Below are 1,153,433 nucleotides of genomic sequence, written 5' to 3'. Positions count from 1 at the left end.
ATTTACATTTCCACCAATAGTGCGTAAGGGTTCCCTGTTCTCCACATCTATGCTAGTAATTGTTTATCTTTTATCTTTTTCATCATAGCCATTCTAACAGGTGTGAGGTGGTATCTCATTGTGGTTTTGATTTGTATTTACCTGATTATCAGTAATACTGAGCATTTTTTTCATCTTCCTGGTGGTCATTTGTATGTTTTCTCTTGAGAAATGTCTATTCAGGCCCCCTGCCCATTTTTAATTTATTTTTCTTCTTATTATTATTATTTTAGACAGAGTCACTCTGTTGACCAGGCTGGGGTGCAGCGGCATGATCTCTGCTCACTACAACATCCTCCTCCCAGGTTCAAGTGATTCTCCTGCCTCAGCCTCCTGAGAAGCTGGGCTACAGGCACACCATCAAATCCAGTTTTTTGTTTGTTTGTTTGTTTTGAGACGGAGTCTCGCTCTGTCACCCAGGCTGGAGTGCAGTGGCGCGATCTCTGCTCACTGTAAGCTCCGCCTCCCGGGTTCACGCCATTCTCTTGCCTCAGCCTCCCGAGTAGCTGGGACTACAGGTGCCTGCCACCATGCCTGGCTAATTTTTTCTATTTTTTTTTAGTAGAGATAGGATTTCACTTTTTTTTTTTTTTTTTTTAAGTAGAGACAAGGTTTCACCATGTTAGACAGGCTGGTCTCAAACTCCTGACCTAAAATGATCCACCTGCCTTGGCCTCCCAAAGTGTTGGAATTACAACCATGAGCCACCACACCTTGCTATGCCCATTTTTCAATGGGGTTGTTTTCTTGCTATTGAATTGTTTGCATTTCTTACATATTTTATGTATTAACCCTTTGTCAGATGTGTCATTTGCAAATATATTCTCCCATTCCATAGGTTATCACTTCATTAGGTTGTTTCCCTTGTGTGTAGAAGTTTTTTAGTTTGATCCAATCTTATTTATTTTTGCATTTGTTGCCTGTGCTTTGGGGAAATATTTAAAAAACCATTGCCCAGAAAAATGTCAAGAAAGGTGTTTATTTTCTGTTTTCTTCTAGCAGTTTTAGAATTTCATGTCTTTCTTTTAAGTTTTTAATCTATTTTGAGTTAATTTTTGTGTATAAGATAGGGGTTCAATTTCATTATTTTGCATGTGGATATCCAGTTTTTCCAACACTATTTATTGAAAAGACTACCCTTTTTCCCTTGTGTGTTCTTTCCCCCTTTGTCAAAGATCAAGTGATTATTGTCTTAGTTCATGTGTGCTACTATAACTAAATATCTGAGACTGAGCAATTTATTTTAAAAATCAGAAATTTATTTATTGTAGTTCTGGAGGCTGGGAAGTCCAAGATCAAGGCACCAGCATTTGGTGTGTGGTGAGGTCCTTCTTGCTGTGTCCTCACATGGCAGAAGGCAGAAGAAGGGCAAAGGGAGGATTGCTGTTTTCTTACGTGGAGGAAGAAAATCAAGGCCTAGTTTCCTCCAGCTCTTTTATAAAGCACTAATCCATTCATGAGGCTGGAGCCCTCATAACTTAATCACTTCTCAAAAGGAAGTAATTATACCACCTCTTAATACCACTACAATAGAAATTAAATTTCAGTGTAAATTGTGGAGGGGACACACTCAAACTGTAGCAACCATAAGGGCATGGATTTATTTCTGGGCTCTCTATTATGTTCAGTTTGTCTGTTTTTAATGCCAGTACCATGCTGCTTTGATTACTATAGTTTTAAAAATATTTTGAAATCAAGTAGTATGATACCTCCGGCTTTGTTCTTCTTGCTCAAGATTAATTTGGCTATTCAGAGCCTTTAGTGATTCAATAAAAACTTTAGGGTTTTTCTATTTCTGTGAAAAATGTCACTTGAATTTTAATAGAGATTGCAACAGAAATCTATAGATTGCTTTGAGTACTTAGTTCATTCATTCTGCTATAACAAAATATTTTAGACTAAGTAATTTATAAGCCACAAAAATTTATTTCTCACGGTTCTAAAGGCTGGCATATCTAAGATCAAGGTACCAGAAGGTTCAGTGTCCAATGAGGGCTTGCTGTCTGCTTCAAAGATGGCATTTTCTCACTGTGTCCTCACATGAGGGAAGGAGAAAAGGGTTACCACAAGCCTCTTTTATAAAGTCATTAATCTCATTCAGAGGGCAGAGCCCTCAGGACTTAATCACCTCCTTCAGTTTTCAATGTACCAGTCTTTCACCTCCTTGGATAAATTTATTCCTAAGAACTTTAGGGTTTTGAGGCTATTGTAAATAGAGTTGTATACTTCATTTATCTTTTAGATACTTCCTTGTTAGTGTACAAGAACATTACTGATTTTTAACGTTGATTTTGTACATTTACTAAATTTATTGGTTCTAACAGTTTTTTGGTGGAGACTTCAGAGTTTTCTATATATAAGATCATATTATCTGCAAATAGAAACAATTTAAATTTTTTTCATTCTATCTTGGATGTCATTTATTTATTTCCCTTGCCTAAGTTATCTGGCTAGGACGTCTGGTACTATATTAAATACAAGTGATTAGAGTGGGCATTCTTGTCTTATTCATCAACTTAGAGATAAGGCCTTCAGCTTTTCACCATTGAGTCTGATGTTAGCTGTGTGTTTGTCATATATAGCTTTTATTATCTTGAGGTACATTTCTCCTGTACATAATTTGTTGAAAGGTTCTATCATGAAAGGATGTTGAAGTTTGCCAAATGCTTTGCTGTATCTATTGAGATGATCATACGATTTTTATCCTTCATTCCGTTAATGTGGTTGATATGGTTTGGATCTGTGTCCTCACCCAAATCTCATGTCAAATTGTAATTCCCAGTGTTGGAGGTGGGGCCTGGTGGCAGGTCACTGGATCATGGGGGTGGATTTCTCATGAATGGTTTAGCACCATCTTTTTTGTGCTGTGCTTGTGATAGTGAGTAAATTCATGTGAAATCTGGTTGTTTAAAAGTGGTAGCACCTCCTCTCTTTCTCTCTCTTTCTTGCTCCTGCTCTGACCATGTAATGTGTCTGCTCTCCCTTCACCTTCCCCCACAATTGAAGCTTCCTGAGGCCTTCCCAGAAGCTGAGTGTATGACACCACCATGCTTCCTGTACAGGCTGCAGAACCATGAACCAACTAAACCTCTTTTCTTTATAAATTATTGTCTCAGGTATTTCTTTATAGCAATGCAAGAACAAGCTAATACAGTGGCTAATCACATTTATAGATTGTGTATGTTGAATCATTCTTGCATCCTAGAAATAAGTCCTGTTTAATCATGTCTATGGTTCTTTCAATGTGTTGTTGAATTTGTTTTGCTAGTGTTTTGTTGATAATTTTTGCATCTCTGTTCATGAAGGATATTGGCCTGTAATTTTCCTTTCTTGTAGTGTCTTTATCTGGCTTTGGGATCAGGATAACACTGATCTCATCAAATCAGTTTGAAAGTGTTTCCTTCTCTTCAATTTTTTGAAAGAGTTTGAGGATAATTCATGTTAATTCTTCCTAAATGTTTGGTAGAACTCACCAGTGAAGCCATCAGGTCCTACACATTTCTTTTCTGGGAGTTTTTTGATTACTGATTCAATCTCCTTACTCATTATTGGTCTATTCAGATTTTCTCTTTATTTATTCATGATTCACTGTTGGTAGGTAGGTTGTGTGCTTTTAGAAATTTGTCAATCACGTCTAGATTATCCACTTTTTGTCATACAATTGTTCATAGTAGTCTCTTATGATCCTTTGTATTTCTGTGATATCAGTTATAATATTTCCTCTTTTATTTATAATTTTATTTGCCTCTTCTCTTTTTTCTTAAGTTGGTCTACGTAAAGGCTTGTCAGTTTTGTTTATCTTTTCAAAAAACCACCTCAGTTTTATTGAACTTTTCTATTATTTTTCTAGTCTCTGTTTCGTTCATTTCTGTTTTAATCTTTATTATTTCCTTCCTTCTGCTGACTTTGGGATTAATTTGTTTTCTTTTTCTAGTTCCTTGAGATATACAGTTAGGTTTTTTATTTGACATCTTTCTTTCTTAATTTAGGCATTTATCATTGTGAATTTCCCTCTTAGAACTAACTTTGCTGCATCCTAGTCTCTTTCCAGGAGTTACTGGCGTAAATGTCCTGAGCTTGATGAAGCAGGAAACGGGGACAGTCTTGGCCCAAGCATAAGGTCTTTGAATGCTGCTCAGTAAGAGGGCCTCCTCACCCCTACTGTGCTGAGAGGGTGAAGGTGGAGAAGGGGTCATGTGAGAAGCTTATGTGGTTTCCAAGAGAGGCTTTACTGACTTTATTCTTTGACTTAAAATACGTCTTGACAACCTGCAAGAGGAGGGAAAAAGTATTTTCTTTTTTGAGACAGGGTCTTGCAATGGCACGCTCGTGGCTCACTGTGGCCTCAACCTCCTAGGCTCAAGTGATCCTCCTGCTTCAGCCTCCTGAGTAGCTAGGACTACAGATGCATGCCACCAGGCCCAACTATTTTTATTTTGATTTTTTGTAGAGAGAGGGTTTCACCATGTTGCCCAGGCTAGTCTCGAACTCCTGAGCTCAAGCAATCTGACTGCCTTGGCCTCCCAAGGGAAAAAAATATTTTTAATTGTGATCAGGTTGTAAGGTCTTAATTGAATCTCGTCAATGCTTAACTCTTCTCCTCTTGTAAATATCCATACTAACACATCTATGGCACTAGATAAAACCTGGAATATAGATGCAACTCAGGTGAAAATGGAGGAGTGAGAGAATCAGAACTAACTGGGATTTGTTTTCACTTCCCAGACGAATTAGGACTCAAATTAGAAACAAAAATTTTTAATGTTGTATTTCATATACAGCTCAATTTTATGTAATGCATTGCTACCCACTATAATAACGGCACTGTCATCTTAATATTTAGTTGTTTAAAAGTCATCCATTTTTCTCCTATAAAGACATATTTTAGTTATATTTTGCAAATATTTCCTAAGACTTATTTAGGCTTGATTATATTTTTAAAATTCTGGCTCTAGCAAGGTAAAATAACTTGATTTATCAACATATGACAATCATACTGAAGTAAACTATCTAGAGCCCTAAAAAAGGTGGGTACCCAGCCGTTTCCTTGGGTTATTTCATAGAGCTCAAAGGATAACAAGCATTTCAACATGAGCAGCAAAATAGGAAAGCTGGGATAAGGGCTCTGAGTAGTCCCAGCTACTCAGGAGGCTGAGCCAGGAGAATTGCTTGAACTCGGGAGGTGGAGGTTGCAGTGAGCTGAGATCACACCACTGCACTCCAGCTAGGGCGACATAGCAAGACTAGGTCTCAAAAAAAAAAAAAAGCAAGAGTCTAAACAAACTCATAACCAACCATAAATATCTCACCCTATTTTGTTAAAAACACACAAAACCCCTGAAAACATAATAATTTCTTTTATTGAAGATAGTGAAGAAAGACCTGTGAGGTGACTCACACCTATAATCCCAGCACTTTGGAAAGCTGAGGCAGGCAGATTGCTTGAACCTAGAAGTTCGAGAACAGCCTGGACAACATGGCAAAACCATGTGAGGACAGAGCAAGAAGGCACCATTGCTGGGCACAGTGGCTCACACCTGTAATCCCAGCATTTTGGGAGGCCAAGGCAGATGTATTGCTTCAGCTCAGAAGTTCAAGACCAGCCCCAGCAACATGGTGAAACCCCATCTCTACTAAAAATACAAAAAACTAGCCAGGCATGGTTGTGTGTGCCTGTGGTTCAGGCATTGCATGATAACACTGCATTGCATAAACTTACTGATAGGATGAGTTTTCAAGAAAATAGTAATAATGGAATGCTAAGCTCCAAGCAAAATAAATAAAATACACAAATTACATGGGGATGCCTAAAGCTAGCAGTGATTATGGCAACATTAAACATGGAAAAATTACTCATGTGTTAAGATTATCAGTCTCTGCTTCCTGAATTCCCTGTCCATTGAAGAACTGGCTTTGTGGTTTCATTAAGTTGTTTCTTACACTCCATTAATCACTCAGAATAATGCTATATTTTAGCTTACCCCATGGTTTGCTACTATAACTTTTTCCCAAATTTTCATTTGTTTTGCTTTTTTTATTCTTATTTATTAGACAGATAAATACATTAATTCAGCACTGAAAACTTCTAGGTTTATAATAATGAAACATGTATGTTAGTATATACTTTCTTATTAAAGATAGTCTCTATTGAGCCATATTCTTTGACCCAATAATTCTATAAATTTAATCCAGAAGAAATGATCAGAGATGCACTAAACATCTATGTACAGTCATTTGTTATTATTTATGAAAATCAAAATTAGAAAGAATCTGAATAATCGATAATAAATGGTTTCTCAAATAAATTATGAAGAAACATAAATGATAAAAAAACTGTATTTCCTGAATGCTCACATATATAAGTGTTAATGCATAAGAAAACTACACAGACACAAAACTGATAAAAACAGTAACTTCTGAGGATGAGAAATACTGGAGGACTTTATTTAATTATTTGAGACTTTTTAAATGAGAATGCAATGGTGTTTTGCTTGATATAATCTTTAAAACACATATAAAACTATTATTAATGTTCTGCAAACCCTACATAAATAAAGAACCAGATCAAAGAAAATAGCAATGAAAAAAGCACATCCACAAGATGAAATATCATATATCTATTAAGATTAATGTTTCTGGATAAATTTTAGTGATATGAGAAATGTTCATTATATATTACTAAGTGGAGTAAAGAGAAGGATAAAATGTTCTCTCTGCTATGAATATCTGTGTGTGTCCATAAATAAGAAAACAGAATAAAGCACATCGAAATATGAATAGTTGTTATATGTAGGCTGTGAAATACCAATGATTTCTGTTTTCCTTCTATATTTATTTACTTTCCAAGTTTTCTATATCTTTCACAATAAAGGTAAAAATATTTTTAAGCCAAATCATAAACTGAGTTCTGACATCTACTACACAGTATGTTACCATCAATTCCCAGGAAAATATCCTTTCTGTTGAGGATATTCATCATAGAGATTGTGTACAGTAGATGATGTACCATGATTCCACTAACTAGAAATTGAAACGGTGGAACACTGGCTGGAACGTTCTGTCAGTTTTACTAAAAGCAAAACAAACAAAAAATGGGAAAGCAGACTAGAGATTCAAAGAAGTGAATTTGCTTAACAATAAAATTAGCAAGCACTTACTAGATGTCTTCCTGACCTTAATATACAGGTGCATTCTGAATGGCAGCTCACATAGCATTGTTACACCCTGGAGATTTTAGGTTCGCCACAGGAGGAAATTCCTAACACGGGTGCTAGTTTTCAAAGCAAGGTAAGGAGAGCTCCTTTCCAAAAATAGGACAGTGTCTTATGTGTCAAGCAAGACATCTATGAGGTTTGCTAAAGGCAGCTGACTGGACTAAGTCACTCAAATTATTTTCTGCTCTATCACTAAAGAGAGGAAAACATAGCCTAATGTTTTGTAACCTAAACAACACATTTGTAGGTTGAATTTTCAGATAGTTTTAAGTAAAAAGTAACCTGGAGCAAAGATTCTCACATTTGATATTCTAGAGATTCAAAAGCTCTTGAATGATTTCAATAGATGTTATAAAACTCTCAAACTAAACATGTTAACTCACTTTAATTTTTTAAATGTTAAATAATATACTTACAATGTAGTTCATTTAGGAGTTTGTGTGTGCATATGCGTATTATGTGAATAGACTGCCAATTCACGTGTGTATGCACAAACACACACATACACACAAACAGAAGTTGCTGAACATTGCAGTAAACAGGATATATACACTGGGCATTTCATCACCATCCAAAGCAGAAGCTTCAAGAATCCTCACTTGTGTAGACCACTTGCAAGGCCTTGGGTGGTTCCTAAGAATGTGCCCACCTGACCAAATGTCTTGATTAAACTTGTAAAAGAAGATATTTTTATATTTTTCTACTTGAAGAGATTCTCCAATATTGTATATGCTTTGGACCCCAGAAGCCTGAACCTATGTGTGAGTAGCATTAAATATATGGCTGGAAAGACAGCAGACAAGAAGAGGTAACAACATAAACATTTACTGAGTGCTAAATATGTGTGAGGCCCAATGAAAGGCATTTCGTACAAACCACACAGAATCCCAGACCTTCCATTTCCAGCTTTGGACCCTGCCCCCTCACTTCCTGACCCAGTGTGAAGTCAGTTCAATTGAATTATGGGGCCCACAACGGAGGCTGGTTCTCAGCTACCCCTATAGGGATGAGGATAATGAGAAAGAGAAGGAATGTTTAGCCCTGCTTCAATTCCTCATTGTCTTCTACTTCCCTTCTTTGGTTGCTTGATAACATTGCATTTTATTTATAATGCATTCTTCTTTGGTTTTAATGTGCTTTTTAACATATTTCATCTGATTCTACCATCACCCTAGAAGATAGGGAGGTATTCTTAAAGCTGTTTTACATACAAAAAAACACTAAGTTTTAGAAATGCCAGGTGGCTGGATAAAACTCATAAGGCAAATAACACAGCATGATCACCAGAACTCAACCTTTATGACCTCTCACTTAGTGACCTTCCCCCTGCTCCATCCCTTGAAGCAGTGTGAGAGACAAAGGGTAAACAGACCTTCCTTCAACAACATAACACTGGGTTGTTACAAAAACTGCCTTGGGGCTTCCCAGGCAAAATCAGTGTGGCACACAGCCACAGAAGATCAAAGAAAACAAAACCACTGACATGGTAATCTTTTCTCTTGACTTTCATTAAGAGAGCATCAACAAGCAAGCCCATGGATCTAACCCAAGGCCAGTGGCAGGCACTGAAACTCTAAATCTCTGCCTTTAAAATAAATGCATGCCCTCTGGCTCCACCATCACATCTTTAAAATCTTAGTCTTTTCAACTGGCTTCCATAAGCTTTCTCCTCTTACCCCCTTCCTATAGTCACTGTGGTCTTTTTTTTTTTTAAGCCCTTTTAGAGGCTCAGGTATAATCTCCTCACATGTGAAAACCATAAAAGTTGTTCTAATGTCAAAACAGAACCACTCATCATTACTCAATTTTCTTAAAATAGAGGAAAAGTTAAAAGTGAAGATGGTCAAAGAGGCCACCTTGCCAACTTGCTCAAATTCCCCAACTACGCAAAGTTATTTCCCCTCCCTGACTCAAAGGAGAAGTTTTTTTTATAACTCAAACTGGGCCAACAGAATGCAAAAGGAAAGGTGAACAGACATAAAAAAATGAGTTCCAGAGAACATGGCCACATTTCTAGAATGAGCAGGATACAATAATTGCTTATGTATCTTCACCACTTGTTTCTTCATTACCTCTTTATAGTCAGCTTCCCTCTCACTGTTCTACTTAAAGGGCACACTTTGGGGTCTCCAATAGTCCTTCTGACAAACCAAGTTGCTTATTTTCTGTCCTTGTTCTCTGCTTTCTCTGCATGACTGCTATGGTCTAAATGTTTCTGTCTCCTCGAAATTCCTATGTTGAAATCCTCACCCCCAGAATGATGGTATCAGAAGGTGAGGTCTTTGGGAGGTGATTCATTTATGGCAGTACAGCCCTCATACATGGAACTAGTGCCCTTATAAAAGAGACCCCAGAGGGCTGCCTTGCTTCTTCTACCACGTGAGGACAGAGCAAGAAGGCACCATGGCTGGGCATGGTGGCTTACACCTGTAATCCCAGCATTTTGGGAGGCGAAGGCAGATGTATTGCTTCAGCTCAGAAGCTCAAGACCAGCCCCAGCAACATGGTGAAACCCCATCTCTACGAAAAATACAAAAAACTAGCCAGGCATGGTTGTGTGTGCCTGTGGTTCAGGCTACTCGGGAGGCTGAGGTGGGAGTATCTATTGAGCCCGGGAGGTCAAGGCTGCAGTGAGCCATGATGGCACCATTACACTCCAGCCTGGGTGACAGACTAAAAAAAAAGAAGGCACCATTTATGAATCAAAATCCTAGCCCTCACCATAAACCAAATCAACCAGGACTTAATCTTGGACTTTGCAGCCTCCAGAACTGTGAGAAATAAACATTTGTTGTTTATAAGCCACTCAATTTATGGTACTTTGCTATAGCAGTTAAAACAGACTAAGACAGTAGCCCTTCACTCCACTGACAGGCTTCAAGAGTTTCCCTTCTTGAACCTCTCCATGCCTTTGGACTTTGGGACATTCCAGGGTTTTGGTTTCTCCTTATTTCTCCACTTGCTACTTTTTTTCCCTTGGTTCTACTTACAGGTCATTCTGCTCATCCCATCCCTCATTCTGTTTTGCTGTTTTTCCCATTCTTGTTACAGCAACAACAAAAAAAGATTTAAAAGCCTATGAGCCACTCCAAATCCCATCTGAGAGAAAACTCATTTGCTCCTATTTGCAAATATAAGATGTTTTAAGGGTTGAGCTCAGAAAAGACTCTGAAGGAAGGCATGCAGATGCATTTCAAAATGCCATGCATTTTCCTTGAGTTGAGGCATGCATAATCTCAGGCTGAATGAGGTTGCCCAAGGACTCAAAAGAATTGACTCACAGAATTCACTGCCAAGATATTCCCCAAAGTGGGAACAAATAGGGAAACTTTCTACCTCTGTCATTACAGGCTACATGATGAGGACTCAAGGTTCAGAGGGCCACATGCTTAATTTTATTATCCAGTAACCAGAACCTTGTTGCTGATCAGTCAAAAGCTAAATTGATATGTAATTAAAAGCATCTTTTGCCTGTCAGCACTCCGTGATAATCAACACATTTGTCTAATTGAAGGGCAATGTAATTAAAGAAGTTTTGAATAATGGAATTAGAAAATCACAGAGGGGTGTGCTTACATATAGTGTGTCCTACTTAAACAAGGCGCCCCCAGAGTCTCTGCATGTCACAAGGCCAGGAGGAAAAGCAGTGGTCATTGACTAGATGCTGGATTGATTTAATACAAATGAAAGTAAGATTCCTTGCTTTCCCAATAAAATATTCATTGAATATTAATAAGTAGAACTCAGTAAATGTCACTTTAACAGGCTCCTTATGATTCATTCATTCAACAAGCTACCTAATTGACTGCTGAAAATGCATAGGCACTATAGGAAATCTAAAAGTAAATTAGAAATATATCCTCTGGACAAGAAACTGACAATCTAGTAGTACGATTAGATATCCTCTTAAATAACCACAATATAAATGGAAAGTAAATTATGTAAGAACCGCCCAGAGAAAATACTACGTGCTAAGATTTTTTTTTAAATATCAGTATACAGAGATTACTTTTAGTGCCAGGAAGTAGAAAGCTATGGAGGAAGAGAGAGACTAAAGAAGGAAATAACATTCGATGTGCATTTCCTATCCCAATTCATTCATTCATTTGAGAATTACTTATTACTTGCTCACAAAGTGTAAGGATGTGGGGAATACAATAGTAATAAAATACACAATGACCTACTTCCTATGTAGCTCTGAGTCTCATCAGGAAAGCACGTATCATATAAGTGATTGCAAGAACATTGAGAATCACCAAAATAACGTGGTGGGTATTGTAACCTGGCAATATTCAAGCAGTCTTGCATTTCCCCAGTGCCCCACAATACATTCTTGTGCTTCCTTTTCCCTAGCTAGGAAGCTATGGAATCTGGTTGCAGGATTGAAAATGTCAACCAACAATACAAAAGACTCTCATTTATAAATCACAGACAATATTGGTGTTTTATCTACCAAGAACCCCAGCTCCACTGAGAAAACAGGGGAGTCAAACAGACATTAGTCACTCAGCTGACCATAAATGTAGCCTAAATAAATAAATAAATACTAGATAATAATTCTCAATTAGACATAATAATACTCTACACAAAAGCCAGAAAAACATATTATGTGTTTTTATTAAACCCCTTAGATTGCTGGTAAAAGTGGCCTTATGTTGGGTAGTTGAGACAACTCATCTAGGACACAGACCCATGATTGCAGGTAATGAGAGAAGGTGGCTCCTTTTATGCCATGTAAGCTAAAGTACTCATATTCATTCATTCTAGATAGAAAAACAAACTTGTCAGCCATGGTGGCTCATGCCTATAATTTCAGCACTTTGGGATGCCAAGGCAAGAGGATCACTTGAGCCCAGGAGTTTGAGACCAGCCAGGGCAACGTAGTGATACCTATCTCTACAAAAAATAAAAACAGCTGGGTGTGGTGGCATGCACCTGTGGTCTCAGCTACTTGGGAGAATGAGGCAGGTGGATCACTTGAGGCCAGAAGGTAGAGGCTGCAGTGAACCACTGTACTCCAGCCTGGGTGACAGAGTAACACCCTGTCTCAGAAAACAAACAAGAAAGCAACAAACATCATTAATACAAACAGTCCTCAACTTACAATTGTTCAACTTAAGATTTTTCAACTTTAAGATGGTATAAAAGCCATATGCCTTCAGTAGAAACCGTACTTTAAGTAACTATACAACCATTCTGTTTTTCACTTTCAGTAAAATACTCAATAAATTACATGAGATATTCAACACTTTATATAAAACAGGCTCTGTGTTAGATGATGGTGCCCAACTGTAAGCTAATGTAGTATTCTGAGCACATTTATACCTTAAGTATCTAGGAGTAGGCTAAGCAAACTATGTGCAGTAGGTTCGGTGCATTAAATGCATTTGACTTATATTTTCAACTTACAATGGGTTTATTCAGATGTAATCCCATCATAAGTCCAAGAATATCTGTAGATCATTTTAAATATATATATTTTTTTTAATGGAGGTTCCTTTATAAAGCGCTTGTGGAATACTTTCTTAAAAAGAAAAACCCCTTTTTTTCCTGAACACTTCAATCTACTTCAAAAACTTCATGTGCTTACTTTATATATTTACTGATTTTTGTTTGTCTATTAATCTAGCAAATATTTAGCATGGTGTGCTAGACACCACCCTTGTAGTTACAAAAATGAATAAAACATAGCTCTTGCCCTCCAGTAGAAGCTATAAAATCCCAGAAGAGAAAGAAATCAACACACAAAGCTTAACCAAGGGACTCCAACAGAGGCAGGTTTTAAAGGGAGACAACGGTCATTACTGGGCCTTAAAGGTGGCCATGAGCATGCCAGGCCAAGCTAAAGGAAGAGAAGCCATAACTTGCTCTATGGGAAGAGCAATTAAGATACTTTCATGTTTAGGGCTTGATTAAATTATATTATTAATTTAATAAGACTTTTTATCCTGAGAGAGTCTTGGTGGTTTTTTATTAGAAAGAGGCTAAAAATAGAAACACATTGACTCTGGGCTTTAAGTGTTCTCTTTAAATAAAACCCTCCTAGAGGTCCCATCTTCATTCTGAGTTTCAAGGCTGATTAAAGCACTGCTTATTAAAAGCAGGTCTTCTCTATAAGGGAGGGCAAACCCTTAATTCTAAAAAAAAAAAAAAAAAAAAAAACGTGGAGAAGAGCCAGGGTATAGTAAGTGTTTTAATAGTTACACAGTTACTTACCAAGCACACCCAGAATTATCAACAAAACAGACAATTTTATGCGAGTAAACAATATGAATCAGTTGCTTTAAGAGCCCAATTTCCATAAGAGAAAGAGAATGTGTGCTTTCACAGTCATAAAATAATGACCAATGGTGTCGTCAACACTTTTCATTCCTACATATCAATATTCTTGACGAGTATCATCTGATGGAATGTATATTATTCTATCTAGAGAGGCGAATGATTTGACACAAATACCTTAACTCAGCATAGCTGAGATGGTGCTGGGTTTAAGACCAATGCTCATCTACCATTTGACTTCCAAATTAGTTCTGGACAACACTTCCACAGTGAGCTATAAATCAGAGAGGAAATGAACTCTGCATTATCTCACAACTCATGCAAAACACCTCAACTCAGTGTCACCATTCCTTCCAACACAGAGTGACCAAAGGACAAGAAATCTCATTAATTTAGTGTATTTCATGTTGAACCACTGACTTTCCGCTTGGAACTGTGGCGAATTCACCTCCCATCTCTTCCCATCCCTTAGGATGTAGGAAGTGCCTTTTTCCTTCCGCTATCCTTGCTGAAAAGACAGAACATTTTTTTGTGATCATTAATTTTTTTCTATTTTTATATATATTTGCATATATATTTCTATTTCTATATGTATATATATCTATTTTTATATATGTGTATATATCTTTTTAAAAAATATTTGAGATGGAGTTTCGCTTGTTGCCCAGGCTGGAATGCAATGGCACGATCTCAGCTCACTGCAACCTCCACCTCCTGGGTTCAAGCAATTCTCCTGCCCCAGCCTCCCAAGTAGCTGGGACTACAGGTGCCCGCCACCATGCCTTGCTAATTTTTGTATTTTTAGTAGAGACAGGGTTTCATCATGTTGGCCAGGCGGGTCTCAAACTCCTGACCTCAGGTGATCCAACCGCCTCGGCCTCCCAAAGTACTGAGATTACAGGCATGAGCCACTGTGCCCGGCCTAATTTATATATGCTTATGTATTTTAGATATGTATATGCATTTTATACACACACACACACACACACACACACACACACACACACAGACATACTGTGATGGTTAAGTTTAGATTGGCTAGATTAAGAGATACTGATAAAGCATTATTTCTGGACATTTCTGTGAGGATGTTTCCAGAAGAAATTGGCATTCAACTCAGAGGACAATGTGGGCAGGCACTATTCCATTGTCTGAGGGCTCAGATAGAGCAAAAAAGGCAGAGAAAAGGTGAACTCACTCTCTCTCTTTCCAGGAGCTGGCACACTTTTCTTCTCCTGCCCTTGAACATCAGAACTTCAGGTTCCCCAGACTTCAGACTCCAGGGCTTGCACTGGCAGCCCTTCAGATTCTCAGGCCTTCAGTCTCAGAATGAGAGGTACAACATCTGTTTTCCTGATTCAAGAGCTTTAGGACTTGGACTGAGCCACACTACTAGCTTCCCTGCTTCCCCAGCTTGTAGATGGTACATCACGGGACTTCTTCACCTCCATAATTCCATGAGCCAATTCTCCTAATAAATCCCCTCTTAGCTAGCTAGCTAGATACATGCATACATACACACATAGATATCCTATTTGTTCTGTCTCTCTGGAGAACCCTGACCAATACACATGCACACACACGTTTTTATATATTTATATACTTATATATTTAGTCTATTTTTTATTTTCTAAAATATGAATTTAAATCAATCAGTTTCACTCTAATTGCTGGTTTACCTGCATCCCACAATTTTTTTAGTTTGGTTTTTATTATTATTTAATTAGAAATATCTTAAAATTTCTCATTTTTTTACCAATATACAAGTATGCTATTTAATTTTCAGATACTTCAAAATTTTCTAAATGTCATGTAGTTATTGATTTCTAAGGTAATTCTGTTGTAGTAAGATTTCAATCTTTTGAATTTAATTATTTTATATCTCAACATATGATCTGATCTGTCTTGGTAAATGTTCTATGTCCTCTTGCAAAGAATTCTTATTGTGAAGTTGTCAGATGAATTGTTCTATAAATGTCAATTTGGTTAAGAGAGTTGGTAGTTTTGTTCCAATTATACAATTTCACATATATGATTTGTGTTGTTTGTGCTATTATTGTCATATATTTTAGAACTACACATTATAAGCCTCAAATTAATTGCTGATATTGTCAGTTATATTTTAAGGAAGTTAAGATATATTTTAATTTGATGTTGTCAGTTATATTTTAAGGAAGTTATATTTTAAGGAAGTTAAGAAATTAGAAAAAAAGGTAGTTTATATTGACTTTCTATGACATGGAACTACAGAAATTTGACCACCTGGCTTGTCAAACTAGTCTAAATGTGTTCCCGTACATGACTATCATTCCACATACGTGCCTCTCTGATAACCTCTACAGTGACATTTAGCTCATTCCTTTAGTCAAAGTGCAACTCCTTTAAAGATCAGAATCTCTTATGGCAAAGGCCATCATATAACTTATTATCTAAACTGGGACACGTTGACAGTTTTAATAATTATGTAAGCACAAGAGTCATGCAATATGACATATGGTCACCCTACTTATATCGTGCTGGTAAGGAAATAGTCATAAGATGGTTCCCTGCTTGGAGCTCTGGAGGAAGGAAAGGAAAGGAAAGCAATTCTAATACTTCTTTAAACTACTTGTACTCAGCATGTTATAGGAAAGTCTGTTACTGTTTTTTCTTTAAAGAAACAGAGGTCTGAGGATGCTTATAGATCTACCAGTTTCAAGTGGCCAGTTGTCACTTCCCTTTGGTATATTCTCTGTCAGGTTATACTTGATAGAGTATTGTGTCATGTTTTGAAAGACCACTTCACACTAAATGCAGGTATTATCATTGTGTATATTCTGCACGTGTGAGTGAGGGGATAAGGAGAGAAACAGGGAAAGAGAAGATAGAGTGAGAAAGAAAAAATACGCTTTGCCATTTTTCTTGATAGGCATATTAAGTTGATTTCATCTTTTCTCTAGAAAGTTGGAGAAATGGTGTTGAGGTCCTATTCAACCAATTACATTATTTGTTATATTGTATTCATTCATTAAGGGCTCTTGTCTGATGCAGCAAAGTAAAATCTTACTTTAAGGTTGTTGACTTCATTGTGATTAGTGTGACTACTAAGCAGCCAAAGAAGAAAAGGAAGGAAAGATCATCTGAGGACTAAAATAGTTTGTTAAAGGGAACATCTTTATACTAGTCCTTGAAAAAGATTTTATCCACATTCTGTTTAAAAGAGGTTTGCAACATAAAGCATCCCCAGCTCTCTTCTATTGGTCCCTGGCTTCTATTTAACAGTTGTCCAGAACATTTTACAGCCATTCAGCTTGGTTGCCATTGATTTCTTTGACTGAACTGAGAAAATATCACAAAATGTTCTCATGCCACTGGGGTACTAAACAGAAAGTACAATAATGTTCTTGAAAATTTTTTTAAAACCTTTATTTGTCTTATAGCCATGGCCAGATAGAAAACATTTTGTAAAGGAGAAATAAACAAATATCTTCTGTAGTCTTTCTTCTTAATTAAATGGATAAGAAACAGATAATGTTCTCCTTATGGGTAATATAAGTAAATAATTATGTATCAGTGGCAGATTTCTCACAGTGGCTTCATTGGTTTGATGTCATTCATACATAAGTAGACAGGAGAAACCTAAATGGAAAAAAAAACCACTGATGCAGTTTGGGCCAGGGAATAACATTTAATAATGCAATACTAATGCACTGCAGTGATAAAAAACAGACATTCTTAAAATTTCCAGAGCTCTGCAGCAGACATTTGTTTGCAGTATAGATATTAGAGAACCACATTTCCTTAAATTCTAGTACCATACGGACCTATAAATACTAAAGAGAACATAAATCGTCATAGCTTTATTAAGATAGTTTATGAAGATTCTATACTTAAAATTTCAATTTTCAGCAATGAAAGAGAGTGATAAACTTTCTTTAGTCTATTAATACTGATAAAAGAATGTTATTCATTTGACCTAAATCAAATACTAATTGGAAGGAACTGGAGGATTTCTCAGAACCAGGAGAAGAAAGAGAAGACAATGTAGACTAGAACCAACACTTCTTTTAGCCCTTTCTAGCGAAACTTTTCACCAGGACTTTGTCAAGAATTGGTGTCAAATACCAGTTGGCTCTACCTTTAAATATATCCAGAATCTGAGCAATCCTTATTACCACCACTGCCTTCACTCAATGCAAGTTCTCAACTACATCACCGCAACAGCCTCTTAGTGATCTATTTCCAATCCTTAGTCTCTGCAGCCTAGTCTCAACCCAACAGAGTAATCATTTTAAAAGTTAAAGCAGTTAGTTTATTTCTCATCTGCTCAAACCCTTGCAATGGCTCCTAGTTTCACTTAAAAAAAAAAAAAAAAGAAGAAGAGAAGAGAAGAGGGGAGGGGAGGGGAGGGGAGGCTACAGGAAGCACAGTGGCTCATGCTGGTAATCCCAGAACTTTGGGAGGCCGAGGCAGGAGGATCACTTGACTCCAGGATTTTGCCTGGGCAATATGGTGAAACCCTGTCTCTACAAAATAAATAAATAAATAAATAAATAAGCCAGGCATGATGGTGCACACCTGTAGTCCCAGCTGCTTGGGAGGCTGAAGTGGGAGGATCACCTGAGCCTAGGAGGTCATGGCTGCAGTGAGCTGAGATCATGCCACTGCACTCCAGCCTAGGTGATAGAGCAAGATTGTCTCCAAAAAAAAAAAAAAGTTTTCATAATGGTGTACATGGTCTACATATACTGGGGCAAAACCACCACCATCAGTCATTCAATAATCCTACCATATGGTCCAGTAACCAGGTCCATATTTATGCATATAGCAAAATAGGACACTTCCAACATCTGGATTATATGACATTAAGGAGCCAGAAAGTCTTCCTCACGTTCAAACACTTGTGCCCCTCTTGCCGATGGATAATAGAAATTCAAGCAAGAGGCTCTTTATGTCTGACCTTATCACTTTAACCTTTGTTGAATAGCAAATATCCTTTAGAGAGGCAGAAAGGTTTATTGTGAGAAATTTTATATATTTAGGGTATATTAATTTCTCATACCCTTTTTGGCAGTAAACTTTGATAGAAAAATAATATACATGCTGCAGTAAGGACAGAGGAAAATGTGATAAAATCTTATTGAACAAAGAGGCAGAACACACACAGTACAAACTTCAGCTGCATCATAATTTTACAAAGGGCCAAAACTAAAAATAATTAAAATTAAAAATTTAATGCTTTTTAAAATATTCACTATTGAAAATATTAGTACATGCTTATTGTAACAATTAAGACAAAAATAAAAAATAATTCTTACTTTCATCTCCAACTATATTTCTGTCACCATCAAGATACATTATTTTAACAGTTTAATGTACATCCTTCCCCTGAGACACATTTAAATTAAAAGTATACTTTTAATTATATATTCATTCAATACTAAATGAATTAAAACTTAACACTGAATTCCTTTTTACCATTTACTCAGGCTAAGGCTGTTTTTTTTTTTTTTTTTTTAAATCCTAGCTTTCTATAAAGTATTTGAAGATGATTATTTTATTAAAAAGAAAGAAAAAAGGGATTCAAATGCAAATGATCTTTCATTACATCTCTCACTAAGTCTGACAAACTCTAGCTTATTAAGCAATTTTTTGCTTAAGTTTGAGATTTTTGTCAAAGGTCATGCATTCTTCCAGAAGAAGGAAATAAAATGCTATTTTCCCAGTGGAAAATTTGCATAAATATTTTCCTTGTTTTTTACATTGAAAATACACTTGGAGAAATTAATGATGATTTCTGTGGTGTTTTGGACATGTCTTGCGCTCAGTAAGAACTCATTACAAATATTTCCTATAAGCCCTCATGACACATTCCTGGTTTTACAGATAAGAAAACAGGATTGGAAAATTCAAACACTTACCTGAGGTACACAGTAAGTGGCAGAACCAGCACGGAGAGACAGTTTAGTCTGGGGAGGCAGTACAGTACTATGCGGTAGTCAATAGGATGGGACTTTGGGTCCAGTCAAAATAGGGTTTGGATCTCAGCACTGCTATTTAATGTTGGATATTAGCCACCTCTGCATCATTTTGAACAATATTAACTAACATGTTTAGAATCACAATTAAGGAGCAGAAATTACCCGCAAGGAATTTCCAAAACTCAAAAAGAGAATATGTTCAGACCAATGTTTTTCCGATATATAAGGAAATGTCCGCAAAATATCACATTCAGCTTTTAATTTTTGTTTTTGTGGTTTTTAGTCAGATCTTTATACTTTCAAAATTGTGTTTTGGATTAAAATATTTTCTTTTTTTTTTCTTTGTTAAAAACAAAAGGGAGGGAAATGCTTATTTTTTTTGAGAAAATGGAAAAATAACAAATTAACAAAGTTGCTACAGTCAACTCAGCAGAGTATAACTTTATATATCTATAGCCTAGTAAATGACAATTTTGGTTTCTTGGAATCACATTAGAATATGGGAAAAGAAATAGAAATCAAGAGCATGGTTAGAGCCAGAATAAAACAAAAGTCAGAAGGCAAAGTGCTAGACTGAGATGGGGTGGAAACTAAGCAGACAGATGTAGCAGAACCATATTTAGAAATGAGAGGAAAATATCATCTCTCACTTATCCCTTCAATGAGTTTATAATCTAGGACGAGATGACAAATACGTTCTCTCATGTGTAAACTCCATCTGATTGATGGTAGCTGTCTAAAGTGTTGTGCTGAAAGGGATGCTAAGGCTCTTTTTAGGCTCTGAAAGTATTACGAAGATTCTTATTGTCTAACCTGGTCTTAAAATAGGGAATAGAACACGTATGTGATGCATTTGCTATCTCTTGGCCAGGCAGACAGAGGAAGTGGGACTAACAATCACCAGCACTTGCTTTGCATCAGGTGCTTCAGACACAATTGCTTAAATCCTCATAAATACAAAGAGGTAAAAATTACCATCTACATTTTACAGATGAGGAAAATCCTTCTCTGAGAAAATAACTGGTTACTATTTGGAGAAAGAGAAAAACAAACAATGACTTTGCAATGGAGGGAAGGGAAGGCAGTGAGTGTGTAGACGACTATTCATACATATGAAAAGTGTGAGTCAGCTATTGCCATTCAGGAAGAGCCAATGTACACAGATGTCTTCCTATCCCAGTTTTCAACATTTCTTATATTTAAGTTTCACAAATATTTTGCAGTCTAAATTGTCTCATTCTTCAAGATTTGCCATTATACTAATTATAACTTCTTTATAAATGATAAATTACGTTTCCCTTTGAAAATTATTTTAGAGTTTGAAAAGGACTTTATTCAAACTCTCTGATTACTACTCTTAGACCACAAAGAGATTTTATGACAATAGAAAAGAAAACATGCTAGCCCGAGAGTACAGACCTCATTAACAGTCTCAGCTTTATCAGTAACTTACCTGTATCTTGGATTAGTCACTCTCCCCGTCTAGGCCTTAGTTTTTCCCATAGGGGATTGGACCATGCCCTCTAAGGTCTATGTGGACTCCCAAAGCCTGTGATTTCTGTTAAGTTCAAAATGCAATTCTTACTAGAAAAAGTCAGAGAGGCTATACTATGAATAATTAATAATGCTGGTTGAAAACGAATAATAATTTTTTGGTTCCTTTTTTCAAATCATGTAAGACATTTTAAGACACAGAACATCTATTAGCTGAAAGCCCCTTGCTGGGCCTGAAGAGCCAAGGAGAGTCATTCATTCACTCAGTGTGTGTGCACTGAGCACTGGTTATGAATAAGGTGCTGTGTAAATGTGAAGGAAATTTAAAGTAAAAATGGGAAGGAAATTTAGAGTAAATTTATGTACTCTAAACTAATGACTCTAAACTAATTTACTCTAAACTAATGACTAATAAATGTATTTAAGTAACTAAAACATAAATAAATAAATAAAAAGAAACATAAGAGTCATACAGATAAATTGGTATGAAAGGTAGGAGAAAGGGTATATTACCTCTTGTGGAACTATGGAAGGGGTCAAGAAGTCTCCATAGCTAGAGCCCTGTGAGGTGGGCTTCAAAAATAAGTAAGTCTTGGCCAAATAGGGAAGAGTGTGAAGAGGAAGGTGATACAGGCAGATGGTTCACCGTAAGCCAAGCAAGGAGGTGGGAGAATGCAGTACATAAATGGAGAAGAGAAAAAAAGTCCATTTTGGCTGGGTTGAGGGCAGCAATGGTAAATGACAGTGGAAACTAGTATAGTCATCAGTGCCAAGCACAGGAATTAAAGACTTTACTTTCTAAGTTCAGTCTTTTTGAGCAGGAGAGTAAAAACCTTAGCCATCTACCAGATTAATCTGGCAGTAGGATGTAAGATGAATGCAGCTGAGAAGATCCCAAGTATGGAGAGGTCAGTGAGGAATGACTTCAAAGTCTAACCAAGAACTAACAAGTAGCTGAAGCATCATTGCAGTGAGAATGGAGAAAAAGGGGCAGATCGAAAAACTAATAATAATCACAATAAGAGCTAACATCTATTGGTGTTTACTATGTACCCTGCACTGTTCTGAGCCTAAGTCATTAGCTTATTTAATCTTCACGACATTCCTATAAAGTAAGTTTTATCATTTCAGTTTTACAGTTGCAAAATCTGAGAAACTGATTAAAAATCACCTGAGGTCACCCATTTAGTGGCTCATCTCTGGGTCTAGAGTCTTATTGCTTAATCATTCTATAATACTGCTCTCCTGCAGAAATAAGATTGACATAACTTGGCCACTGGTTAATAATCCTCTCAGGGAGTCACTGGTTGTATATGTAATAAAAAATAATAAGTTGATAAATAAAATATGTAACAAGTAAAATAAATATGCCCAGCTTACCTACAGCATTTGCTCAACTCTTTAGAAATGCGTTACCAAATGAACAAGTCCACCAATCAAATAGCCATTCCTCTCAGCCCCACCTGCCATTGATTGTGCTGTTGCTCCCCAGGTGAAATATGTGAGAAATTCTTTTTTTAATTTAATAAGGGAAAAGAGTTTCTACCTCATCCCCATCGTGTGATGGCTAATTTTATCCTTTGTGTGGCTTTATGCCAGGTAAGCCGAGGACACGGACTCAGTAGCAAACCCCTCCCACGTTTCTCTCAACCAGTCCCTTGACTATGTCAGCAACAGAGACACAGTCCTCTCCAGTTTTCGACCACAAGACCCAACTTGAGTTGAACCAGTGATTAGGAACAATGTGTCCTCAGTGAAGAACACATTGAAAGTGCCTATTTTGAAGGAATGATGCTCTACATCTACAATTCTAATTTTCCTTAATTCTCAGAGGTAACCATGATAGTTGTGAGAATAGGCAATGCCCACCAAGTGACAACCTATCTGCAGTCCATATTTATGCTGCTACCACATCATTTTCTCTTTCATTTATTTCATTGCTTTTTGTTTACTTGGCTGTCAGTAACGATGCCTAGGAATACAATAACATAAGCAACAGGAAATTCTGGGGAAAGGAAAAATGTCAGTGACTAAAAGTCAAAGATATTAATATCTAGAAACTGAAACAAAATGCCAGTTATTTCTCTATTTTTAAAGAATAGGCCTTTGTTGGGCACCTTAGATTCAATGCTCCTGTTCTGAGTTGCTCTCTTGCATCTGCATTCCAGCTGGTGGAATTCAATGCAGGAAAGGGCACAGTTGCCATTTGATAAAACACATTTAATTCCCAGCAGGAAAAATTAACTGTCTTCACAATACTGCTCTTGATGTAAATATATTGTTTTTTGAATTCCAAACACCTACTAATTTGCTTTAAATTGCCCTAATAATAATCATTGCTTAAAGTTACAGCAGTGAAACAGCTTCTGCTTTTTGCAAACCTAATTTTGACAGCAGGTGCCTTTTATGTCCTTGTAATTTTTCCTATAAAGATCATTATCCCTTAATTGTAAATTGCAGCTGCTTTGAGGGTATTTTGGTTCATGATGATGGTTTGATTGATTATTGAAGTTCCAATCCCACTGTGCTAAAGAGTCTAGTCTGTTGGGATTTCCAAAAAGCAGCATCAAAATCTTCAATGTCAACTCACATTAGTTCACTCTGTCACAAAACTGTCAGCCATGAGGTGACATTGTTTATAAAACACAAAGATGATTATCTTTTCCTTTTTTGTCAAAAAAATTTAAAAAAACAAAACATTTGTATGTGGCTTCAAATGATATGTTTCCTTAGCTTCTTACTCAAAACCAGATATGCTTTTGGAGTAAACTAGTTTAGACAAAGTGTTTTGTTTGAAGGATATTATTATATTTAAAGAGGAACAGGATTTATCTAGATTTTAAGGAAAAAAAATATGAAGATGGTAATATATTCAAGACTTTTCATGTTTTAAAAAGTAATAATACATAACCTCTTAGAAACTCAGTTTTGCTATGTTCTCTAAACTGTGTGATAAACATAAAAGGGAACAGATGTGTTAATTATTCTTGAAGCTCATCCAATTTTTACGTCGAAGACTCTGTAGCTACATGTCTATCTACATTTGTTTTTCATCAGAGACAGGGATGTTGAGTATGTTGATCTCAGAGACATTCTATCCTCTTTGGGAGTCTACCCCAACAGAGGATAAACATATAAAATTGCCTCCTGTCCCAGTCCCATTCCTTTTCCAACTTCTTAAAGAGATTTAGCTGTGTGACCTTTGGCAAATCCCTCAACTTCTCCATGCCTCAACTGCCTCATCTATGAAATTGTGCTAACAGTATAACCTGATTTTGTGCAGACCAAATGATATAACCTACTTTACATTCTTAGAATAGTCACTATCACACTTTAAGCACTCAAATAATACGGATTATTTTATGTTCATTATTAAATAACTGCATATCCTTATTGAGCACACTCTCGGGACAGGCACTCTACGGGGTGGAAGAATGAAATATGATCTCTATCCTCTAAGGGTGAGATCAGAAAGCTGCAGCCAACTGCAGCATGTTTTTGCTTGGTCCCTAAGCTAAGAAGGAATTTTATATTTTAAAAGGTTTTTTTAAATTAAAAAAAAATGAAGAAGAAGAAGAATATGCAACAAATACATGTAGTGGCCCTCAGAATCTAAAATATTTGCTGTCTGGTACTTTACAGAATACATTTTCCAAGTTTTGGCTCTGTAGGGAGCAGAAATGTCCTGGTGAAGTAACTAGGAGAAGGCTACAATCTTTCCAGGGGCAATAGGGGGAAGAGAATAGGAGAGGGGAGGGAAGAAGTCACATAAGGTTTTAAGAAGAGGTTATATTTGAAGTAGGACTTGTGGACTTGTAAAGTAGGTCAGATTTCATCAACATGAGAGGGAAACTAGTATAGATAAAGAAAAAACAAATCATAAAAACAATAGAGTGGTATATTTTAGGAATTCTGGCTAATTGAGTATGACTTGATTATAGGTGCCTATGTGTGTAGGAGGTAGTGTGGGTGGGAAAGGGGAGAATTAATGGTCAAAAATTAGGGTGGAAAGAGCCATAACATAAAGGGCCTTAGATGCTCTACTAAAGATTAGAACTTTGGTTTGAAGGTAAAGAGTTATCACCAAAATTTTTTAAGCAGGACAATGACAAAATCAAAACAGATTCAGAGCAATAATTCAAGCCACAGTACACAAAATAAATTATGAAGAAACTTTGGGTCAAGATTGAATAACAGGAACCAGATTTAACATTCTGCCTGAAACAACAAAAAAAAAACCCTAGATAAAAAATATAAAACAAGTTTTTCAGAAATTGACAATAGGCATTGCCAGACAGTGACTCCTGAGAGAGGAGAACAAAATGAACTGAGCCCTACTGCCCAGATTCCCATATGGAGAGAAGTTCCAGGCTTTAGCATAAGAGAAGGAAGATATAACCCACAATGAAGGGAAAAAATATCAACAGAAACAGACTCAGAGATGATAACTGTAACAGAATTGGTTGACAAGTATATTAAAAGTGGTAGCTATATTCCAAATATCCAAATACTGAAGTAGAAGAATGCTTGAGCATGCTAAATATAGATATAAAAGTTTTTTAAGTACCTAAACTAAACCTCTAGAGCCATGAAAACAAAAAAAAATAATGCTGGAGATGGAGAATAAACTAGATAGGAGTAACAGAAGGTTAGACACTATTGAAAAATTATCAGTGAACCTGAAAACATAGTATAAATATAGTGACCCCCCCCCCTCCACCATTGAAATGACTATAGTGAGCTGTGGGAGAACTTCAGCCTTCCTGATATGCATGCATTGGAGTCACTGAAGAAAAGAAAGGGAGAATGGACAGAAAAAGTATTTGAAAAAATACTGGACAAAATTTTTCAAAGTGGATATAAACTATAAACCCACAGAATCAGAGTTAAATGGACCCAAGCATAAGAAACATGCGTAAAAAAACACTGAAGTTTATGATAATCCTCTTTGTTTTAAAACAGTGATAAATAGAAAAATTTAAAATCAGCCATAGGAGGAAAATTACACATTACATACTGAAGATATAAAAGTTGAAGAACAAAGACCAGAGTAACAGCAGGATTCTCCTTGGAAATAATGTAAGGCAGAAGGCATTGAGAAATATTTTTTAAAAGACTGGAAGAAAAGAAAAAAACTATCACCCTGGAATTTTATACCCAGGAAAAATATTTTTCCAAAACCAAGATAAAATAAAGACTTTTTCGCCAGGCACGGTGGCTCACGCCTGTGATCTCAGCACTTTGGGAGGCTGAGGCGGTCGGATCATGAGGTCAGGAGATCGAGACCATCCTAGCTAACCCGGTGAAACCCCATCTCTATTAAAAATACAAAAAATTGGCCGGGTGTGGTGGCGGGTGCCTGTAGGCCCAGCTACTCAGGAGGCTGAGACAGGAGAATGACCTGAACCCAGGAGGTGGAGGTTGCAGTGAGCCGAGATCGCGTCACTGCACTCCAGCCTTGGCAACAGAGCGAGACTCCATCTCAAAAAATAAATAAATAAATAAATAAATAAATAATAAAATACAGACTTTTTCATAACATAGAAAAGCTGAAAGAATTTATAATCAGCAGCCCCATAGTATAAGAAATGTTAAAAGAAGTCTTTCAGGATGAGGGAAATTAATACCGGATGGAAAGCTGGATATAAAAGTAATGAATAACACTGGAAATAATTTTTTAAAATTCTTTTTAAATGTTTTTTAAAAGATAATTAAGGCCAAAACAATTACAATGTGTTATAGGATTTATGACATAATAGAAGATATATGAAAACAATTCCAAATTAAAAATAGAAAGAATTCTTCAGCCTGATTAAAGACAGCTACAAAAACCAACAGCTACATTATATTTAATGTTGAAAGATTGGCATCAAGAACAAGGGAAAAATGTTCTCTCTCGTCCCTTCTATTTAACATGGTACTAGAGATTCTAGCAAAATTGATAAAGCAAGATGGAGAAACAAAGGAATCCTAATTAGAATGGAAGAAGTAATTACGCTGAGTCAAAGAATTTAGAAAAAAAGAGAACACTCCACTTACATTAAATTCTAAAAAACACAAGCCATCTATTAAAAACCAGATCAATAATTGCCTGGGAATGGAAGTATGTGGAGAGGAGGGGGAGGGAGAGATTACAAAGGGGTACATGGAAACATCTGAGGATGAAGGATATGGTTATTATTTTTATTGTGGTGATGGTTTCAAAACTCCTCAAACTGTACACTCTAAATATCTGTAGTTTATTATATGCCAATTATATTTCAGTAAATCTGAAAAAAATTGCAAAAAGTAATTACAATCAGGGTTGAGATGCTGAGGCAGGAATTCATTCATCTAGGAGATAATGACATAGAGAAGTGAAAAAATGATTAAGAACAGAGCTACAGAGATAACTTTGGGAATGAAGAGAATACACGGATTTAAGATTTCCTTCTGAAGTTGAATGGACAACTGGGCAACTGGGTGTATAGTGTAACTATGAACAGCATTAAGGAACATAGGAGAAGGTTCTGATTAAAGAAGAAAGACAGGCCGGGCGCGGTGGTTCACGCCTGTAATCCCAACACTTTGGGAGGCCGAGCCGGGCAGATTGCAAAGTCAGGAGATCGAGACCATCCTGGCTAACATGGTGAAACCCTGTCTCTACTAAAAATACAAAAAAAAAAAAAAAAAAATCAGCCGGGCGTGGTGGGGGGCGCCTGTAGTCCCAGCTACTCGGGAGGCTGAGGCAGGAGGATGGCGTGAACCTGGGAGGCGGAGCTTACAGTGAGCCGAGATCACACCACTGCACTCCAGCCTCGGTGACAGAGCGAGACTCTGTCTCAAAAAAAAAAAAAAGAAGAAAGAAAATGATTTGAGATCTGAATATGTCTTATGGGGCAGCAAATCGCACATTTCAGAAGTGGATACATCTACAGTGCTTGATTTCAGGAGAGAGATATGGGTTGGAGATAAAGACATTGGAATCATAAGCATATTTAGGAGAGAATTGAGGCTCAGGGAGTGGGCGAGAATGCCCAGGAAGAGATCTTGGATTAAGAAATAAGTGAGAAAGTAGGTCTTTGGGAATACCAGCGTTAAGGGATGAGCAATGGACTTTGTTCTCTAAGGCGGGTCTCAATTCTCTTTTCATCATCTTTGTCCTCTGAGGGTTCCTGTGAGAAACATGTTCACCCATCCAAAACCAAAGGGCGTACTCAGAGGTACGAAGAACAGCGAAAGTGAGACTTTTAACAGTGGTCTTGCAAGATCGGGTGTCTGGTAGGCAGGCACACCCAGGGCAGCTACAGCAGGTAATTTATCTCCTAGCACTCAAGTCCCTCTCCTACTTCCTCATTGGTTGAGTACTATAAGGTTACAATCTTCTCGGATGTCGCCTAAGCTTCATTATCCCCCTTATAAGATTATACCCCGTCCCCTTCTCTGCTGAAGTTTTCATTTCCCAATAATGAAACTTTCTTCTCTTTTATGGGCTGACCCCTCGTCTACATTCTGTTCGCTTATCGTGACTTTCTAGGAGCAGGAGCTGTGTGGCTTGTTGCATCCACAGGCTGGCTGCCAGTGCTTAGATTTATCATGCCTTGAAAATGGACCATTTAAAATGTTTTCTTACAGTTCCCATTCTCTTTTTATCATGTTATACTCTAATCTGAGTGTTCCATTTAGGAACATTAAGAACATCAGAAAATAAAATAGTATCTCCAACGACAGGAGATTCATTTCCCTCCGAGAACTGATAATACGTGTGTTTACAATTTCAACTCAGTCTTGGATTAAAACATAACTGTTTTATCAGATTCTCAAGTGCCATACAAAATACATACTTAAGTCTTTTCAGGATATACACTGTACCTAAATTCTGGCATGTTTAGTGAGAGAGACAGCAGAGAATTGGGATATGCAGGAATGGAAGGAAAACTGGAATAAGTCTTAGAAGACCAGCCTCCTTATGCTGACAAATATTTCTTCAGCTCCCACCACAGTGTGTTGAAATGAGATTTTAATAAACATGAAAAAAGTATTATACTTAATCCTCCCAAAGATAATAGACAAGTAATTTTTAACTCTGAATTTATCTGTGCTTATCAAGAATAAAGTGGGGAGAGTGAATTGAAAGTTGTTTTTTATTGACCAAATAGAGATTATCTCACTTTAGGGAAAAAACACCCCCTAGACTATGATCATTTCCTTCCCCATCTCCCATCCCCACACCCAGTGGCTGGATATGCTTAGGGAAAACAAAACTGTTCACAAAACCACCATTTCCAATGGCAAAATTTATATTTTGATTTCTAACGAAAAATTCCAATGAACTAAAACATTTTCATTCTTTTGTTTAATTCAATTAATTCAAACTTCTTAGCCTTGGAGGCATCAAAAACTAGTAAAATCCAAAATAAAGAACTACAGAAAAAAACAGTGGGGGGTGCTGTTGCCTGGTGTCACTATAAGCTAGGGAGCATCTAGACTTTGGAAGAGAAAAAATGTTGCAGTCAGCCAAGGCTGTTTCTTGCTGTCTGATATTTAACGTTATTCTTTCCTTTTCCACTTTTCATAGCAGACCAAATTCAAATTTACTGAATTCTAATTTATCAAATAAACTCCCCTGAGAATTTAAAGATGAGATCAAGTATTGGATAACACTTAATGTTTGGTTTTTGTTTTTGTATTCTTGTTTTCATACCCTAGACTGCAACTATCCCTTCTACCTAGTCATTTCAGAAATCTAAGTGTTTCCAGGGTGGGTACAAGTAGAGAAGACAAAAACTGAGCTTCAGATCCATGAAAAAGAAAAAACAATTCTAAATTTCGCTACTCAGGTACATGCTAGGACTCCTACAAGGCCATAGGAAGATAAGCTATTGATTCTCAAGGAATTTCTCTTCTGGTTGCCATTCCTGATCTTACAGTAACTGTGATTCTAATTTTGCAAGAAGAGAAGATATGGCATGGTAAAATCTTCATTCTCATAGAAGGATATGTTACTTAGTAGGTATAATACAAGCAGACACTAACATTTTTCACCATTTTTAATCATCTGAGATACACTGTATCTGAGAAAGGCAATTTAACTGAATACCTGGAGGACAAATGGAGCTGATCTGAGGAGTAGAATAAGAGGGAAGGAGTGTGGCTCCCACCCTGAGTGCAGAGGGGTGTGTGTGTTGTAACCTCAAGAAGGAAGATTGAAGATTGGTTGGTCAGGGTCTCACTTTATTAGATTTCTTAGGCATTTTTGAGTTTTGAAAGTTCTAACAGATTTCTTTCATTGTCTTTACCATTAAGTTTTCTTTCTTATATACCTCCTTTCCTTACTTTTGCTTTCCTCTATTTCAAAATAATTAATAGTACTCGGACCTCCTACACAATGGTTCTCAAATAGATTCTACACTCAGTTAAGAATACAATATGAAAAGGGGAGAGAGAGGAAGAGTCAATTAAATAACAATAGCCTAGAATAACTGCTATTTTAAGGATAACAGCATGTAATTCAAAAGCCTGGAATTACTCAAAAGAGGCAGCCCCTGAGGAAATATAGACCATAATCCATAAAAAGTAATTAAAACCTTCCTGGTATACTCCAAAGTGGTCAGAAGAATTCAATTACAAACTTCATAGTTACATTATGAAGATTTACACCAAAGCTAGAAGCAAGAAGTGACCAAGCCAGGAAAGACTTAATCACAGAGGATCTTAATTATGTCTTTCCCAAGGAATCAATACTCTCCTCTTTCACAGAAACATTTTTCACCGTTTCTAAATAGTATTTACATTAACTTTTCAAATGCCCTATCAAGTTCACAAGAGACACACCAATGGGGAGTGGCGAAGCTGTCATGTTCAGATTTTCAATGAGGGAAGATAATGGGAGTATCCATGTCTAGAGTGCTCAGTAGTCATCAAAACACCAATCAGAGTACACAACCAGTAAAACACACTGTGCCTGGCTGTATGAGCAAGGTGAGCAGCTTCTAACACAATGACAGTTTGTATTAACCCATTCTCATGCTGTTATGAAGAAATACCTGAGACTGGGTAACTGATTAAAAGAGAGGTTTAATTGACTTACAGTTCCACATGGCTGGGGAGGCCTGAGGAAACTTACAATTGTGGTAGAAGGCACCTCTTCACAGGGCAGGCGGATAGAGAATGAGCGCCAAGCAAAGAGGGAAACCCCTTATAAAACCATCAGATCTTGTGAGAACTCACTCACTCTCACGAGAACAGCATGGGAGAAACCATCCCCATGATTCAATTATCTCCACCTGGTCCCACCTTTGACACATGGGGATCATGACAATTCAAGGTGAGATTTGTGTGGGGTCACAGAGCCAAGCCATATCACACTTAGGATTCTCCATAAGGGCTAATTCGTCCTAGAATAACTAGTTAGTCTTCTACCAATTTAGGGTTCTGCTCACCTCTGATCAAGCCTTAGATTCCAGGCATCAGAAGCAAAAGTCAGTTAAACAACAAAGACAATGACATTGTTTTCAGAAAGCTTCTTTTGCAATACAGGAATTACTCCACAGCAGAGAAGACAAGTCTTATTCCCTTACCCAAGATAATAATTCTAAGGATGCTTTGGCTTCAAGTAGCAAAAAACACAGATGCAACTGCCTTAATCAGTTAGACAATTTAAATTTTCACATATCAAGAAGTGTACATTCAGAGGAGTTCTAGACACATACCAAACTGGGTTCTGGTTTGCAGCTCTGCAAACTACAACCCGCAGGCCAAATCTGGCCTACTACTTTTCTTTGTAAATAATATTTTATTGGAACACAGCCAAGACCATTCATTAATTTATTGTTTATGTAATACACAGCCAAGGACATTAATTTATGTATTGTTCTGTGCTGCAACAAGAGAGATGAGTAGTTGTGACACAGATCACATAGCCCACAAAGCCCAAAATATTTATTATCTGGACCTTTACAGAAAAATAGTTGCTAACCCCTGCTATACCTCTATCTTCCTGTGACTCTCTAGGCTTTCCTCTCATTCATGTATTGGCTCTGTGCCCAGCCTTTGTACCCACTCCAGGTCATAGGTGTCACATGCAAGCATGACAATATTTCTAGACAGAATATAAGCCATATTTTTCTTGTGTCTTCTTGTAAGAACAAGGAAGCTTTTCCTAAAAGCCCATAGAACACTTTTATTCACATAGCTTTGGCCCAAAACATATCACAAGGCAGTACCTGAACCAGTCATTGGCAAGGCAACTGAAATTGCCATGACTGGTTAGACCAATCAGAATCTACTCTCAGGGACTGAGGGTAGGTCACCCTCTCCTGAACCAAATGGCCAATGTGCCAAGGATAAATGCCTAAACCAAATTAGGACTCTCTTGAAACAGAGGAAAGCAAGGAGAATGAATGTTGATTACTACCAAAGGGTTGAGTTCTAGGAAAGATGGAAGAGCTGAGCTTGCCCTGGATGCCTATGTCTTTCCCCTGTATATTTACAATGGAAAATGCTAACAAGAAAGATACTGAAAGGCATGAAGAGGACTCTAAAAAGAAACTATTGAGGGAATACATGATACCTATTTTGAGGTTTTCTACAATCAGCCCTACCAGTATCCAAAATAACAAATGCCTTATTGTCACATGGACCTACTGTAAAAACATAAGTCATATACTCCCTGGAAGAGCAGAGGAAGAAAAAAGAGAAGAACCAAGGTGTCATTCTCCTGGAGAAAATTTACCAGAGTAATTCTCTGACCTCTTGTACTTCATAACTGTGTGAAACTTATATTGAATACAAGTTATAATGCAGCTCCAAATGACTTCTGCAAACTGTTGTTAGAAAAGGGTTCATAGGTATCCTTTCCACCCACCACAAATCAATAAATACTCATTACATGCAATATGTAAAAATATATAATTATAATAGCATAAGCAAGTGAGATCTATAGTTCATGTTTTTACTCCCATGGGAAGACTCTTCATAATTTCAGTAAGGGAAATAATTTTTAAACATTTTCCATGTACAGTTCCTTCCTGATACAAGAGAGTACACGGCAAGTAATTTAAGAAAGGCAAGTCTGGAGAGACTGCAGTATATTCTCTCAGTTGAATAATTTCATGAGTCTGACCTTTAATAACATGTATATTCGATACAACCCATTTAGCACTCGAAACATTATAAGATAACATTGTTATATCTTATTAATGTTTTCATTAAATTACAAGTTCCTTAACAGGTTGTATTCTCCCCCGGGGTAGATATTTTGTTTCCTCCTGATATACCGTGCCCATAATACCTGTTCAGTATAAACTGAATACAGAGCTCTACCTTTTTTTTTTTTTAAATGATCCACAGTTTTAAAGAGATTTGTGTTCCAAACTGTCATTTGTAAACTTGAACTTGAAATTCAAGCCCATTTTCCTCCTAAGATAATGTTAGAGGTATTAGTTAGGTCTCTAGCATAGCCTGTGAAAGACTTTAACAAATAATGTAGCTAGTATTGTTTACCTTTACAACGCAAAGCAGCAGAAAACCATATTAGTAAAAGGTTGCAATTGCTTATTTATAAGTTCGTGATTTAAAACCATAAAGAGTGCCTTTGAAAAGTAAAAGCATTCAGTGGTCATCCTAACAAGGAGAGCCTCCACAATAAAAAACCACACAACAGGAGGACATAAGTTCTAACCCAAAATGCCACTCTCCTTCACAATCACTAGCATCAAAAATATTACGGTTTTTTGTGTGTATATCAGCATATGCTGGAAAATCACACCAACACACTAGCCGTTTTCATCTTAAGAACAGTGAAATCAGTTCAAATAAATTAGTAATTTTATTGTGACTCATTTGCCAAGAAAAAGTCCACATCAGTTGAATTGGAGAAAGGAAAAGATAGCATCAAGAGAAAAAACAGAGCATGATGAGAAACATTGTACAATTTATCAATTAGTGAGGACAATAGTTTTCAAAGTATTGACACACCCACTGAAAGTATACCAACTACAAATATTTGAGTTTACTCTGGTTTTAAGTGCTGTTTCTACAGTCTTTTGTTGAAAGGCTTCTCACTTAATCTTAGGATCGAGTCTCATGACTACCCAACCAATTTTCTCTCTTCTCTTGGCAATATATCTATTATAGGTAAAGAAATAACTATAATATTTCATTCTTTGCCTCTGATTAGCAACTTAAAACTAGTTCTTAGAGTAAAATTTAAGTCTTCATGCTGAAGGGGAGTTGCTTACTCCCTGCAGCTCTCCTGCAGTCTTACAATTAACATAATTAGTCAACTGTGGCTAAATGGGGAAATCATATCATTTGCTTTCCATGAACATGCCCTGGGCTGCCTCGTCATTCTTCCCACTAATGGAGAGAGCAGAGATTTGGTAAACCTTGCTCTTCAGTTGGATTCAAAGCAGAGAGTTCATTTCCAATATCCAAATTACTTATACTTTAAAAGTAGCTAAGGGTTGATTCCTTATTCACCAATATGTCTGATTAAAACACACAAAACAAAATTACTCTCTAGGTGATATTTTGTCTAAGCACAAATTCTTTGCAATCACCATACTTAAAGCAATAAACAAATTGAAAAATAAAGAATGCATTGTTTTTGTAAAAGTGATGCCTGCTCACGAATAAATCAAGTTATAACAGGGAATTTAGAAAATCACCACAGTTTCTCAAATCAACATTGATGTTCAATAGACAACTTTCTAGGTGTCTCTCTAGGCCTATGGACAAATAAAAGATTGTCAAAGCCGTATACAACAAGCTCATAGTTAACATCATACTTGATAGTGAAGAAGTTAAATTGTCTCTGTTTACAGATGACATTTGTGTGTCTGGCTTTTTGTATGTCAGGATATGCTGAAAAAACCATACCAGTCACTAACAGTTTTTATCTGAAAACAGTGATACAAGTTCAAATAAATTAATATTTTCACTTTGACTCATTTTTTCTTTTATGTATAGAAAACTCTCATTTCTTTTATATATAGAAAACCCTAAAGACTCCCACAAAGAAACTATTAGAACTAATAAATTAAGTCAGTAAAGTTGCAGGACACAAAATCAACATACAAAATCAGTAATGTTTCTATACACTAACAACAAACTATCTGAAAAAGAAATCAAGCAAACAATCCCATTTATAATAGCTACAAAAAATACTTAGGAATACATTTAACCAAAAAGATGAAAGATAAGTACATTGAAAACCATTAAACACTGATGAAAGAAATAAACACAAATAGAAAGAAAGATACCTCAGGTTCATAGATTGCAATAATATTGTTCAAATGTCCATACTACCCAAAGTAATCTGTATATTCAATGCAATCATTATCAAAATTCCAATGGCATTTTTACAGAAATAATAAAAGCTATCCTAAAATTTGTATTGGATAACCACAAATCAACCTAATAGCCAAAGCAATCTGGAGCAAAAAAAGATCAAAACTGGAGGCATCATACTACCTTATTTGAAAATCTACTACAAAGCTATAGTAAGTAAAACAACATGGTTACTAACATAAAAACAGACACATAGACCAATGAAACAGGAGAGAAACGCCCAAAATAAATCAATACATTTGGTCAGTTGATTTTCAACAAAGATGTGAAGAATACAAAATGGGGAAAGGATAGTCTTATCAATAAATGGTGCTGGAAAAACTGAATATCCACATGCAGAAGAAAGAAATGAGACATGCTTATCACACTATACACAAAAATCAACTGCAACCAGATTAAAGACTTAAATGTAAGACCTAAAATTAAAACTATTTCAAGAAAACATAGGAGAAAATCTCCATGACATTTGTCAGGGCAAATTTTTTTTAGTAAGATGCCAAAAGCATAGGCAACAAAAGCAAAATAGTCTAATAAGAGTACGTCAAACTAAAAAGCCTCTGTACAACCAAGGAAGGAATGAGCAGAGTGAAGAGACAACCTATAAAATGAGAGAATATATTTGCAAACCTACAGCTAATAAAGGGTTAATATCCAGAATGCATAAGGAACTCGAACAATTCAATAGCAAGAAAGCAAATAACCCTATAAAGAGACCTGAGCAGACATTTCTCAAAAGAAGACATACAAATGGCCAAATATATGAAAAAATGCTCAACATCACTAATCATTAGAGAAACGCAAATTAAAATCACAATGAGATATCACCTCACACCTATTAGAATGGCTATTACTAAGAAGACAAAAAGTAACAAGCGTTGGCAAGAATGTGAAGAAAAGGGAATCTTTGTCCACCGTTGCTAGGAATGTAAACAAGCATGGCCATAATGGAAGATATTATGGAAGATCCACAACCCAGCAATCCCACTTTAGTATATATCCAAAGGAATTAAAACCAGTTGTCAAAGAGACATCTGCACTACCATGTTCATTGCATTATTCACAACAGCCAAGATATGGAATCAACCTAAGTTTTCACTAGTGGATGAATAAACAAAGAAAATGTGATACACACACACACACACACACACAAACACACACGCTGGAATACTATTCTCCATTACAAAAGAAGAAAATCTTGCCATTTGCAACAACACTGATGAACTTGGAGGACATTATGTTAAGTGAAATAAACCAGGCACAGAAAGACAAGTATCATAGAATCTTATGTGTGGAGTGTTAGAAAAGTCAAACTCATAGAAACAGAGAGTAAAATGGAGATTACTAGAGGCTGAGGGATGGAAGTAAAAGGACACCAAATTTCAGTTAGAAGAAATAAGTTCAAGAGATCTATTGTACATCATGGCTACTAGATTTAATTATAATACATTATATATTTGAAAATTGCCAAAAGAGATTTTTGTGTTCTCACTACAAGGAAATAAGTATGTGAGGTAATGCATATGTTAAATAGCTTAATGTAACTATTCCACAATGTGCCTGTGTGTATATTTGTATATTATATAAACATCATCTCATACACCATATATAAGTATATACATACATACATACATACATACACACACACACACACACACACATACACACACATACTTTTACTTGTCAATTAGCAAAAATAAATAATTTTTAAAAGATGTAGTTTCGGGCTGTGGCCCAAGACAACTTCATCAGTCTCCTTTTAGTAGGAAGGCCCGCCTCACCCTTTAGTCGGGGCTTTTTCACCTTGGTAGGAAGGCTATTTTGACCTGGATAATTCTTTGTTGTGGGGGTTGTCCTGTGCTTTTCAGGATGTTTAGCAGCATACCTAGATTCTGCCCACTAGATGCCAATAGCACCCCCACACCCCTGCCAAGTTATGACAAACAAAAATGTCTCCAGGCATAGTCAAATGTCCCCTGGGGAGTAAAATCATCCCCAGTTGGAAATCAGTTTTCAAGTAATGAGCCTGGTTTTGGTGTTTCCCCTTGGCAGGACAATTTCGGGCCCCAGTATGCCAGAGGAGCTGAACTCCAGGTTGCCGCTGCCTGCTTCCAAAGTAGAATTCAGAAAGATGTGGCTTCAGCCTCATGCACTGATTCTCATTCCTTTCTATACATTTGGGGGCCAAGGAGATATTCCTCTTGCTTTGAATGACAGCTATGTCTGGTTAGTTTTCTTGTTTAAACTTTCTATCTATCATTGCTACATGTTTGAAGCAGAGGGGGGATGTTAAGGTGTAAGCTTAGGAAGCCAAGCAGACTGGAAGTCTGTAGGTCCAAATCTAATCTTTTGTTTTGTTTCAAACTAAGCTTTTCCCTTCATTAGTCATTAGAGTTTTTAACGTCCAGGAAATCAGAATGTGTTTGAATTTCTAGAGCCTTGCTAGCTAGAAGCAAATTACACTTATAAATATCAATTTACTAACAAGAAAAATGTGATTTATTTTAATAGGGAATAAGAGAAGCAGCAGAAATGACAGCTACACCAATCAGCATGCATTGAACACTTCATATTGATGTCAGGGAAACACATTATCTCATTTAATTCTAAGAAGAGTCCCAAGATGTAGATAATATTTTAAAGTTAATGAAGCAGAAGTTTAGAGGTAACCCTAGTTATCAGTCAATTCAGTGAAGAAGCCAGGATTCAAATCTAATTTTAAATCCTGGGCTGTTAACAATTTTCCTCCATAGCCTCCCTACAGTGCTCTACATAGCATAAATAATTAATGATGAGAATGTCGTTGGTTAGTGATCTTTAATGAACATACCTTGATGCAAAACACCGTCACTACCACCACCACTTCCATGTCAACCACCACCTCTACCACCGTTCTAGCTCTACTGCCACCATTGCTATTTACTGAGGACTCATGACCATAAGCCATATTAGGGGCTGGGGATGGAGCTTGCCTCCTCTCTCTCAAAAATCAGCTTCATGAAAGCAGGAAAAAAAAAAAAATGGGCAGATGGGATTTACAGACAGACAAAGATCATTTTATTAAACTAGATCCATATTATATAGTGCACTTTTGAATAAAAAGCTTGGATTTGATTTTACTTGAATGTAACAGAAGAAAACAAAGTAAAACTGAAGAAATAGCTACACTTTAGACAGATTCTTCCAGTTAAAAATATAATATGTAAAACCTTTAAGAATTAGAACAATTTTAACTTTAGTCAATACTCATTGAAACTCTGTGAGATAAAAAGTTTTAATCTTACATTTCTTCCTCCTTACCTTCCTTCACATCTTGTTTTTCATTAGTTACATTATTTTTATATGCTCAATGTTTCTATGACCTTGATTCAGTTCTACAATCAAAATTCTCATAGTTGTTGCCAGTTTTAAAGTGAAAAAGATTTAAAGCATAATGTTAGTTCTATTACAACAACTTTTCCATTTGTTCTTTGTTTGATTCACCTCTTGGTTGGCTGAATTTCATAGGATGGAATATTATTCAAGAAGAGCTCTATTTTCCTGAATTATTTTATTTTCAAGGAGGTCAGTCTGTTGCCTTTAGACCTGAAAGACAATTTGGTCTGATACATGAATTTTACTTCTTATTTATTTCCCTTGAACTTTCTAGAGAATATTAAACTGTCTTATATTACTTATTACTGCTATGGAGAAGGGATTTGGAATTAAGATACTAAAAAAACATAAATATCTTCTACAATTTAAAAATGTTTAAAACAGAAGATTAACATTACTAAAATTTGCAGGTGGGCAGCAGCAGAATCTTATTAAAGAGAATAGAAAAAGGGCACATAATTTTTTGCACCCATATATTCCCCAAGTTATTCATTCAACTGTATAAAAATATTTATTCACTTTGGGAGGCCGAGGCGGGCGAATCACGAGGTCAGGAGATCGAGACCATCCTGGCTAACAGAGTGAAACCCCGTCTCTACTAAAAAATACAAAAAAAAATTAGCCGGGCATGGTGGCAGCTGCCTGTAGTCCCAGTTACTTGGGACGCTGAGGCAGGAGAATGGCGTGAACCCGGGAGGGGAGCTTGCAGTGAGCTGAGATCGCACCACTGCACTCCAGCCTGCGTGACAGAGCGAGACTCCGTCTCAAAAAAAAAAAAAAAAAAATTATTCAATGCCAATTATATGCTGTATGAGGTGATGAACATCTAGCAATTCCAAAGTTATTTCCTTACCTGTAAAATGGAGATATAACAATATCTACTACATGATTACTCTATTAAATGAGAAAATACGCATACCAGTTAGGTGCTTAACACAATTGCTCAGTAAACTGTGTATGCATTTATACGTGTACCGTGCTTTGGTAGCAAATGTTTAATAACTAGCTGGGGAGAGGGGTATCTGATTTATAACATTTGCTAATTTACATGGTTTAAATTCTCCTATTATTCCAAGCTCCCAATATAATTTTGTTAAGCAGGTTGCTAGGAAGACATGGGCATATTCAGAGCACTATTCTATGTATCTAGCATTAGGAAAGGAGAAAACAAAAGCTAGAGTGAGTGAGAGAGAAACTTCAGGGCTTGAGTTTTCTAGGAAATGAGATGTGAGAGATACAATCTCTCAAATACAGGGCAATATAAATTCTAGGAGTGAAAAATAAATAATAAGAGATTCATAAGAATGTACAATAAGGATTATAATAAGAGATTATCGCAGGGAAACCTAGTTAAGGGACATTTTTGAAGAGGTGACTTTGGGCTGATTACTAAAGAATGAGCAGGTATTTTCAGTCAAAGGTGGGGAAAGGTGTCCCAGGAATTGAAATACCAGGCCCATGAGATGGGAAAAATACATGTTTCAAAAATTAAGAACTAAGAACCTATCATGAGCAAAGAAAGAAGCACAACATGAGGCCAGAGAAGCAGGTGAGAGTCAGATCCCACTGAAGATTGTGCGTCAGCCATGTGGACAAGTTTGGGTTTTATTCTAAGTTCAATAAGAAGTTATTGCAAACTTCAAACAGAAGTGAAATTTCCTTCTGTAGTGTGGAGAAAGAATTGAGAACAAAAGTAAGGACGATGAAGAGCTATTAGGAAAATAAGGAACAATTAGGATGCTCAAGGCAGGAAGCTGTGAAAATATTTGCAGGAGAAATGTGACTGTGAGTTGAGCCAGTATAGGGAAGAAAAAGATGGAGAGACACAGAGAGATTCAACATATGCTGGAATAAATCATCAGGATGTGGGGATTGAGGGAGAAAGAGATGTCAAAGAAGACTTCCAACTTCTGGCTTATACAACTGGGTTGATAGAAGTGCCATTTATGGAGAGAAGGAAAGCTAAGGAGCATCTTTGGAGAAAAGATTATCTTTGAGATGCCAATGGTACATTGAAATGAATTTTAGAATAGACTTTTGAATATGTGGTCTGGTCTCCGTGTGAATCTGAAATTGAAATTTGGGATTTATCTATAGAGAGCTAGTATTTAAACCATGATATAGATGAAAATGCCTAGAGGAAGAGTATGAGTTGAACCAGAAAGGGGCCCAGGACGCAGTCTGTAGCTCCAGTTATTGGCTGGTAAGAAAAGGAGACACCATCAAAGGAGACTGGGAAAGAGCAGTCAGAAGACAAGGAAGGATTCAAAAAAGAGTGGTATTATGAAGACAAAGAAAAAATTTTCAAAGAAAGGGAATAGGTAACCATTGAGAGGTCACAGAAAGTGACTAAAATGTCCACTGGATTTAGCAATTTGGGAAGTTATTGATAACTTTAGTGAAAAAATGTTTCTGGGTTGGGACTGAGGTACAGAAAATGATCCTACCACGATTCCTCTGCTTTTGAATGTAAACTCAGGCCACCAAGATGACCTGGATCTCTTAAGGATTTGTTCAGTTAATTGATACAAAGGGCCATCTGCCACAGAGATGTAGGAATTTATGTTCTTGGAATGAGCTGCCTTCTCATGAGATTTATACATCCTTCAGATAAGAAAAAGTTTAAAACTTCCATTGAATATAAAAGTAAATAATGAGTGATCTCTGAAGACATATATCCAGCAACCTTCACAGGGCTCCTTTCATAATGGATATGTGCAATTAGGAGACAGGATGGAGGAGAGAAGTCTGATAAATCATCACATAACATTGATTTTACCAGTCATAGAAGTATGAGAAAACATTGGATTTAAAACAGCGTAAAACAGATACGGAGTTTCTTGTTTGCTGGCTATAGGGCAGTGGTGGTGGGTTTTGTTGTTTTGTTATCATTGTCATTTGTTTTGCTAATGAATAAAATGATCTTTTAAAACTAAGTCCATCTATAACTGGCATATTTTTTCTGTAAAGCATAGGTGTCATGTTTCTAGGAAAACAGTTTCAGATACATGTGCTATGTTCTCAAGTTCTTCTTACTGAAGAAAGATTAAACAAATTATGATTTTTTTTCTCAAAGCAAATATTTTGCATCCTACTATAACTAAGAATCACTATTGGTCAATTTCAGGAATTTCCTCTCTGGTTTTTTTAAAAGACCATTTGGCAGATTGAATTTTTTCTTCTTACATTTAAATAGTTGTTTCAAATCCATATTTTATAAGTATTTTGTCTTTTTACAGTTGAATCTACCATTTTAGTTAAAAATCTTTAAGTAACTGGAAAAAATAAGAGAAAAATATGCTCTTGCTAAATTTATATATTTTATCAAATAAAAATGTATACTAAATTATAAATTTTTCTACACTGTGCTGCTCATGTAGATCCTGCTTATACTACCATTATTATGAAAACTTGGGGTTGAGAAATTTAGAAGTTGAGAAAAAACATAGAGATCTTCCAAGCCAACTGATAATCACAGAAAATTAACTGTTCTGCGTAACATTTTAAAAATGAAGTCTGTACCATATTTAGTTACAAATTTCTAACCAGAGACATATGGTGAATATCAGAAATGACCTCTTGTCCTTTTGAAAAAACAAGATTTGAATACTATATTGTGGGAATTTCTCTTCTGAGGATACAAGAATTCTAAGGGATAGCCCTGTCCTTAATGCACATATTAACCAGATGGGAAATGAGGAAAGAGGGGTGAGTGGGAACAAATGGGGAGATCAGTCAAGCAAGCTTTGCTATAATCCAGGCATGAGAAGGGTAGGGTTGAGGGGGTGGTGGTGGGAAATAACAAATGAGAATGGAGTCAATGGGATAGGGCCTGAATGATAGGGATGTATGTTAAGGATGGGAAGGAAAGGAAGGCATGAAGACTAAAGTTTTGAGTTGCAGTAAGAGTGGGGCCACATTGAAAAGAAATATGGAAACCTAGAGTAGGACATGATTTTAAGAGAAAAGATGAGTTCAATTTTAAGTGGGAAGACTACCAAGTCATCAGCAAGAAAGAGAAGTGAAGTTGAAGCTTAGGAAAGAAACCATGCTCAGAGGATAGATGTGAAAGCTGACCACATAGAGGTGACGGTCACATCAGAAATGGATAGGCAGGGTGAGATCAGAAATGGATAGGCAGTGTGAGGGCAGAAATGAAGAAAGAAAAGAGCAAACAGCTCTGTCAGATGCACTAAGGAAACACATTATTTTAATGGGTAGCAAATGGAAGTTAATTTGACATAAGAGATCACTTGGCAACTAAGTATAGGTTCATTTATTATTTTTTAATACAGATAAAAATGCTTAGAATCTCATGACTCTGTATTAAAAAGCAGCTTTACACAGATTCTACTAGTAGAACTTTCAAAATGAAGGCAACAAAATGAAAATAAATAAGACACAAAAGGCTAAGTCTGAAAACAGAATCAGTAAATACAGTTCATCAAAATTCTTTACTCAAAGCAAATTCAAGTAATCCCAAATTTACTTGATTTTGTAAGGTGAATATTAATTTGCAAATGTTCACCTATTGACATACTCACTATACTCACCGTCACTGGTCACAGACTTGACTGGGTCATTGAATGAAATTGTCACCAATTCACCACAGCTAATTGGAAATGTGAAAAATCCATCCCTTCTTTGCTACAGAACTAGTTTTATTTTAATTGCATGTGGTAATATCAGTAGCCTCAGCTTAATACCATGAACACAATTGTGAAAAATGATTTAAATCCAATTTCTGTGGTAGCGGTTCTTTCTCCTCATTGGATTTCATACAAATTACATTTTATCTTTCATTGTGAAAAAAATTAGGTCCCTAAATGAAATAAAGTCATGTACAAACAAAATATACTTTGAAATATCAAATGAGAATGACATTTTTAAAAAGCTATCCATTTCCATAATGACAATGGACAAAACATTACTAACAAATCCATACTGCAATAAGTCATGAACTATATGCATCATAAGCCATGCTTGCAGTGTGGTTATCAAAAGATACAGGCAGTCTGGCATGCTGTCTCGCCTAATCTGCTTTGGAGGCAGCAGGAATTCAAGCTGAACAGTATTTCTGTTCTTCTCTATTTCCCTTATGGGATCTTCAAATTACAGAACAAAGATATAATAAGTAATTCATTTATTTATACATTTTCTACCAAGTATTTTTCTCCCTAATCCACTTTAATGAACAGCTCTTCTAGGGAAAAGAAAGCTGACCATCTGGCAGACACAACCCAAATACTTATTTTAGTCAGAGTAATTGAATATGAGGATGTGATGGGGAGATGAGATTTTGCTGAACAGAGCTGATCCTAGTCAGCAATTCCTAGCTAATCAGCAGCTAATCCCACTTTGGCTGCGTGAAACCTGAACCTAGGAAAAACTCTAAGCTTCTCTCTCTCAAGCATCCAAGAGTCATCTTCTAGAGACAATGACTTCATCTAAAGAGGCAACCTGGGCTCTTTATACCATCCAGCCCTACTGGACCTGTAAACTTAGTCCAAGTTCAGCTGCTCGTCTGGGTGATCCCAACCTTCTTTGCATGCTCCTTGTACTAACCTTATACTTGACTTTAAACTGTTATGTCTACCATTTTCCTACAAACAATGCTACTCTTCTTCCAGCCAAGAATAAATTTTAAGTCTTATTTTTATGACGAGAACATAAATTCTTGGGGAAAACTGACGGCATTGAATTCTCCTAAAGCAAATGCTTTTCTAGTAAATGTATGCTTGACTGAATTAAATATAATTGCTTATCCAGGATGTTTACTCTGCTAGCACTGTGCTGCAGAAATCAACTGCCTATTAAACCATTTCTCTAGTCTGGTTTGAAGAAGTATTTTAAATTTTATCTAGATTTTAGCAATTACTAGAATATTTTTAAGGAGGAACAGAAATAGAAAAAAGTGACAACACTACTTCCATCTGGTTTTTGCTGATGAGGAACAAGTTCTGTTACCTTCCTCCAGTTTTAATTCCTTGCTATTGAAAGTGTGGTCCCTAGATTGGTCTGTGGAATTGGCATCACCTGGGAGCTTGCTAGAAATACAACAACAGAGGCTCCACTCGACAACACTGACTGAACCAGAATGTGCAGTTTAACAAGATCCACAGGTATGCACATAAAATTTGGAGAATCACTGATTTAGTTTATAACATTTTTCTTTGTAGAAGTGTACTTTGTGTTTTGTTTCACTTCACTGGGTTTTTCTTAAAGTACTATGTGTCTGATGTACTACATCAAACAATATAAAATTATATATGTAAAAAGTTAATAATCACCCCCATCCTAGCCAGCTGTGATAACCCATGTTAAAAGTTAACTGTATTCTACATCTCTGTCTAGGTTCATACGTACTGACACAAAAATACATATGCACATAGCTGATAAGTTCTGAGTTATGGAAAAATCTTATTTTTAATCAGCTCCAGAATGTGGGCATTGACATAAAGGGGCTGTTAACCCAAATCAGCATCAGCTGCCTACATCTGCCCAAGCCATTTCTTATATTCTCTAGGCGTTAGTGGGCATTTTCACAGCAATCTGTGCACAAAAGCCAGCCTCCAAGCAGCAAGACAAAGATGAATAAAGGGGACAGACAGAATAAATCCTCAGGTTATGAGGGCCTAAGCCTTTGTATATAATATATTTCACATGATGATATGCACGTGATGTGAGTAGGACCAAATGTTTATGAAATCAAATCAGCATATTGTAGTAGTCTCTGTCTCCACTTCCAGTTGGGCAGCATTGACAGTGATGGAAATTATATGGCTTGATTCAGAGAACAAAGGACATTGTAAGCATGATTTGCCCCTAAGGTCAAATGGAAATGTTACAAAACCAGAAATATTCATAAGTTTTCTCTAAACAAACAACACACATTGCTTAGGCATCTCTAAAAGGAAGACGATAAAAGTAAGAAGGAATAACTATTTTGTAGGAAATAAAAGTTGTAGCCTCTGAGGACAACAGGTAGCTAGGATCATCCAAATAAATACAGCTTAAGAAAATGCAGAATAATGGTAACAGTGATAAAAGGAAGGGTATTCATTAAATTCTGAACTCACCAACTCTCTGATAGATGGCTTCCTTAGTGTCCAACAAGTCTAACTGTGGAGCCACTAAAACATGTACAACTGTTACATTAGACACCAAACTAGCTCATGTAGTATTTGGAAGCGGCCTGAAAATTGGCTGTAGCTTTTTTCCTACAGATTGGAATTTGGTGGGTCCAAGTAGAGCCTCTCCAAAGGGGTGGCTTCCTTAAGAGCTCAAAGTCCTTCCTGATGAGGTTCTCTCTGATGGCAAGGTCACTGTTGGTCATTGCAAGTGGCGTCAGTCCTTTTAAGTTATCGTTGAGATCTCATCCCTTAGCTTAGCTCTCCAAATATCCGAATCCTAATACTACAGGGTTTCAACTTTGACCTAAGCCTTCTGATCTGGTCTGCAGAGAAATTGGAACAGAAAGAATCCTTCAACCAATGTACAAAGGCCAGGTGAATCCAGTTGGTGCTCTAACATGAGGCCATTAACCAAACCCCAGTGCCCTACAATTAATAATGTTAAGATCTAACCAGCTCAGTATCAACTTTATTTCCCTTTCCCATAACACCTTGTGTGTACAGAACTCCATTACAAGGGGAGATACAGTAAAATGTAAAATCTGAAAGGTTTGAAGATATTTCAAAAAAGGGTGTTATTTTTAAAAATAAGATGAAATATTATTTCCTATGTGTTGTTAAAAGCCAAGAATATCCAGTGGACTGACTTAAAAAAAAACTGGATATCAGTACCATTGAATGATACAGTTAATGATGTACCATACAGCATGCTAAACGTTTTACCTATACTATGTCATGTCATCACTAAAACAACTCACTATGTTAAAAAGTATCTCCATGTTACAGATATGGAAATAGACTCTTAGACTAAATGACTTCCAAAGGTCTCGTAAATATGACAGTAGCAGACATACCTTTTGATCATGAGTTTTTCTGGCTCCAGAGCCCATGGTTTTCTACCCTTTTCTATGGAGTCTGTCCACAGCAAAGTAAGAACACAGTGGGAGAATAAATCACTGGGTCTGGAGTCCCAGTATGTGAGTCTCAACTTGGCTCTGCCACCTACTGCAAGCAAATTACTTAACATCTTTGAATCTCTGAGTCTTCATTTTAACATAGGATGCTTTAAGAATTAAACAGCTTACACAGAAAATGAAGTGTCTGGCATATAGTCAGTTTATGAATATTACTTCCCCTGACATAATTTTCATTCATTTAGATGAAGAAGGAGACTGGTCATGACATGTATTTTTAAGACTTGCTGCATGCTACACGATGCATGAATGAGTGCCATCAAGTACTTAATTATCTGGCTGGAAGAAAGATAACATCATCCATAGACAAACTGAAAAATGAGGTTGGATAAAATGTCTGTGGTTTTTTTAATCCTTCCCAGTAATGCACAGCTTGGAACATACATTGACAAATATTTTTATCTTCATATCAATTCAATTAATTTAAACAGGATATAAAGTTAACGTATAGATTTCAACTCAGGAGCATTATTATTTTTTAACTAGTGGTGTGAATCGAGTTATCTAGTGGCTGATATTTATAAAACAGTACAAATCTTATTTAGTGAAAAATCTGCTTCTAAGCTGGGCGACGTGCAGGGCTCTCTAAATCTCATCAGCACAAAAGCCAAAAAGGTTAATCCTGATTTAGCCGCCTAGACATTTAAAGCTGATCAGCTGTTTCTGTCCTTTTGTTCCACTCCACCTGCACAAATCCTTGAAGCTCCATTTAACCCTGTTCCAATGTGCTGGGTATTGGGAGGGCCCCAGGCTAGTGACATGAGGGACTTTCCTGAGAATGCTCATCACCACCCATTCCCTGCACGCAGGCGGCACTGCCTGCCAGAGGGCTCATGCATGCTGTCCAGAAACTCATGTGAGAAAGACATCCATCTGTCACAGCTTTCTATTGTGTAGGGTCCTATAAGAGTTCTTGTATACTCTTTATTTTTGTTTAAAGACAAACAACAACAAAGAGTAAACAACCAGATTTTTGCAGTATCAAGAGGTTTTTGTTGAAGCTGGTACATCTGCAAATTGAGAATGTCCAGGAACTATGTTCTTTGCAGTATCAATGCAAGAAGAGCCAAGAGTAGACAAGGCAAGAAAGACTAAGAATCACAGAGAATTCTGCAGCTCAGTGGATCTTTTCCTGTCATCAAACAAACAAGCAAGTAAGCAGCAATGAATAAATTGGAAATTGTTGTGCTCAACACATGCATTTTGCTAAGTCAAAATATAAATGAATGAATGATTTAGTGAATTATAATTAATTAATTAAAGTAGGTCCAGAACTGGGAAAAGGAGAGGGGAACTCAAATCTCTGATTTAAAAAAAAAAAGAAAAAAAGAAAAAAAAGGCCTTCCTTGATCCAATCTCCTTCTCTAATTGTCATCTCCTTTCTCTCTTCCTTATAGTGCTTTGGTTCAGATCTGGCATCCATAGAATTTACTAGCTGTAGGTTCATGGCAAGTTACTTAAATACTCTGCCCTTTATTTCACCATCTGTAAAAAGAGAATAATGATAGCACATACCTCACGGAACTTTTGCAAGGATTAACTAAATACCTACAAGGAATGCTGAACTGATGAGCAGCACTAAGAGGCCATGGCAAGTCTGGGTCTGCACATGTCTGCAGGACAGGAATGGCCACCACATTTTGAGAATGTTTCTCATCGATGTGGGACACACTGTGAAGAAGAAGGTCCTACAGTAGGACCTTCAAGGAAAGAGGCTGATGGTAGCATGTAGTTTACTGAAGAAAGACTTTAACTCAAGAATTTGGATATAAAAATCGGAGCTGGTGGTGGTAGGAAATAAGGAGAAATAAAAGAACCTTCAGGAGGTGTCCTCTCCATCAGGAAAAAAACTCTGGGTTGGGAGAATTGAGAAATGTTAGGAGGAGAAGAAGGAAGAAGATGCAGGCTGGAAAATATCTCACACACCAACATCAGTCACAGAAGACTCAGTGAGAAGTGTTAACAGCACCGCTGTGTTAGTTCAAGTCCTCTGAGAAGCAGAAACCAAGATTGGATTTTATATGCAGGAGATTTATGGAGGAAACACTTGTGAAGGAAAAGGGGAAGGGAACCAGATGAGGCAGGGGATTTAAATGAGCTGGGAATGGTTATGTGCAGCAACCATTCAGACTGTGATGTGGGTCTAAGCCCTGTGAAGGAGATGGGGAAGGAAAGAAGGATGGGAAGAAGGGGTCTCAGATTTCAGTGCACCTCCAGGGAAGTCTTGGCCAAGCTAATAGGAAATCCTCAAGCCAAGTCACCCATCAGAGGGGGCTCTCATCCTACAGGGAAGAGCTTGCATTAATCCCTGCAGTGCTCAGTCTTGGGCTGAGAGAAGCCTATGGGAAGTGTGGCCTCAGTGGGAACAGATGACAGATGGGGCCATTAGTCAATAATACACTCACAGCAGGAGATCTGAGAGTTCATTTTTATGGCCACCACATTCCTCTTGTACTGCACAGATCTATTCTGCATACAGCCTTAGGAGTGGCTGCTCCATGGCTCCTTGAAGCCCCTCTTACTTAAGGGTGTTAGTTGGCCTGAGAGTCACTACAGGTTCTCATCCTCTCCCACCTCCACTATCCATTCGAAATTCCACCACCCTCACTATCATCATTCATTTCTGAACGATCGGAACTCTTGACAGGCATACTACCTTTCTGGGCTTGGAGTTGCTGTCATATCCATTCACAGGTCTAATAGTGTAGAGAGTGTCAGCAGATGCCAAAGTGGATCAGAAGGTTCCACACACATTCCTCCCTGCCCCCATAGTGCAAAGGCAGCCCTATGCCCCCTGCTGGTCAGGAGCCATTACCCCTGCCAAGATAGTGCCTTTTCTTCTTGCCTGCTGGTCCCTAACAAAGTTGTCCAGAGTGCTTTGGCAAGAGGGGTACCTTGGACTTCAATAGGACCTGACTATGTCCCCTGGAAGGAGGCTACCCTCTCTGGGGTCCAGGACCTCCAATTCAGAGAGCCCAGAGTTTCAGGAACAGGAAGCACAAATTCTCCAGTGGATCGCTGGGAATGATGCTAAGTTAAGCCATTTCTGCTTTTACCCCTTAGTTCCCAGACCAATACATTCTTTCTGTTGGGGACATGGTGTCATAGAGAGGTCTCTGATTAAATGCACATACTGCATCTTGAAAGATAGCACCCCATCCTTTCAGAGAGTTCCCTCTGAGCTAGTGCTTCAACCAGGACTTCAGATGGCCATTCCACAGCTTTTTGAGGCTAGCTCCTTCTGGATGGTAGGCAGCAAAGTATGTGATAAAATCAGTGGATCCTATGGTGATTCCTCTCTTACTCCTCCTTTGCTGTAAAGTTAGATCCCTGGTTGGATTCACATTTGGTAGGTCAGACTAGATAGCAGTGCTGGCTGAGACTCTATGGATCCCCAGATAGTTGTGCTGGCTGAGATTCTGCAAACAGGAAAGGCATCCACATACCCAGAGTAGATATCCATCCCTGTGAGGATGAACCACTTGCCCTTTCCAGATGGACCCAATGTAGACACCTTGCCACCAACTGGCCAGTTGGACTCCTCAAAGAATATCCTATATTAAGGGCTCAGATTTAGCTCTTTCAGACAGGTAGGCCATTCAGAGACAGCAGAGGCTACATCTAAGTCATGCACAGTTCGTATCTGCCACTCCATCTATACTACCTATAGGCACTACATGACCTTGGGCAAATCATATGACCTCTATGTACCTTAGTTTCCTTTTGTGAATAATCAGGAGGGTTGGACTCAATTCCCCTGAAATTTCTTCTGTGTCCAACACCATGAAATGCTATGATACAAAGATCTGGGATATTAGTGAATAGGGATGTGGTGTTCCTGTAACCTTGAGTCTATGTACTGCAAGCCCTCACTTGAATTGTTTGAATTACCATTCTATGGAGAATTGGCATAAATTCACAACAATCTAAATTGTAAAATACTTGAAAGAAGTTGTGTTACTTTCAAGTATACCACGGTTACTCAAACCAGGCTGACAAATTATTGCCTAGTAAAGAACCTACCTTAGTCAAGAGATAAAACACGGTTTTTCTCACTTTGCTAATTTGCATATGAATGGATTGTTTAAAAATTGAAACAAAACCAAAAACACCCTAAACTGCTTCCTCTTCTCCCTGCCTCAAATTCACTACTTAATCAGGTTTGTTATCACCACCAGCAGGGCCCTTCACTTATACCATTTAGGATAGGGTATCATCAGGATGACAGATGAAAACAACGCAGTAAAATCCAGACATTTCATGATCAAAATTGAGGTTTCAGGGTGTCAGCCAGTTGTCTCTTTTCTCCTACTCTTCCCTTCCTGGGACTTCCTGGGTACTCTTGTCTAGTTTGACCTTAACAAGCTTCTTCAGTTCTCTGTGGCCTTTCTCAGCCTTTTCACCTATAAAAGAATGACAATTTTGCCTACCTACAATGTGGTTATGAAGATTAAATGAGATAATAAAGTGGTTAGCTAGCCCAGTTTCTGGAGTGTGGCATTGAGTATACAATCATTTTCATTATTTCAATTTGTGAATGATTTTATTGCCTCACTCCGCTTCCTCCGTGCCAATAGATATTCTCACCCTATTTGCCAGGGCTTTGAGTCTCCTCTTAACTCTCTCAGTTCTCAGTAGAAAGTTAATGTCCACCTTTTCCCTGTTCCAGACATTATCATTTCACACGTGTCTGGGTCTCAGTAATTCCCCAACATCCAGGACCCTGTATCATCTTCACACCTCCAAAGTGAGGGTGTTCCAAAGGATTTTGTTTTCAAGTATGTTCAATATTCTTCTCCCCTTCCTCCACTCACACAGGCAATTTTCATATGGTGATAATTGGCACAATCTGTGAAGGATGACCTCATTTACCAAACAAAGATAAACCATTGCTTGACTTGGTCCAAAGTATCAGAGTTTGGTTTGGGCTAAATATCCAATGTGTCCTCAAAGCAAATTATTTGATGAAAAGCAATAGCCCTAAAATAAATCTCCTCAAAAATAAAAGTTCATCTTCCCCAATTCCCTCCCCCCAGTTTAAAATCAGTTCTATCAAAACCTTTATTTATTGATGGAAAGAGGCTGCAAGTTTTAGGTGATGTTACTGACCAATGTCTAGTGGCAAGTAATGGTTTTCAAATTCCCTCCATTTTCTTTTTTTTATTATTATTATTTTTAAGTTTTGTCTTCAAGACATAATAGCTGTATATATTTATGCAGACCATGATATTTTGATACATGTATACATTGTGTAATGATCAAGCCAAGATAATTAGCCTATTCATTACCTCAAACACCTGTCATTTCCTTGTGGTGGGAATATTCAAAATCCTCTCTTCTAGCTATTTTAAGATATATAATACATTATTGTCAATGATAGTCACCTTGCTGTACAATAAATCACCAAATCTCACAGAAGCAAAAATAGAATAGTGGTTGCCAGAGGCTGGGGAGGAGGATGGGGGAAGTAGAAGAGGTTGGTAAACAGGTAGTTTTTTTTTTTTATTTGTAAGTTTGATCAGATGTAATCATCCCAAAGTCACAGATAAGGGAGCAGGCTCAGAGGAGACATGCAGATTGTCAGGGATCACAGAGATAACAGAATGGCTCTAAATATTTTCTTATTTAGACTAGATTGGGGTCAGCAAATGTTTTCTGAAAAAGGAAAGATAGTAAATATTTTAGTCTTTGTGGGCCGCATATGGCTTCTGTTGCCTATTCTTCTTTATTATATTTTTCACAATCTCTTAAGAACGTAAAAATAATTCTTGGCTCACATGCCATATTAAAAACAGGCAGTGGGCTGGATTTGCCTGCAGGCCAGAGTTTGTCGACCCCTGAACTAGAACAATTTTGCTGATCCATTATTTGCATTTTATTTTTCACCCTGTTCTATAAACCAAAAAAAATTTAAAATGCCTTCAGGTTTTATAACTAGTTTTTGTTTTTGATTACAGAGACGAGGAGTGGGTAGTGTTTGTTTCTTTGTTCAATAGTGGTAACCATAGGAATTTGGATGCTTTCTTCATAGTCAATTCTCTTCCCAAAGGTTTTTAAAATAAATTTAGAATCTATAGGTCCCAAAACTAACAGGTCTGCCTAAAATAACTAAATAGTTTGACTATATTTCTATGAAGAGAAAACATTCAGTATAATCCCTTTAACTTAAAAATATCTTACGTAGTCTAAATTTCCAAGGATTTTGCATGGTGTCCTTATTTCCAAAAATTTCTGGATATAAAAGGGAGAGAAAATGGGACTTTTGAGCATTTTAAGCTGAACTTTACTACTTGTCATCACTTTGTACTTAAACAGTGAGTCTTTCTCTGAAAAATTAATCAGCTCATATGAATAGCTCACAGAAAAGTCAAAATGAATATAAAGAATTAGGTTCTTTCATCAACATTCACTTGTCTGACTATTTAGTCTTCATGACTTTTTTAGGGGTTAAAGATCATTGTCCATGTCAATTCAGAAAAGGCAAACAGGAAATCAATGCCATGTTAATAACTACAAGGGTCACCCTGGGTGAAAATAAGTCATTCTTCTTATGTTATTGGTCTACATCTGTTATGGGAATTGCTGTTCTTTCGTTCTAGATTTATAGGAAATGTGGAGTATCAGTAAGCCAGATGTTAAGATAACCAGCTTCATAATCTATTCCATATGCTAATTGTTTCACAAACCTACTCATTTCTACGATCAGGTGAGTCAAAATCTTTCTGGCACAGTATTGATGAAAAGCATATCCCATGTGTTGTACATTACACAATTGGCATCGACACCATAGAGATAAGGTCCATCCCTCTTTCCCTTCCCCTACCTTCCTTTACAGAATTAAGAATCGGCCACAGCCAGAAGGTGGATACTCCATGGGCTCCATCAATTCCTGCAGGTGCATTTCTAAACCAGGCCACAGGTGACAGTCAGTCTTTTCCTGCCATTCTACATAACTACCTGTTTCTTCTTCACGGCCCTCAGTGTCACTTTCTTTTGCATCTTTGCACATTCCCTTAGTGTTTTCCCAATTTTCCTTTAAATCAAAGAATTGTGGGCTATTTCTGGGACGTTTTCAATTTGAATCTGTCATATAATCCTATCTAATAACAGCGATTAGATTCCATATTTAAAATAAATGTATAACACAACTATAACCCATATGTAGAAGGAAATGTATATCCATATAGCATTTATTATCTAAATGCTTGTTATTCCCACTGCTGAATCTTTCTTCAGATACTAGTTTTGGTCTTAATTATAATAGTCTCTTTCCCAGTAATTTCACTATCCATACAAAATCAGAAACATAGACCATAGGATCCAGTGGACCAGTAGTTCTCAAATTTTATATGCACAAGAATTAGAAGAAGAATTTGTCAAAAACACAGATTGCCAAGTCCCACCATAGGGATTCTAATTCAACATATCTGAAGTAGAACCTAGAAATATGAATTTTTCCAAGCCCCCAGGTAATCTGATGTAGGCAGTCCACTGGACATGTATAGAATCCAATGAGTTAGGGCCCTGTGGGAAACACTCTGAAAAGCACTGGACAAAAGTTGGGCTGAGTTTTCTTAATGATACAGCCAGAGCAAAGTAACATAATCATCATCAATTAGTAAACTTATAGATCTCATTGGTTAGTGTATTAGGGCTCTCCAGAGAAACAGAACCAATAGGATGTGCAGATATACAGAAAGAGATGCATTTTAAGAAACTGGATGATTCTGGAGGCTTGGGGAGTCCAAAATCTAATGGGGGAGATTGGCAGGCTGGTGGCTCAGAAAACAGTTGTAGTTCAAGTTTAAAGGTAGTCTGCTACCTTTATGGGATCCAGGAAGAGCCCATAAAAGTCCAAAGGCCATTGCTACAGAATTCCCTCTTGCTCATGGAAGATCATCCCTATATTCTATTCAACCTTTCAGCTGACTAGATGAGACCCACCCACATTATGGAGGATTCTCTGCCTTACTCAAAGTCCACTAATTTAAATGTAAATCTTACCCAAAAACGTCCTCACAGAAATATTCATAATAATATTTGACTGAATATCTGGGCACTAAGATCAGCTGAGTTGATATATAAAATTAAACATTGCAGTCAGGGTACCCAGTTAAGATTCAGGCTAAGATTCAAGGGTCATGAGCATAATCCTATAACCCTCTGATTATCCGATTCATCAGTTCTCTAGTTGTAGTGCCACCACCTCTAGGATATAACTTCTAAAGTAAAATTCCTCCCTTTAGTAGGCAAACATACTGATTGACTGTTGACTATTTTTTAAATTTGTAGAGTTGATCATACTCCTCACCCTCTCCCTCTCCCTCTCTTTCTCTTTCTCTGTGTGTGTGTGTGCATGTGTGTGTATGTGTGCATGCGTGTGTTTCTGACCCAAATCATCAGAAGAGTAATGGCAAACATTTTAAAATAGTTATCTGTAGTTAACAATACTTCCAGTGATGTTGGGGATATAGTTAATTTCTTTTTCATTTAGGAATCAAAGGCCCCAAGTTTTTTAGCATTAGGCTCTAATTGAATAACCTGATTTTTTTTTTAAATTAAAACAGGCTTTGAGAATGGGCATGAAGTCTTCTCATTATTTAAAAGTGTAGGCTGTAAGCTGAATACTTAGGAGGCAGTTTTACTTTCTCTCTGATACTTCTCCACTCACCCATTCATTCATTCATTCATTCATTCTTTCAGTTACCTTTGTTAAACCACTACCCTGGTCTGAATTTTGACATGCTGGACATATTAATGTGGGTAAGACTGTCTCTGACCTCAAGTAGGTGAAAGTACAATGAGAAACAAACATATATACAGTAAAAATAATCATAACCACTTTCTAAGTGTTTATTTATAAGAAACATACTGTATTTTTTTCTAGACCTCACAAAATTCCTAAACAGTGGTTAATCCCATTTTACCTTGAGAAAAATGAGACTAGGAGTGGTTAAATAACTTGCCTAAGATCTCACCACTAATTTCTAAGTCAGCAAACTATACATCTACTCCTGCATGTGTCTAACTCCAAAATCCACACTCTTACTCTACTATAGAACTACCAACAATAGTAGCCCAATAATGGACTCTAAATCTCTGAAAGAAGGTTTAAATAACAGTCTACATACAATTCAAAAGCTTATTCACTTCTCTTTAATCTTTACATCTTCAAAGTGAGAAATCATTAGTTCTTTTCCATCATTTACTTAACTGAGATTCAAAATACTCAGACTTCTGGAGAGAGTCTTTTATTTGTAGGTGCATCCTTTGTTCTCAGAATTTTTCATAACTCTGGTTGTAAAAAATCTATCAAATGATTACTATATGTTTCCTTATTTGAATATCAGAGGAATGTTGATCTTTGAGATTCTCTTTGAAAAGATATTTTCATGAGTTGGAACTCTAATTTCTTAAATCAGTGTCAGTCCAACAGGGATCCAACGACCCCCAAGGGAATCTTCAAGAATTTTCTTTTGCTTTTAAAAGAAGTAGGGTGCAGTGGCTCACACCTGTAAGCCCAGCATTTTGGAAGGCCGAGGCAAGAGGATCACTTGAGGCCAGGAGTTTGAGACAAACCTGGGCAACACAGTGAGACCCCATCTCTACAAAAAATTTCAAATATTAGCCAGGCACTGTGGTGTTCACCCGTAGCCCCAGCTGCTCAGGAGACTGAGACAGGAGAATCTCCTGAACAAGTTTACAGTAAACTATGGTTGTACCATGCACTCCAACCTGGGTGACAAAGTGAGATCCCCCCTCTCTAAAAAAAAATGAAACAAGTAGGACCTTATTAAAGAGCTGCTGCACAGCAAAAGGAACTATCGACAGAGTAAACAGACAATGAACTGAATAGGAGAAAATAATTGCAAACTATGCATCTGACAAAGGTCTAATATCCAGGATCTGTAAGGAACTTAAATAATTCAACAAGCAACAAAACAAAACAAAACAAAAACCATTAAAAAGCGGGCAAAAGACATGAACAGACATTTCTGTTATAAAAATAAACTGTTGCACCAAAATGACACACACACTTGTATGTTCATCACAGCACTAGTCACAATAGCAAAGACATAGATTCAACCTAGGTGCCTATCAATAGGCTTACAAAGAAAATGTGGTACATATCTATCATGGAATACTACACAGCCACAAGAAATAACTAAATTATGTCATTTGCAGCAACATGGATGTAGCTGGAGGCCATTATTCTAAGCAAATTACCACAGCAACAGAAAACCAAATACCACGTATTCTCACTTATAAGTGGGAGCTAAACATTGGGTACTCATGGACATAAAGATGGCAACAATAAATACTGGGGACTACTAGAGGCAGGTGGGAGGGAGGGGAACACGTGTTGAAAAACTAGCTATTGGGTGCTATGCTCACTACCCTAATCCTCAGAACCACACACTACACCCAGGTAACAAACCTGCACATGTACTCACTGACTCTATAATAAAAGTTGAAATTATTGTTTTTAAATGTTTTAAAGAAGCCTATTTTGTTTCAGAGCTTGAGAAATATTGCTTTCCACAAGTGATATCTAGCTGGTTTAACAAACCAGTCCCTGTTGTTTGGGAGACAATAAAATGGAAAATGCATGCTCGGTACAGATAGTCCAATTTTTGGGGTATTTACATGTGCATCTCAGTAGTGAAATTTCTTCAAAGTAGAGCCTGGAGGAGACTATACAAATGCCACCACAAACAAATATCATCAGAGCTTAGATAGTTTCAGAAAGTATTGTCAACTAGAGAAGCTACTTCACATCAGAGAATTAATAGTCTGAAGACTCTTATAAGAAAATTTGATTACAAGTCAAAAACCATGGTGATATCTTCAAGATATGCCCCAAGTTCTTCACTTGCTCAGGAATTTTTGCTGTGTCAAATATTGTCACACATAATTTAGCCATCGCCTGAGGTTTACAGACACATCCATTTTTTTCAGCAAGGCATTTGACATCACTGAATATTACTGAGTAGATGGTATGCATGTGCACCCATGGATACAAACGTAAAGCAGCAGGTTTAGAAACCAACTATAACATAAAAGAAGCAGAGTTTCATTTGGACGTACAAATTTAATCAATAAAAGCTATTTGCTCAATCAAAAATTTTTTCATAAAATGTTACAGGGGCTTGCCAATTTATGGGCTCCGTTCTTGAGAGAACTTAGTTCTGTCCAAATCTTGGTTCTGTATGTTTTCTCTTCCCTCTAGCATAAAGTAAACTTCTTATGACACGATTATGGTAAACTTTTATCGGTCTGTCAAATCTTCGTGTGATTTTTTTCGTGTGTATATATTTTTTTCTCTCTTCCAAAATGCTGAGAGATTCAGTTTGGTGACTTGAAAGCCTGAATAAATTCTTGGACCAAGTCAGTCAAATCAATTGCCAAATCCAAATGTTGGCTGGAATACCAGAACACTTTTATGCTTGTAGAAAATGTCCTGGTTTTCTTGGTCAGGGCTGCTTTGAGTGTTGGCTTGGTTCCTCTCATAGCACCTGGAGAAAGGTCCATACTTCTTAGAAAACAAAAGAAAATCTTCTTCAGAATTATCTATTTCTGGAAAAGTTAAGAGTTTCATTTATATTCTGAAAATGGGTGATTGCTTTGCCTGTTGTGAACCAGTTGTACTAAGGGTAGAAAGCATAAAGCTGAAAAATTTGTCCATCCAAGCCTTCCTTGAGCATCTGTGCTCAGTGATGAGGGTGCACAGATGAAATGGATGTATTTTCACTTCTCTAAGTGCTAAAATCTACTGGAAGATACAGACATATAAACAGATAATTATAGTACCATATAATAAGTGCTGTAAAGATATGTGAATACAGTGATATGGAAACCTAAAGGAGGGGAATATTTTTATATGTATCTGTGCATTGCTATTCTTCGCCATTACTGGCACTCTTTCTAGAAGCCTCATGAGAAGGAGACAAAAACAAAGAAGTTCTGAATCTGCATCTGGAAGTATCACACAGAGGGGAGGGCTTCGCTGTATTGGGGTTGAATAAGGTGCTGATAAGCCAAGTATTATTACCTGCGTGTGTAGAGCTTTGACTATTTCCAGCACGTCGCTGAGGACGGAGGCTTCTCAGTGGCGGTGCCAAGGAAACTGTTGGAGGTTGCCAGTCATTTTAGAGAAATGCCATGGAACGCAGCATGCCAGATGGCTACTGATGAAAGTGATGAAGGTTCACGCTTAGAAATGAAGTCCAATTCCATATTTGGTCCTTCTTTCCTTCCTTCTCTTTTGAAGGCATAAGACAGCACAAACTCAGCCTTATTCTACTCTTGCCCTACAAAATTGCCATCATCCTTTTCTCTTTTATAAAGTACTGGAGAGATACAGTCAAGTTACATCTGCTTCATTCCCAAAGGCTCAAAGGCTCCCCCGGCCCATCTCTCGCTGCACCAGGCCCTTTCTCTCTTGACCCTTCTTACTCCTCTTCTCACTCCTCCTTTGCCTGCCAGGAATCACTGTCAACAGAACCCACGGAGGGTCGGCTGCCTGCCGGGGACTAGTTTCTGTAAGGTAAGCTTTTCCCATCTCTACATCTCATGGAAGAAGAAAAAAGAAACGCTCCGCTGGAAATGTTTTATGATGACCCTCATTTGTAGAAGAAGTTCACCTTTCCTCTTTTGAGGATAACCATAACCTCCAGCCACGTTTCCTTTCTCTAACCAGTGCATGATATTAGGGTTAAATGCTTCTTCCTCACTCCCATTGTCCTGGTGGAGGGGACCCCACTGGGGTTACAATGCTGGTCTGGCTCCCCGCCCCCCACCCTGCCTTTTCGCACTCTCCTGGGGGAAGTGGAGTGGTAATGAGGTAATGGGGAGAATAAACACAGCCTGCTTCTCCCAGCACCTTGCTTCTTTCACACCAGGGGCCACGCCTCCACCGCTCCTCCTGTCAGGGCTTGGGTGGGTGAGTGTGCTTAGTCTTGGCTCAGCATCCCTAGGTCATCTAGTCACTAAGGTGACATTTCGATTCTCTGTTATTAGGTCCTCTCAAAGAACCCCCTGCAGGTAAGAAGTAGTCATATGAACTCCAAAAGTTAGCCTTCACTCTCTCTAAGCAGATTCATGTCAGACAAAACCTTATATCCATTTCTGCTTTTTGGCTTTGAGGTACAGGAGGCCTTACGAGGAGAAAAGGAAATGGCAGCACATTTCTCAGTCCGTCCTGAGGACTGTAAGAAGGGCTTAGATGAAACATAACAAGTTAAAAGAATTCCACATTTTGGTGGCTTTGATTCTTGTCCTTCAGAATGGGTTAAACACACACACACACACACACACACACACATTCTGACATTTGGAGGTTCTGAGCCTTGGGTCTCTCCCTTCCTCCCACCTAGCATGTCCTCATAACTATATCTCGAAAAGCTATTCTTAAAGCTTTCCAAGAAGTGTTCTCTCATCTACAGAGTAATGTCTCCTTCCTCTAGTTTTCCACTGTACTTGCTCTAACGGCATTTGAATGAATGAGTGAGTGAATAAATGAATGAATGTGTAATGACGAAAGAAATGGAATATCCTTTGCTTGCCCATCTACAGAAGAGAGATGGAGCCTTCCCTGTTCCTCTTCAGGGTTACTTTTCCTCTGCCACTTTAAGCTCCATCGAAATGCCTCAGGGGCTGCAAGAGTCCAGAGCTCTCCATAAAATAATCTAATAAAAACTGTGAAGAACAAGGCAGCTCAGAAAATGCAACTTCATTTTCATCACCCTGGACTTTGCTTTGCATTGCCTTGGACTCTTGGGTCAGCATAAGGTCTGTAACCTTTAGGGCCTGGAGCCTTTTTGTTTAGGCCAGGTAGCTCAGCTGCCCAGCCTGAGACCAGGTCTCCACTGGCACAGGATGGTGAGGCAGAGGGCAGTGTTCCAGACGATTCAGAAGAGCAGAAACTAAACTTGGCTTTTAAAAAAAGCCCGAGGAAAGCAATTTTGATGCCTGGATAATCACCCCAGTTGCTTAAAAAGCATGCCAGTGGAAACCTGTCCCAGGGGTTCCAAGCTTAGGAAATACAGTGATTGAAGCTCCATCCAGAAGGAGGGTAGCAAGGCAATTAAGCAGAGGAACAAGTGGGACCTTTGCCTGGAGCAACTTCTGTTCCATCAATTGAGGGAATTTACTTGCCCTCAAAGGAAGGTTATTTTAGCACCTGGCATCAGAATTCTCAATATATGAGCTTTGCAGTCTCCTTTGATCTGAAATTACTAGTTCCTGGATTATCAGGCAGTAACCAGGGAAGGGAACATGTTCTCTAGCTGCACTTGGCTCATTGGCTGTGATTAGCTCAGAGAGCTGCAGCCCCCACGTGGTTAACCTACTTCAAGTATAGGTTTACTCATCACAGCTTCCTTCTAAAAACTCAATTGGACAATATTTTGTCACCTTTAAGGTCAGACTATATCTATGCCATAGGTTACCTTCAGCTTCTCCCATCTTTCATCCCCCAGCCCTACAGTGATGTCCTCAGTGATATGGTGCCACCCAAAGAGGCCCAAGGTATTGTTTTGTTGTGTTTTGTTTTAGAAGGAGAAGGACTTTGGGTTTCTAGTTTCAAATCTCAGGGGTGTGACTCAAGTAATTTTACTTCTCAGTTTCCTCCTCTAAAAAACTAAAATTGCAAAACATAATCTCATACATTTGTTGAGGACCAAGTGAAACATTTTATGTCAAGGACCAGAACAGTGACTGGCATATCATAAATGCTCAATAGATAATTGCTCCCTTCCTCACTCTTTCCCCCAAGTAGGCCCTGGAGAGCTCTTCTGGACCAGAGGCTATGGTGGTGCACTCGTGATAGCCGATTGTTAAATCTTCAGGAATTGTGTGATCCAGTTGATCAGTTTGATATTGGCTGTGGTGGAAGCATTCACATCACAGAAATCAGCAAACACAGTAAGTCAGAGCTTCCATCCACTCACCCAGAGATTTGGTTCATCACCATAGCACCACGTAGTTAGATCACCTAGAACCTTTCTAGGTTTGTATTTCTAACAATTTGCATTTCTAAAAATGCAAATTAACCAGTCACACCCCAGACCTTCTGCATGGAAGAAATCTGTGTTTTAACAAAGCTTCTTAGTAAGTGTGCCTGATATGTTCAATGACTAGCAGGGAGATGAGTGTGGGAGGAGTGAAGTGAGCCAGACGAAGAATAGGAAGAGATATGGTCAAAGAAGAGATAGGGTGGTGGTAGGAGCAGGGAGTATCGTTGGCCATTGTAAGAATTTTCACTTATGTTCCAAGTGATAAGGAACCCACTGGAGGGTTTTGAGCAGAACGTAATGTCTTTTAAATCTCATTTAAAGGGATCACTCTGGTTGCTGTGTAAGGGTGATGAGAGACGACAGTGGCTCAGACTCAGATGATACAGAAATACATGGTGAAAAGTGGTTGGATTCCAGATATATTCTAGAGATAGAACTAATATAATGTGTTGATGGTTTAGATGTGGACAGTAATAAAAAGAGAGAAGTAAAGGATAATTCAAAATTTATTTAGTCTGAGAAGCTGGACAGATTTTTACTAAGATACAGAAAAGAAATAGGCTGATGGAAGGTGGAAGGTTGGTGATTAGGAAGTCAGTCCATTTTGAACATATTGGGTTTAGAAAGTCTATTAGAAATCAAGAGGAAATGTCAAGGAGGCCATTAGATATGAGCCTGGAGTTTGGAGGAGAAGTTGGGTTGAAGATTTACCTTTGGAAGTCACCAGCTTCCAGATGGTATTTGGTGACCTGTGATAAGATAGCTCAGTAAAAGAATCAGATAGAGAGAAGTGGATCCTAGCCCTGGAAAGCATGGAGATCTGGAAGATATGGACAAACTAGCAAAGGACACAGAGAAGGAGCAATCAGTGAGTATTAGTTCAATACATATTATGGTAGCAATCAGAGAGATGAAATAATATACTGCAAGTGGCTGTGTTACTTTAGTTGTGTGTCATTTCCTAGGGCCTCCTGTATAACTTAACTATGAGTGTGTAGTGTAGAGTTCACTCACAGCCTTCTGAATGAACGTACTGGATTCCGAAAGCAGTGTGGAGTTACATGTGAAGGCTGGCCCACTGAGCCAGTCTGTTCTCCCTTTACCCACTAAGATCCTGCAGGACTCTCTTCTCCCTAAGTAATAGAAGAGTCATTACCCCAAAGCTAATCGCAGCCATCAGCTGGCTCAGCAGATGAGGCTGACACTGTGCCTGTGTTTGTGAATGTTTTGGTTTATCAAAAAGAGCATGCAATTATCTTTAAAATATAATTCTCTGTCTTTAACATAAGCCAGAACTGTCAAACCTCCTTAGGCCCAGAGTGCTTTTACAAGGACAGTTTATTCAATTACCTTTTTAAGCTTTTAAAAGTCTGTGACTGACTCATTTGAGCAAGTGAGGAAAAAAGACAAAACATCAGTATCTCGCTGGAAAAATACTGTGGTTATTGGCACTGAAACAAAAATAACGCTCTGATCAAGGCATTGTGTTACTCAAATCAAGTGTATGCCTCACCTTTTTCATAAGAAATCTTCCTGCATTGGGAACTTCATGAGTCAGAATATTTGTGACCTACAGTGTGGCCTTGGACAAGTTCATCTCACTGTCATTTTCTTTTCAGGTAAAATGGGAACAATAATACCGACACAATAACACGTGTGTGGGAAGCACCCAACGCAGTGATATTCAATAACTCCTTTTCCATTGCCCTTAAAATATACACGGCCACAAGTGGCTTACATGTCTGTTCCACACTGAAAGAACTGCTGCCACTGCTGTCTGTCCTATCCCATCCCAACCATCCAGTCCCTCTCCAATCTGTAAGGCATGTACTTGGGATCTATTTTACCAAAGCAGGGCGTTCTGACTAAACTGTTTATTTGAAGAGAATATTAGGACATAGTCTCATCAAAACTACTATGAACAAAATGAAAAATGACTTTAAAAAATTGGCTTATGCCTGTAATCCTAGCACTTTGGGAGGCCGAGGTGGGCAGATTGCCTGAGCTCAGGAGTTCAAGACCAGCCCGGGCAACATGGTGAAACCCTGTGTCTACTAAAAACACAAAAAATTAGCAGGGCATGGTAGTACGTGCCTGTAGTCCCAGCTACTCAGGAGGCTGAGGCACATGAATTGCTTGAACCTGGGAGGCAGAGGTTGCAGTGAGTCAAGATTGTGCCACTGCACTCCAGCCTGGGCGACAGAGCGAGACTCTGTCTCAAAAAAAAAAAAAAAAAAAAAAAAAATTACAAAGTGATGTGCAAGGCAGGAAGGCAGACATTGCTGACCTTCTACTTTATCCATGATCCTCACCTCAACCCTAAACCCCTTTCTCAAGAGAAGGAGTGAGGATGGCTATTTCCCACATTCCTTGAGAGTTTTGCTAAACTGAAAATTTAATGCTCACTTTCATAACCTAGTTGAAACATATGGGTAAAGGTTCCTTTCAAAGTAACATGCACCCATCTTTGTGGTTGACAAGGAAGCTGGTGACAACCAAGTAAGGTATTCTCAGATGCCAAGCCATGCCGAGCAAAGCGGCCTTGCTCAAGGTGGAAAGCCAATGAAGCAACTTGCTAGGGGATGCACATCTGAGAAGGAACCAGCCGAGCCTCCCATCCATAGGATAAATTAGTATGAGGATCATTTTAAATGTAATTTCCCAAAGTAGTTCATTCTCTCATGTATCACACTTTTCCAAGGGAGACCTTTCATCTTACTTCACTCTGGCTCCTTCTAGAAATATTCTTAGAGATGAAAAATATCATAGCAAGCAGCAAGCAATAGGGCAATTGTGGTCACTGTCCTCTGGGAGAAGGAAACTCAGATTTTACCAGCTCAGAAGAAAATCCAAAGGAGTTGTTTTCTAACCACTCCTTCCTTCTTGAAGCTCTCCCCTCTCAGCCTCCTGGAGTTGCTCCTGCTTTTATGATTAATTATTTTCTGTTTCCTCAGTGAGTTCCCCTGCCTCTGCCTACCTCTTCTTTCCTCATGCTACACATACTCACTCTCACTTTCTCCACCCCAGGCAGAAAGAAGCACCAGGAGATCCGAAAGTGAATCATAAATGTGCTGGGATTTCAGAAGATGTTACTGGATGCAGGAATGGAGAGGACCTGGCTTGGAAATTTCAAGTAAAGGGGTACCAGAGTTGAATAGGGGATCCATGCCTGAACAATCAGTTAGAGAAAATTAAGAGCCAATTTTTTTCTGTTGCCGTGGTTTCAGCTCCCATTTCTATGCTGAGGAATCCTGAAATCTCTATCTCTAGCACGGTATTTCTCATGAGCTTCTCAACTCTTTATCTTAATGGCCATCTTCCCCTGAACAGTCCACAGAAAAGTGAAACTGAAAATGTCTAAAATCATATGATTCCTTTCCTGCCTTCAAACCTACTTCTCATTCTGTTTCCTACACTTTTGTGGAGCCCCCATCTATCTAGTTATCCACATTAGAAACCTATTCCCAACATACCCCACTCATTTCTCAAATTCAATCGCAATCCTATAAATTTTGCATTCCAGATATTTTATGAATTTATTATACTTCTCCATCTCTAAGTCAAAGCAGCAAAATGTTCAATAAGCAGCTCCAGCATGGCCCCAGGCTAATGGCAGTAATTAAATCCAGAATGCATAGGACTCCATGGTGGCATTCCATAAGGAGAATTCTATAAACATATCACCTTTCCGGCCACACATTTTTTTCTTCCAGAAATTAATGTTTACCTTGTAGGAAAGTGCTGGGCATTTTAATTTTTTCCTGAAACTTTACATTCTTATCACCCTCCTAGCTTTCTTTTAACAGGTAATTAACTCGTAAGAATCTTAAGATTCATATATTGGCCAGACCAATGCCATCACTGTCTATTTGCTATAGAGAAGGGGTCCACTGAGAGTCAGAGTAGTCCTGCAGCCTCATGACTGTGACAAGTGGTACCCACAGAGGTTTCCAATGCCAGTGGCAGGCGTGTGACCTTGGGCCCTCTGTGCCTTGGGAGGACACTATCACAGAAGAGATATGCATATCAATTTGGGAAAAGCTGGAAAAAGTTATCAGTCATTTCCTGATTCTATTAAGAATCTGGGAGTCTAGTTTCTACTTGAGTTCCCTAAAGAAATAAAAATATGCACCATTTGGGGATAAGCAGGGAATGGGAGAAAGGGTACAGCATATTACATCCCCATCCCAATCAACAGAAAGAAAATTAGGAAAGGACTGTCAATTCTCATGAAGTTGACATTATTTCATGAAACTGAATTACTCTATAAATATTTAATAATCTACCCTGCCTAAGCAATGTGGGCACATAGAGCTGCAAATAACATTGCCATGATTGTTGTCTTCAGCAAGCTTACAGTACAGCAAGAGACGAAGTCATGGAAACAAGAACTTACAAAGCAATGTCATTAGAATTGTATGTAATGTGTGTGAAGGGAGGTGCAGACATGTGAAGTGGACAGCCAACTAGATTTAGGGGAGAGTGAAAAAAGATATTGCTGCAGGAAATTATATCCAAGCTGAGACCAGAAGTTGAACAAAAGTTGGTCAAGTTGCAGAAAGAGAGTATGCACAGAGGAGATGGGTTCTGGGAGAAAGCAACAGCATGGGCAAAGGCCCAGGAATGGGAGATGGTCGGGCCCATTTAGGACTACAAAAGAAGTTTATCCTAGCTTGTGTAGAACTGATACACAAAGTGATGAGATATAAGACCAGAAAAACAATGTTTGAACTTTGAAGGCTCTTATTGGCTGCATGGAGAAATTAAGACTTTGTCATGTCTTGTGTCTTAGAAATGTCACTCATAGTGAAAAGAATGGATTAAAAGGGGAGAAGGCTAGAGGAAGGGTTATTGATTAGGAGGCTTATTCCAGTAATTTAGATGAGGAATTATGTTGGCTTTTGTTAAGGAAATAACAATGAGGATGTAAATAAGTGGTTATGTTAAAAAATATTTAGGAATTCGACTCAATAAGAATTGGTGATTACCAATCTACAGTTGCAAAGACATGGAACAAACTTAAGTGCCCACTGACCAATGAGTGGATAAAAGAAAACATGGTATATATATACCATGGAACTACTCAGCCATAAAAAGGAATGAAATGTCCTTTTCAGCAACTTAAATGGAGCTGGAGGCCATTATTCTAAGTGAAGTAACTCAGGAATGGAAAACAGAATACCATATGTTCTTACTTATAAGTGGGAGCTAAACTATGAGTAAGCAAAGGCATACAGAGTGATATAATGAACTTTGGAGACTCAGAAGGGGAAGGATGGGAAGGAGTAAAGGAAAAAACATCTACATGTTGGGTATAATATACACTATTCAGGTGACAGGTGCACTAAAATCTCAGAATTCACCACTATATAATTCATCCACATAACCAAAAACCACCTGTACCCCAAAAGCTATTGAAATCTAAAAATAAATAAATAAAAATTTTAAAAATAGAATGGTGATAACAGGAAGACTGAGGAGACAGCAAAACTAAGAAGGACCCCATGTGTCTGACATTAGCAGTTTGTTGGATGGGAATAGCATTCACTGTGATAGGAAACTAGAGAGAAGAAGCAGGTTTGGGGAACGGGATCAAAGGAGGATAATGAGTTGAGTTCCTGATGTTTTCAGTTCTAGATTTTTGCAGTATATACAAGTGGGAATATGCATAGACAGTTGTGTATGGAGGTTAGAAGAGAGATCTGAACAAAGGATAAACATCAGAGAGTCAACAGCACATAATAGTGACAATGGGAGTAGATGACATCTACCATGGAGAAGATGAGAGTAGGAGTTGAGACTTAGAACAGGAACTGGATTTTTTTTTTTACTTTTTTTTAATTTTTAAGTTTCAGGATACATGTGTAGGATGTACAGGTTTGTTACATAGGTAAATGTGTGTCATGGTGGTTTGCTGCACCTATCAACCCATCACCTAGGTATTAAGCTCCACATGCCTTAGCTATTTATCCTGATGCTCTCCCTCCTACCGCCCCCCAACCCCCGACAGGCCCCAGTTTATGTGGTTCACCGCCGTGTCCATGTGTTCTCATTGTTCAGCTCCCACTTATAAGTGAGCCATTATCCTCAGCAAACTCACACAGGAACAGGAACTGGATCTTGCAGAGGAGACAGAAAATGCTCACAGAGGGAAGGAGGGACACTGCGGTGGTCTGGAGAGCGGAAGCTTTTCAGAAGGAGTAGTTTACAACAATATGATGCAGTTATCAAGAATGGATTCTGTATGTGCAGATAATGTGAAGATGTTCAAAATACATTGCATGAAAAGAGCAGGTTGAAGAACAATATGTGTGGTATGATCTCATTGTATATTTTTAAATACTGAATCTGAATGAATATTTCTGGAGAAATACTGAAGAGATGGCCAAAAATAGGTCTTTAAGAAATAAGACTTAAGAGTCACAGAGAAAAAGGGGCTGCAAATTACCACTTAATATACCTCCAATATTGGTAGAATATTTTACCTTGAGTGTATCTTGCATTTGTATAGTTTTTAAGTTAATTAAAAAGAAAGAGAATTGTTGTCAGTATCAGTACTGCAGATAAAGTAAAATCAAAATGAAAAATATTAATTAGCTTTGCAACAAGGAGGTCATTAGTGAATTAATAGAAATATTTTCAGTGGCCGGACATGGTGGTTCATGCCTGTGATCTCAGCACTTTGGTAAGCAGAGGCAGGTGGATTGCTTGAGCTCAAGAATTCAAGACCAGCCTGGGCAACATGGGGAAACCCAGTCCCTAGAAAAAACTACAAAAATTAGCTGAGTGTGGTGGCATGCGCCTGTAGTCCCAGCTACATGGGGGACTGCGGCAGGAGGATGGCTTGAGCCTGGGAGGCAGAGGTTGCATCTGGTGAACAAAGATTGCACCACTGCACTCCAACCTGAGCAACAGAGCCAGACCTTGTGTCAAAAAAAAAAAAGAAAGAAAGAAAGAAAGAAATCTTCAGCGAAGTGATAAGGCTGGATTTGTGGATGGTAGCAATGACATAGGAAAAAAAAAAAGGGGAAAATCTGTGTAAATAGCTCATTCTAGAAGATTGGATATGAAGAGAAGGCAAGAGATAGGGCAATTACCAGAGGGGGCATGTGGTTGAGAAAGAGAATATTTTATTATGGAGAGTTTCTGGCACATTGACATCTTGGTGGAATTTGCCCTAGTAGGCAGAGAACCTCCTGTAGAAGCAGAAAGGTGGACAAGGACTCAAGATTGACATCTTGGAGCAGTAGGAAAAGATTGGACTAAGAAAAAAGTGGACAAAAATTAACCTTGGATAGGAATAGAGACACCTTTCTCACTGCAAAATAAGGTGAAAAGGGAGGAATAAAGGCAATGCAGGTAAGCCTACAGTGTCAGTAGCCACAGTATCTCAGGCTTTTGAAATGTCCCAGATGCCATGAAAATAAATCAAATTTGGTGTTGCAAGCCTTTAGCAGAATAATTTAGAGTTTGAATATTGATGCCTATAATAAAAGCAGATTTTCTCTTTAACATCTTTATCATGCAAAGCAAGCATGCATGATAGTAAAAGATTATATGTGCAACTAGTGTTTTGAAGGGGTTATCATTTATATCTGGATAATTTATATGAATTACAAATTGCTTTTCCCTTATTTATTACAATCAAGAAACCATGCAATATGGTAACACTAATTTATCTTACTCATAATATGTGAGTTTCTTAAGGGCATGGTTTATGTCCTATTTGTCTTCATTTACTTATACTCAGCACAGGGCTCAGCATGCAGTCACTGTTCAATCAATGTTTAATAAATAAATGAATGTAATCCTGAAAATAAAGTTGGTGCTTTATTCTGATATATATTACCACCCAAAATTTTTTCTTTAAAGCCTAAAAAGAAGTAATTGCAAGGGTGTTTTCAGGAAAAGGGAGAACAGAAGAGGTTACAAAAGCTCATAACAGTGAAGACTCAAGGGTGTATATTTATTCCATATTGCTCACCCCAACAGTAGCCATGACTTCAAAATAATAGCGCAAGTTAATGCATTTTCACACCTCAAAAAAAAAGGTTATGCTCTTCACGTCAGCCTGCTGTGCACAATTATAGGAGAGAAACCACGGGGACTAACCGGTTGCTAAAAAGCGTCCAGAACATCAAAGGATTTTTACCAATGCATTCATTCACCAGAGCTGCCCAGTGCAAATTTAATAAGAACCTTTAGTTTAGAAATTATGCATCCTGAATGGCAGACTCTTCTAAATGACTAGATTGCTCCAAGGGATTGAAGAGATGTAATCTAAATAACTGGCTCCATTATTGTTTTCTCCTTGTCAGCTGCAATTACAAGTCACTACCATCCGAGGGCTATTTACCAGTCTGTATAAAAGGGTTTAAATATTCAGCTAACCAATTGGAAATACATCCATGTACTATGACTTGCTCTCCCCACTGGGACTCATACTGACAGCTTAGCAAAAAGAGCCACGAAATTAAAACACATCGCACCTACTTAGCAACATTCCTAGGTGGACCCAGCTCTGACAAGATTCAGGCAGACTGACCAGAAAGCCGTTATTGATCTGCACTCTGATTTTACTCAATAGGAAGGAGACCTTTCAGATATATTAAATTTATGTTTTTAAAGTAAATTCTGGTCTTCTACACAGAGCACTCAGCATAAATTAAAGATGCAGCCCGACTACATCCACACACTAAGACTGGGGCTGTTTTGCTGAGGCATCCTTCTGAAATACTTTGTATTTCTTTCTCTTCTCCTTCCCACTGCATAAGCTAGTATTTTGACAAGCTAACCTCCTATTTCGTGTCTCCTCACATCATTCTCCACTTCTTCTCTTTAATCATAGAGCCCCATGAGTTTTACCTGAGTGCTTGGCCACCACCACTTCTCCCAAACTCTCTTGTGCCTAAACATAACAAAAAGGATGCCAGTGGAAGTGCTAAATGCAATTTCCGGGACCTACCAGGTTGCCCTTTACCTCTACATCTTCCCTCTTCCTTTCTTCAGAAGAGAATTCAGATGTAGAGGTCATGGAGTGTCAACATTGACCAAGAGCATGAGAGCAACCCCGCTACGGAATGGCAGGACAAGCTACAAGGAGCCTGGGTTCCTAGACCCCCACGCAGAGCCAACTGCACCACTCCTCTGATCACCTACCAGCTCATACTGTTATATGAGAGAGAAATCCACTTTGATCTAGTTTGAGCCACTGTTATTTATTCTACTTTGAAGCAGCCAAACCCAAATCCTAACTAATATGAAGAGAGAGAAGAGAATTGAGGAACTGAGAAACAAGTCAGCAGGAAAATAAGGTAGGGCAATAAAGGGGGAAAGCACCAGGAAGGACAGCAAGGCTTAGGAGGGCATGAGTTATACTTTATTTGTTTGCTTGTTTTAAAGTATTCAGAAACACAAAGGAAGAGGAGGAAATCAAAGCTAGAGAAGAAAGGAAAAGCCACGCCGCACTCTTTTATCCTGCCTCCTGGGAGGTTGTGGGAGGCAGGAAAACAGAAGGGGAAGGAAAGGAATCCCCAGCTGTTGTCAGGGCCCATAGAAAGTTCACACTCAGCCTTCTGCTGGGAACCAAAGATGTTATTGACTCAAACGCAAATGGGGTCCTTGAGATTAACTACGTGTCCAAAGAGGCTCTGCATGTGCAGGAACCTCAGTCACCCTAGAACAGAGCAGCTCTCCTCACCGTAAGGGGAGGGTGCGACGGGTCAGGCACTACAGTTGTCCATGTTCCTGTTTTACTCACAAGTATGATAATCATGCAATGCAAATGTGTGCAAATTTCCAGTTCTTTTCTAAGAGGTCACATGCTTTGAAGCATTCATTTCTGGAGTCCGCTGAACAGGACATTCTCTGTTACTTACATAAAAACAAATACAGCTCCTCTGAATTAAGAAACTCTTTAAAAATCATATGCTAATTATTCTTCCATGCAATACCTTACCACAGCCAGCACGTCTGTGAGTAAACATCATTTACTGCCTTTCAGGACTTGGCAAAGTCCCAGTCCCCAAGGAGTCCCACACACAGCGTTGTTTAAGCTAGCTGTCAGACCTCAACAGCTAAGCCTCACTTTGCTGGTACAATGGTTGTTGATGTGGCAATTTATTGACAACACACAGATCAATTGGAGAAATGAATTAGTTGTGGTCAATGAATAATGGTAGATGAGAAAAAAAATGCCAACAGCAGACAAGTTGAATCAAGATACATGAAAAGCCAGTAACTTTGGAAGAATTTGAATTAGAGTGTGCAATCCAGGTTTCCCAACACTTAAGTTGTCACAAGTCATTTCTGCCTTCAATACCCAGTAGTCTGAGAACCCATTCTGCAGAACTTCAAGAAATCAAGTGCAGTCTTTTGAAAAGTTTATCCCTTCAATCTCTCTGGAGATACTTACACATTACACAAATCAGTCCTGGCTGTCACTTGCCACCTCAATGAGCCATCTTGTTCTCAGTGACTCTTCCCTTCCAGTGGGTCAATTCTTGCCAACCCACAACAGCTGTCCAGACTGTTATCTTTTTCCCTGAATTACTTCTTCCTAAGCATTAGCAATCTCAAAAATGACTGAGCCCAGGATATGATGTCTAACAATAGATAATTCAGGGGATACCATACCCAAGGGAATAACCATGTAGAATAAAAACCTTAAACAGAACATTTCCCACCAAAGGATCCACAAACCAGGCCATTCCATAGAAGGTGTGATCAGCTTATGCCTCAGTCTTCTCAGGCCACCCAACTGTTGTGGGTGATGGAAGGGAGATCTTACTTTACTCTGGTTGAACTTCAGGGAGCCCAGGACCCCTGAGCATCTCCGTTAGAACACAGCTTCCTCTTTGCCCTTGGTCACTGGTTGGCCTTCTGGTCATCGTCTCTCAGAGATGCCATTCTGACTTCAAGAAGGGTGACTTCCATATTATCAAGCACAGCTTCCTGACTTCCCATGGTCCAGAATCTGATTTTGGCTTTTTCTCACATGCACTGATTTACAGACTTGATTAGTCAACTTAAACCTCCAGCTAAACAGAAACTGCCAGCAGCATACAAAGAGCAGCTATCTTCCCTGGCCCCTGCTTTATTCTGATGGAGGTTTCAGAAGTATGGGGGTTCAATAAGGCCTGGATTAAAACCACTGGAGAGCACTGAGAATATTACAGTGTCCCTAGATCATGTGGGATTCAAAATTAAAACAGTTTTAAAGAATAAGTATAAAGTAATCCAACTAAATTATCGTTTTTATCATGATGATGATTTTGGTGTTTTCTCAAACAAATTTTTAATTCAAATACTTTCTCAAAATGCTGTCATTTTTTTTGACATCTTTGTTTGCTGGTGCCCCAAGCTCACACAGCTTGAGGGGAACCCCAGCTCTGGGTCCAGTGTCAGAGCCCCCAGTTATACATGAGTAGATTAGTCCAAGAGCCTTGCTAACATTATAGCTGCTTCTGCTTAGAAATCCACCGACCTTCCCATAGTTAAAGAACAATGTCTGCTCCCCAATGTCTTCCTACTAGAGTATTTCTGAGAACAATGGGATTTTTGCACTCAGCAAACAAGGTTGAGCTGCCCTCTAGATTATTTAGAACCAAAAGTAGCCTCTTCCTTTTTTTGTCCTCCATTTGCCCTTGAGCTTAAACCCCGAAGCTCACAGGAAACTTCATATGGCTCATTTATTCAACAAATGTTTGTTGAGCATCTATAGTGCATTGAATAGTGTTTACCTCAAACCTCAGAATATGACCTGATTGGATAGAGGGTCTTTACAAATGTAATTATTAAGTTAAGATGAAGTCATACTGGAGTAGGGTAGATTCTAAATCCAATGACTGATGTCATTATAAGAAAAGGAGATGACACACAGAGATACATACAGGGAATAAGCCACATGATGGTGGAGGCAGAGATTGGAGTGATACAGCTACAGGCCAAGGATTTAACCCCATGGATTGGCAGCAACCACCAGAGACTAGAAGGGAGGCCTGGAACAGATTGTGCCTCGGAGTCTCCAGAAGGAACCAACCCTGCCAGCACCTTGATTTTGGACTTCTGGCCTCCTGAACTGCAAGAGAGCAAATCTCTGTTGTTTCCGGCCACCTAGTTTTTAGTAATTTGTTATGGCAGCCACAGAAAACTAATACAGCTCCTAGTATTTTCTAGTCACCATACCAAGCATTAAGTATAGCAACAGCACGAAACGTAAGGTCTCTATTCTCATGTAGCTTCAATTTTCTAGAGGAGAAGACAAACAATAAGTAAGTAACCAAATAAATCAATATGATTACTTCAGATTGTGATCAATTCTATGAAAAAGAAAAACAGAGTTATGTGATAAAGAGTGATCAGGGTAGAATCCAGGGCAATATCAACTTTTAGGATGAGATATTTCTGGGACATTCACACGGAAAGTATTAGATAGCTGGCCTTTCCTCCCTTCTCTTCCTGACCTCAATGCCAGGAGCTCCTTGGCAGCTCTGCTTCTAACATAACACATTATTTTGATCCACAAAAGTTTTTCTTCCTTCACATGTCCTCCAGCTTGAACATGTATCAAAACCGACAAGAATTGTGTTTTTCCCCCATCCAGCTTGTACATAATGGATGTCAGTATATTTCCTCACCATACTCAGAGAGCAGACCCAATTTGACTTAATTACAGCCAGGGCTCTGTAAACAGCCGCTCGTTACTGCCGAGCCCTGCGGTTTATGAAGAGAACACCACAAATGACAGGAAGCTGCAGGGGGAAAAATAGTCCGAGCTGCCTTTGGCATGTTCATTTTTGAATACAGATACTTCCATTCATCGATGAGGACATTTATGAAACCTGGGCTGTCAAGAAGATATTCTAGAAAGGAGCAACAGAGGCCCGTCACGGCCGGAGCGCTGTGCTGAAGAGGCCATCTGTGAGCAGAAGGCTGACACCCAGAATGCAAGGTGCTCCATGGGGAACACAAGCCGCGATACCCATCGAGGCAACCTAAATGAGAATTTCAGGACCATGCTGACCCCTGCTACCTATCCTGATGTTCAGAAATCAGTGCAGACCCAAAAGCAAATTAATTTAGTCAGAATTTCACTTCTTCAGGGAAAAATTTCCACCCACCGGTGCACAGTTTCATACGATGAAGGAAGTCATGCCACCATCTGGCAGACTGAAAACCGCAGAATGATTCGGGCAAAGTGTTGGGAAGGAAAGCAGGTCCCTCCCTCCATTGTCCTCAGCAGACACGGGAGCCCTGAGCTGGACTCCAGACACACAAAATAAGGAGCACAACACAGGGGGTACCCAGAGAGTCACTGGAAAGAACTGTGTTTTAAAATATTGCCCCAGAAATGTGAAGGTAGGGCCCTTGTTAAAATGCAGATTTGAGTTCACTAGATCTGGGACAAGGCCTAGAATTCTGCGTCTCAAGCTCCCAGTGATACCAGCGCCACAGGTTCTCCAGAACCTAGAGAACTGGCCATGGTGTGAGGAGGGGCTGTGGGGAAGGAGTCCAGCTGGGAGGCTTTCACCTAGGAGTCCAGGTGACAAGGATGCTACATTCTGCAGCGGTGTGGAATAGGATCAGCTTTGTTACATGTGAGATGTTGGTTATCATCAACAAGAATCAATATTATGAATTTAATTGCATATAGCAAATCTAGGTGTTGAAATAAGCCTGTTTCAAAAATAAAGTATTTTTTTAAGATGATAAATCAGTATATCTCAAATAGACATGCATTTCATAATCATCTAGGGGGGAGTTAGCAATGAGAATGCCTGGGTCCCAGCCCAAAGCAATTAAATCAGTTCTCTTGGTCTAGTGTGTGTAAGGGGCTGGGCAGAAGGAAAGAGAAGGAGCATGCAGCCCTGAAGAAAGGAAAGAGAAAAATAAAAAATAAATAAAAGAAAAAGAGGAACTGGATGGAGAGAAGAATTAAATTCACAACTTCTTTCTTAAGTAAATTTTTTTGAGTATATTTGAGGTTTATAACATGATGTTGTGGGATACATACAGATAATAGTTACTATAGTGACACAAATTAACTTATCTGACATCTCACATTGTTACTTTTTCATGACAAGAGCAGCTAAAATTTACTTAACAAAAATTCCTAATACAGTACAGTTTTAGTAACTATAGTCTTCACCTTGCACGTTAGTGCAATGTGCACATGGATAAAGGACCTATGTGTTGTCAATTAATGATGATAAGCACCTTTTCATATACCTGTTGGCCATTTTTATGTCTTCTTTGGAGAAATGTTTATTCAGATCCTTTGCTCATTTAAAAAAGTTCTGCTATTGAGTTGTAAGGGTTCTTTATACATTTTAGATATTAATCCCTTATCAGATATGTGGCTTGCAAGTATATTATCCTAGTCCATAGGTTGCCTTTTCATTTTGTTGATTGTTTCCTTTGTTGTATAGAAGTTTTTTAGTTTCAGGTAGTTACATCCATTTGTTTTTGCTTTTGTAGCTTGAGAGTTTGGTATAATATCAAAAAAACTCATGGCTAAGGTCAATGTCATAGAGCATTTCCCCTATGTTCTCATCTAGGAGTTTTATAGTTTCAAGTATTACATATAGGTTCTTTACCCATTTTGAGTTGCTTTTTGTGCATGTTGTAAGATAAGGATCCAATTTCATTCTTTTACATGTAGGAAAATCCAGTTTTCCCAGCACCATTTATTGAAAAGAAAATTCTTTCCCCACTGTGTCCTTTTGGTGCCCTTGTCCAAAATGAGTTGACTGTGTATGTTTGGATTTATTTCTGAACTATTATATTCTCTTGATCTATGTTATGTTTATATGCCCATGCCATACTCTTCTGATTACTGTACTTTTATAATATAATTTTAAATCAGGAAGGAAGTGTGATGCCTCCAACTTTTTTATCCGTATTACTTTGGCTACTCAAGGTTTTTTGTGATTGCATGTACATTTTAAGATTTCTTTTCTATTTCTGTGAAGATTGCCATTGGAATTTTGATAAGGGTTGTGGTAAATTTGTATATTACTTTGGATAGTAGGGATATTTTAACAATATTAATTCTTTCAATACATGAACACAGATATCTTTCCATTTATTTGTGACTCTCAATTTTTTCAGCAATGTTTTAGAGTTTTCAGTGCACAAATTATTCACCTATGTGATTAAAATTTTCCTAAGTATTTTTTATGCTATTTTAAATTGGATTATTTTCTTGATTTCTTTTTCAGCTAGGTCACTATTTGTATATAGAAAAGCTACCAATATTTGTATGTTGATTTTGTATCCTGCAAGTTCACTGATTTCACTTATTAGTTTTAATAATTTTTCTGTGTTATCTTCAAGGTTTTCTACATAGAGGATTATGTCATCTGCAAATAATTTCACTTCTTCCTTTCTGATTTGGATACTTTTATTGATTTTTATTGTCTGATTGCTTTTGTACTTCCAGTACCATATTGAATAGAAGTGGCAAGAGTGGGCATTCCTGCTTTGTGCCAGATCTTAGTGGAAAAGCTTTCAGTTGTTCCCTGTTCATTGAAATTTTAACTGTGGGTTTTTTTTAATGGCCTTTATTATGTTGAGGAACTTTCCTTCTATGCCTAAACCATAAAGAAAGGCAAATGCTTTTTTCATGCCAATTGAGATGATCATGTGGTTTTTATCTTTCATTCTGTTAATGTGATGTATCACATTGATTTATTTGCATATGTTAAGCCAGCTTTAATTGCCAGTGATAAATCCCAGTTGGTCATTATGCATAATTGTTTTGATGTGCTATTGAATTCAGTTTGCTAATATTCTACCGAAGATTTCTACATCAATGTTCATCAGAAAAATTCATCTGCAGTTTTATTTTCTCACAGTGTCTTTCTTAGTTTGGCTTAGGTACCAAGGTGATGCTGACTTCATAAAATGTATTTGGAAGTATTCCTTTTAGCTCTATTTTTTCAGAAAAATTTAAGAAGTATTGGTAATTTTTCTCTGAATGTTTGGTAGAATTCAGCCGCAAAGCCATCTGGTCTTATGCTATTCTTTGTTGGAAGGTTTTTAATTACATCTTCAGTATCTTCATTTGCTATTGGTCTGTTTAAGCTTTCTATTTCTTCCTGATTCAATCTTGGTAGGTAATATTTTTCTAGGAATTTATCCATTTCTTCAGGGTTATCCAATTTGTTGGCATGTCATTGTTCAGAATAGTCCCTTAGGATCCTTTTCATTTCTGAGGCATGTGTTGTAATATCTCCACTTTCATTTCTGATTTTATTTGAGACTATTCTCTTTTTTCTTAGTCTATTAGCCTAGCTAGGGGTTTTGTTTTGTTAATTTTGTTTATTTTATCAAGAACCAATTCTTGATTTTATTCATTCTTTCTATGGTATTTCTATCCTCTATTTTATTTATTTCTGTTCTGATCTTTATTATTTCCTTCCTTCTGCTAACTTTGAATTTAGTATGCTATTTTTCTCTTTCCTTGAGGTGTAATCTTAGGCTATTTATTTAGGAATCTTTCTTCTTTTTTAATGTAGGCATTTGTTGCTATAAACTTCCCTCTTCAAACTACTTTTGCTGCATCTCATAGGTTTTGATATGTTCTGTTTTCATTGTCGTTTGTCTCAAGATACTCTTTATTTCCTTTTTGATTTCTTCTTTGACTCATTGGTTGTTCACGAGCATATGGTTTAAGTTCCACTTATTTTTTTAATGTTCCAAGATTCTTCCTGTTATTGATTTCTAGTTTCATATTGTTGTAGTCAGAAGCATTACTAGATATGATTTCAGTCCTCTTGAATTTGCTGAGACTTGTTTTGTGGTCTAATAAATGGTCTATCCTGGAGAGTGTTTCATGTGCACAAGAGAATAATGTATATTCTACTGCTCTTGGATTGAAAGTTTTATATATGTCTGCTAGGTCATTTGGTATAAAGTGCAGTTCAAATCCAATATTTCTTCATTAATTTTCCATCTGGTTGGTCTATCCATTGTTGAAAGTGGGGTTATTGGTGTCCCCTATTATTATTGCATTGCTATCTATTTCTTCCTTCATATTTGGTAATGTTCAATTTATATATTTAGGTGCTCAGATACTGGGTACAAGAAAGTTTACAATTGTTGTTTCTCTTGATCAGTTGACTCATTTATCATTAAATAATGACCTTTTTCTTTTGTAATGATTTTTTGCTTGAATTCTATTTTATCTGATAAAAGTTTAACCACTCCTTCTCTCTTTTGTTTGCCAGTTGCAAAGAATATCTTCTTCCATTTATTCGCTTTCAGCCTATGGGCGTCCTTAAAGCTAAAATGGGTCTCTTATTGGGAACATATAGTTGAATCTTGTTTTTTTATTCATTAAGCCAGTATGTCTTTTGATTAAAAGTTTAATCCATTTACATTCAAGGTTAGTATTGATAGGTAAGAACTTAACTGCTGTCATTTTGTTGTTTTCTGGTTGTTTTGTAGATCCTTTGTTCCCTTCCTTCACGTTTGTCTTCCTTTGTGAATTGGTGATTTTCTATAGTGCTAAGCTTTTATTCCTTCCTCTTTCCCCTTTGTATATCTGCTGTAGTTTTGCTTTTTTTGTTGTTTTTGTTTTTTTTTTTTTGCTTTGTGGTTAACATGGGCCTTATGCAAAACATCTTACAGTTATAATAGACTACTTTTAATGGATAATGACTTAACTTTGGTCACTTACAAATAGTCTAGACTTTTACCCTTCCCTCCATTATTTATAATTTTGTTGTCAGAATTTACAGCTTCTTATATTGTATATTCCTGCACAATTTACTGTAAGTATATTTTTAATTATTCCAACTTTTAACCTTCACATTAGAAGTTTGAAAGGTTTACACACCACCATTACATTAATGGGGTATTCTGAATTTTACTATGTATTTACCTCTACTAGTGAGTTTTACACTTTCATGTTTTCATGATGATATGTTTTCATTGTTTACAGCTGAAGAACTCCCTTAAGCATTTCTCGTAAAGTAGGTCTAGTGGTGATAAATTTCCTCAGCTTTTGCTTTTCTGAAAAACACTTCATTTCACCATCATTTCTGAAGAACAGACTTGCAGTTATACTATTGTTGGCTGCCAGGTTTTTTTTTTTTCTTTGATTACTTTGAATATGTCACGCCATTGTCTCCTGGCCTGCAAGTTTTCTGCTTAGAAATCCACTGATAGTCTTGGGCTGAGCACAGAAGCTCACATCTGTAATCCTAGCACTTTGGGAGGCCAAGGCAGGCAGATCACCTGAGGTTGGGAGTTCAAGACCAGCCCAGCCAACATGGCAAAACCCTGTCTTTACTAAAAATATAAAGATTAGTCAGGTGTGATGGTGCACACCTATAATCCCAGTTACTCTGGAGGCTGAGGCAGGAAAATCGCTTGAACCCGGGAGGCAAAGTTTGCAGTCAACCAAGATAACACCACTGCACTCCAGCCTGGGCAACAGTGAGACTCCATCTCAGAAAACAAAACAAAATAAAACAAACAGAGAGAGAAAGAGAGAGAGAGAGAAAGAGAGAGAGAGAGAGAGAGAAAGAAAGAAAGAAAGATCCACTTATAGTCTAATGAAGATTCCCTTGTATGCCCTTTGACACTTTTCTCTTGATGCTTTTGAAATTCTCTCTGTCTTTGACTTTGACATTTTTATTATGCTGTGCCTTGGTGAGGACTTCTTTGATTGATCCTGTTTTGGAACCTTTGAGTTTCATCAGTCTGGATGTCAGTATCTTTCCTAAGGGTTGGGAAATTCTCAGCATTATTTTATTAATTTTTTGTGTCTTTCTTCATCTCTTCTCCATCTGGAACTCCCTTATGCAAAAATTTGCTCACTTAAGGATGTCCTATAAGTTCTGTAGACTTTCTTCACTTTGTTCCATTATTTTTCTTTTTTCCCCTTCAACTAGGTTATTTCAAAAGACCTATTTTTCAAGCTCAGAGAGTCTTTCTTCTACTTGATCTAGTCTTCTGTTGAAGTTCTTAGTTGTAATTTTTATTTCACTGAGTGCTTCAGCTCCAAGAATGCTATTAATATTTACTTCTTTTTTAAGATATCTATCTCTGTTGAATTTCTCATTCAGATCATGGATTGTTTTCCTAATTTTATTGAATTGTCTATCTGTATTCTTATGTATCTCACCAAGTTTCCTAAAGATTATTTTGAATTCCTTTCCAGGCAACTCTTAATTTTCATTTCTCTGGTGCTAGTTACTGGAGAATTATTGTGTTCCTTTGGTGGCATCATGTTTTCTTGCTTTCTCATGGTTTTTGTGTTCCTGTGCTGATATCTGCACATCTGATGGAACAGTCATCTATTCCAAATTTATAGTGGCTTTCATAGGGAAAGACTCTCTGAATGGGTTTACTCTCTGAAACACAGGTGATGCAGCTCTTCCACCAAGCTAAGGACTGTGACTCTGAGGCACTCCCCAGTAGCTAAGGCACAGGAGGACAAGAATGTAGCTGTAACTCTGATCTTGGGAACAAGGGTGTAGCCCTGGCGTGGCTCCAAGGGAGACGGGGTGTTCAAGATGCTTGGTTTCTGGAGAGTGGCAACTTGGGCACCAGGAGAGGGGGCGCTGTGTAGTGGTGCCTCTGAACCCTGAAGTGATGGGACACAGAAGTAACCCAGGCTCCGCAAGGCCAGGTGCGGTGGCAACAAGGACCCAAGAATGACAGGACACAGCAGTGGCTTGGGCTCCAGGGAAGAGGAAGCAGGGCAACAGTGGCTCCATGCCCCAGAGAGGTATAGCACCTCAGTAATTTGACTCTAGAGGGCTGATCCAGATCCAGCAAGAAGGGGTGCTGTGGCTTTTAGGACCAGAGCATGTGGTGGCACAACTCAAACAAGTTTTTGTCTTCCTAGGAGGCAGGGTGCCACATCAGCTCACGTACCTGGAGGGACAGATACTCTGCTGGGCCAGGGCCCCAGTTCCCCAGTTCCTCAAAGGGTGGGCTTTCACTTTGGCTTAGGCACTGGGGGGTACAGCTGCTCCAATTGAACACATGTTTTTAGAAGAATACTGGGCTGAAGAAAAGTCTATCAAGGAGAGGAAGAAGTGAAATTTGAAATAACGGAATAAAAGTAAGAAGGGTGGGGATTTAGAGTGATGTCAACAAGAAAGCTGACTGAGGTGCATGATGCTTATCCCCAACCCCAACAAAAAAGAACCAAAATAAATACTCAACTATGTCTTGACTAGAGTGCCTAAGAGAGTGCTGGAGTACAGCAAGGGCGTGGTGGCAACCCTGTGAAGCATGGAAACTCAGGGCAGCCACATACAGAAGGGAAGGAAATGCCGTGCCTCTCTGCCACCCTATCCCCCAGTTAGGATCAGCTCAAAACTAGAAGGGGCTTCTCCTTGTGGGAAAAAAATAAGAGACCCCTAGACTCTGGTTCCCAGCAGGTCAGGGTACCAGGTTGGTTCAGGCAGTGAGGGGTATGGCTCTGCCTTTCTGGTGTGGCTTCTCCATTGGACCAGTGCACTTGATTCCCAAAGGGCAAGGCATTGTGTGAGCTTAGGCACCGGGGATGAGGCTGATCCCCTAGGCTGAAGTTCCAATTCCCTCAGTGTGGGGCATCAGGTTGGTTCTGGTGTCCAGGGGATGTGGCTGCTCCACTGGACCCAGGCTCCAAGTAGCCAGGATGTTGCAGCCACTGGGACTGGAGAGATGAATTGCCTCCTAGGCAGCTTGTTCCCAGGCAGTAGGGAGCTACAGCAGCTTGGCTGGGGTACAACATGCTACCGTGTATGCGAGCATGGTGCAATGATGGTAGAGCCTCAGGGATGAAGAGATGTAGTGGCTACGGAGCCCTGGAGCAGGACACATCCTAGCAGTGGCTCTAGTTTCAAGATGGTGCAGCACAGTAACAGCTTGGGCCACGGCGGGCAGGGCAGAAGAGGGAGCCTTCTCTGGAGTAGCACAGCTGTGTGAACTCCAAGCATCTCCCAAAGCTGGGCTCAGGGCCTTTAAGAATTTCAGGATCCTCCAGTATCCAAGACTGCAGGTATACACAGCAGTGACAGAGGCCTCCAGGGGCCTCCTGCTTATCTGCCAGCAGAGAGAAGCCCCTTCTGTTTCTGAGCTGCTCCAGACTGGGGGATAGGGTGCCAGAGGCAAGGCATTTTCTTCCCTTCTCTATGTGGCTACCCTGAGTTTCTATGCTTCCCAGGGTTTCCACCACTCTCTTGCTGTACTCCAGCACTCTCTTTTAGTCACTCCAGTTAAGATGTAGTTGTATGTTTGTTGTTTTGGTTCTTTTTTTGTTAGGGGGCATGAGCATTAGGCACTTCCAGTCAGCTGTCTTGTTGACATCACCCTAAATCCACACTTCTTACTTCTATTGCCACTGCTTTCAAATTCTCTCTCCCTCCCCTTGATGGACTCTTCAGCCCAATATTCTTCTGATCAAATGTGGTGGGGGTGTCACCTGTCAGCTCTTTAAGTTACACAGGCGGTGCACCCCCGTGCACCAACTGCTTGGGGCTCATGCTCAGTGTGGCTGCTTCAAAAAGAAATTGTGTTCCATGAATCAGCAGCATTGGCTTCACCTTGGAGCTTATTAGAGACTCAGAAGCTCAAGCCTCTACCCAGACCTATTGAATTAGAATTTGCATTTTAACCAGATCCCCACATAATTAGCATACATGGTGAAGTCTGAAAGCACTGCTCTGCATGGACTTGAGCCCAAGTTTTCAGGACAAACACACACTAGGCACAAAGGCGATTATCAAGCTACTCAGGTAATGCAAACTGGAATTAGCTGCCACTTATACTTGAGCCAGGTGACTGGAGGAGAGGAAGCCTGAGAACATGTCATCAGTTTAGAACATCATCTGGCAGTAACCCAGTGAATGCCAAATTGTCTCTTTCTCTGTATTGATATAATTACCAACATGAGGAAAAGCAGGTTCTTTCTTCAGATAAAGTAACCTTGTTATGTATCAGCCTGTGCTAGCTCCGCTTCTGATTAGCAATTTATTCTGGGTGTTTATTGACTGACCCCATTTGGCCCCTGTTATTTATTTTATTCCCACCAGCCACAGTTATTTAGCTCCCAGGATGATGGAACATAGATGGCTTTATGTATATTTGCATTTTCTGTACATTTTTCTATTTTTCTTGCCTGCTCTATAGACAGAACATACTTAGGGACCATGGCTGCTTGTTTAACTCTTCACAATACCTAGCAAAGAAGCACTTACTGGAGAAGGTGATGGATGTCACCGAGTGGTGTCAGGAACCATTCTTAGCACTGTTCATGTCAATTCTCTATTTCATAAGCCAGAAACAAAATTGTTTTAAAGCCACACTGGGACACACTCAGTTCCACAGAACCGTGCACTAAGTCTATGCTATAAGTCAATCATAAAAAGCAGATGCTATCATATGCTTATAAATCATTTTTCAAAAGTTCATTTCAAAGCCATTTATTGGAACTTCAAGTGTGTATTTTCCCAATATTATTCCTTCAATGGTAGCTCTGTTCCCAAGGTAGACCCTCGGAGTGGGAAGCCATATTCTTATAATGTTACTAATTAACTATGACCATGAAATATTAAATCCAGATGGGTTTTTATTCAACCTGATGCTTAAGGTTGAATGTTGGTGCCTAAGGGAGAGTTTGAATCAAAAGACTATTTGGTAGGAACAGAAGATATTGCAGATCCTGGCTTTTGTATCTTTGTTAGAGCTTTAAAATGGATAGCATTGATTCTTTATGGTGTTTTTAAATTAAAACTTCTGATTTTTCTTTTTCTCACAAAATGTGTAACTTTGCCTCAATTCTTATACTTATTTCCCACAAGTGTCATCGTTCTATGACTCACAGATAAAAAAGAAGGGGGAGAAAAAAATAGAAGAAAGAAAGAAAAATGCAAGCGATCCTAAGTTTAGTGAGTCTGGTATTAGATGGAATTTAAAAGATTGTGTATATACATGAGTGAAGGATCGCATATAGAGTAGGTTCAAAATAATTGCATTTTAGACCTGGAAGGGACCACAGTCATAGTTGCCACATGTTGTCTTGAGGCAGCATTTTTCTAATGGCAGTGCTTTTGCCCCATAGGGGACAGTTCTGGTTTCTATAGCTGGTGAGGAAGTACTACTGGCCTCTTGTGTGTAGGACCAGGGATGGTGCTATATAGCCTACAAGACCTTACGCAGGTGGTCCCACTTGCTGCCCAGACTGTTCTTCTCTGTCCTTCTTTACTCACCCTGCTCTCCCCTAGCTTCCTCCCTATTCAAACACACCAGGCCTGCTCCCTCAGGGACTTTGCACTTGCTACTTCCAATGCCTTTTCTCCCAGATCCAAATGCCTTGAACCCTTATCTCCATCAACCTTTGCTTAAGTATCCCCTTTCTGTAAGACCTTCCATGATCATCTTGTTTAAACTACAACTTTCCACTATCACTTCAGCACTTCTTATCCTTGTTTCTTATTTTATTTTTCTTCATAACACTGATAATTTTTGTCTGTATGTTCACTGCTATATCCTTAGGACCTAGAATAATAGGTGCTTAATATATATTTGATACAGGAATGAATAAAACAAGTGAAGGACAGTGAAAGATAGAGTATAATTAAATGTTAAACGATGTGAAATTGAAAACATATGTAATGGGAGTTTTACAATGAATACATTTTATATCTCTATTTTAAAACCTTGATACATTTTGCTACCTTTTAGGTATGTACTCCTATAGTCACAGTGACCTTATTTTCAAAAACAAAGATTAGTAAGCACAGAAGAGGAATATATTGAAAAACTCATTGTTCAACGGGTTTAAAGTTTCAGTTGTGCTATATGGGTAAGTTCTAGAAATCTTCTGTAAAATCTACTGCCTATAATTAACCATATAATATTGTGCACTTCAAAACTTGTTAACAGGGTAGGTCTCATATTAAGTCCTTCTACAGAAAGAGAGGAAGGAAGGAAGGAAAAAAGGAAGGAAGGAAGGAAGGAAAGAAGGAAGAAAGGAGAGAAGGAGGGAAGGAGAAAAGGAAAAGCAAAAGGAAAAGGAAAAGGGAAAGGGAAAGGAAGAAAGGAAGGCAGGAAAAAGAAAAAAAGAGAGAGAGAGGGAAGGAGGGAGAAAAAAGGAAAGAAGGAAAAGAGAGTAAAGGGGAGAGAGACAGAAAAGGAAAGAAAGGAGGAAGAAAGAAAAAAGAAGGAAAGAAGGAAGGGAAAGGGAAAGGGAGAAAGGAAGGAAGGAAAAAGAAAAAAGAAAAGAAAGAGAAAGGGAGGGAGGGAGAAAAAAGGAAAGAAGGAAAAGAGAGAGTAAAGGGGAGAAAGAAAGAAAAGGAAAGAACGGAGGAAGAAAGAAAAAAGAAGGAAGGAAAAGAGAAAGAAAGAAAAGAAAGAGAGAAAGGGAAGAAAGAAAAGAAAGGGGAGAAAGAAAGGAGAGAGAGAGGAAGGGAGGAAGACAGAGGGAGGGAGGAAGAGAAAGGGAAGGAGGGAGGGAGGGACCTCTGTTTTTGGTGTCCCAATAGAGGGAGATATTGAATATGTCTTACCTTGATTGTGGTGATAGTATCATGAGCGTTTTTGCATGTTCAGAGTCACTAAATTGTACATATTAAATATCTATAATTATTTCTTTATCAATTATAGCTTAATAAAGCTTTTTAAAAAAGAAAAAAGTGGAACATATTATCTTTAGAGAAACTAAGCTGTGAAAACAAGTAGTAAAAACAACATACCTTTAGTACTTTACTAAAGAAAGTCAGTGTTGGGAGGAACAAGAAAAGGAAGAGTTCCTTCCAACCTGGACATTATTCTCTGTGTATTTTTGTTCAGCCCTAAAAACAAAAAGAGTTCCCATATACTTATAGAAAAAAAGAGAGAGAAAAAAAGATGAAGAGAAAGAGGACAGCTGAAATCCCATGCATGGCTGGAAAAGAAAAATGATCCTCAAGAGCCTATAAGTCATTTTGATTAGGATATGACCACAGGGTTTTGGCACCTCCTAGAGTTACTTGAAATCCTAGAGTTCCACATCTTCCTCCAAAAGAGATTTTTGACTCAAGTAATTAATTGCAGATGACTTACAAAAAACATTTTAATAAATCTAGGAGAAAATCATGATTAGTGTATCAATAGTGACTAGTGAATAATCATCAATTTGTACCTATTCTTAAGCATTTATCTCAGCCTTGCTCTAATATACATCTTATTTAAATAGATTTTAAAATAGCACATTTATATTCATCCCCTTGAGTATACAGCCATGCTGAGTGTGGCTGAGGAGGACGTAGAGGTTGGGGCCACAGAGCCCTCTGATCTTGGAGCCACTATTTCCCTTGTGACCTCCTACCAGCACTGCATTCAAAATGCCTAGAGGAAAGAGGCAGCCATCTGTGGAAACCCACAACTGCAACTAAGTGACTTTATCACATTTCTGCGAAGGGGATTTGTGGAATTAAGGAAAACTTCATGGAAGAAGTAGAATTCCAGATAGTGGAGGGTTGGGTAGGTAGAGAAGAGTGAGCATGGGATTCTAGGTGAATAAAGGAAATTCTCAGTAGACAAATACAAAGGCAAGCCCTCTATTGTGTCAGTGGCAAAGCCCTCCACTCAGTCCTCTCAAGGAATGTGAAGAAAATTGTGTGCCACAAGGGAAGTCCACAGAGGCCCAGTGACAGCTGTTGTCTTGAGGGCATTACATTCCACAGGGCTGGAGTTGGGGGACAGATTATGGTCAACAGCCCTGACATTTTCTTCATTTAACTTTGCTCACAGAAACAGGCCTGCCTCAAATTGTCAGCTCATACACCATATGTCTAAATTATAAATCAAGCAAACAAACTACTAAATACAATGTGCTCTTTTCTCCTACCTTAACAAATATATTCTTTCAAATTACCTGGATGTCCAAATTCCAAATTACTAGAATTTGCACCAGAATGTGGCCTCAGAACATGGCATCTAGAGGAGAGCCAATGCCAGCCTCTGACCCAACCACTGTCCTTTTTTTTCCCCCAAACTCAGCTCTATTCTCACCTCTATCCTATATAAATGTTGTTTCTAAACTGCTTCAGAATTTTGGAAGGCCTAGAGTTTCATGTAATTGATTAATCACTTTCAAAACAACTTCTGAGCAGTAAGAATCCCAGTGAAAAAGCTTTTGAAAGAGGCACTGGTCAATTTTCTGATGTTTGCTTTTCATTTGAAAAACTACCTTGATCAAATGATCAAGGTTAACCTCATCCATGATAAATCATATTGATATCATCTTCCTGAATAATGTGGCATGTTGATGAGGAGAGGACTTTTCCTCCTCCACATATCCCAGACTGCATATCCAGACTCCATCCACAGCAGCCATCTGACTACCCCTCAGGCCAAGGAGTATGTACATCAGTGGCCCAGTCTTCCTTCTGAAGAAAAAGGCCCACAGAAGAAGACCATGGAGATTCTGGAAGTAGGCTCAGAACCATTCGGGCTAAGACAATTCCAAAGTCCTGGGTACCTGGGGCATGGTCTTCAAAGGGGGCTGCAGGCTCCTGGTGAGCACTTAGGGAAAAGCAGGCCCAGATAGAAGCTGAGAGGGGCTGGGCACAGTGGCTCACGCCTGTAATCCCAGCACTTTGGGAGGCTGAGGTGGGTGGATCACGAGATCAAGAGATCGAGACAATCCTGGCCAACATGGTGAAACCCCATCTCTACCAAAAATACAAAAATTAGCCAGGCGTGGTGGCGCACACCTGTAGTCCCAGCTACTCAGAAGGCTGAGGCAGGAGAATCGCTTGAACCCGGGACACGGAGGTTTCAGTGAGCCGATATCGCACCACTGCACTCCAACCTGGCGACAGAGCAAGACTCCATCTCAAAAAAAAAAATGCTGAAGGGTTGCTGAAGCATGGGCCCAGGGCAAGCCTGCTTTTGTCTGCGTGAAGCAGAAATATTTGCCCCAGGAATTTTCTCAAGTCTCCTGATGCTCTCAAAGAAACAGGTGGGAAAATCAATGTTTATACATCTCTTACAAAAATAGCACTAGGCCTCTTAGTGATTTTGAAGACATCCATCCCATCAGTATCTCAAAAAAAAAAAAAAATTGGAAGAGAAGGGACAATTCTTTCTTACAGAAGAATTCCATCTACTACACATAGATAATACTCCATCCAGGAAGTGGAGCTTAAAACCCTTCCCACCTTGAACGTGAGCTGGACTCAGGGATTTGCCTCCAAAGAATAGACTATGAAAGGGAAAAATAATAACTTCACAGTGGAGAAATCTCGAAAACACTACCTTAGCCCAATGATCAAGGTTAACCTATCGGTGATAAATCATGTCAATAACATGTTCCCCGATAACCTTTCACTTGACAGATTATTGGTTAGGAACTTCTCTCACTCGTAACTCCAGTCTAACTATGAGAAAAACATAAAACAAATCCAAAATGCAGAATATCTACAAAATACCTGACCAGCCCTCTTCAAGACTGTCAAGAAACTGTGAGAAACTGTCACACACCAGAGATTATGGAGACATGAAAATGAAATGCAACATGACACCCTGGATTCAATCATGGCACAGAAAAGGGACATTAATGTGGAAATTTGTGAAAAACAAAAAAAATATTGAGTTTAGTTAATAATAGCACTACAACAATATTGGTTTGTTAGATTTGACAAATGTATCATGGTAAGGAAAGATATTAACAATGGGAAAAACTGGGTGAAGAATATTTGGGAACACCCTGTATTTTCTTTGAAACTTTTCTGTGAATCTAGCACTATTCCAAAATAAAAATGTATTAAAAAAAAAAAAAGTTCATCCACAGCCTCAAAGAATTATAGTACGTCTATCATTCTGTCTCGGTCTGGCCCGCATTCATTCGATGGAACAATGGGATGGCATTTCCCAGGTCTGGAGTTCTGATGTGGGGCTCTTTTTAATGAGATCTCAAAGATGCCAATTCTCACAGTCAAAATCAGTCTGATCCCAGAGGGGCACATTAGTAACAGCTCCTCAGAACTTCAAGATGTTTCTGTATGAATTCCAAAGAACATAAATAAGGCTTAGAAGAAGAGAAAGGGAAATTACTTGTGGCATGTTTACAACTTGGAACAGCATAATATACGAAACAAATGACATAAATAAAACTCCTGTAATAAACTTAAGGAGAAATTCCAAAATAGACCACAGAGACTATAGTGCTCTGGGGTAGAGCATTCAGCTGTAAAACCTCCTTCTATCAAGCACACAGTAGGCATTCCACAAAACTGACCAAAAATGAAATTAATTGCAACATGCACGATCACCTGAATCTAATGTTAAAAAGGAAATGTTGGAAATTGTCATTAAACTCAATAGATCAACTATCTTTAGGGAAAGCATTCAGTTTATCATGGGAAAGTAGCACAGCACCTAGATCTTGCCATATACTAAGTTCCATTCACTCAAAGTTCCAGAAAAAAAAAAAAGTTGAGCTCATACACATAAACTTGTTGAACATTATAGTGAATAAAACACATGACTTCAAGTATCCTCTGTAGTTATAAATTTGCTCTAGGCAACAACAGGAGGTCTTTCCTAATTAATTTATGTATCCTTCAATCAGCCCCACTATGTTTTAGGGGAGCAAAGGCATGTAAAAGGAATTGCACCATAGCTGTTCCAAATAAAATGCAGGAAATTTTCCAGTTTCTCCTCCAAAAGAAGTTTTTGCTCCTCTCATTGGGATTATTGCTGTTGACAAGTTATTTTGAAAGTCATTAATTAATTATATGAAACTCTAGTCCTTCAAAAACAGGCAGCAATTTAGAAACACCATTTACGTAGGATTAACTACTTTTGAATAAATTTTTCAGCATCCATCTGGGACATAATTGTTCAACTTTCCTTTGTCAGATCACCAAAGCAAGAGAACATTTACATCACTGAGCACAGTCTAGGTGCTAGAAATGACACGTGCTTATTTTATTAATTTCCCCCAACCCCTGTAATCAGGTATTATCCTCCTTTTACACACAAAGAAGCTTAGGTCTGAGATAAGGTCACACTCCTGACAGTGCTAGATAAGGGATTTGAGCTCAGCATTGTCTCCTATCATAGCTCATATTGCCTTCAAAAAAACATTGGGGAGGAGGAGGCAAGATAGATCCAGCCTACTGTAGACAAAATTTTGAAGTACCTGCAGTTTCTATTTATCTGGCCCTACTCTGAGCTCCTCCTTTGCCCTTCTTCTTTCCTCTCTGAATCCAAACTTTCTTGTCACAGACGTCATCCCTACAGATATATAATAACCTCAGTTGCAATTAACAAAAATTCCAGCTCAAAGCACCTTAGATAATACAGGAGGTTTTTTTTAAGATCAATTACTAGAAAATACAGATGTAGGGCAGGTTTTGAACCAGTCTCTGTCTTGGGCTCAAGCAATAGGACTGAGGCTTGTTTTGTCCCTAAATTTCTTTTTTCTATATTCTCAGTGGTGCCTCCATTCTCAGAGTGGATTTTCCCGATGCAGCTCCCATGGATGAATGCTTCCTAATTGGCATTCAGTGGAACTGAGGTTTTTTTCTTTCTGGATTCATTAAAAATAAATTTAAAAAGTAATGAGTCTCATTTACACTCATTCATATATTTATTCATTTATTCAACAAATATTTAAAGCATATATAATGAGCCAACTGCAGTTCTAAAGGCTAAAGATAGAGTAGTACACAAGCAGACCTCTGCCCAGTAAAGTTTTAATTATTACAAGAAAGACACAATCAAGTGAATAAATATATACTTTAATTTTAGGCACATACTGAGTAAGAATAATAAAGGAGGTAAGAGAGAAAATGAGATATACATACATGTGTTTTTTATATATATGTATGTATATATATTAATCAATTGATGATTGGTAGTACGGATGGAGCACAGATTAGCAAGGTAAAGTACAGGTCTTTGATACTTTCCCCCGACCTTTTACACTCTGGAGCCAGAATTTCTTGAGTATTTCATAAGACAAGAGCCCTGGTTAATTCATCCAAATTGGTGACTATGTTTCTAATGTATGCCATCTCTCATCAATAGGTAATGGCTAACAGAATAAGGATATAGTCTGGGATTGTGAAGCCATGTGAAGCTTAGCAGAAAATAGGGAAATTGTTTTCAGTGTTTGCTATGAAATGCAGAAGGGAGGAGGGTTATCCTCTCTCCAGGCATTTAGCAATTTTATTCTAGACTACACTTTGAGAAAGTGTTGAACTCAGCAAACTTCTCTTATAGCAAGTTATTTCTCTGCCAAAAAAAAAAAGGAAATTGGGATGAGTAACTAAATATATGAAGCAAACATGAAGAGATCTGAAGGGAGACATAGACTGCAGCACAATAATTATAAGGGATTAAATACCTCACTTTCAACAATAGGCGAATCATCTAGGCAAAATTCAATAAGGAGGCTGGGCACGGTAGCTCATGCTTGTAATCCCAGCACTTTGTGGGGCTGAAGTGGGTGGATCACATGAGGTCAGGAGTTTGAGACCAGCCTGGCCAACATGATGAAACCCCATTTCTACTAAAAATACAAAATTAGCCGGACATGGTGGTGCACCTGTAATGCCAGTTACCCAAGAGGCTGAAGCAGGAGAATCGCTTGAACCTGGGAAGCGGAGGTTGCAATGAGCCAAGATCGCACCACCGCACTCCAGCCTAGGTGACAGAGTGAGACTCTGTCTCAAAAAAAAAATAAATTCAGTAAGGAAACATTGGACTTGAACTACACTTTAGACCAAATGGACCTAACAGACATATACAGAACATTCCATTTAACAACAATGGAATGCATATTCTTTTCAAGTGCACTGGGAACATTCTCCATGATAAACAAAATGTTAAGACACAAAACAGGTCTAAACAAATTTAGGAAAATCAAAATGATATCAAACTTTTTTCTGATCACAATGGTATAAAACTAGAAATCAATAACAAGAGGAATTAAGGAAAATTATGAGATGCAGCAAAAGCAGCTTCAAGAGGGAAGTTTATAGTAATAAAGACATATCAAAAAAGAAAAAAATCCCACATAAGCAACCTAACTTTATACCTCAAGGAACCTGGGGGTGGGGAGGACATGCTAAGCCCAATATTAATAGAAAGCCCAATATTAACAGATAAAACAAAGATCAGAGCAGAAATAAATGAAATACAGGATAGAAAAACAACAGAAAAGATCAATGAAACTAAGGGTTGGTTTTTTGAAAAGATGAATAAAATTGACAAATCCTTAGCTGGACTAAGGAAAAATGACAGAAGACTCAAATAAATAAAATCAGAAATGAAAGAGGAAACATTATAACTGATAACACAAACATATAAAGGATCATAAGAGACTACTATGAACAACTACATGCCAACAAATTGGACAACCTGGAAGAAATGGATAAATTCCTAGAATCATAAACCTACCAAGACTGAATTACAAAGAAATAGAAAATCTGAACAAATCAAAGCAAGTAAGGAGATTAAATTAGTAATTAAAATCTCCCATCAAAGAAAATCCCAGGACCAGATGGCTTCATGGATAAATTCTACCAATCATTTAAAGAATGAATATCAATCATTTTCTAAATCTTTCAAAAAAATTGAAGAGGAGAGGATACTTCCAAACTCATTTTATGAGGCCTGTATTACCTTGCTAACAAAGCTGGACAAAGACACTCCAAGAAAACTACAAGCCAATATCCCTGATGAACATAGATGCAAAAATCCTCAACAGAATACTATAAAACTGTATTCCACAATCCTTCAAAATGATTAAAAAAGATTCAAAATAATCCTTCCCATGATCAAGTGGGATTTACCCCTGGGATTCAAGGATGATTCAACATATGCAAATCAATAAATGTGATTCACTATATTAACAGAATGAAGGCCAAAAACTATATGATCATCTCAACAGATGCCAAAAAAAACAGCATTTGACAAAATTCAACATTCTTTCATAATCAAGAACTCTCAAAAATTACGTATAGAAGGAATATTCTTCAACACAATAAAGGTCACATAAGACAAGCCCACGGCTAACATCATACTCAATAGTGAAAAGTTGAAGGCGTTGCCTCTAAGATCAGGGATAAGACAAAGATGCCTATTTTCACCCCTTCTATTCAGCATAGTACTGAAAGTTCTAGCAGCCAGAGCAATTAGGCAAAAGAAAAGAAATGAAAGACATTCAAATAGGAAAGAAAGAAGTGATTGTCTCTGTTGATGGCCTCTTCTTATACTTAGAAAACTCTAAAGACTTCACAAACACACACACACACACACACACACACACACACGCAAAGGTGGAACTACCATAGCTTTGTAATATATTTAGGAATGTATTACAAAGCCAAATTGTATTTTTAGTAATTTATTCCTTTACTGAATAAAGGAATTCAGTAAAGTGTTAAGATAAACAATCAACTTATAAAAATCAGTAGCATTTTTACATAACAACAAACTATCTGAAAAAGAAATTAAGAAAATAATCTCATTTACAATAGCATCAAAAAATTAAATACTTATAAGTAAATTTAACAAAGGAGGCTAAAGATCAGTATACTGAAAAGTATAAAAGAAATTGAAGAAGACACAAATAAATGGAAAGATATCCCAGGTTCATGGATTAGAAGAATTAATATTGCTAAAATGCCCATACTACCCAAGCAAGCTACAAATTCAATGAAATCACTATCAAAATTTCAATAACATTATTCACAAAAATAGATCAAAACATTTATAAAATTTATATGCAACCACAAAAGGCCCCAAATAACCAAAGCCATTTTAAGCAAAAGAACCAAGCTGGAAGCATCACACTACCAGATTTCAAAATATATTACAAAGCTATTGTAGTCAAAACAACATGGCACTGGCATAAAAACAGACACACTAACCAATGGATTAGGATGGAGAGCCCAGAAATAGCCCTGCACATTTATGATCAATTGGTTTTTTACACATGTACCAAGAACACACGGTGGGGAAAGGACAGTCTTTAATTAATAGTATCAAGAAAACTGGATATCCATGGGCAGAAGAGTGAAAATAGGCCTTTATCTTACCTCTTATATAATAATTAAAATGGATTAAAAACTTAAATGTAAGACTTGAAACTGTAGAACTACCAGAAGAAAACATAGATGAAAGCTCCATAACATTGGTCTTGGCAGTGATTTGTTAGGTAAGACCCCAAAACACAGGCAATGAAAGCAAAAATAGACAAACTGGATTTGATCAAACTAAAAATGGAAACAACACAGCACAACAAAAGAAACCATTGACAGAAGGAAGAAACAACTCACAAATGGGGGAAAATATTTGTGAATCATCTATTGAATTAGGGACTAATACCCCAAATAAACAAGGACCTCAAACTACTCAATAAAAGGAAAACAAAAAATCCTATAAAAGATGTGCAAAGGACCAGAATAGGTGTTAATCAAAAGAAGATATACAAATGGCCAACAGATATATAAAGAATGCTCAACATCTTTAATCATCAGAGAAATGCAAATTAAAACAATGAGATAACAACTCAAACCTGTTAGACTATTATCAAAAAAATAAAAGATAAGTGTTGGAGAAGATGAGAAGAAAAAGGAACACTTTCACACTGCTAGTGGTATTATAAATTAATACATCCTCTTTGAAAAACAGTGGGAAAGTTTCTCAAAAAAACTAAAAGTAAAATTACCACACAATACAGCAATCCCACTTCTGGGTATATATCCAAAGGAACTGACATCAGTATGTCAAAGAGATGTCTGCACCCTCATATTCATTGTAGCCTTATTCACAACAGCCAAGACATGTAAACTACGAAAGTGCATATGAACAGATGAATGGAGTTTTTAAATATAGTGTATATACACAGTGAAATACTATTCAGCCTTTAAAGAGAAGGAAATTCTGCCATTTGCAACAACATGGATGAACCTAGAAGACATTATACTAAGTGAAATAAGCCAGGCACAGACAGACAAATACCATATAATCTCATTTATTTGTAGAATCTAGGAAAAGTCAAACTCAGGGAAGTACAGAGAAAAATGGTGGTTCCCAGAAGCTGGGGGATAGGGGATAGAGGGAGAAAGGGGAGACAATGGTCAATGGGTACAAACTTTCAGTAGGCAAAACGAATAAGTTCTGGTGACCTGTTGCACAGAATAATGACTATAGTAAATGGTGATGTAGATTTCAAAGCTGCTAAAAGAGAATTTTATATGTTCTCACCAAAAACAAATGTTAAATATTTGAGGTGATGGATATGTGAATTAGCCTAATTGATCATTCCACTAAGTATACATGTGGAATCACACTGTAATCCGTAAATCTGTAAATCCACCCTATACTCTATAACATCACAGTATACTCCATAAATATACACAATTGTTATTTGTCAATTAAAAAGAAAATAAAACATAAGAAAAAAACACAGAGTCACTGTCATTTATACACCTAAAAAAAAAAAAAAAGGAAGAAATCGGGCTGAGATAGTAAAGTGGCAATACAGCCAGGATGCCAAAAAGTCCAAATTCTGTCTTGGCCCAGTAAGCATTGTCCTATATCCTCACCACCATCTGCACCCCTCCACCTGCCTCCAACTTTGTGGTTTTCTATGGAATAGATATAGATATAGATATATATATGGGATATATCTATGGGATATATATATATCTCTATGGGATATATATATATCTCTCTATGGGATATATATATCTATGGGATATATCTATGGGATATATATATCTATGGGATATATCTATGGGATATATATCTATGGGATATATCTATGGGATATATATATATCTATGGGATATATATATCTATGGGATATATATATATCTATGGGATATATCTATGGGATATATATATCTATGGGATATATCTATGGGATATATATATCTATGGGATATATCTATGGGATATATATATATCTATGGGATATATCTATGGGATATATATATGTCTATGGGATATATCTATGGGATATATATATATCTATGGGATATATCTATGGGATATATATATATATCTATGGGATATATCTATGGATATATATATCTATGGGATATATCTATGGGATATATATGGGATATATATATATCTATGGGATATATATATGGGATATATATATATCTATGGGATATATATATGGGATATATATATATCTATGGGATATATCTATGGGATATATATATATCTATGGGATATATATGGGATATATCTATGGGATATATATATCTATGGGATATATATATATCTATGGGATATATATGTGGGATATATATCTATGGGATATATATATGGGATATAATCTATGGGATATATATATGGGATATAGATATATCTATGGGATATATATATGGGATATATATATGGGATATATATATGGGATATATATATATCTATGGGATATATCTATGGGATATATATATATCTATGGGATATATCTATGGGATATATATATCTATGGGATATATATATATATCTATGGGATATATCTATGGGATATATATATATCTATGGGATATATCTATGGGATATATATATATCTATGGGATATATATATATCTATGGGATATATCTATGGGATATATATATCTATGGGATATATCTATGGGATATATATATATCTATGGGATATACCTATGGGATATATCTATGGGATATATATATCTATGGGATATATCTATGGGATATATATATCTATGGGATATATCTATGGGATATATATATCTATGGGATATATCTATGGGATATATATATCTATGGGATATATATATCTATGGGATATATATATCTATGGGATATATCTATGGGATATATATATCTATGGGATATATCTATGGGATATATATATCTATGGGATATATATATGGGATATATATATCTATGGGATATATATATGGGATATATATATCTATGGGATATATATATGGGATATATATATCTATGGGATATATATATGGGATATATATATATCTATGGGATATATATATGGGATATATATATATCTATGGGATATATATATGGCATATATATATCTATGGGATATATATATGGCATATATATATCTATGGGATATATATATGGCATATATATATATCTATGGGATATATATATGGCATATATATATATCTATGGGATATATATATGCCATATATATATATCTATGGGATATATATATGGCATATATATATCTATGGGATATATATATGGCATATATATATATCTATGGGATATATATATGGCATATATATATCTATGGGATATATATATGGCATATATATATATCTATGGGATATATATGGGATATATATATATCTATGGGATATATATATGGGATATATATATATCTATGGGATATATATGGGATATATATATCTATGGGATATATATGGGATATATATATCTATGGGATATATATGGGATATATATATCTATGGGATATATATATCTATGGGATATATATATCTATGGGATATATATATATATATCTATGGGATATATATATCTATGGGATATATATATCTATGGGATATATATATCTATGGGATATATATATGGGATATATATATATCTATGGGATATATATATGGGATATATATATCTATGGGATATATATATGGGATATATATATCTATGGGATATATATATGGGATATATATATGGGATATATATATATGGGATATATCTATGGGATATATATATCTATGGGATATATATATGGGATATATATATATATGGGATATATATATATCTATGGGATATATATATATATGGGATATATATATATCTATGGGATATATATATGGGATATATATATCTATGGGATATATATATGGGATATATATATGGGATATATATGGGATATATATATATCTATGGGATATATATATATCTCTATGGGATATATATATATCTATGGGATAGATATATATATATCTATGGGATATATATATCTATGGGATATATATGGGATATATATATCTATGGGATATATATGGATATACATATATCTATGGGATATATGTATGGGATATACATATATCTATGGGATATATGTATGGGATATACATATATCTATGGGATATATGTATGGGATATACATATATCTATGGGATATATGTATGGGATATACATATATCTATGGGATATATGTATGGATATACATATATCTATGGGATATATGTATGGGATATACATATATCTATGGGATATATGTATGGGATATACATATATCTATGGGATATATGTATGGGATATACATATATCTATGGGATATATGTATGGGATATACATATATCTATGGGATATATGTATGGGATATATATATCTATGGGATATATCTATGGCATATATATATCTATGGGATATATCTATGGGATATATCTATGGGATATATCTATGGGATATATCTATGGGATATATATATGGGATATATATATGGGATATATATATGAGATATATATATGGGATATATATATGTGGGATATATATGGGATATATATATGTGGGATATATATATACACATATATATCTATGGGATATATATATATCTCTCTCTATGGATCTATGGGATATATATATATATACACACACACACACATAGGACAATGAGAACTGGGAAATAAGACTCCACTTTACCATTTGCCAGAAGCACATCACCTGCAAACCAGAGTTTCCCAGTAAATTGGACAAGAGTCCTTGACATGAGCTTAAGACCTCAGTGTGGTCTTTTCCTTTCAGCCACCAAGTTAAATGTGATGAGAACTCCCAAATACAAAAATGTGTTTTTGAGAAGAGCCTGGCTACCTCGCCATCAAGAAGGGGAAGAAAAAAACAGGTCTCCGCCAAGTTCTTATTCTAGTCATTGTTTAGATGGAGGAAGCAGCAGGGAGAGCCATATTCACAAGTGGGACTTCTCGCAATGGAAAATGTGGCCCCCATGAGTGTCCTGAAATCTGACCAGGCTATTTCAGCATAATTTCCTCTTGGAAAGGGAAATACATTAGTACCAGGCATTTTCTCCAAGGCTGGGAAGTTGTTTCTTCCTAGAAGGAGCTGTCTAACCTCTTCACCCTTTATAAAGTAACAGTAATGGTTACGTTTACCTTACAGGGTCATTGAGAAAATTATTTTTATTTATTTATTACGATTTTTTCAGAAAGGAGTTAAGACAGCTGACATGAATATGTAAGAATATAAGATGATACAAGAAATGGGACTAAGGAAAGACAGAAAAAAAAACAAGACAGGATATAAAATGGAATTCAGAATGAAGCTAACGTCTTTCATCTCGGCTCACTGCAACCTCCGCCTTCCAGCTTCAAGCCATTCTCCTGCCTCAAACTCCCAAGTAGCTGGGACTACAGGTGTGTGCCACCATGCCCAGCTAATTTTTGTATTTTTTTGTAGAGATGGGGTTTCACCATGTTGGCCAGGCTGGTCTTGAACTTCTGACCTCAAGTGATCTGCCCGCCTTGGCCTCCCAAAGTGTTGGGATTACAGGCATGAGCCTCTGTGCCCGGCCTGACAATGTGCTATTTCTTTTTAAAAAAACTCAGAAGCAATTACAGCAAATTATGAAGATTTGATTAAGGTGGGTACATGGGTATTTGTTTTCATAGTCTTTATACACATGTGTATGCTTTAAATATTTATAATTTTAAAAAGTTTAAAAAAGTAAGACATTAATACAGATGCAGAAATCAGTATGATTCTATTTATATTAAGTTCAAAAATAGAAAAAATAAATGATATATTTTTATGGATATATACTAGGTGGTAAAGCTATTGAGAAAATCAAGGGGGCAGTTAACATAAAATTCAGGGTAGTGGTTCCTTCTGGGAGAGACACCCACAGGACGTCTATGATACTGGCACTATTCTATTTCTTAAGTTGAGTAGTGTTTATGAATCTTTAAGGTGTGTGGATATGTTTTACATAATTTGTGTGTGTGTGTGTGCGCGTGTGTATAAACAGATAAAGATATGCTACAGGTAATCCACAAATGCAACAACTGTCAACAGTAAGTGGCTTAACAGGCAAAAGAGTGCCTCATAAGGTATTAAGCACTACTCAATTGTCACTTGTTTTTATGGGAAAGCCCAGCCTTTGAAATCATGCCGATTGTATGTGACCACTGACTCTGTAGTTTACTTTTACGTCCTCTCAGAACTTTGAATTTTCTCATCTATACAAAGAAGAGAATAAATCCTACTTTGCAGGGTTGTGGAGATATGAAGTATCTTGTGTTTGGTTGGCATCTGCAGAATGTCATCTTCCTTCCCCTCTCTTTCCTCACTTCAGTATCTCCTTTCCATTTATTTCAGATGGTAAACACTCCTGTGAGGAACTCTTGCAGTTCACTAAATTGACCTTTATTTTTCATCTTTTTTTACTAAAAATTATCAGCAGCAATATAATACCCATATCAGCTTCAAAAGGTTGCATACAACTGTATTTGCTAAAAAAAAAAAAAAAAAAAAAAAACCACCTTTTTTTTGAAGGTGTCAACAATAACAAAACAGAAAAGTAGCTTTAAAAAGTTGCCCTGAAACACTCTGAGCCATTAATGTCATATGCAATATACCAGAGTTTGTTTCTTGACAAAAGGTTAATTAGTTCTCTCCCATAGGATGGCATTGCCATAATTAAACCTATAACAACAAGGAAAAAACACCCCTGGGCAATTTAAGACATTCTGACAATAATGAGACATGGCAACAGGCACTATGTACCAAGGCTATTTTCTAGTTGCTGTTGTTTAATCACCATTGGCACAAGAAAGCAAGTCCTCCCATGCCAGATAATGTCTGTCCCTGAGAGAGACCTATTTTCAAGAGAAGGTAGGTATTTCTGCCTTATACTAGACCTTCCTTTACAATCGCCTGGCAAATGAAAGCAAGAAGCTCCAAATGTGGATGAAACATTGTTTCTGTCAAAAGCAGTACCATATATCATTTCCCCTGGTAATGATATGATTCACAGCATCATATCACTCTTCTGTGACCTAATTATAGTCAAATTCATGCATATTCATATCTAGCCTTGGACAGGGAGGGGTGGCGAGGAACCTCTATGCATTAGGAGACCACCCGCATGGGCAGATTCCCCTAATGAAAGCACTAAACAAGATTTTTAAATTTTTTATTTTTAATTATTATGGATACATAAAAGCTGTACATATTTATGGGGTACATGTGATATTTTGATGCAAGCATATGATGAGTAATGATTAAATCAAGGCAATAGGGGTATTTATCACCACAAGCATTTGTCATTTATTTGTGTTAGGAAGATTCCAATTTCACTCTTTTAGCACTAAGCAAGATTGATGCAAAGGCATCAATGTTCTGAGCATTCATGACATCCACTGCAATGTCTAGAGGGTACATTTTTCTCTCCTCCATTCAGGCATGATGGGTACACAGTTCCCTTGAGGACACTTGGCTCAAAATCCTGGAGAGGGTCTGGGGAAGAAGTATTAGGCAGCCTGGACTCATTGTGATATCCTTAGAAAGGGTTTGAAAGTTCAGGATTCAAAGGAGAAAAGCAATACGTGTGATCACACATATCTCTATCCCATCACCAAAGAAACATAAAAACAGACACATGCCCTTTGAATCCAATATTTTGAAATGAGGAGGAAGGATGTAACCTCCAAAGGTATAAAAAGAAGCAAATGTTGTGTATGTTAGTGGTAATACAGTCCTCCACCTGGTTTACATTGAAGAGTCCATTGGGCTGAGGGTGACCAATGGAGTCCTTGATTCAAACACCACTGTCTTCAAGGCTCAGCTAAACATCTGGGGGCTCATGGCTCAAAGCAACCATAAAAAACAGAACCAGACAAAGACGGCTCCTCAGAATATGTTCAAGCTTCTCATAGTCTTTAGTCTGAGCTCCAGCACTCTCTCTCTGCTAAGCCTTGGCATGACTTTAGAAGGTCACTGGTACTAACAGCTCCTAGGACTATACTTCAAAAGAAACCTGGGTGCTGACTATGCAGGACCAAATAAAGAGTTGTGATTTAACTAAAACTTCATTCCAAGAGAATTTGAATGCCTTTCTTTCCAGAAGCAATTCTGAATCCTCCCTGTCAATTCCCTAGTCTTAACCCTGTTTTCAGAGTAGCACATGAACCAGTGTTTTCCAAACAAATAAAGGACTCTGCTCAAAGGAAGCAAGTATATAAGTGGTTATACTTTCTTCAAAGATCCAGGACATTTGCAGACATAATCAATGGGCTTTGTAATCAGGCATGCTTGGAACATATCTTTAGTGTCACTGGGGGTGCTAATGTTATTCTCATATGGTTCCTTACATATGACACTCAAAAAAGTTCACCTCCTTGGAAATAGTTTATAAGAATATTTATTGAAATGTGATTCAAGGCAAGGTGTCAGAATGCTTCTACAAAGCTTCAGAGTCCTGAGGAAATTAAAATGCAACCTTAGCTAACCTTGGATAATTTACTAGAAATTTCAGTTATTATGCAATCAAGAGCATGAATTACTAAATTCAAGACTCTGTAAGGGATACTACAAACCATCACTGACCTCAAGCAGATTAAAATCTAGGTGAAAAAGCGAGTGTAGGCTAGGCACAGTGGCTTATTCCTGTAATCCCAGCACTCTGGGAGGCCGAGGTGTGCGGATCACTTCAGGCCAGGAGTTCAAGACTAGCCTGGCTAACATCGTGAATCCCCATCTCTACTAAAAATACAAAAATTAGCCAGATGTGGTGGTGCATGCCTGTAGTCCCAGCTACTCAGAAGGCTAAAGCAGGAGAATTGCTTGAACCTGGGAGGCAGAGGTTGCAGTGAGCTGGGATTCCACCACTGCCCTCTAGCCTGGGCAACAGAGTGAGACTCTACGTCAAAAAAAAAAAAAAAAAGTGAGTGTGTTAGTCCATTTTTACACTGCTCTGAAGATACTACCTGAGACAGGGTAATTTATTTTAAAAGGAGGTTTAATTACTCACAGTTCCACGTGGCTGAGGAGGCCTCAGGAAACTTACAATCATGGCAGAAAACAAAGGGGAAGCATGGCACATCTCACATGGCGGCAGGAGAGACAGAGAGCAAAGGGGGACCCGCCAAACACTTTTAAAACCATCATTTCTCATGAGAACTCACTCATTATCATGAGAACAGCATGGGGGAAACCGTCCCCATGATCCAATCACCTCCCACAAGATCTCTGCCCTGACACATGGGGATTAAAATTCGTGGAGATTACAACTTGAGATGAGATTTAGGTGGGGACACAGAGCCAAACCATCTCAGTGACTGTTGCAAAACAGCCTCAGTACAAAGCAGAATGTGATTGATGCCACAGGATACTGTGAATACAAGTCTCAGTCTTGTCCAGACATAGAAAAACAGAAATCAAACAAAACCCAGAGGCTTATTATTCCATTCCTAAATAACACTAACCTCCTTCTACACAGAAAAAAATATATATTTTTTCTTATTATTCATTGATTGGGTTCTAATCAATACTCATTTTAAATCAACAATTCATTGTGTGGCCTAATGCTATCACTCTCTTAAGTAGCCACAGCTATAAATTCACCAAGATGATGAGGCCAGTAAGAATAGGAGTGAGATATTCCGATGGCATCATACACCCAGAAGACAAACCAAGTCCTCAAGACAGAAATTGTTTGACATTATAGGACTTTTAATCTTAATATCTTTTATTTAACTGACAGGACTCATGGGAGAAATGCCAGACCCTCTAAATGGAAAGTTCATTGATCGACTCTAACCTCAATGTTTGAAAATACATAACATGAAGATAAAAAAAAAACCTATTTTGGGCCTAACCAAAGACCATTTAAAACTCAACTGAGTACTTAATAAGTATTTATTGGTTATTGAAAAAATGAAATTGCTATTCACATAATATATTTTTATCATTCAGGTTTCCCACAGCCAATTATTATTTATTCTCCAAAATAGCATGGCACATATAAACTAACACATTACATATGGGGAAGGGTATGGATTCCATTCTCTTGACTAAGTGACTAAGGTGTATTCCACATGCTGCTAAAAGCTGAATTCTTGGAATGTGTATGTCTCAATCCATGTGCTGAGCCCTACCAAGTTATAATTAGAGTGCCATTGGTGCCACTACATCTGTACTAACTTAAAATCACTACCAAGGAACATTTAAATACTAAGTCCTCTTCTATTCTTCCACCTTCTGCGTTCTCACTTTTTACCCTAACAAAGTAACTCACTCATGCCTCAAAATGTGATCAAGATGCTTGGATGATTATAGACCATGGGTAGGTCCCTTTTTATTAAGTTGAGATATAAAAATTAGGTCATATTTTTTAACTATTCTAATTAAATGATTCCAAGCTTCCTTATCAAGGATGAGTAACTTTCTTTCCCTTCCTCTGATAAGTCCAACACTTCACAGTGGACCCAGCAGTGAATCAGTCCTCATGATGTCTCACAGAGAAAACCACAAAATCAATCTTAGCATCCACCATGTATAGGGCCATAGTTTCTACTGTTGTCATATCCAGAGCCATTACATGGTGTTGTTGAAAATAAGTGATCTAACAGCTCAGCAGAATTGTGTCCAAAATTGGTGGGTTCTTGGTCTCACTGACTTCAACAATGAAGCCGCAGACCCTTACGGTGAGTGTTACAGTTCTTAATTAAAGGCGGCGTGTCTGGAGTTTGTTCCTTCTGATGTTCGGACGTGTTTGGAGTTTCTTCCTTTTGGTGGGTTTGTGGTCTCGCTGGCCCAGGAGTGAAGCTGCAGACGTTTGCTGTGAGTGTTACAGCTCAGAAAGACAGTGCGGACCCAAAGAGTGAGCAGCAGCAAAATTTATTGCAAAGAGCGAAAGAACAAAGCTCCCACGGTGTGCAAGGAGACCCCAGCAGGTTGCCACTACTGGCTGGTGTGGAAGGACACCCCACAAGGCTGCCACTGCTGGCTCAGAAAGTCTGCTTTTATTCCCTTATCTGGCCCCACCCACATCCTGCTGATTGGTCCATTTTACAGAGAGCTGATTGGTCTGTTTTACAGAGAGCTGATTGGTCTGTTTTGACAGGGTGCTGACTGGTGCATTTACAATCCTTGAGCTAGACACAAAAGTTCTCCAAGTCCTCACTACATTAACTAGACACAGAGCACTGATTGGTGCATTTACAAACCTTGAGCTAGACACAGGATGCTGATTGGTGTATTTACAATCCCTTAGCTAGACATAAACGTTCTCCAAGTCCTCAGCAGATTAGCTAGATACAGAGTGCTGATTGGTGCATTTACAAACCTTGAGCTAGACACAGAGTGCTGATTGGTGTATTTACAATCCCTTAGCTAGACATAAAGGTTCTCCAAGTCCCCACTAGATTAGCTAGACACAGAACACTGATTGGTGCATTTACGAACCTTGAGCTAGACACAGGGTGCTGATTGGTGTGTTTACAAACCTTGACATGGAGGGCTGCAGGTCTGGATCCCTGTCCCACAGTGAGGCAGCTGAGGCCCGGCAAGAATTGGAGCGCAGCGCCAGGGGGCTGGCACTGCTGGGGGACCCAGTGCATGCTCCACAGCTGCTGGCCCGGTGCTAAGCCCCTCACTGGCTGGGGCCAGTGGCACCAGCTGGCAGCTCCAAGTGTGGGGGCTGTGGAGCCCATGCCCACCCGGAACTTGCGCTGGCCTGCGAGCACCGTGCACAGCCTGGGTTCCCGCCAGCGCCTCTCACTCCACTCCTTCCTACAAGCAGAGGGAGCAGGCTCCAGCCTCGGCGAGCCCAGAGAGGAGCTCCCATAGTGCAGCAGCGGGCTGAAGGGCTCCTCAAGCGTGGCCAGAGCAGGCGCCGAGGCCGAGGAGGTGGCCAGAGCCAGTGAGGGCTGCCAGCATGCTGTCACCTCTCAGAATCATTGTCCACTGCTGGGAAACATGCAATGAACTAGGCATGTCCCTCCCTCCACTGACACCGGCATTCTAACAGCTTGCTTCAGTTCTGTGTACTGAATAAAGAGCTAGAGGAACTGTGGCCATATCAGCATATGCCCACCTGCACTAGACTCAGTGTGTGCTGCTTGGACCCACCTATTCCCCCTCAGCCTTAGACAGGTCTTTTATACCTAGGCCACAGAAGCCCTAGCAATGGCTCAAGGTGTTCCCATAGAAGAAAGCTGAGACTTCTGCTGCCACTGGTGCTACTGCCACCATTGCCACTATATTGACCAGTGGACGCTCAATCCACAACTGACAAGGAGAAACCGTGCACTGGCTGGCTGGACCCACAGAGGCCTTGGCTTCCCCAGCTGTTTCCCAGAGTGACCAGTTACACAACCCAGAAGTGCAGGGGGTATGGGTGGTTCTGAGCTGCCTCTTCACGTGGCCTCTACAAAGACATCCCAGTGGCTGAGTAGTCAGCTGGGCATGGTATGAAGCTGTAGTCCATGCAGTAACATGAACCCCATTGTATTTTCTCTCCCTCCTTCCCTGTCTCGCATCTTTTTTTCTTCCTCATTCTTGCTTCCCTGGAATGGTACTCCCTCCATAAAGTACAGAAAAGCACATTAGCTTTTGCCTCGGGCTGTTTCCTAGTGAACCTAGGCTAAGACTGCATCTCTGTTATTAAAATGAAGAGCCCCAGATTTCCAGTAAATGGAGAAAATTTCTATTGTAACTCTATTTATTCTGTATCATTGTAGCCTAGACTCCCAATGCTACTGCAGTTAGTTACACCATACTTTCAGTACACAGACATACATACATAGACACACACACACACACCCACACACACACACACACACACACACAGTCACATTATCACCAAGAACATACCACACCCCAACCCCAGGGCCAGAAGAGCTAGGACAGAGGAGCTTCAATCATTAACCATACTGTGTTCATATGTCCCCTCCCCACCAACCCCATGACATTGGTGTCATTTTTGAGAGTAGTGGAGAAAGCATCTCCCTACTCTAATCTCAAGAGCCACCTTATTTCCTGTCTTAAAAAGCAGTGATACTTCTTTCAGGGAAAACCTCAGTATTCTATGAAGATGAGGGAATCATAAGTATTCAGAAGTCTGTTTCAACTGAACAATTAAAACTCCTTACATGGCTCTCCATTTCCTTGTGTGTCACCATAGTGCATCACAACACGGATCATGACAAGGAGATATCATTCTTCCCTCATTACTGTTTTGCCAGGACAAGGCCTACTGAGGACTTCTTAAATTTAGCTATTTGAATGGAAAATTAATTTCTCACCAAAACCATTCAGACCAAAACCATATATATATATAACGGTGGCTCACGCCTATAATCCCAGCACTTTGGGAAGCTGAGGCAGGTGGATCACCTGAGGTCAAGAGTTCAAGACCAGCCTGGCCAACATGGTGAAACCTATCTCTACTAAAAATACAAAAATTAGCTGGGCGTTGTGGTGCATGCCTGTAATCCCAGCTACTTGGGGGGCTGAGACAGGACAATCACTTGAACCTGGGAGGCGGAGGTTGCTGGAGTTGTCCAGCCTGGGCAACAAGAGCAAAACTCTGTCTCAAAAAAAAAAAAAAAAAAAAAGCTCCCTCTGAATACATGTGAATCTAGTCTGAATAAAACCATTAAGTGGGGAAGACAGCAATAGAAATGGTTATATATGAGCTAGTCAACACACTTGCATAGATTCATTGGCAGAAAGCCTGGTCCTAAAGTAATTGGCTGTTATTTGACAACTTTTGGCCAATGTACACTGAGCATTTACTAAGCGCCAGGCACTGTACTATGTGCTGGGGAAAGGAGGAGCAAAAATTCATGCCTCTTTCCAGGAGAGAGACACACTGGAAAATTGGGCTTGTTTTGTCTGTTTGGTTATTATTAATTTTTTTTCTAAAATTCTATATTTTTAATAAGTAAATATTGAAACAAATTTATATCATTGTATATCATTCTGAGTGCATTTTGGATAGTCATAAGAACACATAAATGCCTTTTCACACAGTTATAATTAATGTGCACAAAATATTTTTCAATAAATATTATGTCATATATATCATGTAATTCCCTGAACTTATATGTTAACATTTCAGTAATTGTATGTAACAGTAATTTTATCTGTTTTTCTGTTTCGATATATCTTATGAAGGTGACAACCTCCTACCAGAGACAATGGCTCATTGGGTTATTGTTCCTTTTTTTAAATATATGTTTTTTTTTGTTTTGTGTTTTCAGATAGAATCTCACTCTGTTGCCCAGGCTGGAGTGCAGTGGTATAACCATAGCTCACTGCAGCCTTGACTTTCTGGGCTCAAGCTATCCTCCTGCCTCAGTCTTCCAAGCTAGGATTACAGTTAAGCACCACCACGCCTGGCTAATTTTTTAAATTTTTGTCGAGATGGGATCTCACTCTCTTGCCCAGGCTGGTCTTGAACTCCTGTGTTCAAGCTATCCTCCTTCCTTGGCCCCCCAAAGTGCTAGGATTATAGGCATGAGCCACTAGGCCTGGCCCCTTTTTAATGTATTAATCAGTACACCTCATTGCTATGGGCATTTTTAAATAATCATTCTTTTTCATTTTTGTAATATGTTCCTCAAAGTGTGTGTGTAACTTTTATTACACCATGGCGGATGACTGCTCAGAAGACTAGAACAACAGAGAGCCTCTAACAAAGCAATTAATGGGCATGTGTCCCTTTAGCCTATTGGGTTGGATCAGTTACAATTATTGGTAATTCAAGTTGCTTTCATTTTCATTTCCTCTATTTTCAAGGCTACGTATTTCTTCCATATAATGTTTCATTTACTACATTTCCTCTATGTAAACCATCTGTTCAAATCCTTTGAGAGTTAGAAGTGAGTTTGTATGAGAAACAAGAGGAGACAAGGAGAGGCCTAGGATATGGTTGGGCTTATGGGGTTCTGACAGCCAAGGATAGGGCCGCCTTCCGTGTGACCCATGTCCCAAGAGGAAGTAGAAGAAATCAAAGGAATTCTATGCCAGCCAGCCCCACTTCCGCACAGAAAGCCAAGACCTACACCCAACAAAGGGAAATTCCCCAACCTTTTTGCCAGTTCACAAATCACAGAATAATCTGCAGGAGCTGGCATTTTGAAGGCATTTTTAAGCATGCCTCACGGCTCCTGAATAAATCCGACCATGCCCACTTTGCAAAGGAAGGAGCTGAGTCACAGAGGGTTGGCTGACTGACTCTGCAGGGAGAGCCCCTTAGTGGGAGAGCTGGAGGCAGGAGGCAAAGTGTGTGAATTCTTGTACTGGGCTCAGGGAGATGGAGCTGCTCTGTCCCTTTATTGTGTCCATCAAGAAACAGACAACCAATTGTGACTTCCCCAAGCCCCACAAAAGAGCAATTTGCTGCTTTGCCAACAGTGAGGCCTGAATAACTGGCCCTTGTGCTGAGAGTAGGCTAAACCCAATCCTCTGCACCAAGCTGAGAGCAGCCTCAACAGGCTCCCCAGCCACATCACATGCAAACTGAATTCTCTGGCTGGTGAAAAGTCCTCCAGCATAGCTAGAGATGGCTTGGATATGAAAGGCGGAGTCATTAGGTTGTCCATTCCCTCCATGTTCCAGAAGAAGAAAATGAAAAATCATTATGCATAAAAGCCACATTTTTAAAAAAAATTAATTCTAATTTCTGAATCACATATTGGATTCATTGACTTTTCAGAGGCTTATAGGCAGTATGAACACATCTGTCAATTGAGCTGATTCCCTAGTTGCTTAGCCAGCTTTTTGCCTGACATCCTTGTAAGTTATAGGATTATATTATTAGTACCCAACAGACTGACAGACATTTGACAATGAATAGATGTTTTCTAAAGAAGCTAGACACTCTAAAAATCTGTTTTTTTAATGTTCTTTTTTTCAACTTTTATATTAGTTTTAGGGGTACATAGGCAGGTTTGTTATATAGATAAATTGTGTGCCACAGGGGATTGGTGTACACATTTGTTTCATCACCCAGGTAATAAGCATAGTACCCAATACGTAGTTTTTTGATCCTCACTCTCCTCCCATCCTCTACCTTTAAGTAGGTCCCAATGTCTATTGTTTTCTTCTTTGTGACCGTGTGTATTCAATGTTTATCTCCCACTTATAGGAAAGAACACGTGGTATTTTGTTTCTATTCCTGCATTAGTTTGCTTAGGACACTGGCCTCCAGTTCCATCCGTATTGCTGCAAAGAACAAGATCTTGTTCTTCTTTATGACTGCATAGTATTCCATGGCATATATGTACCACATGTCCTTTATCCAGTCTACCATTGATGGGCATTTAGGTTAATTTCATGTTTTGCTATTGTGAATAGTGCTGCAACAAACTTACACATGCATGTGTCTTTATAGCAGAATGATTTATATTCCTTGGGGTATATACCCAATAATGGGATTGCTGGGTCAAATGGTTGGCCTGCTTCAAGTTCTTTCAGAAATCTCCAAACTGCTTTCCATAGTGGCTGAACTAATTCGTATTCCCACTAGCAGTGTATAAGCATTCCCTTTTCTCCACAGCCTTGCCAGTATCTGTTGCATTTTAATAATAACCAATCTAACTGATGTGAGATGATATCTCATTGTGGTTTTGATTTGCATTTCTCTAATGATTAGTGATATTGAGCATTGGTTCATATGCTTCTTGGCTGCATGAATGTCTTCTTTTGAAAAGTGTTCATGTTCTTTACCCACTGTTTACTGGGGTTGTTTGGTTTTTGCTTGTAAATTTGTTTACATTCCTTATAGATTCTGGATATTAGACCTTTGTCAGATGCACAGTTTGCAAATATTTTCTCCAATTCTGTAGATTGTCTGCTTACTCTGTTGATAGTTTCTTTTGCTGTGGAGAAGTTCTTTAATTAGGTCCCATTTGTCAATTTTCGTTTTGGTTGCAATTGCTTTTGGCATCTTCATTATGAAATCTTTGCCAGGGCCTATGTCCAGAATGGTATTTTCTAGGTTTTCTTCAAGGGTTTTTATAGTTTAAGTTCACATTGAAGTCTTTAATCCATCTTGACTTGACTTTTGTATATGGCACAAGGAAGAGGTCAGGTTTTATTCTTCTGTATATGGCTAGCCAGTTATCCCAGCAACATTTATTGAATAGGGAGTCCTTTCCCCATTGCTTGTTTTTGTTGACTGTATCAAAGATCAGATAGTTGTATAGCATTATTTCTGGGCTCGCTATTCTATTTCATTGGTCTGTGTGTCTGTTTTTGTACCAGTACCATGCTGTTGCAGTTACCATAGCCTTGTAGTATAGTTTGAAGTCAGGTAACATGATGCCTCCAGCTTTAACCTTTTTCCTTAGGATTGCTTTGGCTATTTGGCCTCTTGTTTGATTCCATGTGAATTTTAGAATTTTTTTTCTAATTCTGAGAAGAATACCATTGAGTCTGTAAATTGCTTTGAGCAGTATTGCCATTTTAACAATATCAATTCTTCCTATCCATGAACATGGAATGTTTTTTTCATTTGTGTCATCTCTGATTTCTTTCAGCAGTATTTTGTAATTTTCATTGTTGACATCATTCACCTCCCTGGTTAGCTGAATTCCTCGGTATTTTATTCTTTTTGTGGCAATTGTGAATAGGATTCTATTCCTGATTTGACTCTCAGCTTGGCTGTCATTCATGTATAGGAATCCTAGTGATTTTTTGTATGTAAATTTTGTGTCCTGAAACTTTGCTAAAGTTGTTTATCAGTTGAATGAGCCTTTGGGCCAAGACTATGGGTTTTCTAGATACACAATCATATTGTCTGCAAACAGGGACAGTTTGACTTCCTCTCTTCCTATTTAGATGCCTTTTATTTCTTTCTTTGCCTGATTGCTCTGGCTAGGACTTCCACTACTATGTTGAATAGGAGTGGTGAGAGTGGTCATCTTTCTGTCGTTCTTGTGCTCAGGGTAATGCTTCCAGTGTCTGCCCATTCGGTATGATGTTGGCTGTGGGTTTGTCATAGATGGCTGTTATTATTTTGAGATATGTTCCTTCAATCTCTAGTTTGTTGAGGGTTGTATTTATTTATTCATTCATTCATTCATTTGAGATGAAGTCTCACTCTGTCGCCCAGGCTAGAGTGCAGTGGCACGATCTCGGCTCACCGCAACCTCCACCTCCCGGGTCCAAGCAATTCTCCTGCCTCAGCCTCCCACATAGAGTAGCTGGGACTACAGGTATGCATCACCACACCTGGCTAATTTTTGTATTTTTAGTAGAGATGGGTTTCACATGTTGGCCAGGCTGGTCTTAAACTCCTTACCTCAAAAGATCCACCCACCTGAGCCTCCCAAAGTGCTGGGATTACAGGTGTGAGCCACCTCACCGGTCTTGTTGAGTATTTTTAACATAAAGGAATCCTGAATTTTATTGAAAGTCTTTTCCGCATCCATTGAGATCATCACATGGTTTTTGTTTTAGTTCTGTTTATGTGATAAATCACCGTTATTGTTTTGCATATGTTAAATCAACCTTGCATCCCAGGAATAAAGCCTACTTGATCATTATGAATTAGCTTTTTCATTATGCTGCTGGATTTGGTTTGCTAGTGTTTTGTTGAAGATATTTGCATCTATGTTCAACAAGAATATTGGCCTGAAGTTTTCACAGGCTTTAGTATCAGGATGATGCTGATCCCATAGAATGAGCTGAGAATGAGTCCCTCCTCCTCAATTTTTTGGAATACTTTCAGTAGGAATGGTGCCAGCTTTTCTTTATGCATCTGGCAGAATTAGTCTGTTCAGACTTTCTATTTCTTCCTGGTTCAATCTTGGAAGGTTGTATGTTTTCCGAAATTTATCCATTTCTTGTATGTTTTCTAGTTTGTGCACATAAAGGTGTACGTTATAGTCTCTGAGTGGTGTTTGCATTTCTGTGGGGTGGGTGGTAATGTCCCTTTGGTCATTTCTGATTGTGTTTATTTGGATCTTCTCTCTTTTTTTCTTTAGTAATCTAGAAAACAATCTATCAATCTTATTTAATCTTTCAAAAAGCCAACTTCTGGTTTTGTTGATATTTCCTCTGGTTTTTTTACATCTCAATTTTATTCAGTTCAGCTCTGATTTTTGTTATTTCTTTTCTTCTGCTAGCTTTGGGGTTGGTTTGCACTTCTTCTTCTAGTGTTTCAAAGTGTGATGTTAGTTGTTAGTTAGAGATCTTTCTAGCTTTTTGACGTGGGTGTTTAGCATTACAGGGTTTCCTCTTTACACTGTTTAAGCTGTGTCCCAGAGATTCTGATATGTTGTATCTTTGTCCTTATTCATTTCAAAGAATTTCTCGATTTCTGCCTTAATTTCACTATTTACCCAGAAGTCATTCAAGAACTGGTTGTTTGATTTCCATGGAATTGTAGGGTTTTCTTAGTATTAATTTTTCTTTATTTTTTTAACTTTTATTTTAGGTTTGGGGGTGCATGTGAAAGTGTGTTACATAGGTAAACACATGTCATGGGAGTTTGTTGTGCACATTATTTCATCACTCAGGTATTAAGTCCAGTACCTAATAGTTATCTTTTCTGCCCCTCTCCCCTCTCCTCCCCTCCCCGGTGAAGTACAGCTCAATGTCTGTTGTTTGTTTCTTTGTGTTCGTAAGTTCTATTTTTATTAGGACCACAGGCACTGTAGTCTGAGAATGTGGTTGGTATGATTTCAGTTTTTGTTTTTTTTTTTTTTTTTACTTGCTGAGAATTGTTTTGTGGCCTATTATGTGGTTGATTTTACAGTATGTGCCAAGTGCACATGAGAAGAATGTATATTCTACTGGGTTTGGGTGGAGAGTTCTGTACATGTCTATTAGGTCCATTTAGTCAAGCATTGAGTTTAGGTCCTGAATATCTTTGTTATTTTTCTACCTTGATGATTTGTCTAATACTGTCAATGGGGTATTGAAGTCTCCCACTACTATTGTGTGGTTACCCAAGTCTCTACATAGGTCTCTAAGAATGGTTATATGAATCTTAGTGCTCCTGTGTTGGATGCATATGTATTTAGGATAGTTAAGTCTTCTTGTTGAATTGAACTCTTTAAAATTATGTAATGCCCTTGTCTTTTTTGATCATTTTTTATTTAAAGTCTGTTTTGTCTAAAATTAGAATAGCAACCACTGCTTTTCTTTATTTTTCAGTCTCTTAGAAGGTATTTCCCCATCCCTTTACTTTGAGCCTATGGGTGTTTTTGCACGTGAGATGGATCTCTTGAAGACAGCATACCATTGAGTCTTGCTTCTTTATCCAACCTGCAACTCTGTGCCTTTTAATTTGGGCATTTAGCCCACTTACATTCAAGGTTAATATTGATATGTGTGGATTTGATCCTCTCATCATGTTGTTAGCTGGTTATTATGCAGACTTGATTGTGTAGTTGCTTTATAGTGTCAATGGTCTATGTACTTAAGTGTGTTTTGTGGTGGCTGGTAATGGTCTTCTGTTTACATATTTAACAGTCTCTTAAGGACCTCTTATAACGCATGTCTGGTACTGATGAACTCTCTTAGCATTTGCTTGTCTGAAAGAGGATCTTATTTCTCTTTCACTTATGAAGTTTAGTTTGACTGGATATTAAATTCTTGGTTGGAGTTTCTTTTTCTTTAAGAATGTTGAATATAGGCCAGGCGCGGTGGCTCATGCCTGTAATCCCAGCACTTTAGGAGGCTGAGGTGGGCAGATCATGAGGTCAGGAGATCGAGACCATCCTGGCTAACATGATGTAACCCCATTTCTACTAAAAATACAAAAAATTAGCCGAGCGTGGTGGTGGGCACCTATAATCCCAGCTACTTCGGGAGGCTGAGGCAGGATAATAGCGTGAACCTGGGAGGCAGACTTGCAGTGAGCCGAGATTGTGCCACTCCACTCCAGCCTAGGCAACAGAGCAAGACTCCCTCTCAAAAAAAAAGCAGAATGTTGAATATAGGCCCCCAGTCTCTTCGGGCTTGTAGGACTGTTCCTTTTTTTGCTGTCAAACACCCAAACTATACCTTAACAGGAATACCTTCTATGAATTTGGTTCTCCAGGTGTAGGACTCACCAGAGGAAATGCTTCTATTTGTTTTTATTAGGCTCCCAACAAACCAGTTCTTGTGTACAGACTCTGCCCAGAAGAGCAAGCACATGGATGGCAGCTTGCTTATTGTGACATCTGGGCCTGCTCACACACGGTTCAGGCTGTTGTTCCCTTTACTTTATCCAGCCCCTAGCATGGGATAAACTAGTATGGGAGTCATTAATTCAACCAGTATCAACTGAGGGCCACCATGTGCCAGGCTCAGTTGTAAGTACTGAAAATATAGCCATGAATGAAAAAGACAAGCTCCTTGCTCTAGTGCAGTTTATTTTCTACACGATAAAATAATCTACAGATATGACTATTGCAAGCACTATTAAGGGCCTTGGTGAAAATGAAACTGGGTAATATAAGTGAGTAACTTGTGTCACACTGGGTATCTCTTGGGGAGATGACAATTGAGATCCCTGAGCCTGAGTAATTAAGGCAGAAGAAATAAAACATGCAAAGACCTTGATGTTAGAATGAACAAAGGGCAGAAACATTTGTGTCCTTAAAGAAGGATCCATAAACTCTGCAAAGCCCATCTCAGGCTGTTAGTCTTACCAGAATAGGTGCCTAGGAGAACAATTTGCCTTTGAGAGAAAGCCAGCTGTGTGTGGCCCTGGAGGTCATCTCCTCCAATCTTTCATTCTGGAGTGCAAAGGCTCAGAAAGACAAAGAATGAATTGCCCTAAGTCACATAACTTCAGGTAGGTGTGGGAACCTCAGGGGCTGGTATAGGAGATATGTAGAGGTGGTGATATTCTGAAGTAGAATAGCCTTTCTGAAACCTCTAAAATCACAACAGGCTACTCCCCAACAGGGAAGAAGATCCTGAATCTCATAAAAGGGAACTGTCTAAATTGGTCTAGAAGAGTCAGGTTATGCTGCAATAACAACCCAAAATTTTAGTGACTTTAAGCATTGAAGATATCTTATCATGGGTCAGCAGAAGGGCTGTTTATAATAGTCAGGTCACTATCTTAAGCATTTCCCAGAAGTAAGGGAGAGCTCTGGAGGGTCTCACATTGACAATGACATATTCCAACTCAGAGGTGATATATGTTGCTTTGCTCACAACTCATTGGCCAGACCTATTTAGATGACCCCTCCCAACCACAAGGGGGCTGAGATATGCAGCCCACACAAGTACGCAGGAGGGAGAAGAACTAGAATTATTTGGCAAATAGCACTTATGTTTTTGTGCTACGTTCTATACTCTACAGGCTGCACCAGCAAATAGAAAAACCCTCCATGGGACCAAGGAACAAGCCTTTCACTTTCCATCCTAGAAAAGCTGAGGCACTACCAGGAATAAAGCAACCAGAGAATATGATGAGAAACACCCAATGGGTGATCAATAATTGTTCTGTCAACAGTAGGAGGAAGGTAAGAGGTATGGCTGGCTGAAGAGAAGTAATGCCATGTTCAAAGCTGGAAGTCAGTTCCCAGGGCACTCAGGGCTTTGGACCCTGGTCTCAGAAGTCCAATTATAGTAGTAACAGAAACCCTAGTAGGTGTCAACACAGTAAGTGAGAAGTCTTAATGTTATTTTAGAAAACACCTTCACTGGTGACTGCCTCTAAAAAGGGTCTTTGCTCTGACATAGAATCTGCTCACCTCAAACCTTCTAGAGCTATTGCCCTGCCAGATAAGTCTGTCTATACAGGTAACTTCAGCCCTACATAACCACAGGACAAAATATACTGAAATAAGACTAACCCTCTCACTAACATGCACATACAATTAGACCTTGCCCTAGAGACATGTATAGGTTTTCTGCCTGCCGATACCCCAGATACCCGAAACCCACTGAAGTTATCATCCACTGCCTCTCGTGGCCTTAGTGATCTTGTGCAACCTGGCGATCATCGCATGATTGCTGCATCCTGTATAAGATTCAGAAAAGTGACACAAACATACACCCTCTAAAATGAGTGCTCACCCTCCCTAATCTAAAAATAGTGTGAATATTGAGGAATACAATTATCTTCTGTCCTCTTTTGCCCCAGCATTAACGTGCATGACAGAGGTTTAATGCTGTGTTTCCAAAGGCCACAGTGAGATGAATTTAAATTTCAGTCCAAAGACCCAGCACTTCAAAGAAACCACACAACAGAGTTGTAGAGTCACATGAACCCCAAGAATGTGTTATTTTTAAATCTTCAAAATCCGCCCACTTTTTCCATATACATCACTCCCTTAGAATCTCATTACCAAAGAGCTTCTGCTAGAAGAAGCAGCATTCCAAATTCACATAGACTTCATGGCTATAGAGTTCTTCCCCACTTTTCCATGGAAATTGCACAAAAAACTGGCTTTACAGCAGTATGTCACAATGGCCTCAGGCTGCAAGCCTCTCTGTTGGAAACACTGGAATTCTTCTTAGGAAATTCCGCACAATGACCTTTTTCAGCACATAATTAGTGTGAGGTTTTCTTAAGCCATGTGCTAAGATGTTCCTTGTATAAACCTATTGGTGATCTGAAATCTCCTGTGCTCACTGGAGATTGCTGTACCACTTCTCGGAGTTCAAAAACTAAGCAGTCAAATACCACTGGGCTTTGGGGACACATAGCACTGATGTGTTTGCCAAACTAAAATGCTGTCTCATTAGAACTATACAAAATCTGCAGTTACTGGTCTGCTGAGGCTTTTTAGAGAATTTATATACATTCTCTTCACTTCACAAAAAGCTGGAGTGCACAGGCCATCCCCACTCCCTGACTCCCATCTGACTCAACTTTGTCAAGGCTCATTTTAATCACATTAAAATGTCACATATAGGCAATAAGCTTTTTCATGGGGCCTCACATAGAGGCTCTAAGCAGGACTTTTAATGCCAGTCCATGTGCTATCTCCTGTTTGAGACGAGGTTCCACTGTGCTTCTAGCTGAGAGCATCCATCCCGCCCCTCTTCGTCTTTCTCCCTTCACTTTGCCCCTTAACCACCTTGACTACTGAGGCTTGGTCTACATTTTCACTAGGCCATAGCTGGGGAGGAAATTCCCCCTCATTATCTACTGTGCAACTCACTTCCTGCACTGAGTAATCCAAGAACATTTATTTCACCAGCTAACAAGCAATTTTTCAGGCGTGGTACTCTCTCACTCCTCCAGGGAGCCCCATCAAAATTCTCTCTTTGTAAGCTCTATCCCCACCATCTCTACTCAGTGCCACCTTCCCAGGTTAACATGAGAAACGACTTCTTTGCTAATGTGAAATGGATAGCAGTGAGCTACCAACATTACAAACAAAGTGCTCGCATCTAAACATTTTTGAGGACTTAACTTTATGTCAGGCACTAATCTGTTCCTTTTCCTATCTGATTGCAACTAAAATCAATGGAAGAGAGGCCTACATCCTAGTGCCAACATTTGCAGAGTTAAGATGTGTAATTGAGTGTAAATAACTAAACCTCCCTGAGACTCAGCAGGCAATGAGTCAGTGGGCACAGAACACCATGCCCGTGCCCCAGGCCCAGCACCTTTTCTTTCTCCGGAGACTGGTGGTCTGCCTTTGTGCCCTGACTTTGATGAGCTACACTGTGAGGATCTCCAAATCCCACAAGCTCCTCAGCTCCTGACGGATCATGATTCTAGGAACTTTGGCATCCTCCCTTGTTCCAGTTTTGTTTATTCCCTCACCCCTGGCCTCTACTTTGCTTTTCTTATTCCTGGCACCATGTCCTCCTTCCCTGATCACCCCTGTCCCTGGCTCAGCCTCGCTCTCCCTGGCCAGCCCATCATGTGTGGAGGGGACCCCTCTGGGGTGTGTGGGTGAGGACTGCCCTGAGTTTGAGCACCAAACTCATGGTAGGCTCAAGGCAAAATTACTAACCAGGTGATTTGTTTCCACACATTCACCACATGTGCCCTCTCTGTTCCCCTCTCAACTTATCTCATGGACAAATCCTGGCACTTTTTCCCTCACTCTCAGAGATCTTGAGTAATGTTTTATGGTTCCCAGGATTAAGCACAAATCCATTCCAAACTTACCCACACCCCTTCCTTTGGCCATGCTTCACCTTTTCCCTATTACACCTCTCCACAAAAAACCTGCCCTTGCCAAGCGGCAGTATTGTCATCTCCTGGACAGACACTGGCCTTTAGCAAGTTCTTTCATCTCCCAGGACTTCAAGCTCATCTGCAAATTGCAGAAGGCCTCTAAAGTTCTTTCCCTAAAATACTCAATTCTCAGGCTTGAGAAAATGAGGGCTCCTTTGACAGCAACAGGGCTACGCAGCCAGTACTTTTTTTAACCTCAATGGGAGTTGATTTTTGACTTACATCATCCTAAAAAAAAAAAAAAAAAAAAAAAAAAAAAAAAAAAAAAAAAAAACAAAACTGATGCTTCATTTTGTCAAGCATAACCCTGATCTCTGTTTCAGGATGACTATCTAGCTCTGGTCCCTGGAGTGCCCACTATTCCTTAAATAGGGCATTGTGGAATAGCAAGTGTCCTCACATCCTTCTAGATCATGCCAAAGACTCATCAGGTTCTGGAATGATCCAGTAATAAAAACGTAGTAAAGCTAAAGTTGCTGCAAGTGAGAGAACATTTATGAATGAGATTTGTCTCACTGCACTAACATCAGTAAGTGAATCATTCCACCTCCCACTAGCCAGAAATTCCTCCCGTCAGATCTGCAGGATTCACCATCCAACAGTTTTTATATCCAGTTGGGAAACAGGAAGACGGGTCCCCTATAGTGGATGTTAAAATAAACAAGGTCTGGAAGCATGAGGAACCTCTTGTAGCTCTAAGAAGCTGAGACAGAGAAGGAAGTGCCTGAGCACCCCGTGCAGCATTTTTATACGTTGCCTTGATATATAAGTCAAACTCAATTTACAAATTATGACATGAATGCTAATACCCATTTCTACACAAAGATGCAACACTCTTTTCTGTTTTTTTTTAAGAGTTTATATTGCTATTCACTACAGATGAGAAGACAGGAACCGAGAAAATAAAATGTCATGAAAGTTATAGATGTTGCAGAAACCTTGTTAAGTCCTGGTTTTGCAATTTACACATATTCTATGCTCAAAGGCAACTAGGTCCTGGTTCACACTTAGCCACTTCCAGGAATTTTTTTCCTCCTTGTTTTACTTTTCATTCCTGGAGATGGAGCCCAAAGGACATACGAACCCCCTAAAACAGTATCCACATCCTTATATTTATGGGTATATGTGCATTTGTTTAGGAAAGGAGCTCAAATTAAACACCAAAGGGATTCAAAAACCCAACAAAGCCAAGGACTTCCATTCTAAATGGAGGTCTCCATCCATCTTTTAGAGTAAGGAAGTGGGTAAAATGGAGCCCACATGGATGCCTGTAGATTCCGTAGACAATTTATTCCAGGGGAGACTCCTAACAGATGTCTGCAATTGTTATCTTCAATGCTCAGTAGGACCCCAACTACATTATGTTCAAATTATCTGGTTTTGATTCAAAAAAGTATTTGTTGTCTGCCTACTTGTATCACGACTGTACTGAATATTAGTGATACAATTGGCATGCACCAGTACGGCTGTATGGGTTGTTAAAATACTGAAGTTCTTCTATACTGTCCCAGCCAATGCCCTCTCCCTCTGAACCTCTGGAGCTCCCCCAAATCCCTGATCTAAAGGGTTAACTATGGCAATTCAGAGGTCCTGCAGGACCCTATAAGCCCTGTGGTCAGTGTCTGTGTAGAGTGACTGGTCCCACTGACACAGCATTGGTTAACATTTCAACGATCACCCTGAATATAATCAAAAGCAAAAACGGATCAGACCTTGCCCAATTTTTTGCTCATAACCTGTATTAATCAGGGAAATGAAGCTGCTGTGAAAAACAACCCCCAGATCGCAGTTACCTCATGTAAGTTTATTTCTCAGAGTCCTCATACAGGCTGGCCCTATACCAACCAGGACCCCGGCTTTGACATGGATGACCTCACTTCCATGACATTCCATTGGCCAGAACCCAATCACATGGCTCCAATCTGACTGCAAAGGAAGCTGAGTAATGTATCTTCCTGTGTGCCACACAGTCTGACTTACAGCCTAGAAGGGCACATGGCTATGAATCAAATAATCACATTAATAAATGTAAAGGTGTACCTGGGACAAGCTTCTCTCTCACCGTTTTGCCCAGGGCTCACCTCTGTATGTTCCAGAGTGGTGTTTCTCAAAGATTAGGTGCATCCAAAACCTGCAGGGCTGACTCAAACCTGGACAGCAGGGCCCCACGCAACATTCCTGATTCAGTAGGTCTGGGGTAAGGCCTGAGCATTTGGTTTCTAAGAAGCTCCCAAGTGATGCTGATACCAGGACCATACTTCACCCTACTTTGATTCCCAAGCCAGTTTTCCTAGGTCATCAAAGAGGGCCTGAGTCAGGAAAATCTTTTTTTCTCCTGTTGACATTTCCAAAACCCTTCTCTCCTTGAGTGTCTTGGGTTTTAACTGTTTCCCCTCTGGGATTTTGGCATTTAGGTGGTATTGCTGTCTTTCTGACTGAGGTGAGGAGGGCCCTGAGGCTCGTGAAGTCTAGTTATATCTTGCCAGTGATGCCTTCCCTACCCCTTCTCCCTCTCTGTCCAGTGTCCTTGCCCAAAATCAGATCTCTCCAAAGCCATTCAGGACTGGCCAATACCACACTACATGGAAGTTGTCTTCAAGTACCATCCTTTCTTTTTTGTGCTCTTTTTATTTTCCCTCTTATATAAAAACTCTGTTAGCTGCAACTCTCACTTCCTTTTAGAATATTAACTCTGGCTAAAAGGAAACACAAACTAACAATTTTATTATAACCAGGAGCCAGAAAATAAACATTTATTTAAAATGTTTACTTTTCAGTTTCTCCCAGAACACTGACTCCTGGATGTCATTGAACCACTGCTTGTTGTATGTTTCATGTCCAGATATCTTTTCTTATATATGTTACATAGGCAGTGGATAACGTGGTCAGGTAGATTGGAGTTCAAACCCTATCTCTACTTCTGCCCACTATATAACCCTGAGCCTCAATTTTCTCACCTGTGAAATGGGGATAAAAATGCCAACATCATAAAACTCTTGTGGTGATGAAGTAAGGTATCATTTGGAAGCCCCAGGGATAGAAAGCCTAGGCCATATTCTTCAGGTACTTCATACACAGAGATTATTAGTCATTCAAGATGGGGTATCAGTGCCAAGTGCTGGCAGCATTAAACTGCAAACAGCACCTAGGTTTTTATACCACATCCCAATTCTAGCTGTGTGATCCTAGGCAAATTACTTACCCTCTCTGTAACTATAGGCTTTTTGGCACCTGTAAAAAAGGAAATTTAGTTGCCATCTTGTTTCTCCTGTGGGCATTCTGCAACTAAATAGGAAAGAAGATTAAATTCTTTCAGCTCCTTAAAAAGGAGTGTTCTATCAATTCAAACCTATGATTATATAATCTGGCAATATCAGCAAGTAAGCTAAATAGACTATGTGATGTAAACTTGTTTTTCGAGGGAAAAGATTAGTCCACCAAGAAGGGATTATCTACAAATAATAACCAGCACAATTTTAAATGCGAGGTTGAGTTTTTGGTCTTTCGTTTTTTAGTTTGTTTTGTTTTGTTTTAGCTGATTTTTAACCAGAAGAGCCTGAACATGAAAGTTTTAACTTGCAATCTGGTTGCTAAATATTTAGAAATGTTATATAGCAACTTGAGGATTAAACATCGATACATCATCCAGGGGATAGCCGAGGTCATTATTTTAACCCAGGGTTGAGTTAGCATAATGTCCTTTCTCCCCCAACTAATTGCACATCAGGCACCTGAGCCAGTTAGCATGTGACCCAACAGCCCCCAGAATCTGGAACTGTCCAGAAGCAACGCTGCTGCTGAAAGGCAAGTTAGGAGAGTTGATGCCATCCATCAGGAAATTGAGTATTTCACATAATGTGCTTTTCCAGCTTAAAGAACTTTGTGAACGACATCTTTCTCACTCTGTTAATGACAGGAAATGAATCATTCCTTGCTTCAGTTGGCCAGCGAAGCTACATTTTTCTAATCTTAGGGAGTTACCCTGCAGCAGGATTTCTCTCTCCTGAGGGCGGCCCTGGAAAGGCCTCCAACACTCAGAATTTCTCAACAGACCTCGACCATATAGGGAAGGCCTGTGCAACCCAGCATGTGAGAAACTCATGACCACTGGGCTGGGAATTCTAACACGTGGTGTCTCTTCCCCTTCAAGCTCCACAGAACAGTAAATCATGAGAGGATTATTTTTGTTTTCTATTTTTATTTTTTGGCTTAAACAACAGAAATATATTGTCTCCCTGTTCTAGAGGCTAGGATCCTGAGATCAAGGTGTCAGAAAGTTGGTTCCTTCTGAAGGCTGTGAGGAGAAATCTGTTCCATGCCTCACTCCCAGCTGCCGGTGGTTTGCTCTCAATCTTTGACATTTCTTGGCTTACACAAGCATCACCCATATCCCTGCCTTGGTTTTTACATGGCATTCTACCTGTGTTCATCAGAGGGGTTTTTTTTGTGTGTATGTTTTGTATGTTCTCTGTCCTTCTACCTCCCCAGGTGGAACAATTGAGATTTAAATATTACAGAAAGAATGAGACTTAAATATCCCAAAATCAACCCATGACATGGAGTAAAAATGAAAACTTGTCAGTGTAGAATCTAACAAACAATATCACATCACCAAGTGGGCTTGAATGAGTTTCTATCTATGCATTTTGTAAGCTATCCCATCCTTACACCCCCACCTACCCCCAAAAATGCACTCTTCCCCCTGGAAAGCTTGAGCAGATATTAAGTGTTTATGGAGAAAAATAATTGAGGGAGCAATTAAAAGAAGGGAAGAAAACATTGGTCAGTGCCTGAATATGCTGATCTCTCTTCTAAGTATTCCATGGGGTTTATCTCACTTAATTTGAACAAATCAGACCTTGGGCTGCCCAGCCCTACACATTTACGACTTTTTCCATCCCTGTGCCTTCTAATTCTCAGAATCAGCCCTCATGTAGTCTTACTGATTTTAAACAGAGACACTTGATTAGAGGCAAAAATGCAAACCCACAAAACAAGAAAGTCTGTACACCATGAAAGGAGAATTCTTCAACCACTGGCCCAGGAGTGCAGGGCTTTGGCTATCTGCAGAGGCAATTTGTTCCCAAGCCGCTGCTTAGCACATATTTTCATACCCAAAATTGTATCCTAAGTGGGTAGTGTGGAGAGGAAACAAGTAGATACAAAGGGTGGGCCTTCTAGATAAGGAGAGAGCACACAAACATGCAGAATGATCCCAAAACAAATGCAAAGAAACAGCAAAGTGACTTCAATAGCAGAACAAGGAAAAACTGTGAGCTAATGACATACAAAGAGAGGGAGAGGGAGGCAAAGAGAGGGAGGGATGGTAGGAGGGAAAGGGAAGAAAATATGAAAGAACGAAAAATAAGATCTATATGGCAGTCTATGCTATATTTAAAGTGACAGGATCATTTTTCTTCTCTCCAGAGTGTAAGCAAAATGATGGTGAACTCTGAATTTGAAATGGATTTTATTTTATTCCTTTCCTTCCGCATAATCCAGCCCCACAATACACACACACATAGCAGAAAGTTAAGTGATTTTTCAGCCTGAGGGTTTCAAATGCTCAGAACCCTGTAACCATGGGTTCCAGTTCCAGCAGAATAATTAGAGCCCTTCTCCTCCTTTGCCTTTAATGGTTGTTGGTTGGGAGTGCATTCCCTTTACTTTTCTCCTCAAGGTCCGAGTCAGTGAATTTCTAGTCTGTAGCAAGATTCTCTGTTATTTATTAGGGTACATGGGGTAAAAATATGTGTGTTATTATGAGGATAAAAGAGAAAAGATTTAAAGTTCACAATGGGGAAAACATTTTAGCAAATTAATGACTCAGAACTCTTGTTACCCACATCCGTGAGAAGTGATCATTTGTTAACTTAAGTGAGTGTGAGATGAAATGCCTTGATTCCATGTATCAGTAGAAGAATGTGTTGATTAGAACAGAGTCCCAGCTAGAAGATGCCAAAAGCAAGAAATTCAAACATATTCACATTTGCTCCTGACCACTAATGATTTTAATTGAGGTGTCACATCTTTTGTGAAAACAAATGATTAACTGTGGCTATAAGATAAAAAGAAGGCTGTCATTAGTGGTTCCAGAGGCCATTAGTGGTCAAGATCATTGGTTCTGGCACAAGACAGCCTGGACTCACATCCCTGTTTCATCACTTATTGAGTGTGTGATCTTGGTCAAGTTACTTAATCTCTCTGTGCGTTAATTTCCTCATTTGTAAATTGCAGAAAGAGTAGTACTATGGTCATTGAGTTATAGAAATAATTAAAATAAATGAGGTAATACATGTACAACAATGAGGAACAAAGTCTGGTACATGATATGAACTTAAAACTGATAGCTTTTAAGATTTTAAACCTATCTATAATAGTATAGAGCCATAATGTTCTAGAAACAAGGAGGAAGGAGTGCCTCCATCTACCCTCTTGTCTAAGGGTGAGGATCACTACCAAAAATTAAAGTTGTTACAAAGGTTATGTGTTTCCTACATGAACAATGTGAAGGTTAAAAAATAAGTAAAAGAACAACTGAAATACAGGCATTGATTAGTTTAGTGTTTCGCTATGAACATTCACCGCACATAGCTGAAAGAAGTTATTTCCTTTCCAACAACACTTGTCTTCCAAGTACCACTAGCTAAATGGGAGATGCAAATATAAAGAGAAACATGATCCTCACTGTTTAGAGGGGCACAGCCTAAAAATGAGGCATTACAATATAATGCCCCAAGCACAGTGTCAGAGCACCAGGGTGTGCACAAAGCAATGGAGGACCACAGAAAAGGAATGATTAGTTCTACCTGGGAAATCTGGAGGAATATGTGTGCTGAGTCTTAAAAGATAGGTATGAGTTCTTTAAAGGATAAGAAAATTCTCTAAGGATAAAGTGGGACAATACTGTGAATGGCCCTATATGATATTCTGAAGAGGATTAACTTTACCCTGTAGACACTGGAGAACACTTCCAGAGTTTACTCAGTGAAGTAGTGGGCCCATGTCTATGTTTCAGAAAGATACCCTTAGTGACAGTGTGGAATATGGGTTTGATGGGGCAGAAAGATCAAAGGAGGGATGACAAGGCAAAGACTACTGAAATAGCCTAAGTATGAAAGGATGAAGCCTGAACTAGGATGGAGTCAACAGGTGGAAAGATGGAGACGGCTGAATACGACCAGGAAGTGTCAACTACTGAGATGTCTGTTAGGACTTCAGAGTCAAAATGAGCCCAAGGATTCTATTCTTGGACCAACAGCCAGAAGGAATAGACACAAACATTTCTCTTGTGTTTTGGGTGGGAGTGGTGAAAGATACAGATGTATTTGGACATACTGAGTTTGAAAAGCCTATGAAGTAATCAGATGAAGGCACACAAAGATAGGTGGGACCAAGCCCTAGAGTTTACGCAGAAGACAGGAGTCTGCAACATGTCACTAAATGTCACTGGCATCCAGGTTGTCTTTGAAGATAGTTGGGGAGGGCACATAAAGTCAAGGAAAGGTCAAGGATGGAATCCCAGGGAACACAAAGTGGGGCAGCTGATGGAGCTGTGAGAGGGACAGGAATGTGGTTAGAGCACTCGGCCAGGGGACTCTGGTTCTAATTCGGACCTCATGCTAACATTTGACTCTCCTTTTCACCAAGCATATTGATGAGAAGACTGTTTCTCTCTATTGGCTCTCTTGTTAAACAGCTCAGTAAACATCTGTGAAGAATAGGGAGCCTGGAAGCTGGTACTGGAAACATCACTGATGGGTAATGGGGACACTACTTCCTGTCTCGCTATCCTTGCCACAGCTTGGACTCTGGGACAAGACCACACATGTTCTTTGTATGACCTGTCACTGTAGAAGTATCCACCTTTTCACCCCACGGCTTCTCCAGAGACGCCACTCCATTTCTGGCTCCATGCCAGATCACGCTGGCTGCACATGGCTTCTCAGCATCCTACATTGCAAAGTGTTAGCTTCAGTTGGTCCATAAGCTTTTACAACCTCCTAAAATAATCTTGCTTAATGCAGTCTCAAGGCTTGAATATTTTCAAAAACACAGGACAAGCTATAGGTTTACCTGTTTTAGAGATATATGTAATCATTAGAGTCAGATGAATCATGGATTACAATTTTGTCTCTGTCCCTTGTTGGCCACAGGATTTCAGACACTCTACTTAAGTTTCTTGACTGCCATTTCCTCATTTAAAAAATAGAGCAGATCCTTTAAGTTGGGTGCCAATACTGCTTTCATTCTTCTTTCATAACAAAACTCCAGTTTTGACAGGTATCTGCCCCTTTTCATATAGCCATGAGCCCCACAGGGGCTTATCCCACCCTTAACTCCAGAAGGGAGTAGACCTGATTGATCTAAGAGTAATTCCGTTTGCTTTCCCAATGATTGGTTCATAAATGGGCAAAATTCTAAACAATAAAACAGAGAGAAAAAATCTGCTGCAGACATTTGGAGAAATATTTCTCACTTCTAAGAGAGAGGCACATGAACAGATGGTCTCACTCTGGACTTTGCTATGTTTGGCTGTGATGACTGAAACTGCTGCCGCCATCTTGCTTCTAGCCTTAGAGTGAAGCCAGTGGAGGAGATGGCAGAACAGAGAGAAAGGATGAGGACTTCACTCGACATTTTGGATTACTGAATCAACCAACTCTGCAGACTGATCTAATTCTGGACTTCTTGTCATGGTTTCTCATCATTTAAACCAGCTTCCTAACTGGTTCAAATATCCTAACTGACAAAATGCTGGTAACCTTTTCATAGGATTGCCGTGAAAATTAAATGAAATGCCGTGAAGTGCTGGGGTTATATGAAGTACTCAGGTAGCTATTGCTACTATCATATTGCACCATTACAACTACTTCAGCTCACCTCAATGTCAGTTATTTGCAGGGAAGTTCAATCTCGTCTGGTTCACCTTGGGAAAATATCATACAAACACTGCCCATTACTTTGTTCTACGATCTTACAGCTGAACCATTATATTCACAAATTGAGTACTCTCCACATGTTGTACTGAGCACATGTCCCAGGTTATCTCATTGAATCTTTATAGTAATTCAGAGTAAAGTTCTCACTTTTAATTTACCATTTTGCTGATGATAAAACTGTGGCTAAAAAAAGGAACCCAAACCTACGTCTGCCTGCCTTCAGAGATTGTACCTCCAAACTGGATATTATCCTGCTTTACTTTTGAATGTTGAAATGATACATTTCACAGGCACCTATGAAAAAACAGTAGGTGTCTCTTGCAGATCATCCATGTGTAAAAACTTTTGCAAATAGGCACTTCAATCTGTGAAGCTCCAGATGAGGCCAGATGATGCACAGAAAGTTGAGGATATTTAGAATTAACTAAAGGGTGAAGAGAGTGGATGCAGGAGGATGAGTAGGGAAGCAAACGATGAGATACACATGACTGAGCTGAGTGACTTCTACAAAATGGTGAGCTCACTCGAAAGAAGCAGAGGCTCCCAGAACATCATGATGAGCAGGGAGCAAGCTCCCTTTGTCAGGCAAAAGACATATTTATTCTGCTTTGTCCTAAATAGTGTTACCGATAGTGAGCAGATGTATGTTCATTTCTGATCTAAAATATACGTTATATTTGTGTGTGTATAGTCACCAAAAGACAACTGCAAAAAAATATTGCAACATTTCAGCAGAGATTTTCTCTGGGGGGTGAAATTATGAATATTTTTATTGATCTCTTTTGGGTTTCTTTTCATGTTTTCCTAACCAAATTATTTTACATGTATTAATTATGCAATTAGAAAAATAGTTACATAACTATGTGTGTGTGTGTGTACGCATGCCCGTGCACGCACACACACACACACACACACACACACACACACACTATTAACCACACTTCTGCTAGGTCAGTCCAGCTATAGTCATTTCCTCTCTTCTTTGTCCAGGCTCTTCCCTCCTCTCTTTAAGCCACCGGCATCTATTCATTTTTTTCCTGCTTCTCTTCCCCAAGGCAGTGGGCTCCTATCTTGAGGGGAGGGAGGCCATCTAGAAAGAGCATCCCGCCCCTCGCCAGCCATCCTGCTTTAGCACCACAGAGCCAGTGGGGAGATGAAATCGTGCGTGGGGGGCACACTGAGGATGTCCCGCTGAGGGGAGCAACTTGCTCTCAGATAACAGTTCTGCAGTGGCTCCACCATCAGTCTGTGTTGAGCTAGGTGGTGAGTATGATAAATACACTCTTCCAAGAGGTAATTAGCAGAAGAAGGAAAAACATCTCTGAAAATTCAATAGCACTAGAAAGGGATAAAATCACATTTCAAGACACATATTTTTCTTGATATTAGAAAATACCCAATCAGTTACTTTTGCACTTTCCTTACGTTTTAGAAGATGGAAAGAAAGAAGGAAGGGAGGGAGGGAGAAAAGAAAGGAAGGGAAGAGGAGGGGAAAAGAAAAGAAGGAAAAAACCAGCAACAACAACAAAAAGGCTTCCCTTTCCTGAAGTCAGTGTTAGAGTTTAAAAGAAATTACCTTAACAGATAGCTCCAGAATTATCTTTAGAAAACTGTTTCTTTATGAAAACAACTTAAGAAGGTAGGATAGGAGAATGTGAGGACAAGGGTTAGCAGGAGACAAGGCAATCAAAAATATGACATGAACAATGTGGACTTTTAAGAAAAAGTACATCTAACTCTCAACTGAGGTCATGTGCTTTACTGAGATGTGAAAATGTAACATTCTTCTCTGATTCCCTCACACCCTTGGTAACACCTAAAACACACACACATACACACAGAGGGGGTGGGGCCTGGAGAAATCGGGGTAGTTTTATGAAAATCAAAATGGCTAAGCTCTTTGTCAGGGTTGACACTGGTGAGACCCAGGTACCAAGGATGAGACCATTCATACCCTGAAGCAGAGGCAGGAGAGCCAGTCTAGAAGTGACATCCACAATACTCAACAGGGCTGACTCCCAAGCATGGCCATGGGCTAAGGACTGCCCTGAGGCACAATATCTGTGGCATGAAAGAACCAGTTTCATCCTCATGACAACCATCTGACGTAGAAGCTATTCTGACCTCCATGTTCTAGATGGGGGAGGCGAGGCTTGGGAGATTGAGTAACATGCTCCAGACCCCAGGCTCTTCATCACTCAGCTGAACCACCTCTCCTGAAGATGATACATCCCATGAACACACGCAATGCTATTGAACTTTTCCTCAGATTTTTGGATGGGGGTAGATTTCAAGGCAATCTTATTTTGAAGTGGCAAGAGGGGCTCCATCTGACATTTGAGTAAAAGTGATATAACATAGTAGTGATTTGTACTTAGACACCCCCTTTGCTTCCTAACTTCAAATGTGACCTTGGAAAAGCTATTTCTCTTCTCTGATCCACAGTTTCCTCAACAATAAAGTGGTAGGCTGTTAAGAAGACCTGCCTCATAGGATCTTGTAAGTCCTAAATTCACCAGCGAACCTGAATTGTGCAGCACGGGGCTTAGCACATAAGTGCCCAATCAATAGAGCCTTTTATTTTCTCTCTGCAGTCAAAATATATACCGATGCTGAGGGCACAAGCAAACAGCTGGCCACTAGCAAACCTGCTCAACCTCTGACTGTCAGGTGCACCATCTGTAAATGCAAAACATCTGCTTTACTTCATATAAGGCAGTAGGGTTTCTGTCAAATAAAATAAATATAGGCCTAAAGAAAAGTTAAGGGAAATAAGCATTCAAAAGGCCACTTTAATGCACTATTGTGTGAATGGAGCATAAAAACAAAAAATAAAATGTTCCTGCCACTGTCTGAATATATTGGGACGAGTTACAACTTGGAATTTACACAATACCATTTTTCCAAGGATTAAAATTTCTTATTCCAAGTTCAACACATATGCTGATGCTCTGCTTTCTTTCTCCCACCAGGATTTTTATAGGGGAGCCTGAAATAAGATTAAGCAAACATAACAAACCCATATCACATTTTCAGTTAAAAAAAAAAAAATGAAAGCCTGAATCAGTCAATCCACCTCTCTACTTCCAGCTGAGCCATAAATGTCAGTTGTTCTACTTCAGTAGAAACAGAGGGCCTGTCTCATAACTCTATGGGGAGCCAAGTGAGATGAGAAATGGACCCAGAAAAAAAGAGCCAATTGTTTAAAAAAACTGCAATGCTGGATGTACTTGGAGTTCCCAAAGAGCAGTAATTGCTGAACATCAAATTTTTAGCTATCACAGGGCCACTGTTAAAGAGTTAAACCACATCCCACAAGAGGGCTTTGACAACATGTGATGTGAATAGAAATGTCTCCCACATTTTCTTTTTTAAAATATTCTACAGGAAATAAAGAAAGCTGGTAAAGAGAATCACCAAATGGAAGGGAAAAGGTTAACTGCCCCCTACGTTGAAATGCAGCCTGCATAAATGGTGAATTGTGGGGCCACATGTGTTCCTGTTGATAGGTGTGGAAACATTAAGAATAAGAAGTCTGAAATTGAATCCATGAACTTGTTTTCACAAAGTAATTCCTTTAAAAAAATTATACATTTAATGTATCTTAGATGGAGAAGAACTTTTGTTTTAGAAAGGAGAAGAAAAAAGAAATTCCATGGTTTTCAGAATTTCAAATGGCTTAAAATGAATTTTTATCCTCTGAAAACAAAATCAGGGTGCCTGTGAGAGAACACAGGAAGATCTCACTATTGCACCATCCAGCTCATACTTCAGCAAGTTTTGCAAAGCAGGTACAAGGTAACTTGTAACGGCAGTGCCCTATCAACTTCTCTATCAGTTTACTTCACCCTGTGCCTTAGAATTGGAGTCTCAGGTGTCATTTCACAAAAAGAGTTTTCCCACAAATCAAAGAAAGCGAAGCTGTGAATATTGCTAATGAACAGAGATAGTAGTATCGGTAAAACTCTCTCTCCACCCTCCCCCTACCACTTATACTCTCTCACTTCCATTAGGAAGACCCATGCTCTGTCTGTGACCATCCCTGAGGCATGGCATTACACTGAGAAGGTCACTCTCAGGGCAGAAGACACAGTTCTCAGAATACTCAGTAATTCCCCTGCTGGGTGGGGCAAAATCCTTGGAATGAGAAATCTAAAGGAACAAAAATCATCTTGAAAGTGCTTTTGAAACAGTGAATTTTGTGTATGTCGAACAGAGGACCATTTGATTTCATTTTTATTTTAAAATGCTTGTGGGCAGAATGGTCTGATGTGCCACTTCTGTGGGTGTTTCCAGCAAGTTTAGCCAGTAAGAAATCTGCACCAGGAACTCTCCCCTTCAGAAACAACACATCCCTCCATCTCCACCTCCTTTTGCACGTGCAGAGGTCAATAAGTCAGTAGTAGATGTTCCTTTACCAGACGCAGAGGGGATCCTGGAGGTATTAAAAGATTCGCCTGCTCAAAGATCATTCCCCATGTAGCTTTTCAATTAAAGTCAGTTGTTTAAAGAATAGATGTAGAATGGGCATTAAGATGGCCCCTGATTTACAATGCTTCAACTTAACAATTTTTTGACTTTATGTCAACGCAAAAGAAATACGCGTTCATAGAAATCGTTGAGTGTTGAATTTTCCTCTTTTTTCTGGCTAGCTACATGCAGTACAATGCTCTCTCATGATGCTGGGCAGTGGCAGCGAGCCACAGCTCCCAGTCACAAGAGTAAACACCGATACTCTGCAGTGTACTGGGTTGCTCGATGATTATTGTCCAATCATAAATTTGTGTTCTGAGTGCATTTAAAGTGGACTAGGCTAAGCTTTGATGTTTGATGGGTCAGGTGTATTAAATGCATTTTCAACCTTCAGTGGATCAACCTTTTAATACCTCCGGGATCCCCTCTGTGTCTGGTAAAGGAACATCTACTACTAACTTATCAGGATGCAGTTCCACTGTAAGTCAAGGAGCATCTATCTGGGTGGAAAACTGCAGTGAGGGTGGGGTGAAGGCAGAAAGGGATCAATGAGAAAAGAGCTGAGAGCAGAAATCTGCTTGGGTTTCACAATGGGGCTGTGTGAGACCCTGCGAGGTGGGATGAGCAGACACAACCAGGAGTTGCAGAGATTAAAGGAGCTAAAGATGCCCATTTCCTACTTTTCTATTATTTTTCCCAAGAAAGGTCAGCTGAGTCCAGAAAATGAGAATGAACTAGGAAAGTTCACATTCCTGAAACTTTTCTCACATTACAATGAAACAAAACAGATTTAGGGAAGATACCATCACGGTCACCTCTCATAATAAACCGGATTAACCTTAGAGTCACAGATGTACAAGAGCACATTCAAGGACTGTAAGAGTTAGAGGAGATGTTTAGCGATCTAGTACAAGAGTTCTGAACATTTGGGGAGCCACAGACCACTTTAGAAAATGTGATAAAAGCAATAAGCCTTCTTTTGAGAAAAAATATTTATATCCACAAAGACATAACATATTATAAACTATTCCAGAGGGCTGGCAAGATCTCTGAAGCCCTCCGGGTCATGAATAAAAGACATCTAACCCAGCTACCTTCCATCCACTCCCACCCCATAATGATGTGAGGAAGCAGAGGGCCTGATGGGTAAAATAATACATCATAGTTTCAAACAGAGTTGCAGCAGGGCAGCAGAGTTAGCTCCATTGCCCGATTCTTAAAGCAGAATCCTTTCCACTACTTTGTGAATCATAAAGGAAATATCCACTTTGTTTATATCTCATGCCCAACATGCATAAAAATTAATATCTCCGCTGCCACTCAAGTCTCTAGGAGCCACAAGTCAAAATGTCAGAAACCTAGACAACTAAACAAGAACATCCTTGTTTTTACAAACACAGTGATTTTTTTTTTTATTCTGAATAAAACACATTCTTATGACAGCTACCTAGATACTCTTAAAGTGAGCATCCCACTGATCCCTGTCAGTCTGTTCCCAGACGTGACCATGACCAAGCCTGGTCCCCAACATTTGCCATATGCACAGGTGTACTCGTCTACTGCTGGATGGACATCTTTTTGAAGCAGTTCCATCTTATTCTCATTATTGTTCAGCAGAGAATTCTGTCCCCTTTTCCCTTTCTCTATTCAGAATGTGGGCTGCTGTTCTTTCCAAATCATGGCAAACTTTCCAAGTTGTCATGGGGCCAAACCCTCTCGCTCACCACCTCACATCACTGATTAATGGGTCCTCTTGAAATCTGGGCCTGAAGTGTAAGCTATTGTGTTGCAAAGGGCCCCTTCAGGCAATGAATCAGGGATTTGGGTGGGCTATTGTAGAATTTCGGAGCATGTAATATATCTTTATCACTTGGCTAGGGATGCTAATCAAAAATTACTGCATACCAATATTTTTTGGATCCCTTTCTCCCTTTACAAGAGCAAAGACTTGTCCTTAGAGAGGCAAAGATTCTAGGAAAAAGTAGAACACCAGTTACATAATTTTTTTCAAAAACTAAGTATGTAGAATGCTAATCTTTCCAAGACTGGTCATTATCCAGGGTGCTATGGTCATTGCCTAATGCAAGAGGCTGCATGGAACAAAATGCAAGTCCTTGGGGCACCAGCTGGGCCTGCCCCAGGGAGGACAGGTTCTAGCACCAGGTCAGACTAGTCCAGTCCACCAAGGGTGACCATCCTAAGCTTTTGCTATGACTTCCATGCTTACCCCCATCTCATCCGCCTTCCAACCCACATGCTTTTCACAGTTGGGAATGCTGCACACAGCAGAGTCACCCTTTGGGGACTCCTTAGAAACCATGTGTTAAACTCCAGAGTCTGATTTGACTCCCAGTGGCCAGTTGAATCCAGGAAGCTGCAGGAAATGTGTCCATCCCTTCCACTCCAAGACAGCTTTCAACTCAGAACACTTCGAGGTCACAGCTTTTTCTCGCTTAGGGAAAACCGGCAGACATCCTGCTGCTGGGTAATCACTGGGCTATGGGCAGAGCTGTCCATGACAGGACCTCACTCAGCAGTGAAGGAGAGAGATCTGGTGTCAGTCTTCTGAATGAGCACCTGGTAGTACCCACTCAAATGGCCCCTGGATGTGCTGACCCTGGCTCAGCTTTCAAGAGCTCCTTCTAAGCTGGCTACAGCCTCTCCAAGGAATGTTTTAAGGCCTAAATCTCAACCTGCCAATAGCTTGACCTCCTTTTGGATCAAGCCTGCCCCTCTCTCCTTCCCTACCCTGGCTGTGTGACTGCCTCCATCCATCTCACTAGGTTCAGAGTCCTGGATCATATACTTCTGCCCTTTCTCTAATTTACTGATGGAGTAAAAATTTTATCACCTACTTCCCTCAGGATCTTCCCTTTTCAAGAATCTATTTTTGGCAATTCCACTGGGTATATAACTCCCCAAAGTGAAAGCAGAGTCTCAGATACTTCTATACTCATGTTCATAGCAGCATTCTTCACCATAGTCAAAAAGTGGAAGCAACCTAAGTGTCCTCGGATGGGTGAATGGATAAACAAAATGTGTTATATACATATGAGAGAACATCGTTCAGACTAAAATGAAATGAAAGTCCTACACATGCTACAACGTGGCTAAACCTTGCAGACATTATGATAAGTAAAATAAGCAAATCACAAAAGGACAAATATTGTGTGATTCCCCTCATATAAGGTACCTAAAAATAGTCACATTTACAGAAACAGAAAGCAAAATGGTGATTGCCAGGGACTGAGGGGAGGAAAATGGGAAGTTACTATTTAATGGGTATAGAGTTTCAGTTTCTGAAGATGAAAAAGCTCTGGAGATGGATGTTGGTGATGGTGTCACAAAAATGTGCATGTACTTGGCCAGGCGTGGTGGCTCACACCTGTAATCCCAGCACTTTGGGAGGCCGAGGGGGGTGGATCACAAGGGCAGGAGATCAAGACCATCCTGGCTAACACAGTGAAGCCCCGACTCTACTAAAAATACAAAAAATTAGTTGGGCATGGCAGCACATGCCTGTGATCCCAGCTACTCAGGAGGCTTAGGCAGGAGAATCGCTTGAACCCAGGAGGCAGAGGCTGCAGTGAGCCAAGATCATGCCACTGCACTCCAGCCTGGCTGACAGAGCGAGACTCTGTCTCAAAAAAAAAAAAGTGTATGTACTTAATGTCATTGAAAAGTATACTTAAAAATTACTAAAATGGTAATTTTCGTATCATTCATATTTTAACACAATTTTTTTCTGAAATGTTTAAGTCTACCTCAGGGAGCAAAAACAAGACTAACAAAATATAAACCGAAGGAAACGTGCTGAATGCATTACTATTAAAACTGAAGAGATGAGTTACTGCTTACATATACCCTGCATTTATTCACTCCCCTGTTGTGCTTAAACAGCTTCCTTCAAATTTCTGGTGGCTCCTGGAGGCCTGTGAGGCAGTGACATGATTCTGAGAGACAGAACATCCCTGCAGGCCCAGGAAGATGTGATCTTTCCCACTTGTCTCTGCTGAGATGATAAGTATTCACAGCATGACATTCCGAGAAAAAAATTACATAAAAGCAGTTTTCCTCAGTACTATTTCTGGACCTTGTATGAGTCACTCATTGCCTTCTGAAGTGCTTGCATTGCTAATGAGGGCTTTCCATGCACAATACAGCAAGAATCCTTCAAAATTCTATTGGGATGGAGAATAAAGAAATTGCTGTTTCATTCTTAAGTTCATCCTGAAGGGTTAGAGACAAACTAAATGGAAGAACCAACCACTTATGCTGTGCTAGGTGCTTTATCTACAAAGCCAGCCACCTGGGAAGTACAAGCTCAATGCATCTAGAATGCCCCATGCCTGTCTCAGTAGTGTTTAATTCTTCCAAGAGCTTATTGTACCAGCTGGAAGAAATACAGTGACACACTTCTTAGAGATAAGTCTATCTCTTGTTATGTGCAGAGCTGGAATCTTGTGTTATGTGTGGGTAATTACATTTATGATAACCACTCTTAGAATGGCTATAAGTTCAAAGGGACCTCACGGTTGAAAGGCTCCTAAAAGATCAATTTAAAAGTTGCTCCAAATAGACTAGGACTCTAGTTCAAATGCTTCTTATAGCTAACGGTTCACAGGACAGCCTATTATCAAAGGATTTGAACAAATTAGCATCTGTCTTCCTTTCCACCTACCTCCCATGTGAAGTTAAATGAGCACACATATGAAAACTGTAAATCCTTATCCAAACAGGAAGAATTCCTATTAGCCCCCTTTGTAAAAGGAGGAAACAAAGACAAACAGAGATTTAAAAGTTTGCCTAGGATGGCCCAAGAAGTCATTAAAGAGTGTGACTGAAGGCTGCTTTTAGTGGCTTCAAGACTTGTACTTTTCTTCCTACGCTTCATTTCCATTCCAAGCCCTCCATACTCAAGGAGCATCCACTTGTTGAAAGTTACTTAGATCCCTTGGTCTATTCAAAGAAGGGACAGAGGACCAAGTCAACAACCAACCGAAGAAGAGGAAAACTCCTCTCCTTCCCCTTGTAAGCAACCTGTGCAGGTGGAAGAGCTCCTTATTTTCAAAGAGGCAAATGATCCATTTCTGAAGGGGATCTCCAAATTCTGGTCAATTCCCTTCACAATGGGCTGCTCTCTCCTCGTGTCCAGGTGGCTGTTAACCTCATTTACTGTTTTCTCATTCTTTCCTCTGGATAGTATTGTTACTGAACAAACATTTCTCCAGGAGTCATTTCTGCTTCTGACACCAAAGCTACTTTCCCTCCTGCTTCCCATTTCTGTTGAATTCTTAGACTATCAGAGCAGGTGCCAATCCTAGAGATTCAGCCCAGAGAAGTTCAGATACTTGCCCAAGAAAGTTACACATGTAATCTGTGGCCCAGGGAGTGGCAAATCTTTTTTGTCTCATCACTCAAATCCTTATCTCTAGCTCAGTGCCTGGCATGTAGTAATCACTCAGTCAATATTGGATATAATAGGAATGCTTTTCACATCTTACATGGAACCAATCGTTCTATTTCTTGGTAGGAGGTGGAACAGGGAATAGAAATGCAAACCACCTTTAATAGTATTTGTGTGGCAGCCAATGAGAGGAACAGTACTCAGGGATTAGAGGGTGCAGTTGCTCAGATTAGTATTGAAGGTTGGCCTTCCCACCACCTACATACGGTCAATGTGTTGTATAGTTTATGGATGACCACTATGTCTAGCCACAGGTCAAGTAGGAAATTTGTGTGTGCATGTGTATGTATGTGTGTTCATGCATGTGAGGTAGGGAGAGAGAGATGAGGACACAGAAAAAAAACATAAGGACTAACTCTCAGATAGGGACAATAGGTTGTCAGAACGAACCAGGAAGTGTGTGTCAGTGCCTGAAGTTCCTGTGTTTCCAAGTTCCTCTGTGCCAGTCACTGTCGGCAGAAATCATCATGTACATTTACAGGTAAAATTGAAACTGAGGAAGAGCAAATTCTTAGTCACTGCCTTAAAATGTCCGAGTCCTGTGAATATTCCCTCCCACTAGGCTGGGAACAACTGTCTGCACTCAAGGCTGCCTGCACCCACCTGAGTGTAGGGGGCATAGAAAAGCTGCTTCCCTTTTGCTGAGAATAACCCTGAAACCTGTTAACAATTGTCCAGGGTTGGACTCTGTTTGGGTCCATGGACTGCTCCCTGGCCCAGGGCTACTCATCTCAGCACTGGGCCCTTCAGTGTGTCTGAACCAGGCAGGCTGAGGGAGAAGGCCTTGCTTGCTTGCTGAAGTTTTGAATGTGGCTGATAAAGCTATTGAGCATTTTCAAAGCCATGCAACGTTTTCATGAAGAACGACATTAAGACTTTCAGTCTAATTGTACTAAACTGTGCTTCAAAATCCTTTTCAAACCTATGTGCATTTAAAAGGACTAAACTATTGCCTTCTGTCTTTCTTTGCCAAAAAAATTCAGAGAGAGGGACCTGTGTTGGTACAACCCTAGTCTCTGACAGAAGGATGACAGCATCTTGTAGGCTTATCTCTCTTAGCTCCTTTGTAAGGACAGATTCAGTGCAGGCAAAGGCAAGACAGGCCTTTTGTGATCAATTCACCTTTTCTTATTCCCATATACTGGTCTTTTATCTGAGGTCAGGGAGCCTGAAACCCTCAGAGGTAACAAAATTAAAGGCATATTAAAGGTTGTTCAGCTCCACAAAAGAAAATTATAAGTCGTCGTTAAGTTCTCACAAGGAATCTTATCCAAAGGGTCTGTTGTATTTTCAGGTATAGAACCTGACACATAGATGTTCAAAACTATTTCTTTCATTGAAAGCTTCACAAAAGCAATATATCACTGAAAACCAAAAGATATCTGAAGAAAGGTTTTTTTCTATGCAGACACAAGAACAGAGAAATGGACAAGAGACAAAGCTTTTAAGTGGGCTCCACTGGGCACTCAGCAGAACCTAAAGTGGCCCCATTGGTGTGTTGATATTCAGTGACTTTTCACACCTTTCTTTGCTTCAAAAATCTGACAAGCTTATCTCATTGAAACTGCTACAATTTTCAAAGCCAACAACACTCTCAGAACAGTTGGCTAAAGAGGAATAAAATGTTTCAAAACCACAATGAATTCGAGAAAAAAAGAAGTCACAATGTAAAAATGTTTGAACGTGAATTCATGTTCCTTTGAGGACTTCATTATCATTAGTTTATTCCTAAATCAGACTGCTACAGAAATAAGGGTAGCCCAAGAGAAAAGATGAGAACACTAAGGCCAAGCTCCTTCAGGCCAGGCATAAGGCTTTTCTACCCAAATGTCAGATCCTCATGGCTGGAAGGAGCCCTGCAGGAGGTTTCCTTTCCAAATTCCATGTCGCATCTTGAGATGCTCTAAGACAAGGGTCAGCAAACGACAGCCTGCAGGCCAAACCAGTCTGCTACCTATTTTAGTACGTATTGTAAGCTAAGAATGGTTTTTACGTCTTTAAGTAGCTGAAAAATCAAAAGAAGGACATTTTGTCATGCTGAAAAATTATGTGAAACTCAAAGATTTCAGTGTCTATAAATAAAATGTTATTGGAACACAGCCCCCCTCATTCATGTATTGTGTTTTCTATGGCTACTTGTGTGCTACATTGGAAGAACTGAATATAGAGCTTACAGCTCACAAAGCCCAAGAGCTGGCTCTTTACAAAATGTTGTCCATTTCTCTGCAGCATCACAGAAGGACAGATAAGAAAAGGGAGCCTTCTGGTGCCTTTCCAGGGACCGCAAGGGGAGAGGTTTGTTTTCCCCATTAAAGATTCCTTCACCAAGGCAGAGAACCCAGAGGCCACGTTCCTATTGGACGCTGAGACCTGAGATAAGCTACTCTGTCATGAAATTCTGACCCTCTGACAGTTTCCAAGGTTGTGCAGCCATTAAAGTAAATGATCTGTGCATTTTCAATTCCTGCACTCAAGCTGCTTTGGCCACCCTATTATCTCATGGTAAATAACACACTGTAATCACACAAACGTGTGATTATATCCACTAAACACTGAGGAGGAAGAAAGAGGAAAATGGTCCCCCAGTTTGTGGCATGGAGCTGAGTAATGTGTTAGACATTCCACATGCCTGCCAGGGCAGAGACCTCTGGACTAGGCTTGTTGATAAAAAGACTCTCCGTAGATGAACATTACTTGGATTAAAGGTTGTAATGCTGCTGTTATGGTCATGTTCAGATCAAGTGTCAAGCAAGTCTGGATCTTGGGGTAGTTGGCATGTATCTACTGTCACATGGGGTTTTGTATCCAAGCATTCAGTGCTTCTTAGAGCTCTGAGAATGTAGCGAGAGAGAGGGAAGACAATGTGGGATTGTTAGCCGACAACAAGTTCGATTTATCCCTTTGTTAAAGTGAATCTGAGAAGAGGCTGCAATCTATGGGTGCTGTGAAGTCAGCACAATTGGCTTTGTTTATATCCCCATTTGTTGTGGCGGCTGCATGGGCACAGATTTGCAGAAAAGAGAGGTTTCCATATTAAAGTCATCCTTCTGAGTGTTTGGTGCTTTGTTCTCCTGTTACATAAGTCCTTGCCTATCGTGCTCCTGGACTTAGCAGCTCAGCCTAGAGTGATTTGGGAATGGGCAAAGATCACAAGCCCATGGCATGACAAAGTCCACTAGCAAAGTTGTTCTCAACTTCTTTTCATCCCCAACTCACCTAAGGGATGTGACACCTGTTAGTCAAAAACAGTGCTCACCAGGGCCATGATATTTAACAAAGGAGTTAGTCGGGGCTGGAGCAAAATATATTTTTAACTTTTAATATATAATTTTAATATATTTTTAATTTTTACCAATTAAAAATGTATATAAACTCTGCAGGAATGTATGGTTCACAAAGGTTCTGCTGTCCTCCCACACCACAGCTGACAATTGCTGCAATGAAGGGCCTCTGTGGAGCAGGCTGGGGCACTTGAGTCTCATTTCTTTCCTTGGCCTTGTTCTAGCCCAAAGGTGGATTCAGGTAGGAGAATGCCAGAATCTGGCAATGACTGAGTGGTCCCAGGCCACCAGATCTTGATTCCACACAAGGTTTCCCTGATGTTCCCACTTCCAGGACTTTGGCAGGAATGATAAGGCCTAACCAAGGGATACTCCTTGACTTACCTACTCAGTAAATTATCTATATTGAGATAATCTAGGTCCAACCACTCCCATCTGGGCTTAGAGGAGAGTTGGAGGACGTAGGGTGTGGGGAGTGTCTGGCCTTCAAAGCCAGTTCCTCCCAGGATATCCAGGTTCCCTAGGGAAGGATGCAAGGGGTCCTTGATGGTAGAGGAGGAGTAGGATAAATGAGGGGAGTGGGTGGGCAGGGATGAGAAGAACCCAATTCCTTTCAACGTCTTCATCCAATTTCCAGAATCTCTATCCAAAGAATCCCCAGAATCCAGGTGGAGATCCCTGAGGCTAGGAACTTAGGTGTTTGACTTTGTATACGTTTGTGTCAGGTACAGTAAGAGCAATAAGCCCTCGAAAACACAACTAATTTAGGAGGTTTCTGCTTAGGTTTTACTTCAGAAAAGACCAGGAAGAAGTAGACAGACAAGTAGGATGTTTTTAATGATGCAGTCATTTAAAATGTTTGTGTTTGAGAAGACACAATGCACACATTTCCTATCAAAATCTTGAACCGTGTTGTTGGTTGGCATCAGAGCTCACCATGATCACAGCTGCTGGAGTCATCATGAGAATAACATTTGTTCCTCGGTGTACCTACTTGTGTGGACATCAGTGAGCTAAACTTGCTGTCCAACTCAGCAATGCCACAGAAACAAAGTAAAACAGGACTTACTTTCTTTATGAAAATGCTTTCTTTTATAAAACTTTTACCTTCAGCAAAAACTGTTTCTTTCAGGATGGCACTGTAGGATACTATTAGTTTGCCAACAAACTTTTGGCCGAGATGGATGATTTTCACTTGGCTGGATCAAGTTAGGAAAGGAAAGAAGAAAGGAGAGGAAAAAGGAAAGGAAAGGAAAGGAAAAAGGGAAGGAAAAGGGAAAGGGAAAGGGAAAGGGGGGAACGGAGAAGGGGGAAGGGGGAAGGAGGAAGGGAAGGGCACTTGAGTGAAAACACTCATTTGTGCTTAGTTGATTTGAAATCAACTTTATATTAAAGGAAGGAAAATGAAACTAATCAAGTACTACAAATCTGAAAGGAGAGAATTTTTGCCAATTAAAAAATATGTGTATATCCATATGTACAAAAATATATGTGTATGTACATATTTACATATGCAGACACAGATACACACATACACACAATGTTTCAGACTCACCAAAAGCAAAGGAAGTAATATATTTTTGCAACTATCCTTTTTCATCTTTCAAAACTAAAACAATTTACATTATTACAGAAATCATCCTTAAACCTATTAACTTCAATGAGGTTTATAAACTTTCCCATTATAAAATAGACATTATGTCTGTAATTAATATATTTCAGAACCAAAAATTGAGACACAATGTCTGGCACATGGACTTTCCAGGGAGAGGGAGGACATTTCCAGGAAATCCTGGACACATGGTTGTTGTAATGATGCCACATGTAGAATATTACCAATTGTTAAACCTCTTGAATTATAAGAATGATGCTCCATATATTCCTTGCGTCCCTTCTACCCCAAAGTCAAAAAGATTACTGGCCATGTAGCAGTGCTGACTATGTTTGGATGATGCTTTATGGTTTATAAAAATATTTTTCAGTTTTTATTTTATTTATCAAACCATCTGAAATGAAAGCAAAGAAACTATAAAGACTCTACCCATTTTTAAAATTCTCCATTTTGCTGTTATAGATAGAAAGGCCAGATACCAAAGGTCATCCAAATAGTAATTGGCAGAGCTCAGCCATAAGCACATAGGTTGACTAATGAACTGACTGATTCAAGGGATCGCTGTTAATTATCTATACAATTGGCAAGCATAGAACCAAACCCTTGGCTGTTGTGGCTGGATGTACATCCCATGTACCTCTACTCTGGGTACACACTGGGACAACCTCTCTGTAAAGAAACTTGGCAATACATATCTTTAAAATATTCTATTTTTCCCAATAATCCCAACTCTGGGTATCTATCCTTTAAGCAATACAAATATCCAACAATAGTAGACTAAATTATTTTGCATCTATACAATAGAATACTCTGTAGCCGTTTAAAATTTATCTTCAAGTGATATTTAAAGAAAGAGGAATTTTTTTTTTTTTTTTTTTGACAGAGTCTTGCTCTGTCACCCAGGCTGGAGTGCAACGGCACTCGGCTCACTGCAACCTCTGTCTCCCAGGTTCAAGCGATTCTCCTGACTCAGCCTCTTGAGTAGCTGGCATTACAGGCGTGCACTACCACACCCGGCTAATTTTCGTATTTTTAGTAGAGATGGGGTTTCACCATGTTGGCCAGGATGGTTTCGAACTCCTGACCTCAGGTGATCCGCCCACCTCAGCCTCCCAAAGTGCTGGGATTACAGGCGTGAGCCACCACGCCCGGTGAGGAAATATTCTTGATAAAAAATATTAAGTGACAAAAATAGGATACAAACCTTGGTTGTAAAATACATTTTTAAAAAGAAAAATGAGAAATAAGAAAATTCAACAAAATATTAGTGGTAGTTCTGAGTGTTAAGTTATGGGTGACTTTCATTTCCACTTACACTTTTCTTCATCTTCACATTTTTGCATGATCAGAAAATCATCCTTTTTTCCCACTGAGGAAATAAGAAGGGTGGCTGGGTCTGGCCACTTTAAGATCTTAAGCACAGCCGGGCACGGTGGCTCATGCCTGTAATCCCAGCACTTTGGGAGGCCGAGGTGGGCGGATCACGAGGTCAGGAGATCGAGACCATCCTGGCTAACACGGTGAAACCCCGTCTCTACTAAAAATACAAAAAAATTGGCCGGGCAAGGTGGTGGGCGCCTGTAGTCCCAGTTACGCAGGAGGCTGAGGCAGGAGAAAGGCGTGAACCCAGGAAACGGAGCTGGCAGTGAGCCGAGATCGCACCACTGCACTCCAGCCTGGGCAACAGAGCGAGATTCCATCTCAAAAGAAAAAAAAAAAAAAAAGACCTTAAGCTCCAAACATTTTCAGGAAATCTTGGCAATTAGAATGTATGTACTGGAATGAAAAATGGCAGAGATGAGCTTAGGATGAGAGGAAATGCTGTGAGGTGTCCCCAAGGGCCAGTAATAGGGACTTGGGGCCACAGTGCCACGGGAGCAGTGGGTAACCCAGGAGTGTTCACAGCGTGAGGCGCTGCAGGGTGGAAGAGAGTGGTCTAAGAAAGGAATTGATGCCTGGGTTGGCTCCAGGCTGGTGAAGTAGGAGGTCTATGGAAATGCCACTGAAGGCAGTCAGTGGGAATGGGTCTTAAGAAGAGGAAGCCGTATTAGCTCAGTTTCCCATGTTGAGATGAGCAGCTCCATGAATGTTATCAAGTCAGCTTTTCAGAAAAACATGATGGAACTGTGTACTGGAGAAATGGAGGGAGCCTCCCTGAGCAGTTTCACCTCCCAGCTTTTCGAACCCCAACAAATGCCCTACTCCACAGCCTCTGTATTCTAAATCCTAGCCTTTTCCAAGAGGTGCTGTCGTGTGACAGTTCCCCCACCCAGTTACTAAAGGGTGTATATCTGCTGCCTGAACCCTGAAGGCCAGGCTGTGAGCCAAGACCATGGTGCCCAGCCGAGGAGCAGGTGTTCCTGAGAACCCAAATGTCCTGCATAGTATCTGAGAACCTACCAAGGCAAACAGTCCCATTACGCACACACACAATAGGCAAAGAGTCAGAATATTAGCTTCAAAGCAGCTTAGGAATGGGAGGTGGCATGGATATGTATAGCTGCCCTGCTGCCATCTCGGAGCACCTCATATGTAAGTTCTAATAATCTCACCTACTTGCCAAGCTGGACTTGTCTGAGTCATTCTTTGGTCTCTTGGCACCCCTCATGGTTGGGGAAAAGTTTTCTTAATATAATTCCAAGTTTTTCTCATTACAGATGCTTTCTACCCATTAAGGCTCTGTTAATTTCCTTGTGGAGGGGGAGCATACTGGACACACCCCTGAGTGCCTGGAAAGATGCCCCATGGCTTCTATGTCTCTGGGCCACACATTCTGCATAACGGAGACCCGGGAGAAGGAAATGCACCAAATGCCCTTGTATCTCAGACCTGCCTCTCCCTAGCCCCTTTTCTACCCACTGAGCTGCTGCATACTTTTGGCTCACTTCACCCTTCCCTCTCCCACACTCCTTGCCCCTGGTTCTCTGTCCTTACTGTTGGCCTCAAGTGTGTGTGTTGGGGGAGGTTTCCTCGGCTCTGTGGGTCACAGGTTTCTTATTCATGAGCTCTACCATCCCACAGGGATTTCCCCTCTCCCGGTAGGGAGCTTCACCTGCTGGGTCTAAAAGAGGAGATGGGTAGAAAAAGAGAAATATTATGCCATCTGCTTTACAATTTACTCTTCTTGGAAACTTTTGCATGTCACTGAATGCCAGAAATAAGATGTGGTAGGGAAAGTTGGGCCAGGCCTCCTCAGGCTCACTGCATGGAGGGAAGATTGTCAGTCACAAGTCAGTGGACACCAGTGAGGGCGGCCCCCTCTGTCTTTAAATGCCAAAGCTGGTAGGGATGGAGCAGCCTTGCTTCAAATTCCTACTGAGAGGATTATTTTGGACAAGCTAACGCATCTAGCCCTTGGTTTCCTCACCTGTTAAGTGGAAAAATACAAATTCTTTATATGAATTATGTAAGGAAGAATATGAGGCAAAGTACATAAAGTATTTTTAAACACAGTTTCTAGAACACAGATCTTATACAATCAGTGGAGGCAAATAGAAAGGTAGAAACAAAACCAGGACAGAAGCCCTATGCTCTTACACAAACACTGTTTCTCCCCCTACACTATTCCTCCCTTTGCTACTGATATTTTTAGGGATATTAGAGTTTATAAATAGGAGGGTAAATGATAACATATTTTCAACGTGTTTATGTATGGTATATGTTTAATATTCACATTAGAAAAAAACATATATAGAAAGATCAACTTGGGGAAGGTATCCTGGTGACCTGTTTAAAGATTAAAAGTGATGGAGAACAAAACAGAATACAAAAGCCAGTTTGAGAAACCTCCCAAATGAGTAGAATTAACAATATGCAGAGGAGAAAATAGCAGTATTCTGATACCAAAACTCAACATAGATATTACAAGAAAACTACAGACCAATATCCCTCGGGAATGTAACAAAATATGAATCCTTAACAAAACATGAACAAATTGAACTAGCAATATATGAAGAGAATAATATGTTATCACCATGTGGGATTTATCCCAGAAATGAAAAATTGGCTCAACATTAAAAAATCACCATATCACAGGCTAAAAAAAAACATATCATCATCTCAACAGATGCAGAAATAGAATTGATAAATTTTAGCACCCATTTATGAGACACACTCTCAGAAAACTTAGAAAAGAACTTCTTCACATTGATAAGGGTTATCTATGGAAAGCCTACAGCTAATAGCATACTTCATGTTGTGAGAATGAATACTTCTCCCCTAAAGTTGGGAGCAAGCAAGAATATCCACTCCCACCACTCCTATTTAACATATTGCTAGAGGTCCTGGCCAGTGCTATAAGGCACCAAAAGAAATAAAAGGCATCCAGATTGCAGCACAAGGAATAAAACTGCCTCTATATCCAGAAAAATATGATTCCTACATAGAAAATTCTAAGGAATTCACACAAAAAAGCTGCAAGAATTAATAAGTGACTTTACCAAGGTCTTAGAATACTAGGCCAATATTTTTAATTGTAATTTTTATATACAAAAAATAAACAATTACAAATTGAAATGTTTTTAAGTAGATTTACAAAAAGACCTAAATAAATAGAGAGGAGAGCCTAACATGTTCAGAAATTGGAAGACTCAATATAGTTAAGATGGCCAGGCAAAGTGGCTCACATCTGTAATCCACTCTGGGAGACCGAAGTGGGAGGATTCCTTGAGCCCGGGAGTTCAAGACCAGCCTGACCAATATAGGGAGATCCTGTCACTACATAAAGTTTTAAAATTAGCTGGGTGGGTGGTGCTCACCTGTGGTCCCAGATACTCAGGAGGCTGAGGTGGGAGGATCACTTGAGCCCAGGAGGTCTAGGCTGCAATGAGCCGTGATCTCATCAAGCAGTCTCTCTTGGTGACAGAGTGAGACGCTATCTCATATATATATACCTATCTCAAATTGGTAACTTAACTATATATGCATATGTATGTGTGTATATATGCATATATAGTTAAGATGCCAATTCTCTCTGAATTAATCTATAGTTTCATTGCAAACCCACTGAAAATCCCAGAAGACTTATTTGAAGAAATTGACAAGCTGATTCTAAAAGTTTTATGGAAAAGTAAAAACCTGAAATAGCCAAAATACTTTTGAAAAAGAAAGGTGGAGAACTATCACTACCTAATTTCAAGATTTCTTATCAAGACAATATCAAGACAGTGTGGTACTTGCGAAAGGATAAACACACACAAAGAAACAGAAGACCCACAGATATATGGTCAATTGTTTTTTTGACAAAGGTGTGAAGGTAAGGAGAAAGGATAGTCTTTCCAACAAATGATGCTGGAAAATTTGAACATCCGTATGCAAAAAATAAACCTTAACTCATACCTCATACTACATACAAAAATTAACTCTAAATAGGTCACATACCTCAGAATAAAATCTTAAGTCTACAAAATTTCTAGAAGAAAACATTGGAGAAAATCTTTGCAAAACTGGGTTAGGCAAAGGTTTCTCTGATAGGACAGAAAAGTATGAATCATGAAAGAAAAAACTGATAAACTGAACTTCATCAAAATTAAGTTTCTGCTGTATAAAAGTTGAGAAAATGGAAACAGCAGTGAAGACTGTAAGAGAATACTTACAAAACACATATCTGATAATGGACTGCTATTCAGAATACATCAAGATCTCTCACAACATAATAAAAAGAAAATAAACCATCTTATTGAAAAATGGGAAAAACATTTGAAGAGACACTCATCACAGAGATACAGATGGCAGATAAGCAAATTAAAAGATGCACAAAATTGTTAGTCATTAGGGACATGTACATTAAAATCATAGCAAGATAACACTACACCCTTCTTAGAATGTAAGGAAACAACAAAAAGCTGTCATTACCACAGGCTGGCAGGAATGCAAAGCCCTAGAACTCTCATATTTTACCAGTGACACACAAAAAGGCACAGCCATTTTGGAAAACTCTTAGGCAGTTTCTTAGAAAGTCAAACATACATTTTCCATACAACCTAGCAATATCCCACTCCTAGGCATTTATCACAAAGAAATGAAAATATATATTCATGCAAAAAACTATACAAAAATGTTTATAGCATCTTTATTCATAATTGTCAAAAACTGGAAACAACACATGAATATCAACTAGGAAATAGATAAATTGTGGTACATATATACATCAGAATACTATTCAGCAGTGAAAAAGGGATAAATAAACCACTGATACATGCAACAACCTGGATGAATTTCAAAAGTATCATTTTCAGTGAAAGAAATGAGATACAAAGGCCATGTACTCTATTATTCCATTTTTATGACATTACTGAAAAGGCAAAAGAAGTAGGAAGTAAAATCAGACCAGTGGTTTCCAGGGAGGGTAGGGATTAATTATAAAGGAGCATGGGGAAACTTTTTGGGATGATGGAAATACTCTATATCTTGGTTTTGGTGGGACTATATACCTGTATATATTACTCAAAACTCATAGAACTGTATGCCTAAAATGAGTGACTTCTATTGTGTGTAAACTATACTTTGATAAACCTTACTGTAAAAAAAGAAAAAAAAAAAAACCTAAGAAAAAAATACACAAAACAATAACAAAACAACCAGAACCAAAAATCCAAGGTCATAATAACTGACAAGTCAATTTAACACTACCTGATGTCTGTAACATATACAAGAAGGTAAATATATGGTTCTTAGTATGATTTTGATCATATATGTATAATATATTTTCATATACTTGGAAGAAAACCAACGAGCCTTAGGGTTATCAGTGAGAAAAAATTTCTACATAGATGCCAGACAAGATATTTTAGTGTACAAACTATTCCTCAGATGTAGTGGGCTGAATGGTAGCCCCCAAAGGACATGCTCAAATCCTAATCCTCAGAACCTGTGAATATTACCTTATGGCAAAAGGTGTGATTGAGTTATTAGTCTTGAGAGGCATTCTTCTCCTGAATTATCTGGGTCTGTCCTACACGTAGTCACATGCATCTGTATATGGAAAGGAGTTTTGAGACACAGAGAAGAATGTAAAGACAAAGGAAGAGGTTGGAGTGATGTAGCCACAAGCCCAATACTGCTGGCAGCTGCAAGCAGCTGAAAGAGGCAAGAAATGGTTCTCCTCTATATTATTCCCCAGAGGGAGCACAGCCTTGTACATGCCTTGATTTCAGCTCAGTGAAACTGCCTTTGGACTTCTAGCCTTCAGAATTGTACAAAAAAAAAAAAAAAAAAAAAAAAAAATCTGTGCTTTTAGCCACCAAATTTGTGGTAATTTGTGACAGCAGCCATAAGCCATAGGAAACTAATACACCACATGGTAATGATATGGTAATACAAGGATATGGGTATACATGGCTAATTTGGCCACGGAAGCAGGCCTTGTGTGAGTTCATCTCATACTGTACTCACCATGGTATCCTGTTGCTTGGATTGTCCTCCCTACCGTCACCATCACCCCCAGAGTGCTAGGCCTTCCCGGAATGGGCAGGAGAGCCAGGAGTCAGGCACAGGGATTGCAGCAGAAGCTGCTACTTCCCCACCCACCAAGCTGTTCCACCTTCTTCTTAGTAACCGCCACCTGCATGATTAGGCCTTGCAGTGTGCCCAGCTGAAAACGACATTTCCAAACCCCTCTTATAGATGCATGTTGCTGGCAAATGAAGCAGAAGTTATCAGTGAATGTTTCAGGGAAACGTTTTGAATGTTTCAAAAGAAGTTGATTCATGTGGGTCGCCAGTGCCTATCTCCATCTCCCTTCCTTTGTCCTGAGGCCGGCAAGGCAGAAATGATGGAATGAGCTCCAGCAGCAGCCATCTCTCGGCAGTGAGGTAACCTCAAACATAGCAAGCAAGCACTGAGGACAGAGGAGCAAAACACCCAGAAGGAGCCTGGGCTCCCGATGACTGCAGAGCTGCTGTCACAGTCCTAGACTCCTTGCTTCTGTTTCACATGAGAGGAAACACACAAGGCCTTATTTTGTTAATCTCTCACTTAGTAGCAATCCAAAGCAATTCCTAACTTATTCCAGGGTCTAATTAACTTTACCAAATGATACCGAAAAATAGAGAGAGAACGTTAAAAATGAAAAGTTGTTGATAGCATGATTTTTCGCCTGGTTCAGCTTTCAGAAAACACATTTGCTGATGTCATAGGATATTTCTATTATTTTACTTTGCTGATCTCACTTTTCTTTTTCAGTTAAACAGAAAATGAAGACAATCATGTAAGTTACAAGTCACACTTCTCCGTGTCTCCAGAACTGCATGAAAAGAGTACCCAGCTCTGTTACTTGCTGCAAACCAGGAAAAAGTTACTTTAGCAGCCAAATTACTAACTTCGCCCATCCTCTTATATTAATACTCAATGCACTCAAAGAACATCAGAACACATCCCACTAAACTACATAACTATGCATTTTGTAGAGGCTGACTTATTTGGACTATAAAGAATGCAGACAATTTTCTCCAAATCATTGCAAACATAATTAAATCTACAAAACAGGGATAAAGGTACAAGTTCCAAAACCTTAAAAAAAAAAATGAGGCCCCAGATGAGTGGGAAGAATAGGGAGAATTGCTGATTGAAGAGCTCAAAAGCAGATTTATGAAAGAATAACTGAAAGAAATGATAAAAATAATAAAAGAACCTCATTAGGTTATAAAATGCAAAGAGGACCAGCAGCTAGTATAACTGATTGCCATTGGATCTGAACCTTCTCAGCATCATCATTTCTGTTTACAAGAGCCCCGTTCACACCATTTCACAAATCCTCCACTCATACCACCTCCCAGACTGACGGGGAAGTAATCTGGGGAATGCCGGGACTATAAACAGGAGGCTAATAAACAAAATCGCAAGCCCTGCCAGGCACAGGGCCTAAGGCAGAACCACTCATCTATGCTGGGCTTAGAATCTAATTATACCTGTGTTTGCATTTCCTTCATCCCCATAATGGTTCTTAGAAGGGGGTTCAAACCAGTACAGGGGAAATAAAAACTGAAAGATTTTTGTTCCTTGCCCTTCCAGCTGAAAACAAGCCACTGTACACACACCGAGGATGACACTCCATGGAGTGTTGCCCAGGGAACCACCCAAGAACACTTCCCAAACAATTGCAAACGCAAGTGTATCTGTGTGGTTTATGCCACTGGATAACAAAGTTAAGAGGAACGGGGATATTGCTTTTTTATTTCAGCTCTGGAACATGCTTTCTAAAGAAAACTGAAAGATCACTTACACCAGAGAGGGTGCCAACCATGGCTTGGTAGAGTGAAAAGAATAGAGACTTAGGGATCTAAAGACTTGGCCACGGATCTGCCACTGGTTTGCTAGATTATCTTAGACCAGTTATTTAACTTCTGTGAGCGTCAGTGTCCTGATCAGAAAATTAGGTTAATAATGCATGTATCCCAGCATTAGGTGAGAAACAATGGCCCACAGGTGCTCAGTAAACGCTGATTTATTTTTCTCTTTTCCACATTTCCACATCTCCAGACTGGCAGCCTGCAGATCAGTGCCGGCCTATAGATATGGTTTTTGCTGAATCTTGTGTTCTTCTTTTTCTGCTGTAAGGAGTCACAATTGAAGATTTCCTAAAACTCTAATCCCAGTTTATCTTGAAAAACTGCAATAGCAAACTGGGCTGCATCTCTCCCTGGCCACAGGATGGCTGCAATTGATTGCTTAGACAGGGCATATGCTATACAGATCACTGGCTTCCCAACCTACCCATGCTCGTTTCCTTGAGTTATCTGCCTGACGATATAGACATTTGAACTTGCAACTCTGCTAGCAATCACAAAAGGGTCCACGCAAACCACTACCTTTTCTTCTACCACATCACATGTTCTTTTGGTGTCCTAATCCACTACTGAAGGTAAACATGGCATTTGAGCTAATTATACTCATGATAGAGTAACAGAATGATTATGAAATTGAAAGACCAATCAGTTATATGAGACCAAGTTACGGGGGAAGGAGGTGGAGGAGACACTCACATGCACACACACACAATGACAGTCTGACTACATTCAGTTAAATTTGTTTCTCAGTATATTCAGTGAAATGCGTTCATCGAAATAAAGTATAAATCATGCAGTTCAATTCTACAAGTGTTAATTAATGTTTAAATGTATTTCTTTATTCTAAGAGACTATGAATCAGCTTACACTTAGATAATAAAAGATTAAATTGCTTTAATTATCAAATAAACTGGTAATGAAAACAGCAGACCATGGAGAAACAAGCATTTTCATCTTGCAGATGGGAGTACAAAATGGTACAAACCTTATGAAGGGGAATTTAGAAACATAAAATTCTAGGTGACTTTACTGTTTAGACCCCAAAAACCCACTTCTAGGAGTCTATCTTGAAGATACACTTGCTTAAGTGAGAAATAACATATGCATATATGTACTAATTGTCTATCACAAATAGAGTAACAATTGTTCCAGTTTGTCCAAGGCTGAGGGATTTACTGGAACTCAGGATTATCAGTGCCAGAACTGGGACAGTCTTGAGTTAGTCTTAGGCAAACCAACACTGTTGGTCATCCTAGTAACAAACTACCCTAAAATTTATCACCTTAAAATAATATATATAATATATATATATATTTTATCTCACAGTTCCTGAGAGTCAAGAATGCAGGGAGAGCTTAGCTAGACTTCTACTTTTAGACTCTCACAAGACTGCAACCAAGGTGTCAGATAGGGCTGAGATCTCATCTGAAGGTTTGACTAAAGGAAGATTTGCTTCCAAACTCACTTATGTGGTTTTTGGCAGGATTTTGTTCCTCAAAGGCTCTGGAATGAAGACTCTGGTTGCTTGCTAACTGTGAACGATACGGTGTCCTCAGTTCTTTGCCATGTAGGCCTCTCTAACATATCAACTTACTTCATCAAAGCCAATAAGAGAAAGAATTTGCTAACAAGACAGAAATCACAATTTTTGTAACCTAGTAACAGAAGTAACACCTTCAATATTGCATATTCTATCTGTTAGAAGCAAGTTACTCGAGGGGAAGGATTATACAATACTAGGAGGTAGAGATCATCACCCAGGACTAGCTTAGAATCTGTCTGACCCTGGGCTTAGGAGTATCAAATACACTTTGTGTTCCATTTCAAATCCTCTCAACTCACAGCCATCCAGCATTTTCTTCCACCCAGAGGCAGTTCAGGTATGAGGGATGAGTTCCACATTGGGCAGATGTGAGGGCTAACCTGATTAAAAAGCTCACTCTTCAAAGGAGCCAATATCTCCTGAGACAACTCCCTAGACATTGCTTTTATTGCCCCAAGATGCACCTTAAAAACGTAACCACTTTCAGGGAAGCACAAAGCATCGCGTCCCTGGCAGATATTATGATTTGTTTATGGTTCCTCCCAGTCCAGATGCAATCTACCAATCGGGGTCATTTTTATCATCAGCAATGCTGCCTAGAAATGGAGTTTGCATTCTACCCTTAGGAGGTTGCCAGAGTATCAGAGCTCCACAGTTAACCATAGGTTCACCATAAGCTAAATAATCATGCACAAGGGAATTGTTTGCTTAACTTTTACTCACCCACCCTCATGTGAAAGAATCTACAGATTCCTCTCCTCTTTAAAAAAGAGCTACTATGGCTACAGGGGTGTTCCAATGTCTTTGGAAAACCTGTAAGGAAAGATATGGGTGAAGGAAAGGAATTCCAAAACCTGCTTTATCTCTTCCCCTTGTTTTTCTTATATTTCCTGCTTGAAGTACAAGGCCAATGTGTTTTGGTGGATTTTGTTTTTGTAAATAGGGAGGCTACTGTGGCAGCAAGTCAGCCAAGTCATAGGGCTTCATCTGAGAGCCTCAGTCTGTCTAAAGTGTTTGGGACTATTGAAGCCGAAAATATAAATGTCACCCACTTACTATTATGTCCTGCAGATAAGAGGGTGAGACGGTCTTACCAGGGACCAGAAAATCACCTCTTAAGCCACACTAGACCCACCATGGGTGGCAATAAGGAACAGTTTTCCCTAACCCAGCTAGCTCACTGCCTCCCAGGTAGGCCTGCATGCTTAGGGCATAGGTCCCATGTAGGTGGGGGCCTCTCACCTATAACTGTTCCTCCCCAAGGCTCCTGAGCTCATAGGCCCATTCAATTCTCTGCTCCCTTCTATAGTGCACCCTCTTTTCCTTGCCAAGATTTTGACACTTGCCTCCATTCCATGTCCCCTAGGATAGAGCTGGAGAGCGTTTAGGGTCCATATGGATGAATGGCAGGATGAAGGTCAAGCATCTATTTACACAGCAATCAAGCCATTTCCCTGGTGAGAGTGCACGCCTTAGTAAAAATCATCTGCTCCATTATGCTAAAAGGGTCTCTGGCTCTTTTCTCCCCTCCTTTGAGTTACATTATAAAAAGATCTTCTTCTGGCCTCTTAGCTTGATGGGTAGCATGCCCTAGGGAAGGGGAAGGCAAGGAACTCATTCTGTACATCAATACTTCCCATTTTACAGAAGCCTGCCTTGTTTGTTCCAAGAAACTGAATGTCCATGGAAAAAAGTTCCCCCTATAAGCAGACCTCACCTTCTCTCAGGTATAGCAGGCAAACTCTCCATGCAAACTCGTGTTTCCATCTTTAGGGCTCTGCTCTGACCTCCTTATGGCTAAATCTCCCTTTGCAGCTTGTAGACTGGCACCAATCCAATGGAGAAAACTTGGTCCTTTTTTTCCCCTCCATGAGCCCAATAAGCTTCTTTAATGATTCTAGTGGTGCTTCGGTCAATGATTCTAGTGGTGCTTGAGAGAGCCAAGAACAGGCTCTGGGGTGAAACAGACAGCTGGCATCTGTGAGCCAAGAAGGGCTGTGCAGCAGTTCTCTAATGGATTTGTTGAAGAGAGGATATAAAATACGGGGCAAAGTCCGAGAAGGCAGAGAGGGAGAGCTGGGAAAAGACAGCAGATGTTGTAAAGATACTCTTTCAAGTTTCCTGTGCACTAGGAATCTGCAGATGTACGTTGGCAGGGCTACAGTCAGAGTGCAGCGGGAGGCTGGGGTTTACACATCTGGAAATCATTTGGTAGAGGGCAGAGTTCAAATGCTTTCTGCTTCAGCTGCCTCAGACAAACCTCGCCGTGCAGGCCGGGGCTGCGTGAGGGGCTGGCCGTTCACAAAGAAGTCCCTCTGGCCCCACTCTTGTGGAAGCCCTACCTAAGCTGGTGGGTTTTCCTCTGTGTTGGTTCAGTCACATGGAAAAGTTGAAAGCATTATAAAAAGAGAGAACAGGACTGGGGAAGGAGGGAAGCAAAGAAGAGAATGCATCACAACTGAGAGAAGCCTGGCTGGAAATCAAGAAACAAAATGTACTTGGACCAAATCCAGTGCATGAGTTCACTTGAGAGCAAAGAACACCATTCAGGAGAGGGGAAAAAAAAAAAAAAAAAGCCTTTTCTGTGCATAGTAACACCCAGGGATCATGCTCACACCACATTTACTTTTCTCAGAAATCCCTGTACATTTTGCCTTCATTTATTTCAAGAATGCGGAGGGCTCTCTTGATCCCGAGGGAATTACTTACTTCCTTTTGAAGGATTTATGGGGTTCTGCTGAGAGAAAGAGCAGGTCTCCCAGGGCCAGGTCATCACCCCACTGACCTACAGCCTCCTGCTGTCAAATTGAGACGTGGTCCTCCCTCCCAGAAGGGAGCCAGGTCAAGCCAGGGGCTTTGCTCCCCTCAGAGGAGAAGCACATCCTCAGGGTGAAATTGGGTCCTGGTTCAAAGTTCCTGCCGTGCTCAACTGTGCAGATGATATGGCTTGCAGCTGCTCACAGGCTTAGCGTGGGGGCCATGTACTCATGTTTGGCAAAGTGACCTTTTGAGGGGTGGTAATGAGTGAAAGGTGCGGGGCATACCCACGTTGGTTAATCTGATCCAGGACCTCAGAAGGATCAGAGTCCACCTAAAAGGATGAGTAACAAAATACAACAAAAAATATAGTAAATGCCAAATATGAGATAAAACAAGTTTAGACAGAGCTCCTCATAATCCTCATGCCCATAGCCTGCTTATCTTTCCATATCCTCTAACTTGAGGCATGTGTCTGCTATCCCCACAGTTGCCCAAGCCAGAAAAGACCAGGTCTCCCCCTTTATCACCATGCATATCCAACTTGGCCACTGGGCCCTGTTGATGATACACCCTTAGCATCTCTTGAATGTTTTGCCTCCACCCCAATGCCACCACCCTCAATAGCTCTGGCCTGACCACCGCAGCTGCCTGTCAGTTTGTCTCCCTGATGCCAATCTTGTCCATTCTCTGAGTTATCTTTCTAAACCTAAATCTGAGCGTGCCTCTACCCTAAATGGTCCAATAGCTCTCCATGGCTTTCAGGATAAAACTCAGCCTCCTGAGCATGACATGCAACATCTTCATGATCTGGTTTTTTGTCCACCTTCCAAACCTCATCTTCAGGGATATGCTGGTAAATGTTTAACAAGCATACCTGCAGACATACCACTGCGTTATCTTATACGACTCACACTCCCCCTCAAGTGACAATGAATTTCTTTCAAATTCCTGGTCATTCCATAATTTCTCCCTCATCCGGGCCTTTGCACATATTTCTCTCTCAGCCCAAAATGACCTTCGTCCTGGCTCCCCCACATCTAGTCATCCTTCAAGTTCAAGCTTATGCAAGCATAGTGAACACCAGTGGCTACCAATATGCTACTACATAATTGTGTGCTGGTGGGGCCTGCTGCACTAGGTGATTCTTGAGAACAAAGACCATGCTTTATCCTTGTGTCCATACTGCCTTACACCCTTCCTGGAACATAGTAGATTTTCAGTAACATCTGAATTAAAGAATAAAAACAGTGCTTTATTTATTTATTTATTTATTTATTTATTTATTTATTTTGAGACAGGATCGCACTCTGTCGCCCAGGCTGGAGTGCAGTGGTGTGATCATGTCACACTGCAACCTCAACCTCCTGGGCTCAGGTGATCTTCCCATCTCAACCTCCCAAGTAGTTGAAACCACAGGCATACATACCATGCTTGGCTGAATTTTTATTTTTTGTAGAGACAGGTTCTCCCTATGTTGCCCAAGCTGGTCTCAAACTCCTGGAGTCAAGAGATCCTCCCACCTCAGCCTCCCAAAGTGCTGGGATTATAGACATGAGCCACTGCACCTGGCTCCAGTGCTCATTTTTAATTTTCTAGTTACACTCTACTTTCTTGTAAAAAGATTCAAGGTTGTAAGTGCTGCAGGCCCTGCACTGAGACGAAAACCAAGCTCTGTGAAGGACAGAGTAGTCAAAGAGTACTTCATGGAGAAGAGTTGCCAGATACAGCAAATTACAATATAAGATGCCTAGTTAAATTTCAATTTCAGATAAGCAACAAATGCTTTCTTAGTACATGTCCCATGCAATGTTTAAGAAATACCTATAGTAAAAAAAAAAAAAAGTATTTGTTTATCTGAAATTCACATGTCACTGAGTGTTCTGTACTTTATCTAGCAACCCTATCTTTGAGAAGGCTGTATTTGAGCAAGATCTTGAAAGATGAGTCAAATTTAGAGAGGACAGAGAGAAGGGAAATTTATTCTCCTAACTGGGGACCAGCAGGAGGGGTGATAAGCAAAGCGCACAGAAAATGGAAACCTGCCAGGCATTTTCAGATTGGTCTAATTAGGGCATGAGGTTTATGCCCACAGAGGATGGGAGGCCAAACAGAAGGAACAGAAGATTGAAATTGACATTGAGGTGACCAGAGAGGTGGAGACTATCACCATTCACCACATGTGTGTTCAGAGTTTGTAAGTCCTGAACTGGCCCACAGGCAATTAGAAGAAAGGACAGGAAAATGAGCAGATTTCTAATTAGGTTGGTGGGGAGGTGTGGTAGGGGATGTAAAGAATCCTCCAAGATTTAAGATTCGAAAGGAAAAGCCAGATGGAAAGGGTCCAGCAGAGGAGGATGAGCTTCATTTAGACAAGTTGAATTTGATATGAAAAGTAGGACAACCAAGGAGAAATGCACAGCTGAGCTGGAGTATCAGAGGCTGGGCATGACAATCATTGTGAAATGTCCACACATATGTGACTGTGATGGTCTGCAGGGTCTCTCTGTCACTTACATGATCCAAATCCATGAAGGAGGAAGAAGATTATCCTCAAAAATATCCCAGGCCATGTAATAGAACACTGGCATGCCGATGTGTTCAACAACTCCCTACTCCAGAGCTTCTTAACAATCCACCAGGCCATTGGGGAGATGTCTCATTCTTAGGCTTCCTGAAGGAATGCTTGATGCAGTTCACTATGAGACAGTCATAAGGTGGAACACAGCATTTTTTCAGTAATCACCTAAATACATTGTAAAGACTACCTTTAATATAGTTCAAATCTGAGCCTGAATGGAGCAAGATAGTTATCTACATGAGACTGGTGAAGGCAAAGTTTGTGGAAATAATAAACATGAAAGTGCTTTGAAAATTATGTGTTATGAAAATCTCATATTATTCACCCAAACTGAATATAACTTGAAAATAATCACCAAGACATCAAAAATTGTGTCTGTGTACTGCTAAACACCTGAATATTTTAAGACAATCAAAGTCAACCCTCCCTACACTTTCTAAGCCCTTCTTGCCTTTATTTTTCTTAGTGCTTATCACCATTTATTATACTATCTAGGCAATAACTTATTAATTATGCATTTCCCCTCACCACCTACAAGAATGTCTGAGACTTGAAAGCAAGAATCTATGGGGTTTTTCTTCATGGCTTTATCTCTCAATGCCTTAGATGGTGCTTATTTCCAATTGAATAAATTAACTTTAGTTTTTAAAGAGTTGGCTGAGACTGCATATCTTGGTAACTAGGAAGCACTCTGAAAGACAAACATGTAAGAAATCTCAGAATCACAACATCCATTGTCATATAACCAGGCATCAAACTGTCATGAAGGCTTATCAGGAGACACAGTCCATGTGAGCTATCTGATTGTCCTCACAGTAAGAATTGTCCTCACATTTGGGGGCCAGTGCCTAAGTCATTACTGGTAAAGGAACTATGAGCATTTCAGTTGATCCATGAGAACTCATGCCCCTCCCTTAGGATGGACCTTGCTAAGCTTGGCTGTTTGATATTTCTCTTACACCTTAGGAAGCCTCAGAGCATTAACCCAACCCTGCTGGGGACTGACTTGACAAAAGCACTCTACAGACTGGGTTTTCCTCATCCTTCTGGGACATCGTACTGGTTTCAAATGCCAAAGAGCCACATTTGAATTCATATTCCAGAGCTCAGCATGTCTATATTTGATCCTTCGGTTATTTTTGTACAGTCCATTCCCTTGTTTCTGTAGGAATCCTAACTACCTTAGAGTATTGACTGGATACTCCTTCACATGGCGTTCTGCAGAGCAAGTAGAAAAGAAAGGATTCCTGCTCAGCTTCCCAGCATGAACAGACATCCCTAATGTAGACAAACACACAAAAAATACACTGCAGCTGAAGTTCAGATGAGTCTTGAAAGGCATCCAGCTGCTCTCTTAAACCCAGCTGGTATGTGTCCTGGTTCAATAATGGAAAAGACTGGCAAAGCTTGGAGAATCAGTGCTAAAGTCCTAAAGGCTGTCATGTCTGAGCATGCATGGCCTCCCTGGGAGGCAGGAGGCTGGAGGGAAAAAGACTGAGTAACAGGATATTAGGGAAGATACAGGGGTCCTAGCTAAGAAGGACCCTACTTAGTAGTTGACTTCTTCCTGGCGTCTGGTTTCAAGGAGACTGCTGCAAATTAACAGTGACAGGAAAGCCACAAGGCTTACAGGGGGAAAAACTGGAGTATCTGAAGAAGTCACAGATGGTGACACCTGAACTCCCAGCAGGTCATTGCAACAGGAAATCCCATGCCCATCCTCTCACCATTCCTTCCATCTACCATTCTGCCTCCCTCTCATCTCCTGTGTGTCAATCACCTGGCCACCCATGAAGAGACTGGAAAAGAAGCTCCCCTGCATTCTCCTAACTCAAGCCCTCCTCATCCTCTGTACGTCCATCCAGCTCCGCAGAGCCTAACAACTCTTTCTCATTTCCATTTTTGTCATCTGTCGATTCATCACAGTATTCCTTTGGCCTCCTACTTACCACCAGATGTGAAGCTGGTGGGTATGGGTTTATAGACACTATTACTACCAGACCCTCTTCCCTTCATTGTCTGGAAGCCTGTCTCCATTTAAGCTATAATCCCTTTTGCCATTTTTGACCTAGTTCCCATTATTTTCTATTTTTCCATATTAACTCAAATAAGCCACTTCTCAGCCTGTATATATTTCACTGGCTCCAGTTCTTCTCTTGCAACTAAAATGAATGCCTGTTGGAAAAAAAAAAAAAAATCTACAGGCCATTCCCAGACTCACCCACTTTCTTAGCTTAAAGGACTAGAGGGGAAGCTCCTTTAAAAATTCTGGTGGCATTCCTTGGCTAGACAAAGAGGTTCTATAACTCATGATCACCCTGCTCCCTGCAACCTTCAGATGGGAGAATGCATTTATGCACATGAAAAATATGAAAAAAGTGTGGATAAAGCATTCCTCAATAACAGTCAAGTCTATCTATTACTGCATGAAAAACTGATAATAGGAGATTAATGTGTTTCACAGATAAGGTGAAGAAAGAAGAAATTGAGCAAGAGAAGAAAAGCAGAGTAAGGAGCCAAGAGTTTAATGGCAAAAGGACATTCATCTGAGGCATAATTAATCCTCCCTTCTTACCTTCAGCCCCAGAGAACTAGAAGTATAACTAAACAAAAGCTTAAGAGGCACCACTTTGGAAAATATTATTTCTTGAAACATGAATGGCGTGACCATGGGTCTGAACAAAGACACCTTTGGGGATAAATAACCCACAGACTGGTTCCTGCCCCTTTCAGGGCATATTTCAGAAGGAATCACATGCACTGTGTTTGTATCACAAACCCTTTGAAGCAAATCAAATTTTTAAATTCTCTCGCTGTTGCTTTAATATGCTATATCTTGCTTATCCATCATGTAGGAAAACATTAAAACTACTTAAAAGTGTTTACAGATGCTATTCCTAGCCTATTTTTCTCCAAAATCAACTAGTTTCCCAGCTGATCAACTGAAACTGTAGAGGATGTGGCACTCTCAGGAATTATACCCTGAAACAGTAATTTCAGGGTAGTTTTATCATCCTCCCAAAGTGATCATTGCATTGCCCTGGCTGTTGGCAACCTGCATGGTGACACTCTTTGACACAGGCGAGAAATAAGAAATATAGTCACGAGTCACTTCATGACAGGGATATGTTCTGAGAAATGCATTGTTACGCAATTTTGTTGTTGTGCAAACATCGTGGAGTATACTTATGCAAACCTAGATGGTATATAGCCTACTACACACCTAGGCTATATGGTACAGCCTATTGCTCCTAGACTGAAAACCCGCACAGCATGTTACTGTACTAAATAGTGTAAGGAAATAGTAACACAATGGTAAGTATTTGTGTGATATAAATTTTTCAGCTCCTTTATAATCTTATGTATAAGCATATGATACACCTATGTATAAGCATTTTGTCATTGATCAAAATGTCATTATGTTGTGTACAACTGCATATACGTTTTATAGTTGAAAGCTTCAGGTTATGTTAGTTAACTCTCCTGGTGTCAAGATATACACAGGTCCACCTGAATCCAGAGCCCACACTTTCAAATAGGTTGATAATAGAAATTTTTTTAATTAGCCACATTAAAAAGGAGAACAAAAACAACTATAGCTGACCCTTGAACAACATGGTTTGAACTGCATGGGCCCACTTACAAGTGGATTGTCTTTCCCCTCTGCCACTCCAGAGACAGCACGCCCAAAACCCTTCCCTTCTTCCTCCTCCTGAGCCCACTCAACAAGATGATGATGATTAAGACCTCTATGATGGCCCACTTTCACTCAGTGAATGGTAAATATATTTTCTCTTCCTTATGATTTTCTTAACATTTTCTTTTCCCTAGCTTACTTTAAGAATGTAGTATATAATACATATAGCATACAAAATATGTGTTAATCAGTTCTTTATGCTATCAGTCAGGCTTCTAGTCAACAGTAGACTATTCATAGCTAAATTTGGAGGGAATCAAAAGTTATACTAGGATTTTCAACTGTGGTTGGGGTCAGCTCTCTTACCCTCTGTGTTGTTCAAGGTCAGCTGTATATCCATATTCGCTCAGGGATAACTTTACAAAATCTCTTCTACAAACATACACTCTACATATATTCACAATTTAACAAAAAAGGAGGATGGAGATCATGCTTCATGTACTGTTGTATAAGCTTTGTATTTTCATTTGAAATACCTTGTGGAGGTCTTTCTACATCAATAAATACATTTCTACCACATCATATTTAATACTGGTTTCCATGGTTATCCCTGTACCATAATGTATGTAAGCAATTCTTGGACATCATGGGTCTTATACAGAGTACTGTGATAAATATTCTAACAGGTACATTCTTACACACACTTTTATCTCTTTAGGATAAATTCCTAGAAACGAAATGTACATTTTTCACATATTGCCAAATTCCCTGGCGAAAGTATATGAATGTTCATTCCCACAGCAATGTATTAAACCCCCCTTTTCTGCACACAATTATCAGCATTGGATATAGGCATTTTATCGTCTTTGCCAATTTGAATGGGGAAATAATAAGATCTCACCGACGCTTTATTTGTCTTCCTTAATTATTACTGGGTGAAACATTTTTCCTATGTTCTTTGGGATTAGTATCACGCCTTTTGTGAAATCCCTACTCATGTCAATAGTTTATTTTTCTTTCAGGGCTTGTTGTATAGTAATTGCTTGCCAAAATAATGTGTCCAGTATATTTCCCCAGATTATTTCATTTTCTTTTAATTTTTAATTGTTTTAATTGCAGATAACTTAAATTTTTGTCTTTCTTCTTTGATTTCTATTGTTGATATCTTTAAAAAGAATCTCTACTTCAAAGTTATAAAAATACTCACCTAAATTTTCTTCTTGTACTTCCAAACTATTTTTTAAATTGAAATGTTTAAATTATGCAGCATTTTTTGATGTAAGATGTAATTTATTAAGCCAAATGTCACAACAATATTTACTATACAATCTGTCAATCCATAACTCATTTAAAATTAGATCTGTATTTTATACTAAAACATTATATATAGTTCTGTTTATATCTAGAATTACTGCTCCATTTCATAGACTTTTGTCCTGATTCCTATGCCACTATTATCTATTTTCATTATTATAGCTTTATAAGCCATATTAATGTCTCAGATGGCAGTTTTCTCTTCATTATTACCAACTGTTTATTCATTTAAATGTATTTAAAAATTATTCTGTTTTCAAAAAAAATTTTTTATGGTTAGAATTTTGTTACACTATTGGTATAATTTCGAAAGAACTGATAACCTTATAATTTGAGTAAATTGTTCCTTCCAGGAAAAGCAAAGTGTGTCTACATATTCGGGTTTTCTTTGTCTTCTCTCAATAATGCATTCGCTTTCTTCATGTCTGCTTTTATGTGAATGGAACCTCCTCCCTGTTATATTTTACAACTGCTTATTGTGAAACTTAGACTTAAACAACTGGAATCCAACTAGTCTTCATTTTTACAAGGTTGATGCCCAGCGATACTACTTTGAAAAGTCCCCCATTTCCTGTGCAACAAAACTTAGCATATAGAGGCACCACCTAGTCCTGATGAGTCTGTCTCCAGGATTCCTTTCTAAATAGTCCACTTTTCCCCATCTCCATTGCCACCACCCTGGTGGAGGCACCAGCGACTTTTGTCTGTCTTGTTAGTATTATAACTACCTAACTGGTCCTCTCAATTCCACACTTCCCCCTTTAACCCATTCTTTGGATTTCAGAAATGAACAAGTTATATCAGTCCTCTGTTTAGCACCCTCCAGGTGCTTCCTGTAACACATTAAAAGTCCAAACATGTTCCTCTGGCCAGTGAGGCTATACATGATGTGAGCACCACATACCTCTCCAGCCACATTTCCTGCCTGCTCTCCCCTTGCTCAGCGTGCTTCACCACCCTTTCCTTCTTTCAGTTGCCCATGTACACATTTCCTCCTTAGGGTCTTTTTATACAAGCTGTGCCCTCTACCTGGAAGCTCTTCTCCCTGATAGCTGCTCCTTCTGATCAAATTCGCCATGCCACCTGTTCAACAAGGTGCTCCCTGACCATTCAATCTAGAGGAAATCTCATTGTTTTATTTTCATAAGAACGTATATTATAAATTTTATTTATTTGTGTATTGTGTATCGTCTCCCCTCAACCTGCCCCTCATCACCACCTTGAAGGCAAGGATTTAGAAAAGTCAGAATTTCTATCTTGAATACTGTTGAACTGCTGAGACTAGAAGAGTAACTGGCACATAGTAGGTGCTCAAGAAAAAATCTGTGGAATAAATGGATGAATGAACAAATCCAGATCTTCTGACTCGTGGTGGGCATTGTTTGATGGAAGAAGAACACATGTTACAACAGGCTGACCCATATTTGCATCTCAGCCTCAGTCCTTATTTAACTTGAACCTATGGGGAAAATACTCAAAGTCTTAGAATATTGCTTTCTTTAGTCATAAAATGATGTGATTACTAACCGTCTAATAGGATTGGTTTGAGAATTGGCTTTATACTATAAAGCGCTAGTATCATTCCTAGCACACAGTAGATACTCATGATACATTAGCTTTTTACCCATTTCTGAGCTATTTTCACTCACCAGCTAGCATCTTTACCTATGTTGTCTTTTACAGCGGGGAGCTGTGGAATTTCATGCCCAGAAAGCATTATTATTAGATTAAATGAAACTTCCAAATTAAGTGGAAAACAGGAAGTACACTTAATTTGGGATAGGTCTCTGTTGCAATTTGTTTTCTGAAATTCAGAGAGAATAGACATTTCAGCAATTTATTTCCTACCCTATACTGGAACATAGAGTCCAAGACAAGGACAGTCAAATGAGTCAACAAATAACTGTCATTTTGCTACACATCAACACAATTTGGGTCTGTAATCTTAATACCACATTAGGGGAAAATACTCATTGCTCAGATGTCACATAGAACACTGGAATTGTAAAAGGGGGCATTAAACATAATCCCCAGAGGAGGATCCAAAATTCAATAAATCGATGATTATGGTTTCCTAGAGCAATTTCATTGAATTTCCATGAACCTCCAACATCAGGGGAGTACATAAATTATACAAGACTATAAAGTCTGACACAGTAAAAGTGGTTCATTCTGAAAAAGGAAATGAATTCTTTGACCTTGACTATCAAAACACCGCCATTGCTTATTCTATACTTTCCTTTGGAGTTTACAATTGAGAAGCCTGTTCATTTTGTTTTGATTCATTAATACTTTTGGGGTTTGAGCTTATGGACACAATTTTCCTAAATCTTAGGAAGGGTAGGCTGATCAACAAAACAGCCAACAATATTGTTTGTGGCACCCTCCAAATTGTCAGTGGCCTTAGTTAGGATCAGGGCTCACTGTACTTGGAAAACGGTGGGCACAAAATTACCAGTCACCTCAGATAATAAAGAAGTTGTACGTGCATGTCGGCTTCTTTGCTTTTTAAACAGACGTGTGGCATATATTTATCTAAGAAATACTAGAGAAGAACCAGCCAAGTGTAGAGACTGAGGGTGGGGTATCCATAATAAACTATTTAGTTTGAATCCCTGTTCCACATCTCACTAGCTGTGTGAACTTAAGAAAATTACTTTACCCTTCTGTGCCTCAGTATTCTCGTCTACAAACCGGGAATCATAATCACACCTACATCATAATGTTGCAAAGAGAATCCAATGTGTGAGGATTTGTAAGGAACTCGGGAAAGCTTATTGAAGCTCTTGGGTAACTCAAAGATAACTCATGGGAGATTTTTCATGGTTTTTTTTTTTTTCTGTGAACTTGTGTCCTAAGAAAGAAGGGAAGAGATAGTGATAAATGTCTTTCCCCACCCTTAGTGGGTGTGAGGAACAGGAACTTTCTGTACCTTGTCTCACAAAGTAGAAGAGGTAAACCTGAGTCATCCACTCACTTCTATAAATAAACAAAAAACTGGCATAAGTGTATTAGTAAGGATTTTCTAGAGAAACAGAACCAACAAGAAAAGAGAGGCAGAGAGAGAAAGAAAGAAAAGAAAAGAAAAGAAAAGAAAAGAAAAGAAAAGAAAAGAAAAGAAAGAAAGAGAGAAAGAGAGTGGGAGACACCTCAAAGGAGATTTATCATGGGAATTGGCTCACAAGATTGTGGAGGCCAGAAAATTCTACCACCTGTCATTTGCAAGGTAGAAAACCAAGAAAGCCAGGAGTGTAATTCAGTCTGAGTCCAAAGGCTCAAAAACCAGGCGAGACCATGCTGTAACTCCCAGTCCAAGGCCAAAGGCCTGAGAATTGCTGTTGTTAAGTCCTGCAGTCCAAAAGCCCAAGAATTAGGAACTCTGATGTCAGAGGGCAGGAGAAGATGGATGTTTCTGCTTGAGAAGAGAGAATTCATCCTTCCTCTGCCTTTTTGTTCTATTTGGGCCTCCAATGGATTGGATGATGCCCACCCACATTGGTGAGGACAGATCCTCTTTATTAGAATTCCAACGCTAATATCTTCCAGAAACACCCTCACAGACACACCCAGAAATAATGTTTTACCAGCTCTCTGGGCAGTCAAGTGGACACATAAAATTAATCATCACAATAAGTGAAATGAATTTAAAAAATCCTGTGCCATTTGCCTTTGGAATCAAAGGGAGATGCAGAAATTGAATCGTGGTTTTCTGGTTTCCAGCCCTCCCTATGATTTTCTGCAGGTGTCATTACAAATCATGACCGGTTCTCAGGGCACAGCTCCTGACGGTTAAGTTTTCATTGCTCGGCAAAATGCAGAATATCCAAATCTTCACCTTATAGGGCCCCCACGGAGTCAGAAGAAGGAAAATAAGGTAACACCATTCTAATGCTCTCAAGATTATAAAGCATGGAAAAGAACCCTCCAAGCATCTTCCAAGTATCAAATAGATCATGCCCTGCACCTTACCACTCATTGTCTTGTTATATCTTACCCTTGCCCACGAGTACTGGTTGGTGTTTTTGAAAACTGAAAATAACTTTCGGCACAGTCCACAAAAGTCCATTGTTTCCATCTGCTGAGAGGAAATTTAAATGAATCTTCTGAATGAATTTATTTACCACCAGATGGGGGTGATTTTAAAACTAAGGTTTATGAAGGGGAAGAGAAAATGAACTTTGTGAATCTAACCCATGCCCATTAAAGAAGATTTGGGGTCAGTCTGGATGAACTGTGTGTCTCCCAGCACACAGGGCAGACTCTTCAAACTAGAGGATAATCCCAGAAAGTGAGAACAAGGACACCATCAGCCCATTTATCACAACCATAATAATAATAGCCATAATGACAATGGCAGGAAAGGGAAGATAAACTAAAATGTTACAAGACATAGAGACAGTAGGAAAACTGCATACTGATCATTTTTCTTCAGGACACACCATTGAGAAAAATTAAGTCTTTAACCTCTGATGGTTTCCTGTGGCTAAGCCACAGAAATCTAATTGAGAGAGTAAGGTCCACAGAAATCTGCTGTCTGCTCTGGCTGTAGAATCATATTACTATAAGCCTTTGACTCAATTACTATAAGAAACAAAGAATTGTTGCCACGGCATCATTATAGAGACTCCAAATGTGATTTTCTAATCCTTGGTTACTAGTCTTTCCCCCATTACCTCCAGTAAGCAGATGAGGTAGGAGACTCAGGGGACATGGCTCTGTTTGGTTCTTGGGAGTTTTCCAAATGCATTTTGTACTTCCATTGGAGAAAAGACAAAACTGTGTACCTGCTTAAGAGACAGAAGGGCAGCTACTTCTGGAACGGCACTGTAATATCACTGATAATTATAGGACAGTCTTTTATCCTTGGGGTTAGTAAAGATGTTGGATCCACAGTGGCTTCTCCCAACTATATGCTTGCTGCTCATTATATTTATACATGGCACATTCTGAGACAGTACAAGTATATCTTTCCATTTGTTCAAAAAAACCTGAGCTCCAATAGCATCTGCACAAAAGAAACCCCAACTAAGGGATGGGGTCTCAGAGTATTTTGAAGTTTGAAGTCTTTCCTTCTCTGACTAGTGGCAGGTGAAAACAACTGGACAAAGCTAGCAGGCTTTCAGAGGAGGAAGAAGAGTCATCTCAAATCTCCCTCCCCATTCTCCATTAAAGTAACTTTATTCAGTGTTGTGTTAAACTTCCGCCTCTTCTTCATCAGGAAAATCCTCATGTCAACATCAACTTCTCTGGCTGCCTTCCCTAACATTCCCAGAACAGAAAGAAGTACGTTTCCTTTCTCCTGCTCAAACCACCTCCTTAGCACACAGCTTTTCTCATACTTATTACGTCAAATTACAACAATCTCTCCGCAACTAGGCCTCCCCCATTTTGTGTTTGAAACCCTGGTAAAAAGCCCAGTGTCTGATGCTCAGAAAATTTCCTCTGAATAAATGAATAGGTGGAAGAACCGAGATGGCAACTACACAGTCACACAGGCTCAGGGATGTGGGATATTGATACCTGCTAGGAGCAGAATTCTCTCACAAGGTCTGCAGTTTAGGCTACAGTTGCAAATAGAGAACTCCTAAAGGAGTGTGATATTTTTTGATTGACCACAAATGTGCAGTATTGGTTGTATTAGCTTAATCTTCTGCAGCATGCAGTTTACATAGCTTGTGAGTAAAATTTAATAACTGATATATTTCAAAAATCTATGTGCTGGTGTTGCTCAGCCTCAATAAAATTATGATGATGATGATAATTAAAACAACAAGTAGGGGACAATACAAGTTAATAAAGAGTAATAGTAACAATAGATTTTACTTTTGGCGATGTTCTTGCTCTGGGGTTGGGCAGTGGGTTCCTGGATGTTCATTATATTATTAAAAATATTGAACCATATGTTTCTTGAACCAAAGATTATGATGAATATCAATAAAATTCTGTGCACCTAGGGGTACAAAAATAAAATCTTCCTGCAATGTATAATCCTCGATCTATTACATAATATTTATGTTTATAGCAATTCAACTTAAATAGCACTGTTTTTTATTCCACTTAATGATTTAGATTTTTGTCTAAAACTCAAAATCCTTTGTTAATGTTGAAAGTGGTAGATATATAGAGCTGAATACACCTAAATGGGCTTAATATGCAATATAAGGCTTCGTATAAGCAGATGTTCTATTTTCGGGGACATTATGGACTCAGGAACTATTTGAACCTACATAGTAAACTGTGCTGAAACAACCACAAGAACCACACAATTCTACTATATTCAGACACAACGTTAAAAGAAAGACTTGTGAGAACCATTTCAATCCTCATTTTTCTTCATTTATGAGCAATGCTCTTAGTTGTCATAAAAACAAATCCTAGTTAAAGTTCAATTCAGAGACAGAATTGAATTAACCAATGTTCCAACAACAATAAAAAGAATACTAACCCAGTGATGACTTACACTTGCATAAGACTGCACTGTTTTCATGACATTAGAGCCTGTGTTTGTCACCAATGCAAGAATTCACTCAGCATGCAGCCAGCCCAGCAGAGCACCTCCTTGAGCTGGAGAAATAATCATTAGTGACAGCGATTGCATTGACAAGGCCTTCTACAGTGTGCCACATCATTCACTTCAGAGTCAATATGAAATTTGACCAGAAGCACTTCTTTTTATGGCCTAGTTAGTACTTACCTACAGAGAAAAACACAATTAACAGTAATGAGATGAGAATTTAAGTAGAGGGAGCATTTTACCCTGTGAGGCTAAATCATGGCGCCTAAGAAGAGTCACTTAGCTTCATGATGAGAATTAACCCTGAACACAAGAGAATTTTTAATAATAAAGAAAATGCCATTTTGCTGTTATTCAACAGACCTCTGGGTCACAATGTAAACCTAGGCTCTAAAAGATTCCCATTTCTGTTGGCTTCAGAACAGTTGTTCTAAATTTGAGTCTCTTATGGATTGCAACCTGTCATGCGTGGAGCTTAGAGGGAACGCCATGAAGCCTCAAAGTATGAGTTAAGGAAAGGGCTTTAGTGTAGAAAATGGAGACTTGCACAGCTAGGCTCCACAACAGCAGAGGAGGCTGGGGTCACCCACTGTCCCCATGTGGGCCAAGGCACTCTGCTGGACAAGCAGCATGGCTTGCATTCCATTAAAGGAACCCACGCCCCCATCTCTATACCGTTTTTAAGGGTATACATGAGAAAGTGGCCTTCTTACAGGGAGTATAGAGAGACTTCTGCATGCTAGGTGGTCTGGGTATAGATGCCAGATGAGAGAAGCTGAGCTTGGGCACAGCATCTCCCGCTAGTAGAGGGTAAGCCCTCAGTACCAGTGAATCTTTGTCAAGGCAACACAAAATGGGCACCTGAGGTCATTTGCAGATACCTGTTCCTTGCGTCACAATTTGACACATGAAAGTTTGTGAAGGACTGGGTGTATTAGTCCATTTTCACAGTGGGTAATTTATAAAGAAAAGAGGTTTAATTGACTCACAATTCTGCATGGCTGCAGAGGCCTCAGAAAACTTACAATCATGGCGGAAGGGGAAGCAGGCATGTCTCACATGGTAGCAGGAGGGAAAGGAGAAAGCAAAGGGTGAAGATCCCCTTATAAAACCGTCAGATCTTGTGAGAACTCACTATCATGAGAGCAGCATTGGGGAAACCACCCCCATGATCTAATCACCTCCCTCCCTTGACACCTGGGGATTAAAAGTCCCTCCCTCCCTGCATGGGGATTATAATTGGAGATGAGATTTGGGTGGGGACACAGAGCCAAACTATATCACTGGGAAATAAAATCATGCTCACCTGAATTCTTTGTTTCCCTGGGTCTTAACGTGGACTTATTAGAATGATCCTGTTATACCTAACATCAAAAAGTTTTCTGTATCTTCTTGTGTAGAAAGAGAGCACTCTTAGCTACTTTCTTTCTTTTCTTAGAACTGAGAGTATATATTTCTCTACAAAGCAATTATAAATCCTTTCCTTACTTGTACTTTGCAATCAATGACACTAGGACCAATGCTAGAAAACAAAGACAAAAACTGTGATGTAGATCACATTTGTCATCAGAGCTCCTTGGCTTCATACTTCTGTCTCCCTGCCCAGGTTCCAAGCCTTTCGGGTTGCCTGCCTGGACTCAGCTTCCAGGTGCTAAGCTCCTGACCTGACCTTCTTTGGCCAACAAAACTTACCTGCTTAGGCCCCTTTCTCTAACAATGAGTGGTGATTTGATATAGAGACAAATTAGTAGGATTAAACTATTTTGCTGTCTAGTGTGCAGTGAAATGAGTGATTTAAGGAGCAACGAAAAATTTTTCTCCCATTTTGTAGGTTGCCTGTTCACTCTGATGGTAGTTTCTTTTGCTGTGCAGAAGCTCTTGAGTTTAATTAGATTCCATTTGTCAATTTTGTCTTTTGTTGCCATTGCTTTTGGCGTTTTAGACATGAAGTCCTTGCCCATGCCTATGTCCTGAATGGTAATGCCTAGGTTTTCTTCTAGGGTTTTTATGGTTTTAGGTCTAACGTTTAAGTCTTTAATCCATCTTGAATTGATTTTTGTATAAGGTGTAAGGAAGGGATCCAGTTTCAGCTTTCTACATATGGCTAGCCAGTTTTCCCAGCACCATTTATTAAATAGGGAATCCTTTCCCCATTGCTTGTTTTTCTCAGGTTTGTCGAAGATCAGATAGTTGTAGATATGCGGCATTATTTCTGAGGGCTCTGTTCTGTTCCATTGATCTATATCTCTGTTTTGGTACCAGTACCATGCTGTTTTGGTTACTGTAGCCTTGTAGTATAGTTTGAAGTCAGGTAGTGTCATGCCTCCAGCTTTGTTCTTTTGGCTTAGGATTGACTTGGTGATGCGGGCTCTTTTTTGGTTCCATATGAACTTTAAAGTAGTTATTTCCAATTCTGTGAAGAAAGTCATTGGTAGCTTGATGGGGATGGCATTGAATCTGTAAATTACCTTGGGCAGTATGGCCATTTTCATGATATTGATTCTTCCTACCCATGAGCATGGAATGTTCTTCCATTTGTTTGTATTCTCTTTTATTTCCTTGAGCAGTGGTTTGTAGTTCTCCTTGAAGAGGTCCTTCACATCCCTTGTAAGTTGGATTCCTAGGTATTTTATTCTCTTTGAAGCAATTGTGAATGGGAGTTCACTCATGATTTGGCTCTCTGTTTGTCTGTTGTTGGTGTATAAGAATGCTTGTGATTTTTGCACATTGATTTTGTATCCTGAGACTTTGCTGAAGTTGCCTATCAGCTTAAGGAGATTTTGGGCTGAGACAATGGGGTTTTCTAGATATACAATCATGTCGTCTGCAAACAGGGACAATTTGACTTCCTCTTTTGCTAACTGAATACCCTTTATTTCCTTCTCCTGCCTAATTGCCCTGGCCAGAACTTCCAACCCTATGTTGAATAGGAGTGGTGAGAGAGGGCATCCCTGTCTTGTGCCAGTTTTCAAAGGGAATGCTTCCAGTTTTTGCCCATTCAGTATGATACTGGCTGTGAGTTTGTCATAGATAGCTCTTATTATTTTGAAATACGTCCCATCAATACCTAATTTATTGAGAGTTTTTAGCATGAAGGGTTGTTGAATTTTGTCAAAGGCTTTTTCTGCATCTATTGAGATAATCATGTGGTTTTTGTCTTTGGCTCTGTTTATATGCTGGATTACATTTATTGATTTGCATATATTGAACCAGCCTTGCATCCCAGGGATGAAGCCCACTTGATCATGGTGGATAAGCTTTTTGATGTGCTGCTGGATTCGGTTTGCCAGTATTTTATTTTATTATCTGACAAAGGGCTAATATCCAGAATCTACAATGAACTCAAACAAATTTACAAGAAAAAAACAAACAACCCCATCAGAAAGTGGGCAAAGGACATGAACACACACTTCTCAAAAGAAGACATTTATGCAGCCAAAAAACACATGAAAAAATGCTCACCATCACTGGCCATCAGAGAAATGCAAATCAAAACCACAATGAGATACCATCTCACACCAGTTAGAATGGCAATCATTAAAAAGTCAGGAAACAACAGGTGCTGGAGAGGATGTGGAGAAATAGGAACACTTTTACACTGTTGGTGGGACTGTAAACTAGTTCAACCATTGTGGAAGTCAGTGTGGCGATTCCTCAGGGATCTAGAACTAGAAATACCATTTGACCCAGCCATCCCATTACTGGGTATATACCCAAAGGACTATAAATCATGCTGCTATAAAGACACATGTGCACGTATGTTTATTGCGGCATTATTCACAATAGCAAAGACTTGGAACCAACCCAAATGTCCAACAATGATAGACTGGATTAAGAAAATGTGGCACATATACACCATGGAATACTATGCAGCCATAAAAAAGGATGAGTTCATGTCCTTTGTAGGGACATGGATGAAATTGGAAATTATCATTCTCAGTAAACTATCGCAAGAACAAAAAACCAAACACCGCATATTCTCACTCATAGGTGGGAACTGAACAATGAGATCACATGGACACAGGAAGGGGAATATCACACTCTGGGGACTGTTGTGGGGTGGTGGGAGTGGGGAGGGATAGCATCAGGAGATATACCTAATGCTAGATGACGAGTTAGTGGGTGCAGCGCACCAGCATGGCACATGTATACATATGTAACTAACCTGCACAATGTGCACATGTACCCTAACACTTAAAAGTATAATAAAAATAAATAAGAGAAAAAAGAAAAAAAAAGGAGCAACGAAAATTCTGAGTACTCAGAGATGAAATGTTTTGTCAGAGAAAGCTCTGTGCTTCTTACTGTTTGTCTCATGGCCCCCTTCACACTTGAATTCAGTTTGGCTTGCTTCCAGATATGAGGCTGGATTGTAACAGCTGTCTGAGCCCTCATAACATACTTGAAGTCCTTTGGTTAAGCTCGTATCAGCCTTTTATCCTGATCTTTATCTTTTGGTTCCTCGGTATGACATTCTACCATTATTACACGGTGCATGTTATTGTTGCAGACCACTTTATTTCCTTTATGGAATGAGGTTTTGTGTAAATAAATCAGTAATACATGTGCACCTTAGGGGTCGCTCCCTAACAGTTGGCTTTTGGCGTATGTGAGTCTCAAAACCGGAGCCACAATCTCAAGCTCTTAGTGATAAGCTATTAAATACCTAGTTGGCTATTTATAATGTCAACATGGTATTCTAGACTTGGAGCTGAAAATCTCAATTTGATTCCTGACTCTGCATTTGGTGATTTTCCCTAAATGTTTTTCTTCCCCTGCTCTGTTGTTTCTTGATACTGGCAAGGGTGGAAACTCATAAAAAGAAATGCAAAGGGCATATTTCACAGGAGATTACCAAAGATTGCAATAATCTTGGCATCCTTTGCTATTAGGAAGAAAACTGCTTTAAGAAAAAAAGGATATACCATATTGAAACAATTTATTAACTGATTAAATACCAAGATAATGTATGACTCTTCCATCTCATAACAAATCAACTGCTAGCCAACCTTACAATTCTCTTTTATGAGACCTTTTAATACTTTTTAAACTAAGTCTCCTAAGGTTTCTAAAATAGACTGCTTGACCTCGAGCCCAAATCAACAAACTTCTCCCATGTATCCCCCAAGCCCTCAGGGGTAAGGGCCTGACAGCTGGATGTGGGCATGACACAGGAAGTACAGTGTGTACTGCCCAACACACGCCCAGGAATGTCTGCAGCTTGGGAGGATCAAGCATGTACCTGTCTGTGTTTCCTGTGGTCTCTGGGAGCTGGAAGCTAGACCAAAACACACCATTTGTCAACTGTAGCAAACCATTAGCAAAATAGGCAAGTGGTAACAGGGCAAGTGAAACAACAGGCAGGTGGCACTTCTGTGACACCAATGACTGCAAACACAATTACTAGGCTAGAATATGAACAGCACACCTTTTAAGACTCCCTTAGCCCAGGAGTTCAAGATCAGCCTGGGCAACATAGCAAGACCCGGTCTCTACAAAAAATTTAAAAATTAGCCAGGCATGATGGTGTGTGCCTGTAGTCCCATCTATGTGGGAGGCTGAGGTGGGAGGATCACTTGAGTCCAGGGGGTTGGGCTGCAGTGAGCTGTGATTGCTCCAATACACTCCAGCCTCAGCAACAGGCAAGACCCTGTCTCCAAAGAAAAAAAAAAAAAAAAAAGACTCCCCCTCAGAATACATATGAATGAATAAGTGAACAAAGAAACAAATAAATAAATGGCATTCCTAGCCATGTTTCAGAACCATTAGAGGACATAATCAGAAACTTCAACATAAGCCCCAGGTCTTCTGCTTCTGTCAAAACACTTTTTAGTTGCTCTTACTTCTATATATATTAATCAGCCTCCAGCTGATTCAAGATTTATCATCAAAGAATCAGATTCTTTTCATTTTTATCAAATTAGGAATTAAATTTCCTTTGTGACACTTCTCTCTGAGACGTATAATGATTTCTTTTCTTTTCAGATATTGTATCACCTTCAATTCTGATAACCATAGAACACAGGGGATCTTTTATCATTTTTAAAAAATCATAAAGGATCTGAATCTTTTAAGTATAATCTTTTAAGTGACGAATTGTTTCAAATAAATCACTTAAATCCCTGATGTATTATAGGACTTGACATCAAAATTAAGTACTCAAAATATGCAAGCACAGTATTAGAAATGTCGCATGTATTAGAAATAGCCCACCTGCTCTAACATAAGCTAGGGTGGATGGCGAAGCCCACTCCCCCACCACACACACCACTGCCCCCTATACACAATCTTTCCCCCATATAACTTCCCAGGTGGATACAGAAGCGTCTCTGCAAAATTTGGCTAAAAACCGCTATCTAAATACAATTCAATTAGAAACAAGAAATAAAGAGTTCATCAGATACTTCAAAACAATATAAAGTTGTCGGTTTTATATTGCTGTAGGCTCAGATCCTGCCAACATGTTGAATGTCTAGTATATACCAGGCACTCTCCTTGGAGTCACATATTCCCATTAACATATATTCTTCCAGGCAGGGACCAGCTGATTTCTATATAATGCATTGCATTTCCAGCTGGGTCAATGCCTCTGTAGTGTGAATTATGTGGGAGCTATCACAGCTACAACTTTCATGAGCAACTTGTATTTTCTTCCCCAGGTATAGAAAAACCCAGCAGTCTTCCCAGGCTTCCTGCTTTGTGGATGATGGAATATGTTATAGTATGCTGAGATAGAATTGATAAAAATTACATAAGAAAAGTAGAATGAATATATATATGTATGTCTCTTTCCACTTTCTTTCAAAGCTATCCACAGTATTTTATCTAAATACAAACTGCAAAACAACGTAGGCCTTTTCCCTTTCATTTTATTGCATTTTTTCTCCCTGGAATAATTTCTGAGCTTAACTCCTGATTCTGTCATATAGTGTGGCTTTGTGACAACTGACAACTTATTTAACTTCCTGGAGCCTCGCCTTAAGAATGGAGTTATCAGCATCATCTGATTCAGAGAGTTGCTCTGGGGCTGAAATAAGGGAGAATCAATGTAAAATTCAGGGCGTTAATGCTTTTTTGTGTTAGATCACTTTCTACTCCTGGCCTTTCTTCAAGTGTAAGATTATCTGGACCATTATATCAACACCCTATCTTTGATGTACAAACATGTGAATTATCAGCTTTTCATCTCTCTGTCAGTAAATGGATACCCTATGCACATACAGAATGCACAAACATGAAAATGTCTACTTTAAATAACAATGGTACCAGCAGCACGGAGTCACATAATAGACAACATGTTTTAAAGTAAAGAATCCTCTTCCACGGAGTATTAATTTACCAGCTTTCTACATGCCAAGTTCCCAAAGCAGTCAAGAACATCTCAGACCTGCAGGCTTCATGTTTCCCCTAATGGGGTACTAATTGTTTTCACATAAATGCCCCCACTGTGCAAGCTCTCTATGTAGAATGAAAGTGGGTTGTGGAATGGTAAAAGTAAACCATCTTTCTGATGTCTACAATGTCATGCTTCAGAAGATTCTAGAAAAGGTCTAGCTGGAATTAAATATATTTATATTCAAAAGCTTTAGTATTTAACTTACAAGAATATCAATTGTGAGCCACCTTTCTAAAAAGTATCACCACTTCCCATAATATTTACTTCTTCCTAAAACAATTATGTTCTAAACACACACACACATACACACACACACGCACACTCTGTCTCTCTTTGATAAAAAGTATTTTCTCTGTGAAGGACTCTAATTTTGCATTTTCCTTATTTGCAACCCTGTTTAGGATTTTAAAATGAGGTGTTTTAATAGCGCCACCTGGTGGTAATGATCTACTTCAAGTACCCAACATAACTTCTCTTTCCTCACCTTTTCTCCTGTTTTGTGAGCTGTTTCTTTCATTTGTATTCATGAATCATTCCTTTGCATTAGTGTTGCTGAAGAAAGTAATGATTTTATCAAAACAAAGTAGGCTATTACAAAAAAACTAACAGAAGTGTTAATGTGAGCAGAACAGTAGAACCTGCACACTTAAGGGTATGCCACTCATCAGGGGAAAGAAATGTAACTAAAAATCAACAAAAGGCTGTGAAGAAACAAAAAGGGGAGAGGCAGTAACTCCAAAATGGGCTTTAGACAGAAAACTCACCTGATGTAGGGCATGTTGGCCAACATTTTCCTTTTATATATCTGCCACATTTTCTGCCTTGTGGCCAGTCTGAAAAAACTAAGCAGCCCAGTACAGCAGGCAAATGCTTCTCAGTCACAAACAATGGAATATTGAAGCCATTGATATTCCTCTCACAGCGGCAGGAACCATAGCAGGTGCTAAAGGAATTGGTTGTTTATGAAGAAATAATCAAATATTCCCTCCCTCCTTCCTTCCTTCCTTCCTTCCTTCCTTCCTTCCTTCCTTCCTCATTTCTGCCGCTTCTCACACAGCTACCAGCATCCCTCTCCCCAGGCATCAGAGTGCTACTTGGGGAAAATAATAATAATGTAGGATTTTTTTTCCCTAAATCACTTCAACTCCAAGGACCCATTAGCAACTTATGCCCCTTTACAGATCTCGCCAGTTGATCATCAAGAAAGGCAACTTTAGAGATGATGCAATCAGGGCAAAAAAAAAAAAAAAAGAACAAGTAACTGCAGATATCTTTTTAATTTTTTTTTTTTGTATGTACCTTTTTGAGAATTAGGTCATTAAATTCATTGAAAATTCCATTCTTCATCCAGCCTTTGAAAGTTCTCATCTTGTTCAACTTTGAAACAGATCATAAGGTGGATTCACATGGTGAAAAATGGGAGGGACAGAATGAAGACTTGACAACAATGAAGAGATAATGTCTACCTGGAGGCTAACCAATGGCACCCAGGCTGCTGAAAGAAATTCCTTCAGCAGGGGCCCAGGGAAGAAGCCTAATTTAAAGGTCAGAATCAGACACACAGACACACACGTACACACACACATGTACACACATTAATCTACACAATCACCAGAGCAATCATCTAGCCCATTTGCATCAGCATAAGGTTTCACCTAAACTCTCTGCACTGACCTTTTATGGAAGATGTTTGCTTTCTAGGGCCTGAGACCTGGGACCAGCTCCCAGAGACGAGGGTACAGGGGAAAGGACCTGAAAGTCAAGTTTTATGGAAGATGAAATGGAGAGAAAAAAAATATTTGTTTATTGGTGATTTTAGTTAACGGGAACAATAGCTTTGCATTGACAGACAATAAGTGAGGGGAAAATAGTGGTGGGGTGGCGGTGTGAGGAAGCCGACATGGATAGAGCAGCCAAAGGAAGCTCTGAATAGGCTCTGGAAAAAACTACAACCCAACAAACTATTCCATGACTGTAAGGCGCTGGAAGCCTGCCAAAGTCAGACATACATTCTCACTGACCTTTTTAGACCTGATTGACTCCCAATCAGACTATGAAGACTGTGACCGAGGAGTGAATTCCTGTTCCTTCCTGGTGATCCTGCATTACTTTCCAGTAAGTTCTCTCATGGTCCAATTGTTCTTTTATCTGCACAGGAAGGGAATGTGTGATTCCTTTTGGAAACTGGAGTACTGTGGGAGCCAGGCCCACTCTCCTGGCTGCTGGAGATCTGAGCATACCCAGGTCTGGAAAGAAGCCAAGTCATGGGGACTGTGATGCAACAGCTCACCTTACCACCAGGCTAGATGGTAGCTTTGACTTTCTAAGACCCAATAGCCTGTTAGTGACCATCAAACAGAAATTGTCATAACTTCAATGGTATAAAACTGGGTTCAGGAAACTACAGATTGTGGGCCAAGTCAGACCTATACCTATGTTTGTAAATAAACCTTTATTGGAACACAGCCACACTCGTTTATTTAAGTATCCTCTACCACTGCTTTCGCACAACAAGGGCAGAGTTGAGCAACTGCAACAGAGACCATTGGCCTACAAAGCCAAAATAATTTACTATCTTGCCCTTTACAGAAAAAGGTTGCTGACCTCTGGTTTAAAAGCAGGATCATTAAGAGAAGGCTGTGTGATATGCCAGAAGGACCATGAGAAGGGGCCTCCAAAGGCCTGGTTCTAGTGCCGCTGTCTGTTAGAAACGATCTAGATCTGTAACACTGAGTGAACTTGAATGTCTCTTCTAGCTGCAAAAGATACACAAATTCTGTAGTTTAAGCGATTGGTAATGCACAGGGTTTCAGATATCCATTTCACTGTCCAATACTCTCCATTCCCAAAAGAAATGTCATTTTTCTATTTGTAATCCAAAGATGGTGGTATATAAAATAATTACACTGGAATCCATACTTTGTGCTTACACAGAAAGAAACATACACACATGCAGGCACAGACACATGCACACACACTCACACAAATGCAAACATACACACACACACTGGAGCAAGCCTTCCAGCTCACTGCTCTGAGCGTAGGGTTTCATGCTCAAGATCCTTGCACTGACCTACAGGAAAGACAAGTGTCTTCTAGGGACTCACCACTTGATTGAAGAAAGCTGCTGTGTCTAGGGCCTCAACATCTGCAAAGCTGTAATCAAAACATTACTATTCAGTTACCATCTAAGACACAGCTGTAGAATTATGGAGAAATGTTTTATCAAAACTAAGCAATTGTCTGAGTCTGTCTCCTGACTGAAGAAAGAAGAATGCCTAATTCACAAAACACTTCATACTTTATAGCACATTTACATACAATATAATGGATGCCACCCTATTTACTTGTTTTCTATACCATCTTTATTTAGTGTTTATTTTATGAGCCTTGCAAATAGTTTCCAAACATCTCTAAATCTAAGAAAAAGTTAACTGAGTAAAGCTGATTTTTTTTTTTTTTTTTTTTTGAGACGCAGTCTCACTCTGTCGCCCAGGCTGGAGTGCAGTGGCGCAATCTCGGCTCACTGTAAGCTCCACCTCCCGGGTTCACGCCATTCTCCTGCCTCAGCCTCCCAAGTAGCTGGGACTACAGGCGACTGCCACCACACCTGGCTAATTTTGTGTGTGTGTGTGTATTTTTAGTAGAGACGGGGTTTCACCATGTTAGCCAGGATGGTCTCGATCTCCTGACCTCGTGCTCCGTCCGCCTCGGCCTCCCAAAGTGCTGGGATTACAGGCGTGACCCACCGCGCTGGCCGAGTAAAGCTGATTTTAAATAAGCTGTCTTAGTCTGGGTTCTCTCCAAAAGCTGGGCCTGAGACAAGAGTTTACTTTGGGAAATGATTCCAAAGAACAGGAGGAAAGAACAAGGCAGACTGAAACAGGGGGAGGGAAAGCCAATCCAGAGGTCTTTTACTGAGCTGATCACTGGTATAGGCAAGTGAGGCGCCCCCCTCTTGGGATGCTTTGGGTTGCCTTGCCGAATGAGTCCCTCGTATGTCTTTCTAAGGGATGCCAAGGGAAGTACTATCGTCAGCTCCCATCATTGCCCCCATGGGGTTTTCATTCATTCCCACTTGTGGTGTGTGCATAGGGCAGAATGGCTAACCCGGTTTCTGCAAAGTCAACAACAGCCTCAGAGAAGCCCCAGGTCAGAAAGCGAGAGTTTGGTGGTGCAGCTGAAGGGAGAGGCTGATAGGTTACAATCACACAGTTATCACAGCAATGCCTGGAGTCAAAAGGTAGGCTAAGAGGATGTAAGAAAGGGTACAAGAAGTGATCCATACAGCATGAAATCCTTAAATTGTACTACTCCATCCTCCCAACATGCCATCAGTTAGGTAAGTGTAACTGCAATATTCCCTCAACATCATATATGCCTCTGCCACATCCTGGGCACCTGAAATAGAGATGAAGACACTGTTTTTGTGCTAATGAACCATTTTAATGCATTCAGATCAACACTGTCAGTTAACAGGAGAACACAGACAGATTCTCGTACTTACAATGGATGGGTAGCAGTGAATGGAGGTCAACATAAAGGAAGTCTTCAGAATGAACGTAAAGCCTGAGAGTTGTTTCAAAGGACCAATAGGTGTTGTCTAGGAAGTAAAGCAGGAAGGAAGATTGAATAGCCTGTGCAGAGTCATGCAAGTTGGAGAAGTCAAAATGTGTGCAGGAAAATGCAAAATACCATTAGTAAGGTTAAAATAGAAATACATGTGGGGAAATGGTCAACCATGAAGTGGAAGAGGTAGGCAGATCCCAGACCATGAACACTGGATTCCATCCTAAAAACATTCAACTCCAACCTATCGACAGTAGAGGAACATGGAAGACTGTAAAGGAGGAGAGAGTAATTCAGTTTGCTTTTAAGAAAGATAACTGTGATAATAGCATGTAGTTTATACCATCTCAAAGGAATTTCAGAGGTAAATTAAAGCTAGTGTATTTTTATGATCCCAAGATAAAAATAATTCTGCTCTGTCAAACATTTAAATTCATAGATCATACAATAATCTGTTTTTCTGTAAATGTACAGAACATTATGGCTAAATTTAACACCACAAATGAAAACCATCACAAGGCTTCATCAAAGCAGAGACTTTTGTGAGCATGTAGGTCTGTTATTTATTATTTAGTGTTCACAGCACTTTACAATGCTGGCCTAGAGATAATTTAAACCACTGGTCAATTCCCCAGCCTTTTATTTCTGTGAGGCAATATAATTTAAGAAGACTAATGCCAGGACTCAGTCCAGAAATGTAGGCTTCTGCCACCCTGTTCTGAAAAAAATCAGTCATGTTGGTTTCTTGTTGAGACCAGGAACAATGAGCATCCAATAAGCCATGTTGACGTTTCTTAACTGAAATTCAGCAAAACACAGTGATTAATTCTCAGTTCCTTGCATGAGTTTGTGTGGTAAATACAAGAGGCAGAGGCACATCATGGGGAATAAGACAACACAGACGTGACACTGAAACAGGAGGGGCAGACTAGAGACCAGAGAAAGACTTAAAGGACCAAACAACTCACTGTGCCTCATCAATTTCCATCTCTCCTAGAAATGGCACCCCATTTGCCCCTTTGCCAGATGGTTCACAATAATTGATGTTGCTGTTGGGTAGCCAGGAAGATGACTCAGTTCTAAAGAGGCAATCCACAGACCATCAGCTATGTTGAAGCCCCTCCCCCTGCTCTAGCTAAAGCCTTCATCTATTTTGGAGCCGTGTCCCACTTTGGACATCTGGTGAGGCCAGCGAATCCTTTTTATATTCCTATTTTTCTTTTATAATGTATTTGAATGCATAAAATTATATTGAAATTTAATTATCAATCAAAATATTACAAAACAAATTTTGTGATATACTAATGCAAGCGGTTTTTTATCAATGCACTAAATATTAATATCTAATGTGGATCTGATAACTAGCATAATTTTGATGTGATAATGAGCATGGATGATATTTTTGAATATTAGCAACATTGTGAGATGATATGAAAATATCAGCAATTTCTATTGATGACAAATTCCTATATTCTAATACTGCTGTAGTTGTCTACTAATAATTGATGCACATGCTAAGTTTGGTGAAACTAAAACTGTAACTCATAAATCTCTGGTTAAGCCTACTTCTTCTGAAGTGTGGCCTCTGTCTTTCAATCCATTTCCTGGGGAAAAAAAGAAATTCTAATTTCAAATAATTTCTTAGATTGTTGTGTATTAGAAGCTGTAATTTTTAATCATTTGATTGAAAACATGCATAATAACTAAACCTACAGTAAATTTAAATGTACTTAGGAATATTTTATTTTTATAAATCACAACACCATCTGTATATTTTAGATCCAGAACAGTATCCATACACACATATGTGCAAGATCTTGTATTTATTCAGTCCTCAGGCAATGCACTAAGTACATGAGAATTTGGAAAGCTGTTTCTTTAACATAACTAAATCTGCTTTGAAAAAGGAATACAATGCAAAGTATAAGCTATGGACTTTGGTTTCTCTGCATGACTCTGAGCAAATTAACTCAGTTTTCTCATCTGTAAAATGAGTATTAAAATCATATTGACTTCATAAGATTCTTGTGAAAACCAAAATGAGCTAAAGAAGTGTTTTCTTAAACCATTTAGGAAGACATAAAATCAATTAGCATGTCACAGCCAGCATTTTTTTTTTTTTTTTGAGACAGAGTTTTGCTCTTGGCTCCCAGGCTGGAGTGCAGTGGCACCATCTTGGTTCACTGCAAAGTCTGCCCCCTGGGTTCAAGCGATTCTCCTGCCTCAGCCTCCCAAGTAGCTGGGACTACAGGTGCGTGCCACCACACCCGGCTAATTTTTTATTTTTAGTAGAGACAGGGTTTCACCATGTTGGCCAGGCTGATCTCGAACTTCAGACCTCAGGTGATGCACCCGCCTCAGCCTCCCAAAGTGCTGGGATTACAGGCGTGAGCTACTGCACTCGGCCACAGTCAGCATGTTTAAATAAAATAGATTAAATGAAAAATAGCAAAGTGTGTCACACATAGTAAAGGTAAATGATGTTTTGTGAAACTTTCATTTCAAATATGTACATACAGCCTAGTCCTGCTTTACAACAATCATGAATCATGAAAATCTTTTTAAAAGCTGAAATAAAACATAAAATATGTAGCAGAAGACATGACACATAGCGAGCTATTGTTAGTGATAACAATAAATCATTGATGCCCCAAGGTCCAGAGTCACGAATTGGGAACCCCTCCCCTGACAAGGCTACTTAGTGATCTGACTTGGTAGAATTACGTGGGACCCGCATTTTCAACATATTGTAATCCTACAGAGGGACCAGAACAAACTTTACCATAGTGAAAGGAGAGAATAAAGATATATGGCTCTACAAAAAATAGGATAGAGTTTTATTTAGCTTACCTCAAGAGACAGTTTGAATATTATCTCTGTTAATTACTGGCCATGTGACCTTGCACAAGTTGTTTAATTTCTCTGGGCCTCAGCTCCCTTAAAATGAGGATAATAATAGCAGCTTCCTAATAGGTTTGTCACAGGGATTAAATTAGTTAAGGGTATAAAGTGCTTATTATGCCTGGCACACAGTAGGCACTCAATAAATATTAGTTGTCCTTGGGTTTGTCATTATGATTACCGTCTCCAAAACAGACAAACCTATGAACAAAGACTATCTTTCTGCTTCTCCTCTTACTTTCAAATTATGTTTATATTTTATTTCTATTGCTGCAGCAAAACAAAAGACTTTTTAAAACAAAGGAAAAGGCTGCAAACTGTATCTTCAGGGAATTCTTTATATATTGCCACCTGCATTCTTCTTTTCTCCAAGATCTAAGTTATTCTTCCAGGGTAATTTTTTATTTTTCTGTCTTGTGTAGCAGGCAGAGCAGGGTATGTATATAAATGCTCACATCCTAACAATATGCTGAAATTTTCATCAGGAGATCCAAAGGTGCTAAGCCTAGCTTTCTGGATGTGTTAATTCTTACTTCCGCAAGGAAAATACTGTATGGAATTGATACGACCCACGCAAAAGGCTGTTGTGCTTTTCTGATATTCACAGACACATCAGCTCCTGGATTAAATTTGGGATTTAACATAGCAGAGTCCAATCCCCTGACATTGCCTGGTAACCGCCTGGCTGAAAATAGACTTTCTGGATGACCGCTGAGTTTCTAAATCACATTACCCTTTTGTCAAGTCACGCAGCAGGTAAACAGTGGAATAATTTAGAATCTTGACATCAGGGAAAAGCACGCACTCCAGAGAGGAATTAGGCTCTCCAAGGCTGCATCTCTCCTTTGCCTTCTCCTTGTCCTGGAAGTGTCTCGTAAAATCGTGAGTCATCCGCCATCCTTTCACTCCAAGTCCTGTCCTGTTAGGGGCCCACCAGCCCAATAGGGTTTGGAATGCCACCCACTCTGACACCTCACCCAAATCCTTGCACTCAGTGTCTCCTTTGAGTCTCCCGCAGCAAACGTTTCCCATCTGGAGTAAATAAATGACCTAGGGGGCTGGACAGAAACTCATGAGAATAACAGCAACCAAAAACAGACCCAAAAGAAACAGACCATAGCATAGATGATTTTCCCCCAACTTTTTAATATGAAAATGTTCAAAAATGAAAGGCGATGGACTAGTACAACAAATACATACACACCCATCACCTACGCTCACCAAATGCTCATATTTCAGCATTTTTTGCTTTATCTATCTATGTATCCATTTGATCTTATGTGTGTGTGTGGCCGTGTGTGTGTTGGCCTTACCCTTTAAAAGTAAGTTGCTGATATCATGACACTTCACTCCTATATTTCACAGCATTTGTTTTCTCAAAATAAGGACATTCTCTTACATGACTTTAATACCATTATCACACCTAACAAATTAAGAGTAATTCATAATATCATCTACTGTTAGTCCACATTCCAATAGCTTTCCTTATCCCAAAAACTCAAGCATGGTGTTTGATTACTATAGCTCTTTAGGCCCTTTTAATAAAGACCAGTTCTCTTACCTTTTATTTTAATGATAGTGACTTTTTTACATGTGTCCAGGCCAGTTGTCTTACAAAATGTCCCACATTGAGCATGGGTGAGTTGCAACTGGAAGGGCAGGAGAAAAGAGTTGTGCACAGCAAGGGTCAGCGGAATACATTTGACTTTCCATCTCATGCGGAGTGGAGGGCCAAGTCCACTCGGGCCTATACAACGTGCCAGCACCCCACTTCCCAGCCCCCACAGACTCCCCCTGCAGCCATGCCAGCCTTTTTGCTGTTCCCCAATATGCTAAGTGCATACCCAGCTCGAGATCTTGGCACAAATTCTCCCCTTTTCTTGAAATGCTTTTCTCTCACATCTCAAAACCATGGCCCCTTCCATCCTGAAGGTCTTTGCTCAGAGAAGCCTTCCTCCGCCACCTCATCTAAAATTGCAAACCACCTTCCCAACCTAACTTTTTCTTTATGGCACATTTCACCACCTAACTTTCTATGTGTTTTATTTCTATTGCTGATTTCCTGTCTCATCACCTGCAATATGTGTTCTTCAAGGACAGGGTTTTGCTGTGATTTCTTCATGACTGCACTCCCAGTTCATATACCAGAGTTTGACTCCATTGAATTAGCAAATATTTGTTAAAACCTACCATTGAACTCTAGAAACTGCAGAGAAGCATATGTCAGATGTCCCTCTTAAAGCTGACATGACCTGGTTATCCAGCCCCTGCTGCCCCAGGCCAGTGGTGAAGCCACTGTCCAGCAGGGAGAACAGCTGTCAGAAGCCAGGCAGGGGTAAGGCCCTGGAGCAGCTCAGAGCCAGGGCTGACCACCATCCCACTCCCACTGTCCCACTCTCCTCCTCACAATCCCCATAGCTACCTGTGTCAGTTTCTGATCATTCAACTGGGCCTCAGAGGCTCCCAGCCAGTGTGCGCTGCAAACTTGCCCTCCCTTTCCCTATAGAACCACATCACCTCCTCTAGCCACCCACCCTGCAACCTGTCCTCCTGAGGCCACTGATCTTTCTAAGAAGCAAAGATGGCCAAGTCTTTCCCTCTGCTCAAAATATTTCACTGGCATCCCTCCTTCCACAGGCGGAGAACCCAGGCTGATCTATGCAGAACACCCTTCCTGATCCGGCTACCACCTTCCCAACCTCCATCCCCTGCCATCCCCATCTCCACCTTGACAATACTAAATTATGTGTAGCAGTTTCTGGGATGACTGTTCTCCTCACGCCTCTCACTTACTTCACCTTCTGTCCAGCATGCACCTCCGCTCCTACCCCATCACCTCCAGTGTGCCATCCTGGCAAACTTCTACTCTTCCTTCAAGTTTCAACTCAAATGCTACCTCCCCTTAGAAACTTTTCTGAACTTCCTTCTGCTATAGTCAAACTGGACATTGCGTTTAAAATGAATATCACTTTAACAAAAATCACATCACCACTGTTTGCTTTTCTGTCTTCAGCTGGACCTCAACAGGGTCCTTAAAGGCATGCCCTATGAAAAAGCTTGGGTCTGTCCAGCTTTGCATCCATGGAGTCTGTGGCAAAAGACTAGGAGTTTAATAAACTTGGATGACTTGGTCTAAGTAGCTGGGTAGAGCCGTTTGCTGAGATCCTTAAGGATCAGAGTTAGTGACCCTGATCTACATCCTGACTTTACGGCTAAGGCCTGGAGTTAATGGTAAACGTCCTCATTGTTTCGGTTTGCTGAAATATCATGTAAACTCAACATCAGGCGGCTGTTTGACTGGGGACAAACAATTCTGCATTCCAGAGCACGTTGACCCTGTGTGCAGGTTGCTCTGTTTGCTTTTCACTAACAAAGAAGTTCTCATTTGAGGCTGTGAAATTTAAACCACATTCTCTGTTCCACCTTGCTCTCCCTCATACGTGTGTGTGTGTGTATGTGTGTGAGTGTGTGAGAGACAGAGACAGAAAGAGAAAGAAACAGAGAGAGACAGAGACAGAGAGACATAGAAGCCATAGAATTTGCCTGGTGCTGTGCTTCAAGCCAGCACAAACTAACGCAAGCTAGAAATCTTCTGACACAAATGGAAGACTGTATAATGCACGAGGATTAGGCACCAGGTCCACAGGGCCACAGCAGGCTGCCACTAGCTTGAACAGGCCACCTGCTTCCAAAGCACTGACAAACATAAACAACATTCGTGCCAATTCGCCCCTCCATTTTATTTCCATCTTAAGAGACATTTTATTTGTCACCCACTGGAGTCCAGACAGTTAGATGTGCCTGACATTTCGGTCATGGTCAACACTCAATACATGGCATTCTTAGGATTTCTTGAGGGAGTTTGGTCTGATTGTCTACAGCCTAAGAACCTTCCACATTGTGAATGCGCTGCTGTCATTTTTACCTGTGGCCATGACATGTCCACATAGGTACAATATCACTTAATGTTATTATTATAAATTTTTAGCTATCATTCTTCCCCATAAGGGAACTTGAATTCATAATTCTGCATAGTGACGGTATCCACAGGGGACCCCAGGCTACTCAAATCCTCATGCTAAGAGTTTATAGACTATGGGCTGAAGATGAGTAAGCATTTCCCGCCATTCCTTCCCGGGCTATTAGCATTGTTTCAGTTTTTCTGGTTTGAACCAAAGCCAGTTGAATCTCCTCCAAGTTCCAGTTTTGGTCAGATCTCAGGAGACAGCCTGTCTGGTTGTTCAAAAAACAAATATCTGCCTGAACATCCACCCGACCTGGAGTTATGGCAGATCACAGCTGCCTAATGACCCCACCAAGTGTCCCTTCCACCGGGCAGGGGAGGGGAACAGCATGAAGCGCTGTAATCTCTCCCTCTGAGGTTGCTGAAGCCTAAATAAGAAGTCCTGCAAGCAGACGGCGAGGCTGCCGAGCCTGTTTCCTTCTTGCACGATTTGTCTCTCCCACCAGGTGTCTAAGTCATCTTTTTTCCCCCCTGTTTACTAAATGTCTCCTGTCATGGCCTCAAAGTACTTTAGACTAGCGTCTACCAGTATTTAGTGAGAATTTCCTGGGCCTGCTTCTGATATGTTTCCCAAAAGGATCTGAGAGATCTAGAAAAGGGGTCTCCACCCATGAGGAGTTTATAATCCAGAGGTGAAGACAAAAAATATATATAACAATAGACAAAATGGTGATATACAATTATTATATTACACACACATATTAGGGACCTTGTGATCAATAGGTTTTTCTGCAAATAGGTGACATCATCTACAGATTGGCATCTAGAACTTGTCCATTAAAGGAGCAGGGGTGGCATGGGATTTCATTCAGTGCTTTAAACAATCTATTTTTTATAGGACTTTTTTTGCTTTCTAGTTGCACAGCTCCTTTACGTAATTATTTGAAAGTAGGCTCTGAAAGGTACAGAAGGTGAACTAAGCACACACAGTGTTCTCCTGTTCCAGGTCCTTAGAAATGATAGAAACACACACACACATGTGCATACTTACAAATATATATATATGCACACACATGTACGTGCATACATATACATATATATGTATTCAGAGACAAGAGTAGGAATCTTCCCATGGACCATAAACTGTAAGGAATCCTGGAAAGAGGAAAAACAGAAACTGATGGAAGAAGGAAACTCCAATCTGAGATGCTCAGAGAAGGTACTCTTGCAAGGGGTTGGAGATAGAGGTAGAGGATGCTCGAAGCAAGGGAGATTTGGCAGCAATTAACGTGCCACGTGCCCATCTGGTGGTAGGTGACGGTTCCAGGAGGAAAACCCACGTCTTTTCTTTCTAATGCCTGTATTTCCACCACAGATTCTTGAATAGGCACAGGAGACTAGCAGGGTCTACACAGCACAAAGTGAGTAGAAATTTGGCTGTTTCTTATTAATTTGAGCTCTGTACGTTTAGTAAACTGTGTTATTCAGGATTGATTATGATTTAAACAATCTACTTTTAAAACATTTTGAAACTGAGTAACAGTGACTTCAAATATTTTTCATTGAACTATAGTCTGACTTTTTAATTCAGTGTAAAGTTCCTCATCAAATTTACCACCATAAATTTATGTTTAAATATGTTTAAATGTGTAAGCACATAGGTCTATCTCTCTCTCTTTTTTTTTTTCCTTCCTACTAGGAAGCTCAAAGCAAGTTTTTGTGCTAATCTCCAAACATTAATGTAACAGAGGTAGAATCTGGTCACTAATATTGAAACCGCCCAAGGGGTTCACCTTGCCCCCTGCCTAGACAGAGCCGATTCATCAAGACAGGGGAACTTCAATAGAGAAAGAAAAATTCACCAGAGCAGGCTCTGCGGGAGACTGGAGTTTTATTATTACTCAAATCAGTCTCCCCGAGCGTTCGTTTGGGGAGCAGAGTTTTTAAGGATAACTCGGTGGGTGGAGGGAAGCCAGTGAGCCAGGAGTGCTGATTGGTCAGAGATGAAATCATAGGGAATTGAAGCTGTCCTCTTGCTCTGAGTCAGTTCCTGTGTGGGGGCCAAAAGATCAGTGGGCCAGTTTATTAATCCGGGTGGTGCCAGCTGATCCATCAAGTACAGAGTCTGCGAAATATCTCAAGCACTGATCTTAGGAGCAGTTTAGGGAGGGTCAGAATCTTGAAGCCTCCAGCTGCATGACTCCTAAACCATAACTTCTAATCTTCTAGCTAATGTTAGTCCTACAAAGGCAATCTAGTCCCCAGGCAAGAAGGAGGTCTGCTTTGGGAAAGGGCTGTTACTGTGTTTGTTTAAACCATAAACTAAGTTTCTCCCAAAATTAGTTCGGCCTAAGCCCAGGAATGAACAAAGACAGCTTGGAGGTTAGAAGCAAGATGGAGTTGGTTAAGTTAGATCTCTTTCACTGTCTCCATCATACTTTTGCAAAGACAGTTTCAATATTATAAACAACTTTTGCATGATTTATATTTTTAATTATCTTTCTTGCTCTATGGTATAAATAGTAAATAGGCAGGATGTGATAAAAAGCATAGGCAGTGGAGAAAGGAGGCATGAATTTGAACCTGCTCCTTCCTCATTATATGAACTTGGAAAAGAATAATAATCCCTTCCTCATGGGATTTTTGTGGGGACAAGGACTAATATAAATAAAGTCTAGCACAATGTTATGCATGCTGCTTTAAGCTGTCTGGTATAGTTTTTGGAATTAGACGAGTATAAGTCATTAAAAACCATGATAAATTAACTTGTGTTTAATAAATTTGTATTACTTAACTGAATTATCTTTAAGGATAAAATCATGCTCTCAGGCCTCATCTGCAGACTTGGAACCAGAACACCTGCACTTGGACAGTTTATCACAGTCAGGTGAGGTTGAGTCGGTACTTGCTTTGAAGAGGAGTTGAGTGTTTAACCGGGGCTTAAATTAGTAGGGATATGTTCTGACAGAGGGTAGAGGACATTCTGTCTGAGGAGCACATGAGTGAGAGTGGAAGGCTAGGAAAAAGCTGGAGACAAGAGAAATCAAATCCATGAACTCACCAGAATCCCTTCAAGCCCTGCAGAGAAACAATATGGTAGAGAGGAAATCTCACAGGCTTAGCTGGCAGCAGGTTCCCAACTCCTGGTCAGCTACTGCTAGTTGTATGACCCTAGGCAAGGCATGCAACCTTTTCAAACTTCCATTTCATCCTAGCAAAATTGGTAAAATAATACTGAATTTAGTATGGAAGATTAGAGATGATCTGTGTAAAGGAAGTGACCTGTCCCCTAGGAAGTTTGGTAAGTAGCTTATTATTAGCTGTTAGTTCTCATTCGCTATTATAATCCCCTAACAGCACTGTGAAGCAGATCTCTAACACAAATTAAAACTAGCCAACCATCCAGCCACAGCAAAAGCAGACACTGATGAGCTAACAAACAGCAAACAGAAAACACTGTGTTTTAAAACATTCATTAAATTTAAAAATTCCTAGAAAGGTTGATCAAGGAAAAAAATAGAAAATACAAATTATCAATAACAGACTTAAAGGTGTGTCAGTATAGTTACTACAGCTGTTATTAAAAGATAATAATGGCATATTATTTTAAAAATTACACTAATCAATTTGGCAATTTAAGGGAAATGAACAAATTCCCGGAAAATGTAATTTATGAAAGAACAAGAATAAATACAAAAATCTGAATATATCTATTTATTAAATTTATTTTATTGAGTTTATTAAATTTATTTATTATCTAGTTTACCTATTAAGGAAATTAAATTTGTGATTAAAGACCTTACCACCAAGAAAGCTGATGGCCCAGATAACTTTTACTAATGAGTTCCATCAAACATTTGAGATGAAAATAATATCAATCTTACATGGTCTTTCAGAAAATCTAAAGCCAGACTAACCCTGATATGGAAATCTGACAGACATTACAAAGAGAAATTTGCAGATTGATATCATTTATGAACATAGATTCAAAGGTCTTTAAATATTAGTAAATAGCAATCTGCAACATATAAAAGAGATAATACCTCATGACCAAATGGGTATCATCCTAGGAATGCAAGATTAGTTCGATATTCAAAAATTATCCAATGCAATTTGCCACATTAACAGAACAAAGGAGAAAACCATAGACTCATCACCATAGATGCAGCGAAACTGATGACAAGATTCCATATCCATTCATCACAAAATCTATCAGCAGACCAGGAATAGAAAGGAGCCTCCTCATTAAGACAAAGAGCATCTGTGAAAAACCTCCACCTAACATCATACTTCATGTGAAAATAGTGGATGTGCTCCCCTCCATAATCAGGAACAAGACAGGGATGTTCGTTCACACTACTTCTAGTTTAGAAATCATTGTCCTCAAGAACAATATCATGCCTTGCCTTACTGGTCAGTCCAACATCACGGGCAGTGGCTGAAACATCTGAAGTCAGGTGACAAATCAGGCCTCGGGAGAGAAGGAGGAATAATAGTAATTATATCTACAATTCCACTCATGTAAAAACAACTCCCTGTAGATACCCCTATTTGAAATTATCTTGTTGTGAATTTTTTTAAGGGTAGGCACCATTTTCCCAGGTGTATAGATACCATAGAAGCAAAGTACCTTGCAGAAGGTCATTCAATCAATGACCAGGGGGAGAGAAAGTCAAACCCAGGTCTTCCTGGTGCCAGGTTGATCTTCCACTCTGCCTAGATTCTAAGATGCCATTATATTTAGATTCAGAAGTCAAACCTGAATGGAATGATTAATACCCTCACAATTCTAGCAGAAAGTAAAAAGGATGTACCACTTCAAATGTATTTAAATAAAGTAGTCAAAAATACATGCCATAGAAATTTGCGGGAGGATTTCCACCATTATGCTAGTGTTGGAGACAAGGATAATAATCTTGCTTTGGTGGAGCCAAGATGGCCGAATAGGAACAGCTCCAGTCTACAGCTCCCAGCACGAGTGATGCAGAAGATGAATGATTTTTGCATTTCCAACTGAGGTACCGAGTTCATCTCACTGGGGATTGTAGGACAGTGGGTGCAGGACAGTGGGTGCAGCACACCGAGCATGAGCCAAAGCAGGGCGAGGCATCACCTCACCCAGGAAGCACAAGGAGTCAGGGAATTCCCTTTCCTAGCCAAGGAAAGGTGTGACAGACAGCATCTAGAAAATCAGGTCACTTCCACCCTAATACTGAGCTTTTCTGACAGTCTTAGCAAACAGCACACCAGGAGATTATATCCCACGCATGGCTCGGAGGGTCCTACGCCCATGGAGCCTCGCTCATTGCTAGCACAGCAGTCTGAAATCAAACTGCAAGGTGGCAGCGAGGCTGGGGGAAGGACGCCTGCCATTGCTGAGTCTTGAGTAGGTAAACAAAGCAGCCAAGAAGCTCGAACTGGGTGGAGCCCACCGCAGCTCAAGGAGGCCTGCCTGCCTCTCTAGACTCCACCTCTGGGAGCAGGGCATAGTCAAACAAAAGGCAGCAGAAACCTCTGCAGACTTAAATGCCCCTGTCTGACAGCTTTGAAGAGAGTAGTGGTTCTCCCAGCATGCAGCTTGAGATCTGAGAGCAGACAGACTGCCTCCTCAAGTGGGTCCCTAAATCCCGAGCAGCCTAACTGAGAGGCACCCCCGAGTAGGGGCAGACTGACACCTCACACGGCCAGGTACTCCTCTGAGACAAAACTTCCAGAGGAATGATCAGGCAGCAACATTTGCTGTTCACCAATATCCACTGTTCTGCAGCCTCCACTGCTGATACCCAGGCAAACAGGGTCTGGAGAGGACCTCCAGCAAACTCCAACAGACCTGCAGCTGAGGGTACTGACTGTTAGAAGGAAAACTAACAAACAGAAAGGACATCCACACCAAAACCCCATCTGGATGTCACCATCATCAAAGACCAAAGGTAGATAAAACCACAAAGATGGGGAAAAAACAGAGCAGAAAAACTGAAAATTCTAAAAATCAGAGTGCCTTTCCTCCTCCAAAGGAACGCAGCTCCTCACCAGCAACGGAACAAAGCTGGACGGAGAAGGACTTTGACGAGTCAAGAGAAGAAGGCTTCAGACAATCAAATTACTCCGAGCTAAAGGAGGAAGTTTGAACCCATGGCAAATAAGTTAAAAACCTTGAAAAAAAATTAGACGAATGGCTAACTAGAATAACCAATGCAAAGAAGTCCTTAAATGACCTGATGGAGCTGAAAACCACGGCACGAGAACTACTTGATGAATGCACAAGCTTCAGTAGCCGATTCCATCAACTGGAAGAAAGGGTATCATGATGGAAGATCAAATGAATGAAATGAAGCAAGAAGAAAAGTTTACAGAAAAAAGAATAAAAAGAAATGAACAAAGCCTCCAAGAAATATGGGACTATGTGAAAAGACCAAATCTACGTCTGATTGGTGTACCTGAAAGTGACGGAGAGAATGGAACTAAGTTGGAAAACACTCTGCACGATATTATCCAGGAGAACTTCCACAATCTAGCAAGGCAGGCCAACATTCAAATTCAGGAAATACAGAGAATGCCACAAAGATACTCCTCAAGAAGAGCAACTCCAAGACACATAATTGTCAGATTCACCAAAGTTGAAATGAAGGAAAAAATGTTAAGGGCAGCCAGAGAGAAAGGTCGGGTTACCCACAAAGGGAAGCCCATCAGACTAACAGCTGATCTCCTGGCAGAAACTCTACAAGCCAGAAGAGAGTGGGGGCCAATATTCAACATTCTTAAAGAAAAGAATTTTTGACCCAGAATTTCATATCCAGCCAAACTAAGCTTCATAAGTGAAGGAGAAATAAAATCCTTTACACACAAGCAAATGCTGAGAGATTTTGTCACCACCAGGCCTGCCCTAGAAGAGCTCCTGAAGGAAGCACTAAACATGGAAAGGAACAACCGGTACCAGCCACTGCAAAAACATGCCAAATTGTAAAGACCATCAAGGCTAGGAAGAAACTGCATCAACTAACAAGCAAAATAACCAGCTAACATCATAATGACAGGATCAAATTCACATATAACAATATTAACCTTAAATTGTGAATGGGCTAAATGCTCCAATTAAAAGACACAGACTGGCAAATTGGATAAAGAGTCAAGACCCATCAGTGTGCTGTATTCAGGAAACCCATCTCATATGCAGAGACACACATAGGCTCAAAATAATGGGATGGAGGAAGATCTACCAAGCAAATGGAAAACAAAAAAAGGCAGGGGTTGCAATCCTAGTCTCTGATAAAACAGACTTTAAACCAACAAACATCAAAAGAGACAAAGAAGGCCATTACATAATGGTAAAGGGATCAATTCAACAAGAAGAGCTAACTATCCTAAATATATATGCACCCAATACAGGAGCACCCACATTCATAAAGCAAGTCCTTAGAGACATACAAAGAGACTTAGACTCCCACACAATAATAATGTGAGACTCTAACACCCCACTGTCAACATTAGACAGATCAACGAGACAGAAAGTTAACAAGGATATCCAGGAACTGAACTCAGCTCTGCACCAAGTGGACCTAATAGACATCTACAGAACTCTCCACCCCAAATCAACAGAATATACATTTTTTTCAGCACCACACCACACCTATTCCAAAACTGACCACATAGTTGGAAGTAAAGCTCTCCTCAGCAAATGTAAAAGAACAGAAATTATAACAAACTGTCTCTCAGACCACAGTGCAATCAAACTAGAACTCAGGATGAAGAAACTCACTCAAAACCGCTCAACTACATGGAAACTGAACAACCTACTCCTGAATGACTACTGGGTACATAATGAAATGAAGGCAGAAATATTTCATAACAGGCTATGAAATTGAGGCAATAATTAATAGCTTACCAACCAAAAAAAGTCCAGGACCAGACGGATTCACAGCCAAATTCTACCAGAGGTACAAGGAGGAGCTGGTACTATTCCTTCTGAAACTATTCCAATCAATAGAAAAAGAGGGAATCCTCGCTAACTCATTTTATGAGGCCAGCATCATCCTGATACCAAAGCCGGGCAGAGACACAACAAAAAAAGAGAATTTTAGACCAATATCCCTGATGAACATCGATGCAAAAATCCTCAGTAAAACACTGGCAAACTGAATCCAGCAGCACATCAAAAAGCTTATCCACCATGAACAAGTGGGCTTCATCCCTGGGATGCAAGGCTGGTTCAACTTACGCAAATCAATAAACGTAATCCAGCATATAAACAGAACCAACGACAAAAACCACATGAGTATCTCAATAGATGCAGAAAAGGCTTTGACAAAATTCAACAACCCTTCATGCTAAAAACTCTCAATAAATTAGGTATTGATGGGACATATCTCAAAATAATAAGAGCTATCTATGACAAACCCACAGCCAATGTCATACTGAATGGGCAAAAACTGGAAGCATTCCCTTTGAAAGCTGACACAAGACAGGGATGCCCTCTCTCACCACTCCTATTCAACATAGTGTTGGAAGTTCTGGCCAGGGCAATCAGGCAGGAGGAGGAAATAAAGGGTATTCACCTAGGAAAAGAAGAAGTCAAATTGTCACTGTTTGCAGATGACATGATTGTACATCTAGAAAACTCCATCATCTCAGCCCAAAATCTCCTAAAGCTGATAAGCAACTTCAGCAAAGTCTCAGGATACAAAATCAATGTGCAAAAATCACAAGCATTCTTATACACCAATAACAGACAAACAGAGAGCCAAATCATGAGTGAACTCCCATTCAGAGCTGCTTCAAAGAGAATAAAATACCTAGGAATCCAACTTAGAAGGGATGTGAAGGACCTCTTCAAGGAGAACTACCACTGCTCAATGAAATGAAAGAGGATACAAACAAATGGAAGAACATTCCATGCTTATGGGTAGGAAGAATCAATATTCTGAAAATGGCCATACTGCCCAAGGTAATTTATAGATTCAATGCCATCCCCATCAAGCTACCAATGACTTTCTTCACAGAATTGGAAAAAACTACTTTAAAGTTCATATGGAACCAAAAAAGAGCCCGCATTGCCAAGTCAATCCTAAGCCAAAAGAACAAAGCTGGAGGCATCACGCTACCTGACTTCAAACTATACTACAAGTCTACAGTAACCAAAACAGCATGGTACTGGTACCAAAACAGAGATGTAGACCAACGGAACAGAACAGAGCCCTCAGAAATAATGCCACATATCTACAACTATCTGATCTTTGACAAACCTGACAAAAACAAGCAATGGGGAAAGGATTCCCTATTTAATAAATGGTGCTGGGAAAACTGGCTAGCCATATGTAGAAAGCTGAAACTGGATCCCTTCCTTACACCTTATACAAAAATTAATTCAAGATGGATTAAAGACTTATATGTTAGACCTAAAACCATAAAAACCCTAGAAGAAAACCTAAGCAATACCATTCAGGACACAGGCATGGGCAAGGACTTCATGTCTAAAACACCAAAAGCAATGGCAACAAAAGCCAAAATTGATAAATGGGATCTAATTCAACTAAAGCACTTCTGCGCAGCAAAAGAAACTACCATCAGAGTGAACAGGCAACCTACAGAATGGGAGAAAATTTTTGCAATCTACTCATCTGACAAAGGCCTAATATCCAGAATCTACAATGAACTCAAACAAATTTACAAGAAAAAAACAAACAACCCCATCAACAAGTGGGCGAAGGATATGAACAGACACTTCTCAAAAGAAGACATTTATGCAGCCAAAAGACACATGAAAAAATGCTCATCATCACTGGCCATCAGAGAAATGCAAATCAAAACCACAATGAGATACCATCTCACACCAGTTAGAATGGCAATCATTAAAAAGTCAGGAAACAACAGGTCCTGGAGAGGATGTGGAGAAACAGGAACACTTTTACACTGTTGGTGGGACTGTAAACTAGTTCAACCATTGTGGAAGTCAGTGTGGCAATTCCTCAGGGATCTACAACTAGAAATACCATTTGACCCAGTCATCCCATTACTGGGTATATACCCAAAGGATTATAAATCATGCTGCTATAAAGACACATGCACACGTGTGTTTATTGCGGCACTATTCACAATAGCAAAGACTTGGAACCAACCCAAATGTCCAACAATGATAGACTGGATTAAGAAAATGTGGCACATATACACCATGGAATACTATGCAGCCATAAAAATGATGAGTTCCTGTCTTTTGTAGGGACATGGATGAAGCTGGAAACCATCATCCTCAGCAAACTATTGCAAGAACAAAAAACCAAACACTGCATGTTCTCACTCATAGATGGGAAGTGAACAATGAGAACACATGGACACAGGAAGGGGAATATCACACACCGGGGCCTGTGTGGAGATGGGGGAGGGATAACATTAGGAGATATACCTAATGTTAAATGACGAGTGAATGGGTGCAGCACACCAACATGGTATATGTATACATATGTAACAAACCTGCACGTTGTGCACATGTACCCTAAAACTTAAAGTATAATAATAATAATAATAATAATAATCTTGCTTTCCCAGCTACAGTGAGGCACTTCTATCATGCACCATACACTTGTTAGAGAGACTCTGGGAGGAAAGTGTGTCACTCTCCTCCTGGCTTAGACCCTACCTGGAAGCTGTATAAAAACAATGCAGGGCCATGTACCTCCACAATAGCCACATATATGATTAATAAAGCTATCAATCAGAATATAGTGCAATGATTTCTAAACCATGCCTTCTACAGGGAAACTCAACAAAATGGCTAAAAGAAAATCTTTTCATAGCCCTATCTTTCCAAATCTCTCTCTCTCTCTCTCTCACACACACACACACATATATACACACAACTACACCTATCCTGTTGTTTACTTGCCACTCATAGACCATACCTTCAAAACTTAAACTTTGACATCACTAGGTACCAAAAATTCTCAGGGTATCTAACCTCAGACCCACAGAGTAAAAGAGAACTCTGTTTGATTTCTAGTCCCCATTTTCTTTTTTTTTTCCCTTTTTTTTTTTTTTTTTTTTTTTTTTTTTTTTTTTGATACAGAGTCACTCTGTTGCCCAGGCTGGAGTGCAGTGGCACAATCTTGGCTCACTGCAACCTCTGCCTCCTGGATTCAGGTGATTCTCCTGCCTCAGCCTCCCCAGTAGCTGGGACTACAGGTGCATGCCACCACACCTGGCTAATTTTTTATTTTTAGTAGAGACGCGGCTTCACCATGTTGGCCAGGCTGGTCTTGAACTCCTGACCTCAGGTGATCACCCACCTCAGCCTCCCAAAGTGCTGGGATTACAGGCATGAGCCAATGCTCCTAGCCTTATTTCCCATTTTCAAAGTGGACTGCACTAAGGACTTTCTTAGTGCAGGATGAGAAGCCAGCTATTCACAATATGCGGTAATGAAGTGGTTGATCAAATGACAGCATATTGTGCTATGGGATTCAGATGACTTGCGCACCAGAAATGAGGTTTTAGGGGACCTGGTAAATAAATATCAGGTAACCAGAATTCATCAACTATTTCCTTATGACCTTCAGTAAGTGCAAGCAGCAGGAGACACATTCCAATTCAGTTTCTGAGGTGGAAGTAGACAGAAGAAAAATTGGGCTACCACACCATTTCTGTGGATTAGATCAACATGCTGATTTGGAAAGTGTGGGATTCTGATCATTAAAGGGGGTATCCAGTTGGAGTCGGCAAGGTTTTCTTACTCTCAGGGTTCACCCATGTTGGCTAGCAATATGCCAGTGATCACTAGCAGAAGGGCAATGCTTGAAAGCTGACTGCTTCAAAAAGGGGAAATAAGTAAAACCACAGAAATCGGGGCCTGAAACATTCCTTAAAAAGTTCCCTGGGAAAGTTTCCATTCTTGCGGGGACCATAGAGTGGAATCATTTCAGGGAAGACACATGCCATTCATAGGTTCTTGCACTAGATCTTGGACATCAGTAACATCACACAATCCATAGCAAACAAGGAAGCAAAACCCACAGCCTCCAGAATCACTTAAAGTAGTAATGCCATATCCTAAATCCCACAAAATGAGAGTAAATATATTGTTCACACTGATTATATAAGGCCTCCCAGTGTTCTCTAAAGAGCTCTATTGTATTCAGCCTAGAAATGTACATCCCAGCTACGGGGAGCTTTAAACATGTAATGGACAATAATTGCCTTCTTGCAGTTCACAAGAGTTTTTTGAGGTAATGATACAAATGGCCTATTTTCCTAACAAAAAAAACAAGCAAATACAAATCCCAACCTGAGACATTTGTGCTCCTGCCTGCTTATCAGAAACATTCAAACGCAGTCCTAAACACCATCTTAGCTTTTGTCATGTTTTCAGACATTTAAAAAGGGGAAGGTGCTTTAGAAACTCTCCAGCCCACCCACCATCAGTCTCCGGAGTTTACAATAAGGAAACCAAGACCCAGGGAGCTTAACCCATGGCCATAATCATCATGATGTGTCTCCTCCCTCTTCGAATGCTAATTATATGATTTTAATAAGATGTAAATATATCCAGAAAGACTGCCTCTCTCGTCAATAGGTATAAGTGACCAATGCTACTCAGTTATGATTAATAAAAAAAGTAAAATGAAAGGTAAAGTGATGTGTCATGTTCCATCATGTGAGAAATGCATTATTTTGGAGGTTGCCACAACTGTATTACAATTTGGATGTTCACATCAGACCAAAGGCAATTTGGAAACAGGAAGTGTTTTAGTGACATGAAACTTTTATGGTGATAGTCCTCGGAGCAATTCACATATCATAGACCAAGTGTTTTTGAAATTATCATTTTATAGGACTGTACTTTGCTTTTTTGTTTTTTAGAGACAGAGTCTTCTTTCTTCACCCAGGCTGGAGTGCAGTGGCACAGTCATAGCTCAAACTCCTGGGCTAGAGTGATCCTCCCCTCTCAGCCTCCTGAGTAGTTAGAGCTGCACCACCACAGCCAGCTAATTTTTTATTTTGTTAGAGATGGGGTCTCTGTATGTGGCCCAGGGGTCTCACTATGTTGCCCAGACTAGTCTCAAATTCTTGGCCTCAATAAATCCTCTTGCCTCACCCTCTGAAGGTGCTGAGATTACAAGTTTGAGTCACCCAGCCTCCAAACTGTGCTTTAAAAAAAGAGACTTTGAAAAGATTTCACTACAACAATAATAGAGACTAGAATTCCAAAATCTGATTACAGCTTCCCGTACTTCTATACTTCTAGTTTTCTTTCTTTCCCTTCCCAGCCATCCCCCACCCCCGGCCACCATCAGTCCACACGCAAGTCTGGCCCCACAGGAGCCTGCAAGGCCTGTCATTTCAGTCACGCTCACCCTGCTAGCCTCTTGAGACAATCATTCTGGTCTCTGCCTTTGCCACAGATCTGCAGCTTCCTGTCTGAGGCTTTGTGGTCCTTTCATTTACCTTGAAGAGACCTCCTTTTGCATCCTCAGCAATATTGACAGCAAACCAATTCCATTTTGAGCCCAAACCCCATCCAAATTCAGATGAAGGAGCGGGCCAGCTACTACAGCTGCCAATATATCAGAAAGGGGAACTAAACCAACAGGGAAATAAATCTGCAATATGTTGTCTGTGACTTCAGCTTTCCACATGACACTCTTCACATCGCCAGCCAAATGGCAGCCCACTCCTGGTTCTTACCAATGTGTAAAGTTAAAAGCATTCTGCACGACAAGACCTTTCTCTGTGGCAGACGCCAGCACCTTGGATGGTTCAGCGCAGACAGAATCACAGATCTTGGGAATAGATCTGGTGATCCTGGCACACTTGAGGAGCTAAGGAAATACAGACACTGCACAATGCAAGCTGCAGTCTCATTTACCAGTCACAGTTGCTCACTCTATTATCTCAATGCAATTAACTCTAATAAGTCTCCTAGGAAGTTGTCTGGTTCAGACAAAAAAAAAAAAAATCTCAAAAAAAAAAAAAATGGCCAGGCACAGTGTCTCACACCTGTAATCCCAGCACTTTGGGAAGCCAAGCTCGGTGGATCACGAGGTCCGGAGATCAAGACCATCCTGGTGATCTCCTGGTGGAACATCCTGGTGTTTCACTAAACATGGTGAAACCCCATCTGTACTAAAAATAAAAAAAAAAATAGCTGGGTGTGGTGGCGCCTGACTGTAATCCCAGCTACTTGGGAGGCTGAGGCACAAGAATCACTTGAACCCAGGAGGCAGAGGTTTCAGTAAGCCGAGATCACACCACTGCACTCCAGCCTGGCGACAGAGCGAGACTCGGTCTCAAAAAAAAGAGAGAGAGAGAGAGTGGACCAAAGAACTAAAGAAAATGTTTTGCTCTCATGGATGTGAGATTTTACAAAACAGCCATTAAATACCTTTTGAAAAAAATGTTACTGTCCATGTAACATTCTCCATATGTAGTAAATGGGAGTGCCTAACACTACAGAAAACATGTGAGGTGAAAGACAATTTCACCTAAGTGATATACTATATTCAGTGTATGTAAAACATAGGTATGCAATGTTTTAAAGAGAAAATTGGCATCTCCTTGCCATCACAAAATGGCTGTTGGACAAATAAAGAAGATCCAGTTGAGGACCACCAAATTATTGCTCTGCCCCAGAATCCCCCCGACATGTGCTGAGTCACCTTGACCGAAGCCCCATTTTATTAGCATGCCCAGCAAGGAACATTATCCCAGCTCTTCTCCTGCATCCCCTCCCTCCCTTTTTTTTTTTTTTTTTTTTTTTTTTTGAGACAGAGTTTCGCTCTATCCCCCAGACTGGAGTGCAATGGGACGATCTCAGCCCACTGCAACCTCTGCCTCCCGGGTTCAAGTGATTCTCCTGCCTCAACCTCCCTAGTAGCTGGGATTATATGTGCCCACCACGCCCAACTAATTTTCTATTTTTAGTAGAGAAGGGGTTTCGCCATGTTGGCCAGGCTGGTCTCGAACTCCTGACCTCAAGCGATCCTCCCACTTCAGTCTCCCAAAGTCTTGGGATTACAGGCATGAACCCCCACACCTGACCCTCTCCTCTCCTTCTTAAAGTTGCCCCAACCTGAGCCATTTCTGTGCTTTGCTCTTTCCTACCTCAAAGGCAGAGGTTCCTCCTCCTTTCCAAAGCTGCTTCTTTCTTAGTTCCCACATCGAATTATGAGTTTATCAGTCATTTTCTCTCTCATCTCTTCTGTCCCCTATTCTTTATTTAAGTCCTTCCCCTTGGGAAACACCAGAAAGGGCCTGAGTCGGCCTTATCCAAACACACACACATTTTCTCCTCCCCAGGACCCTGATTTACTATCCTCTTTCTTTTTTACACATCATCTCCAAACATCCAAAGGCATCGTCTGTGTAAATAACCTGTATTCCCTCGCCACCTCCACATGCTTTCACCAGAAGTGCAAACAGACAGGCAGTGGAGTTGAGAGAGCCAGACCAGCTGGGGCTGGGGCACACTGGAGGTGTCATAGAGCAAAGGGGCTCGCCGCCAGATGCGCAAAAAACCAATACTGTGGCATCAGCTTTTGAGAAAAGAAAGGCTTGACTGCAAGACTGGCCAGCAAGGAGACAGGAGATGCTCAAATCTGCCTCCTCAATCTGGGGTCTAGAGCAAGATTTAAGGGGTCATAGGGCAAGGGAGAGGATTTCGGAATGTTGGCTTAGAAGGGCCTGATTGGACGGATTCAAATTTGACCATTTACACGCCTGTAATCCCAGCACTTTGGGAGGCCGAGGCGGGCAGATCACGAGGTCAGGAGATCGAGACCATCCTGGCGAACATGGTGAAACCCCGTCTCTACTAAAAATACAAAAAAAATTAGCCGGGCATGGTAGCGGGCGCCTGTAGTCCTAGCTACTTGGGAGGCTGAGGCAGGAGAATGGCGTGAACCTGGGAGGCGGAGCTTGCAGTGAGCCGAGATCGCACCACTGCACTCCAGCCTGGGCGAGAGCGAGACTCCGCCTCAAAAAAAAAAAAAAATTTTTGACCATTTACAGTAAAGTATTTTGAGGTGGATTTTATACCCAAATCTTCTGAACCAATGTCCCCTTCACTTTTGAAAGGGTTCCAGTATTCAGGTTTGAGTCATGTCACAGTCTTCCTGGTTCCATGGGGAGGAATTGTTGGTTCCAGGTGTTGTTAGGTGTTTTTCTGTTGAGCCAGCCCAGGCTATATGACTTGCAGTTTGGCTCTGTTCTACCTACAAGGTAACTTGACATTCCCTTATCAACAGAGTAGGCCCAGTTTGGGCTGGTCCTGCATTTACAGAGGGGGCAACTCCACTTACCTCCCCAACCCATGCCTCTGCTAGAAGAGCTCCAGCTACAGAGGAATGAGAGCCCATATTCCAAACCCATGCGATCTGAGGGACCAGATCACGCGTGTTTGGAATTATGAATTTTTATGTGAAAGCTACCAATTTTTAAATGTTATAAATTTATTTGATGTTTTAAGTGTTGAGGATCAAATAAAATACTTCTTGTCAAATTCAACCTATGGTGCTGAAATTTGCAAACTATGCTTTAAACCTTTTGTTTCCTTCACCCAATGCTCTCCAAAAACAGTTCTCTTAAAGGTCACCAGTGACCTCTGAGCTGCCTTAAACAGTGGCCTTTCTCATCTCATCCTCCTCAAACTTCTGTGCATGTAGCAAGTGTTATCACAAACTCCTGTGTTGCACTGCCAGAACTATGATGATTCCATGACTCCACCTTCCACTTCTTATTCTGTCTTGTCTCCTCTTTCTTTGGCTTACCTTGCCAGATCATGTTCTTTTTTCCCCTTTCAAAAATCTTTAATTGCAAAGATCATCTATTCTTTGGGCTTGGACTGTTTCAACTACAGAGGTCACTCCCAAAAATATATCTAGCTCCTCTGCTCAGCTCCAGTCTCAGACTTTTCTGTGTTGTGTGCAAGACCCCCAAAATCCCTGTGCTAACTCATCACCTTCCTTGGCACCATTGCCTCCAAACTTGCTTATTCCAGCCCTTTCTTCCTGATAAACCAGGTGCAAAACTTCACCCCTTGCTCCCTCTATTCTGACACCCAATGAATTTTCATTTCTCTTTTCTTCTTTTTGAAAAATCTGTCATTAATGGCTTCTTTTCCTTCCTTCTGCTTCTACTCTCACTAGCTCTCAGCTGGACCGTGAATTCCAAAGCGTCCATATCCATTTCCCAAACCCTCATTCTTACCTCTTCCCCTCTGCTGCACCGCAACTCAAGTCCTGTCACTCCTCTGCTTGGAACAATGAAATGACTTCCCATTGCTTATACAGAATGTATAACCTCAAGACCCCCTGTGAGCTTACCCTTCCCTATCTTTCCAGGCTGCTCTCCCTCCACTCCCTTTCCAATGCATTTCAACCACTTCTCTACCTGTGCCCTAAACACACCTGGCTCTCCCTGCTTAAGCCACTCTCTCTGCATGAAATATCCTTCCTTCCCTCTACCAAAATTCCAATGGCAAGCAAAACCCTTTTTGAATGTCTCAATTGCTTCTTGATTAATGTAATCCTCCTCTTCTCTGAAACCCTATTCCCCTCTACCTATTCCTCTGGTGGTCCTAATCACCGTCAGTTCTCCATTAGAGTTTCTGATGCATGTGTTATCCTTATAGAGAGTGGTTTCCAGGAGTGGCAGGCTTTGAGTCCCATCTGTCTTGGCTTCCACACAACCCTAGCTCAGTAACCTCCATCTATAATACATATACTTGAGGACCAGACGACTGGGCCAGTGTTCTGACTGTATGTGTAACAGGCACATTGTAGGTTTTCATCAGCTGGGTCTGAGTCTGGTAGGATGGGAAAGTGAGGCCTGCCTGACTTGCATAGTGAGGAAATCTTGGAATTAGAACAACACATACATAGCGGGTGAGTTACAGGGGTGGGCTCACATTTCTCGTTTTACCTTGACACTGGTTCATATCAAGTGGACTTTACTACTATTTTGAGTTCTCCTTCCTAAATTTCTAGCTTCCAGTTTGAGATTAGAACTATTTCTTCGTCACCAGGATAGCAAGCTCTTTTGTGTCTTTTTGTCTGAAGAAAAATAGTTCTCAGAGTTCCCCCTCCCATCCCACCATTCTACACACAGTATTGCCTTGGACTTGCCCTACTCCAGGATTCAGCCCCCAGGATCTGACCCACAACATTGCCTTGGCCTATAAAATTTTCATTTTGTTCCCTTTAAAAATAAATGCAGTGTTTTTATACTGAAACAAGGATGCATCCCACATGGTCAAACATAATTCAAACAGAGCAGTGTGTGTATTCAATGAAAAGTCTCCCTCCCCACACCACAGTCCCTGAGTTCATCTCCTCAAAGACAATCACTCTACCATTTTCTTGGGTACCCTTCCACTTTTCCCTCACTTGCAATGGAATGATTGCTGTTTTTATAGGAACAAAAGAACACCGTGCACACTCCTGTGCTCCTTAGGTTTTGTTCTTAACAATATTCAGTAATTTGTAAATCTAAGTGAATACATGCAAAGCCCTTAGAACAGTGCCCAGCCCATAGTTTATGCTAAATAAATGTCCCTTCACATGGGGGTATATCAAAAAACACACTGCAGCCTTCAAGAGTTTAAACCAACTAGACCCCAGGAGCACACAAGAAAATGATCCAGAGCCCAGAGGTGCTTTGTTCCACTCACATTTTCAGAGACAGAGTCCCTGCAGGCTTGGCTGTCACCTCTCCCACTTCATGTGTGGCATTTGAAGAAAATATTGCCATCAGTGCTCACCTTCTCCTAAATGAAGTCACACACCTACCTCCCTCTGATTCTGCCCAGTCTAAACAATACAAGAAATAAATGCTTCATAGTGGGTTTTGCTGCAACCACTTTCAGAAAACAGAGAAAAATCCCTTCTTGCCCTTTAATTTGATTGCATAGTAATGAAAGATAAATTCAATCAGATATAATGAGCTGCGTTGAGTCAGCATCCCAAACAGTGTGGCCAAAGCTGGCTCAGCTCTGCACCAGGTCACGGGTGTTTCTAAAGGGTCATGCAGACAGTCTCTTGCTTTTGGCCACTGTCCGAAACCTCTCCGCCCAAGTCCCTGAATTAGAGCAGAACTCACAGGTGATATAAATTCAGAAGTTAGTTAGGGCAAGGGCAAGGCATGGGGAAGAGACCAGTGAAGTCTCTGTTCCTCGTCAGAAGCAGTTCTCAGTGCAGAGGGCTTTATCTGATAGCCTGAAGAACACATCCTCTGTTGTCACCACTTTCAGTTCCCTAGCGAGGGAAGCCTGCCAGCACTTCCTGTTGTTGAACACCGAGGACCCTTTGAGGTGCCTGGGGCCACACCGGCAGCTCACAGCCACCCTGCCCAGCCGGGTCAGACCAGCAACCCAGGCGGGGCTGTGGGGCTGAAGCAGGGCAAGGGCACGGGCTCTCTGAATATTTGGTTGTTTGGGTGTCTGTGGAGTTTGGGAGAGCTCGTGACTGCATTTAGGAAGGAGGCTGGTGACTTAAGTAAACACGTGCCGCTCCAGAACAAATAGTCAAGAGTCCATTTAAATTCATTCTCCCCAGAGACTTTTGTTGCAAATATGCAAGGGTTGTGGGCTCATGGACATGTGCGCACACACGCAGGGTCTGCCCAGCAACTGAAGATGGGGAGAAATGCCATCACAGTGGCGATCCAATCTCACAGGGGAGGAAACGTGAGAGGCCTGACCCTTCCATGTTCCTCGCTGAGAGGCTTATGTGGGGTGAGGGACTGGGTCAAAACAAGGCCCAGCAATCACAGACAACTGTTCTTGCCACTGAGTCTCCGCCACATTCCTCAAAGCCCTGTGCACCTGATCCACACACCCGCATAGCTGCACATTCACGGGGAAAGGAGCCTAATTTCAGAACAGCTGCGGCTTCTTCACTGAGCCCATCGTATAAACTTTCTCAAAGGCCCTGACAACAAGAATATCAAAACTCCAGGAAGAAGTTGAGTAAACAGGTCACAGTTACCTAAAGTGGCACTCGGCCAAGCCACCTGTGCCAACAGAGATCCAGGGGATGAATGACCTCAACTGCTCCAGACCAGAGCAAGGAGAAACTTTACTGCAACAACATAATTGGGCCACTAGAGCCCTATGCGCAAACGCAAAGGCAAGGGCCAGAAAGACACCCCAAAGCATGTCCTTACCTAGAGCCGTGGTTGTAAATGCCAAGACTCAGACCAAGCTCAAGAGGAAGGTCAAAAGTCCACAGTTACTGTTCATCACGGAGGGAATGAGGGCTGTGGGCTGAGCATTGTTCCGGAGGTAGAATCGGACCAAGTCCTCTGTGCACAGATAGGGGAGAGGAGCAGGGCATAAGTTTAGAGAAGGGATCAGACACTCTCCAGAGAAGGATGGATGACAACTCCATGCAGCTGTCTGGAAAGTTCAGCGCTGTTGAGCCATTCCAGTGACTTTAGGGAATTAAGATGTTTGGGGTAGAATTCCAGATAAAACTCTGAATTTAGGCTAGCTTTCAGTTACATGAGCCAAAAACCTTGGTGATATTCTTGACCTCTCTCTTCTCTCTCTCTCTTCCCCCAAACCCCCACCCCTCCATATCCAATTTGTCAGAAATTCCTATTGGCCCTGTTTTCAAAATGTATCCAAAATCTAATTATTTCTCAGCACCTCCATTGCTGTCACCCTGGTCCGAGCCACCATCATCTCTCACCTCAGTTGCTGGAAGGACTCCTCCTGGGTGCCTGTTTCAACTCTTGGTCCCTTACAGTCCACAAGGGAGCCGGAGAGATACTTTTAAAATATGTCAGATGATGTCCCTTCTCTGCTGTGAGAAACCAACGTCCTCTCACTGCCCGAAAAGATCCTTACACGTTTGGCTCCCGCAGCAGCTCTGCCCTCATCTACGGCCTCTCTCCACCTAGCTCACCTGCTCCAGCCACACGGACCTCCTCATCATCCTGACCAGGACCACCTTTGCCTCCTGGGTTTCCTCAGGTGCAGCTCCCTCAGCCTGGGGAACTCCTTCCCGAGATGCATTCATGACTCACCCACCTCCTCAGCTCCTTCAGGCCTTTTCTCAAATTTCAACTTCTCAAAAAGCTCTGCATCATCTAAAAATTGCAAATGTATACAACTCTTCTCTAAACTGCTCTATTTTTCTCACATCACTTTTCCCTTTCTAAGGTTTTATTTAAGCACATATACATACATAAAATGCATTTATTATGTATTTATTATGCCTTTATCTGTCTTCTCCCAAGCTAAAAGGTAGAGCTCTGTGAAAACAAGGAATTTCATATTATGTGTTAATTAGTGGATCCTGTGAGCTTAATACAATGTCTGGCATATAGATGGTTCTCAATAGGAACAGTTTAAATCAACAAAGTAATTTAGGGTTTAAAAAATATATTTAGGCTGGGTGCGGTGGCTCAAGCCTGTAATCCCAGCACTTTGGGAGGCCGAGGCGGATAGATCACGATGTCAGGAGATCGAGACCATCCTGGCTAACACGGTGAAACCCCGTCTCTGCTAAATATACCACAAAATTAGCCGGGCATGGTGGTGGACGCCTGTAGTCCCAGCTACTCAGGAGGCTGAGGCAGGAGAGTGGCGTGAACCCGGGAGGCAGAGCTTGCAGTGAGCCGAGATAGCGCCTCTGCACTCCAGCCTGGGCAACAGAGCAAGACTACATCTCAAAAAAAAAAAAAATTATATATATTTAATGGTCCCTTTACCAGACTGGAAGCTTCCTCATGGTGGAAAAGGTGCCATCCATCTATTAATATATATAATATATATGTTAAATATTTATTGAGCATCTACTCTGTACTAAGCACTATGCTGAGACCTAAAATATAATGATGAACAAAACATGTATGGTCCTGCCTTCACAATGCCAATAATCTAGTGACTAGAGACAGACACTTAACATCATCACAAATAAAGAGAAAATTACAATGGACATAAATGAACGATTAAAATAAGAATGGGGGCCAGGTGCAGTGGCTCAAGCCTGTAATCCCAGCACTTTGGGAGGCCGAGGCAGGTGGATCACGAGGTCAGGAGTTCAAGACCAGCCTGGCCAAGATGGTGAAACTCTGTCTCTACTAAAAATACAATAATTAGCCGGGTGTGGTGGCGGGCACCTGTAATCCCAGCTACTCGGGAGGGTGAGGCAGAGAATCGCTTGAACCCAGAAGGTGGAGGTTGCAGTGAGCCAAGATCGGGCCACCGCAGTCCAGCCTGGGTGACAGAGCAAGACTCTGTCTCAAAAAAAAAAAAAAAGAAAAGAAAAGAAAAAAAAGAATGGGAAAGATATTATGTTTTGGGTTAGGTTGGTGGCAGAGGAGAGGGAAATTACTGAGGAGAATTAAGATTTATTTATAAGAACCTAGTGATCTTGAAAAAAAAAAGACTTTTTAAAAGAAAATACAGGAGTTATGGCTGGATTAAATGGTGTTGAGGAGAATTTTATGACAAATGTGAGTTCCAAATTTCTGGCTTAAGACATTGGGCGGATAAAATTGCTGTTGTATGAATTGATGTAATAGGCTGAATAATGGTCCTCCGAGGAAATTCATGTCTTAATCCCTGGGACCTGTAAATATTCTCTTATTTGGAAAAAAAAATAGTCTTTGTAGATGTAATTGAGGATCTTGAGATGGGGAGATGATCTTGGATTATCTAGGTGGAACCTAAATGCAGTCGCTTGTATCCTTATAAAAAAGAGGCAGAAGGAGATTAAAACACACACACACACACAGAGGAGAAGGCTATGTAAAGACAGGGCAGAAAGAGAATTGAAGATGCTGGCCTCCAAGATTGGAGTGATGCTACCACAAGCCAAGTGTGACAATTAATTTTATGTGTCAACTTGACTGGGCCATGGAGTGCCCAGACATTTGACCAAACATTATTTTTAATGTGACTGTGAAGGTGTTTCTGGTTGAGATTAACATTTAAATGAACAGACTGAGTAAAGTATATTATCCTCGCCAAAGTGGGCTGGCCTCATTCAATCAATTGAAGATTGGAGTTGAAGAAAAAGGCCAAGTAAGAGGGAATTTCTCTTACGTGACTGCATGAGCTGGAGCATTGGTCTTCTCTAGAGAGACAGTTTGATCCTATTGGTTCTGTTTCTTGGGAGAATCCTGACTAATACAGCAAAGAATGCCAGCAGCTAACAGGAGCAGTAAGAGACAAGGAACACATTCACCCCTAAGGCTCCAGAGGGAGTACAGCCCTGCCAACACCTTGATTTCAACCCAGAGGAATTGATTTTAGATTTCTGGCCTCCAGGACTATGAGAAAATAAATGTGTGCTGGGTTAAGTCAGCTCATTTTTAGTAATTTATTACAGAAGCCATAGGAAATTAATACAATAGGAACTATTATACAAGACGAGTCTAAGTGTGGGGGGGTGGTGTATCAAGATTCCATCTGGGGACAGGCATGGTGGCTCACGCCTGTAATCCCAGCACTTTGGGAGGCCGAGGCAGGTGGATTACCTGAGGTGAGGAGTTCAAGACCTGCCTGGCCAACATGGCAAAACCTCATCTCTACCTAAAAATACAAAAATTAGCTGGGTGTGGTGGTGTGCACCTGTAATCCCTGCTACTCATGAGGCTAAGGCAGGAGAATCGCTTGAACCCAGGAGGTGGAGGTTGCAGTAAGCCAAGATCGTGCCACCACACTCCAGCCTGGGTGACAGAGTGAGACTCTGTCTCAAAAAAATAATAATAAATTAAAATAAATTTTTTAGGCCGGACGTGGTGGCTCACGCCTGTAAACCCAGCACTTTGGGAAGCCAAGGCGGGTGGATCACAAGGTCAGGGATAGAGACCATCCTGGCCAACATGGTGAAACCCCGTCTCTACTAAAAGTACAAAAAAAATTAGCCAGGCGTGGTAGCGGGTGCCTGTAGTCCCAGCTACTCGGGAGGCTGAGGCAGAAGAATGGCGTGAACCCGGGAGGCGGAGCTTGCAGTGAGCCGAGATCGCGCCACTGCACTCCAGCCTGGGCGACAAAGCGAGACTCCGTCTCAAAAAATAAATTAATTAATTAATTAACTTTTTAAAGTTCCATTTGGAACATGAAATCTGAGATGTCTAGCACACGCCTCTGGAAAGGAAGGCCGAATAGGGATTTGGATATGCAGGTATGAGACTGACAGAATGGTCTGAGCACAGGCTTGAAGTTCCAAAGTCCCAGGGACTGAAAAGCTGTGGGAAGTGAAGTAAGAAAGAAAGACAGCCAAGCACGTGTCCTGAGGAACTCTCAACATTGGGAGATCAGGTGGAAAGGTAGCCTGAGAAAGAAACTAGGAGAACATGGGGTCTTGGAGGCCAAGGGAGGTGAGTCGTTTTGAATGACAGGGTGATCATCCCTGGAACAGAATCCAATCTGGAGTACATTTTATGAAAACGATGAGGAGGAAGCAGAAACAGCCTGTGTGGGTGACTTATTCTTGAAGTTTGGCTTGGAAAGTGCATAAAGAAAGCAGATAGTTGCTATGAATATTGGATCCAGGAAAGCTTTTTTTAATTCTTATTTTCATATGGCAGAGTTTAGGGCAATTCCATATGATTTGGAAAATGACCCAAAAACAGAAATGGTTGGAAATGCAGGTGAGAGTGGGGCTACCTGCTGAAGCCTGAGAAGGCAGAAACAGAGGATTCAGAGAGCAGGTCTCAATCCTGGCTGTAGTTTAGGATCCCCTGGGGACATTTTTTAAAAATCCCCACACCCAGCCTAAACCCAAGACAAATAACATCAGACTTTTTTTTTTTTCTTGGAGACAGAGTCTTGCTCTGTCGCCCAGGCTGGAGTTCAGTGGTATGATCTCGGCTCACTGCAAGCTCCGCCTCCCAGGTTCACGCCATTCTCCTGCCTCAGCCTCCCGAGTAGCTGGGACTACAGGTGCCCGCCACCACACCCAGCTAATTCTTTTTTTTGTATTTGTGGTAGAGACGGAGTTTCACCGTGTTAGCCAGGATGGTCTCGATCTCCTGACCTCGTGATCCGCCTGCCTCGGCCTCCCAAAGTGCTGGGATTACAGACGTGAGACATCAGACTTTTTGCTTTGGAACCCAGGCATCAATCATTGTCAAATCTCCCCAGGTGATCCCAATGAGTGGTTCCGGGGATTCAGAGCACACTTGGAAGGTGTGGCAGGGCATCCAGGTGCATGTGCTGGCACATGGAGAGGTAGGTTTGAAGGTTTGGTGGGTGTAAATTAAGGAATTCCTAACTTCAGCTTTCTATTTCCAAAATTCAAGGCAAGGTCATATACTAAGCATGTGCTGAACATGTATGGAAGAAGGGGGAGGCTAAGGGGTGAAGAAACGTAAAGATGACACAGTTCATCCTGAGAGTGGAAAAGGGAAGATGCCCCATCTGGAGAACTATGGCAAGAATGCCGGGCAGACTGGGAGTTTATAGCCATGCCATCCGGCCATTCATTCCCCTGACAGTTGTCAGACAGATACCAAACTAGGGGATGGGGCTCAAACATAAGAAAGACATTGTCCCTGACCTCACAGATTTCGCAGTTCAATGGAGGAGGGACACATATTAACAAACAGAAGATTCAGGTGCTACAATTGAGTCACACAAGAGAAATTGGGAACTCTAACCCTTGGGGAGACAGAAGCCATCTCCTCGGCACATAGGATGCTCCTGAGACGTGCTCCTTAATCTCCAAGCACCTTACTGTTGTGGGAAAACAAAGGGAGATACAGCTCAGTCCATATCCTCCAGGGATCGCTAACGCAGCCCCAAAACAGTTATGACACATCAGCAGCACCGTGCCACATGGGGCCTCCAAGCAGGAGAAAGTCTGGAAGGGCGGCAAGACTGAGGTCAACACGAATTTTCAGGTGGTAATCTTCAAGTGACATTCAGAAAGTGGTCACTAGGTGGCAGGGTTAACATTTGCAAAATAACTCCTGCCACTGCCTACCGTGTAGGAATGAACCTGACAACACTCCATGCCAAAAACCCAAGCTTCCAGGCCTGCCTGCAGTTTGCTGTGCCGAGGTAGCCAGCAAGAAGAGTAATCAGTCAATGATGATTTCAGGTGGCTGTTTAATCTGAACTCACTAGCCCGTGTTTTTTTGGTTTCATTTCTCTCCAGTTCATATGTGCCTCTTGAGCACTTGAAATGTAGACTGAGAAACTGAATATTGAATTTTATTTCATTTTAACTTGTTTAAACATTAAACATTATTACTCGATTCAGTGGTTGAAAAACTCTTAAGTGTGCCTGGAACAACTTGGTTATGTCAATCTAGTTTTTTGGCTATGAATTTTATGAAATCTAAATACGGATCAAATATTTCCAATGAAAATATAGGGCCAAAATTGAGATGTGCTGGAAATGTAAAACAAGCCCTGGATTTTGAAGACATAGTATAAAGTTAGAAGGTGAACATCTCATTAATATTTCACATCAGTTACATTGATTTTATATGATTGCAATAATATTTTGATATATTGAGTTAAATAAAATATATTCCTGAAATTAATTAATTTTTCACTTTGGGGCAGGGAGGACTGCCATGTCATTTATTAAGAGAAAGCAAAATGAAGCAAGGAGCTGCTCTGGGAACACACAGGGTGATGGCACAAGAACACAATAGCTAGTGTGTCCCACAGTCCCGGAGGCCCCTGCCCGCTTCCTCCACCAGGGCCTGCCCAGGGTCTCAGGGTGGCCTCCCTACCCTGCTTCCCTCCAGACCCCTTCCATCCCCTTGGAAGGGCATCCTCCCTCCTTACAGGGCCAGGTATTTTTCTCTGGATTTAACCAGACAACGACATTTTATTTTCTGTTCATCTCCTCCAACCACCCAACTCCCACCTCCTCCCACTTCTCTTCCCTGCCTCCCTTTTGACTGAAGAATCCCTGCTCCCTTGGTCTTCCAGTGAGGCCGCAGTGACTAAAGGGGACCCCTTCCCATCCACTCATCCCCACCCTGGTCCAGTTTCCCAGACCCCGATGCAGTTGGTTGTAAATTCTTCCAGGAGCTGTTTTCTGTCTCCTTTTTGGGAATTTTTTTAAAGTAAAAAACTTAAAACAGAAGTTTAAAAAGCAAAATGTGGAAGAAGAAAGCAATGACAGATTTGTTTCGTGGTTTTTTTTTTCTTTCTAAGGTGGGCTACTAGAAAACTTACAGTTGCATATGTGGCTCCCATTTCTACTGGGCAGTGCTGCTCAGAAGGATGTGCAGGGTTCGCCCAGGCAAGGAGACCCATGTTTAAGGAGATGACAGAGGCTGGGAGAGCACTGCCTAAGAGAAAGCCTAGGGGACGAGGCTGGGATGGGGTCACAGAGCATCGGGCTGGCACTCTCCCACCTCGCTCTGCCCTTGACTCCGACTATGACTAAATGGACATTTTTCATGGGCAAGGAAGGAGACAGGATTAAAAGTTTTCTTCAAAGCATTGGGCAAAACTGGTTGTTTTGGTGGGTTTTTTTTCCCTTCTTCGGGCTTCCCTGATGCCTTCTTTCTCTTGTTTGATCTCTGGGGCCAGACTCCCTAGGTTCAAGCCCCAACCCATCCATACAGTGAATGACCTTGGGCAATTTACTTAGCTTCCTTGTGTTTCTTTGCCTAGAAAAGACTACTCAGAGTCTAGGCATAGGATTACATTAGTTTGCATCTCTAAAATACTTAGAACAGTACCTGGCAATAGTAAGCACTATGTGCTAGATACTCATTTCTCAGACAAGAGGGGGATAAAAGGTAAATTTTAATGAGCTTTCTTATGAAAATGGTAAATGCTTCATATTCTATTAATTTAAAAAACATCAGCAACCTTCCAAATTCAATTCTGCTGATGAAAGTATATGTATTTTTTTTTAAAAGATGACAATCCAAAAAAAAAAAAGGTGCATCTATTTGGGAAGTGTGGGCCATGGCCAGGCTATTTTCTTGTTAGAATTCTGGATTGGGAGCAGGCCATCTCCTGCCCTGGAAAACAACCAGCTCTTCAAGAATCCAGCTCCACTGCACCCACACAGAGCTTGAGGCCTGGGGATAGCAGGTGCCTTAACCGCTTGTCATAGGTCTGAATTGCAATGGAGCTCAGTCATTTCCCGTATCAGCACACCATTTTGACTTCACATTTTGACCTCTCCAGAAACTAGCAAACCGCAGTGCCCCACCCAGCTGTACAGGTTTCTCTGAAAAACCACAGCCTAGGCTATCTCCAAATCAATTCTGAGAGTAGTTTTGTCATGACTGACTCACTTGAAGCAAACATTTTTTGTCATTTGTTCAGTTTCTTTATTGACTCTTGACTATTTAATGTGCATGTTTCAAAGTTACAAGTCAGCCTCGCTTTATACAGCCAAGATATGTGTAGTTAAATTTTTAAAAATCAAGTCATCAAAAAACTTGCACCACGTTTGTTACAGTTGAAAGAAATTCTACAAGGAACTCTAGTCTGTGAGCACAGTCACAAATAATATGAGTCCTTTGATAAATTAATGTTTATCAGTTCTACAAATTAAAAGTGTTATGGTAGATTTGTTTAAAGCAAATTAAACTATATTTAGAAGGTGGGAACAGAAATTTTACAATTTCCTCTTTTTACTTCTTTTTTTGTTTGTTTGTTCATTAATTATAGACTGCAACAGGAACTACAGTAGTTATGTTCCAACGAGAAAAACTATGCTAGAATTTGAAACTAGAATGTTAGAATATCACCATACTTGGCCATTGCTGATGGCATCTCTCTGTAAGGACTTTTTCGCTACCTTGATGTCTGTTTATGGCTGGTCTGATCATGGTATATGCTTATTCTGCCATATAAACTGGATTTTTTCTCTGGTTGAAAACCCAAGACACACCAGTTCTTAGCTTCTTATTTTCTTCTCCATAGGCTCCATATCTTGCATCTCATTTGGGGAAAAAGTCAAAAAGCTAGATTTGCCCTACCTCAGAGGTGAACTGCCTACCACATTGGCCAATGTCAGGGCTGTGGGGCATGTCACATCTCAGGGGGCTGGAGCCCACCACTCCCTGACTTACCTCCTACAAACACATCCCACGGTGCCTCAGCTGGACACTAGGTCCCAGACCCTGAACTGGAAGAAGCTCAGAGCCGGGATCTCAGGCAGGTTTCCTCTTTGATGGTGCTGGCTGCTGAGATGATCAGGCATCTGAGCAACCCCAAGGACTCAGATGAGTGGGCCCCAACGAGACACTGAGGGAAGAAAACAAATGGGTGCTACCTGGGCCTTCCACAGACCAAGAAAGATGATGATCCCACAGAAACAAAGTTCTGGTGAATGAGGAACAAATGGGAAGGTATGACAATGAAAAGCCACAGCTTAAAGTGAGGTTCAACAATAAAAACGAATATAAAAATCTGAGGGGATGAAAGCTTAAAGAGGCCCAATTAAAGCAAGAACTGAATGCTGACCAAACTGGCCTTACAGGAAAAAGACTTTCAGAAAGAAAATGCAATCGAAGTGAAATGAACGACAGGCAAAGAAACAAATGCAACCTATAAAAATCAAAGAAAAATAATGAAGATGTGTTTTCCTGAGCACGGAGGTCACAGGGATTGAGCAAGGTTTTGACCAACTCCCCATCAATCTCCACATAATAAAGTGATAGATTTCTGCGACTGGGGCTGGTTTGGTTTTGTTCTTAAGTCAGAAATTATAGTTGTTTCCAGATCTTAGGCTAGAATCGAAAACTTGGGAAACACTCGGTATTTTTTATTATTTTGAAATTAAAACTCCCAAATGTAAATTGCCCCAAACTAGCAAATCTCAAAAACCTAAAAATCTTACATATGTTCCAGCCATGCAGGAGCTGAAAGAGAACTATTTACAATAGTTTTGATCAGTGTTATTTATAAAATGGAAATCTCACGAGTCTACTTAGAGCAAGTAGCACTTTTCTCTGGGGAAGTTATTGGGGAAAAGCAAAGCATTTTAGTCCCAGCTATACCAAATTTGGTGGCTTTGGGCACTTATTGGAAGGATCCAAACTCTGCTTTAAAATAGAAACACGTATGTGAGACTCAAGTCATCTCTAGAAAGATGTTTAGAAAATATGTGCAAATGTTCAGATATTGCCACAATAAAAACCCTCTGCCGAATCTTAACCATTTACTTCTAGTTCCCAAGCTCGTCCCCGAGCCCCTTCATATTCTACCCAGGGCACTCACATGCAGGATGACTGCTGGAGATCTTATGTGATTGGGGAGAGCCTCCCTCACAGGAGGAAGAAGCCTCAATAAGCAGAGATTGAGTATGCATATCTGGCAAGCCACCTTAATTAGCTTCTTCATATGTACAAACATTTCCTCACAGCCCTACTTAACGATCAGCGGTCATCATGTGCCCTAATTCAGAGACTCTGTATCAGCAATAAATTGGGCCTGGGGCAGCCTCCTCCTGCCCTGTCATTAAAGAGTCCTATTTACTGTGGCCTTTGCAGTCACTCCATCTCCTTAGCACTGGAAAGTCACTACAGCTTGCAGTGTTTACTTTGGTGGTCAACAGCAATAGGCACTCAGTGGTCCCGGCAGTAGCTCAGAGCCCATAGATTCTGTGCAATTAAGAAAATACAGCTGCATGAAGTGAGGAGTGGCCCATGGGCCTGGGGACCAAGTCAGCATGTCCTTGGCATTTACTAAGTCCAGATGTCTTTATCTTCTGGGCAGGAAGTCAGAGCCTGTCCAGATGGCATCTTGATTGCTTTTGGCCCAGCTGATTAAATTTCTAAGGCTGACATCTCTTCCAAATACCCTCTCCATCCTATGAAATGTGGTTGTCAGATAAGTGCCAGAAAGAATCCCCAGAGAGGACTGCAAACTGGGAGGGCCTGAAGGCAAACCTGAGCGCCTGAGAAGTCCGCGCTGAACACATTTCCTGCCATATGGCTGGGGTTCTGGGATTCTTTCCACTACAAGCCAGGGGATTTCTTGAGAAGCAAGAGTGAGTCTGGGATCAGACAGAGAGAGTTAGGAGCCCTGGAACTTCCACTTTCTGACCTGTGAACTTGCATGTATTTCTGAACCACTCTAACCTTTGTGCACTCATCTATAGATTTGGGATAAAAATAGCACCTACCTCATGTGAACCCGGGAGGTGGAGCTAGCAGTGAGCCAAGATCGTGTCACTGCACTCCAGCCTGGGCGACAGAGCAAGACTCCGTCTCAAAAAAAAAAAAAAAAAAAAAAAAAAAAAGGACCTACATCAACAAGTAGTTCTGAAATTATATGTGATAAATAATGCACATCAAGTGTTTACAAGAGTACCTGGCATATAGTCTGTATTACCTACATATATTTTATTTTTGCTCTTCCTTTTACTTTGCCTCCTGAGGAGCTGCTCCTTAAAACCACAAACTGAATATGGACAATAAATCAGCCTGGTCATTCACGCATGCTTTATGCTAGAAATAACACGTAATTCTTGCCAAGCATGGTGGCTTATGCCTGTAATGCCAGCTACTCAAGAGGCTGAGGCAGGAGGATCACTTGAGGCCAGGAGTTCAAGACCAGTCTGGAACACAGTGAGAACTCTGCCTATAAAAATATTTTTTTAATTACTATTTTTGTAATTTATTTTTTTTTAGAGACACGGGCTCACTCTGTCACTCAGGCTGTAGTACCATGGTGCGATCTCAGCTCACTGCAGCCTCGACCTCCTGGGCTCAGGCAATCCTCTTGCTTCAGCCCCTCAACTAGCTGGGACCACAGGCATGTGCCTCCACACCTGGCTGATTTTTGTATTTTTTGTAGAGACAGGGTTTTGCCATGGTGCCCAGGCTGGTCTGGGACTCCTGAACTCAGGCAATCTGCCTGTTTCAGCCTCCCAAAGTGCTGAGATTACAGGCGTGAGCTACTATGCCCAGCCAGAAAAAAAATTTTTTTAATACATAAAATAAAAATAATTCTTTATAGTCCTTTATGGGTTATTCTCTATAGTCCTTTCTTTCACAAGCACCCTTCAGAGGTAAGCAGGGGAGACAGTATTTCTCTTTTGTAGAAGAAGTTGAAACACTTAGAGTCTAATGATATGTCCAAGATCAAATAGGTATCTGTGTCTGAAGATGGAAACCCATGAAGGCTGTTGAACTCTTGTCTGCTGCTAATCCTGCTCACAAGAGGAAGACAGGGCTGCACATCGAGCAGAGGAACAAACAAAAGGTTCCCTTACCCCATCCTGCCTGTAACAAATGCTCCCAGTCATACTGATGGGACATTTCTGAGGTTCACTAGAATGAAGGAAGGATGCCACATTGCCATTTACGGAAGTTGTTGCCTACCTCTTAGCTAGCTTGGGCAATCCTTTCCTCCCACGCTCACTATAAAGGGCTGCGGAAATTTAATCTAATACAATGCTCACAGTAAAAAGCCTGACATAAGACAGGGTGTGCAAAATGTTCCTGAAGGGCTAAAAGTAAATAATAATATAAGTAAATTGAATAATAATATAAGTAATCTCCACTTTTGGGACTGTTAAACTCATAGGTTGTTCACTTACATTCTTAATGAAAAAATGACAGGGCTGGATTAGATTATTTTAAAACTTATTTTTAGCTTAAAATTTCTGATTTCAATGCACCACTATTGAAACTATTTTATTTCAGAGTTGAGAGTTTATCTCAGAATCCCAATTCCCAGCCCTGTACTCATTCTAGTCCCTGTATCTCAGTTCCTGTTAATATTACATTCATTTACAGTTTGAGAGAAAAACCCTAAGGATGCCTTTAACATTTCTGCCTTCAAAAAATGCATCAGATGAAAGAGAAGTTAGTGAACGGCACTGATGTTATGGTTAATTGAAAGTTAAAGCTTGACAAATATTCTAACATGCTACACATATTTTCAGAACTATATATATGTAACTAGATGACCACAAAAAATAGTGAAACCCAGATTTGGGGAAATGTTCCAACACCAGATAGTTTTCAAATTGCTATAATGAAGGCCCAGAGAATGGATATTTCCAAAATCACTCATCTTGGGAAGAGGTAAATCCTGGGACAGGGAGTGCAAACGTCCTTGGATAAGACAGGTAAAGACCTCCCCTTCCCCTGAGTATGGAAACACAGAAGATTTGGGCTCAGAGGCACATGAAAGGACTTAGACAGCTCACCTCTGTCACAAAAAAATTCTCTATGTCATGTGAAGGTACTGTGCTTGCACTGTTGGTGGTGGCATTGGCAGCAGTGCCAATAATAGTGCAGAGAGGGCCAGGCCTGGTGGCTCACGCTTGTAAACCCAGCACTTTGGGAGCGCGAGGCAGGCAGATCACCTGAGGTCAGGAGTTCAAGACCAGCCTGGCCAACATGGTGAAACCCCGTATCTACTAAAAATACAAAAAATTAGTTGGGTATGATGGCAGGCACCTGTAATCCCAGCTACTTGGGAGGCTGAGGCATGAGAATTGCTTGAACCCAGGCGGCAGAGGTTGCAGTGAGCGAAGACTGTGCCATTGTACTCCAGCCTTGGCAACAAAAGCGAAATTCCGTCTCCAAAAAAAAAAAAAAAAACAACAACAACAACAACAAAAAACAGTGCAGAGAAATAGTCAAGTTCTGGATGAGGGTCAGCATCACAAGCCTGTCCAACTTCAAAAGTACACAGCTGAGCTTGAAATTGAAGGGGACCAGAACATAACACCCCAAAATTCACCACTTTGATGTGTTGATTATTCTGACCTGAAAGTAACTGAGAAATTGCAGATGTAGGAGAGGCTTCCTGCCCTCCCCATTTTTACCTAAAAACAGGACATAAATTTCCCATGAGAAAGGTGCCATTCCTGTACCTGGAATAAGAGAATATTCTTATCACTGGAGACAAGGAGTCAAAACAGACCTTACTTAACCTTTACCTTTCATTAATTTTCCCCATATATATCCCAGTCACTTTCCCACAATTTACTGCTCCTAGCTCAAATCCCTTTTTCCTTTGTCTTGTAACATCTCCACAGTTGATTGCTCTTTGTTAAAATGGTATGTAATCCTCTGGGTCTAACCGCCGCTTTGGGATCTTCCTGTCTTTCTAGGAAGCCCTTGTGCCACACAAAAATATTAACATCAAATAAAATTATTGTGCTTTTTCTCCTGTTAATCTGTCTTTTGTCAGTTCAATTCACAGGCTCCAGTCTGAGAACCAAAGAGGGTAGAGGAAAAGTCTTTCTTCCCCTATAAAATCAAGCCAGACATGAGGAAAGCCCTGTCTCCTCTCAAGGTGTGAAAGGAGCATCACCATCACTTGCTCTGTCTAGCCTGGTAGCCTCACAAGCAGCATCAACCACAAAGACAGAAGCAAAAGCAGCATGACAAGAAGGCAGGAGTAGAGGAACAGATAGCTTTGTTCTGGTGCACTCATGAAGCAGCACAACAATAACCCTCAGAGAGAGGTGGGCTTGACTTTGGGCCCTTATTGCTCTGAACCTTGGGTTATAATAATTTGATTTAAAAAATAAACAGGCTGGGCATGGTGGCTCACACCTGTAATCCCATAATTTTGGGAGACTGAGGCAGGCGGATCACCTGAGGTCAGGAGTTCAAGACCAGCCTGGCCAACATAGAGAAACCCCATCTGTACTAAAAATACAAAAATTAGCCGGGCATGGTGGCACACACCTGTAATCCCAGCTATTCAGAAGGCTGAGGAAGTAGAATCTCTTGAACCTGGGAGGCAAGGTTGCAGTGAGCTGAGATCGCACCAATGCACTCCAGCCTGGGTGACAGAGCAAGACTTCGTCTGAAAAAAATAATAATAAAATAAGATAAACAAACATATATTGGGAAATATAATGATAAAGAGTAAAACTGACCATACAATATTTAAAATATTCACGTAAAATTTTAGATGCAAATAAACATAACCATCTGGAGGCAGGAAAGCAGGCTTGAACAAAAAGCAGAACTACAACTAAATGTAGAGAGGGGAAAAATATAGGTCAGTTTAATACCAACTGGTGCCCATAAGATATAATATAAATTATTGTTTTAATCCCCTAATGAAATTATTTTAAAAATATCTAGCTTTTTGCTAAACTTAGATCACAAAAGCATATTTTGGTTTGCACATCCTTGAAAGAAAGTACATTAGCCTTTGAGTTATCACCAGGAAAGAGCCTGAAGAGCCAAATAAAGAGTTATAGGACCCCAAATCACTCCCAGATTATAAATACATGGCAACAAGGAAGTGAATGTATGGGCCTCACCAGACAGGAAATTGGGTAGTTCTGTGGGGTCACCCATGGGGAGATAGCTGACCACAAGGGACAAACTGCATGCAAATGTAGTAGAATAAAAGACAGTACAACAACAAAAACAATGATTTGGGATTTGTATGTAAATATATGTTAATACCTAATATAAGGATGCTTGAACTTTTGAAAACTTCTGGGGCCCACAGTCTGTTGTTTCCTCACTGAAATGGATGCTGATCAGTAGAAATAAATACATTTCTGGTGCCTTTTCTCATGTTCTCTTCTCCCTCTCCATATCTCTGCAAGAACTGTTTCTCAGCATGGGTGCTGGCAGTTTGATCCCTTAATGGCACTATGAGTCAACTGGGAATGCAGAAATCATGGTGCCCATCACTCCGCCAAACTTCTTTCTCTAATTTTTGTTTGCCAAGAAGATGTGAGACTACCTGGAAAAAGAAAGAGCAGATTATTAACAAAAATCAAGTGTAACTCAATATTATTGGCTCAAGCCAAAAACTCTGTTACAAAAGTAAATTGGAAATCATAGTTTTGAAATAGAGTAATGGAGTTTTAAATAAAGAAGTACCTTGTTGATAAGCTAGTTAAACTCCATAATTTCTCAGGTAAGTAAACTGAGACTGAGAGACTGCCCCAGTGACACACAACCAGTGAGTGGCAAAGCTGGGATTAAAATTCAAGTCAGTGCTTTTCTTGGGCAATTGGGAAAACATTTAGATAAACAGCCTGCTAGGGGTTGTAATACATGAATTTATGACATAGTTTGAGGAACTAGAGATTTTTAACCTAGAAAGAGAACGATTCAGGGACATGGTAGCTATTTTCAAATACTTGAAGGTAGAAAAGGCCTTGAACTTACTCTGTTAGCCAAAGGAGACTTTAACAGTTCAATATAAGATAAAACCTTTTAAACAGTCAAACTTGGCCAAAACCATTGGGGGGTGAGGGATGATGAGTTTTCTGTCACCTGAGGCATTTCATAATAGACTGAAAAATAATTCAGAGAGTATGTTTTTGTCTACAGAGAGGGGTGAATTAGGGGTGTGTAGGAGAGAATTCAGGCATGAACATCATTTGGATGAGGTGACCTGTAAGAGGATGTGGTTCTTTATATCCAAATTCTGGGACCAAATAAGGTTTCATTCTTGCCTCTAAACTCTAAAACCTATCTTCTCATCTGTTTGCAATAGTTTACATTTTAATCTATTTCATATTTCAGGGTATTATGCCCTGAATATGTGATTTGAATACCGTGGCAGAAGGTCACTCATATTCATTCATTTTATTTTACTCTTATATACTTGCAGTGAGTCTTTTGAATTCATTATGCAAACACATGTAAATCATATGCAAATGATATAGCTTAAGAAAATGACAAAATCTGATGGCCTTAACTGAGCCATCAGACCTTTCTTTAAGAAGGAAAGTAATATGCCTTTCAACATCTCTGGGGCAGGAGACAATTTCCTGAGAGTGATATTTACACGACATTGGAATTCGTTACTCAGTCTTTGCCTCACATTCTGCATATTTATGTGGGACTTTAAGATAAGAAAAGCATTTTCACATACATGATCCTATTTGATCCTCATAATTACTCTGTGATGTAGGCAGAAGAGGAATTATAATTCTTGTTTTTCAGATGGGAAAACGGACTTAGAGAAGTGAAATGACTTGCCCAAGGTCACTCAGTTGGTAAGCAAGGATCTGCGGTCTACCACTAGACTCTTCCCAGTTCTCAGCTCTTCCTAATATACACTGATGGATGTCTTATTTGAAGCAAGGTGGTCCGTCATTGGTCTGGGTTTGCTTAGACTGTGTCTTGCTGATAGCATCTTCAGAGATGATTTTGTTGATGAAGATGGCATTTTAAGGGTGACCAGGAAAAGCCCAAATATGTGTAGCAGGCCTAGCAGACTGCCAAGTACATATTTCCTCCAATCCCCTCTGCTTTTTAGCATCTTTTCTGAAATCTCCAGATGAACAACATTCTTCGCCCCATCTACTCTTCAGCTCCTTCAGGAGGCAAAGTCCTTTCTTAAACTGTGAAGAGTAGCAGCATAGTCTCTGCAGTGAGATTTTCTGGATCTGAAGCCCTAATCTACCACTCTCTAATTGTGTGGCTTGGAGAGATCATTTAATTTCTCTTAAGCATCAGTTTCTACATCTATAAAATGAGGGAAATAATAATATCTCTCTTATAGAATATATGGAAATATTCGAGGATAGGAAAATGCAGCAAAAAACTGCATTAAACCTGACCCAGTGTCTGACACATAGTAAGGACTCAATAAATGGCAGATACTATAGTCATTTGATTCATCATAGTAATACTGTAGAGGTGGTGGTGGTGGTGGTGGTGGTAGTAGTAGTAGTAGCAGTAGTTAAGTCATTGTGAACTCTGATACTAAGAACTGGGCTCTTGGAAATGGAGTGGGAGAACAGTAACACCAAATATATCCTGTATGCCAGAGGGTTGAAGAACAGACAGAACAGGTAGCTAAATGCAGCCTATTGAGGAATGTTTGAACTTTGGCTTTCTTTAATCATTGCCACATCTTGCTCCATAATAAGGGTAATTGTAATCCTGCTTCAAAGCTATTTCTAAGAAGAAATAGAGCCAAGGCTGGCATCCCTAACTCTACTCTCCTTTAGCCAGGCTGCTCTATCTATGGCAGTGTCCCCTACTTCCCCAGGCCAGGTTAGGAGGGAACAAGAGAGTCCACCCCAACTGCTTTAACAAGCCTGAACCGCCAGGTCAAGAGATGAAGTAATCTTCCCCCTATACGAAGACCAGAGGTGGGGATGGACAAGGTGGCCAAGGCAGCAGCTGAGGCTCAAGGAGCAGATACACTCTCAAGCCTGCTCCCTCCTGCTCCAGTTCCCAGCTCAGCAGGTGCCACTGAAGGGCTCAGTTCTTCAGTCTGCCCCTGCAGAGTGCTCTGCCCTTCCATGTTCTCTGACACCTCTTCTATTCACTCACCTAGGACAACTAAGAAAGTGGCCTCCTTGGTGAGTAGAGCTTCCACAGCCTCTCTCGGGGAAAAGGACCAGAAGCTGTTGGAGTTGGCCAAATGCTTGAAGTTGGCATAAAGTCAATTGGAACCATCACAATGAGAGTCTGTGTGATCAGCCCAAAAGGACTGCACAACTGATTCATGTTCAGTGCCAGGAAATGCAACGGGCCATTCTGGGGTTGGGTCCTCAGTTATTTTTGGCAAAGATGGGTGGTATGCAAAAGGGACTTCCTTTTTTTTTTTTTTTTTTTTTTCCAGCACAGAGCCACAGAATGCTGAGCAGTCAACAGCATTTCTTGTTCCAAGATCACCCTTCTGAGTACCTCTCTGGCTGCCAAATTGCCAGGGCCTTCACAGTTTGATTCCATTTCTCAGCTCCAAGCATTAGGTAAACCCACCAAGCAATCCTAGCCTGTGATGGCGTTTGACGTCAGCTGCTTCTTTTGGGTGGTGCTGTTTTCTGCCGGCTGTAAAGTCATCACCTCCTGGGATCAGATGTGCATTGAGGTGAGTCCAAACTGTTTGTCTTTATGCAGATTAAACTGTCTGAAAATTTTGAGATTTAGCACGCAGTCCAATCTGAGCCTTGGCATCCCAATATCTAGTGTCTTTAAAAAGGAAATAAGGTGTATATATAATTTTTTCATTATTGTGAGAAAGGAGCCAAAGAACTCTGCCAGGGGATCATCTGGTGGCATCTTAATAGGAAGCAAAGAGAATTTTTCTCCTCTTCAAACAATTCCACCCAAATAATCCCAAGTGGGTCATAAGATATTAATAGGGTCTGTGTGCACAAAGCAGACCCCTAAACCTGCCTCAACCTAGGGGAGCTGTTGGTTTAACATCCCCACTCTCACATGGCCTCTATCCCAATGAGTCCTTTGGTCTCCTCTCAGGGTGAGAATTAGTAAAGACAGCGCTGTGCCAGGTTTTCGAGCATTGAAAAGATCACTCTGAATGAGTCTGGCTCTCTCTTGGACTTGGACAGCCTTCCATCTGTTTTACTAACCCATAGGAGGAAAATCTGAGAATAGAGCCAAATTGCACCTTCTGTTTTGGACCATAGCAATATTTATCAACCTGTGGGAAGTTCTTGGAGGGGATAATGAGAGAAAAAGGAGAAGGGCCTCCGTCTCTTGCCATCCTCTAAAATGCTTCAAACTTCCTCCCACTTTCTCTGACCCCACAAGTGATCAATACCACGTGGCCTGTCAGACAAGGGCTGCATACAGGAGGAACCATGAGTCTTGGTGGCTTGGTGAGCTGCTGGTCTGGGTTGAGGTAAAAAGAAGAGTAAGAGCCAGGAATAGCCAGATGTGGAGTTGCCCTGGGGCAGGACTAGAAGGAGATCAGAGGATCAGGAAGAGCAGAGCAAAGCCAGCACTGGGGTAAGGCTCAGAGCTGGGTGAGCAGAGCCTTGTTGGTCTGGCATTAGGATGGAATCAGCAGCAGGCCAAGAGGAGGCATCATGCCAATGAGAAATGAAGGCTGGGAAGGTGTGTGTTGCTTTGCTTGGGCTGTCATAACAAATGCCACAGACTGGGCCAGGCGTGGTGGCTCACGCCTATAATCCCAGCACTTTGGGAGGCCAAGGTGGGTGTATGCCTTGAGACTGGGAGTTCGAGACCAGTCTGGGCAACATGGCAAAACCCCATCTGTACTAAAAATACAAATATTAGCTGGGCATGGTGGCACATGCCTGTAATCCCAACTACTCGGGAGGCTGAGGCAGGAGACTCACTCAAACCCGGGAGGCAGAGGTTGCAGTGAGCCGTGATTGTGCCACCGCACTCCAGCCTTGGCGACAGAGCAAGACTCTGTCTTAAAACAAACAAACCAAAAATACACCAAAAAACAAAAACAAACCAAAAAAACCCTGAATACCATAGACTAGGTGACTTAAACAAGAGAAATTGATTGTCTCACAGTTCTGGAGGCTGGAATTTTAAGATCAAGGTGTTGGCAGAGTTTGCTGCTTCTGCACCCTCGCTCCCTGGCATGCAGATGGCCATCTTCTCTCTGTGTCCTCTCATGGCCTTTCCTGTGTGCATGAGCACTGGTGTCTTCTTGTTTGTCCAAATGTCCTCATCTTTTAAGGACTCCAGTCAGATTGGATTAGGGCCCACCTATATGACCTCAGCTTCCCTTAATGACCTCTTTAAAGGCCCTGTCTCTAAATACAGTCACATTCTGAGGTCCTGTGGGTTAGGACTTCAACATATGAATTTGGTGGTGGGGGAGAGAAAATTCAGCCCATAACAGAAGGAGAAGAGTAAGACATTTCTATCAGCCCCAGAAGGCTGTCCCCTCACCCTTCAGGTTGGAAGGTCTGTAATTGCCTGACAAGTTCTTCCTGCCCACTGCCCAGACAAAATCAATCCACTGAGACTACGGCATTGCAGTAAAGAAAGTTTAATTGATGTGAGACTGGCCACGCCAGGTGGGAGACAGAGTTATTACTCAAATCAATCACTCCAAAGTCTTGGAGATTAGGAGTTTTCAAGGATAGTTTGGTGGGCAGGGTACACGGGAATGGCAAATGTTGACTGGTTGGGGAAGAAGTCATAAGGTTTTGGAAAATGGTCCTTAGTTCTGAGTCCACCTCTGGGTGAGGCCGCAGGATGGGGTGAGTCAGGAGTCTGGGTGGGGTTAGTCTGAAAGATATCTCAAAAAAAAATCTTAGATTCTATAATAGATGTTATCTACAGGAGTAATTGGGGAAGTCACAAATCTTGTGACCTCTGGCCACATGACTCCTGAACAGTAAGGAGTAACTATGCCAACATCTTAGGCAAATTCAAGCCCCTCTCATAATCCTAACGGGTGACCTTTCTTTAGTTTTAAAAAGGTGCTTTTGTTTTAAGAAGGGCTATTACCATCCTTGCTTTAAGGTTAAAGTATAAACTAAATTCATCCCAAATTCAGCTTGGTCTACACCCAGGAATGACCAAGGAGAAACTGGAGGTTAGAAGTAAGATGGAGTCAACTATGTCATATTTCTCTTGCTGTCATAATTTTGCAAAGGTGGTTTCAGGTCAATGTCATACAGACATTTGGGAGGCATGACAAGTGGGTAGGAATAAGGGCACCATCCCCCCAGTGATCAGGAACATAGGTTATCACCTCCAGGAGACAGCCTCCAATAGGATAACATCACCATTTAATTCCACCTCATTGGGAAGCAGGCTGTTTTAAATGCCCCACTCTTATACACCTACAAGTTTAACTTTGAAATCCTTGCATCAGCGGGAGGCCCCCTAGTCCTTTGGCTGCCTGTTCTGGGGCCTTCAGTGCTATTCATGTCTCAGGAGTGGTGCTCAGTGTTCTAGGGCCTGCAAGCCTAGCCCTGTGTGGCAGCAAAGTCTTTCCTTTTTGGATAAGCCAGATGAAACTGAAACCTTCCAATACAACAACATTCCTGCAGCCCTCCCTCTGAAAGAAGTCTGATTTTAAATGACCTTGTCAGCTATTCAGTTAGCATCAGATCTGTATTTTCTTTTGTTTCATCTATCACGTGTGAGTGAGTTCTCAAGAACAAGATTCGAAGGCTGTTTAGGGAGCCCTTGCTACTGTGTGGATACTAGGGAGGGAGCTGGGGGATGCAAAGAAAAATGGAACTTATTCCTGAGATTCTGGAACTTTCCAGGCTGCTGGCAAGGGATAAAAGGAGGGGTGGCTAAAAGAATAAACTCTTGCTTTTGACTTAAGGGTTTGGCCGTTTTTCAAGGGTAAATTACCCCGAACTTTACTCACCCTTCCAAGCTGCTTTCCTTTCCTCTTTTCTTCTTCCCCCTTCAGCTCATGCATAGTTAACCACATAATGTCTGCATGTTCATGTGACTGCCATTACCCTATTAAGCCTGTGAATAAAAGTTCTCTGAGGTGGAATTTGACGAAGGAGACTTTATTCCAATGAACAGTTCGCAAACTGAGGAGACACGGCCTTTGGCACGTAGCCTTTGGAAGGTGCATTCCAGGGAACAAATGAGGAACTTGGCCTCCATAGAGAGAAATTTTCCCACTCAGCTTCCCAATCAAATTCATTTACGCAGCAGAAGGATTCAAACTTGCTTAGTTCTGATCGGTTGGTGCAGCTGGACCCTGACTGGTTGATAAAGCTGAGCCCTGATTGGTTGGTTCAGGTGAGATCAGAAAGTTCCAAAATTAAACAGAGATGGGGGTTTTCAGAAACTCAGAGTACATGTGTGACCTCTAGTCAGCAAGTGGCTGCTCGGCTGTATTTAAAATTTAGGCCCAGTTTGCCACTTGGGATCTGATATAGTTTGGATCTGTGTCCCTGCCCAGATCTCATGTTGTATTTTAATCCCCAGTGGTGGAGGTAGGGCCTGGTGGGAGGCGTGTGGGGGCAGCTCCGTCACAGCTTGGTGCTGTCTTGGTGATAATGAGTTCTCCTGAGCCTGAGATCTGGTCATTGAAAAGAGTGGCACCTCCTCTGTCATTCTCTCTCTCCTGCTTTCACCATGCAGCGTGCCTGCTCCCCGTCTGCCTTCTGCCATGATTGTAAGCGTCTCAAGTCCTCCCCAGAAGCCAAGCAGATGCCAGCACTGTGCTTCCTGTAGAGCCTGCAGAGCAGTGAGCCAATTAGACCTCTTTTCTTTATAAATTACGCAGTACTGTTTCTTTTTTCTTTCTTTCTTTCTTTTTTTCTTTTGAGACGGAGTCTCACTCTGTCGCCCAGGCTCGAGTGCAGTGGCGTGACCTCAGCTCACTGCAAGCTCCACCTCCCAGGTTCACGCCATTCTGCCTCAGCCTCCCGAGTAGCTGGGACTACAGGCGCCCACCACCACACCTGGCAATTTTTTTGTATTTTTAGTAGAGACGGAGTTTCACCTTGTCAGCCAGGATGGTCTCGATCTCCTGACCTCCTGATCCGCCCACCTCGGCCTCCCAAAGTGCTGGGATTACAGGCGTGAGCCACCGTGCCCGGCCCCAAAGTTCTTAATTTTAATATACCTCAACTTATTTTTTTCCTGTATTTTCAGTACAATTCTGTCCTGTTTAAGAAATCTTTGCCTACCTCAAGACCGTGATATTATCCCATGTTTCTTCTAGAAGCTTTATTGTTTTGTATTTATTTGCTATTTCTAGGTTTCACATTTAGATGGATCAAAATTGTTTTTGTTTTTTACATACAAGTAGGAGTCAAGATTAATTTTTAAATAAAACTTTTTGTTTGGAAAAATATCCAAACCTACCTACAAGTTCTGAGACTATTACAGTGAACACCTACAGGCTACATAGATTCTTCCATTGTCAAATGCTACATGTTTTCTCTCTCTGTCTCTCTCTCTCTCTGTGAATGTTTGTGTCCCTATATATGTGTGACTTAAGCAAAAATATTAGGACCCGTATCAAGTCTTTGGAAGCTGATAAATATGCAAAGAACAGCTGGAATTCGTGTTCTGTGATTTGGATTGTGGCATCATTTTAGATGCACTCTTGAAATATTTACTTGGGAATGTGGGCATGCCTCCCCTTTTCAAGTGAGCTCAGCTTGGCCATCCTTTTCCCTCAAAACTGTGATAGAAGTGAGCCCTTCAGTCCCTAGGTGTGGGATGGGGACTGGTTAGCAGAGCTCTTTTTTGAAAGGAACTCCAAGTTCATAGACACAAGGGCTTCCCAATAGCTTTCGATAATGATGTGAGGTTGTGATGATCCAGTTAAACGCTAACTCTTCTTGTTTAGTGCTGACACACATTATCGCATTAATCCTCACAGTAAACTTGCAAGGCGAAGTTCCTAACTTCAATCTACATTTGAGGAAAAGGGAGGCTCAGAGAACACAGCTTGGTGGTTGAGAGCTAGGATTTGAACCCAAGCAGTCTGACTTTACAGACAAACAGAAAATAAAGTGCATGTAACTGGAATGCCCTTTGCCTGGAGGAATCAGATTGACAATGAAGTTACAGGAATGTGCTCTCTAGGGAGTGTTTGTTTTGTTTTCAGAGACTAATTGTTGCTCTGGGATTTGGCTCAGTCGACTTGCTCTATCTTGGATGGAGGCATGCTTAATGAGGAAGCGTTGGAGGTCAGTGTCCCAGACTTCTGATGCATGGGGAGGTGGCTGCTGCGTGTGTCAAGCGCAGATGAGAAATCCGAAAAGGTGAGAATAAGCACTTGAGTGAAATTCAGAGTTCCAAATTAGAAAATGTTTCAACACTTGCAAGGAAAGAAAATACAGTGGGATGAGAGGGAGTTAGATATACAGCAGAAGGGAGGAAAATAAGAGCCTGATTGAGAAAATGCAAATGAATACCTAGAGGGAAAAGGGATTGCAAATACAGATGTAGCTCTGGGAGCACAGGTCTGAGACAGAGCTGGAGACAAAGCAGATGACACAGGTCCCAGTGCACAGTGAGTCCCAAGCGAATGCCCCTTGACTTAGAATAGTGATGGGCATGAGGCAATTGTCATGAATACCACGTGGCCTTGCCACAGCTCTACTCGCTGTGTGAGTTCACATCAAGAAGTCCCATCTGCACTGGAGCCAGCAGAAGCAGAGAGGTGAGAAAGGGACTTTGGAAATTAACCACATTTCTAGACTTCTCTAGGAAGAGAAGGCTGGGTTTATAGGAAATGGTCATGTGGAGATCCGAGAAACTGCAATGGTAGTGGGTGTCTGCCTGGAAAAAGTAACAGAAGCACGTGGTCCTGGCGGTGGCCATGCTGTCTGCTGGGGCCCAGTGTTCCTTCTCTGCATCTTGTCCTTTCACTCTCTGTTGCATTACCGTTGTGCTGTTCTGGAACCCTGGCTATCAGAACTCATGCTCAAAAATGTTTCATTTGAATATTGATAGGGAGAATGACACACCCTTACTAATGCAGTATTTCTACCAAAAATGTGTAACCAGAGTCAAATTATGAGGAACATACAAACCCATAACTGGGACATTCTGCAAAATATAGGCCTGCATTCTTCAAAGGACATTCATGTTGTGAAAGACAAAGGCTGAGGAACTGTCTCAGATTAAAGGAGTCTAAGGAGATATAACAACTAAATGCAATGTGTGATCCTGGATTGGAAAAACAAAAATTACTATAAAGAACAATAATGGGACAATTGGCAAAATTTGGATATAGACAGTATGTTGGATAATTACATTGTATCAATATTAAATATCTTGAATTTCATAATGGCACTATAGTCATATAATATCCTTGTTTTTAGGATATATAAACATTGGTGTATAGGGCTTAAGGGTCATGATGTCAGTAGTGTACTCTCAATCAAACAGAATGTGAAGAATAGTGTGTGTGTGTGCATGTGTGTGTACCTTTTGCCTTAAAAAATTACAATAGTCTGAAAACAATCTAATGCTTCCTAGATAATTCCAGAGCATGTGGTGCTTTGGTGCCTCTATCATCGTGGCCATTTTGATGATACAATTGTGATTATAAAAGCTATAAGGGAAGGGCTACGTGTATGCTGAGCCCTAGACATTCTCTAAAATGTGTTTGGTTTCTAAATTCTCTTATCAGCTGTGTTTCTTGTCACTTGCCTCTTTCTCCTAGAAATCAAAGGCACAGGATCTATTGCCATTTCCACCTAACCAGAGATGATTCAATATTATGGCACAGGCTTATGGTGGCCTCCTTGATCCTCTTGGTAGCGTCATCCACTCGTTATCAGTTTTTCACTGGGTTGAAACCAAGCTACTTCATTTACCTGCTTTCTATTTTCAAGGAGCTCACTCAGGCCACTGGCTTAGCAGAGCTCCTCCTGGATTCTCAATCTTCTGCATCACATTAGGGCAGTAAAGTGCTTAGTAAAGCACACAAAAGGCTGAGGCACAGAATAATTTAGGTGTCATGGGCACTTATATATTCAGGAGAAGGAGGGAAATGACAGCATTGAGCCTTTTGCTGTAGGGCCGGAATAGAGTGAGACAAACTGAGGAAGTCCCTTTTCTCCAACCGTATGTGACATCAGTTATGCCAAAGGAGACGAGAAAAGCAAAATGTCTCCTCTAAGCTAATCAGCACCTTTGCAACTACTGGGGCAGCAGCTGCACATACATATTCTCTCTGGGTCGTCCATATTCATGGGCACTGAGGATAGGTCTGGCAACACGTGGTTTTTTCCCCCACCAGTCAGCTAAATCTAAGTTTTAAATGCGAAGTGTGCATTTCAAGGACATTATGTGGATTTGTGGCAGTGCCTGGAGGACTTTGGGTCTATAAAATGAAGAATAAATTACAAGGACATATAAATAAAGCATTTTCATCAGTGACAGTTATAATGTTGTCACAATATCAAAGAAAACTGGTGACTTTCTGCAGATGAGCATGTCTGTGGCTACAAGAAAGTGCATCGCTAAGCAGAAATTGGAGTGAAAGAAAATGAGGTTACAATGGTGACATCTCAAAAGCCTCCTGCTTCAAAGCAAAGCAAGATGTGTGCAGTTCTGTTTCTCACTAAGCAGATCTGTTTGTAACTCGGCATAAGAAAAGACACTGATCTGGAGTCCGTAACAGAGTAGATCTTTTCCAGCCTAGGGAAGTCTCAGTGGGGCTTCTGGTGAACCCCTATGTGTCAAGGAAAGGCAGGGGCTGGAAGGGTGAATGAACTCACCTGGAGCCTGAGATGATCTGAGAGCTGGCCCAAGGTCCTGGGATGTCCTTGTTCTTGTGCTTCCAAGGTCACTGTCTTAGTCGGTTTCCTGCTGCTTCACAGAATGCCACAGCCTGGGTAATTTGTATAGAAAAGTAATTTATTTCTCATAGTTGGGAGCTAGGAAGTCCAAGAGCCTGGCTCTGGTATCTGGTGAGGGCCTTCTTGCTGTGTGATTCCATGGAGGAAGGTGAAAGCAAGCATGTGGACAGAGCAAATGGAGGCCTAACTTACCCCCAATCTTTTTTTTTTCTTTTTGAGGCAGAGTCTCACTCTGTGGCCAGGCTGGAGTGCAGTGGTGCAATCTTGGCTCACTGCAACCTCTGAGTCCCTGGTTCAAGCGATTCTCCTGCCTCAGCCTCCTGAATAGCTGGGATTACAGGCATGCGCAACCACGCCCAGCTAATTTTTGTATTTTTAGTAGAGACGGGGTTTCGCTATGTTGGCCAGGATGGTCTTGAACTCCTGACCTCGTGATCTGCCTACCTCGGCCACCCAATAACTTACTTGCTTTATCAGGAGTCCAGTCCCGCGATAACTAACCCACCCTGCAATAATAGTATTAATTCATTCATGAGTGTGGAATCTTCATGATCCAATCACCTCCCAAAGGCCTCACCTCTTAGTATTACAATGGCAATTAAGTTCTCAACACATGAACTTTGGAGGACATATTCAAAGCATAGCAGGAACTTTCCTTCATATCTTTCCAAGGAGACTCCACAGGCAAAATATACTCCATCAGACTTTCATACCTGCCCTGTCAGACCTTCCTATTTTCCCCACTACCCTTCATCTTAAAGCATTAGCCAGATAAATAATGACCCCACAGTTCTACAGGCTTCTAAAAAACCACTTCCCATTTTTACCTACTTAGTTCAACACATAACTTGTATTAGGACATGATTGGCAGGCTTCAGAATACATGACTACCCTGGGGCACAGGATGAGGAAGTTATCTGTACTTATGTGTAGGGTTCTGCCCAAAAGCCTACTGTCTGGTATCAGCAGCCTACAAATACAGAGATCTAAAATTAATTCATACTTCAAGATTGCAAGGCCTCAGGTCTATGCCACCCTGCTAGTTTTTTTAAGCACTGTGTTAAGAAAAAAATGTTAAACATATACAGAAATAGTAACAAAGAATCTCAATATTCGACAATCATAAGCATTTTGCCTACTCACTTCATCTCTGCATTCCTCTCCTCCTTTTTTGCCAGATTATTTTAGAGCCAATTCCAGCATCATGCTGTTTTACTCCTAAATATTTAAATATGCTTCTCAAAAGAATAAGAACATTTCTTTTAAATAACCACAAGTCCACTGTCATTTACAAAATCCAGAATTCCTTAATATCATTGAATACTGTCCTCATTCAAAATTACCTGACAGTCTATAAAATGCCTTTTTGAACTGCTTTATTTGGATCAGGATCTAAATGAGGTCTACTGTATTATTTGATGGTTATGTCTCTTAAGTAGATCTTATATCTCTGTATCTTTTAACAAGCACTATCTCCTCTCTCATTCTCTCTCTCTCTCTCTCTCTCTTTCACACACACACACACACACACACACAGATAGAACAAAGTCAGTTGTTCCATAGAATGTCCCACTTAAATCCACCATATCACTTTGAGATGTGAAGTTAAACCTAAAATCTTGATGAGTTTAAAGTTTAATTATTTTTTTGGCAAGAATACTTCATAGACAATGCTGTATACCTCACATTGTCTCACATACGAAAGTATGTAATGTTTGATTGTCTTATTTTGGTGATGCTTATCTAAGGTCGATTTGTTTGTTTCAAACTGAAATTAAACATTTCCATTCAACCAAAATCAAAACTGTAAAACCAAGTGCATTCAGAGAAGTCTCACATTTATCCCTGCTCTTCTATCTGGTCTCTTCCCTCTTCTTAAAGGCAATCAGTTTTTGGGTTTTTGCATGGTTTGTTTTAACAAATATAAGAAAATTCACACACACCTTTCTTACACAAAAGGCATACTCTGTACATTATACTACATACTGTATACTATATACACTACATATATTGTTCTGCATTTTGCTTTTTTCACCTTGAAATATATCCCAGATATCACTCCATATCAATATATGGAGGGTTTTTTTTATTTTTTTCAGTTTTAGAGGATTCCATTTTGTGAATGTACCATGTTTTGTTCAAGTAGTCCTATATTGATGAATAGTCTGGTTATTGTCAATTTTGCTATTACAAAAAAAGTACTACAGTTAACAATGTGCATTCATCATCTTGTTTTTGGCAAGTGTATATTTGGTAAAGATTACTAGAAGTACGATTGCCGCTCGGAAGGTAAAACATATATAATTTTGCTAGATAGTCTATAAAATTATTAAGTCTAATATTAATTTACTTTGTTTCTCCCATCAGAAAGAAGCCAACAAAACATATAACTGTGAAAATTTAGGTCTCAGTGAAATCCCTGACACTCTACCAAACACAACAGAATTTTTGGAATTCAGCTTTAATTTTTTGCCTACAATTCACAATAGAACCTTCAGCAGACTCATGAATCTTACCTTTTTGGATTTAACTAGGTATGTATCTGAGTTATTTGTGTGCTCTTTTATTTTATTTAAGTTAAAATACAGTATGTGCTTAATTTATTTGCAGGACCTTTTTGGGGGGCCCAGGGACAATCTGCTTATACTACATGTTTATGCCTCCCCATGAAATACTCCTATGTGGGTGAAATGTAATTTAAATAAACATCAACCAATGGAGAGGAAAATGGATTGCTCTCAAACCAGTTGCATCAATAGCACTGTTGAAGCAGTTCTAAGGAATACTGATAGCAAAAATGAAAATAATCTTGTACTAAATCAGATGCCAAACTATGCTAAATTTTGGCATAGTTTATTTTTGGGTAATTACATTTAAGAAAAATTTCTAGGAGAAAAGCACACCATCTACTTTTCCCCCCTACAAATTGGAAAATGAGTTCCATTATTTTGTTATAGTGGCATAATTGGGATTCCACATGCTGAGCCAGTGTTTGAGAACCAGTAGGAAGAAGTATTACAAGAAAATAAGGGAAGAAAATGAAAGGGCTATACTGCGTGTGTGTGTGTGTGTGTGTGTGTGTGTGTGTGTGTGTGTAAGAGGGGACAGGCTCTGCGTGTACCTGCAGTCTGCACCCTTTGCGGCAGTTCTACTTCTTCTATTTTGTCCTTCAACTTCAGCTTCTGTGGACAGGATGTCCACATCCATACTACCGCTTCATCTTTAAAAGCACCAGTGTGAGATTCCATGGTGCGTAGTATCATCCAACTTATGGTTAGATGAGGAGGCCATCTGTGTGTGTGTGTGTGTGTGTGTGTGTGTGATCCAGTATTTTTAGGTGCAATACCAGGATGGTTTTCTCAGATGAAAATACAGAGGTTGAGAAAAGTTGTAACTTGCCCGGGATGACACAGATTTTTGTGTGTGTATATATATATGTATTTTATACCATATATTATCTATTATGCATTCTATATGATATATTTTGTATTACTTAAAACAGTAAATAATAATTTGATTTTTGCCACAATCAAATGACCCATGGTTCCTTAGAATACAGGCACAAACCTCTGAGGGTTCAATCTAAGGGGTGAGATACCTGGAAAAAAAATCTAGATTGGCGTGTTCAGAAGTGAGGCTACTCATTAATTCCTTCAATAGGCCATCTGTTGATATTGAAGAAAGTTCTTATATTTGATTTTGAATGATACAAAAGATGACTTTGTTAATGTGTGTCACTGTAAAGTATTTTTTTACTTTTTTCAAATGAATTATTGTTAAATACGATTATCTTTTCAAGGTGCCAGATTAACTGGATACATGAAGACACTTTTCAAAGCCATCATCAATTAAGCACACTTGTGTTAACTGGAAATCCCCTGATATTCATGGCAGAAACATCGCTTAATGGGCCCAAGTCACTGAAGCATCTTTTCTTAATCCAAACGGGAATATCCAATCTCGAGTTTATTCCAGTGCACAATCTGGAAAACTTGGAAAGCTTGTATCTTGGAAGCAACCATATTTCCTCCATTAAGTTCCCCAAAGACTTCCCAGCACGGAATCTGAAAGTACTGGATTTTCAGAATAATGCTATACACTACATCTCTAGAGAAGACATGAGGTCTCTGGAGCAGGCCATCAACCTAAGCCTGAACTTCAATGGCAATAATGTTAAAGGTATTGAGCTTGGGGCTTTTGATTCAACGATCTTCCAAAGTTTGAACTTTGGAGGAACTCCAAATTTGTCTGTTATATTCAATGGTCTGCAGAACTCTACTACTCAGTCTCTCTGGCTGGGAACATTTGAGGACATTGATGACGAAGATATTAGTTCAGCCATGCTCAAGGGACTCTGTGAAATGTCTGTTGAGAGCCTCAACCTGCAGGAACACCGCTTCTCTGACATCTCATCCACCACATTTCAGTGCTTCACCCAACTCCAAGAATTGGATCTGACAGCAACTCACTTGAAAGGGTTACCCTCTGGGATGAAGGGTCTGAACTTGCTCAAGAAATTAGTTCTCAGTGTAAATCATTTCGATCAATTGTGTCAAATCAGTGCTGCCAATTTCCCCTCCCTTACACACCTCTACATCAGAGGCAACGTGAAGAAACTTCACCTTGGTGTTGGCTGCTTGGAGAAACTAGGAAACCTTCAGACACTTGATTTAAGCCATAATGACATAGAGGCTTCTGACTGCTGCAGTCTGCAACTCAAAAACCTGTCCCACTTGCAAACCTTAAACCTGAGCCACAATGAGCCTCTTGGTCTCCAGAGTCAGGCATTCAAAGAATGTCCTCAGCTAGAACTCCTCGATTTGGCATTTACCCGCTTACACATTAATGCTCCACAAAGTCCCTTCCAAAACCTCCATTTCCTTCAGGTTCTGAATCTCACTTACTGCTTCCTTGATACCAGCAATCAGCATCTTCTAGCAGGCCTACCAGTTCTCCGGCATCTCAACTTAAAAGGGAATCACTTTCAAGATGGGACTATCACGAAGACCAACCTACTTCAGACCGTGGGCAGCTTGGAGGTTCTGATTTTGTCCTCTTGTGGTCTCCTCTCTATAGACCAGCAAGCATTCCACAGCTTGGGAAAAATGAGCCATGTAGACTTAAGCCACAACAGCCTGACATGCGACAGCATTGATTCTCTTAGCCATCTTAAGGGAATCTACCTCAATCTGGCTGCCAACAGCATTAACATCATCTCACCCCGTCTCCTCCCTATCTTGTCCCAGCAGAGCACCATTAATTTAAGTCATAACCCCCTGGACTGCACTTGCTCGAATATTCATTTCTTAACATGGTACAAAGAAAACCTGCACAAACTTGAAGGCTCGGAGGAGACCACGTGTGCAAACCCGCCATCTCTAAGGGGAGTTAAGCTATCTGATGTCAAGCTTTCCTGTGGGATTACAGCCATAGGCATTTTCTTTCTCATAGTATTTCTATTATTGTTGGCTATTCTGCTATTTTTTGCAGTTAAATACCTTCTCAGGTGGAAATACCAACACATTTAGTGCTGAAGGTTTCCAGAGAAAGCAAATAAGTGTGCTTAGCAAAATTGCTCTAAGTGAAAGAACTGTCATCTGCTGGTGACCAGACCAGACTTTTCAGATTGCTTCCTGGAACTGGGCAGGGACTCACTGTGCTTTTCTGAGCTTCTTACTCCTGTGAGTCCCAGAGCTAAAGAACCTTCTAGGCAAGTACACCGAATGACTCAGTCCAGAGGGTCAGATGCTGCTGTGAGAGGCACAGAGCCCTTTCCGCATGTGGAAGAGTGGGAGGAAGCAGAGGGAGGGACTGGGCAGGGACTGCCGGCCCCGGAGTCTCCCACAGGGAGGCCATTCCCCTTCTACTCACCGACATCCCTCCCAGCACCACACACCCCGCCCCTGAAAGGAGATCATCAGCCCCCACAATTTGTCAGAGCTGAAGCCAGCCCACTACCCACCCCCACTACAGCATTGTGCTTGGGTCTGGGTTCTCAGTAATGTAGCCATTTGAGAAACTTACTTGGGGACAAAGTCTCAATCCTTATTTTAAATGAAAAAAGAAAAGAAAAGCATAATAAATTTAAAAGAAAAGGCTGAGAAATGAAACTTGGTATCAAATCGACTCCATTAATCTTCTTAATCCTTAGGTCTGTAAGGTCTCTGTAATGCCCCTAGGGTGTGAATGGCTATAAAAAATAGAACCCACCCCCAAGGTTTAGAATTTCTTCCACATTTGCCTCACTCAGTTCAGAAACCAGGCAGGCTCTCTCTGCCTATCTGGTGTTCTGGCTCTTATGTTACAGATCCTAACTTGCAGGTGGGCTGTGACCCAAAATGCTCTTCTCATTTGGGCATCCGGTTCTTAGAAGTCTCTTTTCCAGAAGAACTGTGAAATAAATCGTGGTTTGGTTCTCAGGCTTGCCCTTAAAAGCCTATTTGCTTCGGAGAGCATTTGAATTAGCACATTTACGTGAAAATGAGGAAGAAGGCATCCCTGCATGCTAGCTGTTGGGAACACAGTAAAGCTGGCTTAGTGAGAAGTGGTTTCTGTTGAGGCTGGGGATGTCACCAAAGGTCACACCAGCCATGGACAGGGGCCTGAACCACTGAATGCAGATAGACAAAGAGCAATGTCATGACTTAGGCTTAAAGGGCCATACTCACACAGGCCTGTATCTTCTGAAGTCTTGATTGCCAGACAAGCTTGGCGGGAGCTCCTGGACTCAAGTGGTGCATTGTTCTGTTCAATAACCAATTTTAGGGTAGAGATAGAGATGGTAACTTATAGTTATGAAATTCTGATAAGCTAACAAAATAAAAATGGATCCAACCAATCAGAATATATTAGTCCTTAAGTTGAAGGCATACTAGTGGGACATCATAACAGAGTGAAAACTTGGGGGTCATCCTTTTTGTCTCTTCGCCCCCAGGAAAAGCAGGGCAGGCAGGGAACAGCAGTGGGTGAACCTCTTCTCTGCTCAGGGATTTCAGGCCTTCACACTTGCTCTTTCCTTTGCCTCTAAGATGCTGCCATTGGCCTCCAAATGGCTCCTTCCTTCATCTTGAGATTTCAGTGCTAATATTTTCTCCTTTGAGGGATTTCTTCTCTGACCTAGCTAATCCAAAGCAACCTCTATGCCTCACCTGGTTTTATTATCTTTATAATGCTTATCAGTGTTTGGAATTAACTTCTTCATTTGTTTTAATTAGTTTCTCTTGTCTTGTCTCTCCCAAATACAAGTGCCATGAGAGGGTCTTTGCCTAAAGATACCCTAGAACATGCCTGGGACATAGTAAGGACTCTCTCTCTCTCTCTCCATATGTGTGTGTGTGTGTATGTGTGTGTATGTGTGTGTGTATATATATATATAATTTTTTTTTTGAGACTGATTCTTGCTCTGTCGCCCAGGCTGGAGTGCTATAGTGCAATCTTGGCTCACTGTAACCTCCGCCTCCCAGGTTCCAGCGATTCTCCTGCCTCAGCCTCCTGAGTAGCTGGGATTACAGGCGCCCACCACCACGCCTGGCTAATTTTTGTATTTTTAGTAGAGACAGGGTTTCACCATGTTGGCCAGGCTGGTCTTGAACTCCTGACCTCAAGTGATCTGCCCGCCTCGGCCTCCCAAAGTGCTGGGATTACAGATGAGAGCCATCGTGCCCGGCCAAGATTCAATATATTTTTAATATGTGCTGATCCCTGAGCCTTTATTAGCTCCTAGTTCTGCCACCATGCCTATGCTGCTGACTCTTAGCTCCTGACCTCTCCACGGTTTCCTGGGCCTCCCACATGTTTTTCACTGGCATCTCCTAGGGAAGTTTTTACAAAATGGATTCCCAGGCCTCACCCCCAGATACTGAGATTCTGTTGGACTGAGGTTGGCTCAGGGTTCCCAGCCAAATGATTCCATGTAAAATGTGGAAGGTCCAAACTCTAAGAATCCAGTCTTAGACAGCACCAACCCATTGAGTCCCTGCATATTCTGTCACAGGTAAGCTCTTTCTTGCCTTAGGGATTTAAGCTGCAGATGGAAAATACTAATTGCTGATTTACCAACCCATAGACATACTGCCCTCCATAATATTTAATATGTAACTTGGAAAAACGAAACAATTCTGTAGAAAACCTCTGATGTGAATTACATCACACTAACAATGAAAGGGGCCCAGGCCTTAGCAAAGCATAATTGCCCATCCTGCTTTCACTTCTCAGGCCCGCTCCCTTCCATGCGATGCAGCTTGCTGCTCCGTAACTGATCTAAGGCTTTGTGACAGCTCCTCTGTTTTAAGCAACAGTAAATTCACCCCACAAAGTCAGAAAGGGAGCTTGTTGATGGCTGCTGTCAATTTTATTGCTTTAACCTGTTTACTAGGATAGACTCTGTAACATGGTGTGTTTATTGGTTTTATGTATTGCATGTTGTTGCTGCTCTGACAAGCTACTCCTATAAAAATGTGTTATTATTGCACGATGTAGCTCAGTGAGCTGACCCTGCATTTCAAAGGGTACTGGAGCAAATAGCACTGAAGTCCATAAAAGCTGACTGGCCTCCATCACAGAGGACTCTCTGCATGAGCTGCAACTCCTACAACCCAGGAGAGAATTACACCTTTCCCTGTGCCAGCAGCCACTGCTTAGTACAGCACAGCCCTTGAACACAGGCAATATCTGTAAAATTCCAAGACAGAAAACTGTCGTGCCATTCTTATTTGTCCAACTCTCCAATCAGTGTAGTTTGCAATTTTGATGTTTATAAAAGTATGAAACAAATGGCTCTTGAATGTTTTCCTATATTACTATAGTGTGCAAGAGGGGTAACTGACATTGTTTGGCCCTGAATGCTGAATAGAAACTTGAATTATAGCAAGAGGGGATGTGGTTGTTTCTTAGCAAGTCATGACTGGGGGGTCCCAAGTGTTGGGCTGGAGTTGATTGCCTGACATGTTAAGAGTATGAAGGTGTAACATGGTGGGAGTTAGCCTGAAGGCTGTGGAGGAATGGATAAGCCCAGTGGGCTGTTCTAGTTTAACATCAGAATAATCGGGGGACTTCTTTACAAAACAGATTCCTGTGCTTCACCCCTAGATATTGGGATTCTGTGAGAGTGGGATTGGCCCTGAACTCTCAGCCATGTAAAATACTTCCCTTATCTTAATGTTATCAACCAATAGCAGAAGTATATATTAGGCCCCATGAGTCAAATGAGCTGGAGAATTGCTCCATATCCCATAAGAGGAAATTTCTTAACAAAATGGGGAAAAAGCGCTAAGGAACCCTCAAATCCAGGGGTGAAACGTCCTGGTCAGGCGGCTCGTTAGTCCCTTCTGCCGTCACCGCCATCCTCCAAGACCCTGCTCCTAAAGCCACCCTGCTCTCCCACCCACTCTCACCCACTGCACTTTATCCTAGCTATTGACAATTTGAAATCATTTATTGAATACTGTGGAACTTGATAAAGGCAAGAATTAATCTACATATTCTATTTAAAAGCTGTTATTGCTCATGAATGATTAAGCAGTGAAGTTCGTGAAGTTCATCGAACACCGTCCTCCAATCCTCCCCATCTTTGGTTAATGTTCTCTGAGCACTTGGCTGGATCCTGCAAAGGTAAGCAGAGGACAAGTGGCCACCAGAGCATCCATTCCATCTCCTCCTCCACCCTTTATGGTGATTAATGGGCTTTCTAAATAAATTAGGTCTCCCTTTTTCTCTTTCTCTCTTCCTTGGAGAGAACCTAAATGTGCAACAATAGATAAATGATTAAGGATATTAGATGATCTGAATAAATGAGGAGATACTCCATGCTCTTAGGTGGAACATCTTAACACTAAAAATATGTTGATTCTATTAGCAATCAGAGAAATACAAGTTAAAATGAGATAAATGTTTATATCTATTGGACTGGCAAAAAGAGAAAGCTAGATGATAGTGTAGTTGGGGCTGTGGGGTTTTAGGAACTACATGCCCTGATTATGGGGATGTAGACTGGTACAGCCATTCTAGGACCATCTGGCAACAATTAATCAAATTAAATGTATTATCCACAAACTGCTCTGGGTTTTTTTCCCAAGAAAGCATCATATGTCCACAAAGTGATTCATTGCAGCATTATTTGTGGAGGGGAAAGTTCACAGCAATTTGAGTGTTCTGCACTAGGAAGTAGGTGAGTAAAATGGGGAAGATGCTCAAGACAGGAAGCACTAGACAGTAGTTAGAAGCAGTGTATTAGATGCAGCCATAGCAACGTAGCTGAATCATAAACATATAGAACTTAATGTGAAAAAACAAAATTATATATATATATGTATGTGTGTATTTATATATGTGTATATATGTGTGTGTACATATATGTGTGTGTATATATAAAAAATATATATATATTTTTTTTGAGAGTCTCACTCTGTCGCCCAGCTGTAGTTCAGTGCCACCATCTTGGCTCACTGCAACCTCTGCCTCCCAGGTTCAAGCGATTCTCCTGCCTCAGCCTCCCAAGTAGCTGGGAGTATAGGCATACACCACCATGCCCAGCTAATTTTTGTATTTTTAGTAGAGATGGGGTTTCACCATGTTGGCCAGGATGGTCTTGATCTCTTGACCTCGTAATCTACCCACTTCATCCTCCCAAATTGTTGGGATTACAGGCGTGAGCCACTGTACCCAGCCAATAAAATAATATGTTAACATGGTCATCCATGTAACTTAAACAAGCATGCATGAAAACAATGATACATACATTTTGCAGGAACAAAAGCAAAAAGATAAACCATTAACATAATTGCTTATGGGGTGGTGGTGGAGAATGGAAGGGGCTGTTGGGATAATTAAATGAACCTTAGAATAGGCCAAGGTTGATGTGCCAGGAACAGAAGAGTAAGATGGCCTCCATGGTCTGCACCTGAGGCTCTCTAACAGATTTATTGAAAGAAAGGAAACACATTTATTGAAAGAAAGGCATACCACAGGAAATAAAGTGGTATGGCTCAAAGGTATAATGAGACACCATGCAGCCATTATACATATTGCAGAAGTTTGCTTATAAACATTGAAATATATTTGTTTTAATATTCAAGTGACACTGGCCCAAGAGTTTCATAGACAGTTGCTTTTGGATAAACATAAATATGGACCCTTCTGCTGTAAAAGCTTGAAACATATCTGTTTTATCTGAGTTCCTTTCTCAGGAAATGACCTTCAGGCCTCTCACAAAAAGTATCAAAGAACTGAAACCAGATTGCCACACCAGATGCCCCACCCCTCATTCACTATGATTGCTTCCTTGCCCCTCCCAAGTTCCTGTTTTCTTACACATTGTTACATTTTTTTGTGTGCTATATAAACCCTTGGTTTTAGTTGGTCAGGGAGATGGATTTGAGACTGAGCTTTCTTCTGCTCTGCTGCATCACTCAATTAAAGCCTTCTTCCTTGGTGACACCTGTCATCTCAGTGGTTTGCTTTTTGTGCAGTGAGCAGCAGGACCTAGACCAAACCCCTGGTGTTTTGGTGACACAAGTGGAAGAGCAGAAGAGTGGGCTAAAGAGCATGCCCACTGTTAATTCATTATTCAGCAAAACAAAAAAATACCTATAAGTTAAAGAAACAGAGTGGCTGGTAGGATTTCAGGGATTCAAATACTTTCTTCTCATCTATATTTCCAACATGGCTTCAATGACCAGGTCTGGGCAATAAGGAGAAAAAGGAATTATTTTTTAAGGAAGACTTTTGCTTTTAAAAAGATAAAAAACAGAGATCATCGGTTGTGAGAATGTACAGGTACTGAAAAGGAGGCAGTGTTTTTCTAAGTCTTTGTGTTTTCAAATGCAAATGGTAAAGCCCAAGCTTTGAGGGAACAGAGGGAGCCATAGCTGTTCTAAGGATCCCCATTTGAATGGGGCAGTAGGACATGCATTACATGGGGTGTCCACAGAACTGCCTCCAGCCCCAACAGGAGTAGATATGTCTCCAACTCAGGAAAATTACTTCAGTACAGCACTGTTTAACACAGCATACGTATTCCAAAAGGACAGAACTTTAAGGCAAATGATTTTTATTTAGACAGGTTAAGGCTGGAGGATATGGTGATGCCAGCCTGACATATGCAGACTTTGTAGCTGCAACATGCTTGCTGCAGGCCTTGCAAACATCTTTTCATTCTTCCTTTCCCAGATGTTGACAGCCATCTCCTGGCAGCGCTTAATGAAATGGCAGATGACTATTTGTTAGAGGCTTTCAGCTTTACAAGAGCAATAGACATTTCGTCAAGCTGTGTGGGGTGATAACCTGTAACCATATGCAACAGATCTTTTTCCCATGTCTGGACATACTAAACTGGCATGTCACAGAGTGTACAGAGAACTTCACTCTTGGGACCCATCCCCTTTTTCAAGTGCTTGCCTGCCTACAAGTATTGGAATTGACAGCCCCAACATCAGCCAGTGATGTTGTAAGAGATAGTGATCTTGTCTTTTGAAATGCTGGGTCACAGAAATCAGTGAGATGTTGCTGAGTGTTTTCCTATAAGGAATAGTGCTAATGACTCCAGTGCAGGGTCTGAGGTGTCTCAACTGCCAGAGAACTTCATCATGGGTCAGGCTGATTGGCTTTCAGCATACAAAACGTAATCAAACCAAGGTTTGGCAAAGCCTTGGTCATTTCCAAATTTTCTAGATATATGAGACATGTAGGGGGTAGAGAAAGAGAGGAATAACACAAAATGATTGCTTTGAGGAATAAAAACATCCTGGCAGGAGGGAAATGAAATTTAGAGAACTGCCCTACCATAGATTTTCTTAAAGCCTGGCCTAGAATGAAGGAAGCAAATTTCTGTAGTTACTATAGCTACACGTTTTCATGTTACATTTGTGTTGTGAACCGAAAATGCTAGATGAGAAATTGTCTACTGATTAATTAGAACTGATAAAGAGGCCCTATTACAGAGAACGATTAGCTTCCTTCACTTAACGGTTTCCCACCAATCATCAAATTCATAATTTAGCACCATATGATTTTTCTACATGCAAAGAGGAAATAAGATAGCTTAGATTATTCAGAGAGGGGCCTGAATCTGAATTCAATTACATGACACCTGGTAATACTGAGAAAGGTCAAGCGCTTCAGAACCAGAAAAATTCAGATTCTAATCCAAGCTCTCTTTCCAGGGTGTATGTTAAGCAAACGACATAGCCTGGCTGGGCCTGATTTCTCATCTATAAAATGGGAATGGCACCACCGGGTTTGAGAATTGTGTTGATGTTTAAGTCAGAGGGCAGATGAAAAGCTTCTTGCTCAGTACTAAGCACATACATGTGTGCGTGTATACACACATGCTTAGTACTGAGTAGGTATATATGTATACACACACACATACACACAGTAGGTGGACAATAAGTGTTTAGGTTGCTGTCTTCCTGATGGTTTCAATGGTTTTTGAGTTTTCTATGCCCAAGGGCTTAAAAAACACCAATAATCATCGTAGTAGACTTTAGCTGGAGACAAATTTGAGCACGGATGGTAAATATACTCTTATATTACTATTGCCCATGCCTCCCAGATAAGAATCACCTGCCCCTCATGTCCACTGATTATAAACCCAGTTTCTCAGGCCTTGTCCTAGAGATTTTTGCGTGAGTGGATCAGCGATGAGGTCTAGAAACTTGTATTTTTAACAAATATTCCAAGTAATTCTCATCTTCTAGGAAGCTTGGGGAGTAGTGATAACAATGCTTCTCAAATTTTGAAGGGCAAGCAAATTACTTGGCTATCATGGAAATGCAGAAAATCAGCAGGTCCAGGGATGGGGAAGGCAGGGGGTCAGGGGACTGAGATTCTGCATTCCTAACACACTCCCAGGTGATGCAGATGTTGCTGGTCTGAGGACCACACTTTGAGTGGAAAGGGTCCTTAGGGCTCAACTGGACCAGCAGTTATATGGGAAATGTCTTCAAGTTCTGTTCATGATGATTTCATGTTGAGGTAGAATGAGTCAAGTATCATCCTCTACCTGGGAAATTTGTTTTTGCTTTTCAACCTTGCATGCACATTAGAATCACCTGTGGAAGTTATTTTATTATTTTTTAATTATAGATGCCTAGGCCCAATCTTCAGAGATTCTAACTCCCTGGTGTGGCCAGGCAGGGCATTCATGTGGTCAACAGGCAGGCAGCATCTGAGTCATTTGAGAAGAGCTTGTTAGAATTTTCTGCGCTATCATAGGCCTTCTGAACCAGAATTAGCAAGATCCCACATGAATCATGTGCATGTTAGAGCTGAGATGTGCTGCCTCACCTGAAGTCTTCAAGCCAACCCCTTTTCTTCTTGTAAATGCTTGGCAGTTCAGTGCTCAACAGCCAAGGGAAGCTGCCATTGCCCCCTGTGGGAGGGTTAGTACTATTTTTAGAAGTGATTTCTCCCTACTTTAATTCCTATCTCTAGTTCATGAATTCTCTGGTCCTCTTGATAGTCTTGCCCCATGTCCCCACATCATGCCACCTCCAAAAGGCAGAACTTGTAATTTTTTTTTTATTATTAAAGTTTTAGGGTACATGTGCACAATGTGCAGGTTAGTTACATATGTATACATGTGCCATGCTGGTGCGCTGCACCCACTAACTCGTCATCTAGCATTAGGTATATCTCCCAATGCTATCCCTCCCCCCTCCCCCTACCCCACAACAGGCCCCAGAGTGTGATGTTCCCCTTCCTGTGTCCATGTGTTCTCATTGTTCAATTCCCACCTATCAGTGAGAATATGTGGTGTTTGGTTTTTTGTTCTTGCGATAGTTTACTGAGAATGATGATTTCCAATTTCATCCATGTCCCTACAAAGGACATGAACTCATCCTTTTTTATGGCTGCATAGTATTCCATGGTGTATATATGCCACATTTTCTTAATCCAGTCTATCATTGTTGGGCATTTGGGTTGGTTCCAAGTCTTTGCTATTGTGAATAATGCCACAATAAACATACGTGTGCATGTGTCTTTATAGCAGCATGATTTATAGTCCTTTGGGTATATACCCAGTAATGGGATGGCTGGGTCAAATGGTATTTCTAGTTCTAGATCCCTGAGGAATCGCCACACTGACTTCCACAATGGTTGAACTAGTTTACAGTCCCACCAACAGTGTAAAAGTGTTCCTATTTCTCCACATCCTCTCCAGCACCTGTTGTTTCCTGACTTTTTAATGATTGCCATTCTAACGGGTGTGAGATGGTATCTCATTGTGGTTTTGATTTGCATTTCTCTGATGGCCAGTGATGGTGAGCATTTTTTCATGTGTCTTTTGGCTGCATAAATGTCTTCTTTTGAGATGTGTCTGTTCATGTCCTTCGCCCACTTTTTGATGGGGTTGTTTGTTTTGGCATTACCATTCAGGACACAGGCATGGGCAAGGACTTCATGTCTAAAACACCAAAAGCAATGGCAACAAAAGCCAAAATTGACAAATGGGATCTAATTAAACTAAAGAGTTTCTGCACAGCAAAAGAAACTACCGTCAGTGAACAGGCAACCTACAAAATGGGAGAAAATTTTCGCAACCTACTCATCTGACAAAGGGCTAATATACAGAATCTACAATGAACTGAAACAAATTTACGAGAACTTGTAATTTTTGTAGGCTGCATCACATTGTGCTTACATTGTTATAAAGAAGGAAAAATAATGCCTTGAAGAGCTGGGCACCCTTGTAGTCCCAGGTACTCGAGAGGCTGAGCAGAGAGGATCCCTTGAGCCCAGGGGTTTGAGGCCAGCATGGGCAACCCATGTCTCTTTAAAAAAATGCCTTGGGCTTAAAAGAGGTAGCCCTCAGTTTATTAGGGAAATATTATACACCCAAACACATATTTAGCTACATTTCAATTTTTTAAAATCCCAAATAAGATAACACTACGTGGATGCTGAAAATACAGTACAAGAAATTGTGCCCCAGACTGGACAGACCCACAAGAGCATGTCTAATTGTTTGCCCTTTAATGACCTCATTAGTTTTACCTGGTCGAGCTCAAGGTAAATACCTTTAAAACTTCAATCTCTTGCTTTTCATTTAAAGTTTCTTTTATGTATTCGCTCTAAACTGGTTGTTCACTTAATAGCTCTTGCTATGGCCATTATTGGCTCTGTGATGTGTGTACTTAATATCCTTTGTGGGTTTTTTCTTTTATGGTGAAGACCGACTTTTCTGCATAGCATGATACCAAGTCCCATTAAAATGACCATTTCCATACTTACTTTTAAAAACTGTGAATCTTAGCAGAGTGGGTTCCTCTAAGCAGGGAAAACTACATCACGCAGGCAGTGAAAAACACTGTCATGATTCTGTCCCATTTCATCTTGCAATTTATATTGTAGTAGAATAGTGTGTGGGAGGAAGAAGGTCTCGTCTAATGGTAGAGGTTAAATGTATGGGCTGTCCAGTCAGATCGCTTGAGTTCAAGCCTCAGTCCTGCCAATCACGAGGGTTAGTCACTTAACCTCTTTCCAAGTTTTGGCTTCCTAATTTATAAAATGAAGCAACGTATAGTTCAAATGGCACGGAGATTAAATAAGAAGATGGAAATAAAGTATTTAGTGTGTTACTTGGCTTCTAGTAAATGTGCTACAAACAGTAGCGACTACTAATACTTCCTTTCTTGTTCAATTCGGTCCAGCAAATGTATTAGTCCGTTCTCACACTGCTATAAAGAACTGCTCAAGACTGGGTAATGTATAAAGGAAAGAGGTTTAATTGACTCGTAGTTCAGCATGGCTGGGGAGGCCTCAGGAAATTGACAATCATGGCAGAAGGCAAAGGGGAAGCAAGCCACCTTCTTCACACAGCGGCAGAAAGAAGTGCTGAGCGAAGGGTGGGGAAGAGCCCCTTATAAAACCATCAGTTCTCATGAGAACAGCATGAGGGAAACTGCCCCCATGATTCAGTTACTCCACCTCGTCTCTCCCTTGACACGTGGGAATTATGGGGGTTACAATTTAAGAGGAAATTTGGGTGGAGACACAAAGCCTAACCATATCAGCAAATACTTATTGATGTCTCCGATGTGCTTTGTCCTAGAAGTAAAAAACAAGACAGAGAACCAGGGAGCTTGAAGTCTAGCAAAGAAGATACACATGTAGAAAGGTAACTCCAAAATAACGCAGTGAGTGCCATGAGGCAGATACACAGTGAAGCAAAGACAGTCCACAGGTCGGTCCAGGCCTTTCCAAAAGGCTTCCTCCAGATGTCTGAGTCCAGCACACATGCTGAGCTGGAGTTATCTAGGGTAAGGATACATTTAAGGAACTGGCCTTTACCCGAAGAATATGGGTGCTACTTAAAGGTTTAAAGCAGGGTAGTAACATGGTGTGCTTACACTTGAGCAACATCACTCTAGGGACATTGTGAAGAACAGACTAGAAGGGGTAAGAGCGAAGGCAAGAAAACCAGTTAGGAGGCTGTTGAGGTCATCTGGAGAGAGACTATGATAGAGACCAAACTAAGGCTGCCAGTAGCACAATAGTGACGGGACATGGATTGCACAGAAGAGTATATTGTGAAATCAGTGAAGCTTTTTTTTTTTTTTTTTTTTTTTTAAGATGTAAGGCAAGAAAGAAGAGTTTAGGCAGAAATCTAGGATCTGACTCGGAGAAAAGATGGGGAATACAGTGAGCTTTGAAAGAAGGGGCACCAAAATAAGCATATTTTTGGACATTTTGAGTGTGAGGTGCCTGAGCCAAGTTGAAATGCTCAGGGACCAAGGACGAACCCAGGAAACACCAGTATTTAAAGGGACAAGAGGACAAGGAAGAAATTCTCTAAAGAGAGAAAAAGAACAGGTTGAAGACAACTAGGAGAGAGGGCTGTCAGGGACAGACCGGTTCTCAAGATGGTCTACTGAAGTGATGTCTTGACAAGAGGGCTTTAGAGTCAGCTGTGTCACTGGTGACCTCTACCAGAGCGATGTTGATGGCATGGGTGACAGAGCCAGGTTTCAAAGGGGTGAAGACCCAAAAATACTAAGTGCAGACTCCTCTTGTAGGATGTCACCTGAGAAGGGACAGAGGGAAAAGGCCAGGTAAAGAAAGGGTTTTCTGAAAGGAAAGAGACAGTTGGGGAGGAAAAAGAGAATGCTGAGGCAGACTATGGTAATTGATGGAGCAAGTTCGTGAGAGAATGAGAGGAGGTGGTGGTGGTGTCACAGAGAAAGGAGAATCAAGACCCCCTGAGTGTGGGAAGATGGTGAGTGTGAGTGTAGAAGTTGGTAAGTTCTGCAGGCAAGGAAAAAGGTTGGTAGAAAAAAATAGGAAGAAGTTAAAAGAGGACTTAATCTTTTTTTTTTTTCTTTTTTTTGGAGATAGGGTCTCACTCTGTTGCCCAGGCTGGAATGCAATGGCACAATTATAGCTTGTTCACTGCAGCCTTGAACTTATGGGTTTAAGTAATTCTCCTACCTCAGCCTCCTGAGTAGTTGGGACAATAGGCGTACACCACCACACCCAGCTAACTTTTCAAGTTTTTGTAGAGATAGGGTCTATGTTGCCCAGGTTGGTCTCCAATTCCTAGCTGAAGCCATCTTCCTGCCTTAAGACTCCCAAATAGCTAGGACTACAGGTGAGCACCACTATGCCCAGCTAAAGGACTTAATGTTGAAGAATATTTGTGTACATTTTTAAGAAAAAAAGGCAAACTGTTCCACTCAGCAAAAAGTAATCTGTAAAAACCTATCCTTTCCATAATACCAGAGTAATAATCAGTAATATTTTTTGGAGGTGGAATGCATATGAGTATATTAGAAAAAAACTTACGAGTCATTATCTTTTCATGCTAAATTTTTATTTCAATGTTATGCAACTGCATAAGTATAAATATTTTGTTCAATATACAACAATTATGACGTCCATAAGGAATTTCTTAGAGAAAATAAGACTGCAAACACTTTATTGCACAGATCCTAACAAACTTTTAAGCTGGTAAATCTACAGCTGGGAGTACTACCAAGGAGCACATCCTACAATCACACAGAGACTGACCAAATAGAACACAATGAGGAGAATTTCTACCAGCTGATTGGAGAGGTTTACAACAACAAACATGTAATACATGAATGCAACCTTAAGTACTCTTTACTCATTTATAATGAAAAACATATTTGGCAAAAATGATGATACACTATACAAAATATACATAAAAATATCATTTGTAAACAAATAGCTAGTTGTGCTTTAAAGGAAATTGGACAGTTAAAAAGCAAAGGCTTGTAAACCATGAACTACCTCCCCGACAGACTTGTCCCGATGGCTGAATGTAGGATTGGGTTATGACAACTGCCAAACACAGATATGTATTATAAACGTTGAGACCAGTTTTGAAATCCATTAGTAAACTCTTGTAAAGTATATATATATATTTTTACAGCTTCACAATATAGTGATGGGGAATGGCTAAAACCATATGGGAAAAAAAAATTAGGGGCAAGGAGGAGGCTTTTTTCTTTTTCTTTTTTTGTTTGTTTTTTTCCTTTTTCCCAAAGCCAATTCATTTTACAACGAAGGACAACTGAGCAGTCGGTTAAGTTATGCCTTTGTTTTCAGAGTGGAGTTTATAGCCTCACTAGAAGATTTACAATCCATAAGGCCATAAGATGATGCTGTGCTTAGATGAACAATTTTATAGCGTGAAGATACTAAGACATCCCCCAAGAGAGTTTGGGTGCTAGATCAGTTATTTATTGGTAATTTTTTTTCTCTTACAAAACCAAACAAAAAATTCTGCTATGGTTCCCAAGCAACTTATAAATACTTATCTGTATTTTCTCTTAGTGCCTTAGTATTTATATCAGCAAGTGCCATCTTACAATACAAAACAAGCCACCAAAGAAACTGCAACAACAGAAACAAAAACAAGAAATCAAAAACCTTCAGCACTAAAATGATTTGACAAATTCTACATATTCCACGGTATACAAAATTTAAATAAGGCTTAGCAAAAGTAAAAAGGATGGTCACATTCAAGCACCAAATAGCTCCAGCGAGTCTCTTTGTTACAAAAATGCTGCTCTGTATTAAGACAGTATTTTTTGCATACAAATAAAGAGATCAGGTTATGAAATGTGTGGAGCTACTAGATGCAGCAGAAATGAATGTGAAACCCAGGAACTTGCTAAAAACAGCAAGCTTCATCTACAACATAAGGCCCCAGCTATGTATTAAAATGTATCTGATGTCCTGATTATTCTTTAATCGATATGCTACGATGCCAAAATCCACCCCCAGTTCTTTTCCTCAAAAAAGCAAATTTAAAACCTCTTCCAATGCCTGATGCTTATTACTCAAGTACTAGAAGATTTGGGTGCAGCCAGTAATTTTCCTTTTTATTCAAGAGCAGGGCTGGTGCAGGACTACTACAAAATGTGTGCTTCTTGGACTAGTCACTCACAGCATAAAGGCCTGAGTTTAAGAGTTTGAAAAGAAGGAAAAGAAAGCAAACAGAAAGAAAGTTGATGTGTGTTTATAGTCCCCGCTCTACCTCAGGTGAAGGCCAGACATCCACATCCACAGAAAGGAACAACTGGCCTTTTAGACAGTTGGACCAGGGATCCAGTGTCCATTGGGATGGCCGTGTAATGAAAATGGCTAGCTCCACTTGTCCTGGCCATTCCTAATGGAGGAGGATTCCAAATGCAGTACTTAGAGTAGTTCTTGCTTTAGATCTGGAAATATAGGTAGCCAGATACAGTACTATCAGAAACTCTGGTTAAAATACACATAAAAACTCAGAATCTACTGTGTTTAGGGCTTTCTTCCATCTTAACTTAGAATGTTTTAGCTTATAAAAATGGAACCTTGAAATAGTCTCTTAAACCACAGACCAAAACATGTAGGTGGATGTGTATATACACGAATATGGGTGTATCTCTGTTCACACACACCCAGTTTTGACCATTTTGCTTCATTACTACATTATGATAAATGGTAAAGCAAAAATCTTATTTAAAAAAAGCTGTAGTAAACGACGCAATCAGCAGCCAGGTATAGACTCTACATCCCAAACCAAACACGATGCTATATATTTACAAAGAAAATCATTTTCCTCAACAACCCTCAACTGTAAAGGTAATTTTTTTTTTTTTTTTTTTTTTTTTTTTTGTACAAACACTATCTGGTAACAGTTTTACCGGTTACAACTGGGAAGGCATCTGGAAGAAGGTCCCCTCTTTGTCTTTCTCTCTCCCCTGTCTCAATGAGGCTCCGAGCTCTGCCTGGCGGACATTCCCACACAGTGCTGGTTTTGAAAGGTAGTCAAGACACAGTCGCCCGTTCAGGACGGGTCTCCACAGTCCTGCCCCTGGGCCCTCCCCGTTACAAGGCCTTTTTGTGAGGGCTGCTACGCAAACTCTCTTTCCCCCGCCTCTGCCGTACCACAAAGTCCTTCTCATTAGAAAGAGAGATGGGGCGGTCAGTGTTTGGGGCTGGGGATGGCTTGGTCACGTCTCTGCCCACGTTCTGTTTCCTAGCTGGGGGAGGCTGGGCTGGGGCAGGGTCCTTCCCTTTGGTTTCCCCTACGGTGGCAGTCACCGAGAGAGCCCTGTCCCGGTGGCTGGCCCCGCCCATGGTGTTTGGGTCGGGGTGGTGTGACTCCAGAGGCAGGGTGGAGACCCGGAAGGAGGGCAGGGAGTCACTCTTTGTCATGTGGGTTCGGCCCTCCCCGGCAGGCTGAGCCTTCCTATGGTCCCTGTTGCTGGGGGCTGGAAGCTCCAGCATGCCCCCGGCGGCCTTGGCAGAAGAGGTGTCGCTGCTGGCTGCAGAGGCCTCTCTAACTCCGGCCCTGGTTTCAGGGAAGCTGGAGGAGCAGCTCAGAGACTTTTCCGGGAGGGCCGTGGATCGGAAAGAACTCTGCCCAGTGGCTGAGGGGGACCGTTTCATGCCATTGGGCTTGTCTGCCTCCGTCGGTGGCTTCTGGGGACCGGGCCCTTTCCCTCTGGCCTCAGGGAAGCCCTTCCCCACCCCCGCGGCTGGCCGCTCCGCGCCTTTCAACCGGTTCTCGCTATGCACAAAGGAAAGGCCGGCCTCGAGCTTGTCGCCCTCTGCTGGAGCATAAAGTGCTTCAGTGCATTTCTTCCCTTCCGCCCTTCTGTCGGTGTTGGCGGCCGGCTGACTCGGGCTTTTGTCTGTCTGTCTGTTGTCTGTCTGTTTGCACAGGGTGGGGCAATCTTTCACAGTGGATGGTTTGGGGTGCTTTGGAGACAGGGTTTGCTTTTCACCAACAGCGGACAGTTTCTGGTCCGCTGGCTCACTAGGCCCTGGGTGTCCCGGCCTTGGCAAATGCACAGGCTTCTCCAGCACCTCCAGGGGCCGCCCACCACTGGTGGGTTGTGGCTTGGCGTCTAGAGGAGCCCTGTCAGTGTGCAGTGGGACAGAGGGCCCACCTTCTCCCTGGCCAATCCCATCGCTGGCTTTGTTCTGGGAGCCTGGGGTAGCAGGAAACACATCCGGCCCACTCTTACTGTGGCCCTTCCCCTCTCTGCTAGAGCCACCGAGGGACTGAGTGGCAGGCTCTTTGCCCTTTGTGGCCCCGACACTTGGTTTCTGAGAGGAGAGGGACCGGTCGGGGTGCTTAGTCTTTGGAGGGCCCGGGTCAGGGCCAGGCCGGGGCTTGTGGCTGCTGCTTTCACTGTGCGCAGCAACAGGCTTGGGAGGGTCCTGGGGGCTCGAGCTGGGCTCTGCAGTGCTGGGCTTGGCCCCCGGCTCTCTGCCAGAAGCGTGGCTTGGGGAACTGCAATGCTGCCTGGCAGCCGGGCTGGACAGGTCTTTGGCCGTCAGAGGGGGCGGAGGGATGCTGCTGGGATGCCTTTGTAGAGGCTGCTCCTTCCTTTCAGGTTCCTTGGCACCATCTTTCTGCAAAGATGGGAAACTGGAGAGCTTTTCACTCTTCTCACTCTCAATTCCAGGTGGCTGCAGAGACCGCCTGGCAAGAAGCGCTTCGGGCTTGGGTTCCACGCCACGCCTCACCTTGCCCAGCTCCTTCTCACAGGGAATTCCAGCTGAGTGCAGAGAGGAGTTGTCTCTGGGCGGGGGCCTCGCCTCACCTGGGCCATCTTTGTGGTTCGTTTTCCCACCCGGCGCCCATGCTTTCTCCATGGCCTGGGTCTGTGTATAGAAATCTGGGTGGGTCCTTCCCACAGAGAGGAGATTTTTGGAGTTGTCACTGGTTTTCGCAGTTTCTGGAAAGCACAGTTCCATGGAGGGCTCTCTGCATGTGTCAGCCCTCGCAGCAGAGCGCTCGCTTCTGGCTGTGGGAGGGCCTCTTTCAGACGATTCCCTCAGGCCTGGCTTCTCCCTTGAGGGGGAAGCTTCAGGTGGGAGCGGGCAGCGTGGCCTGGCCAGGTCAGGGCTGTGGAGGTTCTGCCCCAGGCAGGTCAGAAGCTTGGGGTCAGTGGTGTGGTCTTGGTGTTTAGGGGAGCTGCCCTCTCTCTGTTGGGGATTGCTTTCCATGACTGTTCCAGGGCTCCTGGCAGTAGGATGGGGACCTTTCCTGTCCCTCTTGAACTCTGGGTCAGGCAGGGAAACTGCTGGTGAATTCTGGAGACCTCGGCTGGGGGGCAGGAACCAAGGCTCCAGCAGGTAGGATTTATTCATCTTTAAGCTGGAAGGAGAAAGCTCTCTTGCACTGGTGGTATCGTTCTTTTTCCCACTGCTGCTGGGGAGAACTGGTGGCACAGAGGCCCTCACGTCACCACTTGGGCTGGGGCTCTGTGCAGACTCTGGGGAAGGCAGTTCTGTCTTGGAGGCCTGAGGTCCGGACAGGAGAGCAATGTCCAGAGTGCCCTCGATCGGCTTCAGGCATGAGACAGACCTACCTTCCAGCTTATACTCGGAGGGGCTCTTCCTAACAGGGGACTCAGGAGCAACCAAGCCAGGCTTCTCCGTTCCACTGTCCACCCGGCCTGTTAAGGCCTTGAGGGGAACAAAAGAGACGGCACTCATCTGAGCTGCATGGGTGCTGCTGACAAAAGCTCGGCTCTCAGAAGCCGGCGGGGGCTCCTGCTGCCCACCCGTGGGTCGGACTGGGTTCCCTGGCAGGCATTCGTGGGAGCCAGCTGTCATCTTGGGCTTCAGCACAGGGCAGAGGTTGTCCTCTTTGTCCTCAAGTGACATTTTCTTTCGGAGGTAATCGATGTTGGCCAGCTTGCTGTCTAACTTTTCACATCGGAGAAGCTCCTTGGCCTGGGAGGACTTCTCCGTGCCTTCCCCCTTCCCAGAGATGCCCCTGTCGAGGGAGTGGCAGAGACCATCCTGGAGGGTGCCAGGAGCGGGGGCCCGTCTGAAGTCCCCGCCACCCTGGCGGTGCTCCGCAGGCACCCGGCCATCCGACATCGCACCCTCGCTGGCGCGCACGCTGGCCTGCTTGTGAAGAGCATCCTTCAGCAGGCTGCCCAGCGGTGGCGCCTCCTGCATAGACGCTTTGTTTTCAAAAGTACTTGACCTTTCCACAGCCTTCGGATAGACTTTCTTCTCTCTCTCTTCCAGCTTAAACAGAGCAAAGTTTTCCAAATCACTCCCGGGTCCATGGGATTTCTGGTGGGATTCCTGTTTCTCTGGGAAGCCGTCTGCTTTCTTCACCACCACCTTGGCCTTCAGCTTGTCGCGGTCCAGGTCGTCCACAGACTCCTGGCGGCCCACCTTCCGGGAGACTGGGCGTTTCAGGCAGCCTTGCTCCACTGGCCGGGCGCGGCTGAGCGGCGGCACGTCGCACACGTTCTCATCCAGGCTCTGCAGCGGCGCCTCCCGCTGGGACTGCTCCCGCTGCACCTCCTCTTGGGTCACCTCCAGGCTGTGCTTGCGGGAGCACAGGTGCTTCTTGTCACTGCCGTAAGAGGGCGACAGCTTCTCCTCGGACTGCACGCGCTTGAGCAGCGGGGACCTGGGGGGCTCCGCACTCTTGGGCCTCACGATGTGTCTGACGATGGTGGGCGGGGAGTGCATCTTGCTGGGAAAGGCTTGCGCGATCTTGGAATTGCCCAGTGAGTGTCCCAGAAGAGGGGATGGTGACCGCTGCGGGGAGGTGGGTTGCGGGGTTGGAGAGGGCGTCCGGGCCAGCGGGGACAGTGGGATGTTGCCGGCGGACTTTCGCCTTCCGGACCGGTACCGCTGCCCGCCGAGTTTGGGTGCAAGACCGTGGAGAGTGCTGGGCCGGATGTGCCCGGACCCTGCTGGGGAATTGGGGGCACTAGAACTAGGGGAGCTGCTCTGGGAGGAATTAGTACCTGTGGATGGAAAACAGAAGGCTGTGAGCATCCATGGTCATTTTCCCCTTTTTTTCACAGTTGTAGCCCAGACTGTATTAGGTAAGGCCAGGTAAGATCAGCAAATTGTCTCAGCATTTAGCTAGTGGAATAAACACTTTTCAGATAAACCTCTCCAGGCCAAGGTTTAGCCCCATACTTCTTGACTTATTTGTTTGGTCAGAATAGCCACATCTTATGACCTCTCTATAAATCTGTCTTTATAATTTACACCTTCAACCTGCTTTCTTTCAGCTGGAACAAGCTTCATGTTTTTTGGGGACCTCACATGACTTTACCTCCCCTCCCCTCTGCTGTTTAGACCAGGAGACTCACTCACCAGATGGGAAGTCAGGGGTGGAGCGGTAGCTTGGTGTTGGAGACCGGGGAGACAAGCTATGAGTGGGGGAACCTGGGAGGCTCTCACCCGATGACAGGGATCTGTTCAAGCAGGAGAAACTTCGGCTGGTGTGGAGTAAAGGAGAAGGCTGCTTGGCTAGCTTTTTGAAAAGAGATCTCCTCCTACAGAAAAACAGGAAAAAATTGTTCAGTCTTCTTTCAGAACTATTGCTGCCTCCCCAAAATACCATTGTGCTCAGCTCAATAACTCCGTGTGAGGGACAGGGATACAACAGCAGATCCTATTAAAGAGCAGAACACCACTTTCCTATTAGAAACCTTCTTATGACATGTAAAGGAAGAGTATTTAATAGTAGACAATGGAGCCTCTCTCAATTCCAAACACTTAAGAAGAGTTGGAAAAATAGGAAAAATATAAAATGCATTAAAAATACATTCATTTACTTGTTAGGTATATGAGGAGGATGCTCTTTGCTTGAAAGCTTCTGAGTACCTACCCCTAAATATGCAGACACAACTTAACTAAGAGATAATACAAAGTAAACCTCTGGAAGCAAAACCATTGTATTGGAAATCAAATTCTTTAATGGTGATAGGCTGGGCAGAGGCCAATGAAGGGCTATTTGCTGTGCTTATTCCATTGTGGGCTCTTGAATATTCCTAACAACAATGCAGGCTGTACAACGACATAGAAAAAACCGAGAAAGGTGAAGCTGAAGCGTATCGTATCAGCAGGGCAGCAGACACTGTACTGCAGCAGAAGCAAATGTGGATTTGGTACTCAATGAGCACATCTTAAGGCAAAAGCACAGCTTCTGACACCTTAGCAGGGCATCGGGCTGTGCAAAGTTCTTTTACCATATAAGCCTATATATGGTAAGATCTAACCCACTCCACATAAGCTTAAAACAAAGTTTCTGGTTGCTAGCCCTTGAAACAATTTGTTCTAAATGATTTAAAGCACAGCCAAAATATAAAGCATAATAATAAAGAAGATCTTATGTGTGTGTAATTTTAATCAGAGTAATAAATGTACTTGGGTGAAAAAGTCAAATACTTCTATAAACATACAATGAAAAACAGCAACTCCTCTACTCGAATTTTTCTCTACTCCCCAAAGAAGTCGCTTTGTATTCTTTTACCTGTTTCTTCTCCCATTTGTCTACATATTGCTAAATGTTTGTACACTGCTATTTTTTAGTTTTTCAGTTTTAGAAATTACCTGTTGATTTTCTACTATGAAAGATGATAATTAAGCTCTTATACAACCACCTTCTACCTTGCAACCAAATATATTTCCCCTTTTCTATTCTTCCCAATATAGCGAAAGCAAAATTTTTGGTTAGAAAAACGGCCGGTATTTTATCTTATATTATAAATATTGTTCACAGCTGGGCCATATGAAACATAATTCTGTTCCTTTCTTGTATAACTTTTTTTCCCCCCAGAGTTAATACATGGCTTTTCGTTTGCTTGTTTTTCTACATTTCTATCATCAAAAATCCTTTTAATATGATGTGACTCATCAGGCCCAATTGAGTAAAGAAATGCTGTGGCATTGCAAAGGAGGCACACCCAGAGAGCTGCCTGGCAAGAAACAGCCCTGCCAGAAACACATACCTCTTGCTAGTGTCTGCAAGCAGCACAAAAAGATACTGATCAGTGCTTCCCAGGCTACAAAAGTATATAAGCTAGTTCGTTTTTCAGTGAGTAAAACAAAGCCCTTTTATTTCTAGGCTTATTCGGAACCTTTAAAGGTAACAGTAATTTTAGAATATCTGGCATTTTAAAAATAGCAACTGTTTGTTTTTTGATAACGTAAAGGACATTTTAAATGTAGATTTAATGTTAAAAACCACCTGAAGATCCAGTTCCTCAATCCAACTCAACTGAAATCAAGTGAAGAGGCTTAAAAAACAGCAAAGGGCTTTTCCTGACATTCACACATGATAAAAAACAATCTGAATCCTTCCACAATGTAAATATGTAAATCCTTTTACTATGGAAGTTGATGCTATTATGAATATGGATTTTAATGTATACATATATGTGAACCATAACATAAAATTTCTCACAGAAAAATAGATCTTCTTCATATATAAGCATTTAATTAAGGGGTAACTTTTCCCCAACATAGGTATACACCAAACTTAAAAAGAATACTGATTTTACTAACCTTTCGAGACTTTCTTTCTTCTTGGATTTCTTGCTCCGCCTCACCATCCGGCTCTTATAGCTGTTTCTCCTGGCTGGTCCAGTTTTGATTGATGTGTTTTCAAATGGGGTAGTAGTGATTGACACCTTATTCCCACTCTAAAGAAAAGATGAGGTGGCATTAAAGGGAAATGCTGTGATGAAGCAAGATCAGAACAGAGATGAGAGATTCATAGACAAATACAAATAGAAAGGAACATACATATAAAAGGCCTTCTGTTTCTAAATAACCCTTCAATCAAAGAAGTCCTGCCAGAATACAAACTGGGTGGAAGGCAAAATATGAAGTTTCTTTACGAGGGTGAGTTCTGGAGTCCACAGATCTGAGTTCAAATCCAAGCACTGTGCCCTTACCAGGCTGCTACCCTCCCTACCCTCAACTTCCTGTACCAATTAACAATATAATCCTACCTATCTCCTGGGGCTCATTTGAGGATCACATGAGAGCAAGTCTGTAAAGCCTTTTGCACCCAGTGCAACACAAGGAAAGAACACTATAAATAAGATAACTACTTCTTCCACAGGTATTAAGTATTAATGTTCCCAGTGGCTGGCTGCTCTTGGTTGATTTTTCTTTTTTCTCCTTTTTGTGTTTTTCCTTTGGCCTAAAAATTGTAGAGTAACAAAACCGAATGAGACTTTTATTTTTAATTATTTTAAAAGGCTCCTTTTCTATCACCATAAAACCTATCAGTTTGCAGAGCTGGAACATTTATGCCAGCCAGTAGGAAACCTCTTTTTAACCAGGTCATACAGGGTAAGGTAATTTCTGTGAGTTTCGGTGTCCTTTCTCTCAATCCTGGGAAGGGGCTTGCTGGGCAGCCTCTAGGGATGGAACTGAGCGTGGAGTCAGCAGTCAGGCCGAGGGGGGCCCAGGGCAGGTGGGTAGTCCCTGGCATCAATTACCCTTCCTGAATTTCATAATAACCAGGGGAGAAACCTGTCCTTTCAAGGTCACAGATGGCCCCGATTACCATGAAAGTACAAGAGGTACAAGGAAAAGGATCTTTTTAAAGGCCCATGCCTGGAAGATACCTAGAGCTCAGCTCAACATGGTACCAAGTGAAGGGGAGTTGGGGGGAGTTAGGTATGGTGGCAGCAGAGGACTGAAAAGACAGGGAATGACTGTCTTAAAGATAGCATCTACCTTCCCCCTTGATTTGGGAAGTAATCCATGCTACAGTAAGAAGATAATAGGAAAGTATTAAAAAAAAATTAAGAAGCTTACCACCCAACCACTAGTCATATTTCAGTATATTTCCTGCTGGTTTTTTCTCACGCATGTGTAAATAGGCACATATGTACACATGCTTTATAACTAATTTAAATCTCAGTTTATTTACAGCTTTATGTTGCTTTTTCATTGCACATTATATAATTTGGAAAAATTTTCCCTTTATCATTAAATAATCTTTAAAAACATGATTTTTACTGGCTGAGCAATATATCCGATCAGATGGGTGAATCAAAATTATGTAATATTTCCTTACTGCTATTGTTCTCTTTTTTTGTTGTTTTTTGAGACACAGTTTCACTCTTGTTGCCCAGGCTGGAGTGCAATGGCACGATCTCGGCTCACTGCAACCTCTACCTCCCAGGTTCAAGTGATTCTCCTGCCTCAGCCTCCCAGGTAGCTGGGATTACAGGCATGTGCAACCAGGCCTGGCTAATTTTGTATTTTTAGTAAAGATAGGGTTTCTCCATGTTGGTCAGGCTGGTCTTGAACTCCTGACCTCAGGCGATCTGCCTGCGTTGGCCTCCCAAAGTACTGGGATTACAGGCATGAGCTACCGTGCCCAGCTGATTATTTTCTGTGTTTAAATTCTTACACAGTTTGATGTTGTCCCTTATTTAGTTTGGTTATTTGTATTTCTTTAAGAAATGATTTATTCAGTCTTACATCCAGTTTAATATTGGAAGGTCTTAGTATTTTATTATTAGTTTTAGAGTTCTTTAATTTTTTTTAATTAAAAAAAATTTTTTTGAGATGGGGTCTTCCTCTATTGCCCAGGTTGGAGTGCAGTGGTGTGATCACAGCTCACCACAGCCTCGAACTCCTGGGCTCAAGCAATCCTCCTGCCTCACCCTCTGAGTAGCTGGGATTACGGGAGCACACAACCACGGCTGACTTAGAATTCTGTGTGTGTTTAAGACAATATACTTTCATACCTAATGTCATATTTGCAGGAAATATTTTAGGGAAAGGGGGCTTTAACTTCAACAAGAGAAAAAAGTTTATTTTGTTTTCTATCGCAAAATAATAAACATTCTTCATGCAAGCCCCAAAACATTAAAAATAAACCTTTATCTGATAGTAGAGATGGCATTCTAGTTGTTCTTTAATGAGAAAAATCATTTTGTAAGTATGTAAGGTCTACCACTGAAGGTTTTTTGGAGTGGGGTCTTCTCTTCACAAATTGAGGCCATGCTGAAATTTTAGTATTTCCTGTGGTGAAGGAAAGGGGCAACAAGCATGGCGAGTTCCTGTGTCACTGATGTTCCTTCAGTCCTCTTCCATATGCAGAGAGTGGACGTGCAGAACCATAATGACCGCTGGGGCTATACTACCATGTGTGCCACTAGAGCTGGAATCCAGTTCCACTCTTTTCTAATACAATTCAGGATTGACTTTTTAAAAGCATAGATTTATTTTTAAACCATTTTCATATATATTCTCTAAATTTATTTTCACAAACAAGTCGTAAGCGTTGTTTGTTTCACCCTCATGGCCTAGAAGAGTTTGTTATCCTTCCTTTACAGGTAAAGAAAACGGATTCTGAGACAACAGACAACAAGGTTCTTGTTTCCGAGGTCACTGAGAGTCCAGTGGAAAAGCCCATGCTGGCTCTCTTGCTGCTCACCCCCAAAGCTCCTCCTACCAAACCCCGCTCCCTGTGGGCAGGGAATGCCCCCCAGTCCTCTCCATCTCTCCTGAGCCTGGCACAGTGCATAGCTGGTACTTAATGAGTGGCGGTAAGGGAAACAGGCACTTGATTGACACGTGGCATGGTAAAAGTATAAGACTGTCAAGATAAAATGAAGGAGCCATAAACATATAAAATTGTATGAGACACATATAAATCCTCAACATACTTATCATCAGAAAACAGTGAAGACCAGGGCTTAAATGACAGCACATCACTAGACTCAGTACAAATGCTCCTACCCCTATAAAGACCAAGCCCAGTTCTGTTTCTTGTCTCCACAAGTGGCTGTTCCAGAGGAAAATTCATTTAACTTACAGGCATACGCCAAAGACAACTTCTCTAAGGGGAAATACAGACACAAAGGATGCAGAGTACAATAATTAGGTTGGAAGCATTAATGGTTACAAAAATGGTAAATGATTGGAAAAATGATAGGTGAGATTTGTGAAGCCTGCCACCTGGTGGATCCATCCAGCTACAGCGAGTGCTACCTGAACTGCTCAAGGTGGCTTACTAGGTCGATTTACCCACAATTAACTTCTCTTGATTAATGACTGACCTTGTATAGAAGAATTTCTGTAGCACTTGTTTAAAAAAATAACAAAAATGCAGCTGGCAGACTGTTAAATGTTCAATTAATTCACTTTTACTTTAAACTATTTTCATGACTGGTGCACAGTGTGAAGAAAATTATTTCAAGTTGCCGGAATTGAATACAATAGCAGAAGTCAGGCTGTCCAATTTCTTCTCTGGGTCTGGCTCTAAGTTAACTTATCAGTTTGGCCCTGGGTAACTCACCGAACGACTGCTTTTGCATTTCCTTCTCTGGAAAGCACAGATGGGAGATGGGCCCATTGCATCCCTGCGGCCTCAACCCCTTCACTACCCAATCTTGGCCATCTTGCACACTGTATCCTCACATTAACCCAGGCTTCAGCCTGCTGGTTCACTTGTATACCTCATAAACCTTGAGATCTCCTGTCCTCATGTTTACACACCTCATCATTTGGCCTAGACTATCCCGCACCCCTGACTATATACTGAATTGCCACTCATCCATCAAAGCCTTGCACAGATAACCCTCAATTCTTTGACGCCATTCCTGTCCACCCTGGAGAAAAGTCATCCCTCTTTTGGAACTTCTGCCGTGTTTATAGTCTGTTACTTAAGTTGAACACTTTGATTTTAGCCTGGTATGGCCACTGTTTCCCCCTGTGAACAGCAGACTTTAAGTTACTGGCAGCTGGAGAGTATGTACAGCACACATGTAGAGCAGTGTGCTGTGGTAGTGGAAAAAGTGCAGGCTCCGGAGCTACATCGCCTGGGTGCAAATCATCTTATACTCCTTTCCAGCAGATAAGCTTAGATTGCTTTGTTATCTTCTTCTGCTTTTGTTTTTTTCATCTGTGAAATGGGAACATTTATATTTATAGCACCCACCTCAGAAGGTAACTGTTTGGATTACATGCGTTTATTCCCGTAAAACCATTGACAAGAGTGTGGCAGGCATCAAGAGCGCTTGCCCCATTAACTATTATCCTTACGTGTCTTTTTTTTTTTTTTTTTCTTGAGACGGAATCTCACTCTGTCGCCCAGGCTGGAGTGCAGTGGCGCTATCTTGGCCCACTGCAACCTCCGCCTCCCGGGTTCAAGAAATTCTCTGTCTCAGCCTCCTGAGTAGCTGGGATTACAGGCGCCCACCACCACGCCCAGCTAATTTTTGTACTTTTAGTAGAGATGGGGTTTCGCCATCTTGGCCAGGCTGGTCTTGAACTCCTGACCTCGTGATCGCCCCACCTCGGCCTCCCAAAGTGCTGGGATTACGGGTATGAGCCACTGTGCCTGGCCCTTATGTGTCATTTTTGTTTGGCCCTTGCAGTATTTTGCACATCAGCTCTGTGCACATCAGCGGCTTGACAGATATGGGAGGATGGTAATCAAGCTATTTGATGGCCCCCATTTTAGTACACTGAAGCTCCCCAGTGTCCATGGAAAGGAAATTTCTGAAGCAGAGGCTGGTAAAGTTTTACGGCTTCTCCTATGCATTGGGGATTTAAACTAATGCTATACTTAAAAAGCAACTTGGTTGAAAAGAAAGTTTCTTAGATCACAGAAGTTAAGCCTGGCTAATTGGAACAGGTAATGGGACTGGGCCAAGTATCGTCTCCACCTGTAATGCTAGTGGGTGAAGAATGACCTCGGTCTACTTAAAAAGTTGTTTTTAGAAAGACTGATGCTGTCTAAAAGCTTTCCTCATGGCAGGAAAGCTTTGAGGTGAAGCTGAAGGAGGACACTGTCAGGGATTCATATAGCCAGTGGGGAGCTGAACTGGATAACCATCACATTTTATAATTCCATGGATCGAGGATGCTGAGTGACTTTGGACAAGTTTGCCTATGCATGGAAGATAGTGCTCCCATAGCAGGTTCACTTTGAAGTTGTGAAGGTAAACAAGACCAAATATGTGAATCTATGAAACATGGAAAATGCTTACTATATTCATAATCCAAAAGACAAACACTATACAGGTAGTCATGCAGTTCTAAACATACACCTACACCCCTGTCAGGACTTCTCCACCTTTCTCTAAGACTGCCATGACATTCCGTAAAGTCCTTTGCAAGTATAAAACACTGTGTAAACAGCATTCGAGAGTACCATAATACAGCCAACTTCCCTGCTGTTAAACCAATGAAGGCACACAGGAGCCCAGCACTGACACTAGTCACTTAATACTCTGATTTCAAGAGTCACTGGTTAAATTTGGAAGGAAGCTGCATGATTACACAGTTCACTGGGAAGATAATTAAATCCCTTGTATCCTCTTGGTTTCATGACATTGCTTACTCCTCTTGAGTGCTTCCTTTATGAACACAGGCAGGATGTTCTTTGGATTTGTGACAGAGTACACCGTGGCTTCAAAGGGTGCCAATGGCTCTCCACTCCACTGTTTAAGCAGTTTCAGTGACACACATCGACTGCATCCAGAAATGAAGGCTTTGGGTTGTGCAAGGTGCTCCGTAGCCAGATGAGGGCAAGACAATAGAAATGGGATCATCTGAGTCTGCTAAGAGACCTTGCCAGAGTCCTCTAGGGGAAATACACATTCAAATTTCATAGAAGCAGGAAGAGAAGTTTTAAAATACAGAATTCTATTAAAATACTTTACAAAATAAATCACGAAAGTGATCAATTATGTCTCAGCAAAATAAGCAAATGTATACTTCTCAATATATACATTTCAGTGTATTATTTCTTATTCTAATGTTGTGAACAGACATATGATACTATCTAGAGATATGCTGTCGCAGGAGCTGTTCTGCATAAAATACAACGCTGCTATAAAGAATGAAAAAGACAAATCAAATAACTGAACAGAACTATCTGAGAGCTATCTGAGAGGATCAGTGTGTGTCCTTTCTCTCTCTCCATTTACAGTCATGCTTCCTGTGACCTTCTTACTCCATAGGCTATATTCTGCTTACATTTTAAGTAGAAATTGATCCCTGTTTAAGTTAATTTGTATGGTGGGGAGGGAGGCCTAATAATTGCTAGAACTTCTTCTTTCAGTACCACTTATTTTTTATAATTTATAGTACATGTGTATATATTTACAATTTTATCTTTCAAAGGAACTCTAATTCTCAGACTAAACCTTCAGATCAAACCTCACAGTTTAATACAATTTTGTCTTCTAGTATACTAGAATGAAACCTGTTAGAAGTTCCTGAAGGAAGTCACCTTCAGGATAGGTGACTCTCCAAATAGATGTCACTGTGTAAGGTATATAAACAAAGAGAATTCTTACTACTTACAATTTAGAATGAGAAGCAAAATTAAATTAGGGAATGAGTATGCAGATATAAGGACATTATTTCATGACATAAAACCAGAGAATTCATAATATCTTTGTCTTTAAACTTGAGACTAATGAATACTTTCTCAGTAATCAGACATGGGTGTGACACAGGGAAATCAATCTCCTGGTACTAGCCCCTTTGGGCTGCCTGTCTCATCAGCATGGCCCTGACATAAAACATACAATACCTTCAGTAGGAGTTCTATAACTTCTGTGTGGACAAGTCCATGCACTGGTTCTCCATTGATGTGAGTGATAAGATCTCCAGCCTTCAGTCCTGCCTGGCATGCCGGACTTCCTTCTTCTACATTCTAAAGTCCAAGAGGAGAGGATATTTGTAGGCAAACAAATGACTACTCTAACACCTACTGTGTCTTCTGGGAGAATAATGAGTTAATTAGCAAATGTCCTAAGCCTCTAATAGAAAATCTAACAGGTACGTTTACTATTCCTATTCTATCATTATTCTAAAATAGGAAACTTTCTATGGTACTTAGAAATTTTCAGGTGATTCAGACTGAAAGTACCAGAGCCACAAAGAAAAAAAAATGAATGACCAAAACATTTCAGGTGATTTGAGAAGGTCATTTTTAAAAAGAAGGCTAGGAAAAAATGATAAAATAAAAGAAGGATGGAAATAGGATTGCCTTTGACTATGTCTACCAGCTTGGTATGTAAGAAAGAACAATCGAATATGAAAACTGGACAGAATTATGAGATATTCGTTTTTGCTAAATTCAATTCCACCATACACATACAGGGATGGAGCTCTAAAAGGAAAATGAAACAGGTCGCAAATGCAAGCTTAAAAGTAAATATATTTGCTATTTATCAGCCAACCTATCCACTCTCCAGCTTGGCTGGAAATGAAAAATCCCAAGTGCGAGACATGCAGGTCTTACCCAGACGATATGGTGCACTGTATAGATGTCACTGTCTCCCACATACACCCGGATGGCTCGGATGGTAAAGCCGTAGTTCTTCCCCGAACTGTGGATCACAATCGGCTGATGTGGACTGGCAGAAGCTGCTGAGGAATCTCGGCTGGGAGAGGAATCTCGTGAAGAAGAAGGGTCCGAGGACAGGGAATGGGGAGACATTGGACTTCCCAGAGGGGAAACAGCAAACATATCTGTAACAAAGAAGCCAGTCATCAAAGCCCATGTGGCTCACACAAGCATCCATGCAGGCAACCCTCACCCCATGAGCCTTGCCAGGACTGGGGGCATAGTCACAACACAAATCCATTTGTTTCCAATAGCAAAATGAAGATGAAATAATACAAAAATGTTTCTATCAGTAACTAGCATGAATTCCAAAACTGTCAAACTTCAAGAGTGTTGCTATTTTAACTAATTTTTCAGTTAGGAAAGAGAAAGAAATTTCAATACTCTCATGTTATAATTTTTTAGTTTCTATGCTTATTAAAAGACACCACAAGGATTAGCCTCTGGCTGTGACATTTTTACTTAATGTTTTATTTTAAGTAAAGAAATAAATCATAGATGCATATATTTCAAGTATGTCTTCATGTGGAGAAGACTGTATGTATTATATTAACAGATACTGGATTCCAAATTCTTCACTAAACAATTTTAACATGGTCCTTTTCAACACACATGGCCAGGAAAGCAATTTATCAATTTACCAGCTGATTTCTACAATGCTATTAAATGAATACTGATTAAAGAATTTTAACTGGCCGGGTGTAGTGGCTCACACCTGTAATCCCAGCACTTTTGAGAGGCCAAGGTAGGCTGGTCGCTTGAGCCCAGGAGTTCAAGACAAGCCAGGTAATATGGCTAAACCCTGTCTCTACAAATAATACAAAAAATTAGCCAGGAAAGGTGGCATGTGCCTGTAGTCCCAGCTACGTGGGAGACTGAGGTGAGAGGATCACCTAAGCCTGGGAGGTCGAGGCTGCAGTGAGCCGTGACTGTGCCATGGCACTCCAGCCTAGGCGACAGAGCAAGACCCTATCTCAAAAAAAAAAAAAAAAAAGAAAAAAAGAAGAAAAAAAAAAAGGAAAGAATTTTTAATCAGGAAAACAATGAAGTGGTGACTTCTCTATAAATGAATAACATTACTGTGGTGACAACTGATTCTCTACATATATTACTTGCAATTCTAATAAGGTTTCTGAGAGGCTAATGCAGGTGAGATAGAGAAACCTGAAGAGAATCTCATTGCATATTCCAAAACACCAAATCTACTGCTTTCTTTGTTTTAGAAGCAAACTGCTATGCTCTGAATGTCTGTGTCCCCCTAAAATTCCTATGTTGAAAACTAACCCCCAAGGTAATGGTTTTAAGAGGTGGGGCCTCTGGGAGGTGATTAGGTCATGAGGGCTCTGCCCCTCATAAATGAATTAGTGCCCTTATACAAGAGGCTGCAGAGAGCTTGTTCTTCCCTTCTGCCATGTGAGGAAATAGAGAAGGTGCTGTCCATGAGGAACAAGCCCTTGTCAGATGCTGAAACTGTCGCCACCTTGATCTTGGACTTCCCAGGCTCTAGAACTGTGATCAACAAATTCTGTTATTTATACCTTACCCAGTCTAAAGTATTTTGTTATAGCAGCAGAAATGAATGCTTTTTAGTTCATATCCTTGTTTCATCTACGTGAATCTAAACAGATCTTAACTGGTCATGTGAAACTGTCTGTGTGTGTGTGCACTTGAGAAAAGGCAGAATAATCTACAAAACATGCTGCGGTTTAAACATGAGCTCGGTTGGAGCCAGGCTACAAAGTTCCCAGTGCTACTGAAGGCTCACCAGGGTGTGGTGAGTTCCATTGTGGCTACCGTAAGCTGAAAGTATCCATACTACCCACTATTTCAATTCTTATGCTTGTTCAAAGAAGAGCAAAGCCAACTGTATCATGACCCATGCTCCTTCCCTCTCTGACTTCATGTAGCATCTTGGCTGTCTTCTGCTGGCTCTCTTCTGTCTAATCAAAGGACAGGGGAAGAGATGCATGCTGGCAGGCAGGGAACTTCAAGACATGCAGGTGGGAGGAGGTCACTGTGGACACACATAGATCCCAAACTGCTGAAAGGCCAGGCCCCCACTTCTTTACCTTCTGATGGTCTCCCTTATCTCCCCAAATCAAATAATTTCCTTGTTCTACCAAAGTACGGGCTTCCTAACCAGCTTTCAAAACTGCACTGGCCCATATCCAACTTACCTTCCCATCTGTGCAGCTGCACCAGGACCATCATCTTCAGCTTATGAAGAGTCACACAGACTAGGGATACAGGTGTTTGTTTTATGGTGCTAAACAGGACACCTCCCAGAAACTGAATCTGCTAGATTGAGCACTACTCCCAAATGAGCATTTGTTTATGTCAAATTGCTTTCTGCACAAATATGAAGCTTCAAAAACATAAACAATGCCTTTTATACATGATCTGTTTTCTTCCAAAAACAAGCCATCTGCAATATAATTCGAGTCCCATTCTACTCTCTTGCTGTCATTTGAGTGATATCACAACCATCAGGGTGTATATTTCATTTCTGCCAGTGGGATTACTACAGAGTTAGTGATCAGTAGTGGCAAAACCAGTTTGTGGGAAAATACTACAATTCAACAAAACCTTAATTAAGCCCAGTTTTCCAAAACAGGGCAGAAGATGATTTGCTACCAGTAGGAGGAAGCATAGCTCAACTGACAGGGTTGGGAAAACCTAGAATTTCAATGCTGTCTGTGACTCTATCTCCAGAAATGAAAAGCTTAACTATTTTCCTCATTAATTAGATGAGAAAAACTATATACTTAGCTTTCCAACACAAATGTTGTAAACAGCTCTATAAAGTGTATAAATTATACATACTCTAGAGAAAAAAAATTATTCAAGGAAGGAAAATTTATCATTTAACTTGGAGGGAGAAAAGAAAACGAAAGGAAACAAAACAGAAACAAGCTTTCATGGGAAGGAAGCCTCTCTTGTACCCCTGATGCAGAAAGTGAGATGAAATAGGCCAAAATGCTCCTTGGCGGCCCTACAAATCCTGCAGGAAGAATTCAGAGTCTGCAGGCAGAAGCTCTCAAGAGCTGTCCTGGGACATGACCCGTTATTACTTCAAGCAATCTTGCATCTCATTCAGCATTCCAAATTGGGAGAGGAGGGATGGGACCACATGCACAAATCACACAATTTCATGCAAGTAGTATCTCTCTACCTCCTGGGATCATGAGGGAAAGAGCACTGGCAGAGAGGGACTTTGTGACTTTCCCCGAGATTTTCTTTTTTTCTGTGCTTTCTAATCGCTGCCGAGCCATGTGAGAAGCGGGTTCACTGGATGGCTTTGAGGAATTATCTGTACTGTCCACACACTCGCTTCGTCCATTTATCTGATCCAAGTGCTCTGAAAAACTGCCAACTGTACAAAGAAGAAGGGATAAACACATTCAGGAAAATCCAGGATAGGAGAGGTGGGAAGACGGGAAGAGAGAGACAGCAGGAAGAGTAAACGCCAGAGAACATACTCCTATGTGGCCAGTAAGTCCAGACGGTGTCAGGCGAACATTAACAACATGTGATTGCTTTGAGAAAGGTGACGTGGAGGAGGAAGAGATGGAAGAGGCATCTATTCAGGCTTCATTCTACCTGTACACAAGTCTGCTAATTCTCAATCCATGACTCCATGTAACCAGAGGAATTAGTTTCTTTCAACAATCTATATTTTTGAAACCTTGCAGAGATAATTCTGGTGCCCCTACCCCCCCCATACCATGAAAGGCTGTGCCATGAATCAAATATTACCTCCCAAACACCATGGCCGCCCACTTCATACTGTGATTACCTTATGATACTGATGATTATCATTATCAATGCTGTTAATTATAATTTTGACCTGTGGACATTTTTTCATCACTCCCTGTAGACTTACGTCTGTGCTGTTAGAACACACCTCATACTAGGCTGAGGCAAGTAACTGATAGAAAAGTGCCTAAAGTGTCTCTTCTCACTTCTCAGGCCATATGCCTCCTTTCATTCTAAGCTCCCTGTACATTTCAAAGGACAAGCAAGACAAAGGATATTACTCCCTCCATTACTCAAGTTCACTTCATCCTGCTGGCTTTTAATCCAGTGTATCATATGCTGATCCTCCCTCATGCTATTTCCTCTCCCCTCTAAACCACACCTTCTTTACTTTTAATTTTGTTAATCTTTAATATAAACTGGAGTTATTTTTAACTTAAAAAAAATTAGGGCTTCCCTCAACAACGGAGCGTAAGAGAGGATAAATATGGAGGGGGGTGCAGAAATGGAACATCACTGACCCTGGTCTGGTGAATGCAGAGGCCGAGAGTAAAGAAAGCTCTGCAGCAGGGTGACATTTTGAGTCCCCCAGAAGGAAGCTGAACAGCTATTCCTTTTGATTTGTCCTACTTTTTCTTTCCCAGGTTATCGGTTTTCTATCGTGTTTTTCTTTAAAAACATCATTGATAGCACATTTTTGTCCATCCAGGAGAGAAAATGCTCATCTCATTTTACTTCTACATGCTACATTATAAGCCCCATGTGCTTAAAAATCATCAACTGTCTCATCACCTTTAGAGATACAATCCATGCAGAGTATTAACACCACTATAAATGATCCTTTGAAAGAGCGGCCAGCACATTTCGAAGTGCTGACCATATGACACTGTTTGCCTGGGAAAGAGTTAGACTTAGACTCAACTAGCATTTCTCTTACACTGCTGTCTATATACCACTCAGTGGTATGGTTGTAGTTTGGCCCACGCTCATGGACAAAGTTCAGATCTTACAGCTGTGGTCTAGGCTAAGGGTAGCTGGGAACTTGGACAGCAGCTTTAGTCATAGCACACTTTGTGGTCATCTACTGTGCATATGTACAGGAAAAGATTCATGGACTTCCACATAACACCCATCTGACCAACAAAGGGAGATAACCTTAAGGCAAATATCAATGTTTTTACTCCTATATGCTAAACTCATTCTCATTTAACAGAATATTCCATTCTCTTACAGAAATCAGCTACTGAAGGTCTTGATAAAAACTGCTTCACAAGTAATAAATCTCATCTCACAAAACTTAAGCTTCCCATTGAGTAAGGTACACACTTCCTTCTTTGTAATTTGGTTTGGATGGGATCACTGACAAGTATAAAATGAAAAGCTGAATCTCTTTACAATGAGTAATTGTTGGATACGTTTGACCCCTACATCTAAGACTTCAAGACGTTTATTTTTCATGGCTTCAAACACAATGTAGTCATGATAAAAGAGAAACATGTATAAAGTTGTACTTCCCTAAATGCCAGAGTGTGGATATACAACCTTGTGTCACCTCTCCCTCTTGCCTCTGCCATCTTATTTTGCAGCACTGCATATAAGCGTGAGCTTCTTTTCTGCCAATGGTAGATAATGTCACTTTAATGTTCTCTAAATGTCAAGGGTTCCTTCTTTTTGGTGGTGGAGCAATATAAAAATCAACAAATTTAATTTTACTACAGTCACGGTTTTCAGACTTCCTAATTACCCTTGGCTATAAGCAAATCAGCTCATCTCTCTATTCTGCACAGCCCCCAAGGCCTTTGATTATTTTTAGTGTGCGTATGGGGGAGAGAGAGAGAGAGAGAAAGATGGTGTGAATCTATTAATCAAAATGCATGGCAGGACCTAGGTGAATTTTTTTTTTAATTATGAAAGTAATCAATCAAATGCTTAGACACGATTCCCCTCCCTTCCCCTCCTACCTTTCCGGTAGTGAGCAGGCTGAGGAGACTAAGAGATAGTAAACAGTTCACTATATTAAGAAAAAAATTTTAAATGGAGGTGAATATACTCTATTCAGAGTAAGGTAACTAAGAACCAGATAAAGGCCTTTGTAACCAGGAATAGAAAATACCAAGATATCTACATATGATCTGAGCATCAGCATGAACTAGAGATGGTCAGGCATCTTAGTCTAATAGGTTGCCTTTACACTACTTCCTCATTGCTGTTCTCTTGGCTTTATGATTAGGATAAGTGGAATTACGCAACATGAAAACAGAACTGAAGTGAAGACAGAGAAGAAAATCCAACATTATTTTCCCCCACAATAAACTATAAGCACATGTGAAGCTTCACAGATCCAAACTTCTTAGTGAGGTTGAAATAAATCCAGCCCATAAAATTTTTCCTGAAATGATTAAAAAAAAGCTTACACTATGAATATTCAGTTAGTTTAAAAAATGTTGACGAAAAATCTTGGAATCATTCATGGTTATCAATACAGCATATTGAACGTAGCTTAATGAAAACATTCATTACAGCAATTCTAAGCCATATACATCTCTCATTTTTTGAAAAAGCATAAATGCACATACTCTATAGAAGAATATGCTGTGCATAAAATTTTTATAAATCAAATGATATTTTAAATGAACTTAAGAGGCTTGTTTTGGTGCAATTAATTGCAAGTTTGAATATCTAGTGAGGATACCTCCATTACTAATGACCAGCAAGTATCCATGATATATTAAGCTCCTTAAAAATCTGTGAAGACACTGTTCCTCTTGTCAGGAAGGTTACATCACACAAAGGTAACTTTTAAAAAGTGCTTTCAAAGGCCCAAGCCCCCTTGGCTGCCTCCCAAAAATGCAAAGATGTCTCAGGAGTTTCCTACTCCAATTACCCAGAGTTTCTTACTCCAATTACCCAGAGATGGGGAAGGTAACTTTTGTCTTCAGTGGAGTTATTTCATATGCACGTAAACTATCAATTTAAATCATGCTGGTATTTCTGACTCCCCTTTCCCCTCCTTAGTCCCAGATGGACCAGAACAGCATTAAGCGTCTTGTTGCACTCAGTCTGCACTGAGTCTAGTGTGGAGAGAGAAATTACTTGGTACAACATAACCCTTTAACAAAAGCCAACTCCATCAAAGAAACAACCATCCATTTCAATGCTAGAGAGAAACCTGGCTTTATACTGTGCCTTAGGGTGATTCAAGACATCTTCAAGGGTAATTCTGACAAGCTGACTACTTGATACTGGCTCTTACACTGAACTTTTGAGTTAGATGCAACTGTATAAGACATACCTTTGCATCAACAACTGAGAACACGCTCCCTTAGCACGTTCTGACTTCCCTCAAAAGATCCCCTGCAACCTGGCTGAGAAAGTGAAGTTTGGCCCCAAGGTCAAACGGAAGCAATAACAGTTTGCTGCATGGCCGAGCACTGAGGAGGGGTCTGAGACATCTGATCTTAGCTCTCAGAAGATCGTGTCCCAAGCCTAAGGACTGAGGCCATGGAGAAAGTCTAGCAGCATAAAACACCCATCTTTACTGCCTGGCGAGGCCCGCCCTGGGACTGAGCACTAGGAGACACTTAGTGTGGTGAGGAGGACAGCAGGCACTATGGCCCGGGGCTTACCTGACAGGGTGGAGCTGCTGATGGTGCTGGCTGGGGTGGTGACCTCAGGCTCCTCCTGGGCACACTCTTCAGGAGGAAGGGCTGGCTTTCCTGGCTCCTCATGGGGGTCTCCAGGGCAGGAGGCAGCTTCATCTTGCTCTCCCTCTGTTGAAATAGCCAGTTTGGGAAGTAGGCCAGAACTGAGTTTATGTCTGTTGCTTTCAGTATCTGAAGAGTTGGATGTTGATAGCTGTTGCCTTAATTAAAAGCAAAAACAAAGTCATATATACATACTAGAAAACTGTGTTAAAGGTGAATTTTGGAAGAAACCAGGTGAAAATCGGACTTGGATAAGCCTAACCAAGAGATGTCTAGTGCAATGGTTCTTAATGTGTGGTACCCACAGCAGCAACATCTGCATAATCTAGATACTTGTCAGAAATGCACATTTTCAGGCCCTACCCTAGATCTACTGGATGAGAAACTCTGGAAGTGGGAGATCTGTGTTTTAACAAGCCCCCCAGGTATTCTGATGCTCACTAAAGTTTAAGAAACTCTGCTCTAGTAGCTACTGCTTATATTACTTAAGAGGCATTTCACATACATTTCAGAATATTCTGAACTCCAGCTCAGTGTTTCTGTGGATGGCAAGGTGGTGCTTTTGGTTTTGTCCACAGAGTCTTCCTTCTCTTCTGCTGAATTCTGAGTGATTCGATCTATACTGCTGAAAACCTGGAAGGCAAATAATTGGTGCTTATTAATATCTACTAAAAAGAGTTTGTCAGAAAAACACTCCAAGTCTTGGGAGAAAAACCTGAGAGGATAACTAAATTCTGAACTAATATTGTGTATTCAGAAAGTACTTTCCAGTGTTGTTAACCAGAATCCAGAGAGGAAGGGTCAGGGTGAGTGAGTGTGTGTGTGTGTGTGTGTGTGTGTGTGTACATATATACGAATAGGGAGCTATGAATTCATCATCCTCTCATCATATCTTGTTGCGGACTTTGTATCTGCAAACAAAATCCACAGATGCAGTGGAGTTTCTAGGCCTTGGGATCAATGCACATCTTGATTACTTTTTAACCATGAAGTCAACTGGAAAAAGAAAATAACAGAGAAACAGATTTAATGGCCACCAGTCAGGGGTGGGAAGAAGAAAAATGAATTGGAATTGAGTGCAAACAGAAGAATAAATTATCTGTTTCAAGACTGGGTGGTGGTGTGGCAAGGATGCAGTACATATTCCGTTATAAGAGCCAGAGGTATTTGTTTCGCTTACAAATCACATCTATAGACAGGCAGTTTCCTATGTTGGTGCCGGGGTTCCTGAAGGGGATCGGAGCTCAGGTAAGCCCAAGGTCTCAGCTATCTGTGAATCTCTGTTGTCTCATAAGAGAGAAGGTAAAATGGGGGTCTAAGAGCCTAGGGCAGGAAGCGCTCCCTACTGCCCTGCTCAGACACTTGCTGCTCTCATGGGAATGGTCCTCAGGCCTCCTATAATCTACTAGGAATAGCAGGAAAGTGGCTACAGAAAAGGAGATGGTGGGAAAATGAAATACCCACCAAGGCAAAGAAGGAAGCAGTGTTTAGGGGTTGGCATTGTTGTCTTTGATGGCCCAGAGAACAGTCCTGGTCTGAGTCCACACTTAGCAAAGCTTCTGTCCTGGCTCTAGGACAGACTGGCTACCACCTTCTCCAGGGAAATCCTTACCTCGATGCCATTCCCATACACAGGAGGGTAGTGCTGGCCAATTTGCAGGTGCATCTAGGTAATCATTTAGAAAAAGCTACGGAGCACTTTAAAATCACTAAATGTTATAGAAAAGCTAAACAATAATCATGCAAAATGCCATGGCAACAGAAAATATATAGCTACTGAAAATAGCAAAAGGGAGGTAGGGTGCCCTCAGGTTGATTTCCGTTTTTCCTAGGGCCTTGTTCTGTCTCAGTACTATCAGTTTTCTTTGTTTTGATTAATTGTTTTTTTTAACTTTTACTGTACTGGTAAAAAGGCATCTTTCTCAAGCATCAATTATCTAAATGATTCTAGCTTGGCTTCCTACTGCCTTTTCAATATGGCTTATAATTTCTGTTTATTGGTTACAAGACTTTTTTTTTTTTTTGGCTTTTTTTTTCCTTTTTGTGGAGAACGGGGTCTCACTATATTGCCCGGGCTGGTCTTGAACTGCTGGGCTTACGCTATCTTCTTGCCTCTGCCTCTCTAAGTGCTGAGATTAGAGGCGTGAGCCACTATGCCTGGCAGTTATGAGACTTTACAATCCTACAGTCAACTGTCCGCAGGTATCTTTGCTTATGTCAAGGACTGAGCCTTCTCCTTTTGTTGTACTCTGTGTAATCCCTCGGAGATGACTCTGTACACAGTGAAGCTCGCGCTCTTCATCCTGAGTTGAAAGCAATGAGTGATACCTCTGCAGCCTGGCATTGAGCCAGGTGAGAGACGTTCAAGGCAAGGTCATCATATAAGTAGCAGTCACACACTCCAAAAACAAGACTGTGGGTGCAAGGCTATGCCTCTAAGAAAACAATATCTTAATTTGTGGAGAGAGAAATATATTGGTGCCGGGGTTCCTGAAGGGGATCAGAGCTCAGGTAAGCCCAAGGTCTCAGCTATCTGAATCTCTGTTGTCTCACAGGAAAGAGAGAAGGTAAAATGGCAGTCTAAAGGCCTAGGGGATAGGGACAGACTATAAGTTGAGGAGGTCACTTTTCTTCAACAAAAGGAAGTTTAAGCATAGGAGACCTCAAACCCTGGAAAACGGTAAGTGTCCAGCTGTTCGGGGATACTATCTGGCCAGCGGGAGATCCTCCCAGAGAGACTCTGTATGTTTATGCCACATTTCACTTACTTTTGAAAACCTGTGTGAACATGAAGAAAACTGCCTTATTTCCACATTAAAGTCTTCATCATTTGTGTCATCTTCTTCCTCCGTTTCCATATGATGATACTTCTCAGACCGAGCTGCAGTGAAATGTTTGGGAACAGGTCCAATTACTCAGATTTTCAACATTTAGATATTTTAATTATGATTTTCTGGATCAACATTATGTTTAAGAACTCAGAGATATGAAAAGGTTCAAAAGCAAAGATAATTATTTATCGAGTAAAGGCCAAACAATGTTTTATGTCAGATAAAGCACATACTATCAAAATAACTTGTGTCATCCTCAGATTCCAGTTGGGGAATAAATTCTGCCTTCTGTCTCAGCAAACTGTTCCAGTCTAAAGAACGGAAGAATCGATGCTGTTTGACTTCATATGCACCACCTGGAAGGGGGCAGGTAGAGACAGAGAGGAAAGTGTTAAACTATCCCCACTAAGCAAAGGCAAACATCAGTTTTTAACAACAATTTTGAGAACATATCAGCAAAGAAATACAGACATGAAAATCATACTTTTTCATTCTACAACCAAAGCCCCACAAGTTTTTCTGATAATTTATCAGTAGGAGATTTGATGTTGCTAACAGCAGTTGCTATGGCACTGTTTTTCTTTGTTAGTTTTTTTCCATGACTTCCTCCATTTTTCAAAGGTTAATGATGTGGCCACTTAAAATCACAGTATGCTGAACCTGGAGATGTAGATAAATATTGGCCCACAGCAGACTCACTCATTAAAAACCCAGAGAAATTCTAACAAGGTGCAAAATGTGTTCACAGCAACATTTCCTCTGGAGGTAAAGTGAATATTGATAAATTTTTCCTAAATATTATTTATAGGGGTTACCATTCAATTTTAGTGGATTGCTCATTAACATAGATAAGAATTAGATTCTGTGGATTACAGATTTGTAAGTAGGAAACTGACAAATCTGTTTTATAGACTTTTAATGTCTCCAAAATATCCATCACCATTTCCAAGTTTCAGGCTTCTTTTTCCAAGTCAGCATGAAAGCATAATTCAGTGAAATGTTTTCAATTCAGTTTATAATTTTAAAGAGCGATTTTAAAGGACAGGTCATCAAAAATATGAACACCATACCCCATATAAAGAGAAAAAGGTACATGTTATAATATCATAGCGTAAGAATCAGATCCCCGCCCTGCCACCAGCACACATATTGTTGAAGAGAGAGATAACAAAGAATCAATCCTGAAAAAACTCTAAGAAGAGAGATTTCTGAGAAGCTACTACAGGGACTAATCAGCCTCCCTGCCAAAAGATCTCTGCTAGGTGCAAGTAAATGCCTCTTTCTTGTAGTTGTCACCCAGGCCTCTCATCCTGTCCTCTGTGGAGTCCAAAAAGAATAGGATGAGAAATGCCAAGCTGAATGCAAAATGGGCTGTGAATCTTGGTTGGGGGTTGCTGTCTGTGGATCAAAGATTGGACTCTGTCCTCATTGGACCCCTCTAGCACAAGACATAGTGTCAGCCCTAGCTCTAAACCCAGCCAGGGCAAATTGGTGTTCTGAAAATGATGGAATGGAGTGAAAACAGCAAAGTGAGGAAACTACCCAAAAAGGGGGGAAATGGATTCTTCTTTATAAAACACTTAATTAGAATCTTTACCCCATATTCTATCCAAGTGGTTTCCACATTTCTAGCAAAATACTGAAGTCTGACTGTAAGCATGAGCAGCTATGACTGAGGGCCAACTTGTGACAAGTATTGCACTAGATACTACAGGACAGATGTCTTGTTTCCTTTAATTAAATCATCAAATATAACCACATGAAGTGGGCATTACAACACCTTTTGTGGATGTGGAAATGAAGCATAAGCAATAAAGCACCGTGGACCACGATCCCCCAGAGGGTAAAGATTCAAGGCTGAACCTAGGCCTGCCTAAAAACACCCAAGCCCAACCTCAGTGCCACATATAAGGCAGAGGCATGCTTTAATTTGTTCCTACTCCACCACCTCTCTTGCATCGCTTTGCAAACAGATTCAGAACTGCCAATACTGGGGACCTGAGCCTAAGAGCCAACTCACGTGGCTGTTCTATAGCACCTCTGGAGAGCCTCACTCCAGCCCACCATGCATCCTTGCTCTCACCTATCCCTAATCAATGTCCGTATGCACAACTGCCCATCTTATTTTCTTCTAGTGCTCTTTTACTTGGAGAAACAGAATACGAAAGCTAAGAGGGCTTAACTGTTTCCCTATCCAACATGGAGGTCGTCAGCACGGTGCGGGTGTTGGGTAGGGAAAGCCCTAGTTAGTGGCCCACAACACACATCTCTGGACTCCTAGTGCAGTGATGGTTCCACTAGACTACAATGACTATCACTTCAGCTGCTGCTCATGGGGCCACATCAATGGCCCAGCCCTCACATTTTGGGTTGCTCGATTTTATCAGAAAAGCAGTTTCTCTAGGGCCAAGAGCTCAACCAGACTGCAGCCAGTGTCAGGGGTTTTACCCCCTGCCTGCTATCCTCTGGGACCCAAGCTGCTGAGAGCCTTCATTTCATCTCTGCAGACAATGACAAATGGGTCCTCCTCAAGGATTTACAGCCCATAGCTGATTTAGCTCACATTTCTCACCCTTTGGCCTTTGTGCCTCACTTACGAGAAGCTGGTATCAGTGGGTCCAGTTTCTCAGGCACTTATGGAGAGATAAGGAAGAAAAGAAAGGGACAAATTGGGGGAAAATGACCTCTGGACTAAACTTTTGGTAAAATACGGGTGATAGCATCGTGAGCTAAAAATAAATCACTCATGCAAATGATAGTTCTCATTGTAAGAATTCATTATGAAGGTAAAAGAAACATTATACCTTGAGCTCCTGTTAGATACTTAGTAAATGAACTAGATACCTTAATGAACATTTTTGCATTTACTCCTCACAATAATCCTGTGAAGTATATAAAATGCCCATTTCCATAGACTAGGAAACTGAGACTCAGGACAATGAAGAAACTATTCAAGATATGGGTAGCAGTGACATCTGAGCAGCTCTGAAGTCCAGGGAGTCAGGCTGCCACTCAATATTCTACAAGTTCAAAAGTGTAGTTCCAGTAGCACAAGCTCCCAAATTGCAAGTTATGCTTTGACACTAACACTTTCCCTTTTCTCTCCTTTCATGGAAGTTTCTTAAACATCCATTATGTTCTTCACACCCTTTTTCTCAGCCTCTCTAATCTCTTGGGCAAATGTGCATTCGCACATTTTCACGGTGCATTATTTTGCCCACTAAATATGCATTAAATACAAAACGCTGTCATTGGAAGCAGCACGGCAGGCCTGCGGGATTCTCAGCCTCAGTCTCTGGGCCCTACTGGGACCTGTCATGTTGGACTGGCCTGTTTGGCAAGCACTTGACAATTCTAAGAGCTTGGGTAGGGTCTTTTAAATGTCTCTTCTGGATTTCTGTTAGGGGATTTGTTCTTCAAACTGTCAAACCCTAAAAAGACTGAAAGTAGCAATCAACAAGAAAATGTGCAGAGAAGTAACTTGCAGCCTATGATTTATAAACACAGAGATGCTGATCATTATCACATCCTTGTCTAGTTAAATCAAGCCCAACCAAGGATCCAAGTTTTCCTGGAGGAGTAAATACAGGACAGAATACAGGCTGAACATCCTTAGTCTGAACATTTAAAATCCGAAATGCTCCAAAATCTGAAATTTTTTGAGCACTGATATGACACCACAAGTGGAAAATTCCACACCTGACCTCAGGTAACAGGGATTAAAACATATATGATGGGGCCAGGCACAATGGCTCATGTCTGTAATCCCAGCACTTTGGGAGGCCGAGGTGGGTGGATCACTTGAGGCCAGGAGTTCAAGACCAGCCTGGCCAACATGGCAAAATCCCATCTCTACTAAAAATACAAAAAGTAGCCAGGCGTGGTGGCATGCTCTTGTGGCCCCAGCTACTCGGGAGGCTGAGGCATGAGAATCGCTTGAACCTGGGAGGCGGAGGTTGCAATGGACCAAGATCGCACCACTGCACTCCAGCCTGGGTGACAGAGTGAGATGCCATCTCTAAACAAACAAACAAACCACCCCACCCACCCACCAACCAAAAACCAAACAAAAAACACATATTATGGGCTTATTGAAGGACTAGGGCAGTACGCATTCATAACAGAATAAAAAATCATGTCAGTTTATGAACTTAGAAAATAATTCTAAGATAAAACTTGTTAATGAGGCAGATGACTCTGGAGGAAATGTTTTAAAAAGCCATCCAGCAGAATGCCTCCTCTTCCCTAGAATGATTTGTTTTTATCCTTATAATAATCCTATGAGGTAGCACTTCGGAAAGCTCCTTTTCACAAATGAGGAGATGAGCAATGCAAAAAGAAGTAACCTGTCCAGGGTCATACAGCCGAGATTTAAACTCAGCCTAGCTGACTGTGGAGTTTATGCTCTCAACCTCAATTTATATTGGCTTTTCAGGTTAAAAGTCCACTCAACCACTGAAAAAGGTAAAAAAGACACAAGGTGCTCTAGTGAGAGGCTCAACTAAAAGAAGTTGTCTAGTCAAGCCCTAATATTAAGCCTTCTTGGATTCTCTAATGCAGGGTCTGGAAAGCTTTTGTGTAAAGGGCAAAACAGTAAACATTTCAGTCTTTGCAGGGCATGCGGTCTGTCATGACTACCTAACTCTGCCCTTGTAGCATGAAAGCAGCCATACAATACCTAAATGAGTGGACATGGAGGTGTTTCAGTAACGCTTTATTTACCATACCAGGCTGTGGGACAAATCTGGCCATAGCTTGCTGACCCTTGCTGTAATGCATTATCATAAACTCTAGTAGCACAGCATTCGTCTATACTTAGGTAAGAACAGGTCCTCCAACAGGAGAATCGGTGGGTGAATGTGGAGAATACTATACAATAAATATTTGGAACTGTTTCAAATTTTTGTCTTGGAAAAAAATGGGGGAGAAAATGATTTCTTCAGTATTTTCTGTTATTTCTATTAAAATGGGGGTAGAATGAAACAGCCCAGAGTAAACAACCCATCAAGCCAGCACTTTTCACTGATGAAAATTATGGCTGCTGGCTAGACTATATGCATTTATATTTAATATTTAGTCTCATCTACATAAATTCACATACTTGGGCAGACTGGGACTCTATACTGGGATTGCTAAGTCTGTCTATTCAGAATACAGAGAAGAAAAGGGAATAAAATACTGGCAGAACAGTCAGAAAAAATAATCAGCAAGAAACAAATCTACTATCTCGTTAATCCTGAAAGACAGTGGTTTTTAATTCTCTTTCTTGGGTCACGGTGCTGATCACTGTGACAGGACAGCATGGTTCAACCCCAGACACTCATTTCTAGTAATTAGTCCAAGTACTGATAACCCATTTCAAAGCTTGTGTATAGTAACGTGCTGGGTCAAATCCGTATGGGGATGTATATTTAAAGACAAAAACAAAAAGAGTTCCAAATATCGAATCCTCTGTTTCAAGTTATTTAAGATGCATGCTTTTCGGGATAGAAGAGTTACATGTGCCTTTGAGGTTTTCTTCCAGAGAAGCTTTATTTATTGAAACAAATTAAGCATAATTTCTGCTTTGCCAAACACAAAAACAACAAAAAACAAAGACAAACAACCAACCCTCTTAGCGTACACACTGTTTTGAATCAGAAAACAAAATCCAAAATATTATTGCTATAATGTGTTGCAGTCATGTTCTACATCAACTAACAGATGTTGCCTATGCAAAAAGCAAAACAACAACAAAAGCTTCAGAGTGCTCCATGTAGACATTATTTCTTGCATATTAGCAAAATTAAAACACATGGGCTCTAACCTGTTCCCAGCCTCTCCAGGGGATTCTGCCTGAGGAGTAAGGTAATCAGATCCTGGGCATCAGGTGGGGGTGCCTCATCCTTCTCAGGCCAGTTGATCTCATCTAGAAGGAAGAAAAGTTGTTTATAACCATATTGTTCACAAGAGGGTCCAGGTCCCAGCAACATGGACATCACCTGGGAATTTGTCAGAAAGGCAGAATTTCAGGCCCACTCCGGACCTACTAAATCAGAGTCTGCCTTTCAACAAGATCTTCAGTCGATTCCTAAACACAGTCATGTTTGAGAAGCATTATTTTACAAGACATAAGTAGCATAGATTTTTTACAAGGTAGGAAGAGAATATTTCAATAAGCAGATCTTTAATTTGCTTTTTAAATGTATTTTTCTTTCAAAGAATTGGCTTCCAAAAAGTTGCCTCTCTAGTTATTAAAAGACTTAAAATAATAGAAACTCTAAACACTTCCATTTCAGGTGGCTAATATATCCATCCAGGGATTATCTCAGGTTCAGATTTTTCTCTCTTAATTTCCTCAACTGAGAATTTGGCCACAGCCATAGAGTTCTTCAGCTCTAAGAAGCAAGAAGTAATTTTGTAAAAATAACTATTTCCAGAAACAAACAAACAAACAAACAAACAAACAGGTCAAAGTGCTAAGACTGAAGAAGAAAAAAAAACCCAAAGTAATCATAGTAATGGAAGTATTTAAAATCTGTCATAAATATTAAGAATACTTTCTCATTCTGAAGGAGTTTGCCTGAAGATAGGTGTGCGTGCTTGTGTGTACGGAAATGCAATAAAAACATGAGTTATTTCTGTGTGTGCCTGCCTCTAGCTTCCTCTGCTGCAGTTTAAATCTGATTTGGAAAATAAAACATGAATATGCATCTGAGCCGTAAGGCATCAAGAACAAAGCCAGCATTTGCTGCTTGTGTTAATTAAACAGTTGATTCCCTTTGCCATTCAGGCCTTAGTATATCAGAAAACAGCCTAGTTATAAATCCATAAACAGCTCAGATATTGTATAAAGGGGTCATACACTGCAGGCAACTCACAAATCTGCTTTGTTAAAGTTTACAAATATGCAAGGCTTGCAAAATCAAAGATAGAAAAGAATGCCGTGATAAAGGGGCCCCTCATATGCAAAATGAATTTTTCCCCTACTTCCACTGCTGGACCTTGTAAACACAGTCCAAATAGACCGTACGTGGCTGATAAAGATGTCAGTGATGCCTGACAAACTTTCAAGATGAGAGGCCTTTCTGATGTATGTTCCAGGGAAATTTATAAAATCGGCAGGTAGGGTAGTGATACACCCTATTTAATTATCATTTAGTTTTGCCACAGGCCACATACAATAGTTAGGGTCAGCTTGCAGGTTAAGATCTAAAAGTTATTGAATTTTAAATGAAAGATGAACAGCTGTTACAGAAATAACATTACGCCATAACAACTACCAATGAAATCATTAACAATCTGTGGATTCAACTTGCTTCTTTCCCATTCTCATTATTTATTATTTGGTAGACATTTGTTTTAGGGTTTATTACATTTTTGTTAACTTCTTCATTATGCCATTAGCCATTTTCCCTATTTATGTAAATGTTACCCACATTAACCTTTTCTTCCCTGGTGTAACTTTCCTATCATGGAAAGGAAGACTGGACGGCAATTAAATTGCCTGTAAATCCCACACCAATTTCCTTTGCAGAAAAAGCACACTATAAAAAATGGTTTTGTTGCTAGTACATTTCCAAATTCTATGTTAACAACATTTCTTCAGATCAATTTTCAACAAAAATTGCTCTCTTGAGATTAAGAATGTCAGTTATATGCTTTGATGAGTGAGTTCTTTTGTTGGCTCAACTGTTTGATAAAGGTTAACATTTTAGTAGTAAAAACTGTGACACTCAACAGATTTACATTAAATAGCTGCTTCCCAACAGTGACCTAAAGATAACTCCTGATGATATTTACCACTGATGACTTGTCCAAATAGCTCCTCTGGAGTATCCCCAAAGAATGGCACGCATCCAACCAGAAATTCATAGAGGATAATCCCCATGGCCCACCAGTCCACCGGCTTTCCATAACCCTGCCTCAGAATCACTTCTGGTGCAATGTATTCAGGTGTGCCACAGACCTAAAAGATAATTGCAATATTAGAATAATTGGAATATTAGACATGAATTAAAATGAGCAAGATGGCTAGTCACCAATTATTTTGCCCAGAATGCACCTGCTCAACCACATGGAACCACATGGACAAAGAACTTAAGAGCACCAATTATAAAAAGATATTTAAAATACCAACGAAAAGAATTATTACCAAAGACGGGAAGTTTACAGTTCTGCTCTAATGTTAAATTATATGTAATGTTTACTTTCAAATTGAGAATCTGACCCTGTTTGGTAGTTTTACCTATTATACAATATTAAAACCACTTATAATCCTTAAATTTAAAATAATAATGCATTTTTAAGTTTGTCATTGTCAGAGAGAGTTTTAGTATCTATATGACCAAAATATATTCACACACAGGTCATTTCATAAAAGCAATGACAGTTGAGATGTGTTTACCTTAAGTAACTTTACAATGAACAGATTGTGGGGACATGGTAATGAGGCATGCTTAAAGGGAAATGGGCCGTGGCTTGGATTTAGCACCCGTGATGGTACAATGCATCATGAGTTTCACAAGTACTCTACTGAGACTCCTGAATTCCTTACAAAAACAGTATTCCATTTGTCTCTCTCACACTCTCACTTGTGTGCAATTAGATCATTCGTCTTGCTAATAGACCATAATGTTGGGGGAGGAATGTAGAGGGAGCAGACAATTCAAAGAGGCCCAGGGAGAAAAATGGGAGCAATTTGCACTTTATTAAATGTAAGGTTTATACAGACATCTAAACCACCAGCACTAATGTGAAGATGGCCCACACAAGTTGATTCTGAACTTCACTGGCAATACCATACTTTGTATTTCTCAATAAACTAAATGGCACCCAAGCTTACCTGTTTATCCAGGAACTCTCTAGCATCCTTCTCAATATGACCCTCGTAAAGGTTGGTAGTCATGCTCATTAGTCCCACCTTAGATAATCCAAAATCTGTCAGCTTTATGTGCCCCATGGAGGTAACCAACAAGCTATGAGGCAGACGGACATGTAACACAATAATCACTTTATAAGCTGGTTATCTATTTTCATTTCCTCCCTTCCCCCCTCAGTTTCTAAGACTATTTAATATATGGGCATCAAGCTTATTACAAAACCCAGCCTGGAAAGAGATGGAGTCACATAAAGATGTCAAATACTTCCATCTAGCAGCTGAGTGTAATTCACAAGGGAGGGCTAGAGACAAGGTGTAGCTAATCTTTGTTGGAGCAGCCACATACAATATCATTTATAACACTTTGAAACTCTTAGAAAAATTCAAGTATGAAACTCTGATCCCTTTCCATTTTCACAATAAGAAAATAAAAAAAAAAGGGCATACACCAGGAACTAAGCAACCCATTTGTGATTCAAATGAGGCATAAAATAAAGAAAAACAGAAAAATATTGTATTGTTTCAGATTTCAACTCCCATCTCTAATTTAAATTTCTACTCATTAAGCACAAAACCTATATTTCTTACCCATGCAAAGAATCTGCAATTAAATATATTTAAAACTTTTCATTTTAAGTGGGAAAATAAAAAGTTTAAATAGTATATACGGTATTACAGTAATTTAAAAATTAAAAGAATAGAGGTATTTTTTAAAAAGCTACTGGATGGAAATATCCCAAAATTTTAATAGTTGTCTTTGGTAATACTGCAGATGAATTTTTTTCTCTCTTTTTTCCCCTGCATTTTTCAAATTTTGTAGAATGAGCATGAGTCAATTTTATCATAAACTTTTCAGCATACTTAAAGTCTTTATATATTAATATGTAATGCTTTTAGAGGCTTCTCAAATTAGTGGAGAAAGCATGAAATATTTAATAAATGATGTCAAGATGAATAGCTAGTCATCTGGGGAAAAAAGTCTATCTGTATCTCAAATCAGACACCAAAATCAATTCCACATAAATTAAAAATTACTAAAAAATTAAACTGTGAGTAACATAGAATGTAACATCAAGCACTTCATCTTGGAGTAGGAAAAGGTAATCTAAGTATGACACCAAATAAAGAAACTACCCAGAAAACAACTAGCAGCATTCTATGAAGCTATTGTCACATTTGCACCATTTGAAAAAAAAACTTAAAAAAATTAACTCTGGCTTTATCATTATCTTTTTCTCTTGTTGCTGATAAGTTATTAATATAAGCATCATTGGGGGTGGGGAACTAGGGAAGGGATAACATTAGGATAAATACCTAATGTAGATGACGGATTGATGGGTGCAGCATACACCACCATGGCATGTGTATACCTATGTAACAAACCTGCACGTTCTGCACATGTATCCCAGAACTTAAAGTATAATAAAATATATATATACATATGCATTGTATCCTTTTTTCCATGAGTTTCCTGAACTTCCAATAAGCATATCTTTTAAAGTTTTACATACAAATTACCATATATACTGTTAAAACAACTCATTTTGGACATTATGGAATAATTTAAAAATGTACATTGACTAAAAGAAAACATCTTTATAAACATACGAGAACTTTGTATTGGGCAAAAGAAGACATATATTTCATTTGTGTACATACTTGTCTGGTTTCAAATCCCTGTGTACAATTCCATAATTATGTAAATATTCCAAGGCCAAGACCGTCTCAGCAAAGTACATTCTGGCCATATCAACAGGGAGAGGACCCATGTTTTTCATTAAAGTAGCACAGTCTCCCCCTGTAACACAGGAAAAAGAGTTAGTAGCTATAGGATGAAGGCTTAATGTAGAAAATCAGTTTAGACTGCAGAATTTCAAGGTGAAATCATCTCTACCCATAGACACAGCATATCATAGTCACAACTGGAGTCTATGTGTTAACCTATCATGTTTCTAACTAAGAAACAGTATGGAGAAAATACAGATTTTTATTTAAGAAGTAGTATTCATAAGAGAGGAGGTTTGGCTCTGAAGTGAAACTGTACTTTAAAGAACGGCTAGCATAATTTTAGGATCATGGTAACAATTTAAAATACACCAGCATAAAACATGGATTCTAGAATCAGGCTACCTGAGTCCAAATCCTAGCTCTGCCTCTTACCAGCTGAGACATCCTAGGCAAACGACTCTTGGTTCCTTCACCTGTAATACGAGGATGGTAATAATACCATCTTTGTTAGAATTCTTACGAGAATTAAATGAGATAATCTATATAAAGAACTTAGGATACTGCCCAACACATATCACATATTAAATGTGTGATAAATGTTAGTAATTGTTTTTGTTAAGATAACCACAACAAAGGTTAAAAAAGCAAAATATTGGTGTGGTAGAAAGGACACTGGGTGAAAATAAGGCAAGCTACGTTTTTGTCTTTTATCTACCACTCTATCTAGTAAGTCTTCCTTTCTTGGACTTTATTTCGCTCATCTATGAAATGCAAAGGTTAAACTAAAAGGATATCTAATGTTTCTTTGAGTTTTATAGTTTTGGGATTCTGTTCAATGACAACAGCTTAAATTAGATGCTTTGAAATTGTTACTGATCTATTCATCTTATTAACTTTATGTCAACAAGTCATGGTCACTCGAACTCAGAAACTTAATATAAAATTGATGGAAATAAGATTACTTGGAGCATTGAAAAGGTAGTCCATAAACCTCTTAAAGAAAGAAAAAAAAGCTAAAAATCGGGAAGACTGGCTGCATTTTCTTGAATGTATCTCCTTTTCCATTTTATTTCATACTATAGACTGAAAAGAATATATATTTCTTTCTGTAAGAAGACTAATTGTGATGAGTACTTTTATGATATGTAATAAAAATAAGCAGAAAAAAATCCCATCACCTATATTCCAACTTTAATGACCAATTGAGAGGAGGTAGTTAGGATTAAAAACTATTAAAAAAGATAACCTTTTTCCAGATAGCGCTAATTTTCTCTTTGTTATAGTAGAGCAGGCACTTTACAAGCAATTATCAGAAGATAATGACTGGGAATACAGCCATTTCATTGCCTGGCTTCAGTTCCTAGGTGGATACAGCCATTATGTGGCACAAATACAGACAGCTTCAACAACACAAATGAGCAAGGGATTCCTGGGTACAGGTGTCATGTTTTCCGTGTCAGATACCTTCCACATATTCCATGACCATGCACAAGTGGCGCCTTGTTTCAAAGGAGCAATACATGCTGACAACAAAGGGGTTTTCTGCAAAAGTCAGGATATCCCGCTCCACAAAGGCCTGCTGGATCTGGTTTCGAAGGATGAGGTTCTGTTTATTAATCTTCTTCATGGCAAACCTCTGCCGGGATTCTTTATGCCGAACAAAGTAGACTGCCCTGAAAAGGAGCAGAAGTATTGGGGTTGACAGGAGGAGAGAAAGTAAGGATGTTTTGGGGATACAGTAAACCATATAAATCATCAACTTTTTAAAAGTTCTCACAGCAGGTGGAATGTAGCTCACACAAGCTGGCAGCTACAAACATCCCATCCCAGGCTAAACTCCTTTGGCTAGATTGATTTTTTTTCAAATTATTTCAGTTAAAGGTCAAGGGTCATATCCAGGCATCAGATTCATCTTCACTGCTGAAGGAAGGAAATGAGCAGTCCCCAAAGTGACCTATTTCCTAATAGCTAGCTGACATTTTCAGTTTTTCCACAAACACATCAAAATTCGATATATGTCAGAACAGGAAAGAATTAACAAAGTTACACACATATAACAAGCTAGATCCTTTCTAGCGTTAGATAGTAGATATTAGACACTTTTTCTCAACCAACTAAAGCAATAATTTTCTTTTTTTTCCTTTTTCTTTTTTTTTTTTGAGATGGAGTCTTGCTCTGTCGCCCAGGCTAGAGTGCAGTGGCATGATCTCAGCTCACTGCAACCTCTGACTCCTGGTTTCATATGATTCTTGTGCCTCAGCCTCCTGGGTAGATGGGATTACAGGTGCACGCCACCATGCCCAGCTAATTTTTTGCTTGTTTTTTGGTAGAGACAGAGTTTCACCATGTTGGCCAGGCTGGTCTCGAACTCCTGACCTCAAGTGATCTGCCCTCCTTGGCCTCCCAAAGTGCTAGGATTACAGGCGTGAGCCACCATGCCTGGACCCTAAAGCAATAATTTTCTAAATGATACCATTGGGATCCACAAAAAACCCCATAGCTTCTTAGAGTATCTGGCTTCCAATTCAGAGACATTTACTTCCAAAGAAATTTCCAGATAAATGAGAAGTATGTGTTTAACACATTATACGGGGCTGTCCTGCAACAAAGGGTAGCATATTTCCTCACTGCAGTCCTCAGCATGTGCTACCCCATGGCCGTTTCAACAGGAAATGCATGTCCCAGCATAAGAGCGGGCCAACGATGGAGCTGTATTTCTGTTCTCTCAGACCCACGGTCAAGGTGTCAGGGAACTTTACAACCAGACCAGGCTACACTCAATCTCTGCCTAAAGCCTCACCCAAATACTTTATAGAGCCAATTATGTCTAGGTAAAGACAAGGGACCCAATGAGGCTTGGGATAAAGTAAAGAAGAGAATCAGAAGGAGTCTTAACAGCTCATCTGGAAATGATGAGCAACAAGGAACATGTCTTGGATGGGCTCCTTTCTCACAAGTCTTCCTCACCTGTCAATATCATGGGGGAACAGGTTTGAAATCTCCAATGATCAAACAAGAAATCATTTACCTGAACAGCCATCAATCACAGTAAAGTATGTCCAGTGCCCACCTTATAAAACAGGGGGTATGTGATCTGAAATGGATTTTCCACTAGTTACTTAGCCATCCCTGAACAATGACTGCAAGGGGGCCCAGAACACCCTATGCTCCTGCTCAATCAACATATCAGGGTGATTCACTGAAATAAATTTCAACTATATTCAATCCCAGTTTAATCAATGTTAACATTTTTACCTTAAGTGTTCAGCTTGGAATCACTTTTTCTTTCATGAATGTGTGTTTTTATCTCTGTCTTTTCATCATGCCCATCTTTTTCCTTTATTCGGCAAATCACACATCTATATTTTTGTCTCGGTCTAAACATTATTATTATTTTTGCTTTGCTCATATTTTTCTTCTCATTTCTTTGGTTTTCTAGTTCTTCCTTCACTGTACAGTAAAAAACTCTCTTAACCATACCTCCTATAATCAATGCACCGAATGATCTAGTGCTGTTATTCCCACTGTAAGCCAGCCAGCTGGGTGCCCAGCACTTTCCACGCCGACTGGTGGTACTCTTCAGGATGACCAAAGCCTTGGGCTCCCACCATTTTGAGTGATTCCCACACCTGTTTTGCTGGCCAGATTTGATATTAAGATTAACTAATTTAAACAAATATTTAAACAGGAACATGAGTATAAAAAGGGAAAGCATTATTGCTTATCAGAAAACTAAACGAATGTTTTAGAAAGTCTTAATAAATGTCAGTTACTAAATTAAATTCCTGTTGATTTAATGTGGGTGACAAGATTTGCAAAAGTTGAAAAAAATAACAAAAATCTAGATTCCTACATTCATATTGCTTCAAGTTCTTGTTTCACCATTAAAGACGCTAAAATTGGAAAACAGAAACAATATATTGTAAGTCTGGTTTACACTGGCTTTCTTGAAAAGGACTTCCAACAAAAGACTAGGAAATTTATGTATATTTAGGTTAAATTGAAATGTTTAAAATACATATCTTTTTAAATTATTTCCTACTTTGACCAACTTTTAAATTAAACAACCAACTACTAGTTCTTTTTGTATCAGATTAAAGGCTTTTAGTATGTTTTTCTTTTTTTCAGCTACTGATGAGATACTATCAAGAATCCACAGACAACTTGAGTTGCTCCTAATCAGATGATGGTAGCAGGACAGATATATAAAGGAGCACAGAAAATAACTTGGCCATCCCTCAAATAGAAGATAAGCACTGATATACAAATGTTGTCATTTTATCCACCGCGATCAAGTCAGCTTCATCCCCGGGATGCAAGGCTAGTTCAACATATGCAAATCAATAAACGTAATCCATCACCAAAACAGAACCAACCACAAAAACCACATGATTATCTCAATAGATGCAGAAAAGGCCTTCAACAAAATTCAGCAGCCCTTCATGCTAAAAACTCTCAATAAACTAGGTATTGATGGACCGTATCTCAAAATAATAAGAGCTATTTATGACAAACCCACAGCCAATAACATACTGAATGGGCAAAAACTGGCAGCACTCCCTTCGAAAACCAGCACCACACAAGGATGTCCACTCTCACCACTCCTATTCAGCATAGCATTGGAAGTTCTGGCCAGGGCAATCAGGTAAGAGAAAGAAATAAATTGTATTCAATTAGGAAAAGAGGAAGTCAAATTGCCTCTGTTTGCAGATGACATGACTGTATATTTAGAAAATCCCATCGTCTCAGCCCAAAATCTCCTTAAGCTGATAAGCAACTTCAGCAAAGTCTCAGGACATAAAACCAATGTGCAAAAATCCTATACACCAGTAATAGACAAACAGAGAGCCAAATCATGAGTGAACTCCCATTCACAACTGCTACAAAGAGAATAAAATACCTAGGAATACAACTTACAAGGGATGTAAAGGAACTCTTCAAGGAGAACTACAAACCACTGCTCAAGGAAGTAAGAGAGGACACAAACAAATGGAAAAACATTCCATGCTCATGGATAGAAAAATCAATATCGTGAAAATGGCCATACTGCCCAAAGCAATTTATAGATTCAATGTTATCCCCATCAAGCTGCCACTGACTTTTTTCATAGAATTGGAAAAAGCTTCTTTAAATTTCATAGGGAACCAAAAAAGAGCCTGCATAGCCAAGACAATCCTAAGCCAAAAGAACAAAGCTGGAGGCATCACGCTACCTGACTTCAAACTATACTACAAGGCTACCATAAGAAAAACAGCATGGTACTGGTACCAAAACAGATATACAGACCAATAGAACAGAACGGAGGGCTCAGAAATAATGCCATATATCTACAACCATCTGATCTTTGACAAACTTGACAAAAACAAGCAATGGGGGAAAGGATTCCCTATTTAAAATGGTATTGGGAAAACTGGCTAGCCATATGCAGAAAGTTGAAACTGGATCCCTTTCTTAAACCTTATACAAAAATTAACTCAAGATGGATTAAAGACTTAAATGTAAGACCTAAAACCATAAAAACCCTAGAGGAAAACCTAGGTAATACCATTCAGGACATAGGCATGGGCAAAGACTTCATGACTAAAACACCAAAAGCAATGGCAACAAAAGCCAAAATAGACAAATGGGATCTAATTAAACTAAAGAGCTTCTGCACAGCAAAAGAAACTATCATGAGAGTGAACACGCAACCTACAGAATGGGAGAAAATTTTTGCAACCTATCCATCTGATAAAGGGCTAATATCCAGACTCTACAGAGAACTTAAACAAATTTACAAGAAAAAAACAAACAACTCCGTCAAAAAGTGGGAGAAGGATATGAACAGACACTTCTCAAAAGAAGACATTTATGCAGCCAACAAACATATGAAAAAAAGCTCATCATCACTGGACATGCAAATCAAAAGCACAATGAGATACCATCTCTCGCCAGTTAGAATGGTGATCCTTAAAAAGTCAGGAAACAACAGATGCTGGAGAGGATGTGGAAAAACAGGAATGTTTTTACACTGTTGGTGGGAGTGTAAATTAGTTCAACCATTGTGAAAGACAGTGTGGCGATTCCTCAAGGATCTAGAACTAGAAACACCATTTGACCCAGCAATCCCCTTACTGGGTATATACTCAAAGGAATATAAATCATTCTACTATTAAGACACATGCACACGTATATTTATTGTGGCACTGTTCACAATAGCAAAGACTTGGAACCAACCCAAATGCCCATCAATGATAGACTGGATAAGGAAAATGTGGCATGTATACACCATGGAATACTATGTAGCCATATAAAGGAATGAGTTCACGTCCTTTACAGGGACATGGATGAAGCTGGAAACCATCATTCTCAGCAAACTAACACAGGAACAGAAAACCAAATACCACATGTTCTCACTCGTAAGTAGAAGTTGAACAATGAGAACACATGGACACAGGGAGGGGAACATCACACACTGGGGCCTGTCGGGGAGTTGGGGGCTAGGGGAGGGATAGCATTAGGAGAAATACCTAATGTAGATGACAGGTTGATGGGTGCAGCAAACCACCGTGGCATGTGTATACCTATGTAACAAACCTGCATGTTCTGCACATGTACCCCAGAACTTAAAAGTATAATAACAAAAAAAAAAAAGAACCAAAAAAGGGTGTTTTCAAACAGGAAATATATATTTTAAAATGAAAGTTAGAATTTAAAATACTGACAGGGAGAAACCAGTATCTTTCTTTTATAGCTTGCCTATTATAGAGAGTAAATTGGCATACTGCTTACCATCTCTTCCTTCAATAGTTGTTTTTTAGTAAGTTTAGTGCTGAGGAGCCTTGGACGTATATTATGAATTTCACAGATGATCACAAGGTGGCCATTCTGATTTTCAATCAAGAATCACCATTTCTTACATAAATAACTGCTCTGCAATATGTTTGAGAATAGGAAGTGAAGGAAGAAGAATGGACTTACCCATGATTTTATGAAAGAATAAAAGACAAAGATGCCTCCGGCCCAATATGACCAGCATCCTCACTGGGTCTCTCTGTGGCACTATATAAAAAACGGCTTTAGTCTTTATTCTCAGATTTTCAGTTCATAAAACTTTGTTTGACTTTCTGCTTTCCCTTGCTATGATGTACTTACAATAATCAGTTAATCCTTGGGAAAACCGACCTAAACCAATTTAAAAGAATCCTATAAGTAGCTTGAGATATCGCTGCCTCAGGACATGCATATCTTGATCAAGTCACAAAGGTCAAACAGGCTTCCTAATTAGAAGTAGTTGTGGGTGGATTTTTTTTGTTGTTGTTTTCTGTTCTTGGGTTTTTACATTTCTGTATTGCTTTGGGCATATTACTCGTCATGTTGAAATTTGTTTATTTAGTAATAATTGTTGTCTCTCACATACACCTTTTCTCTTTTAAGTTGATGTTCCAAATGTGCTTAAAGTTAGCACAGAGAGAGAGAGAGACAGAGAGAAACAAGAAGAGCTCTGACAGCCACCGACAGCCAGACATGTAACACTGTTAAGTGGACTGTAAACCTCCCAGTGTTAGAAGTTGTACTGAACTGATATGGCTCCACATTTCTTCTCTGCTTTTTGGTCCCAGAGGTTGTGCTTTCTTTGAAGAGGCTGCTTCTGCCTCTCTTCCTACACTGACCTCCCTGTGAAACAGGAAAACCCAAGGGTAGAAGGTGGAGGGGCAGGGAAGACGTAACCAAAGACCCTAATTCTCTCTGAGCCAAGCTTCTCCCCAACCATGCAGAACTGAGGTGTGGGAGGGTGGGGAGAAGTGGAACTAGAAGCTGACAGGATCTAGAGCAGAATGAATCAGCCCTATAGCGAGCATGAATGTCTAGCGTGTATAAAATTATGCAAGATTCTGAGAGCCCAATACGTGACTCCGTGCTAGCAAATCTCCATGTGGGAAGGAGGGTGTGTGTGTGCCAGAGGAAAGTTGAGAGAAAGACTACAGGGATAGCATGTGGGAGACAGGGCGTATGCCACTTGCACACATGCGCCTCTTTGGCACATGTCCTGGGCCCCTTCACAGGTAAAAGAGAATCATGTGCATCAAGATTAGAAGGAAAGGCAAAGTGGGGGAGAAATGGTGCGCCTTTCAAAATTAGTTTTTTACTTTTAAAAATTTTAAGTCAATTTTATTCTTTTACTTTGAAAACATTTGAAGTTATGACTTAAAGATCCTGGTGGAAGTGTTCACTGGAAGAGGTAGGACCTCTACAACTCCAATTAGGATGGCTAAACATTTTAACAAATGGATACCTTATAGAGAGAAGAGAGCTCCACTTAGAATCAGGGTATCCGTGACTCTGTCTCTGGGCCTCTCCTTCCCTACATGTGAGTGGAAATAATATCAACTACCATACAAGGGCTCTTGTGAGAAGAGAATATATATAAAGAAACCAGCACAGTGCCAGGCACATAGCACCAGCTTTCTATAAAGCACTAAGTTGGCAAAAAGACACGTTTAACTTCCAGTCAGGGATCAGAAGTGTGTTAAACAGAGAAGGAATCAGATGTTTACCAAATTGGCTTTATAACATGAATTTTCACCAAGTATGATGCTGAGAAAGCCATGTGTGTTTTAGCACTACAGATAGAAGCCCTTCCTAATGACAGGGTTAGTTCCCAGCTCCACCAGTTTTTGAGGAGTCATGGAATTGGTGTCTCTCTGAGCCACTGATGTGAGTGGTAGACCCTGTACATGGATACCTAAGAAAGCTTCTAGAAGGGCCAGTTCAGCCACCCGTGGCGGGATACATTTGTTCAGCCAGTTCCCATAAGCCGGCAGTCAGCCTCACTGACTGGGTGAACCAATGGGGGTGGTTCTATTCAAATTTCAAATTAAAGATTATTAAAACGTTGAGAAAATCTATCAGAAATATAATGAGAGATTAAATCTGAGAAGAGAAAAAGAAAAAAAGAGTTTTGGCTGATCAGCAGAGACTCCCACAGGCAGCTTGTGAGTCCATTAATGACTTGGCCTGCATCCTGGGTGTTTACTGATTCACAGCTTGTTTAACTTCTTGTATATTCCCAACTATTCCCCAAAGTGTGATATACCTCATCTACTATACAGTGGTTTAATTGCACTACAAATGAGTTTACTCAACCAGTTAGAACTCCAAATACTGCTAAGATATATGCCCAAATTTTTAAAAGTCGTGCTTCACAGATAATCTTATTCCAGAATTCCACTGCTAATAAAAACTAGCAGTGCTCAAACCCATACACCCATTAAATCAAAGTTTAATCTTCTCCCTAATGAAGAAAGAAATCTTCAGGTCATTTCCAAAAGTGTAAAGAACTAAAAAACAAACGATAAGCAAGTAGAAACCACAAACAATTGCATGCTAGAACCATCTTCCTAGGTAGAAAAGTTTCAATGAGGTCCTTGAAAAATAAAATATTGCAAAAATACAACATCAGAAAGCATTTATAAGCCACAATAGGAAATATGGCATTTGACATATCCTGAAAACAAATCAGTGAAGCATAGAAGGGACTCACAAATATTTAAGTTCTTAAGTTAATGGTGTGGAAAATATTCAAGGTGAAAAAATGGTAACAGAAACATCCCTTGTGGCACAACAAAAACTTCTTTTGTTTCATCTGCTCATGTGTGATAAATGGCAATAAATGTGAATGAGATTGTTTATTGCTCTTTATATACAAATAGAATTGGGATTAATATTTAATTAAACTAGAATTCTTGGGCTGTCGAAAATGGATCAGGTCATAGTTTGTGCATTAATTACCCTTCTAAACTATTAGTAACTCAGAAGAATCTTGTCACTGTTTACTGCCACAAGGAGAAAATTATGTGTCTACAAAAAGGGATCAAGGAAGGAACACCATTAATATCATTAGATTATTTAGGATACAGTTCAATTTTGAAAATCCTGGTGTAGGAGTTAAAGGCTGCAGTGAGTGAGCTATGATTGCACCACTGCACTCCAGCCTGAGGGACAGGGCAAGACCTAGTCTCAAAAAAAAAAAATTAAATTTTTAAAAAAACAAAAACAAAATCCTGGTGTAATAAAGACCAAAACACATATATTGCTCTAAATCACACTTATCCAACCCGCAGCCTGTGAGCTGCATGCAACCCAGGATGGCTTTGAATGCAGACCAACACAAATTTGTAAACTTGCTGAAAATATTATGAGTTTTTTGTGATTTTTTTTTTTTTCAGGTCATCAGCTGTTGTTCGTGTTAATGTATTTTATGTGTGGCCCGAGACAGTTCTTCTCCCAGTGTGGCCCAGGGAAGACAAACGACTGGACACTCCTGCTCTAAATCTTCAACCAGACTTATTTAAAGACATTTATCTTAAGGTTGTCTGCTGGTCACACATGAAATACAGGCTAATTTTCATGTAGTAATACTATATAGAAAATTATAAATATATGATTATATATGATAGTATTTAATATATACATATATATTTCAATCAAGAGTCAGGTATTTCTTTTAACCCAAAAGGGCAAAAATGAAGGAGGCAGAAACAAGGGTAAATAAAATTTTTCCTTGAAAATCTTTCTCTCCAACCCTCTAAAGTAACTCCTTGGTCACTTGGCATGTTTTCTGATGAGGTGTCCAGTAAGAAGTGATTTTGGCTGCACAGTACAAGCCTCAGGAAAGGAGCAGTGATCTGAAAAGTCAAGTCCCTATACAGCTTCTATTTGGCCTTAGATAAATGTTAAGAATAAATATATCACTTGAGTGTGTAGAAATACAATAGAGAGCTTTTCTTGAATTACTCACCCATAGGCTCCATTGCTAATCAATTTAATCGTTTCAAAATCACTTTCCCGAGGTTTCCTTCGAAGTTTCAGGGAGGCATTAGAGCTCTTGGAAACAAAATATGGAAGTTAAAAAGTAGTTTAGATTTAAGAAAATTATTTTATCAGCAAAATAGATAATATTTGAAGGACATGCTGTTATGTAATATGTTGAAGTACAGTATTCCAGCCACAGGAACCTGAGGGATAGCTTTACAGAGCCATCATCCACAGCAATGCTGACAAACTCCTTGTGACACTGTCACTTAAGCGAATCCACACTTCCAGGCAATCAAGGACAATTCCTGATATTAATTTCCTTTTGTAAACTACTCAGGTTGGCCTTGTCCTAGTCTTTTAACATTTTGGAATTTAACTCCAAAATGCCAAGCTTTCCTTTTGGTTTCTGTCAGCCAAAAAAGAATGGGCCGGAGTGGCTCTACATGGGGCTCTATCCCTGACAGAGCATGTCTCTTTCATTCCTGTGGCAATCTTCATTGCTCAGAAAAGCAGTAGGCAACACATGCAACACCCAAGTACAGAATGCCTGCCTTTCTTTACTTCCATGCCAGAAATCTAACATGGCTTACAAAACAAGTTTCAAAAAGACAGCTCTTTAAAAAGTTTAGCTCAAAGGATGGGAATAGAAAAAAATGCTTTAAAAAAATTCTCTCATGCCCCATTTATCTTAGCATGGAGAGGGAGTTACCAGCTCTTTGCTCCCCTCTGCAAGAGTCCAGAATTCCCTTCCTATTGTTTTGGAAGAAACCCTGTGTGGGCACCATCATCCTCAACTCAGGGCTGTCATCACTGACCCTGTCATCCCACTCATCTTTGAAAAACTTGGCTACCCACCTTCCTCTTTGCCCAAGAGCTCTCTCATCATCCAGGGTGACTTCAGTGTCTACACAGATAACCCACCCAACACTGGCCTCCAGGCTACTTGACCTCTTCAACTTGAACCATCTGTTTCCTCTGCTCCCCTTTGGCCTCTGGCCCTAAGATCTGGATCTATTTAGTCATCACCTGCCAATGCTCCATCACAGAAAACAGACTTCGAGACTGGGACCACTTACTTGTTTAGTCACTCACTATTACTCTTTTAATTATTTTATTCTTTTTTTATTTTTTGTTTTCTTATCTACTTTGCACTGCCTCAGAAGGTAATTCACTCACTATTACTGCTCTTTCATGGGTTTGGGCTGCAAGGCTCTGTCCAAGGCTCTCTAATCTCATTAACTCTTCCCTACACGAGTGATCTCATTTATGTTCATGGATGACTCCTAAGTCACTTCCACCTCCACCAGAAACTCTCCCTCTGAGTGCCAGAAGATATCAGACCTTATATACAGTTGCCAGTTTGATGGATCTTCTTTAATGTTTCAAAGGAACTTTAGTCTCAATACATTCAAAATTATGAGTCAGATAATAAAAGAAAACAGCTATCATTTATTTAGCACTTACTATGTGATACTGTCCCAACCGTTTTACATAAAAATCTCATTTAATCTTTTACAAACAGGGAAACCGAGGCACAGAGAAATTTCCCCCACCCCCCAGCTGGTAGAAAGCAGAGTGTTTTCAAATCTAGGCAACCTGACTCCAGAGCCTGGGTTCTTATCCCCCAGGCTACACAGACTGCTCCTGCTTTCCTAACCCCTACTCTGATGCATCCTGGTTCCTCTTTTGGTGTTCACAATTGAGGAGAATGGCACCAGCATCCAGGGCCTCTCACCTGTGCCACGGCAGGAGCCTCTGAACTGGCTTCCACATGGTCACCCTTCCCTCCTCCTCCCAGCCCATTGCTTTCTGCACTGCAGTCAGTGTGATTTTTTTTCAAGCCATAACTCTGACTGGGTTATCTCCCTGTCCACTCCTCCCACCCTCATATACCCATACACCTCCTCCAAAGTTCAGTCATTTCCCATTGCTCTTAAAAAACAAAAACAAAAAACCTGATAAACATGAACAACAGGGACCTAAGCATCCAGCTTTTACTCAAGTGCTCTAGTTTCTGCTGTCTCCCTTGCTTAGTCCTCTGATGTAGCCTGTGTCTGGAATGTTCCTTTTGCCCCTTCTTACCCTAGTAATCTGTTACATTTAGCTCAAGTGCCATTTCCTTGGGAAATCTTCTGGGACTGGACAGACTATGGCAAATATCTTTACGTAATGGTAGCACATGGTCTTTTTTCTTCATAGATCTTATCCATATTCTTATTCATATATTCACATAGAAGCACAATAAACATTTGTTGAACAAATAAACTAACATAGCCAAAGTCTCCAGATGCTAAACAGAAAAACCAACATCATATTTCATCAAGAAATATACTTACACTCACTGATTCATCTGTTTCTGGTGTTTCTGCTGTCCCACTATCGTAGTTTCCCAAATGAGCCATTTCTAAGTTGGAAAAAAAAAAAGTTAAGCTTAATAAAAATATTGCAATTGGATAAGAATACTAAGCTGAAACAAAAGAAAAATAGTTTCTCCCATATTAAAAAAATTGCTCTATACTCCAATGTGCCCATGGGAAAATCTTAAATCTAAAAAAAGGCAGCAATTGGTATTTTGAAATTGTTCACTACACACTCCTCCCCAGAACTCCATTTCTTGCAAACACCTAGACATAGGAACTTTAGAGGCTGGGCATAGGAACTCATTGGCTGATGCAATCACCACAGCTTGGAAAGGCTTCGGTGGGTCAACAACTCTGCTTAGAATCAGGTATCTGAGAGAGGCACATCTTTCCAGGCTCTGGCGGGCATCAAAGCAGCACCGACAACAACTAGGGAATGATTCTTAAGTTGTGGTGCATATCTCGTGTTCCATTCCTTCATATCTACTGAGAAATACCCTGCCAGAGACATTAAGAATTTGTAATTTGTCAGAGAGGAAGTAATAATGGTGGTTAAGAGGGATTTGGAGATTAAAAGACTTAGGTTACCACTACTATCTGCACTTACTGACTGACTGACCTTTTAACTTCAAGCTCTTCCCTGTAAAAGGTAAACAACCTTACTTATTTCTTAGAGTTTTTTGTACTGTATGTGATAATGCATGTAAAGCTCTTAGCATACTAACAAAAATTAAGTGCTCATTAAATGTTGATTATTTATTATTAATCATATTGTATAATCAGTCTTGGATTGGATATCACATGCTCACATGCTTGACACCAGCTTTAAGTACTACCCTGACTATTTAGTTAAAAGAGACAAAGGTGTCTAAATTGATCAATTCACATTGGAAGGCATCCTTGAATTTATAGAAGTAGATGAGACAATCAAATTCTTTTATTGTTCATTTTCTTTTTTATACTTTAAAAAAATCATGTTTTATTTAAAAAACATGAAATAATTTTCTCTAAATCTATGATAGGTCTTATCTGAGTGATAGGATCACAGATAATTAATATTTTCTTCTTTTACTTGTACTTTCCAATTTTTCAAAATTGAACATGCATAATAAAAGTCATAGTTTTTAGTTACATATTTTTGTGTGCATCTAAATATATTTAAAATTTTCAATTTTAAAAAACTTAATTTTATTTAAAATTAAATAATTAAAAAATTATTTCTTAGTTTCTTATTTTATGTATTCATGTTCTTATAAATGTGATAATCCCTTCTGGGCAGACATTATGCCTAAGAGATATGAAGCAAAACAACACTGGATTACTACCTTTAGATAAAAATGTATAAATTCTAGATTCTGGAATAACGACATTGCCAATAACTTTCTCAGTTTACCTATAGGGGAAATTCCAGAATAAAAAGGAGCTTAGCACAAACTATGTCCTTTCTTCGTCTCATTCAAATGATGTCAATATCCAATATGACTAGCATCTTAGATTTATGGACTTGGAGGTGAACTAAAATGCATCTAGTTGGAAGGGATCTCAAGGAAAGGGGCAAAAATTAGTAGTATTTAAATAAAACAGCAACAGCAGCTAACATCTGTTAAACACTATGTTAAGCAATTACAAAGATAAACATAGAATCCTCAAAACAATTCTATAAATAGATACTATTATTATCTCATTTTTATGGAAGTAACTGAGGCACAAAGAGGTGCGTCAATTTGGATGGTCAAGGTTCACACAGCATGCAGTGCTGGCTTAGGGTGACAACCTGGCAGCCCAGCTCCAGAACTCCCAATTCCTAACCTTCAAAGGACAAGTCTAAGGTATGTTAGTTTAGACGCTGACAAGAAAGGGAAACAAATGTAGAACAATCAGAGTCTGTAATCATTTATTTTTTATTTCTTGAGATGGAGTCTTGTTCTGTCGCTCAGACTGTAGTGCAATGGCGCCATCTCGGCTCACTGCAACCTCTGCCTCCTGGGTTCGAGCGATTCTCCTGCCTCAGCCTCCCAAGTAGCTGGGACTACAGGTGTGTGCCACCATGCCCAGCTAATTTTTGTATTTTTAGTAGAGATAAGGTTTCACCATGTTGGCCAGGCTGCTCTCGAACTCCTGACCTCAGGTGATCCACTCAGCGCGGTGCAATTTGTTTATTAAATTACCTGGAGAAGTCATATTTCAAATGTTAACAAATAGATTAAAAACTAGCCTCAAGGCCAGGTGCGGTGGCTCACGCCTGTAATCCCAGCACTTTGGGAGGCCGAGGCAGACAGATCACCTGAGGTTAGGAGTTCAAGACCAGCCTGGCCAACATGGTGAAACCTTATCTCTACTAAAAATACAAAAATTAGCTGAGCATGGTGACACACGTCTGTAATCCCAGATACTCGGGAGGCTGAGGCAGGAGAATCACTTGAACTGAGGAGACGGAGGTTGCAGTGAGCCGAGATCATGCCACTACACTCCAGCCTGGGCAACGAAGCAAGTCTTCATCTCCAAAACAAAACAAAACAAACAAACAAACAAACAAACAAACAAAACTAGCCTTAGATCTTAAATTGTCAAGAGTTAAAAACACAACTCCCAGTGATTAAACTCCAAACTTGTCAAAGATCACTGTTCATGTTTTCTTCAGAGCCTCTAGAAAGCTAGTTTATACATGGGCCTCAGATTATTCCCCTACCAAAGTTCAGCCTACAGTGATTGCCAGGTAAGAAAACTAAAGAACTCACTGGGTCCACAATTCAAGAGCTGACGCAATCTTAACTATACCAGCGTGAAGAGTCGCTATAATCTACTTTGACAGCCTCCCCCATTCCAACTATTTTCATAAAAAAAAAAACAAATTAAAAGATGGTTCTGTTTTAAATAGAATTTCTGCTAAACAACTATTATCTGAAAAATACATATTATTTGTAAGCAGTGGGTAGTAATGGAATGGAACCAAGAGTCAGCTTTTGAAGCAGGAAGCTAAGGCATCATTTTGTAATGCCTGAAGTGATTTTTAAAACTCATCTAAATACCATTAAACATCTGCCCTTTTTATTTCACTGATTTAAACCATTTCTGAAGACTCATGATTCAAAAAGGTAAAGATGGTAATTTAAAAGCCATGGGGAAAAATCTCTCCCCAGGGAACTTTTCAGAAAAGCAGCCACCAGTCTCTGATAAGTGATGAATCTGTTGTGGAACTGCTTTCAGTACAGTATAAATTTATCTGGCATTATCTCACAGTAATGCATGCATCATTTCACTGGAAGCAAAGATACGATGGCCATAGGAGCAAACAAAGCCGGGAAACAGGAGAGCAGGGCAGAGAGCAGCAGGTTCCCTGGCTTCAGATGGGAAAATCTCTGTGCCAACATTTACCACCATTACAAACAATTTAACAAGATAAACACTGTTTGCAAATACAATTTAATGAACCGAGAAGACAATTTTGAATGAAGGAGTCAAGGATAGTTTTTGAGTCTTTTTGGGGAGTATATAACCTAAATGTTATAAATAATAATCCTAAACAATCATGAACAGGAACAGGTTGTAGGGGGAGTGGTTTACCAATATCAGATTTTTAAAAGTTCACTGACAAGATGCTTCCTATTCTCTGTATTTAATTTGATAATATTATTTTAAAATGTGAATAAACCATAAATCTTTTTTTTTTTTTTTTTTTTGAGTCGGAGTTTCACTCTGTCGCCCAGGCTGGAGTGCAGTGGTGCGATCTCGGTTCACTGCAACCTCCACCTCCTGGGTTCAAGCGATTCTTCTGCCTCAACCTCCCGAGTAGCTTGGACTACAGGTGCACATCACCATGCCCAGCTAATTTCTGCATTTTTAGTAGAGACAGGGTTTCACCATATTGGCCAGGCTGGTCTGGAACTCCTGACCTCGTGATCCACTCACCTCGGCCTCCCAAAGTGCTGGGATTACAGGCGTGAGCCACTGCGCCCAGCCCATAAATCCTTTTATAAGCTTAAAAAAAATTTCTTTTTTCTCTCCTGTATATTACTATGTTTTATATTTTAAGTAAACAAGAATATACCTATGAATACTGTACTCAATTTAAAGTAATCTACCATCAATTGCATTACTTCCAAATTAAATTTAAATGTCAGTTTAATTAATGATAATTTCTTTAGCAACATTTTAAAAATTAGAAGTACTCTCAAGAGCCCAACTGAGCTCTGCAAGAGAAAAACTACTCAGTGAAGACTGAAATTGCAACCCTTCTGGGACACTCTGGCATTCTCAGGCTGACATGCTTCTAGGATGTCAAGGCCTGACCCACGCTCTAGGTAGACACAAAATGGGTCATGCTCATTCGTGTCTCAGGACCCATTTTATGGCTATTTCCTTCAAATAGCAACCAGTCCCCAAATATGGACTTATCAATAGATAGAGCCAAAACATGAGGAAAAATAAAGACTTGCCACTTAGATTTCTTCTATGAGGCGACAGTGCATAAGCAAAGTCAAAGGTAGGAACAACCCAGGGACTCACCTTCCAAGGGATCCTTATTGAGTCCCAGTTGGCTAATGATGTACCTGGGAATGTCGGTTTTAATACCCTGTCCTTCTTTGGCATGGCCTTCTGCTGCTTCCAATAGGTAGTAAAATTCTTCCGGATCAAATTCCTAGCCGAAGACAATCACAGATGGATACTTCTTTGAGCCAAAATTGTCTGAGGTTTTATTACATAAATCCCATTCACAATATAACTGCTGGGTATACATGGCTGTAAGTTACTTATGCAGAAAGGAGGCAAATGGCTTTAAAAAGTATGTAATTCTCACTTCATATTTGAAGCCTATTCATATTCTAAGCCAACACATTTATGCACATGGTAACCCAAAGATAATGATCATTTCCAATTTGCTTGTAATGTAACTACGAAGGTACTATGCTCCACTTAAGATCTCGCTCGTCGGCAATGAACAGATCTGATTTTTAATTGTGCCTTTCTAGCAAAGTTGTAAAATCTGGGAATTTCCATCCAGAAGATTTGAGATTCAATTTCTCTCTCCACTCAACCAGCAACAAAAGGAATGTTAGAATATATTTACTCAAAAATGTTGCAGGAGACTCTCTTAATATAGACGTATCCAAAAACATTAGAAAGAAAAACTTCAACGTTACCATTTTTTATTAGTTAACTATAATATTAAGTTACTACTATTCACATAAAGTAAAGAACAAGAAAGAAAAATAGGAAATTAAAGCCTCTGTCTCCTATAAAACTTTGGGAATATATTTTTCCTATCTATTTAATTTTTTGTGTGTATGTGGCTGCCTCTTGCGTCTAGTGTGTAATAAAAATCTTCAGGATCACCACACTCTAGATGGATGTTATGATACTGTCAAATGTATTTTTGGTCTTCATCCTTTTTTTTTTTTTTTTTTTTTTTTTGAGACGGAGTCTCGCTCTGTCGCCCAGGCTGGAGTGCAGTGGTGCGATCTCGGCTCACTGCAAGCTCCGCCTCCCAGGTTCACGACATTCTCCTGCCTCAGCCCCCCTAGTAGCTGGGACTACAGGCGCCCACCACCACGCCCGGCTAATTTTTTGTATTTTTTAGTAGAGACAGGGTTTCACCGAGTTAGCCAGGATGGTCTCGATCTCCTGACCTCGTGATCCACCCACCTTGGCCTCCCAAAGTGCTGGGATTACAGGCGTGAGCCACCACACCTGGCCTTCATCCCTGTTTTTTGAAATACCACTCCTGAAACCCTTGGAATCTCCAAAGTAATAAGTGGCTTTTTGTATTCTAGTGAGTTGACTGGTGGCTGGGCACTCCTGGGTAGCCTCTGGAAGAGAGCTTGTTGTCAGGGGAACCTACCATATGATGACAGGGTTGGGAGTTGCAGCCCCATCCTCATCTCCACTTCAGACAGGGGCTGAAGGTTAAGTGGATCACCAATGGCCAATGATGTCATCAAACATGCCTATGTAATGAAGCTTCCATAAAAACCCAAAAAGACTGCACTTGGGGAGCTTCTGGATAGCTGAACGTGTGGAGTTTCCTGGAAGGCAGTGCAGCCAGGGAGCTTTGCACTCCTTTCCTCATGCTTCACCCTATGCATCTCATCATCTGTATAGTTTTTAGTGTATTTCATAATAAACTGGTAAACTTCAGTGTTTCCCTGAGTTCTGTGAACCACTCTAGCAAACTAATCAAACCCAGAGAAGGGGTCATAAGAACCTTGGTTTACAGCCAGACGGTGAGAGGCACAGGTAAAACCATATGGAGCTTGCGACTGGCATTGGAAGTAGGGGCACTCTTGTGGAATTGACCCCTCAACCTGTGGAATCTAATGCTATCTCTGCGTAGACAGTGTTGGAATGGAATTGGAGGACACCCAGCTGGTGTCTGCTGCAGAAAGGCTTGCTTGCTTGTTGTGTGGGGTTCCCACATAACTGGTGTCAGAATCATGTTGTGAGAGCACAGCAGGAGAAACCGAGTTTGGTTTTTCCTCTATGCCCAAAGGGATGCCATGGATTTATGTGTTGTAAACAATTATGCTTATTGACTTAAAGCCCAGTTATTAATTTCAGATATATTTCCTGGATATTTCCCATTTTGGTTAATGCCCAAAATAGGCAACTTTGGAATCTCAGCATTTCACCTGAGAATTACTCAGGAGTTTTTAAAGGCCATATAGAAAGAAAAAAAAAAAAACTTGCTGCAAGTGGAGTAAAGTCAAACCAATGTAAATACTCAGAGCCTTTACAAACATACCTACTACAATGACTGACAGAGCAAGCCTGGGTACTGTAAGGATAAGGTGATAGGTTGGGGGAAGCATCCCCTAATACTATGAAACTCCAGTTTCATCTAAGCTTTAAAGAGTACTTTGAAAGCAGCAATATTTCCAAGCTACTTGTAAGTTCACTTGTTTCTATCTTTGAGAAGCTATACTTTTTCTCCTCCGATTATGAGTGATTACTGTAAAAAGTTAATTTCCTCCTTTAAAGCAAGATCTGCTCTTAGTATATCTGCTGTTGTCCAGAAAAACAGGTTTTAATGCTAAATGACACTTTCCCCTAAATTAAACAATTGTGGGAAGTACAAACATGTGGTCCATAATTCAAAAGCTACAACAGGAGAGGCAGTAAAAAGTTAACTAACCATTCTACCTGGATTTATCAGTCACCCAGTTCTCTCTGAGGCATCCAAGATTTTTTTTTCCTTTTAGCCTTCCAGAGACACTCAATGCCAAATGGTGTGTTTGATTCTATGATTCTAAGGGTCCTCACCATTGATAGAAAGCCCTTCCCTACACCTCCCAACTCCCTACCTTTCTCCTCAAGATTTTCCCTCTATGTCTTACAAGGCACTAGTACGTATTTATGGTGCTGCGAATATTTCACTATTATAAATTATTATGGATGGTAGTTAAAATAAGGGCAAGACCAAAGCACTGCAACCATGTATGTATTATGTATGTATGTATGTGTGTATTTCTGAAAAGCTGTATTGTATGTGATGTTATAATTACTTTAATAACCAGTGGAACTTTAAAGTGAGTTTTGATGCTATATTACTAGATCCTTAAAATAATTATAATGTTCACAGACAAATATTTGTTCACAGTTTTAACTGAAACCTCAAATCAAAATTTCATAAAACAAAAACTTTTAAATAGGAGAATGATCACTGGCCAAAAACATATAATTTTAATTTTAATTTTTTTTATTTTTTGAGACGAAATCTCATTCTGTCACTCAGGCTGGAGTGCAGTGGTGCAATCTCAGCTCATTGCAACCTCCGCCTCCTGGGTTCAAGCACTTCTCCTGCCTCAGCCTCCCAAGTAGCTGGGATTACAGGCGTGCACCACCACACCTGGCTACTTTTTGTATTTTTAGTAGAGACCAAGTGTCACCATGTTGGCCAGGCTGGTCTGGAACTCCTGACCTCAGGTGATCTGCCTGTCTCGGCCTCCCAAAGTGCTGGGGTTACAGGCGTGAGCCACCACATCCAGCCAAAAACAGATAATTGTTAACATGAACTAATCATCTATAAAAGTCTCATTCCTTCAGGTCTGCATGAGGCTCTACTGTATTTTCCCAAATGGGATGGTTAGCATCTTATTTTCTAACTTGCCACATTTTAAAACAAACAATAATTATAAATCACAGGTCACTATTTATCTCTGCATTTATCTCTATTTCTTCTCTGCATCTTGGCAATTCCAAAAAAGTGTGGTACAGCCAGGGTTTTAAACTAGCTGTGACATAAAGTAATTATGCTGAGATAAGGTCAAGTACATTATTTTATGATTATATTTCAAGTTTGACTAGAATATGGTATGACCATCACTTAATAGAGCAAAAGTCCTAGAAGTCTCTTTAAAATCAGAAAGGACAAGTCACATATCGACATCATCATAAACGTTCACAAGTTGTAATTCCCTTTGACTCTTTCCATTTAGCTCTGGTGCTGGAAACCAAATGAAGGAGCTTTCTGATGGTAACTGCTTTCCCAGTTAACAATAAATAATGTAGTCACATCAAGGGGCAACTTACCAGGCACTCTAATAACCGAGCAGGGCGGGCAATAACAATTAGGATCTTTCGAACTAGTTGTTTAATAAATGCCAATTCTCCACTTTCTGAACGATCATGAGCCTATGAAAAAGCAATAAAGAGAGTGATGATGCAGAGTTGTTCCATTAAATGGAAAAGAAAATCAGCAAAGCATGCTAATTAGATCATTGCAAATGTTCAAAAATCGAGTAATTTAGAAAATGCTATTAAAAGATTGATAAACAGACATTATCTGTATATAAATGGACACTATTAAACGCCTATATCTACAAAATCTTTCTATTAGCTAAACCTTAATTGCAAAATTCTGATATATTATCTGTGCTAAAAATCAAAGGGCGCTTGATGTGAACCATGAATGAAGGAGACATTAAAAGTTTATGACACATTAAGCACACGGTACAAGTAGAGTGGGAAGCTGATCAAGAACCTTGATTTTCCAGTTAAGACCATCTTAGACATAAGAAATGGCTAAGAAAGTGAAGGGCTGCTTTTATCCTGGACACTTAACACATTATTGAAGTATATTTCATATATCCAATATGATTCGCCTATAAATTAGTTATATTATCACACGTAAGAAGTGTGCAATGCTTTTTTCAAGTGTTAGCTGGATAAAGTATATACCAGTTGGGTATCCTTTATCCAAAATGCTTGGGACCACAAGTCTTTTGGATTTTTTTTCAAATTTTAGAATATTTGCATATACATAATGAGATATCTTGAGGAGGGGATCGAAGTCTCATCATAAAAATTCATTTATGTTTCATGTACACCTAATACACAGAGCCTGAAGGTAAATTTATAGAATATTTTTGAAGAACTTTGTGCACTCATCACATGAGGTCAGGTATGAGAATTTCCACTTGTGTTATCATGTTGGTGCTTTAAAAGTTTCATATTCTGGAGCATTTTGGAATTTGAATGCTCAACCTATACCTGGGTATATAAATGTGAATCCAGTTTCACACATTGAATAAATAATACCTAGGCACCTAACTTAGTAAAATTTAACTTAAAATCTTTTAAAATTTTATTTTATATATTGCCCAAGCACAACAAATATTCTGAGAGCAAAACTGTTTGTTAATAGTCATTTAAATTTTCAATAATATTTTCTTGAAAAAAATCAGATGAATCTGTATCAAGATAGGCATAAAACAAGTTTTAGAGGTTTTAACATAAACTTCTCTGTATGTTCACTTTTAGGCTCTCTTAATCTTTGTTTTTATGATTTACTTTCCTCTAAGGATTAAAAAATAACATTTCATTGTGATGCTGGTACAATATAATTTCACAAACACAGTAATAAACATTTACAATCGTTCTTGAAGGTGCTTTACCATGACAAGGAACAATCCCGTACCCCATGAAAAGAACTGGCAGAGATCAAATTTATAAAAAATGATTGTACTCAGAAGTAATATGTCTGCTGAATTTAAGCCATCAAATTAAAAGCCATTTTCCAAAACACAGGTACAAAAACCATATACAGGCAAAAGTAAAACAGTTAACTTTTGACATTAAAATAAAAGGAAAAATGACCATTGGTGAATAATCGTAGAACAGAAAGTGTTCAAAGAACACCAACTAGTAACTATAACGACAGGTCCTAGTAACCAGGAAGGATGTTAGGACATATATAACAATGCACATATATATACATCTCAAATATTGAAACTGTCTTTAAATTTTCTTCCCAATTTTTGCTTTGCAACAAAAATAGATTTTTGGAAGATCCAGTGAATGCCAAAAAATACGGTTACATCTTCTTTATGATTTATCCTCAACCAAACTAAACAGAAAACTTTAAAGATGAAGCAAAAAAACACCTAACTTCTTAGTTGACACTTTGGGAAGGATACTGAACTTTCTTCTTACTATAATCATTTTTGGTTTATAAATTCAGGAATATAAAGAAAATCTGAAAAGCCTAAACACATTTTGGATTGTCTCTTCAAAGAGAAATGAGAATTTTGTGTCTTAATAAACTTAAAAAGTCAGTTTAGATTAAATAGATTTCATTTCAAAAATCATAATCAGTTTATTCTACCTTCTTAGTTCTAAGAATAATCAGCCATAATCAAGGATAAAACATATAATTTACATTAACTCAAACAGTATTTTATCTAATAACTTAAGTGGGGAGAAGAAGCCCTGTTAAAACAACACAAAATAAAGACACGATTAGCCCATGAAGAGAAATTTGTTCCTGGCTGTTACCAGCAAGCTCCAAAGGGGAAACACTAACGGATACCCTGTGTCTGTATTTTAAGGGTTGGCCACTACAAAACATAACCATGACCTAGATTTGAGAGTAGGTTAGAGCTTCCTATGTATTTTATTGTCTTTGGCTAAACTTCTCTAAGTGCAAAAAAGAATGGAGACATAAAAGCATTCATCTGGAATTGTCTTAGGCCTCAGGACTTCAAAAAGGCATTAAGCTGCTCAAACCTTAGGGGGATTTTACCTGGGTTATGCAAAAGACAGACAATGGGAAAAATGGTTAGGAGATAGGCCTACAGAGCACAGAATGTCACAGTTGGGAACTGACAACTGCATCCTGGGGAAACCAAGGCAAGTTTCACAATTTGGCTCTATCTAAAAAGGGCAGGCCCCTCTGCAATGGATTAGCTCCAAGTTCTGGAAAAATACTGTAAATGTGATTATGCAAATAGTTTAAATTTTTACAAAAGGGCTGAAGGAAGCTCTTTATCTGCAAAGCTAAACAAGAAACCATTCTTATTTATGCCCAACAAGACCTTTATGCCACAAGTATACATGCTTCTCTGGCCAAAAAAGAAATTTCTTTAAAAATCAATATTTTAAAAATAGTAACAGGACCCATTCACATGATCTGTGAAACCGTAAGATTTTATTTTAATTGTCATGAAAATCTGCAGTGTCTGTCACAGAAACAAAATTAAGTAGGGGATTTCAGTGTAAATAGCTTTGGATAGCAATCCTACCCTTTTCAGGGCATGCCTATAAAGGAATGAAAAACACAGGACTAAGCTGGTAACTATGGTAATATCCTGGGACAGAATTGCAGAATTAGGAGTATCTCACAGAGGCTGACTACAGAATTCCTGTGTCTGCCTCTTCTGTTCAAAAGTGCACCATTTAGCAAACATAACTTTCAAAATATTCTCATAAATAGTAATATGCATAGTGTTTCCAGCATTTTCTGGACTCTGATTTGATTAAAGCAACAGCAGAATTAGATTACTTGATACATCCTAATAGGTTGAATATTTTGGCATGCAGTTGTATCTATTTTCTTCCTTCCTCCCTTCCATGGTTTCTGAGGAACCGATAAACACCAGGCACTGAACTCAGTACCAGGGAGTTAGAGGTGACTCCTGTTGCTCAAAGAGCCCCCTGTCTGCTGGTAAAGTGAGACCACAGAAGTCAGTACAATTCATTATGGCTAAATGCATTGAGAGGAAGGGCACAGCAACAGGCCATGTTATAGTTTTACTTATGGGCAAGATAGAGCCAATAAAGAGTTTTAGATAGATATTCTTGCAGCTGCATAAAAGTATGAATTTGAAGAGTTAAGACTGGAGGGAGGCAGATAGGTGAGGATGAGGGTCTGAGCTGGATGAGGGTCTGAGCCAGGTAGTGATTATAGAACAGGAAAGAAGGGTTGTAGAAATATTTAGGAAGTAAACTATGAAGGTCTAATGGGTTGCTTGATGAAGGGAGAGAGGGAGTCTAGTATTCTCAGAGTTCTAGCAGGTGACTGGATAGATGGCAGTGCCAATGATGGATGAAAAGAATGTGGGAGAAGCATGTGTGGTTGAGGAAATGCTGTCTAGTTTTATATAGGTTGGGACTGCTGCTTCAGTGGGCTGCCCAGGTAGAAAGATATTCAGTAGGCAGGTGGATCCATGATTCTGAAATGTGAGAGATGACTACTGGTCTGAGGTAAGGATTTGAAGCCATTAGAGTCTATAGGTCTCTAATCCAAGACAGCTGACAAGATCCCTAGGAGAGAGGGAGGAGGAGTAGACTAAAGATGAGATCGTGAGAAAACTTGTAGAAAACGGGAGTTGGAAGAGAAATCCCTGGAAGAGGCAGAGAAGAAATGGTCAGAGATGTCCCAAGAACAATAAATTAAAAGGAAGGCAGAGAAAAGGAGGGTTTTAACACTGCTGAATACAGTAATATTCCAGTAAAATGTCCAGTGGATATGACAATAAGGAGGATGTCAGTGAGTTGAGGGGTATCAGAAGCCATTCACTCAAAAAATATTAAAGTCCTTCTATGTGTCACACACCATCCTAGGTGAACAAAGCAGATAATATCCCTGTCCACAGAGACTTTATACTCTAGTGTAGAGAAGTCAAAGGGCAGCCTGTGGACTGGGAACAGTCCACGATGTCATCTGTGCGTGATGAGATAAATACAATTTTAAGCGTAAGCACGTGGCAACTCTTACAGCAATTTTACATTGTAATGTAACTCATTTAGCAATTTTACTTTGCCAGGAAACCCAAGTGCATGATCATTTTCCTGTAAAATTCATTTTCCTTTTAGTTTATGGGAGAGAACAGGTCCATGCCAACTTAGAAATTAACAGAAAAACCCCAAAACAATGTGTTCACCCTAAGGATAGTCTGAAAGGGACTGCATCAGTGGACTGCAGTTGGTTGCAATGTGAGAAATCGGGAAAGAGTATAGAAGGCCTAGAGGGCAAAGGGGAGAAAAGCAGCGGCTGCCAGCCAGAGAAGGATCTTATCTCGCCAGCTAAATTCTGCAGGGGCAAGGATAGATAGAGTTCTCAAAAATTAGGATGCTAATATTTTCCTTCAGTTTTCTGCAATTATTTACATATTCATGTCTAGAGAAAACTATCTATAATTATGTTTGCAAAGGCATAATTTGTGCCCTGTGAGATACAAAAATACAATATATACAAATACATAGACTAAATAGGTTTCATTTTAGGCTGTGGCTGGTCAATTTCAGCCAGAAGAGCAATATTATACATGCATTCCATTCCCCCATACAGACTCTCTTCCTGTCCTGGGTGTTATCAAGTGCTAGGCATGCAAGTGTTAGGCCTAGACAGGTCCTGTGTTTATCTGTCATTTTGGAAATTGGATATTTTGTTAGAAGAAGAACTGACACTAATGAAAATATAGGTTGCCATTCACTACTCAACACCACATGCAGGTTAATTAATAGAACACACAGCCTGGAAGAAGCCAGCAATTTTCCATTTAGCTTTTTCAGATATAGAACTAGATAGCATCATCAAATAACACACATACGCTCAGGCAATTTATAACTTTATGGTTAAAGGGGGAAAAAATCACTGCTTCAAAATCCTTCACAATCCACTTATCCTAGAGTCATAGATTGTTGGGTCCTAAGATTCCTGTAAAGGTTATTACATTAATTTTCTATTACTATAAATAAAGACCAGAATCAATTTATAGCAAGTAGCAATCAGGTGAGTTTTTTTTTTTTTTTCCTTCTTTTTTGCTTCTCTGGAATGTGAACTCCATTTCATGGTTATAACTTGTAAGCAAAAAAAAATTTTTTTCAGGGAAAAGCAAAATAAATCAGAAAACTATATGGTACATGGTTCTTACCTCCTGTAGCAACTTATCTAATTTGTGCTGTAATTCAAGGAAGTATCGTGAGGTGATGAGGCCCTGGTGGGATTTATCCAAGCAATCTCGAGCCAGTTCAATAATCTGGTGGTGAGTGAAACTAAGCACTCCATCTGCTAAGGGTAGAACGTTGTCAGGAGAGTAGCTGGTGATAATTTCCTTTAGACGTTCTTCCATCTGAGCTGTAGCCTATATAGAGAAGACACACATACACAGATGTAATACGAGGAAACACACATGTAAACAATTCAATCATCACATTTTTACAGCATTTTCAGAGACCTCCACAAGTTGTTAAATGGGATTCTAGAAATCAAATTTAAAAGAAGCCTCACTTCTGATAAAATAATGGTACATACATGTCATCAGACATTTGTCTGAACCCATTGATTATACAACACAAAGGCTGAATGAACCCTAATGCATGTTGGGGGCATTCATGCATAGCCTTCCCAGGTACATGGGAAATCTCTGTACCATCTGCTCAATTTTTTTGTGAAGCTAAAACTGTTCTTAAAAAGTTGCTATAAAAAAGCAGCAGCCTCAGCATGTGAAATACAGATCTGAGGGTACATAAGTGAAATCAACATTTCAGAATGATAATCTCCCTTTTCTGTGTTCTATCAAATGTAAAATGGTCTCTGTAAGCTTCTTCAAGTAACTCAGATTGTATCTGTGAATTGTTACGCTTTCATTTAAGATCTTGGGCTCTTTCAGATGGACTGTCCAAAATATCAAACATTTCTTTATGTTTTTGTACTTAAACATCAGGTTGTTGCTAGAGTTCCACAACCTAAGCTAAAAATGTATCTTTCGGGCTAGGTTTTAATGTGCCAGGAGCACACATCTTATATCATCTTCTTTTGCCACAAAGCTACATCCTATGTAAAAGTCCCAGGGGACTCCCTTGGTAAAATAAATCTAAAATTTCCTTTCCAACTTTCATTTCATTCTCTCTGGTCACCCACTGCCTAATCCATATTCCTTGCTTACATTAATTATATATGCAGGGAGACTCCCTCTCCTTCCTCCCTCCTCCTCCCCTCTAATATCCTAACCTGCATTAACTAGGTTAACAGTCAGTATCTGTTTCCCTGGTGAGCAAGTGACATGTGATAAATAGCTAAAACAGCTTTAATCAATGACATCAATGTTGGGTTAGTTGCAAATAATAAGTACTCTACTCTTGATTTATGAAACCAAAGATTTTCATTTGTTCTCCTGTTTAGGGCAACACAGGCTGTGGGGGTGGATCGGAAAAACGTGGAGAGGGGCCTTCTCCCAAATGTGCAGAAATGCTTTGGTGGGAAAGACGTGGAAACAAGGTGAGCTAATGGGACCATCTGAGAGCAGGTCCTTGCAGCCAGGGGCTTGGCAGCAGCCCTTCACAATTGCTCTCTCAATTCATGTTCCTTTACCAGTCTAACTGGAGAACACGACAACTGTGCCTTCTCTTCTAAATTAATAGGTTTAGAAATACAATGTCTAAAGAGATAGGAAATCACAGAAAAGTAATGTGGAAAAACAACAACAACAGCAACTCTCATGACACACCAATCTACAGGCTTCTAACGGAGAAAAACAGTCTCTACTTAACAATGTGGCAGCAGGCCCAGAATATGGGTACAGAGTGCACAGTCTAGAGGCCTTTCAAAGTAGACCCTCCCTACGGCACCTCACCAGGCCCACCCCGTGTGTGGTGCACAAGTGGCAGGTTCACTTTAGAGCCAGCTCAGCACACGTAGAGCACAGCTAGTTCTCAGCAGTTGTTAGCTTAACATTTTTTTTTAGTTATTTTCTCTTTCTAAGAAGACTATGGAGCTGTTTTATGCAAATCATTACTAGATTGGACCCTTACTTCCTATAACAAAACAACCTTACAGACTCTAAACCTATGGTGCCTGTTCGTTTAGATGCTAGGCATCTTCAATTCAATTCATTACCTTTGGGAACCTTTCTTTGTAGACATGGTTCATCATAATTATTTCATGGTCACAGCAGGCGGGAGAACGTCCAGGGCTGCAAGCAAAGCAAATTACCCTTTTAAACTTGCCACAGCATGAAATGAAAATAAGCTTTTTATTTATAAACAGTCAGTTGCATCAAAAGTACTATGCAACCTTTGTAAGAAAAGTATATCAGATAATAAACTACAAAATCAGTCATTAGTACACATGCACACATACATTCCCATAAACACAAAGATACTCTGAATAGGACTGAAAAAGAAAGCTCAAGAAGTGGAATGCCACAAAATCATCATAGTTACAATACAATACTAGTTCAGAAAATGTTTGTAAATTGAAATTATATTCTGCATGTAGTATGAGCTTGCATAAGATCTGGAAAACAATTAACAAACTGCAAAATAAAATAAAATAGGATAGCTACAAAGAGCAACATCTAGGACACATTTAACAGTATAATTTCACACTTTTATCATACACCTGCGGTCTGCCACACATCACTGAAGAAGTCTGAAAGTCTTCCATGGCACAGGTGTCATAATTGAGATCCATTTTCTAGCCTAGCAAATATTTATCTAGGATGCTGAGGTAGGCATTATGTATTATATGAAACAGAGGCATACAACTATTGTGCATTCTTCTTTACTCTTTCAATAGTAGGTTTATCTTCCTTCCTAGTGATATATAGTTGTGCAACTTCGGTGTGTTTATATTCCTAAGTGGATACAGCTTATACTACGCACCTTAGGAATTCCTTTAATAAAACAAAAAATGGCACCAATGTAGTAAAACATGGTGCCTGTAGATGAAATAGTAAAACCAGCTGTTAATTCCATATCTCAGAATAATCTAACATGTCTCACAATTATCCAGTGTGGCTATATTTAGTATTAGTTTATGAGACTAAGTAAAGACAAAAAGTACAAAGGGAAATTGCTTCTCATTAAACTTTGATATTCAACTGACCGCCTAATAAATAAGCTATTTTTTAATATAATAAAACCTTAATATATCAAAGTGCACTAATTCTATAGCATAAAGATCTCATACTGCAGCGGATAAGTGATGCCCTATCCTGATCCCTCCTTCAAAGAAGGACCTGTTGCCCGGCTTCTGGGAGTGCTATCCACAGAAACCTTCAGCTGCCAGTCCCTGCAGGGATGGCATCAGCTGCAAGGAGTCATCTCGCCTGAGGCTGAGTCTTTCCCAGGGTGCCACATCCAGTGAGGGACCCAGTGACTGAGGTAGGGATATAAAAGAAGTCGCATTTGGCCCAGGGGAGCAACTCTGCTGAGTCCTGTCGTTCCCGAGCTCTCCATGGAGTCGGCTAAGGCTGCTGGACTTCTCCCTCTGTCCAATCCTGCCTCTCCCTTCCCTCCCACAGGTGCTAATTTCGAAAGCACTCCCTAAGAAACATGCTGAACAAGAAGCTCTGTTTTAGATTCTGCTTCCTGAGGAAACAAACTCACAGTAAAACTGGCCCTACCCAGTGTTAGGTGGACTACATTTGGCATCCACAAACTTCAGGTGACACAAACTCCTAAAAATGTGTTCACAGTCTTAGAGAAAAGTAAGACTTACGATGGGAAGAAAGAACAAAGATATTTTGTAATATGGAATCTGGAATTTTAAAAAATCCTCCTATTCTTGTTGTCCTTCTATTTCCACGAAGCTGTTGCCTCTTAACATAACAACATTAACTGCTTTTGCACTGCCTTGAAATTTCCAGTGGCTAGATGTTTTCATAGGTAGTCCCAAGACCATCGTGATTACTACTGCTGCAATCAGCAAATTGTGAGAACTGAAAAGGAAACTTATAAGATGCCTTTCAATGGTAATTAACAATATTATGTGTACATGGAAACATCACACTATATTTGTAATAGTTTGCAAGTCAGTTAACACACATATGACCTAAAGGACCGAAGTGTTCACTCAAAATGTTTGAAAATAGAGAATCCAACTAAGTAATGGTTTTCAGCCAGGCCCACACACCTCAGACTTCGGGAACGGGGGCGCATCGGCGTGTTCCTGCATCTGTTCTCAGTGGCGATGCTTTCGGTGGTACAGAAATGTTTTGATAAGAAGTGTAACTCGTCTGGTGTTGGTTGGTATGGTAACTGATGCAACTTCTCCTGGGAGGAACAGGATGACTGAAAAAAACCAAAGTGAGGTCACATAACTACCTCAGAAAGAAACTCTTCAAATGAACAGGAGAGATCGATGAGTTAAACTTGGACAATACCACCATTTTTATTGTTTCTTTTTCATGTTAAAGTTATAAGAACGACTGCCTAAATGTATAACTTGATGTTCTCTCTCAGAGTTCAAAATGCTTTCCATATTTTGCCTCATTTGTTTATAATTTCCCAAAAGATAGTTTTCTCTCTGGAGAAAACCCAGGCTCTGAAAATGGATCGGAACCAGTCAAAGCCAAAGCAAGAAAGCGACCACTGGAGTGACATTAGGGAGCACTGTATCACAGATTAGTTCTCAACTGAACATGGCACCCCCGAGTTTACTGCTGCTCAAAATCAAATGCGGACTTTTAGGTAAATAACATGAAATAAATGGTATGATATGAGATCGTCAATAAGGCAATGAAACCTCTCTTTACAATGCATCAGTGTGTGGCATGAGTAAAACGGGAGGGATTAAAGAAGATCCTTTTCCCAATAAAGCCACTGTCTTAAAATCTGGAATTGAATTTTCTTTCTTCCTTTTCTTTGGAGGGAGTAGGGGGCTGAGATTATAACTTAAAATAAAAAAAAAAAACCTTCAAGTGGTGGTGAATTTTTTGTTCCATGCCTGTAGATTTGCTTTTTGAAAATCGTCATTCAACATTTGGAACAAGGAAAGACAGGAAAGATGAACAGCTAAATAACCCTGCTTTTAATCAATCTGAAACATTTAACTAAAAAGCAAAGAAACTAATTGTTTTCATTTTCAGTCAGAGGTAAACTCCTTAAGTAATTCTAATAAAAGAGACTCAGAAATTTTTTAGTAAATGGAAACATGGTTAGAATAAGCGTATTTTGAAAGATACTACTTATTTTAAAATGTCAGTTCTAGTAAGCATTTTTTTTAAAAATCATTATATTAAGAGTATCCTTCATAAATACTGAAACATTGCAATGCAGCAAAACTAGAAATTAATGCCTAAAGCTTAAAAATTATTCCTATAACTTGAAATTATAAAACATCTTACTAAGTACATATTGAGACAAAGAGGAATTTTTATAATGTAATGAGATTATTTTACAAGCAATAAAAAAATGAGAGCACTACTAGACTTATGAGATAAATCAAAGCTGTATTCAGTAAGTATAGTCATGGCCTTAAACACTTCTCACTAAGAAAAAAGAAATAAAACACATGAACTAAATCAAGTCAAGAAATCAAGAAAAAAATAAAATAAAATCAATGCAAGCAGGAGATAAGCAGTGGTGATAAGAGGAAAGATAAGGAAATTAGCAAATAGACAAACAGAATTAAGAATCTATAGATATGTTTCAAAGGTAAATCAATGTCCACAATCCTGTATCCAAGATTTCAAAACCCACAAACTCAGAAGTTTGTTCCTAAGTTTACAGTAATCTCTTTTGGTGGCAAAGCACCAACTGAACTGATGGGAAGCTGTTTAAAATATTTATTTAATCTACTTAGTATGAATGTTGATTCAAACTGCTGCAGAAATATTAATATATTTGATTATGAGCAGCTGGCCCCACTGTTGCTGGTCTGTTATGTACAGAACAGGGATGTTGCCTTTCTAAAAGTGAAAATTCCAAAACACACCAGGCTCAAGATACCATGCAACTGTACTTGCACAGGAACAGTATCTATTGACTTCAGAGAAGGGTCCAAAGAATGAAGATTTACACAAAAAATTATGCTGCTAGTTCTTCAGGCAATTAGAGTTCCAAAACCATGTTCTGAGTCATGATATCATTCAGTAAGCATTTAGTCTCTCCAGGTAACCATTTTGCAAAGGATAGTATTCATATGCACATACAAGTTTCTACTTTTTATTAAATCATATCATTTGATAGACATACTTCATATTTTTATGAGTATTTATATTCTTATTTCTGTACTTTCAGCAGAAAATAATTTATCTGGTAAGAAACATACGGGAGAATGTCTTCCTACTGATACAATTCTGTAGTACTTATTTCAAAATTAAGAATTATCTGAATATCACATTGGAAAAGGTCCAAAAATTAATTTTAACTGCAAACTGTGATGTTTCAAGAAACCACAATACTGAATATTCTCTGGGATGACTGATTTACTTCATCTGGCTAAATCTTTCAAATTTCCGAATATAGCATTTTTAACATTTAGCAATTTTGCAGTTTCCATAATAGCCAAAGGATACAGATATTATAATGTTTACATTTCAGTCTGGCACTCAGACAACAGCTGAAATTATCTGTAAAGTTTAAACTATATTTTCAAAATGCTTGCAATTTTATTCGTATATATTCTACATTTTGATTTTTTAAACAGTTAAAGTAAATTTCTGATTGGCTAAATGACTAACAGTTAACCCAGGGAAATAAGAATCTAAGAGTGATTCAGCTTAGCTTTAGAAAAGAAAAACCTGCAACTACTAAGAAGTTTTACACAGTTTTTGCCCTAATATTTAAAGAATAGAAACACAAAGAAACTGAGAAAAATAGAGAAGTAGCTTTCCTAGTTTTCGCTCATCACTTTTATCAACAATCAATAAGGAGAAAAAAATAATTGAACTTTCACACTACAGCACCTGCAGTCCGTCATCTAAATAGTTCCTTCTCTCTATTGGCAAAAGGAGTAATTCTGGAAGCTAAAATTTCATTTTGGAGGAAAAAATAGGAATATTGAGCCTAATAATTATATGATACTAACGTCTTCAATAAAATAAACACTTCAGAGAAGAGCTGTTAGAAACACAAAGTATGTGTGTATGACTAAAAATGGTCTTGGGGGTGTCTTCCGTAGGCACATACAGAATTTAGAGACAGCAACGATTTCATTTTGACTGACGACCAGGTCAGCTTTATTAATTACAAGGTTTATCTGAAAAAATGCCATGTAAATTCCTTTAAAAGAGCCAAGATGCTGGGTTCTAAAACTGCTTACCGTATTCTGACTGAGAAAACAAGGGAACAGTAAACAGTCACTCAGTTAAACAGTCTCTCTGTGCCTCAGATTTCTGGCCCATACAATGAAAAAAACAACAGCAATTACATGATAGGGGATGTTGCTAAGATTAAATGAGCCAATGCATTTTAAGAATTTAGACAAGCACCTGGCATATAACAAGTATTTATAAAACAAAATTATTTTAAACATTATTTGTACCAAACAGGGTCTGATTTTATGTAGCTCACCTTTTTTTATGGATTCACTTTTAAAAATGATGAATGACTTACTAAAGATGGAAAGAATACAAATCCTGAACTCACCCCTATTTTTCTTGCAAAAGAGAGACTTCTATGTCCAAGTTATAATAAAACTTGACTGAAGGCAATGCAAGGTGACAGAGTTGAAATAAAAAAAACAATTTGGAGTTAAAAGACACGTCTAAAATATTGGCCAATAACCACTGATAGTGACTGCCATAAGAATCAAGGATGACTTCACTATTATTTACTGACAATTTTATTCATTCATGCTATTCAGGATTTTTAAGCATCTTTTACTGATGCTGATATGCCTCTGAAACTACTTAAGGTTGTTAGGATGTTTCTAAAAATATGATCTAAATGGACAATAGACTCATATATCACAACAAAATGGAATAATGGATAGAAAAATAAATTACCTCTGCTCAATGAAATACCATAAAGAGATGGTAAAAATAACCCAACAGCTTTTAACAATTTGGTTTTAAAGGTACTCCAGAAAATCTACGTTATATTATTATACTTGGAATTCTGGAAATACATCAGTATAAGGCAGAGGTGATACCAGTTAGAATTTATCTATTTAACTGTAGTTTCTTGTCATTCAAGTGTTATTAAGTGGCTAAACCTATGTGCTTAATGGAGTGCTGGGGGCTATCAAAAATACAATAGATGGATATCCCTAAACAATAAACCAGAGATTTTGACAAAATGAGGCTCTAGGTCCACATTCCTTGCTGGTGCAAAGAGAGCCAGATCACTCCATATATTGAACACCTGCAATCTACTAGGCCCTTCTAAATGACCACCTTGTTTCTATAGCCCTGCAGATACAGTTATCCCACATGATCACTAACATAAACTAAAAAAACATACATCTAACCTACTGAGTTGTTTCCAGTAATTGCTAGGTCTCTTGTTGAAATGTTATAGTTTGGGGCAAGAGTATCCATTTTCCTCTATCCTATTTTCATAATTCCACTATGTCTTTATTTATCTTAACCTTCTTCTAAGTTGTTTTAATTCTTTCTTAAAAGAAAGTTCTTACCTAGAAGGCACAGACAAATTAAGACTTGCCTTTTTTTTTTCTTTGAAGGAGAAAGAAAACAAAACAAAACAAACCTCTATCTAAGCCACATAGGAAGAAAGACCCAGTCTATCGAAGTTCAATGGCATTTTTAGCATAATGTCACTGGCATGGAACCAAAGCAATAAAACTAGATTGTGTTTTTCCCCCCGAACTACACCAAATGTTATTAAAATGAAAGCTTCCAGTTTCCTCCAAACTTGTGATCCTGGAACTTACTCAATTTATGCACTACAGTTTAAAAGCTTGCAGCGAAAGTATGTCCTTTTTATTTTTGTCAGGCCATCATTTGATGTGTCACTTATTCAGAGTGGCAGACATGCAGAATTTATCTTCTCCTCCCTACCAGGAAACACCCAGAGAAAACACTGCCTGTGTAATAGCTCTGTTGTTGTGAGGAAGAGAAAAAAAAAAAAAAAGTCAGGCACTTACAGAGACCGTAGAGCTGGGTGTGTTTGTCCCATAGCCAGAGGAAGGGAGAGAAGCCAACGACCAGCGGCGTCCATCAGTCCTATTGAGAAAGTGAGTTTAGCTTAGGCCAACACTGGCGTACTGTCACATGGGAACCCCAGGGAAACTAAGTATTTTTAGTCAAACAAATGACACAAACATAGTCTGTGAGGATGTGGAAATGTTCAGCAAGGGTCAGGGTAAACAAACATTATACAGTAGGTTGACTTTTATTTAAACTGAATCAATACAACCAAACAAGTAGAAAGGGAATGGGTTGATCCATATTATTGATGTCTCACTAATATACTTTGACAAAATGAATACCAGGGATAATTACAATGGTCAGACTCAGCAGATTCAAATGAATAAGAACAGAAAGGCAGGAGGAAAACACTCTCATCTGGAAGCTGATAACCAGAGCAAATGATCTTTGGAAGGGGCTAACTTCCAGCATGGCACAAGGGCCTGTGGGGACTTTCTTTGCATCCGAAACACTTTCTGCTTATTATTTTCAAGGAACAGTTATACTCATCATGCTTAGGGAAGAAGGGATCATTAGGCTCATGGCTGGCTCAGGCCTGAAGTGTCAAATAACTTTAGCATTAAGTAAGTAACTGACCTTATGCTTAGAATCTCTTAAGAGTTACTGCCTTCGGACATGACCTGGCTTGTTACAGCAAAGCCTCCTGCAGAGTCTTTGAGCATGCAGCCCAGCTCTGGCCAGTCAACAGTGGGGGCAGAGTGAAACCTTCTCCACCAGTGATAGAACTTAATGCAAAGAGTAAAGTTGTTTGCCTCAGCCTTAGAGGCAAAGCTGGCAGGAGCCATGAAAAGGGTGGTTTTATCTTCAAGTGATGATAGAATGGGTGGTTTCTCAGTTGGAGTTTGGCTGTGGATAAGGGTCATTACAAGGGTCTCAGATGAGTGAATGCAGCAGTAGAAACAATACTGCTGCAAAGGGAAGGGGACAACAGAAAGCAAATTTTCTGAAATCTCTGGCATTCCAGAGCTATTACTTTAAACGCAAGACTGTGCCTTAAAAGCCACAGAACATTTTGAATGTTCTATGCAAATTTGTCAAGGGGCAAAAAAAAGGAAAAACACACTTTAAAAAAAGCAACATTGCATTTTTAGGTCAATAAGATTGCAGTGTCATATATGGACATTTTGTAATTCGTGTTATTACGTTTGTTATTATGTTAACTTGCCAAGTGACAAGAGTGGACAAAATTTACCAGGGATACATTCACAATAAATTGAAGTTAGGGAATTCAACAACATTAGGCTTGAATTTGAGAAACGTCACAGTTAGATGTTAACGTAAAAAACTGACATTTTAGCCTAAATTTATATTCGTAGGAAAATAAAATTATAGGCTGCCATGGGTGTAACCTCCAATAAATGCAAATGGTCCACAAAGACAAGACGGAAAAATTCAAGTGGACAAATCACAGAACTACTACAATGTTAAGATTTTAGTAAAATTTACCTGTCATTTCTGTACCATGATTGGAGTACAAATGAATCAAGTATGTTAAAAAAAAGAAGCAAAGTAAGATGTATGTAAATATACCAGATAAAAGAAATTGAGATAAATTATATGTTCTTTTGAAATACTTTTAAACAACTGAAAATGTTAATGATTTAAGAAGAAAGTAATTGTAATAACATGCTTACAAAGATACTTGATTATTAAATGGACACTGGTTGATATTATTTTATTTGGCTACTTATTAAACAGTTAAGAATCCATACCTGCACTATATATTTTAAACACCTCCAATTTGATAAAGTAAGAAAAGGATATGATTTTAAAAGAATTATTCAGTCCCTTTAATAGCAATTATCAGAAACTAGTCTCTGGAAAGAGTGAGGGACACAATTTCTCCCCACCATGATTTTGTTTTGTGATGCATTAACTCTCCTTCCCCTCAGTTATCAATGAACATATTTTAGATGAATGAGCAATTCCAAGAGAAGACATGTTCTTATTAGTTCTGAAGCATAAATTACATTTGCTTGCTCCAGAAAACACACAACTAGAAAGATGTTTAAACGAGAATGTGCTCAGTACTCTGTACAGCCAGGGACCAGAAATAATTTACAACTCATAAAGTTCCCTAAGTTGTCTGTGTCTATTTACTCAAATGGAGCACAAAGGACCACTGCATTTTCATCACCATGACAACTGCACATCAGAAGTTACTATACATGCTATCTACAGTACTTAAGAGAGAACATGCCCTTTTTTCAAGAAAGGTATCACACAAGTACAATCCTGCTAACAATGTTGTCTTTTCTTTGCAGTAGTTACCAACAAAATGTTATAGGAAGACAAGACTACATTCTTGCCAATGCAACAAGCCTTTTTTGAAAAGAGTCTTTTTCCTTGTGGGTGGGAATCTTGGTGTTACATTAAATGAAAAAGTAAGAAGGGAAAAACATCTGATGGGAACACGGGACACAAAAAAGATCAGCAAAAAAATAACAACCCTCATTTCAATACCACTCACAAAAATTTAGATTAATATGGTATACAACAAAGAAAGAATGAAAAGTTCCAGTATCAACCTGGCTATTCTAACTGTATGAAGAGGAAGTAGATTTATTGTTATAGTTACCTGGAGTGATACACCAAATATTCTAGTTGATGTTGGAACAAGTTGAACTATGCCAATATAGCTAAAATAACTAAAATCTACTCCAGAATTCTGAAGGTGTAACTGGGAGGTTACAATGATCAGACTCAGCAGATTCAAATGAATAAAAACAGAAAGGGAGCAGGAAAAACAGGATCATCTGGAAATGACAACCAGAGCCAATGATCTTTAGTAGGCCTGACTTCCAGCCCAGTACTCAACAATTGTCTGATGACCTGAACTCAGCAGGCAAGTTTGTTGTAGTAATTTGCTTGTGGAAATACACTTGGAGATTCAACCTAGTGCATAATAACTAGGGAACTAGGAGAGACTCACAGCATTTCTTGGAGGGCTCTATGTTTCCATCAAAAGTGAAAGCAGTCTGCAATACATAAACTTCCACAACTTCTGGGAAAGGCACGAGAGTATTTTTAACCTCCATTTTACCGCCAGGGAAAAAAGGATTAAGTAGGTCCACAATCAGGTGGATTGTAAATTAATACCACAATTAGCAATGTGAAAATGTGGCCTTCCTCCAGACAAAATCTATACTATGGTTCTCACTTTCATCTTTTATTTTACTTAATAGTAAAAAATTAATTCGATAATTTCACTCTCAAATCTGCATTTTAAAATATAGAAAGCAAGTCTGTGTCATTATACTTTCTAGTCTATACTTGGACTATTTTGTTACAAGGGATGGCTACTAGGGAAGTATTATCACATAAGGTAAGAAAGGTCAGAAAAGATTAATAAGCCAGACTTTTATCCCTTTACCCAAGACTACTTTTAAAAACAGAGCAATATTTCCTCAATTGGACTAAATTTTACAAAACAATAAAATGTGGGAGTCTCAAAATGACATTACTTCTTAAAGGCTCAGCAATGTGCACCAAATGGAAGGTAACAGAGGCCTAGGAGTGGAATCTCCATGTTGCCTGAGGAAAAATCAACTCTAAAATGGAGAGACATATCCCAGATGTTACATAAAAATACACCAATTTGAGTTTTCATAACACAGGGTTCTGTTTACTTGAATAACAATTTAAAATGATGATCACTCATGTCCTAAACTAAATTAATACTTTTTGAAGAGTGTGGAGGGAGTTCCATTCGGAAATTCATGCAAAATGAACTAGAGGTCTCCTGTGATAATCTCCTGTCACGGTTTATGGTTTATTTGTCAAAAATTAACATGCCTGGGGGGGTTATGTATTTTTTTAATAGCATGGAAACCAGATTCACGTGTCCTTGAGTCACCTATTTAATTATTAGATTCTCTCCATTTTTATAAATCTGCCAGGATTAAGATACCGTGATTTCTGTCATGTTTAAATGCACTCCATGAGATTTCCATTTTGCTTATTACTTATAATAATTAAATGCATTCTCCCCTTTATAGAGATATGTTTTAAAGACTATAGTAAACACTTGTTTATCAATTTTTATAGGATATTCTTTCCACTTGGAATAGTAGCACTATTATGAATTAATATTCACTGGGTAAACAGGCTTTCTGGGACCAGTACATTTTCTTACAGTACTAAATAAGCTGAAAAAAGAAAAGCTGGAGCTGGGGGTAAAAACAGTGTATGGGTCTCAATAAGTTCCCTGGAGATGATGTTTTTATCACTCTTGTATTGTCCCCATGGTGAGATACATAAAGGCATTTAACACATGATGGGAAACAACTAAACTATGAAAGAACAAACTTTTTTACATCAGATTTATAATGAAATCTTAATTACACAGAACTCTGAAAATGCCGCAACTTTTTTTTCTAGACTTAGTAACGTAAAATGCATGACATGCTGACAAACGGTCGTGAGGGCACTGCAAGTTTTGCTAGTTAGTCACATGTGTAAGAACAAGTATTTTTTTTTAACCTACCTATATGTCTTTATTAAGTCCTACTTTAATCCACTTTAGGATATAGTTAGGTCTCTGAGGAAAACTGAACAAATATCTAGGACATTCAGACCATAAACCGAGTTTATCCTGAATATTCAGAAACTTGGCTGAAGGTGCCATTTTGTTTTCTCGGTGTTTTTCCTGGGCAGAGGAGGACAAGCTATGCATGTGAGAGGGATGAAGGAGCCCAGGAAGGTGAAGGATTGCATCTGACAGGGCGAAGCAGACAAATTTCACATGCAGAACACAGAAGAGATGACTGTGCACACTCCTCTGACTTGGCTACGTCATAGCAGAAAATCCACAATGAACATGGTGTGACATGACATTGTGTGCCTGCTATCCTCTGAACAATGAAAACACTTCCTCTTGACTCAGTGGTCCCGTTATGAGACATCTATCTTTGACGGCTGGTGCCCAATTGCAAACATGATAGGAAGAGAAAGCAGAAAACATCCTATAGCCCATGCATGGCTTTTTCTCAATGGGATCACTAAATTGCTGCCTTGAAACTGTTAAAGCAGGTGTGTTAAAACAAAGCTTTGTGGCAGCCTAAGCTCTTTGGCCAGTGGGGCTTTGGAGAAGGCCTTACAGAATAATGAGCAGGACCTCACAAGGCATGGAGCAGGGGAGGGGGAGAAGCGGGGAGGGGGAGAAGCGGGGAGGGGGAGGGGGGAAGTGAGATGGGGGAAAAGTGGGGAGGGGGAGAAGGGGAAGTGGGGAGGGGCAGAAGGGGAAGTGGGGGGAAGGGGAAGTGGGGAGGGGGAGAAGTGGGGACGGGAAGAAGTGGGGAGGGGGAGAAGTGGGGAGAGGGAGAGGAAAATGGGATTCTCTCTATAAGACCTTATGCCTCCACTCACAAAAAGTCCTTACCTCCGTGCAAATGAAAAATGGGCTGAGGCACTGGGGGAGAAATTTCTTGGACTATCTTGAGGGCTATTTCCTAGAGAAAGAGAAAAGAGAGAAATTTACTACATGATTTTGTGTATCATTTCCACATCAATAATTCTCTCCTTAGAAATAAGTTTATTTACATTTCTGTAGAATGTCCTTTCCTCCAATAATGCTTTAGTTTTACCTGGACCAGGGATGGTGGGGTGGGCGGTGGGGAGGAGATGGGGATGGGGGAGCATGAGTTCCAGCACAGCTTTCTAAGTGTGCAAGACACATGAATAAACACTTTCAGCTATATCACCAACCAGGAGTCCTGCATGGAGATAACAATACAAATATTTCAATCTGATAGAGTAATGAATATATACAAGTCTTGGTTGTGACCCTCCAGATGCGAACATTTCAATGAGCAGGATGCATGGGTAAGCATATGCTTCAGTTGGAGGTGTTTTCCATTTTAGCAGGCAGCCTTAGTACTTTTTGTTTACAGTAGAATGAATAAGAGTCTGAGTTCCTGAAGATAAATCCTCATATTCTGAAGCACATATTTTAAAGGTGGATGTGTCAGAACTAGTTGTAAAACACTGGGAAGACCACAGCAGTTTGGACCTATTTCTCAATGACCCAGATCTATCTCAGCATTGCCAAGTGGCTCAGCAGGATTACCCGTTGTCAATATTTTCCTCAACAATCCCTCTGCTCCTAAGCAGCTGGACTGTGACTGGCCAGGCAGCCTCAAAAAGCCACAGCCACACAAAGGCTGGCAGAGCTCATCTTCCCCAGGCCTTCAGGGGTGGTGTGGGGCAGTGATTGCTCGTTGGAAGGAGGGCAGCTCCTCTGGGGCTTGTTACTTTCTCCATTAGCCCACTCAACCTGCTGCTGATCATTGAGAAAGCTTGGCCAGCAGCTGGCGAGGGCAAGTTCAGGACACTCCAGACCACCCTGCTTCCCTCTGCATGTTTAATTAGATTGGCGGAATTGTCTGAGGACCACATGGAACTGTAGCTGGTTTAAATAAGTGGGCAAGGAAAGGCTGCAAAGCAATCCTGTACCTTCTAGAAAAAGGAAAAAGGAAAAATAAATCAGGAAGCTATGTTTAATCCCTAAGGGCAAGCCAATTGCCACATTACTGGTTTCTTAATGAAAGTGACTATTGTAATTGGGTGTAAGGAAGACAAGATTTTATGTCAAAGTCAGTACATGGCTGTAAAGGTAGAAACAATTTATTACCAGTGTGCAGAAAGAATAGACTAACACATTAAGGAGGATAAGTTTAGTGTTACCTTGAGGACTTTTGGACTGGCTATATCTCTACCGAAATTTCTCAATTAACTGAAGGTTGCAAATTTTATAGTGATGTCTTCAACAAATGACATTAACTTTAAGACAGACAGCACAATCACAGCCATTTAACTGGGAAGCGCTGAGAAGCCCATTTCTTTATGGATAGAGAATCATGAAGCATTTTTCCCCCTGCTGCAATGAAATTTATCATGGCTTTGCATCTGTTATTCCTTGGGCCCCTGGAGAAATGAATTCTGCTTTTGCCATCCAGTAATCCAGGATTCATTTTGTCCATTTATCTACACACAGCTAAATTAAGTTCTTTCAACTTCTCTCAATAGCCTTCATCCCCTCTCCCAACACCCCTAATTTAGCTTGTATACTTCTCCTCATATTCCTTTAAAAATCTCAAATTTCAAGATGGCTAAAAATTTTGTTTCCTAAAGGAAATAATCTAATGCCAGAAATATTCATATAAATTTTGTTTTTCATTTGGGAAAAGTGTTCAATTTGCTCACACACCATAAAGAGCAAACTACCAGTAAATAATTAGGCGTAACACAATAACTGATTATCTGAAGCCAAGACATTCTAAGAACAATCCCTGCTACACTTATTCACTCAAAATGAAATCATAAGGCCAATGAAACCTGGCACCGAATTCTTAGCCCTGTGTTCTTTGTAAAGAAAACACTATACCTGGAGATTACAACGTGATCAACTAGAACAATACAGAGAGCTTATTAATATATATTTTTTAATCTGAAGAAAGAAGAAACAAAGAATTGACTTAAAACCCTTTTCACTTTTAGGGATATTAGTGAATGGTCCCCATGCTGACCCTTCATCTTCAGGATGAATGGGCAGAGATATAGATAAAGAGGTGAATTTAACTCTGCTCTAAAAAATAAAAAAATAATAAAAATAAAACAAGGCTGCCACTAACCATTTCCCATATTCAGATTTTGCCTTCGCATCTTAGGCTGCCTTTCTAGGTCCATTGCTTGAACATTTTCCTCATTTTCTTCTCATCTACTACACTGCTGTAAAACCTAACTTAAATTCCCACATCTTCAACTTCAAGACTATAGAGGTGTTAGTTCTATCTTACTAATCGCAGATGTTTCTGCTTCATGTCAGACCAAAAAGCTAAATTAAAATGCAAATATATATATACGTATACACACATATACATACACATATGAATTATCATTAAGGCTCTTAACTGTCAGAGGATATTAGAGAAAATGAGTGAGAGTGATGTGGGCTAGAGCAACTGATAATTCCTTAAGGACAAGGGACTCTAGCTCAATTTCAGGGCAGTTTAGCAGGTTTTAGGTAAGAGGAGAAACAGAAGGTGACTTCAGGAAGGAGTCAGAAACAACCCAAACACAGTAGGGCAAGGCAATCGAGACAGTTTCTCTGACTGAAGGGAATTCAGACTGGGAAAGCCAATGAGCTGTGTTTATTGGTACTGATTAGTTAGAGGCTTTAAGAAATACTTGGAGGCAAGAGAGAGATGCTGGAGGTTCTAAGCTGGCCTGAGTGTAATTGGTATGGGTGGCCAGGGGAGTAGCAGAGGAGGAGGGACCTAGACCAGGACATGGAAGGTCAAGAGAAAGGATATTCTGGTGGGCAAACCAAGCATAGTCGTTAGCAGATTAGAAACGAGTGAAAAAGGATACAGGCTAAAAAAGTGACTGATGTTTCCAATGTGGGTAGATTGGGAAAATGACTGACCCTCTAATAGGAAATTTTGGGAGAGAAATGGAGTCGTGGTGGTAACAGAAGAAAAGGGTCAATGAGCATTCTATAGACTTCTGTGTTACTTATTACAGAAATTCCTCCATTTTCCTTAGGGAGGAATTATAAGACTAGCAGATTAGGCAGGTAGAAGTCAATCTCTGAAGTCTTTGTTCTTATTTGAAATAAAAATTGACTCCTACTCAGTCTCTGAAGACTTAGCAATACTATTTTGTTATACAGTGATCAAAATACTGCTAATTTAGAACAGGCCAAATTATAAAGCACATGTTATATGTTCTAAACTCAGCGATGAGGACTTGACTGCTGTGCACATGCACAGTGCTTCCCCAGGATGAGAGTAAGAAGGAGTGAAACCCGAGTCTTATACATGACCTTCACTCCTCATAGCACTGCTCTCTGAATTCATCCACCCATCTGCAAAGCAATACCTGAGAGACTCCCAAATGAAAACTGGTGCCAGTTAATTCTCTGCCCATATGTGCAGCACTTGCTTATAACTAAAATCCTGCTGCTCCCAGGGATTTGCTGGCTCTTGGATGTTTGAGTGCTAGGACACTTTATAGACTGCTGGTATCGCTGCTGATGTTTCTGACCTGGTAAAGTAAACCTTAGTAGTGGTCAGGCATTAGGTAGGTAATTAACTCCATGATCCCCCTGGGGAACTAGCATGGCTAATACATAAACAGTGTAGGAAAAACATACTTTACCTAACGGCACTACACAGGGTGCCTCATTTTAGCAGCAGCTATTGTTAAGAAAGTGATTTCCAGATTAATTAAATTGTTTGATTGCTTTGTAATTAGATTGGAGAAGTCCTGTGTCTTTGCCACATAGAAGCAAGCTGCAAATCTTTTTAAAAGGCATATGCTATGCCCTCTATAGATTATTAATGTGCTTTTAATAGCTGTCTGTTTGTGAAATGATAGTTTCTGATAGCTTGAATTTCTATCAGGACTGGAGGAATCCAAGAATTAATGATAATTGCTATTTAAACTCCTGGTGGATCAAAGAGTAAGCCCCCATTTGAATCTTTGTTGTCATTACTTGATGATCCCCTTAAATGAGTTGTGACATTTGCACCATAACAATCAGTGCTGTGTTTCTTACTGCTTTGTTGGAGATTCCTGGCAAATGGACACTGCTTAAAAACCCTGAAACCAAACTTCACAGAATCAAACCTAGGATCTCCTTGTATGATGAATACCAACAGATAAAGTGGGCACTGGAACACGATGCAGGAACCTCAACCTGAGTGAACTCTAAAATAACAGTTCCGTTCCCCCTGAGAACTTTGAGTCTATCTCACCAGACCCAGACAGGTGACTCATGAAGAGAGCTAGGAATCTCCCTTTCATTTAGACACCTGTCTCAAACTGGCTCCTCTCCAGATATAATTGTAGACTATTAATTAAACCTGGGCAGCTGTTTCGACTCTAAGTGGCCAAGAAAAAAACCTTGATTGGCCGTCAGTGGAATTCTCTGGGTAAGTTGTCAAGTGTTCACAGGCAGGCCAATCAATAGAAGTAGACTCATATGCTTAAGTTTCAAGTAAAGACAGAATTATACACAATGAATCAAGGCTTTCTTATAATCTGGGCTCCCTGAATCTTTGGTTTTTCCTGTCCCTGTCTTATTGACCCTTCCATAGCTATAGCACCATTACTCACTGCTTGACTGATTGAGCCAACAAATATTTACTAATCATCTACTCTATAGAGAGGGATAACATGATTTTATTTACGTTTTAGAAAGAGCCTTCTAGCTGTTCTGTGGCCAGTGGGCTTTAAGCAGGCAAGAGTGGAAGCAGGGGGATGAGTTAGGAGGCTACCAGCACAGACAAGGTAAGAGAGATGGTGATTTAGATAGGGTGATTGAAGAGCTGTTATGTTTTGGCAGCGGAGCCAACGGGATTTGCTGAAAAATGGAACTGAGTGGAATAAAGGGGAAAAGAACACAAAGAAGACTTCAAGATTTTAGAAGCAAATGGGTATATGGTGGCATTAATTGAGATGGAGAAGACTGAGGGAGAATATGGTTCATCAGTGTGAGAGAGAATTAAGGGCAAAACTTGAACACCTGGGCAAGCTTTAGTCGTTTTTACTTATGGAAGCTCCACATAAAATAATTTCAAATATATTAAATGTGCTCATAGTCCACGATTATGCAATTATATGTAACGATGTTACATTTAATTGCAGTTCTCATATGTAACATTTAGACTACCTAAACATTTAAGAATCCCGTTACAATTTTCTTATTGTACATTAGAGCAAATAACATTTTTAAATCTCATATTATTTAGTGCATAATGAATTTCATGGCCCTAATCTATTTCAGACATTCAAACCAGTCAACAATGCTAAGTAAAATATTTGTAGAGAAGGAAAATTCTACAGGCTAGATATTAAAGTTTGGATAATGATCATTTTAATCATTCTGTCTCCTGTCCCGATAAGTAAAACTAAATGGAGTATAACAATAGGCAGACAATATTCCATTTCTCTCTTTCTCTAAATAATTTATAACTGTAAGTGATGGTAAGGGATAAACTCCAGTTATATATCTAGATACACAAAAAGTGTACTTTGAGTTCTCAGTGTCTAATCTCATCCCTGTTATACAGCAAACTGAAAATAGTTTTTTTCTACTTTAATAATTATTAAGTTCTTGTTATGCACAGGGCTTTGAGCTATCTGCTAGAACAGATTATAGGTGAACACAATGTAAAGAGCTAAACATCTACTGATAGATACAGATGTGTATATCCAACTCCAAACTCACTTCATGAAATCAATTCTGGATCCTTATCCATGTGACAAAGAAACTTTCTTAAATCAAAGCTCTTAAACATACTTACTTTTTAAGAAAACCCTGCCAGTGACAACAGTATACAGAAAATGTACTGTTTCACAATAGACTGTTGATAAACGGACATGTAATGTTTTCTAAGGAATGACTGATGAGGTTATAGAAAGAAAAACATGTAGGGCGTGGAAGAGAGACCCAATAAGAGGTCAATTTCTTGTCATAAGACTTGCACAGATACCTATTGTCTCCATTTCATGAAGCTGTTTCTCTGGAACTTGTGTACTGTATTTGAAATGCTGTGGCATTGACAGGAATCCCTTGGAGATGTGTTAAAATGGGTTCTTGAGAATGTTTTAGCTTTTCACTGACCCTTCCTTATTACTCTGAATTGATGTCACATCTCAAGGTGATCCCAAGTAAAGACTGGTGAATGTCAAGAGTGATGAAGAAAGTTGATTTTAAGTTGCATGTTTTCCTCCCATCTACAGTAATTCACCTTCCTAGCAACAGAGAAGAGATTACTTTTACCCCTTGTTTAAAGTTACTGAGTAGCATTTGTAAGGTCAAGGAAGGGAGGTAAGAACATAGCCACTGTAACAGATATTCCTAAGCATCATGCAATTTCATGAAACTTGATTCATTCTATTAATCTTACATAATTAATTATAGACTGAATCTGGATAAAACTCTGAGTTAAAGAATGTAACCTAATGCATTCGTATTTTTTTTTCTATCTTACATGAAGGGATTTAATTCCTTAACATAATTAGATACAAAGAATTCCCCCTTTTTCCTAGAAGAAGGGTGGATATTATCAGGAAATGGGTTTTTCTCAGACTGTTTGTTTCAATTGCTGAGTAATTTCTAGTCAAAGAGAAAGTATTTAAATGAAACACATATCCATATAACTTTCTAAATGCCATCTAAAGGTATTCTCTATTATAAATCTCTTTCTTTTGGCTCTTAGTTAAAAAATAAATGCTAAATTTAATGTGGCCCCATTTAACAAATGCTAAACATTTTGTTTGCCTCTGGTAGACATGAATTCCATCTGGAAGAAGCAAAATATGTGCAAAGGTGTTTTCCTTTTCCTTTTAAGTTAATCATTTTTCAATTTCTAGCTTCAGAAGTGTGTTCAGATTTAAAGGATCAAAGGCATTTAACCCTGTTGCTTCATAATAAAATAATACGTGATGTGCCAAGAATCTATCAAATCAGAATTCTGACTTTTCAGTTCCCACAAACCACACAGGAAATCTTGGAAACTCTTGGCCTGTAGATATTTATTCCTCTAATATTTTTCTCACACTCATTTCCTCCATTTCCTTAGATCAATAAACAGGTGTCAATGGGAACTGCATATCAGAATCACCTTTGAAGCTTTAAAAATGCTAACACCCAGGCCCTATCCCAACCTCCCTTTTTGGTGACTTTTTATTTTAATATTTCAAATTTAGAGGAAAGTTGTAAGAATAGTACAGAGAGCTTCTGCTCTCTTTACTCAGATTCACCTGTTTAACATTTACAATTACTTTATTACTATTTCTCTCCATATTTTTAAATTTGGATTTTAATACTATTTAAATAAGTCAGAAACATGGTCTTATAACTCTAAATTTTTGTATATATGCCATATGACCAAGGACATTCTCTTACATGCCCACAGTCTGATTTTCAAAATTAGGAAATACAATATTGATACAATGTTATTATCTAATCTGCACTCCATATTTACATTTAATCTCACCAATTGTCCAAATAATGTCCTTTAGAGCTATTCTCTTCTCTTGATTTAGTATCTGATCCAGCATCTCACATTGCATTTAGTTGCTGTGTCTCTCTGGTTTCATTCAGTCTGAAACAGTTCCTCAGTTGTACCTCTGCCTTAATGCCCTTGACACTTTTAAAGACTGCAGGTAGGCTGGCCACGGTGGCTCACGCCTGCAATCCCAGCACTTTGGGAGGCCAAAGTGGGTGGATCACGAGGTCAAGAGATGGAGACCATCCTGGCCAACATGGTGAAACCCCAACAAAAATTAGCTGGGCGTGGTGGCGTGTGCCTGTAGTCCCAGCTACTCAGGAGGCTGAGGCAGAAGAATCGCTTGCACCCCGGGGGCAGAAGTTGCAGTGAGCTGAGATCGCGCCACTGCACTCCAGCCTGACGACAGAGTGAGACTCCGTCTCAAAAAAAAAAAAAAAAAAAAGATTACAGGTAGTTGTTTTGCAGAATGTCCCTCAATTTGGGTTGCATAGTATTTCCTTATAACTAGATTCAGGTTATGAAATTTGTGGGGGAGCAATATCATGTAAGTGATGAAGTATCTTTCTCAGTGTAACATATCCAGAGGTACATGAGATTGATTTTATCCTGTTATTGATAACTTTGGTCACGTGGCTAAGGTGGTGTCCACCAGTTCCTCACTGTCAAGTTATTATTTTTCCCTTTGTGATTAATCCCAGGCACTTTCTGAAACACATTTAAAATGTCATTACAAGTAATAGAAAAATTGCCATCTTATTTACACAACATTAGCTTTCCATATAATGTCTGGGGCATAGAAATTTTATTTTCACAAAAGTATGCTTTATCACACTAGAATATTTAAAAATAAAATACTATATATGTCAACATTTGAAAAAAATTATTTTTATAGTTTTGGAGGTGCAAGTGCAGTTGTCTTACAGAGATATATTACATAGTGGTGAAGTTGGCCCACCCCATTTAAATGAGATAATTCTAATGTGCAGCCAGGGTTGAGAACCATAGCCTTAGAATTTCTTGTATACTGTAAATCATGTTCTAAGCTTCCACTTGTCCCTGAGAGCTCTGAACCAGGAAGTCTTAATATTTTTTTTTCACTTCCCTATTTTCTCCCATAATTCAGCATCTCTTCTTCCTTGTCTCAATCATACTAGTTCGATGCCTGTTTTACATTCACCTCACTTTGACCTCTAAGTATTCTCAAAACAGCATTAAGACCTGAAATTCCTTCCCTTTCAAACCAAACAAATAGTATATCATACCATGTCAATTATCCAGAAGTCCCAAATGCCCACAGGTATCCTCCTGGGTTAAGCACGTACATAACCTCCCCCACCCCAAATCCTATTGCTACTCTTACCCAATTATATGCACAGTTTTCCCTTCCCTCTAAAATAGGAACCTCTCCCCACATGCTAAGCTTCTATTGCTCCTGTGTTCCTGGGTTAAGATTTAAAACCTCTGTTAAAAAAAAATATATAATATATACAATTATATATTATATAATATATACAATTATATATTATATTATATAATATATACAATTATATATTATATTATATAATATATACAATTATATATTATATTATATAATATATACAATTATATATATTATATAATATATACAATTATATATTATATTATATAATATATATAATTAAAGAAAACATTAATTAACCATAATGTTTACATTTTCACTATCAACTTTACTCATGTTTGTTCAAACCAGTTTTCATTTTAATCATATCTAACAAACATGAATATTTGACTTAAAATCTGTGCATCTCATGCTTGCTTTCATTTTTTTTGAGGCAGAATGCCTATTATACGGTCCATGTAATATTATAATATTTAAAATTATTAGGACAGTTAAAATCAAGGCACGGGATCTAGATTCAACAACTGATTATCAGAAGCAAAACTAAGAGTATTCACTCTAATTCTTATCATTCCTTCTTGCATAAAACATAATTTGCCTTTATACATAATAGGAACATGGCCTTTCCGGTCCTTTCATTTATGTTCTGTACATGCATCCATGATATCTTTAGTAGACAATCTGAAAATAATTGATAAGTGTGATTAGTGGAGCTTGTTTTAAGCCACACACAACTCTTGAGATTCTGTATGCACAAATGTCAACCTTCAGAGAATCACTACCTTACACAGCCACAGTTACTATTGCAAGGTGTTGAATCCTTCAGGTATTCTGGGACGAACTGAGATGGGAGAAAAAAAGTTGTGATTATTCTCTTAAAGAACATGACAGGGTCTTTAAATCCCTCTTTGAATGAAAAAGTAGGTACATAAAAGGCACATATTTAAAATTTTTAAATCATTTGGAAAGCACTTATGCAGAGTTAATATATGCTGGACACTTTGCTAGGGCCAGAAAGTCAAAGACAAATGATACCCGGGGCTTCCTTCAAGTGATCTTGGCAGTGACAATGGATGCAATGGAATGCTAACCTTTCTGAAGGCTGTGTTTAATGAAGCCAAAGCTTCGTATTCTGAGAATACTCAAGGGGTTAGAAATGGTGAATTATTTTGTACGTCAGGTCAGGTGTGACGACTCTAAGGCAGACTAGCGCTAAGAAGCTGGACAGTAAAGTACTGCCACTTTTCCCTCCCCTTTTGCAGACCCCTGGTAGCCTTTGCAGAAAGAAGGCTGAATCAGACCATCCCTGACCACAAGCCTCTAACCCATGAGGCAAGGAAGAGAGACCCAGCATGTGGAACTTTGTGTTCATGGTGGTAAGGATAAATTAAGGAAGATGTGAATTCAGAGAAAATAATGGATAGCTTTGCAGGGGCAACCTTCGATCTGCATCTAGAAGGAAAAGTGAAAGGAAAGGAGGCTTTGAGGCAGAGGAAAATGAAGGGACAGAGTCCCAAAAATGAACTGCACATTTTTACATGTTTTAATTTTTATTACAAGAGCAATGATATATACATGGAAAAAAATTCAAATGATTCAAGTAGACATACGATAAAGCCAAAAAACCTCTCTCAACCTCTGACTGTTATTCACTGGTTCATTCAAACACTTGTGTCAGGCTCTGTACCAGACTTTGCGTCCCCACCTCCACCTCCCCATGCCCAGTCCTACAATTCAGAAGTGACCTCTTTTGATAGGGTATGTACCTATCTAGAAATATGTGTATATTCACAAGCATATGTGTATAAAAAAATTCCTCCCAAAATACTACATCAAATATAATGCTCTATTATTTATATAAAGTTCTATATTTGCTATTTTTTAATTATCTATAACTTTCTGTGTTAGCCCATCTAAATCTCTATTATCACCTTTCAGCACCAAATATCCCAATATTTCAGTTAGCATCATTTACTTAGTATTTTATGAATGAATATTTATACTAATTTTAGTGTTTTGAAGATTCAATGAATATCTTCTAAATATTTACGTACTTCCAAGAGCTAAATTCCTATGAGCAAAACTTTGGGTACAGTTGAGTACAGTGCACTTTTCACTTTGGTCCTTCTCGCTAAATTGCTCTCCAAAGACACTGCACTGATATTTTCACTAGTGACATATAGGATGCTGTCTACCTTCCACCTTGCCAATACTAAATTTTTTCAGATTTTGGTAATTTGACAGATAACATCAGATTGCCATATATATATATATATATATATATATATATATATATATATTTATATAAAAATATATAAATATATAAATATATTTATATAAATATATATTTATATAAATATATAAATATATTTAAATATATAAATATAAATATAAAAATATAAATATAAATAAATATATTTAGATAAATATAAATAAATATATATATTTAGATAAATATAAATAAATATATATTTAGATAAATATAAATATAATATAAATAAATATTATATATAAATATATAAATATAAATAAATATAATATAAATATAAAATAAATATATATAAAGATATAAATATAAATATAAATATATAAATATATATTTCCAGCTTTATTGACTTGACAAAAATTGTACATATTTAAGGTGTACAATATAATGTTTTGCTATACAATTATAAAATGATTACCACAATCAAGCTAATTAACATAGCCATCACCTCATATAACGTTTCATGTTTCTTCAGATGATTATGAGTGAAGCTGAGCATCTTTTAATGTTAACTGACGATTTGTGTTTCTTTTTGTACAAACTACCCAGAGTTTGTACTTCATTCCACTGAGTTCTTCTGTTAGTCTTTTATTGTTACTTTTTTTTTTTTTTCACATCAAGGCAACCCTGTCAATATATTGAAGACTGGTTTTCTCATCTGTGTTTATCTTTTAATGTTACTTATGGTAACTTTTCTGTGGAAAAGTTTTTATCTAATCAAATTTGTCAACCACTTTCCTTTATGGCTTTTAGGTGTTTTATCTGTTTGGAAAGGCCTTCTTCAATCCCAAATTATTTTCCAAATGTATCCACATTTTTTTCTAGTTATTTATTTATTTATTTTTGAGAGAAGAGTTTTGCCCTCGTTGCCCAGGCTGGAGTGCAATGGCGCGATCTTGGCTCACTGTAACCTCTGCCTCCCAGGTTCAAGCGATTCTCCTGCCTCAGCCTCCCTAGTAGCTGGGAATACAGGCGCCTACCTCCACGCCCAGCTATTTTGTTGTATTTAGTAGAGAGGGGGTTTCACCATGTTGGTCAGGCTGGTCTCAAACTCCTGACCTCAGGTGATCCACCCATCTCGGCCTCCCAAAGTGCTGGGATTATAGGCATGAGCCACTGCACCTGTCCTTTTCCTAGTACTTTTATGGTTTAATTCATTTTTTAAAATCTATATGGGGCTTATTTCTTATAAGGAGCAAGATAGCAGTCTGGCTTACCGCTTTTCCAAATGGCTAATCAATTGATTCAGGACAATTTATTGGCTTGAATAACCTACACTTCCTTCCAGTGATTTAAGCAAGACACACTTAAGTAAAGTGAAGTAATCTGATGTTATGGACGGGGAGTTGTAGGAAATTAAGGCAGAGCAGTGAATGGTGAGGAGCAAAGTGGATGGATGAAAGCGTAACTACAACAGTCAGGGGCCAGCTGGCAATACTCTTTAGGGCAGTACTCCAGGTGATTCGTCACCTGAGTGGGGCCCTTACTTTTATCAAGTACTCCAGGCGCTTCTTAGGCACAATAGTGTTTCTGAATCCTAGCTTTAGAACAGTGATCTTAACCTTGGCTTCACATTAAAATAGCCTAGGGAACTTAAAAAACCCCAAAGCCCAAGCCACACTGCAAACCAATTAAATCAGAATGGGGAGGGAGGTGGAGGGCAATCATCAGTCATTTTTAAAGCTTCCCAGGTGACTCCAGTGTGCATTCAAGTTTCAGAAACACTACTTTAGATTCTGCTGGAAAAAAAAAAGTGAATTTTACAGTTTAAGTTGTTCTCTACCATTACTCTGTATCAAAATCTCTGGGGAGCTTTTAAAAAGATATAGGCCAGACCAGGCCAGACACCTTAAGTTTCTGACTTAATTGGCCTTGGGTCTGGGTATGTCTTTAAGTTCCACATGTGACTCAAATGCACAGCCAGGCTTTAGAACCTACAGGGCAGTTAATTCTCCAACTGTAGAGTGTATCAGAATCACCTTGAAAATGTGTTAGACCACAGAGTGCTGGGCACCACCCCTCACAGTTACTTACTTAGTAGATCTGGGTTGGAGCCTCAGAGTTTGTATTGCTAACTAGTCTGTGGCGGTGGCGATGGATGCTGCTGCTCATCTGGGAATCACTTTAATAACCACTATACTCCCGTATGTCATGATGAACCATGAAATGTTTTACATTAGGTAAAAGACATAATTAAGTTCATGTCTTTCAAAAAAATGAGCTTCGATGTCTGAGAGAGATTTGATGGAGGTGGAGCCCAGGAAGTGCCAAAGCAGGCTCCCAGTTCTCTGTCACTGAAACATCCTGGAACCAGTGGCTGTGGCACTGGGGAGGGGGGTCAGGTATAAAACACTTTTCAGAGGGAAAGTGGGAGAGAGGGTGTAACAAAAAATGATACTGAGATTTCTAGTTTGAGTGACAAGGTGGATGATGTTGCTAATAACAGAGAGAATAAACAGAAATTGGAGAAAATAAATTTGTTATTGGGTAACAGCTGGATTTGAGGTGCTGGTAGGACACAATCAGATGGAGAGACTATTAGTAAACAGACACATGCATCTGTGTTCAGGAGAAAGGTTCAGACCCAAGAGAAAGCTGTGGGAAAAACTGGCACACGCATGAAAGAGAGGACCTTGGTAAAAGAGTTTATGCCACAATTAAGTGTGACAGAGAATGTGATCCAAGGGATTCCAATAGTTAAAATGGCACAAGAAGCAAAAGGAGCCAACAAGAACAGAAATACAGAAGCAAGCACCACAGGAAGCAAGAGAAGACAACTACTCAAGAAATTGGAAATGGTTCCTGGTATCAAATCCTGCAGGGTGCTCATGCTCAATTTTTTTTTTCTTTCCCAGAAAGAGGTCATTGGATTAGATTAGGCCACTGGGCAATCAAGGTGCATCTCCCACAGTGGAGCAGTAGAGTGGGATGGTGTCAGGCCTGAGTACATCACCAATTAATCATGGGCAATGTTACACCTGGACTAGTTTCCCAGGACTACTACAATAGGAATTCCTGGCTCTGTTTTACCAAGACATGTAATAAAGATAATAAATAACAAGATCTACATTTGGTTATTAATTAAATTATAATTTCAAAAATAAAAAAACTTCAAATGTTATAATAGCTAATCATTTCATAGTATGATTTTAAAAACTTAAAAATGTGCTAGCAAGTGGAACAATGTGTGAGATAATGCCTAAGGGAGTGCTTAGCTTTTATATTTTATGACATATAGTTACAGCAAAACAAAATTTTGACCTTTCCCCTATAGGCTAGCAGATTTATCATTTTGGAATCCTAATGGAGAACAATGTTTCTTAGGCCATTTTTAATTTACTTTTTTTTTCTAAAAGATAAAGATGACAAACTTCTGCTAAATAGTTTTGTAATATTTTACATTAATTAACTCAACTCCTCACCAATCACATTTTTATTCAGCAATGCATGTCATAAAAAAAACACTCCAAAGCCAGGTGTGGTGGCTCATGCCTGTAATCTCAGCACTTTGGGAGGCTGAGGTCAGTGGATCACTTGAGCCCAGGAGGTTCAAGACCAGCCTGGGTAACATGGAGAAACCCTGTCTCTACAAAAAAATACAAAAAGTTAGCCAGGCATGGTGGTACACGCCTGTAGTTCTCAGTTACTAAGGAGGCTGAGGTGGGAGGATCACCTGAGCCTGAGGAGTTCAAAGCTGCAGGGAGCCACGATCATGCCATTGCACTCCAGCTTAGATGACAGAGCAAAACTCTCTCTAAAAAGGAACGAAAAAAAAAAAAAAAAACTCATTCCAATCTTCATTCAGATCATACACTAACCTCCAGCAGACATATACATTTCTAGGTGGATGTTAGGTAAAAGATAGTAGCATATGCCCAGCACTACCATGGGGCTGACTAAGGACAAATTAGACTGAGGGGATAACTTTAGTACTGCTACTAATGTTGGAAAACGCTACACATAAAACTGTTTAACTGTTTTAGACTGAGGCAGATGGTGAGGGTGAAAGCAATATGCACATGAATTTTTCTGGTGAAACGTTTAAAATCCATAGGAAAAGAACTGCTCACCTTTAAAATAACTTTTTAAAATCTGACTCTAACAGATGATCATGGCAGAGGATCTGCAAAATACATTAAAGTATAAAAATGAAATCGATAATCCTAATGTAATATTGTAGTGTCTTTATTTTTTGACAGTGTATACACGTATATACAAATATACTTTCAAATTAGATCATAAACCATACTGTTTTGTGTCCTGCTCTTTATAATTAGGTTATAATTACAATCTTCCTATGCTATTAGATATTTTTCAAAAATGTGATTTTTAAATGGCTACAAATTATTCCATTATACAGATGGACTACAATTTAACCATCAATCTTCTTAGTATTTAATGTTTAGGGTGTTTCCAATTCTGTACTACTACAAATTAATGCTGCAATTAACATCCTAAAATATACATTTGAGTACTTTTCTGATTATTTCCTTAAATTATATTTCATAAAATGCAAATAATAGTTCAAGTCATGTGAACTATTTTTAGGGCTCTTGACATAAAGTATCAAGCTGCTCGCTAAAACCATTGTAAATTTACATTAATGTAGTGAAAATATCCATTTCAATATACCATCATCAGAAATGAATATTACCATGTTTGCTGTTTAATATTTGCAAATCAAGTGGAAACTGATGTCTCATCATTTTGATGTACATTTATTTGATTAATAAGAGGTTGAACTTTTCATCTGTTTATCTGTCATTTCTATTTCTTTTCTGAGATGTCCGTTCATGTCCTTTGCCTATTTATTTAGGGGGTAGTATTTTCATACGTTCATTAAAAAAAGCTCTTTATGACTTAACAATATTGATCTTCTGCCCATTATACTTCTTGTAGATATGTCCTAAGTTATTTGTTAGTGTATTAGTTTTGTTTACAGTATTTTTTAACTTACAGAATTTTAAATTTCTATTATCAATCTTTTCCTTTTAGTGATTTCTTCTACTTTTTCATACTCAGAAATTATTTCTCCATCCTAAATATATTAAATGTTCAACTATATATTAATTTTACTTTTTAGCATTTAATTTTTACAGGTAATTTAAAAGCCATATGAATCATTTTAGTATATATAGTATGAAAGAAGCTCACCTTAAGTATTTTTCATATACTTTTCCCAGTATCATCTGTTGATTAAACTATTTCCTTTGCAGTGGTTTGTGATGTTTTCTTCAACATATCTTCATCCATTCCTTCCTGTTCTTATTCATATATGAATGCTTGGATTGTCACTTTCTGATATGTGTTAATCTCAGGTAGGTCAGGTCCAACTCACTGATTTATTTGGCTAATTGTATCTACTGAGTTTTCTAGATGTACCTTGGGGTCATTACATCAAGTTACCACTGTAAGCATTTGTCATCTTTATGGCCTCCAGTTATCTTCTAAGCAACCTCCCTACGTAAGAGGAATTTCCCATATCGTGAGCCGAGTCCTGCCTCTGCAGGGCTGATGCCACCACCCACTTTTCCAACTTTCCTTGCAGTTAGAATATAGACTAGGTTTTTTTTGAGTTTTTAAGCTAAACTCAACTTTGGCTTGAAACAATGCAATAATAAGAAGACCTGCCAAAGAAATCAATTTTGATGACAGAAGTGGCAGTAGAGGCATTCCTTTTGGGGAGCATCAGTGTCAAGAGTTTCTGCAACCCAGAGAACAGGAGCAGCAGGAGCTGGACCTGCTCTGGCACAGTGCCATGGTGTGGGCTGGGTGTTCTTCTAGGGTATTTGGCCTCCAATGCTCACTCTCTGGTACTAATACTAATTCTGTGAGCTACCTAATATACTTTAATAATTCCTCCCCTGCTTAAACCAGACAGAGTGCATTCAGTGTTTGCAATAAAGAAAACAGTTAAACACACATATACATACTCATGAAAAGTCTAATTGAAAGTACCATCACAACTATAATTTGGGGAAAATAACAATATTTAGCCTTTTCTCCAATGAACAGGACACATCTTTCCATTATTCATAACAGTTTACTTTTCAAATAAAGTTTTGTTGTGTTTTCATAGCAATCCCTTTCAAGTCTTCTGGTTATTTCAAAGCATGATATTTTCTGCCCTTTTGGAGGGTGGGCAGTGGGGGTGGGGTTATGGGAAAAGGGCATGGAATGCTGTCACAGAATATCACTCCTTTCTCCCACTATCATTTCTTACTTGTCATAGTTGGTAATATACAACAGCATTAACTTCTATATATCCATCTTGTATACAACCTACTTCATTATTAATTTTAGAACTTATTCACTGAATTCTCTTGGATTTTCTAGATTCTTTATGTCATATGAATATAACAAATTTTACCATCTTTGAATTATATATTTTGTTTCCATTTTATGTGTTATCTGACTGCAAAGAATGTGTAGCATAAAGTGTTATATTAATGGGGAAAGATTTTAACAAAATGCTTCTGGTATTTCACTAAAGTAAGACATTGGCCATTAGTCTAAATTAGATGTCTTTCTACATTATGGATTTCTCAATTCATTCTCATTTTCTAAATAATTTTTAGCAGAAATGGATGTTTAATTTTATCAAGGGCTTTTTCAATGTCTATTCAGATGAACATTTGACACGCTGCTATGATGTATTAACAGTGTTTATAATATTAAACTAATCAGCACTCTTAGAATCCCAAAAATTCACAGTAAATAATTCTTACACTGTTCTACCAACTTTTCACATTTATATTTCAAAGTAAAGTTGGTAATTTTTTAATTCCTTGCTGGATGGTTACTTTTCTTTCTTCAGTAACATAAAAGGAAATAATTGCTTTTCATGCTAGTAAGTTTTATTCTAAAATGTTTAAAAAACACACATGCATGCATATTTTAATTAATGAGTTGAGAAGAAATACAGTATTTATTCTTATTTCCTCCCCCATGCCTCAAAGTAAGTTAAGGAACTTTGCACATGTGTGCTTCTGTCACCCTTGTCTCTGATCTTAATGAGTTCTAGATCTATATTGCTATTAGTGAATTATCATTTATACTACATTTTAAAGTATCTTTTTAAACTTTCATTTTCCTATCAATACTATAGTACTTTTATAACTCATCTTTCCAATTTAAGTTCATTTTAATTTTTCAGTCATCTTCTGTAAATCCTTTTTGTTTTTTTGAGATGAAGTCTCGCTCTGTCGCCCAGGCTGGAGCGCAGCAGCACGATCTCGGCTCACTGTAACCTTCGCCTCCCGTGTTCAAGCAATTCTCCTGCCTCAGTCTCCTGGGTAGCTGGGACTACAGGTGTATGCCACTATGCCCGGCTAATTTTTGTATCTTTAGTAGAGACGGGGTTTTGCCATATTGGTCAGTCTGGTCTTGAACTCCTGACCTCAGGTGATACACCCCGCCCCCCCCTTGGCCTTCCAAAGTGCTGGGATTACAGGCGTGAGCCACCACGCCCAGCCATCTTCTGTATATCTTTAAGTGACTTTTCCAGGAAAGATCCATGGACTGTTATTTTGTGTGTTCTTGAATATATGATTTTATCTATCTACCTCCCTCCCTCCCTACCAAATAGAGTTCTCTGGCCATTACATCATTATCTAGCAGTGAAAGGTATGACTGAGGTCAGCATGCGTTTTATTCCTTTGTTAGCAATTATTTTATTTTATTTTATTTCCTGTTCAGATAGTTTCGGTTGTTTGTAGGTCTTTCGCCTTCATTGCTTAAAAATTTAAAAGCCACAAGACTATTTCTAGAGCAGAGTTTTGTTTGTTTCCACTATTTGTACCGATTTTACTGTTAACCAACTTATCAAAGTCTTCAATGATAGTATTTTTGATCATTGACTTTGTTCCATTAATTTGGCTCCCCCACCAAAAAGGCATATTATTACAGATTAATAAATGAATCCCCAACTTATCTGATGTGGGATGTTTAATACTGGAAAGTATAGTTTCTTAAATTTCCTACAGAAAGATAATACTGTTGGGAGGGCAATGGATGGCTCTGATCAGCACAAAATGCGGCTTCTTTGTGGTGCGGGGTTGGGTGGTGACTGCCAGATATTCTGATTGTAGGGACAGGTATAAAGTCTCTGATGTCAGGGTATGCAGTCCAGGAAGGTGAAATCCACCTTCTGTCTCCTGCCTATCTTGCTATCATACTGTTTCTGTGGTCTAGCCATGAGCTGATTACTGACACAAGATTTTCTGTTGACACAGGTAACAGCATTCATTCCTACTCAAGATGTGAATGATCATTGGTATGTTCTTAGTTTCCAGTATTATAGCAGTTTTACAAATAAGGTGTGGTGGCAGATGTTATGGGTATTTTAATAAAAAGCAGAATGCATGATTAGCTATCAAACATAAACTCACAAGTCAACTGCTTATTCTGAAGTAAATAAAGGTCAGCAACTTAAATTTAGATATTGTAACTTCTACCCTGCTAGTAAAGACAACTTCAGGAAATGAATGGTAAGCAGAATTCAGGTTAGATAGGCACACTGCACTCGTGACAGAAATAGTTAAAGCCCACATCACTAGAAGAAATGAACATCCCTCATTTTTGTCAACAATAGGAACAGTAGGATGAAATAAACAGCTTCACAGAACCACTGACAGGGCAGACTGATACTGCTTATGTGAAATGTGTTGTCAGGGGAGGTATGTACATCTCTTGATGTTAAAAGTCCGCCTATGTCTCCAGAGAAGGGAGAAAAATTTGCATTTGGTCCTTCTCTTTTGGAAATCAAAACTGTCAAATGAAATGATAACCCACATTTCCTACTGAAATAATGGCATAAGAGCACCAAATGTGAATCAATTCACCTATTTTTTTTTCTTTCAATTTCAAGGATGCTGGAATGTGTGCATTCCCAAGCCAAATTACTGATCCCACAAGGAAGTGGGCTTTTTACCAATTAAGGAACTTGTTTCATTTCCTGCATTTGGCCTATTTAAGATGATTTGCATCTCTAAACACTGAAGTAGGGCATGTTCTTTTGCTGAGGAACACACACACACACACACACACACACACACACACACACTTTCTCTCAAAGCCTTCGAAACTACGTTCATTCCTTCAGACACTGGCCGGTCACTCTGGTAACTATTGCAGGACTTCCAGTACATTCCCACATGTGCAAAAATAGGCTTTAGGCCTAATTGTTCCAGCGGATAGATATAACTACCACAAACTGGGATGTGTTGCTTCTCCAGATAAACAAGGGGATACCTGGCCTTCAAAGTTCCTGGGAGGCACGGTCCACAGGACAACCTGTTTTCCTCTCAAAATTCCTTCCAAAGGGCACATCCATCCTCAGATGCTGATGAAATGCGGAGTGCATATCCAGAACATGCTGGGGGTCACTCGGGCATGCCCTCACATCTTATGTCTGTTGGGCCCAACCAGCTAACCCATTCTTTTATCTTTAATATTTTAGATGCTGAGAGTGTCATTTGTCATCAGACCTGGAATACTAAAAGCATGCCTCCAATGGAGAACACAAGGCAGGTATATATTAATCCTGAGAACACAGGGTGAAAGAAAATCTTCTTTAAAGCCAAAGAACTAGAAATATGAAGGTACAGCCTTAGAAGGAATATTTTAAAATTTTATATATATATATATATATATATATCCAATCTCCTCCTTTAACAGAAAAGGAAATTAAAGCCAAGTTAAGAGAATTGTTCAAAGTCATATTTGATTGTTAGCAGACCATGATAAAACTTTAAGAAAATTAACCTGAAATATAACTTCTTTATATCTAAGGATAAAAGATGAGCAGAGTCCATGTAATTAAATGCCAGTCTCTCTGTTCATCAACATCTGATACCTTAATACATGGACCACTTTAGAATGCTCATGCTTTGGGGACGTCCTTAGGTATACGTGTATCAGCGACTCTCCACCAACGAGAAGGGTGTCAGCAGGAGGGTCAGCGGAATACTTAGGAAATGCATGGTTTTTATTACAAAGGTTAGGAAGTTTTCCTCTCTCAGCCCACGTGTTTCTCAGGTGGGTGCCGTCTCCTGCTGACTATTCTTGACATGATTTAGTTGCATGAGACCTGTTAGCTTACTATTACCTTGCTTATCTCTTGACTACTATTTTAATGTACCACAGCAATATAGTTCATTCCTAAAATAATACTAGAATTTTTTCTATACTTAAAACATCCCATAAATGATAAATATCACAACAAAATGACTGTAAACAAAAAAAATGCCTGTATTTCTTTTTGGAAAAGTGAGGTTTCTTCCCACCCCACCACCACTATCTATTTAAGTGGGGGACCCAAGTTCTTTGACAGATAATATGGCTTGGCTGTGTCCCCACCCAAAATCTCATTTTGAATTGTACTTCCTATAATCCCCACATGTTGTGGGAGGGACCCAGGGGAAAGTGACTGGATCATGGAGATGGTTTCTCCCATGCTATTCTCGTGATAGGGAGTGAGTCTCACAAGATCTGACGGCCTTATAATCATCTGGCATTTCCCCTGCTTGCTCTCACTCTTTCCTGCCGCCCTGTGAATAAGGTACCTTTCTTCCCCCTTCACCTTCCGCCATGATTGTAAGTTTTCTGAGGCCTTCCCAGCCATGCAGAACTGTGAGTCAATTAAACCTCTCCTTTATAAATTACCCAGTCTCGAGTATTTCTTCATAGCAGCATGAGAACAGACTAATACAACAGAATAGGACAGATGAAACATAAATGAAGAAAATCATTCATCTAAACACTGTGTTCAGGACCCAGAGAGAAGAGTGAATCAAGGCTCACTCTGGAGATGTCCCAGGTCTTTCCTGATTCTTCTAGAAGGCATCTTCAGGGATAGATTCCAGGGCCTCACTGGGAGGGGTGCAAGATGCAGAGATCTGGGGAGCAGAGCTCCAGAGCTGGGTCAGATACCAGCAAGTCACAGGATCCTGGACACTAGGTGCACTGGGTCTCCGTTTCCTAGAATGGTTTCAAGCCTGTGTGTGTGTATGTGTGTGTACACCGATTCTTCAGCTCAAGCAAAAGATTACTCCTTAGTCCAAAATGGGACAGGTTGAGCTTCTCTGGTTGAATGAAGCAAAGGTGGGGTAGGGGCTGTGAATCCCATTACCAGATCACCCTTGCCTCTCCCTATCACTGAGGCAGCCTCTCTGGAACTGCCGTGGTTCTGATCTACTGGAGTTGATTTTTTTTTAAATGCCATTAATTTCCCAAATCAGCTCGAAACCAGAGTAACTGTACCAGCAAAGGGACCTCCAAAGGTTGGTATATCAAAATGAAAATATCACAGACTACTGCAAGTGTGTCCCAGCAGAGACTTGGTTACATGGATGACACATGCCTTGTCAATAATCCCCTTGGAGATGGCAATAAGCCTGTGTCCTAATTTGCTTTGTATTTACACACTATGATGTCGTATCATTTCTAGCTACAAATTTCTAGCTATAAATTCAGATTGGTTGTAATAATCCTCTGGTAGTTTCTTAAAACTTGACACTGTTGTTGTACTTTATAATACTGAAAATACTTTCCCATTTAAACAATCATATGAGGTTCCAAGAGCAAGTTTGACTACTTCCATTTGATAGATGAGGAGGTTGAGACCCAGAGAGTGAACTGCCCAAAGTAGAATTGCTGCTAACTGGGAGGGCTAGGTAAAGACCAGATCTTTTACCCTGCGGTCCAGTGTTTATTATGTACACCATTTAGCATATCATTAATTGTCAGCCATCTCAAAATCAAAAGGGTTTGGGTAGCAGAATTTCTGAGTTACATAGTAGAAGGAGGTTTCTACACTAAAGTATAGTCCTCAATGTCTGGCAGGAACAAAAGTGTGACAGGCTCTGTAGCCTCCTGCAATAGTTCCTTCTTCATTCATCTCACTGACGTCATCAGGTCATCATGATGTCACTGGGTACAAAGTTCCTGGAAGTTTAACACAACTGGCTATTGTTTCAGCTAGGGAGAACATACTGGAGAGGTACTTAGATATGTGTAAAGTTATCTTGGTGCCTATACAACACATTCTTGATGCTTATTAAATGTCATTTGCAGCAAGCATTAAAGAGCATTTCCTGTGGATACAATCTCTGGCTTCTAGGGCCTCAAAAATCTAAGTAAGGAAATAATGGAAAGCCCAACAACACAAATACAAGACAATAAAAGGCCAACACTTGAAAGAACATTTTTCTTGGATTAAGCTGAGAAACTAATCAGAGTTGATCACAAAGATTCATGAATAATGCTATTCACCACAGCATTACTTATAAGAACAAAAATACTGGGAACAGCCAAAATGTCCATTAGGGGGAGGCAGTTATGGCACTTCCATAAAATAGAATATTTTGTATCTTTTGAAACCAACCATTAGGGGAAAAAAGATATTTAAGGACATATAAAAACAGTCAAAACATAATGCTAAAAGAAAATGATATAGACATAAAATTATATTTATGATCATACATTTATATATGTATATACAAATGTATATATATAAATCATATTTATATAAATTTATGTAAGGATGTTATAAATATTATAATAGATATATAAAATGCACAGACATACATTCAAATGTTAAGTAGTTAATTCTGAGTAATGGATAAGAATATAGATGATTTATATTTATTTATTTCTATTTTCTTTTATCTATATGTTTCTTTTAAGGGGGACAATATAGATGATTTTTCAATTCTTCTTTGTTCTTATATTTTCCAAGTTTTCTACACTGAATATATACAGCTTTTGTAAATAGAAGTTTTTAAACATATTTTTAAAAACATCTAAAATAGTTCAGATTTTTTTCAAGCAAAATTCATCTCTCCCCCCTAAAACTATATGACTGTTTTTGTATTTATACACTTCTAAATTTTATCTACCTCTCTCCTCCCTTGACTAGGGAAACCAAAATATGCTACCAACTCCAGTGCAGAGTGTTGATGGGCTCCTCCTCCCCAGGCTTGAACCCTCTAAACTTCTGGGTTGCCACAGTGTGTGCACACCTGAACACTTCATGACAAGCTCTGCAATTACTCACTGTTACTCCAAACATGAAAGCTTAGAACTTCAAAGCCTGCAGTTTACACGGCTTTTGTAGAGAAGTACTCATACATTGCTGTAGTCAGTTTTTAAAATCTGCATTAAAGCATCATAAAGCTGAAACTACAATTATGCCAGAATGAATAAGTTCAAAGATACAGATATCATTCCTGTACATGATATTTAAATGTGCCAAAAAAAGAAAATGCTTTTTAGCATATATACTTGATTTTAAGATACAGACTTTTAAACTTCCCTTACTGGTTGCCTGATGGGTACAGGCCACTGTGGCTGTGTTGAGCATTCAGCCTTCTGTCTATGGCACTGGGCACTTAATGAAGACAGCTGGCTGATCCTCACACTAACGGAGCCCCTGCCTCAAGTCCTTTTGTCTCTGTGGAACAGTTAGTTTGCCTGTGACACAAATCCACACTCTCTCACCAGCTAATGACTGGAGGAAGACAGTCTCTATTTACATACAGCTGAGGATTTCTAACTCAAATTCAGAGATAAACCTGAGAGTAAACTGCTGACGAGTGAGCTAGGAGCAGAAAAGCCAAAGCCACAGAAATCACTGTGACGGTCACCGAAACTGTCCTGTCACAGACTACCATGTTCTCAAAACCACAAGAGTGAGAGGTGACTAGGAAGAATTTTAAATGTACCTTTTACTTTCTAGGTGGTCACTGATCATATCTTAGAACAAAAGCAACCCTAGACACAAGGCAATTTCTCATTTTCAACTAGCAGATGAGAAAATTATTTTTCCCAGTTTGAATACATAAACTTTTAGGGATTTAGCATATATATACTAATACATTGTCATTTATACTATTTATTAATTTAGACATTTTAAGCAATAAATATGTAATTATATGCTGCACCAGATTTAAATCTGAAAATGTCGAATACAAAAATGGACAAAGTAGATAAACCAATTATTTTAATTTCCAATTGTATTTTTTTGACAAAATTTGATACTAAAAAGATTATCCTATCTCAGTAACTTCAAGAAGTTGACTATTTTGAGACTCTAGTTTTTCAAGAGTTCTTCTCCTCTCTAAAATTTATAAGAATCTAACCTCAAGAATTCCCAATGTCGATTTTCTGTCAAAAATAGAAAGTTTTAGATTTCCTTGCTTTAGGTGAAGCACTGCCCTGTTTGGCTGCTTTTTGGACTTGGCAGGTTGTATATCAGTCTCACCTTGGCAACTAAATTATGGAAGAGTTTGAAAGGCAACAGCCTCCATTCAGCTTAGCAATGGTTGAAATGGATTATATTATGGACAAGGCAAATGAAAGATTTGCTAAAACTACTTTCAAAATAAAGTAATTAAGATAATGTATGATGTACAGGGCTTTGTGGTACTTCAGTATTAAGGAAGACTCCCTCTTTTGGGGGAAAGTAATCCTTGACTTGCATTAGGGCACATGCTGCATTTTTGGTCCTAAGAGTCAAATGAGTCTTTGGCCATTTATCTATAAACAATTATTTATTCTTTCAGTGGACATCTGTGACGCACCTGATAGGGCTGGCTGACTTGATGTTAAGATGGACGCCTCCCTCATTGTGGGCACCCGTCTGCTCTTGGATTCTATGGCACTGCATTCTCCACCTTCCCTCCTGCATCTCAGGTTTCTGCTTCTCAGTCTCCTGCTGGCCATGTGTCCTCTCAGGACCTTAAAATGTTAGCATTGTAGAGCCAGGCTTTGGCTTCTTCTCACTCCAACTCTCCTTTCAATGATTTCCTCCCCTCTCACTATTTTAAATACCATCAGTGAATTAATGGCTTCCAACTGACATCGCCAACACAGAGGCAACCTCTGAGTTTCAGACCTATGTAACAACAACTGCCTATTTACATCACTTGAATGACTCATGAGCAAGTTGGCCCAATATGCAGCAAAGTGAACTCTTAAGTATGACCTCTGATTCATTTTTCTCGTTTCTTCCATCTTGAGAAATGTCCCGTCCAGTCTTCCATATTCTCAGCAAGCTGGAAGTCACCTTTGATCAACTCTGTCTCACCCTACATCCAATCTTTCTTTAAGGACTGTCAATTCTAACATGGAAAATATGTAATTAAGATCCAGCTGGGACTTCAGCAACCAACCCTAGCTAAACAAAGTCCCCAGTGGATACACAAACACAACAAAAATGCTGCAAAATTGTGATTGAAAAGCAAAATTAAACAGAATGAAAAACCTGCCCTATGGGTGTCTGCCCAGGATGACCCATGTTCTTACAAAAAAAAAAAAAGTTGCTACCACTTTTGTTAACATGGGTGAGCTTCAAAATTAAAATTAGGCATCAGTTTCCAACAGCTTTAATTTATAATAAAGGAGAGAATAAAAATCTAAATCAAAGGCCATTCAGATTAAATTCTCTTACACCCAGAGATTAGGGAAATATGAACAATGTCATTGAATTATTACTAGGAATAGATTATACATCAACATTACAGACTTCCTAAAGGGCCAAAATGATAAATGAAGGGCACAGGGCAGATGGATCTGCATAAAGGAATTAACAAAGACTAATGATGTTGGTATATACACCCGATTATTGACTTGACACAAAGCAATACCCCAGACTAGGAAAACACATTGACTGACGTCAGTCCATCTGATTTTATCATTCTTTTCCTTAAGCAGGAAGGGCAAGATGTGTCATTACTTAAGTAACAATTGGCAATTACACAAAGGCTAAAGACAAAAAAAAAAAAGTGAGTACAGCATGGAACATAAAGATGGTATTCTCCGTAATGCAGAGAAACTTATTAATGAAATGAAGTCACAGAACAGATGCACTGTGAAATGATATAGCTTGGACATACACACTATAAGAAATCTGATCTTGGGGCTCAGTGAAAAAGGTTTTAATAAAATTAGATGATTCCAAGATGATGCTCTACCCATGGCTGACTAAAGGAATCACCTGGATAAAGTTTAGCCACATGATTTGCCTATTTTACCAACATAAAATGACACTCTACAAGGAGGACAGCAAGGTGCCCTAAACTGAAGATAAGGTTTTACAAGTTGATTTTGTTGAGACTGACATATTTTTTTTTAAAAAGGAAATGTATGATGTCAGAAATCCCTTTGAAAAAACAAAAAAGAAAGTTAATATTATTTTAAAGAAACAGTGGTTATGTGGGGCACCAGGAAACTTAATTCCTATTAAGGCTAACAATTAATTTGTTATGACTCCATGAGCACCTAATTTTCCTTTGTCCTATTCCCTAAATTTAAAGAGGCAAGGGAACTATTTGTCTTGTACTATCATGTCTATGCAGCTAAAGGAGGTCATTGCCTTGCTGAATGAACATTTTTATTAAAGATCTATAAAGCAGGTTCAAACATTTGGGAAATAATATTTCAAGCATGGAAAATCTGCTGAAGGCTTTTGAATGAAAGTCACAAAATAAACACAACAAAGGCAATATTTCACTCAGGGCCATGTCTCCAGCCTCACATTTTTTTTTTTGGGGACCATCTTGCTCTGTCGCCCAGGCTGGAGTGCAGTGGCGTGATCTCGGCTCACTGCAGCCTCCGCCTCCTGGGTTCAAGCGATTCTCCTACCTCAGCTTCCTGAGTAGCTGGGACTACAGGTATGTGCCACCACGCCCGGCTAATTTTTGTATTTTTAGTAAAGATGGTTTCACCATGTTGGCCAGGATGGTCTGGATCTCCCAACCTCGTAATCCGCCCACCTCAGCCTCCCAAAGTGCTTGGATTACAGGCGTGAGCCACCGCGCCCAGCCCAGCCTCATCTTATAAAGAGAATTCTTTCACTGGCACCTAAAGATCATTCATCTCTAATGACTAAATTGTTCTCACCAGCAAACTAAAATTCATAAGTAATAGCCTCTCCTTTGAGCACTGCATGAAAATCTGATGGTACCACAAATACCTGAGCAGAAAGGTGTGTGTATCAGTCAACTCCAGGAGTCTGGGGAGGTGGAAAAAACTGTTGTAATGCCCATTTGGCTTACAGACTTCCTTCCTTTGTAGGCTCACCAATACAGTTTAGAAAGAATTCAGATTTTTTTTTTTTTTTTTTGCCCAAGAACTTCTTCACTGCTTAGGAAAACCATCATCCTATACTGACAGACTAAGAGTATGAAAAGGTAAAGAAATGCGTCACTGGTGCTGAACTTGTTAAGCAGAAAGAGGGAGGGGAAGCAATGAGATCAGAGCAGGAGATGCTGAGAGCAAGACCAGTCTTGTCAAAAAAGCAAAACTCTGTACAACTATACATAACAACAAACTTGGAAGAAATCAGAAGAATAAAAAAAAGACTGACAGTTTGGACCACACATACATGCACAAAATGAAAAATAATAACTTCTATTAGTAAAAAAAAAACCCTCACTGTTATAAAAAGGGAAATGGCAAATTGAAAAAGGATACTGGTGAGATTATAAAAGATTAATATCAGTTCTCACTTCTTATAAGCCAATAAAATAAAAATTAAACAAAAGAGAGGGACCAAGGATAAAAATAAAGGTAAATAACAAAAGGAGATACAAATGGTTAATGAGTATGGAAAATGTCTAAATCCCATAGAAATAAAACATGTACATTACGAATAGTAAGATATTATGTTTGGCTTGTACTGATGGACTCTTCAACACTGTACTATTTGGTGGTGATAAGGGGGGAACAAAAGTTTCAACATAGGCATTTCAGTCACATGTTCAGATGGACACACACACACACACAGAGTACATACAGGAAAAAAGACTGAAGAATACAATAAACTGGTAATAGGGGTTATCTCCAAGTAATGGGTTAATAGAGGATTTATATTTCCCAGGTGATTTCTTGTATATCTTACAAACTATTAGCTTTACTGTTATAATCAGAAACTCACACTTTTAAAGCAAACAAGCCTTGAAGATTAGAGTCATGGCAACATAGCCTATAAACTCTCTTAAAATTTTAAAACGAAACAGTCACACGCCTATTAGTAAACAAGTAAGTGCTTGGTTGGCATTATGTGCCAAAATTTCAGGTTTTACTAAATCCCTTACGGCCCAACTACACATCTTCCAAGGTTAAAGTCCTGGGGCAGTAGAATATTACAAAGTTTCATGCTGATATCAAGGATGGCACTGGGTTATAATAGTGATACTCCCTACTTTGGGAGGCCGAGGCAGGTGGATCACGAGGTCAGGAGATCGAGACCATCCTGGGTAACATGATAAAACCCCGTCTCTACTAAAAATACAAAAAATTAGCCAGGCGTGGTGGCAGGCGCCTGTAGTCCCAGTTACTCAGGAGGCTGAGGCAGGAGAATGGTGTGAACCTGTGAGGCGGAGCTTAGAGTGAGCGGAGATCGCTCCACTGCACTCCAGCCTGGGCGACAGAGCAAGACTGTCTCAAAAAAAAAAAAAAAAAAAAAATTGTGATACTCCCAGGAGTATCTCTGGCACACTGGAATATCTGCTTACCCTGTTCTACCCCAGACTGTCTTCTCTGAATTCATTAGTCTGCCTTGTTTATTTTTCCCTATCTCCACCTTATTGCCAGACTATTAACTTTCAATTATTTGCATTAACATGCCTGTTTATAAAACCATTGCCTTTACCACCGTCCAATTTAGTATCTCATCTAATGAACGAGTTGCAAGATTGAGGGGAGTGGAACTGATATAGCTGAAGCGCAAGGTGAGCAAGTTGCAAACAATTCTCATGTATGGCTCAAAAAGAGACTCTAAAAGAAATCAAAAGGAGAAAGGTCCTTAAGAGTTGTCTGAAATAATGAAGATATTCTGTTTAAAAAATGTACATGATGTCATATAGTTTCTCCTTGGAAACCCTCTAAGTTACAAGCTGAGTTTTATTTGTTAAGTCAAAGCCCCATGGGTGGTTGTGGGGTGGGAGGCAGAGGAGATAATGAAGGGATATGCATGAAAATGTTCACGTGATTCATTTTGAAGAGTGGGATTCGGGATGTTTTGTTTTGTTGCCCAAACCCCATGTGCCTACCCGAAACAAGCAGAACACAGCTGCATAAATACAGTGGTGACTAACCCTTAAGAAATGAAGTCTCTTTGTAACCTAAATCTATATATACACATAGACAGAGATTTAGGGATATTTCCTATCTTTAATAACTCCTAAAATTGCCCAACAGAAAAGTGAAACTCCTTTCCATCCTTCCTTACAGAAACCCTTTTAAAAATACATCAAAGTAGCCACCTGCAAATTCATAGTAAAACAACTTTTGAAGACACAGAAAATAGGTATTTTGGCCAACAGGGCTACATTTGCTACCTAAGCACTTTAAAAGCCTGGAGTCACTGTGTCTCAGTTTTTATCTCCTTTTCCTCTGTGGCTCATCCTCTTAAGTATCACTCTTAGAGCTCCTACTTTTACTCATTTAAATCAAAATACAATATGAAGTGTTACTGTGGTAGGCAGAATTCTAACCATGGTCTCCTCAAAATTCCAGTCCCCTAGTTATTCAATCAAAAATGAATACTACTATGAAGAGATTTTTTTAGCTGTAATTGTCCCAAGTCAGTTGACCTTCAAGTATAGAGATTATCTGAGTGGGGCCTCACTCAACCAAGTGAGCCTTTTAAAAGCAAGAGTTTTCTCTGGTTGATGGAAGGAGCAGCAGTCAGATTTGAAGTGCGAGAATGACCGGATATGCCCCTGCTGGCTACAAGATCGCAGAGGGCAGCCAGCCTCTAGGAGCTGAAAAGCAGCTCCTTGCTGATAGCCAGGGTGAAGCGGGGAACTCAGTCCTACAAAGGCAATGACCTAAATCTGTCCACAACTGCATGGGCTTGGAAGTGAGTTCTTTCCCAGCCTCCAGGTAAGAGCCCAGCTCAACCAACACCTTGATTTTGGCCTCATAATACCCTGAGCAGAGAACCCAGGCGAGCCTGCCCAGACTTCTGCCCTGAAGAACTGTAAGATTAATAAATGCATGTTGTTTAAACCAGTAAATTATGAGTAATTTGTTACTACAGCAATAGAAAACTACTGCAGATATTATGTTGTTTTCTTATGGGTTTTATTTTTACAGCCTTCTTTTTATTAGAAAGGCACTATGTGCTAATTTCCCTACTTTCTTATTCGCTAAACAATTAACAGTTTCTCCTTTCCTTTTCCACAAATTTCTATGACTATGCATGAATATACAAGTGTGCTTTCATCTGTGTATACACACTCTAAAACACAGATGCACATGAAATGACAACATGCAATGTTTTCACCTAACAATGTATCTTGTGTATCCTTCCAATACCAGCACATGAAAGCCCACCTTGTTCTTTGTAACAACTATGTAGTGCTGGGTTACACCCCTGAATCATTATTTACTTAACTAGTCCATTACTGAAGAAAAATTTAAATAAAAAACTGGTACCTTTCCATTTGCTAGGTACAAAAGCCATGCTATACTTATAATTTTCTGTTATTTTATGAGAATATCAGTAAGATAAATTCCTTTAGGTTAATTTGCCGGGCAAAAGGGTAAACACATTTGAAATATTCACCAATACTGAAAACCACTAACCAAAATGGTTACACTAATTCACATCAACCCTTAGATCATGGGAAAGGGACCGCTTTCCCATATCTTTGCTATCACTGAATTTTATCAATTAAAAAAGGTTTTTGACCCCATGCTAGGTGAATGATACTATCTCCTCCACCCATGGTGGAGTTCAGTGGCACCATTATAGCTCACTGCAGACTAGATCTCCCCAGCTCAGGCGATCCTCTCACCTCAGCCTCCTGAGTAGCTGGGACCACAGGCATGTGCCACCATGCCTGGGTAATTTTTAGAAATTTTGTAGAGATGAGGTCTCACTATGTCATCTAGGCTCAAACTCCTGGGCTCAAGCAATCCTCCTGCCTCAGTCTCCCACAGTGCTGCAATCACAAGTGTGACCACTGTGCCTGGCCACTTTTTTTTTTTTTTTATAATTGCAATGACATATCATTTCATGTTTTGTTGGCTATTTTTTCCTTATGTCATGCTATTTGCACCTTTTGCCCATTTTTCTATTGGTGCATTCACCATTTCATATCAATTTACACAATTTCTTCATGTAAACTGGCAATCAGTCATGGGCACAAACATTTTTCATACTTTGATTTCTTTTGAGTTTGTTTTTGATACAGAAATTTTCATTGTAAGAGAGGTACACTAGTCTTTTCCCTTTGAGACTTCTGGATTATTTTTCATGCTTAGAATCTTCCTGGACATAAGAGCCTGTGATTTTCTATGCCTTCTTTTCTTTTCTTTTCTTTCCTTCTTTTTTTTTTTTTTAATGAGACTGTGCTATTCACTGTTCTTTTAGGAATCTCTGGCTCCCCACAAACACTATTTTGTGAAGACATGCTCCAGACCACTGTGTATGCCAATATCTCTTTCTCCCCAGAGCACTGCTGACACCCCTACACAAATTAATGTCCCCATCTCTACTGATACATCTGATAGGTACAAACGATGTGTCCGTGATGACTGGTGGGGCTCATGTAATCCCCACCTAAGAAAAGTAGAAAGTGCAACTTTATCTTTTAGGTTAATAAGTGCTGAGAGATGGAGGTTTTTCCTTCTCATTTTGATGGAGATGCCTAGAAAACCTCGCCTGACACTCTTTGTCCAACGCAGGATAGAGAACATAGCAACAGAAAGGGTGAGGCAAAAGGCATGGCTGGTGAAGAGGCACTGCATGTTATCAGGATGTGGGGCCTGGTCCTGTATCGTATTCACATGTTTTTCTTCTTTTTATACAGAAATAGGAATCTACCAGACAGTAATAAATGCCACTTCTCACAGAAAGTCTGACAGGCTTCCACTGCCTCTGAGAGAACAACAACATGTTGGCTCCATAACATAAAGAAAAACAATGCTGGGTGCGGTGCGGTGGCTCGTGCCTATGATCCCAGCACTTTGGGTGGCTGAGGCAGGAGGACTGCTTGAGCACAGGAGTTTGAGACCAGCCTGGCCAACAGGGCGAAACCTTCTCTCTACTAAAAATACAAAAAAAAAAAATTAGCTGGGCATGGTGGCATGGCCTATAATGCCAGCTACCCAGGAGGCTGAGGCATGAGAATCTCTTGAACCCAGGAGGCAGAAGTTACAGTTAGCTGAGATCGTGCCTCTGCACTCCAGCCTGGGCAACAGAGGTAGGTTTTGTCTCAAAAACAAAAACAAAACACTCTTAGAACCTGAATGACAGGCTTCCCTCTGCCCATTCCTCTGATTAAATTCTATATTAATGTTGAAGGAGAAAGAACTTAAGCTAAGTCTATGAAAGCAAATAAAAATAATTAAAAGGATCATTAAAGTCTTCACCACGTTCTGTCGTCTCAATATTAGAAGTGAAGAAAATCACAGCTATAAAAGATGAATCAACAGGCACATAAATGATGGTGAAATTGCTATAAATACTATAAAGAGGAGCGAGATTAAAATCTTTAAATCGCAGAATTATATACTAAAAAACAGAATCATCATTCACTTAGCATCTAGCATACACTGCTGCGCACTGTGCTGAGTGCTAGAGTAATGTCCCAAGTAAGGTATCTGGCACTGTTTGACCCTCTGTAGGATTTTAATGACAGGGTGTAATATCAATCTCACAAACAGAAATGGTAGTAATAGAAGTAATGTATCCTCATTACGTAGCCTTGGAAATACAATGTTACCACTGCTTACACCCGCTCCCTAATTATATCCCTCTCATGCCCTCTCAGAGGTAACTACTATCATGAAATCAATCTTTAACATTACCATGTTTTGCTTTAGGCTCTTATATTATAAAAATACATAAAATATAATACAGTGAATATATAGAATATAATCATATTATAGGATATATAATATATATCATGTACATATATATATATATATATCCCTAAACAAAATATTGTATGTAGCATGTTAACTTTATATGAAAGGCTTACATAATATTCTTTTGTGACTCGCTTTTGTTGTCCAACAATATATTTGAGTTTCATCCACGCAAATCTGAGTAGTGTTCACTTCTTTTCTATGTGCACAGTGTGTTTTGGATATAACTATGCCACAATTCATTTATCCATTTTCCAAGTGATAGATCGTTAGGTTACTTCAAATGTTTAGCTATTACAGATGCTGCTGCTATGAGTGGTCTAGAACTTGTCTTCATCTGTGTAAGAGCTTCTCCAACTCTAAGGTTTTACCTGGGAAAGGCCTTTCTAGATGTTAGTGGTCATTTTACAGTGTCATAATTTTATCTATCTTTTACCTTTTTACTTTACCACCTTTAATTCCTTTAATTATTTCTACAGAGAAAATAAAATTTCACTCCAAAGGAGCAACTACTTTTCTCTCCCTTCTTCTCCCCAGTAATATAACAGACAACTCCCAATCTCAACTTGAAAGGCTCCCTGAGCTTAAGAACTGCTTTCTGGGTGAGAGTGGTAGCCCTGCATTTAAGGTCAAGATCATCTGAGAACACATGAGTATCAAATTAGAGTTTTCACAAGAGTACAGTGAAGTAGGGCTAAGAGCTCATTCTTCTAACCTTCATCCTTCACAATCCTGAAGATACCTTCCTATAACACAGATCCTCCTCAAAACCCTTGAAAGGGCTTCAAAGTCAAACTTCCTCCCACTTCCTGACCTTCCTCTGCCTTTCCATCCTTATGTTCTCTTAATGAAGTACACACATCCCCACACTCTAGCCATACACTGAGAATTCCCTTTCTCTCACTCCATCTCTACCAGCCAACAAATTCTTGCTCATCTTTCAACATCTTGGGCAAATGGCTCCTTTAAACTCTTCCAGACTTTCTTTATTGGAATTAACCCTTCTCTTCTTTGCATCACCATGGATAGAACTTTGAAGAAAAAAAAAAAAACCAGCATATAAAGCAGTTTTCATTGTCTAGTTTTTACAGTACTGTTCTAACCTTCCTTATAATTCTATAAAGTACTTGAGGCCAAAGGCTCTCTCTTAAATCTTCACTGTCCCTAAAATGACCATCACAATGTATTAGACAAGTTCAATTTTAGGGAGAAATATGCTGAACAGTTCTTAACATTAGTACTTTTCATATGAGTTATCATGTTTACATTTCCCAAGGATATTCCTAACATGGAAACCATGTCTTGTATCATCCAGGCATTTAGAAATGGAGAAAGAAATAATTAAAAAGAGACCCCATATAAAAAGGAATTCTGTATTTTAGAGTCCAAACACTGAAACAGAGAGGATAAGATCTGGGCTAACATATCGCAAAGAACAACTTAGGGATAAAACAGCAGGAAAACAAAGATAACATGTGAAGACATACCAAATATCAAAATGCATTAATTATTTTAAAAAACCAACAAATAAAGAAATAAAACAAAACTCAAGAAATGGTAACCAATTACCTGCATGAGCAGAGAGAGGTGAGTGTGGTCGAGGCAATGCTGGTGACTGCCCATTGCCTATTAAGCTTTTCCGGTTGCTTGTTCGGCAACTATCAAAAAGAAAGAAAAAACAAAGTTTAAAAAGAATATAGCATCAATAATGTTCAACCATGTTCCCGGTAGACATGGACCAGGTTGAGCAACCTATCTGCTCATGTTATTGTTAAAATTATTACAATTATGCATTCACTAATATTTGAGGGGTGGCTACCTCTTGAATATTAGAAAATATAATGTATTCATATAGCACAACACCATCAATATTCCTCACCACCAGTGGAGCAATAATCAAATGCCTTCTTCCAGCGCTTGAGTGCAAATATGTAACATGCCATACACACAAGTGATAAATTAAGGATTCAAATCAGCAAACCACAGGTAGCATCTTTGTTGACACAAAATTTCTAATACAAAATTACATGCAATGAAGTGCAGTGACATTAATCTTATAATGACGCACTAATTAAAAATCTAATTATTTAGACAAATTTCTTATTTGTGCCTTTTGTCAATAGAATAGCTGATGCCTAAGATAAATGTGTCTCACCACTCATTCATTTTTCATCTTGTATATGGCATTCAATTCTTTATTAAGGTAAATGTTCTGGAATCATAAAATCAGATCCCAGTGTATTAAAATAATAGTGATGGTCCTCTTTCACAAGCATGCTAGCTACTGGTTTTATCCTGAGTACCCAGAGCATAGAAATAAATTACTACACATGGGCACAGGGCAACAATTTGTTCCTGTTTCTGCTAGAAGGAAGTTATAAAATGGCTAATTTGATTTCAAAGTAACTTTCAAAAGCCTTAAAGAATAAGACAAATACAAAACTGGCGGATGGGTGAAGTGGATATTATCTTATTTTCATTTGCTTTTCTTCAAAATAGACTGGCACTTCATTCTCTATTAGCAATACAGTAGTCAGAGGAGGGTGGTAAAACCCAGCAAGTTACCTCATTTAATTCACCTATAACAAGGCTCAGGGCTCTGTGCTTCTATCCTCCTACACTGTGCTGCCCTCAACCACCATTAGGAGTTTATTGCAATGCCTTCTTAGTGCAGGACAGAACTCTGTTATACCAGATTCCTGAAACAGGAATTTTCACTGGACTTCTAATTTAGGTACAGTGAGATAACATTTCTAAATATTCAAATAATACATTTCAAAACCAAACCCAATTTCTTTCAGCAATACAGACTTGGGAGTTATCTTCTCTTAGATGTTTGCTGCTTATTATCATTTGTCAACAGTCCCATATTTATAATTTCTTAAGGTCAGGCTGCATCACTTTATTTTCCTTAGTGCAGCAATCAGCATCCCCTAGTATTATCTGTGAGTTTAATTAAGCTCATGTTTACTCAGCCTTAAAGCAGTTGTTAATAAGAATAGACTTTTGATATTTAATTATGAAGGTGGGTTGGATATTATCAACTCATCTATCAAGAAATGTATGTATTCAACCTATTAAATTCACAATCATTAAATCAGACAGTCTGATTGGTTTTAAAAGATACTGTATAATGTATTCAGTGTTAATTCAAATTAATGTCTTCTTTCATTCCAATACAGAAATATTAAATATATTAACTTGCTGATGTTAATAGAAGAAATTATAAATGACAGATTTATGTCCTGGAAATGTCAGCAAACTTCTTTCAGCAAATTAACTGAAGTTCAGGTTATTATAAAAATGGCTACATTTTTTCGTGTTTAGCATTTGATCTACATCATGCATAAAGATCTTTTCAACATATTTATTGTTTATATGCATAAATAAAATTCATAAGAAATGTCTGTCAATGCAAATAATCTAATGAATATCTTAACTAGATATATCAGTGAAATATGCTGATATACTTAAAACTAAATTTAGAAAATGTTATTTAAGAAAAACTTAAAAAATTTCTAAGAAACGTACACTACCATACATACTAAGGTACATACACTACCACAATAGGCAAAACAATGAACAATTTAGATTTTTTAAAAAATGAAAACATGAACAACAAACCCTCACAATTCCATTAGTTATTTAAAATCTATCAAAAAGGGGTAGAAAAGTGATTTCAAAAATGTGATTCAAAAAAAATATCAAAAAGAAATGTCTAAATAAAACCCCCAAATAAAATATACTTGTTTGGTCAATATACAAACAGATTTACATTACAGTCATCCTGGGTGCATCTACTCCTCTATACAGATTTCTAATCTTTATAAATAGATGATTCATTATGAATGCAATGTAGAGTGAAAGAAAACAGGCTATTTCATCTATGAATACATGAGAAAGTTAAAAGAAGAGAAGTTAAAAACAAATTACCTCAGAATTTGAACAGTTTACCATATTTAAGGTATGGGTAGTATGTTACACAAAACAAATTATCGAAGGTATATCTTATTGACAAATGCCATGAATAATCAAAGCATAATTCATCACTGAAAGTGTCTCCTCTAATCTTTTTTCCTTTCAACATGAAGCTAGAGATGATATTAAAATTACAACAGACTTGGAACTTTCTGGGATCTCTCTCAACAATGAAATAGAAAACTTTTAAACATCAAATGATCCCAAAGTAGCAAAGCCAGTGTTTATATAATATAGGCTGATATATTTCCATATGTACATGAAATAAATCTGTATACTTATGAAATGGGGTCTTCGCCTTATGAATGAATTTGTTGCTAAAATTTTCAAGGGTAGAGGGACACTTTACACAGCATTTCATTCCCAAATACCTATATCTTGATATATATATCTAAATACTTTTAAAATCCTAGGACCCTACTGAGATATTCTGTAGAAAACCTTTCCAGGGTACAGGAAGGAAGAGTCATCCAATCTCAGTATTACCTGCTTCTGGGATATCTGACAGTCACCTAATCTTATTACTCTAAGTACCTGATTCCCAATAAATGAATTAAAATCTGCACTTAACTCCAACAGTAAGAAAACTTCAAGTGGGTTAGAACTGCATCTGTCACCCAGGTTGCCACAGCACCTGGCAATGCCCACATTAATAATAACATTGGTGCAAAATGCTGAGCTGACCTCTGTCCTCCAGGTATCACACACTTTCCTGCCCATGAAAGCAGAAGTTTATGGCACCTGCACGTCAGGCAGTCTCTCCAGGTGTTCATGGCCACACCTACTCATTTAACCCATTAAATGATAAAACAGTGGAAACATCTCCACTCAGGCAAATTAAAGGCTCCTTCCTTTTCACCAGCACAACTAAGTCAATTCTGCCTTGTTTTTTTTTTTTCAAGCAAAGTCACCCAAGGGAAAAACAGGTGATGTCCGACCAGATTAAACATGAATACTACTTCTCCTGTAGCAGAAATATCTTTTTTATAACTCACCCTTATCTAAGCATTTGAGCTTGTAAAGAGTTATCTCCAGTTTTCATCCTCAGGGATACAGGGACATGACCGCAAAAATGAAACTAAAGAAAAGTTATGAACTCAAATTGCAGCTATTCCATCCCCAAATACATTCTTTTGACTTCATTCTTCAACAGCTAGAAGCCATTCACCATGCCCATGCTCCGACGTGAAAGCCCAACATGAGACTAACCACTTCCCACAAAGTACCCTCTATCAGTTCTCCAGTTGAAGCAGCACATGGAAAAACTTACTTTCCTGTGGGTGAGTTGCACAGTTTGTTCTCTGAATTTGGAAAGTGACAACTATTGTTCTATTAACACAATGGCACAGAGTCACTACTTGCAAATTCAGAATTTAGGCTGAGAAGACAGTCATATAACAACTTGAGACAATGGCATAAACAATGGATTAGGACAGGAGCTGATGATCACAAGCATTTATTTTTACTTCATTTATCTGGTACCTCCTTGGGAAGCTCCTCCTAGGGGCAACTATGAGACACAGAAAGATAACTTAGACACAGAGCACAAGAAATGCACCTTGCTGACTACAGAATCCGAGAAGAATGGGAAGGGGAAAAGATGTTCTGATGATAGGACCTTGAGGGAGGACTGGCTGCCCCTGAGGGGCAGGAGGTGAGCAGGCATGGACAGAACACTGCGTGTAAGAATGTCACAGCTGAACAGGTGCTTGGGTGGAGATGCTTTGGAGTGACATGAGGTCACCACCAGGAAGTGTTTTGTCTGCATGGTTTTTGCTCAGGCAGGTGAAATGAGGACTGAAAGAGGCACCACACCTGCTCCCTGAGTTCACTATTACCATCGCGAAAACAGTTTCACAAGGAGCTTCTCAATTTCTTAATTACTGCCAACAGCACCTCCCATTTGCTAAGAAGGTGAAGAGACAGGCCATGCATTTCATCATCTAAGTCAGGCCTGGCTCAGTGTGAGGGACAAAGAGGACTATGGGCTACTAAGCTGGAGGCAGGTGGGAAAGGAGGTGTATGTATTTTTGGTTCCAAGTACCCCATTCCATTTCTGCAGAAGTTGTCCTTATGCTCTGTGCTCCATAAGAAAGGCTTGGTGGGACCTGTAAAAGTTTCACACCTGGGTCTGCCACTTGTCTCCTGGCAGAAGAACCTGTTAGCCATCCCCTACCAGGTCTCTGAAAGCTGTGAAGCCCACCAGGCTGTGGCCTTTTCCAATTACTCTGAGTAGCTGAAATCCAACTTAATTTTAAATTACATTCACTTTGAGACATAAATTCTGATCATTTCTGACCATGGCAAGAAAAATGAAGAGAGGAAACCCCGACAGGCAGTGATTTTTACATTGACAGCTGACTTGAAAGGTCAACATTCAGTAAAAAATAAGACTAACCACCATTGAGGGGCAGTAATAATATAGTGAATTGAGTAAGAGGGGCCCCGGTAATTCTGGAAAGCTAGAATTATTACATCGTCCTAATGAAAATTTGATAAATTTGCACAGGAGACCCATCATAGACCAAAGCTTTACTGTCCATGAACATCTGCTAACTATTTCCTCACACCTTTAGAGAAGATGAACATTTGAATATTTCTTAAAGAAGAAGGCTGAAGTGGAAGAAATAGGGCATGACCAGGAGGCAGAAATTGTCTAGCTAATGTGGTAATGCTGCATAAATGTTATGAACTAAGCAGCTTTCTGTCTCCATTTCTTCACAATGAAGGGATTGAAACAGATGAGATAAATATTCATAAACTTACTTTTTTTGGTCTCAAAAATTTTAATAGAAAAATAATCCAACAAATCCTACCACACTGGAACAAGCAACTGTATCATTTGTGCTATTTGTTTCCAATCTTTAAAAAAGATATAGAAACTAGAAAGAGAACAAAATGTACTCTCTGAAGTCCAAGCCAATAACATATTCCAGTCCCCAAAAGGCAACTACTGAAAGAACTGGGGCTTGCAGCTTGCCCATTCATTCTTGGTATGGTAGTGTATATATATATATATATACGTATATATATATATACACGTATATATATATATATATACGTATATATATATATGTGTGTGTATATATATATATACATATATATATATATATGCTATATGTATAACCACACTATATGTGTGTGCTTCCACTTTTCACTAGTAGTATCACATAACAGGAAAAACAGAGACTTGAAATTGTACAAAAGAAATTAACAGTTACCTTTTAGTGGCTTGTTGGGCTTTGTATAGCAGACGATCCCTGGGAATTATTTGATTCTGTAAAGGTATACACATTGTTTTTCTATTGACTAGGTGATTTAAAAACTCTGTAGAAGCTGAAGTTAAGTAGAAAACTGGGAGTAATGCAAATGATTCCCATCCATAATAATGTAAATGAATTTTATCTGGTGAAGATACAATTAATGTCCACCCCAAGGAAAGATGACCTCAAATATTTACTATCACTGTCCTATAAGATACTAATTTTGCATCTATGAGCAAATTTGTTTCATAATTCCTGACTATTTATGTATATCTATTCATATATGTCTGATTTTAAAAAAATCTCTTTGAACCTGTTTTAATATGTTACTGCTGCCCTCACTGATATGTTAAACAAAATATTTGATACATGTTCACTTCATATTTGTATGACAGTCATGTTTTTGACTTTTGGATGAATTATACTTTTGGATGAATGTCTACAGAATTAGATATTCTGTAACTTACTTTTTTTCACTCAACATTATGTTTTTGAGGTTTAACCATGGCAACGTAAATATGGGTCTAATTCATTCCCTTTTTAGATTATTCCTTTGAAGCAAATTTTAGGATTCCTAAATGCACTAAAATTATATATCATGGACATTTCTTTTTCCTCTTTGCAACATTAAAGATCTAGAACTCTGTGCATTTGATTGAAAAAGCTTTGAAAAATGTCTTTGATAAGAGGCTATATTTGAAAGAAAAATTATATCATGCAACATAAAGCAAATATTTCTTAAAATCTTTGGACACCTCTTGCCCAAATCCTGCTTATTGCTGCTTCACCTGGATATCTCTATTTTTGCCTACATTCTGTTGTCTTCTCCCAGAAATAATTGTCTTTCTCATGTAAATCAGTCGACCCTTTCTTTCTAGGCATCTTCAAGTCTACATCTCCACCACTTTTTCTGAATAGCACAAGGTCACACCTAGTAGCTGGCTGGATAAGCACTATTCCTCCTTAGAAGGCAGCAGAGACAAACAACAAAGCTGTTCTCTGCCTTTGTCACACACCCTTTGCTACTAATGTGAAGTTAAGAAACTCGCTGGGATCCTCTTCCCTATGGCCCATGAAATCAGAGCTCCACCCAGGCTTTCATTAATTACTTCAATAAATTACTTTCTGAGTGCCTAAGATATGCTAGGCACTATTCTAAACAAACAAAAATCTCTGCTCTCAAGGGAGCTTACATTTTGGAGGGAAAAGCAGAAAATGAACATAACAAATTTGTAAAATTTGTGGTACATGAGATAGCGATGGAGGAAAAATAATGCACAAAGTAGGACAGAGATTGCAGGGGTGGGAGTTCACAATTTCAAACAGGTGGTCAGGAAAGGCCTCACTGGGGAGGTGAGAGAGGATAAGACCAGAAAGCAAGGAAGTGAGCATTCAGCAAGAGCAGAGGCCCTGAGGCCAGAGTGTTCTAGGAGCAGCAGGCAGGCCAGCATGGCAGGCGTGCAGAGAGCCAGGGAAGAGTGCCAGCAGAGGATGGTAGAGCCATGGCAGGAGGCAGGTCTGCAGCAGCCTGCAGGCCACAGTGCAGAGTCTGGTCCCTGAGTGACAAGGGAAGCTGTTGGAAGGTTCTGAACATAACCTGACTTTTGTTTTTAGAGAATCATTCTGGCTGCTAGATTAAAAGGAGGAAGCAGGATGAATGGACTCTTATAGCCTGTGGTTCTGCTTTCAAATATAGTATTTTACTGTAAAAATTAGTTTATACAAAAACAGCTCCAAAATTCAATGCAAGTGTTACATCAGTCTGTGCTCTTTTGTACAGCCTCAAAAAACTTGGAGAAATAGCAAGTGCTGATACTATCAGCCTGAGTGCCTCAGGCTTTTCCATATTTGTATCAATGTAATGATCCAGGTCATAGTGATCAGGGGGATGTAATTATTGACCTTATTGGCTTGATACTTGACCTTAACTTTTCTATTAGCAGAAAAACTCTTCTAAAGGCATTAATTGTAATGGGAATGAATGGTTGCCTACACTGCTTTCACCTATGAACAAAAAAAAATTTAGGCTAATTTCAATAGCTAGAGAAAGGGATAAGCTTTCAAAAATTATGAAGAAAGTCAATAGGAAAATATATATTACCTTATATAGTACTTCTGGAAATATATCTAATCCATTAAGATAAATCCACAGTGAGATCTGGCCCAATTCTCTGTCTTCATAGAAGAAAAGAAAAACAGCTGAACATGTAGATATTAGAAAAGGCACTATCCAATATAACAAGTATTTCTGGAATGTCTATTCCCATGTACAAAGTACTGTGTGAGATAAGAAAATGAAGTTGTTTCAAAGTGTTTAAAGTATAAAAGGAGAGATAAGACTGATTCACAGATAACTAGACTCTAAGGCAGAATCTGGAAAAGAGATACAACAAAAATTTGCTGCTGAAGTGTGAGATAAATTCCCATTCAGCTTTTAAACACATTTTCATAAACAATAAACAGTAGAATTTTACAGAATACACTATGCATTGCAGATTATCCATCCATTTCATAGGACTTCCCTAAATAATCTCGTAATTTCAGTGATCTGCTTGATGAAAATACAGTCACTTGTTGCTTAGCAGGGATACATTTGGAGAAATGCCTCGTTAGGCTATTTTGTCCTCATGCAAACATCACAGAGCGCGCTTACACAAACCTAGATGGTAGAGCCTACTGCACACTGAGGCTATATGGGATAGTCTATGGACCCCAGGCTACAAACCTGTATAGCATGTTACTGTACTGAACACTGGAGGCAACTGCAACACAATGGTATTTGTGTATTGAGAAAAGAAAAATAGCTCAGAGCAGTCTGAGTTACGTGAAATATGCAAAATGTATCAGGCCCAGAGAGACAGGAGTAGGGACTTCAGTCACATCCCCACCTTGCCTGGGGGACAATCGTTTAAAGGCATTTTGTTTCTGACTAGTTGCTTCACTCATTATCTTCAAGTTCCTGGAATTTATGACAGAAATAACAATGTATACACAATTAATAGCTTGTGTTATTTTAACATAAATTCTTGGTAAACAATTTAGGAACTACCTCTTCTTTTCCTTTAAAAATCTACCTGTAACTGCTGCTAATTGGAGCGTATATACAGAGCAACTTGAATCTATGCTCAGGGTTGCAATCCTCAAACTTAGCCCCAATGAAACTCTCTACTTAATTTTGCCTTGGACTTTTCCTTTCAGGTTGACAGGATCTAAACATAGAGGTACAGTAAAAATATGGCATTACAATCATGTGGGACCACCTGTGTATATGCAGTCCTTCATATATGTGGTCTGTTGTTGACTGAAATGTTACACTGTGTATAAGTGTACATTTTTAACAACTAATTTCTCCTGAGTTATTCTCCATTTCGTGGCTCTATTTCAAAGTTAGACATATCAGCATAGCTATTTCTACATGGCTAACATGGTGGGCTCTGATGTCATAGTATTAGCACGTGTCATTGGTGGCTGACATTCACCTTGTCATATTGCAGTAAACCTGGCAAGCACAGTATCACTTGGTGGTCACAACATAACTTCGAATTGTACACGAAGCTTACAACCTAGGAGTGGGCTATAAATTTTTTGATAACAAGGATTATATTTTATGTAACACTGAATCCCTTTGGATACCCAGAAGAACATAGAAAAAAGATTAGTTGAACAGAAACACATTAAATACTTTTGAATGACTGGCTAAATGTGGTCCCTGCCTTCAAGAAGTTTATAATTTACCTTGGAGGACAAACATATAGTCCAACTTATGAGACTAAACTGATTTAAAATGACATAATATAGTCCAATACTACTGGATTGATCAAGGCAATGTACATAGCTAAGAAAACACAAAGAGCTGACGAAGTCTGTGGTGCTGGATGCATGGTATGAAACATCCTACTGGAACAATCAACATACATATCATTCTGAATAAAACTGCAACGGGATCATCCGTCTAATTAAAAGAGGGAGCAAGACACAATGATCGAAGTCAAGTAGAAGCTGGATATAATGGGATTTGTATGGCTCACACCTGTAATCCCAACACTTTGGGTGGCCAAGGCAGGAAGGCTCGTTAAGGCCAGGAGTCTGAAACCAGCTTGGTTAACATAGGGAAACCCCACTCTATAAAATATTTTTAAAAATAGCTAGGCATGCTGGTGTGTGCCTTAGTCCCAATTACTCAGGCAGCGAGGCTGGAGGATAACTTGATCCTAAGAGTTTGAGATTACAGTGAGCCATGATCACTCCACTGCATTCCAGCCTGGACTATAGAGCAAGACCCTCTCTAATTTAAAAAAAGAAAAAGGTGGGGAGGAAGGAAGGATTTATAGTAGCAGAATAAATCCAAGTTTTTTAAATGTTAGAAGTAAAAAAGTAATTAATGTGAGAAGGGCCTATATCTCATTGCCTATTAATTGTTTAGTGCAATTTATCTGCAACATGAGTCATAGGAGAGACCTAGTCTGCATGCCTACCCCAGGGATTCTAGGTCATTGGCGCAGGTCATGTATTTACAGGAAGGACCTCAAGGGCTGGGAGAGTCAATGACGGAGATGGCTTTTGGATTTCAGATTAGTACAACAGCCCAAAGATCAAAGACACACATTAAAGAGTGTTACCATTTGAGATGAAGATGGGAAGAGAGTACTGGAAAGGCCAGTAATTATCTCTAAGAGATAAAGGGCATGTGCTGTAACTTGGGAAACTTCTCCAAGGGCTGATGCTACCTAAAACATAGTATAAAGTCATTCAAAACTCACATGGCCTAATCTAGCCTGCCAGGATAAACAGCGGCTATGACCTGGCTGGCCCTACCTAGAGCTGGGTTATCAAAGTAGCAAAGTTGGGGGAAAGGTGGAGGTGGTGGAGCCAGTTTTATAACATGGGGAAAGGTCAGATCAAATACCTATGAGACAGACATCCAAGTGGTTGGCTGTCCATAGGTCAGTTATTATTAGGGACCAAAGAGAAGTCAACAGACATACTGGGGAATTAAGAAAAGATACACAAAACACAAATTAATGGTTTTCTAAACCTCTACTTTACAAGTGTGTGCTGGGGGTAGGGAAGATGTGTGTGACATAAACAAGTTGTTTTTTGTTTTTAACTTCCGTTTTTTGTACTCAATGTAAGTATATTAAATTCACAATTTGATATATCTTTTTCCAAGTAGCAGAAAAACCAAGTTCAAAGTCCTACTGTTAAAATTACTTTAATCAATTTAATTTAATGGCATTAGATTATTTTCAAATGGCCAGGGATAAGGAAGTAACTCTTGAAAAGACCTTAGACAGTGGTGGCAGTCCCAAGCCAGAGTTAATGCAATAACTTAAATCTAATGTTCCAATCTTCCTTTTTGGAAATAACACAGTAAAATTTTACTATTAACTTTTTTCTCCTGTACCTCATGTCCCAATTGCATTGCTTTTATGAAATGGTCATTGGCTTTAGAAAGCTTGATTGGGAGATGTCCTTATATCCAAAACTTATTTGAATATACACATAGCAACTAAATTATTATAATATAGTTTTACCCATTTCAGCCTTCTCTATACAGAAATTAAATCTCAGTTTAACTTGCTACCACTAGAACTATTTAATTTGGTGAATATATTTTAGTCTATAATTTAGCTACATAGCTAATCACTAACCAAAAAAATAAAAGGGTCTCTTCCTTCCTTCTGCTTCCGAGGACCCAAGGACCACTTCTTTTTGACCCACAAAAGGGAAGGGGGTTTACTTCCGTGACCACCAAATCTCCTTTTATGACATTCAACAGAAATTTATTTCAAGCCCAGAATGAACAGCATGACTATTTAACACCTCCCAGCTCTACAGCATTTGGCTTTTATATAGCAGTTTGGCATAACGTTCTGCCCACAAGTGAACTGTCCCTGATTTCATGTGCCTCCACAATCGGAACACAAACATACAAATATAAGAAACCGACACCAGAGCTCCACTTTGTTCTTTTTTGTGAGAAGTCATGTGGCAAAAAGCCAGTGTCTTTCTGTTCAGCATGTTTTGTTGCTAGCTGCTCCTAATTCAGTATCTTGCAAAATGACATTCTGTTAATGACATGAATGTCAAAGCTGTGATAATGGGCAGAAGTAGAAGAAAATGTTTCCTGAATGGAGAAGCAACAGGAAAACTGCCAAACGGATATTAAAATTAGTTGCGTGTTTATCCTATACTTTAGTGCTTGGTCCCTACTATTTGTTTCTAACACGAAAAGGGAAGTAGTCTCTAAGGAGCGAAGAATAGCCCACCTTGGTGAAAAGCGCGGAAAAAAAAAAAAAGAGGTCAAAGGAATGTTTTCCCTTAATTAACTTGACAGATGTCTTTTCTTTTCCTCATTTACATCCACTAATGTTTTCTTAGTCATTCTCTCATTTTGCAAAGATGAAATTGGCCACAAGGAACCAATTCTGTTGCTAAAGACAGGAGGACTGGGGAATTACCAGAAGACGCTGGTCTTTAAGATGCTCAGTATTCAGTCTGGGTAATGAGTGTTCCTTGCTGTTGTTATTTGTGGGGTAACAGAATTTTAGGTCTGGAAGACAACGAAGTGACTTGCCAACGTAGCACCACCAATTAGTGGCAAACAGAGCCTAAGAAGGGAGGTTAAGTGGCTCCCACAACCAGGGTACATTAGAAGGTAGAAATCTGCATGAGACATATGGATATACTTGACTACTTCTTATGTGAACATACAGTAACTGTTCTACAAAGGAAGAGACAGTTCTGTTTTAAATTAAATGGACTCAGTTTCTTAAGAGAATGCAGCCATGAAATACAAGGACTTGCCATTAGTAGATCTACTGTTGAATTCCAAACCCACTAAGCCTCAATTTACTGATCTGTAGAGCAGGGATAATAATATCAATAATCATGGCTAGGCACAGTGGCTCATGCCTGTAATCCCAGCACTTTGGGAGCCAAGGCAGGCAGATCACTTGAGGTCAGGAGTTTGAGACCAGCCTGGCCAACATGGCGAAACCTTGTCTATATTAAAAATACAAAAATTAGCTGGGTGTGGTGGCACAGGCCTGTAATTCCAGCTACTCAGGAGGCTGAGGCAGAAGGATCGCTTGAACCTGGGAGGCGGAGGTTGCAGTGAGCTGAGATCGCACCACTGCACTCCAGTTTGGGCAACAGAGCAAGACTTTGTCACAAAAAGCAAAAGAATATCAATGACCACAGAGGGCTATGTGGAGATTAACTGAGATAATTTATGTAAAGAAATTATGATAGTGCTGGCACACAGCAAGTGCTTTATAAATCTTGGCCATCAAAATAATTCTAGAGTACTTGATGTTGTGGAAGAAAAAAGAATAAAATAAAATATTTGGTCTTTATCCCTGGTATACATTCTCTCAGGCATATTCGTTTTCATACAAGAGGTTAGTTCTAGGGCAGCAAGGCTTGATGGTAAATGTAAACATTATCCTAGTTATAGAAAGAAGGTACCAGTAAGAAGTATAATTGGTGGGTTTCAGAAACACAGAAAAACAAAAGCTTCAGAACCACAAGTTCAAAGTATCCACTCAAACACTGGCCAATGGCTTCTAATTGTCAACATCAAGGTGGAGCAACATGCAAGGGACTGCACTCAACAGACTTCAGTGCTTTGGAACAACTGTCAAAACCGTGCACATCAGCCCAATCTTGCTCTGCTACCATGGTCCCCAGACAACCTTCTTATTAGCTTCATGGAGAGGTCTGCCCAAAAGTGATTAAAAATAATAATAATAACTGCTAACACTGACAAAGCGTTTAACACACTCCAAGCAATGGTTTAATTTTCATGACAATCCTATAAGGTAGGACTTATTTTTATCCACATCTTTATAGATGTGAAAATTGAAGAACTGAGAAGTTCAGTAACTTGTCCAAGATCACAGAACTAGTAAGTGGGAGAACCGGGATCTAAACCCAGGCAGTCTGCCTTCAGAACCTGTGTTTTTAACAATCTTGCTAGACTGTCTACAAAGCAGAGAATAAGACCTTTGAAGGGCCTAGGCCCAATAATGATTATATGTACACTTATAAATTAATATCTCACCATTCTGGTCATACATAGAAATCACATGAGCTTGGTAACTAGGAATCCACAGCTAAGAGATGGAGCTGGTACTTAGGATACCAACCAAACCAGACTTTTGAGTCTGTAGCATGAGGGTCAGGTACAAGAGATAGTTCAAGCTATGGAGCTTTACATCAGATTGTGAGGTTTTTCCGGAGGCAGTAAGTCTGACCCTGGTGGACAGACAGTCCAGTATCACCAAGTGGGGCATGAGTTTTATCCCAGGATACACTTGTGTACAGATTTTTCAGGCTCATGGTAGACAGGTGGGATGTGGACACGATATAGACGCTCCTTCCTCCACAGTGTATTCTCAAAGATCCATAGGTAGATGATCCAACATATGAATTACCCAGGTCAACCAGGCACTTCCTTCCTTATGCCTGCCCAAACCAACAGATCTAGCCAGACACAGCTCTCTGGAGAGAACTGTGTTTATGCATGCAGCAGATTTTTTTTTGTTCTATTGTTTTTTAGTGGATTTCAAAATCAAATCCATATTTCTGGATCATGCCTCTTTTTATATGACTTTTCTGGTTTCTTATTTCTAGATAACTCACTCTCAGTGTTCAAGAGAACCCAGAAATCAGATTTGTGATATGAAGCATCCTTGTATAGCACTGGCTTTGGGGAAAAGAAGAATTAATGCCCACATTGTAACATGCGTCAGAAAGCAAATTTGGCCAGCAAATCAGAATAAGATACACTGACTGCATTAGTGAGATAAGTTTATATTATATATATATACACACACATATATATATATATATATAAAATCTCAAAATAAAGCAAACTCAACAGTAAAAAATCTTATATTTACAAATCTTATAGCCTTGTAACCCCAAATTGTAGATTCTTCTGTTGCACTTATTCTTTCAAGATGTTATTCCTTTAGTCTGGTATCTTCCACCATTACTATCCTCCAAGAACTCCCTAGACTCTAAGAAAGCAGACAGGAGAGGGATCTGTGTGTAGAAAGAGGCCTCACTAAATTGTGTGGATTAGATTAAAACTATGGCAGGAGATGGGATGAGACACAGTGCTTCAGTTAATGAGGAAAAGTTTAACTGTGGTTTCAGTCACTTTCAGATCTCCTGCCTGCCTCTTATAGGTACGAACACTTGTTTCTCACAGGTCCAGCCTTCTGTTTAATGAGAGGAACTCATTCGTCCCTAGCCTGAGATTTGGTCCTTATCAGTAAGTACTCCAAGCTCCAGGATAACACATCAATTCCTCCTCACCATATTCACCAGACACCCAACCTAAACTCATTCTGCATTCCCTGCAGTGACTCAGAGAGTTCCTGTTCACTGTGTCCCTGGATTCCTGCTTATGAAAGCTATGGAATCCCTGACCTTCACATGGAAGTACTGCTAAGCAGAAATTCAATGGTATAGACAGATGGCACCCTACTGTGTCAACTTTCCATATTGAAAGGGATTGTGAATAATTCACCCACATGAAATTAAACTGCATATCAAGACCAGAATTAGGATGCCTCAACTTACTGAAAAGAAATCAACGGTACTATGAAAGAAATAAACATGAACTCTTCTATTGCTTACTTCCACTTATTATTTTTCTAAATAGACCCTAAATCCTATTGAAAGGGTAAAATACATCTGAAAACAACAATGCAGTTAAATCCATCTTGAAAATAAAACCTGTCGATAGCTACCAAGTGAGTCATTCCTTTGGCTTTGTGGTCATAACATATTTCCATTCAAGTATAATCATAAAATTGTGGAGCTCGTTTACATAAAAGAAACAGTGTTTTCTATGTCCTTAAATTAAAGATCTCTCTCCAGAGCCCTGGGTCTTAAGATACTAGCTTCAGTGACTATTTATTACAAAAGGCTGCAATGTTTTCTGAACTCACAAAAGTATATGGTAAGGAGCAAAACCACATTGTACTATTAGCTTGCCTCCTGGACAGTACACCAAAAATTTGATGCTATGTATTTCAAATAATAAGAAATCATTTTCATTTTATTTTTTAAAAAAAATCACATGAGCACCTATTTTTGTATCTAAATGTGTCAATATTTTAAAATAATGTATAAGAAGGGAGATGAGTGGTAAGCATGAGGTTATGCTGTCTTTCTACAAATTGAAGACTAGCACTTGGTGATAAACAGTTTCACAGGACAAAGTTAACTTCCACTCCACTCCATCAACACCATCATCAATTTGGTTTTCTTGTTTTAAGGTAACTTGTTTTTCTGATGTGTAAGTAGCCACGTTACTCCACCAAAAATCCCCTAACAGTTTTTAGAGTATCTTGCCCCATGCAGAGGACTGGTACCAGGGCCCAAGACAAGTGCTTACAAGGAGTTTGTAATCAGGAAGTCTAGGGAGGGTGACTTTTCCTTGCATTATTAAATAGATCCATTGTTCAGTTAAGTGACTTTGTATAACTGGGAGGACAAAAATAAATAATAAAAATCAGTCTACCTAAGATTTGACAAAATCTGTGTTAAAAAAAAAAAAAAAGAGAAACTAAAGGCAAAAATAAAGATAAAGCAGCATATAAAATCATCTAAACTAGAATTGCAACTGTTAGAGAAAGATTTCAATAGCCAGGTAGACAAAGTGTTCCCATCATAGGTTAAGGTGTTTTCTGAAATAAATGCTGTGGAAAGAGAAGATATTTAACAAAGAAGCAAATTTCTTTTTATCATTAAGAAATATGAAAAAGGTGGATGCAAGAGGTCTCTAGGAAGATTATTTAATGTGTCCATAATATATTGTTAAACAAAACATAATTCCACTTATGAAATTTTTTTTTGGATTATTGTATCAGGCAAACACCAGAAGAACGAACAATTAATGTTTGTGTTCTAGTTTTAAAAAAGAAAAAAAAATCCCTGGGCAATGAGTCTAGCATCATAGTTAGAAAGAATTAATGATATATTAATTATAAATGATAACTCTATCTCCCAAATTCTCCTGGCTCTTGTTGTCAAAGCCTTGAATCAGAGATGGGTCATTTTTCAACTGTTAAAACTTCCTCTTAGAGAAAGAACATTGATTAGTTTTCTACTCTCTCTTCTAAGAGATGATTTTACCTCAAAAAGATTAATCTCTAGCTCATCCAGGAGAAAGAGTTAATCAATTTGTATAGAAATGAAGAAAACTGCTTCCCTGATATTTTTTAAATGTTTTATTAAAAATTGATAAGATCCAGGAATAGAAATAGGGTTGACAATGTTTCTTAGGATAGCTCATTTTTTGCTTCTTCTGTCCTCCAAATGCTTTTTATGTACTAAATGAGCTATGTATTTTTAATACTCTACTCCATAATACAGATCCAGTTCTGTCTGAGTCACACCAGCCTAAAATCAAATGATGACAAAGTCTAGAGGGAAAAGAGGGCATTTCAAAAGAGAACAAGGACTAAGCCTGACACAGAACAGGCTTGCCCTCCAAGAACTGGGAAGCTGGAACCCTCAACAATCACCTCTCTGCTTAGCCACTAACTTTCTCGTTTCTTCTTTTTATTTTATGGAGATGGGGTCTTGCTATGTTGCCTGGATGGTCTTGAACACCTGGGCTCAAGTGATTCTCCTACCTCAGCCTCCCAAAGTGCTGGGATTACAAGCTTAAGCCACTGCACCCGACCTTTCCTTTTTACTGGAGACCACTCAACAACCACCCTGGAATTAACGACCTCTTTTATGTGGCAGGTTTTTGTTTCTAATCAAGCCAATTAACAACAAATCTCCCCTATACATACATTTCTTTTTGGCCTTTTTCTGGGATGACAATGAACAAAAGACAGTGAGGGACAAATGATTAGTCTCTTTCTCCTAAAAACCCTGAATAAAATGTAGTCAAGCTATACTATCACCACAAGATGGGATTACTCCAAAAATGCTTACAAAGACATAAGAGAAAATATATAGCATCCAAAGACTGATATTAAACATCAGTCTCTGTATCCGTGAGTTATGCATTCATGGATTCAAACAAATTCAGACAGAAAATACTTGGTGAAAAAAATTGCATCTGTACTGAACACATACAATTTTTTTCTTGTCATTATTCCCTATACAATACGGTATAAGATCTATTTACACAGTATTTACATCACATTAGGTGTTATAGGAACCCTACAGATGATTTAAAGTATATAGGAGGATATGGGTAGGTTATATACAAATACTATGTCATCTTATATCAGATTTTGAACATCCTCAGATTTTGGTTTCCAAGGGAGGTCCTGGAACCAACTCCTCGGGACACTGAGGGACTACTGCATAGAGAATGCAAAGAAGATGAATAGGAAGAAAATGTACATAAATCATAATAGTGATTACTTCTCAGTGGCAGGAATATGGGAGTATGAATGTAGGTATGCTTGTACTCTAGCTTTCAAAAATTTTTAATCATGAATATTTTAACCTCTTAACCTGGAAAATGTGAGTTTTACAAAGAAAAGCTGATGTCCTTTTAAATATTGCTAGCCACAATTTCTAAGCAGAAAGGCAGAAGCTAGAGAGGGTGGGCAATGGGTCCTGTAACAGGATACTTTATTGAGATACTAATTTGTGGTATTCTTTCTGCAGGAAGAGAATGAAAAGTATTTTTTCCTTCCTCTATACCAAGTCTTTGTATTCAGAGTCTGGCCTCCTGGGCCTTGAAGGGTATTTAATGCGTTTTGGTCCCAGGAAAGGGAATGGATGTTGGGAAGCATGCTAAAAGCAAGTCCCAACCCAGGCTCTTTCCTGAGACACTCCCACAGGGAGTGCAATGGGTAAGCTTCTCAAGCCTAGAGGGGTCTGCTTTCCTGAGACTGGGGTAGGGAATGAGGGAGGCAGTGGTGTCTGGCCTCCCCATAGCATTTACATTGTATTAGGTGTTATAAGTACCCTAGACACGATTTAAATGCAGTAGTGTCTGATCATGTAGCTAACCATGTGAGTAACAAAAACCTGTTACTCCTTTCCACTGACGGACTCCAAGGGGTGGAAGATGACAGGCTCCATGGTGGGCATTGTGTGGCTTGGGGATAGAGGTGAGCAACACACAGTGAAGAAAGGAAGCCAGGCTTACTGTGTAAGTGCCAGTTACGGATGTTCCTGCCCACCACCGGCATCAAGGAGGACCACATCCCAGTTTAAAACAGGCAACATCACTCCATGTGGGCTTGGACAATAAGTAACTCTGATGAGTAGGAAGTGATTCCTGGTTTCTGTGTCACTTGACCACATCATAAAGGTTACATCAAGCAGCTACAGTAGAAAACTTGACATAGTAGATCCCGCTTGCTTGAGAAGTACCAGCCAGCCCTAACTTACTCAATGACAACCCACAATACCAGCAAACTGTCTTTCTCAGGAAATTATCAATATACTGTATGCCATTTTTTTTTTAGCCAAAGTCTATCCCTCCTCAGAACCTGACTTAAAATGTGAAAACAAAGCACAGAATGCTGACTGTACAGTTTGCTAATGAAAGGAATTGTTTGCACCCCTTAAATTACAATCCAATGGCTGTTCCTTGAGTAGTCACAGCAACGCTAATCAAAGCCAAGCCAGGCCAGGCCCATTCTAATAGTTATTGATGATGTGGGAGAGACACAGCCAGACTTTGGCAGGTTTGGTGAACTTCAGAAATAGCAAAGCCAAAAGAAAAAGGACTCCTTTACTTAAAATGCAAAAAACAGAAACAGAACTTGAGTTGAAGAGGTTTGAAAAAAAACACAACTTGAGTTGCAGAGATTTGAAAGTGAATGCAGGTTATCTCTATGTCTCTATGGTTCACTCTAAACCAGCAGTCCTATAGGGGAACTTTCTTTTTGGTTTATAAATTAACCCTCTGAGTTACAGGGGTGCACTCATCAATGAAGATACTATCATTTTAGAAAATCCACATAGAGCACACAATTTTTATAGTGCTAGACATAACCAGCTACTCTAAAATAATAAAGAATTCCACAGACGTCATCTTTTCCCAGCTTTTATTGTTAAATATATTCACTCCTTTTGGAGCTTTAATTACTGAATTTATATTTGGGCAGTGATTATCATATTGCATTGGAATATAAAGTGTCTCACATCCAATTTGCAGAAAACTTACAAAGTCAAAGCTGCAATGCCAAATCTAACTAGAGTCACACTGTCACTGGTTAAAGCTTAAAGCTCGCAGTCCTGGGGTTAGTGAGATGGACTGAATTATCTGTTACTGCAGTGTCTGACATTTCAGGAAGGCCGCCTGACTCTCGCTATTGAATTTCTGGCTAGAGAACTGATGGAGCAAACACATAAGTTAGGAATCTAGCACCAGAGAGAATGAAGGGATGTTGTGGGTTTGAAATCATTGTTACGTAACCCCTACCCCTATCTCTACCCAGCCTAAAGAGGCCCACAAGTATCACCTGACATGGATCCCGTCCATTTCCTTCTTGAGCCTTTTCCATATAGGTTGCAGAAAAGGCAGGCTTTTGTGGTGACAAAGAGCATTTCAATTATGTCAGGAGTTCAGGGTTCAGGTGGCTTTCAGCACCTTACATAAAGCCAACTTAGCAGAAAACATCTGAAGAAGCTCTAAGGAACAATTACGAACTCTCTAGGTGTGGCTTGTGATGACAACACAACAAAAGATATAGGCCTTTTAGGCAAGTTGTTTAAATGGATAGACTGTACAAAGCTAGATAAGACATTTTGTACTTAAGTCACCGGCCGACTGGTTTATGCTCTAATCTCTTATTTGAAATGTGGTCTGCTGTAAAGAGTAAGCTGCTGTGAAGGGCTTCTTTCATTCAAGACCAAATAGATAAACAGGGTTACAAATCTAAAATGAAATAAGAGTTAAAAAATCTATTCTCATACTTCATTGTTTACATCCATCTGCAGATGGATGGCATACGTAGATGCGGATTCACAATGCCATATTATTTGACAATAAACTGATACTTTTCTTTGAAACCTAAACTTATTTTGCTTATCACTGAATGTGGTTACAAAAGCCAGGGTAAAGGTGGCAATGGTAAAGAGAAACAAACAAACAAACAAACAAAACCCACAGGCAGACTGTCTTCCCACGGGAGAGTCAAAGTTAATCAGCTTATCATATAACGAAATCTAGATCACTGTAATGTAACAAAATTCATAGGGCACCACACATCACTGCTTTAGCATTGTAACTGTTTCACTAATGTAAACTAACACTCAGCTACTTCTGAATCTGCTGCTTCATTTATGACTTTGACCAGGAGTTTCTGTTCCTTGGCCAAAAAACACAGAATATTTTTTAGAATATAAATCCTGCCTATGCCTATGTTGCAATATACTATGCCAAACTAGCTCAGCTTGACTGCTTTTTTTTTTGCCTGTATAGTTTCTTCAAAAAGGAGAAGTATCTGTAACAATCTGAAAAAAAAAAAGCCACACACACACACACACACACACACACACAGAGAAATGAAAACCCAAAAAAGTAATCCTTACAACTCTCAGCTGAGAGAAAAATTTCACTGTTATTTTAATGTTAATAGCTGCCACTTTTTAAAAAGTGTTATCAAGTCAGCAAGAGTGTTTTTCTTTCTTTTTTTTTTTTAAGGGTTAGATGTTCACAGTAAGAACTAATTAACTGCCAAGAATGAGATGGGTTTCCAAAGGAATGCCATTCTCCTCATCAAATACTAGTTTCTATTTATTTTAAGTATGACCATTCATTCTTAATCTGAAAGTCTTCGTAAGCATGGTTAGAACAGGGCAAAAAGTATTTATATATGATTCTACAACATAAAGTAATTATCTTAGTGTTGGATTGAAATTCACCTGTATACATATAAATATGGTACATCACTTTTCATAGTTTGTTGTCTGTACAATATTGAACATGAAATAAATGGCAATAGGTCTGAGCTACTAGATGTTATTTGTAGTTACTATAAGTGTGTTTGTGTATTTCTGCTTAAAATATAGATACACATCATTTTCTTTTTCAAGGGTTTTGAATTCTGTTGTTCTCAATAATCCTCTCATCATTTACCTAAAAGTCTATGGTAAATAATCATTGTACATACTGACACATGTGACCATATGAAATAGGTAAACCACTGATCCAGACAGACCAGACTATGCTGCTGAAAAATCATCAAGTCAGGTAAGAAGTAACCCTTATTTTGTTCTTGATGTAAAATAATTCTGCCCTCCCCCAAAATAAAAATGGCGTTTAAAACCGGTCTTATTTATTCTAACATGATACCTTATAGCTCTCCTACTAGGCACTGCAGACAAGCATGTATCTTGTTCTTTCTGTGACCCTAATGCAATACCTGGCACAGAGGCATGCTTAATTAAACCTTGCTGAATAAATGAATATTTTGAAAGAATAAGCCAATAAAAATGAGAAAAGATAAATTTTGCAAAAAACGTGGGTGGGGAAGTTTAGTCATAATAAAACCCAACCTTTCTTAAATCTCCCCCTTCTCAAATTAGTGGAAGTTTCCATTTTACAGTTTCTCCTAAAGATCCTGGAATCTTCATTAGAAAGCAGAGATTGTGGGTCAGGCTGTGCTGAGAGGTAACAAAGTCAGATTTTTTCATTGGCCTCCAGAGGCTTAATCTAAAATGGATTACAGGTACAGCAGGATAATTCACAGAAAGATTTAGGCAACTGCAAACATTCTGAAAGAATCTATAGATTAAATGAGTTAAAGCAGCCATGGAGCAAGAGTTTTTGGAAGGGGGGCAGATTGCTTTTGACAAATAAGCACCCCTTCAACGCAAGTGACAGAAGTAGGTCACGATGAGTAACTGAATTTTCCACTGATTCATTTCCACATATATCAGAGGCAGTAAAGGACACCAGTGATCTAGTTCTCCACCTGTAAGAGCTGTACAAATTAGTTCTCTCACGAAAGAAGGTGGAATAAAAACTGACCCAGCAGGGAGAACTGCCATCCTGACCTATGAATAGGTCACTAGGCAGTAAGGTCAACAGGCCTGACAGGAATATTCACTTCAGAGAAGTCCCCCATCTTTAGAAACTCTAACAATTTAGATTGTAGGGATATGGGAACAAGATGATTCCTGCTCTTTCTCCAGCTAACAGATCAGCACAATCAGGTTTAATGGTGTTATGCCAATTAACATGTATTTTACAAATCTTCACTAAGTCTGTACGCAGTTTTTCAGTGTTTAACTTTGAATGCAAATAACCTCTACTTTAAGTGTGATAGGGAAAAATTTTGCAAATCATGTCTAAATACAAATTCATTTATTTTAGTGCAAATGGAGCATACCACTGTAAATGTCAAATAGTCACCATCCATTATGATAACAGGGCCCAGCCAATCTTTCCAACTTATTCAAAGTTCACTGCATGAATGATCCAAGCCCTCAGTCCCTAGACAGAACTTAAAATATGTCCTTATTAAAAAATTCAAGGGCAATAAATCAGGCTAAAAAGGCGACAAGAGACGACCCTCCTCTGCCATCAACTCTGGGAAATGCCCAGGGCTTTCTGCTGGACTAGCCAGGGAGCTGACAGATTCTCTGTATCTATGCAGAGGAAAGCAGCAAAGAGTAGCAATTTAAAGACTGATAATCTCCACCCACCAGGAACTGATATTAATCTATTTAATAAACGCATACATTTTAGTCTAGTCAGAGATCATCCACAGATGAAAGTAAATGCTTTTTTCACATAGGAAAAAAATATCCTATGTGGAAGTGTTATCCCCAATAGACATCAATTTTACTTTTTACAGGACAGTTAATGAGTTAGGCAGCATTATCCACACTTTAAACAAAAGTAGTCAAATTCTAGCAACTTCTGAAATACCAGCCAAAGCTACAGGAAAAAAATTTCACCATAACAGTTAATTGGCATAGAATCAACACCCATGACCTTGGCCTCTTTAGCACAATGTTCTATTGCACTAAAATACTAAATAAAAACATAGCGTTTGAGATACCCAAGGCTTTATAAAAGTAGACGTTGTAAGAGAGTGACACAAACACCCAAGATAAAAAAAGTGCTGAGGTACAGAACACTTAGAAGAGGTTAGGTGTTCCAAATATACAATGTTTGTATGGTTTTAATGTTTTAAACTAAACTCCCTTGAAACTACACAACAGAATGGAAGGGCTTAAAACCACAACCTCATTACTAATACAAAACAGATCTTATTTTAAATATCACCCCTTAGGACTCTGACCAATTTGCCCCAGGCCTGCTCTGGAATGGTGATGTACAGAAATGAAAAGGTATTTATTTTCTGAGTTAAAATGTCACTCAGATGATCTATTTTTGCCACCAGTGCTATGGTTACCTCTTCAAAACCAAAATGATGATTATGTCATTTTACCACAGCTATCTAATAAACATCAGATGGTCATCTCAGAGCTCTCATTCAGTGCTAACCTGGTTCAAGCCAAAGTTTAAAAAGAAAACAACCCTAAACCATCAAATATTGCTTGTAACACTATAAAACAAAAGAGATACGGAATACAGGTATCACACCATGCTATTACTAAATTAACTATAGAGCCTTTATGTTGTATTGCCCTGAGAAATGATTTGTTAAATAAAAACCTATAAGGATGTGAATGACCCATATGTATACAAAATATTTAGATAATAAAAATACACATTTAATTTGAAATTTGGTTTTACAATTTCCTAGATGCTCCTAAATATATATAACACTTAACAAGGAATCATGTGAAATACTAGTAAATTTCAACCTTAAACATACATTTTTATTTAATTGAAAAAATTTCATTAAACAAAATTTAAGTATATAATTTAGAGAAATTCAAATGTATAAAAATAATATATAAGTCTTAGTTTCAGAATAATTAGGATTAACTTTGTGCAAACTCGTAAACAGGACAAACTTCAAGTCCACAGCAATTTCAATAATGTTGTTAATATCAAATTATAAAGTCAACAGCAATGAATTTATATTTTCCTTTCTCCTACCTTTTTCACATGAGGAAATGTACTTTCCTTCTAAAACTCCTACTATTCCATCCACCTCACTTTCATTCTTCATGGACACAGAAATCATGCTGCCAATAAAGGTTTTCTAAGTAGCAAACACTTTTTGTTCTTATCAAAAAATAAACAAACAAAACCCAACAATCAAAACACACCATCACCTTGCCATAGAATTTTGCAACCCCAATTTCCTGCTCAATTTCTTTCAAACCTCTCCAGCCTAATTTCCTTTTTCTTAGAGATGAAATACACAGAATGGTAAGGTCCCTCAATATACTTAACTAAAAGAAACATGCTAGCAGTTTGATGACATTTCAGTAGGTATCTGATCCTCCTACAAGCAAAGATGTTTACATCCCGAATATTACTCCAAAGTAAAACAAAACATATATGCCTATGGGAAACATAAGTATAAGGATGGCTCTATGGCTTGTCTTTCCTAGAAAACACTTTTAAAATCATGTACAAATTGTCTCCCCATCCCCACCTCCATTTCTCTTGGGAATGCAGAGGGCCAGAAACCTTAGACTCTGACCTGGGTCTAAGCAGACCATAAATACTTGAAGCTGCTGGAAAATAAATATTCAACACTAATTACCTTTGGCACTCTTCATTAATCTTTATGTATATGACTTTTTTTTTTTTGAGAGAGTGTCTCGTGCTGTCGCCCAGGCTGGGTGTAGTTACGTGATCATGGCTGCCTGTAGTCTCAACCTCCCAGGCTCAAGTGATCTTCTCACTTCAGCATCTCAGGTAGCTGGCACTACAGGCACATGACACCATGCCTAGCGAATTTATTTATCTTTTATTTTTGTAGAGATGGGGTTTTGCCATGTTGCCCAGGCTGGTCTTGAACTCCTTGGCTTAAGCGATTCACCCACTTGGGCCTCCTAATGTGCTGGGATTACAGGCATAAGTCACCATGCCCGGCGGTGGATGACTCTTAATCCCCAATCTGGAACTCTCTTGCCTTCCATCCAGATCCACATATCCAGCATCTCCACTTGGGTGTGTCTATAGAAGCTCCAGTCCAATGAATCCCAAACTGAAGATATCATCTTCATCCAACGTGTCTTGCTTCTGTGTTCCCAATTTCAGTAATTGGTACCATTGTCTAACAGGCTAAAGCAGAACTATGAGCACAACCTCCACTTTAGTTCTTCTTCACTCTAATCACTCAGTTAGTCATCCAGTCTTTCAGAATCCACTTCCTGAGCGTCTCCCTTCATTCTCACGGTCACCAGCCTGCTTGTGGCATCATCACCATCTGCCCCAGAAGCCCGTGATGCTTGCTCTAACTCAGATCCTGGAATCCTTTTTGCACAACTCCAGTTCAATCCCTCATTGCTAGGAATCTTTCCTACAGGCAAATGTGATCTTATTGTCCTGTACAAAACCCTTCAGTGGCACCTCCTACCCTCAGAGTACATTTCCTGTTTGCCACTCTAATGGAATTGCTCCTCAACTCTCACTCGAGTCTCTGTACGATAGCTATTTGTTTTGTATTGTTGTTGTTGTTGTTTTGCCTAGATTACAGTCTTCCACATTTCAATGATCTCTCACCCATCAAGGTTGTTTACTTCTTTCACAGCCCACTTTTTTGTTGTGTGTCTCCTGGATGCCCTCAAAGTTCACTATAATCCCCACCATGCATGGCTAAGAAGGAGTAAGACAGACATATACTCACACATGATACTGTAAATTCTGTTACTTCTTTGTGTTTTCCTGTCTCTACACCCAACTCCACAGCATTTCCCATAAAGCTGCAAGCGTTCAAGAAGGTAGAGACTCATCTGTCTCCTTCACCACTGCCTCTCCAGCACAATCCCTAACACATGGAAGGTGCTCAACTGATATTACTGAATTAATGAACAAATAAATGCAGAGGATGGAGAGTCAACTACACTCAGCTCCAAATTCCAAGCTTCATCTCCAAGTGAAATCTCCTCTGCATATCTTAAACTTAGAGGTGGTTATAACAACAGATCCTATCCTAAAGAGTAGCTTCCAGGAAGTAAGGATATTTCATATCTGAATTGCTTAATACAGACTAGAAGTCAAAAAATTCCTTCTTCATCCAACTCTATTCATTAACAATCCACAAACATGTTTTTAGACTGAAAACCCTTATGGTGAAAAGGCTTATTCTTATAAAATGCACAGCTTCTACTTTTTACTCTGACAGGTAAAGTTTATATTTGGAATTATCAGAAGAAAACTAGAAGGAAGCTCTGCCATCTTTGATGCAGTTCTATGGTTAGAATCAACTGTGCATTCAGGAACCATGTCTAAGACTCCATCACTAAACTATGTTTCTTTTTGCAGTTGTACCAGGAGGTATCATTAGCCCTCCAGATCCTTATGTGCACAACGTGTATTTACGTTCATCTGTGAGTGCATACAGAGATATGGTACTTGGCTAGATTCAACTTTGCTTCCACAGCATAGTTGGGAATCTGATGAGAATAAAAAACATCTGTATGAACTCTTGGTCAAGACAGATACAGTTTATTTTCTTTTTGTAATAATTATATATTTCAGTGAATTCAGTACTGCCAATAAATACAAACAGCACTCAAATCACCTTTCTTAGTACAACATTAAAGTATAAAACTGCTGTCTTCTACACTAATTCTCTGAATTGTATCATTAAAAATGTAGATAAATATCCTTACATATTTTGTAGCAATAACTCTGATATTTTACAATAATTATATAAACATGTGTTCTTGAAGATAATAATCTTATGTAAAATCATTAAAAATAGGATATATTATATCCTACCTTCCATATTTAACATGATATATTTGGATTTTTACAAATAAAGGTAACTGGCTAATTTAAACCTGATTTCTTTTCAAAGAGTTTCTCTTTCATCTGCATTAAGAATTAAAATATTAATATAAGGTGAGGCCCAAAGATAAGGAGGGAGGGAGTCTTTGCCCTCCACATCTGTGTCAGGCTCCATGAGTCATTAAAAAATGAATTGTTTTTTCCATCTTTTTAAAACAGAATTCTGTGGTCTCAAATATTCCAGAAGTGTGCCTAAGGGGCTATGATTTACAATTATTCTGTCTCATGCTGATTAGCATAAATGACCATGATAGAAAACTGTATGAAACCCTAGAAGAGTCAATAAAATGTATTGATCCATAACAACAACTAAAGGAGGAAAAATTACTTACAGTCTATGCTTCAAGCTTCCTATCTAATTTAGTAGAGGATCTTATAACCTGAAAATAATTCCATGTTTACAAAGCATTCTGCTGATGGTTGCATGAATTACATTTCACCAGCAGATAGACAAATCAATCTCTGCACTTTGCTCTACTCCCCAGTCTATCAGGCTGTGAGTCTGTACCCAAATTAACACAGGGGCATTTATGCAGCAGCTGTAAAGCCAAAAAGAATGCTCCTCTCCATTAGAAACTGTTGTGAGATGCTGTTGTGGTAGGCAAGTGGCACGGCATGTAAAAGCATTTGAGGCTTTGCCTCTTAAAATATTTTTTCCCCTCTAAAATGTAGCATCGAAGGTGGTAGGTATATAGGTAATGGGAAGAAATGTCTTCACTCCTCTGAAAAGGTTAGGATAAATTTTGCTCGCCACTTCTCTTATTCATTGTATATTTAGACCTTGATCATTAAAACACTTACAAACTCTAGGAAAGAAAACTGCTTTAAGACTAACAGATGAGAAGTGTTTTATCAATATTATTCTTTAGCTTTTTTGTATTTCAAAGATTTTACTTTCCAGCTGAGCAGCACCAATTCAAGCCTGACAAGTAGGTAGGTGCAGTACACAATCTTTATACATTCATGGCCACATTTAATTAGGGAAAAGCATGCAGTTATGACAAAGGAATGGTGAGATGCTGACAGATACAGACTCCTTTAAAGTACTACACGAAGTACAGGGGACACAGTCACATTTCCACATGTCCGGGCCTTGGGGCCCTCCAGAGGCACATGATGTGGGTGATAATTACTCTACTCCTTTCCTATAGTTCTTCTTTGTTTTAATATACTCCGGGCTTTCCTAGCTACATGCTAGCTAAACATAACTGATGAAAGCCAGCACTTTTCTGACTGGAGTGCTGACCAGGTAAATCAAAGGTTACTTTTTTTGTATAACATCCCCTCAATTATGCCAGGCCCCTGATAATCAAGTTTCATAACAAACTCCAGAGGCCACCTGGGTCAGCCTTTCACTCCACTACTAGTGTTTAACCCACTGGAGACACCAGAGAACTTCTGACCTGGAGTCTGTGGACTTCCAAGATGTCTATGAATAGAACTCACTGGGTCCACTAACTTGGCTTGTTTAAAAAAATTATTATTTTCACTAACCAGAAACTGAAATGTAACATTTCCTTCATTTATACATCTATCATCATAGTATTAGCCATGTATTTTCCATATCACATTAACAGTTGTTGCAGATATATTAAAAACTTATTTGTATTCATTATCACTTCAAAGTTACGGTAGTTACTAGACATGCCTCTAGATCTTGATATCTGATGTGCTAATAAAGAACCACATATATCACAAATATTTTAATGTGTTCATGACTCTTTCATTATAATTGGTTTCCTTTATAATATTACGTATCTTATGTTATGCATTTAAAAATGTTATTCTGAAATTACATCCATAGGCTTTACTATACTGCCAATGGAATCTTTAATTAAAAAATAAAAAAACAAAACAGGTAAGCAAGAGAGAATCCACAATGTCTTGTCAATGTCACACAACTAGTTAGTGGCAGAAACGTGAACAGAAACAAGATCTCTTTTAAAATTCTTATTTTTAATGGACAAATAATAATTGTACATATTCGTGGGGTACACAGTTATATAAAACAAGATCTCTGGTGTCATACTTCAGGGCTCATCTCATTACGCTGTTTCATTCCAGATGACCTTAGCTAAAAATAAAAAAAAAAACATGGGATCCCCAAAAGAAAGAACATAAAATGGAAGCATGTTCTAGGCACTGAATGAGGCACTGGGTTCTCACATGCATCATCCCTTTCCTTCTTACAATCTTTTGTCATCATCGGTATGTGTGGACCTATCAGTTTCTTCATTCAAGGTATTCAAAAGCAAGTTTAGATATTAAGTGTTAAAACTCAAACATCTAAGAAAAAGAAAATCAGTTCACCTATTTACCACCAAAGAGGATTATCCTCAATGACTGCAAATAGTACTTACACATTACTTAGGATGAAGATAACGCAATCCTTTCTAGAAAATAGATTTGAAAGTCTTTTGAATGTGTATATATAGATATGTATATATCTATATATACACACCCCACATTTTGAGCACAACAGTGCACCTTCCATATATATGCTTGCACGATTATGTATGTGTATACATATAGATATATATCGTGTGTGTACATATATAGCTATCTATATGTATGTGTGTGTGTGTGTGTATATATATATAGATATATATATATATCTTCCTTGTTTCAGGCTGAACAGTGTTCCATCGTGTGTGTGGATGGAATACTGTTCAGCCAGAAACAAGGAAGAAAATTCCAAGACATTCTACAACATGGATGAACCTTGAGGACATTGTGCTAAGTGAAATAAGCAAGCCACAAAAAGACAACTACTACATAAGTCCACTTAAATGAGGTACCTAGAGTAGTCAAATTCATAGAGACAGAAAGTTAGAATGGGGGTGGCCAGGGGTTGGGGGAGGGGGAATGGGGAGTTGCTCTTTAATGAGTAGAGTTTGTTTTGCAGGATGAAAGGAGTTCTGTGGCTGCACAGCACTGTAAATGTACTTAACACTACTAAAGTGTACACTTAAAAATGGCCAAGATGGTAAATTGTATGTGTACACAATTAAACATTTTTTTCTATCCTAAAAAATAATAAAAGACATGAACAGAATGAAGAAGAGATGGAGCAGTAATTGGACAAAATTTAAAAAAAAACCTGAGTACTGAATATGAATAAGCTAAGGAGGTATATTTATCCTACATTTGCCAGTCTTTCAAACACTCAAAATATCACATCATAATTACCCCACCATCCTGCCCTCCACCCATAAGTTTGCAAATAACTCAGAATAAAAATACACATCTCAAAAGAGTTACAGCCATTGGGTTAGGAGGATCTGTTCTTAGTCCTCCACCATGTTCACTCCGATCCACATAATGAAGATTCATTTGGCTCTGTCTAAATAATAGGACCCAGGGTCCACAGAAAGACTTTCTCACTTTGATTCTCCATGAGCCACCTAGATGTATCTTTAAGGTCTTGAAGCAATGGGCTCTGGAAACACTGACATCATTGTTCATAGAGCTACGTATGGCTTGGAATGACCAACGTATGATCATGTGCTACCATGTAATTATTGGCTTCTCAAAGATTCTCCTAAAAATGTCCAAGTAGGTCAAGGCCCACAGACTCTAGATTGCTAGAAAAGATGAGGGATATTATCTGAAAGCTAGACCTACAACGTAAGAAGTTTTTTCTCATTCCTTTATCTCACTATCTCTCCAGAAACTGAAGTCATAGCTTAATGTGGGTTGAAGCTAAGCTGGACAATAACATATATACAATGGAATATGTAACTTAGATTAATCATAAATCATAGTTATTTAGAATATCTGCTGAACCTTCCTATTCATATTCTAATGAATTGATGATTCTACATCAGTCTCCACAGGATATTTCTAATAGAACATTGTTCTTGCTCTATTTAGCTTAGACCCCACAAACTTCACATGCCATCTTATAAAGTATCACTTGGGTGATTCTATGTGTTCATCAATTACATGCTTGCACCAAAAGGTAGATATGCCTATTTATCATTGGTAATTTATGGGCCTGCCATATTCTAGGTGTGTGAGAGGGGAAATATGAAACTTAAAAAAAAAAAGCTACTGTTGCTCAAGGTCACAGCATGGAGGCTCAATCTTATTTCACACACACAAATCAGATCAATTGAAGATGGAAATGCATCATACATTACACAAACAGTTTCAGACTTTGTTAAAAGCAGACCTTGGAATGTGCATTAACAGCAATTTGCATTTAGTAATGTTTCGTATTTGAACATTAAATGTGTTAAAGGGGAAAAGTAAACAAAAATATTCAATTGTTTCCTTGAAATACTGATGACAATTCAGTAAAGGTTCATAGTAGTAATGAAACTCCAGAAGTTCTTTGCCCCTATAAAAGTATCTTTTATCCAGTACCTTGCCCCTGCTGCCTGCCTCCTTGTTTCCCAAGTTCCACATGAGGGAATTTTATTCTTTAGAAGCTCTTCGTCCTAAAGTATATGCAATGTTCATTCCAAACATGAATTTGGCAATAACATACCCTACTGTCATTTTTTTTTTTTGGTAGAGAAAATAGGGAACACAAGACTGACATTCTAGCAATAATGTACCATGCAATATGAGAGTCACAAACTTGGAAGGCACCTCAAGTAGACAAAAAGCTACTTGGCATGATGTATTAAGATTCATAAACATGTTCACGTCACTTTGGCATAGAAATCTCTATTCTGGGAAATTATCCTAAGGACATAGTCCAAAAGACAGAAAAAGCTATAAGCACGAATATGCTCACTGTGCGGTGCTTTCATTCAATAAACCTTTATTAAGTGTCTATTATGTGCCAGGCACTATGCTGGCATAAAGTCTATGTCTCAAGACACTCACAGTCAGCTTGGAATTCAGATAAGTATATACAGAATTACAACATGTTGGAATGAATGCTAACTGAGGAATGTGTGAAAGCAAAAGAAACATTAAAATAAGCAGGGAGTAGGGGACAGAGAGAATCAAGGAGAACTTTACAAAATTTTGGGTAATGCTCTTATAATTTCTTCAGTATTTTTTAAGACACAAGGAAATGTTAAAATATTGAACAAAGAAATCCTTTTAGTATCCTGAAAAATGACTCCTCAATACATTTTTTAAAATAAAAAATATCAAGCAAACATAACTGCCTTTAGCAACTCTCAGAAGTCCTCATCTTTCTCTCCACTGTGTGTGGGAGTTAGAGTGTGGTAATCAATCAGTAAGTCCTCACCTGGCACATTCTACCACAGTCTATTCTCAGTCTTAGTCTTCTACCAGACACCAGGGTGTCCCTAATCAAAACTGCTAAGAAACTGTGAATTCACTTTGCTTAAAAAACAAAGCAAAATAAACACACCAAAAAAATCTTATTGCTCCTTTGAGAACTTTTTTGTTCAAATGGCTCAGAGTCATTTCAGAAATTCCTGGTTTAAGATTTCAGAAGGTCCCTTGCTAAATATGGTATTTGCAATTTGTAATGATTTTTTTTTAGCGTATTTTCAAATGTGTTTAGAAGCTTTTGAAGAAGCATAGACTGGACTCACCTTGCAATATATAGTGAGAAATAATCTAAGCTAAATTGGGATACGTTGCAATCTATATAGCATGCCTGTATTTACACTTGGATAAGAGAAAATTCTATTCCTGTAACATGCACAACATTCAATTCAAGTCAGGACATGATACATATCAGGGTGTGGGGGCCATGAAGATACCTCTTTCAACATGTTCTGTCCTGTACCATGGCTCAAGGCCTTGGCTATACTCCAGAAGTGGGGTAGGGCTGTAGAAGGGTTACCAGAGAAGGCCATGCCTAAACTAACTTTCTTGAAAGAGTGCCTAAAGGAAAGACTGAACTTCAACCAACCAATGGAAAAAGGGTAAAATTACAATTTATTGAGTCTCTATATTTGCTAGGGATTGTCCTAGGTAAGAGGTTGGCAAAGTCTTTCTGTCAAGGGCCAGATAATTGCAGTCCAGAGTTTCTGTGGTAACTACTTGACTCTGTCATTGTAGCACAAAGAGCCACAGACCATCCCATGGGAATCAGTGTAGCTGTGTTCTAATAAAGGTCGGTACACAAAACCAGGCAGTGGCCAGATTGGGCCTGCAGGCTGTAGTCTGTCTACACTTGCTCTAAGTGCGTCACAATCCATTTTACTTATGGTACAAAAAAGGCTTGCTGATTATTTTCCATACTGAAAGATGAGGAAACCAAGTATCATAGGTGAGATGGCCTGCCAAGGTCACAAGTCTAACTCAGCATTCCAACCTTCTGTCCAAATCCAAACTCTAAACCCTTTCTACTACATGAGAAGGGCCTCTTAGTGTGAAAACAGAGGAAGAGGCGTCAACTTGAATAGAAGAAAAAATGCCAAGTCTAAATCCTTCCTTCTTGTTTAACAGTAGCTGATGTAAGCCCATCTATCCCAAAATATGGAGGACGTTAAACATGCTGGTAAACAGGCGAAACAATCCTTCCAAGAGAAGCTTCTGGAATAGTCAGTGGTAAATTCCTTCATACCAAAGGGGAAAGAAACCAAATTCTGTATGATAATGTGGCAGATTGTTGGAAGGATATAATGTGGTCATGCTCCCAGAATTCCAACAATCTCTGAGAGAATTTTGTAAAACAACCTCATTGACATTTATATATTCAGTAATTAATTCATTCCATGACCAGCTAGTACACCATCCATAACTACTTTAAAAGAGGATGTGGCAATTGTCCTTCAGGAACTTTCAAGAGAACTGGGAAGCAAGGCATAGTCACTAAATGGTTAATTATCTGCTGATCTGAATTGCCACTTGAGGGCAAAAAGACACTGTAGAGGTAACATGTACAGTTCAGTGCCTGAAACTCAAGGGAGAACAGGCATAAATAAGAGCATACTTCTCCTAGTTGAATCTTAACTAGGTTTTCCCCTCAAGAGATTAAAGATTCTATTTTCACCATGGTTGTCCTACTTTGGAACCTGAAGACAAGGTTCCCAGACCATCTCTGTTGTTTACCAGCTTGAAATTTTGTTACCTAAATATTAATTTCCTCATCTTATAATGAGGGGGTTCAACTAGACGGTTTTGGAAGTCTATTCCAGATTATACCTCCATGAATCAGATTTTCAACATACGACTCTATATACCCAACTTTCAAAAAAAGTAATTCCCCGGATAGAACTTAGATGTCCATATATTTTAGTCCATGACAGGGTTCTTCACATCTTTAGAGTTTAAAAAAAAGTTTCAATTATTAAAGCTACTTCCCTAAAAAAGCAGAAAGTATCACTTACAAAGTTGCACAACTTATGTCTGAAAATTAAATAATGGTTTTCCCCAAAAGACAGAGGGGAAAGGAAGATGTGGAGCAGATGGATTCATTGTTCCCCTATGGAGAAAAAACATTTCTACACCTTGCAAAAATATATTAATTGGCCTGCCATCTGGCAAGCCTGCTCACATACATAAGGGATAAAGTTTAGATCTTGAGGTTTAACATTTAAGCCTGTGGGGAGATGGTAATTGGAGTGTTTCTGAGCTAGCATTAGTATTTTTAAAGGGAGCATTTCAAGAGAGATCCAAATACAGTTGGAGAAAAACAGGACCTGAAATGTGAGCCCATCCAGGGTCCCTTCACTAGTGTCAATGGGCCCATCTCCACTGCATACCAGGAAGCCGGCTGTGGACATGCCCACAATGGGTGCAGCTGCGCATTAATTAGCACAGCGGCCTCTGGACGCCTTTCCAATGTGCCCCAGGATTTACCATCAACCCGCCCCAGTCTTCTTGTATATTATAGGTTTTTTAAAAATTTCTAGAAATCTTACCATTGCAAAGTTGGGCATTTAAAAGAATCTTATTAAGGGAAAAAAGCAGATAATAAACCAGGAGATATAGTAAAACATCTACTTTGTGGTATGCATGCACACATGTGTGCACACATGCAGACAGGAAAAATATTACTCTGCCAAGTTTGTAATAGTGGTTATGTCTGAGTACCAGGATTTGGGGTGATTTTTTAAAAAATATTTTCCCCATTTTTTTGTCTTGAGCCATGTATTTAAAATTTAGTGTAAATGTTATATAAGTTTCATTAAAATTAAAATATAATAAAAATAGTGGAAGAACATGATAAGTTATTTTGCAAAGCAAATAAGGTACTTGTAATTTATCTTTTGTAAAATACATATTTTCTTCCATCTTCACTTGCATAGAAAAACTCTTAAGATTCCTTCTGGATCTCCATGCTTATTTTCCAACAATCATACTCTATATCTTAAATTACATGTCTTCCAAGTCCTCCACTGTCAAGGCCCTGTTTCCTTCCCCAATAAACACCCCCAAATTATTTTTAACAATTTCCTGCTAGTCAAATCTGTTTATCTGGTTTCTTACAAGTTTTTCATCTATGTAGTATCAAAGGGACTTTTTTTTTTGAGACAGGGTCTTGTTCTGTTGCCCAGGCTGAAGTACAGTGGGACGACCATTGCTCACTGCAGCTGCGACCTCTCGGGCTCAAGCAATCCTCCTGCCTCAGTCTCCAGAGTAGCTGGGACCACAGGCACGAATGTTTAAAATTTTTTATGGAGACAATGCTCTCCCTAAATTGCCTAGGCTGGTCTTGAACTCCAGGGCTCAAATGACCCTCCTGCCTCTCAAAAGTGCTGGAATTACAGGCATAAGCAACTGTGTCTGTCCAAACGAGCTATTACATATTAACAGTAGACCACACAATTTAGTTTGCTTATCTTTCAAGTATCCCATTCTGATGCATTTTTCTGGTACTTCACTTGACAATATCACCATGTAATCTAACTATGTGTTAATCATTTCCTCATAAAAATGATTTTTAAAGAGGATGACACAGTGTACCATAGTATCCTAGATGGAATAGAAAAAGGATATTAGGAAAAAATTGTGAAATATTAGTAAAATGTAAAGCTTAGTTGTAAAATAGGAAAGGAGAGCAAAACAAAATGTCTTATTCTAATCATATATTAGCATTATCAAACTGCTCAATCTATGTAAAATTTTTTGAGGTAATAGAAATACTTGGCCGGGTGCGGTGGTTCACGCCTGCAATCCCTGCACTTTGGGAGGCCGAGGTGGCCGGATCACAAGGTTAGGAGTTCCAGATCAGCCTGACCAACATGAAGAAACCCCGTCTCTACTAAAAACACGAAAATTAGCTGGGCATAGTGGCGCACACCTGTAAGCTACTCGGGAGGCCGAGGCAGGCGAATCACTTGAACCTGGGAGGCAGAGGTTGCACTGAGCTGAGATCACACCATTGCACTCCAGCCTGGGTGACAGGGTGAGAGTCTGTCTCAAAAAAAAAAAAAAAAGAAAAGAAAAAAGAAAGAAAGAAATACTCTATATCTTTCCTTGTATGTTAGCTACATAACTTTGTTAAAACTTATTGAACTACATACCTGAAAAAGGATGATTTTACCATGTGTAAATTGTATCTCAATAAACTTGTCTCAACAAAACAAAACTAACACCTAGTTGCCTGATACAAGTGGTAAACCCTGTGTCAGTACACATCTGAGTAACTCTTAGGCCTAGGTTAATAGTAATAAGACACACTTTCTTTAACCCTTAACAAAGTTCCTAAAGGGAAGACTTCTTTCATTCCGTCCTTAGGTAGGGGCAGCTATTCCTCAAAAACAGCTCACATATTGTATCACCAAAAGCTAAGAGATGGCCAGTAAAGTTTTTCTGTGTGTGTGTGGTTTAGAGAATTCTGGACACAATATTTGTGTCCTTTGTGTGTTGTAGATTATTTATAGTCTATTCTTATGCAATTGTTTTATGTATTACAAAGCAGTTACTTTTTCGTTCTCTAAACACAGCAATTTTCTCAAAGGAAAAGGTGTATTTGAGTGCCATCGAGTCATCTCCTCCTTAAAAACAGTTAGCAATAGCACCTTCAAGACGAATTATTACATTTTTTAAAAGGAAAGAAGCCTATAAGTAAATCATCTCTAAAATCTCCCAACAGATATTTTCTGGCATACCCATTGTATTGCCATCCATAATCAGAAAGAATTTTTGTCCTTTCTAAGGGATGAACTATATGCATTATTACAAGATCGGCATGGATTTTGAAATGTGTAGATAACATATACACTTATGTGAATGTGCAGGATTTTATAATACATACAGGGAAAGCTCAGGAAAATAAGCCTGAGTGCATGGGGTGTTAATCATTCAAAGGCCTGGAAGACAGCAGCTGTGCAGAGCGACACCATAAGTAAAGCTTCAATTTAAAAGCACAAACCCATTTAAATACCATCATAAACTGTGATACTTTAAGATGAGGAAATTACAGCAGAATACATTTACAATTTCCATTAATAGGAAAGAGAATCAGCAGGTAGCAATCTTAAAACAAAGTAAAACCTACTTCTATTTTTCACTCTCTTCCCTCAGACAGCAGCAGCATTTTCTGTACCAAAGATCAAAATTATCAGAGCTCTATATTCTACAAATATCTTTTGAATTGCCAAGAGGGTACTGTCCTATAAAATTAAAAAGGTACTAAAATCTTGCTTTACAAATATTATTTTCAGTAATTAGAATGTTGTTGGAGCTGTATTTCTTTTGGCCATAAGATAGTAAAGTTTTTATCCAAATTCACTACTCACTAGTGGTGAGATTTAGGGACAGTTAAGTAATTTCTCTAATCCTCAATTTTTTCATCTGTATAATAAATATAATAACATATTCTTCACAGAATTGTTGTGAGGATTAAATGAGACTATATCAAACTGTCTCCACAGATATCCTCCCCCTCCCTCCTCCTCGGCTGATGTTGGCAGATCTACCAGTTACCGCATGTTACTCTAATTCTTTGTATTACTGTCTAAAGCCCACTAGATTGAGCTACTTGAAGAAAAGGATCATGCTATACATATCTTTGTTTCCCAGGTGATAATCATAGCCCTGGTCACATAAAAGGTACTCAATAAATATTTGGCATACAAATGAAAAAATGACGTGATGTGATAAATCCTCAGACCCTGTTCACAGAAGCCAAACTTAGCCAAACTAGGTTATCAGGTTATCAGGTTTCAGAGAGTGATTCAGCCTCATCCACAAGCTCCCAAAGCAGTAAAAGGGTCACAGAGAGATGCATGACTCATAAATAGCCCCTCCAAGTATTTGTAAATGTAATTAACTTCCCATGTTTCAGAGGTTAATCGTCCAGCTCTTGGTTTCTCTGTCTTTTGGCCGAATTTATAATCACTTGACTCCTCTTTAGTGCTCCTCTTTAGGCAGCCAAAGAAAAGGAACTGAAAGTGGAGATATATAGCCTTCGGGACTCGGAACTACTCCCTCCCAGTCCAATCCCTAAGATAATCTTAAGAAATTCAGTCTAGGACTAGACGGCAAAAACAAAACAGAGCAAAGCACAAACAATTACTTTTGTCTAATAGCCTTAACATATACTTAAGATAAATACACACCTGAGACTTCCCAACAAAATCCATAAATGTTGGGCCATGAATCCCCTCCAAACATGTTAGTTTCTCTATTAAAAAGCTTTGAAATCAAACCTGTTAAGTGGCTGAAGGAACAGCTACAAGCCACTGCCTGCTGGACACACCTATAAGAATGGAAGGTTTGAAAAGCAGGGGTTGTTTCTTCAGCTCCAGGCTGGGCATGCCACTTACATGGGAACTAAAGAACTGGCTTAAAACGAGGACTATAATCTTTCTGGAACAATAGGTCATGACGAGCTTCCTTAATGCCAAAATAAGTGTTTAGAAGTAACTTCTGCTAACTGAAAAAAAGTATAAAGGGCATATATATTTACTCTGGCTGGAATACAACATTTCTGAATATGTTTATCAGTGCCAAGAGTCAGAACCCTTTTCCCTCATGGATTTCCAACCTGGGACCCATTCCATGGAATGTCTCTATATCCGAGAAATGGCATAAAGAAGTTGTATCATATTAATAGCTAACCAGTTCAGTATCTGTTCTCTTTGACCTCTAAATCACCCTAGATCTGATGTGAGAAGGTAGACTAATTGTAAGGTTAAATCTCAAAAGGTAAGAAAAACCACAATTGCTCTTGATTAAAGAGCTTCCTCTACAAGAAGCCATCAAATAATACATAATCACAATGTTATAGAAAAATGAAGTCTACCTGCTAAAATGGCATTTTGGCCATGGCTATGCTGGTAAAATAGCATTAAAAGCAGTAAGATCCAAGAACTGGACTGAAGAGAGCAGGTCTCTGATCTTAAGCCTGGATTCCAATGTTAAGAAAGTCACTATTGATTTTTCACTTTAAAAATCCTTGATTTCAAAGGCTAACCTGCCTGAACTTCACAGGAGAGAAGGCATCTATTGAGAAAGAATGCTACAAATAAGTTTTACAGGCCACACAGTAAAAATACGGCAACTTTTATTCCACGGTTCAAATACGTAACCCCAGACATCAAATCCTAAAACATATAGGAAATTATGATTCATACGCTTAGAGGCTTATTTTGCAGAATCCATAACAAGAACTATTACCTAAAGCACCCAAATTATCCCACATCTGTTTAGCTCCACTGGTCACTAAGGCCATTTGACATCAAAGATGAGAAATCCTTCTGCTTAGGGACCTACTATGGAAATGCGAACTTAAAATCATCCATTCAACTTGCCAAGGCAACTGATGTGCCTATCAATTGTTTTGCCACATGCCTGCCCTTTGCAGTGGTTGAGCAAGCCTAGGTTAATTTTACAATAAACCAGTTTTTGGGTTAGCAAATTACTTGTGTTTATCTGGAAGGGTACTAGGATAGGGAATAGTTAAGTAGATAAAATCAGTCCTTACATGGAAAAAAAAAAAATCTGACATAGCTTCAGTAGCTCCAGTACTTAGTTCCTGATCTAGGTAATCTATTTGGAAAAGTCTTTGATTTTTGTATCAAAAGTCTTGAGATTAGCCAAGTGAAAGTAATATTTTTACAGGAATTATATCTCAAGTTCCAAGATCAACAAGCCACTCAAATCAGACATAAGAAATAACATTACATAATAGCCACTTAATGCCTATTGTTTTACAGTAACAAAGGCTTCATTTACCATATTTCCTCGAGTGCTTTATTCAGCTGGCAGTTTTTCCCATGCCAAACATAATTTTTTCCCTCAACCCCTTCATACATCTATAAAAGTAAAACATTTTATACTTATACTTTTTAAATTATTATAATTCCCAATTTAAATATATCCATCCTATTGCATTTTAGAAAACATTAATGTGAAAGGGGCATAAGTGATTTTTATGTAAGCTATGGATCCAGTGATTTTCTACAGATTTCATAGCTGAGAAATTTGTCAATGACTACATAATATTCCAATAACGACTCTTAAGGAAGAAACCCAGTAAAGCGTGAGACATAAACATACACTGTAACATTTAAAATTAGATAGAATAAAGCATACTTCTTTACAGCTTTTATTTTGTTTGATAGCTTCAACAAATACTCATGTGGCAAAATGGGCCTGGTAAATCCATCAGCTTTCTTCCCCTTCTAATTCTATGACCCTAAGAGACCTCAGCAAATTTCACATTTTCAGTTTCTCATTCCCTCCACCTAGGTTTTTCACTCAGAACCCAATATACTACCTCTAAAAGATACTGCCACTTGAACTTCCATGTCAGGTTAGAAACTTTCCAGGGGCACAAGGTGCTGGTACTTACTTTGAACAGCTAAAAGCTTATTCAAGAACTTCAGAATAAAAATGGTGGTTGGCCTACCAGATGTCAAGATCTGCATTTTGCTTGTACTACTGCCTGCAATTACAGTTTGCTAAGAGCCCCCAAACTCTGACAAAATCAGTCACTGATAAATGTAGGACCACAAAGCAGAATGTAAAAATTCCCAGGATTCTATAATAAAGTAAGCAATGGGGTGCTTCAGATAAGAGATATACAGTAATGACTGCCTATTCTTCTTACCAATCTATTTTACCTTCAAGTACTGATCAAAGCCTAAATTCTCTGCTATGGTCTTTTTTCTTTAAAATAAAACCATGATATGTCAGTTGTGATATTAGTATAATTACCTTCTCAAATAGGCATGTCCAATAGACATTAATGTAGCTAAAATTCCCACAGGTCCTTTTATTGTATTAATAAGGTTTAAGATCAACATTTTCAGAATTTACAACCAAGTTCCTAGTGGAATTTTTTTCTTTTCTTTTTTTCTATCTGCCTGGAAATAAGGACAGTACCAGAACTACAATGTATGAACTTTTGAGATCTATCTAGTTACAAAATGTACCACATTATCACAAAAACCAAGTTCCTACTGATAGAGACTGACTCTACTTTTAGTAGACAATTTTATGCACACTTTGTATCTACTTTCATCTAGGTAGCCCCAGGACCATTTTAATATCTTGGCTCTACTATGTAAGTTTCAAAAGGATTACTCAGTTACCATGATGTCACTCCCAAATGACTAGTTACAGGTAGTGAAGACAGCTCAGATTAACATAACATGCTTACTCACACTAGAGATGGGTGTGTATGGAGGGTGAGGCTGGGGTCCAGGGCCTCCAGTTTCCATCTGTGTGAGACACCAGCTATTTCCATTTCAACCAACGGAAGAAGGACTTTCCCAAATTATTCAGATAGAGTCCTATTCCAAGCTTCCTCTTCTATGGGCCATCTCCACACAGGAATTCAAATGATTCCTTGACCCCAACACCTGTCAATCTTTAACCCAGAAGGCAAATGGTCTCTATCTTGAAGCTTACGATTCCTGTTTAAAGGTATTACTTGAGCTTCTGATAACAGGATAGATGTGTAAAGAGAAGCAAGCAAAACCATTAGAGAATATAATGTTCTACCCATCACTGTGCACTTATCAATATACTACTCCCACCACTGCCTTGAGTGAAGACACACACAGAAACACACTCTCTCTCACACACACACAATAGCAGTGAATAGACCATGCCTCCCCATGCAGCATATGCTCCATAATTCTTATGTTTTATTTTTAATGAATTTCTTTTGAAATCTACTTTTTGCACTCTCACACATTTCTCTCTCCCTTCTCTCTCACTCTTTCCTCGCTTCCTCCCTCCCCCTTGTCTCACAAAAGACCTACATATTCCAGGGGCAAAACAGTCTGTGATCTCCTACTGTAAGTTTCACACTAGAAGCTAAAAGCAACATTTTTGAACTGTGCATATTTCTGCTTCCATCCTTTGTATCTGGTAAGCCTTAGATGCCCAGAATCTGCGAATGCTGCCACAGTTGGGACAGCCAGGCTCTCAACAGGAGCCACTCAGCTGCTGGAAGCTCTGGGCTTGGAGCTCAGTTTTCTCCTCTGCTCTAGGGGTATCCCTGACCAGGCTGGGGGAGAGGCGGTCAGGAGCAAGGGCAGCCCAGGTTACTGGACGGCGTCATGGAATATTAGCAACGTGAGAGCTAACTAGAAATGACAGAAGGACTGAAGGGGCAAGCCCTGCATGATTTGTAAGTCTGTCCTGCCTGCAGAAGACACAGTCAAGAGCATAAAGAAAGTACAAGGATGAAAGGAAGCAACTACGAAACAGGCCTGGGCAAAGCAAGGAGTGGGAGGAAATGGGCTCAGGGACTCAGGGAGGGGCAGAGCCTGCAGGTCAGGCGTGGAGAGGAGGAGAGGAGCAACAAGTGGGGCCAGGCTTCAGTCTCCTGTGGACTAGGCTGCAGGGGAGGGGCTGGGGTACCAGGGCCTCAGGAGGAGAGCAAGAGGTGGTGTGTGGGAGCCAGAGACGCTCGGTCAGGGCTTTACAGTAAGAGAAACTCCAAACCTAAACATGTCACAAAGGAACAGTCATAAGGCTACGGAAGAAATTTGAGCTTCCAGAGGGAGGTGAAAAGGAAACTGTCATTGCCAATTTGGGCAATGAAGCAGACAACAAAGTGAGCAACAGTGAGTAAGGGGATATGATTCAGGGAGGAGGGCTGACGGGCCAGCCACGAATGTGCAGAGGCAAGGCCATCATAGCTGCGCTGCTGCTGTATTTAGCTGCCCACAGAGAGTGGCCACCACCCCTGTTCTCCAAGTCCTTGCTTCACTCTCTCCTGGGTTATGACACCCCCACCCTGGGGCACCTGTTCATGCTCAAGTCATCCATGAGTTTCCAGTTGCCAGATGCAACACACACCTTCACTTCAACTCTCTGTGGAGTGCTGGGGGTGTTGACCATTTTCCTCCTGGGATTTCCAGGACAGCACCCTCCTGGTCCCCTCCCTTTATAGGGGACTTTTTCCGACTAAGTCTCCTTTCCTGTACCTCGCTGCATTTCTGCCCACTCCTTAAGCGGGGTATCTTTAATTCTCCCATGTATTAATCTGATGTATTTCTCAGATGGTCTTAATAGTAAGTCCCGTGTTTATTATTTTGGCACAGCCTGCCTGAGTGCCCTGGATTTATGTACTCAGCTGCCTGCCTAGGGGGCTCTTTCTTTCCAGTCTCAGTGCCTTCGATGTTCCCAGATGCCTGTCCCCAAACTCCTCCCATGATGGCTCTTTCTCATCCTTGAGGGCTCCCTTAAATATTACCTTCTCGAAAGACCTTCCCTGACCACGTTATCTGAAGTAACTCCCATCATCACCCCACAGGGTTATGTTCTCATCTCGGCTCTTGCTTACAGCCATTGGAATACTGACCACATTGGCAATTGACTTAGTTGGATACTTGTTTATTGGTGAGGCCTAAGTACTCATCTATCTCATTTATCACTGTGTCCCTTGACCAGCATGGGATACACGTTTGGGATACTGGCTGAATGAAGGAATAAATATCCCGTGGTATTCAGTGCACAACAGATCTTCAATAAATGTGAATAACTGAGCTTTAGGGGAAAAAAGGGGCAAGTATAATATAGGTTCTTGTGTTTTCCCCGCCTCACTCTCATAAGTACAGGTGGTTCCTCCCTCTTCCTGGTTCCTGGAGTCAAAAACCCCAGGGCCATCATGGAATATTTCTTCTTCTCTCAGAGTCAATGGCTCATCAACTTCTATCAACGTCATATCCTTCATATCTCTCAAAGGCACAATCTCACTTCATTCTTTATCTAGCCCTGCAAAATCTTTTAAACAGACTACCCCAAGAACTTATTAACTGGCTTGCAGGTCTCACCCCCACTCCCAGACCTAAACCCCAGTGTGGCTAGACATGTCTTCCCAGCACAGGATCAAAACCAAACTCCCTCATATGCCAAGCGCCTCAGCTCTCCTCCGCAGCTTCACCACCCACTACTCATCTTCATTTGTAATGACAGCAGTAATATTAACAGCTAAAATTTATTGAGAATTTTTACATGCCAGTCATTTCATTAAGCATTTTACACATATGAATGCATTTTAATCTTTACAACAATCCTATAAGATAAATACTTATCCCTATTTTATAGACGGAGCAAGTGAAGTCCAAAGTTAACATAACCAATCTCATACAGTCAAGATGTTAACCCAGGTAAATGGGCTTCAGAACGACCCTCTTAACCACTGTGCAGTACTGCCCCTTCCAACTCTCTGCTTCAGCAATACTAAGCCATGTCTAGTTCCTGGAACTCTGTGTTGCCAAGGTCACCAGGCCTTTGTACACACCATTTATCCTGCCCCTTGGAAAGGCTCTGTTCTTCACTTTCGTCAACAGCAAATATCTTTCAAAACCTTTTCTATGTGGTGTCTCTTCTGGTTCCCTGAGACCAAATTCTCTCTTACTCACTGAGCTTATATGTGAGCTCCTATGGCTTATATGTACCTTGTAAATACTTCTTGATTGTCCTGGTTTGCAATGATTCATTTACTTGTCTTCATTGAAAGCATGCCTACAGCTTTCAAAATTGGGTCACAGTGCCCAGGTACACAATAGGTGCTTAATAAATGTGGAGTTAATTGGGATTTGGGTAAAAGGGGTGAGTACAGGTTTACTAACACCTGGAATACCAGGGCAAGAGGGAAGAGGATTCTCTATAGTTCTCATAGTCATGACATATATTCATGAGCAAAACAAAGGAAAAACTCATCAAACACTACAGATGTATCTGAAGGGAAGATGCCGAATGCATAAAAAATTCAATACATCCTGACAACTACAGGATTTAGTTTAAGATCCCTGAAGGTACCTGCTGTTCATAGCAATTACTGAGTAATGTGAATTCTGCAAAAAACAACTACCAAAATAAAAACCCCAAAAACTTCTTTTTTGGTTCTCAGAAAAAGACATTTGGAAACTTGCTCAAAGTGATGAACTGAGTCACAAACTACCCATCGGCGTGGAAAATGGTTTTATTGATTTAGGCATCATCAAGGTTGAAAGATTATCATTAAGCAAAATGAAAACATGACAGATTTCTAAACATTAAGGTTAAAACACAAGCATCTTCTGGATTCTCAAGACTGCACTTCAGCAAAACTAAAGGCCCAACTCAAAACTTAGCAGCAACATTTAGAAATCAATTGTAGCCCTTTCCTTAAGGTGTGACAGAGAGCAGATATAATTAAAAGAGAAGCTTGATTCGTTTCCCCCAAAAGTTTTTCATCCAATGGGCAAAGAAAAGATGCTATAAACATAAGCAGTGACATGAATGCAGGCCAACTAATTTCCATTCTGAGTTGTGAGAGGATCCTCAATGAATGGAATAGCCACAGACCTATGAAACTGAAAATCTCTGAAACATGCAATCATTACTTCAGTCTAAAGCAACAAGTTTTCGTATAAAGTCTCTTCATTTATGCCTAGGTTTCTGTCCCTCAAAGCAGCAGGTGAATGGCTGTACTGAGACTACCTTGAGGAAATGAGGGGAAGGGAGAGGAGGACAAAGCCAGTTATATAGAAGGAACTATTTCCAATGGAACATGTAAGCTATACAGCAACAGAGTAGACAAAAGCCAGTGTGCATCCCAACAATCTCATGTCTGCCATGGTCAAGACAAAAGAGAATGAAGGGCATAATATACTGTCCTTGGGACGTAGCACAAGGGACAGAGTCTTTCAGTTCATCAGTACTGTGTCATCTTTGAGAATCTAGGCCTGAGAGTATGTCTGTAGGCTTCTTTCCTCAGGAACCCCAAGAGTTACAGGCACAAGTAGGGCTGTAGGTTTTAAGAAAAACCTTCAATATTTTTCTCTGAGAGTACAAACTAACAAACCAGCATCACATTGAACTATAAGGCAAACGTAATGTAGCAAACCAAAAGTTTCCATGATGACAATTTCTACCATAATAAAGGTTTAAGGTAAGAGTCTGAAACCATTCAAGCTCTCGTTTAAGTGTGACAAACATTCTATCCTTATGAGTTCTAAGATGCTCATTCATAGGCTCAAAGCTGAATTTTACTTTGATAGATGCAAGAAGCTGATATTAAAGAAAAAGCTAAGATAAAGTCCTCCAGATTACAATGTTAATCAGAACAAACAGATGGGATAAAATATTCAAAATGAACAATCTGTCACACAAGTCAGCAAGTGTGCAGGAGAGGAACTAAGTTTGGGAATGAGAGATATCTCAAGGGTTAAGGCATATCTGACTGATGATGACAGCAAGGTGTCCTCACCTGGACACTGGGGACACCCTTATCGAGGATGGCAAAACAGAACAACTTGCGAACAGAAAGGTCCTTTGGAAAGGAGAAAAACTACTCAGCCCGGTAAGGTACAGCATTAGACTTGGAAAAGGAAACAGGATTTAGAACAGTTAAGGGGCATCTCAAAAGTAGAAGTCACAATGTAAGCACATGTTTCATGTCCTTAGGGAAGGACATGGAGCCAGAATTGATCACTGTATAATAACAGGATGCAATAGCCACATACATTGCCCTGGAGATGAGGATACCTAGCCTTCTGAATCTACATAATAAATATAAAGCAATGCTAGCCCTTTGAGACAGACAATGACTCGATGGATGTAGAGATGATCTTTGGGATGTTTATTTCCAAACTGCAAAACCTGAAAATCTCCAGCAACAAACAGGCTGTCATAACCTTTACTCTTAAAAGGGGGAGAAGAAAATCCCCTTCCCTCTCTATTTTGCCAAATTGAAGATACGGTTTCATGACTTGGGGTGGAAACAGCCCACCCAATGCTCTCCCATTTTACTGGGAAGAATTCAGGTTTCCTTAGAATCTAGGCTCTCTGTCAGTGTGAGCTGTCTGAATTGGAGTGTTCAGGCTGGACAGGTACTGCCCTAAAGCCAGGCTCAGAGCAGCCTGAGAATCCTCCTGCATCTGACTCTCTCCAATAATACTATCAACAGGTAGGTAGGAAGAAGAAAGGCTCCAACTGCTCTACGGGTTCAGACACACACATACGATGCCAGAACAGACTTCTCTCCCTAAGAACTGGTTCCAGGTAAGAGTAGAGGCTGTACCGCAGCCAGGACTACACAACTCAGAAATATTTAAGGGATTCTGTCCAGCTGAAATGGTAAGAAATCATACGAATTATCACCATGTTGAGCAGTGGCCTAGTTCATGTGTAGCATGTATCTCTCTTCAACTTTATTAGTTGTCTTGGAGGTTTGGTGCATGGTTGACACAACTTGATGAGCAATACTACAAAATGAGCAATACTACAAGAGAGGGTCTCTGACCATATATGGCAGAACGAGAAAAACATAGTCACATTACTTAAAAGGTACAACTTCAGAATCCAACATAGTTTAGTGGTATCAACACTTCAAACTGCATCAAAAAGCAAATATGACTTTGAAACCTGCCAGATGTCTCTCTCATACACACAGGTGCACATGTGATTTGTGTGTGCACCCATGTATATAAACAGTGTATGTGAGTATTCCAGGATGTTTCTGAAATGTAAGAAACCATGAAAAACTTCAAAAGGAAAAACTAAGTTTTCTAAAGTATCACATATCCACATTTATACTACAAAAAGTTACAGGTATAACCAAAAAGAACGAACCATTTTCTTGGGTTCTTTGAACACTGAAGCATAGAGATTGTGAAGCTCCAAATCTGAGAGCCTGCATCCTGTTTATCTGACTGCAAAGTTGCTCTCATGCATGTTCACATGTACATGCAAGGCAAGTTTTGAAGGAAAACAAAGAATCAGTATTAACACAACTCAAAAGGTGTGCCCCTCTAAAAGTACAACAATCTTACTTTTCTGTGCTGGACACAAATGTGGTGAGAAATGCCTCCTTCAAAGTCATAGTCTCTCAACACAAGTGTCAGCAAACTCTTGGAACTGCCTGTCACTTGTGGCATGAGCTTCATCTTGACATTAAAATTCTTTTTCTTTCCCCATCTTTTCTATCAAATATACGTTACAAAATGAAAAGGACACTCCTGTATTAGTAATAAATGCCAGCAAACCATTGAAAAATCAAAATGACAAAGTTATGTAGATCTGCCTCTCCACAGATAGTATGAAATAGCTAACCTGGGCTATCCTTGCATCGTACATCTGCATCTTATAAAGGTCAAATATTTAATAGAGAGGAACATCTGAAGGGCTCAACGAAAAGTACCAGAAGCCTCAATGACTGGGTGAATGAAATGGATAAACATGATCAGGTCAAAGGGACAGACTTAGACAAAGTATCTCCTCCTCTTTCCCTTTTTCTCCCCCACCTCTCACAAGGAAATGTCTTATTATCCACATTTCAAAAGGAGAAAACCTATGAGAAGCACATTTATCAGGGTTACCCAGGAAACCACAAGGACGAAGAAATACCTGAAACAGTACCCCCTCCCCTAGCGGGGCATAAACTTTTCAAAGTGTCACCCAATACACAAAACCCCAGCTCCTGAGGGGCTCAGGCAGCTCCGCCTGTGGGCCCCTGGGAAGTGAAAGCATTCCCTCTCCAGGCAGAGATCCCCGCGTTTTTACCTTTGTGTTCGCCGAAGCCTGTTCCCACTCCTCAAATGAGGCAAAGTAAAGTTTGAGAGCACAGTCCAAAAATTGGGGTCAGACATATCCATTTCTTTCTCTCTTCAATTCACTGTGGGTTCAAGGCCATATGACTAAAATGGGGAGAGGTAAAAAAAAGGAAGAAAGACAAGGCCAAAAATAAAAAAAAAATCCCAATTATCTACTCACTCCCTCCAGAGAAAATGTGATGGGAACTGTGATCTCAAGAACAACTTGGAGCATGTCTGAGAAGTACCCGTCCCGTCCTAGCCTTTAATTAACACACAGCCTCCTCTCAAAGGTCCGGGAAACTGATTTCCTCTCGGGTCTGCCCTCTCCTAGTCAGGCTCGGCCAGCTATAAACAGTAATTACATGAGTTGAGCCGTGCGTTCTGCTCAAAGCGCTGTCTGTGGGATTCAGTCGGAGGTACTTTGTCATCTGTTTGGCAGATACCACTCGCCGCTTCTGCGAGGGGCGGGGGAGACGACTATTTTGAGGCTTTGGTTCCGGAGGCTGTTGCTTATCAGCAAAACCATTCACATCCGAACATGCCCAGTGCCGAGTTTCCTTTTGGTATCTACATACAAGGAAAAGAATTTGAATAGAAAAAGCTGCTCTTGCCCTCCCCTCCTGAAAAAAGCGGAAACTTAAAAGCACTTTTAAAAAATGGGCCTATTGGAGGACTTGAACCTGACACCTTTGTGGACCCTTCCAGGGTCCGGCTGGGAGGAGGCGGCAGGGCCTTGTCCCTGGACAGCTTGGTGGCCGCGCCCCCAGCTTTCCTGCATCCCCCACCCCCCACCAGCCCCGGCCGCGCCTGAGGAGCGGGGGCTCACGGGAAAGGGAGCAGGCGGCCGCGGCGCGACCCCAGCCGGTGCCGGGACAGCCCCGCAGCCTGGGCCGCCGCTCCCCCTCCCCGGAGCCCGGAATGGATCCGTCCCGGAAATAAATAAATAAACCCGCGGCTGCTCCGGGTGTGTGCTGCGCGCACCTGAGGCCGACCTGTGATTCACCGCGGGAGGGATGGCAGTGACAACGCTCCGGGGAAGTCCACAGTGACTCCTCCGCCAGGACGCCGCTGGTTGTATAGGAAAAGCACGCGGACGGGAAGCCACACTCACCGAAAACCTCAGTAAACTAAATTTATGAGTTTACATCTGTTCCATCAATGACCACGGTGCACACCTGTTTGGCTTCATGGCCGGCAACTACAGATCTAGGTAATGGTGAGCCCCGATGTGGAAAGACACTACCTGGCATTTATGTGGCAAATGCTACAAGTATTGCCCCTTCAAGTACGTTAGACCTTGAAAGGGCAGAATGAAGGGGGCTGAATGTTCTTGTTATTCATTTTGAAGAAAGGCATGGTATTTAAATATCTCCCCCTATCCATGAATGTTTGTATAAAGTACATAAAGAAAAAATATAATTTAAATTAGCTGCCTTAAGTCTGGTGTAATATGGCAAGAAATACTAAATCAAAAAAGTATATATTCAGCAAAAAATACATCTAAAAATGGCTTAGTCCATGCAGTAAATACCAGGAACAAACTCGCTTACAAAAATGGGAGGATAAAGAGAAGGAAGAGGGGGTGTAAGCTGACAAGGTAGGCGGGGTAAACAAAAAGAAGCCTGCTGTGGGATCTTCTTTATCTAATTCTTGTGGCCCACATTAATATTTTCACACCAAGGACTCCAAGAGTTTTGGATGATGTTTCATGTCCAAGGCTTTCGTATGCGTTATCTCCTCACATTCTTACAGAGCCTCCACAGATCCTTGCAACCCACAGAGGTAGACAAAGAAGGCATTATTTTCTCAATTTTACATTTGGGACTTTATCCCAAACATTCAGGGACACTAAATGACAAAACACACTTCAATAGATATTAATGAGCTTGGTCCAGCATTTTTGCCCCATGCTCTTCTTTTAAAAAATGTTTCTAAGTATTGCAAAAGATGTTTTGAAGGCTGACACAAAAGAGTGTCCCTGTGCTCCGGAGCAGTTTCTAGACCTCAGCACTGTTGACATAGGCTGGATAATTCTTTGTCTGAGGAGCTTTCTTGAGCATTGGAGGATGTTTAGCAACATTGCTGACCTCGACCTACTAGATGCCAGTGCTGACAATTAAAAATGTCTGAGGACATTGCCAAATGTCCCTTGGGAGGTAAAATCACCCCTGGTTGGGAACCACTGCTCCAGATAAAGGCTTCTCTGAGAGGGGTGATACAGAGCACTGGTTTAGAGCAAAAATTTTGGGTCTGAATTCTGGATACAACACTTACTATGACCTTAAATCTCTTCTCATTTTCCCCAGCTGCAATATGGGGTCCATAATAGGACCAACCTGTAAGAGGCTGATATACATAAATGAAGAGGAGATGGCATACATAAGCCCTTTCACGCAATGTCTACACACACACTGCGCATAAATGTAGGCAGTATACAGAAGCTAAGAGAATACTATGCTGACAGACATAAGACTGGAGCAGAGGACACCCCACAATGTGCTTCTTTCTACTCTCTAGAGTCTTCAACCAGGCTGCTGATCACACTGTGTATAATTGACTGTTTACTGCTGTCTTTCCAATTAGTCTGAGTTCCTCAAGGCTAAAGTCACATTTTACTGATCTTCATATTTTCAGAACCTGACAGCTCCTCAGTTTATATAGGCATTTAATATTAGTAAATCCTTTTTGAATGGATACTTCAGAAGCCCAAGTATCTCTTATTTCTCTTAAGATGCACTGAAACTATTAGTACTAGTAGATCTGTATTCTCAAAGAATACTGAATTTTTGAGAATCCCATGAAGACGGTAAATTCTGAAGACTTTCTCTTAGTGACTTATTTGTATCTATATCATGTAGCTGGAAAGATATCAGTGCTAACATTCCTCAGGTCTTTACATGGCTCTAAGAAATGTCACAATCAAACTCAAGGGGAATTCCCTTTGAGTCCCATGTCCCCTCCTCAAAGGCAAGCCCAGAGAATAACTTTTTGTGCTCACTTGTAGGTATCCAAGATCAAGAGGGACAATTACATATTATAAGCCGCACAGAGAAGAGTAATCAAGGTGGACATGAACTTGTGCTATATAAGTTATGGGTTGAAGAACTCTGTGGAAAGTAGAGAAGAAAAAATTTAGGGAACAAGCAGTAGTTGAATACAGCTATGTGAAACTATGAGAACTATGTGAAAGAGTGTTTGGATCCAAAGATGAAAGAGCTGACACAAGAGTGGATTTTCTGAGAGCTGTTTGAGCAGAGAAAACTTGAAGGAGATACAGTGAGTAGAACACAACCTGTAGGTGGTTTGAAGACCTGAGGACTCCAATACCTCCCAACTCTCATATTCTCTATAGTTTTTCTAGAAAAGCCCATGTATTGGGGCATAACCTATAAAGATGATAGCAACTAAAATGGATAAATCAATGACATAAAATGTTTATTTCTTCTCTTGATTAAATGACAGATACCCCAATCTGCAGGCATCATATGTTATGACTGCCTCCACTCTCTGCATTTTGAGAAAGCCTCTACAGAAATTCTCAAAGGAATGGGTAAAGACATGAGTATTTTTAACTACATATACTTTAAATTTATTTTTTTTTTTTGCATTTAAAAGGCTTGAGAGGATTTGGGTTGTATCCAAACTGAAAAAATAAAAATAGGTTAAGTACATGAGGAACCAGAATGAATTAATATAGTGAGCGAAAGTGGATTGTACATTCCCACACTCATGAAGATAAGAGTACAGATGACACTGAAGTGTGAGTTGTCTTCTAACCTGTTTGACTTGATTTGGTTACATATGATTCAGAAGGCAGAGCAGTCGGTAAACACAAGAATTAAAATTGTCAAAACTACTGACATTTTCCTACAAAATAATTATATGGGCAGAAACTATAGTTGCGACTGCAGTAAAACTCAACTGCAGAACAAAGAGGGAACTGAGATTACTGGAAATTCTTAAGACTATAGCTGGTCTAGGTCAATATAGAGATATTCAGCAGGATTTTCTATTGTGTAACAACTAAGCCTATACAACAATGGACAAGCTTTGTGGTTCAGAACTTTCATTCATTTAATCAGGATGACATTGTTAGCCATTGGTTTTGTAAGGTAAATGAAACTAAAAAACAAGCTTGTCATCCTACTGAAATGCAAGCTTAGGAAGAAATAAGTATTTAAGAAAGGGTCAAATCCTTCACTATTACCTCCCCTTCTACATACAAAAAATGCCAGGTCCTTTTTACTGACTTGAATTCTGTCTACTGCCCACCTGTTGACACAAGCCACCCCCCCCCTTTTTTTTTAGACAGAGTTTCACTCTTGTCGCCCAGGCTGGAGTGCAGTGGCGCGATCTTGGCTTACTGCAACCTCTGCCTCTCAGGTTCAAGCGATTCTCCTGCCTCAGCCTCCCAAGTAGCTGGGATTACAGGCAGTCGCCACCACACCCAACTAATTTTTTTGTATTTTTAGTAGGGACGGGGTTTCACCATGTTAGGCAGGCTGGTCTCGAACTCCTGACTGCAGGTAATCCACCCGCCTCAGCCTCCCAAAGTGCTTACAGGCGTGAGCCACCACAGCCGGCAACACATGCCCTTTAAGAAGGGGTTTTCTCCAGTCCACGTAGAACAATGTTAAAAGATAATATGCCTGGAGTCTTGTCTTGAACTTAGATTCTATGAAAAGACTTAGTTTTCTAGTGTGGATGTGAAGTCTGCAAAGCTGTCAGCTCCCTGTGCAGGACACTCGGGCCATGAGGCCATGCCCAATAAGACACTAAGTTGAGATTTCCTAAGCACTCTACCTGATCCTGGCCTATTCTAAGGATTTTGCCCTAAACTAACTTTGACATCTTCCCATCCCCATTTTCAGGGCACCTAGAAGTGACTAGTTCCCTAGGGCTGTCCACACCTTCAAGTCCACTTTGGTCACCTTCTAAATGTGGTCTTGAGAGTTTGAGGCTAGAACTGTGAACAGCAAACTGGCTGTCCTGAATGAGCAATCCTTGTAATCATTTTGTACATCCCAAGAAATAAAGTTTAATACTGGGACAGAAATGGGAAGAAAGTTACATCAATGAGGAACAGGTTGAAGAAAGCGTTTCTAATATTATTAAACAAATTTGCACTCACAATGCTAAAATATGGAGAAAGATAAAAAGATAGACAACAATTAACTTGTAGGGATAGGCCTGAATGCTGAAAACTAAGACAGATAATAGGCAAGGTTGTATCATCCTGGAAAATACCAAAAAATATTTTAAAATAATGCCACAAGGTAAGAGAGGTTCAGATTTTTAAAGTGAATGAGTAAAATGAAAGAAACATTATCCTGGAAGCAAAAAAGGAAAAGGAAAAAAAAAACCCAAAACAAAGGAAACAAAATAAGAATTCTATTTCCTGATGGGTTGAGCAAAGAACTACACAATCTCCGAAGGTAGTGTAAAGGATACAGTCTGAAGCAAGTAAAGGACATGCTAAAGACTGGCCAGAATGGGAAGAGAATGCAAGGTCTTTCTCAGGCATTCTCTGGATCCCAGGAGAATCAGAGACACGGAAAAGATTAGCAGATAACCTATAAGCTAACAAAATATAAGAGAAGACAGTGCATAGATATGGGAAATGAAGCACTTATCTCCCAAGGCAGTGAGTGACTCCTTGATATGTATGATTGATAATTAGAGTAGAATACATATATGGCACACAGCCCATAGGACTGGAGAAGGTGCAGAATCATGTCTTGCAAGCACACTCCAGCACTCTACCTTCTGACTTTCAAGCAGGGGAAGTTCCTGGGAGAAGCCCCATAGCTTAGTCCCAACAGAGTTCCACCCCGTGGGAGAACAGCTGGACACACTGCCAGAAAACACATGGCATCCTTACAGGGATGAAGGGGTCATGCAAAAGAAGGAGACTACTGGGCAAGATCCAGAGATGAGTGTATCTCTCCATTCTAAAACAGCTGTCTGGAAGATCCATCAATAAACCACGTGGAGCACTGGCCTCCACCCAAGCCAGTAATCCAATTATGAAGTAGACAGCAACACTTGGAGATCAATGCATCACCCGGCAAACAGAAAACCTAACTCCTATCTTGTTTTAAGACCAACCTTGTTGTCACTTTAGGCAGCCTTCATGGGAGCCCCCCATCCCCAATGAATTAGATATCCCTCTACTGGGCTGTGCTCCTGAGAGCTCCTGCATGAAAGGGTTCTTCCACTGTATCAAAATCCAAATCATTTTGTGCACATTATCAGTCCCTATTAGAGTAAGAGCTCCTTGAGGGCAGGGGCTTTATCCCCTCATCTTTAAACCATCACTACCACCATTGGGATGAATATTAAGCAAAGGGAGAAAGGGAACAATAGAGAAAGGATTGGGGGTGAAGGGGTGGGCAGGGGAAAGAAGAGATTGAGGATGGATTTGCTACAGGTTAGAAAGATGTGTGATAACAAAGTTAGGGCTACCTGCCTAATATTTTAAAGACTGACCCTATATGTGTTTTAAAAACCTTTTCCTGTCTATTTCAATTTCAGTTTCATGGGTCCATGAGTCCATTCCATTATCTATATAAGCTGTACCTATTAGGCAGGTCTACTGTTTCAAATTTCAAAATCTCAACAGAGACCATGATAGGTAACGAATTGCGTTTAAGTATAAATATACAACTAGTTGTGTATGAAGTGCTAAATTCTTTTTGATGGTAACAGTGAACCATGGCTACTAATCATTGCATTAGATGCTCAATCTGGAATTAACTTCAAGGACAAGGTGCTTCTTGATCCAGAAACTTGGGTCTAAGGTGCATCATTTCTTATACAGCTCTTGAGCATGAATTATAGTGCAATTATAAGAAGTGTCAATTTGGTTTAAGTGGGTCAGCATGGTTATATTTAGCCCTTTCGTAGCTGACACTAAGACCTTTCTGTAATTTAAGATTAAGGTTAATTTATCCGTTCTTCTTTTCTTGAATATTTTTTCCAGGTCATACATCTAAAGTTATGGAAAATTATGCCATTAAAATGAGAAGTATGAGTTTTCATCAAAGTACCAAACAGGGAGCATATACAGAGGTAGAAATCACATGCTTCTGTAACAATCGGAATTTCCTTCCATTGCTAAGATCAATTCCAATTATTCCACACATCGGAAGATATGTCAGGGAGGACATGAAGTTATTTAGTCAAGGAGTTCTATTAAGTTATATCACTTCTATACCAACAAAAAGTTTAAAAGAAACGTTAATTCATAGGGGTATAAATATAATGTCAGGCATGACAAGTGTTAACTCTTACTAGTTATCATAAAATGTAATTAAAACATCAATCAGGCTGGGCATGGTGGCTCACACCTATAATCCCAGCACTTTGGGAGGCAGGTGGTGCACCTGAGGTCAGGAGTTCAAAACCAGCCTGGCCAACGTGGCGAAACCCCGTCTCTACTAAAAATACAAAAAATTAGCTGGGCATGGTGGCAGGTGCCTGTAATCCCAGCTAGTTGGGAGGCTGAGACAGGAGAATTGCTTGAACCCCAGAGATGGAGGTTGCAGTGAGCCGAGATCATGCCACTGCACTCCAGCCTGGGCAATAGAGTGAAACTCTATCTCAAAAAAAAAAAAAAAAGAGAAAAGAAAAAAAACACATTAATTAGGTATCAATTTACCTGTTTCACTGGTAAAGATTAAAAAAAGATAATACTCAATGTTGGTAAGGACATGGGGAAGATAAGTACTCTCTACTAACTTTCTGGAAGGCAATTTGGAGAAGGAAAACATATACATACATAGACCCATATATGGTCACATACATATATATACATGTAGTAGGCACATATGTGTACATGTCCAAACACATATATAAATGTATGTGTCCATATATACATGTACATATAATATATACATAGATATATTTGAATTATAATTTAATATGCAATATTTATACAAAAGATACAATCAAGTATGCACACAGATTTGTGGATATGGAAATTAATCTCAGAATTGCTTATAATAGCATAATGTTGGGAAAAAGCCAAAGGTACAAGATGAGGGCAATTGTTAATACATCCTAAAACAGCCACAAAATAGAATTTTAGAAAACCAGTAAAGAATTAGAATTACAGTAGGCTGAATAATAGATTCCAAAGATATCCAGGTTCTAATCTCTGGAACCTGTGAATATGTTACCTTATATAGCAAGAAGAGTTTTGCAGATGTAATTAAGAATCTTGAGATGAGGAGTTGGTCCTAGGTTATCCAGGTGGGCCTTAAATATAATCACAAGTGTCTCTATGAAAGTGAGGCAGAGGGATACTTGAAGAAGGCAGCAATGTGGCACTGAAATGAGATGCTAGGCTGCTGGGCCTGAAGATGGAGGAAGGGGACAAGAGCCAAAAAACTGCAAGGAATGCAGCTCTAGGAGCTGGAGAAGGCAGGGAAACAGATTCCACCTCAGCGCTTCTAGAGGGAGCTCAGCCCAGCCGACACCTTGATTTCAGCGCACAGAAATTGATTTCGGACTTCTGACCTTTAAAATTCTAAGAGAATAAATAAATATAAGCTAGTTTTAAGCTAGTTTGTTATAATTTGTTATAGTAACCAGAAGAAACTAAAACAATGATATTTTTAAAAAATATGTAATAAATGGGAAATGCTCCTGAAGTAATATTTTAAAATCAGAAAAAAATGAAGTTCTATGATCTACATTAAGATATTATATATATGGTTATATACGAATAAAAACGATGGAAATCAACAAAGTATATATATATATATTTTTTTGAGATGGAGTTTCACTCTTGTTGCCCAGGCTGGAGTGCAATGGCACGATCTCGACTCACTGCAACCTCTGCCTCCGGGGTTCAAGCAACTCTCCTGCCTCAGCCTCCCGAGTAGCCGGGATTACACGTGCCTGCCACCATGCGCAGCTAATTTTGTGTATTTTTAGTAGAGACAGGATTTCACTATGTTGGCCAGGCTGGTCTCAAACTCCTGACCTTAGGCAATCCACCCACCGCAGCCTCCCAAAGTGTTGGGATTATAGGCGTGAGCCACCATGCCTGGCCAACAAAGTATTTTTAATGAACATCTGTCAGTACAGAATTATGATTTATCCTCTTTTATACTTCTCATGTTTTTTTACAAGTTTGTGTGTGTGTGTGTGTGTGTGTGTATGTGAGTGTGTTTTGAGAGAGCATCTTGCTGTCTCTCAGGCTGGAGTATAGTGGTGAAATCATGGCTCACTGCAACCTCCAACTCCAGGGCTCATGTGATCCTCCTGTCTCAGCCTCCCAAAGTGTTGGGATTACACATATGAGCCACTGTGCTATGCCTAGGTTGTTTTAAATTTAAAAAATTTTCGTCTGGGCATGGTGGCTCACGCCTGTAATCCCAGCACTTTGGGAGGCCGAGGCAGGTGGATCAAAAGGTCAAGAGATTGAGACCATCCTGGCCAACATGGTGAAACCCCGTCTCTACTAAAAATACAAAAATTAGCTGGGTATGGTGGCGGGTGCCGATAGTCCCAGCTACTTGGAAGGCTGAGGCAGGAGAATCACTTGAAACCGGAGGTGGATTTTGCAGTGAGCAAAGATCACACCACTGCACTCCAACCTGGGAGACAGAGTGAGACTCTGTCTCAAAAACAAACAGACAAAAAAATTTCTGATTTCCAGGAGCCACACATTTGACAGTCCTATTATCATGACCTGAAAGTTCAAGTTCCTGAGAATTTTAGAATACTTTGAAGAGTTTACAAACTTAAGAAAACAATACACACTTTTACTCTGGTATTTTAATAAAATTTGATTGATATTTTTTGACACACGAAATAATGCATATGCATTAATAAAAGCTCTATGAGTCTTGGAAATAAATACTAAAATTGCTTTTAAAAAGAAGTCTTTCCTACTCTCAGGAATTCTATAATATAAAAATGAAAAATATCTCTGATTTCTAGATATAAATCCTTACTACCTTGTCTATGGCAACTGGGCAAACGGGTATTTTCAAAGCCGACTGGGCTTTAAATCCATGCAGTGCTTTGCTTTTGTTTGAATATATGTGTCATTATTTGCAGATTGGTGAGGCTGTGCATTTATGTGAACAGTTTTGAATTCCAGACCTGCTTCCCTCTGTCATGTTGTACAATGAAAAAGCTTTCTTTCACTGCTCAAAAAAAACATGAACTCTTGAGAAGCAAACTTACTTTTAACATTATCTAGACATGAATATAATAAAAATAATGCTCTTCATTTCAAAGAATTAAATAGCTATAATTTGGGATTACTTCCTCCTTTCTCCAAAACACCCTAACTTGTTATTTCCCATGAGACTAGGTAATTCAGTTTAAACTGTCTGTATATAGTTAGACTGAGAGTACTGAAAGGTAAAGACGACGTTTCTGCTGCCAACCATAGAAATATTCTTGTATTCAATGTACTGTCATACATGTTATAGAAGACAACCATATTAAAGTTCCTGGTGATCAAAAAACTTTCAAAGAGAAGTTACTCCAGTTAATAGGAATGAGAACAACAGCCAGTCAAGTTACTCAATATAGTGACAGGTGAGTGACAAATGAATGAATGTGAAACAAGAATTGTCTTTATAAGTAGCTTTTAGGAAATGAAGTACGTACAGAATTATTAAGAATGCTAATATACGAAGGAGAAAGAAAAACAAGGCCAGAGGACATGTAAACAGCAGCAATAGAAAACTGAAAAGAAAAGCAAATCCCATTTAAAAGTGGCTGAAAAATACACCAGATTGGAAAATTGGAAAATAAAAGAAAATTGGGTAAAAGTTTTCACTCTGTATAAAATGATAAAGGAACAATAGATTTTCATGTCTTCTCCTCACTTGCCATGACCCTGGTCATGGCTTCCACGATCTCTTGTGTAGATTAATGCGGTACCGTTCCTTCCTCTTGGTGCTCCTCACTGTCAATGTGAAACCATTCTTCCAAAACTGCTCAGCTCAAACAGGTGCACGCAGTCATATCACTCTCCCATGAAACAAAGTTGAATGGGTCCCCATTGTTCTACAGCAGTATTTCTCCACACATGGTTTCTGTCTTATCATCATTGAATCATCTGGAGTGCTTGTTAGAAATGCAGATTTGGTGGGGTGGGGGGGGGGGTCTTCTGCACACCCATTGATTCTATAATTCTGGAAGTACAGCCCAGAAATCTGCATTCTACTAAAATGTCCAGGTGATTCTTAAAGTTTGAGAGGTACTCCACAAAAATATCAAAACCTCTTTTAATGGAATATTTTATGCTATAATCCCTTGTTATTTCTCCTGCCTCATCCCTTAACAAGTGCCCTCTGTTGTTTATGTGCCTGTCAGAAATACTGGATTACTTTAAGCTCCTCAGACACAGTAAGCTCTGCCACACCTCACTGCCTTTGCACATCCTGTTCCTCTTCCTAGAATTTCCAGCTCCTCTGCTTGGAAACCTGCACATCTTTCAAGCATGAGCTGTAAGGTCACCTCTCCAGCAAAGTGGTCCTGACCTTTTCCTGCAGACATAAATGGTTTTTCTCCTGGCTCCCCAATGAATTTTATTCATATGCATGCCTCTTTTTTACCAGTCATTCCACTGCAGCACAATTATGTGTTTACAGGTCTAATGCCCTACTATGCTTAAAGCTCTCCAAGTACAAGGACCGTTTCTATTCATCTGTGTATGTCTCAAAGTACACACCAGACACTCAGCGGAATGAATGGTTGCACACACATTTTTCTAAGGTTAACTAAAAACAAAAACAGTTATTTTTCTATTTTTCCAACTTCTACAGATAAGCCCTGAGGGATGCTTCCAAAATCAGGTTGCCTTTGTCAATTGGCTGGATGATTTTTCTTTTAAAGCACTGTCATTATTGACAATCTTCGTAATGAGTAATAAAATGATCAATAAAAAGTCCATGATATTCAGGCATATTTAAAAGGTTTATTAATAAATGAACCAAACGCCACTATTGGGTTTTTACTTTCCTTCCCAATAAGTATGGCTGAAGTAAAGTGTAGTTTGTCTTCTCTAAAAAGATGAATAAAAACATGAACTTGAGCAGGGTGACCTTTTTCCAAGGTAGTAACTCAATCCTGCTGGAAACATGATCAACACACACAGCCATAGCAGAGAAAAGATGAGAATCAAGAGTGCTACATCAACAGTGCTCAAGGTTTGCAATCTGCTGGCCACCACCTCACAGTCTGGGGCTCCTGGCTCACAAATGTCAGCTTACCCAGTGAAACCTTCCGTCGCACTTAGGAGGAGTTACAAAGTTGAACAGACTTCAGATCAGCTCATCTGAGTAATGTTTCACAATCAGTTCCCTCTGTTCATCTCCTCTCCTAGCACATTTCTTCCTCTTTCACAACTGCCCGTTCCTACATCTTGTTCTTGCCTGTATTGCACAGACAATCAATCTCACCTAAGGCTTTAGATGAGATTGATAAGTAAGAATTAACGTTTAGTTGATAACTTAGAAGATGTGACCATCTAGCTGGCTTTACAGTTTAAAGGGGACTGAAACTTTAAGATGAAAGTGCAAGGTATAGGTGATGGGGAAAGTCTGCCCATGACTTCGGAAGTCTGAGTTTAGTAGATGATGCTACCCATCAGAATTTAGAGACAGGCTTCCCAAGGAGTGGTAGCTATCACTCCATCTCCCTAATTCTTTTCATTAGAGAAAACCGGAAGTGAAGATGCGAAACACTGAAAAGGACATCAGTTCTTGATATAGACACTATCTCTTTTATTTTCCTCATAGTTATCAAGAGTAGATGACTTATTTACTAATTATGCAGACACCAAAAATGATCATTATGAAGATTATATAGCAGCATGGTAATGCATTACATGAAAAAACAACAGAAAAAAGTGCACCTGTATTACGATTGCAATCATAAAATCACGCATGCATACAGAAAAAGATTTGCAGGCATCATGGAAAACTGAAAACAGTTCATCCTACATGAGTTATTTATTTCTGCTATCATTGTTTTAATATATATTAAATCACATTATATAACTTGAGAGTGATTTACAAGTCTTTAGTAACTTGCTCCATGACTGTATCTGTCTGCCTTGCTGCCAACTCATCTTCCCTGAAGGAACTGCAGCTACCTTCAAATAACACTGCTTGATGCAAAACACACAGAAAAAAGCAGGAAGGCCCAGGCTGTCTCTGGTGAGGGCTCATGGAGGCACATCCTTCAATCGTTCAAAAATCCTAAACCATAAACTGCCTGGGGCTAAAAGATAAACATAACCACATTTAACATCTAGAGTGGCATCAGATACTGCCAGAGTCCTTTCTCTCCCCTTTCAAAATAATCATTTTTCTATTTATCCTTTGTATCTAGTGCTATAGCTTCAGAAACATTACTGCAAAAATCATGGCTCGGAAAGATCCATCCAGTGATTTTGTCCCAGAAACAGGATTGGATATACTTCAGTGAGCTGCCAGGTATCTGTAAAGCACCTAAAACTTGAGGTATTGTCTGTTACTTTCAGCTTTACTGGGGAGTGAAGTTCTTTCAGCTTTATTGTGGAGTGAAGCCTGCTGCACATAATGGAGAACACTGGCCCAGTCACTCAAATCACAAAGGCTATTTCGTATGTGCTTCAAAGATATAAGACAGGTAATATTCTGGGTGAGTCTAACACTCATCTATCAACATGGGACCCAGGGGTTATGCCCATCATATAACATGTAAGTATCCAAACAAGGGCAATTTTCGAGGAGAAAGGAAAAAGAACTCTTGGTTCTTTTTTGGCATTTCGTAAATATGAGCCATACCAAAACTACTGAATTTTTTTCAACTTGCTACTCTCCAAGGGAAGCAAATGAAAGAACAAGTGGGAAACAGTGAACAAATGAATAGACCAGAATATGCAAACCAGCCAGCCAGTTTTTCTAATGGCAAAGTATCAGCAGACTGTTTCATGCCTGTAGTCTCTGTAACATCCCTTCTCTCAAACCACTGATACTTCAGAGCAGTTTAGGACAGAATTTCTTCTTTGAGTGTGGTAGCAATTTAAGGTCCTAAATTTCAGAGTCATTATTTTTGAGAAGCTTTCACTCAAATAATTCTGAACCTATTTTTTTAATCCAAAGAATCAGCCTTTCATAGGGAATAACTAAATTCATAACTATTTCTCTAAGAAATAGTCCAATAAATAAAACTATATCTGTTTCCCCAAAGAAATCACATGTACTCTATCTGTCAGATTCCAGGAAACTCTAGAACATATTTACACCTATAAGCTTACAAGTCAAGTAACTTAAGAAAAAGTCTCATAGAGAAACATGACCAGGTAAGTTTATCAACAACTGAGACAAGTAATACAGAATGCTCATATGACTCTTTAAATTTGAATATAAACTAACTTAATACATAGCTTTTTTGTGATGGGGAGACAAGGCTTCTGTCTCCCAGGCTGGAGTGCAGTGGCATGATCGTAGCTCACTACAGCCTCGATCTCCCTGGATCAAGTGATCTTCCCACCTCACCCTCTTTGGTAGCTGGCACCACAGGCATATGCCACCACATCTGATTAATTTTAAAAAATTCTATGTAGAGACGAGGTCTCCCTATGTTTTCCCAGGGTGGTCTTGACCTCCTGGGCTCAAGTAATCCTTCTGCCTCAGCCTCCCAAAGTGTTAGGATTATGGGTGTGAGCCACCACACCCAACCTAGACTATATTTCTGAGGTTTATTATAGTTTCTAGTTCTGTGATCTTGGATAAGTTACTTAACCTCTAAGTACCTTAGTTTCCTATTCTGTAAAATGGGAATAGTAGTACTTACCTCATAGGACTGTTGCTAGGATAGTTAGTATTTTTTAAGTATTTAAAATTTCCAAACAAAATCAATAGTTTCTAAGGCCATATACATTTTTAAAGAGGTCTTTAAAAGAAAACAAGCATGAATAATAGAAATCCATCGATAATTCATAAATTTTATTTTATAAAATTAACTTCTTACCACACTGACTCTTCCATAGATCTGTCAACAGCTGGCAAATTCTAAGTCTCAATCCTCTGTGTCTCCCTGTGAAACCTGTGAGGGCTTGCCGGAGAGCACAGAAATGCCCTAAGGTGGAGATCAAGAATAAAGCTACAAAAGCACATTTCTCAGCTCATTTATTTATGTGTCTGGTCTCTGAATATTCTGCCATTGATTACAAATTTTAAAATTTAAAGAATGAGATGAAATAAAAATCCTTTAAAACAGAGATTTAAGATAGTTTTAAAGTTCCTTTATATTTTTACTAAATAAAACTACCATATTTTATATATTCTAGAAAAATGTTTTATTCTTCTTGGATTGAAAAAAAATTTTGCTTAGTGTGACTGTGTTGTTTATTGAAAATTCTTGGAAACTCCCTGAAGTTTGTCCAAAACTATATTTCTTTCTGTAAGGGAGCTGGTTTCAAAATGTCAGTGGGGAAAAAATTATGCTTCACCATATTCACAGGGCTCTGCTTGTTTGTGGATAGGGGTTTTGATCAAAGCCACAGACCTGCATTCCTGCTGTGCCTCCATTCCTGAATACCACAGACTCTGCCCAGTTTGCTTGAATGAATTCTGAGCTGCCACATGCCTCAGTGAGACAGTGAAAACTTCAACTCATCAATGACTGGGTCAAACCACTCTGAAGACAAGCAGCTCTCCCACGTGCTCAACACTAGGACTATTTCTGAAGCCTTGATGAGAATAACTGACTTCCTGAAGGGAAAGTAAGGAGCCTAAACCTGATTATGAGCAAGGAGGTATAAGGAGGGGCAGGTGCGGTTTGAAAAATGCTTCTGTGAATCCTAGAGAAGAGGCAGGATCCAAGGCCATTTAACAACGTGAAGGTCCTAGAAACTTACCTTTGGAAGCCCCATCTGACATACTACCAAACAAATTAAAACACACCAACATCCCACATTACCTTTTTTTCCTCTAAAATATAAGTATTTTATATTTTCACTTCAAATCTCAGTAATCCTCACACACACTGGGGAATTCTCATGAAGTACAAAGATCTAAAATAGAAATTATTTTCAAATACGTTTTTGTGAGCATTAAATTTAACAATTAATGAAGTTGGTATATTATGTTTACAAATATGTCTTATTTCCCTGAATAAAGCTGTAAGCCACAATCTGATTCTAGAAACGTTAAAATGTGAACCATGTATGTGTTCCTGGGTAAATTATGGTATAAATTTTGATTCTACAGTTTTCCTGTTGTAGTTTTCAACCAAAATATCTCTCATCTTTGTAGACTCAAACTTGTCAAAATTCTGTGAATGTCTCTTCGTGCTTGAGAAACTGGGCATAAGTGGAAAGGCAGTATTGTACAGTGCTTGAGAACATAAATCCTGGAGCCACTGCCCATGTTTTTAACCACAATATCAGTAGTTTCTAGTTCTGTGATCTTGGATAAGTTACTTAACCTCTAAGTACCTTAGTTTCCTATTCTGTAAAATGGGGATAATAGTACTTACCTCATAGGACTGTTGCTAGGATAGTTAGTATTTTTAAAGTATTTAAAACAGTGTCTAATATTCCAGAAATGTTAGTCATGTTACTGTTATTTTATACTAACAGATAAAATAGTTCTGGAAGAATCACTCACTTCCCCCAACAAAGCTGCTTGCCCATTGGAAGCTGTCTTGAAGGAACTGGTTGAACCCCAAATTTCAGGCAGATACACCCATATATCAAGCCCTGGTCCAATATCCTTAATTCTACCTTTTCCTTCCCAAAGTTTTTTCTCTAAAAGAGGAAGAAGGGTAATCCCAATGCTAAGGATAACCCCCTTCAGATTAAAGGTCAGTGACAGAATCAGAGAGATGAAGCACGTTTTCTTTCCCCAGAATAAATACTAGAGTCTCTTCCCTCTAGTGGCTGAAGTATACAATTACAATGCCCCCAGCCAACTGTCATTCTTAAAATCTGTTGTAATGGAAATAATTCAGAGGATGGTAAACTTAAGTGAAAAGTCAGCTTTAGGCCAGTGGAGAGCTAGGCACAAAACAACAAAACATTGAGTTTTTTTTAAAATAAAGCAGTATTAAACATTTGCACAGCGTCATAATTATTAACCTCAGCATCACAAAAAGAGCAACTTTAATTAAACGCAACCACGTTGTAACTATTTCACACTTCCATGTCCTAACTATAGTCAGTGTAATCCTAACTACAGTCAGTGTAATCCACATAATAAATAGCTTTTTGTTTCCCTAAGTTTTTTAATGGATGGGGCTCATTAGTTTATATAATCATCCCTAAAACTAGGACAGCACTAGCACTGTCACTCTGCAGTAAAATATTAATCCTACCAAACCAAATATTTGACATGATCTGTACGGCTTGAAATATTTTCCTTAAACCATTAACTTCTCAGTGGTATAGGGAGACAAAATAAAGAGAAAGAAAAATACCACATTTTTTCAGTACAGTTTTGTTACATAAGGAACATTTTACAAAGGAAACTGGATTTTCTTTAGGAGTATTGAAATTAAACACCATACTTTAGGGACCATTTCTCAGTCTGTTACTAGAGAAGTTTCTCTGAACCTGCAGAGCACCTAAAAAAAAAAGTAGAAAAAAATTACAAAAAAAAGGGTATTATAATTATTTTTGAGCAGTTTATGTCCTAAGCCATTTCAGGCATCCAGGCCTCCAGCTCATCTGAAAACTTCTGATTTTCAAAACACATTGCACATGACTCATCAGCATACTCTATATGCTAGATACTGATGAAGGAGGGTTACACCAAATCAACTGTAAAAGTGTGACTCCTTTTTCGTCTGTAAAGTCACTTAAGAAAGCAAAAACATGTCACCTTCAAGACACAGAAGAGCTTCTGAAAACAAGGCTCTCGTTTCTTTCACATAAACTTTACACATACTTATATACATATTTGACTTAAAAAAAAACCTCAGCTAAAATATGCCCATTAGAAAAACATTTATTCTTTCAGGCTATTAAATATACAAGCATTGAGGAAGATTTGCTCTAGCACATGCAACACCATGAAGAATCTAGTAAGTTTATATAATCTTACACTTCTTTAAGATTTTGAGAGATAAGAGCATACACATGTACATGCATATTTGTTTGAAACAAAATATAGACACGTTTAGCTGGACGTGGTGGCTTATGCCTATAATCCTGGCTTCTCAGGTGGCTGAGGTGGGAGCATTGCTTGAGGCCAGGAGGTCAAGACCAGTCTGACCAACATAGCGAGACCCTATCTCTAAAAAATAAAAAATTAGCCAGGCATGGTGATGTGCACCTGTAGTCCCAGCTACTCAGGAAGTGGGAGGATCAACTGAACCCAGGAGCTTGAGGCTGCAGTGAGCTATGATCGTGTTACTGCCCTCCAGCCTGAGCAACAGAGTGAGACCCTGTCTCAAAATAAATAAATAAATAAATATATATATATATATATAAATTCATACATATATATTTTTAATATATATATGTCTATATGGAAAGACAGAGAGAAAGTACTGGAAAGGAAACAATATGAGCTTTGGATATGTTTTATTTAATGTGGTGGCAATTCATCCAAGGGGTGATGTTCTCCCAGCATTTGGACACACAGGGCTAAAAATAAACAGAGAAAAAGACAGAGTGATATGATGCACATTTACAGATTTTCTTTCTAAAATAAAGAGCAAGTATTTCTCTGTGTAACAACATATGGATCCATACTTTCTATAAAAGTCAAGTCCCGCTTGGGCTCAGTTTCCCTTTCCAGACTCTGCACTTAACACTTCTTCCTTGCCCTTCCCAGCTCTGTGCTCCCCAGGGACCTGCCCTGCACTCTGCTCCCACTGTGACCCTGCCCTCCCCAGCAAGGGATGCCTCGCTACCTCCTCCTCTCTTCCTCATAGACAACTTTTCAAACTTCTACATCCTGGTGAAATGGAATTAGACAGAATTAATCCTCTTTCCTCTGGTCTGTTATTATATTACAGCTGTTTTTGTCTGTTTTCCTTGAGGGAAGGTCATGGGTCACCCATCTTGGTATCCCAGCCTCTACCGTGGGATCATTATTGGCAATCAATATATGTTTACAGGATGAATGAGTAGTTCTACACACTGTGCTGTCTACATGTAGATGACTTGAGTCTTTTTTAGAAGTAGGTGAGATGCAAGGAGTCAATGAAGCTCAGGTTTCCCTTGTTGCTATACCACCTGCTGGAGTTTTCACTACTATGCTAAATACATTGCCATTTTATTTTTTCTAATTCAACGACATAGGAAGCAGCCCCACATATGAAAGTTATTTTTACCTTCTCTGCCTTTGTTTTGATTCCCTTTCCCACCCCATACACCCTTGTTCCACTTACCCCAAAACCTAATCTTTCCTCTAAGCCCAACCTCGTATCTTACCTACTTCAAAGTCTCTTTCAGCTATACAGACACACACAAGCAGGCTACAGGTTAAAGGAAAATAAATAGGTAGGTTATAAAATCATTCCAGGCCTACTGCTCAGATAAGGCAGGCACTAAAAATAAACCTGATTTGGTAACAAAGAAGGGAAAGGCATCAAAAAGGAAAGTTCTTCCGTACCTTTCAAAGATCCAGAACTCCAATTTGCCCAGCAGGAAAATCTAGGGCCCCTCAAGCTGCTGGCATGTTAAGGGCCTTTGTCTTTGATTGAACATTTCTTCCAGCACCTGCATTCTACCTTCTACTCACCTACCTCTCCTGAACCCTCCCCAAAATGGTCCTTTAATTCCATGGTCTGTGCACAGATGGGCAGAGACCTTTCAGCATCTGACATTTCATATCCTCCTAATGAAGGATCAGCATCACTCCACACAGAAGACCACTCTCCTGTGTGAAACTCCTCCTTCATTCCGCTTCTTTGAAATCACCTGGCTGGTCTTCCTCCTAATCTCTGGTCATGCCTCCTCCAGATCCTCAGCATGATATTTCAATCTGCAGTGTCTCAGGAATCTGTCCTGAAGCTACTTCTCACTAGTTGACTTCATCCAGTCCCCTGGCCCTGTACACCACCTACTTTCCTAAAAGTCCCAAATTTACTTCTCCAGACCTAACTTCTCCTTAGAATTCCAGATTCCACATGAGTATCATATAAAGATCTCAAATTCAACACAAACAAAACAAAACTTTTAATTTTCTTCCACGATCCTGCTCCCCGCCCTCTCAAGTCTTCCCCACCTGTGTAAACAGAACCGTGATCTTCTGTTCATCCAGTGGACAATCTAGGACCCATCCTTGTTTTTGCTGTTTCCCTCAATGCCCCCCGCCCCGCCCCCATCCTCCAACTCATCCCTTGGCAAGCCCTACACATTTCCCCCTCAGAACACAGCCTGAATCCATCTACTTCTCTCCAATTTCACTATTTACCCCTGTAGTCCAAGGCAACATTCTCTCTCATTCTAAGTTACTTTTTGAGCTCTATCCACCCTCTACACAGAAACCAGGGAAACTTTAAAGAGGCAAATCAGATTATGTTATTACCCTACTTTACAATATCAAGTGTTTTCCACGTATACCTATGTAACAAACCTGCACATTCTGCACTTATATCCCGGAACTTAAAACAAAAAAATAAAAATATCAAGTGCTTTCTTTCCATCCTGCTTAAAGGAAAGCCCAATCTCCTTACTCCAACTTATGAAGTCTTGTGGACCTGGCCCTGCCTCTCTGCCCACTCATCCACATGTGTGCCCTGTGCCCACACCACTCTTCTTTAGCTTGCTTCTGCCCTGGGTGGCCTCTTTACTTGGGAGGCTTTTGCTTTGGTTTTCTCATGGCTGTTGCCTTCTGGTCATTTAGTTCCAGCTCGCATGCCACTCCTTCAGGAAGAAAGAAGCCATGGACTCCCCTGTTTTACTTCTCTGCAGCTCACTTGTCACTCCTCCAGTGTTTTTCTGGTTTATGTTACATCCTCTTCTCCAAATCCCTGCACCCCACTGGGATATAAGCTCCATGAGAGCAGAGACTTTCTCTATCCTGTCTGTCACCGTATCCCTAAAGCCTAGAACACAGCCTGGCTGGTGGTAGCTTCTCAAAAACACTTGCTGAAATGAAGATTGTGTGAATGAATACAGTGCCTCCTCTGTGTTACCACTAAGCACTGTCAGCCAAAAGATTTTGAGAGGCATGGTCCAGGACTTCTTTCTCTGTCCTCCTCTGTTTGAATTGAACAATATTTCACTCTGTAAACCCCACTATCTGAAGTCATAGGTTACATCTTTGTATTCCTTCAGGAGCTCCACCTCTACTAAGGCTTTGTGTAAAGTCATAACACTGGCATAAAACCTCTGTTGACAAATCACAACATTACACAATGAAATAACCAAATCACAACATGACAAAAGCAAATACCTCTAATCCCTCCCCATTCCCCTCCCCCTCAGTTTTGTAGAAACTATTTACTAATCATTTCCCCTGTGCCTGGTACTTAATGATCCTCAAACATGGAAAGATTAATGTGAACTTCCCCAATATACAGATGAGGAAACTGGCACTTAGAGATACTACACAAATAGCCCCAAGTCCCTTAAAGCAAGTGTCATGCAAATGGTAGGTTAAAATATCTCAGAGGGAGATCCAGGCATACTAAAATAACCTTCTCTTCACCATTAAAGCAGAATCCCAAATTCTAGCTTCTATCAAAATCATGAAAATGATCAGCTCCAAAGTCACACATACAGATTCTGGAACAAAGCTAAGGGATGGCCGTCTGTCATCATGGAAAAGCAGCTCCTCAGAAATAAGTGACATTAACTATTGTCTCCAAAACTAAATCTATGCATTGGTTTGACCAGGGATCTCACCCACAAATGCTGCCTAGAGCAGAAACTGACTACTTCTGACATTTCATATCCTCCTAATGAAGAAGGTACATATAGGTATGATGAGCACAAGAAAAGCTCAGTGGCAGCAAAGGGTTGGAACTTGAAACCATGTATCTACCTCCACGAAATGAAGTCAGCTACATAGTCAAGGCAATATTCACCACTTAGCTTCCTAAATAAAAATCCTATATAAATGCTATGTGCTCAATAAAAGCTATAACTCTCCTGATGAATGGGGCAGCATTCCTTGATATCTATTTTAGTGTAATTCAGATTGATATGAAAACTAAATCCAGCTAGACAATGAACCCTGTATAGTTGTGTAAATTAATCACCAGTAAAAGGGCACCACGCTCCAACAGTGGTTGCAGGCTGGCAACCTCCTTCGAACAAATTGCAAATAGGCACTTTAATGAGGGAGAAAATATGAGGTAACATAACTGTAGTCAAATCAGTTCCTACAGGAGGGAAAGCACATTAACTGATGTGCTGATATCCGCCGCCAGAATATCAGCTAGGGAGAACAAAAGGCTGTCAAAGCAAGATGCTGTTACTAAGCCAAGGCAGCCCAGGGTATGGGCTTAAGCTGCAATATGACATTCTCAAGGGGAACATGAGTTTTGTTTCTAATGTCAGCTCTTTAAGTGCTTTTTATTGATGTCATTGTTTTAGGATGTGCTAGTTATCCCTGACTACCAACAGGAGATTCTAATAGATTGTCACGGTGGCTTCAGAAATACACACTTTAATAAATAAATATTCTTTTATGACATAATTTTCCTAGTTAGGCAGGTCATGGTGTCCAGACACATTCAGATCACTCGATATTACATCTCTAAGTGACCCTCCATGCCAAGTGAGACACTTTACCAAATTGTTATTAGAATCGACTTTAGTCTCCCTAAGTAAGGAAAAATGGAGAAGTTAAAAGAAAGCACACACTCTCAAACACAGGATGCTCATGTTTCAGAATGGGATAAGGCCGATGATGTAAAAGGAAAAAAGAACATGTCACCTACAGAAAGCTGAGATGTGCAAGGCCATTATACAGGAGCAGACTGGATCCTGGCCTTGCCACTTCCTAGTTTGTAAGACTCCGGACAAGTTAATCTCTCTCTGTAAATCCTGATTTCCTCATCTTTAAAATAAGAATAACATCATCAAACAACTCTACCTATTCTACCTATTCCCACAAAATTGAGGCCTCAAATCACTTTATGGCTGCCTCAAACACAATAAAAAATCATGGGATAAAGTTCAAATAAACAAAGAGTAAGAATGATCTCATTGGGTTTTTATGAGAATCAAGAGTTTGTGTGTGAGAAGTGTCCTCAAATTAGAGAGCACTTAACAATTACTGAGCCAACTGATCTTGGCAGAGACACTGAGTTTTTAATGCTCCTCCAGAAGCAATACTACTTTACAGCCCTCAGAATCAAAGTGGGTCAGAGCCTCTCTTGAAAAATGAAATCTCAAATTTAAATGGGGCAAAAATAAGCTTGGCCCTAGTCTGCATTCTCTGTCAAAAACCCAAATCTGTTTATAGGGCTATGAAATTCATGTTCTCCAAGAACAACAAACTAAGGATGTTTTTAGAAGCATCTGAAGCTTCTGGCCAATTTCTGACAAAATAAATTCAATGCAACTCTGCCAGTTTCTGAACTCAATTTCCATTGGCAAATCCCTGGCGCAGGTGCTGCCATCCCCACCCCCATCCTTCCATCACCGCAGTAAATACTGCTGATTGATTATACAGTTTTCAGCCACTAAGTCCCAGACGGAGCCTCAGAATCTTTCTCAACACAAAGTTCTGAGTGGATGTGGTCAGAAAGTATCTATTATTAGCCATTCCTAAAGTAGAGAAACGAACAATTGACTGCATAGTCCAATGTCTTTCCAAAACAAATTTCTATTTTGAGCGGATAATTTCCAATAAATAAGAACATTATTAAATAGCTGTATTCATCAAATCAATATATTCAGCTATTTCAGATAACATTTTGCAAAAAAAATCCCACTTGGAGGCTTAAAAATAAGTGGTGCCACTCAAAGTCACATGTTTTACCATATTATGAGGTAAATGGAAAAGGCACAGGGTTACAAACTTATGACTTTAAAATTTCTATGCCCAAACGATCTCTCCCATACTCCACTGTGCAGAGCTTTGGAGTCTCAGTCCAGCACTATTTTTTCTTTAGCATAGTCTTTATTCTTTCATGAGAAAAAAAAATGTCCTGATCAGCTAACATCCCTGCAGTTCACTTCCTCGGGTAAGAGGGGGTGACTTGTTACTGCCAGTCCTCAGGCTCTTTGCCAACGTCAGAAGCAGAAGGCTCTCTTCTTGACTGCCCCAGAATACCTACACTTTCTAGGCCCAGCCAGAGCATTTATTCTAAAACTGAAGATTCCTTGGAAATGATCGAAATTAGGTGGAGAAGAGTGATAACTGAAAGGCAAAGAGAGACACGCTACGTAAACATTATCTCTGAGTTCTGGCCCTAGATGAATTAGATCATTGCTGGAAAGCAATATTCTTGCAACAAACACAGAACTTACAACCTTCTTTGTTGAACCATACTAAAAAGGACTCGTTTAAAATATATTTTCACCCTTTCTGATGAATTGAGGTCATCAGCCATTTCACGAAAGATTTCTTGTAAAATTCCACGTGAGGACAAGGCATAGAGCTCCAAAACCACACATGGTTTCTTTAGTCAGTGGGATCAATCCTGTTTCCCTTTTAGCTTTGACTAGCAGAAACTTAGCTAAATTCAGACCTCAATTAGATTAGTTATCTTACTCAAGTGCCACATAAAAGTATCTTAGAGTTTGAGGTCTTGCTTATCCTTTTTAACTAATTTCATATATGTTTCTATTGTAAACTACCTTAAATCCTTTTCAAAGGAGGTGGGTATAAGTGATGAACACACAGCCAAGTGTGAGGCGTTGTCATGCATCTAGCATTGTGGCTGCAGCTGGCTCTACTCACCAGGCCATCCTTGACCCCTGGGGGACTTATCTCTGGCCAGATATGTACATCTCAGCCACCGCAAGAGACAGTAAATTTCATCTACTCCCCCAGCCCAGCTATTCAGAACTGATAAAACATTTCTTTATATCCAAAAAGAATTTTGCATCCAGCAAGTAGCTTGAAGTTAGGAAGGCATATATTCTTCCTCAGATAACTTCTACACACAAAAATCTTGCAATAATAGTGGTGCCTGAGGATTTTCCCTCGACAAATTAAAGATGACATCATTCAGAATTGTTCTGCAAAATTTGGTCAGATCCATAACAACTGTCTGTACTCGTATTAGGCAGACAGTTCTGAGTTAAATGTATTCTATACACATGTGAATTACACACTTAATGACTGTGAGCCACGGGGCTAGAAGAGCTCCAATAACCATTGTTTCTCACAAAGTTCAATGACATTTTCTAAAAATATATGTAGAGCACCTGCAAGGTGGACAAATTATTGCCTGAAATTTCTGGAGTGTGTCTGGAGTGTGAAAAGGACCTCAAAAGCAAGCTCATTTGGTCTCTTGACAGCCAGTTTGATGTATTAACGACATTCAATTCCAGTAGCCCAATCCTAGTAGTAGAAAGAAAAAACAAATGTGTCCCTGCCCCACAACCAAGGATCATTCTCTAGCTTCTGGGGCATCTCTAGCGGATCTAGAGGGTGAACCCAAATTGGACCTTAAGGCCATTCAGGTGTTTCTCCAAAGCAGAACACCAGGCTTACTCCCTAGTTAACTGAACTCAAGAAATCTCAGTTGCAGGTTGCAGCTGAACATGCTTCCCCAAACTAATGACTATTTTTTTTTCTTAGTCCAGACCTAAACCACAGGAACAAGGAGCAAGGTGGATTTTGCCGAGCATCTGCCCCCGCTACTCACAATTTTAAAGAGGACTCAGTGTCTCTGTTGACACCTCCTACACCTTCATCTACATTATATATGAAGTTCCGAACATTCTCCCTAGGGTGCATCTCCAACAGCAGGCTGGACCTTTCTACTTGGCTGCTGTGCCATCATTTTTAGGTTCGATATTACTAACCATAGCTAAAAGTGAAACTGTTATCTTCAAAATGGATTGTTATCCCTGCTTCTATCTGAGATATAGCAATTCTCCCAATCTGCGTAAAAAGCCTCCCATCCTTCAGCAGGTCCTGTCAACTCTTCTTTCACAATGCCTTCCATTCTTCCTTCCCCTTCTCAAGCCTGCCTTTCTTCAGCTCTTCATCATTCCTTTTCTGCACTTTCCTTCTACTCTATTCAGACCAAGTTTCTCCTATGCAGAAATCTTACTAAGCTACCATGTTATTCTATTTTGCTAGTTAAAAAACCTCCAGACATGTCCTACACCGAAAAAAGAAAGCTCAAGACTAGCAAGTGAAACACTATAGTCTATTTCCAATGTTCCTCTTCCACAAAAATCCCTTCTGTCCTCATGCTGACTTTATATTAGCTCTCAGGCAAGCTGGCTTACCTAGCATCCTTGAACATACATGTCTACATCATCCCTTTCACTCCTACCCTTCTGCTCATCCCCAGTGATCTTCTCTCCTCCTTTCCATGTACTTAGCCCCGAATCAAACTTCATAGTCCAGTTTAAATCCTGATCCTAAATTCTCATGGCCTCTGGTTGTACCACTCATGTAGCATTCATAGCTCTGTACATTTTTTCAGGTGTCTAACTTAACTAAATTGTTACTTAAAACTAAAAGAAGAACATCTTCTCTTCTTGGTATCCTTCCCACAGCATTAGTACAGCAACCTAACAAAAGTGGGTTATATTTGCTGATATGCCGTAGCTTACAAAATGTTTTAAGAAGACTTCCTAAAGACTGATTTTAAAACACAGAATAACTAGAATAGGAGCATTTTAGGTCTTTACTTCCTTTAGTAAACCCTACTCTCATTACTACAACTCACCCAACCTTGGATGTACTTAAAAAACTGTAAAATTCAGAAAGTGAAGGGGAGAATAGAGGAGTGCATTTTACTTTACTAGAAAGATTTCTGATTTTAGCTTTTAGTTCTGTGTTAAAGTGACCACAATGATTTCAAAGTATATCTTCTTTCATGTTCATTCACAGTCAAATTCATAAACTTGTGCATATAACAAAACAATGCCTCAAAATAAGCAATCAATATAAAAATTTATGTGTGTGATTTTACAGCAACAGTACCTTAGGCAGCTGATTTTACACTGAAAAAGAAAATCTACTTTGAAGCTTCAAAGAAGCAGAGAATAAAAATAAAAATGCCTTTGGAGACAGGATGATCACTGGGTTCTAGGTTCTGAGTTCGAATCCTGTGTAGTTGCCAGTATTTTCTAAGATGCCACTGGAATGCACAAACCTATACACAGAACTGACAAAACAATAAACTACATTTTATGCCAAAGCCTTTCGATTCTGTTTTCACAAAAAACTAACAGAATCAAATGACATTTCATTGATTTCTCTAACTGTAGTCATATATAATCTTTTTTCCTTTTGGAAAGAAACAACAGCTAATGTAAACCCAAGAGCAGAACTTGATGGGGACCATCAAGGTGAGGAACAGTGACTCATGCCCAAGAAGCTATTATGAGGGATTTATGGGTCTAAACACTGACAATAAACTGAATAAACAAGATCATGCATAGGGGCAGGAGGTTTGTTTTCTTTTCCCCCCAAATGTGTACAACTGCTGTTGTGATCAATAAAAAAATTAAATGCTCTGAGTTTGCAGTCATTTTCTGCTTTTTCTACTTTCTCAATCAAGAGATCATGTGGGGTGTTCTAAAAATGTCTGATAGCCGGGCGTGGTGGCTCACTCCTGTAATCCCAGCACTTTGGGAGACTGAGGCGGGTGGATCACCTGAGGTTGGGAGTTAAGAGACCTGCCTGACAAACATGGAGAAACACCGTCTCTACTAAAAACACAAAATTAGCCAGGCGTGGTGGCGCATGCCTGTAATCCCAGCTACTAGGGAGGCTGGGGCAGAAGAATCGCTTGAACCCAGGAGGCGGAAGTTACGGTGAGCCGAGATCGCACCATTGCACTCCAGTCTGGGCAAAAAGAACAAAACTCTGTCTCAAAAAGAAAGTCTGATAATAGAAAGGATCCCCATATTCATGAAGGTGAGACTTTCTATATCAGCCCTGATGCTGACCCTACACCCCAATGCCACAGAGATCTGTCGCTTGGTTTAAAGCTCTTGGCCTGCCACTCTCTACATGATGTCTATACAATTTAGTTCCTTTTATATTTCCAATCATCATCAATAGAAAACTATAGATGCAAAGAAGTTGAGAATAGGGGTCAGTGGCTACTAGAAGTGTTAAAAAGGGTACTTAGTTATCCATATTCTATTTAATCTCAAACTGAGCTAAATAGGAAGCCCACAGGATCAAGGCTCCCAGGTAGTTTACAAGTCTCATAAAGGTCATGGGTAAAGAATTATAACACATTATAATCATCACACCAAAATCTCCAGATCAACACTGTGGGGATGTTAATTGTCCAGATCTCCCTCCTGAATGCTAGAGCCTACGGAATCCCTTCTATCTCCTGGTTCCCAGATGAGCCTGCAAAGACCTGTGCATTAAACACATTGTTCTTTTCTCCAAAGTTGTGGGCAGAGGGAGAGCATGAGATTACTTTCTCCATACTTCTGCTATCACACTTCAGTCAAGCTAGTTCCCTTTCTATTTCCCATACAAGTCCGAGAGCTCCCTGAGGGGAGGGATGGAATCCTTTTTAATCTTCATCTCCCCAGTATTGTGCTTGGCTCACAGAAGCAAAATGACTGTTTAGTAAACTAGAGAACAGGAAGGCCCAATCATATATGCAGAGGTGGCAGCAGTGCAGATCAAGAGGCCTGGAGCAGTTCACAGCAGGGCCTGCAGCAGAACTCTGATGGCTGCCAGGAAGAAGGAGTGAGCCTATCTGAGTGCGTTCCAGAAAGGGGTAATGCCTCGCAGGGCTGGAACCATCCAGTTCATCCCATGGCTTTTTCTTGGAGTCTCATGTTAGTGTTACCCACATGTACATGGTACATGCACATGGCAACAGCAGACGCAATGATCCCATGAGGTAAAGCTAAAATGTGCTGTCAACTACATGGCAAGGGATTCTCTTCTCCATGCACAGACAGACACATGGATACAATGCTCAGAGGCATCCAACACCTGGAAAGTTAAACAGCATTTTTTTTTAGATGGAGTCTAGCTCTGTCACCCTGGCTGGAGTGCAGTGGTGCAATCTTGGCTCACTGCAACCTCATCTGCCTCCTGGGTTCAAGCAATTTTCATGCCTCAGTCTCCTGAGTAGCTGGAATTACAGGTATGCACCACCAAGCCCAGCTAATTTTTGTATTTTTAGTAGAGAAGGGGGTTTCACCATATTGGCCAGGCTGGTCTTGAACTCCTGACCTCAGGTGATCCACCTGCTTCGGCCTCCCAAAGTGCTGGGATTACAGGCATGAGCCACCGTGCCCGGCCTAAACAGCATTTAAACAGGGAATACATCCCTGGACTGTGGGAAGCAGGACTGGTCATGTTCTGACTCTCTCACTATTTTTCTCCTTTAAGGATGCCCTTGTGTTTCTACCTTACACACACTTGTCCTTAATCTCTCCTGCCACAGTGGTCTGTCTTTTTTAAACTATCATGATGAGCACTCTGTGAGCACTGGTTCTAGTCACTAGGAGGAGGCAGGGGGCCACAGTGAAAGGCGCACTGGGCTCAGAGTTGGAAAAGCTGGTTTAAGTCACTGGGCTCCCTTACTCCTGGGCTCCTTCTTCTGTAACATGAACGTGAAAGTGCTCACCACACTGTCCTCACTTTGTCATTTCAGGGTCCCAGGAAAAACAAGAGAATGCAGTTTACCACTGCATTTGCTTCCTGCAGCAGCTGTAACAAATGACAGCAAACTTGTTGGCTTAAAACAATAGAGATATATTCTCCCAGTCTGGAGGCCAGAAATCTGAAATCAGTGTCAAAGGGCTGAAATCAAGATGTCAATAGGCCAGGCTCCCTGTGAGGCTCTCAGGGAGAATCTGCTCCTTGCATCTTCTGGCTTCTCTGTGGGCCAAATCCCCCTTGGCCTCTCTCACAAGGGCACTTATGATTGAATTTAGGAACTATTGAGATAATCCAGGATAATCCCCCCATCTCAAAATCCTTAAATTAATCACATCTGCAAAGACTCCTTTTTTCCTAAGTAAGGTAATGTTTACAGGTTTCAGAGGTTAGAACCTGATATCTTTGGGGCCACCATTCAGCCCATGACATACATCAGCTATATTAAGTGTTAATGCACAATTCCCAACCCATACTCTTAATTCTTATCATCTCAGCTAGAATAGAAATTCTCTGAAAATAAGAAACAACTCTTATACTTTGCAAATCCCATGAAAGCTTTCAAGGTATTATGTACAGAACAAATAGTTATTTTTTTCCATTTAGAAAATAAAACCCTTACTCTACTCAATTTTTAGTGGCCAGCATTAGATTCCATGGTAAAAAGTTCTAACATAGTCAAGTGTTTCATTTTTTATTTCTAAAATGGCCAAACCTTCTGTTCAGAGAAGCTGGAGACGAAGGAAATGCATCATAAAATGTTTCCACTGTCCGTGACAAGTGCCTTGCAGTGAGTGTCATTTGTAACGCGTTGTTAGTAATACTTCTGAATACTACCAGAACCCAAAGGCAGGAAAACTACTAGAAGCAAAATTGCAACGAACTCCAGACAAACATCTGTAAACCCCTTGCAGTCAGTCTGATTCATCTCAGTGTCATGAAATAGAAAAGCAGTGGCAGCTCATCTGGAAAAGCTTGATGTAGGCTCAAGGTGGGGATGAATTCGTTCATTCATTCATTTCTATAACAAGTAGTTGTTGAGGTCACATTATGTGCCAGATACTAGGGACTCAATGATAACCAAAATAGGCAAATCCCTTGTAATTTGTAGGTTTCATGCTAGTTGGGTAGGATAAATAAACAAATAAATAAATGTTATATATCAGGTGAGATATTCGCTATAAGAAACATCATGAAGCAGTCCAAAAGATGGTGGTGGTGTTCTCATAGAGTGGCCGGGGAAGGCCTTTGATACAGTAACATTTACTATAGATGCTAAGGAAGTGAAGGAGAGCGCCACTCAGGTATCATTTCAGTGTTCCTTTAGCTGCTCTGGACAGCTAGAACATCCTGTGCCAGAAAGTGAGGAGGTGCTCAAAGATTAATTGCATCATGTTAAAAGGACCCAGGAGCCAGCTTAAAGAGCTTCTGCTTCCCACTGATGAATTTTAGGACAACTTGACCAACAAAAAGAGGAATGCTGGTTATAGATTACTACACATCAAATATGTATTTGTCTTCCATTTTATTCTATAGAAAAATGTATGAGTCAATCTTCCTAAAAATGAAGGGAGAGAAAGGAGGGAATATTCTTCAACTGAAGAACACCAATTAATAGAAATAAACAACTGTGACAAACAGCAATGTAATAAATGATTTGAGCAAGGTCATCAATGAAAGCAAAAACCACTGGGTGAAATCTTGTTGTGAAGAGTATATTCATATGGACTAAAAATTTTACCCCAGAGATTACTTAATAAGGTAAAGGCATAGTCACCATAAAGGGAAAATCTGGCAGACACCAGCTTTTGGACTTCCTGGTGTGATGCTATGAGGAGGACATCATCACCTGTTCTTGGCAAATATGTTTAACCTGAATCTAAAGATGACAAAGCCATCAGATAAACTGAAATTGTGGGATGTTCAACAGAAAAGTTGTCTAGTACTGAGGGAAGAAGAAAGACAGTATAACTTTCTCAATTGAAGGAGACTAAAGAAAGAGATACAACAACTCAATGGAACATATGATCTTTAACTGGATTCTGACATAAAAAAAAAAAAACTTTCACAGACACATTTTTTGAAACAGCAGGAGAAAGCTGACATAGCCCATATAATGATGTTCAATTTTAACGCCATAATAATAATATAGTTATATAGGAGAATATACTTATTCTTAGGAGATACATGCTTAAGTATTTAGGGGTGAAGTGCCTGAATGTCTGCAAATTACTCTCAAATGGTCCAGGAGAAAAAAATGTTTAAATACATCTAGGGGCTAAGAGAGAAGGAAGGGGAGAAAGAGCAAATGTGGCAAGTGTTAACTGGTGAATCAAGATGAACATGGTCGTACAATTTTTTCAACTTTTTAAAAACAGGTTTGGGATTTAAAAAAAAGTTGAAGGGGTAGGAAGAGAGTATTTTAGAAACAGGGAATAATCAGCCCTGACACAGGAACATGCTTGAAGTGCTCAAGAAAAGGCAGAGTCCAATGAGGCTAGAGGGAATGAGTGAGACACGGCAGGAAGCCGGATCACGGAAGACAGTGGGCATCCACTGGAAGGTTCTGAGCAGGAGCAGCTCACACCCCACAAAAATCACTCTGAGAGCTGGATGGAGACTGATCATAGGAGGGCAAAGGTTGAACTAAAGCAGGAAGACATGCTAGAAGGCTACTACTACACAAATCTAGGGATAAATGGCAGCGGCTCAGACTAAGGTGGGATAGGAGAGGTGGTCAGCATCGCATATTGAGAAGGCAGAATCAACAGGACTTCCTAGTGGATGATGGCACATGCCCCCAAATCTACACATGTGCACACTGCAAAGATTTTTTAAAGGGAAGAATTACAGGTGGCTTTTGACTCAGAGCTTGATTAAAGTTGAGCCAAACTTGTATTTTATATAAAGAGGAGAGAAAAAAACAATACCACTGTGAGAAAGTAAATGTTCTTCTCAATGTGGGGTATCTCCATAATGTTTTATTAACTGGAGCCAGTAATGATTCAGCTAAGCAAACTGTCAGAGAAATAAGTAGAAAAGCCTAAGAATCCATGAAATTTAGCTCACGTCTTTTTCACCCGAGACTATTAGTACAGCTCTCCCAGTTTCATAATACCTCATCATTCACTATCACTTCAATTAGAATAGGCAACATCCTTGATACAAAGGTCAGGTTTTATAGTTCATTTTGAATGCTGGGTTGCAAGAATGGTATGACACTAATAATAACAAAACAGAACACTCTTCTTGGAACATTTCACATACATTGCCTAGTTAATTCTTACACCACCTCCAAGAGGCATTATTATCTATGTTACTGCTGGAGAAATGACTTTTTTTTTTAAAGTTTTCGCATTTGTATTACTCCTTTTACTGAGGCATCTCTGAGTTTCACATTATCATCACCATCTTATGCTCTCCAAGAAATCACAACTTAATTCTCATATCAACAGGGTGGGTGTTAATGGCTGTATCCATATTTTAAATGTTGGAAATAGGATTTTTAAAATGATGTGAAATGTGTTTTTCTCCTGTCACAAAGAAATGCCTTAACAAAATGGAACATAGGATATAACTTTCCCCAACACACACATACACATGCACCCACACACAGCAAAGTAAATTTTTATTCACCTCAAGAAGATCTACTAAAAAAAGATAACTGTTAAGCCTCCATAGAATAATTTCAATATATTCAAAAACAAAAATTTAATAAGTTACTTAAGTAAAGTAGTCACAATATGTGGCCCAGAAAAGACTACACAGTAATCAATCATCTTGAGCTGTGAGGCCCAAAGAAATGTTTAAGAGTAGATAGTATCAAGAAAGTGTCCGGGCTCCTTGCAAACGGGGTGAGGAATCCTTACTCAGGCCTGAAGAGGCTGGTTTCCTAAAAGGGCTCCCAGAGCCCTCTGAATAACACCGCAATGGTGAGAACACTGTCACCCCCAGGGAAGTAGCAGGCTGGCCCAGGCTGAGGGAACAAGGCACAGGCTGCTCAGACTGGAGTTGCTGGGGCCCACGGCCTGATTTCCAAAGCAAACCCAATTTAACCTTTTTTTGCATCACCTAGGCTCTGTCTAAAACAAAATTTTAAAAAAGTAATATCGGGCTCCACAAGTCAAAACATGCTCCTTATACCCATGAATGCACTCTTAACAGAGGACTAAAACATCTAGGGAACCAAGCAAGAAAGCTCCAGACACAGTAACAAATCCACCTGCCAGTAAATGGAATCTTACACTGTGAATGCAAATGAAAATGACCACAAATTGAAGTCCCGAAGAAATAGAGGCACAGGCTCTCCAACCAGATGCTTGAGCTTGAACCAGACCAGGTCACTTTCTAGACATTGGGAAGAGGGCATAATCTGTTGGTCAAACCTGGAGGTTTTGAAAGTGAAAGGGGAGTGCTTTTGAGCATCACACTGGAAAAAAAGGCATACATCAATCCGCATCTGGGCAAACTGAGATGTGTGGGCTCCATAGATAAATCTGTCTCTGTGCCTTAGTTTTAACATCTGTAAAATGAAGACAGTACCTGCCTCCCAGCCACAGGGTGAAAACTGTGTGAGTTAACATACGTGCAGCACTAAGAACAGTGCCAGGCATGTAGCAAGCTCCCATCAATGCTGGACACTAAGCCGCTGCACATGCAAATATCTAGCTTAGTAATTTCTGCCTTTAACTCAAGTCAGTAGACAAAACAGAAAAGTTAATGTGAAAAGGTGAGTGCATAGATAAAAAACACAAACCATCATGACAAACAACATGGCCCTGGAATGGCTGTCTGGGCCTGGAACATGTAGGTGTCTATACATGGATGAGTCAAGGCGCTGCAGAGACTCAGCTGTGCCAAGACCCCACGGACCTAAAAGCTCTGCTTGCCATCTGACCTCACAAGACTTCATCCCCTAGGTTCTGCAAGTTTATAGAAGATGAGCTTATAATACCCATTTTAAAAATACTATATTTCAGAAAAATCAAAGGAAACAACCTTTCTGCAGTAAGTTTATTATGCTTGCCCTTCCCCATTACTGCTACCCACTTGAAGTCTCCTACCCCACCCTGTCCTCCTCTGGAGCACCGCACACACATCCTCTTTCTTACTAAGCAAGGGAAGCCTCCAGGTGGTGGCACTGGCAGAAACCAGCAAGGGTAGGGTGGAGGGAAGTGCTAAGTGGCCTGTCCACACCACCCCAGTGACAGCTGAGACTGCCAATCTTCCTCATCTCTCCCCAGCCCCACACCCACAGGGCTGGCACCGTGTTCATAATCAGGCTCATCTCTGCTTGGCTGAGCCATTCCTAAGAGTGCCTGCATGACACAGATTTGATCCTATATGACAATTCAGAAATAAAATTCCAGGAATTCATTAAACCATCACATTCACAAAAGCACAGGAACTGGTGTCTGTAGAGTACAAAGAAATTACCATCTGGTACGAGCATCTTCAGATTTTTTCAATGTTCTCCACAAAGTGAAAGGCGGAAAAATAGAATAAAAAAGACAAATGGGACCTCTCATTGTAAAAAGCGAAAGAAACTAAAAGGGTTTAGTGGTTTAGCCGTCAGGTGACTTTCCCAGTCTTACAGGTTCCCTGTGAAAAGGAGACACAAAATCACAACATACTGCCATGTGTTTGGTAAATGCCTATGATGTCTGCCCCTCACCATGGCAACAAGTGAAGTGAGGGGGATTCAGGCAGCCATGGATACCCAGTAACCTTTCCAAGCAGCAACAGGACAAATAGGCCAGCTCTTGGCAAAATGGGACTAGGTGAGAATTACGCTGGATGCCCTCCCTGTTAAGGTGCTGTCTACCTTTCCTGCCCATCACTCTTAGGACCACCATATGCTCCATTCTTGCTCACAAAAAGTTATTGCACTAAAACCCCATAAGCTACTGTTCTTACATTGCCAGCGAGGTAGGGGATTCATAGATAAAGACAATGAGCGTTCAAGAAGTTTAACACTTGCCCAGGGTCACAAAGCTTACATGTGGTGAGGTCTGTGACCAAGACTCAGGCACCATAACTCCTAGTCTGTGAAGTACCAAACTCAAGTATCTCCAGGGCCACTTCAGGTACTGTGAATGAATGAAGCCAGCTAGGTGGGGTCTATGCTGAAATGGAGAATGGCAGCTCTAAAAGGTGCCGCAGGGACCCAGCCACAGACAGAATGTGGCTGCAAAGGAACACAGACTCACTGAAGGGCTTCGGGTTTGTAAAAGCAGCCCCCAATTCACAATTCTCTTATTGCTTCAAAGCACATTTAATGACAACTAAATAATTTATTTAGTACCTAGTTATTTAGTACCACATTATGCTACATGGGCTAGGGAGACAGCAGTATGTAAGATAGACAGGTCTTGCCCTCCAGAACTTACATTCTACTACTCCTCCTTAGAGTGACTTATCCTCTTCCGTGTGTAATCTGCCATGACTTCTGTATCATTTTCTCTGTCCCTCACCATAGCTAGGCATATCTGTTAATATAAGCTGGGGTCTAACTTTAATTAACAATGACTTTCTACTTTGTCCTAGATAATTGATATCTACTCAGTTTTTACATTTTGATGGCTATAACTTACTATTTATAGAAGAATAAAAAATAAGTCCTTTTTCTCAAGGTGCCAGCACTGCTCTCAAAACATACCTTCTATATAACTCGATCTCATGTTTAAGCACAGGTGAAAACATCAGAACAGGCTTGAGTCCCAGGGAATAATACATTCATTCATTAAATCAATATATATTTATGGGGCCTCTTCTACGTATGTCAGGAACTATTTTAGGTTTTGTGGATATATGTGTGAAAAAGTAGACAAAAATGGTTGTCCTTGTGGAGTTGATGGCACAGTGATAATATTCTTCTCTGGAAGTAGTACTATATCCTACCAGCAACATGGCATGTGTGTTTTCAGTCACAGCTGAAACAGGGAGAGAGAGATTTGGGAGATGGAAGGAGAAGAAACAGCATACCTTCTCTACTGCCAACTCTGGCATAGCTGACTGTGTGTTTATGACTCTGAGACTCCAGAAACCAAAGGGAGATGCAAAGAAAAAGATGGAAGAAGTAAAATACAAGGAACACAAGACATGCAGCCAGCAGGCTCTTGAGTGGTTATCATCCAGGAAGATGTTGGGGGATGAAGCAGAAGTACAAAAGAACATCACTACGGCATAATAGAAACTTGGCCACTGAGTAATGGTGTTCCAGCCTACAGCTACTTACTGGGTCCCTATTGATGGCAAGGCGTGCTCGGTGCCAAGAAAGCCACTGAGAATGTGAAATGAGATAGCTTCTTCTGGAATCTTGCTATCTAATCACAGTCCAGATTAGGAGCTGGCACGAGTCACATCTATATTACTCAGGAGGCACTGATGTCACCATTATACAAACAGCTCCTAAGTGGTAGCCAATTTATTAAGTACTGGGGGTCATGAGAAATTCTGAGTGGTTATGGTTGCCTCAGAAGGAGGAAAGCAAAGTTGTACATAAATTCCACTTAAGGTCTTGAAGATGCTCTCTGTCACACTGGTAACTAATAAACTGATATTTAGGGCCATATATATATATATATATTTAGTTTGTAGACAAAGTGTGTATTTTGCCTATTTCTCCAGCCCTGATGGAAGATGTTTTTCTTTTTTTTTTTTTTTTTAAGGAGTGTGAGATTTTCAAGATGGAAGGGCTTTTGAGAATAACGTAGTCTAATCCTCTGCTCAGTACAGGAATACAGTCTGCATCTTTCCAGCTCACTGGGTGCCTGGCCTTCCTGATGGTCTGATGAGGCAGCCCATTAAAAGTTCAGAAATCTTCCTTAGAAAATTCTTTCCTTCATACTGCGCCCAAATTTGTCTTACCACAACCTCCATATGGCAGTGCAAGGTCTTACTACCCAGACATACTAAACAAAACGTAAGTCCTATTTAGCAACTGAGCTGTCCTGGAAGCTGCAGATGTCTTATTTCTGGCCAACCTTCAGGAAGCCTGGCCTGGAGAAGCCCCTGGAGTTCCGCTGGAGATGGAGAGCTGACTCATGTCTCTGTACAGCCTGCCTCCAGGGTTTTACTATGAAAAGAATAGAATCTTCCATTGTCATATTTAGAAACTCTGTGTGTCATCACCTCAAAAGGGCACAGACACTGTGATACTCACCACCACCACTCTGTCCTAGACCTTTAAGCCCCACCATGAAAAAGGAATAAAGAACAAATCTGACCCATCACAATCAATGGTAGGAAAACAAAATCTGTGCAGGGATACAAAACATGCTTTTTCTGTGGTAACAGCATGAACATATTTGGAGTCTTGCAATTTATAATATTAGACCATCATTTTGGGGCACACTATCAGGGATACCCAATTCCAAGCTGCCAACCAGATATCTCTACCTACAACTTTCTCACTGTGTTTATGACCAGACTCATCATTACAACATTTTCCTCCCTCACCAACTCTGTTTTTTGGGGTTCAAGTCACTAATGCTAGAAATTGCAGTGTAAGTAAGTCAACTCATTGAAAATTATCTACTGAACACCTGCTATGGGGCACCTTTATTTCATCAACTTCTACAACAAAGATTGCTAACTATTTAACCAAACTTATTTCCTCCTTTTCCTGGGCACCAGCCAGCCATATTTCCCAGGCTTCCCTATTGTTAGATACAGTCAGAATACCACCTTCTAGGCCATGAAATGTGAATGGAAGTGATGTGTGCCACCTTCAGGTCTGTCAGTGCACCACCCTCCATGCTCTTTCCCTTTCCACCAGCTAAATGTTGATGCCCAAGGCATCCTTGAAGGCCATGGGTTAAAGATCCCCCTGGATCCCTTAATGACTCTATGGAGCAGATCCTCCTGCAAACCCTTCATCTATGAGTGAACAATGCAATTCCATTGTATTTGAGCCATTGTATATTTATTTGGTGGTTGGTATATTAGCAGCACTGTAACTAATACATCTTCTATTTCTTATTCACTCATTTATTCATTCTTTAATAAGCATTTTTTCAAACACTTAGTACATTCCATATACAGAGTGAGGCACTGGGGAAATAAAAATGACTAAAGAAGGTCACAAGGTCTACCTAAACCAGATAATTAAAACTCAATATAAATGATCTCAGAGCAACATGTGTATGTCTTAAGTTAGTCACAGTGGAAAGATTTGAGACTTCATTTTCAGTCCTAGGCTACTATTTAATCTCTGTATGGGTTAGCATTTTCATCTGTAATCAAAGGCAATATTCATTTCTGTCTCACGTAGTGTTGGGTGGATTAAATGGAATGAAACCATGTACATAAAACCAGTTGGCCAACTATAAAGAACTCTGCAAATTTTAATTTAGTTTATTGCAATTGTCCTACTCCCAGACCTGTTACTCATTATAGATTGTACTAGCATCCTCATTGGAGTTTCTGCCTAAAATACAATCTATTCTTAATATTGATAAGGTACGTTTCCTCAGTTTGAACTCAGATTGGTCATTTCCTTATTCAAAACATCTTCTGACTCCTGAACACTTACAAAATGAAAGTCAAACTTTTTAGCTTTAGTATTCAAGGCCTTACATAGCATGCATGCCCCCAAATTAATTTTCAAGTTTATATCAATCTCTATACAGTTCCAAACTTTTCTTCTATTTCACCTATCCTATGTCCTAGTGACACACATTATTTCTACCATATACTATGCTTTCTTACATCCTAGATTTTTTTTTCTCTGTCTGGTTTTATCCTTCACCGCCCCCCCCCCCGCCCCCACCAATCCCTCCCCACTGAACCTCCAATATTTTTCAAGGTCCAGCTCAAACGCAACCAGTTCCCTAAAACTTTTTCCCCAAAACACTCTTCAGAACCTCATCCTCCTCTGCACTACCTTAGCACTGAATCTAATTTTCTTTTCTCTTCTACTAATGATGCCATCTTCATATTGAATAGCCTATTGCCTTTAGGAAGAATAAAGAAAAGGAAATACAAGCATTGTATTTAATGAAAACATATTACACTAAAGAAAAAAAGTTCAGGACACAGTTCAATTTCTTGCAGTTGGATAACCAAAATGGACACATTAGAAGAGCAAAGGAATTCTCCAGATAGGGAAAAAAAAAAAAAAAAAGCAAAAAAAAAAAAAAAACTACTCTTATGTTTTAGGACCTATTAAATTCAGGGGATGCTGTATAAAAGCTATTACACAAAACTCTCATGTTGAAAGTCACTTTTACAATAATAAGTATAATCCCATCAGCAGAAGAGTAGAACTAAAGTTCCAAGTCATTAATTTGTTTCCCTAGTCGATTATTCTTTGCAGATTTCAGTTCGGCCTTACTTTAGAAATATGAAAGAAACAAATTTGTTAAATTGTCCCACTGATATCATCTAAAGCTTGTAAGTTAATATTTTTAAGGAAGTGGCCATAAGTGGCAAATTCGTCATTCATTTGCGTTTATGAAATAAAAAATATTCATAAAAAAATTTAAGTTGCCCTTTGCATCAACGGATAATTTGATTCTACTTTCTTCCACAGGATTTTTTCTTTTTTGAGACGGAGTCTCACTCTTTCGCCCAGGCTGGAGTGCAGTGGCCAGATCTCAGCTCACTGCAAGCTCCGCCTCCCGAGTTCACGCCATTCTCCCGCCTCAGCCTCCCATGGGGTAGCTGGGACTAAGGCGCCCACCACCACGCCCGGCTAATTTTTTGTATGTTTAATAGAGACGGGGTTTCACCGTGTTAGCCAGGATGGTCTCAATCTCCTGACTTCGTGATCTGCCCGCCTCGACCTCCCAAAGTGCTGGGATTACAGGCATGAGCCACCGTGCCCAGCCCCATAGGATTAGGATTTTTAAAAAGGGGAAAGGGACGCTGGGTACACTATGTGTGTCTTCCGATTAGATACAGGAAGATTCACTATATCCATAAATAGTGAATTCATGAAAAGTCTATTAGAATATACATACCATAGATACTATAGTAGCAGTATTTTCTATCGTGTATTCTTATAACAAACTATGCTAAAATGTAAGAGTTCCTTGGGGATATTTCTCTAACAAACAGAGAAGAGTGAATATAATCAGCCTATGAGTGAGGGGGTAGGAGTATATACCTTGGAGTTCTAAAAAATGATTTAAAAAATATTAACACTTTAGACAATTTAAATACATTATCCTGTAAATAATAGTGTATAAAATAGTTTGAGGCAACAGGTATTATAATACTCTCATAGGAATTAGGAAATGTTTTCTAGAAACCAATAAATTATATCTTTATATTGATCAAAACTTACAGAATTCAGTGCAGATCATTCCCTAAGAAAGCAAAATGAAAAACTGTCACATATACACACACATTGAACAATGAGTCAAGAGACACCAAGTGAAATATGAGTAAATATGCTAAATAGAGTAAGTGATCAAGTAAGTCACCAAGTAAACAATTCAACCAGTTTCCTCACCCTGTGGATTGTGGATTGCAGAGTCTGAAGTAATCAAATGCTGGTGGTGGGAAATGGGGCAACAGAAAGACAAAGCAGCCCTGGGCAGGCCCTGGAGCATGCTTACCTCCAAAAGTGAAAGGCCAAGAGAGGACTACAAGGACTGCCTGGGCTGGATGGGGTTGGACTCAGGCTCCTGGGAGTGAGACTGAAAGTTAAAATAACGTCATTCCAAGTGGGAGAATTGATTGCAGTAAAAATAGCATAGCTCAGTTAAGGGACTGTGTTCCCTTTAGGCCAGAATCACTATGGCAAGCTTATCTACACCACTAGGTAATCATCTAATCACTTGCCCTTTTCAGCTCTAAAATACAGAACAAGTAAAATGCTTCCTGCTGAAATTTACATTTTAAAAACTACAGCTGCCATTTTTATTTGAGCCTTTTCTTTGTCACAAAGCAACTTGGCAGATAACTTTGACATGTGATTTTTGCATCAAAGAAAATCCAGTGCCATTTTATATTGAGTATATTTTATTCTAGATTAAGAAGACAATGCAAATAAAAATTTAGGTGAAATATCGTAGTTTTTACAAAGCAAAGCAACTAACATTTCCCCATAGGAAGATGCGTTTTTAAGCACTTTTGCAAGGAAAAACAAGTCTTCCTTATAACAAAGACCCAATATTTTATCTAATCCTCAGGGGCAATGATAAAAAGTGTTCCTATGCATATATTCAAAATAAATAATTTCAAAAATTATTACATGTAGTTATATATTATTTTATCTTCCAGAGAGGTCTTCTCAAATCCAACTGTCAATGAACCATTATAATCCCTGACCCCCCACTCCCCACCCACCCATCCAAACCACCATGATTATTCCAGCCAATTCTCAAATATTCATCACAGTGTGGTTGGAATAGAGTTCATTCATCTTTTTTCTTTCTGGCCTCATGTCTCTTTTTTTAGGGAGATAAAACTTAAATTAGATACAGTACAACAATTTAACCAATAGATCTAATAGATCTATTAAAGCATGGAGTTGATGCTAGTCAGTTACCAACTATTTTTACATGGCAAAATCAAAGTAAAAATTAGCTAAGTATTCTGTAGGTATTCTTGCCCCAACTCTAAGACTGAAGTGAGCAATAGAAACTCCTGCTATAGTGCAATGAGTTTCTTTCCTGTCTTTTGTTGTTGTTGTTGTTCTTTTTGAGACAAGGTTTCACTCTAGTCACCCAGGCTGGAGTGTAGTGGCTTACTGCAGCCTCCACCTCCTGGGCTCAAAGTGATCCTCCCACCTTGGCCTCCCAAGTAGCCAGGACTATAAGCACACACAACCATACCTGGCTAATTTTTGTATTTTTTGTAGAGATGGGGTTTCAAGATGTTGCTCAGCCTGATCTCAAACTCCTGGGCTCAAGTGATTCTCCTGCTTCAGCCTCTCGAAGTGCTGGGATTACAGGCGTAAGCCACCATGGCTGCCTTTTTACTTTTTTACAGATGGTGTCTCCATATGCCTCCCAGGCCGAACTTGAACTGCTGGGCTCAAGAGAGCTTTCCATCTCAGCATCCTGAGTAGCAAGAACTATGGGCATGCACCACCGTGCCTGGCTAGTGCAGAGAGTTTCTTAAAGAATGTTATTTTGCCTCTCCGCTGGACGATGGCTCTACACTGTATCATGTTTTCCTATCTCAGAGAATGAGGTCTTGAAACAGAGCTGCATTTTGGTTGATTCAAGCTGGTTGTGCTCTTCATTGGCACAGAGGGTTGGCAATGATGGCTAAAATCAGATTTGGGCTTACTATGGTTTGCAAATCCTAAATGCCATCCTTGTCTCCCATTATATGGATAATTGAGACTTGGCTGTATTTGTCTTAAACTAAAATATTAAATTATTGCTCAAATGCTCTAATTAAAAAATATAATGTTTCAACAGAGTAAAGTTTTATATCTTCTAAGACCATTCTCTGATTTGGTACCAGCACTTGTAATTAGTAAGGAATTATTTTCCTTATACACTCAGAGCATATTCAAAAGCTGCTGCTCTTAAACATGCTGTACTCTAACTTAGCAGCTCATTGGAAAGCTCTCAGGAATGTCCCCTGATATGTCCATCATTTTGTCTATGTACAGTCTTATCTATTCCTTCCTGTCCTAAAATCGGCATGCATAGGCACTAACACCATTCCCAGTCTCTATGCGGAAACACACATGATGAGTGCTACGAAGTGTCTATGTACCCAATTCTATACTTACAATGAAAAAAGAAAAAACAAAAAAATCTACCTTTCTCAGAAACTGGAAAGCCAGGCATAGGCTATTTAGGCATCATAAATTTCTGTATAAATTAACAACTTATTAATTTCTGAAATATATATTTGATGTCTCACACCTAAGATTTCAATATCTGAAACAGGAATCAGAAACTGCCCTGTGTTTACTGATAAATCCAATGGAAAATTCTAGATTGCATCTACAGAGCATAAAATAGGCTCATATAATACTCCACAGCTGCAGTGCTTATGGAATAAACTCTTCTGAAAGAAAAACAGTAATGTCTGATGAACATTCAAAAGCTGTTCTACACATTTGCTGTGTGAGTTAAGACTGTAAGATTCCCAGATAATTAAATTTATATACATTAAATCTGCTTTTAATAGAATCTGTGATAAGACTTTCCATTATAACATTCCTCTGCAGTGGCTAGAAGTTGAATTTACTCAAAGACTGCAGAATTAGCTTTCTCCATGAGTGAATGTAAAGTTAGCTATGTCCATTTTAGAGTAATTTTGCATTTCAAGGTAAACAAAATGTTCAAAGTAAATCACATACTAATACTACAATGATATTTAAGAGTGATTCTCTATTCCACTCTCACGCTCCCTAGGCAAACAGAATTACCTATTTTAAATGCACAGTAATATTTACCAAGATAAGAGGATAGAAGGAGGGGGCGTGGCCTGATACCAAAACAACATCCAAAGATCCCCTGTGTTTAGCTGACTGTTATGTCCTGTGTCGACGCTGGCAAGGTCATAAAACTCGTGGCATAATTCAGTCCTTCTAATCATAAAATGGAATGTTTGACACAGCTGAGTTCATATTTTTAAAAAGTTACTTTGAAGTGTCTCCTCTTAATGTAGACAAGATTGAGAAAAGAAAGAAAAAAAGTAAAGGAAGAAGAGGAAAGAAAGAAAAAGCCTAATGTGAAATGATATCTACTAAGTCCAAAGAAAACAACCAGGAAACAGCACAACAAAAAACAGAGGCAAAAGCAAAGCGGGAGGTTAATGCCCCTGGGTTTTAAACACAGAGCTATGGCTTAGTTATGCATTTCCAGCTAGAGAGAGGAGGGTTAAGTAGAAGAATGAGTGCATGCCACTAAAATATTCCACACAGATGGTGAGAGTTGAATGTTAGGGTGGGGGTGGAGATGGGAGAAATGTTAGGGCAATGGGTAAATACTATTCGTACCTCTAATATGAAGAATGTCACAGCTAGCAAGAAGGTTGTGAGAGCCCTCTAACTTTTTGTAAGTGAGTCCCTCATTAGTATAAAATCAGGGCACAATTTTAGAGCAAGGACTGATTAGAAAAGTATTCACTTCAGAATGTCATGCTTTTATTAATTAAGGAAATAATTTCTCTTGTATGATGCATCTACAAAATTCAAGAGGAATAATAAATCCTCAGAACCAAGCACAGTTCTCATTCTGCAGTCTCTTTCTGCAGACAGTCCAGTATGAGATTATTGGGACTGTACAGAATTCACTGAAATGTAATTTTATATCTGTGCTGTAAGTTAGAAAGAGGGATATTTATGTTTGTCTACCGGATTTATATTTTACTGTTTATTATTTTAAGTGTGACAGCACAGACTAACTCACAGCTTCTGCATCTTTGACTAACAGATTTAAAATAAAAATTTGCTGACACTTCCTGCATCACAGATGTCTAACTTCTGCGCCACAAATTAGATGTGGACATGTTCATGTAGCTACATCACATCACAAGGCAGTCAGATGAGTTAATGGGTTAAAAAAAAAAACAGCTAAGCAAACACACAGCTCAACTAGGTAAACACATTGCATGCAGTGGCTGGAGATTCTGCAGAGAGGATTCTAAATGTACCACAGTTCATTAATATTCTGTTGCACAGATAAAACATGGATCACATCTAATGAACGTCACAAATAACCCTTCTCTTGCACTCTAATCCATTGTAATGTCTTCTATTATTCAATGCAGACAGAGGCCTTTCTTTAGAAAAAGGCAACATAGGGATAAACAAACAGTAAGAGAGAAGGAGAAAAAGACAGATACACCATGGCCTACTGATACATTCTTTCACAATGAGCTGTTAAGATGTTTCCAGAACTGGGGTTTAGTAACTTTAAATATGCAGCAATGCTTTTCCTCTGACTGCAATGCAAAATGCTGGTCTGGGTGTCCACATTAGCTGAAACCAAATGCCATGCATTTAAGACATGTTCCTCCACCTCACACTGCAGTGCTCTGAGGCTGTCAGTACAAACAAATGCTAAATAGCTATTGGTCGCCAGAAAGCGAGTGCCATGCAGAAAGCATTAAAATATTAAAGACAGACAATACTTACTCCAAGGTCAGCCCCGGAATCTGTAGCCTTTCCCGCTGGGCTTTCATGGTTGTTATATGTTAGCACACTCTATTGTAACCATGACACACACTCCCTGCCAGCGTCCCGGTGATGACAGAGAGCCAAACCGAACCTCTCTAAAGGACTGGACTAACACTCTCTCGAGGGGGAGGGGGAGGCTGCAAGTTTGGGTCCTTCCACCTCTAGCCGTAATCAAGAGATGTCAGCTGCTTTCCTCAGGTTAACGGCAGTGCACACTGCACTGATTTTGTTAAAGGAACGAGGCTTGCAGCTCTGCATATCAAGTAATTGGTTTCTGATTTTTTTTTTTTTTTTTAAAGAAAGTCGCTCTACTCACAGACCCACTTTTCACCTCAGTGAAATGAAAAGTCCTTTTCACCCTGCAGACTGGGGCAAAAAAATAAAGCAACAGTGTCATACTTGTAAAAGAGTTTATCTCAGCACACGTCAACTATTCCCCACCTCCCTGTGATGCTCTCGAATAGAATTCAGCCACCCTGAGGAGGCTCATCTTACACTTCCCTTGGTGGAGTTAACTAAATCACTCATAGTCCCCAAGAAATAAATGAGGAATAGTGCCACATAAAAATAATTAGATCTTTCTCTATATATGGCAATCATCAGAACGAGGAATAAACTAACTGCATTAATTTGGGGGAAGTCAGACTCCGTTGTGCCGCAAAGACTTGTGTGAACAGGCAAACCCGATGATAGGAAACTACCAACTGGAAATGCAAGAGATAGGCACTTGGATTTTTATTTTCGAAAAGCTCATTTTTAAGATCGCAGTGCTGTATACTTTACAAAAGCAATCTAATATGAATAAGGAGGGAAAGAAAGAACATGAATTTTGAAAGCCTGAAAGTTTCATCTTGTATTTATTAAAAGAACCTAATTTTTCACAGCATTCATAACTTGGAACTAAGTGTACTTCCATTGTAGTGTATGAAGAACGTAACTGACTCACTTCCTCTAATGCATTTTAAAATGTTTTAAAACTTGGCAACCCCTGGTTTGTTGAAAAGAAACACTAGAACAAATTAGAGCTTTATTTTATCAAGAATTCTAATTTTCAAGTACTACAAGGCATCTCTTTCTCTTTCTCTCTCTTTCTCTCTCTCTCTTTCTCTTTCACACATACACACACACACAAAGAGAGAGAGAGAGACAGAGCCAAACTGCGGTAAAATAGCAAGTATATTCAAGCAGTTATATTTCAAAGGCTATGAAGTCAAACTCTGTCTTTTTACAGATGAAGAAACTGAGGGCACACAGTTGGCGGCTATAATAGGATTAGATCCTGGTCTGTAAATTTACTCTTATCCCAGAGGTCTGCCTAAGCAGGGATGCCACAGGTAGCTGTTCAGGTTGTGCCCTGGGCAAGGAGGGAAGTAGGAACCAACATCTGGTCTGCTTTCCATGGTTTTATGCCTGCACCTGGCTCTGGGCTGCTTCCACTCCATTTTTCTCATTTTCACGAAGTCTCCCTCAGCTCTGTGCCCTTCTGGAGGGCTACCTGTTTCTAACTCCACAAAGGTGCATATGGGCCAGTGGAGGTTTATAGGATACTCTCAGAACTCTTTTCTACATCCTTAACTATCAACTTGCTCTGGGGCATTTGTTAATGCCCATTGTTAACTAGGTACCAGCTTATCTCTCAGTGTGAGCTCACAGAACCAACCAATCCTCTTATCCTTTGGAGGTAACAAATCCATACTTGAAATATAGTCACTGACTCCACAGAGAGGCAGCTAGAGATGTAAAAAGTAATTGTAATTTAGTAGAAAAAAGCATCACAAAAGGAAATACTAAAAAGATATAATGGATCCCAGCTACTCAGAAGGTTGAGGCGGGAAGACGGTTTGAGTCCAGCAGTTTTGAGACCAGCCTGGGCAACACAGCAAGACTCCATCTCAAACAAACAAACAAGATATAATGGAACACAAAAAAGAGGCCTCAACTTTCCTTAGGAAAGTTGGTCGGGGAAAGTTCGAAAGCATGGGTGTCACAGCCAGATTATGATAAACAAAGAAAAGAAAAAAATCAGTTACCACCCTATAACAAAAAATAAAGCGAAATCCACAAATTCTTTAACTTTTAAAGTAGACCTTCATCTCAGGAAACACATTAGAATATTATTCAATAGCCTTCTACACACAGATCTTCTGAAGTAAACTTCAGTTCCATATAGCCAATGGACTACAATACATTTTCACTTCAGTTTCCTTTTACTACCCCTAATTTAACATACCCAAAAGAAAACTCACCATCCTGCCCTCCAAAACTCCAAAATAAGCCTCCTTTCAATGTAAAATATCCAGAATGCCACCATTCTTTCCACCTAATGTCAAAATACATTGACCCAAAATACATTGTATCTTGGCTAGATTATTCCTAAATGGTCTACTTCCTCCCTGGTACCCTCTACACCTTGGTGACCACATAAACTCCAGAGTGATCTCTTTCAGAATGTGTCACTCTTCTGTTCAAAATCCTCCAACAGCTTCCCTGTGAGTAAAAGCCACAAATTTAGGACATTTGGCCCCATATGGGATAATCAAGCATCAATAGGAACAACAATGGTAATGTATTACAACACATCAAATGTTTAAAGTCACGAGTTCAAGAAGAGAAAATTACGTCACCTTGAGGGGATGCTAGAGAACTGCTGCAGTAATCTTGAAAACTGATACAGGGGAAGAATCAAGCACATCCCCTGCATTCCCTATGAGTTACACCTCACAGATGGGGAAATCATTCACTTTATAGATGCATTCCAATTGGTGAATAAAGGGGGAACTGCGGTCGTAAAATATCAAAATTTTGTAGACTCTAAAGAACCCCAGGGAATCTAAGCCATGATCATCAGTGACTGCTGACATCACAAAGAGAGAAACCCTGGACGTTGTGAACTTCTCAAGACAACACACATGAAGTAGTCTTACCAAAAAGACTCCAGCACCCCTGGATACAACTAAGCCTCTACATCGAAATATCAAGTTACAGGTTAGAGACAAGGGAATGTGTTAAACAATATCACAGAGACGTGATCAGCAAAAGCTAGATACGAAAGTCAGAACAAATGACCTGGTTTCTTAAAATTTTAATGGGGGAGGGGGAAGATGGAAAGGGAACCCAAAGTTTAAAAGAAGGCCAGGCACAGTGGCTCATGCCTGTAATTCCAGCATGTTGGGAGGCTGAGGTGGGAGGATTACTTAAGGCCAGGAGCTCGAGACCAGCATGGACAACATAGCAAGACCCTGTCTTTACCAAAAAACAAACAAACAAACAAAAAAAAAAACCTTAAAAGACATATCAACTAATTGTAATATATGAACTTTTTAATGGGTCCTGATATCAAACTAATAAAACTATAAACAAACACACACATAATCAGGCATTTAGGAAATAATCAGCATGATATTGTGTATGTACACACTTCAGCCTGAAATATATATTGAGTATATGTATATACTTGTGTGCATATATATACACACATGGTTTGGATATCTGATAAAACTAGCCAATCATTTTAAAGTATAATATTGGACCATGATCACCTTTAATTCCCTTTCATAGACACATACAAAAATATTTACATATGAAGTAATACATATAGAGTTTGCTTCCAAATGATCTGGGGAGGGAGAGTAAGAGTATATAAAATTAAAGTGGCTTTGGTTACTATTTATTAAACTTGGGTAATAGGCAAATAAGGGGTTCATTATACTATTCTCTGTACTTCAGTGTATGTTTGAAATTTTGTCTTATAAAAAATTGAAGAAGAGTCTCACCAGGCCTCTAAAGCTCCATATGGTATGTTCATACCACACCTCCACATCCCCTCTTCTACAGCTCCCTCCCTGACACTCCTCACTACCCTTCACATATACCAAGCACACTCCTGCCTCTTGCCCTTTGCACTTACAGTTCCCACTGCCTAGAACTCTTCTCCCCTGACATGTCCAAACATCCTGCTCCTGAACTTCCTTTACATCTTGCTTGACCCTATTTGAAAACACAAGGCTCCCTCATCTAGTGTTTCTTTTTTTTTTTTTTTCTGAGACAAGGTTTCACTCTGTCGCCCAGGCTGGAGTCCAATGGCACTATTACGGCTCACTGCAACCTCTGCCTCCACCTCCTGGATTCAAACAATCCTCTCATCTCAGCCTCCTGAGCAACTGGGACCACAGACACATTCCACCATGCCCAGCTAATTTTTGTGTGTGTATTTTTTGTAGAGATGGGTTTCACTATGTTGCCCAGGCTGGTCTCAAACTCCTGGACTCAAGTGATCCACCCACCTCGGCCTCTCAAAGTGCTAGGATTACAGGCATAAGCCAGTATATCTGGCCTTTCTCCCTTTTTTTTTTGAGACAGAGTCTTGCTCTGTTGCCCAGGCTGGAGTGCAGTAGCGTGATCTCGGCTCACTGCAACCTCCATCTCCAGGGTTCAAGCGATTCTCCTATCTCAGTCTCCTGAGTAGCTGGAACTACAGGCACATGTCATCACACGCAGCTAATTTTTATATTTTCAGTAGAGATGGGGTCTCACCATGTTGGCCAGGGTTGTCTTGAACTCCTGGGCTCATGTGATCCTCCCGCCTCAGCCTCCCAAAGTGCTGGGATCACATGTGTGAGACACCACGCCCAGGCTTTCTTCTCATCTTGATGTATTTTTCACCTAACATATATTTATTTATTGTCTGTCTTCCCCTATCAGAGTGTAGGCTCCAAGAAGGCAAGTGTGTTGTGTGTTGTTTATAGCTGTTTAATCCCAGTGCCAAGAGCAGCCCACATAAATATTCAATAAATATGTGCTGAAAATGAATGAATGACCCTCCCTATATTGCAGAAACCACCAATTCAGGAGATTTTTCATTGTTTAAATAATTGTAGCTCACCACAGTGTTACATAACTAAACAGTGTCAGAGCAATGACCTCAAAGAGTGGTCTTAAGAAAATGGAGAATTGGGACATGTTCAGATACCACATGAAGACCCAGAAAAGACCTTTGCCGGCTGGAAGGCATACATCATGGACTAGCTGTATACATGTGTGTGCAGAAGAGGAACCTAAGGCTACACTAGAGTAGTGTGATATATTTTTATCAGTAGAGGTGGGTGGGTTGTGGGGGGACATTGGTTTAAACCACAGTACTTCGATATGACTGAGAAGACATATATATATGACAAGGTGGAAGTTAAGGAGTCTTCCCTACCACTGCTGCATTAATGGTGGAAATATGGGGTTTAAACAAACCCAGAGGAATGGTTTAAGGCTAGATCTCTTCTATGCATTCTCTAGAGTAGTGGTTCTCAACCAGGTTTTGCAATGTCTGAAGACATTTTTGGTTTTACCCTTTGCAGCAGGGAATAAGGGGGTTGCTGCTATTGGCATATAGTGAGTAGAGGCCAGGGATGCCGCTGAACATCCTATAGCACACAGATATTGCCCCACAACAAAGAATTATCCAGCCCCAAATCAAAAGTGCTATTCTAGAAATCTTGCTCTAGAGACAAGGGTCAATTTCTGCAGGACCCTCGGCATCACTGACTAGTTTTAACATGTCGATTCTGATTTCATTGCACTTAAATGGGGCAAGGGAGGAGCACTCGAACTGTTTTGCTTCTCATGCCACATTTCTTCTCGGGGAATATTACTTTAGTGTATGTATATACTTCTGTCCCGTTTTCAGGAGGAATGGCTTTTTATAGACAGAGCCTCAGACTGTCTCTAAGTTACAGAAACCTAATTATCAGGGTCTCCATGCCATACAGGAACAGCAACCTAGATATGGAATTCTTAAAAGCAATATGATCCAAACTACATACAAAATAAGCTTCACCACTGCTTATTTTGAGGGCACAGTTAAATAGGCTGACATAAGAGTAAAGCCAGTTGTATGTGTCTGAGGCACCTGGGCAGACAGGATTTAAACGTACGAGTTTTGATTTCTCAGATGAAATTCAAGGGACAGATCTCCCCAATGCAATATTTTCTCACCTCTTTCCTTTCTAGATCCAAGGTATCCATAAGGAACACACAAAATCTTAGGGCAATCGTGTTCCCTGAATGTTCAATTATTTATATATTCTTAAAAAGTGTGCATGGTTGAGGAAAACTTTCAAAGAAGGTGAATGTGTATGTGCTCTCTAACCACTCACATAAGCCAGCAAAGGTTAGATGAAGTTATTAACATTGTCATTGTCTCAACAGCTCATATCGTTCATTTAATACACTTTTATTCAGCAGCCCCTGTTCTAGGTGTGGTGATACAGCAGTGGATGAGACAGAAAGGTACATCTATAGAGTCTCCATTTATCAGGGAAAATAAATAAAGACACACATAAGGTCATTTCTGATAATGACAGGTACTCCCATCACAGGATGATGGGCAGTGGGTCAGGGAACAGACAGTATCTTTAGATCGGGCTGGGAAGATGAGATGATGGGCAAGCTTCATCTGCAGGATGAAAATTGCCAGGTCATGAGAGTCGGGGAAAGAGTGCTGCAGGCAAAGGGAGCAGCGATTGTAAAGTCTCTGACGGTGGAACAAGGCAGGCTCATTCAATGCACATCAGAAAGGCCGTGTGTGTGATGAAGTCATTGAACAAATCTTTAGTGAGAATTATACAATGCATGGCATTATCAGGGATGCAAAGATGAACCATATGCAAGTTTGGGTCTCAAGGATTGTATCATTTGGCGAAGCAGGGAGAGTAGAATAAAAGTTAATGGCGGGGGAGGGGATCAGATTTATGTTCTATATGATGAGGAGGTAAGAAACAGATATAATTTTGGTGGCATCTTTTAATAACTGGAGTTCATTTTTTCAAGCAGGTCTTTATAAGAAGCTGGCTAATGGCTTCTAAGGACTCTCTACCACTTCAAAGAGCAGGAAATATGAGGCTATCTGTATGTGTTCATTCACTGAAGAACATATCTTAAGTGTTCACTGTGGGCAAGGCATTAAAGAAGCAAAATTACTAAGACATGACTTTGGCCTACAGAGGCATTATGAGAAAAGATCAGGGTGGAAACATCTTCCTCTCTTCCTCATCTGTCTCTCTCTCATCCTTCTCTCCTGCTTCTCTTCCTTCCCCAGACAACATGGGTCCCTTTCTCCTCAGAGAGGGTTCATCATTGTCATCTAAGGTGTCAAGTTTGCCACCTGTACACCTCTTCTCAAGAAGCTCCTGCAGGATATGCTCCACATGAACAATGAAATAAACCATTTAAGAGAAATGCATGAGATCAAAGAAAGGGCGGAACATGGAGAGAGACGAAGGGAATTACCATGTTAATGAGGGTGAGGAAAATCACCAAAAACTGCCTCCATGCAGGAGACCTAGATAGCACACCGTCCAGCTTGGAACAGAAAAACTGGAGGGTCCAGGAAGAGGCTTTGAGAAAAAAACTTACAGGTTATCTGATATGTTTGATAACATAGAAAGTGCCAACAAGAGTTTTATAGTTCTATTGAAGAGTGTGGAAAGGATTCATGACAGCTACATAAAATCTAAAAAGGAGAAAAACACCCCAATTACTAACTCCAAAGAAAAGCACAAAGTTATAAAGGAGAGGAACATTATCATTGGTTCATCAGTGGGAAAAAATACACACACACACACACACACACACACACACACACACACACACACACACACACACATATCATGGGAGGCAAAATAATGGCCTCTCTAAAGATGTAGCAATCCCCAGAACCTGTGAATGTATTATTTTACATGACAAAAGGGGCTTTGCTGATGTGATTAAGAGTCTTGAAATGAAGAGATTATTCTGTATTGTCTGTGTGGACCCAGTGTAATCATGATTTCCCATAAGATAAAAGAGGGATTCAAGAGATACAGAGAAGAAGATGTGACAAAAGCAGAGGTTGGACTGATGTGGCCAGGAGGCAAGGAATAAGGTCAGTGTTGCTGGAAGCTGGACAACTAAACTTTCCAGTCATGGATAAGCAAGTCCCCTTTTCTTAGGATAACATGGGTTGGGTATTCCATCACTTGTGCTACAAAAATTACCAAGTGATACAACCTGAAAGCTTTATGAGTTGTTGTTCAAATAATGTCTTCGATTTAATGCTTTCCTTTCCATAAGAAAATAACAAAGCTACAGAACCTTAAGGCCTAATTTTTAAATGCCCTCTAATAGTAGCACTGCTTGTAATAACCCAAAACTGAAAATTACCCAAGTGCTTATCAATAGTAAAATGGCTAAGTACATTATGGCACATTCACATGACAAAACACTACACAGCAATGAGACTGAATGACCCACAACTGCATGCAGTAATGTGGATGAACCTTGCAAACATAATGTTAAGCATAATGTTGAGCAAAAGGAAGTATAACTGCGGAAATGTAAAATGGTGCAGCCGATGCAGAAAATGGTATGGCAGCTTCTCAGAAACTTAAACATAGAATTACCATATGATCTGGCAATTCCACTTCTGGGTATATACCCAAAGTAATGGAGGCAGGAACTCAGATATGTATATACCCATTTTCACAGCAGCATGATTCACAATAGCCAAAAGTGGAAGCAAGCCAGGCTTCGATTAACAGATGAATAGGTGAGCAAAATGTGGTATTACCCATACAATAGAATATTATTCAGCCTTAAAAAGAAGAGAAATTCTGACACATATTACAACATGGATGAACTATGAAGACATTACACTAAGTGAAATAAGCCAGACACAAAAGGACAAATATTGTTATGCTAGCTACTCTGGGTAGGTACTACTCTATTTTGGCTTGTCTATAGTAGTCAAATTCATAGAGACAAAGTGGAATGGCTATTGTCAGAGACTAGGGGAAGGGGAAATGGGAAGCTAGTGTTTAATGGAAAAAGTTTCAGTTGGGAAAGATGAAAAAGTTCTCGAGATGCATGGCAGTGATACTTACACAACTCTGTGAATGTACTTAATGGCGCAGAATTGAATGCTTAAAAATGGCTAAAACAAAAATTTTATGTTAGGTATATTCCCCACAACTAAGAAAAAAAAGAAAAAAAAAGAAAAAAAAAGTATACTAGTTTACTTACCCTATGACTCTACTTATATATACGACTTCAAGTTCTAATAGCAACCTATGCTATTAGAGTCAGGACAGTGGTTAAGGTGGTGGAATATGGGGTAGGGTGGGGTGAGGTAGTGGCAGGATTTTCAAAGGGGAGTTCTAAGGCAAGAATCATGTTCTGTTTCCTATGTGCTGGTTGCAGTTTGTGAAAATTCTCCAAGCTTGTGAATTTGGGGATTCCTCAAAGTCTCAAGCTGCAGCTCTCGTAAAGCAAAGAATCTATTTTAGAGGTTTTACAGCTTTCAGACACTTCTCAAATATACTCCCTCTTTTAAAAAGTTATTTATACTCAGCATCATGCCATCTAGGATTTGAGGCAATACATAAGAATACACACATACACAGACTACTCAGTAACTTTTTGTTAAACCAACAAATGAAGCAAAGTAGAAAATTAAAAGTAAATTAAATCAGAACCACGAAAAATAGGATTAAAAGACAAATCCATGGGAAAATATAGAACCCTAAGTATAACAGAAAACACAGAATCTTAAAGGGATAATTTTTACAGACTATCTGTGACCAAAATAATTAAATACTTGCCTGTATTAGTCTGTTCTCACTCTGCTAATAGACATACCTGAGACTGGGTAATTTATAAAGACAAGAGGTTTAAGTGACTCACAGTTCAGCATGGCTTGGGAGGCCTCAGGAAACTCACAATCATGGCGGAAGGGGAAGCAAACACATTCTATTTCACATTGCAGCAGGAAAAAGAAGTGCCGAGTGAAGGCGGAAGCCCCTTATATAATAAAACCATCAGATCTCACGAGAACTCACTCACTACCATGAGAACAGCATGAGGTAAACCACCATGATGCAATTATCTCCACCTGGTCCTGCCCTTGACATGTAGGGATCATTACAATTCAAGGCGAGATCTGGGTGGGGACACAGGACAAAACCATATCATTGCCCAACATCAACAGTTAATAAGTGATTGAGCTGGGACTTGAAATCAGTTCTGACTCCAACTACTGCATTCTTTCTACTGTAGTAAGCTGTGCTTTTCCAGATCATAGTATGGACAAGTTGTTTGACAAAACAATTCCAGTAGTATTTTTCCAGGTAATGTATTCATTAATTTAATATTTTTGTCTATTTGTTATTGTTTGCATTCATAGTTCTTTGACAAGTAACTCCAGCTTACCTTTTGGCATGTATATCTAATATATATATATCTGACTTTATGCAATGTTTTCAAAAGCGCTATTAAAAAATTGTTGGGGGGGTGTGAATTAAATGCCCCATGAAGGCAGGAGTCACACATCTTTATAGTCACTGTTTTATATTAAGTGCTTAACACCATGCTCGCACACAGAGTGGGCACTCAATAAATACTTGACAAAGCAAAGAGCTAATTAGCTAAAAAAGATTACTAAAAGTATAGTCACAAGGGGTGTTAAATTCAACTGGGAGACTATTTCCAGATGGCTTATTTACCCATTCTTGACTAGAGAAATTCAAATTACTCTGGGCCATCTTAAGAAGTCCAGCTTGCCATGTTTTACTCAGCTCCAGCCGCACCAGTGGACACAGATGGCATTTTAAAGCCCAGCGACATGGCTTGTGAGTACCAAGAGTAGTTATGTGGCTTGGAAAGTGCTGTGGAGGAATGGTGCAAGCTGCCCTGAAAAGGACAGGCTGAGGGACTTTGCTGTGCCCTACCTAAGCTTGGCGAGGAGGGGGACAACAAAAGGCTCTGGGTTTCAGGAGGTGGAAAAGAAGTATAAGAGCACATGTTTGGATAATTCGGTAACCAAACAAGCAGAGAGCTACTGAAGAGCAATCTCTGATGATACTACACAGAGACTTTATATATGAACGCTAGTAATGCCTTCCCCCTCTCTAGATAATCTAAAATCTGGAATCAGATTGCACACGTATCTTATCATCCTCACACTCCAACTTTGGTCCTTTGGAACTCGGTCTTTGGCTCCGTAACAGGTAATCCAATTCGGAATGTGGCACGGGTTCTCGTCTTGCCTTTCCTTTTCTAACTGCTCAGCCAACTTGGGAACTTAGTCCCTCAGCCTGTTTAAGTCTTTAAGCTGCCAGCCTCCTTCATCACCCACTCCTTCTTTATATGCAGGGTATGCAGGATGGAATGGAACCTGTGACACTTGGCTTGTGCATAAGAGAGACAGTCCACTTTATATGAGAATACTGTCATCCAGACACTCTATTTTCCTTTGTATTTTGCAGGGGAAAGAGATTAGATTTTTTAAAAAGTCTCCAGGCAATGTGAGATTATTAAATAAGTATTAATGTATCTTCACCAATTTCAGTGTCATGCTGCCTCCTCACATCATCAGCTACTGACTCTAAAGAGGGGAAATTCTTGAGACCCAACATTAAGAATTAAAATATACCCATGATCTCAAATCTAAATAAAAAATCAACTTACTTTTCCTGTGGGGTCCGGGATACACTACCCAACCAGGTTTTGCCAACATGTGCAAGCTTTAGGAAAAATCTGTCTCCTGCCACGGGGAAATGCTTTGCAGGTCGGAGGAGGATTATATAAGGCAAGGAAGAGACTCCTATGGATATTTCACTATAATAACAATTCTAGAAAGAGGCTGCACAGAGAAGCAGTGTTGAGTAGTAAAGTGAGTGGGAGGTTAGCTTCCAATATCTAGATGGCAAAGTAAAAAGCTTAAAATACTCAAAACCTCGAAGAATCAGAGAAGACTGTTAACCCATTACACTGTGATTTCCACAAAAGCTCAGACTTGAAACTTGATGTGCTTTATAAGAAAAAGCAGAAGAGAGAAATGTTCATACATTTTTCTTTGTAGGGAGATGGATAGGGCACAGGAAGAAAAGAAAACAAACCATATTCCTTTATTTCAGTGTTCCTTGACATGTCAGGATCAGGCAGCAACTCAGGTCTGGTCCAAACCCTACAGGGACCATAAAAGTCATGCAGAAAAAATATACTCATTTTCCACGGTCCTACTTCTTCTAGGGCAGAAACAACAATAAAGAATCCAGAGGTGAAAAGAATTAGTACATCATAAAAAATAAGAAAGAAAAATAAAATACTCTCACATTGACTGTCCCTAAGAGAATTTACTCACATACTTAAATTTATGCAGCAAGTTACCAGGAGCCTCATAAATACTGGACCATAATCAAGCTGTAATCATTCATTTTATTTACATCTCATTAGGGGGCACTAAGGTAATGATCTTCCAAAGTTTCACTGCAGCCAATGAAAAAGAAAGTGGACGTCTAAAGTGGGGAGGGCATAAAAAAAAGAATGTCATTTGTCCCAAAGGCACAGAATTATTAAAAACAATCTGTTTTAAAAGTTACTATGTGCTTTTATGCATTCCCGACTCGTAATGCATTCTGAATTATTTTTACTCCACATATTACATGTGAGATAAGACCTGAATCTATCTGACTAAAGAATTTAGACTGAACTTTTAGCATTACGTGAAAAACAAACTTCCATGAAATAGAAGCTGCAATGGTAATTTCCAATACACCTGGAACATTCACCATATATATTACCGCTTGTCATTTACTGTTGGCAAAACCCATGACAACCTTTCAGGCACTTCTATAGCAATTTGAATAGCTGCACAAAAGGGCAGAGCAGCAATATACTGAATAAAACATCCAATGCCTGTATCATTCCTTTGAAGGCTGTCAGCAATACATTTTGAATAACCTGAAATGAAGATCAAAAGGGAATAGAATTCATTTATTTATTTATTTTACCTGAGGCGGTAAATGAAAAGAAACTAAAATTTAGAATTAGGAAAGGTCTAAATTTAGGCAAACATCAATATCTTGTTCGTAAGAGCTATAAAGAAGTTCAATAATTTCATCTAAGTCACAAAGCATGAAACTGAGATATAAAAATAGAGACCAAAGCAACAAAAAGAGTTAAAGAAAAATAAAACCAAATATTCCTTCCTCTGACTTATTTCCTTCTCAGTCACCTTCTGCCTGACCTTCCACACACACAGCTCCTCTGTATTCCAGTCATGAGCAGCATGATGGTTCTCTTCAATAATTTCAGTTTGAGAGTGGTTCCTCCTTCCTGTGGGGATTCCCTGGGAATTGTTCATGTTTCTCCCTCTTTTCTCAAGCACATTTTAAAGACAGGAAGAACGTGAGAGAACTCAAGATGGGAAGAAGAGAAAGAGAGAGGCTGCGTTATTTTGAAACCCTTCTACCTAACACACAAATATCTGTTTGAAATAAACCTTATAAGCCATCTCTTTATACGGATTCAAAGGGACATAGTTGAAGAAACTAGCTGAAGGATAAAAATGCTCGTTAAATAGTTTAGCACATAACCTGCTGTGCAAGTTATGTGCAAGTTTAATGGGCACCATTTAAAAACCTACTATCACTACATAATGATTCTGTATAAAAGATCATTCAGCCAGGAAGATTCTGTATATAGGGTATACCACAATTACCTAATTGACAAATTAAATATGATCCCAATGCTCAGTGTTAGAAGCTTTCCCTACCAAATCAGAGTGGATGCAGCCAGTGCCTTCACCTACCTCCAGCAGACACAGAGACAGCTAAGGGCACGGCATGCGCTTCTCCTTGTCCCTGGATGAGTCATAGTTTACTTTCATCTCTGAGGGGCAGTCCCCACAAAAGGCAGCTGTAAGACCTCAGTTACCTTCATGGGGCACAGGGATTAGGCCCCAAGACGTTCTGGATGAATCTGAAGATAACTTTCCTGATAGTATGTGTAAAGTTGGATTTTGTGGAGCCAACTGAGGACTTATCATTTACAGCATGATTTCCGTGGGGAAATATGTTCATAGGTTTTAAACAACCCCGGAATGTGAACTGTTTAAAAAGAGTTCATTTGAAACTTTAACTGCTTAGGAAAAACCAACTAAAAACCAGACTCTCACTCAACTGGAGCTTTTGCCTCTAAGAATGTCTGTTCAGCCCTTTAAGTCAGTGATATCTTGACCCAATCAGTCTCTGCAAATTTAAGTTTTACTCCTTTATAAAATGGAAGTCATACCATTGTACCTAGCAACCTAGTCAACAGATGTTCATTTACTTTCTTCCTTAAATGACTTTCCCCATATAAAAGTTTTAAAACCCAGGATATGACAGGCAAAATTCTAAGACCTCCCCAATGACTGACACTCTGTATAATCCCCACGGTCCTGTGAACTGTGGGCAGATCCTGTGGAAAGGATGGGATATGACTCCCAAAATGAGGCTATCAGTCAATCATCTTTGACTAAATCAAAAAGGAGATTACACTAGGTGGCTCTAACCTAATCAGGTAAGTCCTTTAAAAGAAGGGGAAGCATCAGAGAACTGCTAACCCCAAAGAACATGGAAGCGCTTCTACTCTCGCAAGGAAATGAATTCTGCCAACAGCCAGGAGAGCTTGGAAGAGGACCCAGCTGAGCCCTGTCTAGGCTTCTGATTGACAGAACTGTGAGATAATACATGGGTGTTTTAAGCCATTAAGTTTATAATAAATTGTTACACAGCAATAAGAAACTAATAACAGAACCTAGGTATAAGTCTATGTGTTTCTATAACTACAGGGAGATGAGACATCAGAAGTAATACAAAGTACATATTAGAAAGCGAAAAAGAAAAATAAGGCAAGAGATTTGAGATTTATTATGCCACTCTGGTAGATGCTTTATAAATGTTGTCTCTTGCAAAGAAAGTCTTATTTAGAAAGAAGTTCTAGAGCCTTCTATTATGCTAATATACTTTCAATTTAAAGCCAAGTTACTACCAATTTAATAACATTTTTAATTTCATTATCATGATTGAAAGCAAGGGTATCATCTAAAGATGGCTTTGAAGATTTTTATTTTAAAAGTACTCAGAACCACCACCAAAGGGTAGAAGATGGTGACCTTTGAAGCAACTTTACAAACCCGTTTGTTTATCATATAAGGCAATTCAGGACCAACTTGCAGTACTGGTGGAAAATTAAACACATTATTTTAGAAACAGATGCAATGCAACTCATGTGGCCATGCAGAAAGCAAATAGCTGCACCAAAGATATTCAGAAGGAAATAGGAATTGTAAACTATTTTTTAAAAATAGCAAAATCAGAAAATACCCTCGAAATGTTTTAAAACTAGGAATTTTACACGTCAACTCTAACAAATCAATAGAGCAAAGAACGGGGAGATGGTTACCTGTACTTTAAGAAGTCTCAACCTCTATGTCAAACCCAAGATTGTTATAAGAATGCTTGAGATTCCTTAAAAATGGAAATTGACTCATCAGAGAAGACCAGTGAATACAAAACACACCTTGCATAATGATTTTGAAATTTCTTTCATTTATCATGCTCTAACTTTGATTCTTTGGGGGAAAAAAGGCATGCTCATCAAGTGTAGCCTCAAAACCTTTCAGAACGCTACCACAGGGAAAAGGCAGCACTTTTTTTCGCTGAACACACATTTCCCAGCACTGTAATTGATATCCTAGTGTTCCTGAAGAGATAATAAAATTATTCAAATAAATACTAAAAAGTTTTAAGTACTATTAGTAATAATTCTTGCTTAAACACAAAAGTTGGAGAAAGGCATTCACCAAGCTGTTCCATTAAACAAATGAGCCTGTTGAAATTTGCTACTATCTTAATTTTATATAAATAGATTTCAACTGTATGCTATAGAGTACATGGGATAACGAAAAGATCTATTTAGGCTCCTGAAACTTCCCTGTACTCAATGCTTGCTTAAAAAAAATTAACTTTATAAAATGGGGAAGCACCTTTAAATATTCCTTTATCTCAGGGCCTTGTTTAATAACCTGTACACTAAACACAATGAGAACATGCATTTTTGCTAGAAATACTAACCATAGCTTCCATTTATAAATGGTTGCTCTGGGCTACCACCCAATGTGCATTATCACATTTAATTCAGTGAGGTAGATACTATTATCAACCTCATTTCACCGGTAATGAAATTAAGACATAGAAGGGATACTTAACTTTTCTAATGTTAAGTGGGTTGATAAGAGGTAGAATGGAGATGGCCAGTGCTATGGTTTGAATGTTTGCATTTCACCAAAATCCTACCCCCCAATATGATGGTATTTGGAAGGGGAAGGTGATTAGGTCATGTGGCAGGACCCTCATAAATGGCATCAGTACCTTATAAAAGAGGCCCCAAAGAGCTGCCACACCCCTTTCTACCTACAGCCATATGAAGAAGACATAGCAAGAAGATGGCCATCTATGAACAGGAAAGAGCCCCTCACCAGAATCTTCCAGCACCTTGATCTTAGACTTCTCAGTCACCAGAAATGTAAGAAATAAGTTTCTGTTTATAAGCCACCCAGCTTATATATTTTGTTATACTTGCCTGAATGGACTAAGAAAGTCAACCTCCAAAGGCAAAAGAACTAATCCTTATGTTATACTATCATTCATGACATAACTACCCTTATTCAAACATTGGAAGCATGACATCGATCATGGCTACTTTATCATGACAGGAAGAGATCAATAAACATTTTTTTGTACACATGTATGCCAATAATCAAACAGCTTTAGATCTGGAAGGGTACAACATGCTCACTCTCTCTTTCACCCACATTCTCATATCAGCATCAACAGTGATATTTCACACTGCATGACAGCCACTAGCTAGTTATACCTAAATAACTTTTAAATTTGCAAGTCAGACAATGGTTATATTAATTTTTAAGCATAAAGTAACCTGACATAATCAATCCAAGACCAAGGAGGTGGTCATGAAGAAACCTAACTGGGATTCCCCAACAGCTTTTGTCATCAAGCTAAATTACCATGGGTACTATCAGAAACATGCACATACAAACATGTATGACAGTCTGGAATATAGAACATAATAACTATATGCTTATCAATGTTGTTTAGAATATGTTGTGAAAGCTAATTTTTTATCATAGTCTTCCAGTATAATTTTTCAGAATAGACATACCTAGTTTTATTGTGCTCTGCAGAAAATTGCATTTTTTAACAAATTGAAGATGTATGGTAACCCTGCATAGAGCAAATCTATCAGCACCATCTTTCCAACAGCATGTACTCACTTCATGCCTCTATGTCACATTTTGGTAATTCTTCCAATATTTCTAATGTTTTCATTATTATTACATCTTTTATGATAATCTATGATCAATGATCTTTGATGTTATTTTTATCACTGTTTTGGGGCACCACAAACAGTGTCATATAAGACAATGAACTTAACTGATAATTGTTCTATGTGTTCTGACTGTTTGATCGACCAGCCGTTCCCCCATCTCTTTCCTTCTCCATGGGCCTTTCTGTTTCCTGAGACACAACAACATTAAATTTGGCCATTTAGTAACCCTACAATGGCTTCTAAGTGTTCAAGTGAAAATGGAAGAGACACACATCTCTCATTTTCAATCAAAAGCTAAAAACGATTATGTTTCATGAGGAATGTCAAAAGCCAAGACGGAAAGCTAGACCTTCTGCACCAAACAGGTAGCGAAGTTGTAAATGCAAAGGAAAAGTTCTTGAAGGAAATTGAAAGTGCTACTCCAGTGAACACACAAATGGTAAGAAAGTGAAACAGCCTTCTTGCTGATATGAAGAAAGTTTTGGTGGTCTGAATAGAGGATTATATCAGCCACAACATTTCCTTAAGCCAAAGCCTAATCTAGAGCAAAGTCTTAATTCTCTTCAATTCTACGAGAGCTAAGAGGGGTGAGGAAGCTGTGTAAGATGGAAGCTAGCAGAAGTTTAAGGAAAGACGCCATCTCCATACCATAAAAGTGCAAGCAGCAAGTTCTGATGTAGAAGCTGCAGCAAGATATCCAGAAGATCTAGCTACACTAAACAACATGTTATCAATGTAGACAATACAGCCTTCTGGGACTTTCATAGCTAGCGAGGAGAAGTCAATGCCTGACTTCAAAACTTCAAAGGACAGCCTGACTCCCTCTTTAGGAACTAATGCAACTGGTGACTTTAAGTTGATGCCAATGCTCATTTACCATTCTGAAAATCCCAAGGCCCTTCAAAATTATGGTAAATCTGCTCTGCCTGTGCTCCATACATAGAGCAACAAAGCCTAGATGACAGCATATCTGTTCACAGCATAATTTATGAAATATTTTAGGTTCACTGTTGAGACCTAGTGCTCAGAAAAAAAGATTCCTCTCGAGATATTACTGCTCTTTGGCAACATACCTTGTCACCCAAGAGCTCTATTGAAGATGTACAAAGAAATTGATATTGTTTTCATGCCTGCTAACAAAACATCCACTCTGCAACCCATGGATTAAGGAGTAATTCTGATTCCCAAGTTGGGTTATTTAAGAAATATTTTTCCTAAGTTTATGGCGGCTATAATGATTCCTCTAATGGATCTGGGCAAAGTACATTGAAAACCTTCTAAAAAGGTCATAAAAAGAGGTCAAAATAGCAACCTAAACAGAAGTGTGGAAGAAATTGATTCCAACTCTCACAGATGACTGGGAGGGTTTCAAGACTTCAATGAAAAAAGGAACTGCAGATATAGTAGAAATAGAACGAAAATTAGAAATGGAGCCTGAAGATGTGACTGAATTGTTAAAATTTGATGTTAAAACTTGAATGGATGAAGAGTTGCTTCTTATGGATGAGAAAGAAAGTTATTTCTTGAGGTAGAATTTACTCCTAATGAAGATGCTATGAACAACGTTGAAATAAAACCAAAGGATTTAGAATATTACACAAACTTAGTTGATAAAGCAATAGCAGGGTTTGAGAAGGCTGACTCCAATTATGGAAGAAGTTATACTGTGGATAAAATGCTACCAAATAGCATTGACTGCTATGGATAATCTTTTGTGAAAGAAAGAGTCCACTGCTGTGGCAACCTCATTGTTGAATTATTTCAAGAAATTGGCACAGTCACCGCAACCTTCAGTAACCACCACCCTGATGAATCAACAGCCATCAACATCAAGGCAAGACCCTCCAGCAGCAAAAAGATTATGACTTGCTGAAGGCTCACAGGATCTTGTTTTTTAGCAATAAAGTATTTTTAAATTAAGATATGTGTGTGTGTATATACATACATATACATATATACATATATATACACATACATATATATTTATGAGACAGGGTCTTGCTCTGTTGCTCAGACTGGAGTGTAGGAGCATGATCATAACTCACTGCAGCCTCGTACTCCTAGGATCAAGGCATCCTCCTGCCCTAGACTACTGTGTAGCTGGGACTGCAGGTATGAGCCACCACAGCCTGGCTAATGTACATTGTTTTTGTAGACAGAATGCTATTGCACACTTAATAGACTACAGTATAGTTTACACATAGCTTTTATATGCACTGGGAAATCAAAAAAGTTGTGTGCTGCTTTATTGTGATATTTGTTTTATTGCAGTCACTTTACGGCAGTGGTCTGGGGAAAAAAAAAAACAAAAACCCAGCAATATCTCTGAGGTATCTTGTATACAAATAAATCCAGATTTGTTGTAAAATAAAACAGTATATTCATCACAAATGTTTTATATATAGATCTAGAAAATTTATCTGTAACAGAAATGACAAAAGATTACCTCAGAAAACAATTACAAATTGATACAAATGACCCCAGATACATAATGGCAAAATATGAATTGGTATTTCTCAGAAAAGAATAACTAACTAGCAAAATACAATGAAAAGGTAAAACGTTGTTAGTGAAATTCAAATTAAATTAACAATGAGATATCACTTTACACAGAAATTGGCAAAATATAAACATTGTTAAAATACATATTTTTGGCAAGGATATGGAAAAAGATGGTACTTTGCAAACAGTTTGCAAGTGGAATACGTGTATATATTATTTCCTCTCTGGTTCAGTTTATTTTCTATTAACCTGTTTTCCAGTTTACTAATCCTGTCTTCCACTGTGTTTAATTAACTTTAAACCCATCCAGAGAGTTCTTAATTTCAGATACTATGCTTTTCAGTTTTCTATTTGTTTCTCTCTTCACAAATTTCAATTCTCTGATGAAATTTTCCAAATTTCCATCTGTTTTTCTTTTACCTATTTTGTTAACTGATTAATATAAGTTAACATTAATTATGTATTTTTAAGTCCATATGTTCTAACTCCAATCTCTGGAGCAAAATTGCAAATGCACATTATATTGTCTGTCTACTGTCTTTTGGTCACATGTTTTTGTCTTTTAGAATATCTATAACTTTTAATTATCAGGTATTATACTAAAAAACTGAAAAGGCTCTAAATCAGTGTTCCCCAACCTTTATTTTTCACTATTATCTCTATAAAGAACTTTAATAGACTTTTTGTTACTAATTTCCCCAACCTGCCAGTTGTATCTGTTTATGTGTTGTGGGTTTTTGAAGGTCCACAAATCACTGTACCATTTAATATTTGTTTCACACTGGAAGAACCAATCTTGTGCCTACTGAGAACACATGCTCTAAAGGATGTTATTTTCTACAAGAGGGTGTTACTCTTCCTCATATAGGCAGATAGAGAATTGATCACCTTAGTGCAGTCATGGCTGAGCTGAGTAAAGGCTGGTTACGGTTCAGGTATAACTTGGTGTATCTCAGATTCGGCCCTGTTCCCAGGTTTTCCCTGGGTTTTCAACAGACAGCCTGGTGGACCTTTGCCCAACTCCTCTTTAAACTCATGAATAGAACACAATCATTACCATTGTAAAGCCAATTAGACAGTGTTCTTCTGATTAAAAGATACAGGTCCATTAAATTCCGGCAATTTTTTCATATCTTGAAGCCATTTTCTCTTTCTGGATAGCAAGAAGCTTTCACTTAAATATGAACAAGGCACTATGTGACAAAATTACCATGTAACTAAAAACCAATTTTCAGTTATATGGCATTTTAAATTTTAATATTTCTTATACTAGGGAGCATATTTTACACTAACAGTCTAGATTTATCTTAATAAGGCAGTAAAAGCATTATAAGAAAAAACATCTACCATAATCATTATGTAATGCTGATTTGGAATAAGATTCTAGGCAATATGACAGTTCTAAAAGAGGTAAAAGTATTGAAAAAGGTGAAAAATTATCATTATTTGTACATAATTTTGTATCTAGAAAACCAAACAGACTCAACTGAAAAACTATTAGAATTAATATAAATATAACAGCTAAGTGCCCTGAATGGATCCCACAGAAAAATATAAAATTCCAGTTTTGCTGCCAATGACAACAAGAAAAGGTGGTATAAAAGAAGAAACTATTAACATAAAAACAAAACTAAAATAAAGGGTATAATCATAAAAAAATATGGGTTAACTACAAGGAAAAGAAAACACTTTAGAAAGAGAAACTAATACCAGAATCATTAGACTGAATATAAAAAATGTTTCTGGAAGAAAAAATTAGATGCCACAGGATGACACTTTCTCCTAAGTAAAATGTATACTTTTAATATGCACCTTAGGGAAATACAGCATGAAGGGAGAACCTCAACCATGATTCTAACTTACCTAGAAAAAAATGAATAGTTGAAAAAAATGAGTAGATGAACGTACTACATAAAAACCTGTAAAAGAAGAGCAAATATAGAAACATATGTCTACCCTTGTTAAAAATAGTGTAGTAATGGCTAAAGAAAATACAGACCACAAAACCTGAAAGAATTTCTGTGAGGAGAGGAGGATTACTAAGTAATTGGAGGAGAAAGTGGTTAGCAAAAGGGGAAGAAAATGTTATCCTACTATGCACCAAAATAAATGCCCGATCCATTACACCATTAACATTTGTTCCATGCCTACTAGGTGCCATATACTTTGAGGTCTTGGAGATTCAGAGATGGGAAGACAGTCTGATAGTGCAATAAATGAAGCAGTACATATGAGCGTGCACTGAGGTACCCTTTAGTCCTTCTGGTGAGAGGGATTTTGTTCTCCTAATTTGAATGAGTACTTATGAAGTTTAGAAGGGGCCATGTGTGTCCTGTTCACTGTACCTCCCCAATATTTTTCACACCTAAATGTGCAGTGCTTGACATACAGTAGGGGCTTAAATATTTATTAAATAGTAAAGTACCGTAAGTGTTTTAAAATAACATGAGTACCTCTCTGTATTTCCCATGGTAAAGCCTGGATTCTTGTCCTTCCACCTCCAATGAGTGAAAGCTTACTGGAATTTGTCCTTTGCAGAGTGATTAAAGAGAAAGAAAGCAGTGGGAGATATAATTAAAGCCGCACTGTAGTGAGGAGGAGAGAGGGCATCCAGGAGAAAGGGCTGAGTAATAAGGAGTTCAGTGCTGAAGGTTATCTAAGAAAAAGATGATGCTGGGAAAAGAAATTTTAAAAAGAGTTTTTCATTGATTTATAATTTGAAGTCATTTGTATTGTTATTTAACATACCCACATAAAGGGTAATATTCGTCAGGTATTGTTTAAGGTGCATTTACAAATATTACTTCATTTAATCTTTGTAACAACCCATGATTGTCAGGCCTCTGAGCCTAAGCTAAGCCATCATATCCCCTGTGACCTGCATGTACACATCCAGATGGACTGTTCCTGCCTTAACTGATGACATTGTCTTGTGAAATTCCTTCTCCTGGCTCATCCTGGCTCAAAAGCTCCCCCACTGAGTACCTTGTGACCCGTACTCCTGCCCGTCAGAGAACAACCCCCTTTGACTGTAATTTTCCTTTACCTACCCAAATCTTATAAAATGGCCCCACCCCTATCTCCCTTCCCTGACTCTCTTTTCGGACTTAGCCCGCCTGCACCCAGGTGATTAAAAGCTTTATTGCTCACACAAAGCCTGTTCAGTAGTCTCTTCACAGGGACGTACATGAAAATGATAAGCATGCCATTATGACCATTTCCATTGTACAGGTGAAGAGAGTAAGGACCAGAGATGTTAAGTAACTTGTCCAAGATCATGCAACTATTACATGGAAAAGCCAGGAATTAAACTCAGACTGTTATAAATATGTTCCCATTGATAGAGTCCATTTGAAACACATGACCCTGCCCAACGCAAATTCACACTTTCTCGTTTTGAAACCAGAATAACACAAAGACAAGAAAATAGGGGAACTGTCAAAGAAGTGATAAAGACTGAGTTTGGATCCTCTGTCAGTTACTAGCTTTGAGACCCTGGACAGGCTAAATAATCATTCTGGGCCTTGGTGTTCACATCAGTTAAATGGAGACACCACAACCTGACCTTAGGATTAAAGACTGGGCGCCGAGTGCGATGGCTCATGCCTGTAATCCCAGCACTTTGGGAGGCAGAGGTAAATGGATTATTTGAGGTCAGGAGTTTGAGACCAGCCTGGCTAACATGATGAAACCCCGTCTCTACTAAAAATACAAAAATTAGCTGGGTGTGGTGGCACACATCTGTAATCCCAGCTACTTGGGAGGCTGAGGCAGGAGAATTGCTTGAACCCGGGAGGCGGAGGTGGCAGTGAACTGAGATTGTGCCACTGCACTCCAGCCTGGGCAACAGAGCGAGACTGTCTCAAAAAAAAAAAAAGAAAGAAAGAAAGAAAGAAAAAAGTCTATGGAGAAGCATCTGACAACTGAGGAGCACAGTTAGAACAATGGTGGCAAATGCAGCTACAAGTGCTTTGGCAATAAGTGGGACACTGAGTACTGAGCTGACAGGCTTCCCTCAGGCTTCTCCGGGACAGAAAGGGAAGAAAGGACACACTAGAACGACAGCTGAGGGAATTTAAAGGAGGGATAACCAGGTTGGAAAAGGGCAAAAGGTCAGATTCAGAGGGTAGTAATGAGGTTGCAAGGTTCCAATATAATTGGCCTCCATAGGTACCCTAGAAGATGGTAATTACTCTCATAAAAAAGCTAATGATAATACACCACCTTCTACGCTAAAAACATCATACCACATAGTATCAAAATCTAACGACTAACCGCAAGTTGAGAAATGGGGATGCCTGTCTCAGACCTTTACTTGTATTCTCTGCATGTTAAATGAATTCAAAGAATCGTTACTGGGAATATTTTTCTTGTAGTACTGGTAGTGGCATTAGGAGTGAGCAAACATCCACTGGTGCCAAGTGTAAGCCAAGAACTGTGAAAAGCATTTTTGATACACTCTCTCACGAAAGCCTCAGATTGGTCCTATTTCCACAATTCCCATTTTAGCAGAGGCAAAGTCATACAGCTACTAAGTGGCAGAACTAGATTGGAAGACATCCTTACCTACTGAAAAAACACTGTGGACGTGATCCTAACTATAGTAATTATCACTTTCAAATGCATATGTCTTTGGGAAACATATTTACAGAAATTATAGAATCACCCAGTAAAGAGTACCATGTTACCACTGACGGCAGAGACCTTTTTACTCATCAGAGCTCATGGTTTGACAACATTCTCTGCCACCCCACCCTTTGAATTCCCCCTTTGCTGCCAGGTTAGTTTACCTGTAGCAGATGACACAGCTAAGAGCAAGGCTGGGTTTAGAAAAAGAGACAGCCAAAGCCAAATACCAAAAAATGCAAAGCTTAGGTTTATGCAGTTAATCCACTAAAAGTAATCTGCACCAATTCTTACTCTTAGTATATGCTATGCCAGTCTTCCTCAAACTGCAATCTGAAAAAAAAAAATTCAGGGATATATGAATACTTAATACATTTTTAAAAATTTTGTTGCCGTGTCGTTAACAGGCTTACAAAACAGGAAATGTATGATTACTATCCTTTAACTTCAGACTGCCCCATGATTTCAGTGCCATGTTTCATATGTGCTAATAATCAAGCTGGCTAAATATTACTACTTCAATTTCCCTGAGCTAATGAGAAAAGATCAGTGGTCTAATACACAAATGAAGTGAGGACCAAATGATATTATGGAATACCATGGAATCATCACTAAAGGCTTTGTATCAGAAAAGTTATAGGAGAATTGAGATTGCCTATGATAACTATACCAACTCAAAAAATAAAATAAAATAAAATAAAATAAAATAAAGGAAGCCTCTGCCAGAGTAGTCAATAGTATATTCACATTGTAAAGGGTGATTTAGTCTCAGCAGAGTATCATCATTAATATGCAATATTAAATTCATATTGTTACTTTACATGCTACTTTTTTTGCAATTATGTTGTATTTATTTTAAATTGTTTTAGCAGAAAAACTGTTAAACACAGAAGTTTATATCTGACTTTTTTCTTTATAAACAAAGTAGCATTAAAGCCAGGTGTGGTGGCTCATGCCTGTAATCTCAGCTACTCAGGAGGCTGAGGTTGGAGGATCACTTGAAGCCAGGAGTTCAACACCACCCAGGGCAACACAGCAAGACCTCATCTCAAAAAAATAGATAAAAGCAAAAAAAGTATCATTAAAATAAAAACTGTATAAGTCAACATTGTGGGTATGGATTTTTTTCTTTTAAAGACATTCATACATTATTTAAATTAGAAGAATGCCTCTAAATATAAAGACAAACTACTACCACTTGGTTTGGGAAGCACTGAACTCAGCAATCTCCACATGTGGCCACTTTGCCATTAGGTACTCCATAATGAACAAGTGTCAGGCAGATCACAGTACCACAAGAAGCCTAAGATTTAGGAAGAGGGAGAAGGTCCATGAGAGAGCAACATGCACACATGTTTATATACAATTTCAGGGAATTCACAGAGTTCAGAAAGCTATCCACTGATTCCAGGATAAGAATACCCAAACAAGAGAGAATAAGAATAGTTTGTAAGAGGTGCATTATTTAATTAATAAGGAGAAGATGATGGCATGCAATCAAGAGAAAAATAAGTTGGGACCAAAAATAATTTTTTTCCTGCAGCAATAAAAGAATGTAGAACAATTATTAATAGGTTTTGCTGATGGAAGTTGAAATGCATGTATCTGCAATTCCAAATCTCATGATCTCACTTCCAGTGAGTCAAATTATGAAAACAGTTCGTCACCACTGAAATATTTACTAGAGATGTTTCCATATAAAAGGGGCATATAAGTGCAATGAAGGCATAGGGAGTTTATCAGAACTGTAAGTACTTAGCTTACTTTAGTTAAAGAGATATGAACAGAATCTATGGAAGACTAAATGTAGTAATAAATAATAAACTTGAGATATGCAAAAGTAAGGTGTTGAAGAGGCAAAAAATCTCTGGTTTCCCAATGTCTATGGGTTTCAAAATATGATTCTTATTTAGGTGAGAATTAAAGGCTATAACTATGAGGAGATTAGAAATAATTATGAAAAGCTATGTTTACTAGATGCCAAAGAACCACTAAATAATATTTTGAAAGCCCCAACACAATGTTTTGTTGAGACTTATTTTCACCAAGTACAGACTTCAGATGAATAAAAAGATTTAATTGCTAAATTTCATGGTTTGTCAAAGAAAATATCAGGTTTCACTCTATCAAAGACTAATAGAAAAATCAGAATAAAAACTGTGTAAATTATTTACATAGCTTAAGTAGATGTCAAAGATTGCAGACATGCTCTGAGGAACAGAACTAATCATCAACCCATGACCCACGCATAGCTAATTACCAACCCCAATATGGAGAAAACTTTCATCATCTCTTCAGTTTATAATGCAGCTTTCAGATCAAGGTTTCATCATTTCTGGCCTTAAATAAGAATCAGCCATGCAAGGAATTTAATTCAAAGCATAAGCACAATTTCAACACGTGTTTATCTCATATCGTTTTTTCTCTACTTTTCCCTTTCAATTTTCATGAGAAAACAAACTGTTATTTCTTGAAATATACAACCTGTGGGGTAGCCTTGAGATCTCAGTCACCTCCACTTCCACAATCACATGTTATCCAGCTAAAATAAACTAATGAAACTGAAGTCTTCTATGGAATAGCCATCTTATGAATTTACTGTTTGAGTAAGTAAACTAGAAGATAAAACAAGCCATTCATTTCTAGGACTGAACCCCTCTCTCCATGCCCAATTGGGAATTCCCAATGAAAAGGCCAACCTCATATAAACTGATAAGGTTTTGGCATGTTTCTGATAACGGTGACAGACCTGATGAAGACTTTTTACCTACTCATCCTCAGAAACCTCTCAAATAATTCAAATTGCAGTTTGACAAACAGATTATCTATAAAAAGCCCTCATTACTTAAGATTTTATTTAGAGCAATTCAGAAGGGATCGTTCACTGAAGGAGGAAGTCAGTGTGATGTTTCTTACCAGCTAAGCTATTGAAGATATACTTCATACCATTCCTCCTCACCCCTGAAAAAACAAAACTGGATACTAACTATAATTCCCTGAAGATAACGTGGTTTCAGGGCTCCTTCCATGTACTTTTAAAGCTTTGGTGAGATCACACTACGGGATCACCAGGTGTCAGTATTATTCTGGTTGTAATTTCAGTAGGAAACTATTATAGTCCTGCGCTGGGGAAACTGGATGCTATTTCCTCTTTTTTTTTAATACAGTGTACTAATATATACATGCCTTTCAGGCAGCAACGCTATCTTCAATATGAGCTAAATATTTTTTGTGATGGAGGCCAGGTATTGCATGAAAAAAGAAAACACCATTTCCAAACTTTCTAGATTGCCATGGAATAACTAGAAATCAATAAATGAAATCCAACATAATGTCTAGCTCAATCTTGTTTCATCAAGTGACAACTATAATAACTTCATTAGAAATATATTAAGAAAACTGTTAGAATCAGAGTTAGCTCGGCTCCTTTCACAAACCTCATTGCAACATCTCTCCCTCCCAGCAAAAGATACAGGAAAGAAGAAATTTCCACAAACCCAGTACAGAAATTCCACCCTCACAACAAAGAATTAGGTTCCTGATAAGCAACAAGAAAAATAAACTCACAATTGGAAAAATTAATAGCTTGAGGGAAAAACAGGGTACTAGGACCTGCGATCAGAAATAAACCTTTAAAAAACCCTTGTAAATGTCTGAAACTCCATAAAAATAAGGATAAACATATTCAGTGAGAAAATATGTCATTTTATATACTTCGGTAAGTATAAATGCATAGCATGAATTGCCTTCTCAGTTCCCCAAGCAGTAGATACTACTTAGGGTCTCATATCATTGTGACTTTAAAATGAGACACTTAGAAACTGACTTGGCCTTGTTACAGATAAAGTAAGTTCTCAGAAGCTATATTTCCCCTAAATTTGGTCCTCCAAGAAAATCTTCATCTCTGAGGGTGGGCTGTAAATCCAAAGATGCAGAGAAACATGAATAATTCAAGACAGATAAAGAAGCTTTACAAAAACCTTTATTTACCCTACGCAGCTGGAAGAAGAGTAGATACCCTCCACAGGACCAAGTATACAAGCTCAGTTCTGCCACAACAATTCTATCCATCTCTGCTTCTCCTTCCTCAAAGGTCCAGCACTGTGTAATCCTAAAGCAGGCACACCCATTCTTATTTCCTCTCAATCCACGATGTTCTGTCAGAGAATCGCTCAGTTGCTGAAAGACAGTGAACCCAGATAGAATGGTATAAAGGCAGCTCTTTACTTTCCTGCTTCACACATTCCTGAAAGCATGTCAAAGGGTCAAATATATATTGTCAGGGAAGTTTTTATTCCTTGAGACATAAAAAATTTTAAACTTCCTAATTCTTCCTCATATACTCCTCATTGATATACTTCCAATCTGTTCAAATCCTTTACCTTTGTTCTTCTCATTCACAATCATATACACACACCACTGGACCAAATACAATGAACGTCTTACTGAAGCTAAAGATCAGACCTTTTGGAAAGCCAGGTAATTTCCCTGTGGTGTCAGCTGCATTTAGTTTGTGGGAACTACACTTCTTACCAGATAATCAGCACATACTTCTGTTTTCTACTCACCTTTCTGAAACAACAGTAAAAAGCAATGAAGTACTCAAAACAGTGTTTTACTGCCAAGATGTTGTTGCTGCTGTAACTCAATGTGAGGTAGCAGAAAATGGTAATGGCCAACACTATCTATGGTATTAGATAAAAGCGAAATTTGATGAAATAAGGAAGTAGCTAAAGGGGGCACAGTTTCAGTCGTCTCTTCCTGCTCTCATTCAAGATGCTTTGGGGAAAAGATACCATGGCACATAGCAGACCCATTGTTCTTTAGGTCTTGGAAAGTAATTCTCTTTTCTTCATTCCACTTGGTTGGCCTTTATTTCTGAACATACTATATCATCTACAGGATAGTGATTGGGGTTCCTATGGAAAGGTCTCTGTATGAGGTAGAATTGGCTGCAGATAACTGGGAAGCCAAATAAGTGATTAAGCAAAATAGTTTATCGCTTCATTAGGTAAAAGAAGTTCAGAAGCAGGGGTGGTTTGGTAGCTACCAAATCATCAGACTCAAGCTACTTCCACCTTGCAGTTCCATCATCCTTAGCATGTAGAGTCTACCTTCATGTTTATTTCATGGACCAATACAGCTGCTGGAGCTCTGGCCAACACAAATTCATTCCAGATAAAGGAGAAAAGGAAAAAGGTGCCCAACCAGCTGTCTATCCCTTGAATTTAATTCCCTCTGCTTACATCTCATCAGCCAGCAGATAGTAACATAACTGTATCTAGCTGTGAGAGAGGGAGGCTGATAAGTATATCCTTTTAGCTGAAAACATTACCATCCTGACAAAAAGCAGAGCTTTATCATTAAAGCAAAGGGGAAGTACAGTGTGATGGTTAATTTTAGGTGTCAATTTGACTGGATTAAGAAACATCTGGAGAACTGGTAAAGCATTATTTCTGAGTGTGTCTTTGAGGGTGTGTCCAGAGGAGACTGATTGACATATGAGTCCATGAACTAAGTGAAGAAGATTTTCTCTCAATGTCGGCAGGCACTACCCAATCAGATGGTGGCCCAGACAGAACAAAAAAGACTGAGGAAAGGTGATTTCCTCCTCTCCATTTCCTAGAGGTGGGACATGTGTCTTCTCCTGCCCTTGAACATCAGAACTCCAGACTCTCCACCCTTTGGAATCCAGGACTTACCCTAATGGCCCCCAAGGTTCTCAGGCCTTCTGCCTCAGACTGATAATTACACCATTAGTTTCCCTGCATCTGAGGCTTTCAGACTTGTATTGTGCTGAACCATGCTACTGTCATTCCAGGGTTTCTAGCTTGTAGACAGCTTGTTGTAGGACTTCTCAAGCTCCATAATCATGTAAACACATTTCCCTAATCAATCCCCTCTTATCCATCCATCCATCCTCTATTGATTCTCTCTGGAGAACACAGCTAATACACACAGACTTTGGGTTAGCTGATGCTTCTCCCAGTCACCCAGCCAGTTTTAATTCTGGGCAAGAGCATGAAGTCCTTCACTTCAGGGGAATCATCATTCACCAAGGAGACACCACTACTGAGCGGGCAATGGCCTTCTAGCACAGAAGAGCACTCTTGCCCAGAGTGTCCCTCTGCATCTTTCCAGAAGCACTCAACATGGAAAAAGAATTAAGGCTGGTATGACCCCTAGTCCTGACCAACCCCTATTTCCCCAGCTAATCTCCACAACATACAAAGCTGTGCTCTGAAGGTGCATCTATAAGTTTGAGAAACCAGACCACATTCTCAGAGAAACAATGTTATAAACAGCTGGGAGGTTTCTAGGTTTACCCACAAAGGCCAATTTAACAGGTAATGTAGTAGAGATGGTATTTATTTGCCATTATTGAAAGTGGAACTGTTTGGATTTTGATAAACTAGATTTTGCCTTAATGAGCTGTGGAGGAAAGCCCGGATTGAGCGTGAAAGAAACAGCAGCAAAGAGCAACTCGTACTTCTTTCTGACTTTGCAAACTGGCAAATGAACCCTTCAATTGTCCTCTCCCCAACAAGTAATTTGTCTTATCCCTGTGTTTTTCCACAGTCCTTTCACTCTCTATCAATGGGACTATGGACCCCATTCTGAAGAACTCAGTAAGAAAAGAGGAGACATTCCACAAACCACAACATGCTCAATTGGGCCATGTCTACTGGCAGATAGAATCTGCCTTCTAGACTTGAGCAGTAGGGATGAGAACAGAAGGGGTATTATGCACTGAATTGTGCCCCTGGAAAGCTGTTGAAGTCCTAACACCTGGTACCTTTGAATTTGACCTTATTTGGAAATAGGGTCTTTGCTGATGATCAAGGTCAGATGGAGTCATTAGGGTGGACACTAAATCAATATAACTGTGTCCTTATAAAAAAGTGGAATTTTGACACAGGGATAGACGTACAGACCAGAGAAATGTCATGTAAAGATAAAAGCAGAGATGGAGATGATGCTTCTGAAAGCCAAGGAAAGCAAAAGATTGCCCACAAACCACCAGAAGCTAGAAGAGGCATGGAACAGGTTCTCCCTCATAGTCCTCAGTAGGAATCGAACCTGCAAACACTATGATCTTGGATTTCTAGCTTCTGGAATGTGAGATAATAAATTTCTGTTGTTCAAGCCACCTGATATGTGATACTTTGTCATGGCAACCCTAGGAAACTGATACATGAGGCAGATGGCGCATCTTCAAGCACCTTCCTGGGTCCAGTACATTGCTTCCTTTCCTCTCAAGTGTCTGTCCACATCACTGTGTGTGACTCTCTGCCTACTCTCTGTCTCCACCAAGTTACTTCTCAAGCCCCTTCAGCCACCATCATTTACACACATGGGGCTCCAGCCGTGCAGACTTCAGGGGTGGTTCCAGGCATATTCCTGGTTGAGAGTAAGGGACAGGCACATGGCCCCTCCATCCTGATAGGGATCATATACTACTATGAGCAAGAAAATGAGAAGTCAGATGCTGCTAAATTGGGTACCTAAATTTCAAAACCTGCACATGTGATGTTAACACCTGGATATGTAGCTGTCAAAGGCTTATATAGAAATAGAAACCAACTGAGTGAAACAAGAGTACAAGTAAATAATTACATATCTGGAGGTATTACAACTGCTCACTTCTGAGGATTCAACAAGGTCAAATATCTCAGTGTATTCTATGGGTCACTGTCTCTTAAATGTAATTCTCTGCTTCCATAACATCTCTCTTTCCTTGGCCATCTTGCCACAGGATCTGTCTGGAAGACATAGGAAATAGAAGAGGCTAAAAAGCTGGAGAAGAAAGCCAAACCCTTTAATGATAAAAGAAAACGAGAGGAAATCTCACTTCCATGCATATCCATTCTCCAGATTTTATTTTTTTAAATTAAAAAACATAGGAAGGGAATCACATAACGAATACCTACCTGTATATTCACTACCCAACTTGATAAATCATACATAAACATAGCTGAAGGCTCTGGCAACTCTCTCTGATCTCAGTTTCCCTCTCTCCCCTCAGACGTAACCACTGATGTAAATTTGGTAATTATTCTCTAGCATGTCTTTATACTTTTAGTACAAAGAAAACCCACCCAAAATGATGGTGCTCCTCGGCCACAGTCCTATCACTTTCATTTGTTTTAACATTTTCTTTCCTTTTTTCCTTCATATAGCAAAAAAACAAAAAGCAACAAAAAACTATCAATGTATTCAAGCCATAGGAACAATAATGGAAATATATATATATACACACACACATATATATACATATACACATATATATACATATATACACACATATATACATATACATACATATATACATATATGTGTGTGTGTGTGTATATATATAGAGAGAGAAAGAGAGAAAGAGATATGGAGTCTTGCTCTGTCACCCAGGCTGGCCTGCAGTGGCACGATCTCAGCTAACTGCAACCTCTGCTTCCCAGGTACAAGCAATTCTCCTGGCTCAGGCTCCTGTGTAGCTGAGACTACAGGTGCACACCACCATGCCGGCTAATTTTTGTATTTTTAGTAGAGATAGGGTTTCACCATATTTGTCAGGCTGGCCTTGAACTCCTGACCTCAGGTGATCCACCCATCTTGGCCTCCCAAAGTGCTGGGATTACAGGCATGAGCCACCGCGCCCAGCCAGAAAATAATTTAATTTTATTCCTATCAGCTGATATCTATTTTTTACTTGTATTATCTCACCATCTCCACCACCAATAAGGCTGTGACATAAGACAGACTAATTGGAAATAATTTGCATAGTCATCTATTTCTGGAACTCCTTAATTCATACCAGTAAATGAGAGCCTACATCACCTATGCCGAAACCTCTCCTTGACAAAAAGCCCAAATGGATGAGAATTAAATTGTATTCCTTTATATAGAAGACTGGTCAAACATTAATCAGTAGTGAATCCATCACTCATCTGTTCTCATAAAAGACTTAAATGCAAAAAAAAAAAATTGTACTAGGCTGAAAGCTCATGAAATGGAGGACTCAACATTCACCATTATATTAGGAACATAGCATGTTCTTATTAAAAGTTGGAGCAATTTAATGTAGGAATTCAATAATTACTTGATCAATTATAGGGTTAGTCAATGAGAGTGCTAGGCAATAAGGGAGACACATGATTTAAAAATCACACAAAACAATATTCTACAAATATTTATGGAACACCTGTTACATGCTAGGCACAGTGCAGGGAACCAAACTTCTTACCCCTAGGGAGCCTCCACTCCAGCAGGACAGCATATACAAAGTTACATTAATGATATATCCTGAGGAACTCTGGGAAATCTTCCATGATCAATAAATCACTCTATAAATCATAACTTGGCTAAGAATGGCTACAGTCCTGGTTTCTGGGGAAATCTTATAAAGCCCCAAGTGTTAAGGCAAAACAAAGAAAATCTGTTATATTCCCTAAATGAATATAGCATCTCTGTTGACTACTGGAACCTATTAAATGTGTTGTTTAGAGTGATTTCCTGCACATAAAATGTAAAAGCTTTCCTGAACCTAAACAAATATCACCAACAGTTGAAGGAAAAATGTTACCTTTTGAAATTTCATAAAATGAATTACTGAAACTGAGGAAATGCCTCAGTACCTTAAACAACTACACATGACCACTAAAAACTGTCTAACACTTAGCTCTCCTGGCTTTTTCTGTTTCAAGATGCAGCAAATTTTGTGGGCAAGCAGAGCACTCAACTAATACATAACTGGTCTGTGCAGAAAGTACTTCCCAGCTGGAAAGAAAACACATGCCAAAAATCAATAATTATCAAATAAGAATTTAGAAAAAAAGTCTAAAAGTATATAGAAAAACATTTGTGCCAACTATCCTACATGGTTAGATTATGGGTAAAAACTATCTTATTCTTCACATTTCTGTATTTTTCTATAATATAAATACTCAGAAAAAACGATCCATGCTTTATGATCTAAGAATTTTCACAGTAAAATAAAATGTTATCCTATTTCTTAAATGCTGAGACTGTAACACTGAAAGTACTTAAAGGAAAAATTATTTAATGCATCAAAAGATAGAAGTAAAAGCTCAGTTTTCTGCTTTGTAAACTATCTTTTCCCTAAGTGATAAAATATGGGGTAATTTTAAATGCATTTTTTCTTATCTGTATTTTCTAGTTTTTCTAAAATGACCACCTACATGATCAATTTAAATATTGTTTAAATTATTTTCTACAGGCCCAGTGCGGTGGCTCACACCTGTAATCCCACCACTTTGGGGGGCAGAGGTAGGCGGATCACGAGGTCAGGAGATCAAAACCATGGTGAAACCCCATCTCTACTAAAAATACAAAAAATTAGCCGGGCGCGGTGGTGGACGCGGTGGCGGACGCCTATAGTCCCAGCTACTCAGGAGGCTGAGGCAGGAGAACGGCGTGAACCTGGGAGGCGGAGCTTGCAGCGAGCCGAGATCGCGCCACTGCACTCCAGCCTGGGTGACAGAGCCAGACTCCATCTCAAAAAAAAAAAAAAATTATTTTCTACAAAGACCAAGTAGTCATATTAAAATATTATAAATTCTATTTTTTTACTCAAAAGATAGACCACAATAATAGGGATACACATATCAGTTTATTCTCCAAAATAATTACTGGGAATGCCTCCAGGTTAGAATTACTTCCCTCTTCAAAAGGATCCAAAGAAGTTCAGAAAGGTCAAAATGTACAAACTCTTCTGAAATTGGCTATTTCAACTGAATACACAGGTGCCAGGCCCTCTGCCTTTCCTACTTTGCAAGCAGATCAGCACCAAATCTGATGAGTCAGGAAGATGAGATGGCAACAAGGAGAAAATGGAACAGCAAGGTGGCTTGGTTTTTAAAACCCTATCATATGTCATTCACTGAAAGATTAAAGGGTTTCCTGATGATGGAAAAGCAACTAAACCAGGGGCCACCTAACTCTTTTATGACAGGTTTTTAAAACACATCTTAAGATGAGCTTTTTGCTCCTTCGGTCCTGAATGCCATTTCCCAATAATTGAATGATAGCTTTTAAAGTCAGAGAACAATTTGCCACATCTCTGAATCCCTTTATGTACAAGGCCAGGTTTCATCAACCCCCTTCTCCCCAAACAACTTGAAATATATGACTGTGTTGTGAGGTTAAGGTCAGCAGGCAGGGTTACAAACACAGGCAGGATGATTTCTAGAGCAGCAACCAAAAAGCAAGATCTTTGCAACCTCAAGAGTCATTTAGACTATACTGAGAAGAAGCATGAGTTTGGTTACCCTTAGGTATAAGACAATGGAACCTGGGGGTTACAGGAGGATGTAGATTTAGGACCACAATAAAAAAACAGGAAAAAGAGAACAACGTGATAGCCACAACCTCAGAAACTTCTACCTACAGAAAGCACTTCCCTCACCAACCAGTTGCATGATTTTGTTTTGTGGCAATTCTCTCAATGGCCAGCTAGACATATTTTTTCAGCCTTCATGTTGAAGGCTCCTGTGACCAACACCTGTCTCGATTATCTTCGGCTGACCCTTGAAGATGGGAGAGTGAGATTCCCCAATATTAACGTATCCCAAGACGACAATGCTTTCTGCCAGACTCACATTGGGTATGGAAGCCTTTAAATACCCAGCGTTTCTTTTAATCAGTTATACTGCTTTTGCACTCATTTTACAAAGCCATCTGGCTTTGCAGACATTAATACAAGGACTATGAAAAACCCCACTTTTTATTGTGGCCCCACAATGGGGAGCAATCCGCTTCAAAGTGTGTTGAGCTCACAGGATTCTGGTGCTGAAATAGATCGCTCAGATTTTATTGTTCAGGCTTCCAAGGAGCCTGGCCATCTAGGAGATAAAAGAATTCTTCTGAAAGCACCATGTAAAAGAAAATATTTGTTCAGTCACAGTGTCCCTAACAAATGTGATCTTATGCTCCACGGTTGGATGCCCGAGAAGATGAAAATGAAGGGGTCTTAACAGATACAGTGGAGACCTGGTCAGATAAATTGGAGGTTGGGGAACATGTGCCGCCCTAAATTGGAGAATGCTGAGGTGCTCTCCTTTCTGTGAATATCCTACTCATTCTTACAAAATGTTCCACACCTCAGGATGGCATTAAGTAGAAATCCTTTGACTTTTTTTTCACTACTGAATTCAACTGCAATTATATTTAAAATATCCTTATTTTCCATTACTTTGACAGCTTCACTTTTGAAGTTTTCTATTCATACATCTCAAGAGTCCTATCCCTTTCTAAGCAATAGTAAGCTGGCCTTTAACAAAGGCAATACTAGAAGAGACAGTATTTTTTTTGCAAGTAGTTATTTCATTCATTACAATTTTTGTCATTTTTAGCAGAAATGACAGCAGAAAACGGAGAAGAGGTTGACATTTAAACATTTAGATGTACACAAGTATTGTGGGGATTCATAACTAGGGACCAAATTCAATGTGTCGCTTTAAAAGATAGTCCTTTGACATGAGTTAACCTGGAAGTTACATGCAGCTGGCAGTACATGTCACCAGCTCACAATAGGTTCCCAAAGGAAAGAGGCTATTTCTCTTTAAGGCACAGAGAATAAGGGTCACTGACTCCTGACCCAATGGCTTCATCCCAATAAATGGAGCAGTCTCAACTCATCTCTTAATAGGAAGAAGACATGATAGCAGGGAAGACGAGCACTCAGGTAACAATTACAGCAGATTTACAATTTCCACAGCGAGCCCAGAAACAGAGTGGATCCATACTCCAAAAGAACTGCATCTTCTCTTAGGATGCTACACTTTCCCACTGATAGAGCCATTTAAAATTTCAGCAATATGGAAGTCCCGCATAGGAACTGAATCTGTTGTGTCAGTAATCTGCTACCTCCTGTGTGTAGGAGGCTTAACATAGTCTAGCAGTGGACTAAGGCAAAATAAAGATGGAAGACTGGTGGCATTTCATTTTGAGACAATCTAAGATGGTACCATCTTACCAAATACATGAAAGTAATATTGAATAAAGGCAGCATTTTCACAAGAAGATAATATTATTTAATTAGAACGTTACATGAAGTTACATTTTATCTTGGCCATTTGTATGCAAACTTTACAAGTCTTACATTGATAATTAATGCATGCAAAACATTGATCTTGATTCATATTTTTCTTTTGAGATGGGTCCCATTCTGTCACTCAGGCTGAAGTGCAGTGGAATGATCTAGGATCACCGCAACCTTCACCTCCCAGGCTCAAGCCATCCTCCCACCTCAGCCTCCTGAGTAGCTGGGATTACAGGCGTGCGCCACCATACCGGCTAATTTTTGTATTTTTTTTAGTAGAGATGAGGTTTCACCATGTTGGCCAGGCTGGTCTCGAATTCCTAAGCTCAAGTGATCTGCCTGACTCGGCCTTCCAAAGTGCTGGGATTTCAGGTGTGAGCCACCATGCCTGGCCGCAGTTTTAATCTTTAGTTGTACTATTTTTTCATCTTTTACAATGTCACATAAGGGTTTTATTTCAGTTTGATATAAATTAAGAATGCCTCTGGACGAAGGTGGGCTGCAGTTTACCTCACCTCATTAGGTCCAGGAGTGATGTCCCCGGCCTTTATGGAGTACCGCTTTGAACATGAGGCCTGAAATATTTTTGGAGGTATATTATTGTTTTCTAGTCAGCACAGAATACTCATTTGCTTAGTACCCTTATGTCAGACTTAGGGGCTCTAACATAACCTTAGTTGATTCATTTAAATCAACACACATGATTTTTTTAACCCAATGTTGCAGTTTTAGGGCAACCCCCCTGCCACCTGACCTTATTCTTTAAGTCATGTGAACATTGCTTTATTATTCTAGTGCATCCCAACTTATCACTTTGTACCCTCTAATCGTAAGTGGCTTTTTGGGCATCTTGGTCCACTGCAGCCGCTGTGATTTTTCTGGCTTTGGGAATAATAAACTCCACAGTCACAGCACTGTCTGGGCACTCCAATCCTCACTCCAACCCCCAGGCTTTCTGGTTGTTTATGTTTATGTGTTTCACAAAAACAGAAAAGTTCTCTATTCTAATGACTCTATCTTCCAGAGTCATTAGAAATTAGGCAGCCCTGGAACAAATTCAAGGGTTAAATATAAGTATTATAAAAGAAACATTTTCACACCTGTAATCCCAGTACTTTGGGAGGCTGAGGTGGGCGGATCTCCTGAGGTAGGGAGTTCGAGGCCAGCCTGACCAACACGGAGAAACCCTGTCTCTAATAAAAACACAAAACTTAGTCAGGCATGGTGGCGCATGCCTGTAATCCCAGCTACTCGGGAGGCTGAGGCAAGGGAATCCCTTGAACCTGGAAGGCGGAGGTTGTGGTGAGCTGAGATCACACATTCAATGTTTCAGTGTAGGTATTATAAGAGAAACATATTAATAACACTTAAATGCAAGTATTATAAAAGAAACAAGTGTTAATCTTATGATACCTGTTATTTATTGATTTTTACGGTTTTTAAATCTGATTCTACTTGTATTTTAAAACAATTTTACCTTAAAATTAACAATGTGGAATTTACACAGATACACATAATTATATTTAAAATATACTCTAATTTTTTATATTTATCTTTATCAACTCTGTCAATTTTGATAATGATTCAAACGAGAGTAGGGAAACACAATTTGAGTTGACCAAAATGCAGCTTATTTGAAAATACTGGAAACACAATATGCCTTTTATTTAGCATAGTTTGTATCATTTGTCACCTCTGAATATATCACGATTGACTCTTGGCTTTTGAGAGGTTCAACTTGTTAAAATGGCTTATAATTACTTTCCTCTTTGCTACTTAAATTTTCACTACTAGCCAGCAGAAGTTACCTCAATTTGGTTCATCTGCTCAACTTCCACACATCATTAAAAGCATCCTTGTTCATTAGAAAGAGAGAGAGAGAGAGAGAGAAAGAAGGAAGGAAGGAAGGAAGGAAGGAAGGAAGGAAGGAAGGAAGGAAGGAAGGAAGGAAGGAAGGAAGGAAGGAAGGAGAGAGAAAAATAGAGAAAGAGAGCGAAAGAGTTCCAAAAAAAGAAAATGTTCCAACAAAATTCTGCCTATTTCAATCATGACATCCAGTTATGTTCCAAAAACAGTCCTGGTGACCTTTAGTGGAGAATAATATTAGAGACCAAAATCAGGGTAAATAAAGTGCCTATTAGTTTTTTATATGAGTACTAGAGAAGGTAACTGTTTATCACCTTTTTCTCTTTTTTTTTTTTTTTTTTTCTGTGACGGAGTCTTGCTCTGTTGCCCAGGCTGGAGTGCAGTGACGATCTCAGCTCACTGCAACCTCTGCCTCGTGGGTTCAAGCGATTCTCCTGCCTCAGCCTCCCAAGTAGCTGAGATTACAGGCGTGTGCCACCATGCCTGGCTAGTTTTTTGTATTTTTAGTAGAGATGGGGTTCAACATGTTGGCCAGGCTGGTCACAAATTCCTGACCTTAAGTGATCTGCCCACCTTGGCCTCCCAAAGTTCTGGGATTACAGGTGTGAGCCACCATGCCCGGCCTGTTTATTACCTTCTTTAGAATGAGATGGCAAATTGTTTTGATTTAGTAAAGATGATAAGTTCATATGGAAGGTTTCAGTTTAACTCTAAGTTGACTATCCTTTTTTGGTCTTAATGCAAGTAACTTAATTTCCCCTTCTTTTCTTAATTATCATCTTTAATATTCATATACATGCAAGAAAGTGCCATATCAATTTATGTGAATTATACGACTATTAAAATTAGAAGGAATCTCAAATTTGTGTGTGTGTGTGTGTGTGTGTGTGTGTGTGTGTGTGTTGAGAGTCTCGCTCTGTCACCCAGGCTGGAGTGCAGTGGTGTGATCTTGGCTCACTGCAACCTCCGCCTCCCAGATTTAAGTAATTCTCCCATCTCAGCCTCCCAAGTAGCTGGGATTACAGGCACGTGCCACCATGCCCAGCTAATTTTTGTATTTTTAATAGAGACAGGGTTTCGCCATGTTGGCCAAGCTGGTCAAGAACAAAATCTCAATTTTTAAAACAATTTTATCTAAGTATATCATTAATATATATACCATTCATTATATATATCATTCAATAATATATACCAATCATTTCACCATTTTATTTTTGGCTACAGAATAAACTAATAATTTTTTCTACTTAATCAAGTAAACATAGGTAGAACCTACATGAGGATGTCCTTCTACTTCCATAAGTAAAATAGAGACCTCACATTTGTTTGTCTTTATTTGTAAGCTAAAATTACCATTATTTTTATCCCAGTTTTAGTATTTAGCTCCACTATTTCAGATGCCTTTAGAAAAACACAACGTATTTATTACTTTAGTATTATACCAGCTAATGAATTCCAAAAAGCAATTAAGAATGTCAGTAAAAACAATTAAGTTAATGTCAATATACAGTATAAATTAAAAGTTAAGAATGGCCAAAAGCATATCAAATACTCGAAAACTTTATCCAGTTTCAAGTGTGACAATTTCTAAAGTCCACGTAATATTCAACATTAAGCTTAAAAAGAATTAAGTCACAAAAGATTCCAAAGTACATGGTGTATTGTGCACTTCAGTTATAGTTCTTTGTTCACATCATATTTACAAATCTCTCAACCAATCCAGATATGGGTATACTTCATAATTTGGTACATAAACAGACATGCAAACTAAAAACTTACATTCATTGAAAACTTTAACCCCTTAAGCTTTAATGCAATAATATAATTATCAGATAATTAAAAAGTCATGGCTATATCCCAATATTTGCATCTTGGCATGATTGTACAATTATCACAGAGATAAAGTAAATCACTTTTAAAGAATTAAAACTGACAGAAGTAGTAACCTTTAGTTTCTCAGTAAATATTTTTCCAATTAGTGGCATCAGGTAAAGAGATCTCCACACTGAGAAATATTAAATTTTTGGTTCTACGTATTAAGTAGTGTTATATTACCTTTCATTTTAAAAGCATTTACGATAAAACGCCTTCAATTTTAAATTTTTAATTTAACCAGAACAATGTGGAAAAATAACTGGCTAAAAAAAGTCATGAAAGTGTAAAAGGAGAGTGAAGGAGGACTTACCAGAAATTATAAGTCACTAGAAAAGCCAGTGTATTCAAAACAGAATGGTGTTGGCACAGAAACAGACAGATAGGAGTAGAATAGAGAGTCCAGAAATAGTTCCAAATATATATGGCATCTTTATATGTGACAAGGACAACATTTCAATCCCATGAAAAATAAATTTTCTTGTATTAACTAGGACTTAAGTAACTGGTCATCCATCTAGGGAAAAAAAAAAAAAGAAAGAGAATCCTACCTCATCTCGTGTACAAAATTTTAAGTTGAAGATTGAATGTTTTTTTAAAAATAGTGAGAAAATTTAAGGGAATATCTGCATGACCTTGGGGTGGACAATACCACTCTGAGCAAAACAAATAATTCAGAAGCAATAAAGAAAAAGACATATTTGATTAAATAATAATTAACAATTTCATTTGGCAAAAGACATCATAAACAGATAAAAACTGCAAAGACATTTGCACACATACCACAACGGATTAATACTTTCACATAATAGTTTGTAGAAACTGAAAAAGAAAAACACTACTAAATGGAAAAATGGGCAGTGAAAATAAGCATGAAGTGAAGAAAAGAGAAATGTAAATGAAGAGTAAACATATGAAAATATACTCAACATCAGTGGTAGTGAAGGAAATGCAATTTAAAGTAATGACCAGGGGTAATAAGATTGGAAAGAATTAAGGGCAGTGACATCCAGTGCTGGTGAGAATGTAGAAAATGGGCATTCTTATGGGTGAAGGTGATTTTCTATTCTTTTGGGTAAAGTGATAGCTATTAAAATTAGAAATACACATACCGTTTGACCAAGCAATTCCACTTCTGGGAATCTATCCTATAGGAGAAAAAAGGACCAGTACGTAAGGATATAGGTAAAAAAATTGTTTATTGCAGCACTGTTTGTTGTGGGGAGGGGAGAAAGGGAGTACTGAAAACAACAAGAATGTCAGTTAATAGGAAAATGGTTAAATAAAATGTGGTATATCTATAATGTAGAACATAATATAATTATTAAAATAAATGGGATAAATTTGTATCCACTGACTTGGGAGACTGATAAGGTGACAAAAGAAAACTAAAGAGTGGGTGCTTAACATCTTGTTTAAGACAGGTAGTAGCAACAACTGCAACAAATCAATGTATGCAAATGTACCTACACCTGTATGCATATGAAGTGAAGAATGGAAGAATACACACCAGTCTAACAATGACTACCTAAGGTTGTGGATAGAGACAGGGATTGGAAGGGATGGAGATCATTTACCTCCTCTTTGTATAACTTTGTGCTGTTTCACTAGTTACTATGAGCACAATAGTAATTTCATAATTTTCAAAACTATGTTATTAACTTTTATAAATGGTAGTACAGTAGTATTTCTATACATTCATCTTCAGTAAAACAGTAGCAAATGAACAAACATTCTTTGCCTATGCCAGTCTCATCATTGTGTTCATTTGGGGCTACTTGCTTAATATCCATTCCATCTCTCTTTCCCCCCTGTGTATCAGCCATGTAGTTTGGGTGGAACTGACTACACTCCATTTCCAAGGACTCCTGAATGTTCTAAGCCATTGGTCTCCACCAGAAATACAATTCAGAGCCACTTATACAATTTAAAATTTTCTAGTAGTCGCATTAAAATTATTTTTAAAGAAACAGGTTAACATAATTTTCATAACATTTAACCCAATATACCCACAAATACTATCATTTCAGCATGCTATTAACATAAGAATTACTAATGAGATATTTCCATTCTTTTTCTGGATCTGTTTGGCCTAGCCGCATTGCAAGAGCTTGAGAGCCACATGTGGCTAGTGGCTGCTGCACTGGACAACGCAGGTCTAAGCTAATGATGGTAATGCTAGAAACACTCCCATGTTCAGGATTAAACACATAATTTAAAATGGTCCAATCGAAGAGAAACCCATAATGGTAGGAGAAGAAAATTTCGTCTTCTTCCATTAACTCTGGAAACCTCAGGCGGACACTAAGGGGTGAGCCAGGAAGGAAGCCTGCAGCCAGTGCAGGAGGACCTGTGTCCCTGAGACAGCAGTGAGCCTCAGGACTAGCCCCCCAGTGCAGGAGGACCTGTGTCCCCAAGACAGCACTGACCCTCGGGACCAGCGCCCGCGTGCAGCCTCAACTGTTTAGTTACACAACTGGCATTTTTTTCCTCCAATCACTTTGAGTTAGGTTTTCTATTACTTGTACTGAAAAGTACATTAATTGACAAACTCATCTATGGACAATGCCATGTCCAAAGAGAATAATTTTCTTAAGTACACTAGTTCAAATGCTAAAATTTTCTTCCAATTACTTTTAGTCAAGCTATTCTTTTTTTAAACTAGCTTTATTTGATAACCTTTTTAGAAATCTTCTGAAAACATCCCCAAAGAGGAGTCCCACAGACTAATTTCTTATCATCCAGGGAAACATCCCACAGTCACTATACAAGAGAACAAATATTTCTCCTCAGAAGAAAACATGAAATCTCACAGCAAACAATCAGCTCTCATTCCACTTGATTTTTTTTTTTTTTTTTTTTTTGAGACAAGAGTCTCACTCTGAAGCCCAGGCTGGAATGCAGTGGCACGATCTCAGCTCACTGCTACCTCCGCCTCCTGGGTTCAAATGATTCTCCCGCATCAGCCTCCTGAATAGCTGGGATTACAAGTGTGTGCCACCCCATGCCCGGCTAATTTTTGTATTTTTAGGTGAGACAGGGTCTCACCATGTTGACCAGGCTGGTCTCCAACTCCTGAACTCAGGGTGATCCACCCACCTCTGCCTCCCAAAGTGCTGGGATTACAGGCATAAGCCACCTCGCCGGGCCTCTACCTTCTTTTCTGATTCTCGATCTCTAGATCAGAGTTTCTCATCCTCAGCACTACTGATATTTTGGGCAGATAATTCTTTGGGGTTGTCTTGTTCACTGTAGGTGTTTAGCAGTATCCCTGACCTCTCTCCACTAGAAGACAGTGAGAGAAACCCTGGTCCCCAAATAGTTGTGACAACCAAAAAGGTCTCTAGATATTGTCAAATGTCATCTTTGGGGGTAAAATCACCCCCAGTTGAGACCCACTGTCCTAGATAAGCAATCAGTTCAAGTGTATAACTGACCTTCATTGTTGTATCAGACTCAGGCAATGTAGCAATCATTAAAGCATGATGTAACCCTCTGAGTCCCCTGCATCACAACATTTTGGACCCGTGGTTCTCTCCCCAGCCACTGAACCTCCTCTGGTCACACTCTTCCTCTTCTACCCCCTCTCTATGCTAAGCGTGAGCTCTCCATTATAGTTCTTTCTAGAAGAAATGTGGCTAGTTCCTTCTGACTTCAGCTTCAAATCATTACTTGAGCTACTCCCTGAACCACCCACCCAACTACGTCCCTTGCACTTCTCTGAGGGGCTTTTTGGACAAAGTATTTGCTCATTTATGATCACTCATTCCTCCACTCAATCTCCCCAGCCTGGTCCTTCTTCTCTATCAGCACACCCTGGGGGCCATTCCATCCCATCTTTCCACACTGTATCAGCTTACACATTGTCCTCTTTAATCCATCTCTTAGACTAGAATTTCAGTATAAGTACTGGTCAACTTTTCATAGCTTCTCAGATTGATCTATGGATTCAATATGATTTCAATAAAAATATCAACAGGCTTTTTTTTTTGTAGAAGCTGACAAACTGATCCTACAATTAAGGCAACTAGAACAGCCAAAACAACTTTGAAAAAAGATGAACAAAGTTGGAATACTAATGCTTCTGAGATCAAGACTTATTATAAAGCTATAATAATCAAGACAGTAGATTGATGTAAAGACAAATCAATGAAATAGAAAGTCTGTAAATGGAAACACAAATACACAGACAACTAATTTTTGACAAAAGTTCAAAGCATTTCAGAGGAGAAAGAAATAGCCTGTTCAACAAATGGTGCGGGAACGATTAGAGACGTGTATGCAGAAATGAACTTCAATCCATATCTCACCCTCCATGTATAAAAATCAACTAACATTAATCATAGACCTAAATGTACAATCTAAAACTACAAAACTTCTGGAAGAAAACATATGAGAAAACCTTTGTGACTTTGGATTAGGGAAAGACGGCTTAGCTCCAATACCAAAAGCATTTAAAGAACGAATTAATAAAGCTTTTGCTCTTCAATAGATGCTATAAAGAGAATAAAAACACAAGCCACAGGCTGGGAGAAAACATTTACAGATCACATATATCAGGTTTATTTATAATGGTCAAAAGCTATAAACAACCCAAATGTCCAGTGGCAAGAGACTAATGAAACTGACACAGTCATTCAATAGGATATTACTTAGCAAAACAACTCTAATAAATGATTGACATATGCTATGACATGGACGAATCTCAAAATAATTATGCTGAGTGAGAAGCCAGGCCTAAAAGAAGGGTGCATATAATATTACTCTAGTTATGTAAAGTTTTTAAAAAATGTAAACTAATTTTTAGGGATGGAAAGCATTGGTAGTTGTCTGGTTGGGGATGTGGGGGTGGGGGAGCAATGACAAAGGGGCAGGAGAAAACTTCTGGGGGAGATGGGTATTTTATTATCTCAACTGTGCTGGTGGTTTCACGAGCGTATACACATATCAACTTATGAAATTGTGCACTTTAAATTATGTACAGTTTATTGTATGCCAATTATGTCTCAATAATACTTTTTTAAGAGAGAAATGCAATGCTAGCTATTGGGGAAACCTCACTACTATACCATGTAGGAACAGCTGAAACTGGTTCATGCTACTTGGGAATCCATGAAAAGAAGCAGTTTTAGAGGTTTTGTTTTGTGGTTTTGAATTCCTCTGTGGGTTAACACAAACAGAATTCACAATTCTTGGTTACATGAACATAATACAGCCTAGATGATATTAAATAGTAGATGTGGTGTGTGTTGGGAGGGAAAGACTTAGACCCTTATGAAAACCAATTTGAAGTCTCTTTGTTTTAATTCTCCTTTTAAGTGCCTCCCAAGACAATCACCACCATCATCTTAAAGGTATGACCAACCAACATCTTTCAGCAAAACAAAAAAAGAGAAAAAAAATAGAATAAACATAAGTGGCCTGAATTCTCAAAGATAATAATTAAGTAATATGCTTTTAACCAGGTGTTTGATGGCATTTCTCCCCATGATTCTATCAAATTCAACTACATCTATATACATATTGGTAGTACCTTAGAAATCCACCTTAAAAAGCCACCACTATTCCTCTAAGACATGAAAACTGTGTACTGATCTATTAATTTCATTCCAGTGTATGATGTCAAGTGCATTTTAAAAATATACTTCATTGCTTCCAAGTGCTTCTTTAATCCACAAGGACTGGTTTTAGCATTTAAGTTAATTTATTCTAGACATAAGAAAAACCTTCTGCTTATTCTTGCAGATAATTGATTCTTGATTTGTTAAGATACTAAACACTATGGTTTATATGCTTAAATACAAACCCCCTGGTAAACCCACTCATGTGCCCCATGCAAAGCAAACTTGAATGTTTATTGCCTAGGGAGAGAGGCCAAAAGGAGCTGAGAAAAGGAGCAAAACTCTCCCTCACTTTGTCCTGCTGCTAGTCCAGTGGGAAGGTCCCACTCTCCCTGCAATTAACATTACCACTTGTTCCACAGCAGCCACATATGGAAGGCACACAGTACCAATTTCTCAAATCAAATGCCCTGCTCAATTTCCTAAAAATAAAATAAATCTAGAAGATACTCTCTGCCTCAAAGCTGACCCCTCTAAGTAAAAGCATATACCACCACCCCCAATAACAATAAAAGACTGCATTGGAAAATCAGGGTTTAGGAAGAGTTAGGCACTCGACGCTAAAGTTACCAAAAGGTTAATCCCACTTATCTCTATGACACACCAAAAGTTAAAAATCATTTTTTCTGCACTATAAAGAGCATAAAGCATAAGCTAAATTAGCATTTTCTGATAAAGGACATCTTCACATAAACATCTATGAAATATGTAAATATTTCTTGAAAGATTATATTTCTATAATACACGTTTAAATTCATTCACTTATTTATTTTTTAGAGACAGGGTACCACTCTGTTGCCCAGGCTAAAGTGCAGTGGTATGATCACAGCTCAGTTACCTCAAACTCCTGGGTTCAAGCAATCCTCCAGCCTCAGCCTCCCTAGTAGCTAGGACTATAGATACATGCCACCATGCCTAGCTAATTTTTTTTTGCGGGGGGGGGGGGGGGGGTTGTTGTTGTTTGTTTGTTTGTAGAGACAGGGTCTCGTTATTTTGCCCAGGCTGGTTTCCAACTCCAGACCTCAAGCAATCCCCCTGTCTTGGCCTCTCCAAGTGCTGGCATTATAGGAGTAAGCAACTGCATCCAGCCTGAACTTATTATTAGAGTTTGCAATCTAAAAAAAGTTTTAAATATGTCTGTCTATGCTAGGTCAGGTTCCTGCCACCATTTGCATGTGATTCCACATGCAAATCAAACATATAGACTGTAGTCAGTAAAACTTTTTCCTCTCATGCAAATGTGTTCACAGAACTATCTGCAGAGAATTTCCTTACGGTGCTGGTCAAAAGTTATGTGAGTGATGCACGGGATGAAGCAGAGCTCACACGGCCACTGGGAGGAAGTATGCAGTTACTGGCATTTCCATGGGTTTGTCTCATGTTCCTGTACTTAAGCATGGGAAAGCCCTCAACATCATCCCAGAAGAGGTGACATCATAAAACAACTTATTAAAAGAAAACATGGGCTGGGTGCAGTGGCTCACGCCTGTAATCCCAACACTTTGGGAGGCCAATGTGGGCGGATCACAAAGTCAAGAGATTGAGACCATCCTGGCCAACATGGTGAAACCCTGTCTCTACTAAAAATACAAACATTAGCTGAGCATGGTGGCATGCGCCTGTAGTCCCAGCTACTTGGGAGGCTGAGGCAGGAGAATCGCCTGAAGGGAGGTGGAGACTGCAGTGAGCCAAGATTGCACCACTGCACTCCAGCCTGGTGACAGAGTGAGATTCCATCTCAAAAAAAAAAAAAAGAAAAAAAAAAAAAGAAAAAAAAAAACCACATGTGTATTCAGATGGAAAAAAAATGGCCCACCAAAATACTCAGAGGGTGAGGTCCCTAACTCAGAAAAGTAGAGAAAGAAACCCTGAAAACCATTTGGTGTGGTATTTTCCTGTAGTTACTTAGGTCTGATAGTCTATGGCCACATGGAGTAAAAGAAGAATTTAAATCTCAAGAGTCAAAATGGCAGAGGAGATGGCACAGATTCCAAGAAACACCAGGACACAAGAGAAGTCCTACCTCTCCACAGTTCCCTGTTAGAGCTACCAGGGCCCAACTTGCTACCACACAACCCGGGTAAAGAGAGAACAATACAGAATTCAGCTGCTCTGCTCACATGGGTAATTGGATAATGAATATATTTGGGGACTGCCAGTTACTGCAGCTGGGACCATTACACCACACCAGTGTGGCTGTCACTATTCTCTTTAGTCTGAGGTAAACTCAGCATCCTGGTAGTGCTGGGTGTGTGGCTGCAGGTTTCCCCTTCAGCTACTGTTAAGGGTATGCTTTTAAGGCAAGTTTGAGGCTTTGCTTTCCAAAATATTCAAAGAAACTATGACATACATGGTGAAGTCAAGCAAACTCTGTGAGGTCTACCCTTTATTGGGTCCATACTGTGGGTGTTGATGCTCACATTTTTTTATAAAACAAAACATACCTGTATTAGTCTGTTCTCATGCTCTAATAAAGACATACCCAAGACTGGGTAATTTATAAAGGAAAGAAGTTCAATAGACTCATAGGTCCACATGGCTCGAGAGTCCCAACAATCACGGCAAAAGGTGAAGGAGGAGCAAGTCATGTCTTACATGGTGGCAGGCAAGAGAGCTTGTGCAGAAGAACTCCCATTTATAAAACCATTAGATCTTGTGAGACTTATTCACCACCATGAGAATGGTGTGGGGGAAGCTATCTTCATCATTCAATTATCTCCACCTGGCCCTACCTTTGACGTGGGGATTTTTACAATTCAAGATGAGATTTGGGTGGAGACACAGCCAAACGCTATCAGTACCCACTCCCTTGTTGATATCTATGTTTCTAACCCAAGCATGTTGACCTCAAAAAGTAAAGGCTGCTTGCCAGTCCCTGGGAGTTAGGAACCCTAAATTTTGGTCATGGTTTGCAATCAACATATATACTCCCTGAGCACAAGCAAGCCTCAAATTCTCTGAGTCATTGGTTCCTTGTTTACGAAATAAAGATATTTTCAGTCAGACTTGTCTTAAGGCTTCTTCCAGCTCTGAAATTCTATGATTAAAATTTTCCATATAGACCACTATAATACACCGCATTATTCTATCAACATCTGTCAGTCCCAAAACACAATTTCAAGGAGTGTCCTGATTACCCTGCTGAGAAGAGATGGCTTAAATCTGATAGAGGGGCCACTGAGGACAGGGAGTGAGTTCCTTCACGGCCTAATAATACTGAGCCAGAACACATGTGTCATCTGTCTCCACAGCAATATAGAGAGCTCGTGTCCTTAGGGTTACCAACGCAGGGTACAAGTGAAAGATCTATCCAAGGACGTGGGGTCAACTGCCCCTTTCACACCTCTTCATGGAAATGGAACAGCCCCTGAGAAAATGCTACTCCAATGATCTGGCTTTAAGGGGACTTCCCCAGCCTACTTTGTGGTCTTTTGTCTAACTCAACAGGACAAAAATAAATGATCTGGGGGGAGAGAAAGAAGGGCATAATTCCCAATATATTTTATTTATTTAAGAAAACATACAGCACTTATTGTATGCCAGGTACTGTCATAAACACTTTACAAATATTAATTTAATCCTCTAAACAATTTGAGGACACAATAATATTCTCATTCTACTTTAGGAAACTAAGGCACATAGAGGTTAAGGTCATGCAGCTGGCTAAATGGCAGAGACAGGATTCAAACCTAGGCAGTGTGACTTCTGAGTCCAAGCTCCAAAATGCTACTCAGTGATTGATTGCCTATTGATTAACAGATGTGAGAAGGTGGCTTTTAGTGAGACAGCACAGACATCTGCCTCTCTCAATGGGTCACTCTAAATAAGCATTGCTGAAAAGGACTGCTCACTAAAAAACTTTCCCCCAATCCTACTTTATTCTGATTTGCTAAAAAGTTATTCCAGTAAATATGAAATAGGGAACTTCTGCCCCTGCTTTTAGCTATCCAAAAGCACACTTCACCACTACACACACCCCCCGAAACTCTAAGAACATTAATTCTCAACTGGGAATGGCATTTTAGATTCACCTTGAAAAGTGGTTAAAAGTACTCAAGCCTCTACCTTACCCTGCCCTCAATACACACTAGATTCTGATTTGCATTCCCAAGGGTGTTTGGCAATGCACATAGATTTTTATAAACCTCCCCACAGGTAACCTAACCCTCTCCCCTGGGACAAAACTAAGGTCTTCATATAATTTTCAAAGGTAAGAAGATCAATCCTACATTGTTTCTATACCCTAAATCTCTTCCCTACCCACTTCACAGAAGACAAATGCATGTGTGATAAGGAAAGCTGCAAATACGTGCCAAATACCAAACTGGCTATTCGATGAATACATAAATGCAATTGACATTCTTCCACAGTCTGAAATCCTCTCTTTACTCTCAGGATAGATTACACTATTCTCTTTTTATGTAAACATGCCACTTTAAATGCTAATTCAGATGCGACACTCGATTTTTTTCTTCGTTTTGTTTTTGGGTTTCTAACATTCAAAATGACACTGGACTTCCATGTGGCTTTGATAATAGATATTTTGAATTTTTGCTTCAATATTTGTGGGGGTGGGAGGACAGAAAATGCTAAGAAGAAAACTAAATTTATTTTAAAATTTATTCAAATATGGTTTACACATCCTTTATTTTGTTTGAATTAAACTCTTTCCCTCTCTTTCAGGAAACATTGCCTTTACTTTGCTGAAAATCTCACAAATGCAATTCAAGTAAGTTGAAAACCAAGGTGATTCCCTTTCCTTGCCTTCTAGAAATAATCTCATTTTACTCAAACTACTTTTCTAGACAGGCAGTCAAGGCAGTATTTTCTGATATATAACAGGCCTGAACCTAAGTCTTCTTTTTAAAAAATACACACACACACACACACACACACACACACACACACACACACACACACACGCATCAACCTATGCCCATTTCATTATATAGAAGCTCACTTCCTATCTTGTGTCAAAATCAGAAATTCCAATTTTAGAAATACCCTAATCCAATACACACAATTCAATATGATTGAGACAGGAGACAGCCAAGGGTCCCTGGCGAAATCCTACTTTCAAGCATAAAACAGCCTGGAGGCTGAAATACCGAACTGCTGATCCTGGATGAAGCCCACCCTTTCCCCACTGATTCTTTCTGAGTAATGCCCACCTGCACCCTGGGAGGATGAGGTAAAGCCTCGGGAAGTTTGCACCCTTTGCAATGGGGAGAAGCCTGGCCTCTTCTGTTCCTGTGTGGTGACCTGGGATTCTATCTGTGAAGTGGGAAACCTCCTAGCAGGACTCTCTCTCTCTCTCTCTCTCTCTCTCTCTCTCTCTCTCTCTCTCTCTCGCTTTGCTGAGAGTTATTTTTCCTTTTCACCAAGTAAATTCCATTTTCCCCACCCTTCTATATGTCCACAAGCTTAATCTTTCCTGGTCGTGTGATAAAAGCCGAGTTTTAGTTGAACTAAGGAAAAAGTTCTCCAACAAATACATCTACTATAAGACAAACTCTACCTCAGAAGTCTAGCAGGCCCAGCTCCTCCCAGAAGCTACCATCAAGTTCCCCTGCTTTGTAGTCCTAACTACTTTTTGACAATATTTTCTCCCTCTGTTGGTCACTCTCATCTTCCATCTCATCTCTGGACACCCTTTACTGTGCCTAACCAAGAAAGGCAAAATTAGAAAGTGGTAAAATAAGTTCATTATTCTTTTCATACATTTATTAATGTAGTCATATGGTAAAATGGTTCTCAATACCTGCTCAACTTTCTGCTAGCCTTGTTTCTTGCCACTTCACCAGAAGCATCCCATTAATGAATTGTCTTCTGCTGTGCTAAATTTAGTTTGGGCGACAACCTGCCCTGACCAAAGGTACATACATTTCAGTGAGGTACCAAAGACATCTCCAAGATCCAGCAGAATGAATTTCTAATACTGGAATGTTTGACATGTGGTAGATGTGTTTAAGATGGAAATCCCCTTTGCGGTCAGAGGGGATTGACCTCCTAGCAGACCTGAAACTATCAAATGCCAGTAGATAACTAGCCCACTTATTCCAAGGCCAGCCCTAATAGACTCCAACCACTCTCAGAGGAATAATGAAAGGGTGAATGGAGAAAAATCATAAAAACATGTCAACCAAATATAAAATTCTAAGTCCCCCATCTGACTGAACGAATCCCCCTTTTTCAGCCAATGGCATTCCAAAGTAAACCTGAAAAACTAGTTCAGGCCATGATAAGAAGAGAGGGTCAGACATGCCTCATGATACCCTCCTTCCCTTTGGAATTCAGCACAACCGACCAGCTGACGTTAAAACAGAGATCTTAAGACTGACAAAACAGGCTCTTTGTAGCATAAGAGACCAAATTCCAATGTGACTCTAGTGTAGCATCACATGACAGATAGCAGGCCCTGAAAGAAATTCAAGTACTTTACCCCAAAATATATTTTTGACACATTTTTAAATGGCTCTGCAAATCTGTCTCTTGTGGAGAAAAATCTACATTCTATAGAGAATCTCTTCCTTTTCCAGGACTTTTCCTGATTCAGGAGAGATTAAGAGTCTGATACCTTTTAAGGCCTGACAAGAGACATTTACCATCTATTCTACATAATAAGAACCCTAGTTTCCATAATCACTTATCTTAACCCAGACACTCCTTTCTACTGATTCCAGGTCTTAGATAATAACTCTTTCAACCAATTGCCAATATCAGAAAATCTTTGAATCCACCTATGATCTGTAAGCACCACCCACCCAGCTATCGCACCTTTCCAGACCAAACCAATGCATAATTTACATGTATCAATTGGTGTCTTATATTTCCTGAAAATGCATGATGCCAAGTGTAACCTGACCACCTTGGGCACATGTTCTGAGGACCTCTCAGGACCTCAGGCCTTGGTCGCTCATATTGAGCTAAGAGTAAATCCCTTCAAATATTTTACAGAGTTTGACTCTTTCATTGACAAACTCTATAATGAGGAATACTGTTACCAGCTGCTAGTATTGTTGCTAGATCAGTTAATTAAAATAAGCAAAACCTTTTAAATTGCCTCTGGGATAATTTGAATGCTCTCAGCAATCCCTCAGCATGCAGAGACATACTTTTCCAGGACTACTATACATACTGGGAGCTGCTTCTGCCTTGGGTTCCTGCTGCTGGATATCCCATTTTTTTTTTTTTTTTTTTTTTTTTTGAGACAGAGTTTCACTCTGTTGCCCAGGCTGGCGTGGGCGCGATCTCGGCTCACTGCAACCTCCACCTTCTGGGTGGAAGTGATTCTCCTGCCTCAGCCTCCAGAGTAGCTGGAATTACAGGCATGCGCCTCCAAGCCTGGTTAATTTTTGTATTTTTCAGTAGACATGGGGTTTTACCATGTTGGCTGGGCTGGTCCTGAACTCCTGACCTCAGATGATCCACCTGCCTTGGCCTCCCAAAGTGCTAGGATTACAGGCGTGAGCCACTGCGCCCGGCCTTGGATATTCCTTTAAAAGCATCCTTAAAGCATGTGTGTGGACATAAAGATGGGAACAATAAGACACCGGGGTCTACTAGGTCTATTAGTGCAGGGAGGCAAGGGGGAAAGGGCTGGAAAACTACTGTTTGGGTACTATATTCACTCACTACCTGGGTGTCAGGATCATTTTTACCCCAAACCTTAGTGTCATGCAATATACTCCTGTAGCAAATCTACACACGTACTTCCTGAACCTAAAAGTTGAAATTATTTTTCAAAAGAGTTGGAAAAATTTTTTAAATAAAAATAAATTTAAAACAGCTGTCACAATCAAATATCATAAACCAATCCATCAATCAAGCAAGCAAGCAATCAAGCAGGTGTGGCCAGAGAACTTAAAGCTAAGAAACTGCCAAGTGTCATTCACTGCTTCTACTAAAATGAAGTGATAATTGCAGATAATTTTATAGATCCCGGACCTACAAGGCCATGAAACAATGCACCACGGCTTATAATTAAACAAGGTGGAGGAAAGGTCATTTTAAGCAGCAGGGAGAATCTATTTGCTAAGAATACATAGTACAGTTTCCTTCTTCTCTATACGGAGACATCTGAAATACCACTTAAAAACAGGAGCTAGCCTGAGCCTATTTCCTGCTCCTCTCTCCAGGGTATAAACACCATCAAGGCACTCTAGGGAATTCCATGAAAAAAGAAGCCTCTCTGTCCTGGAGAGCTGTTTATTTAGGCAATTAACAAAACACAAAGGGGTCCTTTAAAAATAAATAGTGGCTGCCAGGGACACCTTGGTTTTGCTCCTAATCATCTTGGACTCACATCTTGGGCTTTTCCACTTTTTGCACCTTCCTTGCCTGAAAACAAACACTTCCCTGTGAATTTTTCCACTTACAAATGTAATTTCAGGACTTACATTCAAAATATGGGTGAAAAAAAGTACCACAACAATAATGGCACTTTCATAAATACAGACAGTACAAATTCGTTATTAGAAAAATCTAAATCAAACAACATGCAGAAGGTTGATGTGTTCCACACTGAATTGAAACCATGAAGGATCTGGCACCAGCCATCCAGCCATGGCATCACCACTTGTGCTCAGGGAGCAGGCACAGTGACAGAACCTAAGAGAACACGGCAGGTCCACTGCTTGGAGGCTCCCAATCTAGGAGGGGGAGACAGATTTGTACAGACTCCACAAATGTCCGCACTATGTAGTTATTATACTGGGCACCTTGCTGAACACAAAGAACAGGCATTCAGAGTCTCAACTCTTTGAGGGATAAAGTGGGATAAAAATCTAAGGCAACAAATCTAGTTCTGAAGCTAAGTGTAATAATATACCGTCATGAATGCTATTATCTCCTTTGCTTCATCCCCTGGCTTGAGGTAGTATATACTAAAACATTTCAAGATTATCACAATTTATCATCATAATTTTTTCTATGATGTTCTGGGAAGAACCAATTGGTGTCTGCCACTGTAGATATTGCAGTTATTGTCAAATCATATTTATTTGGAGCAATCTTCATTATGAGACAAAATTAACCAAATACACACACACACACACACACACACACACACAAACACAGGTGTGAGAATGTTTACATCATTGTTATTCAAATTACTTAAAAATCTACATAAATACTTGGTTAAAGCAATTTGAATCCTACTTCAAAACAATCACTGAGTATTTTACATAAAATATTTCAAGAATACCAAAAATATAGTGGCTATAATATAAACACCCATATACACACTATCACATTAATGATATACGTGAAACTCCTTGCAGAGGCCTCTCAAATCCAATGTCTTTCATTCTCTCCACTAGTAAGTGGCCTTTATCATAAACTTGCTTTCCATGCATGTTTTACACCTTTACTGTAAATGCCTGTATTCAGAAACAACATATTGTTTTGCATTTTTTAAGTTTTATAATATAAATGCCATCTTGTACCTGGAATTTGCTTTTAGCACTTGCTTATCATTTTATTCTTGGCAATTATACCTGCTGATAAGTATACTCTGGTTTGGTTACTTTACCTGCTGTATAATATTTCATTATCTGACTATATCACGATTTTGACAGGTAGCTGGAAGGAGGGGGATAGGACAATGTGATAACTTTAGTTCCAAGGAGAATGAGGGGGAAAGTACAGGAAGAATCTGGGGTCAGAAGAAGCCTTGGCAAATGGCTATTCGTTGAATGGAAAAAGAAGAGAAATAGCTAAAATCCAGCTGTCTAGGAAGCTGGAATGCCTCTGGAAAAGTGATCTGGAGTTACCTGACAATCTCATAACAGCATCTTGCCTAGAAAGCAGTTTCTCTCACTTCTCTTGTCTATTACCCAGTCACAATCACTGCTTCTGCACCTTTTAAAAATGTATATAAAACAAGAGAGTCTTCAAGTTAGTTCTCATTAAAATGATTGTAAATAATAAATTAGTGGGGATGTGAATTTCTTTTTCTAGACAGAATAGTTTGCTTTTTTATACTTTCAACTAATAACAAAAAAATTTCCTGTGGTCTTTCACTTCTGAAAGCTTTCAATTTAATGTATGTTTTTACCATGATTCTGGATATAAAAGTTACCTTTAAGCTTAGTTAAAGCAATATTCAAATTTTTCAAAAAAATTTGGAAAACCCCGTAAGTTTCAGAATGCTGAAAATGCAATTTTAAAGCTACTATCTTTCAAGACATACAATCTGAAGCAGCAGATATATCAAAATAGAGGGCTTTTCAGCCTTTATCAAGGTACACACTCTCTAACAAGTTGGATCACATTGCTGTATAACCAAAGACAATAAGAAATACATCACGCTATGTGCAGTTGCTTACTGTTAATATGGAACAACAACAAAAAGACTGAAAAGAACAGCAGAAGCAAACCCCAATCTTTCTGAGAGAAGATATAAAAAGATTTCAAAGCATTTATGGAGGAGGCATGTATGCAGTAAATAAACTAAGAGAGTGTTAACAGGTTTAATTCTCAGGTACTATTATGTTGGCTAACTGATACTAATAAAGATATATTTGTGCCTTTCTTCATTAGATTTGTATAAAATCACTCTAGCATTTATTTTAAAAAGTATTTTCCCTTTCTCAAAGTCATAAAAGAACCTTGCATGAGGAGAGTAATTACTGGCATTCTGTACAGTATTCACTAAAAATGCTGAGTGACACTGGGTTCTAGCACAGCTATATGAGGCATCATTAATTCTCTGGGGAATATTTGTGCTTAATAGAAAATACAAAATAGCATGTTTATTTTTGGTTTACCTCACTTGAAAGTATTAATTTTCCCAGAATTCACTAAAAAAGCAGATGTGTGTTCACATATACATATACAGTGTGCTTCATGCTCATCTTCTGAATGCTCAATTGACTTTTAATAGGGAGGGGAGTTTAAATGGCTCTGATGTAATTCAGACTTTCTCTTACTATGTTTCCAAAGGATAGGCTCCAAACAAACTTATGTCATTATTCTTTTTTCACTAAAGATCCCATTTTCTCAAATAAAGAAACTTAAATACTTTCCTTATCACATATTTTCACAACAAATCATGGCTATCAGCTAACATTAACAGAATTGACTTACTCAAGTGCAAAAGAGGAAATTACCCTTAAATAGAAATATGAAATCTAATTCTGTAATTAACATAATCTTTATAATATTGTTGGAAACACTAACATGATAAAACAAGAAACAAAAAACAAAACCCATGTGCAATCTATTAAAAAGGCTAAAAGCAAGATTTGACTGAAGTTCTGAAGTTTTCAAATAAAAAATAAAGGGTGCTTAAGCCTTAAATAAAAGTACAAAAAAATAAGATTTTTTTCTATAAAAGTATTTCATGTAGTTTTCTATTTTTCTTTTGTCTCATCATGATGGGAAATATCAAAAAGTTTGGACTTTTCCAAGTTTCGGCAACAGAGTCCTAATCATGATGCAGAAGAGGAAAGAGTTAATTCTAAGTCCATTTCCTACAGCAAACTATTTTCTGTTAAACTCTAGCACAGGGAGATGGAAGCTGAAAGCTAGTGACAATTTATCTGGGCACATTCTCCGAAAATAATAATCCAGTGTCTGCCTGGCAGCCTAAACTTGTACAAAAGACAGGAAGCAAAATGGACAGTAATGAAATGTTCACAGCTGATGAATTTTTGGTTCTTAGATGCAAAGGCTGAAATTTTCCAAAATTTAGCCTAGAATAAATCCTATATTTCAACAGTTGCCATATATTTTTCTAATCCTCCAAGAGGAGAGTTGCAAAAACTTATCTTAAATACTATTTTTTTTTAAAGGAGGTGCTCCATCTACTAACTTCTTCAACTTAAATCAGACATCAAATGTAAATGTTTCCAGACCAGCCCTTACACAGTACTATTGGATAACAAATTCGACCTTAATTGAGGGTAGTTAATTCTGTCCTCAATTTTATTCTGCAACTTGCTAACGGAAAAAATTATGATTTATGCAAATATATTATTGGCCTTAAAAATAAAAGAATAAAACACACTATAAAGAAATCAAGTCAAAGTTCATAAATCCATTATTTTAATACAAGGTCATTACATGAATCAGTTCAATAAGATCTAGATCTAATAATGGAAAGTTTAACTGATTCAAAGTCTCCAATTCAGATTCAAAAGTACATAATTTACTCCATGTAAAATCCATAGTATAAAGAAAAATTATGGATTTCAGAACATAAAGAACACTAATTCTTGATTCAAATCAATGTACTCTGTCTCCTAACCAAATAATGTTTTTGCTTAATTATATAACAGCATTTTAAAAATTAAGATTCTCCGAGGAATAAATATACATTTAGGTTTGCAATGCCCATATGGAACAAACCCTGGAAATTATGAAATCATTACTACTGTTTGACTTTTATAAATAAATTCAGTTTTTTGTTTTCTTCAGTTGATTATCATTCATTTTATAATTGCCACTAATGAATCAGAGAAGAATCATACTATAAACTATATATTAATAAAAAGAAAACAAGGAAACAAAATACTACTACTTACAAACTTCCTCTTCTGGGGAGACTCAGCTCCTTCTGCAAAAGAAAAAAAAACCATATATAAGCAATGCTGCATTAACCTTAGATTACTAGGATACCAAATGGATAACGTAGAATGTATCATCCTTCATTACGCTTGATTTGGCATTTCTTATACTGAAAACATTTTAATGTCATAATTTTATGCTGGATCCCTTCTTACACGGTTCTCTTTACACACTGTGTTTAAGGTACAAACACAGCTTATCTGAATTCCAGAGCAGAAAAACCATCAATCTTCCCAAAGCAACTACAGTAAAATACTGAGTTGAGTTACACGGCCCTACAACTGAGCATACGGAAAATCTGAAGAAGCAAAGAACTTATCCAAACAGGATTTAACTATAAGAAGTAGGAGACATTTTGCAGGATTATAATTAAATGAAAGGTGCAATGTAAAGGACAATTAAATCAAACTATTTGCCCTCAACAGAAATATATTCATGCAAACATTATGCATACCAAATATTGTACTTCCTATTTTTAAAATAATAATGGAAAAGATTTCCTTTTGGTATTATTTCTCAAAACATCCATTTATTCCTTGGGATATTTAAAAGTAGCTTAATCAACTTCTAAAAGGTAATCAGACAACCACAACAATTATTAGAGTGCTTCATAGTTTTAAAAGGGTGCCTTCACACTTATCTCAATTTTAAGATTCTTACCTACCTAATCATCAAGAGGCTGTGGAAAACTAAAAAACCACCCAAGAAAACAAGCCAACCAAAGAAATAAACAAAAATAGATTCAGAAATACCTCTTATCCACTAATGAAGTTTTCAAAGCTCAAGAATAATTACTTGCTGTCAATTATTAAAGAACAGGAAGCAATGAGTCGTTTGGCTATTTAAACTCAAAATGAAGCGCATTATGACTAAATTTGGTTATTCATGCCCATAATTCTCATTTATTTTTCTGCCTTTCAGGTGCTTGAGCACTATCCTTTGAAAGGTATTTCCCCATCAGCTTCAAACTCACCTTTCCTGTCTCTTATTTTTATTGAATATTTCAATGTTTGTCATGGACAGCAGGCTCAGCTATCACTTTTCCACAGCACAACTTACTCCAGCACAGCTTACAGAAAGTGGCAGTGAGAGCATCAGACCAGAGGGGAGGAGAGCTCTGTGGCTGCTGCTTTAAACACAGCAGGACTTACTTATTAACTGGCAAATATATTTCCATACAGAGTTACAGCAATCATAACTGTTCAAAAGCAAGAAAAACAATCAGCAATTTTAGGAATGAAGTGTCGTCTTCTTTCACCCAATAGCAAAACCTTTTCTTTTCAAGGGCTCTAGGGTTCAGTGGTAAAGTGCTTTTTGTTTTGTTTTGCTTTGCTTTGCTTTTTTCTTTAATCCTTGATTAGCTCCAAGAAATTATAGTGTTTGCTGAACTTGGCTCCCTGATTCTGAAACATAAATATACCTTCATTTACTAAAACCTCTAATGACAAGAGAAAAGTCTCTGACCAAGACAGTTTTCCTTGGGAACCGAAACATAAATAGAAAACCAATGAGTAATTTTCTATACATGGATCTTTGGTTACCATAAGCATTGAGAAATCAGTGTTGTATTCAGGTTAAAGAAAACAAAAAGAGAGAACTTCCTAGAAGTAATAGCTCACCACACTGTATCTTTTATTTTTTAATTTTTATTTATTTTTAGGATGAGGTCTCACTACATTGCCCAAGCTGATCTCAAACTCCTGGGTTCAAGCATCCTCTTGCCTCAGCCTCCTGAGTAGCTGAGATTACAAAATACACCACACTGTACCAGACTCAGGCCATTTCTCCTAGAAAGGCATTGATACTAGTGCAGAGCAAAGGCCTAGAGACCAAATGAATAATACTGCTCTGTCCAATAAGCTGATCTGACAGCCGCATAAAAGGTACCTGAGGTGTTATCATTAATAACAACAAAATAATAAATCAGATGTTATTTCAACTATATATGCAAATAGATCACTCAGAAGATATAAGAGGAAAGGGACCAAACGAATGACCCAAATAGTTCCATCAATCATATTCCACCAAATAACCTGAGCATAAACTGGCTGCTTTGCTCTGAGAAAAAGCTGCTGAAACAGCAAGATAAGGGATAAAAACCAACTCTGTTTTTAATCAGAAATCTTTCCAGTAGGTCTAGAATTATGAGTTCTAAACAAGGAGAAAGGTTACAGTGGGTAACCCAGCACTGCTGCTCCACGGGATGGCAGCCGAGATTCCAAGATGAGGAGCAAAGGACATTTAATAGGCCACTGTCAACTGACCTGAAGCTACCACGCTAACCAAGCTGTAGGAGCTAATCCACCTGATGGCTTGAATGTCAGGCTCAGGACTGGAAACTCAATTTGGTAGCAAATTGGAATCAGATGTGATGGTAATAAAGTGAGAGAAATGAATGTGCTGTGGCCAAGACCTTGTGAACAATAGCTGCAAAAGTCTGCAAATACCAGGAGGGCTAAGCGGTTGCAGCCTGCGCGGGGAGCAGCTCCTGCCCTAATGGATGAGGGCCACATGCTGATAAATCTGCACCTGTCAGACGTCAATGAACGGCATCAAGTCATTTTATCGCCAAAGTCCCTGCAGTACTTCGTGTATGTGTCCTCATTTTATTTTCTTAATGTCAGGATAAGGTCACTAACACATACTTAGATAATTAGATAAGACGTGGTATTGGTCTGGGTCATAAACCCAAGCTTGTGCTTGACATATGTGGAGTGTGTGTTAAAAATTTACTGTCACGTAAGAATTGGAGGAGGAAAGAAAAAGGGAAAAAAGCAAAAAACAGCAAGAAGTATCCATCTGAACTAAACAATATGCTAATTGTTGACACTGGATTAAAGAAATTCTTAAGATTAAAAATTTCTAGATTTTCATTGATATTGATGACTCAATGACATTTAACATTTTTTAGAGTTGCTGTTTATCATTACTTGCTTGATATTGTATCCTCCCCCCAGACTTTTAAGTGTTAACTAGCAAATATTTGCATTAAAGATAAAGATTAAATAAAATTAATCTTGTCTGAGAATCCTGTTGTTTTTGAGATCTCTCAATATACCTGAGGTTACCAAAAGATCCCTCCAATCCAGGAAGAAAACTCATGGAGAGTCTGAGAAGAAAGAAGCGTAAATGATCCTGCTCCTTTCACCCAGCCATCCTTAGCTTCAAAAAGAGAAGGCAACTATCTCATTCATGAAGACAGGGGAGAAAACTGTAATGTTTTACATGTACAAGCAACTGCCACAGTGGTAATTTTAAAACTAATTTTTGGTATTTAACAGCTATTCATAGACAAACAAAACAATATGGCTATACATGCCGCACGTGTTTAGAGAATCTCTGAACGCTTCTTTTCTAACTAAGGGTAAATTTATGATTTAAAAGAGGACATTTACAGAAGCCCAAATAATACATGTAGATACTCCCTTCTTCAAATGGTAGAGCTTAAATCTCCTCTCTTTGAGAGTGGGCTGGGACCTAGTGACTCACTTCCAAATAATAGAATAGAAAAAGGGAACAATAGCAACATTATAGTAGGGAAACCCACAGATACCACTGTAACTGAGTGATCAAGGTTAACATCATCAGTGGTAAGTCACGCTAACGTCATGCTGCTATCCTCTGATATGATGTGATGAGAAGAACACTTCATGCCTGTGGTATTATCTCTAAAATCCAGAACCCCAGTCTAATCGTGAAAAAGCCTCAGGTGAACCCAAATGGAGGGACCTTCTAAAAACATCTGACCCGTGCTCCTTAAAGCTGTCAAGGCTGTGAAAAAAAAGAATAAATTGACTAACTGTCACAGATGGGAGAAGACTAAGGGTGGCTAAAGGCAATAAAGAATCCTGAATAAATGAAAAATCTTGAATTGGATTCTCAATCAGAAAAAGGACATTAGTGGAAAACTTGGTGATATCTAAATAAAGTTTGTACTTTAGATGATAACAATGTACCAATGTTAAAGTCATGATTTTGACAAATGTATTAAGGTTATATATGATGCCAACATTTTGAGGGACTGGAAGAAGGGTATACAGTAATTTTCTGAGCTGTATTGTAAATGTTCTATAAATTTTAAAATTATTCCAAAATGTGAAAGAAAGTGTATCAAAAGGGGGAGACAGGGAGAAGGGAAGACTGATGTGGGGCTGAAGAACAGAAGAAATGAACACATAAATATCTAAATATTCTAAGCTTACTTTAAGGTAATATTTAATATCAATTTTTTAGGAAGCTATAGAAATACTGTAGGTGAGAGAGATTCTAGCTAGGACCAGCAATGAAGATGGTAAGGAGTAGTCAGATTTCAGGTATGTTTTCATAAGATTTACACAGAAACTGGATGTGGAGCGTGAAAGAGAAAGCAAGGAGTCATAAGTTTTTGGCCTGAGCAAATGGAGTTTGATGGAAAAACAGTTCAGCTTTTGACATGCTACATTCAAGATGTCTGTCTGTAAGAATTCCAAGTAGAAGATTCCAAACAGGCAACTAGACAAACGAATCTGGGTGCAAGAAAAAGGTTAAGGCTGGAAGTAGATTTTGGAGTCATTAACACTAAGATGGTATGTAAAGCCATGGGACTTTACAGGAGATAAGTGATAGAAAAAGGAAAACAGATACACCTGGTTACAAAGCCACAGGGACTTCGCCATTTAAAATAAAGAAGAAGGGAGGATTGTGCTATACACTTTTAACTGACCTGTTGCTATACCCAGCAGCTGGGGTTCTTGAAAGCAACAGAAATTGAATGAGACTGACAAGTAAACAATCAATGTATGGATGGCTACTCGCACCCCTGAAGGCAATAGGATGGTTGGGCAGACGACGTCAGAAAGTGGGCAGGAACCAAAAAATCAAACCCAGAAAGTATGACCACACCCAGGGAACAGCCCAGTTAGGACACCTCTGCAGCTGAACACTGAGTGGGAGCTCAGCCTCCAGGAAGAATCTCTAACTGCCCCCACATACCTTCACTTCATCTCTCCTCACAGGTGTCCTGTGAGGGTTACATGATCACACCTGGGTCTCTGCCCCAGCTTCCAAGTGGGCAGGAAAAAGGAATATTGGCTCCCTCACTAGTATAGTGGGAGGTAGGGCCAAGTCTACCAAGATCCACACTTTGGGAGTTCCTCCAAAAAACAAAGGGAATTTGGAAGTTGAGCAACTTGCCTTCTGCACCACCACTCCCAAACCCCACATAGAAACAGAGTGGCAATGTCCAGTACACACCATTCCCTCACCATTTTCCTGACACCAATGAATTTCAAGTTCATGCACTTCCCCATCATCATCTTTCTTTCATTAGTCATTGGTGGCCTCATCCTATGACTGAGTTACTGCAAGTACTCTGCACTAACAATTAATTTAGGAAAAGAGTTCAAAGAAGCCAAGATGTGTAAGGCAGTATATCAGGTGCTTTTAGGGATACATGAGGAAAAACAAAACACATTTAAAAGCTAGCTGGGGCAACATACATACACGCATATAAAACAAAAGAGTTATCACCAGGTGCAAGATTATGCAGTATTACTTGAATGTGTAAATGCTAACAGAGGAGAGAAAATAAAAAGGAATGAGATAATTCAGCTCAAGCAGTGATTCTGAAGCCTGGCAACACATTAATGTCACCCAGGGAGTTTTTAAAAATACTAACGCCTGAGCCCCACCCCTAGAGATCTAGAGAGAAAGTGGTTTGTGTATGTTGTTTATTAGAGGTTGGCACTTTTAAGTCCCCCTAAGGACTATTGGTTTGCATAAACCATTTGCCTTTGGATTGTTTTCCTCTTTAGGGAATATTAATTTTCTAGGCTGTCATTACAGAGGTAAAGTTTCAGGTTTTTAGATATTTCCTTTGCAAGTGGGAAGCAGTGTGAGGCAAGGAAAGGTACTCAAAATGGAGTTCTCACTACTTGACAAAGCTTAAAATTAGCTGGGTGTACAGGCTCATCCAGGGATAGGATCTCCTAAAGAAACGCTTTGGGTGCCATTTTTCTGGTCTGCATTTCTGAGAGTCACTTGTAAAGGCAGAAGCAGAGGACAAAAAAGTTCATACCATAGAACCAGATCTTACACAGGGCTTGGCTGTAAATCATCAGAAGGCAAAAATGGTCTACATTCTAACAACAATTGAAAAATCCAGTAAGTTGCTCATAAATACATGCTTTCCTAAATGAAGACAGTAGTCAAGCTGGAAAACCAGTAGGGAGATCCCTATAGAAATGCCTGAACAGTCAAACCACACAGCCTGTAAAATAACAGTAAAATCCTTGTGGGAAATGTGAGATGGATGGAGAATCCTAAATTATCTTTCTCTTTTTACAGATTTTATTTAATTTTCTTTTTGTATCTATAATCATAATGCACTTTCATATATTTATTTGTGCTAGTCAAGTTAAGCAAAATAAACCAGCCAGGCACAGTGGCTCATGCCTATAATCTCTCAGGATTTTGGGAGGCCGAGACGTGTGGATCACTTGAGGTCAGGAGTTCGAGACCAGCCTGGCCAAAACGGTGAAACCCGTCTCTACCAAAAAAAAGACACACACACACACACAAAAAAAAAAATTAGCTGGGCGTGGTGGCACGTGCCTGTGGTCCCAGCTACTCAGGAGGCTGAGGCAGGAGAATCGCTTGAACCCAGAAGGCGGAGGTTGCAGTGAGCCAAGATGGCACCACAGCACTCCAGCCTGGGCTAAAGAGCAAGACTCTGTCTTAAAAAAACAACATCAAAAACAAAACAAAACAAAACAAAAACAAAATAAACCACAAAAGGCTAAAACAAAATGCTTGCTGGGTTTATATGTAAATTTTATTTGATCAAAACCACAACACTCACTTTCTTTGAAAAATAAAGAAATTAGCTACCTTATTCCTTTCTTTCCAAGTTGGCTTTTTCTGCCATAAAGCTAAATGAACAAGACTGTGGTATCAGTTCTCATAAGCCCTTTATACAGACAAAGTCTCCGAGTCATGATATGACTGTCTAGTGTGGTTTATTAAGATTTTATCATAAACTGCGTCTATAAGCTTCATCACAAAATCAGCTGGCTGCCTGGACAGGACACACAAGTCTTCCCATGGAAAGCCCAGAGGAGATCAGCAATTGACCAGAGTTGCAAAGCCATGAGATAGTGGAATCAAATGAACCTATGTCATCCAGTTCCAATTTTTTCCCCTATACTCCACCACGGCAATGTCAGAGAGTGGGAGACAGTGGTGATGTGAGCAACTGAAAGGAGAGGTTTGAATAAATACACGAGCAGGGAGGGCTGGTACTGATAATAAAGAGGGCACTCTTTCCCCTAACGAGGAAGAAAGGAACAGGTGAAAACAGGCACTTTTCAAAGATAAGCAAAGTAAAACTGAAGCAATTCACTTGAAGTTCTGTAATTTCAGTAATACAGAAGGCAAAAGTCTTCTACCAAGGGCAAAGGCAAGGGCACATGTGGGGATTAAAGCCAACAAAATGGGTTTCCTTTATTCAATCACATACTTTTTAGTAAAGGTGGATATGGCTGGTGCTGTGCCAGACACTGGGGAGAAAGGACTTTACTCACTGTAAAATACAGTGTGAAAAGGCCTGGAATAGAGGTCTTTTCAAAGTATGCAGTAATACAAAAGGGAGGAGGGTGATCAGTTTCTCTGAGGAGGGTCAGGACTGTTTCTTCCCCAATGTTTCTTGTTATTCATGCTAACAAAATACAGTGGAACTGATACTACCTTCAATCTCAAGGATAAGCTCCAATTAAACTAATGACAAAACTCACTGCTTTCATCAAAGTAATTGGTTTAAAGATGACATGTGACTCAACCTGAGCAAATGCAAAATGATGCATAATGATGCATAAGATGCAAAATGATGTTTGCTCAGGGCTTCTGGGAAAGAACTTCCTCCCTTGTCCGAGAGAGCTAACGAGAAAGAAGTAGCATTAAACCTACAAAACTAATGGCAGCCACAAGAATAGGTGTCACAGGTAGCAGACAAGAAAGCCTGGTAGAACCTGGGTCTTGGGTGAAATCTCTGAAACAATACATCTACCCTTGCGTGTATTTGGACTTCTCTGGTACATGAGCCAATCGAGTCTCTTTATTGTTTAAACCAGTTTAACTTGTGTTTTCTAGTCTTTGCAATTCAAAAATTCCTAAGTGACACAATACTTGAGCCTGGTCTTTCTTTTGCAATGTCTGGGAATTAGCCTGGCAGCCTTGGGAGTAGGTGAGAAAGGGGAATTCCAGAAGAGAGAACAGACGTAGTCAGGTAGGGTGGAGTGAAACAGAACACACTCAGGAAACAACATGGCTGGAACAGAGATCAGGAAGGAAAAATCAGCAGGACAGGAGTATGGAGGCAGGGACAGGGCCACATCATAGAAGGGTTTTGGAAGTGGCTGCCTTTATCTTATAGGGAATGGTGAGCTCATGGAACATTTTAAAGAGGGGAATAAGATGGCCTAATCAACATGTTAAAAAAGATTACTCTGGCATTAGGGTGTCACATGGCTCTGGGAGGGCAACATGGGAGAGAAGTTAGGACACTTCTTTAATTATCCAGGAAGCATGGCTGAGGGCCAGGAACAAGGAAGAGGCAGTGAGGAGGAGGAGGAGGGGCAGAGTCAGGAGAGAAATGTGTGTACAGGATCCACAGGAGTTGAGAGGAAATGCTTAACTCCTGGGCTGATTTAGAATAGTTGTGGTGGAGCTCAGGACAGGGTACCATTCAGAGATGAGGAGAAAAGACTGTCTAAAAGCACTGAGGGCCTTTCGGAAGTTAAGCAAAATGCAAATCTGAAAGTGGATGAAAAGATGGCAAACGATTTAAGTTACACCAGCGAGTCCCTGATGAGCAGGAATATGAGACAAACTGTAAAATAAAATCCCAGATTTTGCTTAGATGAAAAGTTAAACATCATTCATGACAACCACCTTTTCCACTTTAAATTTTTTACACAAATAGTGGGAACTGTCTTTCTTTACTAAGCTCATCTACCTTCACTACCTTAATAATGGCATCTCACATTTACTGCACAGTGACATACATTATCTTATTTAAACTTCACTATTATTCTCATTTTAGAGATGAGAGAACTGAGGCACACACAGGCTAAGTAACTCACACAAGGTCATAGAGCTGGTAGAAGGCTTAGCTTGTCTTTGAATCCACATCTGCCCAAGTCCAGAGTATGTTAATTATTTTTCATCACCAAGTAATGACTTGATACTTTTGCACCACAGACCCCTCCTGTAGGCTATCAGGCTGCATTCATAGTTGGTAACACACTGTCAATTACTCTTAGGAGAGACACAACACAGATCTTGGCAACTCTTTCTAAGCAAATTTCACACTTTTTAGAGACTCTGATTTTATGTGAACCAAAGCCCTGTGAATATGTTACTTTTAACACAGACCTTTTAAAGCAGAAGAAGCGTAACAAGTCAAATAATCAGCTAACCTCAAGTAAACGGACAAATGAAACAAGCTTCCTTTCTAGTCAATTATTATGGGTTTTGATGCTTCCTAACACATTATACCCTTGATGTCAAAATCGAGCTTGAGAATCAGACATTTGTACACATATTGTCTTTCAAGTCAGTATGACCTAGGAGGAATATGTCTCCTAAGTCAAAGTTTACATGCTTCTCTGCAGGGTTTTGCTGAGTAGTAGCCAACAGTTACATGAATAACAGCTCTAGTTTATTGTTTATTATATACTAACTGAAGTGCATTTATTATATCAAGGTTAATAGCTTCCAGCCCACAGTCATATTGTACTTTGTGTGCTCACTTTGTTCTCAAAGAACAAAAGAACTCTCTCTTTCAAGCAAAAGTTTCTGCGTCGTTTTTAAAATTAAAGAAACTAGTTTTGATCAAATTAGAGAAGGCACAGTCCTTCATAAAAAAAAGAAGCTAAAATATAAAACTCATATTAGATCAATTGAACTCATAGCTTAAAACAATCCTTATTTAAGTCAATTGTATGTTTCATAGTGATTAAACAAATAGGATCAGGATTCAGACATACCCATATTCTAATCCAAGCCAATGCCAGGAAGCATCCTTCATAAACTTTAACTTCCCTAAGATTCAATTTCCAAAATTACAAAATGAAAATAATACAGCTTATCTTATGGGGTGTTGAGAAGATTAATGCTAACACATGTCCTGCATGTGGCACAGCTCCCAAACCTAAGAGCACCCTTCGTGTTAGCTATGACTATTTAAGTGCACTGCTTGAATTAGAAGAAGGAATCTAGGGCACAACTACAGAGCTACGGTAAAGAGACAGCACCGACTCAATAAAAGAGCAAGGGTATGTGACCCACACATCTTCTCCACCTCTAAATACTGAACCTGGGCAAAGGGCTGTGAATACATTTGAAAATTCGAAGCAAATTAGACTTCAGTGAAATCACACACCCTGCTATTAATCAGTAAGAAAATTACTTTAGCAGAAGGAGATCAAACACCAATGCTAGCTACATATTTAGAATTTTAATTGCCTTTAGGATAGTGCAAATTTAGAGATCCTTCAGGATCTCTATAAAATTAAAGTCATTGTGGACAACTTTTGTGATTTCCTTTTTTTCCTAGAATGATTTATGAAGGCTCTTGATAAATATGCGTATCAGCCCTGCCACTTAACTATGTTTCTTGTTACTTGGGAAAGCCTGTGACCTACAGTGAGCTTAGATAAAAAGGCAACACCGCACAGCTGTGCCCCACAAGGCTCCACAATTTTTTCAGTTCTTCCATCCATTACCAGCAAATTACAGTAAATTCGAAGTATTGATCTGCACAACCCTATATGGGAAGAAAGTTACCATCGACTTTTATTGCTTATTGTTGGGTCCAATTCCCTAGAATCAATAAAAGCTACAATGTTCATAAGCTTCTAAAAAGCTAGTTAATATAGTGGATATAAGACACCTTTTAGAATCACTATAAATCTATAGGATTCTTCAACGGAACAGTGGCAAACATCTTCAATGTTCAAAAGCTTTATTTGATTTTAGAGTCTTCTCATTATCCAGGAAAATGCCCTGGGAAAGAAGTGAATATCAATGATGTGGAATAAAAACTCAGCAACTAGAAAGAACCCTGCTTAACAGATTTCTACTTTCACTTTTCAGTTCACTTGCATTTCCACACCAACCTCACTGTCCAATCCACAGCCAATCATTAAGAATTGTGTCTCTCACATAGATTTAAGATGAGTTTTCTTGACAGGGCTTTCCAGGACCCATCAGGGGACGAGTTTGCTAATAAATGTACATTTCAACTGCCCCTAATTTGAAGAATCAATATTCTTTTATGAACCAATTTTTTAAAATCAGATAATAATTCAAGTGTTCTATTAAAATTACAGACAACCTTAATACCAAAAGAAAAAGGCTTTTTATAGAACCAGGAGACAGAATTGGATGAGACTATTTGAAAAGTGATACTGAATTTACTCTGCTGAGATTAATCATTTTTATTTACTACAGACACCTTGTGGTTTATCTAGCAGTCCCTATTCTGAAAGCCTATTTTAGTGTAGAAATTTACTGGCAAATCAGCTCAAGGGACCTCTTGAACTGCTATATGAAGCTAATACCCACAAGTCTACTTTCTTCTGGCCATTCCTCTCCATCTAAATGCAAAAACAACACTTAAAATATACATATAAAATGTATGAGCACGATGGAAGATTAATGACACACATATTCAAATAATCAATAATGTAAACTTAAGCCTCTAATGGTACCGAAATTTATTGTAAAGAGGTCACAGAATAAACAATTAGCTTATAGAAGATATATATCACTTAATAAGTAAAGATTCTATTTGTTACAGGGTACAGTTTTTTTAAAGTATTTTCTCCAATGTACTATTTTATTTTTATTTTTTTTTTTAGTAGAGACGGGGTTTCACCATGTTAGCCAGGATGGTCTCGATCTCCTGACCTTGTGATCTGCCCGCCTCGGCCTCCCAAAGTGCTGGGATTACAGGCGTGAGCCACCGCGCCCAGCCCAATGTACTATTTTAAATAACATCATCTGGAAGTATGCAGGAATTGAGAACTTCGAGAATGAAGACCATGGGTTAAGGTAAGATTCTCTGCTTCCTATTTCACACCCTCCCCTACCCATCACCACTGTGAAAACTAGTACAGCTGTGGCTGCCATTGCAGTGTTAAAAATCAACTTTATTCTTGAAAGGGACATTTTCTCACACAGGATTTCATGTAAGCCTTACCACTATCCTGCAACTATAGGAAGAATGTTCAGTATTTTTTCAGATGGGGAAATTGAGTATTAGGAAAGTTATGTCACGATTTGCCCAAGGTCAGGGTCCTCATATTAAAAACAGACAAGCAAAGACAAAAGTAGCCAGGGCCCTTGATGATGCTGTTTCCATATGGCGCCAGCCCTGGACATTCTACCAACAAATATTTTTATATGAGAAAGATAAATCTCTATTTATTTAACCTACTATTAGTTGGGTTTTCTGTTACCTGCAGCTAAGTACATTCCTAGCTAATGCTAGTACTAAATAAACTTTGCAAATTAGCTTTGGAACAGTGTATCCAAATACACACCAGACATCAACACAACTCTGGCATCATAAAGGCTGGTGAATGTTATCCAAAGAAAATGAACAAATGTTCTTAAATCAGGTTTAGGTTCTATGAGAAACAAAAGCCTTGAAAACATTGATTACAGATCTGTCAAGTTGTTTCCCTTTTTTAAAATATATTTGGGAGGGCTGCACAGTGTGTGTTAGTGACTTTGAAGTTAACCAAAGAGAGTCCAAGCTTAATGGCATCACATTTGTGACAGTTAATTAGCACAAAATATTTCAGTGCAGTGAGATTTTTGTTTTGTTTCGTTTTTGTTTTTGTTTTTAAAAAAAGCATCAAAAGCAATAAAAGGCTCTGGGGTTTTAATTGCTTCTTCCTAAAGACTAAATTTTGTTCTCACTACAAAGACAGAATCCTTCCCTCAAAGTCAAAATGATCCCCTGTGGTTTTTTGGGATCAGAAAGACTATACAACTGAGTGGACACTTATTTTTAAGTCTTAAGAAAATGTTCATAAGGTGGCCTCTTATTTTTGTTAACCAAAAAAATCAAGTCATTTCCAAGCAAGAAGACCCTACCCTAAATACATGTGAATGCAGCCATCTGCAACGTATGGATGAATTTAGGTGGTTTTCACTTTAGTTTCTATTACACTAACCAAGTTCTTCTTTTGAAAAATAAAAAGCATACTAGATCATATTGGATTGGCATGCTTAACGAATTACACAGGAAGTATGTGTTTTTACACAGAATTACACTGGACTGCCTTGGATACATCAAACTGATAGTTGATTCTGGACTCACTTTCTTCAGAATAAAAGTTTAAACACACACACACAGCAACAACAAAAACTGATGATATAAAATAGTTTTAACAAACGGGGTGGGGAGAATCGACGTTAGAACAAAGGAACTTTGAACAACACAAAGTTTTAGGCAGCCTATCATTTGAAGTTACACTATTTGGACAAGTTGATGAATTTGCACTAATACTTTTAAATGGTTCTGTCACTTTAAATGCTAGTTTGAAAAAGAAAACTGAATTACACTGAGTTGAATTGTGTATCAACCAGAAAAAAATAACAGTAGCTAAAGTAAAACAAACTCTTGAAGAATTGTGCCTCTTTTAAAGAAAGAATCTAAAAACAAAAGTCCTATACGCTAATTGAATTAAGTGGCCTACTCACCCCTACTTAGGACCATCAGGATGAAAATGTTGAGGTGGCAGAGCTTCAGGTACATGGCCTGGCAGAGTGGCTCAGAAGTCTGGTTTGGGAGTCTGCATGCCAAAGTGAGTGCCAGCCTCGACTTTCCATACGGCCTTGGGTAAACTACCTACCCTCTCTGTGGCTTTCTTGCATCGCTGGATATTGTAGATTTGAGAAGTCAGAGTTGTTGTGAGGACTAAATGAAATAATACATGTAAAGCATCTAGAAAAGTAACTGGCACACACTGAGCACTCTAATACTAGATTATTATTCTATCTTAAATATTCATGCACAAATCTGACACTGCAACCCTAAGGTTTTGCAATTTGGAAGTATAAATTACTCATCTACGTAATAGGTAGTTATGCTGATGTATCTTCAGCGCACCAAAGGACAGATGAAAACTAGTAATAAATTTAAATATTATCTAAGCCTACTTCAATGAAAACTTAGAGAATCTATTCTTAAATTTATTATTGATACTCTCAGGTGCTTTTAAATGAACTCTGCTACTTTAAAACTAAGCCAAAATGGATTACCTGGGCAATTGGAATTGCCATTTATCAAGCATGAAGTCCATTTCTTAATGAAAAACAAACTTCTTACAAAGCTGGGTTCCATTTTTATCCACCCACATGCTAAACATATTGGCATATGTTCTTAGCATCCCATAGCTGTATATTTTAAGCAGACCCTTTTTATCTTGCATAGCTTTCATTACATTACAGGAGAAAAAGTATTTCTTGCTATGACCAGGAACAATATGCTAGACTCTGCATTTTGTATTTTTCTCAGTCTACCTTTCATCAATGAATAAGTGTTGCTTTAACTAAAAAGTGTGGAAAATTCTGATTGAATTTTCCACTTCAAAGTACACAAAATCATTTCATCTAACATGCTGTGTGAGAAAATCTATGCCCCATTCTGACCTCCTGTTGCAGTCTATTTCAAGTATTGGTGATGCACCATATCACACTGCATGGCTGGTGAAGTAGAGTAAACATATTGACTGAGAAACGTTTTGAAAACCCCCTATTCCACATAGATCCCAGCTACTGTCAAAAATCACAAAAATGTTTGCATTCTGTCTGTGCAAGAGCATGACAGAGCTCTAGGAGAAATTCCCACAGTAAATAAAACCAGCTACTTGCATAACACTCCGTCGAAGCAGGACTGTGCAGGGCTTACTGCTAGGGGAAGGAGGGGCAAGATTCAGCCCAAATGATATGCCCAGAGGTATATGGGGGAAGACGTTATTAACTGTGCCCTTCCTTTCACCTATTTGCAAGGTTAAAATAAAATTTAGCAGAAGAGATTACCACTAGTGAGAAGGCACAACTCTGCCGGCGGCCAAGGAACACATGGAAAGAAAGGTAATATATTGATTGACCTTTCCTTGCAATTGCAGTCTAGGCGGCTAGCCGTCTTTTTTCATTTGAGGGGATATGATAGCTGACCTAGCTTATTTTCCTGGACTAACAAACTAGGACAGTCCTTGGACAAGTCAGGCAGCTGAGACCAGGATACCCCTACAGTAGCAGAGTATTACAACATTAACACTTACAATGAGGAGATCTAAGCAATAACGCGGTAATCAAACAGGCTTCTGGGTTAGAGCTTTTCCTTCCTCCAAATGCAAGCTTCCCGGGTCCTTCTCAGGAAACAGTGGAGAAGATGTTTTCCAGGTGTACAGAATGACAGTCCAATATGAATTATTCATACTCCCCAAAATATAGAGCTACAGAGTCCATTTAACTCAACATTTCCCCAAAGAGTGTTGTGCACTTTGTGAATGGCTTTATTTGACAAGAAAAACTTAAGGTTCCTTTGCTAAAAGGTTCTGGATCCAATAAGTTTGAGAAACACCTAATTAAAAATAGCTTAAAGGATTTACTTATTTTAAGATTTCCCCAAGACTTTTTACAATCATTAGCATTTTATTTTCTAAGAGCAAGTAACATAATCTCTGGTGCTACCCAAATTTAATATGAAACACTTTTTGGGAAAACATAGGATGTGCTTCTGAAAGAATACACTTTGAGAAATGGAGGTTTAAATAAGCCCTAATTTTAGTGCAATCATAGAATGACCACAAGAAAAATGGAGACTAAGTTATTGCCACACCATATACCAGCTATTGTACTTAGTAACTTAGAATTTCAGTCTTGAATTGTGCTACGATGAAAGAGGCAGGTGGCTTACGATGTAATTCAATAAAGTGTCCCTTTGTACACTTGCAAGATTGCAGCAACGCATCCAAAAAAAAGACTAAAAGCAAGAGCTACAGAAACAAATCCCTTGTGTACTACAGTGATCAAATCGCTAAAGAAATAAACACAAGGAATAAAAATACATGACTACCATACCATAGGTAGGCCTGCAGTTCACATGAAAGATAAACCCAGAAAATAAGGAGTGTTACCATGTCCATGTGTTTATAAAAGCCGGGCGCGGTGGCTCATGCCTGTAATCCCAGCACTTTGGGAGGCCAAGGTGGGTGGATCACGAGGTCAGGAGTTCGAGGCCAGCCTGACCAACATGGTGAAATCCTGTCTCTACTAAAAATACAAAAATTAGCCGGGTCTGGTGGTGCGCACCTGTAGTCCCAGCTACTCGGGAGGCTGAGGCAGGAGAATCACTTGAACCCAGGAGGCGGAGGTTGCAGTGAGCCGAGATCACGCCACTGCACTCCAGCCTGGGCAACAGAGGGAGACTCCATCTAAAAAAAAAAAAAAAAAAAAAAAAACAGTGACAGAACAACACAACTGTGCCCTATTTATCAATGGCCAAGGCTTATCTTTGTTCTCTTTTCCCTATTGGCAAATTTCCTAGTCTCCTTGAACAAATTTCCTATTTCTGAGACTTCCACATAGGACGTAAATAATCACAAGAGACCACTGCTCACAATATGAGTGAAGACAGAAAGAAAAGCTAGAAGTGAAAAGTAGGTTTTCAGTTTGGCTGATTCCTTCTTACCCCATCCATAGCAGATTCCTCCTCCTCCTGCCAATCCACCAGGGGTGAGAGAAACCATGGGCCTCTTCTTTCCTTTGAAGAGTTTGCCCATTTCTGGAATTTACATTTTCAAGGTTTATTTATGTCCTTAGCATATTTTATGATTTTTTAAACTATGATTTTTATTACTTACCCAGGTTATTTTGACTGTAGGAGTGAGAGCAATGGTCCCTGGTCATAGTCTACCTCCTAAGTGGTAAAGGAAATCTCAGAAATAGGAGTTTTTGCTTCTTCTTGTATCGGTAATTTTTCAAGTAGGTGCTAAACATTTTAAATCTCGGTAGAAACTGATGCTGAGATAAATACTACTTAGCTTCAGAAAAAGGTATGCCTCTTCTGCGTCATACACTGTAGTAGGGTGCTGAGTCATTCTGCTCCCTGCTTGAGCTAGGTTTGGATATTGTTATGACCCATGGCCAAGAGAAGACACACAGATACAGAGGTAGTCAAGATGCTGGTGTTATCAGACAGACTAAAAAGTATGCTAAAGGATACAGTGGCAAATGTATGGCAACATAAAGAAGATGTGGGAATTTTTAGCAGAGAGATTGTATTATAAAAACAAAAAAGAAAAATCTAGCCTGAAGAATATATTAGAATGAAATGGGCTTACTAACAATGAAATGGGCTTACTAACTGGCAGAGTAAAGCAAAATAAATGATCAGTACAGTTAAGTCAAAATAATAGAAATTATCCCAAATGAATTGCCAAGAAAAAAAAGCAAAAACAAAACAAAAATATAAAGAACGCCTAAGATCTGTGGGACAATATTAAACTTCCTAATATAGATATAAATGGGGTCCCAGGAGAGAAAAGAAAGTGGTTTAAAGATGTATTTAAGTAGATAATGTCCAAGGACATCCCCAAATTTGATGAAAATCATTAATCCACATACCCTAGAGGCTCAGCAAATCCTAGGCAGGATAAATTCAAGGAAAACCACACTTGGGCGCATCAGAGGCAAATCTCTTTTTCAGGCAGGAAATAGATAAAGGTATGTGAGGTAATGGAAAGGGAGTATCTATAAAATAAAATTTAAAAATCTCAAAACACATTAACCTGAAAAATGTTAAAACAGGCAACAGAGTTATCAAGATACTGAAACCAGTTTCTAAAAGTTATCACCAGCCTCTGAGCACTGGCCAGCAAAACCTGTGCCAGGTTTCTCTTCTCAAGTACTACTGGGAAACAGACTCCTTCCAGAATCCACAGAAGCAGGACAAAACTTGATAAAACTTGCCTGGTTAAATGCTTAATTTTGTTTAAAGAGTTGCTGGTTATGTTTTGACTTGTTTTTCTTTTTGCCTGACGGGTAAGGGGACTTGGGGGCAAATGAAACACAGAAGTCCCTAAAGGTAAAGGGATAATTTCAGTAGTTCTTCATAAATAGAAGCCAAATTGAGTAACTTGTACTTAACCTTGTCTGTGATCTTTTCACCTTTAAATTTAAAATATTTCCTACACCCTTTCTCCAAACAAATCACTAATCCTATCTTGGCAAATTTCCTGTTACACAAGTCTTTGGCAAGCACAACTCTGATGACTGGGAAAAGTCAACAAATTATAATTCACCGATTTTTTAAAGTCTTTAAAAATAAAAATTCCCATAAGGATAGGAGAGGTGGGGCTGTCACAATTCACCTATGCATACTCAACTTTTGCCAGCTGCAAAATAGGAGAAAAATAACTGCATTCTTGTGTTAGGAAAGAGAAATGGACTGAATATAATTTTCCTCTCAGATGTTTTTGGTCACAATATTCAAGTGGACTTAACATAGAAATTCCAGCAGCTGAAATCTTAATAGCCATAATGAGTATGATCTTTACACGTATTCTTTATCTTATGCATGTTCTGAAACTCAATCCCATCCTTTCCTTAAAAACCCAGAAAAACCAAAACAGCTGTCATTTTGCTGGATAATAAATTATAATGTTGGGAAGCAGTATCATGAAAAATATAAGACTTTGAAAACAAAAACAAAACTTCAAAACAATAGAAAATTCAAAATAGAATTATAAAATTTGCTACAAAGATAGCACAATGGGATCTTCTGGGTGCTGGTGATGCTGTTTTGTTTTCAGTCTTGGTGCTGATTACATGAGTAGAGTCAATCTGTGAAAGTTCATTAATATTTGCACTTTTCTGGATATGTGTTACTCTTACAACAGAAATAAAACAGTGTTCAAGATCTATGGGAGGGAGTGATTCTTCAAAAGGCAGCTGGCTATACTCACCTTCCAGTCTAAGTACTCAATCTCCAGCACTTAGCACAGTGCCTGGCCACAAAGTGAATGTCAGTATATATTACATTAGTGGAACTGAGTTTCAAAGATATTTTTTACCTTTGGTATTTTTGAGTGCTTTAATACTGTGTTTCTATCATACCTTATACAAAGCATCACGGAAAATAAGTGGAATCCACTCTCCTTAGAATTACTTGTATGGGTCTGAGTAGAGAGATGTTAGGCTGAAAACAAATGAGATAAGCTCTGTAGTCTTCTACTTCTCCTTCTCGTCCTTTTGTTGCAATAAACTTTAGAGGATGGTGAATGTCCTCAAACGTCCATTGTTAAGGGGAAGCTAGACAATTCAGGAGGAATCCAGTAGAAGTTAGAAGTGAGCACAGAGGTTTAGCAGCTGGCTCAGAATGAAAGGAAGAAACTCTGGGTCAAGAGCTCTGGATTTCTTTATGTTTAAAAAAACCCACTTTTTTTGGAATGGTTAATATATTACCACAGTCTATAAAGTATAGAGAAGCATTTAGTTTTTAAAAAACTCCTTTCCATCCTAGTCCCCAATTCACCCAGTTCCCACATTTCTCTCCCAGAGAGAACCACTGTTCTAAGTTTTGAATGAACTTGTCCAGAATTTATGAGCAAAATATGAGCAAATATGTAATATCTGACTACATAAGCCAATGAGTACATACTCTTATTCCCCTCCTACTTTTACAGCAAATGAAACATATTAAGCCTACTATTTGGCCCTTTGACTTTTCCCTCTGATCAGGAGATTCTTTTATATCAGTGCAAAGCCCTCAGTCTTTTACATAGCTGTATGGTATTCCATAGCACGAATGAAACATAATTTGTTTATCCACTTAACTACTAAAAGATGTTTGGGTTGTTTCCAATCTTTTGCTATTAAAAAGGATGCTATAATAAATAATCTTTTCCAGGACTCATTCAGCATGTACACTGGTCTATCTGATGGCTTTACTCCCCAAAGAAGAACTGGTGGGTCAAAAGGTACATGTATTTTGATTAACATTGACAATTTGCCATCTGCAGAAGTTGTTCTAACCTACACTCCCACCAGAATTATAAGTAAGAAAGCTATTTCCCAGACCAGTGTCTCATGCCTGTAATCCCAGAACTTTGGGAGGCCAAGGCTGGTGAATTGATTCAACCCAGGAGTTTGAGACCAGCCTGGGCGTCATCGCGAAATCCCATCTCTACAAAAAATACAAAAATTATCTGGGCGTGGTGATGTGTGCCTGTTGTCCTAGCTACTCAGAAGGCTGACTTGGGAGGATCACCTGAGCCTGGGGAGGTCAAGGCTACAGTGAGCCGTGAGTGATGGCACCATTGCACTCTAGGCTTGGTGAGAGAGTGAGACTTTGTCTCAAAAAACAAAACAAAACAAAGAAAGCAAGCTATTTTCCCAGAAAGCATAGCTGCAAAATACTTTTAGTTTTAGATTTCCAGTTTTAGAAACCAGAAATACTCCCAGGTTTAGATTTTTGCCAACCCAATAGGTAATTTGTGTATGTATATATATATATATATATGTGTGTGTGTGTGTGTATATATTTTAAACACATAAAATATATATATATATATCAGTACAATTTTTAATTTGTACTTTTTTTTTGAGACGGAGTCTTGCTCTGTCACCCAGGCTGGAGTGCAGTAGCGCAATCTCGGCTCACTGCAAGCTCCGCCTCCCGGGTCCACGCCATTCTCCTGCCTCAGCCTCCCGAGTAGCTGGAACTACAGGCACCCGCCACCACGCCCAGCTAATTTTTTGTATTTTTAGTAGAGACAGGGTTTCACCATGTTGGCCAGGATGGTCGCCATCTCCTGACCTCGTGATCTGCCAGCCTTGGCCTCCCAAAGTGCTGGGATTACAGGCGTGAGCCACCACGCCCGGCCCATTGTACTTTTCTTATAAGGGTAGTTGAGAATCATTTCCTATGCGTATGAGCCATTTATTCATATTTGCTTTTCTGTGAACTGTTCATTTGTTTCCTTTGCCCATTTTTCAATAGAATTGTTAGGGGTCTGCAGTTCTTCTTAAAGCCAACGGAGACAAAAAATCCTTGTAAACTGGGCTAGGAACCATAAGGAGAATGAACACTCTTCCATCAGCTTTGCAGCTTTACCTAGGTCCATAGGAGCCAGGGGCCAGAAGAGTGGTATCTAGGCCAAAAGAGTTCTCTGACATTTAGGTAAAAAGAACATCACGATTACTTGAGGCTAAAAGAGAAAAAAAGAAGGTATAGTGGTTGCCTTCCTCTTGAACCCTGAGAAATCTTGCATTGCCCAGCACAGTCCATGCCCCAGGAAAGAGGCCAAGCCCTTCCTAGATGTTGGTGGCAAGGACTAGGCTATGATGGCAAAGTACAGAGATTAACTGGTCTGAATCCTGGCTTCACCTTTTACTAGCTCTGGGATCTTGTGTGAGTTATTTAACCTCACTGCCCAAAGGTGCTGAATTGTTGTGTACAAATTTGCCAGGTAGGTAGAAGATGTGTTAAGAGTAGCCCCAAAACACAACATGATACTTTTTCTGGACACAGAATTGGCCATTTGAAATATGGGAAAACATTATCCTTTTAGTGTGATACACGCTGTCATAGCTTTGTCCTGCAAACTGGCAAACGTGGCCCACAGGAATTGACATTGAACATCTAAGACAGTTGTCCCACAGAGTTAAACAATGACCAGGAGAGAAGAAAATTCATTTATCTGGCCACTGCAAGGTCTTCCTTATGATCCAATCATGATAGGTATTTATCTATTTATTTATGTCTAACTAATGCTTGCAGCTCAAACTGCTTTATCCTTTGATAACAGGAGGCTGCCTTTAAATTCATTGAGAGATTTTTCCACTTTCCTTCATGAGTCATCCATGCCTCCCGGCCAGTCATAACAGAAGCAACTGACTGTAGTAAAAAAATCAATGAAAAGGTAGAGGGCTTTTTCTATGCCTTAGGAACGCCTGATACCTCTAGCAATTTCAGAAAGTTTTACATTTCTATTGTTTTTGCTTTTAAAGGCTTATGTTTTTCATGACGTTGTTTTCCAGCATCATAATTTAGTACCTAGTACAAATGACAGAGGTTTTTGTTTTCCTTAGTTTTTCAGGGCTGTCCATCTTGTTCTGTGTTGCTTGATCTTGTTCGGTTTGTGGAAATTCATCAAGCTGTACACTAAGGAGTCCATATTATATTTCAATAAGAAGTTTTATATACATGTGCACACACTGAAAGAAAATGGTCAGCCTCCACAAAGAGGAAGCAGTTGCGAATGCCAGGCCCGTGCCGGTGGTACCATCTGTGGAAGGCATTTCTACCTCTCGTCTCCACTTTAGGTACGTCCATCAGGAGTCAGCAAGGCTTAGTGGTTAAGAACAGGGGCTTAAAGCCAGAGTAATCGGGCTTGAATCCTGGCTTCACTTTTACCAGCTGTGCGACCCTGTGCAAGTTACTGAACTTCACCCTGCTTCAGTTTCCTCATCTGCAACATGGTGCTAACAGTACCCAAAATCCTCAGGTTGCTGTACAGATGAAAGTGGTTCACATGTGTGTAAAGCAACTAGAAGCAGGCTGGACCCATGGGAATACTGTGTCAGTATTAGCTATCCCATTGCTCCCCATAGCAGTACTTACCTTACAGGTGGCTGCATCCACTTCTCACTCAAGCATTTAAGCCTCCCTTATATCATATTTCTTTGCTTACCAATTTATTCTTGTGGAGATCCAAGTGTAGAGGAGAGAGTAGGCTGACTCCTCCTCCTCAATCACCCATCCATTTACTTACCTGCATGGCTACTTTCCAGTCCTAGGCCCTCCCCTCCTGCCTCCAAGCAATCTTTCTCTATATCTGATGGATATTCGGCTATTTGCACATGCTCCTATGAAATGTACATTATGTGGTGTGTACTTTTAATTGATTGACATTAAAAGTATGATACTGCAGAATTGATTTTTTAAGCTTGGTTCCACACAGTGATATGTTTTAAGCTCTATCCACATTGCTGTGTGTTCCTTCGGGCTGTTGCTTCCAATGGCTAAATGGTACTCTATGACATTCCCCCATTTACCCAACCACCCACAACTGTCAATGCCCACAAAACCTCTGACTTTCTGTCATGACAATGCTCCAAAAGGCACCTGGGTACACGCCTCATACAAACATGCCCTCTTTAGGATTGAGGCCGCTGGGTCATAGGGCAGACTATGTCTCATTTAACTAAGTACTGGCTGTACTTACACCAAAACAGCCTGATCACTCTACGGAGTGGCTTCAACAGATCGTCTAATTATAACATTCCTAATGAGGTACATGGTGTGACTTCCCCCATTGTACTGATACAAGATTTTCCCTTGGCTTCATAGCTGGTACACACAATTTGAAAATAGGGCACATGACCTCGGAGCTGCAGTGTCTCCCACCACAGAGGGCCATGACAAGAGCATACCTTCCACCTCTTCTTGGCCTGTGTCACATCCCCTATCTCCTGGCCCAACCGATGACTACTGCATGCATTCACATAATGGACAGGCCTAAGCTCATATTGTTTAAAAAGTCCCACCTCACCTTCTAGGCCCACATGGAAAACCACCACTTCAAGGACACCTTCTCTGGCTGCCACTCAGATCTCCCTCCACTCAAAAATCAACATTGCATTGATAGTGTTTACCAGGCAATTCATTTATTGTCTCTGCTTCATTTACTTATTTTTGCCAGTTAAACGACACTCTGGGGGTAAGAATTAAACACTGCAATTTATATTCCTCCATGGCTAACACACTGCTGAGTGTACGATAAGCATTTTTTTAAAAAGTATAGTAGAACTGGGGCCAGGCACAGTGGCTCACACCTGTAATCCCAGCACTTTGGGTGGCCAAGGCAGGAGGATTGCTTGACCCCAGAGTTTGAGAGCATTTCTGGGCAACATAGCAAGACCCTGTCTTTACCAAAATAAAAATAAAAACGTGAGCTGGGTGTGACAGTATGCACCTGTAGTCCTAGCTACCTGGGAGTCTGAGGCATGAGGATCACCTGAACCCAAGACTTAAGAGACCACACTGAGCTAAGACTGTGCTACCGCACTCCAGCCTGAGTGACAAAGTGAGACTCTGTCTCTAAAATTATTTTTTAATAAAAAAAATACATAGAACTGTATAGACTTTTAATAATGCAGACATTTTACCTCAACAATCATGTGGTACTAACTGCTTATTTACAAATGAGGGGAAAAAATAATGATTACCAAATAACTATGGTAACAGTAATCATAACTTAAAAGATTGTTATAATTTGGTACTCATTAAGTGCCTGACCATGTGGTAAAAATTTTTTATGCATTATCTCATTTAATCTTCAAAATAACCTGATGAGATTGAGATGCTTTTGTTCCCTATTTTTCAGATGAGGAAGCTGTGGTTTTCTCAGGGTGATTAAGTAATTGACTCAAAGTCATAGTTAATAAGTTTCAGAAATGAGATTCATGCTCATTTTAGTTAGGACCAAAGATAATTTATGGATGACTGATGTAAAAACACAAAAAAACTATAAGCTGCCTCAGAATTTTCTATTAGAAATTTATCATCCCTGAAGGCTTTTATAAAGTTTACATAGTACAACATTTTATGTGACTAAAATACTCCCAGAATAATTATGGCAACCAGTCTTCCAATCCCTTCCTCATCTTTCTATGTCCTTAAATATAGTAACTAGTATTGCACCCTCTGAAAAAGAAGAAATTATTCTTTAACACTTGAAATTCCTAAGACTAGGAAGGTGTTAATTACCATCCAGAAACTCAGTGCATAATAAGGCTCAAAAATGTAGACATTTTAAAGCCTATCCCCTTAGTGCTTAAAAATCAACCTATTTTTTTGATGCTACAGACAGAAACACAATTCCTTGATTTTCCATTACCTTTATATTATATCATCTATGCAACTATGAACTCTGGCCAAGGCAGCTTCTTGTCCCCTGTGAACAGTGGGTTTCTAAGGTGTCAAAGACACTTATTCTTCAGATAGGTAAAAATGAAAAAAAGGATCAATCCTAAAAGGTTTATAGTAGTGAGAAAAGAAGACCATCTGCTCTGAGATAGCTCTGGGCTGATTTTCCCAGCAGGAAAGCCCAGGTTTTAGAAACCTTGTTATCATTAGAGAAAGGTAAAGAAATTGCTGAGAATTAGGATAAAAGATTTTCAAGCCCTACAGCAGACCGAAACCATGTATTTTAGAATTATATGCAGGTTTATATAAAGTTGGATTATCTGTGAATTTGGGTAGTTTGGTTTGTTTTTTAAAGAAGGGTAGACTGTTACAACACTTTCGGGTTTTGAAATTGATCAGATGCTATGCCTACCACTATTTGCTCTCACATACTCAAAATCTCATACCATCTTTATGAACCTGTTTATTCTGGATCAGCAAAGCTTCCAATGTAAAATGACAGCTCATCTAGAATAAATCATCATTATTCTTTTGTGCTGAAATGCCAGATTTGAAAACTAATCCTCTGTACACTCTCGTGTTCCCTTCTGTCCACCAGATCATGTCCCTGATGCTCCCATATCAAATAGATTTTTATTTAACAGAGGCCTTTACCAGCTCTACAAATAACTGCTCCATGGTCTTTGAACTACTATTCCTATTGCCCGTTTTGCTTCATTCTTTGTTCATTTGCTGTATTACGGAGCTCATACTGAGGGACAGTACAGGTGAGCATATTCTCAAAGTGAAAGGCACTTTAGAAATTCCCAGCAGACAAGCTTAGCCAATCAGAGGCACAATACTTATCTTTGTTTTCCCCCTAACCCTTTACTCTTAGTCTAATAAAACAGATTTAAAAGCTTGTTTTTCTATACTCAAAGTACAAAAGGCTTTCTAAGACAAAGAAAAAAATCAGGCTAAAAAAAAGCCAACTCCTTGAGCTGAAAATGAGCCCCTTATTTCTGGCCCATATTTTCCCTATAGCTTTAAAGTAATTTCTCTTTTAAAAATTAACTTCCTCTGAAGATACTGAGAGAAGACTGCCTAATAATAATACTTTGCAAGGAATAAGGAATGACATGTGTAGAGAGATTTTTAGGATTGAGAAATAGCAGTCGAAAATCTCAGACTACATGGTGATATATCTAGTTCTAAGGAGCCTTAGTGGAAAAATGCAACAATTCCATAATTTGATTAACAGAACATTTCTTATACTCTCCTCATAGATGAGAAAATCTAGAGCAATGGGGCTCAGTGTTAAATGATCACCCAAGTCCACAGAGCTGGTTAATGACAAAGCCTAACATACAATCCAGTCCAGTCTATTATTTGCACCATATCATATTGCCATTGTAAAGCTAAACATTTCTATCGGAACACACTTCTTCAACGTAGACTCACAATAAAATCAGTGTTCTCAAAAGATTTGGCAGCTGGTTTACCGTAATTTGTTACTGACCCCCAGAATATAGGAACCTGTAATTTGTAAGAATTCTTCACTACGACTCAGGTTATTGAGTTGAAAATGACATAGTGCAGAATCTAAGCAAAGTGTGCTTATAAAGAAAGGTCACTAGCTACATACATGCACATTTCCATTTGCCATTTACTGTCCAAGTAATGTATCCACACAGCAAACCGTGGCTTCTCCTATGGCTTCCTAAGGTTAGAAAACATTTTTAGGCCCTCCTCAAATTTCTACTACCGCAGTGTTTTGAGGAGGAAAGAATGTGACCTTTTAAACCTATTTGGTAATGTCGCTGAACCAATTCACACGGCACATTAAGGCAACAGACATCTTCTCTGTGGCAGTTTAATGAGTTCCTCTTAAAGTCTGTCTAGGAAAAGAAGCCATGATTCTTGCTCAAAACAAAATGGAACAGCAAAAAGACTCTCACCACCAGTAGAAGAAAGTTAGCTAATTTATAGTGTACTATAGAACACACTGCATGGTGAGGCACAGTATTTCTGCAAATGCCAAGACAGAATGAAATGAATACAGGACAAAAGAAAGAGGGGGAACAAAAGCACATGCTGAGCTGAGTCCTTAAAACACCACTGATCATGAGGTGCATGCTGTGTATAACAGTGGATGTACTTAATGCACCCAGTATTTTAGTGCCTCATTAGTGAAAACTCCTAGGTAGGGTCCAAGAAGGCCCCGCCGTACTCTGAGTTGTGCTCTACATTAGCAAAATTCACATGTTACATGATGAAACCATATGACTTATTCGAAGCTAGTCTATTTTTTCCTTCATGTACCAACAGAACTCCCGGGACTTCACCTCGATGCTACTGAGCTAAAGTGAGTTGTCTGCGGCTCGGCGGGAAGGGATGCCCTAGACACTTAATGAATGTGACAAAGAGCTATGACATCTGTAGTCTAGTTTCAAACACTTCAGCATAGAAAATGTAATATATTTATGGATTAAAATTATATCCTGGCCAGGTGTGGTGGCTCCCGCCTGTAATCCCAGTACTTTGGGAGGCCGAGGCAGGTGGATCACCTGAGGTCAGGAGTTTGAGACCAGCCTGGCCAACATGGTGAAACCCCATCTCTACTAAAAATACAAAAATTAGCCAGGCATGGTGGCAGGCACCTGTAGTCCCAGCTACTTGGGAGGCTGAGACAGGAGAATCACTTGAACCCAGGAGGTGGAGGTTGCAGTGAGCCGAGATCACGCCACTGCACTCCAGCCTGGGTGACAGAGTGAGACTTTGACTCAAAACAAACAAACAAACAAACAAACAAACAAACAAAAAATTTATATCCTATACACAGTCAGTGGTTCTAATCAGAATTTACTTCCCAAGGGTGGTAAACTAGCATTATATCAGAGGTATCTGTGTCTTAGTCAACACCAGAGATTTTGCTAATTGGCATACTCAAATGGATTTTCATTGGTGAAATCAGTATCAGTGGCTTGCTGCTCACATGGCAGATGTTTAAAAACAGGCTTTCGTCAATGAAACTAGTGGTATTTAAGATAAGTGAATTGGCAAAATTTTCCACCCTTATATGAACAGAGCATGAGAATCTAGGGATGTCTACAACTTTTACCCTCAGGACATCTGATGATCAGTTGCTAAATGGCCTTATGTCCAGCAACTGGGTCAGAGGATTCCCATTCCCTGGTGTCCACTCAAAAGGTGAGAGAATCCTGCCTCTCGAAAGTTGACACGTTGACCTGGAGTGGAACTGTCGTCTGGAAAAATTTGACTGGAGCACTTAAAAACGCCAGAAAGCTGGAACTTCATTGAGTTTACAGGACAGGCTTCATGAATGCTTCGTGCCTGTCTGCTAATAACTGTTCAATTAAAGTCTGTTACACAGAACTGGCCTGAGACTTAGTTGAGCTGTGTGGGATGAGCAAATCCTCACACAAAACTTCAACCACTTTTCTGTGGCTACTGCTATCTATTAAAAAGAGTTGGGCATGACCAATTGGCTTAAGACTATTCTCAACACGTACATAACATGTATAACTGCTGCCCTGAAGCCAACCCATCCCAGCTTGGTAAATTTTCAGTTTTCCAAGCCAGTTGTTAAAAATAGCCATTACTGTGAATTAAAAATATCTAAATTTAAAGTAAATATATTACATTGAAAACAAGGGTAACACATACTTAAAACTGATACACTTCCTATGTAGTTTGCTACATTTTAAGAGGGTTTACATCAATTGTATTTATACGGTGGAAAAACTACATAATACAACTATATAACAGTGTTCCACTGGGCCTCTCTTCCCAGCTCTGAGTTCGGGGATGTCACACTGGTACCGGAAACTGGCCAGGGTGGGAGTATCTACACCAGGGAAACCAGCAAATGCTACCATCAGGGATTTGTTTCATTTTTCAGGACTGGTTGTTAAACACTTACCAGAACACCACTGACGTGTATGGTCTTGATTTAATAGAGAAGACTTTGACTCCTCTCAATATCCATATTCTAAAGCCCTGGAATATACCAGCATAAATAAAACCCCACACCCTGTTTACCGCAGCGGGACCACGCCGCCATGCACACCCGTTGCCCAGGGCAACAGGACACACTCACTTTTGAAGCAGCTGGGTCCACTAGTCTCTGGCGATGTCGGGCTGAGTTGAAATGGCTCTTCGGAGGCTGCCCTTCCTGACAGTGAATGGAAGATGGGGAGTGAACGAGAGGTGGGAAGGGAGAAGGTGGGGTGTGGGATGATGGAGAAATGGTCAGAAAAGGGAGAGGGACAGTGTTTAACGGCACTGTATTTTGTTTTAGCTAAACATCAATAACAAAAACACAAGACACGTTCTCCCCCACAAAAGCACATGTGATGTGCAAGTTATTTTATTATAAACAAACTTGTATGTGCAAGTGTGTAATAAAGTCACAAACACAACCCAGTATTAAGATATTTCCCATCAAATCTACATTTTCCTATTATTTGATAATTGTCTGTATTTCAAAAATACTAAGGGAAACTGGAACATGATTTCTCTGAATATGAAGTCCATCTTCCTGAAATAACAGAAAGCACTGCGGAGTCTTCTTAGGGTTAGACATCCCACCCATTTAGATATGAACAAAATGATGTGGAAATCACAATCTTCCTCCAAACCATGACAAGTCGCCTGCCTCAGAAGCTCCTGTGTCCATCATCCTGGCAGAATTCGTAGTGTCTGACAGCCACCAAAAACTATGCCCCTAAATGCACATTGTATTTTATTGGCTGAAACAGAGATTTAGCATTAAGTCTGTAATTTAAACCTATGTAAAAGAGTGGTCTCTCCTAAGACCGATCCTGTTAATGCCCTCATATACATATTGGACATATGGGTCACACGGAAAGGCATAACACCTTCCTATTATTCATTCCATGCCAAACACACAAACACACCACCCAAGGTACTATATTTTAAAAGGGAAGTTTGGAATGGGGCCTCATTAATGGTATAGAGTTTTACTTCTCCACCTCTCAGAGCTGGACAACAGTGAACAAACTTAAGAAGCAAGTACTACCCACTGTGAGCATTAACTCCAGGGAAAGGTTGATGAAAGCAACCGAGAGATGGTCTCACAAAATCCCTGGCTTTAAAGGCCCCATGCAAGTGAGAGTCAACACCAGCAGCGAAATGACCCTCAGATGAGGGCTAGCATTTGCTCAGATCTCTTAACAGAGGAGGGTGAAAAGACCTCCTTAGATAAAAATGCAATTTCTATATTACAATACTTAAGTATTCTTTTTCTTCTTCGTCTAGGAATAACAGCTCTATACTTTTAAGACATGTATCAATCACACCCACTTGAGTTGCCCATAATCACTGCTTCGGCGTTCACAGTATAATGCTTACCTTTCAAAAAGGAAATGTTATAAGTAGCAGATTGCCAGTCAGGATTATGTTTTTCCTAGTAACCGCCCTGCCAACATGCATTCTTTCTCTACCTTCTCTGGGAAAAAAATGCAAGGAAATAGTCTTGAAACTCGGCTGACCTAGAAAATGTACCAAAGCTTTAAGAACAGAGAATCTATCCGTTGACCCACTGACCATTGAGCAAAACAAAACCAAGCAAAAACCTGAGCATGTCTTCCCATTTCCATAGAATCAAGAGTTTTCACATGAGAAATACAGTGTTTGAAAAACAGCATCATGGATTATTTATTTAGTTTGATGTGAAAGTGCTCCTTTCAACTTAATGGTTTATCAGAAGGTGATTTTAAACCTTTTTTCCCCCTAAAAGAAGTTATCAAATGTAAATAAATAATTATCCTCATTAATCTATGTGAAGAACCGCCCTTACTAACCTTCCCTATGGAATGATTACAACTGATTTAAGAGTTCTAAAGCACAGTGCCAGGCTCCTACTCATCGGGAAAAAAATTAATCTCAGCATTAAATACACAGTTACAGTCAATGTGCAAATTAACTAAATCCTGGGCCTGTGGTTTATTGCTCTTCTTCTGACTCCAAGGTGAAAATGTTATTTTATTTTTTAATTAGCTAATTGTACCATGAACTCGGCAGGGGGCAGATGTTGATATTAAACCCAGGATCTGAATCTTAAACTCCCAGTAGGTGGGAGACTAATTTAAAGAGGGCAAGCACATCCTTTAAGGGTTAGGTTTTTGAAACCTGGTGTCCATTTTATGTAATTTATTTTCAAGTACAATAAATCTGTAACAATAGTCTGCTTGTAATGAACAAATAGGGCTATGAAATAATCAATGTATTTACACAGAAATTCCAGTAATACATCTTCATAGAAACAAGGAAGAGCCTGGAGGATTAAAGTCATTTAATAAATTGCATATGGAGTGAAAATAAAGGAACTGTAAACAGCTCACCACAAGTTTTTCTCCATGTGACTGATACCTTAAACTAACCTTAATTTTCAATGAACTAGTCACTTGGTATCCTATTGCTAAAAAAAAAAAAAAAAGTTTGTGATGGTTATTTGCGTATATATATACATATACGTATATACACATATATATGTATATACATATATATACACATATACACACATATATATATGTTAGTTTGGTGACACTGAGACTTTGTGGAAAGGTGCACATAGCTAGAACCAAGAGGGGAACCTTTGAGAAGAATTTAATTCCTCAGAAGCTGAACATGCCTGCTTCTTCACTATAGGGAGATCCTACCTGAAAATATTTTTCTTTCCCTATTCCCAGTCTTGCTACCTACCAGATCCTATGACACATCCAAGAAAGGTACAAACTCTAAACCTTTGAGCTTAGTCACTTAAGTACAGCTATTATCAGTTCAATCATGTAATACTTTATGCATTTTTGAAAAAGCAACCAGGGCTCTCATAAGTGGTATCACAGGGAACTGATGATCCTATATAACAGGTTTGTTCACATAGCTTTCTGTGTTCAGGAAAACATTAAATTATGTCACTCAACACTAAAGGCAAAATTTGTGACTTCATTTTCCCAAATTCTAAGTTCTAAGAATGCGTTTCTCTTTTTCTAAATGACAGCCTTCAGACTCTGGCACTGTCATTCCAGACTGAGATATCAGTCTCCTGGTATCACTCACCTCCTGGTTAATGCCATCAACATCAGCAAAATAACAAATTAGATCTGGGCAAGCCCCACAGGGCTCTAAACTGAATGGCTTATTTACATATGCAAATAGGGCTCTTCACTGCAAGGGGAGCTGGCTGAGGAAGAGGTGGATTCCTCACCATTAGTTTTGTGAAAAAGGAAGCACATTCTATTGCTCATGTGAACCCAACCAAAATCATTTTGCTGGGATAACTATCATTAATAAAAGAAGCAACTCTCAGTTATGTAAATAAACTCTTAGAGACTAACAAAAGAAGAGTTGACATGTGCATAATGAAGAAACTTAATGAGACATATTTCATCTCTATGCTAAATGCTTTCACCAAGCCTTCTCTTATTAAGTCATTTTAGAAATTATAAATATCCCTTAACACTACAGATCATACTTTTTAAATAAATTATTGTTCCCCTAACATTACAGATCTGATAGCTTAGTACTTTAGCTTAATTTGCATCATGTAAACATATTTACAAGAATGCTCTATGGAAAACAATGTATCAGGCGTGAAATAATGGGTGCCCAGTGAATTTAGTTGCTAACATCAGACGATTTATAAAAGCCTAATTCTTTAAATCAGGTATAAGTTATTGTATATCAAAAGGAGAGGCACAAGGAAAATTTAAAACTAAGTATATCTATAATTTTAGCATTAGTTCCATTAAAAAAAATCTGTCATTAGGCATTTCTAGCCTAGAAAACCAGAAAATCATATATCGGAGCATATATTTGAGGGCCTCCCAGCCTGCTTCTTAAAAGTCCATTCAAAAGAGTTTTAATTAGCTGGGCATAGTGGCTCACGCTTGTAACCCTAGCACTTTGGAAGGCTGAAGTTGGGGGATCCCTTCAACTCAGGAGTTTGAGACCAGCCTGGGCAATATGAGGAGACCTACTTAAAAAACAAACAAACAAACAAACAAACAAAAAAGCCTGCCGTGGTAGCCCACGCCTATGGTCCTGGCTACTCGAGAGGCTGAGGCAGGAGGATCACTTGGGCCCAGGAGTTCAAGGCTGCAGTGAGCCGTGATCACGCACCGCACTCCAGCCTGGATGATGGGGCGAGACCCGGGCTCAAAAGAAAAAACAAAAGCAACAACATAAAAAAGAGTTTTAATTCTGAAAAGAATCACATGCATTTTCAGAGAAGAATAAACTTATCTACTCACCTCTGAGATAGTTTATATCTCACCCCCAACCAAACCTCTTACTAAACACTACATTTAAATGTAACAAAGCCATTACAAATAGGCACTATTAAAGAGATCCCTGAACGTAAGTAAAGCCATACAGGATTATACAAAGTCAAAAATATTCCATGAAAATAAGTCAATTGATAGAATCTGTAAGACAGGGAGATTTAACCATTATCAAGCCTATCAAAATAGGGATCAGAAACCCAAATGAACATCAAAGAAATGTGCCGTTTAGAAGTAGAGCACATTTTCAATTATGACATCATAGGCTTCTAAAAACCCACAGAACTAATCACAATTTATGAAACTTCTATTATTAATAACCTTGTAAGGAGAAGAGATCATTTTCTCTCATCTCCAGAAAAGTCCAGTTAAACGCAGACTTTTCAAATTAGCTTGAGAAGTGAGTCACCAAAATGGGATCTCCCCATCGCTGAAATGCAGACCCTACGACGGCAGCTAACTTTTTTCACCCTAATGTTCATATTTTACATCATGAAATAATACTTGCCAATACTTTTCGCAGCAACTACCAGCAACGTACTCTATTTCCTGATTTTTTTTTTTTTTTTTTGAGATGGAGATTCACTCTGTCACCCAGGCTGGAGTGTGGTGGTGCGATCTAGGCTCACTGCAACCTCCACCCCCAGGGTTCAAGCGATTCTCCTGCCTCAGTCTCCCAAGTAGCTGGGATTACAGGCATGCACCACCACGCCCAGTTAATTTTCGTATTTTTGGTAAAGATGGGATTTCACCATGTTGGCCAGGCTGGTCTTGAACTCCTGACCTCAACTGATCCGCCCACCTCAGCCTCCCAAAGTGCTGGGATTACAGGCGTGAGCCACCGCACCTGGCCTATTTCCAGATTTTTCAAACAAATGCTGATCTTTACTTACTGAATTGATGATGTGACTTGTAATTAAAAACAGCCCTAAGAAAGTGGTTTTTAGACTGTGATGAGACAGGGCTAGGGAGCTCATTATAAATGCTTTAGGTTGTGTCCTAAACTTTCAGTCATTTATTAATTTTTTCCATATCCATGTAGCACAAGTACTATTACATATACTACATGTGATATTTTCTTAATAGTTTTATTTAAATAGATGACTTTTTAAAAAAACTTAAATACTTCCATTTTAATGATGGCCTATGTAATAACATCTTGAAAACATGTCTTTGTAATATGCATTTTTCCTTATACATATTTAAAAATATTAAATGCTAAATTAAAACTATTTGTGTACTGACTAGTGTAATCCTGCATGCAACCAGTGGTGCCCACCCTACCTCTGAAAAACCAATTCTAAAGCATGGCTCTCAGTGGAAATGAGTGGTCCAAGCTTTATAGTTTCAGAGGCAGCAGTGGTAGAGTGTGATGGTCACCATAGCTGGCATGTATGACTCTGTCACATCTCCTTGACATTTCCAACTATCTGAGATGTCAAACAGGGACTGCAAATTTCACACGTCCCTTGACAATTCTTGACTTTTGCCCACCAAATCCACCTTCCCCAGTGTTTGTCATCTCCAGCAAAGAACACCACCATCTACCCAGTGGCTCTAATGACTCAGGAGTCAACATTACTGTCTCACCCTTGATCTCAGTTTTTCTCTCCTGTTCTCTCTTTCATGGGCCAAACAACTAGCACTGCCCCATGTCTAATGCCTCGGCAAATCCTACCGGTTTTAACTTCATAATATATTACAAATTCAACCCTTTCTTACTTCCAGTGTCCTCAACCTCATCTAAGCCATCTGTGTCAGTTTGCTAAGGCTGCTGTAACACAGTATCATAAACTGGGTAGCTTCAACAACAGAAACTGTCTCACAGCTCTGGAGGCCAGAAGTCTAACATGAAGATGTTGGCAGGGTTGGTTCTTCTGCTGGCTGAGGGAAGGAACTGTTCCAAGCCTAATTTTGGCCTCTAGATGGCGGTCTTCTCCTTGTGTCTTCATCCCATCCGCAGTATTGGGGGTTAGGACTTCCATGTATTTTCGGGGGGGGACATAATTCAACCCATAACACCATCTGAGTCATCCAGACTTCAGCAATAGCCTCATATCTCTCTTCCGTTACTTTTGCTCTCTGTATTCTACCAAGGGAAGATGCCGTAATATGCAAAGATGCCCTCATAAGACAAACCATGTCACTTTCCTCCCATACCTCCCCTGCCCTTCCCTCTACTCTCTGGGTCCAGCCTGGCGGCCTGTCTGGATTCCTATGGCTCGCCCGCTCCCGGCTCTTACTTCACTGCAGCCACACTGGTCTTTGCGCTGTTCCCAAACCTCTCCCAGAATGTTCTCAACACAGGATCTCTGGGATTCCCTTCACTGGAAAACATTCCCTTAAGTATTTTGCAAAGAATGCCCATGCTTCATTCAGGAATGTTCAAATGTCCCCTCCTCTAAAAGAGGGATGCTCCCATCACTCCTTTTCCCCATCTTTACATTATAACATTTATTATTACTGGACATAATACTGTATATGTATGTTTGTCTTTCTGTAAGCTCCATAAAGCCAGGAACTTTGTCTCATTTGTTTTCTACCTGGCACTTAGTAGGTGTTCAATAAATATTTATTAAACCAATCAATGAAGTAAGTGTATATGTGTGTGTGGGATGCATAGTTACCCATCATCAGCTCAACCACACACAGTGTTTCAGTCAGGATTCCTGCAAAACACACATTGAACTCTCACACTGGGTGGCTTGAGAAGAATTTGATTAAGGGATTACTTACAAAGGAGTAGGGCTCTTTTTCCACCCCTAGGCCAGAAGAGGAAAGGGAGGAAGCTGCTTCCAGAACCTAAAAGAGAAGAGGTCACCTGACAGGTGCCCTTCTTTTTTCAGTAAAGCATTCAGCCATCCAGTGCTAAAGCCACCAGCAGGGAGCCAGGGAGCAATGATTTCGATCACATTCTCTATTCTCCCTCCTTCTTGTCTCCTGTCTCCTGCCAGGATCTCCCCATGGGGCTGAACCCAACCAGACACCAGAGGCCTGACGTGTGGCAGCTGAGGAGGTGGGAGAAGGAAAAAGGAAGAAGAAGAAAGGGTGCAGAGGGAAGAAAAGAAAGCATGAGAAATGGGGAGAGGAAAAGAAAAAGGGAAAGAGGTAGGGGTGGGAGGAGAGAGAGGGAAACAAGGAGGAGGGAGACATGGGGAAAGGTGCAAAGGGATCTGGAGGTCAGACCGAAGCCGGAAGGCACCTGCACAATCACTGGGCCAAAGGCAGCTGCAACCACAGTGACTCCTTTCCTTATTCCTTCTCTGCCCAGTCCCAGTTTTTTAAAGAGCAAGTGGTTTTCACCTTCAAAATTTTTCTGTTTTAGAAACAAACACTGTGGACGTGCCTATGTGTCTGATGGGACAAGAGGCAAACAATTTGAGCGGGGAAGCTGTACAGTAGTTTTTCTCCTCTGGCTCTCACTTCCCAGAAATGCTGAAGGGGTGAACTAGATATTATCTGTGAAGCCCACATATCTAATCACTGGGATTTTTCTTTTGTCAAGGTTTCACATTACTGTAATTTTTGTAGGTCTGCAGTCTCAACTCAAAAGAAAAACCTGGGATTGGATTCCTGATGCAATTCTTACTTTGAATTCAAATTTACTTCCCAACCCTGTTATACTTCAATTTACCTTTTAAAGTTATTCAACATTAGGAAAGTAGAAAAGCCATTCTGTACAGAATCCACTCAGATTCCATGGAGAAGGGAGTTCTCTGAGGGATAGCAGGAAGAGAAACTGACACAATTCTCCTCCTGGCCACAAACTGGTGGTACATACAGGGCCAGGTCACTCAGCCTTCCTGGACATCAGCTTCCGAATCTGTAATTAGGCATGGAGATTTGAAGTCTGAAATTCCAAGACCCTGCCTGAAAGCTAGTTCAATTTGACAAAGATCAAAAATATCCAAGACACTCTGTTTTATAGACGAGTAAATTCAATTATTGGGCTCATGTCATAGTTCAAATTTCTGGTAGCCTTCATAATATGTGTGTTTTGGAAATCATGGCATTGACAAACTATTTAGAAAACATTTACCTTGACTGCTGTTCATAGAGAAATGTGTGGGTCTTAGACTATATTATATCCATCGGTCAATGATCGTTTGTTAGAGCATTTTAAAACATTACATATCGATTCAAATTAATGAATTTTATGTCAAATACCAGTTAACATATTTTACCATAGACAATAAGTTTATGGCTGTAATTACTGACTGAAGCTCCAAAAACACAGCACAATTATACTGCAGCACATATGTCAGCCCACTTATGTCCCTTCAGTTTAGAAAAAAATCTAATGATATCACATGGCACACATTTTTTAATGAGTGAAATTACAAGATACCTAAATTAAGAGAACCAATTTTCCACTGGGAAATTTGGCGGGGAAATCTAAAGGTAAACCAATTTTCTGAAGGCAGAATAAAATTTTCAACATAGCTCTAAGTTGTACCCAAAGCAAATTATTGCCAACTAGTAATATGGCTCTGATAATTAGACTTGATTGGTGTTTAAATTAAGCAGGGGATGTGCTACACTCCTCAAACCTGTTTTGACTTGTTTCATTTGTGCTAGCAGGCATGAACAGAATGGCCAGGGTCGCAGGAAAGGAGAAGCAGCCTGGCTTTGCGGATTGGGGTAGGATAGCATTTATCTGAACTCTCTCTCATCTGGCAGTTTCTTACCACACAGGTTCCTATGTGAAACAGATGAAGAGCCCACATACACACCAATCATCATTACAACACTGAACACCTAATAGAACAGTGTTAATCTATAACACAACAATAATCACATCTTCTACCGGGGTGTAATCACTATAAATTCTAGGGTGGGGTATATGGATAAAAGGTCATCTTATCCCTCCCTCTTATTAATAAAAGCCCTGAGGCTCAGAAGACATGAACTCTGCATATTTCAAACAAATGCAAACGAAATCATCCTCATTCATGTTTAGGTCACACTGCCATAATGTCATTCTGTACTCTTTAACACCTACTTTTACCAGGAGAATGTAAAACACAGCATTTTGGCTCCCCACAGTGGTTCCACTGCTAGGCTTTGCCCTGTGGGGCTCACATAGCATGTGTGGAAGGCACTCTCTATCATAGTGAAAAAGGTCTAAATGACCCACAGATGTTTGTATTCTGGCTCTACATGCCTAGCAGAGCCTCAGCTTCCCCATCTGTAAAATGGGGATAATAACAGCTACCTCCATAGGGCTGTCAGATATGCCTATGCCATATTCAGCACATCCGTGGCATGAGTAAACACTTCATAAATGTTGGTTATTAGTGGCACAAAGAAGGCTCTCAGCACCTGCTGATTTGTATCACCTTTAACACTGACCCAATTCACTTCCAGTTACAAACTCCTCATAATTGATTTCACAGGGATTTTAAGCATTTTTTACATTTTTGAATGAAAGCACTAGAGCCCAGATAGGGGCTTCAGGTCCCCATGAGCTCCAGACTTTGTGGGACCACTGATACCTCGGATCCCCCATCTTCACCGAAATAAATCACATGTAGCAGAAGGATGTAATAGGTGCCTCCAGTTACTGTGACCCAATTATAAGGCAAATCCTGAGCAAACCTCTTTGAAAATAACTGAGCAGTAACTCCAGACTAGGAGCAGATGGCCCCATAGCTGGCCTTCCGAGCACCAGACTCAGGTGCTGCATTTTGTTGCCCACCAGCCAGGGATCCCAACTCCATCATGAAAGTGCTTCCGCCATGCACAGCGCCTTTCCCATGCTGTCAGCATACTTCCACTCTGATTGTCCCAGGCGCCTAGTGGCATGCAAAGTAGGAAGGAAGCATGCTAAACAATCAATGAACAAACTTGGTTTGTTTGTTTTTTTTTTTTTTTTGGTTTTGTTTTTTTAAGTTCGCGGCTGGGAAGAGGTGGGAGGGAAGTGCTGAGGCATGGGGAATAGAATAAGGGCAGATGACAGAAAGATAGAAGCACAGGAAGTGTTTGGAAGGAAAAACAAGAAAGGCTGCTGACGAAAAATACTCCAGAAAAAAAAAACGAAAAAGGTGATCTTTGCCAAGAAAAATGTGCTAATCTTATGCAGCTGAAAGATAGTTAAAGAAACATTGTAAGATTTCTGTCTTCAACTCCTTAATTCTTAATCCTGAAGCATTCCCAAAGGAATAAGGAGTATTCCATGACCTATAGCTATAAGCACCACTTCTCATAATTGTGAACCTCTGTTATGGGCAAAAATAAAATGCCAGGATAGCATTTTTTATTGCCTCAATAAAATTGCAAGGCAATAATTTGCTCTCTAAAAGAGCAGATACCCTTGTGGATCTGTGATTTTTTAAATAGTTAGCAGTTACATATAGCAGTTCCTATGTGTTACACTCTGTTGTGTATTACATGTATCAACTACTGTAATGTTTATAACAGCCCCAGGAAATGCTATTTTTATGCCCATTTTACAGATGAGAAAATAAAGGTATAAAAGGTTTAAAAATGTGTCTGAGGTCACAGAGCTGATAAGTGGAGCTGGAATTCAAATCTAATTTGGCCAGGGTCTGTGCTCCTCACTACCACCCCAAAGAGCCTCTCCTTAGTCATAACTGATTAATAAAATATATCAAATCATTTATTTAAGGTGGCACTGAGTTATCAGTTTGACTTTTTAAGTTCAGTGACCTCAAGTATGCTGAGATGTTTTGGGGACTTCCAAGTAACTACTTAAACCAAAGTCTATTGCTCTATTAAAAGTTCAATTCTAAAAGAGCCATAAACAATATGACCTACAGTCTCAGGCATGCCTGCCTAACTTTTAGGATGATGGGCCCTTAGGCAGCACGGCACTCTCTTCTGCCATCACTGCTATCACACACTCTGAGGATGTGAGATGCTCATGGACCGTGCTGTCTTCATTAAGTTATTCTTCCTCTTGTATTTAAATCACTCATCTCATGTGATATTGCACTCAATGACAAGCCTTCACCCAGCTTCCTCAAAACCAGAACATTTAATTCATTCCTCAGTATCACTGCTTTCTAATTACCTTTGAATTTGATAAAAAATAGGTGGTAAAATACAGATGCCCCTTAATCTGTTACACAGTCTAAAGATGTCAATGAATTGACAGTCCTGGGGGTTTATGGGAAAGGTAACAGGTTTAAGGTAATGGGGAGGCAAGAAAGGACAGGGGTGGTAGGATTGGAGAGAGAACCAAGGGTCAATGAAGACACTGACCTGTGTCTTAAATTAAAATACCAACACCAACAAAAACTCCAGTATTTTAATACTTACATGTAGTATAGTATTAAGGAATGTCTAAATACCAAAAAGGTAGAATGGTAATTACCAACAGAGAGGACAGAATAAGAAATCTTAATGTATGTCTAACAGATCACAGAAAGGAAGATTAGAGACAAGAAAAAGAGGCAGTATTTAATTCTCATGCTGCACAACAAAATAAGAAGCGTTATATTGCTGTGATTTATCAAGATACTAAAAGTCCTCACTAATGCAATAGAAGAAAAATTAAGAAGCAAATAACTAGAAAGCTATTCTATTTGCAGTTGATAGAATGTCTCTACTAAAACATCATGAGATTCTATTAATATACATATTATTTTTGATTAAAAGAGCTCAGAGATTTTAGATACAAGATCAATATACAAAAATAAATAGTATTTATATATACTAGTAATAACCAACTAGAAAACACTGAAGGAAAAATGATATAATTCACAATAGCAATAAAAATCATAAGGTATCTAGAGATACATCTATCAAAGGATGAACAACATCTATATAGTGAAAAGTGTAAAACAGCTTAATAGGCACAAATGAATACAGAATTAACAGAAACATATACCATATACATAGAAGGAAAGGCTCAAATACTCCCCAAATTAATTTCAAGAGCCACTGTAATTCTAACCAAAATTATAAGTAGATATGTTTTGGTGAAATTAAACAATTTTAAAAATTTACTTAAAAGCATAAATAGCCAAAAATATCTAAATCAATTCTAAATAAAAGAAGAACAAAAATAAGAGACGTGCCCTACAAAAGTCAAGATTGATTACAAAACTGCAGTTGTTAAATCATGTGGGATTCACTCATGAATAAATAGACTGGGGCAAGTAGAGAACTGAAAAACAGACCCTAACACCAATGTGAATGTAGTATAAACTGGAGGTGGTGAAACAAACAAGAAAAAAAGACACACTAAGTAAATGATACACCACAGATTCACTCTCTGCCTGGAAAAATAAATTTGATCCATACCTCACACCATACTCAAAAATCAGATGAATTAAAAGCAATGTCAAAACACAACTTTAAAATTTTAGAAAAAAAAAGCTGGGTGTGGTAGCTCACACCTGTAATCCCAGCACTCTGGGAGGCTGAGGCGGGAGGATCACTTGAGCCCAGGAGTTTGAGACCAGCCTGGCCAACCATCTTTAGTAGAGATGGTAAAATCTGTCTCTACTAAGAGTACAAAATACAAAAGTATTTACAATATGTAAAAAATATAAAAATTAGCCAGGCGTGGTGGCATGCACCTGCAGTCCCAGCTACTTAGGAGGCTGAAGTAGAAGAATCAGTTGAACCCAGGAGGAGGAGGTTGCAGTGAGCTGAGACTGCACCACTGCACTCCAGCCTGGGTGAGACAGTGAGACTCCATCTCAAAAAAATAAAAAAATGAAAAAATAAATTTAGAAAAAAAGATATTTTATGACCTATAAATAGGAAAATATTTCTTAAATAGGTAGAGAAAGTAAAATTCATAAAAAAGGACTGAAAAATTGAACTGCATTAAAATTCGGTCCTCTACTTGACAAACGACACCATAAGTAAATTTTAAAGAAAACAGCAGACTGAAATAAGATATTTCTAATATCTAAAACAGATACATTAATAGCAAAAGGGAAATAATAAAATTAGTGGACAAAATATATGACCCAACAACTTAGAATAGATGAAACCCAAAATGACCACTAAACATATAAAAAGATACACAACCTCTTTGGTGTAATTTAGTAAAAACTAAAGTAAAACAACAAAGTCATCACTTCACACCCATCAGAATAGTGCAAATCAAAAAGTCTCAAAATGTTGGTATAAAAGAAAACAGATCTGCTGGTAGAAGTGTACAATGATTCAGAACTCTGACAAGTTTACTGCAATATCCATTAAGGTTAAAAATGTGTATACTATAGAACCCAGCAATTCTGCTTCTTGGCATAGATCCTACAATCATACTCACCTACAGACAGCAAGCAATCCACACATGGATGTCCACTGAAGTATCGTTTGTAACAGTGAAAACAAAAACCCAAACTAGACACACCTAACATGTTTATTGTTAGGGGAAAGGATAAACTGTGGTATATTCATGAGATGAAATAGTAACCAGCACTTAAAATGAATGAACTAAACCTGTATGAATCAATGTAGATATCTAAAAATCTATTCTGAGTGGGGAAAAAAAGTTCCAAAACGTACATGACAGAATAAAAACACAAACTAGAAATGTGCATATCAAATCTATGACAGTGTTTGCTTCTGGGAGGGAGGGCAGAGAAGGGAACAAAAGACTGAGGAGGGGTTTTCGGTCCTGTTACATTTCCTTTATGTTTTAAGTTTTCTTCTTTTTATAATATCCAATTGCTTTTATAAAGAGTACTCTCTGAAGAAAAATGACAAAATGTAAACTTTAATTTTAGATGTCAGATAGAGAGGTGTTTGTTATATCATTCTCTATGTTATTCAGCATTTCACAACCTTTTCAAATTATTTTAAAGACTGCATTTAACAGCTGGACATATAGCCATATCACCATAATTCTTGTCCAGGTCAATATTTAAAACAAGAGGACAGTCTAATTTAATAAAAAGCACAATCCAAAGATCTTCCTACAGTAATATGGGCATAAGGGCTGTCTTTGTGCAAATGCACAGTATTTGACTCAAAATCAGATATAAGCAAAATCAGATTTAAAATCAGGAAGGCAATCAGTCAGTATGTGTCTTCCTGATAAAGGCAACACACAGGAACTTCTAATCTTTTCCTCCAGACAGCACTGACATTGACTGGCACATGTGAGGGCAATTAATAACTCTTCAAAACTGAGACCAATATCTCACTTTTCTTTCTGTTCAAGTGGAAACAGTAAATAAATCAACTTAAAACTTCCAGTAACTACTATACAAAAGGATTTCTCCATTTAAGTTCCAGGTGAAAGCTAACCATGTCTCTGATCTCCCACATTTTCCCATCCAAACCATCAAGGTCCTACCTGGGATCAGGCCTTAGTGCTCTGTCTGCAAGTGCAGCTGACACCTACACCACACAATCGGGAGTCAGGGAGGCCTGCATCGCACCCTGCAGGTTCTCCCTGCACCCTTTGACATCAGCCTTAGCCACAGTGGGGACTCAGTGCAAGCTCAGACTAACCTCATGCAAAGAGTGTCCTATCTCTCTCTCTTTTGTTTTGGTTTTTGAAACAGGGCCTTGCTCTGTCACCCAGGCTGGAGTGCAGTGGTGCAATCATGGCTCACTGCAGCCTCAGACTCCTGAGCTCAAGCAGTCCTCCCACCTGAGCCTCCTAAGTGGGACCACAGGCGCACACCACCACACCTGGCTAATTTTTAATATTTTTTTCTAGAGATAGGGTCTTGCTATGTTGCCCAGACTGGTCTCAAACTCCTGGGATCAAGTGATCCTCCCAACTCAGCCTCCCAAAGTGCTGGGATTACAGGCATGAGCCACCAGGCCTGGCCAAGTATCCCATCTCAAACAGACACACTTTTCTTCTTCTGCCCCAGGCATTCTCCAAAACCATGTAAGCCTACTAAGGCCCAGAAGTGAAACAAAGTCCATTCCCCTGGGAGAACAACCATCAACCAATGAGCACAGGAGCTGGTGGTGCATACATGTTCTGGTTTCCAATAAGAGTCCTTCAGGTAGCCAATTCCAGAGTGTTTCTTTCAGTGTGTCTCAGGAGGTGTCAGTCAAATGACATTCCCGTTGCCCATCACAGCACCCTTACACTGGCATTGCTTCCTTATCTCTCCTCCCTCATTCCTGCTTCTTGACAACATCCCGAAGCTACTTGCCTTCAAATTCTCATCTCCAGCTCTGTTCTCAAGAGAACACAAATGAAGCGAGCAAACACCACCTAGTCCAGCTCTAAATGTATTTTTCTTAATCGTGGATTCTACTTGCATTGGGCCATTCTTCCATTGCTATAAAGAAGTATCTAAGACTGGGTAATTTATAAAGAAAAGAGGTTGGTGCTGGCATCTGCTCAGCTTCTGGGGAAGCCTCAGGGAGCTTTTAATCATAGCGGAAGGTGAAGGAGGAGCAGGAGTCTCACATGGCAATAGCGGGAGCAAGAGAGAGGCAGGTGGGGAAGATGCCACACACTTTTAACCATCAGATCCCACAAAAGCTCACTCATCACCAAGGGGATGGCTCTAGGCCATTCATGAGGGATCCCACCCCACAATCCAACATCTCCCACCAGGGCCCACCTCCAACGCTGGGGATTACATTTCAACGTGAGATTTGGTAGGGCCACAGATCCAAACCATAGTACTACTACTTTCTAAATACTTGAGTGTCAAACAGCATGTGAACACAGACACAAAAATAAACAGGATGAAGTCTCTGTTGTCAAGGAACTCACAAATCTAGCAAGGCAGAATTCGCACACACTTGTCATAAAATGTGACAATGGGTAATGTCAAGGCGGGTACAAAATATACCAGAGCACTGAGGAAAGGGTGACTGCTTCTGCTTGTGGAGATGCTCCCAGCTCACATCTTTTTCCTCTTCTAACTGATAGGGCAGCATTTACAATGGTTTCCAATCATCCTTGGCTCCTGGCCTTCATACCTTTTTTTAGTCTGTCCTTGAGTATGGGATTTAGTGGTTCACTTCTAAGGACTAGAATACAACGGAAGTGAGGAGGTGTCACTTCCCAGATTAGGTTACAAGACTGTAACTTCTCCTTCCAAGAAGAAGGAGGGACTGCCCTCTCTTGCCCTCTCCCATGCTCCGTCTGATGGAAGTGAGTTGTCATGCTATGAGCCGTCCTATGAGCAGAAGAACATGACAAGGATCTAAGTGGGCTTGGAAAGCAGGTGGTGCCCCAGTCCAGCCTTGAAGTAGCTGCAGCCCCAGCCGATACCTTGATATTAGCCTTGTAACAGACCTGGTGCCAGATCACCCAGCTAAGCTGCATCTGGATTCCTGATTCACAAAAACTATGACATGGTAAATATTTGTTGTTTGAAGCAGATATGTTTTGGAGTCATTGGTCACAACTCCATAGATAACCAGTATACACACTAATCATGATATTAAATCACCAAAATATGGATAAATAGTCTAGGCAAAGAGTGTCTGATACCTGATTCTTGTTCTTTCACATACTCATTCAATAAGCATCTACTGTGTGCTAGGCAGTATAGGCACAAAGCTTAACTTTTAAAAATGACACCAGCCGGGGGCAGTGGTTTACACCTGCAATCCTGCTACTGGGGAGGTTAAGACCAGCCTGGGCAATATGAGGAGACACCATCTTTTATAAAAATAATAAATAAATAAATAAAAATGTCAGTCCCTGCCTTTGTGGAAAAAGCAAATTTGCAAAATTTGTAGCAAATCTATTTATGCAACTTCCCTAACTTATTTTAAACTATGATTTGTTATAAATGTTTAATTTCTACTGACCCTTTAAGTAATTTATTAAATATATAATTAAAATAGCTTTGCTAAATTAAATGCACTTTATGTTTGATGCAAGATACTTAAAGGTTTATTCAATCTGTTTAAAACATAAGTTATATATTTAGAAAAGAATTCTGATTTCCTTTTCCACAAAAAATCCTTGCAGGAATTAGGTCTTTTCCTTCCATTCATTCAAAAAACTATTCCCACAGGCAGAAAACCCATGAAGCAGTGAATTGAAAAACTTTATGTCCAAACATTCTGTAATATTTTCCAAATCAACTATTTTGAAGTCTACATTCTCCTCTTTCTGATGAGACTTAGTAACTTCTGCACAAACTCAGAATAAACATGTAAGCATTACTGAACAAGATTACTTAGGTGAGACTTCCATCTTCTGTGATATAACTTTTCCCTCTCACCATATACTAACAAGAAGGGACAAACCCATAAAAACAGGAGGGTTCTTTCTCACTTATTCATGAAACACTTCTTTAATACTATTTATTTTTAAAAATACCATCAGCTTTTCCACAGAATCCTAAGCATCCTACATAAAGAAATATGATCATTTAGAATAAATAGAAAACAAAGATATGGGGAAATGATTTTTCAGTGACCTACACACAGACACACACACGGGACCTATTAAACCTATGACTAGACCAGTTACACTTACTCCGGGTAGATTAAATTATCACACTGGTTATGCAGGCTTTTCGAACATGCCTCTATTTTCTTCCCATTAATAGAATCCACTTTAACTAACATGACTTGAACAAAAGTTCACTTTCATTAGAAGCAATAACTTGACTCTACCAGTCATGGCACAAGGCCATGAACTAAGGAATAGAAACCAGAATATATGGGAGGAAAATCACAAAGGGACTTGATTTATTAACCACCCTCCTCTTAAGACTCACTCTGGGCTTTGACCAGGGTGTACCATCCACTATGACACTGTTGAGAAGAGTATGTCATTTCTGTTTTCCACTTTCAAACAGGATCCTACAGTCTTCCTCCTCAGCTCATCATATTTTCTGCATCCCTCTTTCTTCACGCACCAAAGGGAATATAATGAGAATTCTATTTAGGGAGGGAAGATAGTTTACATTTCATTAGGATATCCTTTGAAGATTACTGACAACTATCTCTGTAACTTACTTAAACCCACTGACACAATGGAGCTCCGAGAACTTGCATTGCAATGGTATTTTCTATACAAAAGATTTATCTGTGTTTCTAATTTGGGGGAAAAATGTAGCCAAAAGTACAGTCTAAATGAATTTCAGTTGTGCAAAAATCCAGCCCAACTTCTCCCTCAAAATCATTTTGCGGTAAGAAAGGGCCAGACCATGGTACAAATTGTGAAGCCAAGGAGATACAGATTTGTATCCACACAGACAAGCGTTACGGTGTCCAGGGAATTTGTCAAACATCTCTGAGCCTCGGTTTCCTCTTCTATAAAATGGAGTTAATAGGCCAGGCACGGTGGCTCATACCTGTAATATCAGCCTTTTTGGAGGTCGAGGAAAGCAGATCCGCTTGAGCCCAGGAGTTTGAGACCACCCTGGGCAACATGGCAAAACCCCGTCTCAACAAAAAGTACAAAAATTAGCCCATGGTAGTGCATGCGTGTAGTCCCAGCTACTCAGCAGGCTGTGGTGGGAGGACCACCTGAGCCTGGGAGGTTGAGGCTGCAGTAAGTCATGATTGCACCACGGCACTCCAGCCTGGGTGACAGAGTGAGACCTCATCTCAAAAAGAAAAAGGAGTTAATAATGCCTAGCTATTTTGAGGATTACAGCTTATATATCTATATATATACAGTGTCTATCACATTTACTATTTAGTAAACTTCCATTATAACATGGTAGATTATTATATATTTTCAAAATAGTCCACCACATTGAACCCAGTACTAAAACTGTTCATGGAAATTACTATTCATTAAATATACTGGGAGTTTAGCTAATGTCAGATAACCTCGCCAGATTATACAATAAGGGGATCAAACTAAAGGAACCTCCAAAACCTATCTAGCTCTAAAATAAATAACACAATGAAATTAGGCACACTTAGCAAGTCTGAAAACAGTCAAAAAGAAGGGTATAGACAAAAATGTTCCCAAAAAGAATTATTCCACAATTAGCTACTGCTCATTTTCAGGAGGAAGTCTGCACCAAGGAAACGCTGATACAAATAGGGGCTCCACTAAGAGAAGTGCATGCACTATAGTAATCCACTGATATGTGGTGTTAATAAAAATAAAAAGGGATTTAGATACATAGCACAGGTTTTTAAAACATTAAGAAAACGGTGACTCTGAAGAGTCATTTCCTAAGGAATAAAAGGGACAGCAAGCTGCAACAGTATCTCACATGAATTAAACTGTCCTTTAAGAGCAATGACCAACACAAAAAGAATGCATCTGAGGCTACTCAAGGCATCCTTATGGTTCTTGCCATAGGTGTTAAATTTTGTGTAACAAAAATTTGTTACTAAGAGGTTGCCTCAAATTGGCTAGCAGCCTAATAAATTAGACGGCTGCTCCTGCCCACCCTCCTATTAAACCCTGGTTAAGGAGATGCTCTACCCAACTCTTTTTCTCTTCTCTGAGCCTTTTTGCTGAGGCTTTGAATAGATAGATACAAAGACAGACAGACAGAAAATAGAGAGTGTAGACTTCAAAGTAGTTGATTTGGGAAATATTACAGAATGTTTGGACATAATAGACAGATAAGATTAGATTATGGCTCTTACAATAAACAGGGCCAAGATGGAATATTGTGCTAAAATCCCATTTGATTTGAAAATGTTTTGAAACCATTCGAAATTGTAAAAGACATTATCATCCATGGGGAAATGTTGCTGGGCATGCACCGAGTGTAAATACTGCCTAAGCAGCCTCTACTTGCAGGAGAAACCCTCTCTCCATTATAAGAGAACACATTTCTCAAATGTATGCATTTTTTTCTTCAAAAAAAAAAAAAAAAGGCTTAAAATGGTGGCAACATCTTGGGTCAGGGTTGTGCAATTTAAGTTGAATCAGAAGACACACTGAAGGATATTAATGAACACTCTGAAATGGAGTAATTTCTGTTAGGCAAGAACCAGTTCCTTTTTTTAAAAAAAGTATACAGGTTAAGTAATCCTTCTCCAAAATGCTTAGAACCAGAAGTATTTCAAATTTCAGGAGATTTGGGAATATTTGCATATAATGAGACACCTTGGGGAAAAGACCCAAGTCTAAACATGAGATTCATCTGTGCTTCTTACACACCTTATACACATATCCTGAAGGTAATTTTAATAATTTTGTACATGAAACCAGGCTGACTGTGGTTTGACTGTGACCAATCCACACACGAGATCAGGTATGGAATTTTCCACTTGTAGCATCATGTTGGCATTCAAAAAGTTTCCAGTTTCACAGCATTTCAAATTTCAGATTTTCAGATAAGAGATGCTCTACCTGTAGTTCAATGTGGCCACACAGAAGAACTCAAGCATCGGCTACGTGTAGACAGACAGAGCGAACAAACAAAGGAATGTTTGACAACTATGAACAAAAACACCTTGATTTTGACATTCACTATTTTGATAACTTCAGTTCATTTTATTTCTCTGAAATTCAGTGTTCTTAACCGAAAGATGAAGTAATGAAGCTAGATTAAATCGAAGGTTTCTCTCCTAGACTTAAAATTCTACAATTCTCTAATTCTAAAGCACCTCGGGCTTCAGCTGTTGAGGCAAAAGAATGCTTTATTTTTTATTTTTTAACAGAAAAGCTCTAAACTTGAACTCTGGAGGAGTTACAGAGGCAATAAAAGGCAAATCAGGCAAATTCTTTACCTGGAATTCTGCAGTGAGTCAGAGGATGTGCAGGGACAAGAATCCAGAATTCATCATCTTTATTCTGGCTGATGTAACCACTATAAATAATTGCCTCATGCCTGTGAGGTAATATGCTTTTGCCAAGGACCCCATTAACATCTAAGCAGACCTTGAGAGAGTCTCCTCTATTGTGCACACAGCTTTTATCAAATTATATTTCTTTTTAAACTTTCTGCCCTGATTATAAAAATAATACATAACATAGATTCCTAATGGAACAGCTCAAAAACACAAAGAGAATTAAAATCAACTGCTAACTCCAGCCCTTGAAAATAACAAATATTTATTGACCATGTATTGGGGATGTAACGGGGGCAAGACAATTTTCTTGATCTTAAGAAGTTTACAGACCCACAGGGTGGAAAGAGACAGGCAAGAGGCAGTTCCACAGATTCTCACCAGAGCTCGGCTAGGTGATGGTGGTCTGCAGAAGGAACGCCTTGCCCTGAAGAAGGAACGCCTTACCCTGGCTTACTTCTCTGGGCAAAGAAATGCTCAAGTGAACTCCAGGAAAGGAGGAGATGGAGTAAATGAAAAAGGACAGGAGAAGAGAAAAGGGGGGAGGAAAGCAGAAGAGGAGTAGGGTAAAGAGAGAGGGGAAAGGGGAGGTGGAGGGGAGAATAGACAGGAGGAGGGAACTGGATGCAGAAGGAAGGAGAACCAGCCAACAAACGGAGAGACTCCTCAGGAGGAGGGCACAGATGTTTCCTTAGCGAAGACTTGATAGACTCTAGTTTCTGCCTGCTTCCTCAGCTTCGAATTGGGGTATGAACCAGAATAGAACAAACTGGACAAAACTAGACAGAACCCCCCAAAATTTCCATCAGCTCTGCAACAATGCCACAGGGTCAGCCTCTAGACATGGAACCCCAGTTTGGCTTATGACCCCCTCATCACAATACAAAGATGCATAAAGGAGTCAAGGAAACCTAGAGCAAGGACACCCCTAATCATCCATAATGGGGATATTGAGAGTCATTATTTCACTGAGTCCAACAGGTTTCCTGTTTTGCAGAGGCTCTGACCCTGGACAAAATTCCATCGCTTTAACTCATGATGCAGGAAGAGCATAACGCTGGGGAACGCAGCATAAAAGGCAATCCTCTCCACATGTTTGACAGAGTTTTCTGATATGAGCACACCAGACATCCCAGCTGCTCGTGCCATGTGTATAAATGCTGCAGCTACAGACATACATGTGGTCTGGCAAGAGGGTCTATGGAATTGGATCTTAAATCATGAGTACAACTTTCATAAGTAAACACACTGGAGAGAAGAGGAAGAAAACTAGGAAGAAAAGAAGGAAAAGAAATAGAGAATTTTAAAAAATCACTAGGCGGGATTTTCTGTTCCATACATCCTAATCCTCACAAAACTGCATCTAAGAGTCGACAGATGAGAACAATTATTTAGAGCACAAGTGATAAAAGGCAATAACAATATAAAGCTTTTTGCAGACTTGCCACATCAGCTATTTATCACTGTCAAATCATTTAGGTTAAAAAATTATAATAACGGAGGCTAACTGATCATTGGTGAAGTCATGCCTAGTAATTCTTAGTAAACAAACAAACAAAAAAAACAACCTGCCTGCTTTTAAGAGGTTAGCAGAGTAAAAGCACAAATATACTAATCCTTCAAAGAAGAAAAAACTTAGTATTTTATGACAAATGTTACTGAAATAAATTTGCATTCCTTATCGCCTTTTTTCTGCCTCTTCTAACATCATAAACAAATTATTTACATATAAAGCATGTTTTAATTGTAAAATAACAAAGAATAAGAAAACTTTGTAGAAGAAAAAAAGCAAGACATTTTAGAAAGGGGATACACTAAATTTACTTTGACACCAAAATAAAAATTTCTGAATATTCAAAAGAAAAAAATCTTAAGCAAATAGTAAGCAAATTAAAACCCCAAAAGAGTAGGATACTTTTTGTTCCAAGTAACAAAATACCCAAATCACAGTGACTTAAACAATATAAAGGATTTATCCACTGGGGCAACACAAAAGTCCAGCAAGAGGTTTTGCTTAGGACAACATTTGATCCAGTGGCCTTACAGTGGCTGTAAGAACTTGATTTCTTTCCAAGTCTTGGCCTCACCTTTCACGGCACTGCCATTTTCCTAAAACAATCTTTCTTCATACACCCAGTGTAGCTTTGAGCTACTGTTAAGGTTTTTCTTTTTTTTTTTTTTTTTTTTTTTGAGAAGGAGTCTTGTTCCAGCACCCAGGCTGGAGAGTAGTGGCACAATCTCAGCTCACTGCAACTTCCGCCTCCCTAGTTCAAGTGATTCTAGTGCCTCAGCCTCCCAAGTAGCTGGGATTACAGGCTCCCACCACCACCTCCAGCTAATATTTGTGTTTTTGTTGTTGTTGTTGTTTTATTTTTTGAGATGGAGTCTCGCTCTGTCACCCAGGCTGGAATGCAGTGGCATGATTTCAGCTCACTGCAACCTCTGCCTCCTGGGTTCAAGCAATTCTCCCTGCCTCAACTTCCCAAGTATCTGGAATTACAGGCGTCCACTACCACGCCTGGCTAATTTTTGTATTACTTAGTAGAGATGGGGTTTTGCCATGTTGGCAAGGCTTGTCTTGAACTCCTGATCTCAGGTGACCTGCCTGCCTCAGTCTCCCAAAATGCTGGGATTACAGACGTGAGCCACCATGCCTGGCCCTGTTAAGGTTTTGTATCTCCCAATTAATGTCCAACAAGAAAAAGCATCTTTGCCTCAGCAGTCCCAGTAATGGGACAGAAATTCACTCTGCTAGACTTAGTGTACGTCACATGCCATCCTTGTGGTCCCTGGGACAGAATTAAGACAGATCTACATCAAATGCTCCCCTCGATTTGAATCCGTGTCAACTTTTCCAAAACCATCTTTTGGCCCTACTTTTCATGGCACTACCATCTTCCTAAACAAGCTTTCTTTAAACACTCAATATAGCTCTCAGTTATTGTTGAGGCTACGTATTTCCTAATTAATGTCCACTAAGAAAGAAAATCTTTCCCAAATGGAAAAAAGGGGGCTGATAAAGAAGGCACTGGAGAAATGAGTGCCAGGGAGGTAGACACCACCAGGAAACCACACGTTCTAATGCAGGAAGATCTGAATTTAGTTAAGTCATACAAAGTTATAGGCAAATTATATACAACTCAAAATTATTTTCCATAATAAAATTAATAAATGTTCCAGACACCATTTTACCTCCATGAGCCCCTTAGATGTCTTTCATCCTATCTTACAAGAACTAAAATTAACTTAAACAGCAACTAAAATTTTAAATCTCCTTTTTCTGGCCTTATTCATTTTTCTGTTTACCAGCCTGACTCTCCATATACCAACTAATTTATGGAATTCAGCCTTCAAGAGAATGTTCCAGAAATTTTATACCATAACATACCTCTTCTGATAGAATTACATACTTTATAATTTACAGTCATGGATTAACTCTATTTTCTCCAGGACTCAAGTCATTAATCTATAGCAACAAACTAGCTGTACCTCCATAGACCAGGAAAGCCTGCCTCTTAGTATAATGGACATTATCTCATCCTGCCTCTCATGGATAAAATATCAAGAACTAATATCCCTCTCTAAGCCTACAATTGAAAAAAATACATCATAGCTTTAGCTCCTCAAGGCTATTGGAGAAGTATGGATATGTGGAACTCATCACAATTTTTCTACCAAACTAACCACCTTCGCATAGATACCCTAACCACACCCATCTCTGAGCTTCCGTGTTATCCCAGATACAACTTCTACTGAACTTGTCACAGTGGATGATAACTGTAAGTTGGGCCATCAGTCTGGCCTGCTTCAGAGAGGCAAAAAAGGGTAAGACCATTAAGAATGCGGCCAAACTCTCTGGATTTCAATCCAGGTATCTAAGTTTGAAGCTAGACTCTGTCACTTATTAATTCTATGAATTCACTAAAGGTCAGGTAACTCTCCAGTTTTCTTCTCTAAAAACTGAGGACAGCAGCACCTCCTCCAAGGGTATGTGATAGAAATGAAATGAACTGATACATGTAAAGCACTCAGAATGGCACCTGGCACTTAGAAGTTCAATAAATGTTATGTTTATAATTCTTTCATAGGATACTATTTTCAAAAGCATCCTTGAAGTCCCAGCACAGAAGAGGGCCAAATATATACTGCCCAATAAATAAATGTCTATTTATTTATTCATTTGGTCCACTAATCTTAAAGTGTTCCTAAAGATTAGTGACCTTATCAGGAAACAACAGGTGCTGGAGAGGATGTGGAGAAATAGGAACGCTTTTACACGGTTGGTAGCAATGTAAACTAGTTCAACCATTGTGAAAGACAGTGTGGCGATCCCTCAAGGATCGAGAACTAGAAATACAATTTGACCCAGCCATCCATTACTGGGTATATACCCAAAGGATTATAAATCATGCTACTATAAAGACACATGCACACGTATGTTTATTGTGGCACTATTCACAATAGCAAAGACTTGGAACCAACCCAAATGTCCATCAATGATAGACTGGATTAAGAAAATGTGACACATATACACCATGGAATACTATGCAGCCATAAAAAAGGATGAGTTCATGTCCTTTGTAGCGACATGAAGCTGGAAACCATCATTCTGAGCAAACTATCGCAAGGACAAAAAACCAAACACTGCATGTTCTTACTCATAGGTGGGAATTGAACAATGAGAACACTTGGACACAGGGCGGGGAACATCACACACCGGGGCCTGTTGTGGGGTGGAGGGATGGGTGAGGGATAGCATTAGGAGAAATGCCTAATGTAAATGACGAGTTAATGGGTGCAGCAAACCAACACGGCACATGTATACATATGTAACAAACCTGCACGTTGTGCACATGTAACCTAGAACTTCAAGTGTGTGTGTGTATATATATATATATATATATATATATATATATATATATATAAAGATTAGTGACCTTAATGGGTCAGTGTTATTTTCCAGGTCCTCCTTTCTTCTTGTGCCTCAGGCTTTCCCTGGCTAATCTCCTCCACTCCCATGGCTTCATTTAGCACCCATAAGATAATGACACCTAGATTGTTATCTCTAGGCCATTTGCATCCTTCTCTCTCCAAGCTCATATGTATCCTTCTTATCTATTGGATCTTTCCCTTTGAATTTCTCAATAGGACCCAAAATGTAAGGTGAATGGAACAATAATCACCGCCAAACTCAACCACTGATGCCAGGCTTCTGATAACTCCATAGCTGGATGAGCATCCTCTTAAGTACTCTTACAGCACTCTTTATACTCATCTACTTATCCCTTTCTTGAGCATCTACTATGTGTCATGTCAGGCTAACCATCATAGTACTCACTCTGCATTGTCTAGTTACCAGTCTGCCATCTCCACTTCTGGCCATAAGCTCCCGGAAGACAACCAGAATTGGGTCTTATTTGTCCTTGTTTAACCAGCCTGGCACAAAGCAAAAATGCACAACAAATATCCGTTGGGTGAGTGAATGAATGTTCCCATAAGACTGGTCCAATGATGACCCCATAGAGCTAAAACACTTCCCGTAGATCACAAGTTAATACCAAGAGACAACAGTAGTAGGAAGAATGTAGCTGATTACTGTTTTCAGCATACAGATAAAATCCAAAGATGCTCCAAGAAATCAACATTCTTATACTATGTCCAAAGTGGTTCCATTAATACTGATGAAAAGAACATAAATGTGTGCCTGCATTTCAAAGCTGAAAAGGTCATAGGAGTCCATAACTGAGAAAACCCAGGAGGTAAGGGGAATTGTGGATAGCAGAAACCAACAACCCATAATCCCCCCGCCCCAACACACACACACACACACACACACACACACACACACACACACACACACACACACACACAGGCTGACTGGGACCAGCTGTTAAAGATGAATGCCAGACTTTACACCAGCTTTCAGTTTAGAACAACCTAAGGAAAGTGTCTGACAATGACGGGAAGGGCTATTATAATGAAAGACACCCTCCTTGCATGAGGAGGCAGGAAATGATGCAGCCACTGGGCACCACCACCACTATCCCCGCCAGCACATCCATCTGAGCAAATCTGAAAGCCTGGGGGTGAGGGGAGCTAAAACCTGAGATAATTCATGAAACTACGAAAGAGGGTCCAATTCCATTACTTTGTGCAACCGCTTTGTGCTCCAAGTATGAGCCGCTAATATACCCTGGCTGTGTATCAAAATTCCCATGAATATTTGTTATTTTTCCCAGAAAATTGACCCTACCTAGAAATTACAGAACTTCAAAGGCAGCAAAGAGAACTGGTAAAGTCTTTTTTGATATGGCTCCCAGAAAGTGACAGAAAGTGACTCAATTCAAACCATCATCAACACTCTATGGGGACATAAGGCTTAACAAAGAACTTCACTTAAGTCTATGTTCCTTCTTCCAAACTTAATGCCGGATACTCAGCCTCATCACATATTGAAGACTGTATCAGAAAATGTTAGTGCTAGCACCAATAGGCATTAGGCAGTAGACTCAGTTGGGGGAGTCTTGGATCTGGCTAAGAAAATCATTCTCCTCTCTGTTAAGCGACCATAGCTCAGAGAAAAAAAGGATTCTGAAGGCACTAACTGTTCAGGAAGGCTAACTTGTAGATCAAATGACAGAGGAACTATCTTGCTGACACACAATATTCTTTTTCAAGTGCTTGACAAATGAAAAGTGGTGGATGACTTAAAAATACAAATGAATGGACAGCACGGAAAAGAGTATTCTGTTTCAGGACCACTAACGTGACAACTATCAAACAAAGAAAATGTGCTTTGACATTAATGTGCTATCTCATAGAAGCCTTTTAAGCAGCACATTCCAAAGATTCCATTTTTTTCTGAGGCACAACAATATAAAAGAGGTTTTGAATCGTTCCCCATTTTACATGGAGTAGATTTAAAAGACAGTGGTAGATAAGGCATTGGCAAAGGTGTATATGTAAATGTATATATACAGACACACGGAGGAGTTCATTTAAGGGCTGCATTTCAAATTATTTTGATTGGTCTAGGCTAGTGTTAGTATTAAAGATGCAAAGTTTCATTCATGAAATTTTAAATAATGGTGATAAGATTTATCTAGACATACAAGCGGAACCTAAATATAAGGCACATGAATAATAGAATGTGCATGAAATTTGAATGCTTATTTTTCAGAAAAAAACAAAGAACTGAATGTGTGAATTCTTAGAATCTCTAAGCTAGTCTGTATTTGCATTTCAATAGCTTGCAAGGTAAGCTCTGTGAAATAGGTCAAATGTATAGACTCTCATCTCGCCTCCACCACAAATCAGTCAATTAGCTTCTAGAGAGAGTGGCACCCAGAAGTTAATATCCAGGATCTCAAAACCTATTCCTGCTGATACAGATCAAAATAATTTCAAAGCAAGTATGTTGAAGACACAGGTTTTCTATGGAACAAATTCTGGATAGGAAGCATACAATACCAGGAGCTACCAGCTAATGTGGTCAGTGAACCCACACGTGGAAATGAAACAGACAAGGCAGTGTACAACAACATTTGGCGGGGCGGGAGGGGGTAGGGGAAGGAGCCACACACAAAAATCAGGAGGTGGAAAGCCAACACATCAAAACATTTTTCCAGGCAGAAAGGTAAAAAGGTGTTTGGCAAATTTTGTCCATTTAAAACAAAAGCATTTTAGATGCCTTCTCTGCTACATTGATTAATAGAGACATGCTATACATGAGGTCCCCTGTGATTCCACACCCTACCCTATTCACCATGCCCTCTAATGCTGAATCTCTACTAATTTGCATTTTGTAATTCTGCAATCAAAAGCCTTTACTGGTTCCACATTAGCAACTCCTTGCCATTTATAAATCCCCTTATTCCAAAGAGTTACTGTTTTAAAGCCCACAGAAGCAAAAGGATTGTACAATAAACACACAAGTACTATTTGAATGACCTTATTAATATATCATGCCTTCCTAATTGCAGCACTTTTGTTCCTTCAATTCCTGCCTTCCACAGTCTTTCTTATTTCATTGTAATGTAAACAGGGATTGCTAGAAACCAAGAATTAAGTCAAAAGTACAAGGCCTTACGTATGGCTCATAATACAAACTCAAAAACTAGGCATGGAAAACTCAGCTTAAAGAAATGAGTAAATAAGAGAATGCAGGAATATATGAATTGTGAACATAATAAAGCTATTTTTATTAAGTACCCATTTGCCTCGCCAGAGCTAGCCCTGTGGTATGAATGTGTGTATCCCCCTCCCCAAAGTTCATATGTTGATGCCCTAATCCACAAAGTGATGGTATTAACATTTAGAGATGGGGCCTTTGGGAGGTAATTAGGATTAAATTCGGTTATGAAGGTGGGGCCCTCATGATGGGATTAATGCCCTTATTAAAAACAGAAAAGACATGAGATTTCTTCTCACCATATAGCAAGAAGGCAACTGTCTGCAAACCAGGAAGAGAGCCCTCCCCAGAAACCAAATCTGCTGGCACCTTGATTTTAGACTTCTGAGTCTCCAGAACTGTGGGCAACAAATGTCTGCTGTTCACACCACACAGTCTATGCCATTTTGTTAGAGCAGCCAGAACTGACTAAGACAGTTAGATATTTGCCTACCATTGGTAGAGTCATTGTAATAATCCTGTCAGGTAATTTTTAGTATCTTCATATTACAGAAAATGAATCTAAGCCTCAGAAAAGTTTTAACCTGCTCCAGAGTCACAAATGTAGAATTTGGGAAAGCCATATGATGCAAGGGAAGGAGAAGAGGAGGCTCAGCTGTCTACAAATACAACAGTAACAGCAGCCACAACTTATTAGGAACTTGTGGTGTTTTTACTTTCTGCTTCACACTGCTTTAAGTAATTTACATGCACACATCTTATTTAGTTTTACCACATTCCTGGGAGGTAAGTAATATATCTTATTGATGGCAAAATAAAGCTTAGAAGAAAACAGCATGCCCAAGAAAATAAAGCCAATAAGTGGTGGGCCAACATTCAAACAGAAATTTAATAGACTTCAGTGCTTCCAGTAGTGTGCTTCAGTGCTCTTAACCACAACATATGCTTGTCCCCCATATTAGTCATCTTTGTCATCATAAAGCTGGGTAACAACTCATTACGAAACTTAGTGGCTTATTCTCACATTTGTAGGTCTAGAGGGAGAATGTGGGTCTGTTGGTCTTGACTCCAGGCTACAGGTTCACGTAGGTCAGCTCCACAGAGGTTTGTTCTGGGACCCAGAGTAAACAGGCAGTAGCTACCCTGGGTATATTCTTCTCAAGATAGATGACCAAAGCACAAGACTTTGAACCTGCAGAAGCATATTTTAAGCCTCTGCTCATGATACATCCACTAATAGCTCATTGGCCAATGAACAGTCACATGGCTGAGCCCAGAGTCAAGAGGTGGAGGGCAGGCTCTGCCTATCATGAGGCCAAGCAAGGAATGAATGTACATGTCTATTACAGGAAGTAAAAAATTTAAGGATTGAATCTATCACACTACCCAAGTTTGATTCATAGTAACCATATTGTCTCTTAGCTTGATTGCTAAACAGAAATGGAAAATGAATCTGTGAGCTTAACAATCTATATTTGGAATATAGTTTTAAAGAAAAAATAGAGTCAAATCAATCTTGAATCAATATAATTCAATCTTTACCTTCATTCACAACGATGCTAAAATTGAGAAAACAGGTAATTAAAAAAGATAAAACAATCACTATCTCATCATGAAAAATGTTAAGATAAAAATATAAAATGAAATATTTCTAGACCTAGCTTCTAAATTTTAGCACAAAGCTAAAAAATTTTCATTTTAAAATTTCCAATTAGAAAATATTTAATGTTTTCTCTCATCATTTTGAGCTAGTTGTTACAGATTCTACGTCTGACTTCCTACCACTTTCCTGAGGAGTGCATATTCTCAACATACTAAACTACTAGGCCAAAGCTCAAAAAAAAAGTGAAGCTAGTAAAATTAAGCTTGTATTCTCATTTGTTGCCCAAGAACGCGTCAGTTTAAAAAAAAAAATTGTCAATATGATGCAATGGCTTTGTGAACACACACACACACACATGCACAAAGAAACTGGAAACAGAGTGCAAGAAAACTGATAAAAATGTACATGTCATGTGTTTTTCTTAGTTGAACACCCATCTTCAATTACAGATACTCCATTCAAATGGAACAAAAATCTTGGCTGAATTTGATGTAATCTCACTCTTTTAAATTCACTCACTGTTCAAGTAATACAGTACACCAACCTCATCATCTTCATTTAAAAATAAATTGCTTTTTCCATTACAGCCTCTAGTTTGAGATGTTTCATTCTGCCTTTCAAAAACTGTATTGGAATGAGACTTGTAGGCAAGTTGTCAAAGTTGGAAGCAATTTGGGGAAAAAAAAAACCTACACATCTTCAAAGCTGGACATATTATTTTCAAGGCCTGATACTAAACCACAGAACTACTTTGTGCACCATGTAATTTTAACCATTCCTGCAAAATAAGTGTTAAAATACACATTATGGTACAATTCTGGAAAACCATTCTAACAGAAATCTATGAGTCTGGGAGAAATTGCATTTTCTCTTTATTCACAGTCTAGTTCAATTAATTATTATAGTTGGTAACTTTACAGTCTCTCTCCAGGCTTGAGCTCTCTTTAGAAGTTTAAAACTACATATCCAACTGCTTACTGAACATCTGCACCTAGATGGCTTCCACAGGTACTTCAAACTCAAGATTCACAGAACGAACTAATTCTCTTCTCAGCATCCAAGTCACATTTATCTCTTGCTCTTGTTTCTAATCCCTAACTCCTGAAACCATAAGGTCACCTCAAGCTTCTTCCATCTCTCTTTTGCCAACCATCAACAGGTCACCATGTCCTGTTAATTCTACCTTCAGTTGCCTTTCTCCATTTCACTGTCACCACCTCGGTCCAGCAGCATCATCTACCACCTCCTCATTTCTAAATTCCTAGCTGTTTATCTTACTTCTTTTCTTGGCCTCTTCCTAAGCATTCTTCATTAATAGTTGACAGAATAGTTCACAGTTGATAAAATATTTCTATGCCCTGATTACAGTCTTTCAATGGCTTCCTATTGCTAGACTATGAGGCCCAAATCCCTGAACACAGACAGCATCATTCTTGAGACTCTGCTAAACACTTCCTGCTTCCCACATGCACTATTTGCAATTCCTTGAAAAAGATGCACCCTGTTCAGCCACCACACCTTGCACACACTGTTGCTTCCTCCGCCTAGAATCCTCATCTTGCCTAATCAGTACCTGTTCATCCTTCACCATCCGGCAGAAATATCTCCACCTCCATGAAGGCTTCCCGGCTTCCTTCCGCAGAGCAGGGCACCATGCTCAAGGCCCCTGTATCTTGACTGATGATAGTTGTAGCATTTGCTATTTCAGAAACTGTTGTCTGTCTCACCTACCATAACAGAAACCCTTCACAGGTCAGTGTCATATTCCACTCATTTTTGTACTGCTAGAGTCTAAGATAAAAGTACAATAGGGTAAGTTTAAGACACAGCACACAGTTCTCTGACACAAACAGTTCAATATATGCTATTATTATCATTAAACATTTATTGAAAGAAAAGCAAAGAATGGGGTTCTGTCCTTGACTGCCTCATCAAAAAAGCACATACATTCACAATCTAAATAAAATAGCCAATGTTTTGAGAGCTCAAACATGTACATTATTGAAGAGTATCTAAGATAAAGGTTTCCAAATCACAGGCATTATTGTCTCTAGCATTAGGAAAACATTTTAAGGGACAAAGCAACTGTCTCATCATGCCCTGGAGGTGGTTTTCTAATGGAAACCATGGAGCATGTCCAGCAATTTTAAAAACATAAAACTGCACCTGGACACTACCAGTGCCATGGGTCCCTTAGAGGTAATGGTCTAGAGCTGCCTCCAGCTACCCCACTATGATAATTGCCCCCCAAGGCAGATTGGTTAATGGTTTGAGCTCTCATGTTACTATCATTGTTGTTATTTGGAAGCTCAACAAACAAATATGGTGAGTATATCCACCTTCCAAACACCTCCACATTAAAAAAAAAAAAAAAAAAAAAAATATATATATATATATATATATATATATATAAAATCAAGTCTCACTTGAGACTTGATAGAAAGGAGACCAAAGCACTGACATACATTTTAAAGGCTGTCAAACCTTACATTTGGATATTGAGAAGTTGTAGGTTTGATGATCTGGGAGTTACCTGGACCCCTAGTCCCCTAAGAGCAGTGGGTTTCAACTCTGGCTGCACACCACTGAGAGATGCTAATTGAATTGCTGTGATTGTATCTAGACTATAGGCTTTAGGAAGCTTTCCAGGTGGTTCAATAGGGCAGCCAGCTACAGGTGAACCACGTCCTAAGGGTTAGAGACATGCACCAAATTAAAGTTGATTTATCTTGCTTAATTCCAAAAGACAGCACAAAATAGAAAAGAGCCTTGAAGGACCTTTCATTGATGGTGCTAAATACTACATAAAGGCTTTTCTTAGACAATGAAGGAAAGCAAAGTTAAAAACAGGCACCCAAAACCCACTTATTTAACTAATTATAAAGTAAAACATGCTTACTGTTGGATGGTTCAAAGAAAAATTTATATCCCACTAAGATATAATGAATATTAACATTTTAGTACATTTTCATGTTATTTTAGATGATAATGATGAAGAAAAAGAAAATACGTTCTCAACGTTAACTACAATACATATTTTTAAGCTTTCCATACCTCATTTGAATTCATACTCAGCAACTCTGCTAAAATTAAGTGCTAGTGTTTTATTGGTGAGGAATTAAATAGCCTAGCCAACATCAGGCAGTAAGAGGTAGAGACAATGTTAACATTCAAAAGCTCATGAATGCTCTTTCCTTCTATCCCACTAGGCTACAGTATACATACACACACACACACACACACACACACACATGATCCTGCATGGTCTTTTACCCAGACACATGTATGTATGTCTATGTATCTGTGTATGATGCACATTTTATTTGCTTTTTTAACTTTTATTTTAGGTTCTGGGGTACATGTGGTTTCTTTTACAGGTAAATTGTGTGTTATGAGAGTTTAGTGTACAGATTCTTCCATAACCCAGGTAATAAGCATAGCACCCCCTATGTCATTTTTTTGTCCTCACCCTCCTCCCAACCTCAAGTAGGTTCTGGTGTCTTAAGTTCCCTTCTTTTTGTCCACGGGTACTCAGTGTTTAGCTCCCATTTCAAAGTGAGAACATGCAGTATTTGGTTTTCTGTTCCTTTGTTAGTATGCTTAGGATAACAGCCTCCAGGTCCATCCATGTTGCTGCAAAGGACATGATCTCATTCATTTTTACAGCTGTGCAGTATTCCATATTGTATATGTACCACATTTTCTTTATCCAGTCTACCATTGATGGGCATTTAGGTTGATTCCATGTCATTGCTATCATAAATAGCACTACAATGAACACATGCGTGCATGTGTTTCATAATAGAACAATTTATACTCCTTTGGATACATCCCAAATAATGGAATTGCTGGGTCAAATGGTAGTTCTATTTTAAATTCTTAGAGAAACTGCCAAACTGCTTTCCACAGTGGCCGAACTAATTTATGTTCCCACCCACAGTGTATAAGCATTGCCTTTTCTCTGCACCTCACCAACATATAATGCATATTTTAAATGATCTGTACATACATTACATAGACAGCCTGCTCTTTTTTTCACTTGACACTATTTTCAGCTTTTCCCCATATCATTAAATACTTGTCAAAAGCATGATTTTTTTTTTTTCCAGACAGGGTCTCACTTTGTCACCAAGGCTGGAGTGCAGTGGCACGAACACAGCTCACTGCAGCTTCAACCTCCCAGGCTCAAGCAATCCTCTGGCGTCAGTCTCCCAGGTACTTGGGACTACAGGTGCACACCACCACATCTGGCTAATTTTTGTATTTTTTTATAGAGACAAGTTTTCACTATGTTGCTCAGGCTGATCTCGAACTTCTGGGCTCAAGCAATCCGCCCACCTCGGCCTCCCAAAATGTTGGGATTACAGGTGTGAGCCACTGCACCCATCCCAAAAGCATGATTTTAATGGCAATGAAGGCAATTTTGTGTTAAGTTTCTTGACGACTCTGAATCTCCATGTCCACATCTGTAAAATGGCTTTGATTGCTTCCAAAAACTAAAAAGTAATTTCTAAGACACTTTAAAAAGCTCTATGGTTACATATAATTTATTTGAAATATAAGTTTCAAGTAAATTCAAACATCTTATTTAGTTACGCTCTAGTGCTAACAACAAAATGATTGGTGGTTGCATGCATATTGATCTTAAGTTCATGTAATTCTCAATTTTTATAGTTTATCTAGTTTATTGATTAGCTGGGCTTTCAGTCTCCTTTGTCTTTTGTCATTCTTTCAAATAATTTTATTGTTTTAAATGCAATATCAAAAATTTTGGGTCATCGTGAGAAATCTTTTGAGGCAACTTTTTTTTTATATAATAAATAAAACCACACTACTCGTAAAAAGGGACCATAAGATTAACAATGAAGTGGTGGCTAATTTTATCTAGAAAGCTATTGCAACTGAGCATGAAACTCAGGTCTGGACAGCTAAGGCAAGAATGGAAAGACACAGGATAGGTCACAGCTCTCATTATGTGATTAAAAGAAGTAAACTGGTTCACCTAGAGAGGGAGAAATTTTTTAGTGCTGAATTCTAAGCTAATTTATTATGTGGGCCTAATATAAGAGACAGGGCACAACATAATGGATGAGACTTCAAAGGGAGATTTACAAAAAGCACAAAGATGTTTTCTCACAGTCATTCCTTTTAGCAACACTCAATAAAAGCCAAGGACATAATGTGAAGTTGTAATTCTGTAAGGGGTTTCAAGGGGAGCAGAGATGGGTGGTGTAGGTGCATTGCATTCCGGTGATAGCACCTGCTGTAGGGCAGACCCCTGGGAATCCAGGAGATAAATGGTAAGAGGTCTCCTGGGCTATTCCTCTCACACATCACTCCTCTGAGCCAAGCTATCACAGGATCTGTAGAGCAGAGCAATTTAAAATTGAGACTACTTGCACGACCTGCAGCACAGGTATCCTGCATTATTGATTCAAAGGAGCGCCATGTGCTTCAGATACTAAAATGGAAGGCGATGAACTAACATTTTCCCATGAGGATTAAGAGTCTGATTGGAGAGTCAGTCTATGTTATCTCACACAACAGTGGGCAATGGCTGGGGGCCATGGCTTTTCATGAAAAGCAGCTTAGAATCTGTTCAAATTCCTGAACTGTTCAGGCCCCAGTGATGTAGGCCATGAACACCTGAACACTGACTTTGGCTTGCAAAATGCTAAGAGTAAGGGGCAGCCTGGCATGTGTTCCTTATAAACCATGTTAGGTGTACTTCATTTGCCCATCTGGAACTACTCTCCACCCCATGCTGGGCCCCGGAGTCTGGCCTGCATGGACAACATCCATGGGCTCCCTTTCCCTCTGGTGTCTAAGCTGGCTTCTGCTAATGGGGAGCACAACAAGAGTTCAGAAAATAAGGTTGAGATACCTCCTGGTACCTCCCTGCAGATATGACTGGCTGTGTCCTTTTACCTAAGGTCACAGGTCCTGTCTCACGTCTTCGCGTCTCCGGGTTCTATAACTGTTCCCTCTCTCACCCCTTTAGGCCTAGAGGTGGTAATGGCTCCCTGTCACTTCTAGCTCCTGGTACTGCAACATCCCTTAAATTTTCCCAATTCCTGCTCATCCTTTTTACAACAAACCCTCTATTAAGTTCTTCTCAAATTATCTAAGACATGTACGCCATCTTTTCATTGCCTGGACCCTGCCTGATACCCGTATTTAATTACTTAAAATTGCTGTGCAAGTCTTAGTGGTGACAGAGGGAAGACAGCTAAGATTAACTAAGTACAATGTGCCAGGCACTGTGCTAAAAGATTTGTAATCTCCTTCAATCTTTAAATGCCTCATTTAGTTATCTCCATTTTACAGACGTGGACATGGGAGATTCAGAGTGGTCAAGAAACTTAACACAAGTTACAGAGCTATTCAATGTCACTGAACACATATCTGACTCCAAAACCAGTAATCCTCAATGGTTTTATAGTTTCAGTGTAACATACTCCTACATGAAATAATTTTAAATTATTTAAAATAATGCATGTTATAGGATTAGATTGCAAACAAATAAAATCATGACTATTAGCAAGTTCAGAACAGAATGCAGTGAATATAGAAAATTTCATGAAAATTAAAATTCACATTAATCTCTAATAAGCAGAAGAATGTGTGCAAAATAAAGAAAGGATATTGTAGGTAAACGGGATACATGCAGTTTGGAGGTTCCAAACACTGGGAGAACAGGTTATGAAACAGGAATCTGGAAGGCAAAGATTTAGAGATGAGACCTGAAAGCAAGACTGTGGCTAAACTCACAGTATGCATTTTTAGCCTACCCTGGAGTAGATCAGGAAAAGTCATAGGAGGATCTTACACCAGGGCAGTGATATGGACTCTGGGCTAAAAAGCAGGATGAATAGGAGATGGGTCTGGGTTCAGTGGGGTACCAGACATTTCCAAAATCCAGGTGTGCAAGAAGTTAGGCCTAGCCTCTAGACATACTTTGATGGTAGAATTGACAGGGTTTGGTGACAGGAGTCAAGAGATGGAGAAATCAAAGGTGGGAACTAGAATGACTTGGAGAATTGCTGTTTCACTGACCAAAATACAGAGATGACAACGTTGTGGTTTATTAACAATTACACCAGAGAGCCAAAAGGTGCAAAAGAGGAGCTAGTAAACAAATTTGTTTATTTTACAGTTAAAATCCACTCTTAGAGTATAAAATAGAATTTTTTCTGAACACAAGATTTTGAGGACATGCCATTTTTATCCCCTAAGGATCAGGAAATAGAAACTACAGTACTATATCTATTTCAGAGGCAGAAATTGAACTCCTCCAATGGGTAAGAAACACCACTCGGATATGGCATTGATTTGTCTAATAAACTAAGGACCCACAACTGCAAAAAGTTCATTTGCCATCTGGATACTTCCTGTCCCAAAGAAGTCTCAATGTCTTTCTGGAATTGCTGAAGAACAAAAGTGCTTTATCCCAAAGATGAATTAATATTATCATAAATGTTTCTATTATAATCTTCCAACTAGACTTCTTCCCTATAGCCAGTCAGAGTCTTCAAATGAATATAGACAGAGTAATACTCCCATGTAATGATCCTACTATTGAATTTCAGGTAAAGTGTAAACATACCCATAATTATATTAAGGTTGAGACAGAAGAAACATTGAGACATTGTGACTTGAATATACATTCATGCACCATGAGACAGAGGCAGATTGATGCTCAGTTAGAACATAAGAATCTATCTGCTATTTTGCTTCCTAAAATTGAATTCTAGACCAAGGCCAGCGGAAAATCAGAGCCTAGGCCAGCGTAAGAATGTTATCTTTTTGTTGTTGTTTTAAATAAGGTGGGAAGGGCAGGGGACAGGGGTGGGGGGTGTGCAGTCGGGTTTAGAAGAAAGAGAAGCAAACCAAACAAAAAAAAACCTAAACACACTCACAGATCTAGAAGTCTAAACAATAAACATTTCATTGCTTTTCGTTGATGTTTAACTGCATCATAGAGGAAATTTGGGGAAAACATTTTTTCACATTCTAGCTGCACGTGAGAGTCTGGAAGTGGATGGAAATGGTAATATTTAATTGGGGGGCGTGTGTGGGGAGGTGATCATGAGAAGATGATGCCAGGCAGAGCAAAGCACCAGAGGATGGCAGGAAAGGCATCGTCAGCCGCTCTGGGATGCCCCTCTCTTTTAGTAAGTCATGCCTGCCTTACGATGCCTATTGTTCATTGTTCTCCAGCCTTAGGATCTATCACATTAGGGATAGGGATACTTTCATTAAAACAAATAAAGAGAAACATATAACAGAAATCACTGAAACAATTAATTTCCCTGACAGTTAAAAAATATGATCCACGTATGAGGAATATTAGGCCCAAAAGGAACCAGTTATCCCTTGATGAATTAGACCTGTCTAGAAATTCAAATTGCCCAAAGTACAAGGTCGGCCCAAGCCCATCCATCCATCAGAATTTCCTATGTTTTGAGATGCAATCTGAAAAGTTTTCTAGATTCTAACACTAGAAACCACTGGGGCTGCTTTCTCTCATTCTCATTTCAAAGGCAGTGATTGAAGTGCTATCAGTAGTACTGGAAATATGAATACAGTCCATAGAAAAGATGGAAAAGTGCAGTCACTTAAGATGAACAACTCAGTTGTGCTGCCATTTTATGAGCTTGTCATGATTTGAGAAATTATATGTTCTGACTGAAAATAATTTTTCAAAGTCCAAATTTTAAAAACACCACTAATAGTCTCGTGTTTTAAAAACTAGAGGTACTGAACTTTTTAAAATTGGTCCTAAATACATACTGCATCATTTTATACTAAACACATAATACATTATTGTAAAATTAGATTTGAGAATTAGAATAGTGTATACTCCAGATTTTTGACACTGGGCTTTAAGTTAAAGAGCTGGTTTGTCTCACATACTATGTATCTATTCAATGCACAGATGCTTTTAAAAATAATGTAAACTCCCCTATATTAGCCTGTCATAATGATCCCTGTAAATAAATGTTTACTAGGTTTACTGATAACTGTTCTAACTTAAGGACAAATTCAGACAACAAACATGGTGTATAAATACAACAAGTTCATTTCATAAGCAATGATATGGAATGTTATAGAGAATAGAAATCATCCCTTGGTTTTCAACAATATTTATTGGGTTCCTCCTAGATGCTAGTACATTTATTATATGACCCTTAACTTTAAAGAACTCAACTCTACCCATCTACTTATTTAGTACACTCAAAAGTCATATATTACAGTATGCATTTTACAGAATAATACACAGACACCAAGAGGGTGTGTCAGGATTACCTCACAACACAGGATTGGAGCCAGGAATAGAGATATGCAGGTTTCAGCCTAGCTTTACTAACACAGGTATACCTCATTGGCAGGTTCAAATGTTCCACATAGCTATCTATATTTGTAAATTAATTTTATTCTTAAATTCACTAGGTGGCGTTACTCTTATGAACTCTACAGTGACATGTGTGGTAATACAAATACATAAAGTGTGTATTCTGTAAATAGTTTCCCTACAGTGGAATTTCTAAAAACAGCTACTCTATGTAATGTCTTTCTTTAAATGTTAGATGCAATGGGAGTAAAAGCAAAATAGGTTTTGTATTAAGCCACAGTAAAGTTGTAACCATGAAGTGGCAGAACTTTCAAGCACTTTTATGTTGTTATTTTTCACAGCATGAAGACTTATCTCATCCAGAAGAGAAAATATTCCTTATCCATTATACAGAGGACGGCAGGTGTAGAAAAAGTATATTAAGTACAATAAAAACCTAGCACTCTAATAATATATTAGCAAGTATTCCTTTGTTTTGTAGCAAATATTTTAAATAGAAAATAGCTCCATTATTTTAATTAATGAAAAATAATGATTCCTTTATTTCTAAAATTAAAGGCCCATGAAAACCATGCCCCTCACAAGCACTATATGCTTCAACTATCTCCTCTGAAGTTGTGATAACAGACATATTACAGAAATAACAAAAACTTAAAAAAGGAATTTCTTCTGAAAAACATTTTCAGATCATTTAAAATGAATTAAAGGAAAGAGAAAACTCACAGAAGAATTACTATCCAGTCACTAATAATCTGAACTATTCAGAGTTTAACAGAGTTAATCATCTTTTTAACAAAGAGCCTTTCCATATTTAACAACTGACCCCAAAGAGGACGTGGACACAAACAGCTGTGCATTACCAGAACTTTATAGAGGTGATGAAAACAAAGAAAAGGAAATCCACAGCAGTGACTAACCACACTGTGCATTCAAAAACAATGACCACACTGAAATTCATTAAGGAGGTAGTCTGTTTACTTAGGTTTGAACAATAGATGGTATGTAACCCCAACTTCTCTAATCCCTCTTTTGTTTAGCTGCAAATAATCCTTTCGTTGCCTATATTAATATTATAGTAATATGAATATTAGTATTAATAATTGATACTTAGAACAAAAAGCAGACAGCTAGACCAGCTGAAATTCAAAGACTTAATATTAAGGAAACATTTCTAAATGTGCTGTATATTCTGTATTCCAAGCATTTTTTTTAATATCAAAATAATATATAAGAGTTTAACAATGGCTAATGATTAGATTCTTTCACAAAGAAAAATATCACTTATATACAGGACAAAGAGTTATGCAGGAGTTAACCATACTAATGTTGAACATACTTATGTTCTGGCTTCCTTAAACTTATAAACTGCCAAGCAGATGTTTTGTTGTTGTTGTTTTTTCCAAGTTTTCTGATTTGCCAAGTTTTAACTCAGAATGTATTTGTACAATAAAGTCAGAGTAATTTCATCAGAGAAACTTGGGTACAAAAAAGCAAGGCAGTGAGTTACATATCTTTTCTCATCTCAACATAAACAAATTACAGCAAACTTTGAGCTGCCAGCAAAAACTTTCATTTCACTGACGGGGAAAATTCCCAGCAGCTGCACACAACTGCAAGGCGATCAGACAGATGCCGCCGAGCGGAGGTTGATCCCGACACAAAACTGAGTCCTGCGTTCCCAGAATTGAAAGGAGTTGCTACCCCTCGACAGACTTCCCAGACACTTGACGGCATGCCAGATCAGTGCATCAGCTGTCACTGCCAGCCACAATTTAACTATTCTTGAATAACCAGTAGAAAAACAAACCACCAAAGTGTCAAACTAAAAGTCATATCTATTGTCTCTGACAAAAGCAGCTTCCTCACTGAACCCTGTGATGTGTCATACCTGTAACCAGAAACTCCGTATAGCGTTGCCATGTAGATACTAAGAATTATGCACATATTCGTGCCCAGTAAAGGAATGACAAGGGAACTTTGAAATCCTCAATGGCTGGCCACTGACAATGCTACATGTCAAGAATGGAGCAGTCTCCTACCTGGAGCCCTCTTCGTCTTAGAATGCTGGACTCATCCATCTCACCCTCTGCTTTCTCTGAGCCTCTCACAACAGTCTAGCCATGCTGTACTACCTCTACTTCAGCACGCTAATTCAGAGCCCGGCAGCTGCTAAACACTTACATCACGCTCTAGCTGATTGGAGCCCGGAGTCAGCTGGTCCAGCTTAGTTATTCACTCCAGCAACTTCGGAGATCACGGATGCTTGCAGTTCGGTGGGAGAGAGCAGCAAGTGGGCTCAGACACCTAATGCATTTATCCAGGTGGAGGAGGCTCTTGCTATTAGACAGGAAATCGTGAGATCCTTGTTTTCTCTTCTTCAGAATGCTGGCTGTGGCATTTCAGGAGACCACTAAATGGCTTTCGGCAGTAGCTTTGGGTCAAGCCCCATCTGAAGCAACTATAAGGTCACAGTGGCTAAGTAAATCAGCGGTGACAGACACCTCTGTAAAAGGCAGCCGCTGACTGGGATGGTGAAAAACTAGGGCACAGCTGGTCAGCCAAGCAGCACCACTATGCCTGGCGCTCATCTCTTCCAAAGGCATCAAAGAAAACAAAAATGTAGCAGAACACACATGCTGCCTGCAAACCTGAAAACGGAGGGCTCAGGGCAGCTGCTCTCCAGCCACCAAACCCTTTACACCTCCCAGCATGAAAGCCCATTCATTTACATAAATACCTGCCCTTCAGTTCCTACTAGCTCAAAGACAGAAACAGTTTAATTTCCCTCATGATAATAACTTAGTTCTGCTGATACCTGACCAAAATGTAAAAAGGTTGGGTGGAGGGGATTCTAAGAGCCATCATTAGTTGGAATATTTAACCTATGTATAGTGTATAAGCAGCTAAAGAAAAAATTCCCATCGTGCAATTTCACAGTCTGTCTCAGCTTGTTTACTCCGTTCATCCTCATCTTATCTCAATTGAAAGCAACCAAGAGATGAATATTAAGTTTTCATTACTGGCATGGCACAGGAGTAACAACATACGACACTACCAATTCATAATAAATTATTCCTCCTTGGTGTCTATTCTAAAGATATTTAAATTGAGAGAATAGTTTGATCCTGAGAGAGATACAAGGACCAACTGTACTTTGTCTAAGAACGACCTCTTTCACTCTATCCATTAGAATAATTATTTTTCTTGAAAGTTAGGAAGACAGGTATAAACATTTTTTTAAATCACTAACTCCTGGATTTTACTTAACCCAGTTATCTAGTGATGTTTAAATGTGGGAGAGGGGAAGGAAGTGTCTAGTGGTTCCCTACCCATTCACCTGCTATTCCACTGGTTTTCCATCTCTTTCTGTCTGTCAACACACTAATACGCTTGCTCTCAATTGATTAGATTATGTCATTAAAAATAGCTCAGGGATTTATGAATCTAACCACTGAGGAAAATTGATTGCATTTTATGTTCCCAAACGGTCTTTGCATATATCTCCAGACATACAAAGAGGAGCCTGTCAAGAAATGCCACCCCAGCAGAGAAGGGTGTCAGGGTGTTTTTCCACTTAGGCATGTTGATTTGATACCACTTAAGGAAGAAAACCCCAGAGAGTTTTTAGCTCTCGCTTATATGTGGAGGAGTAATATCATCTCTAAAGCAAAATACAGCACAAAAACTGGTCATTCTTCAAGTCAAAGTGTATCAACGAATTCTAGCACAAATGAATTTTTAAAAAAGATTTTTAAAACTACGTTTTTTGTTTAAATCAAAGGACAAAAATAAAAGAAACAAAAGCCACTTAAGAGAGGAGAAAGGGCCAGCCTTGTTCTATCTTTTGGCAATCTGTAATGCTGGTGGAGAACAGACCCCCAACCTTCACAGGCTCACCTGCACTTTAATCTGTTCCTGCAAAGAGAAAATCTGGCTCTTCAGTGAAAACGAAGGGAACGACAATTGTTGCCTGCTTTCTATCTCAAGTCACCCTCCTGAGAGAGGAGCACAGAAAGTTCCCTGAATGTCAAGAGTTGTTTTAGACAAAGCCTTGGCAGCAGCTCCGAATATATTTACCAGCTTACAGTGTCATTGCTATCTGCCCACAGAGGCAAAAGGAAGTCCTGACAGATTTTGGAAAAAATCTTGACCCAAGAAGCTCAATTTTTAAAAGCAAAAGCCAAGCATGGTGTACTCATATACACTTCTACTCTGAGGACTACAATCTTCATTGTGCTGGTCCTTCTAGAAAAACTAGGGTCTAGAGGAGGGCAACAAATTCCCACTACAGAGAAAGAGACGGGGGATTGGGGGGGGTGGTGGGAGGACAAACCAGTTTTCCCCTTGAAACACAAATCGGGTCATCAGGAGAACAAAACAAAACAGGTAGAGAGCCCAGAAGTATCTTTTCTGTGACCAATCGTGTAAGCTAGTTGGAAGTACTATCAGAAGACATTTCGAGGACACACTGTCAAAATGTCAGCTGACGTGCATGCATCTTAGGCACTCTGCAGCTCGAGGTGTTTGGGAGGTGGTGGGAGTGATAAATAGGAATCTGGCTAAGGACGAAAAGTATGTTTCTTAACAAAGGAATATTTTGAGATAAAATCTAAGTGAGTGTTCCACCATTAACTAAGTCTAAAATGAGGATTATGACCATCATACCATCAAATCTAGTATGAAAAAATATCGATTACCTGTCAAAATGTATCATTTTGAGAAGTGATACACATACATTTTAAAGAAATAAAACCAGCCAGAGGCAAAAACATTTGGGACAAAAATGAAAGGCTGCTGAAAAATAACATCAAGCAATAATGGCTTAGCGGAGGGAATAGTAAAAGGAAAATTGCTACGTTTACCCTTTGCTATATATTTTCTCATCAAGATAAGCCATGTGTTAAAATGCAATAAAAACTTCAAATGATGACACTATTCACAGGTAATAATCAGGATCTAGCCTAATTTCCATTAATAAACTCATTTTTCCTGTGATTTTATACCTCCATGGAATATATTCACAATATTGTGAGTCAATTCACAAAGTACCAGCCTCAATATGTATTGCTTTTACATGTGTATTCAAATCATAAAATCTGGTAGGCTTTGTCATTAATTGTAATCTAAAGCCAGGGGCTTTGCAGTATTTCATTAAAAAAAATTACCTGTATGGATACGCCACATGCCCACTCTATTATAGGCATAATTTACTTCCTGGAATACTCAAAATCCATGGTCACTGTAATAAAGGTCAAATTTAAATTTTAAGAATTATTGCAATTAAATGGTTTACAGAAACAAAAACAATTCCAAATACCAACTGAGAAAAACAAGGGGGAAAGAAAACGTTTGGTTGAACACATTTCAAAAAAGCGTATATTGAGATTTTGTAATATTGTCCATGGTGATGTTTGGTACAAGGATATGGGTTCCCCTCTGATTTACACGGCCAGATATTTTTCACATGCAGTCATGTGCTACATACTGACATTTCAGCCAATGATGGGACACATATATGATGGTGGTCCCATAAGATCGTAATAGCGCTGAAGACATCCTTTTGCCTAATGACACCTTGATGATCCTGACTCTGTGTAGGACTAGGCCTGTGTGTGTGTGTGTGTGTGTGTGTGTGTGTGTGTGTGTGTGTGTGTGTGTGTCTTAGTTTTTAACAAAAAAGGTTAAAAAGTTAAAAAATACATTTCTAAATAGAAAAAAGCTTAAAGAAAACAATATTTTGCTACAGCCACATAATGCATGTTTTAAGCTAAGTGATATTGCGAAAGAATTTAAAAGTTTTTAAAATTAAAAAGTCTATAAAGTAAAAAGGTTACAGTAAGCTAAGGTTAATTTATCACTGAATAAAGAAAAATATTGTTTATAAATTCAGTGTAGCCTAAGTGTACATTATTTGTAAAGTCTACAGTAGTGCACTGTAATGTAGGAGGCCTTCACATTCACTCACCACTCACTCATTGACTCACCCACAGCAACTTCCAATCCTGCAAGCTCCATTCATATGTGCCCTATACAGATATAAAATATCTTTTATATTGTATTTTTCAGGTATGTTTTCTATGTTTAGATACACAAATACTTGCCATTGTGTTGCAAATGACTACGTATTCAGTACAATAACATGCTGTACAGGTTTGTAGACTAGGAGCAATAGGCTATACCATCTAGGTTTGTGTAAGTACACTCAATGATGTTCACACAACAATGAAATCACCTAGCAACACATTTCTCAGAACATGTCCTTGTTAAGTGACGCATGACTGTACTTAGAAATAAGTTACCTCTCTTCACTAGTTCTGTGTTGGTTACCCCAAAGTAAGCAAATCTTCCGATGTTACCCATTCTTCAGTAACTGAAATGTTCATCGAGGAACTGCTGTGAGGAACATTTGAGGAGTTCCCACTCCATTCCACTGGCCTAATCCAGCCCCATCCAGCAGCTCTCGCTGAACTGCCTATCCAAAAGCGATGGGAGCTGAAGTCGGAGGGCAGTGGAGAGGATTGTCCTCTGGTAAAGTTGTTTCTCCCGCCACACTAGCCAGAAGGAAGAGTGACAGAGGAGTGTGACAGAGAGGAGTACCACTGTGTTGCCCTGCCCCTCGTCCCACCAGTCAGAGTTCTTGGTGTGCTAGGAATGTGATTTCCAATACCATCAGTACAATCTGGGGTGGGATCTCTCCTAAACATCTTCTTGCGTTAAGTGTGACCGTGATCACTACTTCTCAACAAGGTAGACAGCCATAAAGTAAATATTCCGTTGGTTACTTGTAGACAACAGACCAAGGGTTCATATGTCTCTCTAAATGTTCATTCAGAGGTAAGTCAATATGGCCAAGTGGATGAATATCTCCATTCATTCACTGATTACTTCTTTCCATTCATAGATAGCTGCCAGTGGCCAATGAATATGTTGTATTAGCTCATAAAAGATTACAAAGGAGAAACAGATGATTCATGAAAATACATACATCCATTATTGTGATTATAATCATATCTTGAATGCCAAAGAGCAACACAGCTGTGAGATTAGTGTCTACATTTAAATTCCTTCTTAATTTTTGTACTTTATTTTCCCACATGTTTCACTTCTAAATATTAATAACAATGGCCGGCCGGGCACCATGGTTCACACCTGTAATCCCAACACTTTCAGAGGCTGAGGCAGGTGGATCACCTGAGGTCAGGAGTTCGAGACCAGCCGAACATGTTGGTTGGAGACCAACATGGTGAAACCCCATCTCTACTAAACATATAAAAATTAGTGGGATGTGGCAGCACACACACCTGTAATCCCAGCTACTCAGGAGGCTGAGGCATGAGAATCTCTTGAACCCAGGAGGTGGAGGTTGCAGTGAGCCGAGATCGCGCCACTGCACTCCTGCCCGAGCAACACAGCAAGACTCAGTCTCAAAACAAAACAAAGGCCAACATTTGTTGATCACATTACGTGCCGGTCATTGCTGTAAGTACTTTATATGTATCATCTCATCAAATCCTCACCACATAAGTGAAGAACCATTATAATCCCCATTTCACAGATGAGGAATCAACACTCAGAGAAGTTAAATAACTCCCTTAGATTCCACAGCCAAGCCAAGGTAGAAGTAGTGTATTAGTCCATTTTCATAATACCTAAAAGAACTGCCTGAGACTGGAAAATTTATAAAGGAAACAGGTTTAATTGACTCACAGTTCAGCATGGCTGGGGAGGCCTCAGGAAACTTACAATCACGGCAGAAGGTAAAGGGGAAGCAAGCCACCTTCTTCACGACATGGCAGGAAGGAGAAGTGTCAAGTGAGAAGGGAAGAGCCCCTTATAAAACCACCAGATCTCATGAGAACTCACTCACTACCATGAGAACAGCATGGGGGAAACTGCCCCCATGATCCAGTTACCTCTATCTGATCTCTCCCTTGACACATGGGGATTATGAAGATTATAATTCAAGATGAGATTTGGCTGGGGACACCAAGCCAAACCATATCAGCTGGGATAAGATACCAACCTTGGTCAGGTTGACTCCAGAGTTTGGGCTCCTAACACCATGCTCTACTGCCTCTTGGAGTTTAAACAAAGAAGGAAACAGTGCTTTCAAAGTGAATTCATAATGTGAAAGGTGTCAGATCCTTTAGCTCCTAAGGAAAAATGAGCATATCATAAGTTGTCAATGGTCAGAACACCAGAAAGAACATTCTGAATCCCCAATTCTCTGAGCCATGTGCCTATAAGAGAGAAACGCAGCAGGGCCCCAGCTACTTTAGAGGGGAAACTAGAGATACCCCCCTGGGCAGGAGGGGTGGAGGAAGAGGGCTGGTCAGAAACAGGCTTCTTTCTACTTTCCTCTTAAATGTCTCTGGGCCTCCACTCTGAGTTTGAACAACTCTTCATCCTTCTGACTTCAAAATTATACAGTCCTAAATATAACACATTTATTTACAATCAAGTGGATTCCACAAAACCAAGAGCACCCTTTCCATTGCCATGCCAGGCATAATACACATCCCTGCTAACTTGCGGGGGTTCTGGCAGCTCTTCATTTTCTAGTCTGATGCTTTTTCTGGAACTTACCATTGAAGGCAACTCCTTAATTCTCTTTCCTTTTAGGTGAAATGACTCAGGGCAAGGCTGCTCACTCTGTTCTGAGCAGTTCTGGGAAGAAAGGAGGAAAAACCCCAACTCTGACATCTGCCTTGATTTCCTGGAAGCCATGCCTCCCCAGTGTACTTAGAAGTACCAGGTGCTGAGAGCCAGTCCCCATGCAGGCTTTGCCAAAGAGAAACTCGGCAGGCCGGGCAAGTCCCTGAACTTCCTTGAGCTCTGGTTTCTCATTTGTAAAATGAAAATATTATGGGCTTATCATCAGGAAGCTGGGGAAGTGAAGAAGAGGCAACCTTCTGGGAAATTGAGAAACTGGTCTCACTGCCCTCAAGGTAAGGGCAGCCCATGCCCCTCACTGGGGACACCTGGTCCCTCCCTACTGAACCCACAGTCCTGTCTCCCAACCCTCCCCATCTTCCTCCAGGCCATTACCATCTCACCAAGCATCTGCTTCACACAGCTGCTCAGCTACCTTCCTGGCTTCAAGGATCCTGCCCTGAACATGCTCAAGGCTGAGGAGGGCACCGAGGTTTCCCAGCAGCCCCTCCTCAACACCCAAGTCAGACAGCAAAGCTCAGAAACCAGTGATGAGCTGAGCCTCACATGCCTAAAACACACACTACAGCATTAATGTTCACTCTGAGAACAGGTTAAATCCTTAACTGAGGTTGACATGAATCTTTATTACCATATAAAATTAATGCCATAATATTACAATACTACCGCCTGCTGTTATTAATGGCTACTCTTTAGGAATATTTACTATTCATTAAAGTAACATACAAATGAACCAGATATTAATTACCAGTGTCATCAAAACTCAAAAGTAAAATGACACCTGGAAACAGGTTCCACAATATTTAAAGTACCAGGAGATATTACACTCAGGAACAAATACCAAAACCACAGATTTTCTTTCCCTATATTTTAAAATAGTCATTTGAAATTTTAAAATAAAGTTCTAACCTCTAAAGTTAACAAAGGTAAAGAAACAGCAGACATGTACTGTATATGTCTTTTTCTCACCAAATAAAACAGACTTTAAACCTGTCAGAAAGACTAAAACAAGCGGCAGTCTGCCTTCCAGGGAAAGTAGGAATTTTTCCCACTCCAAATAAAAGAGAGGGTCTAACACCTTCCCACTGATAATACACCAAAGTCTGAATTTATCCAGAGTAGCATTTTCTAAAACACATTTCATTTAGCAAAAATTGCAGGTGGGATCAGTAGCAAGCATATGCCTATGAAATATGCCGCATCCCATGTTTCCTGTGTTCAGTTTTCCTTCCCACTTGCAATCCTGAAGACTTCTTAAATGTATGCGATTGGTGATTTCTACAACGTAACATGCATGATTTTGCTTAAGGCTTTTCACAAGAAAGCTATATTGCCTTGACGTTTGCATCATCTTTTTTTTTCTCTTATTATTTCTGGCATATTAGCCATCAAATCACTACTGACAATATGACAGGAATCATGGTATTGAAAAAATTACATCCTAGGAGGAAATAATAAAATATAAATCACATACATAATTTTCTTTTGAACATTTTAACAATGACACCCTTATATACATATGAAATATAGCAGACTATCCTCATAAATGCCCTAACATCAATCACAGCAGGAAAATATTCTCTACTTTGCAAACACACGAATCCAACAAAATATAGCATTTCTAATAAAACTGGGTAATAGAACTTCATTTTTTTCATATGAGAGTGTTTATGAAGATCTGACAATTGGAAATAGCTCCAATATATATTTTTTCAATTATGTCCCTTCATGTCTAAATGATGCACAGCTAACGCTGGGACCATGAACTAATATTTAGCAAAGTCCCATATGTCATATTAATACATAGATTAAGAAGAGAATAGATGAGTGAAGTGATGTTGGCAGTATTGTCATTGTATGATACCTATCAATTGAAAAGCTTTAGAAACTCATATGTTAACATGTATATTTACTGAAGATAATACTACTGGCATCATCTAAGTATTTTATGAGCTTCTGAAACACAGATTCCTACAATTATCCCTAAAGTGAAAAGATATACCTAGAGATAAAAGATCAAGGAAAATTATTATTTTTTTAATTTTGTACTCTATATTCCAAGTATAGCTACTACATCAGAGATTAGAAAAGCACATTCAGGCTATACATGTATTTAAAAATCCCATAGTGGCTGAGTGCAGTGATGCACACCTATAATCCCAGCACTTTGAGGGGCTGAGGCAGGTGGATTGCTTTAGCCCAGGAGTTCGAGACAGGCCTGGGCAACATAGTTTGTAATGTTTAAGAAGTTTGAAACCCCATCTCTACAAAAAAAAAAAAAAAATTAAAAGAAAAAACCCCACAAAAATTAGCTGGGTATGGTGCTGTGTGCCTGTAGTCCCAGCTACTTGGGAGGCTGAGGTGGGAGGATCAATTGAGCCTGGGAGATCTAAGCAGCAGTGAGCTGAGATTGCACCAGTGCACTCCAGCCTTGGGGACAGAGTGAGACCCTGTTGGAAAAAAAAAAAAAAAATCCCACAGTGAGGAGAAGCTAAGTTCTAGGTTAAATGCACTGTTGCCTAGCCAAACTTCCCCCCCAAAAAAACAAAAAATGTAAACACAAAATGGAAAAAACTCTGGAAAATTTTCTAAGGAGAAAAACCAAGCTGGTCACCCTGGAATTTAAAATATGATTGACCAAAGACATACATGTTAACTAAAATTAGTATGGAATCCCTCATGTGAATTAATCAAGCATTCTTTCTTACACCTGTGTCTTTATATTGACAGGCATTACAACACAGATCTGAAGCGCCTGTGCAAGCTGACTATTTTAAACCCTAAGTTTAAGATCATGTCTTCAGCCTTAGTCTACCTAGAGGCATTACGTTAAATGAATTCTGAGATTTTGACCACAAGCTTCACTCTGATCTTGTTTGCATTACACACACATAGCCAAGCACTTCTGGTGACTTTCACCAATATTGAGCAGCCAAATAGGTTTGAGAGGTATATATAAATTATTTTTTTTAAATAGCTAAGTTTCTTTCAGGTAGCAATGCAGAAGGCTAGATGTTCCCCCATGAATCTTGCTCGTCATTCCACCAGTCCCTGCATTTGGTTTGACTTCCTATCATCCTGCACTAACATGTCATCCACTTCAGACACAAATAGAAATGAGGCTGCCACCTGCCAACTAGTTAACAGTTAACAGTTGAAAGAGAAGTGCTCCCTGAGACTCTATCACATCACACGGTAAGCAATGTGTGTTCCCCTTCTCTATGACATTAACTCCGTCTTCTAGCATCCCTTAACTCTTTTTAACACAAAACGGGCTCCAGATTCTATCTCATTAATCCTCATCAGTTTCTTGAGAAGTAGAAAGAAAAGAGACCGGTCCAATTTACCAATGAGGAAAGTGAGACAATGAGGTTCCAAGAAGAGCCCAAGGTCATGAAAATAGTAAAAAAGGCAGAGCTAACAAGAGAATTCAGGCTTTGTATGCCAGAACGAAGGGCCCAGGTGGCCGCCATGTTCCTGAACACCTCCCCTTTTTCCTGCACTTTCCTCATCCTTCTCATCACCACTGCAGCAGCAATCCAAGGGCAAGCGCTGCCCTGCAGAACTTTCAGATAGACACACAAACAAATAAAAAACCAAATGTGCACGTACCCACACATACATATGCATATAGTGGGAGAAACAGAAGCATTAAGTGAAGATCAGACCAAGGAGATATACATAGGAAGAAGTCACATTAAGTATCACCTGAGGACACAGTATTTGTATTTATCTAGTTGAGCAAGAGGATGTGGAAATTACAATGTTTAAACTACAAGGGCACAGACCATAGTGAAATCTGTTCTGTTTTTTTTTTTATTTTTAGTGGCAAAATTTCTCTTTATACTACAAAACCACAGAGTCAAGCATCAATACTCAAAATACCATGTGATTCTTGGGGTCAAGGTATACATTGAGTCCATGGCTCTTCCCTAAGACTCTGATGAGCAGCTGCTCTCTCTTTTGCCTTTCTCCGTCTCTTAGTTCAAGAAAAGCAAACGTATGCCTAGTTTTCTTAATAACATTTTAAAATTATAAAAGTAATAGATGTCTATGGTAGAACATCTGGAAGATACAAGAACACCCTAAAGTCATATCTAATTTAAATGAGCAATGATTTATAACCAAAATGTACATGCACTCTTATGTATACAGGACCTGGAAACTACTATTAAATGTTGTCTTTAAAATAGCTCTTAAAGTAAAATTTAAGGATGGCTTTCTTTTACCAAAATCCATTTACAGCACTCTTCCAAAAAATGACAGTAGACGTTTAAGAAGTTTGATCCTTCTGGAAGTTGATTTAACTTCTTGGATTTATTTTCTCTCTAGCTTATATAAGAATTTAATAGGGGCTCTAGCACATTATCCTTAAAAATCAAGACAATCTATCTCAAGTTTTATACACTGATATAAAGTCCCTCTGTTCTGTTTGAAATCCCCAGCTCATTCATTTATATTCATTAATCTTAATGATATCATTAATGCACAATGTGTTTCACAGAAACTAATTGTATTTTGCCAGAATCAAACATTCACAATTATGCCTCCCATTATCACCTAATAAAATAAAATAAAATTTAAAAATTCTCAGGCACGACAATGAATATTTTGGTATATTAACTGATTTGCATTTTTAATGCTATAATAAATTGACCAGATTATCATCAATTAGATAAATTAATATTCTTTAAGTAAGGCAATGGGGAATTATTTTGTTAGAAATTGACAGCACTTTACTCTCACTTCCTTGAGCTTTATTGAACATAGGCTTAGCCCTCTTTGTCCCCTTATCTAAAGCTGGCTTTTGTGACTCAAGCTAATACCACACAACAGAACATATTCTTCTTTAATTTTATATACTTATCATTGCTTTAAGCAATGACAGGAGATTAGGGAGTCAATGGTTTTTCAAGTAAAGGAGAACTATCTACCTGGGCAATAAAAATGCCCTGAGTCAGAAGTACATGAATCGATTTGTTTAAATCATTGTATTACTATTTTGTTTTATCCCCTTGATTCAAAAGCCAATCACTAAATATCTACTATGAATCAGGCATTATGATGGATGTTAAGAATAGACAGAGGAAAAAGGCTCAGTCCCACCAGAATGCAGTCATGGGGTCGCAAGACACATGGATAAACAAATAAAATACAAGGAGATAAGTGGAGACCCAGGACAAGATACTCCAGGTGCTGGTGGGGCAGAAGCACCGAGGAAGGGAATAACTCAGAAGGGTGGGTAGAGGGTAAGGGTAGGTTTGAGAGACGAGGTGAACAGAGTCCAAAACAGTAGTTCTCAAATTTATCTGCACATTAGAATCACTGGAGGGTCTTTTATAAATTTCAAAAAAACTAAGGCCACAAACAGGCCAATTAAATCACAATCTCTGGAAGTAAGTAGTTTCTGAAGTCACCCCAGGTGATCCCAAAGTGCAGACAAGTTTAGAAATCCCAAGTCTAATGGAAGCAGAAATTCTAAGTGGGGTAGAGGATGGATGGGGAGCTGGGGGAAGAATGCCAAGCCCAGAGAGCCGCATGTGCAAAGGCAAACATGGGTAATGGAGCTGAAAATGCAGTGTGATGGCAGCCGGGGTACAGTGGGCCTGGCTCCTAAAGGCAGCCATTCTCTCCAACCTCAAACCATCCTGGACTTTGATACCTGTACAGATCTACAAAACCAGACCCCACAAATTCTGTCCCTTTCTCTTTCCAGGTTCGCAGAGTATAATTTCCTTCTGCTTACTACACTCTTACATAAAACAGCTCAAATACCTAAAAGACTTTCCTACTATGTTCCTGTAATATTTATCATAAATGATTATAAAACTTGAGGAAAGGTGAGGGGATGAGAGAGGTGATTGATTAGAAACAGAGGGAAAGGAAGCACTGATTCCTGTGGCCGTGAACAGGGGTGCCCAGTCTTTTGGCTTCCCTAAGCCACATCGGAAGAAGAATTGTCTTGGACCACACAAAAAATACATGAACACTAACAATAGCTGATGAGCTTAAAAAAAAAAGAATCACAAAAAAAAATCTCATAATGTTTCAAGAAAGTTTACAAATTTGTGTTAGGCTGCATTCAAAGCTGTCCTGGGCTGCGGGTTAGACAAGCATGCCATAAGATAATATTTTTAATCTCTTTTCACCAAAGACTAGCATTTGCATGGAATGGCAGGGCACTTTTCCTCAATCTTCCTCTAAAATTGAAGTTCAGTGAACTGGATAAGTCCTGTCTATCCTGGCTTTACTGAAGACATTACATGACTCAATTATTAAAAGCTAACAGGTTCCTCCTCCTTTTCCTCCTTGAGGTTTCTCTAATGCCACCTGAACCCTGGTGATGATTCCATACTTTACCTGACAACCCTGAAAACCTGTCACCACTCTCCTCTGGGACAGCAGGTAAGGACGTTTGTGAGGAGCCTGTTAATTGTACACTTCAACTGTCCTCTAAAGAAAACTGGATTCAAAAGGATGTATGTATCCTGTTTTACCTACAGACAAACCTAATAAATTAAATCTGATTCTTATTTGTAAAGCAATACCCTAAGCCATCATAAATAATACCAGTTTCTTTAGGGGGAAAAATAAAATAAAATCTGAATGCTTTACCAGAAAGAAGAATTTTTTAAAAACGTTATTTGTCTTCTGAAATACAAGGAAAGCAGTCTCCCCTTACACTCCAGGGATAAGTTCCAGGATGCCTGGTGAATGCCCGAAACCACAGATAGTACCAAGCCCCATATATACTGTTTTTTTTCTATTAAAATATATACATACGTATGATAAAGTTTATAAATTAGGTACAGTAAGAGATTAACAAGAATAAAATAGCACAATTATAACTATGCTGTAATAAAAGTCATGTGAATGTAATCTGTCAAAATACTGTACTGTATTCACCCATTTAAACCACAGAAAGTCAAGCCTCAGATAAGGGGGGAATATGTTACTAATTTTACTGCTCAGTTTTCAGAAGGGATACTTGGATTAAGAAATAGAAATGTCGCTTCCTTTATATGCTTCTAAAGAAGTATTTTTAAACATTTTGGTATAAAAATCATAACTAATATGTGCTCAGCATGGAGTTATTCATTTAGCTATGTTTAGTTGTGCATGCAATAAGAATTACTGATAATGCATTCTAGCAACATGAAGTCTATTCCTTCAAATGTAAGTTATACCTAACATGTTCCACTAATTTTTTAAAAAGTTACTGGTAGGAATCCCTCTAGCTCAAGTATGCACCATTTTCAGAACATAATTCAAATATATAAACCTAGGATGTCTAAACATCTTCCATACGTTATTTTATATACTCAGAATGCTAGCAAGATTAACAGCATTCTCTTACTTGCAGCAGTGATCTGCAGCCCAACTTTTGTGGGGAAAAAAAAAATCTCTAGGATGCATCATAAAGCTTTTTAATTTCAACAAGTCTATTAGCATTTAAAAAGTTCTTCCTGGCAATTTTGTTACAATGAGAGAATTAGAATGTTTTCTTCCCCCAGTTGACTTAGCAAATCACCTTGCACGTAGGGCATACCTTTATCTCACATGCTTGACAGATACATCTTTTTAAAAATCCCCAGTATTTTTACCTCCATCCCTTGCAAAGGAGATTTGCTGATGTGCCACCTAGTGGACAAACTACCACCTTCATCAGTGCATTTCACCTTGTCTCTGGAGATGAAGATCAGAAGAAATATATTTCAGAGGATCATCTAATGAGAAATGCGGAGCCTGTCCCATCAAAGGTGCTCTAGAAGGTGATGCTCTGAATGAGCCAGAAGGGACTGCTGGCCTCTTTTACATATCTGTGGCTGCTCCTCATACTTGATTAGGCGCAAGGGAGGTAGCCAAAGGTAAAAAAAGCCCCACAACAGGAAAATGCTTGCCCGAGGCCATAATGAAAGTGATCACCTCCCTCCCACGTTGATGACCCAGCATCCAAGAGCTCCCTAGCACTGAGGAGGCACAGTGAGCAATTCTTTATTTTTCCAAATGTTTGAAGTACATGTTGATCATAAACAGGTTATTCTGATTTCATAATTTGTTACTAGGCCAGGTAACATCACAAAACTGAAAAATATCTCCTTCCCTAAGGTCCCAGGGGAGAGAGAAGGAACAGAACAGCACTGTCTGCTCCTGAGAAGTGGCCCCTGGAGGCCCATCCTCCTCTTAACCCACACAGGTCCCCCGGATCAGGTCCCCCGGATCAGGTGAAGCAGAAAGTGTTCAACTCCTCTCTCCTGACTTTCCAGAGATGACAGACAAGTAGGATAATTAAAGACCTTATCACACTATCTCATGTTCCCAGTAACCTTCCAACAAAACAATTCTGAAAGCAATGTAAGAGTGCAGCATGCAATTCTTATTTTGTCTCCCCATCAAACTACTAGATTTGCATCTAACATTCCTTCTTTCACAACTAACTACTACTTCCCATGGACTCATTTTTCTGTTTCAAGCTGTCAGAAATAAAAATTCCAGGTTCAGAGTTAAACCACCTATTTCTTCTCATTAGGTGAAATATCTACTCAATGCCATGTAATTAGCAGTTTTATAAAACTGACACTTAAGTACCAATCTTCTGCTTTTCCCATTTGGATAATTTATAAGTAAAAATACATGGCAATGTTGCAAGACTCAGAGATATTCTGTTCAGAAGCTGCACCTGGAGGAAATTCTCCTGCATCTGCCTTTCCTAAGGGAGCAGAGATGGCCGAAAAGTACAAGAAAGGCAACTGAACAGCTGGAATCTCTTTCTGGTTCTTCCACTACACTCTTGTATGACTGTGGAAAACTCAGTTAATAAACTGTTTCCTTTCATTTGTCTTAGTTTCCTTGAAGGAGGGAAAAATACACTTGTCTGGTTTTACTCTCCAATATTTTAGTTTAAAATTTTTCAAACCTCCAGTAAAGTTGGAAGAATAAACATGCTTATACCCAGAATCAGCAAATGTGAACATTCCTCTATAATTGCGATACATATTTTGTGAAAATGCATCCCAAACACAATTTTTTCAATTTAATAGAAAAGTCTTGAGATGAAAAGCTCCCCACAAAGTGATAAAAAGTTAATAACTATATATTGAGCAAGATTTCCTAAGAATATTTTTTGTCAGGAATTAGATTTCCTCAAAGCTCTTGGAATGCAACAGCATTCTCATTAACACTTTCCAGGAAATGCTTCCATAAGAATGGTCAGTCTTAGCTGAATCCTAGAAACATTCCACTTCGGAGCTGGAAACCATGTGTTTCAAATGCTCCATTTTAATGATGCGCAAACTGAGCCCCAGTGATGCTGCTTCTTATCAGCACTAACTTTTTATTTCCCATAAATAATACACTTCTAAACTGCAAGAGAGGTGGTGACTTCAGAAGGAAAAGGAGAGAATAGGGAAGATGTGAACGGAAGGGAGCAGGAGCAGGTAACAACACATTGTCAAGAGCACCAGCTCCCAAAACCCACTGACAGCGCCCCGCAGCACACAGCATTACTACGTACCAAGGGCAATGCAGAAGAGCTGTCCATCTAAGCAAACCACAGCCTTTTACTACCAAATGTGCAAAATCCACACATTCACCCTCAGCCCTACAACTCCCTAATTCAACCGTCTGACCCACTTCACACGATGCAAGCATTTCTATTTTTCCGCTTTGTAGATTACGCTATTAATGTTTCTTCTGATTATTTCCTCAACACAGGTTCTATCGGAGCCAAGATTTGACCATGGCAATGAAGCTGTACCCGTGTGGCTCTGCAAGATAACCCACCTCTCTAAGTGAACATAGGCAGGGGCTCTCCTGAGGACAGACGATAAGTGTTCTGTTTCCTGGGCCATGTTTCAAGGTTTTGTGTTAGCGATGGGATTTCCTCTGTTATTTTGGTCTTCTACTCAAGAAATACAAAGGCTTTTTGTTCATAAAACTATCTAAGGCCATTTTCACAATCCCTAAATCGATAAAAATAATTCAGCAGCAGAATATTAATTTTCAGTAATATATCTTCTATTGATTGTTTCCTTGGCATACTTCCTGGTCTGGTGTGGCTCAGCGGTCAGCTCTGTACCCAATGGCTGTGTGGTAATGAGACTTATCGATAGCCTTCTAATGCATAAGATTTCACCATTATCCAACTAGCCCGCGCCAGCCTTGCATCATGTTGTTTGCGGTTCTCTCCCTCCCGACCCAAACACAGCCCTAGACCATGGCTAAGAAGCAGTTTACAGCCATCAACTGCTTCATTTGTAAAATTAGGGCACTCACGTACTCCCCTGTAAAATACTTGGAGATGTTTTGATAAATTACAGCCTAGGTACACAATTCCAGTATTGATTCCTAAAGTCACCAGGTTCTCTACCCACCCCTACTGCATTTGCAACTATCTTTTAAATATCTTTTCTCTTTTCTGAGGAAAGCATCCAAAAACCTGACAGGTACCATTATTTAGAGTGTGCAATGCCTTCATCGTTTGAGAGTAACAGGTCAAACTCATTTTCATTGCCCATTTGCTCCCTTTACATGTGAGTGCACTAGGACCCAACAGATGGCTAAATCAAGATGTTCACCAGATTAGACTTTCTTGACATGACTGACTACTAAAAAGCTTAAGATAACAGATGTTAACCTACCCAGAATGTATTATATGTTCTATCAAGACATCAGAAATACTCCGAGGCTTTCCCCAGCTCGGAAATGCATCCAATTTATTTGAATAAAAACAAAGAAAAGTGGCAAAGAAGGGGGCTGGGTAGAGAGACCAAGAACCTATTTCCCAACCTTTCCTGGATCATTTTCTCAGTTAAAGTTCTAACGTGTTTAGATGAGTCTGTCCTTTAGGTATTTTTTTCATGAATATAGGCTGCTTTTTATTTTTCCCTCCTACCCAAAAATGGTGTCATTAAAAACAAAAAGCAGAGTGCTGTTGCAGAGTAATATATTACCTTCACTAATTTGCAAACAATCAAGCTACATGTGGCCATAAGCCGTTTATTCCTGGCCACAGCCAGCCTAGGATTCCTCAGCAGCAGAGCTGAGAGGCAGCAGAGCGTTACTGACATCTCTCTCTGCAGTGCTCAGAGGCCAACTGTGAGGGAGCCCAGGTGGCCGCACAGGAGAGGCCAACATGAGCCACTTCTGCCTGGCAGATCCTCCAAGTCTCTGCCCGGTTCCTGTGCGTGCCTGGCCCTGCTCTATTCCCGAAAGCCATTGCCTGAAAAGCCCCTAGTGATGTTTTTCCTGCAAACAGTCCCCACTTAGAAGAATAGAGGGAAAGGATGTGGTCATTCTGCAAAGTGATAGCAGCATTATCATAACTTCTGCTTTCACAGGGAAGTCCTCTGGAGACTCAGCAGACACTTTCCCATCTCACTTTGCTACCTCCCCTCTCTGCTCAAGTTCAGCCACAAGTATGGATCAAAATCTCTACATATGGCCAATACCCTATGACAGTCAGTAAAGCCTATGATGGTGCAGGGAAGGCAGAAAGAATTGCAGAGAGGAGTGGGTAGCAGCCCTTCCAGAACTGTTGTCAGTAGGCCCAATGCTGGCTACACTGGAGAAGAAGGCAGGCAGCCCAGACACACCACTTCTCAGGGCAACAGATGCTTTGGTGGCACTCCTATTCATGCTTTTGGCCATATTAACTGGCTACTTACTTGTTCATCTGAGGACACAGCTAGAATAAATTTCCCAGCCTTCCTTGCAGTAGGTGTGGTCACCAGACTGAGTTCCAGACAATGGAATATGGGTAGATGTGTGCCACTCTTCAAGATCTGGCCCATGAACACTTCCCATGCACTCCTTCTCCCATATCCCAATCAGGGTGTCAACACCCAGGGGGACCTTGGAAGTGACATAAAGATAGCAGAACGTCTATCAGCCTGAGTGACCGCGTGGGACGGAGCATGGGCCTGCAAAAATGGCCCGTAGGTAAGGAAGAAACTAACTCTTTATGTTAAGCCAGTGAGAACTTCAAGGGTATTTGTTACACCATCCATCATTTAATACAACACAACACACTCTAAGGCATCCTGACTAAACACCAGGAGAAGACTTACCTCACCAACTACGAATCCCCTTACACCTAAAAGTAATGGTGTGCCAAGCATTCTCACACCGGACGTCACAGAACTCACAGGCTTTAAAACTGTTGAGAGTCCACCCCCCAGGGACTGGTCAGACAATTTATACAATGGTGTATCTGTGCAATGACATACTCTGCCACTATTAAAAAGGACACAGGAAAGTTGTAAGTACTACCATAAGAGATCTTCAGAATAAGTTCAAAAGCAAGTCTCAAACTGTGTATACCCCATCTCTACTAAAAATACAAAAATTACCTGGGTGTGGTGGTGCGTGCCTGTAATCCCAGCTACTCGGGAAGCTGAGGCAGGACAATCACTTGAACCAGGGAGTTGGAGGTTGCAGTGAGTCGATATTGCACCACTGCACTCCAGCCTGGCGACAGAGCAAGACTCTGTCTCAGAAAACAAACAAAAAGTCATATATTTTAATTGTACGTAGTTTTTTTCTGGAACAAGAAACAAATAGCAATAATTATTCACAGGGAGAAGAGAGAGATAAAGGAATCATTTTTTTATTTTATACCTTTCTGTATTCTTGGGATTTTCTAATATTGTATACATATCACTTCTTATAAAAATGTCAATGGAATAACAACCCTGTGGGCTACCTTTTCCTTTCTCATATATCCCTGTATTTAAAAAGCTACTGTGAAAATGCAAATCAGCAGCGATGAAGGAAGGAACACGACAACAGGATGACTGAACCTCTTCCTCCCAGGAAGATTATCCCCCAAATGAGGACACTACAAGTTGTTGTTGATCAACTGCCAATCACAACTATACAGTTCTGAATTTGTAATGGTGACATGGGTGACCATTAAGGCTCCTCTAGTTGATTAGAAAAGTGACATGTGGCAAGAACATTTCTAATTAGTGATCACTGTAGAAATGCCTTAAGGAACAGCTCCACTTAAGTTTTCTCCCAGATGAATTCATACGCCTTTCCCTCTGAGTCCAAAGCCAACTGTCTGAACACCACATTTTGGTGGCTGAGGGGAAGTTCTGTTTCAAACTATGTAGAGAAAGGCATCAAGAAAGAAAAATGTAGAATGCAGGAGATGTATACCTGCTGACAGGCAGCCACAGTGTAATCAACAGTTAGGAATGATCCCTCTGATCCAAGGAGAAATTCTAGGTCTCATTTTTTAAGTACCCTCAGAAAAGAAATACCTCTTCAGCTCCCAGTGAAGTGCTATACAAAAATGCTTCTTACAATTCAGAGTCTGGCTCATCTCTATTGCGTGGGTTTAATTTCCACGAAGGCAGGGAAAAGGCTGGTCTGGGACACATGCACCGCCTCCAGTAGAACACAGGTGCCTCCTGAGCTGCTCCAGATTTTGTTTAAATCACCTGAACACGATTCCACCAGAACACAGAAGGTAAGGCAGAGAAAATGTGTGTTTAAATATTCTGAGATAAATGTCTGGGCTACGGGATCAGGCACTACCAAATGCAGGGCAAAAGGATGCTGTGAACGCAAGTGATGTTTCTGAAGCACTCTCTTGTGCCCTGGCCCTGATCTGGCAATGGGAGAGGACACAGAGACACGACACTGGCTGGGCTTCAAGGAGTCCAAAGTTTCATGGGAGAACAGGTAGGTTAACAAAAAGTATAATTAGCCTAAAATTCGCACACAATACTACTTTTAAAAACAGAACATTCTTCTTGCTTGATTTGACCTCTGCATTATCTTTAAATATAAAGTATTCTGAACCAAAAAAAAACCTAATTTAGTTAATAGGGGCTATTTGACATGAATGTTAAACTGAGTTGTTTAGAAAACCAGAACAGAGCTTCGCAAGCCAGAGGGGCTGCCCAGCCTGCACAGGGCATGCCTACAAGAATGGGACCTGCCATTTAACACTTCACCTCCTTCATGAGACAGCAGCACTATCCACGAGTCCCCCTGAGCAGTCCTGTAAAAAACTACCTAACAACCTCAGGCTGCGGTGTAAAGCAATGCTCTTCCCACAAAATTCCGCTGGACTGAACACGACAGAATGATTAGATTCATGTCTCCCACTTGGCGAGCTGAAGACTGTGACACGGAAGCTGGGAAAAGAGTGCATTGGACATTCCACCTCAAGACTGTCTGCAGAGTTTCAAACACATGTAGTAATAGAAGAAAGGGCAAGGAAAAACATGTGCAGTGAAGACCAGGGTGGCACAGTAAACATTATCCTTGGAGTGAGTCAACTGTTCTTTTCCATCATAGCCTCAAGGCAGAGGGAGGTGGATGCTGCCATCTAGAGATATCCAGGAATATCGGCTTTGATATCAATGCAGCCAACACAAAAGCACTGATGGGAGTGGAAGTGGAAGACGGCACAGTCTTAGGGAAGCAGCTGCCTGAGGGACCCATTCTTTCTGGAACCAGGTCCTCATCCAGTTTAGGGAGAGGGCGAGGAGGAAATGCCCAACAGACAGGATGCCTTTAGCCCTACGGTTCCCATGAGTATGAGAATGCAAATTCCTCTATGCAGGGAAAGTGGGGCACAGAGAATTAGAGGAATGAGTGGGAAGAGATCAAATGTGGGAACAGTTAATGGATACACATAAAAATAGAAAGAATGAATAAGACCTACTATATGAAAGCACAACAGGGTGACTACAGTCCGTAATAATTTAATTGTACATTTTTTTTTTTTTTTGAGACGGAGTCTCGCTCTGTCGCCCAGGCCGGACTGCGGACTGCAGTGGCGCAATCTCAGCTCACTGCAAGCTCCGCTTCCCGGGTTCACGCCATTCTCCTGCCTCAGCCTCCCGAGTAGCTGGGACTAAAGGCGCCCGCCACCGCGCCCGGCTAATTTTTTGTATTTTTAGTAGAGACGGGGTTTCACCTTGTTAGCCAGGATGGTCTCGATCTCCTGACCTCATGATCCACCCGCCTCGGCCTCCCAAAGTGCTGGGATTACAGGCGTGAGCCACCGCACCCGGCCAATTGTACATTTTTAAGTAACTAAAAGAGTGTAATTGGATTTTTAACATGAAGGATAAATGCTTGAGGGGATGGATACTCTTTCTCCATGATGTGATTATTACACATTGCATGTCTGTATCAAAACATCTCATGTACCCATGACTATATGCACCTATTATGTACCCACAAAAATTAAAAGCTTTTTAAAAATTTAATGTAGATAAGAGTGATGTGAGACATGGTACCCAGGACAAAGGGTTAGTACCTGCTACCACATTGAAGCCCTCAGAGTTCCACTGCCAGATTATGAACCACAGGAAAGGAAAATGGGGTTAGAGAGAAAGCCAAAGGAAGAAATTAGAATCACACAGGCAAGAAAACCAAGGAGATATGAAATTGAGCCCAAGACTGGCATCTTGGGGAAAACAGGAGATGTAATAAAAAAGTACACATTTTCTATCACATGTTACTAGGATGCACAAAAAGAAAATGTATGCTTAAAGATGTTAAGAATGGTTGTATATTATGCATGATTTTTCTCCAGTTTAAGAACATTTTTAAAAATTGTCTAGGAATTTTTCAACTTATGATAGAAAATATTCAATAAAGAATGCAGAAGTTATCTAATCCTACATTTCCCAACTGATCAAGTGGGTCTATGATCCTGAGAGAGGAAGCTAAATTAAGTTCTACCTGATCAACAACATGATTTTATTTGCCCTGGTGTAGGATTCCCAGTCTTTCCCTCTTAATGAAGAGCTTTCAGCACAGACGGGGCACAGATGATGCCCATAATTTAGATGCAAGTGTGTGACATTCCACAGCCTGTGGGACAGGTTAGAAGCTTCCGACTTTAGTGAAAACTGTTGCCATCAGCAACTTCAGCTGCATCTAGTTAACTTCATATCAGATGCAGATTTGTTTAAAATGCCAGACAAGTGAGGACCATTCAATCCTGCCCAAGCCTCTCCCTGCTCTGACAGGGTAAGGAATCCAAGGGTTGTCAGGCTTGATGGATGAGGGGAATTATTCCTGATGTGCTGTCAGCACCCATCTCCCTTTGAGCACATCCTTCTCATCAGCACAAGAGGCAGAGGATGTTCTGAATAACTCAGGGTAGAGATAGTTCAGGGAAAAAGCTCATGCCCAGCAAAGTGGTGCAGTCATTAATGTTTCGCTTCTCCTTTAGTTGGCTCCTGTGACACTGCCAGCAAGAAAAAGTTTCCATAGCAGAGAACACCTCTACCGCTAGCATGGCAGTTGGAGGCATTTATAATTTCACAACTGCAAATTAAAAGGAAGCTTGGTCTCTCCCTTCATAAAATCAAAGCAGTAGCCCCTGAGATTGGCAATGGAAGCAAACTTCCACGTCGAAAGAAGATCTGGACCTCACAATCTCAACGCCTGTCTCTGAAAACATCCCCAGCCTTTGGAGACCTGCCACCACCCAGGTCCAGCTTCGCAGGCTGATGGCTTCAGTCATCATTGAGTTCTGCTCCAGGAAACAACAAGGTCCAGGGTTATGTGTCATAAAACTCCAAGAGAACTAGTCACATCAGCCTCGGGGATGGCCTTTCAACACTGCAGTGCCCAGGCTAGGAGCTGAACAAGGAAAACTGACAAAACTACAGATTCCCCAATGACAACCCAAAAGGACTATGACTATATAAAAGTAGCTGCAGTTCAATATTTTCACAAGGGATGATTTTTTTCTCACTGGTTTTCAAAGAAAATGATAAAGATACTGCCAGAGATATAAAAATGCTAAAATGGGGAGAAGTCTTTTAAATGTAAGTGAAAATAAATTTAACTGCAAGCATGATAAGGCTCCTCTACCAGTCCTACTTAGATGTTAAACATACCATGAAATGAGAAGAATTTTATGATGTGACACAAATACAGGAAGACAAATCAAAGGACTAGAACAGAGTCAAGAAACAGATCTGTAATGTACTTAGGAATGTAGTATATGCGAAAAGTAGTATTAAAGATTAGTAAAGTTGCCCAGTAATACTGCTGGAATAACTGGCTATCTCTGGAAAAAGAGGAAGAAGATGAACCGCTCCTTTACTCCTTTGAAAAATGAGTTCCAAACAGGTTAAACACTAAATATTAACCCCTAAAGATATGAGAAGAAAATATGAGACAGTATTGGTAGAATTGAAGATGGCAAAATACCTTTCTAAGCATGACATGAAATTCAGAAGCCACTTCAAATTAATGAAGTAGACAAACCTCTGGAAAAACTAACAAAGTGAGAGAGAGAAGACAAAACTAAACAATATTAAGAACGAAGAAAGACTTAAAACTGAAGATGCCACATAGAATGCAAAAACAGATAATTTTCAAACTTAAATAATCAAATTTCCATGAAGTCATAAAATACCAAATTGATTAAGAAAAAATTTAAAAATCAGAATAGTCCTATAACCATTAAAAATTTGGATCAATTAAAAGTCCCCCAACAAAGGAAATATCAAGTCCAGATGCCTTTATAGGCAACATACAGAAGAGTCCACTCTTAAACCCTTCCAGAGATGAGAAAAAAAATGGTAGATCAAATTATTGTTTAGCAAATACACCCTTCCCACTCTCTACTTTCATTGGAAGGATAGGCTTCCCCATTCCACTGATGCCAGACTTAATCATGTGGCTTACTTTGGCCAGTGGGCAGAAGTGACACTGTGGCAGTTCCAAGTCTAGTCCTTGTTTCTGCTCACCACTCTAGGAGGTTCCAACCTTCAGCATGTGAAGAACTTACCACAGATAAGTGCTGCCCTTCCACCTGGGTCCCACGGGAAGACATGTAGACCAGACAGACATCGGACCTGCAGTCTGGATGGAAGCCACGCCAACCACAGATCCATGGCCAAAGCAGGACTGACCCAACCAACACACAGACCCACAGCAAGAAATCCTTATTAATGCATGCCACTGGGGAATTGTGATTTATTATGCAGCCCTATTATACTAATAGTTGCTGATATACATTCCTACTTCGTTCAGCTACCATAACCTTGATATTAAAACTAGACAAAGATAATCCAAAAAATGAAAACTACAGGTTAATGCCACTTGTAAACACAGAAAAATCCTAAGCAAATTATTAATAAACCAAATGCATGAAAATATTATATAAACATATTTGTCACGATAATGTTGTATTTTTTTCTGAAAATGTAAGATTAATGGCCATCAATAAATGTAGAAAAAGCACTTAATAGCAAAAGAAAAATTTAAGAAACAAGAAAAGGGGTATTCTTCACCTGATACAGAGCTTTTTAAAAAAAAAAAGCCCATAGCATTTATCATACTCAGTAGGCAATGTGGAAAGCATTCTCTTTATGATTAAGACAAGGATGTGTAGTATCACCACGTCTATTCAACTTAATCCTGGAAGTCCTAATTAGTGAAAATAAGAAAAAAGAAAGAATAGCTACAAAGATTGGAAAAGGAAAAAGCAAAGCTGTTATTACTTGCAAATTATTATTTGCAAAATTACCCCCTCCTCCAAATCTACAGATAAGAATCATTATAAATTAGTAATCTTAATTTAATAAAGCCAACTGAATTCCCATACATTAGCAAGCAGCTAGAAATGTTTATTTTTAAAGGATATTAAGGTTATTAAAAATAATCTAACAAAGGATGTACAAATTCTTTCTGTAAAAAATAAAACCTTATTGAAAAACATTAAAGTCCTAAATAAACAGAGCAATATACCATGGTCTAGAATAGCAAAACTCAGCATAATAAAAATGTCAATTTCCCCCAATTGATCTACACATTTAATGTAATTTTAATCAAAATCTCAATCAGCTTACAGGATTTCATGAGCAAATTTAAACAGAAGATAAACCTGCCAAAAACAGCCAATGCTCTTGAAGAACAACCATGGCATGAGGGAACTTTCTTGACTAGTTATTTAGGCTTGTTAAAAGTTACAGTAATTAATGAAGTGTGACATTGGCACAGGGACAGATGGATTGACCGACTACAAAATGGAGCCCAGAAACAGACTCATGTATATAGAGAAATACACCCAATACTTAGAAATCTGCTCTGATATGAATTATGTCCTTCAATTATTACAACAATGTTGCCAGGATTAACCATTCCTATTTTACTAATGGACACCCCCAGGCCTCACGAGGTTAAGGGACAGATGTCCAAAATTACAGAGCCAAGAAACGTCAGTACTAGAATTCAGTCCTAAGTTTCTCACCCTCAAACATACCAGTCTTTTTCATCATCTGCTGAGTTTTGAAGAACAGTTAATAAAGCAAAGCAAAGAGCCTATATGCTAAGGATGATAGCAGCCTCCAAACCACTGAATAAAAATCTTAGCAGAAAAGTAGGCAAGCAGAATTACACAGTGGTCATTCTAAGAGGGGTCAGGAAGAAGTGCTCTTCCATTCTGAGAATATCACTCTTGAGCCAGACCATGAGTCCACTTAATTGGGAAAGGTATATTGCATGTCCTAGAGAATTAAGGTCATGACGCTGAAAGTGTTGGGGTGATTTATGAGGATCACAACTGGAAAAATAAAACAATCCTCCACACTCCCAAATTAGAAGAGAGACACTCACACTAAGACTCTCAATAGAAAAAAATAGACTCTAAACTCTAAAGACCTACAGAGACCAAAACTCAGTCTTCAAACAGATATGGCCCCCAAGTCATTAAGCAGAGACACATTTAACCCTTTACATATGCAAGAAGTGACAAAGATTTAAAGTCAACGATAGAAATGCTATAGTTTTTTTAAGAACTGTAATAGAGGGTAGACTAAGAACACTAAGTCCCATAAAGTTTGTTTTCAAAGAGCCATAATTCTCTGGTTGGGCTCTCAAATACTTAGTTTAGTTATATGAAATTCCTATTAAAATGTTTTATGTTCTCAGCTCACTTAATAGCTTGATTTTTCTAGCAGTTTGTTTATGCCCAGCTTCCATGAATACAGAGAGAATCATGCTTTAAATAAAAATGAAATACAAGAAAAATGATATTTGAAAGAATAGAAATCAAATTAAAATCTAAATTGCAAATCATCTAACATGTATAAGAAAGCTAAATTAGAACCCCAAGAAATGCTGAAAGGGAATATATTTTTAAGGATCATAAACCAAACAATAATATTAATTGCGATAAGAGGGCTTATTTAAATGAAAAGCCCAAAACTAAGGATTTCATAAGCAATGTTCTTAATTTATATTCTTAACATGCTAACATTTGTTTCTGTCTTTTACATAGCTAACCAATTACAGTATATTTCTAAGGAACCAATTTTATTTGCTGACAATTATTTGTTATCTTAGTTATAAATTCTGCAGCTTTTCAAGCAACAAATGAATGTCTTACATCTGGAAAAGAAAACACAAAAAGTGATGGTATGATGTTTGAATACATGCAATTACTGGTATGTTACATTCTAATTAACATAATTAGCTTTGAAATAGTTCTCACAATAGCTGTCAACACTTGTGTCAATTTAGTGGCAGTTAATGACATGTGTAACAAAGATCTGCTATTTTTTCCACTTAAAAATAAAATAAACCTTTCCAAAAAGAAAAGACAGGCAGCCTCACTGAATATTTAAAACTCTTTTTAACCAGTAAAGCTCTATTCCAGATGATTTAAAAAGCAGATCTTGTAGTTTATTCCACGGGTCTAAAAATCGGGGTATGAGCACCCCAGTGGTGCACAATATAATCAACTGGGGTTTAGAAAACAAATGTTAGAACATCAGTTTTCATTTTTTAACATCTCTTCTTACTGGTTTTAGAACATTTCATATGTTGATATTGAAGCTGATAGCTGGTATGTACCAGTACTGATGGCTAACACACTTCCTTACAGGTTGGCTGATAGTCACAGCCGCAAACACTCCAAGTACACCCTAACCTCCCTATCACCTACCCCAGGATTCTCCAATCCTCTCGGTGATGGTGGCAACCGAATTTGCCTCCAGGTCCCTTCTGAAATTCTACAGTAAATGTCCTCTCTAACGGTTTCCTAGTGGAGATACACAGGCCTGTTAAAATTCTTTCAGAACCTCCTCTAAGCACATAACAATCACTTTAAAATACATTTACATATTAGGGATGCTTACTAAAAAATGTTTTTACTGATGGGCTGAGCCAGGAAAAATGTTAGAGGCCCAAAAGGCATCTTCTAACTTTGTTACACCTGGGCAAATGATAGCCAAATTTGACAAAGGCAAAAAAAGATGGGAATATTAATAATACTTTCAGTAAAAACCTGTTAATCTTCTAAAGATCCAAATATACAGGTAGTGTGGTAGTAGTATACAAAATGTTAATTCAAAAGAAAGCAAGACATCTGTTCAAGTCACATTTTTGTTGTATATGGTGACACCTACAACTCATATTTTTTATACAAAAAGAAGATTCATGAAGAGCAGGATCCTTATCTTTTGTGTAATCTTCTGTGTAATCCAATGAGAAGAATGAAAAGAAATGAGTTGGGTTTCTTTTTTCTAGTGGTCTTTTTATTTATTTATGTAGTGTTTTTTAACTTTTAAGTTCAGGGGTACAAATGCAGGTTTGTTACATAGGTAAACCTGTGTCATGGGGGTTTGTTGTACAGATTATTTCATCACCCAGGTATTAATCCCAGTACCCATTAGTTATTTTTCCTGATCCTCTCCCTCCTCCCACCCTCCACCCTCAAGCAGGCCCCAGTGTCTGGTGTTCCCAACTTTGTGCCCACGTGTTCTCATCATTTAGCTCCCACTTATAAGTTAGAACATACAGTATTTGGTTTTCTGTTCCTGTGATAATTTGCTGAGGATAATGGCCTCCAGCTCCATCCATGTTTCTGCAAAGGACATGATCTTGTTCATTGCTATGGCTGCATAATATTCCATGATGTATCTGCACCCACATTTTCTTTATCCCATCTACCAAAATGTAACTAAAAGAATGCCTTTTTATTTTTTAAAGGCATCATCTCTTAAACTCTACTCATGTCAAAGATGTTATATTATCCTTCCCCCATAACTTCTAATTTCAAACAAGCCTTATGTCTGACAAGTTATCCTGCAGAAAACATGGCAAATCTGCAGTTATCTGAAAAGAATCATAGAAAAGCTTATCGTCACAAGGCCAGCTTAATCAGTTCTATAAATCATAAACTTGGGATGTACATTTAATGAAACTTAAATTCCATAATCTAATAATACATCAGCTCCTCTTGTCCAAGATGACAATAATAGTTAATATTTATTGTGTTCTTATGTGTTCCAAGTGGATATCCTCAGTTGTATGACCTCACTTGACTCCAGCAACAATGACATGAGATAGGTACTATTAATATTCCCATTTTCCAGATGCACAGGAAGGTTATGTTCCTTGGTCAAGGTCACATATCTAGTAAGTGGTAAGGTCAAGACTCCAACCCAGGCAGCCAGGCACTGGAGCCCATGCTCTTAAACATTACTCTAAACTGCCTATAACAATTAAATTCTAAATCAAGTACTTACACAACTGATCACAATTCAGGTTAGGGCCACAGCAGAGCATGATCCCTCTGGACAATGGGAAAGGGGTGAGCCAAGGTCTATCTGTTCCATCCAAGAAATTCTCCAATAACAGGGTTCATATTCAAAAGCAGAGCTCTCAAAGTTCAGTTAAAATGTAGAGGTGCTATAGGCACAACCAAATATAAGTCCATGATATTTCATCTGGTGTCATTTAAAAGAACCCACCCAAGGAAATATCCTAGGTTCACATCTTCAACAGCTACAGCTCATTTTCCTGAGCTCTTTAGGCATTCAGGCCATTTTGGGGATGAGGAGAGAAGGGGGAGAAGGCAGGAAGAGATGCTTCCAGTCCTACTTAATTATATAATAAATGCTTTGGTTCCGATATGCACTATTCCAAGGAGGGTCATGTAACCTGGATTGGGGTGAGGGTGGGTAAAGAGGGCAAGGAAGAGGCAGTGTGTACACTAAAGTACAGACAGGTATTGTCCAGGCAGAGAAGAGAGTTACATAGAGAAGAGTTTTCTTTCCAGAATAAGGAAGAGCCTGGGAAGAGGAGTCCGAGGTCGGAGGAACGAATGGCAGGTGGTTTACTACCACCCATTATTCTGACAAACTCCAGAAGCACATAAAGATGAGAAACCTCAACCCTCCATCATGTGAATCTGTCAAGGAGATGAATGTGTCCAGAAAACAGGAACAAAACTCGGAGGTTTTTAAAAGTTTAACTGATGACTTTAAAATCAGAGCTTTATAAAAAGGGGGTACAAAGTATCACTTGTTCAACATTATTTATAAAGCTAAACTTCATCACTGTATTTAGGAACCAAAGGGGGAAAAATGTCAACTTACACTTATACAAACAAGGAAAGAAATACCCGTACAAACCTAACTAAGCACCCATATAAACAAGGCAGGATGCATCTCTAATCAAAGGAAAACAAGTTGGTTACAGGCAATGAAGAGATATTTCATACTTAAGAGTACTAGAACAGGCATTAATTCTTATGAAAAGAATGATAAATGTATACGCCTGTTTTCTTAGGGTTACAGATTCATCCGTGACATACTAGAACCCAATTATTACTCACTAAATACAGAATTCTACTGTGAAAACAGTAATGTACCTTCAATTCTTAGACTGTCTAGAACATACGCCATCCAGAGAAGAATTCAAGTTTTGTTGGTGAATCATCTTGGAAACAAAGATTCAGAGACAAATAAGTAAATGACAGACAGGAGGAACAGAAGTCTGGGATCTGAGGAAACAAACCTGTAGAAGCACTAGGGCTTGGAATGACAGCCAGTCCTAGTATGGGATCAGAATTATCAAAACTTGAGCAAGGGCTTTATGCCTCTACATATTATTTGTAAAAATGCCTGCCACTACTTAGCACTCATTATTGAAGACTTTTTTTAATGGAAGCTGATGTACCCTGAACAATAAAAGATTTAGTAGATCCCAAGTAACTAAATTGGACATTACCACACTACTCCACATTTCACTTAAAAACAAATTACCAGTGTCAGATCACAAAGATCTCACAGTCCAGTAGGTCATGATGAATATGTAGCCACTGAATCTAACAAATGCACAGACTTACTTCCTTTTGGCTAAAGTACCGGAAAATACCATGCTTTCCACCTTGGAGATTTCCTAAATTAAAAAGACTAGCTTAACTTAGGAAAATGAAGTGAAGGCTCACCATCCACCTTATATGGCATCACCATGAGTGGTGGTGGTGGTATTCTAGGGTGCAGATTAAGTCAGAACTCATTTCATCATCACTGATACACATGAGCCTCTGAGTTTTCAGGTGGTTCCTCTGCCTTCTCAACTATCCTAGAAATATCACATTAAGAAGAAACATTATTGTCCACTGCACTGTCCACCTTTATCTACCACTCCCCACCCATCACACTGTATGCAATTTCCACTTGGCCTTGAAGCTTGCCTAACCAAAACCTACTCAACGTTTAACATTCAGTTCAAGTTGCAAAGTTTTCCCAGACACCTGCAGGTCAAGTCTTTCTTCTGCTTCTATGAATTCTCATGGCTGCAAACTCTCCAGCATGTTGTTAGCTTCCACCTTGATCTTGGATTTCCCAAAAGTCTTCTTGCAACTAGTTTATAGGCTCCTTAAAAGCAAGACCACGTTTCGCACAGATTTTCATACTAGTCAAATAAGAGGGAATCCATTAATAGCCAATTAACTGATCAATAAGCATCCTGGGGAACACACTGATTCAGAATCCCAGAGTAGACTGAAGCTTCAGGTGCCAATGAACCCGGAATAAGTATAATTACCACTACTACTCATTATACTAACCACAAAACTATATCTAGAAAAAGCAAGATAGGAAACATAATGAGGCATGTTTTCCCAGAGCCACAATAACCAGGGATTTCCTAAGAAGTCTCTGAAGTAAAAGGATAATTTTTCATTTTTCCCAAGACAGGAAATGCTACATCCCAAAATCTTTCCCCCAACAAACCGCTATCTAATTATTATGGGTTTCTTGGTTTCTTTTGAGAATAAGATAGCAAACACGTCAATGCTGGTATTTTAACAAAGGAGGAAATAGGATGCCAGAAGGACAAGCTGTGCCACCCCAGCAGTCCACCAGAGGGGAACCTGTCCACACCAGTGGGCATTTCCATAACAGTGGCCGTCACTACTTTGCCACATTATTTTAATCATTTCCTCAGACACGGAAACCAGTAAAATCCTGAACAGCCTAACCATTTAGCTAGTCTGGGCACCAGGAGCCTCTGAAAATGACAGAAACAGAATTAAGATCTCCTCAGTGTTCCTTTCATAAACAACTATTTTCTAAGTACTAACCACAGACCAGGCACTGTCCTTGGTGCTACAGATACAGTAAGGAATAGGACAGCTAGGTGCAGGCATTTACCACCCTATGGATCATCTCTTCATACTTGGTGGACAAGCTGTCGACCTCCTAAATGGTTGGCACACCAGTTGGGTAAACAGGTAATAAATAAGCTCTAACATGCAGAGATCTACGTACATATATGTGTAGTATTGCTGTTCCAAATTTGTTTTGCTCCCCTCTGTGATGGTAAACAATTAAAAGAGGGCATGTGTTTCTATTATTTAAATCCCACATAATGTATATGGACACCATTCGCCTCACTGTCAAATGGACCTTTGATAACAGGAAGTCACACTTGACTGGTCTTTCCAGGCACACCCACGCAGAGACCCATGCAGAGAGCTGCTCCAGCTGGTGCCCAATCCTTTCCAGGAAGGACAACACCTAAAGAAGGTAATGAACATTTTTTAACCTCTGCAAAATGAAAAGAAGAAAAAAACTAAGACATGGGGACATTTTAAGTGACTGCGCTGAGTGGAATTTCATTTTAGGAAAAATAAACTTCTCCCTCAAATATGTAGTTCTTCACTCGTTCTTAGACCGAATCGCAATACCCTTCACATGCCTACTAATTACCCATTGGGCAGCCAGCCATGTTTACAATCAGAATACACATTTAGAATATCTTTTCACAGAGATAGCAGTTGGATTACAGAGAGGATTTTACACTTCATTTTAAGCTGATCTTTGATTTACAGACTCATGTTAAACCAGCTACTCTGTGGATGGGCTCAGGTGAGCCTATAATGAGATTTATCTTCATGGATTAGGCCTGACCTATAATAATCTGCTCAGGGCTCCCTACTGCTATTTCAGCACTGAGTTATGAAAATTCATCCCTTCACTATAAACAGAACCTAGCTCAGAGGGTAATAACTATGAGATGTATTACTCCTCGAATACAAGCACTCCAGAGACTCTGATTATAATGTCCACAGCTGAAGGCACTATTTCACAATTGAGATTACTACTTTCCAGATGAAAAAAAATTCTGAGCTGTGGAATAATGCCTTCAGCTACACACACTGTAATCACACTCAGCAGTTCCTGTATCCCAAGAGCAATACAGGTTACCAACAGTTGGTTTGGTAAGCTGATTTAGGGAATAAAGGAAAGATGTTATAGGAGGCAGCACAGATAATCCTAATTTCACATTCGCTTTATCTACTGACTTTAGCATGAGAGTTCAACAGGTCCAATAACCATATTGATTTCACTAAAGCATAAATTTAAAAGAATAATTTTATAACCAAACCAACTAAGTTTTAAAGATAACACTATTGACTGCTGACCAGGGTATAGTGAGATGCACTTTACCAATCTAAAAGTATAAATTTGTACGGCATTCCTAGAAACAGCTTAGCAAGAGCTATGGAGAATGTCAACAATGCTTATATTCTTTGCCCCAGTAATCCCACTCCAAGAATCTACCTGAAGAAATCATTAGAGGTGAATAAGGACTTATTTAAAATCCACTCACCACCATTATTTGCAGTAGGAAAAACCTGGAAATAACATAAAGGGAACAGTTTAGTAAATTATGATAAATCCACATACTGGAATATTATGCAGCCTTTAAATTGAGTCATAATGGCAATAGAGAAATGTTAATTCATAGATGAATTCTACAACTTTGGTTAAGCAATTTATTCAAGGGCATTCAAATTGTTCCTACATCAATATTTAACAGATACTCTCTCAGAGTTAACTAATTAGACTTCGGATCAGGTTTTTGGTTTTGAGCTATAAGGCTAATGAAGTATTGATATAATACTAAATGACTGCAAATAAAGTCTGTACCCTAAATAAATGCTGACATTATGTCTCTACATTCTGAATGAATTAAAAAGGAAAAATACACTTTTGCATACATTTAGTAAATTTTCCCTGACTTCTTATAATGCATTTCTTTTTTGCAAATGGAAAAGATGAATATTCATCAAGGCTCTTTGAATATATTACAGTTTAAATAGTTTGGTTTTAATATTTATAGAACATCATGAAATGTAATTTCTCCATTGAAAGAAACGTATACGATGTCAAAAGACAGCCACTAAAGAAACATAAAATTAAGCCACTTAACCTAATATTTAAAAGTTAAAATATAGCATTTGAAAGCACCTTGTCCCTTCAAAAAAGTTAAGAATTCTAGAAAGATATTTTTCAGTTTGGTTGGCACATTTTGAGTAAAGATAAGAAAGAAAGAAACAAGCTACTCCCACATCATGCAAGTAAGGACAAAAAGGTTAAATTCCTACCTCAATTCAAATGATCTAAGGGAAAAGTGCTTGTTTTCTTCCATTCTGGATAATACCATCCCACCTAAAGCTACCTCACAATCTCCAAGAAACACTTTTTCTACCAACCCCAAGAACATTGATGACAGCATTTCTTGAGTGACAGGCACTATGCAAAGTACTGTACAAGAGTTCATTCATTTAATCCTCACAATAACCTTCTGAGGTTATTACAACCATTAGCCCCACTACACAAAGGAAGAAGCTGAAGTCTACACAGTCAGCCCTAACTGAGGCTAATAAATGGCAGAAGCTGGAGTTGAGCTCAGGCACCCCATGCTCTCAACCACTCTGCTTTTCCCTTTCATTCTCATTTTCTAACTGAATGATTACAGCTTAATTCCTGAATAAGGTTTCCATAACTAATTTCTCTCTGGCTTGAAGAATAGCTTCTTAGTAAGGCTACATAATGTAAGCAAAAAATTTATCACAGATTAAAAACAAAACCATAAATATACAAGAGTCTGTTCTAGAGCACTGAAAATGTACAGAAAGGAGACATATGTTTATGCATTCAACAAGTTCACTGAGCACCCTACTATGTGCCAGGCACTATTCTAGGCACTGAGGAGACAGCTTGGAAAACAGAATTATCTCTGCCTTCATGAAATTTACATTAGAGTAGTAAGAGATATATAATAAAATAAGCAAACGATATGGTATACTGGACAGTGATAAGCTATGGCGAAAAATGAATGAAGGAAATGAAATATGTGGCAAGCAATATAGGGAACAGTTTGAAACAGGATGGTCAAGGAAAACCTCAATGGGAAGAATGTGAATGAAACCTTCACACAAAAAAGATGAGGCACAGGATTCCAACCAACCAGAAAATTGGAGAAAAATACCAGAAACTAATGTTCATGGTGCTTCTGCCATCTATCTATTACTCCCAAGTACAAATGGAGTGAATATTTCTGATGATGGCCACGTAGCCATTTTAAACTTCCATCATCAAGGCTTACACCCTTATTTTCCTACAAAGAAATAAGTTGCCACTGGTCCTGCTTTTGCCTCCTGAAATTTCCATCTTTCTTGCCAGAAAGCAGCATCTGTATAAATCCCCTGGCTTTTGACGACTATGACTTCTGTGATAAACTACCCATGTGTGTGGGGAGGGACAGAAAGATGGAAGAAGCAAATGGGAAAATGAGTTTTCCCCTCTTCAGATTAATGTATATGAAGTATACATCTGACACTTCATCAGCACTCCCGGCTGGTGTCCCAGCAGGCGGACACTGGCTGAGCATGTATTCTGCCAGCTACCAGGCTACTTAGGATGAACTGGCAACATGCCATTTATCTGAAATGCCCAATGTGTCTGGGAAAGGGAACACAACTATATTTAGCATAGCCAAGGAAAACTAGATACTTCAGGCTAGGAATTAATCTCCTCCTTGAGAAGGTAGTTAGCAATACCTTCAAGCTTGCCTATGGCATTTAAATCACTAAAGGTCATGCATTTACTAAAATTCATACCTACCAAACCTCAGGGCCTTCATTTATATCTTACTAACATATTAATACCTCTCACGTTGAGGGCCTATACTTTTCTGAAATGTATTTTGTTGCAATTGGGCACGGAACTGTTATATTGAGTATAATGCTATCATCTGGACATAAACCAATTTGGTTCCTTGTTTTTCCAATCCCCCCCATACTTGAACACACACATCACTTCAACTTAGTCAATGAATCAAAATATATAAACAAATGTGACTATATGATTGCTTAAAAGCAGACTAATGAAATTTCCTTGAATGTAGACACTAATAATCTCTTCACAAATTTTGTCACCATATTTTTTGAGTGGCTGATGTGAAACTCAATGGGATTTAGCCTGTATCATAGACTTTAAGGCCAATCACAACTGTAAGATGCACACTGGACAGCAAAGCCATAGAGATTTTAGATGGATGGTCTTATTAGGTCACCCATTACAGCATGAAGAATCACACCATCGTGCTCAACCTGCAACTAAAAAAAAAAGTCACTTTTCCATAAATAATTATTTATTCCTTCAACATTATTTACTGAATGCTTTCTATGTGCAAGGCATTGTCCTGAGAGCAGTGAAAAGTAGAAAGTAAAAATCAGACAAGAATTCTGCCCTCAAGGGGCTTGCAGTCTAGCAGGGAGGTATTCGACATAAACACAAAGAACAAAAACGAAGGTGTGCCATGATACATGTCAGGCGGAGTCGGGGGAAGGATGGCTTACAGCTCTACGACAGGGGCAAGGGGTAGACAGAGAGGCCAGGAGGAGAGGATCATCAGCATGAGGAATGTTCTACTGCACAACGCACCTCCGCAAATGTCAATTTGTTTGAAGACAAGGAAAAGAGAAAGCTGAAGAGAAGAAGGAAAAAGAAAAAATTATACAAGGTGTACATTCCCACTTCTTCAGCACAATTCTCTCTCAGGTCTATTAGTTGTAATCGGCAGAGATAATTTTGATATAATCCAATCTAAATGAGGCAGAAACACGAAACAGATCAACTTTAATGCCCCTTTAGCTGTGTGGTTCGACAAGTGGTACCAAAAGCAGGAAAGGTCACTAACATGTACTTGAGTGACACGTCAAAATAAGTGATATGGCATCCAAATCTGGGCACATGGCAGCAGATTAATAAAGAAATCAAGATGGTCGTCTGTCTGGCAGCTCTCCTCTGGCTGCTGCTCTTAATACAACAGAAGGTGAGGGGCAAATAGTTTTCTGTAGACTATAATTAGGAACTAATGAACTCTCTGAAGGGAAAGGGAAAGATAAGGGTTAAATTTTAAACCTTCACTATCTAGTAGTAAATGACTAATCACATTCTGGCTTCTGTGCCCAAGCTTACCTACAATACAATAACAACAACAGAAATAATAATATTGCTAACATTTGTGACTTGTTATATGCCAGGTACTATTATAAGTTTTTTCTACATGGTATTTCAGCATTTTCCCCAGAGTTATATTAAGCAAACACTATAAACATAAAAACCTGCAGGTAAACAAGCTAATAATTTAAGTGATTCCTTGATAACAATGTCATCTGATAGATTTTGGGAGGTACTCTTCTCATGTTTTCTATTAATAGTTCTTACTGCAACCTCTTCCCAAATATCTTAGGTCAGGTGACATGCATTTCATCAATGAATAAGTCAGTTTCTGTTTCTTGGTATGTGACTGTTAGTACTAGTAAGAAGATAGATTACTTAAGAATGGCTGGACATGGTGGCTAATGCCTGTAATCCCAGCACTTTGGGAGGCCAAAGCAGGCGTATCACCTGAGGTCAGGAGTCCGTGACGAGCCCGGCCAACGTGGCAAAACGCCGTCTCTACCAAAAATGCAAAAATTAGTCAGGCGTGGTGGTGTACTCCTGTAATCCCAGCTACTCGGGAGGCTGAGGCAGGAGAATCGCCTGAACCCAGAAGACAGAGGTTGCAGTGAGCCAAGACTGTGCTACTGCACTCCAGCCTGGGCAACAGGAGCGAAACTCCATCTCAAAAAACAAACAAAAAGAAGATATATTACTTAAGAAAACATATTATTCTGTGACAGTGTTGTTTGAATTACAATGATTGACTTGGCGATAAACATACAGGATTACTATTTAGGTGTAAAGAATAATGTTGCAGCAGCTAAAAAACACTTCTGTCAAAAAAAAATCATGAATTGTGAAGTATTTTCCTCTTTCCTTAAAAAGTAAATAATCAGAGTAAAATAAGCTCTTAATAAAATTCCCTAAGGAGAAAAAGTCACTTTGGACTTGGGGATGGGATGGAGGAAAATGCTCTCTACCATCAGGTTAATTGTATCTTTTAAAAATAAGCCCAAGCCAGGCACAGTAGTATGTGCCTGTAGTCCCAGCTACTCAAGAGGCTGAGGCAGGAGGATCTCTTGAGCCCAGGAGTTTGAGGTGGCAGTGAGCTATGATGGTGCCACTGTATTCCAGCCTGGGCAAAAAAGCAAGACTTTGTCCCTAAAAATGAAAATAAAAATGAACTAAAAGTCCCAATATTTTCATGAGAGAAAAAATATGAATTTTGGTTTAAATAGTCAATTTTGAAGTCATAAACTATCCTGAAAGAAATTTCTTTAAAGATAATTATTTCACACATTCAAAATTATTCTGAAAGAAGAATCAGGAAATTCCAGAGAAGAAAGGGACTTTATAGACTGTTTAATGCCTCTTTTCATCTTACAAGTACAAATGAGATGAGAGAATTTGAGAAACGGACTTGTCCAAGTTTATACAGCTATCTAATGGCAAAAGCAGGACTAGAGGCTAGACCTGAACAAAATCTGCATCCATTACTGCATTATTTCCAAATATCCAACATAATTTATTACCAATGCATAAAATTATAAGACACAATACATTGATTTATATATCATTTGCATCTTCATCAATAAAAGGTGTTTAAAATCTATTTCCATATCATACAACCCTACCACCCATGCAAAAGTAACTTGTACAGACTTCTAAGCTGAGCCAAAGGCCAAAACAAAGAAGGGCCCACCAGCAAAAAAAAAAAAAAAAAAAAAAAAAAAAAATTCTAATAAGCATGTTAAACATAAAGGTCTACACCGGGGTAAAAATAGAAATGTGGGAATCCATGCTGCTAACAAATACACACATATTTATGGAGAGTGCTGAAGTTGGAAAAATCACCATTTTCAAACATAGAAAAGAGTGATCCAGGCAAGAATCATCAATGGATTCTTGGGGAAAATTTTGATGAAAAGCGTATTTGCATTGCTTAAAAGTACCTCCCAGGTTGCTCATAGATTGTGGGAGAGAAAGTGGTAACTACAGTGGAGAAATCAGGCAACACTTTGACTGGATGATCACAATTAACATCACAGAGAGGGGCAGATGGATGTGATGGGCCTCCAGACCTCATTCCTTAAGAGGACTTGACATCACCAGTGTCGTATTCTTGCCTGGAATGCAAAAACCTGAATCTCGCCATGAGGAGAGAGCAAACAAATATGAGAAATATTCCCTTAAAAATAAGCCATTAAAAAATTATTCAAAAATGTCAAATGTCATAAAAGACAAAGACTGTGGAAACATCCCAGATTAAAGGGGACTAAAGAGAGGGACAATTTAATGCAACACATGACCCTAGACTGGATCCTACACTGGAGAGGGAAAATTCTATAAAGGACATTAATGAGTCAATCGATAAAACTGAAATACAGATGGCAGAGTAGATAACTGGACTGTATCAGTCATAAATTTACTCCAGTTGATAACTGTGATAACAAAGGTCTATAATATATAGATGATGCACTCTCAAATACCTCAAAAAATCATGTGTGTATGTACACATACACACATACATACACACATAGACAAAGAGAAAGGAAATTATGAAGCTAATTGGGCAAGGTGTTAGTCAGATCTAGATAAAGGATAAACTGGTATTCTAAGAATTTTTCTTATTCTTGCAACTTTTCCATGAGTTTTATATTATTTCAAAATAAAAAGCTACAAAAAGGCCTAGAAATACTTTCATTTCTTTTGGGAGAAGGGTAGAGATGAGGCCAAAATTGAGAGAAATCCTCCAAACTGGGTACAGGTGCAGAAATTAGCACATTGAAAGCAAGGAATTCCACATTGCCAAATATGTGCTTAACGTCACATGTGGGTAAGTTTAAATATAGTTAAACTCAATTAACTTAAATTGTCCCTAGAGAGGTGGTGAGCTGGAGCAGCCTCCACCGGCGCCCGCGGACACTCACCAGGCTGGCGGTGAGCGAGGGCGCCGACTGGCCCAGGGCCTGGCTGCGCATGCGCACGAGGTTGGACGTCTCTGCAGAGGCCGGCCAGGCCTGTCCCGCCACCGGGTTTGGAAGAAGGTACCTCCCTGTTGGAGTTAAAGAGAAGAAAATGTAAGTGACAGGCAGCCGGTAGTAGTCTTATTGCAATGGGGGTGGGGGTGGGGTGTCTCTTCCTGGCCAACCTTGTTCTGTATTACTTCTGCCATACCCAGTAATAACATTAATAGCAACCTGGGAAAACTTGTTCTAATTAAGTCAGGAGATCCAGTGGCAGGGTCTGGCCCTGACCTCCAACATCATCTCCTGCATGAGTGTAGCCTCATCAAGGTAGGATGAGGTGTTTTTTTCCCGTCTGCCTATACCAAGGGAATGTGTTGAGAATATATATAAGTACACAAAGCATTCTCAGCATCACAGAAGTAAGCGCGTGCATTTGTAAGTGTTCTTTGAAAAAATCTAATATGGAAAGTGATCTAGGACTCAATTATAAAATAATCTACAAAGTGGAGATCATGACCAACAAAAGGAAACAGAATTCTTTCAAGATGAAATGGGGCTGGTGCCTCTCCCCCAGCTCCTTTTTTCTCTGAAGTGCAGGTGGCCATCCAACTGTGTCTGTGGGATACATAATCATATCCATTTGCATAAATCAGGACATCAATGTCAGTCTAGGTTCACTGAGTAATTTCCATCAACCTTGAACTCTAATATATACATATATGTTTTTAAAAGTCAAACAGCTGAACCAATTCACACTACATTACTTCCTTGGTACATGGACTTGACTAATATTAACACACAAGAAATGATAGTTTTTGACTTCAGGAAAATTAGGATGGACATGAATATTCATATAGCAATAAAGGTCAGTAAAAGTAGAGACTGTGTTTAATTTTCATCTGCTTTGCCCCAATAATAGCAGAATTACTGGCCATAATAGCTGCTCAATAAATATTTACTAAATGATGAAAGGACATGTACACATTTCCTTCCAAAAAAACAGACAATGAAAAGATAGCAGACCACACAAAGAATCTCATCTTAGGGCCATGTGTTGGGGACCCCAGCCTCATTCCTCTCCAGAATCATGAGGGATTGCAGCATGCGTAGCTGGTGGCCCTGCAGCACAGGTAACATCTGTTCCTCGCTTTTCCCTCAGGCATGCATCTCACAAGCACATTGTACTGGTTAATAACGATTGCAGTGTATTAACTAGTTTACCATTACTGCACACGCTAACTACCAGCACTGTCAAAGCACAGGAGCTAGGGGCATCTCCCATCAATTGTCCATGTGAAGAAGTCCACTGCTTTATTTAAGTCAAGTGCTTTCAAAAATTTGTATTTTAGTTGCAGAGGAAAAAATGGCTTCTTTTGCCAGAATTGCTTTTTCACTCTTTTATTATAGAGTGAAAGCACAGACTCTGGAGAAAAATTAGATCTTCTTTTGAAATCCTGCTCTGTAGCTGAATGACACTGGGAAAGTTAGTCAATCTCTCCTGGACTTGATTTTTCCATCTCTAAAATGGGGGTGATAGACTTGACTATGTAAAGTTATTGAGGGGATCAGAGAATTTTGTAAGTACAGTACTCAGTAAATGTTAACTATTTAGCCATAACAGCAGTAAAAATGAAAAGTATCTTCTTTATTTGGGATGGGCTTTTCATTCACAAGAAGAAAATGCAAATATATACAAAGGAACAAAAATTACCTATCATCACACCAGATAAAACCACTATCAACACCTTAGTGATTTTCCTCTAGACTTTCTTTTTACAACCTATATTTTATTGCAAAAAAAATGTGATACTGATTTTTGTCACCTGCTTCCTGCCAACCCTACATAATAGATTGATTTTTTCCAAGCAAATAAATGTAGCAAATGTCAATTAATTTAACACTATCATTGAAAATTCAATGACAGTGAACTTCTGTGGTTCTGATCACCATCTCAAAAACATTCAGACATATTTTTGGGCAAGGTATGTTGCATTTGAAGCCTAGAATTTTAATTTTTTCCTTTCCTTATTTTGAAATGTGCACTAAAAGCTGAACTAAGAACGGCTTTGAGAAATCGGTCCCCTGTAGGCCCAAAGGCAGGTAATTAATGAGGAAGAGCAGGAAAACTATAGAGTGCATTTAGGAATGCTGCATTAATATTACAGGAATAAATGGTTTCCTTAATACAGAAATCACTCAGTATTTGAAGGACTCACTTGTTAAAAATATAAAAACCTCTAATAATCTGAATCCACTTTTTCCTCCCTCCTATGTCATTTTCTATATTTTATTTGTATTTATTTATTTGTATTTTATTTGCATTTTCTTTGTTCATGTTTTGGAAAAGGGCATGATTGAGAGGTACAGAAGCTACATGATGCCACAGTTTATATGATGGAGAGAACCCACTATAGCCTCACTGTTGTTCTGCCTCCATATGCTTCATTTTAAAGAAAACTGAACGTAGATTAAAAAAAAAAAAACTTGGGAGAATTTAATGTAAAATAGAAAAAATTAAAGGCAAAGTATTTTTACTCAGTGAAGAATTTGAAAAATCTTTTTTTCCTTTAGTAGAAAATAATTATTAGGCTGGGTACAGTGGCTCACGCCTGTAATACCAACACTTTGGGAGGCCGAGGTGAGCGGATCCCTCGAGCCTAAGTGTTCAAGACCAGCCTGGGCAACATAGTGAGGTCCCGTCTCTACAAAAAGTTAAAAAGTTAGCCAGGTGTGGTAGCACACATCTGTGGTCCCAGCTACTCAGGAGGCTGAGAAGGGAGGACCTCGTGAGCCTAGGAGGTGGAGGTTGCAGTGAGCCAAGATTGTACCACTGCACTCCAGCCTGGGTGACAGAGTGAGACACTATCTCAAGAAATAAAATAATAATAATAATACAAAACAAAATAATTATTAGACTGTCTCTGTATAATTCTCCTGATGTGAGGAAATAAGTTTATTCTTTTCTGTATCCCCAGTACCTGTTATAGGGCCTGGCACTTAGTAAATGCTCAATAAATGTTTGTTGACTGAAATGCAGGGAAACCATACTATTAGAACAATACTGATCAAGTCTCAAAAGGAAGAAAACCACTGAACAGATAATTTTCTTAAACTTCCTTTTTAAGTATAAAGTAATAGCTAAAATACATTGAGGCCTTATTATATACCAGGTACTGCAACATCCTAACAATCGTATGGGATAGGTATGATTATCTCCAGTCTAAACCCAGAGAGGTACATAACTAGGCAAGAGGATACAGCTACACAAATGGGCAAAAATCAAGATTCTGACTCGAAAGCCCCATCTACCCCAGGAAAATATTCATCACATATGTTTAGGTGAAGAACAAGTTATAAATTAAGACAGAATGATTCTATATTTATACAAAAATCACAAAATAACATATATTATTTATAAAGAGAAAAGCACCTGGAAAGATGGGAGCAGAGTGATTCAAACCACAGGCTTGGCATCAGGCACAAATGGGTCTGCAACCTAGCGTTTTTTGTTTTGTTTTGTTTTTTGAGACAGGGTCTCACTCTGTCACTCAGGCTGGAGTACAATGGCGCAATCTCAGCTCACTGCAACCTCTGCCTCCCAGGTTCAAGCGATTCTCCTGCCTCAGCCTCCCAAGTAGCTGGGATTACAGGCACGCACCACCACGCCCAGCTAATTTTTGTTTTTAGTAGAGACGGGGTTTTACCATGTTGTACAATGGCACAATCTCGGCTCACTGCAACCTCTGCCTCCTGGCCTCAAGTGATCCACCCGCCTAAGCCTCCCAAAGTGTTGGGATTACAGGCATGAGCCGCTATGCTCAATCTGCAACCCAGTTTTTACAGTCACATGCAGTTGAGCAACTTATTTAGTTCCAAGCCCCCAATATTCCCATCTCTAAAAGGGGGATAATACCTTACAAAGTGGCAGATAAGATGAAAGGAGATAATACACTTAGTCACTCCACCTAGGACATGGAAAAGCAGTCAATGTACTGTCACACTTCATATTATCGTAAGACCTGCATCCTCCACCACCACCACAGCAACAGAATAAAACACGGTAACTGGGTTCTTAGGCCGGGTCACACACACACAAAAGAATAATATTGAAAGATATTGAAACAATTAATATTTCTTCTTGTAAGTGATAAACAGCAAATTCAGAATTGTAGTCATCTCTGGCAGAAAAAATGAGGGGTGGGTGCAGGGAGGAGTATGGTAGATCTGTCATATTTTATTATTTTAAAAATTACCAGCAGGGAATAACAGGGTTTGCTACTTCAACTTAGAAGTGTAAATGAAGAATTAAGTTTTTGACTTGTGGCTTTAACAAATTTAATAAGAAATTTTTTAATGTATCCGGAGAATGTAGCAAATATTAAGCTTTGATAAAGCTGGCTGATAGGTATATGGGGTTGTATAGAATTATTCTCTATTAATTTCTGTACATATTTTATAATATTACTTTTAATAATTCCTAGCAAAAAATGTGTTTTGTATTCTTGCATGGCAAACTGGCCAGGAGCACATTCCCTCAACTCCTCAAGATGGTAGTTCCTATGGCCCAGGTCAGGGACCCCAGAGGTCTGGGTGATCGTGGAGGACTCCTACGTCCTAGGTTGAAAAGCAAGGAGCCAGGGGAGAGATTTGATGGGGAATGGGAGCAAAGAGGTACCACAAGGAATCTCAACATCAAAGTCAAGGCAACAGGGACTGGGAAAGGCTCCCTGCCAGTGGGAGGGCAGAACAAAGCAGGCATAACTCCCAGGTAAGGCCTCAGTACAGGAAATTCATAAGCTAGGACCCTGGCTCAATGAGACCAAGCATGGTTCAATAAGAAGTTGGACTCTGAACAGAATCCAGAACCAGCACCCATTGCTGGGGAACACAAAGAAAGGAACACCTGAGCCATGCCCTTTCTCTCCCCACACTCTGAGCCACGCTTTCAATACTGCAGTTTTGTTACGTCTCACAGGATATTGTAAAGCAAGCAGAGACCACTGAGAACAAGCATGCATGCCATCTCATCCTTCTCTGAAATCACTCAATTTAACATGATTATGTACATTTTATTTGTGGCCATCTCGTGAAAGTCCAATCTTGGTAACAAGACCAAAGGTGTGCCCTCAATTCCTTTGTTACCTCAACAGCCTAACGCAAAAGACAAGGCTTTGACATCCAGTAACTGATCTGTCCTTAGCCCATATTCTTATATAACACCTTCTTTAAGCCCAACAGGATAGAGAGATCCTTGCCAGTAATGGTAAAAATTAATTGCTCTAGTTGTGGTTGACTTTAATGTCAGACTGCTGAGTTCCTATTCTAAATTCCCAAACTGATTCCATCACTTATAACATGAACTTCTCCAAACCTCAAGTTCCTGAGTAGAACAGGGCCAAACTTGTAGGGCTGTTGTAAAATCTAAAAATAGAAAATATAGAATGAACACTCAATAAATATAAGCTTAAAAAATAAGAAACACCAAGAGCTACCCAACACACATTAAATTATAAAGTGAGCAGAAATAAAATTTTGTTAAACCACTGGAAAAAATTAGGAAGCACTTACATACATATACAATGAAATGCCTATAATGCAATGATGGGTTAGATTTTAGATGTCGTTATTTGCGTAGGTCTTGTCCTGAGGAATCATATGAATGTTATAAATTGGAGGGTCTGTTAATACAACACATGGGATATTTTATTCCTGCCTAGACCCCCATTAGTGTTAATAGAGAAAAGAGGACAACAGATGGATTTAAGACAGTCATTAGAAGGCACTAACATGATACACAGTTGATAGTGATTACATCAAACTTTATATAAATTCACTTTTTGATGACTATCAAGAGCCTCTAAAAAGTGTGTTGCTGTCGTATTCATGCATCATTTGCTGCCTACAATTTAAGAAAATTAGCATCTGTCAATGGCATTATTCAGCTACACAGGGTGGAAATTAATGGATAATACCATTTCTAATTTGTTGTATGAGAGGTGAGCTTGCCTAGCAATCTGGCTGCTCTATTTTAATACCAAATTGAGCTTGTTGTTACAATTGAAACTGGATTAGCTCTGTGTTCTTTGGAAAAATGTTTCCAAAATTCTACTATGCTTATTGAAACATGTATCAAATGTTTTCTACTGGCATGACTAGAAATTTAGAGGCAATAAATAAAGGTCTGTATTAAAGCTGGAATCAGTTGGACGGATTGATACAAGAGCGTGTCAGGTCTCAACCATAGAGGTGTGGGTTGTTTGAATGGACTTCTTGTACTGGTTATTTTTGCTGTTTTAGCCAAAGGGCCTCTAGTTAACAGAGTTAGAGTGGAAAGTTCTGTAGCCTTGTATGGTTATATGTACATTAAAATAAATACATTATTGAATCTAGACCCAGATCATGCCTTGGTTCTATCAAGGCTATATATGACCTCTCCTAGAATGTGTTTTCTTTTTTTTTTTTTTTTGAGACGAAGTCTCGCTCTTGTCCCCCAGGCTGGAGTGCAGTGGCATTATCTCGGCTCCCTGCAACCTCCACCTTCTCGGTTCAAGCGATTTTCCTGCCTCAGCCTCCCGAGTAGCTGGGATTACAGGCGCCCACCACCATGCCTGCCTAATTTTTGTATTTTTAATAGAGACAGGGTTTCACCATGTCGGCCAGGCTGGCCTCAAACTCCTGACCTCAAGTGATCCACCCACCTCAGCCTCCCAAAGTGCTGGGAGTGTTACAGGTGTGAGCCACTGTGCCCAGCCACGATACATGCTTTCAAAGCACCCCGAAGCTGGAAGTATCCCTCTGAAGTAGAAAAATACCAAGTCTGCAATAATTTTAGCAGAATGGCCATATAAAGAATTAAATAATAGCCTCTGGAGATCTACTTTATCACTGGGGAATAATGGTACCCGATTAGATTTGAAAGCTTCCATTAAAAAAGTTCCGTATCACCTGAAGTGCAATATATATTTAGTAGCCAATCCATAGTCTTAAATTTTGGGTGATTTTTCTTGGACTATAAGCAGGATATCAAAGAGAAAATAAGACCTAGTAACTATACAACAAAGCTCTCTCTTGACGTGACTTCTGGTTCTCAGTCATAGAGGAGAACTCTGAAAAAATGTGTACAACCCTCTAAGGTACCAACCAGGAAAAGGGGAAGCTGAAGTGGCCCAGATATCGCTCTCAAGGGTTTTGGGGAGATTTTAAGGACAGCCATAAAAGGAAGGCAGGAAGAACAGGGGTAGCACTGCAGAAGTTAAGGGACTAGAAACAAAAAGAACAATGGCAAGCTGGCACTGAATTGGTGCCATGAGCAGGCAGACAGGGCACAGGCTCTGTTGCCAAACCTTGTTCTCTTGTCCTATATCTTTACAGGTATATAGGTTAATAGGTTTTGGCTAATAGCCTCTCTTTGCCTAGACATCTCTACTGAAGCTCTCAGAGCAGCTCCCAGAAAGTTTACACCCACCACTAACCTGGGAGCAGGGACATTCTCACCATTTTACCTTCCCTGTGTCTAGTAAAATCTCCCTTGCTTAATCTCACTTCTGGGTAAATCCACAAAGGAAGTAAAAGTAGGGGCTCAAATAGATATTTGTACTCCCATGTTCATGGCAGCATTAGTCACAATAGCCAAAAGGAGGAAACAACTCAAGTATTCATTGAGGGATGAATGGAGCGCAATGGAATATTACTCAGCCTCAAAAAGGAAGGTACCTCTGACTTGTGTTACAACATGGAGGAACCTTGGAGACATGCTGAAAGAAATAAACCAGTCACAAAAGGTGAGATATTGTATTGAGAGGTGAAGCCAGCTGGACCTTCCTGGGCTGAGTGGGGACTTGGAGAACTTTTCTGTCTAGCTAGAGGATTGTAAACGCACCAATCAGCGCTCTGTGTCTAGCTAAAGGATTGTAAATGCGCCAATCCGCACTCTGTAAAAATGCATCAATCAGCACTCTGGGTCTAGCTAAAGGACTGTAAACGCACCAATCAGCACTCTGTAAAAATGAACCAATCAGCACTCTGTAAAATGGACAAATCAGCACTCTGTAAAATGGACCAATCAGCAGGACATCGGCAGGGCCAAATAAGGGAATAAAAGCTGGCCACCTGAGCCAGCAGCAGCAACCTGCTTGGGTCCCTTTTCACACTGTGGAAGCTTTGTTCTTTCACTCTTCACAATAAATCTTGCTGCTGCTCACTCTTTGGGTCCGCACGACCTTTAAGAGCTGTAACACTCGCCACGAAGGTCCGCAGCTTCATTCTTGAAGTCAGCGAGACCACGAGCCCACTGGAAGGAAGAAACTCTGGACATATCTGAAGGAATAAACTCCGGACACACCATCTTTAAAAACTGTAACACTCACTGCGAAGGTCTGCAGCTTCATTCTTGAAGTCAGTGAGACCAAGAACCCACCAGAAGGAACCAATTCTGGACACAGTATGATTCCATTTATGTGAAGTACCCAGAATAGTCAAATGCATTCTTTCATAGAAAGTGTAACAGTGGTTTACAGGGGCTGGGGGGAGTGGGGAATGGGGAGTTCCTGTTTAATGGGTACAAAGTTTCAGTTTGGGATGATGAAAATGTTCTGGAGATGGATAGTGCTGATGGTTGTACTTAATGCCGTTAAATTATACATGTAAAAATAGTTAAATGGTAAATTTTGGTATGTATATTTTTTACCACAATGTTTAACCTGCCTGCCCCCCAATCCCTTGCTTGGCCAATACCACTGTACCTTATAGAAGAAAAAAATAAGAGGATCCTTTTTGTTGTCCAAAAGGAGGTATCCACATTAACTATAACACCACTTGCTTTTGCAAATTATACTTCATAACATAAGCCCTCCCAATCATTTATAAGTTAGGGGAAATGAGTTTTTAAAGAACCTGTCAAACTTAAGAAATGAAGAAGGGGCAAAGACCGCAAAGAGTCACTGTCTAAATCTGGGCACAATTCATGACTCAGCAGCCATCACCCTAATTCCGTCACCATCAAGTGATTCTTCTTCTCTGCCCCATTGCTCACTCCTAAACATTTCTTCCCTCATAGTCCTGACTCTCATCCTCATGGGCAATTACAGCTTCCCTTATTCATCTTCAGCTGTGCTCCCGCAAGAGAGACATGGTTTCTTTCATCTTCCACTCACATGGGTGACTGACTTCCAATTTCTTGTCCTCACTGCAAAAGAATGACCGTACCCAGACAGCATCAACAATGCTGCTAAATCACTCTTCTTAATGGCATAAATGGATACAATTTGAGAAACCAACAGACCTGTGACCAGAAAGTGCAGAAGTTCACTGACTCCTATATTGAACTGCTATTCTAGCCTTAAAAAAAAAAAAAAAAAAAAAAAGTGCTATGTGTTTACTCACACAAGGGAAGTCCAAAGCAGAGTCGTGACTCTAAGTGCTCAAAGACATCACTGACTACTGACCAATGATCTCCAACTGACAAGGAAACTGAAAGCTGGACCAAGAGCAGCTGTAAGTCTTTTGGAAGGCTGGTATTGGGAGTAGGGTGATGCCAAGAGGGCATCAAGGTCTTAAGACTGTAAGACTGAAATTTATTTGCTAAACTATGTTTCCACAAGACTTAAATCCACCAGAGATGCCCAATTTCACTTTTTAGAATATTATCACCAGCATTCCATACTTAACATAGAATGCCAACACAACATTGCTAACTATAAAATTTGCCTGGTGAGCAAGTCAGAGCACTGCTGTGAAAGGAAGCTCCTAGCAAGGGGGACAGGTATCAGAAGTTTTTCTTTCACGTGGGCCCAGACAGACTAAGTACCTGACAGATGTTTTAAGGAGTCACTAAAAAGCCCAGTTCCATGCTATGAGAGAACTAGGGATGGGTGAAAAACAACAGAACATACATGTCTACAATACAGAAATCAAGGTCTTTGAACAAACCATGAGGCTATGGAGCAGAAACTCAAGCTGCCACTGCCACTGTGAACCAGAGCTGCAGTGTTAAGAATAATTTTTGGTATGGGTAATATGGCAAGGTGATTCAAAGATAAAGTCATCTTTTCACCCTCAATCATAGATAGCCACCCTGTTACTCTTGCCATATGACAAAAGGGCAAAAATGCTAACACATAGTTTATTTTTAAATGGAAACACATTAAAGTCAGACTTAAAGAGAAATATATTTGACCTTTCTTTTACTTTCCCTTAACTTGTTCATAAAAAAACTATTTCTTCTTATGTACCAAGATTATCACTCTCAGTCAAATTCTAATAAGGGCAGATATTAGGACCAAATTAATGCATGCAATAAAGCTTGGTAAGCTGTAATGTTTCTATTATTACAAGCACATCACTACCTTTGGGTTTACCAACACCCAGCAAATTCTCCCATTCTGCAATGAGGCCCAGCCCTGGCCACCAACTCCCTGTTTTACCTAGACCACCAAGGCAGTTGTCCGTCAGGTGGCATTTTTCTGGATTTAAAATTCTTATCAAAAAATAAATAATGGTTTGGCCCCAAACTCCAGTTGCAGAGACCAAAGACTAATGTGACAACTTAAAATTGATTTTTAAAGAAGTATTAAATAGAGTCTACACTAATGAGAACATGGTAACAAGATTCTGACATCAAGCAGTGTTGCTGAGAATGAATGAATGCCTGCGTGACGGCACCCAGAGAAGTGGGTGGTGGTGGTGTCTGAGCAATGCTAGGCAGAGGTCAGTGTTAACATCTGCAAACTGGCCTCCCTCAATTCGCATACTGAAATATAATTCAGTAGAATGAATTGCTAGACATGTCTAACCCCCCTGGGAAATGACAGATATTGATGAATGCTGCTGGCAAGATATATGGAAGGAAACAGCAAATAAATAGAACCATTTTTTCTCAGAGTCATTTTGTGGGTATGTGGAACAGCTGTTAAACTACTTGTCAGCTCCCTCTCTGTCTTCCTCCTCATCCTCCCTCTCCCCAGCTGCCTTATCTACACCTTTCTAAAACCTCCCTAAGGACCAGTAGCTGGCCCTCTTTAAAATAATAATCAAATGATTAAGAGTCATCTCTTCCTCTTCCCCATCACAGTCTGACTTCTCAATCCAGTCAGTGCAACCCTTTCTAAGATTTCACTCCATCTAAATGTGTTCACTGCCCCCTCCAGATCCTTGAAAGACCCTTAATTTCTAAACTCATAAAATCAAACTGTTGATTTCAAGTCCATCACCAAAGATCCCAGACACGAGGTTTAAATCCTAAAATCAAACCCTGACTACTATCATGTATCCACCGTGTGACCTTGGACAGGCTTAACCTTCTAAGCCTCAGTTACCATAAACATGCTGTACAATGGCGATGATACCAATCTTACGAGGTGATGAGAATTTAGAATGTAAACAAAGAACCTATCATCTGACAAAAGGCCCAAAATAAATTATTACTTTTTATCCACTCTACTTTTCACTGTTAAACAGCTCCTCCTGGCAACAGTCCTCCTCCTTGGTGTCATCTTCGGATTAGATCAAATTCTTTCCAGCACTGGGAACTTGGAGCATACCTGGTTCTTGTTCCATCCAACAGGTGGACTCAGGAGTACAGAATGGAAAAGCAGTCAGACATCAGTTTGCATCCTCCTTTCACCATTTATTAGCTAGAGAGTCCCGGATAAATACCTTGACCTCTCTGAGCTTCGATTTCCTCACCTCTAGTGATGATGATAGTAGGTAACACATGTTAAAGTGCCCAGCACAAAACTGAACACAGAATTTGTGCTCAGTGATAGTTCAGGTCCCCCTCCAGGATGCTTTTACCGATTCTGGCACCATTGGCATTGAATCCACAAGCAGGATTCAGTGCCAGTGGTGCCAACCAGGAAGGCTATTACCCTTACCTTCCCCCATCATACCACCCACTGCTGTGTGTGGGTGCACATGTACAGAGTGCCATTTATTTCTGTATGCAGTATGTTCTACTACACTGTAACTTCTGCATCTCATCTGTTTTTGTAGCCCCACGTCACACCTAGCACAATATCCTGCATGTGAAACACACTAGTCTTTACAGAACCAGATTTAAGTCTGTGTGTATTGACTTTCCATCTGTCTCTCATTTATATTTCTCCCAAGGATCATATTTTTCATTATTATTTAGTCACACACTGCCTAGAAGAATATTTAAGTTTGGCTCAAGTGTTTGTTTTATAATGATAACAGTAATGAAGAAAACTCAGAGGCCTTAAACTTGATATGGAGAAGACTGTGTCACTTCTTATAGCTTTGATTTTCTCTTCTAAAAACCATCTCAAAAAGAGTCTACCATCTTCACAATATAATGTCTATTTTCAAGGTAAGCTAATTAACCTCAATACCCCAGAGGACAACTTATATTTGATATCTTACTTCTTGGAGAAATTATGAATCCTACTCAATGACGCTCTTTTGCTCACCAAGATGCTCTGATGGATGCACTCAAATGTCACTGGCAACCCTGAGACACAAAACATTTCTGACAACCATCCAACATCTAAACAGTTATGACAGAGGCTAAGGAGTTGGGGACCAGTAGTTTTACAAGAGAAACAAAAAGAACAAAAGCTGCCATAGAGGTGACAAAATAAACTCCATATCACAACCTATGCAGAAACTTCCAGACAAGTCTAAATTTCCTAACACGTTCTCTATTTTTACAAGGAAACTCTTACATACAGTCTAATTCACATAATCGTGTATTTCATAATCATGTAATCACATCTATTTCTTTGGAACACTTTCTAGTTCCTGCTAGGTCTATTCCAGTAGATTTCAAATTCTTTCTCAACAATATCTATGTATGCTACCTGAAGAATGTAATATTTTTGTCTTAAGGAATGCTTGTCAATATTGATCAATGAATAAGCAAGAAACCTAGAGCACAATCATAAAATATTTCCTCAAAAATACTACAGAGTACATCTCCCCCAGCGCCTCCAAATGGCCATTTGTTAAAGGTCCCTACTTCTGAAGTGACAGATCTCAATTAGGAACTGTGTAACCTGCTCTCCCTCCTCCCTTATGAGGAAAGTTAATGCCCATTCTGCCTGGTTTCAAAGCAAAAGAACCATTGTTCTTTTGAAGAACCATTTTTAAGAACCATTGTTATCCAACCCTGCACACTGAATTAAATCCTAACAAACCGCCAATTGCTTCACAAAACAATGCCCTTGTTTTTAAGATGAGAAAAGTTGAAGCCAAGATTAGCATCATGACTGCCTCAGCAATGCTTGAAAATTAATGGTAGGTGTAGGGCTGGAATTCATCCTTTCCATTTCTGGTCTATCATTTAGCCACTGACAACTTCTGAAAGCTCAGTTGACATTAAGTAGCCCTGAACTCCAGGGTCAATGCCTCATGTTTTATAGTAACAGTTTTGCCAGCTACTTAGCATTCCCTTTTAGCAAATTCAGCCATGCTTATGGGGAAATCAGTGGGCTGAGTTGGGGGAAGGTAGTCTTTTGGTTGCTCCAATCACCCTCCAAATGGCCATCTCTCAAGCTTGAAAGCCAGGTCATTTTCTTCTAGCCATTTCATTAAATGCATTAAATCTCCCATTATTTGATCCACAAAGAGCACTGTGACTATTGAAGGCACTGTAACAGGGCATATGCACACAGACTTTTAGACATCAAAGAGTACAGTATATCATATATCAGAGCTGTCTGACTCCCATGTGACTAAGCAGCTACAGGGGGAAAACACACACATACACACACACACACACACACACACACACACACACACACACAGGAAAAGGATATTGAACGAATGTCTATGTGTAATGCCTCTAAACACTTGCCATTCATACCATGCCTGTACCTATGAGACTATATGTCTGATAACGCCTAGGCACATAACCATTCCAGTATTTATTGATAAGATGGCCAGATTTAGCAAATAAAAATACAGGATGCATACCTACATTTAAATTCAAGTAAACTTGAATATGTATGCTAATATAGCACTGGATACTAAAAATATTATTAGTTGCTTATCTGAATTAAAATTTAATTGGATACCCCATATTTTATCTGGCAATCATATTAGAATGAGAAATGCACAAGGCTTTGCTTTGAGGATACAAGGAAAAAGTCCTCAAGAAATTTATAAACTAGCAAATGGAATGATAGGTACACAAATAATAAAAATTAAAAGTAATCTCTCTTTTAAGAAAAGAACAACATTAAGGTGGTATCAAAGGAGAGAGAGGTGGAAGAGTCAGCAAAAGTAACATGAAGGTGTTTGGAATGGAATCTGAATGTAGAAAAAGGCCTTAAAGATTACATGCTTCATGATCAGTTTATACACCTAAGAGGGCAGGGGCATCACAGCACTCATAACCACAGGTATGTGCATGATGTATTATTCCCCCCTTTGTTTACTGTTATTTACGTATACGCCACTGCAGCCAAAAGCTAGCAAAATGGAGCAAAACCAAAATAAAATACTTTGAGATTCCTGGCAACCAAGACCAAGACAGAAACAGTGGGTTTACCCAGCTCTCATTATTTAACAAAAGAATAATTCAAATTTATCAGACCAATCTAAACCCTTTTTCCTTGATCTGAGCACAGATAAACTTGTTTCAGAAGTTTTAATAAAAGGTCAATGACATACATAATTGTTAACTGTCCTTCAGAGTAATTAAGGGCAAAAATACAGGCCATCCTACATTACTGGAACTAAATAAAAACCAAGGGTGCAATGCAGTGTGTGCATGCATACATGTAAACACATAAATGTCCATGTATGTCACTTAATACATGCCTCTTCTTAACACAGACTGGGAAGCTGGGAGCTGCACAACCTTATGCAAAATCCTTCTTAAAGCTGAATTGGGTGCAGCATTAATAATTTACAGCAGTCACAGTTTATCTTAGTTTGTGCCGCTACAACATAATAATGGAGACTGGGTAATTTATAAAGAACAGAAATTTATTTCTCACAGCTGTGGAGGCTGGAAGTTCAAGATCAAGGTACTGGCATGTGAGTCTGGTGAGGGCCTTCTTGTTGCATCCTTGCATGGCAGAAGGAGAATGAATGGCAAGCTCACCAAAAGCTGCTGTGTAAAAGAAACCTCTTTTAAGAGGGTCTTAGTCCCATTCATGAGGGAGCAGCCCTAGGATAGCCTAATCATCTCTTAAAGGCCCTACTTCTAAATACTATCAAACTGGCAACACCCGAATTTTAGAGAGGACACAAACCATGACATGATTCCCCCTCTATTCTTACTCAAAGAAGGAAACAGACATTTCAATAATATCATTCTCTCTTTCACAAGTCAGCAATGAGTTAAATGCAAGGAGGGGACTTACCCTCTGCTCTCCCTTCAGGCTTAGGTCTGATTCAGGTGCCTGAGACAATACTGTCAAAGAATAGAGAAATTATCTTGCTAGGCAGACACAAGAAAATAAATTTAGCCCTGACAATGTGTGGTGATTAAGTACTTGAATGACAATGGAACATGACAATGACAAATGCAGGCTACTGCCACCAAAGTCATTAATATATCAGAAACACTAATTTTTATAAATCTTTCAACTTCCCGGTTGGTTGCATTTCTTGACCTACTCTTTTTCCTGTGGAACTGACTTAGAGTCAGCATCATTTTCAGTTTCCAACTGGGAAGTTAAAAAAACTTCTACATTCCCAGTGGCTTTGATTGGCCACCAAAAATGAGCTGTAAGCAAGAGATGAATGGCCTGGGTATGCTCGAGTGACAGGACACCTACCAGCAGCTCTGATAGAGGCAAAGGTGGGCTTCCTTGCAGAGCAACAAATAAAGCATGTGTGTGTGCACAGGGGTTCAAGGGAGGGTGCAGTGACTAGAAAATGAAGAAAACCCATTTTCTACAAAGACTTTCCCTCCCTCACCATGGTAGCTAAAATTATTTACTACTCAACTCAAAGGGACCTTGAGAGTATAGGATCCAATGCACTCACTTTACAGATGAAGAATCTAAGGCCCAGCAATGAAGGCTACTTAGAAGTTGACTTGGGACTAGAATCTGGGCCTCAGATCTCCAGTTCACGTCCTTCCATTTACACCCTAAAACAGCAGTAAAAGATGGCAAGATGCTGTCTCCACCCAGGCAAGTCACTTGCTTTCTTTAAATTCTGTTCCATTTAATTCAGTGATCCCATTCTCTCTCTGATCTACATCTCCCCACTCCCTACTGTATTGTACCCTGTTACTCTCTGCCTCTGTTGTCCAGGGGATTCATGTATAGTGCAATTTACCAATTCCAGTACACGAGCAGTTAGCACCTCATTAGCACTGCAGTTTGACTGTATGAAATAAGATGTCACTGGCCTTTTATACTTTGGAACCCAGTAGCGTATGTCAAGCCACATAGCCTTTCCCCATGTTTCCTATAAGAGGGTAAAATCTTAAAAAAACATAAATTGAAACATGAAGAAAGGGAAAAAGAAAAGTATAAAATAGAAACTGAAACATCATCAGAAGAGCCAGTTACCTATGTCCAACTCTGTAAATGGGTTCCAGTGTTGTGTGAAATGGTACCACCCACCATCTTCTTACCTTTCCCTACCTTATCTCCTCCTCCCCAGTACCTCAAGGACATGAAGTGTGAGATTTCCTAGTTCATACTAATTTTCTAGCATTTCAATAAATCTTTCACGCTGTTAATTGTAGTATAATCAAGTCATTGTTTGTGGCTTCCTCATCTCTACTAAAGACTCACAGAGGAGCTAAAGCCACTTCATCTCTGAGGGGCTACACATATAAGGAACTGAGAAGATGAGCATGGATCAGTGTGCTTTTCAGAACCTAAAAGAGCACAATGCATGAAGGATAGGAAAGCCATACCTACTTGTGCCTGGGCCACAGTCTATCCTGTCAGAGGAAAAGAGAGTTTCAGGGAAGTACTAAAAAGACAAAACTAAAAAGCAGTAGAAAGAAAAAGGAATATGATTACGCCTCATCCAAAAAGCTCAACACCTTGATAACAGGTTAAAAAAAAAAAAAGCCCGAAACCAGTTTCTTATTCTAAAGGGAATTTTAAGAACAAAGCAACTTAGATTTTTAATATATGGATTCAATAATTAATCTTGTTTCCTCGGGAAGGACCAAAGCCCATTATTTGTAGAATCACGCTAGAACCTAAGAAATGAGCAGGGGAGTGGGGGGAGGAAGCCTTCTGTTCACGGATCCTGTTACTCTATACATTTTTGGTTTAAGTTTCTTCATTAGCCTAATTGGCATACAGAGCCTCCCGATAGAAATATATTTACACACAGGCCAGGCACAGTGGCTTATGCCTGTAATCCCAGCACTTTGGGAGGCTGAGGCGGGAGGATCACGAGGTCAGGAGATCAAGACCATCCTGGCTAACACAGTGAAACCCTGTGTCTACCAAAAATACAAAAAAAATTAGCCGGGTGTGGCGGCGGGTGCCTGCAGTCCCAGCTACGCAGGAGGCTGAGGCAGGAGAATGGTGTGAACCTGGGAGGTGGAGCGTGCAGTGAGCCAAGATTGCACCACTGCACTCCAGCCTGGGCGACAGAGTGAGACTCCGTCTCAAATAAAAAAAAAAAAGAAAGAAAAGAAAGAAATATATTTACACACATACAACTTTTAAAATCATGCCAGAAAAAACTTTAAATGACTACCAGACATCCTCCTCTCTGGTGCATGTTGAAGAATTCCAGTTACTGAGTTTGGTTTGCCACATTTAACACACCGAGCCAAAGGTCCAGATAGCCAACATATTTTGCAGCTGATAATGGTTTAGCTGTATCTGAGTATTTTCCTGCCCCAGTAATCTTGAAATTCTATGTCAACAGTGATTGAAGGCCTATGTTACCTTTTGCTCTGCAAAGGGGGCTTCAAGCATCTTAAGAGAAACTGGGCCTCCTGTGGAAAACATTAACTAACACTCAGGTCCAAGTGTTAAGTTTTTCAAACTATCAGGTACAGAACTGTAAAACTGATTTCTGAAGTGCCAATTTGCTAATGAAGCCTGGCTCCCAACACTATCCAGGGCTCAGGTACACATCAAAGCAAAGAGCCCAGTCTCTCACCTGCCCCGGGTATAAGAGAAATGACTCTGATTCTTAAAGTCCTCATTCAGCCTCTTTCCTTAATTTTCCCCTCATGCCTGTCTTGTCACTGGTGCAAAAGGCCTGAAGGAGAGATTTGGGCTTCCAAGAGGCTGCAGCGTGGCTCTGAACAAGGTGGTGGCCACTTGGCAGTTTCTAAGTGGCAGGTGACCTGGGTCTGGGAACCACCATATGAGCCTGTTAGAGGGGCAATGACTCATCGGTAGACCACCTGCATGGGAGATGAGCTCCGGCAGAAGGCTCCCTGACAGAGAGCCACTGGGAGGCAGCATCTGCCAAAGGAACTCACTGACAGCTGCGCCTCCCATTAAGTCTAGGTCTCATGAGACCTTACTACTCCTGACAAGGAGGAATTGCAACACTTACAAAAATACATCAAAGTAGTCACACCTTCTATTTAGAACACCTAGATAGCAAACAAAATATCCAGGCTATAAACTGTCATAGGAGCAGTAAAGACAATAAATGGTTTTAACGCTTCTTAAAACCATGCATTGTCACCGGGAAGAAGATGCTAACAGAATTGCCTGTTTATTGCCTGGTGACTCAGAAAAATATGTAGAGACATTCTTCAGCTTCATAAGCTATTACTGATGAACTACACAATTTTTTAAGTTCTAAAACCACACTAGACCGACTCAAGAGAATTCTTGTCATTAGTTATGTGCCTTCAGCATAGCAATTTTATACCTATTAAGAACTAGTAAAACAAATACCAGCAGGATGTTTTTAAGTCAGTAAAACCTTAAGTGTAAATTCTATGTGGATCTGGGCTTTTTCTTCTGGTTGGCGAAGAGCCAAGAACCCAAATTGGGAGTATCACAAGAGAGCACCATCAGGAGAACTGTAAAGATCTTTGCCCTTTAAAAATTTCAAATGGTGCCAAATTTCAAAACATAGTCATGTACCGCATAATAATGTCTTGGTCAACAATGGACTACACATAGGAGGGCGGTCCTGTAACAGGATAATATTGTATTTTTACTGGACCTTTTCTACGTTAGGTATGTCAGATACATAAATACTTATGTTACATTTTGTTATACATTGTGTTACAGTTGCCTGCAGTATGCAGTACAGTAACATGCTGTAAAGATGCGTGACCCAGGAGCAACAGGTTACAGTAGGCTAAACCAGGTAGGTTTGTGTAAGTATACTCTATGATGTTTGCATTAGGAAATCACATTCTCTAAACGTATCCCCGTCATTAAGCGATGCATGACTATATTAACATTTCAGTCATTCTTCAGGGGCTGGTTAAGTCAAACTCAGTCCACCTGCTGCTCACTCCCCAGCCCCACCATGCACCCAAGTCCCAGCTTCTAGTCCTCTTTCCAAATTCCCACTGGCTTTGGCTCGAGCCCCAGAAATATCACACCATGGGCACTAAAACTGCCTCTCATTCCTGTACAGCTCAGGTCCACCCTCCTCACCACTCTTATGAATGACCCTTGACCAGGCCTCTCTCTGTTTTCTGGAACCAGTATACCCAGTACATGAATTTCCCTAGTGCTTTAACCTTTTGCACAAACACGTAGACCGGCTTCACTTTCAATTCATGATCTCAGACTTTAAATGGGCTGTCAATGCTTTCAAGAAATCCTACTACATTTATAGCTTCCCTTCTTACTCTTCAAGACTATGTCATATCTCCTTCTCTTCTCAATTCCCATATAACCCTCCCAACTGAACCCCTTCCCCCATGGTCTCTCACAATGCACTGAGAAAAATGAAGCCATTAAATCCAATAACTCTCTGCTTTTTTTTAAAGCAAATGTATTAATATTACTGATATAATTTTTAAAATTATCTCATTTTGATATAATTATAGATATACATGCAGTTACAAGAAATAATACAGAACTCTTTACCCAGTTTCCCCAATGGTAACATCTTGAAAAACCTTAGTACAATATCACAACCCAAGAATGGACATTGAGACTATCAAGATAAAGAACATTTCCATCATCGCAAGGATCCCTCATGTTGCCCTTTTATAGCCATACCTACTTCCCTCCTACCTCATCCCCTCCTTAATCCCTGGCAACCATGAATCAGTCCTCCAGTTCTATAATTTTATCATTGTAAGAATGTTATATATTAGTGGAATTATACAGTATAACCTCTTTGGACTGACTTTTTCACTTAACATAATTTTCTGGACATTCATCCAGATTGCTGCATGTATCAACAGTTGTTCCTTTTTACTGCCAAGTAGTATTCCATGGTATAGGTGCACTTGAACTACCTGCTTTGGCATCTGTTTTCTCCTCCTTCCTCCTGTGACAATGTGGGAAGTGCCCCTCCTCCTATAAAAGGTCAACCCTTTCACATTTGCTTTGGATACCCAGCCCTGTTCCTCCAAACACCTTCTTCAGCTGTTGTCTCTCTCACCCAAACCATCTTCAGTGCTTTACAAACAAGTTCTCCTGACTCCCGCATTAAGATGGATCTCACTGACCCTTCATACCCTTCCAGCTCATACTTTATATTTCTAGTCCCTTTCATTGCACATTTTCTTCTCAAAAGAGTTATCTGTACTTCTATTTATCCAGATATAAGCCATCTCTGATTCCTTAATGACTATTTTGTCTTATCCCATCCCACTCTCACTTCTGTCTGCACTTCCCTACTTGTGATGATTAATACTGAGTGTCAACTTGACTGGATTGAAGGATGTAAAGTGTGGATGCTGGATGTGTCTGTGAGGGTGTTGTCAAAGGAGATTAACATTTGAGTCAGTGGGCTGGGAAAGGCAGACCCACCCTTAATCTGGGTGGATACTATCTAATTACCTGCTAGCATGGCTAGAATATAAGCAGGCAGAAAAACATTAAAAGACAAGACTGGCCTAGCTTCCCAGCCTACATCTTTCTCTCGTGCTGGATGCTTCCTGCCCTGGAGCCCTCAAACATCAGACTCTAAGTTCTCCACTTTTGGGACTCGGACTGGCTCTCCTTACTCCTCAGCTTGCAAATGGCCTATTGTGGGACCTGGTGATCATGTGAGTTAATACTTAATAAACTCCCCTTTATATATATGTGTGTGTGTGTGTATATATATCCTATTAGTTCTGTCCCTCTAGAAAACCGTAATAACTCTCTCCAGGTCCAAGACTACTCAGTGACTACATTGTCCCATCCAATGAGACTTTCCTGTCCTCATCTTACTCTCTCACATGCAGCCAATATATGGTTTGCCATCATTTCCTCCTCTGAAGATGCTTCTCTCCTTCTGTGATTCCACAGTCCTACTTGACATGCCTATTTATCATGTCTTATCGGGCATTTCAAACATACTCAAAACAGAATTCATCACATCCTATGTCTTTGTTAAAATCTGTTTCTCTCCTGGTCTTTCCTGACTTAGTAAGTGCCCTGCTCCCCCATCTCTTATCTAGCTGAATGCTGAGGCAAGGCCAGCAGGGACCATATTTCCCTAGCACCACACACACACACACACACACACACACACACACACACACACACACACGTGCACTTTACATTCATCTGTGACCATGTGATTAGATCTTTCTAAAAGAATAGGAACGGAAATTAGCATGTCTCTTCCAGGCTGGGACTTTTAAGAAGTCAGAAGGGTTTCTCCTCTCTCTTTCCACTTCTGCCAACTGGAAACGGTACCTCAAGGCTATTAAGAAGAGCAAAACCAGAAGATGGAATGTGGGTCCCTGAGTCACCACGGGAGGAAAGTTGCCTATGAACCCAAACATTTACTTTGAATTACTACATGAGCAAGAAATAAACTACTATTGTGTTAAGCCATTGATATTTTCTGGTTTGCTTGTCATAGCATGTAGCATTATCTTAACACACACCATTTTTATACAGGCATTCTTTTGATGGTGCTACAAAACTGAAGAAATCTGGAGTGTATAGGAAAGTTTAAGTTGTATTTAAGTGTGATATTTAGTAAATACCAAAGCTACCCATAAAACAGCCATACTTTATATAAATTATCTTTAATCTGAATTATTTCAGGCTTGCCCACTAAGCTAAGGAGGTCTTTAGGATGAGAAACCCATTGGGTACTACAGAGTAATTAAAAGCAATAGCTTCCAGGTTAATTTTAAATGAAAGAATGTTTTCTGGGATTGTGTTGTTCCTTTCTCTAAGTAAAAAAAAAACACTAAAAAATGCCGTTTTAAAAATTTTCAGACGTTATTCCAAATTGATTTCTATAGTCCAAAAAAGAAAACCCTCTCAACTTTCTTCCCAAGATAGAACGTCATGATTCTAACAGCTTTAAAATTCTAGTTTATATTGTCTGCAAAGCTGATTTCTTATTATTATGTGCATGTTATACACATATATATAGATTTTTGTCTTTCTTTTACATTCCAACCAACCCAAACATTTGGGGGGAAAAAAAACACAACTCTCTTCGTGGAGAAAAGCAGCACTCATTCTCTGGCTGTTACGGCTGTAACATACATCACAGCTGTAGAATGCAGGACAAGGATTTGGGGCATGCATTTGCATATCAAGAAGCCAGGATTCAAGATCCCAAGATTCTGTCCTTCATTCTGCAGCTTCCTCACTGTGAGCTGTGAGGCATATTACCAACAATACCCAGACTTAAGGGTCTCTATAATGATTAGAATAATGCTGCACTTCCTCATCAGGGGGCTCCAAAGCTCAGTCAATGTTTACATGAGGCTTCTAGGTGCTTATTTAGCAAGCTGTGGACCTTCAAGACAGGAAACACATCAGCCTCTAAAATAAAAATCCAGGCAGTAATGTGCATAGTGAGCTCCAGGTCTATTGTTTAAATGCCAGCCCTGCAAAAAGGGCACTGGTTATTTTCTCGTCTTTAATCTAATGCCCTTAGTGATTCAAAAGTTTAGCTAGGGAGGAAAATGCAAACATTTCAATCATGAGTGTCTATGCATAGTGAAATTATGGGGTTTTGGGCTTTTTCATTATACTGTTCTGTATTTTCTAAATTGTCTACATTGAATACATATTACTTTGAAACTTAAAAATAGTTAAATAAAATATTTTATTGTAAAAGATTTTTTTTAAGAAGCTAACTAGGATAGACTGAATTATCAGTTCCAATTCTTTACTCCCCTGAAGTAACATTACAGTCAGCTGTCACATCCAGATTCAACGAACTGTGGATCAAAAATATTCGGAAAAAACATAAATATTGATACGATAAAAGTGATACAAATGTTAAAATACAGTACAGCAATTATTTATAGAATATTAATATTTACATTGTATTAGGTGATATAAATCACCCAGAGATGATTTAAAGCTTACAGGAGGATATGCATAGGTTACATGCAAATACTACACCATTTTATATCAGTGACTTGAGCAACTATGAACTTCGGTATCCTGGAACCTGGAATCTGTGGCTACTGAGGGACAACTGTATATACAGTCATGCATTGCTTAGCAAAAAGTATACATTCTGAGAAATGCTTCCTTAGGCAATTCTGTCATTGTGCAAACATCATAGGGTGTACTTATGCAAACTTAGATGGTGTAGCCTACTGTGCAACCAAACTACAGGGTATATAGCCTATTACTCCTAGGCTACAAACGTGTATAGCATGCAACTGCACCTAATACTGTAGGCAACTGCAACACAATGATCAGTATGTGCATATCTAAACATAGAAAAGCTACCTTAAAATATAAAAGATAAAAAGTGGTACACCTGTATAGGATACTTGCCATGAATAGAGTCTGCAGGAATAGAAGTTGCTACCAGGGAGTCAGTGAGTAGTGAGTGAATGTGAAGACCTAGGACATCACCGTAGACTTTAGAAACAATGTACACTTAGGCTACACTGATTTAAAAGATATTTTTCTTTCTTTAATAAGTTAACCTTATCCTACTGTAACTTTTACTTTATAAACTTCTTAATTTTAAACTTTCTGACTTTTGTAATAACACTTAGCTTAAAATACAAACACATTGCAGAGCTGTACAAAAACATTTTCTTCTTTATATCCTTATTCTATAAGCTTTTTTTTCTATTTTTTTCTTTTACTTTTTAAACTTTTTTGTTTAAAAACTAAGACACAAACACATTAGCCTAGGCCTATGCAGAGTCAGGATCATCTAGACATTACCATATAATAGGAGCTTTTCAGTTCCATTATAATCTTATGGGACCACTGTCATATATATGGCCCATCACTGACCAAAATGACTTTATGTGGCACATGACTGTACCTGCATCCTGGACAAGGTATCAAGTGAAGTGTGCTTCTACCCCTTGTCTCTGGGCTTCACCATGCCGTTTGCATTAGCCAATATAAAATTAGCAGATATGACACCAGCAGAACCTTGAAATGTGCCTGTACAGGAGAACTTGCCCTCTCATGCTCCTGTCTTTCATAAGGAGATGATGCCTTTGGTAGCTGCTGGTCTAAAGAAGAAGGTAGACACATAGAACAAATCTGGACCCAAACTGCAACCTGGAACCAAGCCCAGTAGGGCCCAGAGTGACCTACAGCCAAACCCCAACTAACCTATAGCCATCTGAACAAGAAAAAAATACTTCTTGTTGTCTACCATTGAGATGTTTGCAGTTATGCAACATTACTGTTGCTGACTGATACACCACCAAATGCCACAGAAAAACTCGGGTTCAAAAACTATCTCGTGGATTAAGCTGCAGTGTACAAAAAAGGCCATAGCATCCTTCACTTGCCCATTTTTAAAGGAAGCCTACTCAACCATCACTCCAATTTGAGAAAATTCCTTAGCAGAAAGTAATTGTTTTCCTCCTCCTCAGTAAAGACAGATGCTCCTCATCTTACAGTGGGGTTACATCCAGATAAACCCATCAGAAGTAAAAAATATCTTAAGTCAATAATGCATTTCATACCCCACTAAACTCATCATAAAGTTGAAAAGTCAAAAGCCAAACCATAGTAAGTGGGGGACCGTCTGTATACAATTATTTAATTACAAATACAGTAAGTCTTAGGTAGTATGAGACACTATGAGACCATTTAACAATGGGATTTCACATTAATATATTGTGAGTCTCTTTCAATATTAAAACATATTTTTTATAATATGACCTTTAATGTTTACAATTGTTTTCCATTTTATGTGCGTACCATAATATGTTTAAGCAGTATTCATTTGCCAGCTATTTAGATAATATGAAATTTTAATTATTATAAATGGTACTGCTTTATATATAACTAAGGTTAATTCTCTTGACATATGACTGTTTCCTTGTGATGAATTCTGAGAAGTCAAATTTCTGGGTCGACCAATGTGTGAATTTTAAGGTTTTAAATATGTACTAATTGCCTAGTTTTACTTTATTTTTACAATTAAACGACTGGGAGCCCTACAGATTGAGCCAACCACAAATTTTAACTGAGTGAACAATTTTCCCACCTAAGATTCACTCCAGTTAATACTGCTGGAATTAAGAGTTTATTTAAAACCTACTAGGTACTGACTATGCTAGGAACAGTGTAGCAGTTGTGAGCATGAACTCTGGAGCCATGATGCCTGGGTTCAAATCCTCGCCTTCTGTTGTGAGGACTGTGACCTCAAGGAAGTTACTCAACCTGCTTGTGCCTCAGTGTTCTCATGTGTAAAATGAGCTAACAGTGTCTCCCTCATAGACACACACAGATGTTATAAGGATTAAATAAGCCAGTAAATATAATTCCCTAAACACAATGCCTGCTACACAGTAAGCTTTTAATATTAGCTATCATTATAAGGGATAAATATATAAATTGATCACAGATCTTCCTTTCAAAAAGCTAAAAGTTTAGTGAACCTTATCAAGGATAATTGGTTGGCAAAACTGTCCAACCATAAACTAAAAATCTTTGTTTTAAGGAAAGCAGAATGCTGCCAAAGAAAAGATCCTTGGATTAAAACAAAGTAAAACAATGAGAAGGTGGTCAGTTGTTAAGTAACAGATTAGATCAGGCATGGGCCTCTGATGGAAAAACCAGTAAGACTTATTTTAAGTTTAGCAACAGGGTATGTCCCAAGATGAGATCACATGTGATTATTTGGTTACCTAAAACTAGTGGAAAACACATTTTTTAAAGATCAGGGAAGATGCTGTCTTCTCTGTGCTCCAACATCTGACACTAGCCTGACATGAACACAGTGCCTAACACCAAGTAGCAAGCCAGTCGATAAGGGTACCAAACTCATTTCCATGAGCCCATGCCACCCATCAACTCCAAATCCCCCCAAATTCAATTAGTTATGCACATAATACTAACAGCTGCCTGGGCTAGCTGCTTTGTGTATATTATTTCATTAAATCTTCAGCTAAACCATACAGAGGAACAATTAAAAATGTTTTTTTCATATTCTAATATAATTTTCAAGGAACTGTCTTCAAAAACAGGCTGACGTTCGATGGATTTTTTTTTTAGCTCTTCTAAGGACTATTAAACATTTAAAAAAATTATCTGACCAAAGACTTAGTTACCAAAAGTAATTGTGTAGCGAACTAATTGTCTAAGGATTGACTTGCTAGAGCTGTTAAAATTATGACAAGAGAATCAAGTCCGGCTATTTATTTTCAAAGCTAAAGGCCAAATTTCATGTTTGAGATCATATATCTGATCAACAGCCATACCCTTGCATTATTTTAAAGCTTTATGTAAACTGCTTTAGCAAAAATGGATAGAATAATTACTGCCCCTCCTATCTATCAAAAATAGTTGAATCAAGGTAAGTAAATTTCCTAAGTGAAATTAATAAATAAAAGGATGAGTCTTTTAACCTTTAAGATTTAATTTTCTTACCTACAAGAGAATAATCTTTGGGATCTCCTACTTTAAAAAGCAAATAGTCTGCATTTATGAAATGAAAGCAAAGAAAAATATCCTAACAAGCATTAGAAGAGCATCAGTAAACTCAAGGGAAAAGATTTGCCTTAAACTGCAGCAGTTTTTTTGATGAATTTCTCCCCCTTGGCCTGAGGTAGTTTGGCCTTTTGTTCCAGCAGAGTGGCACACAGGGTCAGATGTCCCAGACTCCACTAATCATGTGGCAGTAGCACTTCTGTTCCCAGAAATTTCATCTTCAAAACGTCAAAATCCATAGTTCTCCAAAAAAAAAAAAAATGAGTAATTCAACTTACTTTCCAGGCCATTTTTAAACTGGTAGACAAGACCATCATGTAGAAAGAAAACTCTGTTTGGGGATTTTAAGAAACAAAGTTCCGTGAAAATATTTATATCTAGAGGAAAAAGTACTCTGATGAAATAACAGAAATCCAGCTTTCAGTGGTATATAGTTAATAACATACAATTTTAAGTGGTGAGTTACCTTTTAAAAGCTAGGCTTTAACTTATCTTAATTTGGGTATTTTGCAGTCAAAAATAATTTGTGAGTTTTCTGGATTTGAAAATTTCTCAATTTTAACAATGAAATTTAAAAAGGGGTGAAAGAATTGAACCAATACTTCACGAGACACAAATAATTGTCCAATAAGCACTTGAAAAGGTGTTCTAGATTATCTAGTCACCAAGGAAACATAAATGAAACCCACAATGTGATACATCTATGTAACACTGAAAATGGCTAAAATTTTTAAAACTGGCAATACCACAGGTTAGCAAGAACGCACAGCAATTGGATCGTTCATCCATACCTGTCAGGAATGTAAAATGGCACAATTTTAGAAAACCGTTTAGCAGTTTCTTTTCTAATTTTATTTTTATTAACAAAGAATAATTTATACATATTCATGAGGTACTAGTGATGTTCCAATCATATAATGTATAGCGATCAGATCAGGGTAGTTAGCATATTCATCATATCTCAAACATTTATCATTTCTTTGTGTTGGGAACATTCAATATCATTCCTCTAGCTATTTGAAATTATATATATTTGTTAATTACAGTTATCCTACAGTAGTATAGAACACTAGAACCTAATTTTATAAAGTTAAACATACGCTACTAACACACGCAACAACATGGGTGAATCTTAAAAACATCACACTGAGCAAAAGAATCCAGACCAAAGGAGTAGATACTCTGCTTCCATTAATGTAAACCCCTTGATAAGGTCTATCTAATCTATAATAACAGAGCAGATCTATGGCTGCCTAGGGCCAAGGATTTGGAGTTGAGGGTGGAAGTAGAGGGTGGGTTTGACTAGGAAGAGCATGGGAAACATTTTATATCCTGATCACGGCAGTAGTTAAACTGAGGTATAAATTTGCAAAAATCCATCCAAACATAAACTTAAAATTGGGGATATTGGCCGGGTGCGGTGGCTCACACCTGTAATCCCAGCACTTTGGGAGGCCACGGCAGGCAGATCACGAGGTCAAGAGATCACGACCATCTTGGCCAACACGGTGAAACCCCGTCTCCAATAAAAATACAAAAATTAGCTGGGCGTGGTGGTGTGTGCCTGTAATCCCAGCTACTCAGGAGGCTGAGGCAGGAGAATCGCTTGAACCTGGGAGGCGGAGGTTGCAGTGAGCCGAGATCATGCCACACCACTGCACTCCAGCCTAGCAACGGAGCGAGACTCTGTCTCAAAAAATAAATAAATAAATAAATAAATAAATAAATAAATAAATAAATAAATAGGGGATATTGTCACTGCATGTAAATTATATTTCAGCAAAGTTTATTAATAAAATTTTCAATTTAACTGCTTTCTGGATTAGATAAGATTTTTATGAAATGGTCTGCAGAGGCAGGCCCATTCTTAAGAAAGCTGATTACATGTGGAACTCTGGGGCCATGCAGGACCTTGTAAAGAAATGCAATTCCTTCTCTCATCCAAGCCGCTGCGACTCACCAGTCAGGGCTCCTCCCAGGCTCCCTCGCCTTAGCTGTCTTCCATCCTCACTCAGCTGTCTTTTATACTTCAGTGATTTTCCAGGGCCAGAAGCCACATCTGGGTTGCTGCATTTCCGAAACGGCATGGGTGGAGGGGATAATATGTGGTCAAGCTGCAGAAAGAGGAAGAATGGCATCACTGGCTAGGGCATCAACACAGCCTAGAATGAAAGACCAATCATTCACACTTTTTCTTCCTTTCTTTTCCTTCTCAAACTCCATTCTCCCAACACTGTGTTCAATTTTGCTACGTTAGAGAATTTAGAATTTCACTGTCACATCTTCCTTCCGAAAGAGAGTCTGGCTTGCTGCAAAATCTCGACAGCAGTGATTTTCAAACTGTGGGTCACAGCACATTAGTGGGTCATGAAATCAAGTTTGGTAGATTGTGACTGGTGTTTTTTAATGCAATAGAACAGAAATTATCACAGTCCAATGAAGAAAGGGAAAGGATTGTTTCATGAAATGTTTTATTCAGTTATACGTGTATGTGTGTGTATCCTAGGTCACTATATAAAACATGTCTTTCTGTACATGGTCTCCCCCAAAATTGAAGATTGTCGCTCTGTAGAGAAGCAATAGATCACTCTCTTTAGTGGGTTACAAAAGAAAATTCACATATTGCTCACAAATATATGTTGTACAGGAGAGAAATTTCTAAGTACCCTAGCCCTTAATGGAAATCAATACATCCCTACGTCACTTTATAGCTTTTTAAAAGAAAACCTGTCACAAGAATCAGAGAAACCAAAGTCACTTCAAGAGACAGCATTCTACAAAAGAATCCCTTGTGTCACAACACTTATTTCAAGATCTGCCTGTTTTTGTAAGAAAGCCTCTCATACTTAATAGAGCCATACCATCTAAAATGTTCACCTTCAAGTAAGTACATATGAATATGTGTCTAAGACAGCTGCAAAGGACAAAAATTTTCATATACACCTACATACTTCCAGTTAGTTATTAAAGATCCCTCAAAAAAGTACATAAAAAGGTTAACTCTGTAGAAATTTAAAAACAGAAGAGTCAAGTAACATTATTCAAAGCCGGGCATTTTAAGAGCCGCTTCACTGAGATTTGTTTTGTTTTCATGGGGAAAAGAGGTGATCACCTGGTTATACTTGTCAAATTTTTTCAGGTGAAGATTATCATGGATGTATTTATAAGAAATAGAAATCTGGAGACTAGGTCATCCATTTTGTCTGTCCATGCACTGCATCATATTCAAAGTCATTGCACAGGCGGAGCGCAGTGGCTCACATCAGTAATCCTAGCATTTTGGGAAGCCAAGGCAGGAGACTCTCTTGAGTCCAGGAGGTCAAGTCTACAGTGAGCCATGACTGCAGCACTGCACTCCAGCATGAGCAACAGAGCAAGACCCCATCTCAAAAAATAAATAAAAAATAATTAAATAAATAGAAATATTTATTTCTATTTATTTAATAATAATAGTTCTATAAAACTATTACACAAAAGGAAATTTGATCCTGTTTATGAGCAACCCTTCCCAAGTTAGTTGAGATAGAACAGACCTCATCGGCTTAGCTGCTAAAAGATTCCCCTAAGCATAACTGTATTCATTAGTAAGACCTAACACCTGGATTTCAAGCACTTCTCTGTAAGTACCATCTCACACTCATTGCCGGTCAGTATTTTAGTGAGAGGCCCTTGAAGAACTAGCAGCCCATCCACTCCAAGATCAAAGCCAGATCAGTAGGAAAAAGGGACTCCAGAGTGCACTTGGGAAAAAGGAAAAAAAAAAAACACACCCTTTCAAATGCAGAGCTGAACTTATCACAAGGTATTTGTCGAGGGCTGCTGTTTATTACATCAGTGTCCTATTTAGGAGGGCCTCCAAGGAGAAGTTTCCATATAGCCTCTAGAAAATGCAGAACCAAATCACTGAGTTCATCTAGAGTCAGATCATTAAAGAATGTAGAGGTTATTTTTGCCTCCTTTTTGGCTCCATTTTGTGCTCATACCCCAATTATTTTTTCTGCCAATTTTTAAATTAGAAACTTTTCAGAAAAACATTTGCAACTACAGAAAAGTTACAGGAACGGTAAACACCCATATTCTCAGTGGCGAGTTAACCTTTTGTCACACCGTTTTTGCTCTCTCTCCTCTTCACACATGCACGGGGACTGTTGGTTGCAGGCAGTATGATTCTTCACCCCCCTCCAAATACTTCAATACTTCAACATGCCTGTTCTAAGAACAAGAATATTCTCTCAAGTTCTCTTATCCTATATTCTATGTAGTCTTATAAGGTGTCTCAAATCTTTTGTGAGCAAGGTAACGTATAAATACCAGGAAAAATGTAACATAAGATTATATCAGGTAGACTTAACATTAAAAAATTTACTTTTACATCACAAGACAAATCTGCAGCCACAAGGTGGCAATGTGCCATAGACATTGAACAAAATGTTCCATAACAGCTACTATTTAATAGTCCTAGTAAATGCACTAAGAATGGATGCCTACCCTGTGAAGCAATCAAACAAGTTAGGGTCCATTCTACTTACTTATTTTCTCTTAATTATGAGTGACAGCTGCATAAAATACAAATATTTCTCATTTAAGGTTCATCAGCATCTGCTACTTATTTTTCACCTGATGTTAAATTTTTTCAGCTTGTAGAATTACAATTAATTACTCTGGGGAAGACTGCTGTATCACAAATTAACAGCGGGTAGAAAAACAAGCAGAGGAAAGAAGATAATTCCTAAATAGGAAAGCCATAAAAGACATGAAACAAATGTGGAAGAAAGAGAAGGAAATCAAGGAGAAAACAGAAAAAAAACCTAATTCATCACATATCGCACATATATAGACATGAGCTGTTAGTCCACAAGCCAAGGTTTTTAATCAAAATCACAAGAAGGGAGTATTATTTTAAATCTGGGAAAACTGAGGCAGTGAACTGTGAGGGCTGCCAATGTTTCAGGCACAGTATGAGCAGAAAACCTATAAGCATAGTGCAGTGCTCCAAGATCCCATTTCCTCTTCACATCCGATCACACTCCCAACAGGCTCTCTCTAAATAGATCATTTTTCCAAATTTGCTCTGTTGTCAGTGGCTTTACTATTCTTTCTACAATTAGTCAAAGCTTCTCAAAACGGTCCACTGCAGCCCTGCAATTTATTTTTCATTTTTTGTCCTGAGTCAAATACTCATGATCCCTTTTAAGACACTTCATCACACCCTAGAGCTTATGGTAGACATCAAACATGTCACTTTGGACTTCGTCCTTTAAATGATTCCATTTTAATGTTTTCCAACTTTTCCAGACTCCCAAAGTCTTCATACTACAAGGAGTTGAACTAAAGACAGAGGCTGTCTTGAAACTTTCACTGATGTTCAAGGGCATCTAAGCCTGGGCATGATACCCCTGCTTCAAATACTTGTGGTTCCTCTCCCTAAGCAGGCTGTGTACTCCTAGAGGGCCAGGTCCTACTCCGTGGTCACCTACATGCTGCTGGCCACAAAGTATCTTGCATTGAAACAGCAATATGTCCTTACCTCATGCACCAATAGTAAATACTGATTTGTGTGACTGGATTTGCTTAAAATTTCCTACGTTAGTTCTTACCACCTCCAACAAGAGCCATAGAAAATTTGGAAGGATTCCTTTAATATTATTGAATGCAGAAGTCAGACAGGGGCACAGGACACCACCTACAAGTGAGGGATGTACACCCGCTCTTGCTAGCAGTTTATCACAGGAAACATGTTAGCATCTTAAGGGATAAAAGGTATATAACCAAGGGAAGTGTGAGGCAGAATTGAAAGAAAGTTTCCAAAACTGTCAGTTCTATAGAAATGCCAATCACCAGAATTCTATACCTAGATTTTCTGTATTTACTGCCCCCACCCATTATATGCTGTTTTACAAATTATCAGGCTGAGAAAAAAACAGATCCTCCACGATGACATTGTGGCTTGGCCATATCAATGAAGATGAATTAAAAGCACATAGTTAACATTTAATAGCAATGTACTGTATTCTTGAAAATCACAGAGTAGATTTAAGTGTTCTCACTCCCCAAAAATAAGCATGTGAGGTAATACATATGTTAATTAGCTTGATTTAGCCATTCCACAACACATACATATTTTAAGACATTATGATGCATATACATATGTAGAATTTTTATTTTTCAATTAAAAGAATAAATTTTAAAAAGTAAAAATGAAGGCACATCATTTACAAGCCTCGATCTAATTTTTGTTAATGTCTCCGCCATCACCATCACGACCATCTGCAAATAAGCACCACAGATTTCTTTATCTACGGCTATATGCCCTAGTAATACCACCCATCTGTCTATAAAAAGGCATATTAGAACTGTCCACAAACAGAACTTTCAGCCTCTTAACTGACAATTTTCTCCGACCTCATTTTCAGACACTTCTATTCCCAAGCACATGGGTTCTGTAATTCATAGTTTTTAAATATTAACAGTGGTCATATAAGCAGAAAGAGAAAGCTTTTTCCAATTTCAGTAAATGGCAATTCTGTTTTCTCTAGCTACTCAGGTCACAAAATCTTTCAGTTGTTCTTAACTTCTCTTTCACACTCCATATCCAACTAGTAAATCCTCCAGGCTCAACTTCCAAAATACACCCAAGATCACTTCACCATTTCTATGCCTACCACCCTTGTCCCTGCCATCCCCTTTCTCTCTTGCAATAGCATCTCAAGAGGTCTCTGTGCTTCCATCCTCTCAGAACCACAGCAGTGACCCTTCTAAAATGAAGCCAGATGCTCCAATTCCACAGCTGGAGTCCTTCTCTCTAGTCCCAGCTCCTGCCACTCCACTCGATCCACCTTGGTCTCTTGCCAGACCTTGGATGCCCCAGGCTCTTCCCACCCAGGACCTTACATTTATCATTTCCTCTACCTGCGACACATTCCAGATATTAGCTATTGTGCCCCCTCTGTCCTCTGGGTCTCTATTCAAATGTCACTCTTCCTGGGATGCCCTCTGTAAATGCCTATGTAAAACAGCACGCTCAACCTTTATTCCTTGTTCTTATTTTTCTTCAGAGCATCTATCACCACATGACATATGAGATCTTTGGTACTTGTTTCTTGCTCTTCTCCCCCTGCTAAAATTAAAGTTACATGAAATTATGCACTATATTGTTTTGTCCACTGCTGTATCCCTAGAACACTGCAAACTACATAAAAAGCACCTGTAAATATTGGTGGAAAGAGCAAATCAATTGCAAATCTCTGATATGTACTTTAAAATATAACAGGAAAAAAATAGAAAACACATGCCATAAAGGGCTTTAATTATTGAAAAAATAGAATAAAATTATATTAATTGTTATTCAAGGTGACATACTGGAAACTAAAGTGAGTCTCTAGTATTTTGAAAAACTGAACACTTCATGTGTGGAAAAGACCCTTAGGTTATGGCAAACCACATCATTTGAAAGAATCTGTTCCATATACCAAACTAATATGCTAATTTTTGAACACAGCTAACTCCAAAGGTAATTCCTAAATAACCATTGAACTTTTTAACTGTATCCCTGCTAGCATATATATTTGTCCAAATCAATCCAATCTTTTCCTACTCCACTCCTCTTCCAGTTTTTGCCCATTCAGTATGATATTGGCTGTGGGTTTGTCATAGATAGCTCTTATTATTTTGAGATACGTCCCATCAGTACCTAATTTATTGAGCGTTTTTAGCATGAGGGGTTGTTGAATTTTGTCAAAGGCCTTTTCTGCATCTATTGATATAATCATGTGGTTTTTGTCTTTGGTTCTGTTTATGTGATGGATTACATTTATTGATTTGCATATATTGAACCAGCCTTGCATCCCAGGGATGAAGCCCACTTGATCATGGTGGATAAGCTTTTTGATGTGCTGCTGGATTCGGTTTGCCAGTATTTTATTCAGGATTTTTGCGTCAGTGTTCATCAGGGATATTGGTCTAAAATTCTCTTTTTTGGTTGTGTCTCTGCCTGGCTTTGGTATCAGGATGATGCTGGCCTCATCAAATGAGTTAGGGAGGATTCCCTCTTTTTCTATTGATTGGAATAGTTTCAGAAGGAATGGTACCAGTTCCTCCTTGTACCTCTGGTAGAATTCGGCTGTGAATCCATCTGGTCCTGGACTCTGTTTGGTTGGTAAGCTATTGATTATTGCCACAATTTCAGAGCCTGTTATTGGTCTATTCAGAGATTCAACTTCTTCCTGGTTTAGTCTTAGGAGGGTGTATGCATTGAGGAATTTATCCATTTCTTCTAGATTTTCTAGTTTATTTGCGTCGAGGTGTTTGTAGTATTCTCTGATGGTAGTTTGTATTTCTGTGGGATCGGTGGTGATATCCCCTTTATCATTTTTTATTGCGTCTATTTGATTCTTCTCTCTTTTTTTCTTTATTAGTCTTGCTAGCGGTCTATCAATTTTGTTGATCCTTTCAAAAAACCAGCTCCTGGATTCATTAATTTTTTGAAGGGTTTTTTGTGTCTCTATTTCCTTCAGTTCTGCTCGATTTTAGTTATTTCTTGCCTTCTGCTAGCTTTTGAATGTGTTTGCTCTTGCTTTTCTAGTTCTCTTAATTGTGATATTAGGGTGTCAATTTTGGATCTTTCCTGCTTTCTCTTTTGGGCATTTAGTGCTATAAGTTTCCCTCTACACACTGCTTTGAATGCGTCCCAGAGATTCTGGTATGTTGTGTCTTTGTTCTCGTTGGTTTCAAAGAACATCTTTATTTCTGCCTTCATTTCGTTATGTACCCAGTAGTCATTCAGGAGCAGGTTGTTCAGTTTCCATGTAGTTGAGCAGTTTTGAGTGAGATTCTTAATCCTGAGTTCTAGTTTGATTGCACTGTGGTCTGAGAGATAGTTTGTTATAATTTCTGTTCTTTTACATTTGCTGAGGAGAGCTTTACTTCCAACTATGTGGTCAATTTTGGAATAGGTGTGGGTGTGGTGTGGTGCTGAAAAAAATGTATATTCTGTTGATTTGGGGTGGAGAGTTCTGTAGATGTCTATTAGGTCCGCTTGGTGCAGAGCTGAGTTCAATTCCTGGGTATCCTTGTTGACTTTCTGTCTTGTTGATCTGTCTAATGTTGACAGTGGGGTGTTAAAGTCTCCCATTATTAATGTGTGGGAGTCTAAGTCTCTTTGTAGGTCACTCAGGACTTGCTTTATGAATCTGGATGCTCCTGTATTGGGTGCATATATATTTAGGATAGTTAGCTCTTCTTGTTGAATTGATCCCTTTACCATTATGTAATGGCCTTCTTTGTCTCTTTTGATCTTTGTTGGTTTAAAGTCTGTTTTATCAGAGACTAGGATTGCAACCCCTGCCTTTTTTTGTTTTCCATTTGCTTGGTAGATCTTCCTCCATCCTTTTATTTTGAGCCTATGTGTGTCTCTGCACATGAGATGGGTTTCCTGAATACAGCCCACTGATGGGTCTGGACTCTTTATCCAATTTGCCAGTCTGTGTCTTTTAATTGGAGCATTTAGTCCATTGACATTTAAAGTTAATATTGTTATGTGTGAATTTGATCCTGTCATTATGATGTTAGCTGGTTATTTTGCTCATTAGTTGATGCAGTTTCTTTCTAGTCTTGACGGTCTTTACATTTTGCCATGATTTTGCAGCAGCTGGTACCGGTTGTTCCTTTCCATGTTTAGTGTTTCCTTCAGGAGCTCTTTTAGGGCAGGCCTAGTGGTGACAAAATTTCTCAGCATTTGCTTGTCTGTAAAGGATTTTATTTCTCCTTCACTTACGAAGCTTAGTTTGGCTGGATATGAAATTCTGGGTTGAAAATTCTTTTCTTTAAGAATGTTGAATATTGGCCCCCACTCTCTTCTGGCTTGTAGGGTTTCTGCCCAGAGATCCGCTGTTAGTCTGATGGGCTTCCCTTTGAGGGTAACCCGACCTTTCTCTCTGGCTGCCCTTAACATTTTTTCCTTCATTTCAACTTTGGTGAATCTGACAATTATGTGTCTTGGAGTTGCTCTTCTCGAGGAGTATCTTTGTGGCGTTCTCTGTATTTCCTGAATCTGAACGTTGGCCTGCCTTGCTAGACTGGGGAAGTTCTCCTGGATAATATCCTGCAGAGTGTTTTCCAACTTGGTTCCATTCTCCGCATCACTTTCAGGTACACCAATCAGACATAGATTTGGTCTTTTCACATAGTCCCATATTTCTTGGAGGCTTTGCTCATTTCTTTTTATTCTTTTTTCTCTAAACTTCCCTTCTCGCTTCATTTCATTCATTTCATCTTCCATCGCTGACACCCTTTCTTCCAGTTGATCACATCGGCTCCTGAGGCTTCTGAATTCTTCACATAGTTCTCGAGCCTTGGTTTTCAGCTCCATCAGCTCCTTTAAGCACTTCTCTGTATTGGTTATTCTAGTTATACATTCTTCTAAATTTTTTTCAGTTTTCAACTTCTTTGCCTTTGGTTTGAATGTCCTCCTGTAGCTCAGAGTAATTTGATTGTCTGAAGCCTTCTTCTCTCAGCTCGTCAAAGTCATTCTCCATCCAGCTTTGTTCCGTTGCTGGTGAGGAACTGCATTCCTTTGGAGGAGGAGAGGCGCTCTGCTTTTTAGAGTTTCCAGTTTTTCTGTTCTGTTTTTTCCCCATCTTTGTGGTTTTATCTACTTTTGGTCTTTGATGATGGTGATGTACAGATGGGTTTTGGGTGTGGATGTCCTTTCTGTTTGTTAGTTTTCCTTCCAACAGACAGGACCCTCAGCTGCAGGTCTGTTCGAATACCCTGCCGTGTGAGATGTCAGTGTGCCCCTGCTGGGGGGTGCCTCCCAGTTAGGCTGCTTGGGGGTCAGGGGTCAGGGACCCACTTGAGAAGGCAGTCTGCCTGTTCTCAGATCTCCAGCTGCATGCTGGGAGAACCACTGCTCTCTTCAAAGCTGTCAGACAGAGACATTTAAGTCTGCAGAGGTTACTGCTGTCTTTTTGTTTGTCTGTGCCCTGCCCCCAGAGGTGGAGCCTACAGAGGCAGGCAGGCCTCCTTGAGCTGTGGTGGGCTCCACCCAGTTCGAGCTTCCCCTCTGCTTTGTTTACCTAAGCAAGCCTGGGCAATGGCGGGTGCCCCTCCCCCAGCCTCGCTACCGCCTTGCAGTTTGATCTCAGACTGCTGTGCTAGCAATCAGGGAGACTCCGTGGGCGTAGGACCCTCAGAGCCAGGTGCGGGATATAATCTCCTGGTGCGCCGTTTTTTAAGCCGGTCGGAAAAGCGCAGTATTCGGGTGGGAGTGACCCGATTTTCAAGGTGCGTCCGTCACCCCTTTCTTTGACTCAGAAAGGGAACTCCCTGACCCCTTGCGCTTCCCAAGTGAGGCAGTGCCTCGCCCTGCTTCGGCTCGCACACGGTGCACGCACCCACTGACCTGCGCCCACTGTCTGGCACTCCCTAGTGAGATGAACCCGGTACCTCAGATGGAAATGCAGAAATCACCGTTTCCTGCGTCGCTCACGCTGGGAGCTGTAGACCTGAGCTGTTCCTATTCGGCCATCTTGGCTCCTCCCTCAGCACATGCATTTTAAAGACTCATCCAGTATGCACATGCCCTAAGGCCAAAGTTCATTAGTTCAAAGGGATCACCAATGTCATCTGCATACATAATGAGAGGCTCACCAGTAAAGTCCTTTTTATGCTTAAAAAAAGAGAAGAGACTGATTCATAACATAGATTATGAAGACATTGTTCAGTTATTCTGTTTCTTGATATTAAATATCTTAAGAAACCAAAGATATGAAAATAGATTATAAAACTGCAGAGACTATGCTTGTAATCCTAATTAACTGCTCTCTCTCTCTCATCCCTGCCACCCAATAAAGAATCAAATTGGCAACCTGAAATGACTTTATTTCAAAATTGGATTTTATCTACTTTTAAACCGAAGCCTATAATCAATATTTTAAAATTTGATAGAACAGGCTTCTACAGTTAAAACACTCATTATTCGTTTCATACTAATTCCACAGTGGTTACAAGCCCAGATGAGAGCTGACACTTACTATCCTAATTAAGATATTTAACTATTTCTGCACCTGTTTCCTCAACCATGAGATGTTAGTAACAATAAATATCTATCTACTGGGGTGGCAGTAAGGATGAAGACAGTACATATATGTAAAGCACCTAAGACAGTGCTTGGCACAAAGGAAGTGCACCATGAATGACAGCTATGACTATTAATATCATTGTCCTGTAGTAAGTCACTTCGTTGTCTAGGCAAACATCTCTGTGAGTGTACATCATCATCAATGGTTCACAAGGAAATTAAACTCTTTACAATCATACCAAGGTTTTGGTTTGTGTTTTGTTTTTATGGCTCAAGTGAGAATTTGATTTAAACTGATTTTACATTATTTCAGGCTGTAATGCTCATACCTGTATTCCAGAGCACAGAATTCTAGGGTGTGATCGCCTATGCTACGGGCATCTGTAGCTATGTTTTTGGCATGAACGGAGCAGTACAGTGGTGAGGGACCTAGCCCCAGTGGGAATTGCCAGGAACAGAATCCCAATGTCATGTCCTGGGCAAGCTACCTCTCTCTCAGACTGGACCTCAGAGATGCAGTTAGGATGCAGAGAGATGATGCATGAAAAGAGCTGGCACACAGACACACTCAGTAACAAGTGATACTGATAAATGTCACTATCGCCCTAGGCTCAGCTCAAGTCTCCCTCCCCTTACCTTGGCCTGATGTCTGCTACAACCTGCAGCAGCTCTATTTAACTGGCCCTCCTGAGTGACACCTCTCAGGCACTCTTATCTCTGTTCTATACCACTCAAAGAATAGAAAAACATTTATTATTCTCTGCAGTGCCTGAAGAATATGCAAGGCCCCTTCCCTAGCATCTTAAAATCTAACTATAGATTGAGTCAGACCACCAAGACCTCTACAGTCCTAGACCACACCATCCTGGGACCTATTAATTGATTTTGCTGACAGTCATGTTGGATTATACCACCCAGAATGCATTCTTCCATTTAATGATACTGTAAGAAATGGTCCCAGCCAGGCATGGTGGCTTACACCTGTAATCCCAGCACTTTGGGAGGCCGAGGCAGGTGGATCATGAGGTCAAGAGATCGAGACCATCTTGGCCAACATGGTGAAACCCTGTCTCTACTAAAAATACAAAAATTAGCTGGGTGTGGTTGCGCACGCCTGTAGTCCTCAACTACTTGGGAGGCTGAGGCAGGAGAACTGCTTGAACCCGAGAGGCAGTGGTTGCAGTGAGCCGAGATCGCACCACTGCACTCCAGCCTGGCGACAGAGTGAGACTCCATCTAAGAAGAAGAAAAGGAAGAAAAGGAAGAGAAGGAAGAGAAGGAAGGAAGGAGGGAGTGAGGGAGAGAGGGAGGGAGGGAGGGAGGAAGGAAGGGAGGAAGGAAAGAAGGAAGGAAAGAAGGAAGGAAGGGGTCCTATAAATCCTGCTGCTCTGTTCTTATAAACAAGTAAAGAAGGGCCTATATTGCATAGCATCCTTCCTTATGAAGACTCATCTCTTTTTATAGACATTTATTAAGCGGCTGTGTGCCAGGTATTGCTCTGGACACAGCAGTTGGCAAAAGGGCAAGGAACGAAACTGACAGAAATCCCTGCCCACTGGGAACTTCATTGGAGTTGAGGAGAGGAACATCTAGAGAAAATCCTTTCAGTTCCTTGCATTAAGACTATTTTTATCCTGGGAACACCATAACCCACATACCTAGTCATGTTTCTCTACTTCAGTCCCTAGAAATCCCCTGGCAAAGCCCACACCCTATCACCAACAAGCATAGCATGTCCTATGTCCAACTGAGACTTCACGGGTCCATCTGCTGTGCTAACCTTGGTCCAGATTTCACCTTACCCTCTAAACCAGCAGTTCTGAACTCATAGTGATTTTCCCTCCACCCCCTCACCCTTCAGAAGACATGGGGCAGTATCTGAACCCATTTTTGGTTGTCACAACTTGGGTTGGCTACAGGCCAGGGAGGCTAACTGAATTTCCTGCAATGCACGGGACAGCTTCCCACAACAAAGTATTATCCAGCTCAAAGCATCAGCAATGCCATTATTGAGAACCCCCGCCCTACACTCACTTTCCTTTTTGTCTCTCTTCACCTATTTTTGAGTGCGTCACCTTGCTGAGATGACCTAGGTTGTAGGTCATCCTAAAAGCTTTTGAGAACAGGAAGCGGGACAGAGGAAGAGCACAGATAGAATCTCAGCAAAAATTGTTCATGCCACCAAAGGTTTGGTAAGCAAATAATTTGCTGAGCAACATCAATTTACCCAAACTATTTAACTGTTCACTGCAATTCACTTTCTCAATGAATGTCCATATTTTTTAAGAAAGAATGCATCAATAGAATGTGTTTAAACTAGAAGATGTACTAGATACCAATATCATTTTCCATCTTTGGTTTTATAATTAATTCTCTGAATCACAAACTTCAATAGAAATATAAGAAGTGTTTCAGAAACATCCCAAAATACAGTATTAGATCAAACTACAGTGGCATTCACATAAACAGAGCTGTAGCACTAGTTTCATTTCTTAAGAGAATTGATTTTCTCTGTTCCCTTCCAAGAGAAATATGTATATTAGCACTTTGATACTGCTATCTCGTGACTGTCAACTTCAAGAAAGTCAATTCCTTTTCTCTACACACACATACATACACACACACACACACACACACACACACACACACCATGCGCATGCACACATCCACCACCAGCAATACAATTTCATCACAGCCCCAAGGACAGAGCACGACACTGTAGGCATTTAATTGCAACTGACTGTGATTAAGCAATAAAGTCAACAGTCTAAAGATGTTAAAAAAAAAAATAAAGCTAGTATCATTTTATAGTTTTTTAAAACATGGCACACTTTGTGCATAGTTTTCAAATTATGAATCATTTCTCAAAGTTTACTTTAGGAACAATGACACTGGGAGAACACGGAAAATACTAATTTGATTTTGCATATACATCACCTGTTTTCCTGTCACTTTAATATTCTAGATGTTTCCTTGACCTTTATTTAGGTGTTTGATCTATGCCTGAAGTTGTTTACCTATCTGAAGTCATTAAATTGCCCTGATACCATCAAGTCCCCATCAGCAACATAACTAAAGAGTCTGACCATGCTTAACAAGCAGGAAGAGAATATACTGCTCACCCATCATCTTCCTTCCATTTAAAGTCAGAGGGGAACATTCCCACACGATGCCACAAAACCTGACATTATATGCCTGCTTCCAGCTTTGGGAGAGAAAGTAGACTCCCTACTAGGCAGTAGTATTCCCATTTTACCAAAGAGGAAAAGGATTCAGAAAGATAAATCCTTCACAGCTCTCAGCTCATTAGGAGGTACTATGAGAAATCAAGCCCAAGATGCCCAACTACAAAGCCCACATTTCTTCCTCTGTTCGACTGTGTTCCAGAAAGGCTCACTGTGGCAAGGTGCCCAAAGCTTTGGAAAGTCAACCTTAACCTCCTCTTACATCCCCAGTCTGAGAAGACTCCACAAAGACAGGATTCTTAGAACCTGGTGTCAACCAATCCAAATGATCCAGTTCAATCCTAATTGGCTGGCTACCCAAGTAGTTTCTAGGGTTTCTATGGCGGCAATTTTTAAGATAGAATTACAGAATCACAAAACATTAAGCAGTGGAAAGGACCTAAAAATCATCTGTAGTCTAATTTCCTGGTTTTACTGGAAGATGGAGGCCCAGACAAGTCAAATGAACTGCCCAGATTTAGAAAGATGACTGGTGCACGAACGCAGACCAGAACCCAAATTTCTACACCCACAACCTACTGCCTATGTGCTGTGCTTCCTGCAGTCCCGCAGTATTCATCACTGTTACAATCAAGTGTATGATTTCCTCTGGTTTTCTACTCCCACATACTCTATCAACCCAGAATTGCTTTAAAAAAATTTGTTTACCCAAATGTCTACTATGGACTAGACATTGCGCTAAAGGTTAAAGCTAGAAAACAGAAAAGATACAGTCATCTTCCTTGGGACACTTCCATCCAAGTCCACAGACACAAAACCACAACCATTAAGACAACATGGCAAAAGTCGGGACAGAGTCAGGTACAAGCAATTCTACAGCTTTGAGCAGAGCTGTGGTCCAACACCTAATAAATTATTTTCCTTACCTTGTTAGCTGGGCAATGCTGGTATTGCTTAATGCCTTCAATTGCATTTACTCACATAGGTTACAGTCCTCTCAGGTACCCAGAAGCCAGTCCAGGATGGAGCACAGAGCAGTACGGAGCTGTATATTGATCATTAATCGATGATCGATTAATTGATAATTAGCGGTATCTAAACACATGCTATAATTATTTTCCTTCTGATTGGGGGCTTTTCAAATCCATCCACCACGTTCTAAGAGGTAAGAGAGAAAGAGCAGTCTCTCCCACTCCATGGGCACCATACATCATAATGTGGGCCTTTAAGATCCTAAACATCTACCCTTCTTTAGGCAGCAACTGCTTCCTATGGACCAGATGCTGAAGGCATCGTGCAGCTCATCACATTACACCACCCAAAAGGATCAGAAAACAGTGGTGAGGAGGAAGGCAGTGGTTTGAGGCAAGCCCACAGCTGGGACTTCATCCAGCCACTTATCAGCCGTATAAATTTAAGGTGAACAAGTTTTAATTTCATCTATAAAATAAGGATAATTATATCCTACTCACAGGATCTTGGTCAATTAATGATCAATACACAGCTCCTGGGATCATACCTGACACCAAAAAGGCTCTCAACTGCTTATTCTCTTCCCCCTTCCCTATGCTTTCTTAGCCTAGTACATTTTTTCAGAACTATAAAGGAAAACAATCAATTGTTGACCTGTTCAATAACATGCATCGAAGCCAAAAATAAACTTTATACAAGTTTCTGGAAAAAGCTTTAAAATAAACTCTTTGATATTGTTTGAGTCTGTATCCCCACTCAAATCTCATGTTGAAGTGTAATCCCCAATGTTGGAGGAGGAGCCTGGTGGGAGGTGATTGGTCATGGGGGTAGATCCTTCATGAATGGGTTAGTGCCATTCACTAGGTGCTGTTCTGGTGACAGTGAGTGAGTTATCCTGAGATCTGGTTGTTTTAAAAGTATGTAGCATCCCTTTGCTCCTGTTCCTGCCATGTAAGACATGCATTGCTTTCCCTTCACCTTTCATCATGGTCATAAGTTTCCTGAGGCCTCACCAGAAGCAGAAGCTGCCATGTTTCCTGTACAGCCTGCACAACTATGAGCCAATTAAACCTCTTTTCCTTATAAATTACTCACTCAGGTATTGCTTTATAGCAGTGCAAGAACTAATACATACTTCTTATAAAATAACGTTTAAGCTCTTTAACTGGACAAATGCTAAAAATTAATATTCATTTCATGACTTCATATTAAGAGGGAAAACGAGCTGTTTGAGGAACTCTACAGTGGATAGCTCTGACCCAAGAGGCAAAATAAATGTTCTTAAGAAAAGCATTCTTAAGAAACATGAGTCACGAATTATCAGCAGCCCAGGGGCCCCACGTGGTTAAAATGGAAATCATTCAGAAAGACACAGAAAGATAACCGCTGAGCAACTGGCAAATGGTAAGAGGGTGAGATGTCTCTGGGGGATGGAGGGGCACTGGGCCATTTGAGCTATCTTATCAGCTTTATTTCTTCTTAAAGGGAAAAAAATAACCAGAAAACATGAAGGGAATGGTAAAGAAAGAGAAGGAAATGACTGAGGGATAAAGAAGAGAGAGAGGAAGAGGAAAAGAGAAGAAAGTGGCCAAATAAGAGATGTTCAGAAAATGCAATGCCCTGCTTAGCTCCTGAGTTCCCCAGAGCTGTGCCCTCTCCCCCTTCCACTCGAAGCTGTGTCCCACTGTAGAACCAAAGACCAATCATCTCTCTCTTAGCCAAAACAATACATAATATGCAATTGTAATAAATATCTATTAATAAATAATTATAAGTATAATCCACGAGAAAAAAATTTTAAAATTCCAAGACCTTAAACCAGCAGCCCCCTGGCACAGCATAGATCCGTCTTACCCCTGAATTCTATCTGACTGGGTTTCTGCCCTGCTATCCTCCTGTTTCCCTGGGCTGAGTCTCTGCCTCTCCATTACTAGTCTCCCTGCCCTGTGTCCCCAGAACTCCAGGTCTGGGGGCCACCCTGTGCCCAGCGTCCTGCACTGATAACTCCTGCCACTGAAACGCAGCCTGTGGAGGACTGGACTCTGACCCAGTGCCAGGCCTGTGCCACCAACCTGCCCAAAGCACTTCCAAATGCCCGCCCCACCTCTGTGGGAGGCACGCAGGAACTTAGGGCTTGCTTTAAAACTTTGGGTAATAGCACTGACACCCCAGCTTCTCTCTTCCCAGGTCACGCCATCCCAGGGCTGAATCCCAAGGCAAACTTCCCCACCTGGATTCCCAGTCCCCAAGAGACGAGCCAGGTCTAACCTGCCAACCTCTCAAGGGAACATGAACTAGAGAAAAAGGGGAAGGAGAAAATGACAGAAACACATACATGAGGAGGAAGAGGGGACATGGGAAATGCAATGAGAAAAACAAAAGAAAGAAGAAAAGGCTGTGAAGAAGAAGAAAGCAGGAGATGGGACAGAGAACAAGGGCTGCTCTATCATATGAGTGATTAGAGAAGGCTGCTCTGAAGATGTGGCATTCGAACAAAGACCAAAAGGAAGGAAGCTGGTGAGCCGCGCAGGGAGTGGAAGCTTCCAGGCCAGGAAACCGGCAAGCATCAAGGCCCTGAAGTGAGAGTGCATTCAGAGTGCAAGCTACTATTCACAATTAATAGCTTGATAGATTTCCCCAGAAAACAAATCTACTTGAACTTTTCTTCCTATTCTACTATTCACCCGGGGTTATGAGCATGTGAGCAACTTGATGACACTGTACTCTGAATTCTGATTAGCTGACCAACCATTCCTCAAACTTCCTTCATGTATTTGTTCTTGACGACAAGATCTGGCTCCAAACAGGCCTGACACCTCCGCTTGCCAGAAGAAAACTCTCCTGTAGGTTACAAGAGCACAAAGTTACTCAAGATGTTCCCACCTTCACATGCAATCAGGAAAGGAAAAGATTTCGCCTTTGGGTACAGGTTCGCAACTCCACTAAAAGAAGTATTCACCAGAAGCCACAGTGTAGTAAAAACAGAAAATAATTTGTCAAGAGTCCCTTGAGTCTTCCAGGCAGCCCCCAAGGACTGGGTGGGGTTGCCTAAATAAGGCCAAGGCAGCAGCTGGAGGAGCGCTCAGGAGCTTTGAGAGTTGCATCACATTCCTTTTTGTTTTTTTAACCATGTCTATAAACAATTTTATTCTAAAATTATTAATAAAATTACAACTAATCTTAGCCAATAAGAGTAGCAATTCTGTTTCCTTTCCCCCTAAAGGGCAAAAACAAAACACACCAATACACAAGAACCCCAGGGAACAACTTAATGAGCTTGAGTGCCAACCAGTGGCCGCCTCGGGAAGTGTGAACACACTGGCATCTTATGAACTCTGAAAACAGACTCGGGCAGATGAACCGCGAGAGCAACTGTACGGTCAGCATCTGACCCAGCTCCGTCTCTCACGCTCCAAGTGTCTATTTTCCCATTCCTGCCTGCACCTCACTGGTAGACCAGCTCTGCAATGAAGGCGTGTGGATCGAAAGGCTGGAAACAAGAGACAAGCTAAGGGGAAGCTTCTAAGTGAGAGCCTGAAATTGCCTGAGAACACAGCACTCCGCTCTGGGAGTACAGATGCTCATCCTTTCAATAAATCTAGGGCTCTAGTATATAACAACCTGAACTTACAGTAGATCAACTCGATTTCCTCTCCTTATACAGGGATTTTAAGCAATGAATTCCTCTGCCATGTAAGTGTTTAAAAATTAACAAAAATCAGTTCACAAGAAATGAAAGAACAGCTCTGATTTAGGAGACATACCCATCTGACTGGCCTGGCTGGTGAAGCACACCGATCCCCTGACCATGAGTATCATTACAGCTGCCAGAAGCCAGGCCACCTCCTCACCAGGGCTATGGGGTTCTTTTTCCTCCAATTCCACATATTTCTCTAAAGGTTACAGTCACCTTTAGAGTCCACTGTTGAGAGGTCCCGTTCCCACAAAGCTCAAACCACTATATCCACTAAAGGTACATTCCTGACCTTCACTGTTATTGACATTCCAGGGATTGGCAAACACAGCCTGTGTGCCAAATAAAATTTTATTGGACCACAGCCACACTCGTTCTTTATGTTGTGTCTACATGCTGCCTACTATAGCAGAGTTGAGCAGCTGCCACAGAGACCATATAGCCCACAAAGCCTAAAATATTTACTATCTGGCCCTTTATAGAACAGGTTTGTGGGTGCCTGATTTATATAAATTCACTGAGCATCTACTATGTGCCAAGTGTGGTTTGGCCACTGTGCAGACAGCAGTGACCAGAACAAAGTTCCTTTCTTCAGGTGGTAATAAGGTCTGTGAAGAAGAAGAAAGCAGGAGATGCGACAAAGAATGAGGGTTAGTCTATCATATTAGTGACCAGAGAAGACTGCTCTGAAGAGGGGGGCATTTGAACAAAGACCCAAAGGAAGGAAGGGGGTGAGCTGCACAGGGAGTGGAAGCTTCCAGGCCAAGGAAATGGCAAGTATCAAAGGCCCTGAAGTCAGAGTGCATTCAGTATGTTTGAGAAAAAGCAAGCAAGGTGGGTGAGCAATGTCTCCTTTCTCCATGGTCACAACCTAGCAGCCTTCTCCCAAACAGGCCAGGCACCATCTTAAGTGTTTTCAGAACATTATCTCATTTGATCTTTAAAACAACCCTCTGATGTGGTATTATCATCCCCATTTCACAGATAAGGAAACTGAGGTTTTCGAAGCTTATAAGTGACTTGCCCAAGGTATCAGAGACCCACAGTTAGCTGTCAAACACAAGCCATTCCGGAACTGTTTTCCATTCCATATTCCCGCAGGCAGCACCAGCACTGTCACCCAGCCACAGACCAACAGCTTGAGCGACGACTGTACCTGATCCAAGTTGCACAGGTGGAAGAGGCTCCACTGGGCCTGCTTCCTTTTCCACTCTGCTTTTTTGAATCATGTTCTCACTGAATTTCTCTACTTCCTCCACCTCCACATTTATGTAAGCCTCCTAAGATCACCTCCAAAACAAACAGCCAAGCTATGGAAGACTGATGGATGGGAGAGAAGAAAGGAGAAACGGAACAAACATTTGCAGGCCTTCTGTGAGCCAAGCACAGATGTAACAAGCACTCCGTGGACCTTCTTTCTGGGAGATGATGGTTAATGAGAATATTAAGGTAGAAAATACAGCATTTTCCATGTGGACCTGTGCATTCCACAAGGAGGAATTGCTTGAGGAGTCTCCACAGCAAACATAATTTAAATTTAAGAGACAGCACGTTTTCACTGTGTTCCTCAAGATCAATCATCAGCCAATGTTCTGAGCCAAGACATACAGCAACTTCCTAATCTTTCCTGCCTCACAACATGTTCTCTGCTGCCTTCCACCAGCCTCTGCTGTCTCTTTTAAGAGTTTACATCAGCCTCTAATGCTTTCCTCATGTGATGAGATGGCCTTTCGACTTTATTTAGGGTTTCAACTTTATGCAGGGCACAACTGATGAGTCCTCCAGCAGCCACCCACCCACATCCACACTCAGTTCCTCCCACAGGCCTAGCAGCCCTCAGGCAGTTATGCCTCTTGATGACTTCTCACTACCTCCCAACATTCCCAAGACAAAGGATATGGATTAATTCCCCGGTATAGCCCTAAACATAGTACTACTAAGAAACCTAAAAATCATTCACAACAAACTTCAACAGCAGCATGTCTTGGAGAGGAAGTATTCCTCAATAAATGTCACCTACAAAAAGCAGGATGAAAAAAAAAAAAAAAACAAGAGTGATGGAAAATAACATCCTGCTTGGCAGAAAAAAAAACATGTACAAAAATGCTTAGCTGAGTCTTCTGTTTTAGCATTTGCCATGGGAAAACATAATCCCATTCTTCCTTAATAGGTCGCTGCCTGCTCTGAATCCCGGTGTCTTGTGTGCAGCCCCCAACACTGAGCAAAAGGTTTGACATATTTAACATCCGGTATACGTGTCACAGGAATAAACATCTACTTATACTTGACATTATTAGATGACAACTACCCCAGGGCGTTGAGAGATATGCTGTTGAGGGGGAGTGAAGAGAAGACTGAAACAAAGTCGAAATGCCTCTATATATGTGAAAAGAGAGGAGGTCTGGCTATTTCTAAAAACTCCTTGGAGCAAGGTCAAGAAGGGCCCCAGTCATTCTCTACCACCTATTTCTACCCCTTTGTGATTAAGGCAAACCAGTGTTACTCATCTCCTCTTTTTCTCCCAAAAATTCCTGCCCCAGGAAATACAGAGGTCAAGGAAACAAGAATGACTGCTGCCCCCACAACCGAAGAAAGATGCGACTAAACAACTGGGTGTCCTCTAAGGAAGGAAGTGTAACATAATTTTACACTTTATGTTACATAAATGATATTTCACTAAAAATGAGAACTATGTGCCATTTCCCCATTTTCACAATGAATGAGAATATAGGAAAAAGCAGGAAATTCAACTCTAAAAAATTACTTTTGAAATCTTAGGAATGACTGTTACATAAATCACACAAATGCATTTAAGTGATGGCCTTTTTTGCTTGATAATAAAGCACTCTTCATCACGGTAGCTAATTAAGCAAAAAAAAAGATCTATAGGAAAATGGCAATGAAGGTATCAATAATTTAAGACTTCAATAACTGTTCTAAAAGAGGGAAGTAATTGACTAAAAACCTTCTAAGGTTTCTTACAGTTCGGTCTTATGTAGTCACAATATCTCATAACAAAAATTTAAACAACAATGGTACTTAAGTTAGAAATAAAAGTTCAAAGAAGAAGAAAGGGATTTATGAACAGCCTAAAAGTATGGTGTGGTTCACAGTGCAAAAGGCCTGACAGCAGCTGAGTATTCAGCACAATCAAGATCCGAGAAAGCAGACCTGTGTCGGAGCACTTTCAACCGGGAGGAGGGCATCCTAACCACCTACGCTGGCCTGCATTAAACATGTTTGCAACACAGAACCCATTCTTCACCTGCTCCTGCTATATTCTCCTCCGCCGTACCTAGCACCTAACACACTGCACATTTTACTTGCTGGCTTATTGTCTCCCTCCCCCATTAGAACATAAGTTTCATGAAGGCAGGGTCTGTTTTGCTCCCTGATGAATCCCCAGAGGCTAGAAGAGGGGCCTGGCACATAGCAGGTATGAAAGCCAATAGTGCCAAGTAAACTCTTTTGGGCTCTCCACCTTCTAGGCATACAATAATATTGTGCTCTCTAGCTCCTTGCAGTTGGACAGGGCCAGGTGACAAAGTCTGACCAGTGAGTGTGAGAAAAGGCAGGGTGTGTCCTTTCCAGGCTAAAGCACTAAATTGTGGGTGTGAGATCCTCCAGAACACTCTTACCTAGCTCTGCTTCAGTGACTGCTTGCTCCAAATGGGGGCTGCTCTGTCAGCCTATCCCAGAGTGAGGACACTGCCAGGTAGAGCCTCAGTCTACTCACAATGGATATAAAGCACGAGTAAGAAATACACTTTTGTGCTTTATGTCATGGGTTGTCATCACCCTTCCCAACTGATAGGGTAGGCATTCAGTAAAAATCTGTGGTTGAATTTGTCAGCTCTCTTTGCACAGCTCATCCAGCATAATGAGTTCTGAGGGGACCTATTTGCTCACAATGCACCCCGTTCTAATTTGGAACAACTCCCATGTCCTTCCTGGTACTAAGTCAAAAACTATGTTCTTGAAGAATCCAAATGGCAGGTCAGGGTACAAGCAGGACTTTTTGGTTTTTTCTTTCCTCATCAGCCTCACTCTCTTCTTTTCATATCTGCCTCAAGCGGTCCTAAGGAATTCTCTGATTGATCGAAGTCAAGAGAGTGACTTGGAAATTATGCTGTAAGGAGTGATCAATATTAGCAAAAGAAAGGCTTGTCTTGTAGAGGTATCACTCAGAAACCTCTAATGAGCCTAAAGCTCCTTCCATAAAAGCACAGGACCTCAAAGGATGAAGCAGCCTCTTCAGTATGTACCCTAGACACAGAAAGAATCCAGAAGTAGAAGACAGAAGGGATCAAAGTACACGGAGAGATACGAGGCCAAGGAGGGACTCTCAGCTGCCCAGGCGCGGTGATCTTATAATAGGCAGACAAATTCCTTGGTACTCCTCTTTTCAAGAGGTAGTACCCTCCCCTTGAGTGCAGGCTGTACTTAGTGGCTTACTTTTGAAAAACAAAACACAACATAAATACTGGTGTGTGATTTCTGAGGCTCAACTGTAAGAGGCATTGTGGCTTCCTCTTTGCATTTTCTCTCATTGATGAGGACAACACAAGGACACTCAGCAGCCCAATGGACAGGTCCACATGGTGAGGAACTGAGGCTTCCTGACAACAGCCCACACCAATGTGCCAGCAACATAAAGGAACTGTCTTGGAAGTGGATCCTGCAGCCCCAGTCAAACCATCAGAGGACTGCTGTCCTGGCTGCACCTTCCTGAATTACCCAGAGCCACCCAACCAGCTAAGCTACTCCTGAATTCCTAACTCAAAAAAACTGGGATAAAACTTTTTTTAAGCTATTCAATTTGGGGGATAATTTCTTACACAGGAAAAGGTAACTGCTATATCAAGTGTCCTCTGGCCTGAGTATATGCATATGTTATACAAATTATGTGTTCATAGTGACTTTACAGAATGGACTATATACCAACCCATATGACTCGGATATTACAGAGGGGACGCAAACATGTTCAACCAAGTACAGCATTCTCTGGTTCCTAACCCTAGGTTTTCCTATTCATCATATGTAAGTGTACAAGAGTAGTACCCTTCACTGCTACCTTGATCTTTTGAAAACAGCCTTCCATCTATCACCTGTGAAAACCAGTTTCATCTCTGTGTATCACACCATCTCTAGGCTTCACACTTCATGACTCAAACTCTTGAAGAACTGCAAAAGAGCAAAGAAAAGAATAGACCACTGTTAACTGTACCTGAATGCAGGACTGCAGAAAAACTACGTTAATCCTTATGTCCTCATACTCTACCTTCGTCTTAAAAAAGACTTAAAGAACTTAGTAAAATAGCCATAGTAGGAATCACTTTCCCTGACACTGACCCATTGCCAACTTTAGCAGCTGAATCATTGTTGCTACCTTTCTTCCCTGCCCAAGAACTTGCATTTCATTCTCTGGGTAATTTGCTATTTTTTTAAATAGTAATTCAGCGACTGACCCAGAGCCAACCTACAGCTCCAGTTGTGTGTGTGTGTGTGTGTGTCAGCAGGCTAAGAGGCACATATAAGGCAAGGCACACACATACAAGGACCAAAAAAAAAAAAAAAAAATTCCCTCACTACATGGTTGCCAAAGTATTCTCCATCTCCTGGCATTCTGCATCTTTTGCCTCTTTCTTAGTTGGAGTATAAGTGGTAGCAGGGAGACCACCATTAAGCAGCCCAAGGTTTGGTTTAACTTCTATAACAATGTTTATGAATAAAGATGGAAAGGAAGGATCAATGGTATGCAAGTAAGGTTAAAACAAACAAGATGGTGCTAGGGTCTGCCATGGAGTCAGCTTTGAAACAGGATATCTGAAAACAAGTGATAGAAATGGGAAAAATAACTTCTCCAGATCCCCCAAATCCCACAGCTATTTGCTCTAAGATTAAATGTTCCATATCACCCTATCTTGTAGCAATAATGGAAACCTAACATCAGAAGCATGAAACAATAAAGGTCTTCATAGATTCCTTCTGCTTAAAAAGAAAGGCAGTGTGTTGTCACCTGTGAAAGAAATGGTTTCCAATTCCATTTCAAAAGCATTTCTCGAGTAATTACTCTGTTATGACATTACACCACAAATGGGGGTGAGGGTACAGTGATAAACCTAGCTCCTACAGTCAAGAATCTCTCAACCTAACAAGTGACTTTTAACCTTTAAGAGTCGCAGATCCCGTTGTAAATCCTATACTTCTCTCCAAATATACATATAAAAACATATTCACATAAAAACAAAATTTTGCTAGCAAATTTAGGTTATCCACAAATTGTCAAAGCGCATGGATCCTAGGATAAGTGTATCTTGCTCTACCAGGAGAAAAAAATACAAGATTTATTTAATAAGCAAGTATCATATAATATATAACACTAGATATTAGCCTAGCCTCTCTTCCAAGTAGTTGAAAACACCACCTTCCATCTTATTGTATACCAAATATCACAGAGGACAAAATACATATGTTCATATAAAAGTAACATATAAAATTAACATTTACTATTATTTCTGGTATCACTTTTTACAAGCAATAGTAATTGAACTAAAATGAAACCTGCATGAAACCTAAATTTGTGAGATCTACATTTTTAACCTCATCCTTATACTGAGTATAATTATTTTGTATGATTAATTCTGAATATAAAACAATTTCTGTAGTTCCAAGATAGCAAGCTGAGCACTTCTTATTAGTTTCAATGGTTTAAATAATTTGGGGCTATAATACTGGTAGAAAAGATTCACCTGTATGTTTCCCTTTTTAAAAAAGCTCAGTTTCTCTACATAAACTGCATTTATGCTGTCAGAAAGAAAACAGGAATGACAAGTTATTTAGGCACCAAGGATTTAAAAAATATAAAAATGAAATCTCCTCTCTTAGTTTCTGCAATGTCTTCTAAGACAGGCTCTTGGATACAGGTCAGAAGATATTCTTAAGGGTGGAGCATGGAATGCTAACAGGTGTCCCGTGGAAGAATTAAGGAATAACTAGAACAAAGAGAAAGAACAACACTGCAAGGGGTGGGGAGTCCTGACAGCTAGAAAATAGGAGAAAAACAAATACAAATTGATGTGTTTTCAAGCTTCCAACACTGTGCCGTCCAATACAGTGGCCACCAACCACATGTGGCTATTTAGATTTAATTTAAACTAAAAATTTAGTTCCTCAGTTGCACTAGCCTGTTTTCAGAGCTCAAAAGCCACATGTGGCTAATGGCTACCATACTGGACACTGCAGAATATAGAACATGTCTATCATCTCAGAAAGCGCTATTGGACAGCAATACTCTATAAAGTGAGAGCCCAGAAAACATTAAGAAGTTACTTAGTCTTGAACAGAAAGTATACAGATTCACAGATACATCATTTTCGGCTAAGTTCTTCTATTTATAAAGGAAGGTAAATTGATGCAAATGAGGTAGAAAACAGTTAAGATTAAGAATTTTGAGTGCAATGGATCAATGGCCCACATTACACAATATAGCCTATGATACCCTGGACTCCATCTGATATTCAAGTTCAGGAGCTTCCAAACCAGTGGAAGTTCTATGGATTATTCTTCCTTGCCAGCCAATAACAGTATGTACCAAGTTCCTAATATCTATTATCTGACTTGGTGCCCACAAGTCACTAAAAGCCCCCCAAAAGTCTGCAATCTAATTTGGGAGTTTTAGAAGCCTCACACAGTAACTATGGGAGAATTACAAAATATGCAGATACATACAAGGTCACAGAGTAACAACTTTTCATTTAAAATGCAGAGGTGACATAGTACAGAAGGAGAAAAGCAAAGTTTGAGCCATAAAATTGTTTAAAATTTGGTAAAAAGCAAGGTAACAGAAAAGCTTAGAAAACAGGGATATGTACAGCCTATTATCTTGTCACAAAAGGGTTCATGAAGGAAGTAAGCTTTTAGTTAAATATTGAAGAAATTAATGGTTTTGTATTACTGTATGTCAGTAACTTTCAAAATTATTTAACTGCAAACCATACTAAGACATTTTAGATTATTATCCAGCAGGCATATACCACTAAGTAAACATTTCACAAAGCAATAATTTAGCCATACTACAATGCACATTTTCTGTTATCTTCTATTATAATTTCACTTTAAAAAAAAAACACAAGTTGGCTGGGCGCAGTGGCTCATGCCTGTAATCCCAGCACTTTGGGAGGCCGAGGTGGGTGGCTCACCTGAGGTCAGGAGTTTGAGACCAGCCTGCCCAACATAGTGAAACCCCATCTCTACTAAAAATACAAAAACTTATCTGGGCGTGGTGGCGGGCGCCTGTAATCCCCACTACTTGGAAGGCTGAGGCAGGATAATTGCTTGAACCCGAGGCGGAGGTTGCAATGAGCCGAGATCGCACCACTGCACTCCAGCCTGGGTGACTCACTCGCTTAATGACCCATTAAGCCAATTTTATGACCCATTCATGGGTTCCAACCTACAGAATGAAAGATATCTATAAGATGAATTTCTGTGGTAGGAATTGGTAAATTATCTATCTGAAGAAAGGAAACCATATTTGTAAAAATAGGATTAGAAAACTCTGTGCATGTGTGTGGTGGGGGGAAGAGGGAGGGGAAACGGAGAAAGTTAGAGGGAGCGGGAGAGGAATAGTCAGAGGAAGAGAGAGAAGAGTTGGAGGGAGGAGACAGGGAGACAGAGGCAGGACAACTGAAGGGGTTGTCTAGTGAAAAGTCTTACATGTAATGCCTGTATTTCATAGGCAAAAGGAACCCATTTTTGTTTAAAGCAAAGGTTGGGACAGATTTGCCTGGTAGCTCTGGAGAATGTGGCCTTGGAATGAGACTTGGAGTTGGAAGGCCAGCCATGGAGGTTGAAGCATAAAAAACAAACACAATGAAGGGAAGACCTGGATTATGATGCTGAGAAAAAGGAGGAGTGGGGTGCAGGCAGAAAAAACAGCAGGACTTTCAAATTGGACCAGAAAAAATAATTCTCATATCTTCCAAAACAAGCAGAGCTTTAGAGACCGAATGGCGAAATACTAAGAAGAAAGCTAAAGGAAAGGTGCAGCTGAGCAAGAGATAGAAGCAAGCGGATCAACCCACTCCACAACCACATGGATCTCATCCAATCTACTTATTTTCCTCATGAGGTAGAATAGACCAAGGCTCAAGTGGAAAAAGGGACAATCTCTGTCCCCAATCCCCAACACATCCAGATGCTGAGCATTTGCAGATGGAGTATGCATCTGTTCAGTTTTTCATTCAAAGAACAAATGTTGATTGCCTACATATCGCAGGCACCAGATGTATAAAGTTCACAAAGCATTGTCCTTGCCCTTAAGAAACCAGTCAGAAGCCAGCTTCCTAAGCAAATAACTATAGCACAAAGTGATCAGTGCTAGGAGAGAGGTGTGTCCAAAGTGCTAGAGGAACACACAAGATGCAGCGAGTGGTTCTGCCTGGGTCAGCAAAGGCTTCCAGGAAGAAGAGGCAATGTTAAGAAAAGCTTTTCTATCAGAGGCAACAGTGTAGGCAAACTGGGGAAGCCTGAAAAGTGGGTGGTATGTAGAAGAAATGATGAATGGGGCCAGAAAATGAGGCTTGGGGGAGAGATGGAGAAGGTGGAAGAAAGGGCAGTAGGAAGGAGAGTCTGCCAGAAGAGGAAGTTGGGACTAGTTTGTGAACTAGTCTTCTAACCAGTGCTGACAATGACCAGCAGTAACTGAAAGTCAATAGGAAACCGGACATTGTAAAGCTAAGAAATAGTACAAATTAGGCCCATGCTTCAGAAAGACCACACAAGCAGTAGTCTAGGAAGTGAACTGGATAGAGATGAGTCAGGAAAAGAGGCCAGTGAGGAAGCTGTTGAGACAAAAGGGCCTGCGTGGGACTGGTATCACAGGAAGGGAGAACACTTGGGCAGATACTTGGAAAGTAAAGTGAACAGTCTTCCTGCCTACCTGAAGGGAAGGTGAAGGAGGACAGAGTCACAGATCTCCATGGGGTTCTTACTTGTGGGGAGCAAGGGTGGCTTGGCCTTGAGGAGGAAAGACAGGAAATTTGTTCTTGCACATGTTGAATTCAGGTTGCCTCTGGGACACCTTAATGGATTTATCAAGAAAGCAGGTGAAAATCCAGCTAAGAGGAAGAGGAGAGAAATCAAGCAGAAGCAATCAGTTTGGGGGTTGCAATATAGAAACCACAAGAGAAATGAGAGTGGAGACAAAGGTGAGACAACCACTATTTAAGGAGGGAGGATAGCTAGAAGACTATAAGCCAGAGGAAAAGACTGCCTTTTGTTAACAACAAAAAAAAGTTGGAAGAGAAAAAAGACAAAGTGGTTTTCAAAACCAAGATTAAATGCCATAGAAAAGCTGAATAGAATGATGGGCACCTATTTTTTTCTTTTTCTGTATGTATGTTTTAGAAATAAGCAGATATAACCTAACTAAGCAATAGCATAAGTGAAGGCTGGTGAAGAAAGAAAAATTGATAGGTTGCCATCTCATTGGATGCTCTTGAACCTAGAATCGAGCAAACTCCCAAGAAAGGTGATGTAATTAAACTATCATGACACATTAACTGAAACACCTTGTTCTATATGCAAACGTCTGGCAGATATACCCCAGTGTCTCTGCAGATAACAGATGTTCTGATCTTTGGATATTGCTAAGCTGCACCCAATGCTACTTTATCATAAAGCATGTCATGATTAAACTGAAGTGTTATTATTCAATTGTGTATCCCTATGGGAGCTCCAAAATGCCTCTTAACAACAATTACCTGTGGCCCATCTAAGTTTTTTCATAAACAAAAACTGAAATAATTTTCAGAGGTGGGATAATGCTTATTTTATATAGTATGTATAACTAGGGTAAACTGATAAAGACATACTTGATTAAAGTTCCAATACCTACTTAGGTAGGACTTGATATCTATTTCTATTGCCAATATCTAGACAACTTTAAAAGCCAACTCCCCCATTCTAGTCTCAGTTTCTCATTTTCCAACATTTGTGTAAAGTACTCTTTTCCCTATTTTTTTTGGGGGAGGGGGAGGGGTTGGTATATGTGGATCCATAAAGCAAAATGGCATGTTGTCAATCAACATTTTCTTTCATAATTGAATTCAGAAACACACACACACACACACACACACACAGAGTAGGTAGGCATAAGGGGTATGTATATTCACAGGATGATCCGCTTCAAAAATCTACATTTTCCTTACAGACTTTGAAAGATGTTTGTAATTTAAGCTATCCTGATCTTAACAGATTAATTTGAGGAAAATGTTCTACCTTAACTACTGTTCAGAATCTGTTTAAATTACCACTGATCGGCAATCCGTCATCAGCAAATATGCTTATGTCAAATGCCCTTATAATGAGCTATCACATTTTCAAACATTTTCCTCCATTACCTGACCAGGAGATTTACACAATGCGAACAACCTACCAAGAGTGGAGTAAATGAAATATTGGATCTTGGTTTAAATGAGTAAATCCCATCCTGAACAGTAGAGGGGGTTGGGGGGAATGTATAAATTGAGAAAAGAATTACCTATTCATCTTCATCAGTAGTTGACATCATCATCATTTGGCCTCTAAAAAAAGAGGATGTTTTAATTTGCTGGGAAGAATACATCTCTTCAGGGAGGAGATTTGGGGATTTCACCATGAATAATAATGAAGTGAGCAGAGTTTTCTTCATGTGTAAAATCTAGCTCTAGTCTTTCAATCCAAATGAGATTCTAAGTTGCAGGCAGAGGTCAGGGGATTTGATTTATTTATTCAAGCCCATGTAGGCATCCTTCATCCACATCCACCAGATCTATACTTCCTCTCTCTAAAATTAACATTAAGACAAAAGAAAAAAAATAAAATAATCCCATTCGTATTGGTCAGCTTGTAGCAACAACCCTAGGTTCAAAGAACAACCACTGTTCATGAGGCTGCTCCCTGACAGTCCTCTTGTCATTACCCTACTGCTTTGGTAAATGCAAAACATTCTCTTGGCATCCGTGGCTTGCAATAAATCATTCAGGCTCATGCCAAAGCTTGAAACTCAGCACTTATTAATTTTAAATAAGTTCTGTTACCTATTATCAGTTATGGACAATGACAATATTTCTCTAAGCCCATTATTTCTCCTATGCACCTCAGAAAGCTGAGAGAAAGCAACGATACGTCTAATCTTTTGTGCCTTCCTAATCACGATGGCTTCCCACAGTGGGGGAAAAATTAAGAGGGTCCCAGAACATTATGCAAGTCAGGTAGACAGAATGAGAATCCCAGTAAAGCAGACTTAGAATAAGAGGCCCTCAATATGCAGCATTGATGTGAGGTATAAATCAATAGAGAATGATTAAAACACTGCTCTATGAGGGGCCTGCATAGTTAATATACATTTCATTATGAAAAAAGAATGCTGTAGTCAGACCAAATGTGTGGGCACACTGCTGAACAGAAGCAAAACAAGTACAAAGCTGTTTAAATATATAGAATTTCAAGGCATAAAGCTAATCAACAGCATCATTTATCTAACAAAGCCTGTTCAGATATTTCATTTGTAATGTAAATGTTCATATTAACACATATACCCCCAATACCTGATTTCTAATGTGTTCCATCATTTAACAGATATCCCTTTTCAAAGCCTAGCATTAATAAAAGCTATACTATTCTTACTCAAATCACAGTACAAAATTCATACCTAAATATTCCTAATTGCATAATCATTGCATTCACTGACATAAAACACACACACTTACCCTTCCTTTCAAATGGGTCAGTTAAGTGCTGTTGCACTTCTTTCCCTTTTCTAAAATGCAAATTTAAGAGCTCACTATTACGTGGTTTTGCTTTGACTTCCCTGAGAATACAGTATTTTGTTTACAAAACAGAGAAAAATTATCAAAAAAGCTGATGGTACCCAAGGAACCCAGGAAGCAAACAGCATTCAACAATCTTCTCTCCTTCCTCCCCTCAGGGTAAGCCTCTATCCCCTCCAAGGGACCCAGACAGAAGGGACAGACTTTTGGTGTTATTTCCTTAGAAACTTATACATACCACCTACTGGTATAAAGAAAGCCATCACGACTTCCATTAAGGAGACTTTGCCATGTTTTCCAAAGGAAAATAACATTCCTTCATCTTGTCTTCCACATTTGACTTAAAGGGAACATAAAAACTGGTCCCAATAAAATTCCTCCAGTGAAGGTGTCCTTTGTTTGTTACCTTTCTCCGTAGACTTTTACTAATGATTTGAGCTAAACTCTAACTTGCACTAGTCAGAAGAAATCAATCTCTTAGTCATGACATTTCCATCATTTAAATAAATCTCATGTCTAAAATTTTTTTAGTCATTAGACATGCACTGTAGACCTACGACGCAAAGGACTATAGCAAAAGTAAATTAAAATATTCCATATTATAGATATGTATATGTCATTCACAGGCATAAAGCCAGCACTGTTGAACAGCTTTGTTCACCCTAAGCAAATTCAAAACTGAGGTCCTTAAGAAGCTACCTACGGAACCATCTCAACTTGGATGTATTTTAGTATCCTTCTTCCTGAATTCAAATGCATTTTTATTTTCCATGGAAATTTCTATACTGTTAAAAATTTCAGCACACACCAACAGAAGAACTTTAATTTTAGCTCATTCTATATATGAAAGTGAGAAAGGCTCCATATCTTTCCTAGTGCAAATTAAAATGAGCAAAGTAGGCCAATGTCCATAATATTTTAGTTACAGGAAGAAAATAACAGTAGCCATTTATTTTAAATGTTTCCTGTGCCTCAGACACTATACTTTCTGCATGTTGTCTCATTTAATCCTCATGAAACAATCAAACCCAGTATATGGTATTATCCCCCATTTTAGAGCTTAAAAACCTGAGTTATTTGATCAGAGAAAACCAACAATGGTTTTCAACATGAACCCAACCCAGAGTCCCAGAAGCAAACACCACAGCTGCAGGGGGCTTTCCACTGCAACATTATAAAGAGTGATCCAAGTGAGTCACAAGGAGTTGACAGTGACCCATGACCACAGGCAACACCAAGTAGTCACTAGTTTTGGACCAGGGACCTGTGGACTCCTGACCTCTGAGGCTCTTCCGGCACCCAAAACTCTACCAACTCTGTATTCTAATGAGAACAGGCATTCTGGCAGCAAAGGGAGTAGGAAAAAAAACGATAGCCCTCTCCCCTCCCTCCAAAAAAGCCACATAAATGACATCTGCAACACAAATAACCATCCTTGTGTGCAGCTCTTTAACTGTCTCACCATGTGGCCATCAGTTGGCTCAAGAAGTGCTCAGCACAATTTTGCCTCAAATGTTTCTATAGTGCACTGAACTTGGAAACTATACTTTTTACTGCCCTCCTCCTCTCTCCCCTCCACTGAGTGAAAGGTGTCTGGATACACTGGACCACAAAGAAATCTAATGAGGAAGAAACATCCTGTCCATTGCAGGATAACCTGGAGAAGCCTGTGCAGGTGACTTTCAGACCGTGGGTCTTGACCCATTAGTGGAATCAATGCAGAGTCATTTTGCAGAAACTGAAATAGAATAGCATTTTGCAGAAATTGAAATAGAATGGAAGAGAAAATATCAGAGTATGCTACCATAAGGTAAAATATTGTTTCATGAAAGTTTGTTTCAGCAACATATTTTATGACCAGTTAGTTATGTGTGTGTTGGTAGCATGTGTACCAGGTTGTGATATAAATGTATTTTTCACTATAAGTTTAAAACATACTTGACTCTTCTTCATCTTCATCCCTTACATGCAACCACCAAGTTCTGCTGACTTTTCTTCCTAAATCTATCCTGGCCACTATGTTCCCCTCCCTGTGCACACCACTTCCTAACTAAGGTCACTATCTCTCACCAGAACCATTGGAACAGTCTCCAAACCCTTCTCCACTATATTGTATGGGTCCCCTTAAATCAGCCTCCACCCCTCTGCCAAATGATCTATTTCAACAGTCCCCAACCTTTTTGGCACCAGGGACCAGTTTCATGGAAGACAATTTTTCCACGGACTGGGGGTAGGGGCAGGATTAGATTCTCATAAGGAGCACACAACCTAGATCCCTCGTATGCGCAGTTCATAATAGGGTTCACACTCCTATGATAATCTAATGCCACTGATCTGACAGGAGGCAGAGCTCAGGTGATAATGCTCATTTGCTCGTCGCTTACCTCCTGCTGTATGACCTAGGTCCTAAGAGGCCATGGACCAGTAAGAACCTTAGATCAGGGGTTAGCGACCCCTGATCTATTTGAAATGCAGACCTGACTCTGTCAGTCCCCAACTTAAAGGCCTTCAGTGTCTATAGAATCAAATCAAAGTTCCCTTAGCATGGTGTACCAGGTACTTCACAAACTGACCCCAAGCATCTTCCAAATTCAACTGCAACTCCAGCCTCAATAACTGCTCAGTGGGAACACCCAAGCAGCTATCTTATCATTTCCTTGCCTCTGTGCTCTTCCTCTGCCTTTGAGATTCCACTCAGGAGTCTTTTCTTCTAGAGAGGCTTGCTGGAACCTTGGAATGTGGTTAAGTGAATCTACTTTGGCCTCCAGCATACTCTATTTCTACATCTCTCTGCTCTCCTGCCCCCAAGAAAATTAGATTACCTATACACCTGCCACTTCCACTAGGCAAGAAGGATTTTATCTACCTCCTCCAAGTCTTAAACATCACTTCAGTGAGACCCTCCCTCCCTTCCCTGACCACCTTAGCTAAATTTTCAATCTATCATTGCCTCCCCACCCCTTTCCTAGCTCCCTCCATTGGTTTCTCTTTTTTCCCCTTATTACTATAATCTAACTTATGTGTACATCTTCACACACACACACACACAAAATGTTCATATACGTATAAAGATTTTAACTTATTATCTAGTTTGTGTGTATCTCCACAACCAGGAATGCCAGCTAAATTATTTGTCTGTTTTATTACTGTTACAAAAGAGGCACTCAAAAAATACTTGCTCAATGAATAAATGAGTGAATATCATCAACATCAGAGATTACACCTATTTCAACCGGCACATAACATAGTGAATCCCTGGCACATATCATAGTGCCTCCTGCAGAGTTGGTACACAATAAATATTTGCATTTTAAAAAGTGAAAATGGAAACTCACATATGATGCATTCTTTTTGCCTCATATTATCTCATTCAATAGACACAGAATGGAAAGAAATATAAGGCTAGACAGACCAGCTAGCTGACCAAAAGATATCAGAAATGTTATAATATCACACACCTGCAGTACAGGCAGCCCATCTAAGAAGTTTTAGAAGTCAGAGAAGTGTCTCTTGGAAGTTAATACTATTTTGAAAAGATATTCTCTTTTTCAGCATGAAGGTACAAAGGACAGGGCTTTTAGTATCCACATTTTGAGCATTCATATTTGTTGATAATAGAACCATTAAAGCTCAGACAGCAGCTGAAGCAAGTGAACCATCAGGCATCTTATTCTTTGGGGAAGGAGGCTTTTATTTGACAACAAGTCATAGGCACATCCAATATTTATGATCATTTTAAAAATCAAAAATGTAACGAGAAGGATAAACTATGCATGTGTTCTTTAAGTTTAAATCTCACATGTATTAATTTTTATTAAAACACAAATTTGTAAACAATACTTACAATTAGAAAAAAAGCATAAAGCCATCTTTTAAACTTTCTGAGGAAAAATTAATGTTTTGATTTTTTTAAAAAAGTATACAGTATCACTTTGTCCTTAAGATATCAATTGAACAAAATTGGCAGAAATTTAAAAATTAAAAAAACAGAAAAATCATATGACCAGAAACACCACTATTTCTTTAAAATGAAATAATATTTCATTAAGAACAAGGCAGAATTAGCTGAAAAATAAGGAAATAATAATTTTAAGCATTCTCAAAAAGAAAAGAACATGCAAAAAGAAACAAAGGGATGGCTGTGGCCTATAGAGGGAGCCTAATCTTTGAAGCCATCAACTAGTAAGATTTCTTTAAGTAAAAATTATTGACCATTTAAGATACAGTCAGTGCTGTATAATGTTTCAACCAACCACAGCCCACATATATTATAATTATATATTATAAAAGATTATAATACCATATTTTTGCTGTACCTTTTCTATGTTTGGATACATTTAGATATAAAAATACTTATGATTGTGTTACAACTGCTTACAGTATTCAGTACAGTAACAAGCTATACAGGTTTGTAGCCCAGTAGCAATAGGCTATACCATATAGCCTAGGTATGTAGTAAGCTACACCATCTAAGTTTGTAGAAGTACACTCCATGATGTTTGCGAAATGACAAAATTGCTTAATGACATGCTTCTCAGAACATATCCCCATTCATGAGTGACACATGACCATAATACTATTTGAAAAGGTCTCACATTTCATAATACATAAATACACTCCCCTGTTACCAAGCTAGGGCAAGAATGATCCAAATCAAAATCCGTAACTCATCACAAGTGGCCAGAATCCCACCTGGATAATTTACTGTATTTGAGTTTAGAACTTGTTTTGTGACATGCTAGTTAACCAGGGTTGACAGGTCAATACACAAAATCATGCCCTGTATTCCTCTGTGCTCCACACCTTCTAAGTGTATTTTTAAATCAACAACCTACAACTAAAATATCACGAATCAAATGTTGTTGTAACTGTTGTAAAAGGAAAGAGAATACAGTGAACTGAGCTCTTTCCTCTGCTAGGAAGAAAATTAATACCTTGCTTGGTAAAGTGGGCCAACATGCAATCAGCATGTTTGCTAAGAAATAAAATGAGAATAATTCCACTAAGAGTGCCAATTTTATATTTTATATTCTTGAGTCAAACTTTTAAAATATCCCCCTTGTTTCCCTTCAACTCACCATCCCCAGAAATATCCTGGCCATGTATTTGGCAAAGAGGGGTGGGGGTATAGTGAGGTAGTCCAGCAACTGCTTAGGGGAGAATCTGCCTGACGTAAATTTCACCATCACCAAATGTTCTTCCTACAAATGAGACTGAAACAAACCAGGAAGTCATAACCTGCAATGTTTTAACAAAAATGTAATTTTGTTTAAAGTAATTTGGTCTTTCCTCTTAAATGATCTGGGTGAGAAAAATTTTATACAAGAATCTCTGATTAAAAAGTAAAAAGGAACAATCTACTTAAGATCATTCCTTGAAAAAGCACACAAGTAGCACCTCCAAAGACTCCCAGTTTTATGGATTCATAAAGCCATAATGAAAGCTCAAATTTTTCATAAGGGAACAGGCACTTTCCATTAATAAATCAAATTCTTCTCATCTCGATATGTGATCAAAAATAAAAAATAATTAGCATCTTTCTCATCAATTAGGTTTGATGCCATTGTTTAAAAATTCCAGAAGGAAGCCTTCTGAAAGGGCAAAGTCAGCAGTTCCATAGCTAACCCTTCTTTCAGCAATTATAGTCTACAGCACTGACACTTCTACAGCAGTGGAACAAACTTAGTTCTAGGCTATTTCTCATGACATTTAATAAATAGGGCTTAATATGAGAGAGCAAGATTCCAGAATCTAAAATAGATCCCACTGTGTTTAGGAAGAATCATTTCAATTACTAATAGAAAGAAGAACCCTTTAGGACTGAGAAATGGTCAACTAACATTCTGGACAAGGGCTTCCAAGAACTTATACCTTAACAGATTCCTGATTTAAAATGGTACCTAAGTTCCTGGTGCTACTTCTCCCAATTTCTCACTGAAGTGCCACTGAAGACGTAGGAGTAAATATTCATATCACCTCCAAAAACCAAGGCTGCTGAAAGCACAAATTACTGCCAGAATTTGAAAAGCACCCACTGTGATGAAAAGGCAGAAATATACCCATGCTTCTGCTTATAACACCCTCACTTCACTCCATTAATAGATTTTATTTAAAATGGAGGGAAGTTGCCTCATAATTCCACCACTTCCTTGATTCAGACACATCCCTTTTCAACTACATATCTGGCAGGTGTCCCGTTCTCCGCCTTAGACTCTGACTCGGAAGTAAGGAGGGTATCTCTCCCCAGACACCTCTCCCTCGCTATGCAGCTATGATTGCCTCCCTAACCAGTCATCTCTCTCCACTCAGAAATAGATTACAAATCCCAGAAAACTAGTTAGAAACTAAGTACAATGAGGATGCTGGATATAAAATGTTATGAGCTGCAGCCAATATTTCTCGCAGCAAAATCATAGCCTTAATTCACTCATTTATTTGACAAATATTCATTGAGTTCCCTCAATGTTCCAGGCACTGTTCTTTGTGCTTGGGTCACATTAGTGAAAAACAGAGACACAGATCCCTACCCTGCTGGGATTCACATTCTGATGAGAGAGGTGGACAATAAATAAATAAAAATTATATAATTTGATAGATAATTTAAAATACTATGTAAAAAAAAAAAAACCCAGAACCAGGTAAATGAGTAAGGAGAAGGACTACAGTTTAAACAGGTGGTCACTCTAAGCCGCATGGAGAAGATAACTTTCGGTGAAGACTTAAAGGAGTTAAGGGAATTAGCCCCTACATAGGGTAAAAATTTCTACACAGAGGCTCAAAATAGCCAGGAGGCAAGAGCATGGCACATCTAAAAAACACGGAAAGCATATGGCTGGAGCGGAATGAGGGACAAAAAATAGGAGTTGGTAAGGTCTAAGGAGTAACGGGCCAAGTCAAATGTAAGAATTTTGGTTTTTACTCAAAACTTCAGAGGTTTGAGCAGAAGAGTGGTCTGGCTGACATCTCAAAAGGATCACTCTGGCTGCTCTGTTGAGCATACACCATGGGGGTGGGGCAGGTGGCAGAGGGCAGGGATGGAAGCAAGGAGACAACTTAGGAGACTACAGCAGTACTTGCAATGAGAAATGGTTGCTTTTAGACCAGGGTAGCAGCAGTGCAGAAGGTGAGAAGTGATGAGATTCTGGATGTATTTGAAGGTAAAGCAAAAAGAGTTGCCCAATAGCCTAGATACGGAGTATAAATAGTAAAGAATGATTTCAATATAGCCTCAGCAACTAGCAAGATGAAGCAGGCATTTCCTGGGATGGAGGAGTCCAGCAGAACAGGACTGGTGGGTAGACAAGAAGTTCAGTTCAGAACACAGATTAAGTTGGAGGTACCTACCAGGCATTCGAGATGTTGAGTAAGCAGTCAGATGTGCACATCTGGAGTTCGTGAGAGATCTCAGAGCTAGTGATATAAATTCGGGAGCTATAAGTTTATAGGTGGTGGCCATTATACTAGATCACAAAGACAGGGTAAAAATAGATCACAGAGAAGGACTATGACTACACTCTGGGACTCTAACATTAAGAGGTCAAGGAGAAAAGGAAGAACCAGCAAAGGAGAGTGAGAAGGAGCAACTAGTGAGTTAGGAAGACAACTAAGACTTGGAGGTGTCCCAGAGGCCAAGTGAGGACCACACATTACAAAAGAGTGAGAACTTATTGTGTCATGCCAGATGAGGCCTGAGAATTGACCATTATGTTTCAATGACCAGTGGAGAGCGGTGATTATGACATTGACAAGAGTAGTCTCTACAGAGCAAGGGATGAAAGCCTATAGTCTGGGTTCAAGAGAGAGCAGGGGGAGGTGAATTTGAGACAAGTATAACTCTAGAGGAATCTGACTGCACAGCAGAGCAATAAAATTGCAGCCATCTGATGAGAAAGTGGGGGCAAGAGAAGCTTAATGGAAGATGAAACAATGACAGCATACTTATGTGTGGACACGCACAATGCAGGAGAGAAGGAAAGTCTGATGGTGTAAGAGGTGGGGAGAAACGCCAGGAGGTTTCTTTTGACTAGGTGAGAGGAGACAGGATGGGGAACAGGAAAGGACTGGCTCTAGGCAGAAGTGTGAATAGTTACCTAAGACAACAAGCAGGAAGAGAGAGTGGGAGTGGCGATGCTGAAATGGGATGGGGGAGTCTCTGGACGCTCTCTTCTGTTTCCATTTTCTCACCAATGCAGGCATCAAGGTCATCGGCTAAAAGCAAAGCTGAAAGGACAGATGTTTAAAGTTTGAGGACAGAGAAAATGAGAAAAAGTCACCTTAAAAATTATTAAACAAGAAAATAAAAAATTATTCCACTCAACAAGCTGAAAAAACCCCTGCCAAATAAACTTCAGGGAAACAAAAGAAAGAATCATTAAAAAGATAAAAGCAGAAATTAAAGGATTAGAATATAAACAGTGGAACAGCTGGTTCTTTGAAAAGATCAATAAAATACACAAACCTCTTGCGAGGCTCATCAAGGAAGAGAAAAAATACAATTATACAACATAGGAAATAAGATGGATAGAGCCAAAGAGACAAAGGAAATTTAATACAAGTATACAGAATATATAAAATTTCATGCTGAAAATTAAAATACATTGAATCAAAGAGACAATTCCTAAGAAAATATAAATTATCAAAATTTGATTCACAAAGTAGACTCTGAAAAATTCAATAACTATATGGAAATAGACAATGCTGACAATGATTTACAGGGGACACTATCAAATTTTTTTTAATGGAATTTTTATGCTATTGAAAATGTTACATGGTACAGAAAAATCAAGGAAAGTTTCCCCATTTCATTTTTTACAGAAGTCAGCATAACGTTGGTATCAAAACTTCAAAAAATTGCACAAGAAATATGTGACCATATTGTTAAATACCAACATTCCATTTAAAAAAATTATCATTCCTGATAAAAAAATTTTAATAAACTCATATTAAACAATATGTATCACTAATAAACATCTGAGACCCTATTTCACAATGAACTACCGAAGGCCTTTGCGTTAACCTCAGAAATACGTAAAGTGCTTAATAAGCATTAGCTGCAGTATTAATGGTATTACTATTATTACATTTGAACAAGAATATCTGTTCCTACTGCTGATACATAACTCTCTATAAGGATAACTCTTCCCTCTCCTCAAAGGAGGTAATGGTACAATGACTATGACAACTGCTTGAAAATTCTCGAGCATAAATTCAGGCAAAGTAATTACAAATCTTTCTGAAACAAAAAACAAAACACAAATACTTTAAGGAAAAAAAAGGTCTGGTTTAATTGCATTTTGTTTCAACAATGTAGTAGATCTTAGTGTTTGCCCAAATTTCAATGAATTAAGAAAAGCAGGGGGTGGGGAACAAGGGGAGGGAGAGCATTAGGACAAATACCTAATGCATGTGGGGCTTAAAACCTAGATGACGGGTTGATGGGTGCAGCAAACCATCATGGCACTTGTATACCTATGTAACGAACCTGCACGTTCAGCACATGTATCCCAGAACTTAAAGTAATATAAATTGAAAAAAAGAAAAAGAAAAGCAAATCTGTAAAACACTGAACAATAGGACAAGATTTCATCTCATTTTGTAAACAATTTACAATAATGTATAACCCATTAAACACTTGGTCTTAGTGTTTACTCAGCTGATAGTTTACAAATAGGAAATTCTTCAGCCTAGAGAAGAAAACTTTTAAAACTCTTATTCCTCCTTCCCTGCCCTGTTTCTCTGTGATTTCCCATTGGGAAGAAGATTCGTAAGGGAAAAAAAACTAGTTTATATTTCCTCCAAAAAAGAATAGTTATATCTTTTCTTACAACTCATTAGGTTTGAGAAAGCTTTTAAAATAGCCAAACAAGAGGAGGTACCCAAGGCGGTGCCTTTTGGTGGTGGTTAGACCTACATCAATGCAACCTCACACTGGTCCACTGTAGCTGGATTCTTAGCCCCCAAAAGGAAAATAATTCCCAAACATATGCAGTTCACTTCCCATAACTCACCCCAACCATTCTGCATTTGAAATACCTGCCGCTTCTCCTCTAGACACTTTCGGAAATTGGATGTTGCTTAGGTAATGCTAGTGTATAACTCTGCTTGGTGTTAAAGACCAAAGAAGAGGGAAGTTACAGTCTACATGGTTAAGCATGTGAATTTACAAAGCTATTACTAAGAATGACGCCAGGTCATGCTTTCAAAATGCAGAGCTGCACTCACAAACTATACTCGAAGTCAAGCAAGAAGCACAGAAGAGAAATGGAATAGCTCGAGAGGGAACAAGAGGGAACAAGCCCTCGAATGCATGATACAAAAGAGGAAGAAGATTCAAGGAGGATAACGAAGCTTTACAGGAACTTGGCTTTACCGGAACAGAGCACATCCAGACAAACTTGGGGAGATGAGGCATTAGTAAAAAACTCAGTGATATTTCTCAAAACAGCTCAGTTCTCTTATTTTCAAACAGAAAAAACAACACTGTAATAGATATCTTTCAGGCTGTCCACAAAACCCTCAGGCCCTTTCTCTGAAAAGGCTATATACCACATGACCTTGCCAGAGCCAGGGGCCCTGAGACAGATACCACCACACACGGGGCCAAGCACACTCACTCTCATATCAGCCTCTCCTGGGCACCTGAACTGGCCCAGGCACTCATGGGGTCCTCAGGTTCAGGAGGCACCAAAAGAGACTTCACCATACAAAAATGCCAGCATGTAGAAGAAGCCGTGTGTCTAAGGAGCAAGATGACATCATAACTTAATCATTTATACCGAAAGACAAGCTGTAAAAGGTGCTTTGAAAACAAAAAAACAAAAAAACAAACAAAAAAAACCTTCAAATAGAGTCCCTCTCATTTGCTTATGCTTTTTCTCAGCAAAGCAAAAAAAAAAGAAAAAAAAAAGAAAAAAAAACCCACTGGTTTTAAATATATATAGTCTGTCTCTGTGCATCTCATCCCATAGACTCTGAAAAGAGCCTTTGAAAGAGACATTTTTTTTTTAAAGCACACAGGATGTAAGCCACTGTGCAATGGCCAAGAGCAACAAAATACTGTCACAGCTGAAACGCAGTCCCTCATGTCCCAGTGAGAACTCAGGGATGGAGGAAGGCTAACAGCTGTGGGGAGGTGGTAGGAACCAGGCTTAGACCCAGCGGTCCCACGGCCTCCTTCCTTCCCTCAGGCAGTGAGCAGGGCTATGCCTAACTGGGAATGACTGAGACAATGAATACCTGGGACTAGCCAAATGATACCAGGAAGAGATAATCATCTGGAAACGTTTTATAAATATAAACATAAGGGAGATTAGCTGCAGCCTCCACCACACAAATCTGAGGCCAAGGGGTGGGGGAACAACACCTTAGACTTCAATGCTAGAAAGAATTTATTTTCCTAACATGGAGATCTATTAAATGCCTAGCAACCTCCCCAGGGAAACAGTAGCAAAGCCACTTCAAGTGGAGTGAGAAACTCATTTCTGAAAGCCTTTTTCCAACTTGGGAAATTTAACTCTATGCCTTTGTAACCCCAAGGGACTGCCTGGCTGAGACTGCACTAGGTGTAACCATATGTCAAAATTAATACATTGGATATGGTACTCACCCACAATTTGCTAGAAAACAGTCAAAACTAAAAGTGCCAAAGGAGGCCTTTCTTTATGAATATAGGCATAGCTACTAATTTATAATAGTAAAAATATCCACTTTGACCTTTGCCTACATAAGAAAATTAGAGAAGAAATGTTTTAAAAACCATAGAAATAGGCATCTCCCTGCCTCCTTAACCCCTAATTCAAGAATGATGGCTCTCTTTCTATCTTAATAGCAGCATTTTTGCCAGGAATGAATCCCTCCTCTCCACCTCCAAGCCACAGAGTATAGGGTAGCCTCCTCCCTCACCTGGCTGGATAGTCCTGGGCCCATCCTGGGTCTCCATCCTCCAGGGCTCTGCTTAGCCTGAAGTCCAGGCTCCTCTAGGAAACGCTCCTCTTCAGGGTCCAGTGTGCCATGGAAAGCCTCGCTTCCCTCCCGCTTAATACTCATCGCCTGGGATCAGAAGCGCTGGTCTCCCCCTACAGAATGAGCTCCTTGAGGGAGAACTTTGTCCTCTTCACCTGTGAGACCCATGCATAATGCACTAGGAGACATGTGTTTGTTGAATGGATATTGCTTGGCTTATTGGGAATTCAGTCAAAACAGAAGGGAAAGATATAAATGATAAAGGTGACATCAGTTCTGGTCATGGTACTCTACTACAATGGTTAATGTAGTCAAGGTGATAGCCAAAAAACACAACAAACAAGGGATGTATGCTTCTATCATGAGCCCTACCTGTCCAGGTCAGATGCCCTGGAGAAATGGTCTACAAAGAATTTTAAAATCCATATATCTTCTAACACAATTTAAAGACAAAATCTAGGCTGGGCACAATGGCTCATGCCTATAATCCCAGCACTTTGGGAGGCCAAGGTGGAAGGACTGCTTGAGGCCAGGAGTTCAAGACCAGCCTGGGTAATATAGGGAGACCCTGTCTCTACAGAAAAAAAAAAAAAAATTTTTTTTTTAATTAGCTGGGCACGGTGATGTACACCTGTAGTCCCAGCTACTCGGGAGGCTGACATAGGAGGATTGCTTGAGCTCATGAGTTCAAAGTAAGTGTGATTGCATCATTGCACTCCAGGCTGGGCAACCGAGTAAGACCCCCTCTCTAAATACACACATACATACACACATACACACACATAGAGAGAGAGATCAAATCTAAAATTGTTCATCCTAGGTTTAAATAGTGGCATGGTATATAATTTCTTGCATACTGTAAATAATGAAATTTTAAAATGAAACTGCTTTTATTCAAGCTTTTAAATGTATCCATTGTTATTTAAAATACATGAACAACCTTCCCTTTTACGCTCAAATTTTTATAGTTCCTTTTTTTCCCTTAAATTTATATTTCCATTCCATTTCTCTCACAGAATTTTATCCTAATAAAACACTTTTATGTTTTAGGGTTTTTTATTGATCATACTATCATACTCCTTCTGCAACAAAAATAGTTATGAAAATTAAAATGTATTTTTTATTTCCTGTGACCAAATGGTTCTAAATGTTAAAAATTTAATCTAGATTATCATTAAAACTATTAGTAGAATGCAATTTGAGAGAACAAATGTATAATTTTATAATGATTAAAAGTTAAAGCATTAAAGTAAATTTTTATTGGAAATGCATTCCTCAATGAGATGGATAGGATAATTTGATATCTGTATCCATAAATGAGTATTTTTATTGTCAGAATAAGCAATATTTCAACAGTAATTCCACTCCATTTTTTTTTTTTTTTTTTCCTGTCATGGCCTGAACCAGTCTTTCAGGTTAAATTTTTTTTTTAATTTTTATTTTATTATTATTATACTTTAAGTTTTAGGGTACATGTGCACAATGTGCAGGTTTATTATATATGTATACATGTGCCATGTTGGTGTGCTGCACCCATTAACTCGTCATTTAGCATTAGGTATATCTCCTAATGCTATACCTCCCCCCTCCCCCCACCCCACAACAGTCCCCGGTCCACTCCATTTTTTGGTATTAAAGTAAAAGCCTTGTTCATGTAAATAAGTTGATGGGAATGAAAGAAGTGTTGTGATAGCTGTGGCCCTTAATTCTTTAAATTCCTGAGATTTATGCCAAAAAAATCATCAACACATTACATGATAATCATCATTTTTTGACAAACTGTTCAGGGTCATGTTCAGTTTTGTTTAAAAAAATTAGAAGACATTTGATTTGCAAAAGGACTAATTTCTAAGACATTAGATTCATGCCCTCTATACAACAATCTTCTCATTTTCCCTTTTTCTGGCACCCTGAGGAGTGGGGATTACTTCCTGTGACTACATGACATGATGAGATTTGGGAGAGGTAAAGCCAGGCAACCCATTAGTCCAGTTGTGCTCCAGGTGGATCTGTTTTGGGAAAGAGTATATAGGGAAGCTGAACATCTGAAGTAATTTCCTTGTTACTCTCCATGGGCCCAGTGCCTCTTGGAAAGTCATCATGGACCCCAGGGGTAGCATAAACCCATATCTGTTGACATCAAAGACCAGTCTGCCAGAGGTCTGTCCTTAGGTGGGGGAAACAGATTCAAATACCAATGGAAGGAGAGAATGTACGTGAGAGAAGCCAAAGCTTTACTAGGGCAGAGGACCAAACAAGCCCAGCAAAACCACAGGTAGGACCTGTGGGGACCACAAAGTACCACAGACAGACCAGACTGTTTCTCCAGTGACCGGAAGTGAGCAGGGGCTCCCACTCAGTGTGCGGCAAAGCAACAATTCATTATCCAAAAAGTGGTATTGTTTAAAAAAGACAAAAAAGCAGTAACAGCAGAAAAAGCTATGGAAGAAAGTTGTAGGTATTATATTCAGTTATGCATTTAAGAAAATGCAAGGAATTCACTTTCAGTGGAGAAACAAGATTTGCCAGCAGAAGGAAACGCCAAGTATGAGCACAGGACCAAAGTAAAATTCAGATGAAGAAGGGAAAACAATGACTCGAATCACTGTGCTGCAGGATTCATCCAGGCCTGTCCAGACAGTGGCACATCAAGAGAGAGGTGCTCAATGTTATCTTCATAAATAGGAGGTCTGTTCTTCTCAGTTCCTAGATTTTTAAAGTCAGAGAGCCTCATTCTTGTGTTCTCTTAGGAGAAAACACCAAAACCTAATGGACAGTTTCGATGATACAGGCACAGGCACAGAGACTGGTGGCTAGTGAAATCTCCTAGGCCACCAAGAACATATCCATGCGCAACTAACAAAGGGCCTGATTTTCACACCCTCAGGTGACTCATGTCTCCCCCTTGCATATTAGGTGTTTGAAAAAGACCGGAGACTAAACAGCAGCTTGGGTGAGTCATCTGTGTAGCCAGAGAGAGGCAGTTTAGCAGAAAGACTAAGTAGAGGGACTTGGTGTTAGACACCTATGTGTGAATGGTGGCTCCTCCACTTACCATCTGGGTGATCTTAAAGCTCTGTGTCTCAACTTTCCTATCTGTAAAATGGGAATACAAAAGTACTTTCATCATGGAATTATCATCAGGATTAAATGAGTTGAGATATATATAAGGTATTTATGAGAGTATCAGGCACACGGAAATAAATTTCAGCTATTGTGATTGTCATCACTGAGACAGAACTAGACCATCATGAAAAAAATAAGACGCCATCTGGTCCAGGCCTCATTTCTAAGTCTTCAGATCTAAAGCTGAGATCACCAAACTAGATTAGAACCTCAGTTCTAATTCTCCACTTGTCTCACCAGCCATTGCGGAAAGAGATAAATACTGACAACTAATATACTAATAAAAGCATCACAATATACCCCACAAGAGGGCATATTACGAAACGTTTGCAATAAGTAATGTACAAACTAAAACCTTTTTAAAAAGTTATAGTAAAGATGTTGATTCAATTGAAGAAGAAATGCAACGGAAATGGAGGAGGGTAAACAAGCCCAAACTTCATAGTGTAAAATATTATTTGAGTAATGTATTTCCTAATATTTGAGTAATATATTCATGTCTTGCTTGATACTCAACATAAGCCAGGTAGAAGGGTGAAGTAATTATAGAGCTCATGCTCAGGGGTATCCATACACTGGTTATTTTAACCTCAAAACTAAATTTCAGCCACTCTCAGTGCTTCTTCTACTCATATTCTATGGTCCCATCAGTCTCAGCCTGTCCTCCCCAGATCACCATCAGCAGATTACTGTGTGACCCAGGAAAGGTACAGGGCTGTTTGAGGAAGGAGAGCGGGGTACCTTCCAGGTGGGCTGTGTGCCCCAGAGCAAAGATCTTGACCTCTATATGGTACAAGGAGAACCATTACCCATACAAACAAGATTAGTATTTAAATAAACAACAAAAACAAAAAAACAAAGACCAAAAGAAAGAAGAAATAAGAAGCAGATTGTTCTGCTACATGCTGATTTAGAGAAGTAAAAAAAGGTAAGAACAGGGGTAGGCATGGGGGAATATGTGGAGAGATCCAGATGGAAAATAAGTACATCAGGGACAAACATTTTTGGATGAATCCCACTGACACTGTTCTCAGTTACCAGAAACTATTTCTTATATTGGGTTCCTTGATGTGAAATTTAAGATTGCAATACTGCAAATCAACTTTCCCTAACGTATAGGTTTCACTAAAACAAAACCAAATAGGAGCAAATTCAACCCATTTTCTGATAGTTTTTATTTCTCTATAGATAGGTCTTTGTGGAGTGAATACTCAAAGACATACTAGTGGGTTTATTTTTTCCTTCTAAAAGGAAACTTCTCATTACTTTTTCGGCAAAGAACATTCTGAGTTATGATTCATTCCAGAATTTTCAAAGGGTATTTCCTGGAACTCTATTTCTTTGAGATATCAAAAGAGGGAAACTGAGTCAAAGTTCAATCCACTTTGGCAGACATAAAGCAAACAAATATAAAGTTAAACAAGATTAAGACCTTTAATGTGTTCATCAGCAGTGTGAGGCTCCTAGCAAGGTCCAGTAATTCATTTGATAAAATAAGACAAATAAGTCTTTTCTCCGACAGTCTCTGCAGATTCCTATTCATCTAAACACACTTTGGAAAATCCTGGAATACATACAAAGGATCTAAAATGGGGGCTAACAATGGGTGTAATTCTGGAACAAAACTGCCAGGTCCAAACTATGCTCTATTCTTTATAAAAGACATCTGGCACCCTCATATACTACTAGCAGGGGCAGAAGTTGGTACAACCACTTTGGAAAACTGTTTGACATTATGTTCTAAGGTTAAACTTACATTTACCATGTGACTGGTTCCTAAATATATACATACCACATAAGTGTGCATTGTGTATGTACACACTAGCAGGTGTGTATAACAGTCACAGAACAACATGCACAAGAATACTAAGAATACTCATGCAGCATGATTAATAATAGCTCCAAAATGAAAACAACACAAAAAGTCCATCAACAGTAGAACGGATAAATGATAGTATCTTCACACAACAGGTATGGCAATCTGAAAAATGGCCCCCCTAAATATCTACATCCTAATCTCCTGAACTGGTGAACGTTATTCTATGTGCCAAGAGACTTTACAGGTGTGATTAAATTAAGGGTCTTGTGATGGGGAGATTATCCAAGATCATCCAGGCAGGCCCTGAATATAATCCAAAGCATCTTTTTTTGGGGGGTGGGGGGCAGAGTCTCACTCTGTAACCCAGGCTAAAGTGCAATGGCATGATCTCGGCACACTGCAACCTCCGCCTCCTGGGTTCAAGCAATTCTCCTGCATCAGCCTCCTGAGTAGCTGGGATTACAGACGCCCACCACCATGCCCAGCTAATTCTTGTATTTTTAGTGGAGATGGGGTTTCACCATGTTGGCCAGGCTGGTCTCAAACTCCTGACCTCAAGTGATCCACCTGCCTTGGCCTCCCAAATTGCTGGGATTACAAGCATGAGCCACTGCTCTGGGCCTCAAAAGCGTCTTTCTAAGGAGGAGGCAGGAAGAGTTGATGACAGAAGAGGAGAAGGTGATATGAAAAGGCAAGAGATATTGGAATTATATGCTTTGAGGATGGAAGAAGGGGCCACATGCCAAAGAATCTCGGCGGCCATCAGAAGCTGGAAAAGTCGAGGAAATTGATTCTTCTCCCAGACCCTGCAAAAGGAATGAGCCCTGCCAATACCTTGATTTTTGCCCAGTGAAACTGATTTTGGACTTCTGACCTCTAGAAAGACCTTTCAGAAAAGAAGTAGCTTGTACTGCCTTAAGCCACTAAGTTTGTCATAATTTGTCACAATCACAATAGGTAAATAATAATAGAATGGCATAACCATGCAGAAATGAGAAAGAATAAACTATTGCCACACACAACAAGGATGATCCTCATGGACGCAGCATTTGGTAGATGAAGCAAGACACAATGGGACATCCCGTATGATGACATTTATATAGAGTTCAAAGAGTAGCGAAACTAATCCACAGTGTTAGAGGTTAGTGTTCATCTCAGGGAAGAGGCACTCACTTGAAGGAGATGAGGATGCTTCTGGAATAACTGCTTTCTTAATATGGGTGCTGGTTACACGGGCATATTCACTTTGAGAAAATTCATCAAATTTTACACACATAATGTGCATACTGTTCTCTCTACATATGATACATAAAGAACAAATTTTTTTAAAAGCTACATGTTGTTTTAATTATTAGATTCAAATGACTCATAGAATAAATCCCTTTTGGGGAAGCACCTCCTGGGAGCAATGCCAGAGCTTGGCCGTTCTCACACAATAAGGGAAAGTTAAGACCACTGACAACCCAGACGGCGGGTCCACAAGAGAAAGAATTACATTCCTGGCAAACCAACCAACCAATGCTTCTCACAGAAGGAAGATACCTATTTGTGAATAAAAAAGACTCCATAACCTAGATTTTTCCCCCAAAAAATCAGCCTATTATTTTATATAACAAAAGTAGAATAAGAATTTAGTGGCCAAGTCCAGGGAATTCCCTGGGCTACGGAAGATGTAACGTGCGTCTATAGACCCACATCTAAGGAAGAAAGATGAAAAGAGAAGGAAAATGATCAGTGAGAAAAATCCCAGCCATCTAACAAGGTCAAGATGCTACTAAAGTGCCCTTCTCTTTTGTCCACTTATCAAGTAATAGAAGAATAAAAGTCTAAATAGTCTGACCTTGACATGGTATAATATATATTATAAAACAGACACTGCCTATTGCGGGCAGAGTTTTAAAAAACACAATATTTCTCCATCTGGAAAACCAAATATTGCTTGCTTCCTCTGGCAAATCAGATCAGGATGAATCTCAATGCAGTCACATCACTTCTACAACTAAAAATTACTAAATCCAGGAGAGAAATGGAAGCAGCTAAACTTGCAGCACTGTCAGTAGGATCAAAGCAGAAATGGATCACACCAACTCCAAAGATGGCAAGGGCCGACTTCAGCAAAGTAAGGAGAGAGGCAGTGGAGACCAGAACTTCTCTCTCCTTTTACTGTGAAAGTCAAGGGTATCAAGCTATATGATGGGCCACTAGAAAACACTGGCTGGAAAAGGAGACAGCCAGTCCTAACATTAGAATGGCTCACAGCCCACTTGCCTGTATGGCACCAAATTTGGGTGGAATACGTCATTTTCTAAAGCTTAAAATCTCCCTAATATCCACAGGTGCCACAGGAGGCTCAAAGAGGTTAGGAAACACAAAGCTAGTAAGTTATAAAGTGGGGATTCAAACAGTCTGGTGATTATTTTTTATAATATTTGACCAAAATAAGTATTTTATATATAACTTAATTGAATGTTTATAATTGATATGTTTTATAATAATTATAAAAAGAAACAGAGACAAAGAGCCAGAATGCCAATTTGGCCTTTAACATTCATTTTGGGGGCTGCATATGGTGGCTCATGCTTATAACCCCAGCACTTTGGGAGGCCGAGATGGGAGGACTGCTTGAGGCCCAGAGTTCAAGACCACCCTGGACAACATAGCAAGACTCCATCTCTACAAAAAATGAAAAAAATTAGCCAGGGACAGTGGCACATGCCTGTAGTCCCAGCTAGTTGGGAGGCTGAGTCAGGAAGATTGCTTGAGCCCTGAAGTTTGAGGTTACAGTAAGCTATGATTGCACCTCTGCACTCCAGCCTGGGCAACAGAGCAAGATCCTGTCTCAAAAAAAATTCATTTTGATGCTTCAGTATTCCTGAACATAACAAATTCCCTGGTGCCTATAAAGTAGGGCAGTAAATTTTAAGCTTCAGAATTTTTTTTTTAATTTCAAACAAAGCAAAGTATCAGCAATAGCAAAATCTAGGTGGTATCCGCAATATTCTTGGTGCTTTCCTGGAAATGTGTAATATTTCATAATTTCAACAGAAGAAGGAAAAATTAATGTCACTGAATATTTCTATAATACAGCCACCTGCAAAAAAATATTTCAGGTGCCTTTGGAATAAAGAAGTGACAGTCATGGAGGAAAGAGAACACCAAGTTTGAAAACTAGTTGTGCTCCTAGTAAAGAAAGTATATGTATTATGCCTGCACAGGACATAATTATCTCTCAATATAAAATTCTTATTACCGACTGATTTTCTATCCCATTTGCCCATTATTAAGGAATTTTAGCATTTAATGCTTTTTTTCCCCGATCATTTATATTTTTAGAAACACTGCTACCACCCAGGAAATAAATTCACTTATGGTCAAAGGTAATGCATGGAAAACTGAAACTCCACTTTCTGGATAGTACTTTTGTTGTTTTAAATGATTAATGGCTACTAAACGGGTTTGCAACAGCCTGCCCATCTAAAACCTTAATAGCCAAACATGCAGCTCACTATCACCAGGGGAAAATGAATGCTTGGTGCTCATAATAACAGAAAATGAAAGGCTAAGTTTAGACAAAACAGAAACCAACAGCAAACTCAATTCAGACAAGGAGGTCAGAACAGTCTACACTGGCTACCACATGCCAGGTACTACTTTCCTTTTTAAAGAAAAGGTAACTAAAGCTCAGAGTGGCTCACCTAGAGTCTGTTAGGTATGATGGGCTCCACTACCAGATTCTCTGTGTAATTATGGACTGCTCCTTTAACAACAAAATTCAACATGACCTAGAGCTTATGAGAGGTTTGTTCACACTCTCATGTAATGCTTATACTTCCAGTGATAGAGATATTATCACCAATATCATGTGACTAGTCAAGAAACCAAAGTTCAGACAGAGTTAAATTTGCCCCAAGGTAGTCAGACTTCGATGGTTAAGCTAAGGCACGAACCTCATCTTCCAACTCCAAGTCCCGCACTCTTTCCGCAAATAAAAGCAAGCAAGACACAGAGGCCACACAGTGCAGCGAAACTAGGACTAGCTTTGCAGAGCTGTGTTTGAATCTAGGTTGGTGTTGCACACTCAGAAAAGTAATTTAATTATTTTGAATTTCAGTCTTCTCTAAAACGGACCTACCAGCGACATCCTCATCCTTGTGGGGACCAGAGTTGACGTGTAAAGAGTCTGGTACAAACAGGCACTCAAACGGTAGCTGTTACTGTCATCAATGGTAATACAGGCTCTGTCTTCATGGTAAGTCTTTCATAAAGCACTCCTGAGCAAATACTACCAAAAGAAATCAACCTGGGTTCCAGGGTGTAGAACCCACTGTTCATTACCACAGCACACACCCCTGCCCTTGGTTTCCATCAGTCTATGAGCTAACATTTTCCCACTGTTATTAGCTGAATTACATTCTGCTCCCCCCTACCACCATATCCCAAAATCATGTTGACATCCTAACCCCCAGAACTCAGAATTCACTGTATTTGGAGATAGGGTCTTTAGAGAGGTATTTAGGTTAAGTATCTAATCCAATATGACAGGTGTTCTTATAAGAAGAGGAAATTAGGACAGCCAGGCATGGAAGATAAAGAGGGATATGTTAAGATAAAGAGAGAAGAGAGCCAACCACAAACTGAGAAGCAAGGACTCATAATGAAACCAACCCTGCTCGCACCTTGATCTTGAACTTCCAGCCTCCAGAACTATGAGAAAATTCATTTCTGTTTTTAAGGCCCCCTTGTTGGTGGTACTTTGTTACAGCAGACTTAGCAAACTGGTATACCCACCAAGTGACCTCTTCTCTGAACGGCAGCCCAACCCAGGGATGAGGAACACACAGCTGTGGCTCTACTATCACAGCACCTGGTGTCAGAATCCTGGCTGGAAACAATGGCTTGAAACAAATGAGTGGTGAGCCGGAAGCCCGTTTGTGACGTATTTCTAGTCCACAAAAGGGCAACATCTTCTAGCACTTTCAACATCACCAGCCAGTTGACAGGACTCCCCAAGGAGGGACTGGAAGTCAGGAGCCTCTTACTGAAATCTTATTAAGATAATAGGCTCTCTTCACAGGGAGGGCCTCTCTGCAGGAAAGCAGGTTAAGGGACAGAAGACAGAGCCCCACACCCTGAATGTCCAAGACCACCACAAAGCTTCGAAAGTTCCTGTGAGTATAACTCCAAGTAGAAATTACAGTAACTGAAAGGCTAGCACGGCATCCGCAGTTTCTTGACTACAAATCTGACACACATCTTGACTACGAACTCTAACATACATCAGAGTATGAAGAAATTATTATTATTAAACATTCTAATGAGGCCTAAAAGCAAAGTTTCTTATAGTCAAGATATTTAATAAACAATGAGTAATTCTGCAACAGTTATGTATCAACTGAAGTCAAAACCTTTGGATCAACACCAGGGAGCTAAGTCTCTTTTTCATATAATGGCAGCTACTCAAAACAGCCAGGTATGGAGAATAAAATGGACTAACTGAAGATGAAGAATGTTTATGAATCATTAGTTTGAGGGTTTTACCTGATCACTTCAACAAAAAAAAAAAAAATTACTATTTCTTTCATCATTACTCAGAACACACACTTTCTTGGAAAATTCTACGTTTTTGTGGAATATCATTCAGCAAAAGGAACTCATGGACAGTACTCATTGTAAGTACTAAATGTCCCTTAAAAGAACATATAGGATAATGTGTCTTATGAAGCTCAAATACTGCCTCTTCTTCTCATGAATTTAATTTTAAATTTTAAGTTGTCCTCCCGTTTCATATGGCATTATGAATAATGGTGGGTTTGGGGCTTGGCTCTGTCCTCCAACTCATTTTGTGACACTTACTGAATCCTCTCTGCCCCTGGTGTGGATTACAGCCATCATCAAATGCATGGATTCGCTCATCTAAGGTCTCTGCATTTCCCTAATGTCCTTTGTCCTGTTGATGATAAAACATATTTGGGGGATAGTATGGCAATATTTCTTAAAGATATATCCCTGGATCAACTTAACTAGCAACATCTGGGGGGCGGGGCTAGATTTTGTGACTTAAAGTAGAGCCTAGGAATCTTCACAGTACTAAAACTCCATAATTGATTCTTTTTCCAAGTATATTTTAAGATGCAAAGCAGCATAGAGAACCTGCTAGGGCCACTGGCTTAGAATCCAGCACTGTTATTTACATCATGTGTAACCATGGGAAAGTTACTTCGCCTTACTAAGCCTTGATTCCCTACCTAAATATTGGGGATAATAACAATACCTACCTCCAAGAAGTATTAAAGAATGACACAAAATAACATACATACCATCAAACACTGCCTAACATATAGCAAGTATTCAAAAGTGCTAGCTATTCATATGATATGCAAAAGGGTTTTGAATTTATTAATTTTCATTGCATGACTGATTAACCCTTTATTACAGCAAAATGAATATATGGTAAGGGAATCAAGAAAACATATCTTCTGATTAAAAAATCATGAAGCTTTGAGTGCTCAGTTTTTAAATACTAGTTAAGTGCCAGGCATATGGCTACAAAAATACATTCTGAAAATGCAGTTTTGTAGTCAACTAGGTTTTCATTTCACAGCATTTTAAATGGAAGTGTCAAAGTAGACTCAGGGGAACCTGAAACCGTTCCTGTGAAACATGATTTGACTCTGCTGTCCAATATAACACCACAACATTCATCTGTATAATTATATATTTGGCTCAGATTTCCTTTTATCATTTATATCTTTTGTTTTTATCTTTAAAAAAATCCCTATATGCAGCAGCGATTAGAAACACACCTGGGAGTTTTCTAGAACTGAAGCAGCACATGTATTTAATTACAGTGAGGTTTCTGGTGTTATCATTCTAAACATGCTCATGCTATACCCATTAAAAATAGAAAAAAGGAAGCTACAGGAAATGCAGACAGCACCACAGTAAGTTTAGTCTTTAGATAATCTCAAGTGAATTTGTGCAAGCAGAATTCCAAACTACCACATGTAAATAAAAAGCAGGAAACCTGATCCTCCAATTTCCACTCTCTAGAGATGGCTTACGGGACATTTCTGGAATGAATTTCCATCCAAAAACTAGGTCAGCAGAGGAACTATGGATGACTGTGGAGCAACAATTTCTGTGGCTTGGTGGGCACCTAACATTCACAGCTTGATCCCAGGCCAGGAAGAACAAAAACTCTCCTGCTGGGTTGAGTGACCCCACCTCTAGGACTGCTTAGCACTCTAAAACAGCTGAAACTTCTCCCTGACTGCTTTCCGAGAAGCAAGCTCAAGATTCTTACATATGAAAAGAATACACAAAAGACAAGAAAGAGGAAAGTGAAGGAGCAAGAACAACAGTGATTAGCAGCAAGCTTTTAAGAGTGGAAGACACGCCTGTAATCCCAGCACTTTGGGAGGCTGAGGCAGGCGGATCACGAGGTCAGGAGATAGAGACCATCCTGGCTAACACGGTGAAACCCTGTCTCTGCTAAAAATACAAAAAATTAGCCAAGCATGGTGGCAAGCGCCTGTAGTACCAGCTGCTCAGGAGGCTGAGGCGGGAGAATGGCGTGAACCCGGGAGGCAGAGCTTGCAGTGAGCCGAGATCGTGCCACTGCACTCCATCCAGCCTGGGTGACAGAGCGAGACTCCGTCTCAAAAAAAAAAAAAAAAAAAAAAGAACAACAAGCAACAGAGAGGATGCAGAAGAAAGGAGCTTTCAACAGAGATGAAGGATGGAACAGCAGCTCTATGGTCAGGTCAACAAAGTCTAGCCTGTAGCTCAAAACTGAGGCCTGTTACATAGACAGGAGTAACTTATTAACTGATTTATATGCACCCAATGAAGTAGTTCTCAGGATCCCCATTTCACAGATAAGGAAACTGATGTTGAACACTTGGCACTTAGTATGTACTTGATACACTACAGCTATTTTTCTGATGAACAAATGAGTCAACCCAACGGTGTGTACTTCTGCAAGGGTGATTTGAGCACTCCAAATAGACGTGGTATAATAAAATGAGATACAAATGGTTACAGGGAAAAAAAACCTCAGGTACTTAAGAAGTGTGTTTCTTAATCATAAAACTCTGGAACATACTAACCTAGGAACATTATAATGTTAATGAAACCTAGTCTATTTGGCCTTCCTCTACCCTGGCAATCACTAAAAACACACTGACCAACATCATCCACCTAAACACTCTTATACTTTATGTAAAACATGGACAAGGTAATGTTGTTTGTTGTGTTAATGCTTCAGGTTCCTATAAAAGTTTGTGACTCAAAATGTTATGATCTTTGTGTTTCCAAGGCAGCTCACATTTTCTGATTGCCTAAAGAGATCAAACTGGAGCAGAGATAAACATACTTCTTTCCTCCTGATTTGATCTCCTGTATACTAGCTTAATGACTATTTCCGAACCTTGGACATGCCTAAGAATAACAAAACCATTCTTCTGGAGAGAACAGGGAGTGACTGTAAATGAGCATGAGGGCAACAACTCTGTATGTTTACTAAAAAATCATTGAATGGTACACACAAGATGAGCACATTTTATGTGTATAAAGTATATCCCAATAAAGCTGTTAAAAAACAACACTCCACTGCTGCATCCATTGCTGCATCCCTATAGAGTTCACCCTGCAGAAGTTGGGTCACTGGCTCTGGAGAGAAAGTGCTGATCTTGCTACTCCCATTCCCTATCCCTACACCCCCATGCTCCCACCGATTCAACTAATAAACCTAGATATTACTCAAAATGTAAAGTGATTTTATGACAATGATCATCCATGCATACATATAAGATGGTCAATATTACTGCTTTTACATGACTTGGTAAAGGCATCATTTTTCAGGCTGCTCATGCCATAAATGCTGCACAAAGTAAGCTTAAAACTTAAGAACTCTTATCATGTCAGCGTCATCTTCTTCCCGAATCTGTTTGCTGGGAATCAAGCCTTTCTCAAAATGCCAAAGGAATTCTTGAGAAGCTGAGAGCCTCCTACCCCCTACTCCCCTCCCCACATGAGGAACACACTCATGAAGGATGGAGAATGCACTAGCAGTGCTACGCCAGCCACCTCGTCAGGGGAGGGGAGCCACAAGGATGTGCATTTAATCCATAATGAATCCTAACAGGTCCACCCTTCAAATAGGTCCAGGTTCTGGTCCCATCTGGCCACTTCCTTGTAAAGCCACTGACATCCCCCTTCTGAACTCCTACAAGGGCATCTTCACTGATCTCCCCGCTTCCACCAACTTTCCTGTGGTCTATTCTCAACACAGCAGCCAGAGTGATCCTCTCAGAACGTTAAGTTGAATTATATTACTCCTCACACTGAAACCCTCTGGTGGCTTTGCATCCACTCAGTACAAAAGGCCAAGACTTAACAATGGCCTCAAGGTCCTACCTGATTAGGTCTCTGGTAACTTTCTGATTTCCTCTGTCAACCTGCCCTTCCTTTCTTGCCTGTTCTGCTCCAGCCACACTCACCTCTTTATCTTCAAACACAGTCCTGCCTCAGGGTCTTTGCATTTGCTGCTCCTCTGCCTGAAAGCCTCCTGCTGCAGATTCCCTTAAAAGTTGGCTGTCTCATTTCATTCTGGCCTCTACCCAAATGTTACCCTAACCGAAAGGCCTTCCTTGACCAACTTATCTAAAATATCACTCCCCACATACACACACAGCATCCGTCCATGGCCCTCCTACCCTGCTTTATTTTTATCTTAGCACGCCACTGGACCACTGACATAACGTAACTATTTCTGTGTTGCCCATCACCACATTCCCTCTACCCCTAATGTCAGCTCCATGAGAGGAAAGACTATCTTCAGAGCCTGGAATGGAGCCTGCCCGTAGAAAGTTCTAAATAAATACTTGGTGGTAATAAGTGAATAAAAACAAGAGTGAACCCCATGGCAGTCGAGGGACCACTGGGATGAGGATCCTCTGCTCTGCATAAGGCAGTTACCCACTCCTGGGCCAGCAGGTCCAGCAGCCGATGCTCCCATTCCCTGATGGGAGAAAGAGGAAAGGGCCAAGGAGCCAATCAACATTATAGACTTTTTCTATCATGAAACTTCAAAGTCTGCTCCTGGGAGCAGCACTCACTCAGGACTCACAATTATCTGAGCAAAAGTGATCATATCCCAAAACATTTCCACAGGGAAAAATATTTTTTCAGTAACAAGAATAAAGACAAAAGTGAATGTAAAAGCCTAGTATATTTTGAACTATATATGAATTTAATTTTCTAAAGTTTTTAACTTGCAAAGTTCATGTTTTAGGTAGAGTATAGTCCTCTAAAAGGTGAAAACCAATTCTCATAGGGAATTTTCATTAAAAAAAATCCTATAACCTATAAGGTTGATATGATCATCATTTCCATTTGATAAAATAATAGATGGAGGTTAAAAAACCTGAAGCAACTCACTCAAGGCAGTGAAATTCCAGCATCAGGACCTGACCTTATTTTTTATTTCAAATGCACGACTTTTTCCATGATTTATGTTGTGTTTACAGAAAACCAAGTTCAGAAAACAGAAAAAGTAATCTTTGAAATGAAGACTTCACTAAAGAAGCATCCAAATTCAAATAGCAATAGCTTTGAACTCTTGAGAAACTCAGTGTGCTGGATCAGAAAACCAAGGCCTAATGTACCACAAAAACTAGACAGCTAAACACACCTGGGCTTGAAATACAGATAAGCAAGGAAGTGAAACAGAAAATTAGACAAGAGCTACAGACCCCTCTCTGTGAGGAGAGACACGGGGATGCACCTTACTAATTGTAAAGAACCAGGCAGAACAACAGAGAAAACACAGTGGGGTACTATAAGACATTGAGTAGCAGTTTCATAATCTCTCAAAATGTATTTAAAGTAAATTCATTAAAAAGCAAGTTGTATGATTTATCTCAAAGGTCATGGAATCACTGCGTGCCCATACAACCTATAAAGAGAAACAGCCAAGTTTTGGTCACTTGCTAGAATGCAAACCTTAAGTTAATCATGATTTGTTGAAACATGTTCAAAAATGCACTAGTAATGACTTCAATAAAATAGTAATGATAACCAATAATTATTTTGGTAATTACTTAATTACATTAATGATTATATTCATGATTAATAAATGTGCTTTATTATTAGGAAATGTAAATAGCACTTATAATGCAACACAGAAGATTAAAAACATATTTGCAAACAGTCTTAAATAATTCCCAAGATGATCTCAGTATATTAATATTAAAAGATCTAAAGAGCCATAAGCAATCCATTTTATACAAATAAAAGGACACTTGAATATGTTATCCACAAGTTCTAATACACCGATGTGTATATATGTGTGTGTGTGTGTGTGTGTGTGTGTATATATATATATATATATAATTTTTTTTTTAATCTCACAGCCTCATTTCCATACAGAGAAAGGACTTGCTTAGAGTCAGTTGTTGTTTTTTTTGTTTTTGTTTTTTTTGTTTGAGAGATGGAGTCTCACTCTGTTGTTGCCCAGGCTGGAATGCAATGGCATGATCTCGGCTCACTGCAACCTCTGCCTCCTGGGTTCAAGCAATTCTCGTGCCTCAGCCTCCCAGTTAGCTGGGATTACAGGTGCCCACTACCACCAGCCCGGCTAGTTTTTATATTTTTAGTAGAGGTGGGGTTCTGCCATGCTGGCCAGGCTGGTCTTGAACTCCTGACCTCAGGTGATCCACCCACCAGTTCTGACAAGGTTAATATAAAATTCAAAACATTTAAGTGTATCATATCAAAATTTAAGGCTTAAAGGATTTTATCAAGATTAAAGATAATTTGAATACAAAAAAAAAGAGCGAGAACAAAAATTTGTATGGGGTTACAATGGAGTGATAAACCATCACAATTTTCCATCATGAAATAATAGAATCATTTCTATAAAATATCTTGCTAAGAAATGCAAAGGTAATATAATTCTGCTTTTCGAACTACAGTTAATTATTCTCTTTGCTGCCAATAGAGAAAACAAAATTATCAGTTTCCATTTTGGCCATAACACCCTTATTATGCCTCAAGGGAGAAGGGGAGGGAAATAGAGGCAAAGCCACAGAGCAGAAGACACTGGGCTGCAGTCAACACCAAAAATGTCGGTAATAGCAACCATGCAGCTAGTTTCACAATCACAGCTGCACTGTTAATAATTGATTCATTCATGCAAGAAAAATGTGTTGTATACCTACTATGAGACAAAGAGTTTGGGGTTTGTTTTTTTTTTTAAGTTCCGGGATATATGTGCAGAATATGCACGTTTGTTACACAGGCAAATGTGTGCCACGGTGGTTTGCTGCACCCATCAACCCATCACCTAGGTATTAAGCCCCGCATGCATTAGCTATTTATCCTGATGTTCTCCCTCCCTTCCCCCCCGCCCCACCAACAGGCCCTGGTGTGTGTTGTTCCCCTCCCTGTGTCCATGTGTTCTCATTGTTCAGCTCCCACTTATGAGTGAGAACACGTGGTGTTTGGTTTTCTGTTCCTGTGTTAGTCTGCTAAGACTGATGGTTTCCAGCTTCATCCATGACTCTACAAAGGACCTGATCTCATTCCTTTTTATGGCTGCACAGTATTCCATGATGTATATGTACCATATTTTCTTCATCCAGTCTATCACTGATGGGCATTTGGGTTGGTCCATGAGACAAAGAGAATTAATGGATTGGTGACTAACAAAAAAATCCCTCTGGAACTTCTGCTCAAAGTGAGATGGATGAACATCAACAAAAACAGTTCCACCCCTTAGGGCCTGCAGTTCTCTGGAGAAAAAATAAAATAGGGCAATGTGCTAAAGAATTCCAGGGCTTGGGGGAGGGTGTGCTGCTGGGGCAGTCAGGAAACTTCTGAGAAAGATAACATTTGACTGAGAATTAAATGATAAGATGGTGTGACTATAAGATCTAAGGAAGGGAACATTTAAGGAAGAAATAACAGCAAACCCAAAGACTCTGAGATGAGAACAGGGTACCAGTGAGGAAGACAGAGGACTAACATGGCTGGGGGAGATTGTGCCGGAGGGCGTGTCAGGGTGGAAGATGGGGACTGGATCACATAGGGCCTGGAGGTGGTAAACTAGTATCCTAGTTGTACTGAGATGCTATCAATAGATTCTAAGCAGAGAAATGATATAAACTGGTTTATACTTTAAACAAGATAAAAGCTGACAAACAGAGATTGGACTATAGGGAGGTAAAAGTGGAAGCAGAGAGACCAAGGAAGTACAAGAGTTCAAGTGAGAACGGGGGTGTCCCACAGAAGGGTTATGCCCATGGAGGGAGAGTTTAAAGGCAGTGGCCACAGAACTCACAGAACTTGTGTGGGGGATGTGAAGAACACTAGGGGAATGAAGAACAATTCACATCTTGGGGGTCTAAGGGTATGTGGTGGTGCCATTTATGAGATGGGGAAGCAAAAGCTCTGTTATGCTAAGATGCCCAGCAGATATCCAAGTGGAGATGCCAGGCAGACAGATGGATCATAAATATGGAGTTCCTGTGAGAGATCAGTGCTGGAGCCAGAGATACAGGAGACACTCCTTACAGGCAGTATTTAGAGTTGAGGGCTGGATAGCTGAATCACTTAAAGCAAATGTCCAGATGGAGGAGAGAGCCAAGAATAAAACACCAAACTACTCCAACCTCCATAGACTGGGCAGAGAAAGAGGTACCTGTAAAAGAGATAGAGAAGCAGCAGCCAGCAAGGGGGTAGGACAGCCAGGAACAGATAGGGACACAGTAGCCTAAGAAGGGAGGGGGCAGGAGTGGGGATGGGTGGAAAGGGGTGGGTAAGACAGCTGAGAGTAGGGTTGAGACAAGGAGAGGAGGAGGGAATGAGAATGAGTAAGATGGGACAGCAGAGCTGAGGTTACACCAGTGAGATTGATTACTCAGCTGTCTCCAAGATACTCAGCTGCGGGAACTAAGAGTGTGGGTACTTGGATTTACAAAATCAGGGCTGTGTTAAGCCCAGTCCATCAGGTGAGAGAGAGGCAAGGGATTTTGCAGGAGTCCAGACTACATACTCTAAAGTGGGTTAGGAGGGAAGCCAGGCCACGAGATGGGTGGTGGATAGCGAAACAGGTAGAGCCACTGAAGCAGAGGTTCCCAAGGAGAAATGAAGTACACACGAGTGGAAGGACAGAAAGTGGTGGTTAGGTCATGGAATGTTGGGAATCGAGTTAGGACGTGCTGTAGCTTATGGGTGTTGACTTAGCTTAGGACAGCAGCAGTTCCTGAAGACTTTGGTTTCAGGCCCCCTTTGTACTCATAAATGTTATTAGGTGTCATATCTATGATAAATCCTTGTGATTATATCTGTTGATATTTACCATATTAGAAATTAAAGCAGACATTTAAAAAACATTAGTTCGCCCTGATTCAAGCACCAGAGAAGAAAATAAAAAATAATAATTCATTTAAAAATAAATCTATTACATGTTAGCATAATGGTGAAAGAGTGCCATTGTTTTTACCTTTTTGCAAATCTCTTGGGTGTCCAGCTTAAAAGACAGCTGCATTCTCATATCTGCTTCTGCACTCAATCTATTGTGGTATCTTATTTTGGTTCAATTGCCTGAAGAAAATTTGCCCTTGCACAGACACATGTGGTTGCAAAAAGTAAGGACTATTGTAACAGACTTTCAGATAATTGTGGAAATTCTTCAACACTACCCTAAAACTCAACAAGTACTAGTTTCTTAAAGGTTATTTGTAATTAAAATTTCAAACCATATCAATGAACTTTCTGATATGGTTATCATTAATGTATTAGTCTATCTTGCATTTTGAATGGATCTTTTATCCATGCATAATTTTGAAACATCGTACATCGGTCACTTGGAAAATACTGGTTCCTTAAGTTATACAGATGTTCCAAAAACAGACACATGAAAAAAGTCTTTAAATATTGGGAAGCTCTCAAGTTCAGGGTAGCAGATATAAGTTTTCCAAAACCCTAATTTTCACTTGAAGACTTAAAATCACTGGCAACAAGTACAGTTGTTTTCCTTGAAGTGAGAAGTTGACTTCTTTCCATTCAAGAAAGTGTCTGCCAAATGTCTACATCTGATAACCATAGTCTGTCCACCGATCGCACAAGTGCTTCTCCTTGAGACAACCATATTTCATTGTGCAGAAATGCTGTATGCATACTTCCCATTTCATCACGCAGAATATTTTTTAAAAGTACTCTCAAGGGTTAAGATACAATAAAATTAAGAATTTTTTTTACTGCTTCATCAGGATATTAAGTGAAAGTGCCATTATTTACTGCAAGTGAGTGGCAGAAGGATGCAATAACTACTAGTACTGTTGTTGGACACTAGAGTGCTAGCAATTTTACTCACCATTGCTTTTGCCAATCAGTGCAAATGTAAATGCAGTAAAAAAAAAAATGCAGATGATATCTCGGTATTATTATAAAAACAATTTTAATCTTGCAGATTCTTGAAAGGATCTAGTGGGTGACCCACCACACTTTGAGAACCAATTGCTAGCATAGAGTATGACCATGAATGCATGTGTGCAGCTGAAGTTGGGGGAAGAAAACATAGTTGGACTGAGGAAGCCGAGCACCAGAGCGGTCAGAATGTTGACTTGACCATCATGTTGATGCTCAAGTTATGAGAATGACAGAAGTATTCAGGAAAAGGGGTGAAAGGTGAGGGAGGAAGGAATGACATCAGTGAATGAGTGGGTGTGACTAGGAGGTTGATACTAAAACCCGTAGGAGGTGCTAAAGCCTAAAGACAAGTGCTTCAATGAGTACAGATTTTTTTTTTTTTAAAGTTCTGGGATACACGTGGAAGACATGTAGGTTTGTTACATAGGCAAATGTGTGCCATGGTGATTTGCTGCACCTATCAATCCATCACCTAAGTATTAAGCCCTGCATGCTTTAGCTATTTATCCTGATGCTCTCCCTCCTCCCACCCTCCGCCCCAACAGGCCCCAGTGTGTGTTTTTCCCCTCCATATCCCCATGTGTTCTCATTGTTCAGCTCCCACTTATAAGTGAGAACATGCAGTGTTTGGTTTTCTGTTCCTGTGTTAGTTTGCAAGGATAATGGCTTCCACCTCTATCCATGTCCCTGCAAAGAACATGATCTCATTCCTTTTTATGGCTGCATAGTATTCCATGGTGTACATGTACCACATTTTCTTTATCCAGTCTATCATTGATGGGCATTTGGGTTGATTCCATGTCTTTGCTATTGTGAATAGTACTGCAATAAACATACGTGTGCATGTATCTTTATAATAGAATGATTTATATTCCTTTGGGTATATAACCAATAATGGGATTGCTGGGTCAAATGATATTTCTGGTTCTAGGTCTTCGAAGAATTGCCACACTGTCTTCCACAATGGTTGAACTAATTTAGATACCTACCAACGATGTAAAAGTGTTCCTATTTCTCCACAGCCTTGCCAGCATCTGTTGTTTCTTCACTTTTTAAAATCACCATTCTGACTAGCATGAGATGGTATCTCATTGTTGTATGGAAAAATCAGTATCATGAAAATGGCCATACTGCCCAAAGTAATTTACAGATTCAATGCTATTCACATTAAACTACGATTGACATTCTTCACATAATTAGAAAAAAAACTACTTTAAAATTCATATGGAACCAAAAAAGAGCCCATATAGCCAAGACAACCCTAAGCAAAAAGAACAAAGATAGAGGGATCATGCTACCCGACTTCAAACTATACTACAAGGCAACAGTAACCAAAACGGTATAGTACTGGTACAAAAACAGACACATAGACCAATGGAACAGAATAGAGGTCTCAGAAACAAGACCACACATCTACAACCATCCGATCTTCGGCAAACCTGACAAAAACAAGCAATGGGGAAAGGATTCCCTATTTAAAAATGGTGCTGGGAAAACTGGCTAGCCATATGCAGAAAATTAAAACTGAAGCCCTTCCTTACACCTTAGACAATTAACTCAAGATGGATTACAGACTTAAATGTAAAATGCAAAACTATAAAAACACTAGAAGAAAATCTAGAAAATGCCATTCAGGACATAGGCACAGGCAAAGATTTCATGACAAAAGCGTCAAAAGCAATTACAACAAAAGCAAAAATGGAAAAAAGGGACCTAATTAAACTAAAGAGCTTCTGCACAGCAAAAGAAACTATCATCAGAGTGAACAGACAAGCTACAGAATGGGAGAAAATTTTTGCCATCTATCCATCTAACAAAGGTCTAATATCCAGAATCTACAAGGAACTTAAATTTACAAGAAAAAAAAGGCATTAAACATGGGCAAAGGACATGGACATTTCTCAATATAAGACATTTATGCAGCCAAAAACATGTGAGAAAAAGCTCAAGATTGGCTGGGCGTGGTGGCTCACACCTGTAATACCACCACTTTGGAAGGCCAAGGTGGGCGGATCACCTGAGATCAGGAGTTCAAGACCAGCCTGCCCAACATGGCGAAAACCCATCTCTACTAAAAATACAAAAATTAGCAGGGCATGGTGGCACACGCCTGTAGTCCCAGCTACTCAGGAGGCTAAGGCAGGAGAATCACTTGAACCTGGGAGGTAGAGGTTGCAGTGAACCGAGATCGTGCCACTGCACTCTGGCCTGGTCAACACAGCGAGATTCCAACTCAAAAAAAGAAAAAAAAGAAAGAAAAAAAGAAAAAAAAGCTCAACATCACTGATCATTAGAGGAGTGCAAATTTTTAAAGGAGAAAGAACAGTAGCTTGGAAGTGACAATAGCAGCAGGGAGAATACCTTCCCTACTTCCAAGCTGACTTATATGAGCTAAGGGAGAGGGACTGTTGGCTGCCAGAAACCACTGAAAGGGGTGGACCTTCAGCACACTTTTACTGGCTTCTCATGCCAATGTCATGGTTCCCAGACAGCCTCATACCTCAGACTCAGCTGGGGAGCTTTTGAAAAAACACCCAAGCTCCAGGCTCTATTCCAAGAAATTCAAATTCAAGATGTCCAGGGTGGGTCCCATGTAACTTATTCTTTCAATGCGCTCCCTGACGATTCTGATGCTTAGTCCATCTTGAAAACCAGTCTCAGCCACCGTGAATTTGAACTTAATCTTCTCTGTAAGCCTCCAGTCTAGCCAACTTAAATCTAGCTTGAGTTTTCCCCTCAAGTATGTTCATGTACCATTCCCTTTGCCTAAAATATTCTATCCTTAGCTACCTAAGCCTTTTCCATACTTCAGTGTTGGAGCAAATCCCTCCCCTTGTATAAAGCTTTTTTTGTGTGATCACTACAACTTTGGGTAAGAACTTCCTACTCCTCCCAAAGTACTTGCTAGCTTGTTTCTCTTTCCACATTTGTACACTTACAGTTTTTTTTGCTCTCTAAAGGCACCCCCATCTAGCTTAAAAATTCTAGGAGAGCGAGGACCATATCTTAAGAGATTTGATAGCGTCTAGCTCTTTGTTTAATAATCTTAAGACATTTGATAGCATCTAGCACTATTTAATAATCTTAAGAGATTTGATGGCATCTAGCACTTTATTTTATAATCTTAAGACATCTGATAGCATCTAGCACTGTGTTTTGTAATAGCAGGCATTTAACAAATCTTCCTAAAATCACATCTTGCTCATCTTGTTAGCGAATTGTGGCAAATGCATTTCTTTCATTTTCTTGTGGTGAAGTGAAAACAAAACACACACTTGGTAGTTCAACAATTTCATTTCCAAATCATGGTTTTCCCAAAAGAGCTTAACTTATTAAAAGAATACAAAGATAAATAATAAAGTCTTTACTTTGCAGCTTTTGTTGTACCTATAAAACTTCCACACTTTTTGGAATATTTTATTCTTAGATTTTTTTTAGATGCCTTACAACTGTAAAACTGTATCAAACACAGTCAACATTTGTAAAACATTTATAATTCATGTGATTACAACACTGATCTTTAATGACTTGTTGAAAGCAAGGCAAACCATGACAAGAAACATTAGTTCCCGGGGGATTGGCTGCTAAATTCACACTTTCACATTTTCAGTCCCAATAACATATTAAATAGAGCAAGAGACCTGCTGATCCCTAAAAACTATCTTGTAAAATTTTGTAACCTTTGTACTATTGTGGATATTCATTGTTACAGTTCACCTGGAAGCATGTTAGTGAAGCAAAAAAAAAAAAAAAAATACAAACTTTAAAATCAGAGAAATATATTTTTATGAGCAATAGATTTCATTATTCAATGGACAGACGACTGTGTAAGCACACTCCTTCTCTTTTCTTCTTAGCTGGCTGACAGCTACCACCAACCTACTTCAAAGCACACTGGAATACCTTGAAGTATATATATACTTTGAGTATGTATATACTCCCTTGCCCCTTCCACCAAGTGAGGACATAGCAAGAAAGTCAGCAATAAGCTAGAAAGCAGGCCCCGACCAGAGCCCTCACAATGGGATGATTGCAGAACGGTAAGGGAATCAAAAGGCGATGAATGATATGCAAACAAGTTGGTTGTTTTATATATTAGGACCCCTAGCAAAATGATTTAATGAGTCCACTGCAGAAGTAACAGACTAGCTTAAGTGTTCTGATGGTGGAACACCTATTGCCTCGAATATTCAAAGGACGGAAGCCCAGCTTGCGGAATAGCCCTGGTTCATCTCCCAGGGATGGAAGATGAACATGGGCTATTCCCCTAGCTAGGTCTAGCCTATGTGACTCAGGACAGCCCTACAATAAAGTAAAAAAAAAAAAAAGAGAGCAAGAGAGGAGAGACTCATCAAAAGAGAGGTGAATTTGAACAAAAAACAAAATATGAGCACAAAAGAGCTTATATAGGGAGACAGGGGATACAGAAAAGCAACGAAAAGAATAAGCGTGCTCAAGTCTCAGGCCCAGTGAAGTTAGAACTGAGGTTAAATGTTCTTATAACTCTTGGGATGCTTCTCTTACCATGCGATTGAACACCTAAGAGGTCGAGAGAGAGCAAGCGAGCGAGAGACAGAGCACATGAGTGAGAGTGTGAGAGAGAGTGCAAAAACGCAAGAAGCATACTTTATATAATATACCTGAGAGTGCAGTGTAACCTGTAGCATCTTTTGCAGCTACACAAAAACAAAAGATGACTTTCACTAGAGACATTTTATATATGTCCTTGGGTTCCTGTAATTTTTACACCTACATATGTAAAATTCTTGCCCTGGGGAGAATCAAAATAAAATTGTGCAGCATTCACTGTACATTCTTAATAAACTCTTAGCCTAGGACACTCACAATCATTACCATAGAGAATGAAGAGATGGCCATTACTAAGAACAATAGACTGAATGTCTGTGTTCCGCCAAAATTCATATTGAAATCCTAACCCCCAATGCGATAGTATTAGGAGGCAGGGCTTTGTGGAGGGGGTGATTGGGTCATGAAAGCGGATCCCCTCATAATAGGATTAATGCCCTTATAAAAGCTATCTCAGGGAGGTCCCTTGCCTGCCCTTCCACCAAGTGAAGACACAGCAAGAAGTCAGCCATCCATGAACCAGAACATGGGCCCTAACGAGACGATGAATCTGCTGGCACCTTAACCTTGAACTTCCCAAGTTCCAGAATTGTGCAAAATACATTTTCTGTTGTTTATAAGTCACCCAGTCTATAGTATTCTGTTATAGGAACCTGAATGGACTAAGACACCAAATTCATTTTTTATGTAGCCGTTTTATTTACTGTAATCCATCTACTCTGAAAAGTTTTTTACTCAATTTAGTCTTTGCACATCAAAAAATGGCATTAATGTGAGATATTTCTTTGGCGTTGGCAAAAACCCTAGGGGAGTTAAGACACTTGAAAAAGTAGTAATTTAAAATTAAGCTATCATAACCAATAGGTACTGAAAAGATACTGAATTCTTAATAAACCATCTCCAAAGGGATCTGACATTCCCTATTTTTCCCAAAGAAAAATGTCTTTTTTCAAAATTTTTTAGTATATAAAATTTGTAGGAAGAAGAAAACCGATCTAGTCTAATGACTGACAAGAACAGCAATTCCAGCTCCACCATTTACTTGGTTTCAGAACCCTAGGCAAGTGGCTAACCTAAGTTATTGTCACTCTAAGAAAGTTATTAGGACAATAAAGTTAAATGAAGCAGTATTATAGGTCACTTAAAGCATACTCAATAACAGTTACACAGTGAGTATATTGAAATTCAAATGCCCAATTCTTATTTACCAGTCTAAAATTGAAAGCAACTATCAACATTCTACTTCAAAATGCCCCACAGGACACCTATTTCTGGAGAAAGAGTAGCCACCCCTGTAAAGGCGTGATCAGCAGAACCACCAGTGAACACCTTCATGTTCCGGAAGAACAGGAATGAGGTTATCAAAGTACAGATGACACCTTCACCAAAACCTCCATTGCTCTGGCTCTCTTAAAAATCACCTCCTCAATTTTTCCAATCACCTCCTCAATTTTTCAACAGTGCTAGATAAGAAGTTCTTTAAATGACGGTGTTTTCTTCTCTCAGAACTACAAACAAGTATCTGAAGAAAGGCTAAAATTGCTTGGATGAAGTGACCGTAATCAAGGGAAGAGAAAGGAACATAGGGTCATTCAGAACATTCTTGTATTTGAAGAAAAGGGAGTTGAAAATCTTCCAAAAACTGCTAGCCAGTGGCATTTGAAATTTTAGCTCGTGGCTGGGAAGCAATAACTAGAAGAAAAATACAGCAAGCCCTTTCTAATCCCGGACAATGAAAACAAACTTCAACAATTCCTCAATTAAGGGTTGTGGAGTTTCTAAAATAAGAGAAGCATATAAATTAATCCCCTTCCCAGATTTTAGAATCCTACAATACTTACTAAATAACAACGCAGAATATCTTACCCTGACAAGCGTTTCCAAAGTTCTTCAAATGCTTCTGCAGTCATTATTTGACCCTCAAATTAACAATTCTCTGCGGCAAACAAGGCAAGTATGGTGGTTCTTATTTGATGAATGACAAAACTGAGATATAAAAAGCTAATGACTTGTCCAAGGTCACATGCCCAGTAAGTGAGGGAACAGGAGTGGAGTTTCCCTAAGCCAGAGCTTTTCCATCGTCTCACACAGATTAATCATTACTTATGGTGATTAATGCAACTGAAAGGATTCCAGCTGTTCAAAGTTTCCACAGCATGGCCTATGATACACTTGCAGCTTTCCAATAGAGGAGGCCAAGTCTAGGTGTCCCCAATTCATGTGAAAAAAGCCTAAAAGACCTATGGTTACTACTACTCAGTAGGCTTAGTAGGATACTCAAAAAATATAATTGGAGATGGCATCACCTTCTCGCACTCCTTATGCTTTCCACATGGTCAGCACTGTGCAATACACTACCAGGCACTGTACGTTTTAATGACTGTTGGGGTAAACAGTAAATGGTTTAATCAGAAATGCTGAGCTAAAGTTACATAGTCACTGGAGATGTTATTTATCAACTCTGGGGACAGACAAACTCTAAAAGGTAACCAGCGTACATTGGACAAGGGCAGGCATAGAACTCCAAATGACTTTCAAAGCCACATGGATATTTCAGATCAAGGTAGGTCAAATAAACAATAAGGCACTGGGCTGAAGTTTAACAGGGAAGACAGAGCACTGGTAGGTTTACGAAGGAAAGTAAGAGAAAGAGAAACACCTGGGAAGGGAAAAGCTCACCTAAAAATGATAAAAGTCAACAACAGACAGGAATGGCAAGAGTAGGCAAAAGCACTAAATTGTGGATGAGGGCTCAGTTTAAGTGAGTACTCCAAGGAGACAAATCTTCCCCTCTTCCTGGATTTGAAGAAACTCGGATTAGGGGACAGTAGAGATTGCACCTCACCCTGGTCTCTCTTCTAAGAGCTCACAAGATGTTTCAGGAGATAGAATGATAAAGCAACATCAGGTTAGATAGCCTGAAGACAAGAATACTAAGTGCCAATTAATGGTCTTCACAAACATGAAGAAATTTTCTAAAGATCAAAGTAACCCACTGTTTTAATTTTCACTAAAGCTTAAATTGCAAAAAAAAAAAGGAACTGTTTAAGCAAGACAGTTACTGACACTGAAGACATTGTTACCAAGAGACCCTCTGATCCTTTTAAAACTTTTTCCTAAGGATAGAATAAACATTGAAAAGCTTGGAAAAAAGCCCTTTTGAGGTTCTATTCTGATGAGGAGAGGTAGAGACATACTTGTAAATGTAGGGCTTTTCAGGTAAATTTCACATAATGTTCCTCTTCAGTTAACTACATCCCTGGTCCCAACATACTATTAGGGCTGTCATGGGAAGGTCCTCATAGGCTCTGTCCTATTGGCTTTAGCAGCCAGTCTTAGTATAAGCAAGGTCTTCCCCACCCCTCCCATTGCCTAAGAGTCCACAAAGTCACCCTAGCTCTCAGCTCCTGAAATCACTGAAACTAGAATGGGAATCATTTTTCCCTAAGTAAATTTGGTACCATACAGAAATTATACTTCCCTCTGTCTTATTCCAGAAGTACTGAAAAAGATAGCACTCTACTCACCAATGATCTAAGAGAGTCTCTGGAAAGATTGGTACTTTTCTTGTCCAAGGAAACAGAATAAGAGGTATAAAGAGACAGCAACCTCTTCTCAACATAGGTCAGGGTCCCAGTCACCCCCTCTAGTTCAACTTCTGCAGAATTCAGCCCTTCAAAATGGCAACTGTGGAAATTAGCCTGCCTAATAAGGCTCAGTTCATCCAAACTTGGTCTGAAACCATTATAGCACTTCCAGATAGCACTTCAGGAGATATGACTGAATCAGATGCAGACAGCACTTCAGGAGATATGACTGCCAGGACATTCCTAAGGTTACTTCATATCCATTTGAGTGGGTGTGTCAAATCACTGCAGGCATCCTTACTGATGTGCCCAGTTGACACCAATGTGGCACAGCAGTCTTGGAAAATAGGCCATTCCTTTTGATAGACTTGACATCAACATGCTCCAAGGCAGAGACTTGTGAACCTACTGGGAAGTGTGCTAAAAAGCCAAATCTAAAAGCTATCATGACCAGAGATGGAGAGTGGGCTATTCCATATTACTGTCCAAACCAAGCTAAAGGTTTACCCAACAGAGAACATGCTCAACAATTTTCATGGATATAAGATTTAGACATAAGGAGAGTCCAACTACTTATGCAACGACTTTATCATGAGCTAACATTGTGTGCCACACCTGTGCACCTGAAAAACTGCCACATCATCTTCAAACAAAAACATCAGTTGAACTTAACATCAAGTCATTTTTTAAGGTAAACTTCATCCTTAAAAATAAAATTGCTGCTAGAAATCCCACTACTGAGTATTTACTCAAAAGAAAAGGAATTGTTTTATCAAAAAGATTCCTGGTCTGTTACGTTTATCACAGCACTGTTCACAATAGCAAAGCCATGGATTCAACCAAAGTATCCATCAACAGTTGACTGGATAATGAAAATGTGGTGCGTATAGATAGATAGATAGATAGATAGATAGATAGATAGATAGATAAACACACACACATCTATGTATACATATATGTGTATATATGTATGTATATATATACACATATACATGTGTATATATGCATGTGTATATATGTATACATACATATATACACATGTACACACACATCTATGTATACATACATATACATATATGTATGTATACATATATACATGTATACTATGGAATACGTGTATACCGTGGAATACTATGCAGCCATAAAAATGAATGAAATCATGTCCTTTGCAGCAGCATGGATGGAGTCAAAGACCTTTATCCTAAGTGAAGTAACTCAGAAACAGAAAATCAAATACTGCATGTTCTCATTTGTAAGTGGGAGCTAAACAATCGGTATGCATAGACAAAGATGGCAATGACAGACAGTGTGGACCCCATAAGGATGAGGGAAAAGAAGGGGGTGAAGGTTTAAAAACTACGTATTGGGTACAATGTTCACTATTCGGGTGATGGGTTCACTAGAAACCCAAACCTCACCATTAAGAAATATATCCATGTAGCAAACCTCTGCACATACCCACTGAATCTAAAATAACAACAAAAAAAAGCTGCTAGAAATAAGAAAGCTACAAAATCAAACAACTAGTTGAAATTAGGATTTCCACTAATTCACTGAAAAAAAATTTAAGAACATTCTTTGCACACTTTTCAGTCTTACAAATGACAAAAGTTGAAAACCCCTAGAAATAAATTTTTTTAATTAGCTAAATAATACTGACATACAATGGTGATACTCTTAATTTTTAAATTTTGTATAAATGTCTTCTATGTACATGGCACCAACTTAGGTATTTGATGATACCAAAGATGTATAAGCTGTAGTCCCTACCCTCTGAGCTCACAAACTCTTACAAGATAGTGGGGTGGGGCAACTTCCGGGAGAGACTGAAACATACAAAGTAATTTTTTAAAAGAGCATAAAATGTAGGTTGGAGGGCAGGGAAGAATGACAGGGGAAGAGCTGGTTATGGGCTAATGAGGAAGCAATCCAATCCCAAGCATCCAATTGGAATCCTGATACCAGAAAATGTGCTACTTTTAAATGCCATCCTGACAGCAGAGTTAATGAAGAAAAATCCTGTCCTCATGGGGAATGGCTGAGTAATGTTAAGGAACAATTCTTCAAGTCTTATTAAAATAGCTTTAGTTTCATGACAGTTTTTTGATCCCATTTTTAAATCTCAAAATTAGCAAATTTGTTAGGACTCTAGTTTGCTTACTCAGAAAGGCTTTTCTGTAAACTTTTCATCTACTTTTGGAAGTGTACACAGTCACAATGATACAATAATAATAATAATAGTAATAACTACTAATGGCAACATTTGTTAAACAGATTACTGTGCTGGGTACTGTTCTGTGTAATGCAGTTAATCTTACAGCCACCTATGAGGTGAATAATGTTATCCTCATTTACCGATAAAGAAACTGAGGCTTAGAGAGGTTAATATTACCCTAATGTCACAAAGATATTGTCAGGGCCAAGATTTTAATCTGGGTGGTGCGACTCTAGAGCAGAGGTCCGCGACACCCAGGCCACAGACCAGTCCGTGGCCTGTTAGGAAGTGAGCCCCACAGCAGGAGGTGAGCAACAGGTGAGCAAGCATTACCGTCTGAACTCCACCTCCTGTCAGATCAGTGGTGGCAATAAATTCTCATAGGTTGTGTGCTCCTTTTGAGAATCTAACTAATGCCTAATGATCTGAGGTGGAACAGTTTCATCCTGAAACCATCCCCCCAAACCCCTCCTCCCAGTCTATGGAAAAACTGTCTTCCACAAAACTGGTTCCTGGTGCCAAAAAGACTGGGGACCACTGCTCTAAAGTGCACATTTTTAACCTCTACGTTAAGTGACAGGATCAAGCATTACCCTTTCTTCTGAAGCAAACTTTAGTAGAAAGCACATCTCTTTGTATAGCAGTGGATGTGCTAATAAGCTCTCTCTCCTAAACATGGTTCCCCGAGACGACTCAAAGGACAAACTTATAGTGAACCTAGTTGTTTCTATGAAACACCTACTTAATCACTACCATTCTGTGGGGGAATTTTGTTCCCTAGTTTGATCAATGATTTTTTTTTTCTTTCCTTATTTTATCAATGATTTCTTTTAGGAGAAAATTCTCTAGGAAGAAAGCAAAATTGTCAACTGTGTTTGTCTCCATTAAAACAATTCTGCAAACGTTTTGTTAATCCCTATGAATTTCTTCCAGCTCTTTTATATTCTGATCCTTTAAAATACACCAAATTATCTGTGAAGAACTCATTTGACTGTGTGTTTTGCTATTCTTTTTGGGGGTTTTTGGGGGTTTTTGGGGTGTGTGGTTTTGTTTTGTTTTGTTTTGTTTTGTTTTGTTTTGTTTTGTTTGAGACAAGGTCTCACTCTGTCACCCAGGCTGGAGTGCAGTGGTGTGATCTCAGCTCACTGCAACCACTGCCTCCCAGTCTCAAGCAATCCTCCCACCTCAGCCTCCCCAAGTAGTTGGGACTACAAGTGTGCACCACCGCGCCTAGCTAATTTTTGTATTTTATGTAGAGACAGAGTTTCGCCATGTTGCCCAGGCTGGTCTTGAACTCCTGAGCTCAAGCAATCTGCCTGCCTCGGCCTCCCAAAGTGCTGGGGTTATAGGCATGAGCCACCCCACCTGGCCAGCTATTCTTTTTATAAATACTCATGCCCAACCCCATAGCCATTTGTTCTTGCTCTTATGCCAGAAGAACTTACTGGAATTGTAGCAGTCAGCATCACACCCTTTTACCTCCCACAAGCGCTGAGCAGCAGGTGCTGACTCAATAACCATCAACTGCTGGCTCTCTGCAGCACTTCTAAACTGAGACAGTGACCCCTCTTCCTCTTTCCCCAGCTTTTATATTGTAAGCCCCCCAAAATTACTAGCATTATTCTTTCCAGGAACTCTGGGATGAAAATTAAAATCTCTCTGCTTATAGCCCACAAAGCAAGGGTTACATTTTACATGTGTGATTAATTAGACATGTGACTGGCAATTAGCCCTTTAGGCAGGTTTTCAACCCTGACTTTTATTCAAATGTGTATGTATAAAACATATATGCACCTACTACCCACATTCACAATGCATATATACATAAATATTCAGACTCCTTCCAGAGCAATTTAGGCACCCGATTTCCAAACGCATTTAATTGAACCTACTGTCGCTTCAAATGAAATTTCTACTTAATTGGTAACTGCATGTGAATTATTAACTAGTACTCTTTGAGAATAGAACATAAAAAAGAAAAGAGAAAAAAAAATAGCTGGAAGAAAAGAAGCACTACATTTTCCCTCCAACAACTCTACAATAGATTCCTTCCCTTTCCTCTAATTTCATTGTCAGCCTTTAAGTGCTGTGGTAGGCTAGCCAGGATGGCCATGCAGGGAGAGGGCCAGTTAGATCTGTGCCCTATTTGGATGGAAAGATGTTTTAAAAGGCTCTGCAGAGCAAGCACTGCCCCAGCTTTCATCAGAAGTGAGGAACACAACCCACTAACCTTCCTTAAACATCCTCTCACTCTACTATGTCTTTTAAAATAGACGGCCACATTAGTACTTAATGTTTCAAAGCTTGTTCTCCAACATCTAAAAGATTACAGTGAAAAACACACGACTCATGTGATCTGACACTGTCATTCCTAAGGCATCATACCTACTTTCACAGCACAATCCCCTGCCCTCCACTCCAACTTTTCTTTCATCCTGAAGAACATGCTTGGGTGCCAGGTGGATGGGAATACCAGTCTCTGCAGCATCTGTCAGCCTGCCTCATAGTACCAAGGGGAACACAAATGTTCAACCTTTGGCCTACTGGTTATTTCAGAGCTAGAAAAGCAAGCTGGAGGATGGATCCCAGGAGTCTAACTTACTTATCCTGGGGCAAATCAAATCCCAGTCTCAGGTAATCCTCTGGGGGCACACAATTCTTAACAACCCCAAGGCAGGTCATCTGTATGTATCCGGAGTGGTTTTTAGGTGGGCACGGCTGCTCAGGGACATCTGCCCCAGAAATGCCAGCATGACAATAGAGTTACCTTTGAGATCTTCATCTTACATTACTTTTGGTAAACTATCAACCTTGATCCTAGCTTGAAAAGGCCTTGAAGGCAAGACAACTAAGAGAGGACAGGACAGGACGTGTAAAAACAGCACTATGGAGACAGATATTTACTACATCAGGTCAGGTGCTAGATGCTAGGTTAATCTGGGAAACACCACTACATGTACCTTTTAAATACAAAGGGTCACCAGCCCACAGAAAGCATTTAACAGTCCAATGAACCAGAATAAAAATCAAAGTAAGTAAACTCCAAAGGGGCATCCAAGAGTTAGCTCTTAATGGTATTCTTGCTTCAACCTAAGTGATGTCAGAGGGCTAACTTCCATATTTAGAATTGGAAGTTTAAGGAATTTAATTTTTACATGGCAGCCAAAATGATGCTGATGAGACCTCAGAGTAACAGGAGCTTATGCTTTGGCACAGTGAGATAGATGCTGATGAATCAGAAGGGACTGCACACCCAACACTAAAACACAGGGTCTTGTTCCTGATGGAGGGAGGCCCTGGGTGTAGGACTGCTCCAGTGAGTCTTCCTTTCCTTCAAAGGCCCCACCACCCCTTCGCCTGCCCTTTATTCTATCCAGGGTTCCTCATTACCACCAGCCAAGAGGACAGCCAAAGAACAATCTACAATACAACAAAAAGCCTTCTCAAAGATGGGCCTTTGAGGAATTAAAATCCAGATGAAGCGGGGTGCAGTGGCATAGGCCTGTAGTCCCAGCTACTCAGGAGGCTGAGGATCATATAAGCCCAGGAGTTTGAGGTCAGTCTGGGCAACACAGCAAGACCTCTTTTTCTTAAGGGGAAAAAAAATGGTCTGCTTCACTTACTTATGCAGTTATTTGTTCCCTACCCCTTCACCTCTTCAGATAAGTAGATTGCTACCAACGGCACTCTCTAAGGCAACAATACCTAATGCTCACTTCTCTCCTTACTCTTTGCCAGGCACTACAGTAGATGCTTTTATGCATTATCTAACATAACAGTTCTAAGGATAGTCCTTACTACTGTCCTCTTTTCCCAGTTATAACGCTAGGCACACAGTAGGCCCAGTATTCAAAGCAGATCTGACTCCAGAGCCCTAATTCAACTGAACCCATCTTTATCTTCAGCTCAGCTGTTGACGCAATTCACTGTTAGCAGCACTGACACAGCACCTTTCATGTGTGAAAACATTTAACGTCTAGGCGATTCCTCACACTGTTCTTTGAGAATTCATAAGAACAAGAAGGCACGTAAACTACAATTTGTATTCATGAAAATGCTGATGATATTAACCTCAGTGCCTCTGCAGTTCAGGCACCAACCACTCAAAGCCAGGTGTGGACTCTAATCCATTTCTGGGGTGTGGGGCCACTCACGACTACTCTTGGTCTTGACCTATGGGGCAGCCTTATAACTTCTATGTGAAACTTCATCCCAGAGAGTGGCGGCAGGCCTGTCTAAGCTAGATGCCCTCATGTAGGTCAGGGAGCACATGTGTTTATGATGTGAAATAAAGCCTGGACACCTTTGTACACATGTAAGCAGTTAGCACACACACACGATAGACTGTCTGGCTGTCCTGTCCTCCTGCCTTCTCTGGAGTAACCAGTCACCTTAACTGATGCTCCAGGCATGGTCACCCACCCCCCAAATAAGCCCAACTTGAGTTTATGAATCTAAAACTACCTAGGGGAGCCCAATGCCCCTTAGAGGAAAGATGTGCAGAAAAACAATGACAATTAAAAATGTTTGTTGTTTAATGAAGAGGCAGCTTGGGAGGACAGAGAAGACAGCAGAGATACAGGTGGGTAAGCACTAACTGCACTATCCCCATCATAGTTCATTTCCAAAACACCCAGATCCTCCTGCAATGCCCTCTCATCAGTCAAGCTGTGCCTTTTTGTATGAGAAGCACAAATATAAAGAATTAGGGCCAAAGAAGCACATTCAGGAAGAAGCCTGCAGCTGAACAAGGGCAGAGCCCAAGTTCAGTTTGAGGACTACTGACAACAATTTTCAAACACCAGTGTGGTGACAGGGACCTGGGAAGTCTGTTTCAAATGCAGGGTGCTGAGTCACCCCCACCAGGATACTGACTCAGTCACTCTGGAGTAGGGCCCAGGAACCTGCATTCTCAGTGGACCCCAGGTGATCTGATGCAGGTGGCCTGGACGACACTGGCCCAAACTCTGACTCAAGTCATCCCTGCCCAGCAGCTGGGGAAGCAAATCTAGTAGTAGTACTGGGAGATCTGGATTCACTTTGTGACTTATAAGTGCTGAGAAGTTACAGGGCCTGAGGCAAATCATTTAATATTTCTGGGTCTTTTTCTGTTAAATAAGGAGAATGGAAATGCTAAGGATCTCTTCTAGCTCTGAAACACTGTCACTGTGAAAAGTGCTTTTGAGACTAAATCTGATAGCCCGATATATTTTTGCTTCACAAACTTGCAAAGTTAGCACCTTTGGTATGCATATGCACAGCCCAGGTATGAGAGGTAATGTGAAGCTGGATTTGGGAGTGGTATCATATTGTTAATACCTTCTGGAGTGGAATCATACTCTGCCTTGGTCCCCCTTGTGGCCAAAGGCATGTGCCACCATGACTGGGAGGTCAGAGGACTGTGCCCAGAAGAGTGTCAATGACCAGCCCAGGTGGCAAGGAGGCCCAAGCCCTTGGGCATGTCTTCGGGTGCGCTTGCTCCAGGTCAAGGTGACTCCTCCTCTGGAAGAGGCTCCTGAAAGATCTTGCCCATAAAAAGAACTTTTATCAAAACCACCAGGACACTGCTGCACTCTTTACTCTTTCTCCCTCGGGTTTGCCTTTTTTGGGGGGTGACACCACAAAGAAGGGGGAAAAACCTCTCCCCGTGCTTCAGCATGAGCAGAACAGCACAAAGAGCTTTATTTTTCTCTCCCCCAGAAGTATGGCCCCTGTTCACTGTTCTCTGTGAAATCACAGCTTGTTTGTTCAGTAAATAAAGCATCTGAATTAATAGGGGATTTAAAGAAGCTAGAGGGGAAAGGACTTGCCCTAAAATAAGATCTGTGGTTAGCGCCAGCCTTCAGTGAGAAGCTGAATTGACATTCTCATTCCCTCTTTAATTACTAAGGGAGGAGGGGCACTGGCAGCAGACACAGAGGGGACTGTCAATGAGGTTAGGAAGTACCCTGGAGGACAAAGGGAGTCAGGAAAGACAATGAATGACAGCACAGATACAGGGTTAGCAACTGCTGCGTGGCTCTTCCCTTATTTTCTTCTAAGACAACCAAATAAATTAGATTACAAACGAGTGAATCCTCTAAAAAACAAAGTCAACAGAACTCTGCCTCAATTTAACACATCCTTCCAGTATGAAAGGAGCCAGGAACTAGTAAATTAGGAGGGACCCCAGTTCAGAACAAAGTGTATTCTCAGCCTTTCCTCAGCTCACCTCCAGTCTAAGTGCATCTTTTCAAATTTAGGCCAGAGGCCCAATCCAAACAAAACTGGGCTCTCTGCTAAGGATAGAAGGCTCTCCTTTTTTCTTCAAGCTGCTCATGATCAGTCTTTACCCAAAAGGGATGGAAGGAGCCAATTTACATGCAGAGAGTTTGTAAGTTCATGTGTAATAGAAAAATAATATAAGTAATATTAACTGTAACATAAAGAAAAAAGTGTACACTGAGCTCAGTAATTCAGAATATGGGCTTTGAAGGACGATGAATTCCACCATCAGGCCAGGGGCAGTGGTCAAGGTTAGAGCCAAATAATAGTTGTGCACGTGGCAGGGTGAGTGCCTGCTGTGAAGGACATATGCAAAGCATATATGCTCAGAATACAGAGGTAAGTGCCTCCCCAACTGGAGAGCCTGCAACCCCACACCCTCACCGAGAAGCCAACAACTTCCACCTCTTTAGAATCATTGGAATGGTGTAACCATGGATGATTTCCATGTGACAGGTTCACTTCAAAATTGCCAAATACACTGATATTTAGTGGGGAAGCAAGAGAGGTGAGAGTATACAAATGAAGAAGGGAAAAATCTCACCAGGTCTCCTCTTCAGCGAAGTTTATACACATACCATCTTCTTTTCTCAGGAAATGAGAGAGGGCAAAGTACTCTGACACAGAAGCTGCTCCCAGCCTACACCTGCCAACAGGGCAGCTCCCACAACAGTGCTCCCGATGTCTCTCTGAGCACAAGGTGTCTTTGATTTCTACCAGAAACTGAGGAGTTGTCCCCACTTAACCACATGCAATTGACCACTAAATCTGGCCAATTCTATCTTCTACATGATTTAGATTTGTTGCTTTCCTTGTCAACCCCCACTAGGGCTTTAATCCCTGCCCTTACCTCTCCCCTGAACGAACTATCTCAATATCCCCTCTGCCTCCAGGCTCACATCATTTTCACCTGACTTCATGTCAGAGTAATCTTTTCTTACCATCTCCCTCCCCAGCTTTATTAAGGTATAATTGACAAATAAAAATTGTAGTTAAGGCTACCAGCAGTGGCTTACACCTGTAATCTCAGACTTCAGGAGGCCGAGGCAGGCGGATCACCTGAGGTCAGGAGTTTGAGACCAGCCTGGCCAACATGGCAAAACTCTGTCTCTATTAAAAATACAAAAATTACCAGGGTATGGTGGTGCATGCCTGTAATCCCAGCTACTTGAGAGGCTGAGGCAGGAGAATTGCTTAAACCCAGGAGGCGGAGGTTGCAATGGGCAGAGATCATGCCACTGCACTCTAGCCTGGGCGACAGAGTGAGCCTCCGTCTCAAAAAAAAAAAAATTGGGGGCCGGGCATGGTGGTTCACACCTGTAATCCAGCACTGTGGGAGGCCAAGGTGGGAAGATCACGAGATCAAGAGATGGAGACCATTGTGGCCAACATGGTGAAACCCTGTCTCTATTAAAAATACAAAAATTAGCTGAGTGTGGTGGCGTGCACCGGTAGTCCCAGCTACTTGGCAGGTTGAGGCAGGAGAATTGCTTGAACCCAGGAGGCAGAGGTTGCAGTGAGCCGAGATCGTGTCACTGCACTCCAGCCTGGCGACAGAACAAGACTCCATCTCAAAAAAAAAAAAAATGTAGTTGATATGTACACACCTTATGAAATGCTTAACTCAAGCTAATGAACATACTTGCCTCACACACTTGTGTGTGTGAGGATCTACTTAGCAATTTTTATTGGTCAGCAATTAGGATCTACTTAGCAATTTTTAAGCATAATTATTAACTATAGTCACTGTGGTACAATAGATCTTCAGAACTTATCCTTCCTAACTTTGTACCCTTTGACCAACTTCTCCCCATTCCCCCCATACACACCCCCACCAGCCCCAGACAACTCCCATTCTACTCTCTGCTTCTGTGAGTTCAACTTTTTTAGATTCCACGAGTAAGGGAAATCATGCAGTATGTGTCTTTCTGTGCCTGGCTTATTTCAGTTAACATAATGTCCTCCAGGTTCATCCATGTTGCAGCAAATTAGATTAGAAAAATCTTCCTAAAAATCTCACCTGGTCACAGCACTTGCAGCTTTAGATTCTTCAATGCTTCCAATTCCTATAGAAGAAGATTCTCAAACTCTTCCTGACTTCACAATCAGATATGCCCGGTCCCACTGCCAGAAAAACTGATCTTAAGGGGAGGGGGAGGGATTGGATGCGGGAATCTGCATTTTCAACAAGTTCATCGGGCAATTCTGATAGAGAGCTACATCACAAGAACCCTGCCCTAAAGTTCACGCTTTCCAAATCCATCTCCAGGCCCACCACCTCCTCCTCCAAACCTCTGCAGATGCTATTCTAATCTCTCTACTGGAGTCACCCTGCCATTTAAGTGTGCCTGGCTCATTTCTACTCACTTTTCCAGACATGGTTTAAACATCACTTCTTCGGGAACATTCCTCAAACACACATCTCTGCTCTGGGCATCCCAAGCTCCCTTTGCATAGCAGAGACAACACATTAGATTTCCTTTTCTATCTCTCTTACTAGTCTCAGAGATGCAGGAGAGAGGGATTTTTTTAAATCACCACTAGTACCCTGACACTCAGTAGGCGCCCAATAAATGTTGCTGACCACATTTTGAATAAACGAACAAAGGCATAAACTTTGAGCAAATGCAAAATGGATATCTGGCAGTGTTTACCCTCAGACAGTTTTTCATTACTCCAGAACAATAAACTAAAAGAGAGGTTAGAGAACAGGGAGGAGAAATGCCAAAGGAATGAAATTAGTCCAGGCACCAGCACAGACTTTTACAATGCAGTTTCTGGTGATTGCCGTTGTAACTTGGGGATCCTTTACAAGGGTATAATTTTCTAATCGTGCTGCAAGCTAACTACTTTTATGCTAATCTCTCTCAATAAATACTATTGCTAGAGAAGATACATGTACTTGTTTGCACTGTAAAGGCCAAAAACCTTGAAAATACCACTTTTAAAACTTTTAACTTCCATTCCAGGTATTTGTGCCAAAATTTTCCTCAGTTGCAATAATGGTTGCAGGAGGCACTCAATAAATGTCTATTGAGAAAGGTGATCATGCAGGCTGCAAATCTACAAAATCCTAAAGCCACCCCTCCACCAGATGACCTTCAAAAAGGAGATGTTTTATAAACCCTTTAGCCCAACTCCCAATAATGGATGATGAATCAATGTGTGATTTTCTTGACAGAACCATTATTTTGCAACTTGTTTATATCTTTTAAAGTATGAAAGAGACTTCTCTAGGTCTCTGGCAAGTTAAACTCCCATAGCAATTACCTTTAGAATTTCCTTGATCAGTCAGGCAATTCTACATACTGACATCTTAGGATGAAAATATGTTTAAAATAAAATGCCTTTAACGTGAAAACTACAAACTCCTAAAGAGCAGCCACTTGTGTTATGGCAGCCTGGCGCCAATTAAGAAAAAACTTCATTCTCAGCAAGTGCTCCGCTGATTGGTTTATGGTCCCATCTTTTCAAATCAAATATTTACTGTCTCATATTGCTCTCTATTAAGACTTTCTCTTCCAGCTTTATGATGAATTCGTATTCCCAGGTCTGAAAGCTATTCTGAGTCTTTCACTAACCCCATGAAGATATTAAAATTTTCAATAGCCTTGTGAGGAAAAGAGTCTTGGGGAAGTTCAACATTCAGGGAGACTTAAGACCTGTGAAAGTAACATGGGCAAATATGCTTGTTAAATATTTGAATATCCCCCAAGAGCCTAGTTGGCCCCAAGTAGTGGTCACAAGTGATGTGCAAGTTACTAGTTTCCATCAAGGCACAGTCAGTGTATGGTATTGTAAACCTCCCTCTTTGCAACTGACATCCACTGGTCTAGCTCTTCCCCTCCACGGACACACCACCTGTGCTTCCTTCCAGACACTTGCCTGTATTTGTAGATAGCTAATGTGTCTCCCAGGTCTCAAGGGTAACAACTCACTGTTTTAATTGCCCTGCACATGCCAAACTTTTATATCCACTTGCATTTTAGTCACTCTCTGCCCAAAAAAGCATTCTTGAGTGTGTCCAAAAATCAATGAAGATTTCATGCGTCAACTAAGCCACACAAAATAAGGCAAATCTCTACCTTGTGATGGACACACGTGATTCCCACTAACACACTGTAAGATCACCCTAGGAGTTTTTTGTTTTTAAAAAGATGTCAAACTTTTGACTCATATACTTCCATTCAACTAAAATGTTGAAGGCATTTTTCACATGTGATGCTGTAAAGTGGCTCCTTCTTTATTCATCATGTAGACGCAGCTGGTGTCCTGAATATCAGAACAAGATGTAATATTTATTCCCTATTAAATTTCATTCTGTTAGATTCAGGTCTTTGTTCCAGTTCACAGGGATCTTTTTGGATCCTAATTCTCTTCGTCAATGCACTCCCCTAGCCCTTCCAGCTTAACTTCAAAAGCAGATTTGATGAGCCTCCCCGTGATGTTCTTGGCCAAGTCATTAAGGAGCCCAGGATCACTCCCTGGAGATGCCTCCAGGCATCACTCACATTACCCAACACTCTTTGGATTCAGATGCTCAATCAGTTATGACTTGTACATGAGACTTGAGACATGAGACTTGTGGGGGAGTTCAGGAAAGGCCTTTCTAAAATTCAGCACAACCATTTCCTGAGAAATCCTATCAAAAAGGATGAATTTCCTCTGATATGAATGGCTCATCATTAACCACACTGGTTTCCAGTGGCAATCTCTTTCCCTTCTTCTGGACTACTGCAGTGAAGGTTTGCCGTTCCTTTTGGATGTCCAGTTTCTGAACACCCTTCCTATGTTTGAGGGTTCTGCCAATGAGAGAGACCTAGTGGGGATGAGGGAACTCCAGCTTCTACTAAGGAAGGTAAAAAGGAAGCTAAACACATGTACAGTCTCACAGAACACAGGCAGCTAGAGCACAGACAATTTACCCAGGCTCAGCAAATAGGTGTGCCTATGTAGGACTGCGTTTGGAGTGCATGGCACAGAAGGCGAGGGCAGTTCAGAATGCATACGGCAGGCAGAGTCAAGGGTCCAGCAAGCAGCAGTGACTGTCCTATAGCAGGGGCACTGTGGCAGCCTTCTAATGCCTCCATTCCCTCAGCACAAGCTGGCTGTGTTCTTAGCTGCCTGGCCTCTCCTGGTGCCTGCCATTTTCTGAGAGTGGCTCTCTAGTTTTTCCATCAAGTTATCCAATATCCTTCTAAAAATATTCATTTGTACTTAAGTTATTCAGATTTGGTTTCTGTTGTTTGCGACCAAGGACTCTGACAACAGCCTACGAATCTATTGATTAATCAATCTAGAATTCTGCCCAGGGTCCATAGCAACACAGCAGAATCCACCCCTACCCCTTTTGAAAACGAGAAGTGACTATCTCCACTTCTGGCACTGTTCTCACTCCCCAGGAATTCTGAAAGATGGGTCAGTTGTAAGCTCAGCAATTCCATCTACAGGTTTTCTCAGGACACTGGGATGCAATTCATCCAAAAGAGAGACTCTGAACTCATGTAGACTGAAAGGTGCTATTCGTCTAATCTTTTCACTTGTCTTATGTTTCTAATCTCTCTTACCAAGGCTTGTTCCCACCGTTTCCAATCATCTTATCAGTCTCTTTAACAAGAATACAAAAACAAACAAGAAATGTAGTATTTTTCCTTCGTAATGGATCCAGAACTCCAAGTAGTAGTCATGTATCCTTGTGCTTTTTTCTTTGAATAGCTAAGTGGTCTTTGCCCACGAGGGTCCAGAAACCCTCTTACAGCAAACAGCAGGTGGTTGGCCTCTGGATATATTTAAAAGAAAGTTACTCTCTCATGCCTTACTACCTTTTTCCTCCCCAAAAAAACTTAGTCATCACACTTTATTCCAGCATAGGTCAATAAAGCATTTAATTACCAAGTCATCCTTCCTAAGTTTATATTCTCAAAATTCCAAGGCAGTATAACCATTCCTATTTTTAAGGGAATATCAGGTTGTATGACCCAATGATTAGCCACATTTTTGTCAAGTTTTAACTTTCGCATTATGTATCTAAGTTCTCTTCTGGAGAAACAAAGTTGAATAGACTTTTCCAACTCATTACTTTTTCAGACTTTATGTAATCCTGAGAGCCTTACATTATATAATGCTGTTTTTAAATTTTTAACTAACATAAAAATACAAGGTATAGTTTCATGTAGATGACCACTTTGTTATGCTAATGAAAGATGAAGGCTCAAAAGCCATGAAGGAAATTAAAACTTTCCATTTCTATTAAGTTTTAGCTACTCCATCTAGAGATCTTTCAAAAAAAATCTAGCCTAGGCAAGGTGCAGTGGCTCACGCCTATAATCCCAGCACTCTGGGAGGCCGAGGCAGGCAGAGGTCAGGAGTCTGAGACCAGCCTGGCCAACACGGTGAAACCTCGTCTCTATTAAAAATACAAAAAATTAGCAGGGTGTGGCAGCACGTGCCTGTGATCCCACCTACTCAGGAGGTGGAAGTTGCAGTGAGCTGTGATCGCGCCACGTCACTCCAGACTGGGTGACAGAGCAAGACTCTGTCTCAAAAAAAAAAAAAACAAAAAACAAAAAACAAAAAAAACTAGCGTATTGTAGTTCCAATAGATAAATATATAGCAAGTTATGTTTCAGAAAGGGATGGTAACTTCATAAGTGGTAAGTAAAAATCATGCTTCTTCAAAATTAAGATACAATAAATACCTTTAGAACATCTAACAACAAAAGAAGAAAGGAGACAGGTAATTGGCTAAGAATCCGCAAAAAAACAATAAAACTGATGACTATAATAACACGAAACTTTAGAATTTCTATCTAAAGAAGACCACTATGGACAAAGTTAATTTATAAGCAGCTGAGAAAGTGTAAGCAGATAATTTAAATGTATAAAACTGACAAAAGATTAAATTTTACAATACCCAAGAAACCCCTACAGATCAACCAAAAAAATTCCAGTTAAAAAAAATGGCCAAAGGATATGAAAGGCAATGTACTGAAGAGAAAAACACTCACACACACAAAATAATATGCACTTGATGACATGCTCAAACAATGGTAATTAGAGAAACGCTAATTAAAACAAAAAGTTACTACTCTATACCAATCAGATCAGCAGATATCAGGAAGCTGAAAGACACCAAGGGCTGACAGGGATGTGGGGGACAGGGAACCCCTCATGTAAGGGCTGGGGGATATGTACCTGATAGGCCACTAGAGAGATCAATCAGGCATTAAGTATTATAAAATGATGTACTGTATATAATTATTCTATGACTTAACAGCCCTGCCCCTGGGTATAAATCCCATGGAATTCCTCACTCGGGTCCAGAAGGCAACAAGGACAGAAATGTTCACTGGAGCACTCTTTGTGGTGGCCAGAAGTTAAAAGCAACCCATCAATGAGAAAGTGGTTAGTAAACTGCAGTGGATGCATCACAGGCGGCAGAAAGAGACAAGAACTGTATGCACACAGGCCAATATAAAAGGGGCCTGAGAAACATGGTGATTTACATAATGTGTAATTTAAGATACTATGTATCCTTTCTCTCTCCTGATTTCTTCCAAAATCCGTGGGGATATATACCTTTTTAAGATGCAAATAATATAAGCAATATAAGATAGAAAACGAAAATACATTCAAATGAAACAATACTGGTTGTGCAATAACTCATTCAAATAAAAAGATGTACATTAAAATGACTGCCTGTGGGGGATGGGACAGAATAAAAATTGACTATGGGATAAAAGGAAAGGGAGGGAAAAAGGAAGGACATTTCACTTAATAAAGCTTTTAACTGATGAAAAGATGATGCTTCCCAGGTGTCAATAGTTAGCGGCAGTTTTTCTTCGGGGCGAGGAAGGTTATGCATATATGCACACATGATCTGGGTAAACATGGTGAGCTAAAACCTACATATGTCTGTGTTTAAATCCATTATATTTCATTATTTGTATCCAAAATTTACTGAACATGGTTTGGATTCACAGCAGCAGCAGATATTAAATAAAATACACTACATGTTTAAATCAAACAAAATTAAGACACTTAGAAGGATTTGAACAAGTTAAAATATTCATGCACATCATTGGTGGGTTTCTGAGCTAAAAATGGGAGAACTTATAGTTTGCCAATGTAAGACACTGACATTACAAGATGCTTTTAAAAATTAAACAGCATTTTTTTCACATTTTTAATGATCTTCTAAAGTTGGTCGGGCTCACCACAATCTAGGATAATGAAACACACTCTTTAAAGAGTGAGTGAATTAGTTGGTTTTATTTTCACAATTACATCAGGAAAAAAATTAACTTGGACTTTGTGTAAGATCACTGCACCTCACTTGAAAGAGCTTAATTTAACCTCTCATCACTGTTGCCCAGTCATGGATGTTATAGAGTTTTGTAGTGGTATGGGAGTGGTTAATTCTTGAAGGAAAATTATTCTCTCCAAAACCATATTCCCACATTAAGGCAAAACCGTATTTTATGGCTGTGGCAGACTTTGTAGACTGGCTACCAAAAAGCCATTAACAGCCCCTTCTTCCTGGTCATCCTCCAATGCAGAATTGGAAATTTTCCCAGATACTCTTGCAGCTTAGGGTAAACATGGGAGTCAGTTCCGACCAAGAAAACATTCAGAGAAGTTGCTAGATAGGTCTTAGGGAAAGATTTCTGCCAAGGGACAGACTTAGCTGGTAGGTTCCCTTTTACCCTTCACTCTTGTACCCTCTTCACACTGGAACACAAATGTGATGCTGGAAACACAGCAGGAGGATAAAAGACATGCCCCAAAGAACAAAAGAATGGGAAGACGAGGTCTCCATCCTCGATAATGTCCTAGAGCAACTGCACCAGCCCTTGCCAAGTGAAATAGAAATAGACAAACTTCTTATTGGTTAAGATACTATCAGTTGGGTTTTACCTAAATGCATTTTCAACTGACACAGCAGCAATTTAAAAAAATACAAAAACTGTGCAAAGTAGAAAATGCTTATAACAGATCAAGTGAACAAGACTATGAAATGGCACACACACACAATCACAGCAACCATATAAGAAAAAACTAATGCATGGTAAAATATTAAAATACAACACCAGTGTAAAAATGGTTGTGTCAAGGAGGTAGGCCTATAGAAGGGTAAAGTGACAAAATGATTTATCTTTCCAAATTGGGACACTTCAGAGCGAAAGGGCGCGATTAATAATTATGTTAAGTGTAAATAGAGATTGTCCCAGGCAAGCTATAATATCTGAGTAATGTTTTTAGTTTGTTTGAAAACTTTCAGGTAACGTCCTTATCTCACCTTTTGAGTTACAAAAGGGCAAAAAAAAAAAAAATCATGCTTACTTTCTCTAGTCGACCGCCTAATCACAGCCCTTCATCTTCTTGGGAACTTACTCTGTGTTTGTTCTTATAGGGATGTCAGTGCAAAATAGTTCTAGTGAGATACACTGCCCGGCATCCTCAAGGAAAAGAAAATTTCTTGCTTAATATTTTTCTTTATGCCTTCAATTAAAAAGTTTTTCTGAGAAATTCCCCAGCCAAACTTTCATGTCATTGAGGTACACTTTATCCAAAATATAATACAGTTCGTGTTCACCAAGTAACATAATTAAATGGCTTCCACAATCCTGATTTATAATAAACTCGGGAAGGAATCAATTCACCTAAGAGAAAAGTAAATCAACGATTAGGAGTTGGTAAATTATTGCAAATTAGTATGATTGTATTAAAAATTAAAATATTTTAATTATATGTTTCTTAAAACTGAGACCCATACACAATGAAGGAGTGGTTATTTGTACCACCGGAGAAGAGTCTGCAAGAGCTATGACTAATCCAAAAATCACAGTAACTCCAAGAGCCATTTATATTTGACCTTGGCGTATTTGCTCCTATACTTCCTTTGAATAAGATGAAGACGCATAGGACTGTCACTTTTCATAATGGTCTCACAAAAATTATAACCAGGCAGTGCAAAAGGTTAATTGCCACACCTTCGCTGGAACTCACCCCAATTCTGCAGTGTAAACAACCAAATTTGAGCAAGGCATTAGAAAACCCGGCACATCCCAGCAGTCACCTGGCTTCCCAGGCTCACCTCTTGTCATTTATTCCTACTACCTGAATGCCAGACAGACATTCAACTTCACACTAAGGAGATAAGCTTCATCCTCAGACTTGGCCTTTGCCCATTTTTTCCTGGCAAACCTATTCTTCATTCAAGGCTTACCTCAAATGTCACCTTTCAAATGCCGACACCCAGTAACCCAGCCCAAAAGCAAAACTCCTTCCTCCACACCCCCACCCTCACTGTACTTCTCACTCTCTCATTCCAGAAACAGTGCCTCTTGGCTCTTGCAAGCTCTCCAGGCCCTCAACAGTTTCCTTTTCTCCAGTGCAGGCACTGCAAGCAGCACTTCAAACACCTTCTTTAGCCAGTAGCTTCAAGTTCAGACCCTCCTCACCTGTCCAACTTCCCAGCCCAAAGCCAGGCAGCCTTAGTTCTACCCTGCTTTCCTGGTATTTGCTCCCTACCTCTCCCACTGCTGCTGAGCCCAGGAGGGAGAATGTCAACTGGGTTGCAACACTCTACAGTCCTTTGTATGTGATCCTCACCTGCTTCCTCCCACAGCAACCATCCTCAAATAGCCTTGGATGTGTTTTACCCATGCAGTGTTGCAAAGAAAAGGAGCTGTGTGGAAACTGGTACTTTTCACTACACCCACTGATCTCTTCTCATTTTAAATAAATACGCATAGGGTACACCCCCTTCTCCACCAGGAGCGCCCACTCTGTAGAAGCTATGGCACATTTCGAGATTGTTGAGTCTTCAAGCAGCATCCCCGCCCCAGAGCACATCCACCTAGAGGTTGAGAAGATCACCCTTCTATCTCTTTAGTTTCAGCTTCCCTGAAAACTAAGCCTGAGATGTGGTAGATGGTGGAGGAGAAGGAAATTCTCATGCTGATTTTACAGTTTTCCTCTAACTGAATTCTTATACAGGCACTAGACTGAGATTTAGAAAAAGGAACATGTACTAAGGATGCTGCAGTCTCACTATATCCAGTAAGCTCCTTATTTTTAGAGCTCTGGATACTTCCTGGGTGCTTTTTTCCCTCTGCAAGTCTAGGGTAGTTTTGAGATTCCTCCCGCGCTAGCTCCTTCCACTGTGCCAAAGCAGATCTGCTAAGTCCCACTGTTGCTAGTCTCTCAGCAACCAGGAGCTGTCAATCAAATATGGTCAAAGCCAGGTTTCCTCCCACCTCTGGCTTCCCCCTACTACCTCTGAATATTAAGCAAATCATATTTCACAAACATGGACAGTTCTCTTGAGAAAGTCTGATGTCCTGAAGATTCTCTTAAACAAAATTATACCAAACCAAGAATTAACATTCCAGCACTTGCTATGTACCAGACAATATTCTAAACACTTTACACGAATTAACACTTAGACCTCACAATCACCTTGTGGGGTTAGTACTATTATTGTTCCCATTTTACAGAGAAGAGTCGTCTTCCTCTTGGGGAAATCTAACTAGGATACGTGGCAAATCTGCTTAGTTCCCACTAACATACCCCCGATTCAGCATCTCTCCACAACCCACTCTAGACTCCCTTCTTAAATGGATACAAATTACCAACTGAGGCAGAAAAGTGATCTTTCAAATCCTTTCTATAAAGTCAGTAAAAAGCCTGGAGATTAAGTTTCAAACATCTTGCATATCTGCTACAAGCAAGGAGACTAAAAGTCAAAGAAAGTAATTAAGCAAAGGAGATACTAACACTCAGAAAGGCTGTAAACAAGACTCTCGGGATAAAATATTCTGTATAAAATCCACTCAGAAATTAGAGTTCCCTACATTAGGCCTCGTGACCATAGGTATTGATATCTAATTACAGAATATTAAGCCAAAGATAGAAAGTATAACTAATTATTTCTTTACATTTCCAGTTGTTATCATAAAATAAAACTGTTCCAAATTAGCACAGCTTTGATTGTACTCTGAGTGATCTGGCATTTGGTACAAAGCCATGAAACAACTCACTGATCCCATGGAATTACTTCCTCATTTAAATTCAAATGGAAGATTTTCCTTACCATATAGTGAATAGGAAATGATTCAATAAATAAGGCAAACTTCAAAATGCGATTCTTTTAAAAGCTAGGCTCACTATTGATAAATACTGGACCCTGGCCCTTAATATTTTTAATTTACAATGAATACATGAAAATGGATTGCATTTTGACAAGGTGAATACCAGATTTCTTCACCACTTGCTGAAGAACAAAAAAAATCAATTATAATTTGTTGGAGATACTATTAGCAGCAGCAGCCACATTCCATAGACTAACGTATTAAGCAAATAGGTAGTGTTCCTAAGATTTCAGTCCGTCTGCAGTAAAATGAAGAACAGATTAAAATTCACTGACCATAAGTGGTGGAGTAGGAACTCGGCATCAACAAGGACAAAGAATTAACTAGGTGAGAATTGGCGACCAACTATGACTCTGGGGTTGCTAAGTGGATATCACTGCACTCAATAATTCTGCCAGCAGCATTTGGGGACCTAGTTCTGGCCACATAAAAAGATGAGAGAAATGTAATAAGCAGCAAACATCATCACATATCCTAAAATGCGACTGAATCTCATGAAAAAGAAAAACAAGACAAAGAAGGTTTCTCCCAGAGGAACAAGATACCAACAGTTACAGTACAGTAGTGTATTAAGTATAACCTACTATTTCTAAATGGAGTAATTAGCTAGGTGTGAATGAGGGGCCATCTGAAAGAAGAGCAACTAATGAATCAAACGCCCATACATTTTCTTGTATCATTCCTTTGTACAAGTTTCCATTTCACCCATGGGTAGAGAGACTAGATATATAACTCATGGTCTAAAGCAGTTCATTTTTCTGAGTAAAAAGGGGCTATTCATAATTATGCAAGACAGGCATACACAGGTATGGTCAAACTTCCCTTTGACCACACTGTTTTCTGACCCCCATATGCTCTTCCCCTTAGCCCAAAGCATGATGTTCGCCTCTTTCCTTCCCTTTGCATCTGGCTACGCCTCCTCATCCTGCAGCTCTCACTGTAGAGGCCGCCTCTTTCTGGCAGGCTGCCAGTCAAGCCCCAGTCACTGCCCTGCTACCTGGTTGCACACAAACCAACCCTTATTCTTACCCTAGCATTGGCAACACTTCATTATAGGCAACCTGTTTACTCACCTGGCCCCTTTACTAGCTATGCCAAAAGTTTATTCCAAAATTTCATTTGCATGCTGTGATTTTTAAATGGCCTCACATTTCTCAGGACTATTAATTTATAGGAAAGTAATATTTAAAACGATAAAGTCACAGCTGCATGAATTATAGGGGCTTCAGTATCAAACTGTGGGCTTACACATTTTATGGAAAAACAGCAGTCCTTGAAAAGAAGAGACACCAAAGTGGTTTCATGCTTATTTCTATTAGATGAGACACTCCAGCCAATTTCTCTACTAAATTAGCTTTCCTTGCCATAGTAGAGTTAATGTGATAACAACTGTCCCAAAGGCTGTATATTTTAAGTCAAATGAAAAAAGCAAATGTGCAACAATGAATACTCCATTTTATTTGGGGCATACCACACAATTCATTTGGTGTGATTTGTGCAATTTTTATTAGACTACAAGTTCCATGAAAGAGAATCAAACAGCAGAATACAGATGACCAGATATGACATGGGAAGCAAGAATGGTACACTTCTAGCTGACTGGAAGTCTGGAGGGATAAACATCATTACCATCAGAGAGCGGTCTGAAGAGAAAAACATCATTACCATCACAGACATTTCCAAGTCATCCAGAATAAAAATATGAGCCAAGGTTTAAAGGCTCAATCAAAAGCACCTTTGTAAACGTGGTCTTGGCAAATGTAAGACTAATACAAAGATTCTTGGGGGCAGGAATATACTGAATAACTAAATGAATAACCTTCCTGGACCACTGCAACCCTGGTTGCAAATTAGGAAAACTGAAGTGTTCGGATCTGACCTAAACCAATTAAACTAGAATTTCAAAGGAGAGTACCCATGTACTGGTATTTTTGAAAAGCCCCAACGGGGCTCTAACGTACATTCAATGTAAGAACTACTCTTCTACTTCCAATAGGTTTTTCCAGAACCAGAGATTGCTGCAAGAAGCATTTATGGACTATTTTCTATGTGCTAGGCACTGCTCTAGGAACATGTATTTATTATCTCATTCAATACTCACAATAACCCCATAGAATAGATACTAATATACCATCCCACCACATTTTACCAGTGAGGAAACTGAGACTCAGAAGGATTACATAATCTGCCCAAAATTCCACACCCAATAAGTGAAGAAAATGTGATTCAAATCTCAGCTATCAGTCTCCCAAGTTGCCCGTCTTAACGACTCTGTAGTTCAAATACTACCACTAAAGACATCCCGAGATGTCCTAAGTGCCTCCATACTGAAGAAGTCTGTCGGGGTTGGGGGTTAGGTGATCACCAGAGTGAGGGCATGAGAGAGATGTTGCTATTAAATATGTTATTAAAACTAGAGCAAATAAAAGATAGTAAGAATCATACCATTTAAAATAGTTCTCTGCTAAGAAACAGTATTCTTACAGCAGATATACTTTTGTCATTAATTATTTAAAGGCAAATAGGGATTTGGAGATGGTCATGAAGAAATGTTCATCTTGTTCTTGCCACTGGATCCCAGCCATTGTTAGCCGCTAAAAGACATAGCACATGGCATGCAACTGTCCCCACTCTCTCTTGTTCCACTGGTCTCCCTCCTAGATCATTCCTATCAGCATATAAGCATGCTCTAATACCTAAAAAGAAACAAACAATCAAAGACTTGCTTGTCCCCATGTCCCAATAGCTATTACCTCATTTCTTTTAAACAAAACTCTTCGAAAATATTCTCTATATGCACTATATCAAGTTCTCCTCCCATTCCTCTTTAATCGGTTTTGAGGAATTCTCACCCACTGCCTCTTCTGATAGTACTCTGTTCTTTTCCACCTTTCCTCTTCTTTCAGACTCCACTGACATGTATGTTAGACCTTCCACCCACATTACACATAACTCTTCAGCTCTTATCTGTGCTTCAGCCTGAAGATGTCCATCTGACTTGCCTTCCAGTTAACTCTCTTTTCAGGTGAGTCTAATCTTCCTTTAAGTTCTTCATTTTGACTATTTCACTTTCTCGTTGTAATGTTTCCATTTGTTTTTAAATTTCCAGTTCTCCTAACAAAATTCACAGTCTCATCTTTTAATTCATTGAACATACTGATAGTTTATTTTAAAATCTGTGCCCATTTTCTGAATTGTAGGTTTCTATTCTGGGTTTTTTCTTCTCTTGGTTTTTGAGCAAGTCTTATCCTCTCCTTGTTCTTCTCTATCTACACTACAAGTTCATGGCCTCATCCAGTCTTGTGGCTTTAAATAACTTCTTTATGCTAATAATTCCCAAAGTACTATTTCTAGCTCTTTTTCCCCTTAACTTCAGATTCTTAGATCCCTCTGCCTACTAGATAGCTACACTTGGCTGTCTTGTAAGCCCATCATCAAAGTTAATATGGTCAAAACTAAACTCCTGATTTTCTATTTTCTTTTTTTTTTTTTTTTTGAAATGGAGTTTCACTGTTGTTGCCCAGGCTGGAGTGCAATGGTGCCATCTCAGCTCACTGCAACCTCCGTCGCCCGGGTTCAAGCGATTCTCCTACCTCAGCCTCATGAATAGTTGGGATTACCAGTGCCCGTCACCACGTCCACCTAATTTTGTATTTTTATTAGAGACGGGGTTTCACCATGTTGGCCAGGCTGGTCTTGAACTCCTGACCTCAGGTGATTCACCTGTCTTGGCCTCCCAAAGTGCTGGGATTACAGGCGTGAGCCACCACACCCAGCCTCAAACTCCTGATTTTCAGCACCTTCTCTTCTAGCAATCTTCCACAGCTCAGTAAATGCCAATTCTATTCTCACACCAGAAACTCTTGGTACCTCCTCTCTTTCTTACACCCTACACATCCAGTCCATCAGCGAATCTTTGAATTCATCTTCAAAATGCATATGGGATGCAACTCTGGTTACTTCTCACCACCTCCACCACCACCACCCTGGCCCAAACACCATCCCCACTCCTGGGTATCACTGCAGTAATTCTAGCTGGTCTCCTCCTTCCATCTTAGCCTCCCACAATCTATCCTCAACATGGTAGCCAGAGTGATCTTGGTTTTAAGACTTAAGAAATGTCTTTCATTCCTTTGCTCAAAACCTTCCACTGACTTTTTTTCTTAACCAGTATAAAAAGCAAAGTTCTAAAAATGGCCCACAGGTCCTATATAATCTGCCCCATTATCTCTCTGATAATGTCCCTTGCCCACTCTATTCCAGCTACAGTGGCTTCCACTGCTGTTCCTTGAACAAGTCAGAAGTCAGACATGCTCCTTTCAGGGCTGTGCACCTTCTCTTGCCTCTGCCTTGAACACCCTTTCCCCTGACATCCATGTGAATCACCCCTCACTTCCTCCAGCTCTTTATTCAAATGCTATCATCTCAAGGATACTTCCCATAACTGACCAGTAAAAGACAGCAACTCTTCTCATCACTCGCTATCTCCCTTAACCTGCTTTATTTTTCTCCATTTGACATCGATTTTTTAAATTAAGTTTAATTGTCTCCTTTCTGCATTTGAAACTCCATGAAGGCAGGATTTTTGTCTGTTTTGTTCACTGCTAAGAAACCAGCAATAGGTGAAGACCACTCCTAAAAAATAAATGTATCACAAAGGAGACCATTCCTAAAAAGGAGTTGGTGATTAAGATACTAAAACAATCCATGTATACACACATGCACTGAGGTGGGTGGCATACAGCCTAAGCACAAATATACAATCCTGAGGGCCCAGCAAGCAAAGCCCACAATTACCAAAGAGGTCAGGTGTGATGGCTCCCAGCACTGTGGGAAGCCAAGGCGGGTGGATCACCTGAGGTCAGGAGTTCAAGACCAGCCTGACCAACATGGTGAAACCCCGTCTCTACTAAAAATACAAAAATTAACTGGGTGTGATGGTGGGTGCCTGTAATCCTAGCTACTTGGGAGGTTGAGGCAGGAGAATCACTTGAACCTGGGAGGCTGAGGTTGCAGTGAGCCAAGGTTGAGCCACTGCACTCCAGCCTGGGTAACAAAGGCTCTGTCTCAAAACAAAACAAAACAAAAAATTATCAAAGACTTCACTAAATATCTTCATATCTTTAAGGGACTATCAATAAATATCTTTAAGGGATTACCCAATTTTTTCAAAAGAAAGGAATATTCTGTAGCTAATAATCTACAGTCTCCTGGAAGATTTTTTTTTCCAATTTCTTATTTTCATTATCTTTAAACAGATGGAAGCAATAAAAGGCATCCGGCATGCTTCCCATTCTAATTACTAAACTATAGCTTTTAAAATACTACTGTCCCTTTATCTTTAAAACAAACTGTGTTTGTGGATTGCCCAAAGTTCAAAATATTAAGTGCTCTTAAGCATATTACGAAGTGTCTACAGAACTAAAATCCTTGACTGTATTACAATACTTAATTAGAAAATAAAAAGGATTCTGTAATTAAGGTACTTTACATGATGGAAATGTGAAATGAAGAGCTTAAAATGAAATGATTTGACAGACTCTAAAGACAACTCTTTCTCTCACAACTTTTGATTGCCTCTCTGAAATGGAAGACTGTAACTTAATTAACCAGTATGTCTCACATATAGCCAACAAAACTCTGAAAGATAGGAAAGCAAAATGGAAGGGCAATAAGAATAGTCCAAAGAGTGTTGTGTGTGTTTTTTTTAAATAGCCCCAATTATCAGATAATATAGAATTCACTCAACACTCTATATTTCAAGCTCTATGAAGGCAGAGATGTCTGTTTTCTTCACTGTTATATCCCCAGAGCCTAGAATAGTGGCTGATAATAAGTGCTCATTAAAAAAAAAAAGGGATTAACTAGTACACTGAATACTGGGCACAGTATAGGGCAAACCTACTTGTTTTGATTATCACCACTAAAGAAGTATCACCTATAATGCATGACTCTCTTCTGATTTGGTTTGCATCCAAAAAGTATATTAGCTTATAACAGAGAATATTATGACATCCCACTGTTTCTTTCAAAATAAAAACTTAGGTGGACCTATTAATAAAATTGACCACAGCTCTTAGAACTCAATCATTGCTAAATACTTCAGAGTGTACCCTTTGGTTAAAAATATTAAATTCTTTTTTGTACCACATTTCATTTCCTAACTTATGAAGGGCAAATACAGATGTCTACTTTGGCTTTGAGTTTTCTTTTTTGGTCTTTCTCTTGCCAGATGAAATATTAATTCCATCTCCAAAGGTGATGTGGTAAATGCATGAAAGACCCAGGCTCTGAACAGGCAGATCTGAAAACCCTTAGATGGGGCAGGTAGTGCAACAAATACTATAGGCAGTCACCAAATATCCTCCTTTTCTTTCTCATTAGCCAAGTTCAGAGTTATTTCAGAAGAGCAACTTGCCTGGCAAAAACTAAAGGAAAAAAATAAATCTACATTCCCTGGACTCCTTTGTAACTATGAGTAGCCACAAAACAGTTCTGGCCAGTGACAGGAATTTAAACAGTGGCCAGACGGGCTTTTAGCCAAGCAGACAGCGGGAGCATGTCTTTTCCCTTCCCCCTTCATCCTGCATGGAAGGCAGATGCAATTACTAGAATTGGAGCAATCATCTGAAGACCAGGAGGGAACACACACATGCCAAGGATGACTGAATGTCAGGAGAGAAGGGCCTGGATTTCCCAAAGGAACATCGGAGTCACTGTACCAGCTGTGGACTGCCCACCTCATGTTTCCTTCATTGAGAATATAGAGAACCTCTATTAGGGTAAAGCCACTATGTTCACGTTGCGTTTCTTGCCACTGAATCTAATCCTGACTGATATAGACACTAGGGATGCCTAGAGGATCAGAGGAAATACTACTCTCCCAAAACTTATTAACTCAGCATATTTACTGCAATAAAAAAACGCTACATGCTAACATGTGATTTTTCACATTTTAGCAAAGCATTAATATTGAAAGCCTGACTGCAATAGTCTGGTGCTAAGAGAAATTAAGCTTTCAAGAAGACACATTTTTTATTAAATGAAATTAACTTTAGAAATTCACACAGGAGTTGGGAAATCCAGTCACCATTACTGACAAGTCTGAATTACAGAATTCAATTATATTACTTTTATTTTAGTAATTAGCAATATAATTATTTGTATATAATGTTTCTAAAATATTTGCTACCATCAAAAAAATAGTTTTATCCCCCAAATTAAAATCCTTCCCAAGGCTTACAAAAACTACTGACTTGTAAATGAAGACAATGTTTCCTAGACTGTGGTCAGGCAAGTCATACCAGCTTTACTGTATTTACCACAAATTTCAAGATACTGCAAACATGAAGTGAAGTTTTACTAAATATTTACAGATGTTCTCTAAGTAAGTCCCGGTTATGGTCAGGCTGGAGATGATGTGAGGCTTGACTTTTATAATCCCATATCCCCTGGTTTTGGAGAATAGAGAGGCTAAATACCCATCTGTGGATAATGTATAGCAGTGAACCACATCTCTATGTCTTCACAAGCATATGCCATTTTTGAGACAGAGTTTCACTCTTGTCCAGGCTGGAGTGCTATGGCGCGATCTCGGCTGACTGCAACCTCTGCCTCCTGGGTTCAAGCGATTCTCGTGCCTCAACCTCCTGAGTAGCTGGGATTACAGGCATGCACCAGCATGCCCAGCTAATTTTGTATTTTCAGTACAGACGGGGTTTCTCCATGTTGGTCAGGCTGGTCTCGAACTCCTGACCTCAGGTGATCCACCCACCTCAGCCACCCAAAGTGCTGGGATTACAGGTGTGAGCCACCGTGGCCAGCCACGCATGTAGCACTTTCATGTGCCACTCTTTCACTTTCCCACCCAGCAAACTCCTACTCATCCTAAGACACCCAGAAAAAATACCCATCTGTGGATAACATATAGCAGTGAACCACATCTCTATGTCTTCACAAGCATGTCTTCACAAGCAACCACATCTCTATGTCTTCACAAGCATGTGGCACTTTCAAGTGCCACTCTTTCACTTTCCCACCCAGCAAACTCCTACTCATCCTAAGATACCCAGAACAAATGTCTTGTCCTCTTTGTGAGGTCATCCCCTCAGTATGTTATTCACACCTCTGCTAGCACATGCGCTACACAGCATTATCATTACTTATTTATGGATCTCTTGTTTGGCTGTAAGCTGCCTGTGAAGACTATGCTTTCTTCATCTTTGCATCTCTAGAGTCTATGAAAGACATGGAAAAATATCAATCAATGTTGGCCAAATGACAAAATGAATGATTCAATAAATACATGATAACAAAAAATGCATCAGAATTTAAGTTATGACTTATAGGATCTACAAAAACCTAAACTGACTTTAAACAGAATCTTTAAAGGAAAATGCAGGGTTGCTTAGCTCACCATTTGGCCTACAAATCTTTTAAAACTCTGGATATTAAGACCAGCTTTTAGATTAAAAACACTTTAACATGTGTTTACAAATCCACTGTCTCATTGCCTACAGCATCCAAATGAGATGGATACATATGGCAACGTGATACATCAGTGAAAACAGATTCGAAATCAGATGAACCACGTTCAAGTCCCAGCCTTGCTACTTCCCAGCTATCAAACAAGGAAGCTATACTTCCCATCGTCTGATTGGCCGAATAGTCATCAAGGAAGTTCTCACTCCAGGCTGTGGACTTCCCCCAGAACTGGCAGCCCAGTCTCCAGGCTTCAGGCTGTTCCTGGCTTGAAGGAAGGGTTTTACCAGGGACCCACCCCTTCCCACTCAGGAACCTGTCTGCCTCCCGCCACCATCAACATGCCATCCATGGCATCCAGGCTACTTGCAAGGTAGCTTCCCCACCTACCTTGCAAGCTGTTGTGAGAATTTTTAATTATTTATTTTTTTAACAGAGTCTTGCTCTGTCGCTCAGGCTGGAGTGCAGTGGTACAATCATAGCTCACTGCAGCCTTGAACTCCTGGACTCAAGCAACCCTCCTGCCTCTGCCTCTCAAGTAGCTGGGACTACAGGCATGCAACACCATGCCCAGCTAATTCTTTAATTTTTTGTAGAGACTAGGTCTCACCATGTTGCTCAGGCTAGTCTGGAACTCCTGGGCTAAAGTGATCCTCCCACCTTGGCTGCCTACACTGCTGGGATTACAAGCGTGAGCCATCCCACCAGCTAAAAGTATTTGTTGCTGCATCCCTAAACCAGAGTACAGTGTCTGGCACCCAGGGGGCATGCAAACGTCACTAATGAAGGAACCATTAAAGAGACAGTGTTTGAACTCAAAGACTAGGCTTTTTTCCCACCACACCCTGCAAGCTCATAATGCTTATTTTACAAAATGCTGCTTTTCTGCAAATTCATTTTAACAATACTGGTTATTCTTTTCTCAGTAAAGTGTTTTCCTTGAAAAACTATATGCTAATTGTTGCCTTGACAATTCCACTTACTTAGGCTTAATTTGATATTGATTTAAAAGGAAAGAAGGGGAAAAAACCCATAACAGTTCTACAATTAACACATTTAAGCTCACATAAAACTTGGCTGGAAATAGGCCCGTCTTTGTAACACTTCATTTTTCTCAAGAATGGAACTGCATTCCTTTTTAGTCCAGACAGGCCAACCTAAAATGTTTAGCTGAAGAATCAAAGGTATGTCCATAATTATGCCTAAAAGCCAACTATGTAACCTATATATTTTTATGATGCAAATTTTAAAAAGCAGAAAAATATAGCCTGTATTCAATTATTCCTATTCCTCAGCTCTCTTTATACGCTGGATATATTCCACTTAATGCTTCTCTTCAGCATGACCAGCAGGTCCTGAAGTGGCAGCACCAGGTTACCCTGGACTGGAAAATGCAAACTGATCATCCAAAGTTCACTAGTATCCATAACATAAATATATACATGCGTACACTAAACTTGTATATAATTATTCTTCGTATAGTTTAACACAAACATATTCCCCCACATAAAAGCACTATGGAGGATTTTAAGAAGTATGTTTCAACTTTTTACTTTCCTCATTTATTTTCTGCTTTGCTGTCTCCCAACCTGTATGGGTGGGGTCCATTTAACCATTTCTGTGTTTTGTCACATTTAATTAGAATGAAGGAACCTGTACAACCATCAGTAACCACGGCACATTCTCCAGTCATCTTCATGGATAAAGGAAATGACAGGCAGCAAAGTAGGAAGAAAGAACACATAGAAATAAGCAGAACTCAAGCTGAATGGGTATTAAACTTCCCTTGCTGATATTACTCACGCATGTTATCTTTCATTCAGAGCCATACATTTACAGAAGCAAATTCAATTAACTGGAAATGTATACAGGAAATTATACTACAAATACCGATTTTACCTTCATTTGTAAAATGCTGAAGAAAAATATTACTACTGAATGGAGGAGGTGGATAGAATATCAGCACATTAACACAGAATATGCAATTTCTTTTCTAAGCAATATTAGGATAGAAATAAATTTATTCCATGAGGATACAATTAGAATGTTAAGGGGTCTCTGGGTATTGTCCAATTGCAATCAGTTTGCAGATTGCTAAACTATTAGAGACTCTGAAGATATTCTCCTTGGTGATAAGACAGTGTCCTCTGTTAAAACAATGCTAATTTTTATCTATACTTGTCTCTCAGTAAACTAGATAGGCTATTGATTTAGGCTGGACATCCAAATACCCAAACAACAATGAATGGTGACTAGATTCGGTCATTAAAAGAAGGCAAAGACAGATGATTTATTCAGCTGATCAGCAATCAATCCATGAAGTAGAAATAATTCATAAAACCTCTGGAATGAACATTTTTAAGTTTTCTACCTTTACTGAATCTTCTCAGAAACAGGGTGAATAATATTTACTCAGTAACTGCAAAAATAAATAGATAAAGGAGAGAGAGATTTGATACTACTGGGCAAAGTAAGACATATGAGCTCTCAAAATACAATTCTGCTTGGGAAAAATGAAACCACTACACCTAATATCTGAACTTACATGCATTACATACCCAAGAATTATGTCTCACAGGTATAAACAAAGGTGTTTTTCCTTTCCAAGGCACTAGAGAAGAAAAACATTTCACTTAGTAATTTATAAAATACATGTGGGCCTAACATTTTAGAGTACTTTAAAACTGGGAGGTATTCTTACTTCATAAAGTCAAGACACAGCAGAAAGCAGGTGCGCTTGCAATGCAAAAAGCATTCTTTTAGCCAATAAAGTGAGCTACCTTAGAATTGTCTCTGCATTGCATGGAAAAACCAGTGAACCTAATCAAGAGAGGATATCAGAGTTTTTTTAATCGAATCTAGAGTCCCACCCCCACAGTCTTCTCATCAATATTCCTCAATGCTTCCTCTTGCCCAATTACAAAAGACCAGATAACCCTGTGACTGATGGGTGAGACATACAAGCTTATTTTTCCCTGTTAAATGGAGTTAATATACCCAGGGAAGCTATTGCAATTACTGTCTAAATGGAAAAGGGTTAAATGTAGAATTTAATGAAACAGGATTTAACAACGTTCCCAACCTCATCAGCAAGCAAACAGGCAATTTCTGAGGAAAACATGCCAGAGAAGGCAAATTTTATGGAAGATAATGTGGAGACAACATTTATATTATTTCAGGGCTGTAAAAAAATTAAGTAAACTCTAACCCTGACCAATATTTGACATGCAGTGGTCAGTCCATTATTAAGACAAGTACAGAGCAGAAAGGTCTTCCAGCCCTTCTGCTGTACCAGGCCCCCTTGTGCCTCTGGCCCACCTGTGGCTGCCTGCACCAAGCCTGCCTTTCTCAAATCCTCTAGGAAGTCACATGCCCTGCTTTCTTCATTCCCAGATTCTTGGTTTATCTCCTTCAAGATGCCATTCCCAGCTTTTATACACTACTACTGAACTTTCAAAGCCATTAAATTTCTAAGGGCTTACATTTTCAATAAATATTTTCCAAGTTAAAAAAATAAATACAGGGGGAGATATTGCTAACAGTTTGTGGACTGCAATTTTTTAAATATATTAAAAGTTCTGCATCAGGCCATTTTGTGCCCTCACAACAGATACTAGCTACCATGCTTCAGCTAGGTTGGCCTGTTTACTAATGAGGCAATTTCCACAGTATGAATGTTAACACACATGCACTTCATACCACATTATGATGCATGAGTAAGAGTAGAATAATTACAAAGTGATGCATCTTGTTTCCCAAATTGGGTGTAAACTTGAGAGAAACTACTCTAGGTGCTTTCTTTGTAGCAAAGAGCCGTCTTTGTATTCTCTCCTCAGGGAGCCCTAGGTTTACGTATTTGCTGGCAAATCAGGCTGGACCTACCCTGAGATTGGTTTCCTGCCAAAGAAACTTGGGACAAAAGGTTGCATTGCATTGAGATCATTGGTCTCTGGCAAATTCACTCCTAGAACTGAAATCTCAACATCCAGATTACTGTTCTTCCTAATAACTTTCAGTTTCTAAAACTGGCTCTTTGTCATCTTTTATTACTGACCAGGAACCAAAAATCTGGGTTCTGGTTCCAGCTCTGCTACTATCCAGCTACATTAACTTGGGTACATCACTTCCATTTCTTTCGACTCCTTCAACACAATATGCTTAAACTTATTCATCTATGAAAATCCCATGAACCCCAATTTTTTTTATTTTAATGTGCAGCAATCTTCTAACATGAAAGCATCAACACCCTAGAGACAGTTATGAAGCACTTAACACCAAAGTTCTAAGACTCCCATCACAATGCAACATGTCTGAGCTGATCACAGGAGCTAAAATCAGTGCCTACTTCACAATGTTGCTGCTGTGGTGAAGGTAAAACCAAGGAATGAATGCAAAACATTTAGCTCAATGTTGTACATTTAGTAAAGCACTCAATAAATACTAGCTATTATTATTATTTATAATATTGAAACAAATATAATTGAACCTAGGTCCCTAGATTTTCATTAAAACCTACAATTTCAATGTAAATAAGTTGACAGAACTCAGTCTATTCATAAATTCCCTAAAAAAAAGAAATGATGCATTCACTTGTTGGCCACTAACCAAACATAATCACAGAAAGCATATCCCAGCAACCTAGAATTTCCATATTTAATTTTGTGTGATTCTCTCATCTTTGAGCTGAATCTTGTTTGTTTCCTGCTTAAAAACAATCTTAACATAATTCTGAATAAAGCCACCTACCAATAAAATGAAAAGTTATTTGTTCTATTAAAATGGTTTTATTGATGAAGCAAATTATTCTTTCCTCTAAACTTCATTTCTTAATTTTTATTTGATAATTAATTTGTATTCAAAAGAAACTTCAACAGTTAAATCTTTAATTTTCTCCTATCTCCTCTGTGCACCTGAACATTTCCCTTATCTCATTTCTCCTCTGAATCAAGAATTGCAAAACAGTACCTTCTGTAGCTCTGTCCTCATCTTCAAGCTCCCAGTCTCTTTGACCACTCCATCTCTACCTCTGGGCTCCCAGACCTTTTATGAAGCTACTGGAGAGATCTACTTACTCCACAGCAACCACAGTCCTTTAGAACCAAACCACTTTTGGTTGCCTCATAAAAACGACTGGGGTGAAGGATGTTTGATGGATACCACTCTCCCTTCTGACTGCTTAAAGGAGGATTATTCTGTACCACTTCTATGTCCCAGACACTAAACTTTAGCATCAGGACATTATTAAACATTACTCCTCAGAGGAGTCTCCCCTGGCCATCCCATCTGTAGCCCCTATTCTTTATCGCAGCACACCAATTCCTTGACAGCACTTATCACAGCATGTGTTTATTTAATGTCTGCTTCCTTCCCTAATCTGTAAGCACGATGAGGGCAAGGACTTTATCTGATTCATTTAACAATGGAGGCTGAATGTCTGGTACAGTGTTTCTTAAAACACAAGTATTCAATATATAATTGTTGAACAATGAATTCTGGGACACATATGTGGTTCAGCACTATGCCAGGCTCTAAGGAAAAAACAGGTACGCTCCTCCTTTACAGAACTTACAACTTTATTGAAGAAACAAGACACACTAGCTAGATAAAAATGCACACTGTCAAAAGGTATAGTATAGATTCCAAGCACCTAGGAAGAAAGAGACAAATGAATGACTGTAGCCATCAGAGGATACATGGAGAAAGCCAGACTTATGCTGGGCTTTGGTGAAGGAATTAAATTAGGGCTGGAGAAGAGTTCAGATGGCCTTGCACAGTGAGAGGAGGCCAGCAAAGCAGATGCCAAGGAGGAGATGTGAATCACCCTGGCCCATCTGGAAATGACACATGTGAGACTCATGCTGCTGAACAGAGAGCAAGCTGGGCAGCATGGCAACAGATTATGAAGGGCCAGATTAGAAAGAGCCTTGAATGCAACACTGAAGTATTTACATCTGACATCATCAAAAGGAAACCTCCACAGGCTGAGTAGGCAATGTCATGCTGGCACTGTGAGGGGGCTGGCCCAGCAGTTACAGGATCCACCAAGTAAGAAAAGACTGGAGGCCAGGGGACCAACAAAGGTGGAATGGTCGCTAAGGTACTGACAAGGGAAAGAGAGAAGTAACAAACACTGAAGACTGTGTAAGTTCCCACAACTGCCACCTCTTGGTCAGTAAAAGGGGATAAAAGCAGAAAGGGAGAAATGATGTGATTTTAGTGGGAGTAAGAATTAACATGCATCATTTGCATCAGATGAATGTACACTACCATTCCCTGGTAGATGAGACAACATAGTGCTATTAATGATGAATATTTAAGTCCTTATACCAACTGGTAACACTTAAGACTAGCTAAATGAGATTGATGGCAAGAATGAACTACTGAAAATCTATTATGGATCTAGCACAGCTCTGCCCTTTTGAAAAGTTATGACATCATAGGCTATGATATGACCTACTCCCTACAGACAGAACCGCGTGGGGCCTGACAAAGGCATTGACATACACATTAACAAGGTAAAGATCAAGAGCACAGTGATTCAAATGTTCAAGGTTGGTACTTAGTGGGGAGAAGCAATGAGAGCGCTTGCCTCAAAGAGAGCAAACAAATTTTTTTCCCTCAAATAAAAAGAGGAACCTAAAGAAAGCTAAATGTAATATTATTTATGCCCAAACTCCAAAGACAATTCTCAAAGTCAGGCATATTGTTAAAAGGAAATAAACAGACATACAACATTTAGGCAAATGAATTCCTAAGACCTACTATGAGCTAAGAACTGGCAACAAAAAAAAATTAGGAAAACGATGTTATTCTCTCTCAGCTTGCATTAAAGATTGAATTCTATTTCTTAGGCAACATGGATATTTAGGTAGATAGATAAATTGTTTTTTACATCTTTTTCAGAAATGAACAAATTTTAATTACAACTACTTTGTCAAATTTGTTATATCACTTTAGTCTTGAGTCTTAGGAAAACAGAGCAACCATCTTTAAACAAGTTGCAATAAAATAAATAAGCCAAGCTAATGAACTTTTTTAATTTAAATGTTCATTAGTTTGTACCATCTCTTTTTGTAATAATTATGAAATACTTATTACATTCCTGGCACTATGCAGGGTGATATGATTACAATGAACATCTCCTTCATGCAGCTTACATTCTAGCATTTGCTTTGACCTCAGAGTTTCAGATAGTCTTCTTGGATGAAGAAGATCCAAGCTGAAAAACCAGTTATATTGTGTGCTAGTGCCCAGGGCTTGAAACAAATAATTTAACTTCTTTGCTCCTTCACTTCCTAATCTGTAAAAGGGAAACAATTTTACCCAGTATACAACAATGTAATTATGGTAGGCAACAACTAAAATGGCCCCCAATAATCACCACCTCCTCAGATTGATGTCCCTAGGTAATCCCCTCCCCTTAAATGTGGGCTGGACCTAGTGACTTGCTTCAGATGACCAGAACATGGCAAAATTATAGACTATCACTTCCAACATTACAGACATACAAAGAAACTGTGACTTGTTTTGCTCACTCCATGTAGAGGTCCACATAGCACAGAACTGAGGGAGTTCTCTGGTCAACAGCCAGTGAGGAGAGGCCCTCAGTCCCACAGCAGTGAGGAAGTGAATCTTAGCAATAAGTACATGAGTGAGTTAGGAAGTAGGTCTTCCCCCAGCTGAGCTTTCAGATGAGACTGCAGGCCTGGCTTGACACCTAGAGTGTAGTGCTGTGAAAGAGTTGAGGCCAAGGCACCCAGCTAAGCCACATCCAGATTCCTGATCACCAGAAACCAGCAGATAATGCTGTTTAAAGCTGCTACATTTTGGAGGAATTTGTCACACAGCAATAAAGTAATCTATCTTTTATCCATTGTCATCTAGTATATCTGAAATTTATCTAATTAAGTTGCCAATGGTAACAATCACTATTGGTTGCTGTCCCAAATTAGAAGTGAATTAAAAACTATCAAAAAAGGAATTTTGACAAATTTTATGAAGATATCAATGCTACTTAAGACACACAAAGTTAACACATGGGAGAAAAAGACTGAGTATATAATATCAGACGAAGGTCCTCAGGGGGAAAAGTATAAAAAAATCAAACGATAAAGTAGCAATCCACTAGGAAATGAAAATCTGCATCTATAATTCCTGAGAAAGCCTCACAACATGGAGAGTAAAAATTCAGACTTCATTTTTTACCCCTAAATCTTTCCTGAATAGCAGCTATTACACTGTATGAGACGTACTTTTTTCAAAAAAAAAAAGATTCTCAATCAAATCTGCTAACAGAACTTATAGCCATGGGTACTCCCACAGCAGTATGATGTAAACACTTCAAAGATGGGATTAAGTGCAGTTAACATAATATAGATTTTGCTCTACTATGTGACACGGCAAGTATGTAACAGCAGTAATTCACTGAATCACTGGCCCCAATTCTTCACCCTCCATGTAGCCACACCCTTTGCCATGTGACTGCAGTTCCTCCTCCTAGAGTCAGAGCGTGCTTGCCCATCCAGTTACTTTGAGCTCTGCCATGAGACTTGTTTTGATCAACGGGATATGAACAGAAGTGACAATGTGCCAGTTTGGAGCCTAGGTTTTACCACATGTATTTGGGTTAACCCAGTGATGTATTAGAATACTGATGTATTAAAGTGGAGTATTCCATGTTATGTATTTGTGTTAACCCAGTGATGTTCTGGAGTACTGCTGTATTAGAGTATTCCATGTGTGTATTTGGGCTAACCCACTGATATACTGGAGCCAGTTTGCACCAGCTCATGATGCTCATTAAATTTTCAGGAACTTACATGGCAGTTGGCTAAACATACTAATAAAAATTACAGTAGCTTATAATTAAATTATAGCAAAACAATGATACTCAAAATTCATAACTTATGTTACATTATACTATTACTTATGCTTTTGAGGTTGTCTATTTTAGCTGTATGATGAAAAATATTATACAATGATATGCTACTGTGCTGTTCTTTCCAGTGATGTCATATCGGTGGCTTGAAATTGGCTGTGGTGGGAGTATTTACTCCACAGAAATGGGCAAATGCTACAAATCAGGCTGTATCTTTTCTTCCATAGAGCCAGGTAGGCTTATATCACCATGAGAAATGCTTCCTAGTAGTCTCTGCTCTTTCATCCTGGGGCACCCGAGAAGGATCATATATGAAGCAGATATGAGCCCAAGCCAGAGCAAGGAGACAAGTTTGGCCAGACCACAGCTTGAAGCAGAGCCACCAGCCAAGCTGAGCCTAGATCTGTCAGTCCATATCCAACTAGCAAGACCATGAGTCTGAGAATAAATGTTTATTGAATAGGCTGACTTAGGTGACAGTGTTATTCAACATTATTGTGGCAACGGTTGACTGAAATACATGGTCCAAGTTGGAGCATGGTCAATTAGCCTGTAAGAAGTGGTTAGACTGCCATTTGAAAAAGAAAAAAAAAAGGTGAATTGGTATAGGCCCTGAAAGTGAGAAGCCAATGGGCAATCACTGAGAAATTGATAAAATGTCATGCCCCAAATAGCAGTGTATGAGATGGCAGTATTGACTAACTGATCTCGAACTCTAGGGCTCCTGCAATCCACCCACCTCAGACTCCCAAAGTGCTGGGATTATAGCAGACACTGTGGATTCAGAGTGAAACAGGGAGTGCTTATAGTCAAGGTCCTTACAGAGGAGTAAGAAACAGTCATTACAGAGGCCAGAATGGTCCAGAGTGCTAAGAGGCAGCAGAAAGAACAAAGGCAGGGTGTTACAGAAGCACACAGGAGAGGATGTGACCCAGTTCATGGGACCAGGGAAGTCCTCCCAGTGGAAATGATCTCTGAGCAGAGAATGCTCCAATAGTTCAATTAAAATAACTAAAGGCTAAAACATGAAGAGCTACTATAATGAAAAGAAGAGATAAGACATGGGCTGGACTTGACAGATGATTCGATCAAAGGCATCACAGATGGCTGTGAACACCAAAAGGGTGAGGGTATGGCCCACTTCTGCTCCTCTACATCAAGTGGAGGCCACTCATAGAAGACTCCTGTGCATCTACTTACCGGAGAGACACGCACAGAACCTGGCCCAACACATGTGTTCAGGCACTGATTACACAATTTTTCTCACCTCTCATTTGATGCTTTATCCATTTACCTGACAGACAACCCTGAGTATGTCAGAGTAACAAAACTCAACAGCTCAAATTTGGCCCATATTAAATAAGAGGATTTATACACAAGTACTCTCTACAAATGGCAAGACAACCAAGTTGATTGATTCACTGTTAGGGCAATGGCTTCCATGAAACACTGAATCACAAAAGCGGAAATACTCTGAACTCCCAACCAAGGGAGAGAACACAGGCATTTGGAGACCACCACATTCTTTATATACTTTTTGAAATCTAAAGCATACACCTATTACTTATACTTCTGAAGGTATGTCCAGACACCCAGTTAAGCAACTCTAAGTAGAAAAATGAAATTTAAAGGTTTTTAAAATTTAAATATTTTTAATTTAAACAGCCCCAATTCATACCGAATGGTCATAAACATAAAACATCAAGTCTTACTATTAAGATTTTTACTTCAAGAACTAATTCTACAAGTATGACTACCCTACAAATAATGTAAAAACCGACTTCATTTTGGCAGCACTGGTAAATCACGCATACTAAAATCATTCTACCAGATGACAATTCAAATATTGAAACACAGAAGAAAAATAAAATATTTGACAAGGCTTTCATTTAGAAACATCTCAGGACACAGTTCAGTCGAGCACCAATCTATTCTTTTGAGATTGTTAGTCTGCAATGAAATATTAAAATTAATAAGGCCATTTTCTTTGGAGTCTTGGGTAAAAAACTCAATAGGAATGCCAAAGACAAAACAGAATAATCTCATTTAAGAAAAAAAAAGTCACCAAGCCATTACTGTCTTTCTCTGCTACCGTTAAATATACACCTAAGGCAGTTCCAGTATAAAAACCAAAATATAAATTATGGAAGAGACGTAACACAGGCGCCCTGTTTTATTTTCCTGCTTCTGTCGAACTTCACTCTTGAGCATCCTGTTCACTTGATTCTTTTTTCACCAAATATTTTTCTGCTCAGCTCCTTCTTTGCCATGCCAAGTTAAACTTTCCCAAATCTTCTTGTTCTAATCATAGCACAGAAAACTCCAGTAAAAATAACTGAGTAAAGCTTCCCTAAAATGACTGGTATCTATAGCAAAAAGCAGCTTCAGAATTGTGATTTTTTTTTATATATTATGGCCTAAATTACCACATTGCCACAAAGCCTGAAAATAAAGAGGAAATACTAAATCTCTCTCTCTCTCTCTCTCTCACACACACACACACACACACACACACACACACACACACACACACACACATTACCTAACACACACAGGCCTACATTAACCACTCAGATGAAGTCAGGAATTTCCCTCAAGTTGTAGAGCATCAATAATGTAAATGACTTATCAGAAGTAATTAAGGTACAGATAGTTAGAATTAGGTTTAATTCCCACCTTTCCCTCTATATTTCTAAAGTTCAACTAAAAAATCCAGATATTTTCCTCTATGTTTAAGGCAATAAGAGTAGAGGCATGAAAAGTGAATGGTATAGTAAATTCTCAAGAAGCATTTATGGCCTGCCAGTGGCAAAAGAGGCAGGAGCTGGCCAGGTGTGAGTATATAATTGAGCATTTACTTCCTGTGCTATGTTCTGGAGCTGGGAACCCCACATCACTCCCATACCACAGGAATTTTGTTTGATTATACCAATACTAAGTCTTCAATCAAACTACAAACCACTTACACCACAGTTAGATTATTTAGGACATTTTAACTTCTATTTTTTTTCCTTATTTGAAATAATGCAGATAATTCTGGATAAAATTTTTTAGATTTGGTTTATTTATATAAAACCTTGGGTAATAACTTTGAACCTCCTTTATACATTATTGATTTTTTATTCAATACCCACTGTCACTTGGTAAAAACAACTTCTTAGATATTTTGCAATGAAAACGAAAAAAAATGTTTTGATGTCGTACTCAAGGACATGGGGTAGTCACTGGGGAATGGGAGGAGAGGTGAATCAGAGGCCAGAATGACTAGTGTTAGAGAGGGCTCTCCTACCTCACCATTTCTTTAAACATTTGAAGATTTGTTTAAGAAGTATAAAATATTTAAATAATGTCCCAATCAGTGATCCTGGAGCCAAACTTTAGAAAAACATCCCAAGTGTTTAGGAGAGAATGGGGACACAGGCTACGAAGAGGCAGTTGACTTGGCCAGAAATTCAGTATACAAAGCACTAACATTCATAACCCCAAATCTTAATCCTATAATATTATGGCCAGTTAAGTGTGCTAGGAAAACCAATGGATGTTATATTACATTTGGAAGCAGAGGGCATATATCCAAAAAGAAAATCAACAGGAATGACTTAGACAAACAGCTAAGAAAGACATCTTATTTAAAGGTTATTTTAAGTCATTTAAATTTTCAATCACATTGATAACAATAAGCTTTTAAAGTTATATAGCCCAGCATTACAGAGAAACCTGATGTCTATCTTGAATCTGACATTTGCTTCTGTCAGCGAGCGGAGCTGCTTGGGGCTACAGCACTCTGGAGTTATTTGCCCTATTCTTACACAATCATGATAAATGGTTTCATAAAGTGCTCTTGACACATCCAACATCATCCACTGAAGCTGAGAAATAAGTGAAACATGAATTGGAGTTAAGTAGGAAGTAGAGGGTACAATGATTTTCTTATACATGGTGTTAAAACAGAATTAAAAAATATCTCTATGAATATTGGTAATAAATGCTATATTCTTCCTTACAATCCTAGCTTCCTGGAAAAATTATATTAGGTTTATGCTTTATCACCGTGTTTTTGTTATTACTACATAAACCGAAATGACAAGTAGGAACAGAATGTCACTTTTTTAAGCCTAGCAATTGAAGAGAATTTTTAGCACTTAGAGAAGCTCAAGGCTTCTGTAAGAAGGGTTAAAATCAGAGCCTATAATTGGGATTTAAGATATATGTTGCTATGTTGCTGTCACAGTTCAATTTCTGATGTCTGCCTATCATCAGTGGCATCCCTTATAAATGTTGGGCTCTAAAAACAATAAAAATGATTTACCATAAAACATTTTTTTAAATATATCCATTAATAATGATTAATAACCAAAATATTATCTAATCCTGATATCTGATTGAATGGCAAAAAGTGTTTATAACATTTACCTACTGCATGTTGTAGGGTGGATGACTATAAGATGGGGGAGGGGGAATTCGACTACAAAAATATCTCATTGTTTCAATTATTGGCAAATGCCCTATAATTTCCTATCCTCTCAATCTCAATTCCTGAACATTTCAACCTGTTAGAGTAAAATCAGAACTTTAGCAATATAGAACAAAAGACAACTATTTTAAGTCTTATGTGAAGAAAATATTTCTGTCTAAAATGTTTTAAAACCAAAGATGGAAAAAATTTCAAATCTGCAAAGAATGTTCCATATATGAGAAAAGGAGGAAAAGGAAAGAAAGGTGGAATGGACTAGAATTTGAAGGACAAAAAGTTTTCAGCATTTGAAAAGTGAAAAGTAAAATTGTAAATGCTGCAGTTCGAACTTTTTTATAATAAAAGCACATAACTTTAAACCTAATTTACCTTTACTTTTTTAATAATAAAAGGGCTGTTAAACAAATACTATGTGTGATTTCAAGATATTTAAGTGGTTGGGAGGAAAAAACGTGTTAAAATCCCTGTATATGTAGACATTTGCTAAATTAATTAAAGCATAAAATACCTTCTCTATGTTCCACTGGTTGAGAATGGTCAACATATGTACTTGAAAATAAAAATGAAAGAAATATTCCACAACTTTCAACTTTCTAACACCACTACTACTTCCCCAAAGCCCCAGCTGAGTTTTTAATCATATTATTAAAATAACATTGGCCTAGGCATCGTCTTTGCACTTCATTCTGAGAAATAACTGGAATAACTTTTTCCCCATCCACTTCACAGTCTTCAAGAACAAAATTTATAATGCCACGTTTTAGATAACTGTCTATAAGAATCAGTGTGCCTATGCAAACAACAGACAGAGTAACAGAAACTTAGATCATAATCTAGAGTTGTCCAATGACTCAGAAAAATGACTTGAAGTACAGCTCTTCATCCCTCTGGGCCTTAGTTTTATCATCTGCAAAATGAAAGAGTTTGGTTTAGAGTGGTTCTAATCTTGCCTGGGCACAGGTGACATCATGTGGATTAAAGACCCAGTGTCTCCCCTTCCCATCCCACCTTCAAAAAGAAACAGACACACGCTCAACACTTTCTGTTTGACTCTGGGCACACAGACCAGTTCCCCCAACCTCCAAGCCCCCACCCCACAAGAAGCTCATCCACTGACCCCACCTCTAATCCTTCTAGTGGAATATTCATAAGGTTCCACTTAGTTCTAATACTCTGACACTGTCATCAGGGTATTACCCCTTGATAAATTACCTCCCAAAATTAAAAGAGTGGGCCATACCCACCACAGTCAGAGTCTGGCAATGACAATGGACAAGTACATTTCAAAGACCTAAGAATATCCTATACATGACATCTTATCTAATTTCCATTTACAAAAAAAAAAAAAAAACTACTTCAAATGTAGCTGTCCAAAACAAAGAATCATAACTCATCAGAACTGTGCCCTCATGGTCATCTCTTCCAGAACCCTATTTGGGAGACTGTATAGTGTCAGTTTGGATTCCAGCTTCTTTTAGGTTTGACCATTCCTACTTGTATCCTTTGGAGGCCAACCATACCAGATGGAATACTACCGTTCTGGAACAATAATAATTCCACAAGGTGTAGGTACCTGTCTCAGGGAAATTCAATCTCTAAACTAAGCTGAGCCAAAGAGATTTCTCTCTCAGTAAGTTGAATGAAGAAACAAAGCAACTAGAGAAAAATGGTGGGAATGTATGAACAAAAGTTACCTAAGCATAGACTTTGATTGGCACAGTAAGCTTTTGTAATCAGCATTTTCATCCTTTCCTCTGCCTAAATGCAAACTGGCCATAAAGCCAATAATCTCCTAAATATCCCTTGAATATAATCCCCAGAGAAATGAAGGACTGGTAAGTAAATCCCTATTACATAAAGCTGTTTGCTACTATTCCAAGAATTTAAGATTTGACAAGCTATGGATATTGTTCATACATACATCTAGTAGGATCTTAATTTTCCTTCTAAATCTGAAAAAAAAAAATCAAGTCAAACTGGACTTTTCTCCAACAGTTTACTGACTACTAAAATACAGTAGGTACTAACAATCTAAGAACACAGATTTTTTTTAAAGCTTACAGATGAATACTTTTATTTATAAGAGGACTCTAGAATATAGGACACATTATTAACTCATATAGCCAATAATGACTAATATAACTCTTGATCAAAATTCATTTTATACTTCTGAAGGCTATTTGGGTCACCCAAATGTAATTTAAAGAAAAAAAAAAAAAACACAAGCTATTGCTCTTCTTTCCTGCTCAATAAATCCCTTAGAATCAGAAACATCAGCAACAATTTAGGAATGCAAATGGATTTTCCATTTGCATTTAAACTTAATCATGACTTAAACAGAATGAATACAGTTTAATTTTTCAGAGGTAGATTGAACCAAGAGGAGTATGATGTTTAAAAAAAAAGAAATTCACTTTGACTAGCAAAACAAAAAGCATGTCAAAAGGGAAAATCTGGCATAGAAAAAAACAGCTGAAACCAAAGAGAAATGTAAACATACAGCCTGAGGCCTGGTCTGAAGGTGATGCAATATGGGGTATCTGTCCTCTGCACAACAATAAATTACTGAAAAACACTCTCACTAAAATCCTCTCAAATATTGATTTTGTTTACTTTCAGTTTTAAACTGTGGCTCTTTTAATTCTTTTTGCTACCTTGAACTTACATGTGACAGTAATGCTGAAAACCAAAAATGTTTAAATAGAAGACAAATGTGGGCATTATAATAGTCTCTTTCATATCACAGGGACACAGCAATAGCTTCAACAGATATTACTGAGCTTCAACTCAATAATAAGGGAAGCTCCGCACAGATTTCCTGAAGTCAGCACTCCTGGAAGTCCAAATAGTCCCTTCTTCTGAGAAAATATGGTTCCCGACATTTTATGGGAGGCAAACACAAACATATCAAGCGGATTTTTTCTAAGTTTATCCTGCAAGTAGCTTTTATGTTTAATTCTATAATGTCAGATAACTGACAAGCAAAAAACATTTCTACCCTAGAATACAGATCTGAGCGTGTCAGCCATATATATTTTTTAAACATTCAGTCCATTCAAAGAGAAATTAAACGGTCCATGTTCTGAAATTCGTATTTACATGATGGTTTATGTTCAAAAGGTATGGTTCAATTTACACTCATGGCATGGCACCCCTTCTTCCCAGCTTTCCAGCTATATAAGAAATAACAACATAGAAACCACAGCAAATAACAGTCCAGGGTATTATTAACATCACGCCCATCCTAAACTCCCAGAGGAAAAACACCAGGTGTTGTAAGAGAGTGCAATACACAATTCAGAACCAATATTTGACAAAATGCTCAGCCACCAATTTTGTTTGAATAGTCTCAGAGCTGAGTATTCTCAGTGTGTATAATCATGAGTAATGACATCATAATTATACCTAGCTATTCTTGATGGGGGTGAGAATAAGAGTCACTTTTAAAAGAAACAACTTCAAGTAGAGAAATCCAGCTTCCATTACAAATCGGCAGTCATTCTTGTTTCCTCTGTCCTTGCCCACTTCCCCAGACATCATATCAAGTTTCTGTACGTCTCTCTAAAAGATAACTCTTTTTAAACATAACCACAATGTCATTATCACACCTAAAAAAATGAATAGTAATTCCTTAATATCAAATATCCAGTCATTGTCCAATTTTCCTAATTGTCTGAAGATGGTCTGTTGAACCAAGATGAAAATAATGTTCATACATTACAATTGATACACTTAAGTTTTTTATAATGTTGAGGTTCCTCCTTCCATGTTCTCATCATTTGTGATTTGAAGAAACTCTATAATTTGTCCTATGCACAGTTTCCCCTGGTTCAGATTTTTCTGACTGCATCCACATGGTACCATTAAACATGTTCCCCTTTCCACTATATTTCTTATAAATTGGCAGTTAGATCTAGAGACTTGAACAGAATTAGATTCAATTTTTTTTCAAGAATATATCCTAGGTGGTGCTGTCTACTTCCATCAGGAAATACATAATGTCTAGTTGTCTCCGTGTGATATTAGGAGTTATTAATGATCATTGCCTGAATCCATTATTTTATTAGGGTGTGCAAAACGGTAATATTCTAAATGTATCAATTCTTCATTTATTAGCTAAAATACTTCTATAAAGAGAAAATTATTAACTATTCATCATCCGGAGGTGCAATTCCGACTGGAAAGGCAGATTGGTTATTTTTTCCTATTTATCATTTTCAAAGTAACAAGCCAATCCTTCAAAGGTGACTAACTAGGTTTTTTTGGTATAATTTTGAAGTTATAGATTTTAATATACTGAATGTGTTTCAACCCTCTATAGTTGTTATTTTTATTGATCTCCAAACTGTCACATTTATAGCTAATGAGAGACTCCTGAATCCTTTTGAATACAACCTCACTAGTCTTTGACAGCTTCCTTGTTTTCTGGTTTGACAAGCTGTTTCTGATTCATCATTTATATTTTCCACTCCAGAGCTGGAATCAGCCATTTCTCCCAGAAAGCCTAGTTCCTCTTGCTGGGAAGTAATATTTAGAGACCACAATCTGAGCACTAGGGATGCTCACTGCCACTGGACTGAACATTATTTCTAAGCCTTTTTAGTGGAGGAACAAGAAAATACATTTTTAAAATACATCATGAGACCAGGTACGGTGGCTCACGCCTGTAATCCCAGCACTTTGGGAGGCTGAGGCAGGCAGATCATTTGAGGCCAGGAGTTCAAGACCAGCTAGCCAACATAGCGAAATTCTGTCTCTACTAAAAATAAAATACAAAAAATTAGCCAGGCATGGTAGCACATTCCCATAGTCCCAGCTACTCAGGAGGCTGAGGCACAAGAATTGCTTGTACCCATGAGGCAAAGTTGCAATGAGCCGAGATCATACCACCGCACTTCAGCCTGGGTGACAGAGACCCTGTCTCAAAAAATAAAAAATTAATAATGAGCACACCATATATCTAGTAAGAGGTGAACATCCAAAATTCAGTCCATTGACTGAATATATGAAAAACTCAGGCAACTCAATGCCAAAAGAACTGAATAATCCAATTTAACAATGGGCGAAGGACCTAAAGAGACATGTCTCAAAAGAGGAAATTCAAATGGCTAACAGGTGCTCAAACTCTCTAATAATCAGCAAAATGTAAATCAAAACCACAATGAGATATCATCTTAGGATGGCTATTATCAAAAACACCAAGAGACAACAGTGCTCAAGAGGGTGTAGGGAAAAGGGAACCCTGGTACATTGCTAATGGACTGTAAAGTACAGCCATTATGAAAAACAGTATGAGAGTTCCTCAAAAAATTAAACATAGAACCACCATACGGTCCAGCAATCTCCTTTCTAGGTACATGCCCAAAGGAAATGAAATCAGCACCTCATAGAGATATTGTCAATCCCACGTTCGTGGCAGTATTATTCACAATAGCCAAGATATGGAAATAATCTGAGTGTTCATCAACTGACGACTGGATAAAGAAATTGTGGGCTGGGCGCGGTGGCTCACGCCTGTAATCCCAGCACTTTGGGGGCCGAGGCAGGCGGATCACAAGGTCAGGAGATAGAGACCATCCTGGCTAACACAGTGAAACCCTGACTCTATTAAAATTACAAAAAAATTAGCCAGGCGTGGAGGCGGGTGCCTGTAGTCCCAGCTACTGGGGAGGCTGAGGCAGGAGAATGGCATGAACCCGGGAGGCAGAGCTTGCAGTGAGCCGAGATTGTGCCACTGCAGTGCAGCCTGGGCAACAGAGCGAGACTCCGTCTCAAAAAAAAAAAAAAAAGAAACAAATTGTGAGATATCCATCTATCTACACAAATAGTGGAATATTAGCCCTCAAGAAAGAGATTCTGCCATTTGTGACAATATGGATAAAACAGGAGGACATTATGCTAAATGAAGAAAGCCAGACACAGGATGAAAAATACTGCATTATCTCATATGTGGAATCTAAAAATAGTTGTTGTATACATAGAAAAAGGAAGCAGAATAGAGGTGGGGGAATGGGGAGTTGTAGGTCAAAGGATACAAAGTTGCAGTTTTGTAGGATGAATTAGCCTAAAGATCAAATGTACAGCATGGGGACTATAATCATATTGTATTATATATTGGAAATTTGTTGAGAATAGTGTTTAGATGCTCTTACCACACACAAAAAAGGTAACCATGTGAGATGATAGATATATCAATTGGCTTCACTGTACAAATGATTTCACTATGAATATAAAAACACGTCATGTGCTTTAAATATATACAATAAAAATTTTAAAATAAAAATAAATCATGAATTCATACTGATAATACTGATTTAAATTCAAGATTACAAGGTTCTTACTTAGGTTTAATTTTACATTTTTATCTCCTTTCATAAACACATCAAAAATCCCAGTTCTGAACACCACCAAAATAGTTCATTTATCCCACATACACATATAACAGTCTCAGAATAGTGAAACTAATACTATTATCAACAATATGATTATTAAAAGCATTTGAAACATTTTGGAGCTGTTTTTTGTCCTTAGGCATATACTAAAACACCATGCTTAAAGTCATTTGATACAGTTTCACCGAACATAGTTACACCACTTTCTCAATATAGTTATGTGCATTTGTTACATGTTGCTTTTGAAGGATTAAGTCTTAATTTTGCTTTACAATTATGTAAAACACTTAATTCCAAAAATCAAATGTACAAAACACGGTGTGTGTTTCCTCTTCTATGTTTCCTTCTCCAACTAATTTTTTGTTGTTGTCCAGTTTTCTGTTTCTTCTTAAAACACACACACACACACACACACACACACACACACAAGCTGCCTCTCAGTACTAATCAACACACTGACCACTTCCTCCTTGAAATACCCTCCTCTCTTGGTTCCCATGACATCATTCTATCTAGGTTTTTCCTCAGTTCCCTGGCTTTCCTTCTTACTCTAATTATTCCCTTCTTCCAAACCCCTACCAATTAGAGCTCCTCAGGATTAAGCCAAGACCCATTCTCTTCTCTCTATACAATTCATCAATTCCTATGCCATTAAATATCATCTACATGCTATCTGAGCTTCCAACTCAGGTACCCAATCATCCACTAAACTTTGGTACTTAGTGATCTAATAACTATCCCAAACTTAACATGTACAAAACAGAACCCTTAACTACTGCTTTTCCCCCAAAAGTGTTCTTCGTTTCCCCATCTCAGTAAATGGCACCCAATTACACCAAAAACCCAAGCATCATCCTTGAAACTTTTGAGCACCGACAGGACATCCCAAGTAGAAAATCCTACACCTAACCTCGCAAGACAGGTCACAGTACAAGTGTAAGAAAATAACTGCTTATCAGTAGGCATATAGATTCAGAGTCAGGAATGATGGTGATGCAACTGTCCACAGAGATGGCTGGGAGAGTGATACCTTTGCTTTCCAATAGTTCAGTGTCCATAAATTTTGTTTGCTACCCAAAATTATTTAAAGTATGGTATAAATTACCTTCAGGCTATGTGTATAAGGCATATAAGAAACATAAATGAATTTTCTGCTTAGACTTGGGTCCTATTTCTAAGATATCTCATTATGTATATAGAAATATTTGAACATCTTTTTTAAAAACCTAAAACACTGCTGGTCCCAAGAATTTCAGATAAGGGATACTTACCCTACAGAGGTATAATGAGGGGAGAGAGGCAGGAGTGACCCAGGGTGAGAGAGGCATTTTATCATTGACTTACTTAGATTGCCAGCACAGAAAAGGAAACCAGCTGTTTGTCAGTTTTAATATTGTCCTTAAATTCTCTCCGGACCATGCGTCTGCATTTTGCCTACACAGCAGGGATCACTCCCACCATTCCTGGCTGGGAACACCACTGCCAAAGACCTGCCCAGACTGCCAAAGGAATTCAGGACACAAAGAAGGGTAGGAACCCCTGAGTAGGAGCTGCCACAAGTGTAAGAGTAAGGAGCTCTTGAAGGTTCCTAACGGTGATTAGACAGCTAATTTAATGTGAGGTATTTGATACAGAAACAAAAACAATAAAAATTTAATTAAGAAAACTGAGGAATAAATTACAACTAAAGAAGATATATCAAAAGGCTCGGCATGGTGGCTCATGTCTGTAATCCCAGTTCTTTGGGAGGCCAAGGCAGGCAGATCACTTGAACTTGAGACCAGCCTGGGTAACATGGTGAGACCTCACCTCTACAAAAAATGCAAAAGTTAGCTGGGTGTGGTGGCACGTGCCTGTGGTACCAGCTACCAGGGAAGCTGAGGTGGGAGGTTCAGATAATTTGAACCTAGGAAGTCAAAGTTAAAGTCAGCTGTGAGCACGCCACTGCACTCCAGCCTGGGAGGCAGAGTAAGACCCTGTCTCAAAAGAAAAAAAGAAAGAAAAAGAAGATATATCAAAACTTTCTATCTGTAACAGAAGAAAGTTTTAAAATAAAAAAAATAAAATTTTCAAGCTACAGAAAAAGCTGGAAAATTTCCCCAATATAACAATTTCTAACTTTGATAGGAAGGGATCAATACATCAATACTCTAAAAATAACTGCAGCTCTTATAAATCAGTAAGAGAAAGACTGATTGCCTAATAGAAAAATGTCCAAGGACACAAGCACATTGGAGGAAAAAAGCAAGCTACCCACAAACATGAGAAAAATACTAATATACATTATATTACTTTTTTAAAGGATGATGTGACAATACATATCCAACATTTTAAAAACGTATCTACTCTTTGTCCCACCAATTTGACTTCCAGGAATTTATCCTAAGGAGAAGATCAAACAGGAATACTTATGTGAAAGTATAATCAAAGCATGGTTTGCAACTGCAACATTAAAAAAAAAAAAAGAATGGAAATAATCCTATGCCCAATAGAAAATTAGTTACATTTTAGTGTATCTATACAATACAAAATCACTTTTTACAAGTCTAGCTTTTCTAATATGGAAAAATGCTCAAGTGAGGGGGGAAAAACTAGATTGCTAAATCATATGTCTTTTATTATTCACAGTTTGGTTTTATAAAAAGTGTATGCATGTACGTGAAGTCTAGAAGGTTACCAACATTTCCACAGTGGCATTATCTCCAGGTCATTGGTATATACAAATGATTATTTTTGTATTTTAAGTTTCTGAGACTTTAACAATAATGACACATTACTTTAATAAAGTATTTACCTTTCAAACAATATAATCTGCATGTTTAAAATGTTCTGGGACATAGAGAAAGATGGAAGCTAACCATCCTCTTAAGCAAGAGAAAGATTTCTAAGGACAATCTCAGCACCTCTCCAGACACACCTTCAGCTCATCTCCAAGTGGAGGTAGCACGACATTCTCTTTAGTATACCATATATCCTGGCCATTTGTGCCATAGAAAACACGCAACACAGGAAAGCTACACCCCAGGCACAATTGCTAACTACAATCTCGATGTCATTACCACAAGTGACTTACCAAAAACTGGGTTTAGGGATCATAGCCTACAGGATTATGGAATCTACCTTTTCTTCTCTAATCTGCATCTAGATTAGGCAGATCAGCAGAAAAGGAGTTTGGCCTCATATCTCATTGTGCTAACCACCACCACAAACGAGTATCAACCCTCTCCCTCCCTCACATATTTGCTTTTATTGAATTAGCTTCTGTGGAATCCCATCAGCTTATATTGCAAAGCACTGTAATAAACATGTCTATGAAATTCATCATGTCTACAGTAAGTGAGGGAAATACTTGTTACATTGCCATCTCCTAAAATAACCGCGGGGAGGAACTGCTGCTTGGGCTAAGCATCAGAAGTCAAGGGTGCATCTTCTGATTAAAAGGTCTATATTTGGCCAGGCACGGTGGCTCACGCCTGTAATCCCAGCACTTTGGGAGGCCGAGGCAGGCAGATCACAAGGTCAAGAGACCAAGACCATCCTGGCTAACACGGTGAAACCCCATCTCTACTAAAAATACAGAAATTAGCTGGGCGTGGTGGCATACGTCTTTAGTCCCAGCTACTCGGGAGGCTGAGGCAGAAGAATCGCTTGAACCCAGGAGGCGGAGGTTGCAGTGAGCTGAGATTGCACAACTGCACTCTAGCCTGGTGACAGAGCAAGACTCTGTCTCGAAAAAAAAAAAAAAAAAAAAAAAAAAAAACAGTCTCTATCTTATGCAGTGATTTTTAACCTTGGATAGGAAGTGTGGTCATACATAACCCTGAGAATCTGATTAAAGCTATGACTCCTCTCTCTCCATGTACACATGCCAGACTTTGCATACAATTTCAGGGAACTCAGAGACATCTCCCCTATCTCCATGTTAAGAATCCCCAATCTTGGCGGAGGTTGCAGTGAGCCAAGATCATGCCATTGCACTCCAGCCTGGGCAACTCTGTCTCAAAAAAAAAAAGAAAAAGAAAAAATCCACAATCTTATGGGTCAAGTTTCTATCTCACAAGTTTCCTTTTCACATGGGCTGCTGGAAAGTTTAGCTTTCAATGTCCACCTTCAACAAACACAGTTTGTTTTGATGCACATGTTGCAACAGTTGCACACCTGATTCCAGTTCATATTCCTATACTAATTTCTGCCCCAAACTTTCTTGTTTTTCTGAAATTCAAATATCCTAGAAAACATTTTTCTGGAACAAAAGTAAGTATAAACAATAAAACAAAATATAATGCTAATTACAAAATCTAGTCATTAGCGTGACGAGCCAAGTATTTCTGGTTGTCTCCTTTTCCAGGAACATAACAGAATTGCCTGGAACAGGTATCAAGTTCTAGCAAATAAGCTGCAAACAAAACTAACGTGTCGTTTCCAGACCAGGACATTTAACTGCCGATAGAAACTTCCCAGAGCTCTTTCACTCTGGCACGGTTACCAGCAAGGTTGGAAATGGCGGCTGTTCAGGGAGCCTGAGTCCCCTGTGGACCTGTGATAGGCAACATAATGCTGTTTTAAGCCAGAAAGATTTGGTGCTCTTTAGGTGTGTGGTATAACCTAGGCTAACAAGAATGATGTACCTGATGTACAACAATGAGAAGCTGTAGACCTCTCTCACTTGTGAAGGAAGGCCCAAAGCTTTTCAAAGACAATACTAGGATGGCAGGACCTGCATCCCAGAGGCAGGATTGGGTTTTCTGCACATCTGGCCACATCTGGAGCACTGATGGGGCGGGACCACCAGGGAGCCCTGAAGAGCACTGTCCTAAGAGAAGGAAGCAGAGGGCTCACACTGGGCTTCAGAATATTGGGCCTGGTTGGGCCGCACAGAGTAACTGGGGTAGATACAGCTGATTCCACCACTCAAGCCCTACCTTGGGCCCAGCCCAACGTTCTCACACAGCCCCAAGGTTCAGGTAGCTGCAACAAAGTGTAAACAACTTCCATTGCTCATTGCTGAGAAGACCACATGAAATTGGCTTCAACATTCACTGAGTGCCTATTATGATTATTTGCTCCCTAATGTGTCCCAAAAAGCACCTACAGCAGTCCCCAAAAAGGGGGGCATTTTTTTCTACGAGGGAAGAAATCAGCAGGAAAAAGGAATCTTCTAAAATTTAAAAAAGATGAGCACAAGACTGAATTTAATTTTTTTAAAGAATCAAAACAACAACAAAAATCCATGATACGAAATTCTAGGCACTATAGCGAGGCCTTGTGGCTGTGTGGTCATGGACAACGTGAAGAAGAAACAGGATGAGATGCATGAAAAACAATGTTCCTAAGAAAAAACAAACCATGGCTGGGTGCAGTGGCTCACACCTGCAATCCCAGCACTATGGGAGGCCAAGGCAGGCGGATCACCTGAGGTCAGGAGTTCAAGACCAGCCTGACAAACATGGAGAAACCCTGTCTCTACTAAAAATACAAAATTAGCCAGGCGTGGTGGCATATGCCTGTAATCCCAGCAACTCAGGAGGCTGGGGCAGGAGAATCGCTTGAACCCAGGAGGTGGAGGTTGCGGTGAGCCAAGATTGCACCACTGGACTGTAGCCTAAGCAACAATGGTGAAACTCTGTCTCTAAATAAATAAATGGAAAAGAAGAAAAAAACAAACCAGTTACTCTAGAACAACACAACTCCTTTCAGTACTGAGAGCAGGGGAAGGTCTCCCCTGTGTCCTCATAATGAGGCAGCTGTGTAACATGATCCTCATGGTAAATAAGGGTTTCACAGGGATTTTTCTCAGGAGTGTGCCACAGTGCAAGCTGACGGCCTTGCACCAAAACACCATTCAGAAGAACCAAGTCTAAAACTATGTTTTCAGGAATCAGCTGTCTGGTAGGCTGAACTGGTCCAGCAACAAATTTTAGCATATACGAAAAAATGAAGATGATAGGCATATATTTAAAAAAATAAATTGAGCAACAAAGGTGGGTAACCTAGTTGGAAAACAAACAAACCTAGCCCCCAGTGAATGCTTTGACAAAGTATTTGAATTCTTGAAACTATCTTTAAAAGTTTTTAATTACTAAAAATCTAACATTCCTAGCAACAGAATCCAATAGGATGCCAGAGGGACTTTTGGAAACCCCTGATATTGCCATACAAATGGACCAAATGACAGCCAAAGAAAGCATGGTGATAAAATATTTTTAATTAAAAAACATTGGATTGACTCTATAACCTGCAGACCAGTCTCCATAACTCTTACCCTCCCAATCTGGTTAGATCACTGCATGTCTATGAATTCCCAGTTGTACACCCTGTAACACACCCGATGTTTATCTTTCGGGTGCCAGTCAAGTACACATTCAAATGTTTTACAGCTCATACAACCTGGAGGTGGTAGTGTTGAGGAATCTTTTCATGAAAAGATGGCTTCTCACCTTTGTAGAAAAGTCATTCAAAGAAACAGCTACATGCATGACCAGATTGTCTTCAAAAATTATCTTGAAGGTCTTTTCAGACACAAGGGCAAAGGGGCAATGAAGGCCCCAGAATCAGACTCTCAAACTGGGGTATTTGAGCCTCAAGGAGTACATGACTGGTGATGTGAATATGTAAGCCACAGAAGAAAGGTGGTGCATTTTTCTAAAGCATCCCTTTTACAGTGGTAAGTAGTCATTTAAATTTAGGATATTTGAATAGACTACCAGAAAATTAACATAAATTACTGGTTAATTAATGAAAAAAAATTCAAACTCATTTGCACTAAATTTACATGAGTGTGTATATTATGTGTATTTGTGTATTTTACCTGTTATTTTAGATTTATCATTCTATTTATATGTCTGTTTTATCTATACAAATATGTATATGTGTATTTTGCCTATCTATATATAAAACACTTCATTTCATACTTATCAACAATTCCTGAATTACATAAGAAATTCTTCTATATATCGAAGCCAAAATAATTTTTAGTCTTGAAAATATTTTATACTGAGTATTACCAAGTATCTACATCAGCCATAAAACACACATATATACATACACACAGAGAGAGCTCACTTTATCAAAATAACTTAAGCAGTAGAACTTTGTAATGAACTACCTGGATAAACTAGAAATGAGATCTCTAGGTTGCAGACAGTGTGCAGAGGGGTGCACTGTACACAAATGTAGGGGTGAATAATGGCTAATACCCTCCACCTACTAAATAAACACCACATTAGACAAACACTGCCATTCCCATTTCACAGCTAGGATTTTAGCCCAGATGACTTCTCCAAAGCCCCTACTCAATTTCTATTAATAACTTCTCCAAAGCCCCTACTCAATTTCTATTAATAACATGAATCCCATCATTAGGGCTGGCATTTAAAAAAATGCCATTAAAAATGCCAGCCCCAGATTTCTACCACTCCAGTAGAGTTACTTTGCAAAAGAACAAATGAAAAACACTAAGGAAATAATTCTGCATTACTTCTAACAGCTTCCTTCAGAAGCTGACAACAGTAGAACTATCAATAGCACCATATTCTGAAGTTGTGGGGCTTCGGACTCCAACATATAAATTTTAGGCAATTACAATCTAACCCATGACACCTAGATTTTAAGGATTTTTCCCAGGAAAATAATCCAAAGGAGAAAAATGTTATGATTTTAAGCATATCACTGTAATAAAAACTCAAAATCAACTGATGAATAGAACACTGTCAAGCATCTCCCAACACAACAGAGCATAACTTGTAGGAGCGTGGGGGTCTCAAGTCTGACTGCCTAGGTTCAGTTCAAATCCCAGCTCTGCCAATTATTAACTGAACAACTCTTGCCAGATTATTTAAATTCTCTTTGGTTCAATTTCCCCTTTGGTAAAATGGGGATGGCAATATCTACTTCATAGGTTTCTTTCAAGAATTAAATGAGTACAATAAAATCTCATCACAACACTATATAAAGGGTCCAAGATGTTAAATCATGCAAAATGTAAAATCTTCTTCTTGTGAGGTTATATATAGGGCAAGCTTTTGCTGTTAGCCTGGCTCGAAAGCACCCAACAATCACCAAGAGCTTTACGTCCAAAGTTACATTATTTGGGGGTGTTGTTGGGGAGCTTATTGTACACACAAAGTATTACCTAGCGCACAAAAGGCATTACGTAATGATTCACTCTCCCAACTCTGTTTTCCCACAGCTCACGGTGACACTCAGCCCTACTGTGGCTCCTTTCCTTCGTGTGTATATGTGTCTTACCTCCTCAGCAAGACCCAATATTGAAATAAGAGATTCAGATTTTGAAATAAAAGCATACACAAAACATAGAAACTCCAAATTCCAGAATGTTTTTCATTTAATACCTCATTCCCTGCTTTATGTATAGCAACTCCTTACCCCCTACTTAGAAATTACCATCGATCGCAGCTTTCTAGGACACAGGTAAAGGACCAGAAGACAACAAACAAAAAGTCAGTTCAGTCCATTTATGGCAACTCACAGATTTTATTTGTTGAAGTCCTTAGGCCTTTACTTACAACCTATTCATTCTTTTTGATCCACAATTCTAACTAGCCCACAATACTAACTAATTTGATCACCTGGTTTCCAGATCCATGGCAGATCAGAATCAACAAATTAAAAGAGAAAAAAACATGGAGGCTACTGTGGAAAAACTATAAAAATAAGGTATGAGCCAGATCAAGGCTTAAACTAAAAAATACAAATAAAAATAAGGTAGAACCCAAACCTCAGTAGTCTGAAGGCACTCAGAAAAAGGACAAACAGCAGCCTTCCCAATTGCTCCTGAATGCAACACCTTTATGGCCTAGCACATGTGTCTGTGATGTTATTCCTGAGCCAATGTTAAACAGTTTAATTATCTAGAAATCTATAAGGCACCAGAGATTCAGAGAGATCACTCTATGGAACCACTTCTTTATTTTTAAGTACTTATGTTCTCTGCTGGGAGAAGCTATCTGAGAAAACTGAGATAATGAAATAATGTTTTCTCAAAGAGCTCTAAATAGTCCAAGTTTAACTATACATACTGTGATAAAAACCAGTTAATGAGATTTGCCAGGTGGAATCTTATAGAACATTTAGAGAAAATAATATATATAATATGTGAATACTTTAAATTTCAACATAAACTCTAAAGTGTTTGTAAATTTGTTTTATAACCTATATTAAACTCCCCTTACAACTTTGTTTATGCTGCCTATAACAAACTCTCCTTTTCAAGATAGAACAAGGATAAACTTCAGTTTAGATACTACCCAAGTCACCTCCCCGCAAATCACAAAATCCAAAATTATAACTATTCCCCATTGTATTTGAAGAGTCACAATTTTCCCAAAATGATGAAAACAGGATGCGGAGTTGACATGATAATGCTGCAGAACAAAAGTGATCAAGTTTTAAAGACTTTACTAATTGTCTATAACCAAGAAGTTATGGTTTGATATCACTGCATTCTGATGGCCAGAGTCTGTGACATCCTAGAGCAGTGGTTTTCACCCCTGGTTGCACATCAGAAGCACCTGGGAAACTTTAGCAATACCTAGGCCCCATTCCCAGGAGTCTGATTTGGTTGGTCTAGACAGTGGGACCAAGGATTTTTTTTTCCAAGTTCCTCTAATGATTCTAATATGTACCCAGTGTTGAGAACCACTCCCTAGTATGGTCTTTTCTTATCTATAAAGATCTAACCTAACAAGTTAAAAATTGGTATTAAACCTTTTACCCCATTCTGAAAAAGCCCACCACTCCATCCTTTGTTACTTACAAGTTAATAGTTAAGGCAAATATTTCAAAGTTTCAAAATAAAACTATATTCCTACACTTGATCTTAACCAAAAGGCCAAGAAGCGATAATAAAACTATATTCCTATTCAAATGTGATTAACCACTCATAGACATCTTTCCAGTTGGTTAAAATTATTGAACACTATAACAACTTGTTAATAAGGTGTTTCAATATTAGTCCACAAGTTCCCATTCTTTCATCAGCTCCCAGCAGCCCAGAGGCCATGGGCAGACGATTCCTTGTGGTCTGACAATATCTCAGAGTATTCCACCACATTTTGATTTATACCAACGGAATGGGAGACAGGCAGACAGCAGCTGCTATAAATGTGGTAAAACACACTGAAGCTCCACTTGAAATTCTTTCACTGAGATAAATGGAGATATGTGTGGGCCCAGGTGGAAATGGTTCAAAATCTTAAATATGAAATGTTCTCAGTAATTTGCTAAAACTTGAGCAGAGCAGGACAGCAGGGAATGGAAAGAAAAAGGCTTCCAAAGGGAGAGGCCAAGGCACAAGTCCGCCAGGCTCATCACACAGCTAACTGCACAGGTATTAAATGTAGATCTCCCTGAAAATATGCTCACCTCTTCTAGTTTGCAGTAAAACCACCAGTGTCAAAACCAGAATTTGCAACAAGCCTTCTTCAGGAATCTGGGGGCAAGGAGAACATATTTTATATGCCAAGTATGTTTCTTTTATCTAAACGGATTCCAGTAAAAGCCCAGCCTTCCTTGGCTCTCTGTCCCTGGATATTGGTGATTATCAATGCAGGCTCAATTTCCGAAAGACCTCAGCCTGCACTCTCCCACTCAACTTTCAAAGCACATGAAGATGACAATATCATGAAGTGGACAACATCAATATCTGCTGTGAAGGTTTTTCTCCAAAAAATGATAACATTGTTTGGGTCCCTAATGTAATCATGCTTTTAGCATGATCTCTCAGTGTAAGATATTATACAATTCTAGGTAACTCTGGACTATCTATTGCAGGGACATTGCTGAGGACACTGTATGTTCACTATTCAACATTTCCTATGTTATGGAAAATTTTATCAGACCTCAATACCAAGAAAAGCTCTGCTTCTCCTAACTGCTTTGCTTTTGCTTTCAGAACACTGAATCACATAATCATGTTTCCTTCTTTGCCAAGGCTGTTATAATGCTACGAAATCCAGAAGCAAGTTTTGGCCCTCCTCTTCCAGCAAATACATAGGATCTGCTATCATACATTCTTGTATGCTAACTTCACCGTGACTTTCCCCCCGCCCCTCTACCTTTAATTTTCCCTTTGCTGGGGCAAGTTGATTGAAGGTAAAAAAAATAATAATAATTTTTCCTTTGCTCCAATTTCCTGATCTATTAATTTTCTCCTCTGAGCACTAGTAGAATTCCCTCTATAATCAATAGGAAGGAATTCAGCCTGAGTGCGTTAGATGAAATCATTGTAAATAATCAACATGTCATTTTAGCTAAATAGATAAGCAGCATTTTCCCCCTACATCTTTGATCTACTCACAATGACCTTATTTTACAGTTCTGGAGCCTACTTAAAAAAAAAAAAAAAAGAAAAAAAGTCAGGCACCGTGGCTCATGCTTGTCACTCCAGCACTTTGGAAGGTCAAGGCGGGAGGAATGCTTGAACCTAGGAGTTTGAGACCAGCCTAGGCAACATACGGAAATCCCACCTCCACAAAAAATAAACAATATTTAGCCAGTGTGGTGGCGTGTGCCTATAGTCCTAGCTGCTCGGGAGGCTAGAGTGGGAGGATCACTTGAGCTCAGGAGATTCAAGGCTGCAGTGAGCTATAATTACACCACTGCACTATAGTCTGGGCGAGAGAGCAAAACTCTGTCTCTAAAACAAGAAACAACAACAACAAACACTTAAAAATCAATTTTAAAAAATTTTAAAAATCAAAGAAACTTTTGTTTTTAGCAACATAAAATAGCAATTGGTAGGGGTGGGGTGGGGGGCAGAACACAGATGGCATTTTGTCCAGAGGAGCTGAAAGGTACTTAATCTGTTCAAACTTCCAGTAACTCTGAAAGGGCATAGTGTGAACCCAATGAAACTGGAGTGACAATATGCAAGATCCCACAGTCACATGACTTAACTGGGAATAAACCAATGAAAATGTTGTAAAAGCAGCTTTACAGCTCCCTATTTCAGCTTTTTTTTTTTAACAGATAAACTCTAGTTTTTGCTAGAAGTTTTTTCTTTAATAATACTAAAATGATAATGACCATGATAAATGGTTAGAAGAAAGATGGCAGTCATTAATGCAGGTCACAGATGCCCAAATTGTATATGCTGAGTTTAATTATTTGCAGCCATTGATCTAAAAATTCTCACACGAACACAATGTTCTAAAGCAAGTCATCTATGACTGCTACCCTGGTGAAGTCTTACTTCTCAGTCTTGCCTTCCTTTCAGTAGCACTGAACATGGTTGATCACATCTTCTTCCTCAAAACACCATTTTATGCTCCTTCCAGGACACCACTGTTTTCCTTTTAAACCTTCATATGGTTTGGCGTGAACCCACCCAAATCTAATCTTTTAGTTCCCATAATCTCCATGTGTCATGGGAAGGACCTGGTGGGAGGTAACTGAAGAATGGGAGTAGTTATCCCCATGCTGCCTTTCTCGTGATAGTGAGTGAGTTCTCACAAGATCTGATGGCTTTATAAGGGTCTTTTCCCCCTTTTGCTTGGCACTTCTCCTTGCTGCTGCATGTGAAGAAGGACATGTTTGCTTCCCCTTCCGCCCAAATTGTAAGTTTCCTAAGGCCTCCCCAGCCCTGCTGAACTGTGAGTCAATTAAGCCGCTTTCCTTTATAAATTACCCAGTCTCACATGTCTTTATTAGCAGCATTAGAACAAACTAATACAAACCTCCTATCTTTGGCCATTTGACTTAGTATCCTTTGCTAGTTGCTTCGTATCTTCCTGACCTGTAAGTCATGAAGTGCCTTGGGCACTGCTAACTATCCCAATGATCCCATTGGTCCCACAGCTTTCCCTACCAGCAGACTCCCCAAACATCCCTCGCTTAGGTGTCCCTTCCTGACTTCCAGGCTTTTATCCAACTTTTTTCCTCACATCTCCACTTAGGTGTTTAACAGAAATCTCAACCCTCACCCCTTGAAAGGATTTTATACCTTTTATACCTTACAGCATGGCATTTTCAGCACTGACATATAACTCTCTAATGAGATAAAGGTAAAACTAAAGCATTTGTCTTATAAGATACAGGAAACACTGCTTACAGTCTTTAAATCATTACTGCACTTTAACTGTCATAAATTTGCAATGCATTTGGGAAACAATTTGCAAATGTTCTAGCTGAGAATTTACAGAACATTTTAAGCAGATATTACTGTCCTAAATTGCTTATTGGTGCTGTATTTTACATGTTACTTAAATGTACTAACAGTGCAGCGGAAGAGTATTGCACCTTCTCCAAGATATACAGTGAGAACCATCAGTAGTGCATGGAACCCATGATTTTTCTTAACAGCTCTATTTAGATATTGTGAACATGAAAACTGTGTATTTAAGGGGTACAACTTGATGCTTTGGAAAACATATACATTGTGAAATGCATCTCTATTACCCCTACAGTTATCATTTGTGCACGTGTGTATATGAGAAGATTTAAGATCTACCCTTTTAGCAAATTCTAAGTATATAATAAAATATTATCTTCGACATGCTGTACATTAGATCTTCAGAACTTCATCTACCGTTAACTGAAACTTTGTACCCTTTGACTAATATCATCCCATAACCACTCTCCTCTCTGCTTCTATACATTTTAGATTTTAGATTATTTATATTTTAGATTCTATGTTAAGTTATATCATGCAATATTTCTTTCTGTGTCTCATTTTGCTTAGCATAATGTCCTCTGGCTCCACCCATGTTGTTGCAAATAGGATTTCCTTCTTTTTAAAGGCAGAATAATATTCCATTGTACACATATATACCACATTTTCTTTACTCATCTGTTGAGTGACATTTAGGTTGTTTCTACATCTTTGTTACTGTGAATAATGCTAAGAACATGAGTGCAAGTATCTCTTTATGATCCTGATTTCAGTTCCTTTGACTATCTAACCAGAAGTAGAATTGCTGGGCCCTATGGTGCTTCCTTTTTTAATCTTCTGAGGAATTTCCATACTGTTTTCCATAATGGCTATACTAATTTACATTCCCAGCTGTGTACTAGGATTCCCATTTCTCCATATCCTCGCCAACATTTATCTGTTCTTTTTATGGTTTTGACTCTTTTTCCTGATGATGAAAGATGTTGAGCACCTTTAAATATACCTGTTAGCCATTTAAATTTTCTCTTTTGACAAGTACCTATTTAGGTACTTTGCCCGTTTAATTGGATTATTTGTATTTTTGGTATTGAGTTGTATTCACTCTTCATATATTTTGGATGTTAATCCCTTATTAGATACACAGTTTGCTAATATTTTTACTCAACAAGGGTTATATCCCTGTCATGGGGGTAACAGGCCAGCATTTACAGTGCTGCCATGAGGAATATTGTATTTATAAATGGTGCTTTTGTTGGAAAACATCCTTCTGCAGGCTTAAAGACCACAGAAGGAAACCGAATGCAACAGAGGTAGGTTTTCTCCCATTCTGTAGGTTGTCTTTTCATTTATCTCAACCTGAATCCCATATGCAATATAATCTTGCTGGAGAAGACACACACACGCACACATGAAGGAAAGGAACAATAAGGCCAAGTGTCACAGTGAGCTGAGGGAGACCACCAGAGTTAGGAGAATATAAATAGTTAATGTTTTTTGTATGCTAGGTCATGCTCTAGAGCTTTGCATGTACAAAAAAATAACACTTCATTTTGATTATTTCCTTTGCTACGACGAAGCTTTTTAGTTTTATGTAATACCATTTTTGCTTTTGTTGCTATATCCAAAAAATTATTGCCAAGACCAAGGTCAAGGTTTTCCCTGTTTTCTTCTAGGAGTTTTACAATTGCAAGTCTTATGTTAAAGTCTTTCATCCATTTTGAGTTGATTTCTGTGACCAGTATGAGACAGGCGTCCAATTTTATTCTTTTGCTGAAAAGTCTATCCTTTCCCCGTTACACACTTGGCACTCTTACAGAAATTGTTGACCATAAATATGTAGGTTTATTTCTGGGCTCTCTATTCTTTTCCACTGGCCAGTATATCTGCTTTTATAGCAGTACCATGCTGTTGTGATTACTATAGCGTTGTAATATAATTTGAAGTCAGGAAGTTGGATGCCTCCAGCTTTGTTCTTCTTGCTCAAGATTGTTTTGGCTATTCAGGGTCTTTTGTGGTCCCATATACATTTTAGGGTTAGTTTTTTTATTTCTGTAAAAGATACCATTGAGAGTTTGATAGGAATTACTTTGAATCTGTTGTTTGGCATAGTATAAACATTTAAACAGGCCGGGCGCTGTGGCTCACACCTATAATCCCAGCACTTTGGGAGGCCGAGGCGGGCAGATCACGAGGTCAGGAGATTGAGACCATCCTGACTAATACGGTGAAACCCCATCTCTACTAAAAATACAAAAAAATTAGCCAGGCGTGGCAGCATGCACCTGTAGTCCCAGCTGCTGGGGAGGCTGAGGCAAGAGAATGGCATGAAACCGGGAGGCAGAGCTTGCAGTGAGCCGAGATCATGCCACTTGCACTCCAGCCTGGGTGACAAAGCAAGACTCCATCTCAAAAAAAAAAAAAAAAAAAAAAACATTTTAACAATATTAATTCTTCCAATCTGTGAACATGAGATCTTTCCATTTGTTTTAAATTTCCTTCATCAATATTTTATAATTAAATGTACAAGTCTCTCACCTCCTTAATTCCTAAGTATTTTATCTTTTCTTGCTAATGTAAATGAGATTCTCTTAATTTTCCTTTTAGAGAGTTTATTGTTGATGTACAGATATGCCACTGTTTTTGTATGTTGATTTTTGTATCTTACTTTACTGAATTCACTGATCAGTTCTAACAGTTTTTGTGAAGTCTTTAGGATTTTCCATGTATATATGATCATGACACCTGCAAACAGATAATTTTGCCTCTTCCCTTCCAATTTGAATGCCTTTTCTTTTTCCTGTCTGTTTTCTCTGCCTAGGACTTCCAGTACAATGTCGAAGAGAAGTGATGACATATGGCATCCTTGCCTTGCTCCAAATCTTAGAGGAAAAACTAAGTTTTAGCCCATTGATTATAGCGTTAGTTGTGGGTCCTTCATATATGGCTTTTACTAAGTTCCTCTTATGCCTATTTGGTTCAGAGTTTTTAATCATAAAATAATGTTAATTTTTGTCAAATATTTTTTCTGCATCTGATGAAATGATGTTTTTATCTTCTATGCTGTGAATGTGGCATATCATATTGTATGTACATTGAACCATCCTTGCATCCCAGGGATAAATCCCACTTGGTCATGATGTATGATCCTTAAAATGTGCTACTGAATGATATTTGCTAGTACTTTATTGAGGATTTTTGCATCTATGTTTATCAGGGATTATAGCCTGTAGTTTTCTTTTCTTGTGGTGTCTTTGTCTGGCTTTGGAATCAGGGTGACACTGGCCTCATAAAATGAGTCTGGGAATGTTTCCTCTTCTACTTTTTGAAAAGCATTTAAGAGGGCTTGGTATTAGTTTTTTGAACCATGGTTCTTATAAGGCCATAATCCTTGTAGCTACAGATGTCAGCCCACACATCTCTCTGTGTTTGAGGGCTTCCCTGGTGACCCACTGGATATCAGGGTTTCTTTTGATAACTTTATGGATCAAAAGGGATTCACCCAAAGGATCTGGGTCATCTTCACCTGTCCCATAGGAATTCAGGACTCTCAGGGACCCATAGTAGCACAAAGTCCATAACTTAGCAACAGACTGAAGGCTATGAGCAAACCCCACCACGGACAGCACAAGCTGCAGCCTTAGGAACAGGGCACCTATGGCCATTAGGGCACACACAAACCCAGAAGATGGCATAACCTTGGTTAGCTTGACATCTCTGTCTGGTGCTTTATTGGGTCTGGGATTCTGTGCCGCAAGGTTGTTATTAGGCTGGTTGTCTGACATCTTCCCCACTCCATAAATGGCACTCTACCCTTTGAGTTCACCTGGCCAAAAACTTGGAAGTCCTCTTTGATTTTTCCAGTTATCATCTTCCATTTTCACTCTGTGAGCAAACCCTGTCAAGTTTATGTTCAATACACATCCTGAGCCTGTTTGCTTCTTACCACCTCTATTGTCAACCTGCTCCAAGCACCATCACCTCTAACCTGATTACTGCAGTAACCCTTAACTGATTCTCTGTTTTCACTCCAAGCCTCTTTAATCTATTATCCATACAGAAGCCAGTGAGCCTGTTAAAAATTAGATCTTGTCACCCTTCTACTTAAAACCTTCCAGTGACTATGCAACTGATTTCCAAGTTAGAAAAAAAAAAAAAAAGCCTTACAAGGACATACAAGGTCACATGACATGGCCTTACACTTCATTCCTAGCCTTTGATCTCATCTCCTACAACTCTCTCCCACACTTGTTCTGCTCCACTCTGGCCTTCTTACCATTCTTCGAATTCTCCAGATATGTTCCATCTCAGGGCCTTTGCACTTGCTGTTTCCCCTTCTCTCCAGATAGACACATGGCCAAACACATCATCTTGTTCAAATCTTTACACAAGTCACTTTCACGGAAACATCTTCCTCGACCATGCTGTCAAAATCTATAAATATCCCTCACCCCACACCCCAGCACTCCATATTCCATTTTTTTTTTCTCCTTAGGGTACACTACCATGTAACACAGAGGTCTGCAAACTAAGGAGGACTGTGGGTCAAATCTGGCCCGCTGCATGATTCTGTAAATAGCAGTGTTGTTGGAACACAGCTATATCCTTTCATGGACGTATTGGCTATGGCTGCTCTCACACTACAGTGGCAGAGTTGAGTAGTTGCGACAAAAACCATCTGGCCCACAAAGCCTGAAGTATTTACTATTTGGCCCTCTATAGAAGACGACTGTCAACTCCTGCTCTAACCCATTGCCTGACATATTATCTGCCTCCCCTCCATGCAATATAAACCCCATGAGACCAGGGACTTTTGCTTGCTTTGTTCATTACTGTATTCCCAGTGCCAGTAACAGTACCCGATGCACAGTAGGTGCTCAATTAGTATTTGTTGGGTAGACGGAGGAATGAATAAATTGGTATGGTTGACTTGAAAGGTCTAGAATACACTAGTGACTTTTTTTAACCATTTTTATTGTGAAATATGCAAAAAATACCTAAAACATAAGAGCAAAGTGTAATAAATAAATATAGAATACTCTTGTAACCACCACTCAAGTAAATAAGAAGATATGGCTAATGCCTTTCAAGTCAAAATAGTGTGCTTCTCTAAAAACCAAATTAACTAAGATGCAAAGTAGAATAAAAGCCCTGTTTTCTCTGCATGCTCTGGTTCTTAGACATGCTATCCAAACATTTTCTCACTGCTACTCATACAATAGCACACTGCGAGACAAAAGAATGAGAAAAATTCCAGAACCTCACTACAAAGCCACCCTGTTAAGGCACATGCCATTTAAGTTGCCTTACAGTAGTGCCTTGGACATTTTGAATATAATCATCTTCTGTTATTTGAGGTCCCCAGAATCAAATTCTACTCTCAAATGAACATGACACTACTGAGGCTCCCACCTATTTATGTAAATCTCCGACTTCATTTTTCTTAAGTATTTCTGATCCCTCAGAACAAAAAATTAACACAGTCATCCTCAACTCCTCTTCATTTATATCTCTCTTCACTTTAACAAGACACTGCTGCTGGTGCTCAGAGAATTCAGGGAAAAAAAAAACAATCTATTTAGAAACAATTCTGACTTAACTGCTGTGTCATTTCCTATACTTGTCTCCCTTTCTCTGAATTAGGGGGGACAGTTGCATTAAAACCGTATCTCTTTTACTTAGAATGCACCTGCTTGGGCTGATTAAGCCACAACTGAAGTCACAATCCTCCACTTTTGAGCTCCCTACCATTCTAACAAAATGAGTTATCACTTCTGGTGAGACATTTAAAAAAAAAAAATCAGGACCTGTAAAAACAGAATTGTCCCCATATGAGGTGGAGAAAAGAGAGATAGACACAGAGGCAGGACGAAAAAAAGATGTAAAAACAAGGACTAGCAAATATTTTCTCATAAAATCTACAAAAATGTTAAGTCTCAACTTACAGATAATTACCATTCCCATAAATGAGACTACTGCTCACAGAGCTAAATTTTTCTCTATTACAGCATTTCTACAGAAATGTCACATATTGTTTTGTTTTACTAAAGGCCATGCTTTGTTGTTTTTTTTAAAGGCTATCAGTTAGGGTTCAATGCCATTATTAACGGCAAGTATTAGAGATAATGTGCCCATACTAATTTCACACAATGATACTTTTTATTATTACAAATAAAGAAGTACTACATAACTTTGTTGAAAAATTTAAAACTGTATTGAGCTTTTACAATATTTTAATTTGTAGGCATAACTTCATATGGTTTTAATGTGGAGGGGAAGTAGTATTGTAGACTTCTATATATTTTCCCCACTCACAAATATTTACATGCAATACAATATAATTGCTTTGTTGTGAAAGTGCTAGAGAAAACACAAGCATCCACCTTCTACTATACCAGGGTTTCATCTTCAGCATCATGGGATATGATGTGTCCTATAGAATATTTTGCTAACAGCGAACTATAATAACCAGGTAACAATTATTTTTAAGTACTATCCCTTTCCTTACTCCATCAAAAAAAAAAAAAAAAAAAGCAACCTAAGTCTTTCATTCCATTTAAGACCTATATTTAAAATACTAAAATTCTGGTATAATATATATCCCATATATTCCACATATCTTGTATAATATATATCCTACTTTCTGATATTTTATATATATTTACAATATATAAAACACTTTTTTCTTTATAGGACTCAAGGACATATACAGTGTTGGTAAGAATTTACAAATCTATTGTTTCAAACAACAAAAAAGGTGACCTTGATATAAATTTTTTTTAAAAATTAAATCTAAATTATTTTATTTCCAGATATATGAGTAAACAAAGCATCACTATGGTAATAAAATAAAGAAGTATGCTGAATAGGAATCTGGCAAAATATGTACAAGGTTAATAAAATTTAAAATATTCCCCAGAATGGAGTCTTCTGAGACTATGCATAGAAATATCTTAGTCATATTGACTCGGTGGAGGGAAAATTAGTTTATTTCATTCCCCTCAACAAACTTACTTTGCCACATACATGAGCTTCCTGTATAGATTCACAAGCACACATCTGTACCCGTGTATATGAGGAGAATGTATCATTCTCTATATCTCTATTAGGAGAAAAGGGTATAAGCAGCTCAACAAAATTCCACAGGATTCTGCAGGCATTGATATTCAACATGAATTTTTATGAGTTTTCAGGGAGAAAAATATTCCTAACGAAGGTTGATAAGACCTGACAGCTCCGAGTGAGTGAAATACATATGCCCTGGGGCTCTCACTCACCAAGTCCCTACTCTGAGGGTGGCACAGCATAATTTGGTACCCAGCAAGCCCCTGATGTGTTTTGAGCTCAAAGATTCAGGAGCAAACATCCCGTCAAGTCCCCAAATGCAAAACCGTCTACTATAGTTACTCCTGGAAAAGTTACTCTCTCACAATGGCCATTCTTCTATTTGAGGAACAAAGCACTAACAAATGACCAAAAAGTATTAGATAGACAAGTGTTATTCTCTTCACCTGCTAATTTCTTCTATTTCACTGTCCCTACTACCCTCCACAAGACTTGGGGTGACAGGCCAGCATTTAGTGCGTTGCCAAGAAAAGAATGCTATATTTATAAAATGGAGCTTTTGTTGGAAAACATTCTTTTCCAGGCTTACAGACCACAGAAAGACACCGATGCCCTGGAAAGGGAGAGAGGCAGGCATCCTTCTCTGTTTCCTCTCTTCACATACTCAAATATCCATCAGTTCAGCAAAATTAAGTCAGAAAAAAAAAATCCTTTTCTTTTTACAAAAAGTGCACTAGCGATTCTCAGACTACTAAAGGAAATGAAAAGCACAATATTCCTAATGGGAGTAACACTTTTAATAGCTGCCTTGCTATTTGAGGATCCACTCAAAAGTGATCAGGGTAAACATCAAAAGTCGCATCTAGTTAATCTGAAGCCTTTTAAACCAGCGTGTCTGTCTCCCTTCAATACAGAGGGAAGTGTTTAGTTCTGTAATGAGACATTAATGTTCATCCAACAGGTTAGGCTGGGGTGGTGACATAAATTTGTATTTAAATTTAAGCAAAAGCATACACACTAAAATCTAGAGTCTTCTACATGTTACAAAAATAGTCACGAACAATGCAAGTAGAACCAAGTGTCCAAAATCCTTTGTTACACTGAGGGAGAAGGTCAGGGAAAATCAGAGAGTAACAAAGTCAGACACTTGAAAGGAAAACAGGTCCAAATCCTAACCCTGTCACTTACTGGAAGACCCAATGACTTGAGTTCTCTGAAACCCCCGTTTTCTCACCTATAAAATGGGGCTACTACCCTGCACCCTCAGACTTGCTGTGAGGATCAAAGGGCTGATGCATGCAAACATCTAGCGTAGTTCCTGCGCAGAAAAGGCCGTGGGCAGGAAAGAGCACTCGGCAGTAAAGATTCTCTTTCTCCACAAGCCAACGGGCGGGAGGCCGGTGCTCCTACAACCCTGGTTACTCACAGAACCACCTGGCAGGCCTTTAACACGCATAGACACAGAATCAGGGCCCCCCCCCCATTCCTCCCAGAATGAGGGTCTCCCAGTGTAGACGATGTCAAAGCTCCACAGGGGATTCAAATGGAGTCAAAGCAGGGACCAAAAATACTGCCCTAGCACCTAGTTCCCTATCCAACCCCAGCTGCCAGGAACACAAGCTAAATATTCTGCTTATTGCATTCCTGGCCTTCCTGAGCATTGTCTTTCTCCCTTTATTAGTACGCGTTGATGTTTTACTTTGTTAATGGTCACTGGCCTTTCCAAATCTGTGCTTCTATGGTAAGCTCCTCAAGTGGGTACCATGCGGAGGGGTGGATTGTGGAGAGAGGGTGAGCATGCATGTGGACAAGAGGAACAGAAAGAACAAAGGGTATGGTTATCTACTGGGTGCTACAGACTGTCCCAAAGTTTAGAGGCTTAAAACCACTACTGTTTCATTTTCACTCACAATTTTGTGAGCCAGGAATTCAGGCACAGCTCAGCAATTACGCTCTACATAATCTTTTACATTTTTAAAAGTAACTGTTAATAAATTGATACGTCCATTCATGAGAAACTTTTAAAAGGAAAAAAAAAAATAACCCTTCTCTGCTTTTACTGACCCAAAGTGTGAAAAAACACTGGTTTTGAAATCATGTGAATCATGAGTAAATTTAACCTCTGTAAGTTTCACTTTCCTTAACCAGGAAATGGTGATATCCCCCACCTTACTGGCAAGATTGAGGATGGAATTAAATGCCATAATGCACATAAAGCAACTGTGCAGTGCTCAGCACTGGCCTTCTTGGAGGCCTACAGCATGCTACGATGCATTAGCCACATTTTCAAAAGCTAAACAGCCACAGAGAATCACTTCTCATTAATGGCATCAGAAAACCCAAACATTTTAATGAGATACTGCTCCTGGTTGTATTTGAAGGTAATTTGAGTGCCTCATACTCCATTTTAATGCTTTCCTTTACCTTTTAGAAAAAAATCCAGTCAATTAAATCATTAATGACAGATTTAATGTTCTCCTTTCAGTCCAGATATGAATGTGCAAGGTGTCTCTTTTCAAGGCTCAACCACTTTAGTTAAAACCATTTTTTCCTGGCTTTCTATGTTTTTATAGTATGTTATTACACAGATAATTGAGCACTGCAATTCAGCAACCAATTGTAGAGAAGAGCTGCCAGCAAGCAGTGCTGTCAGGGAAACTTATCAGTAAAAGGAAAGAAAGGGGCAGTACTTATTATTTACACGAGGAAGTCTTACTCTTCTTGTCCAGAATTTGCTTTTGCAAACATTATGAAATGTGTGCCTATTCAGAAGATAGACTGTGCAGTGTTCCAGGCACTCTCTTAGGCTGTTCCTTCACACAGAGGCCCCGGCCAGCTGCTGTTCAGGAGCTTGAGAAAGCAAAACCCTGGCTGCTTGGGGGTTCTACAGAACTTGTCAGTCCAGAAGAGAAGCCCTTCACCCTCCAGTCCAGTCCAGAAGAGCCCCGCTCTGGGCTTCACCCTCCTAAACCAGCACTCTGAGAAGGCCCTTGGGAAGAGAACCAGGAGCCCTGAGACACCTGCCCCAGATGTCCAGCCAGCCAGAGCTGGTCTTATTTGAGACAGTTCTGCCTAATGGGTGACAACTGGCCAGCTAGAACGCCAGACGTCTAGAAACTAATTCCTATGTATTATTTGAACATCTCATACTTAAAATTTAAGGGAAAAAATTTAAAACATCTCTTCTCTGAATCCAACTCTGAACTGCTCACCTTGGTAGGGGCTGCTTGGGAGGTAGGGGGTGGTCACACGGACTGAATGTGAAAAATGCATGCACCACACCTGCCTGTGATCCACGTAATAAAGTGACGGACCTCTTTCCTAGAGTTCTTCTTCTATCAGTCTCTGAGTGGCTGGCATTTGTTTCAGAGCTTCAACTTCCCTTAAGCTACAAAATAAAGTTTTCCTCTGTGCATTTATTTGTTCAACAAAGATTTATTGCATACTGGGAGGCAACTGCTGTGGCTATGAAGATGAATAAGACAAGCAAGGGCTCTGCTCTCATGTAGCTGGCAGACTGGAAAGGGGAGAAAACATCACAACACGGCAAGGGTAAGTTCATTAACAGTCCTTTGCATAATGCCCAAATGCAAGAAGCAACTACCTTGCTGAGGGCAGGCAAATGGGAGGGATAGAAGGAAAAACATGACCTTTGAGATAAGAGATCCTTTTCAGTCTGTCTGGATCTCAATACTTTTTCTTTCTTTGAGTCAAGGATCTCGCTCTGTTGCCCAGATTGCAGTGCAGTGGTGCTATCACAGCCCACTGCAGCCTCAAATTCCTGGGCTCAATCCTCCGTCTCAACCTTCCAAGTAGCTGGGACTACAGGCATGCACCACCATACTCAGCTAATTTTTTTTTTTTAAGGGAGACTGGGTCTTACTATGTTGCCCAGCTGGTCTTGAACTCCTGGCCTCAAATGATCCTCCCGCTTCAGCCTCCCAAAGTGTTTGGATTACAAGTGTGAGCCACCATGCCTGGCTACTTTTCTCTTGAGATCAAACTCATTCTGATTCCAAGGCCTGTGGTAGAAACTGATCCCTCAGAGCTATTCCTCGGATGTCACAGAAGCAAAGGGCCTCTAGCCTGTTGTGCTTGCTGCCAAAATCCTCATGGTCACCCACAGGCCGGTAAAATCAGCATATCTGTACTTGCATGGCACCTGAACCTCTGCCAGGCAGGAAACCCGGTGTCTAAAGTCCAGCCTCCCCAGACCCACCAAGTAGCCAGTGTCCTCTGTTGCCTCATGCTGCCACCAAAAGGTTTACTGGGCTCCAACCCCTGTAACCCAGGACCCACTAATCTTGACTCCCTTCCTGGCCCAGGGAAATCTACTCACTTTCTCTCTCTTCCCTCAAAACAAACAAACCACCCTCCACACCAGGACACACAGCATTCTCTCTTCTGTAGGTTTAAACTTTTTACAAAGCAACTGAGAGGAGCCTCAACTTCAAACTGCTTCAGTTGCCTGCCAGGCAAATATCCCCAAGGCAAGGCCTTACAAGGGTCCTGGTTCCTGCGTGAAATACCAGAAAAAGACAACACAAAGTGAAAGACCCAGATTTAACAGCCCAAAAAAGATTATTTTGCCACATGTGCCCCACCCCCAAACAAAGCATCAGAAAGGATGCCTTGTCTTTCGCTGCAGAGAAAAACATCTCCAGCAGGAGAACCCCATCACCTCCCAACACGAGGGAACTATAGATCTCTCCCTGCATGTGTCCCGTGAGGTCCCTGCTCTCCCCAAACCTGCATTCTGGCAGCCCCATCACGTTGGGAGGTGTAGGAAGTACCATGTCTTTTTGGCTCTTTTTGGCACAAAAGAAATCTGCCAGTTCAAATGACAAGAGGGAACTTACTCTCCAGGGAAGGAGAAAATTGAAAGTCCCTTAAATGGTCTTCTCTTCTGCAACACAGAAAATCTCCAATAGAATTCTTCTCAAAACTTAATCCAAGATTGGGATCTCATGGCCCTCATCAAGACTCAACGAATTCTAGAGATTCCAAATACCAATTCAATAAGGGCCAATAAACTCCTTGGCTTCACATACCCCAAGACTAAAGTCTTCAGGAATAGCTTCTATTCTATCATTTCATGCATGTACTAGGTTGTCTGTGAGCTCCAGGTAGAGAAGATGAATATTTAGTTTTTAAAATTAAGATTAATAGCATGGTTGTAGCTACAAATTTCAAAAGTCCAGAGTACACACTGTGGTTATAATAAAAATAACTGAGACAGAGAATCTTTGAAGTAGTGGAACTGGCCAGACACCCACGCGGGGCCTCACGGACTGCTTTCATAGTTATTTTTCCTGAGGGAAAGGTGAAGGATAAGATGTTCCGGGCCAGGGAAAAGTAAGTAGGGTGAAAGAGAAGTTCCTTTGGGAGTTTAATGTTCATTATAAAAGCTGAACTGCCCTAATTGTTCCATCCTGGCTTAGACATTTATACCTAGCACCTTCTCCTTTAAGTGTTCCCCATTCATGCTATAAACTAATTTTCACCAGTCCCCTTGGCTGCCTTGCTTTATAAATTTGCATGGCTTTTGGGAGCAGCCACGCTGCCACAGATGGCCCATACCAGTAAACCATGACTGGCATCCACTAACCCTGTGAGGAAGGAATTTTTCCCCTATGCTTATAGAATACTGACAGAGACATATAAAATCCAGAAGTTTTTTTTGGTTTTGTTTATTTTTGTTTAACAGATTAGGTTTTTCCTCAGTAGCTTAACTTCCCTCTCCACCTGCAAACACCAAGAATTAGCCACCCTGACAGGTTTGAGGCCTGGAGAAACCACCTTATAAAATCACAGGCTCTGCTTTATAAGACCAGTTAGTCTGTGGCTGCTGAGAACAGCCAAACAGCAAGTCCACACAGCTCAGAGGTCTCAGAAAGCTCCTGGGGCCTGGGGCAGCCTGGCCACAAGGACATCAAGACCTCACCCATGTAGGGGGCTCTACTGTGATGGGGGCCATGATTCCTGCCAAGAACTCAGGGGCTGAGAGTTTCTCCTTGAAGAAGTTTTTCCAGCTATACGTTAGGGGAGACAGAAGTGGTGTTTGAAATTCTAATTGGGCCAAAATCACCACCACCCTAAATTTGGCAAATTTTGAGTAATGAGTAACCAAAAGACTTCCCAAAGCAGAGGAAGACAATGCTATCCCAAAGAGATATTACAAAAAAAAAAAAAAGGGTTATCTGATAAATTCTTATCAAACATACTTTCTTCCCAAAGTCTGGCCCCACAACAAACAGAAACGAAAAGTTCCTTAGACAATGACTTAGATGGTATTAATTGGGCCGGGCACACTGGCTCACACCTGTAATCCTAGCACTTTGGAAGGCCAAGGCAAGAAGATTGCTTGAGGCCAGGAGTTCAAGAATGCCTGGGCTATACAGCAAGACCCTGTCTCTATTTAAATATAAATATATTAATTGTAAACATTGTTTAATTACCTAGCAAGATACAAATCTTTTTAAAGAAACAGTACTCTTGATAAGATACAAAGCCATAAATAAGCTGGTAATAGAGAAAACATTGTAATCTTCATAGTATGTTGTTTCAGTAATTTTTAATTAGATACAAAATTACCTATAAAATATGTAAGACGCAACATGTCAATTATATTCCTCCTAAATATGACTTTTAAAGAGAAAAGCAGAAGACTTTAAGACTGTAACTATTTATAGCAAAGATATCTGATAGGCCAAATAATTTAAATCTGATACGACCTCCTCTTTTTCTTCTTTCCAATGCTTAAAATCGTCAAGGCACCATGGAAAATCCATCAGGATTTACAGATAAATCCATCAGGTTGGTTCCCTCCCCGTAGGCACTTTCAGCTTAACTCACATTGTTCACTTGATAGTGCACTGTGCACATTCAGGTCGAGTCACTGTGTGTGCTCTGTCTCCAAACCCAACTACAGGCTGCTTTAGGCCCTGACCAGATCTATTATTTCTTTTGCATCTTCCTTCCCTCCCCACCCACCAACTCCTACGCCCTTTGCAAGTAGCAAGGTTCAATACCTGTAGAGTTGACAAAGAAAAAGAACTGGCAGTTTCACACCAGCTCTAGCCCCAGAGCAAGCCGAGTTGGCAGCAGCCAGGGTACTCGGGGGAGTCCCAAACCTCACCACCAATAATGGAGTCTTTACCAGCACTCGTTATGTGAAGCAGTGCAAAGATAATACCCTTGCTCTCCAGGACCCTACATTTCACCCACCTAGTACTCTAACAATATTTCCTCCTTTTCTGCCCTTCAGAAGTTCAAGTGAACAGGCAAGGGAAAGAAAAAGAAACACTGCAAAAAAGAAGCCTAAACCTCAGAAGCTGATTTGGCTCAACCCACTCACCTCCCCAGTACTTTAAACACTGCCAGAGATATAGCTCCAGCCTGTGAATTTGGGTTAAAACAAGCCATACACATAAAACCTTGCTGTAATCAAGCCCTCATTTTCTAGGGCATCCTAAGTGGGAAGCTGTTAAAGCTTCCCCTCAAAATTCAAATTATTCTGACTGCCCAAGATCTAACAGTTTAAGTTATTAATCTGTATTACACATTTAGAAACAAAATTTTGAACATCCATGACACTGATTTAAGAAAACTTATCTTAGTGGCAATTGTTATATAATCCACCACTTTTCATTCAAATGAAAAGAAAGCAGCAGTAGTAATTAAATATACACCTTCAGATGTCCTTAAATGTCAAAATAAATTTCTAAAAACTGCAGGTAACAGTATTTTAACAATTCAAGACAGTGCCCATCTGATTACAGGTTTTTCAGGAGTACAAAGCGAGCACCTTCCGATGTATCCCAGCAATGGCTTACACCTCTCATTATGAAATCAACTGGTAAGACTGTCTTTATCATTTTTTAAAACCCATATTTCACCTTCCTTTTAAACACCACAGAAGATCCCTAAAGAGATATCAAGAGAGGCTCTGAAGGAATCACTGTCATTGCTAGAACTTGACTATAGACTACTTTGATGGGGCCTTTGCCATCTCTTAGAAGAACAAATTGCACTAACTCCACAATGCAGCATTAACCCTCTCATGAGAGGAGGACAGAAAGAGGAAGCAGAGAAGAGGAGAGAAAACCAGCAGCTTGCAGCATAATAAATAAAAACATTGAAATGATGCAGACATCCGTCCACAAACTCTGTGGGTCTGAGTTCCAAAAACAAAGAGGCCCCTAAAAACACACACTTGAGTGTAAGGTCGCCGCTGGAACAAGGACATGTGGCAATTATTTAAAGCCTCATCTACAGGAGCTATCCCACTATCTGAGTTTAAACTCAAAGAAAAACCATGAGAGAATTTAAAGTCTTAAAGTCTGCTGGTAAGCAGGAGACAGAACATGCAAATGAGAACATGTTGCAGAAAGAAATTCTGTTACACAAAGAAAAAAAATGTTATGGACAAAGGGCCCTTGGCTGTAACTATTTCTAGTAATAGCACTTGGTTTATTTTTAAAGGCATTCTGATGGATTTTCTGAAGTGACCACTTTGTCTCTTAAATTCTGAGCCTTCACTGGCATCTCCTGTTAGAAATGAGCTGAAAAGCAGTAGGAGACATTTAGCTTTGTGTTAAAATTATTTGCCCCCATTTGTGAAGGAGTCTTGGGCATCCAATGAAGATGTCCTAAAGACAAAGAAAGGTCATGGCCATGTCTTCAAGAGGCTCCCCAGAGCCACAACGTGGCTGGGAGTGAAGGCTGAATGTGTGGGTTCCTTCTTCCAGCTTACCTGTTCCCTCACTCAGAACACCTAGGAGGGTAGGGCCCTGCTCTTCCAGGTGTGCAGATGCTGAGAATTACCTGTGCATAGTCATCCACCTCAGAAGCTGCTATATTGCCCAACACTATAGCGAAGACAGACCTGCCTTCAGCACCCCCAGTGGAACTCGTGTTCTAACAAAAAGCTAGAGGCCGCACTGCACCCCAAGGGGCAGGAGCGGCTCAAAGAGGCAGAGGGCCCTGGTGATGCTCGGGGCCAGGTATCACTCAACCTCTCGGGTGTAAAACAGCCTTTGGCTTTTCAGGTTCAAAATTCACCTTTTCTTCTTCACCATTTCTAGCACTATTACCCCATTCCTAGGAATTTATCATCCTGGGAACTAATTAGGCTGTTGTAGGCTGATCTAGAAACTGAATCACCATTTAAAACTATGTGGAGGTAGACAAGGATTACAGAGGTAATCAAGCTGGGTCTCTAGGGTAAGCCCTAATCCAAAATGACTGGTATCCTTATAAAAAGGGGAAATGTGGACAGAGACAGACATGCACAGAGAGAAAATGTGAGAACACTGGAAGAAGGTGGCCATCTGCAAACCAAGGAGCACCTGAGGCTACCAGAAGCTGACAAAGAGGCATGGAACAGATCGTTCCTTTAAATGGTGATTTAAAACCAATCACCATTAGGGTGGTGCAAAAGTAATTGCAGTTTTTGCCCTTTGGCAAAAACTGCAAATAATTTTGCACCAACCTAATCCCTGCCAACACCCTGATTTTGGACTTCTAACCACCAGAACTGTGAGACAATAAATTTATGTTGCTTAGGTCACCTAATGTGTGGTACTTTGTAGTGGCACTAAAGGAAACTAAAGCACAGATATATGCCAAGATGGTGGTTTCTTTTGGTTGGCTTCACACCCATTAGTTTTGGGTGTGAAGTGTATGGTACTATACACTCCAAGTTCCAAACTGACTTTCAAACAAACTTATGAAATGACTCACCAATAGCTTAGTCCAGAACTGAGAACTGTCTGCCTTTGTTTTAAAAACAAAACAAAAAAAAAAAAACAAAAAAAAAAAAACACCAGGCTGGGCATGGTGGCTTACTCCTGTAATCCCTGCACTTTGGGAGGCTAGGGTGGGTGGATCACTTGAGCCCAGGACTTCAAGACCAGCCTGGGCAGCATGGCAAAACCCAGTATTTAAAAAAAAAAAAATTAGCTGGCCGTGGTAGTATGCGCCTGTAGCCCCAGGTACTTGTGAGGCTAAGGTGGGAGGATGGCTTGATCCTGGGAGGCAGAGGCTGCAGTGAGCTGAGATGGTCCCACTGCACTTCAGTCTGGGAAACAGAGCCAGGCTGTCTCAAAAAAAAAAAAAAAAAGTAGTGCATTGGTACAAAACAAGTTTTGATAGATTTCAATTTAACTATGCAAATAGACTTTCAGTCCACTTTAAGGGCTGGGCAGCTATGTCCAGAACATACAGGAAAGCCCTGGCTGCCCAGGGAAACGGAGATCCTACAAACCTTTTTAAATAAAAGACTAACTTTTTAAAATCAGAAGTAGTTGGTCTAGGACACAGGAGTGATAGACTTGTGACACGTGGCCAAAGGAAAATCATCCCAGGCAGCAGGAAAAATCCAAACCCAAGTCTTTCTGTTTGGAGCCTGCAGACTCTGCCACTGATCCAAGGATTTACAGGGAAAAAAAAAAAAAAAAAAATCTAAGGGAGAAAGATCCAATTCCACACTCAGTCTCCAAGGGTTGGCACCAAAAACCATCCTTTGTGATTCCATCTAGAACAATATCTTCTAGTGTTAAGATTACTTCAAAAACAACTCAACAGATAGCCACACCACAGCATTTTCTAAAGGACAGTCCTAGGTCAGACAGTTAAGATCCTAATTCACAGGTTCTAAAGTTACCCTGTACTGAGAAGAAGACTCGCGTTCTCCCCCCCGCCCCCCGCTTTCCCCTGCTGCTTCTACCAGCCATCTATTACAAGACTTATTCTAAAACTGACGTGCCATGCTCAGAATGACTATTCAAAGAATGTAAGTATTTCAAAAGCCACACAGAAGCCTGAGCATTTGAATGGGTGAGATGACACAACAGAGTGCTCCAGCATCAAGACAAACACAGAACTGACCATGTCCTCTGGAGTCAAACTCCTCCGCAGGGATTGGGAGGTGAGAGACAGTACCCTCAACACTTGCTAGGGATACTGACAGAGACATACCAAATAAGTGTAAAAGAATTAAAGCAGAACATATAAGTCGTCCATATTTTCCTATGTAAGCATTATCTGAAAGGTAGAATTCATGAGTAAGGATCCTTTTGAGAATTCCCGTCAAGAATGTATATATAGACCTTAATGTTCTCGCCATCAAAAAAAAAAAAAAAAAAAAAAAAAAAAAAAGGCCAGGCACAGTGGTTCATGTCTGTAATCCCAGCATTTTGGGAGACCAAGGCAGGTGGATCACCTGAGGTCAGGAGCTTGAGACCAGCCTGGCCAACATGGTGAAATCCTGTCTCTACTAAAAATACAAAAATTAGCCAGGCATGGTGGCACGCCTGTAATCCCAGCTACTCGGGAGGCTGAGGCATGAGAATCACTTGAACCAGGGAGGCAGAGGTTGCAGTGAGCCAAGACAGTGCCACTGCACTCCAGCGTGGGCAACAGAGACTCTGTCTCAAAAAAAAAAAACAAAAAAAAAAAGTAAGCATGTGAGGTGATGGATATAATTTGCTTGATTTAATCATTTCATTTCAAAATATATACATATCAGAACATCGTGTTGTACACCATAAATATATACATTTTTGTCAATTATACTTTAATAAAGCTAGGTGGGACAGGAAGAATAGGTGCCTATTGACAAATCAGAAAACACCAATTATCAAGTCCGTCAAAAAGAAAATGTCAATCAACAGTTCCTAAAAAAGTATAGAGTGATGAAAACTAAGTTTTAAAGGTAATATTTTGTAATAAGAGGCAAATAAAAAAACTGTAGCTAAGAAGGACCTCTTATTTCATCACAGATGAGGATCAGAGATGCTAATAACTTGCCTAGCAAGAAGCCAAGGCAGGAGTTCAGATTCCCCAATTTCCAGGCCAATACTTTCACTACTGACCAAATTCCTGCAATCCATTTCCACTCACAGCAGCATTACCCTGAGAACTGAGTACAGCCCAATATTACTGTTAACATGTTAAAGCTAGCTGTCAATACTTCATCAGAAACCAAAATAATTCCTTTTAACATGTGGCCAAAAATGCCTTAACTGCTACAAGTATAATTTTAATGAATAACCAAGAATTATCCTGGCAGAATACAACTCCCCAAAGCCAACAGGAAAATAAGAATTGGGTTACAGGCAAACTCTTTCATTTGTAGAAACTCACTTATCCCATTAACTGGTGTCCTAAAACCCAGGATTATAGCAGCTTTATGTCTTAGCACTAACCTTAACAAAAGTTCTACAGACGCTTAATCTAAACTTTTATGCTAAGTGCAGAGCAACCTATCCCCTAAATGGCATTCTCATTTATTCAGCAATTGATCATTGTGTGCCACATCATGCAAGGTTCTGTGCCAGGCTCTGGGATGCAGAGATGACCAAGAGGCTTGATGATCTCCTCAAACCTGCCCTTGTCCCAGTATCTCCCTACTATTCTCCTCCTCACTTGTATGAGGTTGAATGGGTCACTTAGCTGTAACATGGTAGTGTAGACCAATTTAATGATCAATTGAATTTCAAAAAGGCTTGTGTGAAAATGAGTAAATTCATACACTCATTTAATATTTAATTTAAATGAGTATATTCATATACTCATTTAATATTTAAATGAGTAAATTCATATACTCATTTAATATTTAAATGAGTAAATTCATATACTCATTTAATATTTAATTTAAATGAGCAAATTCACTTTCAGAATGTTGCTTCGCCACACATTATGTCTCAAGTGCGATTTTGTGTAATGTATTATTTTTACCCACTATATGCCATGCACCCTCCCTGTTGCAAGATTTGAGTTGATATGACATGGTTTCCACCTGAGGGGTTCACAAACCAGTGGGAGAGATTCACGAAGAGAAATTTATAGAAAATAGGCAATATGAGAAAAGGCTGTGCAAACTGTAAGTACTACAAATATTAACAACATATATGCAAAACCTGGCACAATGCAGGAACAAAGATAATGCAGCACAAACCTCCAAAAACAGAACTTATTTTGCTAACTTCAGCTTTTAAAGTGAGAAAAGAGAAATCAAGATAACTACTTTTGTTAACAGCACAATTTTATACTCACTTTCTACCTTCACATCTTCAATAGTTTTCAAAGATGACTGATGGCCAGAGAGCCCTAAAGCATTACAAGATGTCCAATTATTTAAAAAAAAATAGCTTGTTCAGCACAGAATAAGGCAAGAAAACATACCATGACATTCTAGAAAAAGAAGCAAGCAACAAGGTGAGAACAAGAAGAACTTTCAAATTAATCTTTTATGAATCATAAAATTCAGTAACCAAAAAAGGCTTTGCCCCCAAACATTCTGTTTAACAAGAGGCTTTTCTGCCATCTTCTAGCTAAAGCATTTGTTGTGTTCTTTTTAAAGGTCTGATGATAAAACTATAGATAGAGAAGAAGAAAAAAAGAAGCAAGAATAAGAACAAGGAATGACAGGTAACCTGATACACAGAAACTGGTGATTCAGAAATAACTTTAAAAGAATATAAAATGATATGATTTTAGCAGGTTACAAAATTGTCATTGTTGTTACTCTACTAGCATAACTGTTCCCAACCAGTCTTACCTGATAATTCTAAAACGGTTGCCCTCAGGCTGCTGCTCACACACTTAGGCTAAGCTTTCTCTGGGTAGAAATGTTTTAATGTCAAAAGTGGAAATCTTGAAAACAAAAACGATATTGAGGTTTCTAAGGAGAAAAATCAAGAGTTCCAAGTTGTAATTTCCCTTTAATCCCTTGTCCTCTGAAAAGGGAATCTGCATGCATCGTGGCGAGAACCCAACAATCACCGTGGATTAAAGCTGACCCTCAGGGGTCTTACAGGCTCTTTGGGGACTGTCCCACTCCCCAAGCAACAATAAACCAGGGTAGCCAATTAGGGAGACTTGGTCACTGACTGTAGAACAAATAACCAAGTAATTCCAAGGAAAGAAAAAAGTATGTGAATTAAAATTTACCAATGTAGTATTTTGAACAGTAAAGTACCAAAATATAAGGCAAAGGGACAGTCTTACTTGACAAGTAATTTTCCTCTCATTCGCTCTCCTGCTCAGGCACCCTCAATTTTCAAACTCAGGTTGCATAGACTTAACAGGGCGCTTCTACTTACCAGTCTGCTAAGAGCCATGAGGACGGGAAAGTCAACATTTTCTTGGGTTTTGCAGGTATATATTCTGCTCATTTAGGATGTCTGAAACTCTCCTCTTGAAGTAAAACCTTTCTGTATTTCTTTCTCTGGGCCTGAGTTTTCCTCCAGAGCAATCCTCCCCTCCTCTTCTTGGCTGCATCTAAGTATCCTCAGAGCCACTCTTCAAATGAAGCCTAGGTGAGGGCTCAGGTTATTTCAATCAAGCCACTCCAGCTAAAAGTATGTGAGTAAAAAGCAAATTTTGTGAGTTTGTCTTATGTAGGAGGTAGATATGCTTATAGGGAACTAATTTATTTCATAAACTAATTTGTGAAATTAGTTGTTGAACTTTTATACACAAAATAGATTTCATCACAACTTCATTCCATTTCAATACCATAATGCAATTTCGCTGGCTATGACTGCCCTAAGAAGTAATTTCAAATGTGAGGATTTTGTGAATGTCAGTCTCAGTGACTGTGTACACCGACCTAATAGTTTAACCTCCAATTTTAACCCAATTTGACTTAGTTTCCCTACCACTGATGAGGCCCTGAGGCCCTTCCTGCATTGCAGCAAGTACATCTATCTCTGTATGGAGAAATGCCTGAAAAGAAAAATGTTAAGAAGGAAGTCTGAGATTATTTTTGTTAGACAAACACAAAGAGGCACAAAATCACCAGCCAGAAAGGAACACACCTAAATTCTCAGCTTATCAAAAAAAGGAGCTAGCCAAGTTCTAAGGCAGAGGCCAAAAGACCCACATCTGATGTGAGTTTAACAGACAGTCATCTACCCACACTAAATTGGGTGCACCTGTGATCCTGCTGCCCACTGAAAACACCGCAAAAGCACAAACCAAGAACATTAAAATTAAATTTTCATTTTCCACATGATAGCCTATAAAATTAGTTAAGAAGTTCAATTTATCAGTATTCCATCTTCCCTCCCACCTACCATCATTCCCCCTTCCCCAGTATCATTACAAAGCATTTGGACTGAAAGGTTCAGTGGAGGTAAGTATCATAATCAAAATTATATCGACTGTGTCTGAGAGGGGAATTGATGGGCTGGCAAGAGTACAGGCCTAGGATACAAATTTATAAGCTGTCTCACAGACATGTGTCTAGTTATGAATTCAAATCATTAAATAAGCAGTGACTGCTTTTCATTAAGGGAGGCTGGAATCGCCACCAGGAATTTCACACAAGTTCCATAAACTTAAATGTGACTTCAGAGTATGTGTCTGTACCAAGGACCACAGTCCTGAACCAGCATTTCACATTTAGGGCATGGCTTTCTCTCCTAACCCTGGAAGCACAGATGACTATTATCCAATCCCTCCTAGGAATTCTGAACCAGGTGAAAGGGCGATGAGAGAAGGGTGAAGAAAGGGAAAAACACAAATGCGCAGCAGCTGTTGGCGAAACCAACTTCTGCTTAATTTTGTATTTTGGTATGCTTTAACCTAAAATAACATCATCAAATAAGAAGCCAGACAAAATACTGGACACATAAAAGAGAACAAGATGCTCTGAACTAAATGATGCAAAGTTGTGTAAATGTTAGCCTGAACAAGTGCACAGAGCAGAACACCAGTTGTTTGGAAGAGAAGTGAACTGCAATCACTGCACCAGCTTGAGTTATATCAAAAGGGCTACTAGGTTATTTGCATTTTTGTCTTAAAAACCAAAATGTTTATACTGTTCCAAGGAGACAAAACAGAATTTGTGTTAGGTAATCTGCATACAGGAGTTCTTGTATTTTTGAAAGTTCTATTGCATTCCTAACAGATTTCCCCTCTGAGAAGTTGGGATGGCTGCATACCATCTGCCTTGCACCATCTTTCATGCTTATATGAACCAAGGTTGACTTCCAGATAATCACCTGATTTCCTTCCTACTCCTTTCTCATCCCCCAAATCATTATTCTAGGAAGCTGAAATGAAGTACATGGTCATGTCACTAGCCCCAGGACATGGCTGACACACTGCCTTCTGACTAAATCTCTGGGTGCAGCTAGTAATTTACATGTTCATAAAATCTTGCAGGATATTATTTAATAACTGATCACTAAGAACAGGTTCCATGAGCAAAAGAGAAACGGTGTCTTAACAGAAGGGTTAATGAATCATATACAATAAAGCTTTGCTGTTAGTACCTCATAATGAATGCTCTGCCCATGAAATTAAAAGGGATAACTGTTACATATCTACCTACTCATGAATGAAAGCCTGCCAGGACTACCAACAAAATATGCTAGAAGCATAATCCATCAGGCAAGGGACTTGTAGGTTTCTTGCTTATTATGTACCTGCCTATGGTGCTGATGGTACCAATACCCTGCATAAACCAGCTTTTCCACACTCGGTAATAGTAGCAAATACCATTATGGAGTGCTTACTAAGCACCACACACCATGCTGGGTACTCTCCATAAAACATCTCATTAATCCTTATAATGACCCTCAGGAATAAAAACTACAGGCCCATTTTACAGATGAGGAAACAGCCTCAGCAATAAGAACCTAGCCAAAGTCTGTCCCCTTAGTCACTACAGACTCTGACCTCAAAGCAGGGAAACACTGGCTGCTAGCTCTAAAGGAATGAAGGAGAAGAATGCAAGCCCTTTCTGGCAACACTATAGAATGTAAGAACATAACCAGAAAACACGCAGGGTGGTTTTCATCTAAAACACACAATCATCTCTTCTAAGATGCACACCCCCTAGCCCCCACTCAGCTTTTTCTAAGGCCAAGCCACCAGGTCATGGACCCTTCTCACTGTGGGACACGTCCTATGAGGATTCTTTTTCCAGTTTATCATCTTTATACCCCACTTCCATGACCTTCCTTACAAAGCCAAACTAGAAAAAAAAAAAAATCCGCCTGGACTCCTGCACTGTATCCACTAGGTCTGAGTGGATAGCCTTTGTCACAGGCTCTAAAACACTGGCAAAATGTTAAGTATTTGACATTCCCTGGAGTACTTCAGACCAGAGTGGAAAGGGTAAAAGCCTTCGTTCTTTGGTAGTGACCCTTTCCTCTTTAGGAAAATCCAAGAAAGACTGGTAATGCGTGTTAGTACCCAAACACCACACTTCCTGTCAACAGAGAGGCACAACCTCAGACCATCTCCCTTCATGCTCACCCCAGGTAAATCTGTCCCTGAAATTTACTCTGGAAATGGGCATTCACAAGACCCTCTCCTCACTCTCCCGTCATGGTAATAAAGTTTTTCCTTCAATACTAGAGTTACAATGGTATGGCAGTGAAAAGTAGCATTAACACTAAGATGTTCTCTTCAACAGATCAAAAGTATTTCATATGTATGTATTTTCATATTGTATTTCACACGTATTTCATATGTATTCATATGTATGTATTTCATAGGTATATGCATATACCTGGAGTACCTAAGCTACTAGGGACAATCGCATCTCACCCCCACACAATTTGCTAAAGGGACATCTTCTCAGGTTATCAATTCCAACTCTGGAACGATTAGGCTATATCAACAGTTCCCAGCAGGTGGGCTTCATACTTCCTGACCCTCCCAAAATACAAATCTGATCATGTCACTTCTTTGCTTCAAATCCTTCAATGGCTCCCATTGCCTCTAGAATAAAGTCCAGACAGCTCTGTATGACCCGGCTGCTGCTTCTCTATCAAATGTCATGAGATGTCATGCTCTTCTCTCCTCCACACCTAACAACTCAGAATCCTCTCAGAGCCATGGACCCATGCTCTCTCCTGCTTCAAGGCCTCCTGCTACCTGGATCACACCTGTCCTTCCCTTGCCCTCCCCCACCTAACTCCTGCTCATCCTGGGGGTCTCAGCTCACAGATCACTTCCTCAGTGACTCAGTCCTTAACACCAGACTCAGTGACTTACAAGTGCAGCCACATGCTACCTCACAGCCTGTTCCCCATTTGCCACTTTTTGAAACCAATTAATTCATAATCACATATTTAGTGACTATCTCCCCAACTAGAGTTGAAGCTCCCTGGGGTCAAAACCATCTCTGTGCCCAGGACGATGTCTCAGAGTCAGACTCAATACATTTTGGTTGACTGATTTTCTGATCTTGTGGCTCTTACTGAATTTGGTAGAGTCCAAAAGTAGACTAAATAATAAATATGCCAAGATTTATGCACTACTCTTTTAGAATTATGTAGCTTCTGTGATTAATAAAATATAAATTCAATGAAAAGCTTTGCTGAATTCTTGCTTGCTTTTTGCTATTAATGTCTTAACCAACAAACACCAGAAACTCATCTACTGCATTAGTACACGTGGGAAACCCCCCACTCCATAAACACATCCAAAATATTAAAAGCAGTCGTCATGCTCATATACCACTTAATAGAACAATTTAAAGTCATCCTATCACTGTAAGCCTATTGTTAATAAGAGAAACCATTTCCTAACTTATACCAACAAAATAAGTCCCTTAGTGTAGCAGAGTATACATGGGTTGTCTCTTGTTGAGTTGGAAATCCTCTTACTTACTAAGCCCTTTTCTGCCATTCTAAGGATCCCAGCACGTTTCAAGTTCTAATAAACACAGTGAAAAGGAGTCAGTAACAGTTAATATACAAGTCTCTTCAAAAGCATTCTGAGTGAAACCTCAATGATTTGACTTTGTTCAAAATTTACCTGGAAAAATTGTACGTTTCTCACTGTGATCCACAATGTTTCTCTTGATAAGAGATCTAGAGGTTTGCATATCATAATTCACAACAGACAAAATCAATGAATACACACAGGTACCCTTCAATCAAATGTGCAACTATTTTCATAGATGCCATTTTTTCTCATTCATTCAACATATATTTACTGAGCACCTACTAATATATTAACTGTACCATGCTAGGCGTACAAAGACAAAATTCCTGCCCTCGGCCAGTTTGCTGAGACAGTTACCAAACAGCACCCAAGTACTTTCTTAAAGTCATCACAGGGTGTTTTGGAAAAGGACAAGGCAGAATGCCTAAAGGCAAATCTCAGAGATGTTGTCAGGGGAACAGTCCTTCAATCTAGACAGTGTTAACTCTCAGAAATGAAGTGTGCTACCTCCTCAACACACACGGACCCCAAATTCAAAGGTTTGGGGAAAGAGCCAAAGTCAGATACAGTTTCCTTAAACAAAAGTCATGCTGTATGTCTAGCTGTCATGTGTTTGACATAAAAACTACCATTACTGTCACATTAAACTACTGTTTTTAAGACACCAAAAGCTTAAAGGGTAGACTTAAGTGTGTGAGACTTTGGAAGTTTATACAATTATTGACAGTAAGATAAAGTAAAAAATAAGTCAAACTCTGTTGACATTACTAAATACATTCAAAACAGTTTTAACAAGGTTGCCAAAGAAATTAGCACTGCCCTAATATACTAGAAGCTTGAATTTTACTGCTTTTCAAAATTTGATACAATGTTACTGTAAACACACACACACACACACACACACCCCTTTAGAAATAATCAATTTCCCAAGCTAGACATAACAATTTTAAATGAACCTCTTTCCATTTTTTGAGTTGCACACAAGCCTTTTAATGCTTTATACTCAGTGCCTTTCTACAGTATAACATTACACTCACATCGCCTTGTCACAAAATAACTGGAGACAAATAAAAACTGTTTCCCAGTTTATTCCCATTTTATGAGTATAAGCTAAGTAGACATAGCCTCCGATTCTCTGACAGTAGGTAGCATATAAGTTATGCAGCAATAAAATAACAGGACAACCCAACTTTGTATTCCTATTTTGCAAAATGTCATCAAAAGTGACCTTAAAAAATTAATATTTACTTACACTTACTTGGCATTTGATGCTATATGTTAGCTACTGTGCTAGGATTAAATTAGATAGCATGTGTAAAATGCCTAACTCTAATGCTATTATTCCCATTAAAGGTAGGAAAGCTGAGATTTGCAGAAGTTGAATGGTCCACAATCCCACAACTGGTCAAGGTGGCAGAGCTAGAAATCAAACCCACGTCTTTCCACTAAAATGAGTGTTTATCACCCAGCATTCCCGAATCCTCTGGTGTGCTTTTTGAGGAGAGGGGCAAAAGAGGTTTCATTTGCTCCTTAAAGAGGCCCACAACCCCACAAACAGTGAAGGTGAACACCCCCCTGCCCCATACCATCACCAGTGTAAGAACCAGAAAATGCACACTGGACTTCAACCCCTTTCACAAAGATTATCACTCCTCTACTCCATAAGAGGGGAAAAAACTACATGGTTTGGTTTTCGTTTCACTTTAAAATTCTCAGAGCAAGTCAAGATTTTGCTCCTGGGAAATTTCCAGCATCCCATGCCGCAGGTTAAGTTACATAATAAATTGCAATACTGTATCAGTTTACACGCAATTCTGAGATTTCACAAATAGTGACCCATGTTATTTAATCATTCCACTTTCCAAAATGTGTTTCAATCAACCAGTTCTCACTGCATTGCCTGTGAAATAAGTTATCATTATATCCACTTCCAACAAAGCAAAGCACTGTCACCCTGAGGCCAGGCAATAAATCAGCGACAGAATGGGGATCAGAAGTTCCCCGACAACATCCCTCCCCACCACCTGCAAGACCATGTCACTTACCATGGAGCACCCTCCTAGCTAAATAGAAAACATAAAGCAACTAACTACTCTCCACCAGCGGCAATACTAAATTAGGAACTATTGGTGAATCATTAAGTTAGGGTACACCCCCAGCTTCCCAATGCCAGTGTGCTCATCTGTAGAAGTGGAGGCAGAAGTTAAGGGGCAAACACGTGGCACATGCCCCGCACCTTGAAAGGGAGATGTAATCAGCGAGGAAGGCTGGGGCAGTACAGGGTTTGATCATCTCCGCTAGGATGTAGCTCTGCGGTGGGTGAGGAACTCAGCAAACTCCTGACATCCCGCCGCTAGGATCGATTTGGAGCTATGGATTCATCTGAAATTCCTGATTCGAAACAGGAGTATGAGAGTGAAAATGAAATTTACCTTGAAGCTCCTCCTTTTACAGATTATGGAACTGAACCTCAGAGGAGTGAAATGATATACCCAAGGTCTCACCACTCAGTAGCAGAGGCAGTTCTAGAAAGCAGGCCTCCAGACCCTTATCCAGGATCCTTGCAATGGGGGCTTAGGGGAATTAGGGAATGGGTCATGGTTACTGCAAGTGGCTTGGCCAAGAACCAGCTAAGCAGCTAAGGCTTGTTCCATCTCTGCCAAGCTAGGACTCGCCTCCTCTCAACCTTGTGCCACATCCAGTTTTTGCTTCCAGGCTGGGGGCCTCTGATTGCTTACTCTAAGGGACAAAGGCAATTATTTACTAAAGCTAACCCCATCCAAGATGAGGAAAATACAACACTGGCACTCAGGAATTAATTTCACAATAAGTCTATGTTAAGGTGATGTTTTATTTGTGGCCCTGCCTGATCAAGATGACTTCCCCACAAGAAACGTCCAAAGCAAACAATCTTTTTTTTTTTTAAACTGAGTCTGGCTCTGAGACGTGAAGAATTGTACACTTCTTTAACTGTCCTCCAAAAGCAGAAAATAAGCCGGACAGAGCAGCCAGAAGGACACCAGAGTCCTATGCTCAGTGTGTCAGGAAGCGACCCACAAGTTCTGGAGGAACATCCTTCCAGGAAACTGGGCAGATACAGATCCCCCACCCCGCTCCGCCCCGCAAAAGGTAAGACGATCTGTACTCGGTTTGGTGACAAGCGTTCATCTGGACAAGCTGGAAACAAGTCTGAACGGGAGCTGCAGGCGCGCACGCCAGCGCCACCGAGGGAGCGCGGGGAGTCCTCTTCTCCCAGAGGACCGACGCTGCGGGGACGCGCCAAAACCACCCGCGGGCGATCCCAGGGGGCTGGCGCCACTGAAACCTCCGCAGGCAACTCCGCGGCTACCGCTGCCCCCCACCCTACTCCTGCCTCTTACCCCCAAGGCACCATTTCTCCCCCTCAACTCCCTGCCCCTCGGCCCAAGCGCTTCGGTGGGAAACAACGCCCACTTTGGAGAATCAGAGGTGAGTTGTGGGGACACGCCAGATGTCCAGATCGCATCCTTTCACAGATCAACCAAGTCAGATACAAACACGAAGGAGTTTGCTTCTCTGACATTTTAAAAACACACCATCAGGCAGCACACTGAGACACACACACGGGGGTAACAGCCACAGGGAAGTCAATAACCCACAGGGGGGCTCCTAACTATCGTTGTCCCGTGCTCGGGGCAGAGCGCTTGGGGTCCCTCCCTATCTCCAGGCCACAGCGCTCTCCTGCCCACTGCCTGTGCGCAGGATGGGAAACTACGGTCGCCCGGCTGCCGGAACCCAGAGTGGGCAAGCTGGGGAAAGGCCCACCTCCTCGTCCTGCTCCTCCTGGGACGCGCTGCTGCCCCGGGGCGCGGGCGGCACAGCTCCTCCGGGAAGCGGCGGCGGCAGCGCAAGGACTCCGCGCTCCAGCAGCACGCTTGCCGGAGCCCACGCGGCGGGCGCCCGGGCGCCCAGGGTGCCTCCCAACGGCGGCGGCGGCGGCGGCTGATGCTCTCTGGAGAAGCCGCCGGGCTCCCCTTCCTCCGACAGAGTTTCTGAGCCCGAGGAGGACTCGGCCGAGGAAGCACCCGGAGAGGACGCGGCGACCAGCGCAGAGGCTGGAGTCCGGCTGCCGTGGCCACTGCAGCCGCGGGGCACCGGCTCTGGCGCCTCCGAAACTTTCTCCCCCATTTCCCTGTCTGGCCCAAAGTGCCTCCCGAGCGGCGGGGGCGCGGCGCGCACTCAGCGCCTCCCGGGGAAGACGCGGGCTCCTGGGCTCAGGCTCACTGGCACTGCCGCTCCCGGGCTGCAGGGAGCCCCGCCAGCGACTACATGGCAGTGACGGGGCCGCAGGAGCCCGCTGCTAAGTTCACAGCCGCCCGGGCCCGGCCGCAAACGGAGGCTCCCGCGCGCGGGGACATGCCCGCTCGGGTCCGCGATCTGCGCTCCACTGTGCTCCCGCGCTGCACCCGAGCCGCGGGTACTGCGGCTTCTCCTTGCAAAACCTGCCTCCGGGACGGAGCAAGGAGACGGGCAGCCCGCAGAGCCAATGGCAGGGCAGGCGCGCTGGTGGGCGGAGGCTGCGACGCCTCCGGCCATGAGGGCCTCAGGTAGGGGAGGCGGGGCCCGGGCGCGGGCCGTGGTCCCGCTGGAGCGCCTGGGCGCAGGGGACAGGGACCAGGCGGGGGTCCCCGGAGGGTGGGGGCGGAGCCCAGAATCGGAGCCAAGGGCTGAGACTCCGAACTTAGCGGGGGAGTGGCTGACCGTCCTTGGGACGTCAGAGGGAGACGGCGAGCGGATGGTGAGACCTTGGAGAAGAACTGGACTTTGTCTCCAAAAAGTGGAATCAAGAAAACGGACAAGAAGGAGGGCTCTATAGGGAAAAAAGGAACCACACACACACAGTCACCCACGCACACGGACTCACCAGCGTGTTGGAGGAAAAGGACAGAAACTTCGTGGTATAGTGAGCGGACCCAAAGGGGAGTGACCTCTAATCTCTGCTTTTCCGTTTAAGCTCTTTGGGCCTCAGTTTCCTCAACTGTAAATGGCTACATTACTACTGGTCTTGGCAGGCTTAGAGCAAATATATATAATGCATCAGCAAAGTGCCTGGCTTGGATACACGGAGCGTTTTTAAAAGACTATTTCCTGTCTTTATTTCTGTTTGTAAACTAAAAAGTTAAGTCTGAGACTTGAACCTTTTGATAGGGAGGAAGATAAAAAAGTATGTCCTTGTATTTAATTAGGACCAAGCTCTGTAGTCCTACTCAAATTGTCTGTCTCGGTATGATCAGCTAAGCAGAGGATGAAAAGGATTCACTTTCCAATGTACATTCTCCTAGCCCTGGGTTGTAAACCAACAGGATACAGGACAGGTTGCTTCATTTTCCTTACCTCTAAGAACTAGGAGAAAGAACTTTCACTAAAGGTACCAATAGAGTACCCTTAAGTCCTTCCCTGGGGCTGGAGGATGCTGCCTGTCCGGTGACTGGAATTTCCTTGGAAGCCAGCACTCAGCTCAGCAGTGGGAAATAAATGATTCCTCTCTTGCCTTCAGCTCTAGTCCCATTCTGAGCTCTGGCACAGTGACCTGGGATGTAAATTCAACCGCCTCAGTTCCATGTACGTTGATGGAGATGTGTGCCAGGTGCAGGGGATACAAAGATTAATAAGTCAGGTCCCCTGCCCTTGAGCAGCTTATGGTCAAGCGAGAGATTGATACTGCATAATATAGCTCCCTTATCCATTTTAGAAGCTGTGATAAGTGATACAGGAAAAATGTGTGAGGGAGAAGAGGAAAGAGTTACAGAAAAACAGTAGCAGGTCCTTGAGCATCTTAGATTTCTCTTTGTCAGAGCAGCCTTGCCAAAGGTCCTTAAAAACTGGAGGACCCTAATTGAAAGCCCCTTCAGCTAATGAGCCTTTCATGCTATCATGGTATTTACAAGTGATACATCACACAGAGGGCTTCATCATATTGGACAGCAACCTTTGTCCTGATCAGTTTCCTCCCCTCAAGATGAAGGGGAAGGAAATACGTTTTGTCTATCTTGCTTCAGACAGCCATACTGCAAAATGGACTCCGGTTGTCAGGCTTTCATTGTGACGCTTCTGAATTATTCACAGGGATATGAAGACCTGCTGAGGCAAAAGGTCAAGTCTAGTGGCAGCTAAGTTGTGAGAGCAAGGCTAAAGAGAGAGCACAGTGGGGCAGTCCGAATTTAACCCGGGCCTCACAATTACTTTCCTATTTAGGAGTTCTGGTCTTTATCTGAGCCCCTACGTGGTTGATTCACCAGAGCTGAACTGAAATGACAATTTCAGCCATGCACATAAAAGAAGAGGAGGAGTTGCTTTTCAGTACATAGGGAAATAAGAAGCAAGGTCATGGTCTGAATAACCGACAGCAAGAATGACAATAGTTATTATCGCCTGAGTCCTCTGCATCTTCTCTGGATGGTCTCATTTAATCCTGGCAACAACCTTGTGAAACAGATTCTATTAGTCCCACTTTATTGATTAAGAAACTGAGGATCTGCAAAGGTCACACAGCAAGTAAGCAGTGGAGCTGTGGTTTGGAACCCAGCAACCTGATTCCAAGGCTGTCTTTCCTAGGCATTCTAGTATTAATACAATGCCACTCAAAACAGACAGCTTTTTCAAATATATATATATACCATATTATAAATATCCATAGGGAAGAAACTTTGCTGTATTGATTCAATCTGTAAAAGAAAATACTTGAGGAACATATTTGTTTTTCCCACAAACATTTTTAAGGTACTTACTATGTGCCAGGCAGGATTTTAAGCACTTTAAAATGTTAATATACTCAATTCTCATACCAGCCCAATGAGGTAGCTACTATTACTATTCTCATATCATATTTGTGAAATATGTGAAAACTATGACAGAGAAGTTAAGTAATTCAGCTAAAGTCACACAGCTAGCAAATGATGGACCCAGGATTCAGATTTGAACATTTGGTCCCAGCATTTGTGCTCTTAACCTCTACAGATCAAAGTCAAGTACTAGATCAGTATTTCTTGAACTTTTTAAACCTGAACCTCAAATAAGAAATATATTTCACACTGGAACTCATGACACATATGCATATGTACAAATACAAATAAAATGTCATGAGACAATACTTACCCATCCTTTAAGCAATGCACCCTGAAATTTATATTTTATTAAAAATAAAGATGCTAGTTGTAGTCCACTAAATAGATTTCAAACTCTACTTCAAAACTTGCAGTTTAAAAGTGTACTTGTTCATCTCCACACCCACCTGTGAGGGAAATAAACTGTAGTTCAGGCTAAGAGTATCCAGACCAGAACATGGCCAACTCAAAGGATAACTATAAATAGAAGATGACTAGAGAGTCAGGATAGTTCCCCAAAAGTATCCTAGTTAGACCCATGGATAAATTTCCTGGGGTGTGGCCAAACCACTGGACCAAAATCAGTTTTGATTTATCCAAATCCTGAAGTTCAACTTTCCTATCTTGTTAATTAAATAATAAATATTTTCCTCAGTGGTCAGAAATGTGCCCCCTCCAAGAGACCTTTTTATAAACGTGTCTAGTGTTGGAGACTGTGGGACCAGAGGTGAGTGTGAAAGCACAGGTTTTTCTCTGCAGTGTCACCATAGGCAGGAGCCAGAAAAATAAAAACAACATCATCACAACTCCTGAAAAGCCAATAGTGTAGCGTCACATGACAGAACCAGACTAGCCTAAGGCGAGGAGAGACAAGGTCGGTGTACTCCAAGGTAATCAGTTTCCATGTGTTCTGTGAGACATGCTCACAAAGTATTTGATTCAAGGACAGCACCCCTGGGAATCCGGTAAGTATTCATTGTGTTTTGTGATTGAATGCCCCCCTCCGGTTTCTATGTTTTTCTCAGAAGTGACGGGAGACATTTCCTCTGGGAGTCTCTGTTGTCTCTGCCAGTCTCTGCTGTGTAGGTGAGGCCTATTGTGAATGTCAAGCTGTCTCTGCCAGATGGACGATGTTCCAGCAAAGTCATCATACCCTTAAGTCTACTCCCAGTGTCATGACCTTTCTCCCAAACATCAGGTTGGGAGGAAGGTCAGTTGTCCTTCTTTCTTACATAGATGAAATTAGAACATCATGAACTCAGAACGAACATTTTTGCAAAATCACAAGTAAATATGTTTCTATTTAATGCACTAAAAATCCTAAATATCAGATTATCTTTGAATTATGAAGATGATTATATTATCCAACTTTGGTAGACTATTTTTATTATCATTGTTAATGATGGATTTGCCTACTCCCCTATGACTAATAAAGTACAATTTCAAGACAAAGTAAGCATCTATCAAAAGGTGTCTGTTGAGATGCGCTAGATTGGGGTTTCCGATTTATACCCGAGGGTGTAGCATGATACAGACCATGGAAGTTTCTGATCATCCAGCCAGGAGGAAAAGCCCGTGGAGCCTCTCAAGCTTTTGTTTGTATCTAAGGAAAGGAACGAGTGTTACTATACAAAGCTCCAGAAGATAAGTCAAAGGATTTTTAAATGATGGTCAAAAAGAACAGGGGAGGAAGAGGAATAATGTGAATTGCCGCTATTGGGTTCTCTGACCTAGGTGTTGAGAAGGATGGGAAACTAAGCTAAGTTAGCGAATTAAAACAAGCCTGTGATGGACCAAAGAGGAGTATGCTGCTGATCTGATTTCTCTGATCAAAGTTTCTGAATGTGTTGTATGTGGAACACTTGCATCAGATGACCAGGGGAGTGGGAGATGCTGGCTTCCTGGCCCCACCCAAAGATCTGGGAATCTGTATTTTTAAAGGACTACCCCAAAGAAGTATCAAGTATTCTGAGCCTTGAGTATTACTGAAGATGGGCCTAATTTGGAGATCAAAGAGACATTTTATGGGACAAATGTGCCTGGCTCTATAGAAAGAAGGTGGTTGGAATGATCTTGACTGCACCTTGTTGGACCTGTTTCTTATTCTCCTAGAGACCAACCACCTTGAGGAGACAAAGACAGCTTAGCAGCTGGACAGGAATATGCATGCTCTAAAAACAGCTGGAAAATCTGAGCTAATACACAAAAAGAACTGAGGATGATGTTCCCTTGAGGATTCTGTTTAAACAAAATACAAAATGGTGACCTATTTCCCACAGAAGACTCCAATCTTTTGCATTTGTCTTTCCAAAACGGATACTCACATCTGGGATTTTCTTGCTATGCTTTCAGCATGAAATGTTCTTTTATCACTTTTCATTTTTCCAAAAGATGTATTCAGTACTTTTTGCCTGTTGAGGAAATAGAAGACAGGCAAATACATTTACTAGCTTTTATTCATTAAGGAGGTTTGCTTTCTGAGTCATTTTCTATTTTCAATTCTTAGAGCAATCTCCTTGACTATCTATGCTATATGGCAAGTAGTTCTTTCTACCACTAATGCCAACTAATTAGAAAATAAAATAATGCTGAATAGTTAGCTAGCAAATATGAGTTTCTCTGCAGCCACAAGCCACTTTGCAACCCTGCGAATACTTTTTAAGGCTTTTGGTACTTGAAGAAATACCATCTTCTAGCCCCTTTTTTCTCAGTGTGTGATCTGCCAATGAGCAGATGTGGGAGCTTGTTAGAAATGCAGACTCTTGGTCCCTGCCCCAGACCTACTCAATCAGTCTTAATAAGATTCCCAGGGGCTTCATAGACACATTAACGTTAGCAGAGTACCACTCTAGTCCAGTGATTTTTAAACTCAGCTGCACATTAGAATCACCTGTGGAACTTTTTAAAACTACCTACACCTGGGTCCCACCCCTAAGCTCTTCTGATTTGATTGACTTGGACTGGGGTATGGACACTAGGATTTAACGACTTCCCCAGGTGGGAAGTGGCTGATTTTAGGGCCAAAGCAGGTAAAATACAAGATAAGCCTTGAATAATTCATGGTGCACAAATTAAGGAAATGCTCAACAAAAGATGGGATCTTACTGAAAGAAAGCAGATGCCAGTCTAAGGGAGCTCTCAATGGCCAAAGCTGGAGCAATTTGAAAAATAAATTCAAATTATAATAACAAATAATGATAGCATTGGGTTTTAAGTCATAGACTAAAATAAATATCCATGAGTCCACACTCATATAAATAAATAATGAAATAAATTTAAAAGTAAGCAGAGGAGCAGAGACAGCTCTTCCTCACAATAGAGGTCCAATTAATAAACATAGAAAAGAGGGAAATAGAGAACCACCATTAGGAGAACACCACAGCAATCATTGTTTTGGGTTGACAGGACCCAAAAATGTACATCAAAATTTGTGGGCAAAAGTCTGAGAAGAAAAGGATTTGCATAGACTTAAAATCCTTCCCCTAACGTACTTACCAATACAAAGATAGTCACTTTACAATGAAAACCTTAGGAAACAGCAACTTAACCATAGAAACATCACTATTAATACATATCAACATCCTGAGCCCCTTGCTATAATGCACAACCTCACCTTTGTGGTATTCTTGACAAAAATGCATAACTTCAATCATGAGAAAACACAGCCAACCCAAATTGAGGGACATCGTACAGAATGACTGTTCTTACTCTTCAGAAGTATCAGGGTTGTGAAAGATAATTAAAGTGTGATGAACCGTTTCAGGAACTAAAAAGTAACACCTAAATACAATTTGGGATCTTGGGTAAGATCCTGGAATAAAAAAAAAAGTACATGAGGAAAAAAAATGGTGAAAAATCCGTAGTTTACTAAATAATATTGTACCAATGCTAATTGCCTGTTCTTGATAACTATATTGTTATTATAATTATGTTACTAGGAGAAGCAGGGTAACAGGGACTAGGGTACTCCTAGTAAAAGGGTACTAGGGACTCTTTCGGTTTTTTTATTTTTACAACTTTTCTAAAGTCTAAAATTAGTTTAAAATAAATAATTAAAATGCAAAAGTCCCTCGGTAATGCTGATGGTAGCCAAGGCTGAGAACTACCACTTCAGCCCTCAGTGACCCCATTCCTCCCTTCCTCCTTTCTCCTTACACAAGGAAAATAATTTTTTTTCCTATCTTGCCTTAACCAAGTGGCCAAGCTTGGGTCGAGAACAACATTGTGAGTAACAACATCACTGTTCAAAGCCAATCTCCACCCAGGAAAATGTCCATGGATAGCAACATGAGAATCTCATACTCAAAGCATAAACATAATGGTAGAATATTTGGAATCTGGCTGCTTATATCCATTCTGCTTTCTTTTGGTGAGAACATCCCAGTTTATTTTTAAGGAATTACATATTTCCTTCTGAGCAGTCTCAACCTTGTCAACCCAGGATTGGGCTATCTTTGGACTTTGAATCTTGAGAAGAATAACACAAGATCAGTGGTATCTGGACAAGACTATCAATTAGTTCCCATTAACCAGATCCAGAGCGGCTACGGTTCCAGTACTTTTCCAAGTCTTATTCTCCAGCTTTTCCTTTCATTTTCTGAACTACCATTAAACTTCCTTCTGATTGAATTAGCTAAAGTCAGCAGTTGCTTGCCACCAAGGAACCCTAAGAAATACAGGTGTGCTGACCTATATTTCCACCCAGTCCAGGTGGAAATAAGACATCTGAATGCAATCCAAAAGCTATTAATGATACTAAACTTAATGATGTATTCCTGACCTTGATAAGAGTGCTGTTTCCACCAAATTTTAGCAATCTTATTAACGTTTCAGGTATAAGAAGAAATCCCTCTTACTGGAGGTTAAACTACTTAAAAAAAAAAAAAAAGAGTGCCCTGGCAGAAAAAAAGACCATTTCCAGTTCTGGAAGAAACAGATCCTGGCACCACACTATGTTGGAGTTGTCTGTCTGTCTTCCTGCTAGGTTACAAGAGTCTTGAGGGCAAGAGAGCTTACTGCATCTTACTGATTCAGCATCTTATTTGCGCTAGCACCTAGCACAATATCTGGCATATGGTAGTTCATGATAAATACTTATTGAATGAATTGAGAACATTGCCACCATGCGACTTTAAACCAGCTTTATTAAAAGTCTGTGTTCATCCAAAAAAAAAAGTTTAAGCATTGTATAGGCTGATCAAAGAACCCAAAATATTTTAGGAGGAAAAAAAGCATCTGTTTAGTAAAGTGGCCTCATTCCTGAATAGTCCTTCATTTTAATAAAAATAATAATTGCATAGAACGCTTCCATTCAAACCACTATTATTCTGTCATGCTCATAGTAGTTTCTTTGCAACTATTTGCCTTCCTAAAACATCCAAATTAATAAGCAATGCTTGCATGAATATGGTGAATAGGGTGGAAGGAACACTTAAGGAGCTCTCGAGACTAAAGCTGCAAAATTCTTCTTGCAGGCATCCCAAAGACATCACTCAGGACACTAATCAAGGTGGGAAGAGTCTATGCCCCTTGTTTATAGAAAGCCCCATTCTTATGTAAATTTCACTCATGTAAGAATATCAGGATCCCTTATTACACTTATTCTTGTTGCAGAATTAACAAGGGAATTGTGGCAGGAGGAAGATAAAATGAAATAGTGGGACATCAGCATTATGAAAGTCAGGGTTCTTAATTGCCAATCATGGAATCTATTCTATTTGGTTTAAATAGGAAGTGGATTATTAGAAGACATTAGAACGCTCACTGAGTCTTTGGAAAAAGTGAAGAAACAGGCTCTGGAGTGAGCTTCCACAGTCCGCAGAACCTCAATGCAGAACTGGCAGGGAAGGAAATGGCTGTTCCTCACGATTCCAAAACCATGTTGGTTTTCCCACCATCTGTGCCTGCAGAATTGATGTCCTGCACCCCACCTGCTTCCTCATATGCATCACTTCTGTATCTGCATCTCTGTATGTGCATCTGATTAGCAGAACCCAAGTCACATGACTGCACCCTGGCGGCAAAGAAACTGAGAAATGTGGGAGCTTTGCATGCTATCTTGGGAAGATGGGATTCACACCACGGGGAACCATCATAATGTAGAAGGAGTATTAAAAGATTTGGCTAACAGGGTAAACCAAAATGATTTGACTTTAAAAGGCTCCAACCCTTGATTAATTGTACCAATCTGCCCCTAGCATAATGTTTTCAGCCATCAGGTAGATGTGGGCCTGAGCATCAGCTTCAGCATGCCTGCTCCAAACATTAGAGTCATTTCTCCACTAAATATCTCATCAGGGAAAAGAATTATCACGTACTAAACACATTCTATATGCTAGACACTGTACTAAATGCTTTATGTGCATTATGTATTTAATCTCCTCAATAACCCCACTTCAAGGGCTCAATTCCCATTTTACAAGTAGAAAAATGAGTGCTGAGAAATTAAATAGTTTTTCTCAAAGTCACACAGTAAGATGGGGCAAAGATTTAATCCAAGGTCTCTCTCAAGTCCATGCTCTCCCTTCTATATTGGGTTCTTAACCAAGATTTTCATGGAACCATGGAAGTGGCTTCAGGAGCCTGTGTAATTGTGGATGTGTATCTTTCTGGGGAGATCATGCACAGCTTTTATCAGATTCAAAAGGGGTGTATAACTCCCCAAATGGTAAAGTATCACTGCACTCCCCAAAGTTGTAGTAGGTCAGTTTATGGTCATATGGTCATAAAGCTATTATTGTTGGGGCAGGGGTATATTCCAATTATATTTTTTTAATTGGGGTTAAAAAACTCACATGACATGAAATCAGCCTCTTAACAAATTTTTGTTTACAGAACATTATCATTAACTACAGGCACAATGTTTTACAGCAGATATCTAGAACTCTTTCATATAACTGAAACAATACACATTGAACAGCAACTTCCCATCTCCCCTCCCCTTAGCCCCAGGCAACCAACATTTTACTTTCTGCTTTTATGAGTTTGACTCTCCAACTATATTTTTGATGTTTGATCTTAGCATTTATTATTTGTGATATAATTTTGTAATATAAGATTCAAATTTAAAATTAGAGTCAAGAGCCCTGTCTCTTGGAAGTGGGGGGAATGCATGTCTGTGCCGGAATGAACAAAGGTTAAAACCAATGAGAAAGGTTCTGTCTGAAAGATGACAAAGGGCTGAGCAAACCAGGAACATATTTTTCATTTAACTGCTGAAGTCTTAGCTGTACATCAGAAGGCCTGGCTGCTATTTGTGACTTTGCCACTGACTCCATTTATCAGGGCCTCCATCACCTGTATGATGGGGTAATATAAAACCTGCCATCATTTCCTCCATCACAATGTTATGAGATTGTTTTGAAAGTGCTTTCATTCCCCCAACAGAAGGGCATTATAGATCTCTCTATATATACCTGGTATGACTTCTTTGGGGGGAAAGAAAAGCACCTCAGAGAAGACTTGGCTCACAACTTCTAGGACTGAGTAATTTCTGAGTCTCACAGGCATCCATACGTGGGATGTTCTTTGTGAAGAAAGATTTGTTTATATCTTATTTTTTTCATTTCTAGTGGGTTGTTTCTTCCCTCCTTTTCATTTGTTGTGCTTTTTTTGAAAATTCTAGTATAAATCAGCCTCTCAAATTTTGTTAGCTAGCTGGAATGTTGCTTTAGATGGTTCATTATTTGTGTCTTGTTGTCAACATGCATAATATTTTACAGAACACAAAAGCTTTACTCCAGAAACAAGACAAAGATTATTTTAAAACAGAAAAGATGCAAAGAAGCCCAGGAGAGTCAGCCTGGCCCACTAGCAGAAGTAACAGTGTACACCGTAAATACAGGAGAATTTCTAAATGTAGCCTTTTATGAATGGGATCAACCATCTGAGTATGAGATTTCTCCTTTGCCACCCACTCCCCAAGCAATCAGTGTTTTAAGTGGCATTTTAGAAAGGTAATGAATATCTGCTAACACCCAATGTCAACTTAATTTCAAAGCTGTAGAATGGACCATAAATAAAAACAGTGAGTGGTATCCATTCTTAGCCTGTTCATACCAATGGAAATATGGATTACCAACAGGGAAAGCCAAGAGCTCTTCTTGAATAGGGTGAAATTCCAGATAGTATGAAGTTCAATTGTTGGTTGCTATTGTTCTCAATGTTATTATTATGTTTTCTTGAGTGTTTTTTATAAATAAAAATATGAAGAAATTCACAATTACGGTGACCTATTGCAGTTCCTAATTTAAAACCATGATCTTACATATTATATTGCTTGGATGAAGATTAATTGTACTTATTTAATCTGATGTCTAGTGTAGGAACAGGAGCTACCTCCTCAAGAGTTGAAGAATTCTTCACATTGCTGCCCACACAGGAAACCTGAGCTACATCATGTTGCCTCCATAGGATGCAACTAACTCTCCAGTTGGCAAGATTTTCTCCATAATCAATCAGTCATCAAGTCTGTTGACTTTTCCTTCCCATAACTCTCCAATCATCCTTTCTTTCTCATGTCAAATTCCATTTCTTTGACTCAAGTAAGCCCCATCACTCTAAGATTACTCCAACAGCCTTATAAATGTCTTCCCTTCTTATAGTCTGGCCCTTCCAATGATCTTGTACCTCCATGCCAGATCAATCTTTTGGAAACACTGCCTTGATCATGCCACTCTCCTGTGTGTCAAGGGCTACCCACTGATAATAAGGTAAATACCAAAATTCTTAGCCTAGCATGCAAATTCCCACAATCTTTTCAGGTTCACTTTCTCAACCTCTCTCCACAAACCTTGCACTCTTGCCAACTAGATTATTCACTGGACTCTATTCCAGTCTCTCTCCCATAAGTGTCTATATACTTAGAATCCTGTTCAGCCTTTCTCTCCACCATAACAATTTGACAACTACTCGAAGTCTATAGATCTGACAAAACTGAACTAAGATCCAGTCCCTTAGGGGGCAGTTTAAACATGTCCTCCAATTATTTGATATGCCTCCCACTGAAAGGTGGGATTTAGGTCCTCTCTGCTTAAATATGGGTTGACTTTAGGGATTTCCTCTTAACCAATAGAATGCTCTATTAGTTAATGGAATGCTCTTAACCAAAAGAAGGATTGCTGCATAAGTTGGAAGGTCCTGTCATAAGTGGCCATGTAGCTTCCACCTGTTTTTCTTGGAATGTTGCTCTAGGGGAAGCTAGGCACCATAGAAGAAGTCCAAACACCCTGAGACTACCATGCTGGAGAGACCACATGTAGACACTCTGGTGAGCCCAGGTGAGCGCTAGTATAATCGCTTTTCAAGGAGGAAGATGCCCTGGACATTCAGCCCAGTCAGGCCTTCTGACGACTGAAGCCCTCATCAGTATCTCAGGATCCCTCCAGCAAGCCCTTCCCAAATTCCTGACTCCCAAATCATAAGCAAACTGAATGGTTGTTTTAAGTTACTGAGTTTGGGGGTGATTTGTTATGCAATAATAATAATTAGAACACTCCACACACTCTCTTCCTGAACTCCCACTCCTATTTTCTTTGCTTTGGACTTTGAAAACTTTCTTTAATGTAAAACTTGCTTTATTCTAGACAGTATACAACATTTCTTAGACAATAAATACCTTTGATACAATGGGGAGGAAACAGGGCAACTAAGACTTTACAGGAACCAAAAAATACATTAGATAGTATTTCAAAGGTATTATACAAGTACATTGGTTAGGCACATAATAAGTGATCAAATTATATAATTTAAAATGTTTGCTGATGATTATTGTTAGGAAAAAGGCAACTTACTTATTAATAAGGTCAATTCTTAAAGAACTCTATTCCATCACTAGGACTCGGACTATAAACATTTAAACTATAAATAGTGTTAGCTGCCATATTGTTAGTGGTGGTTATGGTTTTGTTGCTCCCAGAAATGATATCCCATAAGCATTATTAAGTGAGAAAGATCAGTATGTTTTCCCCTGTAATTGTGCTTCTGTCCGTGAAAGTAAAATTCTTTATTAAAACAGACAAGCACAAATATTTATTAGTATTACTAATTGCTCTGTTTAAATAGGACATATAATTAGGATATGATTTAAAGAAATGTCAGATACTTGATACAATTGCATCTTCCTTTCTCATAATCCTTGTTATTAATCACTGCTTAATTTAATCCTGGGTTTATCCTGAGTTTAAATAGGATTAACTTACCCTTTATCCTCCTAAGAATCAAATCTTAAATTTCTGGATCACTTTCCTTTATTGATACATCTCTGTCTATTTCTGATTATGGAACATTCCTGCAACCACTTATTTTTCTAGGCTATTGATAAAGCAATTCTCCTCTAGGTCTCTTCTTTTTAGAACACATCCTTGTTCCTCTCCCTCCCCACCCACTGTCCAAATTTCTACAAATCTTAGTGGAAATTGATATTTCCTTTGCAATTACAGCATGAGTATCCTAGGACATTTCTCTTCCCCAAACTAGAAATTCTTACCATCTCTTCAAGTCTCTGATTCTGTTTTGAGCAATCAATCCTGAATCACGATTTTGTATGTAAAATTCCTTTCCAAATGGTCTGGGGTTACAAAGCAAAGCTTTTCCAAAGTTACCTTTTCTAGTTAGAACTTATGATTTTTAATAAAGATATATAAAATAAGTTTACCTTAGTAGGGCTAACTTTCCACTAGCAGAAAAGCAAGGCAATAATTTTAGGGGTGAATGTTTGGCCTTGACAGTAGTTTTTATTGTTTTTATTTTGCTTTGTTTTTGTTTTTTTTTTTTTACCAGGATGTAAAGGGAGAGCGGTTGATGATAAGAGTCAATCAAATCTTAGGTGGCAGCCCAAAAATAGAACAAAGTTGGGAAAATAATGTTGAAAATAAAAAAAAAAATGGTGGGATAAATAAGAAAACAAAAAGCTACTAAAGAAAACAAGAGAAGAAAAGAAGGCTGAATATGACTGCTTCAAAGAGAGACCAAAGGGCTCAAAGTTAGTGAGGGAAAAAAAGAGGAAGCAAACAGATGGTTTCAAAAACGGAACTAAGGAAATATTGGTCCTATGTTTGGAAAAAATAATTTTGATCTAATAGTATTGTGAATGGAAAGATTTAAAAGCAAGACCTAACATCTTGTTGGATCATCTGTGAGTAATGAATACATATTTGTTGACTAACTAGGAAAGGAGCTTCTGTGAGGAAGCTGGCGAGTGTGAGTGAGAAAGAGGCTGACAATTTTCTGTGCAGCGATAATATGGCTGGATTCTAAGGATGGGGAGTGTCTGTTACTGATACCTGATCTCTGACGTACTTAAATATTTTAGGGATGTGTTTATAGTTTTAATTTCCCTCACACAGCTCAGAGTGGGTGGGTACATGATACATCACACTCTAAAAAGCCTGTTACTGCATTTCTAGAGAATCATAATGAACAGTTTTTCTCCTCCTATGAACCACACATTTCCTCTCTTTCTTCCTACATGCAGCACTAAAAGCATTAAGTGAAATTACAGAACATTTTACACAATTTATAAAGTAAATATGTCTTCTAGTTATATTTAGCATTGTCTCTTTTTACCATTTATGGATATTCAGAAGGTAACATTTGCTTATTTAGGAAGGGCAGCAATTACTTTCTCTATCTCAGTCTTTGGCCAGAATATCCTAATGATGACCCCTTTTTTTTCAGACAATCGGGCAAAACCTAAAATTTACTAATATAAAATTAAGAACAATGTGTTTGCTTGAAAATCACATTTTTTAACAATGTTGTTTTCTACTTCTTCTGAATCTTCTAAGACTTTTCTAAGAAATTACCGAGTTAAAAACTTCAGATATGTCCAACAAAAAGACCCCGTAATGCTGTTATCTGCCCCCAAATGATCACTTTCCTATTGTACTTTATGAAACAAAAATGTCCTGGGCTATTTTCTTCAAAATAATCCACTGGGAAATGGAGATTTGGAAGTTATAGGCAAAACACATGGCCATGTGCCAGTAATTGTTGAAGCTCTGTGACAGAACGTTTTCTTAATGAAATAAAGTATATGTGCAAGGATGTCCACAATGGCAATATTTATAACATCAAAAAAGTAGAAACAACTGGATTATTCAATAGTAGGAAAATGGCTTTAAAAAAGGGTCAATAATGGTATATTCAAAAGGTACATATCATGTGGCCGCTAAAACAGACCATCATGTTTTCAATAAATATTTCATGACATGGAACAATGCCCACAGCTTGCCAAGCAAAAAATCTGAGTGACAGTCTATATATACAATATAATCTCAATTTTTAAAAATAAGTTAAAATATAAATGGGATAAAATTCTTCAGACTGGCTCAATTCTAATTTTTATCCTAAGAAAAGAATCAGAAATGCATAGAAAGATTTATGTATACAGATGTTTATTATAGAATTTATTATAATAAAAAAGAAATAATTTGGAAATTGGTCAAATTAATCTGATATCTATTTTGTGGAAAACTATACAGTCATTAAAAGTCATATTTTTGAAAAATATTTAATGAAACTACAAAATGTTTGTAAAAAGAAGTCAAGTTAAATGGCACAATTCCAAACAATATAGCATAGTCCACACATATTAGGAAAGGAATCAAATCTATTTATAGCCTGATAATAAGAAATTAGAAGTTTTTAAATTTGTTTTTAGAAAACAAATGGGGCCAGGCACGGTGGCTCATGCCTGTAATCCCACCACTTTAGGAGGCTGAGGCAGGTGGATCACTTGAGGTCAGGAGTTCGAGACCAGCCTGGTCAACATGGCAAAACCCTATCTCTACTAAAAATACAAAAATTAGCCAGGCATGGTGGCAGGCACTTGTAATCCCAGTACTTGGGAAGCTGAGGCATGAGAATCACTTGAACCCAGGAGGGGAAGTTTTCAGTGAGCCAAGATCGCACCACTGCACTCCAGCCTGGGTGACAGAGCTAGACTCCGTCTCAAAAAAAAAGAAAAGAAAGAAAAAAGAAAACAAATGGAATTTGAAAATGTGCTCTCTTTATCTAGTATCTTGGGAAGGGTGTGTGTGTGTGTGTGTGTGTGTGTGTGTGTGTGTGTGTGTGTGTTTCCACAATGGATTTTCTAGGTCAGAAACTAAACTCCGTTACCACTGATAATGACTGTTCATTCCAGGCTGGGTGTGTTTGGAAACTCGCCCTCCAAATCATGAGCTCACAGTCTTCTATCATGCCTTCTAGCTCACTCTTCATTCCAATGTGCAGAGATAGCTCTAGTTGCTCTGGTTACTAGTTTTAAAAAGGTACCAACACAACAATTTATAGGGAGAATGAAATCTCTGAAGCTAGAATCACAAAATACTGATTCTATTATTTGAAAATGAAACAGTAACAACTTTTTCCCCTAAATTGTATAGGCATAGATTATTTAAGGTTTAATTTCCTTCTTTTTATAGATACTGTTAACTATGATGTATGAGTCATTTATTTTTATATTTATATGCAACACTGAACACTTGTTCAGATGCCACAAATGACAAAGGCAAAATAAAATGATGGAATGGGATAAAGATAGATACATCTCAGGAGGAATAAACTGTACTTGTACCCTTTAAATTTATACAAATAAAAAAGAAAGAAAGAAAAGAAAAGACATTTGGATAAAATAAAACTGACCCACTGACAGTGGGAGCCTTCCTTGAAGGAGGTCACTAACTCCACCCTCCTTAGAATGTTCATTTTGAGGGGAAGCGCTCCCAGGAAATTGAAGCCCAGTCTTCCTCTAGACTTCAGCTCTCCATTCCCCAGCCTCTCAAACTCCACAGGCTTGCAGGTAACCTCAAAGATTAATCAATAGAAGGAAGCAGGGGATCTGCATAATATGTCTGCATGAGCCCAGCAAGTCCTAGGAAGTACAAGGCAGAATTGCTTGGTTCCTTGGGGAAGCTCAGCAGTCTTGGGACAGCTGGAACTATGCTTGGTCTGTAGAATCGAGCAACCCGCTGTGATCTTATCCAATTCCACTCCATAGGCTCCAAGTGCACATACCTGCTTCTGAATTGGCTGCTGCAGTTGTGAATTATTACGGTCTCTACAATCTAGATATATAATATCATCGAGTAGAGAAAGAGACTGTGTGGGTGTGTGGATGGGGCAGCTCGGGCTGTCTTTTCCTCTCAGAGTAGCAATCTTAGCAAATGCATTGGGCTTTTTATGTCATACTCTTCAAGAATTATCAAGTATATTGCTAATGCTTTTTTGGAAGACAGTATCAAAGCCCTTAAAATAAAAACAAAAATTTATAAATTTGACCTAGCAAATGCTTTTCTAGAAAATTATGCTAAGGAAGTAATTAGTACACAATATTTATATACAAGGGTATTCATCAAAGTGATGGTATTATTGATCCATTAACTACTATAATGCAGTCATATTTATTAACTTAGAAGGAAGTCTAAATTCTGTTAAATGAAAACTTTAGGCTATAAACAGGATCTATGATATAATCCCAACAGATTTAAACATATACATAGCAAAGACTCTAGAAGGTTCCACACCAAAATATTAGCAATATTTATCTCTGGCAGAGGCATTATGGGTAAATATTACTCTCTTCTTTACATTTCCATGTGTTGACTAAACAAAGCATAAAATAAGGCAAGTAAAAAGAAATCCATCCCTACCTTCTAGAACACAAGATTTTTATTAAAATGATAATTCAAACAGCCTAATATCCCATTTTCTGTGTAACATCCTATTTGCGCCTGTATTGGGATGCATTATGGTCCTGTGTTTAAGTTTAAGCTAAGCAGTGGGAATACAGATATTACATACTTTATTCTCCAATTTACTGGCTCTGGCAAGTCAGGAAATCATTCTGACTACAAGTTGAATAAAATCAGCCCAAATAGAACTAGCATCTTATCTCCATGCTGTCCGAATATGCCCATAATCTTCCGACTGCAATCTGGAAACCTCATGGATGAACAGTTCTGTTCATCAAAGATTATCATTCAGGGATTAAAAATACATGGCATGGCTACCACCACTACCTCCTCTCACAACCATGGCAGACATCATTAATCACACTTTGTCCTATGAACCCAGATGTGGCCTCAAAATCCTTTCTAACACAGCTGTGCTGCAGGCAGCTCGTATCAATCATTTATTATTTCAACGCAGGTTGAAATCTATTAGCCATATCTGCTCTGATTACTCTGGCTGGAACACTATTATTCCTGTGGCTGGTTCCCAGGACTATAGAGTTGAAGAGCATGACCACTTTCTTTCTTTAATGATCTCTCTTCCCCTTAAAATGTATCGAACATATAAAGGGGTTGCTGACATAAGGCTTACTCTCAGGAGCCCAGCAGCATGTTTTTAAAAACCCCCTACCTTCAGTCCTGAACTAAATAAAAGAACCATCTCTTTTCAAGATCTTCAAAAATTAAGTGATAGAAATTTGAACTCTCTCCTCCTTATGTTAACTGTGTTTATATAACACACAAAATAATAGAATATTAAGAGCAGTTACAAATATTAACAGAAAGTAGAACTCTAAAAGGGCTATAGAAAACTAAAATGGAAAAGGTCATCATACATGGAACCAAAGCAGTAAATGAACAATTTTTGTATTCTACATCCAGAAAAGTCATACTTCTTCCAAAAGTTTGTCTGAGGAAGGTACTGTAAAATCTCAGAGAACTTCCACATGTAGGACAGGCAGGATCTAGCCTTATAGAAATGACCACCTGGAAACCTGGATCAATATGACAGATTAATAATATTTTCTAACACTCTTTTTTTTCACTTTTTTCTTTTTTTTTTTCTTTTTTTTTTTGAGACAGGGTCTCGCTCTGTCACCAAGGCTGGAGTGCAATGGCACAATCACAGATTACTGCAGCCTTGACCTCCTGGGCTCAGGTGAGCTTCCTGCTTCAGCCTCCCATGTAGCTGAGACTACAGGTGTGTGCCACCATAACCAGCTAATTTTTAAATATTTCTTGTAGAAACAGGGTCTCACTATGTTGCCCAATCTGGTCTTGAACTCGAGGGCTCAAGCAATCCTTCTGCCTTGGCCTCCCAAAGTGGTGAGATTATAGGTGTGAGCCACTGTGCCTGGCCCTAGCTCCCATTTTCTAACAACCTCAGCCTATACAAAACTCATACAAAACTCTATGCAAAACTCAGCCTCCAATCCTCCATTGAACTGAATGGATGAGCTGTTACTATAGCTCTTGATTCTGTATTTTAATCAGAAGCACTAGAGAAATTTCTATATTGTGACTGCAAAATCTCCCACAGGGTTATGCATGAAATCTGCCCAATCATCTGTCATGTAAAACACAAAAACAGTGTAACTCTACCCCTTTGAGGGAATTACTTTGTTCAAATGACCTCATTCACTGGGGCGAGGGAAGAGAGTGAAGAAGTCTCACCACCTTATATCTGCACAGTTTGCCTCTATGATTTCCAGCCAAAGGGAATTCTTCTTATTTCTAAAGGGAAACTCTTGCCATAATAGCAATAGGACAAGAACTTGATGAAAAACTGATTTTTATTGTATGTAAAGAATCTCAAAGATGATAAAGAAAAGAAAAAAATCATTTCTAATTCATATGGTGACCTTATTAAACAATTAAGTTTCTCTTCATGTAATCAAGTTGTATTTAACCAGATGGAAGAAAGAATTTATTTGATTGAACTTTTTTGTAGCCAGCAAGGACATGTTGGTCTTATAAATATCAAGGATATGGTATCTCCATTTTTTTTTTTTTTTTTTGAGACAGAGTTTCACTCTTTTTGCCCAGGCTGGAATGCAATGGTGCGATCTCGGCTAACTACAACCTCCACCTCCCAGGTTCAAGTGATTCTCATGACTCAGCCTCCCGAGTAGCTGGGATTACAGGTGCGTACCACCACACCCAGCTAATTTTTGTATTTTTAGTAGAGATGGGGATTCACCATGTTGGCCAGGCTGGTGTCGAACTCCTGACCTCAAGTGATCCGCCCACCTCGCCCTCCCAAAGTGCTGGGATTACAGGCGTGAACCACCACGCCCGGCCAGTATCTCCATTTTAACTGCAGTTTCCCAGCTCAACAAAGATCAAATGATCCATGTGGCCTTGTCTTTGCTAAAATATTGCTCTGTCTGCACAATGTAAACACATACTCAAAATACCCAAGGCACTGACACTCTTCTTTTAGGTTGTGGATGTCATCTATGCCTAGTAGCACCTTAAGAAAGCTTTGTAGCAAATATCTACAGAATTATTTTAAAACATTTTTTTAATAGTCAAGTGCAGTAGTGAGAAGGGGGGAAATACAGAATTCTTATATAAATTAAAGTTCCTACACAGGCCTTAAAGTGCCACAGTCACATTTCTGGAAAACCAGGATGAGACTGTGGGTAGAACATTATAGACTAGTACTGCCCCCCAAAAATATATATATGATATGAGCCACATATGCAATTTTAAATGTTCTAGTATCCACATTTTTAAAAGCACAAATAGGTGAAATTAATTTTAATAACAGTTTATTGAACCCAGTATATCTAAAATATCATTTCAACAATTATTACTGAGACTTTTCTGTTTTTGTCTAAGTATTCCAAATTCAATATGTATTTTGTACTTACATCTCAATTCAACAAGCCACATTTCAAGTGCTCACTGAACCACATGGGTTAGTGGCTACGTCATGGACAGTACAGTCAATGAACATATTTCTTGATGCTTCCCTTAGCGTAACTTTACCTCAATCCCAATTTTCAAATTTTCCTCCTTACCCTCTGATCTCCATAAGCAACTTTTTCAAAATGCCTCTGGGGTTTCATTCTCCACTCCATTCTCTTTTATCCACACACTCTCCCTGGGTCCTAAAGCTTTAAATTCCCTCTATATGCTGATGACTCAAATTTCTATCTCTCGCTCAGAACTCTCCCCTGAGCTCCTGATTACATATTCAACATTTCCTCTTGGATGTCTAATAGATGCCAAAAATGTAGTGTGATCAAAATAGGTATTGTTTAGGACCAACTCCCCAGTATCACCACCATATTTACTCCTCCATCAGGCTTCCCCTTGGCAAAAAAATGGCACCACTACCTACCTAGTTGTTTGCCTAAATACCACTCTTCCCCACATCCCATATCCAATCCATTAGCCACTTCCACTGTCTCTACCTTCATAATGTATCTCTATTCAAACTCCTTCTCTTCACCTCCATTATTATAACCCAAGTCTGAGACACTATTATCTCCCTCTGGATTATAGCAATCATCTCCTAACTGGCCAACTGCCCATAGTCTACTTGCCATTTAGTAACCAGATTGGTCTTCAAAGCACAAATCATATCATATCTTTTCCCTTGCTTACAACTCTTCCATTGGTAATGGAGGACGTGAAAAGATGATCAACATCATTAGTCGACTATTAAGGAAATGCAAATTCAGTCCACAATGAGATATAGTTGCATACCCACTAGAATGGTTACCATAAATAAGACAGACAACAAAAAATGTTGGTGAGTTGAGAAATGAGAAGCTTCGTACATTCCTGGTGAGAATATAAAATGGTGCAGTCACTTTGGAAAACAGTTTGGCAATGTCTGAAATTCCTATATAGCCCAGCAATTCCACTTATAGGTATGTATTCAAGAGGAATGAAAGAAAACATGTCCACATAAAGACTTGTACACAACTGTTCATAGCAGCATTCATTATTCACAACAGTCAAAAACTGGAAACAACCTACCTGTTCATCAACAGATAAATGGATAAACAAATTGTGGCATATCCATACAATGGAACACTGTTCAGCAATAAAAAACAGCAGACTACTAACATATCCTACCTAACCTCAAAAACATTATGCCTGGTGAAAGAAGCCAGGCACCAGAGTCCATATATTGTATGATTCTATTTATAGAAATGCCCAGAAAAGACAAATTTAGAGAGGCAGAATGTAGACTAGCAGTTGCATGGAAAAAGGAATAACTGTCAGTGGGCTGAGGGATCTTATTGGAAGAATAAGAATGTTCTAAAACTGATTTATGTTGATGGTTGCTCTCCTGAATTATAATTAATATATAATTATAATTATAAATTAATTAATTCAATTATAAAAATCATCGAATTGCACACTCAAAACAGTTGAATTTTATGATGTAAAAATATACCTTAGTAAAGATGTTTAAGAAAACAAATAAACAAAACTTCTCATTACACTTAGAATAAAACCCGAACCGAAACTCCTTATCATAGCTCACAAAGTTCTACATGATTGGCTTCTTCCTACCTCTTGGACCCTGTCTCCTACCAGCCTTGTCTTTGTTCACTGCGTTCCAGCTACACTGGTCTGTTTTTGTACCCCTTGTACATGCCAAGTTCATTGCTGTCTCAAGGGGTTTGTTCCTCTGCAAGGGTTGCTCTTTCTCCAATCCTCTTATGCCTTCCTCTCAACATTCAGGTCTCAATCCAGAGAATTTCCCCAACTCCACCCACGCTGAAGCAGCAGCCCCTCTCCCACCGTAGCTCAAGTCATCCCCTGTGACTTGACTTACTTTATCCTCTTCATGGCAATCTCCCATATCTAAAGTTATCTTTATGGCTAATGTCCTTACATGTTTACCACCCATCTGCCTCTGCTAGCCAATACATTCCCCATTGAGGGACTTACCTCCCTTTTTAAAAGACGTGTTCAGAACAGCAAGTTCTGACACACAGAAAGTCCTCACTAAGTGAGACAGACTGACTAACTTGCTGCATGTTCTTGAATGTTTTATTTAATCCTCTGAGCCTAAAATTACTCTTCTGTAAAAAAATATATAATGATTATATTTCTTTCTCACCTCATGGGACTGTTTGTGAAGCTTGCATCAGAATTATGTGAAATCTGTCTGTACACAAAGCTAGCTATTACTACTTTTATGAGAGGATTACTTCGTGATTCCTTTGGACCATCCTTCTGTTTACATATTTCAGGGTCAAAAAACTACTGTCACTGAATGGCTGAGTTGTACACTCTCTGTATGCTGGAATAAGGGAGACAAAGTGAGTACAACCAGCTGTTCTATATGGATATGCAAGGAAACCAGTGCTCTACTGATGCACAGGACAAACAATACCTTTCCTGTCCCCCAGTTGCATAAATGAAGGAAGACGGCATCTAGTCTCTTATAGGAAACCCAGCTATTCTTCTGGTGACAATGATGAATCTTTAGGGAAGTCCATCTGTTTTTTGCCCTTTGCCCTTGCCATGGAAGGGAGGACAAGGATGCAGTACTAGCCACACTTGCTGTGCATGTAAAACCCAAAATTCCAAGTGGAAGAAACTGGACTTCAAAACCAGTTCATTTCACATAAGCCACTAAATGGATATGAGAGGGTAATAGCTTTTCTCTGCCACTTAACTAAGCTGCTAAATCTGAACTTGTTCCTAAATTTTCCTTCCTTCCTTCCTCCCTCCCTCCCTCCCTCCCTTTTCTCCTCCCTCCCTCCCTTTTCTGCTCCCTCCCTCCTGCCCCCCCTTCCCTTCCTTCTTTCCTTCCCTTTCCTTCCTCACTCCCTCCCTCCCTCCTTCCTCTCCTCCCTCCTTCCTCTCCTCCTTCCCTTCCTTCTTTCCTTCCCTTTCGTTCCCTTTCCTTCCTTACTTTCTTCCTTCCTCCCTCCCTCCCTTTCCCTCCTTCCGTCCTCTTCCTCTTTCTCTCTCTCTCTTTTATTCTTGCTTTTGTTTTTTAAAATGTGTAATTTTCTTAAATGTTCTCTTGGGAATTATTCTGACAGAAATCCAAATATTTCTTTCTCTCAAACTAAAATACTGTTTCCCAACTGGCTCAATATTTTTAAACTTTAACCCCTTCATAAATTCTTTAATGCAACAAGACTTTCTTGCGCTTAAAACTGTCATTTTCTTGTTGCCCTCTAACTTGAATGTTAGTTTTTCCAGGAACCCAATACTTTTTTCAAAATATTTTTCATAAATTTTTGAAGTGATTCCTTAGTGCCTGTTAGTCTTCAGCGTTTCTGATGAGAATTCTGATGCCAAACTGATTCTCCTGTTTAAGTAACCTCTTTTTTCTCCTCTCTCTCTAGAAACTTTCTCTTCATCCTTAGTGTCTGATATTTCATCAAGATGTGTCTATTCCAACCTGCTTAGCATTTTGTGGGAACTGTTAATCTGAAAACGTGTCATTGTTCAGCTCTGGGAATTTTTCTTTCTTTTTGTTATTTAGTTTTTATTTCATAATCATAAACTTAATTCAACTCTGCAATCCAGCTAGTCATGGAAGGGAACAAGGAAAACATGGAACCCAAAGGGAACTGCAGCAAGAGCACAAAGATTCTAGGATACTGCGAGCAAATGGGGTGGAGGGCTGCTCTCCTGAGCTACAGAAGGAATGGTCTGGTGGTTAAGATAAAACACAAGTCAAATTTATTAGAGTTGTCCACAGTCAGAAATGGTGATCTTCTTGCTGGTCTTTCCATTCCTGGACCCAAGCGCTCCATGGCCTCCAGAATATTTATGCCTTCTTTCGCCTTGCCAAAGACCACATGCGTGCCATCCAACCACCCAGTCTTGGCAGTGCAGATGAAAAACCGGGAGCCGTTTGTGTTGGGTCCAGCATTTGCCAGGGACAAGATGCCAGGACCTGTATGCTTTAGAATGAAGTTCTCATCATCAAATTTCTCCCCGTAGACGGACTTGCCACCAGTGCCATTATGGCGTGTGAAGCCATCACCCTGACATATAAACCCTGGAATAATTCTGTGAAGGCAAGAACACTTATAACCAAATCCTTTCTCTCCAGTGCTCAGAGCACGAAAGTTTTCTGCTGTCTTTGGAAACTTGTCTGCAAACAGCTTGAAGGAGACGCGGCCCAAGGGCTCGCTGTCCACTGGAATGTGGAAGAACACGGTGGGATTCACCATGGCTGAGAGTACAGGGCTCCTGGCGTCTGTGGCTTCCGCTGGGAATTTTTCTTATATTATTTCTTTGATTTTTTTTTCTTTTTTTGCCCCTGCCATTTTTAGTATTCTCCTATTCTGGAGTTCCTCCTAAAACATTCTCATTCCCTTACTAATATATTTTTTTTCTACATTATTTGGGCTATGGTTTCCTCTGCGAATGTGAACACATCAGCTTTGCTCTTTCAGGGCTTCTTCAAATTTTCTGATATGCTAATGACACAATATTTCCTCTTTTCCAGAGCTGACTCCTGTGTGTGTGTGTATTTTAAGTTGTTTCTTGGGATCAGAGTTCTTAGATAACTTTAGCGTACATCATGGGGCTTGTTAAAACACAACTGCCCAGCCTCTCCATAGAGTTTCTGATCCAATATGTGTAAGGTAAGCATTTCTGATCAGTTCCAAGGTGCTGCTGATGCTGCTGGTTCAGAGACCATTCTGAGATGACCACTGATCATCTCTGCCACATCCTCTGTATCTCAGCCTTGTATAGTTTTGTACATGTTAAGTAGATGTTTATTTGCCAATTGGCTCACTTAATGCAGAAGTTTCCCAAAGATCTCAGACAGTCTGATAACTCTAAAATAAGATTTCAGAAAGCAAGCCAGTCATCAGACATTCAGCATCGCTCATTTTGATAAATGGAAACTAGATCATTTTATTATCATTCTGAAATTGTATATAAAAATACACTTTGCAGTTTGGAGAGAAGATAAGTCAGAACTAATTTCTCTTCTCACTGTACCAATTACTGACTATCTGTCTAACCATTACATTTCAGCTAAAATATAAATTTGGGGAAGATGTGGCATAGACTGCTTACTCACTCTCTGCACAAAATTATGTGAGAGGTTTTCTCCTTGGGTCACTTCAGCATTATACAATTTTGTTTTAGTTCCATCTGTGTTGCAGCAAAGCTGAAAAACTAAAAGATCATTTAAAATTACATGTGATAAAAAGATCCTTATTAATTCAAATATTTGCAATGGGAAACAGCCAATTAATGTGATTTAGTATTTAAGAAATAAGCCAAAAATTGTGCTTTCCTATGTGTGATGCAGAATCTAATTTTTGGCACAATATAGATGCTTTGAAATGTCTTAAATCATGATGGAAAATTTTAGGAAAGTAAATGCTAAGTGTGACCCTGCTAGGGACTTGCTAGCTATACCTGGGAAAGTCACTTGCTTTCTATTTCCGTTTCTATATTTCTGATATAGGAACAGTACTTTTTCTTGTGCGTAACGTGTTTACTCAGGATGTATTTAATTTTTAAGCAACATACTTCCCCCAAGCTCTTGACTGAAGGATGCTAGATTCCTCACCAGAACATGTTGTCCCCTTTCATCAAGGGTGCAGCTTCTGAAGGTGTAGGAACCCATGGAGGTAAAGGGAAGGTGTCACCAGTCCAGCTAGCTCACTTTACATCCAATTCCTGAGCCAGTAATGATCACCAGTATCAGAGATAGTCAAGAAATGTCTCTTTGAAAAGATTTAAAATATAATATTCAATGCTGGCCTGAGCCCAATGTTAATAGGAATGAAAACTGATACATCACTTCTGGAAAGCAGTTTGGCAGGAATCATCAAGCTCCGTAGAAATTCACTTCCTTTAATTTAGTAATCTCCTTTCTAGGAATCCATTCCCAGGAAATGTCAGAGATACTGACAAATATTTGTATGCACAGAGAGTTGCTGCAGCACTGTCTGTGATAGAGAAAAACAGAAAACATCCTGAGTTAACAATAATAGAAGGAAAGTTAAATAAATAATGGTTCATCAGAATTTCTTCTAAATTAGTTTGGAAGAATATCCCATGATATAGCAAACTGCTCTTACCATAATGTTCAGTATGTTGGGAAACCAATAAAACCATACGATCCTATATTGGAATGTGCTGTGTCAACTTGGTTAAGGTGGAAACTATAGGTCCCAGAGTTCTGTTCCCTATATGGGCTAAAGCTGGCTCAAGAGGAGCTTGTGTGAAATTTAGAGGTGACAAAGTGGCCATTGCTTTCTGCAGGTATTTACGGTCAGATGTAGTAAGGACAGACAAAGGAGTGTCTAGTGGGGTCCAGTTCTCCGCTCTGTGTCCAGGTCCTCTTGTTTCTAGCCCGCTGACCAACCAACAGTGGTCCCAGGCCCAGCACCAGCTGCCTGCAGATCCCTAGAGCACATAACTACAGAGGCAGCAGCTTTCAACAGACTTCTCCAGAGATGCTCCCTTGGTGGTCTCCCTTTGTGTCTGGATATGTGCATTTGTTTCCTAGGCCTCTTACAAAAAATTACCACAAACTTAGTGGCTTAAAACAATGCAAACTTATTTTCTTACAGTTCTGGAGTCCAGATGTCTGAAATCAGTTTCTCTGGGCTAACGGCAAGGTGTCAGCAGGGTTGGTATCTTCTGGAGGCTCTAGGGGAGAATTCATTCCCTTGCTTTTTCTAAGTTGTGGAGGCCACCTGCATGTGTTGCTCAGGTCCCCACCCTCGCGTGGCTCCAGTTGTCATCATATTTCCTACTACTGTAGTCACATCCTTCTGCCTCCCTCTTATAAGGACGCTTGTTGTCACATTGGACCCACCTGGATAATCCAGGAGGAAACACTTGGCTTCTCAGATGACTGAAAATGACTGCTCTCTTCCTCCAATTTTCTCGTCTTGGGCCTTCATTTCTCTCCTCCCACAATTGTAAGGCCGAATTCCTATAAGTCCTATAACATAGTAACTCTGCTCCCCCTACTTCATTTTGAACTTTAATTGATAAAAATTCCAATGAGGTATAATAAAATGTACTCTTACACATACTTTTTAAAAACCTGAAAGGATTATATCAATATGTTAACAGCACAAATCTCTGGGTGGTAGGAATATAACTGAAGAGGGGAAGAGGTGGAAGATACAGGAGAGACAGAGGAACCTGAAAGAGCAAGATCCCGAGCATCTGAGATAAAAATGATATATCCCAGAGGAGAGACAATGCAATAGAAGGAAGCAGGAAAGGACAGGTATGGAAGCTGGTGCATTTGCAGGTGTGTGGTAGGAAGTTAAGGGATTTCCTGTTGTGGCTTCTACTTTCACTGTAGGTTGAAAGGTAAGTTCACATGTTAAGATGCAGGAGGAATGGCTGGGCCTGACATTTGAGGAGAAAGAAGAGCATTTGGTAATGCAGGAGAGAGGTTGCTGACAGGAGGAGGGCCATGATCCTTTGCATGATGTTGAAAGCTAGTCTGAGCAGCACCATTGGCCTGGGCCTGTGACTTTCTCTCAGCACATTTAGTAGCCTGGGTGCAGGAAAGAGAAGGCAGAGTGTAGAGCCATCCAGATTTGGGGTTTTCCAGCCAGGAAAGAAGGGAAGGCCATGGGGCAAGGGAGTTTAGGTCTCCAGTGTAATGTATCTCCCAGCTTCTCCAGGATTTAGATGAGGAAATAGAAGCCCAGGGAGTTGAAGTGACTTCCCCAAAGCCACAGGACTGGTGGAGGGCATCACTGGAACTAAACCCAGGTCTCCTGTCCAAAAAGCAGGGCTGCTCTGCTACAGCAGACTGTGGGGTTGCTCAAAGAGTGGTCTCCTTACCAAGTCAGAATCACCTGGAGCAGGGGAGGGTACCTTCTGTTAAAATGCAGATTCCTAGGCCCTGGCCCAGCTTTCCTGATTCAGAGATACAGGACGAGTGGCCCAGGAGTTTAATAAGCATCTCCAGTGATTCTGAAGCACACTAGGGTTTAAGAGCTGGAATAGGGCAGAGTGTCTGTCTTATGGATGAAATACAACAGCACAATTATGGTGGGGAGTGCCGACGAGGAAGGGGATATACATAGTTCAACGTGGAAAGGCAAAATATGTAAAATTCTCAAGAAAAGGGGAGGGGAAGGCAGCTTAGGGCACAATGAAGGTCAACAGATACCAAATGGGGGGTAGGTCTGCAAGGATGGAGGAAGTTTATGTCAAGAAATGGACTGGAGCTAAAGGAGAACCAAAGACAACTCCTACCGTTTTGCCACGGCATTTTGTTTCTTCTCTTGGTGAAGATTCAGAGTGTTCAGAATCCAAGCAATATTCATGCTTCTAAGGAAATGTGCTTCTAAGGAAGTGTTAATGAAATTCAATATCCTCTCAGTTTTCCTGCTAACTAAATATCAAAAGCAAAAGGAACTACCACAGACTCAACGGGCTCTAACTCCAGACTTAGAGTTAGGATAGGCAGTGCTCCTTGACTCCAGTATTGCCAGTAATGAAACGTTATGTGCCCTCAGCTGGCAGGGAGACTGTAACTGATTCAAAAATAACAAGGTCCAAAACCCACGCCAATTGGTAGAAAGAACAGATGTACCTCCCTGAGGAAGTAAGCCTCCTGAGATTTGCATTTTAAGATGTCTAAGCTAGAAGGTGATTTCATGCAGTAGAGATTTGAAAGGAAAAGCTATCTTGGTCTCTACAGCAAATTTACCTAAAATATGTATAATTAGACTCATATATCTAAAACTCATTTCTACCTACAAAACATCCTGGACCCACAGGCTGTGGCCAAGGTGGAATAGGATTCTCCCCTCTTTCTCATCCCCTCATTGGCCAGTCACTAAATCCAGTCCAAGTAACTGTCTAGTCCATCATCTCTTTCAGTTCTCCACGACCTTTGCCTAAGTTCACACTGCCATCTTCTCTTCCCTGGTTTATTACATCAGCGTCCCCTTGGTCTTCCTGCCTCCAGTCTTTTTCTTCCAATTCACCCTCCAAAAATCTAATCTTGTCTCAGTCCTGTTCAAAGGCCTTTATTATCCCCTCTTCTTCCATTGGCTTCAGGATAAAGCCTGGACTCCTTGTTGAACATATAAGGTTCTCCACTGTCATACTCCTGCTTACTCTTCTACCCCCTTCCATCCTACTTCTAGGCTTCCCTCTTCAATGCAGGTTGGGAAGCACTAGCCCAGCTTTCCCAACCCATTGCTTCTTGTCTCCCAGCCTTTTTTTTTTTTTTTTTTTTTTGCGATGGAGTCTTGCTCTGTCACCCAGGCTAGAGTGCAATGGCACCATCTCAGCTCACTGCAACCTCCGCCTCCCAGGTTCAAGTAATTCTCCTGCCTCTGCCTCCTGAGTAGCTGGAATTAAAGGCATGCACCACCACGCCAGCTAATTTTTGTATTTTTAGTAGAGACAGGGTTTCACGATGTTGGCCAAGCTGGTCTCAAACTCCTGACCTCAGGTGATGCACCCACCTTGGCTTCCCAAAGTGCTGGGATTACAGGCATGAGCCACCACGCCCTACCTCTCCCAGCCTTTGTATGTGCTGTTTCCCTTTACAGAACACACCCTCTCCCCTTCTTGGCTTTCTCTGGCTTACTGACACTTGTTCTGTAGGTCTCAGCTTTGGTAAGATCTTCGTAGGAAAACTTCCCTGACTGCCTCCTGATAGATCTCACATTTTAAAGGTTAATGAAATTGAATAATAACAAAATGCTACCTTAACAAACATAGTACAAAACTTATTCATTATTTTATAAATATATTTACATATATATGTATATATTTTAATATAGAACTACAAAATATCTTAGAGAAAGTTCCCAGATTATTTTGGAGTAATCAACTTTCAAAAAATTGTATGCTACTTAACAAAACTTTAAATGCTTTGAACTTTTCTGGATTAAGTAACCTTTCTCTGTGATCCCATGGCAACCACCCCCTGCCTGCATACCTCTATCATAGCACTAGTCACATGGTTCCAGAATTGTCTGACTCCCTCACCAGACTATAAGCTTCTTGGGGCTAGGAACACTGCCTTTTGTTGCATCTCCAGTGCCTAGAACGGTGTTGATTATAACCTACATGATGTTGAGCAAGAAGTGATTAAAGGGCAACATCCCCATCTACCCATTTCTACCTGGGTGAGTGTTGAATGCTCTTGCACAACAATTGTCATGGACTCCCCATTTCTGAGCAATGACAAAGGGCTTTCTTTACACTTAGGCCTCCAAACAGGAAATGACTCTTCCGCTTCAAAGGCTTTTAGAACCCCCCACCCAAAGCTATAGAGCTGAGAAAGAAAATCCCACAGAGGGAACATTTGGAGTGCTCCCATAAACAAGACCTACAGCAGACCTTCCCAAGGTTAAAAAAACAAAGTCTAACTCTCTGAAGTTAGTTACAAGGGACCTGCAACAAGGAAAGCATCTCTAAAAGCATCAAAGGAGGCAACTACATGGATACACTACTATGTTGGAAGAAAGTAACCCAGCCTGCACCAAACTTTTCTCATTGTTACAACAGTTAAAGAAGAATTACTGATTTCTTAGGTGAGGAGAAATTAGAGGCTTGTATTGACTCACTGTGGAGCTTTTATTGTTTCTGTACTACAGAATGAATTAGTAAATATAGTTTTCATTTGTACATTTGGTTATTCACAACAAAGCTTTGCGTTAAAAAACAAACAAACAAACTAGTTATCATTATAATAGACACCTAGACCCAGAGCTTCCCACCAGATAATCAGAATCAAAACTCAAGTCTTCAGAATAGTCAAAACCAGATAAGTAAGTCCTCTATCCCCAACTGCCACCGTGTGCATACTTCTCATCCCACAATCCCTTATCAGGCTGTGTCTTATTAGAGTTCATTTCAAGCTCACCATACAGGATGCACACATAATTAATGCTCAAGATTTGTTGAAAGAATGACTGAATGAATAAATGATTGAAATTTGCATGCTACCTGCCAACATTTCAGGTTCTACATCTTAACATTTTATACCTTGTACTACTTTCTCCATCATAAGCATAAATCTTATAAATGGATTTCATGTATTTCTACTCTGTTATATTAACAGCTAGATGTAGCTCTGATGCCAAAGACTGTATCTTCTTCTACCATTAATCTTTCTCCAGCTTGTGAGCTGGAACATAATGATGGGAGTTGTCATAATGAACCCAAACAATAATTGTAATAAGAAAATGGAGAAGAAAATTGAAAACGAAAATGTCTCTCCCACAGCACCACAGATAAATGACCCTGTTCTCTCCTGATTCCAAATCCACATGGTTGTATTTGTTCTTGTCAAGATCATTAGGTACGAAAAGACCATTTGACATTAGTGAGAATAATATTTTTAATAAGAGTAATATATTGATGTTAAAAGAACATATCTCTTCTTTCTGTAGGTTCCTGTCTAGTCTGCAAAACATTAAGGGTTAAAAATACATTCAAAGTACTTAATATAAAGTGGATATGAATGAGACATGAAAGCAAGTAACCTGTCTCAACCAATTTTCTTAAACCGAGATAAACAATTACTTCTAATAAAGCAATCAAGGGCTTGAAAGAGAACAGGTTTCATGCTAACTTAGTTAAATACTAATTTGGAGATTTAAAACACTCTTTCCATTGCTCTTTTCTCCTCTTAAAAGGAGAAAAAGATGTTTTCAAAGTCATTCCCACTCACAATGATAAGTTACATCTTCCTGTCATTCTGAAGCATTTAGTGTACAAGAAGAATTACTAGATAATATAAAGAAATTTATAAGACTGCTACATCATCCTGACACCCTCTAGGTCCTGATGGATTTAGTAATGAGTTCCACGATGAGATCTCAGGCAAATGAAGTAATTAAGCGCTTGATCCAGAGGAAAAGGTATGGCAGCCTTCTGAAGCGCCAAGAACTTGGCTTGCAACGATTGCTCTTAACCATTCCAGCTATTTAGCAGTGACACTGTAAGAAGGTGTTTCATATGTTAAACCAATCTTAATGTCATATTGTCTCCTCCCACACTGCCCATGTCCTAGCCCCAGTGCTCGGCCTTCCTCCAGGTAAGTTAATGATCTTGCCCTAATATTTATGCTTTATTTTAGGAGAGTGAAATGCATTGTTAAAATGGAGAAATTTTTCTCTTCTAATCTTTCTCTTTATTTTTCTTAATTTCCTTGAAGTGACTACTTTAAATTCAACCCAATTCTTAGACGAAAAGATGAAATTAGAGAAGTACTTGGTAAAGTTCAAGATTCTTAATCGAAATTGTTACAGGAAAGGGATCCCCATCCAGACCCCAAGAGAGGGTTCTTGGATCTCATGCAAGAAAGAATTCAGGGCGAGTCCATAAAGTGAAAGCAAGTTTATTAGGAAAGTAAAGAAATAAGAGGATGGCTACTCCATAGACAGAGCAGTCCTAAGGGCTGCTGGTTGCCCATTTTTATGGTTATTTCTGGATTATATGCTAAACAAGGGGTGGATTATTCATGCCTTCCCTTTTCAGACCATATAGAATAACTTCCTTATGTTGCCATGGCATTTGTAAATGCGCTGGTGGGAGGGTAGCAGTGAGGATGACCAGAGGTTACTCTTGTGGCCATCTTGGTTTCAGTGGGTTTTGGCTGGCTTCTTTACTGCAACCTTTTTTATCAGCAAGGTCTTTACGACCTGTATCTTGTGCTGACCTCCTATCTCTCACCCTGTGACTTAGAATGCCTTAACTGTCTGGGATTGCAGCCCAGTAGGTCTCAGCCTCATTTTACCCAGCTCCTATTTAAGATGGAGTTGCTCTGGTTCGAAGGAATCTGACAGAATCATCTGGGGAACTCCTAAAACAGTCTGATGTCCAGCCCCACCCCAGGCCAATTGTGTCCAAATATCAGGGGCTGGCTCAGGCATCTCTTACTAAAGTCCTCCAAGTGGTGCCAATGTATGTTCAGCCAGCATTGAGAATCTTTAGGAAAGTAGAGTCGAGTAGATGAGGTGTGCTTCAGGTTTTCAAAAAGGCAGTCAGTTCTGTACAACTGCCCTGGTGCAGTATTGAGTCTGGAGTTGGGGGTCTCTGGTAACCTGTGGTATAACAGATGATTTATATCTTACGAAATTGTTGTGGAAAGACTTTTAGTTTAATTTAGAAGTTCTTTGAAGTGCATGTACAACGCTAGCTTAAAGACCTTCAGAGACCTACTAAAATAGGGGTAATCAAATAGAAAAGTAAAGCATTGCTGTGTACCCAAGGTTACCACTACCAACTCTCTCCTCAAGTTCTTTTCCCTGCACAGAGAAATCTGTAGAGATCTCCTTGAAATCAAAAGATATTCAATGCAAAGCACATAAGAATCTCCTGGGAAAATTAAGCCAATTTCTTATTTAAGAGGAAAAATGGAAAAAAATTCTACCCAACTTGAAGGAGATGATATTTCACAGTTTCATCACCCACGGATTGACACCATGATATCTCAGAGTTGTAGGTGATGTGGCAGATGACCGGAAACAGCACTTTCCCCTCAGGTAGCTGGAAGTGATTTCGTGAAGGGTCTCCTAGATGGGTTTTTCAAGGACTTCCCATTAAACTGGGAACACTAAAGTCATAGGTCCAGTGCCCAGTGGGCCAAATGAATGATTATCATGGTGGGTAAGGCTACATTATATGGCCAGGTTGTATCTGCCCTTACCAGCCATGTTCTTCCAAAGTGCCTACCTTCTCAGGGTCATTTGACTCTTGAATTCCTACTTCGAGAGTGTTTTCTATGTTAGAACTTGTCCTAAGCCCAGTTCATAGGAATGAGCAAACTTTTCTCCACATTTTATTATCTTTTAACCTTAAAATGCAAGCTCTTAGAGGGTAGGGCCTTTGCTTTCAGGATGTCTGCAAACATTAAAGAACAAAATTCCTTTGGGAGGGAAGTGGAGACTGAGGGAAGGAGGGAGTATAGGGGGGAAAGAGAGGGTGGGGTGACAGATTCTCATCTCTCTTCCTCTATTTAATGGTATCTGGTGTTTCCTCTAAATTTTATGGTTTTGCCATTAACCAAAACATTTGGCCAAGATTTTTTTGTAATGAAAATACCCAAGGTTAGTAGGTTAATTTGTACAGACTTTCTAAAAAGACATTTTTGGCAATATTGATTTTTTAAAAAATTTATACTTACACTGTAACTCAGAAATTCTGCTTCTAAAAAGGTGCTCTGAGGAAATAAATAAATAAATAACACATGCCAAGATTAGCTATGAGGATGTTCACTGCAGTGTTGTTTATGACAGAAAAAAAATTGGAAATAACCTAAATGAAGAGATGCTCGTTAAATATATAATGGCATGCTGTAATGATCCTTGGATCCACAGGGTTCTTTCGTGGTACCTCAGATACCGTAGTTCATTCTGTGTTGCAACAGAAGAACACCTGAAACTGGGTAATTTATAAAGTAAAGAGGTTTATTTGGCTCAGAGTTCTGCAGGCTGAGAAGTTCAAGGTCATGGCCCTGACTTCTGGCAGGGATTTCATGCTGTGTTATAACATGGCAGAGAAGCTCAAGGGGAAGCAGACACATGTTAAGAGAGAAACATAGGGCCTCCTGGCTTTATAACAACTCATCCATTCCCCTGAACTAAGCCAGTCTCTCTAGAATGTGAACACATTCACTACCAAAAGAGCCCCATTAATGAGGGCTCTGCCTTCGCGACTTACACATCCCCTACTAGGCCCCACCTCCCGACACCATCACACCAGGGATCAAATTTCAACATGAGCTTTGGTGAGGACAAACAACCCATATCCAAACCATAGCAGGGGCAACAACTGGAGGGTGGGGAAGAAAAAAACCAGTGGGAGACAGAGTGGATGATGTTCTGGCTCTCACATTCCTTTTTCAACCTCAAAAGCTCCAATTTTATCTGTCTTATGCAGGGTGGTTCCTTTCAGAAAATTAGTTCTGCTGCCAAAAATAGTTGAAAAAGAACTGAATATTATTGGAATAGAAAGATGTTTACAGTACTTTGTAACAGGAAAAAAGCAGACTGCAAAACAATACTTCAGTTTGATCTCATTTTTGTTTATATATATATACACACAATTTAGAAATACACATATATGAAAATAAGATATAACAATGAACATTTTATTCTTTTGAGTAATAAGAAAAAGATTATATTTAACTTTAAATGTATGTTTTCTGTGTGATTCTCAACATTTTAAGTTCTTCAACCATTATGATGCCTAAGTCAATAGTTATCTACCAATTCTTTACCTTAAGACTATAACTTCTGTATAAGAACCTCAAAACTAAATGTTGTTCTTTCCATTTCAGAGCTAAAGAGACTAGGGGGTGAAGTGATACTGTGAATTATTGCAAAATTGAGAAATGGTCACAGAGACCCCAGTTTTCTCACCTCTTCAACTTATAATGTTTCAAGTATTGCTGCAGAGCCCTGCAGTTTTTCAAAGCTGGATGAATCAGGTGCTAGAAGGAGAAAAACTATGTTTCTGCAGTAAAAACATAAAATTCTTACATATTTTATACTCATTGAAATTATAACAACAAAAGGATGTTAATGAGAAATTAATACAACCAGAGACAGATGGCAAGGTAAGTGGAAACTGGCAGGCGGGCTGAAGTGCAGCAGTTGGGAAGAGCCAAGGGTGCTGGAGAGCAGGAGCTTTATTAGTGAAGCATGTGTAGTGGGGGCACTTCGTTCAAGTATAAATGATCACGTGATGATGGTGGTGGTGATGATGACAATAACACTAACAGTTAAAAAGAGACTGCAGTGCACCAGGCACTGTTCTAAGCACTCTATGTATATTAGTTCTTAATCCTTACAACCCTGCCATGAGGTAGAAACTACTATTAGTCCCATTTTCCTAAAGAGGAAACTGAGGAACAGAAAGAAGACACAATGGGTGTCGATGCCAGGATCTGAAGTGCTTCACTAATCAGCATTCTAAATCTAAAAATACAAATGAGACAATATACCTTTCCTGAAGGTTAAAAATACTTTGTTCTGTTTTTTTTTCTTTTTTCTTTTCTTTCTTTCTTTCTTTTTTTTTTTTTTTTAACACAGAGCAGCGTAATGACAAAAGGCTTCTGATGCCAACAGACCTAAGTTCAAATTCTGGATCTGCTATTTTTCTCTTCTTAGAGACTCAGTTTCCTCATATCTAAAGGGGACTAATGATACCCTCTTAGGCGCTGTGAGTAAGATTTCATGTCTAAAACCTTGGCCCAGAGCATGCTGCAAGTGGGTACACAATAGATGGAAGCTGATACTGTTCGAAAATGAAGCAAGTGAAGGGATTTAATTGAACAATATTTTATTTTATTACTTAAAAAAACAAATGGGTGGACCTAGGAATAAGCATGCTCTTACGGTGATCATATAATCTATTGTCTAAGCCAGGAGACTTTAAAGAGGAGAAGGGTCCTATTAATAATTATCTGAGGCTGGGCACAGTGGCTCATGCCTGTAATCCCAGCACTTTGGGAGGCCAAGGTGGGCGGATCACCTGAGGTCAGGAGTTAGAGACCTGTTAGGCTTGGCCAACGTGGTGAAATCCCGTGTCTACTAAAAATACAAAACTTAGCCAGGTGTGGTGGCAGGTACCTGTAATCCCAGCTACTCGGGAGGCTGAGGCAGGAGAATTGCTTGAACCCAGGAGGCAGAGGTTGCAGTGAGCTGAGATCACGCCACTGCATTCCAGCCTGGGTGACAGAGCGAGACACCATCTCAAAATGATAATAATAACAATAATAATAATAATAATCTGTGATAATAGGTGATATGGTTCGGATCTGTGTCCCCACCAAATCGCCTATCGAATTATAGTCCCCAGTGTTGGAGGACGGGCCTGGTGGGAGGTGGCTGGATCATGGGGGTGGAGTTCTCATGAATGGTTTAGCGCCATCCCCCACTTGGTGCTGTTCTTGTGATAGTGAGTTCTGGTTGTTTAAAAGTGTGTAGCGCCTCCCACACCCCCCTGCACTGCTCCCGTTATGTGAAACACCTCATTCCTGCTTTGCCTTCTGCCATGATTGGAAGCTTCCTGAGGCCTCCCCAGAAGCAGAAGCCACTATGCTTCCTGTACAGCCTGCAGAACCGTGAGCCAATTAAACTTCTTTCCTTTATAAATTATCCAGTCTCAGGTATTTATAGCAGTGCGAGAATGGACTAATATAACAAGTGACTCTGCCTTGGGCAAACTGGGACATGCCACATATTGGTGAGCAACGGCTCCAAGCATATAGCTAGGGGACCTTTTCTGGGCCTTCCTCTGACCCTACTTCAGGATGGCCATTAGGCTAGAGTGGGGGGAACATCAAAGAGGAAACTCCCTAGGCTGTACACTCACAATCTTCAGGAGATTGTGAATTTGTATTGCCTTCTGCTTAGATGAACTCTGTTCTTAAGAATTATCTCATCCAGAATACATGCTCCGGTACCATATGTTGTCATATGCTTCCCCTCCCGCTTTGTGGTCTTTGGAGGGAAAGATGATGCGGGCTAGTGTGCTGAGATGTAAAACTGAAACTGTCATGCAAGTCCTTCTTCAAGAGACTCTGCTGCCCTGGTAGCTATGGTGACATCATTTCTGCAGTGTGCTTCCTGGAAGTTATGGCCTTCTCTCACTGGCTTGCATACAGACCCACTTTACTAGGCTTACATACAGCACCTCTCATTCACATCACAGGATCATGGAATATCAGTGCTCAAGGGATTCTTTAGTTCAAACATTTCATTTCCGGCCCAGAGAGCTCAACTGATAACTTAGCCAAGGCCACACACCAAACTAATTGCAGAAGAACCAGAACCCAGGACTGCACTCATAACATACTGTTCTTTCTATTATTTTACAGCTGCTTCCCTGAAAAATAGCTGTGCCAGCCTAAGGTGTAATATAGTAATTCCAAAAATAACACATTATTTCAGACTTCTCAGGGTTATTAGTGGGAATTGAATATTCTTCTATTGTAGTCTATAGCATCCTTATAATTAGACATATTTTCCAGTTCTTACTGAGAGAAAATTAAAATTAGATTTATGAAGACACTTTAAATTCTCTACATTGGCCAGGTAATAAGGAGGCTAAGTAACACACGTGAAGCAGAGGCCAGATGATAAACATAGCCTCCAAAGTTGGGACATTTATTTCCCAACACCGACATAGATGGGTATACAGAAAAAAAATATGTATCAGATATCGCAAGCTAGGGTGAGGATGCCAAAAAGAAGAAACTGATAACCATAATCTGGTGGTTGGGGTACACAAATGAAAGGCAACCTAAGTTCATCAGTTTCTATTATTTAAATTTTATATTTTCTATCCCTTGTGTCCAACATGGTGGTTTAGGATAACATAGGAGATTGGAAGTGAAAGACAACTGGTTGAATGCTGGTTGATGGATCACTGGGTAACGTCCAAGAACATGTTTTAAAAGAAGTACTCTGCCTTAAGTTACACATTCCTTCCTAAATGGGGGAATCAGAGAAGAGAGATCTCTTAATCAAGGAATGAGAAAATACGAATATCAACAAATAGATTTATTTGCAAGATACTGGGCTCCTAGACATTCTTGGCCTTGCCCTTCTTGACTTTTTCTCTTCTGACAAAAGAAATTCTACACTGATTGCAGTGGCTCATGCCTATTATCTCAGCACTTTGGGAAGCCGAAGTGGGAGACTCATTTGATGCCCAGAGTTCAAGACCAGCCTGAGCAATAGTGAGTCCCTGTCTCTACAAAATATAATGAGAAAAAATTAGCCAGGCATGGTGGTGCATGCCTGTAGTATCAGCTACTCAGAAGGCTGAGATGGAAAGATCACTTGAGCCCAAGTTTGAAGCTGCAGTGAGCTATGATGGCTCCACCGCACTATAGCCTGGGTGACAGAATAAGACCCCCATCTCTAAAAAAATTAAAATAAAATAAATTAGTCAAGGAAAAGGAAAGAAAGAAAATAAAAGAAATAAATGCATTTAGATTGGACAGGAAGAAGTAAAATTATCTCTATGGCAGATGACATGATCTTATATTTAGAAAATCTTGAAGAATCCACCAAAAACCACTATTAGAACAAATAAACACTTTTAGCAAGGTTTCAGGATAGAAGGTCAAAATTCAAAAATCAATTGTATTTCTAGCAGCAAACAACCCAAATATGAAATTAAGAAAATAATTACAGTTGTAATAGCATCAAAACAATAAAATAGGGATAAATTTAACAAAAGTAGCGCAAGACTTATGTGCTGAAAACTATAAAACAATATTTAAATCAACTAAAGAAGACCTAAATAAATGGAAAACTATCTTCATGGGTGTAAAGACATAGTATTATTAAGATGGGAAAACTACTAACACTGACATATAAATTCAATACAATCTCCATAAAAATCCCAACTGGCTTTTTTGCAGAAATTGACAAGCTGATCATGAAATTCACATGGAAATGTAAGGGACCCAAAAGAACCAAGTCAATCTTGAAAGATAAGAATAAAGTTGGAGGACTCACACTTCCCAGTTTTAAAACTTACTACAAACTGCAGTAATAAAGACAGTGTCGTTCTGGCATAAAGAAAGACATATGATGAATGGAATACATGTGAAAGTCTATTTGCAGTTAATTAATTTTTAGTCATGGTGCTAGACAATTCAGTGGGGGAAAAATAGGCTTTCCAACAAATGGTGCTGTGACAACTAAACATTCACATGCAAAAATAAAGTTGGATCCCTACATCACACCATATACAAAAATTAACTCAAAATGGATCATAGAGTTAAATATAAGAACTAAAATTACAAAACTCTTAGAGAAAATATGGGGGTAAATTATTGTGACCTTGGATTAGGCAATGGCTTCTCAGATATGATACCAAAAGCACAAGCAAACAACAACAACAAAAATAGGTAAATGGAAGTTTATCAAAATTACTAACTTGTGCTTTCTTCACCAAGAAAGTGAAACCATGGAATCAGGGAAAATATTTGTAAATAATATACCTGATAGTAGGTTTGTAGTCAGAATATATAACCCAACAATAAAAGGAGAAATGACCCAATTTAAAAATGGTCAAAGGGGCCAGGCTCAGTGGCTCACACCTATAATCCTAGCACTTTGGGAGGCTGAGGCGGGCAGATCACTTGAGGTCAGGAGTTCAAGACCAGCCTGGCCAACATGATGGAACCCCGTCTCTACTAAAAATACAAAAATTAGCTGGGGGTGGTGGCGTGTGCCTGTAAAACTGGCTACTCGGGAGGCTGAAGCAGGAGAATTGCTTGAACCTGGGAGGCAGAGGTTGCAGTGAGCTGAGACTTGAACAGACATACTTCCAAAGAAGATATATATATATATATATATATATATATATATATATATATATATATATATATATATGTAAATGGCCAATAAGCACATGAAAAGATATTTAATATCATTAGCCATTAGCAAAACACAAGTCAAAACCTCAATGGGGAAAGGAGGACATGGGGAATTTATTGTTCATTGATTATAGAGTTTCTGTTTGGGAAACAGAAACAGTTCTGGAAATAGATAGTAGTGATGGTTGCACAACATTGTAAATGCAGTTAATACCATTGAATTGTACCCTATAAATGGTTAAATGATAAACTTTATCTTATGTCTATTTTACCATGATGTCTTAGTCAGTTTGGGCTGCTATAACAAGAATAACATAGACTGAGTGGTTTAAGCAACAGCCACTTATTTCTCATAGTTCTGGAGGCTGGGAGGTCTGAGATCAGGGGCCAGCATGGTGAGGTTCTGGTGAGAGCCCTCTTCCTGATTTCCTCACATGGCAGGTGGAGGAGAAAGACGGGGGAGAGACAAACATTCAGTCCATTGCAAAAAATAAAAATTAAAAACCAGAAAGATATGCTATTTCATAGCCACTACGTGGCTATAATCAAAATAATAAATTATAAATGTCAGCAAGAATGTGGAGAAATTGGAACCCTCATACACTTGTTTGCGGGAATGTAAAATGATGCAGCCACTTAGGAAAATAGTCTGGCAGTTTCTCAAACAGCTAAACGGAGTTGCCATATGACCCAGCAGTTCCACTCCTAGGTCTATATCTAAGACAGCAGAAAGCATATGTTCACACAGAAAACTGTATATGAGTGTTCATTGTCGCATTACTCATAATATCCCAAAAGTGAAAAGAACCCAGATATCCATTAACTGATGAAAGGGTAAACTAAATGTGGTATATCCATACAATGGAATATTATTTGGCAATAAAAAGGAATGCAGTACAGATACATGCTACAACATGAATGGACCTTGAACTCATTATGCTAAGTGAAAGAATCCAATCACAAAAGACCACATGCTGTATGATTTTATTTCTATAAAATGTCCAGAATGGGCAAATTCATAGAGACAAAAAGTAGACTAGTGGTTGCCAGGAGCTGGAGGAGGGGCATAATAAAAGTGATAGCTGATGAATACAGAGCTTGTTACTGGAGTATGAGAATGTTCTGAAATTAGATAGTGGTGATGGTCACACAACTTTGTGAATATATGTAAACTGCATCTCAATAAAGCTATTATTATTTTACATATGATCATCAAATTGAGTGCTGAGTAACCATGACACCTCCAAGGGTTTAACACCCTGTAATTAAAACTCTGCTAACTGCATTGAAAGCAAATATTTTAGGTTTGGAAAAACCACACACCTGACATTTTCATTTCTCTGCCGTAGGCCATTGTTCATCATTGCCAAGTGATTCACAGCATTTTTCTCTGATCTCTCCTTATATCTAAGAAGGAGCCAGTAAAAGAATGGAAACGTGTTAAGTCTCTGTGGGTTCTCTTGTAAAATGTAGAGAAAACAGTGACGATCACACATGTGACTCACTGCTCCACTCATCCTTGGCTTTGACGAGGGCAGAAAACCACATACTTGGGGAAATGAAACCAGGTACAACATAGCTATGGGTAAGCACAATTTGGCCAGAGAGAAGCAGTGCATGCACATACTTAGGATAAAGCATGCACTCTCAGCATTCCCAGAGCCAACTACATAAAACTCCAGGTAAAGGGATCTCCCTACAGGAACACAAACAGTTCTACAGAGATTTAAATTATAAGCAACGTGGTGCTCAGGAAAAGCCTCCACCAAACAGCAAGATTTAACTGTGGTTTGGCATGGGAACAAAAGATAAAACTAAGCAAATCTTGCTGCTAAATGAGCCAACAAGAGTGAATGAAGCCTCTCTGCCACTTTGGTAGAATTTGTGATGTCTTTAAGCAATAAATATTACTTTAGGCATTTTTTTGTTAATAATGTCTTAAAATAAATAGACCCTAAAATGGTTTTAGATGATTGAAGAGAACTACTGGTCGAGTTCAAGGGTTTAAAATACCCTAGCACCTTTTTTTTTTCCTACCTGCAACTTTGGGCAAATTACTTAAGCCCTGTGAGCCTGTTTCTTCATTTATAACATGAGGATAGCAATAGCATTGCCATCATAGGGGTATTGAGAGGATTAAAGGAGGTACAGGAAGGTACAGTGTTCAGTATAGTCCTGGCATAGAGTAAACACTCCAGAAATGAGCCCTCTTGAGTGGCAGTCCTCTTTCACTGGAGCAGGGATGTGATAGTTGGGTGAGTACCTCCTCCCAGGGGCTCTGGCTCTAGGAACCCATCCCCTTCAGGTTCTGGCCTCCTTAGCCAGAATTCCAACTGAATTCTTCTGGCAATGGAAAACAAGGAAGGTTTTGAAGCATGCAAAATATGTGGTCAGATTTCTTTTAGAAAAGGCAAACAGGTAAAAGTTGCAGGATGAGTTAGGGGAAAGAGTCTCCAGAATGTGATTGTAATGACTCAGGAAAGGAATTACTAGGGACAGAACAAAAGCAGTAGAAGTGACCTGGAAACGTAACAACAATAGTGATGTTGTGCACCTTAAGAAACACTAATATTTACTGAGCACTCCTGTGAATCAAGAACTGGGCCAAGTGCTTTTAGGTGTCTTGATTTATTTAATCCTCACAGATCCTCAGAAAACAGATGAAGAGAAGGAGATTTTCAGAGGATAACCTATAACTTGCATGAGGTCAAAAAGTCAGCAGGATTGGAACCCAAAGAGCCTGTTACTGGAGCTGCAGAAAAATGATGACAGACTAGATTTGGTGGTGGAGAGAGACAAAAAGATATGATGGAAAGGGAAGAACTTAAGGTAGATAAGATGCCGGAAGCTGAATTAGGAAATATTTTTTCCCTTTCTTATTTCTTGCAGCAAATAATTTATATTGTTCTCCAGATGTTTCACAGGCAAATATATTGTCTTTCCAACCAGACCATATAAACTACCTGCGTATGGCGTTACTTATGTCTTATTTACTATGCACCATACGTACTCAATCAACAATTACTGGGCATCTACTGCAAGCCAGACCCTGGGCTAGGCACCAGGAACAGAAAGATGAAGAAGACCAAAAGTTTTCTTTGACCTTGGAGATTTACAGGCCAGTGGGAGTGATAAAGGATTTTGATGTGATGTTACAGTGCAACCCTAGTGTTATACATGAGGTGACCTGAGAGCACAGGTGTAAGAGCTTATCTAGATCCAGCTGAGGAGGTCATGAAAGGATTGAATGGCAGAGATGCTTGAGTTATGGATTAACATATGCATTGGCATTCATTAGAGGAATAAACTGTAGAAGGACCTTCCAGCCTGAAGAAACTACATGTGCAGAGGCCAGAATTGTTAGGTGTTTGGGGTAAGAGTGAGCAAGTGAGAGTGAACAAGAGACAAGACAAGATTTCAAAGGAGCAGTCACTTAAGTGGCTGTGTGGTGGGAGATGAATAACAAGTGGGTCAAGCTTGCAGATGAACAAACAGGTAATTCTGAAAGTTACCATTAGTGACCAGCCTGTATTTACTTGACTGGCTAGGAACAACTGATGTGCGGGATGATTTAACCTGAGTGTTGAGAATAGAAGCAAGATGTGGCTGCCTATGGTGGACTGCAATTCTTTATATGCCTACCCTTTTCCATGTGACTTTGCTGCCTTCTCATCAAGAGGTGGAGTAAATTTCATCACTTGGATCTGTAATCACATAACTAGCTTTAGCAAGTGGGTCATTAGGAAATGTGTTGCAAGCAGAAGCTTGAAAACTGCTTGCACATTGGCATTTTCTGTCTCCTGCTGCTCTCTGGGAATTCTTCCACCACTGTGTGAATAAGCCTGGGCTAGCCTTTTGGAGGATGAAAGACCTATCAGATAGAAGCTGTGTCCCAGCCATTCCTAAATAATCCAGACGTGTATAAGTGATGCCAATGCAAATCACCTGGACTCAGCTAAGCTAGTCTAGATGGGAAGTGCCCACAAACCTCACAGAATACTTAGAAAGTATACATTTTATTCCCTTAGCCGCACTGAGTTTAGGCTCAGTGTAGGAACAGCAAAGAGGCCTCAGGTTCTAACTGTGGGGAGGACCTAGTACTGTTCTTCTCTCCAATCTTTACTGAGAAATTGTGGAGAGATACAGAGGGACTGATTTTTCCACCTCAAGGGGAAAAACTCTAGCTTAGTTCATAAGCCTACATTGCACAAAGGAAGCTAACAGTCTCTTACCTATGGTCCCAGTAGAGAAAAGCTTAAACTTCTCTGCTTTGCTTTCTGCATAGTTAGGGTCATCTATTACTTTCATTTGTTAATCTGAAATATTTTGGAAGGGCGTTGAAAGAAGTTTCACAACATATATTTCTCCTGATAGGAACAGTCAGAAACACTGATAAGTATAAAATAAATGTGAAGCATGCATTGTCTATCTGTTCCACTCCCCGCCCCTACACTCCACTCTGATAAAATGAGTAGAGATAAAAATGTTAATTTTTGACAGTTGAAACTTTTTGATAATAAAACCAACTTGAGACTAAAAGTAAGATAATATCTCTTAAATTTGTTTGCTTAAACACAGAGGGTGAAGACAGTGAGGTGTAATCTGCCTATCTATCTCCAGGTTCTAAGACTTCAGTGAAGACCACCAAGAATCCAATTTGCATGACAGCAAACAGTTATCTGGGCCTAAGGCCTCAAAATCCAGACCTGAGACACTAAGATTAAGGCTCTCCAGCAGTGAGAGGAAGCAGAGCTGGAAGTCCTAGTATTTACTCTCTTCGAACATCGCTCTCCAACTCACACATTGGGAAGGCCATTCATATCTCCAAACCTAATTTAACATCACCTCTTCAAAAGACTCCCTGATCATTGCACCCTAACAGAGAGTTCATAATTAGTTTGTGCTTCTAGTTTTGCATTTATCTGCCTGCATTATAAAGTACTGCCTTACATGTCTGCTTTATCCATTAAACTGAGAATGGCTGCAGATCACAAGGGATAGGGGGCCGTGTCTCATTCATCTAGCAAAGAGGTTGTCATACAAGAAATATAAAAAATATATTTGCTGAATTAATAACTTAATGAGACACTCAATAATGGAGAGTTGTGTTTTTGAATTAGAGAGTAAAGCTACTCAAATATCTTTTGGTACAGATGTTAAGAAACTTAAAGTTTCTCAACAGATGAAATAAACAGAAGGCACTCAATAATCTAAATCCTTGCTCTTCAAGATGTGGTCCACAAACCAGCAGCATCAGCATGATCTGGGAGTTTGTTGTAAATGCAAAATCCCAGGTCCTATTACAGACCTACTGAATCAGGATTTTTTATTTTTGTTTTTATTTTTTGAGAAGGAGTTTCGCTCTTGTTGCCCAGGCTAGAGTGCAATGGCGTGATCTTGGCTCACTGAAACCTCTGTCTCCCAGGTTCAAGCAATTCTCCTGCCTCAGCCTCCTAAGTAGTTGGGATTACAGGTGCCTGCCACCATGCCTGGCTAATTTTGTATTTTTAGTAGAGACGAGGTTTCACCATGTTGGTCAGGCTGGTCTCAAACTCCTGACCTCAGGTGATCCGCCCACCTCGGCCTCCCAAAGTGCTGGGATTACAGGATTTTTATTTTAACAAGATTCCCAGGTGATTCACATAAACATTAAAGGTTATGAATCACTGATTTAAGACAGTGGCTTTTGTAGTTGACTGTATATTGAAATCATCTGAAAAGCTTTACAAACTATTAATATCTTGGTCCTGTCTTTAGAGATATTAATTTGAATGGTTTGGGACTTCTTTCTGACCTAGATAGAGTAACAAAGACCTCATTTATCCTTGTATCTTAAATGACAGGACAAAAACAGACACAATATATAAAATAATGATTTTCAGATGAAATTAGTTATCCATTGCTGAGTAAAAAGTTACTCCAAAACTTAGCAGCTTGAAACAACACACAATTTTTTGTCTCACCATTCTTGTGGTTCGGGAATCCAGGCATGTTTTAACTCGGTCCTTGGGCTCAGGGTCTCTCATAAGGCTGCAATCAAGGCATTCAGTGCTGTGGTCTCATCTGAATGCTCAACTGGAAAAGGATCCATTTCTAAGCTCACTCAGGTGGTTGTTGGCAGGATGCAGTTCCTTGTGGGCCACTGGACTGAGGGCCTCTGTTACTCGCTGGCTGTTTGCCAAAGGCTGCCCTCAGTTCCTTGCCATCTGGTCCTCTACAACATGGCAGCTTGCCTCATCAAAAGCCAGCATGAGTCTGCTGCAAGTTAGGTCACAGCCTTCTGTAACCTAATCTTAGAAGTAACATCCTATCACACTTGCTTTATTCTATTTGTTAGTCACTTGATCCAGCCCACTCTCAAGAGGAGGGGGTTATATAAGTACAAATGCCAGTAGGCTGGTGTATTAGTCTGTTCTCACACTGCTCTAAGGAAATAGCCAAGACTGGGTAATTTATAAAGAAGAGAGGTTTAGTTGACTCACAGTTCCTCATGGCTGGGGATGCCTCAGGAAACTTACAATCATGGTGGAAGGTGAAGGGGAGGCAAGCTGGGACTTCTCACATGGCAGCAGGAGAGAATGTGAGTGCACAGGAAAAACTACTATTTATAAAACCATCAGTTCTTGTGAGAATTCACTCATTATCACAAGAACAGCATGCAGGAAACTACCCCCATAATCCAATCACTTCCGTTCCTCGACACATGGAGATTACAGGTCCCTCCCTTGACCTGTGGGGATTACAATTCGAGGTGAGTTTTGGGTGGGGACACAGAGCCAAACCATAACAGCTGGGATCATTAGGGGCCATCTTAGAAGGTGCCTACTACACAGATGTTGAACAGCAGATATCAAGAGACTGTGATTCCTGACAGAGGGTAAACAAATAAGGTCAGCTGAATAATTGTACCAGTTTATTGCTTAGGAGGCAATTTAGACTGCAGTGCAGAGATGAGGAAATCAAAATTCAGTAGTCTCTTTGAGGTAAAAACACAGGAAGAGGAGTTCAGGGAGGCTGAGGCAGTAAAATATTGTTGGTCAAAGTACTAGTTGCCCAGAGAAAAAGCTCACGAGATCTATAGAGGGGTCCTCTTGAGTCTTTGGCTGCATACCCATCTGTGTGTGTCTGAGCAGAAACTATCTGAGGCCAGGAAAATAACCATCAGGATATTTAGGCAGAACAATTCCCAGAGTTTATACAGAGTAAGAGTGGAAAGTACTCATAATCTATAAGTTGTAGGATGGAATCAGATATTCTTTAGCCCCATACTACTAAAGGCCACTCTTTTAATTTAGCAAAACTTAAAATGAAGTCTTTAAAAGATTCGAATGATTCCAAGTAAATTAATTGTACACCAGGACAAAAATCCAACACTATTAAAAAGAATACCACAAAATCCAGCAATCAACAATGTAACCAATAACCAATTAACAGGCTTACAATAAAGTAGGAAAATAAGAACTAAATGCATGAGAAAACTCGATTAACAGAAATAGCCTGAAATGACAGAGATGGTGGAACTAGCAGACAAGAATCTGAAAAAAAAAATGTTAGAACAGCTATTATAAATATCCTGTATATGTTTAAGAAGATAAAGGAAAACATGACCATGATATGGAGAAAAAAATTAATTATATAAAACAGATCCAAATAAACTACTGAAGAAAAAAACTAACATCTTAAATAAAAAATACACTGTGTAGAATTAATAGTAAATAGACACTGAAAAGGAAAGAGCAATAAATTTTAAGGCATAATAATGGAAATAACCAAAATGAAACAGAAAAACAAATGAAAAAATAAGAAGAGGGTAATAGTGACCTGTGGGACACTATCAAGTGGGCCAATATATGTGTAATTAGAGCCTCAGAAAAAAAGAGGGGAGGGAACAAAAAATATTTAAACAATGGTCAAAATTTTCCAAATTTAATAAAACCTATAAACTTTCAGATTCAAGAAGCTCAATTTATTCAAGCAGAATGAAATAAAGAAAATATACTTTGCCACATTATAATTAAATTACTAAAATCAATTGATAAAGAAAAAATTTTTTAAAGTAGCCAGAGAAGAAAGATATGTAAAAAGGGATAATGACAAGAATGGTATCAAGCTTCTTACAAGAAACTATGCAAGTCAGAAGACAATGGTAAGCCATCTTTAACATATGAAAAGAACAAAATGTCAATCTAAAAATCTTTCCTGGGGAGGTGGGGATGGTTAATGAGTATAAAATATAGTTAGAATGAATGAATAAGACCTACTATTTAATACCACAACAGGGTGACCATAGTTGATAACAACTTAATTGTACCTTTAAAAATAATGTAATTGGATTGTTTGTAACACAAAGAACAAATGCTTCAGGGGTTGGATACCCCATTCTCCATGATGTGATTATTACGCATTGCAGGCCTATATTAAAACATCTCATGTACCCCATAAATATACACACTTACTATGTAGCCACAAAAATTAAAAATAAACTAATTTAAATAAAAATAAAAAATCTTTACTCATAAAAATATCTTCAAATTTGAAAGCAAACTAGAGATATTTTAAACAACTAAAATTCATTACCAACAAACATGAATTATAAGCAAAATTAAAGGAAGTTCAATGATACCAGATGGAAATCCATAAAGTACTAAAGAGAGCCAGAAATGGTAAGTATGTGAGTAAATACAAAATATTGCTTTTATCTCTTTTTAAAAATCGTATACAAAAAATATTGACTGTTTAAAGTAAAAAAAAAATATTCTAAACATGTAAAACAAACCATATGAAGAAGTAAAATTTATAGCAACAATTACACATAGTGAAAGTACAGAAGTGCAAGTAACGGGTACAAGGTTCATAAACCATATGTAAAATGGTATAATATTATTTGACATTAGTCTTTGATAAAATAAAAATGTATACTGTAAACATTAGAATAACCATTAAAAATAAATAAAACAAACAGGTATCACTAAGAAGCCAAGAGTGGAAATAAAATGAAATCATTTAAAAAGTATTAATCTAAAAGAAGACTGGAAATAGAAAAGAAATGAGTAGATAGAACAAACATAAAAACAAATAGTCAAATATTATATTTAAGCCCATCCATAGAAATAATTACATTAAATGTAAATAGCCTAAGTACTTTAATTAAAAGGCAGAGATTTTAAGAAAAAGAGCAAGACCCAACTGTGTGATGCCTTTACAAAAAAAAAAAGAAACTAACTTTAAATGTACAGACAAAAATAGGTTAAGAGTAAAAGAATTGAAAAATATTTACCATGCAAACACTAAGTACAAAAAGCCAGAATAGCTGTGTTAGTATCAGACAAAATAGACTTTAGAGCAAGCTTGTCTAAATCATGGCCTGTGGGCTGCATGCAGCCTAGGATGGCTTTGAATGCAGCCCAGCACAAATTTGTAAACTTTCTTAAAACATTATGAGGTTTTTTTTTTTTTTTTGCTATTTCTTTTTTTAGTTCATCAGCTATTTTTACTGTTAGTGTATTTTATATGTGGCCCAAGACAATTCTTCTTCCAGTGTGGTCTAGGGAAGACAAAAGATTGGACAGTCCTACTTTAGAGCAAGAAATAATACATTTCATAGTAAGGAGAGGATAATTCACAGAAAGACATAAAAATCCTAAAGGTATATGCATATAATAATAGACCTTCAAAATACATGAAGTATAATAAAACTGATAGAACCAAAAGAAGAAATAGATAAAACCAAAATTATATTGGAGATTTTAAAATTCTAATCTTAGTCATTGATAAAACAAGTAAACAGGAAATAATAAAGGTATAGAAGACTTAATCAACACCATCAACAAATTAACATAATTGATTCTGTTTGAAACTATGTTTAATAGTCACCCAATAATAGCAGAATACATATTTTTAAAGCACACATTGAAATTCACCAAAATAGATAATATTCTGAGCCAAAACAAGTCTTTAATAAATTGAAGTCACATGACATATGTTTTCTGACCACAAAAGAATGAAACTAGAGATAAATACCAAAAAGATATCTGGGAAATGGTCAAATATTTAGAAATTATACAATACTTCTAAATAACAAATGAAAACAAAGAAGAAACTATAAGAGAAATGAGAAATATTTTTAAATGGAATAAAAATGAAAACAAAAAATATCAAAATGTGTGGGATGCAGTTTAAAATGTCCTTGGAGGGGAATTTATAGCATTAAATGCTTATGTTAGAAAAGATAAAAGATCTCAATTTAATTATCTAAGCTTCTCATCTTAATAAACAAGAAAAATAAGAGCAAATTGTAACTAAAATAAGTAGAATAAAAGAAATAAAAAGACAAGAGCAGAAATAAATGAAACAAAAAAAAAAACTGGAGAAAAATCAGTGAAACAAAAATGTGGTTATTGAAAAGATCAATAAAATTGATAAGGCTCTAGCCAGACTGATTACTTTAAAAATATATAACACAAATTACCAATATCAAGAGTTATCTTATGAATGTTAAAAGGATAAGAAAATATTATGCATAATTTTTACCAATAATTTTGACAACTTAGATTAGTAGGATCAATTCCTTGAAAGATAAAAATAATCAAAGCTCATCCAAAAGGTAGACCATTTGAACAGTCTATCTAGAAAAGTAACTGAATTTGTAATTTGACCTTCTCACAAAGAAAATGTCAAACCTAGACTGTTTCATTGATGAACTCTACCAAACACTTAAGAAAGAAATAATACAAATTCTATTCTAGTATTTCCATTTTAAGAAGTCAGCATTGTCTTAATTTTAATACCAAAACAAAAACATTCAAAGAAAGGAAAGCAACGGAACTAATATCCCTCTTAAATAAAGGTCCAACAATAATAAAATTTTAATAAGATTTTAGCAAATTAAACCCAGCTATATATACAATGTATAATATATCGTGACCATGTGGATATCATTCCAAGAATGTAATGTTAGTTTAACTTTGAAAATCAATTAATGTAACCCACAATATTAGCAAACTAAAAACAAACTGAAAAACCAAACATATGGTGATCTCAATAGATGTCAGGAAAAGATTTGACATAATCCAGCATCTAAGAATAATAACTCACAGCCAGATAGAAATAGAAAGGAACTTCTTTAGCCTGATAAAGGGCATGTACAAAAAACTCTACAGCTAAAATCATGCTTAAAATCATGCAGAAAGGCAAGAAAAGAAATAAAAGGCATATAGATTGGAAAGAAAGCAGTAAAATTACAATGGACAGTAGAAAGAAATAAAATATGTATTAGGAAGGAAGCAGTGAAACAGGCCGTGTAAAAAGTCCTAAAAAATGTAAAAAGATAGCTACTAGTACAAATAAGTGATTTTTACAAGGTTATAGAATACAAAGCTAATATACAAAATCAATTGTAATTCTAAACACTATTAAGGAACATTTGGAAATTAAACTTAAAAAATCCAACAGCATTTATAACAGCACTAACATATGAAAGACTTACATATTAATTTAACAAAATATGTACAATATTTGTACAATGAAAATTGTAAAACATTGCAGCAAGAAACTTAAAAAGATGTAAAATGGAGAAGTATACCATGCTTATGCATTAGAACATTTAATTTTGTAAAGATGTCAATTCTTTCCAAATTGCTGTATAGATTCAATGCAATCCCAAACTCTCAGCAGTCTTTTTGTAGAAATATACAAGCTCTCTCTAAAATTTATAAGGCAATGCAAGTGGCTTGTACCAGACAAAACATTTTGTAAAGAAAGATCAAAGTTGGACACCTTACACTAACTGATTTTAAGACTTACTACAAAGCTACAATAAGAAAATATGATATTTATGTAAGAATAGGCATTTAAATCAATGGATCATAGCAGAGTCCATAAACACACTCACTAATGTACGGTCAACTGGTTTTCAATAAAAGTACCAAAGGAATTCGGTAGTGAAATAATCATGTAGAACAACTGGACATTCATAAGGAAAGAAAAGAAACGTGGCCCTTACCTTACATCACCCATAAAAATTAACTCAAAATGGATCATAGACCTTAATGTAAGAGCTAAAACTATAAAACTTCTCAAAGAAAACATAGGAAAAAATATTTGTGACCTCACATTAGGCAAAGATTTCTTAGGACACAAAAAGCACAAACTATAAAGGAAAAAAAAAAGTAAATTTGACTCCATTAAAATAAAAAAACTGCTCTTTAAAACAGTGATCCCCAAACTTCCTGGCAGCAGGAAACAGTTTCGTGGAAGACAAACAGACTGGGGAGCTGGGGGGATGGTAGAGATGGTTTCGGGATGATTCAAGTGCAGTATATTTATTGGGCACTTCATTTCTATTATTACATTGTAATATATAATGAAATAGTTATACAACTCACCATAATGTAGAATCAGTGGGAGCCCCAAGTTTGATTCCCTGAAACTAGACGGTCCTATCTGGGGACGATGGGACACAGTAACAGATCATCAGGCATTAGATTCTCATAAGGAGCACACAACCTAGATCCCTCGCATGCACAGTTCACAATAGGGTTTGTGCTCCTGTGAGAATCTAATGCCAACACTGATCTGACAGGAGGTGGAGCTCAGGTGGTAATGCAGTAATGCAAGTGATGGGGAGCAGCTATAAACACAGATGAAGCTTCCCTTGTTTGCCTGCTGCTCACCTGCTGTGCAGCCTGGTTCCTGACAGGAACATGGCCTGGGGTTTGGGGACCCCTGCTTTAAAAGACACTGTCCTGCAAATGAAAAGGCAAGACACAGACTTGAAAAACATGTTCGTTAAACATAGATCTGTTAAATGCCTTGTATCCAGATAATATACAGAACACTTACAATTCAATAATAAGAAGACAAACACTCCAGATTTTTAAAGAATGGGCAAAATATTTGCAAAAAAAAAAAAAAGAGGACATGAAAAGATGCTTAATATCATTAGTCATTAGGGAAATGCAAATTAAAACCACAATGAAATATCACTTCACACTCATCAGAATGGCTAAAGTTTAAAAGCCTGCCAAGTGTTGGTGAGGGTGTGGATCAACTGGAACTCACATACATTACTGGTCAGAATGCAAAATGCAGTAGCCACTTTGGAAAACAGTTTGGTAATTTTGTGTGAAGTTAAACATACACTTACCATGTGACCCACAATTACCCTTAGGTATTTATTCAAGAGAAACAAAAATGTATGTTCACACAAAGACTTATATTCATGTGTTCATAGCAGCATTATTTATGACAGCCAAACACCAATCCAAAGTCTATCAACCGATTTATGGACAAATAAATGATCATAGATACTTGCAATGAAATACTACTCAATAACAAAAAAGGAACAAACTGCTGATACATGCAACTACATCGATGAATCTCAAAAGCGTTCTTTTAAGTAAAAACCACAAAAGACTATGTACTATATGATTCTACTTCCATGAAATTCTAGAAAAGGCAAAACTGTGGTGACTGAAAGTAGATTAGTGGTTACCAGGGGCTGGAGTAGGGAAGTGGATTGACTATAAAAGGGTACAAGGGAATTATCTGGGTTATTGAAATAATCTATATTATGATTGTTGTGGTAATTAAACAACTGTGTACTTTTGTTACTATATCTAAGTTATACCTTATTCATGGATAAAAACTAATTTAAATGGTCTGGGGTGCAGGGTGGGCATGGGTGTTTAAGTGCTCCTCCCCCATGCCCATGTGATTCTAATGTGCAGTAGTGGTAGGCAGAACCCCGATAGTCCCTGACTCTGGTTTTTCTTGCTCTTGTGTAATCCCCTCTTTGAGTGTGGGCTGGACCTAGTGACTTGCTTCTAACAAACAGAAAACAGCAAAAGTGATGGGATACCACTTCTATAATTCCACTACTAAAGTCTACAGCGGTCATGTGACTGGTACTGTTGGTCTCCTGCCCTCTTGCTTCTGGCCCTTGAAGCAGGCCCCCATGATGCAAGGTACTCTATGGAGAGGCCGTACGGTAAGGAACTAAGGGGGGGTCTCCAGCCAAAAGGTCAGTAGGAACTGAGACCTCAGACCAACAACCCATGAGAAACTAAATTCTGCCAACAATCATGTGAGTGAACTGGGAAGTGGAGAGTCTTCAGTGATTGCAGCCTTGCGAGAGACCCACAGCTAGAGGATCCACAATCTAAGCTGTACTTAGATTCTTGACCCACAAAACCTGTGAGGTAACAAATGGTGAATGAAGCCACCAAGCTGTGGGGAAACTTGCTATTCAGCAATAACTGACATAGCAGCCAAGGTTGATAATTGCCAATCTAAGTGTGATTTGTGAGGAGAGAACTTCATCCTCTTCTATCATAACTAGCAGAATCATTTTTTAAAAAATGACAACTGCTGTCCAGAGATTTGAGAATCTGCTGGAAGAAAGGAGGCTGGAGGGCCTCAGGCTTCAGTAACTAAGTGGGTAGGTGAGGATTAGAATGAAGGACACTGCCATTGTTATCTATAGCTTGATTCTTCCCTAGGGGTAGCCTAGAGCCATAGTTTCTCACAGTTAAAAAGATAATTATGATTTTCATCACATATCCATGAGAGCTGTCTTAACTTTCATTTATGTAAAACTCACCTTAAACTAAAGTGTACCCCAAATGAAAATGAACCAAGCAGAGCTGCATTCATTAATTGGACGCAATGTTAGTTTCACTTAACTGTGAACTGAATCAATTTGTATAAAACTAGTAGCCTCTTTGAATTCATTGATATTTCTTAAATTAACTATTAAAAACAAAACCCTGCAACACCACCATGTTCCTCAAACCTGAGGAGGTGCGGATGCAAAGTTTTGCCAAGTCATGGGTGGGAGATTTAGCAGAACGAGGCTGGGGCATCCAGGAATTCCAGAGGCTCCTTGAAGAGCCTGGAGTAGGAGCCCTCACCTCAGCACCCATGTGATGAGGGCACGTCAGTTAGGAGCAAGGGATTCCCAATTTGCGTCTGAGCTTTCAAAGAAGGGCCTTGAAAAAATAGAGCCTAGAGAACAGTTATGAACAAATTAAGGGCTGAAATTAGGATCTATGAGGGAAATTTAAAAAGGGGCTGGAGGTAATTTTGCATGAAAAAGATAAAGAGTGACTGTCTTCAAATAAACTAAGAATAATTACTGATAGATAATTAACACTATTGCTCATTACCGATACACAAGACAGAAACGAGGAGAAAGGAGTTTAAATTGCCATACTGAAGTTTTGTTACACTGAAAGTAGAATTTATTGACCAGAAGAGTGATTAAATACAGAGAAAAATCCAGGTTCTTAAAACATTTCAAGTGATGCTGTATCTTCCTGACAGCAAAACATCTGGTGATAGTGAACATTTCATCCAGCTGACTGTCCTGTGGATAAAACATCTGTATTATAACTGGATTTGTTAATGGATTAATTGAACTAAGTAAATGTTTGGTGGCTTTTGGGAAATTTTATCCAAATGATGAAAAGAAAATGAGTTGTTTTCTGTTTTACATTGTTTTGCAGTAATTTATGTTATATCATTGGAATAACACTCTCCATCTGACAGTGGACTCTTATGGGCTCACACGGCAGATAGAGCTCCACCTAATTAGTCAAGTCTTTACAGTAAGATTTACTTAAATGACTCAATGCCTTGACAGAAAGCAGTGAATCACTGCTTTCTACCACCTACAAACCAAGTTGCCCAGGAGCTTACAGAAACCCTAAACGAGCTGATTTTTTTTTTTTTAGAACTGAGAATGAAGGTATTAAGAACTCTCATATTTCAGACTTGTTGTCTTCTTGGATTAAGGCAAGAAAGATCTTTACTGAGGAATGTTTTAGGGCATGTGAAAGCTAAGATGAAGTTGGAGGACTATCATACATCCGATCCAAATATGCTTCTTTTTTTCCCCCCAGAAAGCTAGCCACTAAATAATTAAGGCAATGGTTTTCCAAGTGTTTTTCTCAGATGAGTACCAGTATCACCTGGGAACTTGTTGGAAATGCAACATCATGGGTCACAACCAAGACTAAATCAGAAACTCTGGGAGTGGGGCCCTGCAATCTGTGTTTTAACAAGCCCTGCAGGTGATTCTGATCCTCAGGAAGGGTTGACAGCCTCTGGATTAAAGGAATGATTTGTACTGATTCCCAGCTGCACCCAATCTGGTTTGGCATCTGTCTGCTTGTGTAACTGGTGATCCTGAATGGGTCTGTATCTCCACGGACTGAGATGCACAGGAGTTGCAGGTTTTCAGGATGAAAGAACGGGACATGGAAGGTAGGAGTATGGCAAGATGTCTAGATATTAAGTGTTATGGTGTGGATTCAGTATCTACCAGTTGAAAAAGATAGAAGTTTTACACATGGTAGAGCCCACAAGTATTTGTTGACTACTTGATTCAGCCTAGTCTTTTGGCTTGATGAACTGCTTTTGAGCCTCAGAAGACTGGGGTGAGCCAGAAGCTCAAAGGTTTATTTGTTCATTAACGCAAAGCAAAATGAAATGAAACAAAGAAATATAAAACCTGTAATGAGACTTGGAACATAGACAGCTGCTTCAGGGCCTAGGAAGCAAAATGGAGCTCAGCCTTGGGCTGAGGGTGTTCTTGAAGGCTGGGCCATCTGAGGGCTTGGGGCGGCTCCCAGAGCAAGAAGCCTTTGTCCAGTTGGAGAGTGTTCTATTACAAAGCAGCAGCAGCAGAAATACTGGTAAGAATACCAGAGAGACATGAAGAGATGCTGAACTGCTGCAGCGCTGTGATTTCAATATTAATGTGACCTTGTCTCTATCCACAGACATCTGGGACAATTAGGTTACACGTATAATATACAATAACACTGAACTAACGAGAAGAAGTAAGAAAGCATGTTACCTAACTTGTTCCCAGTGTTACAAAGGAAGTAATTTAAATCTTTGGCAAACCTGGTTTAAATGCTTGCAGATTCAAAGCAGTATAGTGATTGTCAGGCCCAATAGCTAGCTATCTGTTGATGTTAATGGTTTGGGAATTAGGCAACCCTAGAAAAATCAATTCCTATAGTTTTTTTTTTTCCATAGAAGCTGCAGTCTCTTCTATAAGATCAGTAGATAGAGAACATTGAAGCTGACAGGCTTCACGTCCATCTTGAACAGTGGTCAACATGTATTTAGTACTTGTACAGTGTGAATCACCGATTCATTCCAGACATATTTATTGAGTGACTACTATGTGTCAGGAATTATGCTGGACACTGATAGTCATTAGAATCAGGTAGACTGGGTCAGGCTCTCTAAAGCCTCTCTATCCAATACAGTAGCCACTAGCCACACGTGGCTATTTAGTTCAATTCCTTAGTCACACTTGTCCCATTTCAAGTGCTCAATAGCCACACATGGCTAGTGACCACTGGTTGGGACACCACAGATACAAGGAGAGTGGAATACAAGGTCCTGCCCAAGTCTTAGTGCTGGGCTTTTTCTTCCTGTTTCCATCTCCCCCAGGGCATCAAAGCCTTCATCATCTTTGAGGGTTGTTGGTGCTGTCATGAATGTCTTGGACCATGGTATTAGCAGTAGGTGTCTTTGTGGATCATTTTGAATAGGTGTCAGTACAATCTTGAGACAGACAGAGGCCTCCTTGGCTGAGTGCACCATGAATAATATGCAGGCCTCTAGAAAGCCACATCCTCTTTCCAATTCCATTTTTATGGTATAAACTCTGGGTATGGTGTAAAACCCTCATACTTTCCTGATTAATTCTTTAAAAAAAAATCTGTATAAACAGATTAAACAATTAATCTGTTTTTACAATTAATTGTTAGATTAAACAATCTGTTTAAACAAATTTTTAAAAAGTTTAAAAAACAAAAAACACACCAAGAACATTGACAATCTCTTGCTTTTCTTTTGCTCGCATCTTTCTGCTTGAGGCAGTGTGGACGCCTCTGCCTGAGAGGAGGAAAGTCACTTACAAGGACAAGAAGAAAACAAAAGCACAAAGATTAATATTTCAAAATATTATCTTTCTACATCAAAATAGTTGAAAACATGGTTTTTGCCTCCAAGTTGCCTATATAACTGAGAAAACATGAAAAATAAGGAAATTCATGAAAAGTTAATAACCATAAAGAATAAAGTAACAACATTAAAGAGAAACAAAAAAGATGTCACCTGGCTCTACAGATTAATAGCAGTGGGGTGGTATAGACCCTAAGTGTGGCTTTTCAGGGAAACATGAGGATATCTGCAAGGAGAGGTAGAATTTCAGGTGGGGAAACACGATAAGCAGAAGTGTGGACATGGAGGGTAAGAATTGTTTAAGATACAAAGAGTTTGACTGTCACACAGGGTGAGAGGAACTAAAGCTGAAAAAGTAGGCTGAGGAAATATCACGGAAGACGGTGGATGTCAAGCTGAAGAGTTTGTTCGTTATCCTGTAGAGGGATGGGGGTGGAGGTGTCATTGAACAATTTGAATAGGGAAGTGACATAGCTAAAGCAGTTTCATGACATTGACTCTAACATTGAACCCTAGCAGCAATGTTTGGCTATTCAGATGTCCTGATGCCAAGGCAGGCTGGAGACAGGAGAGTGGTTAGGAGGTGATTGCAGGGAGTAGGCATGAAGTGACACTGGCTGGGAACAGGGTTGATGGTGTGACAATGGCAGGGGAGTGATGAGCACGCATAGCATATTGAAGGAAAAATCAACAGGGCTTTGATTCTTTGGAGCTGAGGGAGAGAAAGAAGTCAAATATACTATTAACTTGGGCAAATTACTTAGCATCCATAAAATAGTGATAATAGCTGTGTTTTACAGGTTTGCTATGTGATTTAATGAAAAGACCTTCATAAAACGCAAGAAGTCTCTGGCATACAAATGTAATTTAAGTCTTTGTTTGGAACTCCGATGGCCTAGAACTATCCTCCTCATTCCAACAGTCAGGATCCCGGGAAAGCAGATTCAGCTGCAAGGGCAAGACAAATGCCCCTTCCTTCCTTATGGGCTGGGAGACGTTGTGCTTGCAGGACAGATCCACAATTCTGATCACTTCTTGCTCACGCAGGACTGATATCCTCTTAGTAGCACCCTCAGTGATGGTCTCAGGCTGGAACTCCCTGGAGTATAATAAAACTTGCTAGAACATGCTGGGACTCTCTGCTGTATTTCCGAGCACGTCTGAGGTTGAGGTCTCTTTCTAAAGACTTCTGAGGCCTCTCCCATAACAAATAAAGGCCCACAGCACAAAATCCTGATGTGCTTGTCCCTGTTATTACCCCAAACATCTAGAAGCATTCTATAGACCACCTCAACACCTGTTTTCCCTCTGTTTCTAATGATAGCTAATAAAATAGTGCTTACATTTTCATATACTGCATAAAGCCTTAACATCTAATATTGATGCATATGCCTTAGATTTAGAACAAAAAATAGAAAATAGTGCTACTACAATGCTACCTATCATTTTCTAAAAAGAAAACAAGAAAATATGAGTAGGAAATTATTTCTTCTATCATTTTGAATACCATGTTTGAGAAAGGGATGGTTAAATTAGTAGAAAGCAAAGGAGCAGATGAATAATATTTTTTTGGTAAAATTTTTGTAAAAATTATGAAGGAAATCTTTCAAGCACTTCCAAGTGCTCTAGAAATGGAAGGTTCTGAGCTTTTATTATAATACAGTTTTTTTGTTTTGTTTTGTTTTTTGTTTTTTGAGACAGAGTCTTGCTCTGTCGCCCATGCTGGAGTGCAGTGGCATGATTTCAGCTCACTGCAACCTCCACTTCCTGGGCTCAAGCAATTCTCCTGCCTCAGCCTCCTGAGTAGCTGGGATTACAGGTGAGCACCACCACGCCCAGCTAATTTTTTGTATTTTTACTAGAGATGGAGTTTCACCATGTTGGCTAGGCTGGTCTTGAACTCCTGACGTCAGGTGATCTGCCTGCCTTGGCCTCCCAAAGTACTGAAATTACAGGCATGAGCCACCACGCCCAGTCTTTTACTATAATACATTTAACTGAAATCTCTGCCCCTCGTTTTTATTTGAAACAGGTGTATCTAAGCAGGCTACAAGGATACAGATATCTGTGTGTGTACACACATATATTCGTACATATAAACACACACATATGAACGTAGATACTTGTAAAAGGCAAACAGGATGGGAAAAAGAGGATAACATGGCAAAAGAAAATTTTTTCTGAGATGACTAGAAAATGAGGGGAAGAGGGGAAAGTTAAAAAACAACATGTGTGTATAGGAGAGGTAATGAGTTAATCTGTGGATATCAAAAAACAAAAGAGAACAAAAAAAGAGGATAAAGACATGAATCCACCACCAGGAGATGTTTCCAACCCAGCACAGCTTGTGATGCTCTAATAAATGAGACCCAAATGCTGGGGCCGTGTGGCTGTTCTGAGGCAAGAGGAAAAGCAGCGTCCCACTAATTATATGAATGTTGAAAAGTCTAAGTTTGTAACTTGGAGAGTGTCTCTATTCTGGAAACTAAAGATGAATCAACACAAATCATAAGTTGAATTATAAATAACTGGTGCCTTTCCATTCTTTTTCAAGGGACCTATTGTCTCTTACTGCTCTGGTTGGACAGAAAGTGCCACTGAGGTACCCACTACAGCATCACTCCCAGACATATACTCACTTCCCTGGGCCCATCAGAATATTCCTATCAGCTGTCCTCTAATTTCAGAACAAGTTCTAAGTGATGCTTTGGTGAACATACTCATGCAAATATGAATGGAAGTATAAATGAGTTAATCTGCCGTAGCACGGTCCCTCCATAGACCATGCCAAGGGGCATAGCCATACAATCTAAAAATCTGGGAATATTTTGCCCCTTTTCAACTTAATTCTCAGAGAATCAAACTGCTGACAGCTCCTGGACTGGGTAGTTGTCTCCATTATGCCAGGACTGAGGGGCTCCTGGACGTGGAACTTTCAGTATTAAAACTTGGAGAATCCTGGGCAAATTCAGACAATTGGTCACCCTAATATTCCTTCCCACCTAGGTCAGATCCTGACTTGAGTGAAGAATGTCAGGAAAGGATACCAATCTACCATCTACACCCTGCTGGATCTTTAGCAAGAAGTAGTAGAGCTTTATACACATACACACTACCAAGTCTTTACTTTTACCCATTGTCTTACCTCCACCCCTAGACATTTCTGTAGTAACATCAAAGGCAGGTTCAGTTACTTAATAGCATCAGCCCAAGTTAAACAGGCCCGTCAGAAATCATACATAGAAGGCTACAAAAGCATCTCATATATTTTATAATGCAGAATCTACAGGCCCTACAAGTTACAAGTCTCTGTGGTTAGTAATAGCACTAATAGATAGGTTTATAAAGTACAAGGCTGGCCATAGGCAAAATTATAATTTTTTTTTTTAGGTGTCCCAAGCCCATCACTTTCTTCTCTCAAACAGAACTGGAGTGCTTCCTACACTTTCTTCCTTATAGTAAAACCTGTTCCCAGGGAAATAACTAATACCAGCAATTTACTCATTAGTGTGAATGAAGTGGTATCTCCCCCAGGCTGATTTAAATTGTTAAGTCTTATCTTTAATTATACTGTATTCTTTCATTCCTTCTACTAATAAATATTCACTGAGATCCTCCAATGACTAATTAGGAACACAGTACATGAAAGCGACACACAGCCTGCCTCCAACTAACTTACAAAATTTGGCCTCCACTAATTGCAGGCATCAGCTGGTCAGTATGAAAGGAATATTTGCGATAGGGATGGCTTTCCTATTTGCCCCTGAAATAGGAGCTCTTAGGCTGGCACTGATAGAGGTTGTTACATGAGTATGAGATAGTCAAGAGCTCCCTGAAGGAATTAAAGTGGATATTAAAGCTTAAAGTCTCAGGGTCTTGTCTTACTTACTCTCTACTATATTTGTTCTGAATTGAAAGATGATGTTAGGTGAAAAGGAGGAAGGGGATTAGAAAAGCCATCTCATAGAAATCTGGACCAGGAATAAAACTAAAAAGGAGGAAATTTAAAACAGAGTAATATAAAATTATGATTTTTGGCCCAAGGAGTCATTTAATTTCAAGGACCATATTAAAATCCCCCAAAGGAAAAAATTTTATGTAAAATGATAGAACAACCTCAATTCCCTGTCCAAGACAGGGAATGGTTGGATAAATATGATACATCTTACTATGGAATTTAATGCAGCTATTTTAATATATAATTACAGGGAGGGCCAGATGCAATGGCTCACATCTGTAATATCAGTGCTTTGGGAGACCAAGGCAGGAGAATTGCCTGAGGCCAGGAGTTTGAGACCAGCTTGAGCAACATAGTGAAACCCTGTCTCCTCAAAAAATTAAAAAATTAGCTGGGCATGGTGGCATGCTACCATAGTCCTAGCTACTCAGGAGGCTGAAGCAGGAGGACTTCCTGAACCCAGGAGTTCAAGGCTGCAATGAGCTATGGTTATGCCACTGCACTCCAGCCTGGGTAGACATAATTATAAAAGATAGTGTAGTAGTTTGGGAAAATGTTAATATATTACACTTTAAAGTCAGGGTATGAAATGTTATCTAGGTTATGATGAAAACTATATAAAATTTACATAAGCATATGTGTGAGAACATGGACAACTGAAAATTGCTGATGTCATGTTAGTAAGATTCTGGGTCACTTATTTCCTTGTTATCTATCATTTTGGAACACTGCTTGTACAACAAACATTATAATAGATCAATTGAACAGGTAAGAATGGGGGAAACAAATGCTTATTTACAAAGAACCTGGGGATTTGATTGACTATAAGCTTGTAATTAGCCAAATGACAGTCTTATGTGACTACTTTGAACAAAACTGATGCAATCAGAATTCATCAATCGACATATAATCCAGATCCAACAAAAATAAATGTTTCACATATTGTGCATGAATATAATCACATCTCGAATACTCTGTTTAGCTCTGGGTGACCCAATTTGGGAGAGACATTGATAAATCAGAGAACAATGAGAAGGGCAACTAGGAGATTTAGAAAGACCTGAAAACAATAGTAAACAACAAATGGTTGAAGAAAGTTTAGAATTTTAACTTAGAGATGAAAAGAGTCAGAGTGGGTACATCTGTAAAATTGTTATATGACAATTGTATTAAGTTTTTATAAATTTAGAGGACAGAATTAGAATCAAAATATAGAAACTTTAGGAAATTAGCTTTTTGGCTAAAAATAAGGAGAAACTTTCTAGTGAGAACTGGCTAACAATGCAATGAACTACTTCAAAAGGCAGAGAAATTCTCTTTGGAAAATGTTTGAGCAAAGACAAGCAAAGAATGCTGACATTGTTGGAAGATTGTTCTGGATGATACCTAAAGACTGATTGAATCCCGAGATCATATGTTTCAATCAAATTTGGGAATGGCAGAAATTCCAATTGGTTTCTACAACTCTTCAAGCGTAAGCATGAGACAGGTCAGGTTTTCCTTTACACAGCCTCATTCAATTTGGACACATAAAATGTAATTAGACTAAAGCCAGATGAGAAGAAATAGATTTTGTCAGTCCCCATTAGATTGTGTGGGTGTGTCCTCTGAGTTTACTTTAAAATATCATTGCTCAACATCTATTTTATTACTCTCAACCTAATTACTTTTGGCCATACTGTAATTACATTCTTGACCTTCAGTCTAATCACTAAGGAAGGAGTTAAAAGAAATAACTCTTATGAAGCATTATCTATGGACCAGGCATCATACTAAGTATTATTATATATGTAATTTTATTTAATCCTATAACCCTATGAGGGAAGAGTTATTAATCCCATCTTATAATTAAGAAAATAAATGTTTGCTTATAATTAAACAAACATACCCAAGGTCCTATAGCAAGTGTGACAGCTGGGCTTTAAACCCTGAGCCTGGTGTATGCTGAAGCTCTGCTCGACCATGCCATTGCTCCAACTTTCTCTAAACCAAATCATTTTTAGACTACAATTCACCCAGAAGACCGTGCCCGTTTATTTATTAGTTTTGTTTTGGGAAACTAAGCTCATTCCCACAAGAGGATCTAAGGCTGATTGTTCTTTGAATGAGAATGTTCAAGCCAGTGACTTGCTTCTGGGATCACTGGCTTCACAGCTGTGGTATAAAGAATAATGGGCTGGGTGCAGTGGTTCACGCCTGTAATCCCAGCACTTTGGGAGGCCAAGATGGGTGGATCACTTGAGATCAGGAGTTGGAGACCAGCTTGGCCAACACAGTGAAACCCCATTTCTACTAAAAATACAAAACTTAGCTGGGCATGGTGGCGGGTGCCTGTAATCATAGTTACTCAGGAGGCTGAGGTAGGAGAATCCCTTGAACTCAGGAGGCAGAAGTTGCAGTGAGCCAAGATCATGCCACTGCATTCCAGCCTGGGTGACAGAGTGAGACTCCGTCTCAAAAAAACAAACAAACAAAAAAACAAACCCAAGAATAACGGCTCCTAAAAATGTCCATGTGGCATGGCAAAAGGGATTTTTCCTATGTAATTAAGGTAAGGAATTGAGATGAGGAGATTTCCTGGATTATCTGGGTGGGCCCAATGTAATCACAGTGGTCTCTATAAAGAGGAGGCAGGAGGGTCAGAGTCAGAGGAGATGTGACGATGGAAGCAGAGGCCAGAGATGGAAGAGGTTTGAAGATGCTGCATCACTGACTTCTAACATGAATGAAGGGACTATGAGCCAGGAATGCTGATGGCCACCAGAAGCTGAAAAAGGTAAGTGATATGGTTTGGATGTTGTCCCCACCCAAATCTTTTGTTGAATTGTAATCACCAGTGTTGGAGGTGGGGACTGGCAGGAGTTGATTGCATCATGGTGGGTGGATCCTTCATGAATGATTTAGCACCAACTCCTTGGTGCTGTTCTCATGATAGTGAGTTCTCAGGAGATTTTTTTGTTTAAAAGTCTGTAGCATGTCCCCCATCTTCTTTTCCTCCACTCTGGCCATGTAAAGTGCTGGCCCCGCCTTCACCTTCTGTCATGATTGTAAGTTTCCTGAGGTGTCCCCAGAAACCGAGCAGATGCCAGCATCATGCTTTCTGTACAGCCTGCAGAATCATGAGCTAATTAAACCTCATTTCTTTATAAATTGCCCAGTCTCAGCTATTTCTTTATAGCAATGCGAGAATAGACTAATATAGCAAGGAAACAGAGTCTCCAGAAAGAGCTCAGCCCTGCTGATATCTTGACTTCTAGGACTTCTTTCAGAAATAAAATCATCCATTTGTATTGTTTTAAGCCATCAAGTTTGTGGTAATTGGTTAGAGCAGCAATAGGGGACTAATACAATAGCCTTAAATATTATCTTCATTTGAATAAAGAAACTACCTGTTGAAGAACATCTTGAGAACTGTGCTAGGGAAGGGGTCAGGAACTTCTTTCAGCCCTGTCTGCCCAGGAGAGAACTAAGCAATGACTGTGAGTGTCATTGGCAGGCCTAGGATCCAGGGAGGAGAGGAGAATAAAGAGGATGAGGGAGAGAGGGAGGGAGGAAGAAAGGCAGGAAAGGAGGCAGGGAGGGAGAAAGGAAGGATGAGAGGGAGAAAGGAAGGGCGGAAGGGAAATGAAATAAAGATAAAAGGTTGGATAACAAGAGTAAATGTGGAGGAGACGAAAAAGAACATTTAGGTGACAGTGAGCAGTACCTGGCTGCTAACTGTTGTTCCAAATTTCTAGGTAGACACATTTCTAGGCAGTCTTATCCTGAATAAACTGATAATGTCAAAGTCTATATTTCCATAATACAGTACCCACAAAGAGTATTAATTTGATTCAAGTTGTAGGAAAGGAAGTTTTAATTTGTTTCTAAGTCACTTGGCTTCACGGTGTTTTCTGATCACATGCACAGCCTATAAGAGAAGAGGTGGTCAGAGAGCCATTCTAAGGAGAAGGATTACCATGAGCTCTCAATAGAGAAGGAGAGCTTCACTCTTAATTCAAGGCCTGTACAGGTCACCTGCACAGCATTTCTGCCCTGCTCCTTGTCAGTAAGCAGCCCTCAAGCTGTCAGCCTGGTAGGAAGTGACAGATTCAAGCCCTGCTCAGCTTTTTAAGAGAGAGGCTCAAAGCTGGGGCCCTGAAGAGCACTCCTGCATGATGATTATGCGTGTACTCATAGGCTGTAGGCAATTTAAGTATCTGCTGGAACAAACTGATTTCTACTTAAGTGTTCTGTGAGTTAGGAACTTTTGTCTTCCTATAAGGTTTGCTTCACTTACCTAAACCAAGGTATAACCTAGTTTGAGCTGATGCAACCAGAAGCTTGTTCAAAATGCTGCACTCAATTCTATATGATCAGTGACGCTGTAAAACTAAGATACTTTTTGGATTGAGAGAAACCACAGAAGCTTTCTAGGTGTGGGATACCAATAGATTTATTTTTAAATTAATACTTCTTAGAGAGTATTGTGTATACTGCATTGACTGGAAGTCAGCTCTGATGTTATGTCACTGGGCAACATTGAGTAAATTCATCTCCCTGCACTCCAGTTTCTTCACCTCAAGTATCCTGCAGGTGCAGCCTGTGCTAAGGTTCTTTAAACCTGAGGAAATGCAAAGTGCTTGATTCCCTATTTGCATCTCAGTGGCACCTCCCTCTGACCCCTCTATTAGGTGGTACATTTTTCTGAATTGTTTGGGCTGACAGCTTTCTTCAATGCCAGGAAACGTGTATCCTCTAAATATGAAATTCAACTGACTTTCCTCTGCCCTCCTTCATCTAGTCTCCATTAAAAATGGGCTCATCATCTCTGTAAACCCCAAAGCTATCAATTGTGATCTTTTGCTTGGTTACTCTGCAAGCAAGATAAAAAAAAAAAAAAGACATCCGAGCAGAGTAACTGGAGAACCAGCTCCCAACAATCAGTTATAACAAAAATATACATCCTACATACTGCATTTACTGAACACCTCCTTTAAGCATTCGTCCTTTCCTTCAGTGAATATTTATTGAGGACCTCCACTGTACCAAGCCCTATTCTAGGCTAGGCATTGGGGATTCAGCAATGAACCAAAGAGAGAAAGCCCCTGCCTCAAGGAAGTTACATTTTAGTGGGGGGAAGACACACAATAAGCAATAAGTACAAATCAGAAAATAATGCTGGGTGAAGGAGAAGAGAAGGATGAGATAGGTGGAGGTATGAGAAGGTGAAGGATTAGATAGGTGGAGGTATGAGAAGGTAGAGGATGAGACAGGTGGAGGTATGAGAAGGTGGAGGATGAGATAGGTGGAGGATAGGGTGTACATTATGCTGTGCTAGGCAGGTGCTGTGAATAGTGGCAGAAATCATAAAATACCATCCCTGTGTTAAATAATTTTTTTTTTTCAATTTGAATAAAGAGCCTGAAAATCACAAGTCAACACTAGGGGACCAAACAAAATAGTTTATATGTTTGAGCTAAATTCAAAAGGGATTTGAGAATATGCTGGGGAGTTAAAGAAATTATGGGGAAAGAGACTGATGAACAGTGGAGCTTCTACCAGAAGATCCCTTAAATCCACTGTATGGATCAGAAACGGGGTGTGCTGAAGTAAAGGAGCTACTTCCCTGAGGGGTTCCCCGGTGCAGGAACCCCAGCAATGGACTCAGGAGCTCATGTTCCTTTCTGAACTGGGGTCCAAGCCTCTAAATAGAGTTCCTAAGAGAAAGCCTAATTTCTGCTTTCTCTTCCCTAACATGCCTGACCCCATCTCTCCCAGAGGACCATAGGGAGGATTAAGGAAGTAATGTCTCCTAAGGGGCTACAGATTCTTTTTGTAAAATGCAAATTACAAGCAGGTGAATTCACATAGTCTAGAATGGAAATTCTGCAATTAAAATATTCTAAACATAATACCAAAGACATGATCTTTCCCTAATCAGACAGTTCAGAGTACAGATGATATGGTGGATTTTCCTGTCTTTCCTTACCATTTGTAACACTCTCTTCTTTGGCCAGTGGTATGTGGGTTTTGGGATGTAATGTGGAAAAGTACAACTGACTTTTTCTGAGCCATAGAATAGTGTTCCAAAGTAAATCAGGATACACATATATTAGGCATGTTCATTTCCTTGGCTCCGTGTTTGGCCAGATGATGTCAATGCTTAGTTTGCCATAACTCTAGTTCCAGCTGGCAAGCCATGCCTGTGCAAGTTACAGGATTTTAGGAACAGAAAGAAGCAGAATGAACCAGAAGACGAAGTGCTGGAGAGTAAGATAGAAAATCTTCACTTTCAACTGTGACTCGACAAATCAGCTTATTCTAAAATGTCAATTCATCATTTAAGCAAAAGCTTCTTGTAGAGCTATGGGGCTCTACAAGCTTTAGTTGATGCTTCAAAATATATCCCAGATATAAAATTCTCTGGCAGTACGGAAGAACAATCAAATTACATGCCCTAACTCTTTCTGAAGGTGTTGCCTTATAAATCTGAGGTCTTATGAAATGTTGTTGAAAGTGTCAGATTTAAACATGGAAAACTGACCCCCCCCAAAAAAGAGTGTGGGTTTTTGTTCTGATAATAAATCTTTATTTTTTAAAATTTAGAAAAAGAAGCAAAATATATAAAAGAAAATCAGTATCATCCATAATCCCAGCATCCTGAGAGAGCCATAGAAATAATTTGTTAAATAGTCTCCCATATTTTTGAAGGCACATATGATTACCATTTACTTTTACTTTTAGCAAACTTAAGATTATATTTTATGCCTCTTGTAACTGCTGTTTTTCTATAATTTTGAATCTGAATATAAATTATATGTGACAAGACTGGTTCCTTGAAAAGGCATCTCAAAGTTCAACCTCCTAAAATGTTTGCAAATATTAATTTAATAAATGCCTAGAAGAAGCAATGAAAGCCCTGAGCTGGCCACTGAACAGACATTAATTACACAGCTAGTGGCTATAATATAGGACTTTTTTGTGTAATATACGAGTGTAACAATGATGACAACACATCATTGGGATGAGGGATGTTAGTCAGTCTCTTTTCTCATTCCTGCGGTGGCTCACTGAGATTTCCATAGCCTTTACTTCTTTTACATACTTACTATACTTTCCAATTGGGCTTTATTAGGACTGAATCTACCCAAGGAAGACATGAGTCTCTGACTGCAGGTAATAATAACTAGTACATAGGCATTTATTTCTAAATCAAAGTCATTTTCAGATATTTCCTAACTTTCATTTCAACCTAATTTATTATCCCAACATGCTATGGAACTTGTGAGGAGGTGAGATGAGCGAAAGCTATTTTTAGTCTTACATTACAAGCTAGGAAAATATGGCCCCCCAAAATGCACAGAATTTGTCTAAACCCATTAAATATAAGTTGAAGCGATTTCTTAGTAGGAATTTCTTAATAGGAACTCAACTACCCAGTTACTGCACTGATTCCTCTGTGCTCTTAGCTAACACTAAAGATTTACTAATTCTTTAATGAAAGTGTTCCTGTTCTAAATAATATATTTTCTCTATTTTTCCCTTCCTGACTTTAATATGAATACTTAAAATGACAAATTTGTTTTTAAAAGTTCATCAGCTCCTGCTGCAGACCCCTTGCTGCAAGTGTAATGTTCCTTTACTGTTGGCCTACACATGCTTGGAGTGAGGAACATGGATGTAGGGAAATGAACTTTCTTTTTAAAGCCCTATTTTCTATTTTCCCATGTAACTCTCTCTGTTTCTCTGTCAGAGGTGGTTATTATTTGATTCTTCTAAAATTGGATTCTTACCACAGCCAGAAACCATGGTGGGAAATTATAGTTCCCACTTGTGCTGTTCAGGGTCCACACCAAGGTCATCTGTAGTGGTCTTCCTACTGAATACTGGTCAGAGTGGTATACTGGTAGACTGGCTCTCTGCAGGGTTGGGGAGAGAACCCTAAATTGTAGCATTCACCAATTTTCATAGTGTAAATACTGACCCCAAGACTGATTTCAAGATATTAATATTAATAATATTGATTCAAGCTATTAATACCAGTGGGATATCACTAAACATGGAGTTGGGATGAGATGCATGCAGTTGGCTCAGGTGTGAGCCAGCATCAGTACCTCCTACACAGGAGCTCTTTAGAGTAACATGTTCATCTTTCCCCACTCTGACACTGGGGAGCAAGCCACACATTACAGTTCCCCATATGCCCCTTCAGCAATCTTCTGCTAAATGTACATAAATCTAGGGATTGTCCTGGACCCTGGGTGAGATCTCAGCTTCCCTAAGAACAACCCCTTCCATAAAGTGTGGTCTGAGAATCCATGGCATTAGCCATACTTTAGAGCTTTTCAGAAATGTGGAATCTCAGGTCCTTCCAGATCTAATGAATCCAAATTTGCATTTTAACAACATTCCCAGTTGGAGAGACCTTGAAGTAGTAAATTTTGGTCAATTTCAAAGCTACGATGTGAATTAAGATCCAGAAACAGCACTGGATAGCCCTTCATTCCCCAAGGTAGATATTAAACAGATTCTAAAACTGACCAGAATTTGCAGATGAAAATAAGTCTCCTGAATATAAACAAACTGATTAGGATGAGTAGATGTTAGGCTCCCAAAATTGCTAAAAAAAAAAAAAAAAAAAAAAAAAGTATTTATGAGAAATAAGGAATCTTTTTCCTACCAAGAGCCACAGACTCAGAAAAATTATGCAATCATCAGAGAGCCATTTATTTTGTCTACCGGCTTTAGATAATACATTATATTTAAAATATTCTATTACTTTATTTTAATTAGGAAAAAGGAACGAAAATCATCTCTTTCCATGGTGTTATGTGTAAATTTAGTTTGTTACATCTGACTGATGCATAATATTCCATTGAATACACTTGCCATATTATATTGTTTCAGTCTTTTACTAAAGTACATGTAGAGTGTTTCCTGTGTTTTGCTACCTCAAACAATGCTTCCATAGACATCTGCATACATTACCCCTCTTGGATCAGTGTGAGAGTTATTCTGGTTATACATCCAGGAGTGGGGTAATTAGGGTTGTAGGATATGTACACACTCAGTTTTATTGAATGCTTTCAGATGACTTTCCAGAATGGCTGTACCAATTTACATTCCCACTAGCAGTGTTTAGGAGGTTCCACTTGCTCACTTCCCTTTTTATTTTCTGACTTTTGAATTTTTGCCCATCTGGTGGACATAGAATGCTTTCTCAAGCTTCTTTTCATTTACATTTTTTGATGTCAGACTAACCATCTCCTCATATATTTGCCATTTAGATTTCCCCCTCCTGGAATTGCCTATACTTGTCTTTTGATGCTTTTCTGTGGGATTGTCCATTTTCAGAAGTTTGTTCACTCACTTTTAACAAATTTTTATTGAGCATGTACTGTGTGTCAGGCATTGTTCTAGGTGCTAAGACAATAAATTCAGCAAAACAGATAAAAACCCTTTACCTCATAGAGCTTAGAATTTATTAGGGAAGGGAAAGAACAATGAACAAATAATCATATAATATGATGTTGGGGTTTGATAGGTGTTATGAAGAAAAATAAAGTAAGTTAAAGGAATAGACAGTAAGGAGGCAGCGGTGTTCAGAAACTCAAGGAAGTCTTCTCTGAGGCGGTAATATTTGGGTAGAGACCTGAATAAGGGATTACTCGTATATGCTGTTTATTAACCATTTGTCCATTTTAGATGCCATAAATATCTTTTCGTAGAAGGTTACTCATCTGTAGGCTGGGCGCAGTGGCTCACGCCTGTAATCCCAGCACTTTGGGAGGTGGAGGCGGGCGGATCACGAGGTCAGGAGATCGAGACCATCCTGGCCAACATGGTGAAACCCCGTCTCTACTAAAAATACAAAAATTAGCCGGGTGTGGTGGCACGTGCCTGTAGTCCCAGCTACTCAGGAGGCTGAGGCAGGAGAATGACTTGAACCCGGGAGGCGGAGGTTGCAGTGAGCCAAGATCATGCCACTGCACTCTAGCCTGGACGACGGAGCAAGACTCTGTCTCAAAAAAAAAAAAAAAGAAGGTTACTCATCTGTTAACTCTATTGATGGTTCCTGTTGTTATTCAGAAATCTTTAATATTGATACAAACCCATTAATTTTTGGGGGGGTTTATGCTTTCTTAAGTCTCATTTAAGAGATTCTTAATTTAAGTCACAAAGGCATTCTCTCTCATTTTTTTCATTAACTTTGTGATTTTACTTTTTACATTTGGTTTATATATTCTACTCGATGTGCAAGATCAATTTCAGTTTTTCAGGTGGAAAGCCATTTGTCCCAGGATAATTTATGGACTAACCCCTTCTTTCTAGATTGATTTGGGATGTCACCTCATTATATACCAAGTTTTCGGGGAATTATGAGTCTTTTAATGGGCTTTCTTTTTTGTTTCATTGGGTCATTTGCCTGTTCCTGACAAGCAACACACTTTTGTATTGTACTATCCCTTTATAATATATATCTTAATATCAGGTAGGACTCTGCTTTGAATAATAGATAATTATAAATTTCTGAAAAATGTTTAATTGTCTATAGGAAAGACTATGACTCATTCATCTTTGTGAATCAACTATAGAACTTAGCATACTGTCTTATAGCCAGGAATTGCTCAATAGATGTTTTAAAATTACATAAAATGTATTCTTTAGATATTGCTTTTCACTTGAGGTGTGAGCATTATAAGCAGTTATCAGTTATTGTCCTTTCCATTTGTGGTGCTGAATTGACCTTTTCTGGATTGTGAAAGTGATTTTCTGCTTCTCTCTGCAAGCATAAAAGTTCATTTTGAAATAGAGGCTGATTTTATCATGTAAATTGGAAGGTTTAACATGGGTGGGTGAGAATGGTATAAGAACTTAAAATGCGGCAATCTGTTATTTAACAGTTTATGATTGCTTTGACTTTTGTGAAAAGTTAAGCCTCACACATTCTATTGTGTTTAAAAAATAACTGGAAACTAGCATATATTTCAATATTTGCATTATTTTCTGACTCAATCCCAGTTCTAATGAGGACGAGGTAAAATTCAAAACTTGTTTTATAATTAAATTATTTGAGACTAGGCTTCCTGTTTCTGTCAATGTTGGACTCGGTAATGTGGAACATCCCTCTAATGAGGAAAATTGAAAACACAAGGGAACTAGTAAAACAATGAAAAATTATGAGGTAAAGATACAGAAGAAAGAAAGACCAGAGAGGTAAGCTCAGCACTTAAATCTGCTTATCTCCTGGGAGCACTGACAATTTAATAAGTCATCTGAGAAACTGAGAAGCTTATATATATATAAAATATATAAAAATATATTTATATTTAATATATTTTATATATAAATATATAAAAATATATTTATATTTAATATATTTTATATATAAATATATAAAATATATTTATATTTAATATATTTATATATAAATATATAAAAATATATTTATATTTAATATATTTATATATAAATATATAAAAATATATTTATATTTAATATATTTATATATAAATATATAAAAATATCTTTATATATAAATATATAAAAATATATTTATATATAAATATATAAAAATATATTTATATATAAATATATAAAAATATATTTATATATAAATATATAAAAATATATTTATATATAAATATATAAAAATATATTTATATTTAATATATTTTATATATAAATATATAAAAATATATATATATTTATATACAAACACTAAAAATATATATATATATATTTTTTTTTAATGGAGTCTCACTCTGTTGCCCAGGCTGGAGTACAGTGGCACAATCTTGGCTCACCACAACCTCTACCTCCTAGGTTCAAGTGATTCTCCTGCCCCAGCCTCCCAAGTAGCTGGGATTACAGGCGTGTACCACCATGCCTGGCTAATTTTTGTATTTTTAGTAGAGACGGGTTTTCACCATGTTTGCCAGGCTGGTCTTGAACTCCTGACCTCAGGTGATCCACCAGCCTCGGCCTCCCAAAGTGCTGGTATTACAGGTGTGAGCCACCATGCCCGGCCAAGCAGAGATTTTTGTTAGCTTCATCAAGTAAATAAAAATTGGAATCCAGGAACCGTGAAAGAGGAAGGTCCCAAATAAACTTTCATGATTTTTGTTAGAACCCCTAGAAGCTGTTAACTTAGAAACAAAGGTGAACTAGAATAATCTGGCCCTCACTGGGACTAAAGACTAGCTTTAAATAATATCGATCCCTATATTAAGATTAAGGAATAGCCATGTCCCTTGTTGCCTTCCAAGAATAAAGGTAAATCCTCTTATGGTCCAAGTTATTTCTATATCTTAAAATATATAATCACCAGTAGACGGCAAAAAATAATCAGGCACGTGAACCAACAAGAACATGCAATTTAAAACCAAGAGAAATAATAGACATTATAAATAGTCCCATGTTGGATCTGGATACTATATTTTAAAAGAATAAAATGTAAAATCTAGAACTTGGAAAATACAATAATTAAAATTAAAAACTCATTACATGCTTAATTTTACACTAGATAGAGTTGAAGAGGGAATTCATGAACCGGAAGAAGAAGATATCCAGAATGAAACACAAAAACAAAAAAGGATAGAAAATATAAGAAAGAGTGTAAGAGACAGGAGTTCAGTGAAAAAGATCTAAAATACATGTACTGGAAGTACCAGAAGAATAAGATAAAGGGAAAAGGACACAAACCATATTTAAAGAGACAATGGCTGATAATTTTCCAAAAAATAGTGAAAATCATGAAGCCTCCTTTTCAAGAAACTCCAAAAATGTCAAGCAGAATAATTCAATATAAAATCACAAGACATATAATGACAAAATTACTAAAAGCAAGCAAGCAAACAAACAATCAGGGAGGAAGGAAGGAAGGAAGAGAAAGAAAGAAGAAAAATCTTAAAAGCAGCCAAAGGAGCTTCAAAGCAACAATTAGATTTACATCACACTTCTCTACAGAGACAATGAAAGTCAACAGACAATAGAATGATAGAATGATATCCTCAAAATACCTGCAAAATATAAATCTGTAATCAGTAAAAAGAATTTCAAAAATGAAAGTGAAATATACAAAAAAGATACAAACTTAATTTGTGACTGAGAGACACACATTATAAGAAACACTAAAGGACATACAATGAAAATGATTCCAGTTGGAAGCTCAAAGATATAGGAAAGAATGAAAAGCAATCAAAGGGCAAATATGTGGAAAAATCTAAATGAATATTGATGCATAAAACAGTGGTAATAATTTCTGGTGTGATTCTAATTAAATGCAGAATTAAAATACATAAAAACAATGTCATAAATGTGGGAATGGAGAGATTTAAAGTGTTCTAAGATCTTTTCATTGGCCAGTAAGACGTAAAAGTATTAATGTATACTAAACCATAATAAGTCAGTACGTGTGTTTCCACCCCTAGGCAAGCAGCAAAACAAAACAAAAACAGTTTAAAAATATATAATTTCGTATATGTATAATCAGTGGCAGATGTATGGCCACAGCAATATCCATCTTCCCACGTGTTTTTTGGCAATGTGATATTGCCTCTCTCCTAAAAAGAGATGGACTATTTCTCTACTGTCCTGAATTTGGGTGGCCTCTGTCACTTCTTTGTGACAAAGTATATGACAAAGAGTATGACAAAAGTGATGCTGTGTCAATTCCAAGAAATCCATAAACTAGTCTAACAGCTTCTACTTCTGCCTCATGGAAGCCAGCCTTCATGTAAATGTGACTACAGTCAGCCCTCTGTATCTGTGGGTTCCACATCCATGGATTCAACAAACTGCAAATCAGAAATATTTGAAAAAAATCTAAATTGTTGCTCCTGTACTGAACACGTAAAAACTTTTTTTGGTCATTATTCCCAATACAGTATAACAACTATTTACACAGCATTTACATTGTATTAGGTATTATAAATAATCTAGAGATGATTTAAAGTGTATGATAGGATGTGCTTAATATATGCATATACTACTATGTCATTTTATAAAAGGGACTTAGGTATCTTTGGATTTTGCTATATGCAGAGGGTCCTAGAAACAATCCCCAATAGCTACCAAGGGATGACTGTATTTTAAATAGCTGTGCAGTGAGAAGAACAAGCCACGTGGGGAGACTCTACAAGATGAGTCACAATGTGGAGTGAGTGGAAGGTAGGGAGTGAGAGACTGGCCAAAGAGCACCATGGCCTGGATATATGAGTAAAGAAGCCATCTTAGAAGTTAATTCCACAGCCATGCCATGTGGGTCAGAAATCACCTGCCCAACCAAATCCTTCCTTGAGTTCCCTACTTACAAAATTATGACCAAACTAAAATGGTTGTTATAAGTCATTAAGTTTGGGGGTGGTTTGTTATGTAACAACAGATAATCAGAACAGCCACCAAGCCAGGGGCAGGGTGAGAAATGGAATAATAAAACCTACTCTAATCAATCTAAAAGATGGCAAGAAAGATGGAAATAACAAGAATATAATAAAATGGTAGATTTAATTCCTAAGACAGCAACAATTCAATGAACTGAATGTTTCCATTAAAAGACAAAGGTCAGCAGCTAGAATTTACAAAAAAAAATATGATTATAAGAGATAATATTAAAAAATCAGCATATAGAAAGATTGAAAGCAAAACAATGGAAAAAAAAATCCAAACACTGACCAAAATAAAAATACTGTGACTACATTAGAAAGGTAAAATTTAAGGCAAAAGCATTATTAGAGATGAAGAGGGATACTTTATAAAGATAAAATATTCCATTCACCAGAAAGAAAAAAATATTTTAAATGTGCGTGCGTACTCAAGACTTACCAAAGACTTGGTGGCAACTGCCTCGGAAACCAGTCCTTGGGTAGGAAATCCTGAACTGTAATTGTCAAATTGCTGCAGGCTATGTGTGGACAAGTCTGGGAGTTAAAAACAATTCCAGAGAAACCCAGTCATAGAGAAGTTCTCATACTTTTGTGAGTTTTATCTCCCGGGGCTTGATCAGGTTCTCATAGTAAGTATCAAAGGAAAATCCCCCTCATGCTTCCGGTAATGGGAGGAGAAAAGGAATGCTTTGGAAATATGCCAGAAGCACTCTGTTCTTAACAAGGCCTGCTCTCAGGAGAAACTCTAACCAGACTCTAACCTGCTGGGGTTTTATCAGAAGTTAACCTGGGGGAAGAGAAATGCCTAACTCCAGCCTGCTTTAGCTGTCCTGTCCCACAGCGGGCACTGAGAAGCGCTTGTGAAGTTCACAGTCTGGAGGCGCAGGCTCACTCAATTTGTTCACATGTAATAATATAGTCTTAGAATATAGAGCAAAAATGTAAAGCACTTCAAGAAGCAGTGGATGCATCCACAATCCAACTGGGAGATTTAAAAATACTTTGAGAGTAAGTAAATTAGCTTATCAGTTCATTTAATCTTCTTGGCGTCTTCATTCAACAGGTAAGAAGTATGTTAGACGCTTTGCTCTGAGTGGAATACAAACTCTATCAAAGAAATTGTTCCAAGTGATAATTCAAGCCAAAGAAATTAACGTGAATGCCAAGTTTAATCAGAAATCTTAAGGTTTTTCATCCAACCTCTGCTTAAACTCTATCAACTGAGAGATCTGGGGAGGGGACCAGGAAGGACAATCTGTCTGGAATCTCACAGAGATAATTTTCCAAATCAACCTATTTATGAACTTATGAGACTGTGTCTGTGATAAACATTCCTGACATGGACTTAGCAGTGGTAGGCACTATGTTACAATGAGGTAATCAACAAATCCGAAACTGGATTATCATTCCAGACACACCTACCCATTCCTTAGAACAAATCGGCTGAACTTACTCCTCCGTGGTTCCATTTTCTCATGTATCCCATGGCAATGATAGTTTACTTCACAATAACAATAATTTCCCAGCCCACACAAATATTCAATTAATAGCCAAATTGTCCCATTTCTCTATCTTCATCTATTAGAAAATGCAATGGAACTGCTATATAGTGAATATCAACATTGATAACCACTATATGACAGTTCCGTTGCATTTTGAATCATTTGCTTAATCACACTTGCCATTCATGATACTTTATCTCTGTTTACACCATCTGCTCCTTAGAATTGAGAATTATTTTACTATTGACTATGGGCCATCAGGAATATGGGTACTTATCATATCTTGGTAAGAGAGCACTCTTTCTTATCTTAACCAAAAAGACATTCAGAAGACTTCAGTTTTAGTTATACTTGGTTACCTTTTTCTTTTTCTAGGTATGCACATCATTGGCACTGCATGAACAGTATGGTTCATTTCAAGCATTGTTTTAAGTATTCCAGTACTGGGATGAATACAGACTCCTGGTAGCTAGACAGAGCACTGGCAGGCTATCACTTTCCATCTCCTGCAGGTCTCTAAATAGAGTCTGGACAAATCTGTCCAGTAGTTCCTGCCAAGTCTTTCTACCTTGACTGTTACCATCACGCCATGCTCCTGATTCTTAGCCAACAATACATTTATTTAAGTCTGCTAAATTAAAATTGAGGAACAGGTTTTTTGCGTACCTGCCAGATAAACAGCAAGGGTCACTCACTAAAGCACAGTCAGAGGAAATCTTCCTACAAAATACCTGCCAAGGGGATGCAGACCCTGTTTAGATACAATAGCTCCTCTAACAGGGAGGCCGAACTGTTGCCTCTAAATTTTCTGGTAACTAAGCTGTCTAGAATGCTTTTTATAAAGCGAATTTACCTTTTCTTCAGTTCCTAACCACAGTCTTCTGGGAAAATGTAACTGCTTTGCTCAGTTTGGTTGATCTTTACTCAAAAGCCAGTCTTATCACCTTAAAGGAACAAAGTGTCTGTTTCACTCTAGTAAGTAGGATGAGTCTCCCCTGGTGATAGTTAATACTCTTCACTATGCTGGGTTTTGTCTTTGATCTGCTGACACAATTGATCTTGAATTTCTATTGGTTCTGAAGCATCTTGTTTTGAGATTTCTCTCGCATGACTTTGTTTAATCCTCTTTCCTTGTCGTTCTGTGCCTAGCCTTTGAACCCCCTGAAGGACTTGGTTTCCACCCCCATCTCTTTTTCTTTTTTACAAATTATTTTTTAAAGCTGATTTAGCAAGATCTTCCTATAGTGTTTTAGAAATAATGTGTGGTAGAGGGAGAAGCCACACAAGTGGACAAGCAGTGGTGCATTCACAGCTCAGTTGTTTTCAAATGTGTATCATGTCCTCAGGGAGTCTGTGAAGTGCTTCTGTTTAAGGCAGTTGGTGTGTTTTTCCCCGTCTCAAGAAAGAGCAAACTAAACAGTCATTAATGTTGTGGTTCTATTTTGCTGCCTTAATTGTAGCTCCCTGAGATTGAAAGCAGTCTGCTGTCAATGCATGGTGCTACCAAAATTTTAACAGTTCTGCATGATCAAGTAATGCCTTGACTTTGAATACTACTTTAATGTTTAAAACCGACGTTCAAGTTTGCATGATCTTCAATGCAACCCTGCATATTGGCAGGACAGGAGTAGACATGGAAACACTAATAACCCAGAGAATCAATAAGAGTTTTTCCAAGAGGCCAAGCTCTTCTCCTTTTTCCTCCTTTAACAGAAATGGATAATACAGTCACCTTAGCCTAAAAGAATCTAAGGTCAACTGAAATAAAGAAGCCAAAGTGAAAAAATGCCTGCCTGAAGCACTGTACACTGTCTTCAGTTTAACAGCTACCCTTCCCTAATGGGGAGCAGAAAGGTGAGCCACTCATCTCCCTTGCTTCAGCAAATAAATAAATAAATAATAATGAGGACAAGGCTATAGTTAGATGCACATTGAAGGGTAATTAGCTAAGTGACTATCATTAAGGTTAATGGACTTCCCTAGGTTAAGTTCCCTTCCATCGTATACCATTGGAAATAGATTGTTTGGGTCAGTGAAGCTATTCTGAGGTCTCCGAAAAGATACAGGCATACCTTGCTTTATTGTGCTTCATTTTTATTTTATTGTGCTTTGCAGATATCACTTTTTTTTTTTAACAAATTGAAGGTTTGTGGCAACCTTGCATCTAGTTGTTGGCACCATTTTTCCAACAGCATGTGCTCACTTCGTGTCTGTGTCACATTTTGGTAATTCTTGGCATATTTCACATTTTTTCATTGTTATTATATGTGTTATGGTGATCTATGATCAGGGACCTTTGATTTTACTGTTGTAATATTTTTGGACTGCCTTAAACCAAGCGCCAAAGATAGTGAACTAACTTAGTTGATAAATGCTGTGTATGCTTCCCTGTCTGTCTCCTGTTTCCCCATCTCTCCCCCTTTCTTCAGGCCTCCCTATTCCCTGAGATACAATATTAAAATTAGGACAGTTGATAACCCTACAATGTCCTCTAAGTGTTCAAGTGAAAGGAAGAGTCGTATATCTGTCACTTTAAATCAAAAGCTAGAAACAATGAAGCTTGATGAGGAAGGCACGTAGCAAGCTGGGCTAGGCCAAAAACTAGGCCTCTGTGCCAGTTAGCCAAGTTGTGAATGCAAAGGAAAAGTTCGTGAAGGAAGTTAAAAGTGCCACTCCAGTGAACACATGCGATATAAGAAAGTGAAACTGGCTTATTGCTAAGATGGAGAAAGTTTGAGTACTCCGGAAACCTGATTAAACCAGCCACAATATTCCATTAAGCCAAAGCCTAACCCAAGCAAGGCCCTAACATTCTTCAGTTCAATGTAGGCTGAGAGAGGTGAGGAAACTGCAGAAGAAAAGTTGGAAGCTAGCAGAGCTTGGTTCATGAGGTTTAAGGAAAGAAGCTGTCGCCACAACATAAAAGTGCAAGGTAAAGCAACAAGGGCTGATGTAGAAGGTGCAGCAAGTTATCCAGAAGATCTAGCTGAGATCATTGATGAAGGTGGCTACCGCTAAAGACATTTTCAGTGTAAATGAAATAACCTTTTAATGGAAGAAGATGCCATCTAAAATTTTCATAGCTAGAGAGAAGTAAATGCTTGGCTTCAAAAGACAGGCTTACTCTCCTGTTAAGAGAGTAATGCAGCTGGTGACATTAAGCTGAAGCCAATTTACCATTCTGAAAATCCATTCTGAAAATCGTAGGGCCCTTAAGAATTATGCTGAATCTACTCTGCCTGTGCCCTATAAATGGAACAACAGGGCCTGGATGACAGCACATCTGTTTACAGCATGGTTTACTGACTATTTTAAGTCCATGTTGAGCCTAGTGCTCAGAAAAAAAGATTTCTTTCAAAATATTACTTCTCATTGACAATGCACCTGGTCACCCAAGAGCCCTGATAGAGATGTACAAAGCGACTAATGTTTTTTTGAAGACTGCCAACACAGCAACCGTTCTGTAGCCCAGTTGAAAGGAGAAATTTCAACTTTCAAGTCTTATTACTTAAGAAATACATTTTGTAAGGTTATAGCTGCCACAAGTAGTGATCCCACTGATGAATCTTGGCAAAGTACATTGAAAACCTTTTGGAAAGGATTCACCATTCTAGATGTCATTAAGAACATGCATGATTCATGCGAGGAGGTCAAAATATCAACACTAACAGGAGCTTGGAAGAAGTTGATTTCTGTCCTTGTGGATGACTGTGAGGAGCCAAGACCAGTAGAGGAAGTAACTGCAGATGCAGTGGAAATAGCAAGAGAACAAGAATGAGAAGTGGAGCCTGAAGATGTGACTGAATTGCTGCAATCTCATGACCAAACTTCAATAGATGAGGAGTTACTTCTTATGGATGAGCAAAGAAAATGGTGTCTTGAGATGGAATCTACTCCTGGTGAAGATTCTGTGCACATTGTTGAGATGACAACAAAGGAATCAGAATATTATCTAAACTTAGTTGAAAAAGCAGTGGCAGCGTTTGAAGAGATTGACTCCAGTTTTGAAAAAATTCTATTGTGGGTAAAATGTTATCAAACAGCATCACATACTACAGAGAAATATTTCATGAAAAGAAGAGCCAACTGGTGTGGCAAACTTTCTTGTTTTCTTATTTTAAGAAATCGGCACAGCTACACCAATCTTCAGCAACATCACCCTGATCAGTCAGCAGCCATCAATGTGGAGACAAGACCCCTCACTGGCAAAAAGATTATGACTCACTGAAGGCTCAGATTGTTAGCATTTTTTAATCAGTAAAGTATTTTAAATTAAGGTGTAAATATATATTTTTGGACATAATGCTATTGTACACTTAATAAACTACAATATAATGTAAACATAATTTTTATATGTGCTGGGAAACAAAAAAATTCAGGTGACTCACTTTATTGTGGTGGTCTGGAACCAAACACGCCTATCTCTGAGGTATGCCTGTACAATCCCATAGCCCACCTTTGGCATGGCTTAACACATAAGTTAGCAACAGCTTCTAAGTTACTCAGGGATAGACTCTGTTTCCTGGACCAGAATATGAAAATCAAGCACTAAGGAGAGTTGATCAACGAGCCGAGTAGACAGTCTGAAAGGGGCTACCACATGTGGCATAAATAAGACCACAGCTTCTGGGAACAGCAGGTAGAGAAATGGAGCCAGCGACAGGGGAGAAAGCAACTCATGAAGGTGCCATGAAAAATCACCTGTCTACTAAATTACAGCAAAACAGCATGCTGGTGAATTTAAGGAAGGTTTTTATGCAAATGGGGATTCACTGCGTTTTTTTTCTTTTTGCACCTGCTGTCAGTAGGCATTAGACCATAAACATCAGCAAACATCGATTAAGCATATTGCCTTGATGAAACTTCAGGCAAAAGAATAAAGTGGTTCAGCAGCTCCAAAGCCCAGAAGACAGATTACTCTTGGTATGGCAATTAGAATGGGGAGAATTGCTGCACCTTCTTTGAAAAAGCACTCTGAGCTTGGGTTCTATAGACAATCTAATAATAGTTGATAGGACTTTAGAGAAAGCACTAGCATTCCCATTATGGTTTTGTAATTTTTTAAAATGTACTTCAGGTATACAAAGTGCTGCATGACCAAAACTATCAATTTCAGTCTATTTCTAAGATATACTTCAGACTAGGTGTTTAAACTAGTTTGCTTCAAGAAATATGTGGTATATTAAATGAAATGAGAAAGACTTTAGGGACCCAGCGTTCCTGCACTTCCTGCAGTAATGTCCATCCCTGAGCTAGATTTTCTGTCAGTTTTCCTGCAGCAGATCAATAACATGAATGTTTCACAAGCAACTTTAAAATGCATTAGTCATGTTGGGATTCATTTCTTCAGTGTTCTTGCTGCTTCTTTGAAGCATGCAGCTGCAGCTGGGCTATGAGCACAAAATAACCTTGTTGGTTGAGATGACATATGTATGTTGTACAGCAGTGCTGTCCATGAACTCCAGGAAATTCTAGTTTTACTTCTAGTTTAAACATACTAGCTGAATATCTGTGAATAAAGTGAAGGTTGTGTAAATTTGTGTATGTGTGTATTTTGTGCACTTAACCAAAAATGTGTATGTTTACACTTAGGTTTCGTATTGTCTCTTTCTTTAAAGTGGAGGGAAAATAAAATTTGTGTTTATTGTTCATTTATTATGTATCAGGCTCCATGCTGGGTGCTCTATATTGTCCTAGTCAGAGAGGACTGGTGCTGGGCATGTGGCCTCTGAAGTCAGGCTGCCTGTGTTCAATTACTAGCTTTGCCATGACTAGCTGTGTAACATGGGACAAGTACTTAACTTCTCTAAGCTTCTGTTTTCTCATGTGTGAAATATGGAGGCTAATTGAAATTACTTCATAGGGTTATTGGGATGATTCAATGAGATAAGGTAAGTAAAGTGCTTTGTATAGGGCCTGGTTTATGGTAATGTTCAATAAATGAGATGCTATAGTATCTCATTTATTGTGAATACAATAGTATCTCATTTGGTATGAGAACAATCCTTGGAGATACAGAGCATTAGCCCTATTTTATAGATGTAAGAACAGAGGTGAAGGAAAATGAATGAACTTCCCCCATAATTTGAGAACTAGTAATGATCTCCTCTATGAAAAATCTATGTGAATTTTCAAATAAGTGAACAACTATATTCATTAGGGAAATGCTAGCTGCTACAACAAATAAACCTCAAGTTTTGAAATGCTCAAATACAACAAAAGTTTATTTCTCCTGTGGAATATTTCTACGTGGTTTCCTAGTTGGTGAATGGCTCTCCTTGCCATGACTCAGACATCCAGCTTTCTTCCATCTGGGAGTTCTGCCATCCCCTAGGGCCTTGATGTCACTTATATCCAGCCAGCGTAATGGGAAAGGGAACATGGAAAAGAAATAATGACTTCTTAAAAGCCATGGCTCATTGTGACACGTCACTTCCGCTGACATTCCATTGGTAAGTACTAGTCATATGTCCACACCTAGATGCAGAGGGTGCTGGGAGACACAGTTCCTGGCCAGACAGCTGCTTCCCAGTGACAAATCTACTTTATGTAAGGAGGAATGTCAACACAAGATAAGATTCATTCCCTGGTGCCAGTGGGTTGAATTAGCATCTTTAAACACGATGGAAATTATTCAATTTGGTGGCTTTCTTTTATTTTCCTTCTTACTTCGTAAAATTTCTCTAAATTAAAACTTCTTCAACCTTCTACCTATTATTGTCTTTATTCCTTGCCAAGGGAACTTCAGATCAATCTATTTCAGGGCCCTAAACAGCTATCTCATGGATCACTAATGGTGCCATGCTAAGGCTGATGCAGAAAAGAGCAAGATGCAGAAAAGAGCAAGAAGAATCGAGCCAATTCCATTTATAGCCTGAAGCTCTGGTTTTGTTATGTATGTGCTTTTCTGGGCTTCAAATATTGATAAGGGCCGTCAAATGAGTTCACCTTTCAAAAAAAAAAATCAAAGACTTGTGCTGATTGTGAACTAGAGGGGTTTTGCATTCAATAGCTAATATCAACCCACAGAAGAATATACTAAATGCCTGGAAGTGGAGTTCAGTGAAATGAATAATTAAAGAAGACCACATACCTAATCAATGCCCCCTGTTTCAGATATCTACTGCTGCATAAGGAACCACTTCAAAGCAAAAGCTTTAAGCAAAAACCATTTCCTTATTCTCATGATTCACTGGGTTGGCTGGGCTCATCTGGGCAGTTCTTCTGCTCCACATGTTGTCAACTGAGACTGTGGGCATCTGGGGGCTCAACAGGACCAGACTGTCCAAGTTGGCTCTCTCATATGCCTGGGACCTTGGTGGAGATGGTTGGACAAGGCTTCTCCCTTTCCATATGGCCTCTTCATGAGGTCTTTCCATGTAGTATCTCCAGAAGGGTAGCAACTCTTCTAACACGGAAGCTCAGAATTTCCAAAAGCGCAGAAGTGGAAGCCTCCAGGTCTTCTCAAGACTTAGCTCCAGGACCAGCACTAGATTCTGCCAAGTTCTGTTGGTTAAAGAGAGTCACAGGTCCAGTCCAGGTTCAATGCGGGAGAGAAGAGAAAAGGATACATACTAAGACATGTGGCCCACTGGGCACCATCTAACAGACTAGTTATTACACTTCTAACTCAACAGTGAGAATAAGCACCATGCTCCATTCCAGGTCTAGTGAACTCAGGATGACCTGAGAAGAAATTTGATGTATTTATCCTCTCATTTGTTTCCTTTCAGTTTACTTTTTTTCTAGGAGTCAGGTTTACAGGGGAACATTGTGACTCCATAGTCACAATTCTCAGGGTGAGAAAAGGCAGAAGGTAGTCATCTGAGATTCTAATAAAAAAGCCTAATTCTATTTATTTAGAGATGGTTCTCTCACTGTTCTACTGTTAGATAACCGAACAGTTGGCATTAAGAGGGCAGAATCAAGTAGAACAAGAGGATGATGGGGAGCAGACAATCAAATAATCCCATAACAAATGCAATTGCAACTGTGACAAGTGCCATGGAGAAATGTTAGAGGCTGGGAGAATAGTAGGGAGCTCCTGTGCTCATCTGGACAAAAGCTGATGAGTGTTGGCCCTGAAGGAATGGCAGTGACCTTTCAGAAAAAGAGATGTATTTTAGAAACATAAAGTATATGTAATCCAAAGCATTTGATGACCAGAGTCATTAGAAGGGAGGGAGAATAACTGAGTTTAGGGGCTTGAGTGACTGGATGAATGAGGAAACAATCAGATACCAAGAAAGAAAAGGGAGGAGGAGGAATACATTGGGGATAAATGATGGAGGGTTCACTTTTGGACACACAGTTTGAGGTATTTGTAGGAGATCTAGTAAAGCTGTACAGTGGGCAATTGAAAACATGTCTCTGTGGTGTACGTTTGCTTTTTTCCTTTCCTTTCCATTCTTTGCTTTCCCTTTCTCTCTCACTTATTTCTATTGTCCAATGTCATCTGCTTTGGATAGATGGAAAATTCCCCACTGAATGCATCCTGATGAGGGACAGCCCATATCCCAACATAAAATCTTAAAAGGCCAGATTTTTGTTTTCCTGGCCCCCTTGCAGCTAGGATATGTACACATGATCTAGGTTTGGCCAATCAGATGCACCCATCTGAGAGTCTGAATTAGGAGCAAGTTGCTCAAAGAAGCAAGGTCAGTGGAGAATTCATTCTGGAGGTGGCAACAACACCCATTTCCCAAGGAGTAACACTGGCAGAACAAACTGCAGTGTCCAGTGTTTGGGGCAGTAGGGACCTCCTTGGACAAATGCTGTGGCTTAGCTCTGCCTCCCTTTCTTCCAGCCTATTTTCTATGTCTTGTTCTCCAGTTTTTCGAACAACTCTGGGAGCTACACAGTATCTCTTTGATAATTTACTTTAGTGCTTCAGTTAGCCTCTGTGTCTTGTAGCTTAGGTCCCTGGCCAGCTCAGATACTCTAAAACCTGGAGGAGGGACTGGGGATTCATCAGAGGAAAGATGAAGCTTACAGGCATAGGGGAATGAGATTGTCCAGGGAGAGAGAGTGGAGGTCAGAAAAGAAATGGGCTGCAGCCAGGAGCCTGAGGCACAGCCACAGTGAAAGCATAAGCAGAGCAGAACACCAACACAGTACCTCTGAGGAAAATCACTTAAAGGCTTTTCTTCCTTTTCCAGATCAAGAGTGAAATCATCCAGAATAGAGTGAATTCGGGCTTCAGAGCGGCTGTTTAGGATTCAGAGCTCTACCAACATGAGCAATCTGTTGGCATGACAGGTCAGAGAAGCCGTGAAGGACATGGAAGGAAGTAGATGGAACTGGAAACAGGAGGCCAACCCCAGCAGTCAGGCAAGTACCATCCAGAGAACAGGAAATGTAAAAGGATCAGGTATAGCTGGAACACCTAGGCAGAGGGACTTCGGAAGTTCAAAGTTAGGGAGAATAGCACTGGCAAGAAGGCTGCACCAAGATATGTGCTGCTCCCAGGGCAGAGGCTCTTTACTAGCCTGTCCTTTCACACTGTTCACCACCTGCCTGGGAGTGTCTAGGCCAGGACTTACAGGTTTAAGAATAAGAACTCCATGGGGCATGGAATTTATAATTGAAGCAGGGCAGAATCGTTAGGCCTCCAATTGAAGCAGGGCAGACTCCCTAGGTCTCCTAGGAAGTTCTTGTTCCAGGCAACACAGATGACTGGGTAGTTTAAGTTATAAAAATATTTTATCCAAATTAGAACCAAACAATACATAATTTATTTATGGTTGTGAATTCATCCTTGCTGTGAATAGCTGCTACAGGTAGGGTGCTATTGGTCAGCATCTCATAGTTCCCTGAGACCTGCTGCAGGCACTACCTCTCACATCTAATTGGTACTCTGTCATACTCACTGCCCTGAGCTTTAATTGTCCAAGTCTTTTCAATTAGGCTGAAGCATCTCATAGCATTGAATACCTCTTTTATCCTTCCCCAAATTGGCCAGCAAAGCACAAGCATATATAAGTATTCAGTAAGTATTTGACCTAGATGGCTTATATATAAAAAAAACCAACACTAAGCTTTTATGGCTAAAATTTAAAACTAATCCCTATCATAGGTCATGGTATATTTCTCTTACCATTGCTTTTTCTTTCTTGTTCTAGTGGTGCTCAGAAAAAAATAAGACACTGAAATTTGAGGACTTAATGGAGTTTGGTGCCTTCAGTTAGCTGATGTCTATGAAGCCTGACCAGTCTACTTCTAGTCTATAAGATCATGTGGAAGCTTCAGTGACAAACTTCTACTTTACTAATGATTTTATGATCCTGTTACCCATTGCAATTGCTTAAATGGTATTTTAATTAGCTGCTTTAAATGACTTTGCTTTTTTACAAAAAGCAGTGTGTGCTTTAGTTTAAAATATGGGTCACTGGTGTTTCTTTCTAGAAGATGACTGTGTTTAGTACCAGGGAAAATTGGTGATGTATTTGGAGAGGTTTTAACTTCTGTAACTCAGGTTGATATCTGGAATGTGAGTGTTTCCATACTTCCGTGGATGCAGCAAATTTATATAAAGCGTTATTAAATTTGTTCTAGTTTTTAAATACTGTTAATTCTTTCATGGGCTTTCTATATTGCCAGTTTTTTTTTATGGTATCTGCAACAAGTCAATAAGCTGTGTTTATGTTTGTATACTGTTTTAGAAAGGAGGATTGACCCAGAACATTATGTGCTAGGAGAAATAAAAAGACTCTGCTATGGATACAGATTTGCTTTCCCTGTACGTAATGCTTCTGCCAAAACTACCATCTGTGAACTTACAGAATGCCTTATCCACCATGATGGTATTCCACACAGCATTGCTTCTGATCCAGGAAATTACTTCACAGCAAATCAAGTGTGGCAATGGGCCCATGCTCAGGGAATTCACTGGTCTTACCATGTCCCCCAACATTCTTAAGAAGCTGGCTTGATGGAACACTGGTATGGCCTTTTGAAGACTCTGTTACAGGTAGGCCTTATAGTTTCGTGCCATCTAGGTGGCAATATCTTGCAGGGCTGGGGCAAGGTTCTCTGTAAGGCTGTATACACTTTAAATCAGTATCAAATATATAGTACTACTGGATGTATAGTACCCACAGCCAAGATTCGTGGGTCCAGGAATCAAGGGATGGTAATGGAGTGGCATAATTATTACTCCTACTGACTCACTAGCAAAATGTTTTCTGTCCCTGTGACCTTATGCTCTGCTAGCTACGAGGTTTTAGTTCAACCAGGATCACAGTAATGATTCTGACATGCAGCCATTTTGGGATCCTTATGCCTCTAAATCAACAGACAATGAAGGGTGTTGCTATACCAGCTAGGGTGGTTGACTCTGACTACCAGGGAGAAATAAGACTGCTATCCCACAATGAAGGTAATGAAGACTACATCGGGAATACAGGAGTTCCCTTAAGGCATCTCTTGTTATTACAGTGTCCTGTGATTAAAGTCAATGGAAAACTACAATAATCCAATCTGGGCTGGGCTACGATTGGCCCAGACTCTTCAGGAATGATAGATTTGCATGTCATCCTCACCCCCGTTTTCAGGTAAAGAACTATAAATAACTATAACAAGCTAAGGTGCTTGATGAGAACAAAGGGAACATGGAATAGGTAGTGGAAGAAGGCAGTTATAAATACCAGCTACAGCCACATGACCCGTTACAGAAATAAGGACTGTCATTCACATGAGCATTTCCTCCTTATTTTGTTATATGTGTATGTGTGTATCAAACATCTTTGTTTTCTTCCTACTCTTATCCCTTTATCACCTAACATACGATATATGTCATAGTATTTAGCTTGTCTTTATCAAAGTATTTAAGTTCTGAGATATCAAGGAGAAGAGTAGGCAACACCCAGGGACTTTGAATCCTCTTCTGGAGAAAGTAATTGTACATTTTCACTTATATGTAAGATAGTTGTATTTCACGCCTGTAATCCCAGCACTTTGGGAGGCCGAGGCAGGAGGATTACCTGAGGTCAGGAGTTCAAGACCAGCCTGGCCAACATGGTGAAACTCCACCTCTACTAAAAATACCAAAAAAATTAGCCAGGCATGGTGGTGGGTGCCTGTAATCCCAGCTACTTGGGAGGCTGAGGCAGGAGAAGCACTTCAACCGGGTGGTGGAGGTTGCAGTGAGCTAAGATCACGCCAGTGCACTCCAGCCTGGGCAACAGAATGAGACTCCATCTCAAAAAACAAACAAAAAAAGAGATAGTTGTATCATGTTGGGTGGAAATGTGACCCTGCTATTATCTTTATTTTTATGATTAAGTATGGTTTAAGAAGATGCATACGGGTGCCAAGTTGACAAGGGACAGACTTCTGATGCTTAATTTTAATGTGTCAACTTGACTGTGCCTTGGTGTCTAGATATGTGATCAAACATTATTCTGGATGTTTGGGCAAGAGCGTTTTGGGGTGAGATTAACATTTAATTTGATAACTTTGAGTAAAGCAGATTGCCCTGCCTTATGTGGATGGGCCTCATCCCGTCAGTTCTAGACCTGAATAGAACAAAAGCCCGACCTCCCTGAGGAAAGAGACTTCTGAAACAGATGGCCTTCAAACTTGAACTGCAACATCAGCTCTTTCCTGGGTCTCCAACCTGACAGCCTACTTTACAGATTTTGGACTTAACCAGCCTCTGTAATTGTATGAGCCGATTTCTTAAATAAAACCTCTTTGTATACATTCATTTGCACATCCTATAGGCCTGTTTCTCTGGAGAACCCTGACTATTGGATTATTAGGAGCTTTTCGGTTAGAATGGGCACGGGCCAGCTTGTGGTCCTGAAAACATGGCAAACTGAGTTAACCGGCTCCCATTCCTAAAACACATACATAAAAATAATACACAAATGACACATAAAAATGAATATAATGCTGAACTTAAATCTCTAGCTGCAAGAAATGAGAAAATTTGCCATGATGGAAATGCTCTGTATCCTAATTACACAAATTTATATGTATTAAAATTCATAAACTCTAACTTCAAAAATGCCAACTTTACTATATGTTAGGGGTTTGTTTTTTTTAAGGAAATGATGAGGAACAGAAGCCAGAGTGCTATGCTTGTGAGTGGACATGGTAGAAGATAGAATCCAGGAATCAAACCTGGATAGGGCACTATCCCAAGCTAGGGGTCAGAATACAGAACAGGAAATGTGTCCTTGTGCTTCTCAAGGTAAAATCACGAAAACAAAATTCCAGCCAAAATTGGAACCCTGGAAAAGTTACCTCCTTGATGAAAAGGTGTCCCAACAAACTTCAAACTTCTTGCCACAGGCTGAGAAAAGTAAATGGTAAGGCACAGAACGTTTATCTCTATTATGGGGTCTGAATAGAAAGATAAAAGTCTACAGTTAAAAAAAAAATCCAAATCCCAAGCCTATAAACCATGTACCAACAGGCAGTGCAAATTTTCATTGCTCACAGGTGCAGGAGTTATTAAGCCAAAAAATTAATGTAAACATTGATTCCAGAGCAGTGAATCCCTGAGATATCTGAAAAAAAGCAAAATTAAAACTTCTCTAGTAAGATATTGTGTCTGGAATTGGTGGGTTCTTGGTCTCACTGACTTCAAGAATGAAGCCGCAGACTCTCGTGGTGAGTGTTGCTGTTCTTAAACGCAGCGTGTCTGGCGTTTGCTCCTTCTGATGTTCGGATGTGCTCCGAGTTTCTTCCTTCTGGGGGGTTCATGGTCTCGCTGGCTCAGGAGTGAACCTGCAAACCTTTACGGCGAGTGTTACAGCTCTTAAGGCAGCACGTCTGGAGTTGTTTGTTCCCCCATGGTGGGTTCGTGCTCTCCCTGGCTTCAGGAGTGAAGCTGCAGACCTTCACAGTGAGTGTTACACCTCATAAACGCAGTGTGGACCCAAAGTGACCAGCGGCAAGGTTTACTGCAAATAGCAAAAGAACACTGGCCCCACAACGTGAAAGGGGACCGCAGTCGGTTGCTACTGCTACCGAGGGCAGCCTGCTTTTATTCTTATCTGGCCCCACCCACATCCTGCTGATTGGTCCATTTTACGGAGAGCCGATTGGTCCATTTTACAGAGAACTGATTGGTCCGTTTTGACAGGGTGCTGATTGGTGCGTTTACAATCCCTGAGCTAGACACAAAAGTTCTCCACCTCCCCACTAGATTAGCTGGATACAGAGTGCCCATTGGTGCGTTCATAAACCCCGAGCCAGACACAGGGTGCTGATTGGTGTGTTTACAAACCTTAAGCTAGATACAGAGTGCCGATTGGTGTATTTAAAATCCCTTAGCTAGACATAAAGGTTCTCCAAGTCCCCACCAGAGTAGCTAGATACAGAGTGTGGATTGGTGTATTTACAATTCCTTAGCTAGAGGTAAAGGTTCTCCAAGTCCCCACCAGACTCAGAAGCCTAGCTGGCTTCATGCGGTGGATCCTGCACCAGGGCCTCGCAGGTGGAGCTACCTGCCAGTCCCGCGCCGCCGTGCGCCCACACTCCTCAGCCCTTCCTTGGGTGGTCGATGGGACTGGGCGCAGTGGAGCAGGGGGTGGCGCTCGTCGGGGAGGCTCGGGCAGTGCAGGAGCCCACAGCCAGGGGGAGGCTCAGGCATGGCAGGCTGCAGGTCTGGAGCCCTGCCCCGCAGGGAGGCAGCTAAGGTCCGGCGAGAAGTCGAGCACAGCAGCTGCTGGCCCAGGTGCTAACCCCCTCACTGTCTGGGGCGGCTGGCCGCTCCAAGTGCAGGGCCACTGAGCCCACACCCACCCGGAACTCGCGCTGTCCCGCAAGCGCTGAGCACAGCCCCGGTTCCCGTCCACGCCTCTCCCTCCACACCTCCCTGCAAGCTGAGGGAGCCGGCTCCAGCCTTGGCCGGCCCAGAAAGGGGCTCCCACAGTGCAGCGGTGGGCTGAAGAGCTCCTCAAGCGCGGCCAGAGTGGGCACCAAGGCTGAGGAGGTGCCGAAAGCGAGGGCTGCGAGGGCTGCCAGCACGCTGTCACCTCTCAATATGTCCAAAACCCAGGGACACACTAAAATACTACAGGAAGAAAAATCAAATCTTCACTGAAGATGAGCTCACAAACAAAAATAACATGCCACTAAAGGACGTGACGCACCATAATAAGAGCCAGCAAATACAAACAGAAGGTTAACTACCATAAAAACTCAAGGTGATGAATCAATTTAAAAACATTCAAAATGGGCAATGGAGGTGGAGAATAGATGCCATAATGAGCAAAGAACAAAAAGATTTTAAAATTTAATTAAAAAGTTTCCAGCAATGAAAAATATCACTGAATAAATAATTCTATTGATGGACTAAATATTAGATTACACATAATTTTAAAGGAATGTACTAACTAAAACATGCTCCAGAGAAAATTACCCAGAATGCAGCACAGAGAGATAAAATTGTAAAAAAACGAAAATTAGAGATTAAACACACAAAGTAGAAAATGAAGCCCACTTATGTCTAATAGAAGTTTCAGAATGAGGGTCTAGAGCAGAGGTTGTCAAACTTTTTCTGTAAAGAAATAAGCAGTAAATATTTTAGACTCCATGGGCCATAAAATCTGTCACAAATACTCAAGTCTGCAGTTGTAGTACAAAAGCAGCCATAAAAATTATATGAATAAATGTGTGTGGCTAGGTTCCAGGAAAATTTTATTTGCAAAAACAAGCAGTGGACAGGTTTGGCCAATGGGTCATAGTTTGCTGACCACTGGTCCAGAGAAAATGAGTGACAAGCAATATTTGAGAAAATGGTATGGAATTTTCCTGAATTTTTACATGCTTGATCGTTAGGTTGATACCAAGCCCCAAGCAAGGTAAATATAAAGAAATCCACACGGAGTCATATTGTAGCAAAACTTCAGCATGCAAGGATCAAGAGAAAAACTTTTTATAAACAACCAGAGAAGACAGAGTGTCTATAGAGGGATGGCTAAGAGTAAATTTCTCATCAGCAACAAATAGAATTTAAAAAAAAAAACAATAGAATCAAATCTTCACAGAAAATAGAAGGCAACTTACAATTTTATGCCCTGCAAAGTTATTATTCAAGAGTAAGGCCAAAATAAAGACATTTCGAGACAAATACTGAAAGATTTTACAACCCACATAGCCTCAACTGAAAGAACTAGTATAAAGCATAATTCAGAAAACAAGGAAATTGAACCCAGAAGGAAGAAGTTGGGTGCAATGTTGAGTAACGAGGCCTCTTTTCTGTGGGTAAATTCAATATGCTTTAATAATAATTTCTAATGTTGAAGGTTTTGAAAATAGGATGGAACTAAAATACTAAGCAACAATAATTTAGATTTTGTTAGCTGTGCATGTTAAAATTTTTAAAGAAAAAACTCATACAAATAGAAATGAAATATGTAGCTTCCAAACTAGTAAAAAAAAAAAAGTTGATTTTTTAAAAAGTTTAAACCCAATAGAAGTCAGAAAAGGAAACAAAAGGGAAATACAAACAATGATACATGGAAAACACAACATAAAAGGCAGAATAAATTCAAATACCTCAGAAATTGCATCAAATGTAGATGAATTCAACTACTTTAAAAGACAGGGGGCTCCCGTGTTTAGTTTAGTTTTGTTTTTTAAACTAAACTAACTCAAATTATAAGCTATTTAGAAGAGTCACGTCTGAAACTTAGCAACACAGAATGTTTAACATGAGATAGCAGTGATATAATAAAGGAATAATAAAAGATTTGTGACAATATTGCCAGAAAAAATAAACATTAAGGCAATAACTAGGCATAAAATAGACCATCATGCTCTGATAATTGGAAGAAATTAACCAAAAATTTTTTTAAAAAAAATTTTGGATTTGTATGCATCTAACCAAATAGTCTCAATATATCTAAAGCACATTTAGACAGAATTATCAGAAAATGGGAAGAGCTAATCATTTCAGAAAGACTTTACCAGTTGGTAGCATCTTTGTGAGACCACTGTTTGTCAAGAGTTTAATTTTTTTTCATTCAAAAAGGGTTCTAGAAATCTGATTAATGACACACAATAAAGGATAAAATGCATTAATGTGTGTACAGGTGTATTTGCTTTTCATGCAATCTCTACCTGTATTGCCACATTTGTTTTCTTAGTATCACCCAAAGACTGGGCTGTATGAGCCCTTCACTTTATTGGCTCATATTTACATGCACAGGGAATTAGCCAATCAAATGAAGAAACTAGCAAACGAAGTGAGGAATTGATTTACTGAGAAATTTCCATGAGGAGTCAAGAGGGGATAGGAAATATCCCAGGTAACCAAGTGGTAGGTAGAGGGACAGTTTCTCCCCCAAAACATGGGGAAGGATGTATGTGGACACAGAGAAGTGTGTTTATGGAATACGGTGGGCCAGTTAATTGAATGTCAACTTGCATTTAATTGTGAGTTATCCCGAGAATTGAAACCCTAAGGAGGCAAATGCTTGTCTGTCTTGTGCACCATTGTATCCTCAATACCTAAAACAAGGCCAAGTCCATTGGCTCTGTTTATTATTACATATAATAATTAATGTATAATTAATTACTACATATATTAATGAGCTGTTGAATACTAGGATGTGGTGGAGGGTGGGAGACAGTGAAATAGAGAGCTGGGGAAGCCAGCAAGTTAGCAGTTGAGGGTGATGGGCTGAACACTGAGTGCGTCTCTCAAACCAAACCCTGGGGGCAGAGTTGGCATAGGAGTAACTGTGTACGATACGACTCACAATCGTTGAAACAAGGAGTGCTAGAGGTACTTTCAAGGACCCTGTCAGACATATCATCTTAGAACCAGAGAAGAAGCAGCAGCACTTTCCCTGAGGGTAGAACTACCATAACCACCAGCTAATGCAAGTGTTTCATAAAACCAATGAGACACGAGGCAGCAGCTCAGTGGAGCCTGACGATGGGACAGGTATAAAACCAGCCATTGGAGTCTGGGATTTCAGGCCTAGACAGTATCTATTTTCCATGTACAAGTCTGGAATAATACTCAACAACCCTCCCTTTAAGTTACTTTGTTTTCTTAAGATGGAGGTCTTGCTATGTTGCCCAGGCTGGCCTCAAACTCCTACAGGTTCAAGTGATCCTCCCACCTCAGCCTCCAGAGTAGCTGGGATTATAGACCTGAGCCACTGCTCCCGGCCCTTCCTTTTTAAGTATTATGTATTGAACAATTAAAACTTGTCCTTATACCTCCCATTTCTAAGATTATAGAGTATCTGCCGACTATAGTAGTTAAACTTAAGTTGACATCTTCCTTTTAAGGAAGTCACCAAAAATCCCTTCAGAACATTTCAAAACACCCTAGACCTAGCAGTACTGCACTAGCAAATCATTTCCTAGGCAGGGTAATACATTGATTGGCCCCTTTGGGTCACATGCTCTCCCCAGATCATTCCTTAAATCCAGGGGTTTTGAGTAATCTGTTTGGTCAGTCTGTGTTCTGCCACTCCCTGCCCGCCCACCCTTTATCATGAGAAAGGCAGGGCTGCATGAATACCACCCATTCCCAAAGGCAAAAGATGCTGAGCGGATCCAAAAAAGTATGAAATATTCATCTCCTTCTTTCCAGAGGCATCTCAGCTCAAGGGAGCTACAGGCTGACTCTCACCATTTACCAGCTTAAAGGAATATCAAACCTGTCTGGGTCTCATTTTTTCTTATTTGTATGGAACTTGGCAGAGTTATTGTGAGGTTGAAGATCACCTGTGTAAAGCACAGTTCAGCAACTTCCCTGCCTGCCTTGTGTCTGTCCCCATTCCTGGTTGATCGCCATGACCCTGAGTGGATCCCCCTCCATGTCGGGTCCTCAGCTCATGGTGAAGAAGACAGCACTGCCCTTTTCCCTAACCCCAACTCTTGCAGCTGTCCCCTGGCTGCCTGGAGTCTCCCCTAATGTGCCCTCACAACTTTTCTCGTCCTCTTTAAACTGTGCAGAGGTCTGCCCCATTCTTGGTCCCTGACTCACTGGTCTAAGCTGTGCTAATGCTTCCTCCCGCCCTAGGTGACGTGAGACCCATTCTGTTCCAGGAAGCAGACAGATGCTGAGACAGGGTTAGGTGTACAAAAGGTTTACTAGGGAATAACACTATGAAAGGAAAGAAGAGGAAACAAGATCGGGCAGGAAGAACCCCAGATGGTGATACAGACATGACAGTCTCTGCCTTTCCAATGGGAGCTACTGCCCAGTAGAGGGCTCCAAAGTTGGGCCAAAATGGTCAGGGCCTAGCACCACTGTCTTCCAAAGTCATTGGCTGAAAGCCATGATGAAAAAAGCATGCTCTCAGTGCCCTCAGCTGTCATCCCCTTGGTCAGACACTGGCTGGCAGATGTTCCAAAAAGAGTGTGATCTTGGCCAGTAAGCTGAGGCTGACCCTGAATTAACAGCTGGAAGCTGTGGCTAAGCACACGTCTTGCAGTTGGGCAGCGTGTCCTTCCTTGAAGATCCCTCTTCAAGGAAGAGGGATCGTGTGTTGTCTTGCCATGTCTGTCACACACCTTCTAAAACCCTGTGTAATAAAAAAGTTCTAGAGGACTAATGTCTTACCCCAAAAGGGCATCCTATGACGGTAGGTAGATGGCAGGGGAAACTTTCAGTTCTCAACCATATCACACAGATGCTGCATACTCAGCCCTAAGAACCAGCTCTATGCAAACATTCCAGTTCCTTCTAGAAGCCCTCAAACCATGGATTCTTCCAACATCATCAAGTGTATCCTTCCACCCTTTCTGTGACCTTCCAGGTGAGACATTGGCATTTTTCCAGACAATGTCTTTCTTTTTTTGTTTTTTGTTTTTTTGTTTGTTTGTTTTGGAGACAGGGTCTCCATCTGTCTCCCAGGCTGGAGTGCAGTGGTGCGATCTCAGCCAGCTCACTGCAGCCTCCACCTCCCGGGTTCAAGCGATTCTCCTGCCTCAGCCTCCTGAGTAGCTGGGATTACAGGCGCCTGTCACCACGCCTAGCTAATTTTTGTATTTTTAGAAGAGACAAGGTTTTGCCATGTTGGCTAGGCTAGTCTTGAACTCCTGACCTCAGGTGATCCGCCTGCCTTGGCCTCTCAAAGTGTTGGGGTTAGAGGCATCAGCCACTGTGCCCTGCTGACAATGTCTTTCTAAAATGTGAAAGACTGGAGCCAGGCTGGTAGCCTAAGAGAGGTCAGTAATGAAGAGTTCTCACAATTAACCAATATTTACTTGATACTTAACTATATAATGCAATTGTGCCCATTTTACAGGGTTAAGACACGGAAGCTCAGTAAGATAATTAATTTACCAAAGGACATTGAATTAGTAAATGGGGCTGTGAGTATTCCAGCTTTCTTGGTTTTTGCAATCTACCCAACTGACAAAGGGCTAATATCCAGAATCTACAAAGAACTTAAACAAATTTACAAGAAAAAAATCAAACAACCCATCAAAAAGTGGGCAAAGGATATGAACAGACACTTTTCAAAAGAAGACATTTATGCAGCCAACAGACACATGAAAAAATGCTCATCATCACTGGTCATCAGAGAAATGCAAATCAAAACTGCAGTGAGATACCATCTCACACCAGTTAGAATGGCGATCATTAAAAAGTCAGGAAACAACAGGTGCTGGAGAGGATGTGGAGAAATAGAAACACTTTTACACTGTTGATGAGTGTAAACTAGTTCAACCATTGTGGAAGACAGTGTGGCGATTCCTCAAGGATTTAGAACTAGAAATACCATTTGACCTAGCGATCCCATTACTGGGTATATACCCAAAGGATTATAAATCATGCTACTATAAAGACACATGCACACGTATGTTTATTGCAGCACTCTTCACAATAGCAAAGACTTGGAACCAACCCAAATGTCCATCAGTGATAGACTGGATTAAGAAAATGTGGCACATATACACCATGGAATACTATGCAGCCATAAAAAAGAATGAGTTCCTGTCCTTTGTAGGGACATGGATGAAGCTGGAAACCATCATTCTGAGCAAACTGTCGCAAGGACAGAAAACCAAACACTGCATGTTCTCACTCACAGGTGGGAATTGAACAATGAGAACATAAAGTCTGTACTCTTTCTATTGGCCACTCAGAAGAGTTCATAAAACATTTTCCAGAAAGTTCCACCCAATACGCTTTTAAAAATATTTTGTGCTTAATTAGATGAATTTCTGGCATTCATTGTGCTCAGCTATCTGGAATAACTCATTTCAAAAGGATACCAGGAAGCTGAGGTTTTAGCCTCCCACAAATTCTGTACAAAAGAGCAGCATGAAAACTAATATTTAAAGTGAGCTCTCTCTTATATGAATAACTAATACATGCTGGCTAACTTTTGCTGGTTCATTCCTCTAAACTTTGAAAGCTCTTCCTATGTCTCTTCTCCCTCTGCCAAGTGGTGTTACAGTTTCAATTGACCTTGGTCATGACATTGAAAAGTGTATGTTTGTGAACGCCCTGTTGACCTGAAGCATCTGATCCTTGATTTGTTTTTCCTACATATCCTCCCTACCTCTGTGTATGGAGTTAATAATACATATGAAGACAGCAAGGAAAACCTTACTCATTAAAACGGGCAAGCCAGAATGACTACAGGGACCAGTATCAAAAGCATCACACACACACAAACAGTCCTTAGTTACTTTTACTTGCTTATATTTAAGAGAGGCTGACAGCCTTCTCCATGTGAAAGCTCTCTTCGAGACACACTGCTTCCACCATGCCAGGGGAAAAGCAGAGAGAGACCAAAGCACTGAACTAATAAGGACGGAAACATCTGCATTAGATGTTTGAAGAAGACAAGGGCAATTGGGAATGTATTTGTTTAACCATATTACTTATTGCTTTATTATTATCCTGTTTAATGTCTGGCTGCACTCGTGTACACTGAATGCTGACACCTACCATTTGAGATGTTTAACGCCTTAGTAGAAAACAAACATGTGCGACAGTCTCAGGAACTGGGGGATGTGATCTGAAAGTCAACACCAGGCCTGCACAATGCATAGATTATTGGTAGGAGAGAATTGCACATGCTTTTATTTTTTTTTTTTTCTGCCCTAGACCCACATTGCTCTCCATCTTAAAAGGCAAACTGAAGAGTTAATGAATACACTTTCAGCCAACTTACCTAAAACTTAAAGTTACCCAGTAATTGGAGGAATCAAATATCTGCTGCATTCTAGCAAGGAGAACCTAGGATAATGCATATAGTTTGTTATTTGGCTGTTTTTTGATACAAACTGCTGCCTTGGGAAAGGCAGGTGTGGAAGCGGATGGCTCACCAGGCGGGTCAGTGTGCCTTCAGCATTGGTGCTCTCACAGCCTGAGTAAGGCAGAGCTGACCTGTGCTGCCTTCAGCAGGTTCAGTCTTTCCTGTCAGACTCTCTCTGGCTCAGTTAAGATGGTCCTGGGTTTGGCTCCAGCAAGACCTCTGTCTACAAGTGAGACTCATCTCTGCATGGAACTCAGTTCACCCTTGGAAAAGTTTTACTTACAATTTTATTTAAAAATTTTTTTCTACAGAAAACCTCACAAAATAAATGTTAAGCTTAATGAACAATTAAAGCAAACACCCTTATAACCACCATTCAGAGCAAGAAAAGAACTTTCCAGTGACTGCAAAAATCCCATCATGTGCCCTGGTCCCAAATTCTCATAGAAGTCTCTTTCTTGTGTTCCTTTATGTTTTTCCTTTTCACCAAGTGACAAAAACTATAGTTCTGTCTGGCCCAGTTTTTCACTAATGTGTTTTAAATTTCTTTTGACCTGCAGACACCTCCACAGTCCTTTTCTTTGCCTTACAGTGCAAGTGGGGCCAGTTGAGTTGCCACAGTCTGGATTTTGCTGACAGCTCCCTGATGTCCAGCGTGTTCTTCTGACCTTGGGATTTCGTACAAATGAGCAGCTGGATTCATGAGACTGCTTTACTTTACACAAGTGTGCTGACCAACATTTCTTCCTTATCTCTCCCTTGCCTAGAAGGTAGGGGTCTTTCCTCTAAGGTGCAGATTGTGCCTTTTTAGACACAGAAAAATCTCACAAAATAAATGTATAATTTAAACATGAAACATCCCTTATATGCTTCTATATTTTCTTACTGGCTTGTCCCGCTGCCTGAAATGACTCCCAACCTTCTTTACCTAGAAAATGACTACTGAGTCTTCACGGCCTGATTCAAAAGTCAAATGTCACTCACAAGCTCTGTGGTCTTCAGACATCTCCCAGGCAACACATGTCCCTGGGTCCTCACTGTGTTCTCACTCACCTCTAGGATAACATTTGCTACACCATATCATAATCGCCTGAACTCATAACCTTTCCTGCCACCCACCGCCCCCAGTCCATCCCTGCTCCTTGAGAGGGCAATCACCTTACCTGAGCAGAAGCAGGTATTTGGCACCTGGTAGTTAGCAACATACTTCCTCCCTACCTTGTAGGAAACACCTGGGCTTCCTTTCGCTCCATTGCCACCCCCGTGGTCCACAGGGGGCGCACTCTCCTATGGGCCCTCCTTCTTTCATAGTGCCTCCAGTCAGCTCTGCTTAGCAACTGTTTTGTTTCAAAATGGACAACATGCTTTCCTGACCTCAGTTCCCTCTTTTTAAGAAGCCTCTGTACTCTTGTTATTTATTTGATCTGAGGTTAGCTTGGAAGTTGCCATTCAGAGAGGAGGATCATAGAATACCAACCTGTCCCCTGCCTGCCCTGTAACATGGCACTTGAGCAGCATTTTCAGTGTAACGCTGCCTTGCTTCAGTCACACCATTAACCAATATGAAGAGTGACATTGGCTGCACAAGCCCCAAATTACACTCATCTGTAAGCGGGGATAGGTAAGCAATGAGGGATGTATCCTCTCACCCCATTCCATTAAGCTCTTTCTCACCTTTCAAATTGGGCTTTAAAATCTCTCCTTGAGAACTTTTCCTGATTAACTGGACCCAATTCCTCTACTCAATGAGCCTTCATTAATTACGTACCTAGAGATTTTACTCTATTCATATGCTCTTGCTGTGTTATTCTATGAATATGTTTTTCATCTATTTTCAGGTGCAATTTCTTGAGAGGAAGATCTGGTCTTGCAGTTCTTTTGAATCCCTCACACTGTGTCAGTTCACGTTTCTGCAGAGGGCAGACCCAGTAAATGTCACTGACTGACAAATATATGTCACTGTAAATGTATCTGTACCCTTATAATTTTCTAGTACAAGAACTGAAGAAGCTGAGAAAGAAAAGGTGCTAAAATTTCAGCCTCTCTGAAGAATATTTTATCCAAAATGTCTGTTTTATCTTTTCCTGGACAGTGCTGTTTTTTTCCCACTAATCTGCTGAAATTTGCTAACCTGCCAATCTCTTAAGCGCTTTAAATAAAGACTTGCTGAGCAAGTCTTGACTTTTGAAAGAAGTCAACAAGTGTTTCAGAACCTAGCATAAAGTTCTAAATATAATTAAGCATATTACTTCAAGTATTGCTATAGATATTTGTGTTCATTATAAATAAACACCATTGAATCAATTCTTTTTCATCAACCTACAGAGTTTTAACTAATTCTTCCTACAGTCCCCTTTGATGTAGTAATGGTCTCTCCGAGGCAATGAGCCCTGGTAATAATGTTGTGAGTCGAACTTGAATTATTTAAAATTTTATTACATTTTACTTTCCAAAGGGAGTCTCTTTTGGAGCCTAGATTTACAGATCTATGATAATTTAGGATAAATTTTAATACTTTTCTGAAGACAAAAGGCATTTGACCAAATCTGGACCAAAGAAACTTGCTATTTCTTCTGATAGAAAGTGAGCTCCCAGATGATTCTGGTCATCTATTCATTTAGTCAAAGACGTATTTAAAAACTAAGCAGCACACGTGTGTGTGTGTGTGTGTGTGTGTGTGTGTGTGTGTGTGTGAAATTTTCAAGTTGTACATTTCAGGTTAGGGCCCCTTATTGCCAAGCTGAGGGGAAGATATAATGCATTCTAGAGAAATGACAGGAAATTCCTTGGGCTCTTTGCTCGTATTTCTTCAGTCAATAAATTAAGGAAAGATTTAGGTAATTTACAGAAACGAGGTAAGGTAAGATATCAGTGTGTGTTTGTGTACATGTACCATTGTGCACATGGTGTTCAAATTGCTAATTAGTAAATGTATATATTAGACTTCATCTATTAATTTTAAAGAAAATTATAGCTTTGATTATGCTAACCAAGGTGAAATACATTTTCATTTATTCATGGCAATGTAAATGTTTAAACTGGAAGACATTACTTAGATAAATGAGTGGTTAATGTGATAAGATGAATGAAAGAATTGAGTCCACACTGCTTGTAGTGTGATCTGTCAGTAGGCTGGGTTCTCCTATCAGCCTGTAGCCCCCAGGCTCAGTCATTCATCAATGATGTGTTTTGTAAGCTTTCTTCCTTGGTTCCTTCCTCCACTCTGAAACTGCCTTTGCAAAAATTATAACTGAGAAAATTATTACAGTGAAAGAGATCTGACCTAACCGACTCCATCTTGCTTCTAACCTCCATGCTGTCCTTGTTCATTCATGTGCCTAGGCCAAACTAACTTTGGGAGGAATTTAGTTTATACTTTAACTTTGAAACAAACATGGTAACAGCCCTTTCCCAAAACAAACGCCCTTCCTGCCTGGGGATTAGACTGCCTTTGTAGGTCTAACAAATTAGCTACAAGATTAGAAGTTATACTTTAGGAGTCATGTAGCTGGAGGCTCCTGGGGATAACATCACTATTGAAAAATCTAAAATGAGTGCTTAAATACTTTGCAGGCCCAGTGGATCAGTTGACACCACCCATCGATAAACTGGCTCATCTGACAGTTTATCTGACACCATCGATAAACTGGCTCATCTGGTCTTGTGGGCCCTCACTCAGGAACTGACTCAGTGCAAGGAGACAGCTTCAACTCCCTGTGACTTCATCTCCAACTCAACCAATCAGCACTCCTGACTCACTGGCCCCTACTCACCAAATTGTCCTTAAAAACCCTGATCCCTAAATTCTTGGAGAGACTGATTTGAGTGGGTAATAACAAAACCATGGTCTCCCCTACAGTCGGCTCTGCATAAATTAAATTCTTTCTCTACTGCAATTCCCTTGTCTTGATAAATTGTCTCTGTCTAGGCAGCAGGCAAGGAAAGCCCACTGGGCCCTTCCTTCCTTCCTTCCTTCCTTCCTTTCCTTCTTTTCTTCTTTCCTTTTTTTCTTTCTCCCTCCTCTCTCCGCCTCAACCTCCCTCCCTTTCCTTCCCTCCCACCCCATCACTCTCATCTTTCAAAGACACTACTTTTGTCTTTCTCATGTCTAGCTGCTACCTCAGCCTCCACCTTGGATTATTTTATTCCCTAAGCCTATCTCTACTTCTCCCTTTTTACATTATCTCTAATATAATCAATCAGGCCCTTATAGTTCTAGGTTCTTATTATTAGTTCCTAAATAAGAGAAAATAAGAGGTTGAGAAAATCCTAAAAAATTATCTAGTGACTTATTGAACCAGATAACACAGCTTCTCTCTAGACTTGCATTGTACCACATGGTAGCTACTAACCACATGTGGCCATTTAATTATAAACTTAAATGAATTAAAGTTAAATGAAATTAAAACTTCTGTTTCTTGTTCTCACCAACCACATTTTAAAAACTAAATAGCATCATAGTCCAATGTGCTATATAGTCACACAAATCCAATTCCACAGGGGCTAAGGTATTAGACAGCACAGAACATTCCCATATCACAGAACATACTATTGGATAGAAATTTCAAAGATTCAAGATTTCATTTTCTAATGGAGAGGTCCAATGGCTTAATTTTTTTAAAATCACATTTTCCTATCAGGAAATGCCCTCCTTTCTTGTCAAAGAGGTTGTTCACCTTCAGACCTTGCCAGACCTCCTCCCAATGGTATGTTGAAGCAGGACGATCATCCTGTTTCTGAATCAAGTGAATCATATAAGTGTTCCATAAATATAATGAATCCTAGGGGAACTATAGTACTCATAGAGGCCCAAGGAAATGGGCAAGCCTAGTGGAGCTTAGTCCCCTGCCAAGAGATAAATATAGAGTAGTGAGCAGAAAGTTATGCAATTCCTTGAGTATATTTAAGATCCAAGGATATAACACTCTACCTGGTTGGGAAGGGAAATTTAGGATTGCAGCCTGTCTCTAACTTTATACAACACTTAATTGTGTGTAAATAAATACTAAATGTACCAAAAGCTCACAATGAAAAGGTCCCTGCAGTGAAAATACTGCTAACTTAAGAATCCTTTTTCAAGTGTAAATTGCCATCCATTTAAAGGATTGGAGCTTTCAGAAAGGAACGGGCAGACCTGTAACCAAGGCCTCAGAGAATTTGCTGGAAACAGCTTATTAACACAAATTAATTTGCAATCTCTCCCATCAGACTGTGCAATCCTTACAGACACATCTTCATTACCTTGCTCTCTCAGCCTAGCACAAAGCTGGACACACAACAGGAGCCTGGTAAAGTTTGGTTGAAAGTGTTTTTTACAAACAGATTCATTTACGACGTTGGCTCCTTTCCTCTATTGTCAATCTCCCAAAGTGATTAAATCACAATTTTTTGTTTACTTAACACTAAGGTGTATACAATTATGGTTGAATGAATGTTGTGTATTGCTAAGCCAAGTAATGTTTATGATTTTCTTTATTTGATCTTATTGTTTTTCCATTTGCTTAATTTTCAGTGTGCCTTTTGCTGATTCTTCCTACAGTTCCAACATCTCTATAAAACTGCTCTTGACACTATTTTTCATTAGTCAGACTTATTACAACATCTATTGGTCGCAATTCATTCCTGGAGACCTCCCTCCTGGCATCCCTGGTCCTTCTGTCCCATTGGGAGCTGATTGACACCCAGGCTGCTGCACACAAGTATCCTGGGACTTCTCTTCACTGCTTTTGGATTTTCATTTCTGGATCTCTTGAATCCTCTTTTCTTGATTTAGTCCCTTTGATACAGACAGGAGGCAGGGAAATACTGAGTAGAAGAAGTAGAAGACGGCAGGGTCCCTGGCAAGGTCTCTGCCCTCAAGCCTGAACTCATGGCCCTAAATGAGAACTTCACATTTCTGTTTTCCCATCCAGATGTTGCCTTTTGGCCTGCCCATAAAAACCCTAAGCTGTGCCCATAAAACACTAAGCTGTGCCCATAAAAACCCTAAGCTCCACTGGCAGAGGAGCAGAGCAGCATGGCAGAGAAGGACATACACACAGAAGAGAAAAGTGTCTGACCGTTGAGAGGAGAAGAAGCAGCTGGACATCAGAAACTATGATTGGGGAAGTAGTATGGTCAAAGACTACAGTCAGGAGAAGACCACCTTCCCACTCCATCCCCTTTCCAGCTCCCCATCCACTGAAAGCCACTTCCCGTGCTCAATAAAATCTCCACATTCATCATCCTTCAAGTCCATGTGATCTCCTTCTTCTTGGGCACTGGATAAGGACCCAAGTGCAGGTGCGAGAGGCTGTCACACTGACTCTCCACTGAGCTGTTTAACATGTCAGCCATCCTTGGACAGGAAAGCTAAAATAGCACACTGTAACACATGCCCCTCTGGGGCTTTAGAGGTCACAGGCAACACCTAGACACTGCCACAGGCCAGTACAGGGTTTGTCCCTGCTAGTTCCCAAAGGCACTCACCCCAGCCCCTGCACCTGCTTACCTGCGTGCTCCCCTTCCTGCAAGGGGCTTGAGCACTGTGCGCTGAGTAAGTGAGCCATCCCTTCATGAGTCCTGCAAAGGGGTCAAGGGAACTATTTCATCTCATTTTGTTTTGCTAAATAACATCTTCTAGTTACTCTTTAAGGATGCATGGAAGGTAAGTGTCTGAAAATGTTTTTATTCTTCCCTCATATTTGATTGATAATTTATCTGGGTTAAGAATTTTAGGTTGGGAGTAGGGATGCCTCTTAGGGGCCTGCAGGCCACCCAAGCATGGAAATAAGGGAAAATCTTGGGTTCTTTCAAGGGAAACTCCAGATACCTGCTAGCCCTGAGAAGTAAATAAGCAACATGATAAGCAAGAGGTTAATAGTAGCTTAAACAATAGCCAAGGAGGTTAGAGTAACAGTATGTTTGGCTCCGCTATAGAAACTAAACATAGACTCTTTTTCTCAGACTTTGAAGGCCTTGCTCCTTTGCCGTCAAGCTTTCTGTGGTGCCAATGAGATACCTGTTGTCACTTATATTCCCTTTTTTTTTTTTTTTTTGAGATAGCCTCTCACTCTGTTGCCCAGGCTGGAGGGCAGTGTGGCAATCATAGCTCACTGCAACTTAAACCTCTCAGGCTCGAGTGATCCTCCCACCTAGCCTCTCAAGTAGCTGGTACCACAGGCACATGTTACCATGCCCAACTAATTTTTAAATTTTTTATAGAGATGGGGTCTTGCCATGTTGCACAGAGTGGTCTCAAACTCCTGGGCTCAAGCAATCCTTCCACCATGGCCTCCCAAAGTGCTGGGAGTACAGGTATTAGCCATATGCCTGGCTGATTCCTCGTCCTTTGCATGTGACCTGCTTTATTCCCTCTTTAACACGCATTAATATGGATCTTTCTGAAATTATTATTTGTGCAGGGAACTTGATAGAACCTTCTATGTCTAGAGATGTGAGTCCTTCAGTCTAGGGAACCTTATATACTTTCCTGAATGATTTCCTCTCCGTTTTATGTTTTAGCTCTAAAATTCTTTTTAGATCCTCAATCCATTCTCTAATTTTCTTCTTTTTTTTCTCCTATTTTCCTTTTTTTCTATTGTTTTCTAGCAGATTTCCTCAACTTTACGTTCAAAATGTTCTTCAGAAACGTTTATATCCAACACATTTCTGACTCTTTTTGTTTCATGGATGCAATGTATCTCTGAGGCTTTTAGTTAGCAGTTACTTTAAAGCTTGCAATTTCTCATTGTCTCTGCTGCCTCGGAATTTATTTTCTTCTATTTGCTGATATTGGCCTTTGTCTTTCACACCCATGGCTCCTTCAAACCTCTGGCAATCTATTGACACTCATATGTAAGAGGGAGACTCTAAAATGTTGATTGAAAACTTGGGGTCTGGGCAGGGCTTGTCAACTGGAGGGTTTCACTATCAGTATTTGTAGGTCTTTTCTCTGTAGTTCTTCAATCTCCCCAGGGAAGAATCTTTTAATCTGCCTCAGCAGAGTATAAATCCTGTTGCTGGCATTCAAGAAGCAAGGTGGAGGAAGGGACCCAAGGGCTTCAGAATTCAGTGTTTTCAACAGTATCTACTCAGAGTGGCAGGCGGCCCTTCTAAGAAGCTGGTCCTTCGAAGCTGGGGTGCTGCAAGAGGCTTCAGCTCTGATGTGCTAAGGCATCCATTATAGGGAATGAATAAACTTCCCTCCCATGCATGGAGACAGGCAGTAAGTTTGTGCCGTCCTTGGGAGAAATGAGAGATTAGTAGTTCAAACCATTTTCTGCAGGGTTTAATCCTCTGTAGAATCCCCAGTTGAGAAAGGCTGGTAATCATTACATTACCCAGGCTCTCTCAGTAACACCCCTGGTTTTCACCCTCATGCCTCACCCGTGCTTTTCTACATGGCCTGAAGCTGTTGGGGTTTTCGGAGTGATGGGCTTGCCCCTCTGTAGGCACAAAGGTGGGTTGAAGCCTCTTGGCTCTGTTTAATAAGTTACCCCCACCCATCTGCCTTAAATCTTATAGCAATTTTTGCCATTTTGCATTCTTTGTTTCCATGCCTCTACTCTTTGGCTTTATGGACTTAAAGCATTTTATTCTCTTAAGTCATTTTGGTGGGCTTTATAGGAGAGAGAACTTAATATCAATTTATTGTTATTACCCAGAAGTCCAGGCATTCTGAGTACATGACAAATAATTACAACTAGGGTAATGTAATTTATCATCCAAACCAGGATATCATTGAGAGTAAAAAGGCACTAAGAATAACTAGTTACATAATGTTTACAGACTTTTTCTTATTAACTAACAAATTGGTATCATGATATAACTGGATCAACAAAACTGTTTTGTTCAAACTATTTTCAAATATAAAAGCTTTCTAGAAAATTTAAATGAACATATTCACAAACAAAATTACATGTCCATGTATATTAAAGTGAAATTTTCAAAAATTTCTTATATTGATTATTTGAACATTAAACAACAGAATAATGATTCCTGGAACATATTCATGTATTTTAATTAATTTTCAAATTTATATCTGTTTTCTAATGGTATATGATTGTTATTTTTCTGACCCATATACTTTTTTAAGTATATTTTGTATAATTTTTCCTTATTTTTCATAAAACTTATTCTCATATTTTCAAAGTTGCATTTATAATTACTAAATTTGATATTGTTGATATCTTAAACTGAATTCTCTTGGTAGACTATATATATTTTTTTTCTTTTTCTTTTTTTTAGACAGGATCACTCTCTGTCACCCAGGCTGGAGTCTGGAGTGCAGTAGCACGATCAAAACTCACTGTAGCCTCAACCTCCCAGTCTTAAGTGATCCTCCCGCCTCAGCCTCCCAAGTAGCTGGGACTACAGGCATATGCCACCATGCCCAGCTAATTTTTGTATTTTTAGTAAAGACAGGGTTTTGCCATGTTGCCCAGACTGGTCTTGAACTCCTGGGCTCAAGCAATCCACCCGGCTTGGTCTCCCAAAGTGCTGGGATTATAGGCATGAGCCACCACACCTGGCCTGGCTATAATATTTTAGATTAGAAAATACACTCTTACAGGAGCTGAAGTATGCAGGAAGCTCAAAGTAAATTCTACTAAATGGAGGATAGCATCAATTCTACCTTTAAAAATTAAAATGTATAAATATTTGAGTTCAACATTTTCATAAGCACTGCCTTTCTGTCTCTATTCAGACTAATTTTCTTTGGCAATTAATTTTGTAGGATAAAATTTGTCAAGGATGTTGCTTCTGTGTATTAGTAAATGCTAGCTTTTGAACAAAATGCAGTCAAAATTTGAAGGACTTATTTACAAAATAACATACTACCATGTTAGGTTGCTTAGGCACATTTACAAAGTACTTCTCCAAAGGCACAGCATTTTCTAAATTCCAACTGATGAAGGACAATGAAGAGAGAAAATATTTTACGGCCAGATTGAACTATTTTTCTGTATTCAGCATCATCTTTGTCAGAAAATTTCATAGTTCTGTTATTCTGCGCATGTATAAAAATATTTGTAAATCCTGATAACTAAAACTTCTATTTTGATTGGTAGAATACTGCAGCTTGTTTGAACACACAATTATCAATTGTGTTTGCACACAACCAATTTCAAATACATTTCTGCTCTGTTTCCTAATTTAGTAAGAACATTGCTATTGCTGTAATGCTGTGTTCTACCAAAATTTGTATTTATATTAACACTATAAAAACAAATTATTTTATTTTCAAACTTTTGAACTGTATTTACAATAAAATCTACATTGATGTCAAATACTTCAAATTCAATGCAATGAACTTTCAAAAGATATACTTTGAGTCCATGAATTTGATGAAAAAAATGAACCACCATTTGTATCAATTTGACTGATTTTTCTCGCTGAAGCATCTGGTATCACAAATATAAAACAGGCCTCAGTTATCTGTTTGTAAGTTTCCTCTTTTGCTAATGGACCCAACACGTTGACAGTTATCATTCCATGTTTTGTACATACACAAGAGATCTTAGGAGTCAAAATGAGAGAAGTCTATTTAGAAGAGCAATCATTTTATTTTAAAAAGTCATATTTCAGATTGTAATATGTAAATAAACTTCTGCAGCTACACATGTGAAATTGTCTCAGATACAGTCTTCATAGAATAACTACTTTTAAAGTAGATCTTGATAATTCTTCAGCAAATTTGTATCTCCTGCATTCAAGTGGTCAGGAAAATCATCACTACCTCTTTGGTGAATGGTAAAAATGAATTGTTTTTTGCCAGGATTATACATCTACCATTGATTTTCTTGAGAAACTAAAATTCAGTTCTTAATTTTTTTATTAAACGTGTTCTTAAAAAGCTCGTTGCTGAGAGAAAATTGATGATGGATAAGGAACTCCCAAAGCCCATTCCTCCATAAAAGCAATGAAAAAAACTGGCAAAAATGATCACAAATTTTTTGCAACTTTGAAAACTAACTAAAAGCTTGCAGCAACGCAGAGAGCACTTATTCAAGAAAAATGAGCTGGATCTCAGTAATAACAATGAGCTTTGTGGCATCTTAACCTACGCTAGTCCAATCCTCCATTCCCCATCTCAATGGTAGCCTTAATAGTAATAGCTTACATTCCCTGTACCTTACCAGGAGAGGAGAGTGCAGAAAACAAATCATCTGTAAATTGTCCTTAGTTGATCTGTTTGTTGACTCCCTGGAAGACCTGCTCAAATGGCTTACCTTGATCTCATCTGACTGATACTCTCCCCTTGTGATAAAGCTGATACAGGAGCAGAAAACTTTTATCAAAAACTTTTATGGGCAAATGTTTCAGTCCCTGCTGATGCAATACATATTAATAACAGCTGGGGCAAATAATAGATGAACCAAAATATTTGAGAGAAAAGTGTTGGGAGTGAGATGCTTTAGGGAATAAGGTCTTTGAAAAGCTCTGACATAGTCCTAGGAATCTAGCAGGTTACATGTATGCCCAGAGCTATGTCCGTGCTCAGGAAAGACCTCTGTAGAAGTGGGAAGTACAGACTAAAGCAGGGGAGTAAACATCCTGGCTATGTTGAAGGCAAACCTGACACACAAACAGAGCCCCTCTGGAGAGACTGGGAATTTTTTTTTTGGTTCCAGGCATTGAAAGCAATCTTTATTTAATCACTAACTGAACATTAAGCTAAGGCAAAGTAGGGACCTTGAATACCCAAAAATGATTATGAAAAAGAAGAGCAAAATCAGAGGATTCATACTTCCTGATTTCAAAACTTACTACAAAGTTACAGTATTCAAAAGAGTGTACTACTGGCATCAAGATAGACAGATATATAGATCAATGGAATAGAATTGAGAGTCCAGCAATATCCTGTAACTATGGATGCCAAGACCATTCACTGGAGGAAGAATAGTCTTTTCAACAAATGATGCTGGAACAACTGAATATCCATAAGAAGAGAATACATTTGGACACTTACCTGATACCATATAGAAACATTAACTGAAAATGGACAAAAAAAAAAAAAACCAACTAAATGTAAAAGATAAAACTATAAGACCCTTAGAAGAAAACATGGGTATAAGTCTTAATGACCTTGAATTAGGCAATAGTTTCTGAAATATGACACCAAAATCACAAGCAACAAAAGAGAAAATAGGTAAATTGGACTTCATCAAAATTAAGAGCATTTGTACTTCAAAAAAAACTATCAAGAGAATGAACAGACAGCCCACTGGTGGGAGAAAGTATTCGCAAATCGTATATCTGATAAGGGTCTAAGATCCAAACATATAATGAAGTCTTACAATTCAATAATAAAAAGACAAGCCACCTAAGTTAAAAAATGGGCAAGGGATTTGGATGCACATTTCTCCAAAGAAGATATACAAATATCCAACATGCACATGAAAAGACTTTTAGCATCATTAGTCATTAAGTAAATTTAAATCAAAGCCAAATGAGATATCACTTCACACCCACTAGGATGGCTATAATCAAATAGGCAGACATTAACAAGTGTTGGCATGGATGTGCAGACATTGGAACCCTCATACATTCCATTCCTGGTAGGAATGTAAAATGGTATAGCCACTTTGGAAAACACTTCTGCAGTTTCTCAGAAAGTTAGACATAGTTACCCTATGATTCAATAATTCCATTCCTAGATATCTACTCAAGAGAATGGAAAACATGTTGTATACACAAATGTTCATAGATGCATTATCCATAATAGTAAAAAAGTGGAAATAACATAAATATTCACTCACTGATGAATGGATAAATAAAATGTGATTTATCCATACGGGGGAATATTATTCAACCATAATAAGGGATGAAGTACTGGTATATGCTACAACATGGACGAACCTGGAAAACATTGTGCTAAGTGAAAGAAGCCAGACACAAAAGGCGACATATTCTGTTATTCTATTTCTATGGAATATCCAGAATAGGCAAGTCCCTGAAGACAGAAAATAGACTGGTGATTGTTAGAGAACAGGTGGAGAGGGAGGTGGGGAGTGACTGTTAACAAGTACAAGGCTTTTTTTTTTTTTTTTTTTTGGCATGATGGAAATGTGAAATTAGACAGTGGTGGTGGTTACATAAAATTGCAGATATACTAAAAAACTACTGAGTTTTACATTTCAAACTGGTTAAAATAGTGGGGTTTCTTTATTTGTGGGTTTTATCTTAATAATAATAATAAAGCTCATGCTGATGAGCTGATGATAGGGTTTTTTGTGAAATAAAAAAGTGTTACCAAACAATAAAATAAATCAATATTTGTGTGCACCATATGATAAAGGAGAGAACCGCTGCATAAGAGCATTTCAACAACCTTATCTCTGTGCACAATGGATGTCAGGACTGTTCAGCTGGAGCACCCCAGTATCCAGCTGGAGAGACAGTGTCAATCCCTCCCACCACCATCTGAGGCTGGCAGGAGCAGGCTGTCCTCCATTGCCTGTATCTCAAGCACTTCCTTTTATCAGTGAGTGTCCTGCCAGCTGTCGTTGAAAGGAAAATGTTAGTTGACACTACATCTTAAAAATGTCGGGGAAATAATCTCCTGGTGTGCCATTTGCTAAGACCATTGGAAAAGCACAGTATTTACGTGGCAGTGCCCCAAGTTTCCCAGTACAGTCTGTCATGGCTTCCCTTGGCTAGGAAAGGGAAATCCCCCGACCCCTTGAGCTTCCTGGGTGAGGCAATGCCCCGCCTTGCTTCGGCTTGCCCTCCACAGGCTGCACCCACTGTCCAACCAGTCCCAGTGAGATGAACCAGGTACCTCAGTTGGAAATGCAGACATCACCCGTCTTCTGTGTCGATCACACTAGGAGCTGCAGACCAGAGCTATTCCTACTCAGCCATGTTGGTCTCAGGATACAAAACCAATGTGCAAAAATCACAAGCATTCCTATACACCAATAACAGACAAACAGAGAGCCAAATCATGAGTGAACTCACATTCACAATTGCTACAAAGAGAATAAAATAGCTAGGAATCCAACTTACAAGGGAGGTAAAGGACCTCTTCAAGGAGAACTACAAACCACTACTCAACAAAATAAAAGAGGACACAAACAAATGGAAGAATATTCCATGCTCATGGATAGAAAGAATCAATATCGTGAAAATGGCCATACTGCCCAAGGTAATTTATAAATTCAATGCCACCCCCATCAAGCTACCAATGACTTTCTTTACAGAATTGGAAAAAACTACTTTAAAGTTCATATGGAACCAAAAAAGAGCATGCATTGCCAAGACAATCCTAAGCCAAAAGAACAAAGCTGGAGGCTTCACGCTACCTGACTTCAAACTATACTACAAGGTTACAGTAACCAAAACAGCATGGTACTGGTACCAAAACAGAGATATAGACCAATGGAACAGAACAGAGCTCTCAGAAATAATGCCACATATCTACAACTATCTGATCTTTGACAAACCTGACAAAAACAAGAAATGGAGAAAGGATTCCCTATTTAATAAATGGTGCTGGGAAAACTGGCTAGCCATATGTAGAAAGCTGAAACTGGATCCCTTCCTTACACCTTATACAAAAATTAATTCAAGATGGATTAAAGACTTAAATGTTAGACCTAAAACCATAAAAACTCTAGAAGAAAACCTAGGCAATACCAGTCAGGACATAGGCATGGGCAAGGACTTCATGACTAAAACACCAAAAGCAATAGCAACAAAAGCCAAAATTGACAAATGGGATCTAATTTAACTAAAGAGCTTCTGCACAGCAAAAGAAACTACCATTGAGAGTAAACAGGCAACCTACAGAATGGGAGAAAATTTTTGCAATCTACCCAACTGACAAAGGGCTAATATCCAGAATCTACAAAGAACTTAAACAAATTTACAAGAAAAAAATCAAACAACCCATCAAAAAGTGGGCAAAGGATATGAACAGACACTTTTCAAAAGAAGACATTTATGCAGCCAACAGACACATGAAAAAATGCTCATCATCACTGGTCATCAGAGAAATGCAAATCAAAACTGCAGTGAGATACCATCTCACACCAGTTAGAATGGCGATCATTAAAAAGTCAGGAAACAACAGGTGCTGGAGAGGATGTGGAGAAATAGAAACACTTTTACACTGTTGGTGAGTGTAAACTAGTTCAACCATTGTGGAAGACAGTGTGGCGATTCCTCAAGGATTTAGAGCTAGAAATACCATTTGACCTAGCGATCCCATTACTGGGTATATACCCAAAGGATTATAAATCATGCTACTATAAAGACACATGCACACGTATGTTTATTGCAGCACTCTTCACAATAGCAAAGACTTGGAACCAACCCAAATGTCCATCAGTGATAGACTGGATTAAGAAAATGTGGCACATATACACCATGAAATACTATGCAGCCATAAAAAAGGATGAGTTCATGTCCTTTGTAGGGACATGGATGAAGCTGGAAACCATCATTCTGAGCAAACTGTCACAAGAACAGAAAACCAAACACTGCATGTTCTCACTCACAGGTGGGAATTGAACAATGAGAACACTTGGACACAGGGCGGGGAACGTCACACACCAGAGCCTGTCATGGGGTGGGGGATGGGGGAGGGATAGCATTAGAAGAAATACCTAATGTAAATGAGGAGTTAATGGGTGTAGCAAACCAACATGGCACATGTATACATATGTATACATCACAAGCATGTAGGTAACAAACCTGTATGTTGTGCACATGTACCCTAGAACTTAAAGTATAACAAAAAAAAAATTGGGGAAAGAGAGAGACTACCACTAGTCATCTTTATAATTAACTACATGTTCAAACGAGAACTCTGTTAAGTGTGTGAATCCCCCAAACTGCTAGATGACATTGTGGCATAAAGTGGAAGTGCAAAGTGGAGATCTATGAAACCCATCCTGGCTCATTTCAATGACATTATTAGTAAGTCTTTGTTAAAAAAAAAAAAAATGAGGGCAAGTGGTAAATAAGAAGGGATGCCAGGAACTGAGGTAAATCTGGACTGCCCCAGTCAAATCAGGACCTTTGTTGTGTTAACTCTAATGCAAGCCATTTCTCAGGATAAGTGTCAAGTGCCTGGCACAGAAATTAAGTTGTATGAAGGTCAAAGGTGGAGATCATATCTTGCCTCATAAAGGATTGTGTTTTGTGCTGTAATAATATCATGTAATATTAACAGGTAGAGACAGGGAGAAAGTACAAGCTGGGACAAATGGAAAAGTGGCAGGAAAGCAAAAGGTGAATTTAGAAGGGAACAAACAAAACAGAAGGTTCCCATGGGGTTCATTTGTTACTGAGTGTTTATAAAAGTAATGTTTTCATTTAATTACCTATATTTCCCATATACAAACTATGCCTAATATTGCTCACATTAGCTAACTTCTGGCATAGTGCCTCTTCTTTGTAATAATAAAGTGAAGAATAAAATAAATAGAAAAAGAATTAAATAGCTTGCAAAAGCAGAGTCACTTTCTCAATCTTCTAGTAAACATGCAAAGGTCCCCAAAATTTTACATGAATAACTCTTTTTGCTATGGATAATTTTTATAACTCCTGTTAAAACATAGAGGTTGTTTTTTAAAAGTTTCATTAGATTTAATCGATTTAGCACCTAGATGAAGCATGTCGATAAAGAGTCAAATGCTGTAAAATAATTGAAGAGATTTATTCTGAGCCAAATATGAGTGACTATGGCCCATGACATAGCCCTTAGGAGATCCTGAGAACATGTGCCCAAGGTGGCTGGGGTGCAGCTTGGGTTTATACATTTTAGGGTGGCATGGGACATCAATCAAATACATTTAAGAAATACATTAGTTTGGTCCAGAGAGGCAGGGCTTCCAGGCTATAGGTAAATGTAAACATTTTCTGGTTGACTGATTGACAATTGGTTGAATTTGTCTAAAGACCTGGGATCGGCGGGGCGTGGTGGCTCATGCCTGTAATCCCAGCACTTTGGGAGGCCGAGGCAGGCGGATCACGAGGTCAGGAGATCGAGACCATCCTGGCTAACACGGTGAAACCCCGTCTCTACTAAAAAACAGAAAAAATTAGCCGGGCGTGGTGGCCGGCACCTGTAGTCCCAGCTACTCGGGAGGCTGAGGCAGGAGAATGGCGTGAACCCGGGAGGTGGAGCTTGCAGTGAGCTGAGATCGGGCCACTGCACTCCAGCCTGGGTGACAAAGCGAGACTCCGTCTAAAAAAAAAAAAATACCTGGGATCGGCTGGGCAGGGTGGCTCACGCCTGTAATCCCAGCACTTTGGGAGGCTGAGGTGGGTGGATCACCTGAGGTCGGGAGTTCAATACCAGGCTAGCCAACATGGTGAGACCCCCGTCTCTACTAAAAATACAAAAAAAATAAAAAATAAAATGTCGGGTGTGATGGTGCTGTAGCTGTAATCCCAGCTACTCGGGAGGCTGAGGCAGGAGAATGGCTAGAACCCGGGAGGCAGAGGTTGCAGTGAGCGGAGATCACCCCACTGCACCCCAGCCTGGGCAACAGAGTGAGACTCCATCTCAAAAAAAAAAAAAAAAAAAAAAAAAAAGACCTGGGATCAATAGAAAGGAAATGTTCTGGTTGAGATAAAAGAGTGTGGAGACCAAGGTTCTTTTGAAGTGTCATAGTGGCTGCCCTTAGAGACAATAGATGACACATGTTTCCTATTCAGATCTTTAAAAGGTGCTAGACTCTCAGTTAATCTCTTCAGGATTGGGAGGGCCTGGAAGAAAAAAGATCTATCTATCTTAATAGAGGTTCTTTACAGATGCAAATTTTTCTCCACAAAGGACAGTTTTTTGCAGGGTCATTTCAAAGTATGGCAAAGAAACATGTTTTGGGGCAAAATATTTTGATTTTCTTCTTTGTCACATAATATTATTCCAAAGTCAGATTGGAAAGTAAGTCACAATATATAGGATTAAATAAAACCCATCTGATGAGAATTTATGGTTTGTAGTTCATGACTCCCCAGACCCCTTAGATAGGAATTTGGGCAAGATAAGAAAAAATCAGAGCTTAGTTTTCAAGCATAATAATGAGAGAAGCTCAGACTGATCTGATGTCATGCACTTTTCCAGCCTGCCCAAGCTGACAGCTGCTTCTGGCTTTCTAAAGTGCTGTACAGAGCCACAACTCCATTCTAGAAAGCACCAAGTGCCCAGAACCTTTCATCACCTTCCCGGCTGCAGATTTTTCCAGAGCTTTTGCTGCCACAGAGACAACAAGTAGCTGTTATGTTTACCAAATACATTTGACCATGCTTTCAACCTATAATCTGAAAGTCCTAACTGGTATAATTTGGCATTTCCAAAGTTTTGCCGGAAATGTGTGCAAATAATCAACTTTTGTAATCTGGGCAAATATAATTCAGTTTCCAGAATAGGAGTAGTCACATGGAGCTTAACACAGATACACCTACATTCATCTTGTGTCCTCTAAATTATCCCCTCCCCCAGTCTATTGGGATATGCTCTTTAAGAAGAGCAGTTTACTGGGGAAATGAACACGTTTAGCAGCCATCACATATACAGGAAAAAATAAATTGGACAAGAAGGTGTTGTTTGTTCGTATTTCAGTTGGTCATTTGTATTTACTGCAGCAGGGAATTATTATGGATCCAAACTTATGTTTTCATCTACTATTCAGTTGATAGACTTTCATGGAGATTATAAACCTTTTTTTTTTTTTTTTTTTTGAGACGGAGTCTTGCTGTCACCCAGGCTGGAGTACAGTGGCACGATCTTGGCTCACTGTAACCTCCACCTCCCAGGTTCAAGCAACTCTCGTGCCTGAGGTCCAGAGTAGCTAGGATTACAGGAGCCCACCACCATGCTCAGCTAATTTTTTCTGTATTTTTAGTAGAGACAGGGTTTCACCATGTTGGCCAGGCTGGTCTTGAACGCCTGACCTCAGGTGATCCGCCCACCTCAGCCTCCCAAAGTGCTGGGATTACAGACATGAACCACCACACCCAGCAAAGATTATAAATCTTTGAGAGATAACTTTAGAATATAACAAGAGCTTTATAGTTTGAAAATCTGAGCTAAAATCAGTAATTACAAATATATCAGACGCCAATATGAGGTTTTTCAAGTATTAGAAAAGTGGAGAAAGCATATGCTATGTCTACGTGGCCTCAAAATCCTCAGTTACATGAGTCATTTCTGAGGGAGAAAAATTCTACAAAATCAGTTGCTTGTGTTTCTGTGGAGCAGAACATGAAATAAAATCTACTACCCCAACAAAGAGATAAGAGATAAGACTCAGCATTCTACTGTCAGGAAAATTCAAGTGTGTCGGCAATGAAGTAAAAAAATGAAAAGACAAATATTTATCTTAACCATTAGAGATAATCTATATGAAAATGTTTAGAGCTGGTAAATCTTCATTCTTAGCCCTGGGCACTTGGGACTTTGTGTGAGACTCCTGCTCAGGAGTGGTAGGGGGCGGACCAGAGGGAGACAGGCAACCAGTCAGCTCAGAGAACAACTTTTTTTGATACTGTTTTATTTTACCAAAAAATCAATTTAAAAATTAGATTTATGAGAAAGGGTCATGAAAATTTGTGCAGTTTCTCCCATGAGAAGACAGGATGGCTGTTTATAAGAACAGGACTTGTTCCCAAAGATTAGAAAAAGGACATAACCTGCATTATGATGCCAAAGATCATGGCTGCAGCTGGCTGAGTAACCGAGCTGCCTTGAGTCAGGGTCAGGTTGAGAGTGAAGCAGGCTGGACCCTGCCATGGGTTAGAACCCTTTCCTCAGAAAATCGAGGGAAGCTAGGCCTAAATGTGGCATTACCCAAGGAGAAATGTCTCCCAAAGAGACATTTTTCTCAATAGTTAAATCCAAAGGAAACATTACCCTATATGATCTCAGAAATACTGGGCATCTACAGCCCTCTCTGCAAATGTATTTTTTCCCAGTTTCTTACTCTGTGAGTTGTTAGAAGCAGAGTTCAGAGGCCCAGTGTCCAGGGTTTGCGTGGCTGCCTGGAGGTTAAGAAAGCCTGAAGGCAGACACACCGCAGTCGGAAGGAATGTTGCTGCAACTCTTCTTCAAGAGACAAGAAAAGGAAGGTCCATTCGATGCCACCAACTTTGAAGGGGCTGTTTAGTCCTCTCTAGTTTTGTTAAAGTTAGACTCTAAATGTAATCTAACTCTCTTTGGTATGGAGATGCAGGACTTAAAAAAAAAAGAAGTTATCTTTTTGTGCTTTGCCAAAGCTAGGTTTTCAGTTTTGCATTAGAAATGAGGAGAATTTAAACCTTTAAAGCCTTCTGACTGGACTTAATGCCATTCATTTTCCGGTTTCAGCTGTCACTGTGGCTGAATTGGAGCCAGAGACACACACTTGCCACAAGCCCTTTCTTAATACTGAACACCTCTTCCTCACAGAAACAGGCCAGGCAGACATTTGCTCTCCCCTGTGCTATCTGCTCCACATTGATACCCAGAGTAGCCCATCTTGAGAAAGGCATAGCAATTTGAAAAGGTGAGATTACAGAGGCTTAAACGCAAATTAGTGCCGTATGTTGAAGAGCCTCGTTATTTATGCCTGAACCAGATGCTTCTATTCCCTACATTATACTTGCAATCAGTCATTTTTTAGCTCTTTTTTGTGATGCAGTGCTAATTTAACAAAAGAATTGTGCTTCCTTTTTTCCTCATGACTACGAAAGCTCTCATAGCCAAATAACCTCATTATTTCATCTCAGAAAGTTTCCCCTTGGAATTAATTACTTTGAAATCAAAGTATTCCAGGACTCACAGATTCTTTTAAAAACATCATTGGCACTTCTTCCCAACAGATTATCTTCCATAATTGAATCAAATCTTCACTATGATGTCACATAGAAGAGTTACAGCAAATACATGGTGTACTATTACAAGTTAACCTGGACAATTTACTCCATGCCAATTCTCAAATTATATTATTATCGTTATTATTTTACATTGTAAATAGATTAAAATGTCCTACTGGGGAATTAAGTCTGAGATCTAAACATGGACATATGGGATCCATGAAATTCTGTCTTGAGTGTAACACACATCAACATTATACAAATGTATATTACTTCTCATTGGAAATATAATAATACTAACTGAAATATATTTATGTATTGCTCTTCTAAAAGTTTAGAGATAGGTGACTCTCAAATAATGAAATCTGTTCTCCAAGCTACCCAAGAACTTCTCTCCCATTATTTTGTATTTTGCCTCTTAAGTTTTTCTTTCTCCACATCCTACCAAGGTCTCTTTTAGTATTTCCTGATGAAAACCTATCGCCTAGATTTTTCCTCTTTTTTTTTGGAAATGATGGTAAAATATACATAACTGTAATTTACCATTTTAACCATTTAAGGGAACAGTTCTGTGACATTCAGTGCATTCACATTGTCATGAAACCATCACCACCATTCATCTCCAAAACTTTTTCATCTTCTCCAACTAAAACTTTGTACCTATTAAACAATTACTTCCCATCTGCTCCCCACTCAACAACCACCTGTGAAAGGAAAATCAATCTTGGGGCCCCAAAATCACTAAGCTAAAGGGAAAAGTCAAGCTGGGAACTGCTCAGGGCAAACCTGCCTCTCATTCTATTCAAAGTCACCCCTTGCTCAGCTGAGATACTCACACCTGTAATCCCAGCACTTTGGGAGGCTGAGGCAGGTGGATCACGAGGTCAGGAGTTCGAGACCAGCCTGACCAACATGGTGAAACCCCATCTCTACTAAAAAAAAAAAAAAAAAAAAAAATTAGCCAGGCACGGTGGTGGGTGCCTGTAATCCCAGCTACTTGGGAGGCTGAGGCAGGAGAATTGCTTGAACCTGGAAGGCGGAGGTTGCAGTGAGCCAAGATTTTGTGCCACTGCACTCCAGCCTGGGCGGCAGAGCAAGACTCCATCTCAAAAGAAAAAAAAATGCATATCTGATTGCCTCCTTTGGAGAGGCTAATCAGAAACTCAAAAGAATGCAATCATCTTATCCTATCTACCCATGACCTGGAAGTCCTCTCCCTGCTTCAAATCATCCTGCCTTAGCTTTGAGTGGTCCTGCCTTTCTGGACCAAACCAATGTTCATCTTACATATGTTGATTGATGTCTCATGTCTCCCCAAAATGTATAAAACCAAACTGTGCTCTGACCATCTTAGGCACATGTCATCAGGACTTCCTGAGGCTGTGTCACAGGCATGTGTCCTCAACCTTGGCAAAATAAACTTTCTAAATTAATTGAGACCTGTCTCAGATACTCAGGGTTCACATTTTTGGTAACCATGAAGGGATTCTGACAAATCTCCTATTGGTGTTTGGTACCAGCATGAGCTAACTTTATGGACAATTTGCTGAGATCTGGGAGCACACCCTCCAGAGAACCCCGATCTCCCAAATTTTGGTCAAGATCTAAAGTTTATTTTGCTGTACAACTCCCCCAACCCCATTTTTTTTTTTTTTTAAGTTTTACTTGCTTCCAACAAGGAAGGCAAGATTTCTGGTTTCCACGACGACGGAAGGCAGGTAACTTCTTTATGGAGTTTGAGCTCGCTCTCAGTAGAGAGGACAAGTTTGAGTTTTTTCCCTGCTTCTAGGATGGTAGAGGGCAGTCTTCAGCCTGAGACCCATCCATAGGTAAGTAGCAGAATTGGGGTTTTATCTTGGCTAAAGTTTAACAACCAACTGGTCTTAATTTCTCCTTACCATTAGAGCGTTCAGTGATCATATTGTTGGGGGGTTTTGTTGCTGTTTGTTCTGGTCTTTCTCTCAACAGATTTGACCAACTCTACCTGACTTGGTCAAATCCAAGTGAGAATTCCAAATTACAGTTTAACAAAGCCTCTCTAATTTGGCTAAAATTCCTCCCAGCTGCAAAGGGGGAGACCCAAAAAACCCCAAAAAACATGCACTTGGTTTCTGTGTTTGCCTTCCTGTCTTCAAAAAAAAAGTGTTCTTTCGCTTATTTTCTTCCACCTTATATGTCCTACCCCCTTTTGCCATCTACAGTACCAAAAAATCTAGAGAAGGCTTCTAATGACTTGAACTTCTTTAAAGAATTCAGAACAAAGGTGCCACTCACCCCTTTTGGGGTGTTCCATTTCCTTTGTGGAGTTTCAAGAGTCATGGGCAGATTCTTCTTGGGTCTAAAGCTCTGTTTTCCTGTATTGCATGACCTGACCTCTTTGGCTTTGGGGATACCAGAGATTACCTTGTACTGTGAGAGGATTTGACCTTGGCATGTGTAATGGTGAATGAGAGCTACAAAGTAGCGGTGGCTGAGCACAGTTTACAGGAAGTAGTCTTGGCTGTTGTTTTTTTTTTCCTCCTATGAAGTTATTGTTTAAAGATCCTAATTCTAGTTTGAAGATGCATTCTAAAGGGTCTTCTCTATTTGCTTTTTGTCCCAAAATTAATCTCAGTTCAGCTTATCTGTGCACATTTGCATGAGGAACTGAACTGTTGTTTCCATAGGTAAATGAGAGACTGAGTTTTCTCAGCTCTGAAGAGAAAGGGCATTTTCCTCCTCCCAGCTGAAAGGCACCCCTGGGTGATCAGGGTCCTCATGGGAGTGTCTATGGGGTTGACCCCCTGCAACATGCAGCAGCCCTGAAGGGTAATCCCCAACAAAAAAAAAACTTTTAAAAAAAAGCCTCATCTAGGAAATGCATATAAGGGCTGATCACCTGGTGTTTGGAGCCCTCTCAGAGGTCATAGACCTCTAGAGAGAGAAACTGAGATACATAACAGGACGGAAACAACTCACTGGTGACACACTGTGGAGTCCTGTCTACAAGCAGCACACATCAATCCACCACACAAAAACCCTAGGCTACAGCTCAGTTCCTTCTCTTAAGAAAAAAAAAAGTGTGAAACAAATAACCTAAGAATGAGGAGAAAACAAGAAGAATGACCCTCTTGCGAGCACTCTGTAGGTTTTATGGCACCTCTACTTGCCAGAGTTAATGTAAAATGGAAGTAATATCGTCTTTGTGCACATTTACATTAAAGAAAAAGAGCCCTAAAGTAGACCTGCAAACTATAGAGTTCCTAAGTTCTCCTTTTTCTCTATTTTATTTTCTGCCTGCTTTAAATCTGCTGTTATTTTTCTATTATGATAAAAAAAAATCACAGTTTGGATCCAATAGGTTTTTTGTTTGCAAGCCAGTGAATTTGTATTTATCTCATGGTTAAAGTTCTGTAAAAGCTATAGGATATGTGTGTGTGTGTGTGTGTGTGTGTGTGTATTTAAAAGGCCTTTATAATGTATGTAATTTTATGTTTAATTGGCAATTAAATCCATTTTCATTTCTCTCTAGCACACCAGACTTTTTCTCTCCGTACCTTGTGATGTAAGTTTTACTATTTTATTTTCACCTGAGTTGTTTCCTTTAATATGCAAATTTAAAACTATTTAGCTGATGACTGCCTAGGGTTATCAAGAGTTGATACAGGTTACCTATTGAAACAGCAAGAGTTGATACAGTTTACCTATTGAAACAGGTTATCAAGAATTTGAAAGTATAAGATGGGGAAAAAGGTTTTTATGAATCTATAAGATGTACTTCTATCGGCATGCCTAATACATCTATGTGTTTATGTGTTGTGTACCCAATATTTCACTACTGAAAATATATAAAAGAGCTCTAATTTTTATAAGGAAAAAAGAAAAGGTAGTCAAATGCTTTTTCAAGTTTATGTAACAAATAAAATTTTTAATAAGCTATTTTAAAAATTATTGGTAAAGTATAATAATATTAGAAATGTCTTAAGAATTGCCAGCATATATTCTTGTTTGCATTTATTACTTAAGCAGCTTCATACTTATCCCTGCCAAATACTGTAAGGTGTCAAAATTTGGTATAGGGTTTAAAAAACTATAAACCAAGCCCAAGACAGGATGATCTTTGCTTGTGTAATTTTTAATAAATAAGACATTGATATTGGTTTAATGAAAATAGCTATATCTTGAATTTAGTAAGATCACCACAACTTCTAATCTTGTGGCTTTAGGCAGTCTAGTCCACAGGCAGTAACATTTGTTTTGGGAAAGAACTGTTATTGTCTTTGTTTCAAAGCTAAAGTACAAACTAAGTTCCCCCCAAAGTTAGTTCGGCCTACACCCAGGAATGAACAAGGACAGTTCGGAGGTTAAAAGCAAGATGGAGTCAGTTAGGTCAGATCTTTTTCATTGTCTCAGTTATAATTTTGCAGTGGTGGTTCCATAACTTTATATAATGACAATCACAGTTTTCATAAATAATCTAGGTAAATGATAAAAATAAAATAATTGGGTAAATGTAATTGGATAAATACCTGTAGACAAACTCATCATAATTTAGAATCTAAACTTATATTAAATTAATAGATATTTCAGGTTGGGTGCAGGGGATCACGCCTGTAATCCCAACATTGTGGGAGGCCGAGGCAGGTGGATCACCTGAGGTCAGGCATTTGAGACCAGCCTGGCCAACATGGCAAAACCCCTCCTCTACTAAAAATACAAAAATTAGTGGGGCATGTGGTGCATGCCTGTAATCCCAGCTACTCTGAAGGCTGAGGCAGGAGAGTCACTTGAACCCAGGAGGTGGAGGTTGCAGTGAGCTGAGATTGTGCCACTGCACTCCAACCTGGGTAACAGAGCAACACTCAGTCTCAAAAAAAATAGTAATAATAATAGATATTTCATTATTTGAGTATTTTCCAATACAAATGTATTTGTAGGAAAACATTCTTTCAAAAAATGTGCTTCCTTTTTTAAAAGGTGAACAATTTTTATCTAATTCAAAGCTTATTTAAGGGTTATGTACAAAATAAGGTAAAAGGAACCAGGAAATAAGACAGATGTAAAGAAAGTTACAAAAATAAAGGTTTTTTGTGGTTTTTTTGTTTTTTGTAAGAAAGCTTAAGAGAAATAACTTTACGGAGAAAGAATCTTGTATGGTAAATTTAGTCCTAGAATAAAAAATAAAATGACTGGTTGTTTAAGGAAGATGGATGTTCAGGACAAACTAGAAAGTCCAAGCATATCATGTATGGCCTGTGTAAGTCACAATAAGAAGATTTATTTAAAAAACTTTTACAAGATCATGTTGTCTATAACTAAAGGGAAATTACAATGGTCTTTCTAGAGATTGGGCTTGATGTAAAAAAACACTTAAACACTAAATAATTGGTTAGAACAATGAAATTTTCTTAAGGGATTGACTTATTCTTAATAAATTATATGAGATTTTAATTTTTTTAACCCAAAGTTAAACTATTTTGGTTTTCTCTCTCTCTCTCTTTTTTTTTTTGAGACCATCTCTAGTTTTTTCACCCAGGCTGGAGTGCAGTAGCACGATCTCGGCTCACTGCAATCTCTGCCTCCCAGGTTCAAGCGATTCTCCTGCCTCAGCCTCCCAAGTAGCTGAGACTACAGGTGTGCACCACCATGCCAGGCTAATTTTTGTATTTTTAGTAGAGACAGGGTTTCACCACGTTGGCCAGGCTGGTCTCGAACTCCTGACCTCAAGTGATACACCCACCTCGACCTCCCAAAGTGCTTGGATTACAGGCATGAGTCACCATATCTGGCTTTTCTTTCCTTTTGAAGGGTGTGAAATAGTAATGTTCTCCTTCAGCTCACTTTCAGCTCATGTAAGTTCTATCCTCGAGTTCTGTTTGTAGTGACCTAATGCTAACAATGTTTTCTTAAAGGTCTAAAGGCAGTGTTTTCTTCCAACATAATATTCTGTGCAGTCCAGAAGATCTTTTCCTTTGCCTTTTGGTAACAAACAGATTTTATGGTTTATCGAAACAATTCCTATGCCATTATTACTAAGTTTTGGTTTGCTTAGGAAAAAAACTGAGATTAAAAAAAAATTTTGTAGTTAAGGTTATTACATCTGTATATCTTTCTATATGTACTTTTAAAGTACTTTTGACACTGAGTTACAGGGTTTTGACTCCTGGATCTAAAAAGGACACCAAGTCCTGCTAAATTTTAAACACTGACAGCAATTAAAGCCTCATCTTCAGGCCTGGTAGAAGATGCCAATCAAAATAAACTGCATTCCTAAGACACAGGGCCAGAAATTAAAGCTATTCAACTCCACAAGGCCCAGAGACTATCATGGAAGAGGTGGGCATGTGCAATTGTAAGGGCCAATTTTGAGAGATAAAATAAGTTCTGTTTCTCCATAAATTAATCATTAATATCAAAGGCACACTGATGCAAGACCAGCATATGGAACCCTGTGTCAGATTAACAAGGTTTCCTTGAAGCATTAACCAACCCCTTAATCAAGTGTATAATGGTTATAAAAGGCTTATGGAAGTTATATCTTATGATCAAGATTAAAATTTTATACATTGTTTATAAATTTTTGAAAAACAAATTTAATTTGGATTCATGCTATTTTATTAGGGCTTATTGTTTGGAAAATTAAGTCTCCTCTCTCAAAGAATTAAGGTTTTCACCCTTTTTTTGAAATCCTTGCATTATTACTTTGTTCAAATGAATGACTTATTTTACAATGACCTGTGATATCAACTGTTTTAAACCTTTGATATTTGACAAACTTTACAAAATCAAATTATCAATTCTGTCTTTTTCTGACAGACTTAATCCTTTAAGATATTAGGTTTCCTAGAGTTCAAAAATGATATCATTTGGCTTCTTTGGTATAAAAATTATACAAGAAATGTTGTCAAATATGAAGTGGTGTTTGTTTTCTTTGAGCTGTATTTATATAAATATGTTATTTGTATGCATTCTGAAATTATGGCAAACTCCTATAATTCTGATATGACTTAATGTACATTATCAGAAATAATTATAATTGTTATGTTAAATTATTGTGTGCCACTGAGGTAACAAATTTACTTCTCAATTGTGTCTTTGATTATGGCTGCCCTAAAAGTTTTTGTCATTCACAGACAATTGTTATCTTGTTTTGGTCCTCTTTAGAAGGTCGTTTTATAATCAGCTGTAAAACTCTAACAGGTGCTCTTGAATACAAGTTTTTGATAATTTTGTAGATTATGACATCAGAATAAAAGAAAAACTTTCAGGGCTCATGGAGAACTAAAATATTCATGATTATCAAGCAGAACAGGAATTAACTACATGGACTGAACTAGTAGAAGACTGAAGTAACCTTTTTGACTTTTTGCTTAAAACGTTGCTGATCCTCTGTTTTGTTTTTTCAGAGTCAAGGAAACTTCTCTTTTGAGCTCTTAACAGCTTTTAACAATTCAGTATACTGTGAACAAAACTTAGAACATGAACATATTTGTTCCTTTGTACCTGATTTCTCTAGAATTTGGAAACTATTTGTGGCTATTCTTAATTTACGGCAATACAGTTATTTGCGTAAGTGCGATAAGAATCTGTTTTCCTTTATAACAGGGCACAATTGGAGAAACTGGTTATTTACCAAGGCTTTGACTGGAATGGTGTGCTTTCCTTTAAGGAATCAAACTTGATTTATGGAGCCAATAAAAGCCCCTTGGGAAAACCGGCCTCATACCTTGTCTATACAGTCCCTGTACAGGATTCCTGACCTGTGGTAAGTAAAGAATGCCACTTTCTGACAGGCCCAGGAGCCCCCATGTTTATCTTGGAACCTCAAGAGGAGAGGAATTCACCCAACTCGCAGGTATTTGATGGTAAAAATCCATGGCTGGGCTCAGCTTTAAAAAAGTCTTGTCTGAGATTCCTTCTATGGAACAAAGTTCCATCAAGCCAATTTAAAAGCCTATGTAAAAAATAATTAGTCTTTCTACACCATATATAAATAATCAGGCCAAGTATAATAAAGCAAATCAGTCCTACCATGATTTGTTTTTAATAAAAATGGTAAACTGGAGAGAGAAAAATTAGATTCTAGTCCTGCTTAATGTTTTTCCATTTTTATTATTTTCTACTGTTTGGACCAAATTCTAATTTTTTTTGCTACAAGGCTTCAAAATAATGTTTTCAATTTTTTTCCTTCTTTTTCCTCCCTTTTTCCTAATTTGGAGTCACTGAAAACTAAGCTGTGCTTTTGTAAAGCTCTGGGAACTGAAGCTAGACAACACAAACTTCAGAAGAAAATAACAGGACCCTGTCTGGGCGAGGTGGCTCATGCCTGTAGTCCCAGCACTTTGGAAGGTCAAGGTGGGCGGATCACAAGGTCAGGAGTTTGAGACCAGTCTGGCCAACATGGTGAAACTCCATCTCTACTAAAAATACAAAAATTAGCCAGGTGTGGTGGTGCGTGCCTGTAATCCCAGCTACTCAGGAGGCTGAGGCAGGAGAATCGCTTGAACCTGGGAAGCGGAGGTTGCAGTGAGCCAAAATCGTGCCTTTACACTCCAGCCTGGGTGACAGAGTGAGACTCTGTCTCAAAAAAATAAATAAATCAATAAAAATAACTGCAATTTTCATACCTTCCTGCTGATGTATGGATTTCAGAGTAATGTGGCCTATTGATTTTCCAGGATTGTTCTTTTGTCTGTTGTTCTTCTTCTTCTCCCTTCCTCCCCCTATTTTCTCTTCATAGGACATGAGACTTCACAACCTGCTAAAAATGAAGTTTCATTATAACTCAGGACCTACTGTTTAGGAATAAACCATTCTAGCCAAGAGGGATCAGACTAAACCTGAGACCAGAGACTCATTTTCTTCTAAAATGCTTTCTCCAAAAGATTTTTAAAAAGAAAACGGGGGGAAATGTGCAAGGAAAATAAATATTGGGGCCCCAAAAATCATTAAGCTAAAGGGAAAAGTCAAGCTGGGAACTGCTCAGGGCAAACCTGCCTTGCATTCTATTCAGTCACCCCTTGCTCACTGAGATAAATGCATATCTGATTGCCTTCTTTGGAGAGGCTAATCAGAAACTCAAAAGAATGCAAGCATTCATCTCTTATCTACCTATGACCTAGAAGCCTCCTCCCTGCTTCAAGTTTTCCCACCTTTGCTTCCAGTGGTCCCGCCTTCCTGGACCAAACCAATGTTCATCTTACATATGTTGATTGATGTCTCATGTCTCTTTAAAATGTATAAAACCACGGTGCTCTGACTACCTTGGGCATGTGTCGTCAGGACCTCCTCCTAAGGCTGTGTCATGGGAGTGCGTCCTCAACCTTGGCAAAATAAACTTTCTAAATTAACTGAGACCTGTCTCAGATATTCGGGGTTCACACTCCATTCTACTTTCTGCCTCTATGAATTTGACTTCTCCAGATATCTCATAAAAGTGGAAGCATGTAATTTATCCTGGCTTATTTGACCTAGTATGTCTTTAGGATTCATCCATGTTATAGCACAAGTTAGAATTTGCCTTTTTTTTTTTTTTTTTGAGATGGAGTCTCACTCTGTCCCCAGGCTGGAGTGCGGTGGCATGATCTTGGCACACTGCAACCTCTGCCTCCTGGGTTCAAGTGATTCTCAGTCTGCCTCAGTCTCCTGATAAGCTGGGACTACAGGTGTGTGCCACCACGCCCAGCTAACTTTTGTATTTTTAGTAGAGATGGGGTTTCACCATGTTGGCCAGGATGGTCTCAATCTTCTGACCTCATGATCCACCCACCTTGGCCTCCCAAAGTGCTGGGATTACAGGCATGAGCCACCGCACCCGGCCAGAATCTCCTTTCTTTTTAAGGCTGAGTAATATTCCATAGCATGTATATATCACAGTTTGTTTATACATTTATCCCCTGAAGAATCCTTGAATTGCTTCCACCATTTAGCTATTTTGAATAATGTTGCAATGAACATGGGCATACAAATATGTGTTCAAGACCCTGCTTTCATTTATTTTGGATATATACCCAGAAGTGGAATTGCTGGATCATATCGTGATTTCTATTTTTAATTTTTTGAGGAACCACCATGTCATTTTCCACAGGGGCTGAACCACTTCACATTCTCACCAATAGTACACAAGTGTTCCAATTTCTCCATAGCCTCACCAACACTTGTTATTTTCTGATTATTTGATTTCAAATAATCAAATTTATTCTGATTAGGATGGCTTTTTATAATAGTCATCATAATGTGTGTGAAGTGATATTTCCTTCTGGTTTAAATTGCATTTCCTCAATGAACTAGTGACATGGAGCATCTTTTCATGTGCTTATTGGACAGTTGTATATCTTCTTTGAAGAAATGTCTATTCAAGTTCCTTACTCATTTCTGAATCAGGTTGTTTATTTTTTTGTTGTTGTTGAATTGTAGGAGTTTTAAAAATACATATGATAGATATTAAACCCTATCGCATATATGACTTGAAGATATTTTCTCCCAGCCTCTGGGTTGCCTTTTCAGTCTGTTGGCATTGTCCTTTGATGCACAAGTTTTAAATTTTGATGAAGTCCAACTTACCTAGTTTTTCTATTATTGCCTTTCTTTGGTGTCATATCCAAGAAAAAATCATTGCCAAATTAAATATTGTGACATTTTACCCCTCTGTTTTCCTCTAACAGTTTTATAGTTTTAGTCTTACATTAATGTCTTTGATAGATTTTTGAGTTAATTTCTGTGTATGCTGTAAGGTTAGGATCTAACTTCATTTTTCTTCTTTGCTTGAAGATTTCCTGATTTTAATTATTTCTCCTCAGTCTACTAAGTTTGGGCACAAAACTCAGTCACTTTGTGTATTCTCTTCCTCCCACCCCCTGCCCACTATTTTCTACCTTTTCAATGTGTATCTTTTGGATCATGGTGATTGTGTCAATCAGCATTCGCTGGCAGAAAATACAAAGCACTCTAGTTACCTTAAGTGAAAGCAGATTTAGTAGAGAGTCATGGGTACTTGCAAATTCATGAGAAAGGCTAGAATAGGGAGCTAGATTGGGCCTCCAAGAACAACCCTATGCAACTGGTCATCAGGGGGAACTGCTACCTTGCCCTCAGGCAGGAAAGTAGATACTCATAAGATTCCTGCTAGAATTGCTGACTTCCCAGTGGTATCCTTGCTGTGATCCAGAGATCAGGACATTACTGATGCTGCAACTGGAAGCTCCAAGATTACACCCATGCCTGCTAGATGTGTAGATGTGCACTGGCAAAAAAAAAAAAAAAAAGTGCTCCACACCTCACCTCTTGATGCCCATGAAGCCAGTGACTGGACACTGGAATCCTGCTACAGAAAATCCTCCACAGAAGGTGCTGTGGAGCACCTTCACAAGTGTGCTTGCCAGAAAAATATTGCAAAAACAGTAGAAAGATGTCCAATGCCTCACTTTTTCCTTTCAAATCTCCTTTGGGTGGATCTAGTTAAAGAAACCTAATGTCATCAAGAACTCTAGCTGTAAGGGTGTTTAGCAAATGCTTCTTTTAGCTCTCCAGCCTCTGAAGAAGAGGAAAGCATACCAGATAGAGAGCTAGAAGTTGAGTGCCCATGCCGCATTTTTCTCATATTTGCCATCATGATGAAAGTGATGATGACAATGTTAAAATTTATATACATGGGATAGCAGCTGTCATTGCCACATACATGATCTAGCAGCATTTGAAGCCATATGACGTGGCTATGTGATTTCATGCCTCCTCTTAGATTGTTATTAGGCAGTACATTTCTCCTGTTATATTAAACGGACCCAAATTCCCAACAAAATCATGAGGTCAGAGAAGCGACTTTCTTTGTGTCCCTCAAATTGCATCTCAGAGTCAGCCACTACCCACTGTCTATCCAGGCTGTTCTCAGTAACCAAGCCCTCCACTCTTCTGCTTCAATTTGTATTTCACAGAAGACCATGCATTTTGAGTAAACTAGGGGGTTCTCCACTTCATTCCATAGTGTCACATTAAGATCTTTCAGAGTTGTTGGTTACTTTCTATGTATTTTACACTCTAAAGGCTTATACTAAGGCTGTTTGTCCCTGATTTGGCCAGGTCACTCAGACAGCAAATCAATTCACTAAAAAGCCGGGGACTGTACTGGTTACTTATGGTCACACATTTAGAAATCTTAACTGTTTTTTTCACTTTTCATTCAGTTGAGTCAGTATCATCCTGAAGATGAAGAGCATATAAAGGGAAGGAAAGAATCCAACCACTCCTTTTCCCCCCATAAATATTATTATATTTCTATTGCTCTCTTTCTACCAACCTCAGTTTTCTTGATCCTAAATTAATACAGATTGAAGATAGACTCAGCTCAGGTTTTTTTTTTTTCTGTCTAGATCCACTGAGCAATTCATGCTAATCTCTTACCCAAAAAGTTGGATATGCGGCTGTAAGGTATAGGAGTTTAGAATTAGCTTCCACTACAATTAGATTCCGAGCTCAAATAATTCACTGTAACCACTCTTCACCATCCCTTGGCTGAGCCTTCTGCTGCAGTGGCTTAATGCTTAAGCTCCATCATGAGCCCTAACTTCTTTGAGCTCTCTCTTTGTGCTGGTGAAATGAACTTATTGGCCAACAACTTTCAGGTGGGAAAAAGATCAAGCATTCTTTCAGGTAGCAGAAAGAGCAAGATTCATTGTGGAAAGCTCTCTTAAAAGTCTGAGGTTCACTCTGATTAGACCACTTTAGGCTTCCTGGCATCTCTTAAATCAATTATTGTGGCCAGAAGAATGTAATGCAGTAATTGGCTTAAGCCAAGATCACATGTTCTACCCCTAAATTTTGGGATAAAAGTCTTTAGATTGTACAGATTCAGCATGGAGGGTGGATTCCCCATCCCCAAATCAGGGACTGTCACCAGAAAAAGGAGAATAGAGCTGGGGAGATAAATGACTGTAGTCTTTCTACCTGATCTCTATAGCCTTAACCCCTAGCACAGTGCCTGGCATTGCATAGACTGCTTAATGAAGGAATAAATGTATGGTATGTGAGTGCTACTGTATCCTAAATATTTCCTTTCATCACTATACCCCAACTTTTGCAGGACAAAGAGGCATCTGATTAATTGTTAACTGACATCCACTAAGTATTCCTTTAAGCACATGTCCTTCATTTTTTTTAATATAACTGAGCTCTGCCTGAGAAGGAGAGAATCAGTTGAGTTACTCAGCAGCCATCCTGTTGTTTCTGAAGAAATCAAATGGAATTGAGTTGCCTGTTTATATCTTCAAGGGCAATTGAATAGTGTCTGATAGAGCTGGGAGCAACTCAGTTGCGTTTGAAAAATTTTTCTCACTATTCAGTTGGGCTTAAAAATTATTCTGACATAACTCCATGGCATGTATCAATTCTTCTTGGCATGAGAGCCAGCCTAAAGAAGACCCTTTTTTCAAAATCTTTAACCAGTAATATTAATCGATATTCAAGTCATCAAAAATAAATCTGAGTGTTCTTCTAATGACTATAAAGAAAACTAGAGAGTTTTTCTACACAAATAGCTATTTAAATAGGTAGGATTGTGGCAGTAGTAGCCAAAAGCATAAATACAGTTGGGGGTAAAATTTCAATCTTAAGGTTAGAGAAAGAGGCCCCTGCAGAAAAGGAACAAGAAAGCTATCTACACAAGCCTTGCTGCAAGGTGCTCCTTCCTGTGGACCAAATTACAGATAATGTGCTATTTAAGATCTTCCCTGAAATGCAGTTCAACACAGAGAATTTCACTTTGATCTATCTTGAGGCAGAGAATGAACTTGATATAACATGAGTTCGGTAAACACTCATAAATGGATTTTCAATTCTTTGGTCTTACCTACTCTGACTTTGAAGGTCTCAGGTCTCACCTACTGTAACTTCAAAGGCCTCAGGAGTGTCACCCTCACTTTTATTTCTGCTGTTATTATTTCTGACTCCTTCAAGTTCTACAACAAATCACTGAATCCAAATAATGAGCAGAACACTTGGGGGCAAGGGGATATCATTACCCTATTTCATTACCACAGGAGCCTGTCCTCAGTGAAACAGTCAGGCAGCTGGTTTGTCTTTGGCAGTGTAGATCATCAACTCCAACTGCTTCTCTCAAAATCCTCCAACCCTTGAGTAAATTTCTGTCTCTCAATGCCCCAGTGGCCCATGCTCTTTCTCCCTGTATTTATTAACTGTGCTCCTAAATCATTCACACACTTAGCTATACATTAGCTGATGATAGCTGGAAATACTACTACACCTTGGATATCTGAATTTTGGTAATTATTGGGGCCTGAAAATGAACAAACATCAGCAGTGGAATTTCAGCCACCAGTCTTTGAGAAGGTAGGACTTCGATGTAGTTCTGGTAATACTATGCTTCTTGATTCTGGGTGTTGGTCATATGGGTATGTTCAGGTGTACAATTATTTGTATACTAAATGTATATGTATATTAGACTTAATTTGACATTGTTTTTCAATGCAGGAGAATGATAAGGAGGCCTGCATTAATGTATGGTGGAAGAAGATAGATTTGAGAGACTTCATCAGTATAATCATCAGTATAATCAATTTCATCAGTATAATCAATAGGTCTTGACAATTAATAGAAGGTGAGTTAGAGAGCAATAGTGTTTCAAATGCCAGGTTCATGGTGTTGGTGGTAACCAAGACAGGGGTCATGGAGGAGGGATATTGGAGGAAGATTAGATTTGGGGAGGAAATAATGGGTTTTATTTTTTGATATGTTGAGCTGGAGCCATTGAGGCCATAGACAGCTTGAAATATCTTGAGAGGAGCCTAGAAATAGATATAAATCATTGATGTGTCATCGGTAAGTAAAGTGATGTCAGTTAAATTTGGCCAGGAGAACAGGCTTGAATGTATTCTTTGAAAGAGACCCCTGGAGAGCATCAATATTATATATTGGGGGAGGGGTAATGAAGCCACACAGGAGCTTCATGGTAGAGCAGTTTCATGGAAATCAATGATTTTGGCAAATATCTCAAAATGCTTTGACGGGATACCATGTCGCAAATATGTTACTCTCCTTCTCCATCTTTCGTTACCCTTCTCAAACCCCCTCCCTAATCTCTGCCTACACTCTGAGCTTTTCTGAGGCCACAGTTCATGGAAGGAGTTGAGGGGAGGAAGAAGGTGTATACAGTAGGATGCCCAGTGATTAGGAAACCTGGGTTCTAGACCAACGACAGAGCTGAGTGCATCTGGGGATGTCTTCTCATTTTTGAGCCCCAGTTTCCTCATATATCAAATGAGTAAGTTGAAACAGCTTACTCATTTAAAGAATGAGTTTAAAGAATACAAAGTTTAAAGAATTACAGTTTAAAGAATACAAAGAACATTTTCAGTTTCTGTACTGTATTTCTGCTACAGTTGAGCAGCAAAATTGACACCCTGTTAGCCTCTGCAGCAAATGAGATATAGGACATAGGGCCAGAGCTTGGAGATGTGGTAAGTGGATTAAAGCTGCCATAGAATCAAAATTTTTAGCAATCAGTATGGCACGGGCACCTACCAATCAGAATGGGCCACCAACTAACCAGGAAGGATGCCAGGACATAAGCAACTCATGATGTCACACTTGTACACACTGGCTGCATATGCAACTCCCATTGATTGCCACTGAGAGGTTGTATAAAGAGAGGCAAAGAGGGTGAGTTCCAGATCTGGTCAACTTAGGTTCTATTCCTGGTTCTGCCCATTCTAGCTGTGTGATCTTGGAATGGTTCCTAAACTTCTCTGCATCTCAGTTTCCTTATCTATAAAAGGAAGATAATCACAGAGTTTGAAAAATAAGCTTTAAAAAGTTTTAGAACAATACCTGGCACTTGGAGAGCACTAATAAATGCTAGTTATTATTATTTCTGAAGAATGGCCCTGAGGGAATCTGCTTCCATATACACACAGAACTGCATCTTTCTCTTTTATACATGTTGAATCCACACAGGTAGGCAATGACTCATTCATGCAACCATGGTCTCCCCTTGGAAAAACTCCTAAATCCAATTAGGCTCTCAGTTCAACTAAACAAACTGTGGGCAAATCCCAATTGCTTCAGATACTTTATTTAGATGATTTCGGTAAGGAAGAAAAAACCTTTGACAGGAAACCAAAAACTCACAACAGACACATTTCATGGTTGGAACTACAGGAATTTCAAAGACATTTTCTTTTTTGGAATAAGGTTTGGGAGATTTGACTAAAATGTTATTTAAGAAGTAGGATTGGGAAGGAAGAGACACTTTATTTGTGGTATAATTGTTTCATCTCTACATTCTGAAATGGACTTTTGCCTGAGCACTTGCTTAAGCTCTATTTAAATATATGTTATTTTGTGGGAAGATAAAGTCTCTTAAATCACAAATGAAAGCAAAAATTAGAGAAGACCTGTTTGAATGGACAAAGAAGAGATCATAAACTGTGGCTTTCAGAAAAATCACTCATCTACACCGTCTTCTACAATTGGTAAAACCTGAAGAAATGAAAGCTCTAGAAACAGCCATGCTGTGCCAGTTTAGAAGTAATTTTTGTAGCTATTAGGGAAATTTATTTAAAACTAAAATTTTCCAGGATTTCTCCCAGAAGAGAATGGGTAGACAGACAGGAAGAGATCAACATAGTGGGTTTGGCATACTGACTCAAATGTAACTTTTGCAGACTGGCTCAGTGTCATCACTTAATATAAAATGATCTTCTTTATTGTTCTCCAACCCTTTGCATTCTTTTTCTTTAGAGCACCGCTCTCTGTTAAAATTACTATATGGGCTGAGTGTGGTGACTCACACCTGTAATCCAAGCACTTTGGGAGGCTGAGGCAGGAGAATTGCTCGCTTGAGCCCAGGAGTTTGAGACCAGCCTGGGCAACATAGTGAGACCCTGTCTCTACAAAAAATGTAAAAATTAGCCAGGCATGGTGGCCTGTACCTGCACTCCCAGCTACTTGGGATGCTGAGGTGGGAGGATTGCTGGAGCCCAGGAAGTTGAGGCTGCACTGAGCTGTGATGGTGCCACTGCACTCAAGCCTGGGCGAAAAAGCAAGACCCTGAGTCAAAAATAAATAATTAATTAATTAAAAATAAAAAATAAAATTACTATATGGATTATTTGCTCTCCTGATTATGGTCTATTTCCCCACAGAACATAACTTCATGACAGCAAGGACTATTTTGTTTCTTATTGTAGCTCCAGTTTTCAGAACCCCTGGAACGCAGTAGGATGCTCAATAAATATATGTTGGATTAATGAGTAAATGAATAAGTGAAAACAGTTGCTGTAGAGACCATTTTGAATGCACTGTTGGGTACATGCAGTGTCAGATATACATTATCAGTCAAATTGGCCACCTGATCAAATTGGTAGGTACTTTGACTAAATTAAGCAGTCAAATCAATCAAAAGTGATCAGCTCAGGAATTTTGTTCAGAGCCTTAGTGTACATTTGTTCCAGCTGAAAGTGATTTTGACAGAGAGATTTAGAAGTGTCCTCCTAGTATCCCTATTGAATAGTTTTCTTCTCTAATTGGCTATTTCCACAGTCATAATTAATGATAGAAAAACAATATATTAAATTGCAGAACAGTTAAGTTGTTAGGCCAAAATGGTCAATCTAGGTAAATCAAATCACATCAAGGGCTAGTGATTATGGAGCAATTGACCTGCATGTGGTCAGTATATTGACCATTGAATTAACTGATTTAGAACTTGGACAGGGCTCATTATGTGAGACCATACTCTCTGCATCCTTATTTTAAATTACCAAGAAGGATGTTCTAGAGTTTGATAGGGGCTGAATCTTACTGAGTGTTTGAGAAGTATATAGATATTGTTCATTCCTTTGGGAAAAGAAGCCTTAAGAAAAGATAGATAGAAAAGAGTAAAGGTGAGAAAATGGGAAGAGGACAGGCTGGTTGGCAGGCAATGAAACACCCCTCCACCCCCTGCCAAATACACACACACATCTAAACTAAAACAAATCAAAATAAAACAAGACTCAATTCCCTAAAGTCCAAAGCACTTAAAATGAAAGTAAAACAGTGCCTCCAAAGTATATTACCAGCAAGAATACATTCACGAGAGACCAGGGCAGTGTCCTGAGTGTTTTTATTAAGATGAAAAAAAAAACTTTCCAGCAGCTGCCTCCACTGTTGGAAAAGTTTTCTTAAAAATATACCTTACCAAATGCACTGAGTTGAATACGTGAGAGAAGACCTCTTAAGGTAAAGGAAATGCAAACTATTTTGTATGCTTTATGTCAACCAACTCTTTGTGGGTAGAACAATGAGAACACATGGACACAGGAAGGGGAACATCACACGCTGGGGCCTGTTGTGGGGTGGGGGCGGGGAAAGGGATAGCATTTGGAGATATACCTAATGTTAAATGACGAGTTGCTGGGTGCAGCACACCAACATGGCACATGTATACATATGTAACTAACCTGCACGTTGTGCACATGTACCCTAAAACTTAAAGTATAATTAAAAAAGAAAGAAATGTAAAAACAGAGCATTCCAAAGCCATATAGACAAAGTCTTCCCCAAAAATCAGGAGAGGACTTTTGTCCATCTCATAACAACAATGATTATTATGGTTCTTCACTGGTAAAGAGTCATAGCCAGCTCTAGCTAGGATGCTGGAATGTATCGGCTTCCAGGGCCAAAAATAAAAGTTGACAGTGGAGAAGGGAGAATTGATTTGTGAATTGAAATCATTCCCTATAGAATGAGGAGTGGCTGTGAGTGGGGTTGGGGGGTAGTGGGCAAAGGCATTTTCATGTCATAAATGGAACTTCTTTACATGCTTTGTAGGTATTTGACAAATGAAAGAATTAACAAATTTTCATTTCCATTAATATATGCCAGACTCCGTGCTGCATATTTTACATAAATTATTTTGTCTTAGCCTTAACAACAATCCCACATGGTATATACTATCATTCCTGTTTTGCAAGGTCAAGGTCAAACAGCCATCAAGAAGCGGGTGGTGAAACCCATACTTCCCTGCAGTAGCCAGCAAGTTGAGAAAGCTACACCAGAAAGAGTCCAATTCTGGGTGTCCATAAAGAATGGGGCATCTTGAACTTTGAAATAAACCAATCCTCCCTGGGCCCTTAAGTGTGTTGCTCTCTGGAGAGGGCAAAATGGGAACTGGGTAGTAGACAGCACTGGTCAATTTAGACAGAACCAAAACACAACCTGGGTGCAGGGGATACTTGTGTACCTTATAAGGAATTGGTTTTGTTTTCACAACAACTGGAAGCATATTTTCTTTCTCCATCCCCCCACGCTTGTTTTTTGAGACAGGTCACCCAGGCTGGAGTGCATGGGCACAATCACAGCTCATTCCACCTTAGCCTCCCAAGTAGTTGGAACCACAGGCACACACTACCATGCCCAGCTAATTTTGGTATTTTTTGTAGAGACAGGGTCTCACTATATTGCCCAGGCTGGTCTTGAACTCCTAGGCCAAAGGAATCCACCTGCCTTAGTCTCTCAGAGTGCTGGGATTATAGAAAAGAGGCATATTTTCATATTTGGAACACTATATTGGATTCACACCTATCAAGAGAGGTAATAGCCAATTCTGACTTTTTTTTAAAGATAATTAGAAACTAGAGGGGAAAGGAAAAATGAGGTGGGCATGCTGGGATTGCATAGTGGATTACATCTAGATATAAATCTGACTAGTAGTCAGATTTACTAGAGGAGAACATCTTGACTTCAGTCTTAAGTGAGGTGGGGAGGAAAGTGGGAGGCTGTCCCAGACACAAAGTAAAGACTTAAAAGAAGAAAAAGAGAGGAAGTGGAGGGAAGAGGAAATAGAGGAAACCTAGAAAAGGTGGGCAACAAACGAGAAAAGCAGACCAGAGCAGCCAGATATACCAGCCTTTAGGGGATGGTCTGTGTGAGGGGTGACTGATTAGATTGAGGGACATTTGGTGAATTGTAAACCCCACATACCATTTCACCTCTTTACATGAAATTGAAAGATAATCTGTGTGGCAGGAAACAAACCAACCAACCCTTCAGGTCTCTTAGTGCATTTAGATTTGTGCAGCCCTGCCCCATGCTTATCAGTGATTTCTGATTCCACAGCCTTATCACCAGCAATGTGAACCCTTCACTTTGCAATGCATTCAGCAGGGGAACAAATGAAAATCAAATAGGAAAAGGCAGGAGAACTCCATGCTGTATGCCAAGAGACAGGGGAAGTAAAAACATAACTTTGTAATGAAGTCATAGAAAGATTGTTAAGACATTCCATGTACAAGAGAAATCACCGTCTCAACAACGTGATTGCCCGACTCCCAGGCAGACAATGCTCCAGGCGAATGTCTACTTTTCTGAATAAAGCAATCGTGCCCTTAGACAAAAAAACAATTTTCCCACACATTGTAGAGGAAATGCAAAGTGGCACTTTGGATAGAAATTGAAAGTGCCTGTCACACACATTCTTCAGCCTACATTCCTTCCCAGAATGCTGGGAAAACTTTTTCTTGCTGTTCTAACGAATCCAGCCCCGCCTCCCCCAAACTGGCGATGGGAATATGAACCTGTCTGGAACTCACCAAATGACGGGCTATTTTTAGGGAAACAAAGAAGCAGTTTGGGTTCCATTACAGGGTGTCTGCCTCTAGTACAGCCAATGGAATTGTCCCGTTTTTTGCCTGTTTATGTATAGAAGCCCGGCCACTCACTGATACTACAGCTTGAGTTGGCCATAGGGAATTCGGTCTCTAGAAATGCAGTGTCTTGGCACTGGAGTGGGATTTCACTGATGATGAAATCAAATATGAATTTCAAGCAAGCCACTTCCTTTGACTACTTCAGGAAAATGCTGTAATGAGTAAGGTTTTTAAAACCAAACAGAAGGAGAACTGTTCATTAAGCCTAATAAGTTGCTGAATGCCACAGAACGCATTCATAGACTTTGGCAATACCTATACTATTATTTACACATTACCATAATGAGCACTTATTTCCAAGGAAGCTCAAATTGTTTCATAAATGCAAGTTTCTTAGTCCTTAGAGTATCCCTAGGCTACATATTGGGGATTCGTTTTTGTATTAGTCCATTCTCACACTGTTATAAAGAACTACCTGAAACTGGGTAATTTATAAAGAAAAGAGGTTTAATTGGCTCATGGTTCTGCAGGCTATACAGGAAGCATGGCTGGGGAGGCCTCAGGAAACTTGCAATCATGGCAGAAGGTAAAGAGGAAGCCGAATGTCTTCACATGGCCAGAGTAGGAGGAAGAGAGAGAGGGGGGAGGTGCTACACACTTTTAAACAATCAGATCTCACAATAACTCACTCTCTATTATGAGAACAGTGCCAAAAGGGTAATCCACCCCCATGATTCAATCACTTCCCACCAGGCCCCATCTCCAACACTGGGGATCACAATTCGACATGAGATTTGGGTGGGGCCACAGACCCAAGCCATATGAGTTTTACTAGCTCCATTTAAAAATAGAGAAAACAAAGGCCTAGAAAGGTTAAGCTTCTAGCCTCTGAGCAAAAAAAGATGTGAACTAGGGATGGAACTCAAGCCCCTGCCTTCTAATCCAGGGTGGTTTCCATTACACTAGTAGTACAGATGAGAAATGCACAAAAATGTTTTCTTGTGGCTGTAAGATGTAGTTTAAATTATCAGAACAGAGACAAGGGTGGGGTTGGGGCTGGGAAATCAACAGCCTTATGCAGTACAGCTTTGATGTTCTTGCTGCTGGACACTCTGGCCCCTAGGGTCATGAAGACAGGAAGGGGGTGGGATGCATGGCCATGGATGCAGAGGCCTTCTCCAAAGTCTAGGAGTAAGTGTCACAGTGAAAATTCCAGATGTTCTTTTCCCTGTCTCCTTCCTGGGTTTCAGGGAGGGGAGGACAGGTGGGGCAATGGGAAACACACTGCTCAGAGAGAGGAGGCCAGGCCCGGGGCCCTTGGGCCAATTGTTTTCCTCTTACCCAGAGGTGGCCAGAAGCCTGGAGCAGCTCAGCAGCACCATCAGCTCCTGAGAGCCTGACAGAAATGCAGAATCCCAGGTCCTACCTCAGACCTTAGGAATCCATTTCTGCTATTAACAAGATCTCTAGATGATTCGTTGCCCATTAAACTTTGAGATTCATTCTTAATAGTAGTCAAGCTTAAAGGCTAGGTTTACAGCACCTAATTTAGAATCGCCTGGTTTTCCACTTAAATTACTCGTGTGACCCCAGGCACATTACTTAAACTTCATTCACCCATCTGTAAAATTGGGGACAATAAGAGTGTCTGCATGAGAGGATTATTAAGAGGATCAAATGAGAGAATCCATAGTATTAAGGACAGGAGAGACAATTCGCATGTATATTATGAACAATGCCTAGGCACATAGCATGTGCTCTATATGTGTTACCTTCAGGGCTCCTACTGTAATTCACTCTAATGTAATTAATTGTACATGGTAAACTATATGGGGAAATAACACACTGATTTGCTCTGGGGCCCCCATATCTTTAGGAATGCCCTCCATTTCATAACCCATGTACCATCTTTACATTAACTATGTACTGGATCTTTTCTCCCAAACAACTCCCTGCCAACCCACAACCCCCAGCCCCAGAATTTTGTTTAGTGGGGAGGTTTCCATGCTGGGGATGCCAGTGGGGGCACAAGACCCTCCAACAGCTTGAGTCAGACCCTGCCCCACAGTTTAGCTACAATCTCACTCACCCCAGCTTCCACGGGATCCTGATGCTGTTCAGAAACTTGACTTTTAATAGAACAGCAGGACAGCCCTGCCATGCAGAGCTCTGTGGCAGCACCACCCTCAAAGCCTTGTATTGTCAGGAAGATTTGGAGGCTAAACTGGTTTGTAGCAAGACAGAGACATAATAGAATGAAACAGGCTGCCTACTGTTCCACTGACCTTTATTTAGCACATGGAGTTTGGTTAAAAACAAACAAACAAACAAACAAAACAAAAAAACAAAAAAAAACAATTCACTAGAGAATGAATTCTGCCATCCAGGTAAAGGCCAACCCAAATTGGTCTATTCATAAGAGATTGTGTTTTCTTTAACTGCCAGGGAGAGGTTTATAGGAAGAGGCCCACTTTCACCCACAAACCCAAAGTTTACTTCACACAGGCTGTCAACAGGCATCACTTAAGCAGTGGAACAAGGACTGGTTCCTTATTTGGCCCCAAGCCCTCCAGCCAGGAATTGAGGGAAAATGCACAGGAGAGCCTCCCGAGCCCTTTCCAGCTGGAGAAAACCACACCTCAAGGTTTTAGTGTTAATTTTTCAGTGAGAACATGTATTCAGGACTCCCTTTAGAATTTATGAATATCTAAATTATGGCATTTTCCCCCTCCTTCCCTCTTTCTTTCCTCCAGATCACAGGGAAAAAAGCAGAGATTTCAGGGTTAAAGTCTGAAATCAGCTGCCTTCAATGAAAAGAGAAAAACTTTATTAAACAGTTAACCCTCTGCTCACAGGGCACCACCTGGAAATATGACACTTCAGACCAATATCATGCTTTTTGTTTAAAAAATCCGGAAGTGTTGGTGGTCTCTCTCCAAATCACAAACCACTGAATTATGGAGACATTGCTTCAGGGTTGCTGATGCGAGTTCAGGTCTTCCCCTTCCACCACCCTATTCCTCCACATCTCTTCCCCTCTTAGCAGTCTCTGGTTTTTTACCCTGGCCTCCGTAAACACACTGACAATATAAACAGAAAGCAGGTGTTTATAATGTTGTGACCAACTATTGCTGAGGAAAGTCCACTCTGGGTTTATAACTCAGACCTCTCTTATCCCTGGTCTCTCTTGGAATGTGGACAACCTTCCAGGTATGGCCTCCGCAAATGTTGCTTGTCATTAGTGGGCACACACATTGATAGCAGGGATAGGATGTAACAGGAAGAAACAGGCTTCCTGCTGTTCTCTTGACATTTATTCAGTTGGAGTGGGGTGCATGTTTATATCAATGTAAAATAGCTGTCACATGAACACAGCCTGCCATAAAGAAGAAAAACAAGAACCAAGTGAGGAAGGGAGGAGGGAAATGACGGAGACTGAAGTATTTACTAGGTGAAAAACATACAGAGAGGCAGAGAATTTGTTATTTTAGTTATTGAACATTTAATTTGGTAAAGTTCTAGTAATAAAAGATATGAATCATATAAATGGTTGGGTTTTGGCTTTCTCATGTAAAATCGGAACTGGCAAAATTGCTGCATTGACAGCTTTGTAGGTAGAAACATACAAAAAGCAGCTGCTCTGGGGGTCTCGGCACAGCTTATACAAGCTGGATCACTGTTCATGGTTCATCACAGGTTTGCTGACATCTCTATTTCCATTTATGAAAAATCTGGGTGCCACTTAAACCTTGGCAAGACCACAGGGAGCCAAACAGAAGGCATCTAACAGCATTTTCTACTTACCGCCCTGTATTCCGGGAAATCCCAGACAAACCCTGTAGATTCTTGATGCACACAGAGATGCTCAGATCACTTTTGGCTTCCATGAGCACTCTTTTGGGGGAGAAAAAGCTGGCTGGCCAAGATCGGACATCAAACCAACCATTAAACCCAAGTCACTCTTTCTGCTCCTGAAGGTCTTCTAGCAGCTCTCCAGCTCCAGCTTGCATCAGTATCACTAGGAGGGCTTGTTAAAACACAGCTCGTTGAGGCCTCCCCTAGAGTTTATGATGCAGTGCCTCAGGGGTGGGGATTTAAAATTTGCATTTCTGAGTCTACAGCTCCCAGCGTGAACAACACAGAAGATGGGTGATTTCTGCATTTCCAACTGAGGTACCGGCTTCATCTCACTAGGGAGTGCCGGACAGTGGGGGCAGGACAGTGGGTGCAGCACACCATGTGTGAGCTGAAGCAGGGCGAGGCATTGCCTCACCCGGGAAGCACAAGGGGTCAAGGAATTCCCTTTCCTAGTCAAACAAAGGGGTGACAGACGGCACCTGGAAAATTGGGTCACTCCCACCCTAATACTGTGCTTTTCCGATGGGCTCAACAAACGGCACACCAAGAGATTATATCCCACACCTGGCTTTGAGGGTCCTACGCCCACAGAGCCTCACTCATTGCTAGCATAGCAGTCTGAGATCAAACTGCAAGGTGGCAGCGAGGCTGGGGGAGGGGCGCCCGCCATTGCCCAAGATTGAGTAGGTAAACAAAGCGGCTGGGAAGCTCGAACTGGGTGGAGCCCACCCAGCTCAAGGAGGCCTGCCTGCCTCTGTAGGCTCCACCTCTGGGGGCAGGGCACAGACAAACAAAAGACAGCAATAACCTCTGCAGACTTGAATGTCCCTGTCTGACAGCTTTCAGGAGAGTAGTGGTTCTCCCAGCACACAGCTTGAGATCTGAGAACAGGCAGACTGTCTCCTCAAGGGGGTCCCTGACCCCTGAGTAGCCTAACTGGGAGGCACTCCCCAGTAGGGGCAGACTGACACCTCACACAGCTGGGTACTCCTCTGAGACAAAACTTCCAGAGGAACGATCAGGCAGCAGCATTTGTGGTTCACCAATATCTGCTGTTCTGCAGCCACCGCTGCTGATACCCACGCAAATGGTCTAGAGTGGACCTCCAGCAAACTCCAACAGACCTGCAGCTGAGGGTCCTGAGTGTTAGAAGGAAAACTAACAAACAGAAAGGACATCCACACCAAAAACCCATCTGTACATCACCATCATCAAAGACCAAAGGTAGATAAAACCACAAAGATGGGGAAAAAACAGAGCAGAAAAACTGGAAACTCTAAAAAGCAGAGCGCCTCTCCTCCTCCAAAGGAACGCAGCTCCTCACCAGCAACGGAACAAAGCTGGACAGAGAATGACTTTGACGAGTTGAAAGAAGAAGGCTTCAGAAAATCAAACTACTACAAGCTAAAGGAGGAAGTTCAAACCAATGGCAAAGAAGTTAAAACCTTTGAAAAAAAAATTAGACGAATGGACAACTAGAATAACCAACACAGAGAACTCCTTAAAGGACCTGATGGAGCTGAAAACCATGGCACAAGAACTACGTGACGAATGCACAAGCCTCAGTAACTGATGCAATCAACTGGAAGAAAGGGTATCAGCAATGGAAGACAAAATGGAAGACACACACATGAAATGAAGTGTGAAGAGAAGTTTAGAGAAAAAAGAATAAAAAGAAATGAACTAAGCCTCCAAGAAATATGGGACTATGTGAAAAGACCAAATCTATGACTGATTGGTGTACCTGAAAGTGATGGGGAGAATGGAACCAAGTTGGAAAACACTCTGCAGGATATTATCCAGGAGAACTTCCCCAATCTAGCAAGGCAGGCCAACATTCAAATTCAGGAAATACAGAGAACGCCACAAAGATACTCCTCCAGAAGAGCAACTCCAAGACACATAATTGTCAGATTCACCAAAGTTGAAATGAAGAAAAAAATGTTAAGGGCACCCAGAGAGAAAGGTCGGGTTACCCTCAAAGGGAAGCCCATCAGACTAACAGCTGATCTCTGGGCAGAAACTCTACAAGCCAGAAGAGAGTGGGGGCCAATATTCAACATTCTTAAAGAAGAGAATTTTCAACCCAGAATTTCATATCCAGCCAAACTAAGTTTCATAAGTGAAGGAGAAATAAAATCCTTTACAGACAAGCAAATGCTGAGAGATTTTGTCACCACCAGGCCTGCCCTAAAAGAGCTCCTGAAGGAAACACTAAACATGGAAAGGAACAACCGGTACCAGCCCTGCAAAATCATGCCAAATTGTGAAGACCATCAAGGCTAGGAAGAAACTGCCTCAACTAATGAGCAAAATAACCAGCTAACATCATAATGACAGGATCAAAGTCACACATAACAATACTAACCTTAAATGTAAATGGGCTAAATACTCCAATTAAAAGGCACAGACTGGCAAACTGGATAAAGAGTCAAGACCCATCAGTGTGCTGTATTCAGGAAACCCATCTCACATGCAGAGACACACATAGGCTCAAAATAAAGAGATGGAGTAAGATCTACCAGACAAATGGAAAACAAAAAAAGTCAGGGGTTGCAATCCTAGTTTCAGATAAAACAGACTTTAAACCAACAAAGATCAAAAGAGACAAAGAAGGCCATTACATAATGGTAAACGGATCAATTCAACAAGAAGAACTAACTATCCTAAATATATATGCACCCAATACAGGAGCACCCACATTCATAAAGCAAGTCCTTAGTGACCTACAAGGAGACTTAGACTACCACACAATAATAGTGGGAGACTTTAACACCCCACTGTCAACATTAGACAGATCAACGAGATAGAAAGTTAACAAGGATATCCAGGAATTGAACTCAGCTCTGCACCACGAAGACCTAATAGACATCTACAGAACTCTCCACCCCAAATCAACAGAATATACATTCTTTTCAGCACCACACCACACCTATTCCAAAATTGACCACATACTTGGAAGGAAAGCTCTCCTCAGCAAATGTAAAAGAACAGAAATTATAACAAACTATCTCTCAGACCACAGTGCAATCAAACTAGAACTCAGGATTAAGAAACTCACTCAAAACCGCTCAACTACATGGAAACTGAACAACCTGCTCCTGAATGACTACTGGGTACATAACAAAATGAAGGCAGAAACAAAGATGTTCTTTGAAACCAACAAGAACAAAGACACAACATACCAGAATCGCTGGGACACATTCAAAGCAGTATGTAGAGGGAAATTTATAGCACAAATGCCCACAAGAGAAAGCAGGAAAGATCTAAAATTGACATCCTAACATCACAATTAAAAGAACTAGAGAAGCAAGAGCAAACACTTTCAAAAGCTAGCAGAAGGCAAGAAATAACTAAGGTCAGAGCAGAACTGAAGGAAATAGAGACACAAAAAACCCTTCAAAAAATCCATGAATCCAGGAGCTGGTTTTTTGAAAAGATCAACAAAATTGATAGACTGCTAGCAAGACTAATAAAAAAGAGAGAAGAATCAAATAGACGCAATAAAAAATGACAAAGGGGATATCACCACCGATCCCACAGAAATACAAACTACCATCAGAGAATACTATAAACACCTCTACACAAATAAACTAGAAAATCTAGAAGAAATGGATAAATTCCTGGACACATACACTCTCCCAAGACTAAACCAGGAAGAAGTTGAATCTCTGAATAGACCAATAACAGGATCTGAAATTGAGGCAATAATTAATAGCTTACCAACCAAAAAAAGTCCAGGACCAGATGGATTCATAGCCGAATTCTACCAGAGGTACAAGGAGGAGCTGGTACCATTCCTCCTGAAACTATTCCAATCAATAGAAAAAGAGGGAATCCTCCCTAATTCATTTTATGAGGCCAGCATCATCCTGATACCAAAGCCTGGCAAAGACACAACCAAAAAAGAGAATTTTAGACCAATATCCTTGATGAACATCGATGCAAAAATCCTCAATAAAATACTGGCAAACCAAATCCAGCAACACATCAAAAAGCTTATCCACCATGATCAACTGGGCTTCATCCCTGGGATGCAAGGCTGGTTCAACATACAAAAATCAATAAACATAATCCAGCATATAAACAGAACCAAAGACAAAAACCACATGATTATCTCAACAGATGCAGAAAAGGCCTTTGACAAAATTCAACAACCCTTCATGCTAAAAACTCTCAATAAATTAGGTATTGATGGGACATATCTCAAAATAATAAGAGCTATCTATGACAAACCCACAGCCAATATCATACTGAATGGACAAAAACTGGAAGCATTCCCTTTGAAAACTGGCACAAGACACGGATTCCCTCTCTCACTACTCCTATTCAACATAGTGTTGGAAGTTCTGACCAGGGCAATCAGGCAGGAGAAGGAAATAAAGGGCATTCAATTAGGAAAAGAGGAAGTCAAATTGTCCCTGTTGGCAGACAACATGATTGTATATCTAGAAAACCCCATTGTCTCAGCCCAAAATCTCCTTAAGCTGATAAGCAACTTCAGCAAAGTCTCAGGATACAAAATCAATGTACAAAAATCACAAGCATTCTTATACACCAATAAAAGACAGCGAGCCAAATCATGAGTGAATTCCCATTCACAATTGCTTCAAAGAGAATAAAATACCTAGGAATCCAACTTACAAGGGATGTGAAGGACCTCTTCAAGGAGAACTACAAACCACTGCTCAATGAAATAAAAGAGGACACAAACAAATGGAAGAACATTCCATGCTCATGGGTAGGAAGAATCAATATCATGAAAATGGCCATACTGCCCAAGGTAATTGATAGATTCAATGCCATCCCCATCAAACTACCAATGACTTTCTTCATAGAATTGGAAAAAACTACTTTAAAGTTCATATGGAACCAAAAAAAGAGCCCACATTGCCAAGTCAATCCTAAGCCAAAAGAACAAAGCTGGAGGCATCACGCTACCTGACTTCAAACTATACTACAAGGCTACAGTCACCAAAACAGCATGGTACTGGTACCAAAACAGAGATATAGACCAATGGAACAGAACAGAGCTCTCAGAAATAATGCCACATATCTACAACTATCTGATCTTTGACAAACCTGACAAAAACAAGAAATGGGGAAAGGATTCCCTATTTAATAAATGGTGCTGGGAAAACTGGCTAGCCATATGTAGAAAGCTGAAACTGGATCCCTTCCTTATACCTTATACAAAAATTAATTCAAGATGGATTAAAGACTTAAAAGTTAGACCTAAAACCATAGAAATCCTAGAAGAAAATATAGGCAATACCAGTCAGGACATAGGCATGGGCAAGGACTTCATGTCTAAAACACCAAAAGCAATGGCAACAAAAGCCAAAATTGACAAATGGGATCTAATTAAAGTAGAGAGCTTCTGCACAGCAAAAGAAACCACCATCAGAGTAAACAGGCAACCTACAGAATATGAGAAAATTTTTGCAACCTACTCATCTGACAAAGGGCTAATATTCAGAATCTACAATGAACTCAAACAAATTTACAAGAAAAAAAACAAACAACCCCATCAAAAAGTGGGCGAAGGATATGAACAGACACTTCTCAAAAGAAGACATTTATGCAGCCAAAAAACACATGAAAAAATGCTCACCATCACTGACCATCAGAGAAATGCAAATCAAAACCACAATGAGATACCATCTCACACCAGTTAGAATGGTGATCATTAAAAAGTCAGGAAACAACAGGTGCTGGAGAGGATGTGGAGAAATAGAAACACTTTTACACTGTTGGTGGGACTGTAAACTAGTTCAACCATTGTGGAAGTCGGTGTGGCGATTCCTCAGCGATCTAGAACTAGAAATACCATTTGACCCAGCCATCCCATTACTGGGTATATACCCAAAGGATTATAAATCATGCTGCTATAAAGACACATGCACACGTATGTTTATTGCGGCACTATTCACAATAGCAAAGACTTGGAACCAACCCAAATGTCCAACAATGATAGACTGGATTAAGAAAATGTGGCACATATACACCATGGAATACTATGCAGCCATAAAAAGCATGAGTTCATGTCCTTTGTAGGGACATGGATGAAGCTGGAAACCATCATTCTCAGCAAACTATCACAAGAACAAAAAAACCAAACACCGCATGTTCTCACTCATAGGTGGGAATTGAACAATGAGAACACATGGACACAGGAAGGGGAACATCACACACCGGGGACTGTTGTGGGGTGGGGTAAGGGGGGAGGGATAGCATTAGGAGATATACCTAATGCTAAATGATGAGTTAATGGGTGCAGCACACCAACATGGCACATGTATACATATGTAACAAACCTGCATGTTGTGCACATGTACCCTAAAACTTAAAGTATAATAATAATAAAATAAAAAGAAAAGAAAAAATTAAAAAAAAAAAAGAAAATTTGCATTTCTAACAAGTTCCCTAATGCTGCTGCTGCTGGTGGTGATCTGCAGCCTGCTCTCTGAGAATACTATGTTAGGGAAACATGAAGGGCTGGGAAGTTCCAGAAAAGTCCTGCTATGGCTTCACTATTTAAGCTTGAATTGCCTCTGCTGTCCTGGGGGAAATGTTTAAAGTGATTGACTCTGAAACAATGCCTTCAGGCCTAGAGCTGACAAGAATAGGCCTATTTCTTAAAGGGAAAGGCAGAAACATCTCGGACTTGGTGTCTGTCCTTGAGACTGTATTTGGAGTCACACCAACCCGGAACATCTGACAAGTCAGAGGAGCCAGGGACTTTCACAGGCTGTGTGGACCTGCAGAGAAGCCACATATCATGAGACGCCTGTGTGCAATACCTCCCCACACTTCGTAAGAATTGATTAGGGATCTTTTCTTTTTCCCCACAACTAGTATTCAAATTATTTAGAGCAAAAGAACAAGGGAACTTATGGAAAACAATGGAATGAGTACAGAATAGTTGTTCTTCTTGATCATTTCCTTGAACATTTCAAATGTTCCTGTGGCAGACAGCCAAAACTATGGAACATTCAATGAAACAATTGCACATCACAGATGCTTATCATCATCAAATTTAACATGCCACTCTAATTAATGCAAACCTTCATATTTCTGATAGGAACCTTCACTTTCTTAGTTTTCTTTACTTTTTGTTCATCACCATAAGCATTAACTGCTTTTCATAATGAAGCAAAAGGAAATTATTATACATCACAAGAATTGTTGTGTATTCCACACGCATGGAACTTCAAAGTCTGTTTGAGATGTGGGTATTTACTTGCTAGCTCAGAGACTCACTCCCACACATTCGCCTTGGAGCATGTACTTCATCAAAATTACAATCCATCATGAAGCTTTGTGGTTGAAAAAGCAAACGTTAAAATCATTACTGGCCAAGGGTTGAATGACCCAGACTGCCTTGCACTCTGGGTTCCAAGCCAGGCCCTCCATTCACTGGCCATGTGCCCTTGTCCAGGTCACTAAATCTTTCTGGGCCCCATCTTCCTTATCTGTGCTTTGGCAGTTTTCTTGACCTGCCAGAAGACGGTTTTGCAATGCAGTGGATTCCATTGTTGGTCAGCTCACAAAAGCAAAGATTCTTCTGTAATTTATGCCCAAGTCTGACTCCTCTTATCACTACTCACTTTCCCTAATTGTGCCCTCTGGAAAAACACAGATAAGCCTTCTCCCTCTTCACATGATCGAAAACAGCTGTCATGTCCCCTTTAAATCTTCTTTTTGGCGGTGCATCTGAAGTTCCCTCTACTGTTTCTAGTAGCAGATTACCAAAAATGTACTATAGCTCTTGGCAAAGAGATGTTCAATAAATATAAGTTAAACAAATGAGTAAGTGAATGGATGGATAATGTATAGGTAAACACAAATATTCACCTGCTCAACCTCTCAAGTTAGTTAATGATTCCTTTAAGTGAGGTGCCTAGAGCTAGGGTCAGTAGAGTTGGCTTTTGACAATCACCAAGTTAACATTTGCAGTTTCAGTTATTTGTGAGTGACTCTAAAGGCCTATCCAATGTAGTCATTTATGGTTATGGAACAAACAAACAAAACAAAATGGAACTGATGCTACCAGGTTAGTGTAACAGTTAAGTCATTTAAATCATCCAGCTAGTGAGTGAGCCTAGCTGACTTCCCCATATCCAAATCTTAATTTGACTTTTATTATGCATGTATTTCATAGTGCCAATGATATCCTATAATGGTGCCAGAAAATCTGGAAATTTGTCAGGATCTTAGGTCACACCCCTCTCAAATTATAAAGGTCAAAGATTTTCCAAATGGAAAAAGAACCCGGGGAGGTGATGATTTTCAATTATGTGGTCCCTATGTAATGATGAGTCCTGAGCTTTCATCAGCCTTCTTAGCTGGATCACATCAAACCACATGGGGATTTTTCAGATGAACTGCTATTCAGCCTGCTCTTCTTTTTGCTCTATTATGCTTATTGCATTTTAGAAGTTGAGAGTAAACTCTCCTAGAGAGATTGGCTGGCTACTCTACTAGGCCTCAGAGGGAGATGGAATCTAAGTGGATTCTCCTCCTCAGTTTTATGTGTCTAGAAACTCCATCATATTAGAGCAGTCATTGCTCTTCTGGTGCTTTGGCCTGATTCACACAAATCCAACTCCAAAAAGATTGATGTATAAACGAAAATGCCTTTTAAAAATTTCTAATGAGATCTATATTTTTGCAGTGACTGATACTTGTGTCTAATATTAAGCAGATAGCTTGTAAAAACCTAGGGAAACAATTAGTAATTAAAAGTTTACTGGGCACAGAACCTAAACAAAAAACAAAAACAAACAGAATGTTCTTGAATCACATAAAGTATACTGCCCTAATATTAAAGTACTTACGTCTGCTAAATACTGCCTTTCTCTCATGGTCTGTGTAAACACCAACAAATCCTTCCTATTAGATTTCTCTTTATCTAGACTCTAAGCAGACCATCCACCTCCTATAAATCTATTCTTCCTCTAGACAGAAGGAAATACAATGGCTTAGGTCATAACTTTAAGTTATATTCCATGCGTGAAGATATTCTCCTAGCTATCATGATTGTAGGAGAATGCTTTCCAGGCTTTTATTTCAGCAACACATTATAAACACTCTCTTAACATGAATGACCTTTCATCTATTTTAGTTTTCTAATACTTTCATTTTTGGAATAGTTAATATACACACATAATAAAATAATTGTGTTTCAAAAAGTATCAAAAAAAGACATACAGTGAAAAGTTATCTCCCACTCCTGCATCCCATCTTTTCCACCATCAGTCTCTTGTGTATCTATCCAAAGATAATCTACACACATTCTTTTCTTTTGCATAATATAATGGTAGTATACTGTGCACATGGTTTTGTTTTTTGTTTCTAGAATTACATTATTCTCTGTAATAGCTGCGTAGAATTTCATCATATAGATGTACCATCTTTATTTAACTAGTCCTAGTAATGATACACATTTAGATTGTTTTCAGTCCTTGGTCATTACAAAGACTGCTACAATAAATAACATTGTTTAATTAATATTTCACACCTGTGCAAGTATATTTTTGGATGATACACTTGCACAGGGGTGAAATATTAATTAAATAATTCCTAAATGTGGAATTACATTTTTACTGTAATAGATATTGTCTAATATGTCTCCATAGCGTTGATCTGATTTACATTTTTACTAGCAATTTATGAGGGTGCCTATTCCCACACACCTCACCACAGAAAGAGTTCATTAGTTATCTATTGCTGTGTAAAAAGTAACAGTAGGCTGTGCACACTGGCTCTGCCTATAATCCCTGCACTTTGGGAGGCCAAGGTGGGCGGATCGCTTGAGCCCAGGAGTTTGAGACCAGCCTGGGCAACACGGTGAAACCCCCATCTCTACAAAAACACAAAAAATCAGCTGGATGTAGTGGCTTGTGCTGTGGTCCCAGCTACTTGGGAGGCTGAAGGGGGAGGATTGCTTGAACCCAGGAGGTGGAGGTGACAGTGAGCTGAGATCACTGTACTCCAGCCTGGGCCACAGAGAAAAAAAAATTACCACAATGCTAAATAGCTTAAAATAACATATATTATCTCATCTCTCAGTTTCTGTGAGTCAGGAATTTAAAGGAACTTAGTTGGGTGGTTCTGCCTCGCTGACTCTTATGAGGTTGGACAATGCTGCAGTCATCCAGGGTGGGAGGATCCACTTCCAAAACGTCTCACTCACATGACTATTGGCAGAAAGCCTCAGTTCCTTGAAAATGTGGACTTCTCTGCAGGCCTTCTGGAGTGTCCTCCTGACAGCAACTGGCCTTTCCCAGAGAGAGTGATCCAACAGAGAGAGCAAGTAGGATATAGCTGCGCCTTTCATGACAGCCTCAGAAGCCACAAATCACCGTGTCTGCTATGTTTTATTCATCAGAAGTGAGTCGCTGAGTCCAACCATATTCACAGGGAGGCAAAGTAAGCTCTACCTCTTAAAGGAAAGGAGTATCCAAGAATTTGTGGATATATTTTAAAACGGCCACAGTGAGTTATCAAACTTGTTTTTATCTTTGCCAATATGATAGGTGGAAATGGTATCTATTGTGATTTTAATGTGCAATTTCCTTATTGTGAGTTTTTTTACAGCTTTACTGAGGTATAATTGGTATACAAAAACTGCATATATTTAATGTGTACAATTTGATGAGTTAGAACATATGCAAACATCCATGATCTCATCACCACAATCAAGGTAATAGACATCCAACACCTTACAAGATAAACAAAATTGACTAATCTTTAGCTAGATTAAGAAAAAGAGGGAGACAACTCAAGTTAATGAAATCAGAAACAAAAGAGGAGACCTTGCGCTGTCACAGAAATTAAAAGGAGAGAGTAGTATGGAAAATGATATCACAACAAATTGGATAACCTGGAAGAAGCAGATAAATTTCTAGATACATACAACCTACCAAGACTGAATCATGAATAAATAGAAAATCTGAACAGATCAATAATGAGTAAGGAGATTGAATCATTAATTTAAAATTTCCCAAGAAAGAAAAGCTCAGGACCAGATGGCTTCATTCATGAATTCTAATTTTTTTTTTTTTAGAAAAAGAAAACCATTCATATTTCCTTTCTGTAAACTGTCTGTCCATTACCTTTGTTGATTTTTCTGTTGGGGTTTTGATGTTTGTCTGAGGATATGAATTGCAAATATTTTCCCTGTTTGCCTGTTAACTTCCTCTGTGGTGGGATTTTTTTTTTCATGCCAACTTTCTAATGAAATTAAATTTTCAAATGTTTCTACTATTTGGAGCATCTTAGAAAGAACTTTAGGGCCAGGTGCGGTGGCTCACACCTGTAATCCCAGCATTTTGGGAGGCCGAGGTGGGCAGATCACCTGAGGTCAGGAGTTCAAGCCCAGCCTGACCAACATGGCGAAACCCCATCTCTACTGAAAATACAATATTAGCCAGATGTGATGGTGCATGCCTGTAATCCCAGCTACTGGGGAGACAGAGGCAGGAGAATCGCTTGATCCTGGGACGCAGAGGTTGCAGTGAGCCAAGATTGTGTCATTGCACTCCAGCCTGGGCAACAAGAGCAAAACTCCATCTCAAAAAAAAAAAGAAAGAAAGACCTTCAGCTCTCTGAGCATATGGTTAACAATCTGCTATGTGTTCATATATATACACATACGTGTGTGTGTGTGTGTGTGTGTGTGTGTGTGTTTTGGTGGGGGAACAAGGTTTGCTTTGTCACCCAGACTGCAGTGCAGTGGCATGATCATGGCTCACTGCAATCCTCCCACTTCAGCCTCCTGAGTAGCTGAGACTGAAGCAATCCTCCCACATCAGCCTCCTGAGAAGCTAGGACTACAGTTGCATACCACCACGCTCAGCTAATTTTTTAATTTTTGTGGAGACAGGTCTCACTGTGTTGCCCAGAGTGGCTTCAAACTCTCGGGCTCAAGTGATCCTCCTTCTTGGCCTCCCAAAGTCCTGGGATTACAGGCATGAACTGCTGTGCCTGGTCTGTTTTCTTCTATATTTTTGTGGTGTATTTTTTTCTATATTCAAATATTTGATTCACCTAAAATATATTTTGGTATAAGCTGTGAGGTAAGGAATCAAATCTTTTTTTTAGTTCCAGAAGTTGACTGCAGATCCTTGAATAACATTGTTTAGTTAACCATTTCTTCACAACATTGATGAGAAAAATAAATTGCTTTCCAGCCAGAGCCACTCTCTATGTGGAGTTTGCACTTTCTCCCCACATCTGCATGGGCTTTCTCCAGGTACTTTAGTTTCTACCCACATCCCAAAGATATGCACCTTAGGTTTATTGGCGTGTCTAAATTGTCCCAGTGTGAGCAAGAGTGAGTGCGTGGGAGTGTGCCCTGTGATGGGATGACATCCTACCCAAAGTTGGTTCACCTCTTATGCCCTGAGATGCCAAGATAGACTCTGGCCACCATGACCCTGAACTGAAATAAGCCGGCTGGAAAAGGAATGAATGAATACAAATAATTGTAAAGTAAAAATTCATAAAGTATTCAATAATCATGCAAATGCACAACAATAAACGATGAGGTACAAAAGCACTCAGCAAACCTACCACATTTATGACTGTTTTGGAACTGCATAGGGGCAAGAGAGGCTCCTCACAATTATCACTTTGCAAACATTTATTCCTTCATTTAACCCACCACCACTACACCTGCCATTACTCACTGACTCACCACAAATTGACTAGTCATTTACTGATTTTTATTAATCTTTCTCAAATGTTTGTATAGCTCATACTTATTTCAATGTTTAAGATTAGAACTGTTGGGGATATTTATTTAGAAGTTTGGCGATTTTTTTTTGTGCCAGAAATATGCCATAGGAACTTAGTTCTTGTTTCTCCTAATTAGCCTATGGTAAAATTAGTTTCATTATGTGTCCAGTTTCCAGTTACCTATAGACAAGCAGTCCCCAAATTTTCTTGGCACCAGGGACCAGTTTCATGAAAGACAATTTTTCCATGGGCCAGGGTGGCAGGGGATGGTTTAAAGATGAAACTGTTCCACCTCAGATTATCAGGCATTAGATTCTCATAAGGAGTGTGCAACCTAGATCCCTCACATGTGCAGTTCACAATAGGGTTCATGCTCCTGTGAGAATCTAATGCTGCAGCTGATCTGACAGGAGGTGGAGCTTAGGCCATAATGCTCACCTGCCACTCATCTCGGGCTGTGCGGCCTGGTTCCTAACAGGCCACAAACTGATAGCAGGGGTTGGGGACCCCTGCTATAGACAATGTTAAGTGAGGAGTTACTGTACCTAGTTTCACCAATATCATTTGTTGAATAATTGCTATGTTCTCCTTTGATCAGCTAGTGTCCTGTTAGGAAATGTGGAAGTACTCTAGATATTTCCAGCAGAGAATAAATTAATGCAAACAATTTGTGACAAGGAATTGGAAGGGCTAAAGAAGCAACAGGGGAAAGAGATATTAGTCTGTGATCATGACGCTGCTAGTGCTCCTGGGCTGGAAACCAACAGTTTATTTTCACTGCTGAGCTGCTGGCTGCAGGGCCATTGCTTTTTTGGAACATTTCTGTAGACATTGAGCAGGAACCCCAGAACTTACATTCTAAGGATGCTGCTCAAACTACCACCATTCTTACTAATGCTGGTGGAGCCCAAGTTACCTGCTGCTGATGTTCCTCCTGCGGCCAGAAGAGGCACCAGAAGCAGAAAAATGGCTCCTTCTCACCTCTTGTTCCTCAATCCCAACCAGTGAGTGGCCCTCAGTTGCAGAACCTTACCATAGGCAGCTGACAAGAAAATCCAGAAATGTGGCGCTCTGGCTTCCAGCCAGCATATTTGTGGCAGAGGGGAGCATGGAAGGTTGGGAATGGGGGTAAATGCCAACATATAATCGGCTCACCCTCTGCTTTGAAAAATCACAAAATAAATTCCTCAATGCTTGAGGATCTATTCCTAATTTTTTTCCACTAGTTTATTTATCTACTTAACATTCAGTGTCACGTTGTTTTGAATATTATGTTTTTATATCTAGTAGAAACAGTTCCCTCATTTTTTTTCATAACTTACCTAGCTTTCCTGGATTGTTTATTTTTTCCATATAAATTTTAGGAGGCCAAAGCCTTATCTGTTAAGAAATCAGGGCCATATAAGTTTTAGAATTAGCTTGTCTAGTTCTAAAAGAACTGCAGTTGCATTTTATTGGCAGTATGTTATACATTTAGTTTACCTTAAGGAGAATTAATATCTTTATAATGATATAATTTTCTATCAGTTTAGTATATTATTTGTTCAAGTGTCCTTTTGTGACCCTCATTAATATTTAAAGTTTTCATCCTATAAATCTTGTACATTTCTTAAGTTTATCCTTAAGTATTTCACGTATTTTGTATTTGCCCTTGGGGGCCTCTTGTTCTTATTGATTATAATTTGCATATATGAAGGCTATTGATTTCCATATACTACCTTTATTTAGTTACCTTGCCACATTCCCTGATTATAACAACATTTCAATTTATTGTCTCTTGGATTTTTTGAGGCAAATAAATCTGCTAATAATTATAACTTTATGTGCTATATCCCAACTTTTGAACCATCCATTTCTTTCTCTTCTCTAATTGTGCTGAAAAACTCCACTAGGCCATGATAAATTACACTAGTGACGCTGTGTTCTTTCCTTGTTCCTGATTTTAATAGGAATGCTTCTACTCTTTTCCTGATAGGCATGATACTGGGTTTTGCATAACACAGTAATATCTGTTAAATTCTATTCTATTAAAACTTTTTTTAAAAATCAAGAACAGATGTTGAATTTTCTCAAAAAATTGATGGAAATCTTTCTATAATATTTGAATCCATTAATGTGAAATATATTAATAAACATACAAATATTGAAACACCCTTACATTCATGGAATAAATTCCTTTGGTCGTGTAATATTAATCTTTTAATATGCTATCTGTTTGCACACATTTTATTGAGGGTTGTGGCAATGATCGTCATGACTGAGAATAGTCCGTAGGTTTATGTGTGTGCTCTTTGTCCTCATCCATTTAAAGTTGATTTTTGCTAGCTTCACTCTTAGTGACCTTGCTACCAATTTTCTCAGGGCTTCTTACAGTGGCCTCCTATATGCTGATTTTAATGAAATTGATCTTCTAAACATAAACCTGCAATATCTTTGGGGTGGAAGAAAAAAAGATACGAAAAGAATAAACATAAACCTGGACTTGATGTTTATTTCTTATAATTCCCTCATGGTTTTATTTAATTGCAGCAATCCACCAACATCTTTTTGATTCCTGACTTCCCTTTGTAGATTCTATACTGTGACTTGAAGAACAGTTGGCAAATGGGTCAAAAGCCAGTAGATAGGCTGGCCCATAATTTCTCCCTTACCTTGTGAGAAAATATAAAAAGAATGAGAATCAGGTCATGACTCTCCACCCCAGGAAAGAAGAACAATCAAGAAACACCTGCTAGTGGCATGCCAGGCCAGACACACCCATCGGGGTCTCCTGCAGTCAAGAAGGAGGGGGCCGTGCAAGCTGGGAGGTGAGAGAATCTCCAAGGCCATGGCTTTGGTTTCCAGCAGCATCTCTTTCAGTAAGTTGGTAGGCAGAAAGCATTCTGCAAACTAGGACTGAGGGCAATAAGTAGAATATTGCTGTTAGCATGTAGGATCGTTTATGATTACTCATGCCAGGTCAAAGTTATAGTGTCAAACACTCACACCTGTCAGGGTGAGAAATGAGGGGTCAGCCTGTCAGAAACTATTTGCTACATTGGCTCAAGATTCCTACCCTGTTTGATGGAAAAACATGCGATTCCAAGGGATGTTTCACAGACTGGGAAACAACTGACGGGATACCATAATTACTATTTTTAAATTTCCAGTAAAGACTACACTTATTCTTTTTAGACTCTGCCTACATTGCCAAGATAAGCTGCTAAAAATTCTAATCAGACTGGGCTCAGTGGCTCACACCTGTAATCCCACACTTTGGGAGGTCCAGGCAGGTGGATCACTTGAGGTCAAGAGTTCGAGACCAGCCTAGCCAACATGGTGAAACCCTGTCTCTACTAAAAATACAAAAATTAGCCAGGCATGGTAGTGGGCGCCTGTAGTCCCAGCTATTTGGAAGACTGAGGCAGGAGAGTGTCTTGGATCTGGGAGGCGGATGTTGCCGTGAGCCAAGTTCATGCCATTGCAGTCCAGCCTGGGTAAGAGAGTGAGACTCTGTCTCAAAAAAAATATATATATATAATCAACTTGTTTTTTTATCAAACTATTAATACAACAATTCCTGAATATATATTTAGAAGTGTTAGATGTCCTTATATACCTTTTTCATTATTTAATGCCCCCCTTTACTGCTGGTAATATTCCCTGTTTTCAAGTCTGCTTTGTCTAATATTAATATAGCCACTCCAGCCTTCTATTATTGTTTGATGCATCTTTTACTATCTTCTTAGTTTATGCCTTTATACTTACAGTGAATTTCTCGGTGTGCTTAAATTTATACTTTATTTAATTTTTGATATGGTTGATTAGGTCTTCATTTTATTATTTGTTTTCTGTGTAGGTCATCTGTTTTTGCTTCCCTTTTTCTTCATTCCTTCCTTCTTTGGGGTTATTTGAGTTTAGTTTAATTTAAATGTTTTAGTTTAAATTTCACTTTAATTCATTTATTGGCATTTTGGATATATCTCTGAATTCTTATTTTTTTAGTGGTTTCTCTGGGAATTACAACATACCTGCCTGACTTGTCACACTCTATTTTGAATTAATATTTTACATCAAGTAAAATGTAGGTGTCTTAAAACCACACAGATCCTTTTAGCCTCCAGCGCTGACCTTTATGTCATAGTTGTCATATGTATTATATACATATGTATTATATATGCATATGTTGAAAATCCCACCGAACAATGTTATAGTTTTTCCTCTCAATAGTCATACACATTTTAATCAACTGAAGAGAACAATTTTTTTCCTCTGTCATTTACATTGGATAATTTCTGCAGATTTAGCTTCCCACTAACTGACTTTTCTATCCTCTCCATTTTATTACTGAGCCAATCCAGTGCATTTTTAATTTCAGAGATTGTATTTTTCAGTTTAAAAATGTCCAACTTTGCTCTTTTTATAGTTTCTCTTTCTCTGCTGAGGATGTCTATCTTTCCTCTCATTTCAGGTATGCTTATGTTCCCTCATTAGAACATACTCATACTTCAAAGTCTTTGTCTGATAAATCGAATGTCTGGTTTACATGGGTTGGCATTTGTTGACTGTTTTTTCCCTTGAGAATTGGTCACATTTCTGGGTTCTTTGATTATTGAGTAATTCGGGATTGCATCCTGACAATGTGAGGTTTTGTTGTGTAGACTTTTCATTTCAGTTAAAATCATTTGTAGCGTGTTGATTTTGCTGCTGCTGTTGTTATTTTAGCAGGTCATCAATCTGGTTAGGTTCAGACTGCAAATACTGTCTCACCTTCTGATGTGGTTTGGCTCTGTGTCCTCACCCAAATCTTGTAATTCCCAGTGTTGGGGGAGGGATCTGGTGAGAGGTGATTGGATCATGGGGGCAGATTTCCCCCTTGCTGTTCTCATGATAGTGAGTAAGTTCTCATGAAATCTGATGATTTATAAGTGTGGGGTCCTTCCCCCTTAGCTCTCTCTCTCCTGCTCCACCACAGTAAGATGTGCTTGCTTCCCCTTCATCTTCCTCCATGATTATAAGTTTCCTGAGGCCTCTCAGCCATGCTTCCTATGCAGCCTGCAGAACTGTGAGTCAATCAAACCTTTCTTCAGAAGTTACCCAGTCTCGGATAGTTCTTTATAGCAGTGTGAGAATGGACTAATACACCTTCTTTGGATGGTAATTATTAGTTCAGTTTCTAAAGCAAAGTCTTTACTTTGCTTCTTTAGGTCTGTCCTAAAGAGGATGACTATAGTTTACACTAGTCTATTGTATATTTCAAAATAGCTACAAGAGAAAAATTTAAATGGTTCTAATATAAAGAAAAGACAAATACTTAAGGAGATGGATATCCTAAGTGCACTGATTTTATCTTTACAAATTATGAGTGCATTATATCATCACTTATACCTTGAAACTATGTATATCTATTTTGCACAATTCTTAAAAATTGGATATTCCTATGATTGTCAATTCACTGACTCTCTCCTCTCTCGTCTTTATTTTGTTGTTTAGTCTATCAACTGAGCTTTTCATTTTGGTTATTATATTTTTCACTTCTAAAATTTCCATTTAGTTCTTCTTTATAGCTTCTCTTTCTTTGCTGAGGTTTTATATTTCTTTGATGAGATGTTTTGTTTTTTCATTTGTTTCATGTGCATTTGTAATTGATCATTGAGGCATTTTTATGATATCTCCTTTAAAATCTTTGTCATATAATTCTAACAACTGTGTCATCTTGATGATTGTGTTTCTTTATTTTAGAGCTCACTGGTTCTTGTGATAATGAATCTATTAAAAATCTATTTTTAATAAATTCAATAAAATTTCTATTTTAAAAAAATCTATTTTTTTCTATTAAAACCTAGATATTTTGGCTGGTTGCAGTGGCTCACGCCTGTAATCCCAGCACTTTGGGAGGCTGAGGCGGGTGGATCACCTGAGGTCAGGAGTTCAAGACCAGCCTGACCAACATGGAAAAACCCCATCTCTACTAAAAATACAAAATTAGCCGCAAGTGGTGGTGCATGCCTGTAATCCCAGCTACTTGGGAGACTGAGGCAGGAGAATCGCTTGAACCTGGCAGCGGAGGTTGCAGTGAGCCGAGATCACACCATTGTACTTTAGCCTGGGTAACAAGAGCAAAACTCCGTCTCAAACAAACAAACAAACAAACCTAGATAGTTTAGACAATATGTACTGTGGTTTGGGATCTTATTTAAGCCTTGTTTTAGTTGGCTTGCTCTGACACCACTCTGGCAGGGTACACAAGGGCATCACTTTATTAATTCCAAGTGGGCATTTAAGTCTATGTTCTCAAAACAGGCTCCATTTGGTTGGAGAAGGGAGCTACTCATTATTGTTAGGTGGGATGGGAGTTCTGCATCCCCAGTAGGCCTTCACAAATCCTCCCCAGCTGGAAGGGGAAATACACACCTTGTTATTGCCATGTGGAGGTGAAAGTCCAGGCTCCCTGGGTGGTTCCCACTAATACCATGTGGAGAAAAGAAGGTGCTCGTTACCACCCATTGGGGATGAAAGTCCTGGCTCCCCACTCAGCCTTCTCTGACAGCACCCCAGCAGGAGTAAAGTTGGGTACCTCTCAACATCCTAAGCTCCCCACTCATCCTTCTCTAGTGTTGGTGGGGATGGGGCCATAGTTTTCTATGGTGTTTGACTGGAATAGGGCAGCTATTGCTAGGCTATCCCTTTTTTGGTCCTTTGCCTAGACAGAACAGGTTTTTGCTGGAGTTCTTTCTGTCTATACATTAGTGTACATTAGTGTTTCCAGGTTGCTAGCTTCTTCAGCTCTGAGTCTGAGACATATGAAGCAAAAAGAAAACTCAGGGAACTCACCACCACATCACTGCATGAATTCTGAGGTCCCTCATTGGTCTGCCTTCTTCTCTCCATCTTTCAGAATCTTCGTATGTTTGTTTTATATATATTGTCCAGGAAGTCTTGCTGCATTTAGGGGATGGAATAGGGGGAAGTATGTCTACTCATTTTCCTGGAAGTTTCTATTTTGATATTTTCAGTTTGGGTTTGATTTGGTTTGCTTTTACACTTTGCACAATTGTCTACATGCTTTGCCCATAGGCAGAGGAAGCCTTAATGAAAACTTTTGGCAATCATTTAAATAAATTGGCAATAGCTTGTTTGGAAACATTGGGACCAATAGACTATGAGCCTTTTCCACATTTATTCTGTTCACATCAAAGGATGAAACTGCATTCACACTGTTCTCAAAGGCTTGTTGAATGCTTACTATATCTCAGCCACAGTCCTTGGCATTGGGTATACAATAATACACAAGGTATTATCCGTGCTCTCAAAAAGCTTATGTCTAGTAGGAGAGAAAGAGAAGTAAAGTGCCATTTTAATACACTGTAATATCTACCACGAGGGCCGGGTGTGGTGGCTCACGCCTGTAATACTAGCACTTTGGGAGGCTGAGGCAGGTGGATTGCCTGAGCTCAGGAGTTTGAGACCAGCCTGGGCAACATGGTGAAACCCCGTCCCTACTAAAATACAAAAAATTAGCCAGGCATGGCAGCGTGTGCCTCTAGTCCCAGCTACTGGGGAGGCTGAGGTAGGAGAATTGCTTGAACCCAGGAGGCAGAGGTTGCAGTGAGCTGAGACCGCGCCATTGCACTCCAGCCTGGGTGACACAGTGAGACTCTGTCTCCGTAAAATATAAAAATAAAAAAAAAGTAACTACCATAAGAAGGATAAGCCCATAGGAGAGGCTTTTAATCCAGGCTACGAAGCCAGAGAAAATACAGTTAAAGAGCTAAGAGAAACCAAGTTTTTCTAACTTATATATAAAAGAATTTAATGTAAGGATACTGAGTACAAACAGAAAATCTGGGAAACAGGCTTATAAAGGGCAGAAAGAAAAGCAGCTTTGAAGGGTTAGGAAGCAGGAACCCAGGGAGTATCTCTGAGCCAGAACACTCTGGTCAGAGCCCTGCCACTAATATGGAGGGATTTCAATTTCATTCATCCTTGCACTATTTGTGCAAGATTCAAAGTCCTGGAAGAAAGCATCTAATTGACCAGCTTAGGTCGCAGCTCATCTACCTCCTTGTACCAGGGCCATGAGAGAAATAAGTTTACACCCTTTAGCTTCTGCAACAGGGGCCTGACACATGTATTTACCATCCAAGCAAGGGGACACAAAGGAAAAAAGGGTTAATTCTCCAGAAGGAAATCAGGATACTGAAGGAAGGATGAATGGATGCTAAGCAGCTAAAAAAATGACAAAAGTCCATGGCAGCAGCTAGGTTGCGATCAATGCCTGGGATGACTTAGCTAGTCCCAGAGTGGGACAAGAATATGTTTAGGAAGAGAGACTGGTATGTACAAAGCCTGAGGTAAGAGGAAGCATAGTGAATTCAGATGACTAAAGTATGGTGGTCCATAATGGCCTGGAGATAGAGTTTGGAGAGAGGGTGGGGTGAGGATAGAGGCCAGCATGGGAGAAGGTGCCACTGGACATGAAAATAGGAGCAAAGTGCCACTATATCTTGAAGACAAGTGAAAAGCTGGAGTTCATTCCTTGGAATGAGAGAGATGTTAAAGTATTTTACACAGAGTCATGGCATTTTTGTCTTTGAGTGATGGCTTTGGCTCTTGCAATAATTCAGGTAGAGATGAAGGTAGCTTGAACCAAGATGGTAGTGAATGGATGGAGAGAAGTGATTCATCAGATTTGAGTGAGGAACAGGCAAGGGAGTGGAAGGAGACAGGATGCTTTCCAGGTTTCTGGCTTGAGTTGCCACATGGATAACAACATCATAGACAGGGGAAGGAAATTATGGTAGAGAAAATGGGTTCAGCATTAGACATAGTGGGCTTGAGATAGATGGTTGAATATATAGCTGTGAAGGGCAGGAAAGATCAGAGCAAAAGATTTAGGGTAGGTATCCATCAGTACATAGAAGCCAAAGGGATAGATGAAACATCCTGGGAAGAGTATAGAGAGTGAAAAGAGAACAGACCCTAACGTGCAGCCTTCCCAGCATCGACACTTAAGGATTGGTCCAAGGAAAGGCAGCAGCCAGAGAATCACAAGGATGACAGGAGAGGCAAAGGAAACAGTAGATGTGTGATGTCTGGGAAGCTGAAACAGGGGACTGCTTCAGGATGGGGAAATGGTCAAGTGTCCAGTGTTAAGTAAAGTAAGAAGGGAGAAGTGTCCAGGGGATTTGTCAGCAAGGAGGCAACTGGTGTGTGAGAAGAGCTTCGGAGGCGTTTGGGAGCCCAGCAGCAGATTGTAAGGGGCTGAGGAGCAGGGAGGAGTGAGGACCTGGAAACAGTGCAACCCAGCGGTGCCAGTCCTGCTGCACAAGAGAATCACCTGCAGAGCTTTGAACCCTTATTAATGCCTCAGCTCCACCTCACAGAATTTGGGTTTAGGTAGTCTAGAGAAAATGTACACAATATCAGTTTCCCATGGTTGCTGCAAATGAATTACCACAAACTTAGCGGCTTAGAACAATGCAATTTTATTATCTTCTAATTCTATAGGTCACAAGTTCAACACAGGTCTCACTGGGCTAAATTCAGTGTGTCAGAGGGCTACAGACCCTTCCAGAGACTCTAAGAATCTGTTTCCTTGCCTTTTTTGTTTTTTAGACACGGTCTCACTCCATCACCCAAGCTGGTGGAGTGTAGTAACATGATCACGGCTCACTGCAGCCTCAATCTCCTACCCTTAAGCAATCCTCCCATCCTCCCACCTCAGCCTCTCGAGTAGCTGTGACTACAGGTGCATGCCACCACACCCAAGTAATGTTTTTATTTTTTGTAGAGATGGGGTCTCAGTCTGTGGCCCAGGCTGGTCTTGAACTCCTGGCCTCAAGTGACCCTCCCACCTCTGTCTCCCAAAGTGCTGGGATTACAGGCATGAGCCACTGTGCCTGGCCTCTTTGCGCTTTCAAGCCTCCAAAGACTTCCTTCTTCCATCTTCAAAGGCAACAAAGTTGCATCTCTCTGTGCCTTTTTTCCATGGTAACATCTCACTCTGACTCTCTTCCTCTGCCTCCTTTTTCTATTTTTAAGAACACTTATGATTACTTTTGGAGCCCACCTGGATAATCCAGGATAGTCTTCCCACCTAAGATCCTTAACTTAATCACTTGGAAGGCAGCGGATCCTGGAGGTCAGGATGGGAACATCTTTGGAAGGCCATTATTCTGCCTACCACACATTGGTACATTTTAAAACACCCAGGTGTTTCTTCTGTGCAACTGGGATTAAGCAACACTAAAAAGAGAGAGTGGGTGATAATGGGGTTGATAGAAAGTTTTTTGGTTTTGTTTTGTTTTACAAAATGAGGTGTGCAACAGTAGAAATGAAGGAGACAGTCATTTTAATCCCTAGCTACTTTTTTTCCGTGGCGTCTTAATAGTGAAATTATGTTAGAGAAGAACGATTTTTATTTGACACTTTCTAATGTCTGCCCAGAGCTAACTCCTTTCTTCCTTCTTCCCTTACTCAAAACATGACATATTGTAGAAACTTCCAAACCCATAGTGATAATTAAAAAGACGAGCAAAAGATATGCAGCTGCATGCTCAAGGTGAGCCTGAAGATATCCAAACTTAGATTTATAGAAAATGAGCTTTTCAGAGACAGAAACTGAAGAGGCTAATCTGAAATGAAACTCAATTTTCTCCCATACAGCGGCCTGGGGTTACTTGAGACTGGTCTTTTGTCAGCACTGGGGACTCAGAAATGAAAGTGTGCAGAGATGATCAAATGCCAAGATCGCCATATTGTGCAGGGAAGGCGAGCATGTGTTTTGGTTGGAAGGGGGAACAGTGTTCAATTAATCCTGAAATGTTTGCAAAAACAAATGATGGGCAGAAAGAAAACTCAACTTGAAAGCGGTGTGATTCTTTATGAAAGAACCATCTCCACCAGTCTGGCAGCCACAAAATAAACATGTCAGCCAGCCAGGCCAGAGCACAGATAATTAGGAGTGAGTAGCAGCACATGGACAGTTTTCATTAAAACCAAGGCAGTGTGGCAGATGGGCAGGCCTCAGTGGCCCACCACTGGGGGCTTGGAGGAGGTGGGGCCATTACCTCCTCTGGTCTTCCTGGGGCCCAGGGCCCTAGCTGCTTCCCCTTCAAACGAGGGCCAGGATGGGAAGGCGTGTGTTCGAACTGTGCAAGCATCTTTCCATGCCTCAGTCTCTGGCCAGCAACAGAGGATCATGACAGCAGAGTAATTAAGCCCCTGGGGGAATCCCATAGGCCTGTCAAAGTGAGGGGCTTCCTTCTTGCTCTTCAGACAATTTTCTATGTTCTGGCCACTCCCAGAATTGCAAACTATTTGAGGGTTGCCTTGCCTTTGACCCCTTAAGTACAGAAGAGAAAGAGCCACCAAAAATGCATGTATTCTGTTTAAGCAATTGCCTCATTGTTGCATTTTAAAAAATAAATATTTACGTAATTCAATTAAGGCAGAGTGCTGATCTATGCAGAACGAAGGCTGGGGTTTACAAGGGCGCTGCAGCTACTGTCCCCGTGGTCGAGTCTGGGTCATGAAATAACCATGCCTTAGCGGTCGGACGTGTGCCTGCTTGACAGCAAAGTACCAGTTTGACGACAATGATGCATCCAGTTCCCCGAGGTGGGTCGCTTAATGACTGCTCTGCATCGACCCAATAGAATATTTGATTTGTGTTGCTGTAAAAGGCACTGTCGTCTGCCAGATTGAGGTGAACATTTTGGAACTGACATAGTCAAATACAAGCAGGGCCAAAATATTCTGAGGCTTCCACACTTCCTGCCCCCGCTTCCCCCTTCCTGTCTTCTCTGAGGCAGGCATGCAGATGGGCTAGGATTTGACACACTGACAGTGGTGGGTCTGTATCCAGCAGTTTCCCTCCCTACCACCCACCCACTACCCTTACAGCACTCGCTGTTCTCCCAGCCTCTGTCCCCCTTAAGCCACTTCTCACCACTCAGCAGAGTGCTTTCTTTTCTGCTGTTGGCGTTGCCAGCATTGCTGCTCCACTCTGCTCCTTCTTGGGTAGAGCTGGATCAGAGAAAGAAGACAGGGGTGACAGGACCCAATTTTGACAGGAAAGTTCAGTCCCAATTTCTTTGCTGCTGACTGCATCCGCCTGCAGGGAGCCTGCCTCTGCTCTTGGCACTCCCGTGGGGCACTCTCCTCAAAGGTAAGTGTTCATGCCTTTTCCAGGAAGCCTCTGGGCCCTGGTGAGAAATACAGTCTATGTTTTGGTTGCCCTAATACTCAATGCAAGACCAAATGAGAAAAGTGACAGGCTTGGGGACCAAAGGTAACTGGGCAGCTGTGTGAAGAGTAGGGCCAGTAACTGCTTCAGAGACAGCCTAGAAAGGAAAATGATGTCAGTTTTGCAAAACTGAGTTGGAGATAACTGTGAGACCCTGAATAGATATGCAGTAGATCATTGTGGAATCCTCAAGAAAAATGAAAGAGAAAATCTGAGATTTTAGAATCATCTGCTTTCCACCTTAAATTCAAGTTAGTTTGAAATCCCAGCTTTCTTCTGCATAGTTTCTGCCTGCCATATCTTTTCCCATGCTTTCTTTTCAGTCTTTAAGTGCAGCTTTTGTGTGCAGCATATAACTTGTCTTTCTCTTTTAAAAATCCAATCAGATAATCTATCTTTTAATAGGCGAATTTAATCTCCTTACATTTATTCTGGTCACTGATAGAGTTGGAGTTATTTTTGCCACTACATTTTGTGTTTCTGCTTACCATCCTTTATCTTTATTTCCTATCCCTTTTACTGCCTTCTGTTGGATTGATAACATTTTTCTATATTTCTGCTTTCCCTGCCTCTGCTGGCTTGCCATCTATAAACTGTTTATCTTCTTTGGCAGTTATCTTTAAATTTTTCACATAAACATTTAGCCATAAACTTTCTCACAAAGTCTAAATTTGTTCATTATTTCTATCCTCCTCTAGAACATGAAAAGGACTTAGCACATTTTAACTAAACAATGACCACCCCCTTTCCCCATCTGGTTATTTATCCTTTTTTAACCCTCAAATTTTCAACACACACAAAAAATTTTAATTATTTTTAAACAAACTGTTAAATTTACCAACTTTTTTAAAGAAAGAACCATCTTTTTATGAAAGAACCGTCCCAGTGGTAATAAATTGTGTGCATAAAAATAAATAAATAGCTACAAGAAACAATTGTGCACATACAAATTTGCAATTGCAAAACTATGGAACCAGCCCAAATGCCCAGTGGATAAAGAAAATGTGGTATATATATTACCATGGAATACTACTCAGCCATAAAAAGGAATGAAATAATGACATTCACAGCAACTTGGATGGAACTGGAGACTATTATTCTAGGTGAAATAACTCAGGAATGGAAAACCAAACATTGTATGTTCTTACTCATGTGTGGGAGCTAAGCTATGAGACACAAAGGCAAAGAATGATACATATACTTTGGACTTTGGAGACTCGGGGGAAAGGGTGGGGGTTGGCAAGGGATAAAAGACTACACATTGGGTACTGTGTACACTGCTTGGGTGATGGGTGCACCAACATCTCAGAAATCACCACTAAATAACTTATTAATGTAACCAAATACCACCTGTTCCCCCAAAAACTTATTGAAATAAAAAAATAAAAATTTGTTTTAAAAAACAATTTTCTAAAATAGACTTATTTATTTGTATGCACAAAATTGTTTACTGTAATTCAGCCTTTTCTCTGGGCTTGCTTTCATCCTAAAGAAGATTTTTTTTTAAGCAGGGTACATTGGCTCATGCCTGTAATCTCAGCACTTTGGGAAGCTGAGGAGGTAGGATTGCTTGAGCTCAGGAGTTCAAGACCAGCCTGGGCAATATAGCAAGACCTCATCTCTACTAAAAAATCAAAAAAATTAGCTAGGCCTGGTAGTACGTGCCTATAGTCCCAGCTACTGGGGAGGCTGAGAGGGGAGGATCACTTGAGCCTGGGAGATCAAGGCTACAGTGAGCTATAGATCATGCCACTGCACTCTAGCCTGAATGACAGTGAGATCATGTCTCAAAAAAGAAAAGTAATGATTTATTTCTGAGAATGGTAAAGTCTTTTAGATGTGGCATCTCTAACAATTTTATTATTTTTCGCTCACTCTTGAATAATAGTTTAAATGACTGCAAAATATTATGTTGACTATTAATTCCTCCCCGTGCTTTCAGGAAATTAATCTACTGTCTTCTGGCATATATTGTTGCTGATGAGAAGTCTGCTGTCAGTCTTACTGGTTTCTCTTTGTAGATAAAGTGTCTTTTTTTTCTGATCACTTGTAAGTGCATTTTTGGCTTTATCCTTGGTATTTTTTAGTTTCACCATAATGTGTCTCAGTGTTGGCTTACTTTTATTTATCCTATTTGTTTCTCAGGTGCACTTTCAATCGAAACCATGTTTTTCTTCAATTCAGGAATATCCTCAGCTATTATATTTTCAAAGATTGCTCTTCGTTATTCCCTTCTTCTTCTGGAAACCCTATTTAGATATCTGTTACGGTTTCTTATTTATCTATTTTGTCCCCCAAATGTGCTTTCACGTTTGTAAAAAGATTCTCTTCAATCTCTATGTTGCATCCTGATGAATTCTTCAATACTACATTCAAATCCATTAATTTCATCTTTGACTGTGACCAGCCTAAAGTTTTATCTTATCTGTTGGGTTTTTAAATTTTCAATTATCACATTTTTTTATTTCCAATATTCTAATTTAATCTTTTCTCATATTCACTTATTGTTTCATTTCTCCTTTGTTGTTGCTGTTTCAAAGTTTTATGTTTTATTATGGATTATTTTTAAATTTAGCTCTTTGAATATTTTAAGCATTATTATAAATACTTTGTAAGATTGTTTTATAAAATTAATTTTTAAGTGAATTTTTTCCTAATTGTTCACTGTACTCTTTTTTTAGCATTTGATTCCTATGAGTTTTGTGATTTTCATTTACAATTATTTGTCTTTTTTGTTTTGTTTTATTTTTTATATTTTCTGTCTCATGATCATCCCTGGAAACTAGAGAGACTATAATAGGTTGCAAGGCTTACAAACCCAACTTCCAATTTCCTAACACCCTTTGGACTTTATATGTAATTTGGAATACATCATTTAAATCTAAAGAACAGTGTATTAGTCAGCTCAGGCTGCCATAACAACCACCACTGACTGGGCAGTGCTGCTGGCAGGGTTGATTTCTGGCAAGGGCTTGCTTCTTGGCTTGTAGTCAGCCACCTTCTCACTGTGCCCTCATATGGTGTCTTCTTTATGCTGGTATGGGGAAGAGGTTTAGAGATCTGGTGTCTCTTCCCCTTCTTGTAAGGAACCAGTTTATCACATTAAGGACCCACCATTATGACTTAACCTTTATTACTTCCTTATAGGCCCTATCTTCAAATGTAGTCACATTATAGGTTAAGACTTCAACATATAAATTTGGAGGTGACATGATTCAGTCCATAACACACAGATTGGATAAAACATTATTTGGGAGTGTGTGCATGTGTTAACTTGTGAATGGAAGGGCTAGGACACTTTACTCCCCACTTTACCCTTGATATCACCAGCAGTTGCCTGGAGCTTTCCAATGTGCAGGTGGAGAAGTGAAGGGGTCACTCATGGGATCAGTTTACTGCTTAGCTGTCATTTTTGGTTGCTGACCATCCTCTCTTCCAAAATAAAAAGGCATAGTTCCTGAGGCTTCTGCTCTATGTGTGCCACCTGAAAAGGGCCTGAGATGTGCTACAGAGGAGTCTGTGGGAGATCAGCAGAGGCAGGAAGATGGCCTTTTGTATGCCCTCTTAGGTACTGAGCTCTCACATGTCCTGGCACAGAAGAATGGAACAGCCTGTTGACATGGTTATAGCTTCCTCTCTTTGGGGCCAGTTAGGATTGTTTTAAACATTAGACACCACAGGCTTAGTGCTACAGTCCACTGGATTTTTAAGGACCTCTGAAAATGTCTGAGACTTGAGAACAAAAGATAATTCCAAAATAAAAAAAGAAATCTGATCAAATTAATACAATGTATTTAATCACAGATAGAACCTCATACTTAGAATAACTAGTCAATAATAACTCAAATCAATCTTTATACAACTGTTTAGTTGCACACGATGATTCCTTTGCCTGGAATATATCTCCTCCCCTTTTCTGCCTGGAAACTTCTTACTCAGGCCTTAAAGCCCAGTCAGACTTTACTCACTCCATGATGTGTTCATTGATGACCCCTGGCCCCCAAGAAAACACAGTTCTCTTCACTGTGCTCTTTCAATATTGTATATACCTCAAAAACCTATTTGTATTATATTTTTTCATAACTCCGTTTCCTCCTTCAACCCCGAACCCAAATGATAATTTTCTTGTGGGCAGGGACTATAGGTTGTCTCTGCAGTGGCTAGTAATATACTATTGTTAGTGAATATGATGTGTATTATTTTTTATCAGTTTGCTGTTGGAGACTATTTCTGTGCATTTACATCTCTCTACAAAGAGATTAACACACACGTCAAGTAACTGGTTGCCCTTCTCCTGCTCTGCTTTTGTATGGGCTCTTGGCCACCTCTGCCAATGGAAGGCACTGACACAAGATTGGAGGGTAGGAGGGAGGAAGAGCCTCTCTCTGCTTTCTCTGGCACCTCCTCCTCAGCTTCAGAACCCATAGGACAGGCCCACCAGGTTCCATCTCCCAGAGGATGACCTTGATTTGAAGGTCCAGAAACATGATCCCCTCCCTCTGTCCCTCCAGCAGAGGGGCAGGAGTGGCTTCCTGCTGATCACTGGATGGTTTCTCTCCTATTTGCTTCTTTCACTTCCTACTCATGAATGAAACCAATTCTCTATACTAGACTCACACTGTTTTTCTAAATTGTGGTTAAAAAACACATCACATAAAATTTACCATCTTCACCATTTCTAAGTGTACAATTCAGTAGTGTTAAATGTATTCACCTTGTTGCAGATTCATTTTGTTTTAAACACCAGAAAAGTTTCTATTTTGCTGGATGATATAGTTCTTGCACAAGTTTTAAGAACCAGATTCTCAACTAAGAAACAAATTCTTCAGTAAAGTTTCAGGATACAAAATCAATATACACAAATCAGTAGTACTGCTATACACCAACAGCAATCAGGCTGAGAATCAAATCAAGAACTCAATCTCTTTTACAACAGCTGCAAAAAAATAAAATAAAATATTAGGAACATACCTAACCAAAGAAGTGAAAAATTCTTACAAGCAAATCTACGAAACACTGCTGAAAGAAATCATAGATGACACAAACAAATGGAAACACATCTTATGCTCACGGATGGGTAGAATCAATATTGTGAAAATGACCATACTGTCAAAAGCAATCTATAAATGTAATGCAATTCTCATCAAAATATCACCATAATTTTTCACAGAACTAAAAAAAAATTCTAAAATTTATATGGAACAAAAAAGAGCCTGCATAGCTGAAGCAAGACTAAGCAAAAAGAGCAAATCTGGAGACATCACATTACCTACCCTCAAACTATATTACAAGCCTATAGTTGGCAAAACAGCGTGGAACTGGTATAAAAACATGCACATAGACCAATGGAACAGAATACAGAACCCAGAAATAAAGCCAAATACAGCCAACTGATCTCTGACCAAAGCAAACAAAAACATAAAGTGGGGAAAGGACACCCCATTCAACAAATGGTGCTGGGATAATTGGCACACCACATGTAAAAGAATGAAACTGGATCCTCATCTCTCACCTTATACAAAAATCAACTCAAGATGGATCAAAGACTTAGAAATCTAAGACCTGAAACCATAAAAATTCTATTATAGAAGATAGCATTGGAAAAACTCTTGTAGACATTGGCCTAGGCAAAGAGTTCATGACTAAGAACCCAAAAGCAAATGCAACAAAAACAAAGGTAAATAGATGGGACTTAATTTAACCAAAAAGCTTCTACACAGCAAAAGAAATAATCAGCAGAGTAAACAGGCAACCCAGGAAGTGGGAGAAAATCTTTGCAATCTATACATCCAACAAAGGACTAATGTCCAGAATCTACAAGGAACTCAAACAAATCAGCAAGAAAAAAAACAAATAATCCCATCAAAAAGTGGGCTAAGGACATGAATAAACAACTTTCAAAAGAAGATATATAAATGGCCTAGCAAACATATGAAAAAATAGTCAACATCACTAATTATCAGGGAAATGCAAATCAAAACTACAATGTGACACCACCTTACTCCTGCAAGAATGGCCATAATTTAAAAATTAAAAAAAAAGTAGATGTTGATGTGGATGTGGTGAAAAGGGAACATTCTTACACTGCTGGTGGGAATGTAAACCAGTACAACCACAATGGAAAATAGTATGGAGATTCCTTAAAGAACTAAAAGTAGAACTATTTATACCATTTGATCCAGCAATCACACTACTGGGTATCTATCCAGAGGAAAATAAGTCATTATATGAAAAAAACACTTGTACATGCATGCTTATAGCAGCACAATTCACAATTGCAAAAATAGGGAACCAGCCCAAATGCTCATCAAACAACGAGTGGATAAAGAAAACGTGATATATATCATACACACACACACACACACACACACACACACACACACACACACACACTGTGGGATACTACTCAGACATAAAAAGAAATGAAATAATGGCATCCACATCAACCTGGATGGAGTTGGAGACCATTATCCTAAGTGCAGTAACTGAGGAATGGAAAACCAAACATCGTATATTCTCATAAGCTATGAGGATGCAAAGGCATAAGAATGATATAATGGACTCTGGAGACTTGGGAGGAAGGGTGGGAGGGGGTGAAGCATAAAATAATACACAGGGTGCAGCGTACACTGCTTGAGTGATGGGTGCACCAAAGTCTCAGAAATCACACCTAAAGAACTTATCCATGTAACCAAACACCACCTGTTCCCCCAAAAACTATTGAAAGAAGAGGAGGAAGAGGAAGAAAGAGAAGAGGAGGAGGAGGAGGAAGAAGGAGGAGGAGGAGGAGAGAGGAGGGAGGAAGAGGGGAAGGTGGAGGAAGAGACAAATTCTGGTTTGGGTTGCTCACCTGGTAGAGCATAAATATTGTGATTATCCTTGCAAATGGAAGTAAAATGTGGCAGGCAGTGGCAACACATTTACTTAAATTGTCACCTAAATGTTGCTTGGGATAATGTGCCAGTTAAGACAGGGCTTTGGAAGATCAAATACAGTCATGCACCACATAACAATGTTTCCGTCAACAACAGACCTCATATACCATGGTGGTCGGAGCAGTTGGCCATACCACCTAAGTCTGTGAAAGTACACCTAAGGACGCATTTCTCAGAGCATGTCTTTGTCATTAAATAACAACTGTAACTCGTTCACTCAATAGGTATAAGCTATTGGGTGGCTCCTGCTTCTAAAGGTGCCAAACACTTACAGAAAAGAAACTATCAGCTCAGGCACAGTTACAGAACCAAAGGGTTTCTTTAGCATCCTTAAAATAATCTATTTCCAGTAACCACTGAGTGGACAGCTGAAGATTTGGCCCAAAATCTGATTGTGCACGTTGCAAGTTACAATGTAAACTAACACAAAATCTAGCCACATCTCATAGGCTAATGTTAGGCCATTAGTTGAGAAGACATGGGATCCCGAGTCTTGAGAGGACATTTGGGTAGTTTGCCAATGCTTAGAAGCTTGAACTGACAAATCCCTCTGGGCCCCCTTTCTGTGGAGCCAGACCAGCTTCTCCTGTCTGTGGAAGCTAGCCTTCCCTTACTTAAAGTCTCTAATGTAATGATCATATCTCAGGCAGCTTCCTGCCATGGGATATTATTCTCCTCCAGACCTACTCCTGTGAGTTCTCATTGCTCTGGATGCATAAATAGAATTAGACACCACTGTACTCTCAGGGGAGGACAACAACATCCGTTCTGGGAAAAAATATTTTATGCACCAAAGGAAATGTAAGATCATGCTAATTCTTATGAGCAGGAACCTGGAGAACAGCTGTGCAAGTAAATTGTAAGGATGAGAGTCCAAGAATAGAAAATAACATGAGACGAGGCTGAATTTATCAATAAGGATTCACTTACTCAAGATTCCAGACAATGTTCTAGCTCATGCAGCTGGAAACAGTTTCTGCAGTTTTCTTGATTGGTTGACTGAAACTTGGATTCAACTGCCTACACTCAGTTACATCAGGATGCCAAAACTTCCCTGGTATAATGAGCTCTGCATTCTTCTGTCAGCACCACTGTCCATGGAGTTCTTAGGGAACTGTCTTAAGGAGTTCTTCATTTATCATCATGGTATCTCACATAACATTCTGAGCAAGTAATACATTTTATACTGAAGGAAGTACAGCAATGGCTTCACACTCATGGAATTTACCAGCCTTACCATATTCCTCAATTGTCCAGAAGCAGCTGGCCTGATGGAATGGCTCACTGCAGACTCAGTTAAAGTGTGAGGTTTGGTACCAAGCTATAGAATGCAATATATGCTTTTAACTGCAACAAACTGTTGGTGCTCTTTCTTCTGTAGCCAGAACACATGAGTCTGGGAACCAAGGAATAAGAATCGACCCCATTAACTATTATACCTATTCTTAGAGATTTGCTTCCTATTCCTGCAATCTTGGAGTTGTCTCCAGGTGAGGACTGCTTTGACAGGAAGTAGAAGGGGAAACCGCCATCTAGCTATTTGGATTTCCTCATGTCACTGCACCAAAACACAGAAAATGAAATCGATTTAAATTAACAAGGGGGAAATTGGGTTGTTACTACACAATGGAGGTAAAGAGGCCATCATTGGAGCCAGAAGATATGCTGAGATGCCTCTTATTACTTCCAAGTAAAGATCAATAGAAGACTACAACAATCCAACAAAGGCATGGCCACTAAAGACTCAGAGTCTTTAGGAATTGTGTTTTCAGTTGCCCCAGCAGGTCAAGGACCCCAACCAGGTGGTGTGCTGAGTAAGGGCAAGGTGGCAGAGAATGGGTGATAGAAAGAGGAAGTTATAAAAATTAACTGTTGTCTCATGACCAATGACAGAAATGAGGACCCTAGCAGCTATAAATATTTTTGTTAGGTTTATATTATTCAATTATTTCCTTTTACTTTCCTTTTCCCTTTTTTTAAAATGATGATTGTTGGTGATATTTAACTTTTCAACTAAGTCAATAGGCATCTAGACTAGGAGAAGCAGCATCCAGACCTTTGGGAAGGATAATTTCAGTTGGAAATCATGCACTTGAAATGGATATGACAACCAGTGGGACCTTGGGTCTCCCCTTGTTGGGAGAGAGTGAGAACAGTTTGATTTGTATGACAAATGCCTCGCTAGGCAAATAAGAATAAATGCCAGGTTGCAAAAGGGGTTGATCATGTAGGGAAACTGCCTGTTTGTTTTTATATCCATGCTTTGGTCCACATTTTCTCTATTCTGGGAACTGTTTCTCAGGTTCTCTTTCCCTCTGGCTTCCAAGTAGATATGAACAATGTGTGTGTGTGTGTGTGTGTGTGTGTGGCGGGGAGGCAGGGGCAAGGTGATAGGGTAAGACTGGAGGGTGGGAGGAAGAGAGAAGCCAAAAGCCTTTCTCCCCGTCACCCTGGTTGTTGTGGCATCTCTGGTGGTAGCTGCAATTTTTCTATGGCTTCAGCTCCCATTGGAAAGACCCTCTGTGGTTCCTGCTCACAATAAGTGGCCTCAGCATCTGGGCTCTGATAATATTATCTCTTAAGTTTGTAGGGTACCTTTTACCTTTTCAATCAATTCCCTGAATTCAATTTCCTCTGTTTTAAATATTTAAAGGGCTTTCTATTTTTCTGGTTGGACCATGACTGATATAGTTTGTTTTGTTATGTTGTAAGAATAGGCTGTATACTGTTCCACAACTTGTTCCTTAACCCTACAATGGACCAGAGACATCTCTCAATTTCAGACAACTAAATCTAATTCATTCTTTTTTACTGAGATATTATATAATTCAAATACCATAAAATTTGCCCTTTTAAAGTGTATAGTTCATTAGTTTTTAGTATATTATTTACAAAGTTGTGCAACCATTACCACTATCTAATTCCAGAATATTTTAATGATCATCAAAAGAAACCCTATACCAATTAGCAGTCACTCCTCATTCTCTTCCTCTCCCCAGTCCCTGGAAGCTATCAATCTGTGTTTTGTCTCTATGGATTTGCCTCTTCCAGACATTTCAAATAAATAGAATCATACAATATGTGGCCTTTTGTGCCTGGTTTCTTTCACTTAGTTTAATATTTTCAAGGTTGATCCTCACTGTAGCATACATCAATACTTATTCTTATGGCTAAATAATATTTCTTTTTATGAATATACAACATTTTGCTTATTCATTCATCAACTGATGGACATTTGGGTTGTTTCTATTTGTTGGCTATTATGAATAATGCTGTGTGAATATTCATGCACAAGTTTCTATGCTGGCATATGTTTTCAGTACTCTTGGGTATATTCTGCTGAGTCATATGGTAACTCTTTGTTTAACTTTTTGAGGAACTGCCAAGTGTTTTCCAAAGCAATTGTACCATTTTACATTTTTAACCCATTCTTTTTAATAATTTCACAAAATTTCACAATATGGCAATATAAATGTTCCATAATTAATTTAACCCTTCCTCCATTGAAATACATTTAGGTTTTCTCTATTTTTTCATTATAATTAATCACAATTATTTATGAACATAAATAACTTTATGGACCTCCGTAGGTATAGGGATTCTTGGATGTAAAATTGCTATGTCCACCAATATTTAAATTTTTGCTTTGAAATGTGCCAAAGTACCACCCCCCCCCAAAAAAATTTACTAATCTACACATACAACAATATAAAAAGAGAGCCAATTTTCCCAAACCCCTTCTAACACTGGATAAATTTTTGGTTTTGCCAATCTGACAGGGAAAACTACCTTTTCGTTTTAATTGCATTGTTCTGATCACTAGTGGAATGGAATGTCTTTCAAGTACTCATATATTTATTGCCAAAACATAAACAGCTAGATTGGCTGATTTCTAAAATTCTTCACAGCTATAAAATTTGACTTGTGTGATTTCTACTTTGGCAAGAAGTGATGGTTCTGACAATGCTGGCTGAGGGCAGAACTGGCTTTATGGAGCATGTGATTGTCTAATTACATTTCATAGGTGCTGGAACAGGCCCTCATGCTCCCAAGATCCTCCCATAGGATGCCCACTCATAGAGCCACATCTCTTTAGATTTAGCCTAGGAAAAAAAGCCAATGGCCATAGGAGAGGGACAAGTTAGCACAACCAAGGGAATAAGAGCAAGTGTTGACTGAAACTAGGGAACTGATCTTTGAGATGGCAAAAGCATATAGAAGAGAAAATCTGGAAGACTGGAGAACAGAATTGACCTGTTTCTCATGTTTGCCTAAAACCAACCATTTCCCAGAAAGTAGATTGTGTTGTAATAGAATTGGCCTTGAATGTAGAGTTGGGAAATTTAGGGTCTAGTCCTGACTCAGACATTAATGAGAGGTCTTGGGTCATTTCCATGCCTCACTTTTCTAATCTGTTAAATGGTAACATTCCCTATTACACCAAATTATTTTAAAGTTCAAATAAAAGAACAGGTGAAAATGCAATGAAAGAAAATAGTGTTCTACCTGAGTGCCAGTGCTATTTGCTCTTTTCTCCCACATCCAGTAGTTACAATCACAGAAGCAGCATATCCTGGCCAGCTGTCCAGATGGAAGTGCCTGGCAACTCTACTCCTCCACTTGACGGGAATCCCAAAATAAATCTACTTAGAAACACACAAACTAAAGGAGCCACACTCCCTCCATGCTTCTCCCATTCCAGAACTCAGCATACCTGCACTCCAGTACCTGAGCTTTCTTCATCTCCTAAAAATATTAAGAGAGCAATTTAAGGTTCCAGATGGGCTTTGTTTATGTTTCACCTGTTTCTCAGGTCATCTTATTCCCTCGTGTTTTCCTTTGTTGTTCCAATTATTTCCCAAACCCCTCCACATTTCTTTGTAAGTCAAATTAAGTGGTGGGTAAACCTGGAAGACAGCTAGTGGGCTGTCCTAATTCTTAACTATGGACTAGAGAGCATGCACAATTAGGAATTGTGATGGAAAGAACCTAGGGATTACATTTCCTATCCCTATAACATCTAGCTGTGGCCATGTAACTAGTTTTCACCCATGGGCTGTGAGTTGCAATCCTGTTGTCATCGCCTGACATTCTGTTTTATCTTTGCCAGCTGGATACACATGACAAGGTCTTAGAGAATGGCTAAGCCATTCTCTTCCATGAGACGGAAGGAACCACACACTGACGACCACATTCCAGTCAGTCAAGGAAAGCTGACTTGCTTTGACTATTAGATAAGTGAGAAATAAAATTCTGTTATTTAAATTTGAGGTCTATTTGTTTAAGCAGTTGCTATTATTTGAACACCCTGCCTGAAAACATTTCACCAACAGTCTGACCATTTTAATAAACTACAGAATAGCAAACCTCGTGAAATTCCCAACAGCCATCTTCATTAAAGCCTAGACATTTCTTCAAACATAAAGCTTAATAAATTATCCTCATGTCAGAGGAAAGCTCAATTCTGCTATATCTAGCAATTTTTGGCTTGTGTTTTGAAAAGCTCTGAAGTATGAGAAACAGATGTCTTAACAACAAAAAGTAACAATGAATATGTTGATGTTCCTGAAAATTATCAGGAAGTACGAAAAATTTAATGAAATTAATCTTCTTCAGGAGCTTACAATTTAAATGGGAAGGCAAGATGCTTACACAAGTAACTCTACTTAAAGACCAAATGTCTGGGTGGTACCAGGAATAGGTGCCCTAAGACTTTTAAAGAAGGTAAAATCACTTTTATTTGGGGGCAATATCATAAAGCTTCATGGAGGAAATGGGATTTGAGCTGTGCCTTACAAGTTGGGTGGAATTCGGGGGTAGAATCATGTACACAGATCAACAGAAATTAAACTGGCAAGTTAAGCTATTGTTAGATATCAGATATCTAGAATGTCTTGAATGCCAGGAATAAGAAGTGGGACATGATTTTATAGGCAACAAGGAGCTGGTAGTTTTAGGTCTCCTTTAAGTCCTAGAATTTTAGATCTAAAAAATGTTTCTGACCTATAGTGGCCATGGTGGCTGTCTTTTCTTTCCAGTGATATACTGCAACCCATCTTTATTTTCCTATGCCTACTTCCATCGTCCCCAAATTTCAGTTATTCGAATGCCACCTTCACATTTTTCTTCCATACCTATATACCACTTGTATATTTTTATTTAATAATTTTTATACCTAAAATATATAACTCCTAGTTGACTCCTAGGCAAAAAATATCTATGAAATTACAGGGCGGATATATAGGCTGGATAAAATATTTTCTAATACATAGTCAAATAAATGCATGCTTATGAACTTTTTTTTTAATGTTCTGTTTGCCCCCTACCTGTGTTCAGTCTTCATTAGAGATTTACAGATCACACTTGGCAAAACATGGTCCTACTCTGAACCATTGCACACATCTCTCCTGGGTTTTCAACTCACTTGTCTCTCCACATCCACTCTGCCATCTTGTTTTGTTCATTTTGTAGACTCAGTAACTAATGAGTACATAATGTTGCCACAGACAGTCCCAGAATCTTAGTGGTTCAACAAAACAAAAGTATATTTCTTGCTTATGGCACAGGTGGAACAGCCCTTCTCTATCTTGTAGCTTAATCATCTGGAATACAAGGCCTCCAGGGTGACCATAGTGGGGAAAGAGTGAGGCAATCATATGGGATTATTGAAGGATCAGGCCTCAAAGTAGCCTCTGTCACTTTTGCCCACACCCCTTTGGCCATATGGCCCCAACCCAGCCACAAGGGAGGCAGAGAAATACAGCAGACCTCACAGATAGTGGTAAACACTAAGGATCTCTGCCACTGTAAACTGGGTACTATTGACTTAGAGATCCCCTGAGCCATTGATCCAAAAACTGCCCCGGGTATTGGCCTTGGTGTCTCATAGTCAAAAGTTCAGATGCATCTGCTTAACTGGGCAGGTATTTTTTAATCAAAATGGCCACTAAGGAACTTAAGCAGCCAAGCCTAGCATTTATCCTCTGCACTTATCCCTCATTATTAGAAAAGACAAATATTTTTTCTATTTGTAAAACAAATAGTTTTACAGTATTCCTCTATTTTCACTGTATTTACCATTCCCCCTCTCAATCTCTATATCAGAGTTTGAAAATACAGACTGTACTAGTTTCCTATTGCTGCCATAACAAATTCACACAAATTTGGTGTTTTAAACAACACAAACTCATCACCTTACAGTTCTGTAGTGGAGAAGTCCAAAACAGGTTTTCCTGGACTAAAATCAACGTATCAACAGGGCTGTGTTCTTCTCTGGAGGCTGGAGGGGAGAATCTGTTTCCCTGCCCTCGCCAGCTTCCAGTGCTTCCTGCATTCCTTGGCTCATGGCCCCCTTCCATCTTCAAAGCCAGCAATGTTGCACTGCGTCTTCTTCACATCAGATCACTTTGTCTCTGACTCTTCTGTCTCTCTCATCCACTTTTAAGGATCCTTGTGATTACATGGGGCCCACCTGTGTGATCCAGAGACCTCTCTGTCTCAAGGTCAGCTGGCTAGCAACTAAATTCCATCTATAACCTTAATTTTCCTTTGCCATGTAACATAACACATCCACAGATTCTGGGGATTAGGACATGGCCATCTTTGGGCAACCATTATTCTGCCTACCACAGAGGCCCACAGGCCAGATTCAGTCCATGGATATGTTTTGTTTGATCCACCTAGTATTTTCTCTCTTTTTTTTTTTAAGATTTCAAAAAAAAAATTTTAACTGTAAATTAAATGTTTTCAAATTGGAAGATTTTATATATTTTAAAAATATCTATGTCTAGCTTTTCCTGAAACCTCAGGAGGCCTAGGAACAAAGACCTGAATTCCCTTATTGAAACAATTGGCTGGTGCTAAGCAGTGGCTGCGCTTTAAATGGGGCACGGAGCCCTCCAGGTGGGCGGCATGATCTCTGGCGCTTCCTATCACCTGTATTCCTGGCACACTTCAAGTTATATGACTTGCCTTGCCCCTTTAAGTTTGCAAACTTGTATGAGGCATACTAACATCTGGATCCCAAACTATCATTTTACTATCTGTACTGGACTTGAGATGCCTTCATTCTCTGTTGGGTGCACACCCTCCTGATGGGAATTCTACCATCTTACTGCCTGTACAGAGATGTCATGATAGCCCTTTCTTCTGATTCTAGAAGGCAAATGGGCCTATGACTTGGGAGTAGGAGGGTTGACAGATGTGTGGCTAGGTAATCAGCAGCATTCACAAAACCCTCCCAGGCCTCTGTGTCATAAATCTCCTCAAGCGGCAGGGACATTTGTGCATCCTGTCACAAGGGACAAAGTTTTAATGTGCTGCCTCTCCATCAGCACCCACCCCCTCTTTTTTTCCTCTCTTCAGCCCTTGCTATGAGATCTTCTTTAATGAATTTCTTTACTCTGACAACAGGCCTGATTCTGGCTCGCATCCAAGCTGCACGCTAGCTTTCATTGTCCTCCTGGGCTTAAGTGAAGGGCATGTCACTGTTTCACTTACAGATGCTCAAAGATCCGACGCTGGCATTAATAATGCTGCAGGCCTGGTCATTCTATCTTCATCAGTGGCTGTGCACCCAACGCTGCATGGCAGATGATGAGCAGCCTCCGCTGCCAGGGAGAAGAGCTCTTCATTACCCAGGTCGGGCTGAGGGGCCTCCTCACCAAGCACCTGAAATTCACATTAGCCAGGCAAAATCTTTCCTGTCACGATGCCTTTAACACTGACAGTTGGTGAAAGGAGACCTTCAATATCTAAATGATGCTGAGACTCTTACAAGGGTTATGGGAGCGAGAAACTAGGGTGGGAGCTCTGTCACAGAGCCCACCATTTCCCTGGCTTCTGCCCTCTGTGTGCCACCTCTGTGGTTTTTGCCATTCCTGCATCATGCCTATAATTGTATTCATTTAATATTTTTTCCTAAATCAACTATACATTGATTCACCTTTATTTAGCCTCATCCTAGGCTATAATAACTATAAAATTAGAATTTAGTTGTGCTAGTTATACTTTTTTCTAATACATATTAAAATTAGGATATTTATTTGGTTAATTAAAATTAGGATATTTAATATTAAAATAAGCAATGTTGATCCATATATCATCTAACACTTTATACATTGATATGGTTTGGCTGTGTCCCCACCAATATCTCATCTTAAATTGTAGCTCCCATAATTCCCATGTGTTGTGGGAGGGGCCAGGTGAGAGAGAATTGCATCATGGGGACAATTCCCCCCATACTGTTCTCATGGTAGTGAATAAGTCTCACGAGATCTGATGGTTTTAGAAGGGGTTTCCCCTTTCACTTGGCTCTCACTCTCTCTCACCTGCCACCATGTAAGCCATGCCTTTTGTCTTCCACCATGATTGTGAGGCCTCCCCAGCCACATGGAACTGTGAGTCCATTAAACCTCTTTTTCTTTGTAAATTATCCAGTCTTGGGTATGTACTTATCAGCAGTGTGAGAACGGACTAATACATATATGATTCATTGGATGCATACAATACCATGTTTGGAAAACACAGCTGTAATATATCCTTCCACCTCAGAACAGAATCACACCTAAACTAAATGATACAGATTCCTCCTGTGCCATCCCTTAAGGCTTTCTGGATAGAGTTTCAAAAATTCTGAGTGTGCTGATGGCTGTAGGTACCAGAATGATTGAAAAGTTCTTTCCCACATCTCACTGAAATCTCTCATCTTATTCTTTTTCCTCAATATTTTGGCCTATAGTTGATAGTGGCAGAAGTAGGAACTTTAGACCTCCCAGTAGCCCATCTCCTCTAATGCCACACTCCTAGATGGTGCAGCAGAAATCAGCTTGGAGCTAAAGGCTGCAAGTCAGAGATGGACAAAGAAGAAAAGAAGCAAATCAAGCGAGAACAGGAGCACAAGCCAGCCTGTTTCCACTCAAGCTTTCCCCTGAGCCGCCTGCTGCAGGGCCTGACCCACGTGACTTTTCCTCTGCTGGAGCCTGAGGAAAAGCAGGTGCCATGGAGCAGGAGGTCAAATTTGCAGGGATTCTAGTCCCCATGAGGCCCCTATGAAGCTTGTGGCACTTGTGCTTCACCAGCCTTCATTGTCCTTTTCAAACATGGCTCGCAAGTTCCTTAAAGCAGGTTGAAAAGAGAGGACAGACACGCAGAATCTACCAACACTTCCATCAGAGTATAAAAAGCTCCTCAGTGGCTCATGCCTGTAATCCCAGCACTTTGGGAGGCCAAGGCAGACAGATCACCTGAGGTCAGGAGTTCGAAACCAGCCTGGCCAACATGGCGAAACCCTGTCTCAACTAAAAATACAAAAATTAGCTCAGCGTGGTGGCACACGCCTATATCGCAGCTACCTGGGAGGCTGAGGCAGGAGAATCGCTTGATCCCAGGAGGCAGAGGTTGCAGTGAGCCAAGATCACGCCACTGCACTCTAGCCTGGGCAACAGAGCGGGACTCCATCTAAAAGAAAAAAAGCTCCTCAGGAGTGGTGGAGGCTGGCGGGGGCTGCTGGGAGGATTTCAGAGAGAAGGAGGCCCTAGGCCTTCAGGAGGGATGACTGGATGCATGAGGGAGGCAGGGAGGGTGGCATGGCATCATTTGTGGCTGAAGCTCTAGAGGAGACTGGGTGCCTTAGGATGAGAGTGAAGGAATGCATGAGCCCTCAGAGTTTAATGTAGGAATTTAGTGTCCTTGGGTCTGACTCCTGCAGGGCTCTAATGTTACCACAGAATAAAAGAAACCACAAAGTAGAGCCTCTCCCTTTTCCCTGGAAAATTAACCTCCTCCCACCCCACCCACATATCAAATCACTGTGTCTAAGCACACCTCTGAAATTGAACAAACTGGCTTCCAGTGCAGCTGTGTTGAGGACCAGCTGTGCATCCTTAGACAGCACTTCACAACTCTTGAACTTAGGACCCAAACATGCCAAAGGAGGAGTTAGGCCTCCATCATCCCTTGCAGTTCAGACATGCAGATTCCAGGACTCTGGGACATCTCCATGCCCGCAGAGCCTAATGCACATCAGCCTTCTCATGAGAGCTGTTTATTACTTCCACAAACGAGCTGTATACCAATATTTGTAGTTTAGTACCTCACTCCCAAGCACAATTAAGAAAGGAAGAAGGTTCAGGAATGGGCCAAGCTAAAGCAGAGGTGACTATGCATCATGCCACCAGAGGTAAGGGCCCATATCCCCTACTGTCTGCTCTCCAAGAGCTGAAAACTGCTCCTCTGCAGTGAAGGACCTGAGCGGTATTGGATGAGTCCCTGTGTACAGAGACAGGGAGAGAAAGAAAGTAGGATCTACAGTGGCATGTGGGTTAGGGAGGGGAGACCTGGGGACCTGGGCGGGGGACTGTGGGAAAGTCGCTTGGGATTCTGGGAAAGCTCATTGAACCGGACACCAGATAGTGTGGGGTTTACAATTCCTTCCCAGAAGGAGACCATCCCCATTCCAGGTGCTCTTTCTCAAAAAGGCTGATTTAATGACCATAAATGAGGCTGTTCTGAACAGCCCATCTGTCGCCCACCTTTTGCAAATATTTAATTATGTTCACATTCTATTCACAAGGGAAATGGTGACACAGAGCTATTTGGCTACAATGAATCTGTCCCACTGAATGATTAATGAACCCTAAATGCCAGGCACATAAAGTTGCTGGGACAGGCTGTGGGGATGCCTGGTTGACTCACCCTCTCAGAGGGGCTGCTTGGCTCTGGTGAGGAACTACAGCTTTCTCTTCCTCTCTATCCTTCAGCACATCAGCTCCAAATATGGGCCATGGGGCAGCATCTCCAGACTGGGAGGTGTTCCTGCTGAGAGAAGATCAGATAGAGAGACCAGATAGAGACCAGAGAGAGATCCACAGCATCTCCAGACTGGGAGGTGTTCCTGCTGAGAGAAGATCAGATAGAGAGACCAGATAGAGACCAGAGAGAGATCGATGGAGAGACAAAGGCGTGTAGTGCCCTTGTCTCACGCTTTCTACCGCCCCTTCCCCATTTTGTTTCCACCAGACTCTTCTGAACTCTCTTCTGCTTTCCTCACACTCCTTCCTGCTTCACCCAGAGAAAAAGCAAGGACAGTACCTGGTGGGAACCCACAGGCAGTCTGACTCCTGATTTATGCCCCTGCTTATCTCAGCCACATCATAAGCATTAAAACGTTTAGCTGACTGTAGAGATCTATATTAATATAAGGAACCAATTTGCCTTTTAGACTCATGTTCAGGGCATACAGCACAAATTCAGGGTTTTTCATCTAGCTTTTCAATAATGAGAAAGAAACATTTCTTTCTTTTTTTGTTTCCTTTATAAATTTTCCCACCTCATGGGCTATTATCAAATAATAGCATCATATTGACATACAGAAGACCCTTGAATTTTCTCACTTAACAAAGTGCTAAAATTGCCCCATGTAAGATCTGTAAAAGTCGATCTCTAGTTCTACTTCAGTCTTATTGATGGCTGCAGAGTATTCCACTATAGAAATATACTTTATTTCATCAGTTCCATATTCATGGACACTTAGATTATTTCTGACTTCTGTTATTTTACACAATGCTATAGCAAATATCTTTTGGCACATGTTCAAATATATCTATAAAGATAAATTTTGGCTGGGCACAGTGGCTCACACCTGTAATCCCAGCACTTTGGGAGGCCAAGGCAAATGGATCACCTGAGGTCAGAAGTTCAAGACCAGCCTGACCAACATGGTGAAACCCCATCTCTACTAAAAATACAAAAATTAGCTGAGTGTCATGGCTCATACCTGTAATCCCAGCTACTCAGGAGGCTGAGGCAGAAGAATCACTTGAACCCAGGGCTGGAGTTTGCAGTGAGCCAAGACAATGCCACTGCACTCCAGCCTGGGCAACAGAGTGAGACTCCGTCTCAAAAAAAAAGAAAAAGGGGGAGAGCTGGCAAGATGGCTGAACAGGAACAGGTCCAGTCTGCAGCTCCCTGCAAGACTGACACAGAAGGTGGGTGATTTCTGCATTTCCAACTGAGGTACCTGGTTCATCTCATTGGGACTGGTTGGACAGTGGGTGCAGCCCATGGAGAGTGACCCAAAGCAGGGTGGGGCGTTGCCTTATCTGGAAGGACAGGGGGTCAGGAGATTTCCCTTGCCTAGCCAAGGGAAGCTGTGAGAGACTGTACTGGGAGGAACAGTACACTCTGGCCCAGATACTGTGCATTTCCCACAGTATTCACAATCAGCAGACCAGGAGATTCCCTCTGGTGTCTGGCTCAGTGGGTCCCACCCCACAGAGCCCAGCAAGCTAAGATCCACTGGCTTGAAATTCTCACTGCTAGCACAGCAGTCTGAGGTTGACCTGGGATGCTCCAGCTTGGTTGGGGGAGGGGCGTCCGCCATTGATGAGGCTTGAGTAGGTGGTTTTACCCTCACAGTGTAAACAAAACCAATGGGAAGTTCAAACTGGGCGGAGCCCACTGCAGCTCAGCAAGGCAGACTGCATCTCTAGATTCCTCCTCTCTGGGCAGGGCATCTCTGAAAAAAAGGCAGCAGCCCCAGTAAGGGACTGATAGATAAAACCCCCATCTCCCTGGGACAGAGTACCTGGGGGAAGGTACGGCTGTGGGTGCAGCTTCAGCAGACTTAAACAACCCGGCCTGACAGCTCTGAAGAGAGTAGCGGACCTCCCAGCACAGCATTAGAGCTCTGATAAGTGTCAGGCTGCCTCCTCAAGTGGGTCCCTGACTCCCAAATATCTTGACTGGGAGATACCTCCCAGTAGGGGGCTGACAGACACCTCATACAGGAGAGCTCACACTGGCATCTGGCGGGTGCCCCTCTGGGACAAATCTTCCAGAGGAAGGAACAGGCAACAATCTTTGCTGTTCTGCAGCCTCCACTGGTGATACCCAGGCAAACAGGGTCTGGAGTGGACCTCCAGCAAACTCCAGCAGACCTGCGACAGAGGGGCCTGACTGTTACAAGAAAAACTAATAAACAGAAAGGAATAGTATCAACATCAACAAAAAGAACACCCATTCAGAGACCCCATCTGAAGGTCACCAACACCAAAGACCAAAGGCAGAAAAATCTATGAAGATGGGGAGAAACCAGTGCAAAAAGGCTGAAAATTCCCAAAACTAGAATGCCTCTCCTCCTCCAAAGGATGACAACTGCTTGCCACCAAGGGAACAAAACTGGATGGAGAATGAGTTTGACAAACTGACAGAAGCAGGCTTCACAAGGTGGGTAATGACAAAATCCTCCCAGCTAAAGGAGCACGTTCTAACCCAATGCAAGGAAGCTGAGAACCTTGAAAAAAGGTTAGAAGAATTGCTAACTAGAATAACCAGTTTAGAGAAGAACATAAATGAACTGATGGAGCTGAAAAACACAGCACAAGAACTTTGTGAAGCATACACAAGTATCAGTAGCTGAATCAATCAAGCAGAAGAAAGGGTATCAGAGATTGAAGTTCAACCCTATGAAATACAGTGAGAAGACAAGATTAGAGAAAAAAGAGTGAAAAGAAATGAACAAAGCCTCCAGGAAATATGGGTCTATGTGAAAAGACCAAATCTACGTTTGACTGGTGTACCTGAAAGTGACGGGGAGAATGGAACCAAGCTGGAAAACTCTCTTCACTATATTATCCAGGAGAACTTCCCCAACTTAGCAAGGAAGGCCAACATTCAAATTCAGGAAATACAGAGAAACCACAAAGATATTCCTCGAGAAGAGCAACCCCAAGACACATAATTGCCAGATTCACCAAGGTTGAAATGAAGGAAAAAACTTTGAGGCCAGCCAGAGAGAAAGGTCGGGTTACCCACAGAGGGAAGCCCATCAGATGAACAGCTGATCTCTCAGCAGAAACCCTACAAGCCAGAAGAGAGTGGGGGCCAATATTCACCATTCTTAAAGAAGAGAATTTTCAACCCAGAATTTCATATCCAGCCAAACTAAGCTTCATAAGCAAAGGAGAAATAAAATCCTTTACAGACAAGAAAATGCTGAGAGATTTTGTCACCACCAGGTCTGCCTTACAAGAGATCCTGAAGGAAGCACTAAACAGGGAAAGGAAAAACTGGTACCAGGCACTGCAAAAACATACCAAATTGTAAAGACCATTGATACTATAAGAAACTGCTTCAACTAACGGGCAAAATAACCAGCTAACATCATAATGACAGGATCAGATTCACACATAACAATATTAACCTTAAATGTAAATGGGCTAAATACCCCAATTAAAGAACACAGACTGGCAAATTGGATAAAGAGTCAAGACCCATCAGTGGGCTTTATTCAGGAGACCCATCTCACGTGCAAAGACACACATAGGCTCAAAATAAAGGGATAAAGGAAGATTTACCAAGCAAATGGAAAGAAAAAAAAAAAAAAAGAACAGGGGCTGCAATCCTATGCAATCCTAGTCTCTGATAAAACAGACTTTAAACCAACAAAGATCAAAAGAGACAAAGAAGGCCATTACATAATGGTAAAGGGATCAATGCAACAAGAAGAGCTAACTATCCTAAATATACATGCACCCAATACAGGAGCACCCAGATTCATAAAGCAAGTTCTTAGAGACCTACAAAGAGACTTAAACTCCCACACAATAATAATGGGAGATTTTAACACCGTACTGTCAACATTAGACAGATCAATGAGACAGAAAGTTAACAAGGATATCCCGGAATTTAACTCAGCTCTGCACCAAGCAGACCTAATAGACATCTACAGAACGCTCCACTCCAAATCAACAGAATATACATTCTTCTCAGCACCACACTGCACTAAAATTGACAACATAATTGGAAGTAAAACACTCCTCAGCAAATGCAAAAGAATGGAAATCATAACAAGCAGTCTCTCAGACCACAGTGCAATCAAATTAGAACTCAGGATTAACAAACTCACTCAAAACCACACAGCTATATGGAAACTGAACAACCTGCTCCTGAATGACTACTGGGTAAATAACAAAATTAAGGCAGAAATAAAGATGTTCTTTGGAAACAATGAGAACAAAGACACAATATACCAGAATCTCTGGGACACATTTAAAGCAGTGTGTAAAGGGAAATTTACAACGCTAAATGCCCAGAAGAGAAAGCAGGAAAGATCTAAAATCAACACCCTAACATCACAATTAAAAGAACCAGAGAAGCAAGAGCAAACAAATTCAAAGGCTATTAGAAGACAAGAAATAACTAAGATCAGAGCAGAACTGAAGGAGACAGGGACACGAAAAACCCTCCAAAAAATCATGATTCCGGAAGCTGTTTTTTTGAAAAGATCAAAATAGATAGACCACTAGCAAGACTAATAAAGAAGAAAAAAGAGAAAAATCAAATAGATGCAATAAAAAAATGATAAAGTGGATATCACCACCAATAATACAAAAATAGAAACTACCATCAGAGAATACTATAAACACCTCTACGCAAATAAACTAGAAAATCTAGAAGAAATGGATAAGTATATCCTGGACACATATGCCCTCCCAAGACTAAACTAGGAAGAACTCAAACCCCTGAATAGACCAATAACAAGTTCTGAAACTGAGGCAGCAATTAATAGCCTACCAACCAAAAAAAGCCCAGGACCAGATGAATTCACAGCTGAATTCTACCAGAGGTACAAAGAGGAGCTGGTACCGTTCCTTCTGAAACTATTCCAAACAACAGAAAAAGAGGGAATCCTCCCTAACTCATTTTATGAGGCCAGCATTATCATAATACCAAAACCTGGCAGAGACACAACAAAAAAAGAAAATTTCAGGTCAATATCCCTGATGAACATCGATGCGAAAATCCTCAATAAAATATTGGCAAGCCAAATCCAGCAGCACATCAAAAAGCTTACCCACCATGATCAAGTCAGCTTCATCCCTGGGATGCAAGGCTGGTTCAACATATGCAAATCAATAAATGTAATCCATCACATAAACAGAACCAACGACAAAAACCACGATTATCTCAATAGATGCGGAAAAGGCCTTCGACAAAATTCAACAGCCCTTCATGCTAAAAACTCAATAAACTAGGTGTTGATGGAACGTATCTCAAAATAATAAGAGCTATTTATGACAAACCCACAGCCAATATCATACTGAATGGGCAAAAACTGGAAACATTCCCTGTGAAAACTGGCACAAGACAAGGATGCCCTCTCTCACCACTCCTATTCAACATAGTATTGGAAGTTCTGGCCAGGGCAATCAGGCAAGAGAAAGAAGTAAACGGTATTCAATTAGGAAAAGAGGAAGTCAAATTGTCTCTGTTTGCAGATGACATAACTGTATATTTAGAAAACCCCATCGTCTCAGCCCAAAATCTCCTTAAGCTGATAAGCAACTTCAGCAAACTGTCAGGATACAAAATCAATGTGCAAAAATCACAAGCATTCCTAGACACCAATAAGAGACAAACAGAGAGCCAAATCATGTGTGAACTCCCATTCACAATTGCTACAAAGAGAATAAAATACCTAGGAAAACAACAATGTGAAGGACCTCTTTAAAGAGAACTACAAACCACTGCTCAAGGAAATAAGAGAGGACACCAACAAATGGAAAAACATTCCATGCTCATGAATAGGAAGAATCAGTATTGTGAAAATGGCCATACTGCCCAAAGTAATTTATAGATTCAATGCTATCCCCATCAAGCAACCACTGACTCTTCACAGAATTGGAAAAAATTACTTTAAATTTCATATGGAACCAAAAAAGAGCCTGTATAGGCAAGACAATCCTAAGAAAAAGAACAAAGCTGGAGGCATCACGCTACCTGACTTCAAACTAAACTACACGGCTACAGTAACAAAAATAGCATGGTACTGGTACTGAAACATATATATATAGACCAATGGAACAGAACAGAGGCCTCGGAAATAACACCACACATCTACAATCATCTGATCTTTGACAAACCTGACAAAAACAAGAAATGGGGAAAGGATTCCCTTATTTAATAAATGGTGTTGGGAAAACTGGCTAGCCATATGCAGAAAGCTGAAACTGGATCCCTTCCTTACACCTTATACAAAAATCAACTCAAGATGGATTAAATACTTAAAAGTAAGATGTAAAACCATAAAAACTCTAGAAGAAAACCTAGGCAATACCATTCAGGACACAGGCATGGGCAAAGATTTCATGACTGAAACACCAAAAGCAATGGCAACAAAAGCCAAAATTGACAAATGGGATCTAATTAAACTAAAGAGCTGCTGCACAGCAAAAGAAACTATCATCAGAGTGAACAGGCAACCTACAGAATGGGAGAAAATTTTTGCGATCTATCCATCTGACAAAGGGCTAATATCCAGAATCTACAAAGAACTTATATAAATTTACAAGAAAAAACCCCATCAAAAAGTGGATGAAGGATATGAACAGACACTTCTCAAAAGAAGACATTTACGCAGCCAACAAACATATGAAAAAATGCTCATCATCACTGGTCATTAGAGAAATGCAAATCAAACCACAGTGAGATACTGTCTCACATCAGTTAGAATGGTGATCATTAAAAAGTCAGGAAACAACAGACGTTGGAGAGGATGTGGAGAAATAGGAACACTTTTACACTGTTGGTGGGAGTGTAAATTAGTTCAACAGTTGTGGAAGACAGTGTAGCGATTCCTCAAGGATCTAGAACTAGAAATACCATTTGACCCAGCGATCCCATTACTGGGTATATACCCAAAGGATTATAGATCATTCTACTATAAAGACACATGCACACATACATTTATTGTGGCACTGTTCACAATAGCAAAGACTTGGAACCAACCCAGATGCCCATCAATGATAGACTGGATAAATAAAATGTGCCACATATACACCTTGGAATACTATGTAGCCATAAAAAAGATGAGTTCATGTCCTTTGCAGGGACATGGATGAAGCTGGAAACCATCATTCTCAGCAAACTAACACAAGAACAGAAAACCAAACACCACATGTTCTCACTCTTAAGTGGGAGTTGAACAATGAGAACACATGAACACAGGGAGGGGAACATCACACACCAGGGCCTGTCACAGGCTAGGGGTTAGGGGAGGGATAGCATTAGGAGAAATACCTAATGTAAATGACGGGTTGATGGGTGTAGCAAACCACCATGGCACATGTATAGCTATGTAACAAACCTGCACGTTCTGCACATGTACCCCAGAACTTAAAGTATAATAATAATAATAATAAAAAGATAAATTCCTTCTGCAATCCCAGCACTGTGGGAGGCCAAGGCAGGTGGATCACGAGGTCAGGAAGGAGTTCGAGACCAACAACAGCCTGATCAACATCATGAAACCCCGTCTCCACTAAAAGTACAAAAATTAGCAGAGTGTGGTGGCACAATCCTGTAATCCCAGCTACTTGGGGTGCTGAGGCAGGAGAATCACTTGAACCTGGGAGGCAGAGGTTGCAGTTAGCCAAGATCGTGCCACTGCATTCCAGCCTGGGCAACAGAGCAAGACTCCATCTCAAAAAAAAAAAAAAATTCCTAGGATCGGGATTGTTAGGCCAAAGGGCATACTATTAATAATTTAACATTTTCTAGATAAATATACATAAATCATAATTATAAATATATAAATCAAGTATATAAATCATAAATACAGATATTACTGATAACTTATAGAATGGAAGCCTAGAATTTAAGTGAGAGCAATCCTTCCTTTGGGAGGTGTTATGTATTCATTTCTCTCCCTTTTCTCTTACCCTAGGCATTTAATTTACAAGATGTTTGTATTTTAGATGTTCTCTATTTTGAGGGCTTGAATAGAATTTTCTGGAATAATTGGCATATTTGAGGTAGGAAAGGTTGCAGAAATGACAAAGAGATAATAGGGCATGGAGAGATCAGCCTCTATCCGCTATTCCTAGTTATTTTCTTCCCCACTCAATCTGTGCCTGGCTTATTGGAGGCAAACAAAAAATTTGATGAATGAATAAATGCATGAAAAATGAAAAACATAGCCATGGGGACTTGCTCAAGGATCCAAGGCCAGCGTTTTAGGATTTGCCATTCTCACTTCCTTTTAGCTATACCCTGATAAATCAGCATCCCTTAAATCTATTAGACTCAGTTTTGCCACTTTGTGTATGGAGCCAATCTATAGGCTTTTGACTTTCATTTAAAAAATCAGGTATATGTTGACAATCTCAGTGGACAAGAATGATAGGTTTATATCCATATGCTGATATATTTTGGAGTGAGATCAAGATCACTGAGTTCCTAAATACTGCATAATCTAGCAGAAAGGAGTTTAGAATTTGGAGAGGCTCTGAAAATGAATTCTAATTCAATCCACTACCCAACACCAAACAAACAAAGCAAGTAAACTCTGGCTGTGCAAACTACCCAATCCTTCTTCTCTTGTACTGAAGCAGGTTGGATCCCCATACCTAAAATTTGTTAGACATAGAAATACTAAGTATGGGCATGATTAATAGCTGTGTGACTTTAAATTTACTGAACTCCAAGTTTCTGTTTCCTCGTCTGTGAAATGGAGGTAAAATTACCTTTGTTATGATGAAGCCAATTTAGGCACCATACTCAGATATGCAAAACAAATGTATCTAGTATCTGTTTTTTCTGTGTCTGAACTGATCCTTTTCATATCTTTCACTGCCACGAAACAAATGTATCTAGTATCTGTTTTTTCTGTGTCTGAACTGATCCTTTTCATACCTTTCACTGCCAACTGGATAGTAGGGGAAGAAAACAAATTTAGTCCAATCCAGTGAGAATAAGCCCAGTCCAACATTTATAACAGTTTCTTTAGTTAATTCAGTCTCTCTCAGATTAACACCAAATCTTTCACCATTTCTCTCCCTCCCGTTTCTCCTTCTCATGGTAACAGCTGGCCTTTGGGGAGCTTTCTGGGGAAATCTGATCCACCTGGGCTTACCCTTGTGCTGTCTACTGATTCGTCTGATTCCCCTTCTTCACCTGGGTGCAAGGTGGCCATTGCTATCCAATGGCGGTGTCTGTCTCTCATGTTGTCCATTCCCTTGGCTAAATCAGAGCCTGGTGAACCTTCTCTGCTGACTCGGCCTCAGTTGGGCCCTTGCTGGAACTGTGAATTCCTGGAATCTGCTGTGGTTCCCATTCAATCCCCAGATTAAGCAGCCAGCCTCTCAGCCCTTAGCTGCAGTTTTACTTCACCTCAATCACTGTGAACTTACCTCCTCATGCCCACCTGCTCCACAATCTCTTCAGCCTGACACGAAGTAGGCTCTATCTCTTAGTATCATATTCAGCTCTAGCTAACAAAAAACTAAAATAGTGATGGGTTAAAGCATGAGGCCTAAGTCTCTTACTTTAAAAACTCTAGAGGGAGATAATCCAGGGTTTGTGTGGTGGTTCCATGAAGCCATCATGGAGCCAGGCTATCTCTCTGTTTGCTTTGTTGCACATGTTTCTGTCCTCAAGATCAACTTGTGGGACAAGATGGCAGCTGTCGCTCCAGCCATTATGTCTGGTTTTCTGGGCATAATGCAATAGAAATTTATAGGACATAATAGAAATAAGGATGGGAAAGATCTCCCTACTAGGCTGGCTTCCTTTAAGAGGCCTTCCCAGAAGTTCCACTCAAATTTTGCTTACATTCCATTGTCCATAACTTAGTTCTATGGCCACTCCAGCTGCAATGGTGACTGAGAAAAGTAGTCTTTTAACTGAGTCAATGATTACCCCCAAATTGGGATTCTGTTACTTAGGAAGACAATGGCATGAACAGTAGGGAGCTAGTCAGTCATCACTGCTGACCTGTTTCATGCCATTCAGGGTCCAGGCATTCTCTCTGCCTTACAGCCTGGCTGCTCAGGTTGTCATTCATTCAGCAAGGCAGTTTTCACCCTGAGTCCCAAACAGGATGTGTCACCAGGATCTCCTCTGATTTCAACTTTTACCTCAACTAACAGTGTTCCTTCGTCCCGCCACAAAGACACATTCACACATCCCCCTGGACTCCAGCCAGAGGAAGCAGTCAGAGGCCTCATGTTTCTATCACTTTGTTCCCCCATATGATCCCCTTCTTCTTCCCACAGCCCCTGGGGATGGAGGGAAAAGGATTTCCTCTTCCTCTTTCTTTCTATCCTTCACCTTCCTACGTCACATCAAACAATCCCGCCCCTTTCTCAGGGACAAAATAAGGGAGAAAATGGCTACCGGGGACTATAGAGGAGAAAAATTCCAATGCACTGGCTTAATATTTGGAAAATATTATCCCTGTCACATCTGTATTATTCTTTGTTTATCGAGTGCATGGTAAGCACTACTATAGGTCTTTTAAATGAAAAATAGGGTTGTTGTGAGGGTGGTGGCAGTCAAACAGATAAAATATGGAAAGCTCTTGCCACAACGTGTGGCTTATTGTACATGCTGAATAAATGTTAGCCATTACTGTTATTATGATTTAAATAATATTACAGCCTGCCTCAGTCTTCCTTTATTTTTTATTAATCCCAAACAAACATGCTGGCATGCAAATGCAGATTCCATTTCACAAAGGGGCATCATTATCCTCTATCACAGCATTTTTTGTTTTGCTTTGTTTTAAACCCCAGTTTCTGAAAACACAAGGAATTTTTACTAAGGAAAGGCACTGCTTGGAGACCTAACTTCTAATTAGCTTTGGTACTGGATGCCATGTAACTGTGGGTGAGTCACTGTTCTTTAGGGAAGGGGGCTAATTGGAAGAGGAAAGATTGATGACAGTCAGTGTGGACGGCGATGTGGAATTATGGCCAGAGGCTGGGTCAGCTGAAGTCAGGCCTTTCCAAATTGTACCTCATCCTAGAACTCTAAATTACTTTTTACCCCTCGTGACACCCCACACTTTATGTTGCTTATGTAACAAGAGCTCAAGAGAGCATATACGTTAAATAAGGCAAGATGAGAATTGATCTATTGACAGTCAATCAGGAGGTTGGCTCAGCAAGTCCAATAGGGAGTTGCCAGAGGCTCTGGGCTGGAATTGCACTTAAATAGATTTGAAAAAGTGTTAGGAGGAAAATAAGGATGTACATTCAGTTTACTCTGTCATCAATAGGGCCCATCCCTGGGCAGGGAATTTGCAGACCCAGCAACCAGGGGGGATTTCTAGGTTGAGGCAGATAAGCAGGGAAGTTGAGGCAGGAAGAGATGGGCAAAGTTTGGGAGGAGAGGAGAGTGGCATTATAGGGTTCAGCAGCAGCCCGGGAACAGGTTCTTTGAACAGTCTTGAGACCATTGGTCCCCATTTCCTCTAGTCTCCCACTCCAAGAAGCTGATTTAGGTGTGGTCAGCCAAATCTGGAAGGACTAGTGTTTGATTTCACATGTTCTAGGGAGGGAAGTGTACCTGGTGGGATTCCCATAGTAATACCTGAAATCCGTTTACTACTGGGGAAAAGAAGAGGAAGGCATTTACATGGATGGAACTGGAACCAACACTAGGGATGGGTCAGAGAATGGATTTGGAAAATGTCAGAGAAAGGCCTTGTTCTTGGTTGCAGCTAATGTATACTTATTAATAGTTAACATAGAATGAACACTTACATATATCATCTCATTTAATGCACATTGCAAAGATATGAAGCAGGTGATATTAATATCTCCATTTAACATACTAGGAAATTGATGCCCAGAGCAGTTAAGAAACTTACCTAAAATCTATATTTTATAAATGCTAAAGTTAAGATTTGAGCCCAGAGAGTCTGACTTCAGGGACTCATACTGTTATAGGACTGCATCATAAAATGAATATTTGTTGTACCCAAAACCTCAATAGTAAAATTCATAAGACTGGCAACTGATCCTTTTGGCAGTAACTGAAAAGTATCATATTCGCATAAATTTTCATAAGGTAATTTTCAGTTAATTAAAGAATTTTCAGTTCCACTGAGAGCTGTTCTTTAATAAGTGAGTTTGGGTTTTTTCTGTTTTTAAATAATTACCTCTAGTTTGTGTCTTTAGTTCATATCTACCTTTTCATTTTTAAAATTCAGTGTCCAGAAAATAAATTCAGAGCAACCAAACAATGATGAGTTTCATTGAAACTGCATTTTGAGTTCCAGCTGTATTTTGAGGTTTCTCTGACAGCTTGGTTGGGTGAGCCCTACAGTGCCTAGCACAGAGCCTGCTGCTGCTCACTAAATGTGCACTCCAAGATTCAATCAAATCTGAGTGAATTTCAGACTCACATTTTCACTCATTGACTCTGAGAATTACATTCTAGTAGCTGTCATTTTCTCTAAGAATTTTTAGCTTTATTGCCAGAAATAAAAATAGCCTAAGCCATTTTGTGTTCATATTTTACAACTCATTTTGAGAATTAATATTTTATAAGAAAATTATTTTGATTCAAAATGTGACTTTTAAAAGGCCTGTGGTCTTCTTAAGTGTAACTTTTATTATGCCTTGGGGCCGGCAGCTTTTCTAGAGAAATATACTGTAGTTATCGATGTATTGTACCCTTTGTGAATTTCCCTTCATGTTCTGAGGCTGGAACATGAGAAATTATTTCCTTTCCTTTTTTCCGCCTCTACCCCTCCTTTTTCCTGCCTGATTTTTTTCTTTCAGTGCAAAATTAATAAAATAACTACCATTATCAGTGGAATTTTTAAAAATAACATGTTGTGTTTTAATCAAGCTAAAGCTCAATTAAAAGAATGAACACTGGCAGCACGTGGTGGCTCACACCTGTAATCCCAGCACTTTGGGAGGCCAAGGTGGGTGGATCACCTGAGGTCAGGAGTTCCAGACCAGCCTGACCAATATGGTGAAAACCCATCTCTACTAAAAATACAAAAATAAGCTGAGCGTGGTGGTGCTCGCCTGTAGTCCCAGCTACTCAGGAGGCTGAGGCAGGAGAATTGCTTGAACCCGGGAGGCGGAGGTTGCAGTGAGCCAAGGGTTGCAGTGAGCCGAGGTCACACCACTGTACTTCAGCCTGGGTAACAGAGCGAGACTACATCTCAAAAAAGAAAAAGAAAAAGAAAAAAAGGAACGAGCACCTACTCATCAAGGCCTGGGAAAACTAGATGTGAAAAGCCATACTCTCAGTTCTACTCAAGCCCTGTTCTATGTTGAAATGATTGAGCTCCTTTTCCACCTTCCACATGATGGAAAGACAGAGACATTGATCTGTAGCTGTAGTATCAATAGCTGCCTGGTGCTCTTCCAGAAGATCTTGAATGCTAACATCCCTAAATTGAAACTAGAGATGCTCAAGTCTCGTATCAGTTCATTACTGATGTACAACAAACCATCCAAGACATAGTGACTTAAACCAAAAATGACTGATTATTTCTCGTGGTCTCTGGATCCAGAACAGGGCTGGGGTGATCTCAACTGGGCTCTCTCATTCTTCTGTGGGCAACCAGTGGGCTGCTCAGGGTTGTCTGGTCTAGAATGGTCTCGTATGGGACAACTCTGCTTTCCATTTCTCTCTTACCCTTGTTTCAGGTGAGCCCGGCATGTTCTCACGGTGATGGCTGAGGTCCAAAAGAGAAAGAGAAAATGCACATGTGCTTTTCAAGCTTCTGCTCATATCAGGTTTATTAATCCAAGCCCGTAATCAAAGTGGGAGGGAACCAAGAGTTGCAGGGTGGGGTCTGACACTGGGAGACCAATATGAAGGCCACTGGTGAGATCAATCTACCAAAGTCCACAAGTTAAAACTTAAAGCTGGGCAAAAAGCGATACTTCAAAAGCAAAATACAGTTGATCCTCATCATTGATGGATTCCAAATTTGCAAATTTGCCTACTTACTAAAATCTGCTTGTGACCTCAGAATCAAGGTTGGGGGCTTTCACAGTCGTTCATGGGCATGTGCAGAACAGTGAAAAATTTGAGCTGCCCAATACACAGGTCCCAAGTTGAGGTCCACAAGGCCTTCCTGTATCAACTCTCATAATGTTGTAAACCAGAAAAGTTTCTGAGATAGATCTCAATCAATGTAGAGGTTTATTTTGCCAAGGTTGAGGATGCACCCAGGAAAAAGAGACACAAGTCACAGTAGGATCTGTGGCCCCCACTTTTTCCAAAGAGGGTTTTGAAGGCTTCAATATTTAAAGGGGGAAAAATGGGCAGGAGGGGAAAGAGAAAAGAAAAAAAAAAGAGAAAGGGTATGTAGTGAGGTGAGTGGTCACATTCTCATAAATGTGCATTTTACATAAGGTAAGATAAACATAGGGTAGTGGAAGAAGTCAAATATGCATTTGTCTCCTGGGTAGGCAGAGGGACAATTTCTAGTCTTGTCTTTGTCCTGTACCTGTGAAGATGTGCTGTTAATTTACATTGTCAGAGTGAGGGAGGCTGCCTGGGGAAATGTGTGGCCTTCTATCTTACAGCCGTCTGTTTAGGAACAACAAAAAAGGCAGTCTTTTTGTGTGACTCAGTTTCCAAGCTTAACTTTTCCCTTTGTCAACATGAGTTTGGGGTCTCAAGTTTTTATTTTCCTTTCACACTGTAGACAAGTGTTCTTTTTGCAGTATGTTTGGTACCACATTTTTTGCATTTTTTTTACAATTTTTAAATTTTATTTAAATAGTTTTGGGGGGAACAGGTGGTGTTTGGTTACATGAATAAGTTCTTTGGTGGCAATTTCTGAGATTTTGGTGCACCCATCACCCGAGCAGTGTCCATTGTACCCAATATGTAGTCTTTTATCCCTCAGCCCCACTCCCACCCTTCCCCAAAGTCCCCAAAGTTTATTATATAATTCTGATGCCTTTGCATCCTTATACCTTAGCTCCCACTTATAAGTGAGGACATAAAATATTTGATTTTCCATTTCTGAGTTACTTCAGAATAATGGCCTCCAACTCCATCCAATATGCTGCAACAGCCATTATTCCATTCTGTCTTATGGCTGCATAGTATTCCATGGTGTGTGTGTGTATATATATATATCACATTTTCTTTATCCACTTGGTTTATGAGCATTAAGGTTGGTTCCATATTTTTGCAATTGCGAATTGTGCTGCTATAAACGTGTATGTGCATGTGTCCTTTTCACATAATGACTTCTTTTCCTCTGGGTAGATACCCAGTAGTGGGGTTGCTGAATCAAATGGTAGTTCTACTCTTATTTCTTTAAGGAATCTCCATACTGTTTACATTGCGGTTGTACTAGTTTGCATTCCCACCAGCAGTGTAGAAGAGTTCCCTTTTCACCACATCCACATCAACTCTATAATTTTTTGATTTTTTGAATTATGGCCATTCTTGCAGAAGGAAGGTGGTATCTCATTGTGATGTTAATTTGCATTTCCCTGACAATTAGTGATGTTAGCATTTTTTCATATGTTTGTTGGCTGTTTGTATATCTTCTTTTGAGAATTGTCTATTCATGTCCTTAGCCCACTTTTTAATGGGATTATTTTTTTCTTGCCGATTTGTTTGAGTTCCTTATAGATTCTGAATATTAGTCCTTTGTCGGATGCATAGCTTGGGAATATCTTCTCCCACTCTATGGGTTGTCTGTTTACTCTGCTGACTGTTCTTTTTGCTGTGCTGAAGTTTTTTAGTTTAATTAGGTCCCGTGTATTTATTTTTGTTTTGTTGCATTTGCTTTTGGGTTCTGAGTCATGAATTCTTTGCCTAAGCCAATGTCTAGAAGAGTTTTTCTATTATCTTCTAGAATTTTTTCAGGTCTTAGATTTAAGTCTTTGATCTATCTTGAGTTGATTTTTGTATAAGGTGAGAGATGAGGATCCAGTTTCATTCTTCTACATGTTGATTGCCAGTTATACTAGCACCATTTATTGAATAGAGTGTCCTTTCCCCACTTTATGTTTTTGTTTGCTTTGTCGAAGATCAGTTGGCTATAAGTATTTGGCTTTATTTCTGGGTTCCCTATTCTGTTCCATCAGTCTACATGCCTATTTTTATACCAGTACAATGCTGTTTTGGTAACTATAGGCTTGTAGTATAATTTGAAGTCGAGTAATATGATGCCTCCAGATTTGTTCTTTTTACTTAGTATTGGCTATGTGGGCTCTCTTTTGTTCCATACACATTTTAGGATTGTTTTTTCTAGTTCTGTGAAGAATGATGATGGTGTTTTAATGGGAGTTTCATTGAATCTGTAGATTGCTTTTGGCAGTATAGTCATTTTCACAATATTGATTCTACCCATTTATGAACATGGGATGTGTTTCCATTTGTGTCATCAATGATTTCTTCCCTCAGTGTTTTGCAGCTTTCCTTGCAGACATCTTTCATCTCCTTGGTTAAGTACATTCCTAAGTTGGTTTTGTTTGTTTGTTTGCAGCTGTTGTTAAAAAAGATTGAGTTCTTGATTTGATTCTCGGCTTCGGCATTGTTAGGTGTATAGCAGTGCTACTCATTTATTATGTACATTGATTCTGTATCCTTAGATTTTACTGAATTCATTTGTCATATCTAGGAGCCTTTCAGATGAGTCTTTAGGGTTTTCTAGGTATACAATCATATCAGCAAACAGCAATAGTTTGACTTCCTCTTTTCCAATTTGGATGCCCTTTATTTATTTATCTTGTCTGATTGCTCTGGCTAGAACTTTCAGAATTATATTGAATAGAATGGTGAAAGTGGGCATCCTTGTCTTGTTCCAGGTCTCAGGGGGAATGCTTTCAACTTTTCTCCATTCAACATAATGTTAGCTGTGGGTTTGTCATAGATGGCTTGTATTACTTTGACGTATGTCTTCTATGCCAATTTTGTTGAGGGTTTTTATCATAAAGGGATACTGGATTTTGTCAAATGATTTTTCTGCTATTGAAATGATCATATGATTTTTGTTTTTAACTTTGTTTACGCAATGTGTCACATTTATTGATTTATGTATGTTAAGCCAGCCCTGCTTCTCTGGTATGAAACCCAGTTGATCATGATGTATTATCTTTTTGATATGCTGTTGGATTCAGTTAGCTAGTATTTTGTGGAAGATTTTTGCATCTATGTTCCTCGGGGATATTGGTCTACAGTTTTCCTTTTTTTTTATGTCCTTTTCTGGTTTTGGTATTAGGATGATGCTGGCTTCACAGAATGATTTAGGAAGGATAACCTCTTTCTCTGTCTTCTGGAATAGTTTCAATAGGACTGGTACAAATTCTTCTTTGAATGTCTAATAGAATTCAGCTGTGGATCTATCTGGTCCTCAACTTTTTTTGTTGGCAAATTTTTTTTTATTACTGACTCAATCTTACGACTTGTTACTGTTCTGTTCAGAGTTTCTATTTTTTCCTGATTTAATCTAGGAAGTTTGTATATTTCCAGGAATTTATCCATCTCCTGTAGATTTTCTAGTTTGTGTGTGTAAAGGTATTCATAGTAGCCTTGAATGATCTTTGGTATTTCTGTAGTATTGATTGTAATAGCTCCTGTTTCCCTTCTAATTGAGCTTATTTGGATCTCTCTTCTCTTCTTGGTTAATCTCACTAATGATCTATCAATTTTATTTATCTTTTCAAAGAAGCAACTTTTTGTTTCATTTATCTTTTGCATTTTTTTGTTTCAATTTTATTTAGTTCTGCTCCAATCTGTTATTTTTTTTCTTCTGTTGGTGTTGGGTTTAGTTTGTTCTTGTTTCTCTTGTTCCTTGAGGTGTGACATTAGGTTGTCTATTTGTGCTTTTTCAGACTTTTTAATGTAGGCATTTAATGCTATGAACTTTCCTCTTAGCACTGCTTTTGCTGTATCCTAGAGGTTTTGATAAGTTGTGTCACTATTATCCTTTAGTTCAAGAATTTTTAAATTTCCACCTTGATTTCATTGTTAGCCCAAAGATCATTCAAGAGCAGATTATTTAATTTCCATATACTTGTGTAATTTTGAGGGATCCATTTGGAGTTAATTTCCAGTTTTATTCCACTGTGGTTTGACAAGATACTTAATAAGATTTTGATTTTCTTAAATTTATTTAGACTTGTTTTGTGACCTATCATATGATCTGTCTTGGAGAATGTTCCATGTACTGATGAAAAGAATGTACATTCCGGAGGAGCCAAGATAGGCGAATAGGAACAGCTCCGGTCTACAGCTCCCAGCGCGAGTGACGCAGAAGACGGGTGGTTTCTGCATTTCCATCTGAGGTACCGGGTTCATCTCACTAGGGAGTGCCAGACAGTGGGCACAGGTCAGTGGGTGCACGCACCGTGCGCGAGCCGAAGCAGGGCGAGGCATTGCCTCACTCGGGAAGCGCGAGGGGTCAGGGAGTTCCCTTTCCTAGTCAAAGAAAGGGGTGACAGATGGCACCTGGAAAATCGGGTCACTCCCACCCGAATACTGCGCTTTTCCGACGGGCTTAAAAAATGGCGCACCAGGAGATTATATCCCACACCTGGCTCGGAGGGTCCTACACCCACGGAGTCTCACTGATTGCTAGCACAGCAGTCTGAGATCAAACTGCAAGGTGGCAGCGAGGCTGGGGGAGGGGCGCCCGCCATTGCCCAGGCTTGCTTAGGTAAACAAAGCAGCTGGGAAGCTCCAACTGGGTGGAGCCCACCACAGCTCAAGGAGGCCTGCCTGCCTCTGTAGGCTCCACCTTTGGGTGCAGGGCACAGACAAACAAAAAGACAGCAGTAACCTCTGCAGACTTAAATGTCCCTGTCTGACAGCTTTGAAGAGAGCAGTGGTTCTCCCAGCATGCAGCTGGAGATCTGAGAACAGGCAGACTGCCTCCTCAAGTGGGTCCCTGACCCCTGACCCCCGAGCAGCCTAACTGGGAGGCACCCCCAAGAAGGGGCAGACTGACACCTCACACGGCCGGGTACTCCAACAGACCTGCAGCTGAGGTTCCTATCTGTTAGAAGGAAAACTAACAAACAGAAAGGACATCCACACCAAAAACCCATCTGTACATCACCATCATCAAAGACCAAAAGTAGATAAAAACACAAAGATGGGGAAAAAATAGAGCAGAAAAACTGGAAACTCTAAAAAGCAGAGCGCCTCTCCTCCTCCAAAGGAATGCAGTTCCTCACCAGCAACGGAACAAAGCTGGACGGAGAATGACTTTGACGAGCTGATAGAAGAAGGCTTCAGACGATCAAATTACTCCGAGATACGGGAGGACATTCAAACCAAAGGCAAAGAAGTTGAAAACTTTGAAAAAAATTTAGAAGAATGTATAACTAGAATAACCAATACAGAGAAGTGCTTAAAGGAGCTGATGGAGCTGAAAACCAAGGCTTGAGAACTACATGAAGACTGCAGAAGCCTCAGGAGCTAATGCAATCAACTGGAAGAAAGGGTATCAGTGATGGAAGATGAAATGAGTGAAATGAAGCGAGAAGGGAAGTTTAGAGAAAAAAGAATAAAAAGAAACGAACAAAGCCTCCAAGAAATATGGGACTATGTGAAAAGACCAAATCTACGTCTGATTGGTGTACCTGAAAGTGACGGGGAGAATGGAACCAAGTTGGAAAACACTCTGCAGGATATTATCCAGGAGAACTTCCCCAGTCTAGCAAGGCAGGCCAACATTCAGATTCAGGAAATACAGAGAATGCCACAAAGATACTCCTCAAGAAGAGCAACTCCAAGACACATAATTCTCAGATTCACCAAAGTTGAAATGAAGGAAAAAATGTTAAGGGCAGCCAGAGAGAAAGGTCGGGTTACCCTCAAAGGGAAGCCCATCAGACTAACAGTGGATCTCTCCGCAGAAACTCTACAAGCCAGAAGAGAGTGGGGGCCAATATTCAACATTCTTAAAGGACAGAATTTTCAAAGCAGAATTTCATATCCAGCCAAACTAAGCTTCATAAGTGAAGGAGAAATAAAATCCTTTACAGACAAGCAAATGCTGAGAGATTTTGTCACCACCAGGCCTGCCCTAAAAGAGCTCCTGAAGGAAGTGCTAAACATGAAAAGGAACAACAGGTACCAGCCACTGCAAAATCATGCCAAAATGTAAAGACCATTGAGACTAGGAAGAAACTGCATCAACTAATGAGCAAAATAACCAGCTAACATCAAAATGACAGGATCAAATTCACACATAATAATATTAACTTTAAATGTAAATGGACTAAATGCTCCAATTAAAAGACACAGACTGGCAAATTGGATAAAGAGTCAAGACCCATCAGTGGGCTGTATTCAGGAAACCCATCTCATGTGCAGAGACACACATAGGCTCAAAATAAAAGGATGGAGGAAGATCTACCAAGCAAATGGAAAACAAAAAAAGGCAGGGGTTGCAATCCTAGTCTCTGATAAAACAGACTTTAAACCAACAAAATGAAAAGAGACAAAGAAGGCCATTACATAATGGTAAAGGGATCAATTCAACAAGAAGAGCTAACTATCCTAAATATATATGCACCCAATACAGGAGCACCCAGATTCATAAAGCAAGTCCTTAGTGACCTACAAAGAGACTTAGACTCCCACACATTAATAATGGGAGACTTTAACACCTCACTGTCAACATTAAACAGATCAACAAGACAGAAAGTCAACAAGGATACCCAGGAATTGAACTCAGCTCTGCACCAAGCAGACCTAATAGACATCTACAGAACTCTCCACCCCAAATCAACAGAATATACATTTTTTTCAGCACCACACCACACCTATTCCAAAATTGACCACATACTTGGAAGTAAAGCTCTCCTCAGCAAATGTAAAAGAACAGAAATTATAATAAACTATCTCTCAGACCACAGTGCAATCAAACTAGAACTCAGGATTAAGAATCTCATTAAAAACTGCTCAACTACATGGAAACTGAACAACCTGCTCCTGAATGACTACTGGGTACATAATGAAATGAAGGCAGAAATAAAGATGTTCTTTGAAACCAACGAGAACAAAGACACAACATACCAGAATCTCTGGGACGCATTCAAAGCAGTGTGTAGAGGGAAATTTATAGCACTAAATGCCCACAAGAGCAAGCAGGAAAGATCCAAAATTGACACCCTAACATCACAATTAAAAGAACTAGAAAAGCAAGAGCAAACACATTCAAAAGCTAGCAGAAGGCAAGAAATAACTAAAATCAGAGCAGAACTGAAGGAAATAGAGACACAAAAAACCCTTCAAAAAATTAATGAATCCAGGAACTGGTTTTTTGAAAGGATCAACAAAATTGATAAACTGCTAGCAAGACTAATAAACAAAAAAAGAAGAATCAAATAGACACAATAAAAAAATGATAAAGGGGATATCACCACCGATCCCACAGAAATACAAACTACCATCAGAGAATACTACAAACACCTCTACGCTAATAAACTAGAAAATCTAGAAGAAATGGATAAATTCCTGGACACATACACTCTCCCAAGACTAAACCAGGAAGATGTTGAATCTCTGAATAGACCAATAACAGGATCTGAAATTGAGGCAATAATCAATAGCTTACCAACCAAAAAGAGTCCAGGACCAGATGGATTCACAGCCGAATTCTACCAGAGGTACAAGGAGGAACTGCTACCATTCCTTCTGAAACTATTCCAATCAATAGAAAAAGAGGGAATCCTCCCTAACTCATTTGATGAGGCCAGCATCATCCTGATACCAAAGCCTGGCAAAGACACAACCAAAAAAGAGGATTTTAGACCAATATCCTTGATGAACATTGATGCAAAAATCCTCAATAAAATACTGGCAAACCGAATCTAGCAGCATATCAAAAAGCTTATCCACCATGATCAAGTGGGCTTCATCCCTGGGATGCAAGGCTGGTTCAATATACGCAAATCAATAAATGTAATCCAGCATATAAACAGAACCAAAGACAAAAACCACATCATTATCTCAATAGGTGCAGAAAAGGCCTTTGAAAAATTCAACAATGCTTCATGCTAAAAACTCTCAATAAATTAGGTATTGATGGGACGTATCTCAAAATAGTAAGAGCTATCTATGACAAACCCACAGCCAATATCATACTGAATGGGCAAAAACTGGAAGCATTCCCTTTGAAAACTGGCACAGGACACGGATGCCCTCTCTCACCACTCCTATTCAACATAGTGTTGGAAGTTCTGGCCAGGGCAATTAGGCAGAAGAAGGAAATAAAGGGTATTCAATTAGGAAAAGAGGAAGTCAAATTGTCCCTGTTTGCAGACGACATGATTGTACATCTAGAAAACCCCATCGTCTCAGACCAAAATCTCCTTAAGCTGATAAGCAACTTCAGCAAAGTCTCAGGATACAAAATCAATGTACAAAAATCACAAGCATTCTTATACACCAACAACAGACAAACGGAGAGCCAAATCATGAGTGAACTCCCATTCACAATTGCTTCAAAGAGAATAAAATACCTAGGAATCCAACTTACAAGGGATGTGAAGGACCTCTTCAAGGAGAACTACAAACCACTGCTCAAGGAAATAAAAGAGGATACAAACAAATGTAAGAACATTCCATGCTCCTGGGTAGGAAGAATCAATATCGTGAAAATGGCCATACTGCCCAAGGTAATTTACAGATTCAATGCCATTCCCATCAAGCTACCAATGACTTTCTTCACAGAATTGGAAAAAACTACTTTAAAGTTCATATGGAACCAAAAAAGAGCCCACATTGCCAAGTCAATCCTAAGCCAAAAGAACAAAGCTGGAGGCATCATGCTACCTGACTTCAAACTAACTACAAGGCTACAGTAACCAAAACAGCATGGTACTGGTACCAAAACAGAGATATAGATCAATGGAACAGAACAGAGCCCTCAGAAATAACGCCGCATATCTACAAATATCTGATCTTTGACAAACCTGACAAAAACAAGCAATGGGGAAAGGATTCCCTATTTAATAAATGGTGCTGGGAAAACTGGCTAGCCATATGTAGAAAGCTGAAACTGGATCCCTTCCTTACACCTTATACAAAAATCAATTCAAGATGGATTAAAGACTTAAACGTTAGACCTAAAACCATAAAAACCCTAGAAGAAAACCTAGGCATTACCATTCAGGACATAGGCATGGGCAAGGACTTCATGTCTAAAACACCAAAAGCAATGGCAACAAAAGCCAAAATCGACAAATGGGATCTAACTAAACTAAAGAGCTTCTGCACAGCAAAAGAAACTACCATCAGAGTGAACAGGCAACCTACAAAATGGGAGAAAATTTTCGCAACCTACTCATCTGACAAAGGGCTAATATCCAGAATCTACAATGAACTCAAACAAATTTACAAGAAAAAAACAAACAACCCCATCAAAAAGTGGGCGAAGGACATGAACAGACACTTCTCAAAAGAAGACATTTACGCAGCCAAAAGACACATGAAAAAATGCTCACCATCACTGGCCATCAGAGAAATGCCAATCTAAACCACAATGAGATACCATCTCACACTAGTTAGAATGGCAATCATTAAAAAGTCAGGAAACAACAGGTGCTGGAGAGGATGTGGAGAAATAGGAACACTTTTACACTGTTGGTGGGACTGTAAACTAGTTCAACCATTGTGGAAGTCAGTGTGGCGATTCCTCAGGGATCTAGAACTGGAAATACCATTTGACCCAGCCATCCCATTACTGGGTATATACCCAAAAGACTATACATCATGCTGCTATAAAGACACATGCACACCTATGTTTATTGCGGCATTATTCACAATAGCAAAGACTTGGAACCAACCCAAATGTCCAACAATGATAGACTGGATTAAGAAAATGTAGCACTTATACACCATGGAATACTATGCAGCCATAAAAAATGATGAGTTCACGTCCTTTGTAGGGACATGGATGAAATTGGAAATCATCATTCTCAGTAAACTATCACAAGAACAAAAAACCAAACACCACATATTCTCACTCATAGGTGGGAATTGAACATGGACACAGGAAGGGGAACATCACACTCTGGGGACTGTTGTGGGGTGGGGGGAGGGGGGAGGGATAGCATTGGGAGATATACCTAATGCTAGATGACAAGTTAGTGGGTGCAGCGCACCAGCATGGCACATGTATACATATGTAACTAACCTGCACATTGTGCACATGTACCCTAAAACTTAAAGTATAATAATAAAAAATAAAAAAAAAGAATGTATGTTCCGCAGTTGTTGGGTAGAATTTTCTGTAAATATCTGTTAAGTTCATTTATTCTAGGGTATAGTTTAAGTCCATTGTATCTTTGTTGACTTTCTGTCTTGATGATCTGTCAAGTGCTGTCAGTGGAGTATTGAAGTCTCCCACTATTATTGTGTTGCTGTCTCCTGTCTTAGGTCTAGTAGTAATCATTTTATAAATTTGGAACCTCCCATGTTAGGTGCATATATATTTAGGATTGTAATATCTTCCTGTTGGACTAATCCTTTTATCATTATATAACATCCTTCTTTGTCTTTTTTTTTTTTTTTTTTTTTTTACCGTTGTGGTTTTAAAGTCTGTTTTGTCTGATGTAAGAATAGCTACTTCTGCTCGCTTTTGGTTTTGATTTGCAGGGAATATCTTTTACCACCCCTTTACCTTAAGTTTATGTGAGTCCTTATGTGTTAGGTGAATCTCTTGAAGACAGCAGATATTTGTTTGTAGATTTTTATTCATTTTACCATTCTGTATATTTTAAGTGGAGCATTTACACCATTTACATTCAACGTCAGTATTGAGATGTGAGGTACTGTTCTATTCATCATGTTACTTGTTGCCTAAATACCTTGGTTTTTTATTGTGCTACTGTTTTATAGGCCCTGTGAGATTTATGCTTTAAGGAGGTTCTATTTTGGTGGATTCCAAGGTTTTATTTCAAGATTTAGAACTCCTTTTAGCATTTCTTAGAGTGCTGGTTTGGTAGTGGCATATTCTCTCAGCATTTGTTTGTCTGAAAAAGACTTTGTCTCCTCTTCATTTATGAAGCTTCATTTTGCTGGATACAAAATAGTTGGCTGACAATTATTTTGTTTAAAGATAGGACCCCAATCAAAATCTGCTGTTGATCTGATAGGTTTTTCTTTATAGGTTACCCAATGCTTTTGCCTCACACCTCTTAAGATTCTTTCCTTCATCTTGACTTTATATTACCTGATGACTATGTGCTTTGGTGATTATCTTTTTGTGATGAATTTCCTGGGAATTCTTTGAGCTTCTTGTATTTGGATGTCTAGATCTCTAGCAAGGCCAGGAAAGTTTTTGTCAATTATCCCCCCAAATCGGTTTTCCAAACTTTCAGATTTCTCTTCTTCCTCAGGAACACCAATTATTCTTAGGTTTGGCCATATGCCATAATGCCATATTTCTTAGAGACTGTTAATTTTTTAACTTCTTTTTTATTTGTCTTTGTCTGTTTGTGTTAATTCAAAAGCCTTGTCTTCAAACTCTGAATTTCTTTCTTCCACTTGTTCTAGTCTATTGTTGAAACTTTCCACTGCGGTTTGTATTTCCCTAAGTGTGTCTTTCATTTCCAGAAATAGTGATTGTTTTTTCTTTGTGATATTTATTTCTCTGGAAAATCTTTCAACGATATCCTGTATTGTTTTTTAATTTCTTTAAGCTGGTTTTCACCTTTCTCTGGTATCTCCTTGATTAGCTTAATCATCAACTTTCTGAATTTTTTATTTGGCAACTCAGAGATTTCTTCTTGGTTTGAATCCATTGCTAGGGAGCTAGGGTGACATTTTGGGGGTGTTATAGAACCCTTTTTTTCAAATTACCAGAATTACTTGTCTGGTTCCTTCTCATTTGGGTAGACTATTTCTTGAAGATGTTTTTGAATTTATTTTTGATTGGAATGTGTGTTTTTTTTATTTCTTGTGTTTCCCTCTTGAGGATCAGACTTTAGTGTTTATTTTAGCCTAATTTGTTTCTTGATGATTGTAGAGGTGAAGACTTTGTATGAGTTCCTTAGTTATAGAGTGTCTTGGTGCACTGGCTTTCCCCAATGCTGGTTGTTGTATTTATGCTCTTGGTGTGTGGGCAAGTTCATTATCTCCTATGGAGTTGGAATGTCAGGGATGTCTTGAAACTTATCTTGTTCTCATGGTGTACACTTCGTTTATTTAATTTTACCCCAGTACTTTATTTACTGAGTTGATGATTCAGACTTCAGGCCAGTAGGAGAGGTAACCCTGGGGAGGCACCGCTTATTGCTAAGGTAGGTAAGTAGATATAATACTCAATGGTGGGCTGAGGTCCCAGCCTTGATGAGGGTGGCTGGAGGAGCTCTCAATTAGATGTGTTGAGGTTTTATCAGGGTGAAGAGTGGGGGCTACCTCAGCTCTCCTGCCAGGCAAACAGTAAAGCTATTGACCTCACAACTTTACTCCTGTTCCAGTGTTTTGGCTATTCAGATCAGACAGGGAGCTTTTTTCATCTATAGGAATGTTGATGTTCCAAGTAGGGAGGAATTATGACTCTGCTGCTCATGCAGGCCTGAATCTGTGGGGTTCTCCTCCTGTGGGGCTGTGCTCACCCTGGATTGTTCCAGGAGGGCTGTCTACAGGTGCATCCATGCTGCACATTCCTGTCAGGGCAGCCCAGGTATGTCTGCAGTGGAGTGCCAATGGGGAACAAAGACTCCTTTTCCAAGTCCCTTCATGATTACAGAGGCTGCCTGCCTGTTGGGGTAGAGGTGCAGACTTTCCCCTGCTGTGCCCAGCACTCCCATTGTGTCTCTGTTGTGAGAAACTTCTCACCAATGGAAAGATCTGGACTCAAGGCCTGCTGTTCAGAGTCTTTTGTCCCATGGGGTGATCCCTTGATGTGGTGCTCTGTCCCTTCCCCTAGGAATGGGGCTTCCTGAGAGCTTGACTGCAATCATTGTTATTGCTCTTCTGGGTTGAGCCACCCAGCAGAGCTACTAGGCTCCAAGCTGGTGCTAGGGAATATGTGCAAAGAGTCCAATGATGTGATCCATCTTCAGGTATCCTAGCCATGGATACCAGCACCTGTTCTGACAGAGGTGGCAGGAGAGTGATGTAGACTCTGTGAGAGTCCTCGGTTGTAGATTGGCTTAGTGTACTGGCTTTCTTGAATGCTAATAGACTCAGGACTTCTGGTTAGCCAGGGTGTTGCAGGCAGTGGTGTTAGCTGTTGTTTTCTCCTTTCTGGGCGCAGGGCTACTCTATCATGAGTTGCTGTAATGGCCTAGTTGGTTTGCCTCCAGCCAGGGAGGTGGCGCTTGCAAGAGAGCACTAGCTGCAGTAGTGTAGCAGAATTTGAGCTTTCCCTAAGTTGGCCAGGGGAGGTCTTCTGGTTTCTCAGGCAGTGAGTGGGGCCATAAAGCTCCCATGAGTTTGTGTCTTTTGTGTTCACCTACCAGGGCAGGTAGAGAAATACCATCAGGTGGGGGCAGGGTTAGGTGGGTCTGAGCTCAGACTCTCCTTGGGTGGGGCCTGCCACAGCCACTCTGGGGGATGAAGGGGTGGTTCTCAGGCCAATGGAGTTATGTCCTAGAGGGGAGTATGGCTGCCTCTGCTGTGCAGTAGAGTTTTCAAGGACAGTGGGGAATAGCCAGTAGCTCTAGGCCTCACCCAGCTCCCATGCAGTTGGTGAGTCTGGTCTCGCTCTTGCAGTGCCTTGCTAATGGCACCAAGTTTAGATCCAGGCAGACTGTGCACATGGAACTCACACCTTACCCCAGGCCATAAGCTACCCCACTGAGAAAGCAAGCACATGGCTTTCAGGCCTGCCCCTCTCCTTCTGCCTACAATGCTGGGCGGTCAGCTCTTACAGGCATATCTGCAGCACTTCCCACTTGTCCCCCAGATTCTGCTCAAGGGAGTTTGTGCCCACTCAAAATTATGTCATAAAATTCAGTTGGAAGCTTCTTTCACCTGCAACCCCTCTCTGAGTTCATGGCTGCCTTTCCCACGAACCCTTGTGAGATACAGTCAGGGATGGCTTCCCTGGGCTCAAGCTGGAGACTGGGAGGGCTTACCAGGCTCTTCCTGCTGCTCCTTCTGCTTTTATATTTCATGCTGCTCCCCAAATCTGTTCTGGCTCTAAGTAAGGTTAAAACCTTCTCCCGTGATCTAGATTTTTAGATTTCCCCAGTGGGGATGTTTGCTCACAGGTAGGCTGTCCCCCTCTCCCACTCTGGGAACTCAAAGTTTTTTGCCTGTCTCATGGAGTTTGCCACTTATTTCAAAGGATCTGTTTATTATTTTGGTTTTCCTGGTAAGTTCCTATGGTGATTCTTGGAACGAAAGTTCACAGTGAGAGTCTCCACACACTGTTCTGTCCTTCAAAGTGGGAGAGGCATGCTGGCACTGCTTCCTATTTGTCATCCTGGAAAAAAACATTTTTTGCATTTCTGTGCTGTGTATTGGTGATTTCTCTGTTTAAAATGGTCCTCAAATGTAGTGCTGTTTTCCTGAGTGTAGCAAGCCTGTGATGTGCCTTAAGGAGAAAATACAGTGTTAGATAAGCTTCCTTCAGGCATGAGTTAGTGCTATTGGCCATGAGTTCAATGTTAATGAATCAACTATATATTAAATATCTTTAAATAGACATACACCTAAAACAAAGTTATGTACTCATTGATTGACAAAAATATTATGACCAGAGATGCTCAGGAATTCAACACTGTATTTCCCCTTGTTTAGTACCCACTAATTTGGTGTTCATCATGACTTTATAGGACATAATTCCCATGAATAATGAGTATCAGCTATACTTTCATTTATTTTGAGAGCTATCTTCTAAAAAGGACATTAAAATAAAAAAAGCTGTCTTCTTGTCTCCAGATATAATTAGTTGCATACTTCAAAGAAATCAAAACAAAAACAATACTCTCATGTAAATACCCACTTGGTCTTACATAAAACAATCTTTTGTTCTAAGCAAAACATTTTAGGAATGCAATAACTAATTGGTGGAGGGACACATGTTAGTGAGACTCTTAGTCACAGTCAATATTTATTGAATGGCTCCTGAGCTCCTCCTATGAGTAACTCTAGCTAAGGCACATTTTGCAGTAAATGGATAAAAACTCTGAAAGAATAATTAAGATTCCAGAGAGTAAACTAAGATTCATATGTGTTCATGAGTCTTTGAATGAAAATATTGAGCAAGAAAGAAAGGCACAATCATAAAATTATTCATATAATGAAGGCCAAGGGAAAACAGGACTCAACATGAATACAGTCTTTGAGAATGCATCTATTGTATGAGGAGATTCAAATGCATGTTGTCTTGTTAGGGCACAGGGTATCCCCAGAAAGCTTTGAGCCCCAGAGAGGTGATGTTAGATATGTGGAAGAGGACAGGCAGTATCATCTGTAAAAGGTCAGTCGCTACCATCAGCCAGACCAGTGTCTGGGTCCTAGATCCACTTTACTGGCTCAGTGACATGGCAAAAGACACCCTTTGCATGGGCCCCAGTTTCTTCATTTATAAAATGGGAGTAATAAGAGTAATAATACAAATATAAAAAGACATTTTATGAGTGCTGACTAGGCGCCAGGCACTCTGCTGGGAGCTTTTCATGCATTACCTCATTTAATTTTCCCAACTGTCCAGGTGACTGCTATCACTAGCCCCACCTTATACAGGTGAAAAGAAAGTCAGAGAAGTTAAACAATCTTGCCAAGAATTAGGGCTGGCAGAGTCAAAACTTGATCCCAGGTGTCTGACTCTATCTAATCATGTTGTTTGTGAAAGTTAAATGAGATAATGTATATAAAATGCTTAGCACAATGCCAGGAATATAATAAGCACATATTATACATGTAATAAAAGATCCTTATTTATTTATTTATTTATTTATTTTTGAGACAGTCTTGCCCTGTCGCCCAGGCTAGAGTGCAGTGGCGCAATCTCGGCTCACTGCAACCTCCGCCTCCTGGGTTCAAGCAATTCTCCTGCCTCAGCCTCCCAAGTAGCTGGGATTACAGGCACCCGCCACCATGCCCAGCTAATTTTTGTATTTTAGTAGAGACGTTTCACCATGTTGGCCAGGCTGGTCTCGAACTTCTGATCTCAAGTGATCCGCCAGCCTCAGCCTCCCAAACTTCTGGGATTATAGGTGTGAGCCACCGTGCCTAGCCAAAACATCCTTTTAAATAAGAATGTCCAACCATATTTCCATTCTCACAACAACCAACAGATCAACAAGAGTTACCAACGGCTGTGTAGAAGGTTTGTGTGGAGACAATATACTGAATTCTCCTGCAGCTGAAAGCACCACAGGGAAGAGTCCTTTCTACCTCACCAGGAAACGCATTCCAAATAGCCCCCTGGAGAAATTTCTATCTATCCTCATGAATGGATGTAAATTGGGAAATCAGACCCAAGATTTGCTTTTAAAATCTCTCCCGGCTGGGCGCAGTGGCTCATGCCTGTAATCCCAGCACTTTGGATGGCAGAGATGGGCAGATCACCTGAGGTCAGGAGTTCAAGACCAGCCTGGCCAACATGGTGAAACCCCATCTCTACTAAAAATACAAAAAAAATTAGCCAGGCATGGTGGCACGTGCCTGCAATCCCAGCTATTCGGGAGGCTGAGGCAAGAGAATCGCTTGAACCCAGGAGTTGGAAGTTGCAGTGAGCAGAGTTCACGCCACTACACTAAAGCCTGGGTGACAGAGCGGGACTGCATCTAAAAAAAAAAAAAAAAACCTCTCCTGTAGAGGTTAAAACTTCAGATGGCTTATCTCAGCCCTTCTTAAATCTATTTGTTTAATCAATCTGATATCGTTAACTTGTTTTTTGTCCCAGTTTCAGATATAACTATATTGTTTTCATGAAAAACATTTTAGGTACAGAGTGAAGCCAGCTGTATAAGCCAAGCTTCTGACATGCTAAAACAGAACACATTTTGGTATCTAAAGGTTTTCATCCCCTCTTGTAGGAAAGGGAACTAGAGAGAAAACAAAGCTCTCTAGAGTACCATATTTACTTACATAGTCTTCTTTCGCATTTAATACCTGTTTCATCAAGCTATCACAGTCAAGTTTCTCCTAGTCTAGCATTTTAAGCTTGGACGAGCGTAGTTATGAGCAGGGATTACTGATTGTCCTTTTATCTTCTGCAAACAAGAGGACGGCTGGCCCTCACTAGGCCTCCAGGGGTTCCTGGCAACTCCAGCCACTCATGAGGTGGAAGAATACACGGAAAAAGTTAAAACAAATGAAGATATTTCCTCCTCAACATTTGGAAACCTTCTGCTGGCCGAGAATGCCTGAACTTGAACAGTAAGCCCTGAGAGTGAGTCCAAAAGAACACCCTGTGGCATTAACAAGACTGGACAGATAACATGTATGCTAATACGGAACAATTGCTAGCATACACTGTTAAGTGAGAAAACTCAACCATATATATACAGTACTACTATTTGAACATCTATAGAGTTGTACATCTATAGACTCTTTGTCCAGAAGAATACACACAAAACTAGCAAGAGTGGTTACCTCAGGGGAAGGGGCTAAGTGTAGGGGTAGACTTGTTTTTCAACCTATATCATTTGGTACTTTTGAATTTTTATTATAAAGAAGGTTTAAGCAATCAGTTGTAAGTTGGAAGCTGCATTGAGAGCAGCAATGACCTCCTATCTGGATAATCTGCTCTCCCCAACTGCGGAAGATCAGAAAACTGGGGTGAGATGTGTCCTCAGGGTAGAGAAAGAGAAATCTAAAAAGAGTTCTGATAAGACATTTCCCAGGTTAACATCCATGGCTTTCCCTGATCACATCCTCCTGTAAAGACTTGTCCTCTTCACATATTAGCACAAAGGATGCAAAATGTAAAGAGAGTACCTAAAAAGTAACAAACAAACCTACCCCAAAAAAGCAGTTTAAAAAAAAAAAAACCTATTCCAAAAAAGAATCATTTCAGAAAAGATAAGGAAATTGTATATTCTTTTACTCTATTTATAAAGAAACAGAACTTAGGTTCTTTGGAGAAAGTAAAGAAAAAAACCATAGAATCAAAGATTATAGGATGAAAGAATAAAAAGAAATTTTAAAATGAACTGAAGAAGTATTGGAAGAAATTTAAAATAATACCAACATAGGAATAGAAATCAGTCACATTAGAGGTAGCAAGAAGAAAATATAATACTGAAAACAGGAATATGGAGGTATAGCTCAAGAAATTCATACAAAATTAAATGGAAAATAACAGATGATGAAAGAGATTATAGAGAAGATACTTGCATTAGAAGTAGCCAGAAGAATAGATGATACAGAAAATATAGTCATTGTAAGGATGTTCTTCATGTCTACGGTCTTCCTAATGTGGAGAAACAAATATTCAAAGATATAAAAAAGCAAACCTGAAATACAGAAAAATATAAAAATCTACTGACTACAATCTGTAGAACATACAATTTTTGTTCAAGGAAAAATACAGTCTCAAGTTTGAACCCTATCTTAGTGAGGACCCTGAAGTTAAGAATAAAGAAAGAGTCCTACAGGCATTCAAAAATTAAAAGCATGTTCCCCAAAAAGAGAAAATCCCTGACCTCAGTCTTCTCGATGGCAACATTCAGTGCAAAAAGTTGGTGAAACAATTTCTACAGAATTCTGATGGGGAAAAAAATGTGTGGCCCAAGAAACACATGTTTTATGTTTAAAAGTAGCAGAAAAATAATTTTAATAATGTAAAACTCTAATAACATAGCACATACATGAGTCCTCAAAAAAAAAAAAAAGACACTTGATGATAAAATCTAGCCAACCCAACCCAAAGATAAGTAAAAAGTGTTTAAAGTCATGTCATGAATGGGAAAGTCATGGATGAAAGAAGTGTTGGTGAGCACTGAGTGTATAATAACGCTCCCAGAGCTCAGCTTGATATACTTTATAAATCTCGGTAGTATAAAAAAATAATAAAAAGTAAGATGAGGGGAAGGAGCTGGAAGAAAGTATGAAATATAACTTTTCCTCTTCCTTTATGATGTGGTATGAAAACTGTCCAAGATTGATAAAACAAAAATTAGAAGTTTAACTATATCAAAATTTCAAATATTATTATTAGAAGACAAGGAAAAAGAAAGCACAGAACAAATAGCAAAAAAAAAAGTAAGGAAACAATATAAATAGAAAATATAAACATACTGTAACCAAATAAATAGTGTGACAAAATTAGATGTAACCCATATATCTGTTATTTAAAAATATACAAATGAGGTAAACGTACCTACTAAAAGAAAAAGACTATCAGTCTGGATTAACAAAACTCATCTATCTTTCATGGTAATAGTAAATATATATATACATAGAGGACTTGGATAGAAAATTTATGGTACATTCATATGATAGAATATATGACAGTCATTAAGAAAGATTTTGATATATAAGAAATGATGTAGAAAGAAGTCCAATATAAATAAATAGAAAAATATTTCAAGAATAATACATATTATCCCAATTGTGTTTTACAAAAGATATATGTTGTGCACATATACTTTTATACATTTGCCTATATAAATGTGTTTGCCTATGTATAAATGTGTGTATATTCAGAAGTTTAGCAGCAGGGGAGGGGGACTGGGGACAGAAGTTTACCTCATAAGGAGGAGTATTTTATCCCTGACATTGTTCAGAATTAGTGGTGCATGGCACTGATAAAAAGTATATTTACAGCTGGACATAGTGGCTCATACCTGTAATCCCAGCACTTTGGGAGGCTGAGGTGGGCAGGTCACAAGATCAGGAGTTCGAGACCAGCCTGACCAACTTGGTGAAACCCCCATCTCTCCTAAAAATACAAAAATTAGCTGGACGTGGTGGTGGGTACCTGTAGTCCCAGCTACTCAGGAGGCTGAGGCAGGAGAATCGCTTGAACCAGGGAGGTGGAGGTTGCAGTGAGCCGAGATCGCACCACTGCACTCCAGATTGGGCAACAGAAAAAAAAAAAAAAAAGCATATTTACTTTTAGAAGGTTGTGTTATTTTTTACAATTCTTTTATAACAATGCACCTCCTTATTGCCTGCACCTGGGGTACTCCATTCCAATCTCCTTGCTCTCGGGGTGTGTGTGTGTGTTTGTGTGTGTGTGTGTAACATCTAGCATAAAACACAAGTGTGTGTGAGAGTGAATGTGTATGTGTATTTTACAGCTGGACTCATGGATAACACCCAGTTAATGGTGTCACTAAGGAGTACAATTAGAGGATGTATAAAGAAGAGAGAGCTGACAAACTTTTCTGTACTATATGAAAATTTTACAGTGGGAAATAACTATTTACAATATAGTTTTTTCAATAAGAAAAATAAGAAGAGTTCATTTTATTAATAACAAAAATAAAACAGTTGTGCGTGGGAAGTAGTAGTTAATGTACTTGAACACTAAATTTAGTTTGGTGCTCCTGCCAGATGTAGCAAAAACGAATGCAGCTTGGGCTACCCAGAGTTTCTTTCAGACAAAAGAAAACATACTTTTTCTTCCATTTTCCAATACCTAGCCCAGAGCCTGGTGCACAAAAAAACATTCCATAAAGGTTTGGTGGGAGAATTAATACATTAATCTGGTCAAAGATTTTTTTTTCCTATCAATGAATTTTAGGAAATGTAACATGACTCGTATAACCAGTAACACTTTCAAAAATAAACATACAAAAAATACAAAGACACTTGCAAAATGACCTTTGTTCCATCAACTCTCAAGACTTTCAAAAGCATAATATTCAGTCTTAACTCCTGCTAGACTTTTCTTTAAGGACCTCAAAAGCATTCACTTGCTGCTTCCTGAATTAATATACAAATGGTACTTAGAGGATTCAGTGAAAGTGACGTGGAGCGTGTCCCTTAGACTATCTCCTTCAAGTGACAGATGTCTCGAGTAGCCTTTAGCAATTGCTAGCTTGCAGACAACTTCCAGTTGAGTCTCTCACAAGTGTGAGAAGTGCTGTGTTTGTTGTTGTTGTCTAAAGAGTCATCCATTCTCCTTAGACAGCTGGTGAGCTGGTGACAGAGTTGATGTTGCATTCATCTGCTTAAGGACTAATTTGCTCATTCCTGTGGCAGAAATAAAGTGGGTTCTTTTTCTTGTGTCTAATGGGAGTTTACAAAAAGAGCCAGACTCACAGTGCAGGCAAAAAACCAATTAAGCTTTCATTCTACTTCCTATTCTCCCCAGACCCAGTGGAGAGGAAAAGGAAGTGTCCCCAGATGAAGTTAGGAGTTCAGGGTTATAATTTCTTACCACCTAGGCAGTTATGCTCACATTGATGGCAGAAAGGGACAGGTGATGCCATCTTAACATTTCATGGAGTCCCAGCAGGTGAAACAGCAGTGGCCAGGACCCAACACAGATCCTGTTGGCTTAAGCTGACCCCAAGAGATGGACATTGGGCTTCTCCTCAAATGAGACCACCTGAGTATGGTCCTGACTGTTGCTGAGTGACACTTTCAAATACAGGCTTACAAAATATACACACACAGCTAGGAGACGATCATGCAGTAATATGCTTATCATGGCATTGGCACAAAATCAAACTTCAGTATTCCAATAGTGCATTAGCCAGGCTCATATCTAAGGCTACGTACTTTTCCTACTCTACAAGACAGATTGGTGACCAAAGACAGGAAGTCTCATTGCACAGTGGCATTTTCATAGAGCTACCCAGGCCATAGGGAAGATTGTTCCAGGGATCCCTACCATAATAATTTTCTGTTGTGGATATTTATGGACTTAATTTCTACTTAGATATCAGATGAATGGAGGCTGACCAGAGAGGTAATGGCAGAAAGAACTAACATTTCTGTCCTTAAAGGGGGCTTTAAATCCTCTTATGAATTTGGAAACATTACCCCCTTCAGGGATCTGCCTCAATGACACTTTCTCCAGATAGGCTTCTCCGTTATCCTTTCTTTTTGCTCCCCATGCAGGGATGGTGGTGGGAGGCTCTGAACTGGAAATTCTAGGACATGACTAGACCTTGTGGTAGATGTAAATGGACCTGAGGAGGTCTAGCCATCTGTCTCTCTCTCCTCTTCTCTCCCATGCTCCCTGTTTCATTTTCTATCCTTTGATGGGCTGAAGAGTGGTCAGAAGGTTTGGGTTTTAGGGGAGGTAGAGGTTCCCTTTAGACCTCCAGCCTAAGCCACAGACTTCCTCAGTGGGGTTTCTGGCACAGCATCACATCATAGTAACTTTTCTTTGCCATCGTCCTCTGGAAATATGCTTTCCTTGTAACGTCACAGAGGAAGGGAGCTGCTTAGAGGTAGGGCCATGAGTGAGTGCCCCATCCATAGCACCTCGCATGGCACCTTGCATATAGTGAGCAAGCAAATATTTGTTGAGCTGAGAGAGTTTGAAGTCTGTCACATGTAAGGAACTAAAGTTCCTGGTGAAAGTGACCTTGGTTTCCACAGTGACAAAGCATCAGGAATGGCTGCATCAAGGAGAATCCTCTGGAAGTCCTCTCAAGTGGAGATGAATCAATTGAATAGAATGGAGTCTGCTAAGATAAAAAGTGTTCCATTCCAGTCACTTAAAGTTCCTCTATGGCTGTGTTTTACAAGGTGTGGTATGTGTCCCCATGTAGGTATACAAGAGGACTTAATGCTTAACGTGTACACAAGCAAATATTTTATTATAATAATTGTTCTGAATGTATTTAATATTAATTAGGAAAAACATAAGTAATATATTCAAAAATATGATTCCACAGATACTACTTATTATAATAAGACAAAAGTGAATATTATGTTATAGTTGTTTCAGTAGATTTAAACAAGTTAATAATAATAGCATAATAATAAATACAAATCATAGTCTAGGTGATGTAAAGTCAAAATGATAAAGATGAGTGTATGAAAGATTGAAATTAGAGAAACACTACCCGTATCCCCTTAAGTTCATAATATGTGCTGCTTGCAGACCTGGCCAGTAGCAGAAAGTTGGAGACCTCCTATGATGGTCAAAAATCACCTTAGCATACACCCTGAATGGCCTTTAATAACTCAGCCACATCCAGTAGCTCTACTGAGTTACTTTTGAGGCTGTACTTATTGTCCTCTAGATGGAATCTTTCTTCTTCATCTCTGCAGAGTTTCTAAAAGAGTGTCATGTGGTGTGGCTGTCCCAGATGGCTGGCTTTGCAACCTAGAAGGCTTTCCAGGAAGAGGCGGAAGATCATATGGATCGTATGGGGGATCTGGGCTCTATGGAGATGGCCTACCTTGTCTGTGCCTGGGATAGCCCCTGGGCTGCACCCCTAGCTTGGGACTTTCTATTTCCCATTTTAAAATATGAAAACTGGCTGGGTGCAGTGGTTCATGCCTATAATCCCAACACTTTGGGAGGCAAAAGCAGGAGGATCATGTGCGTAAAGGAGTTTGAGATCAGCCTGGGCAACATAGTGAGATTCTGTCTCTATAAATAAAGTAAAATATTTATGAAATTTAAAAAGAAAAAGATGAAAATTGGTGATATGATGCAAATTTTTTAAAAGAAATATAACCTAGAACTGTAACAAGTAGAGTGATAGGAGTAAGATGAAGTCTGCTGAGATGAAAGAAAGCCCAGCGAGTAAGTGCCCAGAGCATGTGAGGAGTCAAAGCTGAGCCATGGACTGGCAGGCTGAGAGCCTTTGAGGCAGGGCCAGTCAATCACCAAGCCTAAAAGAAGTAGCTCTCAGGGTCCATCCTAAGGCATGATTGTGTTGTTTTAGAAGAATAATAGCTTGAGAAGGTATTAGGTTTTACCTTTAATGGCAAAAACCACAATTACTTTTGCACCAACCTAATAAAATGTTAATGGCAGTGAACTATGATGTCACAGTGAGGATGAAATCAAGACTGGGGATGCAACGTAGAGAATCCTGTCAAAATCCTAGTACAGGCTAAACTCTGTGAGCTGTGATCAGAATACTTGGACATTCTGGCACCAAGGGTGTGGTCAGGAATGGAAACTCCTCCCCAGGACCAGACAGTCCTAGGTGGAGACCTAGGTTGCTGGAATGCCCTGGGTCCCCTTCTGGGCAAAGCAGACATGGGGTGGCTCCTGGCACATACATTGTCATATTTGTATCAAGAAAAGCTGCTGCTCTGTGTCTTTAATATAGACGTTGGTAAAATAGTGTAACAAAAGAAGAAAAGAAAAGCTGCTACCCAAGCAATGCCAACTAGACCCAGAATTTGGGGAAGCAATTCCTTGAGGATGCTCACATGCAAGAGACAGGGGGAAGGAGGAGCAGGGGAAAACAGCAGCAGCAGAGGCAGTGACAGCTCCAAGACTGACAGGCTAACCATCAAGCACAAGAGAGTCACTGGAGCCAGGAGCCAGAGCCTCTATTATAAGGAAATGCCAAGCTGATCACTCCAGAACCATGTCCCAGATCTCCAGGAGTCTTGAGTGCACAGCTGCTGAGACATCTGCTGTCCCCTTAATTCCAGGGACCTTCACATAGCCTTCCGATCCTGGAGCATGGCTTTGGTCCTCAAGTCTGGGAGAGCCTAATTAATACACAAGGGGCCTAAATGGAACAAGGCCCTTGGGTCATACCAGGTACCCATGGTCAGTTGTCACACAGGCATCACGAGGGCCAGCTGAGACAATGAAGGGTGAGGAAGTGGGTACAGAGGAGCCAGGACACTGCTGATACTGATGATATTAATAGCCCCAAACAGATTCATAAGGCAGGTGGTCAAAAGTCAAGAGCTAGGAGTGACATAAAGAGAAGGGCAGATTCAAAGCATTAGCTCCAAGGAAAAATTTAACAGCCACCACCAAGTAATAAATCACAGTAACTCCTCCTGTAGCTCATCTCAGACACCTTCCTCCGGGCTTGGTTAAGTCCCCTTAGGGGTAAGAATAGCATCCTATTCTATCTATCTATACACTTGTCACGCTGTATTGTTATCGTCCTCTTCCCCCGTTAGGATAGAGACTATTTTTAATACCAGTATATACTGGAGGAGAGAGAGAGATTAGGTGAACTTGGACTGAACCAGCAAAGTTCCACACAGCCAAGTCACTTGGAGATCCCAAAGGGTGTGTTATCACAGAGTTGCAACTATATTTCAAAAATTAGCTCATGTTTACTGATTCTTAAAGGTAGCTGATGATGCAAGAGGGTGCTTTTGTCAAATCCAGTTTCACCCCTTCACTGTGTTAGCATGGCACTTCTTTTTCTCTCCATGAAGCTCCATCCTTCCTCATCTTTGAAGTCACTGTCTGCTTGACATGAAAAATGTCCTCTAGAAAATGTAATCACTAATTACATCAATGAAAAACCACCAGCTCTCAAATGTGGAATGATTAACCACAAGAAAACAAATTTTCAATAATAATTTTCTAGTCCTTGGTTTTCCACGAAAGTTGGTTGTCTGCCTGTGCAGTGGGTTTTCCTTGAGTCCTTTAATGTTTTACCCACCACCAATTCCCAGGAGAAATCCTCTAACAAAGTTGGCATTCTGTTTCAAGAAAAGTCTTGACTCCATGTCACCTGAATTGCTCTCCTTGGTTCTCTTCCAAGCACACAATTTCTTTCAAAGCCCTTCACGTTAAGCTCCTGCATTTTCTTTATTATTATTATTATTATTATTATTATTATTATTATTATACTTTAAGCTTTAGGGTACAAGCACACCAACATGGCACATGTATACATATGTAGCTCCTGCATTTTCTTGACTTCTGAACTTTCAGCCCTAGATTTTCCTCACACTCCACCCCACTGTCTCTGCTTTCTGAGTTTCTTCCACCCAGAGCTTTGCATGCTATCCTCCTGTGAGATCAGTCATGAGGCAGAGCCCTGTGCTTCTTGCTGTGCACCATTCATGTGGCCCTCAGGCCATCAGAGGTGGTAGGTTATGTGTGACAGAAGGGTGGCCCTCCCATGTTTCCCAGGGCTCCTCCATCGCTCTCAGAGAATGTTCTCCAGGGGTTGTCATCTCTCTATTCCACAGACAGCTATGAAGCCCCTGCTGGGTCCCCTGCTCTGCGCTAAGGCTGAGGTGGGGACAAAAAACAATCAGATAGGCTGTAAAGCTCCTGGGTCACATCTGGCTAATGCCTTCCATTCAAGTCCCAGCTCAATTGTCACCTTTTCTGTGAAGGCTTTCTTGACTAGTACTCCCTCCTCTTTGACCCCATAGCCCTCTGTTCATATTTCTGTATGGTGCTCATCCCGTGATAGGATTTAAGGGAAACTACAAATGTCACCCCTCCACTGTGCTTTTGGAATCAATTGAGAAATGCACATGAGTCTGAGAGATGGAGCTCACAATATCAGCTTCATTACTTAACAGATAAAGCTGGACATGGAAAAGCGATGCACCTGCAGCCAAACGAGCTTCCTAATATGCCACACACCCCCAGTACGCTCACCCTGTCTTTGTCCTGACTTATTCACCTGGTCACCCGGAGCTGCTGGAGCACTTCAGGCCTCCCATGACAGAGTAAATCTCTTGTCACACAGAGGAGAATGCATGCGTGCATACCTGCTAAGAGGAAGCTGTTTTCAAAGAGAAGGAAAAGGGCCATTTGAGAATGGAGACCTTTAATTTAATACATCCTTCTTTCCCACGTGGAGCAGTGGGTGTTAATTTCTCCCCTTCCCAGCAAACAGGTAAGTCACTCCTCCTGCTCCAGGAAAGAGGAGGTGAGAGGTGGCAGGCAGGGCAGAATATCTCCAATATCCTCGAGAAGGCTGGGGCAGAGACAGAAATGTAAGAAAATAGTCAACACACACACGTACACACGCACACAGCCCTAGGGACTATAATTTTCTGCATAAAATTCTGCTTCTTATGCTGGACTTTGAGCTTCTCAAGGGCAAGAACTAACTCATTCATTTTTGCATAAAAGGAAAATGAAAAAAAAGTCTTGGCTGTCACAGAGGCTTATTTGATAGAACTTGCTGGATAAATAAATGTGGAACACCCTGTCTCCTGTCCTTTAGGCTATTTGCCCACCTATGGGAGGGAGGTAAGTCAGTGACCTCAGTGCTAATGAGGTCTGAAGGGATGAGAAATCCTCTTGGCCATAGCTGGTCTGTAGATTCCCTCCACATCTGCTGGCATCCCAAGATAACCAGGGTCCTTCTAACTGTCTTGGCTGAACCTCATGAAGTGACTGGGACTCTGTCACCTTCTTCCCCTCCCACAATGGTAATCCGCAAGGAGCGATCTTTGATGTTACTATTATTTTTATTTTGGGGCATCACAAACTGTACTCATATAAGATGGTAAACTTACTCAGTAAATGTTGTCTGTGTTCTGACTGTTCCACTGACCGGCAATTCCCCTATCTCTCCCCTCTCCTCTGGTCTCCCTATTCCCTGAGACACAACAATACTGAAATTAAGCCAGTTAATAATCCTATAATGGCTTCTAATTGTTCAAGTAAAAGGAAGAGTTGCACATATCTCTATTTATTCTTCTTTTTATTTATTTTTTGAAACAGAGTCTCACTCTCTTGCCCAGGCTGGAGTGCAGTGGTGTGATCTCAGCTCACTGCAACTCTTACCTCCTGGGTTCAAGTGATTCTCGTACCTCAGCCTCACAAGTAGCTGGGACCATAGGCATGCACCACCACACCTGACTAATTTTTGTAGTTTGGTAGAGACGGAGTTTCCCCATGTTGGACAGGCTGGTCTTGAACTCCTGACCTCAAGCGATCCATTCTCCTTGGCCTCCCAAAGTGCTGGGATTACAGGCATGAGCCACTGCACCAGGCCTGGACATATCTCACTTTAAATCAAAAATTAGAAATGATTAAGCTTCTTGAGGGAGGCATGTTGAAAGCCAAGATGAGCAAAAAGCTAGGCACCTTGGGCCAAACAACCAAGTTTTTAATGCAAAGGAAAAGTTCTTGAAGGAAATTAAAAGTGTGACTCCACTGAAAACATAAATGATAACAAGGCAAAACAGCCTTACTGCTGAGATGGGAAGGTTTAAGTGGTCTAGATAGAAGATCAAACCAGCCACAACACTGCCTTAAACCAAAGCCTAGCCCAGAGCAAGGCTCTAACACTCTTCAATTCTATGAAGGCTGAGAGAAGTGAGGAAGCTACAAAAGAAAAGTGTGAAGCTAGCAGAGATTGATTCACGAGGTTTAAGAAAAGAAGCTATCTCCGTAACATAAAAGTGCAAGGTGAGGCAGCAAGTGCCGATGAGAAACTGCAGAGAGTTGTCCAGAAGGTCTAGCTAAGATTATTGATGATGGTAGTTACCCTAAACAACAGATCTTTGATGTAGATGAAGCAGCCTTACATTGGAAGAAGATGCCATCTAGGACTTGCCTAGTTAGAGAGGTGAAGTCAATGCTTGGCTTCAAAGCTTCAAAGAACAAGCTGACTCTCTTGTTAGGGGCTATGCAACTGGTGACTTTAAGTTGAAGCCAAGACTCATTTACCATTCTGAAAATCCTAAGGCCCTTAAGAATTATGCTGAATCTACTTTGCCTGTGCCCTATAAATGGAAAAACAAGGCCTGGATGACAGCACTTCTGTTTACAGCATGGTTTACTATTTTAAGCCCCTGGTTGAGACCTATTTCTCAGAATAGAAAGATTCCTTTCGAAATATTGCTTCTCATTGACAATGCGCCTGGTCATGCAAGGGCTCTGATGGAGATGTACAAGGAGACTAATGTAGTTTTCTTGCCTGCCAACATAACATCCATTCTATAGCCCATGGATCAAGAAGTAATTTTGACTTGCAAGTTTTATTATTTAAGAAATAAATTTTGTAAGGCCATAGCTGCCATAGTGATTCCTCTTGTGGATCTGAGTAAAGTATATTGAAAACCTTCGGAAAAGGATTCACCATCCTACATGCCATAAAGGACATTTGTGATTCACAAAAACGGGTCAAAATATCAACATTAACAGGAATTTGGAAGAAGTTGATTCTAACCCTCATGGATTACTTGGAGGGGTTCAGAACCTCAGTGGAGGAAGTAACTGAAGATGTGGTAGAAATAGCAAAAGAACTACAATTAGACCCATAAGATGAATTGCAATCTTATGATCAAACTTTAAAGGATGAGGAGTTGCTTTTTGTGGAAGAACAAAGAAAGTGGCTTCTTGAGATGAAATCTATTCCTGAAGATGCTGTGAACACTGCTGAAATGACAATAAAAAATTTCAAATATTACTTAAACATAATTGATAAAGCAGTGGCAGGATTTGAGAGGACTGACTGCAATTTTGAAAGAAGTTCTACTATATGGGTAAAATGCTGTTAAACGCATCACAAGCTACAGAGAAATCTTTTGTGAAAGAGAGTCAATCAACATGACAGACCTCATTACTGTCTTATTTTAAGGACTTTCCACAGCCACCCAACCTTCAGCAACCACCACCCCAATCAGTTAGCAGCCATCGATAACCAGGCAAAACCCTCCACCAGCAAAACGACTGTGATTCGCTCAATGTTCAGATGATTGTTAGTATTTTTTAGCAACAAATTATGTTTTAATCCAGGTATGTACATTGTTTTTTAAACATAATGCTCTTGCACATTTAATAGACTACAGTATAGTGTAAACATAACTTACATGCACTGGAAAAGCAAAAAAAATCGTGTGACTCCCTGTACTGAGATATTTGCTTTATTGCAGTGGTCTGGAACCAAATCTGCAATATCTCCGAAGTACATCTACAGTCAGTAGGAAACATGTGGCAGAGTGGAAAACAGAAGTGGCCTGCAAATATGTCTGCCTTTTGTCTTAAAAGCCTAAGCCCACAGAGAAGTGATATTTGGTAAACATAAATAGGGTTTCTACAAAAAAATTAAAGGGATTAGAATCTCCTTATTTTTAGATATTTTCCTTCAGATTTGTGTTGAAGAGTGGAAGGGAAAGAAAGAGAGAAGGAGGAAAAGGGTGAAAAGGAGGGAGACAAGGAGGGACAAAGAAAGAAAGAAAGAAATGAAGGAATAGAGATCAGTTGTTCAGTGGTATAATTATAAAAGCAAAAATGAGCCAAGTCCTGGCAGCCCCAGTGGAAAAGAAAAAAGACTCCAGAGAAAAATGACTGCATAGTACATCATGGCAAGTTGGACTAGAATCAAAGCCAAAGTTGTCTATGTGTCAAGCACAGCCCAGAGGCAGCAGAGAATCACCACATCTAAGGACCATGGGAAAAAGGATGACCGTGTTCACAACAAACCCGACCTGGGTGGGCTCCCAGGACCAAATAAGCCTGCATTCTTGAACACCCTAATTCAAACTTAAAGGTTTACGCCTGCCGCATGAGGACTAATTTTTCTCTGAAGACAACATTGTCTGATTCCATATGAAGAAGGCATATCCCTCTGTTAGCATGACTTTGACCCCGTTCCTCGTAGAAACAATAACCCTAGTGCTACTGCACGAAGGAGCACGTGACTACCCCCAGGTATCTGTGAATTGCACTATCTAATAATGGCTCCTAACAGATTTTTTTTAAATACTAAATTGCTGCCCCAATGAAAGAACAGAGATGGGGATGGGGACCAGTTCTGAGGTCATCTTGCAAAATCACTGAATGACAGACTCAGCCTGAGGGTGAACTGGATATAACCAGCACTGACTGGCACGGCTCAGTCTCTATGCATCCCATCAGGCCAGGGAACTGCTGAGCGAGAGAGACCAAGACTTGGAACTCTGGGGAAGGTAGAAGCAGCTGAGCAGAAAGAAGGCAGCAAAGGAGCTTGTGCCCAGCCCCCTGGGAGGGCAAACCTCGTGTGAATCACCAGCAACCGTGAACATCTGTTTTATTGAGGCCCGTATGGAAAAGCAGAGTTGCATAGTTGAAAGAGCCCAAGTTTTGGTGCTTACCTATTAACTTGAACCTTAACTCTGCCACTTATTAGCCATGTTTTGTTGGGCAAGTTAGTTAATTTCTCTAAGTCTTCGTTCCCTGAGCTCTAAAACAGGATTACAGCAGTACCTAATTCAGAGGAATTGTGGAGTGGGTTGAGTGAAATGCAGCACATCAAGCTTCTAGCACAGGGATGTCCAGTCTTTTGGCTTCTCTGGGCCACATTGGAAGAAGAATTATCTTGGGCCACACATAAAATAAACTAACACTAATTATAGCTGATGACCTAAAAAGAAAAAAAATCTCATAATGTTTTAAGAAAGTTTACGAATTTGTGTTGGTCCACATTCAAAGCCATCGTGGGCTGCATGCAGCCCACAGGCTGCGGGATGGACAAGCTCATTCTAGCATTTCTAGCACAGTATTTGACACAGAGCCAAGGATCAATAAACAGCAAAGGTGGTCATTGCCACTAGAAGGCCATGGAGACTCCACCGTGTCATAATTCAGAATGTCGGTCAGGAGGAGCACAGGGCCCTGGAGCCAAAATGCTTAAGTTAAAGTCCAGGCTCGATCCAGGCTCTGTGACCCAGAGCCAGTTGTTTAACCTCTCTGTGCCTCAGTTATATAAACAGGAAAATGGGTCAATATCAATGCTTTTCCCCTTGGTGTTAAATTGATCTAAATTTAGCCTGAGCTTGCATCTGCAATTGGGTCCTTCATAAAGAGCAAGGAACTGCAGCCTGGCTTAGTGTGGAAACTAACTGAAAGCCTAATTTAGGAATATACTTTTGTAACAAACAGCTGAGTCTCAGCCCATTACAGCAGCTGAGCTTCAGTCATTCACAGGCAACCAACGGATTCAAATAAGGCAAGCACAAGCTGTAACCAATTAAGCTGTACACCTCACTTCCGTTTTCTATCCATAAATACTGTCTGACCGTGTTGCTGGCCAGAGTTCCTAGAACCTGTTCTGGTTTTGAAAGCTGCCCAATTTGCAAATTGGTTTTTTCTCAATTAAACTCTGCTAAACTTAACTTGCTGAGGTTTTTTTTTTTCCCTTTAACATTGGTTAGTAGGAGATGGAGGTGCCTGGGGATGCCAGCAAGGCATCAGAACAGGTTTGGCACATGGTTCACGGGATAGGTTACATACAAATGGCTATGTCACTTTTTGCACACTCTGTTTAAGAATAGAGGAAAAGAGAAATGTTCATGAAAAGATGTTGTCAAATGGCTAATATTAAACTTAGATTCCTACAGAATAAATCTTCCCTTATCAGGAAAATTCACTTTTCCTGTATCACTTCACTTCACTTCACTTCTACAGAAGATAACCTCATACTACTCGCCAGCAAGCAGCATTTGCAAGTCTTTATTATTGAGCCCAGATGAAAGTATGATTAGGGACTGGCTGACCCGGGTCAGACTGCCTGAGTCCATCCAAGTCCTGGTCCTGCACTTCTCGGCTATGCAACCTTAGGTTAGTTAACTTCCCTTTGTTTCAGTTTCTTCTACCTCTAAAATGGAAATAATAAAGCCTGCCTCTGAGGGTGGTTGTGAAGGACAGCACCTGGCACATCACACTCAAAAAAATGCTATCAGTTATTGCTATTAGGAGTTGAAATAACTAACAGTAATTTAATTGGGATTGTTATTCTCGTCCCCATTTTACAATCAAGAAAACCAAGGCAGCAAGTTGTTGCAGGAGTTGGCTGCAGAAGTCTGCTTATTCCATTGAACTCCACTCTGAACGTAAGATTGATTTTTGGTGTGTTGGTACCAGTTGTGAATGACTTTATTTTCCCCTTGTGCATTTTAGAAACAAGGAGGTCAGTATTCTATGACAACTCACCTACCCCTTCAGACTTGATAGACACCTTTCAGTTTCCTCCATAAAAATAGAAGTGTGGTGCTCAGAATAGAATGGCACATTGGAAAATTTCCCCAACAAAGTGAGATCTAATTGCGGAAAATAGGAGCCAGCCTTCAACTTGGCTTCTGCTCAACCTAGAGACAGAAAAGAGTGATGTCATCGCTCCCCCACCTCACCCAGGCCTTTCTGTACATAGTTGGCGAAGAAAAGAAAAATGGACAGAAGAGAAGGAGATTCCACTGTTTCATTACAGTGATAAGAGCATATGACGATAGAGTAGTTTATACCCTAAATCCTAGAAGGAACTCCTGCCAGGAAAATACATCTTTTTCCTCCCCAACAGCCTAGAATCTTCTAGTCTATCTCTGATGCTTCTGGAACTTGAAGTCCAGATCCACCTTCTGATACCTTATAGAAAAAAATGTGGTTTTGTTTTTCAACCATAGCAACTTTGTTCTCCCTCTCTCTGAACTCACGAGCAGCTGCCAGGATCATGCATCCTTTAGGCTGACGTGCAAGCGTCAAACCCAAGATGGCCATGGCTCTCAGGGGACCCAACATGGAGGTGTCAGCCATGGCTGCTCTCACCTCCTCCTTTCCAGAGTCTGCAAGAGCTCAGCTTGATCAACCCAACTCAACTACTAGCCAAGCGTGGATTTAAGGCAAAGCAACATTGGTCTCTCATTGGAGCTCACAGTAACCATTTTATCTGTAAGCTCTGAGGAGTTCCCAGAAGCTAAAGAAAACACCGTCATGTAATAATAAAAGCTTCCTTTTACAGTGTGCTTACTTAAGCACCAGAAGGCATGCTAAGTACTTTATATACATTATCTAATTTACACCCAATCCCAACCTATGAAGTCGTTTCCCACCTATGAGAAAGCTAAGGCTTAGAGAGCTCAAGTCACTTGCCCAAGGTGGTGCAGCTAGCAGACGGCAGGGCTGGCATCTGAATGAGGATCCACTCTGCTTCCAGGGCCCATGATTTATCCACTGCACTGTAATGTCTAAGACATAGCATACACCGCAGATGTCACATATTCTCTCCAGAAGGTAGCTTTCCAGCATCGTTCATTCAACATATTTTTACTAAACATTTTCAATGTGTCAGACACTGTGCTGGGTACAGGGGACACAGAGGTGAACAGGAGGCTTACAGCTCACTAAAGGCAGACTAAGAAATAATAGTCCATAAACAATGAATCCTGTGAAAACAGATGGCTGAACCCTCAAGTATGTTTCCGGAAATCCAGGAATAAAAGAGGCAGATGGTGACTTTCTACCTGGAGCTCTGGGACATTGGAAAGCCCTGCAGATAAACCCACAGAGGATCAATTGCCATTTGAAGGGTCCAGAACACTGGGCCAGAGAGCAGCTTTCCAGGATCCTGTATATCCGGGCAGTTGTGGGGACAGCAATCAAATCCTCCCATGCTCCAGGGAAAGAGCTTGGTGGAGTCTTACGGACATAAGAGTGAGATGCAGCTATGGATGGCAGTGTGGTCCCAAGATGTGGGCCCAACCTGCTTCAGCAAATGCTGGTGGGGGGTCTTCACGAGAAGCCGATGATCAAGACCAGACAGCACACAGAACATGAATGTCAGGTCAAATGACCATAAACCCAAGCACTTCCTCAGTGCCACTGCATTGCAACATCCCCACAAAGGGAAGAACAGTCTTGTCCCACCAAGGAGTCGGGGGGAGTGAGAAATACCTGAATGTGACTGAGCTTAACAAATAGACTGAGAAATTACTGAATTGGACTGAGTTGACCTGGGCATGACTAGATTGGGCTTCCTGTACCAGTTACCATAGTGACTAGCGGTAGAAATCTAGTAAAGCTAAAGGAAAACTTAAAAAGCTACATTTCTCCACATGAGAAGTGTGAAACTAACTCCATACATGATATCAGTAGTTCAAATGATGATGCTCAGACCATATAGCAGAAGAGGAGCTGGAGACAAGTGTCACAGGTTAAATTGTGTCCCCGCAAAAACTCAGGTGCTGAAGTCCTCACCCACACTTTCTCAGAATATGACCCATCAGACAGGGTCATGGCAGATGTAATTTGTTAAGACGAGGTCTCACAGGAGCAGGATGGGCTCCTAATCCAATATGGTGGGAGACCTTTTAAGGAGACCTTGTGAAGATGGAGACACAGAGAGAATGCACTGAACAGAAAGGCAGAGGGCGGAGTGATGTGCCTACAAGCCAACAAACACAAAGGGACAGCCACCTAGCAGAAGCTAAGCAGCGAGGCAGGGAACAGTGTCTCCCTTACAGCCCTCAGAAGGAACCAACCCTCCAACACCTTGACCCCAGATGTCCAGCCTCCAGAAATGTGAGACAATAACTTTCTATTGTTCAGGCCACCCAGTTTGGGGTACTTTGTTATGGCAGCCCTAGCAAACTAATTCAATGGGAAGCCACATTTTTGTTCACTCATTATCCATTTCCTGCGTACCTTGTAGGGACCAGGCAAAGCACAAGGCGCTCTGAAGGATGTGGAAGTACTCATTGCCCATGACTGCTATTCTCATCTTAGAGCCCATAAGCTCGTTCGTGCCCCCTCAGTCACAGGAGGCTGCTGGTAGGAGTCACCAGGCTCCTCTGGAGACCCAGGTCCTTCCCAGGTGACTGGAGGTGGAACCCTTGGGGTCACATAAGCCCAGGAAGCCTCCCAGTCCTGTTCCCTGGTTCCTGGCCAAGACCTAAGTCCTTCTGATTATCTGTATTCTCTACCAACCATGCACTTCGTTTCTCCTGACCCGATCTTCATACAACACTGACACCCAGGCTTTCCTGAAACTCACATTCCAGGAAAAGCAAAGTCCCCAGCCCTCACCCTTTTAACTAAATGCCTCCCTGTCTCCCAGCTGTAACTGAAACCTAACTCTGACCTGAGGACCTCCGTTCTTCATCTGGGTTCTGTCTTTCCCCACCCCCTAGTACTTCAAGGTGTGAGGGGTGCACACGGGGGAATACTATTTCCCCTGACAGAAAACCAGGCCTCACTCTTTGATCCTTCCCTCGCTCTTTTCTGGAAGCAACAACTCTCCACTTTCTGCGATGGGGGCCTGGGCACCACTCATCCCTTCGCCTCTGCCCTTGTAGCCTGGGAAATCCTTACCTGCTCTCTAGGGGTGGAGAAAGCTTATGCTGACCCATCTTCTTTGCCTACTGTTTAGTCCAGGGCCTTAGCTCGTAGAGGTTCAGAGCATCTTTTTCTCTCAAGACGTTGCTATTGTTTTGATATTTAAGATCTTATTTGAATACTTCAAAGCAGAACAAAGAAGCTCCTTTCTCTTTGCATTCCCTGCTATGATGTCCTAATCTTCCCTGATGCAATGGATGCCTCACGAACATGTCCGTGAAAAGAACGGATCCACAAAAAGAATAGATTTGCTATTTTTCTGCCCCAGCTCCCTGCTGCCAGACAATGAGGTGGGAAGTGAGCAGTTGACTGGGAGATAGCATAAGAAAATATTCAAAGCTTCACCAGGAAAAAAAAATGTAGAGATAACACTTGGAATCATTTGCAATGTTTTTTTCTTGTTGCGGTTTGTCCCATAGTGACCTCCATTTGTACCTACCTCAGTGCAGAGAAAAGACAAAATTCAATTGAGTTTCTTAGCAGACGGTTTTAAATTCATAACAGAGTTGGTAGTCTCAATAATCTAGGGTCTATTGATTTGCAAGAACCTGGCAAGAGGAAGAAAATATGATAAAAATCCAACAGACACCTCATCTCAGGGAAGCTGCTGGGCTTCCTGACGCTGTCCATGGAGCAGAATCCAGCTCCCCAGGGCCCTGAGGGTATGTAAATAAACCCCAAAACTAGCCCTCGGGAATAGAGGAGAAGGAGGAACAGTGAAGCCCTAAAATGATAAACACTGAAGTGACTGCATTTGTCTTCAATTGTCTAGAATCTATACAAGCTGAACTCTAGATAAAGTTTCTACTACCCAGAAGAATGGGGAAGCTAAATTTTTAGAGAAAAGATTCTGAGTTACATTTCTGCTGCATACTTGCAGTGTGATTCACATGCATTATACCAACTAAACCGCCCATCCCAATTCCAGGCTTGCAACCCATTATTCATAGCATTTTCCCTAAACAGTGTCCTTCCCTGCATTTTAATGATCTCTTATTGTACTTAAAAATCACAATTCCTTACCATGACTTAACAAGGTAAACCATGATAAGATCTCTACCTTCCTGCATGAATGGTCTCTACCTTCCTACATGGACAATCTCTGCCTTCCTGCCTGGATGGTCTCTGCTTTTGTGCCTCGATGGTCTCTGCCTTCCTGCATCATATAGTCTTTGGCTTCCTGCATGGATGGTCTCTGCCATCCTGCATGGATGATCTATGCTTTTGTGCCTGGATGGTCTCTGCCTTCCTGCATGAATGGTCTCTACCTCCTGCCTGGATGGTCTCTACCTTCCTGAATGGATGGTGTCTGCCTTCCTGCGTGGATTGTCTGCCTTCCTGCATCATATGGTCTCTGCCTTCTTGCCTGGATGGCCTCTACCTTCCTGCATAGATGATCTCTAACTTCCTGCACAGATAATCTCTACCTTCCTGCCTGGATGATCTCTACTTTCCTGCCTGGATGGTCTCTGCCTTCCTGCATGGATGGTCCCTGCCTTCCTGCATGGATGATCTCTGCCTTCCTGCAAGGATGGTCTCTATCTTCCTCTTCAACTGTGCATTGTGCCCCTCTCCCTTTAGCTTACCACTCTCCAATCTTTCCCTTTCCCACCTCATGCTTTCCAACACTCTGTCCCAGGGCCTGATTACATACTCCTCATAAGGCTTCCCATCCTTCAGATCGGGCTGAAATGTCACCTCTTCAGAGAAGCTTTCCTTGACCATCAGGCAATTCCATGCCTACCCCCACAGTTCACTATCTCAGCACTGAGAGTGTTTCCTTCATAGACTAACCCTATCTGTAATTGTCTCATTTGTATGTTGTTGTCTTTCACCTCAGTATGTAAAGTCCGTGAAGGTGTTAAATTAAGTTTAACCTAAAGCTTCCTCCTTATATATTTTAATTTCAGACTAAAGGTTTCTCCCTACATAGTGAAGTGCAACCCAGCTGGATGTGTAAACAGGCTGTAACCTACTCTTGTACCAATCACCTAGTTTTGGCTAATCAAAGATGGCCAACTGTTTAAATCATGTTCAAATACGCAAACACCAAGCTGTAACTAATTTAGTGTTACTGTACCTCATTTCTGTTTTCCAGATGTCACTTTCCTTTTTCTGTTTATAACTCTTCTTCAACCACGTGGCAATGCCAGAATGTCTCTGAACCTGTTCTGGTTCGGGGATGCCTGATTCACAATCACTCTTTGCTCAATTAAACTCTGTTAAATTTATCTGAAGATTTTTCTTTTAACAAGGGTAAAGACCATATCGCTCCTGTTTAATCTCTTATTTCCAGGGACTATCCCAGTGCCTTGCACTCATAAGTATTTTTTAAGTGAAGGAATAAATGAACCCCAGCTTATCGCCAATGTGACTTCTTTGATGGAGCAAGAAGAGGGAAGTTTTCTCTGCTGATGTGGGTAATGCCTCCACAACATCTGTTTATAGTACCCTAAGGAGAATTTTGCTTTAATAAGTGCAAGAATTTACATTTCCAGGAAACACATGTGGCTACTAGTGACATTAAACTGGTGGTGAGCCACCCTTTCTGGCTGAGAGCCAACTCAGGAAAAACATAAACGTTTATGATCAGCATTTTAAAATTGAATATGAAAGTAACTTTACTGAATCCTATGGGGTGGAGGGAGTGGTGTATATTTTTACCATTGATACAATGTACTTTATTGATCAGACAAATATCAGTGAGCAATACTTTAGTGGCATTACATTTTTGCCACTAAAATGCTAATATGAGCAGCAATCCATAGACATCTGTGATACAATAAGAAATGTATATTTGGTCTTTGTCCCAGGTTCCTGACACAGAGGTTCTGAAACCCTGAATTTCCTAGTGATGGGGTAATAGGAACATCTTTTGTTATTCATAACAAGCCCCTCTCAACCGTACCTGAGTTTATGCTAATGAGGTGACTCTTGGTGGGCTCCTAAATAGCTTCAGGATGAAGGCTGGTTGCCAGAGCAATCAACCATGGGATTAGACAGTTGAAACTATCAGTCCTACCTGGGGACCTTAGGAGAAGGGACAGGGCTGGAGATTGGTGATATGGTTTGGCTCTCTCCCCCACCCAATCTCATCTTGAATTGTAGTTCCCATAATCGCCATGTCTCGTGGCAGTGACCCGGTGGGAACTAATTGAATCATGAGGGCAGTTACCCCCATACTGCTCTTTTCATGATAATGAGTGAGTTCTCATGAGATCTGATGGTTTTATAAGGTGCTTCTCCCCGTTTTGGTCTGCACTTCTTCCTACCATCATATGAAGAAAGACATGTTTGCTTCCCCTTCCACCATGATTGTATGTTTCCTGAGGCCTACCAGCCATGCAGAACTGTGAGTCAATTAAAACTCTTTCCTTTATAAATTATCCAGTCTGGGACAGTCCTTTATGGCTGCATGAGAATGGACTAACAGAGTTGGATTCAATCATCAATGGCCAATGATTTAATCAATCATGCCTCCATTTAAAAAAAAAAACAAACCCTCTAAACAAATGGGTTTGGAGATCTTTGGATTTGGTGAACACAAGGAGGTGCTGGGAGGGTGGCACACCTGGAGAAGGCATGGAAGGCCCGCGCCCTCCCCCATACCTTGGCCTATGCCTCTCTTCCATTTGGCTGTTCATGCATCCTATCCTTTATAATAAGCCATTAATACTAAGTGAAGTGCTTTCCTGAGTTCTGTGAGTCATTCTAGCAAATTATTGAACCTGCAGAGTGTATTGTGGGAACCCTCTGAATTTACAGCCAATTGGTCAGAAGTGCCAGTGACAACCTGAGACTTGTGACTGGCATCTGAAAGTGGGGACAGTCTTGTGGGACTAAATCCTTAATTTGTGGGATCTGATGATGACTCTAGGTAGACAATGCCAAAACTGAATTGAGTTTTAGGACACCCAGCTTGTGTCTGAGAGTTGAAGTGGCATTGGAAAAGACCATGCATTCAGAGTCAGAAGTGCTGTGAGTAAAAACAGTTTCATATTTTGTCTTCCCACTTCTGTGTATATCAGACTTTAAAGTCATCATCTCCAGAGTAAGATAAATGCAACCCCGGGGTGCACAAGATTATTCACTGGGTTATAAGAAGAATACATTAGAACTTCTATTTATTTTTGCCTAATCCTTTAAAAATATGTGTTATGTAAATATATAATAGAATGAATAGGTAATTTTAAAATATATAAACATACTTACATTGGAGTACATATATTTAAAACCACCTACTGATAGGACAACATGCTGAAAAAATATTGGAGGCTATCGATATCACATTCCCAAGTGCATTAAATTATTTCACCCTTGAAATGACATGAGAGTCATGACGATCCATAGTTAACAGATGGGAGAATTGAGGCTCAGGGTGAATTGATTAGTCCAAAGTCACATAGGGTGTTAGGGATACAGCCTGCACTGAATATGTTCCTGCCATTCCACTAACATCTGCTGACTACCTGTTTATGTCAGGCTCTGTGGTAGGTATTAGAAATAGAACACAAATAACATATGCTTCCTCCTCAGCTTGGGCCACCCACTCCCACTGTGATAGAGTCTCTTCCTCAGACAGGGTGTGGGACCTACAGCAAGACTGTGACCACTACCAGTTTCCTGGGGCTCTCCTGCCTTCTCCTCTGCCTTCCTGTCCCATTCCTCCCACTCCCCATAAAACCTTCCCATCCTTCATGGACAGCAAGAATCTGGGGCTCAGTGGTTCTGCCTGAAATGATCCTAAGGACCTCCTGGATGGTGGCTGGATTCTTCTGGGGCTCAGCAATATGTTACAATGGGCACTTGCATGAAGAAAAGTGAGCAGATGGCTTGGGGAGGTGTATAAGATATGGCAGCTCTCTGGAAGTCCCCTGCAAGAGGCACAAAGCAGAATGAAGTTGGTCTGTTGGGGAGAAGTACATGGGTTGCAGGCTGGAGGAAAAACTGTGTTGGGGCATGTAGTGAGGGTGTCAGGGACTCAGTCAAGAAGACTAAGGCTCATTGCAGGACCATGTCTTTGGGCTGCCAGAGGTACTGAGCAGGGATCTATTTACTGGCACTGAACTAAGAGGTAGAAGTTTATTAACCAGGAATGAAGCAAGAACCTGGTTACTGGAACTGGAAGATGTGGTAGCAGTGTGCCAGACCACAATGCTGGCTTACTAAATCATCAGTTCCTCATCTAGAACAATTTCACATTCCCTCACCCCAGAACAGGACTCTTTCGAGAGTCTAGGATGAGGCAAAACTAGAAATAGGGGATTTGAAACATGTAAATATACCACCTGTATTCATTAATTAGACAAATATTTATTAAAAGCCTATTACAGGCCAGTCCTATGTTAGGTAGTACGTACAACAGTGAACAAGAAAGCTGACCCTGCACTGCAGGGCTTCTGTGTAACAGGGGGATAAGCAAGTGAAACTGTGACAAGATATACCAAGTGCTGAGAGGGGAGGGGGAAGCAGTCAAAGGAGGGTTTGTTCTTCTTTCTTCAAGACGCAACTATATGCAAAGATGCAAGTATATGCAAGCATAATCAAGAATTCAAGCATGTCCATTAGTGGAAAGGAGCCTAGAAGAGATGAGGGTGGGAGACACAGGGGAGAGAGGAGATAGCTAATGGATCGAGGACCTCAGGGATCCAAGAGGGAGGCACCTTCTAGAGCCTTCTAACTCTGCATGGTATTCTGTTTATCAGTAGGAAATATAGATGTTACCTCTTCAAGGAAGGTTATAAAATGGACTGTGCTGCACTGTCGGATGGAAAACCTTGGCGTTTGGACTCAGATGAACTGGTTTTACAGTTTTGAAGTTCTACCGCTTTCCCGGCCAAGTGAGCCTGGGCAAATCATTTAACTTGTTTTAACCTCGGGTTGTGTTTTCTCCCCTAGGACCTCAGATGGACAGAATTCAACTCATCACATTTCTTGGTTCTTGACACGCTCTCCTCGTTAGTCCATCACATATTGCACGGATTCATTCATATCGCTGCATGTAGGCTGCTTTGACCTGCTGTAGAATATCTCATTGTGTGGATGCACATGTGGATCACTGAGTATGTCAGAGCTGGCAAGATACGTCAGAAGAGAAAGGAGAAACTCTTAACTAAATAGAGTTGGAAATAAAATAATTGTCTGTATGGAATAAGATCAAAGGTCCCACATGTTAAAGTCAACCCCAGATGAATTAAAGTCTTACATGTCAAAAAAAATTGAAACTTTTAGAAGAAAATTAAGGTGGATATATTTTAGACCTTAAGGTAGAGAAAGATTTCTTAAAGAAGACACTTACAGGATTGATTACAAACAAAAAGACTGGTACATTTGAATGTATTATGTTAAGAACTTTTCCACCAAAAGAAAGCCTCGATTTCCTCATTTTTAAGATGAGGATAATAATCCCTACCTTATAGAATTCTAATAAGATGAAATGAAGCAACATATACAAAATACTTAGCACAGATCCTAACACCTACAAAATAATAAATGGTAACGATTATTATTCTTCTCAAACAACAATCCTATTATTTATCAAATAATACTGAGTAATATGACAAGACATATTTAAACCACACAAGCCATATGCAGACAAGTGTTTAATATCATAGTGATAGTTTCAAGAGAGAGATAATAATTTATTCTACATTTATCAGAGGTCTATAGCCCAGTAGTCAATAAATACTTATCTATAGTCAATAAGTACTATCAAGCATCCATGCCAGGAACCATGCTAGGGGCTGATTAATTTACATCAATCACCATGACTTTTTTCCCACAAACTAACACACACACAATCTTCATAGATTTTTCTGTGATCACAGCAAGGAAAAGACCTACGCATGTTTGGATCATCTGTGTACAGTCCTACAGAAGAACTTTGACACTATCAGAGACAGAAATCTCAGAATAGTCCAACTCTCACTTATTTGTGCTAATGAAAGAGTAAAGTAAAAGAGACAATTAAAATGGGAAATGTGTTTTGTTTTGTTTTGGTGTTTTGTTTTACAAGTATGCAAAAACCTCAAATCAACCTGACCCAACAATAAGGAAGCAAGTCAGAAAAAGGCAGTCTTCCAGAGCTGTTTGTTCAGCAGCTCAGTAATGCCATGAAGGTTTGCTTCCTTTCTCTGCTTTGTGTTTCTGGAGAGAGTCCGCATACATTTCAATATGGCTGACAGCAGTTCTGGAATGTATAAAGCCTTGCATAAAGAAAATGACAGTTCACTATGAAAATCTGATTCGGATGATGTTGAAAATAGATTTAGTGTCTGCTCTGCCTCTCTGTTTTCTAGGACTTCACCACCTCACAGACTTTGTACACTCATGGTTCACAACTTCCTCACTGTGTTTTCTTTAACGAGTAGAAGATAAATAAGCTTTAAGAAATAGTAAATTATATCAAAATAGACTTTATCATATAATTTGCCTAATTATGTACCTTCAGTAAGTGTTTATTGAACTCTGGGGTGTCAACAATTTTTTATTCAGCTCTCATAAGTAATATTTGCTTAGAAATCTACCCATAAATAGGATAACAACTTTCATAAAACAAGAATTTATACCTAGCTAACATGAAAAAGCTAAACATCCCTTGAAGTACAATTCTCCTGAAAATCATCCCAATATGGTTTATTGAGGCTGATGGATTTGGACACCAGCTCTTAAGAAAAAAGATAAAGAGGAAAGCTACTGCCTGCCACAACATATTCTTTTTCCCAAGAGCTGGTAAGTTTCTTCCATATGTGGAATCCAATAACGTTCGGAACATTCTTTTCTCTTTCTGGTAATGTGATATACCCAACGTGGGCCTATGATACAAGGAAGGAGAGTAGATCAGGAGTCAAAAACCACAGGTCCTAGTTCTGGTTCTATCATTTCTTTGCTGTGAAAGTCTGGACCAGTGACTTCATAGCTCTGAGTTTCTGTTGTGTCATTCTTCAAGTCAGGTCATCATTTGCCTTCCCTACTTCACAGGTAGTATACAGTAATCTTTTCAAAAGCCCTTTAGAGGACATAACACAACCTTATGTTTATTTTCTGCTAGAGCATGACTCCCTTGAGGGCTTGGAGCATGTCTTAATCAAATTTGTATATTCCACCATTCCTACCCCAGACCTATTATTAGGTGCTCAATAAATGTTGATTTTAAATGACAGCTGTCATGAAATAAATGAAAACAGAAGCCAACAGTGACGGTTTGAGCTGCCTGCTGGCTGGCATGTGACACTTAACATCTAAAGAGTGATAGTGGCAGCTAAAGTGCGGAAGGAATCCACTTTATGAAACTATCTGAGCAGTGAAGCACTGGAAATCACAGAGTCTCCTTTTGGCTATTTTACATTTAGATATGAAAGCTTGTCAGGCTGGGCTGAGAATAGACAATGAGAAACTAACACATTTCAACAGGTTTTGAATAGTTTCCCAGTGAAGAATTTTCCTGGCCTCTCTCCACCCTGGTTTTTATCCCTCTTCTTGGGAGTTATTTTTCGCAAATGTACCCCATGATTGGCAAATTTCAGAAGAATAACTGGGGTTGGCTCAGTTCAGCTCCTCCCCGTCCTTCTCCTGAGTCTGCTTCCAAAGGCAATCTGCAAGGGAGGAATAAAGCAACTCAGGGAAGGGAAAAAGAGATGTGAAGAAGGAAAGAAATTGGAAGACCCAAAACAACATGATGGTTAGTAGAGCTAATGAAAATGAGGAAGCTCCAATAATATCTGGTTTTTTTTCTCTGACTTTGTGAAAACCATTTGTTATTATGATACGACAATGTAATCAATGGTACTCAGTAAAGTCAGTACCCCAAAATTCGGCCAGGTGTCATGGCTTTTTGTGTATGGTTGTCCTGGGAATTAAAGGAGAAGGAAGGGGCTGTGCCCCTGTAGGGGAGATGATGTGCAGAAACGGACGGTATACACAGGAGGAAAGACAATGAGAAAAGATAAAGAAAGAATTCACTAAAAGCAGGGACTTGGAGCTAGAGAAGCAACAAAAGACATCCATAATTCTTGGAGATATTAGGGGAATACTAGGCTTCCCAAGAAAAAGATTCAAGCCATTCTATTGCACTGTCAGCTGGAAGGTGGTCCCAAAAGGCTGGGGAAATTGGAGGCACTCAGGAAGCTGCTGTCTTGGTTACAGGCATTCATGTATGGATGAGGCTGGAGAAGGTAAAAGACAGAGGAAGAGAGTAGGGAGGCAGGTACAGAAAAGAGACTCATTATTACCTTTCTCTATTGCAGGCTTCAGAAGGTGAACCCAGAGAGCAGGCTGTTTCTGTCCATGGGAAAGCAGGATGGTACAGCCCATATCTGATTCAGAAACCAACAGTCAAACCATTCTCCCCTGAGACTAAAGCAGAGAATGAAGCCATTTCCCAGAAATTTGGGTATTTAAAAAATCACCCTGGCCTGGGTTACAGGGTAATTGTCCCATATCTATGTTTCACCTGCAGATTCATGGGACAGAATTATTTCCCAAATCTAGCTCCATGCTCCTGCCCTGACTTAAGTCAGGGAATACTTGGTATGTAGTAGCATTTATTATTTCACGTTCAAAATATCTCAAAGCCTTGAAAACTGTAACGTATTAAACGGAAATTTGGTAGGCATTGCTTCGCACAATCCCATGATGCCAGCTTGCTAGCATGGATATGCCCAGGGCACCCTACCAGATGCTGGACACAAAAGCTCAACATGGTAGTTCTTCCCTGCAAGGGTTCACAGCCCAGTGGAGGAGATCGTCAGGTGAGTAAATCATCCTACTGTACAGCCACGATGTGCAGAGGACTCAGAGGAGGGAGTGAAACTGCCACTCCCAGGCCCATGTCTCAGACCAACCCTTCCCCTCCAGCCAGTTGTGTAGACTGCACCTCTTCTCTCCCTCCTCAGTGAATACAGGCTAAGGAACGCAGGCTTCTCTTACCCAGGTTCCCTGAACTGCTTTTTTTAGCCCATCTCATCTTCTTCTGGTTTTGTTCAATTTTCTGCCAGCTTTTTTATCCGGCTCACTTATCTCCCTTTATCCCTCAGAACCATCTCCAGTAATTCCATTGACTGGCAGGACATTTTTCCATCAGAGAGTAGAGCTGAGCTGCTGCAGTGCCACGGCCACCTCCCAGCAACAACCCCTCCGACCCCAGCAGACCCACTACCTGGCTCTTTCGGTCAGTGGGGACTTTTCAGATGGTATCTCTTTTATTTTAGCTTTTTAATTTCTGGCTGCCAGGCTTTCTTTTCTTAACTACGTTTGGAGCAGCATTTTGCACATCACAGAAGCCATGCCAGTTTTAAGGTGAGTTAGGATTCTGCAGGGGAATCCCATTATTTTGATTCCCTCATCAAAGCAGGGCTAAGTTTAACCCCTTGCAAATATGAAAATGAAAAGGACAGAGGAGTGTATTGTCATGGAAAAGGCACCAAATTAGTCACCAGGGAACTGGACACAGGTCCCGGCCCCACAACTGACTCTGCCATGGGATTTTAGGCAAGACACCTCACCTTTCTGACTCCAAAATAGTATGCCTGTTAGTCTTCCTCATGATGAAGTTGGAAGAATCAAATATATTGACTGCTATAAACATACCTCATAAACTGTAAAGCACTGTTCAGTCAACTTAAAGACCCATGCCAAACCTAGGGACACTGGGCAGCATGTCCTTCTGAATAAGCACATAAGCTCCATGAGAGCAAGGATTGGGTCACCTCTTGCTCGCTATTTACTCCCAGTGCTTAGCACCTGGAAGGAAGGAAGGGAGGGAGGGACAGGGGGAGAAAATTATGCACCCAAGGGGTCTGAAATGTTAGGTCCTTCCACATGTTTGTGAAGCCCATCACCTGCTGGTAGGAGTAAAAATATCTCAAACACAATAAATATCTTTCCCGAATTAGCATCTATGAATTGAATCCCATTTGTGTGAGAAGTGAAAAGGCTGAAGTTTCCACTTTTCAATCAACGGTAAAAGTCCTGACCTAATGCAATGTCGCAGAGACTGTTCGTTTGCACAAGCCAATATAATAATAGCAATAGCTTACATTTTTATAGTTCTTTACAGTTTATCAAGCATTTTCAAGTATCTGACCTCATTCTGATCTTCAAAATCTCATATAAGTAGGTAGGGTAAATTAACCCTGTTTTACAGATGACGAAACTAGGGCTCGGAGGAGCGCAGAAACGTACACCAAATCACGAGGCCTGTAAGTGGCAGAGCTGGGATTTGGGCAGGTTCTCTTGGCACCTTGGCTTCTTCAGCTGCTAATGAAGACAGTAATGATGATGCTCCCATTGTTAAGCTGACAGCTCTGGAGCCACCCAAACCAATATGATTTCCTCTTTATTTTGCTAGAATTATGGTTATTCTGAATCCCTGGAGAGTAGAGTAGGTCCTCTCCTCATAAAATAAGGACAAAAAATTCTTTTCAGGAAAGGAAGGCTACACAGTTGGTCAATAATCACATTTTTAATGACTTCATTAGTCATCAATCAATTGAAACAGCAACAATGATGCATCATTTCCTCCTATCAAATTAGAAACAATAAAATTAATGTTGATAAGGATGTAGTAAAACCAGTGTATATGTTCAATGCTGGTGGCCTTGTATACTGCTACAAACTTTTAGAAGCTACTTGGCCACATGCCTCAAGAGCCATGAAATTGTTCACACTCTCTGAAGCAGTAATCTTACATCTGGGAATCTATCCTAAGGAAATAATGAACTAGAGAAAGAAAAAAAAATACCTTCCTAGGGCCTGGTTGTTGATTTCTCCCTTGGATAGCAATGAGATATCATGGTATCTTTTTCATAAATTTCCTATTTGTTTAAGCTCATTCCAGCTGGTTCCTGTTACCTGGCACCAGAACCATCATTACAAAAGCCCACATACAGAGAGCTAATATAAATATTAATATCTTCCCTTCCCTTGCTTCAAACTTGACCTCAATTGACATTTCCAGCTTCACAGCCTGGTATCCCATCCCTCCATACCCCCATCAATCTCAAAGCTCCGGTCAAGTCAAATGTCTCACAGTTGACCAGACGGGCCATGAATCAGCATGTTCTGAGCTTTAGTTAGGATCAGAATCACCTGGAAGGCTGGTTAAAACACACACCCTTGTGCACACACACACACACACACAAAACACACACACACACATACACACACACCACACCTTTCACTGGCTTTGAGAACCACTGGTTTAAGCAACAGTCTACCTCTGGCAAAATCATCTAGTCCTTCAAGTCCCAGCTCCTCCCTGCTTTTTGCAGCCATCTCCAATCACACCAGACTGAACTAATTACTTGTCCCCTGTGTTTCTTTGGGGCAAGAAAAGCACCTATTACACTGTATAATGAGGGTTAATTGTATAATGGATGCCAGCTCCCTGCTTATCAGGAGTATCTGGAGGGCAGGCCCCTGGCTTCATTGCCTCTGTGCCCCCAGAGCTAGCACAATGCTTGGCACAGAGTAGCCATATGTGCATGTACGACTGAATTATTCCTTGCTCCCTCCCTCTATAGGAAGTTATGGTTTATTCCTGTTTCCACAGGATCCATTAGCATATTGAATAGCTATTTTTAAAAAACAATGATTAGCCATGATAGCAAAAGAAGAAACATGAACAGAGCTTATTCGTTTGCCAGGCTAGTAAATATCATCTTGCTTTGCTTTCTAAACTCCTTAATGAAAACAGTGGCTCTCAGGCAAATAAATAAAACATTAGGTAGACAACACACAGCACATCACAAGCACAGTCCACTAATTTGCCTATTGCTGAAGGACATTAGCCACCTTTGAGATAATCTCCATAAACATACTGCCCCATCTCCCTCTCTCAAACATGAATTGTATCAAGCTAAATTTTTAATGTTTTTCAATGTCTTATATATATTTCATTTCAACAACATTTTTTAATAGTAAGATATCCATCTTAATCAAATGAAAGCTGTTTTTCTGTAATTGTCCTAAAAGCCAATTCATTTTCTGGAAAAACATCTTCTTGAATCACAAGTGGCCGGGCTAAACAGTGTTCTCAGAATATTAATGTGAAACTTAAGCTATTAACATGTCATGGTTAACCTTTCTAAAAGCTAATTAAATTAAAATAATAATATGTGGAATGCTTTTACAGAAAGGTAAGGCTCTTTTACAAAGCACCTGTTCCAAGTCTCAGAGCTAACACCTTATGAAGCCATGGTGGGAAAAAGGTTTTGCAGGCAGACAAAGAAAGCCTGGCTTTGCACCTGCTGTGATTAACTTTTAGTTGTTGGTATTAGAGTTAATTATTGCAGCATGCTGGAGGGCAGTGACAATTTACTTGCCTGATCATACCTAATAAGATGTATTTGCGGATGCCAGCATCTCCTGGACTTAATCAACAAACTATCAAGACAATCAATGCTGTTAGGCCCCATGTCCTTGTGATAGTTTTTTCCAAATAAAAAAGATAAAAATCCAAGGATGCAGTGCTAAGGATATAGGCAGGCTGCTTAGAAAGCCTCCGTTAGCTAGCGTCAGGCTTATCTCCCTCCCTGAGTGGCTAGATCTATTATGCAGGAGGGTTAGTGCACCCTAAGGCCCGATTCAATTGGGAGCAAAGTTCAAGGCAACCACACCAGGTACAAGGAAATTAAGCTCTGAGAACTCCAGCACTTCTTGGTAACTGAGCTCTGGAAGGCTTCAAATGGGCCCTTTCTACTTTATCTTCTATGGGAAAAGGTTGTTATACCCAAGGCGCTATACCCTCTTCCTGCTACACAAGGAGGGAGTTTCTGTTCCTTTATTTGATAATCTATGCTTGAATCCATGGAATACATTTTTAAAGGAAAGAAACTAGCTATGACATAAGACAGGTTGGCAAATTCCATAAAACAACATGCTTTAGTTTCAACTCTGTTCCTTTTTAGGCCCCAACAAATTAGCAAAACTCCTATGAGAGGACTGGGGTCATGTGTGGGCACACAAAATAAGGAGGGTGCTACCACCTAGAGGGATCTCATACAGGTAATGGAGAGGTGCAGGTGACAGCAATCAGCAGCCTGGGGGCACTGAAAATAGAACTAAGACTGTCTTTGACTCATAAGTCATCCATCCTGAATAATGAAAGAAGACCAACATTCAGCATGATCACCTAGATCTCTAACGTCTTTTATTCATCCATTCATTCACTCAACACATGTATTTGTTGAATTCCTCCTTCATGCCAGGGACTGTGCTGAACATGTTCCTGATTTCACTAAATGTGAGCTGTGCAATCTTGAGCTCTAGCAGTTTGCACAAGGTCTAGCTGGAAAAAACTGCTTTATGACAATGTTGGGGATCTTTGTTGACTCCCAGCCTTCCAAAAATATCAATACCCCAGATATGACAAGTATCATTTCCATTCACATTCCATTGGTGAGAACCAGTCATGTGGTCACACCAACTGCCAGGGAGACTGGAAAATGTAGTCTTCATTCTATGTTCAGCTAAAATTCAGGGGTTCTGTTACCATGTGAAAGAAGGGAAAAACCAATATTAAATGTCTCTGCTTTTGTAATATATTTTGTAATATAAGACACTACAAAAGATGTAGTGTCTTAATCACACTGATGAGTCAAGAATTCTGGGCATCTCCATAGACCAGAGAGATGGAGGAATGGCCAGGAGCCAAGAGCCATGTAGGTAGATTTCTCAAATGGGATCCAAGCCCACTTCAGGGCCAGGGCTTCAGAGTTAGAGACAGGTCTCTGGCCCTTAAAGAACTGACAGGTGATCCATGTTGGCATCACCATTCATAAAAACTTCACAAAAGACAGTTCTCTGTCCTGTTTTGAAATAAGTGGACCTTTTAAAGTATCAGGGAAGAAAAACTTTTCTTCTATCCTCTTAGGTTCAGTGATTTGGGGGTCTATGAATAAAACCAACAAAAGACAGACTGGCAAAAGAAAAGACAATGTTTATTCATGTATGTACTTGGGAGCTCACAAAGAAAGTGGCTCAAAGAAGCTGTTAGAACTTGGAGCTTATATACCATTTTAACAAGGAGAAGGGGTTAGGGTTTCAAGGGACAACAAATGGTGGGAAATGACTGAGAAATATATAAAGAAACCAACGGAAGGCAAGTGAAGTGGTAAATTTTATGCGTCAACTTGACTGGGTCAAACGGTACCCAGATAATTGGTTGCATGTTATTTCTGGGTGTGTCTGTGAGGGTGTTTCCAGATGAGATTAGCATTTGAATCAGTGGACTCAGTAAAGCAGACTGCCCTTCCCAACAGGAGTGGGCACCATGCAATCCGGTGAAGGTCTGGATCAAACAAAAAGGCAGAGGAAAGGAGAATTTACTCTCTCTACCTGGCTACTTGAACTGAATATTCATCTCCTGCCCGCAGACTAGGACTTACACCATCAGCTCCTCTAGTTCTCAGGCCTTCAAATTTAGGCTAGAGCCATCAGTTCTCCTGGTGTTCAGGCCTTTGGGCTGTATGGCAGAGGGACCTGACAGCCACAATTGAAGCATGGCCTAAGAGTGACCCTATGGTCTAAGAAGAATATGTGTTCAGAGTCTCAAGCTAAGGAATTCAGGAGTGGCCAATGTAAAGACTCACTCCTTATGTATAAAGGACATCTGAACCCCTGGCCTATCCCTTGGAATACAAGCTGTATAAGGAATTGAGGCCCTTTGTTTTGGGTTAAATGGAGGTTGCTAGGTGAAGGTTGCTGGTTGGAGGGTGCTAAGTGAAAATGCTATATAAACTGCATGCTTTTTACAAATGGTAGTGGTTCTCCTGTCCCGCCTACCACCACTGGACCATCCCTGTATGTAAATCATGCCAATAAACCCTATGTCTTGTTCTCTGTCTCTAGGTCTCTTCCTTGGCCTCTCAGACATGTTGCCATTTCTATCAGAGCCAATAAGAGTCTGGCATGCCGTGGCCTCTGACTAGAACTATACTACCAGCTATCCCAGGCTGTAGCTTGCAGACAGCAGATCATGGGACTTCTCAGCCTCCACAATCACATCAATCAATTCCTTATAGTACAATAAGGCTTATTTTAATAAGGTGTGTTTATGCATCCAGTGTCAACTTCTCATCTCTGGTGACAGGAGTCACCCCTTCTGCCTGGTACTTCCTTAAAGCAGGATTCATGATAGCAGAATTCTTTTGGAAGGTTCTGCTTTTAGGCAGATGAGGGAGTGCAGAGAAAGGCTCTTCCTGAATCTGTTGATTCTCAAATGCCTTTCACTCAAAATAATATTTATGTCATGTGGCATATTCTGATCCCTTCCTTGGTCACACCCAAATTTTATGGACTCAAATACTTTGAAAGAAAAAAGAAAGGACGGAAAAAAGGAAAGAAGAAAGGAAAAACAGAAGGAAGAAAGGAAGGCACTGGCTATGATAAAACATTTTTCAGGTGATGTATGAATTTTAGAAAAAAATACATTTACATACCCAAAACTAGGGCATTATTTTTAACCAAACAATGTAATGTATGGAAAAGACAAGTTAAATTCCACATTCAATTGGTAGGATTTCATATTCAGTGTGAGCCATTCTCTCCCTGTGCTGTGCTTGCTCCAAACATATTTCCACAGACTTGGATAATTTACCTTGATTTTTGCTTAGTATTGTAAAACGTCCCCAAAATTTGAGAAAGCATAGGAAAAAAACTTGTAGAAGCAAGTAAAACCAGAGAGGAAAGCCATGACACAGGAAGAGAAGATATTACTGCCCACAAAGCAGCTGTTTGTCAACAATCACATTAGTGGTCTGGGATCATGAAGGAATGTTTTAAGCATTTTACACCCTAATATAAGTTTTTTAGTTACATATAGGCATTTTTCTATGTTTTCAGAAATTGGCTAAGGATTTGGGGTTGATGCATACCATTTTGTAATTTTTCCCATTTCAAATAATAGGAAACAGCTCTGGTTAGCATTTTTGTGCACAACATCTGATTTTAGGAGGGGATGACTAATATTAAGTGGGAGGTGTCTGTATTTTAGGAACTGGATAGGAAATTGTATTCTCTTTACTTGCTCAACATCCATTTAACAAGCATTTACCGAGTACTACAGTGAGCCAGGCATTGTGCTGAGTGCTGAGCAGACAGCAGTGGAAAGTCTTCATCCTTGGCTAAAAGGATCTAGTCTAGTAAATGAGACAGAGTGAGAGTTGTGAAAGGGGGCATGGCAGGCACTAATCCAGCTACAGGAGCCCAGGAGAGACTGAAACTAACTTTGCAAAATCATGGCAGTAAGAGAAATCTAACATAGTTGACTCCATCCTGCTTCTAACCTCCAAGCTCTCCTTGGTCATTCCTGAGCATAGACCAACCAACTTCAGGAGCAATTTAGTTTATAGTTTAATCTTAAAGCAAGAATGATAATAGCCCTTCCCAAAACTAAACTGCCTTTGCAAAACTAATGAAAGTCCTTCATTCTGCTAAGATGTAAGCATAGTTAAATGACAACTAGCTATTGTTCTGGAGGTTACAACATTTGTAACGTTTCCCATTACTCCTGTAGATAACATAACTATTGTAGAACCTACGATTGGCTTTTTGAGATGTCTTTTTAGAGTTCTGCATTTCTGACTACTGGCTGACTCCACCTGGACCAGCAACTTGTGATTCAACCGGTCCTGTGACCCCCTCCACCCAGAGGGGGCTCAGTGCATAAGGACCATTTTCCACACTCCTATGATTTCATCCCCAACCAATCAACATTCCCCATTCCCTAGCCCCTTGCCCACCAAACTATCCTTGAAAACTATCCTTGAAAACCTCTAGCCTCAGAGCCTTCAGGGAGACTGATTTAAGTAATAACTCTATCTCCCACCTGGTTGGCCTCACGTCAATTAAACTCTTTCTTTACTGCTATACCATTGTTTCGAGGAACTGGTTTTGTCTGTCAGCAAGCCAGAAGAACTCACAGGGCAATTACAAGATGAATAAGAGTTACCGGGGTGAAAGTAGGGGACCAAGTACACTAGGCAGAGGGAGCAGCCTGTGCAAAAGCCCAGAGACAGAGAGCAAGGCAGCTGAATCTGGCATCACCAAGCCCCAGTGGATGAGCAGTGCAGATCCTCCCACTTACAACATCCCCACTGGGCCCCAAGAAAGAGGCTGAAATTTCCAGTTCCTCTCCATATCCTCTACCCACACACTCCTGACACTCATCGTCTTCATAGGCTACTTCAGGCACAAAACTGTGAATGAGCTCTAAAATGTGGTTTCCTCATCTATAAAATGGGATAATAAAGTTTTATCTTATAGAGTTATTGTAGGTATTGAATAGGTTGATATACATAAAGCGCTTTTCACCAATGTCTAGCACATTTTCAGTGTTATATATTAGCTATTCATTGTTAGCTAGAGGCCCTGAAAATGTGTCGCAGTGAAGCCAGAGGTCCCTGAGGTCAGGCTGGGGATATCAAGTCCCAGGTTTTCTGCCCACCCACCTCCTCTTCCAAATAAGGCAAATGCACTTTTTTTTTTTTTTTTGGCCCACCATTGTGCAGTAAAACTGCATCCTACATAGATTTAACTTAAGCAAATTCAAGAATGCCCAGCTGGCTGGATGAGACTGGGAGAAAAATAACTTCAATACTGCCAGTCCTACTCCATTCTCTGAGAGCAAATGCCCCAGGTGAACCTGGAGGAGAGGGAGAACAGGCACTCCCCTCCAGCCACAGTTTTCCCCACCTTTCCCCGGTCTAAGCAGCTTGACGTATACTTTGTTAAAGGATTTTCAAGCCTAATTGTGACTACCTGCAATTTTCACCCCACAAGCCGACTTTAAAACCTAACTCTTGCTAAAAAGAAGACACTCCAGCACCTCTGTCCGCTTAGCATCAAGTAAATTCCAATCAAATTAGAAATCTTGAAGGCTTTCTGAGAGCTGGTCTTTACTTTAAACAGTTTAAATCACCCCTAAGCTTAGCCTGAGGAGTAGGATTAAAGCCTCCCTGATGTGGAAAAAAACAAAAGAAGGAACTGTGATTTACTGCCTAAGCCACCACCCTTAGCTTCCCCCACCACACTCTCCAGGTAAAATCTGCTTCCGTTCTGCCTACTACCGTAGGCTAAAAAGAGATCACCGGTCCTGAGACTCTAGTCACATGGATGCGCAGCAGGACAGGCACAGAGCTCCGCAGCTTGAAACATAGATGCTTGTAGCTCACAAGCCCACAAGTCCACCAGCCCGCCACATCTCTTGAAGCTCAGGCAGGTACGTTCGCCCCGCTGGCTTTAATTTCAAAATCCAGCACAATCACTGAAAAACTAGAGCGATTTGCTCTTTCAGCTATGCACAATTTTCATCAGCAGTCTCCAGTGGCTACAATCTCAGGCAGGCTTTTACCACCTTTTCTCGTCCTCTCTATACCAACACATATTCTGGAGAAATGGTTTTTCTAATGGCCTGTGGAGGTCTGCCTGTGTTTTGAGGCTTTGTCTGGGCACCAAGTCCAGCAGATACAATTCTCTTTCCTGAGTCAAGCATTTATAAAGAGCTGTGATCTCAGATTTCAGCTTGCTTCTGTCTTCCTTCTTACTCCTGAAATCTGATCATCCCTTTTGTCTTTCTACCACAATTATATATTGAAAGAAAAACATGAAGATGCAAGAGTATGCAGGGACATGTGTAAGTGATTCTCTGCAAGTGTTAAACACAGGGTGTAATTACAGCTGGAAGGCAGTGCCTTGTGGGAGAAAAGACAAAAAAAGAGGTGGGGGGGGATATTCTTTATAAAATGTTCTTGTCTTTATTTTTAAGCTTGATGCTCACATCTCACTTTCTAACACACACGGACAAAGAATATACTCATGTACAAGCAAAAATACTCATATATGCACATGTGCACAAACACACACAGACAATGTAGTATTTTAGAGACCCTTGGTCTTTTATTCTTTTCAGCAAATGAACAATTAGCCTCAATAGTCAAATAAACATCAGAAGATGAGGGTTTTTCCCCCTTCCTCTGCTGTTACAAAATATAGCAACAAAGTGGGGCAAAGTAGCATGAAACCTGAAGCAGCTCACACAGAAGGACTCAAGAGAATAGGATCTTCCAAATGGAAGTTTCAGTTAGCTTCAGTGTTCTCAGAATTGCATCTCCTAAATTTTGATTCCAAAAGGGAAATTCCCTATGGCCCAGCAGGCCCATACAATCAATTTTCCACATTATTTGTGTAAATATCTGTCCTGTTGCATATTCTGGAAGAAGTGACAGTTTCAAAATGAGACTTGCCAACACACCCCCTTGTCCCAAACAATAAGAATCAGCAGAACATCCCTATCAGCCCTCTCAATTTATTCTTCATCAGAAGCCAGTGGAAAAGGAATTCAGCAAAGTGAGATCCCCAACTGCACAAAGCACTAACCTAATCACACCCAAAGGAAAATGAGAGAAGAGTTTGACCTAGAGAGTCTTAAATTAGTGGGCACACTCAGAGACTCAGGGGAATTTTAGCTAGGCAAGCCACCAATAATTTAGAGAGAGGTGGCTCTAATGAAGGGTCCAGGCTGCAGGGCATGGTAGACAATCTTTCAAGGCAAAGGCTCTGGGCCACGTGACCTGTCCATGGCACAGTGGGTGTGTCAAGCACAGTGAAGTGTACAGAAGGTGTCTGACTTATGCTGCTTTGATGTACAATTTTTCAGCTTTACAATGGTGGAAAAGCAGTATGTGTTCAGTAGAAACTGTACTTTGAGTACCTATAAAACCATTCTGCTTTTCACTTTCAGGAGATATTCAATAAACTACATGAGATATTCAACACTTTATTATAAAATTAGCTTTGTGTTAGATGATTTTGCCCAACTGTAGGCTAATGTAAGTGTTCCCAGCATGTATAAAGTAGGCAAGGCTAAGTTATGATATTTGGTAGGTTAGGTGTATTGATTGCACTTCGACTTACAATATTTTCAACTCATGATGGGTTTATCAGATGTAACCCCTTCATAAGCTGATATGGTTTGGCTGTGTACACCCAAATCTCATCTTGAATTCCCACGTGTTGTGGGAGGGACCCAGTGGGAGATGGTTGAATCATGGGAGCAGTTTCCCCCATACTGTTCTCATGGTAGTGAATGAGTCTCACGAGAGCTGATGGTTTGATAAGGGGAAATCTGTTTTGTTTGGCTCTCATTCTCTCTCTTTGCCTGCTGCCATCCATGTAAGATGTGACTTGTTCCTCCTTGCCTTCTGCCATGATTGTGAGGCTTCCTCAGCCATATGGAACTGTAAGTCCAATTAAATGTCTTTCTTTTGTAAATTGCCCAGTTTTGGGTATGTCTTTATCAGCAGCGTGAAAAAGGACTAACACATATAAGCCAAGAAACACCTGTACATGTGTTTCTTGCTTTAGAAAGCAGGAAGGCAATTAGGCTTTATTTTACATGAATCTACAATGTTGGTGAAACCTGCTCTTCCAACATCCTGCGGGCTCCTGGAATGGACTCTGATTAGGCATAAAATGAGGCATAGCCACACACAATGACTTTATCTGGAATACTGCTCACCTCCATGTCCCTCCTACCCTGCAAGAATGGGAAGTAGACTCATTAGCATCATTTAAAAATGGTCTCCTGGCTGGGTGCAGTGTCTCATGCCTGTAACCCCAGCACTTTGGGAGGCCGAGGCAGGTGGATCACGAGATCAGGAGATCGAGACCATCCTGGCTAACACAGTGAAACCCTGTCTCTACTAAAAATACAAGAAATTAGCCAGGCATGGTGGCGGGCACCTGTGGTCCCAGCTACTCAGGAGGCTGAGGCAGGAGAATGGCGTGAACCCGGGAGGCGGAGATTGCAGTGAGCCGAGATTGCGCCACTGCATTCCAGCCTGGGCGACAGAACGAGACTCCGTCTCAAAAGTAAAAATAAAAATAAAAATGGTCTCCTTGCTTATGTGTTCACTTGCTCTTTCCTCTCTTTCCTGGAGAGATGATAGCAATTGCACTTACCTTCTGTTTGGGAGGGGCTTTTGGAAAGCTGAGGGGGTCAGGGTGAAGCCTGGGGGAAAGGGAGCAAAGAACTAGCTGATGGGGACCTGCTGTGGCTGAGTCTTTGGGAAAAGAGGGTAGAGCAAATTGCTTAAGTTTCTGCATGATCAGCCCAGCTCCCCAGGGCAGGAGAGGAGATAGGTTTAGTCAGAGAACCCACCCAGGACAATGCGGTTGGCTGGAATTAGGTCAGTGCCTATGAGAGGCAGGAAGATGTGCAAATCGAGCCCAAGCAAGGGAACCCTCAACATCAATGGAGGTCCATAATCCAGGAAACCCCTAATATGCAGCAGTTATCTTTATTTTAGGATGCTCAGAAATAGACAGGATGGTACCACAGCCAGGTGAACAGAGTGCTACCTGGGAGTCAAGATCCCTAAATCTCTCTTTCAAGTTTCACGTCTGACTGGTTCTCTTATCATAAGAAAAAGTATTGAGAGCCTGCTACATGTGAGGCCCTGCAGATGACACAGAAATTAACAAGACACAATTGCATCCTCAAAGAAAAGGTACGGAATAGAAAGAGTATGGGTTTTTGAAGCCATCCTGATCATGGTTCTGTCATTTACAAATTATGTGGCCTTAGCCAAATTACTTTGTGTCTCTGACCATATGTTTTCTTATTTGTAAAATGGGGGTAAAAATACCACTAAGCATTTCTGAAAGGATTAGAGATAATATTATTCACCATGGAGAACCTCAGACTTACTAGCTGCTAATAGCAGAGCAAGGAGGTAATGCCGAACAAACAGTGAGTTTGCAACCAGAGCAAAGCAGGCTTAATGCTAATAGGTCAAGGAAAGAGTAAAAAGGGAATGCATCAGAGAGGAGCTGACTGAAAATACTTTCCCAAAACGTTACAACTGGTCTACCTTTAAAGTGGAAATATGCACAGGCAATGACTCCTACCCAGGGCCATGTAACCCGACTTGTTGCACTAAGCCTTGCACTTAGAAGAGTTTGTGATTAGTTTAATGATCTGCCATCACCATCTTGAAAGTCTGTAATTTTTCCACAAGGGATTCAGCATTTGCATTTTAACTGGGCCCTGAAAATTATGGAGCCAGCCCTGCTCCCACTTATTGAGACTGATGGGGCTTTGTTGGTGAGCTACCTCCCCTGAGGCAGCCCACCTCCTTCTCCGAGGTTCCTGAGCTGGTCAGACCCAGATGCCTTGCTAATATCTCTGTTTGTGGACACACTCAGCATGCTAGGCTCTCCTTCTCAACCTCCAGACTTTCTAATGCACATGATCTGCCCAGCTTCTCTGCAGGGAACTGAGTAGTAAAACTACACCAGCTCATCACTCTCAATACACACAGGAATGTTTCCCTCCATGAAAATCATTTCCAGCATTCAAGAAGTCTACCTGGCAAAAACCATTCCTGCCATCAGCCCAATACACCTTTCCTTTAACAGCCCAATATACCTTTCATTCAACGAACATTTATTGAGCACCTACTATATACACAGGAAAACCCCACCTGGAACTGACAGGTGCTTGACTAAAGCAAACAAAGCTAAAGGAACAAAGTCCCCCAGGACCTAGAGGAGATAAATCTTTGGGCGATTTGACCTGGGAAACTTTTGCCTGGAAGATAGAGCAAATTCTGGGAGCAGGGATGGGAGTGTGGAGGTAGGGCTATGTTACCTCTGGCTCCAGCAGCTGGTGCGAGGCAGCTGAATGAGATGCTGCAAACCCTGGCATATTTCCCTGCCTGCTATTAATAAGTTCCTAGCTGACTGTGAGTTTCATTACTACTGACTGTTCTGCATCCATGGGCACCATCCTCAGGGATGTCAGCACCATCCCAGTGGTATGCAGTGGGGGTAGACTATCTGCCGCCTTTGGCCTGGACTCAGTTTCACTAAAGGAAAGAGTTTGAGGTGGTCCAAGAACCCTAGGTGTTTGCAGGCACAAAAGCAGCAAGGCCTGCAGAGAAGCCAGACAGTGGGTAGAGGACACAGCAACAAAATATCAATTCCTGCTGACTAACCTCTCTTCTATTCCTCAGCTTCCCTGCTCCATGAGAAGCTAGACCTGAAGTAGAAAACGTCCCAGAAGTTGATCTATAGGGTGTGCCAAGAAAAGATTCCCCATTCTTCAGAATCAGTGAACTGTAAGCCATAAGCTGTGAGATTAAAAATAGCTACATCCATCTCAGGAGAAAGGGAGAACAGAAGCAGTGAGGGAAGGGCCCAACCCTTCCCAATAAGCTTCAAGCCAGGGATTCTCGGCGTTTTTAAAAATCCATGCCCCTTTGTCATAAATATGAACACATTCTACTCTCTTTTAGAGTTGTATACATTTTCAGGAAATTAAGTATATCAACTTCAATTAAACAAAAGGCATAATGGTGATCCAAGTATACACTTTTTGAACTAAGCTTGCTATTTCTTCCTACCTCCCCAGTTTTCCTATCCTACTGCCTGAGATTCTTACATCTCCTTTAATAAATCCTGTAATGAGGATATTCCCTTTTGCCCCCTTGTATCAGTTGATTCTCACTCTGCTATAAAGAAGTACCTGAGACTGGGTAATTTATAAAGAAAACAGGTTTAATTGACTCAGAGTTCTGCATGACAGGAGAGGCCTCAGGAAACTTATAATCATAGTGGAAGGCGTCTCTTCACAAGAAGACAGGAGAGAGAATAAGTGCCCAGTGAAGAGCGAAGCCCCTTATAAAACCATCAGATCTCATGAGAACTAACTCACTATGATAAGAACAGCAGCACAGGGGTAACTGACCCCATGATTCAATCACCTCCCACTGGGTCCCTCCCATGACACATGGGGATTATAGGAACTACAATTCAACATGACATTTGGGTGGGGACACAGCCAAACCATACCATTCCACCCCAAGCCCCTCCCAAATCTCATGTCCTCACATTTCAAAACATAATTATGCCCTTCCAGCATTCCCCCAAAATCTTCACTCATTCTAACATTAAACTGAAAGTCCAAGTCCAAAGTCTCATCTGAAACAAGGCAAGTCCCTTCCACCTAAGAGCCTGTAAAATCAAAAGCAAGTTAGTTACTTCCTAGATACAATGGAGGTACAGGCATTGGATAAATACACCCATTCCAAATGGGAGTAATTAGCCAAAATGAAGGGGCTACAGTCCCCATGCAAGTCCAAAATCCAAAGAGGCAGTAATTAAAGCTCTGAAATAATCTCCTTTGACTCCATCTCTCACATCCAGATCATGTGGATGCTCTCATATGGTGGGCTCCCACGTGGTGGGCTCCCATGGCCTTGAGCAGCTCCATCCCCCTGGCTTTGCAGGGTACATGCCCCTCCTGGCTGCTTTCACAGGCTGGCATTGAGTGTCTGCAGCTTTTCCAGGAGCATGGTGCTAGTAGTTGGTGGATCTACCATACTGGGGTCTGGAGGACGGTGGCCCTCTTCTCACAGCTCCACTAGCCAGTGGCCCAGTGGTGACTCTGTGTGGGGACTCGACCCCACATTTCCCTTCCACACTGCCATAGCCGAGGTTCTCCACGAGGGCTCTTCCCCTCCAGCAAACTGCTGCCTGGATATCCAAGAATTTCCATACATCCTCTGAAATCTAGGTGGAGGTTCCCAAAACTCAGTTGTTGACTTCTGTGTACCCACAGGCTCAACACCATGTGGAAGCTGCCACGGCTTGGGGCTTGAACCATCTGAAGCCATGGCCCAAGCTGTACCTTGGCCTGTTTTAGCCATAGCTGAAGCAGCTGGGACACAGAGCACCAAGTCCCTAGGCTGCACACAGCAGTGGGTGCCTGGGCCTGGAAACCATTTTTAGCTCCTAGGCCTCTGGGCCTGTGATGGGAGGGGCTGCAGTGAAGGTCTCTGACATTTCTTGGAGATATTTTCCACATTGTCTTGATGATTAATATTCACCTCCTTGTTACTTATGCAAATTTCTGCAGCAGGCTTGAATTTCTCCCCAGAAAATGGGTTTTTCTTTTCTATTGCATCATTAGGCAGCAAATTTTCCCAAATCTCATGCTCTGTCACCTCTTGAATGCTTTGCTGCTTAGAAATGTCTTCCAACAGCTACCCTATGTCATCTCTCTCAAGTTCAAAGTTTCACAAATCTCTAGGGCAGGGGCCAAATGCTACCAGGCTTGTTGCTAAGGCATAGCAAGAGTCGCCTTTGCTCTAGTTCCCAACAAGTTCCTCATCTCCATCTGAGACCACCTCAGCCTGGACTTCATTGTCTATCACTATCAGCATTTTAGTCAAAGCCATTCAACAAGTCTCTAGGCAGTTCCAAAGTTTCCCACATCTTCCTGTCTTCTTCTGAGCCCTCCAAGCTGGTCCAACCTCTGCCTGTTACCCAGTTCCAAAGTCATTTCCACATTTTCGGGTGTCCTTATAGCAACACATTACTTCCTCGGTACAAATTTACTGTATTAGTCCATTCTCACGCTGCTATAAAGAAATACCTGAGACTGGGTAATTTATAAAGAAAACAGGTTTAATTGACTCACAGTTCCACATGGCTGGAGAGGCCTCAGGAAACTTATAATCATGGTGGAAGGCACTTCTTCACAGGAGAGCAGGAGAGAGAATGAGTGCCCAGTGAAGGGGGCAGCCCCTTATAAAACCATCGATCTTGTGAGAACCCACTCACTATCACAAGAACAGCAGCATGGGGGCAACTGCCCCCATGATTCAATTACCTCCCACTGGGTCCCTCCCATGACATGTGGGGATTATGGGAACTACAATTCAGGATGAGATTTCAGTGAGGACACAGCCAAACCATATCACCCTTCATTGAAATGTTTCACTATAAACTACTTTAGATTGTGACCTTCTTGAGGCTCTGCCTTAATCTTCCTGGATCTTCTTAAGTCTTCTTTGAGTCTCTGACTACTTACAGAGGGGTGGGGCTCAGGAAGAGAAGAGAGATTCCTCAGCAGGAAACTGCAACTCACAGGTCCTATTTCCCTGCCTAGTTCATTGCCTACGAAAAAGTCATTGCTCAGTGCATGCTGATAAATGATTGATGTGAGGATGGATGGATGGATGGATGGATGGATGGATGGATGGATGGAGATCAGGAATGCCAGATCATTATCTACTCTTCTTTAGGACCAAAATTAATTCTATGCTGTGGCCTTGGGCCTTAGCGGGGCCATGATCTTTGAGAAAATGAGAGGTGCAGACTATTCTAAGGAGTAGACAGATCCCTGAAGAGGACAGGCAAGTCTTTTCCAACCTAGTTCCCCTATACTTCTTGGGGAAAGAAGCTTTCCAGGTCAGACTGTTCCCACCTGGGCAAAGTTCCCCAACCTTTGGGCAGCCACAAATGGTCACTAGGCACAGAGCAGGCCAGACTGTGCCAAAAAAATCATTCAAGAAGGCTCAGAAAACTCCTAACTGCCACATGCAGGAAAGCCCAGTGCTATGTTCCTCTTGGCTTACAGAGAGAAGAAAGAGGCCAGGCCATAGCACATGTTGACAAATCAGAAGACATCCAAAGGAGCTCAGAGAAATCTAGAAGTATGTTCTATGATCAACAAGGGGATGAACTGAAGAGATTTAGCCTGAAAAAGAAAACAATGGGGGAAGAGTAAGGTGGGGGCTGAATAGCTCTCTTTGGAATGACAGTATGTTGAAAGTCAATATAATTGTTTAGCTCTAGAGAGGAGAACTATGGCCAAGAGGAGGCATATTTAATTTCATGCAAGGAAGCAGCCTCTAACAATTAACGTCAGCCCACAGTGGGTTGTTGAAGCCTATCACTGTTAAGAGATTCGTTAGTTTCCTGTCAATGCACGAACTGAAACAGAAGCTACAGGATTATCTGTTTGAGCTGTTGTGTGAGGGATTCCTGCAGTGGGAGGAAGGTGGGGCTAGGTGATTCAAGGTATTTTCCATGATTCATTTGTTTAGATGAGGCACCCATGCCATCCTCACCTCACCTCACCCACACCTACTGAGACTCTGAAATCAAGCTTTAATTCAAGGGTTTGACTACCAACTCAATTCCCCACATAGACTTTATGGATCTTAAAACTCCTAAGTTTATTAATGGAAAATTCTGATATCTTCCCCAGGGATGTGTAGATCCAAATGGGAGCCAGCCCCTTTCTTCCTTAAAGGGACACACTTACCAAGGGATGGTAAAAACCTTCACTTACAAAGTCCTCTTCAAACTCTGTCTCTGAGTTTCTCAGTTTTTCTCTCCTTTCTCCACACCCACACCCAGAGTAATTCCCAGCGTGTGCTTTGGAAAGGTTAATCTTGGGTCTCCATACTCTATAGCTCCATCATTGTAGGACAATCAAGTGTCCTTTCAGTTCAGCCCTGGAAAACAACTCACAGTAGTGTCCCTGCTTATTGAATTAGTCAACCTGTCCAAGATCTGAGCTCTTTTACGGAAGTAATCCACAGCCCTTTAATCAGTAACACCAGGAATTATGCTGAGGAATACTCATACCCTTCTATCACCAACCAGGCATCACGCTTCTCATCTTCTCTCAACCTCCATTGTGCTATGCTCTGAGTAGGACACACAACCAGTGCCCACTCCGACCACCACCCAACTGAGTATTGTACCAATGAACCCTTCACCTTCTCCTCAGGAGTCTTAGTCAGTTTTGTGCTGGTTTAACAAAATACCTGGAATTAGGTAACTTATAAAGAACAAACTTATTTCTCATGGTTCTAGAGCCTGGGAAGTCCCAGTTCAAAGGGCCAGCTGGTGAGGGCCCTATCTCTCTTCTAAGATGGTGCCTTGTTGCTGTGTCCTCCTGAGGGGAAGAATGCTGCATCCTCCCATGTGGAAGGCAGAAGGGCAAGAAAGCCAAACACTGCTGCATGAGGCCTCTTTTATAAGGGCTTTAATCCCATTTATGTGGGAGGAGCCCTGCTGGCCTAATCACTTCTTCAAGACCTCATCTCTTAATTCTGTCACATTGGCCATTAAGTTTCAATACCTGAATTTTGGAGGAGACACATTCAAATTACAACTTCAGGTATGTAAGGAAATTGGCAATAACCTAAAATTTTAAAATTTCTCCTTATATACCCACTCTACCTACACTGGATAGAGGAGTACATGCAAATTAGGTGCCAGGCACTGTCCAGAAAGTCCCAAAGTTTACTTTCAAACCAAACCCTGAAATTGACTCTGGGTCACCAACATCATCAAAGCTTGGGGTGAGCACCAAACCTGGCAGGTGCACAATCAGGAATCACAGTGATGACAGTTCCCACACTGAGTGACTCTGAGCACAGACCTGGCAGGTGCAGAAGTGACTCTTCCAACCCCATTTCTTCATCCATCAGTGAGGAGGTTGGTCTTGATGATTTCTGGGACTTTACCATGCCTAAAATGGCACAATTCTGTGATTGAAAGAGGCATTTTCTCCTCAGCCCCTTCTGTTTCAGGTGAAGAAATCTAAGTCCCGGCTGGTTAACTGACTTGGCCAAGCTCATACTGGTCTTTAGAGCCTGGTCTTCTGTCTCCCAGTCCTATCTCCATCGAACCATTCCTCTCCTGAACCCTGGAAGCTGGATGGCCCTGGATTTTAGGAAAATGAACTGAAGAGGACACACAGCACACAGTAAAAGAAGCCCTGAGTCTGCTCCATGGATCCCTTTGGCATAAGGCAGGGCCCTTAGTACAAAGCCCATAAGTAGATGCCAATTCTTCTCCCTCTTTTCTTCTCCCACCATAGACCCCATTCAGAGCTCAAAGCAAAGCCCAGGGCAGAGGGAGCTCCCTAGGGGGTCTCTGCTTGGGACTGTTCAGATCTGGGGACAGAAACAGCAGAAAGCCACTTACTTCTGAATTCAATGTTGCTATGATCCCCAGCTAGCTCTGCGTGTTTGGAAGGAACACTGTGAGCTGACTTGGAGCCCAACTGGGGGTGCGGTAAGCACTTTGTAAGTATTCCCTAAGCAACACTCAGATAACCCTTTGGGAATAATTATTATCTCTCATTGATGGCAAAACTCATTCAGCCACAGGAGTGTTGAGTGCCTTGTTATGCTAACAAGGTGAAGTCAGTAGAAGAGAAAGCAGTCAGATCTTGAGTTCCACACCAAGAACTGCATGTTCAGTAGGTTCATTTAATATGGTTTCCTAAATGAAAGTCACTGATGGCTACTTGGCAATGGTCATATGAGAAAGTTCTGGCAAAGGCTGTTAACTTTTCTTTTTTTTGAGACAGGGTCTCATTCTGTCACCCAGGCTGGAGTGCAGTGGCATGATCACGGTTCACTGCAGTCTCGACCTCCCAGGCTCAGCCTCCTGAGTAGCTGGGACTAAAGGCGCATGCCACCACCCCCAACTAATTTTTTTGTATTTTTTGTTAAAATGGGGTTTCACCATGTTGCCCGGGCTGGTAAATTAAAGAAAAAAAAAGGGAGACATTGGATAGTTAGAATTAACCATCCAATAGAGGAGTTATATTATAAGAGATTTAATCTGGAAGAAGATCCTTTCTTTTGCAGGGTTGTTTGTGCCATTTTCTTTGATGATCTAATGCATCTTCAGTTTTTCCATGACCCAAGCCGAGACTGAAAATAATACAATCATGTGCAACCAACATTTTTTAGATACAAATAACTTGGAACACAGTCTGCCTATTGCTGTAAATGACTTACAAATTGTTCTATGTGAGGAACACCATGTGAGACTTCCAAATATCTGCCTAGGTGTCAACAAGTACCAAGGCAGGCTGATAGAAGTGACTGAATAGGTTCACATTCCAGGAACTCAGCACTCTGAAATGTCTGCATGGTTCAGAAAGCCAGGAACTTTGTGTGTGTATAATATAAGCACATTGATAAAAATCACACCACAGTGGTCACCCCTGCAACACTTCCAAATCCCATTGCCAGGGGTAACCGAAGAAAATGTTGAGATCTGATTAGCTAAGACACCCTTAGCTTATGTCAGTTATGTAGTAAGCTACATGGAAATGCAGCTATTCCAATACTATCACAAGTTTTCTTCTAAGCTTGGTCTATTTTGGAAATAGAAGTGAGATAATGCACAAAAAAGAACCAAGGAATATCGGAGTAGGAAGGGACCTCAGAGCTAATCAACCCAGCCTCCCACTTCACTGCACAGAGAAGTAAACTGAGTTGCTATCTTAGGTCACACATTCCCTGAAAGCAGAGCCTGAGACAGGGATTCAGGTGCCCATGATTTACTGAGGGCGTGCTCTTCAGGAAACACATCTGAGGGAGTAAGAGAAGTAGTATAAGGAAGAAGCAAGTGCTGGTTAAGGATGTGACCTCAGCAAAGTTCAGTCTTGGCCTGAAGGGCTCTGGCTATAGGCTTTCCCCCAAAAAGTGGGGAGCTGATATCAGAAGTGGATGGTTCCCAGAGAAAGGAACAGCTGTGAGCTGTTAGATCTCAGTGCCCACAGCAGCTGGGAGATGGGTCCCTGGGCCCGTGATGGGGATCGGGGCAGGGTCACAGTGTCCACTATGGCCCCAGAGAAATGACTCATGCAATGTGCCACAGACAACTCCAACCCAAGTTTTCTGGGTCTCATTCACTCCTCCTTCTACTACACAAAGCTGCCTCTTCAGAGTTTTTTGTTTTGTTTTGTTTTTTGAGTTTGTGTGTTTTCTCTTTTTCTTCAGAATTTCAGAACCCGATTTCATTAATTTTATTTCCCCAAGGATTGGATGACTTGGTGAACTCTGATAATCTGGAAAGATCTGAGGCCATTTTTTAATCCACCTGGAATAGCTCGATCCTTTTAATTATTTTTCAATTTGAACCTTATTTACTTTATAGTAAATGGTAAATGCTAGACATGTCCTGGTGCCTGCTTCACCCCAAGACCTTCCTAGAAACCGTGTCACATCCACAGTACTTTCTGTAAATGGACAACCTGTAGCCAGACTGATTAGAGTAGAAGGAGGCACCCGTCCCATGAACAAGCAATTCGTAGGAGAATTCTCTCTGTTTTTTCCTTTGTTTGCATGTTTTGAACCTCATGCAAAATAAATAAATAAAAGGTGTAAGCTGTGCAAATAAAATTTCTCAAAAATATCAGAGAGTCAGGCAATAATTAAGGGAAGCTGAAAGGTAAACCTATAACCGATAGGGAGATAGAGAGAGAGCGGGGGAAGGAAACAGAGAGACAGAGGGAAGACAAAGTGGCTAAATGGGCCACATAGAAGCTGATGTTCTAAGGGAGCATGCACTGAGTAATGAAGACTCTTGGAAGAGAAAAAACACTGGGTAGAGGATGAGGAGTCTAAGTCACCAGAGAATGGAACAGAAACAGAGAGGGGGGTCTCTGAGTCTATTGATGGCAGAGCTCAAAACTGAAGATCCATGAACTGTTCCTAAAGAAGTGGTGTTTTATAAGCCAGACAAAGGGTTTGGAAACCTGGGGAAGGTATTTGTCTACCAGAGTAGGACAGATATTAAGGTGGGAACACAGCTGCAGGCAAGAGGAGGAGACTTGGCTGGTCAGAAGATCATGTCCAGAGAAGCTAGGGGCTGATGAAAGGCAAAGAACTCGGGAATTGCAGCCAATGGTAATGAGTTGGGAGACCAGCCAGGTGGCAGAGCTCTCCCCAGGGGGATGGGAACAGACTGTGTGGTGATGTGGCACAGGCTTAGGGAAGTCAAAGGCAGGAACCATGACATGGGCACAATGCCAGTCCCAGGGAGACTTGGCAGGTGCACAGTCCAGGCCAGGTAAGAGGGGGGACCAATGAGAGGGGGGATAGAGGAAGGAAGAAGGGACCTGGTGGAAGCACCAAGTCCCAGGAGGTGGAGCAGCAGGATAGTTTCTTGAGGGTCTTTTCTTGGTTAAGGTTTCTTTTGTCCTTTCTCTAGCTTGGCAGGCACTGGAAGACTGGATGGAGTCTGAATCTCCAGGGGTTAAAGGCAGCTCCTCTTGTTATCTAAGTCTATGTTTGCTGAATATGCAAACATTCTGTGAGTATGGATCTTAAAAAGCTATCAAAAAGAGCAAAGCTCCTATAGGGAAAATGTGCTATTAATCTTAAAAGTTCTTTTCATTTTTTTATGGCTGTTCTCCAATAAAACATGACATTGTGGTTTTGTTTATTTTAGAATACTATAGTTTTGATAAAGCCCCAAATCCTTACATCAAATATATTCTTCAATGTCAAAAGGGCATGCAAAGATATGGTTCCTAATGAAAGATTTATCTTTTATCTGACAGTGATGATTTAGCTAGTGCTGATCTCTTCATCCTCTTTTCCGTTAAAAAAAAAATAAGTTGAACAAAATTACCTTTCTTGGAATAACAGCGCCTCTAAAAACCTGCCTGCTTTGTCATTACCTCTGTAATCTCCCTTGGAGATCATGGGCTATTCATTTTCTCCCTAACTCCAATTTGCCTTTTGATATTTTTCTTTGGTTTGTTCAAACAGTCTCCCAATTGCCCAGCTCATCAGAGCGAGGCCTTGGTGCGAGCGGGAGCGTGTCGCCCAGCGCTCCGCCAGCTTTGGGCCCCTCCGTGCACTGTGGAGGAGCTTTGAAAATGGTCTAAGCTCTTCTCGTTAAAGCTTTCTCTAGCTCTTATCCCCGTGACGTCTTTTATCTACATATCATGTCAGAGGCTGCAGCTTCACGGTCCTAAAAAAAAAAAAAAAAAAGGTAGCTGCCAGGCCTTAAAAAAAGGAAAGAGAAAAAGAATGGCTGGAAAGATGAGAGAATTACATGCGAATGCTCAGGGGACCATGTACAGCTGGGAAGAGGGTTCCCTGCACGAGGAGGCCTGAAATTCAGCCTGTGTAGGGCTGCATGTGCCTGGACAGGTACCTCCTCCCACTTACACCAAGGGGCCATCTGGTTGGCAGCTACTCTGGGTTCTTTTCCAGATGTCGAGTTGGGCCAGTGACGGATAGATATAGTGTTGCTGCTTTTTCTGGTGTTTTGAGCTGTTGCTGTTGTCTTTGGTTATTTTCCCTTTCATTCCATCGGTGTGATTTCGTCCCTAATGGCCCCTGTGGAAAGTTCAGCAGCCCGTGGCATCACAGTGGTTCAGAGGATGCATTGCACAAATGAGAAATCTTACATACATCTCCTGCTTCTCCTCTTACACAGCCCTTTGGAAAGAAATTTCTCTCCATGTTTAATCAGTGGTGCACTCACTTCGTCCTTGCTAGATTTTGAATGCACAACCACATCCCACCTCATTAGTGACAAGAAAGCTGAGCCGTCAAGCATGGCTTACACTCCAGGAGCGGGGTCTGTATTAGAGCAAGGTCCAGGATCCACGCACAAGCTGAGTTGGCTTTTTCTTTTCTTTTAAGCTTTATCGATCTCAGGAAGAACTGAAGGTCTGTTGAAAAAGTGTGGGAATCAGCTCAACATACTAATTTATGTATTATTTATGCACTTAAAGAAGCCTAGACTCCCGGCAAGAAAGAAAAATGTGTGCAATAGAACTGCCATTGTATTCAATCCCAACATCCGGAGCACTTCACACACGCACTGTGAAGTCTCATGGGGGAGAATGGGATATGGGAAGCAAAGCAGAATTTGAAATTGGCCTGTGCTTGAGCACCACCTCCATCATGAGACCGGGGCAAATGACTGCACCTCTCTAGGCTTCAATTTTCTCATCTCTAAAATGCAGACAAATGCCTATTTGCAGGGTTATTATAAGAATTAAATGAGAAAAGTAGTGCATGAATTTCTAAGTCATTACAAATGCCTGTTGTAGGTATCCTGTGTGAGGAGGGGCACAGGTCCTGCTCCTGGGTTTCTTGTCATGGAATGGCCGCCTTTCCTGACCAAAGGCCCCAGTGAGAACAGACAACCCTAGAGCACTAAAGAATTCTCCTATCTTTACCAATAGGACACAGAACAAAGACTTGCTCCATTAATTCAGGCCACAGCTAGCATGCATCCATCACTCAATCTCTCTCTCTCTCTATACACATACATACATATATATACATATATATACATACATATATATGTATATATATGTATGTATGTGTATATATATATATATAAAATAAAATAAAACCACCTCAGTCACCCACCTACCATAAAGCAATAAGTCCAGTATTTTCCTAATAACCTCAGCCCCATATTAATGGCCAGCCTGCCTCTCATATTCGGCAAGGAGAGCACTGGTCTCTGAACAATCCACTCCTGCCTGGTTCCTTGCTGCCACCAACATGGCTGCTGAACTCTGACTGCCCACAGCCTGAGATGTTCCCTCCACACTGTGCTGGCCTTATACCTTTGGTCTTCTGAGGGAGGATGGTCAACTTTAATGTCCAGCTCAGCGAAGGCTGTGCACCCCTCTCCCCAGCAAGGGTTCTAGGACAGCAGTTCTTAGGTGATACTCCCTCCCTCCCTCCTCCAGGTGTCAGGATTCCAGGGATTGTCTGTCAGAATTGTTTTACATAGCAAGAACTCTCTGACTATTTCAATTCCCCGTAATCCACATCCCTGTGCCTCCAACCCCTAGAAAGCAAGCAGATCTTTCTTTTCAGCCTTTGAAATCCACTGGTTCTCCTCCTGTTCAATATCCCTGCTTCTAGCTAATTGAAACTATATATATGTTATTGTTAACTACAGTCATCCTACAGTGGTATAGAACACTAGAACTCACTCCTCCCATCTAGCCATAATTTTGTGTCCTTTAACAAATCTCTCCCTAGCCCCCTCTTCCCCCAACTCTTCCCGGCCTCTAGTATCCTCTATTCTACTTTTCATTTCTATAAGATCAACTTTTTCTAGCTTTCACATATAAGTGAGAATATATAGTGTTTAACTTTCTGTTCCTAGCTTATTTCACTTAACATAGTGTCCTCCAGTTCCCTCCATGGTGCCACAAATGACAGGATTTCATTCTTTTTATGGCTGATTAATAGTCCATTGTGTGTGTGTGTATATATATATATATATATATATATCACATTTTCTTTATCTGCTCATCTGTTGTTGGACACCTAGGTTGATTGCAGGTCTTGGCTATTGTGAATAGTGCTGCAATAAACACAGGGGTTCAGATGGCCCTTCAATATAATGATGTCTTTTCCTTTGAATAAATTCCTACAGCTCCCCTTTGTTCCCTTCCCCCCTCATCCTCCCCTCCCCACTCCATCCCGACGCGTACCTCATCTTCTCTCCTTCCCACCCACATCCAAAAAGGACAAAGCTTCCTCTTCAGTTTCACCACAGTGACTTAATCTCTTGTGCAAAAGACAAGGTAAATCCTCGGTAAGACCTTTTACTACAGTTGCAATATTTATCCAAATTGTCTTATGTGGGACAAACTCTGTGCTCGATAGTTCACATCCTTACCTCACTTAATTCTCACAACGACTTTGTGTAAATATTACAAAGAGAAACTGAGATTCTAAGGGGTTAAACGGCTGTTCCAAGGTCACACAGCTTGTCGACTCCACCACTTGTTAGAGCCCCTATCCCCTGGCATTCAGCTCCACACTCCTGTCCTGTATATTTCACAACACTTACTATGCCAGGACTTCTTAGCAGTTCGTAGCACTTCTCACAAAATAATCATTTCATCCTCACATACCCTGTGAGGTAAGTACTATTATTATCCCATTTCACAGATGCAGAGACTGAGACATAGGGAATTTAGATAACTTTTCCAAAGGCCTACAGCTGATGAGTAGACAGGGATGCAAACCCAGGTAGTCTGAGACCCTTCAGGTTGTATGGCTTCTACCTAGCCTAGCTCCTCCCAGAAGGGAATTCCCTCTCTCCCAGAATCCTACTCCCAGTAGAGGACTGGCAGTGTTGATGGGATAGGGTATGAGCCAGTGGGACAGGGACTATTGCATCCATGTGGCCTGGGAATGGGGTTTCCTACAGTCTCCTGTTCTGAGGAGATGGAGGCTGTGGAGCCAGGACCAGGGAGAGAAATGAGCCAGGATCTCCTGCTTGTGTGTGATGTTCCTGAGGCCCTGCCACAAATAGACTGTCAGAGTGCCCAAATCACACCTGAAACATTCCTTCTTTTGAATCCTATAGACTTCTAGACTGAGAGCCGCCTACTAAAATGAAAACACCTCTGGGAGCTGAATCTCCCTAAATACCACTTCAGCAGAGGTGACAAATGGTCAGAGCCACACAGCCTTTCTTTCACTTTTCTCCTCTCAGTTGCCACAGTGTGCTTAGCCCAGAAATGGCTCTCCCTGGCCATCAGGAGCAGAGCTGGGGGCCCTGGCCTAATGCTTAGGAAAGAGGGCGGCAGAGGAAGCTGACATCAGAGCCAAGGCTGAATTGCCACAGTCAGGTACAGTGAGACAGGGACAAACAAGTTCCCAAGGGGAGGAGAAATGTGGGCTGCCACCACAGGAGTCCCCTCCCAGGCTGCACAGAGCATTCCCTCATGGCACACATGTGTGCCACCTGCAGTGGCACCCTGAAACCTGTCCATCCTCCCGGCTCCACTTCCACACAACATGACAAACACTGCTTACTGGGAACCCCTGTGACTGTCTGACCGAGGAGGGCTCTTTTTCTGATTTTGGGAACATACTCAGCTGACACATAGGGCAAGGTGGAAGAGTCAAGGAGTTAATGACCCCAAAGGTAGCCTGAACCAGTGATGAAAGCTGCTGAATCAATATCCAGCTGCAATGACCCCGGGGGAAGTCCTATGTTGTCTCCCAACATTCTCCCACATGCCCCAGCTCCAGGTGCCTGGCTTTCACGTACCCTTTACTGGTGTCTTTTCTCGTCTCACTTCCCCACCCATCTACCAGTGGCTTCTGGAGTGAACTCTCAGTTGAGTTACATGTGCTCAAATCCTTGATTGGGGATCTGCCTTGGGGGGCATTACTCTGGGTATTTAATTTTATTCAATTTTCCCTCCATATTTTGTTTGTCTTCTTGGCTAGTTTGAAGCTGTTTTGCCACAATTCATTCTAGGATGTCATCCCCTGTTTTGCATTTTGTATGGATGCATAGACAGTCCTGTGACCCACAGGAGAACATACAGAAGTGGACTGTGAAGATAAAGGAGCAAAAAACAATGACAAGTATTGTCTTTAGTGAAGAGACACATTGACTATCATCCTTAAAATAAACTTAGCTCAATCATTTCTATCAAGCTCTATATTAGCTCATGTCAATGATTTAATAAACAATCATTGAGCACCAATATGTATAGAATATGCTGCTAGACACTGTGAGTGATACAAAGTGTAAGACACAGCTCCTCCCTCTGGAAGGTAATACATGAATTGAGGAAACAAAACCTGTGCACCTAACAACAACTCATCAAGCAAGATTGCATGCACTAAATACCAAATGGATGCCATGTGACTTTACATTTCAAGGGACAGTAGAATAAGTTTAATTTCTGGATATGCCATCAAAGAATTCAAAAAGAATTTCATTCCCTTTGCTAACTGCAAAGCAAATAGCTTTCCATCAGAGGAGCCCCTGGTCAGTTCTGCACTGCAGGGGAAGCAGCAGCATCAGAGATTTATTCACAGATGAAATTTATGATTGTCTGTAATTGATGCCTCTCAGAAGCATTAGAAAATACCTTGCTAATCTAACAAGGTATCTGACCTCAGAATCTCTACCAATAGCATTACTTCTTTGCATGAAATATTTGTTAGTTGCTTAGAGGCCCCCTATCCAAGCATGTTTTCTAGGGTTTAACCTGATTCTAGGGGTTATCACCAATGATCCCAAAATCCTTGAATCTCAGAGGTACAAGGGACCCAAGAGGTCTTCCAGTCTCACCATGTCTCCATAGGTCGCCCTCCAGCTTGGCCACTTCCAATGACCTGAAGTTCACTCCTTTGGTATCCCATTTCTTTGGAAGCATCCCAAAGTGGTAGAATATTCTTCCTCCAGTATAAAGTTTCTCTTGGAGTCGTAGAGAAAGGATGACAACAATTCTACAAAGAGAGAAGAAAGGCTGCCATAAATACCCAGTAGAGCAAGAAACTCACCCCACGTAGCGAAGGTGAAGCATGCATACTCTCATCCCAGGCATAGGCCAGCAGTGCTGAGGAATTGTTTTGAGGCATGCATACTCTCATCACAGGCATAGGCCAGCAGTGCTGAGGAATTGTTTTGAGGCATGCATACTCTCATCCCAGGCATAGGCCAGCAGTGCTGAGGAATTGCTCCCTCAAATATTCCCAGGAATTTATTCAATAGTCTTCAACAGACAGGTTTATAAGGTTCAGCGAGCCCAAATGACTTGAAAATACCTAAAGGCTAGACATTCTGAGGTTAGGCCAGGGTGCCATAATTACTTTTGTGTCTACTGGGGCTTGCCCTCAGAAGGGGTAGATCAACAACAGAGAATCCCAAGAGAGATCTTGACCCTTCAGAGAAAGATAGCTGTTTGGAGGGGTTGGGAGTCCCAGGAAGAAAGTAGATGCATGTTCAGAGTTCAACCTCTACCTGCAAGAGTTTATTGAGTATCTACTTAATATAACAACTGAAACAGTTGGTTCTTGCTTTTAAGGCACTCATTCCGTGTGCCTTTTATCCAAGCCTTTGATTTCCTCCAAGCTGCTGCACTTAAACTGATCCACAGTTGTAACATGTGGTTTCCTTAAGACTTCTTTTTTTTTTGAACAATGCAAAAAAATAGCAAAGATTAATATTTTGGAATTCCATATCACCATGATGCAGAATTAACAATTTTATTTGCTGTCTATTCATGAGCCTCATCCCTCCTTTTTCACTTTTACCCCCAAGCTTTCACTCCCAGAAAATCACTGCCCTGAGTTTAGTATGTGTCTTTCAGTCCATTTCTTCTATAATTTTACATTCATAATCCTTTATTTTCTACCCCAATTTAAAAGTTATACTTTCTACTTCAGTAAACTTTCAGGATACAAAATCAATGTACAAATATTAGTAGCATTTCTATACACCTATAATGTTCAAGCTGAGAGCCAAATAAAGAACACAATCCCCTTTACAATTGCCACACAGAAAAATAAAACACCTAGGAATACATCTAACCAAATTGGTAAAAGAGCTCTACAAGGAGAACTACAAAACACTGCTGAAAGAAATCATAGTGACACAAACAAATGGAAAAACATTCCATGTGCATGGATTGGGAGAATCAATATCACTAAAATGGCCATACTGCCCAAAGCAATCTACAGACTGAATACTATTCTTATCAAATTACCAACGTTGTTTTCACAGAACTAAAAAAAAAAAAAAAAAAAAAAAAAAAAAAAAATTCTAAAATTCATAGGGAATCAAAAAAGACCCTGAATAGTCAAAGTAATCCTAAGCAGAAAGAACAAAGCTGGAAGCATCATATTACCTGACATCAAACTATACCATAAGTAACCAAACATGGTACTGATGCAAAAACAGACACATAAATCAATGGAACGGAACAGAGAACCCAGAAATAAAGGCACACACTACAGCCATCTGATCTTTCTTTGACAAAGTTGACAAAAATAAAAAAAAATGGGGTTGGGTGCAGTGGCTCATGCCTGTAATCCTAGCACTTACTCCTGAGGTCAGGAGTTCGAGACCAGCCTGCCCAACATGGTGAAATCTTGTCTCTACTAAAAATACAAAAATTTGCCAGGCATGGTGGCGCATGCCTGTAATCCCAGCTGAGGCAGGAGAATCACTGGTACCTAGGAGGCGGAGGCTGCAGTGAACTGAGATCATGCTACTACACTCCAGCCTGGGCAACAGAGCAAGATTGGGTCAAAAAAAAAAAAAAGCAATGGGAAAGGACTTCCTATTTAATAAATGGTGCTAGTATACTTGGCTAGCCATATGCAGAAGAATGAAACTGGACCCCCACCTGTCACCATATACAAAAATTAACTCAAGATGGATTAAAGATAAAAATGTAAGACCTCAAACTATAAAGATCATAGAAGAAAACCTAGAAAACACCATTCTGAACATTGGCCTTGGGAAAGAATTTATGACTAAGCTCTAAAAAGCAATTGTGACAAGAACAAAAATTAACAAGTAGGACCTAATTAAAGTAAAGAGCATCTGCACAGCAAAAAAAAACTATCCACAAAGTAAGCAGACATACTACAGAATGGGAGAAAATATTCACCATCTATGCATCAACCAACAAAGGTCTAACATCCAGAATCTATAAAGAATGTAAAAAACTCAACAAGCAGAAAACAAATAACCCCATTTAAAAATGGGCAAAAGGTATGAACAGACACTTCTCAAAGACAACATACATGCAGGCAACAAACATATGAAAAAATGCTTCACCTCACTAATCATCAAAGAAATGTAAATCAAAACCACAATGAGATACCATCTCACACCAGTGAGAATAACTTTTGTCAAAAAGTCAAAAAATAACAGATGCCAGCAAGGCTGTGGAGAAAAGGGAATGCTTATTCACTGCTAGTGGGAATGTAAATTAGTACAGACACTGTGGAAAGCAGTTTGGAGATTTCTCAAAGAATTTAAAACAGAACTACCATTCAACTCAGCAAATACCATTACTGGGTATATATCCAAAAGGAAACAAACAAATCACTCTACCAAAAAGACATATGCACTTGTATGTTTATCACAGCACTATTCACAATAGCAAGGACATGAAATCAATGTAGGTGCCCATCAATGGTGAATTAGATAAATAAAATGCAGTACATATACACTAGGAATACTATGCAGCCAAAAAAAGAATAAAATCATGTCCTTTGCAGTAACATGGATGCATGTGGAGGTCATTATCCTAAGCAAATTGACACAGAAACAGAAAACCAAATACTACATATTCTCACTTTTAAGTGGGAGCTAAACATTGGGTGCTCAGGGACATAAAGATGACAACAATAGAAACTAAGGATTACTGGGGGAGGAGGAAGGATCAAAAAACTAACTGTTGGGTAACAAGCTCAGTACCTGGGTGACAGGATCATTCATACCCCAAACCTCAGCATCATGCAATATATCCAGGTAACAAACCTGCATATACAGTCCCTGAGTCTAAAATAAAAGTTTATTATGGCATAATAAATAGGTGGGTGAATTGTTCCTTAGTAAAATTAAATCTATTTTGTTAAATCTATTTGTTGTTATTGAAGTAATAAAACTTGCAATTTAATTTTTTTAATTTAAATTATAAATAAAAGTTTCACTTTCTATGTACATTCTTTTAGTGGTTACTCTTTAGATTTTAAAATACATACTTAACTATATTTTTGTAACTGAGTCTAAAGTTATTTGGTATCTGTATGTATCTCCTAAACTTTAGCTTGCTTTAACTCCCTTCCCAAATGAACCTTTGTTATTTTTATGTCAGAATTTTAGTTATATTTTGCTTTTAAACATATAAATAAGTTATTGTTTGCTTCTTGCATCCCATACCTTTCTTTTGGTCCATTTTTATTCCAGCTTTACAACATCCTTTATTATTTCTATCTGTGAGTGGTAAACTCTTCAAGTTCTTTCATATCTAAAATATCTTCATTTTTCCCTCACTTTTAAAATATCATCCAGCTGGTGTTATATAGTCTACAGTTTGTTTTAAAATATTTCAGAAGAAGTAGCATGACATATATTTCTGAATATATGCTAGTTGTGGTTGGTAAAGATTGGAAGTACCTAATCAATGATAAACACTCCAAGGTTGGTTAATTAGAATTGAAAGATCCCATTCAAGATTAGACTCCTCAGAGGCAACTTCTTCAAGCCTAGTAAATACTGCTGTCTAAAACCACAGGAGAGCATTAATTGGCATGATGATTTAGAAATATTTTTTAATTGTTGAAATAATTGGTGGTCAAGCTATGCAGATTGGTTAGGAATATTGTACAGGTACCTCCTTCACTTCTGCATGAACAGGGTGTAATATTAGGTCCACCCAGCAGCTCAACTCCCTGCAAGCAATGGACTTGCTTTCTACCTGTGTTCTACCATTTCACAGAGGACTCTGTTAATTTCCAACAGGAAAGTGAGCTGATTCTGCTTCTAGAATATTATCACATCTGCCTCTAGAGAGTCTTTTATGCAAGGCATTAGTAGAAATGCCTAAAGAATGAAGAAATATAATTTAATTGACCTTATAAGAACAAGCATGACTATTACTTGTGCCTGCTTACCAAAAAATGCTTGTGACCATGGTAGAATTCACCCTGATACTTGCTTTCATTATAAATATCCTACCTGGTGGCAAGATTGTGCAGAAGGAAATCTCACTTACTACTAATCACTGGAGGCCACCAAAATTTACCCAAAAAATAAGGCAGTGATTGACTAGGCTTAGGTTGGTTCCTAACAACTGAATATGAAATTCTAGGATTAGAGTGTTTCAGAGTGGTATCTATTGTCTTCTGACAATTACCAGTGAAAACTCTGCTGTCAGTCTGATTGCTGTTGGCTCACAGCTAACTCTGGTGGATTTTAGGATTTTATATTCTGCTGTTCTACCACAATGGAACTCACCAAAAGATTTTTTTTTCTCTTTCAATCCTTCTTGACATTCTGAATTTTTCTTTCTAGAAACCCATGTCTCCATATTTAGACAATACTCAGCCACTGTGTCTTTGAATCTTGGCTTTTTATCATTATCGCTATTCTTTCCTTACAGAGCTCTGCTCTTTGCTCCTAGAGTTTCTATTAGATATACATTGGAGTTTCTCATTCTATCCTCCATGACTCCTGATTTCTGCCATATTTCTATCTCTTGATCTCTCTATACTACATATGAAAAACTGTGTCAGTTCCATCTTTCAAATCATTAATTCTCTCTTTATCTGTGTCTAACCTATACTGTAACCCATCTACTGAGCTTTTTATTTCAATGACTATTTCTCATTTTTAAGATTTCAACTTGGTTCTTTTTAATTTGACTTTGAATAATTTATTAATATTTCTGGCATTTCTATGTGTTTGGCATGGAAACATGGTCTCTTAGCATATGCTCAATCTGGTCTTTTCACTCAAAAGTCATCACATTGATCCTTCAGTGTGGCTGGGAGTTGGATTTAAGGCAACTTGATTTTAAGAAGATATAATAGTAGAATTATGAGGAAGGCACCCAGAATCTTTTTACTGTTAGGCCAGAACCAGGAGAGGGACAATAGTAAAGCAGGAATCTGAAATATTTCATATGCATGGAGAAACCATTTTACAGCTACTTCACAATTACATCATGCTCTCTAATGATAGGTTTTCATCATCATGGATAGAGCTTGGCTTGGTAACTCCAAACTCTTGAGAGAAAACTGTGCCAAAAGCAGAGGTGTTTGATCCTGGGAGAGACAGTTATTAAGGGAAAATTTTATGCAAATAAATCAGCAAACACTAAGCAGCTGGATACCTGCTACCAGGGCAAGCTTGGAGAGACTTAGAGGCCAGCTGGCAGGGAAACTGCTAATTGAAAATAGACAATCATGGGGTTCTTAAGCAGATCAGTGATATCATGCTGCTACTTCATTTTTCTTTTTTTTTCTGCTTTGTGACAGAATTGAGAGAAGATACAAGGGACATTTTAGTTGGTTAAGGATGCCAGAAAGGTTAAAATCAGGCCACCCTCTCGGTAGTCAACAGTCTATACGGAAAAAAAAAAAGGATATGGTTCTGATGGAGAAATGGTGGAGACCACAGAGCTAGAAGTCTTGTAATTGCAAAAACAAAAGAAAACACTAAAAGAACTAAGATTTACTATTGTCCTCAGGACAAACAGGGTTAATATTAACTGAAAACCAGTTAAGCATTACTGTTGACTCTCCTGGAACAACTGCTATAATGCAGATTCCTGGGCTTCCATCCAGGTACTTGATTCAGTAGGTCTGGAATGGGGGTCAGAAATCTGCATGTTAATAAGCATTCAGATTCTGATAGGATTCTTATAGGAATAGTCAAAAAACACAGTGAGAAACATTGGATTAAATTGTGGTGCAAATTCTATCTAGTGATGGTAAATATTTCAATTTGGGGCTAAAATGTGATTTAGCTCTTAAATAAAATAATTATTGATTAGTAGATGTTTGCACTAAGTTATATGCATAAGCTTCTTTCATGGAAACAGAAAACTAGAGTGGAAAGCCATGCTAACTGGGCTTCTCTGTTACCCACACCTGTGAGGAGGGCGTCCTCTAAAGCAGCTCACCCAGCGCAGTGGTTCTCAATCCTGACTGCACATTAGATCATCTGGGGTGCTTATTAAAAATACCAGTGCCCCAAGAAAAGGATGCCCTCTCTTACCACTCCTATGCAACATAGTGTTGGAAGTTCTGGCCAGGGCAATCAGGCAAGAGAAAGAAAGAAAGGGTATTCAATTAGGAAAAGAGGAAGCCAAATTGTCCCTGTTTGCAGATGACATATATTTAGAAAACCCCATTGTCTCAGCCCAAAATCTCCTTAAGCTAATAAGCAACTTCAGCAAAGTCTCAGGATACAAAATCAATGTGCAAAAATCACAAGCATTCCTATACACCAATAACAGAAACAGAGAGCCAAATCATGAGTGAACTCACATTCATAATTGCTACAAAGTGAATAAAATACCTAGGAATCCAACTTACAAGGGATGTGAAGGACCTCTTCAAGGAGAAATACAAACCATTACTCAACAAAATAAAAGAGGACACAAACAAATGGAAGAATATTCCATGCTCACGGATAGGTAAAATCAGTATCATGAATATGGCCATACTGCCCAAGGTAATTTATAGATTCAATGCCATCCCCATCAAGCTACCATTGACTTTCTTCACAGAACTGGAAAAAACTACTTTAAAGTTCATATGGAACCAAAAAAAGAGCCCCCATTGCCAAGACAATCCTAAGCAAAAAGAACAAAGCTGTAGGCATCACGCTACCTGACTTCAAACTATACTACAAGGCTACAGGAACCAAAACAGCATGGTACTGGTACCAAAACAGAGATATAGACCAATGGAACAGAACAGAGCCCTCAGAAATAACACCAAACATTAACAACCATCTGATCTTTGACAAACCTGACAAAAATAAGAAATGGAGAAAGAATTCCCTATTTAATAAATGGTGCTGGGAAAACTGGCTAGCCATGTGTAGAAAGCTGAAACTGGATCCCTTCCTTACACTAAAATTAATTCAAGATGGATTAAAGACTTAAATGTTAGACCTAAAACCATAAAAACCCTAGAAGAAAACCTAGGCAATACCATTTAGGACATAGGCATGGGCAAAGACTTCATGACTAAAACACCGAAAGCAATGACAACAAAAGTCAAAATAGATAAATGGGATCTAATTAAACTAAAGAGCTTCTGTACAGCAAAAGAAACTACCATCAGAGTGAACAGAAAACCTACAGAATGGAAGAAAATTTTTGCAACCTACCCATCTGACACAGGGCTAATATCCAGAATCTACAAAGAACTCAAACAAATTTACAAGAAAAAAACGAACAACCCCATCAAAAAGTGGGCAAAGGATATGAACAGACACTTCTCGAAAGAAGACATCTATGCAGCCAACAGATACATGAAAAAATGTTCATCATCACTGGTCATCAGAGAAATGCAAATCAAAACCACAATGAGATACCATCTCACAACAGTTAGAATGGCAATCATTAAAAAGTCAGGAAACAACAGATGCTGGAGAGGATGTGGAGAAATGGGAACACTTTTACACTGTTGGTGGGAGTGCAAATTAGTTCAACCATTGTGGAAGACAGTGTGGTGATCCCTCAAGGATCTAGAACTAGAAATACCATTTGACCCAGCAATCCCATTACTAGGTATATACCCAAAGGAATATAAATCATGCTACTATAAAGACACATGCACACGTATGTTTATTGCAGCACTCTTCACAATAGCAAAGACTTGGAACCAACCCAAATGTCCATCAGTGATAGATTGGATTAAGAAAATGTGGCATATATACACCACAGAATACTATGCAGCCATAAAAAAGGATGAGTTCATGTCCTTTGCAGGGACGTGGAGGAAGCTGGAAACCATCATTCTCAGCAAACTATCACAAGGACAGAAAACCAAACACTACATATTCTCACTCATAGGTAGGAATTGAACAATGAGATCACTTGGACACAGGGCAGGGAACATCACACACCAGGGCCTGTTGGGGGATGGGAGGCTGGGGGAGGGATAGCATTAGGAGAAATACCTAATGTAAATGACGAGTTGATGGGTGCAGCAAACCAACATGTTACATGTATACCTACGTATCAAACCTGTACCCTAGAACTTAAAGTATAATAAAAAAAAAATAGGTAGAAGGCAAAAAAAAAAAAAATACCAGTGCCTGGGCTCTACCCCAAACCAGTTAAATCTGAACGTCCAGGAATGAAGCCCAAGTATCAGCAATTTTTAAAAGCTCACCAAGCAATTTTCAGGTGCAGCCAAAGTTGAAAACCACTCGCTCTAATGAGAACTGAAGGGCTAGTCTTGCAAAACGAACCTAGGAGTTCACAAACACGGATTTTGCTGGTAGGGCCTCTTTCAGAAATAACACCAGACAGGTGCCTTTACTTCCAACAGCCATGGCTGGTAAGTAGGAAATTTTAGCTCCATCCAGTCAAATACTGGCTGCGGTGGAAAATTAGCTCAGTCGTCATCATTGATTAAGCAGTATTTTTCAAAGTCTCTATTCATCAGGAAAGGGATCCCACTCAACAGATTAACAGGTTATTTTAGTGATTAGCTAGTGGTTTTCATCAGGTTAGCAAAATGCTTTATAGATACAGTTCAGTCAAACAGTAGCTCCTGATATTGACAAAAGAATTCTCCCAGCACTCTCCCCCACCCATTCCTGACTCTCAGGGTTGGGGAAGGCAGTCAATTCATCCCACCTGGTACTGTTGTTCCCATTGCCTCAGTCTACTCCATCCTGTCCATCTTCTCTTACACTCCAAGGCCAGGATAAGTTCTGGGTTTTGACTTGACAACAATATTCAAATTCTCCTTCTCAATTATTCTTTTTTGAATGAAACAAGCTTTATATCTTGAACACTTTTTCTACCCAAAATGCCTTGCAATTGTTGAGGTATTTGTATAGGCTTCCTCTGTACTTTCCATCTTTTTCACATCTTTTAAATAACAGTTTCAGCAAGCAGTGCCATTCAAGCAATTATCCGAATCATTTAGTCTGCCTTGGTTGGATACCTTGAGAAGGTGCGCAGTTGGCAGCAGAGAGACCAGGGACTCCTCTGCTCTTGCTCTGAATTCTCCCACCCCAGATTTCTGATCCTTTGCCAGCTTTGAGGAAGCAGTCTTGCTAGAGGCCCACTTCTTGTGGCCCTTAACAATTCCACCACAGGAAGCAGCTTGGTGTCATGGCGGGAGGGAGGTCTCAAGGCCCGGGAGCCTGGAGATGCAAGGGGGGGTCATGACACCACCTTTTGTAGCTGAGGGACCCTTAGGCAAGCCATTTAACTTCTCTGAGCTGCTGTTTCCTCTCCTGTGAAATGGAAATAAAAATACCCACCCTGCCTCCCTTAATAGATTGTTGTGAGAATAAAGTGAGGTGGTAGATGTGAAAGGGCTCTGGAAATTGTGAAGCCTCATATAGCTCCAAAGTTTTAGCATTAGACTGTGGATCCTCACAGCCCTGAATTCCATTCTTCATGACAAAGAAAGTTGTCAACATCAAATGCACAATTGAAGGGCCCCTTTGGGAACACACGACAAGTTCTCCTTCCTACTGTCTGAATTACTGATGGAGATAGATATTCCCAAGGCAGAGAAAATTCTGCTGGCTTTGGTCCCCTGAGAGCTGTCATAGAAAATATGACAAGAAAGCCTGCAGAAAGATAAAGGGATTAAGGGGCTTCAAAGAAAAGGGTTTTGTTTTAGCAAAGACCTTTTCTATAGAGGTCTCTAAACCAGTACAGGCTCTTCACCCGTCCCAGATGGTTTACATGGTGGCCCTGTCTGAAGGCCCCAGATGGCTAAAATGACCTCTATGAAAGCATCACACTGTCTGAGGAGCCTAAATCATAAGCAAGGCAATCAAGCTTCTACTTTTGTCACGTTGCACTGAGTCAGCCAAAACCCATCAGAGGACAAGTATTTTGCCAACGTGAAAACAGAATCATGCACATCTTTACCAGGATATTTTAACAGCAAAGGAAATCTGAATTCACTTGCCATATAAAGGAGAGGCTAGAGGAGTTATTCCTATCCAAAAAGTAAGCTGCCTTATGGTCAGAATGAAGCTCGGTTCCTAGGAATGAATGTCACATTAAATGCACAAGATTCAATGTGGAAAATGTATACAGTACAGATACAGTTTTAAAATACTGTATTAATAGAATGAGGGGAGCAGTTGTTCAAGCCTGTAACGCAGTTGTTCTAAGAAGCTTGATATCTAGTGACATCTAGTGGTGGCAGATATGAAAGCCTTCATGGCTACTATTTTCAGGATGGCAAAACAATGAATTCACCAAACTTGCCTATTGGTCGGAGTATAGTTTTTTGCAATTCTCATCTTCACTTGCCCATTCCCCATGGACCAGAACTTGAGAACTCACATCCAACGCAGAATATGGTAGCAGCACTAACAGAAAAAAAACAGAATATCTTCAGGCCTGCTGTATTTTTCATTTTTATTTAAATTGGTGCTTACCATAAACCTACTTCCTTTAGACACGGTAGATAATTGTAGCGGCAAGAATATGGCATTTGTGGGTCAAAAATCTAAGATGTATTGCCTGGTATAGACCTAACCTAGCAGACGGTATGACACTAAAGAATAACCTCGTTGAAGAACAAACAGCATGTTCCCTTTTGAAATAATAAGATTTTTTAAATGCTTTTTATCCAAAAAAGGTAGACATTCTCCCTTTTTACCTAATGAATTTGCTGTTCTTTAGTACTGTACCATTCAGACCTGGCTAGCATAAACTCCATCTTACCGGTCTAGTGTATTCCATGACGGTAAGGCTTCACTGTAGCAAGACAATACTTTTTCAATGTGTCTGAGAGAACTCAGCGTTCCAGTAGCCACAGCCTTCTGCTGTTGAGAGATTCCCTCCTATGAGGGCTTTGTTATCAGGAAGCCAGTAAAAGTCTCCGCCCAAATCAGTAGTAACAGCTGGAAGGGTCATCAGGGAATAACACTCAGCTGGGGCTTGCCTTGAGTATAGGAAAACAGCAATTGCTTTACTTCCTATTCACATCCCTTTTTGGAAATTCTCCTGGAATTTTGCAAAAGTACTCATCATTCATTCATTCAACAAAAGAAATAAGACTTTCGTGAGAGTTTCTTGTCTTAGTCATTGCATTTACCAGATAAGGTGGTTTTGAAGCCCACATTAGAATATAATTTGAGCTTGCATAAGCTGTATGATGCTTTAATACAAGCTTGTCCAACCCGCGGCCCAGGACGGCTTTGAATGCAGCCCAACACAAATTCATAAACCTATGAGATAACACAAATTCAAAACATTATGAGATTTTTTTGCAATTTTTTTTAGCTCATTGGCTATCGTTAGCGTTAGCTATTTTATGTGTGGCCCAAGACTATTCTTCTTCCAATGTGGTCCAGGGTAGCCAAAAGAGTGGACACCCCTGCTTTAATCCATTGTACCACAATCCTACAAGAAACCATCCTCAGAGGACACGTTTTCCTGGATCTCATCCAGGCTGATGGGTCCTCAGGAGAGCCCTCTAGTGCTCAGAAGCAGTATCTGCACCAAGAGGAGCTCATTGCAGCTAGGTACAGGCTACAGTCAAGACCTAAAGGGAAGCCCTGGGAGGTTCTAATGCCGGATTCAAAAATCAGGGGCGGGAAGGGGGAAGAAGAGGGCATAGATGGAGTCTGAGGAATCCTGTAGTCCTCCGCACACTCAACAGCAAGGCCAGTAGCCTCTCTGGAGTTCACAGATGAACAGCCTCCTGCCCCATTGACCTGGAGGAGGAGAGAGGAGGATATGCCTTTACTGGTCAGTGAGCATCTTTCCACCAACACTCCGTTCCATGGCTCTAATGCCGTTAGGAAGAGCAGCTTGGAGAGCTGGCTAGCTACCTGTGTGAAATATTTGCATGGCTTGCTTCATAATTTCATTCAAGTGTCTGTTTGAATGTTCCCTTTTTATAATGGCCTTTCCTGGCCCTCTATTTCAAATATCCCACCCTGCCCTGCTTGCTACCAGAGCTCTCTCCTGATCTCCAGACTGGTAGTTCTGGATGCCACTTGAACTGCCACCTAGAGGCATCCAGGACTACCAATGGCTGCAGCATTTTGTCCTCAATTGTCCACAGCTGAACACATCTTCTTCCCCCAGACCTGTTCCTCCTCCTCCTGGGGTCCCCACCTCAGTTACCAACACCATCACCATCTGGCCACTCAAGCAGGCATTCCGGACTCACGTCATTCCTTCTTCTCTCTCAACTCCCTCCCAACCTCCTCCTTCTCCCCTGATTCAGGCAGTTACCAGAACCAGCTGGTTCTTCCCATTAAATTTCCCTTGGATTTGTCCCCTCTGCTCCAGTCCCTCTGTCCCTCAGTTCAGCTTCTCACTGCCTCTTATTTCTCACTTGGACATTGAAATAATCTCCCTGCTTTCAGGCTTACCTCCCACAATTCATTGTCCACACCGAAACCACAACACGCTTTCTAGTCCTATTCTGTGGCCCCCTACCTGCTAAGTTTCCCCTCCCCATCATGTACAGGATGAAGTCCAAGTCTCTTTATAACCTGGATCCTAGGGTTCATCTCTCACCATTCCCCACATGCTCACCTTGTGTCATGCTCACACAGGTAGTCCTATTTTTTGGAACATTCCACCCTCTTCCATGCCTCTGTGCCCTTGCACATGCTGTTCCCTCTGACTGGAATGGCCTCCCCCATCTTCCCAGACCTCTGCTCCTCAGCCCCCTTACCCATGGATTTAGTTGCTTCTTCCTCTGAGTTTTCATAACACTTCACTTTATCTCTATCCAACAACTGTCTCATATATTTTTCATAATAATCTTTTCACCGATATGTCTCCTCCACTAGACTGTAAAATCCCCGAGGGAATAAGACAATATTTTCATTATTCTTTGTATCTCTAGCATTTGGCATTGTACTCAGCACATATTTAACGGCTCAATAAATGTTTGTTGAATGAATAAAAATTATAAGCCATCAGTTACATAGATAATATGGGAGCTTTTTGGAGTCAGAAGAGCAAAGGGACTTTGCTCTTCCGCAGCCTTAATTATCCAGGTTCCCCTTTTTATCTTCTTTTTCCCCAACCAAACCCTTATTTCCTTCAGGGAAACATCCTCCTCCATGCAGCCCATATGGGAAAACTAATCTCATTCCCAGTTCCAGAATGTTCCAAAGGTAATGCCATTCCAATGCCTTCCCAGTAATTGGTTCCAGATGAGCATATGACTGAACTTGGACCTAGGAGACATGAGAAAAGATTTTCTGAGGGCTTCTCAAGCTTGAAGAAACAACCCTTGAACTCTTTCTCTAGACATTGCTACAAGCCCAGGAAGAAGAAGCCAGCAGAGCCAAGAACATCTTAGGAAAATGGGGCAAGAGCCCCTGGATTAAGCCAGCACTGATGCCTACCCATCTCTGGACTTCTCATCATGTGAGCCCAATAAATCCTCTTTTTGCTTAAGTCCTTTGGAGGTCTTTATGCCATTATTCTTACTCATAATTAAAATCATCTCACCTGAAACATATATTCAAAATAATATACATAAATAAATATGTATGTGAAAAATATCACTTAATCACTCATGCCCTGCTTCATTCTCTAAAAGTAAATCATATTCATATCACCCATCCCCTTTGTGAAATATGTAGTAAGTCCTCAATTAACGTCATCAGTGGGTTCTTGGAAACTGCAACTTAAAATAAAACCAATCTTGCCTATAACCCTAGTGGTTTGGGAGGCCAACACAGGAGGATGGCTTGGGAACAGGAGTTCAAGACCAGCCTGGGCAATATAGCAAGACCCTACTTCTACCAAAAAAAAATTAATCAGCTAGGCATGGTGGCACATGCCTGTCCTCCCAGCCACTTGGGAGGCTGAGACGAGAGGATTGCTGAAGCCCAAAAGTTTGAGGTTACAGTGCGTTATGATCATGCCACTGCAGTCCAGCCTGGGCCACAGACCGAGACCTCGTCTCTAAACAAAACAAAACAAAACAAAAACAACCAGCACCAAAAAGAAAAAAGAAAAAAAAAGATAACAACTTTCCATTGGCTATTTGGTATAGACAAGAGTTAAATTCCTATGGCATATTTCTGGTTGCAAAAACGTCACCAAACTTCTAAACAAAGACCAAAACATTTCCAGTGTTAAACATTGAAATAAATGTGAGCTATACATCCATTTAAGAAATATTAATAGGCCGGGAGCGGTGGCTCATGCCTGTAATCCCAGCACTTTGGGAGGCCGAGGCAGGCGGATCACTTGAAGTCAGGAGTTTGAGACCAGCCTGGCCAACGTGGTGAAACCCTGTCTCTACCAAACATACAAAAATTAGCCGGGCGTGGTGGTGTGCACCTGTAGTCCCAGTACTCGGGAGGCTGGCAGGAGAATTGCTTGAACCCGGGAAGTGGAGGTTGCAGTGAGCCAAGATCGTGCCACTGCACTTCAGCCTGGGTGACAAGAGTGAAACTCCATCCAAAAAAATATTAATAAAAACGAGTAAGATAATTATTCACCCACTTATACCACTTCAGGGTTACGGGTGGTCAGAACCTATCCTAACAGCTCAGGCTGCAAGATTGGAACCAGCCCTGGCCAGGACATCATCCCATCACAGGGTGCACTGACACACACCCACACTCACTCCAGATGAGATTATTTAGACATGCCGATGCACCTAATGCACACATCTTCATGATGTGGGAAGAAACCAGAGTACACAGAGAAAACCCACACAGACATGGGGGACCATGCAAACTCCACATAGACAATGGCCCCAGCTGGGAAGCAATTTTTTTTCTCATCAATGTTATAACAAAATGATGCTGAATGAAATGACATTATCTGAGGACCTGCTGTGGTATAGCTTAAGAAAAATCAGTAGAGCAACCAGTGTCAGCCCAAGTTCATCACATAACATTGACTGACAATTCTGTCACCTTTTGACAAAGCTTGTGTAACAGCTAACATCCTGATGAGTAGAAGGGCAGAGGCTGTCAAGAGGAGTTCAGCTTCAAATTTCTATCACTGTACATTGTCCTATAATTTCTTCCCTAGCTTTAGTCACTACAGTATATTGATATGTCCATCAGTCCCCTGGTTGGTTGCCTTTAAAAAAAAAAAAAGACAATGATGTTAACAATTCTTAACCATAGGTGCGAGGCTCCACAAAGCTGTCACACTGAACCTGAAAGCTAAGAGAACACAAACAGGCAAGTCTGGGCCCCCTTTGGGAATGATCTTAGACTTGGGCAAGATTGCTGGCTGGGTCGGTGTTCGGTGTTCGCTCAGGAAAATGAAACCCCTGGGGATATTTTGATGAGAAAAGGATGTAAACAGACGCTTAGTTATAGAAGTGGTAGAAGGCCTGGAAGAACATACGAGAAAGAAAAGATTTGGTTTGGGCATAGGAGCACCAAGGCGAAGGGGGTTACCCAACCGTCTGCAAGCGGCTGCTGCCTGTGGACAAGAACTTGCACGTGGCGCTCCTGCTGGAGAAGGCACTGCTGCTGCCCATGGGGAACCAAGGAGCCTACAGGCCCGCTGGTGCCACCAAAGCCGCCATGATGCAGTTGCCCACGGCCGCCCTTAGCCACTCACTGCTGCCAGCGGCCTCCCTAAGTCTCCCCACCTGCTCCCAGTGAATGCCCTCCACTGTGGGAGCACTGGCAGACCTAACAGGAAGGGAGGGTGGTTTGCAGATTTCAAGCCCCCAGGGAAGAGAAGAGAGCATGGAAGGCTGAGTGTGGAGCTTTTCTGCCCCTGCCACCAAGGTCAAGGTCATATGGAACACATGATGCCTTTGAGAATAACAAAGGTGTGTAATGTTCAAGATTATTTCATGTATTTGTTCAAGAAACTCCTATAATCCAATAGAGGAGCTCAGAGAAGTATAAGGAGGCAAGAGTCAGATTATACAGATAACCCCTGCAAGGGCAAGATACCACAGTCCATCACTTACTGTTTGGTGGTCTCACATTCACATGGAGTCAAAGGACAACTCACAGGAGTTTGTCCCTTTTCCCCTTGCCTTGCCTGCCAGTTCACACACAGGCCACATCTTTCTTCCTTACATTTGCTTTGTTCTTCCTTCCATTTTCTCCCCATTACCCAACCCCCCACCTTTTTATGTTTTTTGCTTGTTTGTTTGTTTGTTTGTTTGAGATGGAGTCTCTCTGTGTCACCCAGGCTGGAGTGCAGTGGTGAGATCTCAGCTCATTGCAACCTCCACCTCCAGAGTTCAAGCGATTCTCATGCCTCAGCCTCTGGAGTAGCTGGGACTACAGGCATGCGCCACCATGCCAGGCTAATTTTAACATTTTTGTAGAGACAGAGTTTTGCCGTGCTGCCCAGGCTGGTCATGAACTCCTGACCACAGGTGATCTACCCACCTCGGCCTCCCAAAGTGCTGGGATTACAGGTGTAAGCCACCGTGCCCAGCCCCCTCAGTGTTTTTAACCAATCTCCTGATGCCTCCCGAGTGGACCCCCTCAATGAAGCCAGAGGGACTAGTTGGTTCTTTTGAGCCTCCCCAGCAAACAAATCAAATAAATGTTCCTCTTGTTACTATTTACCATGCTTGCCACAAAAGCACAAAGTATTACTATGCTAACAGAGTTCCTGTCTTTTCTCCTCATCTTCCTGAGACCACTGTATTAGTCTTGTTCACACTGCTTTAAAGACATACCTGAGACTGGGTAATTTATAAAGAAAGGAGGTTTAATTGACTCAGAGTTCTGCGTGGCTGGGGAGACCTCAGGAAACTTACAATCATGGCAGAAGGTGAAGTAGGCACGTCTTACGTGGCGGAAGTTGAGAGAGAGCAAGCAAGAGCAGGGAAAACTGCCTTATAACGCCGTCAGATCTCATGAGAACTCACTCACTATCAGGAGAACAGCATGGGGGAACTGCCCCCATGATCTAATCACCTGCCACTAGTTCCCTCATTCGACACATAAGGATTATGAGCATTAAAATTAAAGATGAGATTTGGGTGAAGAGGCAGCCAAACTATATCAACCACCTTTCAAGGAATAAGGAAGAACATCCTGGAGAAGTTTACCAGACCTCGTTTGGAAAGATGTCAAGAGCATACATGGAAGCTCCAAATTATACGTCGGGCTTGCGAATGTGCTGCTTTGAGGGTTCCAGAACCTGCCTCCATGGAAGAATCCCACTCCTCCCCACCCTTACACAAATACCATGTCCCTAATCAGCAATGAGTTCCAACCAAAGAAAATTCTCTCTTCCTGATTTCTGTACAGAAGCTTAGGAATTCAAGCCAAGGAATTTAAGTTGTGTTTTTAAAGGATTATATCTATGGAGATGAATACTAAAGCCAATGTGTAGGTGATTGTGAATATTTCATTCAAACCCAAAATCTCTTCCAGTGGTCAACAGCAAGGGCTATAAAATGCAAGCATGATATCTTCCCTGCTTATTTCACCTCTAAGCAGTAAGGGAAACACCTTGCAGAAATAAAACACTCCTTGGCCAGCCTCCCACATCCCCCAAGCCCCAGCATTTGGGTCCAGATCCACCTCATCAGAAGGGAGGCGCAGACACCATGAAGGAGGAGATGGCAGGCGTGTGGCTACATGATGGGGGGCATCATGAAGCATGGGCTCCACTTGGGCGTCTCCCCTCTGCATCTATAGGTGGTGCTATGACTGTGTCCAGACACCTGCTGTCCTCACACATGATGCCTCTTTCAAAAGGGTGGGGGAGAAAAAGAGAGAGAACTGCGTACAAAGGGGTGCATGTGCTTTACCTGGGTGGAAGCAAAACAGACTAGCACCTGCAAGACACCTCTTTAGAGACATTGAAAAGGACATTTGACATAATCAGCTCTTGCAGTAGCCCACCAGGTTTCCTGAAATTGGATTCATGCATCACTTAAGGGCCCCAGAATGTTTTTGCTGGCCTAAGGCAGCATAGTAACCAGAAGAAACGTATTCATGGCCCACATTGCCGCTGGGTAAACTTTGGTGACTATGGGTAAATGGCCATCTCCAACAGAGATTTATTTGTCAGACCGAGCACTATCATTCCCTCCTGATCAGAAGAACAGGGTCTTCTCAAGAGCCCCATGGGTCTTGGCAGCAGCAAGAGGTAGCATAACAGAGGGCCTAAGAGCATGGATTCTGGAAGAAGCCAGTCCTAGTTTTGATTCCTGGCTCTTTCACTTACTACTGTGTGGCCTCAGGCAGTTTACTTAACCTTTTCTGTTCTCAGTTTCTTCACCTGTAAAATGGACATGTTAATAATAGTGCCAAGGTAGGTAGAATTCTAAGATGGCCCCAAGATGCATACTCCCTAGTGTATAATTTCCAGGACTGTAAATATGATAGATTTCACCCCCTTGATTAGGTTACGTTATATGGCACTGATTGACTTTAAGAAAGGGAGATTGTCTGGGTGGGTCTGACCTAATCAGGTGAGCTCCTTCAAAGCAGAGCATTTTCAACCAGACACAGAGAAAAAAAAGCCAGAGTGATGAACTCCTGCTGGCCTGAAAGAAGTAGAAATGACCAGGTTGTTAACTGCCTACAGGGGCCAAGTGGCAAGAAGTATGGGAGGCCTCCAAGACCGAGCTGACAGCCAACAAGGAAATGGAAATCTTACCCCTATAACTGCAAGGAACTAAATTCAACCAACAATCTGAATGAGCTTCAAAGTGGATTCTCTCCAAAACCCCAAGAAAGAAACACAGCTTGGCTAACACCTTGATTTCAGCCTCATCAGAGCCTGAGCAGAGGACTCAGTCATGCCATGCCCAGACTTCTAAGCTACAGAAGTGTAAGTTGATAAATGGGCATTGTTTTAAACCACTCGACATGGGGGTTTATTATGCAGTAGAAAGAAACTGATACAAGTACCAAATTCATAAGGTTTTGCTGAGGAAAAAATACACATAAAGCATTTAGCACGGTTTGTGGCTCAGTGAATGTTAGCGATTCTCAACATCCATGAGTCAACAACAAGGCACTGAAAGAAAAGACAAAGCTTTACAGCATCAATGTCCTACCTTGAAAAAATCGCTTAACCTCTCTGAATCTCAGCTTCCCCACTAGTAAAATGAAAGAGTGTAGCTCAATAATAATATTGGCATAGAGCCTTCACAAATGGTAGCTCATTCAATTGCTCCAACAGACCATGAAGATAAAATACAATTATAAAATCTCATTTCCCAAATATAGAAATGAACATGCTGAAATTCAGAGAGGCCACTTGGATCAGCTAAGATTGCACATAAGTATGGCAGATTGAAGTTCTGAACCCAGAATTTCTGACTTTCAATCTTGTGTTCCTTCCAGCTATACCTTATTCCCTCAAAAACCTTTGCAGTTCTGAAAGTGTGTGATTCAACAATATTTACAGCAGTTGTTGCTCCTGATGGCTGGATTTATCCAAATGCCTCTGTTCTTTTGTCCTTGTGAGCTAATATCGCCTGACCATGGTGACCACCCTGTGTATTATGATCCCCTTGGCCTTTGCTTGTTTATTTCTTTAGCTGTACTATGGTGTATTTACCTCACAGTGTGAATTCCAACATGAAGGAAGCAGAAATAAGGTTGGAGGTTGAACCCTGAAAGGAGAGAGACCTTGGGCCACCGACCAATACTGGTTACATAGTCACGATGGCTGAGCCACAGACTCTCAGAACTTTCCACTCACTGTACCTCACAGGTGAGTTCCTAACAACCCACAAAGTAATAATTACAAAGATCTGTCTCCATAGAAACCTTGGACACCTGCAAGTATAGTTTCAGTTCATTCTTATTTTATATCCCTCCATAGTGAAGAAGGAATAAAAGGAGAGGAGGCAGGTAGTCAAAATCACAAAGGTTAATAATTTGCCTCCCTAATTCATTTGGAAATACCACTATCTTTAAAATTTCTGTAAATTTTTCACATAATTCAAAATTATCCTCTGTGGTGAATTCCTTCAAGCAAGAATACCTTAATGTAAATGATCACTCTGGTATTATGGCAGTCACCTTATCACCCCCGCATACTACATCTGAAACCAGGTAACTAAAGGACTCTTTCCCTCAAGCATTCTTTCAGCCAATATTTATCATGCCCGTTTAGAATCTGCCTCAGTGCTAGAGCTGGCTGGGATGGAAAAAGTTCAGAACAAGGTTCTTGCTCCTAATTTAATGTCAAAACACTATCCACATACTTGCGATGGTCGATTTTATGTGATTTAGCTGGGCCACAATGCCCACATATTCGGTCAAACATTATTCTGGATGTTTTTGTAAGGGTGTTTTTGATGAGATTAATATTTCGATTGGTGGGCTCTTAGAAAAGCAGTAACCCTCCATAATGTGGGTGGGCCTCATCCAGTCAGTTGAAGGCCTGAATACAACAAAAGATCGATCTCCCCTGAGCAAGAAGAAATTCTGCCATCAGATAGCCTTCAGACTTGAACCGCATATCTGCTCTCCCCTAGGTCTCCCCTGGGTCTGCAGCCCAAACTGCAGATTTTAGACCTGCCAGTCTCATCACCATGTGAGCAGCCAATTCCTTAAAACAAATATTTCTAGATAGATAGATAATAGACAGACAGAGAAATAATAATAGATGATAGATAGATAGATAGATGATAGATAGATGATAGATAGATAGATAGATGATAGATAGATAGATAGATAGATAGATGATAGATAGATAGATAGATAGATAGATAGATAGATAGATAGATAGATAGATAGTAGATAACCTCCTATAGGTCTGTTTCTCTGTAGAATCCTAATACTGCAAGTGATTATTGAACCATGCATGTCACAAGTCTAATTAGAAGTGACAAGGAGTTCAGGGGAAGAGGCTGGCAGAGAGGAGGAGAAAGAGTTTTCAAAGATTAAAAACTGAAAACTGTGCCTTAAATAAAAGAGAGGATTAAAGCAGGCCAAGAAGAGGAGGAAGGGCACGGGCAAAGGAGGAAAGGTATCAAAGATAGTAACAACAGCTGCTGGATACCGAGCAACGCCTCTGTACCAGGGCCTGTGATCAGAGATTTACATTCATCATTTTATTCAGTGCTTATGGAAACCCTACAGATGGCTGAGATCCAAAACACAGACAACACCAAATGCTGGTGAGGATGTGGAACAACAGGCATTCTTATTCATTGCTAGTGGGGATGCAAAATGGCACAGCCACTTGGGAAGACAGTTTGATAGTTTCTTACAAAGCTAAAATAGGCTTGTACTTTCCAGCAATTGAGTTCCTAGGGTATTTACCCCCATGAATTGAAAACTTATATCGACACAAAAACCTCCACACAAATGTTTATAGTACCTTTATTCATAATTGTCAAAAAACCAGAAGTAACCAAGACACCCTTTGGTAGATTAGTGGATAAGCAAACTGGTCCATATTTATAATGAAGTGTTATTCAGAAATGAGCTTTCAAGCAATGAAAAGACATAGAGGAATTTTAAATGCATATTCTAAGTGAAAGAAGCCAGTCTAAAAAGGCTACCTACTGTGATTCCAACTATATGCCATTCTGGAAAAGACAAAACTATAGAGACAGTAAAAAGATCAGTGGTTGCCAGGAGTTGGGGAGGAAGGAAGGGAGGAATGAAGAGATGGAGCATGGGGGATTTTTAGAGCGGTGAAACTGTTCTGTATGATACTGTGATGATGAATACATGACATGCGTTTGTCGAAACCCAGAGGAACTATGAAATAGGAAAGGGAGAGAAGGGGTATATGAGAAATTGTACTTTCTGCAAAATTTCTTCACAAACCCACAACTGCTCTAAAAAATAACGCTTATTAATGGAAAATTTTATAACTCTAGGGGATAGGTATTATCCCCATTTTACAGGTAAGAAAACTGAGGTAGAGGCATAAATAACCAAGTTGATACAACACTACTAAACAATGGCAGCTCCGGGCAGCAAATGAAGGAGGTTCTGTGCTCACCCTCACTTCCTGCTGAGGATGCAGGGGGCAGGCAGAGCGCTCCCACTCTCTCTATCTCTTGCACAAATGCTCTGTGTCCCCACACCAGCCAACAATTAATGCCTGCCCTTTCATCGTTTTTCTACATGTCTCTGTTTCTCTCTATTTCTCCATTTAATTATTTATTTATTTATTTATTTATTTTTGAGACAGTCTCACTCTGTCACCCAGGCTGGAATGCAGTGATGCAATCTCAGCTCACTGCAGCCTCCATCTCCCAGGCTGAAGCAATTCTCATGCCTCAGCCTTCTGAGTAGCTGAGATTACAGGTGTGTGCCACCACACCTGGCTAATTTTTGCATTTTTAGTAGAAACGCCATGTTGACCAGGCTGGTCTCTAACTCCTGGCCTCAAGTAATCCACTTGCCTCCGCCTCTCAAAGTGCTGAGATTACAGACGTGAGTCACTGCACCCAGCCTAATAATTCTTATATATGTCTTGCTCTTGTTATCCATCTCTGAAGCCAGCACAAGGCCAGTAAAGGTCTGGTAAATTACCTGAATCTATTCAGGGTCCTGACACGGTCAACAGACACACAGATTCTGACTGTAGCCTTCTCATTAAGCTTTTGGGTGTTTTTACGCTGCTGAGACCTCTTCCTACGCCCAAGGTTCTGTTTGGCCTCTGAACATCAGATACCCCCAGGGTGGCCAGTTCATCACCCACTCTTGTTTTTCCCAACACTGAAATGGGGCACACAGCCCTCGACTTTATTGGAGTATGATGGAAGTACACTAAACTGTGCATATTAGAGTGCACAATGTGATCAGTTTGACACATGTACAGTACTGTAAAAGCACCACCACAATCAAGATAACAAACATTTCCACTGCCCTGCAAAATGTCCTGGTACCCCTTTGCCCCGTCCCTCCCTCCACCCCTTCATCAGGCAATCAGTCTCTTAGCCACTTTCTAGCCCTATAGATTGCTTCCCATTTCCTAGAGTTTAGATAAATGAAGTCATAGAGTATGGACTGTTATTCTGGATCTTTCACTCAGCCTAATAATTTTGAGATTCATCCACATTGTGCATATCAGTCCTGCATTTTATTTTCTAGCTTTTTTCTTCTAGTTTATCCATGCTCCTGTTCTGGACATTCATTTCAGTTTGGAGCTATTATCCAGAAAAACTGATGTGAATATTTGTGTACACATTTTTCTGTACACATGTTTTCATTTCCTTGCATAAATACTGAGGAATGGAAGGGCTATTTCGTACGGTAAATATACATTTAACTTTTTAAGAAACTGACAAACTGGAAGTGATTGTACCATTTGACATTTCCACTAGCACTATGTGAGAGTTCCAGCTGCCCAATACCCTCTCCAATGCTTGTTATGATCAGCATTTTGTTCTGCTGTTTTATTTGTTTACCATTCTAATGGGTGTAGTGTGGGGGTATCCCACTATGGCTCTATTCACGTTTGCTTACTAACTAGTGATGTTGAGCATATTTTCATGGGCTTATTGGCATTTGATATATCTTCTCTGTCATGTTTATTCAAACCTTTTGCCCATTTTCTTATTGGGTTGTCTTCTTATTTTTGATCTATAAACATTCTTTATATGTTTTAGATCCAACACTGCATATTTCTGAGAGGGCCAGACAGACAGGGAGGACCTAAGCTGGCAGGACTCTCTAGCGTGGTGCTGTGGGATCTCCCTCCAGACTGGGGTCCAGCCCTCTGCCTCTCTGTGTACTTGGGAGGATGTGGCTCAGCAGTGCTGTTGAGCCCCTCACAGGCTGTGGGAATGCACCAAGGAGAGAAAGTGTTTCTGCTACATGTCACCTGCAGGCTGTGGCCACGGAGGTCTCTCTCTCATGGTCAGGATCTCCTTCCTCCTACCTCCTAACCCCAAGGCCTGAGCACCAAGACGCCACTGCCCTGTCTCAGCACCGCAGGCCCAGGACTTGAGCGGGAGCCCGTGGAAGGCTTTTTGCTTGGAGGAAACATCTCAAAGTCCTGGACTAAAGGCTCTGGACATCTAGAGCAGTGTTCTCTGACTGTCGCGTGCATGGGAGCCACCGGGGAGCTTGTGGTGCAGGTTCCGCTTCAGGAGGTCTGGGTTAAAGTCCAAGATGCTGCATTTCTAACATGCCCCAGGCCATGCTGATGCTGCTGGTTCTGGGACTACAGGTTGAGAAAGGAGGGTCTAGGGCAGGTCTCAGAGCGAGGACCACCCATCAGCAGCAGCCGCACCCCCTGGGAACTTGTAAGAAATGCAAATTTTGGGGCCTGACCCCAGATGTGCTGAAACTGCAACTCAAGGGTGAGGGTCTGCGGTCTGTGTTTCAGCAAGCTCTCCAGGCGATTCTGATGTCTGCGAGCACTTGAGAACCGCTCTGCTGGACAACGAAGCCCATCATCACTTCTCCTACCACCCGACCTGCGTGTCTGAGAGCACTCAGATGGTGGGGGGCATGGATGGGGGCAGGGATTTATTTGTCCCCATATTTCCATACTAGAGGAAGTCCACATAAATGGAGAGGTTTCAAAGTAAGAAAGAAAAGTAAGAAAAAGAAAGGAAAAGAACCTCCAGTGCCCTGCCTTTTCCTGACCTCTTTACTGCTCTCCACAATACACTTTCCTGCTTTTTGCAGACCCCCAGTTAGAGAATAGAGGGACTTTGTGCCCCTGATAGCACATACCTCGCTTGTTCCCTCACTTCCAGGCCTCTCCTGGGATACTCCCTCTCCACCCTCCTCAAGTTCTCCTATCACAGCCCTTTGCCTGGCATTTTCCAGCCGTCCTCAGGCTGCATGTCACCTACCCCACTAGACTGCAACCATCTGCTCATTTATCTGTCTCTCCTACTACCTGGAGCCACATGGGTGGGGGGTGGGGGACAGGGGCTGTCTTGCCCCACAGTTCTTTACTATGTAAATGTTAAATGAATAAATAAATGGGAAAGAGCCAAAGGAGGAAGTAACCATGGACAAGGAAGGAAAGGAGCACTGAGCTCAAGCTGGACAGTCCAACCCAGACATTTTGCAGATGAGGACATTTACAGAAGGCAGCAGTGTCATTGTTATCTCTCCACCACTCTCTGTCCACTGCCTCCCAGGATCCAAGAGTCTAGAAATCTTAACAGGCACTGATCTTTTCTCAAAACTATGCCAAAGCCTAAGCATTTTTGTTCTCACTCATTTATGCCTAAACTGAAGCTAGGTAATAGTCTTCCTCCCCACCAGGCATGGATGCATTCAGAGAACACCAAAGCACCTATGCCTGAGGACAAATTATTATACTTTGTCCACAGGTGGACACCTGAACAGCCTCCCTTGCTCATCTAAAGAGGCTGCTCACACATTTGTTTTTAATTCTCTAAATTCTTCCCCACCTGCGAATGTAGACATCATTACACACTATCAACATTTAAACTTATTTTGCTCATTTCCAAAGTAGAGAACAGTTTCTATCATTCTAAAATACTAAACACAATAAATTAACAAGCACTTACCCAGTAGGCACCTACAGAGTCCCCAAGGTTGTGGGAACTAGAAAGTCTAAGGAACAATCAGGAGACTCTCAACTTAGTGCTTATATCCACTTCGGAAAAGACCATTTCTTGCCTTGACTGGCACATGATTCATCTGTCACCTAATTCTGATGTCCATCCAGGCATTAAATGGATTTTAGTCCTTTTAACCGAAAAACTTTCTGCCACCTCATTCATTATACCTAGAAACCAAACACAAAGTGGGACTTAATAATTATTTGTCATGGATGATGACGATTTCAATCTGAATGCCTATGGGATTACTGGAATAATTACATACTGCTGGGCTTCTGAGAAAAATTGAGCCACTATTCATTCTCTGGTGGGCTTCTCTGCCCCAGCAGGACTATAGGCCTTTAACATAATAAGAAAGGCTGAAGATGGGGCTCCCTTAGCGGCCTATGGTCATAAACAGGAATCAGAACCATTGACCTGGGGGTGGGAGGTGGTGCATGATCAGGCAGTGGAGATAAGGTACTGAAATTGCTTTTAGCCATTATTGTTTGCTGCCCTTCATATTAGAAAATGGTGTGTTTGGAACTGACTGCCTGTGCCTGTGTAGGAAAGAAGAAAGACATAAAGATGTGACAAACTGCCTTGCTGCCGCACTGAGCTCCCTGACAGCTAGCCTTGGGTGGCACCAGTAATTCATGCAAACTGTGAAGGTGCAGTGGTGAGACATTCTGACATAACTATCAAAATAATGGTAATTTCAGTTCATCTGTTCATAAAATGGATCTTTTTTATTTAAGAAAAAAAGCCAGGAGGCATAACTTAGAGGCATGAATCATTTTCTTAACAAAGAGTTTACACCTATAATCCCAGCATTTTGGGAGGCCAAGGTGGGCAGATCGCTTGAGCTCAGGAGTTCAAGACCAGCCAGGGCAACATGGTGAAACCTTGTCTCCACAAAAAATACAAAAATTAGCCAAGCCTGGTGATGTGAGCCTGTAGTCTCAGCTACTCTGGAGGCTGAGATGGGAGGATCCTTGACCCTGGAAAGTCAAAGCTGCAGTAAGCCAGGATCACACCACTGCATTCCAGCCTGGGTAACAGAGCAAGACCCTGTCTCAAAAAGAAAAGAAAAGTTTAAAGGAGAAGGATATTAACATTTAATTATTGGATGATCATTATTGGCATCTGGAGTTGTAAGTGAGATGTAGAAAGCATCTCATCTCCTTTAAATTTACAATAGTCCTACAAGGCAGACAAAACGTGCAAGGTAAAAACTGGCAATCTACAAGTTAAGTGACTAACCCACTCAAGGGCCCATACAGGAGGGAGGCCAAGATATGCCCCAGCCTATCTCACTCCCATGCCTCAAGGAAGCCTGGCCAGAGGCCAGAGTTGTGGGATCTTGACGTATAAGATTCTTCATATACATACATATATACATATATATTTATATATACACACGCATACATGTGTATATATACACAAACACACACACGTATGTGAATACATACATAAACTCTAAATATATAGGAAGGATGATGGTTGATCTACATTAATATAACATTTAAATACACTTTTATTTGTACTGCTAAAAACATGTACAAAACATAAGATTTGTACATCTTATAAAGCAACATCACAGAGTTTTATTTTTGTAAAAGGCATATATACTATATATTGAAATGGTTTGGATGTTTGTCCCTCCAAATCTCATGTTGAAATGTGATTCCCAATGTTGGAGCTGGGGACTGGTGGGGGGTGATTGGATCATGGGGGCAGATCCTTCATGAATGGTTAGCACCATCCCCCTGGTGATGAGTGAGCTCTGGCACAGTTAGTTCACATGAGATTTGGTTGTTTAAAAGAGTCTGGGACCTTCCCCTGCTCTCTCTCTTGCTCCCACTCTCACCATGCGACATTGCTCCCTGTCGCCTTCTGCCGTGAGTAAAAGCTTCCTGAGGCCTCACCAGAACCCAAACAGATGCCAGCGTCATCCTTCCTGTATGGCCTGCAGAATTGTGAGCCAATTAAACCTTTTTTCTTTATAAATTACCCATCCTGAGGTATTTCTTTATTGTGACACGGGGACAGACAGACACACACACACACACACACACTCTCGCATATGTGACTAGAAAAAAAGTCTAGAAAAATATACAGCAATGCTAGGAGTGATATCTCCAAGACAAGAGATTATAAACAGTTCTTATTTTATTCTTTATACTTTTCTGTAACTTTAAAAAATAGATGTAATGAGTATAAACTACTTTTTCAATAAATAATTAACTTCTAGGAATATAAGCTTAAAAGGGCACATCAGAAAAACGGGACCTAAGGATTTTGCCCTTGGTAAATTCCTGTTCCTGATAATTTTCCCTAAAACATTTAGTATGCAATCTAATCTGTTCCATAAAAATCATTTTTTCATTCATTATACATTCACTCATTCAACAGGTATTTGTTGAGCACTTACTATCAATATATACCAAGTACTAAAGTGACCCCTGCTTGGGGATTCTGACCTTCTGAATCAGAAGAGGGGAATGAAAGAGGTACAGTTATTATGCATGTCACCCTATGTCATAAACAGAGGTATCAGAACCATTGACCTGGGGTGGGAGGTGGTACAACATCAGGCAGTGAATAAAAGGTATTGAGAGCAGAGAACAAATTTGCATTAACTTCAGCAGGGAAAGACTACTTGGACAGAATTTTGTCTTCACATCTACAGGATGAAATGGCGCCAGAAGCTCTGTGTGGACCACCAGCTTCTCGATCCTGGAGGTGGAGAATGACAGGGCTGGCAGAGAGAGGTAGGCTTGGGAAGAGGCCAACCTGAGGACAGATGCCCGGAACAGACGAAGGCCACAGGTTGCCCAAGAAACTCCTGCCTTCCTTCCCTACAACCTATCCTCATGTGGTGCTGCCGAAGCTGCTCTCAGCCTCTCCTTCCAAGGGTTCCCTGGGGAGCAAAGAGGCTCTCACTGTGCCCCATGTTAAGCAGAATGTCGTTCACCGTTATCAGTCCCAGGGGAGAGGAATCCCACGCACTGGTTACCAACCCCAAGGCAGGATTTCTAAGACCAAGAGAATAGCAAAGACGACCACTATGCCAACCACCAGGAAGAGAAGTCCTAATACTTTGCCCATTGCATTATGGTGCTGGAGTCGCCAAGGAAAACAGGACGCAGTCAAGCACTGGATGGAACAACACTTTACTTACACGGAGAAGAGATATGGCAAGAGCTGCTTCAGCAATGTGTGCCAGTATCCCATGGCCAGTGGATCTCTCCTGACAGCCCACACAGAGCAATTGGCTATGTGTACCCCTGCCACAGTATACGGACCTAGTCCCCTCCCTGTGGAGGAAACATACAGCTGTGGGGTTGGCCCAGTGCCATGTGATGCACCTGCCTAAGCAGGACAAAGGAGCATACATTGGGCTTGCAACAGGGAAAGATATTTCCACACAAGCCAATACACCCAGCGCAGGCCGTGTAGCTCTTTATCTTTTGGTAGGGAAGTGTTCCAGGACCAAGGTTTGTTCTTTTTTGTTTTACAAAGATATTTTATTTTATTTTTAAACTTTTATTTTAGATTCAGGGGGTCCATGTGCAGGTTTGCTACCTGGTGCATTTTATGATGCTGAGGTTTGGAGTACGATTGAACCTGTCATCCAGGTAGTGAACACAGTACCCAATAAGTCGTTTTTCAACCATGTATCCCTTCCCTCCTGCCACACTTACATTCCCCCGTGTCTATTGTTCCCATCTTTATGTCAATGTGTACCCAATTTTTAGCTCCCACTTATAAGTGAGAACATGCAGTGCTTGATTTTCTGTTTCTTTGTTAATTTACTTAGGATAATGGCCTCCAGCTCTATCCATGTTGCTGCAAAGGACATGATTTCATTCTTTTTTAGGGCTGCATCATATTCCACGGTATATATGTAACACATTTTCTTTATCCAATCCACCACTGATGGGTGCTTGACTTGATTCCATGTCTTTGCTATTGTGAATAGGGCTGCAATGAGCATGTGAATGCAAATGTCTTTTTGGTAGATCTATTTTCTTTTGGATATAAACCCAGTAATGGGATTGCTGGGTCAAATGGTAGTTCAACTCTTAGTTCTTTAAGAAATCTCCAAATTGTTCTCCACAGTGGCTGAACTAATTTACATTGTCACAAGCAGTGTGTAAGCGTCCTCTTTACTCTGCATCCCTGCCAATATCTGTTTGGGTTTTTGTTTGTTTGTTTGTTTTACTTTTTAATAAAAGTCATTCTGACTGGTGTGAGATGGTATCCGTGGCTATCTTCATTTCTCTGATGATTAGTGAAGTTGAGCATTTTTTCATGTGTCTGTTGGCTGCTTGTATGCCTTCTTTTGAAGTGCCTGTTCATGCCCCAAGGTCCAATGTTATGCGGCCAGGACTGTGTGAAACTGCCTTTCAGCACCCACTTCCCTGCCTCCATTTCCATGCACATTAGAACAGGGACCCCATTATAGGACATGGGTTTATGAGGTCATTTCTGTTGGCTTTCTTAATAAAAATAAATGTGTCCACTGCAATCCATACTAGAACAAAATTTGTTTTAAATGAGACAGGGTCTGGCTCTGTTGCCCAGGCTGGAGTACAGTGGCACAGTCTCAGCTCACTGCAACCTCCACCTCCCAGGCTCAAGCCATCCTCTCACCTCAGCCTCCCAAGTAGCTAGGACTGTAGGTGCACATTACCACACCCAGCTACTTTTGTATATTTTTGGTAGAGATGGAGTTTTGCCATATTGCCCAGGCTGGTCTTGAACTTTTGGGCTCAAACAATCTGCCTGCTTTGGCCTCCCAAAGCGTTAGAATTACAGGCATGAGCCACCGTGCCTGACCTAAAATATTTATTTCTTCAGGCATTTTGACTCAAATTCTTTGAAATTTATAGATTTATTTTACAATCAAAGATGGGCTAGGTGCAGTGCCTCACTCCTGTAATCCCAACACATTGTTTGAGCACAGGAATTCAAGACCAGCCTGAGCAACATAGGGAGGCCCCATCTCTACAGAAAATTTTAAAATTAGCCAGGCATGGTGGTGCACACCTATAGTCCCAAATACTTGGGAGGCTGAGGTGGGAGGATCACTTGAGCCCAGGAGTTCGAGGCTGCAGTGAGCCATGATCCCACCACTGCACTCCAGCCTGGGCAACAGAGTGAGACCCTGTCTCCAAAAAAGAAAAAGAATCTAAGGAAACTTTCAGAAATAATTTGGAAAGACCAAAACATGGGGTACCCACAGAAGACTAATAATTGGAAACCCCTTCACGTGATAAGAATTTGTTCAACATTCCCTAGCAGGCATGAGGAAAGGCTAATAGTCTATGAATAAAAGCTATAGACTTCTTTCTTTATGGTCAAAATAAGGGATCTATCATGTGTTCTAAACATAGCAATCAATCTTATATTGAAATTGTCTATCATTTTGTAGTATTTTCTTTAAAACAGCTATGAGTTGGTCCTACACAGTCACAAAGGATAATCTCACTCACATCCATTCTCTCCAACTTTTTTTCACATTATCCACACATAGAAAATGATAATATTTGTAGAAAAACCTCTATGAGTTGGTCCTATACAGTCACAAAGGATGACCTCACTCACATCCATTCTCTCCAACTTTTTTTTCACATTATCCACACATAGAAAATGATAATATTTGTAGAGTACACTGAGGTAATCTGGGGGAGGTATGGGTATATCTCTTTGGAGCTTGGTGTAAAACACCTCGTGACTTTTTTTTGTTTTATATGCTATAATGATAAAAAATTAAATATAAAATATTAAGAAAGATGTTAAATATCTAATTTGAATATTACTTTCCCAGCAATTTTTACATTTTTTAAAATTAGAATTAGAAACTCAAGTTTGCTTCCATGAACGTTAACAACCGTAACTTTCTTATACCAGATTTTAAAGCTGAAATGGCTGCACACAATTTGTGATCAAGAGTTTTTAATGATGATCCTTTAAGTCTGTGAGTCACATCAATGAGAAATTTTGTTCTCATAATTATGATAATACAAATGTTTTAATCATTTTTATAACTTTTGAAAAATTTATAATGGTTCAAATTGTATTTTAGAAATCTAACCACTCTTTTTTCCCCATTGGCCAATATCATAATGAAATATTTTTAATGATGAGAATAGATTTATAATCCAATAAACTTTTTCACGTCAAGTATTTCAAAACAATGATAACACTCAAACAGAGGGCATGAATGTCATCCTTCAGGGTGAATCAGCTGCAGATCAGACAAGGGCAGCCATCATATGTATAGGAGGTGGAATAATAGCCCACTAAAGATGTCTGCTGCAGTCCCGGAGACCTGTGAATATGTTATTTCACATGGTAAGGGACCCTACGGACGTGATTAAATTAAGGAGCTCAAGCTGAGGAGATTATCCTGATTATCTGTGTAGACCCAATATCACTACAAAGGTCCTTCTAAGGAAAAGTGGTAGGCAGGAGAGTCAGGCAGAGAAGATACAACAACAAAAACAGAGGGCAGAGTCAGAGAGAGACTTGAAGATGGTGGGCTATTGGCTTTGATGCTGGAGGAAGGGGCCATGAGCCAACAAGTGTCCTCTAAAAGCTAAAAAAGGAAAGGGAACGGATTCTTCCCTAGAGCCTCCAGAAGGAATGCAACCTGGCCAATACCTTGATTTTGGTCTAGTGAAGCCCATTACAGACTCTGACCTCTAGAACTGTATGATAGTAAATCTATGTTCTTAAAAGCCACTAAATTTATGGTTATGTGTTACAGCAGCAATAGACAACTAATACAGAGAAAGAGAGACTAAAATACATACAGAGAGTGACTAACTCTGAAACAGGACCTGGAGCTGGGCCCACAGGAACCATATACAACCTCTACCCCTCCCACATCCAACCATCCGCTCCTTACACACCAAAACCACAAATTCTCCAATAGCTCCACAGGACCCTTGTCCACAACAGGCAGCATCAATGTACTCTGCCGCAGGCAGCTGCTCAAGTAGTCTCTGAGTGGTAGAGCACCATGACCTCCCACAACACATCAACCTAGAGTCATAAGTGCTGGCTGTTGCTCATCACACTTGTCACCCAGGGGCACCACAGAGCAGTCACAGACTCTGCTCCACTCAGGCTGCCCTCCAAGGAGCCCCATATGAGGCTGCTCAGGAGCTCCGCCTCTGCAGGCCCTGCCCAACCACCTTGAGGGCTGAAAGGAACAATATCTTGTAGCACATGTGTACCCACCTGTGACGTCCCAGTAATAAACTATTGAGAATCTCTAAATTCTATGACCACTGTTACAAAGTCTAGGATAGAGCAATACACCATAGTTTGTTTACTTCCAATTTCTCAGCTGAACTTGACCCAGACTTCAGGCAATCATCAGCTGGCAGGTCTCAGAGTTGGTGGTGCAATCTGCATTTGCACATGAATCTTGCCCCACACAGAAACACATATCAAAATAGATAGAAATCAAAACAGGTTACCGTTTATTTCAATAAGAGAGAAATTTATACTTCACCAGGTTTTTAAGAAGCCCTAATTAACTGGCATAATATTTCTCTTTTATTCCAGTGATGTTGTAGTGCTTTTTATAGATTGTTGCCTTGGTGTGCCTGACCCTTAATCTGGTTCTGATAAATCTCATTTCTCTTGTGTGAGAGAGAAATAGACAGACATGGTGAAGGAGAGAAAGAGCAAGCAAGCCTGTTTTCCAGTGAGGTGGGACAGCTCATGAAGACATTCTGAAGTTCCCAAGGTCAGATCACCTTGTCATCCCAGGGCTGACACTCAGCCAGCATGTACTAAGACAGCTGTGCCACTTGTGTGCCTCTGTATTGATTCATTAGGGTGCCATTTGACTGGTTGGTGTTTGCACTGCCAGTTGTTAAATAACCTTAATATAACCCTTATTGGACCATTTGCCTGAATATATGGCTATGTGGTAACACTAGGGAACCAAGTTTTCAAGGACTCTGACATGAGCATAAAGAAAGGAGAGATGACCAAAGAAAAATTGTTGTGGATTTGAATACATCTGCAAGAACATATTAGATATTCCAAGTCATAGTCATAATTACCCCCTAAAGAGGTGTCTAAAAACCTTTAGACCTGTTTCTCCTTCTAACAATTAGGACTTTCTATCCCCTAGTGCCAGTCCTCTGTGGGCCTTCCACAACTTGTCAAAGTCACTCCTCTGCAAGCTATAAAACAACTGCATTTTGTGCCTTTTTTTCCTCTGAAAATGTAAGGAAGGGAACAGGAAAGTCTGTAAAACAGGAGATTGTAGCCCTGTCTATCTCCTTTCTCAGTTGTGTTGTTCTCCTTGCAACACTTTTGTCTGATGCTTTCCAAAGCTCCTTTGAACAATTTATGCAACTTACAGGTTAACACCTGGGCTCAGCTGCCCAAATGCCTTACCTGTGGCCAGTATGATAAACCCAACAGGCAGCATTGTCAGGGATGAGCCTGGGCACAGCCCACAGCCCTCCTGCACTCCTTTCAATCTGGGCCACACTTGTCTTTGCCATCTGAGTCTGGGCAATAGCAAACAATTTCACCCCCCCGGTAACACTAGCCTAAACTATGCCACACATAAGACCCTCGAGGGCTCAGGCTGGTTTCTGTTTTCTCTTGGGTCCCTTTCCTCATGAGCCTGATGGTGACAGACCAACTTACAAGAACACCGAATTGCAGCAAAAGAATACACCTCTGCAGGTTTACAGCTGGCAGGAGCCACATCTTCAATCTGCACAGGCGTCTCTCCTCACCATCCCACCATGTCAGGCACACACCACTGCCAAAAGGAATTGGTAGACACCCACTTAGACAGAGATCTGAAAATTGAGTAATGGAGAGTAATTTTCTTGAGGAACAAGGTATCACTGGAGCCCATAACTCAAAATGAAGAGAATGGTGGGCAGAAAGCACTATATTTTGTTAAAATACACTTGCTTTATCTTAGTTTTCTCAAAGAACAGTCAAGGGCCTAACACCTTCTTAAGAAAGTCACATAAGCAGATGGCTAATATTTCCACGTCAAGTGAAGACATTAACCTGCCTGTGCGGGGCCTGCTTCCTAACAATTGAAAAGTGGCAAGACACCAAAGAGCCAAAGAGTGAAAAGGTTTTCAGTTTGCAGACCTCCCCTTCCTCCCATGGAATGAGAGAGCACAAATGAAACACTAAGCAAATACTTCATGAAGAAGAAGGTGACATTTGCTTACCACAAGGGAGCATAAACATCCTAATCTGATGAAGAAGAACCAATGAGAAGATACTTAGAATGGCCTGAGTTATAAATTAAAGTGGATTAAATGCATATGGATATAAGTTACAGATAAGTTATAGAAATGGACGATTTTAGGAAAAGATTCATCCAAGAAATAGTTTACTAAGAGTCTAAATGTGGCACAACGTCAGTCCTGCTAATCACTAGATATACATGACAACTGTTTTAAAGAGAGAAATTAGGGTGATATTTCCTGACATTTTTTAAATACAGGTTTGAAACACTAGCACATGCCAAAAATCTTATTTTTTCCTAGTTCCTCAACTTTAAACTGCACAAATGGGGCTAGGCTAGTGGTGATGGTTGATCAGTGCTCTGAAGAGAAAGACAGCTTAATGTATCTAAGCAAGTCATGGGCTGGGTTCTATAGAAATCCAACCAGTTATCCTTTAGGCATATCACATATATTTTTTACTGGAAATAAAGTTTTATCACAAATGAAGCATTGATACAAACTATATTCCAATTTATATGAAATGATACACAATTTTGAAATGCAATTTAAAATAAATACAAACACCTATTTTAAATAGATACAAATATTCTCTGTATTTAAAACAAATAGTGAAGTGGTCTATCTCGGCAAGGAGGAATATTTTATCACTGACATTGTTTAGAATTGCCAGTGCACGTGATAATAAAAAGCAGACTGACATTTAGCCAGTCTTATTATTGATCTTAAACTTCTCTTTTGCTTGTCCCTGGGGCTGACCATTCCCCATCTATTAATATGCCACAACCTTACCAACTGCCTCAAATCCTTTTTGGAATGAGATGAGTATAAATGAATGAATGCAAAACACTTAGGAATGAAGTAGACCTAGAAAATATATTTAGAAACTTAGAATGCCATGGCCTATAAGAAATCTTATTTAAACTATTCTAATAAATCTACAACTACTATCAATCATTCCTTAATCATTTTTCCATTTCTCTATTTTGCTTTAGGAAGACGTAGTTAACTCTTCTCACAGTCAAGATTGGACAGTGATCCTTCCTCAGAATTTTGACAGAGCCCTGCTGCAGCCTTCCCAATACAGACTTCGACTGAACTTATTTTGCACCTGGGGTGATTGCCCCAGCCCTGCCACCAGCAGGCTCAGTGAGTGCAAACTCCTGCATAATAGCTGTTAACCCAAAAGAAGATAATAAGAATCTAAGTTCTTCAACTCTTAGCCTTTATCAAGGATTGCAAACTCAAATGCACAGAGCCACACAGGTCATTTAAATGAGTGAAATAATCAGAGAGTGGTGGGATGATGACATACTGGAGACTTGGACAGGGTGTGGATTGGAAAATGTTCTTGCACTGTGCCAGATCACAAAGATATTGGTGGTGGTGGTGGTATCTTATTTTGTTTCAGTTTGTTGTGTGTGTGGTTTTTTTTTTAATTGGGTGTTTTATTTTGTTTTATTGTTTGGGGTTTTTTTTTGGGTTTTTTTGGTTTTTTTCTTGCTTATTTAGGAAATTAAATTTTGTTTTTTATTTTGCTTTCACATTGAAAGAAATAATTTTTTAATTGGGGGAGGGGGCAACTCTGCCTCCTCATAAAGTTAGAAGATCTATTTACAGCCAGGCAGGGTGGCTCACACCTGTAATCCCAGCACTTTGAGAGGCCAAGGCAGAAGGATCCCTTGAGTGCAGGAATTTGAGACCAGCCTGGGCAACATGGTGAAACCCTGTCTCTATGAAATATACAAAGTAAAAATTAGCCAAGCGTGGTGGTGCATGTCTGTAGTGCAAACTACTCAGGAGGCTGAGGTGGGAGGATCGCCTGAGCCCAGGACGTTGAGAGCCCTGGTGGCATCACTGCACGCCAGCCTGGGAGACAGAGTGAGGCCCCACCTCAAAAAAAAAAAAAAGAAGAAGAAGATATATTTAGAAACCTCAGAATAACCATTGCCTATAAGAAATCTTACATAATCCATTCTAAGAATAGTTGTTCTAGTATTTTCTTAATGATATGCAGAGAAAAGATTCCATAAATTCCTAAATGGAACATTCTAATTAAGGGTATAATGAGGCTCTGGGATGATGCTTATTTCCTCCATCTGTACTTGCAGTTTTTATTTCCATTTAGACTCAAAAGTTATTTAAAGAAGTGTTTTATAATTTCTACAATTGTTTAAATTTTCTGTTTTATTAATTTTTAGTTTTTGGAAAATTTGCTTACTTTTTTTGATCTATTTGAAGTAGTTTTAATTATGTTTTCATGGATGCTGGAAAAGTTTTTTTATTTATATTCACAAACCAAATTTTATACATAAATTCCAGAATTATTCATTGTAAATTCTACAATAGCAATTATATGTTACAAAGTAACTTTTATTATTGATGTTTGAATTCTCTTTCTACTTCCAACAGCAATTGTTTTGTGTATTTTAAAGCAATATTATTTAGTTCATAAAGGTTCAAGACAGTTATATATTTTTGGCAAAATATTATTTTATCAATATAAAATGCCTCGTAATCTTGTTTAATTTGTTCCTTATATTCTACCTCATATTTACATTCCTTCTTTGTTTTTATATTATCATTATATACCTATCCTTTTATATTTAAACATTTGCTTCACTTTGTTTTAGATCTATTGCTTCTCAACAGTACGAAGTTGGATGATGTTTTTCGACCTAACATGAGAACATGGAACCTATTTCTTTAAGTAAGGATAATTTATTTCCTATTCTATGTTTTATGTTTTACTCTCTAGATTCTTTGTGTGTGTGTGTGTGTGTGTGTGTGTGTGTGTGTGTTATGTTTATTTGGTTGGTTTTTATATTATCCAGGGTTTTGAAAATCAGCTTTTTAATTCCACTAAATAACTTTAAGTTTCTGAAATTAATTCTTTAACCATAGATCTCTTTCAGAACTAATAGATAATTGTATTTTTTTCAGTTTCACCTATTAGATATAAAGAATTAAGTACATTCTCCATATCTTCCATCCACTTTAATTTTTACATTTATCTGGTTTAAAATCTAGATTATTAATAAAATCTCTTGCGATTGTAGGACATCTGCACTCTGCTTTTTTTCACCCCAATTCTGCTTTTGCTGCCTTTAATGTAGTTGTTAATTCTGCAGTTGCCTTCTAGCTATGAGTCAATCTCTTGATTCATCTAAATCCTTTTTCATCTTGCCCAATGGCCTCTTTGTTCCAGCTGTTTTTTACTTTTGACTTCCTCCCCTGATTCATATTTTAAGGAAGTTCAAAAAAATCTTTGTGAAATTTTCTTCTGTGCTGTGTTCTGTGGTGACCTTTTTCTTTTTTTTTTTTTTTTTTTTTTTTTTGAGACGGAGTCTCGCTCTGTCGCCCAGGCTGGAGTGCAGTGGCGCAATCTCGGCTCACTGCAACCTCCGCCTCCCGGGTTCATGCCATTCTCCTGCCTCAGCCTCCCAAGTAGCTGGGGCTACAGGCGCCCGCCACCATGCCCGGCTAATTTTGTGTATTTTTAGTAGAAACAGGGTTTCACCGTGTTAGCCAGGATGGTCTCAAACTCCTGATCTTGTGATCCGCCCACCTCAGACTCCCAAAGTGCTAGGCTTACAGGCATGAGCCACTGTGCCCAGCCTGTGACAATTTGAAAGGTATGATTTTCCTCTGAATTGCCCAGATATTATATCCTTTCCTTTGCTCACCACAATATTTTTATGTGCCCCATGTTATCATTCTGTCTTCCTTGAATGAAGCATCTCTCTAAACAGAGTTTGTCAAAAGACAGTGTAATATGCCAGTTTCTCAGGCTAATTCTCAGTTCCGTGAAAGTTTTCATTAATAATCCTTTGACTGACTGCGGAGGTATCTACATACATCTTCTTCCTTGTTCCCTTATACTTGAACTAACAGAGTTCATGAGAGACTGGAATTCTGCCAATGTCTTCATGTCTCTGCTCCCAACCTAGTGCTTTATTCATGGAGACTACATCTCCCAGAATATATAGTGCTATTGTACCTACATGTTCATGCTCTCTCACACACATGCACTCACACATATGCTCAAATGATTTTGAGATTTTTTTTTTAGTCTCTGTCTATATGTAGAAAGATGGTAAGGGAGGCACCTGGGAGGGAAAAAAAATTTTTTCCAGCCTCAAAGAGGGGTACCCAAAAGGTAAAACTGATCATTTTCAATTTACATAGGACCTGTTCTTTTAGTGAGAGGACAAATTGTAGGAAGACATGCAATATCTCTTGACTTTTTTTTTTCAGTCTGCTTTGGAAAAAAAAACCTAAAGCTTTAGTAGATTTTTCCTAGCCCAATCCCATTTGCCTTAAAATTACAGCGAGTCCCTTCCAGATTCTGTCATTGGGTTGTGTAGTGAACTGATTACTTATCTCTCCTCAAAATTCATGTTGAAATCCTAACCCACAAAGTGATCGTATTAGGAGGTGTGGCCTTTGGGAGGTCATTAGGTCATGAGGACAGAGCCATCATGAATGGATTAGCACCTTTATAAAAGAGGCCCAGGAAGCCCCTTGCCCCTTCCACCAGGTGAAGACCCAGTGAGAAGGCATCCTCTACGAATTAGGAAACAAACCCTAGTCAGACACTGAATCTGCTGGCACCTTGACCTTGGACTTCCCAGCCTCCAAGACTGTGAGAAATAAATTTCTGTTGTTTATAAAGCCATCCAGTATTTTGTTTGGTATTTATGTTACAGCAGCCCGAATGGACTAACATGGGTTGTCTAGTTTTGGGTGCTGATATGAATGTTCATATTGTACTGGGTCTTTGTACAGACAGTTTGGTAAGAAATAAACTAGAAGTCTGCCTATTTACAAGCCTTCCTCCCAACCACTGCCCCTGAAAGACTATAGGACTGTCACTCTTTCAATATCAAGATCAAAAACTCTACACACACACACACACACACACACGTACACACACACACATACACACGCATACACACCATTGCCGCTAGATAATCTAAAATTCTTTTCCATCTTAATGAAAAAAAAGTCTGAAAAGCACTTAAAGAAGCTTCTGCCAAAAAATGTATAAAAGTCAATCAAAGAAGTTTCTACCATGAGAGGTTTAGATTTATTCATATATCATAATGGCCACTCACATACTGGGAGGCTCACAGGGTGATATCTAATTTTTGAACCCAGACTCTAAGTTAATGGCCGAGGAAATACATCTGTGAAACTTGCCTGCTACATAGCATCCTTCTCCCTCCCTCCACCTAGGAAATGGATCCTGGCAGATGGTCTTTCTCACAGACCAAATAATGGTCATGATGTATTAAAAACTCATCCCTTCTACCCTCTGAGAATAGTGTGCTGCCACCAAGTGCTGTGTGCTCCAGAACATGATGCCACACGGTTGCCACCATAGCCTAAGGTTTGGTGAATTTTCCTATCCAGACAGTTGACAGACATTCCTCTGTGGGCTGCTGAGGTCTTAATCTTGCCAAAACTCACTGCCTGCTCCTGACAGCCCAGAGAGAGATGGTGAATCCAGTGGGGAAAAAGCAGCAGCAAAATCACCTGATCATCTCATTGCTGAGGGAAAGGGTGGATCTGAGGAGCTCAGCAGTGTCAAGACCCACTCAAAACATAAGTCATGGAGGTCCAATAACCCTGGGATCTATGTGGGCAGAGGGGGGAAACCGCAGCAGGAAAAAGTCCAGACTTGAAAGCTCTAGAGAAGACCTAACTTCAGTGTCCTCCCTGGGGCACACACACCTAAGGTCTCAGGAGCCCATCACTCAGGGTGTGTGGTCAGCGGCTCAGCCTCAAAGGCAGCCTCCTCCTGCCACTCCTCTCTGGGCCCAAGCCTTGGCTCCTGGAACCCTCTCAAGCAGACCTTAGCCTGGCCCCGTGCTTCAAACAGCCTCTTTCACAGGCTTAGTTAACTTTTTCTTTCTTCCTTTCTTCCTAGTTTCCTTCCTTCCTTTCTTTCCTTTATTTTCATCCCTTTTTTTTTCTTTTCTTTTTTTTGGAAATAGATGTCATACTGTTAGGCCAACTGAGCAGCAATCTGAGTTGCTGTAGATCTTTAAATGCTGCTAATAAAACAGAATCCAAAGAATGACAGTCTGTATTATGACAAATGTGATTAAACTGCCCCGGCATGATTCGTCTCCATCCTATTAGAGCATGAGAAAGAAAGATTAAATCATCATCTTTATTACCATCGGAGGAGGGGGGAAAGCCTCTCTCTGCATATTGACGACTAAACAGAGGTTCAGAGGCGAATTTTAATATCCATTCATAGTCGTTAACAATCAATGAGCTGGCCATGATCAGAGCATTTGAGAAGGAGTTGATCTTTGTGCCTGAAAGGAAGACAATTTACGTTAATGTGGACAATGAAGCTGGAAATCTCTACTACCTGATGAAACTGCTAAAATGGAGTGTGAAGACCAGGATCATAGATCCTTCCTGGTCACGCAGCCCACAGGGAAGGCTCATAGCACCCAGGCAGGATTAGGTGGCCATGAGGAGTGGTAGAAGAGGAGTTGATAGAAAGTACCGCAGAAAGCACTGTCTTCTTCTGGCTTATTAGACCAGGGGATGGGTGGCTGCAGGCTTTACAAGAGAGTGCTCTGTGGGACTGTGGTTCCTGGCAGTGGTGCCCAGCGTCCTTATGGCTTCACAGTCAGTTATCGGGGTGTCGCAATTGTTAAGGGCTTCATTCTCCCTTGCATTCGGTTACACTTTTTTTGAATAGACGAGAAAGACATAGCAGAATGTATACTCTGGGGATTTCAAGAAATCCTGGGTACTTCCAAGGAAGGGTATCCCCATGAGTTAGGAAGGAGAAAACACTTGCTAATTTGGAAGTTTTCTCTCCTTTTCCCACTCCAACATACTCTCTCTCTCTATTTGTATGCAGTTATATATCAGACATACTCAGAGTGTGTGAAATTTTATATGAAAGGAATTAAAGCCCTTGGAATTTATAAAGCATTTTGTTCTGTGTTGGTTAAGATGTTTTAATTAATCTGATTTTATAAGTAAATTTTTTCTAATTCCTAGGCCATCCATGAAATATGGTTAAGGAGCCATAACAACTATATATAAAACTTCATTAAAACTGCTTTCTTGGTGTAACAGAATAAACCTTGTGTTGGAATCCAAAAGACTTACTTTCTACTCCTGGTTCTGTCACCAAATAGTCATGTGATCCTGAATGAGTTATTTGGATTTCTAGAGGGATTGTTCTACTCATCAGTGACTCTTACTTAACCTTTAGGGTTAAGGACCCCTCTGAGAATGTGATGAAGCCAACAGACCCTCTTCCCAGAGAAGTGCATATGAACACAAAATTTTGCATACAATTTCAAAGTTCTTGGGCTTCTCACCAAAGCCCACCTAGGACTTCACATGTATGGGTGAACCACAGGTCAGGAACCCCTGACAAGAGAATCTCTACAGCCCCTTCTGGCTCTCATATGCTACATCTTTGTAGACCTTTGCCAGCAGGAGAGAATGATAAAGGATTTATTTTAGGAGAAAGAAGAAGAATAAAGAAAAAGAAGAGAGAAAGGAAAGGAAAAGAGAATGAGGAAAAGGAGAAGTTATATTTCTAGTAACTTGAAAAACACCTAAAAAATCCAGCCTTTAAGTGAACACAAGTGAATTAGATGCAATATAATTGAATTCCATGCTATAAAAGAAAACGCAATGTAACATTTTAACTTATTGTAAAGTTATATCCTCTTGGGAACAATAAAATAATTCATACTAAATAAAATAAAGGAAAATGGAAGCAAAAAGCATTTACCATAAATAAATGATTATCTCAAAATGTGATTAAATACTCAGAATTTTATGATAATTGAATTAATCTTTACATTCTTTAATCATCTGGTTTCTGTGACTCGACTCATAAATCTTTTGAGAAAATAAACTTAGCCTACAGATTTTTAGTTCTACAAGAACACATCACTACCTCCATTTTTAAAAATGCAATTTAGCAACTCAGTATAGGTATTCAATTTAAAAGATTTAATTAGCTTTACATGAATGTCTTGAGCCAAGACCCAAGCAGAATGCAGCCTCTTTCGAGTGGATGAGACATAGAAGCTGGAGCTCAACAGAGGGAGTACTGGGCTCTAGCCCTCGGGGTGGGGTTCAAAGCAAGGCACTTGCCCTATCTGGGGCTCAGTTGTTCCCTCTGCAAAACAAAGGTGTTGAGCAAGATAACCTCTGGGATCATCTCTGCTCTACTTGTACATCTAGTCTCCTTTCATCACAATCCCCAATGTGCTAGCATCAATTAACAAAAAGAGCCCAAAACAATTTCCTTCCAAACACAGATACCTGTGCATTTGTGGATCTAAATATATGAAAAGTCCAAATTGGAGCAGGGAAAGTGCAAATAAAATAAAATCTGACCTTATGACCATTCCCCAAACACGCGTTCATTCTTTTTTTTTTTTATATGGAGCCTCGCTCCGTTGCCCAGGCTGGAGTGCAGTGGCGTGATCTCGGCTCACTGCAACCTCCGCCTCCTGGGTTCAAGCGATTCTCCTGCCTCAGCCTCCCGAGTAGCTGGGACTATAGGCATGTGCCACCATGCCCAGCTAATTTTTTGTACTTTTAGTAGAGACGGGATTTCACTGTGTTAGTTATGATAGTCTCAATCTCCTGACCTCGTGATCCACCCGCCTCGGCCTCCCAAAGTGCTGGGATTACAGTGTGAGCCACTGCGCCCAGTCCCCAAACATGCTTTCTAACCACTGTTAGGTTTTCCCAGAAAGGCGAGAAAGAACAAGGGGAAAAAGAGGGTATATGTTAACACACACAAACGTTATCAATGAGTAATTATTAAGTGCTAATTTGCCCTTAATATTGTGCTAGAAGAAAATAAGTTAAATAGTTTCCTGACTTCAGGAAACTATAACCTCAAGTGAGAAACAGCAAACTAGGGAAACATAGATACATTTATTCTAAGAAGACTTATCGCAGAGATGAGCGATGGCAAACTAGGGGGCCAGGTGGGTGATGTCAAAGTGTGAAGCCAGCTAAGTCTGACCTCCAGGGAGTGGTGGGGACTATGGAAAAAAAAGAAAACATTTTGTTAGCCAAAATAAAGATGTCTGCAGGTGAAAACCGATGCACAGGCCAGATCCAGTTTGCAACTCTGATTTAGAGGCTCAGAGAAGTTCTTCTTGAGGTATCCAGCTATTTAATGGCAGAGCAAAAATTCCAACTGAGGCCATTTTATTCCCAAGCAGTGCCTTCTCCACTGTACCACAGCTTCCTTTTATCAAAGGTCTGTGAAGGTTCCCTTCATAACAGATGTTGGTGTCATCCATGAAAGGCTGACTTGAACCCATTTCTCTGACTCATGAATCAATTTCCTCTGAAAGACAGTGATATCAGCCACGTGTCACTCCCCGAAGGCGAAAAAGCAAGTAGTAGTTTATGGAAGATAAAAAGCACCCTGTCATTATCCAAATCGGGCACCTTTTTTGTGGGTACAGAGAGAAGAGGCTAGGAAGAGAGCCCTAGGATGCTGAAGGACAAGTGGCATCTGGTGGATTTCTTAAAATCCACTGAAGTGTGTTTGACATGCTTTGTGCTTTAGCATCCAGAACACTGTGTAGCTGTTAATGTTCAAGGTTTATTCTTCTTTTTATTGCTTCTATTTTATGCCATTTAATTTCTCCAATTTTCAGGCTGGTTCAGGTGCTATAATGAAATTGTGGGTCAGGAGTAATTTTTACACATGATTAGCAAGCTGAAAGGATGGTGCCTTTCCAAAGAAGAATTGTTCACCCAAAGTAATTAGCCAGCAGTTCCTAGTTTCTAAATATTCTCATTAAAACCTCTCTTCCTGCCAAAATGGGACTTGCTCTGGAATTTGGACCTTCACCGTTCCCATTTGTGGGTTTGGGGATAAGGAGAGGTGCCACCACCTTTCATTTGCCATGAATGAGACTCCGTAGTTGGAGTGAGGTTTTCATCAGCAAGCCCTGCTGGAAACCTTTCTGTGTGAGCGTGCGCCTGCCAGACATTCAGATCAAAAATCCACAGGCTTTATTTAACTCTCCCTGGAAGGAGGTATAAAGGTTACAAAATAATGAGGAAGATCTCTGTTGAGCAGGAACCCAAGGGTCACAACCTCTTTGTTAAAACTGACAAAAGAGTTGGAAGATAAACTCTACAAGGAACAGAATCAGGGCTATTTAATCTGCTGAAGGGGAAGCTGGAAGGGAACAAAATCGCAGAATTCATGCAAACGAAGGAATATTATAATAGAGGATGCTGAGCAGCTGTTTTCTGATTCCTCTGAGGACAGGTAAGAAATGGGCTGTAAGAGCAGCAGCAGGATTTGCAGGTATTTAAGATGTTGGAAAGAATGAACATTAAGACTTCGGAAATTTGAGTTCTGATTTCTGCTCCACTCCTAGCTAGGTGACTAGCCTCTGAGCCTCTGTTTTCTCAGAATTAGAATGGGATAGCAAACTCTCATGTAGTGACATAGGATTACTATGATTAAAAAGCAAAGATAGGCACAAAATTGCATTTAAAAGAATGTTAGCAAAATTTAAGGAACTATTACCTCAGCTTTGACAAATTATAGGTGAAGGGTTTCGTAGCATTTTCAAAAATACTGCACTAACTTGACCTCATGAGGTAGAATATATTCAGCCCCATACATACATTTATTTCTCAAAAGCAAAATAGATGATCATGTATGACTGTGTACATATGTGTCTTTGAGGATATAAGGAGTCATTGCCATGTTCTGAATGTTTGAGTGCCCCCAAAATGTATACACTGAAACCCAGTCACCAATATGATGGCATTAGGAGGTGGAGCTTTGGGGAGGTAATCAAATCATAAGGGCAGAGCCCTCATGAGTGGAATTAGTGCCCTTATAAAAGAGGCCCCCGAATCCCAGCACTTTGGGAGGCCAAGGCAGGTGGATCACAAGGTCAGGAGTTCGAGACCAGCTTGGCCAACATGGTGAAACCCCGTCTCTACTAAAAATATAAAAATTAACCAAGTGTGGTGGCGGGCATCTGTAATCCCAGCTACTCGGGAGGCTGAGGCAGTAGAATTCCTTGAACCCTGGAGGCGGAGGTCGCAGTGAGCCGAGATTATGCCACTGCACTCTAGCCTGGGTGACAGAGCAAGACTCTATCTCGGGGTGGGGGGTGCAGGTGATGGGGGGTGGGGAAGAGGCCCCTGATAACTGCCTTGCCCCACCCACCATGTGAGGACACAGCTTGAAGGCACCATCTACAAACCAGAAAAAAAGGCCCCTATCAGACACTGAAACTGCCAGAGCCTTGATCTTGGACTTCCTGACTTAAAGAACTGTGAGAAATAAAATTCTGTTGTTTATAAGCCACCAATTGATGGTAGTTTA

General features: G+C 39.7%; 2 protein-coding genes, 8 long non-coding RNA genes and 1 pseudogene across 48 annotated transcripts, besides 35 other annotated features; 6 read left to right on the top strand and 5 right to left on the bottom strand.

The window, feature by feature from the left end:
- Nucleotides 8,401-9,057: an enhancer, noted in NCBI's record as "NANOG hESC enhancer chr5:66712168-66712824 (GRCh37/hg19 assembly coordinates)". NCBI's record gives its function as "activates a minimal SCP1, AML or CMV promoter by ChIP-STARR-seq in primed H9 embryonic stem cells {active_cell/tissue: H9 hESC(primed)}" and the evidence as "EXISTENCE:reporter gene assay evidence [ECO:0000049][PMID:30033119]".
- Nucleotides 59,094-69,630, top strand: LOC124900989 (uncharacterized). The gene is made up of 2 exons (XR_007058799.1): nucleotides 59,094-59,343; nucleotides 64,841-69,630. It is a non-coding gene; the product is annotated as an uncharacterized LOC124900989 (long non-coding RNA).
- An 85,584-nt stretch (nucleotides 69,631-155,214) lies between these two features.
- Nucleotides 155,215-157,375, bottom strand: TILRLS (TCL1A interacting lncRNA, retroperitoneal liposarcoma associated). The gene is made up of 3 exons (NR_186086.1): nucleotides 157,224-157,375; nucleotides 155,861-156,104; nucleotides 155,215-155,327 (listed from the first exon to the last, which is right to left on the bottom strand). It is a non-coding gene; the product is annotated as a TCL1A interacting lncRNA, retroperitoneal liposarcoma associated (long non-coding RNA).
- Nucleotides 191,795-192,344: an enhancer, noted in NCBI's record as "OCT4-NANOG hESC enhancer chr5:66528881-66529430 (GRCh37/hg19 assembly coordinates)". NCBI's record gives its function as "activates a minimal SCP1, AML or CMV promoter by ChIP-STARR-seq in naive H9 embryonic stem cells {active_cell/tissue: H9 hESC(naive)}" and the evidence as "EXISTENCE:reporter gene assay evidence [ECO:0000049][PMID:30033119]".
- Nucleotides 203,220-203,329: an enhancer, noted in NCBI's record as "active region_22626". NCBI's record gives its function as "activates an Ori minimal core promoter by ATAC-STARR-seq in GM12878 lymphoblastoid cells {active_cell/tissue: GM12878}" and the evidence as "EXISTENCE:reporter gene assay evidence [ECO:0000049][PMID:35858748]".
- Nucleotides 205,930-206,117: a silencer, noted in NCBI's record as "fragment chr5:66515108-66515295 (GRCh37/hg19 assembly coordinates)". NCBI's record gives its function as "represses an EF-1alpha promoter that drives an FKBP-Casp9 reporter gene in an ReSE screen in K562 erythroleukemia cells {active_cell/tissue: K562}" and the evidence as "EXISTENCE:reporter gene assay evidence [ECO:0000049][PMID:32094911]".
- Nucleotides 209,258-209,497: an enhancer, noted in NCBI's record as "active region_22625". NCBI's record gives its function as "activates an Ori minimal core promoter by ATAC-STARR-seq in GM12878 lymphoblastoid cells {active_cell/tissue: GM12878}" and the evidence as "EXISTENCE:reporter gene assay evidence [ECO:0000049][PMID:35858748]".
- Nucleotides 218,048-219,247: an enhancer, noted in NCBI's record as "CDK7 strongly-dependent group 2 enhancer chr5:66501978-66503177 (GRCh37/hg19 assembly coordinates)". NCBI's record gives its function as "activates an origin of replication core promoter dependent on BRD2, BRD4, P300/CBP, MED14 and CDK7 cofactors, with strong dependence on CDK7, by STARR-seq in HCT116 cells {active_cell/tissue: HCT116}" and the evidence as "EXISTENCE:reporter gene assay evidence [ECO:0000049][PMID:35650434]".
- On the top strand, nucleotides 228,598-245,784 carry CD180 (CD180 molecule). 3 transcript variants are annotated; one of them, XM_005248504.5, is made up of 4 exons: nucleotides 228,598-228,845; nucleotides 234,306-234,462; nucleotides 239,380-239,546; nucleotides 240,812-245,784. In XM_005248504.5, the coding sequence occupies exons 2-4, from the start codon at nucleotides 234,412-234,414 to the stop codon at nucleotides 242,538-242,540; spliced, it is 1,947 nt and encodes a 648-aa protein (XP_005248561.1). In that variant the 5' UTR covers nucleotides 228,598-228,845; nucleotides 234,306-234,411; the 3' UTR covers nucleotides 242,541-245,784. The 3 variants fall into 3 exon arrangements, with proteins under 3 accessions (XP_005248561.1, NP_005573.2, XP_047273134.1); XM_047417178.1 differs by lacking the exon at nucleotides 228,598-228,845 and adding an exon at nucleotides 232,831-232,931; NM_005582.3 differs by lacking the exon at nucleotides 234,306-234,462.
- Nucleotides 229,625-229,774: an enhancer, noted in NCBI's record as "active region_22624". NCBI's record gives its function as "activates an Ori minimal core promoter by ATAC-STARR-seq in GM12878 lymphoblastoid cells {active_cell/tissue: GM12878}" and the evidence as "EXISTENCE:reporter gene assay evidence [ECO:0000049][PMID:35858748]".
- Nucleotides 231,690-231,789: an enhancer, noted in NCBI's record as "active region_22623". NCBI's record gives its function as "activates an Ori minimal core promoter by ATAC-STARR-seq in GM12878 lymphoblastoid cells {active_cell/tissue: GM12878}" and the evidence as "EXISTENCE:reporter gene assay evidence [ECO:0000049][PMID:35858748]".
- MAST4 (microtubule associated serine/threonine kinase family member 4) lies at nucleotides 255,804-829,004 on the bottom strand. Of its 30 annotated transcripts, XM_024446044.2 has the most exons (33): nucleotides 828,379-829,004; nucleotides 665,535-665,688; nucleotides 664,342-664,365; nucleotides 636,603-636,727; nucleotides 554,545-554,619; nucleotides 525,415-525,446; nucleotides 508,379-508,414; nucleotides 461,610-461,690; nucleotides 370,905-370,993; nucleotides 335,166-335,235; nucleotides 329,722-329,800; nucleotides 324,805-324,962; nucleotides 322,786-322,861; nucleotides 320,822-321,031; nucleotides 315,198-315,299; nucleotides 311,178-311,310; nucleotides 306,648-306,715; nucleotides 304,295-304,380; nucleotides 294,979-295,187; nucleotides 293,446-293,584; nucleotides 291,751-291,883; nucleotides 290,709-290,874; nucleotides 288,733-288,834; nucleotides 283,160-283,282; nucleotides 282,864-282,976; nucleotides 280,601-280,728; nucleotides 280,018-280,253; nucleotides 275,808-276,008; nucleotides 272,531-272,760; nucleotides 271,817-271,939; nucleotides 264,805-264,941; nucleotides 262,609-262,790; nucleotides 255,804-262,250 (listed from the first exon to the last, which is right to left on the bottom strand). In XM_024446044.2, exons 1-33 carry the CDS (start codon nucleotides 828,739-828,741, stop codon nucleotides 258,346-258,348), a joined length of 8,088 nt encoding a protein of 2,695 aa, XP_024301812.1. In that variant the 5' UTR covers nucleotides 828,742-829,004; the 3' UTR covers nucleotides 255,804-258,345. The 30 variants fall into 30 exon arrangements, with proteins under 30 accessions (XP_024301812.1, XP_047273113.1, NP_001380453.1 ...); XM_047417157.1 differs by lacking the exons at nucleotides 461,610-461,690; nucleotides 554,545-554,619; nucleotides 664,342-664,365; NM_001393524.1 differs by lacking the exons at nucleotides 461,610-461,690; nucleotides 508,379-508,414; nucleotides 554,545-554,619; nucleotides 664,342-664,365 and adding an exon at nucleotides 331,232-331,240.
- Nucleotides 258,091-258,596: an enhancer, noted in NCBI's record as "H3K27ac-H3K4me1 hESC enhancer chr5:66462629-66463134 (GRCh37/hg19 assembly coordinates)". NCBI's record gives its function as "activates a minimal SCP1, AML or CMV promoter by ChIP-STARR-seq in naive H9 embryonic stem cells {active_cell/tissue: H9 hESC(naive)}" and the evidence as "EXISTENCE:reporter gene assay evidence [ECO:0000049][PMID:30033119]".
- Nucleotides 259,037-259,086: a silencer, noted in NCBI's record as "silent region_16070". NCBI's record gives its function as "represses an Ori minimal core promoter by ATAC-STARR-seq in GM12878 lymphoblastoid cells {active_cell/tissue: GM12878}" and the evidence as "EXISTENCE:reporter gene assay evidence [ECO:0000049][PMID:35858748]".
- Nucleotides 280,882-281,176: an enhancer, noted in NCBI's record as "tiled region #2367; HepG2 Activating DNase matched - State 5:Enh". NCBI's record gives its function as "activates a minimal TATA promoter and a strong SV40 promoter by Sharpr-MPRA in HepG2 cells {active_cell/tissue: HepG2}" and the evidence as "EXISTENCE:reporter gene assay evidence [ECO:0000049][PMID:27701403]".
- Nucleotides 280,882-281,176: a silencer, noted in NCBI's record as "tiled region #2367; K562 Repressive non-DNase unmatched - State 16:ElonW". NCBI's record gives its function as "represses a minimal TATA promoter and a strong SV40 promoter by Sharpr-MPRA in K562 cells {active_cell/tissue: K562}" and the evidence as "EXISTENCE:reporter gene assay evidence [ECO:0000049][PMID:27701403]".
- Nucleotides 365,888-366,430: an enhancer, noted in NCBI's record as "OCT4-NANOG hESC enhancer chr5:66354795-66355337 (GRCh37/hg19 assembly coordinates)". NCBI's record gives its function as "activates a minimal SCP1, AML or CMV promoter by ChIP-STARR-seq in primed H9 embryonic stem cells {active_cell/tissue: H9 hESC(primed)}" and the evidence as "EXISTENCE:reporter gene assay evidence [ECO:0000049][PMID:30033119]".
- Nucleotides 410,082-410,376: a silencer, noted in NCBI's record as "tiled region #14150; HepG2 Repressive non-DNase unmatched - State 23:Low". NCBI's record gives its function as "represses a minimal TATA promoter and a strong SV40 promoter by Sharpr-MPRA in HepG2 cells {active_cell/tissue: HepG2}" and the evidence as "EXISTENCE:reporter gene assay evidence [ECO:0000049][PMID:27701403]".
- Nucleotides 421,026-421,365: a silencer, noted in NCBI's record as "silent region_16069". NCBI's record gives its function as "represses an Ori minimal core promoter by ATAC-STARR-seq in GM12878 lymphoblastoid cells {active_cell/tissue: GM12878}" and the evidence as "EXISTENCE:reporter gene assay evidence [ECO:0000049][PMID:35858748]".
- MAST4-AS1 (MAST4 antisense RNA 1) lies at nucleotides 421,243-423,779 on the top strand. The gene is made up of 2 exons (NR_111908.1): nucleotides 421,243-421,553; nucleotides 423,348-423,779. It is a non-coding gene; the product is annotated as an MAST4 antisense RNA 1 (long non-coding RNA).
- Nucleotides 479,122-479,416: a silencer, noted in NCBI's record as "tiled region #14441; HepG2 Repressive non-DNase unmatched - State 22:ReprW". NCBI's record gives its function as "represses a minimal TATA promoter and a strong SV40 promoter by Sharpr-MPRA in HepG2 cells {active_cell/tissue: HepG2}" and the evidence as "EXISTENCE:reporter gene assay evidence [ECO:0000049][PMID:27701403]".
- Nucleotides 520,595-521,447: an enhancer, noted in NCBI's record as "OCT4-NANOG hESC enhancer chr5:66199778-66200630 (GRCh37/hg19 assembly coordinates)". NCBI's record gives its function as "activates a minimal SCP1, AML or CMV promoter by ChIP-STARR-seq in naive and primed H9 embryonic stem cells {active_cell/tissue: H9 hESC(naive and primed)}" and the evidence as "EXISTENCE:reporter gene assay evidence [ECO:0000049][PMID:30033119]".
- Nucleotides 564,462-564,756: a silencer, noted in NCBI's record as "tiled region #1390; HepG2 Repressive non-DNase unmatched - State 24:Quies, and K562 Repressive non-DNase unmatched - State 22:ReprW". NCBI's record gives its function as "represses a minimal TATA promoter and a strong SV40 promoter by Sharpr-MPRA in HepG2 and K562 cells {active_cell/tissue: HepG2 | K562}" and the evidence as "EXISTENCE:reporter gene assay evidence [ECO:0000049][PMID:27701403]".
- Nucleotides 574,987-576,186: an enhancer, noted in NCBI's record as "BRD4-independent group 4 enhancer chr5:66145039-66146238 (GRCh37/hg19 assembly coordinates)". NCBI's record gives its function as "activates an origin of replication core promoter dependent on BRD2, P300/CBP, MED14 and CDK7 cofactors, and independent of BRD4, by STARR-seq in HCT116 cells {active_cell/tissue: HCT116}" and the evidence as "EXISTENCE:reporter gene assay evidence [ECO:0000049][PMID:35650434]".
- Nucleotides 583,144-583,645: an enhancer, noted in NCBI's record as "NANOG hESC enhancer chr5:66137580-66138081 (GRCh37/hg19 assembly coordinates)". NCBI's record gives its function as "activates a minimal SCP1, AML or CMV promoter by ChIP-STARR-seq in naive H9 embryonic stem cells {active_cell/tissue: H9 hESC(naive)}" and the evidence as "EXISTENCE:reporter gene assay evidence [ECO:0000049][PMID:30033119]".
- Nucleotides 584,325-584,374: a silencer, noted in NCBI's record as "silent region_16068". NCBI's record gives its function as "represses an Ori minimal core promoter by ATAC-STARR-seq in GM12878 lymphoblastoid cells {active_cell/tissue: GM12878}" and the evidence as "EXISTENCE:reporter gene assay evidence [ECO:0000049][PMID:35858748]".
- Nucleotides 595,165-595,666: an enhancer, noted in NCBI's record as "NANOG hESC enhancer chr5:66125559-66126060 (GRCh37/hg19 assembly coordinates)". NCBI's record gives its function as "activates a minimal SCP1, AML or CMV promoter by ChIP-STARR-seq in naive H9 embryonic stem cells {active_cell/tissue: H9 hESC(naive)}" and the evidence as "EXISTENCE:reporter gene assay evidence [ECO:0000049][PMID:30033119]".
- Nucleotides 644,284-645,483: an enhancer, noted in NCBI's record as "BRD4-independent group 4 enhancer chr5:66075742-66076941 (GRCh37/hg19 assembly coordinates)". NCBI's record gives its function as "activates an origin of replication core promoter dependent on BRD2, P300/CBP, MED14 and CDK7 cofactors, and independent of BRD4, by STARR-seq in HCT116 cells {active_cell/tissue: HCT116}" and the evidence as "EXISTENCE:reporter gene assay evidence [ECO:0000049][PMID:35650434]".
- Nucleotides 716,745-716,904: an enhancer, noted in NCBI's record as "active region_22622". NCBI's record gives its function as "activates an Ori minimal core promoter by ATAC-STARR-seq in GM12878 lymphoblastoid cells {active_cell/tissue: GM12878}" and the evidence as "EXISTENCE:reporter gene assay evidence [ECO:0000049][PMID:35858748]".
- Nucleotides 800,890-800,949: an enhancer, noted in NCBI's record as "active region_22621". NCBI's record gives its function as "activates an Ori minimal core promoter by ATAC-STARR-seq in GM12878 lymphoblastoid cells {active_cell/tissue: GM12878}" and the evidence as "EXISTENCE:reporter gene assay evidence [ECO:0000049][PMID:35858748]".
- Nucleotides 801,050-801,099: an enhancer, noted in NCBI's record as "active region_22620". NCBI's record gives its function as "activates an Ori minimal core promoter by ATAC-STARR-seq in GM12878 lymphoblastoid cells {active_cell/tissue: GM12878}" and the evidence as "EXISTENCE:reporter gene assay evidence [ECO:0000049][PMID:35858748]".
- Nucleotides 807,709-807,788: a silencer, noted in NCBI's record as "silent region_16067". NCBI's record gives its function as "represses an Ori minimal core promoter by ATAC-STARR-seq in GM12878 lymphoblastoid cells {active_cell/tissue: GM12878}" and the evidence as "EXISTENCE:reporter gene assay evidence [ECO:0000049][PMID:35858748]".
- Nucleotides 828,259-828,408: a silencer, noted in NCBI's record as "silent region_16066". NCBI's record gives its function as "represses an Ori minimal core promoter by ATAC-STARR-seq in GM12878 lymphoblastoid cells {active_cell/tissue: GM12878}" and the evidence as "EXISTENCE:reporter gene assay evidence [ECO:0000049][PMID:35858748]".
- Nucleotides 828,419-828,558: a silencer, noted in NCBI's record as "silent region_16065". NCBI's record gives its function as "represses an Ori minimal core promoter by ATAC-STARR-seq in GM12878 lymphoblastoid cells {active_cell/tissue: GM12878}" and the evidence as "EXISTENCE:reporter gene assay evidence [ECO:0000049][PMID:35858748]".
- Nucleotides 829,169-829,368: a silencer, noted in NCBI's record as "silent region_16064". NCBI's record gives its function as "represses an Ori minimal core promoter by ATAC-STARR-seq in GM12878 lymphoblastoid cells {active_cell/tissue: GM12878}" and the evidence as "EXISTENCE:reporter gene assay evidence [ECO:0000049][PMID:35858748]".
- PPIAP78 (peptidylprolyl isomerase A pseudogene 78) lies at nucleotides 852,648-853,377 on the bottom strand (annotated as a pseudogene).
- Nucleotides 866,469-866,538: an enhancer, noted in NCBI's record as "active region_22619". NCBI's record gives its function as "activates an Ori minimal core promoter by ATAC-STARR-seq in GM12878 lymphoblastoid cells {active_cell/tissue: GM12878}" and the evidence as "EXISTENCE:reporter gene assay evidence [ECO:0000049][PMID:35858748]".
- Nucleotides 906,091-907,290: an enhancer, noted in NCBI's record as "BRD4-independent group 4 enhancer chr5:65813935-65815134 (GRCh37/hg19 assembly coordinates)". NCBI's record gives its function as "activates an origin of replication core promoter dependent on BRD2, P300/CBP, MED14 and CDK7 cofactors, and independent of BRD4, by STARR-seq in HCT116 cells {active_cell/tissue: HCT116}" and the evidence as "EXISTENCE:reporter gene assay evidence [ECO:0000049][PMID:35650434]".
- Nucleotides 913,439-914,638: an enhancer, noted in NCBI's record as "CDK7 strongly-dependent group 2 enhancer chr5:65806587-65807786 (GRCh37/hg19 assembly coordinates)". NCBI's record gives its function as "activates an origin of replication core promoter dependent on BRD2, BRD4, P300/CBP, MED14 and CDK7 cofactors, with strong dependence on CDK7, by STARR-seq in HCT116 cells {active_cell/tissue: HCT116}" and the evidence as "EXISTENCE:reporter gene assay evidence [ECO:0000049][PMID:35650434]".
- LOC105379002 (uncharacterized) lies at nucleotides 913,487-921,279 on the bottom strand. Of its 4 annotated transcripts, XR_948378.4 has the most exons (3): nucleotides 920,540-921,279; nucleotides 914,385-914,797; nucleotides 913,487-913,638 (listed from the first exon to the last, which is right to left on the bottom strand). It is a non-coding gene; the product is annotated as an uncharacterized LOC105379002 (long non-coding RNA). The 4 variants fall into 4 exon arrangements; XR_007058795.1 differs by having other exon boundaries at nucleotides 913,487-914,797; XR_007058796.1 differs by having other exon boundaries at nucleotides 913,487-914,797; nucleotides 920,881-921,279.
- On the top strand, nucleotides 913,793-917,853 carry LINC02229 (long intergenic non-protein coding RNA 2229). The gene is made up of 3 exons (NR_105001.1): nucleotides 913,793-913,840; nucleotides 916,450-916,621; nucleotides 917,413-917,853. It is a non-coding gene; the product is annotated as a long intergenic non-protein coding RNA 2229 (long non-coding RNA).
- Nucleotides 984,712-984,961: an enhancer, noted in NCBI's record as "active region_22618". NCBI's record gives its function as "activates an Ori minimal core promoter by ATAC-STARR-seq in GM12878 lymphoblastoid cells {active_cell/tissue: GM12878}" and the evidence as "EXISTENCE:reporter gene assay evidence [ECO:0000049][PMID:35858748]".
- LOC105379003 (uncharacterized) lies at nucleotides 984,971-1,077,966 on the top strand. 2 transcript variants are annotated; one of them, XR_001742683.2, is made up of 4 exons: nucleotides 984,971-985,250; nucleotides 998,926-999,095; nucleotides 1,074,169-1,076,001; nucleotides 1,077,516-1,077,966. It is a non-coding gene; the product is annotated as an uncharacterized LOC105379003 (long non-coding RNA). The 2 variants fall into 2 exon arrangements; XR_948380.3 differs by lacking the exon at nucleotides 998,926-999,095.
- Nucleotides 1,095,518-1,096,717: an enhancer, noted in NCBI's record as "P300/CBP strongly-dependent group 1 enhancer chr5:65624508-65625707 (GRCh37/hg19 assembly coordinates)". NCBI's record gives its function as "activates an origin of replication core promoter dependent on BRD2, BRD4, P300/CBP, MED14 and CDK7 cofactors, with strong dependence on P300/CBP, by STARR-seq in HCT116 cells {active_cell/tissue: HCT116}" and the evidence as "EXISTENCE:reporter gene assay evidence [ECO:0000049][PMID:35650434]".
- Nucleotides 1,098,619-1,132,983, bottom strand: LOC124900988 (uncharacterized). 4 transcript variants are annotated; one of them, XR_007058793.1, is made up of 5 exons: nucleotides 1,126,859-1,127,149; nucleotides 1,106,971-1,107,128; nucleotides 1,102,457-1,102,564; nucleotides 1,102,056-1,102,226; nucleotides 1,098,619-1,101,855 (listed from the first exon to the last, which is right to left on the bottom strand). It is a non-coding gene; the product is annotated as an uncharacterized LOC124900988 (long non-coding RNA). The 4 variants fall into 4 exon arrangements; XR_007058790.1 differs by lacking the exon at nucleotides 1,098,619-1,101,855 and adding an exon at nucleotides 1,117,622-1,117,725 and having other exon boundaries at nucleotides 1,101,868-1,102,226; XR_007058791.1 differs by having other exon boundaries at nucleotides 1,102,056-1,102,564.
- On the top strand, nucleotides 1,127,316-1,144,748 carry LOC105379004 (uncharacterized). The gene is made up of 3 exons (XR_948385.3): nucleotides 1,127,316-1,127,358; nucleotides 1,143,049-1,143,202; nucleotides 1,144,687-1,144,748. It is a non-coding gene; the product is annotated as an uncharacterized LOC105379004 (long non-coding RNA).
- Nucleotides 1,144,749-1,153,433: the final 8,685 nt, after the last annotated feature.

This window comes from Homo sapiens, chromosome 5, assembly GCF_000001405.40.
Source record: "Homo sapiens chromosome 5, GRCh38.p14 Primary Assembly".
Taxonomy (NCBI): Eukaryota; Metazoa; Chordata; class Mammalia; order Primates; family Hominidae; genus Homo; species Homo sapiens.
This window is presented reverse-complemented; position numbering and strand designations above follow the sequence as displayed.

Excerpts from the sequence above, each read along its gene's own strand:
- CD180 (NM_005582.3), top strand. The coding sequence starts at position 228,756 with ATGGCGTTTGACGTCAGCTGCTTCTTTTGGGTGGTGCTGTTTTCTGCC. Across the intron at positions 228,846-239,379 it reads GGGATCAGATGTGCATTGAG|AAAGAAGCCAACAAAACATA; the intron begins GTGAGTCCAAAC and ends TTCTCCCATCAG. Across the intron at positions 239,547-240,811 it reads ACCTTTTTGGATTTAACTAG|GTGCCAGATTAACTGGATAC; the intron begins GTATGTATCTGA and ends TATCTTTTCAAG.
- MAST4 (XM_024446044.2), bottom strand. The coding sequence starts at position 828,741 with ATGGGGGAGAAAGTTTCGGAGGCGCCAGAGCCGGTGCCCCGCGGCTGC. Across the intron at positions 304,381-306,647 it reads AAACAGATGAATCAGTGAGT|AGCTCTAATGCCTCCCTGAA; the intron begins GTAAGTATATTT and ends TTTGTTTCCAAG. Across the intron at positions 276,009-280,017 it reads CAGCAGCTCCACCCTGTCAG|TTGGCAGTTTTTCAGAGCAC; the intron begins GTAAGCCCCGGG and ends TTCTTTGTACAG.